The sequence below is a fragment of the Panthera tigris genome, chromosome D3 (genome assembly GCF_018350195.1).
Source record: "Panthera tigris isolate Pti1 chromosome D3, P.tigris_Pti1_mat1.1, whole genome shotgun sequence".
NCBI lineage: Eukaryota > Metazoa > Chordata > Mammalia > Carnivora > Felidae > Panthera > Panthera tigris.
In genome coordinates this window covers 71,385,302-72,538,734 of record NC_056671.1, presented here as the reverse complement: position 1 = coordinate 72,538,734, position 1,153,433 = coordinate 71,385,302, and the positions used below count along the sequence as shown (strand labels likewise).

At 36.9% G+C, this 1,153,433-nt stretch overlaps 1 protein-coding gene, 2 non-coding genes and 1 pseudogene across 3 annotated transcripts; 2 read left to right on the top strand and 2 right to left on the bottom strand.

Annotated features, from left to right (window-relative positions):
• The first annotated feature begins 71,954 nt into the window (after nt 1-71,954).
• Nucleotides 71,955-72,483, top strand: LOC102960340 (annotated as a pseudogene).
• Nucleotides 72,484-218,113: 145,630 nt separating this feature from the next.
• DCC (DCC netrin 1 receptor) lies at nt 218,114-850,039 on the bottom strand. The gene is made up of 30 exons (XM_042961575.1): nt 849,990-850,039; nt 845,997-846,219; nt 827,970-828,072; nt 824,944-825,228; nt 807,057-807,207; nt 805,730-805,866; nt 653,123-653,277; nt 650,439-650,559; nt 553,835-553,991; nt 535,504-535,658; nt 508,438-508,586; nt 506,635-506,773; nt 499,723-499,772; nt 416,560-416,701; nt 404,141-404,251; nt 381,506-381,700; nt 345,855-345,950; nt 340,166-340,338; nt 335,289-335,427; nt 330,301-330,408; nt 323,583-323,777; nt 318,663-318,695; nt 295,826-295,891; nt 283,549-283,711; nt 275,917-276,143; nt 271,523-271,639; nt 257,762-257,917; nt 248,013-248,225; nt 221,236-221,378; nt 218,114-218,811 (listed from the first exon to the last, which is right to left on the bottom strand). The coding sequence occupies exons 1-30, from the start codon at nt 850,037-850,039 to the stop codon at nt 218,722-218,724; spliced, it is 4,242 nt and encodes a 1,413-aa protein (XP_042817509.1). The 3' UTR covers nt 218,114-218,721.
• On the top strand, nt 414,106-414,209 carry LOC122232823. The gene has a single exon (XR_006210238.1). It is a non-coding gene; the product is annotated as a U6 spliceosomal RNA (small nuclear RNA).
• On the bottom strand, nt 556,290-556,394 carry LOC122232861. Its single transcript, XR_006210269.1, has one exon. It is a non-coding gene; the product is annotated as a small nucleolar RNA U13 (small nucleolar RNA).
• Nucleotides 850,040-1,153,433: the final 303,394 nt, after the last annotated feature.

The window sequence follows — 1,153,433 nt, the reverse complement described above, 5'->3', positions numbered from 1 at the left end:
CCTTGGGGTGGTCTTTGCAGCTCCTACAAACATTTACAATGACAGAACTAGAGGCCCAATTTTGTCTAAATTCATGAGCATTCATTTTAGAAATGCATTTATTTGCCTTTGTGAACAGCTGGCTCCCTTTTGCTGTTTTTTCTGGGCATGTAGTCCAGTTTGATTAAACCCTTATTTGTTACCACACGCAACAATCTGCATCTTTCCATTCCCTTCTCTTCTCCTCACTCCTGCTTGCTTCTTTTAGCATTGGCCTCTTTGTTTGGGATTATTATTAAATGAAACAGAGTGTGCAGGTAATTAGTATGTGGATATGACACTGAAGAAGGAGGCGTAAATGGGAAATTCAGAGGCAGCAAGCTGTGATAATTCCATTATAGGCTTTGCTTCAGTGGGGCCTTTGGATTCCAAGGACATAATGAGACAGTAGGGGGTCTGCCATTTCACTGACTGAGGGTCTCTCTATGATGTGCCAGGCTTAGTGAATTAGGTTTGAGATCCATCATTTTATTAGTAACATTTTATCAGAGTAAATTAGTGCCCAGACACACAGTTCCGCAGGTTAAATCGATGAGCTCACCCGGAATGGCTTTACCATCCCTAATCAGCAGTACTTTTCCACAGAGTTCTAATTTAGTTGAATAATATTGTGTTCCTGTTAACTTCTCCTTGCCTTCACCTCCTTTTCTCCCAGTAGCATTAGAAACAGGCATGATTTAAATATAGAGGCAAATTTAAAGTAAACTAAGCCACTAAATGTAAAATGCAGTGATTGCGATTTCTCCTAACAGGAGTACAGGCATAATTACTGTACTTTTCCCCCTGTGGTAAAGTCCCCGGTTCATATTCCAGCTCGAACAAACTGGAGCTGAGAAGTGGAAAGTTCCTTAGGATTAGAGATACAGGATAGAAAAAAAAAGTATTTTCAGAGAATTTTATTAAGTCAACAAATGCACTGGCTTAGCCAGTAAGTATTCGTAAATTGCCCTCGATGTGCTCAGTGCCGTGTAAGTGTGTTCTTTCAGCTGAAGTAATATATGGATTGGTTTGGGAGCACTTCAATGTGAACTTTCCCCCTTGGAGACTATGTCTGTTATTCTGTCGGGAGGATTGGGAGAAAACTTGCACTTCTCATTTTGTCTGAAGATCAGCACTTGCTCTGCGGTTCCTTGCTTAGCCCAAGGTTGTGTTTATAATGAATATAAGAGAGGCAGGATCAGGAATCTGGCAGGGGAACAGATGGAAAGATTGGAAGACAATTAATTATTGAAAGGCCAGGGTACTCTGCAAGAAGGTTCGATAAGCCAGGTGACAGTAGGTGGATTGTAGGCACATAGAGGGGCAGTTCAATAGGAATGGTCTGGTTTCTTGTGTCAGGAACTTGAGAGGCAATGCAGCCCAGTGAAAGGGCAGGAGCTGAGATGGAAGTTTTTGTCTGGTAAACATTACTGTTGAATATAACATACACTGAATAAAATGTAGTGATCTTAAAGGCACTGCTTGATGAAGCTTTGCAAGCCAATACATCTGTGAATCCACTACCCGGATCAAAATGTGGGATATTATCAGCACCCCAGAAGACTCCCTTCTGCTGCCTGCCCCCTCAACACCCCTCACATGTAACCACTATCCTTTCATTTCTATAGAATCAGCCAAGTTTTGAATGATATTTAAAGGGAATCATATTGTTTTAATGTTTATTTTAGTTTTGAGAGAGAGAGAGAGAGAGACAGACAGACAGGGAGAGAGACAGGGAGAGAGGGAGACAGAGGATCCAAAGCAGGCTCCAGGCTCTGAGCTGTCAGCTCAGAGCTCGACGTGGGACTTCAACCAGCGAACCATGAGATCATGACCTGAGTCAAAGTCGGTGCTTAATCGACTGAACCACCCAGGCACCCCTAAAGACAATCATATTTTATGTGGTCATTTGTGTGTGGCTTCTTTTGCTGCTGCTGAGATTTCATCCGTCTTGTGTGTGTAGTAGTATTTCCTTTTTTCACTGCTTATTGTATGGTTCCACTGTAGTTCTTTTATTGTCTTCTGTTGGTGGATGTTTGAGTTGTTTCCAGTTTGACTATCACAAATAGTGATGCTATGGGCATTCTTGGTGCATGTATGTATTCATTTCTGAGGAGTGTATACCTGGGAGAGAAATTGCTATATCATAGGGTTTGTCTGTTTTTAACTTCAGCAGATACTGCCCAACTGTTTCCTACCAAAAGTATATGTATGTTTCAACTGGTTCATAACTGAATTGATATTTGATGTTATCAGTTTTTCTTTTACTTTTTTATTATTAGCTATTCTAGTTGGTGCATCGTGGTACCTTATTATAGTTTTAATTAGCATTCCCCTGATGACTAATGATGTTGAGGCTATTTTAGTATTCTAATTGGCCATTTGAATATTCTTTCTTGTGAAGTGCCTATTCAAGTCTTTGACACAGTTTAAATGGGATCATCTGATTTTATCTTACTGACCTGTTAGATGTCCTTATATGTATTGAAGACATGAGTTATTTGTAAGGTTTATGCATTCCAAGTATCATTTTCCACACTATGGTCTGCTTTTTTACTCTTCCTCTGAGTCTTTTGATGAACAGCAGTTCTTGAGTTTAAGGAAGTCTAATTTTCTATTCTTTTCCATATGGTTAGTTATTTTTTTATGCCTTACATATACAATTTTTCCTTATCTAAATGTCATATAGGTATTTTCTGATGTTTTCTTCTAGACACTTACCTTATCCATCTGGAATTTTGTTAGGGTGCATGGGGACATAGAGGCTAAAATTCCTTTTTTCTCTCACACATGTAGATTGATGTGATCCAATATCACTTAGCAAAAAGATCTTTCTCCTTTTTCTGTTTTAGTGGCATCTTTGTCATGAAGTAGGTGACATTATATGAGCTGGTCTGTTCTGGTCTCTCTGTTTTGTTCTGTTGGTCTATTTATCTATACTTGTGACAAAATACACTAAATAATGTTTGTAGTTTTATAATAAGCATTGATACATAGTAGTGTTGTTATGCAACTTTGTTGTTGACGATTGTTTTTTATCTTCCTGGCTGTTGGCATTTTTATATATTTTTAGACTCAGTAGCCATACATACTCACACACACACACACACACACACACACACACACACACACACACAGATCTTGCTACTGTGTTGATTTGGATTTTGATCTGTCTATAAATCAATTTGGAGAAAATTGACATCTTTACAATATTGAGTATTACAATCCATGAATATGGTATATTCCTCCATTTATTTGGGTCTTTTAGAGTTTATATCAGTACTTTTTACAATTTTTTCAATAGACATCTTATACATATTTCATTAGATTATTTATAGATATGTAAGAGCTTTTTATTCCTGTAAATGCTATTATTTTCATTATTTTTATTTGAGAGAGAGAGAGAGAGAGAGAGAGAGAGAGAGAACACCAGCGGGGGTGGGGAGGGGCAGTGGGAGAGAGAGAGAATCTTAAGCAGGCTCACACTCAGTGCAGAGCCCAACACGGAGCCTGATCCCACGACCCTGCGATTATGACCTGAGCTGAAACCAAGAGTTGGATACTCAATGGACTGAGTCACCCAGGTGCCCTAATACTATTATTTTTAATGAAACATTTAAAGTGTTTTTTGCCAGTATATAGAAATATAATTTTATTTTCATAAATTGGTATTTTATTCAGAGATCTTGATAAAGGCATGTATTAATTCTAGCAGTTGATCTCTAAAATCTTTTGGATTTGCTCATACACAATCATTTTATCCTCAAATAATGAGAGCTTTATTTCTTTCATTTTAAATCTTCACATTTTATTTGTTCTTTTCATTTTCCTCCCTCTCATCCTCTCTTCCTCCCTGCATTTCTTCCTGTCTATTCTTTTGTTGCTTTTTTATTTTTGCAAAGGGTAGGTCTTCCAATATAATGTTGGATGGATTTGGTGATAATTGACATCCTTGTCCTTTTTCTGGTCTCAATATTTCAAGGCCAGCCTCACCATTTCCAGTAACTATTTAGATATTTCTTATTCTCTGCTCTTTTTTGCAACTCCAATTTCATTTTTTTTTTATTTTTAAATTTTTTTTTAACGTTTATTTATTTTTGAAACAGAGAGAGACACAGCATGAACGGGGGAGGGGCAGAGAGAGAGAGGGAAACACCGAATCGGAAGCAGGATCCAGGCTCTGAGCCATCAGCCCAGAGCCCGACGCGGGGCTCGAACTCGCGGACTGCGAGATCGTGACCTGAGCTGAAGTCGGACGCTTAACCGACTGAGCCACCCAGGCGCCCCTCTCCAATTTCATTTTTATTAGACCTTTATACTATGTCCCATATTTCTCTTGCCCTATATTCGCTATATTTTATCCTTTTTATCTCTGTGCTTCAGTTTGACCTATTTTCTAGCTAATTAATACTCTTTTCAGGGCACCTGGGTGGCTCAATCGGTTAAGCATCTGACTTTGACCCAGGTCATGATCTTAGAGTTCATGAGTTTGAGCCCTGCATCAGGCTCTGTACTGACAGCTCAGAGTTTGGAGCCTGCTTCAGATTCTGTGTCTCCCTCTCTCTCTGCAGCTCCCCTGTTCATGCACACACACACAATCTCTCTCTCAAAAATAAATTAAAAAAAATTCTTCTCTTGTGTCTACTTTGCTGTTAAATCCATCTATCAAATGCTTAATTTGTTATTTTATTTTTTAGTTTTAGGACTCCCACTGATTTTAAAGATATATTCCAATTCTTGAGTGAAATTTCCATTCTTTCATTTATTTTCTTTAGCATTTAATCCATAGTTATTTCAGTGCCCACATATAACTGAATCACTGTGACCTTCTTTCTTTTATCTGTGTTATTTTTTCTCTCATATTTTGCTCATTTGGTGTTTTCTGGCATGCCTGTGGATATTTTGACCAATTGCCTGAATTGGGTGTGAGAATTTGTAGAGGATCTGGATGGTATTATTTATTCCAGAAAGGATTTAATTTTTACTTATTTATATTTTATTTTATTAATTAAGTAATTAATTTTCTGGCAGGTAGTTAGACTCTAGGTAGGTCATTTTGATCTAATCAATATGCATCTATTTTAGGCTTTCCCTGATTCCTTGAGGGTGGCCCTCAGTGGTTCAACTGAAAAGCTGGGACTATTTTTAGCATTCCTCCTTTTTGGCAAATTCTGTATTCCAGTTTTGTTTCCCCAGAACTGTGATGCTGAGAAATATCTACTTAGTTCTTCAGCCTCTTAGCAGCTATGCTTTGTTTGGTTTTTTATATATTGTGCCAGAATCATTCTCTGCCATGAGTTGGCAGATATCTCAAGGGGAAACTGTGCCCAGTATGTCAAGCTTGCTTCCCTGGAGTTCTCTTTTCTCCAGAGGTTGGCCCCTTAAGTCCTGGAAGCCTGGATAATCCTGATTTTCAGTTTTTGCTTTCACAGCCCAGCAAGACTACCAGAATCTCTTAGCTTCCATGCCCTGCTGTGATATTGGCATAAGACCTGAGGGGTAAAAATAACAGCATTCTTTTTACCTTGTTTTGTGTGTGTGTTTGTGGTGAGAATATTTAAGATTTACTTTCTTAGCGAATGCTGAGTATATGATACAATATTATTAACTATAGTCACCTAGATCCTATTCATCTTTAAAACTAAAAGTACTTTTCAGCACCCCCAACCTCTGAAAACCAACATTTTACACTCTAAAATAGCATATTTTGGACTTGTCTCAATGTCTGGATATCTTGGTTGCTCTCCAATGCCTTCATTTAGCTGGTCTGAATTTCACTCAGCTTTTACAGTTGTTATGACAGGAGATTTTTTATGATACCAGGCATTCCATCATAGCCAAAAGTAGAAGTCTGGGATAGGGATTTGTCTTTTCTACCGCTTGGCTTTCATACTGGGCAACTTGTTGAGCTTTATGAAATGGAGTTTGTTCATTTCAAAATGGATTGAATACAAACTACCTAAATGTTAGATGGAGTAAATACAATATGCACATAGAGTTGGCATAGTTCCTCACATTTCATAAACCAAATATTTTCATATTCTTTTTACTAATGATAACGTTAATTCAAATGATCATCTGTCTTACACACTTGTTCCAGACAGGGTTGCAAGAATGTTCAAGGTATTGGGTATAGTACAATGTCCAAGAGGTTTTATATTAATATTGCTCAGGCAGGTGGTAGATAATGGAGATTCAAATAGACTACAATATAGTACAATTGTAGGAAAACACAGCTGAGGATGCCGTGGTTAGGAGTCTTAGCAGATAACTAGGTGGCCTGTCTACATGAAAAAGTCATTTATCCAAGCTTCTCTGCTGGCCATAGGGTATGGCAAAATGTCATAATACAGGGCTCTTATTTCTAGATGTGGACTGGCATGGCCAAATGAGGCCATGAGCTTAACAAGTAATGTTTAAATAGAGAGGATATAGAATTTTTAAAAAAATGCTCAAGCACATTATTTATAGCAGCCAAATTATGGAAAAAATAGCCCAAGTGTGTATCAATTGATGAATGGATGAAGATGTGAGATTCTCTCTCTCTCTCTCTCTCTCTCTCTCTCTCTCTCTCTCTCTTATCTCTATCTCTATAATGGAATATTAGCCATAAAAAGAATGACTTCTTGCCATTTGCAATGGTGAGGGTGGAGCCAGAGATAATATGCTAAGTGAAAGAAGCCAGTCAGAGAAAGACTAATACCGTATGATTTCACTCATGTGTGGAATTTAAGAAACAAAACAAACGAGCAAAAGAGAAAGAGAGAAACACACACACACACACACACACACACACAGAGAGAGAGAGAGAGAGAGAGAGAGAGAGAGAGAGAGAGAGGCAAACCAAACTAAGAAACAGACTCTTAACTATTGAGAACAAACTGATGGTTACCAGAATGGAGGTGGGGATGGGGATGGACTAAATAGGTGATGTGGATTAAGGGGTGCCCTTGTTGTGATGAGCGTTGGGTGATACATGGAATTGTTGAATCACCATATTTTACACCTGAAACTAATATTACACTGTGGGGCACCTGGGTGGCTCAGCTGGTTAAGTGTCTGACTTCAGCCAGGTCATGATCTCATGGTTCATGAGTTTGAGCCCTGTGTCGGACACTGTGCTAACAGCTCAGAGCCTGAAGTCTGCTTCAGATTCTCTCTCTCTCTCTCTCTCTCTCTCTCTCTCTCTCTCTCTCTGCTCCTCCCCCACTCATGGTCTGTCTCTCTGTCTCAAAATGAATAAACATTAAAAAAAAAATTTAATATTATACTGTTTGTTAACTAACTGGAGTTTAAATAAAAACTTTCAAAAACAAAGGGGAAGAAAAGCTCAATCCATTATTAAAGGTAACCAGAGAGAGTGAAAGTCTTGGAATTTGGGCAGAGGCCAATTGCAAGGCTCTAGCCCATGTTTAATTGGGCTTTGACAACTAACCATGATGATAGGCCCAAGTACATGGAGTCGGAACTTCCTCAAACACCCTGGCTCAAAATCAAGATTGGGAGCTGGTAAGGGACTGAACTTGTAAGGGGCATTGTGAATCCCAAACAATGGAAAGATAAAGGATGCAGAAACTGAAAGATCAAGGAGGGAGCAGCGGTCGAGGAGTCATGGAAGTAATGTTGTCTTCAGCCCCATACTCTTATGCCATGGCTCCACGTCTACAGACAGGTGTAGTAAATGACAGGGACTATTGGATCTCTGGCCTGCTTTGTATCACTTTTTGGGGATGGGGGATCATGATCCCAGAGCATTAACCATGGAGAGAAGAAAACCAGAAACCTCACATGCATGAACACTATATTAAAAGAGGCATAGTAAGCAAGTGTTCGTGGGGATAATCTACTTCCCCCAGGTCTGCTACCATTGAATATAAATAATAGAACTTGTCTTTTGTTCTCTCTTATTGTCATTCTTTTTGGACATGAACATGTTGAATCAATTAATTATTCAACATAGATTCAGTGGTACATATATATGCTAGACCCTGTATTTAGACATTCTTTGATATAACCCCAAGGACTCCATTTATAAGCCAGATGAGCCTCACCTGGCTATCTTACATCTTTGTAGTCCTGTTTCCTAAATACATAAAAGGATGATAATGACAGTACTTATTTTATGGGGTTGTTGTGAAAAACAAATGGTATGCAGAGTGCTTAGCACCTTCTCTCATGCATATTAAACATTCCTTGTGATATGTTTCAGTTATCTATTGCTGTGTAACAATAAGTCACAATAACAAAAATGTTATTCTAAAACTTGAAGGCTAAAGACAGTAGCATTTATTCTGGGGCAGGGTATGTGGGTCAGGTTTTCAGATGCAGCTTAGCCAAAGGTTCCTCCCTCCCGGGGTCTCTTGTGAGGCTTTAGTCAAGGTGTCAGCCAGAGCTGCTGTCATCTCAAGGCTCAACCTGGGGGATCTGCTTCTGAGCTCACTCACCTGGCTATTGGCAGTGTTCTCCTCCTTGTGGCCTCGTGGTATGGCAGCTAGCTTCTGATGCAGCAACACAATCCAAGAGAGTGAGGGGAGAGAGCATCGAAGACAGAGGACAATCTTTTTATAACTTCATCTCAGAAATGACATCCTATCACTTCTGCTGTATTCTGTTCGTTAGAAGTGAGTCACAAGGTCCAGCCCACACTCAAAGGAAGAGAATTACACAAAAGTGTGAATGCAAGGAGGCAGCTATCATTCGGGCCACCTTAGAGGCTGAAAGCCACATAATTTTATATATTTGTGAAATTTGTGGTGAGCTACATGTTGGCCAGAAGAAGGCACACACACTGTAGATGTCACTTCAATTTCATCAGGCAAGACTGACATGAAATATACAAAACAGAAGCCTATGTCATTGTCAGATAGCTTCTTTGGTCCCAAGTTCCTGATTGAGGGTGGGGGACTCCAGTTGTATAAAAAGGTGAGTATGAAGGGGTGGTCAGCTGCTGGTGACACTGTGCATGTGATCAGTCTTATCAGATCTGAGAAGCTCAATTTCTCCCTACCTGACAGCCATTCAATACCAGGGATTTACATTGGGATCCAAGGGTGGTGGTTAGTTGCCAGGGTTCTAGATCCATGCTGATCATATTTAAATTCTCCACCACTCACCAGCCAGGAGATCTTGGAGGAGTTAGCTAACCTTGATGCATGTTAGTTTCCTTAAATGAAAATGGGAACAAAAATAGTGACTACTTACGTGGTTGTTGCGGGAATGAAATAAGACAGTCATGTAAAGTACTTTAGAATAGTGCCTGCCCCACAGAAAGTACTCAATAAATGCTGGTTATTAGTATTTCTATAAACATAAAGGAAGACATTGCATTATCAGTTTATCCACTTCCCTTTGTGGGCATGTTAATACAAGTTGCAATTTCCAGGTGCTTGGACTAGACTCAGAGTCACAGAGGCCTCATCCCTCTACAGGGAGAAATCAGAGTTACTGTCCGGGCACCTTTGAGCAGGGTGTTACTACTGCTCACTTTCTGGGGTTAGACTGCCCTAAGGAAATCCGTTTCCCACATCCTAAAAGTGCTTGAGCCATACTAGCCACTCAAAAACTATCAGTTACCTTCCCATTTCTCCAGTTATTCCTATTTACAGTGAAGTAGAAGTGAAAAGATATCTCTATATAAAATGGAACTGGCAGTAGAAAGCCACAACCTGCTGAGTGAGTGGTTCAGGTGGTATGTGTTCTAAGAACCCAGAGGAGGAAATGATTTCAGGGTAAGGTACTCAAGAAACGGATTGGTAATTATCAAGGGAATTGAGACAGTGACACCAACCAGAAAAGATAGTTGAGGGTTGGTGCCAATTTTCTCTCAATTACCTAACAACCTAAGGTGAAATCTGGCCGTTTGAAATGTTCTCATATTGGAAACTCTGTCCTCCTATTGCCTCATATATCTTTGACCGTTTGGATTTTCTCTTGGGGAAAATGGTGTTAACTAAACCTATTTTCTCCCTCAGGCTGATGATCAGTATCATTTACATCTTTGCAGAGTTTTCAGGTCCTCAGAGGCAAGCTCTTGACAAATAAAAGGAAGTTCGCCATTTTAATGATCATGTGAATTAACCAGGAAGGGAAATTATTCATTGCTGTGGTAACTGCTAGTCAACTTGAGGCCGTCCCTATTGCATTTCCATGAGAAATAATTCTGTTAAAATAGGTAACCTGCTGTATTAGATGTGAGAATAGGTGAAGGTGGAATTATGTGTATTTCACAATTATGCCACTTAAAGAGATAGAGATCACTAGAACATTAATGTTTCCTCTCAATTTATTAAGCATTGAATGAGAGAAAGTAAGAAATGGGATAGGATTTTACCTTTTCAGGAAAAACCTTAGCAGAATGGAAAAGGATAGATTTTCAATTCAGAACAAAAAAAACTTGAAGTGAAACAAACTAATGGAAGGTTCCCAGCTCAACAATTAAAACTATTAACTAGATAAAATCTTTACAAATTAGATACTGGGGATGTAATATACAGCATGATGACTACAATTAATATTGCTGTATGGTGTATTTGAAAGTTGCTAAGAGAATAGATACTAAAAGTTGCCACGAGGAAAAAAAATTGGGCGTAGTATAATCATATGAGGTGATAGATGTTAACTAAACTTACTGAGGTAATCATCTTGCAATATATGTACGTCAAGTCATTATGGTGTATACCTTAAACTCAAACAGCGCTACATCGTAATTATACCTCATAAAACTGGAAAAAAGTATTTAATAAATTATAGAACTTAATTATAATTTGTAATGCCCTTCAGTATTCAAAATATCTGTTGTGAGCTGTTTTTGGTATAGGTTTTTAACTGAATTGTTGTGTCTTCAAAGAGGTACAAAAACTGTTAATTATATGTTATTTGTAACTTGTTTTGTAAAACTCTGTTACATAGAAAATACTTATTAGCCACAAAACATACTATTAAGGGATATGAGTTCCTTTTTAAAAAAAAAATTTTATAGCAATCATGACTGTAATCCTAGTTTCCAAAAACAGTTTTCTGTGGCTGAGACATGAGTCGGTTGACAATTTGGAGCAATGTTCTCTAGTGCAATGGACACTCACATTTTTCCGGAGAGATAATGGGCAAATTTTGGTAGCTATCAAATAATCTAAACCTAAAACAAATTACTTACACAAAATAATAAAAAAAAGGTTTTATTCTTTTCCCAGCTCCACTTCAAAATTGCAACATATCACAGAAAACAGATTTGCAATAGCATCTCCTCTCCTCCCCAAACTATCCTGATTTTCTCTGATGAGGGAAAAATGCTCAAATTAAGAATGATATGTTGCATTGATCTCTGAGTAGCAATCTTCTGGACTCTGCCAATAAGTGGTTATTATTTAGTATAAATTTTTCATCAAATTTTATTTTAAATTGAAAGGAAGATTATTATTTCACAAGAAAGACTAAGGAAATGTGTCTCTTCCCTGGCTTTTGTATTTTGATTTAAAGCACCACCATTTTCCCAGGCTTATAAAACCTTGATTCACTGTATGGGTTTTCTATTGCTGCTGTAACAAATCACCACAAACTTAGTGGTGGCTTAAAACAACACCTGTTGATTATCTTACCGTCTCCATGGATCAGAAGTCTGGGCACACACAGTGTGGCTCGACCGTTTCTCTGCGTAGGGTCTCAGGAGGCCAAAATCAAGATGTTGACAGAGCTCTATTCACAACTAGGGACTCTGAGGCAGAATCTGCTTCAAAGCTTGTTCAGGATGTCGTCAGAATTTAGTTCTTTCCCATGCTTTCCATGTGGCCACTCCAGGTTTAAGCCAGCAACAGCAAGTTGAGTCCTTCTCGTATTTCTGATATCTCTGGATTCCGCCTCTGCTGTGTCTCACTGCTTTTAAGGGCTGCTATGACTATATTGGCCCCAGACGGATAATCCAGGGTAATCTTTCTATTTTATGGTCAATGGGTATCAAGGATGGAGTTCTAAAATCTAACCCTCATGCTATAATTTTGAGTGAATATATTAATTCCTGAACCAATAACTGCCTGTGGGGGATGGAATATTCTGCAAGCTTATGCTAATCAAAGCCCATTCCTGGAGTTGGGGTAACTCAGTTCAGCCTAAACCACCTGGTAGAAAACCCAGGGACCTGTAGGAATGGGGAACAGGGGCTGGCATGGCAATTAACAAGTATCTTCTAACAATTTGCAAATAACTTTATAAAAAAAGGAAAAAAGTGCAGCACTTTACCATCCTAGCACCAGTACTGTTAATATTTAAGTTTGTTTTTGCTTTGATTTGTGTCTTTTTCCCTGAGACAAGAGCTTCATTTAACATAGTTGTAAAAATAGTGTATTTATAATTTTATGTCGTGTCTTTTTCATTTGATAGTATTTCATATCCTTGATAAATTCTTGAAACTACACAACATCTCATGGAGTAGAACACACCATACTTACTTAACCAAACTTCTAGTACTGAACATTTAGTTTACTCCTTCCCCATTATTTTTTGCTTCTTTTGTTTGTTTTGGTTTATTTGTTTATTTTCTATTATGTATTCTATAAAGGAAATCTTCATGCTATTTTAAGTTTTCATCTAAACATGTCTAAAAAATTATTTAGTCTCAATGCCTATATTTATTCCACTATAACAACAAGATAAGAGATGGCATTTACATATCTAAAGTATCTAACTCTCTCATTGACTTCAATACCTTTTTCTATCTGCTAATTTATTTAGTCAATCAAATTAAGTGCTTAATGTTGTCCATGCATGAGAACATGCTGTAGCCTCCCCTAAAAACTTAGAGATGTGGGAAATTAGGTTGCCTTCTTCAGATTAAAGTAGTGAAATCTCTAGGCATATTTTCTGCAAATATTTATTGATGCCCAATTTATGCCAAGCACAGTTATAAGCACTAAGTGATAGACAAAATAGACAGAGTTCTTGCTCTCATGGATGGATATGATTAATCATCCATGAAATTAATTAAAGATATTACTTACTGATGATTGAGTCTGGCATTTGGGACAATGCTAAGCTTCAATCAAGACAACTTGGTTATCATTTTAGGGATTAAGTATCTGAATGAATAAATTAGAAATTGGAAACCTGAATGATTATATTGCATCCATTTTGAAAATTGAATACGAGAGGCATAGAATTGAGATAATCAAAGAGATAAAATGGTCATTGTCCATCTAGTAGTGTAAGGAAGAGACTCCCCAACTCTGTGGATTCATGAGATCTGGTACCTATGAAAAATCATCTGTGCTTGATCATGGAGCCATTTTATTTTGTTCTGATTTCACACTATTAACTGATATTTATCTTTTAACTGATATTTATCTTTTTTTAAGTTTACGTATTTATTTTTAGAAAGAGAGCAAGCGAGGGAGAGGTAGAGAGAGAGGGAGAGAGAGAATCCTAAGCAGGCTCTGTGCTGTCAGCACAGAGCCCAACACGGGGCTCCATTCCATGAATTATGAGATCATGACCTGAGCTGAAATCAAGAGTTGAATGCTCAACCAACTGAGCCACCCAGGCGCCCCTACATGACTAACTGATATTTCTACAATAGATTGATCTCCTCTGGTTTGACCACCATCTGGTTTGGGGTGTATCTTTCAGGCACACCAGATTCCCTGAAGAGACTTAAAAATTAGACCTGCCAGGCAGTACCTGGATCCCACTAGAGCAGAATCTTGGAGAATCTTCTGGCTTTTCTCTTTTTGTTTGAATTTAACACTGATCAATGCAGTCAGACAATTAGTTAATTAAAAACTATCAAGCTAAGGACAGGTGGGTGGCTCAGTATGTTGACTGTTGATTTTAGCTCAGGTCATGATCCCAGGGTCTTGGGATCGAGACCCATGTTGGTCTCCATACTGAGAATGGAGGAGCCTCTTCAAGAATCTCTCTGTCTCTCTCCCCCTCTGCCCCTCTCACTTTTTCACCTACTTATACTCTCATTCTCTCTCTAAAATAGAAAAAGAATAAATAACTATCAAGTCAGTTTTGTGAATGATTTAATAATTAATTTTCCAAATTAGCTATGCACAGATATCAACTAGAGTACTTCTTAAAAATTCATGTTTCATGCATCTACTCTTAAAAATTCAGGTATTTTGGAGTGAGACCTGGGACTCAGAGAGTTAACCAAGGGCCCCAAATGACTTTGATATAATCAATCCAATAAGTCTTGAGTTTGGAAACCATGGTTTGGATGACAAACTCATCACAGGGAGGAACTCTTTTGTCTATTCATTTGAGGCACTGGGATATCTGCACCGTCAATACTTAGGTGTTTTAGGTATACCCATAAAACTAGTGGAAGATAACTTGAAGAGTATGTGAAATTTCTCAAGGGATATAGAACAAATGCTGTGCTGTAGAGAACAAAATGGTGTCTTATCCTTAAGGATATCCTTAAGGATACAAGACCGATTTTTCTCAGAACTTGACATGGTTAACATTATGTTGTTTCTCATCTTTTATCAACAACAACTTGGGGACTTAGAAGAATATGTGATTCTCTAAAGATAAATATCTAGGTTGAATATAACGGAGATGCTAAGCCAAGGAATTGATATACAACAGGCACTCCCATTTATTTAAATTTTTTTTCTGCTTATGTGATCAGGTTGCCATGGGAAACTAAAGACTAAAGGCTGATTTCCTACATATGAGTGCACAATGCTATCAATTTTTAAATGAACACAAAAAACTTGCAAAAGATCTGTTCAGTTTACCTTGCCTTCAGAATGATAGCACTTTATAAAAACTAACAAATTATTTAACTGTCGACAAGTGTTTTAATGTAAATTGATAAAACTCTAAACTGGTAAATAACTTTTGGTTTTGGAAACTTAAAATGATCTTTCTTCATTTGAATGTTTTCCTCTAATAATTTAGATGCTGCTGTATATAGTTTTTCAAAGAAGGGTGACATTTAAAATATGTAATCATGTAATTTGAAGAGATACTGGCAGTAGCTTTGCAGGACCTTGTGGTGGGTCTAGGCGATACCCCACTTTTTGACTGGGATATGGGGAAGTTCTGTGAATGTCAGAAGAGCTGGTATGACTAGAGGGGGCAAGGGACATAGAGAATTCAAACAGAAGACATTTTCCAACTAGTTAAAAAAAAATCAGTATTTTAACACATTTACAGTCAGTGTATACTGTCTGTCTGATTTCCAGTCCTGCTTCAAAGGGACTTTTGAGCTTTTGATTCCAGACTGAAGCTGAGGCCAGTAAGGTAGCAATTAAGTGTTGCTAGAAGACTGTAGGTGCAGTTTAGAATAAGAAAATATAAAACTGCATAAGATAATCAGCGTGATTTTTCCTACAAGCAAAAAAATTGAGTTTGCATTAAGCAAACTGATGATTTGCTCATTTAGGACCCCACTGATACATGCATAGAAACACACACAGTTTCACATGTTTGCACATATATAGATACAAAAATATACTCATGTGTGGGCAAAAAGTTGGAGGAGTCTCAGATGAGAATGAATAACTCAGGTTTCTTTTTGTTTTGTTTTGTTTTCAAATAAATAGGTCTAACTTTGCTTTGTCCAAACCCCTTCACCAGCAGACGGACCTTAGCAATATGTTAGTCCAATCATGGTAACTATAACCTCATTTCTCACCATTACCTCCATTAGAATAGGTGTGTTTTGCTTGTTCCCAGGAGCTGCCTGTGGAGTTAAAGGGTCAGGCAGGTGTTGTCTTTGTCTTTCTTTTTGAAGGCTACAGGCTATGGTCCACAAACACCCCAACAGGGAGAAGGTCACAATCATCCCTTCTGGCCCCAACACAAACAATCAAAATAACAAGAGGGCCCTCTCCTCCTGCCCTCCTGCTGCAGTGAGGAGAGAGATGGCTGCCTAGTCACAAACTCTGTGAACCCCCAAAAGCGAATCCCTCTCCCCCTCTCTAGGACGTTTTACATTAAGTGGGGAGGGAGATGTTCTACAAAGTTTGAACAGGTAGCTGATAAAAAAAATAGGCTTTCCCCAAAATACAATGAATAAATTACAAATCATAACAAGGAGATATTATTTTGGCAAAAATTACAATCAGATACGACTGAGTGTGGGTTACCAGACACATTTGTGCACTCTTATGACAGTGAAAATTGGTCTAATCTCTTTGGAGAAACTTTTTGGCAATACCTTTTGCAATTATATACTCAAACATACTCAAATAGATTTGTTTTAAAATTAATTTTAAAAGATGCACATATCTTTTAACCCTCGATTTTAATTGGTAGGAATTTACCATTCATTCACATTGCACAAATCCAAAGGTGATTATTGCAGCGTTAATGTAATAAGAGAGAAGGACCGAAAACAATGTAAACACCCTTAAAAGAGCACTCCTCTATTATGTTGTATTATGCATATAACAAAATACTATAGAATTTAAACAAGTTGAAATAAATCTATACATGCTGATATAAAAAGATCTGGGAGAATATGTTCCCCAAAATTCCAAGGCACAGAAGTGAGTAATACATAATATGGGGACATTTTTGTAAGTGATAACTACGTATACAATTTGTTCCTTTATGTGTCCTTTTTACCAAATCTATTTATTTTGTGCATGTCTATACAAATTCTGAAAGTGTGTATAAGAAAATATAAACAGTGCTTATCCCTGTGAGTGGCACTGACGATTGCTGGGTTTGGAGGTACTTTTACTACTCAATTTATATACTGTCTATTGTTTGAATGTTTTTAAACTATTTGCCTGCATCACTATTATAATGACAATAAAATAGTAGAAAACGAAAATAATTCCAGTGTGAAGAATGGAGGTTGTAACTCAAGCATTAGTTTTTCTTGCTCCTCTAATGGTCATCAAACTTAGCACATTGAGAAAAGGGACTCCGGTTGGAGGTGGGGAACCTGTTTTCTGGCCCCCTCCCCTGTTGTTCATTTGGCAGTTGCTGTACCTTGTTAGGAGGCCTGTGCTGTTGTCCCTGGTGCTGATACTCCCCTACTCCTTGCAAAGCCTCCCTACCTCCTGCTCATATTACTGCTGGTCACTGTTGTAGCTCCTGGACAGCACAGTCCCCTTGAATTAAGGCCGTGTCCAGGTGCCGTGTTGCAGGGAGGATGGGAATAGAGTTTGTGAAATAGCATCTGTGTCTCTCACACTGACTCTAGCCAGAGTTGGCTATGTATTTTCCTTTATTCTTTAAATGCCACTGTATAAACTACATGATGAAAGGGAATTATAATTGTAGGGTACAGAAAAATGCCTAGAGCTGGAAGCCATACATGGCTTTTCCTCCAGTGCAAGGGAAGCACAGCCAAGAATTTAAACCCTTCTCTGGGTATCCCTTGTGTACATCCACTGTTCCAAAATTGGCTCTGTTGCCTGCTTTGCACGATCCCTCCTTCCTCTTGTGCATGGTGCCAGCTTCTACCAACCCTTGGGAAAACTCAGTCTCTGTTCAGTGTGCCCGAGAATACTAATTGTTAAGCAATAATCATCCCCTCTTTCTTCCTTAGTGATACAACCCCGAATTTATTTCATGTGGTATTTTGTCCAGCTGAAGAATTTATATTTCCTATACATCCACCACCTAGAATGGCCAAGGAGAGAGTCATGTTGGATGGGACTTTGGGTAAATATTTTTAGGGATGACTTAGATAGGTGGTGTGTGAGTTTTGGCTTTCTTCCCTTCTGCTACTACTTGTGTAGTGCTCAGCTGTGATGGCTGGAACTTGAGCAGTCATCTTGGACCATTGTGGGGACATGAGGAAGAAAGCTGACATTGAGAATAGTAGATTACAAGATTGAAAGCACCAGATACTGTGAGGCTACCCTATCAGTATGGCAACCTGCCTCTAGTTCATTTTACTTGAGGGAAAAATAAACTCTTCTGTATTTAAACTGTGATAATTCTCTCTATTGCAAGTAAAACGTAATTCTAATTACCTGAATCCACCTAACAAGTTCCAGTGTATTTTCCAAGTGTGAGTTATTTAGCAGCGAAAAGCACGAATACCTTGGGTAGGTCGACAACTGGTAAAGAAATAGAGCCACGGGCCTGCTTTGGTTTTCCAATTTCTATAGATAATATAGGTGAGCATAGTTTGGTTCCCTTTGAAAATCTCTCTTCTGGAATTTGTTGGAGACACATTATTTTTTCCTATTATAAAGCAGTACCTTAAAATATTTGTTATGGCTACTGTCTTAATGGGATGCTTTTGGATTACATGCATTTTGCTCACATTAGCTCAGTTCATCCTCACACCAGCCTTATGAATAACTTATGAATAACAGTGGAGATTGTTTCACCTTGCTATGCAAAGCAGTACTGATTTCTTTCGTTTGCAATTCTTCCCTCCTACTTTTTAAATTATGTGATTCATGAATTGATGGAGTTTAAAAATATGCCCAGTCCTGACCCAAGTGATAATGATCACTCACCAGACCTAGTGATAAAATTATCTGTTTTATTTATTTATTTTTTCTTAATTTTTTTTTTCAACGTTTTTAATTTATTTTTGGGACAGAGAGAGACAGAGCATGAACGGGGGAGGGGCAGAGAGAGAGGGAGACACAGAATCGGAAACAGGCTCCAGGCTCCGAGCCATCAGCCCAGAGCCTGATGCGGGGCTCGAACTCACGGACCGCGAGATCGTGACCTGGCTGAAGTCGGACGCTTAACCGACTGCGCCACCCAGGCGCCCCAAATTATCTGTTTTAAAAGAACTTGTTTCAGTTCTTAGGCAAGGTTGATGGCTTGTCCATAATCTCTGATAGTGGTGGGGCAGGGTGAGTGGATGAATTTCATACTTTCAATTGCAGATAAAAGAAACAGTATTTCAAGAATGGGGTGAGTCATTTGCCTTTACCCTTACCAAGCACATACAGATGTTAAATATGTGTGGCAAATGTTCAAAACCCCCTTCAAGCATCCAATAAAAAGACAGTTCCCTATGACCACAGGAAACTCCTTGTCTCTCTTTTTTTAAGTTTATTTACTTATTTTGAGAGAGAGAGAGTGTGAGAGAGAGAGAGAGAGAGAGTCCATGTGCACAGGAGGGGAATAGAGAGAGGGAAAAAGAATCCTAAGCAGGCTCCACTCAGTGTGGACCCCTACATGTCACCTGATGCAGGGCTTGAACTTATGACAAAATTGTGACCTGAGCTGATATCAAGAGTTGGGCGTCTTGGGTGGCTCAGTGGGTTGAGTGTCTGACTTGGGCTCAGGTCACGATCTCAAGGTTCATGGGTTCGAGCCCCGCATTGGGCTCTGTGCTGACAGCTCAGCACCTGGAGCCTGCTTCAGATTCTGTGTCTCCCTCTCGCTGTTCCTCCCATGCTCATGCTCTGTCTCTCTCTGCCTCTCAAAAAGAAAGAAACGTAATAAAAAAAAAAAGAAAAAAGTCAGACGTCTAACCCACTGAGCTACTCATGTGCCCCAGAACCTCCCTGTCTTTGAATGTCTTTCTACCAGTTATACCCTGTAATCCGAGATTTCCACAGGACACATTAATTTGAGTTAATTAAAGCTTTGAGACCTCTATAAATAATTACATGTCATAGGAAAGATATTAAAATGTTAAATACTTTGATCCATAAACTGGACATTAAAAGTCGAGCTGTCAAGGGGCACTTGGGTGGCTCTGGCGGGTAAGCATCCTGACTTCGGCTCAGGTCATGATCTCACATTTCGCGGGTGTGAGCCCCACATCAGGCTCTGTGCTGACAGCACAGAGACTGCTTGGGATTCTCTCTCTCTCCCTCTCTCCCTGCCCCTACCCTGCTCATGTGCTCTGTTTCTGTCTCAAAATAAATAAATTTAATTTTTTTTTTTAAAGTCGAGCTATTGATTTCTTTACAGAAGATAGGTGTCCATGGGAATGGCTGGGTAAACTTTTATTTTGGTTTGTAGTAGTGAGAACATTTGGTACTTGCAATAGGTCTAAAGGGTATTGGCATATAAAATTCATGATTTATCTATAAATTGGCCCTACGTATACTTGTATGGACTATGTTTTCAGGAGGTTTGAGCCCTGTGTTTCTTTAGACGCCAAACAGGGTTATGTAATTTGACAAAGAAAGTATTTTATTAATAATTTCAGAATGCATGCCCATTGATACTTATTCTTTAATATTTTTTATTTCCTTTAATATTAGAAATTATTTTTTAAAAGCCATAAGATCCAACTTTAGGAATAAAGATTTTTTAAAAATGTGTAAGCTATTGTCTTCCCTTACTGTGCAGGATGAATAAATATTCCCAAATTCACTTTATATGTTTAATGTTTTAAATGCATACAATTCAATCTTGAGTTACCTGTTAGGGCATTATTTCTGGGTAAAAGACTTAAAATTGGATGTTACAGGTCACAGATCTGTATTTATATAGCAATTTCATGCTTCAGAAAAATAGCTTCTTATAATACTTGATTACCAAATTATGTTGTGTATAAAAATACATAAATGTGAGTGCTAGTGTTGTTTCAATGCCTGGAGAAAAGAAATTGGACAGCCTAGAAATGAGACACAAAAAGCACAATCAGTATCAATTGTTTAAGGAGAATCATTTGCCTATTTTAAACCATATTGATAACTAAGCCAACAAGTGAAACTTCTAAATTATGAGTCATATAACAGTCACACGGAGAGTTGATTTCTCTAATCCAGAGCCTTTTAAATAAGTGATTTGTAAAATGATTGCGACAGGGAGGAGGCTTCAGTGGCGTCACTGCTGGTATCTGTATGGATGGGATGCTGAGAACATCTTTTGTGGACGTAAGTTACAGGGTTTAAGTACAGTCACCGAAGAACAAAAGGACCACAGATAACAATGAAACTGACTTGGACTGGAAGAAACAACAGAAAACGAAAATAAAATTGCTTCCTGATTTCAGTTTGCTTTGAAAAATGGTTGTCTATGGCTAGTTGCATCAAATGTATAATAAAATAACTTGTTTTTCCTGATGAAGAGTGTTTTATGCTTCTGGGAACTGTGTTGGACAATCCATAGGCCTGTTAAAATAGAGCCTGGTGCACCCTCGATCTTAAATTATTTTGGTCATATTTTGCTGACATGATCCTTGAAGCTTTTGCTGCCAGAATCTATTAGAAGAATAAAATAAGTTTAGTGAGTACCCAAAGAGAAAAACAAACAAACAGACACATATGCATATCAAAATCAATATCATAAAATGGCAAGCACCCCCATTTGCCCTGAAGTTTCTCTAGGTTTTATCACATGCTATACCAGAGAGCTATAAAGTGGTTTACTCTGCTCTCATTTGGGGAGATTGGGGAGAGAGCTATGGATCAGATACTCATGGAACAAAGGGAAAATGGTTCAAAAGTGAGGGAAGAATGAAGAGCTGAAAGAATTTGAAGAGAGTGTTTGGGGTATATGTATTTGAAAACAGAGCCCAAGGCAAGCTTTATATTTGCTCTGTCAGAAAGTTCTGGTCTCGTGGAAGGGATTGGTGTTAATCCTGGATTCTACTCTAAGGAGTTTAGTGCTCTCTTTGTTCCTCTGTTTCCTCCTTTCTGAAAGTGTGACCCACTTTGACCACAAAGTGTGACCTTGTGAACTGGTTTGAACAGTGTTTACCCCCAACTTGGAGTCCACTCAGGACCTAGGCATGTGACCTTATTTGGAAATAGAACCTTTGCCAATGCGATCAAGCTAAAATAAGGTCATGCTTGGTTGGAGTGGGGTTTTTTTTCTCATTTCTTCTAAGATTCTTATATTTACAAAAATTACAAGAGCACAGGGTTTCCTGCAATTGTTTTAAGACGCATTTTCCTATATTTTAATTTTGTTTTTTTCAACCACTTTATTGAGATATAATTGACATACAAAAAGCTATACATATTTAATGTTCACAAACTTGAGGGGTTTCAAGATAAATATACATTTTGAAGCCATTACCACAATGTAAGCCATAAACATATTCATCACCTGCAGTTTCCTCGTGGCTTCCTTCTTGTTCTTCGTTTTGTTGTTGTTGTTGTTGTTGTTTTTGTAACAAGAACACTTAACCTAAGATCTACTGTCTTAATAATACCATATTGTATACTTAGAAATTTGCTAATTATAGGCACTATGCTGTATTTCTAGGACTTATTTATCTTGTAGGACTAAATTTTATGCGGTTTGGCTAATACTCTCCTTTTCCCCTCTCCTCAGCCCCAGGCAACAACTACTCTACTCTCTGCCTCCATGATTTTTACTCTTTTAGATTCCTCATATAAGTTGTATTATGAACTAATTGTCCTGTACCTGGCCTATTTCACTTAGCCTCCTGGTTTATCTATGTTGTCCCAAATGAAAGGATTTTCTTTTTTTTCTTTTTAAGGCTAATATTCCATTGTATGTATGTACCATATTTTCTTCATCTATTCATCCATCACGGACATTTGGGTTGCTTGCATGACTTGGCTATTGTGAATCATGCTGCGGTGAACAGGGGAATACAGATAGCTCTTTGATTCTGATTTCAGTTCCTTTGGATATATACCCAAGAGTGGAAAAGCTGGATTATTTCATAGTTCAGTTTTTTAATATTTTGAGGAATCTCCATATGGTTTTCCATAGTGGCTGCACTAATTTGTATTTCTACTGACAGTGTATGAGGGTCCCCTTTTCTCTGTATCCTCGCCAGTACTCATTATTTTTTCTTTTTTGTAATAGCCATCCTAACAGGTGTGATGTAATATATCATTATAGGTTTGATTTGCATTTCCCTGATGATTAATGATGTTGAACATGTTTTTATATACCTGTTGGCCATTTGTATGTCTTCTTAGGAAAAATGTCTGTTCAGTTTCTTTGCTCATTTTTTTAATTGGATTTTTTGCCCTTGAGTTATTCAAGTTACTTGCATATTTTGGATATTAACCATTTACCATTTATATGGTTTACAAATGTTGTCTCTGATTCCTTAGGTTGCCTTTTGATTTTGGTGATTGTTTCCTTTGCTGTGCAGAAGCTTTTTAGTTTGATATAATACCTCTTGTCCATCTTTGCTTTTGTTGCCTGTGCTTTTGGTATTACATCCAAAAAACTATTGCCAAGACAAATGTCAAGAGCTTTTACCTTATGCTTCTTGTAGGAATTTTATAGCTCTAAGTATCAGTTCTAGGCAGAGATTCCTTGCAAGCCAAGGAATCCAAGAATTGCCAGCAACCACTGGAAGCTAGGAGAGAGGCATGGAAACTGCTCTCCCTCAGAGCCTCCAGAATGAACTAACCTTGCCAACACTTTGATTTGAGACTTCTAGCCTCCAGAACCATGACACAATAAATATCTGTTGGGTTAAGCCACCTAGTTGATGCCACTTTGTAAATGGCATAAGAAATTCATACACCAATGTTACACAAAGAGTAGAAAATTAGAGTGAGATTTAAGAGTCCAACATAGGGATGCTAGCTAATGTATATAGAAGATTATCTAATGAGATTCAATGAGAAAAAAGGGGAAGAAGGGATACGCTTTTAATTTGTAAAATCATTAAGTTAAGATTAAGATTCCCCAATGTTTTGCAAGTCTGATTTCAGAAGGAGGCTCTGATGTAGCTTCCACTCACCACAAGCCTTTATGGGAATCCTAAAACCTGGAAGAGACTACTATGGTAGCAGTAACCAGTTTAAAGACCTAGTAGGTGAGCCTGTGAAATGTATAAAAATATCCAATGCTTGGGCGCCTGGGTGGCTCAGTCGGTTAAGCATCCGACTTCGGCTCAGGTCACGATCTCGCGGTCCGTGAGTTCAAGCCCCACGTCAGGCTCTGGGCTGATGGCTCGGAGGCTGGAGCCTGCTTCTGATTCTGTGTCTCCCTCTCTCTCTGCCCCTCCCCCATTCATGCTCCGTCTCTCTCTGTCCCAAAAATAAATAAACGTTAAAAAAAAAATTAAAAAAAAATCCAATGCTATGTATCTCTTTTACATGAGGATTAATGTCTTAGATGAAAAATATCTTAATTATCTGATGCAAATGTTAATTAGAATGGAAAAGAGAAAAGAGATCTAAGTAGAGCTTTGATCTAGGCAATGGAGTATTTACAATAAAGGTATTCATAAAATTTCCTTTGTACTCCTTAGCATTGTGATGCAAACCTCGAAAATCTTACCATAGTGTGATTTTTCTTAGCTTCACTTCCATTCAGAAAAGAAAATAACAACACATTGCTTGTTAATATGTGTGATATAATCTAAAGCAACAGATTAATCAAATTAATGTCCTGACGCTTTTCTGGCATATGTTTAAATTTGGATGCATGGGAAACATCAGCATTTTTTGTTTTCTGCTTTGCAATTAAAAAGTTGATGTTTGGTCTTAACAATTATACTTAAGGATCTTGTGTCAGAATCACTTTGCAGAGAACACTGCAAAGTTGCGGAAGACTTGGAAATGGTTTAATCTCTGAGGGAAGGATACCAGGGAATAAACAAACTGAAGGGAATAGATGATTTCCAGGCAAAGACTAGATCTATTCAACCATGTTAAATTTGGAAGCAGAAATGAAGTATTTAATGAGGCTGGTTTTCTGGGCATCAACTTCATAGGAATGATAAATATGCTTCTGTATCCTGCCATGCTTCACGATGAGCCAAGTCAAAGAGATTTACTCAGCCCCATTCATGGAGCCTTTGGGTGCTCAGTTTGTTTGGTCTGACAAAACTAACAGTTCTCTGTTGCCCAGCCTCTAAACCTAACCTCAGATTGCAATTTAAAGCCATTCTTTAAATGTTATTGTCTGATGCAGGGTGGATGACCTGGCCCTTTGAGATAAACCAGTTCTGTACCCACAGACCGGTTCAGACAGGTACAGACCTGCACACCAACTGTTGTTTATGTGTATCTTAGGAATCCTATGGCTAAGTACAGTAAAACCTTGGTTTGTGAGCATAATTCATTCTGGAAATATGCTTGTAATCCAAAGCACTTGTATACCAAAGCGAATTTCCCCATAAGAAATAATGGAAATTCAGATGATTTGTTCCACAATCCAAAAATATTCATATAAAAATGATTATAATACTGTAATTAATATAAAATAATAAAGAAAACACAAAATATAATGAAAATAAACAAATTAACCTGGACTTACCTTTGAAAACCTTTGTGGCTGGTGCAAGGGAGACAAGAGACAGGAGGGTTATGGTATAGGATCACTTTCACTATCACTAACAGAATCACTACTATCTATTGGCTCAATGGAATCTTTTTCTGCATCAGGGTCATTGTATATGCTCGCATGGATGTTGACTACAGTATGGTATTAATAAACTCTTGTCATATACTGTATTTAATGGAACTGACAATAAGGCAGCAGAGGAAAGGATCTATATCTGCAGGTAGCCTGACCTAGAATGAAGCAAAGCATTCTTAAGCTTACTCTTGTATGGAAAAGCAAAGGACTGTCCATAGGTGCTTTGAAGTGACAAAAAATACACTAGTGCCAGTTGTGGGTACTTTCCAGTGTTCTGAAAAATCATGGATTTCTTCCAAACACCGCAGCCTGAGACCAAGCATCCAAACAGAGGAGATGATGATCCACAATCCTGCAGCTAGAGAGATAGAGAGAGAACCATTGGATCAGTTGTGATCCTGTGACATTCAGTATTATGCACTACTCCTATTGCAAGACATCACTCATTTATCAAGTTAAAATTTATTAGAAATTTTTGCTCATCTTGCAGAACACCTGCAGAACAAGTTACTTGCAGTCCAAGGTTTTACAGTAATTCTCTTTTTCTTCTCATTCTCTTGTTACTCGGTTGCAAAATAAAGAAAGAAAATTAACCAGCAAATGTCAACATTTTGGTCCCAGATATCTAAATGTCTGGCTGTTCTGCTTTCTTCCTGCCTTGTTGCCTAAAGAGGAAACATATACCTAGAATTCGATGGTGTTTGCAAAGACCTACAGAGGTTAGGGATTGAGAACTTTGATCCTTTCAGGACGATCTAGAAGAGTCCTAAATGCCTGAGATCATTGATACAGATATAGAAAAGAAAGGGCTCTGGATAGGATAGGTATGTAGTTTCTGGTACCTGAAAATAGGGCAGAAAAGAGCAACCTGAAGAGATTTCCTCTTTCAATGAACGAATCTGGCCTTTTAATTAAGGATGGCATGGAAGGGGTAAAAACTTCTACTTATGAACTATTTGTGTTGTTTTCTAGTTTGACTTTAAGTCAGGCCTTGTCTTAATATTGACACAATTTGAATGTTTCCTCTGGACCAAGTTACCTTAAGCCAATACTTGACTAGCTGGTCATTACTGACGCTTTTGCTAACATTGGATGTAGTTACAAAAATTAAATGGAAGTTTTTTCAAACTTCAAATGTCTACCTTTTTTTTTTGGCAAAATATTAACTGAAATACAGCTGAATCAATTAATCTTAATAGCCAAAAGAATTCCTGTCTCACATAATTTAGTGTTTCCACAAACACAGATTTGTGCTTTTAAATTCCCCAGTCAACAGTAATTGAGTGAATAAATCAATGAATGAATGAATGAATCAATGGATGAAGAAATTAGGAAGATTTTATGGATATGTGTATTCCAAATGCATTTTAGGATACATGAGAAGAAAAATTGTAAATGACATAAAAATAGACCTTTGGGGGGGTTGCCTGGTGGTTCAGCCAGTTAAGCCTCTGACTTTGGCTCAGGTCATGATCTCACAGTCCATGAGTTTGAGTCCCACGTTAGACTCTGTGCTGACAGCTTAGAGCATGGAGCTTCGGATTCTGTGTCTCTTTTTCTCTCTGCCTCTCCCCTGCTTGTATTCTGTCTCTCTGTCTCTGTCTCTCAAAAGTAAATAAACATTTTAAAAAATAGACTTTTTGGAAGTTTTTATGCCCTTAAAATTGAGATTAGGTCAGAATATTTGAGTATTCACCACATAAAATCATTAAAAGGAAGATAAGTATAGTCTCAAAAGATTTCATCTAATTAATTGGTCAAAGAGTAAAAAGGAGATTCAAGTAATTTATAAAATACATATTAAGAAAATATCCAAGGAGAGTAAGTGGTACAAACTCAGAAAGTTACAAACCAAATTTTACTGGGAATAAAAGAATGTTTTGATACATAAGGTCTATTGAACACATAAGAAAAAAATTTCTCTTTTGCTTGTCAAACTCACTTAAATTTTCCATTTGCCTAATTTGATAAAATAGAATAATCCAAGTGAAAATATAGTATGGTAGAATACAGAATTTAAAAGAATTAAAAGTTTATTTAAGGCATTCATTTTCAGTAATATTCTGGATTATGTACCTAGGTAGACCTCCATCTCAGGAAGAATCATCTTGGATAAATATTAAATGGACTGATGAATTGCACAAAAGGTTTAAAAAACTAATCAAAGGCAGGAACCCAAAGAATTAAAGGAAACAGTGACACTGGATTTCACATAAAGGCATTTGTTGGGCCTCTGAACCTTGGCTGTATTTCGTGGAACTCTCAAAGTTTGGGAAAAAGAGGCAAAATCCAGGACCTGTGTAAGGTGGAGGATGTAATGTGAAAGCTTTATGTCTTAAAAATTTAAAAATTTAAAAATACCCTAATGGGTATATAATAGTCTAGAAATCATCTTCTCTGCCACGGTCAAGTGGGACCACAAGAGAAATTAGTTATCTAAAATATGGCACTGAGATGGGGAGGTGGATATCATTAGTAAACATTTGGAAACACCAGACTGACCCCATGCAGCTTGGAAGCCTAAATTTATGTTGCCTTTAAGATATAAAAATATAAGTTAAAATGATTGCTGACTGATAATTTCCCCAGGCACTTGGCAGACACGAATGCATAACTTAAAGGAACTCATTTTCCTCTTAATCATCTCAAAAGTTTCCCACAATAATCACCAAGGACAGAAAGAAACAAAATTCTATGGGTAAGAAACTTCAGAATATCCTCAGGGCACCTGATGGCTCAATTGGTTAAGCCTCGGAGTCTTGATTTGGGCTCAGGTCATGATCTCATGGTTGGTGAGTTCGAGCTCCACGTTGGGATCTGCACTGTCAGTGAGGAGCTTGCTTGGGATTCTGTCTCCCTCTCTCTCTGCCCCTCCCCTGCTTGCTCTCTCTCTCTCTCTCTCTCTTAAAATAAAAATAAATAAATAAATAAAACTTAAAAAAAAACCCCAAGGTCCATAAGCATCAGATATTGTAATTTTCAGATGCAGAATATGAAATATGTATGCTTACTATAGTTAAAAATTTTTTAATGTTTATTTTTGAGAAAGAGACAGAGAATGAGCAGAGGAGGGGCAGAGAAAGAGGGAGACACAGAATCCAAAGCAGACTCCAGGGTCTGGGTTGTCAGCACAGAGCCTGACACTGGGCTCAAACTCATGAACCCTAAGATCATGACCTGAGCCAAAGTCAGACTCTTAACCGACTGAATCACCCAGGCTATGTTTACAATACTTAAAGAAATAAAAGACACGCTTAACATTATGTGCAACACACACACACACACACACACACACACACACACACACACACAAAACAATAAAGAATTATCAAACATTTTATAAAGAATAAAGCAGAACTATTAGAAATAAAAACAGTAATATTAAAAATAAAAATCCATTGGAACAAGGGAACATTACAGAACAGAAACAAAAAAAAAAGTACACTGAGAAATTATCAACTAAAGTCATGCAAGATTTAGCAAAGAGAGATAAAGGTCTGGAAAAAATAAAAATTAAGTTAGGGGATTTGGAGGATAGAGTGTGGATATCTATCAAATGTCTAAATGGGGTTCCAAAGGGGAAAAGATAAAGAATGAGCTGAGACAGTATTTGAAAAGATAATGGCAGGAAATTCTTCAATAACTGGGAAGACACCAATCTTTAATATCTAGGAGTAGCCCAAATCTTAGGCAGATAAATTAAAAAAAAAATGGTAACTAGACAAAACAGCAAATGTAAGATGATTTTAGAAGCAGGCATTGAGGAGAGACTGAGAAATACATCTAACTTTTTCTTAGCAACAAGGGAAGGCAAAAGACCATGAAATGATGTGCTAAGGGAAAGTACCTATTGATATAAAATTGCATAACCAGCAAACAATGTCTTTAAAATATGGTAGTGCAATAAACGCATTTGCCAACTAGAAAGAAACTGGAGATAGTTTTTCACCATCAGACTTCCAGTAAAAGAAACCCCAAAGGATATACTGGGGGCAGAAGGAAAGTGATATAAGATGGAAAGTCAGAGATTCAAGAATAAAGAGCACAGAAAATAGCAAACGTGTGTGCAAATCTATATAAACATCTATCACATAAAACAGAAGTAATAATGTCTGCTCCAAGTGAGTTATAGACCTTTTGTAAAATCCAAAGCTATTAAAGTTTTCAGAAGTTGATATCCAAGAATATCTTCATGACTGCAAGACAGGAAAATTTCTTTTTAAGTCACAAACCCCACTAACCGTTAAAAAAAAAGATTACTAAAATGATTATGTTAAAATTATGATTTTCAAAACTTCTTTTAAACTAAAGGTACTATAGAGGGGAAACAACAATCACAAGAGGAAAAAAAGCCAGAAACTGGGAAAAGATAGATAACCGAGGAATACAAATACCCAGAATATATAAGGAATTCCAAAAAAAATCAATAGAGAATGGCAAAACTCAACAGAACAAACTCAACAGAAGACTTAGGTACTTCACACACGAATAAATCCAAATGGTCATTAAACTTACAAAATGATGTTCAAGCAGGCATGCACAGAAATGTTTATAGCCACTTTTTATTAACCAAAAAAAAAAAAAAGGAAATATCTGTCCATTATGAGTAGGTTAGATGTACCTTGTTATATATTTACACAACGAATATTAGGTATCTATGAGAAAGAAAGTTCAAGCTGTGGGCATCATCATGGATCTTAGACATGTAATTTTGAGTAAAAGAGGTAGGTCGTGGTTTTATTTATACAGATTCAAAAAGTTGTAAAACTAAAAAGTATTGTTTGGGAAATCTACGTTGAGAAAACTATAAGCAAAACCCTGATAATTAATATACAAGTCAAGATGTCAATTACTTCTGGCGCAGAGGCAGAGAGATTAGCTAGAGGAGGTTACACAATTTTTTAAGTTAGTGGCAATTTTCAATTTCTTATCCTGAAAATGTTGGTTAAATGGGTGCCTGTTTGTCTGGTGCTGAGCACAGTACCCGGCTCAGAGCAGGAGCCCAGTGAATGCTGTGGAATAAATGATGGATCAGTCTCTCCTTCTTTGTAGTCAATCCTTTATCTTTCTTTTTAAATGGTTTGTAAAAAGTCTTCCTTTATATATCTTTCTCAGTCAGCTTGGCCTGCTATAATGGCATACTGTGGACCCAGTGGCTTAAACAACAGTTTATTTCTCACTGTTCTGGAGGCTAGAAAGTCCAAGATCAGGACCCCTGCAGATTTGGTTCCTAGTTCTTTTCCTGGTTTGCAGGCTGCTGCCCTCTTGCTGTTGCCCTTACATGGTGGAGAGAGGGAGAGCAAGTTCTACAATGTCTACTTACACGGGCATTCATTCCAGCATGGAAGCTCCACCCCTATGACCCCATCTAACCCTAATTCACCCCCAGGGGCCTCACTTCCTAATATCCTCACATTGGGGGGTGGGGTTTCAACAAACGAATTTTGTGAAAGCACAAACATTCAACAAAGTTAAAAACTTTGAATTAAGATTCCTCTTGAAAAAAGACACTTGAAGCTGATTTTAAGGACCATTTTCCAAATGCTGACTTTGGGTAAGGACTATATCTTATTTTCTTCTTTATTTCAGTGTCTAACATAAGGTCTGGTATCTGCTAAGTCTCAAAAACGATTAACTCGCCAAAATAAATGAAAAAATTATTTTGGTCAAGATATTGCCCTTTTAATATAATGAAGTGAAAATTCAACAGCTGTTTTTTTGAAAACCAGGTCCCTAATTACAAACCTCTGTTATCTTCACTGTAGTGTGTGGGTGTTTGCTAAGTAACCATCGCTAGGATTAGCAGTTCATCTGGGGTAACAAGCTAGTTCCAACCCCCAAACAGCCCATCTCTAGAGAGTTTGTAATGGTGATATTCAACAGTCGTTTCCACCTTAGCATGCATTAATATAACTAGATAATTAATCAGCTGATGATAGGGACTAGAGAGAAAGGAAAGGGATAGTGAGCTTTCAAAAATGATTGAGTTATGCCATCACCTTTAATTTTCCCTGTCTGTTCCAGGGATATGGGTGTCTTTGGTGGGTGATTAGAAGCTCAGGGCCACTAGTGTGGACCCAGGTAAGCACAGAAGCTTACACTTTATGTGGACACACATCTCTTGACCATCACAATGGTTTTCTAAGGGCTCTGAACCTAATGTATTTATCATTTTCTCACACTCTTCTTTCCCACCTCTTGGATTTCAATAATTTGTCCTTTGAGGGGGCCTGATGAGGTTTACTGTCTTACTGCCTCACCAAAGTAACCATCTGAAGAGATCTCTGTTGTCATCAGATAAAAAGGAAGTGAACTTGTGCCAGTAACAAGGCTGGGACTGAGTTAGCTGGATGTGGCCCTGGAACCTGAAGTTAACAACATTTTCACTTTGAACATGTTGTTGGCATAAGAAGATGTTAGGCTTCTAGAAATGCCATAAAGAGGCTTAGTCACTGCTCAAAAGTACTGGTGCATTCAATAGTCTCAGAATATCAATGAGGATTTTTTTTTACCATGTATAATATTAATGAGCTCATGTATAAATTGTTGCTTAATAAGATAATTTTTATTTTGATGCTCATTCATTAATCCTTGGAATCATGATGAAAGTGTAACACTTTAGAAAAATTTAATGTTTATTTTTGAGGGAGCGAGAGAGAGCGAGAGAGAGTGAGAGCATGAGTGGGAGAGGGGCAGAGAGAGGGAGACACAGAATCCGAAGCAGGCTCCAGGCTCTGAGCTGTCAGCACAGAGCCCAACGTGGGGCTTGAAGCCACGAACTGTGAGATCATGACCTGAGCAGAAGTCAGAGGCCCAACCAACTGAGCCACGCAGGTACCCCTGAAAGTGTATTTAGGCTTCCTATAAGTGTAACACATATATGTTATATATATAATTGTATACATACATGTGCGAGTGTCTGAGTGTGGCTCCCTGTAAGATAAACATAGATGTACAGATGTAGATGCAGATGTACATGTAGGTGTGAATGTATCTCCCTGGGCAGGATTAGAAGGAACAGATACTTTTTGCCAGGTGTGTCTAGGGTTTTCTTAGGATGACTTTTTGGTGGAAAGGAGAGATGTTCAATGACTGTGTGTAACCTCAAACAAGAGTTTGTCAACTTCCCTAGTGTCCCAGAACTATCAGCTCTGTTTTAAATGTTTTGTGGCGTTTTAGGAGGACCAGGATCCACTTTTTACTAAGTAGGCTGCTGTGGGCTTCTAAGGCCACATTAAGGAAGGCAAAGTCTGGCTTGAATTAGAATCTTAGGAGAATGTGTTAGTTGCGTCTTGTTTGTGGGGAAATTATGGAAATGAAAGTGTGAACATTTACAACTTAGTAAAAAAAACCTTCAAATTAGGCCTTGGAGCCTATTGGTAGGTCTCCTGGTAAGACTCTTGGAAAGGTACAGGTAACTGACCACTGCTGTACTTGTGCCGTATAGTGATGAGAGGTGTACTCGCAGTCAACTGTGCTGAGCTAATAAGGCTGAGGATGATAAATGTGAACGTTGATTATGCTGAGTGAACTGTACTGAGCTTTGTAATCCATTCAGGTATTGATCGCGCAATTCTGAGATCGATGCGATAGATGCACCAGCTCAGACGGGCTGATTGTGGTTCCAACCCAGACCAGCCTGTGTGCAATTTTGATCTGGACTTAATGAAAAATGGTTGGGCAACAAAAAACCTGAAATGGACCTTAATCACACAGACAGTAACCTTTACAGATGTGTATGCCAGGGGATCTGTATGTGTATACTTGGGGATCTGTATACCTCCTGGTCCTAGAAGCTAACATGCCCACATGTCTCTTCCATAGGTCCTGATTACATTAACCTTCCTCCATATTTTTACATATGTAAATTTTATTTAATTTTTTCTGTTTAATTTATTTGGAGTCTATGTAGTCATTCTATCAATCCAAGTCCAATATTGTTATTATTTATATGGTGGTCATGTTTTTCACTCTTTACAATCCCTTTCTAATTTTGGCTCTTTCCTAAATAAAAAACTCATTTTATATGATAGATATTACGGGACATAATGTCAAGAAAAATGGAAAAAATCAGCTTACCATTGGGGTCTCTGTTTGTGATGTTTGATCATCATCCCCTTCCTGTTTCTCTTTGAGGACTCTCAACATCTAGGTATACTTAGCTGTAAATCTGGCCTTTTAATTCTTACTCTGTGTTCTTCATCAATAGATGAGGGGGACAGAATGACATACACGTTACCTATCTAATGGGGGAAAAGTGACAATTATAAGAAAGTGGAGGTTTAAAAAGGACTATTTATTTAAAAGATAAGGGAATGCAGGAAAGATAGTTAAATTAATGCTTAACCTTAACATCAACCTCAAAGCTATGGTAAATAAGGGCAGATGAGATTATTACCTCCAAATTAATCTTTAATAGAAATTATACATTAGCTATACAAAACAGAGGCAAAACACCAAGGGGGGGAAACAGGAAAAATAAAAAAGAAAATCACCACCAATCTTACTTAAACCAGATGAATTTCCCTTAGATTTCCTTTAATTCCCTTAAAATATTCCAAGTAACCAGTTTTCTTTTTCCTTTTAGCCTCCAGGGGTGCCCACCAAGTCTGTGCCATTGTCTAGGACCACAGAATTTTCCATCAGCCTTCTCTTCCCCAGTACCCCCTAGATTAGGTATAGAAGGCGTTTTCTCATCCTTTCTGATAACTCTGGAATGAAAGGGATCATAGTCATAAGCATCACAGTCTTTAAATATCCACATGACAGAACCATAAAGTTTGGGCACTTTGTCAAAATAAATTTATAACCCTTAGAAATGCTTTATTTTTCTTCACTCTCTAAAGCATTGGTATCATTTTGCAAGGTTCAGTAGCAGGCCTGAAAGATTAGGAAAATGAGCTTATGGCCCTAACATAGCTCTTAGTTCCTGGGTATCTTGGAATCATGGTGATACCAATGCCTTCTTGAAACAAGGCTGTAAATCTTTGGCACAACTAATATTTTTATTGTTGGGTGTTATAGATTCATAGAGATTGCTTAGTTATGACTGATCCACTTGCTTATCACATAAAACATCTTGAAAATACAGCATCTAAAATGTGAGAACCTTTAGGGTTTCTGGAGGTAAAATCCCCTAAAACTGACGCCCCCATGAATTTCTTGCTCTTAAGCCAGTCTGCACTCTGCCTCCAAAAATTCTTGAAAGCTGTCATGTAACTGTTTCTGTCAGTTTATGGCTCCAGGTAAGCTGATCTCAGCTGTGACTCTCTGTATTCATCTATCTGTCCAGATTGAAGGATGGCGGTTTGCCCTAGTAGTTTGCCTCAATTCTCTGTGGAGTCCAAGAGAAATCATTGATTTTCAGTTTGTTCAGCTATTTTCTTATTATAAATATGGGAGTGATAACCTGCAAGCTCTCTACTTGTCAAAGCTGAAATTGGAATAGCTTCCTGCATGGTTTGTAGAAAGGAAAACATCATTACTGTATCTTGCATGTGAGTTGTTGCTAGATAATTATTAATTTCTGAACTCCATCATATTGCATGTAAATGAACTGAAGTTCTTGTGACTTTTCAGTCATTTGCTTTTATTAAGCCCAGTTTTCCCCATTTTGTACTTCTACGGTTAGAGTTTTAAACCCTGGAGCAGGATTTTACATAGATATCTTAAACTGTATAGATATTCTAGGTACATATGAAGCAGTAGTCATTACTATAGGTAATGAAATACAGATCCGCATGGAGCTTTATGCCATAACTCAGATTTGGCAAATGGTACATCAGGGAGTTAGGGGGCTGAGATCCAAAGGGAAGAACAGTGCCTGATAGAGCCAGAGTATGGAGAACCAACATGAAGATAAAGTCAGATGCAAATTAGAGGCTTCCAGAAGAGATGGGTTAATGATAATATTTCTTGAAACCAAGGAACAGTGGAAGGAGTAGGGGAAGGAAATTATGACAACTATTTTAAAATATTACAAGAATGTTAAATAAAGAAGAGATTGAATTTGTTTTTGTGTCTATAGAAGTTAATCCCAGAGCTCATGGATGGAAATTTAGAAGCAGACATGTTTTAACCCAATACAGGAAATAACTTTCTAATGGTCAATATTCTCTGAATATGAGCATAATAGAAAATTGAGGCCTTCTAAGTTATTTATAAAAAGAATATGGCCACAAACTGGGAATTAGTCTAGACGATTTTAAGCCATAGGCTTTTGTTATTATAGGCAATACTTACATATGGTCTTACATGTTGTTTCATGGAAGTTTTCATGATTAATCATGAGCCCAGACTTAAGTAGTTCTCATGTTATATCACAAGTAAATTTTATCTCCCAGCTTTTCAATTTATCTAATTTTGATTTTTGTGTGTATGCTTGTGTTTAATATAAATTCCTGTTAAGAAAGCTTCAACAGATAAGAATGGATTATAAAAAGAAAACAACAACAACAACAACAAAAGAACAAAGGCTATGAACTGCCACATAGCACCCATATTTGCCATTGGAACCAAAGATAAATGATGGTTTAGAATAAGTCTTTGTGTATTTTTACTCAAGCACCTCCTTAAAAAATTTTGAAAAACTCTCTGTATAAATGACACCTACAATTTTTCACTGTAAGCTTAAATAGTTGCAAAAGATATGGGTGAATTCAGATGAAGAGAAAATATCAACATTTTTATTTTTTATTTCATTAAAATTTTTTAAAAAATATTTATTTGTTTTTGAGAGAGAGACAGAGCATGAATGGGGAGGGGCAGAGTGAGAGTGAGACACAGAATTAGAAGCAGGCTCCAGACTGAGCTGTCAGCACAGAGCCCGATGTAAGGCTCAAACTCACAAACTGAGAGATCATGACCTGAGCCGAAGTCGGACACTTAACCAACTGAGCAACTTAGGCACCACTCAACATTTTTTAAATTAAACTATTCGTGGGCAGAGTTTTCAGAATAGTGGAATAAGAAACACAGAAAATCCTTTTGCCACAAGATAATGATAAAATTCAACAAAATTGTTAAAAACAACCTCTTTAGCATGCTGAAATTGATCATAGGCTTTATATAAGAGCCAAAACTATTAAATTTAGAAGAAACAATAGAACATCTTTTTTTTATTATGAAATTTATTGTCAAACTGGTTTCCATATAACACCCAGTGCTCATTCCAACAGGTGCCCTCCTCAATGCCCATCACCCACTTTCCCCTCCCTCCCACCCCCCATCAACCCTCAGTTTATTCTCAGTTTTTAAGAGTCTCTTATGGTTTGCCTCCTTCCCTCTCTGTAACTTTTTCCCCCTTCCCCTCCCCCATGGTCTTCTGTTAAGTTTCTCAGGATCTACATAAAAGTGAAAACATCTGGTATCTGTCTTTCTCTGTATGACTTATTTCACTTAGCATAACACTCTCCCGTTCCATCCACGTTGCTACAAAAGGCCGTATTTCATTCTTTCTCATTGCCAAGTAGTATTCCATTGTGTATATAAACCACAATTTCTTTAGTTCATCAGTTGATGGACAGTTTAGGCTCTTTCCATAATTTGGCTATTGTTGAAATTGCTGCTATAAACATTGGGGTACAAGTGCCCCTATGCTTCAGCACTCCTGTATCCCTTGGGTAAATTCCTAGCAGTGCTACTGCTGGGTCATAGGGTAGATCTATTTTTAATGTTTTGAGGAACCTCCACACTGTTTTCCAGAGTGGCGGCACCAGTTTGCATTCCCATCAACAGTGCAAGAGGGTGCCCGTTTCTCCACAACCTCTCCAGCGTCTATAGTCTCCTGATTTGTTTATTTTAGTCACTTTGACTAGCATCAGGTGGTATCTGAGTGTGGTTTTGATTTGTATTTCCCTGATGAGGAGCGACGTTGAGCATCTTTTCATGTGCCTGTTGGCTATCTGGATGTCTTCTTTAGAGAAGTGTCTATTCACGTTTTCTGCCCATTTCTTCAATGCATTATTTGTTTTTCAGGTGTGGAGTTTGGCGAGTTCGTTATAGATTTTGGGATACTAGCCCTTTGTCCGATATGTCATTTGCAAATATCTTTTCCCATTCCGTTGGTTGCCTTTTAGTTTTGTTGATTGTTTCCTTTGCAGTGCAGTAGTTTTTTGTCTTGATGAGGTCCCAATAGTTCATTTTTGCTTTTAATTCCCTTGCCTTTGGAGATATGTCAAGTAAGAAATTGCTGCGGCTGAAGTCAGAGAGGTTTTTTCCTGCTTTAGGAGAACATCTTTGTGTCATTGGGTTAGGCAAAAATTCCTTAAGTAAGATGTGAAAAGCATAAACTATAGAAGAATAATTGGCAAAATGGACTTCATCAAAATTAAAATTTTGCTCTTCAAAATTCATGGTTAAGAACATAAAAAGACAAGCCATAACTTGGAAGAATATTTGCAAAACATATTAGATAATGGGCTTGTATTTAAGATACATAGAAGACTCCAACAACTCAATAATACAAAGACAAACCAATGTAAGAAGGGCAAAAGGATTTGAACAGACTCTCATAAAATAGAATACACAGATCATCAGGAAAAAAAGAAAGATGGTCAGCATCACTAGGCATCAAGGAAATTCAAATTAAAACCAAAAACAGATGCTACTACATGCCTGCTAGAATGGCTAGAGTGAATTAAAAATGCTGTCAATGCCAAGTATTGGTGAGAACGTGAAGCAACAGGAAATCCCATTATTGGTGGGAATGCAAAATGGCAGAACTATTTTGGAAAATGATATGGCAATATCTAATAAAGTTAAACATACACTTAATATTGGACCTAGCAATACTACTCCTAGGTATCTACCTAAGAGAAATGAAAGCATATATTCACCCAAAGATTTGAAAATGAATACTGCAGCACTGCCCATTATATCCTGGTTGGAAACAGTTCAAATGGTCTTCAGTTGGGGAATGGAGAAACATACTGGTATTCTACTTAGAATTGCAAAGGAGCGATAAAACATGGCTGGATCTAAAAACATTATGTTAAGTTAAAAAGTCAAACACAAGAACTACATTCCATTGAAGATTCATTTATATTAAGTCCAAGAGAGTATAAAACCAGAGCGAGTAAAGCAGACCAGAGGTTGTCTGGGTCCGGGGATAGGGGAGATAATGGACTGAAAATCAAAGAAGAACACCTTTTCCTGTGATGAAGTCTTCTATACCTTAATTAGAATGGTGGATATATGTTTGTGCACAATTACCTGTATACTTTAAGTGAGTGCATTTTATTATATGTAAGTTAAAACAATAAAACTAAAACTAAAAAAACCCCGAAGTATTCTTTAATAATATAAAATATTCATTTTTTTCCATTTCTCTTGAAATTGTTTAGTCATCCTACTACACAAAGAGAATTTTATCCTAGTGTAAAATATATTTATGCTTGTAAGTCTTTTACTAATCATCCTAACATATTTCTCAACAAGGCAAACAGGAAAATACATTGAAATATATATTTCTTATATATTACTAATACTGCTACACAAGTCTTTAAGTGTTATTTTTCTTCTTGATTGAGTGATCTCTATAACTATAATTAGTATACAATTGATCAAATTGGTATAAATATGTTTCAAATTTTGAAAAATAATTATCTAAATTTAATAACTAAGGATATCTCTTAATGAGCTGGATGGAGGTTATACTCCTTAGGACAGTGCATCATAGCTAGAAGATTCTGGATGGGTATGAGGGGAGCCTTTGAGAAGGTGGCTGTGAAAGAAAATATGAAAGAAGTTCATCCTTAGGCCTCAACCCCCATCATATTCTCAGGCATTCAGTTTTCAAAGAGAGTATAAATGGACATTGTGCATCTGGGAAATGAAAGACAGTTCTTTTAAAACTCTCCATGACTGCCTTCCCTTCTTCCTTCCTGAGTGTGAAAACCAAGGTCTAGGGTGGTGATTACCAGTCCTGGCTGCTTAAAAAATATATTGATACTTAGGCTCTACAATGGACCAACTTGATCAGAATCTCTGAAGAAGTGCCCCTGGCACAATATTTTTTTCAAAACTCTGGTTAATAAAATGTGCAGCAGCCATGATTGGGAATCTCTGGTCTAGGACCTAGTTTGAGAAATCCACTTTTTATTTTGGAGGGCAACTGGCAAGGATTTACCTATTTTCTGAATTTTGTAGAGAAAAAAGTGAAAACTAACAATACCAAGAGTCTCATCTGGTGGTTTGGATTTCCTGTCTTCAGAAGAAGAAAAGGAAAAAAATATAAAACAGGAAAGAAAAGAAAATGGGATTGTCCCAAGTATTTCTAAAACTTAAAAAAAAAGTAGTCATAATCCACAAATGTAATTAATACGGTTTCATAAAAATCTTTTTTTGCTTTTCATTTCCAGGGATTTGAAAGTTAGAAAACAACTCTACTGTAGAGTAGTCAAAGCCAAGTAAGGTAATTAATACTCTTAAGCAATATATTATACTTCTGATTAGTTGCTTGCCAAAATATAGGACTCATATCCAAATAAACTTTTTTTTCCTCATTTACTGTTTTGCTCCCATTCCCATTTATCTACTCTAGAAAACAATTTTTTTTAAAGATCACCTATTCTTGTCATACAGGTTTTACTAGAAATTAACAAAATATGCTTCCTAAAAACATTGGCTATTACTATCTATCCCAGAACTTAAACTTATTAATACATATAGCTTATGCCACTGTAGTTATTTTATGCATTACTGGCACTCTCCTAGAACTTACATGTGTGTTGTAAAGTCATAATTGGTAGCAGATTCTAATTTTAAGACCTCAGAATTTATAGGTGTAAATGTTTCTGGGATGTCAAGGCAGATTTCTTCAAATAGATGGATTTTCTTCCATGATTTGGAGCAGTTTCCTGTAGAGCACAAGTCGAATGTTAGAAGGAAGGGATTATTCGTCATGAAGCTGCGGCTGTCTTTGAACAGACAAGTAGAAATATCAGCAGACTCCATCTTTTGTAAAGGTATCTTCTGGTATTCTGGGAAAGCTATAATCTGTGCCACGTAGCAATTGGATCCCATCAATGCAATTTTTTTTTGTCTGTTAAAGAGGAAATAAAAATGATTTGCTGTAGACTTGGTTTCCTAAGTGTATTACCCATCTTCTTATTTACCTATGTATCTATCCATATCTTAAATTTTCTGTACAGTATTTCTACCAACACTTCATTAATCTTCAATTATTAATCTAATTTTTCTATTATGTATAGTAGACATACATGTTCACCTATCATTCATTGATTTATTCTTTTTTCGTCTCTTTTAATATGCTATCTAAACTCTCTGCTTATCTGAACTCTATCCATGAAAACTATCTAAATTATCCCTCCCTTTCCTTCTCTTCCCTTTTATAAGTATCTTCTGTATTTGGCTTAAAAGTAACTAGCAATGTTATGTGGTCAAGATTGCTAAATTGCTTATCTCAACATGCTTTATTTTCCTCCATCTCAAAGTTAATAGCCCTCAAAATCTTATATATATCCCCCCATCTCTTATCAATTCTACTTTTCTGTCTGACTATCGATGTAAGTAAAATATCCTTATTGGAGGTCATATTGTGAATGGGCATCGTAATACTCTGAATACACTGCAGCTTACTTTGGATGGACCAGAAGAACTTGATCCTTTGTTTTCTTGTTTCTCCATTTTCACGTGCCAAGGAGACATCTCATAAAGGCTTATTTTTGAGTGTTAGTGAGATAAGTGAGGTACCTGAAAGTGTCTTGTCATCAAGATATAATTGCCTTCTGATGTTTCTGCTATTACAATCCCAACCCAATGTGGAGAGTGAAGCCCACACACCTAGTCCTGCAGGAGAGATACTTGGGAGATGTGTATGATTTTTGCTTTTCCTTCACTCTCTATATCTGATTTCTGATACTATCTGTAAGTTTCAAAGTTTCTTTTCTTGAGGCATCTATAAGATTTAATTCTTGCTTCTCATCTACATTGGTACCTTCCTAAATTCAGATAAACTGTTCACTACATGAAAATGCCCAACAAATGTGTGAAAATAATACATTGTTGTATATAGACACAATACATTATTCTATGATGATATAGTTGTATAATTTGTTTGCATGCATTTATATATTTATATGTGAAATACATGAACAAGTGGAATCAAGTAAAAATAACACTTTATGCTAATATTTAATGATGATTAACGTATGGTAATTAAGCAATACATTATCACAATAAGCATAATATTGCAAATAGTATATTATCACTTTTACATGGACAAACAACATTTTGAGTTTTTCTGGTCTATGTTATTCCTATAATACATGTAATTTCTGCTACTACTGACTGTTCTCCTATAAATGGTACTCAATGGTACTCAATGTACCATTTATACTCCTCTTTGCCACCCACCACCCCTAACACACACACATACACGTTACAGTGTAAAGAGCCTCACCTTAATTTTCTCCACCTGGAGCCTTCTTGCTCAGTACTTCTCTGTTTTGCCCTTACAGTTCTCATTTCTCACTTGAGGGATTTTTGAGTAATTGAGTCCTTCCCCACCTGGTGCCTGTAGTTTAGGAGACCAGAGAGATGGAAACAGTGACCCGTTTGCAGTGGCAATGACTCTGGAAGTGGCTGGAGGAGGGAGGGAAAATGGACCAGCCTGGAAGAAGAGATAAAACAATAACTGTTTTTGAAAAGGGAATAGAGGGAGGAGAAGAGAAAATTCAGGGTTGAAAGGAGAGAGAATGAAAGAGAGAAAGGGGCCTACCTGAGCCATTCCTGCTGGCAATTCTAACCCATTTCCCAGATTTAACTCTAGAGCTAGCTAGGGCTAATAGCAGAAGTTCAAAGACAATCACGCTCAACAGGTATTTTCGGGGCACCCTTCACTTGCCAAGCACTGTGCTAGGTACCTGCCATAAACAGTGATGGAGATATAGGTCTCACTGTTAAAACTAGGTCGCTCAAGGAGAGAAGTAAATGAGCGTTGAAAAAAGATGTGGTTAGTATCCAAATGGGGGAAATTACTTCTGTGCTATTGGAAAGAATAGGACGGGAGGGGATCTAACTCAGACTTGGGGGCTTCAGGAAGGCATCCCAGAAGAAATGATGTTTTCACAGAGACCTACAGTGTGGGTTGAAATGAGCTGGGCAATGGTGAGGTCTGTACCATGGAGGGTGCAGGAGAGAAGCAGGAATGCAGCAGCTGTAAGAGCCAGTGCCAGCTCCTGGGCATCCAATCAGAGCACAGATGGAGTCGGAGGCGAAGTGTCCCTCTGCACTCTTCCCATCCTCCTCTTCTCCCAGGCCTCCTCCCTGGCCTCCAAACACATCAAATCTTCTGTTCCTGCTGATATTGCCTGAACTTGCCGAAACAGTTGATAAGTTACTAAGAGATCAAAGGTTTTAAAATGCAAATCTCATGGAGAGTTTGTGCTGGCGGTACTGAGTTTTAGTCAAAGTATAAATTGCAATGTAAGATTCCTTCCCATCTTAATGTAGAAAGTGCCTAACAAAGTCACCCGATGCTTAAATTCAGACAGAAACAGAAGTGAGTATAGACGGTTACACACACTCAGCTTATTCTTGGACTGAATGCATCTTAGAAGCTGCTTAAAACAAAAAGAAAATACTGTGATTTATTCTTTTTATAGGATATGAGATATCAGTGGGTGTTAAATAAGAGCATATTTGGTTTTGTAGACAAATGATTTTCAAAATTCTAGAATTAAAAGTCATTGAGAGAGAGAGAGAGAGAGAGAGAGAGAGAGAATTTCTTCACTGTAGAGTTTCCCAAAGCTTTAGTATGCCAATAGTTTGTGACTCTCTCAGTGGGGATGACTGGGCCCCCTTTCCCAAACTTACTGTCTATGTAGCCCTTTTATCATAGAATCCCTGTTAACTTCTTACTGAATTTGTGTTTTTCAACTGGGAAGAAACACCGCATATTTGGATTTTTCCCTCAGTGATGTACTACGTTGAGAATTGTTTTAACTTGACATGTAGTCAGTCAATGTGTATATTTCTGTAAAACTTTGTAATTCCCCTTTGAGGATGAAGAATCCTTTTAGTGTGCAACTCTTCTAGGAATAGAGAATGAACTATTTCTAGAGTCTGATAGGTCCTCTTAAGATTGTGGGTCACTCCTTGTTATTTAAGAAAAAATAGGTTGAGATAGTGTTCTGAAGTCCAAGTGTGTTTTGTGTAATATTATAGACATGAGAAGTTTCCCAATATGACAATCCTTTCTCTTGCAACTTTCTCTCACAAAAAAATTTATTTTTTATTTCCCATCAACTAAGTATAATCCAAAAACCTTTGGGATAATATATTCTAAACTTGTACCTAAAAGGCCCAGCAAAGATTACTGAACAAGGACATTTTTTATGAAGACATTTTTTCCCCCCAGGGCCAAGACATTGCAGTAACATGTTGTCTGGTATAAATAAAATCTACCAGGTAGTGAGAAATTTCTCCTACTCCCCCATCCACCCATTAGTTGAGCATATTAAGCGAACTTGGAATTAATCATGTTGGATCAGTTTACTTTAATGAGGAAGGCACTGATGATATCTGTCCTCAAATTCTGGCACAAACTATTTCAGGCACTGAGATAATTATGTTTGTGAGGCCTTTAATGAGGAAACTGTCCCAGCTCAAGACTTAGTTTAGGCAAAGGGATTATTCTGAAGGCTTAGACATGGTAGTTATGCAGATCTCAGCTCCTGGAATCTTAAATGAATGTGAAAGAACTAGCTAATAATCAGGACAACTCACATGCATGCTCCTTCCCTTCTCCTGTCTTACAAAAGCTAAAAGGCTCTTATTCTTAGCTAGATTTGTATACATACATACCTCAACTACTATTAAAAAGGAAGCATTTGTAGATATTACATTTTCAAATGGTATTTCTAAGAATGTTTCACATTTACTAGGGGGAGACACTCGGTCCCGTGTTTAGGGATTGAATAAACTCGGCCGCTGAGCCCGAGCCTGGCAGCAAAAAAAAAAAAAAAAAAAAAAAAAAGAGAATGTTTCACATTTAAATGCAGTTTTCAATATTTTAAAAAAGAAAAATCATATTTATTAGAAGGAAGGCAGCTGTTATGGGTGAATTTTATCTCTTCCAAGAAGATATGTTAAGATCCTAATCCCTAGTACCTCTGAATATAATCTTATTTGGTGATAGGATCTTTTACAGAGGTAAACAAGTTAAAATGAGGTCATTAGGTTGGGTCTTAATGTCATACATCTGGAATAAAGAAAAAAAGGAGAGAAACAGAGACAGACATGCATACATGAAGACACCCAGGGAGCAGATAGTCATGTGATTGGAGTGATACATCTCAGAGCCAGGGAAAGCCAAGCGTTGCTGGAAGAGACACGGTGGGATTTTTTTTCTGAGAGCCATCAGAAAGAGACTGTGTGGTCCTGCTGACACCTTGATGTCAGATGTCTAGTCACCAGAGATGTGAGATGATGAATTTCTGTGGTTCTGAGCCACTGAGTTTTCTGTACTTTGTTTCTGCAGCCCTAGAAAATGAATATGATGACTCTGTGGTTGAAAGCACAGGCTTTAGGATGTTGGCTTCCTAAAATTATACTGAAGAAACTTCTGAAAGGGGAGTTCCAAAAATATTTATGAATTTGACAGTTTCAGTGGGTTGGGGTTTTTCAGCCATCCCATATAACAAGATGAAAGAACTAATATTATTTTACAAAATTTTATATACTCATTGTGTGTGTGTTTGTGTGTGTGTGTGTGTGTGTGTGTGTGTGTGTGTGTGTATGCTGTTCTTCTCTGCTTCTCAGTAAAACTACAATCTTAATGGGAACCTCAGGAGAAGAGATGAGAGAGGAATCAAGGGAAGAAAGTAATTGATAATGCCTTGTGGGAAAAATAAATTTATTTTAAAACAAAATGTGAAAGTTGTGGGGAAATCGGTCATTTAATCATCTCCTTGAAGAAATTAGCGTTTTAAAAAACACGTTAGCAAGGTACTGTCACTTGATCACAGTTAATCTAGATTTGTGAGGTATAATCTGCCTTTTGCTGCATGGAAAGATCTTTGTGTCCAGTGGCAGTCAAGCTGTCAAAAGCAATGAAAGTGACCTCTGAATTAGTAAACATTCATTTACTAAAGAAAATGGGTATTCTTCATTTGTTCATTTGTTTCAGTGACCTCCCCACTGCCTCAACCACAAAGTATGCAATTTCATGAAGAAATCTATATTTAATGACCAAGACTTTTGCTAAATATGACAGACCGTATACAGATAGCATAGCTTCTAATGATTCTCTTTATGAATCATGTCTTGATGAAGGAAGATTTGGCCTCAACCTAACTGTGTTACCAGTGACTAAGCAGAAAAAATGTGCATTGAGTATTTTCTGTGTGCCAAGCAGTACACTACGTTTCTAATATAGGTATCTTATTTAATCCTCATGTAACTTTCTGAAGTGGATGTCTAGGTTTTACAGGTACAGAAATTGAAGATGAGAGGTGAGAAAATTGCCCAAACTTCTGGTTCTGATAGGAGCTGGATAGCGACTCCATTCCTACCTCTTACCACTTACTACTACCGAAGCAAAAAAAAGAAAGAAAAACCCGTAGAATTCATATCTATGGAAGGTAAGAGAAAAAGGAAAACTCATAAACCCCAAATTTTATATAAGTATGGCCAAAAGATCATAACAAACAGAATATGCTTACCACTCAATGCCAGAACACAATGGAAAAACACTAATAAGGTACTCATGAGAGTGTGAACTAATCATTTTACATTCCACCAAGCTGTCCCTTAAATAAAAGACTATAGATAAATAATTTTAAACATAGATTAACTGAGGAAACATCCCCATGGATCCTTTATGAGAAATCTACTAACAGGTAAGGGATAGTCATCAAGAGATAATCAGTCAAATTTTAGCAAAAAGACTAGGGGTAAATCTTGACTATATTTATCTTTAAACTAAAACAAAGATGGAAATTACCAAGAGAAAGCAGAGCTCAGGATGTTGATATTAGACCAGACAGCCAAGCCAAGAAAGTATTAAGTAAGACAAAGCATGGTCCTTTGTAATTGTTAAATTCACATTAAAAATATAAGATTTGTGAGCAAATATTCTTCATATTCTTCAGGTCTGACCATAATACTCTTAAAGCTTCTGTAAACAAAGAAAAAAATGATTTCTACAAACTAAGAACAACTGCTCTTCAAGTGCCCCTAGATGTTTATAAAAATCGACTCACAAAGAAAATGCCAACAAATTTCAAAAACTAGATTGTAGACTATAATTTGTGACCACGAAATAATAGACTAGAAACTGTCATATAAAATAAATACAAGAGAAACTCCAACCTCGTGAAAACATCTTTGGAATTTTAACATTTTATTTGAAAACAACCTGAAACTTACAAAAAAGCTGCAAAAGTAAGAACACATAGAATATTCATGCATTTTTCTACCCAGATTCATCTACAGTGAAGATATTCCCTATTTGCTTTATTTTTCATTTGTGTTTGTTCTGCATGTGTGCGCATGTGTAGGTATATATATATATTTTTTTCCTGATCATTTGAGAGTTAGTTCATATATCGAGGCTCTTTACTTTTTTACATGACCATCAAATACCTCAGTATTTCCTAAGAATAAGCAAATTCTCAGATGTATCCACAGTACGATTGTCACCTTCAGTGTCATATTAACACAATGTTTTTATCTAATCTACCATCCATATTTCCATTTTGTCAAGTATCTAAATATTATCCTTTACAGCATGTTTTTCCCTCCAGTGGAGGATTCATTCTAGGATCCAACATTGTTTTTGTTTGGGATGTCTCCTTTGCCTCCTTTAATCTGAAATGTTTCCACAGTCTTTGTCACTGATGACATTGCTGCTTTTGAAGGGTAGTCTCTCTCCACCTTTGTTTTTAATGTGATGATCTTTATTGGCCTGCCTGATGTTTCCTCATGGTTAGATTCAGATTATACATTCCAGGACCGAATAATACATTAGGTATGCGGTGTCCTTCTCAGGACATCTGCATCCCGATGCACGCCTGTGTCCACTTGCTCTTCATTGTGATATTAATTTTAATCACCTGATTAAGGTCTACATTTTCCCACTATTTACTGTTTATTTTTTTCCATTGTAATTTAAAAAAAATTAAAAAAAAAATTTTTTTTAACGCTTATTTTTAAGATAGAGACAGAGCATGAATGGGGGAGGGTTGGAGACAGGGAGACACAGAATCTGAAACAGGCTCCAGGCTTTGAGCTGTCAGCACAAGGCCCGACGCGGGGCTCGAACTCACAGACCGTGCGATCATGACCTGAGCTGAAGTCGGCTGCTTAACCGACTGAACCACCCAGGCACCCCTAAACAATTTTTTTTGGGGGGGATCCTGGGAAGATGGCGGCGTAGGAGGATGCTGGGCTCACCTCATCCTGCTGATCACTTAGATTCCACCCACACCTGCCTAAATACCCAGAAAACCGCCAGAAGACTAGCAGAAAGAGTCTCCAGAGTCAAGCGCAGACGAGAGGCCCATGGAAGAGGGTAGGAAGGGCGGAGAGGTGGTGCGCACTCCACGGACTGGCGGGAGGCAGCCAGGGTGGAGGGGCGGCCCGCCGGCCAAGCAGAGCCCCCGAGTCTGGCTTGCAAAAGTGGAGGGGCCGGACGAGTGTGTTCCGACACCAAGGGGGACTTAACATCTGGAAGGTTATAAGCTAACAGCTCTGCTCAGAGAACGGGAGGGCTGAGGACAACGGGAGGGAGAGTTGTTAAGCCCCGGAGGACAGAGCTCAGCTTGGCGGGGAACAAAGGCTCTGGCCAGCACCATCTCCCTCACCCATCCCCCAGCCAAAATCCCAAAGGGAACCGGTTCCTGCCAGGGAACTTGCTCGCACCTCGCAAACACCCAACGCTGTGCTTCTGCAGATCCATCCCTCCGGTGGGTCTGACTCCCTCCCAGTGCTGCAGGGCCCCTCCCGAAGTGGATCTCTGAAGGAAAAGCGAGCTGAGCCTGCCCCTCCCGCCCCTGTGCACCTTGCCGATCCACCCCAGCTAATACGCCAGATCCCCAGCACCCCAAGTCTGGCAGTATGCAAGTAGCCCAGACAGGGGCCACACCACTCCACAGTGAGTCCCGACCCTGGGAGAGGGGAAGATAAGGTACACACCAGTCTGACTATGGCCCCAGTGGTGGGCTAGAGACAGACGTCAGGTCTGACTGCAGCCCCGCCCACCAACACAAGTTACTCCAGACAGCACAGGGGAAGTGCCCTGCAGTTTCGAGCCACCCCAGGGACTATCCAAAATAACAAAATGGAATAATTCTCCTCAAAAGAAACTCCAGGAAGTAGCAACAACTAACAAATTGATCAAAAATGATTTAAGCAGTTAACAGAACAGGAATTTAGAATAATAGTCATACAATTAATCGCTGGGCTTGAAAAAAGTATAGAGGACAGCAGAGAATCTATTGCTACAGAGATCAAGGGACTAAGAAATAGTCATGAGGAGCTAAAAAATTCTATAAATGAAGTGCAAAATAAAATGGAGGTGACCACAGCTCGGATTGAAGAGGCAGAGGAGAGAATAGGTGAACTAGAAGATAAAATTATGGAAAAAGAAGAAGCTGAGAAAAAGAGAGATAAAAAAATCCAGGAGTATGAGGGGAAAGTTAGAGAACTAACTGATGCACTAAAGAGAAATAATATATGCATAATTGGTATTCCAGAGGAGGAAGAGAGAGGGAAAGGTGCTGAAGGTGTACTTGAAGAAATAATAGCTGAGAACTTCCCAGATCTGGGAAAGGAAAAAGGCATTGAAATCCAAGAGGCACAGAGAACTCCCTTCAGACGTAACTTGAATAGATCTTCTGCATGACATATCATAGTGAAACTGGAAAAATATAAGGATAAAGAGAAAATTCTGAAAGCAGCTAGAGATACATGTGCTCTAACATATAAAGGGAGACCTATAAGACTCGTGACCCATCTCTCTACTGAAACTTGGCAGGCCAGAAAGGAATGGCAGGAGATCTTCAATGTGATGAACAGAAAAAAATATACAGCCGAGAATCCTTTATCCAGCAAGTCTGTCATTTAGAATAGAAGGAGAGATAAAGGTCTTCCCAAATAAACAAAAACTGAAGGAATTTGTGACCACTAAACCAGCCCTACAAGAGATCCTAAGGGGGGATCCTGTGAGACAAAGTACCAGAGACCTTGCTACAAGCATGAAACCTACGGATATCACAATGACTCTAAACCCATATCTTTCTATAATAACACTGAATGTAAATGGACTAAATGCGCCAACCAAAAGACATAGGGTATCAGAATGGATAAAAAAAACAAGACCCATCTATTTGCTGTCTACAAGAGACTCATTTTAGACCCAAGGACACCTTCAGATTGAGAGTGAGAGGATGGAGAACTATTTATCATGCCACTGGAAGCCAAAAGAAAGCTGGAGTAGCCATACTTCTATCAGACAAACTAGACTTTAAATTGAAGGCTGTAACAAGAGATGAAGAAGGGCATTGTATAATAATCACAGGGTCTATCCATCAGGAAGAGCTAACAATTATAAATGTCTATGCGCCGAATACAGGAGCCCCCAAATATATAAAACAATTACTCATAAACATAAGCAACCTTATTGATAAGAACGTGGTAATTGCAGGGGACTTTAACACTCCACTTACAGAAATGGATAGATCATCTAGACACATGGTCAATAAAGAAACAAGGGCCCTGAATGATACATTGGATCAGATGGACTTGATATATTTAGAACTCTGCATCCCAAAGCAACAGAATATACTTTCTTCTTGAGTGCACATGGAACATTCTCCAAGATAGATCACATACTGGGTCACAAAACAGCCCTTCATAAGTATACAAGAATTGAAATCATACCATGCATACTTTCAGACCACAATGCTATGAAGCTTGAAATCAACCACAGGAAAAAGTCTGGAAAACCTCCAAAAGCATGGAGGTTAAAGAACACCCTGCTAAAGAATGAATGGGTCAACCAGGCAATTAGAGAAGAAATTAAAAAATATATGGAAACAAACGAAAATGAAAATAGAACAATCCAAACGCTTTGGGATGCAGCAAAGGCAGTCCTGAGAGGAAAATACATTGCAATCCAGGGCTATCTCAAGAAACAAGAAAAATCCCAAATACAAACTCTAACAGCACACCTAAAGGAAATAGAAGCAGAACAGCAAAGACAGCCTAAACCCAGCAGAAGAAGAGAAATAATAAAGATCAGAGCAGAAATAAACAATATAGAATCTAAAAAAACTGTAGAGCAGATCAATGAAACCAAGAGTTGGTTTTTTGAAAAAATAAACAAAATTGATAAACCTCTAGCCAGGCTTCTCAAAAAGAAAAGGGAGATGACCCAAATAGATAAAATCATGAATGAAAATGGAATGATTACAACCAATCCCTCAGAGATACAAGCAATTATCAGGGAATACTATGAAAAATTATATGCCAACAAACTGGACAACCTGGAAGAAATGGACAAATTCCATTTAAACACCCACACGCTCCCAAAACTCAATCAGGAGGAAATAGAAAGCTTGAACAGACCCATAACCAGCAAGGAAATTGAATCACTCATCAAAAATCTTCCAACAAATAAGAGTCCAGGACCAGATGGCTTCCCAGGGGAGTTCTACCAGACGTTTAAAGCAGAGATAATACCTATCCTTCTCAAGCTATTCCAAAAAATAGAAAGGGAAGGAAAACTTCCAGACTCATTCTATGAAGCCAGTATTACTTTGATTCCTAAACCAGACAGAGACCCAGTAAAAAAAGAGAACTACAGGCCAATATCCCTGATGAATATGGATGCAAAAATTCTCAATAAGATACTAGCAAATAGAATTCAACAGCATATAAAAAGAATTATTCACCATGATCAAGTGGGATTCATTCCTGGGATGCGGGGCTGGTTCAACATTTGCAAATCAATCAACGTGATACATCACATTAAGAAAAAAAAAGAGAAGAACCATATGATCCTGTCAATCGATGCAGAAAAGGCCTTTGACAAAATCCAGCACCCTTTCTTAATAAAAACCCTTGAGAAAGTCGGGATAGAAGGAACATACTTAAAGACCATAAAAGCCATTTATGAAAAGCCCATAGCTAACATCATTCTCAATGGGGAAAAACTGAGAGCTTTTTCCCTGAGATCAGGAACACGACAGGGATGTCCACCCTCACCGCTGTTATTTAACGTAGTGTTGGAAGTTCTAGCATCAGCAATCAGACAACAAAAGGAAATCAAAGGCATCAAAATTGGCAAAGATGAAGTCAAGCTTTCACTTTTTGCAGATGACATGATACTATACATGGAAAATCCGATAGACTCCACCAAAAGTCTGCTAGAACTGATACATGAATTCAGCAAAGTTGCAGGATACAAAATCAATGTACAGAAATCAGTTGCATTCTTATACACTAACAATGAAACAACAGAAAGACAAATAAAGAAACTGATCCCATTCACAATTGCACCAAGAAGCATAATATACCTAGGAATAAATCTAACCTGTAGGTGTAATAAATCTACATCTAAAGATGTAAAAGATCTGTATGCTGAAAAGTATAGAAAGATTATGAAGGAAATTGAAGAAGATATAAAGAAAAGGAAAGACATTCCGTGTTCATGGATTGGAAGAATAAATATTGTCAAAATGTCAATACTACCCAAAGCTATCTACACATTCAATGCAATCCCAGTCAAAATTGCACCAGCATTCTTCTCGAAACTAGAACAAGCAATCCTAAAATTCACGTGGAACCACAAAAGGTCCCGAATAGCCAAAGTAATTTTGAAGAAGAAGACCAAAGCAGGAGGCATCACAATCCCAGACTTTAGCTTCTACTACAAAGCTGTAATCATCAAGACAGCATGGTATTGGCACAAAAACAGACACATAGACCAATGGAATAGAATAGAAACCCCAGAACTAGACCCACAAACATATGGCCAACTCATCTTTGACAAAGCAGGAAAGAATATCCAATGGAAAAAAGACAGTCTCTTTAACAAATGGTGCTGGGAGAACTGGACAGCAACATGCAGAAGATTGAAACTAGACCACTTTCTCACACCATTCACAAAAATAAACTTAAAATGGATAAAGGACCTGAATGTGAGACAGGAAACCATCAAAACCCTAGAGGAGAAAGCAGGAAAAGACCTCTCTGACCTCAGCCGTAGCAATTTCTTACTTGACACATTCCCAAAGGCAAGGGAATTAAAAGCAAAAATGAACTACTGGGACCTTTTCAAGATAAAAAGCTTCTGCACAGCAAAGGAAACAACCAACAAAACTAAAAGGCAGCCAACGGAGTGGGAAAAGATATTTGCAAATGACATATCGGACAAAGGGCTAGTATCCAAAATCTATAAAGAGCTCACCAAACTCCACACCCGAAAAACAAATAACCCAGTGAAGAAATGGGCAGAAAACATGAATAGACACTTCTCTAAAGAAGACATCCGGATGGCAACAGGCACATGAAAAGATGCTCAACGTCGCTCCTCATCAGGGAAATACAAATCAAAACCACACTCAGATATTACCTCACGCCAGTGTGAGTGGCCAAAATGAACAAATCAGGAGACTATAGATGCTGGAGAGGATGTGGAGAAATGGGAACCCTCTTGCACTGTTGGTGGGAATGCAAATTGGTGCAGCCGCTCTGGAAAGCAGTGTGGAGGTTCCTCAAAAAATTAAAAATAGACCTACCCTATGACCCAGCAATAGCACTGCTAGGAATTTACCCAAGGGATACAGGAGTACTGATGCATAGGGGCACTTGTACCCTAATGTTTATAGCAGCACTCTCAATAATAGCCAAATTATGGAAAGAGCCTAAATGTCCATCAACTGATGAATGGATAAAGAAATTGTTGTTTATATACACAATGGAGTACTATGTGGCAATGAGAAAGAATGAAATATGGCCCTTTGTAGGAACATGGATGGAACGGGAGAGTGTTATGCTAAGTGAAATAAGCCATATAGAGAAAGACAGATACCATATGGTTTCACTCTTATGTGGATCCCTGAGAAACTTAACAGAAACCCATGGGGGAGGGGAAGGGGAAAAAAAAAAGGAGGTTAGAGTGGGAGAGAGCCAAAGCATAAGAGACTGTTAAAAACTGAGAACAAACTGAGGGTTGATGGGGGGTGGGAGGGAGGGGAGGGTGGGTGATGGGTATTTAGGAGGGCACCTTTTGGGATGAGCACTGGGTGTTGTATGGAAACCAATTTGACAATAAACTTCATATATTGGGAAAAAATAAAAATAAATAAATAAAAAATAAAAAAAAATTAATGTTTATTTATTTTTGAGAGAGACACACACACAGAGTGTGAGTGTGAGAGGGTCAGAGGGAGGGAGACACAGAATCCAAAGCAGGCTCCAGGCTCTGAGCTGTCAGCACAGTGCCTGAGGCAGGGCTTGAACTCATGAATGGAAAGATTAGAACTGAGCTGAAGCCAGACACTTGACCCACTGAGCCCCCCAGGCACTTCTATTTTTTCCATTGTAGATAATAAGTAATCTTTGGGGAGATTTACTTTAAAATGGTGTACATGTCCTATGCTCATCAGAATTCCCCCCTACACTTAGCATAAATTGATGAATCATCTCACAACTAATCTTTACTATGATGGCTACAAAATGAAAATTTTCCATTTCCAGTATTCTCTTCGTATTTACCAGTCAGTAATTGGCATTCTACTATCAGCAAGGCCGTCCCTTTGTTCTTCCTCATTCATTTACTTACCTGCTGTAAATGAATTCAAGGATTCCAATTTTTAAAAATATCTTTAATCAATTATTGCACATTAACTGGGTCCTCAAATTGTCCCAGATTTGTACAGTAGGAACCCCGTTATTAAACTGGCTCTTGTCACTTTGGGACATGCCTCCATCTTTTTTTTTTTTTCCTCCCTTCCTCTCTTTCTGGCACAATATGTCCTGGGCTCATTGTGTTCTCTAGAATCAGCCATTTCTTCAGGGATCTCTGGTTCTCTTTAACAAAGTCCTATATCTCCACATTGAGCATATTCATTCCTACTGGTGTCTTTGCTTCTTAGACCTTTTGCACACAGCGCTCATGAAAGTGTAGGAGAAAAATACTTACATGTCACTCTTTCGTCAAAAATAACCCCAAAGCCTACTGACTTGATCTTCAAGGTATGTTTAAAACAAAACAAAAACTCCATCTAAAGAAAACCTACATGTCAAAACTTATGGAACACAAAATATTATTTGAAATCAAATGTCTAGCCTTACATGATTTCATTAGTAATAATGAAAGAATGAAAATAGAGGAACAAACCATTAATGTTCACCATAATAAACAATAATCACAGAGACCTATGGACAGCCAAAGGAAAGCAAAGCAGAATTTATGACTTAGAAAACAAAGGTTAGAAATGTTTGAAATATACATACAAACAATAAAATGTAGATAATTCTGGCAAGTCCATAATTTAAAGAAAATATATTTGGATACATTTTCCTTTATGGGCCTGAAGATTCCTTTAATACTTATATATATTCTAATTATTTACTTTCTCTATCTTCTTCGAAAAATATGAAAATAAAAATTGTGACTGTTAACTCCTTTTTTAAGTTGTACAAGTTCTACCATGACTTGCATGACTTGCATAAGTGATTCACATTACTGCAACCAAAGATACGTGCAATATTTATAATTTCCTAGAGGAAATTTTGTATAAGATGCATACTAATTTACTCTTTAATGTTGGTGCTAAAGAAGAGAGAAAGACCTGCCAATTAAATCTACTTTGCCATGGAAATGCTGCTAGGATAAGTAATTTCTGACCTGAGAGTGGTCATATGGGGTCTGGGATCCTCCTGCGAAGAGGGTACTTGAATGCAAACAAACTCCTCTTCTCTCTGCTTGCTGAAAAGCTGGGTGATCTGTTTTGGCAGATGATGGTTTTGTGGGGCTTTTATATAATTCGGAGGGATTCAGTTAAGGAAAGAGGATGCAAAATGATGTAAACGCAATTTGGGAAAAGAATAATTGTTTACTTAGAATGAGAGAGGAAATCATGACCACCAACTGAAGGCTTAGAGACTGAAGTCTCATCTCACCCTCCTTCAGGCCCTTTTCCACTCATGCTACGTAATTTCATTATTCTCACCTGGCCTCCCTCTCAGCACCTAGAATACTGAACACTTTCCAACAAATCCCAGTACTTGCAAGGGATCCACGTCAAGTGAGGGGAGTGAAGGTTATGCTCCATTAACTTCACAATCAATCTTCCTCTGGCTCCGACTTGTGAAAAACATCTACCACCTGCCAGGCATTATTGTAGGTGTGAGGATACAACCCTGAATAAAGGTGCTGTGTTTATAGACTTTATAGTCTAGTGGTGGGATGGGATAGAGAAAGTCAGTAAGGCAAATATGAATATAAATATGCCAAGATGGTGATAAGGGCTATGGGGAAAAAGTTGGTAAAGGGAGAGGGTTCTGGGGAGAATTTCTAGATACAGTAGTCAGGGGGACTTCTCTGAAAGGATGAATTTGAAGTTGAGATCTGAAGGAAGTGAAGGAGTCAGTTACACATGTAGGGACACGATTTCCTCCCCCCCCCCCCCCGAAAGAAAACAGGAAGTAAATGGCTCTGGCATGGAAGGGTATTTGCCTTACCAGTCTGACTGGAATAGAGTGAATCAGGAGAGTTGTGGAAGATGAAGTCAGAAGTTAAGGAGGGAAAAATCATGCAGGATCTTGTAAAGTTTTTGGCTTTGATGCTGACTGAAATGCTTTTTGGTCAGAGGAGTGTTGTGATCTAGCATGTGTTTAGAATGGAGGGAGGGCAGGGGTGGATAAAGGGAGACAAACTAGGAAGCTTTTAAGATAGTGGTGATTTGGACTACTCAAGTAGGGAAAGATGTAGTGACAAGTGGTAAAGATTTCAGTGTATTTTGAAGGTGGAGCTGGTAAGATTTGCTGGTAGATTGAGTCATGGGAGAAATAGAGGAGTCAATGATGAAATCAGTGTCTTTGGCTTGAGTAACTGGAAGAAAGAAGTTTCATTTCCTAAGAACAAGAAGTCCTTTCCTAAGAACAGGAATTCCTTGGGGGTGTTCCAGGGGCTATGGCAAAGCGTGCTGATGGTTGAGATCTGGAGTTCAAATTTGAGCTTATTGACGCCCAGGTGGCTGTTGGACATCCAAATGGAGATGTTGGTGCTATTTAATGATCTGGTGCCTGAGGTTCAAAGGAAGCATTAGGACTGCAAATGCAAATTTGTGTCACTGCATATAGATAGGCTTTGCAGCCATGGATTTATTAGATTACCTAAGGAATGAATTTATAATGAGCCTGGGGCACTCAAAATTTTATAGTTTGAGAAGATGAGGAAAACCAGCAGAGCTTGAAGAAGAACCGAGTGAATGGGTATCATAAAAACCATGAGAAGTGTTTGAAGAAGGAGGAAATAACTTTGTCAAGTTCTGTAGATAGGTGGAGTGATATTAAGATTATCTAAATGTTTTGTAATGTATTTGTAGAGAATATAGGGCCAGTAGAATAGCAATTTAACTGGTCTCTGGGTCCCTTGGTATCTTGAAACTGCTGCCACGTTGCTGACATTAAATATCCTAAAATTCAAGTCTAGTCTAGAGAAAGTAGTCAGCTGTCCACAATGTGGTAACAAGGCAGGAACAGGTAGAGTATAGTTTGGGGGCCTCAGCAGATTTTATAGCATTGAGCTGCCCAGATAACAGTCCAGGACTTTCTGGGGAGGCAAAAAACAGGGAATAATATTAAATCGAAGCCTTCTCCTTCTCCTCCCTCTCCTGGGGTTTGTGGAACCTTGCGTACAATTGCTGGCAGACAAAGGCAGGGAGAAAAACCTGGCTAGCTTTTCTCTCTCTCTTTGTTTTCTTTCATTTTGCTTTTAGCTGAGGAAGAACGTATGTTTTAGGAAAGGTAATTCTTTTTTAAGTGGAATTATTAATTTTTTTAATGCACTAATGGCCAAAACTTGTTCCAGCAAAAGTGTAAAACCTTCTTTAACTTTTTTTTTTAAAATGCAAAAATATTACTGTTCTGAATGAATACATGTATAAAGGTGACTAAGCAAATTTTTGAAGGATTGTTACCTTTATTTTAGATAGATTCCAATCAGTCAACTTGAATGGAGTCAAGAAATTAAACTGTGTTTTAAACCAGTAATTTTGTTTTTCACTATAACTTTACACTCCAAATGAAATTTAATTTCTGAATAGCTAGTCTGGAAATTGACAGTCACTTTGAATTGGTTAGTATACATACTATGACAGCATGCTTAGAATATAGATGATGCCTGACTTTAACGCTTTTTCCACCCATTCCCAAAATTAAAATGTTAGGAAGGGGGGGCGCCTGGGTGGCTCAGTCGTTTGAGCGTGGGACTTTGGCTCAGGTCATGATCTCGTGGTTTGTGAGTTCAAGCCCCGTGTTGGGCCCTGTGCCGACAGCTCAGAGCCTGGAGCCTGTTTCAGATTCTGTGTCTCCCTCTCTCTCTGCCTCTCCCCCGCTCATGCTCTGTCTCTCTCTGTCAAAAATAAAATAAACATTAAAAAATTTTTTTTTAAATGTAAGGAAGGAAACCAAAGTTTAGGTGTAACTTTAATTGTATTTGAGCCTTAAGTGAGAGACTCCACTGTCAAATCACTTCTTTGGTAATACAATGGAAATTTATGTTGAAAAGTTCTGGTTCCAAACTTTTGGAAATTGACATTAAAATGAATATTAAAAATATATGTATTTAACAAATTTGAAAAATTTGTTTCTTATTGATTTGAAGATTTCCTTAACTCAGGCTTCTAGAATAAAACAATAACATTTCCATTGGTAATTTAATTTTTTTGGAGGACTCTTAATTTTTCCAGATTATCTGCATTTCATTATTGAAGGGGCATTTGTCACTGAATGCAAAACAAAAATGACATATTTTAATCCTTGAAGACTCAGACTGTTACATAAAAACTAAAGTTATCAAAGATGCTATGGTTGTCACTTTGAAATTTCCCTAAACTAGCCTTTATACCAAAATTCTGAAATTTACCATTTCCTTAATTGGTTGAAGTATTGGGTGTGTGTGTGTGTGTGTGTGTGTAAAATGGACTGATTTTACAATTGATATGTGTTCTAAATCACACATACACACTAACATATGCATCCTAGTCTATATTTTGTGGCAAAGTGAAAACTTAATGGAAGATGTAGGTATTTCAAAGAACTGAATACACTTACTCTCCCTTTTATTTCTTTTCTCTATTAAGAGTATGCTGATGCTGTCTAAAATGTCATGTCTTTGTATTTTCCGATGTATTCCTGAGAGAGGATTTCTTTTTCTTACTGAAGGATACAATAGTTAGATGAGAATAATAGCAATTGATTTCCTACCTATGTTCATGTGAAACAATGCGAAGTGAACCCCTATCACTCAAATTTTGATTTTTAATATTATTTTCCAGTAATTAAAACTAGAGCTTTTCAGGGTATACTTCAATTCAAGAAGAATTTTTATTTTCCTGGCCAAATCCTTTTGAAAGTATCTGAGGGTAATATAAAAGGGAGAGAAACAGACTTCAGATTTCAAGTGACCAAGCAGTAATTATTAGATCTGTACATAAAGGAAACAGATGGAATCTGTAAAGGCTGTTTGCCCACTATGATACTCTAAAAGGACAAGTATTATAAAAGGTCCTAAAAGAAACTCATATGTGAGTTTCTGGCAGTATTTACTAAAATGCTACATGTCGTTCCATAAGTCATACACTAAAATTTGTGCAACACCTAGGGTAACACACACAGAAGATATATACAAATCTTTTAAAAATGTTATACTGGGGGCACCTGGGTGGCTCAGTAGGTTGAGCGTCTGACTTCAGCTCAGGTCATGATCTCGCTCATGGTTTCGAGCCCCATGTTGGGCTCTGTGCTGACAGCTTAAGCCTGGAGCCTGCTTGGGATTCTGTGTCTCCCTCTCTCTCTGACCCTCCCCTGCTCATGCTCTGTCTCTCTTAAATAAGCATTAAAAAAAATAAAAATGCTATACTTATTGTTAGTTTCATCACTTTTATATTAAAAGTATTATGTTAGTGTTATGTAATAATGAATTTAAAATACATTGCCTACCCAGAAATTAAAACCTGTAAAAGCCAGGTAAAGTCACCCGATTTGTAGCATTGGTAAAATAAAAAAGATATGACAGTTTCATTCACTGAACACTAAGGCTATTCTTCACATGTAAAAGTTGACTATTTGAGCATATAAATTCCTCCCATCTACAAAAAATAAAGCTTTGAAAAATAAGGATAGGATAACCCAGATATAATAGTAGATTAAAACAACAATTTGAGAGAAATAGTCACTTCTGACTAGAGATAGTGTGGCTGTGGGGACCGTGTACAGGCTTGTGGCTTTGACTTATGCTGCTCAGGCTGTTGAAAACCAGACAGGCTATCCTCCATGCTACCCATGCCCCATATCTAGGTGGGAAATTGAATAAAAATAACAAAATAATTTATAATCACCTTGGCAAATCTAGAAAGCTAAGAAAATTTAAAATTATAGCATAGAGTTAAATAACCATGTATGTTCATTTAAGTGAATCAAGATCGGTAACTGTTAGAAGAAAGGGAGTCTCAGAACACAGGATACAAAGATCCTAATTAGTAGTAACACTTATTACTTAAAACACACACACACACACACATACAAACACACGCACATGCACACGCACGCACACGCACACACACACACACACAGTCACTCCTTTTGTGAGTCAAGTGTCATGAGGGCCAAGAATATCTTTCCTGGGCCCAGCAAACAGAAACATTTAAACATGTTGGGCTTTTAAACATTTAAAATGTTGGGCACCTGGGTGGCTCAGTCAGTTAAGCATCCAACTCTTGATTTTGGCTCAGGTCATGCATGATCTCATGCTTAGTGAGTTCGAGTTTCACATCGGCTCTGCACTGACAATGTGGAGTCTGGTTGGGATTCTCTCTCTCCCTCTCTCTCTGCCTTTCCCCTCCTTGTGTGCTTGCTCTCTCTCTCTCTCTCTGTCTCTCTCAAAATAAATAAACTTAAAAATATTAAAAAAAATAAAATGTTGGACTTTATATTAAAATGTGAGCACAAAAAGAGACTCAAAATTATAGGTCAAAGTTACGAAGTATCATTTACACAAGATGAGTAAGTTATAGAGATCTAATATACAGCATGATGAGTGAGAGTAGTTAATGATGTTGTCAGATACTTGAAATCTTTATGGAAATATTTTGATTATAGATTTCCAATGGATCTTAAATGGAATCTTCTCTATACACCATGTGAAGGTGACAGATATGTTATTTAGCTTGATTGTACCGGTCTTTTCCCAATGTATACATATACCAAAATATCAAGTTGTATACCTTAAATGTATACAATTTTTATATGTCAAAAAGGCCACCAATAAGGCAAATGTATATTATACTATTAATGATCACTTTTTACTTTTAAATGGTGACATACAAGTTGTAAAAGTAAAAGGTAGCTTCATTTCACAGCTTGAATTTATTTTTCTTGTGAAATCATATCTTACTATTTCAGCAGATTATTTACCATCCAACCAAACTCTTTCAAAAAAGCAGTAACCTGTCACCATTCTTTTTTGGTTTTAGTTTGCTTGTTTATTTATTTGTTCATGCACGCATTCATTCACACAACGCATTCTTATTGAGTGCCATATGCCAAGCACAGTACTATTAAGTGGGGATCCATTACTGAACAAAGCTCCCCTAATCCCTGCCTTCACAGAGCATTCATTTCAGAACATAGAGGCAGACAATAATCATCAAACTTATTAAATAAGTGTACTGTTGGCTATATTAAAAGATAACAAGGGTTTTGGGGAAAATACATCAAGGTAAGGCAGATTGGGAATTCTGGGTACCAGGTAAATTTTCATGGTGTGGTCAGTTTGGACTTTATTAAAAGGTGACATTTGAGCAAGGAAGTTAAAGAGGAGGGTAGGTTAGAGAAGATATATATAGTGGAAAAGTGTTCCAGATAGAAAAAAAAATAGCCAGAACAAAGAAAATGCTATCACTATGAAATATATTAATAATTGATTCCCAATTAATAAGAAAAATATTGATGTGGAGTTTTTCAGTGAACGTTATTTAAATTGCCCTTAAGGCCTGAAGATCCCTAATATTTCTAGCACATTTAGTAATAAATTTGTTTCTCTTGGGAAGATGATAGCAATAAAAAGCAATGATAAACTTTTGTCCTCAAGCAGGTCTGACAGTGATCTGTGTGAATGCTTCTGAAAAAAAAATGACTTTTATGGTATTGAAACAATTGAAGTTATAAAATGTTTGCAAAGTCCTGATGACAAATCTATATGCAAAATCTGTGCCAGATTAGTGTTTACCGCTGCAGCTGAAGAATGGCCTGTCCATTCTTTTCTCCTCAAAGGCGGTAATGAAGTTACTATCGGAAGTCATCACCACAATCACTGCCATCATAGGACAAGCCTGAAGAAGGGTCTGGAAGCTACACGCTCTTGAATCAGATGGCCTAATAGGAGGCAAGAACTCCTCAAGGGTCTGACTCACAGACTGGGGGAGGTCTAGTTTATATTATACATGTGGAGAAAATTTCAATCCACAAACAGAGTTGAAAACATATGAGAAATGCAGAGAGCAGAAGCAGTTTGCCCAACAATGTGTTGTATGATATTTGGTGTAAGCAAATAGAGAGTATCAAAAGAATCCTTTGAATAGAGGTGACCTATGTGCCTTTTGCCTATTAAAAAAGCCTGAAAATTTAATCTAGCCTTAGTGTTTTATTTGTTATTATTTTTTAATGCTATTTGTTTTTGAGAGAGAACGAGAGAGCATGAATAGGGGAGGGACAGAAATTGAGGAGACAGAAGATCTGAAGCTCGTTCTGTGCTGATAAGTGGCTAGTCCTATGTGGGGCTTGAACTCACTAACTGTGAGATCATGACCTGAGCCAAAGTCTGGCACTCAGTTGATTGAGCCATCCAGGCGCCCTAACCTAGCCTTGAGTATTTTAACTCAAGAATTTTAATTCAGCAGTGCTCAAAATATTTTCCTCTCCCTAATCAGCTCTGTCTCCCATTTTGCGTGCACGCGCGTGTATGCGTGTGTGTGTGTGTGTGTGTGTGTGTGTGTGAGAGAGAGAGAGAGAGAGAGAGAGACCTAGCACTTAGTCATCAGGTGCTTAGAAAGGTAAGCCTGTTTTCACTAGAATTTAGCTACTGAGTTTCCATTTGACAGTTTCCAGACCATTTGTTTCTATGTTGGTGATATCAACACATTGAAGGAATTATTATTTTCACTTGGAAAAAACTCTCAAGTTTCATTTCAGTATTGAGATGAGCCCAGGTTTTGGAGGAAAAGGTACCAGATCATTTTTTTCCTGATGACTAGGGACTATCCCCTCCTTATACCTTGGTGTGTGGAGCTCAAAGGCTGCTGGGAAAGAGGGTAGGTGAGTTTTCACAATAAACCAAGAGGACTGTGGGAAGAAAAGGATTAAGACCTTGACACAATTTTTTGAGGGAGGTGGGGGTGGTGGAGACTGAATGTTGGAATATTCCGAGCACAGTAAACCCTTAGAGACCAGCAGATGGGAAAGGCCACCCAGCAAAATCACCTAGACCCAAAGAGAAACTAACTATGAAATCAGGGCTTAGGTTATCCTACGAAAGAGCTGGTTGTGGGCATGACGTGAAGCCAGTGGAGAGACACCCTCTGCCCACTCAACCCTGGAACTTTGGTCTAAGCCTATGCATGTATTCCACACCACAGATCAGAGAACACACGATTCGATCTGCCGGTGAAGCAGATTGAATGTCAAGACTTGTAAGGGAGCTTTTAGAAGAAATTGCTCTCTTGCTGGTGGTGTTGAGATACCGTGAGCCTGAAGGTAAAAAGGTACGTGATCAGCCAGCCAGCCTTGTGGAAGCAGAACTGAGAAATGTTTTCTACCGTTCTTTCATCCCTTTCTTGGTGCCTTCTCAAATATCATTTGCCCAGGGCATCTGCAGACTTGATGGAAAAGGAATTCTCAGTACGAGTGACCATGTAAGTGTGTTTGGTGTGGCTCCAGGAACTCATGAGCCGCATCTGTTTCAGGGAATAAGGTTTCATTCATAGGTCACTCTTTGTAGTTCCATTTTGATCTTATTCACATCTTCTTATATGTTTTGTTTGATGAAAACTGTGCCCAAGCCAGTGGAGACTTAAAACTGATGTTGTTCAGACCTGGTTCTACTGACTTGTCACTCCCGATAGTGCTGTACACAGTTGGTTGGCTACCATCGTTTAGTGGCAGTGATGATGGCCTTGGTAGTGGTGGCTATAGGTTTCTTGTGGAGACCGGAAGCAGAAAGTTGGAAATGCATTATTGGGTGACGCTTTATTTTTAAAAGTAGCTGAAATACGTTTTTGTTTTCAAGGTGCCTGAGACCAAAAGAAATGTCCCTAGCATCAAATCCCATATACATGCAAAGAAATCCTGCTAATGCTTTCTGGTAAATAAGTCAAACAACACTGAAACTTCCAATGTGTTCTCCACTAGAATGCCTCACCTTCTCCATTAGTTTTCATTTCACCTGTGGACTCAAATTTCTCCCATTCATTTTGAGAATTCTGGAGAGAAGTTTGTGGCTTGATAACAAGCAAATAGGCAGCAGTGCTCTGAACCTTCAACTTCACAGGATGAAGAGCTCCCGATGCTCCAGGGATAGCAAATGTTTCATGGGATATGCTGTTTGATCTAATTCTTCTTTTTTTTTAAGCAAAGCCTCTCTGAGGTGAAAACAAATTTGTAATTGGTGATACACATGGTGGCAAGTTGACTCTTACCATTGTGAATAGTAGGGAAAATTAAGAATTTAACCAAGAGATGGTGTTAAAGAGAACTCAGAGGTGAAAGCATTTCTCTCTCTCTCTCTCTCTCAACTTCTCTTCCCTTCAATATACACCGAACAACCAAGACTTTACGCTGCCTCTTAGCTCATTAGGATGCCATGCTGAGCCGTCTTCATTTTCACACTTTTGCTGTGATTTCTCTTTTCTGCCTTTTCTTTTTTTAAATCTTCTTTCCTACTATGCCCAAAACCAACCATTCTTGTCCTATATTCCATTCTCTCAGAGTGTTTCTGGGGTCCAGAATGAATCTCATAAACTAAGGTATTGCTGGATAATTGCTATAGTTTCCATATCACAAAAAACATTTGCATCTTAAAGGAGTAATTCTGGAGGTGGCATGCCATATCCTAAATTAGAATTTTCAATTCTGGGATATTCAGTTCTGGAATAAAGGTTTTCGTAGTCCTTCTTGGATAATATTGCCTGGGTACTCTGCTTATATTGTGCATATATAAATGGGCATGGAATGTGTAGCTATAAAACTCTGGGCCACTGAGCCAAGTTTCAAAGTGTAGCTATACAGTGAGTAATACAGATAATGACTTTTACACAGTGCATAGACTTCTTCATATGGCCCTCAATCTTGAACACTTTCCGTACGAAAAGTTGAGAAATACGTACTATTTCAGCAACAGCAACAACAATAAAACCTGCATGGGGCTTCCTAACTTTTGTGTTGGGAATAGATTGCAGATGTTCCCTGAAATATTGATCCCTTTATCCTGTTGACTCTCAAACTTTAGCATGAATCAGAAAGCCTAGAAAGCTTGTTAATATACAGAGTTTCTGTCTCAAGCAGAGCCTGAGAATGTACATTTCTTGTAAGTTTTTAGGTGCTGTTGCTGCTGCTGTTGTTTTGGGGACCACATTTACAGAATTGCTTTAGCCTTCGGGGCACTTAAATTGAGTCATCAAACAAGGGCTCAAGGAGCCCGATCTGGCTTGCTCTCACATGCCTGCTTAAGCACTGGGGAGATGCTCTACCTTGTGGAAATCTACTTTAGAATCCAGTCCAGGCTGCTGCTGGAAGAGTTTACATTCAGAACACAGCATACAACTCAAGGTGAATTGCACAGGGGTGAGGGTCAGAGAGGCCACAAGAAAGGTCCTGGAGGGTGTTATTTTAGGACTGGGCTCCTCAAGCTGTTTGTGACATGTTTCATTAGTGCATACAATCTAGCTTCAGTATGACCATTCTAAAAATGGATGCATTTTCTGCAAATTAGATGTTCTCCCTTATTTTGGAATATCTCATCTACAAAAGTTTATTTGGATTTGAAATCCATTTGCATTGCTCTAAGAAATTTCAACATTACATTGGTAAAGGAGAGTAAAGGAAGTGCTTTTAGATTTTTTTAAATATAACTTCAATTGGCTAGTTTTTAAGCAGCTATAAAATGGGAAAATGGTTTTAAAATTTTTTATTATCTATGTGTGAACAAAGTTTTTTACTTGATGTGACTCTTAAGGATTTGAAGAAAGATCACCATAAAAATCACGATTAGGAAATGCTTGTAGTCCGCTTAATCATAAAATCAAACATAAAAATCTATTTTCATAAAAGGAAGCTCAAGTTTCTCATTAAAGAAAAAAATGAAAAGTCTTTATTTTGAAGTTTTATATAAATTCAATAGTTAATTCTCTTTCTATCACTTTTATTTGACTTTTCTAACATTGTTATCTTACATCAAGAATGTAATTTTTTCCCCACCAAGCGCTGTATAGATATTCCCAAATCCATTCCAGTTTATCCCAGTTCTGATACAAATATAATAATTTTCTATGTCTACTCTAACTTGAAAATGGTTGGGAGACACTGCCATGGTCCCCACTGAATGTGAATCAGCCAACTAGTATTTAAAATGATGTCCCCAGGGTGCCTGGGTTGCTCAGTTGGTTAAGCATTTGACTTCGGCTCAGGTCCTAATCTCAGTTTGTGGGTTTGAGCCCCATATCGGGCTCTGTGCTGACAGCTCAGAGCCTGGATCCTGCCTTGGATTCCGTGTCTCCCTCTCTCTCTGCCTCTCTCTTTCTTTCTCAAAAATAAACATAAAAAATTAAAACTAAAATAAAATAAAATTATGCTCCCCACTTCTATGTCTAGAACTGTAGAGTAAACCCCCTTAGAGCAGATTTGTGCTATTATGGGACAATCAATTGCATTATCCCTCTTATAAATAATTTTAAGGTATGTAGGTACCCATTGCTTTAGGGAAAATATGAAGCAGCATCTATTTATGGTTTGACAAAGACACCAGTTTTCCTCAATTATACAGAAATGAGCATGGGAATGAAGTAGATAAATCTGCACAAATGACAAGGATCTTCCTGGGAAGCAAGTGATAAAGACACCAACCATTTTCCTTTTGAGATTCACTGTTATCATAATGAAGCTCTGTGGTAGATTAGAATGGCTCCAACTAAGGCCCCCCCCAGGGATCCCCAGAAAAGAATTCATCTTATAAGAAATGAAAAATTCTGATTGGTAGCTTGGATTTATGGCTGTCTATGTCATGAAAGGAAGAATTATTTAGGAACAGCATTTTTCAAAAGTGAGAGATCTCTTTCTAATCCAGATACTCTGACATGGAAGCCAGAATAATGAATACATTTTGTGAATAAAACTAAGTATGATTTCAAATTTATCTGTAGTTTATGTGGCTATTTTGGGGCTAAGTGGAATAGTGCATATAAAATACTTAGAAGAGTTAATGGCCCATGGTAAGTGCTTAATAAATGCTAGTCACTGCTAATGTCAAAACAAATTAAGTATGAATCCTTACTTAGGAACTGAATATTTGGGAGCCCAAGTAGAATACTCCCTTAACTGATCATAATATTGAAAGCAATGAGGTTATTTTTCCTCAAAACAAAACAAACACAACACACACCAGGTTCAGAAAGAACCTCTTCAAATCTTTGTGAGATTAGTTTTCAATGACAATAATTGTAGCCTAAAATGGGGCCCAGTGGTGATGGATCGGATTCTTCATTTGTTTCCTTGGCATTTAGAAACAAGGATGATTTTTGTTGTTGTTTGTTGTTGTTGTTGTTGTTGTTGTTGTTATAAATAAGTTTCTTTGTCCTTCAATAATTTCAGTGGGCAAAGGAAAGATAGAAATAGGAGGGAGGAGGTGGGAGGAAGAAGGGGAAGAAAAAGAGACAGACTGAGAGAGAGAGAGAGATTGCTGTCAGATAACTAACTTGGCCACGTAGAGGCTTGAGTAATGAATTAAGATATTATAAGGAAGTTTGACCACAAGGTGGTGAAAGGTGTCAACTGGATGATATAATAATAGACCTATATGAGAAGCATTTTTAGAATTAGAGAGCATTGTGGAGGAGAGTGGACATCTTTACATTTTTTCATTACAGGAATTTCTAGCTTGAGAGGCAATTTAGGAAATCAATAACTAGAACTTTAGAAGAATATTTGAAGGACACTGAGAATAATGTATGAACTTTAAACAGTTGTACACAAAAAGATTTAGGATAGAAATGCCTAGAATGAATCCACATACTTAAATGCATGAAGGTGAACATGTAGATGCAGAATGATAAGGATGAGTTGAGTTGACACACTTAATACACAGTGCAAAAGGTGGATGATGTACCAAAAAAACCCCAAAAAATAAAAAACAGGGAAAATCCACAACAGAGATACTTCCTACAACCATTCCTAAAGATGGATTAGAATTAATACTGTCACTACCAGTTTAATTTTCTTTTTGCCGTTTCAGATATTTATCTCTCTCTGTCTCTGTCTCTCTGCATACAGACCCATGTACACACATATACATGGGCATGTGGTTTTACCTTTTTACATATGTGCACATATATGGTATCTATGTTTACCCTTAGTTTTATTGGTAAATAGAATGTGGCTTATTTTACAACAGGTTAATTACTTCCCAGTGAATTTTTTGCCCATTTGTTTGTTTGTATTAATCACATAATATCGAGGTAAGAAAACATCTTACTGGATCCCAAGATCCAGAGAATCAGCACCTTTCAAATAGTGTTGCCTTTGCCATTCCTCTCACTATCACTAGGTCATATTTTATATTTATGCCAACAATAATGCCAAATGTAGCCACGCTTGACTATATTCTCCTTATCCCTGCATATTTCAGGGAAGAAAAAATGATAGAGATGTTGTACATGCAAATTTTGCACTTGGGTTGTAAAGGATGGGTTCTTTTCTCTGAGAACTTCTTAAAACCACAAGTATCAATTGCACATAACTACTGCACTCAAGGGGAATTTGGAAGTATGTGAGTTCATTACAGTGTAGACTTGGACATAAAGTCTTCATCATCAACATACCCAGTTTTGGCCTAGGGTGGGAAACTGTGTGAAAATATTCTTAACATTCTTAATCAAGGTCAACCCTGTAGCTATGACCACACAAAAAATTGAACTCAAAACTTTAGCACTTATCCTTACCAATTTCATCAATACAAATGGCTCTGAATGATTTAGAAATGGACCTTTTCTTTTTCCTTCAAAGGCACATTTTTAAGGAATGCCACGAACACTTATCAATCATTCCAGCTTGGATTTGGAATTAATAATCAATAAAGTATTCATAATTTTCTCAGTTGTTTTTCCTTCTAGATTTACTACTAAATGTATCCTCCCTATTTTCATTTTGAAATGGGAAGAGCCCAGCCTTAATCTTTCCAGGATACTAGTATAGCATACATCAAAATGATACATGAGAATATTTGGACTTATTTTTGAGTTTATATATTTATTTTGAGAGAGAGAGAGCAAGTAGGGGAGGGGCAAGCAAAGAGAGCAGGAGAGAGAGAATCCCAAGCAGACTCCACGCTATCAGCGCAGAGCCTAACGTGGGGCTCAATCCCACAAACCATGAGATCATGACCTGAGCCAAAACCAAGAGTAGGCTGCTTAACCATTTGGACTTTTAACAACAAATCTTCCATTATTAACAGAGATTACTTAGATTTTCAGAAGAACACAAACGGTTAGCAACCTATTAGATGAGTCTGGCAATGGGAAATAGCAATGCAATAATTTAGCCTAAAATTCCCTTCTTCCCTTGATTGTTGCCATTTCCATCTTGAGTTGTATAAAACATTGTAGATATGTTTACCTGGTCTAATAAATAGGGAATGTAATAGAGTTGTGCCAAATTGTCAGTGGTTTGTAATGCACATGTTTTCTGAATCTGGGAGAGTTCTAATGTGAGGTGGGAGTGGGGAAGGGTCTCCCTCTGACTCACACATAGACTCTCAATTCTTCCATGTTTACCGCTTGCACACTACAGGTTTTATTTTAAGGACAGGCATCTTCCAATGCACTTCCATCAAACATACTTGGCAAAATTATGTTTTCTGAGATATCCCAGCTCAAATTTATCATAACTTACTTCCCGCCTCCATGTGAACATAATTTATAGTAGAGAAGAACAACAGGAGAGATAGATGGGATCATTGTTCTTTCTTTCGAAGTCTTAGAGTCATGGGTAAATTATTCCTGGAGTCTTTCACTATTACCTGAAGCCCTGGTGTTTTGTAAATATAATCAATATTTGAAATAACACTCAGAAATGAAAGACAAATTCTGAAAATAGGCTAATCCCTAGGTTTTATTATTTACAAATACAAAAAATACAAAAACATCTCTCTATCTACCGATCATCTATCAATCATCTATCATCTCTCAGTCCGTCTCCATTCTAACAATCTTCATCAGCTGTTAAAACTTTTATTTTTATTTAATTTTTACCATTTAAACTCTATGGTTCATATTCTTGACTATCAAATTGTTTCATTCTGGCAACTATAGAAACATTAATATACCTTATAGTATTCTGCTGGTTATTATCTTTAGCAGCCATTAACTCCCACAGGAAGTGAGGAAGTTATGAGTTTCTTTTTTCTTGCACATTTCTAATATGAAAAAAATTGAAAATAATCCTAAAAGAGGAATAAAAATAAAATTATAATATGGTAACTTGCTGTATTATGTTCATGTACCAAAGCTGAAGGAACATGGGGAAACCTAAGTGACAAGTAATTTTGCATTTTTATAGCTTGAGAAAAGAACATTTTACCAATTTTATTGGAATATGAGCAACAAGGAGGGTTAATAAAGAATTTTAAATAGAAAATTATGTTAATCTTAATTCACATTACAAAATAGTAAAGTCAGTAGACAGACAAGCAGTCACACATACATACAGTTTTTTTTTTTTAATGTAACAGAAGCTATAGGACTGTAGTCTTTTCTGTAAATGGATTTGAACACCACAAGTACCAAATACTGCATTCAAGGGAATATAATTAGAGCTGAAGAGTTGAGAACTCTCAAAATACAGATGAAACTCGATACTCCCAAAAGATTGTACTGGCTGAAAGTTTAAATGGGTTAAATAAGGGTTTAGATAAATCCCTGGATGACTGAGCCATAACCAGTCATTTAAAGGCAATTAGAGATTTAAAGGTGAAGGTCTTGGGAGGATTATGTCACAGCAAAGGCAAAAGTCCCGTAGGGCACTTTAAGAGCCAGGATTCTGCCCAATTCTTTCACTCTTAAACAGAAGCCTTAGATACCTCATTCTCTGGGACTTTATATATATTTGAGTGTTTGGTCTGGTCCCCAGGAAACACAGTAGCTACTCCAGGTTAAACCTAAAGTAGTACTAGGTGATCTCATCCTAACTAATGAATTCCATTATCTATCTAGGAAGATAGAAAATCATTCCTAGAGTTCCTTTTGTAAAAAGAAATGTAGGTTTGAGATTACCTCTCCATTCTTGTTTGCATATTTTTTCTCCCTAATTTCCTCCATTAATATTATACTTAATTGTAGAAGTAATTCAGATATAATTACATTTTACAAGTAAGAATAAAGGGGAAGGAATCATGTAACATGACTGAAAAGAAATAATTTTGACCATTTCCATTTCTGTTACATTTCAAGTCCCCAAAGATTTGAGTATGTGATCAACTGTTTGCAAAACTGTCCCAAGTTCTTTATCTTTACCTCTACTTCTACCCTTTGCAATGTAATTTGCAGTTCTTCCAATCAAAGGGTGGTCTATTTCCCTAACTCTTGTTTAGTCTGGTCTTGTTACTAGCTTTGGCCAATAAATTCAACAGAAATGATGGTGTGCCAATTCCAGCTATGGAATGGCACTATTTCAAACTTCTTTTTGAACCTCAGCCACTGACACAAGAACAAGCCTGCTGGAACATGAGAGGCCGCATAGAGAGAAACTGATCATCTTCAAGGCTAACTAGCTCACAGATGATCAGCCAGCTGATAGTAGATGCATGAGTTAGCCCATCTGAAATCTTAATAATTGTGCACATGATTTACATATCCATAATTAATAACAGATGCTTATTTTATGATAGTGCATTTTGCTGTGGATTGATATATAGTAATAACTAAATAATAAAGGGATGAAGCATGTAATTGAGTTACTTGTTAGCTATATATTATCATAATAAATATGTGGCTTTGTACTCTCTTCCCTCAGTATTTCCTTGGTGATATTAAATGATTTTGAAACATGTGGCCACATATTAAATCCAGGAGAATAAGGAGAAAGCTAGACACCAAACCTAAGGAAGTGAATCTGACAAAAAATATTATTCTTTCATTTAATGGATTATCAGAAAAATACAACTGTGTACTTATATGTACTAAATAACATGTCCTTAAAATATATAAAAAACAGGGGTTTGAAGCATGGCGGACGACGTGGACCAGCAACAAACCACCAACACTATAGAGGAGCCCCTGGATCTCATCAGGCTCAGCCTGGATGAGCGAATTTATGTGAAAATGAGGAATGACAGCTTCGAGGCAGATTACATGCTTATGATCAGCATTTAAATATGATATTGGGAGATGTGGAAGAGACTGTGACTACCATAGAAATTGATGAGGAAACCTATGAGGAGATATATAAATCAACAAAACGGAATATTCTGATGCTCTTTGTCCGGGGAGATGGTGTTGTTCTAGTTGCCCCTCCATTAAGAGTTGGCTGAAACAAAGAATTTATCGTGTTATGGAATATAGGAGACTTTGTATGATTGCCTCTTTAAATGTAGAAGACATTCAAAAGAGAAACCTGCGTTAATTTCGACATTAAGAAATGACCAAGGATTCTTGCACTCCTGAAATGAGTTGATTTGCAGATAACTCAAAAATTCTTAAGCTAAAGAGTATTTTTATTTTTTCCAACCCTTTCAATAAATGTGATCACCAAGAAAAATATATATATATAAAAAACAAAAATGGTAGTAAATTAATTATAATGAGTTGCTTTAAACACTCTACTTTCAATAGTTAAAAGTTACTTATCATTTGAAGAACAAAATTACCAAAAAAATGATTATCAAAACCAACTTACTAGAATATTCCACTCAACTACAGAAGGCTGGTTTTTTCCCCCCCAAGCACCCAGAGGAATTTATAAAAACTGACCACAGATTGGGTGATAAAGCAAATCTCAACAGACTTCCAAGAATTAGAATCATATGGAATAGTATATTCCTTGATCACATGGATGAATTCATGCGCACACATATATATAGGATAAAGTAGGGCATTACATAATGATAAAGTGGTCAATTCTTCAAGAAGGCATAATATGCATGTGCCTAAAAGAAGCATTAAATATGTGAATAAAAATGCATTAGAACTACAAGGAGAAACAGATGAATCCAGTATTATTTCTGGATATGTCAACACCCTTTCAGATATGGAGAGATCTAACAGGTAGAACATAGTTTAACTTAACAATACCATCAATCAACTGAATATAATGGCCACTTATAGGCTAATTCATCCAACAACGGCAAAATACACATTCTTCTCAAGCTAACATGGAGAATTTACCAAAATAGACCACATCGTGGGCCGTAAAACACACCATAACAAATTAAAAAGAATAGAAATCATACAATGTCTTCTCTCAGACAACAGTGGAATTTAGATCTCAATAAAAGAAAGATATCTAGAAAATACAAAAATATTTGGATATTAAACAACATATTAAATTTTTTTTAATGTTTATTCATTTTTGAGAGAGAGGGAGAGAGAAACAGTGTGAGTGGGGGAGGGGCAGAAAGAGAGGGAGACAGAATCTGAAGCAGTTTCCAGGCTCTGAGCTGTCGGCACAGAGCCTGAGACAGGGCTCGAACCCACAAACCATGAGATCATGACCTTAGCTGAAGTCAGACGCTTAACCCACTGTGCCATCCAGGTGCCCCTAAAGAACACATTTTTAAATAATGCATGAATCAAAGGAGAAATCTCAAATTAAAAAAAATATTTTAAATAAAATGAAAATGTAACATCAATATTTGTGGGATTTGAATACATATAAAGTAAAACCTTGGATTGTTAGTAACTTGTTCTGTGAGTGTTCCACAAGACAAGCAAACATTTCCAATACATTTTAACTTGATAAATGAGCAATGTCATGAAATACAAGTAGTACCTGATGCTGAATGTCACATAGTCAGAATTGAGCCAATGGTTCTTGAAATTCACTTTGATATACAAGTAGTTTGAACTAGAAGCATGTTTCTAAAACAAATTATTCCCGTACACCAAGGTTTTACTGTATTCAAAAGAATAAAGATCTAAAATCAATAAGCAAGATTCTACCTTAGGAACTAGGAGAGCAAATTGCATTCAAAGTAAGTGAAAGAAGAAGAGGAAGAGAAAGAAGGCAGAATAAAAAGTGGAGCAGAAATGAATGAAATTAAAAATAGCAAATCAATAGAGAAAATCAATAAAACCAAAAGCTGGTTCTTTGAAAAGGCCAATAAATTGATAAGCCTCTAGACACATCTGATAACAAAGAGAGGACACAAATAACTAATATTAGAAATGAAAGAATATCATTGCAGATTTCATGTACATGGAAATGATAAAGTGGTACTCTGAACAACACCCACAAATTTGATAACCTTCAACCTAACATCTAAAATTATAATGTTTCTAGAATAAAACATAGAAGATTATCTCTGTAAACATGAAATAGGCAAATATTTATTAGACTTGACTAAAAATGCATGAAACATAAAAATGGATAGGTGGTTTTAGTGGAGATCGACAATGATGCTTTCTGAAAGACATTTAAAAAATGAAAAGGCAAGTGAAGAACTAGGAGAAATATTTACAGTACATATATCTGATAAAGCATTTATATCCTCAAAAATTATAATAATATGGAGTTCTATGTTTATAGTCCATGCACTATTCCGTCTGAGAATTCAAGTTCCTAATGAAAGGTTAAAACAAACAAAAAAAAATGGCAAAAATCTTACAAGTTTCCAGCACATGTTTACCCTGGCAAATATTAAAAAAAATTTTTTTTAATTTATTTTTGAGAGAGAGAGAGAGAGACACAGCACGAGCAGGAGAGGGGCAGAGAGGGAGACACAGAATCCGAAGTAGGCTCCAGGCTGTGAGCTGTCAGCACAGAGCCCAATACAGGGCTCGAACCCATGGACTGCAAGATCATGACCTGAGCCAAAGTCAGATGCTTAACCAGCTGAGCCACCCAGGTGCCCCCTAAACTAGCAAATACTTTAAAGAGAGCTTCTGGCATGATACACAAATGTGTTTCTGCACAAAAACAGTACCCTTTCACGCTGGATTCATCAGCTGTTTTCCTTCATACCTACTATATAAACACAGCCTCCCTTTACAAAACAGTAGAATAAAATAGAAATTTCCCAGAGAAATTTTTTCATAGAAAATAATCAGGGAGCATAGAACAAGCTGGAAATATATATTCATTCTTATATACATATACACAGGCATACAGATTTTTTTTTTTTTTTAAGTTCCAATCTTTGTGTTACTTCTTATGAAGACGTTGTTGTCGTAACTCCTTCTCAGAACATGATAAGCCTACGGGATGTCTGAGATGCATCACTGGTGAGGTGCCCACAATTTTCTTGCATCCTCCATAACCCTGGAGGAGAAGGCCATTACTGTGTCCAGTCATTTAAGACTCAGGAGAGCCTTGTTTCATGGCATACTGTTTAAAGGTTTCTTGATTACAAGTGAATTCTATGGATGTTTCATTGGCAGTTTAAAAGGAAAATTTAATAGATATCCCTGTATACATAAGGTTTTGGCTGATAACCATATTGAGCATCCTGTACACTCCTATGTTTTTTCTGAGTCCTTTTTGCTTCCAAAGATTGTGCTAACTGCTGTTGATAAAACAGAGGCCATTCTCACCATGGAACAACCTACTGCTTTTACCTTCATTGATTTTTGAATTGTGCTGCTCACCAGAGAGTAATTGTTAGAGTCTCTTGTGGACCGGGGAACTTCAAGCCCAGTTCACACAGCTTCTATTGCCCAAGTAACTTGCAGAAACTTTTTATAACCTAATTGTACTCATTTTCAAGGAAAGAAGATATTTTGTTCTTTTGGTAAGAAAGGAAAATTTACCTAAATAGACTCCAAAATTGCAACACCGAAATGTTTATATATTCTTTTAGTTTAGTGTTTCTTTAATTGAAGAGAGCTATATTGATATGGTAAACAACTCGAACAGTATAAGAATATGCACAATGAAAATCAAAACTCTCCCACACCGTGGGACCTCTAATCTTTAGTGGTCCTCTCTGAACAGTTTCTTGCATACTGCTGGAAATGGTTCATATACATGTATGAGCATGTGTAAATTTTATGATATATATATTACAGGTATCATATATGTATAAATAAAACACTAAGGGAAACATATGATATATATACTCCTCTGCATAATATGTTTTAAATTTATTTTTAATTTCCATGTGATAAAATTCACTCTTTTTGATGTACGGTTCTATGACTTTTGATAAATGCATAGAGCCATGCAAACAACATAATTTAAGTACAGAACAATTCTATTATTCTTCTCCCCAAAAATGATCCCCTAAGATCTCTGTCTTTATTGTAATTTTCAGTAGAGTTAACATACAGTGCTGTATTAGTTTCAGGTGTACAGTCCAGTGATTCAACAATTCCATATACCAGTGCTCATCAGGATAAGTGTCCTCTTAAACCCCACCACCTGTTTCATCCATCCACCATCCACCTCCCCTCTGGTAACCATCGGTTTGTTCTCTATAGTTTAAGAGTCTGTTTTGTGGTTTGTCTCCCTCTTTTTTTCCCCCTTTGTTTGTCAAGTTCTCCCTCAACCTTTCTTTAACTTGTGGAGTTCACTAATTTGTTTTCCTCTCTAGTTTTGCCTTTTCCAGAATATCATATAAATGGAATCACAGCATGTAACCTTTTTAGTTTGACTTCTTTCACTTAGCAATATATATTTGAGATTCCTCTGTGTTGTATATGTTGATAGTTCGCTTCATGTGATTGCTAAATAGTATTCCATTGTATGGATGTATCACAGTTTTTCTATTTCCCAGCTGAGGGACAGCTGTGCTGTTTCCAGATTTGGTGATTAAGAACAAAGCTACTGTAAATATTTCATGAATAAATTTTTGTGGGAACCTGGGTTTTTATTTCACGTGGGCAAATACCTAGGAGTGGGTACATATGACTTTTAACCTAATATATTTTGAGTATTATTTAATATTAGCATCAAAAGCACACACAAACACACTCCACAAACATACTTCTCCAGAGAGGATGTAACTCAGACTCTAGTACCTCTGTCAATGCCCAGAAATATTCCATGGTGTTAAGAGAGGTGTGAGTTTAATTTCTGTTCCTTTCTTTGTTGTAATTTTCTAAAATGAGTTATGTATTATCTATCTACTAAAGAAGAAAACAATAGCAAACATTAATCAGCTCCAATTAAAAGATGACTCTAATTTAAGTAGCTCACTTAATTACTTTAATACTTTTTAGATTTTGTAACTAATTTCAAGTAGCAGTTTCTCAAGTCTGTTTTGAGTTTATAGACACAAACTTCCTAACTGTTGGAACATTTTGCTCATTAAAGCTTTCTGCTAATGCTATTGTCCCATGTTTATATCTGAAGAATTCACTTATTAACCAGGTTTGCCAATGTCTCTGACTTGACTGGTTACAGAAATTTGAAAGCATTTAAGTCAAATAATTGGTTATATGGACCAATGACAGGAAAGCACTCTTTAGATGTTTAAGCATCGTGTAAATAGCCATTGGGTGATTTCCCCAAGGAAAAAAAATAATTATGAACAGAAATGGAAGTTCAAGTTCAGAGAACTTAAATAGAAGTTGATAAAGTTTTTCAGCACCCAACTCTGTCAGATTGCTTCTCCTGTAAATATACGTGTGGGAGGGGATCTCAAGGCACCTGGCCCCTTTGATTTATAGATACTATAGTAATAAGGTTAATTTAAGACATTTACCTTATGTATTCCCACCACATTTTTACTTTTAGGGAGTAGGGGGGTCCTTGTTAAAGAAAATTCCTGACATACATTGCCTTCTTGGGTTTTTCCAAAATTCATATGTTGAAAACCTAGCCCTCAGTTTCTCAGAATGTGATGGTATTTGGAGATAGGACTTTAAAGGGGTATTTAAAATTTAATGAGATCATAGGGCAGGTCCTAGTCTAATATGACTGGTGTCTATATAAATAGAGGAGATTAGGATATACATGTAGAAATTAGGTGACCATGAGAGGACACAGCTGGAAGGTGGTTATAAGCAAGCCAAGGAGAGAGGCTTCAGAAGAAACCAAACCTGCCAACATTTTATCTTGGACTTCTGGCCTCTATAACAGTGAGATGTAACCTCTACTGCTCAAGCTACCCAGTCTGTGGCATTTTGTTATGGCGGCCCTAGCAAAGTAATACATTTGTCACCATGGAGGACTGTTTCCACTTCCTGGTAGAAAGTGAAATATCACAGCCTGAGCTTCTGCTATGAAGACTTTGCTTAGAAAGAAATAGGAAAATAACAGTTACTTCCATGGTTACAAATAATGCTAAGCAAGTACAAATAGATTTGAAAGTTCTACTTTTTTTGGAGACTTATAAACAGATGATTACAATAGGATTTGGTAGTAAATAAACCTTTGTTCTCTCCTTTCCTCCTTTCCTGTCTTCCAGAAATGCTTATTTCTCACTATGAAATTTTTTTTGCCTCTTGACCTCCTTTACCCATTTTCCATCCCCAGCCCTTCACCTCTGGCAACCACCAATCTGTTCTCTGTATTTATGAGTTTGTTTGTTGTTGTTGTTATTTTTTCTTTTTAGACTGCACGCATAGGAGAGATATGGTATTTGTCTTTCTCTGTCTGAATTATTTCAGTTAGCATAACGCCCTCAAGGTCCATCTATGTTATCACAAATGGCAAGGTTTCCTTCTTTTTTTTTTATGCCTGAGTAATTTATTTTTTAAAAGTTATTTTTATTTAGGTATAGTCAACACACAATGTTATATTACTTTCAGGTGTACAACATAGTGATTCACCAAGTATATACGTTATGCTGTGCTCACCACAAGTGCAGCCACTATCTGTCATCATACAACACTATTACAATATCACTGACTAAATGTTTATGTTGTACCTTTTATTCCTGTGACTTACTTATTCCATAACTGGAAGCCTGTATCTCCCACTCCCTTTCAACCATGTTTCCCATTCCCCCACTCTGCCTCCCCTCTGGCAAGCATCAGCTTGTTCTATGTATTTATTTATAGGTGTGATTCTGTTTTTTGTTTGTTTATTCCTTTTTTTTTTTAGATTCAACATATGAGTGGAATAATGTGTTCCTCTTTCTCAGTTTGCTTTATTTCACTTAACATAATACCCTCTAGGTCCATCCATATTGTTGCAAATGGCCTGATCTCATCCTTTTTTATGGCTGTACAATATTCCATATTGCATATAACACATCTTTCTTATCCAGTCTATTGAATACTTTCTTTTTTAGAAAAATATGTTTATTTGTTTTGAGAGAGAGAGGGAGAGAGAGAGAGAGACAGCGCGAGAGAGCGTGCACAAGTGGGGGAGGGTCAGAGAGAGAGGGAGAATCCCAAGCAGGATCTGAGCTGTCAGCACAGAGCAGAGGTCAAACCCATGAACCGTGACATCATGACCTGAGCTGAAATCAAGAGTTGGACACTTAACTGATTTAGTCACCCAGGCATCACTTGAATAATTTCTATGCAGGCAATCTCTACATGGGAAGAATACATAGGTCAGCTTCCACCCTATTTACTTCAACAAACATTTATTGGGTCCATGATAAATAGACTCTGGTGATTTATAGATTCAAAAGTCCATATGCACTCATCATTATTCTTATGAGGCCAGCCAGGGAGATATCAATACTAAGAAAATAACCACAGAAACATATTTTCAGTGCCGTGACAGAAGCACGAATGGGTATAATAGAAGCACACACAGAAGCTCCCAATCTAAAAGCAGTGAGCACACGAGTGAGGGAGTACAAAGCATCAGAGACTGATTTTATGAGAAATCAATGTTTTAGTTGAGATTTAAAGGTAAAGAAAGTAAATTTGTAAGAGCAAAAAGGATCTTTCTGACAATAGGAAATGCACAAGAAGAGGCATGATGGGAGAAGCAGCATGAAAAAGTTAAGGTATTGAAAATAGTTTGGTTTCACTAAAACATTACAGGAAGAATGCAGGAAGTTGTGAGTTTGGGAATGAGCAGGTAGGCATATGCAGGATATGAAGAACTTTGTAAACTGTGCTAAAGGCTTTAAGTTATTATTTAAATTCTAGTTAGTTAACATACAGAATAATATTAGTTTCAGGTGTACAATGTAGTGATTCGACACTTCCATACAATACCCGGGGCCCATCACAAGTGCCCTTAATCCCCATCACCCACTTAACCCATCCTCCCACCTGTAACCAAAGACTTTAAATTCTACAAATGAGAAATGAGGGATAGGGATTTTTTTTTTTTTTTTGTGAGGAAACTGGCACAGACATATTTGCATTTGTAGAAGGATCCTTCTGGCTGCAGGACTGAGAGAAAATCATACAGGGTTGAGACCAGGAGCAGGAAGAACAACAAAGAGGTCATTGAGTTTGTTCAGAAAAGAAATAAGGTAATCCAGAAGTGAGGAAGTCATGTCGGAGAGGAAGAAACAGAAATTCAAGGACTGGGAAGACAAATAAGTTTCGTCTCGTGTATCAACTCCAGTCACCTGGTGGTTGATGAGGGACGTTGTTTTGAGGAATTATGTGGAGGTGAATTCAGGATTCGCTGGAATGGGTATTGTGATTATTTAATTACGTCTGCACAGGCTTAGCAGAGGAGTGTATGTGGTAGGATGCTTTTCATGCATTTGCCGGCCATGATTTCAAGGGAAAAACTAGGAAGCCTAGAGAGAAATTGGATGTTGGAGAGTGTGGGAAAGGAAGCCAGAGGTGAAGGTGACTTAGATTTCTGGCTTGAGTGACTGGATGGATGTCCTATTGGTAACCCTATTGATAAAGGAGATATAAAGAAGGTTTTGCAGTGTGTGTGTGTGTGTGTGTGTGTGAGAGAGAGAGAGAGAGACAGAGAGAGACAGAGAGAGAGGACATTTGTGCCCTAATGCATCTATTTTGGGAAACAGTTCCAGTTTGAGTATAGTGAGGTAGAGTTTCCTACACAACATTTAGGTAGAGTTAGGTAGAGATGTCAATTAGAAAATTGACTGCACTGGGGTGCCTGGGTGGCTCAGTTGGTTAAGCGTCCAACTTCGTCTCAGGTCATGATCTCACGGTTGGTGAGTTTGAGCCCCGCATCAGGCTCTGTGCTGACAGCTCAGAGCCTGGAGCCTACTTTGGATTCTGTGTCTCCCTCTCTCTCTGCCCCTCCCCTGCTCACGCTTTTCTCTCTCTCTCTCTCTCTCTCAAAAATAAATAAACATTAAAAAAAAAAAGAAAAGAAAATTGGCTGCATAAATTAATCTGAAGCTAAGGGAGAGCTGGAGAATCATTATTTAAGAGTGATTAGCTCTTCAGTTTAAAAAAAAATCAGGAAATGTAGAATGAAACACAATGTGAAAGATTTTCTCAATATGTCAGTCACCTTAAATTTCTTAAAATAGCAAAGGGCAGAAGTCAAATCTGTAGTCTATTTTAATTCTCTGGCATCCTCCAGGGAAGATAATTAATTTTCCTTGGGCTCAACATTTGTACATCCAAAATAGAAATGATATGACTTGTCTTTTACTTTTATCTCAGCAATCTTGAGCCAGATCATTCCAGTTCCTAATCTTCTCATTAATCCCCCTTGAGATTGGGTTAATTCTTCCTAGATGCTTAGTGAATGTTGTCTTAACAATTCACAGCCCTAATTGATGACATATTTATAAAAGTTCCTACAGGCGTGCCTGGGTGGCTTAATCAGTCAAGCATCAGACTTTGATTTCATCCCAGGTCATGATCTCATGGGATCTTGTGGGTTCAAACCCTGTATCAGCACAGAGCCTGCTTGGGATTCTCTCTCTCTCTTTCTCTGCACCTCCCCTGCTCACTCGCACTCTCTCTCTCTCTCTCAAAATAAATTAAAAAAATAATTAGGGGCATTTGAGTGGCTCAGTCTGGTAAGCATCTGACTTTGGCTCAGGTCATGGTCTTGAGGTTCGTGGGTTTGAGCCCCTCATCGGGCTCTGTACTGACATCTCAGAGCATGGAGCCTACTTGAGATTCTGTGTACCCCTCTCGCTCTGACTCTCTCTCTCCCTCTCAAAAATAAATAAACATTTAAAAAATTCATAAAAAAGAAATAAAAAAAGATCCTACAAACCCTAACTTTGTTTAGAGAGTAAATGTACCTCTCATAATCAACAATCTGATCAGACAAACCAGACATTAAGGATAAGAATTGGCTCTCCCTGCCTCCAGTCCACTTCTCAGTTTCCCAGGATTCTCCTTAAGACAGAACATTTTCTCCTTTGCTCTCATTAGATATCTTCACATCAGGGATCATTTTCAAAACTCCTTGGACCACATATAGGATTCTCATCTGTCTTATGCATCCTGCCCATGCTGGCCTATGTTTCCAGAACTTGCTCTCTTTTCAGAATTTTGATAAACTTTCCCATTGATCAGCTCACTCTCATTTTCTCAGAATATGTCTTTTATTAGCAAATACGAGGTGGAAAATAAAACCTTTTGTTGTGACAATAATGGCTTGATCTTATATTTTGTTTTTTATTTTGTATTTGTAGATTTTTTTTTCTTAATAAGCACTTCTCTCAACTATTGGAAACTCTAATGTCTACAAAATGTTATAATTATTAAGGTACATGGAAGCAGTGTATTTCTCTAATGCTTTTAATATTGTTATGGTTTTCTAGAATATCAATGTAAGAATTAATTATATTGTCCAGATATTACAGACCTGGGCAGGGAATGGGGTCAGATAAATACTTAGGTGATCAAGTCTAAGAATGAATAATAAATTGATAAACAGGAATCAGTGTGATTTGAGGTTTAAACTTAAGGGAAAAAATGCCTTGCACCTACCACTGGAATTAAATATAAAAATGTTAATGATGGTGTTCTTAATGATCTAATTCTAGGATATTCATGTGTGTGTCCTGTAAACCAGGGGGATTAATCATTTCAGTGGAGAAAGACTAAATGACTCTGACAGGTGACACATTTAGTCTGTAAATTTAGTTCCTTGAGTGACTACCTGATAATTTATCAATGAAAAAATATATCTCTTTTACAATCAGAAGAAAAATAAACACGGCCCTTAAAATTAAAAAGAAAAAGCCTTAAAAAAAAGAAAAAGAAAAAGAAAAAGCCTTATCAGTAACAGCTGGCATTTCAATATATGGATCCTCAGTTGTGATTATAGGTAAAACCTAAATAATCCTTTGTTTTTGGATCACAATTGGCCATAAAGAGCTGTAAAATAAAAAATCCATTAAATAATAATGGATTCAAATATGTAGACTTTTCTATTCCAAGAGAAGATCCAAAATTTTGATGATAGTGACATTAGAATTATGAGACAATGGGCCATTTAACAATAGAGTTAGGTTTTATGTTCTCAGAGAAATCACTAATATTTTTGTAAATGTGTAAATAGTATTTCTGAAACCAGTTAACTTGTCTTATCTCAAATTTATGTTGCCCTTTTAAACTATAATTTTAAGTGTAATCAAGGAGATAGTTGAAAAGCAACAATCCAATGTGCCCCTGACAGGTCCAGATCATAGGTTCTCGTTTTAGCCTAGTCTTCATTCATACAGACAGATATCAGCCATGACTGTGGTTGCCAATGGTCAAAGACATTGCCATAGTGATATGAGCATGAAACATGGGAAATGAAAAACATAATCTAAGAGAGGAGGCAGCCAATTCAGGACATTTGTGAGATACCCCAGGGGACTCCCAGGACTATTTGGGAAGAATGTTTGAGAGGCTGGACTTAGAAAGCAGAAGAAGAAGCTGAGACAGAAGAATATCCTTATTGTCACTTTTCTCTTACTGCCACCAATGTCAATTTCCACTCCTTTCTTAATTTCCTATTTTTAAAATTGTATTTTCATTGTCATCATAATCTCAGGCCACCCTCTTTGCTTAATTTAGTTTTGTCATTCTAGCAAATGTTTTCTACTCTGGCTACATATAAAAATCACCTGGGTAGCTTTATAAAACCACAATACACAGGCCCAACCTTAAACTAATCAAAATAGAATCTCTGGAACTGGGGCCTGGGCATCAACATTTTTAAAAGCTTCTTAAGCGATTCCAACGTGAGGCCAAGGTTAAGAACTATGTCAGTAAACGGGGACAAATTATGGTTGGTTTATGGGCCTGTGTCATATAAGGAAACCACTGGCTTTGAAACTGGAGTTTGAATCTTATCTGACATTTACTAGCTATAGGACTTCAGACAAGACACTCTAGTGCCTAGATTTATTGTAAATTAATATAGATTTATATATGTGTATGTGTATATACACACATATATTTATCTATAATATGCTTAACACTTACGCATATTCATTTATAATATAAATTGGATAATATTTGTTAAATGAATACATGAATGTCAGGAACTATACTAAATGTGACACCATGTTAAATGATAGTGATAAAATAAAGAGGAAAGCAAACATATTTGCTGCCCATGTGCAACTTCTACTACAGTGGGGAAAAAAGACATTAATCAAACAAAGTCTCCCAAAATGTGATATTGAGGAGAAAGAGTGCTATAAAATTCTATAATGTTTTTACTCAGTCAAAAATGTTCTGAACCACTTCTCTAACGAAGTGATAAACACTGTGATAAAGAGCTGAGATCAGAAGGATGAGCAAGAGTTATTGAAGGAAGGTGAAGAAGGAAAAACACTCTGGGAAAAGAAATGGGCATATGCAAATCCCAGACTGTGAGAGAGCACAGGAATCCTGTACTAAGGAATCCTGCCTTCATTCTGAACACAGTGGAAAGCCACCCAAGAGTTTTGATCAGAGATAGTCAGGAAATGAGGCTGGTATGTTACCTTGGGACTTGGAGAGGTGCCAGAGTGGATGCAGATAAATGAGTGAGTGTGCTATTTGCAGTCACGTAAAAGACTATGGTGGTTTCCTTCAGAGTGATGATGACAACATGGAAAGGTATGGCTAGATTAAAGAAATGGGTGATAAAACTCATAGGGCTTGGTGAGGAAGAGTGTGAAGGAAACCAGTGATGACTCCTATGCTTCTGGTTTGTACAGTTGGGTGAATGGTGAACTATTTACTGTGATGGAAAACTCCAGAAGATAATCATGTTCAGAGAGGAAGATCAGGAGATTTGGTGTTGACCTTGTTTACTTTGACATTTCTATGAGTTATTGAAGAGGAGTCACAAGATGGCATTCGGATATGCAGGTCTATAGTTGAGGAAAGAAACTTAGGATCAAGATAGATATTTGGGAATTATGTGCAAATGAGCAGTAATTAAAGTTGCAGGTATAGATGAGATTTCTCAGGGACAGAACATTGGGTGAGAAGATATGAGAAGTCAAGGCTGACTCCTGAAAAACTCCTAGCCTAGGCAGAAGAAGACAAACTTGAAAATTTGGCAAAGATTATCAGAGCAGTAGGGAAAATATCTACAGAGTATTTATCAAGGAACCCCCCCCCCCAAAAAAAAAAGGTAGTTATACTTAACAAGAGTGTACTCAACAAATTTGAATGTTGATTATAAGTAAGGTGAGATCCATAGGCTTTAATGACATGGAGGTCATTGGTGATCCATGGAAGAACACTACAGGGAAATAAAAAAAAAACACATAAAACCAGATTGAATTACTGAACAGTGCATGGAAAATAAGAAATTAAAATGTAGGGTGTAGATGAGTGTTTTGAGAAATACAGTTGTGAAAGGAGACTGTTTCCAAATGACATTGAAAGATTGAGGGATTTTTGCTGTACTTTCTGTTTGTTTTAATGGGACAAATCGAAGTCATTTAACAACAGTGAAAAGGAACTCCATGGGAAGGAGAGGGTGAATTATAAGAGTAGCAGTGCATGTTTCTGAGAAGAAACTAGATTGGTCTTGGGTAGGAGCTAGTTCTCATCTGAAACAGGAGAGAGACTAGAATGAATGCAGATGAAGTAAGTTCGCATGCTTGGTCTCAGGGAAAGTTTCTATTTTCCTTACAAATTCATCTCCTGAATGGGTAGTAGAAAGAAAATGGTCAGAATTTTGAGAAGAGGGGGAGATTTGCAACAGGCACGTGGAGAGTTTAAAAGGAGAGACTGAGTCAACCAGAACCGGACAGACACAATAGGACTTCTAGGTATCATGAAGGCCTCAAGTAAGGTTGCTGTTTTATCAGAAGTTCTAATCTCGTACTGTGTAATGTCCACAAAGCTCAGCTGTTCAGGGCAGAGTTGAACCCACCCAGGGTTGGAGGGGGAAAGGAATGAGCTTTGAGGAAATTGTGCTTATACAAGAAATTATGCTTATTTCAGAATTTCCCCTCCCCACAAAGTTCTAATCCATCTCTTCCTTCCACTACCAGCTCAGAAGATGAAAGCCCCTCCTACTAAGAGACATTTCCCATTTCCCTGAGACCAAACATTCGAGTTAGTGATTCCCATGGAATATGAACTTCATAAAGAGAAGAGTGAGGAAATGAGAGGGACTGATGGATTGCAGTTCCCATTGTCCAATTTGTTTTACATAAATATTCATAACCTCATCAAATTTCTATAAATTCTTTTTAATATAAATATCCCATTGCCACAAATAATTAGAAAATTCCTCTACTATTATTTCTATTTGTTTTATTTGATCTTTCACTGACTTCTTGTAATGAATTTTCATGGTGAATAAAGAATGCTTCCAAATAGCTACTATGTGGTTTGGACCCCCCCCCCCCCCCCATTGTCCTAGAGTCATGACAGTGGCTGCATAGCTCACATGTTTACAGAATGATGCTAATGAGGTTTGCTTAGTGTCTTCCTCCCTGGCTTCAAACTGACCTCTACTTTCTGCTGTTCTACTCGACAATCTCACAGAAAGAGATCATTAGTCCCACAAAGTGAATGGGGGTGGGGGGGAGAGTGGAACAAATGTGACCATAATCACATCAACAGTAGGGTAAGAAAAATACAGTTCTCATGCTTTCTTGATGGACTGTTCCTTATAAAAGAATAAAATATCTTCATAAATGGATTTATTGTTTTCAAAGTGCCTTCACATCTATTATCTGCCAAAATTTTTAGGTTTATTTATTTATTTTGAGAAAGCAAGAGAGAGAGAGAGAGTGCATGAGTGAGGGAGGGGCAAATAGAAAGGAAGAGGGAGAATCACAAGCAGGCTTTGCAGCATCAGTGTAGAGCCTGATGTGGGGCTCGAACCCACAAACCATGAGATCATGACCTGTGCTGAAATCAAAAGTCAGACACTTAACCGACTGAGCCATCCAGACGTCCTGAGAAAAGAACATTATTATCTCCATTTTTCAGAAGTGAAATCTGAGATTCAGTGATGTCAAGGGCTTACCATCAAAGCAGCTGTATTAACCATGTGTTTCATTTTCTGTATTGCTGATGCTTTGAAATCTGGGGCCTTGCTGACCTTGGAGGCCCTCCAAGGTATTAACAATTCCTAGAGACAGGAAATAACTCACTTGTGAGTGTGCCCTTCAAATACAAACCAGCCCATCCAGAGCCCACACCCCAGGCATCACCTCTATCAGGCTCTCATACTCAGTGCTACTATCCTCCAGCCCTAATGACCCCAGGGCCAGGTACCAGAAAACTAGAAATAGCCCCTATGTTCCAGGGCCTGTTGAAATTGTTCACATTAACCAGTCGTAAGCCTGTGTACCCTATCTCCCCATTCCTTCCGGCAGAAACCACAATAAAGGGTCCTGCCCACAGCTTTTCCTTCTCCTCGTACCTCCTCACCAACCTTGGTGCATCCCAATGTGGCTCCCCATGGCATGTCTTGCCTCTCCCCTCGGGAACTTTGAGTAATAAGCAATCTTTTTAATGGCTATCATCTTCTGATCTGTTGGCTTTACAATACCTCAAGTTTTTTTTATATCAATGCACTATTTCAGAATAGTAGTTTGGCTTGAAAGTGGTGAAACCAGGTTTAGAATCCAGGTTTGGATTCTTTCCATTTTATCACTCTACTACACTGTGGGTGGTGGGGCAAGAAAGTCACATCTACTGCTAACTGAATTCATTCATACATCAAATATGTATATTTGGAGCACCCATACCATGCTAAGCAATTGCAAGCACTGGGTATATATGTTGATAAAATAAGTTATAATAGACTAAGTGTGGAGACAGAAAATAAACAAGTAAATAAACATATGGGTATATAATTACAAATAGTGACAATGCTGTGGGTGAAAACCAGAGCATACAACTCTAACGTACGGCTTCAGATTGGAGGTCTGAAGAGATTTTCCGAAGAGGTTATATCTGAACTATGACCTGAAGGAAATGAAGGATCCAACCAAGTAAAAAGCTCAAAAGCCCTTAGACAGGAGTCATCTTGGTTTCTAAGAGAATGGAAAGAAAACTACAGTAGATAAAACGTAGGAGAGATTGGTACAACGTGAAATTGAAGAAGGAAGGAGAAGTCAGATTATTTCAAGGTTCTGTGGGTTATGGAGTTTGAATCATTTTTCCAGGACAATGGAAAGATATTGAAGGGTTTTAAGCAAGGGAGTGACATGATTCCTTTCATGTATGTAAAATTCACTTTGGCAGCTGTGGAGAATGGATATAAGATGGATAATAATAAAGGAAGGAGTTAAGAGGTTATTTTAATAGATCAAAAAAGATATGTTGACGGTGGCTAGGTCTAGGGTGATGGCTGTAAAGATGGAGAAAACCAGGCAGGTTTAAGATATATTTTGGTGATGGATTGATTATATGTGTAAGGGTGAAGTGAGAGAATCAGAAAAGCAACTTGAAGGACTTTGGCTTAAATAATTAGTCAGATGATGATGATGCCATGTGCTCACATGGGGAAGTCTGAGGGAGGAACATGTGTGTGTGCATGTGTGTGTGTTTATGCATGTAATAGGGGTGGATGAGGTGGAAATTGAGGATCCCATATAAAAACCACATGACAAGTTTGTCATGTCTCCGAACTCTTTCAGTGGAGTAGCAATAGATGGTTGCCTATGAATCTGAATTTCAGATCTCAGAAGGCTGAAGATATATTTAGGAAGAAAATGCACAGAATTAATATTTTACAATTCATGACAGAATGAGTTCATTTGGGGCTGTATATATAAGAGAGAAGTAGAAACGTCCATAACCCATTTCTGAGAAGTTATGGCACTTATAGGTTTAGGGGAAAAATACTGGAGAACGATAACCAGAAGTGGCCAGAGAAAAATGAAACCAAAACATGTGGACCACTATTTAATAGACTCAGAAGCTAATCAGCTAACAAATGGTAGAATTGAGATTCAAACTCAATTTGTCTGACTTGGACATTTCTATTCTTATTGCTCTACAAGCTTTCTTTCTGAAAACAGTGAGAATAATTGAGCACCACATACTCTCAAGGTTTTCCAAATTGACAGGTTAGAAGTGTCTCCTGGCATTTTTATTAAAAAGCAGATTTTCTAATCCTTCTTCTGATTAAATAAAATTCCTTTTTTTTTAAATCTCGTAGCTACAAGCTAAATATAGGTTGATATAAAAATTAAAGTAGATAATGTAGTTTTACCCAAACTTGCTAGAATCAGTGGTTAAATGACCTGCCCAAGGTCACACAGCTAGAAAGAGTTGATGTATTACTTAGGGCCATTTGTCTTCTGTGTTCTACTTTCTTGCTCTGCCTCCCCAGTATGCATATAAACACTAATCAATTCCCATGAATGTGTAATGGCTCCCTTGGCTGTGTTGAAAACCCATCTAACCTCCTTTAGATTACATACATTTTTTTTCTATGAAGCTTTAACTTTGATGCTTTTCCCTTCCTTTGGATGCCTATAGTATTTATTATCTCTAATGTTAAATTATTGCTCAGCATATGTTCCTTTGTGTTGCTGTATTCCGTCTCCCCTGGATTGTAAATTCCTTGTGGTCATGACTTAACATTTTGTGACGGTCTCTTAGCTAACCACCAAAATCCATTTTCTCTTTCTTCCTAGTTACTGAGACTAAATTCTCAGCTGCCCTTGCACTTCAGTGTGACTTTGAACCAAAAGTTCTTCTAATGGACTGGAAGTTTAATATGCCTCTTCCAGGGCTAAGCCATAATAATTTCCACGAGTGCTTCACCATGATCTCTCCCCCTCTCTATGTGCCAAAATGGTAGTAGTAGTGTTAAGTATGGTGGAGACACTACCAGCCCGGTTCCCTGAAAGACTGCATGGAGCATAACTACTTGCCAACCTGAGATGCTCTAAAATGTATGTGAAGAGAAAATAAGCGTAATGGTATTTGAACCCTCACACTGAGGGGTTGATATATCTTTGATAGTTTACCATACCCTAATACACAGTATCACGTCTTTTGTGCTCTATCACATTATACAATATTCAAGATGTGACAAATGCTTAATGACAATGGTGATGAATAGATTAAAAGCTGACTAATGTGAAAACAGGCAATTCTTGTCAAAGTTGTATACCTCATCAAATACTGCTAAGTTTTAGTTTCAAGTTTATTATGATCATTCACTTGATGTCCAGTTTTTGAAAAAAATCCTGTCTTCTCATATTCTTTTTTATTTTAGGTCAGTATTTTTATTATAAATCAATATACTGATATTTTATCATCTGATAAAAATGTTCTATTTCTAGTTTAGCTCAGGTGGGTCATCAGAGCTAAAAATTATTGGGTAATGTCAGCTTCACAGAACATATCAGTTGCAATAGAAATGGTGGGTTTAAATATTGTTTTATAAGAATCAGGGGAAATATTACTTTCTATCATTTATATAATTTATTTACAAGTCCATTTTTTTAAAGATTAGAGTATCTACAGACCGAGCACTCAGATCCCTCTCATGAATAATAGATCATCCTCATTAATACTTTCAATAATATATTAATAGTAGCATATTAATACATTAATGATTTATTACTGGTTACAGCTTTGAAACAAAAGTAAATCTTGAATTACAAGATATATATTACAACAAGCATAATATTTTTATAAGGCAGTTAGGGGAAAAATATACTTAAGCTATAGAATCAACCAACCAAAAAAAGAAAAAAAAAAGATTTTCAAGTTTTAATGACATTACTTGGAGAAATAATTAAATAAGATATAGAAAAGGCATTGGAGTAAATGTTTTTGTCATTTTTCTTTGAGATGTAAAGTGTGTTAATTAATAGGGAATAAACTAGAAAAAGAATAAACAATTTTGTTCTGTTGACTATCAACTAAAACTTGATTTAACTGAAAGAGTGATTATTTTGATTTGTATTGTGTATTGTAGTATGAAAACAGTAGGTGATTGAGTTGACTGCTAGAGCTTAATGTGATGAGTATATACATTATCCCATGTGTAATTTGTAAGATCTCAGAAAGTGGCTGAGGGAAAGAAGGATTCAAAGATTCTTCTCCCTTCTGTTCCCATCTAATTCTGATTTATTGCTCCTTCAGAGGCAAATATCTTCTGGGACCTATAGATAACTGGGTACAAGTGGGACCTTAGACTGTTGTAGGAAGTTCCCACCAGAAGCACTGGCTCACAGCTTTCTAATCCAAAGGCTGGATGAGTATCTTCACCCTTCTTTCAGAAACCCCAGGAGCAAAGGTGATTGGATTCTAGAGCTTTATCCACATATAACTGAGGCTCTCTGGGAGAAGATTGACAATGGATAAATATATGATCTTTCTGGATCCCAAGTGTGCAGACAAGCAAACTGGACAAGCCAAATTCTTTTCTCTTGGAAACTGAGACAAAAATTAATTATCTGAAATTGGAGAAAATTCTTTTAGGTAGTTTAGCAAGGAGGTGGCTGGCTATTTGTTTCTATACTGCCAGCCTTCTAGAATAACATACAAGTTTATTTTCCCCTATTTGTAGGGCAACCACCACTCAGAAAACTTTTATTAATCAACCTGAGATCTAATGACCAGAAAAGAAAAAGAAAGAAAAAGCTGCTTGCATAGTATCCACAATAGCGAAATGTAATTGCTGAAAAAGACCACAATCTGAATAAGGAAATAACAAGAACACTTAGGTAGAACCTTAAGTGAAGCAATCACACACACATATAAACACTTTGTTAGCTTATTCTTAAAAATCCTCAAGTTGTCCATGAGAATATTTAAGTTTTGAATGTTTAGATCAATAATCAGACTCAATACAAGCATATACACAATCACATGGGAAACTATCTTAAAAGAGAATACAGCTCAAAGTGTCTGTATTTTCATTTGTATTTATGATCATGATGAAACTTTTAATGGATTAATTTATTATCACCTGTCAGTAAGACAAAATTAAAGGGTAGGTCTGATAATATTTAATGGTTCACTAAATGAATTCTATATGAAAAAGTTTTGCAATAAATTAAATGGGAAATACCACTTTTAAAAATGAGTCATCAAATGATGCAGTGTAGAATAGATCAAACCCAAAATATTCTGTACAATTTCCTACTCAATACAATATTTACATTGTAGATGGTAATGTAGATATAGCAAAGTATTGCATATAACATTAAATTGTTATTTATTTGATTTTTATTTGTTTTGTTGCTCTGTTTTTAACTTATAAATTTATGTTTACAATTGCATAGGAATTAAAAATATAAGTTTAGTTTTATGTTTGTGTATATTTAATTTATACTACCAATATTAGTCTACTATATTTTCCCTTTATAAGGGGTGTGTATATACTCAGATTTGAGAAATATTGTTTTATATATATATGTGTGTGTGTGTGTGTGTGTGTGTGTGTGTATAAAGTATTTTATTTCTCATCCTTGGTTCAAAATATCTTGTTTTCTATTTTATATTTATATAATATCTCACTCAAGATATTTCCTAAATTGCATTTTCATACATTTAATCTGTAGGCTTTAGAGACTTTTTTTTTTTTGGTAGATAAGGCAAAAAAAAAAAAAAAAGGTAAAAATTTCTTGGATTCTACATCCCGGGATTCAGAATTGTGATGTCAAATCAATATATCATGTGGCTATTAGCTTTTATTCCACATGCAGACACACTGTCACATGTTCCAACAACCCATAATACAATAGGCAATTCAAGAAATAGAAAAGCATTTTCTGGAGTCCAGCTACTGTGGGATCAAAAAAATCTCAGTTACAACCAAATTTGTGATTGTTCACAAAATACAATGAAAGGTAATTCTTTAGAGATGAGGTTTACTGTCATCTATTCAAATAAAAATATCAGGAGACTATTATATTTAAATGAGAGGTGAAGGAAAAGCAAGCAGTGCTTAAAATGGTGTCTTTAATCAGACTTCTTCTCATGCCTACATTGTCCCTTAATAATAGATTACAAAAATGTGCTTTTCCAATTCTTTATTATTCCTCTAATAAACAAATAATGTTATTATGTGTTTGTTTTCCGTTATTATTTGTATTTCTGTTCTTGGCCTCTGTCTTCCTCAAAAGTCCTGAAGGTTCTTCTTGAATGGTCATCAAGAGTCTCAAATGTGGCTCTAAAGCAGACCTAATCCTAGTGGCAGTAACTGCAAATGTGCCCTTTTCAATATATTTACCTTTATTGAGACCAGCTGGGAGGGAGGAGAGCCTAATTTTGACCATAATTGCAGGATTATATCCTAATACCTTGCTCATCAAACATTGGCCCACTGAATGTTAGATTGACAGGAAACAATATATGCTTTCTTTTAAGAAATACTTTTGAGTGGTTGCCATAATAGACTTGAAAATAGAATTCCTAAAAACAACAGCAAAGAAATCATCTCAAAGGAGCACATCCGAGCTGTCACTCCAGCTCCCAAAAGCTTGATTCTCCGTTGACAATGTTAACTTAGGCCATCTGTAACTTGTTCCTATCTCTTCTCAGTCTCATCTGGCCACTTAATATGTCTTGGGTCTGACGCTTCAAGAGTCTTTGTTGTGTATAAAAAAATTGATACATCTTGATTCAGCTGATGGGGCATAAGATTGCTCTTATAGATATACTGCAAGTTTTCAAAAAAAATTTATGGGACTTCAACAGAATAGAAGACACTATAAATTTTACACAATGAATGAAACATGTTTTCTCAGCTCTTTTCATTTGGTAGAAAATTATGTATAATGCATTTCAGAAGGTGCCCACACTTCACGCGTCTATTTGATAGCTGGTTTCATTTAGCTGGTGGGGAAGGGATAGAGGAGAGCAGAAATGCCACTCATTTGTTCATCTTTCACAAGAAAATCTGAGACACTTACAAAAAGCAATTTAGTTCTTTTTTTTCTTCTTCTTTATATGAGGTTTTGACTTATGGCTTAAAGTAAGAACCCCGTCAGAACCCAGCAATTCACAGGGACTTATCCTTGGGCACTTTTTGATTGCCACCTACTTAGAGTAAATAAGTGGATACTTCCAGGAAATCTATTTCCTTTCAGTGCTATAGGATTCACACTATATTATGAGATAAAGAGGAATACTGTGGGAAATACAAACTACAATGACAAAGAAGAATTGCTCAATTTAGTAGAGAAGAAAGATTCTTCTTCAAAAATGTAAAAGTAGACAATATACTGTTCCGATGTGGTTTCAATTTTCATTTATATGCAGCTTTCAAATGGAATTATTTCAAAAAGAATTAAAATATGAGGCTATTCTCTCATATCTTAAATGAGCTGGTTCTGAATTTTTTTTTTTTCCTGCAGGAATTTTTCTTATTTAATCCTACCTGACTTGCCTCACTTTCATGCTCATAATACTGATGGAGATAAGATTGTTGGCTTTTGTTGGGTCCCTGCTGAATGAGTTACTTGCTTTCCAAGGATTTCGGCTTGATTTCTTCCACTAGATTGGCAGCTCTTGGAGGATCAGTGTGTTGTTTTATGATTGTCACTAATCTGTTTAGCCCCTCTTTACACGTCAAAGAATTCAGAAAATGTTAGGGCATGATCACCTGGATTGGTTTACAGGTAGTCTTTGTCCTGTCGTGCATGCTCAGTGCTGCCTACAAGAAGCTACTACTCACTCCTCATTGTCTTTTATCCCAGTTTTCTGTTCATGAGAGTGGAGCGTGTCCCTTTGGTTACAGGCAATAGTGCATAGCTGATGGGCATTTTTTTGAACCAATATCTTGGTATTATCAAGTGAAGAAATTTGGTCTTTATGAATGTCAAGAGCACTTCAGGATTATGACCTCAGAGAAGTAGCACTGTCTGTTTCACTACTACCCATCAGGTAACACTGCAAAACATTGGATGGTAAAAATGGAACAACCTGTGTACATGCTAGGTAAGTCCCTAAGATTAAAACAAACAAACAAACAAACAAACCAACAACCTGAAAAGTTGCTTCTATAAGGTGTATTCTGGACTTGATAGAAGCTTCTTTGGTATATTTAGATAAGACATTTTGGTTTTGAGGAGTTTAATAGAGAAATGATCACTTGTTACTCTTTCAGAGAAATGTCTTAGGGATTGATGCTTTGATTTGGGTGTGGGGATTTGAAATGCTCAGTAGTAAAGCAAAGCTCTTATAGAATAGTAACTACATATTACGTGACACGAGGATCTAGAAATGAGATGAGTTACAAGTGACTGAGTGTATCTGCCCTATTCTCTTCCCATTTTTGCTTCTTGGATTTACTTATGGCGATTGTTAATCTATATGTCAACCTGACTGGGACACAGGGTGCCCAGATAATTGGCTAACTCATTTCTGTGTGTGTGTGTGTCTCTTTCTAGGTGAAATTAGCATTTGAATCAGTGAACTAAAAAAAGCAAATTGCCCTCCCCAGTGTGGGTGGACCTCACCTAATCCCCTGAGAGTGTGAATAGAACAAAAATAAGGAGGAAGGATTGGCTCTTTGCCTGACTAGTTGAGCTAGGCCGTTGATTTTTCTCTTGCCCTTGGTGCTGCTAGTTCTAGAGCCTTCAAATTCAGACCGGAATCTGTACCATGGGCTCTCTCTGCTCTCAGGTCTTCTTAATACACCATGGGCTTTTCTGGGTCTCTACTTTGTAGACAACAGAGTGTGGGACTTCGAAAAGCTCCATAATCACATGAGTGTGAGTGTGTGTGTGTGTATGTGTGTGTACTCTATTGGTTCCGTTGAACCCTAACTAGCACCCTTATGTAGCAAATATTAATCAATGTTTATCCTCATTTAAAATTTAGAAATCAAAAGCATTTTTAAATTCTCAACTCTTATGAGATAAATATAAAATGTGCTTAAGCCAGAGAGAATATATTGGAGAATATAAAATCATTCTCAGGGTGGCTGGGTGGCTCAGTTGGTTGCACATCCGACATCAGCTCAGGTCATGATCTCACAGTTTGTGAGTTCAAGCCCCGCGTCAGTCTCTGTGCTGACAGCTTAGAGCCTAGAGTCTGCTTCGGATTCTGTGTCTCCCTCTCTCTGACCCTCCCCTGCCTCTCTCTCTCTCTCAAGAATAAATAAACATTAAAAAAAATTTAAATCCTTCTCAAGGCTATAATGAGTGAAATATGGACTTGAATGAACACGACTGAGAATTGGAATAACTATAATATACTCCTGGCTCTGCTTCTAACTATAGGTACAAATGTGGTGATGGCCCCTTCTGTTTCTGGATTTTAGACACTTTATCTTCAGATGAGGAGTCTGGTCTGTATCAGTCGGTCTCAACTTGGAGCAGTTTTCCTCTTAGGGTACTGTTGGCAATGTCTGCAGACACTTTGGTTGTCACAAGTGGGAGTGGTGGCAATGTTTCCAGATGATCTATCATCTTCCTGAGCTGCTAACTCAGGAAACCAACAGGTGAGCCCTGGCACTTTTGTGGCCAACTGTTCCATTCTGGGGAATCCTGCTGGGGTCTGGACAAACCCAGAGCACAGCTCCTGGCTGGGTGGGCCAACACTGTTGCCAAACAAGCTTGGATAAACTCATTGCAAGAGAAGCCAGTAGCTCAGGAGATGAGAGTTTGGAAAAGGGAAAGGGATAAATTTCGGATGTTGGCAACCAGGGGAGGGGGTAGACTCAAGACTTAACTGCCTTCTCTACCTGCAAGATGGAAACCTAGAGTTGTATAGGGAGGGGTTGGGGAAGAAAGCAGCAGGGAGTGCATGATCATGTGTTGGTGGGGGGTTGGTACGTGTTCAGCTTAAGATCAGAGACAGGGGAGGGGATTTGTGTTGTGTGGTCTTCTAGGAATTCTATTGCTATCAGACTGGCAGTTGGAATGTTCCAGTCATTGTCAAAGTCTCAAGAAAGTTCAATAAGAAGTAATTGTTGGGGTCTATAATCGATCAAGAAGGCTTGCTGACAGTAATACTGGCATCTCATTAGTAAAGGCTAGGGATGCTGCCAACATCCTACCATGCACAAGACAGAATTATCCATCTCCAAATGTCATTAGTGTCAAGGTGGAAAAATCCCCACTTGAGATTCTTTCTCTTACAGTCCTAATCTTTTGAATCTATCACTCTGCTCTGATTGTTTCAGTTAAAGTAACAAACCACAAGAGACTCCTGATAGAGAAAAAACTGAGGGCTGATGGGGGGAGATGGGCGTGAGATGGCTGGATGGGTGATGGGTATTAAGGAGGGCACTTATGGTAATGAGCACTGGGTGTTGTATGTAAGTAATGAATCACTGAATTCTACTCTTGAAATCAGTATTGCATTGTATGTTAATGAACTAAATTTAAATAAAATTAAAAAAAATATTTGAACTTTTGAGGTTTTTTTTAATAAAAAGAGCAAATCATGGTGCATAATTAACATGAAAGGAAATTTTATTAGTAAGAAATATAGTCTCATTTATGAAATTCTCCCATGGATTTATTAATATAAAGGAAAGGATCAATACCAACCACCTTCCCCCAAGAAATACCTTCTTTCATGGATCTCTATTCACACAAATTTTTAGCAAAACTAAGTTAAGGAGGAGACTGAGTTCTCTTTGTCTGTTAAGCTCTTTTTGTATTTGTTACTGGTGACACACACTGTCAGAAAAAATTTGAAGAGTAGAGAGAGGCTCAAAATGACTAAATGTCTGAAAATCCCCTTGCTTAAAAATCTTTTCCAAACTACCTCTAATTGAGAAGTGTAGTCTGATTAGCAAACTCTTCTTGGAAATGCAGATGGTCCCTGAGAATGAATGAATGTTATTCTCTGTTAGTAGGAATCTCCATAGTCAGAAAGAGGCCTCAAGGGCTCAAGAGTTTTGTTTGGAAATAAGGAAATTCAGAGGTGGTGCCTGCAGGGGTGAGGCTGTTTGAGAATGTGACTCTCTGGTGGGCAGGAAAGAGAAGGCAATGGATTGAGGGTGATGGGAAGAGGGAGAATGAAAGAATACTTGGGTCTTTGTGTTTCTGCTTTTGGGAATCATCCAGTGGTGTATGAGTGCTTTAGGAAAGATAAAGAGGAAGAAACCCCGAAATTTCCAGTTTGGACATCCCTTCTCCATAGCAGATTTTTCTCTAGTTGTTTCCACCAAATGTTCCAGACAAGAAAAGGTATGAAACTTACTGTGAATTCTTTCTTTCCTTTTTGTTTTCTTTTTATTAGTAGTAGATTTTCATTTTCAGAGGGCCTTAGAAAATGTTATCCAGGAATGCAGGAGGTTTATGTTTGAATTTATGTAACAATCAAAGGTGACTTACCTGTCTTTCTGTTAGTTTAGTGAGTCACCTGACTTCCTTCAGCTTATGGCTCATTATCCTCAGCTCATGGGGGTGGGGATACTGTTTCCAACTCAAGGGTTCACCTGTGAATATAAATTATTCTTTAAATATAATATTAATATTAATGATTTTACATATTGTGTATAATTTATAATTAATAATTGTATTGTAATTATAACATAATTATAACATAATTATATAATTATACTATAAATATATGTATATATACATATATACACACACACATACACATATATACATATATATGTGTACATGTATATATACATATATATACATATATATATGTGTACATGTATATATACATATACATATATATGTACACATATATATGTATATATGTGTGTGTGTGTGTGTGTGTGTGTGTGTGTATATATATATATATATATATATATATATATATATATATGTTTTAACATGTAAAATTCTGATCAGAACAAGGTCAAGTGGGCATTGTTTTGATTGCCTGGGACAGATCTACCGGTCCTCAGCTGGTAGGATGACCTGGCTTCCCCTTTCAGCAGTGGATTTACTTTTGAATGCCTCTCCTTTTTGAAACTTACATTAAGGTGTCAGTGATCTATGGGCTTTCAAAGTTTCCTTTCTATGGCATTTAGAGTCTGTTTACTAGCAGGCAAAATTAAAATAAATTAAGCATGAGTTAAATTTGTCAAATTTCAGATATTAAGAATGAACAGTTGAGGGGTACCTGAGTGGCTCAGTTGGTTAAGCGTTCAACTTTGGCTCAGATCATGATCTTGTGGTTCATGAGTTTGAGCTCCATGTAGGGCTCTGTGCTGACAGCTCAGAGCCTGGATTCTGCGTCTTCCTCTCTCTCTGCCCCTCCCCCACTCATCTCTGCCTCTCTTTCTCTCAAAAATAAATAAAAACATATAAAAAAATTTTAAAAAAAGAATGGATAGTTGAGCTATAAGGGGCTTTCTAAGGCTCCTATTACTGACCTTTTGTTCCTAAATTTAGCTAACCAGTGAGTCTTTTCCCTTTTCATTCCAGAGACTTCTAGCTCTGTATTCCATAGAATATACAGGTCTACTATACCTTATCTGAAACCTTAGAGCCTGATGTTTTTCAGAATTCATTTCTTTGGAAGAGATAATACAATGAACAGGTGGAACACAGAGGATTTTTAAGGCAGTGAAACTACTCTGCGTGATCATTTCATGGTGGATACCTGTCATTATGTATTTGTCCAAACTAATAGAATGTACAACGCCAAGAGTAAACGCTCATAAAACTACAGGCGTTGGTAACAATGATGTGTCAGTGCAGGTTCATTGATTGTACCACTCTGGTGCTGGATGTTGATAACAGGGGAAACTATAAATGTGTGGAGATAGGGAATATATGGAAAATCTCTACCTTCTACTCAATTTTGCCATGAACCTAAAGCTGTTCTAAAAAATAAAGTCTATTTTTTAAAAAGGTAATACAGTATAATAGCCATATCTATTATAACATCACTAGTAGAGTCTGAAGCAATACCCAGGAAGCAAAATAATATTTATAGTGAAAATTATGCTCATTTATGCTAAGTGGGATAAACATAGTATCTAAATAGTATATAAATAGCCTCAAGTCAATTCAGGTCAGATTTTGCCTCCAAATGAGTTTGCATCAAACTTGCAAAAAAGAAAAATAGCAATAATCGTTTTTCTGAGATCTTTGGATTCTGACATTATGGATAAGAAAATTCTCCACTACTCTACCCTATTTGTATTGGCCTCAGATAATCAGCCAGTCCTTAATAGCAGCTGCTCTTGTCTGGTGACAAGGCTTGTAACTGCCATCTTGAGAAAGTTATTCCATGTTCTGGTTCCCCTGTGCCAGTGTTCTCCATGTCCCAGGCCCCTGGGGAATGCAGAGCTGCAGGTGGTGGCCAGGGGACAGTAGGTGTAACAGAAGAGGATGACCTTCTCCTACCCAGGCCCTCTCTCTTATAAATCATCATAAAGCTGCCACTGGATTTCAGAGACAGCAGTTCACTGTTGTTCTTCCTCGGTCTCTGCTCTCAGAAAAGGGCAGCTTTATCCACACGTTTTTTGGCAAATAAATGTGCTTTGCTCTTGGGCAATCCTGAACTTTTCAAAAAGACAAAAATCACAGTTGAGTTTTTGCTGATCACCAAATGACTCAGAAATTAAAACGCCAACTTTCTGTATTTTTATATTCTTACTTCCAAGTCCTGATCTATTTCTTTTGAAAGTGGATACCTACAAGTGTCCCTTCTTTTACGAAGCTTGTTTCACCAAGAGCAAGTTTTTAAAATGTAAACATACCTGAGGAGTATGCTACTCACATAAATCCCTCAGTGATTTTTTTTAAATAACAAGTCTCAATTTAACATTTATGTTCATTGTAGCAGAAAAATTTTAGACTGGAAATTCAGGGGCAGGTCTGATTTCTAGTCCAATTTCTGCTGGTAACTACCCATTTCACTTGAGACAGTTCCCTCTGATTCCTCATTCATAAAATGGGGATGTTGAATGTAAGACCATCTCAAAAGTTTATGTCCATAAACTTTTTCAGATGGGCTTCAGAAGGTCTGTGAAACCACTGTTAAGCAAAAATGCATATGTGTGTGTGTGTGTGTGCGCGCGCTTGTGTGTGTGTGTGCGCGCGTGCGTGCGCATGCATGCTTGTACATAGGAGCTTTGGATGAAAGCAGCATAGCTTTCATGAAATTCTAAAAAGGATGCATTCATTTTGCCTTTAAAGTTTTATGATTTGATAAGTATAAATTTTCATATATCAGGTTGGCTTAAATCAGGTTATATTTGTAAACATATAGCAGCCTTAGGTGGACATTTATTGAGTCAGTAGGGCTCCAGAAAGAAACAGGTGGCATACTCTGGAATGTGTAACAAGGAACTATTTACAAACGTATAGGTAGAGTTGAGGAAAGTAAAAAAAGTAATGCAGCACCCAGGGACTAGTAATAGGTAAGGAGGAGTTGTTACCTCTATTAAGCCTGAAGAGGCAACGGGAGAAAGGTGTTACTAAAATCCCAAGGAGAAAGTCATGACCTTGAAAGGAGTGGTGAATTTTGGTCCGGGGTTGCAGCTATTCTTACGTGACCTCTAGAAAGAGAACTGGGAAAATAAATGCTTCAACCATCATCTCCTCCATCCCTTGGGTTTCTCTCTATTGCTCTGCAATAGCCAAATTCAAATGTAAGACCGAGGCAAAGGAATCCGCTGATGTAGGTCAGCATCCTCAGATAGAGGAGAATGGATCCAGACAGGCAAAATGAGGCTACCCAATCAAGCAATGCAGAGTAGATTAGGTGGAAGCAACCGAATCGGTCTTATCCCTGCTCTGTGACCCAGACCTTCCATGTGGTTCTGTTTCTTCAACTGTCATCTAAGGTGATAACATGAATGTACCCTGGAGAATTGTTTTCAGAAATGACCAATAAAAATGAATATTAAACACGGTGCAGATATAAAGTCCCATATGGATGCTCAGCATTTGTGGTAATAGGTTTTAAATTCCATAGGAGGCATGCCAAAAGGAGAGGTGGCATGTGCACTGGTCTGAATGGCCCTGAGGCTCCATCTGGGACTGGGCCAGCTGTGGAGAAGGACACACTGGCAGCTTTATGGACATTTCTGCAGGGTGAGATCTGTCCTTTATATAGTTCAGTCAATGCATAATATGACTATGGGATACTAGAACAACTAGTGGATTCAATGACAATATCAATAAAATACTGGTCAAGTCAGCCATTTATGTCTCCCAATTTAAAAACTTCCGGTTTTAACCAATTGTGTGTAGTACTGGTGATTGGCAAGCCAAAATACAGATTCCTAGGCCATGGGTCTGGAGATTCTGACTCTGCTCATGGGGCATAGATCCTGGTAGTTCTACAAGAAGCTTCCCCTGGAGATTTTTATGACTGGTTGGTTGGGGGACACATTACACAAATGTGGGAGGCCTTACTATGTCCATTCGTTCCTTTGTCACAAAAATGAATGATTGGGAAAAAAGAAGGGGGGGTGGGGGGTTTATTTATTCTTTATTAAGGTAGCTTGGCTTCCTAATCCAGACTATTGGCAGAAGTCAGTAGATGTTTTGTATTATCTGGAGGTGCTAAAAGCCTGCTCAAAAATGCCTCCCTCACTTCTCACACCCCCCCCCCCCAAATCTCACATCACTCATCCTTTTGCATTAGCCATTAAAGCTTCATGTTCAAATGCAATCATTATCTATGAGCCAACATGGCAGACTGGAAAGGTCATTGAACTGGGAGTCAGAAAACCAGGTACTGTGATTTATTTCTCACCTCTTATTATCTGTCTCTAAGACTTTTGGAGCCTTAGGTTGCTTCTTTATGAAAAGGGAACAGATGAGATTAGTGGCTTTCTGGAATATTTACTTATTAGTGGAAATCTTTTGTCAAACTAAAGCTTGCAAAAGGTCATGATATGTCAAATAAGCAAAAATTGAGTCATTTTAATGAGAAAGAGGGCAGAGAACTTAGAAAGAAGCCTGTTCTCCTTTTCTCTTGCCCCCTCACTGTTTCCATTGTCATGTTTCCCGAGAACCCTAGGATTCTACCACCCACATTTAGAAAATTACTGGAAAAAATGGAATCTAGACTTTCTTCATGTCTAAAAAATTGTATTCCAGTTGGATTCATATTAAACTATTAATAACAATTATATTTTGAGCCGTCAATTCAAAGAAGTTTCTCAGAAAACGTAATCATCTAAAAATATCCACAGAAACTAGAACATTTAATAAATATATTACGATGAAGCACAGAAAGTAGGAAAGGAGGGCCAGGCTCTAAAGAGAAGGACCTGAGCAAGGAGCAGGGTAGAAGAGGCTGAGACCTTCTGCAAAGTGTAAAATATGAAGGCTGAGGCATTCTGCAAAGGGTAAAATATGAAAGCTGTGGCCTCTTTGTCAAGGGAAGGAATTCTAAGGGGAAATGGGAATAAATAACATGATAATAATAATACCATAAATTATATAGTTTTATGGATTCCCAAAATATTCACATTCTTTTCCCTTTTATCTTCTAGTAAATCCTTAATGCAAGTAAGGCTGGTTGAACCCCTCCAACCTCCATATTAGGGTTTCTCAGTCTTGGTACAATAGAAATGTTGGCTTAGATAATTTTCTTTGTTGTAGGGACTGTCCTGTTCATTGTAGGATGTTTAGCAGCATCCCTAGTCTCTACCCACTAGACACCGGTAGTAACTTCTCTTCCCAGTTGTGACAACCAAGAATGTCTTCAAACATTTTACTCCACTCCCAGGTGAGAACCATTGGTCTACATGAAATAATTGAGATGGAGAGAAACTATGAGGCTGGACTGCAATGACACAGCTGTTGAGTTAGGACCTTTGTTCCCATCCCGGTTCTTTACCTGTGCAGTGCTATTTGAAAAGGACCATTTCTTTTCTCTATATTTTACTTAATTTTATATCTGATCCTGGCAATAATTTTATCTACCAACGTTCCATACCTTTTTCAAGAAATATGCTTCTAACACATGTTTTTTCTAAAAAGAGAAAGTCCTGAGAGTGGGGAGCAAATTTAGGAAAAGGAGAGAATGAGGCAGCACTCCTTGCTTGAAGGAACATCTGCTTTAGAATCGAGCCCAAGGCTTTTAGGGGATGTTGGTCTTAACAGTGGATGTGTTTATAAGAGACATCCTTGGTCCATTATTAATTCAGCTGTCTATAAGACATGATGCTTTCTGTATGTTCCCTCTTTAACATTTTCTGTTGAATCTTTAATAGCCATTTAGAAAAATGAGCCATTAGTTTCAAAAAGCTCATCAGGCTAATGAATTTCTATACTCAGAAACTGATATCATGGTCTATAATTTTAAGCCTTGATTGGACTGGTATTAGAAAAGGAATTTATTGCTTTGAAGAGTTAAAGAATCAATGCACTCAGAATAATGTGTTGGGTAACCATGCCAACACAACTTATATACAAGGCTGGAGGGCAAAGTGGTTTTAAAATAATTGACAGAAAGATAATTAAGTCTAGTTGTGACAAGACATAAGATAAATGATGATTCACTTGAAGCCCTCTGGTATTTCTTTAGCTGGAGAAAAAATAAGGCTAGCATAGCAAACATGAAATCTAATAAATGATTCTCTAAACAAGGTTTCCAGAGTACTTCCCTAACAGAATTTTCCCTTATTTTGTGTTTCCCCTTTCACATTTGGGCTTATTCCATTTAATCTCTTCTCAGAGACTGCAAGGAACTCATTTGTTTCCTGTTTAGGAGCACAAAATGGATAAACACGCAGGGAAGTCATGGCAATTAGGGTCATATGTGATCAAGTCGTGATGATGGTTGAGTTCTTTGTTGGTAGACCTTCTTCCTGTTCAGCACCACTCTCCTTTCTCAATCTTTTTGTATTTAACATAGTCTTCCCTTGCTATCAAATATTCCCAACAACAAAAAAATCTCCAGAATGCTTTCCTAGACTGCAGGCTATGCCAACAGTTCAAACTGAGGTATTCTTATCTCTGGGAGTGCATAAAAACTCTCTTAGAGGTACTCTGGCATGAATAATATTAAGTCAATCAATTTCCAGAATTTCAGTTTCCATATGATTTGCCCAAAGTATCTGCAATTGAGATGTCAATCAATTCTTCTCCACATTCCGTCTTACTTTTCCCCTTTCATCTCACCTGTCCAGAATCTTACTATGGTTCATTGCCCAAAGATACTTAAAAAAAAAAAAGTACAAAATAAAGGGATAATTTAACCCTCCCCCCTTAATCTAATCTCTACTTCCACTCACACCATTAAGAAAAGCATTTCTGATTCTATTTTTGGCTTAAAAAGTATGTATCATTTATTTGTTTTGAATAATTGTATACTAACAATAATTATAATAAAACTCAATCCAGATGAAATTTTTATAACATCACAGAGCCTCCGGTCACAGGAAAAAAAGATATATATATAGTTGTTGCAAAGAAATATGATATTGTAGGTGCTCCAAACACTTTCAAGTATAAATAGTATATTAGAACAGAATTTTGTGGAAGAAGTAAAATGAAAATATGATTTTTAAAAAATGTTTATTTATTTATTTTGAGAGAGAGAGAGAGAGAGAGAGAGAGAGAGAGAGAGAGAGAAAGAAGAGAGTGGGAGAGAGAGCCAGAGGGAGAGGGCCAGAGGGAGAGAAAGAGAGAATCCCAAGCAGGCTCCATACTATCAGCACAGAGCCTGACACAGGGCTCCATCTCATCGACAGTGAGATATGACTTGAGCTGAAATCAGGGTTTGGACGCTTAACTGACTGAACCACCCAGGCACCCCCAAAAATATGATTTTGAAATGTACAAATAAAATATAAAATTGTTCCTGCATTTATTTAAAATGGTTGATGGTGAGTATCAAGTTCCTGCATTTATTTAAAATGGTTGATGGTGAGTATCAAGTTACTATGCTATTTCCATTCTATTGAATACATTTAGAGAAGTGATACAATGACTTCAAAGCCTTAATACTTAGAATATGCTGGAAGTTACATTCTCAAGACGATGTATAGGAGCAAAATGTTTCAAGCTTATTACTATATGCCATGAACCACTTCTCCTTTCAAAGCCTGCTTGCCTGATCGCTTCTCTGCCTTTTGGCTAAGATCAAGTGCAAAGCCTGCCTGCCTGCCTTGTGACCTCCTACTATATTTGATAGATACAACTGTTTTCTTAATTAATGTCAACTAAAATATTAATTACAGGTGAAATGTAACATACATTTGCCTTATAATAGTGCTTTAACTTGAACCTTTGAAATCTTATAACACTTTTTTCACTGGTAGGAAGGGTGAGCATTTTGTTTTTCTTCATATCATGTATAATTAGCTCACTACACTGTCAATCCTTGAAATGTCCTATGAAGGATCAAACAACTCTTCAGAAAATGTGTCGACCCTAATTTTTATTTTTAATTTTAGATGCCGATGTTTTAACTTTACAGTATTACATTTGTTTTAATTTTTAGAATTTCCCATATCTGTAGACTGTATTAATTGACTGAAGTAAGGTAAAAAGACATCCTATGATACTGTGTTTTCTGTTTCTTCAGTTCTTGAGGGAACTGTGCAATTAATAGAACTTCTACAGCAGAGTAAAGACGGGGGGGGTTATGAATTAACATATTTTTGGGAAATGTATATTGAATTTCAGTTGTCTTAAACGTGTCCAGGTAACTTGGAAGACATTGATCCTATCCAAGCATAACTAGTGGTTCTAAGTCATTTCTTTTCTTTTTTTTAATTTTTTTTAACGTTTATTTATTTTTGAGGCAGAGAGAGACAGAGCATGAACAGGGGAGGGTCAGAGAGAGAGGGAGACACAGAATCTGAAACAGGCTCCAGGCTCTGAGCTGTCAGCACAGAGCCCGACGTGGGGCTCGAACTCACGGACCGTGAGATCATGACCTGAGCCGAAGTCGGACGCTTAACCGACCAAGCCACCCAGGTGCCCCAGTCATTTCTTAACTGTAGCTAGGGCTTTGTTTATTTAATGATGCATTCAAGTACCTGATATAATGAACATGGCAATAAACATTTTTCTTCTATCTTTTCAAGATATTTTTATTTCTGTAGAGAAAAGAATAGAAGAAAAGAATGTCTATAATTATACGTGCAGCAATACATTTTCCCTCTTCTCTTTAATCCATGTCCCTGAACAATTAAGACAGTTACTGTCTTTAAATCACATGTCTCTATGACTTCTCTAAACATTTACTCTTGGATATACAGATGCTCCCCAGCTTAAAACAATTAAACTTACGAATTTTCGACTTCACAATGGTGCAAAAGTGGTGTACATTCAGTACACCATACTTTGGTGTACTTTGAATTTTGGATGAGGGTCTTTTTTCTGAACTAGGGATATGTGGGAGGGTCCTCTCCTGTGATGCGGGGCAGAGGCAGTGGCTGCAAAACCCAGTTAGCCACAAGCATGAGGGTAAAAACCAGGTAAACTAACAACCATCTGTACCCACACACCATTCCATTTTTCACTTTCAGTGCAGTGGTCAATACATTACATGAGATAGTCAATGCTTTATTTTCAAAAAGGCTTTGTGTTAGGTGATTGTTTCCAACAGTAGGTTAATGTAAGTGCTCTGAGCTGTTTAAGGTAGACTAAGCTATGATGTTTGGTAGGTTAGGTATACTGACTGCATTTTCAACTTACAGTATTTCAACTTATGATGAGTTTATTAGGGCATAACACCATTGTAAGTCAAGGAAGATCTGTCTACGAAATATGGAATTGAGGACTTATACAAATAACCCAGTAGACACTGAGCTACTTGGAGAAAGGCAACATCTTACAAATCTTTGTATTCCTTGTGCTTCACTCATTAACAATTTCATAGTAGGCAATAAATAAAGTTGTGTTCAATTTCCTAAAGCAGTATTTTCACTTCCAGGACCAGTTTTAAAATACTGAATGCATGTCTACCAATGTATGAACTACCCAAATAATTGATAAAAAAAAAACTATCAGAACCATTCGTATAATTGCTCTAGGATCCATTTCCAGTTTTCCTAGATAGCCTCACCTCTAAGTTCAAGATTATTGCAAATACAATTTATAGCTTCTTAAAACAAAGTACTTAGTGACATGTATACAGTTCAGCTGCCTAAATAAATTCTATTTATCCAAGCTGGCAAATAATTCACAGCCAAGGACAATGGAAAACAATCAAGGTTTTAATCCTTAACATTCTACCTGGACCATTTAAAATGAGGCTGTAGTTCCCAGAAAGATTGAAGCAATTATATATATATTTATATAATTATAAATATATAATTTAAATATATAATTATATATAATGCAATAATGGTGACATAATTATTATAATATATACTCCATATATAGAGAGGGAAATATCTTCTATTTGTCTAAGTCTATAATATATACGAGATATATATATCTCATATAGAGATATATATAGAGAGAGAGAGAGGGAGAGGGAGAGATCTATTTGTCTAAGTCCTGCTTGTTCCTAGTAAAGAAAACCACTATCTACTCTGAGAAAATCTAAACTGAGATGGTTGGAAGAGGGGAAGAAGCATTGTAGAATGCGTGCTACTGAGAAGAGAGATCTTGTTTGCACCTGCTTATTTTTTTAAGAAGACCTTTGTTTGTCAAAACATATTTTCTTGAGTTGTCATAAGGTATACTGTATAATGGTTTTGGTCCCAGGTTCAATCTGTAAACAGTATGCTCACAGCTGGCAAACCTGTTACATTTTGCTTCTGGCTTGTAGTTTTCATTTTATTCAAGAATAACATCAGCTCAGAGCTGGCACTGGGGCACACACCTGAGAAACTCGGTACACTTGAATCCATAAACCTATAATCTGAACTTGCAAACTAGATGTGCTGAGTTCTGAGTTTTGCTGCACACCCCTGTCCCCAGCCCTGAGGATGTGGGTGTGTGTGCACACACACTTATTCTCTCAAATGGCCATATGGGCCGAGTTAGCTATTACAACTTAATGGTAGTCAATAACACAATAAAGTCTGAGTTTGATTTATGTTCTCCTTACTTAAAGAAAGCACACTGTGTTCTGTATAATACTTATGTTGTAAATAATAATTGCAACCACAACAAAAAAATCCTCTATAAGGAAGTTCTCATTTATTGTCTGGGAGCAAAATGAAGGTCTGGAAGACAAGAGTTTCAGTCCTCAATAACTGGGATCTGGAAGCTCAAAGCCATTTCTGAGGATCCAAGATGAGCCGATGTCCTGAAAAGAATGGGGTTGTGAGTTAGTTCTCAAATTATACCAAAACAGGCCCAGAAGTGAAGAAACTCTCTTCGGTGGTGTCATAAAAGGTGCTGCTAGAAAACATGAATAGACACTTCTCTAAAGAAGACATCCGGATGGCCAACAGGCACATGAAAAGATGCTCAACGTCGCTCCTCATCAGGGAAATACAAATCAAAACCACACTCAGATGTCACCTCACGCCAGTCAGAGTTGCCAAAATGAACAAACCAGGAGACTATAGATGCTGGAGAGGTTGTGGAGAAACGGGAACCCTCTTGCACTGTTGGTGGGAATGCAAATTGGTGCAGCTACTCTGGAAAACAGTGTGGAGGTTCCTCAGAAAATTAAAAATAGACCTACCCTATGACCCAGCAATAGCACTGCTAGGAATTTACCCAAGGGATATAGGAGTTCTGATGCATAGGGGCACTTGTACCCCAATGTTTATAGCAGCACTCTCAACAATAGCCAAATTATGGAAAGAGCCTAAATGTCCATCAACTGATGAATGGATAAAGAAATTGTGGTTTATATACACAATGGAATACTACGTGGCAATGAGAAAGAATGAAATATGGCCCTTTGTAGGAACGTGGATGGAACTGGAGAGTGTGATGCTAAGTGAAATAAGCCATACAGAGAAAGACAGATACCATATGTTTTCACTCTTATGTGGATCCTGAGAAACTTGACAGAAACCCATGGGGGAGGGGAAGGAAAAAAAAAAAAGGAGGTTAGAGTGGGAGAGAGCCAAAGCATGAGAGACTCTTAAAAACTGAGAACAAACTGAGGGTTGATGGGGGGTGGGAGGGAGGGGAGGGTGGGTGATGGGTATTGGGGAGGGCATCTTTTGGGATGAGCACTGGGTGTTGTATGGAAACCATTTTGACAATAAATTTCATATATTGAAAAAAGAAAGGTGCTGCTAAACACCATCACCCTGTGGGTTTTGCAGAAAATCTCAGACTGCCTTTTTAGAGGGCATGCACATCTGTCAGCCTCACATGTCACACTTCCTAAACTGCAAAACGGCAAAGGGGCTGAGCTCAGTCTAATACGAAGACATTAGCAGGGCTAGCTGAGTACCAGATTTCCAAGCTTTTTCTGATTCCATTCAAACTAGAAAGAAAAAGAACAAATAAATATCACTTAGCAAACACCCACAAGTATGTGGCATTTTACCCCTGCTGCAGGGACTGTAAACAAGTTCGCTGTGTCTGACCTCATAGTTTATTGTTCAGATGCAGAGAAGAGATGTGCATACATGAAATGGTAGCAGAAATATATGCGCACATAAAGTAAAAAAGATGAAAAAGGCCGGAGAATGTGTTATTAAATTCTAGACCACATACAACAAATTCTGAGAGTAGGCATTGCAGGGCAGAGAGATCAACGAGGGCACCACGATGATGGAAAATGTCATGGGTCTTGAGCAAAGTCTGTAAACATACACAGCGTATAACAGGCAAAATGAAGAAAGCAGGACTCTCTGGTTGGGAAAAAAGAGCCAGGGGCTGGTATGTTTGAGGTTTGGTAATGAGACACTGCTGACCTTAGCAGAGTGTACTTGAAATGTTGTTTCTTTTTCTGTTTAAGTTTCACAACTTTCCCTTGGCAGGACACAGCAGGATTTAAGGGGATGTGGATGTCTGGACAATGAAACCAAAGATGGAAGTAAGTTTAATGTGGAGTAGGCATCCTGATGAACTGAATGTCCTCCAGAGACAATGGTAGTTACCACCTACTGTTTACTGTGCACCAGTTATATTTCTAAGTGTTTTACGTGTATTAACTCCTTCAATTTCTCAATAAATCTATATGATAAATCCTCCCATTTTATGCTTTACAGATAGGGGAACTCAGGCACAGAGAATTTAAGCAACTTGCCCAGAGGCAAACTGGGTGAAACTAGAACTCTGGATAGACTCTCTTTCAGCCACAACCTTTGCACTCTAATCCAGCTCCCAAAAAGACCCTGGAAAATCTCACATGGGCCTCATAGAACTGTCTTATAATATCATCTTATGATATCATCTTATAATACCTTTGTACCCAAATCATTGAAGATAATTTTTTAAAATTCTTTTTAATATTTACTTATTTTTGGGAGAGAGAGAGACAGCGTGTGAGCAGGGGAGGAGCAGAGAGAGAGGGAGACACAGAATCTGAAGCAGGCTCCAGGCCCTGAGCTGTCAGCACAGAGCCTGACTCAGGGCTTGAACTCACGCACTGTGAGATCATGACCTGATCTCTGAAGTCAGATGTTTAACTGACTGAGCCACCCAGGCACCCCTATTTCTTTTTATTTATTAATGCAGCTACTAGAAAAATTTTTTATAATTTTTTTTAAGTTTATTTATTTATTTTGAGAGAACGAGTGAGCAGGGGAGGGGCAGAGAGAGAGGGAGAGAGAGGAAATCCCAAGCAGGCTCCATGCTGTCAGCAGGAAGCCTGATGCAGGGCTCAAACCCACAAACTGTGAGATCATGACCTGAGCTGAAGTTGGACACTCAACCGACTGAGCCATCCAGGTGCCCCACATTAAAGGTAATTTTTTAAAAGATGTATACTAATATATATGTGAGGCCGACAGTTTGCTCACCTAAATCAGATGGGTATATGTCTGTTATATTCTCCCCTTCTCAGTACACATCATATCCTGAAAGAGTGATTTGTAATCCTTGTGTAACAATGATAATGTTATGATGAAGGAGTCCATGCCAGTGTTTAAGGTGGGAAGAGTTATAAAATCACAGTGCCTACAATTAAATCTTGCCCCATTCCTCCCATTTAACTTTCTGTATAACCTTGCACAAATTACATAACTTTTCTGTGCTTCAGAGCTTTTTTTTTTAATTTAGTAAATGATGTAATATAACCTATTTGACAGAGGTGTTAGGAATATATTTATAAAGGAGTTGGATAGGCGTGGCACCAATGGTAGTCACCACCACCACCACCAATAACAAGGACAAATGATAACAATGAATGTTAGCTACTATTATTCTGTATTTTTATTAGAAAGCTGCTGCCAAAATTATCTCAAACAGAACTGACTCCTCTCGAGATTTAGACTATATTTATAACAAACACTTTTATGCAAAAGTTGAGATCTGAAGACATAGCTGTAAATGGGACCACAACCAAAAAAAAAAAAAAATTGCTAAGCTGCAGGACCCCTGGGTGGCTCAGTTGGTTAAGCGTCTGATTTCGACCCAGGTTATGCTCTCATGGTTTGTGAGTTTGAGCCCCATATCAGGCTCTCTGCTGTCAGTGAGGATCTGCTCAGTGAGGACCCTCTGTCTCCCTCTCTCTCTGCCACTCCCCTGCTTACACACTCTCTCTCTTGAAAATAAATAAACATTAAAAGTATATAAAAGTGAAGGAATTTGTTTTTTGGTATGAGTAAGATATAAGAGAGAAGATGTGAAGTTATTAATAAAGTGAGATGAAGGGCCCTAAGAGATTTTCTTATTTGATTCAGAAAGAAGCCAAACAAAACAATAAAAACAATCAAATCAATCCATCAGGTATTTGCATTCTTCATGACAGTTGTTCTGGTTTCTTCAACAGATGAATGCTGTCGTAAAAAAAAAGGAGGGGCTCCTGGGTGGCTCAGACGGTTAAACATCTGACTTCAACTTAGGTCATGATCTCCTGGTTCAAGCCCGCATTGGGCTCTGTGCTGACAGCTCAGAGCCTGGAGCCTGCTTCAGATTCTTTGTCTCCTCTCTCTGCCCCTCCCTGCTCATGCTCATGCTCATGGTCATGCTCATGCTCATGCTCATGCTCAGTCTCTTTCTCAAAAATAAATGAACAACAACAACAAAAAAAAAAACCTTAAAAAAAGGTTTTTTTAAAAAAGGAGGGGAGTTGGAGCTACGTTAAAAGAGACTTGAGAGTATGGAACTATTAATATGATGGCTGAAGACTAAATTATAATCGCTCCATATAATTTCAATAAAGCCATACTCCATGACTACACTGTAACTAAGAGAAGAGAATACTGGGAAATTAAATTCACATGTTGGAAGAAAACCGAGTGTCCTAAACCAGGAGAATGATCTCTGCAGCACGTTTGGCAAAGAGGCAGCAACTGTGTTGAAGACAGGAAAGTTTGGTGAGGTTCTAATACAACACAGATAACACCAACCAGAGTTCATTCCTAGGAAAAAAAGGACCTACCCTGAATCTGAAAAACTTCAAGAACAATTCTGAGATCCAGTAAAACAGTGTACTGGTTCCTAAGGAGAGCAATAGAAAGGGGTTTGGAATTATTGAGCAGACTGAGTGGTCCTGAAAAATACCGCTTCTGGCGAAAAGGGAGACATCTTAGAAAAAGGATGTGTCTCTTGAAGGGAAGGAAGAAAGTAATGGTAGTCAAAATCCACAGTAAAAGAAGACACTAAGAATCAGAAGAATGCAGAAAGAAATAAAAGAAGATACTATTTTTAATAAAATAAGTTTTACTTTATAGAAACAGAAGATGCTCTTAAACAAAGAAATCAAATAAGTCATACCAACCCCTCCCTTTGAAATGCCTACTATTCCAATAAAAGGTAATTATGAATTTAAATGAAGAGAATTCAATACACATATGGAATTTATATAAGAAGAAAATACATTATGAAACTCAAAATTTGCAGGAGACAAAAACACTAATAATAACAACCACCAAAGGAAGGCATGAAAAAAAAGCTGTAACTCAACACTATTAACTAAATATAATTAGATAAATCATAATAGAAATAAAAAAACAGAAAGATATAAGCAGGGAGATAATCAAATTAAAAAAAAAAGCCATAGGAATATATTACAATATACACTAACTTATATTAATTTTATTGTATTAAATGACCAGGGGAGAATAGCTATGATTAAATTACAATTAGTAGCATAGACAATAGCAATGCAATAAAGTATATACAATTCCAATAAAAAGAGCTTAAGTTTAACATAAAAGAAAAGATAGCAAGGATCACATTAAAAGTTATTAAGAAAACAGGCAAAGATCGAATGTGTATATAATTGGAGAGGCTGAAGACTAAAACAACAATGACAACTAATATTTAAAAGGATAGTTAAACTCTTTTAATACAATTAAAGGATATAAAATAAGATCTGAATAGATACATTCAGATAGATAAGACCTATTGGTCAATTCTTTTTATTTTTAAATTTTTAAAAAAATTTTTAGTGTGTTTTTTTATTTATTTTTGAGACAGAGTGCAAGTGGGGGAGGGGCAGAAAGAGGAGACACAGAATCTGCAACAGGCTCCAGGTTCTGAGCTGTCAGCACAGAGACTGACATGGGGCTTGAACTCAGGAAATGTGAGATCATGACCTGAGCCAAAGCTGGAGGCCTAACCAGCTGAGCACCCAGGAGTCCCCCCATTGATCAATTCTGAGATATATTCCAGTAAAATCAAAACTAAGTAAAATAAATTTAAATACAATTTAAAGATAAAATGAAGAAAATATTCCTCTGTGCATCAAAGATAAAAACAAGCAAAAAATAAAAATCCAAGTAACTTACAAATGAAATCATCTACCTATTTGGCATAAGACTTCTCAACAGGAACATACAATAAAGGACATAAAAGGGCAACATTTTAAATCTAGGAAAGAAAATAAAGAGCCAGGGATTTTAAATCCAGGCAAGTTCACCTTACAGTATCAAGGCTATAGAAAAATCAGTTTAAAATAGGCAAGAATATTGTAATCATAAGCCTTTCCCAAGGAGTTAACTGGAGGGTGAGGCTGATTCAACCAAATGATTATTGGATAAATTGGCAAGAGAACTGTGGGGGTATTGAATATGTTCTGCAAGAAAGCTAAGCCTAAAGCAGAAGTGGTTCTAAGGATGGAATAGATGCCACATGCTCTTGAAGAAAGGAAAATAACACAACTTAAAACTGGGAAAAGAAAGGAAAGAGGAAAAGGGAAAGCATAAGAAACTCAGTGATTGCTGGATGGGTGGTGCAAGAGGATAAAAATACCATTTAATTGCTAACAAATGGAGTAATACAGGACTAAATAAGAAAAAAGGTGAGTAGGAATGTTATATACAGTGACTAGTAAAATATTAAACAAACATATATATGTTTTAAGATACCAAGCAAAAAAATTTTTAAAAACAGAAAAAAAACCTGTAGTGAAAAAAGTAACAAATATAATGCACTCAAAATATCCAAAATAAAATAATATAATAGAGATGAGGCTAAATATATGAATTCTATCAATACAAATGGGCTTAATTCACTTAATTAAATGATAAGATTTTTAGAAAACTCCCCAAAGCTCAATTCATTGCAATCTACATGAGGGATACCTAACACACATTCGTTCAGAAAGATTAAAAATTTTATAAATTCACCTTTACAGGGGTTGTGTATCTTTGCATTCTTTTTTTTTTTTAAACGTTTATTGATTTTTGAGACAGAGAGAGACAGAGCATGAACAGGGGAGGGGCAGAGAGAGAGGGAGACACAGAATCTGAAACAGGCTCCAGGCTCTGAGCCATCAGCCCAGAGCCCGACGCTTGAACTCACAGACCGTGAGATCATGACCTGAGCCGAAGTCGGACGCTTAACCAAGCGAGCCACCCAGGCGCCCCTATCTTTGCATTCTTACTATCAAGGTATGAAAGTCTCTTTTTTCACATCTGCTCCAAAAAGTGTATTGTCAAACTTATACATTTTAATCTTCATTTCTTTTATCATAAGGGAAATTGGACATTTTAAAATATGTTTAAGTAGAGAGGGAGAAAAATGAGCAATGTTTTATATATTCAAAACTTGAATAAATTCAAACAGGAGGAAGCAGAACACATAACTTAAAAGAAACAAAAATAATAAAACTATATATAAATTTGGTAACATAATCACAGAGGAAAAAATAATTCTGAGTTACCTTTAACTCTAATAGTAGTTTCTTACTGGGATATATTCTAAGGGGAAAAGTTGAACTCACTAGTTTCATTGCTACTGGTTTTATTTGTCTAGTTAATTTGAAACCATTTTATAAATACTTTAGGGTAAAAATGTAAACATGATTATGTTATCAGGATCCACAAATTTGGGAACAAAATATTTGGAAGAAGATAAAAGTGATTAGAAATTTTAATATGAATTTGTAATTTTTAACATATGTTTCCTAGGTCTGCCCTCTAAAAAATGGCCTATGAAAGAATGACACTCCAGTAGTGATGACCACATCTAATTCCTACCAGAAGGAACTAGGACTTCTTGGAGAAGTAGGCAATCGTCAGTCTGGTGCAGGTGAGCCTAGGATCTCTCATTTCAAAACAACATTGAAAGCACTCAAAGACTGAACTTGCGGGATTCCCACTAGCCAAATTTGTGATAATTCGGATATCAAAAAGAATAATGACTCTAATTGATTGTAAAGCATTGAGCAAATTCAAATCTATGAACCCAATAATGCTAATCAAAAGAATAAAACTCATTTACCACCCTTGGAGTTAAATCTTCCACTGAATCTTTACTGTGAAAATTGCTAATTAAAGGGAAGGAATGAATCATTTACTTTGTCTTTTTGGCGAGGAAAGAAATTTCAGCTCAAATTGATAATAGAAAGCTCTTTTTTTTTTGTACAGAAAAAAAAAGACAGTTAATAAATACAGAAAAAAGAAGGGAATTAGAAATCAACATTTATGCAACCCTCCATGATGTGATTGGCTGAGGCAAGAGATTATTGGAGTATGCATAAAGTAGTATGGAAGAAGTTGTTGGAAGGTACAATATTTACATCATACAATTATGGCTTTACAGGTTACTCACTGCAAAGAAGAAAATGTACCTTTTACAGGAGAACTATCAGGAGATTACCACCTTAACCAAGGGATCAGCCTTAAATTACTTAGAATGGAGTAACTTGTCCTAATGTGCCCCTGTTGTAATGCAAATATGAAATATAGCACAGCATCACTCTTGAAGTAATCTTGCCAAAATATCTGAATCTAAAGAAATCTTTTGACCTTACCTTCAGTTTACAGGAAATGCGGGAGCTAACCATTCTATAAGAACACCTGGACTGAACTTTTCAAGAAGCCAATGTTATTAAAATAAAAAGTAGGGAGAAGGCAGCTGTTCTAAAGTAAAAGAAACCAGAAAAACATAGCAACCAAAACCAAATGCAATATGTAAACCCTGGTTGGATCCTTGTTTTTTTTTTTTTAAAGTATAAAAAGTATAATTCTATGCAAAATTAGGATTGCAAAAAAAGATATAAAAGGAATTTTGTGTTTAATTGAGGAAATGTGAATACAGAGTATTAGGAAATATTCGGAAAAATGTTAGTTTTCTTAGCTGATAATGAAGTTACAGTTTAGGAGGAAAAATTTTTTTTAGGTGATGCATGTTGAAGTATTCAGGGATAAAACATCATGGTGTTTACTTTCAAATAGTTTATCAAAAAAAATGTGGTACATAATCTATACATGATAAACACACCAAAATATAAACAAATATTGAATCTAAGTGGTGTGTATACTGGTGACCACTGAACTATCCTTTCGACTTTTCTGTATATTTGAACTTCATGATGAAAAATTGAGGGGGAATGACTTAAGAGATGTCACAATTCTATGGTATATGCTAGATAGCTAGTTTGTGCAAACATACCCTGAGTGACCCTGTTAATCACTTTCTTGAAAGTGTAAAGACCCTGTCCTCCCTCCATATTCCCATCAAGCATCATGTGCAGAGGAATGTGTTGTTCAGTGTTCAAGGTCAGGGGCCCCAAGGATGGCAAACCCAGAGCATCTCCCTTTTAATGAAAAGTGTCCAGGTGCCTGGCTTTAATCACCTTGGAAATGCTGGCCATGCAAACGGGTGGAAGTGTTGCAGGATTTTTTACCTCGGTACCAGGGTTTGTTGTCTCATCACTCTGAAGAATGAAGAAGTGGACACAAAATGAGCAGCAGGCAAAACTTTATTCGAGTATAAGATCAGAAAGGAAGAATAGTATGAAAGCTCTCTTTATAGAGAGGGGACATTCAAAAGTGAATGCCCTTGACCTATAGTAAATAACTATATACATATAGTCTATAACTAGGGTCTTTGTTTTATAAGCTTCTGGTCAGCCCATCCTTCACCCTTGCCTTCCTTCCTTCCCAGGGCCTACCCTTATAGGCTTGATAACTCTAGGTGCTGGGTTGTCCATTCTGATTGGCTCGATTTCATTGTACGAGGGGTGGTCTATGGCCATATCATTCTTTGTGGGTCATACATGTTATGGCCTACTACTTGGTTTTAGTCTTTAGTAAAATTCTTGCAGGAAACCTGAAGGGGAGTAGGTGGTATCTGTTACATTCTTAAGGGGAACTTTATGCCTGAGAGGGTTTGCCGTGGTCAGACACTCCCAGCCTTGGTGTTTTTCCCCACCCAGGAATCTCAGGTCCTAATCTTTCCCTCTCTGTCTACTGAAGCCTATCTTTTCCTATCATAGAAGGGCCACTGATAGTTACTTGGTTAAGTTGCTATGCTATAAAAACTGGCTGCAGAGGATTCTTTGTCTAGTCAGCTGCTCCCGGAGTCCCTGTATATAAGTTCCCCCTAATTGTCCTATGTCTTGATTACTGTCTGGGGGTCTTTTCTTTGGCCTCTCTGGACCATCACTCACCTGAGGCTTAGAGTCTGCTGGGCTGTGTCTCTCCAATATATGGCCCTAAAATGTATACTGAATTAGATAAAACATTTGTTTATTAATTTATCATTTGGGGAAGGTTAATGATGACAAAAATTAGTTTTTAAATTATTTTATCTATAATGAAGTTTAAATTCTCTTATAGTTCCAAGGGGTCATGATAATTCAAGACCTACAGTATTGGTGAAGTTTTGGGGTAATGGGGGGTTTGTAGAGTCCGGAGCCAATGGCCAAGAAAGAATTCTTGAAGACATCTGTAGTGCAAAATGGTGATTTTAATAAAGCATGGGGACAGGACCCTTGGGCAGGAAGAGCTGCACTGGGGTCATGATAGGTAACTCATTATATACTCTCAGGTTGGGAGGGGGTCAGGGATTGAGTAAATCTCTAAGGTTTTTTGGAAGCAAGATTTCCAGGACCTTGAGGGGCTAGCTGTTGGTAGGGAAACATCGTTTATCACCATTTAATCAAACCTGTCATGGGACCCTTCAGATGCATGTGGTGGTGGAGGGACATAAACTTGGAGCATGATTCTGGGGCAGTTGAGATAAAGGAAGTAGACTTACAGGATCCTCAAGATTGGGACAATGTTAAGCCAAGTTTCTCTTTTGCCCCTAGCAAAGTGTCATCCTTGAGGTAGCTGAGCTCCTAGAGGGAGGTCACTCTGCTGGCCTCAAGGACTTGTCAATAGGCTATAGGCAGTAAGAGAATTTAATTTTTCATTTGCCTTAGTTTCCCACATTACCATGGCAAGCACTTAAACCCCTTTCTTTTGTTCTTGGGTAGCTAGGAGTGTCCAAGGAATATCACACAGATCCCACCTGGGGTGCGGTGGGGTGCTAGCTTCTGTTTTTGCCCCTCAGTCTGCCTCATGCTCCCTTATCAGTATGGTATGGTCAGTTTGGCCTGAGTGGACATCTGGTTAGAGATAAAACATCCAGAGTGGTTGGCTCACATCTGCCAACTGAATGTAATAAGTCTCTGCTAAAGGGTTTCACTTAAGGTGGACGCTTGAAAGATATCACGCATGGACATCCTATGAGTGCTACAAGAGAACAGTAAAAGATAAGATATCCTTTAGGCATTATTAAAAGGCCTATAGGAGGTGAGGGTGCACTTTTGTGATATGCTAGGATGATAACTAGATCACTAGGTAATAACTCAAGAAATCTTTGTTTACCTAGCCTTGTGATAGCTATCTGTATAGAAATATGAAACTTGATATATTTAGTATATTTGGTGTAATGTATTTCTCCTGTAAACCCAAATAATCTGATTTTATTTTCATAAATTACATATAATAAGAAAACTGTCAATTCTGTAGAATCAACCAGTTTACAACATACTTTTATATACAGTGAAGAAGGCAATGAAATAGTTTTTAATCTCATTTTATACATGAAGCAACAGGTACAGAGACTAAATTATTTGCCTAAAGCCAATGGCTAATAAATACAGAAGCTGAAACTTGGGTAAGCCCTACAAATTCCCCCTCTTCCTTCTCTTAAACAACTGGATCCCATCAAACTCATGTGTACTTGACAATCCAGGCTAGGGTTCAGGTTGACTAGTGATGAGGGGAGAACCTACACTTCACAATAATGAATTCTCTTAGCCTGATGTGCTTTACAGGGTAAGACATGGCCAAGTGTATGTTACAGGTTGCAAGTGGCTGTTTGCTCATGGAGATATATTTTTAGCTTCTTTTTATTTTAATGATGCTGGATGACTCAATTTCTTTTCATTTCACATGAGAAGCGTGGTGATATTTTCCTGTTTTACTTCACTTGAATATAAAACACCTTAATGAGCTGTGATGCTGGGTGGGCTAGTCTGCCTTTGTTTGCTTCTGAACTTCCATGGAATGCTTGGCCCCAGTAGAGCTTTCTCAGTTCATCGCTCTTTTTAAGGAACTGTTAGAGGAGCCTGAGGGCTCTTGAACTTTTGATGCCAATGGGTAGTGAGACACTCTCTTGGCTTAATAGGTTCTTTCCATAATTGCTAGACTGTATTTGTTTTTCAATACCGGCAGGCAGAGATATCTGGGGCTGGGGGGTGGGGATCTTTGGGTATAATGCAGAAAACAGTTTTTTCTTGCTTGTTTTAGTTCTGTTGCTTTGTCATTGTTGTTGTTTTTCCATTTCAATTTACTATCTGTGCATAAAACACTTAGTGTGTTTAGCTAATGTATTAGAATGGAAGCTGAATGAGTATTTTCAATTTTGTCTTTCCTTAACAGACCATGATTTTCCAGACCAAGAATTCTGTAACAGATTAAGTCAGGGGTGCATCTTTGTACCTGCTTTATTTACAGATTGGACACATTCACCCCATTGTAATATCCACCTATGACTCACTTGTAGTTTATGTGTGTGTGTGTGTGTGTGTGTGTGTGCGTGCACCCACACACACTCATGTGTACATGTACTATCTAGTTTACTTCATAGACTAAGATCTTTGATTCACTTGTGGTTTTTAGTTTTAATTTTTTTTAACATTTATTTAACAGAGCGCAAGTGGGGAAGGGTAGTGAGAGAAGGAGACACAGAATCTGAAGCAGGATCCAGGCTCTGAGCTGTCAGCACAGAGCCCAAAGTTGGGCTCAAACCCACGAACCATGAGGTCAGGACCTGAGCCAAACTCAGATACTTAACCGACTGAGCCACCCAGGCGCCCCTGGTTTTTAGTTTTCAAAGAGTAGCTGCTCAAGTATAATTTCTCTTTTAAAAGTAAACAAATTAAGTTTAAAAGCCTATTGGTATATGTAATATTTTTTACTTGTTTTTGCCAAAAGAGATAATTTCTTCTCTAATTGTTCTAACAAACAGTGTGAAGACTGCTCTTACAAAGGAAGTAGTTGACAAGAATTACATGTGTGTGTGTGAAGAGAGCCAATTTTTTGATAGCAGACTTTTAAAAAAATTATAGTCTATATTAACAAAGTGAAATTATGATAGGGAAAGATAGGATAAAATAGTCAGAGAGGGAAAGTTAGGACCTGAGATCTCTGGGTGGGGAAAAACACATATTTTAAAACAATGCTGGGAGCATCTGACTAGGAGCAAACTTCCTCAGGCTTAAGGTTCCTCTTAAAAATCTAATGAACACCACCTACTCCTCCTCAGGTTCCCCTCAGGATTTAGACAATCAAAATACCTAACTAAAATACATAAACCATAAAACTCATGTTGTAAAAGGGACAGTATGACCATAGTCTGATTCCTCACACAATGAAATCAGCCACTCAGGAATGGACAACCCAGAACCTAGAGTTATCAAACCAATAAGGGTAGGACCTGAGAAGGAATGAGGGGGAAGGGAAGGGAGGGTGACCAAAATCCTATAAAACAAAGTCCCTTGCCTATTGTCCACGGATATTCACTTTCGAATGCCCCCACTCTGCAAAGAGTGTTTCCATACTATTCTTCCTTTCTGATCTTATACTTTAATAAACTTTCGCCTGCTGCTCATTTTATTCTGTGTCCACCTCTTCATTTTTCGAAGTGGTGAGACAATGAACCCTGGGTGTTGAGGTAAAAAATCCTGCAACAAATTGGAGAGGACAGGATGTAGGAGGGGGAGGGAGAATGGGAGAGAGGAAGTGTTATAAAAGATCATTTATTAGTAGAAACTTGAGCTATAGTTGGACCAATAGATTAGAAAACTACTGCCATTGAAAAGATAGTTTCTCGTTCAAAGGTCCCAAGAGGTAAGAACACACCAGGTCATGGAGGTATCTACACAGGGAAGTATCGCTATCAGTTAGGAGATGGAAGGAGAGCTGGATGGAAGGAGAGGGAAAACTGTGGGCAAGAACTTTGTTATGGTTTCTTCAGTAGAGTGTGCAAGGCAGGATAGGCAGGTTTAGGACTGACCAGTTTGAACAATTTCAGTGTATAATGTCTGTCCTTACTTGTCTGGCACCTAGCCTATGGTGATTAGGGTAGAGAGTTAGCGTCCCAGAATGTGGCAGCGTGATAGAGCGGGTAGTTGAGCTCTGGATTGGTTGATTTGTATTTGCAAAGTGCACTCTTGGGTGAGTTGTTTCTTATTTCTGGGAATTGGCTCCCCTTGGAAGGGGTGATCCCCCTGGGGTCAGCAAGTCTCCAGATGTCAAAATATCAGAATGTGTACAATAGAAGATATGGTTAATACAGAGAGAAAGAGAAGGAAGGGGGACTGGAGATAAATTAAGAAGAAAGACACATAAAATAGGCTTGAAACTAAAATGATGTTTCAGAAATTTAATATCACAGTATAGATGAAGAAAACAAGGTTTTCTCTGATGTATTCATGTTGTGTGTAAGTATTCTCTCCACTTGGCCTTCCACAGAGCATTTTAAAGTTTCTACTACAACAATATTTATCACAGTGCTTCAATTCTTTTTTTTTTTTAATTTTTAAAACATTTATTTATTTATTTTCGAGAGACAGAGAGAGACAGAGCACAAGCAGGGGAGGGGCAGAGAGAGAGCGAGACACAGAATCAAAGCAGGCTCCAGGCTCAGCACAGAGCCTGACACAGGAGTCAAACCCATGAACCATGACCTGAGCCGAAGTTGAATGTTCAACCAACTGAGCTGCTCAGGAACACCCTCAGTGCTTCAATTCTAATTATTTTGTGATATCTGTTTTCTCCACAGGACTAAGGAGTCCTGGAAGTCAGTACTTTATTATCTCCTCTATGTACCAGCTCTAGCACATTCCAAACCCTTACAAACCTTTGAAGAAGGCAGGGAAAAGAAGACAAGAAAAATGGAAAGGAAGACAGGAAGTGCTAGAGTTTCAAGGACTGCTAGCATAAGAAGGGGATTTGAATACTCAAATCATAAAATTGAAAATAAAAAAAGAAGGGGACTTGAGGCTAATCTCCAGGGAAACACCAATGACAGAATTATTTTGTAGGGAGGAGGCTAGCAACGTATGTCTTATGCAGTAAAATACATAATTCAAACCACTGGCGCCATCCAGCTTGGATGATGCCTGTGTCACTACCCTCACCTTATGACTCACCTGCAGATTAATACCTGACTATAATTGTTGGGGAGCAGCAAAATGGAAAATGAACATGAAAAGAAAGCCATCATGAGCCAAAATGCTCAAATCATGTATAAGATGTAGGAATAATGAGCCTACATTTTGAACCTGGGTGACTCAGTCAGTTAAGCATCTGACTCTTGATTTTGGCTCAGGGCATGATCTCATCGTTGGTGGGACTGAGCCCCATATTGGGCTCTGTGCTGACAGAGCAGAACCTGCTTGGGATTCTCTCTCTCCCTTTCTCTCTGCCCTCCCCCATTCATGTGCGCTCTCTCTCTCTTTCTCTCTCTTAAATAAATAAATAAACAAACACTTTAACGTTTATTTATTTATTTTTGAGAGAGAGAGAGAGAGAGAGAGAGAGAGAGCAGGGGAGGGGCAGAGAGAGGGAGACAGAATCCCAGTCAGGCTCCATGCTGTCAGCACAGAGCCTGACGTGGGGCTCGAACCCATGAACCATGAGATCATAACCTGAGCCAAAACCAAGAGTTGGACGCTCAACCAACTGACCACCCAGGAGCCCCAACAAACAAACATTTTAAAAGAAGATATAGGAATAGTGATACTTAGGAATGAAAAATGAAGATAAGATCATAATTATGAGTTGAGTGCTATGCAATAATATCAAGAAAGAAGTTTATAAAAGTAGGTACCAGCAAGTCAGGATAGATATTTATGTTTCTCACAGTTCAAGAGATATGCTGGCGTGCTGGGGTGCCCTGTGCTTCGGGGAGAACTTATCAGCAGAGCAGTGATACAAGGCTGATCTTCAGCAATATCTGTCAACATCAGACACAGTCTGACTGTAGTTTGAAAGAAAAATACATATGAAGGGAAAATACTAAATTTGAAATTGAGTGGTTGTAGAGGAGGTGGTCTCCCACTGTGAAAAGCTAAATATAGATGTTGACCGATTAGGAGTTTTCAAATTTACCCACTTAACCATCACTTGAGTTCTTCCTATTTCAAGTTTCCTAGGATACTACTCAAAGACCCCTGAAGGAGCCTCTGTGGGATCGGTAATAATTGTTAGAACACCAAACAGGCCTTAAACCAAAGGTGATGTGAAACCAGTAAAAAGCTGTTTGTGAAAACAGAGAAAATAGAACTCATATTCTTTCCCAGTCAGGTGTTTGATTTACTGGTTCTTCTAGCTTCTGATCTCTGTGGTATACAATCAATTATTGATAATCTAAGTCAGTGGTTGCAAATAGGTTTAAACTTGCCTGTCAACTCCAATGGCTTAGTAGAAACTGACTGGAGCCTTGTATTTAATAATTAAATAATTCAGAGAACACATACCAGCTGAGTAGTAAAGAATGCTGAGCTCAGTTAGCAATGCCTGCCGTGGACATAGCCATTTGTGATTTGTGAGCCATTCCACGCACCCTCCCCACTTTGTTGGGTAGTTTAAGATTATATTTGCAGGCCAAGAAATGGATATAATGGTTTCCTATGCAAGTCCATTTGATAATAGTAAAATAAAATATATTAAATTTGCCCAGACCTCTTTATATATATTTTAAGTCACAGATTTAAAGGATCTATGAGCTACATGAGAAATACTAAAAGGTCACTGTAGCCCCACGCAAAATCTGAAAATCCATGTGAGCAACCACATTATCTCTAATCCTGATTTTGTTGCCCCTCACCTTCTGCCTTACTCCACTGACACAAAATGTTCAAATCAATTCTATACCAATATAAATCAGCCATTTAAAAAGGCAGATCATTTGTCATTCATCAAGATAATCTGTGTGTGTTTTTCTGCATAAAATGAGATTTCAAAATACATTGTGGTCTTTTTCTAAATCACTCAAGCTTCCACTCATTTTCATTTCCTTAACTTTTATCCTTGAAAGTATTGGGTAATGTAGGAGTCCCTGGAGTCCTTTATAAAAGTAGAACAAAACAAACATCTAATCAACCAACCAAATAAACCAATACATAGCCCAAGCCAGTCTAGTGTTACTTAATATTGGGTTCCTTTATAGCTCACGATGGCCAATTTGTAATGGATCACTGACCTCCAGTAACACTTTTCTTGATTTAATTTATTCCATTTTCTTTCTGTAGTTAGTAAAGGCTATTTTAGATAAAGCTTATTCCCCCAAAGTAGAATATTTTTAGTACAGAACATTTTCATAACTGTATTTGTTTTTATTCTTTTCTTATTGCTATGTATTCGCTCTTTTTGATTTTATACCAGATTGCCTGTCTGTCCCTTAGTCTTCTTTTGCATATGTTATAGAGAAAGAAGTAATTAAAACTGAAATTGGGAGCATGGAGGTTGTGCTAAAAGTAAAACAAAGAGTAGATCAGTAAAACATCACTTTCTTTTGGTGTTCATTGCAAACATCAAAAAAAAGTGACATTTAATACAATGTACTCCCCTTTAATAGTGATTGGGTATCACCAGCTGGTATCACCAGCTACTCTCTGTACATTTCTCTACATTCTCTACATTCTACAGTGGAAGGGAATCACTCTAGAATTTTTTGTATGTGTTTCAATAGAAAACTGTGCATTATCTACAACATATTCTTCTAGGTTATTAACTCTGGCCCTGCTTGTTGTCTTTGAAATGGTTTGCAATTAGTTATCAGTTATAGGTAACTAATGGATAGGTAAATAATGTCTTGTTTGGTAGTGATTTTCATGATTTCATCCCTTCTGGAAAATCCAGTTTTGTTCCTATTTGCAATTTATCTTGACATTCTTTCACATCATAGAATTTTGTGCTCTTTTGGTTTCTCTTTTGAATCAGTAATAACATGTTTGGTTCCCTCATATCAAATAAGTAAAGTCTTTAACACATGATTATTATTATTATTTTTTTAAATTTATTTGAGAGAGAGCATGAGTTGGGAAGCGGGGCAGAGGGAGAGAGAGAGACTGAGACAGAGAGAGAGAATCTTAAGCATGATCCATGCTCAGCATGGAGCACAATGCAGGGCTCGATCTCATGACCACGAGATCATGACCTGAGCCAAAATCAAGAGTTGGATGCTCAACTGACTGAGTCACCCAGGCACCCCAACACATGATTATTTTTATATCTGCAGGAAACATGATTTACCATTTCCTTAAACTAAGGGAAATAATTAATCTAAAGACAAGACAAGCTGGGGGTGCCTGGGTGGCTCAGTTAGTTGAGTGTCTGACTCTTGATTTCATCTCAAGTCATGATCCCAGCATCATAAGATTGACCCCCCCCCCATCAAGCCGTGCATTGAGCTTCATGCTGAGCTTAGAGCCTGCTTGAGATTCTTTCTCTCTTTCTCTCTCTCTCTCTCTTTCTCTCTCTCTTTCTCTCCTTCTACCCCTTTCTCCTACTCTCTCTTGCTCTCTAAAATAAACAAAAAAAAATTAAAAATGAAAGTAAGACAAGTAATTTTTGAAGCAGTTTAGACATTTACAAATTTTCAAATAGACTATTACTCCTTTCTCCTCTTCTTCTTTATTAACAGGATCAATTACGTTGGGCAGATGCCTTCTAGTGTAGTGACAGTGTTAGAATCAAAGAATATATTTTGTTTAAAGTAAGAGCACTATAAATATTCAAAAAGTGTTAAGTTGCTGCTGATTTACTTCAGTAAACAAGGGATTTTTACATCGTAAAGTTGGCTATAATTTACGTGATAGAGTAAAATGCTAAATTACCTTGACAGGCAAATGGTCTGCCAGTTTTGTGTCTTGGGTCCCTTTCCAGACTTCCAATGCCTGCTCATCTCTCTAGGGAGAAACTAAACAGATTTCTCTAAGAGAGAGAAAAAAATTTTGGGGTTTAATTTTAAAATATTACTAGGGAAAAAAATAAAATGGAATGCCTATTCAGAAGCCGAGAATAGACAGAAGGACATAACTTAACAAAAATACCAACACAAGAAAAGGGCCAAGCCATCTTTTTCTTCTCACATCTCCTCACAAGAGAAATACAGGATCATTCTTGCCATTTGAATTTCATGGTTCTGCTTCAATGGTGAGAAAACACTAGCTAGGTTTGTTTTTGTTCTTGTTTTTAATAAGCTTTGCTATTTATCTCCCAACTCCTTCCCCTTTAAATGTTAGGGAACTAGGTAGTCCTGACTTTTCTCAAAGTTTGATTTTTTTTAAGTTAATGTTGCTTTATAAATTTTTTTTTCATTGAACTTGTTATTTGTTTTTCCTGCCTTCCCATATCTAATATGATAAAAATTAGGCTTGAACATTTTAGTTTAACTGACCAATTTTTTTAAGTTATGTATAGTAGAAAACTACTTTTAAAATGTATATTCATAATTAAATTTACCAAACATTATTAAACACATGTTATGAATTGTTTAGGGGCTGAGAACATATCCGTGAAAGTTTCAAGGCCCTTAGAGCATAAATCATTAGCAACAATTTCCACAAAAGACTGGAGGCACAGGGGATTTACATTTTTTTTTTTCAGTTCTAATTGTATTCAAGATTTCTTGATTTGTGGTCCATGTACTCACAAAGTAGTATCTTCTTTAAGATAAAGAATCTTCTGATAAATAAAAATGCTGAGGTTACTTTAAGGCTGACCCAGTAAAAAGCTCAGAAAAGTGATATTGGCGACAGAGAATAATGTTCATGAAAAGACAAAATCATGATTCATATAGATATAAAATATTGTACTCGTATGACATGATATTTTACTCAGGGAACTAAGAAAATGTTTAAACTGTTCAAAGGAAAAGTCAAAAGAGCACACATTTATGTAGAATAAAGGAATGTTGCAATAAATTGCAAACAGAGACAAAACTGGATTTTCCACAGGATAGAGAAAGTCAATTAAAATTGCCATCAGTTGCCTATAACTTATAAAGATTTGACAAATGAACAATGAATGAAAACAATCAACATGGCTAGAACCTAATAACTGAGAATGGTGTGCTATAGATGAGGCATAGTTTTCCATAGAAACACAATTTTTTTTTTAAATAAGGAAAAAGTAGAACACCAGATAAGCTCATTAAAACTAGTTAATTTCTTCAACTCATTTCTCCTACTAACTCAGAGTGCCATGTCCATGCCAAAATGGATACAAAGAGACATGGTCAAAGGCAACACAAAGTATAAGAAACATCTTGGTACATCTGCCCTGCCCCCTCCCCAGAGGGTACCACCCTGAACCATGACCCTGGCACGTTGACCACAGATGGTAGACCAGAGGTCAAGTGCTGACCCAAACTAAGTCAATTAGATCCTCTCTCAAGAATTACAAACTTTGAACTTGATTCCAGTCCCTGTCTGGGTTATCACCTGCTTGTGAGAAACTTGTGGGCTCAATTGTGACAATGTTTAACCATGTGCATTGTGAAGCAAGCAAAAGTAATCTCAGAGAAAAAGAAGGAGGGAAATGAGTAGAGAGAAGCAGAGCCTAGGGACAGGTCTGGGTTCCTGATGAACTCCCTGTTCTGAGTTCCAGTTCATCATGAAGTCTGGTGTTGGTACCTGTTCAAACAAATAATAGAAGGCCCCTCTTCGAAAAAAAATAATGTGTAATCAGAATGGTGAGTCAACTTGAAGAAGGAAATTAGACTTCAAGTAAGGGAAGCTAGCATCAATTTTCTGAGATCTCAAAGTAATTTGTTTATTCATATACTGTGCTGTACACGTTTCCTTTCTGATACAAATGTGAATTTATGACCAAGTAATCTATAGTGTGTAGGGCCATCAGGTTAAAATAAAGGTTTTAAGTAAAGTCATATTTGGCTATGCTATATTATTATAGTTATGGATTGCTGTAGCAGTTTCCTTCATTCTTTATAAAGAAACAAAAGATGTTCTTGTTGAAAAACTGTTTTACTCAGAATGTTTTGACCCATTTAAGGTAGTAAATCTGCAAGAAGTCAGAGTTTGTGAGACATTCTTAGTTAATTGTGAAACATCACAATGCGTGGATAGTGTGAGGGGTAGTGATAGTCCACGAGTTATTTTCAATGTCAGTCATGTCAGATTGAACTGATCTTAAATTTAACTGCAAAGATTTTGATGATCTTTAAAATTTTTCCATTTCATTTATCATGACTCTTAGCTATATACCCAAAGAGTTGACCCTGGCTGATAAAGCAAAAAAGAAATGTACTAAAAACATACTGACATCTCTGGCTTCCACCGAAGGTGTAGAAAGCTGGAAAGAGCATAGCCTCCACCTAATCACATAAAACCAGCCAGATAATGTACAAAATCATAACTTTTCTTGAACCCATTAAAAAGCTGAGTTTTCTGTGCATCCAACTAGCCTGAATTCTTAAGATGTGCACCATCAAAGACAGGTGGGATGTGAGTACCATTTCTCCTGTGGGGGTGGGAAGCAGACAATGACTCCACAGAATGTGTAAGAAGATAAAAATGTTTTCAAATAGATAAAGTCAGAGTGTGGCTACCATGAGGGCACAGAACTGTTTGGACATTAACTCCTGAAGGAAATCTATACCTGACCCCAGGTTTTTCTGGAAGTTTCTGGCATTCAAGAGCAAGAAGGAAGGTGAGCAGGAGAAGACAAAGCCTCCAAGCAGAAGTGCACTTGGCTCCTTTTTCCTGGAGGAACAAAAACCTTAGTTGCTAGGGGAAGGGCAGTATACCTGTAGCCACCCATCCACCCCCTGGGGAGGGGTGGCCACAAGTAAAAACTCATTGCACCTGGGGCAAGAGTGTAAGAAAGTCATCCTATACTCCTGGAGAAGGGTTGGAAAGGGCTCTCAAAACACTAGAGAAGGGACCGGATCTCTGAGAATCCCCACCCTCTAAGATGCAGCATTCAGTGCCAACAAAAATGGGGGTGGATGTCAATTACATGATGCTTTGTGAAAGAATCCAGACTCAAAAGGCTAAACAAACTGTAGGGCAGAAAACAAATCAGTGGTTTCAAAGGGCTGGGGTCCCGGGAAGAGGACACTAAAGGGGCATAGTTATGAAGAAATTATTGGAAGTGATGGATCTGTTCTATGTTTTCACTGTGGTGGTGGCTACATAACTGTACACATTTGTCAAAAATTATAGATTGGTGTACTGTATAAATTGCGTGTGAATTATATCTCAGTAAACTTACTTAAAAAGATTAATGTAGGATTCTTGGACTGTTACAAGATAATCACAGCAGTATAGATTTTGAATCTCCCCAAATTCCTCTTCTTATAAAAACACGCAGAGAAACTTGATTAGCAAATCAAAACTCCACAGATAACATATGTATCCTCATTAATCCCCAATTTTCAGTAGATGGAGACAAATCAATGACAGCTACAAGACATTCATGGTGTCAGTATCTGTATAGAAGAAGCACCAGGGTAGCTATAGCCCAGAAAATCCTAAAACAGCCATCAGATCCTCACTGAAATGCTAAGAGACTCAGTTTGAGAACAATAGCTAAAACTGAGAGCTTCTGCACACTGAATAAATGCAAGTCTTCAGAAATGTCAGAATGGGCTTGCATAGTTTCTGCCCTATGAGTTCTCAGAATTAACCAGCAAAAGCCCCCTTTCAGGACAAAGCCCACACTAAGAGAAACTCGAGGGAATAGAATTTAAATTAAGTAGCTCAGGGAAAATGGAGACAAAGTGGGAGAGAATGTCCAGGTCAAAGCTGGGGAGGTAAACCAAGTCAAAATGTCAGCTGCCGTATTTTGTGACACTTTGGGAAAACATGACCAAAGAGAACTATACAGCTGTGAGTTTTGAAATGCTATCTAGAACCAAGTTTTCACTGTAGTTCAAGAAAACTAAGGTCACATAAGAAGAGCAACAAAAAGGATTGAGGTCACATTCCTTGGAATGTTATTAAAAGAAGATGGTGTAGCTGGGGTGGAGCGGTACAAGAGCACCTGGCTCCGGGGTCCCAAACACACCAGATTCGACCACTCCCCGCTGACAAAATCCAAAGCTGAGAAATGAGCGGAGGTGAAACAATTTATTTCTTTTAGGTCAACACCAGGAAGACAAACATCTCCAAAACTGTCTCCCAAGTGCTAAAAATACCTCTATGTTTACCTAAGGAAACTGTTGGACAAAGGTCGGTGGGTGCATGCACGTGGGCAGTAAAGGTCTGGTCGAACATTGTCTTGGGTGAGTCATGTGGGGTCTTGCTGGCATCAGGGCAGAGTCCTTATTTCTTGATGGGTTAGTTTTGGTTTCTAGCTGGGGATGCTTTGCCCTCAGGGTCTTTTGCCTGAGTTAAGAGACAAGCTGGGAAGAATTTAATTGGAAAGTACAGACAGAGGTCAAAATGGAGGTAGCTGATGTTCTCTTTCAAGAAGACTAGCATCCCTAGTCAATGTAAAAGCATGCCATAAAGACGTTCACATAAAGATAACAGTACAAACTATCATTTCAGAATTACTTAAAAGATATTAAAATGAAACCACATGTGAAAAAAACAACATAAATCAGAATTAGAAAATTTAAAAAATGAGATGATAATTATTAACAGAAAATAGATACATAATAACTAAAAATTAAAATAATTGAAGCCTAAGTTGGGACATCTGAATAAATGAACTCAAAGATAGTGAAAGAAAACATTGAAAATAAGATTTCAAAAAAGCAAGGTAATAAAAATATTTGAGAGAGAAAAGATAAGCCCAAAAGATCCCAGAGTGTGTATGATAGTAATTCTCCAGCTCTCACTGTTCCCAGAATGGAAGAAAATGGAACAGTTACATTTAGTAACTGTTACATCAGCTATATTTAAAACAAAATCCTAAAATTAAAAAAGAAAAAAATTAAAATTACAGTTAGAATGGATACATTAGTACTGGAGAAAACTGACCAAGAACAACCAATATCTGGATATATTCTAGTAAAATTATAGCACATTAAAGAAAAAGGAAAAATAATTATTAAACATCCAGAAAAAATACCCAGCTACTTACAAGGAAAAGAAACTCAGATTGTCATCAGCTTTTAAATAGCAAAACTTTATACCAAACTAATTGGAGTATCATATTCGAGATAGTTATGTAAAGGGCATCTGGGTGGCTCAGTCAGTTAAACATCCTACCCTTGATTTCAGTTCAGGTCATGATCAATTGGGTTGTGCACTGACATCTCAGATCTTCGAGCCTGCTTGGGATTCTCTCTCTTTCCTTATTTCTCTGTCCCTTCCCTGTTCATGCACACATATGCTCTCTTTCTCTCAAAATAAATAAATAAACTTGAAAAAAAAGGCATTTAAAAAGATATTCATGTAAAGAAAATGTAAGACAATCATTAAACCAAGGCAATTTGACTTTCCAGTATAAACGCCACAGGCAAACTCTTACCTTTATGCAAGAATTCAGGAAATACCTGTTTGCTAAGCTCCTCCTATGGAATTTAAACCAAATGCCCTGAGACATTAATATAAAGACTGGGGTAAATATTCATTATATATTTGCTTACACAACTAATACAAAATAAGGACTATAAAGGAAAGAATATACTATGTAATGTGTATATGTTCTGACAATGTAAATAAGCAGAAATGGAGAGAGAGTGGGGAAAATATAAGCAAAAATGTCCAACTCCTTTCAATAGTAGCTTTGATTATGTTAATATTAGCATTGTTATTCTTCTTTTTTAATGTTTATTTTGAGAGAGAGGAGAGAGAGAGAGAGAGAGAGCGAGCAGGGGAGGGACACAGAGAGAGGGAGAGAGAATCCCAAGCAGTCTTGATGCTGTCAGAGCAGAGTGCATGGGGCATAGTCTCACCAACTGTGAGATCATGACCTGAGCCTGAGCCAAGAGCGAGAGTCTGATGCTTAACTAAGTCACCCAGGTGCCCCCTGGCATTGTTGTTCTGAGGTTGCTGTGAATGTAATGTGGGATTAAACAAATACGGTTGACCCTTGAACAACAGAGATTTTAACTGCATGGGTCCACTTATATGCAAATTTTTATAATTCTGTAAATGTATTTTCTTTATGATTTTCTTAATAACATTTTTCTCTTGTCTAGCTTACTTATTCTAAGAATCCGTAATATAATTCATATAACATACAAAATATGTGTTAACTGACTGTTTAAGTTATTGGTAAGGCTTCTGGTCAACATTTGGCTATTAGTAGTTAAGTTTTGGGGGATTCAGAAGTTATACTTGGATTTTCAACTGTGCAGGGAATCAACGCCCCTAACCCCTGCATTGTTCAAGAGTCAACTGTATATAATTATGTAACAGTTTACTTTACTTTCCCAGTGATCTTGAAAACCAGCTTCTCAGGGAAGAGACATGAGATACAGATATATGGTAGACAAGTATAAGTCAATATCCTGACATTCTAAATTAAATTAAAAGTATTATGGTGAAATCACAAGATGCTTTATCTTTAAAAGTGTATGTGTGTGTGCGTGCGTGTGTGTGTGTGTGTGTGTGTTCTAGTAATGACCACTAAAAGATAAAAATAATGACTAGTCTAATAGCAATGAACATTCCTGGAGCTCAGATGGTACTTAGTATACATGATTTCCTTCTTAAAAGAAGCAAGCAAACAAAAGTGTTTGGGGAGTAATGTCTGATTCTAGGGGCCTGGGTCAAAAGTGTTGAAGATAATTATCAGAGATCGTGTCACTGCAGACATGAACAGAGTTATCAGAGACTACAAGGGTCAAAGCCAACTTAAAGAGGCTCCTAGTGCCTATAAGATGTGGAAATTTATATGTCAATAAATGTAATAACTATAATAGTTTGAAGACATCAAATATGTTTAAATATATGAATGAGTTCAAAGTACTACTTTATAAAGAAATTAATTGTTCAGTTTTGGAAGGTAGGAAAACAACTCAATATTTTAGAGCCTGGTAAAGGAAGGAAAAGGTCTAAGTATTATCCTTTATGAGTTTTTTTACTGGGTAACTACAAAGTACATGCAGAGAAATGTCTCTTTATAGATGTATTCCAGCTAATAATGGAAGAAGCAATGGGTGAATTAGAATAACACCATTTGCAAAGCCTAACAGGCTTTGGAAGAACATGACACAAACTCTGAGGAAATTCTTTTTTAAAAAAATCATAGAATATGACCAATTCTTTATATGTAACATGACTTTATAGGAACTATAGGGAAAAGTGCAGCATGTGAAACTACACCATGGAGATAGAATCAGCAAAACCCATACTGTGTTTTGTGAAACTCGAAGGGCTTAAATAAGCCAGCTATGTAACATACAAATTGTAGGGAGGGAGGAGAGAGAGAGAGAGAGAGAGAGGGAAAGAGAGAGATGGATGGAAAAAGGAAGGGGTGGGAAGATTTAGAAGATATATTTGTCAAAATGGGTACCTGTATTATTTCGGGGGTGCACATTCCAGTAATAAAACTATAAAGAATGCAAAGAAATAATAATAATTATTTTTTAATGTTTATTTATTTTGAGAGAGAGAGCATGCTCGTGAGCAAGGGGAGGGGTAGAGAGAGGGAGAGAGAGAATCCCAAACAGACTCCATGCTGTCAGCACAGAGCCAGTAGTGGGGCTCGATACCATGAACTATGAGATCATGACCTGAGCCAAAATCAAGAGTTGGGCACTTAACCAACTGAGCCACCCAGGCACCCCATAGGATATAATTATTTTAAAAGTCAGATTAGTGGCTCCTTTGAGGCGGAAGGAGGGCTGGTAATTGGTTTTTAGGGAAAATGATAAGTTCTATTTCTTATCCTGGGTAGTGATTACAAAGGTTATCCTTGTAATAATTCACTAAGTTATGCCTTGATACGAATTTTTAAGAATCTATGTTACATTTCACAAAAGAAAAGTTTAAAAAAAAAGATAGTAAGTGCCTCCCAGAATTTTGAGAATAGTAGAGGACTAACTGGAAGTGAAATTCCCTACTCCCCACCCCACCAAAAATGTTAAAAGCACACCACGGAATCCTCTGATAGGGAAACTGGTGTTGCTACTGCTTCTTACACAACCACAGGCTAGATGCAATAGTTTGTTCTGCTGCTTGTGAGTCTACTTTATGGCAACTATAAATCCCGCCAGCACTGATGCTACTTCGCATCAGACCCCTGGCCTTGACAGACCATTTCTTGCTTCCCAAACTAAAGCAAGCAGAATGGATTCTGTGAGATTCTCCTTCCTTGTGTTGTTTACTTCCATGTTGGAGTCTCAGGGTATGTGAATAGTGGAGCCTAATATCAGAGAGGTGGGCATAATCTTTGGGAAATGATTGGCAGGTTATGTGACAAAATACCTTTTTATCTTATTTTTAAAGTGTAAGGCTTATGCTCTATTTTCATGTTTATTTTTATTATAAAGCTTATAAAATATAGACATACATGACAAGTATGTTAATAATCTTATGTTCTCCACCCAGAGTTAATGAATATTCATATTTTGTGACTTTATATTCAAATATGTTACATACAAAAGAGATAAAATGGGAGTCCCTCTCTCAACAAGGAGTACAGGGTCCTCCTCTGTTCCTGTCTCAGAGGGCTCTTCTTCAGCAGCATACAGTGACTCTGAACTATACTATACTTCTCTGTGACTTCAAGCATGGCCATATGAGTTGATCTGGGCAATGGAGTATTGTGCTGGGCCAAGATGGCAGAGCAGCATGGAAGTTTTCTGCTTCTCTTGTCCCTGAAATGCAGCTAGATCAACACCTAACCATCTTGCACACCTAGAAAATTGGTCTGAGGATTAACACAACAATCTGCATTACTCGAGCCACAGAAAGCAGCAGGTACATGGCACAGAGAGGTGAACTGGGGGAGAGAGAAGTCACGGAGGGTAGGGTGCTGTTTTTGCTTATGGAGAGAGGACAGAGACAGGGTGGGGAGTACAGGAAAAGCACTCCCCCCAAAAGCAGCTGGAGAGAAAGAGGAAGAGTGGAAACACCCATAAGGGACTGAACAAGAAAGGGAGAAAGGAGAAAGGAGAGGGTTTCAGTACCATTAGGACTCTATAAGCAGAGGACTGCAGAGTCTGAGACTCCACAACTTGATACCTGGCAGAGCTCTGGTGGGAAGGATGAATCCTCAGGAGCAGGCAGTGAGGTCTGAGGGGTCCGAGAGGCAGTTCCCCTGCTGAGAGGATATTTGGTAGAGGCTGTACAGCCTCCTGACTGGCAAAGGTCTCAGTGGACCCTGGAGAACAGCAATGTTTGCTGGTATTGGAACAAGGACTTTAGGGAAATGGTGAAGCCTAGGGTGAGATGTGTGTTGTGATTTACCACACTCCCTGAAATGCTGCTGCTACATGATTGCATGAAACTTTTCTGGGGTGGGCTGGCATCTGACCCCAGTCTCTGGGCATCTGTAGCAGCATGGTCACACCAATGTTCCTGGGGGTGGGCCTGCACCTGGCCATTGTTCTTTGAGACCCTCACCCAAGGATTGGAGTGGGTCAAAGGCACAGGGCCCTCAGATGTGAGGGTTTTGAAAACATAGCCCCATCTGAGATAAAACTTGGGAGGGAGGTGCCGCCTGAGAGGCTGACTACTCAATCCTGGACAGTGTAGAAGTGTGGAGTGGATGGAGAAAAAGGAGGAGTGCTTGATTGTTGGTGAGTGAGAACACAGAGTCCTGAGGCTAGAGACTGGGTAACACCAATTTTCACCTCTCTGGCCCATGTGCATACACGCACACATGCCACAACGATCCACCCCAGTAAACTAAGCAGTGCCATCTAGTGGAGAACAGAGCTGTTACACCAAGCCCCATCTAACTGTGCCAACCGCGTTCTAGAGGAACACCACAAGTCTCTGCCTGCTTAGTTTATGGACTATAAAGTGCTTCATAGTTTAACTTCTAGGGGAAACTGGATGTAATTTCAATCACATTTAATTCTGTTTGCTGGTAGATCTATTCAATTTTTTTTTCTTTTTCTTTTTTTATTTTTGAATACAGAAAGAGAAAAATATTCTTATTTTCCGTTTTTATAAAGAAGATATTTCTTTAATTTTATACTATATTCTTTATATTTTTTGTAAAATTTTTAATTCTATTTTACCTTCATCATTTCATTTTATTCTATTTTATTGTGATCATTTTTTTAAATTTTCAAACTTTTTCCTGCATTTTTTTCCTTTTCTTTTCTTTCCCTTTTGTTCTATGTTCTATCAAGCTTATTTCAACAACCAGACCAAAACACACCAAGGATCTATCATCCTTTATTTGCTATTTTTGTGTTGTTTTTAATTTAAAATTTTTATTTTATTAATTTTTTTCTCCCTCCAAAATGACAAAATGAAGAATTTCATCCCAAAAGAAAAAAAACAGGAAGAAATGAAAGCCAGGGACTTAATCAACACAGATATAAGAAAGATGGCTGAACCAGAATTTAGAATCATGATAATAAGAATACTAGCTGGGGTTGAAAAAAGCATAGAATCCCTTTCTGCAGAGATGAAAGAAGTAAAATCTAATTGGGACAAAATTAAAAATGCTATAACTGAAGTGCAATCTCAAATGAATGCCACAGAGCAAGGATCGATGAAGCAGAGCAGCGAATCAGCGATGTACAGGACAAACTTATGTAGAATAATGAAGCAGAAAAAAGGAGGGAAACTAAGGCACAAGAGCACAATATAAGAATTAGAGAACTCAGTGACTCATTAAGAAAGAATAGCATCCGAATCATAGGGGTCCCAGAAGATGAAGAGAGAAAAAAAGGGGTAGAAGTTTTATGTGAGCAAATCGTAGTGGAAAACTTTCCTCAACTGGAGAAAGACACAGACATAAAAATCCAGGAAGCACAGAGAACTCCCATTAGATTCAACAAAAACCAACCATCAACAGGCATTTAATAGTCAAATTCACAAAATACACAGACAAGGAAAGAATCATGAAATCAGCAAGGGGAAAAAAAATCCTTAACCTACAAGGGAAGACAGATCAGTTTTGCAGCAGACTTATCCACAGAAACTTGGCAGGCCAGAAAGGAGTGGCAGGATATATTCAATGTGCTGAATTGGAAAAATATACAGCCTAGAATTCTTTATACAGCAAGGCTGTCATTCAAAGTAGAAAGAGAGATAAAGAGTTTCCCAGACAAACAAAAACTGAGAGTTTATGACCACTAAACCAGTCCTGCAAGAAATTTTAAAGGGAACCCTCTGAGGGGAGAAAAGACAAAAAAATAAAAATAAAAAATACCAAAAGTCACAAAGACCAGAAAGGACCAGAGAATGCCACCTGAAACACCAACTCTACAGGGAACACAATGATAATAAATTCATATATTTCAGTACTCACTCTAAATGTCAATGGACTAAACGTTCCAATCAAAAGACATTGGTAACAGAATGGATAAGAAAACAAGATCCATCTATATGTTGTTTACAAGAGACCCATTTTAGACCTAAAGACACCTTCAGATTGAAAGTAAGGGGATGGCGAACCATCTATCATGCTAATGGTAGCCAAAAGAAAGCCGGAGTAGCCATACTTATATCAGACAATCTAGATTTTAAAATAAAGACTGTAACAAGATGAAGAAGGGCATTATATCATAATTAAGGTGTCTATCCACCAAGCAGACCTAACAATTGTAAACATTTATGCCCCCAACATGTAAGAAGATGAATATTTAAATCAATTAATCACAAACATAAACTCATTGACAATAGTACCATTATAGTAGGGGACTTCAACACTCCACTTACAGCAATGGGCAGATCATCTAAGCAGAAAACCAACAAGGAAACAGTGGTTTTGAATGACACACCGGACCGGATGGACTTAAAAGTTATATTCAGAACATTTCATCCTAAAGCAGCAGAATACACAGTCTTCTCAAGTGCACATGGAACATTCTCCAGAATAGATCACATACTGGGACACAAATAAGCCCTCAACAAGTACAAAAAGATTGAGATCATACTGTGCATAATTTCAGACCACAACACTATGAAACTTGAAATAAACCACAAGAAAAAATTAGAAAGACAACAAATACTTGGAGTTTAAAGAACATGATACTAAAGAATAAATGGGCTAACCAAGAAGTTAGAGGGGAAATTAAAAAGCACATGGAAGCCAATGAAAATGATAACAACACAGTTCCAAACCTCTGGAACACAGCAAAGGTGGTCATAAGAGAGAAATATATAGCAATCCAGGCCTTCCTAAAGAAGGAAGAAAGGTCTCAGATACAAAAACTAACCTTACACCTTAAAGAGCTGGAAAAAGAATAGCAAATAAAACCCCAAACCAGAAGAAGATGGGAAATAATAAAGAATAGAGCAGAAATCAATGCTATTGGAATAAAAAAAAACAGTAAACAGATCAATGAAATGAGGAGATGGTTCTTTGAAAGAATTAACAAAATTGAGAACCCCCTAGCCTGTTTGATCAAAAAGAAAAAGGAAAGGACCCAAGTAAATAAAATCAAGAATGAAAGAGAGATCACAACCAACACCATAGATATACAAACAATAATAAGAGAATATTATGAGCAATTAGATGTCAATAAACTGGGCAATCTGGAAGAAATGGACAAATTCCTAGAAACATATAAACTATCAAAACTGAAACAAGAAGAAATAGAAAATATGAACACACCCATAACCAGTAAAAAAATTGAATTAGTAATCAAGAACCTCCCATAACACAAGTCCAGTGCCAGATGGCTCTCCAGAGGAATTCTACCAAACATTTAAGGAAGAGTTAACACCTATTCTTTTGAAGATGTTCCAAAAAATAGAAATGGAAGGAAAACTTCCAAACTCATTCTGTGAAGCCAGCATTACATTGATTCCAAAACCAGACAAAGACCCCACTAAAAAGGAGAATACAGACCAATTTCCCTGTTGAACATTGTATCTCAACAAGATATTAGCCAACTAGATCCAACAATACATTAAAAAAATTATTCACCACGACCAACTGGGATTTATACCTGGGATGCAGGGCTTTCCATGTCTGCAAAGCACTTAACGTGATTCATCACATCAATAAAAGAAAGGACAAGAACCATATGATCCTCTCAATAGATGCAGAGAAAGCATTTGACAAAATACAGCATCCTTTCTTGATAAAAAACATCAAGAAAGTAGAGACAGAAGGATCATAACTCAAGATCATAAAGCCATTTATGAAAGACCCACTGCTAATATCACCCTCAATGGGGAAAAACTGAGGTCTTTCCCCCTAATGTCAGGAACAACACAGTGTTGTCTACTCTCACCACTGCTATTCAACATAGTATTGGAAGTCCTAGCCTCAGCAATCAGAAAACAGAAAGGAATAAAAATCATCCAAAGTGGCAAGGAGGAAGTCAAACTTTCACTCTTTGCATTCGACATGACACTATATATGAAAAACCCAAAAGATTCCACCAAAAAACTGCTAGAACTGTTTCATGAATTCAGCAAAGTTGCAGGATATAAAATCAATGCACAGAAATCAGTTGCATTTCTATACACCAATAATATGCAACAGAAAGAGAAATCAAGGAATTGATCCCATTTACAATTGCACCAAAATGCATAAAATACCTAGGAAAAAACTTAACCAAAGAGGTGAAAAATCTATACACTGAAAACTATAGAAAGCTTATGAAAGAAATTGAAGAAGAGACACACAAAAAAGGAAAAAAAGATTCCATGCTCCTGGATTGGAAGAACAAATATTGTTAAAATCTCAATATTACCCAAATCAATCTACATATTCAATGCAATCCCTATCAAAATAACATTAACTTTCTTCACAGAGCTAGAACAAATAATCCTAAAATTTGTATGGAACCAGAAAAGACCCAGAATAGCCAAAGCAATTCTGAAAAAGAAAACTAAAGCTGGAGGCATCAAAATCCCAGACTTCAAGATGTATTACAAAGCTGTAATCATCAAGACAGTATGGTACTGGCCAAAACCAGACACTTAGATCAATGGAACAGAATAGAGAATCCAGAAATGGACCCACAAACATAAGGCCAACTGATCTTTGACAAAGCAGGAAAGAATATCCAATGGAATAAAGAGAGTCTCTTCAGCAAATGGTGCTGGGAAACCTGGACAGTGACTTGCCAAAAAATGAACCTGGACCACTTTCTTACACCATACACAAAAGTAATCTCAAAGTGGATGAAAGACCTAAATGTAAAACAGGAAGCTATCAAAATCCTTGAGGAGAAAGCAAGCAAAAACCTCTTTGACCTTGGCCACAGCAACTTCTTACTCAACACATCTCTGGAGACAAGGGAAACAAAAGCAAAAACGAACTATTGGGACCTCATCAAGATAAAAATCTTTTGCACAGCAAAGGAAACAATCAGCAACACTAAAAGGCAACCAATGGAATGGCAGAAGATTATTTGCAAATGGCATATCAGATAAAGCATTAATATTTAAATCTATAAAGAACTTATCAAACCCAATACCCACAAAACAAATAATCCAGTGAAGAAATGGGCAAGACATAAATAGACACTTTCCCAAAGAAGACGTCCAGATGGCTAATAGATGCATGAAAAAATGTTCAACATCACTCATGATCAGGGAAATACAAACCCAAACCACAATGAGATACCACCTCACACCAGTCAGAATGGCTAAAATAAAAACTCAGGCAACAACAGATGTTGGTGAGGATGCAGAGAAAGAGGATCTCTTTTGCACTGCTGGCGGGAATAAAAACTGGTGCAGCTACTCTGGAAAACAGTATGGAGGTTCCTCAAAAAGTTAAAAATAGAACTACCCTACGACCCAGCAATTGTACTATAAGGTATTTATTCAAAGGGATACAGGTGTGCTGTTTGGAAGGGGCACATGCACCCCGATGTTTATAGCAGTGCTATTGACAATAGTCAAAGTATGGAAAGAGCCCAAAGGTCAATTGACAGAAGAATAAAGATGTGGTATATATATACAATGGAGTATTACTCGTCAATCAAAAAGAATAAAGTCTTGTCATTTGCAACAATGTGGATGGAACTAGAGGGTATTATGCTAAGTGAAATAAGTCAGAGAAAGACAAATATCACATGACTTCACTCATATGTGGAATTTAAGATACAAAGCAGATAAACATAAGGGAAGGGAAGCAAAAATAATATAAAAACAGGGAGGGGGACAAAACATAAGAGACTCTTAAATATAAAGAACAAACTGAGGGTTGCCGGAGGGGTTGTGGGTTGGGGGATGGGCTTGATGGATATGAGGCATTAAGGAACACATTTGTTGGATGAGCACTTGGTGTTATATATAGGGGATGAATCACTGGAATCTACTTCTGAAATTATTGCACCATATGCTAACTAACTTGGGCGTAAATTTTAAAAAAATAATAGTAATAGAAAAGACAAAAAAGGTATAAAATGTAATCCTCCGTAGTCTCCCTTGTTACTTTCACAAGTTCCAAAGTTCTGTGTTCCTTCCAGAGGTACCACTATGACACATTTTATATGTATTCTTCTAATTCATGTGTACTGTTCATGAGCAAGAGTTTGCTAAGGAACTGCAATTGGTAGCATTTTAAAAATCATACTGAAGCACAGTGTCTACTTCTATAGATACAGCCAAATTTTCCACTAATATGGGTGGACCAACATTTAAGATTTCTTTTTTACCATCTCTTTGCCTGCTTGATATTTTTAGACTTCTCAATTTTTGCCAATTTGACGACTGTTAATTAGAATTTCACTTTTAATTGCATTTTCCTGATGTTCATTATAGTGCCATTTGTAACAGTGAATTATCGGATTTTTTATTTTATTTTTTAAGTGCAAACCATACTGTGATCTAAAGGGATACACAGATGCTGAACTAGGCCAATAGCACAGAAGGCATGCTGATTTTGTTCACTTGCCAAAGAGTAAAGCATCTACTCAGATCATTATAGCAGATGCACACCAAATCAATGGTAGAAGCTTGACCTGTGCTGATTTTCTGGATTTTCATTTGCTGGATTTCTCTCTGTTGGAAATTGAGAATTTGAACTCATGGGCCTCCGATTTGAGAACTATATTTGGAAGTTGATGTCAGAAGTGCAGTTGCATATTTGAGCAGCCATTTTGGGAGTTGGGGAGAATAGAGCATGGTGGTACAGAAACGATCAGGAAAATTGAACATGCTATGACCCCAGAGTCAGGAGAGGCAACTTCAGGTTTCGCTCCTGCTTTCCAATTCCAGATCCAGGTCAAAGTGAGACCCAGCTGCAGTGCTTGCCTTTATAAGCTCTGGAAAATCTCCCCTGAGTGTTTTATAATAAATCACCTTTTGTTCATGGTATGTCAAGTGAGCACTTACCTACATCCAGCAAATGCCTTGTTATTTTATTGGTTTAGATATAGCAATCATTTTTGTCAGTGGAGACATTTTTTCCATTATGGCAAATAAATGATCAACACTAAGGATCAGATACTTTTGTACCTATTGGGAAAAGTTAGACAAAGACTAAGTCAGCAGATGTTACCAGGCAGAGTGGAAAGTAAAGTGGACTTGGAGTTGAAAGGTAGGAGGCAGACTCTATGCCACTTTCTAGCTGTTTGAATTCAGGCAAGGAACTCTTCTGAATATAAATTACCTGTGAGTAAAGACAATACTATCTCAGGATTGTGGTAAAGAGCTAATGAGATTAACGAAGATAAAAGATGCAAATGGGCTTTATAAAACTTGTCCCATAAAATAGAGTACAACTTGAGAACAATCAGAGTAAGACAGTCAGCAGAATAGCCCAATTTTCTTACCTATTTGTGTTCCTTTTACCTTTTCTGGGTTAGATACACACAGCTAAATTCCCCAGGGCTTTAAACTCTGTAGGAGATGTAAACTTTTTAGCAAGGCTTCTTTCTTGGCTAAGCCTAATCTCAGGAAGTAAAGAAGCAAGTCTGAAGCACAAATCATGCTTAGTGGCATTTTATTAAAACTGTCTTCTCTCCCACTCTCCTTTCTCATCGCTACTTGTTTTTTATTCAACGATAACGTTGCTATTCAATGATAGCAGCTTCACATAGAACAGTAAGAATTTCCTAAAGGAAGAGACATTCTTTGCTGATCTAGATGAAAAGTAGCTTTGCCCCTGATTGCTGGGAAACCTGGAAATGTTAGTATGATAGTGCATTTGGTAGGAGATTGGAAATGAGGTTTAAAAATTCTTTTTTCTTTTCTTTTCTTTTCTTTTCTTTTCTTTTCTTTTCTTTTCTTTTCTTTTCTTTTCTCTCTTTTCTTTTCAAGTTTGTTTATTTATTTGGGGGTGTGGGGAGAGAGAGAGAGGAGAGAGAGCGAGAGCGTGAGAGAGAGAGAGAGAAAATCCCAAGCAGGCTCTGCCCTGACAGTGCAACAACTGTGAGATCATGATCTGAACTGAAATCAAGAGTCAGATGCCACCCAGGTGCCCCAAAGGTGATTTTCAAGTTTAATGAAACACCAGCAATAGACTTGGATTCGATGGGCTCAATGTACACATGGAGGGGGAAGGGCATAATCAGGGACTTTAGTGAGCTAGTAGTTATTAAATAATTCATTCTGTTTAAAAATATTTTTAAATTATGATAAAAAGTCCAAAGTATAAAATTTACCATTTTAAGCATTTTTATGTGTACAGTTCAGCAATTTTAAGTACATTCACATTGTTGTGCAAGCACCAATCTCCAGAATACTGTTCATCTTGTGGAAGTGAAACTCTATACCCATTAAACAATAACCATTCTAATTATTATAGAACTTCTTTCTCTTGAATTGTTTGGTAAAGTACATATTAGATCAGAAGCAATATACCCTGTGCCTTGTGTTCATGTAAGCATGTCATTCTTAGATAACAAAGGCCTAGAGAACTGGCACAGGTTCAAAGCGTTTGTATACATTTTAAAGCAACATGGTTAATAACTAAAAGGACTCTGGTGATAACAGTGATGTACTTCCAAATATCAAAATCTGACCTCGGATTTGATCTAAGGACCATATTTGATTTGATTTAGTTCATTTTGCTGGATGATGAAACTGTTTCTTAAAGATGATAAAAAAAAATTGGAGGTACCTAGGTGGCTCAGTCACTTACGCATTTAACTTCAGCTCAGGTAATGATCTCGCAGTTTGTGAGTTTAAGCCTCACATTGGGCTCTGTGCTGACAGCTCAGAGCCTGGAGCCTGCTTTGGATTCTGTCTCTCTCTGCCCCTCTCCTGCTTTGCTCTGTCTCCGTCTCTCAAAAACAAACATTAAATTTAAAAAAAAAAATGATAAGAAAAATCATCCTCATTAGGATTTTAATTTCATGGGAAAACTGATTTGGATAGGAGCCTTACTCGGCTAAGGTTCATGAGCACTGGCCTCCTCAACTTATTTTTGGGTGGTAAATGTGGACTCTCAGACCTATCTAGAGCTGCACATTTGCACATTATTGATTTTTCTCTGCAGGAGACTTTAGCTGACATTTCCTCCATGACATATGCTTATATGGCAATAGAAAATTGTCCACGTTCATTTTTATGCCTACTTCAAGCAATTGTCCAAAAATGTCTCTCTGACTCTCCAACCTTAACACTCAAAACAAGTTGGGGTTAAATCAATTTCACGATACAGCAGCCTGTTTGGAAGGAAATCAACTGGAAGTGAAAATGACAAAGGCTTTTCATTGTCGTTTTTCTTAGATCTAGAAAAACAACTGAAATTTAAAAAATCAAATATAATTGATAATATAACATTTCTTATCTGTAATCAACTTATTAGATTTTAAAGTTTTAATAGAGGTAAACGAGGTCCTGAATTACTTGCAAGATGAAAATGAGCCCATGATAACCGATGTACATATTCCTCTCATGCTAGAGCTGCAGAAAAGCTGGAGGGGTTTTAACAGATGCCGCTTGTCCTAGCATGACATGGATTATTATTCCTATTATCATTTACTCTTCCATCTGAGGGGAACGGGCAGAACTGTCACAGCAGGAGAAAAAGAAGGAAGCAATAAAAATGAATGTTCTTCCCCAGATGACAAGAATTTATCTTGCAATGTTTGAAATACTATTTAGGTGGAGTAAAAAACAGAATAGGTCTGAAACTGTTCAACCAAGGCACTTCCTGGAGATTACCATAAATTAGTTAAGTCTTCCATAGACACCTTTATGAAGAAGAGTTGAATGCAAAGTGTTTGGAGGTTTAGTAGAAATGATTTAAACTAACCTTTTTTTTTCTTAATTAAATCATATTAATCTTCTGAAAATAAGATGCCATAATGTAGTGTCAATTTCACTACATTGAAAGTAGTGAAAAATGTACTGTTATGAGTAAGAAAAGAGCTCCTGCCAAACACTTATTGGAAATAAAAAATTATATGCAATGACATGGATGGAGCTACAGAGTGTAATGCTAAGTGAAACAAGTCAGTCAGAGAAAGACAAATGCCATATGATTTCATTCATATGTGGAATGTAAGAAACATGATCAAAGGGAAGGGGAGAGGGGGAGAGAGAGAGAGAGACAGAGACGGAGAGAGAAAGAGAGACAGAGAGAGAAACAGAGAGAGGGAGAAAGAGGGAAACCAAGAAACAGACACTTAACTGTAGAGGACAAACTGATGGTTATCAGAGGGGGGGGGTGGGTGGGGGAAGAGTGAAATAGGTGATGGGGATCAAGGAGTTACACTTGTCGTGATGAGCACTGGGTGATGTATAGAATATTGATGAATCACTATATTGTACACCTGAAACCAATATAGCACCGTATGTTAACTAATGAATTAAAATAAAAACTTGAAAAAAGAAAAAAAAATATTACATGGCAGTAAATATTGGAAATAAGAGAATAAAGGAAATTAGCTACTGGTTCCAATACCCATTTATTACCCATCATATTTATTAAGGCACTCATTTTATATCCTTAAAGGCAATGCATTAAAATAAAGGTACTTTAAAAACATATATTGCAAAAGAGCAGGATCACATACTTGACCATTTATGGAAGGTTGCAGTGAAATAATTTTGATAGTAGTCATGCTTTGTGACGTTATTATTCATGCAAAAAGATTTAGAAACTAACTAGTATAATTCTGTCAAGCCATGGAAATAAATGAAGACCAACCAAATGCGAACAAGCATAGGCTATTTATTCTGAGCGTGCTGGATCAAGAGAGCCAGCCACAGTCACTTGCCTTTTGGCAAAGACTCAGAGACAAGCAGAGGAGTAGGAAAGCTTTCTAGTGGAAAAAGGAAAAGCTTCAAGTATGTTCTGATTGGAGGCTGTTGCCATGAGGAGAGTGGGCCACCTAGAGGCAGGGCATCCTGCATGACAAATTAGGGATGCATATTTGGCTTTCTCTTGTTGGTCCTATACAGGAAAAAGGAACAAAAAAAACCGACAGGAAAGCTGTCAGTTATTAATCAAGTGCTAGCCATTTGGAGCTGGTTCTTACAGGGGGTTATTGTTTGGCTTCCTGAATTGTTGCTAGCGATAACAGTCTGACTTCTTACACGTCTGCCTTAGAGCAGGCTGGCTTCCTGGGCGTACTATTGCAGAGAACAGGTCGGTTCCTGGGACAGGTTGCTGCAGGTTATGGATCTGAGGTCTATTTTTGTGTAGGGTTTGGTCATGACCCTTTTTTATATTCAATCTCTCAAAACAAACCAGTGTGAAAGATAAAATGCACGTAGAGTTGGGTCTACCTTTGCATTACTCATATTTACTGAATGGAGATTGGACTTTATAGGGAAGGGATCTTTTGCTGTTAGCTCCCATAATGTAAGGGAGTGGGGTTATTTCTCAACATGTGTTGCCTTCTAGGAGCACAGGGCTGTTTAATATTGTCACAGGGGATTGTTTGAAACAAGTCAAATGCTTAGAAATAATTAGTTGTTTGATCTGATGTTCCTTCTTGGCATTGTCTATCTACATGCTGGCTCTAGCCTGAACACATTCCATGATGTGTTTGTATGAGAAGTCTGTATAAGCACCATCACTTCTGACAGGAGCAATTTAAGAAGACTTCGTGGATATGTATTCACATTTGAACTGGACTTTGAAGGATGGCTAGGATGGGAATAAGCATTGCAGGTGGATAAAATGGAATGCAACATGATCCAAATCATGAAAGTAGGAAAGCCTCAAAGCTTCTTGGGTGGATTGGCAAGCTGTCATGCCCTTTTAAGGGCACTGTGTATGGAAATCTGGCCATGTTAATCCGCAAAAGTAAAGGGGGAAGACAGATCACAAAAGGTCTGAGGAATTCGGATATGATTTTGCAGACAATAGGGGGCTAGGGAAGATCTGGGCCAAGGTAGTAATGTGTCAGGATGATACTTTAGGAAGAGCAACATCTTAAATGCAGTCTCTTCATCAGGCAACGTAAAGGCTGTATTCTTAGAAAGATACTAATGAGAAATTGAGGAAATGTCAAAAAATAAAGCACTGAACTAGAGGGTGACAGTGGTTTTTGAGAGGAACATGAGGACTACTGCTTGTCCAGTTTGTATTTCACCTTCCTCCAGTCACTGCACATCGGATTTCCTTTCTCTTCAGCTGAATCTTCCTCTCACACTGTCTTGTGAAGTTTAGACTTGTTTATTTTGAGATGCCGGTGGGATAACCACATGGGGATGTGCAGAACATAGTTTATTATTTATGTTGAAAAGTTAACTCATGTTTTTGGCCCCAAACTTCCTCTTTTTCTGGCTTGCCCTGTTGGTGAAAGGGGTCAGCTTCCATCAAGATATCCATAGAATCCTGGAAGGTTTTTTGACTCCTTTCTCTCCTTGATCTCACAAATTCAATCAACAATGGAATCTTATCCATTTTACTTAGTAAATCAGATCCAAATCCATCCTCTATGCTCTCTTTCCCCACTACTACATTATCTTAGCCTGACCTTCTCATCACCTTTGAATGGGCTTCTGAATACCTCCCCAAATGCTCCACATTCCTCCCATTTTTCCTGGATCCAAGCCCTGCATTAATACTGAGATTTTTATAAAAAATGCAAATATTGTCATGTAACGCCTTTGATTGCTCCTATTTTCTATTACCTTTAAAACAAAGTTCCAAACTCTTTCACATGGATTACAAAGCGTCATGTGACCAAACTCTTCTATATCATCATCCTTTTTTCTCAAATCTACCCTTTGTCCAGCTATGCTTCAGTGAGATCGATCTTTATTTAATTCTTTGGATATACCTTTTTTATTTTGATACCTCGAATTTTTAAAATACGCTTTTATATCTTCTTGTAATTTTCTTTCCTTCCCAGATACTCTTCTGCCCACAACTCTTCACTAATTATTACTTATCCTTTAGATATTATCTCATATTTTGTTCCCTTCATGGGGACCAATGAGCCTGATTCTGGTCAGGAATAAATGTATGTAGTCCATAGTGAAAACTGAAAGCAGATGGGATTTTTTAGGGAGAGCACATGAAGCAAAAGAGAAAATTGTCTAAGGTGGTTCCTTGGGAAGTACTAACACTTAATAGAGAGGCAGACCAAAATGAAAAGTTGAAGGTAGATAGAATAGGCTCTGAGGAATGGGATTCAAGACAAAGCTAGCAATCAGCAGAATTAGGTGCATCATTGAGATCTGTTAGGGTTAAGATCCTAAAAATGTTTTTTGGATTTGCCATTTAGGAATTGGCTGGTGATTTTTAAAAGAGTAGTATTAGCACAGTAGTCGGGATAAAAGTCAGGTGGCAGTGAGTGAGTTAGAGTGCCAATGAAGTAGACAAAGCAAGAGTAAAATAGTCTTCTGAGAATTAAGGATGACAGAGAATGGAAAGGAAAGAAATTTTTAGCATTGTAGCTTTAGGGGAATGAAAATGGAACAAGGGCTTGTGCAGGTATTATGAACTGGAGGTAACTAAGAGGCCAAGGAAAAAAGAGAAGATTAATTTCTTACTATGTGCTCATGCTTTGTCTTGGAGGTGATATCTTAAGGCATTTAGAAAATGGCAGTATGAGACTACAATATGGCCAATCACAGGTAGAGTCTATAATAATCTTTTAATTGGTTTTGGAAAAGAAGTTTTATTACTATTAGTACATGGTTGTTTACAATATGATGAACATTTTATTTACTCTGATTGTTTTGAAGGTTTGGGCCTGTATTTGTCAAAACAATCTGAATAGAAACCATGTATTTTCTTCCTTAAGTGACCTCAACTCCTTCCTGCAACCTACTCTAGGCTAGGGAAGGAGAGTTTGTGAATCCGACTGGCATGAAAATGTAGCTTAACGCAACCATCATTTTCCTTCTTCCTACAGCAAAGATTTGGTGCAAAGATAGAATAGGTTGCCTCAGGGAGTAGTGAATTCCACATCACTGGGATTGTTTAAGCTTTTAAGAGTCATTCAGATTGATGACAGGCCTAGATGATTTTTAAAGGCCCTTCCATCCACAATAGTCTATGAATTTCACATTTCTAAATGACTCTAGAGTTTGAATGTAAGCTACAGTCAAGTTAAGAATAAATAGATGTCAGCTGTTAACAAAGTAAGCAGTGAAGTGGAATATTGTTTTTGCTGGTGAGATTTGCCAAAGATAATCTTCTTTAAGAGAACTGAGAGTTTATTCTATTAATGTTCATTGTTGCTCTTTTTAGACAAACTTCCATTTGTGCTTAACTTCCAAGTTGTATTTTCAAGAAGAATATGAAAATAGGATGAGAGCCTGGTGATAGGATATCTGTCTAGATCCTGAATAGTAAATAAAGCTTTGCATTCATAGAGAGCTCTGAGGAAATTGGCGTAGTTTACTTTCCTCCCATTTAAGTGTGGTTATCATCTTTTTGCATCATTTCCTTGTCCCTTTTATCATCCACCCCCTTTCAGATGAGGAAACTGAACGAGAGCCATTGCACATGGTCCAAGGTCATGGAGGGAAATGATGGAGAGAAATCACCATGTACATTAAGAGAAAACATCAATAACGCAACAATCAATGATAATTCATCAAGATCCTGTCTTGATGCTGACATTTGGCCTTATGCTTAGCATTTCTGCATTCCCAGTTCTCCGGGCATGTTTTTCACTCAGTACAAATTGAATTACTGCTGATGCCGACACATTATTACTTGCAGAACAACTCAACAAATATTAGAAATAGCAAAAGTCAAATTTGTATTAGAAGGCTGATGTCTCCTGCCAAAATATCTGAACATTGTCTTTACTAAAAATGAATTCCTTAATATTTTTGTTATTCAGAAAAAGAAGTATGATAATGGACACAGAACCATGAATTTGAAAAAAAAATTACCTCAAATATTTTCTAAGCTTTGTGCTTCATTAAAGTCTGCAAGAGAAGAAGCCACTACAAAGAGACACAATCTTTCTGTGAGTTTTATATATTTGACAGGAAAAAGAATTAATAAAACTATTCAAAAATGTATTTCATGAATGCAAATGGTGGAAAATCTATGCTAATTTGACTTAGGTTTTATTCAGATAATTCTATTTTTTACTTCTTTTTCTGAAGGAAGAATAGTTTTAAATTTTTATTCTAGGCAACTCTTATTTTGTTTGAAAAAATTTTAATGTTTATTTATTTTTGAGAGAGAAAGAGAGAGAGAGAGACAGACAGAGCATGAGTGGGGAGGGGCAGAGAGAGAGGGAGACACAGAATCCAAAGCGGGCTCCAGGCTCTGAGATGTCAACACAGCCAGACACGGGGCTTGAACTCGCAAACCATGAGAACATGATCTGAGATAAAGTCAGAGGCTTAACTGATTGAGCCACCCAGGGACTGCTAGGCAACTCTTATTTTAAAATGAGATAGAGGGTGCCTGGGTAGCTCAGTCAGCTGCGTGTCTGACTCTTGGTTTTAGCTCAAGCCATGATTTCAGGGAGGTGGGATCAAGTCCCCCTCCACACTCAGCGTGGATCCCGCATGGGATCCCCTCTCTCTCTCTCTCTCTCTCTCTCTCTCTCTCTCTCTCTCTCTCTCTTTATCCCACTGACCCTCTTCCTCACTTAAAAATGAGATACTTGAACATAATCAAATGCTCAATTAAATGTAATATATTTGTCTCAGGTAAACATGCATGAGAGAATAGAAAGTCCTTTTCTCTTTCCCATCCTTCACCTGAGAGGATTTCAATGGAATTTAATCTAACAAATATTTATTGAATGTCTACTGTTTCAAACACTAGTATAGGCATTTGACACAGGGAAATGGAAGATATAGTCACTGTCTTCAAGGACACATGACTCATGGAGGAATTCACAGCCCTATGAGACCATGTTTCTTAAGATACTGAGTCCCATAGATTCCCATTGGTAAAGCCATTTCTGTTTTCAAAATTGCATTCATTCTTATTAGTTTGGTTGAAGCATCTCAACCAGTTCTGCCCTCTCAATTTTCATAGAATGATATGATGGATCAGATCTGAAAATGTCTTGATGAAAGGCCCTGGCAATATCCTTAAATACACAATGTCTATCTTACACTTTGAGACTTGTTAGTGGAACGGACACTTTCCCAGGCTCCAGCTTTTCTCAACTTGCTTAATGTATTTGCATGCATTTTGATGGAAGCCTTATTTTTTAGTTAGTCTGCATCTTTTCCTATAAAGAAAATGCAACAGAATATCAGAAAAATCAATAATAAAATGAGAACAAAGACTTCAGATTTAGAGTTTCTAGTTACCTTCTCACTAGTCCTTATGAAAATTGGCTGTGCATGTGGGAACAACAACAAAAATAACTGATTAATTTGTAGGAAACAAAAAAAAAATTAGAGAGTTTCAGAAATCCAAGGTAGTGTGTTTTTCCTACTATTAGAACAGGTAATTAGAAGTAATTGAGTATGCCTTTCTCATAAATCTCAGACATCAGTATTTCACTATACTGCATATCAGTTCAGTGTTTTTTTTTTAAATATTTTTTAAATTTTTATTTATTTTTGAAAGAGAAAGAGAGTGCAAGTGGGGGAAGGGCAGAGAGAGGGAGACACTGAATCCGAAGCAGACTCCAGGTTCTGAGCTGTCAGCACAGAGCCCGACATGGGGCATGAACTCAATGAATGGTAAGATCATGACCTGAGCTGAAGTCAGATGCTTAACCGACTGAGCCACCCAGGAGCCCCTCAGTTCAGTGTTTTATACTGCATGATTGTGAAGCCAACGACAAATAACAGGTTAGGCAGTGCTTTTCAAATTTTAAGTTACAGCTGACCCAGAGGATTTTGTTAAAATGCAAATTCTGATTCAGAGTTTGGGATGGGAACTGTTCTATATCTGCTTTGTCCAATACTGTAGCCACTAGGCATATGTGGCTACTGACCGCTTGATATATGGCTAGTATGATGAAATTTTTAATTTAATTTGAACAGCCGTAAGTGGTGAGTGGTCTCTATTGCACAGTGCAGGATCAGTGTATCAAGAAAAGTCAGACGATTGACAGATCATTAACAATCTTCATGATCTCTCTGACAGTTTTTTCCACTTTTTTTCTTTTTCCTATTTTCTAGATAGTGGTCTGTTTTGCTTATTTGATTACCTTGAATTTCCTGGTAGAATCTTTGGAAAGCATATGGTACTTTTTTTGGTAAACCTATAGAGCTCTGGCTGAGGAAAGAAAAATCAGTGAAGTATGACATTTTTTTGGCTTTTCCATCAGAAGTATACCCCACAAAACACAGGATGCAGAGCACATTAAAATGCTCAGTGAGAGCTAATACACTACATTCACTCATGGCAAAATCACTTCGGGTGCCGGATATTAGAATAAGGAGATTTACTTTGAATATATTTTATATTTTCATTTAAATTAAAAGATTCTTTATGTCTCTTTGTCTTCTATAAAAATGAAAGTGTAAGATACTTTGAAAAATACTGGTTAGCAAACACAATCAGTAGGTAAATCATCTATTAATACTTACTCTGAATCAACTTTTAAAGCCCATTCCTTTGAGTGATTTATCCTGAAAAATAAATCTTCCCTAGGTGCATAAACAAAATTTGTCAACTTAGCACATTAAATAGGCTCTGACTGAGTTGACCACACTCCCATAAACTTTTCAAATAATTACTATTAATACATATTTACATAGTATTTATTATATGACAGGCCTATTTTAAGTGATTCTAACTAATATTTATTGAACCTTCATGACAATTCTATTAGGTAGTAGTATCTCTCCCATTTTATAGACAAGGAAACTGGAGCACAGATAAGTGGAATAATTTGTTGAAGGTCAAATGGCTAACAAATAGGAAGCAGGTCTGAGAACTCCCAGAGCCCATGCTCTACATTCCTGTACCATGCTGGGTGAATCATTCAGTATTGGCTTAGTATTAACGGATAGGCTTGCTCGTGTAAGACTTTTTATTTTCAGAATATTTCAGGAAGCACTAATTAATATGCAGTCTTTAAAAGATAAATATGTTGTAACCATTTTTATTTCTGTTTTTCCTTATGGTCAAGCAGTTGAATTTTGTATTTGAATGTGGGAAAGTTCTGGAATTTAATGCCCATCTCTGTCTCATGGCACTTGTGTCACTTGGACAAAATTCTTCATCTCTAAACTCTGACTTTCTCACCCCTCATTGTAGTCAATCATAAAGCTTATTTCACAATGTTTTTGTTAGAATAAAATGAGAAATATGTAATCCACACCAAATACCTTGATTAAAATGTTAATCAATTCCCCAGGAAAAGTTAAAGCAAATAGAAATTTAAACCAAACTTATTTATGTGAGTAAGTAGTATTGACTGAGCCTGGTTCCATATAATAAAAACAAATACAAAAATTGCCTGAAAGTTGATGAAGTTTAAACTTTTAAATCATACCTGTGCACTAAAGTAGAACACTTTACTAAAACTATCTCTTGGAGAGGTGCCTGGGTGGCTCAGTCAGTTAAGCATCTGACTCTTGACTTTGGCTCAGGTCATGATCTCATAGTTTGTGGGATTGAGTCCTGTGTTGGGCTCTCCACTGACAGCATGGAACCTGCTTGGGATTCTCTCTCCCTCTCTCTCTGCCCCTCCACTGCTCATATTCTCTCTCTTCTCTCAAAATAAATAAATAAACCTAAAAAAATTTAAAACTATTTGGAAAATAGAAAAAAGCAAATGGATAAAATGCTTAGTTTCTTCATTCCCTATATGAATATTATATAATGTAGAAGATATAATCTTAAGTTTTACTTGTGTTTGATTAATACACATTTTAATGGAGACTTGCATATAAAAACGGGTTCATCATGCTCATTCCTTTTAAAAAACATTTAGCACTTTTGACATCAAAATATTACCATGAATAATTGTGTCTACAAAATAAATCATGTGGTTGAAGGGTACTTGGGACAAACATTTCAATTGATTATACTGTATATAGTTAACTTTCAATGTATGTTTTTTGCTTTTTCCTTCTCTTTAAAAGCTTAGTGGGGAGTACCTGGGTGGCTCAGTTGGCTGGGCATGTGACTCTTGATTTCAGTTCAAGTCAAGATCCCAGGGCTGTGGGATCAAGCCACACATCTTTTGGGCTCCACTCAGCATGGAGCCTGCTTGGGATTCTCTTTCTTTGTCCCTGTCTCCCACTCATGTGCACTCTCTCTCTAAAATAGAATAGAATAGAATAGAATAGAATAGAATAGAATAGAATAGAATAGAATCGTAATGGTAAAGGTTGAAGTATGGTTATAAGGAAATATGATTTATTCTTTATGTTTATTTTTATTATTATTTTTAAAGTAGGCTTCATGGACCAGCATGGAGCCCAGTGCAGGGCTTGAACTCATGACCCCGAGATCAAGACCTGAACTGAGATCAAGAATCAGGCACTTAACATTCTCAGCCACCCAGGTACCCCTATTCTATTTTTTAAAATATTGTTTTACATGTCAGTTATCTTTAGCCTTTAAAAGAGGTCATTTGGAAATTTTATTTTTGTTGCAACAATGCTGCCAGGACCCAAAGTATTTTTGAACTCCTTTTTGAGACTTTCTTTATATTCTTTGATACATTCCTAAGAATTTAGCCACTGTGTTCATTCTTCACCTGTTTGAAAATGGATTTGAGTATTAGCACTCAAAGTCATTCAGAACAAAATCTATAGAATAAGGTGAATGGTTAAAAACACATAATATTTTGATGACAAAAAATAGAGTTGACATACAATTATAACACACAATTATAAAGAAATGAGATGTTGCCAACACACCTAGGTTAATAACACTAGTGTCAACGAGAACTTGCTAAAGTTCTAGACTTTTCCAGCCACTCTATTAGGTACTTACTTCATACTACTTTATTTAATTTTCACAGAAACTCTGTATTATGTTTTCCGTAATTCAAATGAAAATAATGAGAGTCAAAGCTTTTGTAACATTCTCAAGGTCACATAGCAAGAAGTAATACAACATTTCGAATTTAAGATTGCATAAATCTAAAACTCATGCTCTCTCCACTACTTACATATTTCTGAAGTCATATTTTCCAAAGGTTTTAATCATCATGAATAAGGGCAACATTAAGGACCAAGTGGATAATTTATCTAGGTAATGAAATTAAGGGCAATATTTATTTGGATGATATATTTATAAAAGTAACTTCCATTACTTTTAGGACACAGTACTATATTCTGGTAATTTTACAAATTCAAGTGCAAATCATTAAGTAGTGATTTTATCTAATATTATGTTGCGTCAAATATTTGTTCATCTAAGTGGAACTGGACTAGGAGCTATTGGATTGGATAAAATGTAATGTATTTTAATATATATAGTTTGTGCAATGATTAAGTTAATGAAAATCTTTGTAGAAACCTTAATATTTATTATTTCACTTACAATTTCAATGACTAAAGAAAGCAGTCTTTTAAACATGCTTTATTAAGTATGTATTTATTTTTATCACTCCCTTTTCTCTAAAATTCTCAACTGCCTTTGCTTAATAATACAAAAAGCTACTGATTTCCCTTCTGCTTTTTAAAAATGTTTATTTATTTTTGAAAGAGAGAGCATGAGCAGGGAAAGGGCAGAGAGGGGGTGGGGGACAGATGATCTGAAGCAGGCTCTGTGCTGACAGAAGCAAGCCTGATGTGGGGCTCAAACTCAAGAACCACGAGATCATGGCCTGAGTCAAATTCAGATGCTCAACAGCCTGTGCCACTCAGGTGCCCCTCCCTTCTGCTTTTCTTAATGCTTATTCTCTAACTCCTTTGCTAATCCTTTTTTTCCCCCTCAATTTGGCTCTTTAAAATCTATAATGCTTGGTTCTGGTATTGAATCATCTTTTCTTATTCTTCTTGTCATCGGATTCACGCAGGTACTCGCAAATATCCTGCAGGCACCTCAAAGTAATTCAGCTTGCCCTAATCTGAAGCTCCTTTCTTCTGAAACTCACCCCTGTACAGCACTTGCTTTCTTGGTGAATGCTGTTATCATACAGCAAATCATTCAGAATAAAGAAAACAACCACACTCAACCAGGAAAACCCAGAAAACCAAAACTCAGAGTCATCTTTGATTTCTGATTTGGAAGTCACTGTGCCGCTCTCATTAGACCCAGCTCCACGTTCATCATTTACCAGGACAGCATTTCTTATTGGCATTGCATATGTGGGTAAACTTTCTCTAGGTATTATGTTTCAGCTGTCCACTTAACAAAGAATAAGGGGAAGACTCTACCCACTGTGTGGATAAAATAGAAAAGTTTCTCCCTTCGATGCTTTGTTCTCCCCTAGCTTGGTGTTTGCTCTTCTCTGTGCTCACTGTCATTTTGGCAAGCAACTTGATGAACCAATCCTTGCTAGGCTAATAATAATAATAATAATAGTAATAATAGTAATAATAATATAATTAATAATAACAAAAATTATAGCTGATGTGTTTGGCTAACATATACTAGTCATTTGCTGAGCACACTCTCTATATAATAATCTTTAGCTTTATCAACTTCTCTGCAAAAAGAATTCTTCCCGGATTGAGATCAGGAGATAGAGGCTTAGAGGGTCACAGTGACATGTCCAGGGACATGCAAATGATGAGACGCAAGGCAAAATCTAGTCTATATCAGGAATATTTCAAAGTTGGGGCTCTCTTCCCTATCTCATGTTGCTATGGCTTAATGTTTGTCTCTTCCAGAATTATTTCCATTTAAACAGAGAGTCTGTGGAAGCAATGTCTTCAAGCCAATGAGAATATCTCTAAGGCCAGACTTTCAGAATACAGAGGTTTTTTTTTTTTTTTTAAGTTTATTTAATTGTTTTGAGAGAGAGTGAGTGTGTGCATGTGCACATGCTCAGGGACTGGAGAGGGGCAGAGAGGGTGGGAGAAAGAGAATCCCAAGCAGGCTTCATGCTGCCAGTAGAGCTGACATAGGGCTTGATCTCCTGAACCATGAGATCATGACCTGAATCGAAATCAAGAGTCCAGCATTTAACCAACTGAGCCACCCATGCGTCCCCTAGACTACAGATTTAATTTGCGTTGTTGCAATTATCCATTCTCCCAACTAGATGTCACTTCTTGCTTTCCTCTTTTCCAAGAATTCTCAGATTTGTTGGGGCAGATGAGAGACCCAATGGACTCCTTGCAAACTGTCAGCTCTCCCCTGTACTAAACATCATCATGCTCCACATGACCTAACTTGCCACCACATCGACTTGCTATGAAGTTTTTTAAAGATGCAATTATGAGAGAAAGCTATTTGCAAATAGTTTAAATAAACACAAGTTTATTCTCAGAAAATTTTTGAGTGTAGGCAGAGATATGGCTGGTTTCACAGGCTCACTACATTCAATGAAGGGCCCAGACTGTTTTCTGGTCCTCAGTTCCCTCCATCCTTAGGACCTGAATTTTCACCTCATGGTTGAAATAAACTGTTGCAGTTTCAGACATCAAAACTTCACTCAGGAAGAAGGAGGAAGGAAAGACTCTGGCTACATCTATTTTCTTTTATCAAAAACACAACAGCTTTAGGGGCCCCTGGGTGGTTCAGTCGGTTAAGCTGCCAACTTCGGCTCAGGTCATGATCTCTCAGTCTGTGAGTTAGAGCGCCACATAGGGCTCTGTGTTGACAGCTCAGAGCCTGGAGCCTGCTTCGGATTCTGTGTCTCCCTCTCTCTCTGACCCTCCCCCACTCATGCTCTGTCTCTCTTGCTCTCAAAAATAAACAAAAAAAAATTTAAAAAAAAAAAAACAAAAGCAAAAAAACCAGAACCTTTCCCAGAACCCCCCAGCCGACTTTCATGCACGATTCTCTGGTCAGACTGTGTCACATGGCCACTGCCTGGTGTTAGGAGATGCCAGGCCAGCAGAGGTGTTGTGCAAGCCTGCACATTTGGCTGTTGGACTCGATTCATCAGGTAGAAGGGGATGGTGGATCTGAGATGGGCGGCTTGTGGCACCTGGCACACCTTGTCAGTTACACACATTACCTTCTTATAACCCCAGGCATGAGTCACTCCCTTGCATGTTGGCAGAACCTTTGTCTTTATCATCTTTCTATTTCCATTAAGTCTCACAACACCTGCCTTTTATAAGTGTTTAATAATTTCTTGCTTATTGAATACCAATGTGAAAATAAAAATGCATTCATGTATTCTCCCCAAATCATCCTTAAAAAAAAAGAGCCTTGAATGGGAATTGGAAGAATGAGAAAAGAATGAAAGGAAGCAGAAGAGGAGTGAGGGAAAATGGGGAGAAGAAATGAAGAACATTAAGTGGCTAGGCATCCTGGAAAGAAAAAAATTCAAACTCTGAGCTAAAGAATTCTAGTTCAAAGAGAAAAAAAGTCATCTTGACTTTGTAGCCCTCGGGTCTCTGCCATGACTGTGGGGACCACTCAGGGGTCGCCCACACAGGCCTGTGCTGCACTCAGTGTTGGGATGGGCATGGGGGAGTGCCATGGATTCTGTCAGGGTTCTTTTCTAAGCTTTGTTCTGGAAGCCTGCAAAAGTCAGGAAGCTTGAAGGTCAGTTGTTACTTCTCCAGTGAGGAAGTACACCGTATGTTATGTGTGTTCTTCCCCCCAAATACAGAAGGTTTGCCTGTTTCCCTACTAGTTTAATTTATGCCATGCCTTTTAGGAAAGAACTAGGTAACCTAGCGCTCCTAAGAAAAAATAAATTTCTGGACGGAACCGGCATGAATATCCAAAGTGAAGATTATTTTGGCTTTGCAGCTCAAATTCTCTTCCCCTTTGTTTTCTTGCTTTTTCCACAGGTAGTAATCAAGGCACTCTGTATAATCCAGCAGAGTGTTCAAAAGCGGGAGGTGCCCGACAACAGGGTGGCAGAGAACACGGTTTGTATTTGTGCGTCACAGGAGCCAGACTGCTGCCAGTACTTCAGGTGAGGACGGTAGGCTGGCCTGGCTAGTCCCTTGACTGCTCTGCCACAGTTCCCACAACCACTAAGCCTATTAAAGTGTAAATAGCAATATGACAAGTCTCCATTCAATTTATAGTGTTTTTATTGCAGGCTGTGGCAGCAAGGGATTTATCTAAGGTGGAATTCTCTAATGACCACAACCAGCCCCAATGTACAGGCCAATTTAAAACCAGTGCTTACAAATTGCAAAATACTTGAAAACAAAATCAAGAAAGATTGATTCTTTGGTTGTAAATTTAGTTAGTTCCCAGACACTAAATATATGGATTTTTAAATAGCCATATGGCTTAAACAAAATAAAGCAAGAAAATGCTCTCCCAGTAAATCACATAGTAGAGAAATGCCTTGGCTTGAATTATCTTCCTTAGGGCTTGATCAAATAGTAAGTTTCCAAGTCTATTGTTTTCCAATAAGACTCTTTTCCTGCAAACTTCTATTTGAAATATTTATGCCAATGCTCTAGTGGTTTCTTTAATGGGGTTTCAACATTGAGAAGTGGGGAGTGAGTACTGCAAATGGTGTCTGAATTTTGAGCTATGATCTTTGAACAAAACCAGCTGATTCACCCTACTCATCCTGCCTTGAGAATTCCTTTTCTCTCATTACCAGCCATGGCAGAGCATACCTGTAGCCAGGCAATACCTATGGCCAGAAATTGTTCCACATTCAGGGGCCACTGGGGAAAGAGTTCCCATTAAGTCATGGCCCAGAAAAGTAAAATTTAGTTATTACTGAATCACATTTAAGCTTCTTGCATAGCTACATACCTGCCCTAGAATTAGGGGATCTCAGAATTTCGGGGCTGGAAAAAAACCCATGAAGCACACAAAATCACAAAATTGCCTCTTGAAAGAGACTCATATTGAGAGCTTGGTAGCAATTTGCATTATGGAAAAAAATATATCCATGGGTCTGGAATACCTAAATTTAAGGATGAAAGAATGGTTCAACTTGACTAGGCAGAATTATCCTGCAACTAGATTCTAGCTTGTGCCTTTCATAGGTCAGCTGCTACCTGGAGGCCACAGGGGATATTTATATTTTAAAGTTGAGACAAAGTAAATTGGGAGAAACATCAGAATATTACTCTCTAGAAATGCCTGTGGTCTTTTGGGAATAAGGGCCATTTTTAGCTTTCCCTTACGTTAAACTTTTTGCAGGCATGGAACAAACCTGACTTAGGTTTTAGCTCTAGAGTCTCACACATTCATTCTTTAACAAATATTATTGAATGCCTGTTATATGTTAAGCCTGTTTAGTCACTGGGAACATAGCAGTTAACAAAAGAGACAACAATCCCTGTTCCATGGAACTTCTATTCCAGTGAGAGAAGACAGATAAGAAAGAAAACAAACAGTAAATCATGTAATGTATTAGAAGGTGAAGTGTACCAGGTTAAAAAAAAATACAGGAACGGCAGAAAGGTAATTGGAGTTTTAAAAATGGTGGTCTAGAAAGGCATCCCTGAAAAGGTGACATCTCAGTAGATTGAAGGAAGAGTAGGAATGGGATATCTGAAGGAAGGCCATTTCTGGCACAGGGTGTACAGATGGCAAAGGGCCTGAAGTGGGAACATGCTGATCCACTGAAGGAACAGCAAGGATGCTAATGTCACTGAGTTCAGTTTGGAGAGAGTGTAGGAGAGAGGTCAGGGAGGCTAAGGAGTCTGGATCACAGAGAGACTTGTGGGCTACTATAAGGTCTTGAGTTTGTATTCTCAGTGAGAAGCTGTTGTAAAGTTCTGAGAATAGGTGTTTTAAGATCTCACTCGTGATTCTCTGAAAGTGGACTGCAGGTGGACAAGAATGAATGCAAGGAGACCAGGTAGGAGGTCATTGTAACAATACAGGTGAGAACCCATGATGGCTTGGAAAATGATGAGAAATTGTCAAATTTGGATATATTTTAAGGTGGTTATAAGGAACTTTGCTGATGCATTAAATGCTGTAGATAGTTGATAAGAGTCAAAGATGATACCAAGATTTTGGTCTTGGCAATTGTATAGATGTGTGTGTGTGTGTGTGTGTGTGTGTGTGCGCACGTGCGCATATGTAATTGCCAGTACAGAGGTGGGAAAGACTACAGGTAAATTAGAGTTGTGGGATAACCATAAAATATTTTCTTGGATATGTTCAGTTTGAAATTAGACATCCAATTGAAAATGTTGAAGAATAACTTGGATGTATACATTCAAGACAAAAATGAGTGCTGGAGATTTAGGTCTAATTTTATGTTTCAGATGTTAACTTAAAAAGGGGGAATTTTTGGTTTCAATTGAGAAGTTTAAGTATTTTAAGAGATTTTTATCTTTTGGAAATCAAATCTCTTCCTAACTTCATATCTACTCACATTTTCACTTATTAAATAATAATTAAGCATTGTTTATGTACCTGGCAATGTCCTTGTATGTTCATTGATTAATGTGATAGGCTTGGTCTGTGCTCCTACAGGGTTCATGGGTAAGAAAGGAATGAGGGAAGATCCAGACCATCACAATAGTTGGTATCAAGTGCAAGTTATGGGCTGTGGAGTGTTGTATGTGAGTAGAGTGTGGTGGCACCTCACATAGTTAATGTTAATGACTCAGGGAAAGATTCTTGGAAGAAATTATGTATTAAGTAGATCTTAAGGAAATAGAAATGTAAAGACAAAGGGGAAAACTATTTTAGGCAGATCAAAACAATCTATGGAAGGGCTTAGAATTGAGAGAGAGCACATTGTATTTATAAAATGTAAGAGTTCAATTTGCTTGGACATAGGGTACAAGGTTGGAGTGGGGTGAGTTAAGAAGGACTGAAAATGTAGAGAATCTTTTAAAAGATTGTGAACTTTATCTTAAGAGCAAAATAATAATAACAGTAATAAAAACATCAACAAGTATTTGTTTTACCCATTCAATGTTCAACAATCAAATATTTCTTTTCTCACTAAAACTGGGTCCACCATGTTTCTCATTTTGAAAGAATTTTCCTATCAGATCAATACCAATTTACTACTTTATTATACTTGATGTGCATATATATTTTTATTAAAGTATCTGGTTGTTTCACTCAATTGCTAATTTTTTGTTCAGGTTTTGATGCACATACAGAGATAATTTTGACTATCTGAACAAGTCACACTCATGCTTCTTCAGATTGCTGAGAAATTAATCCTATGTGTTTCAGATAGTTATAAATATTGAAAAAAGAAACAGACCTAGGAACTGAATGGTAGAGATACAGGTATTGTTCATATGGAGTTTGAAAATAAAAAAGGGTTTAAATATTCAAGACATCCCAGTTTCCTACCATCTGTTGGTGGCAATTATTGGAATACACAGTCAAAATTGAGTGTCCAGTAACTTAATGACCATCCATGGTGACTCCGGAAGTTTTTGCCAGAAATATGTTGAATGGCATCACTCAAGAGGCCAAAAAGTGGGATGAATGAGAAGACATGACAGAGAAGAAAGCCATGAATAGAGGAAAACATGGATATTAATGCCATGTATCTGTTGTAGAAAAGAAGGCAAGAAGAGAAGTTGAGACATAGCCTTTAATCCAAGGTCAAGATAGTGAAATTTGCTCTCAAAAGGAATGCTGGTCCCAGAAGGGAGGTTGCCAAGGTGAAATGAAATAGTTCAGACTACCTTTCAAAGCAAATTTATCAGGACCCCTTCACTCAGCCATGTACATAGGCAAATGCCACACACAATGACAAGCTACTAATGTCCTTCTAGATAACCCAAAAGTTTCAGGCAATTTGTAGTTAGTGAAACTTAGGGAATAAAATTCTATTCTTCCTGAATTCACTGAGCATCATTGTAAGGTCAAAACTGGCTATGGGTGAAAAATGGCATAATCTCATTCAACTTAAGAGTGAGCTTTCTTCCCAATATGAAAGATAGTTAATATCAGCATATAACTTTTATGTTATAACATTAAAGTGGATAAATGGTGTTACAGAGCAATTAAGGAATTCACTTATTTGGTGAAGACTACTTGTTCTATCTTCTAAGTTTTAACACCCTATCTTTATATTAGTTTCCATTGCACAGTTCAACAAATGGTCTCAAGAGAATTTCAGGGGACTATAAGGAAGTAATAGTCTAAAGTGATGGATTCTTTCTGTGGGTCAAGGTGGTCAGAAGTTTGCAATTTCCCATAAGAATTGTGAAGTTTCTTATCAAGGCCAAAGAGGCCCCAAATACCCATTTACTTAAGAAGGTCAAAATAGCTATCTAATAAGGAAATAGCACATAAAATTTGGGAAGTTTTACATTTTAAACAAAATATTGTGTCTATGTGTGTTCTTATTTTTTGGATTCCCAAACTAGCAAAGAGGATTGAATGGATTATAGTCAGCACAGCCTTAGGAAGGAGAAATGTCAGACCAATCTAATTTTCTTTTATGATGGAGGGACCAGCTTTGTAGATGGAAAAAGCAATAGGTATAATATATCTTTCTTTCAGGAAGGCTTTGACTTTGCTCCCCAACATATGCTCATAAACAAGCCAGAAAAAATATTGTTGTTTATTTATGTCAGATGTCAGATGTTTGGAGGTCCAAGGGACTACTTATCAATGATTCAGAGTCAATATACCAGAACCCATTGAGAAGCTCTCTAAGTGTGGCTAAAGTTCAAATTTTAGAACAATGTCACATCACAGTCACTTAGAATTTAGGAAAATTTGCTGATGACTTAGCAAAATGATTGACCTGAAACTCAATTGATGAAGTTTAAGTAGGATGGAGTCAATTATTTTTGGAATAATAGTTTTACAAAGTTAAAGAGGAACAATTTTTTTAGGGAGGAAAATAGAGAAGAATCTAGATTACTCTTATGAGTTGAATTGTGTACCCAAAATGATGAGTTGATGTCCCAAACCTCAGTACCTGTGAATGTGACCTTATTTGGAAATAGTCTTTGCATATGTAATCAAGTTAACATCAGATTATAAGAGTGGGTCCTAATCCAATAAAAGTATCATCCATATAAGAAGAGAAAAATGTCCTGTGAAGACAGAGACACATAGGGAAAATGCCATGTATGGAAAGAGGGAGAGATCTAATTGAAGCCAAAGAATGTGAAAGATTGATGGTCACCCCCAGAAGCTAAGATGAGCAAAGAAGGATTCTACCAAAAGTCTCAAAGGAAGCATGGCCCTGTTAACACCTTGATTTCAGACTTTTGGGCTCCAGAACTGTGGAAAAATAATTCTCATGTTTTAACTGACCAAGCTTGTGGTATTTTGTTACAGCAGTCCTAAGAAACTAATAAAATGACCAACAGCAAATGTTCCACCAAAGCAAGTTGTGAAAATGAGGCTACAGAGCACCAAAGAGACCAAAGGACTCTAGAAATAATGCAAGAACAGTTACTCACTAGCTTTGACAACAGATATACAATTTCACTCATTGCGATCTTGGCTCCCTAAACTTTTATAAAGGAGAGACACTGGTGTAGAATGGAATTAGACCAGACTTTCCTGAATAGTATTCTGTCAGACACATCTTTCCATGGGGTAAAAAAAAATTATTTAAAAAAATTTTGCATAACATTTTAGGGATTTCATAGACATCTTTCAGCCCAGCACATGGTCCTCAGTTTAGATCCTCTGCCTTTATTTTATTTTTTTTTTAATTTTTTTTTAACGTTTATTTATTTTTGAGACAGAGAGAGACACAGCATGAACAGGGGAGGGGCAGAGAGAGAGGGAAACACAGAATTGGAAGCAGGCTACAAGCTCTGAGCCATCAACCCAGAGCCCAACGCGGGGCTCGAACTCGCGGACCGCGAGATCGTGACGTGAGCCGAAGTCGGACGCTTAACCAACTGAGCCACCCAGGCGCCCCTAGATCCTCTGCCTTTAAACAATGCTTGCCTCTCTAAAAGCAAGCCACTGTAAGATGATATTCTTCATTGCCTTATCATGGCAGTAGGGCAATTTCAATCAGCCAACTATCTAAAGGGAAGAAACAGTCGTTAATGTATTTGGTCTTATGCCCTCTGCCATCCGTCTACCTACTCTTTTTCCCAGTACCTGCACAAGGTGTATTACCTCCATAAAACTTCTTGTCTACCTTCTTTCACCGCCTTCTCCCCAACAGCCATCATCTGAGGTTCATGGCATAACACTTGATCACTTATATATTCAGTGACTGTTTAATGGCTTCCATGACTTTTCAAATAGATTATAAAATAGTGCTCCTGGTTAGGAAAGGATGAAAAAACGACAACAACAAAGTGCAAGTAATCCTCAGCACCCATAGTCATTCACCATGAGAACTGCAGTGAGGATTTACATTTCAGCCTCAGTGGTGGTGAGGGGTGGTGAATCAAGTCAAGTGTAGTGACAGAGATAGAAAAAAGAAAGGAGGAGAAGAGGGAGCTTGTATATTGTGATCAGTTGTTATCTATAACCTCCAAAAAAACAATAAGAGGACATGGGGTAAAATTTTATTGGGGAATTTGGAAGGTTATAAATACCATCCTCGCTATTCATGGCTTAACATTTTTAAGTAGATTTCTGGATGGATGTCACACATGAGCTTTAACAGCAGGCTTGATAACTATCAGTGAAGAAGATGAGAACACAGGCTTCACCCCTGAAGTCCTTCCAAACCAGCACTGCATGAGAAAAATCATTACACACTCAAAAGTCACAAAGCCAAAACAAAAGTCTCAAAGATTGAGCAGATAATTCCATGGAGGCCCATTTAGAGCACCTTCCTCAGTTACAGTCAATTTCCTTCCACATGATGTTTATTCCGTTGTCAGATATTTATAGTCCTAATACCAAAAGTCCATTGAACATCAACCATTGATACAGTAACATAAAGCAGATTTATATATTCAGCTTGTCTAATTCTCCATTGGGAAGAGAAGGCATTGCTCAACCTAATAGCCTCCTTTCTTAAGAGGTATTCATTTTAAAATGTTGTCTTATAAATACAAGATGGGTTGAGACTTGTGTGCTCTAAATATTTTAAGGGATTTATGTTTGCATTAACTGTCCTTTTAATCAAACTTCAATGCATTGCTGGCACTGCAGAGGTTTCAAGGAGAAAAATACTACTTGCCGCTTCAAAGTTAAAAGTTTCCTAGTAAAAAAAAGAAATCCAAAAAGTTCTTAAAAGAAAATATTATGGACATATTGTCAGACTCATTATATATAGAAAATATTCCTACATAAATCAGAGTTGTGGATTCAAAAAAAAACAACTTTCCTATTCTTTTTTATCAAATAATACCTTATAAAAATGCTCCAGACTTGTTTGTCTGCATTTTTGTGGTGTTAAAAAATACGCAATATCTCTACCTACTCAATCTCAAAATGCGCAAATTTCCTCTTTAATTTGGTGTATTTTAGTTTCTGAAATATCAGTAGTGTCTTTAAGGCTCTGTCTTCAATGACCAGAATATCTGGAATTCATTGAAGTTGGACCTCACTCCATTGGTTATTTCCTCCCTCTGGAACCATCCCTTTTTCCCATTCACTGTATTTGCCCCTCAACATAGAAACTCAGCACAGAGCCCAACACAGGGCTTGATCTTGTGAACTGTGATGTCATCACCTGAGCCGAAATAAAAAATGGGACACTTAAACCTACTGAGCCACCCAGGAGCCCCTGGCTACTTACACTTCTTGAACCTTTTCTAATAACTCATCAAAAAGAAGTAATTAACATTCTTTTCTCTTCTTTACTGCTTCTGTTGTGAAACTTGTGAAATGTGAGATCATGACTTGAGTCGAAGTTGAACACTTAACTGACGGAGCCACCCCAGGCACCACAAGTTGTTGTTGTTTTTTTTAACAAAGCCAACAAACTCAAACTCTTCTTATTCTTAGTATCTACCTACCATGTGGCCCAGAGAATACCTGAGCGACCAAGCCAATGATGTCAAGACAAATAACAAGGTGGGTTTTAAGAAAGAAGTTTGAGAACCGGGAGAACTATGTAGAAGCCAGAAAATCATTAAGTGTCTACACGCTAAAGCCAATTTTCTGGAATACGTATAAGGAGGAAGTAAGCAAAAAAATGAGGAAGCTGGTTTTATGTGCCCAGTAGGGCATTGTCAGAAGTTATGATGGCAGTTCATTTCATACTACCTACTTCGGTGTTTTTCTTCCTTCCTCATTCAAACCCTTCAATCAACTGAAGTCTCACCTAGATCATGCAGTTCAAACAGGCTGCATTATGATTTAATGGACCTCTTCTTCCACCCAAAAATATCAAAAATTATATTTCATTCATGCATGTTCTGTGTTTTCACAGATTCTGTACTTACCTATTTGGCATCCATTCATCACAGAGCCAATATAAGCACACCTCAGATACAGGGGTTCAGTTCCAGATCACTGCAGCGAAGCAAATATCTCAATAAAGTGAGTCAAATGAATGTTTTGGTTTTCCAGTGCATGTGAAAGTCATGTTTATACTATCATATGGTCCATTAAGTGTGTGATAGCATTATGTCTAAAATACAACGTGCAAACTTGAATTTAAAAATATTGCTATAAAGCGCTAGCCATCATCTGAGCTTTCAGTGAGACATAATCACTGATCACAGATCCACCATAACAAATAAAATAATAATGAAAAATTTGATGTATTATGAGAATTACCAAAATGTGACACAGAGACACAAAGTGAGCAAATGATGTTGGAAAAATAGTGCTAATGCTCGCTAGATGCAAGGTTGCCACAAACCTTCAATTTGTAGAAAATGTAATATCCGAAAAGCACAATAAGGCAAAGTGCAATAAAGTGAGATGTGTATTATTATATTAACTACCCTTTCTTATTTACTCTTGGTGCTCTGGCATTTGGGAGACTTACAGACCCAAAGAGACACTGCTTCTCCCAGAGCCAGCCGATTCCTAAAACTAATAGCAACAAACCGGCCAATCCCAAATCTCTACACCCAACTACTTCCTTATCTAACTTTCATACACCAAGCCAACATTTCTCTAGTCTTAGATAACCCAAGGGCCGGGGATCAGGCAACTAGAGACCACCCCTACAGCCCAAAGCCTGCCAGCATTTCAAACAGGCCAATCCTAAACTGTTCACCCTGCCTTGCCTTGCCTTGCCTTGCCTTGCCTTGCCTTGCCTTTTTCCCCCCTTCAGAAACCCCAGTAAAGGCACTGGCCCAGACTTTCTCCTTGGTCCTTTCTGCTTCCTGACCAACACTGCCGGTTTCCCCTTTGACCCTTCATAGTACGAAGGGACCCCCCCCCCCCAACCCGGGACCTATTATATAATCAACTTCTTCCAAGCTTTGTTCTTATTTCTGCCTGTGCCATTTTACCATATTCAACATTTACATTCTTAGAACACTGAGTTAGCATAAAGACAAATGTATTGATATTATACATTAAAATTATTCAAAAAGCTCCTTTTTTTCCGATTTCAAAAGAAATTAAAACATTTTTGTATGCTCCTAAAAGTATCATGGACCCTTGTTAGATACAGTATATCTGGTAGACTATTTAGCCCTAAAGCCAGAGACTGCCTGCTCTGACTGGCACCCTTGTAAGCTCCTGAGAAATTGAGTTATAAATAGACATGGCTAGTTCATATATAATCAATAGAACTGTGACCCACAACCTCACAAGGTGTCAGTTAAAACCTCTTCAGCAATTGGCCCCAAATGGTTATGAGTTGGTCAATGACTATCAGCTTCCCTATCTTTTATCCTTGCTTCTAATTCAGAACCAACCAGAGAAAGTTAGATATGCTCCCCAAATCAATCACATGAGATGTGTCATTTCTAGTTAGCCCACTTCCAGTGACTCCAGCAATGCATGCCAGTGACCTGGATCAGAGCCTTCCTACAAATCTTCTCTTCTGTCCACTAAAAAGCTTTCCCACTGCCTTGTCTGCCTTTCAGTTTCTGCCAAACACAAGTGGTAGTGACTGACTCTCTTGTGAGAGCAGTCTCTTAATAAATAGCCTCTGTTTGTTCTCGTTTGGGTGGTTTTTGCTTATTTTTACACATCCCATCTTCCTTGTAGTTTTTAGATAAGATGCTTTCTTCTCACCAAAAGCTACCTGTCCAGTACATCTTCTAAGAAAAAGGTTCATTGTGCTTTCCAAGATGACAAGCAGATAATTTGATGAATTAATCTATGCACATATGAAGACAGAAGATTCATAAATGCCTTTGCCACTTTCTCAGATAGAATGCTTATATTGAAACCAGAAACTCTTGAATCTCATTTTCTAAAGATTTTCTTTATCCCCAAGGAAATATGAAAAAAAGCTAAATAGATTTAAATATAAGCTAGCACCAGCATTACCTGGAATCACATTTGAAATGCAAGTTTCTGGGCCTCATCCCAGACTACTTTGAGTGATCTTGCTGCACTCTGAAGTTTGAAAGCCATTGGTCTAAACCATGCTCTCCTGGACAAATTCTCTGAACATTACTTTCTTCCTATATAAAATGTACTTATGGTCTCCTTGCTTCCAATTTTAAAGGATTATTGTGAGGATCAAGCTTTTAATGGACTTGACAATTTAATATTTTCAAGATGCTTTCTCTGAAGAAAAGAAAAATGAACTCTGCTATGTAATACTTGAGAAGTCTTTAAGAGAGGAGTTGTTTCTACTTTAGACAAGAAATGGGGATAGCTAAGAATTATGTAATGTAAAAAAAAGGGGAAATGAAATTTTAGGCCAGGAGAGTAGAGGTTGTCACTCACTACACTTCCTTTACAGCTTTACTTAATACTGGTTCTGGGCTACATTTGACAATGATCCTGAGTTTAGTCCCACTCATCAAGGGATGAGTCATTTACTGATAGGACTTATTTGATCAGCCACTTAATAGCTGTGCTTCAATGAACATGTTCCCTGTCCTGTTTGAGATAGTTTTCTTATCTGTCAAATGATAATGGGAGTGAAAATATTTACCTTAGAGTATAATAGAAAGCAGTAATTAAGATAATGTACATAACATATTCTTTCCCAAGAAATATCAACTGGAAATATAAGAGTAAGATATTAAATCCATATTTTCCTACTTCACTACCATGCTTTGAGAACTATAATTTTCCTTGAGGTCCTTCCAGAGAGTATTCTGAGAATATTCTGTAATATTTGAGTTGTGCACCAATAATTAGTCCCCAGGTTTAACTCTGAATCATCTGTCACTTTTCTCTCCTCTTAGGTTGTTTTGTTTTTGATAAATGTCCAGGCTAAACAGTAGTGAGTGAAACATGAGTCCACAATAATCAAGCTCTTATCCTGGTTGGTGTTTGATGTCTACATGGGCGCTGATTACACCTAAGACCAAGGGAAAAAATGTCTGTCCAAAGGCCCTCATCCCTAATGTGGAGGTGCCACTGGTGGCTCTCAGTGTAGTCACCAGTCTAATGCTCTTGTTCCAGTGGCACCTTTATTGGCGCTTCTATTATTGTCATTGCTGATGCTTCACATTCTAAATGTCCCGTAGAGATTTAAAAAAATAGTTTTCATTTTTTCTTCACTCTTTTACTGAGATTCCTTAAGACTTTTATTAGGTTCTGAAGCAATGGACTAGTTTGAATGACATTGCTATGGTATTTTTATTTTTTATGAAAAATTTAAAAAAATATTTATTTATTTTTGAGAGAGAGAGAAGCAGAGCATGAACAGGGGAAGGGAAGAGAGAGAGGGAGACCCAGAATATGAAGCTGGCTCCAGGCTCTGAGCCTGATGTGGGGCTGGAACCCACGGACCGCAAGATCATGATCTGAGCTGAAGTCCAGTGCTTAACCAACTGAGCCACCCAGGCGCCCTGCTATGGTATTTTTAAAAATCATCAGTGCTGTCTAGTTGTCCTTGGGCCAAACTCAGAAGGCTCCTTCATCCTTCATATAAATGGCTCCTTGAAGGTTCTGTCCTGCTAATTCTCTGAGTATACTCAGAACTTCCTGAGTCCTAGACTAAACATAACTTAAGCTTGTGTTGGCTCCTCTAATATATGTATTCATAGAAACAAACGTGTATGTGAAGAAATTTTAGAAACATAAAGCACTGTCAGAACTATGTAATAATAATCCATCATTATTGTCATTACTACAACCTTGGTATGGTGGACAGACTTTAAGGTGAGCCCCATGACCATCACTTCTTAGTATTCATGCCCTGTACAATCCCCTCCCTTATGACTTGATTTTAAACAATAGAATAGCAAAGGTTACGGATGTCACTTCCATGATTGTTACATTACATAAAACTCCATCTTTCTAGAAGACCCACAATAGCAGTCTCCTTTCACTCACTTTGAAGAAGCTGTCATGAAGTAAGTGGCCATATTGGAGAAGCCTTTGTAGCAAAAACTTCAGAATTCTCTATAAGCTAAAAGAGACATCCAGCAAGAAATTAAAGCCCTCAGTTATATGACCTCAAGGAAATGAATTTTGCCACAAACCTGTGGGAGTTTGGAGGTATAACCTTCCCCAGTTGAGTCTCTGATGAAACTGCAGCCCCAGAAGACACATGAATTGTAGCTTTGTGAGATCCTCAGGTAGAGGACTCAACTAAACATGGTCAAATATCTGACCCGCAGCAACTGTGAATTAATAAATGTGTGTTGTTTTAAGTTGCTAAGTTTATGGTAATTTATTGTGCAACAATAAAAACCTAATATACCAGGTTAAAGGAACAAAATCCAAAGGGAGTCATTTTATTATGAGCTCCCTAAAATATATTAGGTAAAATGTATTTACATGATTTTTTACACACATCAATTATTATGACTATGAAGTAGTACAGTTTGCTTTATTACTATTTCTATTACAGAAACAATTAACAGTTTATGCCTAATGAAATTATGATGATATAGTCTAAGACATGCAGCTCTCATAGTAAAGATTTAAGGACTTCTAGTCAAACATGATTAAATGAACATATGTTTTAATGTTTGCTTACTCAAGAAACTCACTAAAATAATAATTTTAAAAAAACAGGCATAAATTCCAAGGGGAGCTAGAAAATGAAACAAGTGACAGTACTAGATCAAATATTCCAGTAAAATTTTTTATATTGGGAATGCAAATGGACAAGTATCAAGGTAACTCACATGAGAGAGTAGTGAAGAAAGTTCATATCTAACTGCCAATGGAACCTCAGAAAAGCTAAGGAATTCAACATAGCAGTAACCTGTAAAGTTGGCAGTGTAGGATGGAATTAAAAACAGGAGATTCTAAGTCTCAGTAGGAACCATTAAGTCTTTATATATCTTCATTTCTCCCAGGCAACTAACCTGTCAACAGAAATAGAAGTTTGCTTTGTAAGAGAGTGTACCTTAGGGGTTCTGGGCTTGGAGTAGATAGGAAGCATGGTAGAACAATAGTTGGATATTGATATGTGGGCTTTTAGAACTCCTCACTATCCCCCAGCTTCCTCCAACTCAGCTCCCACAACAGAATATAGATTATGACTTCCTGGGAAAACTTGTAAGTCCAAAAGAGAAGCTCTCTAAACAGTTTGGGTATTTAATAATAAAATATCCCAGCCAGATATTTTTTCCTGAGAAATAGCCCCCACTTTCACATTTGCATATACAGAGTTTCCACTGAGGTTCATTTTCTCTTTTTTAAGTTTGTTTGTTTGATTGTTTATTTATGTATTTATTTATTTATTTAGAGAGAATCCCAAGCAGGCTCCACACTGGCATTACAGAGTCCATCAACATAGTGGCTTGAACTCATGAACTGAGAGATCATGACCTAAGCTAAAATTAAGAGTAGGCACTTAACTGACTGAGCTACCCAGGCACCCCTCCACTGAGGTTTTTAATGCACTAAACTTAAATACAGATTCGAAGGTTTCCTATTTCTAGTAGTGATGGGCTACATGTCTTTCACTTAATACAACTGCAAAATCCTGGAAAAATGTTTTTAAAATTCTATTTGAATGCATGAGAGACCCGTAAGATAATAAGATATTGTGGGTCAAAATCTAATATAAGGAGGTTTTCAGCATTTTGGGTCCTGTTTCCTCTAGAACAGAAGTTGGCTACCTTTTTCTGTAAAGGTCCAGATAGTAAATATTTTTGGTTTCGTGGTTTATATGGTCACTGCTTCAACTAATCAACTCTGCTCTTGCAGCATAAAAACAGCCATATGTAAATAAATAGGCATTATTATGCTTCAATAAAATTTCATTTACAAAAGCAGATATGACTCCTGGACCATAGTGGCCCGACCTCTGCTCTAAGTATTTGTGAATTATGGAAGAAGTAGCTGACAAATTAAGGAGACTTTGCAATATATCCATGCTAGAACAAAATGTAGAGTTAAAGGTCCATGAAGAAGGGTAATAAATTTTTGAGGCTTGGGTTTGGACCCTAAATGGCTGTATCTTATAAATAAGGGTAAAGTAGGTGGGGTACCTGGGTGAGTCTCAGTCTGTTGAGGGTCCAACTTTGGCTCAGGTCATGATCTCACAGTTGGTGAGATTGGGCTCTGCGCTGGCAGCTTGGAGCCTGGATCCTGCTTCAGATTCTGTGTCTCCCTCTCTTTGCCCCTCCCCCATTCACACTCTGTCTTTGTCTCTCTCAAAAATAAATAAAGATTAAAAATTAAAAAAAAAGAAAGAAGGGTAAAGTAGAAATAGACTAGTTCTCAAATAGACTAAACTCCAGCTTCAAACCATCTCTACCCCAATTGGATTAAGTTGATCTGTCATAGCTCCTGCCATTAGCCTAGCTTTCTTTAAGCAAACATAAATTCTATCAGGAGGATAATATGATCATTCACAGCCTCAAATTAATGCTTTAAAAAATAAATATAAAGTTTCCTGAACTGCAGAAAGGGACAAGGTTAAATGGTGCAAAATCAAGAGAAACTAATGACAATATAAACAGACCTGCAAAAAATATAATAGAATAATAATAAATCAGTTTTAAAATATGTTCCAAAAGATAAATGTTGCAGAAAAATAGGATATAGATTGAGAATTTTAGGTTGAGAATGGTAAGTTATATAAAAAGGTTATAGAACTGAGAAGTGAAATAACTGAAATTGAGAACTCATAGAATGGATTCAACAATAAAATATACACAGCTGAAGACATGATTAAGACTCAAAAACAATTGGCGGGGGCACCTGGGTGGCTCAGTCGGTTGAGCGTCCGGCTTCGGCTCAGGTCACGATCTCGCTGTCCGTGAGTTCGAGCCCCGCGTCGGGCTCTGTGCTGACTGCTCAGAGCCTGGAGCCTGTTTCACATGCTGTGTCTCCCTCTCTCTCTGACCCTCCCCCGTTCATGCTCTGTCTCTCTCTGTCTCAAAAATAAATAAACGTTAAAAAAAAAATAAAAAAAAAAAAAACAATTGGCGGACAGTAGATACAAACGCGTATAAGATGTATGACATAGTAGAAAGGTCTAACATGTGGTTAAGAGGAGTCTAAGAAGAAAAGGAGAGAGAGATAAAGAGCAGAGTTGTTACTTGAAGGGGTAATGGCTAAAAATGTTCCAAAATGACAAAATGATATCAAATCATAAACTTCAGAATAACTACATACTCCAAATAGTTGAAGAAGAAAATAAGACAAAAAGAAAAATGATAGTAAAATTGCAGAAATCAATGTGGTGGAGGTCTAACAGCAGCTAGAGAGAAAAAAGAAAAAAGCTTACCTTAAAAGAAATAGTGGTGAGACTAATAGCTACTTCTCAAAAGAAACAGTGTAAGCTTGAAGACAATAGAACGGTATTTTTAAAGTGCTCAAATACACACACACACACACACTCACACACACACACACAAAACAAAACAAAATAAACAAAAACACAAAAAAACCAAAAACCACCTCTAACCTAAAATTGGGTAAATTTATTATTCTAACAAAGTGGTAAGTGGGGGATTTCCAGCTTATTGTTCTTTTTAAGCAAAGTTTGTTGTTGTTGTTAACAGCCAAGCTCATTCATTAATCTATTATCTATGAATGTTTTCACACTACAAAAAGAGTATTGAAGATATGGGATATTATAACTCAAACCTAAAAAAAGAATTCTATTTGGCTCTTTATAGAAGAATGCTGGTCTTTCTTCTAGAATAAAGATAAAATGAGGCATAATTTGTTAAACAAAAAGTAAGAGAATTTTTTTTGCCAATAAACCAGTTAAAAAAGGAAGTTTGAAGCTTAAAAACAAGAAAGTGAGCAGAACAAGCTAATAAATTAGTTACAGTAAATAAATGACATAATGTCATCATCATATATTATGGGTTTAAAATGTGTTTAGAATGAAACTACACTACAACAAAAGCATATGATTCAAGATAGAGATACTTGGAATTAAATGTTCTAATATCTATGCATTGTTTGGTAAGTGGCAAAAGTACTGATTTATATCACATTTGATACATCAAAATGGCATTTAGAAAAATCTGGAGTAAACATTAAGAGAATAGATTTAAAAAAATACTACCAAAGTAGTAAAGTGAGAAAAAATGGAAAAAGAGGAAACCAAATCCAAAGGGAACAACAACAACAAAAAGACCATAATGTTATCAAGCAAATGAGAAGCAAATAGTAAGATGGAAGTCTTAATCACAAACATATCTTTTTTTTATTTATAAATTTTATTTAAAATGAAGCCACAATATTTAAAATATTTTGAATCACAATAAAATTATATTTGGTTCTTTTTTTGAAATTCAAACTTGTCTTTTTTTGTTTTAATATGAAATTTATTATCAAATTGGTTTCCATACAACACCCAGTGCTCATCCCAACAGGTGCCCTCCTCAGTGCCCATCACCCATTTTCCCCTCTCTCCTATCCCCCACCAACCCTCAGTTTATTCTGTTTTTAAGAGTCTCTTATACAAACATATATTTAACTACATTACATTATATATGAATAGAATAACTACTCCAATTAAAAGTTTGAGTGTTAGAGAAGATTACAAAATAAGAAGATCCAACTATATTCTGACTCTAAGAGCCACACTTTAAATATAAGCATATAGAAAAATTGTAAATAAGTACATGAAAAATATTATATGAAACACTATCCAAAATAAAGCTGCAGCTCTATTAATATCAGACAAATATCAGCGGGCTTGAAGGCAAAAACATTTGAAGTTAGAGGAATATTTCATAATGATAAAAGGCTTATTCCATGAGGAAAGCGTAACACCATTACAAAACAGAGAACTAAGAGGAGAAATAGTGGGAAATGTTAGCCCATTTTACTTAGTACATGAAAGAGCAAATGGACAAAACAGTTCTTAAAGATATAAATTTGTATGACATCATTAACAAACTGGGCCTGATTTACATTTAAAGAACACTACACACAGTAACAGCAGAATACATATTGGTCCTAAGCACACAAGGAGCATTTACAAAATTAACCAGAGACTGGGCTCTCTGGTTTCAAGTTTCAAAGGATTCAAGTTTCAAAGGATTAAAACCATACAGAGTAGTGTACTCCTTGAACATACCAAAATTAAAATGGAAATTAATAACAAAAAACTATGAAAACTTCACGAGTTTGAAATTTAAGAAGGTTACTTCTAGATAATCCATGTGTGAATAAAAAAATAAAAACGAAAACAAAATATTTGTCATTTGGTTATAATAAAAATACTATATATTGAAACTTGGGGGGATAGAGCAAAAGCCAAGGCTAGAGGGAATTTATAACAAATGCAGATATTAAAAAAGAAAAAGGCTGGAGATGAATGATCTAATTTTCCTTTCAGTAAGTTAGAAAAATAACAACAAAACCAATAGAAAAGAGAAGACAACATAATGTAAGTAGAGCAGATGTTAGTAACAAAACACAAACCTACAATAGGGTATACAAAACTGAAAATTAATTCTTAGGAAGAAAACCCAAATTAACACCATCCATGAAACCTTACTGAGGGGGAAAAAGAGAAACACACACACAAAATCAGTAACACTAATGAAGCAGAGAATATGATACCAACTGTACAGATTTTGAATACATTAAATATTATAAATAAAATTGAAAATATGGAAGTGGACACACACACACACACACACACACACACAACTTACCAAAACTTAAGCTAGAAGAAATCAAAATTTATATGAGGTTCTAGTTCTTTAAGAAATTATATCTATAGCTTAAAAACAAAGCATAAAGTGGCTTCATCATAAGTATCAAATTAATACAAACACTTCCAGGGAGTAGAAAAAAGGGGGCATATTTCCTAACTGCTTTTAACCTAGTAGAGAAATGGACATGGGGCTTGGAAAATATTTCACAAAAGAAGATATCAAAATGGCCAATAAATATATTAAAAAGTTTCCAAATTATTAACAATAAAGAAAATATAAATTAAAGTCACATAACATAAAGACTTTTAATGCCAAATTTGTTGAGGATGTAGAAAATTTAGAACTCTTATAAATAGCTTGTAAAAGTACAACTTTGGAAAACTCTTAATCTCTCTTTACTGAGGTTGAATATTTGCATATCCAGTAATCAATTATTTTTACTCTGGATATATAGCCACAGAAATGCATGCTTATACACACCAACATTTGGTATAAAAATGTTCACATTTGCATTATTCATAAAACCTCCACACTAGAAGCCAAATGCAAATTAGCAATAGAATTAAATACTATTAATTAAATGAAGAACTGTAGTTATATGATATAGTGTGGATAAATACTACAAATTGAGAGAAAAGCTGGACATAAAATAATACCTACTGCATGATTCCGTTATACACAGATTTTTTTTAAGCAAAAGTAATCAACACTGTTAAAAAACTAAGTAGTGATTTCCTCCAGACAAAAAGAAAAGGTATAGTGATTGCAAACAGGCAAAGTGGGGGTTTTGGGGTGCTGATAATGATCTATTTCTTGACCATAATAGTTATATAAAGGTATTCTATTATAATATTTGTTGTTATAAGTTTATGCATTTTCTGATGATATGCTTCAATAAAATATACAGAAGTTAAAAATGCTAAAAATATAAACAAAAAACAATGATTATCAGATATTATAACAAAGCTTCTAATAAGGAAGATTTAGACCAAAACAAAGTGATAAGAGAAAAAAAAACGGCGTAAATAGACGATGCAGCAAACAGAAGAAAACTCCAATAAAATTCACTAATCTCTTAAGAGTGTAAAATAGTCTATTGCATTCACAAAATCAAAAGACTATAAAAAGTGAACTTGCAGGAATTAATAAGATATTTTCCAATTAAAAAGTTCTAGCAGAAAATTTTTTAAAAATGTGGAAGATGAGTTTGAGAAAATATCTTCAAAATAAGAACAAAAAAATAAAAAGCTCAAGAGAATGAGAAAAAAAGTAAGCCATTTTTTTTTTCTATGATATCCAACATACAAGTTAGCCTTTTACTATTTTGAGTCTCTTATTTTGAGGCTCCATGGTTTCTCTTCTTATAAAACAGGAAAGGTAAAATGGAGAGCCAGATTAGTTTTAACCTGCCCAGTAAACTTTGGGATTTGGTGAAAGTCCATACCAATCAACATCTCTTCACCTAGCCCTATGTTTTTACTGCCTATGGCAGAGTTTTCTAAACTTTTCCAAATTAAGTATTGATTTTAAAATGTTACTCATAGGTATTTTATGTAGTGAAATTTGGAACCCCTCTGTATTTACTCAGTGAAAAAAATGAAAACTGCAAAATCTGTTTAAATTCATATACAATTGTCAAAAAGCTTCTGATGAGTCATTTTTCCAAAAAATACATATAGTATTAAGGCTTAAATATTTGGATCAAGAGTATTAAAATCATTTGCAAATAATAAAGGACAATCAAGTTTCAGGCATTACACCCATAAAATGAGGATGTTCTAACTCATAGCATCACTGCAAATATTTCACATTGAATTGAGCTGATATAATTCTATTACAAAACAGAAAAATTTAACAGTTTATCTGACAGAGGCTTATTTTGGCTAACTGCTCGATTTCTGTTCTACTTTTTCAAATAATGAAAATAGATTCACTGACTCATGTTACCACTTTTGTAATTCACTCCTAGTCTGAATAACCCAGCTTGGGAATTATTTGCTTAATTAAGGAAATCTTAAAACCTACTTTTACATTTATGATGAATAGAGTTAGAATAGTTCCTCTGTTTTTCATCTTTCTGTTATTTAAACAAAATACAATATGCTTTTATTTTCCAATTTAATTTATGTTTTTTTTAGAGAGACAGAGAGAGAGATAGTGCAAGCCAGGGAGAGAGGTAGAGGAAGAGAGAGAGAGAATCTTAAGTAGACTCCATGCTCAGTGTGGAGCCTGATGTGGGGCTTGGTCCCACAACCCTGGGATCATGCTAATCTGAAAGCAAGAGTAGGACGCTCAACTGACTAAGCAACCCAAACACCCCTCCAATGTTTTTTTGAAGCTAAAATTAAACATATTCAAAAAGAATCTTGAATAATAGTAAAATTATTTAGACTATGATTTAAATTATAAGTGATTTACATAGATGTGTAGAATCATTTCTCTGGCCCCTAAAATTATATACATAAAATATGACTAAGTTAATGCATCTGATATGTAAAGTGGCATGCTAGGTGTTCTACCAAGATCCTGGTGAATAATTTTTTAACATTCATTTATTTTTGAGAGACAGAGACAGAGCGTGAGCAGGGGAGGGGCAGAGAGAGAGGAAGACGCAGAATCTGAAGCAGGCTCCAGGCTCTGAGCTTTCAGCACAGAGCCCCACGAGGGGCTCAAACTCATGGAACCATGAGATCATGACTTGAGCCACACTGAGCCACCTAGGAGCCCCGCTTGTAAATAATTTTTAAAGAGATTATTTTTCGGGGCGCCTGGGTGGCTCAGTTGGTTGAATGACCTACTTTGGCTTAGGTAAAGATTTTGCAGTTCGTGAGTTTGAGCCCTGCATCGGGCTCTGTACTGACAGCTCAGAGCCTGGACCTGCTTGGGATTTGGTGTCTCCCTCTCTCTCTGTTCCTCCCCTGCTCTTGTTCTGTCTCTCAAAAATAAACATTAAAAAAATAAATAAAAAAGAGATTATTTTTCAAAGACTTCAAGGAAATGGGGGAAAGGAGGAGGGATAGAGGCTTAAGCTGTAATTAGATTTTAAATTAGTTATGAAGATAAATGCTCAAATGAGAATGATTTAACACAGAAATGGGATTTTCGAGGAACCATCTTTTCTAGAGATTTTAAGCAATGCTTTCCCAGGGGCTGGAGATTTCTATATTCTATTCCTCACTACCTAACCCACTCTTGAGCCTTCCAGATACCAACTTAAGTCATTTTCTAACATTCCGGATGCTGTCACCATACCCTTTCCAATCATTCTGTATGAAGGAGTTGTTCAAAACTCTGGTTTATGTTACTGAGATGACCTCACCTGAGAACCTTTGGAATACATTCCTGGAATGGTTTAGGGCCAAAGTCTGACCATTGCATGGACCAGCCAACGTCTTACGGTCCCACCCATCCAGGCAGTCCTAGGCTAAGTTGTTTTTGCTGATGTTTATTTTTATAATGAAAAGAAAGAAGCTCTCAAAGGAAGGAAGACCCTTTTGTTGTCTAGATTCATGTAATTTTGCCATTTGCCACCTAGTGGATTTCCACCATAACTGCAACCATTAGACAAATTCTTAGTGGACAAGAATATAATTTCACCACAGACTTTCAAAGAAGTCTTGTGATTTTGATGAAAAGGAGGCAAACATATATAGTTCTCTCTCTCGTATCTATCTTTCCTATGTGAGGGATTTAAACATCTAAGGACAGTCTTAATATTGACAGGATGTTTTATGATACCAAGGGCCCTACAGGAAATCTAAAAAACTGAAGCAAACAGAGGTTACCATATCAACAGATGTCATAAAGACATTGCTACCTGATGGTGTGTATGTATGTGGTGTGTGTGCGTTTGCGTGTGTGTGTGTGTGTGTATGCAATGGATATTTTTGCATCAAAAAAACCTAGCCTGTGAAAGTGTTCTGACCTACTCTAGGAACAAATTAAATAATTGACATAATTAGGAATATCTCTTTATGGATTAAAAAAATGAATATTTATATCAAAATGCCTACTATCTGAGCAATGACTCTAAGATATTTAGTAAGACACAGACATTATCTATTTCTCAGCAGGGATCCTGAAATATCTAAGTTATGGTTAAAAAGGAGGCTTAGCTAACTTGAGATCTTTAGAAATTCATGGATTAAGTGATCTTTTGTTTCACCTTATTAACTGCAGTATAATACCATAGAAATAACCTAGACCATTTGAATTCAGTAAATTAGAAACCTCCATTATCTCCTGGTGTCTTATAATTTTAAGTTCCTGTTCATGGGGGCTAATGATTTTACACAGAGTGAAAAAATGCAGCTTTGAAACCTGGAATTCCTCTGGGCTTCTTCAAAGTGATTCTTTCTTTTAACCTGTGAATCCCTCATTAGTAGGGCCATCCTTCAATATTTGAAATGCCTGCTAATATACCACCTACAGTGCCTAAAATCCCACCATTTGCAATTCAGACAAACATTCTGTTTGTCTGGAAGAGGAGAGAGAGAGAGAGTCTTGGAGGTAGTAAGGGGAGAGAGGAATATGAAGATAAATTTTGTTGTAGAACCTGCAAATAACTGCTTATGACTGTGGGATGCCCTGGAGAGCAGAGGATCATGGGTGGTACCTCCCATTTATATGTTCAAGTATTTGCACCTACATAGGCTAGTATCAATTTTTATGTCTGAAAAACACTTTATGCCTGAAATACATTTCTTATTGATTCATTTGTTCACAAGAATGATTTTAATAGGAAAAACCAAGCAATGCATGTGCTGAGTGGGGCCTTAAGTGTCTGTTTTGACATTGTCTGTCACTTGGAGAATCTTCAAAATCTCTAAGCTAACCTATTATTCCATCCTACTGACTCCAGAGATGCTTGTCTCCAGTTTTCCAGGCCAGTGAATGAATTCCCTACTGATTGAATGCATTAGGCTCTATCACACATTTCACTCAGGAATTGGTGATATGTTCTCTCTTATTTTCTAACTTTGACTTGTATTTCAGGATTATTTTTAATTTTTCTGTGCTATAGGGCCTTGTATAATTGTATTTGTTCAGTGCACCTGCCAAAGACCAGCAGAGAATTTTTTGAGTAAATATTCCCAGTGTCTCATCTTCTAACCCAATCATGGTGGACAAAATGGTGGATGCTGCGTTCTTGCAGCCTTCATATTAGGCCATTGTTGATGGTGCAAAGGTAAGTATCTGATACAATAGGACCAGTCGTAGTTGCTCCTTGGAATATTTGAGCTTGGGAATATGAAGAGAATATAAATCAGTTCCTCTCAGGTGATGAGCACTGTGGGAAGTCATATTTGGGAACTGTCAGTCATCATATTCTCTAGCACATGAAGGAAACCAGTTTGCAACATGAGAATATAAGGTTGATCTGTGGAGACAAAAGAGATGAGAATTTTTCAGCAGTTAAGTCCTGGATTTCAGTAGATGTTGAGGTAACTAACCGTGCTGTCACAAAACATACCTCTAGTATATTACATATAAATCCTTCAAATATATTTTCTCTTCTATGTAACAATTTAAGTTGATGTCACTTGGAGCCAAGAGTTCTGAGTGACACATAGAGCTCTTTCCAAGTGTGGTGTGTTTCTACTCTAGCAGTTTTCTCATCCACATACATTGTAGAGAAGTCTTTCTAAGTCTATGGCTTCTGACCATGGAAATGTAGCCCCTTGTTTCCTCTCAAGGAGACTAACAAAGACAGAAGAAAGTTGGAGACTGAGCGCATAAAAGGAGAAAGAAAATAATGACATAAGACAGTTTTGAGGACGATGGTCAGGACTAGTTCCCTAGGACTTCCCAAAGACTAATTATGCTATGATAATCAGTACTAATGTCCCCCTACGATCTCTTGTCTAAACTGACTTAAGAATGCAGAGTTGGGGCATCTGGGTGGCTCCTCTGGTTAAGCGACCAACTCTTGATTTTGGCTCAGGTAGTGATTTCAGGAGGTCATGAGATGGAGCCTGCTTAAGATTCTCTCCCTCCTTTCCCTCTGTGTGTCTCAGAGGGACCGCATGTATTCATTACCTTTAATTATTGAAAGTTTATTTCTGGGGCGCCCGGGTGGCTTGGCCGGTTAAGCGTCCGACTTCGGCTCAGGTCATGATCTCACGGTCCGTGAGTTCCAGCCCCGCGTCGGGCTCTGTGCTGACAGCTCAGAGCCTGAAGCCTGCTTCAGATTCTGTGTCTCCCTCTCTCTCTGCCCTTCCCCTGTTCATGCTCTGTCTCTTTCTGTCTCAAAAATAAATAAACGTTAAAAAAATTAAAAAAAAGAAAGTTTATTTCTGTTTGTTAAGTACACACAAACATAAACCTTACTAGGACTTCTCTTCTCATCAGACAGCAATGATACCCAGCTCAAGGGGTCCAGAATAATTCTTATTTGACATCTATGCTGGAATCAAAATGTAAATTTGTAGTGAACCTGTGCAATTTTTTTATTTCTTTGTATTAAAAACAAATTGAGCCCAAATTACTCACTTTAACATTTAGTACTAAATGCTGTGACTTCACTGTTATTCGTGATGACTCAATACCTTTTCTTTTTTTTTTTTTTTTAATTTTTTTTTTCAATGTTTTTTACTTATTTTTTGGGGCAGAGAGAGACAGAGCATGAACGGGGGAGGGGCAGAGAGAGAGGGAGACACAGAATCGGAAACAGGCTCCAGGCTCCGAGCCATCAGCCCAGAGCCTGACACGGGGCTCGAACTCACAGACCGCCAGATCGTGACCTGGCTGAAGTCGGACGCTTAACCGACTGTGCCACCCAGGCGCCCCGACTCAATACCTTTTCAAGGAAAGATTGCTTTCAGTAAAGAAGGTGGTTGAACTTCTTAACGTGAGCAATTCAATTGGTGGCAGAGTATATTCTGTAATTAGGAAAAAATGCAAGAAAGAACTCCCGCGAGTCCCATATATATTGGGGGAACTGAATATCTCTGTAAATTTATAAGAAAGTCTCATAAACACCATTGTAGAAATGAATGGATCAGGTGAAATAAGTGCATTTGAAACATTTTTTTCTCCACTCAGTAGAGGTGAACATGCTCATGTTTCTCACCAGCTCCTTGACCACTTCTCCCAAGAGCCTCTGCAGGATGCCCAGGCCCAGAAAGGACAGCAGGCCTTGATGTCAACAGATTCTTCACAGTGAGATTTCTTTCCTAAGTATTCTGATAGTTGAAGTCCATTTTCTCTCTGAAACCTCATATTTCTGTAACTCTGACATATTTCTCAGTGTCATTTATGGCAGCTCTACTGACTTTCAAGTCACTGCTATAAGATCACTTTATGTATTTAATGATTTATTTACATACAGTTGCAATGGGAAGGAGTCATGTTACATATCGGTCTACTTAACCAGTTTATCAACAATATCATTCTCTTCTAATAAAGAGGGATTTATTTGATTTGGTAAATATCTGCCACACCTATGTTTATCACCCAAACTGTGGTAGTATTGAGTGAAAGAGAATACTATTTATCATTACGCTAGAGCAACAGGTGTAAATTATAAATTTCTTAGGAGAGCAGGACATATGGTTTCCCAAATTCAGTGATTATGATTTTATTCATACTTCTATTGGATAGAATCTTTTGGGTTACCCAGCTAGCTCGCATGTTTTTCTCTGAAAACTACTCTTTCCACATTCTTTTCTGTGGTTTATTCTTGGAAAATCCTGAGTCATGGCCCCTGCCCTTTCCAGCCAAACCTACACATTGAAGTGGACTCAACTAGAGGTAGATTTGGACCCAAAGTGGGCCAATCAGATAATTTATTTACAAAGCAATTTAAAATTGGGATTCAGAGATTCTGGCTAGAATCTGTTGGCATTTTAAACTGAAAGGTTGTGTAAAGCAAGACAATGATGATCATGTCACACATGTAGACACAAGGAATGGTGCTCTGCTGATGAAGGAAAGAAGACACGTAGAGCAAGACAGAATAGTAATTCCATCGGCTCTACCTGGTGACAGAGATTGGCTAGGCTTTGGACTCCTTCTGCTTCTGGGTTTTATGATATACCTGGGATCCCTGATGTATTTGAATACCCTTATAATGAAGACATCTTTTTGCTTATGATGGTGTGTGTTTCTTTTGCTTATAACCCAATATTCTCTGACATAGGTATATATTTGCTTAAGAGGTTCTCTTTCTCTAAATCTATGAATTTCAACAAAGTTAGCTAAGCTTTGGTCTCTGCAATGAATTGTAATGTAAGAAAATTAAAATTACTTATTAAAAGTAAATATGCTTTAGTTTCCTTATAGTCTCTAAAGACCAATTAAAATATGTCTTATTTTTGAATCGACATATAATTAGTGTTGATGGAAGAAACAGTAACAGAAATCTAATTTTCTGCTTGTTCCACCTTGCTTCAGAGTTTAGCTACTATTTGCCTTCAACAGACAAGAAATACTAATGAGGTAGGAAGGCAATTGGCATATTCTCTCTACTTCTTTGGCCTCTTTTTATGTTTTCAAGCCTGAATTGCCTATTCCAGTTTCATCAATCTCCTTTAACATTTGAAACATTCGCTTTCAAGGAGCTGCAGGTGCAACATTCAAACAAGCCAGGTTCTCAAGATTTAAGTAACAAAATGAAAGAGAGTAAAAAAGCTCACTGGCCAAATTCTAGATGATGGGTGAAAATGAAGGAAAATACACTTGTTTACATAGACACAGACCATCAGTATTAATGGGACCATCTAAAGATCTGCTTACCTTGTGGGGCCATAGTGGACAGATGAGCTTTGTCAGATAGCAGTGTAATACGCTTTCATTCTTGGGGGGATGTCTTGTTACAATCAGAAAGAAAATCAGCCATGGAAATTTAGTGTTGATTTTTAAAAATTCAAAAACTCTTGTACTGTTAAGTGATTACTATTCCCTTCCAGCTTCAAGCTAATAATTACAGAAATTAGAATGATTTGTAAATACTGGAACCGGTCCTGCCTAAAGGAAGCTTAGTATGTCAGTGGCGATGGGTCACCTGAATTTCTTTTCTCAGTTTACAATTATAAATATACCTCACATTTATTAACTGATCTATTCATGCTACCAAAGGGTATCAAATAATGGAGTCTGAGCTTAAACCTCAATATTTTGGTTAAATTAGAGGGCTATAACAACCACATAGTTAGAAAGTTTATGTATCAGGTTACTATCTCCTAGGCATTAACAGACATAACCGTGGTTAAAAAAAAGAAGGTTTCATCTATCTTCATAAGGTCACATTTTTCCCATAATTAGAGAAATATGTTAGTTGGCTGGATTCAGAAATACTGAATTTAATAGATTTAAATATTCAGCAGATTGCAGGTAATCAATCATTTCTAAGATTTTTTTTTTCAATGTATGCTAAATAAGCAGTTTTTTATACTTCAGGCCCCATATTAGTGTAATAAACTGGACCAACCTCAAGTTTGATTTTTAAATAGGGATTTTTAAAAAAGATATGGGATCAGTCAGGGTTCAATCAGAGAAGCAGAATCAGTAGGAGATATATATTAAGAGATTTATTGCAATGAATTGGCTTACATGACTGTGGGGCTGGCTGAGCAAGTTGGAAATTAGTAGGTTAGGCCATCAAGAACAGGCTGGAATTCTCAGGCACAGGTTGAAGGTGCTGTCCACAGGCCCAATTTGTTTCCTTTTCAGAGAGGCCTCAGCTTGGCTTTTAAGACTTTTCAATTGATTGAGTCAGGTTCACCCTTAACAGAGTATAATCCTATCTACAGAATACCTTTACAGCAATCCCTGGATTAGTGCTCAGTTGAATGAGTGGGGGCTGAATGACTGGGGACTGCAGCCTAGCCAGGCTGATACATGAAAAAGATCATCACAGATGTCTAAACCGTGGACCAAGCCTTAAGGTAAATTTCAGGTGTAATTATATTCCTCAGTGTTGTACCAAATTTGATTAACTCCTTCATGAATCAAACAAATGGTGATTCCAAGAGATCAAGTTGGAAGAGAAAACTTTTTTGTTCAACTATCCATGGAATTTATGAAAAAGAAATGAAGTGTGAGTGGTAGAGAGAATATTCTAGACAAACATGATTTCCACTTTGAAAATAAACATCACTGCTTTCCCTTGTTTGATTTGAAAAAATTCTCTATTTCAGTATTACTGTAACAGGAGGTAACCATTATCCTGCACAAATGTTGCATTTCCCTGACATTATCTCTAAAGGATGATCCAAGGATAGATCTGAGAATGAGTTCCAAACTACCACTTTTCTCTCTGTGTTTCTAAGACCTTGGGAATTTTACTGGAGTATGTCAGAAGGGATTAATGAAAGCATTTTCTATTATATCACATTTAAACACAGAGAGATATGATGTGAGAATAAACTAACTAGTGATAAATAGCATGTGCTAAAGCTTTAGCCTGAATTTAAAATGGTGGTTTCCTAATAAATTTATCTTGGGTTGGTGTTTTATTGGTCAAGAGAGGATATTATATTTTATATACAAAAAGATGGCATTTCTCCTCAGCGCTAATAAATTTTATTCATTTCAGACATTCATGTAGCCAAATGATGTGAATTTTGTTTGAGTAAATCAGCTCAGAGATAAAGATGACAACAAGATAGTGCTTGTTACTATCTTCTGAAATCTGACTGGCTTCGAGGTTGGGGAGTTTGTTCAGGCCTGGTCGCTCTGCAGTTTCTCAGCCGTTTCATGTATTATTTTTCTAATAACTTGCATAAAATTTTCATTTTTATTCATGTGCATGGCTTGACAAATTTGTATATTCCACATAATTTCTTTCCTATTTTAGAGCAAACGTTAGAACTGCATGTTAGAAGTGTTCAATGCCTCTGCATGGCTGGGAAGGCATGGCTTCATGGCTTCATGGCTGGAAGAACTTTGGCATCAGAGTTCTTTTTCTTTTGTTTGTTTTTGTTTTTTCTTATTCCATAGTACAACCACAAAACCAACAATTTAAGAGCATTAGCTATCATTTACTATCTATTATCTGCTACTTATCATGCTAGGAGCTTTATAATCATCTCTTTTCATCCTGTGTAAACATTTCTGCATGGTGGTTTCCATATTGTAGATGAGGAAACTAAGGCTTATGGAAGTTAAATACCCGGCTTATGATCTCAGAGCTTCTTGGTACTATGCTGGTGTCTGCCTGTTTCCAAACCTCAATTCTACTCTACTATCTTATCTGTCAATTTAATTTGTTATTTGGCCACATGTAAAAATGTGTATTCCAAAGAAATGGTAGCTCCGAAAGGGTGAAACTTTGTCATCTTTTCCAGATTGACAGCTATCTATAGAAACTGTCTTTATACAACTTATGTGGAAATATCAACAATAGTCAGAACCACCATGAACCTCTTTAATTCTGACCATTATGAAACCTGGACCTATTGGGTATTGGTGTAGAGAATTTATTTAAATTATACAGAATTCACTTTTATGCTATGTGTGCATTTAAAATCAAATGATATCTAAGCAAATTAATTGTACAATTAAGATTGTAGGGCAAATGTTTAGCCTATTTTGTAGGACTGGCTGATTTAAAGGACTTTAGAAGTACCATTAACATACATATAATTGCTGTGCTCCTTTGAAAGTAGTCTATTTATTATCCATTCATTAGGCCGATCATCAAAGAATTCTGCTTGACAACAATTTGTTAACCTTCTTCAAGTTACTATATTTACTTAAAAGTCATTAACCTGCACTTTTTTAAAAACATTACATAACTGCTTTGGTTTTATACTAATCATGATGGTTTCTTCCCAGTGGTTTCAATCAGTGAATTTTTTCTATATATAGAATATACTTAGGTCATATGCATATGCATTTTTTTCTTCTCAAAAAAAACCCTTATTCATGTATTTAGGGAGAAATAAAATGTTTAACTATATTCAGAACTGACCGTGGGTGAATGTTTTGATTAATTTCTCTTAATAACACAAGGACTTAGGGTTGTAATGGCCCTTGGGAGCCTTGGGACTACTTATAGACATCACAAAACAATCAATAATAGTTATTTTGGAGTATTGTAATTATTACCCTCATGTAGGGACGTTCATAGAGTGAGAGCTCACACCCATCTCAAAAGTCTTCATTAACACAGAAAAAAAACCTTAATTGCTACATTAGGAGCCCTCTCACTTCAGCCCAAATTATTATCATGTTTCCAAATCCTGTCTTGCCACTTCAAAACAGATATACATCTCATCACATGGTATCAGAAGGTGCAGAAGTAGAAAGAGGAATGTTATTAGAAGAAGGAAGAGTAGTAAGAAAACGTCCCCATAAATTAGGTAATATTTGTTCTCAGAAGACACATTTTATTTTCTTTGTAATCTCTAAGAATTCCTCCATAGACAAGGAAAGATATCTCAGTTACAAAGGTATGGTTTAGGACCTTCCTCATGCCAGATACACTCCAAAATTATATAGATTCTATACATTAACTAGTGGAAAGATGAAAATCATTTTGAGGCAGTAGAACAGGGATGGCACCCAGTTTAATAGGTAGGGAAACACAAGATTTATAATACTGCTTAATGTAATTGTCAGAAAACTGAAATAGTGCCTCGTGAGAAGAATATGGAAAAGGAGATTTTAACCAGAGGATAGTCAATGCCATTTAGGCACAGAAGCCAGAATAACTACCTAATTCTACATTATTTTTCTCTCATAGAATAAACTTTCTATTCTCTCCCATACTAGTATTTTTATGTAGATATTTCCACAAGCATGCAGGTGTTTGTTACACTCATGTGTGTCCTGTGGCAAATTAGTCCCTAATGATACCCTGTTTTGATCTGCACCACAATGAGATGAAAGAGAGATTGCTGTCTTGCACTGTAGCTTCTATGCTTTTTGTTTCTTAGGTAAATAATGTTGAACTTGTTACTGCTAATTTTCTCTCGACATCAATTAAGTACCCATATTGTGGGTTTGTTTTTGACATGAGAATTTAGGTTGGTTTCCTTTTACGTTTCAGAAATATGTCAACATAAGATTAGCTCAGAAAAAATACGTCATGAGACAGAGAAGAAAGGTAAGTGTGTACGTTGACTAGAAACTTCTCATCTATAGAATTATTTAAAAGAAATGAAATCAGATTACCTGTCTATAAGTGAAAAACCTTTTGTTTAAAGTCCATAAAATGGCAAAAAAAAATATATATATATATATTTTAGTCAGTGAACTGATTTTTTAAAGAAAAAAAACAACACATTAACTGGTTTTCTGCCATTCATAATTCTGCTCTTCCTAATTCTGCCATTATGCTTCTTGAGAGACATGACAGCAACATTTTTTTGATGCTTTGCAGTAGATTTATTTCAGGATAGGTTGTTCTTCTGGGTACAGTTTCCCCCACTCCTTTAAAAATCTAACAAAAGGCACTCAGGCACACATATAGCAGATTGTGAATAAAGTTTCAATGGATCATAAACCCATTTCCTGACACCACCAGCCCCAACCCCACATAAATATAATCATCAATACCTGTATTCTGGACTCTGTTCTAAAAGTATACCATTCTCAAGAACTGTGATATCGTCTTAATCAGGTTTACATACTTCAGAGAGTCTGATATAATGCCTTGAATATAAGGTGGTTCTTAAATATTTGTAGAATTGATGAGCATACAAATAAAGGAGGGTCATTTTAACATGTTCATTGTCAAGACCAATTACATTAAAAAAAAAAAAGAAGAAGAAAGATATCCTGACCACTGACACAGAATAGAGAGTCCAAAATGGCCTACACATATGTAGTGGATTGATTTCTTAACAAAGGTATCAAGGTTATTTAATGAAGAAAGTATATTTTTAAGATAAGTGTTGCTTTAAGAATTGAATATCCATATGGAAAAAAAAGCAAATCTTGAACATAACTCATACCACACACAAAAAATAAATTTAAGTGGATCATAGAACTAAATATAAAGCTAAAGCTATGAAACTTTTAGAAGAAAACAGGGCTAAATAGCCTTGGGGTAGAAAAATTTTCTTAGGGCATGTATTAGAAACACTACTGGAGGTGGGGGTGTGTGTGTGCCTGGGTGGCTCAGTCAGTATCCAACTTGGGCTCAGGTTCAGGATCTTGTGTTCTAGGGCCACCTTGGGCTTGGTGACAGCAGGGAGCCTGCTTCGGATCCTCGGTCCCCCTCTTTCTCTGCCCCTCCCCCACTCACATGCATGTTCTTTCTCTCAAAAATAAATAAACATAAAAAAAGAGAACACTACCCAATTTTCCCCTCTTTAATTAGACAAAACCTCAGTCCCTACCTCTTGTGTGTCTCTCCTTTATTTTTACACATAATACTTCTGACACTTCTGTTCACCACATGGATGTGGGTTTATGCCATACCAAGCAATTCTGCATGACACCAGCTGAGTGTCCTACAATTTGACTCAATTCTGACACCATCTACTTGGAGATATAGCACCAGATCTCCAGGTTAAGGGCTCAGTCCCACAAGACCACCCTCACCCTCATCCTCATCAGATGCAAGTCACAAGTCCAGACTGTCACCTGTGCTTCCGACTGGCTAGAAGCTAGAGGTCCCAACAACCCTCTCCTGGTTCAATTAATTTTCTAGAGCAGCACACAGAACTCAGGAAAACAATTTATTGGTGTGTACTGGTTTATTATAAAAGGATATAAAGGATACATACAGATGAATATTTAAACAGAAGAGATGCGTAGGGCAAGGTACTTGGGAAGGGGCACAGAGATTCTCACTCCAGCTACTCGCCTCTCCAGCACCTCCACGTGTACCCAGAAGCTTTCTAAACCCTGTACTTTTGTGATTTTTATGGAGGCTTCATCACCAGGTGGGATCAATGATTAATTCCATTTCAGCCTTTCTTCCTTCTTAAGATAAAAGGGCGTGGGGTTGAAAATTCTACACGTCTAATGGTGGCTTGGTCTTCTGGTGACCAACACTTACCCAGGAGCTGTCCAGGAGCCTACTCAGAGATACCACATTAGAGCAAAAGACACTCTTATCACCCAGGAAATTACAAGGGCTTCAGGAGTTCTGTGAAAGAAACTGGAAGCAAAGACTAAATATTACAACAAAAGATCCTCCCAGTGCTCTTATTACTTAGGAAATTCCAAGCGTTTCAGAAGCTTTGTGCCGGGAACTGGGAATAATGATCAATATATATATATTTTTTCTATTACCTCACAGAACATGAAATGCATAAACAATAAATGAAAAGCATTGATAAATTAGTTTTATCAAAATTTAAATCTTTTGATTTTTGAAATACACAATTAAGAAAATAAAGGGAAAGCCAGATGTTGAGAAAGTATCCCAGTACAGATCTTTCTTGATTTATGATGGGATTATGTCCCAATAACTGAAAATATCTTAAGTTGAAAATTTATATGATATATTTAGCCTACCCAAAATCATAGCTTAGCCTAGCCTGCCTTAAACAAGCTCAGAACACTTACATTCACCTATAGTTGAGAAAAATCATCTCACACAAAACCTGTTTTATACTAGAGCATTGACTATTTCATGTAATGTATTGAATACAACACTGAAAGTGAAGAACAGAATGGTGTATGGATACAGAATGGTTGCCCATGTGTCAGTTGTTGTCATGTTACACCATAGTAAAGCCAAAAACCTGTAAGTCAAACCATTGTAAATCAGGGACCATCTGTACATATATCTCTGACAAAGTACTTGATGCAGAATTTATAAAGAACACTCACAACTCAATAAAAAAAGATAGACAGCCTAATTAAATAAATGAGGAAAAGATTGGACAGGGACCTCAAAACAGAAGATGTGCAAATGGCACATAAAAGATATTCAACCATCAAAACATGAATATTAAAACCACAGTGATATACCATTACATATCCAATGGAATGGCTCAAATTAAAGAGGCTGGCAATATCAAGTATATATAAGGAGGTGAACAACCAGAACTCTCAGACATTGCTGATGGCAATATAAAATAGTACATCCATTTTGGAAAACAGTTCACCAGTTTCTTATAAAATTAAACATGTAAGTACCATATGACCCATATGATTTTATTTTCCTAGAGATCTAGGAAATATCTTCCTAGATTCCTAGACATCTGAATTTCCTAAGAGAAATGAAAACACATGTACACCCCAAAAATTTGTGTTCAAATATTTATAGCAGCTTTATTCATAATAGTCCAGACAGGAAGAACCAAAATTGTCCACCAACAGGTGAATAGATAAGCAAATTGTAGTATTTCCATGCAATGGAATGCTACTCAGCAATAAAAAGGAACAAAATACTGCGACATGCAATAGGGATGGACCTCAAAACCACGGGCTGAATGAAAGAAGCTAGACAGAAAAAAGTACACACTATGTGATTCCATTGATATGACATTCTAGAATAGACCTAATGACATGAATGCAGCCAGAAGTTTTCTGAGGCTGGGTGTGTGTCCGGAGGGCTTTGGAGGGATAGATTTAGAAGGGACAAAGGAGAACTCTTTAGGCTCCTGAAGATATTCTATATCTTGATTTTGGTAGGGATTGCATGGTGTATATATTTGTCAAAACTCATTGGACTGTACACTTAAAACTGGTGCTTATTATTTTATGTAATTATATTAGTTTCCTAAGGCTGCCATAACAAAGGACCACCAACTGAGTGGCTTAAAGCAACAGAAATTTATTCTTTCATAGTTCTGGAGGCTTGAAGTTCCAAAGCAAAGTGTTGTAGGACCCCACTCTCTCTGAAGGCTGTAGGGAAGGATCTTTCCTTGGCTCTTACAGCTCTGGTGTCCATAGGCAATCCTAGGGATTCCTTAGCTGATGGCCACATAACTCCATTCTGCTCCATTGATATATGGCATTTTCCTCTCTGTGTCTCTGTGTCCAAACTTACCTCTTCTTAAAAGGACACCAACCATTGGGTTAAGACCCATTTCACTTTAACCTGATTATGCCTACAAGGACCTTATTTCCAAATAAGGTCATATTCTGGGGTTTTGGGTAGACATAAATTTTTGGGGGGGATACTACTTTTGGGACAGTACTCAACCCAGAATAGCAATATACCTCATCAAAGTTGATTAACAATAAGTGGGAAAATAAAAGCTATCATCTTGAAATCTATTAGTACTTTCAGAAAAGTCATGCATGTTTTCAGAATATATTACCTCAGAATTGCAGACAATGCCACATCTACATACCAACTTCCATAGTGGAAGCATTTCCTTTTTTTAAGGTCTACATGCCAGTTCTCACAGGAAAATCAAATTTAGATTCTTTTTTTAAGTTTTATTTATTTTTTGAGAGAGCGTGAGTCGGGGAGGGGCAGAAAGAGAGGGAGACAGAGGATCCAAAGTGGGTTCTGTGCTGACAGGCTGATAGCAGTGAGCCTGATGTGGGGCTCAAACACACGAACCATAAGATCATGACCTGAGCCGATGTCAGATGCTCAGCAGACCAAGCCACCCAGGTGCCCCCATATTTGGGCTCTTGAATTGCTAATTGCACTGCCCAATTAAGAGCAATAACTTGAATTTAGCTACTAACAAAAATTATATTTAATAATAGCCACAGGGTTGCTGAAAGCACAGTAGCTTTTTGGGTTCAAATGTGCCTTATTAGTGCATGTGAATGGCCACTCTGGTACCCAGCAGACCTCCTGGTAACATGCCAGCCTACAGTGCACAGGTGGTCAGAGTCGTTGGGAGACCCAGCAGCCTTTATGTCGGCTGAGGGGGCGCAGGGAGACACAGCCATGGAAAGGTCAAGTAGGGCCCTATCAACAAAGTTAACAAGATATTTAACAGAGCCCTATGTTTACTTGCTTTGCTTCCTGGCGTTGGCTGAGCCCTTTCCCTCTTCACACTGTATATGTGACCCCACAGGGAAGTTCTGCCCGAGTAACACACATACGCTTAACAGAAGGCAAGAGGCTGGAGCACATGGTTACTCAAATCCCATGACGCAGGTTACTAGTGTGATAGGCTAAGTGGGGCTGATAAAGTTGGTAGATCAGAATGACCTACTGTGAGGAGAATGGTTTGGGAACCTTTTGGTTCACGAAGGGATAGAAGATTGACCTTTTATGAACAAGCACCATGCAGAAGAAAGGGAAGAAAAATTAAATACTTCAGAGGTATAAAATGGTATATTGATAATAACAGTAACACACCCATGATGTGTATAGCATTTTATAGCTTGAAAATTGTTGTTTTTTTTGTGTTTTTTTTTTAAGAGATCCTTGCAATAAACCCACCTGGTAAGCAGGGGTTATTGGCTGCATTTTATGGAGAAGGGAGGTGGGCTAAGTAACTTGCCCAAATTATTGAATGAAATACCTGGCACTCAATGTAATGCTTCTGGAATGCCTGTTACTGCTGTTACTATGATTGCTAAGATTATGGTAGTGTTTCCACTGCTTCCTGTGGTGCCTCACACAGAGAAGCTGCTCAACAAATATTAAGTGAATGAATGCACTGTCAGCAATAGTCACCATATTTTATTTCCATCTTGAACCAAACAGCATTTTGGTCTAGGAAATCCTGATCAGATAAACCAAGCTTCATTCATAAGTGCCATATATATGGGACTCATGTTGGAGGTTGAACAAATGCTTGTTAAATGAATGGCCACGTCTCAAGTACCCTTCTCTTAGCCACATTTAGAGGATGAAGAGTATAGAAATGGTGCCCTATGTGTGTTATCATGCTTTCCTCTTAAGCCAACTCAAACCTAGTACTGAAAATTTGCCAAAGTGACAAATAGTTACATGTTTCAGTATCCCTTTCGTCTCCTATGCGAGATAAAGCTATGTTTAACACAGAACTCATCATATAGTTTCGGTTTACATGTAACATTTTCTGCGATGCCTTCCATGACTCTAAGTCTGGGCCCAGTAAACAGAAGCTCCATGCATTCAGGACAGTGTCTGTCTCAGGTAATCAAGCATTCCCAGAGCACACAGTGGATAATCAGGAATGAATTCCCCAAAGGATGTTATGTCGAAAGGCTCATGGGGTTAGAATAGTGAATACAGCACTTTTGGCAGTAGCATACATGCAATGACTGGAAATTCTGAAATCAAACTGTTCCTCTACTGGCATTTGCCATTCAAGTACTGAAGAAAAATTCATGAACACAAAGCATCAATAAATTTTTTATTCTTTCATGACAGTTGATGCTCATTTTGAATGAGATTTGATTGTTCTTAACACTCTGGGGAATGCCAACCCCTAACAGGGAAATTTACTAGAAAAACAAAAGGACCTCTTCCGGACACATTTCCCTGACTGTTTAAGACCCCTTTGTCACTTCCATGATGCAGAAAAATAAATTCTAAATGGAAACATTTTCTCTCTCCTTTATATTAAATGTGTGGTTCAACACACAAATCTATGTTTTATGATTTTTTCTCATTTATTTTCACAATTTATTTAGGTATTTTTCTAGTCTAAATTAGACTTTAATATGTAGAATGCTGAAGTGGACAGTGTTGAATTTTTCTACTCCAGAACACTTTCTTCTAGAAAGAGGACTGTCTTGGAGGAAGAGCGTGTTGTAGAAAGGGCACCTCTCTGTCCCTTCACCCACGCGGTTTCTCCTTCCTCCCCTCCTCATCAGTGACCCCGCCTGCCCATGTTTCTTTGGTTGCAGGTGCCAAGCCACAAGGCCTTCTCCCCAGGCACAGGTGTGGTCACTTGGCCCAGACGAGGCCACCTGCCCACAGTGCTCGGTCCAAGTAAAAGTACATCCCTCAAAGTAGATCAAAGAGCTCTTCCCGCAGATTGTTAGCTACAGCTGGTGCAAGCCTCCAAGGGTGCAGTCCAATAGCAGCTGCAGATGTAGTCCAGTCTTGTTGGAATGGCTAATTTGGGGGAGCACTTTTTGTGCCTGGTTTGTATATGTGGTTGCTAATGCTTTTGTAGTTTGATTATATGAACCAATAAACTTTCCATTTTTATTCAGGTTCAGCTTTAGTCCCTAGAAACTGAAAGAGACACCATTAGACTACTAGAAGCCTTAGCATTCTAATCACATGTTGGACATTCTTTTTTATAAATTAAATTAAATTCGGGGCACCTGGGTGGCTCATAGGTTAAGGGTCCGACTTTAGCTCAGGTCATGATCTCACGGTTTGTGGATTCGAGCTCCACTTGGGCTCTGTTTTGACAGCTCAGAGCCTGGAGTCTGCTTCGGATTCTGTGTCTCCCTCTCTCTCTGCCCCTCCTCAGCTCTCACTCCGCGTCTCTCTCTCTCTCTCTCTCTCTCTCTCTCTCTCTCAAAAATAAACATTGGGGCACCTAGGTGGCTCAGGTCATGATCTCACAGTTCTTGAGTCTGAGCCCTGCATGGGAATCTGTGCTGACAGCTCAGAGCCTGGAGCCCGTTTCAGATTCTGTGTCTCCCTCTCTCTGCCCCTCCCCTATTCATGCTCTGTCTCTCTCTAAAAACAAACATTAAAAAAAAAGTAAACATAAAATTTAATTTAATGATTTTTTAAACCTCAGATTAATTTATTTTTTCTTAAAGTATAATTAACATAGTGTTATATTAATTTTAGGTGTACAATACGATGCTTCAACAATTCTCTGCATTTCTCAGTGCTCATCAGTGTGTGTACTCCTAAACCCCTCTATTTTACCCAAATTTTATACATTCTTGAAGATTGGTCTAGAATAGCTCAAAGTCACTTCCTATTTATTCCATTTTATGGTCCTTTAATTCTTGTGTTTTGAGGAGAAAAGTGTTACTTTTCTCATTTCTTTTTTCATATTTGGATGATAAAATTATTTTGTATAATTCTGTATTAAGATGCAGTATTTGTCAGTATCAGAAGGAGCAAAACTGAAAGATGTTTAGAAAGTGTGGAATGAGTATTCTGAGGTGTGGGCACATTTATAGATCTAAAGTTCAAAAGTAGCTGGCAAATAGCTGTCATTTTTCCAACTTTTACACATAAAGAAACATGTTCAGGGGCCCTTTTTTTAGTGGCTTAAACTCTGAGGTTCATCTGTGTTCAAAGTAATCACCTGAAACAGTCTTTCTATTCACTCCTTCATCTAGTATTAACATTAAAATATGAGCTAGAAAGGAAGGAAAATTATTTAACTGGGGTGCTTTACATATCCATAGATATTTATAGTTATTTATAACTCATGTTTGTAGCATAGTCTTAGCTACTATCCTTTAAATCACACTTATCAACATTGAATTAAATGCCTATCTCAAAAGATGCTTATGGAGGGGTGCCAGGTTGGCTCAGTCAGTTAAGCATCCAACTCTTTTTTTTTTAATGTATGAAATTTATTGTCAAATTGGTTTCCATACAACACCCAGTGCTCATCCCAAAAGAAACATCCAACTTTTGATTTTGGCTCAAATCATGATCTCACAGTTTGGGGGTTCAAGCCCTGCATCGGACTCTGTGCTGACAGCACAGAGCCTCTTTGGGATTCTCTCTCTCCCTCTCTCTCTGCCTCTCTCCCACTCACACATGTTCTCTCTCTCTGTCTCTCTCTCTCTCAATAAATAAATCAACATTAAAAAATTAAAAGGTAATAAAAATAAGACATTTATAGAGAAAATTAATGTAAGATTTTGTCTTATATAAGAAATCTTGAGATGTCTTTAGAGAACTGTATTCTAGATCTGCTTTCTTTATGACTTGAAGAAAAATATTATTCGATAGCTTTGTTCAATATGTGAAAATTATTATTTCTTCAGTGTTTTCTGTACCTCCACAGGTGCAAAGTAGAGTTGAAGAACAAGGAACAGATGAGACAACAGCCATTTCAAAAAGAAGACGAGAACAATGAAGGAGAGCAATATATATCATATATACAATAATGAAGAACAATAATATTGGCTATGGTTTTTCTCGGGATTCAGAACTTCTGAGAAAAATACTCTGATATCCCTAAAGTTTTGAAATGCAATTATAGCTAAAGAAGCTGCAGAAATCAAATGGGTTCTTTTTGGGTTATCTAAACATGAAATTTTGGAGTCTAATACATCCTTTGCAATTAAAAGAGTCATTAAGAAACCATTTATCTACAAAAGTATCAGGAAGAAAGCACTGAATCCAGATGGTTATCAAGTTATATTTTGGGAAATATTCAGTGATAAAGTATATCCAATTTTAAACAAGAATTGCAAATAGGCAGTAAAGCTATTTTATCTTAATTTAGTAAACATTTTCCTTCTTCACACTGAAGCAAAAAACTCCAAGATATGAATTTCCAAAAAATTGCCTTTATAATTTAACATGAATTCAGTAAACTTTACTCCAAAAATATAGGATTATTATTTTTTTACTATTTAAGCAAAAAAGAGTTGAGAAAGACTTGTTTTGCAAAATGAGAGGACGTATTTTGGTCAATTTCCTTTCTCCCTGCATTGGATAATACAATAAGGTCATCTCCTTCAGACATGAAGATGATATGAATCCTGCTGATGGTTTTGTTGTAATCTGTCTGAATGTACAGGTTTGGAGGACAAAACCTTAGCGATTAAGATACCCTGGCTATGATAAGGAAAACTTGCCAGTCATATGATTTTGATAGTTTCTTAAAGCAGTTGACAGTCTATTCTTATAACTTTTAATTCTACCTAGGGAAATCTAGTGTACATTTGTTATTTTTGCCACCTAGCATCCACTTCTTCCTTCTGATAGTGATCAATTGTACCCTCCCCTATTCTCTCTCACTTCATGGGCTTCAATTGACACCCCGCCCCCACCCCGGGCCTTGAAGAAGGAGTAAATAAACAGTATTAAGAAAAGAGCAAATTCTATCCACTTGATCACAATGCTTGGTTCAGGAATGGACCTATAGGATCGATATCCCAGCCAGAACCAAGAAAAGTCAATTATGGAACTATTGGTACAATCTGACAATAAAGACGTGTCTAAAGTTAGTCTACCCTAAGTTGTTCAGGTATCTAAGCCAATATGCTTTCTTTTTTAAAATTTAAGTTAGGAGTTCATATTGGATTTTCTATTGAGAGAAGCAGAGTTCTTATTAATATGTGATATGAGAATAGAAATCAATTGGGGAGGTGGTTAAAGTTACAGACTCTCAGACCTAACCCAGACCAACTGAATCAGTATCTCTAGAACAGGGCTCTAGGATTTATTATTTTAACAAGAGCTCCAGGTAGATTTTACAATCACTACAGTTTATGAAACACTCCATTAAGGAATTTCTTAGAACTAGCCATTGAATGTTATTCAATTTGGTGATAAAAAGCACATATTTTAGAGCTGACAGAAGTGTGTTTAAGACCCAGCTTTTCACTAAATAGATGACTTAAGGCAAGATACATCATTACCCTAGTTTCAATTTTCTCATCAATAAAAGTAGCAATAATAGTGTTTCAGACATCAGAGTGTTGTTTTGCTTAGTAAATGAGATAAAGTATAAAAGGTTCTTGATATAGCATGTTGTACATATAAGGTGTTTAATTTCATTAGTGTTTATTATATTATTGAATTTATTATTGGCATAAGTCAAACTCTTGTGAAACATTGAGAAAAAGCTCAAATTGAGGAAACTTTACTATTGAATGTAAATCAGATAGAATTGAACAAGAGTTCTACCCAACATTGATAAATATGTTAATTATGTTATTTAAAAAATATTTGGCTCTTAATTTTATACAGTACTTTATTTTTCATAGTCAATGAAACAACAAATTAAATTAAATCCATTCATTCATTCCATAGATTCGTTCATTCAGTCAGTTTGACTTCTCTGTGCATGCTCATAATGAAGAGGCCTTTGGACTACAAAATACATTTGAGAAGGGTAAAAAGTTTGAAAGGAATCACCTTTCATAACTTCAGCTTCAAGGAGGGTCCCAATTTGATCCAAGATAATCCAGAGGAAGAGCAAATATTGTTTCCTGCTCTGAAGTCTGGCCTAGAATTCTTCCCTCACACTTAGATAAATGCAAGAAAACTGGGGTAAAGTTTCCATTTTATTTTACCATATTGCGGGGTAAGCACTATATTATAATAGCTGGCTTCAGAATTCCTTCTATACAGGAAATGGTCTTTAGGGACATAGAACCTTAATTAACTGCTTGGGTTAGAAGGTAAGAGTCTAAAGTTCTGTCAACAATAGGCTGAACAAAAGACAGTGATAATTCCCTAAAGGAAAGAATAAGAGGGATTTGTATTTCTTCTCTTGGAAGTAAGGACTCGAACAGAACAGAACAGAGAGACAAAGATGAGAAGGGAAAGAGAGGAGTCTGGGAGATGTGTAAGGACACGGACTGCATGATTTCTGGGTCGGTGGAGATTTCCTTCTGAGAAAATGGCTGAAGAAAATTACGTTGGAATGTTTGCATTTCTACAACTAAGGTAAAACCCTTTCTTCTACCCTTTCTGTTCCTGTCTTCAACCCAATTTCAAGTAAAGTCTGCTGCCTATACTTCTATTTTTTTGTTTTGTTTTTAATGAAAATATAGTTGCGTCAATGAGATTAGCCAACAGAATCTGGCTGCATGTCAGCAAGCGCCTGAGCTGACATTTCCCACTCCACCCCTCTGGAAATCCACAGAAACCTTAGGGAAGGCTTTGGACCCTAATCAGGTATAGGATTTCTGGTAAAATCCTTTGCAGATGCCTCCACTCACTTATGTTTTAGGTCTTGAAGGCTGAGTAGGTCACAGTTTTCTGAGTACAAGTATTGAAAATTAATACCATTGGAGCTTTGCAAGTTATAAAATAACACTTTATAAAAATAAAATGTTTTTATGTCTAGTATCTGATTTGATGCACATAGGAAATCTGTGAGGTAAGCAAGTCAGATATTATTACCCGTGTGTTATAGATAAAAATAGAGGGAAAACAAACAAAATCAAACCCAGAGAAATTAGGCATCTATTCAAAGACCCGTGGCCAACAACCCTGAAGTGAATGCTTTTGACTGGGATCTCATTCCAGATTCATCTTCCCAGTTGCTGAACCTGGAAGGTCCATAAAATCCACCATAACTGTGAGCTGATCTTCTGGACGATCGTCAAGGACCCTCATTTACACCATACTTTTATACAGTAAACCCAACCTGTCTGTGTGGTAACATTGAAACTCTAGATTCCATCTCCTTTTCTCCACCAAGATATCTCCTCTAATCTCTTTGGACTTGGCATTTGTCTTTTCAATAATTTATTTGTTGCATTTTAGACTTCATGGTCTTGCGTGGACTGAGCTTTACTCAGTCCTATCATATCAGTTTCTTCTGGCTACTATAACAAGTTACCACAAAGTTAGCGGCTTAAAACAACAGAAACGTATTCACCCACAGTTCTGCAAACCAGAGTCTGAAATGGCGATTGCAATCAAGGTGTTGGCAGGCATGCAGTCCCTCCAAAGCCGCTAGGGGAGAATCCATTCTCTACAGCTTCCAGCTTTTAGTGGCCGCCAACATTTCCTGGTTTGTGGCTACATCATTGCAATTTCTGCCTCTGTGGTCACATTGTTTCCTCCTCCTCTGTTTCTGTGTCTAAACTCCTTCTGTTTCCTTTATAGGGACACTTGTGATTGCATTTAGAGCCCATCCAAATAATCTAAAATAATCTCCCCATCTCAAAATCCTTAAGTTAATCACATTGACAAAGACCCTTTTCCATTTCATATAAAGTAAAATTTTCCGGTTATAGGTGTTAGGATCTGGTATAGGATCTGGTGGTGTATTAGTTACCATTCTATCAGCTTATTACACTCTATCCTCTTGTATAAAGATACTGCATGCCCCTTTGCTTTTGGTTCTGGAGAGTCCCATTTCTGACTCTAAACCAGGGCAACCCTTCACTGTTATGCAACACTCTCTGGAGTGTTTAATTATTGTACCTCGCCTGAAGTTCTTTTTCTTAAATCATACTGCTATTCATTCTGAGAATTTATGACACAGATGAATTTGATCTGGAAATTGCTCAGTTTTCTAGAAGAATCTTTCTGAGTGATTTTATAGTTCATTTTTGAAAGCACATAAGATCCAGTTACCCTTCTAATTATTTCCCATGTTTCTTCTGTTCTTCATAATACAACTTTATCACAGTTATTGCACATGCATTATATTTACTTCATATGTTCTCATTCCATCTATGATCCATTATAATCTGACTTCTACCTCCATCCCTTCACTGAAACTGCTCCTGCTTTAGTCACGGATAACTAGTATGACCATAAAAACTATCATCCAAATGAGGATATTTTGAAAGTGAAAGTAGATACTATATTATGGTAACTACTATTCTAGAAACTACACGAGGGCATGGGACATAAACTAGGGTTATCCCAGGAAAACTAGGGGACTTAGTTACCCTTTGTATGATCTTCACATTGACAAATTCAATACACACGATTTTGTCTTTGTCTTACTCCGAATGCCACCAAGTTCTTAACACAGCAATTTTTTCCCTCAGACAGAAAACTCCTGTATTTTTTCCCCATTTTTGCCTGTCATTGGCCACCCTTCCTAAGCCTGCTTACTTGGTTGCTCCTTCTCTACCAATTATCTATATTCTAGATTCTCTCAGGGCTCAATTTAGGCCCAACTTTTCTCTCTGTCATGTATATTCTTGTGGCTTTAGATGCCACTATATGTTGGAAACTTGAATTTATGTCTCCAGGCAAGACCTTTCATACGTGTTCTCAGATTCAAATGTTCATCTACATTTTGATGTCTCCTTTTAGATATCATACACCTCTTTAAATGTTATATACTTTTATTTCCCTATACATACCATACCAAAACTGTTTCTCTCCCAGTCTACTGTATCAGAGAAAAAGTTACCACCAACTTGAAAGTGTAAACCAGAAACCCACTCCATCCTATCCATTTGCATCTGTGCTTATTTCTACCTCTAAAACACAGTTCAAATGTAACCCATTCATTTCCATCTCTTCACCACAGTTGAATCAACTATCAAACTTTTCCTGCAGCTTTTTTTTTTTTCATTTTTGCTACTTGGAATTCATTCTCTACACAATAGCCAGAGTGATTTTTAATGCACACACATACACACAGACACATCTGGTATATTATTTTTATAAATATTAAATTAATAAAATGTCTATTCTTTTTAAACTTTAATGCCTTGTGGCTTCATAACCATTGACCAAATGGTTTCAGGGAAATTAAGATATTAATATAATGCACAAATAGTGAAGATTTCTAAGATATGACATGAGGAGAATTTTTGCCAGACCTCAAAAGTAAGCAGAAAGTTTCTCTTGGACAAAACATGGCATATCAACAGACACAAGTGTGCAAGGAGAAATGAAAATACTACTAAGTTAGATATAAGGCTTCTGGCACATCTCCATGGAGTAAAACCCTGGGGTGAAGAGGCAAAGGATGATAGAGAATCTAGTTAGGTAAGGAATGAGGCCCAAACCAGGGGACTCTGATTTGTTGTGGCCTACAGCATTCTTGGAAAGGAACATCCTAGAAGGATGAAAAGAGAGAAAAGTGGTGTCGTGTTGTCCTCAACATAAAGAGCACTGGAAATACCACCTGTATATGGCAAGTAAGGGATCCAGTTATTCCCGCATACTCTCAGCAGGGCATTTGGGAGAGACCTAAGTTGAGAGTTGAGTCTACCTTAGGATTATCATGGCAAAGGAGAAGTGACTTTTAAATAGAGGTTGCATAGTAGACGGACTAGTTGGGGGTCAGGTGTAAAACAAGGCTGAGACTCAGGGATTTAATAGTGAAAAAAAAAAGCTCAGATTGGGCCAAATCAGTGAGGGGATGAAGCGGATGGAATGAAGGGTCATTTGCTGAAAGCAGAGAGGATCCACATTTGGTGAAGCATGACATGAGAACATTTGTGCTTCCCCAGAGCCATCTTGAGGACTGGCAATGATAGGGAACTTTGGGAAGAGAAAAAAAAGCTGTAGTGGGGAGTTAGAACTTGATTTTAGTGACTTTATCCAAAGAGTTAAATAGAAAGAAGCTGCTCTAAATGAAATGACAGATTCCTTTTATTGAAAAGATTGAGGTTTAACTCACTACCCAATAAGAATTGGGAATTGTGAGCAAGACAGAAGCAATTATAGAAGATAAAGAATGCTACATAGTCTTGCACATCTGAGGTAGTGTGCACACTTTTCAAAAATCTTGATACACACAAATCAGATTTTAACTCTCTTTTTGCCTTCAATTGGCTATTATTTACTTTTGAATCTAAACTCAGTAGCAAGTACTGCAGTGTGTAGCAGGATATGGCCAATTCTAAATCCTTAATTTCTTCATTCTATTTTTCCTCCTGCTCAATGAAATGCAACTGCAGTAACCATCTGTCCAGTCCTTTGATAAGCCAGGCTCTTTTCCCAACCTGGGACTTTGCCAGTTTTCCCCTCCTTCTGGAATGTTCTATAGTGCCAACCTTCACATGGATGGATTGTTAGTATTCTGTGGTTTTAGTTTAAATGTTACCTCTATGAAGAAGCATTCCCCACCTAAAATAAGTGTCTCTACTGCCCCTCAATAATTGTGGATAATTCCTAAAGATGCAATATTTCCATATCATAATCTTAGTTTATAGCACTCATTACAATTATTGTACCTATCTGTTCTTTGTCCCCACAAGTGAATTATGAACTCCATAAAGGCAGAAATATTCATACTGGTCACTGCTGTTTTTCCAGTGCCAGCTCAATCATTTGTACGTGGTAAATATTCAACAGACATTTGTGAAGAAATAAAACTTGCATATTCAATGGTTCCTTATTAGTAACCAAATTAAATTAAATATCTTAGATCACCATTATATAACTTTGTAATACAACAGTCACTTTCCACTGACTATAAAGTCAGTGGAAATATACTTCCTACTTTCTTCCACAATCCACATACTTTAAAAAAAGTCCCAAGATAATTATTAGTTCCATTTTTTGTCCTGTAAATCCTTGCCATTGTATCTTTTTGATCATATAACTTCTTTGAACTGACTAGCCCTTTTCAATCTCTAAATATTTTAGTCTTATTATTTAAAGCTCTTCTCACACAATAAAAAGAGGTTAGAGTGGGAGAGAGCCAAAGCATAAGACTCTTAAAAACTGAGAACAAACTGAGGGCTGATGGGGGGTGGGAGGGAGGGGAGGGTGGGTGATGGGTATTGAAGAGGGCATCTTTTGGGATGAGCACTGGGTGTTGTATGGAAACCAATTTGACAATAAATTTCATGTATGAACAAAAAGCTCTTCTCACATACCACCTTTCCTATGAGGCTTCCATCAACCTTAGTTTGATGCTCTGTAGTCTAGTGGAATTTTGTCTTTACCTATGTAAAGCTACCTGTCTCATCCAAACTATCCTCACATAAATACATATACATGTATACACACACTTATCTGTTAGTGTCTAAATATATAAAATGTATGGCTTTATCCTTTGATTCATTGGTTCCCTTAGTACTATGTCTTTCATGTGAATAAAGGCACTAAATAAATACTGGATGTATATGTTAAGGAAAAAAAACTATTTTACAATAGTACCATGCTTTTGAAAACTTCTTTCTACATCTGCATGCATGTTACAAATAATATCTATAAAGTTAGAATCACTCCCAAACCACAAATTTGCTAAATTTCCATCTATACTTTTTAAAACATGAAAATATTCATAAATGTTAAGGGGAAAGATTGAGTGCAGAAACGGTGCAGAAGTAGCATTCGTTAGGCTTTTGCCAAGTACTAGAAATTATACTAAGAGGTTTATTTACATTGTCTAATTTAAATTTACTATCTACAATATCCCTATGAAGTAAATGTGCTGATTTTTCAAAACATCAGACTTAGGGAAGCAATGGGAATAATCCATGACAAGGACTCACATCTACAAAATTAAAATGCTACCATTACTAAAAGAGTTCCACACCAAAGGACAGTTTTTAGTTGAATAAAAAGAAAAGTAGCAGAGGGAATCCACCACAGATTCAAAGAGTAGTTTAAGAATTAAATCCTTAAGAAATATTAAGAAGGTGAAAAATTGTTCTACTAAAGGGTATTTTGTCAAACTTACATAAAGAGTCAGAATAGATATTAGCAAAGACAGGGAAATTAATTTATAAAGAATGTTAATTAAAACGTGAAAGAAATCTGGGAAAAATTACTTCTCTTATTTATTTCAAGAAATCTTTTGAACTGCTAATGAGAACATTTGGATTATCTCAGGAATAATTGCCTTAGTATTTATTGTATCAAATTATGAGTTTCTAAAGTTAAGGTGAAGGAGAGAGCTTAGTTGCAGATGAAAGAGAAAATAATGTAGCAACACAGAAATAAGAAATTGGTAAACAAAATATAGGTTAAGCTTAGACTTGTGCAAATCGAAAGTAGGATAAATCTTCAGTGCTTTAAAAAAAATATCTATGGTTCAACAATTACAATGGCATCTGGAAAGTTGCCCCTAGCAGTCCATCCCACTTTCCCATTATTATATCTAGGGATTCAGAAAACAGATATTTGAAAGAGAGAGGAAGACGACAGAATCCAGAAAGTTTTTTTTTTTTCCACCAACTGTAAGGCCAATAAATCATTAAGAAAGCATAATTGAAGGCCCATCCTCACCATGTTGCCCATGATCTCATGCAAAGGATCTTCAGGACACAAGTGAAAAGTTTATACCCACCAGAAATCCAGGCCAGTATCACTCTGGCTGCCTCAAAAAAGCATCACGCACACAGCAGTTATGTATTCCTCCCTCAGCTCTCTCTCTCCACTACATTCATTTGTTTAGTACAAACTGTCAGAGCAGGACTGGGCAGAAAGGATAAGAGAGGAACGAATGAACTTGGGTACATCTCTCCTCTCTACAGCATTCTAAGTAGATGTAGAAGTAGAGATAGGAGATGGGGCATGTTTCTTCTTGAGTTTTGCTGATTTTCATGTGTTCTGGTTGGCAATCTAAGAGCCAGAGAGATGAAAAGGAAGACACTGCCTCAATCCAGCAGATTTATACTAGATGAAAGCCAATGAGATAGTGGAGCCTCTGCTGGGATCTGTGGAGAACAACCAGTTGGCCATGTGTGCCTCAGGAAGCAGTCTCACAGAACACAAGGGGTCATAAAATGGGGCCGTGAGCAATTCACATGGACAGAGGGTTGACACACAGTGACTGGATGAATTTTCCTTCATTTCAGAGGAAATACATATATTAAAGACACTTAACTCTAAAATTAAGAATAGGCTAAAGTGGGTGCCTGGGTCGATGAGTCAGTTAAGCGTCCTACTCTTGACTTTGGTTCAGGTCTTGGTCTCTTGGTTTGTGAGTTTGAGCCCTGCATCAGGCTCTACACTGACAGCACAAAGCCTGCTTGGGATTCTCTCTCTCTCTCTCTCTCTCTCTCTCTGCCCCTCCGCCACTCATGCCCATGTGTGCTCTCTCTCTCTTTCCCTCCCTCTCTCTCTCTCTCTCAAAATAAATAAACATTAAAAAAATAAAAAAAATACATTAAAAAGAAGACTAGGTGAAGTGAGACATAACAGGCTTACAAGATAATTCTTTTACAAAAGCAGGAGTTTCAAAGAAAACTGGCATTTTCCAAGTGTATAAAGAAATATCGACTCTATGAAACAGAATTGGAATATAATAAAGAGAGAATGGGATGGGATAAAAAGACAACATAATGCAATAAAGGAGATGGGTAAGAAAAGGAAAAGTCACAAGGAAATTACAAGTGCAATTGCAGAATTAAAACCGTTAGTGGAGGAAAAGACAGATTTAGCTTTACAAGCATAGACGTGGTATGTGAATGCAAATGAGAGACTGCGAACAATGTTTAGGAAAAGAGTGATGCATAAAAGAAATGAGGAAGCGGAATGATGGGCTGGAGATCAAGATGTATTAATAATTTTACGTACACCTTTAAAACACATAAATCTAAATGAACTGATGAGTGATCAATGAATTGAAGAAAATTTCCATGAAAGAGAGGCGATGTCCACCTTTCTGGATTTCGGCTCTGGGTAGACCTCTCTGACTTTCCACTTTCCATCAGACCTATTAAACTCACCTGCATGCATATTAATACAATTTTGTATCTACCCAATTCTAGCATCACAGGGTATTTAAGATAGCAACTATCTCATTCTTCGAACAGTCCAAAATCTCTTCCATAACAATATTTGCAATGGAGAGAGTAATTTTTTAGTCTTCTCCTCTCTAGGTCAGACACCAGCAACCTATTTTACTTTCCTTCAAATAACCAGTTTTCCGTGGAAATGATCATCTGTGACAGCCTTTTCTGGTAGCACAACATTCTTTTGTTAAGATATGGTTACATCAGTTGAATATGGTAGTGTAAAATGTGTGAAATAAAATAGACTGTGGTAAATATGTTGTTTCTATTTCTTGCATATCAATCTCCTTTAACATTTTGGTGTTAACATAGTTACATTTCATAAATTATAGAATAAATATTAGCATTTACAGAAGATGGCTCTGGAATATCCTTATTTGGAGATGTTTAAAAATTGTGCTAAAATATACATAACACAAAAATTTCCTTTTAAATCATTTTTAAGTTCAGTAGCATTAAGTATATTCGTGTTGTGCAGCCATCATCACTATCTATCCCCAGAACCCCTTTCATCTTCTAAAACTGAATCTCTATACCAATTAATTATTCTCCATTGCTGTATTTTCCTAGCTACTGGCACCCACCATTCTACTCTCTGTCGCCATGAATTTGACTCTTCTAGGTACCTCACATAAATGGAATTATATACTATTTGCTCTTTAGTGACAGACTTATTTTACTTAGCATAATGTCTCCAAGTTTCATCCATGTTGCAGCATGTGTCAGAATGTCCCTCGTTTTTAAGGTTGAATAATATTCCACTGTATACATACACCACATTTTGTTTATTCATCTGTTGATGCATCTGCAGATTGCTTTCATCTTTTGGCTATTGTGAATAATGCTGCTGTGAACATAGGCATCCAAATATCTGTCCAAGTCTCTGCTTTCCATTCTTTTGGGTATATGCTCAGAGTCAATTTGCTGGATCATATGGTAATCTGTGCTTAATTTTTGAGGAACCATCATGCTGTTTTCCACAGTGGCTGCATTAGTTTATATTCCTACTGATCAGGCACAAGGATTCCAATTTCTCCAGGTTCTTGGTGATTTCTTTTCTCTAGATGGAATGAGTATGAGTTGAGGAAGACAGGGAGATCTAGGTGATCTTTAAAGCCCAACCTATCTTGTCACCTGTGATGCATTGCCTTCAAGAAAGAATTTACTAGGTGGTTCTCTACTTGCCCCAAAGGGTTAATAACATTTTTATTAGCACATGACTTTCTCTTAGAGAAGAGATTACATGCCCAACTTAATCTTTCAATACTCACAGCAATATATTGTTCAATGCATATGCATCCCCATGTTCTACTATTGATAAGAATGAAATATCTGGATGGAGAGAGCATTACATTTATTTGGTATTGGTGTGCTGAAATGGAAATAAAAATAGAGGGGACTTGCCTCGGGGTATATTCCCCCAAAACAGACCCTGACATGAGAATCTGTGTAAAAGTGATTAAGAAGTGCTCCCAGGAGAGACCATTAGGAGAATGGGGAAGGAAGGAAAGAGAAATGACACAAGCCAAATAAGGTACTATGTCTAGGGTACAATATTTTGGAGCACTGTCACTCCTCAGAGTCACTTTGGCTAGGTCCTGTAGGGGAACTTTAGAGATGACTTGGGTTACACCTCAACATTGTTCCAGTTGGGGAAAACAGGCCAAATTATTGACCAGCTATTGGTGAGGTGTGGTCAGGGATTTCCAGCTCTCCTTTGCATACAGGCAAAGTGAGTTCTGGCAGCTGGGGGCAGCCCTCCAACAAAAAGACATGGGTATTTGCTGTTGGGATTGAAGCCACACTGGGCATGTGCATGAACATAGTATAAGGATCCGAAGGGATATGGCAGAGCACTCCAGCCTCTGCCACAGAGGTCAAAATAAGGCAGTATGTATCCTGAGTATAATAGACAGGCAGGGATTAGAGTTGGGCGCATTTAGTGTCAGCCATTTAATATAAATAGCTTGGAGCGCCTGGGTGTCTCACTCGGGTGAGCATCCGACTCTTGATTTTGGCTCAGGTTGTGATCCCAGGGTTGTGGAATTGAGCCCTGTGTGTCGAGCAAGGAGCCTGCTTAAGATTCTCCCTCCCTCCCCCTCCCCCTCTGCTCAACTCCCCCGCTCACATGCTCTCTCTCTAAAATATATATATACATATATATATACACATAAATAACTTGAAGAAAGAACTTTGTATCAAAACTTTATTTATTAAACAAAAAATGCACCATTGGAATAACATTTCTATAAAAAATGAATATGAGACTGTTCTACAGTGATTACAAAACCCCCTTTTTCCTCGTGTGGTAGTATACAAGATCGAGTGTAGAAACAGTCATTGTTTTAAACTGTAAGCAAGTATCCTTTCTCATAGAACAAGATTTACACTTAAATATTGCAATCACTAGTCTAATTTGGTTAACAATGCTAGAGTCTTGACAATTTAAAGAAACTCTTTGTAGGCTCAAAATACCTTTGTTTGTTTAAAGGTGTTTTGTAGCAACAAAAATTTTCTTTTTCCACTAAGGCTAGTTAAAGCTGTAGTATACCCATTTCTACCAAATAAACCTACCACTAGCACACTAACAATTTGAATTGCAAAGCCCTTTGAGAGAATGAGTAGCACTGATCTGCAAAATGCTGTCAGAATATTTTAGATTTGGTGTTATCTTGTTTGAATGACCCTGGAAAGGGAGAAGGTGGTAACGATGAAGCTTCAGTGGAGGCTTTGCCTGGACTTATCCTCATACTCAGCAATGGACAGTTCATTTCCAAAGTGGTCCCTCTGAGATATGGAACACTGCAGCTTTAATAGCCGTATCTAGATTCCCAACCAGATCTCCCTTTTTATCATAAATTATCCAAAAAGAAGCCACTCTAAATAATAAATTAAATATTACTTATAAAAAGTACACCCCAGACCCACCCACCCATCCCCCAAACAAGCTGACAATTCACAAAGTTCAGAATTGTCAGGTTTACCCTACAATAATAAAAAACAGCATTTCTCCTCCTCTCCAACATTCCTTTCTTGCATCTGAAAATACGCTTTCAGCACACAGTGAGATCCCTTGGCCCATGCATCTGTGACATCTTGCAGAGTTTTGCTGTTGCTCTCCAACCAACAAAAAATTATAGGATGGCAATGTACAAAGGCTCTCTACTGAGAGCAGGAGAAGAAATCCTTCAGAGTGCAGCCAGAAGTCGCCAAGTGAACGTTACCCAACAGTGGCAATGCAGAGCGCAGGAGTAAGATGTATTTGTGGATGTGGGCGTGGTATTTGGTCTCCTATATAACCTCACTGACCAGGAAATACTCAGGCATTTATTTTCATCATTACCTTTTGGACGTAGGTATTTGGATAGCAAAGGACACTGAAACATGGGAATGTGTCTTTTTTTCATTGGAATGGAATATCACACAAAATGTCTATGATTTTCTAAGTATCTACAGTAATTTAAAACATTGGAATCAAGCGAAAAGCTTTTCTCTGCAAGATTTAAGTGATTTCTGAAATTCATGAGAGAAATAGACATTGAGTAAAATGTTGCTCTGAAAGAAATTTTTAAAAGAGAGAGAAATGGTAGATGTGAGATGTGAGTATATGCCTGCTTCTGCAGCTCTAGAATGTTGTGGGATCTGTGTTGTATACATGGTTATGAACGGGCTAGGATACTAGCCTCTGGCCTTAGGACAGTGTGCAATTGCATGAAGTAAACTAGTTGATTGAGGGAAGGAAAACAACCTTGTTCCACATCTATTTTAAGGTTCAGATGATTTTGTTTTCTGTAAGCATAACTAAAACTAGGGAATTTTTTCTATTTGTCTCTGTCTCATGGACTAGAGATGGAAATTCTAAAACCACAAGTTTGAGTCTGGGATCCAATTTCATCTGAAATGGCACGGTGATTTCTTTAGAGGTGAGATTTTTTTTTTGTTGGAGTTATAGTTCAGCTGCCATATATGAAACCCTCTATTAAATTTGGAGGAGATTTTAGTTATTTCTCTAAACAAAATCAAAAGACGGATGTATCAAAAGGGTGGATAAGAATGAGTAATCATCTTCCAATACAGACTATGAAGGTTTCCAGAAAAATCTACTTAGAAATGCTTTATTGGAAAAGCCGGTGAGTGCCAAACTTTAAAGTTTCCAAATATTGTTTGGAGCAACACACTAATGCAGGGTATCTCTCCGTTTGTAGCTCCTACCAAGGCAGAGGACCAAACATACATGTCGTTTTGACCACTCCTTATTTTGAAGAGAATAATGTTACATCCAATCTCTCGTATGAAGTTTTAATAAGTTCACCTCTTATATCCCTGGCTTGATCTGTTTTTTCTCTCTCCCTCTCTCTTTTTTTCCCCCCAGATTATTCAATTGAGTGTGCATTTTATAATACCCAAATGTAAAGTTCCATTATTTAAATATTCTAGAAGCTTATAGCCCTATTCTACAAAGAGGTAGCTATGAGTGTTTTTTTATTGAATATGAATCACTAAGAAACATTTAACTTTTGGCTACAGCATCCTCCAAATACGCTTTATGCATTTTGAGCTATCTGCATTTTTGTGCGTTTAACAAGTGCAGAAATTTCTAGAGGAAAGAAAAAGAGCTTTCTTATCGGTATGAAATACAAAAGAAAAGTACCAAACTTTTTCAAGAGGAGTTTCTGGCCTGACAGTTCAGTGCAGTGTAGAGGAGGACTGAGCAGGCCCTGCCAAGTTTTATTTTCTTCTTTTTCAGGGAGAAATGAGCCCTGGTGGCAGAGCTGCTGGTTGGCTGTCAAATATCACCCTATGGGAGTCAGAGAGATTTATGAGCTTAAAGAGCCCTGGATGTTATGAACTAGGCTCGAAGTAGGAACAAAATAGAGGCCATCTTGCAGTGTTCACAGATTGCTTCTTGTCAAGAGATCAGAAGACTGGGAAATTAAAAAGTGACCTGAAAACTTGAGCAGGCAGTTGTATACATAGGTGAACTCTTTGAGATAGTGGGGAGCAGAGTTTTACAAAAGCTGTGGTGAAGTCACTGCGCACTAAAACCATTGGGTAAAGGGCACGAGAGTCTCTTAAGAGGATTTAAATGGATTCTACTATATCTTCAAGGCATGAAGCAAAGCCTTATTGGCATTACGAATTACTAAAACAAACCATTGTATTTCTTTAATGAAGAAAGTTTTAAGAGCATGCACCAGAAATATACCTCTCACCGAAAACAGATAATGCATATGTTCGTGTAGTTTTACCAATTTTTATTTGTTAAGGTCAGTGACTTTGACTACAGTCAACTAGAATTTTGTGAAATTCTAGTTCTCTTGATTGTCCAGATACAGTCTATAGATTGAAGATGTGACTCTATCTGAAATTTGAGACTTGTAGCCTGTTTCAAACAGAGCACTCAGGATGTCATTCTTTGGGTAGAGAATGCTTTCAGAGAATGTTCCTTGTTTATGAGTATTAGAAAGGGGGGGCATTCTAGGACCTCGAGTGGTAAAGCTAGCCTACTGAACATCTTCTGAAGTAATGAATTATTTCTGCAGTATTCGGGATTATGTTAGGAAATGCCTTGTTCCCGGTCAGCGGAAGGTTGTCTACCTAAGTGCCCAGATTTTGAACAAGAATAATCTGCCCTATAGAATAACGTCACATAGCTCTTCAGAAGAACTTCAAGAAAATCTTAGTATATTGAAGAAGCACTCTTGTTGAAGGAACAATTTCACAAATGGACCGGACTTTCTAATGAACCATTTGAACAAGCCCTCTCTTTGACATCAGATTTCCTTCCCGACATAAAACTGTAAAAAAATAATCTGAATTATTACTTCTGTTACAGTGCCATTTTGCTCAAAATATTTTATTCAGGGATTCATATATAATTACCCACCTAATAAAAGGAGCTATTAGGTTGTAAAGATCCTATCCCTTCCATGCTCTTTTAAAATTATGACCTACTCAAGCTTGAAATCAAAGACAGAGCTGAAAGGAATAATTCAGCTGAAACTCTCTTATTGGGTTTTCAAGTCGCCTAACTGATAAATATGCAAATTAGCTCCCTTTTGGCGATTCAGCTGCATAAACAGGGATTAACTCCAAATGCAGCTGAAAATTCAGAAATGAAAAGGGTGCACGCAAAATGTTCTTAATTTCACCTAGTTCCAAGCTGTAGATAAACATGGTGATAGGAATTTAAAATTCTAGTTCACAATGAAGATGCAGCTCTGAAAAGCATCCACTGGATTTATAATGTGTCAGAAGCATCAAGAGGCACCTTCCTCTCTGCATCTCAGGCAGAGTGTAGGTTCCCTTGACAACAGGGCTTGGTGGTGGCCACTGACCAAAACTGCCCCCTCTGAGTCAGTGAGGAGCCTGTCGTGGGAAGTGACATCACTCAAAGGCAGGTACTGTGTGCAACTGCCTTCCATTTTACTTCCCTTCCTCAGGGCCTGTTCGCAGGGAGTCTGCCATTTCCACAGAGGGTGACAGGGATGTTGGTCAGGAGGCCAAGCAGTGTGTAGGAGCTGGCCACCTCAGCCAAGGCTGGCAGCCATGGAGAACTCAGGAAGGGACAGGACGGAGGGGGGGAAACACTTCCGTCCAGACTTCTGAGGAAGATGGCCTTGGTGAAGCTTTGAAATGTCATCACAGTGTGATATGGCACAAAAGCCACCCAGATTGAAACGTGTCCTATTACAAGCTTAAGCACGTAAATACCGTGTGTCTGAGAAGATTGCATATTGTATCCTCTTTCAGGAAACAGACTGTTACTGGCAAGACACCACTAGTTGCAGATTTTTACATTCCCGCTCTTCAGACACAAATATTAACCAAATACTTGCAAAGATGGGTGAATTTTATAGCCGCTTGCTAATACCCACCACTGGTGCAAGATGAATGTCTGAGTTACAAAACATAAGCCTTCGCTGCCTTTTGTTTGTTGACTTATTTACTTTTTGTGCTGTCAAGAAAACATCCAATCCTTTGGTGCTATGTAGTAAGAGAATTTCCGTGGGCGCTTTGTACTTTGAAGCTGAAAACGAAATAATGAGCTCGCACTGATTTGCCATGGGATGGGACAGGCTTCAATAATGCACTTGCATTTTGTGAGACTAGACCTACAGGAAAAGGATATGACAGGCCTCGATGAAGGAAAACATAAGCATTAGTTATGACGGTGTGGTCACTGCAGTGGCAAAGACCCAGGACTAGTCTAGCAGCTTCAGCTTTGACACTGCAGTGAAGACGTTTATTTACTTTTGTTTAGGGACCCCATAGTAATCATTGTGAAATTCCTGATGCCTATGAAAGAAGGGACACTTATTCCTTCTGAACCGCTTCAGGATCCTCCGTGAGTGGTCCTGATTGTTGACCTGTACACTGGTTAAGAGTTCTTGGACACAGGTGTGCTGTTTATGGGTAATTGGTATGCTGCAAAGTTCCCGGAAAATACACCTCATCAATTGGGTAATACGTGTTAAAAGGCCGAGCCTGTGATGGCATTAAGTTGCTTCATTAGCCCTTCCAAACTTGCCATTTGTTCACTCAAATCATCCTGTTCATACACCTACAGAAAGAATGAAAACAAAAGTTAGGACAGGTGAACATCAATACATTCCCTTTATGAAGGCAGTGGCCATGTCTAGTTGGTTTCCTCTGTATTCTCAAGCATGACACAGTGGCTCATAGCCACAGCGAGAGGCTGTGCTCAGAATAGAAGCATTGAATGAAGATGTCAATAAAAGAGGTGGTGAGGAGAGCAATGATTGTATACTGTTTCACTAACTTCATCCCTGTGTTCAGGAAAAAGCTTTAGAGTGAAAAGAAAAAAAAATCTCATTTCACACTGTCTAGCTGTGTGGTCTCAGTTAAGTTAGTGAGCCTCTCGGATATACAGTTCTTCTCAGCTACAAAATGATGATTTCTATTTCATAGGCTAAGTATCTTGTAGCATGTTTAGTGACTATCACAGTGGCCAGGACATGGTTCATATTCAATATGTTCTCCTTTTTCCTTCCCATCTCATCCAGCAGGATATGAACACAATGTATATCACCATGTTTCTCTTCTGCATAACACAACATAGGTACATTTTTGTGTGGGAGTTTGATGGGCTTTGCCTTGATCAGTGAAAGGTCTGAAGATTATGGCTTTGTTTTGCAGGTGGAAACAAAATTCTCGCCCCAAACCAGAGTTGGCTATGTGCATGCACAGCACAGTAGTAAAGGCAATCTTATAGCCACCAATATGATTGGTGGGTAAAATGAAGAGGTCAACCTGCAGAAGTCTTAATGAACATATTCTCTATAACAGCTTTTTTCTTTCTGGTCTCAACATACCCTTTATTTTGACTAATGCAGATCTGCCCTACTTGATCATTCTTGGCCATTCATTTGATTAAGTTATTGGGCTAATGAGGCCTGAGTCATGATTTCTAGTTCTGTATAGGACAGAAAGCATTACTCACTACCTGGTCAGAATGTGTATCTAATCCTGCCAAATAAATACTGTTGATCCCAAGAGAACACTGGTGGAGCTTATATGGGGGGTACGTCCTCACTCACTCTAGCGCCAAGGAAACAGCTGAAAATGCATGGTATTAAACTAGTTGAAATTGGTATGTCTTACAGAAATCTCAGCATGTCAGTGAATGATTTGGTCATATACCATATAATCTCCAGAGCTGAATGGGAATTGAAAAGTGGACAATTTGGCTCAAAAGACTGGTCTACATATGAAGAGTGAGGTTGAAGGGAGGTGATTAGTTGATAACTCATTTCCTAACATGTTTGTTGATAACTCATTTCCTAACATGTTTGTTGGTTGTTTTTCTTGAATTATCTAGGTATCATTGTGTAGCACAGCAATCACTAGCCACATGCAGCTATTGGATTTTTGAAATGTGACTAGTCTGATTTGGAATGTGTTATATGTATAAAATACACACCAGATACTGAACACTTAGTACAAAAAATGTAAAATATCTTTTTAACATCTTTTTAATATTTATTACACGATGGTAACATTTTGGAAATATTGGGTCAAATGAAAGATATTGTTAAAATTAATTTCATTTATTTTTACATCTTTTAATGTGGCTTCTAGGAAATTTAAAATTACACATGTAGTTCATATTATATGTCTATAGGACAGTGCTGATCTAGATTATTTGCCCTGTGTCTCTATATCCTTTAATGTGTAATTTTACTGCTTTTAATATTATACCTTTGGCTATCACTCCTTAGAATCAAACTTAAATGCATATTGGTTCATCTGACATTACAAGATGAGCTATATTACATAAATTTAGGAATCTGATCTGACTTGAGATATGGCCAACCAACCCTGAGACTAAACAAATATCGTACTAAACAGCCAAATCCTGAAAAGTAGTGCAATGGATTCCTATAAATTTGAATCTTTTTAAAGCATACAAAAAGGTATGTTAATCATATAATATACTTGTGCCATTCACACACACATATTCAGTAGTTTCCAAGTAGTTAAAATATCTTATTGTTTGCAGTACCAAAAACAATAAAGTTAAGAAAAAAAATGTACATTCAAATGAGATGATTCTAACCTGTTATTTCATCTTTTTTCCCCCTTTCACTGTGATTTTTCAAGGCACATATGTCAGTTTTTTGCTCTCCTTTCAAATGCTTTCCCTTGAATTATATTCAGAAACACTCCAGAGTTTTCTAAATTTCTGCTTTTAGGTAGCATCTTTTCAAATCTCCCTTACAATGCATTTGGGGAGAACTGTTCTGCTCTCAAAATTTAGATTTTTGGTCTCCACTGATTTTCTTTCTGAGTTTTCTAATGTGATCACTTTCTAGCTTTTTCCTCTAGCTACAAACTTTTCCTCTCAAATAACTAAATAAAGTCACACATTCTGTAGTCATCTGCTTGTGTTTTTAAGATTGCTTTTTGAGTACAGCAGTAGTCACTGCTTCACCTGATGCAGCATAAATTTCAAGGATGGCCTTACGTTGGCTGGATCCTCTGTTGCTTTGTGGCTTTCCTCAGATACTTCAGGAGCTGTTGGCACAGATACAGGAAGCAAAGGAGATCTTGCCTTACCAGCCAACCCAAGAGAGGCTGTTTTAACATGAGTCTTGGGAAGAGCAGGCCCTGAAATAGAAAACACAGAGTGATGAAAGTAATGTATAAAACATTCTGGGGAAAAATCTCTCAAGTGTGTAAGCCAATTCCAGTGGGTTGGCATTGATTCTAGGTTATTGTTCATTCTGTAGTATAGAGATGGATTATGACACAATAAATGGGCTCATTTTATTTCTATTGAATGGAAGACAAATTCTGATTAGGTCTCTTCAGATGAATCTTCACCAGTCACATGTAATTTCAAGTGGATTCCAAATCATGCTGTGAAAAGGTTGCCTGGGCATTCCAGACTGTTCATCACACCCTACAAAGTGTCAGTGGAACTCATTTGGTGCCGGTCTCAGCTTTGGGCCAGAAAGCCCTGTGTTAGCCCGCCTAAATGAAGCCTAAATTGTTGAACAGTACCGAGGGATATTTGTGCAATTAAAAGGTATGGTCACTCTTGGTCTCCAAGGAGTATTAGATGTTATAGTAAAACAAAATCCTTCATGGCTAAACTGATAGAATCTCATTATTAATTCTCTTTTGGGGGGGAAAAAGTTATTCTGTCTTTACCAGTATAGCTTCTCTCAATAAAAGAAATTCTAATGTTCATGAAAATCATTTGTGGGAACTGCTGAGTTTCTACTAGATGACATTTCTGTTATAAACAATGGCTATCTTTTCTTGGGGGATCTGAAATTTGCCTTATAAATCCTGCTTAGCTTATAGCAGTGATATAATTTGTCCTTAGAGCCTAAAATAAAAGTTTTATGAAGGCTTACTGAATCAGCTAGTATACCTCACATACCTAAGGACTTTGTCATTCTTAGCTTTGTAACCAAAACCTCAGCATAGAAGTATTGAATTAAACCATGGAAAGAAGTTTGCCCAAGTTCTCTTGTATCATCAATAATGACATTTGAGTTCTAATGATCCTAACAGTGTACTAATGCAAAATCTGGGGGGAAATTTTTTGTTTTGATCATACTTTGGTCCACATAATCCTAGTTAATAAAACTCAGAGGTTATTCTACAATCAAAGAAATAGCGCACATTAGCTTATTGGGAAAAAATAATGCAAACAGTCTAATAGGCCAGCACTTGGGTATATGCTAGGCAAAATAGCATGACAAATCATAACAAAGAACCTTTTCTCATCCCTTCATATTTATATGGCTTGACATGAATTCCTTCATACTTGTTTTCTTTCACTCTTAAACTTCAGGGATCAAAAGTTTGCAGTTGGAGTGATTTATCACTAGAGGGTGATCTTAAGTTTTTGGTAGCTCAGATGAAAAGAAGTACAGAGACAGGAGTATGAATCATTTTCTTTAAGAGAGAATATAATATTAACTGAATGTCTACTAAACTCTAGACCTATGCTAAGTACTTTGTCATTTTAGGGAAAATAACATAGTGGGGAGAATTTGGGATTTATCAGTCTAATCTACATTCAGATCCTAGAAAGCTCAGCTGTGTACTAGCCATGTAATCCCTTGGTTAACTGACTTAACTTCCCTTGCCTGTTTAGTCTTCTGTAAAAGGGGAATGATAATTTGTGAGGATTAAATAAGATGAGGTAATTAAGGTGGTTGGTGCCTATAACTTGTTCAAAGAGGGCAAGCTATTATTAATATTTAATTTTCAAAACAATTCTACCAAATGCCATTATTGTCAGTTCATATATGAGAATGCCAAAGTGGAGAGAAATTAACTTACCCAAGCTCACGCATTTAGAGAAGGGCAGGCAGAGGAAAGGTTTGTACCAAGATATAACTAACTCCACTGAACAAATTAAGGTTCTATCATTAATGTGTTGATCTAGCCCATCCAATATAACTAACTTGAGGGTAGAAACTATTTACTGTATTATGGTTTCTCATGGTTGAATTGATTTTTAACATAAAGGGGCAAACAAAATTCTAATAAACCTCTGCATGAATTTAAACTACTTTTATTACAATTCTATTTAAATATATATAAACATAACACATGGCATAGCTTTTATAAACTTGTAGTTCTTATACTGTGCTATTAAACCAAAACACATTTGAAATCAAATAGCAAAGTCCTATAAAATTAGCACAATTTAAAGTTACATCATTTATTTAATATGACGGATGAGGTAGTTTGGATAAAACAAAACAGCCATATAAATGTGGTACTGACTGCTATGTCAAAAGTCATTTTGGATTTGTCTTATATGCTCAGTTTTCACTACCAATTTCCTCTGGTTGAACAAGAGGCAAACCTTCTTTCTTCTGCAGAATGTAATGCCAGTTAGTCTCCATTGGATATGAACAAAATATTTGTATATTAAATCTACCTCTTTCATTTTTCTCTTTAGACTATGACTATAAATGCAGTGTTCTTGGAGCCAACTTAGTTGTAAACTCAAAGGCAGGAACTAAAACCCCTGGCAAAGTGATGCTATAAAATGGCTCTCCAGATGCTCCAATATGTGTGGTTGACAATAATATTGTAGATAATTAAGTGAAAGCACAAAGTTTAAAGAGGAATTTTCATAGAGGGCTGGTGAACCTTGAGAAGGTAGCTATTGAACCCCTACTTTGAGTTACAGTTTCTGGATTATGTTTATCTTCCCTTCTAGAATGTTCACCATGCTTTGCTTAAATCTGAGTTTAGCTTTATTGCCACAGAAAGCTGCTTCTCTTAGAACATTCCACGAGCCACCTCTTCCTTCCCTATATTTAATAGAGTAGGTGCACTTTAAAAACTAACACGGATTTCTGTACATATCCTTATTTATCTTTTATTTTTATCTCTAATTTTGACTTAGGTTTTCTTGATTATGAAATCTACTTATTTATTTTTAACTTTTAGCTTTAAAATTTTTAATAAACTAAACTATGTCTGAAAAATTTACACTTCAACTCTTAAACATATGCAGTGTGTGTCTAATGCATATTGGAAATCAATTCACTTTAACATAGATATCTGCAAAGAGAATGACACAAGAAAAAGTCAGTAACAAAAGCATAGCTTATTGTGTAGGAAATTCAAACAAGCTGTGCCTGTTTCATCCTAGGAAAGATACAAGAATAAAGATTATTTTAGAATTTATTAGATTGTTCTATAGAATTCCCTAATATTTATTTGAGTACTTTTTTTTTGGTAGTTTTGCATGTGGGGAAATTATAGTTCTCACTATAAAAGTATATTTTGATGGTGTATTTTCTGCCCTGGATCCTAAACACTTGGGGAGATCCACAGTGTATTATACTGCATCTAAAATACTTATATTACAATATGATGCAAGTATGCCTAAAGAGTACCATAATTCAGACCTATTATAAAGATCATTATAATAATTGATTTTCTCTAGTGTCCAGGCAACAGTTATACATTCAGAACCTACTGAGTGTTGAACAATATACAAGACACTGCATTTTACAAAAGGAACTAAAGACATTGTTTCAGCTTCAAAGACCACACAGAGTGTTTAAACCTCAAGTGACTGCCTTTTCTCAAGTAATATTCACAGATTCAAAGAAATTCAGAATGCTGGCCCCTTGAGGGCTCTTGGAGTTTATCTAGTGACCTTCCCTTTATTTTGCTGAACAGAACACTGAGGTCCCTGGAGATCAAAAGATCAAGGTTGAATTAAATTCCATGAAATTCCAGTGTAGGTGAAGAATCTGAACCCTTGTTTAGAGTTCATTGTTAATAGGGTTTGTCTGATGTAGTTTATGGCCTTAAATATTTTTCTTTCCCTTTCCTGGATGGGAATTAAGAAAAGACTATAAGGGAGATTTCTCAGGAGAGATTTTCCAATATCCAAAAAGACAACTTGGGTCCCAAAACTGCCCTTTAGTAAAGGGGAGCAGATATTGTAAAACAAAGACTCCTATGAAAACATGCTATATTTGAAAGCGGATGCTCATGTTCTTACATGTGCACTAGCTCTGTTGCTATGTTATATTTGCATTTGGAAAGATTCAGCATTTTCTACTCTGAACCACCGCTGTTTTAAGCCTGGACACTGGTGAAACTTGGGTCCTTACAAGCTCACCAAGTTGAACCTCTTCCCTTACTTATGTACTCGTAGTTCACCATGTGTTACAGGTTCCTGTCTGGATTTTCTAGTGTGCATCCTTATCCTTCCACAGGGCCATGAGACATGCCTTTAATCCTTTACCTTGTGGCTTACTCCAATGGTTAAATTCTGAATTCATTTTCTACACCATTCAAACCAAACATCTTTATATGAAGTCACCAGTCTCATGGCATCAACTGTGTTCAAGTGAGAAAGCGGCGTAATCATTTAGCATTTGTATTAGAAAGTGATGGCTGGGAGCTCAGTCCAATCTGAAGAGGACACTGGGAGCCATCTTGCTGCTTCTTACCTACTGAGGAATTCCAGTTGTTGAGGGACCATTCCTTCATATTGAAGCTTCCTAGATTTCAGTAACGGGGGTGGGGGGGGGAGGGGTGTCGCCACACTTCCTCCATTGCAGTTTGGCCTTTTCTACACTGCCCTCAGAAACCAGTTTAAAAGCCAGCTTTGTTCTTGCAGCCCTGGTCCCCCCTATTCTCTATGTACTCATTCTTCACCCTCGGCTGCCTTTGCTGTACCCGGGGGTATTTGGACACACTGAAAGAGAACCACAATCCTACTCTCCCAAAGAACTCATGGAAACAGTAGCAATTAGAGAAACCATTTACATTAGGGTATTGAACTTCTGTTCTTCAACGTTGAGAATGACAGAATTTTTTTTAAATTTTTTACTTATTTTTGAGACAGGGAGAGACAGAGCATGAACAGGGGAGGGTCAGAGAGAGGGAGACACAGAATCCGAAACAGGCTCCAGGCTCTGAGCTGTCAGCACAGAGCCCGACGTGGGGCTCGAACCCACGGACCGCAAGATCATGACCTGAGCCGAAGTCAGCCGCTTAACCAATTGAGCCACCCATGTGCCCCGAGAAATGACAGAATTTTTGATAGCTTTTCCTACTTTTTGTAGATCTAGGGAGTAACCAAAAGAAAGACAAAAATTAAAAGAATTCTTTCTATGGCTCTCAGCTACTAATCTAATATAACCTTAACCTGGTAGTCAAGATTCTCTGTGATCACTCCCAACTATGAAGGATGACTTTCAGATGTGAACAAGGAAACCCATGTCACTTTCAGAGAGGATGTGAACAAAGCTGAGGGGGGCAGAAGTGATAAGAGGGCTGGCACTGGTGCTCTGAAGAACTGTCTCCCTACAGACTGGCCTCTGAGAGATGAGAGGTTCCCAATCCTGAAGACCAACCTGGTCTTCATGACAAAAGGTTTCTGATTTCTTGTATGACTTACTTTTTTTCTTCTGAGAGTAAAATATGTATGATCTATACAATAAATTCCCAAAACAGAATGTGTGTTCAAAGAAATAAATATTGAAATTGAGTCCTAACTTGGGACTTAGGAGTCCCAATTGTATAGTTTTGTGACTGTCGCTCCACAGCCTACTCTTTTGGTCTCAATTTCTTTGTTATCTATAAAGGTCTAACAATCTAATCTTTAAGCGATTAACTAAAAAGTATACAAGGAAGGAGAACACAGCTGTTCTACCTGTACTTAACTTTACATTTGGATTTCTTTGCTCTCCATAAGATTCAGGAAGCATTAGTTAATCCAAGGTGAAAAATGAATCCAAAGAAATCTCTGGCAAGTATATCCTTAAAATTCAATTACTATAATGTAGGAGTTGAACTGGTGCCTTCCACAAGAAAATGTTCTATTATTTTCTCTTAAAATTATTAATGAGAAACCATAACAATTCTGGTTGTTTTGCTGTTTTATTTCAAATAAACAATGGACAATTCAACTAAAAATAGGCAATGTTAAATTACTGTGAGTTTACATTACCCATGATTAATTGAAAAATTTAAATTTACAAATGCTCAATCTGAAACCACTATAGATTTCCCCCTACCCAGGGTGCATGTTGAAGAAGTGTTTCAGGCGACCCTTAGGTAGAACACATGATGCTGATGTGCTAAATAAATGGGCCTACAACGATATACAACTAATTAAGTGAGCACTGCTTTGGTTTTAATGTTACTTTCCTCAGCAGGACCCACTAAGGGGATAAAATACAAATGAAGCTGAAGATCTCAGATGGGCCAGCCGTGTGCATCAGGTGTAGATAAGCAGCCTCAGCAGGAATTTACTGTTTTAAGCTTTATTGTCACAGTACAGTTATTAAACATTTCATTTGCTCATTAAGTACATAATGTATGACTGCCAGGTGCAAACTCCTGCTAGCATCTTCCTGCAGAGGGTTCTCCCAACTCAAATGATTCTTGGTGAGAAATGTGAAATTAGGCTGCAGCAGGAATGGAGTGAGCAGAGTCCCATGAGTCAAATCAGAGGCCAGTGGGGAGCATGATTTTGATTTCAATATTAATTTTCACATCTTTGCCTACTTTCCCCCATTTTCTGTCTCATTTTCCACTTCCTCACCCTTAAGAATACAGACAAAATGGGTAGTTTTGAAGAGGCTTGGGTTCACATCTCCACTTGGTTTCTGACCCATTCTGTGATGCCTGACAAATGAAATGGCCTGTCTTGGTCTAGTTTCTACGTGAACCATAATTTCATTCTCACATATATTTACTATTAAGTAACTACTTTGTTCTTTGGGGGAAAATGGACGTATCATACAGTCATACACACGTCTCACATGCAAAGAGCTTTTGAGGCTTTGGAAGAAATAAGAAACATGTACACAGGAAATGTGTAATATTCTCTAGCTTTTCATGTTGACAATATATTGAACAAAAAGTGAGTGGCTGTATTAATCTCGATACAATAGCCTCAGGCATTCCTCCTGAGTGATCGAATTTCAAGCATGTAAGCTTTGGCATCAATCTTAAAGCATTTAGTCTACCATGTGTATTCTATTTTAAAGGTGAGAAACATACCTAAAAGTCACTTCTGGGCACAGAACCTTTGTGCTCTTCTAACCTCCTCTCTCTTCAAAAATAAGGGAAACACCAAGGGTGTGTTAATGAGGTGCTTCTGCCTACCTCTCTAACCCTTTGTAACCCTCCCCCCACCCAATGTAAGTTGCAAAGGAGGGGCTACTGTGAATAACAAGTAAGGTGGCTTTCATTGAGCTACCTCTCGGTGGAAGGTGAGAGGGTGGGACTAATATGCTAATGGTCACCTCTCAAGTTCTTAAACCTGCCTGTGCTCTGACTCCTAATTCTTTGGCCTTGAACTTTCTGAAGGCTGCATTCCTTAAGCAAAGAAGGAAAGGCCCTAACTTCAGCAGGGCAAGTAGGTCTCTACTGTCTGTTCTAGCTCACAGCTCATGGGTCCAATAGTACTGCAGCCAGGGAGGGAGGAAGAAGTCTCCCAGCCACTACTACCCAGTTATTCCAGAGTTATTACATGATTTGCTAGGATCCCTGATTTCCATTTGGTTATCAGCATTTTTTTGTCTATTATATCCATGAACTAGAACCCAGAGAAAGAAAGGGTAAAACTCAGGGGTCCTCTCCCTGTCCCAGAGGTACATAAACTCCAGTAACACATCTTCACCTACATCATCTTATATACTCTTTTTTTTTTTTTTTTTAATTTTTTTTTCAACGTTTTTTATTTATTTTTGGGACAGAGAGAGACAGAGCATGAACGGGGGAGGGGCAGAGAGAGAGGGAGACACAGAATCGGAAACAGGCTCCAGGCTCCGAGCCATCAGCCCAGAGCCCGACGCGGGGCTCGAACTCACGGACCGCGAGATCGTGACCTGGCTGAAGTCGGACGCTTAACCGACTGCGCCATCCAGGCGCCCCTCTTATATACTCTTTAAAAATAGGCCTTTTAAATAATATCTTCATTACTCATGTCTTGGAGATGGGAAAGTCAAAGTTCAAAGAAGATAAGGGACTTGCTCAAAGCTATTCAACTGGTAAGTGGGGGTTGACTACTATATTCTTAAAGTATATGCTTTTTCTTAGACAAAAAGAAAAAATAAAATTCTACAAAGTAGGCTTTGAAGAAAAGCAGAGTGAAGTGGACAAGAGATTGTTATGCTGGAAAGAGAAGGAGAGTGTGGGCAGGAGAAAAAGAGAGAGAAGACAAGTTACAGTGTGAAATGGTGGTGGTGGTGGTGATGGAGAGAGTAGCAGAAGGAATAAATCAGCATATTCCTGCTCTCTTCCCTATCTTGATCCCAGTTAGACTCATTTCCAGCTAAGCAGTGAAACAGTGTGAATATAAACATCATAGCATCATATAACTGAAATCTCCTGATGCCTTGGAGAAGAATCATAAATATGGTTTATTATTAAGTAGATAGTTTGAGTTTGCCTTTGTTTGAATAATGCAAGGGTGAAAAATGTCTTTGAATATCTTTCCTCTTTTGTACCCCTTTTTCCTTTTGGGATGCCACTCCCCTACACACTGCCCCTATACCCTTCTTCCTGGATACCCAAAATGAAACACCAAGAGTCATCATACAGCACTACATCCTTCCCCATAAGAGAAAATGATCCAATAATTTAACTATTGACAAACTGTTAGTAGCTTATCATCTTTCCCTTCTTGGGTTTATTTATATTTTTTACAGTTAAATATTAGAAAGGGCAACATTTTGGATGCTTTTATTTTACTAATGAGTTTTCTTTCACCATTGCACCAGGGTAGAAGAGATGCTCTTGCTTCCTAGGAAATCCCTCAAATCTGATGTTAATATTTTTCTGTCTTTTTTCTCTAGGTGACAGGTGTCTAACTTATGCTTGAAGTACTAAATAATAATCCAACAGGTATGTTAATTCCTTCTCTGAGGTAATACCAAGATCTAATAGCCCCAATTAAGAAGACATGCTTTCTTAGTTCTACCTATTTGTGTTCTGTTGCACATTGGAATCTAAGTCCTGAATTCACTGGGCCAACAGTAACTGAAGAAAATAGCAAAGTTTCCAAAATATTGGAGGGAAGAAAGTGATCAACTGTGTTGAAGACATGAGTTAAATATTGTCCCAGATGGCTCTGAATCCATTAAAAACCCTGTATACAAGGGAGGTGTTTATTTTACATTTATAATGGGTAAGGGAGAGCTTTACAGAAGGATTTAAAGGGATCTAGAAATAGTCGTTCTATAAAGTTTATGTTGGAAAATAGTTACGAAGGATGAATAAAAAGCCCTCAAGGACAAAAACACTATCTAATGTGTCTTTTTGTCCTTAGGACTTACAGCAGTGCCTAATCAATACAGAGTAGAGCTGACATCATACTTTGTGGAATTTATTCCTGAAAACAAGCTAACAATAAGCAGAGGAGGCTGCAGAGATTCTGCACTCATAATTCAGTTTGTTTCTGCTTCTTCTTGATTTAGGTACATTCTAGAATAAGAAAGGTTTCAGGAAAATCATCAATGATCATGAGAAATGAATTCACCAGAACACTTCTAGATCTCCCCCTTTCTTTTGATGCTTTTCTGAGGTTTCCTGATCACTTATTAACAAGAAAGAAACTACAAAATCAAAACTAAACACCTGAGTTGTTTATTGGCAGGCTCCCACAACTCAAGTTATATAGGTCTACTCTGACTTCCTATGTTATTTTGCATATAATGCCCAAGTCAAGAGGCCTCTCAGTTAATTTCCTGGATATTTCAGATCATTTTTAGATAGTTTGCTATTAAAGGGATATTTGTAGCTTCCTCCCAAATTGATAGTTTATTTTTTTCTAACTTTTTCTAACTCTATTTTCAAGAAGAAACAACAGGTTTGAGCTCTTTGTTTATGTCAATTCATCAATTCAGATAGTTTATGCTCATAGGAGAAAAATTGTCAATTATATTTTTTATGAAAAATAGGTTTAAAAACTTTTCTGTATTACCTCATTTTTGCTATTCTAGTGATCAAACTTCAGAGAAGCCACATTTTGAATTCATAAAGAAATAAGTGACTCTGCATAAAATTTCCATATGGTTTCATGAAAACCTCAGAAAAATGCAGAAACAATGCAGAAATCCAGACATCAGTCTCATACAACTTTTATAATTATGTACTCTGTGGGGAATGCCATCATTCTAAATTCATCCACATTAGTATGCAATAGATTAAATTTCTGGTATATTTCACATGATGTATAAATAGAATGATTTTTACTCTCCAAAAATCAATTTATTTTGTAAATATTGGAAATATCTCCTTTTATAAAGACAATTAGCCATAGAGGATTCTGTTTTTATAGTATAACCTTGATTATTCAGAACAAGATTTCTTAATATCCTGTAATACTTGATTTTTAAAATCTGGTTTTGTTCTTTAATAGAAGTCACCAAATCTCTCTTTGTCTCTGTCTCTGTCTCTCTGCCTCTCTGCCTCTCTGCCTCTCTGTCTCTCTCTCTCACACACACACCCATACACACACACACACACACACACACACACACAAATGGATATCTAGACACTGTGACCATAAATATAACTTCCAGATTATATTTTGGGGTTAGTGAACTATCATATTAACCCAATCTCTTCCAAGTTTTACAAGTATACCTCTCAGACTGACCAAAGCACAACATGAATAGTATTCATGTCACAAGAACATTTTAAAACCTTAGAGAAACTTAATTAGTTAATGAGGCGATCATATAAGTCAATGACCATATAATTTAAAAATATTTTCGGGGCGCCTGGGTGGCTCAGTCGGTTGAGCGTCCGACTTCGGCTCAGGTCATGATCCGCGTTCGTGAGTTCAAGCCCCGGGTCGGGCTCTGTGCTGACAGCTCAGAGCCTGGAGCCTGTTTCAGATTCTGTGTCTCCCTGTTTCTCTGACCCTCCCCTGTTCATGCTCTCTCTCTCTCTGTCTCAAAAATAAATAAATGTTAAAAAAAAATTTTTTTTAAAAATAAAAATATTTTCAACTGTCAGAGTTAAACGCCATCACTGCTTCCACCCAAAAGAACATGTGTACCATTAAGGAAACAAGCTTAAGTGAGCATTTCCATTTTCTCCATCAAGAAATCAACTTCTTTTCTGTATTTTGCTGCCATATTTTTAGGGGTGGTCTATCTTGCACATTACCTATTTATTTATTCACCATGGCTCTCTCAGACATCTGGCTTTTGACCTCACCAATCTATAGAAATGTCAGATATAAAGGTCATAAATACTATCATAATTTTTCAGCCTAATAGGTATCTTGCCTTGTAAACCTTTCTACAGGATTTGTTGGTATTATGTTTTCTCAGTTCTAAGATTCATAGAAATATTCCTGAAACCAGGATACTTCTTACAATTGATTCTGTACAAATACTATAGTTTTTATTTTTTCCCTTATGATTATACAATCAAATCAATGGAATACTCCAAACACAATAGCATCTTATACACTTGCTGAAGTATTTAGGGGTAAAGTGAATGGAGGTCTGCAATGTCCTTTGAAATGCGTCAAAAATTAAGGTGGATGGGGGCGCCTGGGTGGCTCAGTCGGTTGGGCGGCCAACTTAGGCTCAGGTCATGATCTTGCTGTCTGTGAGTTCGAGCCCCTAGTCGGGCTCTGTGCTGACTGCGCAGAGCCTGGAGCCTGTTTTGGATTCTGTGTCTCCCTCTCTCTCTCTGACCTTCCCCCGTTCATGCTCTGTTTCTGTCTCAAAAATAAATAAACGTTAAAAAAATTAAAAAAAAAATTAAGGTGGATGGATAGATGAATAGATATATAAGAGGCAAAAATAGAAAAAAAAACATGTTAATGATAGAATCTAGGTAGTGGGTGTAGGGAAGTTCACTGTAAAATTTTTCTGAGCATTTAATATTTTTATAATAAAATATTAGAAGGGAAAAAGAACTATGGGAACTTTGCATCAAGGAACCATTGTATTTAAAACTGCCTTGTCCTTGAAATTCTTTCCCTTCCTGGCTTCTAAAAATTATACCACCATTGTTATCCTACCTGTGGTACCTCTTTCTTTATTCCCTCATAAAATGCAGATTTACTTTAAATTTCATTTTTCAAATTTCTTCTTTTCCTTCAAATTCTTTTTCTGGGAGTTGTCATCTATCTATGAGGCACTAAAACTTTCACCTCTCTGAAAATGATTCTAGGATCCACTTTTCAGTTGTGACTCCATCTTGAATTCCTACCACTTCCCCACATCCACAGTATATCTGCATTTAGATGTCTCCTGCCCCTTCGTGCTCAGCAAACCCTACTCTCTGACTCTCCCTTTCCTCTCAGAGAGTACCGTCTCACTCACTTCCCTCTTTCCATTTGTTTATAACTGTGGTCCTCAAAACCTAGGATTCAGACAACTGAGCCACCTTGGACTTCACTTCCTCCCTCATTCTCCATAGCCAATTATTCACTCAACTGCCTGTTTGTTCTTTTGGAAGATAAGTCCAGCCACTGTCTCTTTCATCTATTTTCACTTCCATCAATCCACATTACACACTTTCCATCTTAATCTCAGTTTTCCATTTGATCCTCCTAAGTCACTACTCTGCCCTTTTCTAGCTTGTTATCTTGTGATTACTCTAGGAATCATCTTCTTTAGCAAAAGAGATTTACCTGTAGATTCTGAAAACATGTTGTACTTTCTCATCCCTGGGATTTTTTTACTCACTTTGGTCCTCCTTCCTGGTATACTTTTGTGATCCTCCAGCAATCAGGGAAAGAATATTACTGCCATGCAGCCGTACATCCTGTCCCTGCACATTAGTAACTGTGACCTTGGAGATGTCATTCAACTCTTCTACACTCTGGGTTCATTCCATAGAAAAGACATGGCTACTTTACAGAGATGGTGTGGGATTTACGGACAAGGCCTGTGCAGAATGGCATCTCCACAGTCCTGAGTTTATAGCTATCATAGAATTTCTAACTGATAAACATTTTTTTATTATAAAATAATTTGTATTTTACCCTGAGCCATCCAGAAATGCAATTTCCCGAGAACAGTCTATTCCCCAAAGCTACTAGTTAATTGAGATTTTATTCTTTATTTATAGTGGAACAAAATGTCAATGAAAAATTCTGATGAATCTTTGTCATGCTGGGCCAAAAAGAAGATCTCTTCAAGCCCATATATGGGAAATTATTTATAAGGAAAATATGTTCCTAAGCAATGTTTCATAAAGTTTTCAATATGTGACATGTTCTGCAGCATGAAGTTTCCGAATATCTCATATCTAGAAAATGATTAGAAGCTAGTTCCAAAAAATGGGCTATAGGATATCTTGTAATAGGCTAAGAAATAAGCCCATAGCAGTATCTCTGGGTTTTGACATCTATATAAATATTTATTTTAGTCTCCAATGAGAAATAAACTTTATCTGGTTGGATGTGTTGGGCCAATTCAAGTATGAAAAATATGTAATCAATACATAATTGGAAAGGAAAATGAAAAAAAATGTGACAAATGCCAATGGAAATATAAATAATACACAGAGAAAACAGAAATTTAAAAAGTCCTTTTTTTTTCTTTTCCTCCTGTGAACATATCTGGAGTACTGTGTCATCGAATAGTATTAGCATATCTCTGGAGAAAATAACCTTTCTCTCTCTTTACATGTTAAAGAAGATGCTAAAATTGTTGAGTGTGTATATTTGTGACATTACTAATCATATAATCATTGGCCCTTTATGTATATGATTATAATATAGTTGTTCAGGAAAATAGGCTTTGGTTTCAGAAAGTCCTAGGTTCAAATCGTGGTCCTGCCATTTTAATACAATGTAACATGCAATTAACTATTTTATCTTCTTTGATCCCAAGGTTCCTCATAAGTCACCATGTTCCTCTTTGTGTTTCTGTGAAGATTATATGACATAGCAAATTCATGACTAAGTGCTTGCTAATGGTCACTGTCAGACATATCACCACGCAAACATATCACCATGGTTAGAATCAGTTCATTTTCTTCTTGAGTATCTACTGACTGGGTCCCAGCACTTATTAGGCTTTATGGTGCTAGTAAAGAATACTGAAAAGTGGTGTCTATTATGATCTTAAATGTTGGTTTGCATGTAAGTGTGAAATATTTTGTTAGAATCATACTACATATAGAATAAATAAAGAGATCAAATCTGAGATTAAATGCATTAATTTAATTAGGAAGGGACTGACTGTATGGCATCTGGAAGACAGTGAGAGCAGAGGAGCTGGAGCAGGACAGTGGGACAGAGCCTGCGTAGCAGCTGTAGCCCTCACCTGGCAGGGGGTTAGTTTTCAGGAACTGGGTCCTGCACCATCTGTCTAACCCGGGAGCACAAGGAGAAAGGTAAATATGTGCGGAAAATTCTAAAACAGTAAAAATTTTTAAGCACTTTTCTCATGGTACTTCTCAATATTCTATCATTATTCCTCTCTCTGATCTGCAATTTCTCAAATACTCACGAACTGGTAGGTGCTTGTATAGGACCTGTTACCATTTAAATTAAGAAGCTGTGATGGGGGTGGGGCGGACACACCACCAGAACCTTCTAATACAAAAGAAAGAAAAAGAAAGAGGCCAGGAAGAGAGGAAAATGAGAAAGAGGGGGCACAGAGGGATGAGACTAATTGCTCATTTATTGGAGAAACGGGTTCTTTTTCTTTAAAAACTCCCCTCTTTCCCACCTGCTCTGTACTATCATAAAGCCTTCTCAAACATATATTTACTCCTTAGAATTATTTAGTACCCAAGAAATGATTTGTGATGATATTTTTCAGGATATCATATAATACATCCTCGCTACTCAAATAAACATTTCTTTTATTACCTCCCATTCTCTGTGATTTATATTACCACTGTTTATAGGTTCGCTTACCCTACTACCACCAAAAAATTTTGTAAAACATTTTTTATAGGTTTCATATGCTAGTCATCCTGGTATGACACTGGCTGAATCTGAAATCTTTATTGAACAACGAGTCACCGTTTGAGGAAATGTGTGTGTAATCATTCGGTCTCTGCTGAAGTGCTTTCTGTGGCACAGCAGAAATGTGGGATGCCACGGACAGATTACGATGACCTCCTTAAAAGACAACACACTACGGTTTCCAACAGAACCTCCGCTTCTGGAGAAAATTCATCACAGACAGTTACGAATCTTATCTACCAGTCTTCATTTAAATAACGACAAAAGAAGAGAGAGTTTCAGAAGCAGGATCTCTTTTAACATAGTAAAATATTAATCTAATTCCTCATTAGGCACTGACAGATATGCACTAAGGCCCCAGGTGTTTGTACAAGAAAGTGAATCACTTAATTTTGCAGAATTTCATTTGAGCAGGGCCAAAACGTTCAGCTCCTGGCCTGAGACTCCACAAAGTTACTCCACTAAAGGCTTTTGGATTGGTCTAAAACACAAAATGAAGCAAAACAATAACACTTTGTAGTTTACATCGAACAGCTGAGCCTAAATGCAAGATGATGACACAGTGGCGGGTTAAGTGGCCCTTAACTTATTGTAGATCATGAACAGTTTGAGACTAACAAAAGCTATAAACCCACTCAATGGGAAAAATGTATGTGCACGTGCGAGGGCGCGCGCGCACACACACACACACACACACACACACACAGGTGAATTTAATTTCATGTGCGCTACCAGACCCAGGAGTTCTTCCATGAACTGCAGGTGAAGGACACAAGATATGTTCTAGAACCTCAGCACTCAAAATGTGAGCTACAGAGGGGAAGCATCAGCATCTTCTGAAACCTTCTTAGAAACGCAGAATTGCAGGCTCTCCTTCAGAGTCACTCAGTCAGAAACTGCATTGTAGTAAGATCTGCAGGTGATTCCCAGGCATATAAAATTTGAGAAGTACTTTTAGATAGTCATGTTTATGGAGAGTTTACAATTAAAAACTGACATGTCAAATCACATTTAAAATGGAATCCCACTACAGTGTTCCTAATAAGACGAAATATATTATTTGTAAATAAGAAGACAAAGGTGTCAGTAATGTTTTACATATGTTCAGTGAGAAATAACTTCTTTTTCCCACTTTCAATAGCTCAGCTCCTGCTCATTTCTTTTATTTATTTATTTATTTATTTATTTATTTGGAGAGAGAGCGAGTGTGAGCAGGGGAGGGGCAGAGAGAGAGAGGGAGAGAATCCCAAGCTGGCTCTGTGCTAATGAGGGTTTTGAACCCACAAACTGTGAGATCATGACCTGAGCCAAAACAAAAACTCAGACACTTAACTGACTGACCCACCCAGGCACCCAGCTCATCCTCATTTCTTACCCTTCCTTGTCCTGTTTTCTCTTTACAGAGGGTTAGCGCAGGGAATAGCGAAGTCAGATATTAATAGCTGGGATCTGGGAAATTCCATAGGCTTTAGTCACATTAAACTGGGAAGGAATTCAGGAAGCGTAGTGTTTCTAAGAGAGAAAGTCAGGCACATGACCATCAAATCTACCTTTTGGACATAAATCCTTACTGGGTTTGAGGAATGGGCCTTCATAAGAGTTGGTGGAGACACAGATTAAGAAATTGGAGGGGGAATGCTATTTGATGCAGTTTCATCATTTAAAGGGGCTGGTGGGAGCTTCCTGGATGTCAGATATGTTTATAATTTGAGAGCAAGACCTGTGCAACTGGAAAGGCCGTGCTTCTCTCTAGACTCAGGAAATGCTATTCAGGCAGCTCTGAGATGCCACTCTGCTCTTTTTTTTATTAATGTTTATTTTTGAGAGAGAGAGAGAGAGAGAGCGTGAGTGGCAGAGGGGCAGAGAGAGAGACACACACACAGAATGTGAAGCAGACTCCAGGTTCTGAGCTGTCAGCACAGAGCCTAATGCGGGGCTCAAACTCACGGACCGCAAGATCATGACCTAGGCTGAAGTCAGACGCTTAACCAACTGAGCCACCCAGGTGCCCCTATGCCACTCTTGTTTGTTCACCATTCTGTCTTCATGCAAGGGCTCTCAGTTCACTGGCTGCCCTTTCTCTGTTGCACACACTTGTGGTGAAATATAACATTCAGGAGTTAGATCTTGTTTCACCAGCCACGAAACCATTAAAATTTACTTTTAACCCCGCTTCCACATGATCCTACAGCTTCTGAATTTAAGTTGTTGGCAACTTCACAGGCCCAATTTATAAGGCAATGTGGTCTCCAGCTTATATCAAATCAGAAGCTGCTGGATTCAGTGCTAACATTTTTAACTAGTGTAATTCATGTTTACATGAACAAACCCTTTCCAGAATAGATCTTATTTGAGCCATTTATAGTTGTGAAAAATGGAAGCATAAAGAGGTTAAGTTACTTATTTGAAGCTAACCCAGCCAATGAGCAAGGAAGCTGGGTCCTAGAGTTTTCTTATTTTCTTCCTGTAAATGCTTTTTCAGTTGCATTTGGCTCCAGCCAGAGAAGAGACCTGGAAGACTGGGGTACACTCCTCATCACATGACACCACTGTCCTGCCTTTTGTCCTGCACTAAGCAGCCTATTTCTATGAACTTACTGACGCACCATTCCAGAGAGCTGAAAAGAGAATAAACACAGAACTACAATTTTAAATGCAACACCAACTGAAACTCAAGTTTAAACTGGCAATCTCAGCCTTGAAAGGTAGACTAGGTCAAGACATTACTATAGTTTGAAATATGCTGTTTCTACTAAAAATCATGGCTCAGGTGACCATAGAAGTACAGAGATACAAACAAGTGGGTAAGAGAATGGGGAATGTGGAAGAAGGATGTTTAAGGAGGGCACTTTGGAGTAGGTGTGAAAAGAGCATCCTTGTAATTATCATTACTCCTAATTCCTATAAGCCTCTGTGCAATTATGTCATAATATGTCTCTTGGTTTCAGATCAATAGGGCTTGCTTATCATTGTTTTTCACAAGAAGAAGAAGGAGGAGGAGGAGGAGGACGAGGGCAAGGGGAAGGGGGAGAAAGAGGGCAAAGAGAAGAAGGAAGAGGAGGAGGAAGAGGAGGAGGAAGAGTACAAAGAGGAAGAGGAAAGGGGAAGAAGAGGAAGCAGTGGCAGCAGCTTGTTAGAATTCCTTTACCACAAAAGATAAGGGCATTCTTTACTGAGAGTCTTGACGTTCCAGTAGATAAACAGACTGGCAATAAGAACATCCACCCTAGCTATGAAATACACAGGCTGTTTAACAGGCCACTTGAATTCTGTTAAGTTCCTGCCAGTAAGATAAACATTATAAACATTCAGAAGGAGTAGAGCTCTAGATGATTTTAACAATGGTTTTCTCACTTTATTTTAATATCACAGAGCTTTTGCTTTCAGCGTGCTAGATTTTTCACAGCACATTTTCAGTCGTCCATCAACACAGAGGTTTATGTGAACACTTTTCATTTGTTTCAAAATTTCCCCTGGCTCCTGAACAAAGCAACTGGAAGCTGGTATTAATTGATGAACTATAAGGAACTCTGTCAAATAACTTAGAATACTTACAATGCACACTATGCAGTTCAGAATCCATTTGAGTGAAAACCTTTCTCTTACTCATACTTTTTCACAAAGCAAAGAAAAAGAAAATACAGAGAGAATATCCATCCTTATGTCTGCAGTAATTAAGACTTATTAGAATTTTGTATGTTTCATTCTTCTTTAAAGATGAAAGCCTATCAAATTTCACAGATGAGAATAAATAGGATTCAGGGGAGCAAAATTATACCCAAACTGACATAATGGAAAGACTCAGGACTCTATTTCCACTGATCTGCACTCCTGCTTTTTAGGAACAAAGCAGACGTTATTCTCCACCGCAGTATGGATGTTAAATTAGTGAATACTTTCCAGGGGTGGTGTCTTCATTATTGTTTTCTCTACTCTATGCGATTTAATTCAGTGTTAGAATAAGATGTTATTCAGAGTTCAGAACATAATGTTTTATGAACAAATGACTGTGATTTTGGAAATGATTTCAGCTTACCTAATCCTTAGGTAAGGATTATGCCAATTCTCAAGTTGCTTTGCTTCACCTACAGTCATCATTCGACTTGAAAATGAAGACCTGAAATCACTTTCTGGCTCTTACCTTTATTGTTCTATTCTGATCAACTCAATAAATATTTATTGAGGGCTCACGGTGGTTTATGTAAAGGTCCCAAGGATAATGACACATGAGCCTCGAGAAGTTACAAGTTATTCAACCTCTCTGAATGTCTATCTCTTCATCAATAATGGTGATTATAGTTACTTCTCCGGTAGGCATGAATTCACTTGGAAATGTGAAACTATAAAGTATAAAAGGTGGCAAAATCTAAAGCATTAACTTTTTAATTTCACATAAGCTTATTTAATTTTTTAATTTTTGAGAGAGAGAGGGTGCAAGTGAATGAGGGGCAGAGAGAGAGGGAGACAGAAAGAGAGAATCCCATGAGGGGCAAGATAGAGATGAGAGAGAGAGAGAGAGAGAGAGAGAGAGAGAGAGAGAGAGAGAAGCAGGGCTCACCCAACACGGGGCTTGAGCTCACCCAATGTGGGCTTTGAACTCAGGAACCATGAGATCATGACCTGAGCCAAAGTCAGATGCTTAACTGACTGAGCCATCAAGGTGCCCCTCACATAAGCTTATTTAACAAATCACTTTGATCCTCAAGATATTTCATATATAACAAAATTTATACAGTAGTAGTTAACCATGTGACCTCTGATGTTCTTAGGAAATCTGAAAGGTATGTTTCCTGCTTTGAAAACAACCTATTGCTATCCTTTCCCTTCTCATTCTCTGGCACTCATGAGGCCACCCACTCCCAGCAAAATTCCAAGGACATTCTTAAATTATGTGTTTCAAATTATGTAGTGTACTTGGTAACAAAGTTTTGAAAATAGATTTTTTTTATTTTCTCTTATGATTATGTAGGTGGTAACTCAATACTTTAACCCCAGAGTTTAATTGTATTAGGTTTATAATTAACCTCAATTTTATATATGATATAACCACTTCTGGTGCAATATTTTATTTTTTTTTAAGAGAGCAAAAGTTTGATCGAATGAACTCAAATTTTGACTCAGCTGCGGTCATTCACCCCCTCCTGCCAATAGATTTTTGCAATTCTAAAGAAATGCCAACTGTTTGTTTTTCATTCTCATGGACGCTCACATTCTCTAACCCCCATTCTGAGTAATATTCTCATGTGTTTTAACTTTTATCTTCATGTTACACTTCCTTTTATTGTTCTTTATTTTTATCACTGGACTCCAAAGTCCTGGCTATCTGTGATGTGTGGTACAGAAAACAACAGATATCAGCTCCCTGGTTCCTTACCTCCCTGAAAAGGGACACTGACAGGTTGGACAGGTGAGTTTGAGCAGAGAGGAACTAGTCCTCTGTCCCTGGTGGACACTACTCTTGCTAGAACTTCTTTCCTCCCTCTAGCCTACATGAAGGAATAAAACATTTATTCAAATGCTAAGCTAAATAACTCAAACTACCTTCTATAAAACAGTTCTTTCTTCAGGATATTTAATAACTAGCATCATCCTAAAGGCCCTCTTATAGGGAAAAAAGAAGTTGACCTAAGAATAACTATTCTTAGTTAAATAAAGTTAAGTAAAATCCTTTGTTTCCCTTCAATGTTCTATTTCTCTGAATTCTTTAAACTTGGCCACTAGCTCAATTGTTGACCTTGGGCAAACTGCTTAACCTTTTAGGACATGGTTTTGCCATTTATAAATGAGACACCAGTCACGTGACTTACTCCTAGTGTTTCCTCTAGCAACCATTTTCCTCCCTTGGAGGCAATTAAAAAAGCTCTTTCCTATTTAAATAGTGGAACCCCATTCTAGAATAAATAGTACTTTATTAAAACACCAACTAGGCTCCAGAGTCACAAACATTAGTGATACATAAGGCAAATTTGACTTACATTTTACTAAGGGATAATTAAGGATGACTAGACCAAATCAAATCTGATTTCATCTATTAAAAAACAAAATCTGTTAGGAATGAGGACAGGGCAATTTCAAGGAGCTACCTGCAAAAACAAACAAACAGAAACAAACACAGATGAGTTTACATACGAGATGAAGTTTAACAGGAGTGAGTGTAATTTTCCTCTCTAAAATGGACTGGTATTGACTCCAATAACTTCAAATCAACACATCTCTCCTACTTAGCTGTGCAAATGATTTATTTGACCTGACCGGCCTGAAAAGTGACCCTCTTGTTTCACCTGTTTAAGAGTGTCTGATCTCCCATGACCTCTGCCTGTGACCAGTTCCAGCAGAATGGAACACTCATGTGGTATCCTTGATGAACACCCCCAATGGTGGCCTACAAGTGGCTCAGGGAATGCAATTGTATTAAGGTATTACAGTAATTTATTGGCAGTTTTGTGTGATAGCATATTTACTGAAATGAGGCCTGTCAAAAAGATCAGGTTATGGCAGGAACACATGATTTCCCAACCAGCCATAAAATATAAATCAAATGCCTTTTCTGTCCACTGTCAGCCACCTCCACCCACTCCTTGTCCTCTGTCCTCAGACAAATTGAAGCACATGCCACAATTTGCAGAGGAAAAATCAAACTCAATTTCGTAGTACAATGAAGTGAGTTTTGGTCTTGTCATGTCCACTGACATGTTGATTCCTAGAAGACTGAAAAGATCAGAATGTTCTAGGTTTTTGCTTTGTAAATAAAAATGTGTAGAAATGCAATGTGTAAATAGAGGCCAATAAAGTACATGTGCCCCTTTATGGAGATACAAGAACTCCAGGGGGCTAATGTTGGAAAACAGTTACTGTTTAGTATAAAAGTCACTATTTAAGAGGTCAGATTTTCTTTCTCTTTAGAATTACAGCCTCAGAAGACAAATGGTCTAATCCAGGTTCATTTAAAGTGCAGCTGATCACTTCACAGCTAAAAGGCATTTTTAACTAGTGAAGAAAAAAAAAAAAAAACACAACAACCCTATCTTGGCCCTTTGTAGAATTTATGTCAGATCTATAATGCCATAAGCACAACACTCCATCAAACATTTTCTATTTAACCTGAAAGGGGATGAAGCCAAATCACTCATATGTCCACATCTGTGATTTGCAAAGTGCAGTGATTGTAGCCTTCCTGAAATGTGTAAAGACCGCACAGTTATTCACTGTGGAGCATTAAAAAAACGGAACCACTTTATCACGAGGTGATGATGAAATTGTAAGAAATGCCATAAAATACTCTAGCCTAGTAAGCTAAATTTCTAACACGGCAGGTGGAAAGGAAAAATAAATGAAGGAATGAATCCGTGTTTTCAGGTAGGCAGAATTTCAGTCGTTATGACAACAAGATGACTTTCTAATTACCACTCACTATAAAAATACTGCAAAAATCTCCCCAACTCCGTGGAGATGGTTACTCATAGTATGTGCTGCTGTATCCTTCACATCCTGCAACCACAACTCTGTGTGCCTTACTGGAAGTCAAACTGAGGCACAGATCAACCATGCTGCCCTTTAGAAAACACACACAGGAATATGAGTAGGGAATGAGTTTCTTCCTTGATCCTAATTTCAATGGTTTCAAAGCAGAAGGAGCTTCTCATTTGGTGTGATCTTTAAAAATTATGGCGATGCCTCACATTATCATATTCTGAAGTAATTACTCGCAGTGAGTAAAGATAAATTCATTAGAAATTACGCAGTCCTTTATTGTGAAATCCAGAGTAAAATTATTTCAGGTATTTTTTTTTTTTTAAGCCGACAAGAGAATGACTTTACTTCATCAATCAGTTTGACTAAAGTAATGATTTTCTTAGAATTAAAATTTGTTGAAAGCTCTAAGTATTTCATCTTTTAGGCTAAGAAGCATGTAGTTAATGTCACAGCTAATACATTTGTCAGTCTGCTAATTTTCCCTTTCTATTAGAATAAGTAAACATCAGCCCTTTCTTAAAAGCATGCTATTTACCATGTGTCAGGAGCAATGCAGGAAGAACTTATTTGAAAATCACGAGGTAAGACATTATGAAATGAACAGGAATCACAGGGAGACAACGAAGGAGAAACGTGAAAAGGAAAGGCATTTAATAATTCCAAAGTGATGGCAGGGTATGCCTCGAGGTGAGGGGGCGGGGAGGGTGACGTTTAAAGGAGAACCATGAAAATATAAAATCAACCAAAAACTCCAAGATATAGGAAAAGTATGAAAGAAGAGATGGTTTTTAAGAAATCATCTAAATAAAAACAAGAACAATGCTTTAAGAAAAAAGAAGGCTCTTAAGTGTACAATGGAAATAAAAGAAAACGAGTTCTTGCCCGCATGGCATTAGATCAGAGAATGGTTCTCAGATATGCTTATTACTTGAGAGAAGAGGTGTAGAGAAAGCAGAAAGGACTCTATTTCCCATCTTTTAAAGACATAATACACTTATTTATCCTACATTGTGTCAGACTTTGTTTAAGGTCGCTTTGGTAATATTGTAACTGGAAGAAAACAATAAAGAGTAAATAACAATGCCATTGCTTTATTCTGTCTGTTGTCAGATGTTCTTTCTCAAATTACGGTTCTTTGTCACCATATCTCTGGAGCATGGGTTGTTTTCCAAACCTTGTATTTCAAGCCAAATATTTCTGCCACAGTAAATTTTCATGTGAAATAGACTTCAGAATTTTATTTTCGTCTTCCTTTCAATGTGAATCTTTACTTAATTGATCTTTACTTCCAACTAGAGAGAATAGTTAACAGTATAAAGTGCTTTGGCACATTAGTTTTTTGTGTTATAAAACTGGTGTTCTTTTGCATAAAACAGTTAAACCTCTTATGTTTCCTCATTAAAATGTGAGTGAAGAAGGCTTGTGAAGAATTGGTATTCCTCAACTCAAAATTATTTCAGATGTTTTTTTTTTTTTTTTTTTTTTTTTTTCTGTTTAGCAGTTTTGGCCTGATTTGATGTATTAAGTTTTTTAAAAAAAATTACCTTTGCTGTTGTCATTAAATAAGTTAGACACAAACTAAGACGTACAAATGAGTTCCTAAAATTTCAGAACTCATGCTTTCTGTAGTCAGAAAAAAAAAAAAAAAAACCGAATGGGAGAAGATTCATCACTCAGTAGTTGTGCACACTTAACTATGCTACTTAAATTATCTGTGTCACAATTTCTGTATCCATGAAATGGGGTTAAGAAAGTAGCTACCTCACAAAGTTTTTCTGAGGATCAAATGTACTGTTACAAGTCTTCAGAAGCATGGCAGCCATATAGCACATGTTCACTAAAGAGTTAGTTATTGTTAATAGTTGCAGTTTACCTGCTATCTATCCCGAATACCAGTCATTCCAAGGTCTATTCTCTTGGTTGGTATTGCAGTGGGGAACAGTGCAATCAGAAATCATCAGTGTGCTCTTGATGCAGGAATTTCATTAAATGAATTCGCTTCCTTTATACTTGTCCTTGTCTCAATTAGCTAAGACCTCGTAGTTTCAGGGCACTATAAAGTAGCAGACTCTCCCCATAATGTGCATGGAGTGCATAGATGTGGGGGATGAGAGAGGGGATTGGGCAATACAGATCTGCTTTTAATCCTAGTGTGGGCTTCTTTTGGATTTGAAGAGCTATTTCCTGTGAAATGAAGTCATGACCTCCATTGAGCCTATGTGTCAGAGAAGACCTCATCCATACATCCCAAGGGATGGAATCCTTCCTGTGCTCCAACCCACCTCCCAGGGTCTGGTAGCTGAGCATCCACACCACATATCACAGGGAAGGAAGAACACCAGAGGGGATGAACACAAATCAATTTATATGGTACCAGGAACACAATATGTTCTTAATACTAAGATAACAGTCATAATCACAGTAGTATTTTTTTCTAGTTTTGCAGTCATCATGAGGCTTATAAACTAATGTAGTGACTACAACTACTGTAGGTATCTGAGTAACTGAAACTTAAACATACTTGCCAAATAGCAGGTTGACCAATCCAACTGTGTCTATTAAGGGGGCCACCTCTAATTACTTGGAACCATTAAACTTTATTCTCTTAAGTTTGATATATTGGGGCTGTTAAGAATTATTCCAATAGTTCAAATACTTTTAAGCACTACATAGTTCTTTATCTTTATGTATCTACTTGTCTATTTATTGGCCTATCTTTCATCCTGTCTGTTGATCTTCTTCTTTCTTCTCCTCCTCCTCTTCCTCCTTCCTCTTCCTCCTTCCTCTTCTTCTTTCTCTCTCTGCCATCCCTTATCCCCCTTAATCCCTAACAGAAACAAAAAGGAGCTCTGGATTAGCACCACTGGATGCCAGACGAAGTGATAAACTGAATACTGCATTGGGAATTGGGGGCTCTGGTTATCATCTATGCCGATTGATTTTATTAGAAAGGCATTATTTAAGGTTGGTGTTCCCTAATTCCAGTGTTGGGTGTGTGAGTGTGTGTGGGGGGTCCCCCCACCAACACTAACCAATTCTTAGGCACCAGTAGAGTATCTGAGAATTCTACTCAGTTCTGACATGATCTATCCAGAAATAGTATCAGATTTCACAGGTTAAGAATTAAGCCAGACCGGACTGCCTCCCACTCCTGGCTTCAGATGCCAGTCACAAGCTCCAGGCTGCTATCTGTGCTTCTGAGCTACAGGCTACAGGTGGTTCCAACGACCTCCTCTTTAGGTGTGATTAATTTTCTAGAGTGGCTCACAGAATTCAGGCAAACACGTTTGCCAGTGTATTAAAGGGTATGATAAAGCCAGATGAAGAGATACATAGAGTGAAGAATGGAGAAAGGGCATGGAAGTTCTATGCCCTCTCCAGTCACATCATTCTCCCCAAATCTCCACATATAAACTAACACAGAAGCTCTCCAAACCTTGCCCTCTTAGGTTTTTATTCAGGTTTCATTGCACAGTCATGATTGACTAAGTCATTGGTCATTGGTAGATTCCACCTCAGCCCCTCTCTCCTCCCAGGAGGTTGGGAGGGGGACTGAAGTTCCAACCCTCTAATTATGTGGTTGGTCCTCCTGGCAACCAGCCCCCACCCTTGGGGGGGTATCCAAAAGTCATGTTCACAAAAAAAATGTCATGTTCATCAACATAATAAAAGACACCTTTACCCCCTTATCAGTAAGGAAATTCTAAGGGTTTGGGGAGCTATGAGCTCCAGAGTGCCCAGAAACTGTGGAGGAAGACCTAACATATATGAGAAATATATTTTGGTCATCTGAATGACCACATGTGTATTTCTCATAAAGCACAATATCATAGGCACCACAGAGATGCTACTTGCTACCTAAGTTTTTGGGGTTTTTTTTATTCGTAAAATTAAGAAGTTGGACTCTACCCTCGTTCTGATACTCCTTTCTGGCCCTGGAACAGTGACATAAGAACTTCCAGAAGATGACTACTGAAAGGCACAAAGCAGAATAATGGGATTACATGCCTATCTCTAAAAAAGTGGCTTTTCAGACCTTTGTACCTTTACCTCTAGTCTTGGAGTCTAGCCTTAAATTCTAGGATCCATGTGGCAGACTAATGAACCAGAAAATTGTCCAGCAGGGTTCAGGATCAATGAACAACTTTTCAAAGGAACGAAGGGCACCTACAACCATCCAGTTGCTTGCCAAGGCAGGTACTTAAGAGCTGTTCCATAAACATCAGTAACAGACAGGAGCATACTGGGCATGCAATCAGTGGTGAACAGATATATTGCACCCGGCCTTCTCAGGAACCCTCATGCACTTAAGTAGAGGCACCAAGGATAACAACTACTTAAATATGAACAAATGAGCATTTTACCTGGCTGAGACAACAGTGGTGTGTAAGGGACTTTCGGTTCTATTGCACTCATTGGTGGAGGTAGCAAAGGGTTAGCAAAGCTGCGGAGTGGGTGGGTTGGTCGAACACAGGCCGTGGGGATGGTTCTGCTTGGTGCCTCTTCACTGCTGGGATGCTCAGGCTGTGCTGGGGGCAACATGGGTGGCTGCTGGGTGGTTGGTCCTTCACTCACTGCTGCAATGGAGACAAGAAAAGCCATTCATTATTCCAGGACAGAGCTTGCTTCCCCTAAGTCAGCTGATGGGCCTCTGAATGAATTCAGAGAAAGAAGTCAGGATCTGGACAATCTTTTCTTCTAGTTATGAACATTCTCATTCCTCTCCCTTCATACATTTCTGGGATATAGCAGCCCCACCCCTTTAAACAGTGGCTATAGATCCAGCAGGACAGGGATCTATCTTGCAGGAAGAATAGTAAAATATACACAGCATTGACTCTATTGCCTGAACTGGTGGGGCCCTGTAATCATAAGTGATGAAGCAAGAAAAAAGAGTTATTTCTCCTTTCACAAGGAGCAATGCCAGTGAAATTCAATATCCCAAACCCAGCTACAGCTGCATTATTATCTGCCAGCCAATATGCCATTTTTTTCTGCGATTTAAACATGCCATGTCAACTGTCAAACAAATCAGAGTTACCAGGTGTTCAAGGCATTGCTAATAAAATGATACAAATAATAGCCACTATCATTGTCTTCCAAAACAAAAAAGAAGCACATCCAGCTAAAAAGTTATATGAGAGATGACTTTGCTGGAACAAGTTGCCTGAATGCAGGATTGTGATTTTTCCTCTTTGGCAGCAAACCTCGCAATTTTCAGTCAGATTACTATAGTTGAAGACGTTTCACATAGTCGTTTGCGACTGCCATTGGGTATTTGGACACTTTTTTATACAGAGACACACCTTTTCTCCAGAGACCACAGTTGAGTCAGACTAACATATTGGCAAGACAGTTTCTTATGCTAGGGACACTGTGACTTGACTTTATCATTCATGTTCAAAATCACCAGGTCCAGGTGAAACTGTAAATGAAAAGAGCTGGATAGGAGGTATAAGGTTGATGAAATAAGAGTATTTCTGATGACTTTTTTTTTTTAAAGAAAGCTCTATTGGGTAAGTGGGAAAAATGCAATGATAGGAGATAATATCTCACTTTGAAAGAGAATTTTTAACCAGGAAATATTTCAAGATAATTAGTTTGCAAGATAATTTTGAGACAACTCTCTGGGAGGCTCAGTGAGGTCAGCAAAGGGCAGAGGAGCTAGAAAGAAAACTTGATAATGCTGAAGGGAGTAGAGATTAAAGATGCCAAAGATCAAGACATTATATTAAAGATATGCAGAAGTGAAATGTGCCTTCAGAGGGTATTTGATATTAAAACTCATTTTTCTATATTCGGAAAGGTTAGAGGTCTTCTGGGTCACTGAGAAGTCTCCAGGCTTACCCCATTCAAAGACGGAGGCAGGGAGACATAGGGTTGGCTGAGGACAGGATGTAGCCATAAAGCAACCAGAGCTAGTAAACAGGCAAAGTTGACAAAAGATTTCTTCAAAGAAAATGTAATCAAGACAGCAAACTGGAGAGAACTCTGGGGGTAAGAGGAGTTTGAGGAGAAGTGCTTCCTCTTTAACCTAGGAAGTCCTATCATGGAGAGGAGGGGTGCATGCATGCAAAATATCAAGATTAAAAGGTGGGGCTGCAAGGAAAACATTAAGGCAAATCCTTGGTGATGTGGATTCTCACAAAAGGGCAGAAGGGATGGAGACTTCAGGCAGGTGTTTATTAGGAGCTAAATTGTTTGTAGGAACATAAAGGAGAAAAGGGCACCTGCCTGGTTTAGTCAGTAGAGTATGTGACTCTTGATCTCAGGATTGTGAGTTTGAGTCCTATATTGGATATAGAGATTACTTAAAATCTTAAAAATATATATATATAAAGGAGAGAGAAACAGGTGTTCTTGTATTCAAATTACACAGTCTTGATTGAATACAAGAACACCTGTTTCTCTTTCCTTCATATTCTTAGGTACCCCTGGCTGGCTCAGTTGGAAGAGTATGTGACTCGATCTCAGGGTCCCGAGTTTGAGTCCCACATTGGGCAAAGAGATTACAAACAAACAAATAAATGAAAACTTTAAAAACTGTGTAATTAGATGGTTGACAGTATAGAGACAAAGAAAATTATGCTTGTTTTACTCTGGACTCATTTAATCTAAAGGAGAAAATGACCAATGGTCAATATCTGAATAAAAATATAGTATCTCTTAGCTTTAGATCAGAGAGAAGCAGACGTAGGAGCCCAGACCTGGGTCCATCTTCATCACCAATGGGCTGGTTTTTATTACAGGTCCATATCTTCCAGGGAAAGAAATTTCATAATTTTCCTTAGAAATCTGCCTTAAGTAATCTGCCTATTGAAGATGGATTGTAATAAATCCATATATTTTATTTTTTTAATTTCTTTTTTTTTTAACATTTATTTATTTTTGAGACAGAGAGAGACAGAGCATGAACAGGGGAGGGGCAGAGAGAGAGGGAGACACAGAATCTGAAACAGGCTCCAGGCTCTGAGCTGTCAGCACAGAGCCCGACGCGGGGCTCGAACTCATGGACCGTGACATCATGACCCGAGCCGAAGTCGGACGCTTAACCGACCAAGCCACCCAGGCGCCCCAAATCCATATATTTTAAAAACTGCTTTCACCATTAGAGAAATAATAATATATTGTGTGATATGCTTCTTTATTCCATCCTTCATATTTTCCTGTTCTATTGCTTCTACATTTTTGAAATAAAAAAGATCTATGTTAAAATATTATTGTGACATTAAGTTTAATAAAATTTGCATGCACTTTTTTAGTCTTCTAAAATTTAGTTTCTCAAAATCCTCAGGCTTCACAGGAATTTTGGTGACATCGCGGAATGTTCTGTGGCCACTCCCATTCCTATTCTCTTTAGTGCCATTGCTCATTGGCATCTCTAAAATTGCAGATTCTCCACAGGCCCCATCCTCCATCCCAGGTCTTCAGGTGGCCACCACGATTTGCACCGGGAAGATACCTGAGGGAAGTAGTGGGAGCTCCACACAGATAGAGAAGAACTTGGGGAAATCAATCTCCAGCACCAACCATTATGAAAAGGAAAGTGCCTAATCTAGTGCTAGGTGGAAATGGGAGAAAGAACGCATCGCTAATCCACAAGGGACTATTTCTGTTTTGTTCAAAAATGGCAAGTTTGCTTAATACCTAGTACAATGGGCAAGGTACAGATTGTCCATAGACAATTCATAATTATTTTATGTGGAGCAAAAGAAATGCTTTCAGAACTGGTTGACGTTTGAGGCAGTCCAAACTCTTGATGCAATAGCAATGGCTCCATAGGAGAAAAGCCCTCATGTCAGATGAACCCATTTGGCCAGTTCAGGCGCCAGCTTCAAGACACCTGTGTGAAACAAACTGGCTCAGTGATATGATATGGAGATGTGCGAAGAGCTCTGAAAGCAAAGAAAACCTCTCTTTTCCCAGGAAAGTATAGCCACCTTGCAATTCAGAAAGTAAAGTGAGAATCAAATATGTGCTGGCAAGGTACTGGTTTTCAAATGATGAAGTAGTGGGAATGCATTGTACAAATAGCATACAATTACACAGTAGAGTCAAATTTCAAGGCACTTTATAATAATTAATGTCAACACAGAAATAATTGCTACAGAGTATCTGGCAAAAATATTGCGAAAATGGAAATGAGGATTTTTCTTCTATCTAAAATTGCAATATTTGAAAGAAATGTAGCACACCAATAACTCTAACACAAAGACTTTGAGACACGAATGCTTAAGGAACCCAAGTCCCTCATTAATCTCAGAGCAACATCATGCAAAATTCCTGAGTAACCCCAGTTCCTTCCTCACAGGGTGGATTCTTGCAAAGACCCTAGAGAAAAAGTCATTAGCTCCATTGTGTCTGTGATTTTATCTAGGTCAAGTCCCATTATATGATTTCCAATTTGGGGGAGAGCTGCCACAGAAAAATAACATGGGTAAAGGTGACCAGCCTTCTCATTAACAATGACAATACACAAACTAAAAGGAATGGTAAAAAAAATCATCTAATCTCTAGTATCCACCTGTTTCAAAGATGAGAAAATAGTGGCGCCGATTTTATAGTGACTTGCAGAAATGGGGCCTCAAGACTAATCTACTGGTTGAAGTTTTCAAAATATAGCACTGTTTCTTCTTTCCCAGGGACAGTTTGCCTATTGAAGCTAAGAACAGGACTACAATTTATTAGTAGGAAGAGGAGATATTTGTCTGTCACAACTATATATAAATCTTTATCAGTGGATCACCAAATGTGTGTAATGCAAATGTACTATATCCTGTATTTTTCTTTTCCTTGTGGTAGGAGAGAAATTCAGCTTCATTTTTTGAGTTCAGAAAGCAGCAGATCTTTGAGGGCAGAGTTTTAGTGATTCATTTCTTGTGCAACTCGAAGGTCTTTCAGAAAACTTTGGAGGAAGGAGAGTCTCCACATTTGGCACAGATTTTTCTTTTCCTATGTGTGACTTGTTGTTTCTCAAGGTGACTAATAAGACATCTCCAGCCAGAGTCATGAAATGTTTTCTGCTTGAGAAAGAACACGGGTGTTTAGTGTTCTCCAAGGCATTTAGAAGCCGATACTGAATGGCTGGAAGTTAACTGGTTCTGACAGTGATTTAGAGAATATTTAGTTTCCTACAAAAGAGGGTGCTTATTTTTTTTTTTCTTTTCTAAGTAATCACTTGGAAACACAGATCTGTTCCTATTCCTTTGGCACTGCACATTCCTTTTGCTCCAAAACCACTTGATGTATGACTGAATGTGTATTTTAAAAACCTGTAAAATCTTGCCCAGGAGTGGTATGTCCATGCCTTTTGATTTTAGATCAAGTTCAAAAATTACTATGCTAAGCACTCTGTTAGGAATCCTTTTTTTTATATAACTTAATATAATAGTTATATATTTTATATTTATATTATATATTATAGTTATCTAATCACCCTTATTTAATAATCCTTACTTTAAAATAAATTAATAAAATTTTAAAAATTATTGAAGAGACTAAATGTTTCTTTATTTCATTCATTTATTTACTCATTCATTCATTCATTCATTCATTCCTTTATATCTAGTAGACTTTATTTTGTAAAAGCATTTTTGGTTCACAGCAAAACTGAGTAAAAGGTACAGTGATTTCCAATATGCCCTCTGCCCCCACATATACAGCCTGCTCCACTATCAAAGTCCTGCACCAGAGTGGTACATGAGACTGTAACCACAGATATAAACCAATCTGTAGTCCCTAAGCACAAATAAAAACATATTTTGTCGTAGTTCACTTAATGTTCTTTGGATTGGCATGCATCACTCCAATCTCTGCCTCTGTTGTCACATAGCCATCTTCTCCCTGTGTGTCTGAGTCCCTTCTCTTGTAAGGATACAAGCCATATTAGATCAGGACTCACCCTAATTCAGCATGACCTTACCTTAACTTGATAACATCTGAAAAGATCCTATTTCTAAATAACATCTCATTCACAAGTATTGGAGGTTAGAACTGCAACATATCTTTTTGGGAGACACAATTCTATTCATAAAAGTCTGCCCTCTGGCCCCCAAATATTCATGCCCTTAGAGGTCTGGGTCTATACAATCTCTTCAGGCAGACGGAAGACAGCCACGTGAGGGAGGCAGATATTGGAGTTACAGAAGCCAAGGGACACCTGGGACTACCAGAAACTGGAAGAGGCAAAGATGGATCCACCCCTAGAGACTTGGGACGGAACATAACCTTGACAACACCTTGATTTTAGAATTCTAGCTCCGGAACTATGAGAGAATAAATTTCTATCATTTTAAGCCACCTGGTTTATGGTCCCTTATCAAGGCAGCCTAAGAAATGAATACACACAGTGTGGAATGATCTGAAACATAGACTCTACAATGAGAAATGGTGACACACCCAAGTCCTCCTGGTGAATAGTAATCTGTGGTAGATTGTATTATTTGTTCACAATTCACCCTCCCATCCCTTCCCCTGTGAATTCTCTAGTTCATGCTGGGTGGAATATATGTATCTCTATCCCATTGGTATTGCGTTTCTCCGTGTAACTTATTTTGGCTGGTGGGGAAAGAGGAGAAAATTATACTAGATTACTTATTATTTTTGCTTTCATTGACATTTAACTTTTGGAATGATTATCCCTGTGATTCAATGAGGCAGTTTTGCATGTTGCACCAAATCAAGAGAAAAAACAAAGAATAAATGGGATGCTGAATTCTCAGAAAGAACTATGTCTTTAAAAGAGAAAAAGAAACTACAGGAACACATCATGAATCAAATAAAATAGTTAACTTCTTAAAAATAAATGAAGTGAACTTTGGCTTGTCTTGGTCTTGCTATGGTGGAGAGAGAAAGGTCATTTTACACATTCTTCTCATGCTTCATTTTAAAGTCAGAGAATATAGATGAAATCAAAAGAAAACACTAGACAGTGATATGATGAGGGAAAAGCTAGACTAAAATTATAATCCCCTCTTTCTTTCTGGGGAGAGTACATTTCAGAAGCAGAAGAAGGGCCTTGTGGCTTCTGAATTATTTGACTGGAATTCTTTTCCTAGTTGTCCTGGGATTTGGAAATTTTTGCTTCCTAGACTTCCCATATCTTCCTCGTTTAGTCCCCTTTGATATGGTTTGGGGAATTATTTTTCCTTGAGTTTTTGCACACAACTCTATTACGTAGACACGATGTGCAGTGAGAAAAGGGAAAATAAATCTAATTCTCTCTTGGCAGATTTTTGATGCCTTTTAATTCTAACCTTGCTACATCTAGACGATTTATGATTTCTTAGCGCTGTCCCTGTTGGGTTGGAAAAAATATAGCTTACCTCACAAATATATTTTATTGCTGTTACCATCTTATCTATTACAAAACATCCTATCTCACATGAGCTGCTGAGTCACCTGTTCCTAACTAAGGGAAGAAAGCCATAAAATCGATTTTAAACTGCTGTGCTTGAAGAAAAAAAGAAAAAACAGTCAAATGGTATAGGAGAAACCACCAGGGTGTATACAATAGATTGAGAATCTCTCTCCATACCTACTTTCCTTAAAACAAATGAAATACTATCCTTAGGATATAAAATCAATATACAAAAATCAGTTGCATTTCTATATGCTAACAATGAGCTATCAGAAAGAGAAATTAAGAAAACAATCTCATTTACAGTTGTATCAAAAAGAAAAAAAAGCACTTAGGAATAAATTTAACCAAGCAGGTTACAGATCTGTACATTGAAAACTATAAGACATTGACAAAAGAAATTTCAGAAGACATAAATAAAAGGAAAGATAGTCATGGGTAGAAATGACTATGCTCGTGGGTAGAAAGAACTAATATTGTTAAAAATTTCTGTACTACCCAAAGTGATCTCAGATTCAATGCAATTCGAGCAAAATTCCAATGGCATTTTTCACGGAAATAGAACAAACAATCCCAAATGTGAATGGAACTAGAAAAGATCCCAAAACAATATTGTTAAAGAAGAGCAAGCTGGAGGTATCACACTTTCTGATTTCAAACCACATTACAAGGATAAGATAGTCAAACAGTATGGTACAGGCATAAAAACGGGCACACAGCTTAATGGAACAGAATGAAGAGCCTGGAAATAAATCTATGCATATATGGCCAATTAATTTATGCCAAAGAGCTAAGGATATATGGTGGGACAACAATCTTCAATAAATGACGCTGAGAAAACTGAATTGCCACATGCAAAAGAATGAAACTGGATTTCTTATGCTGTACACAAAAATGAACTCAAATGTTTTAAACACTTGACCTTAAGACCTAAAACTGTAAAATTCCTAGAAGAAAACAAAGGGCGTGAGCTCCTTGACATTGATTTTGGCAATGACTTTTTGGATTTGACACCAAAAAGCAAAGGCAACAAAAGCAAAAATAAACTGATGAGATTGCATCAAATTAAAAAGCTTCTGTACAGCAAAGAAAACCATCAACAAAAGAAAAGTCAACCTATGGGATGGGAGAAAATATTTGCAAACCACATTTCTGATAAGGGGTTAATGTCTGAAATATATAACAAATTCATGCAATATAATAGCAAAAAATTAGATTAAAATGAGCAGAAGCATTGAATACACATTTTTCCAAAGAAGACATGTGAATGGTCAACAAATATGTGAAAATACACATATATGTGTATTCACACATATGTCAAAATATGTGACCTTACTAATCATCAGGGAAATGCAAATCAAAACCACAATGAGATATCACCTCATACCTGTTACAATGGCTATTGTCAAAAAGACAAGAGATCATTGTTGGAAAGGATGTGGAGAATAGAGAACCCTTGTGCACTGTTGGTGAAAAGGTAATTGGTGCAGCTACTATGGAAAACAGTATAAACATTCCTAAAAAAATTAAAAATAGAACTACTATATGATCCAGCAATCTCACTTCTGGGTATATATCCAAAGGAAATGAAAACTAGATCTCAAAAAGATGTACATACTCCCATGCTCATTGTAGAATTATTCACAATAGCCAAGATATGGAAACAACCTAAGTGTCCATCAGTGGATGAATGGTTAAAGAAGATGTGGCCTATATACAACGGAATATTACTCAGCCTCGAGAAACAAGGACACTTTTTTGCAGCAATCTGGATGGACCTTGCAGGCATTATCCTAAGTGAAATAAATCAGGCACAGAAAGACAAATACTAAATGATATCACTTACATGTAGAGTCTAAAAAAGACAAACTCATAAAAAAAAGAGACTAGAATGGTGGTTACCTGGGGCTGGCGGGATAGAGAGAAAAAGAGAGATGTTGGTCAAAGAGTACAGACTTCCAGTCATAAGATGATTAAGTTCTGGGCATCTAATGTACAGCATAGTGATTACAACTAATAATACTGTATTATATACCTGAAAGCAAGAAAGTAGATTTAAAACATTCTCATTACAAAAGGGAACCATTCTTATGTGACATGAGGGGGGTATTAGCTAACTTTATGGTGGTAATCATTTTGCAATAAATAAGTATCCCAAATCAACACAATGTATTCCTTAAATTTACATAATGTTATATGTCAACTCTATCTTATTAAAACCAGAAAAACAAACAAACAAAAACAAATGAAATTCTACTCTGGAAATCTTTTTCTCCAACAATCATTACTTAAACATGAAACGCTATTGCTTAACCGATTTAACCAAAGAAAGCTAAAGCATTCATCTAAGTACTGGTTCATCAGGAATCAGTGAGACACCTTTAAATACATCCAACAGACACTTACACATAACATGTTGGAATATAGTCACTTGATTATTAACTTCCTAGTTGACAGCAAGTATTAATTTCAAGCACCTGGCACTTCATTGTTTTACTGAACTGGTTAACCTTTGTTTCCACACAACTTCCCATATTGTCTGCGGAGCGTACTGTGGAAAGACTCCTAGAGAATCAGTTTAAAAGCATGTGGTAGGATCCGAAGGACTGACTGTGCTCTGATTCTGGCCCAGGGCAGAGGAAAGTCAATTTTTCCAAGGGATGATAATGTCAGAATGCTATACATTTAACAAGACATCCTTGGTTATTATTCATTCGTTCTTCATAAAAAGAAAGGAAAATGCATCACACTGACTTTTTCCTGCTCCAAAACCTCGGTCCACAGACAATGTTGGGAATGGCACAGGCCGGAGGGTGAACTGTGGGTGGGGGTATCCACACGTGGGAGATGGAAGGATTCCTGGGTACTGGGCGCTTTCCAGGGTTGGCACAGGGATGGCACTCACGACAGCTGCAAAAACAAAGATGTTGTTTTTATTATTATTTATCTTATGTTGTCACCTACGAAGCAGAAAGGAAATGGCTAAACTTTCCCATCTTCAAATCCATGCATGCTCTTCATAGTATCTTGTAGGTTCCTTTACTTACCTCTCTTTCCACAAAGTCTCTCTTTTAAAAAGCTCACGCCTCCAGCACCTTACTATAGAACATTACTCTGAGATGTCAAACTTCCCACGGTATCAGTTAAATTTTTTTTTTTTTTTTTCAGAGAGTGAGGGAACAGGGGAGCGGCAGAGGTAGAGGGAGAAAGAATCTCAAGCAGGCTCCGCACTTAGCGTAGAGCCTGACTCGGGGCAAGATCTCACAACTACGAGATCATAACCTGAACTGAAATCAGTAATCAGATGCTCAACTGACTGAGCCACCCAGGCGCCCCCCAAATTTCCTATGGTTTCAAAGAAAGAAACAATGAATCAAGTTACTATAAAAACACATTAAGGCTTCCTGGTGGGTTTTTTTTTTTTTTTTTTTGCCTTTTATTTTCTCCTAAGCAAGAACCCAAGAAATGTTCGGTTGTTCAGAACTGAATATATTGGGTAAAGTGGGCTAAGGAAATGGGAATTTTATGTTAATTCTGTGAAAGATGTAATGCTCTTGAGAGATGATCAGGTATTGATAGGTATAATCTCATAATCATACTTAGGAATTTTATTTAAATAGAAAATGTCTTCAAATAGCAAAACGGTACAGCTTAATGACACATTAATTTAAATATAACTGAATGTTGTCTGGGAACACCAAACATTTTTTACTTATACTGGCTTAAACCCACAGATCAATATCTTACACAATATTTCCTAGGTGTATTAAGCGTTATTCAATTCCATTATTCAATATCTATTAAATTATATCACATTATAAAATATTTATTCTAATTGTAGTCAATCTTCATCTTACATTATCTTAGAAAATGTTTCGTATTTCCTACCTCTTTTTAATAAAAAATAAAATTTTAAGCTAGCTCCTGGAATGATCTTCAGCAGTATATTTTTGTCTATTACATTACTCAAGTTGTTTCTATTATATGCATTAGTTTTATTTAATTACACCCTAATGCCAATCCTGGAGTTCAACATGCATGCGCATACATATTTACCAAAGAAAAAGCTTTCTCTTTATCATATTCCTCTTACATAAGTAACTTCATAATCATTGATACAGATTACTTTGTATTATTTTAAGTTAGTTACAAACAACATGTAGATTTAAAGCATATTTTTTTAACCTAAAATGCAGATTAATTACATTAAATACACAGAATTTTAAATCAAAAGGGCTGCTTCTAGTAAAATAGCTTTTAAAATTACATTCTGGAATTTATTTCTCAGGGTATTTATAATGCTCCTTGAAATGCATATTAACAGGCTTATTTGAATTGAAAAATAAAAAAAATTGGTTTCACAATAAGACTAATTCTTTTAAGTAGGTGAAGTGATGGGTGTTTTCCACAAATTGAATTAAAAGCTGTATAGATTTTAATAAAAACATTTTTCAAAGAATTATATTGTGATGGTATAGGTGATATTTCAATGCTTCAAATCCTGTCTTAATATATTGTATTATGTAAAGTGCCTCCTAGTGAAAAAAGTTTGCAGATGTATTTTATAATTACTCTGTAAGACTTGGTAAAGCTTTTTATAGGTGCATCTCTTAAAAATGATGAAGTAAGTAACTTGAATGAGTAACAAATACTTTTGAAAGTCAGGCAGTTTCTAAAATTTATACTTGCAGTATAATTGGAGGACAATATCTAGTTGTTACTTGAAACATTATAAAAAATAACTTCAGGTGGGAATTAAAAGTATGGGATTCTGACATATAATTTGAAAGTTCAAATCATTGAGTGACTGCTATAAAAATCTCATTGTAACAGTCACCCACACATAAATGCAAACAAAGTTTCGTAGTGTTTAGATAAATTAAAAAAATATTGGAATAGAGTTTATGCAAAAAGCAACATTAATCCACAGATCTATGCAGTAAGTGTATGGAAAAAGCCTCATTCATGTCATTAAGTGATAGAATTCTAATAAAATCCTTCTTTACACACAATTGTACAGAAATACTAATTGCAGTGTTAACTCAATTCAGAAGAAAAAAACCCAGCAGTTGAAAACTTATGCTCACATACGTCGATAAAATAACATATAATTTCAGTTTATAGAAATATTATGTTGCAAAGAAATAAGATAGATGATCAATAAAAGACATAAAGATACATGACATTTGTATATTATTCTGTAGGGAAATTAAATCGCAGGTACTAGTTCAAGGAGAAACAAGTGTAAATTTTTGTCAGTGAAAGAGAAGCTTCCTCACATATTTTGTAAATGGATGGTGGTGGATATCAAATTGATATAATTTTTATGCATTTGAATTTATTTAAGAGAGTGGTATATGAAAAAAGTACATTTTTCACAGGTATTTATAACAAACTCTTTTAAACGTTAAATTCAGAATGTTTCAGGTGATACAAAGTTTTCAAATTAGTTTTGGGACGCACTGAATGAAAATTTGAGAATAAGTGGTTTACAGCGCAATGTCTTATAAAGATACTTTAGAAAGAGTAAATTGGGATATACAAACACATGAACAGACTCGAAAAGAAGAAAAAGGAAAAAAAGGACAGAGAAAATGGTAAAAAGAATCAGAGATTCAAGCCAGATATCAGCTAAAATGACTATAAATTCCTTAAAGAAAAGAGGTTATAATTTTGTAATCTTTGTGTCTCTCACACTATGCTGATAGAGATACTTCTGATTTTTCAAGTGAGTTAATAAGAAGGATTTTCTAGAAGTAATATTTAAAAATCTGTCATTTCAACCCACTGCAGACTTTTTAAGTGGTTTGATGTATTATTTAGTTTCTTACAGTTTATAGTTACTATAGGAATAATGGTAGTGATAATAGACTTAAATACATTTGTAAATAAGAACCATACAATAATATAATGTCTATTTTCAGAAAACTTAAACTCTCAGTCTCCCAGGTAGTCAATTTAATGATATCATCTATCTTACTGATCAAATGGGATCACTGCATAGTCATTAATATAGATTGCCAGGTTGTAAAGCTATCCCTGTGTTGACAATTTTTACCCATAAATAAATGTGACAATGATAGTTTCGCTTAGATACATAGAAGGTACCCACTCCACAAATTGTGCACATTTCCTTATCAATATTATTATTTGAACTTAACCAATATCTTATAATACACTTAGAAAAAGAATTTCATACATATCTCTCGGTTGGAGCTGAATAAATTTGAATGGAGAAACAAAAAATAATTTGGCAAGCCACAGAATATAAAATCAGAGAGCTGAGAGAACCCAAGAGATTAAATTTATATTGCAGTTCCAAGTCTTTCATTATTGAAGAAAGAAATTTTCCTTTCTAAGAGTTTTGCATTTTCACTACTGACCTGGGTACAAATGGCTTGCAAATAATAATTCTTTAAAAAACAATAAACCTATTGTATGTTTCTGCATTTCAGCAATTCCCATAGTTCTATTCCCTGACATAGAATAGTCTGTATTCCAAAGCTTTGGTTCTGAAGTATTTTGATTCATGATTCATTTCTAAAAGGGCACAGAAGTCTACACCTACTTATAACATAGTTGTTGCAGAAATGATCATTCTAAAGTAAGTTGGATACAACACAATGTATTGAAATGCTTTTTAGTATTTTTCTGCTACGTGTCAGTTTTAAAAGCCAGAAACACACATCCACATCCACACACACATTCTCTGTCTCTGCCTCTGTCTCTCTCTCTCTCTCTCTCTCTCTCTCTTATTCACACTATAGTTCAAAGCATTCGCTGCACTATGTTTATGTAAAACAACTCGGAGAGCGATATCATCAAGAATTTTCAATAAATCTCTGCTCTGTGGCCAAAGATGACAAGAAATCTGCTCTGACACAGCTTGCTGACAAGTGAATTTATATCTCACACTGATGCACAAAGAATTTTCAAGTTGAAATTTCCTCACCAAATTACTTAGCTCTCTGAACAGGGCACACTGATATCTGAAAGCTTTTACAACATTCTTAAAAATGTTAGCAATAAACACAACCTATAGGAAATCTAAAGTAGAGATTTTTTTAAGCTATAATTTTAATAAATAAAGCCCTCTGTAGGTATTTTTCAACATGGTACTTGACATAGTTGAGAGAGGTGCTGAAGAGGAGAGGCAGAAAAATAAGAGTAAAGATAATATTTCGAAGTGGAAAGAATTTATGTGAAATGATTTCTCATTCTGCCTCTCCTTACCACATCTTTTCTGCAATGACCGATATATCAGTTGGACTACTTGGAAATTTAGTGCCTATGGCCCTTGATAAATATTTTTTTTATCTCCTTCACATTTTCAGGTGTCCATTGGCAAACACTTTTCATGGAATATACACGAAAAAGTCCACCAAAAGTCCACCAAAGTCCTCTTTAGGAAAAGTGTGAACATTCACAAATATGTGTTCTGTCGTTATTCTCCATATCATGCTAAAGAGCCCAAGCACTGAGGTCAAACTGCCTGGGTTCATTATCTAGTTCTGCCACTTTAGCACTGAGTAGGTGTCACAGCCAGTATCTAAGATGCCTCCCATTGAGTATCACTGTGATATTCACATCTTTGGGGAGTTCCCTGCCACATTTCACCAGGGTTGGTCTGGTGACCAATGGAATGTTATAGAAATGCAGAAGAAATTCCACTTCCCAAATCAGGTTTAAAAAGATTGTCCTCGAGGGCACTTGGGTGGCTCAGGTGGTTAAGCATCCAACTCTTGATCTCGGCTCAGGCCGTGATCTCATGGTTTATGAGATCGAGCCCTGTGTCAGGGTCTGTGCTGACAGTGTGGAACCTGCTTGGGATTTTCTCTCCCTCTCTCTCTGCCCCCCTGGTTGCTCTCTCTCTCTCTCAATAAATAAATAAACTAAAAAAAAAAAAGATTATCCTCTCTCTTTTAGATCACTCCCTCTGGGGGAAGCCAGGAGTCACGTCTTGAGGACATGCTGGAAAACCTGTGGACGTGATAGAAGCTGTTGAGAAAATGAGTGCTTGTTTTATGTTGCTTCATTTTGGAGGTAAAGTGTTATGTAGTAATGGATAATTGCTCATTAGCTTGGCAAGTGATTTAAGGTCACTATTTCTTAGTTTTCTCTTCGTAAAGTGGAGATGAGAATAATACCAACTTTGTGGAGTGGCTATGAGGATTTGAGAGATCTTCCTTAGTACAGAAGAGAGGAGCGTCAGGGGTCAGCCCTTCGAAAAAGCTGGTTATTGTTATCAATCTCCAGGGATCCAACAGATCTTAAGATTGTTTGTTTGTTTGCACTCAGTAATCCTAGGAAAGCATTCTTGGTCGGATGTAGGCATTCACAGGGGCTACAGGGTGATAGAATGAATGCCCAGTTCTAGAACCTGTTAAGCTGGGATCAGTCTTAGGATACTGGCTTCTTACACCATGAATGCAAGGTTCAGGCAAGGATTCTGAGTTGGAATCAAATGTTTTAGGGGTTGGAATGATCTTCATATCAGTAAAAGATGGAATTCTGGTAGTACAGCACCTCAAGCCAACAGAATTCTAGTTTTTAAAATCTGCTTCTTCACTTCTCAATAGCTTCTCCAACCCATTGTTTGAGCTCTGCAGTCAAGTTACTAAAGCAGATGGTGGGAGTGGGGAAAAAAAGAGTTGGCTTTCACAGTGAATGTTCTAGAAAGCCCCAAACCAGTGGTCATAAGCAGCTTCTAAGCTATCACAAAAGCAAAACTGTATGCCTTCCTTTGCCTTAGTCTTTTTACTAGATACTTTCAGGCCACTTTTTCAGACTTCTTTTTTTCCCTTAAAAGCTGGGATTGCATTTTTTTCCCCTTAAAGATGTACAGGGAAACAGAAAAAAATGAAATTCAGGAGGCTCCTGCCCAATAAACTCTCATACATTTAATTATCAGAATTTTATAACTAATGTAATCTTAGAGGTCACCTGCTTCGATCTATATCCCTCCCATTTCTGCTTCCTCGCCTTTCCTCTAGCATTTTACAGAAGAAAACACAGGTTGAAAATGGAAGGGGGAACCAAGGTCAAACAAATACTTATGTTCCATCAGGTAATAAAATACTAGAAATGTAAGTAAATCTTTATCCTTCCAGGAATTGCCCTCAGCCAAAGAAGTTGCTTGCCCAAGATTACACCCCACTTTGCAGGGGCAGCCTGCATCATACTTGAGACAAAGTCCAGAAACCCACCTCCCTTGCCTCCTTTGGGAAAACGCTAAGGGCAAGCCCAGCACCAGAGCAACCCATAGGGTCAGCTGCAGCTCCCATTAAACTATGTCACCAGTTCAATTTCTCCCTCCTCCCAGTCCTGCATCCCTTACCCTCACAAGTGTTATTCCAGAAAGCACTTGTTAATAAATTGCCTGTATTCTAAATTCTGTCTCAGAGTCTGATTCCTGAAAACCCAGCATATGACCCTTAAATACCCTTTAAAAATTCAGGAAAGTTATACTTGATGCTTCTGATTTATTTTTTTTTTAAGTGTATTTATTTTGAGAGAGAGAGAAAACAAAACATAGTGGGGGAGGAGCAGAAAGAGAGACAGAGAGAATCCAAAGCGGACTCTACACCATCAGCACAGAGCCCAACTGGGGCTCCATCTCATGAACTGAAAGATTATGACCTGAGCTGAAACCAAGAGTCAGATGCTTAACTGACTTAGCCACCCAGGTGCCCTGTTGCTTCTGATTTTTCATAAATAATTTCATTTATAATAAGAAAAAACATTTAAAATAATTCTTTGGTCATTCTAAAAATAGTCAGCCTTTGCTACCATTTTAAAACAAAGTGCTCGGGATTGGAAAATCAAAATACGTGGGTATTTTTGCCTGTGCTTTCAGCTAGTGTGTTTCTCATGAGCATTAGTTTACTTTGTTGTGAAATGTGTTCAGGGATAGGAGCAACAGAGGCCACATAATGTTTTCAACCAATAAGTTGACAAACCTTAGACAAATAAACAGATGTTGCACTCCAATGAAATTAAATACATTTCCCCATGGATTTTAAGAACAAAAAGCCACTTCAGATAGTCTATATTTGATCTGCTAATTTGCATTTTATAAAGCATGCTGAGAAATGTCAAGGAAAAGGGGAAAAGACAGTCTTACAAAAATAGCGATTCTTAAGTGGAACAGCAAACATCTTCATACATGTGACTAGAAATCAGCGCGATGCTACGATGTAGTTTATAAGACTCAGTAGATGAAAGACTTGATAAATCTAAATAATACTGCAAGTGGGGCCATCAGAAAATGTATCTACTCTTCTGAATGAAATCATAGCTCTGCCAAGATACAGATTTACAATTTGTTCAGCAGAGTTATCTAAGACCTATCAATCATGTCAATTGCAAAGAGTTTATTTTATTTATCAGAAAGCTTAAGAATTTATTTTAAAATCAACTTTGATTATATGTTGAAGTCATTTCCTTTCGTTAGATAGAGTTTTACCAACACAGAGCTTGGAGGTAACAAAGAATATGATATGACAAAGTTACTTCAAAGATATATTTTCTATTGAGTCTTCATTTCTCATAGAAATTTTATTTAGGTATAATATATATCTTGAAAATTGGAATATCCAAAGTAGTGCTCAGTGATTTTCCAAAGTGAAATGCCTTGCAACTATCATCGAGGGCATGAAATAGAACATTATCAGAAGTTGCCCTATGGTCTCTTCTGGTCACTGATCATCTCCCATCAAGAGTAACTGCTCTTCAGAATTCTGACCCAATAGATTATTTTGCCTGTTTTTAATTTTACATAAATTGAGGGGCACCTGGGTAGATCAGTTGGTTAAGTGTCTGACTCTTGATTTCAGCTCAGGTCATGATCTCAGTCTCCTGAGTTCGAGCCCTGCGTTGGGTTAGGTGCTCACAGCACAGAGCCTGCTTGGAATTCTCCATCTCTCTGCCCCTCTCCCACTCACACTCTGTCTCTCCTAAATAATGTTAGAAACTTAAAATAATAATAAAATTTACATAAGTTGAATCTCATAAATGTGTTAGGTTTCTGTCTTACAACATTTTATCTGTGAGATTCTCCCTATTGTTTATGGCATTTTAGTTTGTTCAATTTCATTGCTGCATTATATTCCACAGAATATAATGAATATGTTATGGTGTAATAAAGATATGATATGGGGAACGGTACTGCCACACATATTCTTGTTTGCGTCTTTTGGCGAATACATTATGTATCTCTGCTGGGTAATTTTACCCAAGGTTAAAACTGGTATAAGATTGGGATTGCTGTTGGGGTGCCTGGGTGGCTCAGTCGGTTAAGCGTCCGACTTCAGCTCAGGTCACGATCTCGTGGTCCGTGAGTTTGAGCCCCACGTCAGGCTCTGGGCTGACGGCTCAGAGCCTGGAGCCTGCTTCCGATTCTGCGTCTCCCTCTTTCTCTGCCCCTCCCCCGTTCATACTCTGTCTCTCTCTGTCTCAAAAATAAATAAACATTAAAAAAATATATATAAATAAAAAGATTGGGATTGCTGGGTCAGAATATTCTTATACATTTTATAAAACTATTTAACTATTTAAAATAATGTACCTGCATTATATGATAATTTTTAAGATAGCAACAAAATTAGTTGCTGGTCATTTTACGGCCCCCATTCATGTAGAGTAGGACACCAGGAATAAGGAAAGGTTTGCTGTTTTAGGCAAAGAGCAAGTTGGAGCTCCAGGTGACAACCTGAGGTGGCACAATGCAGTGGACGGATCTAGCACAGGTTTTGGGTTCCTACTCTCACATTCCTAGTTTCCATAATTGTAAATTGGATGGGCTACTGTCAAAAATCTTTTTTAAAAGTATATAAATAATATAAGGCATGCAAATCATCTTAGCCCTTGGAGAAGCAGAATACCAGAGGTTCAGAGGTTGTCCAGGTGTGTCCTGAGGTAAGTCAGTAAGCTGAGTCTCTTATCTTATCTGAGTCTCGCTATCTGTAAAATCAGGATAATCTCACCACATGATAATATTATGAGGATTCACTGAAATAGTAATTAGCAAGGCATTTAGCAAGTGAATAATATTCAGAAATTCTCAGTATTTGTTAGGTTTCATTTCATTTTTCATTCTTTCTAAGCTCATTATTTCCTTTCCTATTTAGTAAAAACAATTTTAACTGCCCTTCATACATCATAAAATCTTATTAGAAGATATTCTAACTATAACTGATTTTAAGAAAGGTCCTTAAACACTGGTGTGTTACAAACACAAGGCAGTCTTATAATGCATTTACTTATTCACTCATTCATATGACAGACGTTTAGCAAGCACCAGTTTTGTGCTAGTATTGAGCTATACAATGTATGAATGCAAAGACGAATTAGATGCATTCCCTCCCTATCATGAAGTAATTCACAACCTGTTAGAAAAGGACAGATTTGGACTGGAATACCTAAACATATGAGGCAGTACATAATTAATGCCACGAATATAGTAGAACGAAATGCTATTCAACATGAGAAAGGAAGCCATCATTTTCTGGATACAACATTCAGAAAAGAAAGAATTTATGAGAGCATCACTATCTGCTCTGGTCTGTGAAAAATGCATACAACTTTGTTAGGTAGAGATAGCCACTGAGTCATTCCAAAAAGAAAGAAATGTTCAGAGGGAAAAAACAAAGAAAAGACCATGTATTTTTATGGACAGGCAATTTAGTCTAGCCTTGCAGGAATCTACGATATATCTCTATCTCTCTATCTCTATATCTATCTACCTACCTACGTACCTACCTAACTACCTACTATATCTATCTAGGCATAGGAACAGGATACTAGAAATGTAGACTTAAATGTGAGATGCTCAGCGGTTTGTAGGTGTTTTTTTCTTGGCAGGCAATGGGGAGCCTTTGGAGAAATTTATAGAATGGAATGCCATATTTAAGTTGTTTTAGGAACACACCTGTCAGGCAGGATACATATGAATCTGGAAGATGCTAGAAGGGGGGAAGACTCCTTATGAAGCTGTTTCGACAGTTCAGGTGTGAGGTTATAAAGAAGAGAATTAACATATGACTCCAGGGAATGGGAAGGTAGCCAGGGATTCAAAAGATATTGTGGAAGGAAAATCAGCAAGATATGAGAACTTATTGCATAAGATGGTTGTACATGGAACAGAAGGGTCCACAAAGGATTTTTTTTGAGTATAGTTGACACAGAAGAAACTATAGAAGACTGGCACCACTAGAACTTTGTTACAAGAGGAAAGTAGCCGGAGGGGAAAAGTGAAACAGCTCAGCATAAATGTCTCTGTATGTAATGAAAGAAATGAAAGAAGGACAATGGCTTCACAGGGCACCTCTGTAGGGAGCTTAGTGATTAGGAGCTCAGAACTCTGAAGCCAGACCTTGTGAGTCCAAATTCTGGTTCTGCCACTTAGATGCTGTGTGACTAAAAGCTAGGTACTTAAACTCTCCAAGACTCAGTTTCCTTATTAGAGAAAGAGGCATAATAATTATATCTATCCCATGAGTTGAAGAGCTAGAATTCATTATAAATTCCATAAAAGTTTTTGTACTTATTACAGTAACACTGAAAGCTGCAATGGAGCATGGAGGAAACATGACATATAGTAAAGTAGAGAGAAGCAACTGTTAATTCATTCACCTAAATTATCTTGATTGAAGCCTCCCAGGCTCTGTTCTGAGTATTGAGGATATGAACTGATCACAGAGACAAAATCTCTACCCTCATAGAAATTACATTAAAATACAGGAAACAAATAAACAAATACAAAAATGTGAACAGGATGGTCATACACATTAATAAAGAAAAACAAAGCACAATATACAGAGCAGAGAGTGACCACAGATGCTATGTGTGACATTTGTCAGGGAAGACCTATAGTGGGAGCTGTTGAACACAGAATTGAATGAAATTAAGGAAAAGCCATGTAAATATCTATGAAAAGAGATTCCAGGGAAAGAGAAGAGCAAGTGAAAAATCCTTGCATTTGAACATGTGTTATTATCCAAAGAACAGAGGGGAACGCTATGAGGCTGAAAAGGATTAGAGTAGTAGCAGGAGATGAAATGAGAAATGAGTCCAGAGGTTTTATCACATGGGGCCTTGTAGGACATGGTAAAATCATGGATTTCACTCTATATGTTATGGGAAGTTAAGAGGAATAACATCATCTAATTCATACAATTGAATGGCTGCTCTATAGACAACTCGCTATAGGGGCAAGAGCTAAAGAAAAGAGACTAGTTACAGGTTTAGAACTGTGGTCAAGAATCTGTAACAGATGGTGGCGGCATGGGTTAGGACAGAGCAGTTGAGATGGGAAGGAGTGGTCAGATTTGGGACCAAATCAGGTATTGTAAGCAAGAACTGTAGTACTGATGAAAGACTGAATTTGGGGTGTGATGAAATTTGGATTAAAGAGTATGAAACTAGATTTTTCAACAAGAGTAAATGGATGAACTGTGGTAACATTTATTGAAATAGGGAAAGAAGTAGGAGGATCAAGTTTGGAGGTGGGAAAGGGAATTATGAAACGTAGGATCTCCATAGCTGAATTGCCTATTAGACAGCCATATGGAAGTATTGAGTCAATGGTTGATATGAAAGTTGATATGGGTTATAAGAGATTAACTTAGAGATAAAATTTGGAATTTAATAAGATTTAGATGGCGTTAAGGCTCTCAGAACAAAACACCATAGAAAGATCTAGGTAGGTAGAAGAGAAAAGGCTGTAGACTGAGCTGTGGGGCATTCTCTGACTTAGAGACTGGGCATAAAAGGAGGAATAAGTAAAAGATACTCAAAAGGAGCAGCAATGGGAAAGAAAGAAAACCAGGATCATTTAGTATACCATAAGGCAAGTGAAGATAGTGTTTCATGAAAAAAAAAAAAAAAAAGGGAGAAGCTATGTCAAATTTTGCTGAGCATCTGAGACTTGACCATTTATTTTCACAATGTGGAGATTATTGATAACCTTGAAACTCTGGTTTCAGTGGACAGAAACTGTCTCATTAAAACTAATAAGGAAGATTACAAAGAGGGAAAAGCCAGTATAGATAACTTTTAAAGGAGTTTTTTGGGAAGGGAGAGGAATAGGCTGTCGTTGGCGGGGAAAGTAGTACCCAAAGATGGTATTTAAAACAGCAGTTGTGACAGAATGTTTGTATGCCAGTTGGAATTATCTATGAAGAGAGAAAATGGATGATACCAGAAATGGAAGGGATACTTACAAGATTCCCCAAGTAAGTGAGAAGGGATGGCAACAGGGGAAAGACTTGGCTTGAGACAGGAGCACAAACACATTAACTAGATTTGATGGAAGGATAAGGATACCAATTCTCAATGCTTCTCTCTTCTTGGTAATGTAAGAAGCCAAATTATTGGCTGAGCATGGGGAAAAAAGAGAGATTTGGGGAGTCTGAGAAGAATAGATATAAGACATTCATTTTATAACCCGAAATAATGAATGAATGGAGAAATGAGTGGCATTACCAAACACCACTATTTGGTGGTATTTGACTGCTAATACCTGGCAAGGAAGTCATGTGTTTTCTCCAGATAAATCAGCTGTTAGTAGAGTGGAGCCAGTTAAACAGGGTTGAGTTTTTTTCTGGTGAATATGATGGGGAAGGAGGACCAACAGAGATGAGGGTGTTTGCAAGGGACTGAGGATGATAAATGACTACGACTTCTCAGTTGAGTTTGGAGGCTAATCAGGACAGGAAGCAGATGAGGGACAGTGGGAAGGTGTCAGAGTTAATGCACTGGAGGTCTTAGTGGGATTGCAGAATTGTTGCCAAGGGGGGAATAAAATAAGTGAGCAGGAAAGTAACAAATAGAAAAAGGGATGATAGAAACTAGAGATTATAAGGGTTACAATGATTGGTTTAGTGCATGACACGGACTTGATGAATTGAGGTGGGAAGGAGCCAGCATCATTGTAGGCACCATAAAGGGACCAACATTCTACTGTCATTGGATGAATTACCTACATGGAAATTATAATTACCAAGATTAATCACAGAGGTAACTAGAAGGGCGGCGATCCCCAGGTGTGCTAATATCTTCAGTAAATGTGGGAATATGACAGAAAACTTCAAAAATAAGAGGGTAGTAACTGGATATCTGTTAACACTTGCTTCAAGGGTGCTAGATTATTTAAAACTGGAAATGGGACCCATTAAAAAAGTAAAAAAAGAACAAACCCAACTATGAATGTGATCATTAGAATAAGATCAATAATAGTGACAGAAATTTCCATTCTTTTTATATGAATTCATATTTTTTTTTACAATTCCTTAACACTGTAGCCATATGTTTTGCAATTGGATTATATACAAGAGAAACCACAATAGCAGTGTATGTTTGACTTCAAATTATAAATTAGGGTTTTAGTCATTCTTCATTTTGTCCAGATGCCCAGAAAATTCAGGGGAAACTCTAAATATTTTTGATAATTTGATATAGAAAAGATGAAAACAGAAAACCCTTCATTTCTTCATTGTGGTTCCAATCTTTACCCACCAGGATTGTTGGACTGAGCATCCATAGGAATCATAAGCTTGGCCCGAGGGGCTCGGCGGGCAGCCAGTGACCTTTCCAGAGTAGACATGGAACTCCCTGCTTCTTCAGTGTCTTGACCTACAAGAAAAACAATACTGAGAGATACACCTTTTTCAATGATGCAACACTTTGCATAATTTCCAGCCAGGCATGCCAATGCCTTTTTTATTTTATTGATATTTAAATAATAATACCTACTTTTTTGTTACCCAATCAATATACTCCCATTGCACAAACATTAATAAAATGTATCATAACCTCATTACTCAGAAAGAACTATTGTTTATATTTTGTTCCTTATCAGGTTTGCTTACGTGTTTATATGTGAAAGTGAGAAGGTATATATTAACATATATATATATATATATATTTACTAAAGTTGCATTATACCATATATATCATTTTGTAAACTTCTCAGTAATATGAATGTCTTTCTCTGTCAAGTCAGTGTTATTTATTTATGTATTTAAAAATGCTCATGTTTCTAAGTTTATGAGCACCATCCATTTTATTTTATTTTATTTTATTTTATTTTATTTTATTTTATTAAGTACACTGTATGCCCAATGTGGGACTTGAATTCCTGACCCTGAGATCAAGAGTCACATGCCCTACTGACTGAGACAATCAGGTGCCCCGGTTTTATCATTCTTTAACAGTTCCATTAACATCCCATTGTATGAATTTACCATAATTTATGCAACTAGTACTTAGAACCCAAAGACATTACATCTTATTATAAAAACTCAGAAAATAAACTACATTTTTTAAAAGTAAGTGTAGGCATAGTTATATACATCTATTATAATGCCACAAAATGTCATTCTAAAGAGTCATTAAAAGTGGTAAGAATGGTTTGTGTAGATTTAAAATGTATATAAAAAATACATTTGAAAGGCACCTGGGTGGTTCAGTCGGTTGTGTCCAACTTCGGCTCAGGTCATGATCTCACAGTTCACGGGTTCTAGCCCCACGTGGGCTCTGTGCTGTCAGCCCAGAGCCTGAAGCCTGCTTCGGATTCTTTGTCTCCTCTCTCTCTGCCCCTCCCCTGCTCGCTCTCTGTCTCTGTCTCTCTTTCTCCAAAACAAATAAACATTTAAAAAAAAATACATGTTGAGAACAATAAAACTGAAGTTTTGAATAGTATGTGTATCATTTGTGTAATATACATATGAAAGCATATTATATATACATACACATTTGTATGTGTATAAATATATAAATGTAAATATATCTGTATATTATATATTATATATGTTGTATGTGTGTGTGTGTATATATATATACATATATATATATGTATATATATATATTTGTATACAAAGGTTACACACAAAATTCTTAACATTGCCTTCCTTTCATGAAAGGGATAAGGAATTTGGGGATGGGGAAAGGCACTCATACTTTTTACTTCCTTTGGATATTATTTTCACAACTTTTTGTACTATTTTTTTTCTTTTAAAATTACATGCACATATTCTTTTTTCAAATTAAAATAGTAGTTAATAAAATTTAAAATACTGATGGGGGAAATTTCTATGCAGCCCAGATAATGGCAGCTGCCTAGATTTGTATCTGTCCACACATCCTCCAAAAATCTATACAGAACTATACAAGACAATAAAGCTGCGCAAGATGTACCCTTTTGAAACGACTAAAGGAGAAAGAACAAACAAACTCTGGATTTCCTACAGGCACAAAAATAAATAATATTTTCCAGCAAAGCTATGACTCAAAGTTGAATATTTGAAAAAACTACCCAAAAGACAGAAGAGGGGAATAAGACTCCTAAGACTGACCTAAAATCATTCAGAAAAGTCTACCCCACGGAAAAATGTTGTAAAAGTTTCCTAGTAGACCAGCACTTAAAAGTATACTATTTATTGACATGGAGTTTTGTTCTTTTAACCAGGAGAGTACAGAGAATGCTTACTATAATGGAAAATATAACCAGCAGGATTTTGAGTTCTACTTTCCTTTTACAATAGAGTTGGCAAGTAGGTCCTCAAATTAAAAACAAATAGGCACAAGAACCCTCTCATTCTAAAAAAAAAAAACAAAACAAAAACAAAAGAAAAAAAAAACAAAAAAACAAAACAGCCATCACTTGAAGTTAAGCTTCTTCCAGGACTTATTAAATGATCAAAAGTAGTCTGGCTGTCCCCACTCCAAATGCCATTTTAGTATATAAATGAGAAAGGGAAAAATAAAGAAGGAGGAATCCTAGAAATAATTGGCAAAATCTTCTGCAGGCTGAGAAGCAATTCTGTCCCCTCCAGTGGGAGGCAGAGGTATGCTCTCCTCCTAATGCCCCACTAGGAACCAAAGCTGCCAGAATAAACACCTGTAAAGTGTGGAGGTTCCTGCAAAAGAGGTCTACCTTTCATTCACTCTCCAGATAGTAGTCTCTTCAGGCAGCTGGCTTGCTGGTCTACCCTGTGTATATTTAATCAGAAGAGGTTATGGAAGAGAGCAAGACTGAAAGAGTGACAGCAGTGGAGTATAAGCTCTCTCATCATTTGGCCTGGAAAAGAAGTAGGAGCTTCTTCTGGGTCAAGTGGGCACTTGAAAAGTTGCTCAAGCTTGAGTCTTCTTGCTGGAATTCACCCAAGTGCACCTGACCCACCTAAAACAGTGAGGGTGACAGAGCTGTTCTTGGTAGGAGTGGGGTAAGCCCTGACTTGATTATCTCACATGGTGTAATGAGCCAGGGGAAGAATCCCACAGGATCTCATAAAGAATTCGTACTTGTGTTTCACAAGAGACCCAGAATTTGGATGTTGCATGAGGACAGTCCATGTGCTCACAAAGCAGCACAGCCCTTCAAACTGTCCTTTCTGCCCTCTCTCCTTGCCTCTCTCCTCATCTCCCTTCCCCATCCTCCTACAAAGCCAGGAAGAACAAATAAGTAGGAGGAATAAGTAAAGGTGTTTCTGAAACAGACTGTGCCCCCTCCTTCTGTCCCATCCCCACCTCTCCTCCAAGGTGCTGGAAGCTTTAAAGAACAAATTACAGCCCTAGTCCTCAGAGTCAAAAGTCTAGCTGGCCATAAGGAAAGGAGAACCTTTAATTTAGATTTCAGGTGGCAGTTTTGGACAGAACCTGAATGCAGTTTAACCAAATGAAAATGATGGGAAAGTTAAGGAATCTGCTTGATATATTCTTCAAGAGCTAGAAAAAGTATACTCAACAACTCATGGTTAAAAATCAGTAAGCGAATTCCTTGTTTAAACAATTCTAAGCTGAAAAAGTCTAGTAAGCCAGTTACATATTCCAATACCTAAAATATTTTAATTCAGTTTTAAAACAACGGCTACTCATTCTGCAAACACATGAGTAGACCAAGAGTTTTGTTTTGTTTTGTTTTGTTTTGTTTTGTTTTGTTTTGATGAGAGTACTTGGTTTATTTTTCTGCTTTCCATAAGCAGTTCAAAAATATGATGACTAACAGAAAGTGAAATATCTTACAACCAATTTTTAGATTTTCTTAGTTATTCTAGACATGGATTGTTCTGTGCCTATTTATTAAACAGTAGGCTTTTTTCTTCTGATCACGTTGTATGTCAACATCGCCTGCAGACAGACTCCATCAAACTAGGCTAGTGATCATATAATGTGAATACACAGGGACAAAAGTTGATCTTTACAGTAACCAAGGCTGAAATAACAGGAGATGTTATGTTATTATCTTCACATGCCATGTGACCCTAGTGTGATTTTTTTAATGCAATGAATTGAGAGCAAATTTAATTTTTTAAAAACATTTTATTAGTTTTTGAGAGACAGAGAGCATGAACAAGGGGGGGCGCAGAGAGAGGGGGAAACACAGAATCTGAAGCAGGCTCCAGGCTTTGAGCTGTCAGCACAGAGCCCGACACAGGGCTGGAACTCACGAACTGTGAGATCATGACCTGAGCCAAAATCCGATGCTTAACTGACTGAGCCACCCAGGTGCCGTGAGAGCAAATTTAAAATCAACTTTCAATTATCCATAGACATAAGGAATGAAAAAAATGTACAAATACCTTCACATTTTGACAAAACTCTCATTCGAGATTTAACAAAAATCAGTAAGTTCATTTGGCTTTCACATTTCAGTATTTCCCAAATGTACCACCTGTTACCTCTTAGAAGTTTTAAGTAACGTTGCAATTATAAAAGGCACGTAATAGGATGCTGGAAAAGAAACTAGTTAATCAACCAAATTTACATCAGATTATTTTAACTATTGGTAAATGACCCACAGATTGAAGGGAAAGATGTCTCCATCAAAGAGGAGACAAAGAGGAAACTTTTTGTAAATAAAGTTTCAGAATGGTGGGGGGTTGTCCTGATGCCTGAGATGAGAGATTTACCTGAATGAGAGGTGCTTTTGCTCCCCAGCTGGGTTTCTGACTGGCTGTGGCTGACTGGTGTGAGGTCTTGGCAACTTTGGATGGGGGAGTCCCTTCCTGTAGGGTCGGTACCTGATGGCTTCTCAATATTTTTCATCTCCATTTCTTCATGATGTATCCAAAGATCAGGGGGCCTGAGGTCCTTCTGGCTGCCCTTCCTTTTGCCAACACTGTGGGTGGCCCGTTTCCTATGGAAGAAAAATTAGAGAGCAAATGTGAATGCTTCTATTCAGTGGTCCTTCCTCTCTTTTCTCAGTCAATTCAAGTTAGAAGCAGAGAAGGATAGAAGAGGGCTCCCAGGAGGAAACCTGTGAAATCCAGGAATTGGCAGGCATGTCTTGGCTGCCTTTCCTCGTCTCCCCTGGAGATTCACCACATTATAGGAGCAGTGGTGCTGAATCCCCAAGGCCTCGGCTGCCTGCCAGAGAGTGCCTGACTCTAGCTTCACCAGCTACAAATTCCCCACAAGGTGACAATGGGTGAGATGGAGCCATATGCCAATCTTTGGAGCCAGTCATAAGATACTTCACTGCAACATCTGTTTAGGAGATAAATGAAGGAGTCGTGTTGAAAGGGCAAATGGAAATAAAAAGGCCAGATTTTGTGCCAGCCAAGACTGGGGTTTAGAAGAAAGTCTATAGCTCAGCTGTATAATTTAATGTGCTATTTGAAGACAAAAGGCCGAATGAGGACACTCTAAGGAGAATAAAAGCACTTTTGCCTTGGAGTTACTAAGTATCTGGATGAAAACACAGTAGGATCCATCCTTTGAAAAGAGAAGAATACAGTTTAGAAGTATGCTTCAATTATCTCCTATTTTCCTCAATAAGAATTTAGCAACCATAAATTCATTTTTCAGTGGTAGTCTGTTTTTGGGGCTAGTCAGATTCAAATGCTCCCTTTAGGCTAAGTAAAGTAGTATGATACTCGTGGCTAGTCATTCTCTACAGTAGGCATCAGTAAAGTATGGCCTGCAGACCAAATCTGCCCACTGCCTGATTTTGTAAATAAAGTTTTATTGGAATCCTACTGAACTCATTTATTTTCACACTGCAGTGTGTCGAGTGGTTGCAACAAAGAATGTGTGACCCACATGTCTCACAAAACCTCAAACATTTACTATTTGTCCCTTTTCAGAAAGTTTTCAACCTCTGCTTTACAGTTCTAGTTTTTAAAATCTCTGCTTGTATCTTCTATTGGTAATAATGTCTCTTCTAAGACAGAATTCAGATGGTTTAAATCCAACATTTTATAGAGCCCCAGAGAGAAGTAACTCCCTCTCACTTCCTCCCTTGCAACAAATGGTTTATGAGGATAGCTGTTTTCATGGTTGCTAAATGACTCAAACAAACCACTTCAGTGAAAACTCTTTGTAACCTGTACAGGCCACTGAGAGCGGCTTCATTTTCCAATGCTGAAAATAACCTTTGCATTCGTCAATTAATACATGTTTAGTGATGTGACTTGCTGAATTTTAATATATTTTTATCTTTTTTGAAGTGTGCTGATAAGGATAGGAGACAAAGAATGCCAGACTTAATATTTATCAAGTAGTTTAGTACAGAAATAATGCAGTATTTTCTGTTCTAATATTTTCCCTACAGCTCCCGCATTTTGCTGATTTCTTGGCAACAGTCCCACACTGACTCTGACAATGGTCTGTAATAACCTTTAGATCATTTTCTTATATCTAAGATAATAACTCTCTGCTAACCATCCATTCCCTGAATTCATTTCCTTATACTTCACCTGCCCAAATGTACTAGTCCGCAAATGACACACAGCTCGCTATGTAATCTACCCCTGGTCACTTCTTAGAACAATCTAATGTCATTTTCAGACTTGGAGATTTCACCCTGTTATCTTTCTAACAAATCAAAATGCTAAACCACTTTTTAATCCCAGTGCCTATCAGACTGAATGCAGAGAAGTACCAGTTCCCAAATCCAGGATAAGATGGCCAATGTTTTCATAATAACTCAATATTTAAATAGGTGTGGGAGGGAAATGTGTCAAATAATTTTTTAAACTAAAAATAAGTTATGATTCTGGTTTCCTCTTGCTTACACACATGTCTCATTCATTCATTCATTCATTCATTCTTCATTCACCAGCCCCTATAATCTCAGTACCAAGCATCCACAAATGTAGTTTACTAAAAAAAAAAAAAAAAAAAAAAAATTCCAAATCTGACTGAGGTAGAGCTTTTTTGTATGGTGTGATTTATAGCCTCCATCTGGGAAAAAATTATCATTCTTCATAAAATGCATACACATTTTTCTGATGGATTTTAGTTAGATTAAGACCTTTTCTGAGAAGCTACTCATCCACTTAGCTGTCAGCCAAGAATCTAAAGACTCTAGGGGAGCCTGGGTGGCTCAGTCGGTTAAGCATCTGACTCTTGATTTTGGCTTAGCTGGCAATCTTGCAGTTGGTGAGTTCGAGCCCCAGGGTTGGCTCTGCACTGATGGCACTGAGCCTGCTTGCGATTCTCTGTCTCCCTCTCTCTCTGTCCCTCCCCTGCTTGTGATCTCTCTCTCTCCCCCCCCACCTCTCTGTCAGAAAAACATAAAAATAAACATTTAAAAAAAAACTTTAAAAAAGAATCTAAAGATTAAATAAACTTTATTTCCTTTTTGTATATATTCTATGAAAGGCCATCTACTAACTACTTTTGTTTTCTATCATGTCTCTTATCAAGAAAGATCTTTGACCTTGGAAAGGCCTCCCTTCCCTGCGGGTGGTAGTAGCCCAGCCACCAGGTACAGCAGGTTTTGTAATAAAACTAACATCTGCTCATAACTGAACTGTCTGAGATTTGTCTTAAAACCTGCAGGAACAGTTGTCATCTCAGCCTTCTGTCCATCTGCTGGTTCTCTGATACAGGACCCACTGTGGTCCCCTCGATCCTCTGTCTCATCATTGGAATCTTCAAAATTTGTATGCAGATGAACCTGTGCAATGGGTCCTGAGGTGTGGTCCTTGGACCAGCAGCATCAGCATCACTTGGAAACCTGTTAGAAATGCACGTTCTCAAGCTCCACTGTTGTTCAGAAACTTGCAGATGGGGGGTGAGAGGGTGCAAGTGGGCAGGAGAGGGTGGGGCCAGCAGTCTGTGATTTAACAGCTCTCAAGGGAAATCAGATGCACTTCAAGTTTGAGAAACACCACCTTAGTGAATTTTTTTTTGTTTTTATTTTAAACCTAGTTTTTGCATTAGATATACAATATGTCTTATTAGATATATTAGATTACAATATGTAGATATTGTAATTAGATATACAATTAGATATACAATATGTTTGTCCCTCCCTACATGCACCCTTTCTCACAGGTACCAGTAATCTTCCAGTTTCCAAAAATAGCCATAGGATGCCAGGGTCTCTTCTCACCCCATGGGCTATTGAATAAAGGCAAAGCAAGCATTCTTTCAAGGCTCTCTGCTGTCTCTTTCTCATACAGGGGGGCAAAGTTTTCACAGAATAATCAAGTGTTAGTGTTTTTTGTTCTCTCTCTCCATCTCCCTCCCTCTCTCGTTGTACTTTTGCCCAGAATGCCTTCACAATCCTATTTACTTACAAACTACTGACTCTTGAAGATTTTCTTCAAGCCTCTCTTCTTCAGGAAGCCTTCCTGACCATGCTAGGTCAGTGTCATCTTAACATACCTAAATCATTTCCCTTGTCTCTTTACCACTCACCTTGCATTGATGACCGTCTGTCTTACTGAGCCGGCCAGATGCTCCCAGTGTGTGTATTGATTTCCTCCCGTGAGACTACAGCAAATTCTGTTTCTTTCACTTATCCAACATCATCCGTTGTTTTGCAACATGTATTCATTTATTTATTCAGTGACCATTTACAGAATACTGAGTATGTGCCCCAAAAATGTGCTAAGTACTAGAAATGCAAAAGATAGGCGAGACATTGGGAGCTTGATAAATGAATGGGAAATGGCATGGCTACTCTGAACTTCTGCATTGTTGGAGTCATGAGCAGGCAATGGATCATGGCAGTTGGTAAAGCTGAAAAAGTGGAGGGACCAAATCACAGGAGGCCTTGCCTCCAACAGAAATATTTTTAATAGTATCAGGAAGTCAGTGGGGAATTGCAGGAAGATCTTTAGCTCAAGAGTTAACATTAATCAGATCTGTTATTTTCTGTAATGCAGATTACTAACTGAACACATAGTAATTACTTGAATTAAATAATAAGAATTTTTCATTATCGACTTGGAAGTATTTTTTTTGGCAAGATTCTCTGATTTTTTATTGGCTTCTGTGTTTCTTACTTTGCACGTAACCTAGTACTGTAAGAGAAGTTTGTTTCCTCAATCACTTTTAATCAGTATGCTTAGGATGTGAAAGGGTAAAAGCCAACATTGGTTTAGTATTTTAGTGTAGTCAGACAAGCTGTTGATAATCTACCCAGGTAACTGCCTTTAAAATGTGATAACCATGCGTCCTGGATTTCCAGCGTATTCTCTATGTCAAATCTTTTGTCTTTAGTATCTACAGATACATTCTAACTTATCATAATCCATATTCTATGGCTTGGCCAGGAAAATGTCATTACTTTATTAAAAGGCACAAAGCCCCTCGCCTACTCCCCATTAATTTAAGCTTTCACAGACACATTTTTTCCATCTTAGGATATTCTACTATGATTTCACTAATTCAAAATGTGTAAGGGGAGTCCCTCTTCAAAGTAGTAAGCAATTTTAAATTAATAACCAAAAAGAAATACAAAATTATTTTTTTATTTCATATTAATTTGATGCCACATGTTACCATGTGATTCTACAACTTGATAGCATTCCATGGGGAGTTTCAGGGTTCTGAGGTAGAGAACATGACAGAATGTATTTATCCCTGTTTCTCATTTGAGGAAACTGACATTCAGGGATTAGGTTTCATTAACCACCACTAATTTAATTCAAGAAGTGGGGAATCAGAACTAGAACTTGGGTTCTACCTTCTGTTATTTTATATCGTAAAAACAAAACGTTACCAACTAGAATGTGAATCAATCAGATAACTACCTCATTATTAAATATATATGTGTATACAAAAAACCGTACAATAAAATATATGGACATTAACTTGAATGATGTACTGCGAACAGTGCACATAAATATGCTTCAAATCCGTTGGATGCAATTCAAGAGCCCCAATAAAACACAAAGACAATTTACAGTCTCCAGCACCAACAGGTAAAGAGATATTGAAGCAGCCCATGAATGTGTTTCCTATTTCACTTTATTAATTACATGAAACTCTCATTTTTCTGAGGGTTCTGTAAGGGACATTACTCCTGTTTTAGATTGGAATTGATTTTGCTTTCATCTGCATCATTTAATTTGTTCAAAAAGTCTCAGTGATGGTGGTATCAGGAGGAAGGATCCTCAGTAAAATCAAGAAAAGTTAAATTAAAACTCAGGAATATCTTGAAGGAGAAATTTTTCTTTTTCACATTTTCTCTGTTAATATATACAAACAGAGAGGCCAGGATGAAAGGCAATGGGTCTGTTACAGAAGAAAGATAGATGAGGAAAAACTGTGAAAATATGCCAAGTAAATATTAAGAGATTTTGAGTGAAGGCTGAGGAAAAACCAAAGTGGCAGTAGGACAGAAGCTATAAATTCACCTTCTTTGGTTTTCAGTCATTCATGGAGTGATTTATTCTTTCATTCATCTCCTAATTTAAAAATGAGTTCTATCGAGGGCTCAGCCTCTACTCTTTCTAAATAAAACCTTCAAGCTCTTAAGAAGTGCTTAGCATGGGATTTAAGACAATTTAAGAGTTTCTAAAAATAGCATGAAATGTCACTTTTGCACATGGAGAAGACTGGCATTTTCTCTGTGAGGAAACAAAATATGTCCAAGAATCCAATTCATCAGGTCCATATAATCCGCCAACATTCTTCTCAAAAGGATGAAAATGAAAAAACCAAAACACCCCACTACAGGTGGTTCCGATGATTAAACTTAGTTTAGTGAACACATTCATGTTTTTCAAGCCATCATGAAATAGGCCAAGCTTGGTTTTGGTGCCTTCCCCACTTTCCTTCACGTGAATATTTCTCAGCTCTACTTCAGCGGCCTGTCACATAGATGTCTTCCCATTCTATGTCTCTGCACAGCCCCATTCCTGGGATTATTCCACCAAGAGACTGTTGAATGCCTCACCCCATTTACAGTTCTTTTTTCTCCAGAGCCTCACTAAATGTCCAGCACACTGGAAGTTCTGTGTAATTATGATTTCCTAGAATGCTCACACATCAGAGTAAGTTAAGCTCAGTCTGCCTGGCTTCTTGTTTAAGCACAATGGATTAGCACATCAGCTATCACTAACTCGAAGATAGCCCAATTTCACACATGCGGCCAAATATAAAATTTGTCCTGCCATATAAATAAATTAAATACAAAGACTGCATCTACACTCATATGTCACTTTCTTTAGCTTGTACATCTTCCTGTATCCTATTTCTAAATACCTCATTTCAAAAGGTTGGAAGATACAATACAGATCAACAAATGGGTCATAGGATTTTTAAAAAGAGAAACTAAGGTATTAGCAAGGAAAGAGAAACAATGATTTGTTAGAGAATCTTTCTCTGACACTGTGTGTAGCATATAGTTGTCAAATCAGCCACCTATAGGCCCAATGCCTCAGGCTTTCAGAGCCGGCACTATGCCTGAGGCCAAAGGGAAAAAAAAATCAAGGGAAGATCTTATCAGAGCCAATTCAGTGAGAGAGTACAGCTGAAAGGGACATATCAGGCTGGATTTGAAAAGTGCTAGACAGGCAGAGAATAACCAGGAGATTATTGCTGATTCCCACAACTTCTGACACAAGGTTAATATGCTGGTTATGGATGTTGCTGGAAGGGGATAAACTGAATTAAAACCATCTTTCCATTCTAAACTTTGACTTTGATGTATCATCCTCTGCATGGGCTACAACCTAGAATTGCATAATATGGAAAATTTTTTTAAATCCCTCAAAACGTTGAATTTCTGAGAATCAACCACAGCCGGGAAATCCGAACATTGTGAATTTCTAGGATCTCTCTTCTATCCTAAGTACTGTCTCCAAACTAAATACTCCACTGTATTATAACTACATTGAGTTTGGTAGTCATTCGTGCAACAAGCATTGGTTAAATGCCTACAGGCCTCCTTGCCAGAATTGATAAATACTTTCAAAGGAACACACATCTCCAACATTTTACACATAATTGCAGACAGGGCCATGAATTGGGACATGGTGAAGTCCATTTTCTAAATGTTGCTAAAGGAACATGTGCCCTCCTCTGAAAGGAAGGATCTGGCCCAGAGAAGTCAAGTCAAGCAGAAATGCCACGTGGGTCTCCAGGTGGATTCTATTATTAAGTCTGCAAGCCTAACCCTCACTCACTCAAGTTATGGGCCTGAAATGAACCAAAGGCAAGGTTTTGCTCAGGTCAGAGGCTAAGGAATATGTGGTAAATTATGAAAAAGAACACCAGAAGAGATTTCTCAAAAATATAACTCAAGAAGGTGATAGGTCAAACCGTGACCTCTCTCCTCTCAGGAACCAGCCGTTACCTACTTTCTCTGCTGGGCTGAAGAGCGCCGGGTGCAAATCACAGCCACGATCACTACCACCAGCACTGTGATGACGCCAACGGTGACCACAATGATTACAAGCAGGTTGCTGTTCTTTTGAGGAGTGACACTGCCGTGTGGGGGGTGCATCTGGCCAATGGGTGGCTCTGGGAAAAGACAGGCAAATGGAGATCAGATTTAGGGGTTGTGACAGCTCTGCGTTCATCAAGCTGTTAAGGATGTGAATGTTCCTATTGTTCTGGGCATTCTTGAAGCTGGGGAAAAAAGCAATGAAAAATGAGAGGAAAGATCTATGTTACCTCCCCAAGAAGAAAATTAAATATATGTCCACACAAAATCCTATACGGAAACATTCATAGCAACATTATTTAGAATAGCCCAAAGTGGAAGCAACCCAAATGCCCATTGACTGAATGATGGATAAACAAAATGTGGGGCTTCCATACAGTGGAATATTACCCAGCCATAAAAGGGAATGAGGAACTGATACATGCTATGGCATGCATATGCCTTAAAAGTGTTACTCTAAGTGAAAGAAGCCAGACACAAAAGGTTAATATTGTACGATTCCACTTATACAAAATATCCAGAATAGACAAATCTGTAGAGACAGAATGTAGATTAGTGTTTGCCAGTGGATGGGAGGAGTGAATGGGGAAGGACAGCGAATGGGTACAGGGTCTCCCTTGGGGATGGTGAAAATGTTCTGGAATTAGTGGTGCTGGTGGCACAGCCTTGTGGATGTAACTAAAAACCACTGACATCGTACACCTTCAGAGGGTGAATCTGTAGCACGTGAATTATTTCTCTCTCTCTCTTTTTTTTTTTAAAGAATTAACCTGTCATATTGAGTAGAAAGTGGGGACAGGAGGAAGGCTACTTTGTACTACGAGTATTCCAGGGTTATGAGAACCACAGGAGGCTATGCTTTATGAGAAAACACTATTTATTTGAGGGTGTGAAAGACAAACTATTTGACTCTAATCACTTACAGTTTATTTCCATTTTTTAAGGAAGCTATCTATAAAGTTTTAATTTTACATTTAATTTTCAACCTATTAAAAGTGCATGAATCCCACTTAAAAGCTGTCACTTGGTTCAAAAGAGTGTCATAAAATCCTGATATGAATGTTCTCTTGTCTTGCAGTAGTACCTCATGGTAGACAATATTTAGGTGAAAATAACAGACAAGACATTTTTTGTTATAATTTGCTTAGGTAAACAAGAATGGCTAATGACACCTTAAATTGCTTTCTTTAAATATTCAGTAATCAATTAGAAATATTATGTCCTATGTTATGTTATTCATTAGAAGTAACAACGTTTTAAAAGGTAAACAGTAGCTTGTTTTATTTATAAATTAATTTAAAGGGGTGCCTGGGTGGCTCAGTCGGTTAAGTATCTGACTTTGGGTCTGGTTGTGATCTCACCGTTCATGAGTTTGAGCCCCACATCAGGCTCTCTGCTGTCAGCACAGAGCCAGGTTGGGATGCTCTGCACCACCACCCCCACCCCCCGGCCCCTGCCCTGACCCCCTCTCTCTCCCACTCTCTCTCAAAAATAAACAATTAAAAAAAAAGAAGGGTGCCTGGGTGGCTCAGTTGGTTAAGTTGTCTGACTTCAGCTCAGGTCATGATCTCACCGTTCATGAATTTGAGTCCTGCATTGGGCTCTCTGCTGTCAGCGCAGGGCCCAGTTTGGATCCTTTGTCCCCCTTTCTCTGTCCCTCCCCACCTCGTTCGTTCTCTCCTTCTCTCTCTCTCTAAAATATAAACATTTAAAATATACACATATAGGGGCGCCTGGGTGGTTCAGTCGGTTAAGTGTCCATCCGACTTGAGCTCAGGTCATGATCTCACAGTCCGTAGGTTCGAGCCCCAAGTCAAGTTCTGTGCTGACAGCTTGGAGCCTGGAGCCGGCAGCCTGCTTCAGATTCTGTGTCTCCCTCTCTCTGCCCCCTCCCCGCTTGTGCTCTCTCTCTCTCTCTCTCTGTCTCTCTCAAAAATAAATAAAAACATTTAAAATATATACTTAAAAATTAATGTAAAAAGTCACAGAAAGCACTGATTTTGGATATTTTCCTAGACCTAAGTTTGAATGTGCTTCTTTAACAAGCTATGTTAGCTTTTTATACCTCCTGAGTGAAGTATTTAGGCCTTTTACACCCTCAGTGACTTTGTCTGCAAAATGGAAATAAGAATACTTATTTTTACAGGTATTGTCAGAATTAGAGAAAATACATACAAAATGACCATCTCAGCACCTGACAGGGAATAAATCAAAATCAAAACCAAAACACTATCTTTTGACAAGTTATCTAAGAATCATTGTTTTTTTGAAACAATAGTCACCTAAATTTAAATTATTGCTGATTCATTGTTATTGGAAAAATATTAAGCACTTCGGATATAACTTGAATCTCAGGGGAGGAACTCATCAAAAGTGTTTAAATAGCACTTTCTGTTAAACATTCTCTTATAAGTGAAAGAAATAAGATATCCTTGAAGTAATTTTTACATTTACTACAAAGGAATGAGGCAAGTAATAAAAGGTCAGAACTTTCTGTATCATAGTTTTACTTACAATTTAAAAAGTCATTTTACAGTAGTATCTCAATATGCCCTTTCTGTGCTTAATAAATTAATTGATTGGAATAAATTAACCTTTTATGTGAGAACTTACAGTGAAGACAGTTGGAGATATCGTGGATTTTTATTAGCATGACTTCAATTTAACAGTTCACCATTTCTGACAAACTTAGTTTCAGTCATACAGAGCAGTACACCTAGTGAACATTTTTAAAACCTTGTAAACGAGAATTTTTCAAATTTCTACTCATTTCTTTTTCCTCCCCACCCAGAAAGGCATCATGTTTCAAGTCTGAAAGTAATGACTCTGGACTTTGCTGAACATGAATGAGATTATATCGATGCCATTTGCCTTAGAGAGTTAGGGATCATGAGGACTCCCATTATAAATCTTTGATACCAGGCCTTTACGCCTTCCTCATAAAAGTTCCCATCAGTTTGAAAGTTGATATTCAAGGTCTTTCATTAATTTCCCAATCTCAATTCAAAGGCTGAACAATCAGAATATTTGACATCAATGGGCAGTTAAGAAAGTCAAGTGGAATGGAATCTTTTGATGTCGCTGACCCTCATTATCTGCGGTAATTTGTTCTGTAGGGTTGCTGTAAACACTGAATTAAGGAATACTAAGTATTGCTGCTGGAGGCAATGCAGTGTTAGGTTCCTGGGAGCCTCTGGTTACAACATTTTTATCAATCAATATATAACCTTGTTTTATGTGTGTTTCTTTTTAAAGACACTTTATTTAATACATAATGTTCATTCATTGACATTGAACTCACAGTCAACAACATCATAACTCATGCTTGAGTGAAGCTTAATTAACACACACATTTTCTCCATAAGCTACAGCATACAGCCTTTTGCGTGTAGGAACACTAAACAGCACTTCAGCACTACATTGAAGGCCACTTTAAACCCTGAAACCACCACTAAAAAATGCACAAAAATGTAAAAAAAAAAATGGCACTACATACACTGTAGAAAGGATGCTTGTTTACACTGTGAGAGCTGAAACAATAAGGCAGAGGGTCATCTTGTTTATTTCAGCTGAGTTCGTGAGCACTGGGCTACTCAAACTTTTGGCTGCTCTGCGCATGTCCACAATGACCATAAAAGCACTACAGGTATTGATTTTGGTGGTTAAAAATAAATTCTAGCAGTAAGTGAATTCACAATAACAATCTGCAAATAATGACAATCAACCATATATTTGAACACATCAAAAGACTGTTCCAAATTAGGAAAAATGTTAGAGCTCATCAATCTAGATCACTACAGATAAGAGTTCTGGAAGACAGCCTGACTCCAGAAGAGGCAAGATGACATTTACTATCTTTTGGGCTTCAGAGGGGAAACTTCATGATGTAATTCAGAGATTTGCAAATATCCTTCTGGACACTGTGATTATTTCATGAGATAATGGATGCAACACACTGGCCACAGGCCCTGACACAGGGTTGGCTCTCAATAGACATTATGAAGCGCTTCAATATTCATTCTATGTGATCTTTCCAACTTAAAGAAAAATATAGTGTCCTGATATATCTGTTCCTGTTGTTACTACAATAGCTTGGGTATCCAGTGTCTTGGTAATCAAAGACTTAGATGTGTTTCATTAAAATTGGTGAGAAGAGAATTAAATTTTGAAAAGTCACATGGGCATTCCATCCACTTTTTATTTTCATAACGTTTGATTGCCATAAAATGTTTCAACCTTTTCATACTACATTTAATAAAAATAAATATATACTTCATAATCTTATGGGCCTAAAGTCTCAAGTAATAATTGGAAAATTGGTTTCATGAAATAATAATGTCTTTAATTTTTAGAGTATTTGGGAGAGAACAGATCCAATGATTGCTTGGGACTAAACTTCTTTCCTACATTTGCAGTCTTCCCTGATAACAATTTTGTTATTATAACACTTTGAGCTCAACATATGTCTCAATAATTTTACAGGTCTTTGAATTTGAACAGAAATTCCTATGGCATTGAATATTTCAAAGCATCTCCCCCTGAAATAAAGTGCTATATAGTCAACCAGCTGGAAGAAACTTTACAGATAATCTAGCCCAATGTTCCCTAAAATGAAATATTAATCAGCATTATGGGGTTGGGAGGAAGTTCCTTGGTCAATTAAGTTGGAAAACATATTTCCTTTCTCAAATCTCAGAATTTTGAACATGCTAATGTGAACTGTGAATTGCTAGGAGAGATAGGGCAGGCACAGTAAAGAATATACCCAATTATTCTAGAAAAATGTACTGAAGATCCAGTTAGGTGCTGGGGATATGATGCTGTGATCTGAACATGGATGGACCTTGAGGGCATTATGCTAATGAAATAAGTCAGATATAGAAAGACAAATCTACATGATATCACTTGTATGTGGAATCTGAAAAAGCTGAACTCATAGAAACAGACAGTACTAGAATGGTGGCTACCAAGACTGGGGGTTGGGGGAAATGGGGAGATATTGGTCAAAAGGTATAAATTTCCAGTTATCAGATGAACAAATTCTGGGGTGACAATGTACATCATGGTGATTATGGTTAATAATACTGTACTATATACTTGAAAGTTGCATGGATTATAAATCTTAAATTTTCTCATTACAAAAAAATAAATGGTAATTATGTGATGTGATGGGGATGTCAGCTAACACTATGGTGGTGATTGTTTTACAGTCTATAAGTTAGCAAATTAACACATTGTACACCTTAAATTTATACAGTGTTATATGTCTATTATACCTCAGTAAAGCTGGGGAGGGGGATGGTGATGGGCAGAGAAAATTCATGAAAGGATTCAAGCAGCCTAAAAGAAAACTATAAGAGGTATATACATACAGTTGTGATGTAGCCTTCAGCCTGCCCAACTAGTTAGAACAGAGGAAAAAATCAATATATATTAAATGGCCTATCTTTTCCATTCCTAAAACATGTACCTTGTCTGGGTCATTTCTCACCTGGGATCAACCCATAGCTCTTACAAGGAAGAATGAAAACTCCATTTCTGAGCTATTTTTCTGGAAGAACAGAGAGGGAGCAATAGCCAGGCTATCGAACCACTAAAACGTATTTATAGGGCCATGCTTATATTGTTTCATAATAATTTGCATGTCATTGTCTTATATATTGTGTGGTCTGAGAACAGTTTCCAAATTAGAATTGGAAACTACTGGGGAGGCGCCCGAGTAGGAGGATCCTAGGCTTGCCTCCTCCCAAGAACACAACTAGGTAAGTATCAAATTAGAATATTGTGATTGCTCCCCCCTCACACCCCTCAAAGAGGCATGATTGTTGACTTCATGGAGGTTACAACTTACTGGAAAAGATGTATGAAACAGATCATGAAACAAATATAAAATTAAAACTATAATTGGTATTTTTAAAAAGTAGAGTTCAAAAGAAAGATGCAATATGAGAACATAACAGTCCTTGGAGGAGAAGAGAGGTCATGAAAGGCCTCATTACAGAAGTAACATGGAGGCAGAATCATGGAGGATCCTAGGAGTTAGCTCCTCTTTCTTTACAAAGGAACTGAGAGAAGATCATATGTCTGGAACATTGGGAGCAAAAGGGAAATGGCACAAAATGAGGTTGGAAAGAGAAACAAGACCCAGTTCATTCAAGAGCCCTGTAGGTCACATTCAGTTATTCTCAGTACAATCACAGACCATTTAAGGGCTTTCAGGAAGGAAGATGTTGCTGGTGGAAGCAGAGAGACCAGCTAAGAAGATGTTAACAGTCTCCAGGTGAGAAGGAGTGATAACTTCAACTGAAATGGTGGCCATGGCAGTCAAGCAAAGTAGACAGGTGCAAAACACAATCTGAGAATGAATAATCAAAAGCAGATTGCATATGGAGGAGGAAAAAAGGAAGCATCGGGCAGGTTTAGACTTAAGTGATTGTCCTATGTCTGAGATGAGGGAGAGGGTGAAAGACCAAGAAAGGAAGAACAAAAGCTCAGTCTTGACTATGTCAGGGTTGAGATCTTATGATAAATTATAAAGAGGCAGCTAGAAGATCTGGGTTAGAAATATAAATTTCGGAGCTGGCACACAGATGGGAGTGGACAAGGTCACTGAATCAAGAGTATAGAGTTAGTGGAGATGCTTTCTCAAGACTAACACCTCTAGTATTCAGGTAAAAGGGGAGAACCAGGCAAAAGAGAAGTGAGTGGCCAAAGTTCCCAATACTTATGTGACCATGGACCATTTTTTCTCAGAGCTTCTCATGGGACCCATTTACCTTGGAACAACCTTTGGGGAATTGGTGATCTAGATCAGTGGTTTTTAACTGAGGAGATTTTGCTCCCTAAGGGGAAATTTGGCAAAGTGTAGAGGTATTTTTGGTTCTTAAAACATGGTAGAGGGGAAATACCCTTGGCATGTAGTGCGTAAAAGCCAGGGATGCATAGGAGAAGCCCCACAACAAAAAATTATCCAGTCTCAAATAACAATAGCTCTGAGGTAGAGGAATCCTGATCTAGCTTAACATTTTCTATGTTCAGATGAAAAACTAAGATCCCAAGAGTTTAAGTGACTTGATTCACACAGTTCTAATCCTTGGCAAAGTCGTATTAGAACCTGGGGGTTGGTATTAGTCTGGGATCTTTAAAATCATTTGTGATAGATAATGGTTGGACGGCAGGTAGGCAGAGCCCCTTATAGACTAAAACTTGAGACCCTGGACCACTCCAATTACCTTTCTATGAATGATGTAAAGTTTTATTTCTGGACCTTTCCTTTGGCATTAAGGTGTCTGTTGAGTGCTTACAATAGCTCACCAACCTCAGAATGATCATTTCATGCAAATATGGAAGAGCTTTTATGTCTATTTTATTTATATTAGTTAAAATATTACTGCATTCTGAAAATAATAAAACAAAAGTTTTTAAGAGTAAGGGTCAAATCATGATCTTTTCTCCCAAACACACAGTGTAAGGCATATTTTACAGAACACCTAATATGATTCTGAATATCTAAAAATTAATGATATTGATTTTTAGAAATATTTCACCAAAGCATCAACCTATCAAAGTTAATTTGGGTTTTAAAGGTTGAGATCAATACAACCACATATTTGTAGGGATTATAGATCTCTTAACCAAAATTACTAATTTTATAAATTACACACAGATCCATCAACAAAAAAAATTGCTGATTTATCTTTCCCAATGAGAACAGCAAGATTGAAGTGATTTTCAGTGTTGTATTCATACAAATATAAACTACAAAATCACATTTTCAGAAGTTGAAGATTTTCCTGCTTTGAGAATGTGGACCACAAAATTGAATACACCATAAAAGTAAAATACTGCCATATCAGTACCTATTAGCTTTGATTCTACCTGTCATAACAAAATAATTTAGGAAGCCTCTTCAGTTTCCTCAATTTAATTAAGGGCTTACAACTACAAGAGTAAACATGAACTATAGCTTTGTTTTTATTTGAATTCCAAGAGTGCATTTTTAAAGAGTGGCATGCTGTAAGAGAAAGTAAGTGACTAGTGAGGTCTAAATTTATTTGCAACTAGCTTGAGGATCCCGACAATAAGCCATTATTCTATTATAATTCTTTGAAGGATGAATACAGGAAGTGTAGGGAGAGATAGGAAAACTCTAATTCAGTCATTCTAAGAGGAGATATATGAAAATTTCCTGGTGTATGAGGTTTAAAAGCTCAGATTTTAAAATGTTTTTGTTGACTCAGCCTAGGTTGGGTGGGTTTGGAGTTTTATCAGTCAAGGTTTTTCATTTGTACATTGGATTGGAAATTATAACCCTTCTTAAGGCATAATAAGACATTAGCAGAACTTTAATTAGAAAGGTAGGGTTTTTCAGATGCCTTTGCTGATTTGCTCGTAATAACCTAAGCTAAAGTCAAATTACATATTTACCATCATTTATCAGTTAGAAAAATAGAATGGGAAACAGATTGAGTTTGCTCTCCACCATCCATGTCTCTTAGAGGTTATCAATTCAATCAAGTAGCCTGTAATAATTTGTGATTCCAGTGAAGATTCTAGAAATGATTCAGGTGCTTTGTTCATCCCATTCATTTAACATGAAATACCTAAAACATCATTATGTGTTGCAGAAAATTGAGAAGGGGTGATGGGCAATGATCTATCTAAACTGGTTCAAAGTCACTGGCTATTGTTCCTCTATTTTATCTTCATGACTTTCTCTAGTGAGATAATGTATATCAGACTAAATTTAATTGCAATTATTTTTCTGACTAGGAATCTTAAATGGCAAAAAAAAAAAAAGAATACAATAACATGCATTCCCATCAATTACTATAATTCTCTTCATCTGAGATCTGACTCCTGTGAAAAGTTCTTGTTGACTTAACCTGTTAGCATCAAATTTGGTCTGGGGTTTCTTTTCAGAAATCTCACTTTATTTTGAAGGGCAAATTCAAATAGTCAATACCAAACTTTCAAACTTGATCCAAAATTAGGACTGCTATATTTAGTAATTAAAAATACAGGAGGCTCAATCAAATTTCAGTTATTTGTAGTCACCTGTACATGTGCACCTTGAGATGCATACATACATTGAAATGGAAATTTCTTGCAATATTTTCCTTTATCTCATATATATATATAGGTGATTAGAAACGATTCAAATTTTCTGGCCTCCTGTATTTTTACTTGCTAAACTTGAAAATTCTATTCAAAATTAGAGTTCTTTAGGACATGTCGTTTAAGAGAATGCCTAGTTTTATGTTTGTGGCTTACACTGGCTCCACCTTTAACATGCATGACCACTGCTTATTAGAGGGTAGAAACAGTGAAGGGACAATTGTTCCTTCTCAATTAACTGTTCTGGCTCTCTCTTAATTTCTTGGCACTCTGTCTCTTCAAAAAACACCATCCTGTGCCAGTATAGATAGTCAGCCCTTAGCTGCGGATGAATTCCATTTTGAAACTCTCTGTAGAAACCATATCTGAAAATCAGCTCTGCAGGATGACTCTAAAAAGGGGATCATGCTAATTCTTGGCATGGACTCTAAACCTAGAACCCATCTCAGGGCAAAAAACACTACAATGTTATTTCCCCACACGATTTCAATGATGACCTTCTTTTACCCTCCCTCATATCCCTGGGATTTTTCTCACTCTCTTTCATCTTCCTGAAGCGTATTCCTCTGCCTTGTCCACCTGGGTAATTCCCCCTCTTCATTTGTTGTTCCTGTGGAGGTCTAGTTTTCAATCTGTGTGCATAGTTCATAGCAAGCACCCTGCACACAGTGATGGCTTAGGGGCATTTCTAACTGATTACTTGAATGCATGAAGTGCGTTTGGCATATTGTTGACTCTTGACATAAAATTTAAAGCAAAAGAATGAGTTGATAAAACTTGCACAGTTTTGGGAAGGGAACCATCATTATCTAAACCTATTGAAGGAACATGCCCTTTGTCTGTTTTCACTCCCAACACATCCCTCCTCTCAACTTTCTGTTGTGAGCTTCCTAAAGTGTCCCTTGTGTGTCTGAGAGCCTGGAAACTATCAGATCCAGATACCAGCTATAGAAGGTGTCTAATTTTCAAATACCTATAGGAGACAATAATGTTACTTGATGTGGGTAGAGGATGTGTGTACAAGACAATAGGAGGTGGTGAGGACTGTAGCAACCTGGAGAGAGCATTCTGGGTATAACCTTAGACAGGTATGATTGGAATATATTTAGGAAGCTTAAATGTAAGAATTTATACTTATCTGGTTAAGTAAACTGCATTAATAGCAGAAGAGGGTATGCGTGGTAATTAGAAAAGAAGTCAACAGGTAAATATATGTTCCTGAATCTAATACTGGACAGAGGAGGGGAGGCTGAGCCTTTAAATGGAGCATCTGGTCTACTGCACATACATATATGTCCTCTTTGAGAAAATAGATGCATTAGGTTATCATTACCTATAATAGGAAATAATCACTTAGCTGAACCCCTTATTCCAATTTCTCACTCAGTAAGCAACTTTTAGATTGCAATTTGGCTTCCCATATGGATTTTTATTTTTATTAAAAATTTTTTTTAAATTTTTATTTATTCTTGAGAGAGAGACAGAGCATGAGTGGGGGAGGGGCAGCGAGTGAGGGAGACACAGAATCCGAAGCAGGCTCCAGGCTTTGAGCCATCAGCACAGAGCACGATGTGGGGCTCAAACTCACAAGCTGTGAGATCATGACCTGAGCCAAAGTTGGAAACTTAACCGACGAAACCACCCAGGTGTCCCAACCCATATGGATTTTTAAATAGAAGACCATTCAAATGAATATTTATCTATTCAGAAATCAAATTTTTCATGAAAACCTGCTAAAATTGTTGCATAAACACATTGTGTTATTTTCATAAAATAAAATACTAGGAGTATTTGTAAACACACAGATGAATCTTAAAAACAAAATTAAAGATAAATGCAAGATGCAACAAGATATGTATCCTATGATGCCATTTTTATAAAGTGATAAACATGTATAGTAATATTATAATGTTTAGGGATATATATCCATATAGTAAAAACCATATTTGGGAGAGTGGTTACATCAATGGGGAATGGAGGAAATGGTGGAGAAGCATGTGATAAGGCAGAGATATATAACAGATTTCAATTATATGTTGAATATTTTATATTTTAACCTTGCTGATGAGTACACAAGTTTTCATATTTGTGTTTTAACTATATGAACTATATATCTAGCAAACCAAACGAAACAACAGCAACTGAACAAATTTTTAAAAACCTATGAAAGGAACTTATCATATATACATCAGTCCCTTAGAAGTTTGGCTTGTATTAATCCATTCTCCCAAAGTTTCTATTTCAGCAAAACTGAGGACAAGATCTTAGAAGACAGCTCCAACACTAACACCAACTGCTTCTTCTGTGCAGTGCTAGATATTATTTCTGGCCGAACCCAAAGCATATGAATGGTCCATCAGGATGAGCAGAAATAAATGTTTAATCCTTAGAGTGTGAAGAAAAATTAGCAATAAGTTGCTAAAGGATTCTGAAGAGTAAATTCTCTAAGCAAAAATTCTTAGTGACTTCAGTTTAGGAAACTAAGTGGGTTTCAGTTCAATCTCCCTTAGAGATCACCTTTCTCTAATAATATTAAATTTTTGGAGACATTTTATTCCTTTATTTTTTTTAATGTGAGAGAGAGAGAGAGAGAGTGGGAGAGGGATAGAGGGGAGGGGACAGAGGATCTGAAGCAGGCTCTGTGCTGACACAGTGAGCCTGATGTGGGGTTCGAACTCGCAACTCGTGAGATCATGACCTGAGCTGAAGTCTCAACTGACTGAGCCACCCAGGAGCCCCTGGAAACCTTTGAAATACATATAACACTTTAAAATGTAGGTATTATATTAGTAACAACTCTGAATCATTTATAAAATTTTCCATGCTTGAACTTTTCAACTGACTATTTTGTGCACTCAACTCTCATTGGCATTATCTCCTGGCAGAATGTACTACAGGTTTGCTAATAACTTCATATTTGTTTTTTTTATATATAACTTAATACTTCTATTACCCCACTAAAATCCTAGGTCTGGGATTCTTAACACTTTCAGTAAGTAAAAAAATTGCCTCACTCTAGAATTAACCATTTAATTAATATAACTAATCCAATAGAATCTAATTGATAGACTTACCATTGAGAGTGCTTCTATCAATCAAATTAGTATCAACTGGCCAATAACCTCCATCTCCATGACGACCTATTTGTTGGGAAAACATATCAGCATGTTAGTGGATATACAGCATGAAAGCATAATGAAACAGACAAAAATAATAAATACTTTAAAACACACACACAATTGAACAAGGTATTTTGGCTACTTCAAAGAAAGTCTGAGACTATTAATACCATTATGTTTTGTGAAAAAATGTTATTTTCTATGTGTCAAAAAATCTGTCATGAAAATAGACTCTTTTTTACAAAAAGCTAAATTCAATTCCTCTTTGAAAAGTTGTCCCCACTTATTTTTTTCTTCCAATCTCCTTATAAAAGTGTCCCCAGAAGGTACAGCAGTGGTTTGAGTCCCAGTGTAACATCTCAGAACAGAAAGGGTGCCGGCCATGGCTCCTAGAGAGGCAGACGCCCACCTCTTTCATGCTGCAAGAGGTCCATCCATCTGACACGACTTTGTGGCAAATTATCATTATTACCCTACAAGGGGACTGCACATTTTGTCTTATAACTGGGTTTTGAGCAGTCTTTGTGGTATGTGCAAAACAGGTGCCTGGGAATGAGATATTAGATACAGAGTCAAGAATGGGGTTATGGCACAGCTCACATACCTGTTCTGAATTTTTCTTAAAAACACAGCAGGGAAGAAAGAAGGCTTCTTTAACACCACATTATTGGAAGCACTGCTTTCCAGTAGGTGTGCAACAGTTGTAAAAGCAGTATTGAAGAGAATTGAGCCAGAAATAACCAGAATTGTGCTATAATTGAAATTTAATTAATGATATTTCACCACAGGTGATACCTTTTTCTATTGGTACATTTGTGGAACTGTAATTAGTTTTTTCAGATTTTGAAATCTAGAATGTCTATTAAGTAGAAAATTTATAAGAACACATTTGGGAGTTGCATTTATATGCAAACACATAGAAGAATACAGCTAATATTCCATTTCTTCACTTCAGAGTTATTTCTGTGAGCAGTTAGAATCAGTGGATGACGTAGAGGAAGCCACCTGAGGCACTCGGCTACAGTAACATAGGATGTTTTCTCACATTGCTTAGATTTTATTTTTCTTCTTTTAAGTCCTGCTCTTGTGACATTCTTTGGCATCCCAGGCACTCCTCTTGCTAAAGCTTTCTCAAGATCCCATCATTTTATTTGCAAAACAGTTGTGAGCAACAAACCCAAATCTTGTTAACAGACTATACGTTCAGAATTTTAAAAATTCCTTTCATATCAAGTCCGAGCTGAAGTTAGGATATCAAGCTTCCAACAAGCAGTGCATAAATTAATCCAATCACACCATAATCTGTTTTCAGCATCAATTGGTAAATTTCAAATCTGCTGGCCAGTGACTGTGGTCTCCCGTAAGCGTAGGCAGGAGAGAAGCAAATGAAATAAGCAGCCATTGGGAACATTTTGGTGGGCTGACTAAAATGTGCACAAGCCTTTTCCCAAACACCTTCCTTGTGTGACTCTGATACATTTGGGTTTCAATAAGCAGAGGATAAACTTTGCCCACGGGACACGGTAAGATCAATGTTGGAAGAAATGAAGCGAGACAGAAGTTCTGTATGAATATTAAGGTAGCTTTTCTCACACCTGAAAGCAACTAGATTGCAAAGCAATCAGCCAAAGTGCCATCACTTAGGCCAGTAAAGCAATAAATGATTCCTGGTGGGAGTAATCCTGTATTGGCTGGAAATTAGGTAAATAGTCTGTGGAGGATTTTCCTTTTCCTCTAGCATCCTGACAAATGTCTTTTTAATGAAGTTTCTCAGACTCCCAGCTAGTTTGTGGGAAGATGCAGAAACAAGCCCACAAGCACATCCATATATTATTCAGACATAAAGCTCTATGGGTACAGCACCCCCTGGATTTAGCGAGGCTATTGATTACACTGTAAATTTCAAACAGGTAGGAGAAAACCAGATGTTCTATGGTTAGGCTCCATGTCAGATAAAGGAATTCAGGACATCTTTCTAAATAAGAGAGGGCAGCTTAAAACTTGAGCATTCTACCCACACAATCTAGTATATTGACATTGCTTAACTTTTTGTTGGTTATAATTAGATTGATACCAGAAAAGAAAATTAAGTAACTCTTAACAAACCCAACAGAAAGTACTTTAAAGAAACTTGATATAATCAACAAGCAAGATTGGATTTATGGTAATGTAAAGTCTTAGAACCACTTCACTAAGGAAACACAAAACTCATTTCTGGGATATTGGTGAGTCTGGGGATCTCTTCATCTAAAGACGTGAGAATCAAATTTTAACTTTGTGTGCGGGTATGCTTCTCCTTTCTAAAATATGTCTTTTAACTTCCAGAAAGGCTTCCTTTATGGGTAAATAATAAGCTAAAACAAAAAAGATTCTCCCACTTCTTTAAGGCAAGAACCACAAAGTTGTCAAATGAGGGGACACTGAAGACCAAAGAGGACCCTGAGTGCTATTGCTTGCACATCAAAGCATTTTTAAGGGCTTTTTGATGTGGATCAAATGCTAAATGTGTTTATTTTACTTGGTTAATTTCATAAGCACTGATCTAGGGAAACAGAAGATGAATGGGAATCTTCAAGATGGAAAGTCAGTTGACGCAAAAGTATAAAGTACTGTCTGATCCCAGAGGTCTTAGTTTTATTAATGGAGCATAAAACAGGTAACAGTTCATTCAGAATTTATTAAGGGCCTACTAAACATAAGGCACAGTCCTAGGTCCTTGAGGAAGTGGTAATATAAAAAAAAAAAAACATGTATTAGGTAAGGATCCTGCCATGACAGATCAAGTTGGGTCACTGTATCCAGATCCTATATAGAATCTAAAAACTAACTGCAGATGGTTTTAATTCGTACTGGCCTTAAAGATTTAAGAACAAGTTACCCCATCTTTTGCTATAACAATACTATTAGGTCTAATTTAAAATGGTTTTTGTCTAATATTATTAAAAGAACTACATGCAAATAAAAATAATGTATTATTTTCAGTCTTACGTGTTCTGTAGTTATATTTTCCATAAAAGTTCTATGTTTCTTTTTTTTTCCATACTGCCCTAAATCTCTAACATTTCTCACAATTAAAAATTGCAAGTAAGTAAATAAATACATGAAATTTAAATATAACATTTATAAAAATAATGTTAGTAAATAGCAATGTATAAAGGCTTTTTGTATTCAAATGAGGCTTAACATGGTTCAAAAGTTGGAAATGGGTAGTTTCTTCTTTCTTTTTTATAGAATTAGTAGTATCATGACTTTATGTGACACAGTAATCAGAATGTGCTTTATGAAGAAAATATACATTCTACAGAATCTAAAGAATTCTTGTGTGACTCTGTACCCATATTTTCTTTGTAATAGAAATGAGGGGGAGGAAAGGAATTGAGATGCTGAAGAGTAATGAATTTATACACCATTTAACCAAGTAGGCATTTTATCCAGATAATTTTATCCAAAAATCACTTCTTCCAGAAATTTTTGATAATTAAAACAAATGTTTTCTACTTTTCCTTAGGTTTTGAAACCAGGAAATGGTGCTTTCACAAAGAACGATAAAACAAATGAGCCCATGGTTAACTTTTAAAAAAGGAAGTGTATGGCTATTTTAGAGTTATTCAAAATTATTTATATATTTTAAAATTTATTTTATTTAGGTACTTATTAAGTAGGTCCAAACCAGAAATTTCTTATTCCTCCCCTTGAGGAGGAATTTTTACAATATGATACGCTATGAAGTCATTTAAAGAGCGAACATAAGCAATAAAGTCACTTAAAGAGTAAATAAAGTTTATTTATTTTTGAGAAAGAGAGAGAAAGAGAGAAAGAGAGAGAGAGAGAGAGAGAGAATAAACAGGGGAGGGGCAGAGAGAGAGGGAGACCCAGAAACTGAAGCTGGCTCCAGGCTCTGAGCTGTTAGCACAAAGCTGGATGGCAGGGCTCAAACTCATGAACCACAGGATCATGACCTGAGCTGAAGTCAGATGCTTACCCGGCACCCCAAGAGTAAACTTTTATATTTTATTCAAAGGATTGATCTCTTCCTCTTTTTTTTTTTTTTTTTTTTTTTTTTTGCAAGAGACAAATTCCTCCATGGGCAAAAGCTAAAGTCTCCATGATATTCCTGTTGTTTGCTCTCTGGATTGAGGGGGAAAGTGAACAGAGGCAATATGACTTCCTGTAGGAAGTGTGCTTATTGTTATATTCCTTGGTGCTTACTAAAATGACATGTATACTGTGTTCTCAATGCCTGATGAGTGACTAATGTGAGTTAAAATGCTCAATGATGTATTGTTAATATGAACAAAAGTTTAAGTTATTATACAAGTTATTTTCTATGTTCTTATTCTTACATATCACTTAAAATATTACTTTTATATTTTTATTGTGGTGTGTGTGTGTGTATGTGTGTGTGTGTGCGTGTGTGTGCAGGATGAAACATTAATGTTTACGTTATGTCCCTACTTTTAGCAGACATGGGCAGATGGAGAATATTTCCATGATAAAACATTTTTCAGCCCCTACCAAAGATTAATTCAACTGGGATTTCTAGAGTCTGGCTTTTTTCAGAGTAGATGTTTCTAAGTTTACAGAGGAGTTAATGGAAAATTAATCTGCAGAGGACATGGAGAAAACTGGATGTGGTAGTTCTGATCTATTCATTAATCTACCTTCTCCGAGTGAGGACAACAGAGAGTCCTCCAGAATGGCACCCATGCCATTCAATCAATTTGAAGAAAAACATATGGCCCATAATCTAAATCGAATGAATAGATTGGTCATCTAACAAATGTTTAATACACATCCTCCCAAGGATGCAGAGCACTGAGGTATCTTCTTGATCTTAGAGTTGATTTTCTGAAAATAATTCTGGTGATAATGATGGAAATTGAATTGATTTTGTGTCTTATATACCAGTGGATAAAGGATATCTATTAATGACACCTGAATAGAGTGTTACAGTCCAATACACAGATCATATGGAAATCTATTTTAAAGCAGATGATTTTTCAGAGGCTGGAAAAGTGTCTAAGAGATCAATTTATCATGCAGTTGATAATACTGCTGACTTTGAACAAAGGCATCAGGGTATCTAAAAACCAGGAAGTGAAATCATAACTCATGCCTAGGATATTTCAAAAATATATTAATGGAAAAGAATTAATCAACACGTTGTTTGCAAGTAAACATGAAAGAAAGCTCACTGATGGAATGTTACTACTTCAGATGTAAGGAAAGCTAACATGCCTGCCACATATTGAGACTTGGTGCTCAACAAATCCTTCTTACTTTCCTTCCTTCAAAACATCTCCTTATATTTATGAGCTGTGGCAAGTCTAAGAGCAGTAATTTGTGGCAATGGGAATGTATTTGATGACCTATTCTGAGTCAGACACAGTGCACGAGAACCAAATATGCAATTGTCCATCTTTTCCTTGACTAGGAGAGGCACTATTTTTTTGAAGTTCCAATTTCTGATCATATGCAATAAAATATGAACAGAGTAGACTACAATAAAAGCAAATTCATTTTAAAAGAATCTTTAGAAGTGAATCTAAAATCTAAGATTATTTTTTTATATACAAATATTATGAATTGGGTGATCATATAATTATGAAAATCAGGACACTTTAAGACACCTAAGGAAGAGGGTGCTATTGTCAATTTTTCCTGGATCTGCATATTAATCAGGACACTCCTGGACAAAATAGAAATTATAGTCATCATAGACATGAACAATTTAAGTAAATGGCTCTTGGTTGACATTTCAGTGTGATTTGGGGTCCTAAATTCCTGAGGCATATGTGTAGTCTTTTGCAGTTTGGCAACAGACAGGTGAAGAGTTGCCTGACAAATGTTCTAAGGTAGAAAAAAAATTACAAACACTGCATTCTTTTTCTTTTGCCAGCACCAGAGTAAAACAGCCCTATGCTAGACTAACTGGTATCTGGATTTCTGAACATGATGATACATGTCAGCCAATGAGAAGAAAAGAAAAAAATACATACATACATATTAATAATATGGTGATTATGGGATTTTCTCCTCTCACCAGAATCTCCTTGTATGAATCCTTGCTGTAGTATATCTGCATTAATGGCCAGTATATGGGTCTAAGACAACACTTTCAGATGCAGCCTTGTCTTTATTAGAATCTAAAAACCCTCCTGTTCCTCTAAATATGGGCCCTCTCCTGGATGACTAGATCTCCCCAAGAGCTAGCTCATTTACCAGACTAAAACATGGAGAATGAGGAAGAATTTCTTGTGGATTATAAAGGAGCAGCTGTTCTTAAAAGCCACTGAATGATCATGAAATTCTCCCCTACCTCGATGGTCCACAAGCTTATCCCAAAGGCAGTGTGAGATATGTTTGTGTCTGAATGAAAGTTACCAAGCAGTGCAAGAAGTAACAAAAGAGCATGGAAGCTCTTTCTTCTCCAAGTGACTGCATGTTAGCAAGCTGCAACTACAGTATGAAAACACCAGAACATAAGTATCACACTGACTTCAGTGCAAGTATATATAAATAATGACACTGTTGGGGCACAACCTTTTTTTCATTCACGTATCAGCCCATGTTCCATCCATCTAGTCAACAACTGTATGGAATGGACCCATTATTTAAGTATTAGGGATATAAAATCACTACTGCAAAGGCTCATAAATTAGCGAGGGGGAAAATGTTAAGGGAGTATTACAAACTACATTGTATATTCAAAGTTTTAAGAGTATTATAAGTAGGTGCCACAATGGAAAAATAGGATGATTGACTATCCCTAGTAAAATGATGGAAATCTTTTCAGGGTGACATCTGAGTTGAGAATTAAAAGATGAGTAGATCAGGTAAAGAGTGAGGTGGGTAAGCTTAGAAAGACAGGAAGACACGAAATAATAAAAGTCCCTATATGTTCTACCAAACACTCTAAAGTTTCTCTTGCAGAAGACAGGGGACCATTACAGATATTTTATGCAGAAAAGTGACTTAATTGGATATGTATTTTAGACAGAGTGTTGTGGCTGAGTGTGAAGAAAAAATGACAAGAGACTGTTGTAATAAGTAGCATGAGGATAATATTAATTATGAATCTACAAGGCAGATATTATCAGCTCCATTTTATAGGTGAGTAAACTGTGGGTCAGAAAGACTAACTAATATACTCATTTTAAGCAGCTGAATAGGCTTGACTCTGAGGACGATTTTACCATTAGTAGGTGAATTAAAGGAAGGATGGGAGAGAGAGTTGGACAGAAATTAGAGCATCTCTCAGAGTTGATCCTGGTGTGTGAGTGTGAAAGTTTAGATGTGGGAGTGTGACTTGAGGCGGTAGCTCCATTTTCAATAGGACACACAGAATACCACAGACTTAGGAAGACAAAGGAAATAGTCCAGTTTGTAACCATGCTGAGCAATGGGGCCAGTAAAGGTGACAGTTCAGAAAACACATAGCAGAAGTGGACAAATAAGGCTAGGGAAACTCTTCAAACATGAGGGATACTTAGGCCCTATTCCTACTCCTACTCCTATGCCTGTTTCTATTCCCATTCCATGTCTTCCTTTCCTTTCCTGCCCCATGGTCTCACACCCCTCTCCCCAAGAAAGAAATAATTGGCATCAGCAGGCAAGAGTGAATGGGGTTTGCAGGGATCTGCATACAAGCTAGCATGCTGATCTTCAGTGGACAGTGTAGACAGTAGATACTTGGTGTGTAGAAAAATAGGAAAGCCAGAGAACTACTGTGTTAGAACGTAGATAAAGAGCAAAAGCCTCACCAATTTCTCTCTCTCTCTCTCTCCCCCCCATTGTGCACTATTCTGCATAATGGTTCCCTAACTGTCCCTTGAATGTGGCTTGCAATCCTCATTCTTTGAGCAGCTTCTTGGCATCCTGATATTCCCATTCTAGGATTTCTCTAAATAAAGGTTCAAGTAATCTTTCCCTCTGCAATCATTTGTGTCAAATCAAGTTCTACTCATATATTAAAAGTTCAATCTTGGGTTTAAGGAGTCTTTTCTGCTACTATAGATAGTGATTTCTGATCTAAAACCCTATCATATGATATACATACAAGATGATACCACTTTTTTAAATGTTTCTTTCTTATCTTTTTTTTTTTTTGAGGGGGGGGGTTTGGGGCAGAGAGAGAGGGAAACACAGAATCCGAACCAGGCTCCAGGCTCTGAGCTGTCAGCACAGAGCCCGGTGCAGGGCTCAAACTTGCAAACCGTGAGATCATAGCCTGAGCTGAAGCCGGATGCTTAACAGACTGAGCCACTCAGGCACCCCACAAGATGGTACCACTTGATTTCACATTTCATATTTTTCATGTTGGGCTGGGAGTATTTACATACCCTTCCTAACTATATTTCATGCTTCTTAAAAACTGACTCATGGAACTGTATTCCTTTCTTATGCTTCACCACACCCAGCACAGTGCTAGGAACATAGTTACCAGCAAGCTGTCAAAAGTGAGTCCAGTCCTTATCATACTGCACGTTTGAAATTTCAAAAACTCATCAACACCCATTAGTTTTTATTTTTCTCCTTTCTATACTCAGAGTTACAAGCAGCAGGGGAAATGCAAGAAAAACAAATTTTCTGCTAACAAGAAATGACAGGTAGGGTGGAGATCAAGACAAGTGCACAGGAGGTCAGAATCATCTACAAATGTAACCACCATTTCCTAAATCAGAAAGAATGTGTTGTTTTCCTGTTTGGCTTTAACTTCATAGATGAATATTAAAGATATTTTTGTCTTATTGGAAAAATATTTTCACAATGTTTTCATCTTCCCCAAGATCAGTAACATACACTAATTACCCACAGCCTTGAGTATTATTTGGGTCTCCAAACTATACTTTTGATCAGATGGTAAAGTCTTTCTTTCCAGATTATTCTGTGACTGTTTCCCTAAAGATGTGTGTCATAAGTCAGTTCAATAGACACTTTCCAGGCAACTCTAACATGATAGAGAATGGGAGGTGGGGATGAAGAGTGTCAATCAGACCAGTCTTCTGCCATCAAGGAGTTTACAACCTGGCCCAGAGGATGGGAATATAAATAGAAAACTATAAGAAATGCAGAACAGGGCAAGGGATAAGTTGGGTGTGATGGACATGCAGAAGAACCAAAGCCTAGAAAGGTGGGAATGTCTTCTTGGAAGAAAAGCAGAATTGCAATGGGAGTCTTAAAAGATGAGGACCTACCATGGAAGTTTTTTGTGTGTCTTCTGTCCGTGAAATACAGCCAGACCAACACTAAACCATCCTGCACACCTAGAAAACTGATCTGAAGATTAACATAACAATCTGCACAACCTGAACCACAGAATTCAGCAGGTATGTGGCACAGAGTGGTGAACTTAGGGAGTGAGAAGCCGTGATGGGCAGGGAGGTGTTTTTGCATGTAGAGAGAGGATGGAGATGGCGGGGAGAATATGGGAAAAGCACCCCTCCCCAGAAGCAGCTGGGGAGAAGGTAGAAAATTGGAAACAGCTGCAGGGACTGAACTAAAAAGGGAGAAAGGAGAAAGAAGAGGGTTTAAATTCCATTAAGACTATAAACAGGGGGAGTGCAGAGTTTGCAACTCCACAACTCGATACCTGGCGGTGCTCTGGTGGGAAGGGCGAATCCCCAGGAGCAGAGTGGGGTCCAGCAGATTCTCGGGCCACACAGGGAGAGGTGGTTCCACTGCTGGAAGGACATTTGGTAGAGGCTGTGAGGCAGCCTGGGCCAAGCAGACCCCAGAGAATGGCTGCATTCACTGGTGCTGGAACAAGGTCCTTGAGGGTGAAGCCTGGTGCCAGATGTGTGCTGTGATTTTCCATAATCCCTGAAATGCTGCTGCTACACTATCACAAACTTTTTCAGGTGCGGGCTGGCACCTGGCTGCAGTCTCTGGGCATCGGCAGCAGCACAGTGACATGAACTTTCCTGGGTGCGGCCAGCATTCGACCATTGCTTGGTGAGACCCTCCACAGAGGGGTGGAATGGGTCAAAGCCGCAGTCCTTCAGAAGTAAGGAGTCGGGGAAAACAGCTACATCTGAGACAAAGCTCAGGAGAGGGGTACTACCTGGGACTCGGTCGCAGACAGTGTGGAAGTGGGGAGTGGACGAAGGCTGAAGACAAAGGATGGGTGCACGATTGCTGATCAGGGAGAACAGAGTTCGGATACTAGAGACTGCGTAGCTGGGTGATGCCATTTTCACTGCTCCAGTGTATGTGCATAGGCACCTACAAATGCCACAACAATACACCCCAGTAGGCTAGCAGCGCCATCTAGTGGAGAACAGAGCCATTACACTAAGCCCCGCCGACTGGGCAAACCTCGCTCTTCTAGAACAGAAGTCTCACCGCCTGCTTTGTCTATGGACTATAAAGCTCTTAACAGTCTTACTTCTAGGGGAAAACTGAAGTAATTTCAGTTGTATTTCAGTCTGTTAGCAGTTCCAAATATCCAATTTTCTTTTTCTTTTTACTTTTTTCTTTTTAATTTCTTTTTGAGTACAGAAAGAGAAAAAATAATTTTTATTTTCAATTTTTATTAAAATATTTTTAATTTTTTTACTATATTTTCTACTTTTGTGTAAATTTTTTCAAATTCTATTTTGCTTCCATCATTTTATTTTAGTCTACTTCAGTGTATTCATTTTTTCAAATTTTGAAATGATTTATTTTTTTTCTTTTTCGTTTCTTTTCTTTTTCTTGAATATAGAAAGAGAAAAAATTCATTTTTATTATTAATTTTTATTAAAATACTTTTCTTTAATTTTTTTCTACTATATTTTTTACTTTCATGTAAATTTTTTTCAAATTATAGTTTACTTTCATCATTTCATTTTAGTCTACTTCAGTGTATTCATTTTTTCAAATTTTCAAATTATTTCCTTTTTTTTTCTTCTTTCGCCTTTTTTCTCTAATCTGTCAAGCCACTTTCAACACCCAGACCAAAACACACCTAGGATCTAGCATCATTTATTCAATTTTGTGTGTGTGTGTGTTTAATTTTGTAATTTTAACATTTTTAAAATTTTAATTGTTTTTAATTTTAATTGTTTTTAATTTTAACTATTTATACCTCATTAATTCCTTTAATCCCTTCAAAATAATAAAACAAAGGGATTCACCCCCCAAAAAAGAGCAGGAAGAAACGACAGCCAGGGACTTAACCAACACAGATACAAACAAGATGTCTGAACCAGAATTTAGAATCACAATAATAAGAATACTAGCTGGAGTTGAAAATAGTTTAGAATTGCTCTATGCAGAGATAAAAGAAGTAAAAACTAGTCATAATGAAATAAAAAGTACTATAACTGAGCTGCAATCATGAATGGATGCCGCAGCGGCAAGGATGAATGAGGCAGAACAGAGAATCAGCAACATAGAGGGCAAATTTATGGAGAATAACAAAGCAGAAAAAAAAGAGGGAGATTAAGGCAAAAGAGCATGATCTAAAAATTAGAGAAATCAGTGACTCATTAAAAAAGGAACAACATCAGAATCATAGGGTCCCAGAAGAGGAAGAGAGAGACATAGGGGTAGAAGGATTATGTGAGCAAATCATAGTGGAAAACTTTCCTAAGCTGGGGAAAGACACAGCCATCAAAATCCAAGAAGCACAGAGGACTCCTGTTAGATTCAACAGAAACCAACCATCAACAAGGCGCATCATAGTCAAATTCACAAAATACTCAGGCAAGGAGAGAATCATGAAAGCAGCAAGGGAAAGAAAAGTCCCTAACCTACAAGGGAAGACAAATCAGGTTTGTAGCAGACCTATCCACAGAAATTTGGCAGGGCAGAAAGGAGTGGCAGGAGATATTCAATGTTGAATCAGAAAAATATGCAGGCAAGAATTCTCTACCCAGCAAGGCTGTCATTCAAAATAGAAGGAGAGATAAAAAGTTTCCCAGACAAACAAAAATTAAAGGAGTTTGTGACCACTAAACTAGCCCTGCAAGAAATTTTAAGGTAGACTCTCTAAGGGGAGAAAAGATGAAAATATAAATAAATAAATAAATACCAAAAGCAACAAAGATTAGAAAGGACCAGAGAACACCACCAGATACTCCAACTCTACAAGCAACATAATGGCAATAAATTCATATCTTTCAGTACTCACTCTAAACATCAATGGACTCAATGCTCCAATCAAAAGACATAGGGTAACAGAATGGATAAGAAAACAACATCCATCTATATGCTGTTTACAAGAGACCCACTTTAGAGGTAAAGACTCCTTCAGATTGAAAGTAAGGGGATGGAAAACCATCTATCATGCTAATGGTCAACAGAAGAAAGCCGGAGTAGCCACACTTATATCAGACAATCTAGACTTTAAAATAGACTGTGTCAAGAGATGCAAAAGGGCATTATTCCAAAATTAAGGGGTCTATCCACCAAGAAGACCTAACAACTGTAAACATTTATGTGCCAAATGTGGAAGCACCCAAATATATAAATCAATTAATCAGAAACATTAAGAAACTCATCGATAGTAATACCATAATACTAGGAGACTTCAACACCCCACTCACAGGAACGGACAGATAATCTAATAAAAAAATCAACAAGGAAACAATGGCTTTGAATGACACACTGGACCAGATGGACTTAACGGTATATTCAGAACATTTCATCCTAAAGCAGTGGAATATAGATTCTTCTCCAGTGCACATGGAACATTCTCCAGAATAGACCACATACTGGGACACAAATCAGCCCTCAGCAAGTACAAAAAGATCGAGATCATACCATGCATATTTTCGAGACCACAATGCTATGAAACTCAAAATCAACCACAAGAAAAAATTTGGAAAGGTAACAAATACTTGGAGACTGAAGAACATCCTACTAAAGAATGAATGGTCTAACTAAGAAGTTAAAGAGGAAATTAAAAGTATATAGAAGCCAATGAAAATGATAATACCACAACCCAAAACCTCTGGGACGCAGCAAAGGTGGTCGTAAGAGGAAAGTATACAGCAATCCAGGCCTTCCTATAGAAGGAAGAAAGATCTCAGGTACAAAACCTAACCTTATGCCTTAAAGAGCTGGAAAAAGAACAGCAAATAAAACCCCAAAACAGCATAAGACAGGAAATAATAAAGATTAGAGTAGAAATTAATGCTATCGAAACCAAAAAACAAAATAAAACAGTAGAACAGATTAATTAAACCAGAAGCTGGTTCTTTGAAAGAATTAACAAAATTGATAAACAACCAGCCAGTTTGATCAAAAAGAAAAAGGAAAGGACCCAAATAAATAAAACCAAGAAGGAAAGAGGAGAGATCACAACCAACACAGCAGAAATAAAAACAATAATAAGAGAATATTATGAGCAATTATATGCCAATAAAATGGGCATTCTAGAAGAAATGGACAAATTCCTAGAAACATATACACTACCAAAACTGAAACAGGAAGAAATAAAGAATTTGAACAGACCCATAACCAGTAAGGAAATCAAATTAGTAATCAAAAATCTCCCAAAAAACAAGAGTCCAGTGCCAGATGGCTTTCCAGGGGAATTCTACCAAACATTTAAGGAAGAGTTAGCACCTATTCTCTTGAAGCTGTTCCAAAAAATAGAAATGAAAGGAAAACTTCTGAACTCTTTCTATGAAGCCAGCATTACCTTGATTCCAAAACCAGACAGAGACCCTACTAAAAAGGAGAACTATAGACCAATTTCCCTGATGAACATGGATGCAAAAACCCTCAACAAGATATTAGCCCACCAGATCCAACAATACATTAAAAAAATTATTCACCATGACCAACTGGGATTTATACCTGGTACACAGGGCTTGTTTAATATCTGCAAAACAATTAAGGTGATTCATCACATCAATAAAAGAAAGGATAAGAACCATATGATACTCTCAATAGATGCAGAGAAAGCATTTGACAACATATAGCATCCTTTCTTGATAAAAACCCTCAAGAAAGTAGGGATAGAAGGATCATACCTCGAAATCATAAAAGCCATATATGAACAACCCAAAGCTAATATCATCCTCATTTTGGGAAAAAATGAGAACTTTCCCCCTAAGGTCAGAAACAAGACAGGGACGTCCACTTTCACCACTGTTATTCAACATTGTATTGGAAGTCTTAGCCTCTGCAATCAGACAGCACAAAGAAATAAAAGGCATCCGAATTGTCCAGGAGGAGGCCAAACTTTCACTCTTCACAGATGACATGATACTCTATATGGAAAACCCTAAAGATTCCACCAAAAAACTCCTAGAACTGATTCATGAATTCAGCAAAGTTGCAGGATATAAAATCAACGCACAAAAATCGGTTGCATTCCTATACACCAACAATGAAGCAACAGAAAGAGAAATCAAGGAATCAATCCCATTTATAGTTGCACCAAAAACCATATACCTAGGAAAAAATCTAACAAAAGAGGTGGAAAAATCTATACACTGAAAACTATTGAAAGCTTCTGAAAGGAATTGAAGAAGACACACACAAAACAATGGGAAAAGATTCCATGCTCCTGGATAGGAAGAACAAATATTGTTAAAATGTCAATACTACCGAAAGCAATCTACATATTCAATGCAATCCCTATCAAAATAACACCAGCATTCTTCACAGACCTTGAACAAATAATCCTAAAATTTGTATGCAACCAGAAAAGACCCCGAATAGCCAAAGCAATCTTGAAAAAGAAAACCAAAGCAGGAGGCATCACAATCCCAGACTTCAAACTATACTACAAAGCTGTAATCATCAAGACAGTATGGTACTGGCATAAGAACAGACATTCAGCTCAATGGAATGGAATACAAACCCCAAAATGGACCTACAAACATATGGCCAACTAATCTTTGACAAAGCAGGAAAGAATATCCAATGGAATAAAGACAGTCTCTTCAGCAAGTGGTGCTGGGAAAACTGGACAGCGACATGCAGAAGAATGAAGCTGGACCACTTTCTTACACCATACACAGAAATTAACTCAAAATGGATGAAAGACCTCAATGTAAGACAGGAAGCCATCAAAACCCTGGAGGAGAAAGCAGGCAAAACCTCTTTGATCTTGGCTGCAACAACTTCTTACTCAACACATCTCTGGAGGCAAGGGAAACAAAAGCAAAAATGAACTACTAGGACCTCATCAAAATAAAAAGCTTCTGCACAGCAAAGGAAACAATCAGCAAAACTAAAAGGCAACAGACAATGGGAGAAAATATTTGCAAATGATATAGCAGATAAAGGGTTAGTATTCAAAATCTGTAAAGAACTTATCAAACTCAACACCCACAAAACAGATAATCCAGGGAAGAAATGGGCAAAAGACATGATTAGACCCTTCTCCAAAGAAGACATCCAGATGGCAAACTGACACATGAAAAAATGCTCAACATCACTCATCAGGGAAATACAAATCAAAACCACCATGAGACACGACCTTACACCTGTCAGAATGGCTAACATGAACAACTCAGGCAATGACAGATGTTGGCGAGGATGCAGAGAAAGAGGATCTCTTTTGCATCGTTGGTGGGAATGCAAGCTGGTGCAGCCACTCTGGAAAACAGTATGGAAGTTCCTCAAAAAACTAAAAATAGAACTACCCTAAGACCCAGCAATTGCACTACTAGGTATTTATCCAAGGGATACAGGTGTGCTGTTTTGAAGGGGTACATGCACCCCAATGTTTATAGCAGTGCTATCAAGAATAGCCAAAGTATGGAAAGAACTCAAATGTCCACTGACGGATGAATGGATAAAGATGTGGTATATATATACAATGGAGTATTACTCGACAATCAAAAAGAGTGAAACCTTGCCATTTGCAACTATGTGGATGGAACTGGAGGGTATTAGGCTAAGTGAAATTAGTCAGAGAAAGACAAATGTCATATGACTTCACTCATATGAGGACTTTAAGAGACAAAACAGATGAACATAAGCGAAGGGAAGCAAAAATAATATAAAAACAGAGAGGGGGACAAAGCATAAGACATTCATAAATATGGAGAACAAACAGAAGGTTACTGGAGGAGGTGTGGGGGGGGATGGGCTAAATGGGTAAGGGGTATTAAGGAATCTACTCCTGAAATCATTGTTGCACTATATGCTAACTAATTTGGATGTAAATTTAAAAATAAAATTAAAAAAAAATCTTTCAATGGACAATAACTATCAAGTATGAAAAGATACCTAATAAACCTAAATTCCTTTGCTTAAAAAAAAAAAAAAAGAAAAAGGATGAGGACCTGACTCGCTACAGAAAGGAGCAAGTCTTGCTAAAGGTAAGAGGATGGTACCAGTTAGCAAACAGAGTTGGAAAAATGCACCTTTCCCAGAGTGATTTGTGCATTTTTGCTAATTGGCTGTGGCATATGTGGAGGGATGTACTAGTTGTGAAGCTAGAAAAGGGAAGCTGGTGTCAGGCAGCCAGAGTCTGGATGTCAAAGAACTGACTTTATTTCATAAGCATCAGTGAGCCATCTGAGTTTTGGGAAGAGAATTGAGGAGGCAGAGTCCAGGACTAACAGAAGTGGGCAAAAAATAAAGCCAGGAGCCTGGTATTTGGCTACTGTCTATAGCAAAGAAGAACTTGTTTAAGAAATCGTTTTGAGGGGTTGTTAACAAACAGGTCTATCTTTTGGGTCTGAGAAACTTAGAATTATGCCATGAATCACATCAATTCTTAAGAGTACTGAGTATGTGTTTTCTTTTGGAGTTACCTACTGAAACATAAAAGCTCTTGAGAGGTTTTTAGGCAGCTACTTGACTGCTTGCTGGGAACATGAGAAGCACCTCAACACTTTATCAAAAGCTCACTACTCATTTCTCACCCCTACTTTTACACCAGAATCATAATTTCTAGAATTGCAAAATTTGGACCTGAGAAAAGCACAGGTGAGAATAGCTCTTTCAAGAGGGTGTAGCAAGCAATTGAATAATAAAGTAGTTGAAACTACACACAATAATAAGGTAAAAAGAGGTTATAATTTTCAATTAAATAGCTCCCATCAAAAGGTGCTAAAGGCTTCAATTTTTTAAACGGCACCCTGGCTGCTGTAATCCAAACCCTGCAAAGTCTGGATTACATTAACTAAATTCCAAGCTTGACTAGACTGCCTTGAAAACCCTACTTCCTTGAAATTGGAAACAATTAATGTTCTGTTTATTCATGATATTAAACCTACTGAGGTGTAAAATGGCAGGTGTAGTGTTAAGTACTTTGCCTGAATACCCTACTGAGGAAAGACAAAGAACTTTCAACTAGGTGAATGTATGGTGATGCCATTTAGGCTTCACTTTTTGGATAACAGAGTAGGAACCAATTAATGCACTGCATTTCCAGAAATGATACAGTGGTTAAGAGCAGAGACTCTAGATTTAGTTAACCTGGGTATATATCTTAGCCTAACCACTTACCTACTGTGAGTGTTTTCAGGCAAGTTTTAGCATCTCGGTGTCTCATTTTCTACATCTGGAATGTTATGAGGATAAAATATGATAGTACATGGACAGTGCACAGATACCTACTGGCATCAATCATTCTTCTAAATGTGAATTTAGAAGAATGTGAAGTGGTACACTGTGTGAAGATGCTATGCTTGGGTATTTTATCCCAATACCAATCTTTAAGTTCCATCATCTGAAATCATGAAAGAAAATAAAAGATAATTTGGGCTAAAGTCATCATTTCGCAGGTGAGGATGCTGAGAGATGTCAGTCACATGCCCAAAGTCACACAGGAGGTCACAGTGGCAAGATGGTACTAGAATTTGAGGTATCTGATCCCATTCTTGGAGCACACACTAAGTGCTGATGGGAAAGCCAGAGCTTTATCTGCCATTACCACAATTCAGAGGAGAATAATTCTCCCTCCTGGTGGGAGGGCAGTACTCAGCACCTGGATCTATAAACTGGCCTATGAATTTCCGCCTCCTTTGTAGATGTGGTGTTTTAGATCACCTCTCTGCAGGCTACGGAGAGTGAAAAGACACTTGAGAGTGCTCAAAGCAAGCATTTTCTTCCTGATTCATCTCAGCAATGACACAGATCATTTCATGAAGAGTCCTACTCTCTTTAATGTACTGTGACATGGCCCTAGCACCTCAAAATGCCCCAACGGGCAGACAGGGAAACACACATGACATTGTAAGCATTTGTAGTCATGCTAAGAATGATCACTTTTTACACATAGACACCTCAAGGTGGAGAACAATATTTGGGGGTTAAACAAATATGAGGATGTAAAAACAACCCTTTAAGATTAGAAGTTTGATCTGATAATCGCTTCTGAGAATTGGTCATATTTTATAGTTACAGCTACCCTCCATTGCAACCCCAAGCAGAGGCTTTTATAAATGTTTCCAGGAGAAGCTCTAAATGGTTTAAGCTCATTATAGAAAATCAAAGAGCCAAATTTTTCATACACAGAGCAATAGCCTATAGTGGACAGGCTACACTCTGGGAGACAGAGAGAAATGTGTCTGCCCAATACTGCCCACAACTGCCTTCTGCCTCCTCCTCTGAAAAACTGGGGAGATAATCTGTGGGAGTGGAAGAACAGCTTTCTTTTTGAAAGTGGATGCTGTGAAGTTCATTGTGCCCCCCACCCCTGTGCCCCAGATTCATATGCTGAATTCCTAACATCCAACGTTAACCTTTATGGAAGCAACTAAGGCTAAATGAGGTCACAAGGGTAGGGCGTTGTTGTTCTGTTGGGAAGAGACAGGAGAGAGCTGGCCCTCCCTCTGCCCTGAGAGGACATGGCAAGCAGGCACCTGTCTGTAAGCCAGGAAGAGAGCTCTCACCAGAAACCAAACTGCCGGACCTTGATCTGGGACTTCCAACCTCCAGAACTGTGTGAAACAGATTTGTGTTGTTTAATCCACCCAGTCTGTTGCATTTGGTATTAGCAGCCTGAGCTGACTAAGACGGTGGAATTAGTACCATCCCTGTGTTTCCTGAGATAAAGGACTGTCAGTATCACATAGTTAGTGCTGTGACATCCCACTAACAAGATGACCCCAGACTGAAAGCTGCTTTATGCTTTGTTCTTTGTGGACTATTCACAGAGATGGGGAAAGGGAGGCTGATATTGGCGAGATATCCATACACAAATTTTAGATACAGCAACCTTATTGACATATGTTGAACACATGGTGTGGGGTTGTGAATATATACATATGCAGGATGAACATACTCTGTGGTTAAGAACAGGGTTTGAATCATGGCCTTGCTACTTACTAGCTGTGTGTCTATGGGCGAGCACTTAAGCTCTGAGATTCAGCTTCTTCTTGCTAAAGTGGGAACAATAGTTGTATCTCACAGTATTGCAGGGAGGGTTAAATGAAAATTCTCAGAACAGTGACTGGTGGTAGAGCCTCACGAGAGTTCGTTTTACCCTCACAATGGTCCATATACACACAAACACATTCACAGGGTTCTTACAAAAATATGAAATATAAAAAAAGGAAAAAATAAATCACAGCATTTCTATGCCCTCTGCACTCACTTCACATAGCCCATAGAATTTCCCTATCCTACCTGACCTTCCTAAATATTAAACTCTGTGGTTAATCTGTAAAATCTCATGATTACCTTCAAACTTATTGGCCACTTGTGCTTGGCAGAGACTAGAGGAAAAAATTAGGATGTGTAATAAGAGATAAGGGGCTGCAAAAACGGGGAATTACAGAGTAGGCTTAGATTAGAGGGATAAGAAAATGCTAGGTATAATCATTTTATAACTACACAAGCTAAAAAAAAAGAGTTCCATGTAAATTGTAAATTGAAATTTAATTTTCAAACTACTGCTATTACTCAGAAGAAAATATTTTCCTCAAATCACAGCTGATTCAAATAAATAACTGAATTTTTGTTTTCACATTTATGCACTGCAAGGCGTACATTAGACTCCAAGAAAAAGTAACTGTGACAGAAGTCTGCAAAGATATTTCATTAAACTAAATCAAAACTTTTCTTACTCTCTCTCTCATAAGTCAAATTTGACCCCATGCTTTTCCATTTAGGATTCATGTTTGTAAGGTTAACTCTGACCCAAGGTGTTGAATTTCCTCTCAACAGAAATTCAGCTCCTGCCATAGATGTTACTGTGGCATCACTTCACTATGGGAAGGAACAAGTGGGTCTGACAGTGGGCACAATAAAACATATTAAACTGATGTGCTTTGTGCTGAGAGTGGGAAGATTCAGAACAGCTTTCTCCTCTTACTTTCATCAATCTTTGAAGAATCTTCAACCTTGGTTATTTTTCTTCTATGTGGTCATGGACTCAGAAGACTAATTTTGTTTACAAAGAAATTTTGATGGCCAGTAAATTTCATATGCTTTCTTTGTAAGAATTTAAAGATCTTATTTATAACCACTAAATCATATGCTGTCAGTTCCTCTCAATTTTACAAGTGATTTGAGTTTGATGTAAAATTTAGAACAGTCTGAACAACTCTATACCAGCTGTGATTGAATAAGGCATCAAGTAGCATAATATGTGGCAGAATCTTTCTAAGTAGCATTAGATGAAGAAAAAGAACAATTGCCCAAATATGTTAATAGACTCAACCACTGGCAATAATTCTTGGGAATTCCTTTTTTCCCCTGATAATGGATTTGATTTCATTATTGATATGACAATCTGAGAAAAATCCATGGAAAGTATGTAGTCAGAGACACTGGGGAATCATTTATTCTGTTTTCTTTTATAAAAGGACCAGTTTACAAAATATTTTTTGGTAGCTTACAGTAATATTAAACAGGGGCGCCTGGGTGGCTCAGTTGGTTAAGCGTCCGACTTCGGCTCAGGTCATGATCTCGCGATCCATGAGCTCAAGCCCCACGTCGGGCTCTGTGCTGACAGCTCAGAGCCTGGAGCCTGTTTCAGATTCTGTGTCTCCCTCTCTCTCTGACCCTCCCCCATTCATGCTATGTCTCTCTCTGTCTCAAAAACAAATAAACGTTAAAAAAAATTAAAAAAATAATATTAAACAAAGCAGTTAAGTGAAAAATAACAGCAAAATCCATTTATTAGAAAACTTAGGCATGTCATCACCTAAGTTTCTAACAATGTAAGATTTCATCTGGTTCACTTACTTAAAAATTTTTTGGAGGGCGCCTGGGTGGCTCAGCCGGTTAAGCGTCCAACTTCGGCTTAGGTCATATCTCATGGCTAGGCTCGTGAGTTTGAGCACCGCATCAGGCTCTGTGCTGACAGCTCAGAGCCTGAAGCCTGCTTTGGATTCTGTATCTCCCTCTCTCTCTGCTCCTCCCCCACTTGTTCTCTCTCTCTCTCAAATATAAACATTAAATTTTTTTTTAAAATTTTGGTGTGTTTTCTGTCTGTTTTTCTAAATATAATTTCAAAAATTAGGAATTATCTGCCTATTTATTTTATAAAACCGCTTCTGCTAATCAATTATTCCAGCTTCGGATCTGGCCAGCACTAATATTTAATTTACCTGAGTAAATGTATGCTAACTGATCGGTGTTCATCATTAGTAGTTTACAAATATTACCATTTAGTAGATATTGATCTTTCAAAAATATCTTAAGTGGAAATAAGCAGAAGTAAGTTTAGGTGATTAATGGAAATGTTAACTCTGGGTAGACATTTTTATATATTGCTTCATTTTTATTCCTCCATGTGTGTGATGTCCAGAGCCATGTTCTCTGAAGCAGAGGCATGGTGGGAAGACTCAGAAGAGAGAAACCTGAAGACCGAATCATGAAATAAAATACTACTATGTAGACAATCTTATGTTAATGTTAACATTCAGATGCTCAGTACGCAAACATTAAAAAGCATTCTTGTCGAAAGAATGTTTTCCTCCAATCTTACGAGACGGTGCCTTCTGAGACATGATGCCTGCACGCAGGTTCTGCTGACAGTAGACATCCAAAGCAAGACACAGAATATACAAACTGTAGACTCTAAGCCAGCAAATACTAACATCACTGACAACCAGTTGCAAAAACTTCTAAACTCCCCCTTTCTTTAAAGAATATAACATGCTAAAGAAAGTACAACACATAAACTATTCTTGTTCTCCTCTAGAATTCTACTAATTACCTTTGGGGTAGAAATAACGGAAGCCTAATTTATCAGTCTGAAAATCATGGTAAGAGCAAATTCATATCCACCTGGGAATTGATGGATAACTCTTATTTATCTCCATTTTCCTTTGTGTAAAAACCATGCCTGTTTCTCTACATGAATCAGCTTTTAGCAAAAGAATGGAAGGAGAATAAAATACTCTGAATCAAACCAGCATCTGATTCATGGAATGAAAGCTTTCTGACTTCAAAAAGAACAATAGTAATGCTCTAAGAAAGTTGTCCTAACTTTGTTTTTATTTATTAAATGAAGCTTACCGTAGAGAAAAAGCTCACATGATTTATGGTTGTTCTCTGTAGAGCTACAGAACTTTAATCCATAGCTCATGAAAGGGTGTAAGAGCAGCTTGAAAATTATGCTGAGCTTAATTATACTTAATGTGAATTATTCAGAAGTGCAGACAGAGACTAAAAATTTATTTCATACAAAGAAGCTTGACATTTTAATTGGTCCTTCAGAATAGAGACAAAACAATTTCCTCTCAAGAAAATTTACATCTTCCCCAACAGACCTGCAGCTTCAGCCAAACAGAACTTCATTAACAAGATTAATTATCACGCCAGTGTCTGCTTCATCAGGTGTATGGCCCAGGTGATAAAAGGAATACAAAATAATGACTGACATTCCTAACAGATAGAATTGATTCAAGGAGAGAAAGGATGACAGATTGAGCCACCATACCTTGGTCATTAGCCATTTTGTCAGGGTGTTCTACTGCGGGGGAGAAAGAAATATTATTAGACATTGACACTTCCTAGCAAGAAAGCTGACACTTCAAATCAACAGTTTTGTTAGCAAGTTTTCGTATCAAGGCCAAAGCCCTGTTGAAATAAAGTTGATAAGGAACCATGGTTGATGTGATTATTTCTATTAAATAGTAGAGGAAAATAATGAAAACACTGGTTTTGCTAGGCGTGTTCTTAAAAATATGTGATTTGTTTTATTCCTCTACACCTCAACTCAAGAATGATTATCATGTGAGCTTAATTAAAATACAATACATACAAAAAATGCATGCAATTACCAAATACTTATCACCCATATGTTTTAAATAAGCTAAAGAAGCTATTTTTTGTCTTCAATTTTTTTTCAACAAGAGAACTTAACTAATTTCCACATGGATGGAGTAAAATAACAGAATATAATAAATATGTTTTAATCTAAATGATTTGATAAGTTTTTAGACCTTGTGGAGAAAACTCCTACTGCTCACAACTTCTGGCACATTATGAATACCGTTCTTGAAAATGATTTTTTTTTTCAATTTAAAAATATACCTACATTTTTTAAGGTGGCTTCTTTTCTATTAATAAAAGATAACTGTGTAGGAGGTAAGTCCATGGTATCATTACTTTCATAAAATTGTGATGTGACATTTTGACCAATGTCAATCATTGTCAGTCTCCATCAATTAGAATTATTTCCCCTATCCTGGAGTTTCTTTGAGCTTCCAGTCTTCTGGGTTTATTGAGCTCAACTGTACTAAAACTTGACATGTAGGCTACTACCCTTGCTGTTTGCTTCTTTATATGTCTCAGTTAAACTCACACAGAGAGAAATACGATAGTGTTCCTAGGGCAGCAACCTATAACCCAAGCACCCTAGTTCTCACGTTCTGGGTAGCTAGCAGTCTCCAGCAATTCCATCATCGTTACTTGAAAAATAACTTAAAGCAAATATCTTAGAAGTGGTGGCCCTTCCTTTCCTGACTGAAGGTACACAAATCATTGACCAAAAGAATATATAGAATGGAATACTTAAAAGCCCCTTTCAGATGAATAGGGTTTATGAATGTCACATCATAGAAGGACAAATTCCTAAACTCAGTTACAAATTTCTATCACTTTTAAAATAATTTCCTTTCTTTTATTTAAAATTAATATGTAGACAAATTCTATGAAAAAAGGATAGACCGAGAAACATATCTTAATCTGTAATAGACTTTGAACGCTGAATGACTCTTTGGAAAATGTATACACACAAGAGTGCTTACTGTATTAAGATTCTACCAGCTTTAAATAAATTTTATAAATGTCATTGTAGCTTCTCAAGATTTAACAAACATTTTTTTTTAATTCACCAGGTTGTCTAACCTAATCTTTCCTAGTCTAATCATCACAACTTAATTTTTTTCTTAATTTTCTCTCCAATTTCCCATTAAAGACTAATAACCTCTAAGGATACATTTTATTATAGTATTAGGAGACTGTTGATGAAAAGTGCTTTCGATAGGCAACTGCATTATCTAGTTTATAGACAGGGATAGGATTTTTACCGAGATCCTAATGTAGTTTTTGAGACACGACACTATGTTGTAGGAAGTGCCACACCAGGTCTCTGGTAAGAATGAGGAGGGATGTGTCAGGATCATATGTGACCACGCAATCCAGAAAGGGTGAAAGTTTGGCATCCAGAACAGGACACACTTGAGACACTACCCTAGTCAGCATCTCATATTTAGGGGACATATGTTTGGGATAACATCAATAAAAGGGAAAAAAACCAATTTCATCTCATTTTCTTCATTTCTCCCCTTTCTTACATATGTATTATCTAGTTTAAGGAAATTTTTATCAAGTGACAAGTAAATATATGTTATGGGCAACAATGTCATCCTATTCTTATCTTCTGGATTTGTTTTACTTTTAGTAATTTGGATTGGATATAACTTGAGAAATTTGAATGTCTCAAGAAAAATTATCAACTAGAGTATTTCCCAACAGTGATAAAATATATCCTAATAGTTACCTTTTATTAAAGACAAATAATGGCTTAAAAGTGTCATAATTTGTGTCTTGACTTTTTATTTGCCCCTGTCATTTGTCAAGAAAACCATGTATTTTGTCAAAAATAATTTGTAGACTAAAACTTTTTTGTATTCTGGTATGGAACTTTCAGTTCTATATCCTTAGATGGGAAAGATGCTCACTTCAGTATGATGATTAGGGATGCCCAGAGAATAGACCATACTTTAGTGCTGTTTCATTGCCAAAGACTCTGCTTTTTTGTGTGTAGGTGACTCCACCTCTTCACAGAATCCCACTTTGGTCTGTTTTGGAAGAAGCATCCTGTCTTCCTATTTCTTGACAGGCCAACATGGAGAAGCTTAGTTTACTGGAGAGGACAACACATGTGATAGGCAGAGATTGACATGCATCTTGTACCTCTTCCAAGGGTTTAACAGGGTATGGGTACCCTAATGGAGAGTATTTGGGGAAGCAAGGGGTATAACTGCAGAGTCCTATGTGGTTAGAGAATCAAGTTCAAGGTTCTTTTAATTAACATTCCAAAGAAACAGTCAGATGCACCACATACATGCATGTACACAAGGGTATTATAATTTAATCCCTTTTTAATTATAAATGCCATTTTCATTAACCAGTGATTACTGATTGAGTTTCCTATACCTCTCTTGCTGGTGGCTAAAACCAAAGACAAAATTCTAGTCTCTCATAGGAAATGCTACTCTCATTGCAAAGACTGTGTATGAAAGAATGAAGTTTGTAGACACCTGCCTGGGGCATGATTTGCAATGAAACACTTGCCTGTTACCCAGTAGACTACTGAGAGCTTTCTCAGCTTCAGGACAACATGTGAGCCTTTCTTGCTGTCAAACAAAGTTACATTCTGATGAACAGAGACCTTATGTTTTGAAGCAGCTTTGGAAACTAAAAATCTTAAATCAGAGAGCAGAAGCATGATTTGATGTCTTTAGGATAGATTTGGTTCATTGTGGCTTTAAATCTCTTATGAGTAATTTATTTGATGTAGAATATTTGTCATTGTAACATGTAGGATACATGCATGTACAATGTCAATTATTGATAAAGATAGGCAAGATCCATATTTCTAAATAATTTAGAATGCAATCAAGACACCTAAACCTTAGTTTACTATGTGACCAAGATTTGTTTTAAAATTGAATTGACTATTAATTGAGCATGACCTATTGAGGACAGACAATATTAAACATTCAAATCAAGATATTAGAAATAATGCTTGTGGACAATTATAACAAATTCCTGAATCTGTTCTCAGTTCTGAACATCATTTCATAGATGAATTTAAGGCACTTAAGGTAAATGGTACCAAATGAGATACAGAGTTCATTAAATAATCTACAGGATGGTTATCAGTGTGGGTCTGTAAATCCTGTGATCACTCATCACTCTGCTGTTTAATACACTTGGATGCCTTAAATCATCTTAAAGCCTCCCTGAGATCTCTAGTTGGCACACGATGTGAGCATGAAATTAATTTGGCACTTGTCTATAGATAAAGACGAAGCATTTGTGAAACAGTATCTAGTTACATTTCATGCTCCCACAAAATGAAGAACCAGTTTCCTTTCAGTTGCTCATTTGGAGTGAAACCTGATTTAGACATGAAGTCCTAAAAACCCAGAGAGATGAAGATTAACTCATTTCCTCCTGCCTCCCTCCCTCCCCAACTTCTCCTCTGTCGCTAAGAACTGTCACTAAGGCTTAGTCTGAATGCTTGTTTGTGTATTCTTGGCAAACTTTCAGATTTAGCTGTTACCAAGTCCAGCTTTGAAAGGCTAGCTCCTTCACCAGAATTCAAAAGTCTACTATTTATTAGGGTACCTTTCCTAGGGGAATTGAATGACTATACAATTATTCTAAGACTCTTCTTTCAATATGTCAACCAACTGAGTGAAAATGTCAACCATCCTCATGTTTCTAATTTTTCAGTTGTTTTCCATCATGTATTACCAAGTTTTCAGCCACATGTACAGACATAATGTGGTCACAGGTTTAAAAGAGAGTACCTGGCTTTAGAACAACACACATCATACCTAAATGTACATCTTTAAATATCAGCTATGAAGCATTACATTTTTTTTCAATTGCTAAATTACAGAGGCTCTTGAAACCATTTGTCTCCCAGAAAAAATAATACTGTTCTAAAATAGTAAGGACTAACATGAAGTTTATTTTGATGTAGTCACTGTTCTTGGGCCTTACCATTTTTCTTTATGAAGATATAACTATGCTTGAATTGAGTAGCTATTTTTACTCTTGCAAGCATGGGGAGTTTTCTTCTAGTAATCATACTGTAAGATTTTTTTTTTCTTGTTGCTACCCTAGGTCTTAAAATAAACACATTCATTTTGTTTGAGATTTTCTGTCTTGCCATATCAACTTTTCTTTTTATATATAAGGATAATAGTTCCTCAAAGAAAACATTTAAAAGGGCAGTAGTATGGCATTCACATAATTCAGTGCTTTTTAATTTTTACTTCCTTACATAAAATGGCAAAAAAGTTTCATTATATTTTGAATAGAACCACTATACATGAAATCAATACAAAATTCCAAAAGGATTGTAAATGAAAAAAAAAAGTCAAGCTAAATATTCCTGCCTTGTGCCAATGGCAGAAAATGTGATAACAAAATAGACCTTTCTTTGACATGCTGGCTTTCAGCATAAAAATGTACATTTAAATTTATTTTTAATGTCCATTGTAGTCATGCTGCCAACAGACATGGCAAAGACAGTTCCTAACTCAGACTCCATAACTATTTTACAACAATCCCACAGAAAAAGAAAGGCTATACTGTACTAGAAAATGATTCAAACCTTTCAGAGTCCTGAAGAGGATGGGATCAGACAGGGGCCCAACTCCTTTTGCATTTCGTGCTTGAATTCGAAAGTAATACATAGTGTCAAGGTTGAGATCCATGATTTGATGAGTAAGCCGATCACCACTGATTGTTTCCATAACCCAGTCATCAATTGGTATGTTCTTATCCAAGGTATAAAACAAGATGTAAGCTGCATAAATAGATGAATTTAACTTTGTTTAGTATACTGACTGCATGCTATACTTCTGTTTCTAAACACTCATGTTTCCCAAATATAATTTGCAATGATTTTTTTTACATTCACAATCTATAACCTACAGTATTCACTTTGGCAAGTAATGATTTTTTTTGATATTGCAAAGATCAGACAAATAATTGCTTCAATGTACAGAATCTGAAAACTGAATAGACCATTTGAAACAAAAATATCTGCCATATTTAAAAATACAAGGTTTCTGCTGCCTATAAGTCCCGTGCATGGATTCCTGACTGACAGAAACACTGAGATAACAAATGTGTGTTGTTTGTGGTGATACCGTTACGCAGCAATAGACAACAAAATAGGCTAATGGTGACCTTGGCAATCTGCACTCCAGGTGATTTCTGTATTCAAACAAGTTCAGGAATCACTGCTTTAGTTGATATGTGGAATCTGTGCATTTTTGGCATCTGTTGAGATGTTGCTGAGCAGATATGAATGACTTATCATGCAGAGAGCTCAGTAAAAGATGAAAGACCCAGGTAAAGAATTCTGAAAAACTTAGAAAGACTATCTGAAACCTCCTTCTGTTTCATATTAAAATTGGAAGACCATAATTCAAAAGGGATTGTGAAATATCACTGGGCAAAGAAGTTGTTTCTGACTCATTTATAACAACCCCCATGATCAATATCAATACAATCTTCTAATATTTCTTGAGTCAGAATAGTCTCCATTCTTGTCCTGAATAGAAGACTCTGGTATTTTATTTATTTATTTGTTTGTTTGTTTGTTTGCTTGTTTTTAGCTTTTATTATGTGCATGTCTTATCTTTTCAAAGGGATACGAACATTCCTTTAGTTCAGGAGCCATATCTTATATTGCTTTTTATTCTTCAGAGAAACCAATAAAATCAACTTCACATAATAGGTATTGAAACTCAGTTATTGAATGAAATCTTCTGGCCAGTCAGCACATAATGTTTTACATTCATGACATTTAATGCAATTGTAGAGGTATTGTGGGCTGTTGTAAGTGTTCAATGACACTGAAAACTTAGAAAATTGTATTCTCATCTCAGGTCAGCCATATTTATTCCTGATTTTGTTTACTTATCAAATGAGAATAAAATGTTTGCCTTCCTTGTGTTTTGGAGATTTTTTTTTTTCGTTCGTAAAAAGGATTCAAGTAAGCATTTAAAAATGACAATTCTGGCATCAAATAAGTAGGATTAAGTGTGTAAGCATCAGCTTTTGACAATTCCCAATTTTATTTGAAGTGATTCCCTGATACGTATGGGGAAGTCTTTTTTTTTTTTTTTTTTTGTAAATTTGAGACCTGAGATGGAGAATAGAAACTTACTGCTACATCATTCTCTAATCATCAACTCTAAATATTGGCCTTAGAGAAACCATATAATTTCATTTGGATGTATGAGTTTGGTGTGGGACTGAAGTCTTAGCATACGGATTTCCACACAGGTTAGAACGAATCCGTTCGTTTCCCAGAACCTTTTTGTACCTATATGTTCATTTCTCTGTGTCCAAGTTTTTTTTCTTCATCCTTTTTCTTACTTAAAAAAAGTCATTTTAGAGAGAGACAGAACATGAATGAGGGAGAGGGGCAGAAAGAAAGAGAGAGAGAGAGACTCTCAAGCAGGCTGCATGCTCAGCGTAGAGCCTGACACAGGGCTTGATCCAACGACCCTGGAATCATGATCTGAGCTGAAATCAAGAGTCAGACGGTCAACTGACTGAGCCAGCCAGGTGCCCCTCTCTTACTTTTTTCTACTTTCTTTTTGTCTCTTACCCACCATAACCAGCCAAATAATGAAAACTATATCCTGTGTTGGGTGATAAGACCTGGGATTGTTAACACAAGTGGGCACTCCTGCTAGAATCACATTTGTCTAAATACATATAAAATGTAACATCATACATCTGTCATTTTGACTAGTTATACAAATAGGTAGTTGTAATTCCAAAAGGAAAGTGTCAGAAAATGTGCAATTCCACCTTTCTCCTCTCTTCTGTCTTTTTCTGTACTTATTCCTACAGACCAATGATTCCCTTCCACGGGTCACCTGCTAAGTATCAGGAAGACCAAGATGATTCCTACTAGCAAGGAGCTCAGCCCAGTATGAGCTCTTCCTCTTTCAAAAACTGATTCTGATAATCATGTATATCAATAGATATATAATGGTGGACTCACTTCTTCCTTCTTTGTGGTAAAAAAAAAAAATACTAAAAAAACAAAAACAAAAATAAAAAAACACCAGGCTATGGATTCAGGAAGACCTGACTTCAAGGTCTATCATTTCCTGGCTTTGCAACCTTGACCAACTTGCTTAATCTAAGTATGTCTCAATATTCTCATCTGAAAATAAGTTGCTATGAGGTAATGCATTGTAGGAATCTAATATAGGTGGGTATTCATATTATAATATCTTATATATAGTGACTACGTAGTAAATGCTCCATCAATTCATTTTTTTCTCTCCTTCCTTCCTTCCTTTCTTTTTTCTTTTTTTCTTAGTATTAGTAAAGCTTAAGGAAGTGTCATATTTGGAAGAGCTAGAACTTTGACTTCGAGTCAAACACTAGATTTTTAATAGCAATTCAATGATTATTCTACTCGATAAATATTTATTAATTAACTACTAAGTGTCAAGAATATTGCTACTGAAGACAAAGTATTGATCAAAATCTGAAACCTGTTTTTATGGAATTTTCAGCCACATAATAAGCGTTTAGATTTTTCTCTCCTGATTATATGAGAAGGGGAGGTGGAGGAAGAAGTCAAGATGGCTAAATTTCCAACTTTGCAATGGGGTGAGCCTGAAAATTTTTTAAATGATGGGAGTTAGAATATTTAGACACGTCTGACTGTAATGAGTGCTCAGTGGGGCCACAATCCTGGACGGTCTTACAACCTATTACAGAATATAAGAATGCATTATTTGGCTGGTTATGGTGGGCGGTAGACAAAAAAAAAAAAAAAAAAAAAGAACAAAAAGAGAAAGAAGGGAGAGAGAGAAGGATTGGGGAATAGTAGGAGGTGCCAATAAAACAGGCAAGTGGAAATGTATAATATGAGGTAGGATATGCATGTTTAGAATTCCTTGGATGGAGATGCAGATTTCAGAGACATGAGTTTGTATTCACCGAAGCCCTGGCTATACTATACACACTTTTTCAGATAAAGTAACAAAGAGAACGAAAAGATCTATTTAAGAAACGGCAAATAAAATGTCTGCTAATAAGACTGAGAAGCTCTAGCCTGAAATTGGAAAGAAAAGTGGGTAGGTGATCTTACAAAAGTCAAGAGGAAAGAGAATTTAAGAAAGAGGAAAACAGGACTAGAACATCAAATGACACACAAAAAAGATAACGTAATCTTATCCATTGGATAGTACTGATAAGGAAACAATCTCTGAAGACCTAACATTTTTTTTTTTTTTTAACTATGTTGGTCTCTGATGTTAATGTTGGATGCTGCATTTATTTAGATCAATGTTTCAAAACTCTAGCTGTACATTAAAATCACTTGGGGAGCTTTTAAAATATAGCATGCTCAATCCTTTCTCAAATAAATTAAAACATAAATCAGTTGAGAATCACTGATTTGAACCAGTTGAATACTAATAAGCTGGAGCAAAACGTAGTGTAATAGTGAAAAGTATGAACATGAGTTTTAAATCCTAGCTCTGCTACTTCTTGGTTATTTGACTCTGGGAAAGTTATTTCCCCTAGAAATCTCTCGTCTCCTTATTTTGAGGTGGAATAATAGGAAGATGGAATCCCTTATAATACTAAAGTGCTTAGCATGATGCCAAGCATATAATAAATTCTCTCCATTCTCTCCTGAAAATCTCAGCACAAATTCTTAAGCTGCCAGTTTACAATCAAGGAATCTAGGCATTGGCATTATCTAGATCTCCTTCTTTGTCCTCTTTTTTTGTTTAATCTTTTTGAAGTATATATATTTACAAATTGATGCTCGGTTCTATGCAGAGTACATGAGTAAAGCCACACCCTAGAATGGATTTCAAATGGGAATAATAACAGCTGATTTGTTTTAGTTCTCACTGGATCAGAGACGTTTCTCAGCAGTTTATTATTACATTCTACAAAAGAAGTTATATTACTATCCTTATTTTTATGGATGAGGAAGTGACCTTAGGAAAGTTAACTTACCCAGGTATCTCCCTCAGAAGCTTAGGGTCCTAACCACCCTGCTCTACTGCTGTGTGCATGCAAGGACTTAGGAAACAAAAGAAACATAAAGGTAGGATGTGAGCACATTCTGCCACATCGGCACATACACGCTCTGACACTTTGGAAAAGAGCTCACATTTCCTTTGTACTTTAGAGAAAAACACAGCGTAGTAAATCTGGGCCCTCTGCTATATGGTATTTTGAATATTTCGGCATCCTGTTTCCTGGAAGTAATTTCACTGAAAGAATCAATATGTATGGAATAGAAACTATCTTAAGGGTTTTGCTCCCTGTTGAGTTGAGTCCAATTATCTCAACTTGATCATAACAATTTTGTTTCAATAAATAAACTAGGCTTTTGACGGTAAAAAGTATTTCCTCCCATACTTTTATCTTACCATTGTGAGAGATTGGATACCGAACATACAACTTTTTTTTTTTTTTAATTTTTAACGTTTATTTATTTTTGAGACAGAGAGAGATAGAGCATGAACGGGGGAGGGTCAGAGAGAGAGGGAGACACAGAATCTGAAACAGGCTCCAGGCTCTGAGCGGTCAGCACAGAGCCTGACGCTGGGCTCGAATTCATGGACTGTGAGATCATGACCTGAGCCGAAGTCGGATGCTTAACCGACCGAGCCACCCAGGCGCCCCAGAACATACAACTTTTAGTAACATATGTGGAGAAGGTTTCTTATACATGCACTGTCACTTTGGCACACAGAATTTTATTTCTTAGATTAATTTGCATTTCTTAATATGGAGCAGACTTCCATTTTTTCCCTGAAAAAGCAAAATTAAGCTTCCTTTCAGAGTTGAAAACACATTCCATTGCTTACATTGACTATTTGATGAGATTCATTTCAATAAGAGTGGAGAATTTGGGTAGTATATGACTTATTTTATCCCTTACCAAAAAATATGTATTTTTCCATCAGAACTTGTTTTTACTTAGACAACTTCTATTCTGTTTTTTTCTTCTTAAGCTTATTATCTATTGATTTACCATATGCTTATAAATAACTGTTTATAACATAATAAAAAAGTCATCATGTAAACAAATCAAAATCTAAAAAAAGCACTGAAATAGAACCAATGAAAATATATCATAACAGTGAGGGGAAACAGAAAGAGAAAATTAGAATGAGCCAGGCTCAGTTTTAGAAAGTCAGGCAGAGTGACAACTCAGCATATAAGATTTTGGGGAGATTTAATATCCCCCTTCTTTTTCTGTATTTGTCAGATCAAATGAAAATTCTGTTTGCTATTGCACTAAGAGCAATTTCCTAGAGAAAACAAGTCTTCAACTTAAATTTAAATCTCATTTGGAATTTTCACATTATCTTTTCATTTTGGAAAATTCAGAAAGTAACTCACACAAAGTAAGTGTGCCATCTGAACTGTAATTTCCAAGCTTATCTCTGTTATCACAGAATGACTGAATTACTTTGCTAATTTATAATAGTGCTATCCACTTGTATGAAAAAAAAAGAAGAAAAAGGAGTGACTCTTACTAAATGTGCCTAACCCAATGGTTCAAGTTAATTAGACTATAATGTGCACATTTTTAGTTATACAATATTTTTCATAATAATTATATGCTATGGAGACATCTATTAAAAGCCTAAAGTGATCATTTAAATGCAAAATCCCTGATAGAACTCCATTATATTTTTCATACTAAATTAACATTACAGGCTTCTAATGGATGCTTTAATTAGGCATTGATGTTATCAGCAATATTTGGCAAAATAAAATGTGTCACTGTGAAATATTCATTAAGTTCAATTTCTGTCAGTCAATATTAAGTATTTTATGAACCTTATGATTTAAGTAAGAAGCTAAAAGCTAAAGTGAGGAACTAAAAACCTCTTTTGTATGTGCCATTCAAAAATACATGGTCATTAGGTGTCTTTTGTATTTTATAACTGCCAAACAACCAGCTTCTTGTTAGTCATTTATGCTCAGAGACATTCCATTAGAAGGTTGTCCTAATGCTCCACAAGATGAAAGACAAAAGGTCTATACTAATTAAAATACACATCCTTCAAGAAGCAACTCAAGTGAAATGTGTGTGTGTGTGTGTGTGTGTGTGTGTGTGTGTGCATATTTGTAGGCACCTTTAGAAGAAATTCCATGGTCAGTGGGGGGCAAGAAGAGACAACCAGAAAGCATCAGGGAGTACACTGAAATTCTGGGACGGAAAACAAATACACAAAAGGCATGGACAGTACACACGAGGTAAGCAATCGCAGGGCAAGCAGAGCAATGCTGGGAATGTAAGCAGAGATGCTTACCGGTAATTTTCCCATTGGCTTCCAAGGGAGGCTGCCAACTCACAATGACAGCACGAGGCTTTCCTTCTCGAGTAATGACTGTCAAATCCTTGGGAGCAGAGGTCGGGGCTACGAGAAGAAACAAAGACAAGGCCTTGTCATTGGATGTGAAAGAAAACAGACGTTTATGAGACTTCTAATCATGATGTTGACACTCAGAATCCGTCGTGCAGTATATCATGTTTATCCTACCAGTTTCGATTTATTTCAAGTGTTTTAATTAAACAAGCAAACAAAAATACAGAAATTAATGTTTTTTCCATGGAAGTCAAATGACTTCCAATATGGAAAAGAGAACAGAGTATGTGTGAATACAGAGAAGAAAAGTATAACGGATATTTCCAAGTGAGCACCACACTAAACATTTAAGAATTATTATAAGAACAAAGAAATGCACACATACTTAGTGAGACTGATGGCTACCTGTCTCCAAGAGACAGAATTCTGTACCAACTGTAGGATTTATAAATACAAATGTCACCTAATTCTATATTTTCTTAAAAGCAAGAAGAAGAAAAAAGAAAAGAATGTACTTAAATGCATTAAGATGTTTTAACCATCTTGCCTAGGCAAACATACTAGGTTATCTCCTAACAAGAAGGCAAAAAAAATATTTGAAAATAGAAGAGGTATGGAATCTATGAAGGTCTTAGTATCAGCCTGGCGTGGAATAGGAAGGCACGAAACTCTGTCTTTCTTAGAGTTACTTTTCCTACATGTTGTTGAGGGGGGGGCAGAATTTATCACCCCAAAATATGCCTCTTTGGCCTAAAGACTATCTTAGGCTGATTATTTCAAGACCACAATAGACATTGGAAAAGCTCTGCAAATTTAGTAGATGTTACCCTTTTATAAGAGAAATTTTATTTGTAAGAGTGTCTCCCTCTAGGTACCAAGAAGAGAATGACAAAATCTCTAGAAACTTTTATTAAGGAGAAGGTAGGAACTTAATTCTGCATTACAATGACACTCTTGTTTCTTGTGATTTGCCTGAAAACCTCCCATAACTGGCTTCCCACCCCACAACATACTCTTTTGTTTTTAGTTGGAGATTGTATATAAGGTGACGGCTTGGGACATTTTAGGGAGTAACACAGTTTTCCTGGGTATCCTCCATATATACAGGAGGTATACAAGTTTTTAAACTCCTGTTTGTTTTTCTCCTATTAATCTATCTTTTATTATGGAGGAGTCTCAGCCAAAGGCCTAGAAGAATAAAAGGAAAATTATTTTCCTCTCACATTGTGCTCAACAAAATTTTAAATATATTTTATTTTATTTTTAACGTTTATTTTTTTATTTTTGAGACAGAAGGAGACAGAGCATGGGGGGAGGGTCAGAGAGAGAGGGAGACACAGAATCTGAAGCAGGCTCCAGGCCCTGAGCTGTCAGCACAGAGCCCGATGGGCTCGAACTCACGGGCCGGCGCAAGATCATGACCTGAGCCGAAGTCGGATGCTTAACCGACTGAACCACCAAGGCGCCCCTGAATATATGTTAAAGGTGGCAGTACACTGGCCAAGCCAGTCCACTGTCTTCCAGGCTTCTTTAGACCTGCTTTTTCACTGTCTATGCTTTGAAATGCAGTGAGTTTTCCTTCTAGGCAATGCACAATGCTCCAAGTCGATTATTGATAGTCTCTTTTAGTCACCCTCAGTTTGACCTGGGAAATTTCGGAACATATCTTAAGTTCTATGAATGGGTTCTAGAGGTATTTCCAGATCTCTGCATAAGAATGCTTGTGTATTACAAGAGAGGTACAGTTTGGTCCTAATTCTGAATTCTTCGCTTTTACCATTCTCTTTGGCACTTCTGTTGGCCCTGTCATGGGGAATCTGAGTTACTGTACTTCTAGTTTCTCTTCCCGAATATAATTTCAAGTGAAGGAGACGCCAAACATTTCCATCTAGCATAACATTTATTTCCAATGCCCTAGTTCTCAAAGCCACTAGTATTCCAGGTTAACCAAAGCTGCACCTTATTATAATATCCTGACAAGGTACTTAATATATTTAAATTAAAAAAAATGAAAACAGGAAGAGAATACATAGGTCTAGTGTAGTTGAACCCTGAGTAAAGAAACTACATATGTATATGGTTTAATGAACCAAGAATGAGGCCATTCTTGCAAGAAAAGTTCTGTTACAGCAAAATATCAAAGAGGCAATACTCTCTTAAAGATGGATTAGTCTCATAAAGAGTTCATTGAAGATATTTTCTAAGCCAGAGATAGGAAGGTAACATATAGTCACAAATTGACTTAGAGTATTATACCAAGCATAATAAGGAATTTTCTGATTATGGAAGCAATTAAAAGATCTGTCTTTCTAACTACTCAGAATAGTGTGTGTTTTCTTAACTGGGTTAAAATTCAACTTGATGGCTACTTAGAAAACAGTTAAATGGTGATGATTAGACTGCTTTACTGAATCTGTTACTATTTTCAAAAAAGATAAAAATGACTTCAACTTTACCTAACAAAATAATACACTGAAGAGGTGGTTATTTTTCAAAAAAAAAAAAAAAAAAAAAAACAACCCAATAAAACTTTTCTAACAGCCAATCTATTTCAGGTGTTGTGCAAGTTTTTCTTTTTCCTCAAGCCATGTGAATGTTGGTGAATAGCGATTCTGGTATTGCAATCAAGAGCTTAAATGTTTAGGATTATCATATAAGCTGCACACTGTTTGGACAGGAATGTGGCTCTAACAACTTCAGGGATGTGTACTGAATCCAGCAGAACGTCTCTGGTCTGTTCCTCTCCAATCTCACAGGTTCCGCCCAGAGGAGACCTTTTAGAAATTCTTCACTGACTACCCATCTTCTTTGGATTAAATGTAAATAAATAACAAATAATAAATACCAGGCCCTGATATTTACACTTCACTTTCTTTTACAGCCTCATTTCCCCTTGTTGCCCCATGAATCTTGTGGTCCAGTCGCTCTGAACCATTCACAAGTGTCTCTAGAAGACATCTTTCTGATACTTGCTCATGTATTTTTGTACATGCTGCTCCTTTCCTTGGAAGTTCCTGGAATAGGTACCTGATGATCCTCCCTGGCCATAGTTCAATTATTATTTCTTTTGTGAAACTCTCCTTTATTTCTCTAGACAGAATTTATATTTGGCTCTGTTTGTTCAGATTCTAACTTGCCCAACACTCTATGGTTGTATTTCTTATATTATTTCAGTTTATTTTTTTGCATTATTTCATTATTTCAGATGTCCTTCCAATTATTTATATTTTACTTAACTAGAATAAAATTGAGGATTTATCACCTGGACAGAATGAAATGTTTTATTTCAAGGATTTACCAACCACTCTTACCCTTGTCATAAACAATTCCAGCACAAGAACATAACTATGTGGCCCTATACAGTCTTTAATGTTACTACAGAATTAGAAGCAAATGTAGTGTTATTTCATTCAGTTCATTTCCTTCTCACAGTTCTAAAGGTCTGAAGACACTTGTGAATTATTTCTTGCTTCTCATCATCACCCAGAGATCTCATCCACACGCTATTTACACTTTTGTCCAGATCATTATCTGTTTTGACAATCACCCTGCCTAAAACCACTCTCTAGCAGTTAATATCTTTTTGTCAGAAATGGGTCTCACTGCTAGTACCCCTACAAGGCTATGCAGTTGATGAAAAATCAAGAGAATACATTTATCAATTCAGATTTTAGGGTGCATTTTATGAAAGGGAAAAATGAATGAATTTGCTTGCTTTAAGAGGAAATTACTACTCCTTCTCTTTCATTCAGGGAAGACCTAATGTCTTACTGGTTTATGTTTAACTCCTTTCATTTCCTTTTAAGTAAAAAGGAAGAGCAGGGCCTTTATTCTCCCCATGGTACATAATTCATTCAGCATGTCTCATTCTTCCTTTGAAGCTGTGAACATTGGCATCTAGGGCAGAATTCTAGGAGAAAGAGTTAATATACGTAAACATGTAAAACAGAAGAAGATGAAAAAAAAAGAAGGATGTTGAAATTAAATCCGACAAACTAGAAAACTTCTTATAGAAAGAAGTATCCTCAAAAATGTAACAATATTAACAGCAGACTCTCTGAGTTAAAGTAGTAGCTTGGAATAAGGGTCACAATTGCAATGCCACGGGACAAATTCTAATGGAAAAAGAAATTCAACTTACCTGAGAGTTTTATTGGTACAGCTTTATTTTTAATTTGGAAATGTGTGGTGTAGTTTACCTCTAACTAGAATACCATGAAACCAATCCAAAAGCATGTTGATTCCCTATTCTTCAGATGTTGGATTTCTGTGAACTATAAAAGCCAAGTGTACTGCATGTCTGTTAAGGTTATGAATTCAACGTTTATGATCCATAGTAAATGTGACTGGTAAAAATTTACAGTGAGTTACATTTTCCTGCGATTTGAACTATTTCAAATTGCATGAAGGTTTTTCCATTGTGTTGTCTTATTGCCAAGGAGTGAACATAACCACAAGGAAACTTCTTCCCATACCTAGTTGTGGTTATTTATGGTAAACATTACAATGTGATTATGGCTGTAACGCAATGTTTTATTTTGTATCTAATTTCTTTCCAAAAAAGTAAATGCCCACCATGACTACTAATCAAAGACTCAAATGTTTTGGACAGAGTTCAGTGCATGGATTTCTGCTTTCACTTAAAGGAATTGAGAAAAAAGATTTATATTCATTTAGATCCCTGGAGTTAACACCCAGATTAAAACCAGATTATTCAATATATTGAGGACTCATTTTCTTCTTTTGTAGAGTGGAGAGGATAATACTAGATATGAAAGTACTTTGAACTACAAAGAATAAACTATTTCCTGCAGGACGAGGTGGGACTTAGACATCATAGTGCACATATATTCTGATACCCACAAAACCTGGGAAATACCGTTACCAAATGCCAAGAGTCAAAATTTCGAAGCAAGCCTTTCTTCACATACCTGCTTCATATGTGGTGGCGTGGGCAGTCATGCTCCATGTGCTTGACCTTCTGTTTTTTGTTACCATGACCGAGAACTCATACATCGTGTTGGGTTTGAGGCCTGTTGCTGTGTAACTCAGAGATGTTGTGTCTTCTGACTGTACAAGTGGGACATAAGCAAAGAGAAAAAAGATGAACTCTATCAACTTGGTAAATCAAAACATGTACAGAGACTACCAAATAACCAAAAAAAGAGTCTGTTTCCAAACAGCATAAAAGCTCTGACACAGAACTGGCTCTACTTCCCTTCTGTCAACCGGTTTACACTGGCTGATTATATATCTAAAACACGGTGGATAAAATCAGATGTGACGTTGTCCAGAGGGGCGGCCAGCTGATCAGTTTTCCAAGGAGGGCAATAACCAGTGTGTCAGGACCAGTTCTGTTTGCTTCTCAGTTCTGTTTTTAAGGCAATCTTCACTGACTTTAACTGTAATTTGTTTGTAATAATCAAAATCTTTTTTTTCCAGAAATTTTAATTTATGTATTTTAAGTAGCTCATCATGATTGTTTTTCACAGTAATAAAATTAGTTTTTAGAGTTCTACTACTTGTGATTTAAAAAAAAATCTTTAGAGGGCAAACTTTTAGTGATCCCAGAATCTATTTTAGTATTATAAAGAAAAAAGACAAAAGCGATGTTGTATTATGTGGTTTTCTTTTGTCCAGTGTTCACATTAAACACACATTTAAGTATGGTCACTGGAGCAACTGATTAGGAAGGGAATGACAAATTGGGTAAGTATTAAAAGATTATATTAGTGTTAATATTATTTGTCTCTTGAAACCATTCTTTTTCAATTAAATAGCAGGTTAAAGATATTTTAGTAAAAAGTAAATTATCTATTTTTATTGCTTACTCAAGAAATCAAGATGGTAATGAAAAAAATACGTTAATCTTCCAGGTTAATGCATATTTTCCACATGATCAGGCAAATTTAGCCCATTTATGCCTCTATGATACTACAAGTATCAGGTTATGCTTGGTATTTAAATCTTGACCCTCCTCCAAAGTTTCATATTTATTTTTACTTTTATATTCACTACCTTTGTTATATATCTATGTCTAGAAAATCAAGGAAAGATCTTTTTCCCCACCTATGTCACACCTATCTCCTCCCATACTACTGTAGTGTGGTATATCTTTTTTATTGTACTATGAATCCTGAGATTATAGCTATGAAAATCCTACATTTCATTACAAAACCAAATAAATATTTAACTGTACTAATAACATTTTGATGATGTGCCCATCCATCCTATTAAAGTGATAACCTCATAAACATCTATCAGAAGCTCTTCTTTAAAAAAGCTATAAAAACGTGGGCCCTAAGTAAATGTAAAAATACATTGTAGACTCAGGAAGATAGAATCCCATCAAATAAAACACAACATAGGCAGCTAGTATCTGACATGCTGAAATATAACTTCCAATCCTGTCTTCTTCACTATCATGAACACTTCTAAGTCTTACAAATGGAAATAAGGGGAGAAATGGGATGATGATGATGAAATACTTCAGTTAGGACAAAAGGATCATACTTTTTATAAAACTAGCCTCTCTGACAATAAAAATCACTGGTGTTTGGGAGACCACTAAGTAATATTGTCCTTGTTTGCGTTTTAGAATGACATACTTGCATTCTGTAAATACCATGAATTCACTGTTTTCTCGGGAACTTCATGGAAGGTTGTTGCTCAGAATAAGTCATTGGCCTAGAAGTACTTTGGAAATTCACGGTCAGCTATTTTTGTGAGCATAGACTACCCAGGTACTACCTCTCTGAGCCTCAGTTTGCTCATCCATAAAATGGAGATAACTGTAGCACTGACCTCCTGGCATTATTTAAAGTGTAAAGTAAAACATAGTATCCAACCCAGGGAAGCTTTAGATAAATGTTAGCTACAGTATTTCATGCATTGTCTAATGTGATATTTAACTTTACAAATGCATTAGGTTCCCTATTGGGAGGGATATCTTGAGGGTGAAACTGAGTCTTGAAAAACTCTGTACCTTCTGTAATCCCCATGTTATATCTGGTAAGCACTGGTCAATACTCAATGAATGGGTTTTGAATAGAAATTTGTATAAAACATCATGTGATTAATCATTTTAGTAGAAACTAAATTACAGAACATTGTTCCTTCTGATAAGGAAAATCAAAACAGAGCTTTAGACAATCAAAATATAAATGTCTGGGTTATGGCTTGATATGGGATTACATGAAGTAGAAGGGTACTCCCGTGGAGATAGCCTAGAATAATGCCATAAGGTCATGCAAACTCTAGCTGTAGTTTCATGGGAAATTGTTTTTCAAGTTATACAACCTATCTGTGTCTTCATAAAGGGATCTACATACATGCTTAATTACGGAGGAGCTTATTTTTTTTACAGTAGGTGTGAATAATCTAGTCATATAGATGACAATGAGATTGAGTAAATTCAGTGACATGACAGGACACAGCAAAACCAATGCTTGTGCCCGTGGCATCTGACTCCATGTACTGATTTTTCTCCCTCTATCTTGTGCATGCTCTGCCTACCTTCTAAAGCTGTACTGGGGAGTGAAATGAAGTAATGGGCAGGAAAGTAGTTTGAAAAGCTCACAATGTAAAATCAAAGCATTCCATTACCATTATTTGTAAAACTTAAGTTTATTGTACTACTCTCTAGGGGACGAGATACGTTCTGTATTTATCTTTGCTACCCAACGTACTCCACTCTGTCCTCTAACTCTCTTTTTCACAGGGTTTGGATGTAGAGCATGGGTGCGTAAGAAGGGGGACAGAATGTTAGTAACTAAAAGCCTTAGGTCAGGGAAGATGGTGGGAAGAGGAACATTTAAAATCTTTGTTTTCTATTCCCAGATATCAATCCATGAGAGAAATCAGCCTCCACTTACAAAATAGCTTTTGGGTTGAGTCTGACTTTGCAGGCATTCTTTGTGAGACTCAATAATTCTGTGTCTGCTGTATTAACTATTCAACTGAAATAATTTGCCTCCAGAAATTTTGGAACTTAAGCCATTATGCAGAGAACACTCATTGTCCCTCAGAACATTTCACATACTGGCAAAGTACCCATTGCCATTCTGTGAAATGAAGGTATCGAGAAAGTACAGCCATTATGAACATAAAAATTTTAAGATAGTCTTTTAAAAGCAAACTTAGAATCGGGCAATCTGTATATAAAGAGAGACTTAAAAAAATGTTCTCATGTATTTCATTGGTTGTCCTATCTGATAATGTTATCTTTATTTATAGTTCTGCTGAGTCTTAAATCTAATACTGCAAGGAGATGGACAGGGTACTTACAACATATGTTATATCAATGATACTATTTGGACTTGCCTGGAGAGTGTTTCCAAATACCTGACCTAGCAGGGCAGCAGTAACAAAGAAAGCTTTTTAAAATGGTTTCACCTAAAAACTGATATATGATGAAATGTGAGTTTTATGCCACTTAAAATTTCAAAAGAGACTAGAAGGAGATCCAGCATGGCTACAGGAAGAGAGAGGCAGATTTAGAATATTATTGGTGGGATTTTGCTTTATCTCCAGGTTCTTTAGAGTCTGACACTCCCAAAGGATACTGTCATCCCTGAAATCACCACTGGCTAGAGGCAGGATTAAGCAAGATGGCAGTTTAGTGGAAAGAACACTGGATAAAATATCAGGAGGTTCAAATTCTGAGAGCTATTGCAGTAGAGTGGTAAAGAGAAGGCACCTAAGGGTCATATGAAGAAGCAGGAGGACCAGGATTGAACTATTGGTTCCTTGGTTATTTGGTTATTGGGTACCATGTATGATCTTATTTTTAAAGCTACCTTCTTGATCCCAAATCCTCATCTTGTAAAGCTTTATATTTTAAAGGAGCATTCATATATTATCTCACATGAGTAGCTTATGAATTTGAAGTGTAGCAATGGAACTGAGTGTCTCACCCATTGCAAAGTTATAAATAATATGTTAAGTAGCGACAGCTAAGCTGTGTTTAACTGCCTCTATAATCTAGTGCAGTTCTAGGAGCACAGTAGGTACCTGATAGTCACCTGTTGCTTTTCTCATTTGTGTCTACATTTTGTGTACTGTTTGTATATACTAATATTGTGGCAAGCTTAGGAGGTAACAAAGTTGTGCCCATATGTAACTATTTGTTGGAGTTACTTAGGCCGGCTGACAGAGATTTAAAAGTAGTGAAGAAAATGCCTCAAATATCTATCTCTACAGAGCTCTTAACAGAGTTATGGGATGAGTCAGTGAAAGGGGTTGGTCTCACTCATATTAGTCAAACGGGAGTGTGCACTGTGGTTTTCTTTACCACATGAGGGTGTTTCAAGGCTAACTGAGGAAGTAGATGCCATTGGCTTCGAGTGCTTTCTAGAGACCTTGTTACAAAATCTTCTGTGTTCCCAGTCATATTCGCTGTCAAATGAGTCTCTGTAGCATTAATAGGGTTGCCTTTGGTGTCAATCTAGAGTCCAAATAAAAAGAAAGACACCAAAATCTATCCAGAAAACTAATGTGGAGCCCTGCTATTTTCAAAGAAAAATGGCATTCCCCTGTACAGAATCAAATTATTTATACAGACGCAGCATCTGGTGGAACTCAAATAACATTTTGCATTTCTTAATGTTTTTCTACCTTGCCTTAGAATTGTTTCCTAAGATACAATTATTCCCATTCTAATTTTAGATATTGAGTTATTAAAATGCCTTGTCTTCCACTTAGTGCCACTGTAGCAAAATGACTCATGACAGCCCAGGAAGCATTTAAAACAATGTATTAAGCAAATGACAGTTCACTTCAAATTTTACACTATCAATTAGAACTTCACCTTGTATTTCGCATTCGCAGAAAAGCTGGTCCTCCACCGGACAGTGTAAAGTCGCACTTCAGATGTTTTTTGGTTCTTAGGGACAGAGTTGTCTGCCCAGCTGACCCTCACAGCATCGTGGGTAAGAGCCACAGCCTGTACACCTACTGGTGGGAGCATGGGGGTGGAGACATCTGGGACCGAGGTGGGGAAATCATCAAGCAAAGGATAATAATCAACTGGGTCAGTGGGATCTGGGTTTAAAAACCCGCCAAATGAAACAAACAAATAAATACATAAATAAAAGAGTTAAAAAAATAAATATCAGTGGTAACACATCACAATGAGTTAAATGCATGGCAATAATGATGAAAGGGAACATGAGAAGAACAGAAAAAAATACAATTAATTCAATCGGAAAACTCATTAGAAACAGTATTGCTATATTATAAAAATAACTGACTATTTTCTATAATTCACTCATTTCCTTACAGTGGTTTTATCAACTCCACTTTTGGTGGTCACTTCTAGTTATATATTTTAAAAGTTCATTTTTTCTTGGAGTGTTGCACATTGCTTCTTAAAATGTTTAGCATAGAACTTAACAGTTTTATAAATACACAGATAAAATAACAAGATCCAAAGGAGCGTTTGGTTTATTTCCTGCTGTAAAGGAAATAAATGCCTATCTAATACCTGTTTGCTTATGTTTGTTTATTTTTCTCCCTTTCTAACTTGATTTGGTTTCCCTAACGCTTTCATTATTGCTTAGCTTATATCTGCATAAGTATTGTTTAAGCAAGAAACAAACAATAAAGACCAAAGGACCCTGCAGTCCTTAGCACTCTGTCTATGGCTATGATTGCATAAAACTAAACTGGCCAAGTCCATGGTCCACATGGTCCAATGATATGTTTGATAACAAGGTTTCTTGTAGCACTTGGTACAGCAGGTTTTCTCAGATCGAAATCCTTAAAGAAAGCATGGAAGTGTCCGTTTTACCCACATTCTCACAGAGTAATTAGATAAGTTTTTAGACTTTTAAGGCATACCTAGATTCTATATTACTTGTTCCAAAGTGTCAGGTTCCACGGAAAGACTTTATGTTATTGACGGGGAGACAGAACGAACTGTGTGAGATACACACATGCTTTGATCCATTAACATAATCAGAACCTGCATAATGCTGTGTGTGGTTTTATAAAATCCTCTAGAAAAATGTTGTACTCTTTTTACGCTGGGGGTATCAGAATCAGAAGAGCTTATTTTCTGACTGTAGTAAGGGTCCAATTTTGAGTCTTTGATTTTATACCTAGGACTTTTACATTTTTGAAATTTCACCTTTAAATCATGTAATATTGTATTCTCACTAAGAAAAAAGAGCCTTCAGGCTGGGCCTATGATGACCTGGTAAAATGTGGAATATCTGAAGCAGTATACATACAGAGCTTATATTTTTAAATAGCCTAGTTCCAAGCACAGCAGCTGCTGGCTGGTTTTGTTGATTACTTCACTTTGTCCACTGTATTTCAAATGCCTATCCCCTACTCATTGCTCTGTTTTCCAATGAATTATTTAGTAGTTTACTGGGCTGTGGTCTTTGGAGCAAAATATAAAACCCGAAAACAAAAACAGAACAAAAGGAAAGGGGAAAAAAAAAGAGAAAGAGAGAGAAAGAAAAATGTGTGTTTAAAATTTAATGACAGAGCCCAGGCTTTCCATATTTCCTTTGATGTGTCTTTTTATTAAGGGCTCCTTTAAACCCAAATGGATTTATGAAATGATGAAAGGGGAGCTGAAGAGCATCAAGGAGGATCCTGATCAGGTTGGTGCCCTGGTGGCAGGTGTTTTGGCCAAACTGAGGCTGGTGCTGCCTCACTTGTTTCTATTCTTAGCCGACATTCCAAGAAGAAGGTTATACACACAGGAAGACTGCTCTGAATCACAAACTTCTTTGTTGACCGACCGATATAATGTGTTATACCTGATTTGTTGTTTCTTTGCTTAATCTGGCTCTTAAACCTATATGAATAATAATAATCTTCCACAGGTGCCATATATGAGGTTTTGAAAAGTAGCAATTCTACTAAAAGAAATGTTAGCATTCAGCCTGGCTGTTTTTGGATTGTAGAATACTATATTTTTCATGACTTGTGGAGTTTCTTGGAGTCTCAGTTCCAGAATGTGTTCCCTAAATTTCAAGTAATGTTGTTTATTGGTATTTATCTATAGACTTACATAATTTAAGAATTTCTATCTCTGGCCAAGTTTTTCTTGACTTTTTTAAGGCAATTTGTTTTCAGGCATGGCTTGTCACTTATCTCCTTTAAGTTGGAAATTTGTACCATCAAATACAAGAGCCACTAATTACATGGGCAATTTAAGTTTGAATTAATTAAAATTAAATACAATTAAAAAAATCACTTCTGTTGCACTAGCCAATTTTAAGTGTTCCATGGCCATAGAAGCCAATCTATCATCTTGGATAGTATAGGTATGGAAATTTTCCAATAAAGCAGAATGTTCTAGTGGATGGCAAGCCCTACACTAAACACATAAATGCCACATACACTGCTAATTATCTTTCTCTCAGGAGAGAAACTGCTTGAGTAGTTAAGTTAAAAATATTCTTTTGTTGCTGAACAACTTTTTCCGGTTTTCAGGTGCCTTATATGCTACTGATTTGCAGTGGTTATATTCAAGAGTAAAAACTAAATAAATCAAAAATTAAAAGGGCAAAACATAGCCTCAAAACTTTTGCTAAAAAGAGAAGCCTATTTGGTTCCTAATAGATGTTTTGGTAAGAGTTCATGAATTTTTGGCTAACACGCCAAAGTTCAAAGCAAGCTTTGAAAATAATAACATAATTTTGCATCTGGATTGTACTTCATTCAGACATTGATGAAACAGTTGAGAATAAACAAGTTCAAACGACACACCTCTTTATTCCTTTGCCCTCTTCCCTTATCCAGGCCCAAAATGTCTTGTTCTTGCAACAATAAGAAATACAAAGCTCTACTGAAAACTAAAAACTCTTCACATACCCATTTGAAACTTTCCTCAGCTCTAATACTAATATATTCAGGATGAAATGAGGCTCCAGAGTGTGCCAACATCTAAGAGCATATACTTGTAGAAAGCACCATGGCCTGATACTTACTCCAGCCTGATGCATTTATTGCCTGTGATATTTTACTTACTTTATGCTGTCCTCTTCCAAGTCTTCCCAAGGGAATACTTGGGAGAAGCTCAAAGACAGAGAATGTCTTCTCTGTGGCATTATGACACATTTATTGATAGAATTTCTCCCAGAGCCTTAACCTTTGATTCCATTTATTTGTCCTTTGTTCTCCATGATGTGGGGAAACACAATAAGTCTGCCACATCCAAGAAAATTGTATACTTTTCCTCTGGAAAGAACTGGTTTTATTCATTCCTCTTCAACCCCTTACTGACTCTGCTTCATTTAGAAAATGCCTCGCACAATTTCTAAGTTTTGGTATCCATTTATTTCCCAGATCCATTAGGATTAGAGTCCAATCAGGAAAAAAAAATAGTCTTATGGATCACTGGTATTTTAGAAACCACTCTGGGAATGCCATATGCCGAGGATTAAACAATGACAATAAATGTGAAGGCAGAAGTTAATGTCCCAAATGGTTCTCTCTGAGCAACTTATCTTCAGTTTATCTAAACTCTACTATTTTTACTACTACTACTACTTTCTGCTCAAAAATTGATTTTTTGGGGGGTGGTCATCTAAGTGTCCCTTCTTTGTGGGCTCTACTTTTGATACGAAAATAGTTTGAAACGACTCGTGACAGTATAATTTGTGTGGCCTGACCACAAGCTCAAAGTCCTGTTGATGAGCCGGTGCTCAACATCTTTCACCAGAGGCAGGAAAAAGATGGACTAAAAAAAAAATTATGGGAAGGACAAGTACAGCTAAAGTAGCTCGTTATTTCCCAAAGAGTCCTGCTGCTGGCAGAATAAGAACATAAGGGGAAATGAAAGTTCTAGATACCTCCATCACATTATGTTTCCATTCTGGACCTCCACATGCTTCATCTCTCTGTGTTTGGAGATCGTATGTTTGACAGTAAAGATTCTCTAAGGTAATACTTCTTATGTGCCCTTCTGGGGAGACATGAGTCCCTTGGGTAACACAATGAGAGACCTAAACGGTCTCCCCAGATAAATGAATCTATTGACACATACCCCAAATTTTGCATACCACCTTAGGCAGGTCATAGACCTTGAAAGATTCAAGGAGACTGTGGAATAACAACTTTGCCTTACAAGAAAATCTGGTTGAAATCAATAAAGTGATGGTATATTCTGGGAACCATCATATGAATTCATTTTACAACTGTGTATTCTTAAGATAGTCTATGAAAGGAGATCGTGAGTTTGGAAAATAAACTGTACAAAGTTTACATACATTTAGGGGGTAGCAAAAAATCCCACTATTTATTCTATTTTGATTTATTTCTCCTTGTCAGGAGGCATCTAGTAATTTTCCATGTCCTCCAGTTCTTGCTATGAAATCCTGCTCTCAGATCCTTTATTCTCATTAAGGTGAAGATAGCTGATGAGTTAAATGAGGTCTGAGGCTCGTAGTTTTGAAAGGGGGCAGGATCGAAGTGTTCATTAAAAAGATGGACCTCTTGAGTTTTACTTTCAGATTTTAGACATAAGGCTCTTGGAGGTGCTTGTGTGACTTTCTAGTGACTCTGAACAGCTCCCCCCAGAATCTAGTGATTCTGAACAGAATAAGGGGGTACTTAATTCTATTTTTTTAAAGCAGGTTTCATGTCCAACATGGAGCCCAATGTGGGGCTTGAACTTACAACCCTGAGATCAAGACATGAACTGAGATCAAGAGTTGGACACTTAACCCACTGAGCCACCCCAGTGCCTTGTACTTATTCTATTTTTGAGTAAGTCCAGCCTTACTCCACAAATAGTCTCCATAAATGTCCTGGATCTCACTCCTTTCTGAGTTCCTTGGGCTCTTTTTCTCTTGTGTGCTGCCTTTACACTCCAACTCACATAAGAATTCCTAGAGGTGTTAAACCTCAGAAGCAGCAAGTACTTCCAATGTCATGATGCTCTGGGCACTGTTAGAGTGACCTGTAGTTCCTGGTTCAGGGAAAGGCCACCTGTATGACTCAGCCTAGTCCAAACCAGTCCCAGGAGGTCAGTCCTTCCTTGTCATATTAGCTTGAAGGATCCTCTGTAGAGAAGCATGTGGCCATCTGGGCATTTGGTGGCTTTTATGTGGACACTTTCCTGCCTAAATTGTGCTGATCTGCAAGATGAAACAAAATGCTCAGGAGAATGAAGAGTGGTATTGGGGAATCAAAGTATGAGCTATTGAAGAAGACAGAGAAGAAGAGATCCCTATTCTCGAAGCCCACATACTAATTTATAGACTGACTTCCTCTCAATTTTGAAAACCAAGAAAATAATGAAATATGTGTGTGTATATGTGTATACATGCATATCCAGACACACAGACACACAGACACACACACACACACACACACACACACACACATACTCATAAGGCTCAGAACATGACTACATACATTTTGGTTTTTTTCTTTGTATTTTGTTTTATTTTGCTTTAGGCGTTTGGTTTTGTTTTTGCCACCACAACTCAAACACTGACTACCTTGTCACGAGAGGATTAACTATTTTAGCTTACCTGTTATAGATCTGGTGGTGGCACTTTCATAAAGAGGAACTCCTTCTCCTGCATTGTTAAAAGCTTTTAGGGAGATGACATAATGGGAACTTGACTCTGAAGAAAAACAGAAAGAAAATAAACATGTTGATTTATTTAGTGTACTGAAATATCCAGGATAAACATTTTCCCCCAATACAATTTAATATGATCTATTAAGTAAATTGTTGCTTAAAAATGAGTGAGTTTGCTTCTGGGAACTAGGTGGCAGTGGTGACAATACAGTTTTTGATCTTCCTGAATCTCCACAAAAAAAGAGACTGAATGGGGGTGCCTGGGTGGTTCAGTCAATTAAGCATCTGATTTCTGCTTAGATCATGATCTCACGTTTCATGAGTTTGAGCCCCACATCCGGCTTTGTGCTGACAGCTCAGAGCGTGAAGCCTGCTTTGGATTCTGTGTCTCCCTCTCTCTGCTCTCTCTCTCTCTCTCTCTCTCTTTCTCAAAAATAAATAAACATAAGAAAAAGAGAGAGAGAGACTGAATGACTAGATAGAAAACCAAAAGCATCTGGATAATTACAGCAAAAGTAGGTGATATGCTGTATATACTCTCAAACTCTGAAATACAACTGGATGTGGACAAACCACTACCAACCTTAGGACTTGCATGTTATCAGCAGCTATGTAGGAGAAATCAGAGGGAAGCATCAAACCTGAAAACAGGGTAATTCTAAAATAACCATCACCTAATGCTAGAAAATGCAGAAGACCAATCTGATAACATAACCAATCTGATAACCAATCTGAGTAAACACAAATACTCAAAAGTAGCTTGGAATATCTCCTCTCCAGAACAGGACTTATGCTGGAGACAAAGTACTGGGTACAGAGTTACAATCTGAGCAGACAGAAGTAACAGAAATGAAAGGGAAGAGAAAGTCTAGATAAAAGTAGGGGAGAGGAATAATCATGAAAACTTAGAAAGCAAGTTGCCATACAGTTTTCAGTGTGTATCAGGGGTTGGCCAACTTGTCTCATAAAGGGCCCAGATAGCAAATTTTTAGCTTTACAGATCGCATTGTCTCTGTCATGTATTCACCTGTGTTTGTTTGTTTGGTTGGTTGTTTACAACTCTTCAAAAATGTAAAAACCATTGTTAGTTCAGTGGGGTCCAAACAAAAATAGGACCTGGGCCAGATGTGACCTACAGGCTCCAATTTACAGAGTCCTGAGCTCTGGCCCAATGAAAGCAACAGAAGAAGGAGCTGTGTGGATTTAGAAAAGCACATTAAACAGGAACATAGGGAACATAGGGAAACAGGTCACATGAAAGCAAGCAAGCAACAAAAGTCTGTTGAGGTTAAATGCCTTACAAAATAAAATGAGGAGAATGCCACTTCTATAGACAAGCACACTCCCAAAAAGGGATTGAAAATACACAAGGAAAGTAGGTCACACCTGTGATTGACTATTTCAAAATGAGCTAAACCACATTAAGAAAATTAGATGCCAGATATTCAAGAGTAACATAAATTAGAATTAGAAAAAAAATAGAAGTGAGGTGGCATAACTCAAGAAAGAATAGGTAAGTAAAAACACAATTTTCAAAATAAAGCGTGACTGATGAACAAACAAGCTCAAGGAAAAACAAACACAAAACAAAAAGAAACGAAGAGAGAGTAAAATAGAATTCAGGAGAGAGTGATGCACAGAAGGAAGTTCTAACTGATGAGTAATGCAGTTCTAACTGATGAAAAAGAAAACCAAAGAAAGACAATGGAGCAAATACAAAAGAGTGGAATTCAAGAAATGTTTGGGGAGTTAAAAAAAATCTTTTAGGCATCTGGACAGAAAGAATACATGACCTATCAGAGGACAATTAAATTATGATCAGACTTTTGCACAGTCCCATTTTATGCCAGAGGGAATTGAAGTAATTTAGTTGAGATATTCAAGGTAATAAAATGTAATTCAAGGATTTTATAGTTAGCAAAAGTTAACTTTAAACATGATGGCACACCCAAGCTGGTATCAACATATATGCAACCAGGGAATGTTGCTTCCTTGATCCTGAGAGCTACTAGAAAATGAGCTTTCGACATCCTAAATGACCAAGGGAGATGCAACCCAATAGTTAACTGGTGAACGACAAATGCTAGGAACGAAGACGAGGTGAGAGTTAAAAGGAGAAGATTTTATTTTTGTAATGGCTACATGTTCTGACACTGTAGCTAGTCTATAATCATAAGTCAAAAATAAGAGAGAATAGGGGTACTGTATGCAAAAATAAATGTTTTGATAATTATTATTCCTGATGATACCATTATTCTTGTTAAGCTGAGACTAATGCAATATTGGATAAAGCAAATGAATAATCATGAGAAATTATAATCCTATCATCCTGTGTCCTTAAGAACCAGAAAATTAGTGTGGATTAAAGGACACACTGATGTAAAATAGAAGAAGTATATAAAGTCTTATGTTTCTAAAATTTAATTGGAAAAACTCAGTTTAAACTCAAAAGGCATTTTCTCTCTGTTGTAGTTCTACCCACTGAAGAAGTCTAGAGATATTGTCAGTAGGGGTGCTTGTTAGCACCCCTAATGTCCCGATTAGGATTTTGAGAAAAATACTTTTTTGCACTTCAAGAAACAAGGGGTCCTTGAAAACCTGGTTGATTCCTGGACTGAGGTAGGATGCATATCAATTAAGCCTGAAACATGTTGATGTAACCAAATAGGAAGCAACCAAAGACTAATAGGCTCATGTCAAATGGATTCAGGAATCAAATTGAAGAGCCTCCAGCAGACCAAAGATGAAGACAATCTGAGATTCAATAAAGGTAAGAGTTTCAGTGAATTGAAACCCAGCAAATACATGTGAATGTATGAATTCATAAAGATATTTTAAAAAATAACAAAAGTGGGGCACCTCAGTCGGTTAAGCATCTGACTCTTGGTTTCGGCTCATGTCACGATCTCATAGTTCATGAGCTTGAGCCCCCTGACAGGCTCTGTGCTGACTTTGCAGAGCTTGCTTGGAATTTTCTCTCTCTCCCTTTCTCTCTGCATCTCCCCTGCATGTGCACGCTCTCTCTCTCTCTCATAATAAATCAACTTAAATAAATAAATAATAAATAATAAAAGTTGGTGACTTCTGAGGTTGACAGAGAACCAAATTGTTGTCTTGAAAATTAGGTAAAGGATCAAATATTATGTGTTTCTTAAATAAACTCTATGACTGTGTAACCAACAGAGTGTGAGGGGAAGCATCCACTTATAATCTCATTCCAACTAACAAGTAAAAACCCAATGATAGAATTCAAATATTACTATTTTGCAGCTGTAATGAACAAAAGGATATGGGCATTAAGTATTTGTGATGGCTAAGATAAAATACAGATATCTAGGCACTATGTATCTCCGAATAAAAGAACTCCCTCCCTCTAGAGTCTTGCCAAAGGATGGAATCTACTTAGTCTGATCAAACCTCTAGATTCAAATGCCAGTTTGCAGGAATAGAGCAAAGAAACAGTTTAAGTCTAACTAATGATAATTCATTAAGCTATATATTTGTTGCATGTAGTTTTCTTTATCTGTCTTTTATTTAACAATTAAAAAAAAGCTTTAAAAATGAGTGAATTTAGGGGCACCCAGGTGATTCATTCAGTTGAGTGTCTGACTCTTGGTTTCGGCTCAGGTCATCATCTCATGGTTTGGTTCCTGAGTTTGAGCCCTGCATTGGGCTCTCTACTGACAGAGGAGAGCCTGCTTGAGGTTCTATCTCTCTCCCTCTCTCTCTGCCCTTTCCCAGCTCATGTTCTCTCTCAAGATAAATAAACATTTTAAAAAAATAAGTGAATTTATCTCTGACAGTGTTCTTTGAAAATTGATTAGATGACTTTTTCTTCATGAAATTTTATGTAACCTAAATATTAGCATTCAAGATATTGACATTCCAAACCACAATGAGCCACAATATAGCAAGAGGAATAGAATAAAATTATGTTTAATGTAGTCAAAAGTCTTCAATTAAGTGAATTGCTTCCCCTACAAAAGAGGATATTTATTTATTAATTTTTGCTGTGAACCTAGTTTACTAATAAGAAAGTAATCGGTCAACAGTGATAAATACTCTTGGAGATACAAGATTATTTACAAAAGATAGACTTCTGTTGTCAGTTTGCAACCATAATTCTGGGCAGAGAAAACAATGAACAATGAAAGATTGCATAAAATTAAGCAGTACAGTATATGACACTACTTGTGAACGCTATGTGAGTTTAGAGGACTGGAAAATTAGTGATGGACTGGGTCATCAAAGACTTCTTGGCAGATAATGGACTTGGAACTAGGGCTTGAGGATATGGGTAGGATTTAGAGATAGAAGGATAATAGAAAATAGAAAAAAATCTCAGGAAAAAGGCGTATGTTAAAAATGCAGTTAGATGTGTCAGCAAAAATACTTTTCTAGTAGGAAAAGCATCCTTTATGGTTATTGAAATGGAGACGACGTCTGATTTCATACACATGACTTATCTGCACAATTACAATGTAAACAATTACATTATGTTCAAACCCTATATAATTGCCTTTTTGTGGGTAAAATTGCATTTGGTTTTACATTATACACATATAGTATATATTTGCATTTATCTATGTATTTATCAAGGGAGCGAGGAAGAGGTTAACAATTCCAAAACTCATGTGCTTGGGAATTAGGGTTTTGATTCTTGTTTGGTTTGGCTTGGTTTGACTTTTTAAATCTGAGGGAGAGAGAAAAGGAGAAAGGCAGAGAGAGGAGAGAGAGAGAGAGAGAGAGAGAGAGAGAGAGAGATTTAGTCACAAGGTGTGAGATACAATAGGGCAGAGAGGATGCTTGACAGTAATACATCTAAGTAATTCACCTAAGGAATGGAGCCACCACTCTAAGCTGTTATTAGCATGTGGAAGGCAGTCTTCTAGCCTATCAGCATATGAAAGGTAGGCCACAAATCTATAAACTCAGATTCCTATATATACAACTACATGCAAATCTACACCTATTCATGGAAAAATAAATGATGAAGTCTGGGCTTCCTTAGTTAACATGTCAACCATAAGATCAACAGCAACAAAGTAGAAACTATACTAAGGAAGTAAGGAGTGTGAAATAAAATAATAAAGCAAATCTCATTTATGCAAAGTGATTAGGTATGATTGTTTTATGTTGACTTCTCCATTTGGAATTCAGAGTGAAGGCTGTCTGACTTGATCAGAGGCTGTTCACTTCCTGCTCAGAGTTAACAGCTGAAGCTGTTAGCATGGTTTTTGGGACATTGCATTCATGCCTTCACCTCTCGGTCCCCACCTCCCAACTACCCAGTTTATACCTCCTTAGAAAACATACTCCGAAAGCCTCCATAGCTTTTGCGCACCATTGGCTTTCTGCCTTTTGGAGTGCATATGATGTCTCATTTAAGAGAAAAAAATGCATCTTACTTGGTTCATTCTCAAGTTTACTGGTTTGGATTTTTATCTCAATCTGAATTATAACAATACCAGTACCTCATCTAGCTACTATCTGGCTTTTGAGCAGTACTCATCATTTCTTAACCTCCCCCATAGTAAATGTGACATAACTGTCATTTCAATACTGACACTTGCTTACAAGTCTCTGGTAATCTGAGTAATGGCAACTTCCCCACTTAGTGTCTAGCCATGGATATGCCAGCAAAGAGTCTGAACTTTTATAATTTCCTAGCTGTTGGATTAATGAATTACAAAACTGCCAATTTCCACAGATCCCAACTATGCTGTGCACATCCTAGGGGATAGCTAGCTTAAATTTAAGTAAAATGTGGTAATGGCTTAGCCTTGGGAGAGGTAAACAGATTTGCAATGGAGTTGTCACTGGCATAAGAATATAGTTCAGAGCCAGCAGTCCTGGAGAGGATTTGGTCTGGTCTTTTCCTGTTTTCAGTTAGCAATTTAAGGACCAGGTAAGTTCACTGACTTTTATAAAGTAACATAGAGCTACCAAAGAAATAAAAGACCTAGGTCAACTCCACAATCCTATTTGTCTACTTTTTTTTCTTTTAATGAAAAAACCAATATTTCCTTTATTTTCCTCATATTCTACCTGCACATTTACATCTTTTGGACTGTCTCTGGTCTCTGTATAGTGCTTTTATGAAACTGCACCTGGATCTCCTCAGGATGCAATAGGAAATTTTCATGCCCCCACAAATCTTGATCCAAACTGAATTAGCCTGAACACCAATAACAAAAATATTCAGTTATTGTTTAATAGTGGATAGTGGGATATAATGCCTTGATCCCCTTTTCCATTGTGATACTGGCATCTCCTTTGAGTTTGTGTTGAGGAGAAAAGATGCTGGGAGCAACAGAGAAGGGTTTTCTCCCCATGCAAAAGGAGAGTGCCATTTACTAGTGCACCACTAGAGGGCAATGTGGAGCTATTTTTCTGCACATGCTCAGAGCTCTTACACTTTAAAACCAGTAAATCACAAAAGAATTGCCTAGAACTGCTCCCTCTATAGAAGAATGAAATGAGTTAAACACATTTAATACCATAATGAATTGCAAATGAATTAACCATTAATTGTGGTCAGACCCCATTGTTAAGGAATACATTTAATGACAATTATGACAGCAAATTTATTTTTTGGCTTTATTGAAATGATGCAGATACATGGCTTGAAAATGTATCAGTTGCCTCTGGAAAATAAAGTATAGTAGTATTTTCTCATTTCAATTCACTTTGATCGAATCATACTAAAATAACTTGGATTTTGGTGGATACCCATGGGAATTATTTTTAATTATGGAAAATTTGAATGGTTACACAGATTTCAAATTGTTGATCAGATTTTTATCACTATTTGGCCAACTTTTCTTACAGAATACATTGGATTGGGAAAAAGAAGGCTGAAAAATACTTAATAACTCTTTGAGAATCTAAAACACATGGCTACTAACCAGTGTCTTCGTTGTGGCTTCAAAAAAAAAGTGAATAAATGCACATTTACTGATTATAAGGGTTGTAAAGAAAAGGGATGGGTAATAGAGAGGATTCTTGGTTCTCCTTCCCTACACACTTGGTAGGTGAGAGACCCATTATTCTAAGACCTTTTGTTGAGGCTTTCCTGAAGGTAGTGAGATGAATGGCTCTCTGGGGCTGAGGGACTGAATCAAAAGATCTGTGGAAAGCTCCTCAGGGACTAAACCAAGATGCTGTACTTGGTAACAAAAGCCAGTGAGAAGAACATCATTATTTTTAATTAATATTTGGTGTGAATTAAATGCCACTGGCACGTGCCAGATTGACAGGTTGCAGTCCTTCATTCATTATAGATTATGTACTTCATCAGTGGACCTATCCATGCCAAGTGCTTGTCGGGGCCCAGTCTTCATGTTCCTGCATCTTTTGCCCTCCCATTAGCACTGCCAACAAGTCAATTAGAGAAAATTAGAGTGGTAGCTGTTTTCCTAATGCAGAAGCCTGCTCATTGCCGTGAACCAGGCTACCACATGCATAGAGTACAGGCCACTGGATTGCTGTCAGATGGTAAATGTTATTGGACACCTTTGACCCCACTGGACCGGAACCATTTAATTAAGTATAATGGGTGTATAGCAAATAGAGCTGATTGCATTGATCTGTTAAAAGGATGAGTAATTCATATTCGAGAAAGATGCAATTTATATAATATATTCAATACTCAATTCTACTTCATTACATAAACTTCTTTGCAAATTTAATTAATAGCTAATCTAACCAGCACCCTTATGAAGATTTTGGTTTGTTTCATTTTGTTTTTCCTTTTCTAGTAACATTGTCCAAAGAATGGTCAGATTATACTATGACTTGCTTATTAACCAGTCTTGTAATACCAGATACTCAGCTAGTCTGTGTGAGTATTTGAGTCCAAAAAGAAGAGTTAAGAGAATTTTTTTTTTAACCTACCAAATTCTATCACCAGGAAAGAAGTTAGGTAAAAACAAACTTTGTAGGAAATGTTTTCTTGCTTGGCAGATAGAAGATGCTTAACAAAAATTTGTTGAATTGATGAATGTATGAGACACAGCAAGGTTACGTTACTTCATGAAGTCTAAACAGCAAACCCTTAATCAATCTCAATGTAGAATTCAGATTTCTTGATTCCAACTTGCATTTTCTGATACTTGCAGGTTCATGAAAAACTAGTCCAAAGAGATTGTGCAACAATTCCCCTTCTCACTTGCAAATTCATATTCAATTATTCTTCATTCATTCATTTATTCATTTATGAATTATCACTGAGCATCTTCTGTGTTTAAGAGACAGTTTTAAGTTTTCTAGGTATACCCTAGAAAGATTATGGAAAGATGATGGAAAAAAAGCCCTTATTTGCATTGATGACTTTTCTTCTTTTTTCCCATTTTATTAAGAAGTAATTGATACATATTATTGTATAAGTTGAAGCCATATAGCATGATGACATGACTTATACATATTGTGAAATGATTAACATACAGGTTCAGCTAACATCCATCTCATATAGATACAAAAAAAAAGAAAAACAGGAAAATAAAATCTCCTTGTGATGAGAGCTCTTAGGGTTTATTCTGTTAATGACTTCCCTGGATATCCTACAGCAGCCTTAGTTCTAGTCATCATGTGGTATGTAACATCCCTAGTACATATTTATCCTATAACTAGAAGTTTATACCTTTTGACCATCTTCTTCCAATGCCTCCTCCCCTACTCTTTTCCTATGGTGACCACAAGTCTGATCTCTTTTTTAAAATTTTTGTTTAATGTTTATTTATTTTTGAGAGAGAGAGAGAGAGAACGAGTGGGAGAGGGGCAGAAAGACAGAGAGAGGGATACACAGACTTGGAAGCAGGATCCAGGCTCTGAGCTGTCAGCACAGAGCCCAACGTGGGGCTCAAGCTCATGAATGGTGAGATCATGACCTGAGCCGAAGTTGGACGCTTATCCAACGGAGCCACCCAGGTGCCCCATCTTTTTCATGAGCTTTTTTTAAGGTTCCAAATATAAATGAGATCATACAATATTTGTCTTTGTCAGACTTCTTTCATCTAGCATGTCTCAAGGGCCATCCATGTTGTTGCAAATGGTAGAATTTCCTCATTTTTTATGGCTGAATAATAATATGGGCACTTAGATTATTTCCCTGTCTTGGCTATGGTAAATAATGCCATTATGAACATGGCAGGAGGGGGCAGTAAGTAATGCTATTACATAGATTGTTTTGAGTTAGCGTTTTCATTTCTTTTGGATCTATTCCAGAAGTAGGACTGCTGGATAATATGGTAATTCTATTTTTAATGTCTTGAAGATCCTCCATTCTGTTTTTCATTGTGGCTGTACAACTGACAGTCCTACCAACATTGCAGAAGTATTCCCTTCTCACCACATCCATGCCAGCATTTGGTATCTCTCGTCTTTCTGACACTGGCCATTTGAGGAATATTGTAATGAAGAAGCTGTGTTGGAAGCTTAAAAACCATCACAGTAAAGTGTTCTAGAATCAGAGAGGCTTTGCGGAGAAGATGACAGTCTTGCTGAATCTTCTGGTGAAGAAAGGTTGAGAAGAAAGAGTGGGATAAACAAGTGCAAGCTCATAGTGGTTGTAGCATCACACACGCTAGGAGCAAAGCTTAAAGACAGCAACGGTTTCTTCTCTTCCTGGTACTAACATTTATTGGGTGCCTAATTAGGTGCTTTCTTGACTAACCCACATCCCTTATTTTATGTAATCTGTACCTTAATCCAGTGTCTGACATGTAATAAGTACTCAATTAATATTTGTTGAATGGAAGAATAATTATCCCCCTTTTATAAGTATAGGGGAGAATTTTTAATTCCAAAATTCAGCCTCTTACACTCTGCACTACTTGCCTTTTACAAGAAGAGGTGGCAGCTTGAACATTTTTTACACATTTTGAATTGGGCCGTTAGGGATATTAAATCCTTAGAACCATGTGGTCCAGAAAAGATGAAAAGAGGTTGAAAGTGGGTATACCTCAGACGCTACTGTAATTGTCCAGACAAAAATCACAAGGGCCTGGCCTGGAGTGGTTTAGTACAAATGAAGAGAAAAAAGATGGGTGTGAAGAATATACTTTGTAGCTGTGTTTGGAGGGGTAGTGGGGAAAGGGAAAAATCAAGAATGACTCCAAGATTTTGAGTCTGACAGTGAGATGAACTTATTGCTGGGACTAAGAAGTCAAGGAGGGAGAGAAAAATTGCTGTTTCTGTCTTGTTTGGTATAGGGAGGAAGTGGCATCACTGATAAACAGATTGGATTTGGTCTTCGTGTGAGAATTGTATATAAATAACCTGTGGTATGGTGAACTCTTACCTTAAGTCTTGGGAAAGCAGTGCATCTACTCCTCCAGCTACTCTCCCAAATAACTGGTTTCCTATTTTTTCCCCACTGAATTAACTAGTTGTCTTGAGGTTAATTAGGCTCATACTAGAGATTATCTTCTTAGAGTTATTGGCTGGCTCTACCTTGGTGAATCATACCAAATTTATGCAGTATCTTGCATCACACTGAAGAAAAGCAAGCTGTTTCATGTATACAGTGCTTTGATTTTAAAAATATTTTTTTTTAATCAAGTAGTCAGCAATATCCCAAAGTGGATAGGGCAGGGGTAATCATTTCCATTTTAGACATGGTGAGGCTGGCGTCCATTTGCTTTCATCTCAACCAGAGACGATACAGGTGGAGCTGCATGTCTTCCACGTGCTCAGGCGTGCTCCTCCATAGTGCTCGGGCAACGAGGTCTGAGGTTTTCTGTGACCATTCTGCAGGGCAACTTTCAGTCACCAACCAGAGCAGAATAAACATTTTTCACCTGCTCTAGTTAGCGAGATCTGCTTTGGCAGCGAGCACTCAGAGTTGGAGAGATGATGGAGCAAATGCTTAGGTTATGAAGCTCTACCAGCAGCTTACTAATGGAGGACTTAATGAAATAGTTTCTCAACAAAGCTTTACATTAGGAAATTTCCAGAGACAACATAGTCAAACACATAAAAGTTTTCTTCTTGGTGTTCATATTTCTTGAAGAAAAGAATGGAGTAGATAAAAGACAAGTAGTTAATATTGTAGGACCACCTAAGGACTTAAAAAAACAAAAATACTGTTCACCTATTAGCTAATTCAAGGAAACAAATCATTACTTTGGTTTAAAAGTCAAACTGATTCCCTAGCATAAATAAAGAATAAAATACATTAAAGTTTTTTTTTGGTTAGGAACTGAAAGAGGAAGCGTATCTTTCCCTTTTACAAGTGCTTGCCATTCCTTCCTCTCTTCCTACTTCCTTTCTCCTTTTTCTTTACTTTCTGGGCTCATTCTCTTCTGACTCTCCTGATTCATTCCTTTGAGTTCCAAGGAAGGGTGAAGGGAATAAGGAAGTAGAAAAAAATGGAAAACAGAAGATATGAAGAGAAAGGCTGATAAGCATATGAATACACAGGTGCTGGGGAAAAAGAGTAGGTGTTACAATAATGCCTTGAGTCCTGGTTTGTGAGCATTTGGTGCAGGGGATACCAACCTACTATGCTCTATCATGCTTATCTTCACAGGAACCCTAAGAGATGGATACAGTGATGTCCCCACTCTAGAGATGAGAAAGTTCAGGTTTAGTGATGGTCATAGAACTCATTAAGAAACAGTGCTTAAATTCAAAGCCAGGTCTGTCCTACTGTCCATGGGTCACTGCAGGATAAAGACTGAATAAGACAGGATGGGCAAGAGGCTCCAAATAGTTCGCACTCTCTTTGAAATGGAAAAGTAGAAATAAAGACACAACCAGAAGTAATTTTGGGACTTCACCATGCATCATTTTAAGTAGAGCCCAAATTAAAATTTTTACTTTTTAGTGAGGCACATCAATATCATATAAATACCATTTGATTTTCCCCTAACATGGTACACTAGCATATGTCATGGGGACTGTTATTTTATATTTTGATTTTGCTTTTTCATTCAATAAGTGTCTAAGACTGTGTGTGTGTGTGTGTGTGTGTGTGTGTGTGTGTGTGTGTGTCAAAGTAGCCTGCTCAATCTGTCAGGTTTTATATTCACTCAAGTTTCTGCCTTCATCTGGGTAATGTCTTTTGTTATCTGAATGCTGCCCTTTAATTACCCAGTATACCAAATAGATGATACTCAAACACTTAAGTGACATGCAGCCTACATGCATTAGTGAAGTATTTAGTTACAACCACAGTTATCATTTCTCCACGTACTGTTGCTTCTGGTTTCTTCATTATCTCAGACCAAGTGCCATTTAAGGTAACACACAAAGTACTATAAAACAGCATTGTCCAATAGCACTTTCTTTAATGATGTAACTGTTTCCTACCTATACTATCCAGGATGGTAGTTACCAGTCACATTTGGCTATTGAGCACTTAAAATGTAAGAGACTGAGGAACAGACTTTTTTCATTTTATTTAATTTTGATTAATTTAAGTTGAAAGAGTCATACATGGCTATTGCTTTCCATGTTGGACAATATACCTATGTAGTAGCTCTGTTTACCCTCCTCTCCAGTGGTGTTGCCATGGTTACCAGGGGCTTGTGGGCAATGTAAAGAGCAGATGGAGCAGATTCATCGCGAGCGCTCCTGCTGCTATTTTTCTCTTCAAACACGAAATAACACTACCTATACATACTCTGATTTTATAGTCTGGGCTGAACTTTAATTTAATAGGTTGCACACAAACATTACACTTAAAGGTAAGTATAAAGCGTTGTTTTGTATATGACTCAATATCTCATATACATCTTAATTAATTTCTATGCCCATGGTACTAAAATTACCATAACTAAGAAACTCTTAAGTGCTCATAATTTTCAGTTCTGTGCTCTAAAATTTGGACTTGTTGCTCATTTCGTTATATACTCAACTCAAGAAAATATGACTAGGTGGAAAATAACTTTGTTAATAATAGAAAGGAACATTAAATTAATGATAATTCTAAGGTAACTGCAAAATTGAACTAATTTTTTAACCTCTTGCTTTAATAAAACATAAAGGAATAAAGTCAGAATAACTAGGTAAGAATAAAGACCTGGTAAATATAATAACTACCAATGGTAAATGGTACAAGGAATGCAGCATTAGACCCTTTGATCACAAATAGAGCTTCTGACCTAAGTTCCCAAGAAAATCAACTAGTGTTTTAGTTACCCACTTGGATTGTCTTGGGGTGAGTGGGTAGGAGAGGGAAGGAAACAAATTAGACAAAATCAAATGGATTTACAATGAGCTGAGCCAAGAGTCAACTGAACGTCAGCATTAATGGTAATATTCAGTAGATAGATGGGAAAAGTAAAATAATGCTGTCACTATCAAGAAGGCAATGAAATAGGAAACAAAATAGACTCTTTGGTCCCAGCAAAATATATTAAATTATATTACTGATATAGAAATGGAGCATAATTGACAGTTTTATACATGATTGCTTTAAATGGACCTTGATTGTAATACAACTTCATGTTCGGAAAATTCTGAAAGATGGTAGGCAAAGGGAAATAGTGAGTAACAACCTATCCACTTGTGGGGAGACAAGCATGCGGTTAAGCTGCTTTCTTTGACATCTTGTTTAGTGACACCCAGGAAGAGGGTAACTATGTATAGGAGAACATTTAGACATGTAAACTCTAAAGGGGCTACAGACCTAGAACGCGGCTGGATATAACCTTACTGAATTCACAGAGCCCCTAGCTTTCAGTGAGAACCACTAAACTCAGAGTTAAGGCTAAGGACAGAGTTCTTCCTTCTAGGTCAGATTTCACCCTAAAAAGTGAAATTCAGAGTGGTAAGCTCATGGCAGTCGGATTAGGCATACCTGAGTTTAAAATGAGTTTGATTACTTAAATGGTACATATTCTTGACCAATTTTCTAAGCTCCATTTTTGTTTTTTTAATCTGTAAATGTCAAGTGTAATATCTTTATTTTATATATGTATTATTGATACTGTATTTTAAAATTACTAGATACTGGTTTGACATTCAATCAATGGTGTTTGTTTCATTATTTTAACCTGTATTGATTGCCACCTCTTATAACTATTTATTATATATTTAATTAAAACTTTGTTCATGTTTTTTTGGGTCATAACTTTCTCTTTGATGCCTATTCTGTCTCTTAAAAGTCTGCAAGATCATCCTGATGGTATAGCTGTGAGCAAAAGCATTTCTATTTCACCGCTTCTAGGACTATGCAAAAACATTGAGAATAAAAACTAATCTGACTCTGTAGATTAAAAAAGAAACACAAGCATTCTTCCAGGACTGGTCACTTTCTCTCCTTCTGACACCCATCAGTGCCATTTCCTTTGAAAATCGCAGACTGGGATTATACTTCAGACAAGGTGGCCTAACCCCGAGGTGATTTATAAGGCAAGAGATATCTCTGGTCTTTGCTCCTGGATATTTGAATATACCATTTATGGGAGAAACAAAACTTAAAATAGGATGCAAGTACAAGAATAATCTCACCATTTTCAAGCTTTTTTTTATTCATCTGAAATATTGCTTTATAATTTATTGTTCATCTTATATATAAGATTTGGCCTTGAGTCACTGTTAATTGGTATATTAAATTATATCTTCCAATAAAATTTTCTATCAGTGAAGAAATTCAAGAGGACATGCTGCACTTTCTAAAAGAGATTTCAAAAGATATTTCTAAAAGCCACTGTCAACATCAATATCACTATCTAAGTGTTTAAAATCCTAAGGAGTCACCCAGATAAGGAAGCACTCACTTCTTTCTATAAATTTGATTCTGTTGGTTAAACATCATAATATGCTGTGTACTCCTATCAATGCTACACAGCTAAAAGGAATATTCTCATTTTTATGTTATATTTATTTCAGCCTATTACATTTAGAAGTTTTTATGCATTGTGGAGAAGGCAAAGATCAAATCTAGAAAATTAATTTAGAAATATATATAGGTTTCTCATTAAACTGAGGGTTGATGGGGAGTGGGAGGGAGGGGAAAGTGGATGATGGGCACTGAGGAGGGTACCTGTTGGAATGAGCACTGGGTGTTGTATGGAAACCAGTTTGACAATAAATTTCATATTAAAAAAAAAGAAATAGATATAGGACTTGTTTAAATACTATTTCTCGATTTTGTCAAATATCAAAACTGTCTGGGTGTTTTGAAGGCTACATAAATTTTAAAAAATTATAAAAATATAATAAAGAGTTCAGATTTCAAAAGATTGCTCTAATTATTTTGTTGTTCATGAATTTTACTTTATTAGGTATTACTTAAAATAGAAGGGACACCAACAAAGACTAAGATTTTTTTTCCTTTGTGAGTATAAGCAATTTTTCTTGTACTGTAATTATTATAAGATAATTTGACTAAAAGAAAAAATTAGTAAAGTAGGGAAGTAGTATTAGATATTTAATAACACAGTATTAGTTTGAAAGATGAATCAAGAAATATTTTTTAAAAAAGTATTTTTCAGTGATGAAGGTTAACATGTTGATGTCCTTTCTAGCATTCAAGATAACATATATTTAGTTATTAACTGTATATGTCACAGATATATTGTGTTAGTTAGGATACAACCAAGCTGTTATAATTAAGAAAGACCAAAATAGAGCAGTGCTGGTCATGTGACTTTGCCATCCTCTGTGACTTCCGTCTCTAATTCCTGGTCATCTTGTGGATAGCAAGAAAAAGAAAGGGGTCTGAGTACTCACATGTGCTCATGCATTCTGGGAGGGGACAAAGCCTGAGCATGGCAATGTCACATTTACTTCCTTCATTGGCCAGAACTTAGTCATGCAGCCATCCACAACTGTAAAGAAGGTCACACATGAAACTTATCTTTGGCTAGATGACAAAGTGTCTTGCTGAAGTCAAGTAGTTGGGTATATTGCTAAAGTTGCTGCCTTTGGATGAAATTAGAAGAGACAACCCATGGAAAGTTCTTTTCAAAAGAGAATAAGATAATTACCAGGATGATTCAGAACAGTGATAATTATTTATACATGCTCCCTCTTTTAATGCACACACATTTAATGCTCATCATAAGAGATGAGCATTCTGATTCATTCTGAAGGCAGGGGACATTTTTCTCTATTTTTATATCCTTAGTGCCCACCATAGTTTCTGGCATGTGGTAAGCACTTAAAAAGTGTTTGTTGAATGAAAAATTAATGGGTAAATGAAGAAATTTAAAGGTAAAAAATTGGTACTCAAAAAGATTAAATATCTTTGCCAAGGTCAAACCGCTTATATCTGGTAGACTCAGGATTCAACCCGAATCTATTTGAAGTTTTTCTCCTAAGCGATTCTCCTGTGAGAAAGTTCCTGTGATAAAACAAGCCATCTGCTTGAGAGAAGCTCTTCCTCCGTAAACTGAAATATAAAATCTGTAATGACTACAGCTTTGTCAGCAAAAGATTTGTTGTATTTCTTTTGTGGAATGTGAAAGATACTCATGTTGGTGTCATAAATTTCCTAAGCAATCACCCAGTGTTCTTTCAGCCTTTTTGATGTCAGGAAAGTCTGTGGTTGACTGATTTTCAAATGAATAATTCTAACAAGTAGGCTCATTTCTAATGTGCTGCATTTTTGCTTATGATTATAAATAGTAAGGTTAACACCTGATTAATGGCTGTTTTAACAAATGCTCAATACTAGAACACTCACATATTCCTGGTCTCATCCTTTACCCATCAACTATAATGATTTCTAACTGATCCCTTCAAAAACCATTAAATCTGGTAATGGACTAACTGGGCTCCCATCCATGGTTTTAAGTATTAATCCTCACTCGGGAAATGAAAAGTTTGCTGCTTTTTCTTTATCCTTGAAGGTAGAATTCAGAAAGAGTGCTGAATATTTAGCATAGGACAAAATTTCCAACAATGTGAGAAACATCATGATGAGGGTGTGTGTGTGTGTGTGTGTATGTGTGTGTGTGTGTACATATGTGGGGAGGGCTACAAAAGTGTTCAAAGACTATGTCTAACATTTACAAATTTGAAACTTATGAAGCAATGTATGTAGGAAAACAAGTTGGTAAATGTGATATCTGGATATCATCACATTATCAACACATATGAAAGAGTAAAAGACAATTTGAAAAAATACAAAAATATTTCCCCCCAAGTTATTTTTGCCTTATTAATGTGGAAATATTTCATAAAAGTTGGGATTTTAGAATTCTCCAAGTTCCTTTGCATTTTGTAATATGGTATAGTAGGAAAAACTCTTAGTGTTTGTGATGGTTAATTTTATGTGTCAACTTGACTGGTCACAAGGTGCTCAGATTAAACATAATTTCTGGATGTGTGTGTGTGTGTGTGTGTGTGTGTGTGTGTGTGTGATATTAGCATTCAAACTGTTGGACTGAGCAAAACATATTACTCTCTGCAATGTGTGTGGGCATCATCCAATCCATTGAGTGCCTGAATAGAACAAAAGGTAGAGGAAAGAGGAATTCACTCCCCTTCTTTTTCCTGCCTCACTGGTTGAGTTAGGACATTTCAGCTCATCTTTTCTTACTCTTGGACTAGGATTTATGGCATTGGCTGCCCTGATTTTCAGGCCTTTGAAGATGGACTGAATTCTGTATCACTAGCTCGCCAACCTTCCTAGGTCTCTAGCTTGAGTGTATGTGTGTGTGTGAGTGTGTGTGTGTGTACGCATTATATATAATATACACCTCCTATTCATTCTGTTCCTCTAAAAAACTCTGACTAATGTAATGTTCTCCTTCTGTCCATTCTCCACTTTTTCTTCAATCAGAAAATCCATGAACATGTGCTGGGACAATGTTTTGGCAAAATAAAGATTACATTTCCCAGCCAAACTTGCAGTTATGTTCTCATGAGAAAATGGGGATGATTTTTCTCTAATTGTGAAAGCAGAAAAAGAAAAAAAAAAGACTTTATAAAAATATATGGTAAGTGGTTTTACATACATTACTTTTTAATCCTCCAAATAATCTCAAGAAACCTGTGTTTTGCTTTTTTTTTATTTGGCAGTGTGGAAATTGAGGCTTAGAAAAACTCTATTATTTGTCATTGCTCTTCTGGATACCATAAAAAGGACCAGATTCTAAATTAAGTCTCTGATTCCAAGTTTAGTATTCCTTCTATTCAGCCATAATTGGCAATATTGCTTCTCTCTTTGGCACTTGATATATGTTGATAGAATTGCTGATTTACAGCATTAAACTCTAAACACACAAATGCTCCAATAACTCTATCTAATTAGCTGAACAGACTTATCCAAGTAATTTTATTTTGCTGTTATTATAATGTTAATGATCTTGAACAATTTATTTATTATGAATTTTGTACCTCTAAATGTATCTCACTGATAACAACCAATTCTCATCTGTTCACTGACTCTTAGGGAATCAGGCAAAGCACTGGAGGCCCACACTTCCATATGAGGCAACTTATTTTCAGAGAAAATAAATTGTTCTACTGACAATTTACTATAGAAGTCATCACTGTTCAATTCAATATATATTTTAAATAAAATACAAATTATATATATTCTCTCCATATTATGGGCAACTTTGGATAGCTGAGGTGGGAGACTTCAGTTGAGGGGAAAAAACACATAGAAGAGACAATGGACAAAGAAGCATAAAGAGACTTTGTGTGTGTGTATGTGAGGGAGAGAGACACACAAAAAGAGAAAGAGAGATAAGTTGGGCGGGGGGAAGTAGACTTTAAACTTCTGTAATATTCAAGAAAAACAACAAAAAATGCCTGAAGAATTATCAGGTACTAAATGCCTATGAAAAATGACATAAGACTTCAGAAAATTACTCTAGAACTTCAGATGGATTGGCTCCACCTGCTAGGTACATTTCAAAGCTGTACTTGACTTTCACAAGATAGCTGTAGAAGATACTGAAGCTGATGTAATATGATAGCATAGTTAAGAAATGCTTTGAGTCAAGCCGTTTGAGTCCTGGTTCTGTCACTTACTTGCTAAGACATTTGGTGCAAGTCATTTAAGCTTTCTTTGCCTTATTAACCCATCTATAAGATGGTGTCAGTCAGAGCACTCTTCTTCAGGGATTATTGTTGAGGATCCAGTAAGGCAGGGCATATTTTATTGCTTGGAAGATATTGAGTGTTCAATAAATGCTATTCTTTGCCATTATTATGGGCTGTGCATGCCCTCTAGTCTTTGTAAGGCACATATTAAGTAAATTTCTTAAGATTTTAATATATAGCAATATAAACAATGTTTGTTTTATTGAACATTATTAGTATCAGTTTCCCTCTTGTTTTCTCCTCAAATACTATAAAAACTCAAAATAACTATAAAAACTACTATACAAACTTCATCAACTATAAAATATAGTTTACAGAAAATAATAGTCTTTGCATAAAAAAAGTTTCAAATGTTTATAGTAATAGCCTATTCAGAAAAGAGAAAAAAAATCTTAAACCAAATTTAATTCCTGAAGACACATGATACTTGTTTCAAAAATAACTTCATCCTCCACCACGCCACCGGGACCTATTTTCTCCTCCCACACTTGTTCTTCTGAAGACCAGGAGTGCTTGTTACGCTCATTTGACAGATTGAGGAAACCGGGACACAAAGTCTAAGTAACCTGACCAAGAACAGAAAAAAATCACTGCAACGTATGCACTGGCATTTTGAAACTTAAAAACATTTCCCACTGTCATTCAGACAAGTAAAGGACCAAGAGAGAAATGGACATTTTCAACCTGTTATTGTCAAGAGATGGAATATCATACTACTTTTATAAGAATCTATAACTACTCGTTATAAAATATTCTTTAAATACATTTCACTTGACATTGACAATACATATGTCCATGCTTTTGGTTTCTGTATGTCATCAGACACATATCCCACAGTTGTGGTCAAAATAATAGCCTCTAAAAATTCACAGCAAGTTCAAATAATAAAAGATGGTGTGGCAATAATATCAGAGATTTGGAAAAAATAGAAAGTAACAATTAAGAACTGAATTGTTACTCACAATTGTGAGATATAGTAGTAAAGGACTTTAATAGGATTAAGGTCAAGCATAAGAAGAAAATCTTTCTGCCCCAATCCTACATCCTCTCCATAAATATAGATTTGTCTAGTAGTGTTCTCTGATTTCTGCTCAGAGATGACTAATTGATGTGTAATACTTGTGAATTAGATTACCATAAAGATAAGTCATTTACTTTTATTCTGGTGGGTATAATTCCTGGCTCTGCTTTTATTTATTTATTTAGAAATAATTTGATTTCTTTACTGTAAATACGCCTTGCTCTTAGCTTGGAAAAAGCCCAAAACCAAACAAACAAAAACCCTCTGTGCAGTATTCATTGTATTCCATCCAAGTGTCTTTTCTGTCTCTTCTTGAAAAACAAAGGCCTTGGTAGACAGGAATAAATGCAAGGCTGGTATTCACTTCCTAATTTGCTTGCAGACATTAGCATAAGAGGTGTGGTTGACTAGCCAGAAGAATACAATTCCTTTGGATAATTGAGATAATATTCCCTTGACTGCAAAGTGAGAACCATCCTTCTTCTGCATCTAATGCCACCACCAAGAATCTTCTCACACGGTCATTTCCTGCTACTCTAATGCTTTCTTTTGCCAATGTTGCCTTTTGGGTTGAGCTCTTTCTTAACTTTTCATTATTATTATTATTTTTTGAGACAGAGAGAGAGCATGAACGGGGGAGGGGCAGAGAGAGAGGGAGACACAGAATCGGAAGCAGGCTCCAGGCTCTGAGCCATCAGCCCAGAGCCTGACGCGGGGCTCGAACTCACGGACCGCGAGATCGTGACCTGAGCTGAAGTCAGATGCTTAACCGACTGAGCCACCCAGGCGCCCCTTTAATTATTATTATTATTTAATATTGGTCATGCTGCTTTAGAAAGTAGATGGGACCTGATTCAGGAATTTAAAAAAAAAAAAAGGAGGTTAAAAAAGGAGTTATTTTTATTATTGCTTTCCCAGGGCTGTTTTAACAATGTATATCAACTTGGTGGCTTAAGTTGAAAATCTATTCTCTCACGGTTCTGAAGGCTAGAGTCCAAATCACAGTGTCTTCAGGGCCACATGCCCTGGAGGCTCTAAAGGAAAATCCTTCCTTGCCTTTTCCAGCCTCTGGTGGCTCCCAGCATTCTTCCTGGCCACACTGTCCCAGTCTCTGCTTCTGTCTTCACATGATCTTCTCTTCCTCCCTGTGTGTGTCTCTTATAAGGATATGTCCTTGGATTTAGGGCCGTCCTAATAATCTGGGAGAATCTTATCCAGAGATCCTTAACTTAATTATATCTGCAAAAACCCCTTTTTCAGAGAAGGTGGAAAAAGCCCTTTTTCTAATTCACAGGTTCTGTGGTTTAGGAAGTGGACATATTTTTGGTGGGGCCTCTATTCAAACCATTATACTTTATAAAGAGGCATATCTAAAAAACCAGTGACTTCTAAAATGTCACTTGTCTGCTAATTGTTAAGAAAACTATGTTGACAGTCACTCAAATACTTCTAGAAAAAAAAATGATCCCTTGCCTCAGAACACTATGACTTCTCAGAAATTCTCTAGGCTATGAACACAGATATTTAATCTCTACTAATGAAATAAGTGGTTTTCACAAGAGATTTAAGGGGGTGAAAAACTTGTTGTAGTTCTGCTTTACTTACTGTTTACATAAATTAACATATAATACAACAGTAGAAATACAACCCAACTTGCTGTCTTTTAATGATTTATAACAGAATCTGTTATTTGTGAACGATATGGCCATTTTTTTCTTATTCTAAAGACAAAGTAAAATGTTTAGTTTAGGAAACAGCCATTCTCACTGAGTAGAATTTAAGATAACATATTTCCAAGTATGATTACAATGTTTTTCTAAAATCTGGGCTATGCATCACCAATGGCCCCTCCAAAGCGACAGTGTTATTTAAAAAAATATGAAAGTAATTTATATATTAGATATTATATCTGATTACTTGAACCAATTAATATGTTTCAGAATAGACATTGTTAAAGATAATAGATTCTGTTAAATTACTGTCCTTAATTTGTTAATTTACCTGTACTAGTCTCATGACTAGTATATGTCTTATCCTCCACATATGTCCAATGGAATACTGATCACTAAAACACATATACCCACACACCTACACCCATATGCACAGAATATCTAGAAAACATACACATTTTTGACGCATTATCTAATGAAATAATTTGCCACTTTTTAAACGTAGATTTCTTTAAATTCTTAGCTATATAAATCTTAATTATCTAAATCTCAGCTATCTGTCCCATATCCTGTTCTCCCCTTACCACTACCCCCAAAGCAATTAAAAGCCCAGGCATAGTCTTAAGAAAGATAACAAAGTTTTTATTATCACTAGCACCCTTGGATATCCAGGGAGGAAGCCAGGACATAATGTCAAGATGGCAGGGTAAGTCAGGAACCACTCAACTGTGTACTGATTAAGGACTCTCCAAAGTAAGTAAGGGTGTCAGAAATTAGACTCCAAATGTCCTTATAAGAATGTCAAGTGCTCCACCTTGAGAATTCTGGATACTGAACAGAGCATTTAAAGAGAATGACCAATGCATAGGGCACAAATGGCCAGTGCTAGCTAAGATTAATTTACTAGGCCTACACCTCCTTTGCTTTCTCTTGACTTTGTAATCTTGTACATACCACACTGTATCTTCTCCTATGAGAATGAATCCTATCCATCCTTTAAATAAAAATTTTCAAGCCAGTATTTCTACCAAAACTCTTCTAACAACCTCATATCCAAGTAACTTTCCAACCAACCAATGCAATTACTATTCTCATAGAAACCTTAGACCTCACTTATTTTTTTAAGGAAATTATGTTCTGCTTATCATATAAGTCTTTGGGAGCCTGTAATATGTCAGAGAATATGTCCTACATTTCTTAGTACCCTTCACTAACCTCAACATAGTATCTTATGCTTAACACTCAATAAATAATCATATGCAATAACGTTGGTGACAAATAATAAGCCATTTTTCTAATATATATGTCTAATACATATATATATATATATATGAAGGATATATTTCCAATGTATATATATTAGAAATATATATTTCCAATATATAATCCATATTTCTAATATATATATTAACTATATATAAAACAATTCAATTTCTAATATTATAACATATTAGAACATATTTCTATATACATATTTCTAATTAACTGCCTGCACTGTGGAAAATTCATCCATTTAGTGCTTTTATTAATGTCAAATAAATGGTCAACATATGAAAATGAAATTATGATTTAGAGAATATACATCATGTTATATTGAATTCATCTACATAAAATGAAAGCATTGAAACCCATTAAGGTGAATTTCAAAGAGATTACAAGTGCCAAGAAAATAAGAAGATATATTGTTCTTTAGATTTATTAGAGTCATATCCCATTCACAAATTTAAAATATAGATATTGGGTAAATAGTATTGACAGGGAGAAATAATCCACAGCAAAGATAAGAGACATCTACAATCAAACCTGACATCAACAATAGGCAGTCACATGTTCCTATAGAAACTCCATCTTAGAGCCCATTCATTAAAATTGTCAGAATAATATTGTATTATAAAATTACTAATATTAATTTGAAAATAAGGAGGAATTCCCTGTGTAAATAACAAAATTACAAAATAATAACAACCAGGTAAGTTGACCTCCTTCTGAAATAGCTTATACAGCATACCATGTATGAATTTCAATGATCTATTCTGATCCTCCAGTCTGAAACACTGCTGGAGTTATGTTCACTATTGCTTTAGTGTACATAAATGCTCTGAATAAGATAATTAGGGACAAATAAGGGGGCAAATCTACCTCCTTTTTTACTTTCTTTACCATTAAATGACTTATTTCAATGGGTCTTATGTAATCAAGCTTTTCAGACTTTGGGTCAGAAATCACTTTCCACAATTCTTCTTATACTCTGCTTCAGAAAATACAAAACAGAATTTTGTTAACCAACCCCGATAATGGACTTCATTTCAAAATAATAAAATGTTCTCCATATTGTGCTTATTCATTCTTTATTCATGTATGTCAACTATTTTTGAAGTTGCTATAGTGCATTGATTTTTCTGATTTAAAATGTTTGCATGTCATAAACTCAAAACTTCTATATTCCATGCATGAAGGGATTTTTTTAATGGGGGGGTGAAGCTGAGGTTAACATTATAATTTACATTGTATTCACTGAACTCAGAATGCACTCTGGGAGTTATAAAGGTTCATTTCTCCACAGGCTAAGAGACCCATTTCTAAAAGCACTCAAGTTGAATTTATTCTCCAAAAATACAATATGACAGTTAGGATTCATTTTTTATTAGATTTGTGACAGAAATCAGGAAACAGAAATGATATAGTTTGGCATCTTTGGCATTCTTGAAAAGCTGAAAGTTTTGGCATACCTAAATTATTAAATGATTGTTTAACTGTGTATTAAAGGACTTCTACTTCTGATCAAAATAGGTTAATAAGAACTGATCTACCTTCCTACCTGGATCAACATCAAAAAAAACAAAATAAAACAGACAAAATATAGGAAAGAACAGTTTTTAGATATTTGACATCAAACAGATCAGGTCAGCAATCTCTGAGAAAAGAGAAACAAAATGAGCCCTTTGACTTCCCCAGCTTATTGCTTTGAGAAAGTTTCCAAGCTCCAGAAGAGAAAGGGAAATACTAGAAGGAGCCCAGTGGTCTCCCTGAATTAAGAACATGGGGTTTGAAGTTTGAGATGACCCAAGCAATTGGAGTTTGTAAGGAAAGGAAGAGGGAAACGCACAGAAGAAGCATTTTAGAGGTCTACTGACCATCTCTCTTGAGTCTTCATCTGAGTACTTATCAGTGCATATTTATGAGAAAATTTCCCATGGGTGGAAAAAAAAACACCCAACAGAAGCAAAGAAAAAAAAAACCTTTAGTGCTCACTCAGGGCCAAGAAAAAGTGGAATTCCACCAGTCAGATGGACAAACACACAATTCATAGAATTTTGGGTACAGTATTCAGAAGATATTACCTCAGAATCAAGGTAAATTAGACTGATGCTATTAGCTGGTGTAATAGCTTAAATACCAGCCTCAACAGGGTTCAAGATTTTCTAAGTATCTGCATCCTAGAACAAAACTCAAGAATATATTTAAAAACAAAAAAAATCTCGGGGCAGAGGGTGGCTCTGTCAGTTGAGGGTCAATTCTTGGTTTTGGCTCATGATCTCATGGTTTCTGAGTTTGAGCCCTGCATCAGGCTATGCACTGACAGTGTGGAACCTCCTTGGGTTTCTCCCTCTCTCTCTCTCTCTCTCTCTCTCTCTGCCCCTCCCCTGCTCAGACTCTTTTTCTGTCTCTCTCTCAAAACAAATAAAAATAAACATTTAAAAAACTTCTCCATCATCCAGTAAGATAAATACAATTTGTAAGAAGCACACAAAAATTATCAAACATGCAAAAAGCAGGAAAATACAATCAATAATGAGGGGAAAAATTAATCAATAGAAGCAGACCCAGAAATGACACAAATAAAAGAAACTTTAGATGAAATATTTAAAGGGTTACCATGACTATACTCCATATGTTCAAGAAGGAAGAGGAAAGATTAAGCAGATTCATGTGGAATACATAGAAAAGGCCCAAACCAACCATCTGAAGATGCACACTACCATGTGTAACATGAAAAAAATACCCTACATGGAATTAAGATCATATCAGTCAGGAAAAAAATAGTGGTTTTAAGGACATAGTAATAGGAACTATCCAAAATGAAACAAAGACAAAAGACTGGAAAAAAATAAACAAAAAATGTGTGAACCATGGTACAACCTAAAGAACCATTTCATATGTATAATTGGAGCACCTGGTTGAGAGGTGTGAGAGTAGGAGAAAGAAAAAAACTATTTGAGGAGCACCTGGTGGCTCAGTGAGTTAAGCATCTGCCTTCAGCTCAGGTCATGATCTCAGGGTTTATGAGTTCGAGCCCTGCAGCAGGCACTCTGCTGACAGCTCAGAGTCTGGAGCCTGTCCAGATTCTGTGTGTCCATCTCTCTCTGCCTCTCCTCTGCTTGCTCATGTGTGGTCACTCTCTCTCTCAAAAATAAATAAACATTAAAACATTTTTTTGAAAAAAGAAAAAACTATTTGAAGAAATAATGGCCAAAATATTTCCAAATTTGATGAAACAAATAAATCCACATATCCGAGTCTCAGCAAGTACCAAGCAGAAGAAATTTAAAGAAAACTACACAGATACATAACAATAAAATTGTGTAAATTAGTGGCAAAGAAAAATATCTTCAAAGCATCCAGAGAAGAAAGACACACTGTGTAGAGAAGTATAAAGATAATAATGAGTGCAGTAGTCTTGTTAAAAACAAGGCAATATAGGAGATGGTAAAGGGATATCATTGAATATACAAAAAAAAATTGTTGGCCTAGATTCCATCTCTAGTGCAAATGTATTTAAAGAACAAAGACAAAATAAAATCTTTCCAGATGTACCAAGGTTTAAAAAAACATCACCAGCATAATTCCATTCCGAGAAATATTAAGGAAGTCCTTCAGGAACAAAGAAAAATAATGCCAGTTGAACATATGGGTTAATAAATAACACTAAAATGGTAACTGTGTAGTTAAGATATAAAATACATCTTCTTATTTTTAACCTTTAAAGGATATTTTGTTGTTTAAAGAAAAAAATAAAAATTTATTGTGAACTGATATAATATTTTTGTAAGGTCAATAGTAATAAATTAAAGATACACACCATAAATTCTAAAGTAATCACTAAAGAAGCAAAAGAGTTACAGATAATGAGCCCACAAAGGATGTAAGATAAATTATTAAAAATACTCAACTAACCTAAAAAGATATAGAAATGAAAAAGGGCACAAATAGTAGATGGTACAACAGAGCAACAAATGAAACAAAAGTAGCAGGATGGTAGATATAAACCCAACCATGGCAATATTCTCATTAAATATAAATGGCCCAAACACTTCAATTAAGAGTCAGAGATTGTCATATTATATAAAAGAGCAAGACCCAACTATAAGCTGCCTACAAAAAAAAACACACTACTTTAAATTTAAGATGCAAATAGTTTGAAAGTAAAATAATGAAAAAATAAGTCATGCTAATACACAAACAAAAATTAGACTGCAATTGTTATATGAATATCAGACACAAAGTTGACTTTGGATCAAAGAATATTACCTCTGATAAAGAGGAATAGTTCATGAATAATAAAGTGGCTAATTTATCAAGTGGACATAATAATCCTCAAAAATTTTGCAACTAAAAATGGAATTTCAAATTACATGGGCGAAAACACTGATAGAAGTAAAAGGATAAATATTAACCCAGGAGTATAACTGCTTAATAAAGAAAAATGTCCAGACATCCATTTTTCTCTCTTCTCTCCATGTTAGCTCTGAACCTGGCTCATAGGACAATAATTCACAGAACTCCATGGTGAAACTCTGATACTCATACCTGAAGTATGACTTGTTTTTTGATCATAAATTTTAGAAATGTGTCTCTAGATTGTATTATTCTCTTGTTGAATTAAAGGGATTTAATTTTACCAGAACACCTTGTTTTTCCCTATAGAAAGTAAAACTTCCCTGAAGTAATGTGTTCTAGTACAAGCCTGCATCAAGGTGGAATTTGGTCCTACCCTCCCTCTCCATACTAAAGTGCCAGGTCTTTGCATTGATGACAATATTTATTTGAGTGTGTTAATGTAACATTTTAACTTTTTTCCTTAAAAAATTAGCTTTGAGTTTTTTTTTTTTAGTTCTCTTGGTATCATAGTCCTTTATTTTACCAGTTTGATTTACAACTAATAACTCAGATTGTAAAATACAAGGTAAAATGTGAAAGCGTTATTTAAAAAAAGGAGAACAAAGAGGGGGAGATTTGGAGACTTCTAATATGTAGTGTATATATATATATATATATATATATATATATACACTATATATATGTATAGTGAGGTAGTATTATATTATTAAGGAGATATATATATATATATATATATATATATATATAACCCCAATGAGATATTTTTATGTTCTAGTTCAATAATGGTACTCGTCTTTTGTAACAGATTATTCCAAATAGCCATAGAAAATTTACCAGGTATAAGACAATGCATCTGCTTTGGACCTCAGGGAGTAGAAGTGAGAAAAGAGTTACAAATAGAATGATATATATTATTAATGAATCACCCTAAGCCTGCCTTTAAAGATTGCTAGAAAATGTCTATAGGTTTAGAAGACACTAACCTCAGAAAAAAAAATCATAAAAGATAAAATCCATTCTTCCTGATATATTCTAAATAATCAACTCATGGAATGACCTTTTCTCTTCCCCTTCCCTCACCACTCCTCTCTGAGCAACCAGTGCTCATGTTGAATGAATCTAACTCTCCCACTCAGGATTTTTAAATCAGTATTCTATTATTGCTGAAAATAGGAGTTTACATTTTTGTCTTTCACACTGAATTGAATGTCACTGTGTTGTTTAGATTTTTGATTCATATTAATTTCAGTAAGTAAATATGTTTTATATAACATTATACAGTTGGTGAATTATTAGGGTTTAAAACCCTGGGATCCTCAACTATTTTTTAAATTATATTTGATACAGATTACTTTTAGGTAGAGACAAACTAAAACACTATAAACTTCAAAGTTTATATAAGCACACAATTCAAAGCTTATGTAACTGTATTATTTATATTTGCTAAACCATCGATGTATCAAATGATAATAGGACAATGCCTTATTCACATGTGCTAACTTGTGCTAACATTTTTCTAACTTTTTAAAGAATTGCAAATGGCATTACTTTATTATCTCAATTGAATCTCACAGAAAGTTTGTAAGGTATCATAGTATTCTGCTTCACAGATGAAAAAATTGAGGCTTCAAGAATCCCACACTGTGGTTACTGAAAAGACTCTTGTGCACACATGACCAATAATCCATCATTAAAGACAGACCTTAAACCCACATTTGATACCACTGGATTATGAACAAATGCAATCAAAAATGGAACACCCATTTTCTTTTTTTCTTTTCTTTTATTAATTTAATTTAATAACTTTATTTTATTTTATCTTTTAATTTTATTTTGTTTTGTTTTTTACTAAACAGTCCAAAGTAAAATATTTTCAATCACTGTTATAAAAAAGGATTTTTGATAGTTAGAAACAGGAAATAAATTTACCTTTAAAACCTGAATATTTTTAATTAAGGCAAAACTGATATTTTTGCAGCAATTACAATAAAAGTTTGAAATTTATATCTCTTACAAAGACCAATTTTTCCACTTCTATTATTTTTTTTCAAAATCTGTTAACTCTCTGACACTGTAAAATTGGGAATGAAAGACTCTTATTCTCCATTTTCACTGAAATACTATACAGCTAGAGTTCAAATAATTTTCCCAAGATTAAACACTGTGGCAGAGAGAAAAATATGGAATTGATCCCATATCCAGAATGCCATTAATTTTTTTTTACTTTTTAGTATGCTTAGACTATGTTTTTTAAAATAGGAGTCTATTAAAACCATATCATCTAATAAACATCAGTGAAAGGATAATAGTAAAAGCAAATAATAATTCAACATTCTTAAAAAAAACCTAAAACCATCTTTTTGTACTGGGGTTGTAACACTTCAAAACAAGTAGCAGTGATCATTAAAACTCTAAAGTTATAATTCTTCCTTTCATAGGGTGATACCAAAGGTTTATGAATATTAGTTCCCTGTAGATCTCTGCTAATCCACGTCGATGGTGGTGAAAGGGTTCCACCAGTTCTGTTTAAAATATGTAATAGTTTTAAATGGGCTAATTAGATGAGGATGAACAAAAGTCCTTGTAGAAATAATCTCAGTTGGAAAAGCAATGACTGCATCTGGACATTTATAAATAATCACTTTTGTTTTCTGAGCTAGGGAGTTCATAAAGATAAATGAAAAGGAGATGGGAGAAACAGAAAATAAAAGTAAAATAACAGACCTAAATTCAACCATTCATGTATTTTACATTAACATTAAATTTTACATTAAATACTAATGGCCTAAAAACTCCAATTAAAATAGCAAGACTCAACTATAAACTGCCTACAAGACGCAGAATAACTTTAAATACAAAGATATAGGCTGAAAGTAATAGATGAAAAAGATACACCATGTAAACTGTAAGTATAAGAAGGCATAAATAATGTTAACATTAAGTCTAGCGACAGGCATCTGTAGTGTAAATGAGTTGATTTACTAAGAAAAAAGAACAATTATAAATGTGTATTGGCTTAATAACAGACTCCCAAAATAAATGAAGCAATCAAATCAACAGAATTAGAGGGAGACAAAAATGGTTCCATGTTTATAAAAGGTGATTTGACACACCATCTTAGCTATTGACAAACTATTGATCAAAAACTTTAGTAAGAAACACAGATGATTGAGGAAATCATATCAAAGACCTTGATCTAATTGACATTTATAGAACTCTATATCTAATAATTGAAAACTACACATGATTTTCAAGTTCACATAGTACATTCAACAAAATTAAAACAGGTCACAACAAGTTTAAAGATATTAAAGTCAGAGTGTATTTCCTAATCATGATAAAATAAAATTAAAAATTGATAATAACGGGGCACCTGGGTGGCTCAGTCGGTTAAGCGTCCAACTTTGGCTCAGGTCATGATCTCACGGCTTGTGAGTTCAAGCCCCGCATCAGGCTCTGTGCCAACAGCTCAGAGCCTAGAACCTGCATCAGATTCTCTCTCTCTCTCTCTCTCCCTCTCTCTGCCCCTCCCCTGCTCATGCTCTGTCTCTCTCTGTCTCTCAAAAATAAATAAACATTAAAAAAATTAAAAAGAAATTTATGAATCAATAATAACAAGATGTCTAGGAAAAAACAAAATTTGAAAAGTAAGCAATGCACTTAATAAAGGGAAAAATAAATCAAGGGAAATTAGAAAATATTTTTAACGAAATGATAATGAAGAGACAACATATCAACATTTGTGGGATGTAAGGGAAGGGTGCTTAGAGAACACAAATAACTTTAAAAACCTACTTCATGAGGTCGCACCTTAAGAAATTAGAAATAGAGAGAAATTGTACAATAAGTACAAGAAGGAAAATAGAGTAAAAGCAGATATGAAAGAAACAAAATGGAGACAGCCAGTAATTAGTAATGTTAAAGCCTCAAAGATCAGCAAAATTGATAAGCCCCTACCTAGACTGATCACAAAAAATAGAGGGGACATAAATGATCAACATCATAAACGAAACAGCAGTTATCACTGCAGATAATAAAAGACCATTATGAATGAACAATTCTATGCCAACAAACATGACAAAATGAAGTAGACAAATGTCATGAAAATTGTAACTTACCAAAATCAACACAAGAAAAAAATACAAAATACAAAAATATCTATATGTGTTAAAGAAGCTAAATTCATTATCAAAAGCCTTCTTAAAAAGGAAATCTTGGATCCAGGTGGTTTTGTTAGTGAATTCTATCAAATATTCCAGGAATAAAAAATATAAATTCTACACACACTTTTTCAGTGACAGAAGAACAAATTGTCCAACTGATTTTAGGAGACCAGTATGACTTTAATTAAAAAAAATGGATAAAGTCACTACATGAAAAGAAAATTGTAGACAAATATACCTTATTAATATAATAGACAAATATATCTAATGAATATGAGTAGACAAATACATCTCATGAATATAGGCACAAAAATCCTTAATAAATATTAACAAATCAAATCCAACAAGATAAGAAAAGGGTAATATATCATGCATTGATCTATATGAGAAATTCAAGATTAGCTACCCCTCAAAAATCAATATAATTCACCATATTAAAAAAATAATAATAAAGGAGGAAAAAGAGCTAGAAACCTATTACACAAAAATTCAACAAATATTCATGATAAAAATTCCTAGAAAGCTAGAAAAGTAGAAAGCTTCCTCAATCTGATAAGACACCTATGAATAACCTATAGCTAATATCCCATTTCATGCCTCCCCTAAGATCAGGAACAAGACAAAAATACCTGCTTCCATTTCTACTCAACATTTTACTAAAGATCTTAACCAAGAGAAAGCGAGAGAAATAAATTAAAGGCAGGAGATCAGAAATTAACTGTAAAGCTGTTCCTCCTTACATATGATACGCTTGTTTACATGGGAATTTCCAGAGCATTCTACTACTGGAACTAATACGTGAATGTAACATGTCTTGGGATACTGATTGGTGCTTAAAAACAGTTGTATTCTCCTATACCAACAGCAAACAGCTAGAAAATGAACTTGAACAATCCCATTTAAAATAGTTAATATACACACATATACATAGGGACTAAATTTAATAAACACACACAGACATACACATAGATATAGATACAGATATACATATACATATATAGATATATAGATATTGGCCTAATATATATATTTTGACTAAATCTAACAAAAACTTTCAAGATTTCCTATACTGAATACTGTAAAATATTACTGAGAGAAATTAAAGAAGAAATTTGAAAAACACAGTTTATTGTCAGTTATGTCACAATAAAGCCCTTTTAAAACTTAACAAATTGTATGCTTTAGATATGTACAGTTTATACACATACAAATACCTCCATAAAGATGTAGAGGTAGGTAAACTGATTAATTGATAGACTGATGAATAGGTTAGTAGGTAAATAGTGAGTTTTTGAAAGAGGAGCTTGGTTTCAAATTAATGTTGCCAAACATGGCTAGAATTCAGATCTTATGAATCTATACCATGCATATACATCAAAACTGGCATTTAGGGCTCTTAAACTAAAAGGAATACGATGTCAAAAGATTAATTATAAATATCTAACAGTACAAACATTGGCTAATGAAACTCTATGTCTACACTAGGTAAGCTTTGTTTTAAATCAGGCAACATTAGATGTTGTTCAAAACAGTCTTATATTTGTTGTCCTGAAGCAGGTCACAGTGCCTGGTGTCTAAATATTAAATTATTATGCCTGATAAACAAAATGCTGTTTGAAAGTTCTGGTCTCCTATCAAAGAGAAGAGGAAGTTTATTGGTCAATTATAAACCAAATCGCTTTTTTATAGACTAAAATACAACCATGACACTTGAAGTTATAGCTGACGCTATGCTTTAACAGATTATAACTTTCTTTAATTCATTTTTAGTTGTATAACTGTTATACAGTCCTTTAAAATATATATTCCACTATTTAGCCAAAGTTTATGTCAGACATCTTAAGTTCCAACTTTTAAGAGGATAAAGGATTCACTCAAGTCCACATTCAAACTTTGCAAAGAAACCACTGATTGCTTTGTTTATTCTTTTAAACATTAAAGAAGCAGACTAGTTTCATAGCATCTTGTGATATATAGATATGGATATGGATATATAGATATAGATATGTTTAATATACACTCTGGGTAAATAGTGATACACATGTTGAAAAAATACCAGTTTCTCTGTTTAACTATGCAGATACTTGAACAATAAGAATATAACACTTCTATTTCTTATTTTATGTTAAGACATAGGACTATATTAGAAAAGTATCAGCTGGTAGAACTTAAATACTTATGTATATATCCACATGTGTATGTGCGTATGTGTGTGTAAATGTATGTGTGTAACTTATCTTTTTCCAGATAAGCTTTAAAGTGTAATATACACATGATTATCTATCATTGAGATAGGTTCATATCCATTTTCTCTTTAACAGTTTTCTTAGCTCTCTAAACAACGAGAGCTTGTTTCCTTTGTAAGCATGTGGAGAGATTTGCCTGGAGAGATCCCAAAAGCCTAAACTTTGCTAGCCTAGGAGACTCCTGGAAAGTCTGCTTGTAGAAAAGAACATCACTACCAAAGGGATACAGCAAGACAATGTGGTTTTCCTTTATGACTTCATTCTGACTTTGCACCACACTCTCATGGCAGCAGAGCCTGGGACGGGCCATGGGGATCTCTCCTTCTGTTGGGTGGCATCATGATCAACTGTCAGAGGTGATGCCCACTGAATAGTGGACAAATGGCAGTCCTTCAACATAGATCTGACGGTCATAGAGTATGTTCTGTGATTGCCTTAACATTCAAACTCGGGGACTGACTGAGAATGTTATTTCTAAATGCCGAGCTAACTAGAATTGTGGAGATTTTCAGTAGGTACTTTTCTTATTAGTGTTTGAGGCAATTATAGAGAGAACGTGTCAGTGTTATTTTCCTCCTGCAGTGAGAAAATCTTTTCTTGCTACTGCAAGGAAAGGTATTTAAATTCAAATCAAGTTACTCATCACAAATGTTCTGTTTGTGAAAGAAATTACAAGTAAGTAGCATCCCCTACCTCCACCAATCAGGTAATATTCCCAGTGAGGAGGTCAATGTGCTTCACTGCAAATAATACGGAGTTAAATCAACAGGTAGAATCAACTTGCTTTGTGCTTTATGAGACTAGTTTAACTTCTTAGCAGCCTATGTATGACATATATTCCTTTGATTTCTCTCTGTCAATGATATAATCTCTAATTATACTATGGAAAATCATATATAAAATGGATGTGAACCCTTTCATTACACATTAGCCCTGTCTAAATGAACAAATTTTCAATGGATTAGGAAATGTCATAAGTCAAGTATTGTATTTAGTCAAATGAGGTTGAAGATGATAAGAGGTTGGAATGCATGCAGAGAGGAGTTTGACAACTAAGTTACAGGCTTGACTGAAAATTCCTTGTTTCGGGGCACCTGGGTGGCTCAGTCAGTTAAGCATCTGACTCTTGATTTCAGCTCAGGTCAGGAGCTTGTGGTTTATGAGTTCAAGCCCCAAATTGGTCTCCCTGATAATGGTGTGGAGCCTGCTTGGGATTCTCTCTCTCCCTGTCTTTACCCCTTCCCTGCTTTGTTTTTTTTTTTCTCTCTCTCTCTCTCTCAGAATAATAAACATGAAACAAATAAGAAAATTCCTTGTTTCACCTTTTGTTTTATGGTCATAATGGCATAGTCACAACGTTTTGCCTATAAATACTAAAGGACAAGAGGGCAATGTGACTAGATAATTCAGTGTTAAAGAAAATTTGACAGAATATTCTCCTAGTGAGAAAAAAATGACAAAAAAGTGTAGACTTTCTTTTTATAAGAATTATTAAGATTAGAAGTTTCTGTTGACCAGGGAAAAAGAAAATTAATACAGTTATCTTTTTGTATCCTCTGGCACATAAACAAGAGTACACAGCAGAGCACCCACTGTTGTGAATGTCTCTAAATAAAATTCCCCAACGCAAAATTCAGAGAGGAAAAACATGGGTGTGTGTGTATACATGTGTGTGCATGCAAACGTGTGTGTGTGTGTGTGTGTGTGTGTGTGCAGACTGACAGGGGATAGAAAAAGAGAGAGACTCGTTTTAAGAATTAATATGTGCTACAAATTAAAATCAAATTCTAAAGAACAAGTTTCCAAGAAAGAAAATAATTTCACATAAATCATTTACTTCCTTTAATAGAATAAAAAACATTTCTACTCACCTAACCTCTCAATAGAATAATATCGCTGTTTACTATCCACACGCACTGTCTCGGCATAAGGGCTCCCAACGCCATAACCAATTATGTAACCTCGCACCACGATGTTTGGGTTCAAGGGAGGAGTCCAACTCATGATGATGCAATTGGTCTGGGGCCTCACGTGAAGAGAGCTTGGCTGGTCAGGGACTTGAGACTCTAGAATTCAAAGAGGGGTAAACATCAGCCTGTCTCATAATAGAACATAGAGCATGGTAAACCCCCCCATTTAAAGAACATTTGATACCATATTCCATGAATTCTCAAATAGTGCATCACTTATTGCCCAAGTTCTCCCTAGTGTCAGCGTGTTGATTCCATTTTCCATGTTTCACAGAATTCCTTAAGCACGAGAGGGCACTGAGTTCCTTCCACAGGCATGTAGCATCATGCATCCTTATTCTAATAGCTTTTTTCCCCCTTCAGCTGTTTTCCCCCCATATAATTCTTCTTAGGTATCATCACTAATGGGTGAAATCAAAGAGGATGTAAGAACAATAGGAAGGGAAATGAAATGTCAAAAATGGTCTTGCCCAAGGATTATTTTATTCTCATTTAACTAAATAGGAAAATCAAGCAGTTCTTTCTCAAAATGTCAGGTGAAACAGTTTAGGGCAAATCAGCATGATTAAGACCGTACCTGACCCATAATTTAGTGCATCTCTGAAAAGTGCACTCGTTATTGAAGAAAAAGAGACAGTGGCCGAGATGGTAGCCACACAGACTTCAGAGTGTGCAAATTTCATTTAATACCAGGCTCTGTCACTTCCTAGCTGTGCACCCTCATGAAGTTATTTATCTTCTCTGAGATTACCTTTTTTTTTTAATTTTTTTTTAATGTTTTTGTTTATTTTTGCAACAGAGAGAGACAGAACATGAGCAGGGGAGGGCCAGAGAGAGAGGGACACACAGAATCGGAAGCAGTCTCCAGGCTCTGAGCTGTCAGCACAGAGTCCGATGTGGTGCTCGAACCCACAGACCATGAGATCATGACCTGAGCCGAAGTCGGATGCTCAACCGACAAGCCACCCAGGCGCCCCTGAGATTACCTTTTAATTAAAGTGGCATTCCAAATATTGATTGCTTCAAAGCCTGAGCTCTGAAAATAAGAATTCCAACTTATACTGTATGCTCACCATCTCAGAGAGACCTTAAGACCTAAGCCTCAGTTTCCTCACGTGCAGAATGAGGCTAAGGATAGTAATATTCTCATAGGGTGCTGAGAAGATTTAATGAGATAAAGTATAAAAGCACTCATTATGAGTAGCACCAACTCATGTTAGCTGTTAGGGAGTAAATGTACGTGCTACCCTGACATAAATTTTCTCTGAAGGAGATTGTGTGTTGAAAATTAATAAATTGGCATTCTGACTTTTACATTATCTTTCTTCCCTCTGGTCCCATGGTTAAAGAAATGATGCATTTTCTGGATGATTCTCGTCATTCAACTAATAAATATTTATGAGCACCTACTATGTTGGGGGAATGGGTCAAGGTATCCCATGATGATCAGGATACAGGTCAAGAGTGAATATGGCAAACATAAAACATATACTCTTGGAGTTCACAGTTTAATGGGAAAGACAAGTAAAAAGGCAGTTATAATATACCATGATAAATATTTTGATAGGGTTAATACAGGCATATGTAGCCTATTTTTTGAAAATCATGTAAGTATTCTGGGAAGAAATTTAAGCAAGAATGTGCCCATCTAAACTTTAATAGTCCATTAAGTGCTTAGCACAGTTTCTGGCAATTAATGGGTACTCAAAATATTAGTGATTCGAACTTTATTCAAACTATTTGTGTTCATTCATTCATTCTTTTTTTTAATAATGTTTTTATTCATTTTTCAGAGAGAAAGAGAGACAGAGTGAAAGCAAGGGAGGTACAGAGAGAGAGAGAGAGAGAGAGAGAGAGAGAGAGAGGGAGACACAGAATCTGAAGCAGGCTCCAGGCTTTGAGCTGTCAGCACAGAGCCTGACATGGGGTTTGAACCCATGAACTGTGAGATCATGACCTGAGCTGAAGTTGGACGCTTAACCGACTGACCCACCCAGGAGCCCCCATTATTTCTTTCTTAACTGGTAATCTCTAAAGGTAACAAATGTCAGATTATGCAAAATAATTTGATGATTACAGGTAATGTTACAACATATTTGTTTCCTTGATGTAATAGCAAAAGGTGATATAATCTCTATTACCAACTTTATCCACTTTCAACATGCATACTTCTAGCTTAAGTGATATATGGGAACATGTCTTTTAAAAGTTTTTAAAGTAGGTCCCATAATAACAGCTTTTTAAAAGATGCTACATCCTAAAGATGTTACATCAGCAGCATTTTCTAAAGGAGCTCCCCCACCCCTCTAGCCCCCACCCTGCCCAAAGATGCCCATTTGTGACAGAAAGGGCAGAAGTTTTATTTGTCTGCTCTGAGGAAGCCTGTGACATAATATGCAAAGGTGTCATAAAAAATTATCTCAAAATGTGGACATAAACCTTAACAACAGAAACACAACGTAAGGGACTTTCCACTAGAAACCCTAAGTAAAAGTAATAAAAGAGATAAAAGGAATGGATTAATACTTTTCAACTCTATTGCCACAGAGGCTGTCCAGTGTCCTTGAAATGTAATGGGTTCTACAAAGAATTATTTAACACTTTTGAGGTTTTGCAGTAATTATTGAAAACAGCAAGACAATCTGCCTAACCTTACATTTAGAAAATGAATTCAGTGCTATGACTTTTTAAAGACAATATGAAAACCTAATGATTTTAATGACAATACTCAACATCTTTTAGAATAAAAGGAAAAAAAATATTTAAAATGTTTGAAAACAATAACTTTCTCCATCTTTCTGCAAACCATAGAGTAGTTCCCTTGCAGGTTAGTAAGGTTCATACCCACAGAAGTACATATCTTGGAGCGTTATAAAGGGGCTATGGTAATGAGTGTACAAACTGGCTCTTGAAGAAGAGGGGCTCTTGGTACACAGGACTTGTCTTTTTGGTTTGTTTGTTTTTCACTGTATGAAAGGAATTTTAATCCTAGATCCAAACTGGGAACAATTTTAACATGATAAAAAATAAGGGTGTATATACATAAGAATACATGTTGGCTCCTCCTCTAAACACTTAATGCGCTTTACTACCCTTAAGATCATAGGGCCATAAGAAAAGTTGCCTATCAAGGCAGTGTAGACATAACCCATTTATAGTATATGGCCTCATCATAAAGATAACTGTGCTAAGAGATTCGTAATCCAGAATAGCCCCTTTGTACCCACGTACTCACTTCTTAATATAAAAACAGAAATGACGTTTTCCTTTTATGCTACCTGAATCAGTTTTCTCTAACATAGATGACCTTATGGATTAGGAAAATGGTTACTATTGGAATGAATTATAAAACATCAATTCAGAAAATTTGCCATGAAAGTATGTGACATGAGACCTCTCGGTTTGAAGGCTGAAACTGAAATTCACTACTCAGAAGTACATGAAAGATTTTACAAGTACCTCTAGGACAATATTGAGTATATAAAGCATAGAGAAGTATTAAGGTAATTATTTAAATAATTTGAAACCAAAGAACACATTTTGCCTGAAATATCCAAATTAATGAACCTCAAATTTCTACTGAAATCTGAATTATCAGAGTAACTAGGTCAACGGCCATTCTTGGTTATACCCTGGAATTATGGATCCTATCTTGGTTTAATTTGTTCCTAAAGAAGAGTTATTATTTTGGGGGGTTGGGTGCAGCGTGCCTGGATGGCTCAGTCAGTTAAGCGTCCAACTTCAGCTCAGGACATGATTTCACGGTTCTTGGGTTTGAGCCCCGTGTTGGGCTCTGTGCTGATAGCTCAGAGCCTGGAGCCTCCTTCGGATTCTGTCTCTCTCTTTCTGCTCCTCCTCCACTCATGCTCTCTCTCTTTCAAAAATAAACATTAACAAAATTAAAAAAAAGAATAGTTATGATGTTTTGAGTGACGACCAATTTCCACTAATGAGTAGTGTTCACATATAGCACATTAGGAAATTTACCATATTAATCCCCATGACATTTCAACAATTACTGTACATCTCCTATGTGCCAGTCATAGTTCTAAGTACTGGGGACATAGTTTTTTGGGGAAGTAAAACCAATAAAATAAGAGGAAAGAGGAAACAAGGAAATCAGAAGATTTTGTAAGTGCCATGCTGATAGAATAGTAACTGACACTGACTCAAGGAAGGTATGATCAGAAAGAGTCAGTCAAGCAAATACCAGGGTGGAAAACTTTACAAGAAGAGGGAATGACTGCTACAAAGCCCCTGTAAGCAAGGATGAGCTTCGTATATGGAGATATCAAAGAAGGTCATTGTGCCTAGACCACAGAAGGAAAATAAAGAAAATAAAAAGAAAGTTACCCAGTGGGAATTTAAAATGGTACAAATGCTATGAAAAACAGTATTGCAGTTTTTTTTTTTTCATTAGAATTACCATAAGATCCAGTAATTCCACTTCTGGGTATCATCTCCCAAGAACTGAAAGCAGGGACTCAAACAGATATCTGTACACCTGCACTCACAGTATAATTATTCAGAAGAGCCAAAAAGTAAGTAAAGTTCAGGTGTCCATCGACAGATGAATGGATAAACAAACTGGGGTATATATACAAAATGGGATATTTTTCAGCTTTAAAGAGGAAGGAAATTCTGATTCATGCCTTTAGGCATGAGCCTTTAGGACATTATGGTAAGTGAAACAAACCAGTTCACAAAAGGACAAAAACTGCATGAATCTACTTCTATGACATACCCAGAGAGTCCAAATTCATAGAGAGTAGATGGTGATTGCTAGGAACTGAGAGGAGGGTGGAGTAGGGAGTTACTGCTTAATGGGTACAGAGTTTCAGTTTTGCAAGACGAAGAGTTTTGGAAGAGGGTGGTTTTGATGATTGTCACACAACAACGCAGATGTACTTAAAGACACTGAACTGTACACTTAAAACTAGTTAAGAGGGTTACTATTATGTTATGCTCAGTTTAAAATAATTTTTTTAATTAAAAAATTAGAAAAGCCTAAAATGTTTTTGTGCTTGTCTGGGTGGCTATTGTGGAAGTGATGTGTGCATATTTGGGACATTTGGGCGATAAAATCAACAGAGCTATAAACCGGATGTAAATGGTTTGGGAAAGAAGGGACTCAATGATAACTCATATATCTTTGGCTTGGGCAACTGGTGTATGACCTACTGAGATAAAGAAAAATAAGTGAGTTCTTAGGTCATGTTAAATTGAGATACCTATTGGTTATACCTATGGAGATCTCAAGGATGTAGGTGGATATATAAATTTGGGGTTTTAGTGAAAGGCCATGGTCAGATACACAGATGTGAAAGCTGCCAATATACAGATGGCATTGAAAATAAATGTGTATGAATATAGATACAGTGTGAGCATGTGTGTAAACACAAACAAATAAGATCATGTCAAATAAGTAACATCACTCAAAACTCCTTAAAGTCTGATAGCACACTGTAAAGTCAGGTTCTACCATGGCCTAAAAGGTTGTATATGCTCTACCTGAGTCCTCCTTAGCTCTCTATCTTCATCTCCTAGCACTTTCCCCTTTGCTTACCTTACCCCAGCCATCTATTACACAGTGGACACTTTATTGTTCCTCAAACATGCCAGGCATGCTCTGGCCTCAGGGCATTTGCATCTGTTGTATGCTTTGCCTGGGAAGCACTCCCTCAGATATGCCTTTCTCCCTTATGTCCTTCAGGTTTCTGTTATTTGCTTTTCAACTTCAGCCTTGCCTGGCTACCATATTTAAATTTGCAATCTTTCCCTAATCTCTAATCTAATAATCACCTATCTTATTTTTTCCCCCTAGGATTTATTGCCATTTATTCTGCTTTCTATTTAATGTGATTATTTCATTATTCTTTGTCTCATCTCCTTCCATAAATTCTGGAATACATAAAACTATCACTAACTATACAATTATCAAAATTTTATACAGCTCTCTCTTTAAGACAAGGATTTTATGAAAAAAGGAAATAATAAAGAAATGAAACAAGATGAAAATACAGTTATAAATGGCATTTTCTCCAAGTGGCCAGAAAGATTTGTTTCTGCTGGCCCCTGCTAATGACAATGATCGCTGCTGTGTACTGTCTTCTGTGGACGGCCCGCCAAGTGGCGTCAGGCAGCTGGTACTTTTGACAAATACTCACATATCTGTTCTCGATTTAGTGTGCTGCATTTTATGGGTCATTTTGTTAGAGATTTGTTCCGGTCCCTAATAGCCTATATGTCTTTACAGAGAATTACATAAGGCAGTTGGTACAGCCATCTTCTATCTTTCCAGACAGTTCTGATACATACTAATGTGTTCATTTCTATTGGCGAGGACTATTCTCACCAACGGACATCATCTTCCTTATGCCACTCATGTCTATAAACTTTGAATGTTATTTGTGTATTTATTGTAGTGAACAATCACTTCTATTTACCAATGAACTATACCTTGTTTTTATTTTATTTTTATTATATATTTATTTTTGCTTTCCTCCTACAATCTTCTTAGTATTAACCTTTTACTATATTTTTCACTTAGTGGTATACAAGTGTAGTCATGTGTCCAGCACTCCCATCATGGGACACAACAGTTCCATCCCCCTCAAACTCTCCTCATATTGTCACCTTGGCAGTCATTCCCTTCCCCGATCCTTCAATATTAACTTGACTAATGGATTTTAAAATTTCATTCCTCTATGAATATGCTCTTATGAATAATCTTACTTATTTATTTTCAGCATTAATTCTTTTAAAAAAACATCTACGTTTTTGCTCTTGTTCCTTAATAACAATGGGTAACATGTATGGAGGACTATTATGAATAAGCTCCATATTCAACATTTAAATAAATGTTTGAACGTTTCGTACATACTTTGTGCTCTTAGCTATTCTACAAATGTCCTGTTTATCATAATGTTTGAATTTTCAAATTAGGATTCATAATTTTAATTGAATTGTATCTTTTTGTTTACTTTTATATATTTTTCCACAATCTTAATTGTCTCAGGTCAAATAATCTTATTATTCTACTATTTCATGTTATTTTTAGGTACTTTGTTTGTAGTATTCATTTTCATCTTAATGAAATTTTTACTCTATCGCTGCTCCTGAAATTGAAAATAAATATAAGTATAAACAGAGAGTAGAGTGGTGGTTGCCAGGGGTTAAGGGGTGAGGGAAATGGGGAGATGTTGGTCACAGGGTACAAACTTCCAGTTATAAGATAAGTTATAAGTTCTGGATCTGATGTGCAGCATGGTGACTATACTTAACAATAATGAATTGCTGTATTATGTACTTGAAAATTGCTAAGAGAGCAGACCTTTCATGCTCTTACCTCACATATACACAAAAAGGTAATTATGTGAAGTGATAGATGAGGCTACTAACTTTATTGTGGTAATAATCATGTTGTACATACTGTATATCTTAAACTTACACAATATTTTATGTCAATGGTATCTCAATAAAGCTGGAGAAATTAAAAAGAAAACAGAAAATTAAAGACAAAAAATTAGCATAAAACCAGAAAAAGAAAAGAAAAAGCATGTAGAAAATTAAGGGGAGCAGGTAGATACACAGTGTTCTAAAAAGGAACTTTTGACAGATTCATTCCTTTAACACCAAAATTCTAATTCTGAAAAAAATATGCCTCTTGAGGGTATTTGTTTGTGTCCTCCAATTTCCGACGCTGACAGCCTTACTCCTGTTGACTACTGGAATGGGGTTGTCTGCCTAGGCCTAGGAAACGATATGATGTCTTTCTGAAGAGATAACTGATCAGAATCTAGATCCTGTAGCCTCTGCACTGTTACCACTGATCAAGTCTCACAATGATGATAACTCAATGGGAAAAAAGTAGTGGGGGGAGTAAGATATTCCTCAGGGAAGAGACATTCAATGTCATGTTCAAGTTTAATCTTAAAATAATCAAGATGGTTCCTTCTTTGGTTCTCTCTTGCCTAGAGAAACTGCAGAATCCCAACTCCAGATCATCAGTAGGGTGAAACTAGTCCTTTTTTGTTCCAATGTTGGGAAAAAAATGGCCTAAATCTGTTGAGTTCTTGATTTGACAAGGAGAAAATTAAGGTAACTGTCTAGGGAGGAGGTTGGCGTGTCAAATGGAACCCAAGAAGAAACACAATCAAGTTCAATTTTATTTACGAACTCCTGGCTTTTTGAGTGGGAAAACCAAAACTTGACAGTTACAGGCAACACCTTTGATGTAGCTTTCTAAGAGCACTGTGGGATCAGAGCCTATCAATATCCATGATATCAATATTTGTTTTCTCAATTTAGAGTTCAGGGACCCCAACTTCAAAAATCATAGAATCTCACTAGAATCTTATGTCTTGCCATGATAAATTTTATCAGCTACTTCATATTGAATAATCTCCAGGTTTTGGGCCATGCAAATGATAAATCCTATTCTTTAAAAGGGCATGGGGAGTAGGGTCTCAGGATGTACTTCCATCCCAAAGGATGGAAGGATGTATTTCCTAAAGGATGTACTTCCATGAACTTTTCAGGTTCATTTTCCTCTAACTGGATTAAAACCCTAGTCTCTCAAAACTATAGATCTATTTGCCCTAAAAGAAAATCACTATCTCTAAAATCTTATGGCAAGCTTCTCTCTAGAAAACTTGGGTTTTTATTTTAACATCTTACTTGAGGAAAAGGTAATATAATTCTCCATTTAAATAAAAGTATACCAAGGAGGGCCAAGGGGGATGTTTCTAGCTCTCATTTAACTATAATTGTTTTTTATGACTATAGTAGTATGAGTTTAACATAAATAATACCTGGCTATGAATGTTTATATATTGACCCATCTATTCAATATTAATAAAGCATCTACCATGCATCAGGCACCACGAAAAGCACTGAGAAATTCAAATCAAATAAAGCATGGTCTTTGCTTGTAGTCAGCTGAGAAGAGTGGGATAGTTGCTGATATTGTGCCCAAGACAGCAGGCTTAGAGGAAAGACATCTGGATGCAGCTCAGATGAAAGAAGCCTCCTAGAAGCAAAACATTCAGTGAGTTTTGAAGTAGAAGTAGGTGTGAAGTCATGTGAAAGGGCACTCTGGCAGAGGAAACACTAAGTGTTAAAGTATGAGATATAATGGAGTGCATCTGGAGGGATGCATACATATGCAAAGATGTGATAGAATGTCAAACTTGAGGTTATGGGCAGGGCCACAACAAGGAGAATTTGAATAGAGAAATAACCTCATCATATCTGGTTAAGAAAAATCACTCTGACAGCATGATGGAGTCCAGAGAGGAGCAAACTGGTGTCTTCCCACAGAAGACCAGGTGGGAGGCTATTTGCAGGTGACAAAGGCTGACAGGCTGACATAAACTAGAGTGGTGGATCAGAGAGGAGGGCATGAATTCCAGGTGTGTTAGGGAGGTAGAAATTGCAGGTACTGAGTATATTGGTAGGAAGTGATAATGGAGGAGTTGAGGATGGGGAACCTGCTGGCTTAGATGACTGGTGGATATGGGTACCAGTCCCAATGTGGAGAACACAAGAGGGAGAACACAATCTCCTATAGTAGGAATGATACCTTGAGAGATCAGCTCACCTCATCTCACCACCTCCAGGTGCATATAGGATGTGTGTTTGAGCCCTCCATCTTTATTATACTTGAAAATACCAAAGGAAGAAAGCAACAACAAAATTTTTAAAACCATCCTTGACCTTTCTATTTTTGATTTATATGAGAAGTGATAGCTTTGCTTTCCTTTGCCTTCAAGTCCATCACTAGAATCAACCACTGCCAACTAGTTTGGTATAGGGGAAAGACAACTTTATGCTCTACTAGGAGTACTGGCAATAGTCTCAATGCCATTTATTGAATAATCTGCTCGTTGAAATGCCAAATTCATTTTAAAGTTTATTTCTCAAATATAGCAAGAAATATTTCTGTCCTCTATATTCTGTTACATGGATCTACTTGTCTATTTCGTTGCCAGACAGTACTATATTGATTTTTAAATCATGTTTTATTGTAAATGTTAATGTTTATTCTACTTTTCAAATTTTCTCGGAATTCTTTTACATTTATTCTTCCATATGAAGTACATTCTGATTGGAGTTGTATTTATTAACTTAATCATTAATTTGGGAAGAAGCATTGATATGGTAACATTTTGTATCAAGGAATATATTTCTATTATTCATGTCTTATTTTATATCTTTTAATAAAATGTTATTTTCTTCATATACATTTAGTTTGTTAAATTTAGGCTTAGATATCATATTTTAGGTTTCCATATGAATCCATTTCTTTTCTTTTTAATGTTTGAACTAATTATTGCCCAGTATAAAAAAACTATTTTTTTGTGTGTATACATAGATATGTATATGTATATAAGTATATATACATATAATTTTAATATTAAATTTTCTTTTTAATTCTAATAGTTTTTTAATGTAGTTTCTTGGAATTCCCAAATATGCAATCACACTGTTCATAAAAATAACATTTCTTTCCTTCTGTAATGACATATAGCTTTTTAAGTTTTTTTGTGTGTTTATTTCTTATCAAAACCTCTACACTGTTGAATAATAAAAATAGTAGGAAACGTCCCTGGTTTATTTGGATTTTAAGGACAATGTATTTAGTATTTTAGTATTTAGCAGAATGCTTGCTTTTAGTTTCTTACAAAATAATAACATTTTGAAAGTTTCCTTATACTCACATATTAACACAAATTTTTAAGAAACTGGTAATGACGGACTAATTTTACAAAATGCCCTCTTGCATATGACATATGATGATGTCCCATTAAATTATACTTGAATTAGATGGTGGGATTTTAAGACACAGTGAGTGTATGCCCTGCTTTTGCATCAGAAGAAATACATCTATTCCCTAATGCAGACAACAGAGTTTTATCATGAACAAGAAAAAGATTCATAGGACCAATGGTATTAGTATTTCATACCACTGTTGAAGTTTGAGATCTAATATATGAAAATCAGTAACAATAAGCATTTGTTGAGTGCTTAATATATATCAGATACATTTCTGAGTACTTTATTTCCATTATCGTTGTTAATTCTTACAGAGATCTGTTGAGATAGATACTGTTGTTACACCCTATTTACAGATGAGAAAACTCAGGTCTTAGGGAAGTTAAGTTACTTGTGCATGATAATACAGTGAGTGGAGCAGAAGTCAAACCTAGTTATTAAGATTTCAAACCCCACCACCTTATATACTACATTATACTTAGAAAAAGTCAAGGAAGTCATAAGGGGATTAAACATTTCATGAGGATACTAAAAAGTGTGCTATAGCTAAGGAAAGGACTTAAAACTTTTTCGAACATTTATCCAAATCTAAATAATTTGTACATCGTTTGTATGGTGGAGTGCTGAGATTTTGAACAACCACTTGCCCAAGAACAAAAGCAGATTTTAAACTGATTTCAAACTCAATTTGGCTTTGCCTACAACACTCCTTATATGTAAGATGAATTCTACTTGAATGAGAATAAGGGGCTGGATTCTTCAATTTCATGATGGATTGGCTGTTATACCAATGGCTCATCTCATTTGCAAGTCTTTTTGTCAACTAATAACCCAGCATATCATGGATGGCTCCTATCAAAAGCCCATGTGAAAGAAATACTTTTTCATGACATGCCACCTACAACCTACGTTCCTCTGTGCATAAAATCATAACATTGTTATATCACCAGAGGACCGCATTTGCGAGCTCATTGGTGTAGACCCCACTTCTTACCCTCGAATTGGTATCTTTAACTTGAATGCATTTTAAATGGCATGTTATTGATTTTAACCAAGAATTTTATCAAATAATAGCCAAACAAAAATAATTTCTGCATTTGTTGAAAGCAAAAAAAATCAATTTTATAAAATTTTCACTATATTTTTAATCTAATAGGTACACAAATAAACAAGATTGCTTAGATATCAGGTGCTAAAAGTTACATTCTAGATATAATATGGTTTCTTTTGGACCAACGAATTACTTGGAAGAATATTTTTGTATTTCCAAACATATTGGATATCATATTATTATTGACTATTAGTCTCATTACACTGTGATCAATGAATGAATTTAGTATTATCCAAGAATTTTAATACCCATTTTCTTACAGCCAAATACTAAATATTTTTTGGATGCTTAGGAAAAAATATGCAATTCTGTAACTGTGCATATTTCAATTATGAAAGGTAAATCTTCCACATTCCTTGCTTTTTCATTTTTTTCCTATTCTGAGAGATGTGTAAAAATCTCCAAATATAACATTGGTCTTTATATATAGCTTTCAGTTTACAAAGCTACAGACCCTAGAGGAAAAAAATTAAATGAAACAAGAAATAATTAGAAAAAAACAAATATTAGGGTTGTTTAAAATAGAGGACCAAAAGCTTGTCTTTTCAATAAATCATAGGAGAAAAGGAATTATGGTAGATTGAGCGCCTTAAGGGATATAAAAACTGTATATAGTGTGTAATCCTAGATTCAATTCTAGTTTGCACAAATGATCTGTAAAAAAAGTTTTTTGGGGTTCACTGAAGAAATTTGAATATGATCAGGATTTTAGGTAAAATCATAATCTGCAAAGATAAAAATGAAAATAATTGAAAACAGAAGTTTGAAGAACAGTAAGTATCATATATTCTCATTTTAGTTACATCTATATATTTTTAATTATATAAATATTTTATGCATGTATGTGTATACTGACATGTGTATAATGAAAGAAATTAAAGGATATGTATTAGAGTGTTAAGGTGATAATCTGATCATCTTTAGATGGTGAGACTTGTGTTGGTTTGTTGTATTTTCTAGCTACAACTGTATACATTTACTGATTCTATACTGATGAATGTGTACTAAAATGTTTGTAAATTTTTTCATAAAGATCTGTCAAGATTTGCTTTAATAGTATAAATTTGTTATAAAAGCCATATATTTATAAGTAATACATATTTCTTCAACAATTTACATATTTTCAATAACTCAATCCTTTTACCATTAATAGTGACTCTACCCCTAAAGATGTTTTTGGCCTTAAGAAAATTACCAGAGAAAAACCTACACATGTTTTTTTGTTAGGATGACTGGTATTTTGTCTCATCTCTTTATTTTCAACTTTTTCATGTTTTAATATTTATAAATTTTGCCAACTGAAAGTACTATAGACATGGATGTTTTCAAAATTCCATTAAGTAATGGAATCCTTGAACTGGTGAGTCTGATACACTTATTGTTGTTACTACATTAAAGTTTATTTCTATGACTTTATTATGCACTTTTAATTTTCCATTTGTTCATAATAAAGTATTATTTTTCATTTTTATGACCTCATTTGTATAACCTAAAGAGCCCCTTCCTCTATTTTATTTTTTCTCTACCTGATACAAAATGATATACTCTATATCCTTCCGGTTGTAAGATTTTCAATTTTGAGATCACATATAACTTGTAGTCTGAAGTTAATTATATCACTTCTTTTCATGAGAACATCATAAAAACAATTTCAAAACTGTTTAACCTCCACGATCTCCCTCTTCTTTGTTACCTAATATTCACCAACTTTTTAAACTCTCCAAAACATAATTTTTCTTTTAGATGGCCATGATTTGCTCAGATGTACCCATGTCACATGATTTTGTTAATCACTTTTCTAATAATCCCTCTAGTCATTTTCTTTATCTTTTTAAAAAAATGTACATTCTTTATAAAAAGGATGGTGGTGGTTGTCTATTTTTATTTATGCCTCCTTTCCTTGAATAGTTGTTTAGTTGGATATACAATTCTTTAATGACAGTAACTTTTTTACCAGCACTTTGAAGATATTTCATTGTTTTCTGCTTTAATTGTTGCTATAGGGGAATCTTCATCAGTATAATTATAGTCCCTAAAGAAGTAATCTCTCTTTGGGCATTTTAAGCTATTCTTTTGTCTTTATCTTTGGTATTGTACAATGTATCAAAGGTAAAGCATTATTCCTGAATCTGATAATCCATATACTTTATCAATTCTGGAAAATTATCACTTATCTCTTCAAAATTTATTTTTCCTCCATTCTTTCTTTTCCTTTGGAATTATGATTGAAGCATGTTAAGTTTTCTCATTCCATGTTTTGTTTTTCAAGTTCTCTTTTATTTTTTCTATCAGTATGTATTTTTATGTTGTTCCAAGCATTTATTATTTTTTTTGTAATTTTTTTAACGTTTATTTATTTTTGAGACAGAGAGAGAGAGAGTATGAACAGGGGAGGGTCAGAGAAAGAGGGAGACACAGAATCTGAAACAGTCTCCAGGCTCTGAACTGTCAGCACAGAGCCTGACGTGGGGCTCAAATTCACGGACCGCGAGATCATGACCTGAGCCGAAGTCGGATGCTTAACCGACTGAGCCACCCAGGCGCCCCTTTGTTGTTCCAAGCATTTAAAAAGAGTCTTTCTCAGATGGAGCTTGGTGTTTTGAATTTTTTGGAAAATATATTGTTTATGTACTTTAAGAGTTGCATATTTGGGACTTGAAGTTTTGTGACTTGTATATTTATTTGTAGTTGTCAATATAAAATTATACATCCATTCCATGCATGTATTTGTGCATGTGGGTGTTTGTGTACATATGTCTGTGTGTATGTCTGTGTGCATGTGCATCTATATGCCTGTGTATACATATGTATGTGTCTCTGTGTGCACGTATGCATGTGTGTATGTTTGCATGCATACATGTATATGCACATGTGTGTATGTATGCCTGTTGTATGTATGTGATGTCATCATTACCCTGGAATCCTATCAACTTGTGTCCTGTTAATTCTTTGCCCAATTTTCCTTTAATATTTTTGCCTTTGTCTTAAAAATATATAATTTCATTTTGTTTTTAACAGGATCTGAAAGTCCCTTTTACAAAGGGAAGTCAGTTCAGTTTTATTAAATTTTAGAATTTCTCTCATCTAAGAGTGTTTTCCATTTTTCCTTACTAACAACTTTATTTTCTGTACTTTGCTACATAACACATTATTTATTCTTATTTTTCCAACAATTTAGAATATATATATATATTTTTTAATTTTTATTTTATTTTATTAAATTTGAGACAGAAAGAGAGCAAGCTTATAGGGGAGGGGCAGAGAGAGAGGGAGAGAATCCCAAGCAGGCTCTGTGCTATCAGTGCACAGTGTGACATGGGGCTCGAATTCACAAATGGTGAGATCACGATCGGAGCAGAAATTAAGAGTTGGATCCTTAATCAACTGAGCTATTCAGATGCCCCTAAAAATACATATTTTAAAGTATTTTTTTTCAACGTTTTTTATTTATTTTTGGGACAGAGAGAGACAGAGCATGAAAGGGGGAGGGGCAGAGAGAGAGAGGGAGACACAGAATCGGAAGCAGTCTCCAGGCTCCGAGCCATCAGCCCAGAGCCCGATGCGGGGCTCGAACTCGCGGACCGCGAGATCGTGACCTGGCTGAAGTCGGACGCTTAACCGACTGCGCCACCCAGGCGCCCCTAAAGTATTTTTTAAAAACCAATTCTTGGGTGGATATGCAATTTGCCATGGTGTTTATCTTCTATCAAATCTTAGACAATTTTGGGCCTTAGCTTATTTCTTTAGCTATCTATTAGGTAAGAGTATCATCATAGACCATACTGTTTATTTCTGGTCCTTGCTCAATTTCGGCTTTCATTAAATGTTCAGACTCTGAAATTCTAGATTTTTGAGCCTCTCATTTATATATATTGTGTTTCCCTTTTCTTTACCTATTTTTCTATTTCAAGCTTAGTGCTTATTGTTTCATACCTTTTGGCTAATAGGAAACTAAAAACACAAACTGATTTATAATATTTGATGCAAACTTTTATTTTGATACAAGCATACAGTTGGGCCTTGAACAATGTGGGTTTGAACTGTACAGGTCCACTTACATGCAGATACTTTTTCAATAAATACAGTAATATAAGTGTATTTTGTCTTCCTTTTGATTTTCTTAATAACATTTTTTCTCTAGCTTACTTTATTCTAACAATGCAGTATATAATACATATACCATAGAGGATATGTGTTAACTGACTCTGTTAACTAAGTCTTACAGTCAACAGTAAACTTTTAGTAGTTATGTTTTGGAGAAACTAAAGTTATATGTGAATTTTCAACTGCACGGGGGGCAGTGTGCTTAACCTTGGCATTTTTCAAGGGTCTACTATACTTATCTTTTTCAGTTACCCAAATGACACCAAAATATTTTTTTTCTGGCAAATACTATTACTGCTATACTTAGTGGTTTAAATTACCACAAGTTTAGAGGCTTAAAACAACACAAATTCTGTATGTCACATTTCTAGAAGTTAGAACTCCTGTATTGGTCTCAGGGAGGTAATATATAGATGTCAACCCAGGAGAATGTTTCTTCTCGAGGCATCAGGAATGACTGCTTTCTTGCGCTCTCCAACTTCTAGAGATTTCCCACCTTCCTTGGCCCCTGGCTTTACATCACTCCAACTTTTGCTTCTGTTGTGACATCAACCTTTGATACTCCTCTTACTTCCCTGTTAGAATGACCTTTGTGAGTACATCGGGCCCACCTGGATAATCCTGAATAATCTCTTGTCTCACAATCCTTAATTTACTAACATCTACAAAATCTTTGTTGCCATGTAAACTAACATATTCACAGATTCCAGGAATTAGGACATGGACATTTTGGAGAGGGAGCCTATTTATTATTCAGCCTACCACAACTCACACATATATTTTGCTGGCCTTCCTTCCATCTTTCCTTCCTTTTTCCTTTCCTTCTTCCTTTCTTTTTCTATTCTTCAATTTCTTCCATTTAGCCCAAAATTTATTTTTCTCATTTCTCATTCTTCTACCTAGAGATTTTCCACTTCTCATACCCTGTTTTTTTTTTTTTTTTTTTTTTTTTTAATGAAGATGACAACTTTAATAGGTGGTGTTCTTTCTTTCACAGTGGTCTCATCATTTTAGATTTTATTATTATTCTGAAAGTAAGCTTTCATGTGTTCCTGCTCAAAACCATGTTCTTGAAGAATATCATATATCACGCAGGTTCGAAAACACAGGAATTGCTTCGTGGCTGACTTCTCAAATGAAATGCATTTGCAGTAACCTCCTTTTACCCTCACTCAATCAGGCTAATAGGGCTAATTATCTCTTTCCTGAGGGCAGGAAATTAGAGCCTGCTCCCAGGTTGACAGTTTTTGCTACATCACCTAGTTGCACTTTCAGGAGTCCCTCTGTATGGATAATTTTTGCTGGCCAACCTCCTCCATTTTAGGGTAGAAGTTTAATTTTAAATTACATCATTATTGATTGCAAATCACGATTTCTACCTGTTCACTTCAAAATTAGGCGGGGAGTGGGGGGAAGCAGCACAAACTGATCCCCACGCTCAATTTCCTGGAGGATACCTTGCTGAACTTCATCACAAATTCTCTCATATCCTTATGCAAGACATTTACATAAGAACTTTGGGGAATTCTAATGATCTTGTTTCTTTAAGTTGAAAATTTGAGGCACAAAATAAATATTTTAAAACTTTCCAGCTGTCGGTAACAACAGCAAACATGCTTTCAGGGAGCCCGGAACAGTGAGGTTTGGCTCTATAATTTCTTTAACAAAACATCCTAATTAAAAGGACAATCCCATAAGGAATTGGAGTTTTTCTACAAGTTACTGTTGATCCTCACAAGGATTAAGCTGAGTGGAGGATGCAAGAGGAATTACAGAAGTCACGGAAGAAGAAGGGATTGCTTTGAACTGTCTGTACTTCCTACTGTCTCTCCTGAGTGACTGGCAGGGCTCAGCTACCACCCTAACAAGTAGAACATCCCCTTGGAGTTCACCAGGAGACTCTAAGGCAAGAGGGAAAAATTTTATGTAACAGGATGCACCTAGGGAGGGCTAACACTGCACTTCCCTCCCAGTAGAGGTTTCCTTGACTACCACAAAGAATGCTTCCCATTTCTGGTGGTTTCCAAAATGGCTGCTTCCCCCTTATCTATTATTGAAGGGAAATCAAAGCAATTCTATACGGAAATATCTGATTTTAGGACTCAAAACTTTCCTACATTAGCCATGAAAGCTATATAGTAGAAGCTGCTTATATCTTATTTTATGATTTAAACACTTACATGAATGAGTTGAAATGAGATGACTATTTAAAGAAAATTCCCTTAGCTTAAATATATATTTACATATATTTATATTTATATTTCTGCATTTACATATGGAAATAGAACAAGCCATCAGGCTGTGTATTCTTTGGAGCTATTTATGACCACTTCTGAGCTTGTCCATTTGTCCAAATACTGATTCCTACCAAGGGTAACACTTTTTAAGATTTGAATGATGCATTCAAGATAAGAAAAACAGGAGGAAGGAAGAGAAATTGAAATCAGTTTAGAGGAGTATCAGTGAAAAGAGGTTATGGGTCAATAAATTACAAAGGCCTTCGGAGCAAATATATATGATCCTATTAATTTCTTACAGCCAACGAAACACCGTTTGACAAAGTAGGTGAACCATATCTGTTGCACACTCATATAGTTAGTGCCCTAAAATGGCTGTTTCTATCATGTTTTAAGAGTGAACAATTTCAAGTCATAATCCAGAACAGTATTATGTATAAGAAGTGTCAATTCCATTAGTTTTCTTCTATTAATTTTTTATTTACCTTTTTGGATTGCTAACATGTACACTACGGACAAGGACAAGGATTGTCTAAGTAATTATAATCCAAATAAAGAAGTGAAAGAATAAGAAAAGGGGTATTATTTGAAATGCGTTAAGGTAATTGACTGGTAAATGAGTAGCACTTGGATGAGTGAGGATGCATTTTAAACTAATCATGGCAGAAATAATTTTCCTAAAGGCCTTTTTGAAGAATATCTACTATGCTGTCCTACACACCCTCCTTGTAATCTTTTTTTTAATGTTCATTTTTTTGAGAGAGAGAGAGAGAGACAGAGTGTGAGCGGGGGAGGGGCAGAGAGAGAGAGAAGCAGAATCCGAAGCAGGCTCCAGGCTCTGAGCTGTCAGCAGAGAGTCCGACGTGGGGCTCGAGCCCACAAGCTGTGAGATCATGACCTGAGCCGAAGTCAGAAGCTTAACTGACTGAGCCACCCAGGTGCTCCTACACTCCTTGTAATCTTAGTCAACCTCCTTTTCCTGAAGTTTTTAGTTCAAGCACTTTTTGTTTTCATGAAGTCTTTTCAATCAGTGCAGACATCACCTGTTTATCTCTCAAGATAACTGTTCCTATCTCTTCCATGTTTGTACTCCCCATGATGGGGCACACTATAAGTTCTTAATTATATTTCATAATAAATGCATCAATACGAAAGGAAAAAAAGTAAGCAAGAATGTTGCATGCAGAAGAGGGGCATTATTAAGCCAAGAGTATAGAGATGTTAAAAAATCCAATTAGGCAGTATTTATTAAGACTCTATTCATGAACAAAGCATAGGGATTCTCAATTAAAACAGATGTATGGATTGGAGTATATTAAGATTGCATGGATATAAAAAGCAGACAGTTAAATAGAAGTTTTGCGCTATCCCAGGGGCTGTGATTTTACATTTTGGTTCCACTAGATTGTGAGTCATTTGGAGTGAGAAGAAAGAGCACATAAGTCAAGTGGAGAGCCCCATCCATCCTGGATATTTTATAGGACCTTCGGCACCTCTGCTCCATTTATTTTCACTCCTTCCAGTAAGAGATATAGTCCCTTAGGTTTGGGTAAATGATATGACCTCATTTCTTAGAATCTTCTGCCTTGAATCACTGTCTTTTATTGTCACTGGGTCAGTTCTAGAGGATTAGTGGAGGCTTTCCTACGATGGTCTGTATTGGACATTTGACTTACAAAACTAGGTCCTGAGTTTCAGATCCACAATTTCTACCTTAATGACTTGATTAAGTTAGTTTAACTTTCTTAGCTTAAGTTACTGTCCTTTAAAAGTAAGGCTAATAATATATACCTCATAAAGGTAAATGAGAGGATAAAGGACAAGTATATAAACTTTCAAAGTTATTTCTCAAGTAAATAGAAAAGTAAGGTATTATGTAGTTTATCAGAATTGTCCTTTTATTCCTTAAATAAAGCAGAGCACATCCTCATGTCTTTATACCAAGCCATCCTGACCTCCTCCCCATACTTCAGCCAACAACTGGGCTCTAGCCTCAGGATGTCTGTTTTCGCTATTCTACCTGGAGGACTCTTGTCTGACCTATTCCTATGGCTGCCTCCCTCACTGCCTTAAGGTCTGTGATCATATTTTACCTCATCAGAGAGATCGTCTCAGTACCCTACATAAAACAGTACTCCCTAATCTTTTGCTATTCCCTCTACCATGCTTTATTTTTCTTCATAACATTTATCACTATCCACCTCTATCTCAATAAATTTATACCCCTCGAGAGTAGGGACCTTATTTATTGCTTAACCTCTGGTACCTAAAATAATGCCTGATATATATAAGAAATATATGTTGAATAAGTAAATACATGAATGTTCTCTAATATATTAGTGAAGGATATAAGCTTTATGAAGTGTGACTTTGTGCAGCTCCACAACTTTTCAATTTATAAAGATGAAGACAAATCTTCTAAGCCCCGAGTTTCTTTCCCAATAAAATCTAACTTTACCTCCAAGGTTGTCCTGAGTTGGCCCATGGTTGTCTAATCGAATACAATTGTTTATGCTTCAGCCACAGTAATCTCTTCAAAATGAAAACATAATTAAGTCACTATTTTAAAAAAGTCCTGTAATGACTTGCTTAGGATAAAGCACATTATTGCTTTAATGACATTCTTAGGACAAAGTTCAAGATCCTTAATATGGTCTTGCCCAATTTAGAACCTGCTATCTTACAAACCTCAACATGTGTCATCCTTGTGTTTCAGTCTTGATAGTCTTTTTTCAGGCCTCAAATAGTATCTTGGTCCATCTTGACTTCAGAACTGCATTCAACTTGCCCTCCACACTTCCTCCCTCAGTTTGTAATGTATGCTTTTGCACTCCAAACTCCTCTTCCTCCCTCCAGACTCAGTTTAAATGCAAGCCTTCTATATGTCTGTTTGCCTATCAATTTATCTATTCATTCTATGTTGATAGATAGGATATTTCCACTACTCAACAAAGTTTGAACTATGAAATGGCAATTTCCTATGACTTCACCTGGGATGTCTGTTTTTCTTTGCTATACTTTAAACTCCACAAGGAGAAGGTCATGCCTTCTATCTACTATTATACCCTCAAAGCTACTTAGTTTCCTACGAATATTCTTTAATGTGCTGTCACGTGGTAGGAATTACCATTATTGTGGAAATGGCATTTGTTGATTGTTTCACTGCCACATTAATTATTTTGTAAAGTGGAATCTATGATTACATGAAACTCATGAGTGATAGTGAATTACTTAGAGAAGGGAAAGATCAAGAAAGAGAAAAATAAGAAGGAGGAGCTCAAGGAACAAGGGAAGACAAACTGGAGAGAGGACAACGCAAGAACGGGGACGAGAATAAAAGTGAGGGAAGGAGCAAGAGAGCAAAAGGAGACAAAGGGAAGGGACATAGAAATGTTCATCTTGCAGTAACTTGGATGCTTTCAGGTCTGCCAGTGAAGGAGTAAGAGTATTTCATTGTCAGTGATTTAGACAGTCTCATTTGCAATACATATGTGGTTTGTTTTTTTTGGTCTTGGTTTTAATCCCTTAGCTTAAGTGTACTGATCATAACTAATTTCTTTTTCAAGTACCTCTTCTTTTCATAAATTTCTACTTCTTCAATTTGTAATTCTAATTCTTCATCATATATTTCTGCTTTATTATTTATACTTTCTTTCTGTTGCTTGTATTACCCATTCCTCTTGATTTTTTTCCTATCAGTCATGATGTTTTCATTTCAAACACTATTTCTCATCTTCTAATTTTGAAGATTTTGCTTATATTTAAATTACTGATACATGACTTTTATAAAAATCTCAGTATCTCATCCACAAATGTCTTAAGACAACTAGGCAGATGATTAAGCAAACAAGGCAGATTATTCCTTGTTTTAAAAAGATGAAATGTCAAATATTAACGACCATACCACAAGCAAACAAAAAATACATATTGCTATTTTGCAGAAGCATCATAAAAGGGCAAGGGTAAAGTAATTGTATTTCATGATTATTATTAGGAATTGTAGCAATTCCTATGAAGAAAATTTTAAGGTTGATTATTCAATAAGATAAATTTAAAAAACATAATTTCAAATTATCTTGAAAAAAATAACTCATGAAGAATGTAATTAATACATAATTTTATATGGTATTGTTGAAGAATCTACTGAGGATTTTGTATTTTATATTTTGTTTTGTCTTGCATTGAATGATATAGAAGGAATAAACATCCCCAGTATTGGAGTTCATCAACTTCTAATAAGGGAGCCTTTGAAGCTGAAGTAACAAAGAAAATAGAAATCAAAGTGACAGTGATTGGGATCGGTCTTACCATCCAGATCATTCTCAGGAGTCTCTGCTGTATACCAGTTGGAAGGTGGTCCAGTGCCATTAACTGTCATGGCTGACACTTGGAAACTATACTGACTTCCTTTCTCCAGTCCTATAAGAGAATGTTCCAGAAAGGGGAAAAAAAGTTATTGAATAAAAAGTATTTCTAGCTTATTTTCAAGAGTTTTCAAAACTGTAGACATCTTTACATGGTTTGTGATTGTTGTGGTGATTATTATTTTGGCCAAAAGGGCAGAAATAGTACAGCAAGAAATCAAATTATTTTTCACATATTCTCATTTATTTTTTCCTAGTTTATAAAAATGTATCCCTGAAAGTAGCTTCAGGGCAGATGCAGAATATAAAATATGAACGATGAAGAAATAATCAAAAATAGCAAGGATCATTTTTTCTCACAGTCTAGAAGAGGTCTGTCTATAAATCAAGAACAGTCATCCTAAAAATGTATGTCTCCATCATTTATTCAAGGTCAGTGATTATGTTTTCTTTGAGCCAAGAAAGAAGAATCCAAAGCCACTGCACTTAAGCAGAAAATACTAGGCCTTTTATCACAAGGCATACTTTATTTTGCATCACTGTCCACACTAGAAGCATGAAGAAAGTCTATCTCCATGATAACTTGGGCATATAATATTGTACATCAGGGCTTATTTTTTAGAGAGCACACAGAATACAGGTTGATGAGAGATGGCCCATGGATCATTAGTGTGATATGTATAAAATTTTATGTAAGTAATAGTCCTTTTAGCTAAATCTCAAAGCAGCTCATTACCATGACAAATTATTGTAAAACAAATTACACTTGCTAAAAAACCATGTGACTTTCTTCAGACAATGAGGACTTGGCTTAAACTGACAAGTCCTTAAATCTCCAAAGTTGAACAACCCTGGTAAATTTAAATTACAATCTATATTTTGTTAATCTAAAATGGCACAAATATTTGGTAACAAGAAAAATTCATAAAGAAAATAAACTATTGGAGAAATGATGCTTATCATGTACACAGTTACAAATTTGTATATTTTTGCATAGGCAGATGAGTAAATCTTGGTCTTTAGGGGAATTCTAATTTATTATTAATTGGAGATAATGTTTTAAGTGATGGTTAGATGGACTTGTTAACGTCCATAGCAGTTACCTTCAATAAATTGTACTATTAGAGAAGACAATTTGATAAATCCACCCACACAAAAGTATCTATGACACAAAATGCTGTCTCTTTAAGAGGCTTCTAATTTTATAAGATAGACTAGAAGCTCCATAAAGAAATAGACTGAGAATAGTTAGAACTGTTGCTGTTTTTGTTATTACCGGTATTTTATCTATATACCCATAGATTCCATTACACTGACACATGGAATGCACACACAGAAAGCAGCTGTTGAAAGATCCACTAAGGAAGCACTTAACATACCCAAAAATACTAGGTTAAAATATAATATCTAACATCATTAGGAAGGCAGCAAATGGATGCTTTTGAACAAAAGGCCTTTGTCATGGCTCAATAGGTTTGTACTCACTTTGATTTGTCCCTTAGTTCACATGATGTTGATCTGAATTTGTTAACATTTTGCACCTTTTCATAGGCACCATTGTTAATTACTAAGGCAAAGGGATTGTGGATTGATTGTAGTTTCCAGGACATGGAAAATAATAGGGAGAGAATTCTGGGAACAAATGCTTACCTAATCATTGTACCTCATGGCTCTCATAGTGGTCTTATCTGACATAGTTTTAGACCATCAAGAATATATTCTTTTATATTAAGTAAAATTTAATTTTATTTTTCTTTGAAAAGGATGGGCAATTGTATTAATACCATCTCCACCAGTGATTAGGAATACCATCTGTAATGATCAGTTTTATTCAACTTGGTTAGACTGAAGTCCTCAGTGTTCAAACACTAATTTGAGGTGTTATATTATAGATGTGACTAAAGTCCATATTCAGTTGATTTTAAGCAAAGGATATTATCTTAGATAATTGGGGAGGGGGCAGCTTCAAACCAGTGAAAGTTCTTAAGAGCAGAAGTAAGGCTTCCCTGAAGAAGAAATTTCACCTGCAGACAGCAACTTCAGCCCGAGAATTTCAGCCTGCCTTTCTTATGGCCTGCTCTGTGGACTTGGAATGGCCTAGCCAGGCATCACAATCATTTAAGTCAATTCCTTGTAATAAACGCCTTAGTACACATCTCCACAGGTTCTGATTCTCTGGTTGAACCCTGAATGACCTGCCATCTTATCATATGCACTGTTTTGACATATAAATGGAAATCTTTTTTGAATGCCCTATATTCTGTTCCATTCATTTGACTTTAAATCAAGTTACTTTTTGTGTGCAGAATATATCAATTTTTAGTAGGAATTTATTAAATTATCTCACTAGAAAGTAGATATGAGTAGTAAAATACCTCACTAGAAGAGAGAAAGATTTCTTTATAATTTTGCCAAATTTTTATTTATATATATTGCATTGAGGATCTGTCAGTATCACTAATTCAGTCTTGAGTAAAACAAAAACCTACTAACAGTTCTTTGAAGTGAAATCATAGGTCAATTTAGAGACCATCCATTAAGTATTTCCCCACTGGAGTCTTGCCTAACCAGACTAACCTACTGATCAAAATACCTCTTCCAAGGAGGGAAGATGAGCTATTTATGTGATCCTCTCTGATATCCAGTGAAGGTTTAATATGCTGTATACATTACTGCCCAGGTCCCTTTGAAAATCCTGCCTAATTTCTTTGAACTATTATATTTTAGCTTAAATGTTTTTTAATTTGAATTTTATTCTAAAATATAGCTGTGGAATCTTTCTCATTAGAAACACCTAAGAAATTCTAGATTAAGTATAAAAAAGTTTAAATATATACATATAATCCGAATATCAAAAAGGATCTTAATTAATGTCTATTCAAATGACCCATCTAGAGCTATTTGGATATACATCTAACAAAGTGATCCTGTAAATAAAGCAGGAATACCTTTGGAATGAGAAGTTCACCAAGGGAGGGAATGTACTCAACCGTTTCTCTTGTTGGAAAAGTTCTTCCTTATATTGCACTGATCTGCTTTACTACAATATTATCTACAAATAAGCCCTAGTTTTACATTGTAGGGATAAACCAAAACTAAATCTTCTTTTAAAATATCTTTATCCAAGTCTTCTGATTCTGTCTTCTGAAACCTTTACCAACGGAATTAAACCTCGACCCTCTTCTATGTCTAGATAAGTGTAGGAAGTGGTGAGAAGTGGAACGAGATATTTCAGCTTTTCAGAGAGACATTCCATGTATGACCTTCAGAAATCTAGGTTGCAAGTTTAGCTGGGCAAGTTTAGATGTACTGAAAGCTCTTTTAATTGCCATTTCCCATATAAGTTAGGTAATAATACCTGCTTTTCCATCTTATAATGTTCTTTTGAGAATCACATGCCAGACTGCTTTTAGAATAGTTTATATAATTAAACATTTAATAGATAACATTTGCAAATTGTTTTCTGACTTGATTTTCACACACTCTATAATTTTGCCATAAATACATTATTACTCCCACTTCAGAGATAAGGATAATAAGGTTGACATAAATTAAGCCAAGTGACTATGTGGAGCTTTAATCACAACTTGGAGTGCTTTTGGGAGAAGACTCTTGGTTCTGCCCTATCTCCTGCTGAGGCGCCAGAGACCATTCTCTTCAGAGACCCACCTGGCCAAGGCTGGGACCTAAGAGGGACATCAGTAGCAAGTATAAAGCACTGGGCAAATATGCAAGAAATTTTTGTCTAAAATGATTACATCCAGAACTAAAATATGAGCAGGAAGGCAGGAAAGAACTGATAATTCTATGATTTTTACAATGTATCAACCTAAGAGTTCAATTAAACTTCAAATTCAGTATAAGGTTTTTCTCTTAATTAAAAAAAATCACATTGGTGGGTTATTTATTTATTTATTTATTTTCTTAATTATTATTTTTTTTTAACGTTTACTTATTTTTGAGACAGAGAGAGACAGAGCATGAACGGGGGAGGGTCAGAGAGAGGGAGACAGAATCTGAAACAGGCTCCAGTCTCTGAGCTGTCAGCACAAAGCCCGACGCAGGGCTCGAACTCACGGACTACGAGATCATGACCTGAGCCGAAATCAGCCGCTTAACCGACTGAGCCACCCAGGCGCCCCCTTAATTATTTTTTTTTAATATACGAAATTTATTTTCAAATTGGTTTCCATACAACACCCTGTGCTCAGCCCAAAAGATGCTCTCTTCAATACCCATCACCTGCACTCTCCTCCCTCCCACCCCCCATCAACCCTCAGTTTGTTCTCAGTTTTTAAGAGTCTCTTATGCTTTGGCTATCTCCCAAAATGTTCACATTTGAAAGAAGAGGTATCTTCAAAAGTTATAACAACAATCAACATGAACAAGCAATTTTTTGAGCCCCAATCCTGAGAGCTGATACCTAAAGAACTTTCAAAACATTATCTGTCTGTCTATCTCCCTATCTATCTATCTATTCATTTATTCACTGAAGATAGGGTAGAGACAAGCCTGTCTGGAATCTAAAGCTTTCTTGTGTGAGTATTTCTAAACATTGTTTTCTAGGATGTGTTTCCTGAGTTGGGCCAGTAGAAATTTTAAATAGCATTTTTTAAAAGAAGTAGGTAGGAAAGCTTTGATTTAATTTCTCCTAGAGTTCTCTGTATTAGAGACTGTTAAAAACTGAGAACAAACTGAGGGTTGATGGGGGGTGGGAGGGAGGGCAGGGTGGGAGCGAGGGCAGGGTGGGTGATGGGTATTGAGGAGGGCACCTTTTGGGATGAGCACTGGGTGTTGTATGGAAACCAATTTGACAGTAAATTTCATATATTAAAAAATAAAAAAAAAATAAAAAAAAATAAAAAAATAAAAAAAAATTTCTCCTAGAGTTAAGCAGCTCCTTTAGCTGCTAAGCTAATATTCAATTTTTATTATCCAACAGAAACCTTTTTCCATTGTGCATTATTCCACTTTATGTATCCCTTTATACACACAAAATCACACATTCATTATCTGTGGTTGGCAACACATTACCTACAGTTTAAGAGCTAGGAGTATAGGTACTCAGTTCAGGCAGTATTAGATTTGAAGTTTTACCTCACTGCTCATTAGGTATGTGACCTTGAAAAACTTGTTTGCCCTCCTTCTTTGTCTAAGTTTTCTCATCAGTAAAATGAGAATATATGCATAAAAATTGTTACAAAGACTAAATTTGAAATATATATATGGATATATGTATATATACAGTGTTTTTATAGAGGGTTTTCAGCTTCATTGAAGCATATACTTAATACACCAAAAACGAGACATATTTAATGTATACATTTTGATGAGTTTGGACATAGGCCTACATCCATGAGACCATCACCACAATCAAGGTAATAAACATATCCACTATTTCCAAAAGATTCCTTGTGTCCTCTTTTTTTTAATGGTTGAAATATTTGGCATTATTAGGTCTACTTTCTTAAAAATTTTTAAGTGCACAATACTGTTAACTATAGGTGCTATGTTGTATAAAAGATTTCTAGAATTTATTCCTGTTGTGTAACTGTCACTTTATACCCACTGAACAACTCCCCATTTCACCCTCATCTTCTACCCTTGCAATCACCATTCTGTTCTCTGCTTCCATGAGTTTGACTATTTTAGATACCTCATACAAAAGGAATCATGAAGTATTTGTTCTTCTGTGACTGACTTATTTCACTTAGCATAATGTCTTCCAGATCCATCTATGTTGGTGCAAATGGCAGGATTTCCTTTTTTTTTTTTTTCAGGCTGCATAATATTCCATGGTCTATTGATATTTACCACATCTTTATCCATTTGTCTGTCAATGGACACTTGAGGGGCGCCGAGGTGGCTAAGTCAGTTAAGTGTCTGACTTTGGCTCAAGTCATGATCTCATGGTTCCTGGGCTCAAGCCCCGCATCGGGCTCCGTGCTGACAGTTCAGAGCCTGGAGCCTGCTTCAGATTCTGTGTCTCCCTCTCTCTCTGCCCCTCCCCAGCTCACACTGTGTCTCTCTTTCTCTCTTTCAAAAATAAATAAACATTAAAAAAATTGTTTTAGGTGGACATTTGAATTGTTTGTCTACCTTGGCTCTTGTGAATAATGCTACAGTGAACATACGAGTGCAGATATCTCTTCCAGATCCCGATTTTAATTCTTTTGGATATGTTCCCAGGAGTGGGATAGCAGGATCATATGGTAGTTCTAGTTTTTAATTTTTTGAAGAAACTCCATACTGTTTTCAGCACAGTGGCTGTTGTCAAAGTTAATGCTGGTATTATTATTGTTATAAATGTTAAATTTTTTTTTTTTTTAATTTTTTCAACGTTTTTTATTTATTTTTGGGACAGAGAGAGACAGAGCATGAACGGGGGAGGGGCAGAGAGAGAGGGAGACACAGAATCAGAAACAGGCTCCAGGCTCCGAGCCATCAGCCCAGAGCCTGACGCGGGGCTCGAACTCACGGACCGCGAGATCGTGACCTGGCTGAAGTCGGACGCTTAACCGACTGCGCCACCCAGGCGCCCCAATGTTAAATTATTTTTAATGCCAATGATCTATTACAGATTCATGTGATAGCCAGAGTCATTTACAATACAGTGAGCTAAAGAAGACAATATTATATAGTATAAGGAGTATATAACTAGGAGTTGAAATGCCTACAATCGAGTTGGGATTATCTCCCTAACTAGTGGTAGATCTTAGCAATGTCACTCTTTAGATTTCAGTTAACTCTTCTATAAAATTAGGACTGTGCATAAGATGAATGGTCTGGTTTGTCAGGGACCCATAGTTCAATCTCATTGTGTTTGTGGGGGTGGGCATGTGTTTGTGTATGCTGTGCCTATGTGTGGCATGCCCATGCATGTGTATTTCCTACCTGCTTCTAAGTATAATTTTATTCTATAAAAAGTATGGTGTAAGTAGCAATGCATTCCTCAACTATAAAAAAAAATACATTGTTGAAAGAAGATCATCTGCCTGTTTCTATCCCCAATACTAAGTGCCTTCAAGCTCTGTAATTCTGTTCTATTTCTAATTTTACAGGACTTATGTTAAGAGATGGTACATTATTCAAACAATATAATTTCCCTTTATTCCCCTAATGCTAACCTTGTTATAAAATTCTATGCTATTGTTTCATTTTTCAGTCCATAAAATACCAATGCATGTTAATCATTACGTTTATTCTATATTGGCCATGAAACACAAGAAAACTCTTCAATTCAATTCAAAACAACTTTCTCTGAAGAGCACTCAAAAATTAAAAACAACGCTTTAAAATTTAGTTGACATGGGATCCCACAATGAAACTGATAACAATGATTTAAAATCCTTGTTATAACTCTGAATTACTATGTTATTGCAGATGTCTCATTATCCTAGTAAAAATCACACACAACAAAAAAACACCTGTCTAACAGAGGATTGTAAAAAACAAGTTTGAGTCTCTACACCTGAATATTTATGTCATCCAAATGAAGCATTCTAGCATTTCCAAGTTTTTAACAGACAAATCAATATATCCATGTACCATATAGGTATTGGAAACATAGGGTCAAGCCTTGTACATTCTAAAGTGCCGCAGATTCATACAGAAAATCAATTATTTTTGTAAACTAGAAATTGCATACATTACTAAATAAATATATTCTGGGAACAAGTCAAAACCTGTGCTCTCTACCACTGAAAACACTCCCACAATATCTAGCAATGCAACAGGCATTACTGAAGTTGGGTCACAGATCAGGGGATAGGAAGGCAGAGACTCTGTACAACTTGTTTTTAATGTTTTACAGGTATGAGGCTATTCTCTGGCAGTTTTTATTTCTTCATTTCAATTTAAGAATGGAGTCTGTGTGACTTTTGTTTTTACCATAAATATCAGGTACACTTACAAATATAACTGCCCAGATTGTTTGTCTTCCCAAATTCATTTTGTAATTGTTGAAATTAAGAAAGAACAGTATGAATGAGGAATTCAAATTTGAGTCCAGATTCCTAGAAATGTATAAAGATGGGAAGGGGCATTTGTGAGCTATTCCAATAACAAGCTAATTAATTCATCCTATTTCTTTGCTTTTGGCCTGAATGGTATTAAACCAGAATGGTAAGGGGGTATAGCTCATGCTGATTAGAAGATCTAATTGTCCCATATATTTTAGATGAATAAAAATGTAGGACTGAATTATTTATATTTGAATAAAGTTCATTAGAGAATACAATTAAAAATGATTGTTCTTGAGAGGGAAAATAAAAGGTATCTGTCAGCAAGTTTAATAGTGTCTACTTCAAAACTCCTGAATACCTGGAACTTCAGAACGCGGCCTCACTTGGAAATAGGATCTTTATAAATATGAATAGTTAAGGATCTTGAGATGAAACCATCCTGGATTTAGACTGGGGTTTATCCAATGACGCGTGTCCTTATAAGAAGAGGAGAGAACACAGACAGGCAACAGAAGAAGGTGGTGTAGAGATAGGAGCAGCATAACTACAGGCCAAGGAATGTCAAGGATTGCCAGCAAATTCCAGAGGTTAGGAGAGAAACATGGATGAGTTTTCTCTCAGGACCTCCACAAGGAACCAATGTTGCCAACACCTTTATTTCAGACTTCTGGCTTTTTTTTTCTTCCTTAATAATTTCACTTCTTTAGAGAGAGAATCCTAAAAGTTTGTCTATTTAGAGAGCCAGAATCTTGGTTTGATACTACTGAGGTGAATGTGTTAAATCCCATTTGCCAAAAATACCGTAAATACTAAAGAATTCACAGTAGCAGTTTCTTTTGGCCAGGTGGCTACGATTCTTCATTTATTTTCTGGGCCACTTGCCTTTTAGCTGTTCAGTGGCCATGGAGTTAGCTTTAGTGGTAGGAATTTTCAATTTTGGTGACCAAAAGTCATGATATGACATTAGGGTCTTGCCTTTTTGTTCTTCATGTTATATACATAATTTTAAAATACATATTTTATTGTTGTTACAAATGTAAATAACAATCACCATCAATATTCTGGTATATATATATTACTCTAAATATTTTCCTACAAATTCATATTTTATTTATAAATATCAACTTCACACACTAATATTGATTTAAAGTTGAGTTATTCATTGAATCACGTTTGAAATAATTAACATTTGATTTAGTATTTATCATTTTCATTAGGTAAGCAGTATTCCTTGATATGATTTTGACAAAATTTTCTAAGTAGCTGCCTATATTTGGATGCTTGGGGTATTTTTTTTCCTTAAAATTTTCTATTAAAAGAACAGTGCAATGAACATGTTTATAGTGAAAAAATTTGCAGAAAATATGGCTGCATAATTGGAATAAATTCCTAGTAGAAAACATAGATCATATATCTGTAAAGATCCCTCCCTCTTTCTCTCTCTCTCTTGCTCTCTCTCTCTCTCTCACACACACTCACACACACACACACACACACACACACACACACACACACACACACACGTATATACACCTGTGTATAACAAATATCTACACATTGCTTTCCAGAGAGATTCTAGAATCATCTGGCCCACAGCAGTATATGAATATTAATTATGTCTCCCATATGCTTTCCAGAACAGGGTATCATCATTTACTTATATCTTTATTACTTTAATCCAAAGAAAATGTTAACTCATTTTTGTTTTAATTTGCATTTCTCTACTAATGAGCTTGAACATTGTTTCATGCATCTTGGCTATTTATAGTTTCATAAATTGAATATCCAATCCTGAGCTCTTCCATTGGAACACTCATCTTTTAATGAATTATTGTATAAAAAGGTTATTTTATATTTTTAACCTTTTCATCTGAGAAGGAAATAACTTAAAAAAAAGATTTCAGGGCTTCAAATACCATCATCTATTTAAAAAAAATAAGGCTTGGTGCTTGTTCCCACAGCACATATACTAAAATCGGAGTGATAAAGAGATCAGCAGGACCCATGCAGAAGGATGGCTTGCAAATTCGTGAAGCATTCCACATTTTGTATGATATAGATGAAAATTTTAAGAAAGTGGATCCTGAGTTCTCATCATAAGGACTTTTTTTTTCTTTTTTTAAATTGTATCTATATGAGATCATGGCTGCTGACTAAACTGTCAGCGTTAATCATCTTACAGTGAACACAAGTGAGGCCATTAAGTTGTAGACCTTAAACTTCTACGGTGGTATGTGACAATAATACCTCAGTAAAACCAGGGGTGAAAAAGTCTTGGATATAATTATCCTTAGAGACTCTTCATCTATTACATCTTAGGAATTCTATTAAAATTTTTTCAGCAAGACTTTTTTTCCAATGTTGGTGATTTCTGTCAAAATAAACTACAGGTTACACCAACTATCACACTGAGCACATATGCCTCACTTCATCTATTTTTACCTTCTTCCCATAATTTCATCAGGAAAGAAGACGTAAGATCTAGGCTTTTCTTAAGCTTTTTAAATGATGTGGTAGAGTGCCATAACTTCCTCTTAGAGGCAATAATACTTGTCTGAGAGATTTTTGTCCAGATATAAAACGAGTAATGTGATTTTTGACAACCTACTTGGAAGCACTTTCACCATTATGCTAAAATTTTATAGGCACAAGAGACAAGAAAAACACATCGAAAACCAAAAACCAAACACCAATAGCAGCAGCAGCAGCAGCAGCAACAACAACAACAACAACAAACCTGAGGGGGAAAACAGGTTTTGATCAAGTTGCAGAATGCGGACTTAAATGTAGCTTAAATGTAGCTTAAAATGTGTGTGTGCGTGTGTGTGTGTGTGTAACAAACTATGATTTCAAATGGAAATTTACTGAGCACATGGTATAGAGAAAGAAATAAATAAGGGGTTTCTTTCTTCTTTCCTCATTTGCAGTGATAGTTTATATTATCCATTAGGTGTAAGTTAAGAGTTTCAGTTTGTATATTTTCCAGGACCCTTTTTATGTGCCACTCCAGATTTGCTCAACTTTGCCTCCCAATCCTTACCAAGAGCCTCTGCTATATTATGCTTTGCCTCCCAAGCCCCAGGCAATAGTTTACACTCTCCTTAGAGCTATAAAGCCCTCCTAAGTACTTACTGGTGCAACCCTAGACCAAGCTACCACCTCATAAAGGACTTACTGACACAGAGAGAATTCTGTATTTGCATACTCGCCAGATGCTCTGGCTTCTCAGGTGCTGTCTGCAGGTATAGAGTGGATAACAGCCTATCGACAGATTTAGACCAATGATAGGCAAGAGAGGAACTGCTCATACTTCCTATCCAGCCACTGACTATGATACATAGTACTTCATGCGGCCTCTCAGGAGACACCTCATGAGGCTGAACAAACTCTGTGTTTGCTCTAAACTTGTAGCCAGCTCAATGATAGCCACTGTGAAAGATTTCTCTCCTTCCTTGGTCCCTTTCTTTGTTTCCTCATGCGTGCTTTCTTGGGCTTGCACCCCCAGAGGCATTGCCTTGAAAGCATATCTCAGACTGTTTTCCAGGAACCTGGATGGGCATGATAGTTCCAATAGTTAAAAAAAATATATATGATTATTCATTTTGTAAAATAAAACACATTCTCTAAATATTGCATGGAAAACTGCATGGAATACTCCAGTTTTCATAACGAAGCTTGACCTACTATGAATTCCACCAATATTGCTACAAAAGTGAATTTACTTTTATGTTTATGGAAAGTAGAGCAATCTGTTTATTTCCTAAACTACCCTCTCCACATTTTCCAGCCCCATTCTCACCACTGGAGATTCGGGGGAAAGGGATCAAAGTGACTTAAACTTGGAACCATTTGATTAGATGGCTTTTTAAAAATGTTTATTTATTTTTGAGAGAGAGAGAAGGAGAGAGAGAGTGAGTGGGGAGTGGCAGAGACAGGGAGGCAGAGGATCCAAAGTGGGCTTCAGGCTGATAGCAGAGAGCCTGATGGAGGGCTCAAACTCACCAACAAAGAGATCATGCCCTGAGCTGAAGTAGGATGCTTAGCCTACTGAGGCACGCAGGAACCCCTGATTAGATAGCTTTTTAAAGTTACTAGTTAAAAAGTTAAAAGTTATTTGACAGAGGGGCTGTTGTTGAATAAGCAATGCTGAGAAACTAATACGGATTAAAAGATCTACGATACATTTATAAGAGTATGATCCAGGACCATAATATGTACTGAAAGCATTACAAAGATATCAAGTTAAAAATATAAAGGTTATTCTTGTTCAGACCAATAGATGTCACCTGTCAGGAAAAAACAAACAAAAAAGAATGTTTCCTTGAAGTGAGAGCATATTTTATTCCTAAAGCATTTAACTCATAAAAACCTTGCAAGACTGCACTATGTGAACACTGACCTGTGAACAGGTACCAGAGGTTGTTTGGCTCCAATGTTTCCATCTCACCCCTGCGGGTCGTCTTTCTGTGTCGAATTTTATAGCCGGTAATAAATCCATTTTGTGTTCCTGATGGAGGAGGCAGCCAGCTTACTTTGATACTCTGCAAAATAAAAGATGTAAATTAAAACATTGGAGAAAGTAAGGGCAACAGAGCAGGGTCAAAGAAATGACCCCAACTTAAGTAGGAATAAAACAGAGAGGCAAGAAGTGCTAGGGATTAGCCCCTATAACCAAATTAAATCCATTTTTACAATTTGACAGTGTCCCTTTTTGTATGATTTTGACAAAAATACACAATTCATTTGATTATGTGCATGATCACCTCTCCTTTGTAAATGCCACTAAAATGACAGTAAAATGTTCTCAAGAGTAAAAAACCATAAGGAAATAGAGACTAGTAGTCTTAAGGATGAGAGATGTTAACAAATATTTAAGAGATGCAAACCGAGGGAAGTGTGGTGGCTGAGCCAAAGGAGAAAGATGAAACCTAAATTACTCCCTAAGAGATACTAAAGAATAACAAGGTGATTTCCATGACAAAATTCAGGGAGGGCTAGAAATTGTTGCGTCCTAAATACCTTGAAAGACAAGACTAAAGCATGGTGCTGAAATAAAAGATGGGTTGAAAGTCATACCCACATCTAGGAAAGTCAATCTACTAACCCTCAGTGTCCTTGGAGTCACTGGGAGTTTTATCCTTTAGGGACACTGAAACAGAGTCCACAGATTCAGAGATATCAGGCACAGAAGAGAGTACAGATGAGGGCAAGGGTTATTAAGTCGAAGAGAATAAGTCTTCTTTCATCATCTGTGTTCAATGCAATGACAACCAGATGTATTTTGCCCAGGCAAATACCAAGTAATAATTCTCTAGAGAAAATTGTAAGTTTGGCCCTAGAGAAAACAGTAGCCAGGTTTCTAATTAATGCCCCAATAATGAGGCTCCCACTTAATCCACTCATGCACTTTGGAATCAGCTTTTTAGTACATATTTCATTTTAATGTTAACCAACATTGTAAGACTACAAGACATTTTGTTTTAAAAAGCTTTTAGTATAAAATAGGAAAAAATACAACCAAGCCCCAGAACCTGCTTGGGATTCTCTCTATCTCTCTCTGTGCCTCCTTGTTTGTGCACTCTCTCTCTCTCCCTCTGTCAAAATAAATACATACACTTAAAAAAAAAAAAACCACAATATTATGGCCCTTGAAGGAGACAACATTATGCTTGGAGTAGAAAAAGTATCCCCAAAACTGTCATTAATATTTAGATAATCTAAGATAAGATATTACATCTGTGAAAGGAATAGAAATACAGGAAAAATGAAAGATTTTTTAAAAATATTATGACATTTATAGTTTGGTTTAACCAGTTAAATATTCAATAAATTATCTGGAAGATGCATGGAAAGAAATCTTCTAAAATTCCGGGGGTGGGGGGAAGATGATCATAGAAAGATGATCATAGAAATTTGGGGGAAAAAAGATAAGAAATTGGAAGTTTAGTCCATAATTTCCAATATCCAACTAATAAGATGAAATAATGAAAATAAAAAAAAAATAGAAGGCAGAAAATTAGCAAGGAACCAAAACAAAAACCAGAACTCCTTCCTGCAGTAAAAACCTTGCAGAACTGGAAGATTTGAGACTTTAGTCTGAAAGGGATTATGGATTTTCTGACACAATACATGAACAAGAACTACATTAAGGTACATTACTGTGAAATACTAGAGCCTCCTGGGGGAGAGAGGATAGGAAAGCTTCCAGAATGGAAGAAAGAAAGCAGGTCACATAAAAAGTAAAAACGGTAAGGAGAAAGATTTCTCAACAACATTCAAAGTTAGAAAACAATAGAAGAGTTCTTATAAAATTCTATTCCTAAAGTATTTTAAACCTATAATTCCAAGGCTATACAAATGTTATCAAGCATAAGGAAGAATAACTCAAGTATAAGAATATATGCTTATATAAGTATAGGGATGTTTCAGAAATACATGGTTTCAAAGACATCTCTCCATATTCCCTTTATCAGGAGTCTAATGAGGGTAAATTTCAGGAAAAGAAGAGTGCAAACTGAGAGAAAAAGATTTGAAATCCAAGAAACAGAGATTCCAAAACAGAAAAAAAAAAAAAAATGGAATTCTCAGAAATATGATAAGGAAAAATTGAAAAGATTTAAGATTACACAAGGTGAGACACAAATCCAAAAGAGCACATACTATATAATTCCACTTAGATGAAGTCCAAGAAGAGTCAAAATGGGTTTATAGTAAAAGAAAGCAGTCTAGCAGTTGCCTACAGCAGTTGTACTGGGGAACTGATTGGCTATGGAAAGAGGGAGACTTTTTGGTGTGATGGGAACATTCTGCATCTTCCTTTCACATTTGTTACATGGGTAGATAAAATTGTCAAAATGTATTGCTAAGGTTTGAATTGGGCCCCCACTTGAAATTCACATGCTGAAATACTAATTCCCAGTACCGCAGAATGTGAGTGTTTTGGAGGTAGGGGGTTTGAAGAAATCAAAAGGTTAAATGAGGTCATCAGTGTGGGACCTAATCCAGTATGACTGGTGTCACTCTGAGAAAAGGAAATACGGAGACACAGAAGAAGTCCATGTGAAGATGGTGGAGGAAGGGAGCCATTTGCAAGTTAAGGAGAGAGGACTCGGAAGAAACAAGCTTGCTGACACCTTGATCTTGGACTCCAGCCTCCAGAACTGTGAGAAAGCAATTATCTGTGGTTCATTTAGGTTTCCTCCTCTGTGGTGTTTGCTGTGGCAGCCCTAGTGAAATAATACAACCAGAGAAGTAAACACTGAAGATTTGTGCATTTCACGTTAATTAATTACGCCTCAGGGAAGAAGAGAAGAAGGATCACAATGAAAATGCAGAGGAGGAGAAGGAAGAGTAGGAGGAGAAAAGCAGGAAGATGATTGGGCGTAGGGCTGGAGTGTACCAGAGTGCTAACTCCTGACCTAGGAATAAATCAGTAGGTGATACCTAAACCTGTGAATTAAAACTAAGGAATTAAAGGACAGCTACCTAAGCACAATTGCTGAAAAACATTAAGGTAAATTCCAGAAAAGAAAGGATAGTGAAAAGCGATGAACAGGGGAGTCTGGAGGGAGTAGGAACTCCCTCCAGTTCCTCCAGGTTGGGGAGGAAGAGTCTTGGTTTTAGTTATACACCTATTTGGAAAATGAATGTGCATATAACACTACCATGAACATTTAAATCAATTAAAATTTTTTTTTAATCTTTATTTATTTTTGAGAGAGAGAGACAGAGTGTGAACAGGGGAGGGGCAGAGAGAGAGGGAGACACAGAATCCAAAGCAGGCTCCAGGCTCTGAGCGGTCAACACAGAGCCTGACACGGGGCTTGAACTCACGGACCCCAAGATCATGACCTGTGCCAAAGTCAGAGTCGGACGTTTAACTGACTGAGCCACCCAGGTGCCCCTTAAATTAATTTTTAAAAATAAACATACAAAATTGTTCTTTTGAGGTGGTAGAAATAAACAACTGTCAGAAAGAGGCCAGGCACAAAGTCACAGAATGGATTTCCCGACTCCTCCAGCCCCCTACAACCCCAGGGCAACTTTGATACTGTTTCAATCATGTGGAAATGCAGCAGAGGTGTGGCAATATATTCTCCAGGGAGACCCCAGTCTGAGCCTCTTCTTTTAGATCACTACAGATTAGCTATTGCTCTACAAATAAGTGTCTTTGTAAAAGGATTTAAAAAATTGGGTAAAGTCAGTTACTTGCTAAACATTTTTAACATGTCAATGACATGCAAACTACAGTCAGTTCTCATCATTTGAGGCAGCAGCCATGTTCTATAAAGTTGCCACAAACACTGAATTTGCAAATATTGTAACATTGCTCTTGGGGAAAATGCAGGTGCAGGTTCTTATGAGCCTTTCATTACAACATTTTTGTCAACTTGTCAATACATAACCTTGTTTTATGTGTGTTTCTGTTTAAAGACGTCCTATTTATTATTATTGTTGATACATTAACATTGAACTTATGGCCAATAGCACTGTAACTCATGCCAGAATGAAGTTTATCTAACACATGTATTTTCTCCCTAAGGCACATCGCAGCCTCTTGGAATAAGCGATACTAAACAGCACTTCAGCATTACAGTTGGAGAGCATTTCAAATACCAAACTCACAGACAGAAAGCAAAAATAAACAAATGCCCCCCCCCCCAAAGTGGCACTTATTTGACCACAAAAAGAACACTTGGTTACAATATGAGAACTGAAACAAAAAGACAGAGTGTCTCCTTGTTCAACCTCAGCTGAGAATGTGTGCCTCATCTGTTTCATGGTCATGGGTGTAACTGTAAAGGCAACGGGGGTATTGATTTGGGGTTACAAATACATTTTAGCAGGTAGGTGAATCTGCAAATACAGACTCTCAAAATAATAAAGATCAACTGTAACTATATAATAAGCACATTTTAATAATTTTAGAGGAACTTAGCTAAATAGAATTATTTAGAATAATCAGAATCTGATTATTTAAGTCAGAATATATCTGAAAGTGTACAGCACTACTAAGATTATTTATTTCACCCTCATTACCCTTTAAATGTGACAAACTAAATGCCACTCTTAAAAATATTTCTTAACACTATTTTTTTCCTTACTATAGACGTACCAATGGTCTAAGCACCTATGAGTTATGGTTTTTTATCCACACAATGACCCTATGAATTCAAGTCTATTGTTACAATTTTTGTACAACCATGTAAATTAGGACACAGATGGTTAAGTACCTTAAACTGATGGAGCCATCAAGTGATAGAGGCAGGATTTGAACCGAGATTATATAACTTTGAAGTTGGCATTCTTTACTATTTAATACAGCCTCCCATGAGAGTTCAAGAGGCTGAGACTAATTCATTCAGTGATAATTCACTCAAAATAGATTAGCTGCACCTCTGCTGTGTAGAAAGCACCATCTTCACCATCTTTAGGACTATGGAAATACCCAGATAAGTCATGGTATATCCATTCTGGCTGAGGAAATTAGACACACAAACTCATAATGAAAACACAAAGTGTCAAATGCTAAAAGAGGTAGTCCCAGAAAATAGAATGGAATATAATAGACAGAGAGATTAATTCTATTTTACATGGTCAAGACTTCAAATATGAGTAGAACTTTACCTAGGGGATAGAAAAGGCATTTAAAATAAAGAGGATATCAAAAGCAAGCTCAATTTATCATGACAATGTATAGCACCTTCAACTGGGACAAATAGGAACAAATGGGACATATAGGACAATGTAATGGAAAGGTAGATTGGAAAAAAGTTAAAAGTCTTTTGGGACATGCAAAGGAGACATGTTAGATCAATACACTCATTTAAGGCATTTGGCTAATTCTTTGGGAGACAAACTAATAAATAAAATAGTAATATAATGTCCTTGGACCTCAAAGAATGCATAGCCTTAAATACACATACACTCACCTACTCCTTCTCTCCACTCCACACACATACATGCACATATGTGGATGTGTTCTTTACTCTCAAGTATCTTAGAAACTAGCAAAGAAAACTGGATTTGATGAATAGTTATACCTTATATTTATATTCCACAATTATCTTACTTTTATTTTTCAATACTTCAAGATAGCCATGAAAGATGTTATTACCATTTTACAAGTTTACCAAAGAGGAAATTGAGGCACAGAGTTAAATGATTGGTAGAAGTCATCTCATACTATCACAGAAAGATTATCTAATGTTTGAGCCTAATGTTTTTTTATTATTTTATGCTAAAATAATCATAGAACTTATACCTGGCAATTCTACTCAAAGTGTCCTACAAAACATTCTCAAAAGGAATAAAAACTGAATTTAAATAATTAATTTTTAATACACCCAATCAGCCTTCCCATAAGTAGCCCTTGGCAAACCACGAAGGGTTATTTTCTAAGGTCTACAAGCTTGTTTTTTTTTTTTTAATTTTTTTAATGTTTATTTATTTTTGAGACAGAGAGAGACAGAGCATGAACGGGGGAGGGTCAGAGAGAGAGGGAGACACAGAATCTGAAACAGGCTCCAGGCTCTGAGCCGTCAGCACAGAGCCCGACACGGGGCTCGAACTCATGGACCGTGAGATCATGACCTGAGCCGAAGTCGGACACTTAACCGACTGAGCCACCCAGGCGCCCCTACAAGCTTGTTTTTTAAAGTCAAAAGTAAATTCAAATAGAAAACAAAAATACAAATGAAGACATTAAACTTTGACCAAGAGGTAGAACCTTATGTTTTCCAGTTAGTGCTTTGCCTTGTCTTTGACGAGTGACCTCTTGTAAGTCTAATAAATGACTCTAATCTTAATGCACATATTGAGAAATGGAGAATAATTGTGCTTAGTATGTCTACCAGATGATTGTAAATCACGTGTTAAGCCTGGAAAACTTAATTATACTAATGATTACATGAGCAATATTTAGTTTTTGACAGATAATAATTTTTCTTGATCACATTCGAGGATTTTCAGTGATCGTATAAATTATTCCCACATAGCCAATACCTTACTATCAATGTCTAACAGCAATTAATTAATAGAATCAGTTATACACTCTACATGCCAGGAGGCAAACCCCCTCAATGGTTATCATTCATCTTTGGAAGTAATTTCATCATTTGTATTCATCCTCATATATGGGCAGCGGCTAAGTTTATTAGCATCTTTTATGCTTTCTCATCGATTTCAAGCAAACACCAGCAGATGGCTAATGGTTCTGGTCGTCAAATTCTTTCCTTGTAGGTTCTGCAGACATGGCTAGATGTCCCAAATTATATTGGTTTGGGAAGTTAATTGAAAGTGTTCAGTAAATTTTTCTAATTCTATGGCATAATGTATCTTATTTTCTGTATGAGACCTGTTCTGTCAGTGCTCAGTAGCTTAGACTTCATTGGCCATCCCCCCACAAAGCCACCAAAAGCTATCACTGTTAGGGGAACATTCTTGTACCTAGTCTTCATGGGTAAGCCTAGTAATTATTTTTATTAAAAATACTTAACACATGACCTTCGACTTTTGAAAAATCAATTCTAGTAGCTGTGACTTGACTTTTGGTTCTTTCATTACTTGAGAGGTTGAAATTAATCCTTTTCAAGCTGTTGAAGTGTTCTATCTTGAATCAAGGATTAATTTTTTTTCCCCCAGTTTTGAAATAAAAGAAGAACTGTAAAATTTCGCTTCCTCAAATCCTTCCATCTCCTCTTTGATTATCATAAAAATGAATTAGTTTTCAAGTCAGCACGGTGGGAGCAGTTAGGTTTAGTGATTGAAAAGAAAAGATCTTCCTGGCCATTATTTTCTAACTTTTTTGAGATAACCCTGTTGAGTTTGTTGATGTGGTATTCTCCTTTTGATGGGCTCCATTAATTCATTTCTTTATTTTTCCTTTACTCTAGCATATGAGTAGTAAATAACAAAACAGAAAACAAAACCTGGTAAGTCCATCACCCCAAATTTTTCTCAGAAGCCACATTTCACAAGCTTCTATTTTTAAGTCCACATATCCCACTGCACAGTGACATTTTACTTTACTCTCGATAGAGTGGACTGCCGAGAAAGACAAGCCCCATTCCAAACATGGTCAGTGGCTGTAGAATGAGCCTTTTTTTTTTTAAAGTGGTTTCATCTGGATAGCATTCCCATAGAAGGGAATTAAAGGGCACCATTTGAAAGAAGGTCCTAGCAGGAAAGAAGAATGCTTTGGCCAGCACAGCAGGAATCTAAGGATCTTGAAACTTACTTGAATATAAGTTTTGAACTCTGCCCCTTATTTCTGTTCTGTACTTCTGGTAACTTGTTGAATCTCACATGAACTTGCTTGAAGAATGAAGTATGCTTTCAGTACTCATGACACCCTATGACTTTTCATGAGAGTGCCCATAGGCATTTTTAAAGAATCTCTTTTTATTGTATCCCTCATCTTACTTACATTCCCTTATTTACATTCTCTCTGCTACTGCTGTAATTCAGACCTTAGTTTACCATTTCCCAGAATATTGCCACAGCTAACCGATTGATACCCACACCTCCAGGTACTACCCTTCTCACACCCAACCCATATCAGTTACCTTCCTTATCAGTGAGTGGGACATTTAAGTTCTCTGCCTTGGTTTGCTCATCTGCAATATGGGAGGTACCTACCTCAAAAGGATTGTGGTGTGGATTAAAGGAGAGGAAGGGAACTTTCTTGAACTTCAAGGGAGGGAAGGAGTAAAGAGAAAAAGAGTGAGGCAAGAGGGTCAAGAGATTAAGAGATGGAGAGGGGGAGAATAAAGGAAAAAGTAAACAAGGGTCAGAGAGAAAGAAGCAAGACCCCATACAGCAGCAATGCTCAACAACTTTTCTTCTACACATCAGGAGGAGCACTGAGAGATAAATTACCTAGTAACACCTTTTAAACTCCTTTTCTTCGATGAATACTTACTGAGCAATTTACTCTGTAGATTACTATTGACATTTCTTGTTGTAGCCTATAGACCCTTCCAGCATGGGTGATAAAGAAGAGACGCTGGAATACAATGGAGACTAGAGGAATGTGAAAAAGTGAAGAAATTCTGGGACACCTGGGTGGCTCAGTTGGCTCAGCATCCGACTCTTGATTTAGGCTCAGATCATGGTCCCAGGGTGTGAGATTGAGCCCCACACTGGGCTCCATGCTGAGCCTGCTTGGGATTCTCTCTCTCCCTCTCCTTCTGCCCCTCCCTGGCTCATGCTATCTTACTCTCAAAGTAAATACATGAACTTAAAAAAAAGTGAAGAAATGCTATAAATACTTTTGTAGGTAGATTTGACAGGACACAGTGATTTGTTGAATGTCACACATAAGGAAGGAAAAGTCATCAATATTGACTCTCAGGTTTCTGGAAAAAGCAACTTGGTAGATGATAATACATTTTCTGGGATAAGGCTGTCTGAAAAACAATCTACTTTCAAAAGAAAAAAAAAAGTTTACTGGACCTGCCAGTAGTATCAATAAATGACACTTCACAGAGGATGCAGAACTAAAGGCTACCCATATTAATAATATTCCAGTTAATGTTGGGAAGGGTATTTTCTAATTTTATCATTTAGAATAAATGATACTGGGAAGGGTATTTTCTAATTTTATCATTTAGAATAAATGATACCTCAATAATATCAAAATTATACAATAACACAATTTAATGATTAAATCTGATATTTATCTAAATACTTGGTAAATATTTCATTGGTGCTGAAATAAACTAAATTGAATTTTGAACTGGAATAGAACTTAATTCACTAATTCAACAGTATTTAAAATTTTATTATGTGTATAATTGTGTGGACAATTTCCAAAAAAGTGTTGCCTTTTTCTGAACCACTTTATGGGACTTTAAGGGACTAACCAAGTATGGATTTGATAAAATGTTGATAAAATATTAGTAAGTGCTATATATATTTTTCCTGCAGATATATACTATTCCTGCAGATTTGACATGTTTTTTACTTCACTATCATAAATATGCAATCTCTTGTGATAAGTGAAGTCAGAAAGCTGGATAGCATACTAAAATTGGCATTCTTCAGTTCATGTAGGCAGCTATTATCCAAAATGACATAAAGCCATATTTGCAAATAACTTTGTGTGACACATTTCCAGAGTGAAGTCTGTTAGTACCACTCAGGTCTAAGTTACACATTTGTGCAATAATAAAAGTATGTTTATATACAAATTGAAAAATACTTGACTTTAAATAAAATTTTGTGTCCTAAATTCAGGTAAGAAACATTGCTTTGTTTTATTTAAAAATGATGAAATCTAGCCTGTTGTGATCTTGTTTAATGACTTTGAAATAATACAAAGGTTTCCACATCAATAGGTTAGTTTAGTTGTAAAATAGTGTTCCTTTGATCTCTGTCCTGGTGGCCCCTAGGTCCTCATAGTGCCAGTGGGAGTCCTACCTGGAGATTAAACCCTACTTATGGCTACTCTGGAAAAATCCCCTTCCTGGTTATGTTGTGCTAAGCCACATTGGGACAATTTCTCAGGTTGCTCAACTTCAAATCATATACTGCAAACCCACCTTGATTTGGGTCTTAGTTTTAGTGACTGGGTTTCTCTGATGAGAATGCTGCCATGCATCTTGTTCAATGTTGTTTTACCTTGGTAATCTGCCTAGTTCTTCCAAAACGCCCAAGACTGAGTCCTCCAGGAGCTCCTATCTCCTTGGTGAATCTGAGGCTGGCAGACTTCCCTGACAATAGTTACTCACCTTTCTGAATCTCTGCATTACCTGCTTTCACATTCTGAACTCCCCAAACCTACTTGGTCTCCTGATTTACCACCTGAAAATCCTTGTCAGCCCTTTCTGACTCCACCCACTAGGTACAGCTGCTCTCTACCACTCTGGATACTATGACTAGTCTTCCTGAAGGAACATCCCTCATCACCTTCCTCACTCCTGATTGAGGGGAACAGCCCTCCTGATATTGGCTCTGAATTCCACACCCATTCATCCCACACCACTGTCTTTTTCAGGTGTAGACAGTGAGCACATATGAGATTAAAAAAAAAAAAAAACACACAGTGAGAAATGGCATCTGGAATATGCTCTATTTATTATATGCACATTTTTATATTTCTTGTAGTAAACTGGGCTAAATTTAATTTGATGCTGGGAAATTGACATGCCACCACTTTCCCTGCTCCTGTAATCAAATTCTAAGAGCTCAACCTTGACAATTCCAAGGAAAAAAGGGGAAACTAATCCCTTACCTAACTCACTTCAGTTTAGTAGCAGAGGGGAATTGAACCAGTAAATTAAGGTCAAATAGGTTTCCAAACCTGCACTGTAAGAACATCAATCCATCACTGTCCATAAAGACATAGGGCATCCCATGTATACCATTAACTGGGCAGTCTGTTAAGTTAGTACTTTGCATACTTTCAAAGCAATATTTAAAAAATATTTCTGTGTAATTTAAAGATGAGGCTCAAAATTCTATCAGGAGGAAATGGGACAATAGTTGAGTGTGGTCCATAGCTTTTCCAGTGGTGTCCCCAACTCAACTGTGGCTCCTAATTTGCATATGTATGCTACACAGTAAATACTAGTCATCTATTTAAGAATTAACTCTAAATGTTAAATAAATTTAAATCCTAGGCACAGGTAGATGGAAATATACTTTGGACTGCCTTAATTCTTTTTTTTTAATGTTTATTTGTTTTTGAGAGGCAGAGACAGAGCATGAGCAGGGGAGGGACAGACAGAGGAAGACACAGAATCCAAGTGGGCTTCAGGCTCTGATCTGTCAGCACAGATCAACCCACAAACCATGAGATCAACTTGATCATGAGATCAAGTTGGACGCTTAACGGACTGATCCACCTAGGCACCCTTGGGACCTCCTTAATTCTTATAGCCTCTGCTTAAAAAAATCTTACTGGATGTTCTGTCTAGCATGCAGTTCTGAATTGTTTAGAGAAAGATAGAATAGTATTTTCCAAATAAAAGATATTCAGTAGGTATAAGATGGATGACAGAAAGCATCTCAGCTTTTCATTAATTTGCTAAGTGATGTTAGAAACCATTGAGGTAGTTGTATCAATCGTACATCACAAGACCATCTCTTTCTCTCACCTTGTTGAGAGATAACCAGTTAGTTTAGAAACATAAAAACACTGTAAAACACAAAGTTCTACTCTTTTGTATTTTATTTTACTTTATTTTATTTTCATTTTAGAATTGTTAGTGGTAATAGTGGTAGTAGCATGTATGTCTGTTTTGAAAACACAAAAGGACATTGAAAACTGAAGAAAGGTCTCAAAAAGTATAGTTATCAGGTCACTTTGACCTTATATGATTGTGTATTGAAGACATAAAAATATATAAATGAATGAATGATCCTCATTGAGGTAGGTTATCTTCATAAACACTTCATCTGATCACAACTAGATTACATTTCCCTGGAAAACAAATTTCTTTGCCACTCAAACACCATTCAGTGCAATGTGCAAAGAGGTGGTTTTGTTATGGTAGATTTTACCATATTCTGTTGAGTGGGGCATAGAAACGATGCTTTCTCTGTTGATTACAGAAACCCTGTTGGAGTTGATTCTCAGGTATGTAACTATGCGTGGCCTCTATTATGGGAAGAAATGGAAGAAAAATCAATTAATTTTTCCTGCTAGCCAGGCTTTCTTGGCTAACTATATAAAATTAACTGAATACTCCTAAATCAACCAGGAAAATCACTCCCTAATACAGACTACAGTTCATACTACTGGGAATAAAAAAAAGAAAGGGAGAACTGGTATGTATCTGGCTTTTTTTTTTTTTTTTTTGTAAACCCCTGGATTTAAAATAGCATTTTTTCACGTGATAATTTGCTATGCATAGCCTAGTAGCCAGGCCTATTTTATTCTAGGTCCTAGAAACTGGGAATGTAATTTCTAGGAGGTATTCACATTTTGACAAAATTCCATTACGATAAAGCAATTTGGTTGTTCCCTGGAGTTCATGATAAAGCGATCTTAGGAGTAATACATTTCAGAATTTGTCAGTATCAATAGACTTTATTCTCCAGTACCCAAGTCATTCCCTGGAAGTAAGCCGGATGTTTAGGGAGGCTCATTAACTCTTTCAGATCACTAGGTCCTTTCTCAGACTATTCATTTCTACTAAATAAAACTACTAAAAGCAATGTAATAGCTTTGATGCAGGAACTAGAGTTAGGAAAGCCAGAACACAAATACATCAGCAGAGTTATATGTAAAATTATACCCTTCAAAGGCACAAGAAAATAGACCAATATATAATTTAAGGCAGAAAATACAGTGTCCACTTATTTCTCATTTCTTTTGTTTGTTTTAGAACATGGAAACCAAGATACTCTTTAAGCAGTAAGGTGAATGGCCTAACTACAGACTAATTGATTTCACCAGATATTTAAGCAATTGAGGCAAAGAGATAAGAGTTTAAATATTTATTTATACCATATGAATTTTTTTAAAGTCTATTTATTTATTTTAAGAGAAAGAGAGAGACAGCACATGAGCATGGGGGAGAGGCAGGGAGAGAGAGGGCAAGAGAGAGAGAAAATCTTAAGCAGGCTCCACCCTGCCAGCACAGAGTCCTACATGGGGCTCGATCCCACAAATCGTGAGATCATGACCTGTGCCGAAATCAATAGTCGGGAGCTCAACTGATTGAGCCACCAGGCACCCTGAAAATGTTTTCACATATGGGATAAAATGTATTTATCAAGAATAACCAGTAGGAGGGTGCCTGGGTAGCTCAGTCGGTTAAAGTGTCCGACTTCTGCTCAGGTCATGATCTTGCAGTTTGTGAGTTCCAGCCCCACACTGGGCTCTGCGCTGATGGCTGAGTGACTGGAGCCTGCTTTGGATTCTGTGTCTCCCCTACTCGTGCTCTGTTTTTTCTCTCTCTCTCTCAAAAATAAATACACATTAAAAAAAAAAAAAAAAGAAGAAGAAGAATGATCAGTAGGAACTCAGAGAATTCCAGTAGGGCGCTCATGTTAAAATGATCATGATACACCAATAGGTCTCCTAAAAAATGAAATATTAGTTTAAGGGTGGTACAATGGTCAATAAAAGAATAAAAACCAAAATTTTTACAATACTATATACTAAAAATTGTTTTAGAGTGATAAAACCAGAGGCTTTAAAATTATTGTCACAAAACAATTTCTAATGTTTGGTAGAAGAAATATGATTACACATGAATCTCATCCTATACAGAACAATGCCCTTTTTTGCTTTAATGTACATCAAAATTTAAGCATGTCCAATATTTAGGTATAAACATATACGCCTGGATCTATATTAAATAAGGGAACATGTTGCTATGAAACAATTTTCTCAAAAAAAAAATGCAGATGTGGCTATTTAACAGAGGCATGTCTTCAAGCAAACTGTCAAATTAGGCCCTAAGTAATTAATCTCTGAAACCAGCAGGCTTTCAATCTCAGAGCAGTCATCTCAAAGACATGACTTACCATGTAATTACACGGGACATTACAATGTATTTATGAGGTCATTTGTTACAATGTACAGTAATTACAGAGTACTTACATAGCTATTTATGTCTCATAAAATGAAGTGAGACTAAATATTTTAATTGTGTTGGAGAAATAAGGGAAAATATTTGAGTTCCAAATGTCAGGTGAGATTATAGGTCAGATTCACATAACTCATTATAACAGCTGGCTGCTTCCAGAATCACAAGTGTTTTGTGGTATTCTCTTACTGGAAATGAAGGTTTGAGAAATATTCCTTCTATGAATGAGTAAGTGGAATTGTTCTCAAATTCAATGCTCAGGTAATGCCAGAAGACCGACCAATGACATAACTTACTATTTATACTTTACATCCAAACCATAAATGTACAGGTGTCAACAGAATAGTTGGACTAAAAACAATGTCATATACAACGTGTTAATAAATGTTACATCACACAACTAGACAGAGTGATAACACAGCAGTTCTCAGGTTTTCTATTTCTATTACCTTGAATAAGAATGGTATTTGTACCGATTTTCACGCATCCTTAAATATGCAGTAAAATTTCAAAGTTGTGTTTTTTTCCCAAGTTTCAGCCCTTATCCCAGACTTTACTTGGAAATTCATTTTTAGCCTAATAAGTGAATTATGGCAGCAGACAGAAGAGGATGCTGTGCTTGTCTCATCTCAAACATCATTGACATCATGAATAAGAGCTCAGTGGTCGCATTACTACATTGCTGCTTTAAAAAAAATTAAAATTAAAAATCTTTTTGGACTGCTAATGATCTGTTCTGTTTGGATTAATGCCCAAGGAAAATCTTGCCATTATTTACATGCATTTCTTTATTAGTTTATTCAACAAACATCCCGAATGCCTGCTATGTTCCAGGTGTGGTGTTATAACAGAGTCATATTCACTTAAAACACTTTCCTTGAAGAGCATGATCCTTTCTAGCGACAGAGTCTATGATGCTGTTAGTGGATTGGCCTTCCTAAATCTATTAAGCATAATGACATATGCTCTCCTTCTGGGAAAATAAATTCTGGCTTTATATTCAGAGTTTATGCCTTTAAATTAGAATGGTCATTATTTGATGAATCATGAAGTGCAAACAATATTGCTCTGCCTTTGGTTATTCTTGCTAAGCTTCCTCCATTCACATGATTCAATGCAAGTACAAAATAATGTTTAATTATGATGGTATAGACAAAATGTTCTTTTCCAAGCTTTAGCCTGTCTTGTGAACTTCAACAATCATTTTTCAAAAGGAATAAATGACAAATCTTTTTTGGTCATGCAGATATCATAACTACTAAATTGTTATAAATATGTGAGCGAATTAATTCCCGTAAAGACTGATCAGCAGGTTGACAGTGATACCAACTGGAGCCTCCTGGCAAAACAGGGATTCCATCAGTGTTTGATGACTGTTACATTCCTATATAATGGTCCCCAAATTTGCCAAATTCAGATACTCAGGGCCCACAGAACCATCTGCAGAATGCTGCCTGTTAATATGCAAATGAACCAATTAAAATTTACAGACTTATTCAACAGCCAGTCAGGTCAATTCTGATCAACTGTACCAATTTTATTTATACATGCAGAAAGAACAGGTCCATTGCTCACCAAAGTTCCAAGAAGCTACTCAGAGTAGTTAGGAACATAATCTCAACAACTCATTCTAATTTAAGAACAAGAAGAGATAGTTTACTTTTGAAAAAAAAAATCATGAGTAACTATCAATACTTCAATCAGTATTTCAATTAGATATGCAATCATTATGTGTCTAATTGATTAACAATTAGCAGCACCTGTAGTTGGCTACAATTTTAATTACTGATTACACTATGGCTGATTACTGAAAATGATATCTGCATGAGCACCACTGGGTTATAAAGAAAAGAATAAAACAATTCCAGAATAATTAGTCTATTAAAAATGAGATTAAAACCAGTTCAATAAAATATTTAAAAAAATTTTTATTTTAAGCAATGTTAACAGATTTTCCTTAAATTATACAACATGGAGAAAAGCTAACCAGTGATTTTTTAAAGGTAACTAATCTGCCATTTCCTTGGAAGATGTGGAAGTAATATAGAATAAACCATTGTCTATCAGAACAAGAAGCCTGAGAAAGAAGATCCTAAATAACAATAGATAACAATAGAGCCCCATTTCTAATCTGTTTTTTTAAATATTCACCTTTTAGAAATGGAAAAGTATGTTGATCCTTTGTCACAAATGTGACAGACCCTTCAACAATCATCTTCAAAAGAGATCTTGGACTGGATCTTTGTTTTTTAGACACATAAAAACCTAAATAATTATTTCGAAAAGATTTTTAAGAGGAGAAAGTCATTTTTAAAAATTTTTTTAACGTTTATTTATTTTTGAGACAGAGAGAGACATAGCATGAACAGGGGAGGGGCAGAGAGAGAGGGAAACACAGAATCTGAAACAGGCTCCAGGCTCTGAGCTGTCAGCACAGAGCCAGACGCGGGGCTCGAACTCACGGACCTTGAGATCATGACCTGAGCTGAAGTCGGACGCTCAACCGACCAAGCCACCCAGGCGCCCCAAGAAAGTCATTTTTTAACTAAGATACCTTAAAACTAAGTCATAGCTGCAAACATTCTAGTGTGCAAACTACCATGAGTTTTAAAGTTTATTTACTTATTGTGAGAGAGAGTGTGCACATAAACATGGGGGAGGGGCAGAAAGACAGGGAGAGAGAAAGAATCCCAGGCAGGCTCTGCACTGTCAGCACAGAGCCCAAGTCAGGGCTTGAACTCACAAACCATGAGATCATGACCTGAGCGGCAGTCAGATGCTTCACCAACTGAGACACCCAGATGCCCCTACCATTTTTGGTATAAATGAAATATTTGTGCAAATGACTGTTTTAAACATACAGAGTTTGATATTTATTTCCTTTTTGAAGCTCTATTATAAAATGTTTCAAGCAAATACAACATTAGAATAGTATAAAATATCATTTCTCAATCACCAGGATGGCTACGATCAAAAAGACAGATAATAACAATATTGGTCAGGATGCGGAGAAATTAGAATCTTCATTCAGTGCTGATAGGGATGTAAACTTGTGCGGCTTCCTTGAAAAATACTCTGTCAGTTCCTCAAAAGGCTAAGTGTAGAATTAACTATGACTCAGCAATTTTTTTCTAGGTATTCTCCAGAAAAATGAAAACATACAATCACAGAAAAACGCATGCACAAATGTTCATAGAAGAATTATTTATATGGTGAAAAACAGAAGTAGAAACAACCCAACATCTGATAAATGGATAAACAAAATGTGGCATATTCACACAATGGAATATTATTTGACCATAGGAAGCAATGAAATATTGATAGATGCTACAACATGGATGGACCATGAAAACATTACCCTAATTGAAAGAAGCCACTCATAAGAGACCACATGGTGTATAATATAATTCCATTTGTATGAAATGTGCATTATAGAGACAAAAATCAGATTAGAGATTGCCTACATCTGATGGAAATAGGGGATAGGAGGGAAATGAGGAGTGACTGCTAAAGCACAGAGGATATTTTTAGAGATGATAAAATATACAATTAATTGTGGTGATGGATATATAACTTTAAAGGGTAAATTCTATGGTATGTGGATTATAACTCGATAAAGATATTACAAAAATAATGGCATCACAAAAAATCAGATTAGTATAATGGATCCCAATATGCCCATCACCTGACTTCAAATTCTCAATTCATTTCCACTCTTATTATGTATATATACCAAGTCCTCTGGACTGAGATTGTAGTTAAAGAAGTCCTATAAAGTGCAGAAATGCACTACATGTGTGGGTCTCACTGTAAGTGAGAAGTACGTTCCAGAAGGACCTGAATACAATCTGTTTTTCTCCTGCATCACTGATACAATGCCCTGTACATTTGGTATTCACAAATGTTTGCAGATGGCAATGGTAAAAGACTGGAGTAAATTCGGCTTCCACAAGGAGGAAGTTTACAAGAGCAATTGAGTCACACTCCATTGCTTTTCAAGTGCTTCTTTTGAGGACATTTAGAAAGTAAGGTATGATTAGGGGCTAACTCATCTGCAGAGAGCTCAGTTGGCTTAGAGCTCTAATAAAGCCCATGTGAAATTTGTTAAGGCTCCAATCCAAATCCTTTTAAAAACGGTTCTTGTATAACAAAACTAGATGCCAAAACATGGTTCCAGACGACACAGGGTGTTCTTTAGGGGGTGGAGGTTGCTGAGCTATTGCATATAAGTGATGGATGGTTGAATTAGGCATGAAGTTTATGAAAGGTCTCATAAAAATCTTTTATATAGCTTTTATTTACTTAAGCCCCCCAAATTCAATGAGAACATATGTACTATTTTCATGGACTATGTACTTTTTCTGATACTGATCATCACAGTTCTGAGTTTCTATGTATTTATTTGATTAATGTCTTTTTTTTCCTGAGAACTTAAGTTCATAAACTTTTCTGCTGTTTCTTACCCTAGGATCCTTGGTGCCAACCATAATGTCTAAAACTTAGAATGCATTCAATAAATAGTTGTTGAATTAATTAATAAACAAGTATTTTAAAGGACTTAGTTCCTCATTTAGTCAAATTTCATTTCAAGTCATAGTAGTTATGCTGGGTGCTGATGAAGCAGGGCACACCATAATTAGCGTTGGCAAACTCATAGTGGAGTTAATGAAAAGTTAATTTAAGTAAATGCCAAACAAGTAACAATCATGGCATATATATATATATATATATATATATATATAGGCATTGAATTACACATGATTGTAATACTGGCCCATGGCTTAATTTTCCTTTTCAATTTCTGTGTCTCAGTATAAAGGAAGAAGTCTAGGGGAACAACAGAAGAAGCATAACCAAAAAGTTACCTTTGGACATTCTACTCTTAATTTTTTTTATCTTCACTTACTATCTTTTCTTTGCTTTCAAAATTACATTGAAATATATGAAATATTACGAAAATATCTTTAAAATAACATGGATCAAATTAGCAATTTCTTTCTAAATCAATCTCTTAAATGAAGAGACTGAGTCTGAAATGAAAGAACAAATGAGGGGTGCCTGGGTGGCTCAGTTGGTTGAGCGTCCGACTTCAGCTCAGGTCACGATCTCGTGGTCTATGAGTTCGAGCCCTGCGTTGGGCTCTGGGCTGATGGCTCAGAGCCTGGAGCCTACTTCCGATTCTGTGTCTCCCTCCCTCTCTGCCCCTCCCCTGTTCATGCTCTGTCTCTCTCTGTCTCAAAAATAAATAAATGTTAAAAAAAAAATTAAAAAAAAAAAGAAAGAACAAATGAAAGACAGAAAGACAGAGAAAAGAAAAGAAAAGAAAAGAAAGAAAGAAAGAAAGAAAGAAAGAAAGAAAGAAAGAAAGAAAAAGTTCTTTTTTCTTCCATGGAGTAAATCAGAATTCACTTGTCAGTAACCAAGCAGATGGCAACTTCATCTTCTCTGTCCCACTTTATCATGTCATAGGCAACCTACAGCTAAACATCTCTACCCTTTGAACTCACGTTTTACCTTATTCATGAATTGTGGCTGAACTCTTCTTTTCTTTTTGCTGTGAGTTTTATGATTCATATGAAATATTGAAATGCTTGGACAAAACTATTTCCCCACTCGTAAGTTGCCTGCAGTTCAGTTGTAAAAACATTCACTGTGCAATAATTAGGTCAGCGCTGATTTGCTGATTTCTTCTTTTATGTCTCCTACTCTTTTGTTTATTAGCAAGTTATGTAAAGATCATGGGAGATAGCCACTGAATATTCTGGAAAAGGTAACCCAGGAGAAGTCACCAGACAACATTCTTCACACATCGATTTTCTTTTTTTAGAATTAATGACTAGGGTCATTCAGTGCAGGCCTTTCAATTTTGTCCTCAGTAGCATTGTTTAATTAGACGTCTTTTTCGCTCCCTGCACAAATTCAATAACATGAGGCTAAGTATTATCATCTGTGATCTTATATCTTAATTTCGAGATGAAAATAGAGTCCCTATTTTGTTGTTTCTCACTTTAAAGACAGAAATATTTTTTAAAAATTCGTCTGAAAGTGGGGAATAGCAGGAAGGGTGTGAGATGTTAACATGCAGAAATGATTAACTTCTAATGTCCCACACTTATATAACACTTTAGTACCATAATAAATTTAAAAGATATTAAATAGCTTTTCCTATTCAGTTTCCTTTATTGCAGATATTTTGCAAATGAGGATACAGAAGCAAAGTTACTCTTGGTTTGTTGGGTGTGAATTATAAAAGTCATTAACTTTCTAGATCTCTAAGAAACTTTGTAAAATTCTTGCCTCTTTAATGTGTGCTATCTTATCTGGGGCAGATGTTATAAGGGATAAGAGAGGAGATGCCATTCGGGTTATTGGTTCTACTCATCAGGTGCTCTTAAGTAACAGTGAGGTAGAGAGAGGACAGCATGAAGTCAACGGGGCCTGGGTTTTAATTACTACCGATTACTGACACTTTACCAGCCATGTGACACAACTGTGCTTTATCTTTGTTTTGTAAGTGGGATATGTAAGCACGCACACAAAAACAAACAGAAATCATAATCTAAGAAAAAAATCATAATCTAACAGGATGCCTGTTAGAATTCATACATGAAATGCTTATCAAAATGAGCCATGTCATACATGGTGAAAAGAGCCATCTCTTCCCTGAAGTTATCTGTGTCCCCAAAACGACTGGCAAAAAGAAATGGAGCCAACTCTCTAAACTGAGAGCATTTGTTTTCATTTTGAAAGTGTTTTGTCCAGGGGCGCCTGGGTGACTCAGACGTTAAGCGTCCAACTCTTGATTTCAGCTCAGGTCATGATCTCATGGTTTGTGAGATTGAGCCTGACATCAGGCTCTGTGTTGACAGCGTGGAGCCTGCTTGGGATTCTCTCTCTCTCCCTCTCTACCCCATCCCCTGCTTGTGCTCTCTTATTTTGAGAGAGAGCATGAGCAAGGGAGGGGCAGAGAGAGAGGGAGACACAGAATCTGAAGCAGGTTGCAAATTCTGGGCTGTTAGCTCAGAGTCCAACACAGAGCTCGAATCTACAAACCTCAAGATCATGACCTGAGCTGAAGTCAGATGCAACTGAGCCACCCAGGTGCCCCAATAAATAAACTTAAAAGAATAGAAAAGAAGAGAAGAGAAAAGTAAAGAAAAGGAAAAAAAAGGAAAGAGTTTTGTCCAAATTACACTTCTCCAACTTCTCTTTATTCAACACCAACCAGTTGTGCACAACTGTTCAGAGTTCTGTTTTGGACTTTTAATTAACTGTCCGTGTGTAATAATCAGATATAAAGCTTGCTAAGAATTCTACTATACCTGCCAGCCATGTGAGTTCCAGAAGCAGACTGGGAAATTGGCTTTCTGACCAAAAAAAAAAGCCCTCTTAGGTAGTGTTTGCTAATTTCTGTGGGCTAATACTTCTACCGTGGCCCATTTCAAGCTGGCAATGGTTTCACGATCACCTTGCAAAATTCTTGAATATTTAACTAGTTGGCTCTGTGAGGCAGTCCCAGCTGGCTCCAACACATATCAAAAAGGAATATTATGCCAGGTGTCAACAAATAGCCACAGGTCCACAAGTCCAAATGGGACAAGTGTGCATGGAAGACTACTCTAAAACCTAATGCAAAGTCCTTGGGGACAAAGTCTTTGTCTGAGACAAAGTTTTTTTTAATCTCCTCTATTACTTAGCAATCAAGAAGTATTTACAGATATAGAGGGACTGAGACTCAGATCACCACATGATATTTTAATCTTAATTTCTATTAAAATCAGAAAGAATGATAGGGCTATTAAATTTAGAGCAAAGTCATAAATACAACCTTAATCGTAGCCCTAGTTTATTGATCCTCAAAAACGACGAAGATCTTTATAAATACATATAAATATTTAACATCAGATAATGAAATAGTTGATCTCTTAGGTTAAGCCATATGAAATGGCAAATAATCAATTTTTTTCTGACCTAAAAATGGTGATTTCATATAGTTCATATGAATACAATAGTTTTTATTCTTAATCTAGTCCAACTTTTTTCAGGTTTTGATTAAGAAAATAGAGGCTTCAGGGACATTTTAGGTGTTTTAGCTGAGATGTCTTGGAAATTTTTCGTAATGGCAACATTATGAACCAGAATAATCAAGTTTGTTCAGTTTTTTTCAACAGGTTAACTTATATTGATTTTGAGAGAAAGAAAAAAAATATCTCATACCAGAGGACATCTGTAAAAGATGAAGGCACTTGTGCTAAAAGCTTGGTAATAACATAAATAAAATAGGGGAGGTTCATAAAAAATGAGCAAAATTCCTGGTAAGTCCAGAGCATGCCCCAATGTTCATCCTACTCAAAACTCTTCACAAAGAAATTTAAATCAGATGGATATTCGAAGGTTCGAGGCTAGGAAGAAGATTTGGTATTGCAATGTGAAATGACCCTCTTTGCAACTTTATGAATATTTTTTGAGCAGGGGGAGGGGCAGAGAAAAAGAGAGAATTTTAAGCAGGCTCCACACTCAGCATGGAGCCCAATGTGGGCTTTGAACTCTAGACCCTGGGACCATGACCTGAACAGAAATACAGAGCTGGACACTTAACCAACTGAGCCACCCAGGCACCCCTAACATTTTATTTTCTCGATATACTGTTCTAAAACAAGCAAACAAACAAACAACAAAACCCATAAAAATCTCTGAAATGTAAACAGTAATGAGACTCTAGGCTATCATAAAATAAATCCAATACTGGGAAAACAAAAACAAATATTGAATCTGAATGCTTGCAGAAAAGAAAAATAGCACTTTGTATATGACTAGATTGCATCTCCTGTGATGGAACTTCTAGGTTTCATATTCATTCATCAACAATCAAGGCCAGTGTCATGAAGAGATTAATCCACAAGCTTGTAAAATAGCCTAGATTTGAATTTCAGATTTAACACTCAACAGCTGGGAGTTCTTGGGTGCAAGTTATTTACCCTCTCTGTCCCTCACTTCCCCCATCTGCACAACGGGAATAGCAACACCAGCTTCGTCATGCGAGGATCAAAGGGGCAGCAGATGTAAAGCATTTATGAGTACCCTAACCCAAGTGCTGTGTAAGGCTAAACATTGAGTCAAAAAGTGAGTTCTCAACACAAGACAGTGAAAGTAATTATGTTAAGAAATGAGAGAGTCACAGGCACCATGAGATCAGGTCACGATCTCATGGTTGATGAGCTCGAGCCCCACGTCGGGCTCTGGGCTGACAGCTCAGAGCCTGGATCCTGCTTCAGATTCTGTGTCTCCCTCTCTCTCTGCCCTTCGTCCATTCACGCTCTGTCTCTCTGTGTCTCTCAAAGACAAATAAACGTTAAAAAATAAAATAAAAAAAAGAAAAAGAAATGAGACAGTCACATCACTAGGCAATTTTTTTTTCTTTTAATCTAGAAGGACTTTTGAAAGCTAACAACAGATTTAAAGGTGAGGGAGTGGAAGGACCACAGAAAGCCAGGAAAGAGAACTTGCTTAAGCTCTACCATATCCATACAGAAACAGTAAATATTAATCCTGTCAACTAAAGGAATTAACACAGGCCTTTATAATAAAGTCTGTTATTGCACAGAATAGATAGAGACATTATGGTGCATTGAATTATTATTTTGCCCATCTAAGAATCATGTAGAAACTTTGTATGGCAGTGTTACCTCACAAAGTGAATATTAGTTCCAAACTGAATGAAAGTTTTTCTCTCTAGGTAAAGGAAAATTCCAGTCTTTTCATGAAAATGAGACCAGTACACATTCCCACATCTTGGGCCCATATAAGTCCCAAGTACGTCAGTGAAAGAGCCATGAGATGAATTATTCAGATGGTTTATATAAATAATGTCAAATATCTGCAAGTTTGTACTTTTGCTCATATCTTAAGAATCATATACACACTATTTGTCCAGTCACGTGACTGTGCATATTTTTAAATTTTTGTTATTTATTGAGATCAACATACTTAAAAGAAAGGCATGTTATTCTCTGTTCTTCTTTAAAAGAAAAAGAAAAAAACAAAATTCCTGTTGCAGTTCCAGTTATTTATCTAAGTGCAGGATATCTAACTGGAAAAAAAAAAAAGACATAGTCCCCATTATTTCTCAAAAGAAGCAAAAAAATATTACAGCCAGGATCCTGGAATATGCCATTCTCTCTCTCTGAATGCCTCTGTGGGACCTTTTCAGCAGCAGAAAATTGCCATCACATGGACTATCATAGCTGGTGGCTTTACAAATGTGTGGAGTAACCCGGAGTCCCACTGGCTATAAATATGCCAGCATGGCCGCTGATGTGCTCGGTGAGCAGAGGCCCTGTGGAGCTGAGGTTTCCTGTAGAGTGAGGGCCATCCTTCTTCAGATGATCAAAGGATCACCTGGGCAGTCCATTGGAAAAGAGAAGATTTCACTGGGAAACTAGCTCCCTGATTTGCTGCTCCACAGTGTCATCTAGAGAGCAAAGAGGGGAGCTGGGGGCAGGGAAACAATTCTTTAACATCTCTGTCAGAAATTGAATGAGACAAACCCATTCCACAAGATTTTCTAATTTTGTCAAAATTATATCTGCTGTCAAGTCAACTATTGGAATGTTGAAGCAGTAGTAAAATTGACAGTGTTGGATGAATTCTCAGGTCGTGTGCACACTTGGCAAGCAAATGTGCGGAGTGAACAGAATAACAAGCAACCCGGGATCATCCTCATTCAACCCGAAGACAAAGTAAAGGAACAGTGTGAGATTAGTGAGTGAGCTGACTAGCTAGGAGTCTCACTCTGTAGGAGATGTAGGCCACCAGGCATCCAGCAGTTGCTTGGCAAATAGTCTTAGGATTCTATTCTTGCCTATGGCATCTGCTGACATTTAAGGTGGAGAGGAAGGTTTTTGGTGCCTTGAGCTGTTATCTCTAGTTAAATACACCTGGTAAAATAATGCCCTACCTAGAATTTCCAGGGCTCCCAACAGTCAATTCAAATAGGATACACTATGAAGCCAAATCCACTCAAAGTACATCAAATACAGGGCCCAAAGCCCCAAAAGACTGACTGGTGTTGACTCTACGGCTACCTGTACCCCTCAGATTTCATGTTTACCTTCATTTCCCAGCTCTTTAAGACAGATAAACCTTGGGGCGCCTGGGTGGCTCAGTCGGTTGAGCGTCCAACTTCCCGCTCAGGTCATAATCTCACGGTTCGTGAGTTCCAGCCCCGCGTCGGGCTCTGAGCTGACAGCTTAGAGCCTGGAGCCCGCTTCCAATTCTGTGTCTCCTTCTCTCTCTGCCCCTGACCCACTCGCATTCTGTCTCTGTCTCTCTCAAAATTAATAAACATTAAAAAAATTAAAAAAAAAAGACAGATAAATCTTGATTAGCTCTTGCTTTAAAGGAAAATCACAAATCTGTGCACCTCATTTCCACTCTAACCATCTATGGACCTACTAGAAATGCTAAAATAACTTACAAAATTTAGAAAGAAGCAGGAAATACTAATTTGGGGAAATTAAAATTAATTTTGTATGTGTGTTGAAAGTACTATATTTCTTTGTTTATATGTTCAAAGTAGGCTGCATGCATTTAGATTGCCACATTCTAATTATCTTAGTATATGACTGCCCTTTCTTCATTGCCTCTTCTTTTTCTAGCACTGATGAAGTTGGGTTTGGTCTTAGGTCCTGTATTCCTATCAGTCACCTCTGTAGGTGCCTATTTTTAAATCAATTCACATGGTTTCAGCTATCACCAACAATGGGTGACTCCAATATTAACCCAAATATGTCAAAGATCATATTCATTCCTAGTATAATCCCACCATCAGTTTTGGCTCTTTCCTCCTGCAGACTTGTTTGTGGTCAAGCAGACATGCGGTCCTTCTAATTTCATTTTCTAGGTATATATCAGGCCCATTTTCATGATCATAGGCCAATCATTTCTCACTTGAGCCACATAAATAAACTGCAGTAGGTCCAAATTTTATGGAGTCATACGGGATAGGGAATACTCTAACATGGAAAGACCTCTGATAGGAGGAGGATGTTTAGAGTAAAGGGATTGCTCTTATCTTCCAAGCAATTCTGAAGAACCAAATTACTGTTCATTGACTCTGGTCAAAATAAAGCAAAGGGAATAAACAGTGAACAAGATTTAACTTGTGATCTATCTAAAAGCCAATAATGATATTTAAAAAATATTTAAAACTTGAAAACAAGAAAAAAAGACAGGTGACATTTTCCGTGATGCTTTAACAGTCTTAAACAAGGATTATTTTATTATCTAGGGAATGTGCTTTATTAAACATATTGTTTAATACTGATTAAAGAAGCCTAGCTTAGTGAAGTTATAGGTTAATTTGTAGATTTCCTGTCCAGTATAAATGCAAATAATTTCTGTCCAGCAGGGAATAAAATACCAGTTTATAGTTTATTACTTCAATGGACACTAACCAATTTCATAACTATCATAGTGATTTTATTCTGACATCCTTTTATTAAAGTGCCCATAAATACTGGCCTTGCCATCTTCCTAACTCTGTCATTAATTAATGAGATGGATAAAATGTTTGATATGTTCATTTTATATTTATATGGGAGTCATATTTTTAATTTTTTGAAAGTTAGGCTTTACCAATGGCTTAAAAGTAATTTTTTTTTGAGAGAGAGAGAGAGAGAGGGAGGGAGAGGGAGAGAGAGGGAGAGAGAAAAAAAACAAGTGTGGGAGAGGGGCAGAGGGATAGGGAGAGAGAGAGAATCCTAAGCAGGCTCTATGCTCAGCATGGAGCCCAACCTGGGGCTTGATCCTATGACTTTGGGATCACTACCTGAACCAAAAGCAAGAGTCAGATGCTCAACTGACTGAGCCACCCAGGTGCCCCCAAAGTAACTGATTCTTAAGAAAACTTGCTTTATCTCATAAAGAGTGTTTTGTTTGCATTGCTGATATGATATAAAGGGAGAAAAGCTATTATCAAAACTTGATTTAAAAAACTTAAAGTCAATAAAATTTGGTCATTCACATTGCCAGTGATAACCCTGTTGAATCTACTATCACATTAGGTGTGGAAATAGAAGAACTACCAGAAAAGCAAAACAGACAGGAAATTAAACAGAAAAGAACTTTACTACTGCTGGTTCATTTTTTGGTGATTTTTGCTCATGGTAGTATCATGACCAATTTCTCAAAATAGCAGTGTCTTTTCTTTTCTTTTCTTTTTTTTTTTTTTTACTTGACTCCAATGACAGTCTTTGGCAAAACCTTTTTGCTCCTCTATGTAATACAATGAAATAAAGGAAGCCAGTAAAGGAGCTGAATGAAAGGACTATCAATTTAAAAACAATTAAAGAGAATTCTTTCTCTGTGACATATTTAGTCAGAGTATAAAATTTAGGGCCAAGGGAGATCAAATAGTTCACTGCCTTTTCCAAAGGTCAGTATAATTTTGTAGCAATTGCAGTGGTGACAGAGAGAAAAACAAAACAAAACAAAAGTCAAGCTCTCTCCAGCTCCACTGCACAATAATCTGTACCTTCTCAAGACTTGTATAACAGTGATAGCCTAAAGCTCAGAATCTAGCAGTGGACTACATATGGGCTTATCTTGTTCTCTAATTGTTTGTAGAATGCATCTTCTGTAATGGGAAGGCAATCACAGTCAACTAATTCCACTGTTCTGCAAAGCTGAGATCTTTCCTCACTATCCTGATCATGCACTAGAGGCATCAAAATACTAATTATCTTCATTTGAGTTGATTGGCAATTCGACATTTTCACTGAAGTTAGATTTTACAACCAGAGGACAAGATTTCAGAGTTGCAGCCTTGAAGCAGAAACAGTTCTCTTCTGCCCTTTAGAATGCACCCTAACCAAGATGTAATTTTCTAGGGCTCAATGCTTTGTGCACTGTAATGAAAGCACAAGAATCACCTGGAGAATCTTGTTAAATGCAGATTTGGATTCAGTTGGATGAATCTGAAACCTGAGACTGCATTTCTAACAAGATCCTAGGTCATGCTGGGGCTGATGCTGTTGGCCAAGAGACAATGCCTTGACCAAAGACACTTAGTAGGTACTTTGTCTTAAAAGCAAAGGTCAGTCCGTTTTAGGCCTCTAGTTTCTGAATAAAATCAGGAAGCATAGACATCTAAAATATGGATAGGAGTTCAGTTGGGCTTTTCAAACTGATCTCTCCTTATTTCAGTAAGAATAATATGCTTCTAAAAATCCAAATTAATTCTAGGAGTTGATCTATTTAGTCTTCTATACAACTTGCAGTGATATCTTTGCCCACAGAAAACCATTTCATCTTAGCTTGGCATCTAAGGCTCTTTGTAAACTGTACCTAAACTACTGTTAAATTATATTTCTTCCTTTGTACAAGATGTCCTTACTCACTTGCCACACATATTTACTTGGTTTAAGTTAATAATTTCCCCATACCTGGAAAACATTTCTTCGACTTCTCCACTGTTCCTTTTCCTTCTTTAATATCAGTTCAAATGTTACATTCTCCTTGAAGCTTCCCTTAATCTTCCTCTTCCTCCAAATTCTTACTTAGAGGTAACTGTTCCTTCTCTTGTATTCCTACAGAAATGTGGGCTATGCACACAATTATACTGAAGCAATTAGTATTGAGACAGAGAAACCGAAGGGACCCCATGAGAGAAAGAGATTGTTTTTGTTTTTTTTTTATTCCTTTGCTTCTTATACAGCTTCTATTCTTGCTAGGGCCAGCATCCCTATCCCATTGTACACACGCCTCAGAATGCAAATAAAGTATGTCCTCTTGTAAGCAACATGGAGTTAATGATTTCTCTAGAACACAGAACACTTAAGGAAGGACTAAGTGAGAATGATCGGATGAAGATATCGTAAGTGTATTCCAGAATACTGGCTCTTGCCGTCTCAATGCAATGACCCCTGGCTTCAGGGAATAAGTTATTTATGATGGACACCTGGACCTTGTCCTCATTATGACCAGTTCCTGGATGCCTGAGAGGACATATGCACTAGGCCAGTTCGTCAATAAAACCCCCGGATCCTGAACAAAGACAAGACTCTCTCTTTTCCTGTCTGTATCTCTCTCTACATCCTCAGTAAACTTCGCTTTCACCTCCTGTTGGCTCATGTTTGATTTCTATTCTGTGTGAAGCCAAGGACCCTCTTGGGCTGGTCCTATGGGGACCACCCCACACACAAACTGTATACTTGGACCCAGACTGCTTGCATCAGTATTGTAATTAAAACTACAGTCTCTGGAGACAGCTATGCATTAATTCATTCAAGTGGTCCTATTGTGACTTCTGTGGCTTATAAAGGTTACCAATACAAAGCCCATGCTTTAAGCAACCTGCAGGCTGGTATGGAGAAACAAACACATAGATACAAAAGACAATTTCAACTACTGATATATTCTGTGAAGATAATAGATCAGGGGAATGTGGTTGAGAGTAATGGTTGGGAGACAGATGCTGTTAGCTAGGAGGTTTGGCAAGATATTTCTGAGAAAGTGATATTCGTGTTATCTGAAACCTGGATGATAAGATGGAGGTACACATCTAAAGATCTGGAGGAAGGTTTTCAAAACTGAAGGCACACCAAGTGCAAATATCCTTAGCACTAAAAAGGCATTTTTGGTTTCTGACATGTCAGATGCTGAGGACAATGCATGAGGCAGATGAGGAACAAAGAGAGGAGAACTTGAGTAAAAAAAAAAAAAAAACAACACCAAAAAGATGTGATTCTATCAGTGCCAGCAACATGACTCAAGATCATCAGAAAGTATTAAAAAAAAGAAAAAGATCCATAACCGCTCCACAAAAAAGCTTTGAGATTCTTTCCACCTGCCTGTCTCCGCCACAGAAGAGAATGTGTTACCAAGAACAGCAAATACTCAAGTACACTTTGGGTTTCCCCCAGAAGTTGTGTAAGGGGTCTGGTCTAGAAGGCCAAAAGAAAATCTAGTCTACACTGACAACTAACTGATATGTAGTTTCTCCACCAATTCAGCACTCAGTGTCAGCTGGTGTCACATATAATCTCCAGTCCCATTAGAATCACAGGCACATGGTAAAGAACAGAGATGCAGATCCTCCCACACACTTACTTCACACCTAGAAATCATATGTAATGAAAGCATATTGAAATCTACGCCACCGAAAATCTTTACAAACATAACACTGCCCACCATAGCAAGTTTGTTCCAAATAACATGAAAAAGAAACTTTGAGAGGTAGAACTGTCACCTGATTATGAGATGCTGGATAACGTAGAAACAATCATGACTCCTTCAATTTAGCCTCTACACACAATCCATGATGGATATCACATGCTATGATTCTTCTGTAAAATCAATAATGTCCCTCACACACATTGTCCTCACAGAATCATCAGGGGACTTTAAATTCATTAATATCAGTTTACATACCTATAATTTCTTTAAAAATTAAATATATGACCGTGTCTTTGAAAAGTTAGAGCATGGTTTCCTCCCACTGTGCCTCATCCTCCCTCCATCCCCTAACTCATTTTAAAAACATTTGGAAACATTCCTTTTAAACTTATCTTGCAGCTTGTCAATGATGCTTCTCTTTTCCACATCCCTTAATTAACTCTTTTCCTCAGGCTTGCCTGGGGCCCTATTGATTTCTTTCGCCTGCACAATGTTACCAGTGGAAAGGAGCTGCTTTGTTACGACTGTGGAGCACATGTGCTGGCATCTCACAGATGTGCCAGGGCCACATGTGTGATATGTGGACTCACTTGAAATAACTCACTTGGACAAGAGAAGTGAGCCCCTAAATTGCTGCTGAGTTGAAAGGAAGATTCATATTGAAGTGAGTAGGGTGAAAAAAAAAACAAACCAGAGTAACAGAAATAGATGCAACCCAAGGAGATGAATTATGGGGGGAACAGGATGCAATGTGTAGAAGAACAATCATTTTGATGGCACAGGAGCCCAGTGAAACAAATCCAGAATTTATTTGCAAATAGTCAGCTCTCAGACAACACTTGTAGAATTTAACATGTAATTTTTAAAGTGGAATGCAGCACCGAATGATGTTCTTGACAGAAAGGACTGTCAATTGAATGATTTGAGGGTTTTTAGAAATATATATATTTTAATGACATTTGCTCTTAAAATTCTAACAAGTGCACAATTTGCTAATTCTACCCATCAGGCTTCATTTGACTACCACACAATATAGCCATTTAGCCATCTCTCTCTCTCTCTCTCTCTATCTATCTCTATCTCTCTCTCTATCATCTGTAAAGGTGAATCAGGTCAGATGTTGCAGTTCATGTACAGGCAACTATATCAACTACAAATAGTAAGAGCACAAAAAGGACAATTCTTACCCACCTTAAGAGATTCAGAGGCTCATGTATAATTTCTTATTAGGAAAAAAAACCATCATAAGGTGATTATTATTCACAAGAGCTCATACTTTCGGCTCTGTGTGACTAAATGAGATTATGATATCTTAAATATAATCGCAACATCACTACATTTAATTTACAACTCTGTACCACTTGTCTGCATGTGGCTGATCTTGCTGCACTTGAAAATGCAGAAATAATCAAGCTAAATTATTTCCATTTAGTAATGGATCATTATCCCTCTTTTACTATTTGCTACTGACTCATAATCAAGATTCGGATCCAATCAATAATTGTGTTCTTTTCTCACTAGAGTAATTTATATTTCTAGATCTGTGTTGAGCTTTTTATTTATCGCCATGTGAAGCATCATTCTTAGAGAATCATATAGTAATTTTTGATGACATTTAAAATACTCTTTAAGAGAACTGCTTTTCTGAAACAATAGAAAAGATCACATAATTATTTGAAATTCATTTGCTAATGAAAATATTAAGAAGTGAGTATCACTACCTCAATCCAGTGCAAGGCTTGAAAAGGTTTCTTAAAAAAGACTCAAAAGCTGGAGTTGAACCAAAGTGTTTAGAACTGTGTTTGGCCCCAAGTAGGCATCCAATAAACAAGTGCTGAATCAATAAATGGGCAAATTAATGAATCCTTGAATTCTACAAAGAATAAAAAAATATCTGAGATATGAAGAAATGTGACATCAGCAGATCCATACCAATTCATCATTCGAATCAGGACCATTGTGTAATGATAACTAGAAAAAAATTGTGTGTATCATTGAAAGAACATTTTGGAAAAGAATACCAATTGACAATTCCTTGAGAAAGGATGCATTTCAAAACTCAAATCTGATATCATTCTATGATGGGAATAATCATTCATCAAAAATAATCTTACATAGAAATATGTAATTTATAATATAGTATATTCCTGGAATTTTTATTAGTTAATCCTATATTTCCCCTTATTTTGGATCTGAAAAATAGGTTAAGGAAAACCCACTCTACTTCTCAGACCTTTTCGACCTAAAGCTAAATGAGCATGCCATCTGATTAACTCAGGCAAATAGGCATTACTAAATGGATTCAGATCAGTCAAGTCAGTTGCTTGCCCGAATTAACTACTTGTATAAACAAATTAACCAGTCAATTCTGCCAAAAGACTAAGTTCTCCTATCTCTGCAAAGAAGACCAGCCACTCTGAAGCAGAAAAGATACAATTAAAACATCTTACCATAGCACAGCCAACTGAGCAAAATTGGTGTGAAGTTAATGGAGGGTACACAATAGCCTTTTCCTTAAAAAAAGAAGCTTTAAATAGAAAATTGCTGTGTCTATTAACTATATCAACAGGCAAGGAGACAATAGATTCGCTGGTCTTTCATTACCCCATAGCAATTCTAAATTAACTTAAGCTGACAAGAGGAGGCACATTGTCAGGCAGCCTCAAAAATAGAGCCAGTGACTCTCAACTCTTGATACTTATGCCCTATGTAACCCTCTCCCCTAGACTCTCGATGAGATTTACTGACGTGCTTCCAATAAGTGAAATACAGCAAGACTGATGGTCACAGGAAAACTGTGTCTTCTGTCTTGAGTTGCCATTTCTCGCTGGCTTGCTCTGAGGGAAGGAAGCTGCCATGCTGTAAGCTACCTATGGAGAAGTCCATGTGAAAAAGAATTGGTGTGCCTGGCCAGTGGCCAGCAGTACCTGGGCACTGCCGACTGTGACATATGTGAGCTTTGAAGCAGATCCTCCCCAGTCAAGCTTGGAGATGAGACCACAGCTCCAGTCCACACCTTGATGACAAATCCTAGTTAGAGACCTTGAGCTAGAGACACTGAGCTAAACTGTGCCTGGCTTCCTGACTCACAGAAACTGGGAGATAACACATGTTTGTTGCTTTAAGTCACGAAGTTTAGGGATAATTTGCTATGCAGCAATAGATAACTCTCTCACATGGCTTCCTTCACTTCACAGGTAGTGATACAGTTAAAAACCACCTTCAGATATCTCATCGGTATCGATGATGGTAGCCTGTTTAGAAAAATTGTATTCAGTGGTACTTATCTAGATTGTGGACAAACAAGTACTCATAAATACCAAGTAAAATACTCCAGCATCATATACGCTTGGCATACAGATGGAAACTTAGCCTTGGAGGATAGTAGAATGGTAAGCGGCAAAGTCTTGAGGCCAAATTGCCTGGATTCAACACTCGTCTCTAATATGTAATAGCTGTGCTCCACTGTGCTAGTTATCAAAGCTTTTATGTTTCATCTCTCTCTCAGTAAAATGGGAAACAGTACTTACCTCAGAGGGTACTGTAAGAATGAAATGAATTAAACAAATTTAGTGTACTTAGAATAGTACCTGAGATATAGTAAGCATTATGTAGGTTTTACTTGCTTATGTTGGAAAAGAAATCCTGAAATTATTACATCGAAACTCTAGAAGCATGCTCATAACAGGAGGAAAAACTTTGGGTAAATCTGAAAAGTTCAAATCTGTAGAAATTAGGGTGATTAAACACAATTCTCAAAGGCTAACAATTGGTACCAATGTGCCATTTGGTATTTTGGAGGTAATTACATTTTCTGCATCATGAGGCATACAGTGAAATTGTAAGAAGTTGTGAATCTTTTATTTCAAAGTTTATTCTAATCATTTTAGGGTAAAGCCTCCCAGTATATGAATCCCAGGAAACAGGTTGACATTCATACCTTTAAACAAGCCTTCAAATCAGCCATTTCAATTATAAGGTCTGCCTAATTTCTGGGATTGAGACCATGTAACTGATCACATATAATTAAGTTTTTAAGGTGATTTTGAATATCTTGCTCTTTCTATAGAATAATCTTCAGCACTTTGCCCCCTCTACAAATAAAAAAAAGGCAAAGTATTACAAAAACTTCTAACTGGGTAGCCTTTATTATAGTTAAAGTATTTGAACCAACATTTTCAAAGCAACTTGCGTTAGCTTAAAAAGATTTCTCAAATCCTCACTATGTTTGAACCAAAGTACCTTGGAGCCAAGAACTTATGGATAGTACTCTGAGGCAAGTGGGTGAACTATTGATATTTTGTGTCTGTGTTAAAAAATGAAAAGACAAAACTCTCAGGGATCATCTCTTTTGCTCTCCTCCGTGGCTAGAACAAGGTTGTCTGTTACATGCTTCACTACTACTGGTCCCTGCCCAGTGTGAACAGTGGGCTTGATCAGCCTGGGTTCTCCATCATCTCATGAATGTTCCGCACTCCTTCCCTACCCACTGCTTCAAACGTTATTCCTGTTATATGTCAATTACACCTCAATAAAGCTGAGGGAGAAAAGAATGCTATACCCTCCCAGAAGTCTCATTCTCTCCTTCAACATCCCAAGCCTTAATCTACTCGAATGCCATCCATTCTCCAGGCCAAATTCCAGGAGGTCCATCTGTAGAAAGCACTCAGCTTACATGAGATATGGACACTAAACTCAAGTTATGCATGTATGACTTCTGGGTTTGCAGCCAGCTGTGCAGTTGAAGACTGTTTCTAAAAATGTTTTTGCCTAAGCTTCCTCAACTATAAAACGAGGTTAATAACAGAACTGGCCATGTGGAGCTCTTAAGAGAACCAATAATATAATATGCCTCGACCACGCATTGTGCCTAGCAAAAAAAAAGGTTCTCGGAAGACGTTAATAGTTGAAGTTATTGTCATTAGTATTATCACTGCTGCTATTGTTAATGTTCTACAGCTTTCTCTTCTCCTATTTCTTGTATACAAGAGAAAATTTTTCTCTTCTTTTTTTTTTTTTTTTTCTCCTAGGACCTGAGTTGACATGCTGAGGAGAGGAAAGTATAGTTGAAACAATCACCTGCAGTGGAACTTTGTGCCCAAGGATGAGGATTAGGTTTTGGTGTAAAATAGAACATTGCTACTAAATTTAGGACATCAGAATTAAACCTCTTTCAATCTGGCAAATGCAAGAATAATTAATATATGTGTGTTGTTAAAGTGCAATAGAGAAAACAAAAACTTACATTTTTGTTAAAATTACATTTTTTTTCATTTTGTAACAAATAAATGGAGACACGCTAATTATTTCATCAAACTGATCAAGCAAAATAAAACGTTAACCCCATGTGCACATTCACAAGCATGCATATATACACATAGCATGCACACCTCTATCAGAATAATGAACTAGGTATGTTTGTTCTGAACTCTAAACTTGAGCAAAACTTGTCCCTGAGATGCTTTTCCTACTGAAGCCATCAGCTCACTAATGAACAGTGTTCTCTCCTCTGAAAACACATTTCTAGTGTAAATGACCCGGAGACTACGGTCTATAAAGAGCAATTGCCCTCTATCCCAAAGGTATTTTTTGTAATCCTACTTCCCCCTCTGCTCAGCCATCCTCACTCTGTACAACTCCTCTCCACGGGCCAAGTCCGGTCCTCTGCTCTTTGGCTGACACAGAGTAACAGCATCTGTGGCCGCTCATCCTGTTCAACTTGTCATCTTAAAGACAGGGAAAACAGAATGGAATGGGGCCTCCTGAAATCAATGTGACAGCACCACGATTCCCCTATAAGAACATTGCTGTCTTACACTTGTGAGAGTTCGGCAGTTGGACAGAGATATGAATCCTGTCATTGTTGTAAGGCCAGATAACAAAGGGAAGGAAGAAAGGAAGATGAGAATGACATTGCAAATGAGAAAATTGAAGGCTGAGAAATCCTGATTAGACACATTCTGGAGAAGAGCTTATTGAATATGTAAGAAGGCATTTTATATCTTAACATTTTCCTGGGTAAAAGAAAAAAAGACATTTCTTAATTTTAATCCAATATGCCTAATAAAGTGATAATGCTTTTGATTTTAAATTGTAGTAAGTTGGAAGCGCATGTTTTTCTGCCTCATATAATCTATGTGAGTCTACCTAATAAATTCAACCTATTTACCACATGTTCTATTTACACTAGTATGTGTAAATCATATTATTCTCACTTGAATTGTTAAAATCTTTTTTTTTTTTTTTGACAAATCTAAAAAAAAATCATGATGCTTCAGGGCACAGAAGAAATGACCCCCTAGTGGAAAAAATATCCTTCGAAAGAAAGCCAGCAACAACACTTAATATTAATCTTGTTTCAGACTAAATTTACTTCAGAGGCCTTCTACAAAGTCATTTTTGCTGTCTGTGTTCAAGTGGAAATCAAATATTATAGATACAATGGAAGCTCTCAGCTACCCCAAAAGTAATAAGTTTGCAATACAGTTTTCTCACAGGGGAATCTCAGAATGCTTTGAAGTTCTTACCTTTTTATGCCTACAAAATACTTTTATCTGTGGTTATAATATAAATGAATCTTCTTCAGATGTGGCGAATCTGTGCCAGGTTTGGATTTTATTTAGTATTATACTTTGCAAATCTTGCTATTCACAGAGCTAAATGTGTTTGAATTATGTCCCCTCAGTCTGAAACATAGAGTATTGCCCATTCCTCATTAACAATATTGCAGATATGCTTGGAAGTAAGCATTTAAAAATACAAGATCCCAACTCTCACAGCTCTGAAAGTAAGGGACAAATTTCAGGCAAGTGTCAAGATATAGAGTGAGAAAAAGTGACCAGGAATCTTATCCAGCCGAAATCAACATATGAGGAAACTATGTAGTTACGTTTAGCAATGACGTAGCTGCTTTGTAGTTTAAGTGGTGCTTAACAGTTTGAACATGACAGTTTAAAATTTTTGGTCAAGGGTTTTACTCTAGCCAATGTTCTCTAATTGAGGAATAGAAGCAATAATGGTAAATAAAGGAAACTATTTCATTATTCCTTTCCAAAGGGGCCCAAGATAGACATTTGGCTCTCCTGGGGGATACATTCACTTTAGAGTATTAAAATAAAAAATACACAATCAGTCAGGAAAGAGAAAAGTTAGTCTCAAGAAAAAGAGTACAGATATTACCTCACACCTGTCAGCATGGCTAGAATAAAAAACTCAAGAAACAACAAATGTTGGCAAGGATGAGAAAAAGGAACCCTCCTGCACCGTTAGTGGGGGATGCAAACTGATTCAGTCACTGTGGAAGACAGTATGGAGGTTCCTCAAAAAACTAAACATGGAACTAACCTATCATCTAGTAATCACACTATTGGGTATTTACCCAAAGAATATGAAAACCTGATTCAAAAGGATGTCTGCACCTCTGTGCTTATGGCAGCATTATTTATAATAGCCCAGTTATGGAAGCCTCCCTATCTATCATCGATAGATAAACGGCTAAAGAAGAGGTGGTATGTACATACAAGGGAATTGTATTCTTCAGCCATTTGCAATGATATAGATGGAGCTAGAGAGAGTCTTCTGCTAAGCGAAAGAAGCCAGTCAGAGAAAGACAAATACCACATGATTTCACTCATATGTGGAATTTCAGAAACAAAACAAATGGGCAAGGAGGGAAAAAGACAAGCCACGAAACAGATTCTTAACTACTGAGAGCAAACTAACAGTTACCAGAGGGGAGATGGGTGGGGGATGGGTGAAATAGATGATAGGGATTAAGGAGTACACTTGTCATGATGAGCACTGGCTAATATATGGAATTGTTGAATCACTAATATAACACATGTATGTTAAAAAAAAAGAAAAAAAAGAAGTAGAACTTCATAGAAATTCTAGACTGGTATGAATTTGAGGTCACTGATCTGATGGTTGGTTTAGATTTTGATGGGTAGGAAGAAGTAGGGAAAATGAGCCACAGTAGGAAAGAGAGCAAGCAAAGCTCAGAGGTAGAAAATTGCATGGAATGACTATGGAAGGAAGAACACTACAGTAGAGTTTAAGTCAGAGAATGGCAGGAGACTAGAGTTTTGGAAAGGTGGCATGAACCTCCATCCTGAATGATGAGTCCAATGTATTTAACAGAGGAACCTGTAAGAGCAGAGGTATCGTCATCAGAAAATGGATTCTTGGGAATAGAGTCAAAGGAAGTGGGGAGGGTAATTGCTTCTGGGTCTGAATTTCTGGGTTTGATGTGATGGGGAGGAGCCCTGTAAACCTCTGAAAGGCCCACGTAAGAGGTCAGAGGTAAGGATTACTATTAAGAGTCATTAGTATGTGTAACTTTGACATTCTTAGTGATTAAATCTACTTCTGGAACTAAGTAGCATGTGAGCAACTTTACTTTCTCATTTCCCATTATTATTGGAAGGTCAAGGAAGTAGAACAATTAAACCTGACTACACTGATTCCAAAAAACAAAAGAGGCTATGGTCAGTTAGGGAAAGAGAAGATTAAAATGGTCTCCAAATTCCTGAAACGTTCTCTTTAGCAGAAGCAAATTTCTTCTGCTGTCAATCATCACATCTATTTTGAATCGGATAATGATCAGTCAACCATTTTCTAGGTCCCCTTTATACTAGCATATTTCTTCAAAGCACAGTACACTCTTAGGACTGAAATTCATCACCCGGAAATTATTTATGACATGCAAAAATTCACCTTTCCCCTCTAATTTCTCATAGGCTGTCACTTCTATTAGGAATATTGAGCCAGGTTAAAGCTCAGAAAACTTAGTGCTAATGAGGCCAAGGACCTAGGTTCTCATTAGTTAGCATTAGGGAAGAAAAGAAAAACACATTACTTTCCATAGACTGTATCCCTAATGCCATCCAGTTAGTTCTGCCAAGGAGTGTGCTTAGTTTAGGAAAGATCCACTTCCTTACGAATAAAAGCATAGGCTGGCTTTCACGGTTCACTTCTGGGCACATACTGGGGAACAGAAAGCCCTTAACAAATATTTGCTGAATGGTGATACAATACTCTTTAAATAAGAAATCATGAAATAAAAATTATAAGGTTCCCTTTTCCTCAAAATATTACACAATAGTGTTCAAGCATGTTCTCTGAGAATAGCTACGACTTCTTTTTCAGGATATGAAAGATGTTCCTATCACGTTACTTGACTTTATGGCATGTTGCTCTATCTGTGATGATTTTTTCATCCTCATTCTGTTCAACAAAAAATGATGAGAATTATTGAGCTAAAGGGAGAGCCATCTGACAACGACTTTATAATGAGTTAAGTGTTGAACAGCAGGCCTTTCTGCTGCTGAACTTGAAAGACTGATACCAGCTTTTCCAAATTTAGAAGAGAATCAGAGGTGCCACCAACACCATCTATGAGATGGACCATTCATTATAGCTAAATGCATTCAGTGGAGATTGCCCACAAGGCACTAAAAAGATGGGGGTTCTTTTTAATACGACTTCCCTATGTTCTGTGTAAAAGAGTTTCATGGTGAAAGGGATTTACAAACTTAGGAAAATTTAAAGAGGTTTTACCAGCATAAGACTCTTCAGAATGTTTCCTATGCTGATGGGATTTGTTAATTTTAGGAGCAAAATATAGGAAATAGGACTTGTGAATTTTAAGAACAAAAGAGAGAAAATTTCCCAAATACATTTATCCCTTATTTAAGAATACACTTTGGGGGCACCTGGCTGGCTCAGTCGGTTAAGCGTCCGACTTTGGCTCAGGTCATGATCTTGTGGTTTGTGAGTTCGAGCCCCGCTTCAGGCTCTGTGCTGACAGCTCAGAGTCTGGAGCCTGCTTCGGATTCTGTGTCTCCCTCTCTCTCTGCCCCTCCTCTGTTCACACTCTGTCTCTTAACAATAAATGTTAAAAACAAATTAAAAGAAACACTTTGTGAATCATTATATTCCACTTAAAATCAGAGAATGAGCCTGTGGAAAGTTTAAATCATTGTCAACTCTGTGTGCCTTCCCCTTAAAAAAGAACAATAATTTAAAAGTTCCTAAAAAGAATAGTTGCACATTGAGGAAAAAAATACCAGTAGAGCCAGAGTTTATTATGAAATTATTAAAACATTAAAGATACCATGTAATTATAAAAAATATAAAAAGTAACATTTAAAGCTACTGATAGGGTGTGTAATCCAGTAAATACGTGATTGGGTGATTGGCCATATTAAAAAAAAAAAAAACCAAAACATAAGGCCAAATAAAAACTATATGCACATCTAGTACAAAACTTCTTTGTCTTTTATGTTGAAGATGTCTAGAACATACACTGGATGCTCCATCATTATTATTTCATTTTATTTTTTATTTATTTTTCATCATTAATATTTTAATGCAGTATTAAGAGTGGTCACAATCCTTTCCATCCTAATATATACCTCTGTTCCTAAAGCAAACTTAATGAAAACATTTTTTTAACTTTTTTAATGTTTATTTCAAGAAAGAGAGAGAAAAGGGGGAGGGGGTAAGAAAGAGAGGGAGAGAGTACTACAAGCAAGTTCCACACCCAGTGCAAAGCCTCATGCAGGGATTGATCCCATGGCCATGAGATCATGACCTGAGCTAAAATCAAGAGTCAGACACATAAAACTGACTGAACCACCCAGGCACCCCAAATGAAAACCTTTTTAAATTAAACATGTCTTAAAATTTCAATTATCCAAAAATAAGATATAAAAGTTAAACTATTAAGACATATAAATACATTTGTAAAGTAGGTGTTCTATATAATATCGAACTCATTCAAAGTAACAGAGATTAATTTTATTTAATGTTCAAATATACGTTCACAATCATTTTGTTAGAATGGCCATAAGCTGATTCCTCCACATACCTACCCAGTTCTCAATGGAAGTTTTCATTTTCAATGCTTATCAATGAAAGACCAAGAAATACACAGATATGCATGTTGTATTCCTAAAAACTAAAAAAAAAGGTCACCATCTAATATTTGCAATCTTCTGTTATAAATAAACAAGTCTCCTCATTTTATGGAAATATCATGAAATGTGTTCTAGGCATAAATGGAGTTCTATATTTCAGAGAAATGAATTTACTGACCTCTTAAAGATACTTGGGATTGTTTGCCATTTTTGCACCCTTCTTTAAAGTTCAGAACACATAGTAAACCTCTGATCAAGGACTAAGGAAGGATGTCTATGCAGCAGAGTGTTTTTATTTATCTTTCAGAATTTATCACTGTTTTTCATTATATAAAAGAGAACGAGACTATCTATTAAATTATGTAACCCTTTGAGTTGCATGCAGTATCTCCCTGGGGAACCATTCTCAGTACACATTTGAATGTATGCATGAAAATTTAGCATGCATCACCTCTTCTGAAAGTATTATAAGATGTTCAGAATCAGACAGGATGTTAGCTTTAAATGTCTGGCCAGGAAGACCCAGGGACAATGAATTACAAAAAACTCATTGCATCTATACATCATAGTGAAAGACAGAAATTATGTCAGGGTGTTATACACTGCCATGGAATGGATTCTTGAATATCATAGTTTGCAAAAGAGAGGGCTCGTTCTATAGGCCTGTACCTACAGTTGTTTGATTTAATTTTAGGTTCTTACAAAGAAGAAAAACACATGAATAGGAGACAGGTTCCTGCACTGGACTAGAAGTGGGTGTAGGGGCTGGGCACGTGTATTTTAAAAGAGCATTATACCACTGACTTAAAACCTCTTGGGGACAGGGGAGAAGCAAGGATAGCCAGGAACAGAAATCCCATTTGATTCTGATTCACTTGGACTAGAAGGGGCACTGAATTTACATTTTAATGGTGATGCAGATGCTGGTGGCTCTCGAATCTCTCTTTCGGCCATGATGCTAGCTAAGAAGTGCAGTACAACTGGGGGGGGGATGCCATCCCAGAGGTGGACTTTGCTACCTTAGTTTGGGCTGCTATAACAAAAGGTGATAGACTGTGTGGCTTAAACAACTAACATTTATTTCTCATAGTTTGGAGGCTGGGAGAGTAAGTTCAGGGTGCCAGCACGGTTGGGTTCTGGTGAGAGCCCTCCTCTGGGCTGCAGGCTTCCAGCTTCTCATTTCATCCTCACATGGCAGAGAGCAGAGAGGAAGCAAGCTCTCTCATGACTTTTATATAAGGGCACTAATCCCATTTGGGAGGCTTTCACCCTCATCTAATGCTAATTACACCCTTCTCTAATTCTCTACCTTCTAGTACCATCACATCAGAAGCATAATGTTTCAACATTTGAATTTTGGGGGGACACGTTCAGTCTGTAACACTTACTCAGGGATTCTTTACCACTTTAGTAATGGGTAAATCTGAGCCCATTTTCTTCTCTCATGTTTGCTGACTGGGTTCCCTACTTCTAGAAGGAAGTACTCATTTCAGAGCAAAAAGCCACAGCAGCAATGAGTAAATCCTTTTGTGCATCTCAGAGATGAATATTTTTAATGCTCAGGGTGAAGACATTTGCCTGATAAAAGAAATAAATCTGATTGTTCTCCCCACACTAAGTAATCACTCATTTTTATAGTGAGGGAACCCTGGAAATATCCCTTCACTTATTAGCTTTGAAAACTGCCTGAATGTTTTTGACTTCTGAGGCTATTTGACACTTTATGCTAATACATGTTTGAAGGAAAACACATTTCATCTAATCAGGGATTGTTTAGACACCTGCCACCTAACTCTGATTCCTATATATCTTTCATTGCCCTGTCTCAGATGAAGCATCAGTTCTTAAATTAACTCATTAGTCATGTAGAATAGCATTGGGTGGGGGAGGGGGGAGGGGTGATTTCTTATACCAAAGTAAATAAAAATGTCATGGATTTATAATTAGTTTCCATCTAACTCCTTAAATCTGTGTGAGACAATTCTTAGTTTGAGAAATTTGTTCCATATTTTCTTTTTGACACTCCCACTAAGCTGGCTTTGAGAAAGCTCATGATCCTTTTTATTAAAAGAACAGTAATACAATATAATTGACATGATGGTTAATTAGCTAATTTCTTCAGAGTACTTGTCAACTCCTCAGAGAGGGTAATATTAATACAGAGAATTGTTATAATGAGACCAAACTGCTCTACACTTCATTTGAAGCAACGTGGCACCGGGTCTGGAGGTAGACATTTCCTAACTGATGATGACATTCTAAATCACCTCTAATTTAAACCCAGATTCTGATATCTATTATATGAGTAGCCTTGGACAAGTTCTTCAATCTTGCTCTGTTTCCTCATCTGCAACATAAAGATAGTAAGTGCTACCTGTTAGGGTTTTTGAGATTGAAGTGATATAATAAAGTGCTTACAATCCTGCTTTAAATAAGATTTCAGTAAATATCGGCCATTCATTTAGGAAGATGGATAAATGGGAACCTTAACAGCTTCAAAAAATACAGCAATCCCCCTCATCCTGTTTCACTTTCTTGCATTTCCATTACCTGTGGTCAACTGCAGTCTGGATGCAGATGATTCTCCCTCTGATAAACCCAGAAGGTGAAGAGTAGCCTAGTGGTATGTCACAATGTCTACGTCATTTACCCCACTTCACCTCATCAAGTAAGCATTTTATAATCACAAGAAGAAAAGAGGAGTAAGTATAGTACAATAAAATATTTAGAGAGAGACCACATTCACATTGCTTATATTATAGTCTATCATTAGAACTGTTCTATTTTATTATTGTTAATCAGTTACTGTGCCTAATTTACAAGTTAAACCTTATTATAGGTAAGTACGCATGGGTAAAAGGCATACTATACATGCTCTATATAGAGTTCATTACTGTGGGTGGTTTCAAATATGCACTGGGGATCTTAGATGTACCCTCTGCTGAGAAAGGGGGACTACTGTATAGGTAAGAGACAGCTATGGTAGATTATCAAAAGGTTTCAGACTCACCTGGCTGTCTGAGTTCTGGTCATTTATATCTGTGGTTGAATTAAGCTAATTTTTTTTCATATCTATTTACCAGCTACATGTTATTTGCTGGTATATGATGGTATTCTCAACTAACAGAGAACAAAATGTGAATGAGTATAAATAAATGAGTGAATGAGACAATTGGTTAGGAATCAGGAAAATTAAGTGCTAATCCCATTATCGTCATTAGCTACATGGCTCAATCCCTTAATTTCCAACACCTCATTTTACAAAAGCAATGTGAGAGGACTGGATAGAGTAAAAAATACTATACAAACGAAAACTATCATGAAAAAATTGAGGTTTTAAAATATAAGATTTCTTTCCAAACTGTTTATTTAACCCAATTTAATCTGTTCTATTTTGTTCAATAATCAAATCTTCTGTGTGCCTTTCTCCCCAAATGAATGGATAAGTCAATCTCCTGAACTCAGTGATCATGCCTTCCACTTCTTCAATGTTGCACAGCCCTTCTAATTGTGAGCGTAGAAGAGGACCCGATTTCTATGATGGATTGTACCTCATGTTGCTATTGCTGGGTCTAGCAATACTTCAATTTTTCTCATAGAATTTTTGAATCCTTTAAGATTATGCTGATTTGTTGACTTACAGACATTTACTTTGCCTCTTGGGGTCTGCAAAATAGGTGTTATTTTAAAAATAAATTTCACATTTAAGACATTTTTGTGAGACCTGATTTTACAACAATTATTCTTCTTTCTGTGAATATACTAGTACACCATTCACTTGAAACCCTGAGAGTGACTAAGTCTCAGTCTTCCCTTGTCATTCTTTGTCTTGTAGTAACTTTTTATTTTTATCATGCCCTAATACATTTTTATTTTTTTATAAAATAAAATGTAGACCATCTCATCCTATGCAGCATATAAATAAACACCTGCAAATATACATAAATCACAGATGCCATATAGCATCTGAAGAGATTTCTTGCAAAAAGCATAGGTCAAATACAATGAAGAAGGGTCTGAATCTGCATGTTTGATTTTTATTCTATCTCATCTCATCTCATCTCATCTCATCTCATCTCATCTCATCTCATCTCATCTCATCTCATCTCATCATGAGAGACAGAGCAGAGGAGAGACAGAAAGGGAGAGGGAGAGAGACAGAATCCCAAGCAGGCTCCAAACTGTCAGCACAGAGCCCCACATGGGGCTCAGTCTCACAACTATGAGATCATGACCTGAGCCAAAATCAACAGTCAGAAGCTTAACCAACTAAGCAATCTGGTGCCCCCGTTTGATGTTTTTCTTTTTTTATTAGATAAAATCATTTGGTTTAAATCAAACAACTTTTTTCTTGACTCCTATTTTGATTGCTTTTGTGGGAAAATATATTCACCAATAGGATATTAGAAATCTATAAAGGTAATTGCATATATTTACACATAATTCTGCAGCTATGATTGCCAACTTTTAGCATGGAGCTCGTTTTTCTTATCGTATTCTGCCTTATTTGTATGCTCAATGTTTTTTTTTAACAAAATGAAAGATTTTGTTAAAAGATCTTTTGTTAAAAGACATTTTATCATTTTCTTTGTTTTATCCAGAGTTTCAGAATAGAGGGCTGCCCTCCCTATTTGGCAATCCAAACATACATGTTTCTTGTGGAGGATTTGGGTCATGTCAGGTAACATCTTCCTGGGGTTATTCTAGACCAAGAACAGTGATCTGAGATGATGAAAACTCAACAGAAAGAAGCATTTGGTGACATCCCTGAACAGACAGTGTCATGGGTACCTAAGGTCGGAGGGAGAATTTTGAAGTAATAGGGGAAAACATGTGTTTATCACCAACTTCAATGCACTGAAGGTAACAAATTACAAATGCTGATGAGATTCAGTGCTTCATCAGCGAACCCACTTCCCTAGTGATTAATGATATTGAGCATCCTTTCTTACTGTTATTGGTTATTCCTATATCTCTTTGTTAAAGTATCTGTACACACACACACACACACACACACACACACACCATGGATAGTACTATATCATGCCCATATATACTGTATACTGCCTGATCAGTACTGTATTATGTAAGTTACTGTAAATACTTTCAAAATATATGTGATTTCAGAGAAAATCCATATTTATTCTAGACAGAAATTAGGATTATGTAAAGGGTAGGAAGTTTCCATTTGAGCCAGGATTTCAGTTTATAGGTATGATTTGGACAAGTTCTTGATTATTTAGTACATGAATTCAGGATCCATATTCATGCTATTGTTAGTTACAATGCTCATTTCCATGTAAGTGAGTTAATCCTAATTAAAATTGTGGAAATGCAAAAGTGAGGGGAATTTAATGTGAAATAGGAAAGAAGGCACATTACAAAGAAAAGAGGTTTTGTGTAGTAGGATAAAAGCTGATTATGGCAAATCTGACTATCAGGCTAAAATCAGGCTGTTTGCTGGCAATAAAGAAAATTTATGGACAATTTTCAAGCAGGAAGCTGATATAATCAGAGATGTTTTAGTCGCATCAGTCAGAAAGCAGGAAGAAAAGGGATGGAGTCTAATAAAAAGACCATAGGATGAGACCGGATACAACTCTATAAGAGGCCAAGTAGTCCCTATTGAAGGGGTAGATAAAGGGAAGGAAGGCCACAAAGCAAATGCAGGAGGATGAACAGAAGGACAAGAAGCCAAAGACAGAGATGCATTCCAAGAAAAGGGAATGATAAAGCCTGCAAGATGAGGCTTGATGATTAAGAAAGAACAACACACGGGCACCTGGGTGGCACTCTTGGTTTCAGTCCAGGTCATCATCTCGTGACTTCATGGGTTTGAGCCCTACGTCGGGCTCTGCACTGATAGTGCTGAGCCTGCTTGGGATTCTCTTTATCCATCTATCTCTGCCCCTCCCCCTGCTGGTGCTCTCTCTGTCTCTCTCAAAATAAACTTAAAAAAAGAACACACAGAAGTCATAGACGATCTTGATGAAATTAGTTTCAGGAAAATAATGCAGCAGAAGCAGATGGCAGCGTTTGCAGAGTCAGGAGAGGTACAGGAATTAGAGACACTAAATGTGATTCTACTTTTAAAAATACTGCCATGAAGGGAAGAACAGAGAACAAGAAGTTAAAACACGCTTTGTTACTACATTAGTAAATTGATTGTGTCAAATGCAAATGAGGAGGCCACTAAGGGAGAGGTTGAAGATATAAGAGGGAAAGAGAGGATAATGAGTGAGACCCTTGAGAAATCTGGAGGCTATGGAACACAGGGAGAGGGATGGACACTAGAAAGGATGGGTCTTCCCAGAAGCCTGGGGAAGGAAGGAGAGGAGAACAGGGACCATGCTGCTTAACCTGTAGGTCTGGGAGCAAGGTAGGCACCAAGCCAGGTTGGAAGGACGTAATGCAGAAGGACCTGAAGTTTAGTAAGGATGGCTGGATCAGCTAGAAATAGCTGATTGCCAAGTTACTTGTCCCAAGGCATAACTACTATTAGCAATGGAGCTGAACTCCAAACACCAACCCTCAGGATGGAGTAATTTATTTCATAGCATTCGGCATTCATTATTTACTCTGAATTTTTTTTATTAATTTGTTTTTAATACAAAAGTAGACACTTTTACAACATAACCTTATTATTTCTTTTGTGGAGTACAGAATGCAATATTCTATACAGTGAATTTTTAGCCATTAATATAGTAATAGAAACCCTTAATCTGATCGTCAATGTATGTCAAAAACTACTTCCTGAGGGAAGTACAACTTCATCCCATTTTCTTTATACATGGCATGATTAAAAAAAATTTTTTTAATGTTTATTTTTGAGAGAGAGACAGAGAGAGAGACAGAGTGTGAGTGAGAGAGGGGCAGAGAGAGAGAGGGAGACACAGAATCCAAAGCAGGCTCCAGGCTCTGAGCTGTCAGCACAGAGACTGATGTGGGGTTCAAACTCACAAACCATGATTCCGATTCTGTGTCTCCCTCTCTCTCTGTCCCTCCCCCGTTCATGCTCTGTCTCTCTCTGTCCCAAAAATAAATAAACGTTGAAAAAAAAAAATTAAAAAAAAAAAAAAAAAAGGGGGCGCCTGGGTGGCGCAGTCGGTTAAGCGTCCGACTTCAGCCAGGTCACGATCTCGCGGTCTGTGAGTTCGAGCCCCGCGTCGGGCTCTGGGCTGATGGCTTGGAGCCTGGAGCCTGTTTCCGATTCTGTGTCTCCCTCTCTCTCTGTCCCTCCCCCGTTCATGCTCTGTCTCTCTCTGTCCCAAAAATAAATAAACGTTGAAAAAAAAATTTTTTTAAAAAATAAAAAAAAACTCACAAACCATGAGATCATGACCTGAGCCAAGGTAGATGCTTAACCTACTGAGCCACACAGGTACCCCTATATGGAATAATTCTTAGAATTCCATCATAAGTCTGATTTTTAAAATCTGTTATTGACTTGTCAGCACCCTAGAAGATCTGTACTTCAGATCTCTGTGAGGAGTTTTATTTTCAAATTATCTTTCTCTAGCTCTTATCAAAAACCCAATTATACTTTAGAGTATTCCATGATGGAAAAAAAATTGATTTAATGCCTATAAAAATCTGATCATAAGAGAATAATATACCTGGAAGATATTATTTTAGCTTCCTTATCAATGTCATTAGAAATTTGTAATTAATTATGATGCCATTAATTTTTATTGAAGATTGATATGAATACTAACCACATGGTTATATTTTTGGTAAAATCTACCCAGAAAGAAACTATCCATATAATAAGTTCCTTTTAAAATTTGGTACTTGTGAAAAATATATATTTCAACTGTCATGCTTCCTATTACAACAAACATAAGAAAAATATGTTTACTATGTTCCCTTTGTTTACTTTTTGCCTTGGACAGTAAGAAGCTCAGAGTCAAATTTGGTACGATATGCAAGTAGTTAACTCCAGTACCCATTTCTAGGACAGCGATTTCCACTTTATCTTCATTAATTTGCACATATATTTTTTATTCTTTCTTTCATAAAACAGACTCCAAATACCCCAAACTTACATCTAAAGCCCTTGCTATGTCATAAAATGCTAATTACGAAAAATGTCAAAAACAAATGACTCGATAGAACCTTCTGTCAACATTTAGTATTGAGACTTCTCTCAGAGTCGTATCCATCCTGGTTACTTTAGGATAGAATATACACGTTGACAATTTATATTTGATTTGTTAAAAGCTAATTATAATATAATAAGAACTGTCTCTTCAAATAAAAGAAAAACAGATTTTTTTAAAACTATATGATGTAACAGAACAGAAAATGTAATGAGCCAACTCTGCAAATTATGTAAATTCACAAAGCTCATTATAAACTATCGCAATTCAAAGCACACATTCACACCGGGCCTGATCCAGCTGTCCTAAAGCAAGTGAAACTCGGCAGGAGACCAGAGAAATCTCTGTGTTGAAATTTTTTATGGTAACGTTATACAAACTAACTCCTGAAGGTGCCAAACAGAAGCAAGAGCAGTCATCCTTTTTGCTACCCACGGAGGATAAAACGGGATCTTTCAAGAAAGGATATTTGTTCTGGACTGCCAAAAAGTATCTTCCCCTGAGACACATACCTAGTTGTCAATTGACATTGAATTACTCAAATATCTGTATTTTTTATTTAGTGGTCATACCCAAAAAAGTATATTCTCAATCCCTGTAGGGCAGTAAGAGAGGGAAGCTTTATTTTCTTCTTTTAAAATCAGCATCCAATGTTTCTAGTTGGCTAGGAATTCTGTAACATGATGGTAGTTTTGATACTAAGTAATCCTCAACATTATTCAAACTGGCATAAGCAATAGAATTGGCTTACACCACTGGAGGTGCAGAGGTAGGATGGGGGGCGGAAACTTCTCACATGGTAGAACCCCAGCTCTGGCTTTGTTTCTTGGGTATATTCCAGGCTTGATTGTCCTCCATGGAGAGACTTTGTCCTCAATGTGGCTTCCTTCAGGGTCACAATTAGCTGCTACCAGCAAGCAACTAGGACAACATGTTTTCTTAATCACTCCCAGTGGAAGAAAGTAAAAGTGGTTTCTTGTTGCTCCTCTAAGAACAAAGAAAAACTTGCTTAAGATGCCCTCATAATCCTTTCCTCAAGTCTCATTGGCCAGAATTTGTTCATGGCATTATTCTGTAGCCAATCATTGACAAGAGTTACCAAAATCGTCACAGACTGATCTGGACCAATCTCTGAAACTTGTACTGGGGTCTCCCCTAAATGACACAAAGAGTGCTGGGGAGGACTGGATTTTCAGTCAAAATCGAGGTACTATTAGGAAAGACAAATAGTGGGGTGGATACTGGTCGATAGTCAACAACCCATATGTATTTATTCTGTATTTATGGAGCACCTAATATTAATCCATTTATTCATCCATTGAATGTTTACTGAGCATCTACTATGTTCCTGGCAGTCTACTAAGCCAAAAGATAAAAGGCAGTAGCAGCAGAACAGTTAATGGGCTGAAAGCCCATTAGATTTGAGAAACTCAAGAAATTATTTAACTAGAATATTAAGTAGGGTGTCCACATTTAGCCTCTGGTCTAGGGCTAACATGTGGGAAAAGAATTCTGTGACGGATTTAAGAACAACGGCACTATTTTTGAAGTTCAATAGACGTTAAAGGAAACCCTGTTGAGGGTAACCAAATCAAACATGACTAATTCCCAAGCAAGAGTAGTCTTAAATGTCAGACTCCATTAAGTAATTGGGCACATAGTTTCAAACAATATGATTAAAAAAACTGACAGCTTATAAAATGAGTTTAATTTAATGGCTGTATCAAATCAAGACTGACCAACCATCATCTTTTACATGACCCCCACTCGAAATAAAACAGGTAGTGCTAGTGTCCATGTTACTACTTTTTTCACTTTAATTATACATCTATTTTGTAACATTGGTGAGGCCAAAGTAAGTAAGTAGGTGAATTTAATATCAGCTTGCAAAAATTATCTTTGCTATTTATAAGCACTTATGATCTTCCTAGAAATAGACATATTTGCACCAAAAAAAAAAAAATACACCTTTTCTTTGAAATGTTTTTCCTTGTCCTCTTCTCAGAGAGCATTATTTTACATATAATAGTTCATGAGAAATGCACATGATATTACTCACCACTCTGCTTCTTCTTCCTGGGTACCCAGAAAGACCACATTTCCCAACATCCCTTACAGTAAGACTGAGGGCCATTTGATTACATTTCAGCCTACATAATGTGGGCAGAAGAGATAGCCACGTCTAGATCTGTTCCTAAAAGTAACCGGTGCCTCTGTCCAATTTCTAAGGAATCTAAGGCGTTTCTGGTTCAGGCACAAACTACATAGCTTCATGATCCCTGTAGTCTTTACTGTAGTAAAAGTCGAACACTCTCTATTCTCTGAATCTTCATAAACTCTTATCGCTTCTGTGCCTATATCCCCAATATTTCCTTTACTTAGAACATGGAAGTTCCCTGGCTTTATCACCTTAGGGAAGTCACTCATCTCTTATAGGATACGTTAAATTTCATCTTCTTTTCTAACCTTCTTTAGAATTCCATCTTTGAGCTCTGTAAATTTGCAACTGCAAGCAGCTGTTCACCTTTGTGGCCGTCCAAACACACTTGATAATATCCAGGATTTAAGGGATTATTCTGGCTATTCCTTCACTAGACATGTATCGTGAGAGATCATCTATTCTCCTTCAACACCTACTCATTGTTCATGACCCAGATAAAAATCCCGCTGTCACCATAAGGCCTTCCTTAACCATTTAGCCCTGAAGTAAATCCTGAATTTTTATAGCAACTGTCTGCAACTCTTTGAGTTAATAATAAATAGGTTTGAGGTATCTTCGATATTGTTGTCCTGATATATTTTTAATTCTTCTATTTATTTTCCTCTGCACTATAAGTGATTGCATTAGTTGGTCCAGATAAAATTAGGAAATACTAGTTGCGATGTTTATTATTTCATTTCCTTATTGTATTACCCTTGCCTACATCCAAGTAACCATCTTCTCACAACTCCCCCCCTCATACACACAAAGAAAGCTGAGCATTTTCATATGAAAAAGACAAAACCCTAAAGAAAACCAGTTTGTAGTTGGGGCTGTAAATATAAGACTAGAAATAAGTTAAATGAAAAGGCAGATAACCCCTGCTTGACCATACAGATCACCTGGGTGGAGCTGAAACAGGTTAGATTTGAATCATCCCAGAGAAGGATCCTGGAGCCTGGCCCCTGGGCCAAATCTGGGAAGAGTGGTGGCAAATGACAGAGACTCTAGAGGTTCAGGGGAAATCTGAAAGATGGGGGGACTTATTCTTTCCCATGTGGGTGAAGGCCATGGTGTTAAAAAGCCTCATGGAGGATGACTCAACACCACCAGCATGCTACATGGTTTAACAGGGTGGTAGACCAAGACCTGGGAACGTGTTGCAGACCCAGACAGACCTGGGCGTGGGCATCGGAACACCATACAGCTCTGGGAGTTACAGTGAGCGGCTTACACACCTGAATAAGCCAAGGAGTTGGGATGAAGTAGATGCAAAGTGACCTATGGAAGCCTACAAACAGGAAGTCAAGGCATGGCTATGACTTTGGGTTTTACCCTGGGACAGCAGACAAGATATTTCCTTACCTTTTGAGGCTACTGAATAGGGTTCTGAGTTACCTAAAGTCTATGGCACCCTAACTGAAAATTAAGGCTATGAAGTATTTTACTATTAGTAGGGGCAGCTGGTAATTTTTAAGATAGTTCTGCTGCTTAAGGAGACTGCCTTCATGGCTAAAAACACAGTATCATTAAGGGAAACAGGTCACTACTAGAGCCTGAATTTAAACAATAAGCTGACATGTCTGACATGTTTTGTTTTTTTTTTTTTTTTTTTGCATTTTCCTTTATCTCCAGTGCCAAGCATTTATTTCCCTAACATTTACATGTTATTCATGTGCCAGGAGCAGTTCTAAGCACTTTATCAATACAAACTCATGCAATCCCCATAAAAGCTCTATAAGGCAGGTACTGCTATTTTCCCTTATGAAACAAATGAGGAAACTGAGGCACAGAATTTAAGTCATAGCCTCAGGCAGCCTGGCTCCAGAGCCTGTGCCCTTATCCACTTCCTATGTTGCCTCTTTTTCAAACTTTATTTTATTGGACTTGGATTCCAAATAAAATCATACCTGAGCCACATAAATAAAAGCAAATGACAGAGAAGCAGCACTGACAGAAGCAGGGAAGAGGTATTTGAGCAAATTATAACCTCACAGGTCTAAGCTTTTTTTTTTTCTGCAGAAACATGGGAGGTGACTTAGATGGAGTCTAAAATTTCTTGTAGCCTGGGCTACGGTAAGATGACATTTTTGACATCCTAAGGCATAGCTCTAATTACATTTTCTCAGTATACTGAGGTTCAGGCACAAGTGGGAAACTATTAAATATCATAAGTAAGTAAACTGCCACTGCTGTTAATTCACATTTTCAAATGAAATTATGGAAATGTTCAACTAATCATTTAAAATAATAGGATATCTTGCTTAGCTCCCAAAGGTGGGGCACGTTAGCGAATGTTGGAGAGGCAGTGTCAATCTAGGTATCTTGTGTACCGTATCACACACAGTGACTCTGGAATATAGACAGAGTGGGTATATGTAAGCCAGATCCAACTTGTGTTTGCTAGTCTACACATATGGGCCCCGATGAGCCAAACCCTTGTGTAGTCCCGTCCCACCTGGTATGTTTCCTCTTGAAACCCAGTGGCTACCCTGTGAGAAGCTCAAGCTTCATGGACAGGACACACTGGGAGAACAGAAGCATTGAAATCAACAATCCCCACTGAGTTCCCAGAAAAGCCAAAACCAGCAGGCAACAGTGCAAGTAAGCCACATTGGATGATTCTGTCAGATGCAGTGGAGCAGAGAAACTGTCCACATCACATTGAGCAGAAACACTATGCAGAGGACCACAGTAAACCCACAGAATCACAAGAGATAACCAAATAGTTATTGTTTTATGTTACTAAGTTTTGGGATGCCTTGTTGCACAATATAGAGCAAAAACATCTGTATCTGTATCGGCTCAAGTTCTGTAAAGTTATTCTGAGGATCACACGGCAGTAATTGGTCATGGGTACCTCACCAAGGATTTTAAGTCTAAGACTGTGTAATAGATACTAGAATTAGAACATCTACTATTCTGTAGGTGGTTTATATTTTGAAGGGGCATATTTTCCAAGTGCACAAAATTAAACTGAAGTAATGAAATATCAAACTTCCTATGAAGAACCTTCAGTTTCCTATGTGGAAAGAGTAACATTCAGTGTGCCAGGAGAAAGTGGATTAAAACTGGTTACATCTGCAGCAGCAAAACAAGCTGACTGTTCAGTGATACAAAAACTGTGTATAACATGCAGAAGCCAACTCATATTTTTTTTGTAATCAGAAGGGAGACTATTTTGTGCCTTGTGATGTTTTGCTGAGAAAGTTAGGGCACTGCACTTGACAAATTAACCCTAGAACAACTCATATCTTGTTCTCTTTTTCCTAATGACCTTGCTTGAGTGTTGAATCTACTGTAGATTTCATTTTTTTTAAAGAAGATTTTTTTAAAAAAGAAAGAGGAATACCTGGGGGGCTCAGTCAGTTGAGCATCCCACCTTGGCTCAGGTCATGATCTCAGGACTCCTAGGTTGAGCCCTTTATCAGGCTTGCTGTTTGCAGCATGGAGCCTGCTTCAGATCCTCTGTTCCCCTCTCTCTTTGCCCTCCCTCCCCCCACCCAATCATGCTCTCTCTCAAAAGTAAGTAAACATTTAAAAAACAAAGAGAAAAAAATTTTAGGAGTAGACTTCTTCAGAAAAAGTGGCTGATCTGTGGAGTCAGAATAGTTATTCTCACCCCTTCACTACAGCTGAGGGGTGTAGTGAACAATTCACATGTCGTATACGTGAATATTATGTGGCTAACACTCCATGAAAATCTACTTAAAGGTAGAGCCCAAATCCTACTTTTCCATAGTTCACAATCTTCCCAGAATCCAAAATTTCCTTGTGGCTTCTTAACACCACATGGTTGCCAGTAAATTATTCTATTCCTTTCTGAGAGTACCCTGAAGCATCATTCCGCCAGTCTACCAAGTTTGCATCTTTTGATTCCATTGATAGGGAAGCTACTGTGAGTGGTTCGGAAACAAAGTGACAATTGGTTCCTGCCTCATCTCATTTGTTACCCTCTGGTTGCTCAGAGCATAATACATGTCTCCTTAGTAGACACCGGAAATGACTTTCAGCATCTGGTACAAGGAGATCCTTAGACGTGACTGCTAAAGATAGCAGCCAAGTACCAATGTCATCCTGAACTCTCAGGTTTTGGATTGATTTGTTTCCCTGTGGTCACTGTTGAAGTGTCTTCCCCCAGCTGTACTGCATGCTAATTCTTTAAGGGAGTGTTTTCCCCCCAGAAAATCTACCATACGGACCCAGCTTCTTGACAGCTCAAGTGACATTTCCTTAGTGCCGGCTTCTGTGCCACAGTCACCAAAGTAAGACTGCTTTTCTCATCATTCTGCTTCTCTTTTGAATCCAGAAATACCTACAGCTTAGAGTCATATCAGTTCAACATATTGAAAATGTTCCTTATTAAATCACAGTCATAGCTTTGGGGTCCCCTCCCTTACCACTTACAGTACTGTCATATCTCAAAACGAGGGATGCAAAGTATGTACTTGAACCTTGCAAGCTCACTGGCCAGATTTCAGGAGGTCAGGGACACACACACATACCCCTCATCATTCTCTTCTACACCAAAGGACAGGTCTGGATATCTTTAGGGAATAAAGGGGATTTCATTTAGTGACTAAGAAAAATCTGTGTTTTGTTGAGACACTGGAGAATGTGATACTGGCCCATTTAAAAGCACCAACAACAATAAAATAAATACAAAAAAGAAAAAAGCAGAAACCATAAACCTGACCAGTAGTCTGAATGAGGGCCTATTAGACATATTTTGTAAAGTCATTTAAACTCTTAACCCCAACAATAACATGTCATTGACAAAGGTATCATACCACTTTCTTGAATTCATTTGGTTCTTAAATACTACCACGATGGAGTTAAACTTCACTTTCTATCTCCTTGAAAAGAGTAACTAGTCTCTACAGGCAAGAGACTGTGTGCTTGTGTGCTTGTCTTTATCAAGAACAAATTTTGCAGTACTAAGTTTCTAATACATATTTGTTGATTAAGCATTTTTACATCCACTTCTCTTCCACTTTCTGGGAAAATGGAACAGATATTGATTGAGCAAATACTATGTTTCTGATAATGTACGAGGTGCTCTTTACAAGTCATTTTATTTAATCCTAAATGCAATTTAGAACAACAAACTGCAGTGTCCTGCCTTCCCCATTGGAAACATGTCTTATTAAGCCTAACGGTCTTTTTGAAGGCTCCAAGGCAGCTGATTCACTCTCTTTTTCTGTCTAAATCAAAGATTTCACATCTCTTGCTCTGAAATTCGCAGCCACTGTAGTTTCCTCCTCATTTCTGGCTATGCACTGGACCTCAGTCTTCCTAATGTTCTTTCATTTCTTCTTCGATATAAATCCACAGTTCCTTTTCTGATTTATAAGTTTTACTGCAAGCCAAGAGAAGAGGGAAAACAAAGCGATGGGCCAGTTGTAGGAGGTTCCTATTTTCTGCTGTTAGTGGATGTCTACAGGACTGCTTCTCATTGAGGTGTCTGGCTTCTGGTTAAAACCCTAGGCGATTTTTTTTCAGGCTTGACTATAGTTGATTCCAAAGGCTTTAACCTGGCAGGCCCCTGGGGGGAAGCTGGCCTCCTACACCTGAGTTGGCACAGCCAATGCACTGTAGCCTCTGAAGGAAGTTGCCATCAAGGCCTCAGGCGACATTGCTCTCGCTAGCAATGGCAGGCCTCCTATGCATATCTGCATTTCCAGCCCAGACACCTCCATTCTGAGGCTTCATTTTCTGAGGCCTCAAGCAGAGATGTTTTCCTCAGGCACCACGTCCGGGCCTCCATCTGGGAGAGGAGGGAAACCATGCAGACACTTTTCTCCAGTCTGACTCGCTACTCAGCACTGTTCTTCTCCAGCCCTTTCTCCCCACTTCCAGCCCCAGGGTCCACAAAACTGCAGAAATCTGTTCAGGGCTCCCTTGGCAGTGTGACAACCCCACTGTCTGTGCTGGTCAAACCGACCCTCCACTGGTGACATTTCCTGGGGAAAATGGAACAGGGAGACTCAAGTGCTTTTTCTAGTTTGCCTCTTGCTTATATTGCTGTGAGGTGACGGAAGATTTGAGTATTACTTTCATTTTGGCCTCTTTTCTTCACGGCACACAATGACACTTAGTAGCTCAGTTCTCTCCAGCTCAGCCAAGACCTTGACACTCATTCATTTAAGGTGCCAGGCGACCTTTCTGAACCCCAGATTTAGACTTCACCACACCTTGCCCTCCTTCTGCCCTGGGTCACTCAGACATGTCCTACTGGATAGAATGCTCCTACTTCCCCATCACTGGGCCTAATAATATGTAGGAACTGAGATCCTTTCAGAAGCTCAAAAGTCTCTGCTGCCAGAGGCAACATTTCTGAGGTCTTCCCAACCCCATGAAACCTTTAAATGCGTCTTCTGCATTAAGAACACAGGCTAATGAGGCTCGTAAGACATTTCTTCTGTGCATGTAAGCAATAGGCACACAACGCAACAAGACTGCAGAAGTGAAAATCTCTGTCATAATTACAAATATCTTAAAAACGAGTTAACAAAATTGCAAGCTTTTAAAACAATGACTTTAATAAACGGGTTTGTGAGAGATGATAGAGCCTCAGAGACAAATTAAAATACTAATAATGAAAATGATAACAGCCTTTGCTATGGCCTGTGCTTTCATGGGCATTATTTTAAGCTGAACAACAGTCTTATGAGAGTGAAGACCCGGTGTTAGTCTCATTTACACACAGATGGCTAATTAGCTACAAAACGTGTCACAACTGGAAAGAGGAACTTAGAGTCAGGTCTGTTTGACACCCAAGATTTTTATGCCTTGAAGATCATTGTCTAACACATTTTCTACACATATTCCTACCTATGTACAATTGATTGCTCTATTTCTGATCCTGTTTCAATGACAGAACCAGGATTGGTAGCTTGTGTTTCTTTGCTTTTCGTATATAGAATTGACTCTAACCGTGGCAATCACAGAGATGATTGTTGATCCCACAGCAGTTGTAGCAGATTTCTGATATGACTCAGGATGGGCTGAGGCCACCTCAGAAATGCAAAAATAATCGGTACAAGGACCACTCAAAGATGGGAGCTTTCAGCACACTTGTTCCTGTTGTTTTAATTTATTTCTTAAATACTAGCATTCGTCTATAATATTATCTGACATGTCTTCCCTTTAAAAAATTCCCCAGGGGGAAAAATGTCTACTATAAAAATAATTAAAACTATGTTATTTATTCCTCTGGAAAACAGTGGAGGCGTGACTTTTTCTTGATTGTATATTATACATTGATGAGAAAATAGTGTTTTTCTGATTCTAAAACTAAAATTTCGGATGTCTAAATATTTTTCCTTCTTTTGTTACCATTCTTCTTTAACAAAAGTAAAATTATAAGCATAGTCTTTATTGCTCTGTCCTAGTTCTTATTAAAATGTGTATTATGTCACCATTTTGCTTATGCAGCACTGTCACCCACTAAGACAAAAACCGTAAATTATAGTATTATATCAGCCCTTGGGTATTCAAAATAAAGGAGTTCTGTAATAGACCATCTGAAATTCTGCAAATCATATTAACATTTCCACCCCCCCCCCCTCCGCCCCCTGCTGCCCCTGAAGCAAAACCAAGAAAAATCAGAGGTCTTTCCCCATAACTCTCTAATTCCTGGGGTGGAATATTGTGTTTAAAACACTTGAATTCTTCTACTCAAGGCAGGAAATCTATGAGGTACTGTTTGACATTCTAAAGCATTTTTGTTGGTAATCATGTCAAAAACTCCAATCAAAGGGCCCGATGACATAGTAATCCAGGGTGGGCCTTTCTGTAGGTATATTTCCCCCTTGCTACTAGCTCTGCTTGTGAGTTCACTCATTTATCAGGACACCAGTCATCTCTGGCTCATGGCCTCTTTCAACATGAACCACCACTAAAGAGTTTAGAGCAGAGAACATTAATAACTGGAAACAAGGAAGAAAACTACAGTGATTCATGGCTATTGGAAGTTCAAAGAACAACAAAATGATACACGTGGGAGAAACTTTGAAGGGTCATTTCATATTTTCTCTTCTTTGGGCTTTTCTTTCCTCCACTTTCTGCAACTATGAAATGGGAACAGTAATGGGCTTTGCTGGATTTTTGTGAAGGTTAAAGAAGATAGGGTATATTGAATGTGCATGGCACATAACAGACATTTGAAGGGCCTTTCAATAAATATTAGCCAAGTTCTCAGAGTTCACCTTCTGTAGGTTAATGTCCCCCATACTGTGGGTCAGGTTCTCTCCTCTTAGCATGCCTCTATCATAGCGTTTTCCAAATTCAATATTACATGTTTGGCTGCATGTCACATCTTCCTCCAGGCTGTGAGTTCCTTAGTTGCAGTGACACACATTATATATCATTTTTAGTGTGTGCTACAATTATAAGGCTCATAAGGAAAATAGGGCCCACTGCAATGCGTGTGAGCTTGGACCAATAAATCGTCAATGTCTCTGATTCTCTATTTCCTTGTCTTTCATGGAAATAGTACTATTTTAGTAATATTTTAGTTCTGTCTATGTCATAGAGTTTTTGCAAGGATTAAGATGTATGCCTACAAGTTTACTGTTTTAGTGTTTATCATATTTGTGAAGCTTTCCTAGAATATTTATAATCTTATGTAATACAACCGCAATGCATCAGTTTAATACTTAACCTCAAAAGGCATTCACACTGCATAATCCTAGGAGCATTCACACTGCATAATCCTAGGTACCCAGATTCACCCAAAGTACCCAGAACCCAGCACGATATATCCTCTAAGTATAAATTAGAAGATTGGTTAGAAGAGTAAAAATCAAAATTTTCCTATATAAGGTACATTTCTCTATATCATGAGTAAAAATAGCTGATATGAAGAAAATCATCAGCAGTATATACTAAATTCAAAGAATATAAGAAACACAGAGTTTCCCACGTGAAGGTCAAGCTCAGTGCTTCATTGGGCTCTTTCAGAAAGTAATTGATTTAAACGTCTTAGGGAACTTATTTTCCTAAGGCTTCTCAGTAAGAGATTTAAAAGTTAAACCCAATTGTGTGTGAAGGGCTTTCTCAAGGGTAGCTAATCATCTAGCTGTTTATTTAAATTCATTATGTGAATAATATCTAATTTTGCAACGATTAATGTTTAAAGCTGTCAGGTCAGTTTGTCACATAATTTTGGCAGAGAAAAAGGCTATTATTTTACTTTTAATAGGGAATAATGATTTTGAAAAACAATGAGAATCAGAATTTGACTTTTCTGGCAACCACTCACCTCACTGTTATCTATCTATCTATCTATCTATCTATCTATCTATCTATCTACTTACTTTTATTGTCCTTTTTAGTCTTAATACCTGGAGGATGAATCTGTTATGTAATTCAGTTATTGATATATTTTTATCTTGGCTTTTTAAAAACTTTAATCCCAGGGGCACCCGGGTGACTCATTTACTTAAGCCTCTGACTTGGGCTCAGGTCATGATCTCAGGACTCATGAATTTGAGCCCCGCACTGGCTCCCTGCTGACAGCTCAGAGCCTGGGGCCTGCTTCAGATTCTGTCTCAGGCTCTCTCTGCCCCTCCCCCCTTGGCGCACTGTCTCTTTCTCTCTCTCTCTCTCTCTCTCAAATATAAATAAACATTAAACAAATTAAAAGTCTTAATTCCAATATAATTAACACAGTGTTCTATTCATTTCAGGTGTACAATATAGTGATCCAACAATTCCATACATCATCTGGTATCCCCATCACCTATTTCACCAATCACCCCATCCACCTCCCTTCTGGGAAGTTTGTTATCTATTGTTAAGAGTCTGTTTCTCGGTCTCTCTCTCTTCTTTTTCCTTTGCTCTTTTTTTTTTTGTCTTGTTTTGTTTTTTTGCTTGTTAAATTCCACAGATGAGTGAATCATATGGTATTTGTCTTCATTTGACTGAGTTATTTTGCTTAGCATAATACTCTCTAGTTCCATTCCTGTCATTGCAAATGGCAAGATGTCATCCTTTCTTCATGGCTGAATACTATTACACTGTACTTATATACCACTCACTTTTAAATCAGTTACTTTGGGATATAATATAATGGAAGAGCCACTAAGTTGTTATAGATTTATTATAACTACTCTCTAAATTATCTGTTTACTCAATGTTACAACTGGTTAGGAAGTATAGGCACACCTATCTCAAGCTGAAAATCCAGCTGTCAACTGTAATGCAGGCACCCTACGTGATCATTTAGGATGACTTCTGATTGGCCATTATTGTCAAGCATGAAAGGATATCCAGCTGAATCTTTTGAACAACTTACTTCTCTCTCACTTTATTCATCTACTAATGGAAATAATAGGAACTACCTCAGAGAGTTTATTGTGAGAGTTAATTTTAAATATGACAAGATCTGGAAAGAACTTTTTCAGATTGCCTGGTTATAAAAGGCACTTCAAAAAGCATTAGCCCTCTTCTTTAAAGACAGTTCTTTAATGGGCTTTACCTTATTAAATTATGAAGGAGAATCAAGTGATCTAGACCCTACTGGGAATCTAGAACATTTTCCTACTAAATAATATACTCTCTGTATAGAATAATGGTCTAAAAAGGCATAAAAATAGTAATAGTCTATCGGAAGAAGAGCAATATTGGTGGACTTATGCTACTTGATGTCAAGACCAGCTATAAATGTAAAATAATTGAGACAAAATGGTATTAGCATGGGAATAAACAAAGAGATCAATGGAACAGAATAAGGTCCTGAAATAGACACAAACATATATGTCAATTGTCTTCAACAAAGGCACTAAATAATTCAATGAGGAAAGAAGAGTCTTTTAACAAATGATGCTAATAAAACTGAATATCTATACAAAAAAAAGTCTGGCCTCTTCCTCAATCTACATACAAAAATTAATTCAAGATGGGTCACAGAACTAAGTGGAAAAGCTAGCAAAACATAGAAGATGAGCTCCACTCCTTGGGTAAACAAAGCTCCTTTAGGTCATAAGTGGTATCAATACTAAAAGACGGATGCCTAGATGGCTCAATCGGTTGGGTTTCTGACTCTTGATTTCAGCTCAGGTCACGATCTCACAGTTTGTGGGTTCAAGCCCTGTGTTGGGCTCTGTGTCATATCAGTACAGAGCCTGCTTAGAGTTCTCTCTCTGTCTCTGTCTCTCTGTCTCTCTCTCTCACTGCCCCTGCCCCATTCACACACTCTATCTCAAAATAAATAAATAAAGTTAAAAAAATAAAAATATATATTAAAAAATACCTTGGACTTCATCAAAATTAGAAAATTCTGCTCATCAAGAGACCCCATTAAGAAGTTGAAAAGGCAAGCCTCAGATTGGAACAAACATTTATAATACAAAATATGATTGGCTTGTTTCCAGAATTTTTTAAAGTGTTTATTTATTTTTGAGACACACACACACACACACACACACACACACAGAGCATGTGCACAAGCAGGGGAGGGGCAGAGAGAGAGAAAGAGAATCCCAAGCAGGCTCCACTCTGTCAGTGCAGAGTCTGATGCCAGGCTCAAACTCACGAACCATGAGATCATGACCTAATCTGAAGTCAAGAGCTGGACATTTACCCCACTGAGCCACCCAGGCACCCCTGTTTCCAGATGTTAAAGAATTCTGAGAAATCAATAATTTAAAAGATTAACAACCTAACTTTTGAAAAAAATGGGAAAAATAAAATGTTCAAATGGCCAAGAAACGTATGAAATGATGTTCAACATCTTTAGTTATAAGAGAAACACGCATTAAAGACACAACAACCTATGACTACATACCCCTTAGACTTGCTAAATTAATGAGTCTAACAATACATGTGCAGATTAGGATTGGACAACTGGAACTTTCATACACTGCTGCCGGGAACTTAAATTGGCAAAAACATTTTGGGAAATTGTTTCAAATCCAGTAAGACATTTATCTAAGGTCTTTTTTTAAAAAAAATTTTTAAATGTTTATTTATTTTTGAGAGAGACAGAAAGGCAGAGCATGAGCAGGGGAGGGGCAGAGACAGAGGGAGACACAGAATCCAAAGCAGCCTCCAGGCTCTGAGCTGTCAGCACAGAGCTTGACATGGGGCTTGAACTCACAGACTGCGAGATCATGACCTGAGCTGAAAGTCTGACACTTAACTGACAGAGCTACCCAGGTGCCCCAATATTTATTTAAATTCTGATCCACATCTTCTACCTCCAGATACTTATCCAAGAGGAAGTTTGTGTCAACAAAAGGCTGGTTTAGAATTAGTGTATCAGTTTTCTTTATTATAGCCCAAACTGAACACAATCTAATATTCATAAATAGGAGAATGGACAAACACATTAAGTATACCTTTGCAATGATATTGTACTTAGCAATAAAAAAGAACAAATGACTGTAACGTACAACATATAGATGGATCGCAAAAACATTATGCTAAGTGAAACAGGCTAGATACAAAAGGGCAAATATGGTATGATTCCATTTATAAGAGATATCTTACAATAGACAAAATCATAGAGACACAAAGTAGAATAGTAGTTACCAGGACCTAAGGAAAAAGGGAATGGGGAGCAATTGCTTAATGGGGATAGAGTTTTTTTTGCAGGGGATGATGAAAAGTTCTGGAGACAGAGAGTGGTGGTAATTATACAACCATATGAATGGGCTTAGTGCCAGTGAGTTGTACACGTAAGAATGGTTAAATGGAGAAACTTATGTTATGTGTATTTTACCATGATTAAAAAATGCCAAATAAATCTGTGTTGGAAGTGGAAGTCCAGTTGTTTCGTTTCAGCATCACTAACTTATCTTACAGCATTGTATAGATACCGTCCTCATCATTCCTTTCAAAAGCAGAAAATGGAAGTCTGCAAGACAAGAATCCACTGAAAGGAACAGGGACTTATTTTTCTAGGGGTTCTTTCCCTTTGTAACTCTGTTCAGACAAAAGAAAAATAATTCTAGGTCCCGCATGCCATTCTAAGAGGTTTAAATTTTCATTAAAGTGAGACAGCAGACAGGCTTTCACAGAAATAATGTGAATCTGTGCCCACATCCAGCAGAGATAATGATTCTTTTAATTATAAGTTAGTGGGCCAAATTCAAAAAGACATGATGGGCAGGCATTAGGTAACTAAATAATAAATAGTAATTGCATTTCTTCCTTTGCATTTTAAAGAGAAAAACACCTGAGAACTTCTACTTGATATTCCTTACACAATGTACCCTCTGTGTCATGAAGTCACTTGAAATAATGTCATTTGATGCCGCACATTGAATAACTTTAAATAACGTCATTAACATTAGGATGAAAAGAATGGAAATTGGCTATCTAGAGGTCATCCTTCCTCATACTTATGAGGTTTGTCAAACAAAAATTATGTGACTCTATCTTTGTTACACATATTTGTCTTATTTAACTAATAAAGTGAATATATTTATAAGGAAGAAGAGAGGAAGAAAGGATCAAACCATATGATTATCAAAAGCTTCAGCTTTAAACCAATCATTATTAAGCACATTGTGTTTTTTCAAGAGATTTATTAAAAGACACCATCAGCTCATTGAGAATTGCTGAGTGTGCTTCCTTTCAGTACAGGACAGAGTAAGTACTAGTTTATTTAGGTAGACAGCTGGACTTTGGGTTCCAGGTCTGTTACTAAATTGTTGAGAGATTTAGACTTGTCCATACTTACAAAATGAAGGCCTTGTATTATTTTATCTCTAAAGTTCTTCCAAATATTTCATTAAGTCACTGTTAAAGGGAATAATGGCTTTGTGTAGGGTGTATCTAGATTTGTGTGGTACATCTGACTGAGCTTTTTGAAGACATAAAGGGGAAAAAAAAGGCTTACTGGCCAAAATTACACTTTGAGACTAAAAAGAATGGGAAAAATATTTACTTCACATCTGTGTCTTCTTGCTTTTGTGTTGACACCTGAACTATTCCATATAAAACAATATTTATACTAATCATGCACTTGTAATTTTTTGAAATATTTTTTTAAGTTGTAAGTAAAATCAGATACGATTAGTAGAAAAACTAGCAGGTGAAGCAGGAGAACCATTTTCCTTTTTATCAACTCATTTTGTTGTGACTTTGAGTGAGAATATGATACGATAAATGCATTAACCTTGAAACTACAGGAAGTGAGATAAAATGAGAACCTATAATATTTATCTAAATAAATCAGCTTCAAATAGTTTCTAAAAAGTATATAGAAAAACTGTTTCTTGGTATAATTTTAGTTTGGAAACCCCTGCATGGTAATTGACCTTTTGGATATGGGCAACAATGTGGGCTTTGGTTAAAGTAGAATATCTGAATTTATGCATGACATAGAGAAATATAGGGAAAATTAAAGGAGAATTCAACTAATAACTGATATGATAGCTAAATTAAAAGAACTGGAGATTAAAAAAAAAAAAGAACTGGAGACTATCAACCTAAGGTGAAAAAAATAGTGGCTTAATTACAATCCTTTAGATATGGTATTTCAGCCATTCTAGGATTTCCTCCCATTGTGCTCATTAGCTTGACTTTAGGAACAGGCAAGGGAGTTGACATAAGTAATACGAAATAAATGACAATAGTGTTAAAGCAAAACAAAACAAAATGAAATGAATTCTGAGGGTGCTGAATATGGTTAGTGACGTGATCAACCACAAGGTCCAATTTAACAATGAGAGTGAGATACTGCAGAAAATGATAAATGAATTTGAAAAGATAGGGATCAAGGTGGAAGTGTTTGTGAGGTTCATCAGTTTATTGAGAGTGAAGACAGCAGAGATCAGAAAGGAAAAAGTAACCATTATGTAGGATAGTTTTGAAGTTGAAGGTTTTTAATGAAAGTCCTTTTGAGGGGAAGAAAACAAAGTTATGACATGGTCTGGGGTGGTGGATGAATTAACGTGGGAGGGAAAATCACAGAGAGGGGAGAAGCCAATTGAAGTTGGGTGGTATACCAAATAAACGGACCACAAAATTAACATCTTGCACATTGCCTGACATGTGCCGGGTGTACAACCAGTATTTATTTATTTATTCAACCAGTTGAATAAGTGCATGAAGATTCCAAGCACCTTGAGAGGTTGTTGTAGTGGATTTAACCTGAGATGGAATGTAATAAAAATAAATAAAGAGGTCTTGGATGCAATAAGACAAAGGCTGGCATGAACAGAGTGAGGTAGATGCAGTTTCTGAGCAACATTCATGAAACGCTTAAAGGTTTCAGTGGCGAACCGACTCTATAATCAGTCCACAAGATAGGCCGACCACCCACAACATCAGTGTGACTGTAGATTATGTAAATAATAATGTATGATTGAAGACGAGGAAGGTACCCAAAGGGGATGTTTAATCATCACATGCCATCTGTAAACTGTGCAGAGGAGGATAACTTATCAAGTGCAGAGCTGACAAGCAAATGAGAAATATTTGTAGAAACTAAGGATATTTAGCTTGGAGAAGAATCAGGGGAGGAAAGGGGGACTTGACTGACATCTTCAAATGTTTAGAGTCATGCCATAAGAGAAAGTCACTAGATTCACTTGATTTGTTCTTTATAGTCCCAGGGGAAATAATTATGAAAAATGAGTGGAAGTTATAGGGAGATAGAGCAATTCATTTTGAATATAAATTTCTGAAAGTTAGACCTACATATGACAAAAATGCCTGCTTAGAGAGAGGGGAAAATAAGTTCCCTGTCAGCGGAACAGTTCAGGCATGAGCTAGAAGAGGGTTTTATAAACGGGATTTGGATATCAGATGGAAACGGGAGAAGCTGGCTTTTCAGAAACTTTCAGGGTTTATTTTGTGAATCACTAAAATTAAAATTATAGGTTCTAGATAAATTCTTGGTGATCCTGTTGGTTGTTGTTGTTGTGTATGTGGTAGAGAAGAGTATAGATCAGTGAGAGTGGAATGTGACATCCACCTAACATCCTGAGGATTAAATAGAATTTGTGTAAGACATACATTTAAAAGTCTGACTCCAGTTAATACTAACATAAATGTTATTTGCTGGGCTTTGAAAATCAGTCCATCAACTATAAAATTCAGAATTCAAATAAGTCTCAAGTTCATTAAAAAAATGGCTCCTCAAACCAGTTACATCATTAGTCACAATTCTCTGCAAAGTCAGGCAAAGGAGCACTGATTGTTGGCATTGGGTGAAGACAGGATGTGCTGCATTGCTGAGATACTTCCTTCCTAGTGTATTTCATGGGTGCAGCTATTGATAGTTATAATAAGTATAGATTTCTTTCATCATGTTCCTGTTATGACAGGTACTATTTGATGCACTTTAAAGTTATTATCATTTCTCATCCAAAGAGCTGAGAGCATATTCAGAAGTATATTTCCCAAGAATAGCATCATAACAAAATATTTACTTTAGTTTGAACTAAATCTAATGTGACAGCATGATAGATATATTTCCCTTTGGCTAAAGAGCATCGCTTCCCATCAATGTCAGTTCCTCACAAGACCCACATGTCAGAGAATAAGTGTATTTTCTTATTGATAACATCTGACTCCTGTGCGTGTCACTCTGTCAAGTTGTATCCCATAGTAAAGTTCTTGACATACATGTCCTCCTCGGTATGGAGGAAAAAAGATCAATTCTAAAATCAAAATAGGATTCTAGCAAACACTCTCAGAAAAAGGGACACTTAGTTTTACTCAAGCCAAATCTACATATCTACATACACTTCAAAGAAAATAAGACTTCAAACTACAGGTTGTCACACATGCAGACATCTCCCCAAATCAAGGTATTTAACTATCAATTATAGAGAGAAGTCACACAAATGACTGATTGAAACAAAATTTTCCTCTGGTGTTCTAAACTGAATATATGGAATTTTTAAATATTTTGTAATCTTTAAGTGAAGATTTTTAAGGCAAGCATTGCTCCCTTTATATATAATCCAAAATAAGGGGAAAATTTCACATGTGTGTATTTAGCTTATCATACTACAATTCAGATGGTTTACCTAAATGATCTAAATTTCAGGTTATTTATTGATAAGACCTCTGAAGGCATGCCAGTATCTACTTGTTAAATAACAGGTGCATAACTCTTTGTTGAATAAATGAATCAATAAAATTAATCAATTAGTTAATTAATTAATTAATTAATGGGTAAATGGCTGAATAACAGACACAAGATTACATGTTATTAGTAAAATTAGATACTGAGGTCCTCTAAGGAAAAAAAAACAAGTGTTCTATAAATCTATTAAAAAATATGATCATTTCATTTTTAAGAGGTTCAAATAATCCATTACTAAGGAAATGACATATTTATTATAAAGATATTATTAAAGGAAGTGTAATTCTTCTACTTTGGGGGCATCTTCAATTATAAATTAGTGTTAAAGACAAAAGTGTCCATAATAGAGAGTAGGAGAAAGTCTCTAAATTTGCTAAATACTCAGCATGGCTTTACTAGGCAAGATGGTCATATTTTAAAGAAGGTGTTTAACATTCATCATAATCATTTCAAATGGATGGACTGCTTTCTGGATTACACACTGAAACAGTAATCTGCTATACAAGTTTCCTGGACAGGAGACCTACTGAATCAGAAGTGTGTGTGGTAGGAGGTGGGGAAGGGATTCTTCATTCTAAACAAGTACCTGCTTTATAAGAATTTTTTTTTAAGTTTATTTACTTATTTTGAGAGAGAGAGAGAGAGAGGGAGAGGGAGAGGGAGAGGGAGAGAGAGAGAGAGAGAGAGAGAGAGAGAGACAGAGAGACAGGAGGGGCAGATAGAGGGCAGGAGAGAGAGAATCCCAAGCAGGCTCCCCACTGTCAGCGCAGAGTCCGATGTGGGGCTCAAACTCAAGAACTGTGAGACCATGCCCTAAGCCGAAACCAAGAGTAGGACACTTGACTGACTAAGCCACTCAGGCACCCCTAGGACTTTTATGCTCCTTAAAGAGCATAAAGTTTGAGAACTTTAACTCTGAGCCTTCCACTTCTTTCTCCAAGCTGCAACTGTTAGCCTCCACCTTCTGATTCTGTCACACTCAGCTTCCGCTCCAGGACAGCAGGGCAATGAGCAGATGCAGTCCCATTTGTAGCTCACGTTCAGCTTCACAGACCTGGCCTCTTGTCCATCAACCCAGAACATCTCTGACTATATCAAAGCTAAGTATAGTCTAAAAATGTCCCAATCATCCCTATACAATAGGCAAGGGGCAAGCATCCGCCATTATCACAGGTGGAGAAGTTAATTTCTTGTATAAGAACAGAAACTCTATTCGATGTCAGATGCTGTCACTTGTCAGAGTTTCTCATTCATTGCCACTGCTCATGGAGGTGTTGAGGTTTCCTGACTGACAAGCAACCAGGGAGGCCTCTTTTTAAACTGGCAGAGCATAAGCGTCTAGCTAGTCTGTCACGTGGTATATACCCAATGAATATTTATTATTAAGCAAATATATGAATAAATGTATGCACAAATGAATAAACACACACACAAAAATAACACAGGATTATGGAAGAAACAATTTTTAAAATTTTTGTTCCCTTTTTTCTAATAAAACTCCCAAACTAAGAAAGCGTTTGGATTTTTTTTGAACTGGAATGTTTCCTTTCAATGTCATTATATTTGACTTCATCAAGAGAATTATATACATTAGCATCTAAATGAAAAACAAATATATTTTTTCTTTCTTTGAGGTACAAAAATATCCCTCTCAACTTGGAAATGTTGAAATATAGACATCTCTGTAGAAGTACATGTTGATACTGCAGTCAGGGACATCGACATATATATTCTTTGCAACATTTACATTCATCTATGCATAAAAGATAAAAATCTACAGTCAGCTTCATATTTTAAAATACGAATTTTATTTAAAGTCAGTATGGGGCATTTCTTCACATATAAATCCCTTTTGTGTGTGTCTCTTCAACTTTATCCATGTAAAAATAAAATGGACAACTATCTAGTTAATAGATACTGCCTCTCAGCTAAAACACAAAATGGTTTGCCAAATATATTTCTCTGAAGTATGAGAAATGCTTAGATAGGAGGAACTTGAGTTATTACCAAAAAAAAAAAAAAAGAATTTCTTGTTTGCTTTGGAACAAAGGAATTTGTAGAAGACATAAGCAATTTCTCCTAGTTCTATGAAGATTAGATATGTAATATGATCATAAGTTAATTTCCTGAAAATATTAAATTGTTCTACACTTCTTAACCTACTATTACATACTTTTCAATGTATTTGAAAAGTCCATCTCTATTCAATACAATATGTAGAGTATTTTCTTAAAATGTTTAGGAAACACAAGGATAATTACCCTTTTAGATTGTCAACTTCTCGTGGAGAGTTTTCCAGTGGACTGAGTGATGTTTTGGACAGCTTTGGACAATTAATGGAAGCTATCATTTTCTATTTGAAAAAGCAACATAATAAATGTATAAATAAATAGATTTCAGTGTTCAGTGTTATTGAGAGTATATATTCAAATTATGTAATGTTAGTGGGCTTTCTAATGAGATTAAAGTAAAATGACTTCAGGGCAATGATAGAAAAGACTTAGTCTGGTTGCTAAAGCAGCTATATCTGAAAATAATACTCTTATTTAGATGGTTGCACTATTACCTGGGAACATTTGCTCTTGCTCTAGGTTTCTCATCTAATTTATGCCCTTTTGGTTTAGTTTTGTTTATTTTTAAAATTAACATGTTTGCTAATAAAATGTATGGCAAGTGTTCTGATCTGCATTTTCTCTGAGTCTAACATACATCTCCTAATGGTTCTAGACCATTGCTGCTAAAAATCAATCAATCAATCACAAGTTTTATTTTATTGCTAACGAACCTTGAGAGCTGAGGTAAAGCTCTTCTCTGTGATCTCATTTTTTTTTTTCCCTTTCAAAGTTTCATTAATAAGTACACTCTAGAACTTGGAATTCCGGAAAAACCAGAATTACATTTGGAAATTCCAGAAGTCTTTAAGATTGTATAAATAATTTGGAGAGGTATACAGCTGGGGTGACTACACCTTTATGCACATAAATTTCTATACTAATTTGTAGAAAATACTTGCTTTACATATTTCCTTATCATAAGGTGCTTTTGCTCATCAGGAAAATATTGCTGTGTGTATTGGGAAGAAAGACATCTTTAGAATTTCTTTTCAAGAGATTTAGAAATTCTTTTTAAGAATTTCTTTTTAAGATCAACTTCTAGTTGGTAAGTTTATAAATGTTACACTTATTTTCAGAGTTCTTTTTAGATCTCAGGAAATCAGTTAAAAAATGGATATCATCAGTGTGAGAAGAACGTCTGAGTAGTTAGTAGATACTATGTATAGCACCTCTTTTTAGTATTTCCATTCTCATCTCCAGTGTATCAGTTGATCTCACACTAAGAAAGTTTAAGGACTGGATATTGGAAATAAATGCTCTTTTCAAACGATTAGATTTTTAAGGGAAATTGAGATCATTGTTTTGTGATTTCATCTACGATGTGAAAAAAAAATTTATTATATTGGTGCTTTTTTATCCCCTAGTGCACAAATAATTATAAACCACTTGAATGACTTAAACTGTAAACCGAACAGTACAACCTGGTAAGAATTCCATGCATTGCCAGTCAGGTAACTTAACTTGCTAAAGCTTTACTTTGAAGCTTGTATTTAGGAAATTATTGAATTCTCATATGAACACAACTATTAAAACTCTTCAGGAGGCTCTCCTACCTTTAAATCATTATCTATGAATTGACACTTAGAAAATAAGCATATTATGTGTTAGTTTTAAAAGGTAGCAGATGCAAGGTCACACAGCTCCTCAGGTGTTTTTTTAGGCTCATCAGGGAGAAATACATGGTTGCAAGAAATAGAATCTTGCAGGTAGGTTCAGCCCAGGAGAAAGTGGGAATCCAGGGGCATGTCTTTTTGAATCCCCTTCTTAAAAGGTCTCCTGTCTTGACACTTACACCCACCTCTTTCCATGGTTTCCACACCTAGTTCTGTTGTTCACTGGATGGGTGAACTCATCTTCCAGCTTCTGATCTAGACCTTACCTTCTTCATGGGAACTAATCCCATTGAGAAACTAAACTATTTGAAGTCAAAGCTTATTTTGAATTCCTTCTCTTACAAGGCCCTATATATAGGAGGAAGTGGCCAAATGACCAACAACCCTAGCCAAGGTTCAAATCTTAGTGCTGTCACTTCCTCCCTGTGTGGCAACATGGCTCATTACCGAGCCTCTCTAAATCTCTGGTCTCTCTGGAAAAATGGAGATATTGATACAGTCCACTGACTTAAACCACTTTTTCATTATCCATCACCCCTGCTCCTATACCCTCTTTTTCTGCCTTAGCTTTGAAGAAGTGAGTTTTCTTTTTAATGACTCCCTGGCAAAACCTCTTAAGTCACTCTCTCTCTTCTCCCGAGGCAAACTCCAAACAAAATAAAACCCAACTATCTGCCTACCCCAGGCCAGCAACCAAGCAACCACCCTGGAGAGAGGAAAACAAACACAATTGTGTTGGCTAATTTCACTTTAAATTCATGACAACAAATCTCAAATGGTCAGGCCACACACACTGCTCAGCAATTATAATTTCATGTACTTTATGATTCTCTTTTCTACAGCCTGAAACAACTATTTCTCATCGTGTCCCCCGTCTTCAAACTCTCAATACTTGATCCTTCAAGACTTCACACGTTGGTGAAGACCTTTTGTTCTACTTCTCCTCTTGCCTCCAAAATGATATAATCGCATCCACACCCACTCCCTCTGCCTTCACTCACCTTACCAACACTGAAGCATTGACTCCCCTCCGCCTACATGCTGGATCCTCTACCTTCTTGCCTACACGAAAGATTGCAGTCTTGCAATTTTCCACTCTTTCCGTTGCATCACTAATTTTCCCCTCTATGCTGCATTACTTGCAAAAGTTGCAGTATCCCTTATGTTGAAAAAGGAAACAACAACAGTAAATAAATAAAACAAGCAGTGAAACCTCTTTCAAGCCTACCACGCCCTAAAGTTACCATTCATTTCCTGTTGCACTGCAGAACAAAACTCCACAAAAACATCATCTGCGGTCACGCTCTGCAGTACCCTCGCCTTTCTCTCCATTTTCATGCTCCCTCCCAAGTGGTCGCATTGCCGTCATTATTTTACTGTATTTTTCATCAGCACTGACATAGTTGGCAGCACTCTATCTTCTGTGACACCATCCCTCTTTGTTTTCTCTTACCACTCTTGCTCCTTCTCATCTGTCCAATCACTAAATGTGCAGTGTTCCAAGATTCAGCCATTTGGTTTTCTAACTATAATCTCTCCCTAGGTGTCATTGATATGACAGTGACTCCTAAATTTATATATCCTGTCATGACCTGTCATCAGACCTCTGGTCTCATATGCCTGATTGTCTACATGATTGACATCCCTAATTGTATGTCCAGTACTTATCTCAAATTCAAAATGTCCAAAAACTAATTGATTGTTCCCTCTAAACCAATCTTTTTCTGCACTCATCCTTATCTCATTAAACAGCCCCACAGTGCACTCATTTCCTGTAGCAAAGATCTAGTCTCTATCTTTGATCCTTCTCTTTCCCCTGCCCTTTATATCCAATCCATTAGCCAATCTTATTGGTTCTAAATGCAACACACATCATGATTTTTCCCATTTCTCTCTTCATCGGCTGTAATGACTCCCAGGTCCCAGCTACAATCATCTCATACAGATTACTCAATTGTCTCCTAAATGGTGTCCCTGCTTCTACTCTGCCCATCCCCAATAATTTTCCTCACAGCAGCCAATGTGATTTTTTAAAAAGAGATCCCTCCCCTTTCAAAACTCTTTTCATCATCCACAGAATGAAACTCTAATTTTCACCATGCCCTATAAAGCCCCACACGATCTGGCTGTGACCCAGAGATCTGTGATCCATGCGTATGACTGTTATTTCAATCATGCACGGACGGTTCCCCTGCCAAGGCTTTTGAACTAGCTATGAGCTTTATGTGGAATGCCTTATCCTAAATGTGCAACAAACAAACAAACAAAAAAACTGGCCGTTTTCATATTCTTGAATTCAACACGTGTCACTTTCTTAAAAGGCTTTTCCTTGAAATCTGATTTAAATTTGGTGCTTCTCTATCATATTATTGTGTTTAGTTTTCTTCACATAACTTATTCTTGTGTTAATTGTTCAATCCTTTGTTTGCTTATTAACCTGCCTCCTTGTATTTGAATTTACGCAAGCTCTAGGAAAAGAGGAGATTGGCTGCCTTCGTTGTAGCTTTTCCAGTAATAAGCTCAGTTCAAAGTTAATATTCCAGTAATAAGTTTAACAACTAGAACTTATAGGGTTATTATAAAAGAAGTAAATAAAATAGTATTTTAAGTGGTTAGCGCCTTGCCAGGCACAGAATACCTGCTGAAAAGTTAGTTACCGGCATTATTATTAGAATTAGGTGCTCCTTAAATATGTATCAAAATGTTAATTAAAATAACTCATGCTAATGTCTTAAATATTTCAGATGAAGGATTTGTATTTTAACAGTTGTTTTCTAAGGTAATCAATATTTTAAGCTAGACAAGTAAATTAAGTTTTTTGCATGTAAGTGAATGTTTCAACATCTCTAAATTCAAATCACTACTGGTAGGACTGAATCTATTCATGTCCTCTAACTAATCAACCATTCCAACCATAAGGGCAACTTCCTTGAACTAAATTAAAATCAGAGATCTTATCACTAGACCTAGGTTCATTTAATTTAGGCCCATTATTAAACCTCCCACTTTTCAAAAATGTATGACTTGAGGGAAATCTCATTAAACTTCATGGGGAGGCTAAAGTGAGCTTTGCCTTCAGAGTCAACCAGAAATGGAGCCATTAGAAATGTGTGTGATGAAGTACAAATTACAAGGTGATATTAAAGTGGGGCTAGAACTCCCAAGAGGGTGGTATTTTACCATATGTTTTAGTCTGTTTCTCCAAATCCTTTCTGCAGGTATCCTAGATGGCAGTAATGAGAATAAATTTGGAAAGAACAAAATACAATAACTCCCAAACACACAACAAAAAATGATACATGTAAGTATTTGAAACATTCTAGAAAATGTTTTTGTAATCCTGTTTACATTATAAAAAGTTTATATAGATGTGGAGATTTTTTTGAGAGAGAGAGAGACAGAGACAGAGAGAGAGAAAAAGAGAACAAGTGCATGTGTGTGGTATGGAGGGGCAGAGAGAGAGAGGGAGAGAGACAGAGAATCCCAAGTAGGCTGTCAGCCTGGAGTCTAATATGGGGCTTGAACCTTATGAACCCTGAGATCATGATCTGAGCTGAAATCAAGAGTCAGATGCTTAACCAACTGAGCCACCCAGGCACCCCTAGATATGGAGATTTAATCATGCCTCTAATTTATTCAAATCCTGTCAGAGAAGTCATGGGTCACTCTCAACTCCATATTCCATAGTTATGCACATAGGCACTTTGTAAAGACTCTTCCTAGATTTGCTTCTAGTTTTTTTTTATAAATTTAGTTTTTCTTCTTTTTATACTTAATTTATAGTTTTACTTTATTTTATTTTTTAAGTGTACTTATTTTTGAGAGAGACAGTGACACCACAAGTGGGGAAGGGACAAAGAGCAAGAGAGAAAGGAAATCTCCACTCTGAATTGGAGCCCAACACAGGGCTGAATCTCCTGACCGTGAGATCATGACCTGAGTCAAAATCAAGAGTCAGTTGCCTAACCAACCAAGCCACCTGGCACCCCTATATTTTTATTTTAAATTAATTTTGTGGGGATGAGTTAGCTCAACTTATGGACTACATAGTTGTTTGGAATGTGTATGATATTACCAAGATAAGTAACATGGAAAAGTTTTAAAGATAGTGTTTAGTATAAAAGGCATCTATAAAGAAATCATTTGACCAAAACAGAGTTAAATACTTTTCACAGCCTTTAGTATCTCTAATAGGGGACTTATATTTCACACAACTTTTAAACCATACAACATCATTGCTGGGGAAAGTATCATGAGTCAGTACTCTCCAAGAACAGCTCTGAGAGAATGAGTGATAGTGTGATACGAAGATATGTTTTGAGTTTATGGTGTATTCTCTTATTCAGCTTATTTACAGAATGTATTTAAATTGGCATGGTGCATTTAAATTATTTAAAAATTGGCTATTTATTTATTTTTACTCTCCTAATATCCTTCCCATCAGAGTTTATCCATTCACTGTGTTTTCACTAGGGAAAAAAAAAAAAGATGGAAACTGTTGATTTATTGGAACTCCAAAAGAAAATCAAAGGATCAATTTAGCTACTGGTTTACTAGCTAAATTGTGATGGGATATGAAATTGATCCTGGTGACCAAATCATGTTTTCAGAGTCATTCCAGAACAATCCCATGCACCTATTTCCGGTTCCTTATTATTAACTATGCCAGTTGGTTTTGTTAGTACATTTTAAAAAAATTATTCATAAACGTGGGACCTTGGAAACAGAAGTATTCTGAAAGCAGTATCAATAGTGGAAGTGAGGTATTTCTTCCCAGCCAATTAAAGCATCTGCCTATATTCTTCACTACTATGATTCATTAGATCCTTCATTTCCCTGCGAAGATATAAAACTTTAAGAGTGTTCTCATTTCTCTATTAAGATAAAGTAAAAGGCAATCACATTTCTTTTCATGAATCAGTCCTCTCATTTTTTTATAAAACAAGTCAGGTGGCAGAAAGTAGTATGGTAGTTGGCAGGGCCTTGGAGAAAGGGGAGAAATGGGCCATTATTATTTAATGGGGAAAGTTTCAATTTGAGGAGATAAAAAGCATTCTGGGAGTGGATGGTGGTGATGATCTCACATTGATATAAATGTACTTATGTCACTTACCATACACTTAAAAATTGTTAAAATGGTAAATTTTATGTTATATGTATTTTACTACAATAAAATGTACCTTTTTCTAATGTAAGCAGGATAACAGATATCTGAAGATGGGTTCCTTCCAAATTACAGACCAAATAGTTATATTCTTGAGGGATTTCTCATGAATTATTTCATGTTGTCTGATTTTAACACAACATTAAAACTTATAGTGAGTATATTCTACAAATTCTAGGCAAAAACAGAAAGGCTAGACTATAAGAAATACTAGAAAACATTGTCTTCCTTATAGTTAGGCTCCTACCCTCATACCCTTCCCAAGACCATTTCAGTCACATTATCTATGCTCAAAGAACACTCGTGTAATGCATCAGTGAAGAATAACTGAAACAAATATAAGAGATCTATATCCATTTGAATTGAATTGATGAATAACTGGACCACACACTATAATCAAGCAGAAATTCTCTGTGTATTATGATTAAAAACCCCAGTGTGAAGTTTGGAATGTAAACATTATTGTAAATACCAGCTTCTAATTTATCTTTGCATGGTATGAATCACCTAAGGTCTCCTATGTGTCCTCTGTCTCCACATTAAATGCATTTCAGAAACCAACTGTATTTGTTGGAGGAGGACTCAGAGCTCTGGCTCCAAATAACTCAGTGGCCAAAGTGTATTTTATGAAGGATTTAGGATGACAGGGAGCGAAACAAACAAAAAGTTTGTGTTCATGAGATATCTGAGACTTATGCCTATGTGCAACATACAAGGGGGAGATCAGCATTCACAGGAAGCATGGTCAGACTGAAGAACAGGATCTAGAACACCTGTGTGAGCAGTATGTTTTCAGGGGAGATGAGATACAGCAGAGAGTGGTACGAATTTAAGTGCCCTGTGGACAGCCAAGAGAAGAAACCTTAAATCGGGGCTGGGGTGGGGGGGGGGGCGCACAGAGGATCTGCAAATAAATATTATAACTCACACCAGCTCTTTGTTTTTCATTCTTCCTCTTTCCCCTTTCCTAACTTTTACAATTTCCATCACAGTCCCTAACAAGTGGGTATCCCAGTTGGGAGTCAAACGCAAATGACTCATTCAGCTGTCCACCTAACTATCAAGTTCTGTTGATAAGAGAACCAGTCCAATGACAGGAGACAGAGACCTTAGTCAAACTCATTCTGTCACAGCACATCTTCAGAAGCAGACCCCTCTGAGGTTACCCAGTGACACAGCACTTAGATTATCTCCAGGTCACTTTTTGTTTTGTTTTTCAAGAAAGAAAAGAAAGGAAGAAAAAGAGAAAAGAAAGAAAAAAGATGTTAAAATATCTGGGGCAAAAATGATCAGTATGTTTTCTGGAGTTGGGAATTGCTGTTTTAATTCTCCCTTTGGGTAGTGTTTAAGTAAAGGGATTTGAATGATCAGTAAACTAATTTTCAAGTTACTTAAGCATGCCAAAATATGCTGACACACAGGGGACTGAGGAACTAAGACACAAGAAGACACCAGTCCCTTTTCTACTGTTGCAATTAAGACATCACACACATTATCAAACAGTGAGTGACTAACTGGGTATTAGCTTTTGGAATGCAAAAAAAAAAAAAAAAAAATTACATCCACATAGATGTATCTGGTATCCAAGGATAAGAATTTCAACACTAGAGAGGTGCAATGATATAATGAGAGGAAATCACTATTACACATTAAAAAAAAACCCTCACCCTGAACAAGAATCCATGCCTGATGATATACTGGATTTTGTTTATTTTTTTATTTCATTCTTTGTAACCAGCCTATAGTCTCAGTCAATAAATATCTGAACACATGTGAATTGAGTCCAGTATACTTTAATCAATATACTTGTGCAATTTTCTCTAATTCTGTAAAGATAAAATGATTGAGAAAAGGCCTAACAAGTGATATTTCAGTAATAGATGTTTGGAGCCATACAAGATTTTAGAGATTGTCTCGCCAACCCACTCATGTTAACAGTGAGAAAATAATGTCAACTTTGAGGAGTTACAACAGATCAAATTTGGTTAGATTAAAAGTGAATTTTCTCTCATATGTTTCCCTATTTAAACTATGAATTCCATGAAGGCAGAGACTGGATATGTATAGTAGGTGTATATGCAGTGTGTATGTATACAGTATATTGTAGATATATCATAAGTACACAGTAAATGTTGAATGAATCGATGAAACTAATCTTGACTTTCTAAGATCTCAAAGAGCTAGCACCAGGGCCCAGCATCCTGAATCCTAGCATTCTCTAAATGTTCTTATTCTCAAAACTTTTGTATTGGAACATAGGAAAATGGTTAAGTACCAACATAAGCCCTTCCAAGACTATACAAATTTAGGCTTTATATTCTAGCCAACTAATTAAGTTGTAATATTTATTTCTTCAGGGGCTCCTGGGTGGCTCAGTCATTTGGGCGTCTGGCTTCAGCTGAGGTCATGATCTCATGGTTTGTGAGTTTGAGCCCCGCGTTGGGCTCTGTGCTGACAGCTCGGAGCCTGGAGCCTGTTTCAGATTCTGTGTCTCCCTCTCTCTCTGCTCCTCCCCCACTCATGCTCGCGCTCTCTCTCTCTCTCTCTCTCTCTCTCTCAAAAATAAATAAGCATTAAAAAATTTTTAAAAAAATTTACTTCTTCAAATAATAATTGAATTTCAAAGTAAAATCTTAAGAAAATTATTATAAAGTTTTCCCAATAAAACAGTTACATTTTAAAGTTCATAGTGTAAACCATTATTTTCTCTTTTTTAATGAAGATGTTATTTCTTGTAAAGAAATTTTAGTATGAGAAATAACCACACAATCATGACTCATTATTACCTAAAATCTAGTATCTATAGGTAAAGCCATTTCTTCAGAACAAAATTTGTGTTCATTGTTAGCTTGCAGAAAGAGAATCAAATCTGTTCTATGATTATAGCTTTATAAAGGTAATCTGCTGTATGGGGGTTTTAAGGACAATAAGGTAACATAATTTCTTTTGGTTCTTTTATCTAAATGTGTAAGAACCTTACTATTAACATAACCTAAAACAGGATTTCTCAGTCCTATTGGCTTACTGGGAGCCAGAACCTTAACAAGTACCTCTAAATGGTAATTTTATAACTATAGTGAATTTTCAGTTTTATGTACAGAAATGCTAACCATCAGGGCACCTAGGTGGCTCAGTCAGTTAAGCATCTGACTTCATCTCAGGTCATGATCTCATGATTTGTGAGTTTGAGTCCCACGTGTGCAGAGCCTGCCTGGGATTCTCTCTCTCCCTCTCTTTGCCTCTCCCCCACACATGTGTACATGTTCTCTATCTCTCTCAAAATAAATAAACCTAAGAAAGAAAGAAATCCTAGCCATCTGTGTGCACAGATATTAACACCACCAGTCAATTCTCATTGACTGCCAGTAAAAAAATGAGTTATGTTCAGTAATTGCAATGTTATATAGAATAAAAAATTTTAAATATGGCTCTGTTCCTTCTATATTAAATAGAAATCTCAAGTAAAATGAATGACATAAATGTTTAATTCTTTTAGTTTAAAGATAATAATACTACTTACATAACTAAAATATTCCTTTTTAAATAAATTTTGTTTCTTAAAATGGCAATAGTCAGGGGTAAATATTAATATATTTGAGAACTTTTCTTTTGTTTCAAACATAAGAACATCAAAATATAATATTGTTTTTGCCTTTTTCCTCATCATCATCGGGAATAAAAACAAAAGTGTTTTTGCCATCTAGTTTCTTTCTCCTTGGTAACAATCCAAGAATAATCCAAATTCATAATTTATATTTCCATAAAAGCTAGGAAATAAGATAACAAAGAGAAGGAGAGGCTTTCCAGTGCCTGGGCCTGCTGTATTCATTCTAAAAAGCTAATGAACAAGTTAAGTTTTCTAGCAGTGCAATGTTCCAGATATAACCACAAGAGGATAGAAACAGGAGTGCTTATATTTGGTCATTGCAAGCATTGCATATTATAGAAAAGGACAGGTTGGGATATTTGTATACACATATAGAAATCAGTTGAAAATCCAATTTTGTGAAACAGGAATTCCCCTTTGAGGGAGGTAAAAAAAAATCCATATTTAAATGTAGTCAGCATCCAAGGTCATTCAATAATGCCTTCTTCACATTTCAGAAGAAAACATTCATCTTTTACTAGAGTAGACTGTATGGAATAAGAGCACACATACATACGCATAAATAGCTTGTATCAATTTCTATGTTCTGTCTTGGAGGAAAGATGTGAGGCAGGTGAGAACTCTGATAAAAATAAGTAATTAAAACAATAGAATCAAAATGTGCTTTCCAAATTTCACTCATTAACAACCGACAATAATTGTAAAAATCTACTTGACTATGATTTGGCATTCTCTTAATTTGAATGGTGCATCTGTAAAACATTTAATGTTGGTGCCAATAAAAATATAGTTTTTAGGGAATACTTACCTCTGGTTATTTTCCTTTAGCTTTTTTTTTTTTCTAAGTTACTTATTTTACTCCTTCTAATTTTAAACTTGTTTTACTAGTTCTTATCCAATATAGGGACTAAAAATAAAAGAGGCTAACAATTTTAGAGACATTTCACCTGTTCCAAAAGACAAATTTATTTGACAGAGGCAAATCTGCTCAAAGTCACAAAACAGGGCTTCATCAGAGATTTCTGCAAAATTTGGCAAGGAATTGTACGTTGAGGGAAGTAATAGCTACCGACACAAAGTTAGAACCTATGTATATGTTATATTACTACTTCCTCATGATAAATCAATAAGGAAAGCATTAACATTCAAATTACATGAGTATAGAAACTGAGGTTTGTTGAGGTTAGAGACTTTTCTAAGATCACATACAGGTATTAAAAGAGAAAGCTAGGATAAAAACTAGAGTATGACTTTCTCTAAGACTCCTATAATTTCCCTGCTGTCTTCCAGAGCTTAGACACCAGTTAGGCTGCCCCACCCCCCACCCCGCCTCCACTCAGTGAGGTTCAGGGATAGTGAAATTATTTCCCTGAGAGCACACAACCAAGCAATGAAAGAGTCAAGCCAAACCAATCCTTGTTTGCTTCACTGTACTATATGCCTTTAGCTGATTTTCAAACCCAAGGCACACTTGAAATAAGGAGATGTTTCTAGCAAACTGATTTCTGGCATTAGGTTCCTTATCTTCAGCTATACCTAGCTTACTTTAAGTTCATTTGAAAGTTATATCAACTTTCCAGGCCAGGAAAACACTAACCAATGGATAACACTGTTTCATAAATGTAACCTTATTGGACCTCAAGAAGGGCCTTCAATGTATATATTTACAAGTAAAAAATAGAGATTATGATAAAATATTCCATTCTAACTAATCTGTCAGGAAACAAAGTCTCTATTCCACCTCTCTCAATGTGAAGACGTTCATTTCTTCATTCAAGTGCTCTAACACATTATGTCCTATGTAGTCACTATAGGTAAATGGACATCTTTGTTTCCTGATGGAATAGACTTTAATCACTGTCACATTCATAAAACTGTGTGCTGTTAGTAAACAAATGTTTCCTTTAATTAATTCAAGTGTGGTTGAAGAAGATGCGGAATCAATGCCACTCACTCCCTGTGCTGTTCTGGAACATTTCTTCACATGGAAACCACCCTGCCTCCCAAGAAGGTGAATGAATGGGTAAGTGAAAATTACACATGTAAGTACTGAAATAGTGAAACTTTCCATGACTTACCCTTGAATTAACTACTTCCAGGGAGACGTTCTGAGGCGGGGCACTTGGCACTAAAAGGAATAAAACAAGGTGAGATGGTTACTGCCAAAGTCATAAAAGAGAAACAACAACCCTCTGTGAAAAGAGAAAGCATGACTTTCACAGTTCATGATGATAATTAGGTAGGCTGATCCAGGTGGCACTTCAAAATTTTCCTGGAGAGATGGAAAATAACTGCATCTGTTTATTTGTTCTCACTTGGTAGGCCAGTTATCCATATAGGGAGCCCCCAAAACTGTTTGGTAAGAGAGCACCTGCCGTGATGCCAAAGACTGCCATTTAATTACAGCTTTCTTATTATTACCTTCCCAGAGAAGCCAATAAAAACACACCGGAGATTTCCTGGAGTGATTTTAAAGGCTTAAGATGTTGTGCATTTCAGGATCTGCATGGTTTTATTATAAATTATGTCATTCTAATGGTCACTCTTGTTGCTTAATCCCCTTAATGCAATCTTTATTATCTCTTAAAAAGAGAAAAGATGAAATACATCCCTCTTTTTATCTGTATGTAATTAAACCTATGTGTCACAGATGCAAGCAAGTTATCAAATAACATTCGGTGAGTCAATTCCAGGAACAAAAAAAGCAGTTTATTTTTCTTTGCAGATTTTCTGTTTTTTTTTCTCTTGCTTGCATTTTGATTGCCCGATTCCTTCATGGGAAAAGGAAGAATATATACAAATTTCTTTATAATACTTGTAATAAATATTTACTATATCAAAAAGTGAATATTCTATCGTGTGAAAAATTCAAAGACAACCATTCTCTGAACAGCTATTATGTGTAAGACACTATCCTAGATGTCTTGGATAAATCATAAACAATGTTTTTTGCCCCCCAAAAGAAATAGAAGTAGCATTCAATAAATGCTTAACATATGTTAATCTGTAAAATATAGTCCCTATTTGTTCATGACAAATTGATTAACAGAGAAGAATTGCTCTTAGCATTTTCAAGAATTTAAAGGCCATTTTCTGTCACACTGCCCCTTCTTTAACTTGAACTTGGACAATATCTATATTTCTATAGGGTACTTGTATTTTCCCCTGAATTCATTATGCCCTACTCTGAGTTTACTTTCTGAAAGTATTCACCATGAGGGTATATGTCACATTAATCATTACAGCCTTCAAACTGACATTCAACTAATATTTACTGACTCAATGATTATATGCAAAAACAAATACTTACTTAAATATTAGCTCTTGGACCTTCCTGGACACAAGAATTTTAATCACTTTGTTTTGATTTTGAACTTCTTATCTTAGTACTTGATAAAAGCTGTGGCCAATGTAGTTTGTGATAAATAACACTCACTGGTCTTATTTTCATGAATTAGGTCAATAATCCTTTCAAAAAATATTTTATAATTTAATAAATAGATTTTATTATTCAACTTACTTTAGTTCACATTATATTTCTTTTCAAATAAGGAATATAATTCCCCACAGGGACCAGGATTTTTGCCTCTTTGGATGCTGAATCCTCAGTATCAATAAAAGTGTCACATTCAGCAAATATGCGTTGAATTAATTAATTAACAGAGAGATTATAAGAAATAATAAAACTTTTTATCACACTTAGAGTTTTAGTCATAACAAGCTTTCTTTTTGCAGTTTTATTTTTTTTAATTAATGTATAACATACATATAGTATAATGCACAAATCTTGTATGCATGATTGGATACAGTTGTATGTGTGTGGGTGTGTTCGCATTTAAACACCACCTAGATGAAGACTTAGAATATATAGTATCCTGGAAAGTTCATTTGAGTCCCCTGACAATCAATACCCTTCTAAGAGTAACCACTATTCTGACTTCTAACACCATCGATTAGTTTAGCTTGCTTTTAAGCTTACTAAAAATGAAATCAGTTATTATTTCTAGGCTGGTTTCTCTTACTCGTTATTATTTCTTGAGATTCATTCATCTGTTGCATCTAGCAGTAGTTTTGGTGCTTCTGTTTGTCTTTTATTGCTCCTACGTATTATATTATATGACTATTCTATTTTATATTTACTCATTCTGTTGATGAATGGCCTTCGACTACTTTAGATTTAGGACTGTGAGACTAAATCTCCTATGAAAATTTTTGTACATGTCTTTTGACAAACAACTACACTCATTTTCTTCTTTATATACCTTTATATACCTAGCAGTGGAAATCCTGGTAGAAGTAAAACCTCTATGGGGGTTATACATATGTAAACAAGGAAAAATATACATATGATAAAATTTTCCAAAGTGGTCCCACCAATTTACACTCCCACTAAGAATGTAGCAAATGTCCAGAATCTCCGTATCCTTGCCAACATTTGTTTTTTCTGAATCTCTTCCATTTTAGTCATTTTGTAGGTATGTAGTGTTTTTATTTGCTTTTTCTTGAGGCTCAGTAATGTGAAGCATCTTTTCACATGTTTGCTGACATTTGGATGCCCTTTATCGTGGAGTTTTAAGAGTTTTTTTTTTTTACAGCTAAATTTCCTTTAAAACTCATCTCTAAAATTTTCATTCCTTTATCTTATATTCTATGTTCATGTTACTATGATTAAAATATTAAGATTTTTTTTTTCTCTATAGCTAAAATAGTCAGAAGGGCTCTTCTGCATTTGGCAAACTTCCTATCTTCTCGACTCTTCTCAAATGTTATAATAATGAAATGGACTTCCCTAAACTACCTTCACAGACCTGTGGACATTCCCAGTCTTCAGGAAAGGGAAGAATGCAGAGGCTTTAATAAGACCGTCTCTACATTCTGTTTCTGTAAAAGACGAAGTATTAGAGTAGGCTGGAAATAATAACACTGTGTGTGATCAGAAAAACTAAACAGACTGACATCCTCACAATGAGAAAGAATTTAATATGATCCATATTTAAATTATGCTGTAAAGCATTGAAAATTAAAATAGGCACCAACTGAAAAATGCTAAGTGCTCCATCATATAATTTCACAAACTTCTAGCACATGGGCTGTTCTTGACTTATGTAATCAGGAAAAAAGAGTTTATTCTACAGCATTTTTAGTTGTCAATCCCCACTCCCTCCCTCTATCAATTCCCATATTCCTGAGACATAAATAGATAAAGTAGATAGGATTATATGCTTGGTGGAAGGAAGTAGGATCTACATTTATTTGAGCTTTTCTTTATTTGACTTCCCAAGATGTTTCATTGTCTCATGAAGCAAAGAGGAAAGCCATGGTTCATTGTTTTCTCTTCAAAATGTCAAGCAATTTATCATTTATAATAGGTTGGTTAAGGCTGATCAGAGATATTCAGTCTAGAAACTCCCTCAATATGGCGAAACATGCTGGTTTGATACATATGATGATGATATATTCTGTATAGTAGATAAAGTTCCCACATTTGTAAATCAATCTCCATAGAGTCAGGTACTTGAGTTCCTCCCCTTACCAAATGTGTGCTGTCCTGTACACATAATTTATGGATTGAAATAATTCATATATAATTATGAGCTTTGTACTTTCAGCAATTGATATAAGAACTTCATTATAGAATAAGAGAAACTCAAGATTTTTCACATTAAATCTTGCCTCTTTTCCTACTAGCTTGCGATCTGACTCTGCTGCTTACCAGGCTAGCTTTTGTGACCTCTTTCTAATATTAGTTTTGTCATCTGTAAAGTAGAAAAAATCATAGCATCATAAGGATTAAAGATTATTAATGCAAAGTGATTAGAACAGGGCCTTGTACTAATAAGTACTCAATAAATACCAGTGATAACAGTAAAAAGCACATTCTTATAGTTAAGCTTGTCTATGAAATTGGGTCCCTCTGCTTATGGGCAGAGAGCAAGCTGACATGGAAGCTCATAAATATTAATTGATTCATAAAATCTTTTAATGACCTACACTCATCAACTGGTTCAAGAGAAAATATTTGGGAACAAATTGGTAAAACTAGTTACATTCCGTGCTATTAGACTGCCTAAATCTGATGTCCATCTCAAAGGGTTTAAAGAAGCACATCGTTATATACAAATGATACAGTAAGTGGAGGGATTTGAATGAAAAACAATTTTTCTTCCCAGAAACACAATTAAAGCAGGCTAAGCTAGAGATGAGAGCTTATCAGGACAGAAATCTTTATAAGCATTTTAGCATAACAGGAAGACCATTGGGATAATTAATTCAGAAAAAAACCCATTATTTGTATTTCATTTTTGCTTTTATTTAATTTTTCTCTGGTCCCGATATCAATTTTATGCTATCCTCTGACCTGATAAGAAACATGGTGCCCTCAATAACATGCATGTATTTAGGCACAGTCATCTATTAAATTAGCCACATAAATGGAAAGTTCTAAAGATAAGTCTACACATAAAAAAAATTATATTGTTTGGCTTAGCTATCTGATTAATTCAGTAAATATTTACTGAGATGATGAATGCAGAGATGGACATAACAGCATTCTTCACATTAAAGAACGTGTAGTATACAGAGAAAAAGTGACACGTACATTGTCATAGATAATATTTATTGAACACTTAAATATATACCATGTTCATATTTTTGGTGCTTACATGGATTAGCTCATCTAATTTCCACAACATCTCCCTTTTATAACACCCAGAAAGTCAAGGAGAAGACAGCTTCACAACTGAGGACTAGAAAGTAGCAGACTATGAAAAGTGATTAAACATATATCTTTGTAGGATGTGTGACTACAGCATGGGCAGCTTCAACAGAGAGAAGACGTCAGCATGAGCAAAAAGAAGGGGACTGGATAATAAGAGAGAGAAAGTCAAGAGTGCAGGGGTTTTTGTTGGAAATCCAAAGAGATGAATTGATTGTGAAGGAGATTGCAGACAAGTTTCAGGAGCCCACTCTAAGGGGCCATTCAGTTCCTGCTTTCTCCTATCAAATGCATCGATAAAGAGAAGTTGGCATCCTTTGTACAATGATGCTTGCTGGGTTAGGGTCATGAAATCCTTTTATTTAGTGACAGGCATTTTCTAAGTCCTAACTGTTACAACACTTAGAGATAATCATTCTTGGACTAATGAGTAATAATCTATCTCTCTCACTTATGACATTTAAAACCAAAGTGGAGAATAAGGCCACAGTATTACAGTTCAGAGTGTGAATGAAATCTACATAAATTATGTAAAATATTCATTTTCATTTGTTTTCCTTTTATTTTTATAATTATAAGTTGTGAAGTAATTTATTCTGCCAATAAATATTCTATTCCGTCTTCAATAACAGAATCAGATGGATGGGCATTAAAAACGATGTTGAAGTGGTGTTACATAAAATTTTTTTTAAGGTGAAATTGCAAATGAGCATCACTCCTGTGTCTTCACTGCACTGTCCTTAATAACATGCATGACCTTCCTCATTCCACTGATATTGTGTGAAATATCCGCCCAGATACTTTTCTAGATTAAAGAATGATGGATTGGTTAAGGAATCACAAGGTAAAGTCTTTTTTTCCCTTGAAATTCAGCAGATCAATAATTTATAGAATTATATACAACAACATGGAAACCACTGCTGAAAAGAGATAGCTTGTTGCCTTTTTAATATTCATAGAGGCCATCTCTGCATCTCTACACCTGCTTGAATTTCCACTAGCCCCACATCATATACTCTGCTGTCCTTTATTTTCACTTGTCATTAAATTTCCCAACATTTCATTATCCTTTTCTTAGATGTCTAGTTTCCTCTGCTACTGCTTTGCCAAATCCATCTTTTTCATTAAGAGTTCTTCCTCTCTTTTATGACATTTAAGAAAATATGTCTAATATTTCATTTGTTGGGCAAGGTACAGCTAAAATTATGCACTTTCATATTTAGTTTTAATACCTGAAATAATGGATTATTTGGCCTAAATCTTATGACATATTTTCAAATTAAGAGGTATACATAGGAGAGCTGTCCATCATTTACACCTTTAGTCACCCACTCCTCTTTAGAATGAGAAATAAAAAGAAGCACACCAATGTAAATCAGTCCACACACATGCACAAATGTGTCAGTGTTTACAGACATTAAGAAACCACCCCCCAAAAATAATTTGAACTCTTAGGAGTAGTCCCACGTTTGAAGATAACCTACTAATATGATAGGAAAAGACAGGATAAAATTGGCAGAGAGGGAAAGGATAGGACCCGAGGTCCCTGGGTGGAGAAAAACACATATTTTGGAACAATGCTGGGAGGAGTGTCTGACCACAGCACACCCCCTCAGGCATAAGGTTCCTCTTAAGAATGTAACAGATTCCACCCATTCTGGATTTCAGGTTTTCCCTTCAGGTTTCCCTCAGGAATTTGACAAAAGACCGAAGTATGGCCTAGCTACCCCTCATACAATGGAAACCAGACAATCAGGAATTGACAACCTAGCATCTAGAGCTATCAAGCCAATAAGGGTAGAGCCTGAGAAGAAACAAGGGGGAAGGCTGGGGGAGGGTTGACCAGAACCTTATAAAAGCAGGACCCTTGCCTACAGTTCTTGGGCATTCACTTTAAAATGCCCCTCTCTGTAAAGAGAGCTTTCCTACTATTCCTCCTTTCTAATCTTATACTCTAATAAACTTTTGCCTGTTGCTCATTTTGTGTCCACCTCTTCATTCTTTGAAGCAGCAAGACAACGAATCCTGGGTATTGTGGTAAAGAATCCTGCAACACTAGGAAATCCTGACACAGAGCATATAATATACCTTTTGAAAGAAAGTTTAAATTTAACTATAATAGATAGTTTGAGTGAAGTGCCAAATTTTTAATTAATGCTAATATATGCCATTAAATTTTAGTTCAAAGGCCTTAAACACGCAATCCATGGCATACACGCAGTATTATTTCATTACTATCAAATATGTGAGTCAAGTTTCACCATTTAACACTTACCATCAGAAAGTGTAACCACTGTTATGTCATCAGTAGATACTCCTGGCCCATAGCGATTATAAGCTAGGAATCGAAGAGTATATTCCGTGAATTTTTTCAGGCCTTCCAGCTTATAAGATAGTCCATCAACCTCTATATTCTGGAGACATAAAATGTCAAACTGTTATTCAGGAGGCACATTAAAGCAGAAATGGCAGCCATTCTGTGCAATCAGTGAATTGGATATTAGACTCTTACTCACAGAACCACACTCTAGCCTTATAATGAGTTGTTGTAAAACCTAACTTGTGACACACACTCCCCCACTAAATTCCAAACCACTCTGTAGACTCCTAGTTAAAATAGCACCATGCTATTTTTATAGTCATTAAGTTCCAATGTGTTTAACACCACCCAATACATTGAATGGTATGCAATATTCCACCCACACTGATACTGATGGGCAGAAGGCAACCTGTGAATCCATGGGAACAGATCGTTACTCCTCTCCCCTAAATGGAATAATTCACTAAGAAACAGTGGATTTCTTCCTTCCCTTGCTGAAATATACCCATGGCTCTTGAAACTGACAGATACTTTGCCATAATCTTTATCTCTCACAATGCTGTGAGGTGGGTTGGAACTGTTTTCAGTACGTCACAGCAGCAGAAATGAGGTACTGGAGGTGAAGGTCATTGAAAAATCAGAGCCAGTTTGCTGTAGAAGACCCATTATTAGCTCTCCACAATGATGCTCACACTCACATTTGTCTCAGGTAGCATCACTTCTGAATTTTTTTAAGTGGATTGGTGAAATGCATCATGGGAAAGACAAAAATGTATAGAAAATGGAGAGAATGGAAAGCTGAAAACAAGGGCTAAATAGCATGGGGACAGAAAACAAACAAACAAAAAAACCATGATGAATGATTGTGTAGAAGGAGCTCTTAGTAATTCCTATTGCTCAATATAACTTAGGACTTGAACTATTTCTGAATAGGGCTGTTGCAAAACATCTTTAAAAAGCAAAATCCCTATCATGCAGTTTATGCGCAAGCAGGAAGACCACAGTATGCTTGGCAAGCTTCACAACATATCCTGAGAACTCTGGTATCCCAAAGTAGGCTCTTGATTTTTCTTATTTACCTATGCACTTGACTATATATCTTTTCCCACATGAGGTTGAGAAGCCGGAAGTAAACATCTCAACAGTCATATATATGTCACAGAATAGAATTGCTGACTTTCATGTGTCTCCCCCTAAATCTAATTTGCCTATTTTCAAGTATCTGCGCAAACCACAGATTACAAGCAACTTGAAAGGAGGCAAGTAGCCTTCTGGAGTGAGGCTTATTGAAAACAATGAAAAGTGATAGGTGACTACAACCTAATGGTGAGGAAAGGACAGAAATAACTCGAATATATAGAATGAAAGCAGCAAGCTGACTGAGGCCTTTGAATAAGAGATCAGTCATCCTTAAGACAAGGACTGACAATGCAAATGGTTTCTAGGACCAGATAAGTTAATATAAATGTGGCTATGCTGGCCCAGGCCACTAGCTATTACAACTAAAAAACAAAACAAAACAAAAACAAACAAACAAAAACCATTCTTTATAGTGACTTCATTTCATTGTCCATTTGCCTCTCTTACAACCAGAATTCAAATAAATTTCAATTAAATTGCTTAACGTTTCTAATAATCAGTATTTAAAAATTATCAGCTGTCCAATTAACATCGTGGACTGGACCAAGAGTTTGCAGATCTCCTCTGGTCCTAGGACCATCCAATAGGTGGCAGCACTGGGCCCATTCCCTTGCCTACCTGTTCTTTTCCCGTGGACACCTCAGTGCAGAACAATCTGTAACCTTGGACTGGACCATTTGCATAGGCAGGGGGTTCCCAGGTAATAAGAATTGAGGTAGGTGAGGTAGATACAGCTTGCAGGTTTTCTACTGGCCCTGGAACTTGCACTGTGTACAAAAGAAATTGATTAGTATGAGAGGGTTCTCTTCCTCAAAACAAACAAAATTACATCTTTTACAGTTTAGGGATATTATAGCCCTATGTACTATTTTAAGAACAAAATGGGATGAAAAAATAAAATATAAAGTAACGAATTTTAGAATCATTTCACTTTGAAATTCAGGAGAGGGTTTATATTAATCTAAATTACGTATTTCATTTTACAGTTGAGGGAATTGGTCAAGGAGTCTAAATTACCAGGAAAATGATGGAAAAGGAGTGGGATTGTTAATCTAAGTTCTTAGTATGGAAAAATTTCCACTATGCCAGCCTGGCTTTGCTTGTGTATGAATAATAACTACAGAAGGAAAAGAGAAAATACAATTAGAATACTTGTATATCATGATTCTGCTTATAATTCAAATGAACAGCACAGCTATGGATAATTTGCCACATCTTTATTTAAGTCAGCATTTTAAAATCTTGCCCAATTCTATGTCCTTTAAATTAATATTGAGATTTAATTTTCAGTTTTACTTTCTAGTATTCTATTTCCTCTCATAACTGCTACTTTACTTAATCAAGAATAAGTAGCTTGTTCATTAAATAAATTATATAGCACAGGTCCACAATTGCTTAACCAAAACACTTGTGTCCAGATTTGTTTTGAGATCTGGAAATTTTCAGATTTTAGAAAGACAATATGATGTATGTACAATGTTACATTTAACATCCCAAGTGGGGTCTCTGTTTGCACCCTGTTATCAAATCATACATTTGCAGCAAAATATATGATATTCACATCAGACAAAATTATTAAAGGCTATGCTTAGCATAAGGGCAGATCAGTTTTGGGTATGTCAGGAGTCAAGAAATTCCTTCAAATTCCAGATTTGCAAATTTTGAATTTGTGCATAATTTTTTATTTATAGACCTGAACACATAAATATATGGTTTGTAAATTGTAAGTGCCATACATCGTAATCTAAATTAAATAGTTTCATCATCACAAATAAGATGACAATTTTAACAAAGATGCTGTATATTTTCCCCAGCCTTAGATCCCACCTACCTTTGAACAGATGCACCTTTTAGGCCTCTAAATAGAATTTTGTGAGCTTAACATCCACAGTAAAAGTCTGAAACTGTGGCCGACAGATATCTGATAACACAACTCCTTAGATCAGTGCTGCACCTGTGTCCCTGGATCAGTCATTTTTCAGAATTGATTCCATGGAGCCCAGGCTCCTTAAGGCATCATGGCTCACGCATTGTAGAAAAATGCGTGGAAAAATATGTATATATTTATATATCAGAAACATGTGTTTTATGTCACACTCACATATTTCCCACCAGTCCCCAAAGCTTGAGCATCCTTGTTATTGACATTTGCCTTCTTTCATCTTAACAAATGATTGCTGACAACTTCTCACAAACTTACTTGAAAATCATTTTAAACTTACAGAAAAATTTAAGAATGCAAATAGTATGTTGAACACCTGTATTCCCTTTACCCAGATATACATATATTCTCAGGGCACCTGCGTGGCTCAGTTGGTTAAGTGTCTGACACTTGATTTTGGCTCAGATCATGATCTTGTGGTCTTGAGTTTGAGCCCCACATGGGGCTTGGCCCTGACTGTGGAATCTACTTAGGATTCACTCACTTCTGCCCCTCCCCCACTTGTGTGTGCATGCTCTCTCTGTCTCAAATAAACTTTACCAAAAGAGATACACATATATACATATGTGTATACATATACACATATATACATACATACAAAAGAGATACACATATATACATATCTCTTTACCAAAAGAGATACACATATATACATATGTATGTACATATATACATACATACATATACACTTATATATATATATATATATACACACATATATGTATATATACTCTTTCTCCCTATATACATATATATTACATATTTATTGTATAGAAAGAGACAGAGGCAGACAGAGAATCTGAATCCATTGTTACACACACCATAGCTCTTTACTCCCAAATATTTTAGTGCATATTTCCTAAGCATTAATTTGTACATAAATAATATTAACTTCAGTACATTTCATATTAATACAACACTTTAATCTTCATCTGCATTCCAATTGTGTCAACTGACTCAATAATGTAACTTATATAGCATTTCCTTCTCCAGTTCAGGATCCAGTCTAGGGTCAAGTTTGCATTTCAGTGCCATAACCTCTTTAGCTGGCTTTAAGCTGAAACAGTTCCAAAATCCATCTTTATCTTTTAGGTCATTTATACTTTTGAAGGTTATACCCCTTTTTTTAAATTAATTAATTTTTTTATTAAAAACAATTTTTTTAACATTTATTCATTTTTGAGAGACAGGGAGAAACACAGTGTGAGTAGGGGAGGGGCAGAGAGAGAGACACACACAGAATCCAAAGCAGGCTCCAGGCTCTGAGCTGTCAGCAGATCCCGACTTGGGGCTTGAACTCACAGACTGTGAGATCATGACCTGAGCCGAAGTCAGAGGCTTAACTGACTGAGCCACCCAGGTGCCCCTAACCCTTTTTTAAATTCATAGAATATTCTTTATTTGGGTTTTGTTTTTGTTTCTTCATGTTGGATTTAGGTTATGCATTCCAGACCCAAATGAGACACGAGTGATGTCTATACCTCAGGGCATCATGTCCAGAGGCATAAGACCTCTTTCCCTCCATGGTTGGTTATGTTAGTTCTGAATACCTGGTCAAGGTGCTGCCAGATTTCTCCACTGTAGCATTAACTGGTCCCTCTGTATCCCCCCACCCCAAGCCCCTCTCCATTGCTTATAGCCAATAAGCAATTTGTGGGGAGATACTATGTCAGGACCATATAAATATCATGCTATTTATCAAATTCTCTTAGAATTAGCATCTATTAATAGTTTTGATATAACAATTTTTAGCATGGTGGTTACAAAATGTTTTGTTTTGTTTTTTTTTTCTATTCAAGCACTTCCTCCAAATTAGCCACTTGGCATACTACATTCTATTATAAGCAAGAACCCATATGTCTATTTATGTTATCTCTTATTGGTATGGGCACATGGATTTCTATTTTTTATGGTCTATAATTCATAATTGTCTTAAAGACATTTTGGTGTTCAAATTGTCAAGTTCAAATCTGGCCAGTGGGGTCCTCTTTAAGTTGGTCCTCTGTCCTTGTAATATGACATATCATTTATTGAAGAACTTTTTGTCTTCCTGGCATAATATATTCCAGGCTCATCTTGGTCCTGCCCCAGTTCTGGAATCAAACCTGTCTCTAAATATTTCTCATTCCTTTTAGTGGGGAATGGTATTCAAGACAAAGATCTGGATGTCAGCTCTGTTCACTGCTGCTTAGTTGTCTTACTGCTAGATCCTTCTGGTGAATGAGAAACAAGAATGTATATATACTTATGCATACACAAATGCATTCACACACACACACACACACACACACACACACACACACATATATATATATATATATATATATATATATACTCAAATATATAGGTACACAGGTGCATTTTTCATGACTTGACAGAGATTCCTCCCATTCTAATCCATCTCTCCAGAGTTTGTTTTTGTCTTCTCCATTCCTCTTTTATGTCCTTTCTTCCATAGGGAAGATTCTGGCTTCCAAAGAGTTGTATTCTGACAGACACTTTATGAGAGTGCCTTCATCTTGGTACTCTTCCAGGAAGGGGTAGTTTTTCTATGAAAAATTCCCTATTACACAAAGAAGACTTCAGTAGATAATACTGAACAAAGTTCACATTGATAGAATTAGAACTGTATTATGTTGACCCAGACATTTTGTTTCATGGGGGGAAAAAAGAAAAAAAAAATTGCTCACTGACATTGTTCAACTGGATTTTCAAAATAGGATGTTTTAAAGAACAGTGACAAAAAAACCACTAGAATTTGCATGCTTCTATGATTACTGATATATTCACAATGACAATGTAAACATTTCTAGAAGGAAGGTTTTCTGATTTGGAATCTATTATTTTTCTAAAGAAGAAAGACAAAGAAAGGAGCAAAAGAAAGAATTGAGACTGAGTGACCTGCTTAAGTTATATGTTAAATGTGACATAACCAGGATTTTGAAATTTCATAGAGCATATATCCCTGTGGCCCAGTGATGTATAAAGTTTTAACTGAATGTGTCTCTTCTTGGTCTCCTATGGCTAAACTGAAAAGGCATTACCTATTAAAAAAAATGGCTCATTATGGAATCCAAGACTAAGATTTAAAAATGGCCAACATCCATTGGGATGTTGGGAGCTATTACTCCTGCTGTGAGATGTTACCTTCAAGGAAAGTTTCCCATCTCCAAAAGGCTCAGGAGATGAGTGGGTTTCCCTTTCTTGGAGAAAGGAAGGGAAGGCAATGTTTGGGAAGTTTCCGCTCTTCTGTTCCACTGGAATACAAAGGGGTAATGGGAAGAAGAGCCAGACACCTGTGAATCTGGAAGGCTAAGCTGAGGGTGCCACCTAGCATAATGGGGGTGGGAGTGAACAGCCTGGCAGACTAGACTCTTTGAGTATGTCACAATCAGATATGACAACCTCATAGCCACTTTCATCAGGCATTGTGAGGAGAATAGACAGCCTACATGGATGTCCACAGCTCCAGGCAGCATCCCCACAAAAGCTACCAATAGGCCACACTCCTCCCCTGCTGAGCCCACCAAGGGCTGCTTAGCGTCTAGGTTCCTGGTCAGGAGAATGGTCAAAACTCTCCCCTTAGGTTTCCAAATAATAATAGCAGTTGTCTTTTTCACGGGGATATGCACAATGTTAGGCATATACAACATATTCAATAAGTGTGTGTCAAATGAATGACTTTATACACAATTACCAAATGTAACCCTCAATAGCAAGCCTAAAATAAAAACAGCTACTCTAACAGTCTAACTCATTTGATTTTGTTAATTCAGGATTGTTACTACAAGTGATCAGAAAACAGTGTTTTTCTAACATACTTGGTAAGAACTAAGGTTGGTATATTTATGTTTGTTGTATGCATGTGAACCTAGGTACACTTTGCCCACTGTGTAATTTGTTTATATGCATATATAATATGGTTACCTACAGGACACCATCAGGTGGTTAAGTACCAAAATTTGGTCAGTTCTCACTGGTAGTGCCTACTCTGATTGTCTGCTCACCAACTGAATTATTCTCCCTTCCTATTGGTCATCAGACAGTATCAGGGAAAAACATGTGCTTGGGATTCCAGGAGAATTTTAAACAGAGATAATAGACACAGGAAGGAAAAAAGAGCATTCAGAGCATTTAGTGTAAGCATGCACAAACAAGAGTATATGTTTTCACCAATTCCAGCCAAATGATAACATTCTCTTTGTTTTTATAAAGTTTCCACTTGTCTACTTCCACTTTCTACTTCCAAGGATTGCATCTTAGTACCACACTGTTTGCTACTTTAACTTGTGAATTTTTGTTGTTGTTGTGTGTTTTTAATTTTTTTACTTATTTATTTATTTAGAGAGCATGAGGAGGGGAAATGGGCAGAGGGAGAGAGACAGAATCTTAAGCGGGCTTCATACTCAGCACGGAGCCCAACGCAGGGCTCAATCCCATGACCCTGGGATCATAACCTAAGCAGAAAACAAGAGTCCGATGGTTAACTGACTGAGCCATCCAAGTGCCCCTAACTTTATGTTTTAAAATAGAATTTATTTTATGATCTGATTGCATTGTTCTTTAACATTATCATATATTAAAATTAAAATACCATAATGTTGTTATTGTTCCAAGTAAATATAACATCAAAACATCAAAAAAAGTACTAGCAAATGATATATTAATCATATTATCAGACCAAAACACTGCTTGCATATGGGATATTTTTCTTTACAACATTCCTGGCTAGTGTCAAGACTGTTTCACATAAGCTATTAAACGCTTACTTTTCTTCACAACAGTGCTATAAATTCAAATTTGTGAATTCCCTGATATTTTCCTTTTGAATTACAGCCCAAACATAGGTCTGTGGATAATATACTGTGTTTATGTTAATTGTGGATGTACACATTTTTGTACATCCACACAAATTTGTGTATTTATTCAGGTCTGTATCTATATATTTAAGCATAGCTTACCTGGTTTTACATATGTGATTTATTATATAAATATTAGAAGGAGAGAAAGAGAAAAAGAGAGACAAAAATGTTCAACAATGGGAATTATATGAGAAATCAATACTGTTAACAGCTTCAGCCTTCCATTTCATTACGTTTTAGCATGTCAGTCAAGAAACTTAATGGCCTTAACTGCTCATCATTTCCAAGATGTCTTTAATAATCCTCACTGATCCCCTCAGTTGGACAATAATTTTGTGGCAAAATGCATCTAATTTCTCTTCATCTCTATTCGAGCTACCTATTTCTTCAAAGAATGGCAAGATTTCAGAATAGATGCATAATCTATGCAAGTAACTCATCAATCAATGTCAGCTTAACCAACCACCTTTTTAAATTTCAATATTGCATTCCAGTAGAAATTCATTATAACACCTGTACCTAAGAACAAATTAAATACTTATGTTGGAGTAAAATGATATATATTACATGTCACTATTTGCACTGGGGACTGTAATTGCTGACTATATAGATAGATTTATAGCATAAGAGAGAACTCTATCATGAGATATTATTGGATATTAACCCCCAAAATGGCACATAAAAGTTAGCTGAATCTTAATACATCATTTATCATATATAATCATATTGAAGACAGGATGTGTGTTTGTACTGTATGTGAGAGACTGTGTGTGCATGCACACAAGCGAGTGAGAAGGGAGGAGAGAGAGAGAGAGAGAGAGAGAGAAGAGTGGAGAAAGTATCAGTTTAATGAGCTATAGTTTGTTAAGATGGGGGTATAGTTTCTTGTCCCTACTCTACTTATGATAAAGATCAGTCATTGGCATCAAGGAGTCCATAGAGTGCTTGAAAGTGTATGTACACTTTCAAGAATGTACCATGTACATTTTTTAGGTGTAGGGTCCATAAGTTTCCATCATTAGGATCTATGATTCCCCAAGAAGTAGCTCCCAATGGATCAGATAATGGAACAGATATCTCTTGTTTCTTTTGGCTTTGAAAACCAATGGTTCTTTATTATTAACTCATTTGTAATGATTATGAATTACTTTCTGATGGGAAATATAGCAATAATTTTACTTTAAAAAGACATCTTCAACTTTTAATAAAATTCTAAAGCTGAAAAATATTTACAAAATAGACTGTCCATCTCATTTTCCAAATCATGGGCAATTTAAAAGCATTTGAATCAATCTGGTTTAATTTGTCAAATATTTTAGGTTTTACAAGATGTTAGAGCTTTTGCTGATCAAGAAGTTACATAGCATATATGAATTAACACTCTGGTTTTTTCTTCTTTTTTTCTTGCTGTTTATATTCCAAAATCTATCTACCCGTCTACCTTTCTGACTTCTCTTTACTATATGTAATTTGATATTTGCATTAATCAGACTAAAATCTAAATTATGATTTATCAACTATAAGGTTCTAAAAATATTTTGGGAGTTTAAATAATCCCTTCTAAAAAAGAATGTAAATATAAGATTTTCATAGAAAAAGCTTTAGAAGGATCAAGACATGCCACTGTCTTCATAATACTGAATGAGGCTGATGTCTCATCATCATTATACTGATGTTTCTCAGCTGGAAGTCCAAAATGAAGACAAATGTTAGTGTCAGAGAACATGTAGTTGAACATTTGAATATTTAAAGTCTTTTCAAAATGACTGTATAGTACAATGTGTCCTACTCTTCCTAAATCATCAATTTAACAGCTACCAAACCTCTTTTTTTCTTAAGAACTAAAGTACTAGTGCATTTGAAAAAAAATCACATGTTATCATTCAGATAATGACCTATCATTCACATGTCCTCAATTCAGGCCAAAATTCTGAGCCTGATTTGCTTATTCATTTGCTAATTTAAAAATGATTCTTGAGTTCATTGTTTAAAATGGGCAGCAAAAGATCTAAGTAATTGTCTGTAGTGATCTAAATGGATTTAGACCACAATGCTCTTATTTAAGCAGCGGCTTCCATTGCCAATCTCACTGAACTTGTTTCAAATGCAAGTCATTTCTGAAACAATTTGCATTTATTGATAATAAAGTGCATGCTTTGATTGCCTCTTTGATTTTTTTTCCTCCTGTAGTTAACAGCTTTAATGATATTTCTATGAAATCTGTTTCTATTTTGTATGGGGAATGCAACATCAAAAAGCCTGCAGGCAATGTAATTATTAACATAATGAAACCCCTTCTTGACTGAACTATCCATAGTTAGGAGATATGACAGTAATTTGGCAAGAAGGAAGCACAAACTATGGGGTAGGTTTCTATTACAAAACCACACAAGTCTGACTAGACTTGGTTAGAGGAAGTGGTTATTACCTGAGCATTTTATTTAGGGTTTTAATAGGTGGTATCTGCTAAGTCACAATATACTCAACTATGTCATTGTGTGTATATAGAGAAATATATATAGATATCTATGCACACATATAACATGTGATATATATGATTTACATATTCCTTATATATATACACATGTATACACATATATGCTAACATATTAAATGATGGATGTTTCTGACAGTGTAGTAGAAAAAACTTTAATGGTTCTCTCTGAAAAAAAAAATAGTACTGAAAGTAATCTTGTAATTCATCCTAGAACTAGAAGCAGTTTGATAACAAAAGTGATTTCAGAAATTGACTTCAAGATAAGGTCTTTTCAGTGGGGTAGCTCAGGCTTTTCCTTGACATAGTCAAGTAGTAATAGCCTTGGTGAAGTATGCCAAGTATTTTGAACTTCACTTTAGAAAACAGGCAATGCGTAGAAATGTAAAGTGTAGTGGAAAATGTAGATTCCTGATGGCACAACTGAGGTCTCAAACCTAAGTTCTCAAACCATTTAAACTGGAGGTTTCTAAGTAATGTCAAAAGCAATTGTTTTTATGATCTAGAAAAGTTGCCTGAAAGATACCAAACATTGAAACTAAAAACCTAAGTTTTTAGCCAAATGTGTTTAAGTTTCCATGTTACTGAAGGCTAGATGTAATATAAATTCAATCATACATTTTTCTCCTCCCTTATAATTTTTTTTTTAGAATAGCTTGGGTTGGGTTACTTTCCATTATGTTACATTTCATTTTAGATAAAAGTACCAGCTGGTTTTAAAGTCTATTCATAGGTTTTATGTGTTTAGGATAGAGTGCTGCCTCTAGTATTATGAAATATTTTATTATGATAGAAATTTTCAAGGAATTTAGTAGGACAGAGAAAACACACACACAGGAAACACCTAGATGTGAACAACAGACCACATATAACCAAGATTAAAACCTCTCTGGGCAGACAATGAATTATATAAGAATTCTAGAAATTATAATCAGAAATGGTTATGGTAATTTGGTCAAGAATATTTCTGGAAGAACAATTAAGAGATGAACTGATGGAAAAAGGACAAGGAAGTTCAGGTGTGAAGAAAGAATCTGATGAGTCAGCAAAAATGAGTTTGATGGGTAATGGCCTTGAAATTAGCTTTTTCAGAATAGAATTTACAAGCTGGTAAAGAGAGAAGAACCATATAGCTTGGGGAAGGCTTCCAACAGTGAGGCCTCTAAGTAAAGATAATGAGAAGAATTCCAAAATAAACTAAATTAAAGATGGCACCACTGATCTCATATTGAGGAAACAACCAGAAGCATAGAATTTTCAATTATTCACTTGTTTTTCTATTTTGCTAGCATTATCCACAAATCAAATAATATTCTACCAGTTTTTTAAAAATATGGTGTGTTTCAAGATACTTGATGAAAGTTAAAAAAAATCATCCATTTTATTTGAAGATCCCCACACTAAAACTTCAGTGTGGGAATAAGTATTCAGAAAAGAAAAAACAAAACAAAACAGGTGAATATTCCAAGAAGTTGTCAGGAACTTTTAAGAAATTCTAGACAGAAATAATGGAAAGGTGAAAACTAGCTCTGAGATAACTAGTGAAAAAGAAAATACCACAAATGGAAATAAAGCACCTAATTCTGAATCCTTGATCAACTCCCCTCCCCTCCCGCCATTCCATAACACTGTATGCTTAGGCCAAATTATTTAAACACTCTGCACATCATTTTCTACACAACATTTCTACACAACAGGGCTATTTCCAGGATTATATGAGGCTATATAGAGAAGCAAGTGTTCCAAATAACATGGTAGATGATATTGCTATCTGGACTCAAGTCCTCTAAACTATTCCATAATTTGGTTCCCTCAACAGACAGTTGGATGAACGAGTATTTGATCTTCTTAATTCTCAAGATTGTTGGGGGCAACTGGGTGGCTCAGTCAGTAGGGCATCCAACTCTTGATTTCTGCTCAGGTCATGGATCCCAGGGTCATGGGATCCAGCCCCGCAGCAGGCTCTGCATTGAGCATGGAGCCTGCTTGGGATTCTCTCCCTTTCTCCCTCTGTCCCTCTCCCTTGCTCACACTCCCACAAACTTTCTCTCTAAAATAAAAAAAAAATTCTCAAGATTGTTGGAAGAACATGAGGAGATGATACATGTGAAAGGGAAATAGGAAACATAACATTCCATAGATGTGTACAGCAGGAGCCCTGAATTAGGATTACCTTTACAAACCAAATGTGGCCAAAAGAGTGGAGGTTTGCCTGCTTTGTCATAATAACACATAGAAGTTAAGCCTTTCATCTTCCTTATAAATACTCCACATAGACTTATTTTTACTGTTCTTATGTAGATCATACGTTTATGTTTAATTCTTACGGAAGATCTGCAAGCAGAAATTCCCAGCAAGGGCATGCACAGACCTCTTGCTTGCTTCACACTTATTTGTGGCTCACATATACTTCAGGATTGTATTTCTGCACACAAAAATGTCAGTTCTCTATAAATAGATATGCATCAGAGAAGCAGGTGTCTTCAGCTTATGTGCAACCCGGAGTGTTTCCCATGGTGATAATGTAACTAAATCCCAGCAACCTTTCTCAGAGTTGCTTTGTATTATGGTCAGTATGGGAAGAATCAATATTTGATGTTTGTAGTTTTAATAGAGCAATAAATGACTTGTATAGATTGCTTTTATAAAAGACCCCTGCTGCCATTTATTAGAGAAGAAGGAAGTGGCAATCTTTTTCAGATCCTCAAGTGAGTAGGTTTTTCCACATTATGACAAAAAGATCCTATCTTAAAAAGATACTATCTCTTTGGGAAAGAAATTTATTGTTTATCTATTTCCAGGCTTTAAAAGATAAGGAACTGCCTTGGGTAAACTGGTTCTTTTGGGAGGGACCATAAGTTAAAGAAGAAATTTCGAACTTTATTCTCCTAACACATAGTTTTCACAGAAATGGGAGATCTGGGCTTCTCTTTGAGGCAGAAAATGCCAAAAAACAGATCCCATCTAATAAGCTTTGGTGAGAGAGACTAATGGTAAAGAATATGGGCTCCAGAATGAGAGACTCTGTATTCAAATCCAGTACCATTGCTCAGGCTATGTGGCCAGCTCATGCTACTTAGTACCTTTGAGTTTAATTTTTCTTATCTTAAAAATGGGGTTAATACTAATACCTACCCCATGGGTTTGTTGTGGAGATTCATAATAAACAATTTATGAACAGCATCTGGCACACAATATTTATGCTCAATAAATATTAAGTTTTTACAGTGTACCAGGCTTTGGGAGAATTGGTGGGGCAAACAATGAAAACTTCCATAGAACTTATAGTCTAAGATGGCAGGACACAAGGAGCCAAGAGATGAGGGATTCAGATGAGGTGGGAGAGGTTGCCAGGGCAAGACCATACTGGGTCTTAAAGGCCTTGGAATGATTTTGATCTTCTATTCTTTTTAAATGTTTATTTATTTTTAAGAGAGAGAGAGACAGAACGTGAATGTGTGTGTGGGGGGGTGCAGAGAGAGAGAGGGAGACACAGAATCCGAAGCAGGCTCCAGGCTCTGAGCTGTCAGCACAGAGTCCCATGCGGGGCTCAAACTCATGAACCGTGAGATCATGACTGGAGCTGAAGTCAGCCACTCAACCAACTAAGCAACCCAGGAGCCCCTGATAAGGAATTGATGAGTTTAAGCATGTTGTATTTTGTTAGTTACATAATGAGTGAATTGAAGGCGGTGAATGTAGGTATTGGGAGACCAGTTGGGAGAATATTCCATAGTAGCTAAGACAGTTGTTAATAGCTGGAATAAGAACAATGGCAGTGGGCAGGGATTCAAGAGCTACGTGGAAGATAAAATCAGCAGCATTTGAGGTATCAGAGGTAGGGCAGTGAGGAGGATGGAAGCACCAAGAATGACTCCTGTATTTCTGACTTGCACTGCTGAGTGTTTCTGGTGTTGTTCACTAAGACAGTCAATACTCCACTAAAACTAGACCCGGCAGGTGTGCGGGTATGGGTGTATTAGCAGGTGAATATCACAGCACTGCTACCCACTGTTGGGTCTGAGGTAATTCACTACATACAGACATGTCCAGTGGCTTATTTATCCCCAGAGGGACAGTCATAACCTAATACTTTTCTTCATCTTTATTTCTCTTTTAATTTCTTGAGGTTCTAGCCATTAATTTCATACCCTACTTCAATGAATGGCCTCAAATCACAGACTTTTATTTTCTTCTTTATTTATTTCTCCTGGATTTTTGTCTTTTCTTTTTCTATATATAGTTAGCCATGTTTCAGGAACATCAACAAGTCTCCAGATTTTGTGATCATCTGTTTGTTTTATCCCCACCTTACTTAGATCCTCTAAACCCATACTTTGATCTTTCTTAAAGCACTCAAAATAATTACCCCAGTTAATGGATCAAGCTGTGCTAAGGCACTTTTTTCTGAGTAATGTATACGCATGTTAAGAAATTTTGTTCCCCTTTTCCCCTGATTCTTGAAAAAAGAGCCCAAGATAAAATATCTTTCCTAACAGTAGCAACAATAAAAATTCCACTAACAATGAACTTGGGTACACATCTGACCTTGACAATACTGAAATTAATATTCACTTTGTGATTCCACTGACATTTATCACTGAGAAGCACCTTTAACGCCCTTACACATACATGCATGCAAGGGGAAGATTGATAATCGCACAGGGCAGAAAACCTAGTTGTCCTCTATCTCTAAGAAGCATCTAAAAGGCTCCCGGTCTGCTGACTGAACCACCCTGAGGATTAAGTTTATTTTATTTTCAGTATTCAAAAGATAAGAAGTTTATTAACCACATGGAAGATTTAGGCTTGCTCAGAGATAGCAGCAGGAAGACAAATAGACTACTGCAGTAAATCATCTCACAGAAGTTGGACGACGACTTTACACAGGGACACTGGTGCGCAACTCTGGATCCAAGGCTTCCTTTCTTTCTCCAAGCCCAAGTCCATTGCTTCTATTTGCATTGGTGCCACAAAGTGTCAGACCAGTAGGAAGAAAATACCTTCAACTCAAACATTCAAAGGCTATTGATTATGATATCTAGTAAATGCAGAGTAAAATAAGGAAGATAATGACTAAATATGAATGCTATTAAGGCAAGACATTAATTACTATTTCTTTGAGAAGGGTTAAGTTTACCTATTATATTTGTAACTCCCAAACTCAATTTAACACCAGATTGGCGATCTTCTTGGCTTATTCCTGGTTGAATGTAAGACAGAAGGGTATACATGTAGATCATCACTGTTTAGTATAAATGTGAGCCATGAATGTTCATAGTAGTTTTAAAAAGCCACATTAAAAAAGTAAAAGTCAAGTAAGTAAAATTAATTTTAATAATATATATTTAACACAATAAACTTAAATTTTATCATTTCAAAATATAATCAATGTAAGATTTGTTACTGTGACATTTTACATTCTTTCCATACTAACTCTTTAACATCGTGTGTTTATTTTACATTTCCACCTTAAATTGGGCAAGCCATAGTTCAAGTGCTAAAAGCCACTTGTGGCTAGTAGCTACCATACTGAACATTGCAGATATAGGCAATGCCACCAGGCTAATTCAAGAACTCATGCATTGAAATGGGGGAAAATTCAATATTACCAAAGACAGTGGTAAAATTACTATAAGAACATTAAATAACAGAGAGGATATAGAACAAATCACATTCAAAGTGATAAAATTAATCAAGCTGTTGGTATAATCTAAGTCAGTAATATGTTAAGTCTATTATTACATTGTTATTTGTGATTAAATAGTATATTAAATGATGAAACATACCACCAGAAGTAGCAGCAAGTTATTTCTAGGAGTATTAAGAATTTTTGTGAAGAGCTTGGATGAACTACAAGCCAACTAGCCCCCCTGAAAAATGGAAGTAATAATAGTTTTTATGTCATTGCAAAGTTGTAGGATAAGACTTTGAACAAAGACCATAGATGAAGGGTTAAGATCAAGTAAGTGATTTATAACATAAAGTAGAAATTATATATCTAGCATGTTCCTCAGCAGTAGAGTTAGCATAACTCATTCAGACTGGCTTAAGCACAATAATGTTGGACGTTTTTATTTTTATTTTTTTAACGTTTTTATTTATTTTTGAGACAGGGAGAGATAGAGCATGAACAGGGGAGGGTCAGAGAGAGGGAGACACAGAATCTGAAACAGGCTCCAGGCTCTGAGCTGTCAGCACAGAGACTGACGCGGGGCTTGAACTCACGGACTGCGAGATCATGACCTGAGCCAAAGTTGGCTGCTTAACCGACTGAGCCACCCAGGTGCCCCAAGGACGTTTTTAAAACATTATCCTGTCATGGCTGTTTTTTCTGAAGTAAAAAGAATCTTAACTCATTAAAGAACTGCTAAAATGCAGTTAACTTTCAATTAACTATTTTTTCTATTTATTTAAAATTATTATGGCTAATCTTAGTTTGTACACACACACACACACACACACACACACACGTACGCACATTGTGGCAGGAATGTTATATTAGATTCAAATCCAGGCTCTGACAATGTTAATTTTGACACATTTAATTTTATAATTTCTACGTTGGGAGTTGGGTTGGGCCAGAACTCTTGCTCACAGGATATTTCACAGGTATAGGGGGTTGCTAGGGGCTGAACTTATAAGGTTTCAAGGTGATGACACACCATTTACTACTTTAGGTTGTAGCTGTTAAAATCAGAGTCAACTTGCTCCCATCAACATTCAGGAAGAAATGCTCATAGGATTTTTATCAAGTGAAGATCAAACCGTGGAAATCTAAGTGTGTAGTTGGTGTCAGTAACAGTCCTCACTGACAGCTTCTGCAAACTTCGTTATCCAGATTATTCCTTTCACTTGTTAGTCCCCTTAGGGCCACCTGAGCAGTTTGTAGTCTTTAATATACAGAAAGCACTATGTCCTACAGCCTACAAGGCAGGGTTAGAATTGTGGAGAGAGGAAGAAGGTAGGGGCATATCAAGTATGCTTTTAAGAAAACGAAGGATGTTTCTCAACACTTCTCTGCTCGAGGGACAATGGTTGAGATTATTTTTTAAATGAAAAAGATAGTTTGACTAATAAAAGTATATATACACACCTCATAGTTTGCTTAGTCCTTGCGCAGATTACTTGGAATCTTACTAACAAATCTTTGTGATTTGTAGGGCAGGGCATGTGTTCTGGACTGGATGGCATCCCCCAAAATTCATGCATACCCAGAAAGGCCTTCGTAGATATGATCAGTTAAGTTAAATGAAGTCATACTGCATTGGGGCATGCTCTAAATCCAATATGATGGGTGTTCTTATACAAAGAGGCAAAGAGACACAGAGACGTGGACACGGGAGAAGGACTGCCAGAAACCACCAGAAACCAGGAAGCAGCAAAGAAGGATTTTTCTCTAGAGCTTACAGAGGGAGCGTGGCTCTGCTAACACCTTTGTTTCAGACTCCTCGTCTCCTGAACTGTCAGAGAATACATTTCTGTTGTTTTAAACTGCTTAATGTGTTGCACTTCATAGAGCAGCCCTTGGATGTTAATACAAGCAGTATGATCCCTATTTTATGAGAGGAAATTGAGAATTAGAAAAGGTAACTGACTTCCTCAAAAATATATAGCAGAATATAGAGAACACCACAATCTTGAACCCCTGTCTTTTGCTTTTGGTTCAGTGTTGTATCTGTTTTCAGAAACAAAAACAAACAAAAGTAAACACAATTTTTGCAAGCATAGCAGTTTAGACATAGGTCTGCTGATGCCACCAGTACGCTGACCCACCCTAAGTCACTTAACTCTCTGATCCCAAAGTTTACTCTTTGCAAAATTCCAAAATTGGGATCCACCATGTCAAAGCTATTCTATGGATTCAACATTATGTTTCAGATCATTGGGTAAATACGTTAGACTCTGAGGTAATGAGGGATAGAAGACCCTTCAAGATAGAGAAAAGGGTAAAGAAATGTTGGAAGACAAAAGGCAAATTCCTCCTTAATTCTGTGGCCTCCACTTGGGCCTAAACCAGGCTTCCACTGGTAAAATTCCTATGTAGTCTCAGAGCGAACAGGTGATTCAACCTCTGGATGTTTTGTGAACAGACATCCCACTAGAATTCAATCTCCTGTTTAATGAACACAGGCAAAGTACATGTCAGAAAACAAGCTGGTTCCGGGCTAACATTTATTTTGGCAGTAAGTTGCCCCTTTTGGATAGGTTCCTTAGAAAATCTCGGCAGCTGGGAGACTGGGCTGCAGATCAGAGGCTCCTTTTAGGCACTTCTTGCTGGTAGCAGCCACATCAAATTACATTTCACTGTTCTATAGGGAGGTTTTCCGGGAAGGAAGCTTCTCTATGATGGACAAATTTATGAGTGTCGGCTGTGCACAGCAGTGTGCATATCTCTGTAGTGCATTCATTAGGGACATTTGGGCACAGAAGTTTTACAGTTTACAACATGGAGAATTCTTCCACGTTTTTCCAATTGTTCAGCTTTTCCACTATTAGAAGCTAAACACCACATTTCATTTGGCCATCGACCCAGCAGAATGTGACATTTTCTTTTATTTTTATATTCAAAATATTAGACACATTCCTCAAGCACAGTCTGCTTAGAAAATAAAATGGATTTGGGGCACCTGGGTGGCTCAGTTGGTTAAGCGTTGGCCTCTTGATTTCCACTTAGGTCATGACCTCACAGTTTGTGTGATTGAGCCCCACATCAGGCTCTGCGCTGAGCCTGCTTGGGATTCTCTCTCTCCCTCTCTCTCTGCCTCTGCCTGGCTTATGTTCACTCTCCCTTTCTCTCTCTCTCTCTTTGTCTCTCAAAATAAATAAATATAGAAAAAAAAAGAAAAGAAAATGAATTTAACAGTTAAAATTAATGTGTCAAAAAATTAATTCTTGATTTTTCCACACACCCTCCAAGCTAGCTCCCACCCTAGTCTTCTGATTACAACAACAGGCCCCATGATTCACCTAGCTTCTGAGGCCAAAAACCTAATGGTAAATTGGACTCCTGTCTTTTCTCCATCCCATACCGTGAAGCCAGTCTTGTCCCTACCTTCTAAAGGTATCTTGAATCCTAACACCAAAACTTGAGCTACCAACATCTCTTGACTAAACCACTGCATTAGCCTCCTTTCTATTCTCCTCACTCTCACTTTAAATATGAAAATTAGGGTATGTTACTCCCTCTTATATATATGTCTCTTCACTGAGTATGAAATCTACCTTCCTTACTGTGGCTTCCAAGGCTTTTCATGGCCTGGCCCAGTCACCTGTCGACCTCTGTCTCCACTTCTCCCTCTCCCTCTCTCCTCTCCACTCTCCTGTAGCATGGTGGTCTTCTTGTGCCTCCTTTCCAGGGCCTTGGCTCTTACTACTCTCTTCGGCTCAAATGTCTCCACCCAAGATCTTTGACGGCACCCTCCCCCCAGATTCATTCAGATATCCCCTTAAATGCCCCTTCTCCAGAAAGGCTTTCCTGACTTTCCTTTCTAGAATCACCTCTATTCTCCTCATTCTATACCCCCTTAAGCTGTTTTATTCTTCTGCATGCTTTATTTTTATTGGTTTATTGTACATCCCTATCACTAAAATAAACACCCCATGAGGATAAGTACTTTGTCTTTTTACTGCTGAATTCCCAGTGCTGGAAAATACAGGGTAGCTCTTTGGAGGTACAAGATGAATACTTGTTGAATGAATAAATGAATGGCCTGATAGGGTTCAAACAAATATGGGGAGTGAAAAATGAGCTTATGCAGACTAAGAGACTGATCCATGTGGTGACTTAGTGAGAGTCGGCTTTCTGCTCTCTGCTCTTAAAAATCTTAAGATCTTTTTATTTTTTTTAATGTTTATTTATTTTTGAGACAGAGACAGAGCATGATCAGGGGAGGGGCAGAGAGAGAGAGGGAGACACAGAATCTGAAACAGGCTCCAGGCTCTGAGCTGTCAGCACAGAGCCCGACGTGGGGCTCAAATGAACTGTGAGATCATGACCTGAGCCGAAGTTGGATGCTTAACCGATGGAGCCACCCAGGCGCCCCACATAAGATCTTAAAATAGAAATAGAAGAGACTTATGAAATAACTCAAAGAAAAAGGAGATCATTTCAAACACATGTGAAAAGTACAGAGATAGAGATTAACCAATTATGTGCAGTGTTAAGGAACATGATTACATGAGGAATAATGAGAATCCAGAATGGAGGAATGCATGATTAGAGGAGCGCCCATTATTGAGGGTTTGGCAAAGTACCAGGTAGCAGGCTAAGTCTTTTACACTAATCATCTCATTTAATTCTCTGAATAATCATGTGAGGATGTATTGTTGTGAGCCATTTTATAGACGCTCTTTTAAATTTACAACATTCCTGAAAGATGTTTTTCTTTTATACACAAGGAAACTGTGCCTTAGCATAACTAGCTTACCCCAGTTAGCTAGTAAATGAAAAAGCCAGAATTCAAAACTAGTCTGACTTCTGAATCACTGTTCTTAACCATCTTCCACTTTTCTTCCACTTGGAACTTGGAACACCAATTATAGCTTTAATTAGGTGGTAATTAGTAACTTACGTGTGCAACCATGGGCTCAGAGTTCTACTGTTTGACTTTCAGTTGATAAAAACCTCACAATCATTTTCTCCTGAGCATTGACGGCAACATCCTGACTCTGGTTTTAACAGCTGCGATCCAAGGCAGTAACTGCATATCATCACCTTAAAATCTTTCGATTTCAACCCATGGCAACCCCTTGTACCTGTCAAATATCCCATAATTAGAAATGATGGCCCAACTCAATTTCTATACTGGGGATGATTTGAGGCTTCCCAAGGTGGAAAGTTTGGGCTGAGAAAGAAAAGAGTTTTTCATAGAATAGACCTGTTATGGGTTTCTTTTGCCTAGATATCTTCCTACAGAGTAGAAATAATATCTGTATTAAAACAATATAATTCAGGAACATTGGAGTTAGAGCACAATAGTCCCATTATTGCCCTTTTGTGTAGCATGTAAGATTTATCATATATTATAGCAGGCAGAATACCAGCCGTGGTTAAAAGAACCCATAAAAAAATGAAGTGATTTAATTTTGGTTAGGTATCATATTAGGTTAAGTCAACTGTAAGTTTCTTGACATGATCCTTTCTAAATTACACTAATATTTCACACCAGAACACTATATCTATAACATTATGTGTATTAAACAGCATCTATGTGATTGTGCTAATGATATTATGTTATATAATTTTATGTTAAGTGTTATAATACCATAACCTGATATATATGCATTAAATTATATAGTACTTATACACTAATGCCTTGTCACTGTAACTTTAGGTTAAAAAAAAGAGGAACAGTATGATTTAGAACAATGTATCTTACAGATATATTTTCATCAAAAATTTCATCCCTAACTTTTTTGGTAATATTCTGTTCATCTTTTTTTACTTTCTATCCTCAGCACCTATAGAGGCCTTGACACTTGGTAGGTAGGTGCTCAATAAATGTTTATAGACTGCATAGATTAACAAAGCTTCTCAAGAGAGGGTATAAATACAGATGTATAAATATGAGGTATATTTACACGTATAAACACCATACTCTCTTTCTGTATTTTTCACTAGTCATGTTCACCAGCTCTCCACAGAATCAAATATAATTGAAGGAGTTCCATAAAACAACTCAGCTCAGCTGTTTTATCTTTAGAGTAGATTTTTATTTGGCTGTGCCAGCATAATGACAATATCCCTAAAGATGCTCAAGCTCCATTTTGCTCTACTTCAGTTTAGCCAGCAACCTACTTTCATTTTTAATAGGGTATATAGCCAAACTATGCAATTAAACCTAAAATCAATCTATTCTGGGGGGAAACATCTTTATCCCAGACTGGATACCCATACTTCCTCAAAACGTCTTACTATTATTATATTTCCATGTCCTCTTTCTTCAAAGTCTCTAATACATCTATACATATGTGTGTGTATACACATATATATATACATACCAGCATACATACATAATAATTTCTGTTTAATTTTTCACCAAGCAGATAACTTCTCTAAATGTTTGATTCCACCAATGGAAGAAGCTTAAATTATGCTTTATGCTCAGAGTAAAAGAGAATAACAGTGAGCCAAGAGAAGCCTTTGGGGAAATGGAACTTAGACTGTCCCACTGCTGAGTCAAGCAACACATCATCTTTGTCCTTCATCTTTAAAGGTACTTACATTTTTTACCCTGAGAAAATATTTAGAGACCTTTAAGTAACTAACTGAAGAAGATGTTGAAATCTAGATTCTCTGGTCTTTGAAAAATAAATTTTATATTAATTCAATGTATAATTCACTTTTCAACATTCAAAGAGCACTAATCTGTTAAATGTTTTTAAAGTTCTGCTTAAAATGGTTGCCACTAGACTACTAGTTCTTGAGAGTCAGAACAATGTCTGACTCGCTTTTGTATTTTCATGCACTAAATTAGTGTCTAGATTGATAGTGTCCAATAGAATTGTTTGCAATAATGGAAATGTTCTCTATGCCATCCCACATAGTAGCCAATAGTCATATATAAGCCACTGAAATGTGACTAATTAGGCTGAGGAACTGAATTTTTAGTTCTCAATTTTATGTAAGTTTTAAGTGCTATTTAACAACTGAAATATGGCTACTGTGTCTGAATTTAAATTTTATTTTACTCCAATGCACTTAAATAAACACATGCGACTAATAGTTACTGTACTGGAGAGTGAAGTTCTCGAACTTAACATGAAAAACAATTTTTGATTGAATGAATAAATGAATGAATGAACTACAGAGTGATTCACACTTGCTCTGAACTCTTCTAGTATGATTAAACAACCCATCCTTCCAAGCCTACCTCGAATTGTCATTATAAAAGACATAATACCTCACCTAACTGACCATTATATACAAATGGATTCCTTAAGGCTTCTCTCACTAAGGATGCCAAACCATAAGTCTTTAATGTCTCCCACCTTGTATTTGTAAAACCTAAAAGCATGTTTTGCAATGAGAGACTTTTAAATTGCATCAGCATTTGTATACTACCAAAAAAAGATGGAATGTCGATGCTTATCATTATTTCTTTCCATGATTAACCTACAGTCATGCACATGACCATGCATTGTTCATTGGTTCATGGTCAACTTTGCCACCACAGTCATCCCAAATATTCACTCAAATCACCATGCAGTACAGTTAATAATTGAAAAGCAGCTCGAGTTATAAAATAAATGAGCTAGACAGAACTATGATTTACTTGATTTTCTTAATTTACAGAATCATGATGAAGTAAAAATATAATTGGAATTTAATACCTTGGCCATATAATAAGTATGGCTCAGATTTTACCAGCAAATTTTAAGTAACCAGTTATTCATAAGACGGCAATGTTGTGACACATTTAATGGGATGATGGTATGTTTTCTGATAATAGACCTCAAAGTTCAGTTAGGGATACAAAGATATACATTAGGCAAGATGAGATGACAACCTAGTCTATAATGGCCTGATAAATTATAGGCAGATGATAATTAGGGGAAAAGTAATAAAATATATAAATGGCTGATTTGTATAGTAATCAAGCTAGTTCCAAACTATCAAAAAGGTATTATATGAACTTTATTACCTACTGAGTGTCCCACTTTGTTTGTTAAGTGCAGGGCAGTTGGGATTATGTTTCCATTTGATCCTGTCAGGGGCAGGGAGTTTCTCTCTATTGACTGTCTACTTGATGCCAGGGAAGACTCAGGAGCTTCTCATATGTTATCACATTTCTTCTAGAAAGAAGAGGAATAAACCATATCTTCAATTTATAGTTAGGGAAACTGAGGTCTCAAGGATTAAGAAACTTGCCCTAGGATTCAGGTACTAATATTGAACAAATGATGTTCAGAAATTTCTCATTTCCCTCATAACAACTGTACAAGTAGAGCCCTATTCAAATGAATGAATGAATGAGTCAATAAATGAATGAATATCCAGGGAAGGAGGGAAAAAAGAAAATATGCCTATGCTTCTGGATAATATATTCTAAAGTGACTCAACCTGGGGGGGGTGGATTTCACTCATCTTTTCAGTGTAAATATAATGGACTAAGAATATTACTCACAACTCAAATATAAAAGGGTTTTGTGGATAATTGGGTTGTGGTCTAGCAAATAGGCTTCCCATTCTAACTGAAGCCCTAGGCCAGTATGTGGTCCATTTTAACATTCTTCACGATTAAACTGCCTTAACAGCATCTTAAAGGACCCCAAATAACAATTCAAAAACTCTCCACATGTGGTATGAAAAGATTAGACAAGTCTTAAGCAGGCAGGGACTTAAATCCAGCTGATAATACAGTGGAGAAATTACACACCATAAAGGCAGGGGGAAGAAGCAAGGGTTTAGCAAAAGGAAGATATAATCGGGGGACATAAACCTTCCTTTAAATCAAGCTTTTCTATTCTGGGTGATTATTTCATAAACTGGATCTGGGGCTGTTGATCTCTTTAAATGATTACTACAAAATGTATGCAGTTTTAGAAACAGTTGCTGGCTGATTTATATTTCAGACATATTTTCCATTAGTGTTTATTCCTTGAGAATATGGTTTTCATAATAGAGTTAATATTTTCAAATATTATGGAAAACTTGAAATTCAATTTGTATAAAAGCTATGTAATTTTAGTGTACAATTACTACATCATATTTGGAAAAACAGTGATAAAAGGAGCAACCAAATGCATACCCAGATGAAGCCCATTTTCAAAAGATGAGATCATTTTGTCAGGGAAAGTAATAATGATAGAATTGCCCACCTCCCTTGCCTCTAAATTCTGAATTTTAGCCAAATAATAAAATCAGTCTTTGAACTTCCTCTAAAAAAAATAACAGTAGGCTCATAAGCTGAGGAGTGGGGGTGTGGGGCTAGAAGGGGAGGAAAGGAGAGAGAGAGACAAAGGAGAAATAAGAGAGGAGAGGAGAGGAAATGAAGCACAGGATCTCTAGAATGTTCCATCTTCCTCAGCAATTGGTACACTATCAAGCAGGGTTGAAGAAGATGAAGTGTTCCTCATCCTAGACACATTTTTAAATTGCCAAAATGGCATTTTGTGTTAACAACAGAAGATAAAATACACATATAGTACCTATTAGTCATGATAACATAATTTATTTATTCTAATGTCTGTAATAAAGACAGCAAGTGAGCTACACAGTATTCTTAATGTAAATGAATTGAAGGAGTTGGCTAACTGTTTTGTACATCTAAAGGATATTCTGAATGTACTGTTTATCTAGCTTGATTTATTCTTATCTATGTATCTACTAAGTAAGAGGGGAATTATCTAAGGCAATTCTCAACAAAACAGAATCAGGTCACTCCCCACCCCCATTCAAGTAAACAATGGCCTGTAAAGGAAAGATTCTTACTCCATGCAGCAGTAAGAACAGAAGTGATTTAATAATGATGCTGTTATTAAAGGCCAACACATGGTTAGAATTCTAAGGTCATTATTATGCCCTTGGTGAAAAAATTCTAAGCTCCTTCATGTTACCAAAGCAGAAAGATTCTACATTTCATATTCTGGGGAAAAGATCACTTATATCAGACAACAGTTCTAACAAGCAACATACTTTATTCAGTCAGGCATTTAGTTTTATCATCATTTATGCTAATTTCTAAGCAAAGTAAATGCTTACTGAAACCAGCACACACATAAGGTCCTCTGCACAAATTCTCAGACTACTTACTGAATGAGGAGGAATGGAAGACATACAAAAGGGCTAAGGCAGCTGTCTTTGAAATACAACACTTGCTTGAGGAAGCAGGCATGATGTAATTTAAAAATACAAAAATAACTAGACACTATGCCTCAACCATCCCAGGTAATGGGCCCACATGCAAACCCATGATTGAAATGGTAATATTTCACTTAACAACTTCCTACAAGTTCCCTTACTTTGTTTTGTTATTGTTACACATTTGGAATATTTGCCTCCTTAAGAATCTTCTGAAATCCATAAGTGCTATTATTTCATTACACACATATGCTTTTCTAACATGCTTCAGATGGCAGGAAACAGTATTAGGAACATAGCAGATGTTCATTAAACGTATTTATAAATTGAATTATGTTACTGTTTTTGTTTTATAAGCTAAGGCCATATGTGTGATACAAATAATCACTGTCTGATTTTCTTTTTATTAATGATATTAAATACGGTAGAAAATATTATATCATTAGTAGTATTTTCATGAAATGAGTCAGGGTCAAATGAAAAATACTTTCTTGTCCCTTGGCTTTGAAAAGTTGGCATAAGAGAAAGTAAGTTAAAAATAAAACTCTATAAATTGATATTTTTAGTTGGATACTTAGAAACAATGGAATTGATAGAAGAAAAAATAATGTTGCTCAGTCTTAAAAAACAAGGCTGTCTCCCTATGGTTTTTATCAGAAACATAATATAATCATGGCCAGTCAGCCTTGAAATGTACACTAAAAAAATTCTTAGGATACCATTAAGATTAGGAAGTAAATAATTCAGATAATTCATAGAAATTGGATCTTTTGAAAATAAATAAGCTTTTAACATTTATGTTCCACCATTACAAAATTAAATGAGGTTTTCCTTTAGAGAGTTTCTGATGAGTTTTTAAATTGTTGGTCTGCATACAACATGGCATGCACCATTTAAAAAAATTATATATATATGTGTGTGTGTGTGCATATATATATATATATATATATATATATATATATATATATAACCTAATTTGTTTTTATTCAACTTTGTTGATTATAAATATCATATATTCATAAAAGTTATTGATTCTCTTTATATATGATCTATAAAGAATAAGTTAATAAAGAAACTGATGACTAAAACATAGACATTGTGAAATGGAAGTTGGCATTATTTAGTGATTTAAATACAAACACTAAAAACATTCTCAAGAACAGATACTTAGAGATATAACTGGCTTCATTTATGGGCATAACAACCAGTGATGTCACCTAACGTACTGCATGGAATGTGGCTTAGTGCCCTGCTGTAGCTTCTGGATCCTGTGTTGGAGCCTATATTTCCTAAACATTATCTGATACCTGTACATACTATGCCTTTAAAGATGCTGTTTGGCATTTTATTTCTATGAGGCAAATATTTCTAAGATTTGTACAGTTCAGCCCTCTCTCCAATCACTAACACATTTTTTATTCCAATTTCTTAACATTTAGTCTTTGTGACCTTGTCTGAGTAGAAAAAAGAAGAATGTAGATTTTGCCAAGTATAGAACATGAAACCATCACTACACTACATATCAGAGGGTTACTGCTCCCTCTTCATCAACATGCTAATTTAAAATACCCAAAAATTGACATGCAAAGATTATTTCCTCATATTTATCAATTAAAAGATTTCTAATTTCTACTTCACCATCTTCCAAAAGCATGTGAGATGATTCTAAAATGAAACATAGGTTTTTTTAAAAATAAAATGAACAGGAACCCAAACGGAATAGTATCATGAATGAAAAGAAAAAGGAGTAGATACAATTAGGTGTCTAAATAATGTAGTTTGTTACAAGTAGTCATTCATTTCATTTAGACTTTCGATTATAATTTTTAAAAATTTTAACAAGATAAAGCTGGCAAACTGCTCATCAGTAATCAATCTTTCCAAATAACATTAGAAGTTTAATAGAAAAAAAACGACAAAATTTTATAAGATTGACATCTTTCAACTGTATAGCTTTGGAGCTATTCCATTTTAAAAGTAGAAATCTGTGAATTATAACATGGTCAAAGAACATTCAACTGTTTTACTTTGTGATGATGTGGTTTAATATAGTGATTTTAGTTAGAGGATCATGAGATTGCCCAATAGTGATTATCTCTTTTTATTTCTTGAGCTGTGGCTTGCTTTTGGAATCTCCTTAAGGGCATTCAGTGCATGTTTAAGTTATTTGATAAGTCCCTGTATTTGGAAGTCCTATATGGTTGTTCTTTCACCTTTGATGTTACATTCTTGATAGACAAACTTGGAAAACCCCATAAAAAATCAGTGGAGGAGACCGATACCCAATGTGGATGATAAAGGCCTGGCTGGCAGAGTCAGTCAGTTACTTACTTAAGAAGTGAACATGTAGATTGCGTGGATGGATTAGGCCTTTACAGTTGTCAATTTGCCATTATGGCCTAAATGGGGAGGCCATTTTGTTAAAAAGTTATCTTACCTTTAAAAATCCTTGAGTTTAATGGGTTGCTTCAGAAATATTCCTTCCATCTTGTTACCTTAAGAAATTTCTATGACAGGCTTCAAGGCTATTGCCAGCAAGAAGAAATAGTTTCTAAATGTGCCCTTCTATTTTCATACTCACACTCTGGCTGAGTGGCCACTTTGATGGGTTGAGAACTCTCTCCTGGTCCCCACTCATTGTAGGCCACAACTCGGAAGGTATACATGGCTTCTGGCTTCAGGTTTCCCACAGTAAGCTGAAGGGACCCAGGCTGGGATGTATTCAATGCTCGTTCCCTGGGAAATAAAAGTTTCAGGGAAAGATTATTTTAACATGAGTACTTTTAGCCAAACATTTACTTAATGTGCCAAAGCAGTGAGATGGACCGAAGTCTGCTTTCTCATTTAGTGTTGACTCTGCTGTAAATCAAGGCCTCTGGCTTACTATGGGAAATAGATTGGAAGGGCCTACAAATAAATATTACAGGGTTCTGGGGGAGTTCAAGTTTATGCCATTCCCATGAAACTTGCAAACTAAAGTCTTTTCCCTTGACATTTTACAATTTAGAATTCACAACTCATGACAAAGAGCTATTAAAATAAGAAGAAACATCTGGAATGTAGACAGGAAGATGCATTTTGTAAACATCCGGCTAATGACAGAAATCAAGGTTTCAATTATTCCACAAATCGGTCTTTGTCAGTATTGCCAACAAATGCATTTATGCATTTTCTCTCATTGTATGAAAGGAAAAGGCAGATGCTAAGTGTTGATGTGCATGGAGCTTGAGTTCCTGTGGTTACGTTAAGTGCAATTAGTGAAGGAGGGTAGATTCCTTTCTACGTGAGGAGAAATTGCAACGTGTCTACTTGCCTTGTTCATCAAGCCACAGCTATGTGTGTCGAATTCATTTCCCAATCAAAAACTGCCTCAGTGATTTCAGACAAGTGAATTAATCTGATCATGGTGCAAGGTGTAGTACATATTAAGAGAGGACAAGCCCTACGAATATAGATGCTAACGTATAAGAAACAATAACTACTAAAGTATTCTTTAAGAACACACATTATTGTAGACATTTGTATCCTCGTTGGTCTCTTATAATTTACTGACAGGTGAAGAAGAAACTCCTTCTAAACTAGACAACAGTTTCCTCCTCCTCCTCCTCCTTTTTTTTTTTTTTTTTTAAAGAGAGAGTGAGAGAGAGAATGTGCATAAGTAGGGGAGAAGGGCAGAGGGAGAGAATCCTAAGCAGGCTCCATGCTCAGTGCAGAGCCCAATGCGGGGCTCAATTCCACAGCCCTGGGATCATGACCTGAGCCAAAACCAAGAGTCTGATGCTCAACCTACTGAGCATCCCACCCAGGTGTCCCTACTCAACTGATACTTAAGTCTTCTATTTCTAGATACTGTCTCTTGCATTTCAATGGAATTATATGTGCATTTTAATTTTGCCACGTGGTTTTATTATGTTTGGGGAAATATTTAAAATGTCTGTCAGGGCAAATTAGGTCTCCAAAGAGAAAAAAAAAACCCACAAAGTTCTAAGGGAATTAATGGTGATTCTTGAGCATGTATACAATCTTAATTTGACTGATATAGCAGAGACTGGCTGGTTCATCCTCAAACTCATTTCTTCTTCATGTGCTTGCCTGTATTTCCCAGCCCCTGTGGGAGCGAGACAAGGTCATGTGACCGAGCACACCCAGTGAGTTTGAGGTTACACAACATGTGCTGATTCTAGGTCTGGCCTAGAAAATCTGCACACGTGGTCACCTCTGTGTTCTCTTCCTTCACCTGTGGGCCTGGGGTAGTCAAGCATGGGAACCTTGGGAGCCATATATGGATGATGGAGCAGTCCAGATTTGCAAGAATTCTGGAGAAGAGCTGGGAGAACTGCTTGCCAATCAGGAACATCCTTTTTCTACTTTATAGAGTCAAACAGTTTTGAACCATTATAAATATTAGGGCTTGTTCATTATAGCAGGTAGTGTTATTTTATCCATTACTGCTAATAATTAAAGTATGTACCCAGAGTAGTTACCAGGGTCTAGGGGGAGAGAGGAAGAGGAAGTTATTTAATGGGTAGAGAGTTTCAGTTGAGGAAGATGAAAAAGTTCTGGAGATAGAGGGTGGGGATAGTGCTGATACAGGTAAATGAACTTAATGCCACAGAACTCCATACTTAAAGATGGTTAAACCTATAAATATTATATGATGTATATTTACCACAATAAAAAACAAACACCCTGTATGAATCTACATATAGCCTAAGGTTTAGGTATTCCTTTAGGAGTGCTGTGTTAAGTTGCTGCAAGGCTGAAGTGTGACTTATAGGAGGGGAGGGAGCTGGGTGGGATTCAATAGTAATGGAAAGTAGGTAAGGCTAAGACATCAGATAATGCTCCCACATACCATGTATCACACTACTCTCTTCTACCCACCTAAGATTATGGAGGCCAACAAGTTGCTTTATAAAAGAAGACCCTTACAATCAGAACATATGCCTTGTGGATATATGGGTTTTTGCATCTTATTTAGTTTTCTTTAGCAGAACTTTTAGATACATTGCCTCATGCAGCTCTTTTATATAGATAGTATGATTTTATCATTATACAGATGCAAAAGTGTAATTTGGAAAAGTAATGTTTTTTTTTTTTTTTTTTTTTTTTTAATTTCCAAAGGGCTTACAGTTAGTAGATAACAGAGTTAAAAATGAAAGCTGGGGATTCATCCTTTAAACCCAGTATTGATATCATTTAACAACTGTGGGGAAATGAGGGGCTTATTTGGATCATGGGCACTTTGGGTAGAAGATATAAGGCCATAAAGGAGAAGGGATGTTAGGCATTCAGAAACCACTGTGAGATGAATCTGTCAACTGCTGTGATATGTTTCCTAGAATCCAAGTAACATAGTTGTCATGAATGTCAGATTTGCATACCAAACTTCTTGGGTATCTATAAGGAAAAATGGCTTTCATAATCAACTTTATTCTGATACTACTAAAGAATTCAGCGGAAAGATCTGTGTTCCGGGACATGCTGGCATAATCTCTTGAACAGACATTCTTCAAAGGAAAAAGAGGCAAGAAAATCTGGGCACGTAAGAATGTCAAAGATCATCACTCACATACAAAAGTGGATGCTGGTTTTTATTATGAAGAGAAGAGTTTTAGGCTCCCATAATCTGTATGAGCCTTGAAAAAGTATCCCAAATTAATAACAGTCATGAATAAAAGTATACTCATTAAGTATACTCAATATTATACAAAGTGTGAATAAAGCATCTTTAGAAAATATTTCTATGGTAGCAATCTGGAGAAAAATACAATTTAAGCAAATAAAGGGTGCTTTCCCCACAAATAACTTCAATACAACTCTACCCCCCTACTCTAACCACATGCTAGCACTGCCCTGGGTTGACCACCAGTTTCTTCAATGTACACTCTTTTTTAAACTTTTTTAATGTTCATTCATTTTTGAGAGAGAGACAGAGCATGAGTGGGAGGGCCAGAGAGGGAGACACAGAATCCGAAGCAGGCTGCAAGCTCTGAGCTGTCAGCACAGAGCTTGACGTGGGGCTCGAACCCACAACGTGTGAAATCGTGACCTAAGCTGAATTGAAGTCAGATGCTTAACCGACTGAGCCACCCAGTCACCCATTCAATGTATACACTTAATGGTTTAATAATGATTTAATCGAAACACTTCAATTTATGTGCCACTTTTCAGAAATCTACTCATGTAATCAAAGTGAGGTCACAATGAAAATGTTTTTTAGACTGGAGTGGCTTCAGCATTCTTAAGTCTGGGGTTGTTCTTTCGGCTCTCTCAGTTTAGCTGAGCCTGAGTCCTCAAGTGCTAATTGGTGCCGTAAAATGTTTACCTCATAGGGTTTCTAGAGAATTGAATGAGATGCTGGAACCACATAAAGCAGTAGGCATGTGCCTGGTCGTCAACATGAAGTCTCACATCCATGATAGTAACTGCTGTTATTTTTATTATTATAACAAAATGCCACCATAATCTCATAGGAAATAAGTATTCTTGAGTCCAAGAAGAGGACTTTTCCACAAAGTATTCAGAACTAGAATATGAGGAGAGAAATTAATAAGAGGTACAACCCAGAAGAAGAAAAAAAATACATAAATGGGTTTCACTGAACTGTATGGGCTTGCTCCCCCCGCCCCCACCCAACCACCTCCCTCAAAAAAAAAAATAAACACCACTTTTAAAATATTTACTGTAAAGTTAATTTTGTTTTCTGAGATAAGTTAAATTTTAAAGGTGGTCATAACTAGGGGTACTGAACAAATTCTGATAATGAAAATAATATTTTGGGGGCGCCTGGGTGGCCTAGTCGGTTAAGTGTCCGACTGTGGCTCAGGTCACGATCTCACGGTTCATGAGTTTGAGCCCGGCATTGAGCTCTGTGTTGACAGCTCAGAGCCCGGAGCCTGCTTCGGATTCTGTCTCCCTCTCTCTCTGCCCCTCCCCCACTCACACTCTGTCTGTCTCTCTCTCTCTCTCAAAAAGAAGCAAACATTAAAAAAAATAGTATTATTTTTAAAAGGTGTAGGCTTCACGGACAGCACACTGAGAAGGAATCGGTGTTCCCTGAATTCACAACAGAGCCCTGTGAAATGTGACGTCCACACTGCTGGTGTCTGGCCTGTGTTGCCAGGCTGCTCTGGTGGTTCCTTGGGCCCTAGTGGAGGGACTTCAAACTGCTGAAGGCAGACAAATGTATTCTGGGAACCTGGTATTTCCTGCCTGTTGTCCCTCACAGATTGGTTCAGTTGTAAGCCCCAAAGACTTTCAGGCACTTTTGATCATTCCTTTCATGCTTTAATAGTTGAAAAATAAAATACCACAAATCATTCCCAACAAGTAAGTAAAACTCTTGAGTTTGGAAGGGCCATTTATTACTGGTCTCTGGTCTCACAATAAGCCACTGGCAGCCACCTGAAGTAGTCACACTCTCCAGAGTCTCCACGTTGGACCAGTTGGCAATTACAATTTACTCTCTGAACACTCTGGTCCACATTCCTCTGTGAATGGGCAAATAAACCAACTAGGTATTGAAGAACAAAGAATAATAGATGTTAGGAGTTTACCCAACCATTGTGTTTGCGGTGTTATGCCTGTCACTGTACCAACTATCTTCGGGAAAGTAGCAGGGGCTCAGACCAGCTGTCTCTTGGTGAAGTTCTCTCCTATGACTCTAAAGACGTAACTGCCCTTCAAATCCACAGAGCTCAGAATCATGGCTGTGGCATCAGCTGTATTATTGACAAAGTTTCATTCCTTCACTTCCGTTCCACCTGACTCTGAGTTGGCAGTGTGGAGCTCAGGCAGGTTCAAGATCAGTTGACTGAAGTAAAGGGAACAAGTCACTTGTGCCTTCTAGAATTCATTCACTATAAATTCATTCAGTGAAAATTCACACCAAATATAAATATAAAAAGTCTGTCTCCTCATGCTGGCTGAAACAACTGTAGGCAACTTGCCCTCCTCTTTTATATGGAGACCAAGAAGGGTTCACAAATAGGAGACATTCCTTTCTTGTAAATTCTACTTTTAGGTGCTGTGGGTTACCTGGTGGAGGTTTCTTAGGAAATAACTGCTATGTTCTTTTTTTTTTTTTATTTTTTTTTAACGTTTATTTATTTTTGAGACAGAGAGAGACAGAGCATGAACGGGGGAGGGTCAGAGAGAGGGAGACACAGAATCCGAAACAGGCTCCAGGCTCTGAGCTGTCAGCACAGAGCCCGACACGGGGCTTGAACTCACGGACCGCAAGATCATGACCTGAGCCGAAGTCGGCCGCTTAACCAACTGAGCCACCCAGGCGCCCCATAACTGCTATGTTCTAAAAGCACACACTTTGACCTAATAACGACAATGCTGCTGCTTTTCAGAAATCAGATGGCAAAGTCTTGGGTGCTGACACATTGTGAGCCATGAAGTCCAAGCTGGTAGTTGCACAAATTGCATTAAGACCTAACTCTGGGGGCACCTGGGTGGCTCAGACAGCTAAGCATCTGACTTTGCCTCAGGTCATGATGTCACAGTTCATAAGATTGAGCCCCACGTTGAGCTCTGTACTGACAGCTCAGAGCCCAGACCCTGCTTCGGATTCTCTGTCTCCCTCTCTTTCCTTGCCTCTCCCGCTTGTGCTCTGTCTTTGTTTCTCTCAAAAATAAATAATAAACATTAAAAAAAAATTCTTAAAGACCTAACTCCGGTTAGGCTGTATTCTCCTGAGCCTGAAACCAATTCCTTCTCTGGTTTGTACTTACAATGTATTACAATGTAATAGCTTTTCCTTTTCCTTTTTTTTTTTTTTTTTTTTGTCATTAGTTTTCCTCATTCTTTCTTTCCATTGATAAGAGATACTCTTCTAACGAATGTAATCTGTCAACTCCATGCCCCAAACATTGTGCTCGCTGCCATTTTATGGCTAATACATCTCAACTCCTTGTGGCAAGATCCAAAGACCTTCAAGATGTGGCCCAAACCTTTTCACACTTACCTACAATGAGTGACGAGGCTCTACAACACCATAGCCATCTCTGCCTCCCCGGCTATTGCCATTCTGCCTTTCATTAGTTTAGTTTAGTTTAGTTTAGTTTAGTTTAGTTTAGTTTCATTTATTCTGGAGTTATATTCTCCTGACTCATAGTTCCTTCTCACTTTGGTAAAAGCTTGTTCATTCTTCAAATCCAATTCAAATGAAATCACTTGCTGGACATTTCCTACCATCATGTCCTCTGATTCCAGAAGCATTAAATCTCTCCCTTTCATGCTTTTGCTGCTCTTGGTTTATAGATCTATTATAGCACATATCACATGGTATTAATAGACATGCCTGTCTTTAACTCAATTGTGAATTACTTTAGAAGAGAAGCCACATTCCATTCACATTTTGTTGGCACTCAGCATATATACCCACTAAAAACTAGCTATGTTGCTGGGGCTCACAAATTTTTAAATGAATGCATAAATAAATGTAAAAAATTAATAGAATAACTGCATAACATTCCCACACAGTGTGATCTCCAGAATGTTTAGAGAGCTGGATTCAATTCCATTTTTCCACCTCAACTTAGTTGTGTGGCCTTTGGCATGCCACCTCACCTTCCTAGTTCTTGTTTTCATTATTTGAAAACAGGGCGGGATCTACTCAAAGGAGACTTTCTAATCTAATATTCTTTGTTGGGAATAGAAAATTGTGTGTGTGTGTGTGTGTGTGTGTGTGTGTTTTCATTGCATTCAGCACTTCTGCATTTACATTTCAGAAGTGCAATTTAAGCATAACACTGTTTCTTACTGGATCATTTATAACATATCCCTAGTGTACATATTAAGTAAACATATATTGTCTTGCCCAAGTGCACCAGGATGTTAACATTTAGTTACAGGTGTGAGGTGAGCAAACAATGCTGTCTTGAGGTATCAGACACCTAATTAGTTGCTTCAACGGGATGAGTCACACTAATGGTGATTTATAGGGAAGGAACTATGCTATTTCTAATGGAAAGATTTTTAGCAACCCCTTTTTATCCATTCCATTTTCACATTCATTTCTTTAGTGAGGACAAGAATGGTACAATGATGAGAAGATTTCAAAACTGAAATCTGGTGTTTACTAGAATAGGGCTCAAAGCAATAGCAGCAACAGTTACCCAGTGCTATACTCCTCATGATTTCAGAACCAGAGAGTTTGGAATCAAGTGCTATCTTGAAGGAAAAGCAGTTTCAGAGACGACTTACCGCCAGATAAAGCTTAATGGAAAATGGAGATCCTCTATTGGGTCAGAGGGAGTTTTGACTAAACTTTGGCTAAGAATTCTGTTTCTTGTTGAATTTTTAAACAGCATAGTGCAAGGAACAGACTTGTGAAAAGTTTACTTTAATATATCTCTGTTTCAGTGCCTGCTAAGTGCCCAAGACACTAGTGACATAACAAATAGCTGCTGCAACAAAACATAAAAAAAATCTATCTTTTCATGGAAAAAAAAAAAAGCTTTTTGTTTCAAGTTGTTTATTTTGTTTAGTTTCAGCCTCTGCCCCTTAATAAATATGACTCAGTTCTGAGACCTCTTCTTGGTTTTATTTCTCTTTGGGGTGGGGGGATGACCCATTTCTCCTTTTCTAGCTTCAGTCTACATCCATATGCTGACAAATTCCTGACACAGATACATATTTCTGGCCCAAACTTCTTCTCTGAGCTCCAGCCAGTTTCCTTCTTCTGAAGGCTCTACTTGACATACCCACTTGAATGTACGTAAAAACCAACACGTCTGAAGCTGAATTTATCATCTGCGTTTTCAAATCTGGGTCTTTTCCGGCATCCTAATGTCAGTGAGTTACCCTCCCATCCTTCCATTTAAATAAGCCAGAACACTAGGAACTGTCCTTGAACACATCTGTTGTCTCACCATGAATGTCAATCTGTCACCTGCTCCTATCAATTTCACTTCCTAAATATCTCTAGAATGATATGTTTCTACTGCTCCATCTCTAGTGATCCAGCCTCAGTTTGATCCACCATCATTTATTGCCTGGACTTCAGCTATAGCCTCAGTGGCTTTCTGACATCCACTCAGCCGACCACACTGGTCTAACTTCCGCTCTGCAGCAATAGCCATCTTTTTAAAATACAGATCTGACCATGGCATAGACACCATGCGCTTTCCATCTCTCCTAAAGCACATTCCTTTCCTTCAGGCTCTTAATTCAGTGTGCAGTTATATATGTTTCAGTGGAACAATCCTCTCAGCGTTGCTCACCTGCCACCAAAAAGACTGTTGGCTTCTCTATTCTTCCCAACACAGAGCTGGACACACAGGCAACTCACAAGTGAATAAAGGGTCATTCATTTGTATATGGCATTTATACAGAGCATGTTTTATTTTTCAGTATACCCTAAGTCCATTGGAGGAATTAAATCACCATTCTCTTATTCAATGATCTCAGAACATTTTGACGTAGAAAGGGCAGGGTTTTACATTCTACAGAGAAGCAGAGTGAAAGGGGGACTAACTTTGCCAGCCTTTAGGCCAGGACCAGAACACGGAGCTTTGGAATCTGAGTCTTGCTGTCTTTCCTTCACAGCACCCTCCCTTCATAAGCAGTTTCATCAGCTGCACAGTCGTCAGCACTGGGGAGCAGGGAAAGAATACGTAAATGCCATGGTGAGAATGTAATGCGCGATGAATTCTAAAATGAATCCTCTGTGTCAATCATGAAAAGGTGGCCTCTAATCCTGAGCGGTGAGCAGAGGTTTTCTGAGGCAGCATAAAGCAATGTAAACCATACAGGTCTGCAAGTTGGAAGACCCAGTCCAGCCTTTGTTCTGCCACAGAATGGGTGTGTGACCTTGAGCAAGTCAGGGGCTATCTTGGAGTCTTCCCTGCTTCATTTGCAAAAAGAAGATGCCGGTCCCTGGTCCCTTATCTGCCTACCTCACAGGGTCATTGTGAGGATTAAATTGAATGATGCTCATGAAAATGTTTTAATTCTCTCATCTGAACTCCCGCAGTGCTTCCCGTGTGCCTCTTTTAGGAAATATCTTTTATTTTGTATGGTACAGTAACAAGATCGCTGGACTAGAAACCTTGCATTTAAATCTTTCTTCTAATATTTACTAGTTGTGTGGCTTCTTAGGCAATGTTTTTTAGATTTTCTGAACAGAGCAAGGCATGGAGATCTATAAAATGGAAATTATCATACCTGCCTTATCTGAGGATCAAATGGGCAAATGTGTGTAAAACGATAAGGTCCCCTTTAAATACAAATTGGGGAACACTTATATTTCATTGATTTTATTTCTTTTTTTCAATGTTTATTTATTTTTCAGGGAGAGAGAGAGAGAGAGAGAGAGAGAGAGCAGGGGAGGGACAGAGATAGATGGAGACATAGAATCTGAAGCAGGCTCCAGGCTCTGAGCTGTCAGCACAGAGCACGATGCAGGGCTCTAACCCACGGACAGTGATATCATGACCTGAGCCAAAGTCAGAGACTTAACCAATGGAGTCACCCAGGCACCCCACACTGATTTTTATTTCTAACGCACGCAATAATTTGCACGGAGAACTGGCTAACAAGAATTGAGTGCTTTTGGACACCAGGCAATAAGCAAATGTTTTAGGTACTAGCAGTTTTTAAAGTCGTCATAACTTTACATGTCAGTTACTATTATTATCCCATGTGAGCAATCTAAAGCACCAGTAATTATCCCAGGGCCACGATGCCAGTGAAAGTCTGAGCCAGGACTAAAATCCATGCAGTTGAATTCCATAGCCACATTACTTTAACCTTTTGGCTACACTGTTGTCACACTCCATAAGTAATTTTAGATTAGTGAATGGGAACTATAATGTTCTATACATGCATAAAAAGTTTGCTACTGCATTTATAACTGGTAAATAAATGATGGAAATCAACTTAGCCATTAAGTCATAAAACTATTGGGAAGAAGCCTATAGGGTAAATTCTTGTCATAATTCTGAAAATATCAAGAAAGCCAGATTCTCTTCCAGGTTAATCCAGCAACTATGTTAGGAGCAAGTTGGTGTAATGATTCACAGAACACCTGTTTTGGAATCAGGTCGGCATTACATCCTGGTTCTACAACTTACTATCTGTATACCAGAAATGTAAGTGGTCTTCTTTAAGACTCATGTGGATAATGTTTTGTTGTGAGGATGAAATAAATTAATTTATGTAAGATGCTTAGCCTGGCATCTGCCACAGTAAGTATTATTGAATACTCAATAGTGCTCGCTCTCATCACGGATGCTTACTCTGTGGCCTTAGGCATGTGACTTACCCCTCCTCTATCAGTTTCTAAATGTCTAAGTAGCAAGAAGTTGTACTATGATTTCAACAATCACTTTCAATTCTAACAAGTTTTAGGTACAAGGAGGGGATAGTTGGATATCTGTGAAGCAATCGAATCTCTGTGAATCCTGGCTTTCAGGTTCTGGAATTTATGCTGCTCTCTCACTTATGAAATGAAAGCACCCAAGGGGCTGAATAAAAAAAAAGTGTTAACTATGGTACTTGCGTTATTGACACCATTAACCAGTCAGACAGATTAATGATAATCTGAGCTAGAGTAATTTGCCTGACAAACTCATTGCTAGTCTGAGGCAAATGTTAAATCCACCACCTTTTAAAAAGCTATTGTGTTAAGGAGCTAAATAAACCTCTATGAGCAGATAAGCACCACGGCTAACCATTCAGAGACATATGGCATATATTCACTCTAGTTGAGAGCGAGAAAATGAACAGTGATATTGGAATCAAATTTCAAAATCAACTTTTATTTTCTCTCAATTAAAAAAAAGGTTTTTATTGAACTGCATCAGCTTATTCATCTTCCTCAGTAAAATAACTTGTTTTAGGGGCGCCTGGGTGGCTCAGTCGGTTAAGCGTCTGACTTCGGCTCAGGTTATGATCTCATGGTTTGTGAGTTCGAGTCCCACGTTGGGCTCTGTGCTGACAGCTCGGAGCCTGGAGCCTGCTTCAGATACTGTTTCTCCCTCTCTCTCTGCCCTTCCCCCGCTCACACTCTGTCTCCGTATCAAAAATAAATTAAAAAATAATAATTTGTTTTACTTGTTAAAAAACTGTCTATTAAGAACCACATCTGTCTCTCTGCCACCTTTATTGTATTAGTCCCAATCAGTAAGTGTCTACAGAAGTCATGATACTAGACACTGGGGATGGAATTATAAATAAGATCTAGTTTTAGTCATCAGAGGGGGAACAGGCAGGTACTCAAACACAAAACTGGACAAAAGGTAGGAATAATCTAATAGTAATCAAAGTATGAGGGGAGGATAAAGGAGAAATTAATGACTTCTGAGCCTGAGAACTGTGGAGAGTTTCACATAGTAGCTGACATTTCAGTTAGGGTTTCAATTCAACAAAGATTTTGTGAGTGTTTATTGTGGGTTACATATTGACCTAGGTACTAAGAATAGCTCAGTGAATAAAGGAGGTAAGAACATCCCTGCCCACAGGAAGCTTATATTCTGGAGTTAAGAAAGGGGAAACATGAAAAAATAAGTAGGAGGTGATAAAGCTGTGGATTAAGAAAATATATATGAATTAAAAAGGGCATAGGGAATGATAAGGGCCAGGTAAGGCATCCAGGAGAAGGTGCCACTTCACCAAAGACTAAGTGGAAGTTACAGATGATCCACATGGATGTCAAAGGGAGGAGCATTCTAGGCAAGCTGAACAAAATCTTGAGGGAGGAGGATTCTTGGTATATTTAGGAACTACAAGGAAGTCAGTGAGGCTGGAGAGAAGTGAACAAAAAGGTAAATAGCAAGAATAAGTGATGAGACCAGGAAGTGACAATGGCCCAGATCAGGAAGGATTTCTGCTTATTCTATGAATGAGATAGAGAGTTACTGGAGGGTTTTGAAGCATAAAGATAATAGGATCTAAGGTATGTTTTAAAAGATTTACTCCAAGTGTTGTGGTGAGAACAGCTTTGAAAGGTTATTGCAATAGTTTAGATGAGGCTTGATGGTAATAAAAGAGGGAAAGAAGTGATAAGATTCAGTATATATTTTATTTTTATTTATTTGTTTGACTTTAATTTTTTACTATGAAAAATTTTAAGTAACACAAAACTAGACAGAATAATATGATGACCCACTTTATTCCCATAACTCAGCTCAAAACTGAAAATCATAGCCAGTCTTTATTATTATTTTGTAGCAAATACCAAGTATTATATTGTTTCGTGGATTCAGGATGCATTTTGACAGTGCTGCAAAGACTTGAGGTTGTTTTTGGTTATAGAATATAAGAAAAAGAAAAGAATTAACAATTACTCCAAGGTTTTTTGCTTGAGTTATGAGAAATACGTAGATTTCACTGAGATGGAGAAATCTCTGAAATAATAAAGTCTTTGGAGGGGGATTGAAGGAAACCAGGTATTTGGTTTTGTTGATAAGTTGTAGATGCTCATAAGAAATCAAGAGAAATCAAAAGAAGGAATCTGGATGTATGATTCAGGACTACAGGTAAAATTTTAACACCAAAGATACAATTTGGAAGATATCGGCATACTGACAAAATATAAAGTCACAAATGGGGAAAAAAGAGATCTTCAAAGCCTAGGATCTGGAGTAATCCAATATTCACAGGTCAGGGAGATTTGAGGTAAATCTTAGATTACTTAGATTAGAGTAGAACCAGGAAAGTGTGTGTAATAGAACCCAAGGGGACAATAAATGTCACTAAAGGGGTAGTGATCAAATATGACAAAATTTGCTTACTGACCAAGTAATGTCAGAACTGGGAATTAACTATTGAGTTTAGCAACATGGAGGTCATTGGTGAATCTAGAAAAGAGCAGTTGCAGTGAAATGCTAAGGACAGAACCATGATTGGAATATGAAAGAAGGTAGTGGAATGATGTTAGACAAATCAAGGAATGTTGCTATTAAAGGGAATAGAGAACAGAGTGGTAGAGGAGGGAAAAATAGAATTGAGGGAAAATTTGTTGAGATGGAAAATACAACTGCATGCATGTATGATGATGGACATGATCCACCAGAGAGGGACAAACTGATAATGGGGGGAGAGGAAGAATAGCTTAAGCTTTGAGGTTTTGTTTTAAGAAAGGATGGAATCCAGAGCATGGCCAGTTTTTTTAATAGAAATTTGAGGAGATAAATTATATGCTTAAAGACAAGCGTGGGTATGTAACTCAGACATGGAAGTTTGTACAACTCTCCTTCTGATTGCTACTATTTCTAGGAAATTAGAAGCAAGGTCAACTAAGAGTAAGGGAAAGAGTAAAAATGTTGGAGATTTGAGAAGAAAAGAAAAGGTGTGAAATATAAGTAGGAGCATGTTGTGAGAAAGACTGCCTGATATATGTAATATAATCTCTAGCAGCATTAAGGGGCAACTTAATATGAGTAGTTTTGAATTTAAAAACTAGTCAGCATAATTATACATTTTCTTCTAGTTACATTCAGCTACAAGAGACAAGTAGAGAGTAGGTAGAAAATAACATTTATTTGAGTTGGCTTTTGCCAAGAAATTAACATGAAATTAAAAAACAGCAAGCAAAACTTTGGGGTGTATCAGTGTTTATAATAATAAGGCAGGGGTTTTAGCTGTTTAATAAGTGAAGGGAAACATAAAGGATGAGGGACCAAGAAAACACTGCACCGTTTGAGCTTCATTTTTGGCCTCTTTTCCGTATTTTCTCTGAGCTCACACTATTCTGGGTCCCCCTATTCTGCCTAGGTACAGTGACTTCCCTGGATGCTTTGCTTAAATTTCTTCAATTAATTCTCATAGAAATTCTGAGAGGTATAATTCATCTTCCTTTTGGCCAGCATAGCAGAGAGATGTTATTCCTGTCTTTAACATAATTAAATGTTCAAAAGTCACACATCTGGTAAACAATAGTACCATTTTTAAATCTAGCCATTTAGACTTAAGTGATATATATAAATGTTTATTTATTTTTGAGAGAGAGAGAGCATACGAGCAGGGTAGGGACAGAAAAAGAGGGAGACACAGAACCTGAAGCAGGTTCCAGGCTCCAAGCTGTCAGCATAAAGCTTGATGTGGGGCTCGAACCCATGAGCTGCAAGATCATGACCTGAGCTGAAATTGGACACTTAACTGACTGAGCCACCCAGGTATCCATAGATTTAAGTGACATATTTATAACCATTATAGGTTATAGGAACTACACTCTACCTATATATAGATTGGATATAGACTTCCATTCAAAGGACTTGGTAAATTACTATGTGCATGTCTTTATCTAGAAATTTTGCAATATTTAAATTTAAGAACATTCACATTTTTTTCATAGCAGAGGAAGTAATCCAAACTGTATTTCAGACAAATAACTAGAGACAATGAGGAGGATGGATTAGAAGGCAAGAAGCTATTGTCAGAGATCAGATCAGTGGTGATGGAGATAATACAGGGGGCATGGCTGAGATGTGGCCAAGGTAGACGTGACAAGACAGGATGACTAATGGCAGAGCTGAGAGGCCGGGAGAAGTAAAATATGACATGGGTTTTTTGCTTAGCCAACAGGATGGAAGGTACTAACATAAACGAATAAAAAAGAGGAAAATATACTTAAGGAGGAGACAATGAGTATAGTTTGGGGAAGGGTAAATTTAAGGTGACTCCAGGAAATCCATGTGGCAACATATAGACAACTGGGCAAGAATTATTACCTGTGGTTTTGGGCAGCTGTGCACACTGAGATCCAAAGACTCATCATAAAGCCACAAAGAGCTGGAGATAAGACTAAAACAAATGCCTGCTTCTTTGTGGTAATAAGTAATCTTAGGAAACATAGGCTATATGTGTAGTACATATATTTCTTTCATTTTAAAGTCAGGTCAAATTATAAGAGAAAATAGAAACTTTAACATGATATACTTTATTGCTGTGGACTAGAAAAGAGAGCATTTTGAGACACAGCATGAGAGAAGTTGTACTGTTCTTTCTGATTATCATGCTATACTAAATACCACTCTGGCTAAACCAAGCTATATTGTCCCTTTTGAATCTTGAGTTTAAAGCACTCACGCATTTGAGAGACTAGACTAAGCCTCACACTTAAATCCTGGCTTCTCCCCTCTAGTTTATTCCTCCACAGAAGAATGAATGGTGGGGCACCTGGGTGGGTCAGTCGGTTGAACGTCCATCTTCGGCTCAGGTCATGATCTCAGTTGGTGGGTTTGAGCCCTGCGTTGGGCTCTGTGCTGCTAGCTCAGAACCTGGAGCCTGCTTTGGATTCTGTCTCCGTCTCTCTGTCCCTCACCTGCTTGCACTCTCTCTCTCTCTCTCTCTCAAAAATAAATTAAAAAAAAACATTTTAAAAAATGAATGAATGAATGAGTGAATATGGTGAAAGCCAGGATTACTGTGAGCTCAGCCCTGCGAACAAGAGGATCCCTCTAGGACACTTGTCATTTCTGCCTGTCTTTCATTCTACTTCTCTCTGTTCCTTTCTTTTTGACTCTCCCTCTCTAGTTCCCCCATGCTGCCACCACACCCAAAATATTCCATCTATGTAGAAGTATCATACAGGTTACAATTCCCTTGGCTGGTAAACTTTACAGAAAGTGAACGTAGTTCTCATTCAAGGATGAAAGAAGCTGCCACATTCCAGAAACCCCTGTCTCCTGTTTAGTGTCCAGTTTAGACTGGTTATATATAAGAGGAAGTTTAATGTGGAAGGGAAGACTTGGAACTCAGGACTTAGCCAAATCAACAGATAGACATTTATATAGACCCTAGTTGCCCTACCCAAATCCTCATCTGTTTAAGGACATAATGATGATGTTCCGCACTTATGTGAGAGGCACAGCAGATCTGCAGAGTGCATTTGTCAATAGATGCTCTTCTGTACAGAATCTTGGGATTTGGCAACACAATGTTTCTCTGAAACAAATTGAGTTTTAACATGCTGATCTCTTCGATTGCCTTTAATTGGCAATCCAGAAAACCCAATAGTTGATGAAGTAGACAGAAAGTAAAAAATGCCCAAAGAATAGAATGGAAAGGTCTATTCCAAAAGCTTCCTTGCTTTTCTGATTCCTTTTTTTAAAAATGTTTTATTTCAATCTCAGTTAGAAATACAATGTAATATTAGTTTTTGGTGTCTGATTCCTTCTAAGTGAAATGCTTATGGAGTGGCTTTATGCTTTAGTCTTAAATAAAATTCCCCAAAGACCGAACATGCTTATATTCAAATGCACTTGCTCAAATGTCAATAATTAATAATATATAATAATGATACCAATTATATAGGCATTCAAGTAAATATTACAAAGTGCCATTTAAAACAGTATGGCAAACTAAGTATTATGTGAAAAACCTTTCTGTTATGGCACACTTAAAATGTTGGGTAAATTATTCAAAGTCTTTTTTTATTTAAAAAAGTGGGGTTTTTTTTATCCGTAATATACAGGCAGCAAAATAAGAGAATTATCATAGTGAGTAAGCAGACTTATGGAGCTGGTATTTGCCTGATGGTATGTGCCTATCAATAGAAGTCTAGAGCTAGGAGTTTTAGTAACCAATAGGAGAAAAGAATAGGAAATGAAGCTTGCAGATAAAGTAGGGTATATGGTTTGATTAGAGAGCCTCACATACAGCAAAGATCCTGAAAGAGCAAATCTCAGAGGGTGAAGTAGAAAAGGAAATTAGCCTCCTGAGAGAACTGGCGAATGTACAATCTCAGCCTTAGCTTAGTTGAAACAGAACAACCACAAAAAAATCTGAGAATTCCTTATCACAAGTCTGCATTTACTCATGTGAGTTGATGTGTTAAAAATAGCAGAAAAACAAATGTTATCCTATTTAATGGACTTTCTCATAAGCAATAAAATATCAGCATGAGACCCATATGGAGCAAGTAAACTTTAACAAAATTCTGGTTTATCATGCTTTCATTTTGGTAAAGCACATCGTCCCATAAGATTGTTCTTTAATACTTGGTCTCAAAAATTCCCTCAGAAAAATTTCTAAGGATTAGAGTTAACAATCAAGAATCACCTATACATGAAAAGAAACAAGCTACTATGAGGAAGAGTAAGCAGAAACAAATAGCTGAATTAGACTCACAAGGACTGCAGATATTAGAGTAATCAAACATAGAATATAAACTAAGTAAGTTTAATAATTTAAAGAAATATAAAGAGATATTACACAGTTTACTCCTATAGAAGTGATTGGAATTTATCCAATATCTACATTACGCTTACAAATAAAACTTCAAAATCTTAAAATCATGAAATATTTCAAGGAGAAAATGTTGAGAAAAATCAAGAATGGTAATCTTAAAACTAGACATATACAGATCACATTTGCCTACAAGTGACAAGTGAAAAGAGGAATAACATTTCTACCAAATACTAGACACTCTTGTATGACATTACATATGTATAATCCTAACAAAAACTTTGTAAGCTAAAGTATTATTTACTCTTTATTACACAGTAAAGTCAGGCTCGAAGAAGTTATGTGGTTTTCTTGAGATCACGTGATGTCAGTGACAGAATTGGGATTACAACCTGGCCACTGTGGTTCTCTCATACCCTGTTCTATCAATATGCAGCCAAATTCTGTTCTCTGTTTATTACTTTGAAAACCAAGGACATAAAAAACCTAATTACCATAAATTCATATGCTTGTCTTTTTTCAAGGAAGTTTCTGATAAATGATTTCATTTGATTCTATAAACAATCCCATTAGAACACACACACACACACACACACACACACACACACAGAGGCAATGGAGATATATCATCTCCACTTACTAATGAGTGATGGGCAGAGCTGAGATACCACATGGTATCCAAAGTCCCTTCTCAAGATCCCCTGCAGGTGCCTTTATGTCACAGTATACATCTAAAGAGGTGACAGATTGATACTGGTATGACCTACCTGTTGTCACCTTCTCTGGAGAAAAAGACCGTGAAGGTTTGAATGTTCCCTTTTGCTTCTGCAGGTGGGCGCCAGCTGAGACGGACAAACCGACTGGAAACCAACACGGGGACCACATCTCTGGGAGCAGAAGGGAGGACACTGGAGCTTGGGATAGCTAGGAAGGAAGGAGAGGAGGTGGTCAGAGATGTTGGTACCATGGGTGGGAGATACGCAGGAAGGCAGAGCAGACCCATTAGCAAACATAGAATGATCCATTCATAGATTATAAAGGAAGGAAGAAAACCAAGGAAAGCAAACAAACAGTAAATGGAATCAAAGCTCTATTAGAATTTCTTGAAGCTTATGAAAGGGTGGGTAATTAATAACATATATGGTTCTACTGAATATTTGTCCAGTTTCCATTACTCATGGGATCCAGGACCATTAGCAAGTGTTCTGTTCAGGCATGATGCAGAGGAACATAGCCATGGACAAGTGCCTCAGGTAACCAAGCAGTTATTACAAAAACCTCATTCCACTCAGAGCCTGTTCACCCTGTTTTAGATACAGTTTGAAGGAATATCAAATCAAAGTCATGGAAGCTAACAAAAAGTAGAAAGAATTCTTATAGACTACCTGCTAGAAAGGAAATTACAGGAAAAAAAATTCTACCAGACATAAAGACATACAATTGTCCAATGCTTGTAGGGTACCACTGCATGTATAGCAAAATTTGGCAAATTGTTATTCACAGGAATAAATCATCCACAATTGGAGAACTCATTTTTTAAATATTTGGGGCATTTACAATCTGTAAATAAATTTTCTATCAGATGTGTGTTTGTATGTGTATGAATTCATTATTCATTCTCTTATTTTTTCAAGTCTCCAAGGGGAGGAAACGTGTTTCACCCTGACAGGGGATGTCTATCCCTAAAACACAATGACACATTTGCCTACTTTTAATCTTCAAACTGGATTGTGTGGGCTGCTTTCTTCAGTTCTTTTCAAAGTTAGTCTCCATCCTTGCATTCACTTTCTCCAAGGGCTGGCTGAATCACTATTCCTGCTGTGCACTACACTCCTATTAGCTGGAAAATCTACTGGGGTGAGGGAGCCTATCTTCATTCCCAGTGGTTCCAGAAATATTATCAATTGACAATGCATACCAGTTATATAGGAGAAGAAGTTTTCCAGAGCTGCAGAAAGCTTTCAAAGTTATTCCTGGCCCCGTAGATACTTAGCACTTCTTTATAGGTGAAAGTCCCCCTTACTTTTTTGGTCAACATAGTATTTGAAACAAATGGTAGACTGGTAGCAAGTTAGTCAATCTTTTATGGCAGAGTGGTAAGGGGAGGGAGAAGATTGATGCCTGGACATGTAGCATCTGTCTCAAAAATGTGGGTGATATGAAGCTTCCTGATAAAAACCTACACTTCCCCACAACACGGACATCTCAAACTAGCACACTGAAGTGAATTTATCCTCCCCACCACCTTCACTGCCCACTCAGCCTGCTTCTCCCCACTGGGCCACTCAACTCAGTTGTGTCTACACTGTTCTCTCAACTGTACAGCCCAGAAACCGAACAGGTATCCCCACCCTTGACTCTCTCTCACTCATTCCTTCTAGGATTCCCCCTGTTGGACATCAGGTAAATCTACTCTGTGTTAGCTCCACTTACACACTTAGAGCCCCACCGTCATTTTGTCTTGTCAGAACTGCCACAGCTGTCTTCAAGCATCTCTGCTCTCCTTGCTCTCATCTCTCTCAAATGTATTCTCTGGACAGCCTCCTGAATAAGCTTGTAAAAAGACACATCTGGTCATATCCATCTACTATTAATTTATCCTCCGTGTCTACTCTTTACCTCAGGGAATCTCCAAACTTCAAAATCAGCCTACTGGCCTGGCTCCTGTTTATCACTTTTCTTAGTTTGGCTTCCTCCACAAAGAGGTCCTAAGAAAAGGATTTAAAACAAATCGTTTATTTGGAAGCTGATCCAAGGAACCACCGGGAAGTTGGGAAGTGAGACAGCAGGGAGTGAAGGCTAGAAAAAGTGAATTATCTGGCAGTCAGCATACTAGGAAACTGAACGGCAACTCCACTAGGGACTCTGGGGGCCAGTGTGGCATAGGCCTCAAAGTTATCTGTTCTGAGGCAAACAAGCCGAGATATTTATCTACCACTCTCCCACCACTGATTGAGGGTGATTCCAAGGGCATTAGCTTTCCTGCACAATAGCTTAGTGTGTTCCTATTGCCAGAAAAATACCATTTTGGGGAAAGGCTTGCAAGGTTTCCACAGTAAGCAGCATCCGTTAGCTCTACTCATCCAAAAAGTATTCACAGAGTGCTTATCCAATGCCAGCCCTTCTAGGCCCAGAGGGGACAGTAGTGAACAATAGATGAAGGCATTCCTCATGCAGTTCACATGGAGGTTCCCTGGCTCCCCCCCCTCCCCCCGCTACACACCTCATTTTGGGTAATGTGCCGAGGTCATAACAAAGTTTGAGGGAAGCACATGTCACACGACAACGTGAACACCCAGTCGTCACATCTGTAAACGACAAGAGGATCTGAAGGCTCCCTGGCTTTTTGCTGCTTGCACTAAGCAGGCTCTCTCCATGAGGATACACGGGTGATTCCCTAAAGCCTTCACACAGTAGCTCCCACTCTACCAGACCCATCTCGTCCACCTAACTCCTGCTATCCCCTGTCACTTAGTTTAGTGTCGTTTCCTCTGGAAAGACTGATCCAAAGTATTTGCAAAATATCTAACAGATGATAGTTAATATCTATTATATAACAGGCATGTCCCAAGATCAATAAAATAATACAGAAACTTATTTGAAAGTAGGGTTCAACCTGACAGTAAACGAAATGTGCATTAAAATAAAATCTAAAAAAGTCTGTCAGGATAAAGCGCCTTTAAAAAAAATCTGTCACAGTAGCAAGACTTTAAAGAATGTTAGTATCTACAGTTGGCCAGGATGTGACACTCTCTTACACTGTCAGTTGAAGTTTGTAAGAGTACAGTCTTTTTAGCAGTTCACTTGGCAAAATCCTTTAAAGTGAAAAATATTCATACCATCTGACCAAACATTCTCAGGTCTATAAATTTATCATTTTAAAAAACCTTAAGTAACCCCTGCATCCTTGTGAAATCATAGCTCATTTTCTCCAAATGTAATCCCTATACATCTTACCAGTTTAAAGTAAATGGGATCCTTACACGACTTTTTTTTTACAAAAGATTTTCTAAAAAGCAAATGTGATCAATGGTGACTTGCAAAAACCTTTTGAGAACTCTCAAGAAGTTAAGACAAATGACTTGGAAGAGAAAAGGGGACAAATCTTCAGTTCCTTTTTCCTCAAAAGCACCTCACGTAGAGACGGTATCACATCAGAAATGAGTTGACTTCCCCACCCACTCAGGGGCTGCCTAGAAGCCGAGCAATGAGAGCCTGCACACAGATGCCGTTCTCCTCAGGCCTCCAGGAGTGCCTTCTCACAGAGCTAGTCTAGATGCAGATGACACAGATAAAGCTCAGAATAGAATGAATCGCGGACTCTTTTTCCCCAGTGTAAACAGTCCTAGTCTGAAAAGGAACGGACACATTTTGTAACAAAGAGATGGCTTCTTTCTTTATACAGGGAATTAATTTTGTTCCTACTAATCCTCCAGGCTTTCTCTCAACAGTCACTCATCTTCACATAAGGTCTCAATAAGGAACCAATCAGGACTTTTTTTCTTTGCTCTTGGAGGCCTAATCTCCAGTCTGGGCCTAATCTCCCTGGCCCATTACTGTTGCCACGGTTACGGCTTCTTTATCTGTTGTCATGGAGAAGAAGAGGTGCATTTGCCACCCTATAACATAGTCTTATTATTATTTTTTTTTTTGTAAGAATCTCTTTTTAAAAAATTATCATAGTACAATCCAGGGAAAGGAAGTGATTTCTGAAAATAATATAAATCAAAAGAACAGTTTTAAAACTTTGGTTTCTAAATTACTAATTACTATTTCTACTACTAGTATTACTACTAACGATGACTACTACTATTTTATGATGTTATTGCAATAGCCTTGGTAACAATTATATCATTGGGTTAATTTTTCTATAAAGCCATGTTCCGTCTAGATATCAAAGAGGGTTTTTTTTCTCTCAGGATTTTACTATATATTTACAGACATTAGTTTTCCTCTGAGCTTATTAACTGTCTGACCTCCACTTGCTATGAGGCACATGAAAGATAAGATGTATCACAAAAACACAAAAATACTTAATTTGTGTTAAGCATCAAACACCGATAGGCTTATTTCCTTATCATTCCCCATACTGTTAACTGAAATCCTATAAATGTGGCTGCCAGATCAACTAGATTTTTTTTTCACAGCATCTCCTTATTAGCTTGAAGATTTAAGTAAAATATAAATAGATAACATTAATGAAATGACAGGAACATTTAATTGTCCTCAGGGCAAACTCTATCTCTTTTCCTTTTGTATTCTTTTCTTATCATTGCTCCCTTGACTCCAAACTCTAGATTTTAATTGTCCAAATAGAGAAGTAGATAAAATTTAAGTTTTGGTTTAAAGTTTTTGTAGTTCACAAAGTAATTTCACAAACCTACCAAAAATAAGGTCAGCTGTAAATGTGAAATTACAAAGACTAACATTTTTTTCTAAAGTTTCATGTTATTTTCAAAATTCAAAGAATCATGGCTTTTGAGCTAGTGTATTCAGAACTTTAGTAAAACTAAGAAATGTGAATTTAAAAAAATAGTGATTTGAAGCCACTTTTTATTTTAAGTTAATATGAGATAGAAGTTAATGATCTCTATAACATTTCATTAAATCTTAATCTTTTTTTTTAAATTTTTTTTAATGTTTATTTATTTTTGAGACAGAGAGAGACAGAGCATGAATGGGGGAGGGGCAGAGAGAGTGGGAGACACAGAATCGGAAGCAGGCTCCAGGCTCTGAGCCATCAGCCCAGAGCCCAACGCGGGGCTCTAACTCACGGACCGTGAGATCGTGACCTGAGCCGAAGTCGGACGCTTAACCGACTGAGCCACCCAGGCGCCCCAAATCTTAATCTTTACATAAAATAATTTATTGGGTTAGTATCTAAAATTGAATAATCAACATTTATTGAATGTCTATCAAGCTCCTACCGCTATGCTTGAAATGAAGAATTATTTATTTTTAAACTGTGGATTTCTCCCTAAGAGAATAGGGAACTAATTTTAAGACATAAGGTGGATACATGTAAGACAATTACTAAGTTTGAGATAGTCTCTTATTTTTTTTTAATATTTATTTATTTTTGAGAGAGAGAGAGAGAGAGAGAAGAAGCAGGGAAGGGGCAGAGAGAGAGAGAGAGAGAGAGAGAAGCAGGGAAGGGGCAGAGAGAGAGAGAGGGAGACACAGAATCTGAAGCAGGCTCCAGGCTCTAAGATGTCAGCACAGAGCCTGAAGTAGGGCTTGAACTCATGAACTGTGAGATCATGACCTGGGCTGAAGTCAGACACTTAACTGACTGAGCCACCCAGGCAAGATAATCTCTTATTTTCAAAAATTCCATGCTAAATTTTCAGTAAGGTGGTTGTTTATAAATCAGAACACTTTCTCACTAAGCCATTTCTATTCTGTTCCCAGAAACATATTATTTTGCAGACCTCTTATTTTACAAACTATCATAGCAGTAGTGCTATGGAATTGGATCATGCACGTATGGACTTTCTTTGCTAAGATCAATTTATGTGTCCAATCATTAATCCATTCAATATTCATGGAGGGATTACTATGTGTGAGGCACTGCATGAAGGGCTGTTTTAATCCATCTTCCAATTCCAGGGAGGAAAGCCAGCTCAGTAATGGGTAATTCTCCCTGCCCCAGCTTCACTGTAAGGACCTATCTACTCTCACCTCTCATATTGCTCCTCTCATCTCAAGCTCTATGTTCTCAGTTGTCTTGGGCAGGGGTAAACCTGAGAAGGATACAGTGGAAGGTCTCTGGGGTCACTGACCTTAATTAGTTTCATGAAGACCCCATGCTTTCACCTCTCCCACTTTTCTGTGCCACAGCCTGAGCTAGAATACTTCCCTCCAACTTCTCTCCTGCTCTGGCCTGGGCTTCTCCTTCAGATTTCTGCTCAGGTATCACCTCACTGATTCCCACCTTGGCTTAGGACCCTCTAAATCTAGACTCTCACAGGCTTGGGTGAAGTCCCCTATAGGCACTTCCTACTCTGAACTGCAATGGCCTAGTCATTTTTTTTTTTTTTTGTATCCTATACCAAATTATATTCTCTGTAAGAGGAAAAACCAAGTCTAAACTGTTCATCACTCTAATCCCTAAATCTAGCACCATATGTTTAGTGACATCCTAGGCATCCAATACATTCTTGCAGTGTTAGCTAAATGAAAGGCATTGCAAAATTGTGAAATTATAATGTTGAGACTTATCAGAAAATTCCCTTTCAGAACCCTCAAAAATGGGTATTTGAGATTATGTCCTGGGAAGGAAGTGAGCTATTATTACAAGCTGGTCATACTAATCATGATTACTCTGCTAATAAATTACAAAGTAGATTAAAAAACTGAACTCAGAGGAAGCTTCCAAGGGAATGTAGATTTACAAAGAGACTATTTCATTTTGTACCAAATGAGAGGTGAACACATTCCTAAAATCCAACTATGTGCCAAACAATGTAGAAGATGTGCTTGTACAGGAGTAATGCCTAAGAGAAATAATGTTTTCATTAAGAAGCAGATCAGATGCCTAAAAAGTTAATTTGAGTTAACTTGTACATCTAGAAAAGAACCTGGGGATCTGTTATAGGAACTGTGATTTTTATCCCAAAGCCATATATCAAAGAGAATTGACAGGCCAGTGTTGCATGGTAAGACGGATCACCTATGGCCACACAAAGATATATGATGAAAAAAAAAAAAAAAAAAACCTGTAAGGTGGTATTATATCAGCAGAGATAACTACATCTCTCAGAGTTTGAAGCCTTTTCAAAAGACAAAATGAGAAGAAAATACTATCTGGTTAACTGGTCAACCTACACATGTGTGAATGAATTGTATTCTTTATTTTCACTTTGTTTATTTAATAAAGTACCTTTTAAAAGGGTTTATCCAAAATAGAGTGGATCTCAGGCAGCTTGGGAAGGTGGCTAGTCCATCATTTATGTAAACTAATGCACTATACTAGAAAATTACAATTAAATAGAAGGGGCGTTGGATCCCTGCTCTGCTACTTTGTGACTACATAACTTGGAAAATTATTTAGCTTCTCTGATACTTACCCTCCACATTTGAAAACTGATCCAATTTATCTGACATGCAGGCCTATGTGCTGATATAAACTAGGTTTAAGGGCTGCTCACAGAACCTGGCATATGATATGTATTCAAGGAATTGTTATTATTATTTCATCTGTCTTCAGATCCAGAAAGCAGAAAGTCTGCCTCTGCTGGCCTAGTTTCATGATATCTTGTTGGAAATCTAGGATCCTTACCAGAAAGGCTTTGGGAAGGATTTGGGCTAAGTCTGATAGGTCAAGTGAGTTGGGGACAAGAGTGCTTCCTCCATGTAAGGATAAGACGTGGTCAGCTCAATCTCTCTCCCTATTTCGTTTATCAGGTTGCAAAGAAAATTCATCCTTTGTTTTCCCCTTTTTGTCAACCCACATGTCTACTTCAAGAAAAATGTACTGTATTTTCTTACTAATCATTGTACCCTTTCCAGCTGTCTCTATTCCAAGGCTTTGTAAGGCTAACTTTAATCGTCTCTCTCATCAATGTCTCTTCCTGGCATCTTTCACCAACTGTAGGAAAACTCCATTTCTACCCTGTCCCCAGCTCCTTTTGTTTCCATCCTTTCCCTTGAGTTTATGTCATTGAATTCCTAGTCATTATTTATCCCTTCTCCACGTCTAGGGACATGGAATATGCCATTTCAATCATTCCCCTGTCACCAGAGCTTCCTCTAGGGATAAAGACTGACAAGCTGTGACATCTCCCCTCCCATCTCTCATGTGCCTTTATCAATGTTCACCTTATCCCAGCCATCTGGTGCTTTGTCCCAGGCTGCCATGTGATCCTTTTCTCCAGCCGTGAAGAACATCTAAAGAACACATGCATCGCTGATACAAATCAGTATGGTAGGCTTTAAGAGGCAGCGTTTTCCCATGCAATTTCCTTTGATAATAAGACACTACCAAAGTGAAATAGCTAACAAGCTGTGTTGTTAAGAAAAAAATAATTGAATCAGTGCTAGGTAGTCTTAATTTTTTTTTTTTAAGTAACTGATTTTTTTCAGTAAGAAATTCAAGTTAAAGTAAGTTGAAAATAATACAAATTAAATAGGAAGAACTAAAAGTTCAAGCTATCCTCTTTAGTATTATAAATACTATTAAGAACTTTTACTGTTTCTGGATACCCAGTGACCAAAAAAACAAAACAAAACAAAACAAAACAAAACAACTGCAATCACATTTGATGGCTCATTGATTTCTACTAATGGCAAATTTCCAACTTTGTCATGGGATTTAAAAACAAATTTTAAAAGACTTTATTTAAAGTTACTGTCTAAGTGTAGCTGTAGAAATGGTCATTGCCAGGATGGGCTAGTTTCAATGCTCTGAAATGTCTCGGAGCGTGAGAGTTTCAGAATATGACACACTCACCAAATGCTATTTTTCTGATAGACGAGAAGAGAACGGGTGTGGGAGGCAGCATCTTAGGCCAGGAGCGCATTGGCAGGGCATGGAGGTTTATTAAGCATCTTGGCTCTAACCCCTAGGTACTCATCCTTGAATTTTATAGCCACCAAAACAAATTAAAGGGAAATAAAAAGAATAAAAGAGAATATAAAACTAAGATAAATTATTACTTATTCCAATTAAGTTTATAGAAGTAGAGCCTTATATCACCACTATGAAGCTGCTGCAAAATTACAGGGGTGCACAGAATGCATATGAAAGACATTTCCTTAGAACCCTGTTTCCTTTTGAGTTTGTCCTTCTAGGTCTACACATATCAGAGAAAGAGAAAGAGACATAGAGAAAGAGAAAGAGAAAGACGGAGAGAAAGAGAGAAAGAGAGCATGCAAGAGTGAGAGAGGCTGTCCAATTCTGTTCTAGTCCCCTTTCTGGGAAGTCAGATGGGAAGCATGGAGAAATTGCAACCACAGGTGAATGACCACTCATGTAAGCTCATCTTTTTTTTTTTTTTTTTTTCTTTTTTGATGTATTACAGTAAGGGAGATGACAAACTGTAAACCATAAAAAAGGCTTATCAGGATACTTTCAACAACAGCCAAATTATGGAAAGAGCCTAAATGTCCATCAACTGATGAATGGATAAAGAAGATGTGGTTTATATATACAATGGAATACTACTTGGCAATGAGGAAGAATGAAATCATGCCATTTGCAGCAACGTGGATGGATCTGGAAGGTATTATGCTGAGTGAAATAAGTGAGTCAGAAAAAGACAGATATCATATGTTTTCACTCATGTGGATCTTGAAAAACTTAAAAGACCATGTGGGAGGGGGAGGGGAAAAATAGTTACAAACAGAGAGGGAGGGAGGCAAATCATAAGAGACTTAAATACGGACAACAAACTGAGGCTTGATGGGGACGTAGGAGAGAGGGGAAAATGGGTGATGGGCATTGAGAAGGGCACTTGTTGGGATGAACACTGGTTGTATGTAAGCAATGAACCACAGGAATCTACTCCAAAAGCCAAGAGCACACTTTACACACTGTATGTTAGCCAATTTGACAATAAATTATATTTAAAAAAAAAGAAGAGGTTTACTGGCCTGAACCTAGCAGTCATACTTCGAATCTATTAAATAGGCAAACAAAAAGAACAACAATCAGAGATGGTTAAGTAATAAAAAATATATAATCATAAATTGTGGCTGTGCATCAAATTCCAGTATTCTTTCTGGTCAGTCTAAATAGAACAGTATTAATTCCTACAAAAAAAGATGGGTCTTTTTAAAAGTCCTTTTTGGTTTTTTAAATAATCAATAAATGTGTTGATTTACCCAAAGACCCACATCAAATAGAATTAAGGTTGGTAAATTTATTGAATAATTCCAAATATAACATAGGGCATGTGAAAATTCTGAAATACAGGATACAGGGATTCAACTATAATAATAAATATTTGTTTTAAGTTTGATTCTTGGTTGCTATTATAACTAAAGCAAAAAATATATTTTTGGCCTAAATTGACATGTTTATCATCATCAAGAGGCATGATGGATGATATTTTTTTTTTCTGGAGTAAAGTGAAAAGAATCAAGGGATTAAATAGGAGGCAGAAATTAGGAGGCAGACTATTTTGTCTTTCAGGCAGTAGCTAGACAGTTTATCTTCTAGGGTGCAGATAGGTTGTCAGATTGCCACTACTAAGGTTCTATCACACTGGGACAACAACAATATCTTTGTCCCTTTTCCTGTTTGTTTTTCTACTTCTTTCTTTCTCTCTTTTTTCTTCAAAGCCGATTCATCCAAATTCAAGACAGTATTTGGAACTCAGTGGTAGCCACACTGTTCACTTTGTGGGTAATAGCTGTGTTTAAAGATAATATAATACAAAAAAAAAAGTTTGGAATTAGGATATTAAAACAATGGAAGTCTGTGCTAGAGTCACTACTGATTATATGACTTTATTATCATGCCTTCTGTCTCCGAGTTTTTTTCTATTGTCAAAATGTATGGGGAGGCAGTTGTAAGAGTATGACATAATAAAAGAACCCACAAAGAAAGTATCTATAAATATTACTATATTGAAACTAAAACTTCTATATAGAAAAGCATAATAAATGAGACTGAAAAATGCATGACAAACTGGAATAATATTTTTACTAATATTACAAAAGATTGCCTTTTCCAATATGCAAACAGCTGTCACAAATTAATTAAATTAAGAAAAGAAAGTAAGAAAAAGTGAGAAAAGATGGGGAAACAGTATGAACGCATGCAACTTTCATTTCAATATGTTTGAAAATTCCTATTATCTCATCCTTACAATAATTACTGAATCCACCAAAAATAATTCTTTCACTATAAGGGTTGTCAACATAAAAATACAAAGTACTGTGGCCTTCACCTTCAATAATGAAAACATTTGTTAGGTTTCAAAAGAGAAGGAAACCATCATTTCTGCAACCTTTGGTTATGTAATGCAAAGAGTAAATTGTATTCTATATCCACAGGAATATTTTGACAAAAGAGAAAAAAATGACCTGTACAAAGTTGAGAGCTTAATGCCACACTTACTGAAACATTCCTAAATTACTCAATTTAGTTTGGGATTCTGAAGCTAATTCTGTAATAAGCATGAAGAGATGGTTATGAAAGTTAACTAAATGGCCTCCAGTTCCCTCCATATTATAGTTGTGTCTGAACAGAGATCAAAATACGGTATTTAAATAAATTCACTTAGGGATAACTAGAAAATAAAACAAACAATCAAAGTAAGAGGTATTAAGTGAGACTTCTGCCCTCTCTGCTGCTCTGCTGTATCACAATCCAAACATGTAAAGTATCTCCCCTGGGGTCCAATTCTCTTCCATACAGATAAGGCATGGGAAATTTTGTGACTGTATGAGTTTTACTGTTGAACTCCCTCTGAGCAATTAACCCAGGTTTTCAAGGGAGGAGGTATTCTTCCACAGGCAGCAGCATATAGCTATACTGCCTTCTAAAGCTATCTACATGTGTGCTAGAGAATTAACAAAGAATATGTTATAAACTTACTAGATCTTGGTCAGATTGCTGATTGCAGCCATTAAAGAGAGGTAGGGAAGCTACAAAGTGGACTAGATGTAGTAACTTGTTCCCAAAGAAAAAGAGTAGGAAAAGGGAAAAATAGTAACTTGATGGTAAGACCCTGGCAAACTTCGTTCTGCTTAACTAAGTGGTGAACGTGACCATGCCCAGTGATGTCATATGGCTATCACATATCCTTGAGTACTTCACCTCTGCAGTAGTTTTTCCAAAAACCCATAAACCCAGTTGAAATTATGAGGAAAACTCAACACAAACCCAGATTGGGAGATACTCTACAGGATAACTGGCCAATATTCTTCAAGATAGTCAAGGTCAAGAAAAACAAGGAGCACCAGGAACTGCTACAGGAAAAGAATACTAATGAAGCATGACAACTAAATGTAAGGTAGTACACTGGATTGTATCTTGAGAAGGAAAATGATATTAATGAAAAAAACTGAAGAAATCCAAAGAAAGTCCAGAGTCTAGGTCACAGTAATGTAACAATGTTGGTGTCTTAGTTTTTTATTTTTATTTTCCATTTTAATTTAATTCAGTATAGCTAACATACAGTGTTACAGGTGTACAACATAGTAATCCAACAATTCTATATGTGCCTCAGTGCTCATCACAAATGCACTCCCTAACCTCGTTCACCTATTTGACCCATTCCCCACCCACCTCCCCTCTGATAACCCTCAGTTTGTTTTCTACAGTTCAGAGTCTGTTTCTTGCTTTCTCTCTCTTTCCTACTTTGTTTTGTTTCTTAATTTCCACATAGGAGTGAAATCATCTGGTATTTGTCTTTCTCTGAGTGACAAATTTCACTCAGCATTATAATCTCTAGATCCATCCATGTTGTTGCAAATAGAAAGATTTCATTCTTTTTTGTGGCTGAGTAATTTTCCATTATGTAGACTATTACACCCACCCAACCACACACACACACACACACACACACACACACACACACACACTCCAGATCTTATTTATCTATTCATCTATCGATGGACCCTTGGCTGCTTCCATAATTTAGCTATTGTAAATAATGCTGCAATAAACATAAGGGTGCACGTGTCCTTTAAATTAGTGTTTAACTGTGTTAAAATTAAAATTGTGTTAAAAAAATCCTAGTGTTTTTGTCTTCTTTGGGTACAGAATTATTGGATCATATGGTAATTCTATTTTTAGTTTTTTGAGAAATCTCCATAGAGTTTTCCACAGTGGCTGCACTAGCTTGCATTCCTACCAACACTGCACAAGGGTTCCTTTTCCTCCACATCATCACCAACATGTTGTTTCTTGTGCTTTTCTTTTAGCCATTCCAACAGGTGTGAGGTCATAACCCATTGTGATTTGATTTGTATTTCCCTGATGATGAGTGATGTTGAGCATCTTTTCTTATGTCTGTTGGCCATCTGTATGTATTGAATAAATGCCTGTTCATGTCTTTTGCCAATTTTGATTGGACTATTTGTTTTTTGGGTATTATGCTGTGTGATTATTTTATATATTTTGGATACTAACCCTCTTTGGACATGTCATTTGCAAATATCTTCTTCCATCCAGTAGGTTGTCTTTTAGTTTTGTTGATTGTTTCTTTTGCTGTGAAGAAACTTTTTATTTTGATGTAATCCTAATAATTTTTTTTTGCTTTTGTTTCCCATGCTTCTGGAGACATACCTAGAAAAAAATGTTGCTATGGCCCATGTCAGAGAAATTACTGCCTGTGTTTTCTTCTAGGATTTTTATGGTTTCAGGTCTCACATTTAAGTCCTTAATCTATTTTGAGTTTATTTTTGTGTATGATGTGAGAAAGTGGTCCCATTTCATTCTTTTGCATGTTGCTGTCCAGTTATCCCAACACCATTTACTGAGGAGACTGTCTTTTCCCCATTGCATATTCTTTTTTTTTTCAATATATGAAATTTATTGTCAAATTGGTTTCCATACAACACCCAGTGCTCATCCCAAAAGGTGCCCTCCTCAATAACCATCACCCACCCTCCCCTCCCTCCCACTCCCCTCCCCATTGCATATTCTTGCCTTGTTTGTCGAATATTGATTGGCCACATAATTGTAGCTTTATTTCTGGGATCTCTATTCTGTTCTATTGATGTAATTGTCTATTTTTGTTCTAGAACATACTGGCTTTTTAGTACATCTCAAAATCGGGAATTGTGATACCTCCAGTTTTGTCTTTTCTTCTCAAGATTGCTTTGGCTATTCGAAGTCTTTTGTGGTTCCATAAGAGTTTTAGGATTTTTTTTGGTTCTGTGAAGAATGCTGGTGTTATTTTGATAGGGACTGCACTGAATGTGCATATTGCTTTGGGTAGTATAGACATTTTAACAATATTTGTTCTAATCCGTGAGCATGGGATGTCTTTCCATTTCTTTGTGTCATCTTCAATTTCTTTCATCAGTGTTTTATAATTTTCAGAGTACAGGTGTTTCATCTCTTTAGTTAGGTTTATTCCTAGGTATCTTATTTTTGGTGCAATTGTAACTGGAATTTTTTTTTTATTTCTCTTTCTGCTGCTTCATTATTAGTGTATAGAAATGCTACAGATTTCTGTACATTTATTTTGTATCCTGTGATTTTACTAAATTCATTTAGCAGTTGCAGCAATTTTTTTGGTAAAGTCTTTTGGGTTTTCTATATATAGTGTCATGTCATCTGCAACTAGTTAAAGTTTAACTTCTTGCTTACTAATTTGGATGTCTTTTATTTCTTTTTGTTGTCTGATTGCTATAGCTAGAACTTCCAGTACTATATTGAATAAAAGTGGTGAGAGTAGTACATCCTTGTGTTGTTCCTGACGTTAGGGGAAACATTCTTTGTTTTTCCTCATTAAAGATGATGTTAGCTGTGAGTTTTCCATATATGGCCTTTATTATGTTGAGGTATGTTCCCTCTAAACCTACTTTGTTGAGGGTTTTTATCATGAATTGATGTTGGTCTTCACCATGTGGTTTTTCTGCGTCTATTGAAATTATCATATGGTTTTTATCCTTTCTCTTGATGTGATGTATAACATTGATTGATTTTCAACAATTGAACCACCCTTGCATCCTGGAAATAAATCCTGCTTGATTGTGATAAATGACTTTTTTAATGTATTGTTGGATTAAGTCAGTTGATATTTTATTGAGGATTTTTGTGTCTGTGTTCATCAGAGATATTGGCCTGTAGTTCTCTCTCTCTCTCTCTCTCTCTCTCTCTCTCTCTCTCGGTGTTTTCATCTGGTTTTGATGTCATGGTAATGCTGGCCTTATTTAATGAACTTGGAAGTTTTCCTTCCTCTCTATTTTTTGGAGGTGTTCTGAAAAGAACAGGTATTAACTCTTCTTTAAATGTTTGGTAGAATTCACCTGTGAAATCCATCTTACCCTGGACTTTTGTTTGTTGATAGTTTTTTTTTTAATGTTTTATTTATTTTTGAGAGAGATTGAAACAGAGCAAGAGTGAGGGAGTGGCAGAGAGAGAGAGGGAGACACAGAATCTGAAGCAAGCTCCAGGCTCTGAGCTGTCAGCACAGAACCCAACAGTGGGCTTGAACCCACAAACCGTGAGCTCATAACTTGAGCTGAGCCACCCAGGTGTCCCTGTTAGAAGGTTTTGATTACTGATTCAATTTCATTACTGGTAATCAGTCTGTTCAAATTTTCTATTTCTTCTTGGTTCAGTTTTGGGAAGTTTTATGTTTCTAGGAACTTACCAATTTATTCTAGCGTTTTCAATATGTTGGCAAAGAAGTTTTCATGTTATTCTCCTATACTCCCTTATATTTCTGTGGTGTCAGTTGTTTTTTCTCCTCTTCCATTTCTGGTTTTGTTTATTTATGTGTTCTCTCTCTCTTTATCTCTCTCTCTTAATGAGTCTGGCTAAAAGTTTATCAATTTTGTTGTTCTTTTCAAAGAACCAGCTCCTGTTTCATTGGTCTGTTCTACTGGTTGTTTTTGGTTTTGTTTTTTAGTTTCTATTTCATTAATATTTGTTCTAATCATTATTATTTCCTTCCTTTTACTGGTTTGAAATTTTGTTTGTTCTTGTTTATCCAGTTCTTGTAGGTGTAAGGTTAGGTTGTTTACTTGAGACTTTTCTTGCTTCCTAAGGTATGCTTGTATTGCTATATACTTCCCTCTTAGAATAGCTTTTGCTGCATCTCAAAGATTTTGGACTATTTCATTTTCATTTGTCTCCATGTATTTTTTGATTTCCACTTCAATTTCTTGGCTGACCCATTCATTGTTTAATAGCTTGTTATTTAACCTCCATGTATTTGTGTTCTTTCCGGATTTCTTTCTTGTGGTTGCCTTCTAGTTTCATAGTTTTGTGGTCAGAAAAGATGTATCATATGATTCAAATCTTTTTGAATTTAATGAGACTTGTTTTGTGGCCTAACATGTGATCTATTCAGGAGAATGTTCCATGTACACTTGTAAAGAATGTGTATTCTGCTGTTTTAGGATGGAATGTTCTGAATATATCTGTTACATTCATCCGGTACAATGTGTCATTCAAAACCACAGTTTCCTTGTTGATTTTCTGTTTGGATGATCCATCCACTAATGTAAGTGAGGTGTTAAAGTGCCCTATACTATCATTGCATTACTATCAATTAGTTCCTTTATATTTGTTATAAGCTGTTTTATATATTTGAGTACTCCCATGTTGGATGCATAAGTATTTGCAATCGTTATATTTTCTTGTTGGATTTTTCCCTTTATTATTATATAGTGCCCTTCTTTGCCTCTTGTTACAGTCTTTGTTTTAAAGTCTATTTTGTCATCAGATATTAGTATTGCTACCCTACCTTTCTCTTTATTGCCATTTGCATGGTCAATGCTGCTCCATCCCTTCACTTTCAATCTGCATGTGCCTTTAAGTCTGAAAGGAGTCTCTTGTAGGCAGCATATAAATGTGTCTTGTTTTTTTATTCATTCTGTCATCCTATGTCTTTTTATTGTAGTGTTTAGTCCATTTACATTTAAAGTATTCATAGGTTTGTACTTATTGCTATTACTTTTTTTACAGCTGATTTTGTAGCTTTCCTCTGTTCCTTTCTTTTCTTATTCCTCTCTCATGGTTTGCTGCCTTTCTTCAATGAAACACTTGGATTCCTTTCTCTTTATTTTTTGCATATCTATTACTGGTTTTTGATTTGTAGGTCCCATTAGGTTTACATATAACGTCTTAAACATATAGCAGTCTATATTAAGTTGATGGCTGCTTACGTCTAACACATTCTTTACTGATCTCCCCTCACCTTTTAGGTATATGGTATTATACTTCATGTCCTTTTATTTTGTGAATCCCTTGACTGATTTTTATTTATTTTTTAAATTTTTTTAGCTCTTATTTATTATTGAGAGACCGAGAGGGACAGAACATGAGCATGGAACAGGCAGAGAGAGAGGGAGACACAGAATCTGAAGCAAGCTCCAGGCTCCGAGTTGTCAGCACAGAGACTGACGTGGGGCTCGAACCCACAAAACGTGAGATCATGACCTGAGCTGAAGTCGGACACTTACCCAACTGAGCCATCCAAACCTCATGTTGACTCATTTTTATAGCTTAATTCTACTTAATTATACTGCATTTGTGCTTCTTACTTCTCTTGTTTCTGCTTATCATTTTTCTTTTCCACTCAAAGAGTCTCCTTTAACATTTCTTGTAGAGCTGGCTTTGTGGTCATGAATTATTTTAACTTTTGTTTGTCTTAGAAACTCTGTTTCTCCTATTCTGAAAGACAGCCTTGCTGGATAGAGTATTTCTGGTTGCAGGTTATTTTCTTTCAGCATTTTGAATATATCATGCCACTCACTTCCAGACTGCAAGCTTTCTGCCAAAAAAATCAGCTGATAGCCTTTTGGGATTTTCCTTGCATATAACTGTTTTATTTTCTCTTGCTGCTTTTAAAATTCTCTCTTCATTAGTACTTTTTGCCATTTAAATTACTATGTCTTCTTGTGGCCTACTTGGGTTGCTTTCATTGGGAGCTCTCTGTGCATCCTGGATCTAGATTTCTGTTTCCTTCCCCAGATTTGGGAATTTTCAGCTATTATTTCTTCAAATACATTTTCTGCCCCCCTTTCTCTCTCTTCTCCTTCCAGGATCCCTATAATGCAAATGTTATTGCACTTCATGGTGTTGGTTACTTTTCTATTTCTATTTTCATTTTTTTTTTCTTTCTCCGTTCAGCTTGATTGTTTTCCATTACTCTGTCCTCCAGGTTGCTGATCAATTCTTCTGCTTTCTCTAGATACTGTTTATTATATCTAGTGTATTTTTAATTTCAGTTATTGACTTCTTCATCTCTGATTGGTTTTTATGTTTTCTATTTCCTTAGAGCATATCAGTGAAATCCTTTATGCTTCGCAAGTCCAGTGAGTGTCTGTATGACCATTACTTTAAATTCTCTATCAGGCATATTATTTATCTTCATTTTGTTTAGCTCTCTTGCTGTGATTTTGTTCTGCTCTTTCATCTGGGACATATTCCTATGTCTCTTCGTTTTGTTTAACTCTCTGTGTCTGTTTTTCTGTTAGGAAAGTCAGCTATGTCTTCTGCTCTTGAAAGTAGTGGCCTTATGAAGATTTGGTCCTGTAGTACCCTACAATGTCCCCTGTTCACCAGAACCTGGCACTTTAGGAGTGTCTCCTGTGTGTGTTGTGTGTGTCCTACTGTTGTATCTGAGCTGCTTTTGTCTTCAGTACAGTCATCTTCAATGGTTCTTTTGTCAGTTGTGGGAAGAGTGTGGTCCCCATAGGGGTGAGTCTGGGGCCACCTTGGGCTTCAATTGAGTTAGACCAGGCATTTGACAGAGATGCAGCAGCACTGAATTACAGGACATTCTCCCTGTGTTGTCCCCTGAGAAGCTTCACTCGAGGCCTGTAGTCAGACCTGATGTCTGCCCCTAGTCTACTGCAGGGCTGCATTGGGACTGGTATGTGTGGTTATCTTCCCCACTCCTGAGGACATGAGTCAACTCTGGAGTTGTGGTGGCCCATTGGGGCCACTTGCACATAGCCAAAGTTGCAGACTGCTTTGGAGGGGCTCTGGTCAAGGATGTATTGGACAGGACAGGCCTGCGCAGGGGTGGGGAGTCCAGTACCAGCAAGTTCTGCATAGGTCTACTATGGTAGCGGGCCTACAATTACCAGAGAAAACTCGTGCTCAGACTGGGATTGAGGCAGTGTGTCTGCAGAACAGGGGGGTGGGTCATGCTGTCAGCAAGTTAGGTGGAGAGCATTTCTGCTGTGCTGGTTCCTGTAATTACCTGTATATCTAAGCTGAGGACTGGGGAGGGAAATGGTGCCACCAGGTCTTTTGTTCTTGGAGAAGTCACCCAAAGATGACCCTCCAGCACGTGCTCTGAGATTAGGAAATAAACCATCTTCATGTTTACTCCAGGCATTTTTTCCACTGCAGCTTTTATGCTCCATCTCAGCAGGGCTGTTTGTTGTGCTCTCTCTTTAAGGGTGGGACTCTGCCTTCCTAGCTCTGCCTGATGATTTGTAAGGTTCCTTGTGTTAAGCCCCACTGGTTAGGCCGCTCTGGTTTTCAAAGCCAGATGTTATGGGGATTCATCTCTCCCATGTGAGTCCTCTGTGCCTGGGATGCCTGGCCGGGGGTGTGGTCCTCTGTCCTCCCTATGCCCTCAGCATCCTTCCTTTCCATGGACAGTCCCACATGTCCATTTGGCTCCTGAGTGCATTTCCTCCTTTCCCACCTTCTTTAATGTGGCCTCTTCTCTACATTTAGCTATGGAAAGTCTGTTCTGCCAGTCTTCGGGTCATTTTCTGGGTTATTACATTGACGTGGGTGTTATCTATTTGTGTTCATAGGAGGCAGTGAGCTTTGGATGCCCTCACTCCACCATCTTCCCCAGAAGTCCTTGTCCCAATGTTGGTTTCTTAGTTTTGAAAAATATAACATAGTAATGAGAGATGTTAACAGTGGCGAAACTGGGTGAAGGGTATATAGGAATTCTGTAATATTATAACAACTTTTCTATAAGTCAAAAGTTATTCCACAATATATATATATAAATAATTTAGAAAACAGGAGGAGCTGTGTCTTTAATTTTAGTTGATAAGTCAACTCTAATGCTCTTAGCACTGTTTGTTTTTAGTTAAGAGTAGACTTCAAAAAGACATGTGACAAAAGGAAGGTTATCTGTTAGGAGTGAATCATTTCATTCTGAGTGAAGAATTAGAAAAACAACAACAAGGACAGTGCTAAGTTTTAGGATTCTTAGTAGTGTGGTCAGACCCAACATCTGTCAGCCAATGAGAAAAGATTAATTCTGGTGGGTTGAAAGGGATGTGTACCATACTGACTTCTAAACACAGACCTGACAAAGTATTCAGACTGTGGCCATCAGTCTGGGAATTGTCTTCCCATTCCGAGTGCTTATGATTCATGCTGATGCTTCTGAATCATCTGGTGCCAGTTTAGCTTTGTGTCCACTTTGTATTTCATTCTAGGAGTAATGCATTGGACTCGAACTAGATTCTTATTTCATTTCATTTCATTGCATTGCATTGCATTTTTCACCTATTTAGCAGCAATTAGCTAATAAAATTGAAGGTGACAGAATGGAAATAAGTTGCTTAAGTTGACACAATAAATTTTGAGAAAGCACAGACCTAGCTAATCACCATATTTGCTGGTCTCATGGGGAATTCTCACGTATGAAGTTTGACATCTACACTCATTTGGTGTTATAGCATATGACCATAACTTGGGTGACTTGGTGTTCTATGTGCTTCCCTGAGAAAGACTGAACATTGTATTAAGGATGGTAAGAAAAAGAAATAACCAAAGCAACAAAATTCAAAGTCATGGGTGGGAAGCTTTTCTTTTTATAAATGTATAACCATGGAGAGAAGGGAAGGGAGAAGGAATGTGGAGAACAATTTGCTGAAGGAAGTCTAGAAAACTGAAATTTACTGAAGGGAACATTTACATACCAATGACTCACATGAAAAGTTTGAATAACCAGAAGAATTTGTAAAATGTAGGCAATTAAAACAATGTTTCTAAAAGCTTACATGTCACAGATCATGATAGTCCAGAGTAAGGATATCACACACCACTAAAATCGAGGATGAACTTCCAGATAATTTAATATACCCTTTACATATGGCAATTTATGATTCCAGCAAATCTATAAAGCCCATTTTAGCTAGCAATTTCAACTTCTTTCTCCTCCATGGCTGTTTCCCATTTCTGACTATTAGCAGTTATGATGAATAATTTTAAATTTCACTTCACATTTACTCATGTTTGCCCTCTGCTTCATGCATCGTGGCTCAAAAACATCGCCCAGTTTGTTTTGTTGTTTTTTAAAGATACCTACCCATGCATACTGCTATTCTCTTTCCATCCCTTATATTCAGATAATTTCACCATTTTTACCTGCTTAAAAACCACAAAATAGGTCACTAGGCAAATTCAGTATAATTTTGTCTCCATAAAAATCTCCCCTAAAGATAGCTTTGGTCATCAACTCAATATCAATGAGTCTGGCAGGTTGTTCTCTGATGGAGGTTTCACCAGGGACCATGCTATGTAAATATCTGACTGACTTTCATGGTTCTGATTATGAAATTTAGGGATGTGTATTAAAAATGTCATGTTATCTTAATGTGTTATTAGGGAGCTTCATGTGCCATTTTCAGCCTGAAGATTCATTATCTGCTATGAAATATATTTATCATTCATACTGAAACAACCACTTCTAAATTTTGAGCAGATCTGTGGGGTGTAGAATACTGGGATCTGTTGAATAAATCAATGACCACATTTCATGTCCTCCTTAGTTTTATACATTTTTATAAAACTCCCTTCTCAGACCTTGTCTTTCCAATCTTAAAACCATAACCCCATCCCCCTCTAATACTGCACACTGACATTTTCTTCCTCTTTTCCCTTAGCATATATTAGTCTTTATACAAAAACCCATTCTCCTCTCTTGATTATATTAGCTTCCCTTCTTAAACATATCTACCTTTATCCCCCCTTTTTGAGCAAATTGAATTCGACCACAATTTAAAAAAAAATTTTTAATGTTTATTTATTTTTGAGACGGAGAGAGACAGAGCATGAATGGGGGAGGGTCAGAGAGAGAGGGAGACACAGAATCTGAAGCTGGCTCCAGGCTCTGAGCAGTCAGCACAGAGCCCGACGCAGGGCTCGAACTCACGGACCGCGAGATCATGACCTGAGCTGAAGTCGGCCGCTTAACCGACTGAGCCACCCAGGCGCCCCTGGACCACAATTTTTAAAATATAAACATGCCACTATTTTTTATAATGATAAGGCGATGGAAACTCATCTACCAAATCCTTTCTATTAACCTCCACATGTTATTGATCTCTTTAGATACTGGTATATTAGGGGTATATTTAAGACAAAGTCACCTTCAACATCCTCTTTTCCCATTTTTAGTTCTGCTTCTCAGTTTCCTCTCAAAAAATGTCACCCATATGGAAATGCCATGCTAAGATATGGCAAGATAATTTCTGTGAAAAAATTCATTTTCACCTCTACCAAATTAATCTGGATTGAGAATGAGCCATGCAGATAAAAGCTTGTTTAATTTGGATTTTACCATATGTTTTTCTAATATTTATTTTAAAACTGAGCAAGTCTGTCTCACCCAGACTGGAATAATTTTATATATGGAAAGATTCTTTGAAAAATCTGAAGAGAATAAAAAAAATATAAAACCTTTTATCCATCTGAATTTTGGTTTGTTTTTCCTAAACTAAAAACTCCCTTATAACAAGGTTCATATTTAATTTGTACATTTATCCATTCACTCGTCTATTTGTGTGATCATTTATTCATTCAAAATATTTTTGCTGAGCATCTTCTGTGTAATAGGCACCATTCTAAGGTAATGGAAATGAAGTAAAAAAGATAACCCCTTGGCCTCTTGGAGCTCACATTCTTCATTTGTACCTTCCTTGGTGACTGATTCAATATGTTAAATAAAGTTGAGGTTCTAGTGATCACAGGGTGGGAACAAAGGTATTATTTGATATGTTTTTGGCCTAGAGAAAAGAAAAAGTTACATCTAAAAGGTAAAGGCAGCACAGAACAGTGGTTAAATACAGATTCCAGAGCCAATTTGCTTTTGTTACATACCACATATGCACCCTTAAGTTACTTCACGTCTCAGGACCTCAGTTTTCTCACCTATAAAATGTAGACAACAGCAGTACCTAACCTCTAAGACTGTTTTAAGAGTAAGCCGAGTGCAAATTTATAAAGCGCATATAAGAATGCCCAACTCGGGATGCCTGGGTGGCTCAGTGGGTTAAGCTTCTGACTTAGGCTCAGGTCATGATCTCAGAGTCTGTGGGCCCGATCCCCATGTCGGGCTTTGTGCTGACAGCTCAGAGCCTGGAGCCTGCTTTGCATTCTGTGTCTCCCCCTCTCTTTGTCCCTACCCTATTCACACTCTGTCTCTTCCTCAAATATAAATAAACATAAAAAAATTAAAAAAAAAAGAATGCCCAACTCAAAGGAAGCACTTCATAAACTTCTTCTAAATAAAGGAGATGTCCAAGAGGAAAAAAAAAAAAGGAACAGCTAGGAATTAGATCACAGGATAGTGCCTACTGCTTCCAATTCCACCATTACACCACACTGGGCAAACACTTTAATCTTGCTTTGCTTCTGCTTCCTCATTTTAAAGACAAATATAATAACATAAACTGCCACTGCCTCTTTCACTTGGGTAGAGTGAATCCAAATGACTTCTTGATCTCAGAAGAAAGTAGTGTAATTAGAAATAACCTACTCTGCTGCTTTTTGCCCCATTAGTTGCTAGTCCCAGGGAAGTGGTTTATGCTGGGAAAAAATCCATGGTTTATTTTGATAAGGAATTGTATCATCATTGTTTTTTGAGTGATCCCTATGTACCCGGTATTGGGCAAATCAGTTCATACACATTCAGCAACGTCTACTGCAATTTTGCATCATGCTAGGCTTTGGGCAGTTCAGGAATGCACCTAAGGTCACTGATAAAGTGGCATACAATGTCTGTAAACCTCAGCCTTTGGCTTCAAAAAAACCATATAGTTTACATAAGAACAGACGATATTACAAACTTATGCTGACACCATCTGTAGCTGCCTTCCTGATATGCAAAAATGAATATTAAGTGCCGAGTGTTGTCATGAAAAAATATATCAGATAGAAAAAATATTAAAAGTCATATTTCTCAGGTTAAAATTATTGATGCATTTGCAGTATTTAGTAGCTTGTCAGAGTTGCAACCTTATTTTGCTGTAAACCCACAGGCATATCGTTAGTGTCATCTTTGAAATATTCACTAATTCAATGACAGAATTGTAAATTCTTTTCAGTCTAAAAGGTATAGAGCCACCTGTTATTTTGAAAACCTAAACAACGTGTATTTAGTACATGATAAAATTAAGAAAGCTACCACTGTATGAATCACAGATGCTAATTTGCTGGCATAAATGTAGAATGATATATTGTTCAATCCTGGCAATTATGTCAGAAATCAGTCTAGAGTAATTCATTAACACCTTTTCTTCAGGAAAAAAAGAAGAAGCTGACATCTGTAACTAATATTATGATGTATGTTATTTTACATTATGTTTTTGATTTTATGAACAGTAGGCAACCATAAGATAATTGAATAGCTAATTATTAAAATACTCCATTTTTTTATTCAGTCGATGTTCAAGAATGTACATTCATTTTGCAAATTATAGGTCTTATTTTACTGATGAGGAGGAAGGAAATTGACAACTTTAGAGAAGCGCATTAACTCCTTCAGGGCCTGATGCAGCCTGTAAGGACATGTCTGATTCTATACAATAGCTAGGGTCCTGGAATTTTGTTTAAAAAGCAAACCAGTATAAATTAACCCCAAATTTAAGTGTACTAATAACACTATTATTTAAAATTGAATCACACTCCGCTTAAGCTGTTTTGAAATATATACTTATGAATTTACTTAAAGATATATTATTTATTTAAATATACTATTAGATAATTTTTCCTTTAGGGTTCCTCTACTAAACAACTGTGATGGATATGTCCTAAGGTGACCCAAATGACCTAAGGTGACTGTACTTCCACTGAGTACAGTTAGATTTGTTGTCAATAGGATATGGCAAAACTGGTAAGACAGGTATGCTCTTATATTGTATGGCAAAGGTGATGGAGTACTCACTCTCATGTTTGGTAATATCTTATAAACCTCTGTCTTAGTAGACTAAAAAAAGAGCTTCTTCTGCTGGCATTGAGGAAATGAGCTGCCATGTTATGAACTGTCTATGAAATGGGCCACATGACAGGGAACTGTGAATAGCCTCTATGATCTAAGGGTAGCCATTGGGTAATGGCCAGGAAGAAAGTGGGGATATTTATCCTGTAGCCGCAGACAGATAAATTCTGCCAACAACCTAGGAGCTTGGAGGTGGGTCATACCCCAGTCAAGTTCTGATGAAACCTGACCCCTGACTAATATCTGGATTGTACCCTGGTGAGATCCTGACCCAGAGAATTTAACAAAGTTGTGCTTGGGCTCCTGACCCATGGAAACTGAGAGATAATAAATGTATATCATGTTAAATTGCTAAGGTTATGATAATTTGCTATACAGCAATGCAAAACTAATATAGCAACCTATTATGTAGGTCAATATAAGAAACTTCTCAAAGGTCAGTTATGCCTATCCTCTTTCTAGGACAGTAGAAATTATCAAGCCCACTAGAGAAAATTTCAATTGTCCTTAGAATGGCCCTTTGGAGCCTGAATATTCAATATATATCAAGGATATTATCAATTCAATTTCTCCTAAGAGTACATTCTGAGCAATAGGAAGTTTTCATTCATATGCACAAATGGTTTAATATTATCAGAGACATGGTAAATCTATGGTAATTCTCCAAATACTGGTTAAATGATGAGAAATAGATCTTTTCATTTCTTAAAACAACTTTTATTGAGGTATGACTTCTGTTTAATGGACTGTACCCATCTGAAGTACAGAATTTGATGAGTTCTGACAGGGGTATAAACCTATAGAATTACAACCTGAATCAAGAAACAGATTCTACTAGTCAACCCCAAAAGTTTCCTCCTGTCCCTTGTAGCTATCCCTTCTGCCACCTCCAGTTCCTGGAAACCTGTGATCTGCTTTCTGTCACCACAGACTCAGTTAGCATTTTTTAGAATTTCATATATGTGGACTCATACAGATGTATTCTGTGTGTGTGTCTGGCCTCTTTCACTCGGTACAGTGTGGATCTTCTAAATTTTTTCATCATGTTGTGAAACTGGAGAAGCAGTGAGCTTAAAACTCAGCATCTTAGCAATCTGTGTGCTGTTCCTTTGGCACTCGCTCAAACACACCCATGTATATAGTGTAGGGGGTTTACTCTTTATGGAATATGGTATTCACCATTATCTGGTCTTTATATATATTTTACAACCATAGATATGTTTCAATTTATGTCTCATTAAAAATGAACAAATCACTGATCATGTTTGCAGGGGATAAAATCAATTGAAAATAAGGTCATAATGAGTGCTTACATTTATGCAGTGAATGGCTCTCAGTAATTAACTGACATCATATACTAGAAAAATCAATAAGAAAAATACCCACGCACAGCCTTCTCTATTTCATCAACAGAGGTTGCTTGCTCTGCCTCTGTATTAGCATCATGCCAGGCTAAGCTGCAGAGCTTGGGTGACACCTGTCATAATCAATTAGTCAAGTAGAAACATGGTGTAAAACATGGCTTGTAGATGGAGAGCAATTCAATCACCCTCAAATGTTCCCTCAGGAAATGAAAGGCTGTTATTCCATTCAGCCACCTTTGATTTGCTGAACACTATTTTCTACCCCCCCCCTTCATGCAAACTAAAATACTTAAATAAATACAAGAGACTTGGGATCTTTTGGAGAGAAGAGAAAAACACAAAACCTGGCCCAGCTGAAAGCAGCTCTCAGCTCCAGGTGGCAGTACCCCCAACTGTAACTACATTACAAGAGGAAGAATGGATTAAAACTCACCAGCAGCACTTGCAAAGAAATGATTCCTACAATGCTAGAGAATTTTCATCCAGGCAGAGAATGAGGGGTGTAAAGAGCAAAATGTCATATTTCATTGTCATTTCTTTATAAAATAAGATTTTTTAGCTCACATTCTTGTCTTAGGATCCTTAATCCACAAACCTTAATGAAAATATATTTGAATGATGAATCCTGACTTAATAAGTTCTTATTTCATCTTTCTCCCACCCTCATCTCATGCGTGTAAGGTTGCCAAGTTACATCATCTTCGGTAGGAACCTTTTTTCTTACCTGGCCCCTCCCCCAATCCCCCCACTACCACCAAACTTCAGCTCTAGGAACTCAGACAGTACCACAGTTTTTGCTTCAGTCACCCCAATACACTGCGAAGCAGAGGTTCAGGGAATGCCTGCTGAGCAGATTTGGAGAACACATTAGGCAAATGTTTCATCAAGAAGCAAAAACAAATGAATGAGAATTTCTAGCAATTACGGGTTCCTGGTGGTGTTTTTCTTGCCAGATACAATGCCTAACCACAGAAGTGCTAACAACCTAGTACTAATACCACAGAGGCACTCAAAAAGGTGACAGCAGTTACAACACTGGCATAAGAAGTAAAACTACACTTCCATGGAATGGGGAAATAGAATTTCCAGTTTTGACTCTGATGTTTGCAAACCTCACCTGTATTTGCTGATGGAGAATATGACTCTTCTGCAAATCCCTCATTTGGCAACAAGAGTCAGAAACTGGGTTAAATATGTCTTTCCTTTGAAATCTCTAGATGCGATCAAATGTGCAAAGTAAATCACTGTAAGGAAATAACACTGTGACGAAATATTAAATAATTTCTTTTAACTATAGTCTTTCCACCCTAGAGTCAAATTCTGAACTGAAATAAGCCATTCATTAGGCCCTTAGGTTTTGACCTACCAACAGGCTAAGTGAAATCCACATTTGTGAATAAAAAATGTGTCACTCAGCATTGCTCTGTGGATCTCTGTATATTCAATGATCAGCAAAGAAATCTTGTTTATATTTAAGAAAAGTGTGAACCTCTAGTAATGTGATATTTTTGAAAAGCATGTATATTATTTATATATGCTTATACATTTAGACTGAGAGTGTAATTCATAAGCATACAGGGTCCAAAACCTTCTTCATACACAACATATAAATGCTACTTCATTATCATTCAGCTAAATCAAGTATAGATTATATAAAACTATAATTAAAGTAGAAAAGCTACTGTCAAATGACTATAATTAAGTGTATGTCCTGCTTTATTAGGATTGACTAGCCATAAAGATATTTAACACACCTTTGCCTTGTCAACACATATGCTGATGTTCTAACAAACTTGAAGTACAGCAAAATGTAGATACATCTTTAAAATGCAGATGCTCTAAAAAGAGAGGCAGCCTCAACCTGTCCCAACTGGCTGGTAATAAATACTTGTGTATAGCTCACACATCCCACCCTGCCCAGCCCCATTAACCTAGCAGGAACTCCATAAAAATGGTCTCTTGCTCTCTGAAAATAGTCTTGGCTTCTCCTCTTTTTTTTTTTTTTTTTGTTTTATTTATTTATTTTGAGAGGGTCAAGCGGGAGACGTGCAGAGCAAGAGAATCCCATACAGCCTCCCCAGAGCCTGACATGGGGCTTGAACTCACAAAATGCAAGATCATAACCTGAGCCAAAATCAAGAATTGGCCACTTAACCAACTGAGCCACCCAGAGCCCTTCATGGTTTCTCCTTTTAACCACTCTTGTCATCCCAACTTACATTGATTTGTGACTCCAACATCTGAACTCTGAATTTTATTCTTTGTATGCCCTCCCTCTCCCCATTCTTCATAACTGGCAATATTGCTACATACCTGGCTCTGACCCTTAGCTGTATCTAAACTTCTCTTGAATAAGTGGTTTCCTATTTGAAGATTTTTAAAGACTCAAAGACAAGTCTTTTAGGGCAATGGCTCTCAAACCAATGTACCCTTCTGTTCAGTATTTTCAGTGACAAGGAAGATGGTTAAGTAGTTAATGCACCAGGCATCGCTTTCTGTCTCATCTCTTCTACAATCTCTATAAAATCTGTGTGGCCCGTGAAAGGAGGGGAAGAGAATCTTAGAGAAGGAATACTATCTCAAGAGAAGGTTTAAGACATGTATGCATACTTCGAGGGAAGTATCACGTTCCAGAAGAGGTACAGATTCTTCTACGCACAGTACTCAGCCCAACCCTGTGGACTCATTGCTGAATCTTTAGAAAGGGTTTTCAGCAAAAGAAAAGAAAAAAAAAAGAAAAGAATTAAAATAGTCTTTGGATTCTCCACTAAACTCTCAGGGATATTGTTAATTTACAGCATTTGCATTAAATTCCATCATGCTAGGTGGATGGTTTACATCTGACATTGCTTTCGGGCACCATCTGGCTCTTCCTAGGAGCTTCCTGGGCATCAGCAAGACCAGTAAGAGCAATTGCACTTTGGCACTGGCTCTGTCATATTTTGGTGACATTATAGTGGCAGCCAAGGCAGAAAGCAGGAAAATGGTAAATGTTGTGTGGTAGCCGAAAGGACTATAGATGCCCACAAATGTGTGGAAACTTAGAGGAAGAAAGTCAGCACTTCCTTAATAGCACAGGTGAGTACTGGCCTTTGGCAAAACAAGCTCTAACTGGATTGTTACTCACCATTTGATTACTCTGCTTCACATAGTTCTGGGTAAACACCTGATTATGGTACAGGCACTCATGGCTTCTGAACATCTCTGCAAGGTTTCTCTCAGACCCATGAAGGAAATGAAGCCTCACATAAAATATTTGACTTTGGCATGGCCTTCGGAATTACACAGTTTTGGGTTCTTACCCACAAATCTGTGGAGTGATTACTGACCCAAATTTTGAAGAACCCTGGAGTGACAAGCTTGTCTCAGAAGAAAGTTCATAATACACAGATGCACCACACCTGCACTGCACTTCACATCCTGACACCTCTCTTCTGCTGTTCACATCCCTGCCACGGGTCTGCTCAGGCAGCAAGACACTGCTGCCATCAATAACAAACTAAATTACGTTTGACAGCCTAAATGAACAAGCTACATATTAGGATAAAGTATTTTTGACTTCTATAACATTGTTACCAGAGCCATCTACCTGAAAAGGAAGAATGATAGGAAGACCAGGTAAAGATTAGACTGGAAAAAGAATGGCTAAAATGTTGGATGCCATCCCTACCCACATTTCACTGGATGGATTCTGAAAGTCTGATAGCTTCAGCAGTGGAGCTAGGGGGAGCTTGCACCAGTTCAGGACAGCTAACTGTGCTTAACTGTTCCCAAGTCAGGATTCAGTAACCTCCAGTTGGAAACTTGAAATTGACATGGTGGGAATATTCACACCACACAAATCAGTCAATGCTACACATCATGGATGTCTTCCTTATCCTCAGATCACTAGTGGATCCCCCTCCATTCTGAATTCTCCCGGGGAAATTTGCTAATAAAAAATATACCAAGCGGTGCCAAGGGTGGCTCAGTTGGTTAAGCATCCAACTCTTCGTTTCACATCAGGTCATGATCTTAGTTTTGTGAGTTGGAGCCCCATGTTAGGCTCTTTGCTGACAGTGCGTGGCTTGCTTGGGATTCTTTCTCTCTCCCTCTCTCTCTCTCTCTCTGCCCCTCCCTCACTTGCACTGTCTATGTCTCTCTCAAATAAATAAATAAATAAATAAACTTAAAAAAATGAATATAACATTGCATCTCTCTGCCAAAGTCTTCAGATTTGGCAGCTTGTGATCACACTGCCAAAGATGATCACACAAGTATATAAATAGAACAAAAAGACATATTTTCACTATAAAAGTATCTAAACAACTTACTACCTACTAGACAATGATAAATTACATGAATTTTTATTCCAGCCAAAATATAAGGTAGCTACAAAATAAAGAAAAAAAAAAGAACTCGGAGACACTGATACCATGTTTTCTAAGTTCTTTTATAAACTACAGAATTTAGAACACCCATTTTGATTCACGCTGATTTAAGACCAATGGCAAATTCTGCCTCTCTTGCGCAGACTCCATTCTCTGCCCCTTCTGAACTAGGGTAGTGTTTACTGTCTGTATCACTTAATAGACACTCCTTGTCTGTTCCTTTATGACTTCTCTTTATCTGAATATGCCTCTATAACAGACTACTTTTTTTTTGAAATCATGGGTGTGCTCATATTTCTTGATAGCCTACACAGTGACTAGCATGTCGTAAGTTCTTGATTATATATGTTGATTAGTGTAGCAGGGATATCTTCCCTCTGAAAATACACATCAATAGTCACACATGCAGCCAGATCATCAAAATGTCATTTTAGCACATCCTTCTTTGGTTGTCTCCTGCAATGTCAATAATTTGTCAGCCCTTACCCTCCCTGTTGTTTCCAACATGCTTAATTTATAACGGCTTTATCTTGTGTCAGCGAGCAACAACTTCAGCATCCTTCTGAATTCATTCTAAAAATGGAGACATTTTGCCCAGCAATCCTTAAACCTTTGAGCATTCTTCTCCAACATATTTATTAGTTATTTTTTTCCTCAATAAATTCTATAATTATGGGTTTTCAAAACCCTTCTTGAGACAATAAAGAAAAACTGTGAATGTGTGTACTTTTATTTTTTTCAAAGATAGGACAAGAAAATTATGCTGATGTTGCAGTTCATTTACATTTTAAAAGGTGAATATATCTTTTGTTTGAACTTTTACCCTCAAAACCCTTATGGTGATGAAGAGAGACTGGGTGCCACCCCTATTCTGGGGTTCTGAAGTTCTTTTGTTTCATTTTCTAAAGCAGTCTGTTTAGCATTCTTGAAAATAAGCTGAGTGGCCCCATTAGATTTAGCTCTTTAGAAACACTAAATTTGCTCTTCATCAGCAAATACTACAGCTTTCCTGTAATTCAATCTCCCTCATGCTTCTAGGAAAATGTAATCTGAACATCTTGCATGGATCCATGTACAACTAAAAATTAAAAACACATGGAAATCAAGGAACAAACACAAATGACAATATTCAGGAAAGCAGGACTCCTTTATAACCAAAGATAAAGAGAAGTTGAGCGGAGGATGGTGCAGGACTTAGCAGGGCAGAGGAACAGTAAACCTAAGTGCATGTGATGGTAAGCAGATGATTCACCCCACAGCTCCCATGATAGCCTAGTATTATAGAAGATCATGGTGACATAGGGCTGAAAACAGAAGAGTTGTTTACAGTTCTGTGTTAAGAAGACCCAAACCTCTCTATTCTCCCTCCCACATAGTATAGTCAAGTTACTGGTTCTCCTCTACCTGAGCAGGAGAAAAGAAGTACAGCCTATGGAAACACTTAATGAAAAAACCTCTAGACTTGGGGATACCAAATAGATACAAGTAGAAGAGCAAAGCATGAAATGGGAAACAGAAAGGTTAAATAACATCTGCATAGTGAACAGAAGTCTCACACCTCTTCATCCACTTGACCCTAACACCTGGGAGCCAAATTTATAAACCCAGAGTAGAAGATCAGAGGATCTGGATAATGCGAACCACACAAAGTAAAGACTTCAAGAAGCTACTATTTAAGAAAGCACTCCCGGAAGACAGACGGCCACCTGATTGTCCTAAAGTGAGGTCTATCATTTGATTATCCTTCCTACAAATCTAATGTTTTCAATAAATTTTTAGTGTTTCATTTTTCAATGTGAATTGGCAGCCTGGGATTTGTAGAATCTGAGGAACCCTTCTGGCATGAAAGAGACAGACAAAAAGTAAAGGGGAACCTGGGAAAAATATAGATAACACAAGAAACAGAAGAAACATGGAAGAAATCAGGAATAATGGCGAAAATTAAACATCAAATGTTGAAGAATATGGATAGAACCCTCACACACTTCTGGAGGTATTATAAGATGGTATATGATTTTAACAATTTTGGACAACTACTTTGGAGTTTTTTATAAAGTTAAATATGCATTTTCCATATGACCCAGCAACTCTATTCCACAGTATTTTCCAAGAGAAATGAAAATTTATGTATTAATGGAGACCTATTAGTGAATGTTTGTAAGCAGCTTTATTGATAATAGTTACAAGCTGGAAATGGTCCGGATATCCATCAACAAGCCAATAGAAAAAAATGTAACTTATGTATACATTGAAATACTACTTAGCAATAAAATAAGAGTGAATTACTGATATACATAACAACATGGATAAACTTCAAAAACTTAAGGTAAGGGGAAAAAGTCAGATCAAAAGAAGCAATGCTATTTGATTCCATTTATATGAAATCCAACACAGGCAAAAAAACTCCTATTGTATGGTATCAGAAACCAGATAATGGTGCCTGTGTGTATGAAGGGGAAGGGATAGAAAACTGACTGGGTGAGACCTTGAGAGAAAATCCTGGAGGGATAAAATCTTCCATAACCTGTTTTGAGTCATGGTTACATAGGTGTATAAAAATGCACTGTATTACAGGTTAATTATGCACTAATTTTTTTAAAAAAGCAAAGTAATGGACAAGAGAAAGGGTGAGGTGTAGGATAATTAAATATTTATCTGCCATAATAGGAAATCAGTATTATCTAGGAATATAGAGGCAAATATTAGAAGAAACAACTAAAACTTTGAAAAAGATTATTTTGGAGAGGCAAGTTGTCTAGGTTAAAAGAAGCATGGTTTTTCTATATTACCCTCTTCCATTTCTTTTTCCTTCCTTCTGACTTCAATAACCTTTCAAAAATGTTTTTTATCTTTTCTTTTATAAAATACAACTCATTTTTAAAAATTAAGGCAACAGAAGACATGAACAGACATTTCTCCAAAGAAGACATATACATGGCCAAGAGACACATGAAAAAATTCCCAACATCACTCATCATCAGGGAAATGCAAATCAAAACCACAATGAGATATCATCTCACACCTGTCAGAAAGGTTAAATCAACAACACAAGAAACAAGAGTGTTGGCAAAGATGTGGAGAAAAAGAAACCCCTGTGCACTGTTGCTGGGAATGCAAACTGGTGCAGCCACCACCAGTGGTGGTGGAAAACAGTATGGAGTTTCCTCAAAAATTTAAAAATAGAACCACTCTATGATCCAGTAATCATACTATTGGGTATTAACCCAAAGAATACAAAAACACTAATTCAAAAGGATATATGCACCCTTGTGTTTACTGCAGCATTACTTACAACAGCAAAATTATAGAGGCAGCCCAAGTGTCCACTGACAGATAAACAGATAAAGAAGAGGTAGTATATATATACACACAGTGAAATACTATTTAATCATAAAAAAGAATGAAATCTTGCCATTTACAATGACAGGGAAAGATCTAGAGAAAATAATGCTAAGCAAAATAAGTCAGAGAAAGACAAATACCTTATGATTTCACTTACATGTGGAATTTAAGAAACAATACAAATGAAAAAAAAAAAAAAAGAGAGAGAGACAAACCAAGAAACAGGGAAACTTTTAACCATAGAGAACAAACTGATATTTACCAGAGGGGAGGTGCATGGGAGGATGGGTAAAATAGGTGATAGAAATTAAGGAGTACATTTGTAATTAACACTGAATAATGTATGGAGTTGTGGAATCCTATATTGTACACCTGAAACTAATATAACACTGTATGTTAACTATACTGGAATTAAAATTAAAAACTTAATAAAATCAAGAAAAAGTGTTAATGAAACTAAGAGCAAAACAAACAAAGCTTAAAATGGAAAATTGGCATTCACTGAGAGCAGTAAGTGTTGAGAGCTTCATAAGAAATGGTGTGTAAATGCTAACAGTTGATAACTATCTTTAGAAGTCACTATTGTCATTAGGATAAGACAGATGCAAGGATGAGAAAAGGGAGCTGTAAAATGTCTCCATATTACCATGAAATGTTAGAAGGAAAGACATGTTTCTGAGCCAAGTTGAGCTGCATCCGTACGTTCATTTTCTATGTTATATCTCTCTTCCAGTTTGGCCATATTATTTTTAGCAAAAAACTATCAATAAAAAACTTAGGGGCAAATGAATATATTTATGTAAAATCAGCAAAGTTCATGGTATAGATCTGATGTTAAAAAAAAAAGTAAGCTACCTTCCTTACTAATGTAAATTAGAAAAGAGGTTGAGTCCAGTACCATCAGGACATATAACTGATGTGACCTTAGGTTTATATTACTCATATGTTAACAAAATTGATCACTGCTGGGCTGCCTGAGTGGCTCGGTCAATTAAATGTCTGACTCTTGATTTCAGCTCGGGTCATGATCTTGCTCTTCGTGAGCTCGAGCCCCACCTGGGGCTCCATGCTGACAGAGCCTACCTGGGATTCTCTCTCTTTCCAAACAATTTTTGGAACTTTTCTTGAAAATTGTGTTTAGAGTTTGTGGTATATAAATAAATTATGAGAGATTTTGGTGCTTTTAAGATTTTAAGAGGAAAAACAACAAAAAATAACCAGGTGCTGTATATGTTGAATAATTTGGTGTTCCAATTGAATGGCTCACTTTTTGCATTTATGGGGAAAATAAGGCCTAACTATAAAGCAATGACAGAGTTTTACTATGAGCTTGTGCACTAACTCTGGAGCTACTTTTAAAGGCAGAGTTCCAGGGATGCCTGAGTGGCTCAGTTGGTTAAGCATCTGACTTCAGCTCAGGTCATGATCTTACCTTCAGTGAGTTTGAGCCCTGCATCAGGCTCTGGGCTGATAGCTCAGAGCCTGGAGCCTGCTTCAAACTCTGTGTCTCACTCTCTCTCTGCTCCTACCCCATTTGCTCTCTGTCTCTCAAAAATGAACAAATGTAAACAAAAATTTTTTTTTTAAAAGGCAGAGTTCCAAAAACATTCAAAGTAATTTTCCAAAGTAACTACTTGGAAGGAAAATGTTCATGTAGACACTGAAGTTAATCAATGTTTTTGGTGGTAAAGTTCTCATTAGTTCAAAGTCACATTTTATTTCTGCCAAGCATCAGGAGATCCAAATGATGCAAATTAAAAATAAAAATCCTTACATGGTACTGGTGACAGTAGAGATCAGAGTTGTTCTCTAGCATTTGCTATATTCAGCACCATTGAATGTGGGCTTCCAAGGCCCCTGTAGACTGAGAAAACTGTGTTAAGATTTAGAACCTAGTTTAACAGAGAGTACCAAGGCAAACTGTAGGGCTTCCAAGTTTGGCCATTTCCAGGAAAGTAGGAGAAAAAGTTTGAGCAGGTTCAATCTGAATGATTAACAACTAGAAGCCAGTCTAGTCTTGTGAGGAGGATATCTTATCTAAGTAAATCCTTCCAAAAATCATTGCTAAGACTGATCTCTATCTAGCACATATTGAGTCTGAAAGAGATGAGTTACCCCCTACCAGACTTTGGTTCCTGGGACACCTCCAAGTAGTCACTTGTTTTCTTTTGTGTCCTCAATTCTTTAAAGGCAGGCATATTTGGCAAAAAATAGTGAGTATATAATAAAATAATTCTGAAATAGACAGCATGATCCTCATTTTAAGCTCTCATTTGTGATTTTCAATTTTTGTTTTCCTGCCCAGTGATTTCTACATTTCAGAACTATGCCTGTCAACTCAAATGTCACAGCTATTTCTTTCTTTCTTAGGCTCTCATTTGACCCAAGCATCTGGATGATGCCAGCATTACAAGAAAACAGTGACAACAAAGAACATGAACTTCAAAATGAACAATTCTCAGTGATTGGTATCAGTCTGTGCTCCTTTTTATTCTGCACATATTTTGTATTTATCTGGAACAAACCGTTGGGCAAATAACATCAATAGGGAAATCAATGAATAGCCCAGAATATGTGTGCTGCTCCAAAATATCTGTGTTTCCCCCCAGCTGTTTCTTATGTTTTAAGGCCTGAAAAGATAACACTAACTGCTCCTAGCAATGGCTCAACACAGTGCCTCAAGTAACTTTAACAATGAATAACCTAACTTCATAATAAAATAAAAGGAAAGTACTTTCAAGCTTATAAAAGTTGCGTCATCTATTAGACTGTCTTACTCTTGTTAAGCAATATGTTAGTTTAAGAGAGTTGGGGACAATGTAGAAATGTTTTCTTGCTTTCTCAAAAATTCTAGGCACAAATAAGGTCTCAGAGGTAAAAAGAAAGTAGTGGTCTACAAAAAAGATACCTTCATGTTAAAACGAAAATAAATTCAAGAATTGTGAATTAAAAATCCCCATTTTGTACAGAATGCTTTTTGAACAGTGTAGTCATTTGGAATTTACCCAGACAATTGTCTTTATCTCTAACCCACTCCTGTACCTTCCCCATACCCCCCAGTCCCTTTATCTAGTTGACTAGTATTTCCGCCTCAGGTCTCGTTGAAACATTTCTTCCTGTTGAAAATGCATTGCTAGGTAAGGCCCCTTTCTTATAAGTTTATATATTATCATGCATTTCTTCTTAATACACACAATTACTCACTATTACTTATTCAATGTGTCTGATCCCCCTATGGCAAGATCTCTGCCAGCAGATGCATCCATTCCTTCCTGTATGCAGTGTGATATCCTCTGAGAACTACTGTGTCAACTTATATAATAATAGTATAAAAGGACCATCACGTCTGTATGTGCATTTGGGGGCTGTGGTCCAAGTTGCTCTGGGTTGGCCTAGTTACAGATGTGCTGCTTGGTGTGCCAAGAACCAGTTAAGAATAAAGGCAATTTTAGTACCATGAGAGCGTATTCTACTAAACTAACTGCTTGGAATTATTTGGCATAGAAAATCACTGGTGGTCACTTATTTGGTAACCATTTTGGGTCAATCATCAAACCCAGCAAATGTTAGAAGGACCTATAAGAGTGAGTACTAATATACAAAAATTGCTAGGAGAAATAATATTGAGAACATGTAATTTAAGAGGATAGGAAGATGTCACAAGGGAGCCCAATGCAAGAACTTTTGAAGCAAAGAGAATGCAAGTTGTATTTGGCAGAGTAAGAGCCAAGATGATGCTTCATGGTGTCCTTAGGGCTTTGACAGCGCGGTGACAGTTATCACAAACTGAGTTACCTGCCACAATATTAATGAGAGAAGACATGCTCCATAAAAAAAGTGGAATTTTGCAAAAGGGATAATGAAATAAAGCTCTTAACACCCACCATGGGGACTACTGTTTCAGCAAAATCCATCTATTTTTGGTAGATCAGCAAATTATTATGCACTAGATGTTTGATAAAATAATATTTCCCTAAATAATTTTAGGTGCTGCTTAAAATAAGGTGGCTTACCATTAATGTAAACTTCCAGGTTTAAAAAATGTTTCAAGATAAGAGTATAATTGATGAAAATTAGTTAAAACTTCCAGGATATTTCATGTGTTTGGACGGATTATTTAAAAAATTAAAATGATTATGATGAAAACGCCGTATTATTCTGGAGCTACAAGCCACCCAGAATGAGCACTCACCTCCTCTTCCACAATCAATCTATATTTCTTTCTTTCTTTCTTTCTTTCTTTCTTTCTTTCTTTCTTTCTTTCTTTCTTTCTTTCTTTCTTTCTTTTAGAAAAAGGGAGTGAACATCAGAGAGGAGAGAGAGAGAGAGAGAGAGAGAGAGAGAGAAAGCCAAGCAGTCTCCATGGTCAGCATAGAGCCTGATGTAGGGTTCAATCCCATGACCCTAGGACCATGACCTGAGCCAAGATCAAGATGTTCAGCCAACTGAGCTATTTAGGCACCCTCTTCCCACTCTCTTTGGACTGTCTTATAGGGAGATGGATCCCCTGAACAAGTAACCTACAATCTTAAATAACACCACAAATGATATCATGAGAATGTATAGAGCTCAAAAAGTGTGGCAGAGATGGGGTGTAAGGCTTTTCATTACTTTCCCTTACCATAGAAAAAAATCTTGCAAATTTAACAAAAGATTTTGAGGAACTCTAAAAGACAGACATTGATGACTATGAATCTAACAGTATTTGAAACTGACTGGTATTTGAGTATGTACATATTATGTACATTTTTTCATTCTTTACTTGGAAATGATTTTCAGAAAATATTACATATCTACAAAGTTATAGTTTTAACTTGTTAGTCTTGCTTTTAATCACTCCATTAATTTGGAATGATTAACTACAGCATTCTAAAGATGGAATATGCATTGGACGATAACGTTAAGCCTAAAAAGTTAAAAAAAGGAGCAATGATTGGGTATCCTTAGCAGCACATTTTTATCCTTATCACCATCATCTTCAATAATACACTGTATTGATTAGTTATCCATCAACTCCTATCTTAATTACTCTGGGCAAATAATTACAATTCTCACCCCATCAGGCACTCTGATAGAGATGCCTTGCTTTCCTCACAGGGTTAATGTCCTCTGGTCCTTGTACGTCTTATTCTTGGTTTTCTCCCATCATTCCAAATACTAGCCATTTAATGTTTAATTTAAGCCTCACAGCATAGCCGAGCCCTCACTGAACACAAAAGAATATGCAGAATTTAAAAGAAATCTACCAACTTTAGGAAAGAGAGCAGGGGATAAAGCAACTGGTTGAGAAGAGAAGAAAAAGAAACAAAAGTGTTTACACAAGAATAGAATAAAAACCAACAGCGTGGGTGAAAACTTTGGGCCAACCTTTTCTGTAATATATTCTAAAATGCCACACACAGAAGGCAGTCCAGGTAGGGAAGCTTCAATTACCTGTGCATCTGCGGGAATTATAATTCAGCTGAGAGCCAATCATCTTATATGTTCTTGATGTGCCTCACTGGCGATTTCATCATCCAGAAAGTAAAGAAAGTTATGAGCAAAATGGCTACTTGGGACTTCGTTCCAGCCAAGAAGAAAGATCAGGAAGATGAAATGGGTGTAAGAGGAATGCTTGGAGAAAAGGGCCATATCCTACTGGTGTATTATGATGGATGAGAGGAATGGAGACATTTTACTAGACATGAAAATGATTTTAAAAAAGCAGGAAAGATGGAAGAATGTGATAAAAGAATTAAATGAAAAGAAACAAAGATCGTAGACATGACCATGACATGTGTGTGTGTGTGTGTGTGTGTGTGTGTGTGTGTGTGTGTGTGTACAGCTTTGGAACATATTCTCTTTAAATCTGAGCTCACTGAAAATGCTATCTGCATCCAGCCCTATTAAGGTTCTTTTATATATACGCGTGTGTGTGTATACACACACACACACACACACACACACACACACACACACACATACACACACATACACATAACTATGAATCTTTAAATTATCTCAAGAGGAAAAAAATAAGAAGGTATTAAAAGAACCTTAATAGGGCTGGATGCAGATAGCACTTCCAGTGAGCTCAGATTTAAAGAGAATATGTTCCAAAGCCGTAGAGCAACATGCAGGGTCTCTGGATATGGCTACTAACCATCTCTCCATCTCCTTCAGACCCCCACACCCACCACCATCCTGCCTACTGCTCCCCACTCAATGTCTCTTAGTTTTTGAAGATTCTGCTTCTTCCCCCCCTTAGGTCTTGGTCCATATTGGTCCCCAGTCCTGAATCACCAGCACCTCACCAATTATTCCCTCTACTTCACCCAAGTACATTTTGTGCCTCTTTGAGATCTCAGCAAGAGGGTAGCTCCCCAGAAAAGTCTGGGTCCAATACCCTTTACATAATTCTCCCAACATTCTCCAATTTATTTATATATTATGATATATTCTTCCAACACTTTCCACTGTGTGTGTGTGTGTGTGTGTGTGTGTGTGTGTAGTAATTACAACAGCTCCTAATATTATATGTAAAGAGTTTGTTGACTGATATCTGTCCCCCACACTAGAATATAAGGTCTACAAGTCCAGATACAAATTCTGTTTTGCTCATCAGAGTTCCTGTGTCTAATATAGGCCTTAGCCCATATCATGCATGCAATAATTATGTTTTGTTGTTTTTGCTATATTCACAAGGAAATGACTAAATATCAAAGACAGGAGAAGGGGCATTTGACAAGGATGTGCACTCAAAAGGGAAATAAAACTGTTAGAATAATCACAGGAAGCTAATGGTCAGAAATAGCTGGTCTTTGCAAACATGGGGAATAATCAAGATAGGGCTTTTGTAGTAACCAGATTTTAAAATTTTCCATTCTCTTCTATCAGCTTCAAAAATAACCATGATGTTAATACCTGAGAAGTCCTGTGACATTCCCTCTTCAAGGTCAGATCATAGGGCAATTTAATTAAACCCTGAATTGATTCTGGCAGCTAAAGGGTCCAGTCTAATGGCCTAATGTTAGAGCAAAGCTAATATGGTCAATCATGTTTACTACATGTTTTCTAAGATAAAGTTTTTTCTAGACTATTGAATTTTACAGAAATAAGGGAGAACTGGCAGCGCAAATCTGTATCTTAATGAAATGCTGTGTTCCCCATTAAGACAACAGTTTTTCACAGATGAGAAGAAATGCAATTGTGAGAGAAATGTACACCCGCCTTAATTCTTTCTCATTTTTTCAAGAGATGATAATGTATTTGCTTACATTGTTATCAGACACCACAAATCTGAAATAAAAAAAGTTCTTTAGTAATAAAAGAGTGAAAAAGACTTGAATTTCTAATATCTACTACAGTAAATTCATTGCTTAGTGTCACAACTGTGATCAAATACAGACATTTTAGGCCACCAGGTCTTCAGTTACACAAATAACCTCTTGGATTTCATTTACATATAAGTCAGCTTGAAAATTGAAAAGTATGAAATCTTTCACTCAGCTGGTCAAAACCTGCATAGCAATTGGATAAAAACAATTAGAGAAGGAACAATTGAATAAGTTCATTTATTAATTCTAAAACATAAGGTTGCCGTGGGGAATTTAGAAGGGGATTTTTGAACTTTTCTCTTTCTCAAAATAGTTTCTGCATAGAGCCTCAAAGTGTTCAGCACCAAGTGGATCCTCAAAGCATCCAATAAATCATTTTATAAAAATCTAACAGCTTTTCATTAATAGAATCACCCAGAGTGAGATTTAGGGGCCAACAAGCATTCAGCATAAAGTTTGTACCTCAAGGCAAGTTTCTTAGGTCTCTGGCTTATAGATTTTCCATCAGTAAAATTTGTATGAATTAAAGATTTATTACTAATATTATAAAAGATAATGTATATGAAACTACTAACCACAGTATTGAACATAATAGATGATCAGCTGGTATTATTTATATTGCATTATATTTGAAAAAAATTGCAAAAATGTAAAATTTTAAAAAGACAGTTCTGACTTCTCTCCCAAAATTTAAAAATAGGTATGTACTATTTTAGCAGGTAAAACACTCATAAAAAATAGGGATGATGTTAGTATTAACTCAAAACAAAATGTAGTTTGTTGAAATAATATTTTGTATTAAAAGGGGCTTAAATGGCGCTTCACTTTGGAAAGATACATCCCTAAAAATTTGCTTTTGTTTCCAATCTCTCATTTTTCATGTCTAACCAACTCTGGCTCTTCATTGGTTCTTTTCTAATTTTCTAACTTTATCATATATGAAACAAATGAAATGTGTGTGGGAAGATGGCTTTATGGCATCTCACTATCCTTAACTTTCTCACCAGATTTCACACCAATCTACATATTTAATGAAGTGTTAAATATGCAATTCATATTTTGTTTCCTTAATGATAGAATGTATTTCCTCCCTCAATACTTTCCTTTCCATGTGGTAAGGAACAATTCCAGTAATCATGATGGTCTTACTTCAATGTATTTATAAAATTTTAGTAATCCTTGCCCTGGCCTAACACTTGCCCCAAACAAACATCTATTAATTTAAATATAGTTTCCCTTTAAACATTTTAACTGTAAAACATATTTTCTATCAAGACCATTTTCCTCCCACCCGACCAAGAAGGAAAAAAGGGTGCTGATTAGAAACTGTGATTCCAGCTTTAACATGTACAGATGTAGACTTAAAACAAGTCTATAATTATCAGGCAGCATTTTAAATAATTTAGCAGCAAGATACATCATTGCTTGTGGCTTTATTCTATAATAGCATTCCAATATCCATTATTCATAATCATTACTCTCCTTATTAGCAGAGCAATTTTTCCTCTGACTTCCTTGCAAATTCAGTTTTGCCAAGCATGAAGGTAAGCAGAACACAGAGTTAAACTGCATTATATAACCTTTTAATTAGTGTACATACAGCTTCTGATTACTAAGTAAGAGTTGATTCTTACCTGTGCTAAAGAATGAACCTATAACTTTTATTTAGCTAAAGATAGTCTTCTCCACTTGCAAATTGCCTGATGCATTTCTTTAAAAAAAATCTATACGTTCCCCTTTTAAGATTTTATTCTAAATTTCAAGTGCGTTTTAATTATATTCTAGGCTAAATGAGGGAAATTGATAGTATTCTGTAAAATAAAATTCTTATTTTTAAGTTTATTTATTTGTTTTGAGGGGGGAGGGCAAGCGAGGAAGGGGCGGAAAGAGAAAGGGAGAGAGAGAATCCCAAGCAGGCTCCACGCTGTCAGCTCAAAGCCAGATGCCGGGCTCTATGTCACAAACTGTGAGATCATGACCTGAGCCAAAATGAAAAGAGTCGGACTCTCAACCAACTGAACCACCCAGGCACCTCGAAAAACAAAATTCTTTATGTATGCACACACACATGACCATAAAACAAAACATGCAAAGATTTCAGATATGATACACAGTATTCACTTCAGAATTTGTAGAAACTACTAAAGTTATATTTTCTTAATTTTTTTTAAATTTATTTTTAGAGAAAGAGAGAGGGAGAGCACAGGTTGGGGAGAGGCAAAGACAGAGGGAAACAAAGAATCCCAAGCAGGCTCCACACTGTCAGCGCAGAGCCAGATGTAGGGCTTAGTCTCATGAATCGTGAGATCATGACCTGAGCCGAAATTGAGAGTTGGACGCTTAACTGACTGAGCCACCAGATGCCCCTACTTTATATAAAATTGACCTGTTGAAGTTTATGCTTAGAGATTTACAGAATTTGAAGAGTGCAGTTATTGTTGAAATATAGCTAGATATGTAGCATGATATGTACCTGGCTTAAATTTCTGATAAAACTCAATTCATCAAAAGTTTCAGGGTACTGAAGTTGCTTGGGATGCAATTTTCAATACAATATTTTAAACTAAAGTTGAATTATTAAAAGTTGTCATTTAACATTAGATTTTTCAATTCCTGTATCATATGGGTGTAATTTGGACCTTTCTTTTCTGTTTCATCCTATCCAAGATATTTAGGATGTAGATGCTAGAGAGAACAGAGAAAACAATACAGAATATGTAAAAAGGTAAAAATGGTGTACATTAGGTTACACCAACTTTGATGATGATGCAACCCACCTATTCAACTGCCTAAGTAAGAGGTTACTGTACAGTTTACATTAACATGACGATGATGACAAGACAATGACAATGGAGCAGATCAAGAACAGTGATGATGGATGCATGAAACTCTCCACAGGGACATTGATGGACTCAGAACCCAAACACTGAAATGTATTTATCACGTACTTTTCCAAAGCAATTCTGACTCAAATGATAACTGTTAGTATTTCAGGATGTTTCAATAACAATGTGGAAGGTAAAATCTGTGCTATCTGTGGTCTGCTACAGTTCTGATGTCTACAGGGGTAACTCTGATCTTCCTCCACTCTTCCTGAGCAGACCATAGCCTGAGACTGAAGACAGAGGCCTTTGTCAGTCACATACTACCTGCTGATGAAGGAGCTGGTCCAGGACATATCCCAAGGGAAGCTGAGCACACAGAGATAAGGTTGTCAGAACAATATAGGGGTGAGGAGTTGAGTAAGCACCTGAAAAGTAGGCAAACATAATAAACCAAAAATAAGACCAAAGTGTTTGATATAATAGACTTCTCCTTGTAGCAGAGACAGAGGATCTGAACCAATGGGAAGAAGTTTCCAAAAGCAGATCATGACCCATTATACTTACATTAAATGGATATTTATTGATCTCTGACTTTGTGTGATGCTTTGTGATGGATAACTCAAGGGCTACTGCATAAATACACTGCAGTTCCTCCCTCAAGATGCTAAAAATAATACATTGTGTTAAGTCTTTGGAAGTGCAGGATGAATGACACATTCTGCCTCATGGAATGTGGAGAAATAATCATGGAAGATTTAACATTGAAATAAGACCTGAAGGCTAAGAAGAATTTTACCTGATAGAAAAAGAGAGGAAAAAAACAAGTAAAAATACCATTCTGTCATGTAGGCACATGGGCACTGCACATATATAAGTTGATAAGAGGCAGTAAAATGCCTCAATACAGGCTGTGGTGTCATACAAACCTAAGTCCTAATTTGGACTCTGTCAATACCAGTCATGGTTCTTCTTTTCTATAAACTGGGAAAATGGCATTTATTTCAGAGTGTTTTGATGGGATTCATTGAGATAATATATGGACAGTGCTCATTGCACAGTCTGCCACATAGAAAGGATTTGATGTACCATACCCATTAACATAAGCACCATAACCTTTTAGTAAATTCAACAATTATAATGATCATTCACTCAGACTCAGTAATCCCACTTCTGGAAATCTTCCCAAAGGAATTAATCTAAACACTGAAAAATTTAACAATAGGCACAAAGGCAATCATCTTAGTAAAAAAGCTGAAAGCAACTGAAGTGGCCAAAATTTGGTAAAAGCCAAGTATGGCATCGAATTGTCACTCAAATGAGGTTTCTTTAGTCAAGACATTTAAAATTACAGTTATAAAATTATGCACTTTATAGAAAATACTTATGATACAGTGTTATATGACAAAAGTAGTATGCAAAATATACACATTAGAATTGCTTTAATCTAAAAATACACATAGGAAATGACTTGGAAGAAAATAGTGCCAAACATTAATGATATCTATGTTACTAAGATAATATTATTAGAGGTATTCTCTTCTTTTGCTTGATTCAAATATGCTTTATAATATGGTTACACTATATTTATAATACATTCAAATTGGGACAGAGCAGGGACTGGACTCGGGTCCCCTCACCCCTAACCACAAAATCCACCATTCTTTGGCTAGGTCTATAGAAGGAAAAGCCAAACCACTTGCCTCCTGAGTATTACAGTATACATATTCGGAGGTAGGATATTCACCTCAAAAGGAGGCTCCACTGCCAGAACCAGACCAAACCAGTCTGCACCAAGATGGATCCCAGCACCAGTCTTTCATGAACTTTCTCCTTCATTTTAATACTACAACTCACACCCAGGGATGGAGATTTAACATACTAATTAGACACGTGACACAGGAAACAGGTTAACCTTTATGTGAGCAAGCACCAAAAAATCCCCACCCTTGCATGTTTAGCCATCAGCCTTTTCCTACAGAAGTCTCTTTAAAACTCTCCCCAACCTCTCCTCGGGGAGCTGGCCTGGGGATTCTTCCTTTTGTGCAGTCTCCTTTGTGCTCCAGCATAAGTCCCAATAAAGCCTTGCCTGGAACTGCTCTTTGGCCTCTTCTCAATTTCTATTCTTTACAGGGCCCAAGGGCCCCATTCAATATCAAAAATTAAGCATTTGGAATGTGCTCACTTGTGTCCTCTTCCAATCAAGAGAGGCGTTTATGGTGATATTGAATGACCCATGTCAGAGATGCTGTGAACCAGGGTTTGGTGAAAGATGGTCTACAGATGAAATCTTTCTGACGGCCTCTCTATGAAGCCTGTGAGTTAGGAAGGATTTTGAAAGACAGAGGACTAGCAGGGGAGGGGCAGAGATAGAGGGGGACAGATGATCTGAAGCAGGCTCTGTCCTGACAGCAGTGAATCCAATGTAGAGCTCAAACCCACGAACTGCAAGAACATGACCTGAGACGAAGTTGGACGCTTAACAGACTGAACCGCCCAGGCACCCCAAAAATAAGATTCTTAACTAGCGAACAGATTGTTACAAAAGAAAACGAGGGGATGAGGGAAGGGGTAAAATAGGTGAAGGCGATTAAGAGTACACCTATCTTGATGAGCACTGAGTAATGTATAGAATTGTTGAATCACTATATTGTACACCTGAAACTAATATAACACCGAATGTTAACTACACTGGAATTAAACAAAACAAAACAAACTGGCCAAATTTGAATACCCTTAATTCAATCTTTAGGTTCCTTCAAGCCTCAAAGTTCTCTTATTCTCTGATGGCTGTCTGCATATAAGAACTAGATGAAAAAACCATGGACTTTGAAACAGCAATACACATTTGAACTGAAGGGGCACCTGGTTGGCTCAGTCAGTTAAATATCTGACTCTTGCTTTTGGCTCAGGTCATGATCTAAAGGTTCCTGGGCTCAAGCCCCGAGCAGTATCAGTGCAGAACCCGGTTAGGATTCTGTCTCTCCCCCTTTCTGTCTGCCCCTCCCCTGCTCACTCTCTCTCTCTATCTCACTCTCTCTCTTTCCCTCCCTCCCTCTCTCTCCCCCCTCTCAAAATAAATAAATAAACTTTAAAAAAGAAAACAACAAATTGGACACCCAAAAGAGCCCCAAATTGCCAGCAACAACAATATTGGCTATAAATAAGGTGGGGAGTGTGAGGAGTGAGATGTTTCATTTTCAGAAATACCAATTAAAAGCTGTGCTCTCTAGTTAACAACAGGTTTACAAACTATTGGAAATATGTACCAAACACCCCCTACCCCCAACAATGGAATCCCAAACCCTTAGATACTTTACTTCCTGGTTCTTATTCCCCTCTGCATTTCGTAGGCTTATTTTCACCAGCTTTGCAATGAACATGTGCCAAAGAACAAAGGGACTAAAAGTCTCTGCATCACCTCAGGGAATGTACATTTGTTCCAATGAGCCTACTTTTTGCTTTGCATGGGCATAGGCCACTCTGGATGAGGCTGTAACCTCTAGTACTCAGCCAATGAGGAATCAGGGGAAGGACTTGCACTTGAAGAGGTAAATTGTCTGCTGTAACTTCCCAGAGTGTGCCTGTCCATCACACCCTTGCTTGCAAGAACATTGACTAAAGCCTGGCTTCACTGTGCTCAGGTCTCTGCATCCCTCCTTTGATAGGGTCAGTGGGCTTATTTCTCACAGGAAGACACAAGAAAGGTAGGAGAACCAATAGCAAAGTAGACTTTAACCCTGAAGCTTCTTTCTGTCCCATCTTCCTCCACTTGTATTCTTTTTTTTTTTTTAATGTTTTTTTGACGTTTATTTATTTTTGAGACAGAGAGAGACAGAGCATGAATGGGGGAGGGTCAGAGAGAGAGGGAGGCACAGAATCTGAAACAGGCTCCAGGCTCTGAGCCATCAGCACGGAGCCTGACGTGGGGCTCGAACTCACGAACTGCGAGATCATGACCTGAGCCGAAGTCAGCCGCTTAACCGACTGAGCACCCAGGCACCTCCCTCCACTTGTATTCTTAAATGGAGCTTACAGAGGGGTAGTTTTAATTTGACCCAAATGGAATTACTATTTTTGTAGGTCAAAAACCATCCAACAAGGGCAATTTTATATAGCACAAGTAAACTTGTGGAACAAAATTGCTAGAGTGGACCTGATTTTGCCACCTCAAAATATGTCTCTTTGGCATAAATGATGAGGGAACATAAGGTAGCTGAGGGCAAAGTGCAAGCTAGAACCTTACCCCCCACCCCCACCAGGGTGGGATATGTGTAATATTCCTTGGACACTCCTGCTACCCCAAAACAGGAAAGGACAAACAGACAAACAAAGAAACAAAACACATGGTTAAAGGGATGAGTCTCCACCAGTTTACAAGAAAAAGGCAATCCCATCAATGGCTAAAGTCCAGGAACTCCCTACTGTCTCAATGAAAATTTAGCATATGAAAATCTCTTTGGAAACTTCCCTTTTGACTTTACCTCCCCAGCCCCATATTATATAACTAGCCACTCTTTACATCCCCAGTGCAGTTCTTCTTGCCCACGGGTCCTGTCCCTGTGCTTTAATAAAATCACCTTTTTGCACCAAAGATGTCTTCAATAATTCTTTCTTTACCATCAGCTACAAACCACACCATCACCCCAAAACCTCCTCATTAAGGTTATTTTGAGCTAAAGCCAGTCAAAACTCAGCTAATTTAGGAAAACCTCTTGTCAGTCCCCCTCTAGTGCCTAAATTTACATTAGAAAGGGGGTCTATACCAGGAAGAGAGCTAATACCAGAGAAACTTTTTACCTAAAAATTTTCCTGCATAAGAGGGCAATCTTTGTTTTCCAAACATTTCCTTTTGGTGAATGACCTTCCTTTCTTTTGTATCCCCAGGACCCTACCCCTTTCCTCAGTTTGGGATGTTATATAAGCCTCAATTACCTGGCTGTCCTTTGGTTCTCATGTTTTTATGGGGCTCCTGTACTTATGAAAGTTGTTTTTTTTTTTCTTTTAATATGTTTTATATCAATTTAATTATTAGACCAGACAAAGAGCCTAGAGGAAGGGAAATTTCAGCTCCTACACCAAAAAGGCAGTTTCTGACTATCCAGCCAAAATAACTCCCAATTTAGAAATGAATTAAATTATCCCATATAAGTAAATTTTAATGAAAGGTAGGTGCCTTACATTCAGAATGTTTAAAATGTTTTGTATTCCAAAGCTTAGATCAGATACTTTCTTTTGACATTTGAAGGATTTATATATGCATTTGACTGGATTTTCATTGATTATAACTTTCCATCTCACAAATAGTTCAATGTGAATTTGGTTATTTAAAAGTTCACTTGATGGGTTGGTTGAAAAATTAAACTATTCCAGTCACAAGAAAAAATAAATTTATTTTATTTTTTTCAAAACTAACTTAATATAGGGGATCTGCCCTTTAGGTCCAGACATAGGAATGAGGGAAGTGGGTGAGATAAATGTGGACTGTTTTTTAAAGGTTAGCAACATATATTATAAATTAAGAAGAGGTGAGAAATCTTGAATTGCAATTGACAGAAAGATTACATTTTTTAAAGTTTATTTATTTTAGGGGAAGGGGAAAGAGAGAGGAATGGAGAGAGGGAATCCCAAGCAGGCTCTGCAATATCAGTGCAGAGCCTGATGTGGGGCTCAAACCCATAAGCCACGAGATCATGACCTGAGCCAGATGATTAAAACTGAGCCACCCAGGTGCCCTATAGAAAGATTAATTTTTAGTAAGAACAAATTAGCAATATATGATATTGAGTAAAATACAAAACACACTCCTTTGTTGCAAATCATTTTAGATAATTCTTGACCTGAAACTCATTATGTTAAAAATTAAATAATGAATATCTGAAACCATGTATAACATATCAAAAAATGAATCTATCTTAGTTAAGACAGAATTAACTCTACAAAACAGAGACAAAACCACTGAACTAAACTCAAAATCATTCCATTTGTTGCAAAATTGGTTCTATCTGGGTTTTTTACTAAGTAACAAGTCTGCAGAATGTAAAGTTATGTGATATGTTCCTTCAGACCATGGTGAGGACTCAGCTGAGTCATCAGCTGATCATTTCTGACTTGCTTTTCCTGGTCCATCTTTCTACATTTCCTACAGACTCACAGTTTATATTCCTGAGTTTACCAATCTGGAAGAAACTGTCACTAAAGAATAAAAAGTAGTGAGAGAAAAATTTTCTTCAAAGAAAAATGTTCATCTTACCGATCAGATATCCCCTAATGATGTCTTAGCAAACACACAATAATTTGTCTCAATTTCAAGTTGATGTTACTTTTAATGTTGAAGAACTAAAGGTACACATTAAGTGAACAAGAATCCTAATATGGGTTTTATTGCCAAAGAAAATACCTGTTGTCTTTATGACCAAAGGAGTTATGTAAACTCTTTTGTAAGTCAAAAACAAACTTTTTGTAAGTCATACCTTGTTATGAAAATACAACCATTGCACTGTTTATATTTTTCACAACTACTGGTGGCCAAACCTAATGGTAGAGAGAGATTCAACAGCCCGGTTTTGAAATAGAACTTAGAAAGATGGCTGCTGGTCATTTCATTAAGTTAGGCCACTAACACTTTCCATTCTCCCCCCATCCCTTAACTAAATACCTCTGCACATGCGCGTGCGCGCGCACGCGCACACACACACACACACACCAACTTTAATATGTTGGGTAAAAATGCAAAACTATTTCTTGGAAGACTTCATAGATACCTAGGCCTAGAAGGAAATCCATTAAATATTGTTGTGGAAATGTTGCCTTTTAATTTTATTTTATGCATATTTCTTGTTAATCCTCTTTTTTTTTTTTTTTTGATAGAAAGATTTCAGCACATTTTACATATCTCAGAAAACCGCCATTTGCTTACAACCACTAAACTAGTTTGCTCTACTGGGCCCTACAACACATTACGTATTCAATGATACCACCAGTAATCCATTAGTGTACCGTTATCCCCTCCTACTTGAAAAGTCTATTTTTTTTCCAAATCACTGGTTAGATAATAAATGTTAAGTATTTTTTTTAAGAAATAAAACTTGAAAATTCTAGTGTTTGCTTGAAGTCAAGGAGAGTCTTAAAGAGTTCATTTCAAACAGGAGCTTAGCTCGCCAGGCAGAGAGAATGCCACGGTTCATGCCTTGACATTGATGGCAGTGGGCCTTGCTTTCAAAGTTCAAAACAATAATTGCATTTGCACACATTTCGTTCATGAAGTGTATAAAGATTTCTTCATCTGTATTCCATTTGGCCCCAAATAAGTGAACTGGCTCATTTTTATAAATTTGTGAATCCAACCATAAATGTAATCAAGAAACAAGGGCCCACAGAAATCTATAGCCCTGGCCTGGTCTTTTCAAAGTGATTTGAGGTCCTGAGCTATTCTATGTGGGGGCTACTCAGCCCAGTGTGGCTGATCTGCATGTAAAAAACCCACCACATTGCTTGCCTGTGGTTCCCCTTTGCAGTCCTTTGGCTCAGTGTGTTCACTGCATAACTCATGACTTTTTGAAAACTAGCTTCCATTAAAAAAAAATAATAACATCAAAACCCATTTCTCAATGGTATACCAGATTTTAACATATGCTGGAACTAAAGTAGAAGAAAAACACCTTTTGAATTTGTTTCATACACAAAATTACTTTTTAATGTGATTTCTGTTAGCATATGCAAGTTTTGAATCTCTGGAGAGAGTGCAGTATGCAGTTGGCAGGCTGTCATTTTTATTTTGAATGCTAAATATCTTTTTTTTTTAAGATTTTATTTTTAAGTAATCTCTCCACCCAACGTGGGGCTCAAACCCCACGTTGAGATCAAGAGTTGCATGTGCCACCGAGACAACCAACCAGGCACTTCTTGAATGTTAAATATCTTACAAGGAAACCTCAACTATTTTGAGTTAATTTACATTCTTGACATTGTCTTTTAAAGGCATTAGAGAGGGGGATTATTTAAGAAATGGGTAAACTTTAGAAATAAAGCATTGCCAAGATTCAATACAAATACTACCAACCACATGACTGTTCGATAGGACATCATTTGCATACACATAACTATATTAGTGTAAAAGTGATGATGACAAAGAGCCATAGGATACCACTTTCTAGAGGGCTATTTACCTTTCTTTGATAATTAGGAGGTCCACAATTTTAATTTTGAAAAGAAGAAGAAAACACATTTGAAACTTAGAGAAAATAATGTTTCAGAAAATTCAGAAATGTAGAGCAACAGAGAAAATGTGAGCCTAATATAATAATGAAGGTACAATAAACACATCATTAAAAAAAGAAAACTGGAAAGATTTAGTTAAGATCACATAAGAAAGTGACAGAAATGAAGCTACATGGCTCATAATCTCATCAATTAAATATAAAAGAAAGGCAAAAGACCCAGAATAGACGCAGAACTTTATTGTTTTTTTTTTTTAATTTATTTCTTTAGGGGCATCTGGGTGGCTCAGTTGGTTAAGTGTCTGCTTCTTGATTTCAGCTCAGATCATGACCTCATGATTATGAGACTGAGCCCTGCATCAGGCTCTGTGCTAACAGCGTGGAGCCTGCTTGGGATTCTCTCTCTCTGCCCTTCCTCTGCTCTTGGGCAGCTCTCTCTCCTTCTCTCAAAATAAATAAACAAACTTTATTTATTTATAAATTATAATAAACTCTGTAAATACAGAGGAATTAATAAACTCTGTAAATACAGAAGGATAAATGAAGTTTATTTATTTATTTTGAAAGAGAGAGAGAGCCAATGTGTGAGTGAGGAAAAGGCAGAAAGAGAGGGAGAGAATCTGCTGAAACCATGGAACCCATGTGGGGCTCGATCTCATACACCCATGAGATCATGACCTGAGGTGAAGTCAAGAGTCAGATGTTCAACCTACTGAGTCACCCAGGCACCCCTAGACACAGAAGTTTAAAAGTCAACAAACATTAAAGGAGAAGGATAAAGTTAGACTTATATACCCGATTTCAAGACTTACTATAAAGCTATCATAATCAAGACAGTGTGGTATTGGTGAAAGAACCATCAAATAGATTAGTGAAACAGAGTAGATAACCCAAAAATAGACCCACATACTTACAGTCAGCTGTTCGTCAGCAAAAGAACAAAGGCAATACAATGCAGTGAAGGCAGTTTTTTCCAACAAGTGGTGCTGGAATAACTGGACATCTACATGCAAAACAATGAATCTAGACACACAGCTTATATAATTTACAAAAATTAACTCAAGATGGATCACAGACCTAAATATAAAGTGCAAAACTAACTATATCTTAGAAGATAGCATAGGAGAAAACCTAGGTGACTATGGGCATGCCAGTGACTTTTTTTTTTTAATTTTTTTTTTTTAACGTTTATTTATTTTTGAGACGGAGAGACAGAGCATGAACTGGGGAGGGTCAGAGAGAGGGAGACACAGTATTTGAAACAGGCTCCAGGCTCTGAGCTGTCAGCACAGAGCCCGACGCGGGGCTCAGACTCACGGACCGCGAGATCACGACCTGAGCCGATGTCAGCCGCTTAACCGACTGAGCCACCCAGGCGCCCCGTCCAGTGACTTTTTAAGAAACACTAGAGAGACAATCCTTGAAAGAAATAATTTAAAAGCTGGACTTCATTAAAATTTAAACTTCCACTTTGTAAGAGACAACGTCAAGAGAATGAGAATACCAGTCACTGACTAGATGAAAATATTTTCAAAAGACACATATGTTAAAGGGCTCTTAAAACACAACAAGAAAAAAAAAATAAACTGATCAAATTAATGTCCAAAGACCTTAACAGACACCTTATCAAAGAAGATCTACAGATGGCAAATAAGCGTATGAAAAGATGCTCCACATCGTAAGTCATCAGGGAAATAAAAATTAAAACAGGGATGAGATATCATTATATAGCCATTTGAACATTCACAGTCCAAAACACTAACAACACCAAATCTTGATGAGGATGCAAAAAGACAAGAACTCTCATTCATTGATGGTGGGAATGCAAAATAGTACAGCCACTTTGGACAAGTCTGGCAGTTTCTTATAAAACTAAACATACTGGTACCATATGATCCAGCCATCTCAACCCTTGCTGTTTACCAAAAAAAAAAAAAAAGTGAAAAACTTATGTCTGCACAAAAATGTGCACATAATATTTGTATCAGCTTTATTTATAATTGTCAAAACTTGGAAGCAACCGACATGTCCTTCAGTAGCCAAATGACTAAATACTCTGTGATATATCCAGATGCTGGAATATTATCCAGTGCTATACATAAATGAGCTATCAAGCCACGAACAAACCTGAAGAAACCCTATATGCATATTACTAAGTGAAAGAAGCCAATCTGAAAGGGCTATGTACTATACGGTTATAACTACAAAACATTCTAGAAAAGGCAAAACTAGGGAGGCAGTAAATAGATTAGTGGTGGCCAGGGGCTGGTGGGTAGGGATGAATAGGCAGAACACAGAGAATTTTTAGGGCAGTCAAACTACTCTGTATGATACTATAGTGATGACTGAATGTCATGATACATCTGTCCAAAACCACAGAATATATAGTACCAAGAGTGAATCCTAATGTAAACTATGACGTTGGTTGATTATGATGCTCAATGTAGGTTCATCAATTCTAACAAATATAAGACTCTGGTAGGGGATGTTGGTAATAAGGCAGGCTGTGCATGTGTAAGGGAAGGGGGAGTATATGGAAAATCTCAGTACATTTCTCTCAATTTTTCAGACAGTCTCTTTAGCAAATGATGCTGGGAGAACTGGACAGCAACATGCAGAAGAATGAAACTGGACCACTTTCTAACACCATATACAAAAGTAAATTCAAAATGGATGAAAGACCTAAATGTGAGACAGGAAACCATCAAAACTAGAGGAGAAAACAGGCAACAACCTCTTTGACGTCAGCCACAGTAATTTCGTGCTTGGCACATCTCCAAAGGCAAGGGAAATCAAAACAAAAATGAACTATTGGGACCTCATCAAGATAAAAACCTTCAGCACTGAAAAGACAAATCAACAAAACTAAAAGGCAACTGATGGAATGGGAGAAGGTATTTGCAAATGGCATATCAAATAAAGGGTCAGTATCCAAAATGTATAAAGAACTTACCAAACTCAACACCTGAAAAAAAAATAATCAAGTGAAGACATGGGAAAAAGACATGAATAGGTACTTTTCCAAAGGAGACATCTAGATGGCTAACACATGAAATGATGCTCAACATTGCTCACCATCGGGGAAATAAAAATCAAAACCACATTGAGATACCACCTCACACTGGTCAGAGTGGCTAAAATTAACAACTCAGGAAACAACAGATGTTGGTGAGGATGTGGAGAAAGGGGAACCCTTTTGCACTGTTGGTGAGAATGTAAACTGCTGCAGCCGCTCTGGAAAACAGTGTGGAGCCTCCTCAAAAAATTAAAAATAAAACTACCCTATGACCCAGCAATAGTGCAACTAGGAATTTATCCAAAGGACACGGGAGTGCTGATTCATAGGGGCACATGTACCCCAATGTTTATAGCAGCACTTTCAACAATAGCCAAATTAGGAAGAGTCCAAATGACCATCAACTGCTGAATGGATAGAGAAGATGTGGTTTATATATACAATGGAATACTACTCGGCAATGAGAAAGAATGAAATCTTGCCATTCCCAACAATGTAGATGGAACTGGAGGTTATTATGCTAAGTGAAATAGGTCAATCAGAGAGACAGATGTCATGTATTTTCACTCATATGTGGAATTTGAGAAACTTAACAGAAGACCATGGGGGAACTGAAGGGAGAAAACTAGTTTCAAACAGAGAGGGAGGCAAACCATAAGAGACTCTTAAATACGGAAAACAAACTGAGGGTTGATGAAGTGGTGAGAGGGGAAAATGGGTGATGGGCATCGAGGAGGGCACTTGTTGGGATGAGCACTGGGTGTTGTATGTAAGCGATGAATCATGGGAATCTACTCCCAAAGCCAAAAGCACATTGTACACACTGTATGTTAGCTAATTTGACAATAAATTATATTTAAAAATAATAAAAAAATAAACTACTCTAAAAAAAGTCTTCAAAATTTAAGAAATAAAGAAAATAAAGTTGTTAGATTAGATTAAGTAAGCTTAACACCTGGGATTTACTATTAGTTTGTTGTGAAGAAATGCATCTATTATACCTAAATGAGATACAGGCTTTGATAAAAAATAAAAGCCTTTGCTTAGATAATTCTAAAAATGACTTACATTCCAAACTTTTCTTATTACAACAAGGGTCCATCTGACATAAGGTCAACTCTTACTTCCATGTACATAAACAAATAGGATCTATGGTATGCAAATTATATCTCAAGAAAGCTGTTGCTAAAGAAATAAGCAAACACAGGAGAAGAAGAATAAGAGTATCTGTGTGTTTTTTATTTTTTTTGTTTTTTGTTTTTTTTAAAAAAAATAGATTAAGGCTAATGAAAATCATTATGTAGGGGTAAGTTTATGAAAGTTCCAAAAGGGAAGTAAATGAGGAAAATACATGTATTATGATTTATTATATTAATCATCAAACTACTCTAAGCTTCTCTCTGGTATTGGAATGGAATTAATAAATTCTATCTAACTATGTAAAAATGAATCTTACACATTCTGTAGTTTATTTACTGAGCAGTCTCTGAATAAAGGATTCCAACTCAGTGAATTTTTGTCCCATATAAATATTTTAAAAAGAATAAGATATACATCAACTTCTTTAGCCTCTCTTTTATATTGTTTTCAAATAAGCATTCCGGGATGTATTATTTGGTGGGTTCAGTTTAATTTTTAAAATATATTTTAATGGGATTTTTTTTGAATCATTGGAGCCCTAGAAACTCATTTAAAAGAAAATCTCTTAAAATACTGGTCCTGCAAATTATTGATTCTATGAATCAGTCATAAGCAAAAATCCAAGTGAAAGAGGATAATTTTTAGGGGCTTTTTGAGATGTAACTATTCTAATTTCAATTTTGAAATTAAGTAACAAGTCCTATAAGTAATAATGACAAATAAAATGCATAGCAGTTACATAGTTGGAGGCTGAAAGCTAAAATAATTTCGTGATAGTAAAGTCACCATATCTGTTGCTTTATTCTATTTTGACTGCCCAGTGATCTTTGAATGTGACTAACACCCAATTCTACCAGAAGAATCCTGTCAATGTGGGATCTATAATGGGAAATGAAACAAATTTTCTTCCTATACTTTCAAGGATGTCCCCCAGAGTCTAATAAATATGTTTCAAATTCCTTCTCCTTATCTGAGGACAGCTAAAAATCTTACAGTTTATACATTACTCTCTTATATATCTGTTTCATTGTTCAGATTCCCATGATTCAGTCACTGTATAGCCCCCCAATACATGATGTAGCAGCACTGTGGTTGATAATAAAGTGAGATCTGGGTTCAAATTCAGATGTTGCCATTTATTGTCGGTAAACTGGCAAGTTATTTCACTATTTTAAGCATAATTTTCTTTGTGCAGCAGAACATCTCTCATAGTAGTGTTGTGGGATTAAAAAGCGGGAAAACTGAACAATAAGTAATTAGAATGAACATCCACTAAATGTTTTTTTTAATTTTAATTTTTATTATTATGTCAAGGTGTTGATTGCTATAAGGAAATGAGCTATTAGTGTAAAGCCAACACTACTTTCCTTCCTCCAAAGTTGGCAGTATTTTAATGTTCTAAAATTATTTCAAATAAATGTTGGTATCACACTACCTAGATAGATCACAAGGTTTTACTTATTTTAGGAGAATTATTTTGTATAGTGGCTTCTAAATACATGGCTAGAGTCACTCAGTGCAGGAGGAAAGCAACAATGAAAACAATATCCAGTATCCAGTCAGACCAATATTCAGACCACAATGAAATGGATGTTTTCTGCTCTCCATTCCCACCCCAACCCCCATCCCCACCATCCCCTTAACACTGCTCTCATTTCCTGGTAGATCAGTGAGGCAATGAAGCATTCAAGAGAATTTTAGCAATTGAAACAACAAATTGCAATACAACTAAATGTCTAAAGTGACTGGCACTAGGTTGAATTTCCATTTTTCTCATTTCTCTTCAGATTCATTATCCTTAGAGGTTCTACTATATATGCAGTTATTCAATTAATTCCAACAGGGTCACAGATTTGCAGAGAAAATTTGGAAAATGGACATATATTCATCCGGTCAGTGTAAGTGCTTAGAATAAGATCGAGGGCCTAAACATCCTAAGAGTCATTTTTTCTTCCTCCTTTAAAGAAATTTAAATAAGCTTTTGTGCTGTCAAAAGGCACACTAATAAACCCGGACTGTAAAATCCCTGTTTGTGAGGAAAGCAGGGATACCAGAGTGGATGCTTTTCTGAGTTGCTGTATATAACTAGGATAGAGAAGTGAAATAAAATTGGAGGCCCCTTAGATTTACCTTTCTCTTAAACCTGATCCAAAATGGCAAAAATCTGATTGTGGCTCCCTGGTCATTCTTGGAAGTCCCCAAAAGTTGAAAACTTGCTGACTGCTTAATTATCTGATTTCACTTCATTTCCAATCTACTTTTAAGATACAATCTACTTTTAGTGTATCTGCATAATACAGAGAAGACAGAAAATGCCAACAGTGGGCTTTGCGTATCTGTCTACACATCTTGTTGATGATATTGACATGCCAATTAATGAAGTTGTGCTAAATCGGCTGAAAAATGGGGGAGCTACAAGTCACCTCACTTTATTTCAGAATTACTTTTTAATCAATTTAATTATTCCAATTCAGGGATAAGCAAAGGTGGACATGTCTTCTGCTTAAATATGTGAATTGTGATTATAGCAATTAAAGGAAAGAATGGTTCAAAGTTTTCATTCAAATAAGAATGATTTTGTGTGTGTGTGTGTGTGAAATATGAGCATCATATGTCAACATTTTCAATAGTTTACAGATGAATATGCACTACTTCCTATAAAAAATGTCTTCAAAGTGGTCAATTCCTAGTTAAGGTTTTAACTAGGAATAACAAATGAATATTCAATGAAAACAAGACTTCTGCTTTCTCTAATGGTAGAAAAGGTAATTCAGAATATTCCCGTTGAGAACATGCAGGAAAAAAAGGCGGGGGGGTGAGTGGCAAAACAAACAAAAAACATAGTCTGTCTAAAGGCACTGGAGAGCTAAAACACAGAGTGAAGTTACCGAGAAATGGGAAAATATTACTGAGAAATGGGAAAATAGAGGCAGAGGGAAATCACCCCAGAGTTTAGGACCCATTTTACTCCAGGAGATGTGTTGTTTCCAGTGGAAAGAGAGTAGGAGGCCTGAGGATAGTGCTGCTTCAGACAGTCTTGATGAATTAACGCTATGAGGATTTGTGTCTAGGACCAGTGAATGGGCTGTTGGAGGAGCCCTGCTGAGCCTTCCTAATTTCAGCTAATAGGCAAAGAGATATATAGATATGCATACTATACCCAGTGAGCAAACATAAACCAGAAATATACAGAAATGTGGATTGAAGTTCAGTTTTTAGTTATCTCAATCTCTGCAGAAGGGGGTCTTGTGGCAGAAGCAATGAAAATTTTTGTTAGAGAACAAGAACATCTCCTTAGGTCTCATTTTGCTTTCTTAAACGTTTTTGAAGATATGATGCCTGTCACACAATAAGAGCTCTCACTCAGCAAGGTAGGAATAGAAGGAAATGTCCTTTATTTAATAAAAGTTATTAACTAAAAGCCTGTAATATACATTATACTGATTGGTTAAATATTAAAAGCTTTTACTTTGCTATCGAAACAAGGCAACCATGGCCACTACTGTCATTCCTATACAACACTATACCACAGAGTTCCTGGATTTGGGCATTAATGGCATTTGAGACTAGACTTTTTTCTGGTGGGGGTTGTTCCTGTGCATTGTGGATATCAGGCAGCATACTTAGCCTCTATCCACAAGGGGCCGGTAGCACTCTTTGAATTGTGACATCAAAAATGTCTACACATTGTCAGATGTCTTCAGGGGGACAAAATTGCACTGGGTTGAGAACCAGTTCTCTACTGGAATATCCAGATGATGAAATAAGAGATAGGAAGGAAGGAGAGATGGAGGGAGGAAAGCAAGACACTCCATCATGAATCTCATGTAAAATGGATAAGACATCTATTTAGAAAACTACAAAATACTTGGGAAATGTGAACAAGGTCTAGTAAATACTAAAGTTTTAGAGCAACTTAAGTATTCAATATTGCAAAGAATAAGCATACTAGATATTGTATCAACTATTGGAACATTGGAATACTGAATATTGTAAAGTATCAAAATGCTCAGTATTGTAATTATATGATGTCTCCTCAAACGGATCAATAGAACGGATCAATAGATTCAATACAAAAAGACAACTAATCCATGTAAAAAAAAAAAGGATCTGAATATGCATCTCATAAGAGAATACCCAATGGTCAATACATATGTAAAATGGTAGCCACGTTCATTAGTTTTCAAGCAAATGCAGACTGAAAGTACAATGAAATAAAATCAGTACCTACCCACATAAAAGGCTACAACTAAAATGAAAGTGTTTATGAAAATGTAGAGTAACAGCGACTCTCATAGACACTGGGCAGGAGTATCAATTGATAAAACCACTTTGGCAAACAGGTTAACATTATCTACTGAGGTTGAAAATATGCAATTCCACAACTAGATGCACACTCTATAGAAAAGCTTGCACTTGAGAATCGAGGGAGATATGTTCAAATATGTTCAGACCAGTCACAAACTGGAAACAATCCAAGGATCCATCATTGGTAAAATGGATAAGTAAATTAAGGTACACTGATACTTTAGAATACTAAATAGCAATAAAATGAGCAAACTCCAGCTATGCAAAAGTGTGGGTGACTCTCATAAACAAAATGCCCAGAGAAAAAGCTGGAGACAAAAGAATGCACACTTTGTGGACTATTTTGTGATTTCATTTACAGATAACTAGAAAACAAGAACAACTAAACTATAATGTTTGGAGATGCTTGCTTAGGAAGTATGACTTTGATGAAAAGTAAGGAAGTACTCTCAATCCAATTCAGCATTGTGTCTGCCTTTGGTGGGAAACAGAGGTAAGCAATAGTAAAGTCATGATGGTAACTTGGGCAGCTGGCAATGTTCTAACAGAAAAGACATAAAAGGAAGCAAACAAACAAAAAATCTGCTGCTATAAATTTAAAGTTTCTAAATCTCTGAGATCTACTTATTTGAGTTTTATACTTAGTTTCTTTTGTTCTGATGCATTACTACTCTAGTGATAATGTACTGGAGGATAGTAAAGGGAAAAATAATAAACAGATAAGTGAGAGAGAACAGGAAGATTAATATAAATATGCAACACCCAAAAAAGTAAAAAAAGATAAAACCTAGAAACAAAAGATGAAATAAAACCATAGATTAAACATACATTGAGCACAAAGAAATCATAGGAAAATCATAACCTTCATGCTTACTTATTTTCTTCAAAGTATACATACTGAGCATGAGCCACCATTTCAAACTTTATGGCAGCATGAGGCAGAAAGTCTCTCGTGGTACCTTTAGGAAGTAACATGTGGTCACTGACAAATAGCTAAATTTCTTTATCAGATTAGCTAGTCATCTGGAAATACCTTCCAGGTAAGTTCTAACTGAAGAGGAAAGACAACTTTAGTATAAACTCTTTGGGTTAGGAATCAGGTCTTTTTTTTTTTTTTTTTTTTTTTTTTTTTTTTTTTTTTTTTTTTTTTTTGTATTTTCATTTGGGGAAGCAAAGATTATAAGAATAAAAGAATATCAAATCCAATTCTGCTCTCTCTAGGGTAGTCCTTTATACTTTTCCAGACTAGAACTCAGTGTTGAACAAAAGTTTTCTTTAGAAAGTCCAGGACAATGAAGCCAATTTAAGAACACACAAGATGGTAGACGTGAGATAAAAGATTCTTCGTTGTGGACGTGCAGGACATGCAGAGGGTAAAGTGGCTCTCTGTGGTTAGTCCTCAACATGCCTCAGTATTTCCTTCTGTTCTTGGTATAATCTTTGGTCGTTATTCAAAGTTTGAGACTTTTTCTTCTATCAGAGTAGGGCCTGAGGTCTTCTGTTAGATCTTCGATTGTTGAGCATTAACTAGAAGTCTAGAGTGAGCTACCTCTTCTTTGCTACATCATGGCTACCAGGCAGCCAAGCCAAATCAGACCTATATCCAAGAATCTGGATTCTTAAGGCAAGCAAAAAGACATCCCAGCCCTGGAGAGTATAATGCATCCAGACTTCCAGCATACAATGAAATGCCCTATATAACCTGACAGGCCCAGGCAAGCAGTTTGTGTTCTGTGAGCAAGCAAGAACCGGGCACATGACAGAAAGCCAGGAGCAGGACATTCCACTTTGCATTTTACACATGGCAAAATGTGCTAAAAAGTCATCTCTGTCCTTAGCTAAGAATCTAATTTAGGTAGCAATGGGAAATGAGACACCTCCTTTGAGTTTTAACCCATCAAGCCCAATTGCCAAAAAGTTCAATAGAAAGAAACAGAAAACAATCTGATCTGTCAGGGATTTTATTAGCTTCCCTAAGTGATATCTGAGAGCCCTGATATACCCATGAAACTGCCACAGTCAAATAAAATAAAAAATGACAGAAATCAAGTAAAACCAGGCTAGGGTTTCAAACAGCCTCGTCTGCTTCTGCTTCTCAGATTACTCTCTCATCTCAGGTCAGAGGGAGGTATGAAAGAAGGCTAGCAGACAAAATGCCTGGGGCAGCCCTCGAAAATATACTAAAAGAGGACATTCAAAAGTTGGTCACACTAGAATGATTCTTTCCAGCAGGCATGATGGCAGAAAGCAAGGGTGTGAGACTACAAATTGTCAGAGACTGATAAGAAAATAACCTATTACCTACAAAAAATGCATTCTATTTCCCAGGCCCTAAAAGCATCTTATATAAATGGGATACGCTGAGGGGAGGGGACCAGAGTGGGTGAGTGAAATCAGGTAACTTACTTTATATGATGCAGAGCTTGTCACAGTTGGGATGAAGTTAGAGTATGAATAAAATTGCAACAGTATCAGAACAATCCACTTATGAATATGAGTATTTATCTCTTTTAAATTCAATCCTATGTGTATAGTCTGAATTTAACAACATACAAGCAAATATACATACACACCCTTTCCTGTACTAGGGCCCATGATAAAGCAAGGGCTATGAGATGAAATAAAATTTGTGGATTTTGAGCTGGATGCTCTGGCAACAGGATCTTTAAAGAGAGATAATCTCAGAAAACAAATGGTCCTTGGGGTGGCATGAGAACTTGTACATTTATTGAATGATTGATTAAAAAAATTTGTTTTAATGTGTATTCATTTTTGAGACAGAGAGAGACAGAGCATGAACGGGGAAGGGTCAGAAAGAAAGGGAGACACAGCATCTGAAACAGGCTCCAGGCTCTGAGCTGTCAGCACAGAACCTTACGCGGGGCTCGAACTCACGGACCATGAGATCATGACCTGAGCTGAAGTTGGATGCTTAACTGACTGAGCCATGTAGGTGCCCCTGATTTATTTATTTTTAATGTTTATTGTTTTTTGAGAGACAGAGACAGAGTGTGAGCAGGGGAGGGGCAGAGAGAGAGGGAAACACAGAATCTGAAGCTGGCTCCAGGCTCTGAGCTGTCAACACAGAACCCAATGCGGTGCTCGAACTCAGGGACCGGAGATCATGATATGAGCTGAAGTTGGACGCTTAATCGACTGAGCCACCCAGGCGCCCCCCAGAACTTGTACATTTTTAGATGTCAACAAGAGCAGCTTCTTGTTCCCAATATCTCATCTAACCATCCCCAGAAAGGGCCGGGCTTTCTCTACTGAAGAAACCCAAACTGCTTGCTAAAGAATATCTGTGGCAAGAAATGGCATCAGAGAGACCACATTCTCCTCACACATAAGGCATTTTTGTTACAGCTTCTTTTCATCCTATTTGTCCAAGATCTGAAATTCTATGAATGCCAGTTAATACATGAACACATTTAATTAACAAATCTCCAAATGATGCCATTTCTTAGTGCAGTATTTAAAATAAAGATTGCTAACCCATTAAATGCATGCATGAAAACCAGAGTGCATTTACATAATCACAGATGGGAATTAATTTATCTGTTCTTTGTCTACTCCCATGTGGTATATTCATTTTGTGTTAGAAGGTTAAATTGAATTTCCATAGAACGTCTCTAGGAGATTTCACAGACAGAAGCTCTAAGTGATAAATAACCTACTTCTACCTCATAAACATGCAGGCACCAGGTGGTATGATCACTTAGCAAGAATACTGGCCTAGAGATGGGAGAGAAGGTTCTAGACCAAACTCTGCGGCTTATTCACTTATTCGTAAGTCCATATTTCCAGACTGCCATTTGACCTCCAGGGGCACTTCTACTTCTAAAATACTTAAATTCCATGTCTATTAGTAGAAACATTCCAGTGATATATGACCTCTTTTGTAGGGTCACTAGAAATTCAAGAAGGCAGGTCTTTTAAAAAATCTGACAGATGATATAGAGTTAAAAAGCTATAGCTGCATCTACATCACAGATCTGCAACTATTCTAGACTGGTATCATGTTAAGCCACATGAAGCAAGAGGAAAATCTGGTGATACAAATTCTGTCTTTATTTAAAATCTTGATTATTTTGCTTGTCATGAATTTTTGCATTAATTTTTATTTTTAAAAACTATTACAATTAAAATGTTGCCTTGAATACTGAGTGCTTTGGCACAACCTTAAATTTTGCACCTAGACAAGAGCCTCATTTGCCTGACGCTAGTCCCAGCCTTATTTCTAGATCACCTCTCTAAACCCACATGCATTGGTCCAGTTGACACAGAGGCAAAGAAATCAATACACACACTTTTAACCTTTCCCTATTTGAGAATATTTGTGTTCAAATTGTGGCAGAGAAAACAAACTACTTCATAAGCAGGGTTTTTTAAGAAACTACTGTTTTTTTTAACACTGTTGTAGGAATAGTAGAGACCAAGTTTCCTAATGTGGAAGGAAGATAAACCTTTCATTCTATGAAAGCACACCACAAGTGATTTTGGGGACAGCTGATCTGTGATTAGTTAGAACACAAGTTTACCACAATTACTGGCTTCTGATTTTCATAGAGTCATAGCATATTACTTTAATTATGTGTGACTATTTTATGCTATTTCAACAAAAACAAAATACATTGCTTTATAACACACACCCTTCTCATCCTCTCATGGTCTCTTCTTCTCTGAATCCTTTTGAACCCCCTCAAGCTTCTGCTGTCAGAAACAAGGTATGTACCCTGGTCTCATGTCTCACTGGGAGAAGCTGGGTCTGGATTTCTAGCTCAGGTTATGATTACATTCTTACTTCGGGTTCTATGTCTCTTGTTTCATAGAATTTAGCATGAAGATATGCCCAGTTGATTACTCAGTAACTCAGTAAGAAGTCACTGAATGAATGAATAAATGAATAAGTGAGTGAATAGAGTGAATGAACAAATAAATAAATGATAATTTGCAAAACTGTGAGCTAACCATCCCTAAATAACTAGTCCTAAGAATTACGTGTTTTTCAAAATTCTCCCTGAAATTCAATTTTCTTCTTGAGTAGTAAGAACAAAACAAAATAATCCAGCCAATTTGTGAGATATGTAGATGGCTTGGGGGCATATTGCAGAAAGGCTGCCTTATATTTTATGATTTGAAATTTCTAAGAGGGTCTTCATGGAATTCTTGGGTGGTATGCACTATAACAATCCATTCTGAAGACCCTAAAGCAGGCTAAAGATTCTAGAAACCTAGACAGGAAATAGGTTAAAGTGTACAGGAAAGTTGTTAGTTGGGTCAGCAGTGAAGGGATTTATCTAGTGCCCATATGCCCATAGCATTGAGCAAACCAGGAAAATAGACATGGGATGACCTTTAAATTTCACTGCACCATAATTAACTTTAAAAATCAGCTAACCAGACTATCTGTTTGAGGGAGCAAAGCTCATTCACTCACAGGAATATAGCCTGAACATTAGGCTGGAAATACACATGCTTTTAAAAATTAGGCAGAGGTCTTTTCATATAATGTATACAGAGCCTTATAGAGTTTGGAAATGGGTTTTATAAAATTATAAAACCTTCTAGATCTCACGTGCTGTAAGGAATAAAAATACGTGGAATGATCACTCATATTGCTTAAAAATGCTTTTTTAAAAATCAATGTCTCTAAAAATCACTTGTGAACAACCAGCTCACTTTAAAATATACCATGAACATTTTATCATATTTTTTTCGAAGGAAGTAGGAAAGTAAAGTGCTAGTAAATAGGGGTATTCTGAATATGGGATGCTAGTTAGTTATAATAATTACATTTTTTGTGTGTCTGCGTTTCAAATATGGACATTAGGATCTGTCTTTATGATGAAGCAGTTTCAGAGTCATATGCCAACTCTACAACTTCTGTTGCCTTCAGTGATAATGAGCATGGCCTCTATTGATGCAAAAATGCATGAATCATGGCTCTGGAGTCCTTAAATTCTCCTGAGAGATTTGCCTTAATGCAGGGCCTGCTTATATGCCTGAGTCTGTCATTCCCTGAAAGCAGAGGAGATATGCCCTTTTCATTCCCTGCTCCTGGAATAATTACAGTCTCAGGTAATGGGTCAGTGGGGCACCTGGGACTTCTACATGCCAAGAGGAGAGAAATCAATGTCAACACTTTAAAGAAAACAGCCCAGTGGTAGTGTCAGGAAGCAATGCCACTTGTCCTAGGGAATCACCAGGAGCTTGATGGCATCTCTTGTATAAACAAAGTGTCTTAGAATTAAGACTCCGCATTTTATTCCCATCCTGGGAGGACGACTATGGAACAAAAGACAACAAACATGTCAGTAAAAAAGTGAGCTGTCTTCTATGTTTTCTTAGCTAAGTAGCCATACGGGAAATCAAATATTTCGAACAAATACCTCTGTGTACTTATTGTTCCCCGTATGCTGTTGTGTGACTCACAGTCTGGAGAATTCTTTATGTAAAGATCACCTTGCCCATTTTTTCAGGGCTAATAAGATTTGGGGTTAGCACTGTGTTAAAGGGTCCCATGAAGGTCCGTGGATTTAGCACCAATCCCACTTCTCATTCTGTCCCATGCAGCAATTTCATGGCTCAGTCCCCAAGGGTTAATATAACCAACTTTTGGAGTCAGCTCCTACTCGTCTCCTTGGCTTTGTGATATCACAGTTTCCTTTGGCATCATGAATGATCCTACTGCCAAATGCACGAATGAGTGTGTGTGCCCACCAACACACCCTCAGGGAGAGGGCAGATACGTCATCCATCCTTAAACATTTGGAATCTACCTTGGGCTCTGATATTTTGATACTAGCTGGAAGAAGATGTCTCTTTAAGGCAAATTCAAGATTCCAATTGTTTCCAGTTTAATTTGTTTCTGCTATCTCTAACCTATAAAGCAAAATTGTACTGTTGGTAGAAAAGTCAGGAAGGCAGTTACCCAAACAAATTTTAATTGTATAGAACAGGATCATGGTGAAGGGGCTTTGGGATCAAAGGGTACAACTCCTCCACCCCCAGGGTCTGAATACTACTGACATCTGGGTCAAAAGTGAATCCTCAAAACGTTCTCCTTGTGGACAATGCTTCATAATACCAGAGATAAAAGGACGGTAGCTATCTCCCTATTTTAAAATAGGCATTCTCCCACTCCCCCTGCTTTTGTTTGCAAATCTCTTCTTGGAAGCTAAGTATTGGAATTATATTATTTACTGCACAGGTGATCTGAGTTCTCAGAGTTTGTCATGAGATGACACGGGTACCACCAGGCATGTGATCCCTGAGACAACGATGTTCTTCGCTCATAAGCAGTTGGCTGTTCTCTCCCTGCCTCCCTCCTCACCTGTCTATGTTTTTCTGTCTCTCTCCTCTGATTCTACTACAATACCTAAAACAGTTTCTCTCTCCTTTCTTCTTCTTTCCCGTGACCGGTATGGCATTTGACACTAAGAGATTGCCAAACATTCTTATTTAATTAGAACTGAGATTTTAGAAAATGTAAATGAATATGCATCTCTCCTGATACTCAGCTGAATCACAGACACACTTGTCTTATTCTCTTCCAACCTTATGCTTAAGGGGTGAAGTGGGGGTGGTTGAAGGGTCCTAAGCTAGTGCCATTCATATTCCCATACCTTCTAACTGTAACTAGGCAGCCCACTGCTATTTCATAGATAAAGGTAAGCCTTAGTTATTTCCATTTTTATTAAAATAAAAATAACACTTAATAATACCATACTTTACATTTATTACCTTCTTGCTTTGCCCCTAAAGCCACTTTTCTGGATTCCACATCTGGATTCCAAATCTGGATTCCAAATTCCAAATTTCTTCAGGAAATTACTATTTTTATGTATAAGAAAAAGTTACTTAATTCCTACCTATCTTGCAGGATTAAAGGACACATATATAGTACTCAATAAATATTAGCTATTATTATTAATATTATTATTGTTAGTATTATTTTAAGCACTAGGTTACTTTGCTTTATATAGGCTTTCTCATTAATCCTCATTTCCAATTCTTAGATTAGAACACCAGGACTCAGGTTTTACTTGCTAAACCTGCACAGCTAGGAATTAGCAATGCCAGAATTGAAACTCATTTCTATGTGACTTCATGTACTTTTCACTGCACTATTTGGAGCTTTGTGGTTAAGTATTTTAGAAATTATTCAGGTTACAATGTAATTGGAACATGTCAAAAGGACATAGTAAGTAGCTAGAAGGACTCTTTCTGGCCAAATATGAAATGTGAATATCAAAATGTTATGGTCTGAATGTGTATGTGTTACTCACATTACATGTGTTGAAAACCTAATGACCAATGTGATGCTATTAGGAGGTAGGGACTTTGGAAGTTGATTAGGTCATGAGGACAGGACATTCATAAATAGGATTAGCACCCTTATAAAGGACTCCTTAGGGAGATCCCTCACCTTTTCCCCATATGATGATAACACAACAAGTCTGCAACCCAGAAGAGGGTCCTCACCAGTCCATGCTAGCACCCTGATCTAGGACCTCTAGCCTCCAAGACTGCGAGAAGTAAACTTCTGTTGCTTATAAGCCACCTAATCTGTGTGATTTTGTTATGGTAGCCCAAGAAGGCTAATTCAGCATTGTAATACAGACTAGATATACTCGGAGCCTTAAAAGATGCGTAAAAAGTGAACTTGTATGTTTTCATCTGGTTTCTCTAATTTTTGATGCCTTTGTTGATCTCCCTCAGTCAAGTCTATGCTCCTTGCAAGTAGGTATTTCTTTCATATGACCTCATACCAGGCATATAGTTGGAAGACACTCTTCATCTTTCTCTATCTAAATGTCTTTATGGTTGGTCAAGGTGAGGAGAAAAAACTTGTAGGCAGCAGCAGGATGTGGTGTGAGCAGAATGATGGCCCATGCGGACCAGATAAGTAAAAGGACACAGGGAATGGTCAGCTCACTTCTTCATTGACTGACAAGTGACTCTACATTTTTAAATGTATTCAGGATGGAGAAAACAATGCAGAAGGTGTATAAATCTAAACGAATGATTGTCTACGTTAGTTAATCAACCACTTGAACATAAAACTGAATATATCAAGCGATTTATTATTGAATGGACAAATTAATATATATTATAACTCCCTTTTTTGTCATACTAGGTTTTTTTTTCCCTTCAAACATTTTGGTATTATTCCCTAAAAACTCTTTTCAAATATCATAAAAGCTACCTTCCCCGTGCTTCAGCTTTTTTTTTTTTTTTTTTTTTTACTTTTCCTCTTCTTTCTCTTGATATGTGTTTCAAACTATATTATGTAGCTTTGTAAACCTTTTGAGAATGTATTTTGTGTAAAATGCACTACACTAAATATTAATACATTTTACTTCATTATAGAGTAGTTATGATATTTTTAGCATAGTAATTATGGTAATGTTATCACAGACAAGGATCATAATAATAATTATCATATCATAAACTGTAAGCTGATTTTTAAACAATTGCTTGGGCTCTCTGCTTAATCTCTCTTCTTTTCTTCTCCTGCCTCCCTCTATCCTTATTGATATATCCTGGAATAAAGTTAAAGGGGGTCTAGAACCCACCATAAAGCTATGTAAATTCCAGTAAAAAGTACAACCCCTTCATTATATCTCTTTTAATGTCTTTAATTTTCCTATATATAGCCTATACCTTCTCTACTTTTTAATTTTGGGTTTCCCATGAAAACAGTAGAAATATTAAAGATCTAAATAATAATAATACAATTACATAATTATAATTATAATAATAAATTAGATGCCAGAACTAACCAAACAACTGTAAATTGAAAGTCTGCTTTCCATCACCTGCTACACTCAACTGGAGATCTGACCACATGATTATTAGGTTATTCTTGCATGAAAACTGTGCTTTTCTTCTTTTTTTTTTTTAATGCTTATTCATTTTTCAGAGAGAGGGAGAGAGCGTGTGAGCAGGGGAAAGGAAGAGAGGGAGGGGTACAGAGGATCCGGAGCAGGCTCTACACTGACAGCAGGGAGCCTGATGGGGGGCTCAAACTCACAAACCGTGAGATGATGACCTGAGCTGAGGTCAGACACTCAACGGACTGAGCCACCCAGGTGCCCTGTGCTTCTCTTTTGGATATAAATCACAAACTCATTTTCATTTTCATAATATTATTTCTTTTACATCTCTATTCATTCTCACGTACTCATTTGGGAAATATTTGTTGAGTGCCTACTCTGCATGCCTTTTAGAAGACTAAGTTGTTTGTGTTTCCGGTAAACTGAATAAGCCTCCTCTTCCCCCAGATAAAGGTATGTGTCTGAACTGTAATTCCTGCAAAATGTGAATATGTTAATTTACATGGGAAAAGAGACTTTATACATGTGACTAGATTAAGGATTTTGAGATGGGGTGATTACTCTGGATTACTCAGTTGAGCCCAATGCAATCACAAGGGTCTGGGACAAAGTGAGTAGTACAGTGACAACAGGAGCAAGAATTTGACATGAGGAGGGGGCCAAGGAATGTTGACAACCACTTCAAGCTGAAAAAAGACAATAAAACTGATTCTCCCTAAGGTTCCAGAAGGAATCATTCCCACCAACACCTTGATTTTAGCCTAGTTAGACTGACTTTGACTTCTAATCTCTAGAACTGTAAGATAATACATTTGTGTTGGCTTAAGCCACTTCATGTGTAGTAATGTTATAGCAGCAGTAGGAAACTAATAGAGTTTTGTTCCATTTTCTTAGAACTGAAAAATACTATCTGAAAGTCTCTCTCTTATCAATTCTACCAGTAAAGACAGCTGTTTCCTCTGTGATAGACAGAGGATACCCATGGGAAGATGGACCATCCAATCCCGTGTTTTTCTGAAGATGGGTTAGCAGTCATGTCTACATTTTGACATGGCACTCAGGGGTGTTCATCTCCTTCATACTTTATTTTGTGAGTAATCAGAGCTCCTAAAAAGAGTACCACCAATGACAATTGGGATATACTTATATTTAACCTTTATGAAAGACTGCAAAGCAAAATGTCCATTCTAATCAGGAGAATTACACATGAATAGAAGAGTCTATATTTTAATAAGAAAACAGATAAATAAGCTTTGTTAAATCCTGTTGCCAACTGTAATTATGACTTATATTATAGAAGTTAACTGCACTCTCAGAATTTGTAGTAACAGCACTACACAACCATAGTACAAATAATGCTAAGCTTTACTATAGGGTTCTAGAGTAGGAGATTAACTAGTGTTATTATATTATTACTATCCTCTACGACTTATCAGACCTAGTTAAGTACAACTAGATGTTAAGTAGCCTTAATAAATATTAAATATCAGTAGATAAGTTTAGAATAACAGCAAAATGGATTTTTAGAAATCATTTAAAATTTCTCTGCACCCAAGACAAAAGTAATAAAGAATGATGGAATCACTGGGGATGTCCAGAATGAAAAGTATCCTATCCATATATCCTACAATCTCTGCTGGGTCTCTCTATAATGGATCTCTTAGTTGCATTCATTCTTATTAAGACATAAAGTCACTGGGAATTGTTTGATAAAATTCCGTCAAAGTTTCACCAATTTAGGAGTTTAGTTTTCAGCTGATGCTATGAGTGTCACTGCAAATTTAAGAATTCCACAGGGATTCTTAGACTTTTGACAATCTTGTGATGTGTTGTCAAAAAAGTAATACAAAGCAAGAATGCTGATGAATCTTTCAGATAGCAAGAATTGGGGCTAAAAGTGACAGAATCCTAAAGGAAAATGAAACTTGCAGGTTTATTATCTTTCAGGCTTAATACCTTAAAAAGGCATATTGCCTTCAGAAAAAGGAGAAAAAGAGCGCATATTCCTTCGCACAGTCCTCCAATCAAGACACTTGTCTGTACACATCTTCCACCCCCTCATTCTACATCTAAAACAATACAAGTTTTATTTCAAAAGTAACCTGTTTTCATCATATAACTCAAATGGATACTAAAAGCTTAAATACTCTGTTCTCAGGCTAGAATACCTTGGGGAAAATCTGTATTACCACAAAGTGAAACAGGCTAATAATAAAATCATAATTTCACTGATGGCTATTTTTTTTTAATCTCAGTTTTATGCATTCCTCATTTATAATTCTGAGGGTGATGTGGTTTTTAAAATTTATTTTTTTATTTTAGCACTTAATCCCACTACCAGGGTATTCTATTAGTTATTCTCTCAGATTGACTCAGTTATCGTTGCCACGGAAACAGCCAGGAAGCAGGAGTTCAGCAGACTCTTTCATCTGGCGAGAGGATGATGGGAATGGATGAGGCAGTAGTGCAAGGTCAGGCGTTTACCGCTGAATACAAATCTGTCATGCCTAATAGATGAAGCTCTTTAGTTTCTGCACTGCTCAGGCTACTCCCAGCAGCCAAGGAGAAAATAAAAAAGACACTCAAGCATGAATGCCAATCAGCCTGTGCTGGCAACAGTGATGTATTTACATGTGCCATAGCAGCTGTACTAGGCTTGGCTACGGATGAAAAGATAAATTAAATAGGTGTCAATAATTATAGAAGGTCAGAACCTAAATCCTGAGGATATCCTAATAAGATCAGACAGATGGGATTTGGCTGATCTATCCTGTTAACGTGCCGAAACCTTCCTTCTCTGAGGTCAGGGTTCAAAATATGTCATGGGCTCAAATACATTGAGCTGAGAAAACCCTCAGTCAGTCTTCTGACGATTATTTGCCAGGGCTGACAATCTTTTGATATTTGTTGACAGATGCTGTATATCTAGCTCTTACTTTGAGTGATAAGATGTGTGATATAACTGTAATAGTTCTTCACAATGTTTTGTTATCAATATTAAAGCCCTGTGTAAGCACGTTATTTTCATGTTAATGTTCACAATGACAATAATAGTAATATAACAGTAATATAGTAATGTCATAGTACATACATTTACCAGTAATGGAGCTGTTCATATTAGAGAAATAATGTATCTTTGAATCTATTTATGTGATTCAGTTGCTGGCATTAAAAACACTAGATTGTGTGTGCACATTTATTTATATATAAATGAGTAGTAATTCATTTCCTCAACAAGTGTTCCAGGGTCTATGACATATCAGATCCTGTGACGAGTACTGGCATGGGTATATGGAAGAAAATTAAGGACTCTTATCTCAAAGAGAGATAGATAGGTAGACTGATAATTGTAAGTAAAATAAGTATTTGAAATATAATCCCTCCAAATGCTATCAGTTAATGCCACATCTAAGATAGTTTCATACATGTTAGATCGTGAGTTTCATGAATTCCAACATATTCACAGACTAGTTACAGATTCAATTTCTTTCTTACTCTGTCAAAATATCTACCTAGGAAATTTTTATTCCTAAAATAGATTCTTGCAAAACAGTGAAAAATTGATATTACAATAGATTTATGAGTTTTAAGAAAACATTGTTAAGGATATAAGTGTATGAGGGTGTGCTTGGTTAAAAATGTCAATTTTCTACTCATGGACTAATTGTTAATTCCTCTAATAATTTATTATCCATTTACATCTCTGAGAAGGAAGGGAATCAGAAGTAAAGCAGAAATTAAGAGACAGAATACAATATTTATGGAATTCACTTGCTTAAAGCATTGACTCCAAAACTTGTTTGATTTTAAGAGTCACCTGGGTTACTTATTAACAATGCAAGTTCCTGGGCACATTAAACTTAAAAAAAAAATCACTAGGTATTCTAATGAAAAATAATTCTTAAAAACCCTTTTAAATGTATTCTACTTAAGATTAACACTAACATCTTCTCCAAATTTTGAAGTCTAAGAAATCACTTTGATCACCAGAATAATGAATCTATGAATAACAAAAAGAGTTATTCTATAGCAATCTACTATTGTATTAAATCTCTTAGAATTTTCAAAATTTTCATGATAGAGATAGTTCAGAGTTCTTAATGACCTCAAAGTCTAAAATGAGAAATCAGTGAAAATTTCAGTCCAATAGAGTTTTGTTAATCAGTGGTATTTAGAATTCACCGAATTTTAGACTATTAAAAAGGAAAGAGGTTTCTGTGTTAGTTTGGTTTGGGTGTGGTTTTTGTTGTTTTGTGAAAGGGCCAAAGTAAATACATAATTTTATAATTTATGTAATATATAAATGACATAATTTTTTATGTTATTCCCTTGCATAACATCACTCCCAGTATTTTAGAGATGAATAGCTAACTGAAGCTGCTTGCATTTATAATGGCTATACAAGTTCTAAGTACACGGGGCATCAAACTTATCGGAAGTCTTTGATTTACAGTTTCCAACTTAGCACGCACCCACTAAGATAGCCCAGCTCTCTTATATTCACATGCTGTAGGTACTTGGGGCTCAACTCCTGCTGAGACTGACACCCTGAGGAATGAATTACTGGTTCAGGATGTGAAAATGATGCCGGAATTCTGCACCAACTCCTGACATTCTATTAAGATGCAGCTGTCCATAGGCGCTGTGGACAGGATGACGCCAGGGCACATCTGGTCAACTAAACAAGGCTGTAAGTTAACGGGGAAGCATGCCACCAGTGTTTACCACCGAAATTTTCCTAAACTGTAAGACATTCTAGAAAAGCTATGAAAAACTATTAATATTAGTAACTTGGTTGAACTGGTTAGGATAGTCTTAGCATCAAAAACCACTGCACATTCCTTAAACACCCCTCAAAACATCATTTCTGGAATATTTGTCTGCATAGCACTTAGTATTGAACAAAATTCTAGCAGATTGAAAAGACAGTTTTAATTATCAGACAGCAAGAAGCATGCACTACCCTCGTGAACTGGTATTTAGAGATCTATTTGCTCCTTAAATAATGTAGATAATTATTTGCCTCTAAAGAGTAATATTAAGAATATTAAAAATATTTTCTTATATTTATTTAAGAAAAAAAACAGATATGTTAGTATAACAGGTGACATCACATATAAGTTAGGAATAACCATTTTCATTAGTAAAAGATTTTCTAAACTTTAACACCTTTCACAAACATGAGTACATGTGACAGAACAGGAGCTCTAGTACAAAATCATATGTCAACAGTAGGAGAGATAAGAAATTAGAAGTCAAAATTCTCAAAGCTTAAATGATAGATGCTATTTGAATTGGGAATTGATAGGAAATAAAAATGTAATTCCTTTGTGGTAATACAGAGATTAATGAAAAAGAATGATTCCATTGATTAAAAAATTAATTGGCACAACCTTACAGAATATACCTATGACATAAAAATGATTTTAAGATAAAATGATTTATTGAACAAGATGAAAATTGGGCTAATGAAACAATTGATTAACTGTCATGTATCCAGACTTCAGAGCACTAAAAAGGTAGGCCGAATTTGCTAAAAGTGTAACCATTGTGTTGCTATAACAGGGCTGACATACCTATTGGCTCCAGGGGGTACAGTATTGAGGGTCCATGGGACTTTTAGGGACCAATAAGATGCTTTATTCATTATTTTTTTAATCAGCAGGGAATATAACCCAGCCTAAATTATAGTAGTCTTTAGATGAACACAGTTATAAAATAAAACTCTTAAAAAATTTTTGTTTCATGGATAAAGGGACTAACAAAGCCCCAAGTGCCCTGCGCCATGAAAGCTGTGTGCAGCCCCAGCTGTAAAAAGGCTTGAGTTTAGTGAAGAAGGGGATGGTACCAAGAATGGTATTTTTCATGTTTTCATATCCTTTCATATCTCACACATTTTCTTCTCCCCTTTTCCAGAGACAATAAAATAAAGAAGAGCAGAGGCATGAAAGGAAAAAGAATTATTAAAAAAAATGATAAAAGTACGAGCATTGCATTGCTTTATAAAACTAATGATTATGTTGGTCATATTATTATGAGGAAAGTCTGGCCATATTTATTATAAAGGACATATGACTGGATACAGTTCTTCTTAGAGTATATTCATATTGTCAAGCATCATAAACTTTTCAAGTGTTAGATTCATGTTCATTGCTGGCCAATCTTATTTAATATTCAAAATGAGAGCTATATAATTGTTAACTTTGTTCTTAAGAAAACCAATTCAAATACAATGCGAAGGAACAGAAAACGATTGCTGGAAATGATAATAGCATCATTGTTAAGAGGTACTAGGTAGCAGTGATGTAAGAAAACATGCTATCAGAAGCTAAGGAGGCATAGATAACGGATTTGGTGCAAAAAATAAAGTGCTTACTTAATCCTGCTTGAATGGCTGATTCTGTTTGTTCTTTCATCATCGAGTCCAGAAAGATAATTTTTTAGAGGAGAACCATTTCGGCAAACATCTGAAAGTGAATCACTTTGTACTTATCTGAGCTTAAGAACCAGCAAAGAGAGCAACATGGTTTTAGAGGGAGATGTGGTGATTGTTCTACTTTTTAAAAAGTTAGCTTCATATTTCTGTTTCATTAAAAAGAAATGTAGAAGGCAGCCAGGTTGCACAGAATGTTCTAAGAGGAACATTTTAATGGCTTCTCTACTCCTGACACCAGAATTTGATTGTGCTGAGTAGGTAGGGTTTAAACAATCCAGGTAAATCCTGATAACCGTATCTTGCAGGGTCTTTAAGAAAGAAACTTAAGAAGGTGACTAGGTGATTTGGGGAACTTACTTAAGTTAACAAATTTTAATGAGAACTTGACACTGTGGAACCGGTTATTTTATTATTTTACTTTATTTTATTTTAATTTTATTATTTTATTTATTTATTTATTTACTTATAGCAAGCATGAGTGGGGGAGAGGGGAAGAGGGAGAGAGAGAATCCTAAGCAGGCTCCAGTCTCAGCACAGAGACCAACGTGGGGCTCAATCCCAGGACTCTGGGATCGTGACCTGAGCCAAAATCAAGAGTAAGATGCTCAACTGACTGAGCCACCCAGGTGCCCCCAAATAAGGTGATTTTAAATAAGTTTATTTTCTCTATATGTTCATACACCTTTGTTAATAGCTCTTTTATTAAACCTTTTTTGAATTCAGCATGTTATTCCTTTCTTTCTGGGATCTTTGTATATTCACACTTGAATTTTGAAGCTTATGATTCGAGTAGATAAGGATAGTTTTGAAACAATTTTTAAAGAGAAAAAGAGTAAATATTATTAGAGTATATCTTAGCAAAACCATCCAAGCATCTCTCTCTTCGGTAGGCTTTTACCCATTTCCCAAATTTCTTGGGCGCTTATTGCTTCTACCATTTCTCCACTGTAGCAATCACATTTTGATAAGAGTATTACAGTCAAAGGGTGGGAGGGGGGGTTCTATTGCTTGATTAAATAATACACAGTTTTAAGGGCTGGTTACACAGTGTATGTAAGGCTGTTATTTCTGAGTCTGGTCCTTGAGCTTGAAGTTATCAGGGCAGGAAGTTGAGAAGGGAAGATGGATGTGAACCAGAGAAAGCAAGGATAAGACAAAATCTGCTAAGCTTAGATGGAACTCATGAGGACAGACTAGAATCCACATCAATCCTTCACCATCTCTATCTCATACCTAAACACGCACAGAGCCCAAGAGTTGGAGAAGCCGAAGCTGAAGGTAAGGCACAAAGAAGGTAAGACTGCTGCCTTGTACCAACAGGTGAGCCAAGAGACAAGCAGCAACATGTGCCCTGCAACAACCCCCAAAACGTAAAGAAGTGTGGCTATGTCTTTGTGTCTGCTTGCCAAATCTTATACAAAATTTCTCTTTGGGCCTACACTACACTAACTTAGAACCATTCAGGGAGGCAACCCTGAGAAATTCTGCTTTAGCTTGACTAAACTGAGGCATTGATATCCACCACATCCATGTTTACCCTTTGATATTCAGATGTCTGTGCCACAGAAAAAGGATTTCTGCTGCTATCACTACAGCCATTCATTTTGTTCCCCCAAAGCCTTAAATACCTGGAAACATTGTAGGTGAATTGGACTACTGACATGAATACTCCAAAATTTTCATGAAGTCTTTACACATAGGTGTAAAAACAAACAAACAAATAAACAAACAAAAACTAGATTTTCCACATGATTCTCTCTAAATAATGGCATATTATCATAAACTCTTGGTATCTTTATGTCTTTAAATTTATTGTGAATAGCAAAGGAAGTTAAAATGCAGTCATTCTAACAACTAGTGTGCAAGGAATCTTGGTATTTATGGATAACACATTTGAGTCAGTAGTATTTGTTAGAACACAAAACGTTCCCTGGATGATTCTAACAAATAGTCAACAAAAAGGAGTCTTATATATTCCTCCAGTTTTAGTACTCTTGACAGCATCATAAACTGTAGGAGAAACTGGCCCAACATGCAGTATTCACTTTTAATATCATCAGTGCTCATCCATGTTGTTACCATCTAACGTATACCTGTGCTACGCTTCAGGCCTCGAGGGTCTCACGTATCAGAAATCAAGTCATTTCCAAGGCAACTTGGATATATGCCCTCTCTTAGAGTAAGAATGTATGGAATTTATATCCATGTATATTTCATCCACAGTCATCAATATGCCATCTCCAGCCTACTAAGTGTCACTCCCATTTGGGATAATTGGAAAACAGAGGAACTGAGTTTTGGGAGAGAACACTGTGTTAAAACACAGAAGAGAAAAATAAATGTTGTGATGATGATGATGTGGAGGAGGAGGAGGAGGAGGAGGAGGAGGAGGAGATGATGATGGTGATGATGATGTGATAATGATGGGTTTATTTCGTTTTGTTGGTCCATGATGGCTTGGGTAAGTTAGTAGAGGAAAAAGTAAAGGCGAAAACGATTTCAGAATTAAATGTTCCCTAGTAAAATCTGTTATGAAGCAAGGAATGAGTCAGTGTTGCAGGGGTACAAAGATGTAGAAATCAGTTAGGTGTAGAATTTAGGGATCCACAGAAGCAGGTTTAAATATGATAAATAAGGAATGAGAGAATGGAAACCCAGTGAGGCAGGACTCATAAGCCAGATATTGCTAGTTAACTAATCCTAGGCCAGAAAACCAGCAGCAATAAAATTAGGATACGTGTTTGCTGAAGCAAAACAAACCATTTTGTATACACCACATGGAAACTATGACACTGTCAAAGGTTTCTAAAAAAAAACAAGGGTTGATACATAGAGTTAAAGCAAAATACCATTATAACTAATTTAAAATGTCATTAGGGATGCCTGGGTGGCTATGTCTGTTGAGCATCCGACTTCAGTTCAAGTCATGATCTCGTGGTTTGTGGGTTCCAGCCTTGCATTGGGCTCTGGGCTGACAGCTCAGAGCTTGGAGCCTGCTTCAGATTCTGTGTCTCCCTCTCTCTGCCCCTTCCCTGCTCGTGCTCTATCTCTCTCTCTCTCTCTCAAAAATAAACATTAAAAAATTCATTGATACTGAGTTTATTTTAGCATGTTGTTTAGTGATTTGTTAGAAAAAAAATGGTTATACAGATTTTATGTATTTATTTTAATTCTTGGCTACCTGATACAATTTTTAAAATATTCTATTCCTCAACTACATTTTTTTTGAACAGCCTTGGTAGGCAAAACTCTAATGTATATGAAAGTGGAAATTAAGGAAACAAATTTTAGAATATAAAGTGGTTACAGTGAGAGTCAAGTCTGTTGCAGAAGAAGGTCTCTTTGGAGAATTATATTTTAATCACCAGAAGAAATGGTTAATAATAAAGCTAGATTCAGTCAAAACTATATAACATTTTGTAGTTGTTGTTTTGTTTACAGCCAGTTTACAAGGTTAGTTTATACATTTTCAATGTGGATTAGACTATTTACTACATTCAGTGTTTTCTATTTTAAAAGTAGTATGAGGTTAAAGACCCACAAGGCCTGTACATTGCATAAATTGATAAGGATGGGTAGTTTAAAAAATACAATTGAAAGCCTACATTGAATCTTATGCTGAAATAAAATTCCCATTACTGCTGCATGGGGACCAATGTGTTCTCCTTTGACAAGGACAGATTTTAGATTAAGTACTCTTAGATTGTAAATTACCATTCTTGATAGAAGGCCTCCCCTGTCTATGGTGCCTTAGAGAGCTGGGGCAGACAGAAAAAGTGTAGATTTCAAGGAAGCAAAATCCTGTCTCTTAATGACCCCCAACCCCCACACCCAAATTTCCATGTTTCAAGAGAAAGAATAGTAATGCGAAGATACTGTTGAATTTAAATAGGAATAAAGAACATTATAATTACAAATCTTAGTAGCCATTCTGAGAATAGTTGGCTGACATGTCCCATCACCAATTACAATTACATCAAATTTGGCCACCAGAGGTAGGGAAGGTGGGGGCCTGGCTCAGAGAGGCACCTCTCTGGATTCATCTTCAAACTTGCAAGGATTTTATTTTACAAATTCGTTGCATACAGTTCAGGTTAAATAATTAATATTTAAATAAGGTGGATATGACTTTCTTGAACAAGGGAAAAGATGAAGTGGAAGCTTCACAAACACAGGGTCAAAGTCTTTTTTTTTTTTTTTAATCCTGTCACTCAGAGATAAGACATTAGCATCAGCACCCAATAGAGAGACTGCTTCCCCTAGGAGATAACTGAAGCTTCTAAATCAGTTTTGTTTTGGTTTTGACTCTGCATTTTAAAAAGAAGGGGATGACAAAATGATCATGGAGTAGATTTCTTATTTTTTTAAGAAAATCCATATTCATCATATCAAAGTGAGTCCACACACAGGTATGCCTTTCAAGCCATAGTAAGCAGATGTTTATTTCCTAGAGCAAATACATACCGCAAAATCAATTTGTGAACTCATTACATAAATCCATATTAAACTACTTAGTCTATATTTAATACTATAACAAGGATAGTCAGGGTAAATTAAATGGATTTTATTTCCAGATGGCAGAGAGCTCAAGTTAGTCCTTTTATTTCTAATTTATTTCTTGGTTCTAATCTGTGTCTGCCACAGACAGAGGAGAGACAAAGAAGAGAGAGAGAGTAAAAAGAAGTGATCACTTTTGCTCTTCTGATAGTTAAGGGCTAATCAAATCAATATGTTCCAGTCCTGGCAGTGACAGTACTCAATGATTATCTTATGTTCATGCATAACCCTTTAACTCATTCTTCCAACATGGCAGCAGGATGAGTCCCTTCTTCAAAGCTGGGTAAAATACATTCAGCAAGGAGGAGTCATCTCATCAGTGGGAGAATGATTCACTTATATTCTATCAAAGAACTTAGGATACATAATAAGGCCCCGTCAACGCTCCCTTAAGCTTTTCATTACCATCAGCAATGCCAATAACTTACAGGATTTCAGGTCAGCATCAAACGCTCCTTTTCAATTCAAATGCAAACTGCTAACCATTTCCTCTTCCATATTATTCTTTGAATTTCTCTTTCTCTCTAGGGGCAGAGTGGCCACTCAGTTCACACCACAACTATTTCCTTCTGGGGATATTACAAAATATCTGCATTTATTATTTTCTTCTGCTCCAGTCTTTCGAATTTACATGACAGAATATTGTTTTCCAGTCAGACTATTAACTGTGTCTATCTCAATTATATTGCTTTGAGATTTTAAAAATATTTACCTTTTTTTGGGGCGCCTGGGTGGCTCAGTCGGTTAAGCGTCCGACTTTGGCCCAGGTCATGATCTCACGTCCGTGAGTTCAAGCCCCGCGTCGGGCTCTGTGCTGACAGTGCAGAGCCTGGAGCCTGTTTCAGATTCTGTGTCTCCCTCTCTCTCTCTGACCCTCCCGCATTCATGCTCTGTCTCTCTCTGTCTCAAAAATAAATAAACGTTAAAAAAAAATTAAAAAAAAATAAAATAAATAAAAATATTTACCTTTTTTGCTTCATCTTCTAATCTATAATAGTTTGCGCTACTCAGCATTATCAATTAACTAGTAATCAGTAATTGAGTGTCTGCCCTTTACCAGGTGCTTGAAATGCAGAGATGATCAAGACAGGGGCTCTCACGGAACTCAGAATCTAGACTCTGTCAAAAAACACTTAGGTCACTCTTTGTGATGTTCCACCTTTGGAAGTAATGGCTTTGCCATTTATTCAGTTAAATTAAGAATCTAGGAATCATCCCAGGTTCTTAAACATTCTTTATATATTAGTAGATCATCTCCACGTATTGAAGATCTAATATATCTGCTCACTCTTTCTGTATTGTTGTGGTAGGTGACCTTGTTCTGTCTTGCCCAGCTTCACACTGATATACTTTCCCTATTAGTTTTGCTATTTCCAGTCCATTTCCACCACTGCCAATGTAGCCATCATCCTCTCTACTTCCAGAGTTCTCTTTTGAAAACACCAATAGCATCCTTTACATTCTAGCCATCAATATCCCACATAGCCTAGACAAAAAGCCCAATTTTCTTTGCATATTCAAAAAAGATACTCTGTGATCCATCCTGCATATCTCTCCAGTTTCACTAAGCTACACATACTTCACTGAAAATATACTTCTGCTTCTATGCTATTTCTCTAGGCTTTAGGTGTAACATTTCTTCTATCAGCCGTTTCTTTGCCCTTCTTTGACAGCTTGGCAAAATCGTATTTCTACTTCAAAGTCCATCTCAGCTCAGATGTCACATCCTCAGCAATGAGTTTCTCTGATTCCCATAGAAAGAGTTGCTTAAGCTCTCCATTGTGTTACCCCTACATCGTGTATTTACATACTCTAGGGACTCATGGTAATGATTTGTTCTGCTTCCAACTTCTCTATTAGACTAGAAGCTTGAACAATTTTACTTAGCATCTGCATTCAGAATAGGAATAACTTCTAGGATAACATTTTATGTGCAAGAAATTACATACTTGGTATGAGGTTTTATTGCTGTTGTTATTGTTCTTGATATAAAAAGCAAAAGGTATTTACCACTTCACTCAGTTGAATTTCCCCGAGGGTCATGTTATCCTTTCTAGGCAAGTGTGTTAAAGACCTAAAATGTCTGATCAGAATTGGGCTCAAAGGCTCCTGTTAAATAATGAGAAGTAAGGCTCGTGTACAAAAAGAAAGCAGGTGGTCTGTATGTCAGAAATCAGACATGGCATTCATGAGATCCAAAGGCTTATGTATGGACGACCAATTCTGTTATCTCTTGCTTCTTTCTATTTACGAAAACAAGAAGACAAGGCAAGAGTAAAATACAAAATAAGCTACATGGTATTTTCATTTCTTTCTTCTTCCAAGTAACTGCTATGCCGTTAGGAAAAGATCACTTAGAGAATCGTTCTTCTCCATTCAAAATAGTCTATTCTGCTTTTGTACATTTTCATGTACATAAACTTAGTTGACATCTTTCAGAACTAAAGAATATTTTACCTGATTATCAGGTAGCTCTTCATTTAAATAGAAACTAGAACTGAAAAGTATCAGGAAATATGGAAAGATGGCTTTTCTACTTGATTTTTCTTGGTTTGCAATACATGCTTTACTATGAGGATGGATTGTTTTTTTATTTCAAGTGAATTTTCTTACATTCTACAATATATCACACTCAGACATAATCCAAATAAAAGAAATATGTTTTGTCAATATTGTCAGGGAAAGTTAAGGTTATCTAGGGATCTTGGTGGATATTTGTCAATACAAAATAACAAAGACGGCTATACATAGCACATACTAGTCATTTAGGCTTATTAACTAATTTTTTGGTTTTCAATGGAACTACATTATAGGTTAAAGACCTATGAGTAAAGCAAACTGTTCACCTCCCTCCTTTAAAGATAAAAAAAAAAAAAAAACTATTTTGGAACCTGGAACTTCTCTCTTAAAGCGGGGAACAAAATAAAACAAGTGAAGGCACTTTTCTAAACAACAGAAACCTTGTCGGTCTGCATCACAAGTGATACCAATATCCTCCTCAAATAGGGTTTAGACACAAACATAGTAGATGAAGCACTAGCTGTATTAGAATTTAAGGAATTTGCCTTAATATACAAAGAATGAAGCTCTCTTTTAAGGATATCTACCATCCCTAATGCTCCTTTCAGTTTTGTAAGCCTTTGGTATTCTGAGTATTTGGTAAATGTTAAATAATCAATATACCATTATAGGTCACGCTGCACTAATTACATTTAACAATTAAGGTTAGTCGTGCTAAATTTTTATTTTTGGTTAAACTACAGATTCCTGGGTAACAGGAGTTACGTAATATTTACCTTTAAGACTCAAGACACATTCTACAACTGGCCCACCCTCAGCAATGACTTTTAGCACACGGGGAATTTGGGCAGATATCATTTCTGTGGCAGAATCTCAGGAATTTTAATTAATTTCAAGCTCCTCTCCTTTATTAGTAATTCACAAACTAGTCTGACTAAACTCAAATAAATATTAACAATCCTCCATTTCCCTGTCCAGGCTCCATGTGGTAGACTGAGTGTTGGGGGGGAAAGTCATATTATGGGCAAAGTGGCTGAGACAGCAGGTGTGAAAGTCAAACTGTGCTAGCTGAGTGGCCTTGATAAATTAGCTACCTTCCTTGAGCAGGATGTTTCTCACCCACAAAGTAAAAGGAAAAGAACTGTATTTCCTTCATAGGATTCTTGAGAAGAATCAATTAGTATGGTATTATAAAGCCCTGACTCAACATGGTGCCCACTAATAAAGATTTAACAGTGTTTTTCAAATCCAGCCCCACCCCTTTAGAGCTGTTCAAATTACCATGCTATCTGACCTCTCTGACGCATAATCTTCTAGTCTGTGGAATGAGAAGAGTAATATATTCTGGACCAGATTATCATAGAAGAAAATGGAATGATGCTTATGAAGTGCTTAGCACACAAAACCTGACACAAGTAGGTTTTTGAAAACGCCATTCTCTTCTGTATTTCCCTTTTTCTTCTGTATTTATATAAATCTTACTCTAAGCAGGGCTGACCAGAGCCCTATTGGCATATTCTTCTCCATAATTAAAATGGTGTTTATTTTCTTATGTTTCTAAGTTTCTCATTAAATTTAAAATAACAAAATACAAAAGCCTTGTCTACTAGGGACCTTTTTGGTGTTCCGAGAGGCAGAGAATACTCCAAGTAGTTTATCTGGGGGCTGAAGTCACAGACAAAATCACACTCACATTTCTAAAACTCTTGGCATACTTTAGTATATATTGCTTGTTGTTTGATGCTTTCTTTGCACCCATGTATTTTGATTTCTAAAATAAAAATAATATAGTAGTTTTCTGAAATTATAAATATAGATATGGAGATGATTTAGATTTAAACTTATTTTAAAGGTTCATACCCATATTGTATAAAAATAATTATATTCTACTTTTTTATACTTTATTACACCATTTATATATTACATAAATTTATTCCACTATACAGTAATATTCCACTTATCACTGTAGCATATCCTGGAAGAAAGAGGTTAGTGTTACTCTTAGAGCCCTAAGGAATAATAATTCAATCTGATCCCTACAAAAACCAGAGCAAACCTAGAGAATGACAGTAGACAGCTACGTAAGTAGTGGTTCCTATTCTATCTGCTATGCCAGATCCTATACCTCTGTGTGAGATTAACACAACCTCTAGTACAATATATTTAGCCATAGTGATGTGTTCTTTTACAATCAGAACATTTTTTTTCTCATTTACTAGGAATACGAAGTCATCATTCATTTTCAGTCATGTCCCAGGGCTATGTTAACTCTCCCATGTTCTGTCATAAAATAGTCCAGTGGGACCTGGACCATGCAGATGTTTTGTAGCATATTTCATTTGTCAATTGCATTAATACAATCATGTTAATCAGACAAGTTGAGTGTGAAATGGCAAACATATGGAGGGTTTTGGTAAAACACATATCCTTCAGCGGTGGCAGACAAATCCTATAAAGGTACAGTGGCCCATAACATCAGTGAAGTTTTTAGGGGCACATGGTTTGGAACATGGCAAGACAAGTCCTATAAATAGGGACAGATTATTGTATTTCATACGTCTAAGTACTGAGGAAGAAGCAAAGAAACACTAAGAAAACACTAAGAAAGAAGTGCCTATAATTGCTCATCATAAATTGGGTTTTCAGAAATGCATCAAGTCAAAAGGTCAGTTAGCACCATCATCAACTTGTAGCAAGATTAAAGATTAAACAACTGATATAAGGCACAAACATGACCAGAGGGCATAAGAGCAGCTAACCCCAACAACCACATTTCCACTGTTATATAGGTATCTTCCCCTCAACTCACACTTATGGCCAAGTGACTGAGGAGGAAAAAGACCAAGCTTTGTCAGTTTGGTATGTAGATATGTAGGTGTACTCAAAATAGATGACTATTATACCACAGCCTCAGTCAGATATAACCCTGAAAGAAGGCAGTGAGAGAACATTCCCCGGAAGGCAGAATGTTGAGTACACCAGGGCATCTACCTTATGTGAGAAGAAAAATGGAGCAAAGTAAGAATATACATATGGACTATGAGCAAAGTCAGATGGTTTGGCTGATTGACTATAGTTCTGGAGAGAGAGTGAAAGTTCAGGGTCAAGGAGGTTTGGAAAAGAGGGATGTGGGTGGGCCTATGAGAGTGAACACCAGATGCAAAGATTCTTGAATCTAAACACCAGATTATATCCTCCAAAAAAGAGGCACTAAACTATCAAATAGATGGAACAGTTCAGCCAGGTGGCATCAGCCAGGCTCTGGTGGTGGCACAAAAATATGTGAATGAAGAGGCTATAGTGGTCATGATGGAGTCTACACATTGCCCAATAGCATGGGCTCAAACTCAACAAAGCTGCTACTGCTTACCAGCAACTACTGCTACTGCCATATATGAAATATACAAGCAAGCAAGACAAATGCTGAGCACTCAATAAAACACCATTCTTTGATGAAACCAACTAGCCTATCGGTGACATATTGTTTATATTGAACTCCTTCTGCTCTGGAAGGGGCAGAAATTCATCTTGACTGGAGTATACACATGTTCTTCCTTTCCTGTTCTCGTTCTCAGGGCTTCAGCCTGCAGCACTATCTGAGAGCTCACCAAGTATCTGAGCCATCAACATGGGATTCTACATATCACTGTGAAAGATCAAAGAACTCATTTAATAGCAAAAGAGGTGTGGGATGAACATATGACCATAGAATCTCCTGATCCTCTCAAATACCAACCACTGAGAAGCTGCTGACTTGACTTATGACAAATGTACAGCCTTTTGGAGGAGCAATTGAGGAAAGAAATGAGAGATGATATTCTAAGACAGGGTACCTTCCTCTAGGGTGCAGTGTATTCTCTAAACCGATGACCAGTATATGTTTCCATGTCCTCAACAGTAGAGTACATGGACACAAGAGATTGAAGTAGGTATGATCCTGCTTACTTACCATTACTCCCAGTCACCCAGTTGGAATATGTGTGTTTCTTATTCCTGCAATTCTAGACTCTATGGACTTAATAGTCCTAATCTCAGAGCAGACATCATTGAACTTGAGGGATCATTGCTGCCTGGTCCTTTCAGGCTTCTTATGCCAAAATGCCAGTATGCAAGGCAAGAATTATTACCCAGGTCATCAGGAGGAGGAGGGAACAGGGAAGAATTATTGGCACTCAGGTGATCTACTGGAGGTGTCTCTTGGTAGTCTTTCCCCCAACTTTGATGGTAAGTGGACTAGTACAGTTTCTATGACCTGTGAAGGGATAGGGGTTTGAGTCTTCCCACATGATGAGCCACATGGACCAGCAGAGACGATAGCTGGGGGTGAGAGGAATACCTAATGGGTAGGAGGAGAGAAACAATAAATACCAGTTGTAGCCCTGAGACCAGTGCAGTTGCACTGGAGGGAGATTTAATTCACACCTCTAAACTTCCTGTTTTCTCCAGGGAAAGAGAGCAACTCATATTCTGAAATAGTTATTTCCAAAATTTTATTACGTGAAGGAAATAGATCTGAGTGGTGCAAAGGAGGACCGCAGTAGATAGAGTGGTACACCATCCAGCTCTCTCAGGACTGCAACACTCATTCCTCCTGCTGGAGGGAGTGGTAGTGCCTGATGGCTCCCTACTGAAGCCATCTCAGGTGATAGCCTTTAGCTAAAAAGAACACCACTCAAGGGCACACCCATTTCTGGGGATAGAAATGAGAGGACAGCCTGAGGAGATTTCCCAGTTTCAAAGCTTCTACAGGGATCATTTGAAGTCTTTGTTCTGACTGTAATGTAATTGTAATGCATTCCTTCAACCTGTGTATATGAATGCCATTTCATTATAGTTCTATCAATATTGATATTATCACCTAATAATTAAAAATTATACCTATATAATTTTAACTATTCAATTCTATATACCTCCTACTAACTATCACATTGGTAAGTTAACATTTTCTAATAATAATATATAAGAAAGAGAAACCATACATATTTGCATGTGTGTGTACACATACTCCTGTTATCAAGGGGTGATTTACCTGTAAAATACAGAAGTATAACAAGCACATGATCATTTGAATTCCCCATAAAAATCAAGATTCTTATCTACTTCCTCCCTATAGAGGTAAGAAAAAAAAAGATCTAGAATACCACTTTTTGGTGTGTTTACCACAAATGTATGATATGATCAATATTTATGAATCTATCAAGTCTTCCATATTGTGTGGATTTACAGTTATCACTGGTATCAGGATACTTCACATTACTGCAGGACTCATTTCTAATTTCAAAGTCTGCCATACAGCCATATCCTCCTGATTAGCACTGAGCTAGCTTCCTACTTGAAGCACATGCTGAACCAAGGACAAGGTGAATGACAAGCCTTTATTTGCTGAGAAATCTCTGCCAACATAAAACTGGAATGAGAAGTCATTAAACTGATACTGCAAACCTTGCAGCAAACCTTTCCACTAGCAGTCATTTTGAAACAAACCTTTCTCCTTAACCTTGTCCACCGCGCTAAAAACCTAAACTCAAATGGATGTTGTTGTTGAAATATTTGTTTATTAATTCTTTTCTTGGAGGATGAAGAACGTGCCAGAAGAAAGCTGTCATTGTACCCACCCTATTAAATGCCTGCTATTTTTCTTGAGAACAAACAAACTAGCAGAAGACTAACATTTGGGTAACATTTGGGTAGCAATTTAGAGCCTACAAACCTCTTTTACATACCTTTATTGTAATAAATTTTTGAGATGATTATCTACTGCATTTTATAGCTGAGAAGATAAAGACTCCAAAAGGTTAGGCAACATTGTCTGTGATTCTGTCCATACATATATTCTATATTCCATCAGGTTTTAAATCTCTATAGGTAAACTAGAAAAGGATGTGGGGATGAAATGTAGACATATCTCATCTACTATATGAATGCTATATGATAAAAGATTAAATGATTGCTTTATGCCAATCTTAGGCCATCACTAAACCCCTCAGGAAAGTATTAGTTTGAGTGTCAATGCTCTAACGAAAGGGTACTTTGAGGCAGAAAATAAAATAGCACGGACAACCATCTCTTATTTTATCTCTACCTTGGCAAGCAAAAATAACATTTCAGCAGATTGAACACATTCATGGCCATATACGCTGACACTGGAAGCTACCTTGAAAATTCTGGTTGTGTATCCTATTAGCTACAGTTAATTACCAAGGTTTATAAGGGAAAATGCTCATGGAAAACTTATGAGCTTATAATATCACAACATTTGTAATATGTTCCAAAAACGTTAAGTTAACTTTTATTTGTTCAGACTCAATGATGGAAAAATAAAGAGAATGTTTTAATGAGCATCTCACTTTGTAGGAGGAAACTGTCTAATGACTTAGTTTCTAGCTTGGATCCACAAACATGTTAGTCTAGTACATGGAATTGGCCCATCTAAATTATCTACAGAATTCTAGGAACAATTTGATCCCACATTAAATAAAACTGAGCATTTAAGTCATGGTAACCCTTGTCATATAAGAGACAAAAATTTAATTTAATTGACCACCAGTGACTGATATGAGACTGAGAAGTACTTCCTATTAGCTTTGGTTACATTGTTTTACATAGTTGCTTAAGTGCTATTACACTCACAAATTCTAACAGATTTTGAAGTGTTAAGACTAATTGTAAAATTATTCATTGCTTCATATAATACTACTGAATTTACTATGAAAGAGTCAATATTTAGTAAGAAACACTATAATTAGTTGCAGTTAATATACAATTATATGGATGAGCATCCAGATATTCCTCTTGTCTGTTTGGATTTCAAGGTATTCTTTTCACATCAATAGGGAATAAGTCACAAAAACAGATCCAAACAAAACAAAACAAAATAAAACAAAGCTTCTGATTTTATGCCTTAGTGATTATGACCAGACTTAAATACTTCTGCTAATTTTATGCTATATGATATACTGCCTTAATAAATTTTTGAAAATTCAATGTTATTTGTATCAGTAGACTTTTCCAAGAAAGGACAGGGAATTGATAAAAGCACACATTTTCCTAAATGCTTAACCAATATATTTTGCCTCCTACAGGGAGGGAATTCTATTTTGTTATAAGTGTTGGCAGAAAAAAAAAAAAAAAACAAAATAAACAAAACCAGCACTAGAAAACATTCAATATTAACATGGGACACATAGTCCATATTACTTTATGTAATACTTCCATATTACATGGAAGACATGATATGGTGCCTTTCCTAAACAAACCTATGCTTAGGGAATGTTTATAATGACATGCATTCATTTTGGCCATGTAGCTTTTTTTGTGTGTGCACATTAGAATATGAAGAATATATTACTTCTTCCCATGGCAACTTCATTCTGTCTTTACCCATTTCTGCCATTAAATTAAAAATATTCCAGACTGCATATGGCCCAATCATCACTGCATTTATTCCCTGGCCCTCAACTCTCCTGGACAACAGTTATGTATGTTCTTTTTTTTTTTTTTTTTTTTTTTTTTGGGACAGAGAGAGACAGAGCATGAACGGGGGAGGGGCAGAGAGAGAGAGGGAGACACAGAATCGGAAACAGGCTCCAGGCTCCGAGCCATCAGCCCAGAGCCTGACGCGGGGCTCGAACTCACGGACCGCGAGATCGTGACCTGGCTGAAGTCGGACGCTTAACTGACTGCACCACCCAGGCGCCCCCAGTTATGTATTTTCAATGTCCTTCACTGCAGACCACTGCCAGGAAAATGAATGCCAACCAGCAGCTGGAAGAAGTATAATCAGCTTAGAGATAATGGATACCTTATATCTATCTTATCTTTCCAGCCTTGTTCTCTATCCTGCATCCCCTCAGCAAAAGAAAATTGCTAACTTTCCCACCCAGCTATCAAATAGTTTTATTAATTTAATTACTACCTGCCCACACTCCAATTTACTGGATAACTTGAGGGTAAGTAATTCATCAACATCAGCTATGCCAACTGGATCCTAATTTAACTGCTTACAGGTTTGCAAATCTGGCTACTGAAACCTTGTTCTTGTGACACCTAACACATTGATTCTTGATACTTTCTGGCTGGTGTGTTCACTGACTGGTGGCCTTGGAGCTATAGTTGGCCTCCTCCATTTGGAAAGGCAGCTTCTTAACCAATGTGCCCCGCCCCCCACCACATAAGTAAGCAAATAAATTAAAACAAACAACAATAAAACTTTTCCTTAGCTATTATAAGAGATAAAGAATACAAATAATATAAATCAGCAAAAGTATTTTAATTTCCATTCACCACCACTTACATAATATGGCTAAATCTTTCTGATGCATGTGTAAAATCTTAAGAAAGCAGAACATTTTCTGTGCTTTCATACATTATGTGAGTGTGCATGTGAGAGAGAGGGGGAGGCAGGGAGGCAGCAGTCTAGCACTGTGTATATGGCATTACAGTATTACATATATACTGTTATTGATAGGACTTCCTATAGTAAGATGACTTTTTTTTTTAATGCCTTTAATCCTCTTGACCTGTGTATATATTTCACCTGTTAGAGTACACACATCTCAATATTTTTCCCAAATTTATTTTCTGGAGAGCAAAACAAGTCATTAACTCAGTTTAATTTAGTAGATTATGTTTACTCTATTTCCTAAGTCACTAATTGCTAGAGTGGGAATAGCTAACTGTATATAAAAGACTATGTGGAAACTTCATTAGGCTTATGTAAATATCCATTAACAATGGACACTGGCTGGAATAGGCCATTGTGTGTGCTTCAGTGAGAAGCAGATTGTTATGGCTGCCAAGAGTAACTCTCAGTCGCAAGCTTGTGGACAGACCAAAGCTGAACAGCTGGCCATATGAGCCCAAAATGTGCCTCAAAATATATGGTAGCCATTTATTGTTGAAACTTAAACAGAGAGGGCTATGTTCTTCCCACCGTGGTCAGCCTCATTGCTGAATTTATATTTATAGCTGGCCTCTCCACCATCTGTGCATGTGGACTACACTGCATCTCCAAGGAGTTGGAGAAGCATTATATGAAGACCCGACTGAATAGCTGGGAAAAAGCAGTCCATCATTTATAAGGGTGTGTGTGTGTGTGTGTGTGTGTGTGTGTGTGTGTGTGTGTGTACAGCAGTCACAACAGTGTCCTGCCATGCTTTCAGATTTTTATCTTCATTTTCTTTTACTTTCTGTTCTAATCTGTTGCCAAATACATTAAACACTGACCAAGAGTGCAGAATCTACTGACAATACTTTACCATCTACATGGAAGAATGAATTATCCAGATTCACAGAGGCTCGTCCCAGTGAGGAGGGAAACGACTCACCTGCCTAGGGGAGGCTTGCTCTACGTGGTAACTTAGACCTAAACGAATCAGGGCCCGGATGGAATACAAGATGCTGGTAATAAATGGCTACCTGTTGAAATCAGAGCTTGCTGGGATAAGTGAAGCTGGAGGCTTATAACTGGTTTATCGAATGAGCTGAACTGCTAGAATATTAAGAGGAAACCGTTTCATTTTAGTCTGTGGTCCACTTTCATACACACCTTGTCAGATCTATTTCCTATCCCTGATAGCAATTTGGGCCATTCCTCTGGTCCTGGGGTCAGCTTACAATATCTTAAAAGCCTTATCTTCAGGTAATAAAAACAACAAACAATAACCACACACACACACACAGAGTAAGACAGTAAGATCTAAATCAAAACACCAATCTAATGTTCAATTTAAAGTTTCTTCCCACTTATCAGAGTAGACCTGAGACCAAAAGTGAGGAAGAGCTAGTGGGACTGTCAGTGGTTTTTACAGTCTCTTAGATCTATTGTTTTCTCCTCCATTTAGATCTATTATTTTTTCCTCCTCTATGTCTCCCCCTGTCTCCAGGGTCAGACATCCAGGAGAGGATGGATTTGCTCAAAATCCATTGAAATCCATGCTTTCCTCAAAAGAGGAAGGCATCCACAAGCCTCTTTTTTGTGAGGCAGCTCTGTGGGTTCTTGAGAGACTGCCACCCTTCCCTTAGGAATGCCCTCACTGGACTCTTTGCATGGTCTAGCTGGCCAATGCACCAGCTCCCCAGATCAGCTCCCTCTCAGGTGGTGTCTCTCTTCTGGTTTGGGTAGCCTCAGCAGGCAGGACCTCTCAGGCATAATCTTTTCAAAATGACTCCAGCCCTGCTATCTTCAAGTGCAACTCACATCTTTGTTCGTTCCCAAGCTGGAAATAGAGCTTCTCCCCACAGTCGCCTTCCCCTTTCTCTTTCCCAGCATTCTTGTGGACAGTTCCAGACAATTTCCAGCTTCTAGCTTGTGTAATTTTCCCATTTCTCACTTTTACAAGCAATTCCTAGTGAAAGATAGACATATACACACACTTGCGCACGCACACACACACAACCTGTTCAAGAGGTTTTCTTGGTGTCTCCACAACTTGACTTGTGTGGAAGGGAAAGTGCCCTGATTATCTCTAATCCTATGAATTCTGGAACTTCAGAGAATCCTCCATTCCTATGGGCAATTGTAGGGAATGGTCACTGGGTGTGTTTGGTCAGTGTCAACAAGTTTTAGGACAAACTATTTCACGCCTCTTTTTAGAAATATAGAATTGCTTATCCAGCATTTTCCTCAGCTTTATGGCCATAGCTGAAAATCAAGTTTAACTAGAATTCTCTTATTCTGTGACTTGTGATAGCACCCATTACTAGCATAACTGTGGCCATACTGTCATTACTAATGAGATGGTGCACAGTTCTTAAAGCCTGGCTCACATTAGAGACTGATTTTAGATGTTTCTTTTCTCCTACTTATCCCTTACTATTTCAGCATAAGAGAATGTACTTTGTCACACAAATAATGTTACACTAACACTTAAAGCACATTAAATGGAGGGAAAATAAATAGTCCGTCAGTGAAATCGGCAATCTTGAATGAGAGTTAATTGTCCCTTTTAATTCCTAGATAATTCCTTTAGTTCCTTTACTCATCTGGGACTGTTGCTATATGGTTGCTTTTTTGGTTTCAATCAAGGAAGAAAGGGAAAGTCATCATCGAGCGTTATTATGAGAGTCCAAGAGTCTTCAGATGATTGGTTAGGGATGCACAAAATATAAGGCCTCCCAAGACATATTTTAAATGATAGAGGCCAACAAAAGCCTTTGTCTCATACATTTGAGTTACTTTCTATTAAACTTACTGCAGGGAAAGAGTGAGACAAGAGTGGTGAGTCATGTCAAGAGGGAGGAAATTGGTCTTGAAGAGTTGAAAGCAACATAATCAACAGGTGGTATGAAAACTTCCATAGAAGATATTAATATTTTAAAGTATTTGGATCTATATAAACAAATTTTCCATTTCTGCTTTTTTAAACAAATGAATACTTTCGACTTTCTTTAGTGATAGAACATTTCAGAGCAGCTGACCGGTTTGTTTTTCTTTCTCTTTTCTTTTCTTTTTTCCTGACAGAATTTTTGTTGTTTGGGGGATAAGAAATATGTCTTATCATAGAGTTATGATAGTTTTGAATGCACCACCGCATTAAACTTTCAAAAGACTTTAGGACAAAATAAAATTAAAAAAAAAAAAACTTTACAAATCACAGACAAAAGACATTTCATCAAAATCTATTTATAAAAAAATAGAAAAATCGTCAAGTGATTATTTCTACTATTTCCACTGGTTCAAGACCAGATATATATATATACACACCATATATGGTGTGTATATATATATATATATATATATATACACACACACACACACACACGGCATTTATATATATATATGGTATTTATATATATATATATATATATCGAGAGAGAGAGAAGAATATATATAAATACACACATATATATCGAGAGAGAAGTGTATATATATATATATATATATATATATATACAGAGAGAAGTATTCTATATATAGAATATAGAGATACTATATTCTATATTCTATATATATATACATATATGTGTGTGTGTGTGTATTCTATATTTACCTGAAATATTAGAAGAAAGCAGGCCACAAGAGGGAATAAGGTAGTAATTTAGTGGTTATTATCTTGACAACCAGAGGCACATACTGTTCATGACTATCTCATTGGATGGAGATACATACCTAGTTTTCTAGAAAGAATATGCCATCAAAACATAAATACACACCTTGATAAACTAAATAATTAAATAATTTCCAAATGACTTTGAGAGATAGGGAAAACAATGTGGATTTTACAAGTGGACTATGCATAATGGCAGCTACCAGTCACAGAGCAAAGTTCCCCTCATCTTACCAGGCTTAGGGACAATGAGCTGCGCACTGGTCTGGGCATTTCCAGCCTCGTTTTCAGCTACACATTGATAAAAGCCTTCATCTGACTTTACCACTCCAAGGATTCGTAAGTTGCTTCCTCCCTAGGGAGAAGAAAGAAGCAGGTGAAATATTTTACAAAGCAAAAACAAACAAACAAAACTCAAAGAGACAAAATGAATATAAAATTTTAATAAAACTTCATAGGAGAAGCAACAAGGTAGGCCATGAGAGTTCTCAGCCTCATAGATATGTCTTATGCCACTTGGAAAATGTCACAGATTCCCAATACTCTGTCGAATCTATGTGTATCCATTTAAGCTAGTTCTGCAATAAAAACTATTCTCACAAAAATACACATCATCCTCAATATCTAAATTAGCAGCAAACAGAGAGCTCTTTTATTAAATAGGCAAGAAAAAAGGTTAGCTCAAAAGAAATTTCATTTCTTCCCTTGTTATTGAAGGAAATTTGGGTTCAGCAGCTGCTGGGGAAAAAGAAAAGAAATCAAAACACTGATTTTTGCAGCTTCTAAAAGACAAGAAATCTAGGTGGGATATTTTCTGGAAGTGTTTACCGAGAAAATAAAAGTCCGAAAATCCTTTTAAAATTGTAATTGCTTTGACATGTGCCCTTTTGGGGGATTTGGAGTGGTGGTATGGTGGATATTTTATACCATGTCCTTCTTGTTATATGGCTGGAATGCTTCACCTTCAGAAATCCATAAATTAAACACAGCAATGTTAACTCCTATTTTATATAAATTGAGCCACCATCTTTTTCAAGGATGGATGATAAAATGATCTGGAAATAGCATTTAATTATACTAACTCAGTTTTTCTTCAATATTAGTGTAAGAATTAGTTCAGTAAGTGAGACGTGTTAAATCATTTCCCCTGAAGTCATTAAGAGATAAATATTACCTCATGGGGAATTCTTAATTGTTTTTAGTGTCTTGTAGTCAATTCTCTGCTGATGTAAAATTCTTAGATAAAGCTGACTAACTTCTAATTAACAATTCTCATATAAGTTACTATTTGCGCTAAATGTTACTTTGTGACAGACAATGGCTCTCAGATTTCTGCAGCTATTGGGGAAATATTTTTAAGCACAATTTAATGTGAACAGAGCTCACACTGTACATTTTCTTTTTACCTTAAGAAAAGAAACATTTAAATAGGTTGGCTGTAATGAGTCATTCTGGGAGAAAGATTATTCAAACTGTAGAAAAAAATAAATGTTGCATTTTATCATGTGTCCTTAAGGGCACTCAACAATTTCCTTTCTATGCAAGTAGCATATATTCTAGGCAGACCAACACATTTCAAGTTGCCCCATGGCAGGTCATTTTTAATTCAGTGGTATTACACTTAAAGGAAATAATGGATTGGTGTGGCACTGAAAAGTTACATTTTCTCTCTTTCTTACTCCATTCCCAACCAATTAAACAAATGCAACTAAAAGGGGAAAATACTAACTGGTGATAAAAGTAATAAAGATATGCTTTATGGATATATTCCCTAAGAACCCTCGTGGCGTGACAAAATGCATGCATAAAGAGGTTATGGAAGTTTCTGAAAGTCAACTGATCCAGCAACAAAGAGGTGGATCCACAAATGAGCACCAGTGCAAGGTCAAGTGGAGCACCTGCCTGGATTGGCAGGGCACCTGTGGTCTATTACCCTTCTGCCAGAAGACCTGGCTTAGACACTCTTCTTCGACAGGTCATATCTGCATCTCAACCTAAGAGAAGTAGGCCTAAACACTCCTTCTTTAGCTACAAAGTTCTCTGATATTGGGAAAGTGCTTTTCGTATTTCTCATATATTCATATCCTTGAATTCAGAACCTCCCAGGCCAACCTACACCTAAAGGAGAGCTTTCATAGAGAGTTTTTTACATGAACAAAGAATTCTGCTGGTAACAGCAAAAGCAAAGCTAATAATGATAGGTATTGAGTGCTCACTGTGTACCAGGAAAACAACGTAGTCTATATAATACATCATCCCTATTATCCCCCAGAGGGGACAGAAAGCACTAGAACTTAGAGAAACTATAAGAACTGTTATTCTCAGCTTCAATTCTTTCCAATGTTCAGAAGTGCAATGCCATGTGAACTCTGGATCTCCATGGCTTTGCTACCAAGGCAACTACCACTGTCATTGTTACTGTCACTACATCCTTTTCTACTGCTCTAGTAGGATCAGCTGTCCTATTTGGAACGGTAGCAAAAAAAAATGCCTGTATTATGGAAGTAAGACTACAATAATCATAAGTTGAAACAAATAATCTTGTTGAAACTTTATTATAAAGGGTAAAAGTCAAAGAAGTAAGATATTCTTGGCTTCATATAGTTTAGGAGTAGGTTCTAAACTCTGTTCTCCTAAGAACCAGCAATGAGAATAGTTGGAAACATAGCCTCAGGTCCTCTGTATTTTCCACTGTTTGTTTATTTAAAACCTTGTCTGTAAAACAAGGGGGCTGGGCTGTTTGATCATTCTTTTTCAACTCAATTTTAAACTCTAGAAAATCATTTACTTTACTAGAAAAATTTTAACACATCATAAAAATTCCAAACAGGAACACTCTTCCCAGGAAAGAAAAATGACTGAAAAGATAGGAAACGATGAATGGGATTGTAAAGCTAATATGAAAAGAAGATAGTTACCACTATTTGAAAATAATCACTAGGAATGACCACATCTCCATTCTTCATCCAATTCACAGTGGGCACAGGCTTTCCAGAGACGGAACATTCAAACTCAATATCCATGCTTTCATAGGCATACAGGTTGGAAGGGTGATTTAAAAACCATGGCGGAACTGCAAAGACAGAAAACAAAAGTAAGCGGATGAGAATATGAACCAGCATGCTAAGGTCTTTGCCCAGTAAGATGCACTGGACAGGAATGGAGAATATTTGTAATTCAAATAATTCCCTGAAACCCTTAGTTTGTTATACAGAAACCACTGTAGAATGAATCTTCCCTCTTCCAAACACAGTTAAACAGTTGTAGTTAGTGGTGTTTTGCTGCAGGAAAGAACAACAACAAAAAAACGCTTTTGGAGAAAATATTATATAGGTAGTAAACATTCTGAATACCTAAGTATTTGTATCCAATTGACTTACATAAAGGATACTGAACAGTGCATAAAGCTATGGAAACTTAACCTGATAAAGTAAATAAAGGGAAGCTGATAAATCTGAGAAAACCCAGACCGCGAGAGAAGAAAGCCTGGTGTCTGTAATTCTAGAATTTCACTGGGATTTAGTTAATGTGATGGACTCATTCCCTGTTGAAACTGGCTGTGATGATAGGCACAAAGAAATGACTATCACCTTTACTGTGGACACATTCCTATTGTCTTAGCAATTATCTATTGTGGCACATAACTGCACTGCATTATTATTTTCCCAGCATGATATGTGATATAATAATTTAATTTAATGTCTTAATTGCCATAATACTAGTTACTCTATGATGGAAATTTGTAATTGAAAGAAATTACAAATAAAATATAACACACCTTTGCTAATGAATCTCTCAGGCTTAGTCCATCAAAACCCTGCCTAAGAGAGGTAAATTGTAAAAAGAAATGTTCATTCTCTTCCATTGGGAGTCTTAAAGTGATGTTAGATTTGAATATTCATATTGCCTTGAGACTCAGGTTAAATTCACAGTGAAATAGCAGCCTTGATCCTGTTTTCACATAAGACATGGACATGCATTTTTAGTAGCCATTTTTAAAGTTAGATTGCATTTCTATCATTGCTGTTGCTATGCTCAGTGAGTAAGGAGTGCCTACTTTTTGCTCATTTAACAGTATATTTTGCTCTCTCTGACTGCCATCAGCTCTTTCAAACCACCACTGACTTCACAGTCAACTTGCAAACATTGATGATGGTTCTGGAAAAATGGGAGAGCCAGTGGAAAGTGTCCCAGGTTCAAGTCCTAGTTTTTCTACTGAAGATCTTGGAAATCTCAGTCTCTCTCTCCCTCCTTTTCTCTCTCTCTCCCTTTCTCTCTCTCTCTTCCTCCTCCCTCTCTCTCTACCTTATTTTCCTGATTTTTAACTAAATATTTGGACCTCTAGTACTACACAACTTTAAAATTCTTTAATCTTTCACATGCGCAAATTGATTTGTATGACTCAGCTGGGATGCATTAATATTCACAGACTAAAGATATGGAAAAAATGTGTCAGAGCTTTTCTAAAAAGAACATATCCCCATTATATACAGAGCTGAAATTATTTATTTATAATTGATAGTATTAGTAAGAGACTGTTTTTATCCCTTAACCAAACTCATTGACAATGAACCAAAAGGCATCAGAAACATTTATTGAATGACGCTCTAAGCAAATATGTCAGTTGTCTGTTGGATTCTGTTCTCAATTTTATTATAGATTTTGATCAACTATTTATTTACTTGCAAATAGCCAATATTTATTGTAGGCTGACCGTTTATAATTTATTAGGCTAAGAACTTTATATTTATTATATTCACCACACCTCTCTAAGGCTTTGTGATTCCCATTTTACAAAGATGCTGAGGTACAAGGAGTTGAACTAACTTTCTCCAAATCATGCTACTTGTAGACCACAGAGCCAGACAGGCTGACTCCCCTGCCTACATTATGAACTACTTTGTAATAATTGTCTCTTTTGCCTCTTGAAAATGCAGGTGGAAGAGTAACTCATTAACATTCCTGAAGCCTCAAAGATAATGGAGATAAATAATTAGAGCTATTAAAAAATATATAATACCATGTTGTCTATTCCTCTTCCCCCTTTAAGACCTTCTAACCTGGGGCCATGAAAACTTCCTGAATCCTCCCATTCTTAGTGTTCACTTTCGTCAGAATTCCTGATATCACTTAGGCCTATTTCAGAGTTTTCAAACTGTGAGTGACATCCATTCGTGGAATGGCAAATTCATTTTTGGAGTTGAGACTAAAATTTAAATATATATGCATGTAAATATGTACATATACATAAACATATACAGATACATACATATATATCCAGTTACACTTCATTTTATTGTACTTCATTTAATTGAGCTCTATTGTGCTTCCCTGACCCCAGATTTTTTTACAAATTGAAGGTTTTGTGGCCACCCAGCATTGAGGAAGCCTATTGGCACCAGTTTTCCAACAACATCTACTCCCTGTCTTTGTGTCACGTTTTGGTAATTCTTGCAATGTTTCAAATGTTTTCATTATTATTATGTTTGTTAATACAAACTGGTCATCTATGATCAGTGATCTCTGATGTTACTACTGTAATTATTTTGGGGTACCATGAACCACATGCATGTAAGATGGTGAAATTAATGAATAAATGTTGTATGCGTTCTGACTGTTCCACAGACCAGCCACCCCCCCTATATTTCTCCTTCCTCTTGGGCTTCTCTATTCCCTAAGACATAGAAGTATTGAAATTAGGTCAGTTAATAATCCTATAATGGCCTGTGAGTGTTCATGTGAAAGGAAGAGTCACACATGTCTCTTCCTTTAAATCAACAGCTAGCAGTGATTAAGCTTAACGAAGAAGGCATGCTGAAAGATGAGACAGCCTAAAAGCTAGGTCTCTTGCGTCAAACATTCAAGTTGTGGATGCAAATCAAAAGTTCTCAACGGAAATTAAAAGCTTTACTTCAGTGAACACACATATGATAAGAAAGTGATAAAGTCTTATCACTGATATAAAGTTTTAGAGATCTGGATAGAAGATCAAACCAGCCACAGCATTCCCTTAAACCAAAGGCTAATATAGAGAAAGGCCCTAACTCTCTTCAGTTCTGTGAAGGCTGAGAGAGGTGATGAAGCTACAGAAGAAAACTTTGAAGCTAGCAGAGGTTGTTTCATGAGGTTTAAAGAAAGAAGCCATCTCCACAACATAAAGGTGCAAGGTGAAACAGCAGGTGGTGATGTAGAAGCTACAGCAAGTTATCCAGAATATCTAGCTAAAATCATTAATGAAGGTATCTACATTAAACAACAGATTTTCAATCTAGACAAAATGGCTTTATATTGGAAGCTGCCACCTACGACTTTAATAGCTAGTGAGGAGAAGTCAATGCCTGGCTTCAAAGCTTCAAAAGACAGGCTGACTCTCTTTTTAGGGGCTGATGCAGCTGGTACCTTGAAGTTGAAGCCAGTCCTCATTGCCATTCTAAGAATCCTAGAACACTTAAGAATTATTCAATCTAATCTGCCTGTGCTCTATAAATAAATAGTCCGGATGACAGCACATCTGTTAACAACTTGGTTTACTGAATATTTTAAACCTTCTGTTGAGAGAAAAAAGATTTCTCTCAAAAGATCTCTACTCTTTGACAATGCACCTGGTCACCCAAGAGCTCTGATGGAGATACACAATCAGATTAATGTTTTCAAGCCTGCTAATCTAATATCCATTCTGCAGTCCATGGATCAATGAGTAATTTTAACTTCCAAGTCTTATTTAAGAAATACATTTTGTAAGGCTATAACTACCATAGATAGTGCCTCCTCTGAAGGATCTGGGAAAAGTCAATTGAAACTCTTTTGGAAAGTATTCATCATTCTAGATTGCCATTAAGAAAATTTGTGCTTCATGGGAAAATGTCAAAATAACAAAACTAATAAGAGTGTGGAAGAATTTGATTCCAATCTTCATGGATGACTTGGAGGGGCTCAAGACTTTAGTGAAGAAAGTAACTGTAAATGTGGTGGAAACAGCAAGAGAAATAGAATTGGAAATGGAGCTTGAAAATGTGACTAACTGCACAATATTATGATAAAATTTGAGTGGAAGAGAAGTTGCTTCTTATGGATGAGCAAACAAAGTGGTTTCTTGAGATGGAATCTACTCCTAGTGAGGATGCTATGAAGACTGTTGAAATGACAATACAGAGTTTAGAATATTACATGAACTTAGCTGACAAAGCAGCCTGAGGGTTTGAAGGGACTGACTCCAATTTTGAAAGAAGTTCCTCTGTGGGTAAAATGCTATCAATTAGCATCACATGCTACAGAGAAATTATGCGTGAAAGGAAAAATCAACTGTTGCAGCAAACTTTGTCATATTTGAAGAAATTTCCACAGCCACTGTAGCCTTCAGCAACCACCATCCCAATCACTAGGTAGCCATCAACATCAAGGCAAGACCCTCCACCAGCAAAAAGATTACAACCCACTGAAAGCTCAGGTGATGGTTACCATTAAAGATTAAGGTAGGTAGCACATCATTTTTTTTAGACTTAATGCTATTTTATACTTAATAAACTATAGCATTGTGTAAACAAACCTTTCACATGCAGTAGGAAACCAAAAGATTCATTTGACTCACTTTATGGCACTACCGATTTTATTATGGGACCTGGGAGAAAATATATACATACACAGAGAGATATGCATATGTATGTGTTTGTACACATATATATTTAGGTATGCATGTTTGTATGTGTGTGTGTGTGTATATATATATATATATACACACACACACAAATATTTGTATATATATGTATATGTTTGTATATATCTATCTAGGGAGTGGGGGTGGAAGGAAGAGTAGAATAGGAATCAAACAGTATAGAAGAAGAGAAAAGGAAGATAGGAGAATTTTAAATCTATACTCAACAAAAGCAAAGGAAAGAGAAGTTTCAAGAACCCACATGATGGGACCAGATCTTCCAAAGCGGATCGTAGCGAATCTTCAAAACCTTCTGTTTTATTGATTAATAAAATACAGTGACTCTGATTAGTTAATGGAATAATTTGACTTAAGTATATAATTATAATTGTAAAACAATAAACACCAAGGATGCCTCAATGTTTTTTTCCTACTTCCAAATATGTACATGAGTCACGATCTATAATCTGTGATTTTCTCTTATTCCTTAGGCTTTCAGCATTACACTGGATACCTCGTCCTCCCTGGCTGTCTTAATACCTTGATTTCTATATCAGGTTTTCCAACTTTCACCATATACCAGACAGTAAATGAGGAAGAAAAAGTAGCTGCCCTCATTTAGATGGGAAAGTTGAAACATGAAACAATACCACACCATCAGAAATGGGTCTAACTTTCACATTTTCTGAAAATATACTGTCTAACTTGGGCAGTGTTGCCAATCATGAGTAATTTTGTGGTAAGAACAAGGGCTAATGATTTCTTTTCATATCTCAATGCCTGTCACAGAGCCTCATTCCCAGCACACACTCAGCAAAGATCTGCTGATGATGCTTATAAGAACTCAAACAATAAAATACACACTTTCCCTTTTGCTGTGGCAATATTGGTATAAGATGATGAGGAGGAGTTTTGACAATGTCATGGAAACTACATAACTAACAAAATATTATTTTATTGTCGTGGAAAATAAAACATCAATGAATCATGAGAAAAAAAATAAAGAACAAAGAATTGGCTAACTGGAGAAAGGACTAAGTATTTGTTATATTGGATACCTTTTCAAAATATTCCTAAAATTCTTCCTCGTTTGGGCAAAAGGAATTAAAATAAATATAGAATTCAGGAGACAGTTTTGAAAAGGTCTAAATAAAAAAGACCTAGGTTGGATTAGAAATTACATAAAAGTGTTTCAATCTTGCTTTAAATAATGCATAACCAAACTGCTACCTGTTTTCCTGAAGCTACTGTCCACATATCCCTTACAAAAATCCTCGGTTTTAATTTAACAATCCTATCTGGTCCTTTTCTAACCCGTCTTTGTTCATTCTGTTTTCTCTTCCTGAACTGTTTTTCATTTTGTCTTAGAGTGCAGACATCCTACCTATCCGTGAACCCACTTCTCCAAAAGCGTCACCTTAATTTTTCTTTTTGTAAAATTTTACCTCCTTTTAGAAACCCCAGTGGTATTTATTTTGGCTGATTTTATGGCACTTTGATATGGTTACTTAGCAACAGTTTGTAACTTGTTAGGGGAAGACGCTCTGTCATGCTAACATCAATTCAACCTATTGTTTAATATATTTTTGATGATGACACTATTCTGGGAGAGAGTGAACAAAAGAAGTTTACCCACTTTTTTCTCTTCTTATTTGATCCCTTTGTCTTTCTCTGTTGATGAACAAACTAGAATCTGCTGCCTGGAATTTAGGATCACAGCACTGGAGTTGTATATTCTCAACATAAAGTGCAACTGGGACGAAAGAAGGAATATGAATTATCAGTCGCTGTGGGTATGTGTCATCAGCATTTTCTGATCATGGATCCTTGCCTGGAATTACATTCCTCAGAGGATGCAATTTCTATTTATTCTCTAAAGGGCAACTCAAATACTCCTTTTCCCATGACATTTTGTCTTTTGTGAATCGGACAATGGATTTTCCTGCTTCTTGTAGTGCTCTCTCTCTGTGCCCAGTTTTTATACCACTTATTGTTTTAAGATATATTTCACATATATCATTATTTACCAACCACAAAATGGATTCTTAAAGATGGTATCTGAAGCATATGCTATCTCTTTTAATGTCAATATTACACAATAACCCCTCCCTTCCACCCTCGTGGAAGGAATAATTTTACTTTAAACTATTTGGTGGGTAGCAATTTCTTAATGATTAATAAAAATGGAGTACTGTGAATTTGCAAGTTTATCAAATAGTGCCATTTACATAGTACTAATCTATTAATCCATTAATTATTAATCCATTAATCCTGAGAATTGCATACAATGCTACAACAATTTCAGGCAAGATACTGATTTTAGTTATACTGTCTTTGAGTAGAATAAAAATTCATGACCAGAAATAAATTACTCAAATTTCCCTCAGATGTTAGTTTCTCAGGATCTTCTAAAGTACTTACAGTACATATATAAAAAAATTATTTTTATTAGGTGGCTGAGGGAATAAGGAATAATGACCCAAAGTGTCTAATAAGCAACAGAAATATGGAAAAAATATGATTTGTTCTTGAAAGTGTTTATCATACTGCGAAATGACTAATACTTGAGAAAATCCTCTATCCTGAAATCGTTAGACTTGTATAACTAAATTTTATATTTTGAAAATGTTTTTGTTTATTTATTTTTGAAAGAGAGACAGAGTGTGAGCAGGGGAGGGGCAGAGAGAGACATAGATACAGAATCCAAAGCAGGCTTGGGGCTCCAAACCATCAGCACAGAGCCTGATGAGGGGCTCAAACACATGAACTGCGAGATCATCACCTGAGCCAAAGTTGGACGCTTAACTGACTGAACCACCCAGGAGACCCTATAAGTAGATCTTAAATTTGAGTAAAAGTTTTCTGTAAATTTACTTGGTTTCCTCCTAACAGTTTCTATGCTATGACTTGTCATTTAAATTTTGTAGAGGAAAATTTCTTTTATAGTATCAACCTCAAAGTCATCAGCAATAAACTAAACAGCATTTTGATTTTTATTTCATATAATAGATGCCTCATAAGTATTTTCAGGAATGTCCCATATCACTCCTTAATCTTTAACCTTGGCTTCTAGTATTTTTATTTTTAGGTAAGTTATTTGGCTATTCTTTTTCCGTTGTTTAGGTATGTAATAAAATTACCTTGATTTTGAGAAGATTCTCTACATTCTAAAGATTTACCATAACTCTGAAATTGCAGATAATGCATTTTCAAAGTTTGTTTTGAGAGAGAGAGAGACAGACAGACAGGCAGACAGAGAGGGGTTGAGCTGGGGAGAGGCAGAGGGAGAGAGAGAATCCCAAGTCAGCTCCATGCTGTCAGCACAGAGCCTCATCCCAGCAGGGCTCATCCCAGGAACTGTGAGATTATGAGCTGAGCTAAACTCAAGATTTGGACACTTAAATGACGGAGCCACCCAGGTGCCCCAAGAATGCATTTGTAAAGCCAGGCAGGTGGTTTAAATAAACACTACGCAGCACAAATTACTTTGGTGAATGACAAAAAATAATCGAGGAAAAAAACAGATCGGTGAGATTTTATTAGGAGGAAAATAAAAATGAGCATGATCCTTGAGTGGCTGCATTTCCACTCTGAGAACACTGGACAGTCAGCTAAGTTTCCCTGGAGCCAAACATCTCTCTCCAGTGTTCCCAGGCCCTTTGAAGTTAGTTAATTTGTCCTTGAAATAGTGGGCATAACCCCTTCAGTCTTCTCTTAAATGCAAATATCTGAAGAGGCAGACCACACCAAATGTCTACAACAAATCAGACTACTTCAGTATCCAAAACAAATAGGCTCTTTGAAGTGCCTATTACAATTGTATCAACAGATAATTTCACTTTAAGGACCCATACTTTCTTATGTAATTACATTCAGATTACTACAAAAGAGGTAGATTACTACAAAAGAGGCCAGATTGAATGCAGGTTTAGAGATAACATATCCTAGCAGGGGAGGGGAAATAATCTTTATCAATTCAGGCTTTCATGTTAACCGTCCCTCAGAAAAATCCCAGTTTTATAGAATAATGTTTCTAAAAGGACTGCCCAATTTATAGATTAGAAATTGTTCTCCTATTCCATAGTTTTAATTCTTCTTGCACTAACTTTTGTTGCCAGTAACTTTCTTTCAGCTAACTTGATCTTTAAATGCATAATCCTCCTTCTCCTTTTTTAACAAGGAGCTATGTGATGTATCTCGGCCCAATTCAACACTTCTATCCAGGTCTTTTCTTATGTGACAAGAGACTTGAAATCTGCTGAATATTGCTCTCTAGTTTGCGTTTTCCTTCCTACACATCTGTCCTCCCCCGTAGGACTGGGTGTTGAGATTTGCATTTCATTTTCTATTTAAGTTGTGTCTCACACATACCTGTCTGTACTCTCCTAAAAAATTTAGGTTGGTTTCTAACCTTAAATGACTAGAATGTTTTCTGCATTGGAAACAAAAGCACACTTGAGCTTTAACTATTAATATTGACTGGGGTTCCCACTCTGGAAAAAAAGGGTTTTTAAGCTATGGATTTTCTTCTTAGCATTTTCCATTTTAAGAAATATTTCAATCTAGTGCATCAGTGTTCATTTCCACAGAGAGACAGAGAGAAAGGGTGGCAGGGAATGGAGAGATAGGTAGGCAGGTTTGGGTTCTTTTAACAACTGCTAGAATGAACATTACCTTTTTTATTTTTCTGACTAAGCCTAAGTGGTATATTTAATTATACATATGGTGTGTTTAATTATATATATATAAATATATATTTTATATATAATATATAAATATTATAAATATATATAAAATAAAATATATAAAATATATAATATATATTTATATAAAATCTATATAAAATCTATATATATAGATATATATAAATGATATATTTACTTATATTTACTTATATTTATATTTACTTATAAATATATACATATACATATATAAATATAGATGATATATTTACTTCTGTGTGACACTATATATGTATGTATATCTATCTATATCTATATCTATATCTATATCTATATCTATATCTATATCTATATCTATATCTATCTATATATATATATCTATACACTAAACACTAAACACTAACTGACCAAAAACAACCAGCAGATGAAACAACCATTTCTTCCATTGTGGCATAAATCTGAATGTGAATCCACTAAGCTACTAGCTTCTTAAGAATGGGGACTGCGTTACCAACTCTGTGTCCTCAAGGACAAGCATGGGATAGGTGCAAATAAGCATTATTTAGGCTTGGGTGTGGCTCAGGCTTAATAGGACAACCCCCTGGCATTCATTCATTTTCTGGCTGCAACTGAGTAATAGCTATGAAAAATCTAGACATTTAAGACATAAGAGTATACTTTTCTTCAAAGTTTATTACAATAGGACATTAGAAGCATCAACTATAAGCTATTCTGCTGTAGCTGGCAAAGACACTATTTTCATCACCTTAGAGAAATGAAAACTTAGACCTTTTGCTTTCATTTTCTACACCGTCAGTACTTCTCATTGTGAACACAATACACCAAAAATTCCTCCTCCTACCTAAAAATTCTGGTCTGCGTGCTGTGGGGGATGAAGAACACCTTATCTTCAACCTTTACTTTAGAGTCCTTTATATATGCTTGGCAATTATTTTCTCTCACTCCTCACAATTTTCTTTATCCAGACAAATAATCCCATTACCCTTCCTCCGTTCCAGCTCTTCCTGCAATCATGGTTCCTTCTCTATAAATCCAGACTGAGTTTTCCATTTCTTCTTTAGTTGTGGAGCCTACGACCAAATTGGTAGATGATGTTGTGAGGCTCAAACCAGTGCTGAAAATAATACGAAGATTACCTCAAGGTCCCAATCTATATGCTTACTGATGTTACTGCCATGCCTTTGGAATGATTTGTGTGCTATCAATCAAGCCTTCAGTAGATACTGGCAACTCTCCAACAATTAAGTTTGTGTGCATAGACACACACACATAAAAACGTGTATGTGTATGTATATGTAAATATAAATATATATTTTAATATATGTATTTCTATATATTCGTATATATTTGTGTTCCCAGAAACTTCTACATAAACAATATCATCACAGAGAATACCATTTTAAAATGTCTTGTATATACATAAACGCATAAAATTATACATCTACATATATATAATTTATAAACATCCTTGTCAATTTTTAACTTTAGTTATGAAGGAAATGAAAACATGTTGACAAGATAAAATGTTAATTCACATGTGTTGTATGATGACAGAAGTAATAAATATATAAAATAGGTTATCCAGTTCCAACACTGCATCCTGACAGGAATTTTAGAGCTATCATTTTTCCCTCGGTTAAATGTTTTCTAGCTTTCTTGGTATTTGAGAGTAAAAGATGTAGGTATTTTAAAAGTCTAAAAAAATGTTTCTGACATGCATGAGAACTATTTCTATGTATTTTCAAATGTACTCTGAAGAGTTACAATAAATTACAGAAGAAAAATTATTTTTCAAGTTGCTTGTTAGTTGTAGATATTCAGTGAGGGAATCTTTCAACACCTTCAACTGAAAAAATGATGGATTCTGACACATAACTAATTTCTCGCCCCCAAAACCTAATGAAATAAGCTTAAGTCCCAGAGCATACTCGTGCACGTACATAAATATCAACAACAAATTAAAAAAAAAAGAAAGCATAGTTAAATGAAAAAAAAAATCAAAACAGACATTTCTGGAACAGAGCAGAAAGGCAGATTAGGATTGAATTCCTTATCTGTTTTTAAGCCCCAGAAACAACTCTGAAGTTTGGGGAAAAGCCTAAGAATTCTCAATAATACCTCCAAACCCGAATCAGTGCAAAACCTGTGAATACAGCCTTATGCTTCTCCTTTTCTGAGAGAGGAGGGTTGTCCTCCTGGAGGACAGCTGGAGGGCTGCTGAAGTGATACACAGGAGATGGAGGTGACTTAGGTGAAGACTCTTGGGATAACAGTGAGCTGAAGACTTGGCCGGAAACCTGAGGACCAGGCCTTCCACGTTGTAAGGGAACAGGAACAGCATCAGCCATAGTATGTTGCTTCAATTGCACTCACTCCCTAATCATTCCCCTTGGTTCTTAAAAAGAGCACAAAGCCTCAAATCTCCAGCCTTCAAACTGGAGTCCAGAGGGGTAAGGCAGGGTGGTAAATAAGTCTACATGAATTTGTACTGTATTAGAGCAAATAGTTTCTGGACAGAGCTACCCATGTATGAGCTTGCACATAAGAAATATGGAAATGCTACAGCCAACAATAATGCGAGACAGACACAGAGACATAAGAGACAAAGACATAGACATAGACATAGAGATGGAGAGAAAGGTGGTTGGGTAAAAGGACAGAGAAAAACAAAGCTCCCTATTGAGAAGAGAATATAAGGACAGGAATGGAAGGAAATTGCTCAAGTTGCTTTATACAATGGCTTCATGGAATATGAAAATTAATTCAATATAACTAGAGGCCAAAGACTGGATGATAAAATGGCAGAACAAAACAAAAAGGGAGATAGTGGAACTAAAGAAACAAATCAAGGACCAAACAACATCATTAGAGACTGGCGCCAATACATACATTAAAAAGTAAAAATAACATAATAAACACTACTAAAAATCAAGTTACCAACATACAGGAGATCTGAGATAATCACAGTGAATGTAGATGAAAAAAGCCAAGGGTCTAAAATAACACAAAGCTCGTATAGAAAGAGGAGAAGCAGAAATGATCCAATAAGGTAACTGGAATTCTGATGTAGCAAGCCCAAAAATGTATACATTCAAAGCCCACAAAATATATATTTAAAGATAAAATAATAGAACATTTTCCTTGAAAAATAAATCTGAATTTTCAGATTCAAAGTCTTTACTATGTTCCTAGGAAATTAAATACATGATTCCTGATAGTGAGACATCTCATTTGGGCTATTGAATCTGGAGGATAAAGTAATATCTGAACATCCAGACAGAAAAATAAAAATCAAATCATTCTATATGAGGTAGGGGGGAATCAGACTCCCATATATCCAATGTAGCAGAAGACAACAGAGCAATATTACCCAAGAGTATTATACATGAGCCTTTCTATATAAAGCCACATTCTCAGTTATGAAGGTACTCAGAAAATATAGCACTTTCTAAAGTAAGTCTGACAACAAAATCCAGGCAATTAAAAGTACCATCAAAATAAAAAGTTAGACAACCATGATGAATGTGATGAGTATTGACAACATCTCTATACAGAAATAAAATAGACACAATGAAAATATGGTTACTGACGAGAATTCAATTGTTATAACCTGAACAGGAGACAGCTAACACTGTAACAACCAAAATCAGAGGGTGGGGAATGAGATGGATGAGTGAGGATGCTAACCCCGCTGTGAAGAAGTGCTGTCTTGATGGCAGGAATTTAAACTGTTCGCACTGAAATAAAACATGAACTTACAAAGACTAAAAACAGTATCTACAGCTGCATCACACTGTCATAAATGTATTTCTACCTAGCAACTATTCCTGTACATAGAAGGATATATGGGATACTGAGAGTTAGGGAGATTTTTTAATTCAGATAGGTTATTTTCACAAAGTTTAAAAAGTGAATTTTTTTTCCAAAACAATTTTTTTTTAAAAGACTCTGGAAGAAAAATTTTAAGACATTACAGTGGTTATGGAGGTATGTATATATCTTCTTTCCTTGTTAAAAATTTCTCTTCCTTCCTTCCTTCCTTCTTTCCTTCCTTCATTTATTTCTTTTTTTAGTAGGTTTCAGCCCAGTGCAGAGTCCAATGTGGGGCTTGAACTCATGACCCTGAGATCAAGACATGAACTGAGATAAAAAGAGTCAGACACTTAACTGACTGACTCACCCAGGCACCTGTAATTGTTAAAAATTCCTAATGATTAAAAAAGGTGACTCAAAATCTATTTTCAGGAGGTGCCTAGGTGGCTCATGTCAGCTAAGCATCCAGTTCTTGATTTCAGCTCAGGTCATGAGCCTACCATCCTGGGATCAGCCCTGCATCAGGCTCTGCACTTGGGGTGAAGTCTGCTTGGGTCCTCTTTCTCTCCCTCTACCCCTGTCTGTCTTTCCCCCTCATGCATACTCTCTCTCTTTCTCTCAAAATAAATAAATAAATAAGCATTAAAAACATTCTATCTTCAGAAGGACTCACTACTATCGCTTTAAATAGAAGAACCCACTGGCAATTCTCTTTTTCTTAAGTTTATTTTTATTTATTTTGAGAAAGATACAGAGGGAAAGTAGGGGAGGGGCAGAGAGAGAAGGAGAGAGAATCCTCCACAGTGCCAACAAAGAGCCCGATGCCAGGCTTGAACTCACGAACCGTGAGATCATGACAAAATCAAGAGTCAGTTGCTTAACCAACTGAGCCACCCAGGCACCCCCCATTGGAAATTCTAAGAGCTTTCATAAATAGTACACATGATAATCACATTTACTCTCTGTCTTTTTTTTTTTTTTTTCTTTAAAGTCGTACTTCTCCACTGGGGCCTAGAAGAACTTCAGAGGAACTTGTTGCTGGTGACAAGACCACATCAACTAACTCTTGAGGAAATCATATGGAGGAAAGAGCAATGCAAAGTTTTCTACCACAAATTTGCTGAAGGGAGACTATTTACAGGATGACCCATGAAAACTGCTGTATGACAGCAAGAACAGTCAGGAACTCTGACTCCTGGCTCTGGTCCTACTGTAGGGACATATGGACACTCATCAATTAACTGAACTTTTGTTGACTTCAGTTTCTTAGTCTGAAAATTTAGAGGATTGAATGGAATCTCTATTTTCAAATTCTCTGAAATTCCTTCAAGTGTTACTGGGGAGGGGATGGTTGTGAAGTTACTCCCCACCCCTGTAATACCTTCAAGGAAAAGACCTCCATGTTGACCAACAGTAAATGTGGAGCTTCTGTATTGACTGAAAGCTGCATGAGAATATTCTCTGCTGCTAAAACAAAGTAAATTATCCCCAAGCTTTTCTTCCAGCCTTAAAATTTTGTGAGTCTAACACGAGAGTATATACGGCTAGTCCAATGCTGTTCAGCATGAACGGTTTATATAGAGTTGATTTAGCAAAGAAAGAACAAGGAAAATAAAGTTGTCAGTTTGCTTTTTATTCTGCCACTAAAATAATATTTGGCTAGCATTAATGCATTGCTTGAAACAATAAATACCAACCTAAGCGTCTCATAAAAATCACAGGAAGTGACTCAAAGGCAGGTCAAGGGTAATTAGTTCAATGCCTTGCTGCAAAATGACAGTATTCCTTTCATACTAACACTTAGAAATGACTTACTTTTAAGATTACTTGGTAAAAGAGTACTTCCAGCATTGATTATATTCTAATTTTGAGACTCTATCTGCTTTTTCATTCCTGCATTTTGGCCTCAAGAGACAGCTATCTCCCTACAGATAAGACCAAACTTCATGGTAATTTCATTTATAAAGATAAGCGTGGATATCAGAAACCATGGAAAAAGCATGTGTGTGTGTGTGTGTGTGTGTGTGTGTGTGTGTGTGTGTGTGTGTGTTTTAAGATGTATAAAATCCTTCCACAGACAACCCATGTAAACTGGAATGCCTTCTTGCACAGTGAATGGAAATATTCTGTTTGAACATTTTGCCTGATACTTAAATAACAAAGAAGGAATGCTTACTAAAGTCTGTGTACAATTCCTAGTGCTAAGTTGGATTTAAAAACTTGGATTTCATAAAATTCATCTTAGTTGGAAAGAACTGTTATCAAATATTAAAATACAATGTATTAAGGGCAAATGATAAAGGCATGCATTAGAATAAAAACAGCAAAATCTACTACATATTTAACAGCAGTTTATATTAAAGGGATCTAGGAATTTTGTTGACTGGCAAGAATTCTAATCTTAGGAACCCTGCCCTGGGTCTTAACACTTTATGCAAGTTACCCTGCATACTATAAACAAATACACATATGCATGTGCACATGTATGTGAATGTGCATGTTAAAGAATATTTACCAGCTTTGTCACTGGGATCTGGCAGTCAGTGCTGGCACAGAACAATTCATTACCCTAAACATCCTCTCCTGTGACTAATATTTTTCAAACCTCAGGAAAATACTTCTTCATTGCCTCCCCTCTGCTCACCAAATATAAGGGCCAAATGTAAGGCTAAGAAGTGCTGTGCTTCTACATTTTTGTCCTTGCATTTCATAGTAAAATCTTGTTGCACACAAAAGCTCACTGGGAAATGGCTGAAAAGCAAAGCTTGAGAAAATATTTTATGGTATTTTTCAAATATTACAGAATCCTTCCTATCTCTTCTCATTCCCAGAAGTATTTGCATTTCTTACTTACCATATGATTCATTAATTAAAAGCAAAATGGTTATTAGAAAGGTTATAATTCGAGGCGCCTGGGTGGCTCAGTCGGTTAAGCGTCCGACTTCAGCTCAGGTCACGATCTCGCGGTCCGTGAGTTCGAGCCCCGCGTCGGGCTCTGGGCTGACGGCTCAGAGCCTGGAGCCTGTTTCCGATTCTGTGTCTCCCTCTCTCTGCCCCTCCCCCGTTCATGCTCTGTCTCTCTCTGTCTCAAAAATAAATAAACGTTAAAAAAAATAAAAAAAAAGATGTTATAATCCATCCATTGATTCTGATTACTATATATATGTGTGTGTGTGTGTGTGTGTGTGTGCGCATGCACTTTTCAGAAGCTTTTAAAAAAAGTTCTTGGTATATTTTCATGGTTCTCATTTTATTTTTGTATATACATTTAATTCCTGTTCATATGACAAACACAGAAAGTCATATAAAGAAACACAAGCCTTTACTTCATGATTTTTTGTATATATGTGTATATATGTATAAACATAATAACATATATATAACGTATAAAATAACATATATCTCACATATATAGTAACACACACACACACACACACACACACACACACACACACAACCAGCTACAAATGCCTATGTACTATAGACAGATACATGGCCTTGAATGTTTTTACACTTATTGATATGCCTATAACAAAAGTACAACCTGAAATCTGAACATTCTGCTTTTATGTGCATATTTTTAAAAAGTGGATACAAAATCTCTGCATTGTGCTGAAAGCAAACATACCAGGTTACAAGTCAAGTTATAAGTTACATAGAAGGAGCCATTTTTTAATTTGCTTTTGCTTTTTCAATAAACCCAAACTTCAGGTAGAGTAGAAATGTAGGCTATGAGTACCTTGAGAATAGAACTGCGCTTAATTATTTACTAATTTATATTCTAAAACTTAATGAGTTCTGAATAAATGCTGATTTAATTGATTGATTGACTGATGGGAGCTATAAAGTATCTTAGAGATCTAATTCCAATTCCTTATATTTTACAGAGGAGAAATTAAGGATAAATGAAATTTCTATGGCATAACACAGCTCACGAGTACCAAAATCAATATTAGAACCCAAGCTTCCTCAATTCTAACTAATGGCCTTTCCTTTTCCCAAACTACATCTAAAAATACATATGAATTGCTAACTCAATTTCATTGCTGGCAGTAAGTCTGTTCAAACTTTCTATTTCTTCCTGCTTCCGTTTTGGTAGGCAACATTTCTAGGAATTTATAGGTTATCCACTTTGTTGGCATGGCATGTGATTTTTATAATCTCATCATATTCTGTATTTCTGTGGTGACAGTTGTTATTTCTCCTCTTTCATTTGTGATTTTATTTGAGTCCTCTTTCTCTCTCTCTCTTTTTCTGTGTTTGGATGAGACTGGCTGGAGGTTTATCAATTTTTTTGATCTTTTCAAAGAACCAAGTCTGGGTTTCATTGAACTATTTTATTTTTTGTTTTTGGTTTCTATATCATTTATTTTTTTTAATTTGTTTTTAACATTTATTCATTTTTGAGAGACAGAGAGAGACAGAGAGTGAGTAGGAGTGGGGCAGAGAGAGAGGGAGACACAGGATCCAAGGTAGGTCCAGGCTCTGAGCTGTCAGCACAGAGCCCAATGCAGGGCTTGAACTCACTGATCATGAGATCATGACTTGAGCTGAAGTTGGATGCCTGAGCCATCCAGGCACCCCAGTTTCTATACCAGTTATTTCTGCTCTAATCTTTATTATGTCCTTTCTTCCTTCTGCTGGTTTTGGGTTTTGTTTGTCTTTTTTGTTTGTTTTTTGTCTAGCTCCTTTAGGTGTAAGGTTAGGTTGTTTATTTGACATTTTTCTTCCTTCTTGAGGTAGCTCTGTATTGCTATACACTTCCCTCTTAGAACTACTTTTGCTGCATCTCAGGGATTCTGTAGCCTTGTATTTTCATTTTCATTTGTCTCCATGTAATTTTTTTTCTTCTTTGCTGTTTTGGTTGTTCCATTCATTGTTTAACAGCATGTTATTTAACTTCCATGTAATTTTGGGTTTTTTTCCCCCAGATTTTTTCTTTTTTCTTCTTCTTCTTTTTTTTAACATTTATTTATTTCTGAGAGAGAGTCAGAGCATGAGCAGGGGAGGGGCAGAGAGAGAGGGAGGCACAGAATCTGAATCACTTCAGGCTCCGAGCTATCAGCACAGAGCCTGATGCAGGGCTTGAACTCAGGAACTGTGAGATCATGACCTGAGCTGAAGTTGGACGCTCAACCGACTGAGCCACCCAGGTACCCCCCAGATTTCTGTCTTGTGATGAATTTCTAGTTTCATAGCTTTGGGGTCAGAAAAGATGTATGGTATGACACTGATCTTGAATTTGTTGAGACTTGTTTTGTGATACAATATGTGATCTATCCTGGAAAATGTTTCATAGGCACTTGAATAGAATGTGTAACCTTTTCTTTCAGAATTGAATGTTCTGAATATATTTGTTAAATCCATCTGATCTAGTATGTCAAAGTCTTTGTTTCCTGTTGGTTTTCTGTTTGGATGATCTGTCCATTGATGTGAGGTATTAAAGTCCCCTACTATTAGCTCCTTTAAGCTTTATTAGTTCCTGTTGTGCTTATTATTAACTGTGTTATGTATTTGGGTGTTCTCATGTTGCGTGCATAAATATTTGCAGTTGTGTCTTCTTGTTGGGTTGACCACATTATTATTAAATAGTACTCTTCTTTTTTTTTTTTGTTACAGTCTTTGTTTTAAAGTCTATTTTATCTGATATAAGTACTGCTACCCCTGTTTTCTTTTGACATCCATCTTCAATGATAAATGTTTCCCTATCCCTTCAGCTTCAGTCCAGATGTGTGTTTAGGTCTGACATGCATCTCTTGTAGATAGCATGATAAGTCTTATTTTTAAATCTATTTTGTAACCCTATGTCATCAAAAAAATCCCAACAAACAAAATCTAAAACCAGACTGCTTCACAGGTGAATTCTACCAAATGTTTAAAGAACAGTTAATACCCATTATTCTCAAACTGTTTCAAAAAATAGAAGATGAGGGAAAACTTCCAAATTCATTTTATGAGGGCAGCATTACACTGACACCAAAACTAGATAAAAGCACCACAAAAAAAAAAAAAAAAAAAGAGGACTACAGGCCAATATCTCTGGTAAACATGTATATGAAAATACTTAACAAAACATTAGCAAAGCAAATCCAACAATACATTGAGAAATCATTGAACAGAATCAAGTGCGATTTATATCCAGGATGCAAGGGTGGTTCTATAGTTGCAAATCAATGTTATACATCATCACATCAACAAGAGACAGGATAAAACCATATGATAATTTCAATAGATGCAGAAACAGCATAAGACAAAGACCAACATCCAATCATGATAAAAATCCTCAACAAAGTACTTTTAGAGAGAACATACCCCAACATAATAAAGGTCATATATGAAAAACTCACAGCTAACATCATCATTTTTTAATGTTTTTATTTATTTTTGAGACAGAGAGAGACAGAGCATGAGCAGGGGAGGGGCAGAGAGAGAGGGAGACACAGAATCCGAAGCAGGCTCCAGGCTCTGAGCTGTCAGCACAGAGCCCGACGTGGGGCTCGAACTCACGGACCGTGAGATCATGACCTGAGCCAAAGTCGGATGTTTAACTGACTGAGCCACCCAGGTGCCCCCTAACATCATCTTTAATGGGAAAAAACCAAAGAATTTTTCCCCTAAGGTCAGGAACAAGACAAGGATGTCTTACTCTCACCACTTTTATTCAGCATAGAACTGGAAGTCCTAGCTACAGCAATTAGCCAACAAAAATAAATAAAAGCCATCCAAGTAAGTAAGCAAAAAGTAAAACTTTCACTGTGTGCAGATGACATGAATGTGTGTGTGTGTGTGTGTGTGTGTGTGTGTGTGTGTATCTCCATCTCAAAAGACTCCACCAAAAAAAAAAAAAAAAAAAAAAAACCTACTAGAACTGATACATGGATTCAGTAAAGTCACAGGATACAAAAATAAATGTACAGAAATCTGTAGCATTTCTATACATTAATAATAAAGCAGCAGGGACAGAAATTAAGAAAACAATCCTATTTATAACTGCAACAAAAATAATAAAATATTTGGTAATAAACTTAACCAAAGAGTGAAAGACCTTTACTGTGAAAGCTGTAAGACATTGTTGAAAGAAATTAAAGATGACAGACAGAAATGGATTGAAGAACAAATATTAAAATGTCCATACTATCCAAAGCAATCTACACATTTAATGCAATCCCTACCAAAATACCAACAGCCTTTACCACAGAACTAGAACAAATAATCCTAAAATCTGTACGGAACCAAAAAATAAGCTGAATAGTCAAAGCAATCCTGTAAAAGAAAAACAAAACTGCAGGTATCACAATTCCAAACTTCAAGTTATATTACAAAGCTGTAGCAATCAAAACAGTATGGTACTGGCACAAAAATAAACACATAGAAAGTTGAACACAATAGAGAGCATAGAAATAAGCCCCCAATTATACAATCAATCTTTGATAAAGGAGGCAAGACTGTGCAATGGGAAAAAGATAATCTCTTCAACAATTAATGTTGAGGAAACTGGACAGTGGCATGCAATAGAATGAAAGTGAATCCCTTTTTACACCATATACAAAAATAAACTCAAAAATTAAGGACCTAAATGTGAGACCTGAAATAAAAATCCCAGAAGACAGGGAAGCTAGTAATTTCTCTGATATTGGCCAGAGCAATGTCTTTCTTTTTTTTTTTTTTTTTTTTTTTTTTTCAGAGCAATGTCTTTCTAGATATGTCTCTGGAGGCAAGTAAAACAAAATCAGAAATAAAGTATTGGGACTACATCAAAATAAAGAACTTCTGCAGAGCAGAAGAAACAAACAACAAAACTAAGAGAACCTACTGAGTGGAAGATGATATGGGAGATATATTTGCAAATGACATATTTGATAAAGGGTTAGTATCCAAAATATATAAAGAACTGATACAACTCAACACTCAAAAACCAAATAATCTCATTAAAAATGGGCAGAAGAGGGGCACCTAGCTGGCTCAGCCAGTTAAGTGTCCAACTTCATCTCAGGTCATGATCCTGCGGTTCATGGGTTTGAGCCCTGTGTTGGGCTCTGTGCTGACAGCTCAGAGCCTACTCTTTCAGATTCTGTGTCTCTCTGCCCCTACCCTGCTCATGCTCTATCTCTCTCTGTCTCAAAAATAAATAAACATTAAAAAAATTTAAAAATGGGCAGAATATATGAACAGACATTTCTCTAGAGACAAACAAATGGCTAACAGACACATGAAAAGATGCTCAACACCACTTATCATCAGGGAAATACAAATTAATACCACAATGAGATATCACCTCACACCTATCAGAATGGCTAAAATCAAAAACACAAGAAACAAGTGTTGGTAAGGATGTGGAGAAAAAGGAACCCCTTTACACACTGTTGGTGAGAAGTCAAACTGGTACAACCACTGTGGAAAACAGTATGGCAGGTCCTCAAAAATTTAAAAATAGAACTACCATATGATCCAGTAATTCCACTACTGGGTATTTACTCAAAGAATACAAAAACACTGATTTGGAAAAAAATATATATACACGTACTCCTATGTTATTGCAACATTACTCACAATAGCTAAATCATGGAAGCAAGCCCAAGTGTCCATTGATAGATGAATGGATACAGAAGATATGGTGTGTATACATATATATTATACACATATACATACATATGTACATATAAATACATACATATATATGTATACATATATACACATATACAATTAAATACTACTCAGCCATAAAAAAGAATAAAATCTTGCCATTTGCAACAATAGGAATGGAGCTACAGAGTGTAATGTCAAGTGAAACAAGTCAGTCAGAGAGAGACCAATGCCATATGATTTCACGTATATGTAGAATTTAAGAAACAAAACAAATGAAGAAAAAAGAGACAAACTGAAAAACAGATTCTTAGCTATAGAGAACAAAGTGATGGTTATCAGAGGGAAGGGGAGGGCAAAATAGGTGAAAGAAGTGAAGGGAACTAAGAGTACAACTATTTTTATGAGCACTAACATAGAATTGTTGAATCATTATACTGTACATCTGAAACTGATATAACACTGTATGTTAATTATTCTGGAATTAAAATAAAATAAACTTAAAAATACATGTCAAATAAGCTATGAAAGTATTTCAATGGCCTATACAATCACTTCAGGTTTTCAGGACAGGGAAACTGTTCATTTTCCATTGTTTTCCTAAGAAACAGACTATCTTGCTTTGCCTTACACAGTAAGCAGACATGGAAGGCAAGGGATATCAAGTCCAAAATTCTCCACTGTCATGTTTTTAAGATACATGCTTCCAGCAATTTTACCTACTTTTGTTTCTTTGAAAGGATTCCCAACAATCTTACTTGTTATGTCTCTAGTTTTTGTTCTTAAATACAATTCCTTTTTTATTAATTCTTCAATATGTACTAATATGAATAGATGAGAACAATAATACTGAGCTCTTTATGCAACATATTTGAAGATGTCAGTACTATTCTCTATTCTGTTCAGAAAAACTTCAGAATTTGTTAGTTCAGTTCAAGTGTGTCCTGCCTTCAGCTAGGCAATCAGGAGCATAGGAGCTGCACTGTGATGGAGGGGTTAAATGGCATCATAGAATTGAGTAGATGAGGGTAATATAGAGGAATAGCAGGGGTAAAATCTTAGTTATCCACATTGATTGTTTACTAGAACTTGACAGTGCAAAATCATCTAGTATCAAGTTACATTAGGATAATGAAACTGTTAATGCACACAATTTGGGAATAAACCATCTAAAATGTAACTTTGTCATTCAGTGGTATATTCTTCTTAAGGAAAGTCAGCTTGAATGTTAAGTTAGGTACATTACTTTCAAAATTCTCCTTTGGCAAGGAAAACTCACAAAGTAATTCTGAAGTTTCTAGGCCATTCAAAAGTGTAATTTCACTGGTTATGTGAATAACTGGTTTGCTTATTGAGAGAACTATGCTTTAAAGAAGAACACGTCAGATGAAAACTAGTCTCCAAAGATTTGTTTCTGGTTTTCCTGCTTTTTAAATCTTTTCCTGGGCATTCTCACCTCCTGAACCTTTCTATTTTCATTGCTAAATAGACGACCACCATATTTAATCCTGGTTTATCTCATGAGTCCCACATTTACAACTAACTGGTTGCTGTTTCCAATTTGTGTTTCTGTCTGTTACCTTAAACATAATTATGGCCAGCATTACTAGTTCCCCTACTAGGTGCTCCCATAGCATTTTTCACAATGTTTTTTCATGATCTGTCTTCTTTTCCTCCCCTTCTCCTCCTGTTTCTCCCTTCCTCCCTCCCTCCCTCCGTCCCTTCCTCCCTCCCTTCTTTCTTCCTTCTTCCCTCACTTCTTCCCTCCCTCTCCCTCTCCACCTCTCTCTCTCTCTCTCATTAGTTTAGTAGTTCCCAGAGGGAATTATGTTGTTTCTGTATCTGTAGAGTCTGGGCCAAGTTTTACATTATAGCAGCTACATAAATGTGTACCGAATTGAATAAAATACAATATTTGTAAAGCTTTAGCTGCCATAAGAATTGCTTGGTGTGCTTTTAAGCATGCGTGTTCCTTAGCTCCTTGACACTAACAGTGGCATGTTTGCAGTGAGATCCAGGAATATTTCTGAACAACTGCCTCTATATGATTTTTGATTTGGTGAGTTCTTAGATCACACTTCGGGAAGCTCTGGTTTCGTGAAATACAGAGGACTAGGCCTTCATTCAAATTCTGGCCTTACCAATTACTTAGCATTTTGATTGATTTCCTCATTAGCAAAACAGGCTTTTGCATCAAGATTTAGTGAGATAATACATGTAAGGCACTTAGCAGGGTGTCTAGCACATAGTAATTATTTAGTAAACTGTAGCTATTATATCTTATTAAATCTACTGGTGTGTTTGATCTTTGTCATCCAGCTTACCTATATTTTTTATACTTTTTTTCTTTCTTTCATACCCTACATTGAATCATTGTCAAGCTTTACCATTCCATCTCAGTAATATCTGCGTCTTTTTGCTGTTTCTATTGTTATTGTCATTACTTTGGCAATACAATTTAACTTACTTTAGCAAATGCTCCCTGAGCACCTACATGTTAGGAATTGTGTTAGGGACTGAGGATGCAAAGAGAACAGATATGCCCTCAAGGAATGGACAGTCCAGTGGAAAAGAGGAGGAATATATTTTTAAAATCCACATGGTGTGATCATTGCTAGAACAGAAGAGTGGCACGTACTCTTGAACATTAAAAAAAAAATGATCCATAGAATTCGACAATTTTGATGTTCGCCCATGATTAGGATTTGACATTCTCTGAGTTCCCACCAAGTAAGAGAAGACAGAATGACTGATAATCCATACCTAAGATAGGAAAATGTGGAGGTGAGACCAAAGGGGACACAGCAAAAAAAGCCTGCATTGTGGCATGGGCACAAGTGGGGTCAGAAAGACCCTTTCCAATCTTTACCACAATAAATAGTTTGGGACCCCAGTCCAACTCCCAAAAAACAAAAATCACAAATATGAACTACATATCATCTCCACTCCCTCTAAAAAAATAATTCGTTGGGAAAGCACACTATGGATCTTCCTCTGCCAATATTCCTTATTGAGTAACACAGAAAATTCAAAGATGGAACCTTGTGATTCCTCTTTTGAAGCCATAAAAACTAGCAGAGTTTGAATAAATATTCCCATTTTTATGGAAAATTAGTAACTGGAGAATACATATGTGAGAACAAAATTTATAAGTTAATTCCTTAGAAATGCACAGTCTTGGTATTATCCAGAGACCTGAATGTTAAAATATGATACACTAGTAAAAGTATAAATGAAGAGTTTGATCAATGGACTTTGGAAGAAAAAAAAAGTCCACATTTCTGGAAGCTACAGACATAGACATTCTGTAATAAATCTATCAAAAAGCCTATATGACTAATGGGATGCATGCAGGATGAAATGGATCAGTTACAATGGATCTGTTTTAGTGACCTCAACATTTCTTCAAGATATTTTTTTCCCTGAAGTGAAAGCTGATTGGGCGAGAAACAACTGTGTCCTCAGAAATGCCATATTTTCTAATACAAACTGTCCTTTTTATATGTTTGGATTTTTAAAAGTGTGTTTCTATTGATGCAAAAAATCGTCCTGCTTTCACCAATTGACCTCTGTCAACATCTCATCTGGATGATGCTTTGTGAATCTTACTTTAATGGTACTTAAAGGCACAGTATTGGATGGTTCAAAGAGGCCAAGCCGAGTAATCACGCAGGCAAATGTAGGTCAGAATTCTGCCCTGCCACTTAGTGGCTATGGGACTTTGGGTCAATTAATTCACCTCTCTGAGTCTCAGCTCCTTTTTTTTTAATTTTTTAATGTTTATTTAGTTTTTGAGAGAGATTGAGAGAGAGAGAGAGAGAGAGCGAGCACAAGTAGAGGAGTGGCAGGGAGAGAGGGAGATACAGAATTGGAAGCAGGCTCCAGGCTCTGAGCTGGCAGCACAGAGCCTGGTACGGGGTTCAAACTCATGGATCATGAGATCATGACCTGAGCTGAAACTGGACACTCAACAGACTGAGCCACCCAGGTGCTCCTGAGTCTCAGCTTCTATCTGTAAAATGAGCATAGTAATAGCTATCTAATGGAAGTTATTTTGAGGGTAAGAGAAAATCCTATAAAACTTCTGCCCTAATTATAGTATATAGGTGTTATGCACTGAATGTTTTTGTACCCTCTCAAATTCATATTTTAGACGCCCTAACCCCCAAAGTGATGGTTCTTAAAGATGGGAACTTTGGGAGGTAATTACATTTATTTTATTTTTATTTTTTATTAAAAAAATTTAACATTTATTTATTTTTGAGAGACAGAGAGAGACAGAGCATAAATAGGAGAAGGGCAGAGAGAGAGAGAGAGAGAGAGAGAGAATCAGAAGCAGGCTCCAGGCCTTGAGCTGTCAGCACAGAGCCCAACGTGGGGCTTGAACCCATGAACTGTGAGATCATGACTGAGCCAAAGTTGGAAGCTTAACCAACTGAGCCACCCAGATGCCCTGTAATTAGGTTTAGATTAGGTCCTGAGAATGAAATAGTCATGATGGGATTAGCAGCCTTCTAAGAAGAGGAAGACAGAGAGATCTTCTCTCCACACACACACACACACACACACACACTAAAGGTTATTTGAACACACAGGAAGATGTGACCATCTGGAAGCTAGGAAGAGAGCTGCACCAAGAACCAAATCTGATGACACCTTGATCTTGAACCTTCTTAGCTTCCAAAACTATGAGAAATAAATGTTTACTATTTAATCCACTCATTCTATGGCATTTTGTTACAGTCTGTCAAGATAAGACAATAGGAATTATTATATACATATTATTAATACCAGTAATAATCAGAATCCTAAAATATCAAAAATGAAAGAGAACTATTTGATCACTTGTCCCAATTTCCTAACATTACAAATGAGAATATGGAGAACAAGGTCTTGTCTATTACCTTGTTTTATCCCTTGGAACCTAGCTTAGTGCCTTATATTCACTGAAATACTTATTGACAAGTAAATGAGTGCATGCACAAATCAAAATATAATAGTGCTAAATGTTGAGAATGATCTCTAATTTGTTTGTTTGTTTTTGCTTTGGGATTGCACCACCTGCCCATCTCTGGAGACAGATCTGTTTCCAGAGGTAGGATGCTGAGAATATATATTTTTAATTATTCATTGTTAGCCTCTATTTCTTACCCTAAGTGCCAAACATTATAGAATATTTGAACACAACTTTGTTTCATTTAATCTTTCAAAAAATCCTTCCAGTGTTCTTATCAATTCTAATCTACAGATGAAGAAAATAAGGCTCATGATGGCTGAATTATTTCCTCCATATTGTGAACCCATAAGTGGGGAGCTGGGATGAGGCCCAGGTTTTGACTTCAAAGATCCTGCTTTGAAATAGCACCAGGTGGTTTTCTTACTTTATCAGACATTACATTTGTTGCTACTTACTCTTTGTCGTTACTTACTCATTCTTTCTGAGTTGGTAAATTTTAGTTTAGCCTTTTAAGTAACACCTTCCTCTACTCTTCAACTCAAGGCATATGATAAAGACTCTTAAGAAACCAGGAGGGGAAGACACAAAGTAATAATAGAACAAGACTGTGTAAATACTGTTCATGATCAAAAAAACAAAGTCATCTCAGGTTTCATATTTTTCTGGCATCCTCATGCAGATATAGTGCTATATTAAAGGGCAGATCAAGGTCTGCTGGTTAAGTGGGCAATATTTGTTGTTTCTTTCTGTATTCAATGGAATCCCTGTCAGCTTTTTTCTTCAACTCAATGCCATTCCCTTATCCTCAAAATATTCCTCAGTGGACTTGCCAGGTACATCTGAATCTAAATAGGAGTGCAAATAGATCAAGCCTAAGGATGGCTGCACTTGGAGTTAAGCTCTAACTATAGCATGGGAATATTTAGACATCATTGATTGGGTTGGCAAAGCTTCTTTGAGCAAAGGGTCTTTTCTGATGTCCCCCAAATCATGTACTCCATCTAAACAGAATGTCAGCTCTGTTGCTTAAAACTGGTAAAAATAACCCTGTTTGCTGAGTCTTGAAGGACTGATATGAACCCTGCTCTACTACCTGCTTGAAAAATACTCATGTTCCTGCTACCTTGAAAATGCATTCAAGTTTGGACTAATCTTTACCTTTCCAAGGAGCTGAAGGATTCAATTGTACCCAAGATGGGAAGCAATGCTTGAAAGAACTCATCTCCCAGACTCTAAAGCATATTTTTCAAATGGAGATATTCAGTTCTAATATTGCTTACACCAAATGCTCTGAACATTTCTTTTTCCATTTCAATTTCTGCTGTTTCAAGTTTTCCTTCTCCACGCACAATTAAGGAGCAGATAGGAGGCTAGGGACACATACTGAATAACAGATTCAACAATGTCTTCACCAGTGATCCAGAATGTTTCTAAAATAGAATACTACTTACGTAGGCTATTAACAAACACAAATAACACCAATGTAGATGTAACTTCTGATATATGTTGAATTTATATATAGTCAGTTTTGCTATAATGAGACATATGTGCTCATAAAAAATTGCCACTCTGTAATGAAGGGATAGAAGGAGCGTTACCTGAAATCATATAGAAAAAATTATTTTAAGTTTATTTATCTATTTTGAGAGAGAGAGAAGGGGAGGAGCAGAAAGAGTGGGAAGAAGAGAAAATTGCAAGGAGGCTTTGCACTGTCAGCATGGAGCCCGATGTGGGCTCGAACTTACAAACTGTGAGATCATGACCTGAGCCAAAACCAAGAGCAGGACCCTCAACTGACTGAGCTATCCAGGTACCCCATGGATAGAAGGTTGTAAAATCAGACATGGGTAGATGTGGCTGATAACACATGTGGTGAACTAAGACAGGAGGAACTTGCTGAATTTTGCATTCCTGGATCAGATTGGTTCAGCTGGGCACAGTTTTCTCTATTTACCTATTGTCTTTTGCAGATGAAATCACATATGGGAAAACGAAAAATCTTTATACTCAGATTGCCTCCCAATATATCGACTACCTTGGATAAAGCTTACATTTTTGAAGTAAGCATTATAGCACAACTATGCCAGAAATTAGGTAGATATATTTCCTGATTGATTTGGGTAAAGACTTTTGGATTCTTCAATATCTTCTTAAAAACATGTTTTTCTTTTGTAAAGATAACATGAAGTGTTTGTAAGGTTGAAATGAAACAGACCCATTATATAATTCTGAAAGAAAGATACTTTGATACTATTTTCTTATAAGGTGATTTTGTAAGGTGTATAAAGAGTCCTTTTTAGGACTAGATATATGTGCATTCTCTTTCACTAAGTAATCCAGCATCTAGGAAGGTAGGCTATGGAAATAAGCAGAGTGGAGACAATGATTTATGAACATGTGTGTTCACTGAGGTATTATTTGTAACAGTGAAAAGCCTGTAAGTAAAGCATGACTAAACTAGGACAAAAAAAAAAAAAGATTTACAGGAAAAAGTTCAGGCTAATGATATATTTTTTCTAAAAGCTTGGATACAATTGTGGCAAAATCTCTAGGAATGGATACCATGGAAGTGATTAAGTCAATGCAAGGAAAACTATGTATAGGAGTGTTCATTACTATCACTCATAGAGGTGTAACACTGAATCAAATATATGTTACAATGACTAGATTACTTAAATCAATTACAGATGAATATAAAGCCACTAAAAATTATAGTGTTGTCTATAAAGGCTGCCTAATATCCCATTATACAAATGTACCAAAGAATGGAGGCAGCCCCATTGTTGTTCATTTATGTTGTTTCCAGCTTCCCCTATATTATCAGAATGTTTCTCTTTGAGAAAGAATACAAGCATATTTAAGAGACAAATCTTGAGCTTTTGATATCCCTAAATTATAACTATACTGAATTTTGAATTATAAGATATGTTTCATTCCATTTTCCATATAGTATTGGAAAGTCTAATTATATCAATATTGACCAGATAACACTGCAGAAAGTGCAATCAAGAATCTTCAGAGCAGATCTTAATGCTTTGCTCTCATCACTGTTCTAGCTACTGGAGATGCAATAGAAAACAAAATAACAGGGGCGCCTGGGTGGCTCAGTTGGTTAAATGTCCGACTTCCGCTCAGGTAATGATTTCGCGGTCTGTGAGTTCAAGCCCTGCGTCCAGCTCTGTGCTGACAACTCAGAGCCCTGAGCCTGTTTCAGATTCTGTGTCTCTCTCTCTCTCTCTGACCCTCCCCCGTTCATGCTCTGTCTCTCTCTGTCTCAAAAATAAATAAACATTAAGAAAAAAGAAAAAAAGAAAAAAATAACAAAGTTCCTGTCAGGAAGCTTACATTCTACTTCAGTGAGATAGAAAATAAAATGAATGATGGTTAAGTTTTACAAAACAAAACAGAATAGTATGTAAATAAGGAAAGGAAGTTTGGAGAGTCTTGTGGGAGAATGGGAAAGACTAGCTAGTTTAGCGAGAAGGGGGTTTTTACAGGGTATAACGCTTGACATAAAGGGAACAGCAAAGACTGAGCACAGGCATGTGCTTGACAGTGAAGGTGGCCAGTGTGACTGGAACAGCATGAGCAAGGGGGAGGAGAACAGGAGATGAGCTCACAGAGATGAGATCTCTCAGGCCTTGCTGAGTATTTTAAGAACTTTGGCTTCCACTGATAGACTGAGAAAAGTATCAAAGAAGTTCAAGCAGAGGAGTAACCAAATATGTCTTAGAAATTACAACAATTTCCGAGTTAGGAATGGAATGTAAAGGACTAGGGGTAAAAATAAGAAAGCCAGTTAGGAGCTGATGCAGCAGACCAGGTAGGCACAGTGGCAGTGGTGGCTCTAGATTCTGACTACATTTCCAAGTTAGCGGTAACAGGATTTGTGGATAAATTGGAGGGAAGACACACAAAACCAATATTGCAAGTGACTGTGGTTTTTTGGCCGATACAACTGGAGTGATACATTTACTATAGACAGAGATGGGAAGATTTCCAGATAGGCAGGCTGTGGGGAGAAGTGAGAAATGTGGTCAACATGTTACCTACAAGATGTCTGTTACATATGTAAGGGGAGTATGTGTAAGTCTGAAGCTTAGGGAAGAGTTCTGGGACAGAAATAAACATTTAAAAAGCTATCGATACCTAGATAGTATCTAAAGCCAAGAGACTGGCAGATATCATCCAGGTAGCAAAAAAAGAGAAGAGGAGTGATAACAGAGAGGTGGAAAAATTCATCATTTGGCATCAGGGAGATGAGCTGAAACTAAGATTGAAAGGGAGTGGCCGGTGAGGTGTCCCAAAAGAGATATGGAGATTGAGTTTTAGGAAGGAGTGTGTATCAGCCATGTTTTATGGTAAAACAAAGCAACAGAGGAATGTGGTGATACCTGAAGGTAATGTGGGTTCACTGAGTGTTTTGTTTTTGTTTTTTTTTTTTTTAAGGTAGAGAAACTTACAGAATATTTACGTGTTAGAAATATTGTTGGAAATGATCTAGCAGAGAGGGTACAAAATAGATGATGCAGAAAAGAGGGAGGACAATTGCTGAAGCAATCCCTTAGGTACCCAAGAAGGGATGGAGCCAATGCATGGATGGAAAGGTGAGTGTTAGGTCTGCTCATATAGAAGGAACGCCAAGGATGGAGTATAAATGCTGGGCTGATAAATATAGAATGCATGGATGCTCTCTTCTGGTCACTTCTGTTTTATTAGTGAAATGGAAAGCAACATCATTAAATGAGATTGAGGATGGGGAAGAGATAGTGGATGAATAAGGATAAAGGCTGCATTATGAAATAGTTTTACAGACACATTGGAGATCAAATGTAGGCAGATTGCCAAGCACCATTAAAGTCCACTTGAAGCTGGCAGTCACCTTAATTAAGACAGATGAGTCAACAAGGTCCTGTGTTTTTCCCCAGTCATGTTTGGCTTCAGGAATTTAGAGTGTTTTGGTAAAAATCAGGTTTAACTGGGGTTGTTTTGCCAGTTAAGCTCCTTCACCATGCTGCACTTGGAGCTTTCCCCACCCATCATCTTTTTATTTCTATAAGGCATTAAATTCCCTTCTGGGTAACAGTTTGGGAATCTTCACTTTCTTGCTACAGAATGAGTCCTAACTTTCATGGAGACTCTCTTTTATAACTGGTATATAAGACATACTAAAGGAGAGAGTTCTCAACTCATTAAGAGGCCTTGTGTGAAGAGCTGGGTATGCCACTATACATTTTAAGATTTTTATGTGGGTTGCCAAAAAAAAAATCAGACTTAGAGCCAGAGGAAGTTTTCTGGAAGAGTCACCATTTCCTCCTCAATTCTGACTTGAACTGCAAGTTTGCTTTGTTATTATTAACTTCCTTCCCCAGCATTCAGCTTCAATACTCAAAATTCTGCTCAGAAAAGAATCCTGTATGTTCTGTGCACTCTGTACCCTGAAGCTCCTTCAGCAGCCCATGGAACACTAGATCTTAGTCTGTAAAGGGTGACTATGAGCACATTTTTCTGACCTATTTTTCCATATGAATGCAAAAGTATTATATGTGGGAGCTTGAGATTTCCCTATTTCCATCAATATAAAATAGGACCAAAGATTCCTAACTCCTAGAAATATTTTTGCATCAAAGACAATGTACCTATAAATTCAACTATTCTTCAAAATGAATTCATGCCATGCATGCAAAATGTTTCTCAAAACACAAATAACCCCCTACATCATGAGCAAAAGGTTAGATCAATAAGCACCTGTATCACATCCAAAAAACTGACAACAGGGAAATCAAATGGGAAAAATATACACTTGGTCTAACTATTGGCCAGGAAATTATGTCTCTTAAGTAAAAGGGCTTCTAATATATTTTCTTTTCTTTCTATTCCTCCTGAAAAGGAATTTATACAAAAAAAATCAAAAGCAATTATGTCTTTCTATTTCTTTCTCTCTCTGGCTCTTTTCTTTTTAATATCATTTCTGTATGATAATATTTTCTTCTGGTATCCAAACAATAGGAAAGTCTGTGGCTGATCTCCAGAGCAGGATGTATGTATTTTACAAAATACCACTGTATGCCATCAGTTTGTATATTTAGTAGAATACCACATTCTTATATCCCCAAAGCAGTTCCACAAAGAACATTGAATTGTCCTTTTTTGAAAAAACAGCTTAACAGAAAATTAAAATTAGTTAAATCTTCACACACACACACACACACACACACACACACGCACACACCTATATACTGATTTACAATTTTCAACAGAAGTAAAACACATACTCTGAACAGTCTAAGACCCTTTAAGAGTCCTTTTCAGGAAAATATTTCCAGAATAATTTAACCTATTGAAAAACTCAAATTCTTTAAAAGTAATTTTAGTTTGATACCCAGAGCACATAATTTTGGCAAATCTCAACTTTGTCTTATTTTACCCTAAAACTCTGTTTTAAATACTTATTCTATAAATCTTATCTTTTTCTTAATTCAAACTTTATTATGTATGCAAAATGTGAACAAGCCAAATGCTTGGGGGTCTAAAGATATACAGCAAATCAGTCGTCACTTTTACAACATTAACAAAATGGAACTTCATCTCTAATACTCTAGAGATTTGCACTTTTAAAACTTTTGACTCCCCAAGTAATGACATTTCAGGGTGAAACAAAACTACTTTAATCATAAAATTTGGGAAACCCTAATATAATATACCACACAAAAATACGTTCACAGTGTTTCTAGCCTAGGAAATAATTCTATCAAGATTCTAAAAGATAACATGTCAGAAGGGATTTCAAGAGAGACCCATGATCCAATACATGGGTCATGTAGCTTAATTTGTGGATGTGATACCATTGCTCAAGGGGGTGATAGATTAAATCCAGGTCACCTGGTTTCTAGTATGCTAATACATGTATCCTACTTCATACATTTCAACAGAGTTGCTATTGGTAGGTTCAATGGAGAGATGGAATGGAGCAATAATATTGGGCTTTGCTACAAAATATCCTTTCCATTCCTATAGTGACTAAAAGTCCCACAGGAATATTTTTTCCTTGAGTTACAATGTAACTTCATCCAGAAAGAAAATACATATATTAATTTGAGGACAGTTATTATAAAATAGTCTCTGGCTATTACTAAGAGAGGGTAGGGGCCCATAAGATTGGTCCAAGCATTGCTAAGTTTTGACATGATTAAGAGAATAATATTCCCAGGTCAAAAAAAAAAAAAAAAAAAAAAAAAAAAGAAGAGTGCTTCCTGTCAACTATACATGATATTAATCCTGACTATACAGAATATTAAAATGGAAATGAAAATGGAAGTGCCTTGTTCTTTACATCAAAAAGAGTCCCATTCATTTACTCAGCCATGCAACATTCTTTATTGAGTATCTATTATGTAGAAGAATCTTCTTTGTACTAGAGACACTAATATGGTTAGGAAATATATTGAGATATCAGTGTGTGCTTATTTCTCTTCTATTTTTGTCTGTCCTCCCCTAGAAGGCAGCCAGAACTTTGTGGTCACTGCTTCAATGAAGGTAGAGAGGGGGCATAATTACTGGCTGAAAGTATAAATGTTCTAAAGACTACCTCTTTTCTTGTCTTCTGTTTTAAAACCTAAACCTGACTGAATTGTCCTAGACATTCTAAGAGGATTGAGGAGGAAGGATTTAAGATTCATTAATATCAGAAAGTCCTTCCTCTGTTCTGGGAAGATGGAAATATCTGAGAAGTGAATGGCTGCATAAAATAATTAGATACGCTATATTCTAGATGTCAGGTTTCCCAACTTCAGAAAATATTCCAGTATGAAATTTAGCACAAAATCAAAGGGGGCACACACCTTTAAGAGTCTAGGCAATCATAAGCCACAGTGATCAGGATGGGGCAAATAATGGGACTCTGTCTAAATATTCAGTCTTACCAAGTTCCTTGGAGCTGTTGAGTCACCCTGGAAGAGGGAAGGAGGCCCATTAATGGCATAGATTAAACATCTCCTCCTCAATCTAACAGAAGAGGGTTTTAAAGTTAATTTTACTTGAGCAAAATAAATATCATATTTGTTGTACCTTTGACTTTGTGTAGGTACACAAAGATGAAGAAGACACAGACATACTACCTGCCTTCAAATTATTCACAATCTAATGACAGTAACTGATTAGAGATAGATAATTCCCACTGAGTATGATACAGGCTACAAATTAGGCATTTCCAGGCTGCTCTAGGTTAATGGAGGAGGTAAGATACACTCTGTCCAATGATTATTCCTATGGCAAGTGTACCTAGAAAAAGTCTCAGCTAAATTCTTTACGTATGACAGACAAATAATAAATATTTATTTTGTGCCATTGTGTTAAATTAAGGCAAGTTTCAGGATCTTATTGACAGGTGACTATTATAACAAAGCATCAGCAGAAGCTTATTTTATGCTTACTCCATCCAAGAAATTTTCTATTACACACAAATCCATATCTGCATCTCTTTCCTCAACCAAGTACTAATATCTGCTAATTATTTACAGCTATCTAAAAGTCCACATTTGGGGGAATTTTGGTATATTTCTTTTTATTTTAATATTTATTTATTTTGAGAGGGAGAGTGAGTGTGAGTGGAAGAGGGGTGGAGAGAGTGTGAGAGAGAGAATTCCAAGCAGGCTCCATGCTGTCCGTGTAGAGCCCTATATGGGCTCAATCCCATGAACCATGAGATCATGATCTTAGCCAAGATCAAGAGTCAGACACTTAACCAACTGAGCCACCCAGGTGCTCCAGTTTATTTCTTTATAAATTAATTGAAAAAGATACAGTGTGGCTCATATACATTTCCCCTTCCTAGTACTCAACTGAGTTATAACCCAAATGATAGAGAGCAAAAATATGTGAAACTCTTTCCAGGATAAGTTATTTTTTCTAATTCCAAAAATTCCACACTAAATGGCTCAATAGAATGTGGTATAATGAGAGCCATTTTGGGATTTAATTGCAGGGTAGTAATTGTTTTCATCATTGCTACACGCTGCAATCACAACAGTAGGAATGCAGGCACAGTGGGTCACCAGGGGCACTTGCATATCACAGAACCTCCCTTGGAATTATTTTCTGTTGTTTAATATGGAGACCTAGCATTGTTGGGAGTTTTCATATGTAACTGCAATGAGAAGGGTTAAAAATCAACTTTATACGTGATTAATAAAAGAACTTGTAGGCTTAGAGGTTATGGAAGATTTAAGTCAGCCTAAATTGGAATAATCGTTTAAGGATTTTGAGTATTAACCACTACCTTACATGATTGATAACAGTACAGCTATATTGTTTCTGGCAAAGGTCTTTGAATATTATGCATGCATAGAATAATTTTATGCAGTGAAAAAGCTATTTGTATGATTTTGTTCTACTTTTACCAATTAAGTAAGGAAAAGAGCCAAGGGCATTTAGTTGGGGGACAGGGGTATCATTAACTGACTAGCAGAAAAATGTGGTTATTAGATATTTTTTAATGCAAGACTAATCTTAATAAAAATAATGTAAATTCTAAAGTTGAGAAAGCAAAATAACAAAACAAAACAAAGCAAAAAGTGCTGTTGTTAATTGTACATCAGGCATACTACTATTTGGCTGATAACATTTCCAATGATCATTTACAGCATTATTTGTCGGAGCTGAACTTGGCTGTGTAGACAACATGGGCAATGCATTTTACGTAATGTTATTACTTGGGCACAATGTATTTCAGACTGGCTACCTGGGACTTTGATAAAAATGTCCATTTCCCTTACTTACCGTTACTAAGAGATTACCTTTAAATGTTCCTTCATATATCTTTATCAGAATTCTTAAGTATACCACTATGCTGCTCTCCATGGTTTCCCTTGATAATGTTAAACTCTGTCTTCACCTCAACTCTAAGACCACCTTACTCTCTCATACAAAGCCAATGATTCCTCACTTTATAATGCTTGCTATCTCCTTGACCAGATTCCTGTAGGAGACTGAATGGAAAAATACAAACTGCTTTTGCCATGAGTCAAAGCTATATGCAGTTTAATGCTAACATCAGTAAGAAAGGAAGAAGTACAGTTATATAAAAAAAATTAGAGACTGGAACTGAAGGAGAGAAAAAAAGGAGGGGAGTGGGGAGAAGAAAAGTTGACAGAAGAGAAGAGGAAAGAATGAAAAAGGCTCTTATGTGGGACTCCCTTGGATGTCCCCAAATATCTATAACCCTTAAACTTTTGCAGAACATTGATTTTTCCTGTGTTTTCTTTCCTAATGTTCTTGAAGCCTCATTTTCTCTAAGGTCCTCTTGGTATGCAGCCATTTCCAGTAGATGGGCATCTACTGTGCCTGTTCAGTGCTGGTCCTCCATTCTCTGGACATTACTCCTTTCTTACTATAAACCTCCTGCCTTCAAAAGGAAATTACCACCTGTCTACAGACCAAATCATGCAAATTTCTCCTTCAAAGTGTAGTTGAGTATCTCACTAGTACTGAGCAAAGATCACTTTAATTATTTCAGATGTCATCACATTTAAGTTTTAAATGTTACTTTGGGATATACAGTGATATCTTGGGTTTGGGGTGTGCTGTGTGTGTGTGTAAGGAGTAAAAGTAAGAGAACATTCTATATAAACTACATTCTTGAAATGTTTTCTCAGAGAACATGCCATGTAAAATTCTACAATATCAACATCAGAACAAACATCTCAATCGAAATTCCTTATAAGAGTCAATGTGAAACACTCCTACAAGTAAGGAATTATAATGAAAGTGCAGAAGAATAGTACTTTGTAACATTAATTGATTTCCCTCACCCCCCCCCCATCCATTATCTTTTGATCCTCTCCAAGTTTGCCTAGCTAGAGAGTAAAACATTCATTATTTCAGGGAAGGGATGTTTCAAGAAAAGCAAAGAAAAGGCTTTGGAGTTTCAACAGACGAGAAACTCATGGGATTCTGAACAGAGGAAACACACACGCAGACACACACACAGACACACACACACACACACACACACACACACACACACAACCATGATGAGTCTCTTTCTCACACTGACTACTGGATAATGACTCTCCATTCGGGTGGGAAGAAAAGAAAGTTAGAGGGCAAGTGAGGTTATCTTCCATCCTCGTCTACCTGTCCTAAGTACATTGGTCAAGGCTGCATAGTCACTAGACCTGAAGAGGCCATTAGGATATTAAAGAAGGATAACGCAGCAGTTGCCTTTAGAGATCACAGTCAGACAAACAGCTAGAAACAAGGCAATTTCTGTGAATGTTGGAACACAGAGAAGACAACACCGAGATGATTATCCCACCTTCTAACCCTGGCCTTGGCATTACATAAACCTTTCCGTGTTTCCACCCCCAGGGTGAAGAGAGATTACATGTCCGTATTCAATAAGATGAAGCTTATTTCAAAAGAGTAATTGAGGTCAGAAATAAGAAAGCAAGCTTCATTTTTGTAAACCTGTGGTTGCAGAGTGAGCTTTGCACACAGTACTTTGTAATGATTAAAATTAATAAGTTAATAATTAAAATTAATAATTTGTGTGGCATGTGTAATTTGTGTGGCACATGGCATCTCTATGAGATGAAAACTATTACTACTTTACCAATGTGATTGGGAACATTGGGGAGTTATAACAACAATATTTCTGGGTTCATGGAGAAATGGTAAGTGTCTTTATGAATAAGAAGGTAAGGAGAATGAACAGAGGAAAAGATCCATTTTGAAAATCCTGAGAGCTCAGCCCAAACACTGGGTTCCAATGCAATGTTTTGACTGGGGTGTAATTTAGAATATAGAGCTTGCTTAAAGCAAACATTGCACATGAAAATCTGTGTCCAAAAGAATGATAAAAATGTGTCTATTTTGCAGAAAGATTTATGGTATAAATATGTTAAATAACATGACAGTCTAGCAAATTTAAACCATCTAATATTTTGAAAAGGATTAATCTGCCTATAACTTTCTGGATTAAAATTTATCATACAAAGAGACCTATACCTGTATTCAAGCTAAGACCAAGCATTATTAAATAGTTCTGATGCGTGGTATTATAATAAAATATTTATAATATTTAATTAGTAATCAGTGATTTTATCCCAGGATTTAAAGCCTGGGTCTATCACTGCCCATTGGAGATGTTCAGTTGTTCCCATGATCATACACTGTCCATTAGCATCGATATGTAAAATGTGGATGGTCTTACTATTAGGCAGAGTCATGAGGTTAAAATTAAATTATAAACTTACAAGTACTTGAGGAAAAAAAAAAGGTGTTTTATCAGCCACAGTATTACTATGTTGTAATTATAGATCTACTTTCTGTTTGACAATATTTACTCATCCAGGCTACACAATTTGCTTACCTTGGGGCTAATTATAAAGTCTCCAGGATTTAGCACATTGTCATTTTCCCTTTGCTAGAAGAACAGACTCATCAGCTTTCTCTATATTTTTATTTTGCAGTCATCACTATGATTAGGGGAGGAAGTAGAATATTGGAGGCCTAGCAGCCAGAAACAGTGTAGCAACAGAAAACACACAAAAAGTATCAATTCATTTTGAACATTTGCTAACTAGGTGTGAATAACTTTGTGCAGGATCATTCTCCCAATGAATGTTTTTTGTAGGATGGGGAAAATCATGGTATTTTCTTTTTTTCCTAAATACCTAGGGAAATGCTGGCTTCAAAGATGCTGAATCAATTTCCTTTTTTTTTTTTTTTTTACAACAAAACCATCAAAGCTTATCTCTCAAGAACTGGTTTAAAATACCTCAAGACAAATCACAAGGAATCAGAAAGTTTAACAAATCCATTTAGGTGCTGTGTAGATAAACAACGACTATGTACCTGAAATGACAGAACCACAAAAAAATTTGTTAATAATTGTAGAGTGCCTATGATGTGTTGAACGCTTTGATGCATTACTTACTCATACCAAAGAGGTGTCACTAATATTGCCAGTATATGGATGAAAAAGCTGCATTTGTATAACTTGCAAAGGTCACTTAGGCCACGCGTGGGAGAAACCAGAGTCAGACCCCCTGAACATAATCCCAGAACTAATCTCATAAATGCTATGCCATACTGCCTCAGTTTTCTTCCCACTTTCCAGAATGAGAGGAAATCCTGTTACAGAGATCTTGCAGAGTGATGGGTGTATCTTTGGGTGTGGAGGGGGTGACAAGGAATGTTAGAATAGCACCAACTATACAGTTCAGGATTCAACAAATGGTAATTTTATCAGGGGGCATAGGTTAACTATCATGGAATTAGAAGTTATTCTTGGCATGCAGAAATAACTAATTGCTCACAAGAGATACTTTTTAATTTAAGAAAAAACAGAAAGACAAAGAACAAATAAGAGAGAGGTGATGCCGCACTAATTACTTTTTGTCTCTGTCTCTCTTATCATGATTATCTGATTCTAAATAAGACTACAACCATTTATAAAGACTACTCCACATTGTTGCCATATTTAGAGTATACATATGGGTTTTACAACACTGAATAATCTCTTATTTCAAAGAAAATAAATCTTATACTGCAGCTTAGAAAGAGAGGAGACTCAAAATAGTATTATAAGAGAAAGCCTATAAAAAACAAAAAAGATGGGGGCACCTGGGTGGCTCAGTCAGTTGAGTGTCCAACTACAGCTCAGGTCATGATCTCACAGTCTGTGAGTTCGAGCCCTGTGTCAGGCTCTGTGCTGACAGCTCAGAGCCTGGAGCCTGTTTAGGATTCTGTGTCTCCTCCTCTCTCTCTGCCCCTCCCCTAGGCATGCTCGGTCTTTCTTGCTCTCAAAAAAAAAAAGAAAAAAAAATTAAAAAACAAAAAAGAAATATTAGTTTGGGGAAAATGAGACACAATGAGGAAATCATGATGCATCTAAATATTTGAAGGGAGGATAGCGTCTGGATGACCACAAAATGCAGAATAAATTCAGTCCCTGGAAGACATGAAAGTAAGCCTTTATTTTGTCAACTTAAAGAATTTCCTAAAGTTAGTGCCACTTCAAAAACTTAAACAAAGATAAAAATATACAGGATACATTCTAGGGATATAATTTAATTTGATCATAAAAAAAATACCTGGAGATTAAAATTCACTCTCCTAAACAAACATTGTATTCAAGATTATCGAAGATATAATTATGTATATTAGAGTTTAAATACAGTCAGAATAACACATCTCAAAATGTATGGAAATCTATCAGAGTTGCACTTAGAAAAAAGCATTCATAGTTTCAAATGTCTACCTTTTATAGGAAAGCATAAAGATAAATTAACCATCTTTAAGTTTAATTCAAGTTAAAAATAACCATCAAGAGGACTGAAGGAAACCGTGAAGAAACATGACAGTTGTAGAAAAATTAATTAACTAGACTATAAGAAAAAAAAAATAAGGAGGCACACCTGGGTGCTCAGTCAGTTAAGCATCTTACTCTTGATTTTGGCTCAAGTCATGATCTCATGGTTTGTGGGTTCCAGTCCCGCATGAGGCTCTGCACTGAGAGTGTAGAGACTGCTTGGGATTCTCTCACTCACTCTCTCTCTCTCTCTCTCTCTCTCTCTCTCTCTGTCCCTCCCCCACTTGCATGCTGTTTCTCTCTCTCCCTCAATATAAATAAATAAACATTAAAAAAAAAAGGAAAGAAACTGAAGAATGAATAGTTGAATCAAGAGAGAGAACATGGAATATAGAAGCACATTGGATGAGGCATGAGGGAATAAATAATGCTGCTAAAACATTTTTAGAACTCTCTACAAAATTTGTGTTTAGACACAAAAATATAAATCATAAAACTGCCGTAAGAAGTGCAAAACTAAAGAAATTGAGAAAATTATCAATGTTTACCTACAAAATGCCACTTAGTCCAACCATCACTATCTCTACAAGTGACTTACTTTCAATTTTCATGAAACAGTTTTCATATAAAAATTGTTCTAGGGTAAGAAAAAAATGGAAATCTTCCTAATTTATCTAATTAAAGAAGCATAAACTTGAAATTAAAATGGAAAGACAATGATAAAAATGATGAAATTAAAATTATGTATGAAAACCAAAATACAAGGATGGTTTCTTACTAAGAAAAAAGCATATGACCATTTCAGAAGATATAAAAATGTATTTTAAGTAATTTCTAAGGAATTAAAAACTATCATGATTGGAAAAAAAATTTTTTTCTTAAGCGAATAGACAAAATTCTTTAAAGAGAGAATATTAGAAGCAACCTCATTCAAATCACACAAAGGGAAAAAACCACAGATAGTTTGTTTTTTCCCAGTCTAATCAATACCATAAAGCATTAACCAGAGCTAAGGTGCTTGGTTGCTGTCAAGGACTGGAGGGATTCAAGCATAGACCTGGGAGTCTAGCTGTTGGAAAACTCAGTATCAGATTGGTGTGGAGGAGGAGAATGGCATCAAACATAAAGAGAAAATGTGATCTGGCATAAAGTGATGTGGTTTTCTGCCCCAAGTTTACAGCTGTGTGACTTCAGGCAGAACACTGATACTCTCTGAACCCCAGCTTTCCTGTCCAGAAATTTGTTTATACATTATACACAATGTCCGAGTGGTTTTGAAAATAACATTACTTAATACACTTAGAGCTTTTTACAAACAATAATGGACTATATCATTGTCTTTTGATGCTAATGTTGTTATTGAACTAGATGGGTCTTTACAATATTTCTCATCAGTATGGATTCTCTGAGGCCTATTCATGGCTGAGCTGTGACAGTCTTCCACATCCATTATATACAGTGGATTCATTCCAGTGTCCTTACACTTACTCCAGGTAAGTTCATTACAGTTTATTGACTTCTGTATGTGGTTTGCTAGAAAAAGAAGCTGTATGTGGTTTGCTAGAAAAAGGGGAGAACCTAATCACCCTGGAGGACAGTATGTTTTTCTAGGCTGTTATGTTCAAGAACAAGATACAGACAAAAGACAAACAGCACTCTATTAGCTTAGAAATGCCAAGATAAGCATGATTTGTTGTTGATTTTTTTTCAGTGAGTAATAAAGGATTTGGATAATTACAATCTTTTAGATAAGCTCTGGTGACTGAAAGAGATAAGAACAATTCTTTCAAGGATGGGATGTCATTAGAAAGAGAAAAAACCTTACACATTTTTATAAGACTTCTTCAAAATTTGTCTTTAAGAAAGAGTGGGCTAGGGTAGAATGGAATGAAGATTGCCCAGATGTAAGTTAGAAATCCAGACTACATTTTATAAAATTAAAGGGGATTTTATTAAGATATAACCAAGTGTTGAATTGTAGGACTGGGGGGAAAATTGATTCCCAGCAAAGAGATGAAAAGTTGATCATGTTTCTTTTGTTTTATATACCATACAGTTTTTAAGTGATGTCTAAGAAGACTGCATCCTTAAAGGGAACATGGATGAAATATTAAAGACTAAACAAGTGCCTTTATACATTATAAAAATAAAATGCAATAAAATAAAATAGTATTGGTGTTACTGGGCTATTTTTTTTCTCTTCTTTCTTCTCCAATTTTCTCACTTATGTTTAAGAGTCCATCTTAAAATAAAGATAATTAGTCAATAACTTCATCCACCTTTTATAATAATTTAATGTATGTCCTCCATAGGCTGTGGGTGGAGGGTGACTTCAGGGTTTCAAAATCCCTGGGTATTATTCAATTAACCCATATGAATCTTATGGCCAATCACTCTGAAAAGTTATCTTCCAAAGCTGAGCTGGATCTCGTGTGATGAGAAAATTGTTCCCTAATAAGAGAACTATTTTAGTTCTGAAAGTTATAAAGATTTTTTTCCTTATATTAAGCAAACAAATAAGCTATTTATATCCTATACTCAGTCTTAATTTATTTCACCAAGAAGGATATATTTTATAGTTTAATACTCTTCAATATAGAAGTTCTTTATATATAAGATACCTTTTCCCTACTTAATCTCCAATTCTCCAATCTAAACATCCTTAATTATTTCCCTCAAACCAAAAGCATGGTTTTGGTTTATATCCACTATCATAGGCAAAACATCCTAAATATATTATGGAGTAAAACATCCTAAAGTTTGGCATCAGAGTCAAATATTTGAACCTTATTTTGGAATAGAAATGCCATAAATAAGGATTGGCTTTCCCCCACTACTGGGAACTATACTTCCTTTACCACCAGTTCAGTCTTATGTGTAGGAGTTGACTGCTGCCTAAGTGACATCATACCAGCCATTAACAAATGTGTTAAACAGAGAAGGGCCAAGATAAGAGCTCTGAAGCAAACAATGATTTCATTTGATATCAATTCATCACTCTTCCCTTTCAGGTTATAGTGATGTATTATTAAATGTTCACCATATTAGCCCATTGTCTTCATTTTTTCCTAAACGATAGCATGAGGAATTTTGGAGGGCTGGGAGTTAGGGGGAGATTTCTAAAGAATCTTCTAGATCTTCTAGCCTAGTGATATCATTTTAAAAATGACAGAAGACTAGTTTTAAATAGCTTGTTTTTCATGAAACTTCATCTGCTCCAGATGATCCCTTAGTAAATTTTCACACATTATTTGTTGATTATGTCTTTCCAAAAGTGCTAACCGGACTAAAGCCAAACTCATAGGTCACAGATTGAAGCTCTTTTTAGAGAAATCAAGACATTTTTAAGAATGTCTTAAGACCTTCTCTGTAATGTTTATTTTTTTACTACAAGTTGAATATGTCCACATATTATATAAATAAAAATACACTTAAAGGGAGAAAAAAACCCATAATGATAATTTTTCCTTACTTCTATGAAGATGGCGGATAAAAGGAAGGAGATAAGAGTGTCTAGTGGTTTATTTTTTGCATTGTAAACTACAGCAAGTTGTGTTATTAACCACAAAAGACACACCAAGCTTATATCTATTAAGAAACAACAACTGCAGTCCCTTTACACATCGCTGATAAAAATTTAACATTTAACACTTACATATTTCACAAGGCTTAGGAGTTTTAAATTAGACTGGTAGTGACAGTGGTGTTATTACTCAAAAGCTAATCAAAGGACTAGAAACCCATTGGAGACCAGTTGTAATGGAATAGTTCTTGGTTTAGCTGCCAGGGACTCCTGGGTTTCCTTTGCTGAATTCCTCATTATTCAGTAGATGATACTTCTGCTTATCTTCCTCCTTTATTTCTTTGATGAGCTCTTTGGCTCATGGACAATTTCCCTTGGCTAATGTAGGTGAAAAGCATTTGAAAGGTGCTAAGAGCTATGCAAATGCAGTATATTAACAGTGACTTCACAGATTATCCTTATAAGACAATTCTTTGGAATTTCAGAATGGAAATGCACTTTCAAGATTATGAAGGAGGTCCAGATTGGTGAAGTGGCCTGCACAAAGTTGTGCCCCAACAGATCCATTTCTCCTAATTCCTAAGAGTTTTCTTACTATTATGTGATCCTCATCTTTTATATATCTTTTATAAAACTCTTTGGAGTTAAATCTTTTAAGAAAAAAAAATAGCCTGTTTCTTTATTAAAAATATTTAAACATGATGGGCTCAAGGCACAAATGATGAATTTTACTCACAGAAATCTTTTCTGAGGGTCTATCGTGTCCAACCTCAGTATGTTTTCACTCAATTCCCTACCTTCTCCCCAATCAGGTTATGGAAGTTTTGATTTCACCTATTTAATAATCAAAACAACCTTTTAAATGTATTCATCTGAACTATAACTGATACATAACATAAAATACACACTATTGACTGAATTTACAGGTTAGCAGATGTAAAATAATTCCATTAACTAGATGATCAAGTGGAATTTGGGGCATTTGTAGTCAGAATAGTAAATGTTGACCCAGCCATGTACAACCCTGCGTTTTCTATTATATAGCTGTTGGCAAATCAATCTACAAATAAGTGAGGCGTTTGAAGTGCCAGTCTCTGTGCTAAACTCTACAGGTATTATTGCCTTAATGTCTCATAAGCTCTATATTGTTATTACACATCCAATGTAAACACAAAAATATCAGAAAGGACCAAAAGTTGGTGAAAGTCACTCAGCTGGTCAATGCAAATTACACTTCAAAAAGAGTTTTGAGGAGCACCTGGGTGGCTCCGTCAGTTGAGCGTCTGGCTTCGGCTCAGGTCATAATCTCACAATTTGTGGGTTCAAGCCCCACATTGGGCTCTGTGCTGACAGCTCAGAGCCTGGAGCCTGCTTCTGATCGGGCAACTCCCTCTCTCTCTGTCCCTTCCCCGCTTGCACTCTGTCTCTCTCTCTCTCTCAAAAAAAAAATATTAACACAATTTTTTTATAAAATAAAAAAAAAGAGAGTTTTGACTAGCTCCAGGTTCCAAATTTTTAACTTTGGAAACATATTGCCAAAGTCTGGAATGCATTAGCAGAATCCTATAAACTTTTCTTTAGAAACAATCTACTATAAAAGATCAACTGTAAGACTGTAAATTTTTTGAAAAATCCTGAAATTATTTTCCCAAAGGTTTTCTTTTTGTGGTTATGTCGACAGCTTTCTCATTAACCAGTAAAAACTTCTGTATTGTGTTGTAGTAATTAATACAGTGCATTAATTATTTAAAAAACTAGAACAAAGGATAAAAACAGAGTGGGATTCAACCAGACTCTTCAAGTGTGAGGAATGTGTTGATAAAGTTGAGGTATGTTGATAAAATGTATAATGACTAGCTCTCAAAAATAACCCAGACTGATAACATTAGCCAATTTACGTTATATAAATACTCCCCTCATTGCCTACTTTAAATTTTGGGGGCGATGCCATTGAACATGGACTTTGGAAGAGAGGTGCAAATTCAGCTCTCATGTGCTGGAACAGCCAGTTATGTAAAATTTTCATCATTTGAATTGTTTATGAAAAACTAAGGAGATTTTAGTGAAACGATTATAAAAATAATAAATATAAAAATTCTTTTAACTCGATTGTGTTTTCATAGCAGAAGAAGTATTATTTTCTTTTGATTGTTGTAATGATTTCTTCCTACAAAATATGTTTGCTTTCACTCTGTTTTATTGATTTAACAAATTCTTGAATTTTTTAAATATATTTTTTAAAGGGGCACCTGGGTGGCTCAGTCGGTTAAGTGTCTGACTTCAGCTCAGGTCATGATCTCACAGTTCATGTGTTCAAGCCCCGCGTTGGGCTCTGTGCTGACAGCTCAGAGCCTGGAGCCTGCTTTGGATTCTGTGTCTCCTCCTCTCTCTGCCCTGCTCATGCTCTGTCTCTGTTTCTCAATAATAAATAAACGTTAAAAATATAATATTTTTATATTATTATATATATTTTTTATATATTTTTTAATGTTTATTTATTTATTTTGAGAGAGAGAGAGTGAGAGCAGGGGAGGGACAGAGAGAGGGTGAGAGAAAATCCCAAGCAGTCTCTACATTATCAGTGCAGAGCGCCATGCAGAGCTCAAACTCACAAACCACGAGATCATGACCTCAGCCTAAATCAAGAATAAGATGAATAACCACCTGAGCCACTGAGGCACCCCTTTCTTGAACTTTTTAAAATAAAAGGCAGGTCTCTGAAAGTTAGCACGCTGCAGTCATTGGTATGCAATTTCATGGGATGCACCTCTAAGAATATCTGTCTTTCATATCTGCTCTCAAAATTATATAATAACTGAACTATTCATAATTTTTCTTGGCGTGGGCAAAGATAAACAATGAATCTGAGAATTTAAAATATACTTATCTTTTATTATTTTTTTTCTTATATAAAATTTTAACACTTTTTAGGTAGAATAAATATTGTTCTTGCAACAAGTTGTTTGAAAGGTAGATGGTGATTTCCTTTAAACCCTCTTTGCTGAACTTTGATATAGGACATTACAATCCAATATACATTTAAAATAATTTACTCTTTGGGGCACCTGGGTGGCTTAGTTGGCTAAGCATTAGACTCTTGATTTCAGCTCAGGTCATGATCTTGCAGTTTGTGGGTTTGAGCCCTGTGTCAGGCTCCAGGCTGACAGTGCAGAGCCTGCTTGGGATTCTCTCTCTCCCTCTCTCTCTGTCCTTCCCCTGCTCTCTCTCTCTCTCTCTCTCTCTCAAAATAAATAAATGAACTTTAAAATATTAGGAAACATTTACTCTTTAATATTTAACTTAGGTAGTCTTTATTAATATAAAGTTTGTCCAGTTAAATTTAAATATTGGGACAAGTAATTTATGTTTTTGAGTTTTGAAAAAAGAATTAAATTTATTATTGGGATTTCTTTTCCATGCTCAGGATTTCCTATAGTTCTCAAATTTGAATTTTACAAATTCAGCACACCAGAAAAGACTTATCAATAAATATTCAGCCTACTAACAATTTTTACAAATCTCTAATAATAGAGTTGAATGGTTCTACCAACAGTGCAAAGAAACCAAACAAAACTAAAAACCAAAGTAATCTGCATCCTAGTGACACTTCCTCATATTTTCACTCATATCACTATAATACTTTTTAAATAAATTTATAGTTCCCGGTTTTCACAATGGTGTTATTGTCCCTTCCTCATGAACATATAATCGTGGCTAAGATTTACTGAATGAATGTTCCCTATGTTCCAGGCACTGTTCTAAGCACTTTATAATTATTAACAGCAATCTCAGGAGAGAGATAGTATTATCAGCTTCATTTTACAGATAAGAAAAGTGAGACAAGTTCACAGAACTAATAAGTGGCAGATCAGGGATCAAGCCTAGATATTGTGACTCTAAAGCTATGTTCTTAACCCATCTTTTAATAAGAATATCCAATTTTAGGTTAACCCTTTTCAAAAACTATTATTATAAATTTATATTCATGCCAAATCCTTTATATTTGGGTTTATTTTCCTTAAAAGATATTCTTAAATGTATGTATTACAATAAATAAAAAGAGATTTTGAACAAAAACAGCATTCAGATAAATTTATATGCTGGAATGCACTAATGCACATAAAAGAAGACCAAAATATCATTCATATTAATATAACCTGGAAACAACTGGAAAAAAATATAGCTTTCCCACTATTTCAATTGCAGCTTAATTACCAAAACCAATTTTGAGAATTTTAGCCAAATATTCCATGTACTTATCTGTAGGTTAGGCCAGGGCTGTTAACTAAAATCCCGATAAAGCCAAACGTAGCCAAATGCTTGCTTTTCCCAAAACACTAATTAAGGTTTTCCAGAATTGTGCAACATCCATCAAGTCATCCAAGTTTATTTTCCTTATCAAGCCAGCCTACAACTAGAATTAATGGTGAAGTGCTTTATTTCCCTGGATTATAGTAACACCTGCAACAACATGGTCTGATTAAAGCAATCAATTGAACTTCAAAATTAGTCAGTTGAGTTCGGCAATGGGGAATGCTCCAATATATAACCACACAACTTCTTATGCTACTCTCCATGGAAATCCTTCCTTCAAAGCATACACATGTAAGCTCATTTAGAATAGCAATTGTCTGCTCAATACTTCCCCACAGAGGATGCTAGAAGAGGTACGGCATTTCAGTTTTCACTGTGTCTGTCACCCTCATTTGACTTCTCAGCTCGCCAGACACATAATAGAACAAGATATAATAATAGTCATTAACAGACACATTTGATGCTCTCTGTACAAGTATTCACTCACAGCTCATTCACTTCAATTGCTTTATAGAAACCTCCAATTCATGTTCTACGTTACTATGTTTTCAGCTTTAGAAGACTTAACAATTTTCAAAGGTTAGAGAGAACACCATGCAACAAGAAAGGAAGACCACTGAGCTGAGTATCCTTCTTTGCCCCTCATGGCCAATCTTAGCCTTCTTCACTCTAATCTGTATTGCAGGTGGCTGACCTTTATGGACTGTATCTATAGGCTGCCTTGCCATCAGGCTTCCAGTGAGTTCAGCAATGGGAAGAACAAGAGGGAGGCGGAAGTAAAGAATGTTTTTCTCCCTGTTCCCTGGCGTCTAAGCCACAGCTGGTTGGTTATGCCCCTCAACCAAAATCTCTCATTAGGTAGACAGAGAACTACATGGTCCTCCTACCTCCACTGCCTTAGAGGTGGTAATGAACTAAGTCCATGGCCTCTTTCTCTCTCATACCCCAAACAACTTCCCATTTTTTTAAAACAGCCCCTTTATTAAATTTCACTCAATTCCCAGCTAAAAGTGTTAGGATCTTGACTTATCTCTAGATATCTCTTACCCTCTAGATCTCATATCCTTCTAAATGGAAATTTTGTTGTCCTGAAAAGTTACAAAAAATGTTTAATGTTTACTTAATTTTGAGAGACAGAGAGAGAGAGAGAGAGCTTGCAAGCAGCGGAGGGGCAGAGAGAGAGGGAGACACGGAATCCAAAGCAGGCTCTAGGCTCTGAGCTGTCAGCACAGAGCCCCACATGGGGCCCAAGCTCACAGCTGTGAGATCATGACCTGAGCCAAAGTCGGATGATTAACCAACTGAACCACCCAGGTACCCCATGTTGTCCTGAAAAGTTTTTTTAAAGCAAAGATGCAAGACACAATTAAGGTATTTGTTACAGTTTTCTCTTTGCCTCAATAGATATTGGCAGGTGTTCACCCAGGGCTAATTAGATTTCATTAACATTTACACTGAGGGTTAAGAACTAATAAGGTGTGGGGAGCATACCACATTGATTAGGAATAGTATGTGACCTTTCTCTTTTTGATTATTGCTGGTTCTAAATAACTTTTTGTGTAGGTTTCAATTTTGATGAAAACCCTCATAACCTTGATCAATAACACTTCTATTAGTTTATAAACTGTTAAATTAAGTGTTGGAAATTCTATTATAAATTTTTAAGGGTGATTCATAAAAATATTTATAATTCACTAATATCTCACTGGTGCTGTAATATAGTTCAATCTTAGATTTATAGGGGAAAATTTGAATTTTTTAAAGCTGTGATTACAACTGATGATCTATAGCCAAATTCAAGTTTTATCATGTTTTTCACACAAATTGTCCTAAAATATTTACTCAGGTTATTTTGTTTTATTTTATTTTATTTTATTTTATTTTATTTTATTTTATTTTATTTTATTTTATTTTGAAGTTTTCACATAAGAATATAAATGCCTGGCATCTCTTGAAAAATTAGGTTTGGTGATACATGGTCCACAACCCAGTAGGGCAAATTGATGTGGGGCTGGGATAGCTGCATTTCTTTCTTTCTTTCTTTCTTTCTTTCTTTCTTTCTTTCTTTCTTTCTTTCTTTCTTTCTTTCTTTTTTAAATGTTATTTATGTATTTATTTGTTTTTGAAAGAGAGCATGAGAGGGAGAGGGGCAGACATAGAGGGAGACAGAGAATCCCAAGCAGGCTCCATGCTGTCAGCACAGATGTCAGCAGGGCTTAAACTGATGACCCATGAGATTATGACCTAAGCCAAAATCAAGAGACAGATGCTCAACCGACTGAGTCATCCAGGCTCCCCAGAGGTTGCATTTCTTAAGCAAAGTGTGCACCTAACAATTTCCAAGTCTCTATCATTGCCCGTTACTTACAAGTCTGATTCACTTTTAGTTTACCTGCATGCAGCCACAGTTTTTGTAGTTTGTGACTCCTAGGACCCAGGAAATTTTATTCTAATATGTTATAGAAAACTGCACTTAATATTTCCCTGTGTCCAAACTAGGGATCAGTAAAGGCTCTTTTCTGTAAAGGGCCAGATAGTAAATATTTTAAGCTTTGTAAGCCATAAGGTTTCTGCTTCGCTATTGTAGCACAAAAGCAGCCATAGATAATATGTAAACAAATGGGCATGGCTGAAATCCAATAACACTTATTTTACAAAATGAGTGGAGGGCTAAATTTGATCCATAGTCATAGTTTGCCAACCCCTCATGTAAGGAATCAGATAATCTGTAGTATATCATGGCACCAGGTATTATAATGTGTCCTAGGAATTTCATTTGGGGATCTGATGTTTTATTAACATCAGGGGAAGGAGGCTTAAGGATAAAGGAAGTGGCAGATGCCGGGATAAGGCTAGTAGGAGTAATTATTAAGAGTATATAGATCCCAAGAACAAACAAATGACAGATTAGAAACACAGATACATACAACTGTAACTGTTCTAGAGATTACAACTCAGGGAAGGTGGTTCATAACAAAGTCACCAGCTTCTCTTGAATTTTTAAAATATAAACTTTCCTATCCCAGGACTTACTCTCAAATCACAAAGCTAATTCCAACATTTTCTGCAAAATTAGGAGGTATTGAATTTTTTTAATTTAGTTTATTTTTTCATTTACATCCAAGTTAGTTAGCATACAGTGCAACAATGATTTCAGGAGTAGATTCCTTCACACCCCTTACCCATTTAGTCCATCCCCCCTCCCACAACCCCTCCAGTAACTCTGTTTGTCCTCCATATTTAAGAGTCTCTTATGTTTTGTCCCTCTCCCTGTTTTTATATTATTTTTGCTTCCCTTCCCTTATGTTCATCTGTTTTGTATCTTAAAGTGCTCATATGAGTGGAGTCATATATTTGTCTTTCTCTACTTTTACTTAGCATAATACCCTCTAGTTCCATCCACGTGGTTTCAAATGGCAAGATTTCATTCTTTTTGATTGCCGAGTAATGATCCATTGTAAATATATATACCACATCTTCTTTATGTATTCGTCCATCGATGGACATTTGGGCTCTTTCCATACTTTGGCTATTGTCGATAGTGCTGCTATAAACATTGCGGTGCATGTGTCCTTTTGAAACAGCTTACCTGTATCCCTTGGATAAATACTTAGCAGTGCAATTGCTGGGTCATAAGGTAGTTTTATTTTTAATTTTTTGAGGAACCTCCATACTGTTTTCCAGAGTGGCTGCACCAGTGTGCATTCCCACCAGAAGTGCAAAAGAGATCCTTTTTCTCCGCATCCTCGCCAACATCTGTTGTTGCCTGAGTTAATGTTAGCCATTCTGATAAGTGTGAGGTGATACCTCATTATAGTTTTGATTTGTATTTCCCTGATGATGAGTGATGTTCAGCATTTTTTCATGTGTTGGTTGGCCATCTGGATGTCTTCTTTGGAGAAGTGTCTATTCATGTCTTTTGCTCATTTCTTCACTGGATTATTTTTTTTGGAGGGGGGTGTTGAGTTTGGTAAGTTCTTTATAGATTTTGGATACTAACCCTTTATCTGATATGTCATTTGCAAATATCTTCTCCCGTTCCATTGGTTGCCTTTTAGTTTTGCTGATTGTTCCCTTCGCTATGCAGAAGCTTTTTATTTTGATGAGGTCCCAATAGTTCATTTTTGCTTTTGTTTCCCTTGCTTCTGGAGATGTGCTGAGTAAGAAGTTGCTGCAACCAAGGTCAAAGACGTTTTTTCCTGCTTTTTCCTCTAGGATTTTAATGGCTTTCTTTCCTACATTTAGGTCTTTCATCCATTTTGAGTTTATTTTTGTGTATGGTGTAAGAAAGTGGTCCAAGTTCATTTTTCTGCATGTTGCTGTCCAGTTTTCGTAGCACCACTTGCTGAAAAGATGGTCTTTATTCCATTGGATATTCTTTCCTGCTTTGTCAAAGATTAGTTGACCATAGAGTTGTGGGTCCATTTCTGGGTTTTATATCCCATTCCATTGATCTCAGTGCCTGTTTTTGTGCCAAGGATGTATTGAATTTTTAAAAAATTATTTATTTAAATTCAAGTTAGCTTCAGGAGTAGAACCCACTGATTCATCTCTTACATATGACACCCAGCGCTCATCCCAACAAGTACTCTCCTTAATGCCCATCATCCATTTAGCCCATTCCCCCATCCTCCTCCCCTCTAGCAACTCTCAGTTTGTTCTCTGTATTTAAGAGTCTCTCATGGTTTGTCTCCCTCTCTTTTTTATCTTCTTTTTCTTTCCCTTCTCCTATGTTCATCTGTTTTGTTCTTAAATTCCACATATGAGTGAAATCATGATATTTGTCTTTCTCTGACTGACTTATTTTGCTTAGCATAATATTGTAAGTATTGACAATTTAAATGGCAATGAGCCATACAGGCAAAAAAAGAGAAATTTAGCCTTGATACCAGTTATAGGAGCTATAGATTCAGATAGGTGTCAAAGAGTTAATGACTTACGGGAAAAGATCCTGAATTTTGAAGTCTGTTCTTGGATTATTGAAAGATTTCAACTATCTTATTTGTAAAAATTAAACTATTTGGAAGATTTGTTCTAGATAGTGTAAGATATACTTAAGGCCAAGAACAGTGCTTTTTAATACACTGATTACAGTAAGTTACTAGTTTTCACATAGAAAAATTCAGGCATCAGGTTCTTTGTTGGTTCAAATCAACTTGAGATTCTTCATGAGTCTGAATTCTAGTCTTAAATGTTTGTAAGAAGGAAGGAGATTAAATAAAGAAAATAAATTGAAAGACACTGTATAAAAATATACAACTATGATTTGGTAGAATATAACACGACTTATAACATGACTTGTAACTATTTGGACAAAAGTCCAAATTCAATTATTTCAGTTTTTGACGTGAACATCTCTAAAATCAAAAGTGAAAGACATTATTCACTTATCAAGCAAGTATATTTTGAATATACACTATGGTATAGGTATTCATTCATTCATTCATTCATTCATTCATTCACCCACACATACATACACATAATGTTCAGCAACATTTAATGAGCCCACAAAATATTCTAGGCATCATACTACTCTGTTCTCTTGAATTTTATGGGAACAATGAATTTCATGCTATGATAAAAAAAGGACGTGTTCAGAAAAAGTGACTCTGAGGAATAAATGTTTATGTTGAGGTAGCAAGGATAAATTGAAGCAAGTCACACAAAATTATGGCTGGCAAGATATGAGTGTTCCTTATGGAGAGAATAGAACATGTAAACACCCTGGAAAAAATAAATTGAGAAGGCAAAGAAGTTAGTGAAGAATGCTTATCCCTTAAAGCCAGGTTAGGAACAACTAAGTTAATTCTTGTATCCAGAGGTTGGGTAAGGCCAATGTAGTTGAAAGCTTGATGCTGTGGTGTACTCAACACTGTAATGTCAATATTTATTTGTGTGTATGTGTTCTTTAGCCAAGAGTTGGTATCATTGCGTTTAGGTAGGATAATATAATGATACCTTTCAATCCCTTGGATACTCTTAAACAATTTTATTGAGACCTAAAAGTCAGATTTAACATTAAAGATCAAGACAGGAATATGCACACATAAGAGGAATACAGATTGTGTCTCTGGGTGGATAAATGCATGTTGCAACTCAAATATGCTAAACACAGGATTAAGAACAGGTAAAGCCAACAGACTGAAACACTGTCGTGCAGGCATTAACATGAGGTAACTCAAACAACATGAAACTAAAAAAGTCCTGTAAGTGCATTACGAACAACTTTGGGGAACCTATAGTATTGGAAAAAATATTACAATTGGTTTTGTTGCACACTAAGAGTCCATGGTATTACATCTAACAGCAATGGATGAATTTATATTAAACGATTATATTAACTATTATATTAAGCTTTATTTTTAATGTGTATATACGCATGTGTATATTTTTGCTGGGATGGGGTGGTGATGAGCCTAGTTTTATCAGTTCCCTATAAGTTTATGAACCATTGCTCTTAATACACCTTGAATATATCATCAATGGAGGTACTAATTTTAGGTTGTTAACTGTACCCAGTATCTGGAGATTGAGTATTTACTCTGGATATCGAAGTAATTCAAAAACTTCTAAGGTTGGATTTATCTATTCCTAAACTATACTGAGTTATAATGACAATTAGATAACTGGAGACAAAACCACTGGAAAAAATTACACTTTAATAAATATTGAAATAAAGAGTTAGGCTTCCTGCTTAAATCTTTTAGAATGGCTAATGGCATTATTAATTTGAATTTTTATTGGAAGCAGTTGATGCATAACATTATATATAAGTAAAATATATTTGCATGCTATGAACTCTAATAGTAAAGCAAACATTTGTAAATTTCCCACTAATCTTAAAAAAATGAACATTTAACACCATAGTGTTGAATGCCACATTGCCTTTCGTAAAACTAAAGTAAGAACTGCTATAAACCTCTTTTCAAAGGAATCCACTGCACACTGACATAAAAAATACCTTTGGCTGAAGAGGGCTAACTACTTTTTAGCCTCTTGTACAGGAAGTCCTTATCAACCAGCAAACATACTTCAGTAAAACCCAGTTTACCATAAATACTTGACTCAATTTTTTAGTTGCTGATAAGCTCCAAATATTAAAGAGCACACATGTGAAAAATAGTTGGAAAACAAACATTCTTTGCTCATTGCTTCTATAATTTGACACAGTTGCAAAACTGACTTTACAGCATTTTCCCATATAATATTTCTCTGGTCTCAATAAGCCAAATACTCTGACTCCTTTATGCAATTAAGCAAATGGAAGAATTAAGTTTTCACTATATATTTGCCCCATTTTGCCAGGTCATGACTTTTATGTGAGGCCACATATTTTATTCCATTATTTCTTATGGGTAATACAATGGAAATTTATATAACAAATGGTTGCCGTTTTTGTTCTTATTTAAAATCTGACCACAATTATTAAAATTACATAACTTTTAAAGATATAGACAAAGCAAAGGCAACAATTTTCTTTTTTTTAATAAAAAAATTTTTAATCTTTTAATCTTTTTAATCTTTAATCTTTTCTATTGTAATTTTTTAATATTTATTTTTGAGAGAGAGAGAGAGAGACAGAGAGACAGAGTGTAAACTGGGGAAGGGGCAGAGAGAGGGAGACACAGAATCGAAAGCAGGTTCCAGGCTCTGAGCCACCAGCATAGAGCCCAACGCACGGCTTGAACTTACAAGGTGCAAGACCATGACCTGAGCTGAAGTCAGGACACCCAACTGACTGAGCCACCCAGGTGCTCCACGGGAACAATTTTCAAATGCATTTTCTAGCTATAATAGAAGATCTACTTTTTCAAAAACATATTCTATTGTTTTTTTTTTATGTTTCAAAAGTTTTTATTTAAATTATAGTTAGTTCATCTATAGTGTAATATTAGTTTCGGGAGTAGAATTTAGTGATTCATCACTTACATATAATATCCAATGCTCATCACAAGGGCCCTCCTTCATACCTATCACCCATTTAGCCCACTTCCCATCCAGAAACCCTCAATTTGTTCTCTATAGTTCAGAGTCTCTTATGGTTTGCCTCCCTTCCTTTTTTTTTTCTTTCCCCTGTGTTCATCTGTTCTGTTTCTTGAATTCCATACATTAGTGAAAACACATAGTATTTATCTTTCTCTGATTGACATATTTCACTTAGCATAATACATTCTAGCTCCATCCATGCCATCTCAAATAGCAAGATTTCACTCTTTTTGATGGCTGAGTAATATTCCATCGTGTGTGTGTGTGTGTGTGTGTGTGTGTGTGTGTGTGTGTGTGACCTCTTCTTTATCCATTCATCAGTCAATGGATATTTGGGCTCTTTCCATAATTTGGCTATTATTGATAGTGCTGCTATAAACATCAGGGTGCATGTGCCCCTTCGAATCAGCATTTTTGTATCCTTTGGGTAAATACGTAGTAGTTAAATTGCTGGGTCATAGAGTAGTTCTATTTTTAACTTTTTGAGGAACCTCCATATTTTTTTCCAGAATGGCTGTACCAGTTTGTATTCCCACCAACAGTGAAAGAGGGTTCCCCTTTCTCCGCATCCTTGCCAACATCTGTTTTTTCTTGTGTTTTTAACTTTAGACATTCTGACAGGGATGAGGTGGTATCTCATTGTGGTTTTGATTTGTATTTGCCTGATGATGAGTGATGTTGAGCATCTTTGTATGTGTCTGTTAGCCATCTGGATGTCTTCTTTGGAAAAATGACTATTCATATCTTCTGCCCATTTGTTCATTGGATTATTTGTTTTTTGGGTGTTGAGTTTGATATGCTCTTTATAGATTTTGGGTACTAACCCTTTCTCTTACATGTCATTTGCAAATATCTTCTCCAATTCTGAAGGCTTCCTTTTAGTTTTGTTGATTGTTTCTTTCCCCATGCAGAAGCTTTTTATCTTGATGAAGTCCCAGTTTTTGCTTTTGTTTCCCTTGCTTCCAGAGACATGTCTAGTAAGAAGTTGCTACAACCAATGTCAATGAGGTTACTGCCTATATTCTCCTCTAGGATTTTGATAGTTTCTTGTCTCATATTTAGGTCTTTCAATCATTTTGAATTTATTTTTGTGTATGGTATAAAAAAGTGGTCCAGGTTCATTCTTCTGCATGTTGATGTCCAATTTTCCCAACACCATTTGTTGAAGAGACTGTCTTTTTTCCATTCGATATTCTTTCCTGCTTTGTCAAAGATTAGTTGGCCATAGAGTTGTGGGTCCACTTCTGGGTTTTGTATTCCATTCCATTGACTATGTATCTGTTTTTGTGCCTGTATCATACTGTCTTGATCACTACAGCTTTGTAATTTAGCTTAAAGTAGAGAATTGTGATTTTTTTTCTTTTGCTGCTTTTCTTTTTCAAGATTGTTTTGGCTATTTGGATCTGTTGTGGTCCAATATAAATTTTAGGATTATTTGTTCTAGCTCTATGAAAAAATTCTATTGGAATTTTCATACGGATTGCATTAAATGTGTAGATTGCTTTGGGTAGTGTATACATTTTAATGATACTTGTTTTCTAATCTATGAGCATGGAATGTTTTTCCATTTCTTTATGTCCTCTTCAATTCCTTTCATAAGTTTTCTATACTTTTCAGAGTATAGATCTTTTACATCTTTGGTTAGGTTATTCCTAGGATGATTTTTGGTGCGATTATAAATGGGATCAATTCCTTGATAACCTTATGCTGCTTCATTATTGATATAGATAAATGCAAGTGATTTCTTTACATTAATTTTGTATCCTGCGACTTGACTGAATTCATGCATCAGTTCTAGCAATTTTTTGGTGGAGTCTTCTGGGTTTCCTACATAAAGTATCATGTTATCTGCAAATATAGTAGTCCTATTTTGCTTTGTAGGGGTGCAGCATCTTTATCAATGTTTTCAGTGAGAAATGTTTGCCTCTCTGGTTGAATAGTTTTAAACACTGAATTGAAATCTGAACAAGATCTGAATTAAGAACTTATTTGCAACTACACAAAAGGAGTAGTTTGACCTCAAATTCTCACTCACCTCCATATATTCTCTCCTTTAATGGAGCTTGAGAAGATGAAAAAAAGATAAGGAGAAATTGAATTGACTTTTTTTTTTGAAGAGATATTCTTACGAGTGACAATTTTTTTGGTTCAATTATTTCCACTATCCAAACATAGACTGAAATTAAACAGTGATAAATTTGATTCTGTGGATCCCCATACTCAACTAATTCTACAAGTTTTAGACAATTATGCCCCATACATTTTCATGTGTTTTGGTGAAGGAGACATGCCTCAGTAAGTTTTTAAAACATATGCTAATGATTGAAATAACTTTATCTATAGAGTATAATGGAACTTTCTTCATCTGTGACTATGTCTAGGTTTGTGTAAAGTGAAGTTCTTAAACTTGTGATACCTTCACAAGTAATAATTTTAGGTTGTGTCTGTCATATGATAGAGTAAGTTTCTGTATCTCCATTAATGGTACTGTTTAAAAAAATAAATATTTTCTTAAAAAAACACTGCAAACACAATGCTTGTATAAGTATATAATCTCTTCTCTTTTGCAGGGAAAAAATAGGTCTATCTAAGGTAGCTGATAAAACATTACAAACCTCCTCCCTTCACATGCATGCACACACCCTAAATATGACTCTGACATAAGAGACACCTAAATCCATCCAACAGCAACTCAGCACAACCAAATAAGTAAGGTCAATTGGCAGAGAAAAAATGTCAATAAGTTTGGGTTAGAGAAAATCTGAAATTGTGTTTGTACTTAAAAGAGCCTAAGATTAATCACATTTATCCAAGTTGAATGTTGTTTGATTCAGGTAAACAAACGAAGTTTATGTTCGTCCTAAAACTCTATGTTCTCAGGTTTGGCTAGCTGACAGATCAGAAAGTTTCCAGTTCTTTCCACATTTGCGGTTCACTGTACATGATTTTATAAATGAATTTAAAAATTTAAAAATTTAAAAATGAATTAAAAAAATTTGTAGGGGCGCCTGGGTGGCTCAGTCAGTTAAGCTCCGACTTCAGCTGAGGTCATGATCTCACGGTTTGTGAGTTCAAGCCCCGCCATCAGGCCCTGTGTTGATAGCTCAGTGCTTGGAGCTTGCTTAAGATTGTATGTCTTCCTCTCTCTCTGCCCCTCCCCTGCTTGCACTCTCTCTCTCTCTCTCTCTCTCTCTCTCTCTCTCTCTCTCTCTGCCTCTCAAAAATAAATAAATGTTAAAAAGAATTTTAAACTCACTTTGTTAAATTTATCATCAATCATTATCCCGGAATTCAGGAAAATTACAGAGAGAAGAAATCTAGCGATACTCTAGAATCTGAGTGTAATTGTTGACATTCCTTCTCTTCATTCAAACTTCCAAGGGAATTGAAAGAATGATAATTTTACATATGAGTTTTCCTTCCCTTAGAAGAGGATTTGTTACATTCTAACTTAATTATTTTGGGGAAAAACAATTTAAATAAGATCTATAAGGTAACTTTTTTTTTATATTCCCTAGGGAATTTAATTAAATGGAGAAATCCATTCCTTCACAATTCTGCATCATACAGATTTCACCAGAAAGTACTTTCTGGGCCACCTTCACTTTGATCTTCCAAGTATTTCCTCTTTCCAACCTCATATGCTTATGCAGCACCTCAGCAGTTCTTTTTAAGATCTCCTTTGGTAATTTCAAATTCAAATCCAATGATCTTTTCTCCAAAATCTGAGAATATATTACCCATTTTATATGTGCCTTCTTGCATCTTCCATTTATATCCTATAATGCTAATCTACTTCATTTAAAAATAAACATTCTACTTAATGCATCTGTATCTGTATCTGTATCTATATCTTAAAGTATGTAGAGCATAAAAAATCATCTACATTTCCTAAATAACTGGTTAAACTTCAAATGTATGCTTCAGAAATTGCAATAGTTGACCTGGTAATAAGCAATGAGATCCATCCCATTCCTTACAATGGTCCAAACGTAGAGTGACTCACAAAGGACCGGCTATTTTGGTCATATAATCATCACACTTAGGATATCCAGTATAAAAATAATGCATTGTTCAGGATAGGTTCTCTAAACTCACTGTGCCCAGGTTTGAGGTACAGAACTAGGACTCACTAAGACTAAGCAGCAGTACCCTTTTCATCAATCGTCCTATGAGGGATAGTGAAATGGTACATGTTAGATACTTGGCACAGTCTTGGCATATACAAGTATGTATCTATGATTATTGTTCTAGTCATTAACCCTTGTACCATTTTTCAAATACAATAACTCAGTTATAGAGGTAAGTAATTTCTGACTTATAGACTGTTCCCTTTTCCCCCTATGATATTGGTGGATTTTTGAGCTTTGATTAAGGGCATGGTGTGACAAAAACAATTCTTAAAAAAGCTATGGATAAGGGTTTGGTAGAAAACAAGGGTAGTCAGGCTGAAGAGGACTTAAATTCAGATTTTAAGGCCTTTATGTATTTTTGTTTTAATCTAACCAATACTAGTGGAAACATCCTAAGTTCTTCTATATAGCAATAATCAATAGCACCATGTTTCTTTTCTTTCTTAAGGTATAGTTTACATTTGGTAAAATGTACAGAACTTAACTGTATAGCTTGATCAATATTTATGTGTGCACAAATATATTTACATGTGCATATACTTATATTTATACTCTAGCAAAATTAAGATATAAAATATTTCCTTTTACCAAAACTTCTGTTGGACTCCTTTTTAATCAAAATCTGCCCTCCAGAGATAACTTCTACTCTGACTTCTATCATGATCAAGAAGTTTGCCTTTTCTTGAATTTCATTTGAAGAAACTCATACACTATATGCTTTTTAAATTTCTTTTTCTCAAAATAATGGATTTGAGATTTATCCACATTGTTGTGTGTAACAGTTTGCACATTATTTTTTAATGCTGTTCAATATTCTGCTATTGGACTCTAAAACAAGTATTTGTTTATTTTCCTTTTTATGCACACTTGGGTTGTTTCTAGTTTTGTGCTACTATGAATAAAGCTTCTATGGATACTCTTTTGTGAATCATTTTGTGAGCATATAAATTCATATCTCTTGGATATATAACAGGAAGTGGAATTGCTGGACCATAACAAAGGCATATGTTTGTTAGAAATTGCCAAATGATTTTCCATATTGTTAGTTCCATGTTTGTTTTTCCACCAACAATGGGTGAGTATATCAGTTGTTCCACATCCTTGCCAACACTTTGTATTGTCAGTCTTTTTAATTTAAGCATTCTGGTGTGGATGGAAGGGGACTTCATTGTTGTTTAATTTGCATTTCCATGACTAATGATGTTGAACAGTTTTCCATATTTTTTTTTCCATAGCATCAAGAGTCCACATTATTTTTTAAACTTTAAAAAATAGTTATTATACATATTTATATTTATCCTAATAGGAATATATGACATTGTCAAGGAGAGAGTAAATCTGTGTATATAAGTTAATGTGCAAAATATGTGAAAGTTGGAATATCTCAGAAAAAAGTCAAGGTAGTCTCCATGAGCTTAATTAGTAGGAAAGGAGGGTTTCATCCATTCCTACTAAGCTGCAGAATGCCTTTAATTCAAATTAATCTAAATTTTGTCCTAAACATATGTAATTAGGAAATGTATTTATTCATCAAAAATGCTTTTCCATAGAAATTTTATCTCATTATTACAAGTTTTTCTATTCATGTAATTTATTATGAATAAAATTTTCATTAAAAGCATTTAACGGGACTGATTTTTAACAGTCTTTAGTCATGCAAGGCTTGTTTTTGAGCTGAAGATATAACCTGCTTTGCAAAATTAAAAATATACATATATCCTTGGGAAATAAAATTAAAATACTGAATTTAGATATCAAAGGAGGAAAATATAGTCAAAGCCGAAAACATATGGAGAATAGATTATGTTTTTAGAAAAGGAGTATTTTAAGCATTGAAATACATGACAAAAATGTGCAAAATTAATTTAAAACAGAATCGTTTTTAAATATAATGTTTATAAAGAGTTTTCATGAGATGCAAGCATCTCTGAGTATCATAATACCAGCTTCTTTTGATTATATGCAAACAATCAAAGCAATCTATTAAAATGTTTTAGTATCAACAACGGACATATTGAGGAACTATTATTTATATACTCTTACATACGCTTTCAGTCAGAGTACTAGCAAAATGAGGTTGGGGATATTTTTTTAAAGCATAGTTTCATCAGCATATTAATATGTAGCGTGAATTTAATATTACTACGAGTCTTCTAATTAAATTTAGACTTTTAATGTAAGTGCAACTATTTAATATCAGATTTGAACATACGCAAAGTAATAATCAGGCCAATTTTCTTTGAAGACAGTAGAGCTACATTCTAATGTTGCTTAATGGACTTTGCCTTTTTAGTTTCATTACTAAATCATTTCATTAACAAATCTAATGTGACTTACTCGCTTAAAAAAACCACCTCTTTTAATTCTAATTTCTGTGTTGTCTGTTTCTAAAAATAATGTTTGCCATATGCTAGAAGACAGAAATTCTGATTTGCACAATGTATCACTAAGAGAAAAATTCTGAGGAAATTATTCATGGTTTTCTAAAACCTTCACTCTTCCTATTTTTTATTAATATAAAGGATAATTTGAGGTTTAAAACTTCTAGGTGCATGTCTACCTATGAATATATCTCTCTTTCTCTGAATACTGCATCTGATTTTTTTCCTAGAAATATTTATAATAAATATCCCATTATCCCATTGCTAATTTTACTTGCAAATTTTATGAATTATTTATATAAGCAATTGTAATGAAGACTTAATACACAACTCCTTTTTCCTGTTTGCAGTCTTACACTCTAAAATAATTTTGATGAAATATGAACATTCCTTTTTTTATTTCTAAAAATTAGTCATGAGCTATAATAACCATTAACATATTCAAAATAAAGTGGCCATTTACAAATTTGGCTACCTGAGATGTGTATTTATTTTTTGTCTGTTGTCTCATTATAATGTTCAGTATACAGTGTGCTTATTTGCTTATCTAGAATATAATAGATAATATTATAAGTATTATAAATAATTATTTAGGGTATATATATATATACATATATATATATACACACATATATATGTGTATATATATGTATGTATATGTGTATATATGTGTATATATATATATGTGTATATATATATATACACATATATATATACACACCCTAAATATATCATTATATACATTGTATTATTTAAGATCATGCGTTAAATGTATTATATACACATTATATTACCTAACACTAATTATATCTATTAGGCTTCATATTATAAATATATAGATACATACAATAGGTTAAATATAAATAAGTATATAACTACAAATTATATAGTGTTATTTATTATCATATATCATACTTTAACCATTGTTAAAAATAATTCTTGGGAGTAATACTATTTAGCAAGTGATGGATCGTATTTGACAAAGAAGTCTGGCTCAGTTTAAAGTCTGGATATGCAAATAAACATTGGGTGTTTCAAACTTGGTAAAATTAATTCTCTTGACTAATGACAGAGATAAGAAAGAAAAACAATGCATTATATTCTATTAGGATATCTAATAGCCAAAGCAATTTTAGATTAGATTAATTAGAAAAGCGTGGGCATCTTAATTATATCAATGTAGAAACAAAGCAATATCAGCCTACTATTTTCAGTCATGACAACAGATCAAATTAGACAGGGTATTTTGTTTCAGAAGATTTACACAAACAGATCATAGCATGAAAGAAGCTTGGGGATGAATTAGATTTTTGCAAAGATTAATTGCAGCATTAAGTAAACTAAACAAAATCAGTGTGAGGCAAGATCACACAAGTGGGTCTAATCAATTTTGAGTGAATTTAAAGTAGTAATATTTGATGGATTTGATTTTTAGAACATCTGTCACATATATTTCCCAGAGTTACTCTTGCTGCTTCATTGCCTCTACCTAGAGAAGCCACTCTGGGTGTTCAACAATAAAGTTTAAGACATGATTAGACCAGTGACAATGCCATTGACTCTGAGAGCCAACAGGGCAGATGATTTCAAATGGGTTAGCCTTGTTACCAGTACATGTGAAGAACTTACTCCACCATCCAAGAACTATACGATGGAGAAATATTCAGAGGTACAAATCTTTAACATATGATCTAAAAATTAGTCACCTAATTGCCAAATCTGAATTCAGAGTTTTTAAAGATTTATTATATTGATTTCCACTCTTTTTTGCCTTTTACCCTACCTATGGAATCACCAGCACCACTTCCCTAACCACACAATCAACATAATGAATATACTGTTTTGGTGTCTTATATATCCTACCATATACATAGCATATCCCAAAGCCTCCAATGGTAATGTCAAGGACAATTTAATATAGTGACCAAGGACTGGATTTGAGGAATATCCTGAATTTTTTTTTATTATATCACCACCATCTTTTACTTAAAACAATGGGTTTAAACAATCACACAATAAGGGTGCCTTGGGTGGCTTAGTCAGTTAAGCATCCAACTCTTGATTTCAGCTCATGTCATGATCTTGTGATTCAGAGTTACAGCCCCACATCAGGTTCTGTACTGACAGTGCAGAGCCTGCTTGGGATTCTCTCTCTCCCTCTCCCTCTGTCCCATCCCACTCACACACTCTCTTTCTCTCAAAATAAATAAATAAACTTAAAAAGAAAAAGAATCACAGAGTAATATCTTGTACCTTGTATTTTATTTTCTGGCTCAGTTCTAAATAAATAAGAATGCTTCAGTATATGGGCTCAAAAATATGGTCAGTTCAGATATAAATAATTTCTCTTAGTACCTACAAATTATATGAGATGATAAGAATCCAGACTGGCAAAAGGATTATTAGGGGACTCCAGAATTCTACTTCTACTACCCTAACCTATATGCTCTGATCTAATCTATTCAGGTCTTTAAAATTCCTTCAATGTAATTCTGAATTTGAGGGTTAGGAATATGAGATGTGAGTTCTAATATACACCACTTATTATAATCATTACTTCTGGTATTACTGATGCAAGTAAAGATTCATTTGCAACCTGTTCATTTAAGAGTCACCAGTGTTATCTGAAATTGCTTTCGCCTTTGCCCATATCAAAGTCAATGCTATGTCTTCAGTACTAATAGTGTTTATTAAAAAATTTCTTCTAAACTTATACTTTACAATTTTTGTTAATAATAGCTGTAAGTATAATATATTCATCCATTCATCCATTTACTTATAAATATTTATTGAGTAATAATAGCACATTCCAGAAATGTAGACAATGGTAGTAAAATGGCTAATTTAGAAAAAAATGTGACATAGCTTAAAATATGTTACAATTATGCAATGAGTTTATTACTAATTTAATTAATATGGATATATTTCAAATCCCGAGAACTCAGAACTAAATTAAAGTTTTGTATTCCAAGTACTCATTAGGTTGAATAGGAAAGAATTCTAATTATTCTTCCTATAGAACATATTCTCTTTTGAAAATAGATAAATAGTATCAGACAGAAGCATATCCTAGAGCAATAGAAATAGTTAAAGGCTTCAGTTTCCAAATACTTCCTTGGAAGCAAATTAAGTAGAAATTACTGAGATATCAACAGAAGTATAATTAAGCAGAATAGATACTAATGATCAATGGTAAAAATGGCCCACAAGTCAGCCAAAAAAAACCAAGCAAAGTGAAGTGCTAGCTATCAATAAACATAAAAGTGTGATCTAAGTTAATTGAGTGAAATGTGTTAGTCAAGCAACTTTAACCAAGAAATTCAATGCACGTTGCTAAAATGTTAATATTATCACCTGAATTCTTAGGTGAGAACTCAAAACCGCTTCTACATATGTGATTCGGAGGTATTTTAAATAGTATTCTGCACAAAGTCTGGGGCTACTTCATATTTTCAATCTTGGAATAGTAAAATCCATCATCTTAACATAATATATCTTTAAGTAAATTTGGTTGAGGTAATTACTTAATAGTCTCAGAATGAGTTCCCACATCTGGAGTTATACTGGTCAAAATTACCAGCATTTGAATTGGTCAAAAAGGTATCTAAATCAGAAAACCGAATGGAAATGACTTTAAATAAGTCACGAGCTCCCTAGTTGGTCATGGTCCCTAAAATTCACTACTAATGACATTGGGCACTTTATGTTAATATGCATGTTAATTTCCTGGTCCTATGAGTACTTTAATTTACAACTTCTAGACTTAAATTTTGCCATACAGGGAACCAATAATTACCTTACTTTGTGTATGTGTGTATAAAATATTATATATGCATATGTATATATTAAGAAAAAATAATATGATGCGAGATGTGAGATGTAGTTTCTACTTTCAAGCCTCTAACTTGCCTTTGACTTTCAGCATATTTTACTTAAAACTTAATAGTTGATGTTGATTCCAAATTAGGTTTATTTTCCCTATAACACAGTTGCTACCTCAGCTCTTGTTTAGTTCCAGACAATATATTTTGATGGATTTCTTCTATAAGTTGTCTGTTTTTGCCAAGTAATAGGGCTCTCCATGGAGTTGGCAGTTCAAAGGAAAGTAATTTTATTTGGATTCTGATTGCTCATTTAATTGGCTAACACCCACATCCAAACTTTCCATAAATTTATTATGAAATCTATCATTGTCAACTTGGGTTTCTCCACAAGTAACCACAACTCTCTAAATTATCATAGCCATTATAATTCAACCTCAGTGAATTTTTCAACTTAGGCTAGACAGTTAAGTTCTATAATGCCAGATGTACCTAATTTTGTTCTAACTATGAAGCTTGGAACACATACAAACAACTTAATCAGTTGCTTCACCTCAGCTAGAGATTTTTGTTTTTGTTTTGTTTTTGTTTCTAAATCTCCTTGGCATTCCTACAGACCTGGGTGTATCATCTGCTTCAAATCAGCCTAAAGTGATTAACAAGTTCCAGTCGAATACACCATTCTGATGGTAACATCACATGTTGTAAAGCTATCTCTTTGGAATCCATGGACATCACTGTCTGTAGGAAGAGTAGACTGCAAAACATCATGACCTTGTAATGCCCTGTTGGAAGTGGATCAGCTGCCAGATATTTATTGACAGGCCTCAAGACTTAAGTGCTCTACTCACCAGAATTGACAAGGTCAGAACAGCTCACAGGTAATAATGAAACTAATTTAAACAGCTGTGCTTACATGATGGTTTGACATCTGTTTCTGCCTCCTGCCTGGCTTATATGCATGACCAACCTCTGTACAGGCCCAGATGAACAATGTACCATGGCACAGTTTCATTTTATCAGACTACTATATTGATATCAGCATACAGCCTACATCCATCTGGTATTCTTGAATTCAACATCTCTGTCTTGAAGGTAGAGCCTATGTTTTCCTGTGAAATATCTTTATCATGTCCAATATCTATAGGACACCCAGGTGGCTCAGTTGGTTGAGTGTTCAGCTCTTGACTTGGCTCAGGTCATGATCTCATGGTTCATGGGTTCGAGGCCCAAGTCGGGCTCTGCACTAACAGCATGGAGCTTGCTTGATATTCTCTCTCCCTCTCTCTCTGCCCCTACCCCCACTCTCTCATAAATAAATAAATAAATAAATAAATAAATAAATAAATAAATAGTATTTTTAAAAAATGTGTTTCTATGACATCATCCAGATGGCAATATAGGCCACTCTTCCTTTCAGTTCCCTTAACAACAAGACCAATTACCAACTATCCATAGATAAAACACCATTGCGAAAATCCCAGAAACCTGTAGTGAGGCTGAAGAACCCCTTGGACCACAGAGAATGAGGAGGTAATGCTTTAGAAAGGTAAGAGAAGCGACCACATTCTGACCATATTGCCCCTTCCTCAGGCCAACATAGTGCCACACTGAAAGGGCTCCTGGGTCTATAGTTTCCCCAGGGAGGGAAAAAGAAGCCCAAGGTGAATATCCAGTTCCCTTGTCATTAGCATGTTTTCTGGGAAGCCCAGTTGGGTCTCACCTCACAGAAATCACTGGAGGAATCTGTGGGACTCAAACACAAGGCATTATGTAGAGATGTAGAAGGGGACTAGGCTAATAGAAACCAACACTCAGATCTTAGAAGACTGCATTTATGCTTTCAGGATTACCCACTCTGAGATCCCGGCCAGTGAATATGCCCATCTGCAGAGCTGAGTCAGTGGCCCCATGTGGCCAGGAAATTCAGCGGGCAGTTCTAATTTGAGTCCCCAGCCAAGAAACCTTACTGACTATGGAGCCTGTTCTATAGCCTGACGTAGGCAGGGAAGGTCATTCCAGCCCTAACAAATTGCTGAATATAGCCTCTGGTCCCACCCAACCTAGAAGCCTACCCAGAGAACCCTGGAAGCCATAGAACCCATCCTATAGACCTGCTAGACAAACTAGAAGCCCTGCCCAAATGTTCAGTATAACCTCTGACCCCACATAACCAGAAAGCCTAAACAGAGCCCCTGGATAGCCTAGGAACCCAGCCTACAGGCCTGCTCAACTGCGAACACAGCTGTGGCTTTACCCAGGCATGAAACCCAGGTAGGACTCCTCCTAATCACAGAGCATACCCTGTGGTCCTACCTGATAAAGAAACCCTAATAGCAACCCTGCCTGACCACAAAGTACTGACCCCCGTCAACTGTAGGATATAATTGAAGGATGCTCCCAATGAGACAGTCTGACCAGTGTCCTTGCCTACTCTGAGTATAGCCTATAGTCTTGCCAGCTCAGAGAGCACAGATGGAGGCCACATCAGACCACAAAGCTCTGCCTGTGCCCCCACCTGAATATGGAATGCAGCCAGTGGCACTATCCCGTTGGGGAGCCTGACACCCCACCCAACCAGAAGTAATTGTGGAGCCCAGGCTGCAGCCTTGCTCATTCATGGAGTCCAACCAGTGGCACCACACTGCCAAGAAACACAGCCTATGACTTTGCCTGACCAGAGGTTATTGCAAAGTCCAACTCAACACCAAAAATAATAATGATAATAATAATAAATGATTCAATTAAAAATAGACAAATCAACAAAAAATGAATAGCCATTTTTTACAAGGAAGATATTCAAATAGCCAACAGTTACATGAAAAGGGGGCTTAACATCACTAATCATCAGTGAAATGCAAATCAAAACCACAGGAGGTATTGCTTCATACCTGTTAGAGTGGCTACTATCAAAATAAGAAGAGATAACAAATGCTGGTGTGGACATAGCAAAAATGGAATCCTTGTGCACTGCTGATGGGAATGTAAGCTGGTACAGCTATTACTGAAAACAGTATGGAGGTTACTCAAAAACTAAAGATAGAACTGCCATATTATCCAGCAATTCTACTTCTGGAAATGAAATCACAATTTTGAAGAGATATCTGCACCCCATGTTTATAGTAACGTGTGTGTGTGTGTGTGCGTGTGTGTGTGTGTAATGAAATACTATTCAGCCATAAAAAGAAGGAAACTGACATTTCTGGCAACATGAATGAACCTTGAGAGTACAATGCTAAGTGAAATAAGCCAGATAGAGAAAGACATACACTGTATGATCTTACTTATATGTAGATTCTAAAAACAACAACAATAAAAAAGCAAATTAGTGGTTGCCAGGGTTTGGGTAGGGGAGCAAGAGCAGAAAAACTGAGTGAAGGTGGTAAAAATGGAAACAAACTTTCCATTTTAAGATGTATAAACACTGGGGATATAATATGCTACATAGGGACTATAGTTAACAGTACTGTACTTTATATTTGAAAACTGCTAAGAAAAGAGATCTTAAATGTTCTCATAAGAAATAAGAAGAAGAAAGGTAACTATCCAGTGATGGATGTGCTAACCAACCTTATTGTGATAATCATTTGTAATAGACACACATATCAAATCATTACAGGATCCACCTTAAATTTACATAATGTTATATGCAAATTATATCTTAACAAAGCTGGAAAAAAATAAAAATTATATATGTATATGTGTCTATGTATACACACAAACACACACACCCAAAGTCATTCTTATTTTGCTGGTCCATCCATTTCTGCCATCGCTTTTCATTTTCCTAGATAGCATTTCACTGGTTAAAATGTATACCCTTGTTTCCTAGTTAACATCAACTCAGAGGACAGGGATAGATTTGAGATAAGCATCGCCATGCCTAATAAGAATTACTCTTTTTTAAAAAGTGTTTATTTATGAGACAGTGAGAGAGAGTATGTGTGAGACAGGGTAGGGGCAGAGAGAGAGGGAGACAGAGGATCTGAAGCTTATGCACTGATAGCAGAAAGCCCAACGTGAACCTCAAATTCACAAACCACGAGATCATGACCTGAGCCCAAGTCAGATGCTTAACCGAGCCACCCAAGCATCCCTAAAAATTACTCTTTAATGATCAACTTACACAGAAGACACCTGATTGAACACTTTAAATATGGTTTATTTATACCATTTACAAATCTCATTTTAGAAAGTTGAAAAGACAACTCTACTTGTTTATCATGAGACACGTAGCCAGTTTGGATTTTCATTGCTTTTTGCATCAGCAAAAGTATTTTTGGATGTCCACATAAGAACACAAAGAAAATGGGCATAAAAATGCTATGGCTATTCTTTTTGCATAATGACTGAAGGTATATACATGTGGGCTGATAAAACTCCAAAACTACAACCAGAGATAAGCTTTTCTGAGTGATCTTCCTTGATTTCATTATTGTTTCATCCAGCATACAGGACTCATCCTTAATAAACTGCCACTAGAGAGGAAGATGCCATGGAATTCACTGATCTAGTTCTATGTTCCAGCAAAAAGATGCACCGGGCTTTGTTAGTAAGGGTTGACCCTAGAAAGTGAAGCAAAGGTATGAAGTGTGTGTGTATTAATATGCACCAGACCTAAATGGTGATTGGGGTGGCTGGCCAAAAAGCAATTATAACACACAGAGGTAAAGGTACTTTATAAGCAGTCAGCTTCCAAACACATCCTTTATTACTCATAATTATAAGCTCAATCAGAGAGGCATCCATGTAGGAAAATTTGGAGACAACTGATTTACTTACCTATAGTATAATTAAAGTTAAAAGTTGAGAAGGTGGGGATGAATCATTCCTTAAAAAAAAAAATCCCAGTATCAACAGAATCATATTCTTCAATTAAATAGATAAGTGTTGCAATTATTTGTTAGTGGACATACTGTGAAATATTAATCTCTCTAATGCACTTTCTCCCTAATTTGCTACAAAAAGGAGCAAGCAGATCATGCACATACAGGCATCTGTTGGCACCAGTATAGGGAACTACCTTTTAGGGAAGGAACACATTAAACAGACCTCAGGGGATAATTTGAAAAGCCAGACTATAAAAGTTCATATGCAATACAGACTACTTCACCTTACAAATTTCTAAATTACGAGGTGGTTAACTGAAGAGTGCACCGTGTTCTGCCATAAAACTTCTAAACTCGGTTGCATTTTTTAAAATCTTTCATACTACAAAAGAAATATACATTTAAAAAATGAATCTGCCACCCAAAGAAGTGGCTTGAATAGAGTGTGACAAGCTGAGCTACCTCATAAATGCCCCCCCAAACCAATTTTGGAGACACACACACACACACACACACACACACACAGGTTAATTCATTTAAGGAGAATAATGGATTACCTAACTGAATGTGTATTATATTCCAGTGCTAATATGTGAAAGATCTTCTGAAAATATGATAAAAGCTTCATATAAAATGTACTTTGGACATGCATATCATACATATATTTTCAGAGGCTTCACCAACCTCCTAAACCACAGGATAGATCCTTGAAAATAGCACTTAAAATGAGTCAAAGACATTTTAAAATACTTTGTCAAGTCATTTCATTTTTATACGACACAATGTATGATTAGTTCCATTTTATGAGGAAACTGAGGCTGAAGTTAAGTGATTAACTGATGAAATTAAGTGACATTTCTAAGTAGTAAGTAACTAAGACAAACATTGATTCAGTGCTGACACCATAGTCCTAGTCTCAATCACCATACTCTGCTATGTCCCCAAGAGTCTGCCCTTCAAATCCCATTAAAATAACTTTAATGTGTAATCGTTAACATTCTATATTTCTAATATTTAGATATAGATCAGTAATATTTGATATATCATTTTTGGTGTGTGCAGAAAAAAAAAGGAAGGAAGAAAGGAAAAGAAGTAAGGGAGGGGAGAGGAAGACAGGAAGGAAGGAAGAAAAGGCAAAGGACAATTTCTATATATATATATTTAAGTGAAATGTGTATGTATCTATAAATATACATATCAGTTATATAAAATATATGTATTACCATGTTTATATAGAAGAATTAAAGCTGAGACAAATATACTTTTAGAGCTTTGATACAAACATTGGAGTGAAGCCGACATTGAACGGATTTAATATGCACACTAATAACTCATAAATTACTAATAGGAGGTAAATATCAGAAGTGTGTGTGTGTGTGTGTGTGTGTGTTCTTACAGGTGACTTTTGTGATTCTTTTCTTATAGCTTTTTAAAGCCATTCATGAAAAAAATTACCTCCCCCCATGCCTTGGACTATCACTATTAATTGGAGCCTGAAGTCCAATGTCTACAACAAGCAGAGTTAGAGACAGAAACTCTTAGTGATGGCTACTCTCTTCTTTCTCTTTCTGAGAAAATGAAGAATAGTGTGTCCATGATTTCCCAGTGCTTTACAGCTTTCATAACTAATAATACCTAGAACCTATGAACAGCACTGAGCGATCCTAAAGAGAGCATGTACATCACAAGAGAGAGAGCATTTGATCTATTTTATTGTACCCACAGAGTTCCACCCAAACTTTTCTCCCATTACATACACATGAGCTCTACCACTGAGCCCCGGGGTGTATTATTGGAATCAATGTGTATTACAGATCTGAGAGGAAGAGATCTCTTAGTTTACCAGCATTTTCAATCATGTATTCAATGTTTTGCCGTCAATAATCAATTATTTAATTAACGAATAATGACTTCTTCCAGCATTTTAATTAGTTATCTGAGGTCTGACCATCAAGACACAAAGTTGCTGAGGAAACAGGAAAGGAAAACACAGTGGGGAGCATGCTGCCATATCAGCTCTCACACCTGCACCTTTGACAGCATTCCCTATACTTAAATCTAGTCACGGTCTGGTTATACAGCTTTGTTTCCAGCCTATGCCAATTTTCTTGTCCCTAAGGCTATGTACCTTTTTTCTCCTGTAAAACACAAGATGTATCCGAAGGGCAGAGTTTCATTTCTCTGCCAAGAGGGCTTGACACAGCCTTTCTATATGTTGGTGCCATACAAAGAAAGAAAAACAAAGGAAAGTTGACCACTTCCATTCCTAGTTTTTATAAAGACTATGTGCTAACATAGTTCTTCACTGGACAGTCTTCAGATTTGTTTGTGAATACATCAGGGGCAAACGTATCCTTCTATCCTCCCAGTCCCTCCCATTGTATTTTCAAGGTAACACCACTTCAAAAACAAATGCTTTTTAAACATCTATCATGTTATCAAGTTCTGAGAAAAACAACAAGAAAGGTATGTAATTAAAGAAATAATGAGCAGATGTGTGGTGTTTCATTAGAAATAAGTTGATTTTGAATCTCACCAAAAGCCAAAAGTAATCGTTGGTCTATTGTGATTTATGTACTCATCCCTGATTGCCTGGTCTCTGCCTACAACAAGCAAAAGCAATAGAGTGAAGCCATCTTGACCACAAAAGAAGGCAAGCTGGATGATCTAAAGAGTAAATCCATAATTCTTGGCAATGTCAATTGAATGTGAGCAAAAGTATTTCATTTTAAAATGTAATATTTCATCATGATAATGATATGACTTATGTCCCCGACACTGCCGTTTGTCTATCATGCAGAAGAAGCATTCATTCACGTTTCATGAAAACACTCTGTTATATCGGGTACTACAGAAGGCTTGAGTACAGGAATAGTGTCAAAATGTGTATGAGCTGGGCAACTAAACATTTACACAGGAATAGATGAGCAAAATTAGCTGTGGCATTGATAGTTCTGCCAACTCTGGACTTTAGGCATTAATAAGAAAATAACTGCACCTCAGAAAATCTGCTCATCTGCTTTTCTCTTTGGATAACACCATGAAAATAAAAGAAGTATATTTTCAAAAACTGCTTCTCATTGGATAAAAGTTATATATATATATATATATATATATATATATATACACACACACACACACACACACACACACACACACACATAAATATACACATATTTATGATGACTCTGGTAAGTTTTCCAGATTGTGATACACAATTGTTGGACACTACAGGTTAATGAAATTACAGAAAAACAATTTGGAAAGAGCTGCACTAGGTGACCAGGGTGAATTTTTTTTTATCATGTGGTCACATTCATGGACAATTCCAGGAAAAATAACTAAAGAAAACTTAAAATTAAAGGAGGACTTCCCCCAGATCTTGCCCAGATAAGGGGAGTGGAAGACACTAAAAAAAAATAACAAAACAAAATATAAAAAAAAACAAGCATATAGTCTATTTCAAATAACCTAGAGAAATTTATCAGTGTAACATAATGAATCAAGAAATAATCTCTTGTAGGTTAGAGATAGTATTGAAAGTTTTTAGAAAGGTCACCCAAGAAAAAAGGGTCATATTTCAAAGGTAAAGTGTGATTCATTGTTTTCATAAGTTGCTACTCAATCATGCAAAATCTGGGATCCAGAATGGAAAAAGTCTTCAGAACGTTATAAACATTTTTATTCTTATCTCTTAGGAGAACACGTGGTCATGATAAGTCATAAGAAAGATGGTGGCGTCTCATTCCCTGAAAAATTTGTAATTGGAAAACTGACAAATCCTTTATATTCATAAAGGTCACGTCTAAACTAAATGCACTGTTGTCAAATCTTCTGTGAACTGTCTTATTTAAAAAAGGCCCTATTCATCTTTTGGGATGAGCACTGGGTGTTGTACGGAAACCAATTTGACAATAAATTCCATATATTTAAAAAAAAAAGGCCCTATTTAACCTTTTTCAAGGTCCCTCTCTTATAGTTTAGCTCAAATTTCTTATATAATGTCCAAAGTAATAAAAACTCCAGAGATATAAGAAATGGACATCCAGGCAAGTCTGAACCAGTGGCAATCTGGTAAATATTATTCACTACCTTGGTTTGGGGTTGGGAAGGTGAAAGCTCCCATCAGTAGCATTTGCCAATTTCCTTGGTGATGTCCTACTATGATTAATTTCAATTTACCAACTTTGTGACACATGGAATTAGGAAGAGATATACAGGAACACATCTTATATGTCTATCATAGAGATTTAATATTTGTAAGTAACCTTAAGAACATAAGTAATAGCACAATATAGCAAAAATAATTAGAAAATAATGAGTTGTAAGTATTTATTTCCCTGATTTTAAGATAATGAATTGAAGTGTAAGTTTATGTAATTTAATTTTATAATGGCTGTGTTTAACTACCAGCTTGCAAAAATCCTAAAAATTTACCAGTTGGCTTTCATGAGCTGTTATCAGACGGCTGTGGCACGATGCTGGCTCTGACTGAGTTCCTGTGCCTCAGCTATTGGTCTGGTGGATTCTAGATGTTAAAATCGATTCAGGCAGCTTACCACCAACAAGATGAGTGTTTCTGGATCTGCAGTGTTAAAAGAGAGGATGGTTCCTAGTTCTTAGACTCTCCTTGGAGAGTCTGATAAAAACTATTGAACTTCAGCCCCAGAAACTTGTACATATGAAAATATTTATCAAATTTTGCTTAATGTTTGGAAGGAGTTGTTGCCCTCCCCTCTCCTACTCCCACTGTGTTTCGAGCAGGCAAGTGATGAAATGGCTGACACAGCCATCAGAGGAAAAAGGGGGAAGGGGGAGCCTCATCAAAGGACATTGCTACATGATCTTACAAAATTTACAAAATTAGTTCCACTCAATTAGTTTTTCGGTATCTGACTGACTGGCTAATCCATTTGGATGTGGAATTAGTTTCCTAGGGCTGCCAACAGATAGTACCACAAATTGGATGGTTCAAAACAATAGGAATGCATTTCTCAAAGTTCTGAAGGAAAGTCTTAAATGAAGGTGGATGACAGGGTCATGCTCCTTCTGAGACTCTTGGTAGAATCCTTCCTGGCCTCTCCCTAGCTCCTGCTGATGGCCATTGATCCTCAGCATTTCCTGGCTTAAAGCTTCATCACTTTAATCAGTCTCTGACTCTGTCATCGTGGCATTCTCCTTATATGTCTGTTTGTCCTCTTAACTAGATACAAGTTAGGCTGGATTAGGAGCTCCTCTTACTGCAGTATGACCTCATTTTAACTAAAATCACATCTGCAATAACCCTATTTTCAAACAAGGTCACATTCTGAGATACTGGGCATTAGGCTTCCACATATCTTTTTTTGGATGACACAATTTAAACCTTAACAGATGTTAAAGTTAATAGTTTAATAAATTATGGATGATAATGATTGCTCCTACATTTGAGGCCTTTTTCCCCAAAAGAATTTTTAGGTCAATGTCACCATTTTGTTGTTTTGAAAGGGAAGAGATTTTTATTCCCATATAAGACAGAAAGAAACCGACTTAATGATAGAAGAAAAAAATGCCCCAAATTATTCAGCGTAGCAATAGAAGAGGCTAGCATTTTGCTAGATTTAAAGCTACAATTCTTTTTAAAGCCCACGTTCACTTTCTTCCTCACTGAAGCCCTTTGTTCAATTCCATTCTTGGTATGTTCTCTTAGTGCAGAAGCCCCTTCTAAATACAAGAAAGTACATACATCCCCTAACAAATGAGGTGAAATGTTCTTACCCTAAAGATCACTTAACCTCATGCATAAAAAAGTTCACTTTGCCTGATGCCTTCAGTGACACAAATAGTTTTAATCTACAAAACATCCACTGTTTCTCAGTTAACTTTTTAAGATTTTAAGCCTATTTTATAGTTAGAAGCATGCTATTTTTGAAGCCAAAAAAATAAAAATGCAAAAAAAAAAAAAATTGCTGCTGCTCCAAAAAAGGAAACAAGTTTTTTTAAATGGATCAATTAATCGGTAGGGCTTTCACCCCCCACATCCTAATGGGCTTGAAAACTCAGACCAGTTACAGTCTCATCACACCGAATAGCTATTGAGCATCCCCTATGTGCAAGATCCCCAAATGCAGCTGAGTTCAAATATTTGGAAAATTCAAATGACTTGTCTGTTCCCCGTCCACTTTTAGCCAGTGATGCAGAAGTCTGACATGATACTGTTTTCTCAATTATTCTTTGTATCGCAGTTAGTGTTTGTGACAAACATTTAATTCCTAATTCAGATTTACTTAAAACAAGAAAAGCTAGGAAAATTTTAGAGCTACGTTAGTTTAGTAGTAAACACTGTCATAGGAAAAGGGAATGTGTTCCTTTAGTTTACTCTAAATCAGGGATCATTGCTGACAGTCAGGGACTGCAGTGTGACAGGTAATCAAAGTTTCTGAAGAGTTTCACAAAACTTTCTCAAAATGTTGTTCACGACAATGACTGAAACTCAATTATTCTCTTCTGGTGACAATTCCCACCCCTCAAAGCAAGAATCTGTTGTACTGGAGTCCTGAAAAATAATCACCAGTTTTATTGGAATGACTTTTGGGCCTGAGCTAAATGTCTAACAAGGAAGCCTATTTCATTTTCCAATAGGTTTATGGAGAGAAAGCTGCTTTTCAATCTGAACTCAAATCTGCCTCCACGATACCTCCATATATTAGAAATCCTATCCTTCTGTCTTGAGCAATACAAACTCAGTCTGACTCCATTTTCCACATTAGCACACCCACTATTTCTCAGTTCAGTTGAATTCAGTAGTTTGCTAGTGGATATCTTCCATGTACCAAATACCACCCCAGATGATAAGGATATAGAGATCAGGGAGAGAAAGTCTCTTCTAAGGAATTCAGTCTAGCAAGGTTCTGCCCAATAGAATTTTCTACAATAGTGGAAAAGTTCCATACCTGCACTGGCTAATATAGCTACCTCTAGCTACACGTGGCCACTGAACATGTGAGATGTGATAGGACAACTGGGAAACTGAATTTTTAATTTTTTGTAATCTTATTTAATTTAAATTGCCACATATGGCAATGGCTACTGTACTGGACAGTGCAAGTTTGATAAAATAGCCAGATTCAGACACGAACTATTCCTGGCAGAAAACAGCTGAACTGAGAGACCAGGTGGTATCCAAGTTAGTTATCCTGAGGAGCTGATATCTGAGCTGTCTTGTGTGTGTTGGTGCTGAAATTAGCCAAGTGATGAATGGAAGAAAGAGTTCAAGAAAAAAAGCAAACAAAACATCATGACACACAAGCACAGAGGAACCTCCTGAGAACAAAGAATTCAAATACCAGTTTGTACACAAAATCTGGCTGTTTGGCATTGGGTATAAAATCCATTTTCCTCATGGCCTTCATAAAATTAGTTTTTAAAGCACACTGTGTACACAATTTGTTTTGATCTGTAGAAAAAAATGTGAGACTATTTCTTTCTTTATTTGAATACTATACTTCAAAATGTGCCTCTGAAATTCCTACGGACATTCTTGGCAGAAAAAAAAAATGGCTGAATTTAAGTTTACATCTAACTAAAAGAATTCTATAAATACTCAGCCTAACTGCTAACAAGTCAAGCTTCTCCTATAGTAATTGGAAATGTGAGTTTCTGAACTGAGATGTAGGATTTTATGTGCCTATTACAGTTTGTCTAGATAATAATAACAAAAAACCACATAGTTTAGCCTTCTAAGATTTTTTCAAATGTTGTGTAAGTCTTTGGATGAACTCTTTGGATTAAATTTTCTATCCAACTCTGTGTTGTATTCACATATTTGAAGTATGCAAAACTGTCCACATCAGTGTTAACAGACAAAAATATAATTAGGATGGGAAAGGGCTGGAGCCCTGCTGAGAGCTGTCAGAGATGGCTGAATATCAAGGTGAATATCACGGTGAGTCGTCAAGACAAAGATTCCTGGGCTTCCTTCTCAAGTATACAGATTTGGTCTGTGTCTTCCTTACATACTCAATGAGCACACTGTGTATTTGTTTTAGTTCAGAGAACACATATTTCCTGATGCTTTTCTTTTGGTTTGGCTTTTGGCTTCTCTATTTTTTAACCAGGTGCTACCACAGGCTCTGGGATACAGAAGTGTAAAGATGAGACTTGGTTCATCTTCTGAACAGCCTAAGAGACTGGTATACATGGACAAATGGACAGCCTCGTTCATAGTTGAATGCTACGTGTCTTCCTCAAAATTTGTTGTCTAGAGGGTGCCTGGGCGGCTCAGGTGGTTTTAGCATTTGACTCTTGATTTCCGCTCAGGTCATGATCTCATGGTTTGTGAGATCGAGCCCTGCGTCGGGCTCTGCTCTGACAGTGTGGAGCCTGCTTGGGACACTCTCTCTCCCACTTTCTCTGCCCCCACCCCTCTCTCTCTTCTCTGAATAAATAAATAAATAAATGATAAAACATTTGTTTTCTACTGACATGTTCACAGCTTAGAACACCATGAGACAAATAAATTTTGATTTCAGAAGAATGGAGAGATATACAAGGAAAAAGAAGGGTGTGTGTGTGTGTGTGTGTGTGTGTGTGTTTCTAACTTCAGAGAGTCAAAACAAGAAAAAGGTGATTGTATTTGAAAAGAAAATAAAGTGGAGAATGTGGCAGATGGTGATGGGACAGGACTTACCTTTTCAAAATATGAAATTATTGGCAAGATTTTATTTTGTTTCCTAAATATTTGACTCTGACAGTATTTAATCAACTTATATATGGTTCTTTTAGCAACTATTAGTGCCCGCATTAGTATCTTCATGAAATAACATGAAGGTGTCAAGAAAAATAATGGAAGATTATTAAATTTTAAGTATTAAAATTTTCTCGAATTTGAATTATCAGTTAAGAATAACTGCTTGCATACAATTTCTCAAACATACATAATGAGGGTACCTGGTTGGCTCAGTCAGTTGAATATCCAACTTTGACTCACGTCATGATCTTGGGATTCATGGGTTCAAACCGCATCAGGCTTGCTGCTATCAGCACAGAGCCTGCTTCAGATACTCTGTCCCCATCTCTCTCTGCCCCTCCCCCCCTTGTGCTCTCTCAAAAATAAACAAGCATCTATAAAAAAAATATTTAATGAACATGAAGTTAAGTTGGGTTGATAAATATCCCCAAAAAAGTCATCTAAACAATTGTCAGCTTACTTCAAAACCCCAGTTTCCTTAAACCAAAATGTAAACCCCCAAAAGTTCATGAAGCCTTTCTTCGAACATGCAATTTATGGCAAGTGCTGCCAGAATCATTCTTTTAAATAAAAATGTGACTAAAATATAATTATGGAAAACAATCCAGTTATTAATTACAATAAAATTTCTTAAAGTACAGATTTAAAATACTGAGGTCTTTTAATGGTGTTGTATGGAACATGTGTTTTGTGAGTTTTAAGTGGAGACACATGGCTATCCAGTAGTAACTTGTGTTCCCCTAACAATACAATCTCTCTGACTATTCCTCTGCCCAACTAGCTTCCATTTGATACGGGGACAAAAATGACATGGAAAATATTTTTGGGCAGTGTAATCAAAGTTAGACACTAGTTAAAGTGCTATGTACAAACTCTACCCAGTAATAACTATTGCAATAAGGAAGAGGGTCCAGTGTGAAATCAACTCAACTTCATTAAAAAAACTTTAAAAGGCTGGGATATGCTTGGGGAAAGACAGTGGAGGACAAAAGGCAATTTGGTCCCTGTGGCTAGGCCATTTGGATTTGTTAACCAAAGTTAAGCTCCCATCCTCCCACACGGACTGGGAGACAGGGGACCTATCTTCGCCTGTTGACTGCAATAGACAGGTTCTGGACCTTGAGCTGTCAGAGACTATGCTAGTGTTTAAGGTTCTTAGTACAAGAATCTGGACAAAGTCATTATATTCCAAGTGTTCTTTTGTAGTCCTCAGTGGAAGAATGAATATATATATATATAGATATATAGATATAGATATATGTATATATGTATATATCTATATCTATATATCTATATATCTATATATATTCATCTATATATCTATATCTATATCTATATATCTATCTATATGTATATATCTATATATCTATATATCTATATCTATATCTATATCTATATCTATATCTATATCTATATCTGTATCTATATATCTATATATGGCAGCAGAGGAAGAACGGTATAGCTTAAGTAGTGGATGTGAATTCTCTAGAAGCTGATCAGTCTCTATAGAGAAGGGTTCAGAGCTAAGTGGACAGAGAAACTGGGCTCTGCTTGTCCAAATTGTCTTCTGATCTTCACTAGGTGATAAGGAGAGGAAGTTGAAGGGGAAGGCAATAGAGAATATTAACCGAACAAAGCGAGCACTGTGTTAGAAGCTTTGCAAAAACAAGTTCTCAGCAATTATGCAAAGTAGATATTACTTTCAACACATTATGGAAGAAGAAATGGAAATGCAACAAAGTTAAATTTCTTCTGAAGATTAAGCTGTTAGTAGTTTAAGCTGAGATAAAAGTCAGGTCCAAGGTTACTACCTCTTGCTACTTTCTCTAACCCTCCTATCTTGACTTTTGGTTAAGAAAGAGCCTGAAGTGTGCCATAAAAGACCAAGGAGTTCTCTACCATATATTCACTTAAGGAGTTCTGGGTCCACATTAGATGCTGAGTAACCAATAGCTGACAATGGAGGTGTTTGTCTTCTTAAACAATATTTTCATAGATAGCTAATTAAATTCATATTAATTCTATTTCTACTTAAAAGCCATTTTGTTTATAGGAGGCCAATGTCTCAATATGTTACCATTTTAAAATACATTTGGGAACCAGGTTTAGGACATGGATATTTGCTATGGGAATATCTATTATAATTTTCTGTTAGTGTGACTATTAATGAAAAAATGACAAGGCCTGGGACCCTCCCAAAAAAATCTCAAAACCTTTTTCAACTAGTCCCAATTCTAGAAAGAACTCATTTGCCAATGAATGATAAAAACAAAACAAACAAACAAATAAGGGCCTGCATGGAGTAATTAGGTTTGCAATGAGAAATCTGATCCGCTGAAACCTTTCTTAAAATAAATTTGGTACCCTGCCTACCAGAAGTGTGCTGGTTCTTAAATTACAGAATAGCGAAAAAGGTTTCTAATTAAAACATTTAATTACAATTATTTTTCCAACTAAATCTAATTTCTTTTATGTAAAGTAAAAGCTATATCTACCATCAATTTTATATTAATTGCCACTAAGGTCATGCTTATGTAATGCAACTTTGAGTATCATGAGTTCATGCCTCACCAGAAAGCTAAGCATAAAATATATAGTATGCCCAGGATATTCCAATTTTTTTAATGTATGGATTCTTTTTTCTTCTTCATTCAAAAAATAATTTTAAAAAGGACATTTTAATCTCGAGGGAAGCAAGTAATTGAAGTAAAAACTACCTTTCCTCTCCCCCTTCCCTCATATCTGTGGAAATTTTGAGAATGATTTGCCAAGAATCCACTATTTCATTCATTTTTTTCAAAGATAGTCTTAAAAAAAGAATATTCTGTCAATAAATCCAAGTAAGAAGAAGAAAGCAATGAAACCACATGGTTGCATTTTATAGAAAATCTGATGGGCAATGTTACTTTTAGCATTTTGAAAGACATGGGAGCGGTATGACTACTCCTGGTACATACTGGCTACATGCGCCCAGGTTAAGATTTCTTTTTCGTTTACACACGAAGCTGACTAGTTTTGCCAGTGTGGAGAACTGTCAACTTGGCCACCTGTGTGACAATACATTTTTCATGTTGCAATTCCTGTTCAAAGAAAAGTAAGTGAAGGTCTTTAAAAACTTCACCTGTTTCAACAAGGCAAACTCCTCATTTATCCTAATTCAAACATTACACAAACTGGAAGGAATGTCCCTCTGACAGGCAGCATGGAAAATGGTAGGAAATTCTCAGAACTTATAACAATGAGAGCTACCACTTACTTGTTTCTGCAAGGTAGTGATTTTAATTTTGTCACTGTAACAACAGAAAAATGAACCCAGGAAAATGGTACTGTAGACCCTCAATCCATATTATTTCTTGGGTACCCTGAGAACTCACCTAATCTATCCCTTTATCTCTTCACATTTGACCTTGAAACTTGCCAGATTGTAGCCTTTTCCATCCCAAATTCCTTAGAAAATTCAGTCACTTATATTAAGATTCATTACTACATGAGACAATGATAGAACCTCGGATTCTTATTCAAATTTGACATTAAGAGACAGTATATTAACATTACAGGTTGCCACTGTTTTTATGAAAGAGAATACTCCTATTCCATCGTATTCAGGAGTTAGAATATTTTAGACTTACACTGTGCTCCTCTTTTACTTCTTCCATTGCTAAGCATATTCTTGCACATGTGCCAAATGTTCTTATACATTGGAGTCAGAACCTACTTAAAACTCCTTATAGAAAATGAAATCAGTGAAGAACTTTTCATATCCTTCTTGCCTCTGACAAGGCCTTCTTGCCTCATATCCATCAAGCCTCACAGCAACTCTTCAAAGTTTTATGGGTCTCGTTAGATATTATAAAATAATTGTCCTTTTCTGCCAGGGATGTTTTCTAATTTTAGCTTTATTTAACTTACCTTTATGGAAACTGGCATAATCATTAGGAAAAAAGACACTGATTTCCAGGTTCAATCCTCTAACAAGATACTGCACCATGCCAAGGATGGTAATGAACTCATTTCACCCAAGATGTCCTAAATTAAGTTGTCAGAGGGAGGGTTCAAGAACATCATGTACTCTGAGTTGTATTGATTGATGATGAGTTTGCACAATTGTCTTAAATAGCAATTCTTTTTCTCTTGAGATTAGTGGCTGAGGGAAGAGGTATTAGGCATCTTTTTAAAAAAAGACAAAACAAATCTCAGTCTATAGAGGCAGAGGCATTAGATTAAGAAATAAACCATAGAAATGCAGAGTTGGAAGGAATCTTAGAAGTCACATATTCAAGTACCTTACCATATGCATAAATCCTGTCCACCTTCCCTAAAAGGGTTCATCCAGAACCTAGTTAAGACTTCTACAGAGGAGGCAATCCATTCTACTTCTTGATGAGGTAGCTGAAAATTCTCATGTAAAACAAACTGTAATCTGTCCTCAGTTTCAACACACTGAATTTAATTTTGTTTCTAAAATAACAAACACTGGGGGAGGGGAACTCATATGCACCAGCCTGTATGGAGTATTGTAGTGGTATTCAAAAACATATGAAACATGTCTTCTCCTTCTTTCATGTTGTGGAGGAGTAAAGGGAGCACCCAGGAAACAGAGAATCCCTGAGAGGTAGGTGAGTGTCATGTTTCTACCATTCACTGAGGAAGTGTTACATACTCTCTATTTAGTCCTCCCAAATTGATGTGTTGAAATCCTAATCCTCAGGGCAAGGGTATTACGAAGGAGGGCTTTTGGGAGGTGATTAGGTCATGAGGGTGGGGCCCTCACAAATGGGATTCATGCCCTTATAAAAGATGTTCCAGAGGCTCCGTCCTCCCTTTCACCAGGTGAGGATCCAACAAGCAGGTCTTATCAGATACCAAATCCGCTGGCATCTCTATCTTGGGCTTCTCAGCCTCCAGAACTGTGAGAAATAAATTTCTGTTGTTTATAAGCCATCTGGTCAATGGTATTTTTGTTATAGCAGCCTGAATAGACTAAGACTGGGGAGCACTTAGGCAAGTCACTTGGTTCCTCAGAATGTATAGACAGTTATAGTACCTCAAAGGGTCGCTTCAAGGATTAAACTTGCTGACACAATTGTTTAGCAAATTGTGGGATTTAAACAAATGTAAATGGTGATTGTTATGAATCTCTATGCAGATTTCTAGGGCAAAATATCTCACCCTGGGCTATAACAATCACCTTATTTACCTGCTGTTTATGCAGGAAATGGTGACATATTTCCCCTTTTGTTCTGAACATTTACTATAGTTCCTGGTATATAGTATTTGGTAAATTAATCCAAATGAGTACTACTGTGGGACCTCACAAATTGTGATACTAGTAAACAGCACAGGTAGTTTAGAAGCAGGAATGCTTTACTTTAAAGATAAATAATGGGGGTGCCTGGGTGGCTCAGTCGGTTAAGCGTCCGACTTCGGCTCAGGTCATGATCTCACGGTTCGTGAGTTCGAGCCCCGTGTCGGGCTCTGTGCTGACAGCTCAGAGCTTGGAGCCTGCTTCACATTCTGTGTCTCCCTCTCTCTCTGCCCCTTCCCTGCTCATGCTCTGTCTCTCTCTGTCTCAAAAATAAATAAACATTAAAAAAAAGATAAATAATGAATTCACTTTCCATATTATAAGTTTAAGTATTAAGCATCCTGCAGAAGTGATCTAAAGGTAAATGAAAAGACAGGGCTGGATGTAAAGTTTTGGAAGTCTCCACAAAGAAAGAATGGGTGAAATGTAGGGAAAGAAACAAGAGGCGTCCTTTAGAGAGAAAAGAGAAGAAGTTCAACTTAAAACCTGGGGCAACGCTAAGGGTTGGCATTGGCAGAAGAAACATCTAGAAAGCCCTAACAAGTACAACCTTATTTAACTGGATCTGTTATTACTTGAACTTTACTCTCCTAAAATGCCTTTCAAACAATCAATAGGTATGTGGTAACATCTACTGTCTGTCCAATGTAACTTGGTATTTTTACGATGTATAGAAGAAAAAAATAAACAAAATCCATATTTTTAAAAATAAATCCATATTCTTAAAGAAGTTTTTAGGGACGCCTGGGTGGCTCAGTGGGTTGAGCGACTGACTTCACGATCAGGTCACGATCTCACAGTTTGTGGGTTTGAGCCCCATGTTGGACTCTGTGCTGACAGCTCGGAGCCTGGAGCCTGCTTTGGATTCTGTGTGTCTCTCTCTCTCTGCCCCTCCCCACTCATGCTCTGTCTCTCTCTCTCTGTCTCAGATATAAATAAACATTTTAAAAAAAGAAGTTTTTAGTTTCCTGAATAAACAACACTTGGTTAAAACAAGAAACAAAGAATATAGGAGACGAGGATAAGTAAGCCACATGATTGTATGTTTAAACTCTGCTACTATATGCCACAGGCTCTGGAATTGCAATTGAAACAATAGAACAGTGTAGAACTAAGAAATCAAGAAAGATTTATGGATAAGATGGGTCTACAATGGAGCCAATAGATAGATAAGCTTTGACATGTAAATTTCACCTTTACAAATGTTAATCACTGAATCCTGTTTCCTCCTCTTGGGGGCAACATAACTGGTCTAGGCATCAAAACCTTCATCAATACACTAGGAGAGATAACAATACCTATGAAAGAGCTGTTATAAGAATTAGTTGAATTAAATATGAATGCTTAAAGGAGCACATGGTATGTTAAACTGTGTAATGATGGTAGTTATGCTTATTAGTATTCTCCTATTGGCTTCAAATAATTGTTTTGCTATGAATCAGGCATATTTTGGCCTGTTTCATATTTACTCCATGTGAGTTTCTAAAAGAACTCTCTTGTATACATAATTTAACACAAATAAATAAGCAGTTTTTCTAATTATGGCCTTCAAATAGCACCATGTGTATGGGTAGATAAGACAGACATTGGGCATCACATGTAGGTGGGAAAATAAAAACAATAATATTTTTATTATTAACATAATCTCTTTGATAATTTTTGTAGTTGAGGACACAAGAGGAGTTTTTTGGATTCTAAATGCACTGATTTGTTCTGCAATTTTATTTTAATTACCACATAGGGGATGAGGTGGTGTTGAGAAAAGATTGATAGACTAAGAATTAGGATCTCTGGATGTTACTCAGGTCTCCACAATTAACTTGCTGTGAGACTTTGGACAAATAGATAAAATTCTCAGCTTTAATTTTCTAACCATAAAATGAGGGATTGTAGTTTCTTTTCTTCTTATCCAAGCAACTTGTATTATGGATCCAATGATGATTCACTGTTACAAAGTGTAAGTATTGGTCAATGTCTAGGCAATATCTTTCAATATTTCAGGTGTTATATGATCATAGACAACTGGCTACAGACTTGTCTCTACCTGTAGGATGAATGGGCACTTGGGCGCTGGTGCTGTGAACACAGCCTACATCTCTGATCCTTATGTGTCTCCGATAGTCTGACATTTTTCTGCTACTCCCCAGTCATGGTAATAGTCATGAAAAGGTTTCCATCATTGAATTTAATAATTTGTGGAGAATACAAACCACCTCATTGTAGTTTTATCATTCCTGTTACTCTTTATGCCAGGGATGGGAGAAGAGATACTCATCCAAATCACATCAGAAAAACCATTTTGTTGGTCATAATTTTTAATAAATAAAATTAAGGTCAAAATTCTGAAGATTAAAACAATATATTTCAATCAAAAGTATAATAATTTTGAGAGAGAGAAATTATATGAATGAAACTCTTCTCTATGTCTCTGTACCCACTCTAATTCAAGAAAAATATTTCTAAAATTTAGGACCACATTATTTTAAGAGAATCCTGAAAGAGGGGCACCCAGTTGGCTCAGTTCATTAAGCATCTGACTCAGTTTAGTTTCAAGTCATGATCTCACAGTGTCATGTGTTCAAGCCTGGCATCAGGCTCTGCACTGGCAGCATGGAGCCTGCTTGGGATTCTCTCTCTCCCTCTCTCTCTCTGCCCCTTCCCAACTCATGTTGTCTCTATCTCTCAAAATACATAAATAAACTTTAAAAAATAAAAAAAGAGGTCCCAAAAAGAATGTTCTTTTTTGTGTGGTCTCTTAAAAAAGTCAATTTTCTAGGTAGTCAACATTATATAACCCTATGACTGATAAAGGGATGCCTGCTTGAATTTTTTAAAATAGTCATGTGAAAACAAAAAAAAAACCACTACCACCACCAATAAAAAACTCATGTTTTGTCATTTATAAGTAAACTCAAACCTAACAGTGAATAGTAAGTTGCTATGAGGATAGAACATGACCCACACAAGTGTGTATGTACATATGTGTATAGAAGAACTCATAGAAATATTATTGGGAATTTCTTCACATGCAACTCATATGTATCTTCTTCCTAACAAAAAGATTAAACTTTTACATGCACAATATATAAGTAGGAATAACAATTTTTAAGCTAATAAAAACATAAACATTTGAGTACAAAATGCTTTATCATCTGCAATGTTTATATCATGTTTTGTTTTATTTTTTTTTGTAAGACAGAGAGTGTGAGAGCACTAATAGGGGAGGGCCAAAGGGAGAGAGAGAACTTAAGCAAGCTCCACGCTCAATGTGGAGCCAGAGGGAGGGGATCAATCTCATGACCCTGAGCTGAAATCAAGAGTCGGATGCTTTTCTGACTGAGCCACCCACGTGCCCCATATCATGTTTTGTTTTTTTAAATAAGAATCTTAATTTATTATAGACTTTCAGTTGAATGTGTAATAATCAAAGACTGAATAAAAACGAGACTAAGATAATTTCATTTATAGTTTTCATTTAATTTCAAGTTTTTCATTTTTTTAAGTATGTGTGTATTTTTCTCATAGGACGTCTCTCACATGATTTTAGTTATGTCTACAGAGGAGCAATCCTTTCATAAATAGAATAAAAAATGTCGATCATCTGAATGTTTCAAGTATAAACTAGATAGACCTACAGTATAGAAACTTTCTGTTTTATCTTTCTTTAATTGTATAAGAAAAAGGAAGGATTGATTTTTTTAAAGTAATACCCAGAACTTTAAAACATGTATAACATTATATAAACCTCCAGGGTTTACCTATTTGGTAAACTAATTTTGGTCAAATTTGCTTTCATTATACAGTGCTCAGATTCTAATTCTTTACATTTTATATGCTGCAATGTGCAAGACACTTCAAATTATTTTTGGAATGAGGTAAAGTATAAATAAATAAAACCCTGAGCACAATATTCATTAAGTAACCAGTAAACACTAAAAAACAAATTACCTAAATTCCTCTACTGACTTAAAAGGTTGTAAATATTGGCAGTTTGGCTGGTTAAATAGCCTGAGCTTTCTTGCTGCACAATATTGATAAGAAGGGAAAACTATTATATCGGCAGAAAGAAATGCATTAGTGTAAGTAATAATTATATAAAATGCATTTGTTCACACAGTTTAGAAATATTTTGCATGCTATGTACATGGAGACAGAATGTGGTAAGTCAAGGAATTTGGAATGAACAGTGGGGAAAATGGAAACACCAATGAGGACTGCACTGTCTAGATGAGTGTGAACCCAGGAGTGTGGTGGGCTTGGAGTTAACCAACTGGAATGCAGAACTATTAAAACTGGATCATTTGGGCCCCAATGCACATTTCCTCAGGTTTATACCCCACTGTGCTTTACATTAACAGTGTTACAATGAGAAACCTACATGGAAATGGATGAAACTAATTAGGAACCAAGAAACAAACGTTTCCTAAGTTACACCTTGTTTGAGGTAGAGTTTGGCCGCAATTATGCAGTCAACAAATTATGCAGACAGCACTCCTTGATGGTCTGGAACCTCTACATTGTTTTGCCATTTTGCCTTAAGTATTCTATCTGGTAGCCACTGCGCATAGACAAATGCACCAGAACTGAAAAACATAGAGATCACTCTCTGCGGGAAATCCTGATTGCCTGCACTGCTTCTTAATTGGAGGGTCAGCATAGATGGAAAGGAGGGTGAATAGTCCTTGGACTTTGTTTTTACCTTGAAAATATTGCTTCTGGTACAAAATACCAGAATTAAGATTTTTTTTATTGCCTTCCAAAAATCCTACTGAAATTAGAGGAGATAAATCAAAACATAATAAACCCACAGAAGCACTGGAAAAAAAAAAAGGTTAAGGAGATGGTTGGGTTTAAATGGAGCAGCTTTTTTGGATAAATATCTGGAAGAGATAAAATGAGTAAGATGATATTGATGTTTTAAACAAAACAAGTGAAACGAAGACTTGAAACATTTATAAGACAAACCCTACAAGGATGTGGGAGCTATTTTTTTTTTTAATGTTTATTTTTGAGAGAGAGAGAGAGAGACAGAGCATGAGCAGGGGAGGGGCAGAGAGAGGGAGACAAAATCTGAAGCAGGCTCTGCGCTGTCAGCACATAGCCCCATGTGGGGCTCGAACTCACAGACTGTGAGATCATGACCTGAGATGAAGTCAGACGCTTAACCTACTGAGCCACCCAGGCGCCCCGTGGGAGCTATTTTTTTTATAAAAAAGACTCAAATACACAGAGTAAGTATAGAAAGTGGGGCAAGAAAATGAGGCAAGTGTGTCTAAGGAATATCTATGCCATTTGCCACCTACCACTGTCTGGTATCTGCTGAAGGACCATTAGCAGTAAGATGTCCTCGAATTTCTAAAATTATAAGACTAATCTCTAAAGAAATTTAATGATTTTCATAATTAGGGTTGAGGCTTAAACCATTCTCATTTTGTGAGCTTTCTAACATCTCTTTCTGTTAGCTCTCCTTCCAATCTGTAGTGACACCAGCCAGGTCATTACCCGACTTGGTCAGCCCTACTTTGGAGGGGACAGACCTTTGAGGATCAAAATTTATGTAATGATAGAAACATTACTCAACATCCATTCATATATCTTTTATAAATATGAATGAACAATCAATGATTAGCAAATACATTGAGAAAACTAACAACACAATGTAAAAGATCCAAAATGAGCCAAGGTAACAGCTGACCTTACAAAGCAATGAATTAATGCAAGGAACAGAAAAGAACTTTACTATATTCCTATCAATACTTTGAGACACTGTTACATCTATAAATTAGAACAAAGTGATATGAAAAAGAAATCCAAGAGTAGAGAGTTCTTAAAACATTAGAAATCTGTAAATTGGGAAATCTCATTTTTGCACTGAGCAAAAAAGTGAATAAATGGAAACTATTAGAAAAAAAAAGAAAGAGACATAAAGACATAGAGAATTAACCCAGCATGCCTACATCCATCTAATAACAATTTTAAGAGAAGGCATAGAAAGTGGAAGGACTGAAAACAATAGGGGGAAAAACCATCAGAAGTGCAAAACTACAACACTCTTCAAAATAAAGTGGTTGTTATGTGGTTAAGTGCCCAGCAAGACCCACACCTATTCAATGAAATGTCAAGTCTCCAAAGATTCAGAGGTTATAAAAGCCTTCAGAAGCAAAAGCTGCCCATCTACAAGGGAATGGAGATCAAATTGGCATTATATTTCTCATCAGCAATGCTGAATGTTGTAAGACAATAAAGGAATGTTTTCAAAATTCTGAGGAAAAATAATTATGAACTTCAAAATCTACTTTCAGCCATACTATTATATAAAACTACACTTATGATGGCAAACTAATGACATGTCATATATACAAGGACTTAAAACATTCACTTTCCAAATCCCTTCTAAAACACTGCTTATGGATATCCAAAAGAAAGAAAGGCAACAAACTGAAAAGGGAACCCAAACATGGAAGGGACAAACATACATCAAAGCATAACAGGCATAACCAGACAACAAAGGAGTAGGTGTTAAAGGGGAAAAAAAATCCTGAGAGAACAGTTATGGGGTAGAACTAAAAGAAATATCAATACAAATTAGAATAGTGATCCAGATAGTTTCAAGGGGGGAAAAATGGTGTCCTTAAGAAAAATGTCTTTTCTACTTTAAGAATAGTACATGATTAATGAGTGATCTTAGCAACAAGATGGAAGCATGCTATTATTTTTTTAAAGACTACAAAGTGTCATTTTAAAATTTCAGGAAAAGGAAAAAGGAAATTTATAGTCAAAATAGAAGGCAAATGAAGAAGAGTTGCTGGCTAAAAGTAGAGCATTCATTTGACTTCCATGCTTGAGAGACACATGCTCGGGGACAAAGAATTACATTTCCTTTTTATGGGTCCAGTTACATTATTTAGCTCATAAGCATAATACAATACTGTGTCATTTATTGGTTTCCAATTTTATAATTAATACATAATCTGTAATTAAACCAAAATTATAATTATGGTTTAAAAAGAGAATATAAGAATGTAAAAATACATGTGCAGTTGATGGAAAATACCATAAAATTGATGAAGGTTTAAGGAAATGTGTGAATATGCTTAATTACAGCAATTTTCTGAAAATTATTGACAATAAATCACTTTTAAAAAGCCATTATAACATGACTTTTAAGTACAGGTTGTTTTTCCTTTATGAGAATTGCATGCTTAAACTCATTTTCTACGAATGAGTCAAACATATGACGAGCGTGGGAAAAAAAAATTAACTGGGCATTTTCTGAAGGGGACTGCTAAACAGAGGTAAATCTTCAAGGTTGAAAACCTGGGTCCTCCCACTGTTCAGACAGACTTTCACACTGATCACAACACAAAAAGTTCTCATGGAGAAAAATTCTATAAATTTCTATAAAACTTATTAACAACATATCAAATTATAGTACTTAACAAATCAATTATAGTTGTCAATATTCTGAGTTATATCCCACACTTGAAAACATTTCCTATGTAGTTTATTGAGATGTTATTTATATTTACATATACCTGAAATATTTTTTTATAGACATCACCATATAAACTGGCACACACACACCCACGTCTGTTTGAGTATTTGCATATTACTCCATGGTGTGAAGATATTTCAATGCAAAGGAAACTCTGAAATGGTAAACATTTTGACTGGAAAAACTGTCTTTGCAGAACAAGCCTAACTCAGCTCGCTGCCATATGAAAAAAAAAATTAAGTGCGGGAGGCAGTGAAAAACGACCAGCCATTTCTTTTCTCCCAGCTGATACATATCTTATTTATTCTTCCTTGTAATGTGTGAATACTGCACCATACCCTATTTTGTCTTCTGCCTCAATTAAAATGTAAATTTCTGCAGCCCATCTCTATAATTCCAAACTGCTCTAGGCAGGGGAATTTAAACTGCTTTTAATAAAACCAACTACAGATGCTGAAATAAGATTTCTTCCCAAGTCTTTGAAATCTATATGTGTCATGTATGCTGGATCCTCTGTAGTTATGTCTCAGCTATAAACATTCAGAAGAAAGAAAGAAAGAAAGAAAGAAAGAAAGAAAGAAAGAAAGAAAGAAAAGAAAGAAGGAAAAGGTGATGGGTGCATTATCATCACATACACAAACCCACAGCAAGGAGACTGACCCTCCACTCCTTTTGGACAATTCCTAGCAATCAATCCTTTTTTCTTTCCTAAAAGATAAATGTTTGTTACATTTAGAATTTATAGCCTCAAAATGCCACTGCCCACTTTTTCGGATAGGATAACAGTTTGGTAGGTAGATGCAAAATGGAAGTGAAGTCTGCAAAGTGAAATTTGGATTTTCATATTAGCCTGTTGGTCTAACTCTTCAATTGATCCAGGTCAGTGGATCAACCCTATAAAACTTACTGTTGCCTCTGCCTCGTAAGCCTCTTTGCTCCTTTTCCTGGTTCATTCCTAATGCCCTTTCAAGCCTTAACTTCAGTGCCTTCTCCAGGAGACATTACCTGGAGCAGCCAGAGGGTCCATTTGCCTCTTTGCCTCCCCTACCCTCAGTGGCCCCTGCTTGCTCCTTCACAGTTCTAGTAACTTCTATATTAGGATGACCATATAATTTACCATCCAAAAAACAAAACAGCTGTAAAGCCAGACTCTTTCAGGAAAACCAGGACATACAGTCAATCCATTAGTTACTTGGACAGCTTGACGTTATTGTTGTATGGTGGGAGAAGAGGGTACGTTGGGATATGCTAGTGGGGAAGCCATATCAAACTACATGGCTGACATTTGTGGTTCTCAGACGCCTCCGGTCCACACAAAACCCACAGCCTGGTAATGTTGGCAAAGGGATAAAGTTTCTTTTCCTGCCACAGATGCTTATCATTTAACAATATAATCTGTGTTTCTCTAAACCTGTGGTTCCCAATAGGGGGTGATTTTGTCCCCTGGGGGATGTCTCGCAATGTCTGGAGATGATTTTGGTTGTTATAATTAGGGAAGGCAAGAGAGGATGCTATTGGCATCTAGTGGGTAGAGGCCAGGGATAGGACACCCTCTCAGAACAAAGAGTCAACCAAGCCCAAATGTGAATAGTGCCAATGCTGAGAAATCATTGCCCCAAGCAAGTGATGTAATGAGCAGGCCAGAGGGCAAAGAACAAAGGCAGCGGAGACGTGAAGCGTTTAGACTTACAGTGTCAACCACGCAGCCCCGTGTGGAGAAGCAAGGCTTTGGTAAGGAAAGCAGAATTTCACAGTCATCCTCGATTTGGTGTCTCATGAGCATGCTGCTCTCATGAGTACTTGTTATTGAATAAATGGCTACAAATGAGGTATGACTCTATGTCTACACCATTTTACTGTAGAATAAGCAAAAATAAGCAAATACTCTGAATGGAATTTCCCAGTTCCTTCCGTTTTTTTTACATCCTTCTTGCCAAGTTAATTCATTTCACTTCATTACACTGCCCTGCTCAAACACCTCCAGCATCTAAGTGTTGAGACCTTCTGAAGCTGTCTTGGAAAGTTCTTTCTAGGAGCACCTCACTTTAGCCATATTGTTCTAATTTCTTTCTTCCAAATATAATTCCCCGCCTCTAACTCTTTGGTGGGTCCTGCCTGGAAGAACCTTCCTGATTCCATTTTGTCTATCCCATTCCTACTTTTCTTCCATGTCCTTGCTTAAAGTTCAGTTTCATCAAAAGCATCTCTCTTGTACCCTCATGCTATCTGTTGACTTCATTATTCATTTACTCGCATTGATCATTATATTTTGATCTGCATAATCCTAATCTTCTAATCGATATAGAAAATGCTTCAGGACAAATATGAATTTACATTTTACAAAGTATCTTCTTATAGTAAACTAACTTGTGGTAAGTTATTCACAAAGATGTTCAAAAAATATTATTCACTGCTCACCTAGAACAGTAATTGTGCCACCCCACTCACATTAACTGATATTTAATAAATGCATGTTGTGGATAACACACACAGAGACTTACCTGTGACTAAATAAGCTCCTAATGAGATCAGTTTTCAAAGGAGACACTTTCTCCCCCCAGTATGAATTGGAGGAAAAAAAAAGAAAAGAGGCTCAACAACCCCTTGGGGAAAGAATTTCAGAAGATATTCATTTTTGTTGCCAACCCTTTCATTATTGTTCAGATCCTACAAGGCTGGGGAAAGTTTGGGAGCAGGATTCAGACTTCATTAGATATAAAGCTCAGAGAAAGTTGGTGATTTAACACATATATGAAAAAGAAAATCCTTAGAAAGTTTCAAGTTTTGGTTAAATAGTGATTCAGGTAGTGTTTTTCAAACTGAGTCTGCAGGCATAAACTTGAAGGGCCACAGGGTTTTATGTTTTATGGTTGCTTTGTTTTTTTTAGTTTTCATTGCAATTGGAATCCAAAATGAATTTTACCATTATAAAGATAAATGTTATATTTTGCTATGATTCTTTGCAGTTAAAACATATTTTCATGGACTAACGCTTAGACTCCTTAGCCAACATTTCTTAAAACTGTGAGAGCACATGTTACTGAGGATCTGAGAAGTTATTTTAAGAGGTTGGTTCTATATAGCCTCAAATTGGGGAACACTGGCATATGATACATCTTCATGACAATTACTGGTCTATCTTAACCAAAATATTAGCAGGTATTTGAACTCTGAAACAATTAGAATGGCTACTGACTTGTTAATGCTAAAACCAGCTTAGCCCAGCTTTCTTCAGTTGATGGTATTTCATATGTCCTATTCATTCTTTTTCTTCACTTCCAGTTACCTGTCATATGACATGGAAAGGCAATTGTCTTAACCAACCAACCAGTTTTGATTAGCTTAGTCAAGAGAAGTTTAACCACTGATTGACTCATTTCTTGCCAAGGGTGTGCATTCATTACTCTGAGAAAACACCAAAGTTTACAAATTTTAAAAGACTTATTTTGCTTTATAACAATTTTTGCAATTTTAACCTCACTGATTTTTTTAATTGCGTTGTTTCATTGGAATCATTGTTAAAATAAAATCAACACAGTTGGGCAAATGGCAAATTCTTTTTCTCCTCTTTCTCAACTTCTGGTAGAGATTCGAATGTAAATAGTCCCTTGGAGTGGGTAAACAGGAAGACAGACAAGACAAAAACAGGAAGAAAAGAAAATCGCAAGACCTAATTATAGCTCCACCTGGATAACTAGATTCTGGACATTCTAGAACTGAATCGGATTCTGTGGTTGTTTTCATACCCAGAAACATGACATTTTTATGTGTAGTTGAAATACGCCATCTTTTTTAAAAAGACAACTGGCTGAATCCAATCTAAAAAAAAAAAAATCAATTCATTGCATAGACCTGGTCATCCTCCTGCTTCAGGCAGCTGGAGTCCCATGACAACTTCCCAGAAGAAGCAGCTGGGTGAGTAAGAGCTCATCCTTTATTGAATTCCCTAATAAAGAATGCACATCTTTTGGGACTTACAGAAGCATCAAGCATCACTCTCTTCCCAACCTTCCTTGTAAGGCAGACAGTTGGGGGTGGCGGGGGCAGATAATTGAATTAAATACAGTGATTGAACACGAAAGCTGTGCCTATGTCTCCGGGGACATGTGCTTTCTGGAGAACTGACATCCCCTTTCCTTTTCGAGTTAGATTGACAGTGACTGGGCTGCCCGTGCAAAGTCGTTGCAGTTGCCCTTTGCAACCACTCCGCCTGTTCAGTGAGAGGGGGAGAAAGTCTGCGTTTGGGATTTCATTTGAAGACATCCTTCCTCCAAGGTGCTTTCTGCTTAAGTTTGAAACATTATTAATTCAGTCCACATCCTTTCCACAGGCAGGCCGATCACTGCCAATCTAACTGGATGTGTTACCCGTTGGTACTCCTCTAATTCAGTTCACTGTGAGGTAGCAGTGAAGTGCAAATCATTCTCAGACTCCTTGGGTCACTCCAGAGAGAAGCAACACAAGATCCTCTCCTTTGCTATTCTTTGATTCAGAGGTATTTTTTGTTTGGTATTGCCTTTCCTCTGCACTGAGAAGAGGAAATATTAACTGAGTTCAATAATAAAACTTGAAGAATGTGCTGACTGAGAAAGATGGCTCTGTGCTGAGTGGGTGAGTTAGCAACATCGATGCCCATCAAGAAGACAGAGCACGGCAATGTATACAGTCAAAGGGCTGGCACCCACTCTGAGCAGACCCCTACTTCTTGTTCCTTGGGTGTCAAATGACAGTGGTCCTTGAGTAAATACTCCTTCACCACTTTCCTGCCCTTACGTGTTATTACTTCTCACACCCTCTCCTCTCTTCCTCTCTCACAGGAAAAGATAGTTTGTAGCGATTCTTTCCCTCATAGTATTCTGTTCCTCTGTCCACCTTCACCTTCATGTGAAACTTCATTATTTATCTTCTATATCTCTGTCTTTTCCATTTTTCTTGCCTATTTCTTAACAGAACATAAGGAAATCCCACTTCTCCCATCTTTCAATACAATCATTCTTTTATACTAAGTCACCCTCAGGTATTACCTTTTCGTGTGCCTTCCTTCATACATGAGGAATTTAAAAAGCACGTATTTCCTTACCCCTAACTCTCTCTTCCATCCCCACAGTGTGAGATCCACACCATTTACTGAAAGTTGATCTTGCCAATCTCACTGCCAAGGTTCTAATGGATACTGTGCGGTCCTCACTCTTCCTTCTACCACCAGTTGAGCAGGGTCATTCAGAGCTTGACTTCTGGAATCAGACTGCTCAGATTCGCACCCTCACAGTGCTATTTATTAACTGTGTGGTCTTTGGCAAAATACTACGTGCACTTTGCATTCCTCATCTAGAAAATGAGGTGATAATAATACCTACCTCCCAGAATTATTAGGAGGATGAAGTGAATCAACACACACAAAGCAAACAGAAAACTGGCACCCAAAGCATGTAGCCATTATGACTCAGCTGCTCTGCTGAGTTTGACCCTGCTGATCACCTCCTCCTTGTTGAAATTCTCTTCTTGTTCAACCTCCAGGATATCACTTAGCTCAAGATTGTGCTTACCTTTTTGCTTTTGATGTCTATTTCTTATTTCCCCCCCTATACCTCTCTAGAACTAGGGATTTGTCCATGCCTTCCTCCTGAACTACACATTCTCTGGAAGCAATTTCATCCATCTTCTTTGTTTCCAATATGACTACAACACCACATTTTTTCTCTGTAGCTTAAACCTCTTTCCCCAAGGGTCTGACTATACTAAATAACTTTTCTTGAATGCCTTACAAGCTCAGCAGGTTTTAAAATCATTACCCAGATCTGCCCCTCCTATCTTCTTCTGCCATTTCTTTTTTTTTTTGCCAACAAAGTTTCATCAAACCACCCATTTGCCAAAATTGAAGGCAGAGATCACTTTATTTGTCATAAATTCTATCAATTCTTTCAAAATTTCTCTTAATACAAATTCAATCTTTCTGTCTCCATCCTGCCACTATAGTTTAGGCCCTCATCATTTCTTCTCTGGATTGCTGTAATGGCCCTCTGATTTTTTACTGTCTTGCCTTTTGCCAATTTCCATACATTTCTCTCCACTTGTTTTCTCTTCTGATCTTTCTAAATCACTGACCTTTTTAGTTCTATCCACTGCTTGATATTTTCTCAATGACAAAACGTCACTTTCAAGGCAAACTTATTAGCAAACTGGACAAGGTCCTCTCTACCTGTCCAGTTTAATATTATTTCACTTTCTCTGTGGTCTCCACACTTAAACTACATTTAAACAACTTGAATTTACACAAAATTAATTCAATCTGAGAGCAGAGGTTTGGTCACAGAAGCATCAACAGCCCCTTCCATATGCAAATGCTGAGGAATATAAATAACTTTCCCAACTTATTCCAGAGCATAATTGTAGATTTGGGCAGAAAAATCTGAGAATCCATGGAGATACAACATTTTACATCAGTGAGGAGTCTTAGCAATCATCTAGTTCAGATGGCTACACATAAGAATCACTTGGAGATATTTTTAAACGTATCAATGGTCAGGAGCCATTACAGACCAAATAGATAAAAATCTCTGGGGTCCATATTTTTTAACTCCCTGGGCAATTATAATGGATAGACAAGGTTGAAAACCATTGATCTAGTCTAACCCATCATTTTACACATGAACATATTATAAGACTATTGAAATTATTTTCTCCTCAGTATTTTTGCCTCAGGAAAAATGACTGAGGTTACCAATGAGTGCTAAGCAAAAAGATGGCATAAAGCATGAACCATGGGCAAACAGAAAAGTTTATTCTGTCTGAGAAAGAATGACCATGCATTTAATTATCCAGTCGAGGGTACTTTGAGCTTCTTCAGGGGACAAATTTTGCTCTCCATTGTCATGCTAATGTCTAGATTAGAAATTGACACATAGTAAGTATTTATTTAAAATGTATCAGAATGAATTAATAAATCAAAGTTTACTAAACCTCCAAGGGTAACCTCCAAGAACACCTAAGAGTAATATGAAAAATTGTATCTCTTTGTATAGCTTTCATATGAAGAACTTTATAATATAGATTCAGAGGTGAACTTACATTTGGGGGTCTTGGGTGGCTCAAGGTTATTATGCATCTGACTCTTGTTTTTCTTCGGCTCAGGTCATGATCTCACAGGTTCCTGAGTTTCAGCCCCACATCTGAGCTCACACTATACTATCAGTGTGGAGCCTGCTTGGGATTCTCTCTCCCTTTCTCTCTGTCCCTCCCCTGCCTGCACTCTCTCTGTCTCTCTCAGAATTAAGTAAATAAACAAAAAAAAATTTTTAAAAAAGAGGTGAACTTACATTTAAAATTTGAATACCACAATAGGATTCCCTCAGGAAAAAATATAATAAATTCTCTTGTGTTATGTTTTATTTTTCAATTAGAGTCAGATTAAAAAAGAAAATGTGGAAAATACCTTCAGTCACTGAACTAAGAGATTTTCAGGAGAGTGAGGATTGTAACTGAAATATAAAGTTTTTTTATAAGCTGGATTGTGTCCCTCTCCCCTCCCCAATTCACACACTGAAGTCCTAATTCAGTGTGACTGTACTTGGAGACAAGATATTTAAGGAAGTAACTAAAGTTACATGATGTCAGAAGTCACATAAAGTTATATGGGCATTCTTAGAGGATGAGACACGGGGACACCAGGACACCAGAATCCCTCCTCCCCACTCTCCCCCAAACTCCACACACAACAAGACCAGCCAACACCTTAATATTAGACTGCAACCTCAAGAACTATGAGAAAATAAATGTCTGTGGGTGCCTGGGTGGCTCAGTCGGTTAAGCCTCTGACTTCAGCTTAGGTCATAATCCTGCTGTTCATGGGTTCAAGCCCCATGTCAGAATCTGTGCTCTGTTTATATATTCTGTTATGGCAACCTTAGCAGACTAATATAAAGGTGAACTTTTGTTTTGTTTTGTTTTGTTTTGTTTTTAAGGTCAACAATGAGACAGGATGAAGGAAGCAGAGAATTCCAAACAATTCCCAAGACTCTTCCTCTGCTTCCAACAGAGACTGTTCCAGAGGCAGAATATGACCTAGGTTAGAAATATGTTAAAAGGAATTACCTGGAAATAAAACCCAACAAACTTTTCACATACCCGTGGTAAACACCTGGAGTATTGTGTAGTGATATCGCTCACAGCAAAATATCACTTAACATAAAATTACTGCAATTCAATTATCCTTTTTAAAGTTAAAGACGAGATGCCACACTGTAATCCCCTCCCAACAGCCGTGGGCCCTTCTCCTGCAGCCATCACTTCTGAGTTTGGTTTTAAAATGAAAACTGAAAAATAAAAATTAGCTGTCTCCATTGCAAGTGGAAAATGACAGGGGAACATATTGGATCATTTGGATTCTCCTTACAACGTAGGCTCAGATAACACCATGCGTGTTGATTCTCATATATTCTCCAAGCCTCCCTGCATTAGATTCTACAGGACACCCTGTGGCTTTTCAAGTAAAATAATCATTCTTTTTCTCATAAATTCATTTTAGCAGCACTTGGGTTTTGATTTGCCACAAGTCCTCTGGCACTTATTAACATTCAGAGTGGTTCCGGGCAGCCTCATGCAAATGTAGCTCCTTCAAAAAACAAAACGTACATTTTCTGTTTGACAATCAACATTTCATTAATAGCTTGTTAAACCTGGAATAGACCTTAATGACCACCTATTTTGCACCCCCCATCTCCTCCCCAGTTAGCGTTAGCAACAGATAAAAGACCTGGGTGTCTTGATTTTCAAGACATCATGCTACTACCGAAATGAACAAAATTAGAAGATGCTTTCTTCATGTCCAAATCTGCACACTGCCAGATTCTACTAAGGATTTCTAAGTGGACCAGAATCTCAAGCTGCATTAAAATTCGCATCAGACTTGTCCTTAATTGAATACATCTTAGTATCTCAAATGTTTACTTTATTATTGAAATAAAAATAAAACCCTTTCTATATACGTAAATATCCCTTAGAATGTAGCATATTTTTTAACGTAAAAATATTTTCATAGGCATAAAACGTTTTAGCACACTAAACTTAGTATTTCTCTATCTTCTGTATCGATTATAAAGGGTCATCTGCTGTTATTTAAAGTACACATGACAGCACATGAATGCACGGACACTTAAACCAGGAGAAGACACTCAACAAGTTTTTGAACCACTGAATGAATTTTTAAACACTTGGTTTTGTCACTTACAGAAATGAAAAACAAAGAGGGCTTAAAACACATGTGTTGTTAAAATAATAATTACAGTGGTAAAAGTCCTGAAATTCCAGCTTCCTCTCCTTTCCACTCCTAGGAGCTTCTGAATCCCACACATTTTCTCTCTAGGCCTCCTAAGGATTTCTTCCATAAACTAGTGAAAATCATACCTTCCTCACTACTGTTCTCAAGCCACACTACAGATTGCAACATCTGTTGGGACAGTAGGATGTGTCTCTCTGTGAACTCAGAGAACACAATACATGTGAGAAGAAAGGAAATCCTACATTCGTCTAACCAGAGATGAGCACAGAGTTGGAGCTCTGGAAAGGAAAGGTACAGAGAAGTAACTTTTTTATTTAGAGAGCACAAAGATGGGAGAGGAAGAACAAAGGCCTACTTTCCGAGGCCACGTGTAAATGGAGAAGTAGGATAGAGAGTCTGTATTTTTGCATGCCATAATTTGGAAAAAATATATAAAATGCAGATACTATTATGTAATCCAAATTTAATATGCTTCAATAGTGACTTAAAAATTCACACTATTGAGGAGGGCACCAGCTGGGATGAGCACTGAGTATTGTATGGAAACCAATTTGACAATAAATTATATCTAATATAAAAAAATCACACATTAGTGTGTGTTAAAAAGCTAAAAAAAAAACTTTACCTTTTATTAACTTGAAGATTTTGTTACTCCTTTAACTGAAAGTGTTAAGCATTTGCAATTAAGAAAAATGTCTGTTGCATACCCTCTATCCTATGTAGACCACATTATATTGAAGATCCAGGTAAAGAAATACCCAACTGAGGACACATAATTCATCTACTCATCACTCATTGACCCACTCAACATTTATTGAACATCTACTAGGTTCCAGCACTGTGTCAGCATGAAGATTCCGGCAAAGTGGCCAAGCAACACATGGATGTTAAACCTGCCCTGTTTCGTTGGCACCAAGCCTATTTCTTTGGCTGGGTTCTAGTTGGAGTGCAGTGGCCCCATGCTGCACAGCCCAGTGCACCCACATAAAGATGATGTAGAGCAGAGAACCATTCAAAACTCCATTCAGTGATGTGTCTGAGGGTAATACAGCAGCGGATACCAAGCAAGCCTAACCCTGAGCACCGAGTACGTAGTATGTCTGCTCTCCAACATCATCAAGTACTACTGAGAAAAGACGGCAGCTGGCCCACCATGTACCCTCAAACAGAAGGCACATTTGTGCTAACAGAGCACTGAAGGGTGTGGAAAACACATACAGGGCAGACCTTCTTTCTTAGGGTTGGAATTCCAGTTTTTTTGGCCCAGTATTTACATACGTATATAGGCTAATGTATCAATATGCATTGCATGGCACAGTCATGGCCATCTTGATGTGTACATGAAATGAAATCTATCACAGGATTGCTTTTAAAGGAAACACAGGGACGTCTTCATGTGCACATACGTATGTATCCCATAATTCAGTAATACGTTTAAAACTGCTGATGAAACATTCACTTCTTGATTTGGGGGATGTGGGACTTATCTGCCTATAGGTCTGTTTTATCCTAAAATGGAGCAGCGATTTAAGGCAAGTAAGAGTTTTAGCCTCTTTATGTTTACTTAATTGTATTTTAATTAGCGCCATGTTACAAGCATCCACCCAAGGCAACTTATTTGTGAAGGCACAACTGAATAGCTTAATTTAGAAATATAACTTATTCATTATAAATAAATTATAAATGCTGTTTATAAATATTATATATATTTATATATATATAATATATATATACTCTTGATTTTGGCTCAGGTCATGATCCCAGGGTCATGAGATTGAATCCCACATTGGACTCCATGCTGAGCATGGAGACTGCTTAAGATTCTCTCTCTCTCTCTCTCTCTCTCTCTCTCTCTCTCTCTCTGTCTCTCTCTGCCCTCCCCCTCCTCTCTTTCTAAAATAAAAAATTAAAACTATATCCATATCATTTAACATTGTCTTAAATGTTTATTTACTTTTGAGAGAGAGACACATAGAGCATGAACGGAGGAGGACAGAGAGAAAGAGAGACACAGAACCCGAAGCAGCCTCCAGGCTCTGAGCTGTCAGCAGAGCCCCACGCGGGTCTCAAACCCATGAACCATGAGATCATGACCTGTGCCAAAGTCAGATGCTTAACCGACTGAGCCACCCAGGTGCCCCTCCACAATACTTTGAGGGAGGTCACATATTAACTTCAAATTAGCCATCAGTACCTTAATGTGAATTACTTTCTGAGCTCACCTTCTATCCACATACAGAGGGCAATGGGTTTCTGACATTGTGGGGGAGACGCAGGCATTTTTAGAAACTTGTGCAGGACACTAAAGTTTGTGGATATGGGGACTGCATACCTGGAAAAGGTACTACAGGGATAAAAGAGGAGACAAACGTTTCATCTGCAACTGATCAACTGATCATGACTGCCAAGTGTCAGTTCTCAGGATCACCTGACTTCTCTCTGCCTAAGGAGCTTTTCGTAAGAGTGAGATCTGAGGGTATGACCCCTACTCCCTCCAGTAAGTAAGCTCCCTTGCTATTGGTCTGGAAGAGTGTGTGTTTCCCTGCATCTTGTGATAGTACTGTAAACTTTGGGAAGATGTTCAGACTCCTTTCTGAAGTCATTACATTCCTATCACTCTGATGCCAATTCTACTAACTAGAGTCCTAGGGAATTAGACATCCATTGCTAAACAGGTCACAATCCCAATGGTGCTGAGCAAGCTGATTTTCTGGGCCCAGTTAATAATGTTCAATTGGTAGCAAGGGAGCTACAAAGTGGTAAGCTCTGATATGATGACTAATCAATCAGAAAGTGAGAGCTCCTGTTCAGAGAATTCTGGGAAAATTCAGCGAGAATTTAGACTCTCTGCCAAAGAAGAAAAAGGCCAAGGAAAAAGCTGTGTTTTCTTTCTCCCCTGGGCTTGAACAGCTGTCATCTGTCTCAGAGTGGGAATGCTTTTTCTAAGTAAAAATCTCATTTACATACTATAGAAAGTGGTGGGAAATCAGTGAATAAACAAATTTAGCATCAATTCCTAGCTAATAATTATGACCCTTTCTTATTCCCTGGAGTCTCAATTCAAAAGAACTGAAGCTTCACAACATTAGTTTTAGAAGCCAGACTTTTAAAGATGCTACTTAGAGGAAATGCCCTGATCTTTCTCTGCACAGCAGTGCACTGCTATTGTAATTTTGCCTAATAATACCCCAAGCTCCACTTGTTACTAACTAAATAGAAATAATTCTACAGAGGCTTCCAATGGAAGTGTGTTATCCAACATGAATTCCACCAGTGCTTAGGCTACTGCATGCCAAAAGGAATTCACTTATTAATGGCAAGTAATCCTTCCTAGTCCATTTACAATTTCTTTTCATTCACACACATTATCTTGAAGGTTAACTTAAATTTGCCACATGTGTTTAGAGATATCAATGCTTTGAGCAGTCCCGAAACTTTACAAGAGGCATTTATTTCCATCATACTCTAAATAAAATGTTTTTGGCTTACCACTGGGTAAAATATATATATTAGTTAAAATCATTGAGAATAATATTGACATATGTACTTTAGAAATCAATTTATGTATTGTATGGTATCTTTGAGTTTGGGGGACACCGAATGAACACCTTAGTCTGAAAACAGGTTTCTCTATTTTCTCGTAAAAATAATTATCACAGATAAATAAAATGCACAGTCCTCTAAACTGTGGGTAGGATGATGTAACAAAAGTTTCATTAAGCTCCACAAAATCAGAGTGTGGTTTGTATGCCAATCTATTTTAAATGTTATAAAAGTGGTGATTAATTATTCAGATGACCAAACAATCAGAATGTCAATGTTTCTTGACTACCAAATAGTAAAGCAGGTTCAATGTATTTAATATTTATTTAAACATATGCCTTCTTAGGGACATTAAATGCTTATATGTGTTTAAATATTTATATGTATAGACATTCATACATATATGAATAGACATTCATAACACAAAATCCTGATTCCCTATTGTATAATTTTTTGAAATACCATGTGTCATATAAAGTCCCTCAAATGTAAAAAATACCTCATTAGTGCACACTGAATTTTCTCTTCCCTGACAATATTAGAAACAGATTTCACTCTGAAAATTCTATCATTTTCTCATTCAGACAATAAACACATTGGATGGTTACTACACACTAGGCATGAAGCAATGGAGAAGCCAGACCATATGTATTCTTTATCCCTCAGAGCTAAGACTTAAAAGAGGTTGGGAGGGGTCAGAATCTGGAGAGTATGGTCCAGATTTAAAGTCTCAAGCCTATGTTCTTACAGAACATAGTAAGTCACTGAAGAACATTAGGCAATAAAAATACATTCAAATTTGAAGTTTTAGGGATATCAGGTGAGTTTAGGTAGGTGTGTGTGTGTGTGTGTGTGTGTGTGTGTGTGCGTGCGTGTGTGTGTGTGTGTGTGTGTGTGTACACATAAAACAGGGGTTTGCACTGTAGGCTACTCTAATATTCTGGTTGACCAGGAAGTAAACTAGGAAGGTTCCAGGATCTTACCATCTTGTGATGGTGCAAAGTAAGCTTTGTTAAGGAAAACTATAATGAGTCATTGTTGGCAATGGAAGTGGGAGGGAACAGAGAGTCTAGAACGATACCCAGATTTCTCCTTTGGAATTGGGTTGGTGGGGGTGCCCTTTGTTGTCATGAAGCATTCACGGAAGAAGCAGTTCGGGGATAAAGGTGACATGCTTACTTTGGGTTTGTGGAGTTTAGATGCCTTTAGGATATCCACAAGAAAATGGCCAGTAGGTATACAGATCTAAAAGTCAAAGAAGAGGTCTTGGCTGAGTCTCTTGGCAGAGACTAGGAATCATAGGTGTATGGTAATTAACACCAAGAAAGGACACCAGATTGTCTAGGAAAATTGTGTTGGAATAAAGGAAGGACAAAGAATAGAGCCCTAGGTAATGATAACAATTCAGGAAGAGTAGTGGACAGATCAGACAAGCATCACAGATAGATATGGGGAACTATGAACCAAGGAAAGAGAGGGTTGAGTGGCTCACAGTCTCATCTGCACAGAGGGAAATTTTAAGGTTGCCAGATTTAGTTAAGTTAAAATATAGGACTCCCAGCTAAACTGGAATTTCAGATAAACAGCAAATAATTTTAGCATATCTCAAATAGTACACTGAATGTGGTTACACTAAAAAAATTATATCAATTTTTATCTGAAATTTAAATTGTACTAATTAAAGTTAAATTAACTAATTAAAGTACAGGGTATCCTGTACTTTGTCTGGCAACCCTAGTCAAAATACATGAGAACTGTACAGATTTCATTGCCTCTGGCAAGATCAACCTTCATTAACATATTTACAAAATAATTTTGTTGGATTTTTAAAATCTAGTTGCTATGGGATGAGCAGTGGATGGGTGAAGAGTAAATAATTGAATCCTAAATTCAAAATATTCTTTTGAAGTCTTTGCTGTGATGGGAAGGGGGAAATTATTGGGCAACACCTAGAGTGGGACCCAGAGCCTCTTTAGGGAATACAAGAGGGAAAGAGGGAAAGGGTAGAACCAATGGAACAGGAAATGGTAGGGTGCTGAGTGAGGAACACAACTGCTCCTACCTACCCACAGCCAAGCCCTGGCAAGTCTCTTTGCTGTCTGTATGTCTTCTTAAGCTTGGGCCCCTTTACAATGTAACTCTTTCCCTTCATCACTGATGAGCTGCCATTCATCCTTCCTCACCCACATCATTTGTAGGAAACACACCTGTCAATCTTCATCATTTTGTCACTCTAACTTCTATGATGCTTTCAACTTCATGTGATTATTTTATATGGTAATTATATATTGTATATATTGTAATTATTTTAGACATCTCTGACTCCTCAGGGGGCCGAGAGGGGACAGGATCCTGCTGTATCAAACTTTATAATCCTGAAGCCTAACCCAATTCTTGGACCAGTGTGGATGCTTAATAAATGATAGATGAATAATGTATCCCCCACAAGCTTCCTTTATTTTATTTATGCTGGCCACCATAACCACACATAGAAGAACATCAGGAATCTAATGCCTACTAGACAAAATAAATTTAAGATCTATTCAAACCCCAAGTACAAACACATTAAATAGCTATACAAACATATAGACATATATTGTATCAGACATCATTCATAATTGACATTGCCTAGTTTTTACTTTCATAAAAGATAGGGAACAGTACCTCAGTTATATTGCTGAAAACTCCAGTCTCCTGTATTTCCCTTTTGTTGTTGTTACTTTTGGGATACACCTTCACAAATACACCAGGTGAATTTTTGAAGTTGTCAGGGGGTGAACATATGGAATGAAAAGATTGTTTAAAGGAATATCTAATATATAAGAAGAGGGGAATGCAGCAGAAAATTAAGGTGGTAAATGTAGGAGAAATTATAGATCCACTAGAACTTGAAGAGAGAGGCCTTGTAGAAAGGGATATACAATATGAAGAGGATGTTTTTTTAAGGCAAAACCTTGGAATGGTATGAATTCTTTTCACTGCAAGAATTACTTATTATCAAGAGGACTGAAAAACAATCACAAATTGAGTCAAAGTCCTGTTCAAAACTTTACTGTGAATATTCCACACTTAGTTGCCTTGGCAAAAACCTGCCAACATTTGAGTAATCACATTGTCATCAAGAAAACCACTTGCAAATCAAATAAGCAACACTGAAAGCAGGGCTAACTGTGTTCAGGGAAGATGTGCAGAGCAGTTTGGGTTGGGTTTTCTCCATAGAAAAAGAATGAGGCCATGAAAGGAGACAATAGGATTGATGTTAAAAGGATTAAAATATGGCCAGGGTTGCCCACCTGCTCTCTATCCTGGCGACTCTGGTCTTCTGGTGTAAACAGCCAAATTAATAAATTATGCTATTTCCACATCGCCTGTGCTATTATTCTATTCACCAGATCTTAAAACCATAGAAATGTGGGATCCTGGACTAGGGAAAAAACAGTGACTCAACTAATCTCAGAGAGATTTTGTGATCCTCTCCCTGCCCACCATCACTGCAAGCTGAGCCAGTCAGAGACCAGAGTAGACTCGTAACAGAGCACAGGTGGGCTATAAAGATGTTCAGATGGCAACTGAGTTTCCCTGCATGCAGAGGGAAAAATGCTCATCAATGACTTAGGTTTATTAGAAACAAAACACAATTAAGGTGATTTAAAAGTAAAGGTTTAATAAAGAGACTAATTACAGATGTGAGGGCTGCATCAAGGGACATACCTGGAGATTAGAAACAGAGCAGTCATAAAACTGTTAAGCTTGAAGGAACAAAGGGAGGAAAAGTAGTTCCCATCTTGAGACCACCAAGAGCAATAACAAAGTCTCTCTTTAATCAAACTTTAGTCAGGGGCCTCTGAACTCACTTCTCAACGAGGCCCTGATTTTGGGGCTCCCAACTTAGTCTCAGCAGTGTAAAAATAGGAAGAATCCTTCTAGGTCAGTTTAGCCAGAATCCTCACTCTCCATATCTGATTAGGTTCCTCATCCTCCACCAGCTCCCAGGTGAGCTGCCTTACCACGAAGCCTATGAAGGCAGGTTAGCCAGAATTCCCTCACCACTTTTGTTCCCATTCATAATTTTCTAACTGCTTGGGCCTGACTCTGCTCCTTGGCTATAAAATCCTCACTTTTCCTTGTTGCATTCAAAGTTAAGACTGATCTCTCCCCCTTAATACAAGCTCCATTGTAGTAGCCCCTACCCCCTTTAATAAAGTCTTTATGATTTTTAACAAGTGTCAGAATGAATCATTACTTCTTTCACAGTGAGAGACATGAGGATTGGGTCTTGGAACAGCTGTACTCATGGAGGGTACAGCCCAATAGGAAGGGCAAAAGAAAAGCTCCAACAATCTTTCCATCTAGCTCCCTGCTTATTTTTCCTACCATTGCCTCTCATTGGACAAACACACGAGAAGCTAGCTGACAAGAGCACCTGTTTGATGCAGTTCCAAAGGGTCAACCTCCTGGGACATGCTGCATGGCAGAGATGAACAAAGAATGGCTTTGAGGTGGGGTAGACAGACAATAAATTGAGATTGTTCAGGATATTAGCCAGTTCTCGAAAGTGTATGGAATGCCTGAGCAATTCAAAAACAGTACAAAACTAGTTTTTGCTCTCTTGGGTGTTTTAAAGCATAAATAAATAAATGCTCTCCTTCTGCTCCTCACTTTTGGAAAGTAAATCGTTCAAGTTGTCAGAGTATATAAGCAATGTCTCTTTATTCGTGGCCATGGAATAACCCCCTGCTTAAACAACTTTTTGCTTTAGGGCAAATTTTAGCTTCATAATAGCAAGGGAAACAAGTTAGATAGGCTTCCTTGTTTACTATGGGAAATGATCTGTGGATTTTTTTTTTTTTTTTGGAAAGAATTCCTAACAGTCTATCTCGGGTATTTTGAAGTTCTTTAGCAATGGAAAGAAGCACTTCTGTATGACGAGCATGATCTTCCTTTATGACTCCCCACAGATCTGAGCCCATCAATATATTTTATTGAATGTACTAAAAAATGCTCCTAGCTCACAGATTAACTGGTTTATGAAAGGAAGAGACTCATGGGTAGTTTGCACGTTGCAGTAAGATCTAAACTCAAATGCAAATCACTGAGCTAATAGATTTAGTGGAAAGAGAACTGAATTAGAAGACAGGAAACCTGGGTTTGGTAAACAAGGTTTGGGTCTACCACTAAACTAGTAATATGATCTCAGGCTAGAAACATAAATCCTTTGTAACACACTGTTTTTTTTTCTGTAAAAGTCTGCGTTCATTTATTTCCAATGTCCTTCTCAAAATAACTTTTAAAAATTAGATCTAAATTCAAAAGGCATTCACTGAAACAATCAGATACCCTTCTGAAGAATAAGCAATGAAGGACGAACAAATAAATAAAATAAATAAAATAATTACCTTTCTCTGGCTATGTGTTTTTTCTGGCCATAGTTTGAAATCTGACTTTGGAAGTCACAGCTATATGGCCATAACCATTAAATACATAAAGTGTACAGAGAGCATCAGCTAAAGAAAAACAGTGGAGCTTTGGTCCTGTCAATGCTATTGGACTTTTCCTCTGACACATTTGTATAGTGTGGATTTTTTTATTTGAGAGGGAGATCTTCCTTTTAGCCTTTTGTAGTGGTTTCCTGTTTCTCTTTCTTTAAACATTCAAGCATTTTCTGTCTAATCGTTTTTGTTTCTTCTTTCTCAATCTATAACTATTGGGTCTGTCTGGGAAACTTTTTCCTTATAAAGATCTTCTACAAGGTAATATCCACAGATTACAGTAGAGTATAAACATTACCTTTTGTGACAGGCTGAATAATGGCTTCCCCCAAAGATATTCACCTTCTAATCCCTGGAACCGCTATGTGAATGAAATTTTGCATATGTTTAAGCTAAGGATTTTTTTTTAAATTTTTTTTTAACGTTTATTTATTTTTGAGACAGAGAGAGACAGAGCATGAATGGGAGAGGGTCAGAGAGAGGGAGACACAGAATCTGAAACAGGCTCCGGGGTCTGAGCTGTCAGCACAGGGGCCTGATGCAGGGCTCTAACTCACGGACCGCGAGATCGTGACCTGAGGCGAAGTCGGCGCTCAACCGACTGAGCCACCCAGGCGCCCCAAAGCTAAGGATTTTGAGATGGAGAGGTTAGCCTGAATTCCCCAGGTGGGAAAATGTAACCACAATGATTTTTATAAGGATACAGGAGGATCCCAGCCAGAGAAAGAGATGATGTAGAGACGGAAGCAGAGGTCAGAGAACAGAGAAGATGTACACTGTTGCCTTTCAAGGTGGAGGAGAAGACCATTAGCAAAGGAATATAGGCAGCCTCTAGAAGCTGGAACAGTCAATTAAGATTCTCTTTTAGAGTCTCCAAAAAGAAGGCAATCCTGCTGATACCTTAATTTTAGTCCAGTGAAACTTGCTTCTGACTTCTGTTCTCTAGAACTATAAAATAATACAATTACTTTGTCTCAAGACATTAATTTTATGGCAGTTTGTTTACAGCAGTAGTAGTGAGTAGAAATTCTAAGAGTATTTTAAATAGGGTCTTCTGGAAAGACCTAAAAATCTTCATTAACCAAAGTAATAAACATATAATTATGTAATACTGCTCTGATAATTTCATATCCTATCATAGCAAGTTGTGAAGTGTTTAGATAGGAAATCATATTCACAGTCCCCCACATATTACTAAGTCATCTGTTCATTGACTTGTAAAGTAGTAAGCACAACAATATGATTTTTTTAAAACTCTGAGATTAAAAAAATCATAGTCTCAAACAGACAGGCAAAACAATATACAGAGGTTTCTATCACCATCTGCAGACACCCTGTTGAATTAATAAGAATGCCGTACTCTTTCTGTTGAATTTTGTATCATTCCATTTTTTTCTATTAACAAATATCAGTGGACAAGGCAGAAATTAATTTTTAGATTCAATATCATTAACTGTCTTTGTTGTTGCTAACTATGATATTGATAAACCATTTCTGACTTTCCCCCTTTTTTGGACATCCTTCCTGAATTGAAGTACGCTCATGATAGATTAGAAGGCATTCTTGTCCCTCTTTCCAATTCTCCTTAAGTTGGCTCCTAAAAAAGTAATGTGGAATCTGCTATTGATGAAAATGACTATTTCCTCTATGCTCTGTAGTTTCTAAATAGACATCTTTCTCTAATTTGTACTTGCCATATTATATTATAATTATCTACTTACAAGGCTATTTCTGTACATTAGAGCCTACTTAGACTATGAGTTTTTTAAGGTTGGGAATCATTTTATCCCTTTTTATCTCCCAAGACTTATGCCAGGTAAGCACTGAATACATGTTTTTAGAATTAATAAATCTTTGCATAGGCTAAGATTATAATGTAACTGAGAGTACTCAGGGAATCTTAAAAAAAAATTAAAAAACTAAAGACAATCAGACATAGCTGTCATTATGCACTAGATAAGCAATGGTTCCAAGGCAAAAATATCATGATTGAAATTAGAGGCGTTTACGTTGGCTCACTGGGTTAAGTGTTGAGCATCTTCCCTCGTGCATTTCCACATTGCCCCTTTCAACCTGCCTTCACAAGATCCTCCTACTCGAGAGGTGCCCTAATGCCCTCATTCTGCTCCATTATTTCCTGGGACACATTCCCTGTATACCTAGGCCTGCCTTCTTCAGACTGCTCTGCTTTTTTGGGCAGTTCCACCTCTCTTTCGTTCATCAGATTGTACTTCAAGTGCAGGGCTTTGTTCCACAGTCTTGCATTCTTCTTGTATATTTTAAAGAAATCTGTGCTGACTTAATACTTGTGTCAACTTGATGTCATTCTCCTAGGGAACATCTTTCACACTGAGGCTTTCTTAAGAAATAACTTCTTTGCACACAACAAAATTTCATATGCATGTTAGTGTGCTCTCACACTTTATTTTAGCAGATTTTTTAAGTGTCCTTGATTAATATAAACATATGTTTATGCGTAGCATTGTTTCTCACTGTAGGAATTCATGAAATTTCACTGTTCTCTGTGGAGGGTCATCAAATTCAGCTTTTGTCCTACTTTAGTCTTACCACTAAAATATGACTTTTATAAAATATTATCACTGTGAGACAAAAATACTTTTAAGCCTGTCATTCACTTACTTCCAACATCAGTCAATCAATACATGTTTGATTTTGAACAATCCCTTAGAGTTCCCAAAACGTGAATTGACTTGTCTTGCAAGAGTAACTGTGTTGGAGGGATAAAACGGGGTAAGTAAAGAAGCCACAATACAAAATTCACTTTGTCAATAAAGACACTTAAGAGTACTAGATAATGTCATAAAGCTGGGTATACTTCAATCCTCTATGAGTGTTTTCCAAGGGTGGCTGAAACGTGATATCATTTACACTGGACATGCCATTTTGATTTTGGAGTAGCTGGATAATGAACTGTGCTACACCATGGTGAGTTTGTTGAAAGAGGATTGAAGAAAAACAGATGAGCTTCTCAAGTGGATAAAAGAAAAAAGAAAAATTAAAGTATGCCGATTAGTAAAGAGGAGACAAGAAAGCCTAAAGCACCATTAAAAATGTAGAAGTTAAAATATGGGACAGACCTAGAAGTTGGAAGCTGTAAAACTCTAAACCTATTTCTGCTGGCAATATATAAAGTGTGATGATTTATGTAATTTATTACAAATGTTAAAAATTGTTAATTACAGAAAAAGGCTTCAGGGATATTCATTTGATAAAAGTTTTCCCTCCTTAATCGGCCATTCTGTAGCACTATGGGAGAAATGTTATATGCAAAAACTAGAGACATTCAGGAGTACCTGGCTGGCTCAGTCAGAAGAGCATGTGACTCTTGACCTTTGGGTCATGAGTTTGAGCCCCATGTTGGGTATAGAGATTACTTAAATGTATATATCTATATCTATATCTATATCTATATCTATATCTATATCTATATCTGTATCTGTATCTGTATCTGTATCTATATCTATCTATATACATATATATAGATATAGATAGATATATAGTTTAAAACACCCTAGAAACACTCAAAGATCTATGGGTGTAGGAGCACTTACATTATGTATAAGGACATGGTAAATAAAGATTGAGTTGAGGATGTGGATGTGGAAAAAAGAGGTAGATTAGGATTGGACAACACAGCTAGTCTCTAACTATGGATTGTTTGAAACATCTGCTGAGTCTTGAATCATCAAATAGGGAAAACTCCCTTGAATGACTGATGTCTTCTCATCAATATTACACTTTACCCATACATCCTGGCCTGAGTAAAGTCCTTGATAGCAGAGGAAATGCCTTCCATTTGGTTGTTTTTGGTAACTTCTTCAGAGTTAAGCCTGAAGTCAGTGAGACCAGGTAAGGCTCAATAATCTGTGCACATAAAACTCGAAGTTTCAGAGAAGGTATATAGCTGCAGCCAGGATTGAGAATCACCACCCAAGCAGCTTAGCTAAACTTTATCATCACTCAACGAATGCCAATGATGTTCTGAACCCATGCTAATCTTCTAATAGCATATTAATTTCCTTAGTAAACCAGATGCTTAGAGAAGCCAACAGACATATCCTGTTCTGCTTGGCAGTTATTTTATCATTAGTACTATTATTAATAACAGCATTTATTTTGTACCTCCCATGTGATAGGCATTATGAAAAATAAATTATAATAAGTGCTTGCAAATAGTTACACACATAATTTTATTTTCTACATTTAAAAGCTAAAAACACTTAAGTTTAGAGTGCTCAATATCCCATCCAGGAGCACAGAGCTAGTGAATTTATTAGTTTAAGTGACTTTCAATCTCCTGTGAAGTTGGGTTAAAACAAGGCATTTTTATGGGGATGGCTTAACCATGAGTGTTCAGAAAAGCAAACCAGCTTCTACCTACTTACTTCTCCATGATTTGTCAGATCAAATACAGTCAACCAAACTCCTTTAACACTCTGTTTTTACTTTAATTCTTAGTATTCCATTCTCAACCCTCTCAGCAACATAGTCTTTTCCAGGCAAATAATATTTATTCTTATGAATTAAACAAAACTGAAGACCTCTAAACCCTTATTTCTAATTTTTTTTAACGTTTATTTATTTTTGAGACAGAGAGAGACAGAGCATGAACGGGGGAGGGTCAGAGAGAGGGAGACACAGAATCTGAAACAGGCTCCAGGCTCTGAGCTGTCAGCACAGAGCCCGTCGCGGGGCTTGAACTCACGGACCGTGAGATCATGACCTGAGCCGAAGTCGGCCGCTTAACTGACTGAGCCACCCAGGCGCCCCTAAACCCTTATTTCTACCTTCATCCTCTTTCTGAAACTCTGAAGCTAATACTGAGTGTGAACAAATGAACTTGTTACTGTCTGTTCATGCCCATGTATCTCTCCTCCTTCTGTTCTCCAGCTGATTGCATCACTCCTGTTCTGTCACGTAAGTGCATCATCTGTAAATCTTCATCCTCATTCATCCTGAAGGCCTATGGTCACCATATCCTGTTAATTATGTCTTTGATATGTTTCTTTTTCTCCATTTTTTATCATCACTGCCCAGTTTAGGTCATCAGTTATAGATTCCTAGATGGAATTTCCCCTAACTTCTCCTCCCTTCTGCATCCTAATAACCAGCCTGTATCTTAGCCATTCTTCAAAGCTGTCTTTTGAAAATATGTTAATTATTAAAACTATTATTGATTCTTTTTTACCTTTATGGTCCTGCCCTCACTACAGAGGTCTCTCTCACAATGCCTGCCCAAGTACATATTTCCAAGTTACACAGTTCACAAATGAATAATGTTAATTTAAAAAACTTACATGTATTGAATGTATTTCTACATTCCAACACAGAGGATGTACCTAACAATAAAGAAAAGCCATGGTTCCAACCCAGTAGGTATCTTCCTGATAATATAGTAAATTCTGCTGATGCAGAGAGGTCATGTCAAATGCTTACTGCTTCCAGCTGTTGAACATACATAACGCTATTAGATAAAATATATCTGCAGGAATGAATACATATATGCATATGCTTCGAAAAAAATATCAGGTACTAGAAAGAAAAGAAATCTGAATAATAGTATAGTTGTTAGCAAGGTGCCAGAGAAGAAGTGGTCAATCTGTCCTAATATTTTTAACTTGGCAAATATATTCGGAAAAAACATTGTATTTGTGAAATACAAAAATCAGAAACTGAGAAATTAATATAAAATTATTCAAAGCCCATTGAATCCCTAGGGCCTATAAAATAAAACACCACTCTCTATGAAACTTTCACAACTTAGGACATAGGACATTACCACAGAAAAAAATATTTCCCATTGAAGACGACCTCACTATTAAGGAACATTATAAGAGTGTTAACAAACTCAACAAACCGGAGAGTAGCACCATAAAAACTGCAGGACATAGAAAACCTAAAAGACCCTGTAAAATAAAGAAGGGCTAAATAACAAAAGGATAAAAGAAATATAAACTATAATTTTAAAAGACAACAAAACAACAGTAACAAAAAGAACAAGCTGATTTGACAAAGAATTAAACCAAGCTTTCTGACACTAGATCCTGTGCTTCTAAAAATCACACTTTTTCCTGCCTGCCTTTGTACCAAACTCAATTTCCCACACCGCTATTCTGATTCAAAAAATCATGACATCTTGAATCAAGGCAACAGCCTTATTGGCGTCCATGCTCCCAATCTGCGCTTGTCTTGTCTCCTCTCCCAATCTGCGCTTCATTATAAAGTAAGTGTCCTCATGTTAAATGCCCATCTGAGCACATTACTTCCTTGATATAACTATCCCGAAGCATCCTGTTGTTTTTAATGTAGTTTGCAAGGCTCTGCGTGGTGCCCCATCTTGCCTGTTCAGCCTCATTTCCTATCATTTATCCCCTTCACATTCTATTGAGCCCCTAGCTTCTGGAACACATAGCGCTCTCCACACCTCCTGGCCTTTGCTCTTCTTGTTCCCACAGACATTAGCCTGGAAACCAATTTCCAATTTCTCAGAGGGTCCTGCAAGCCCACATTAAAACGAGATAGCTTTCCTCTGTGCTCAATTACTTCTATGCTCTTCTCTTATAATCACATTTGCCATATTTAATTGTGAAGGGTGAGATCACTAGATAATACCTCTATAAAATCTGAGATAGTATGAACCTGTTAATTATATAAGTGATATTTAGCAGATGTTCCATAAATATTTGTTGAGAACATTAAACTATCACCTTGCATCTCCTTAGCTTCTTCACTCTGCTGATAAAAAACCTTGGTCATATTGTAAGGGTGAGCTGTCACATGACCACTTTTATTTTTTTTGAAATACCAACTATTCTGGCTCCAGTGTTCTCACATTATCTTAAATTATAAATGGCTATCTCTCCAGCAAAGTCATAATCTACTACATTGGTGACATGTAATAAGTTCTTAATACATGTCTAATGACTAGATATATGATCCAATGACTATAAACAACCAAATGACTGATATTAGGTCCTTGCTAGGATGCCCAAAAAGAAGATCCTTAAAAAAAACCCTACATTTTCCCAATTTTATTGCAGAAATAAACCTTTACATTTCAATTTGAATAACATATCCTCTTATAAATCTTCACCACTGGATTGTTCTTTTTCTCTTTTCTCCATGCTTACATCAACACCTTTACAAACTACATCTCAAAAGAAAAAAAAAATAGTATACTCCTCTGTTGAGAAACTTATCTGCATCCAGGAATGATTCCAACAATCCTTGGGCACTGAAGTCACAAGAGATTCAAAAGCATATGGCTGTTTTCGCCTTGTTAAAGATAAGCTGAATTCAACTGGGAAAACCAACATATTACAGTCCACTAATACCTATTTCTTTCATTGAAGTCCATTCTAATTCTGATCATTTTATAATCAAATTTAAGTTTTATAGAGGAAACATCACCTATTAACTAAAACATAACTTTATAAATAAATATTTTATGCATGAAATTATAATTTAAAATATGGTAAAAGATATCAAGCAAGAACTAAATAAGTAGAGAGATATCCCATGGTCATGGATAAAAGAGTCAATATTGTCAAGATGTAAGTTTGTCCCAACTTGATCTGTAGATTCAACACAATCCAAAACAAAATCTCAGCAAGTTATTTTGCAGATATTGACAAAGTGATTCTAAAGTTTATATCAAGAGACAAAAGACCCAGATTAGCAAACTCAGTATTGAAGAACAGAGTTGGAATATTGACAACTACCTGAATTTAAGACATACTACAAAATTACATTAATGAAGACAGTGCGGTATTGGTGAAAGAACAAATAGATCAGTGGAACAGAATGGAGTCCAAAAATAAAGCCATAAAAATATAGTCAACTGATCTTTGCAAAGGTACAAAGGTAATATATTGGAGTAAAGACAATCTTTTCAACAAATGGTGCTGAAGAAACTGGGCATGTAAAGAAAAAAAAAAAAAAAAAGAAGAATCTAGATGTAGCTCTTATAACCGTCACAAGAATTGACTCAAATGCAATCATTGACTTTAATGTAAAACACAAAACTATGAAACTCTTGGGAGATAACGTGATAAAATCTAGATGATCTTGGTTATAGCAATGACTTCTTTGATATAACACCAAGGGCATAATCCATAAAAGAAATAATTAATATGCGGGACTACATTAAAATTAAAAACTGTTCTATGAAAGACAGTATCAAGAAAATGAGAAAGACGGGTCATAGATTGAGAGAAATCATAAGCAAAAGACACTTAAGATAAAATAATTGTATATACACAATAGGTCTAGAACCTTAACAATAAGAAAATGAATAACTTGATTTGAAAATGGGCAAAAGACTTAAGACACCTCACCCAAAAATGATATACAGACAGCAAGCAAGCATATGAAAAGATGTTCAACATGCTATGTCATTAGGAATTTGCAAGCTAAAACCACAAGATACCACTACATCTATTTGAACAGCCAAAATCCAAAATGTTGACAACGCCAAATGCTAGTGGGGATGTGGAATAACATGAATAATCATCCACTGCTGATGGGAATGCAAAGTGGCACAGACACTTTGGACGACAGCTCGACAGTTTCTTAGAAAAATGAACTTACTATTACCATGTGATCCAGCAATTGTGTTCCTTGATATTTACCTACAGGAACTGAAAACTTGTCCACACAAAACCCTGCAGAAGGATATTTAAAGCAGATCTATTCACAATTACCCAAACTCGGAAGCAACAAATCTGTCCTTCAGTAGGCGAATGGATAAATAAACTGTGGTACATTTAGACAATGGAATATTAATTATCACTTAAAGGAAATGAGCCATCCAGCCAAGAAAAGACATGGAGGAAATTTAAATACATATTATTAAGTGAAAGAATACAATGTGGAAAGATTGCACACTGTGTGACTCCAACTATAGGACATTCTACAAAAGGCAAAACTATGAGGACAGTAAAAAGATGAGTGGTTACCAGGAGTCAGAGAGGACAGATGGATGGATATGCAGAGCACAGAGGAATTTCAGGGCCTTGAAATTTTTCTGTATAATACTATAAAGATGGTTACAAATCATCATACATTTTTTTAAATTCACAGAATGTACAACACCAAGAATGATATTAATATATACCATGGACCTTGATGATTTTGATGTTATCACTGTATGTTCGTCAGCTATAACAAATGCATCACCCTGGTAGAAGATGTCCATAATGAGAACGTTATGTGCATGTGTGGGGCCGGGGGTCAATGAAAACCCTCTGTGCTTTGTGCTCAACTTTTCTGTGAACCTAAAACTGCTCCAAGACATGAAGTGTATTAATTGAAAACAATGTAGTTAAAACATGCAGGCTTAACTTAAGTGGCTCTTCAGTTATAGCTTAGAGAAATTGCAATTAAAATATTTATAGAGCTCTTCTCTGTACATAATGAATAAACTACAATAGATTTATAGAAGATTAAGAAAAGAACAAACTCCATTTGCTGCTTTTATACTGTTATTAAAGTAATGTAGCTTTAAAGATTGTTTCTTGAGTGATCAGATATATAAAATTTGGCAATAGTCCCTTGGAAAAAATTGGGCCATTATTCTGCCTTGTAGATTGCAAAATCCATGAGAGAACATCAGACCTTCCTCAAATATGTCCCCACTTTTCTCTGAGAGTGTCCCCAGACCCACCTGCAAGATAAAGGTTAATTACCTGAATACAGTTTTAAATGTTTGAAAATTGTTTTACTTATTTAATTTCTTCCCCAAAAGACTACTGACAGAATGAAAGAAGTCAGAGTAAATTAAACTACATGTGTAGGAAAAAGTGAAATGACAAGTTACATAAAGCAAGTAACTGCTTTATGTAATTTGTGTAATATACCATTACAACCAGTATGATGATCTTATCTCTAAAAGATACTAACAACTAGTGATATGATATTTTTTCAGCATATCAGAATTGTGATATCTTCTTGAATGAGCAGTTTTTGCTACATTTATTAGGTTTACAGCCCTAGATGTAGGAGGTTCTTGTGGCATTGAGTTGTGAAGATTTTTGTTGCAAGCCTAATGTTAAATTATGAAAATACTGTGAATGCAGTATGACAAAAAAAAAGTGATTCCCATTTTACAGAAAGAGAAGTTAAATACAGACACATGCAAGATGGACGTGATATTAAAGCTGAAAATAAGAATTCAAGGACCACTGTATACCTTCATTTTGCTCAGGGTTTATAATCCCATTTTTGCTGTGTAATTTAAGCACTTATGACATCTCCAGATTGCTGCTAACACCACCATTGTGTTTTGGCCTAAACACGCCAACACTCACGGAAGTTCCTAATTGCTCTTGCGAACCCAGCATGCTGCTGGTGGTTGGGGGCGGGGGGCAGTGGCAATAGCACAATTTCTCTGAGAAACAACGTTTTGCTGGTGCTCATTGTGGAGTCATGCAGATCCTTATATAGTCTGATACACCTGCATCTCTTTCCTAGTGTTGGAGCCCTTTAGATCAATCAGCTCACATTTCTGCTTCTAACACATTGGAATGTTTGGTTAAGCTGACAAATTTGTGTAGTAAATATAACTGCCTGGCAAGAAGCTTTCTGTCTGCTTCAGTCAATGCTTTGAAATAAGTCTAGCCAGAAACATTTGTTTAGGCAGCTTTGAAAGTCAGTGACACAAATGGATAAGCTAGATGTCCTGTCTTCAGTGCTATACCAGAATGGCTCAGTGGGCACAGAGAGGCCACTGCTCTGGAAAGGCCAAAGGACTCCGCTAGCAAATGCAACTGCCAGATAGAGGCTGAACACAACAGGGATCACTCAGCATATTATGTGTGAGAATTTGGGCCCGGTCACAGAGGCAGCAAACTCAGAGGAGGTGGTCAGTCGATGCTGTGCCCCAATGTCCCACTCTGACTGTTCTAGCACAAGCAGTGGCAACTGGTAGGGTGGGCTAAGAAGATGTATAGACAACTTCAGCTCCTGTCATTAAGGCTTGTCATCTAAGTGATGAGAATGAATAGCCATATTATTAAAACTTAAGTATTGGGGAAACCTGGGTGGCTCAGTTGGTTGAGCATCTCAGGTCATGATCTCATGGTTCAGGAATTTGAGCCCCGCATCGGGCTTGCTGCTGTCAGCAGGGAATGTGCCTCATATCCTCTGCCTCCCCGACCCTCCCCCACCGCCCCTGCCCTGCTCGTGCTCTCTCTCTCTCTCTCAAAAATAAATAAACATTTACAAAAAACTTAAGTATTTGACGAGCATATTGTCTTTGAAAAGAATGTTGGGAGCTGCTGGACGTGTGTCAAACCAGAGATCTAAATAAGTGAGAAACTACTTCCAGTTGATTAAAAGTGATTGTTAATATACAGGGTACATTGGCTCAGTTTATGAGGATGAAAGAGACTAAGCTCAACAAAGGTTAAAGCTATACAGAGTAAAAGGGCTATGTGAGCTGAGGATGGTTTTTATACAATGAATGCAGTAACATTTGTATGGATTTTTTACTTCCCCATCAATTTTATATACCCATTTTATGTGATTATCACAACAGACAGGGCACAATTGTGTAGGGGGGAAATTATAACCAATTTTACAACTAAAAACTGACTTTCCTGGAGATATGTAATGATGGTATTAAGGAAAATGATATTTTGAACTAGGGTCTTCCTTCAGGTACAACAGGGGCTTTTTCCTAATCATGCAGTCTCTAGAAAAGATTGTTAAAGATGTGAGAAACTTGTGAGGGTGTCTGTCTCTAGCCAGTGGGAACAGGACATTATTAGAGGGAATGAATTTACACTTCACTTTACATAGTGATGAAATATTTGAAGTTTTTTTTTTTTTTTTTTTTTTTTTTTTTAGTGATTATATACTACTTTTCTAATTAAAAACAACCAAGAGAAACTATCCAGGGGGGAAAAGGCATAAAATAGGGAAAATAAGGACATAGACAATTTAAGATATAGAGAAAAGGAAAAGGTATATTCCCTCTGGAATATAAAAGGACTACATTATATGAAAAATTATCTCAGGTTCAGGGAGACATGATGAAGAAATCACTTGATTAGAATACATAGGTTTGATCTACTTCAAAGGTAAATCACCCTCAATGCAGAATTGAATAACCCTCCAAATAATATTCATCTAAATCTACAGTCCAAGCAAATACGCATATACTCATGGAAAATTCTACCCTATATCATGTGCACTAGCTGGGTATACTTAACCAATTCACTGAAAATTCCCCCACTTGGATATTTTCTCTTTATCATGGGAATAAGCACATGTGCCTCTCTGCACATATTAGTAATATTAAGACTAATTAATATTAGTGATAATATTAATATAATTATTAGTAATTAGAATAACCTATTAGTGTAGTAATTACAAAAGTTATTATTACAACTATGAGTAGTAATACAGTGTAATAACACAAATTGTAATAGTATTTTCCAATTTAAGTAAAATGATATAACATTGAACATAATACTATGGAAATGTAATGACATGTTTGGACAATAATAAAACATTTTAATAACTATGTTCAAAACTAGTAATTAGTAATAATAACAAATTGTAAAATATTTTGCAATTTAAGTAAAATGATGTAACATTGAGCAATGGAAACACTACTATGGAAATGCAATGACACATTTGGAGAATAATGAAGCATTTTAATCAACGTATTCAAAATTCTCAGAGTTATCTTCAACTTGAATGATAGTTTCCCCTCTGGAGTCTACATACTGCTGTGAAAATATAGATTTATTTTCATACAACTTGTAAAGTAAATATGCCCTATGGAGGCAGCTTAGTATGCAAGCAAGTCTCGGGCTGGCCCTCTGAAAACAGAGGTTCCCATCTTGGTGGCAGACCCACCCACTGCGATTGAGGACCAACTACTTAACCCCTCTAAGTCCATGCACGTTCACCTGCAGCAATGATGCACACTGTCCTCTAGTTCACTGGCAATGGAGGCATGAGCAACAAACAAGGTAATAGTTTGACATAAAAAACTGAAATTTTAAGCAAAAAAAGCTAGTTATCCATTTCAAGGTAGCCATAGCTACGGGAATGGATTTGATCTTGATATGCCAATATCCACAGAGTGAAACAGAAGTTTTTAAGTAACTGATGTAAACTTTCTCCACTTTGTGGATTCAGTGTCATGACCACACATTTTGCCTTAAACATCTTTGGGTATAAGTTATGTAAGCTATATATCTCTTAGCCAAAAGGAACTTGATTAGAGCCTTCTGCAATTAAATTATATTTGGTGGTCAGAAAGCTGATACTGAGATATTACAATGTGGCAACTGTTTTCAAAGAGTTGATTTATTAAAAGGAAAGATCAGTTAGCCCAGGTGTATGACATGGGCCAGGACAACAGAAAGACTATTATTTGTAAGCTTATGCAGACATAGCCAGAGTGTAACGCCAGAAACAAGATAATTTGTTTGCAAATAAAAGAGTATTTGACAGCATGAATAAAGCTTGAGTAGATCATAGTAAGGGAAATAAGCCAGCCACAGAAAGACAAATACTGCACAATTCCATTTACTTGAGTCATCTAAAATAGTTAAATTCATGGAATGAAAGGATGGAATGGTGACCGGCAGGGGCTGGGGGGAGGGGTTAGAATGGGGAGTTAATACTCAATGAGCATAAAGTTTCAGCAAGATGAGTAGGCACTAGAGATCCGCTGGATAACATTGTACCTACAGGCAACAATAATACATTGTACACTTGAACATTTGTGAAGAGGACAGATCTCATGTTAAGTGTTTTGACCATAATAAGTTTTTTTTTTAAATATAATACAAAGAGAGTAGGAAATTCAACTTCCTGTGAAATTTCCCTTAAAGCCTGTAATTCAGGGGATAACTTGATGGAACAGGATGGGTGAAGTGAGAAATGCAAAATGATTGATGGGGGAAAATATCAAGTATTGTGTAGATTAATGTGAAGATAACTATTTGCCTCTGAACAATACAAGGTAAGCCAGCAAACTGAAGATTTCAAGGACAGAAACCAGCAAATTGTTCCCCCAATACTTGGCAGAGTATCTATGCTAGTTGTTTTGCAAGAAATACCTATCAAATGGAGGAAATGTCCGTAACTATTACTGATGGGGCTTTAGACTTCTATATCTTGTTTCTATCAGAAGAAATAAGTCTAAATTGAGACTAAGGAGACAGGAGGAGAAGGAGTTTGAAAAAGCAAAGCCAGAAATATCTGTATATGTTTGTGTATCTGAAAGTTCTGAAATCATTAAATGAAGCATTTTGGAATAAGAAAGGCAAAATCTATTACTACCAAGATGTTATAGAATCTTAGATTCTTGCCTCCTTAACATACACGTTGCCACCGACTACTCAGCAGGCAGGTTCAATAAACCTTGGGCCAGCACTGTGCTGAAAACCACCATGAAGGCAGAGGAAAGCTGTCATCTGAACTTTGGTGTTAGCCACTGGTATTACTTGCTTCCTTTTCACTCTAAGAAACAACATATTTAGGAGGAAAATGGAAAAAACATAAACTAAAACATATAATAGGAAACATATTAGTGAGGAATAATTTCCTGAATATCCTATCTGTTCTTCTTCAGAACCTTCTTAATTATATTTTGGGCTGACTCTGCCCCTAAGAAGAGCAGGAAAGAGGCACCTTTGCTCACTTCTAAGAAATGCCCTTGACTCCTCTCTTTTTAGAACAGCTTATGTTCATTTGCTTTCTGTCCAGGTCCTGAAAAGCTTCAGAGTCAAGGAGTTCTTCTAGGCTTGTGTGAAATACAACACACATCATTAATGGCAGTTTCAGTCTCTCAGGTTGCTAGAAGTATCGGAGCAGTAACTTGCAGTTAGAATGTGGCCCTCGCACACAGCAGAGCTATGACTTATATGGGGCAGGGAACTATTCATCATAGTTTCATAGATGAAGAAACAGGACTGGACAATAGCCACATCTGGTATAGAAACCTGAGGTCTGTGACTCTTAAGTAATCTAGTGGTTTTCCCACTGTGGAAATGTTTTTCCCATCACAGTGGAAGCGTGGTGTGATACGAGTCTGTTTTGCATAATGATTAACAGCAGGACCTCAAAGGTGGACTGATGTGGATTTGAAACTTGGTTCAGCCATTTCCTGGACATGTGCCGAAGGTGATTTACTTAAGCTCTCAGACCTTAGTTTTCATCCTGTACAATGGGGGCAACAATAATACCTCATCTCATGTGAGGATTAGAGGAGATAGGTTTCTGTTAAATACAGGTCTAGTATCAATCATCCCTCAATGGACATAGTTTGTTAGTTTGCTGATAAGAGGAGAGCTGCTCAGTATCTGGACAGACTCATGAGGCCGAACGCAGTGGCAGGAAGGTCTGTCCCGTATGGGCTTCACGTGGGGGAGAGGAAAGACCATGGATGTGCATTCTGATTTGGCCAGCTATTAGCTATGTGGGCAGGCCACTTAGTCTTTCCTCAACTTCAGCTTGCTCATTTGTAAAATAAGGATAAGGATGCATACTTTATTGAGTTGTAGTCAAGAGAAGCATGAATTCGTGTGAAATACACAGCACGATGCCTGGTGTGCAGAAGGTGCTTGATAAAGGGCAGCTACTGCTCAATATCAGTCACAATTGTAGAAATGTTCTCCCAAGTCATTCCATGTCCTAATTGCTCAGAATGTTATGCACGCACACACACACACGATAGAAGAATTGAAGGGTGAGAAACTAACCTAAGACTTTGTTAAATACAATGGTTTTGGTGAAAGATATGGATCAGGAATGATTTCTAAGGAGATTTTTCTAAGTTATTGTGCACTAAAACAGAACAGTCATGATAGCACATAAAATCACAGCACAGCAAAAACATTTTGTATATCCTGAATCAATAATAATATTAACCATAATCTATTAGAACTTACTCTCCTCCTTTTAAAGACTTTCTTGCTAGCAATATTATTTTACTTAATTTAGCTAGAATATCTACAGATATAGAGTTCTATGTCTGCTCCTTAATAATCGTTTAAAAAAGAAAATTAGATGCTTTTCTACTTGCAAGAAATTGGAATTGCTGACTCTTATTTTACAGGTCTTACCTTTATCAATCCCTTTTAAATATGTCCCAATTATCTCCTTACAACCATTACCACAATATACTCTGAATTTGAAATGCAGTAGGAATACTTTACAGATTTGTGAACAGTGACTTCAGCCAAAATGTTGTCCCAAACTGGACATGGGATTCCTGGGACCCAGGTAACCAGACATACCATGACAGCATAGCATTGGATGGCCTCTTCCAAAAGATAAATTCCGTAAGTATCCTCCCATAAGCGGGCCTGAGCTCAGTTTCCAACTCCAGGTTGAAAGGTAATAAAACGTTTGAAGACTCATATTAGATAATTGTTATTTTTTTATTTGTCTCCCTCACCTGAGGGACAAATACCTGTGGTTGTACCTCCACTTAATGAGGTCAGTTACATTCTGAAAAGCTTAATAAAAAATCCCTAAGTGGACCATAAAATTGTTATTGTATTAGCTCTCTTATTACTCCCATAACCTCCAAAAATGGAGGGTTTTCAGTTGCTTGTATCATTCTGCAGTCTGATGCCAAGGTGCTCCTGATTAGACAACCCAATTCAAGATTTGGACAGTATAAGGAGTTAACTAATATAAACTTGCAGACATGTTGCATTATTTAATAGCAAAGCATGTTGTTCTACTAAACTAATATAAAAGGTTTCTGATGGAATTTGTTATTTTACATAATTTTCTTTCCAATTAAAGATGTTTTATGTTAAAAGCTACTTGCCCTAAATTCTCCTTTTCTGGGGATAAGTTTTATATCTATCTATCTATCTATCTATCTATCTATCTATCTATCTAATCTATCTATCTCCTAGAGACTTGAATTTCTCATATATTTCAATACAAATATTCATGCCTATGAAGACAGCCAACAGACAAGCAATAGTCAGATAACTGCTGCCAAGGTGAGTGTTTTTGATGGGCTCAATGGTGGGAATAAGATCCAATGGGACCTGGACCAAGGTGAGGCAAGTGAGGTAAGGCATGCAAATGTGACATACTGTCTTTTCCTAATATTTTGCTATTTTGTTTATCATAGATTTTTGCATTAACTTGATCCCTTAAAATATAGTATTATATTATTATTTATTTTGATTATTGAATTTTTTGGCTTCCCCTTAAATTTTATACCCGAGCAAGTGCCTCATTTTCCTGATCCTAATTTTGGCCCTGGGTTGGATTATTGGCTGCAATTCTTCACATGCCCAGATCAACATTTCTGCTATTTTAAGTTGAGCAAAAGGTATTTGGCACCCCTGGACTTTGGGCTCAGCCACGGGACTTGCTTTGGCCAACATGGATGTTAGCAGACAGGATGTAAGCAGAGGTTAAAATTGTAGGACAGGGCTTTCCTTCTTGCATTTCTGCCATCATCTTCAGACATCAACAGAGAATGTCTCATGTAGCTGCAACCCATGATAACTACACCCAAAATATGTGGAGCAAACTTGAACCCAACCTGCAATTTGAATCCACCAACCTATAGGCCTATGATTTTAAGGCATTATTACTATTGTTTTAAACCAGTGAGGTTTTCAGGTAGTTTGCTATATAGCATTACTGTAGCAACCCTGAGTAGTAGAGAGGGAGGGTAGGAAATATGCTTTACTACCTCTCATACTTCTTAATAACTAATAATCCATTTGATTTATTAACAAACATTCATTATGCAACTACAATGTGATAGGCACTGGAATTACAGAGATGGATTAAGATGCTGGTTCTTCAGAAGTTTATTGTCTACTAGGAGAAAGACTATGAACAGGTAAGTGCAATTACTTGCTAAAAATTCTGAGCCTGGCTGGCTCAGCTGGCTGATCATCTGACTCTTCGTTTCAGCTTGGGTCATGTTTCCAGGGTCATGGGATCAAGCCTTGCATCAGGATCTGTGCTGAGCATGGAGGTGCTTAAGATTCTCTCTCTTTCTCTCTCTGTCCCTTTCCCTAGCTCATGTTCTCTCTCTTTCAAATTAAAAAAAAAAATGCTAAAAGGCAAATATGCATTTGGTACAGTAGGCAAAGAGTTACATAAATTATCAAGCCTACTAAGAGAGAAAAGATTTAATGGAAGAGCTAATCATTACATGGAATTAAACCCAGATGCTCACCCAGCAGTACTACTACCGACCACATGTTACCTACAAAGACAGAAGTGCCTTAGATCTAGCTAATTGTTATTAGGGAAAAAAATGGAAGCTCAATGTATCCCTGTCTTCAAGCTATCAAGAGAAATCTAGATTATTCTAAAAAAATCTTATAATTCAAAAATAGCGGCCATTAATTCAAGCTGTTCCTACCTACTACACAGCTAAAGAAGTCCCCGGCTGTTCCTATACAGGCAAAGAAGCCCCTGAACCAAAGAAATAATCAGACCATAGGCTATATTTAAACCTTGGATGCCTAGTTTGAGGTGGACTGAGCAGGTGGGTATTAGGAGACTGCCAGCTTGGACACAGGCACAGCTTGGACACAGGAGGAGGGACGGGCAGGGCTGAGATTTTGCTTTCAGCTCAGCTCTCCAAGCCAATGCTCTTGGCATTCTGGCTGCAGCTAGGAGGAATAGGCACTATTTTTCTTTCCTCTTTCTTCCCTTTTTGTTTTTTGTTTGTTTGTTTGTTTTGTTTTTCAATTTGCTCAAAGTCACTGAAGGGCACAGGTTCTTCATCAATTTCTGTCTCTTAACAACAACAAAGTAATAATAGACATAATGAAAACATCTAAAGTTATAGAAAATGCATTATTAATTATCTGCAATTTGAAACATTATCTCTCTCTAATATGCCAGATAGCACGTCTCCCTTACCAACTATGCACATTTCAGTCTAGGAATAATAACAACTCATAATTTTTTTTAGGAAAGCAGATTATGTTCATATATTTTCACTCTAAAATCTGGGTAATAGAGGAAAAATATTTTAAAACTACAACAGAAGTACTGTTGTATAAAAATCATCTATCTTCAGTATTATTTGTATAAATCTTAGAAAGGTATTTTTTTTCTTGTCAAAATCTAAATTCCTATTTACAGATAATAGCATCAACAGCAGAAGGTGGTTTGGGGGTTAGGAGGATAAATGTCAAATTTAGCAGGATTGTGTAAGTCATCTTCATTTATAAATAATACATTACAATATGGTAACATGATATTTATCTAGCATTGCAGAGAAATTTTGTATTCTAGGAACACAAATGTTTTTGATAGCTGGAGGTTACAACTTCAAATGTCCCTAAGAAAAGTTGATGAGAAGCTATCTAAGATCTGTTACATAATTTATCTGCCTTCTTAAACAGACTAGACTAAAATAAACAGACAAGCAAAGTAAAACCTTGAATTCTTTAAGTTTATCCTCATGAATAGCATATTTTACTATATTGCAATGCTGCTTTCCATGTCTAGGGTAGGAGATGGGGCTGTTGAGCCATATATGAAATGGCCCATGTTCTAGTCTGCAAGCCAGTAATTCTCCAATATCAGAATCACCCATGGGAACACAGATTATTGTTTTCCTTCCTCTACAGTTTCTTTTTAAGTAGGTTTGGACTGGAGAACAAGATTTTGAATTTCTAACATACTCCCAGGTGATGTTGCTGTTGATGGCCCAGAAATCATATTTTAATTAGCACTGCTACAGGCCTTTTCTCCTTCCTTCCTTCCTAGCTGCCTGCCATTCATCCATCCATCCATCCATCCATCCATTCATCCATCTATTTTTTATAATGGTGTTCCTAACTCCCACTCCTTCACCTATGACTTATCAATGTTTTCCATGTGCTCTTACTTATAAAACTCTCACAGAAAAAAACAAGTCTTTGGCTCTCTCTCTCTCTCTCTCTCAAAATGAACATTAAAACATAAATAAAAATTAAAAAAATAAAACCCAGCCTTGATGTCAAACTTTGATATTCTCTAACCGTCACATCCTAGTCCTTTAAAAAAATTACCAATAACAATGTAGACAAAGTCCCCTGTTTTGCTGAATGCTAAGAAAATAAAAACAAATAAGAAACATTCATTTCTTTTCTCAAATAATTTAAATTTTAACTATAAATATATATGGGTCTTGTGTAAGTGACACAGAAAATGCTTTCACACATCAATTAAAAGATCATGATGATATAAACATAGATTACTAACGTTTTTATTAATTGTACCCTGAACTTTCAGCCACACTTCCCATGTATTTCACTACACATCAGTCATTGCCTTCACAGGTCACTTCTGTGTCTGCCACTGAACAATTAAAACACTTACATGGATATAGTTAAATATGCACAATTATTATAGCAGATAGGATTAAAAATCAAAGGCAAATGTCCAAAACAATTTTAGATACATAAAGTTTATGTGGCACCAAAATACCAGTATCAATCAGATCCAAAGGGGGAAAGAGGCAATAAAGGTGATGGCTTTCTAAATTCCCCCTCAGACATTCATATTTTGGAAGTCTAGATTAATATAACTATTTTTATCAATTTAGTCAATCGCCTGTAAAATGTGCAATGTTTCTACCTTCTGAATCACTACAAAAATTAAATCAAACCACAAATCTACACAGCAGAACATATAAGCAAAGAAAACACCAAAATGGCATTAAAATGAAAGTCAGAGGTATAAAATAAGACAGAGGAGATAATCATAACAGTAATAATTAAATGCTTACTCTGTGCCAGGAATTATACTGTTTTAAATCTACTATCTAATTCAGTATTCATACAATTTTGTAATATAGCTAGCAAACAATGCCAATATTCAAATTCAGATTGTATTTGTTTCAATTATCTCATGATGATAATTTAAATTGTGTGTAATATGAATAAATGAAACCCTCTTTGGAAAAAGCAAAATATTTCAAACTGGGTAGATATGAACAAACACAGGAGACACCCCCATGACATTAAAAGACACACCTAAAAAGCTCTATATACTAAAGAGAATAGTATTAAAACACATAAAATACATTAGAAATAAAATGGGTTATTAATGTAAATAATGTAGAATTAGAAAACTATTTAATTTCATGAGTGTAATAAACTTGAATACTAAAACCAAATTTAAAAAGAAAACAAAAAGTTCATATTCTAAATTCATTTTGCATATAAAGCAAAAATTCTACACACTGGTCAACTGAATTTCGCAGAATATTAGTATTTCCACGTCTACATAGTGGCAAATCCTACAGTCAGTAAATACAGTAAAAATCAGAAAAAACAACCCCAAAAAGTATAAACCTACACAGAGAATTAGAACAGTAAAATATTAATAGTAGTTATCTATGGATAATAAAGTTATGTTGGGATTTTTGTGTACTATTCTGTATTTTCAAATATACCTGTAATTAATATGTACCTGTGTCTTTCATAATGACCAGATTTTATTTTAAAAGAAAGCAAGTATAAATGCATTCATGTGTATGTATATATGCGTGCATGAGTGTATTTGCATATATACATACACATATACACATATGCTAAAGAATATTTTAAAAGTATAATACTGTAGCAGTCATCTATTCCTGGACTTTGTGTCATGAGGTTGGATAATGCCTTTTTTAAACATCAAGGAGATATCCTAAATAATCTAGGAGTTTCCTTCTTATAAATCACTTTGAATCTCATCTTCCATAAATATTAATTTGTGTTTGTTATTATCTTTCCAGTTTGTGAACTCTTTTGTGGGGAACAACACCAATAAATTTACCACCAGGGTATATAATTTTTATTTCTTTATACCTAAATCCTATACTTCCTTTTTTTTCTTTTTTGTCCTAAAATTACCTTCAAGCTTCAAGAGAGTTCTCCTAGGCATAGTATTCTTGAATTTGTCGAATACGTCCACGTTCCACTTAGTAATATCCTTCATGGATATGAATTTGATTGTGTCCCTTTTCACCCATAATTTTTCTGAACAGAAAATTTCCCATCCAGTCTTACTATTTCATTCCTTTGATCATTGCCATTAACCTTTCAGGCTTTTCTAACTGTTTTATGGCCTTAATGGGATACACTGAATCAAACTATGAATTCTACTCCAAGTACAAAAATATTATTAGTCCTGTTCAAAGACTTAACAAAATTATATAGTACTGTTTTTTTTTTTCAATTTTATCATGGTTATCTATGGCATTTGGTTGAACTTTTGAACTGCTACTCTATACTGGACTGTTTTCAAGAAATAGTTGACATAGATTCAGTTATTGTTTTTTCTAGACACAATAGAGAGAGTAATCCATTTTATCAACATCGCTTGGATTATACTTCCCCAAATATATTACCTTTTACCACTATTATTTTGCCTATTCACACAGCATTACAAAATGATCTGGCAGGGCCCATCCCTGCAAGCTGTTCACCAGTTTTGAACAGCTTCATAATCATCTGCAAACTTACAGATCTGTCTCAGTACAGTCATACAGCCCACCTTTCTCCTCAGGCCCACATTCTTCCAGTCTATATAACTGGAGCCATTTTTACTTGACTGTTGGTTTAGTTCAACCTCATGTGCTGATACTAGTCCTGTATACCAGTGGGGAATTTCAAGAACTTGAACAAATGCTATAGGTGAGAAGATCATGTTTACCTGGATGCTTTCTAATCCCAGTTGTACTTCCCATCCTGTTCCCTACCTTGACTGTTCCTCCTTATGGCCAAGCCCCTCCATTATATTCCACTTATAATAATAGGTCTCTGTATGCAGCCTGCTCACCCTACTTTTGTTTGGTCTGGTTTTTAAATAGGATGTCTTGCCTTACTCTTGTTAATATCCTGCTTCCTTTGCTAACTGCCAGGTCAGTCTTCCTTCTCCAAAAACAGTGCTTAAGAATCACCTGGAAGGCTTATCAAGCTACAGCTTCCAGGCTGCAACCCTAGCAGTTCTGATTCAGTAGACCATGGCAAGGCCAAATCTGCATTTCTAACATGCTTACAGATGATGCCAATAACTGCTGGCCTGGAGATTACACTTGGAGAATCACACAACTTCCATGATTTCCATCTGTTTTTTGTCTGCCAGGAGCATCCCTCGATGATCTATCCCATTAGATAGCTCATTTGGATTGTCCTGAGGGGCTTTCCTATGTCAAAGGGCGCTGTTCCTTCCTCTGACCATGTATTAGGAAGGTAAACAATACCAATTCTATATTTCTGCTTCCTGAAATGACGATGCCAGTGAGGATGATGGCAACGACAATGGCAATGAAAATGAGCCTGCATTTCCTCATCTTTAAGGTGGAGATAAAAATAGTAGCTCCTTTATAGATTTCTGAAACTGTTAAATGAGAAAGCACAGCACTTTGCATGGTGCTTGGCATGTAATAGGTCCCCCATAAATGTGCGTTATGAGGCCATCGACGTAGATGATGATGGCAACATGTCATTAACTCAAGAGATTGACCGATTGATTAGTTTGGGGGAACATAACAGTGAACAAAACAGGTAAGGATTCTGCTCTGGTGGAGACAGAAACAGTGAATGAGCACACAGATAACAGATTACAATAAGTACTACAAAGAAAAGAGAAAAAGAAACAGAATAACTTGGAGAGGTTGATTTTGTCAGAATGCACAAGGGCAAACCCCATAAGAAGATAGCATTTGCAATACGATCTAAGTGAGGAGTGGCTATGTGAAGAGCTAAAAGAAGAGAACTGCAGACATGAGTAACTACCTAAGCAAATGTTTTGAGACAGGAAATTGTTCGGTTTGTTCAATGAAAAGGCCAGAGGCCACATTGGTGGAACCTAATAAACAGAGGTAGAATGTGCTGAAGTCAGAAGAGAAATAAACACAAGCTAAATCCCACAGAGGTTGGTAGGATGTGGTAGGGAGTTTTTAGTTTAGTCTAAGAAAAACAGAAAGACTCTGAAGGTTTTAATTTCTAAGAAGGGCACCCTATGTTCTGATTACATGTTAACAAGATCATCCGGGTAAGAATGGGTTGCAGTAAGGCAAAACTGCAAGAGAGATGGTTAGGAGGTTCTAGGTCTGGTCCAGGTAACAGGTAAGAGGGGTTGGACTTAGAGTGAGGGAGGTCAGCATGGACAGAAGTTGGTAAGTTTTCTGGAGGTTGAACTGCTATGAATTTAATGCAAGGTATAAGGAAAACAGGGCTCAAAGCTAATGAATGGGTTTGATATATCACAACACTAAGACTATATTCAGTAAATCAAAATCTCTCTACTTATTTTGACAGTTTAAAAAAATTTTTTTAATTACATTTCTTTATTTTTGAGAGGTAGAGAAGGACAGAGCATGAATGGGGTAGGGGCAGAGAGAGAGGGAGACACAGAATCCAAAGCAGGCTCCAGGCTCTGAGCTGTCAGCACAGAGCCTGACGTGGGGCTCAAACTCACAAACTGTGAGATCATGACCTGAGCCGAAGTCGGATGCTTAACCGACTGAGCCACCCAGGCGCCCCTGACAGTTTTAATTTGTATTGTATATGTAAATGATAAATATTCATTCTTATCTGAAGCCAATCTAATTATGAATACTTATTTTCTGCATGATTTTCCTAATAACTTACGTTGTTGACATTTTTTCATAGTCTTTGGTAAAAGGTAAATAATGGTAGCACACTTCTTAAGCTTTCTCCAGAAACCTTGTAATATTTTTAGCTCAACTTATCTTTTTAAATAATAATAGCTAATATTTATTTAATGCTTCATATGTACCAGACCCTGGTTCATGCCCAAATCATTAGACTTTGCAGCCCACCCAAACCAACAAAACTTACTCCTCTTCTCTTGCTGATATCTCTCAAAGTCCCACTTCTACAACTTCCATTCCGTGCTCCTATGTGTTATGATAAATTGTCCTGCTTTAAGTTCTACTATTCTCAGAGTCAACTCTAGTGCGCCTCTTTAACAGTTTCTTTCTCCTTGAGCTTCTCTGAAATGTCAGGAGATGGTAAGAACTGTCAAACTTACAATGTAAGATCTTAATGAGACTTACTGGTCTGAGTTTGAGTAATCATGGAGATTGCATGTTAACATACAGACACCTGTTAATAACAGTAACAATGACAATGCCACTTACCAAGGGTCTGCTATGTTCCAGACACTGTCCCGGAGCTGCATAGAACATGTATCATTTTTGCTTAGTCTAATTTCTAACAACTCTTCAGGCTAGATGCCACTGACCCATTGCACAGACAATGCTTAGAGGTGGAGTTATGTGTTCATAACCACTCCCCCAGTGGTATCCTCAAGCCTAGACTGGAGCAGGTTGGAGGAGCAGAAAGGGGAACAAGATGGTAGAAGGAAGAGGTGTGTATAAAAGGAAAGATGATGGGAATGCAAGCTGGTGCAGCCATCTGGAAAACAGTATGAAGGTTCCTCAAAAAACTAAAGATAGAACTACCCTATGACCCAGCAATTGAACTAGTAGGCATTTATCCAAGGGATACAGGTGTGCTGTTTCGAAGGCACACATGCACCCCCATGTTTATAGCAGCGCTATCAACAATAGCCAAAGTATGGAAAGAGCCCACATGTCGATTGATGGATGAATGGATAAAGAAGATGTGGTATGTGTGTGTGTGTGTGTATATATATATATATATGTGTGTGTGTGTGTGTGTGTGTGTGTGTATGTATATATATGTGTATATGTATATATGTGTGTTTATATGTATATGTATATATATGTGTATATGTATATATGTGTGTGTTTGTATGTATATGTATATATGTGTGTATATATGTATATGTATATATGTGTGTGTATATATATAGATATATATATATACATACATACACACACACACAATGGAGTATCACTTGGCAATCAAAAAGAATGAAATCTTGCCATTTGCAACTATGTGGATAGAACTGGAGGGTATTATGCTAAGTGCAATTAATCAGAGAAAGACAAAAATCATATGACTTCACTCATATGAGGACTTTAAGAGACAAAACAGACGAACATAAGGGAAGGGAAGCAAAATAATATAAAAACGGGAAGGGGGACAAAAACATAAGAGGCTCTTAAATATGGAGAACAAACAGAGGGTTGATGGAGGGGTTGTGGGAGGGGGGATGGGATAAATGGGTAAGGGGCATTAAGGAATCTACTCCTGAAATCATGGTTGCACTATATGCTAACTAATTTGGGTGTAAATTTAAAAAAATAAAAAATAAAACACGTTAAAAAAAAAGGAAAGATGAGAGTCATAATCACACAAATACCCCTGCTTTTAGGGCAGGTGCTATAAATTGTCTATACAATGTTCATCCAAAAAGAAGAAAAATGCAGTTTGCAGTGGAAGTGAAAAATGAGAACTAATTTGTTCCTTTGTTTACATGGAAGAGAGTAAAGAGGTGATGAGGAGAAAAACTCGCTCACCGATATCTTCTTCTGAGGCCAGAATTTCATTTATTATTTTATTATTGTCTTAAAAATCAAACAAGGAAAATGTCCCTGCTGACACTTTTCCTTCCTACATATATCTACATAATGACCCTGTGTCGTCTTAGTTCCCTAGATATTTTGCAAGCTAAATTATCATTCCAAAGGAGAAACAGTATTATGTGCACAATCCCCACATCTATCTGGCTAACCACCCTTTAAGAATCAATCTCTCTCTCTCTCTCTCTCTCTCTTTCACACACACACACACACACACACACACACCACAATCCCCCAGCTCATTTAAAATTTCTTTTGTTTTCATGCACTGTAAATTGGTGATAAAGTGTTATTACTGAGCATTTGGCAGTTGGATTCACTAACTACTTTTTGAATGTCAGTAAGAACATACCAAGGGAAAATTGAATTATATAATGTAATCACTTGGGCTAATTATTTTCTTTGCTGGTCCTTTAAAGAAGCAGTGGATGCAAACTCACTAATATCACATTTATTTTTCTTAGCAGGAGAGAAGCATTGGCTGTGATTAAAGTGGCATCATCATGTTGCTTTTTACAGAATGTGTAATGGGTCTGAACTGCAAGAATAAAAAATCAGGTACACCCATTAATCATGGTAAAAATCCTCTTATAATAGGGTAGGCAGTCTCCATAAAAATGTATACAGTAAGTGGCCACTACCTATAGGCCAAAGTGGAATAGCTTTTCTGCTGATAGCAGGACATTCTTCACCTGAAGCTCTCTTTCAGTCTCCAAATACACGGGGAAAAAAACCAACTTTCAACCTTACACTCCTTCCTAATTGCACATAGTATTTCTCAAAAATTAGCCTGTTAGAGATTCTGACAAGTCCTGAAGTATATACCTATTTAATTCAACTCTGTTTGAGCCAACACTTTCCAAACTCAGGTAATCACAGATGATTTTTTTTGTTTCATCTTATTTTGCTTATTTTTTTCGTTTTTATTAGGAATACCTAACAATAATACACATACGGCTCTGGGAATGTTGGTGAACAGGACTTTTTAGCCTTCATCTGTATTAGATGCCTCACTTAACTGTATCGTTGCTGCAACTTTAACTTTGTCCATTTTATTCATTCTGAACTTGTACCCAAAATGTGTTTCACAGGGATTAAATACTGACATATTGCTATTGCTGTTTAGAAAAGCAAAATTTTTATTACTATTGCATAGCAACAGCTTTTCTGAACAACAAGAATATAGATAAAATGAGAAAGAACACCTGCAGTCTGAGCATTGTGTACAAAGATTTTCTTTTTTGGTCACAAGAAGAACTAAATGAATGAGAATTGTTTGTTTGCTTTTTTTTCCCCCACATACTGAAGTTCGACATTCAGGATGAAAATCCAGATTCAATTCTAGAAGAAACAAAATGTACATTTCTTACATATTCTTAAATGTTTAATTCATGCCAACTAATATGTAAGGCATTGGGGACATGACAATGGCTAAGATACAACCCTTCTCCCTTGAGAAACTGCCTAACCAGTGTGTTGTATGGTAACAGTGGAATTAACAGGAAAATATGGAAGCACAGGGAAGGGAGAAGGGTCGCTGCATGGGTGCACATGATCCAAAGATCAAAAAGCATTGTGCATACGTGATACAGCATCAGTTTAAAAGAACAACAAAACACACACACACACAAAATTAGTCTTTCTGAACTCAAATGTTTTCACCCAGATAGCTGGTGACTTCATGTTGCCCTCAGCACTTTCTCTGTGTGGCATTCCATTTAGCCTGTTCCTATGATAGTGGTATACCTCACCCCACACACATATGCACAGAAAGAAGCCATTTTAACTCAATAATAAAAAGACAAACAACCCAATCTAAAATGGGCAAAGGTGGGGGCAACTGGGTGGCTCAGCCGGCTAAGCCTCCGACTCTTGGTTTCAGCTCAGGTCATGATTTCATGGTTCATGGCATGGAGCCCCAGGTTGGGCTCTGCACTGATAGTGCAGCGGCTGCTTGGAATTCTCTTCCTCTCTCTCTCTCTCTGCCCCTCCCCCAGGTGTGCGTGCACTCTCCCTCTCTCTCATAAATAAACTTAAAAAAATAAAATGGACAAAGGATCTGAAAAGGCATTTCTTTAAGAAAGATATATAAATGGCCAATAAATCCATGAAAAGATACTCAACATCAGGGGAATGCAAATCATACCCACAATGAGATACCACTTGACACTCATGACGCCAGCTAGAATTAAAAAAAAAAAAAAGAAAGAAAAGTTAGCTAATAACAAGTATTGATGAGGATGTAGAGAAATAGAAATGTTCATGCATTGCTAGTGGGAATGCAAAATGGTATAGTCTCTTTGGAAAACATCAGCAGTTCCTCAAATGATTAAGCATGGAGTTACCATATGACACAGTGGTTCCACTCCTAGGTATATACTCAAGAGAACTGAAACCATCGGTCCACACAAAAACTTTCTGTTTATACAGAATTATTAACAATAGGCAAAAGTGGACATGATCCTAATGCCCATCAACTAATGAGTAAATAAAACATGGTATATCTACACAATGGAATATCATTTGGCCATAAGAAGGAATGAACTACTCATACACACTATAACAAAGTTGACCCTTGAAAATGTTTTACTGAGTTAAAGAAACAAGTCACTAAACGCAATATATTCTATGATTCCATTATTGTAAAATTTCCAAAATAGAGAAATCTACAGAGATGGAAAGTAGACTTATGGTTGCTTAAGGGTGTTGGTAAGGTAGAGGGAAAAGAGAGAACAGGAGGATGGGGGATGACAGAGTACCGTGTTTCTTTCTGAGGTGATGAAGGTGTTCTAAAATTCACTGTGGTCAGACAGGGTTGTAAACATCTATAATTATGTTGAAACCATTAAATTGTAGACTTTAAATGTGAAGTTGTCTAGTATGCGAGTTACAATGAATGGTATCTCTATAAAGCTGTTTTAAAGCATTAGGCAAGAAACTTATCACACTTTACATATTTGTTGAACAAGTGGATAAATAAGTCAACAAATGTATAGATAGAACTCCAAATGTTTTACTTTAATAGAGTCTACCATTTAAAGACATGTTTTCAAGTTGGTGCATTTTGCCTTTAGGCACACTCACTGCCACCAAGTGGTAGTAGAAGTTGAAAGTACAGAAAGAAATGTCTTTTGCTCTCCAGCCTTTCAAAATTGGCAGGCACAACTGATGCTAACTCTTGCTAACTTTAGTGAAAGCACTCCTGTCTTAATGCAGTTTGAGTCCTATCAGAGTCCAACCCTTTCTGGAATAATCTGTACATGTGGTACCTCAGGACAACTTTGGCATGGAATGCCCTTTGGGCAGCTTTTTGCCACTATTAGCAGCCCTCCCTCTAAATCACAGATGGTCAATTCACCTTGCTTAGACTGTTAGGGCTAATTAAAATCATAGCCTTAGACTGCCTTTTTAATGCTCTGAATTACTACATCACCTTAGCCTTTCTCCTGGAGCCTCTACTAACTTCCTCCTTTTTCTAAGAAAGAAAAAAAATTAGATTCATAGCCATCTCAAGGATAAATGCAAAAAACTGTTCAAATTGTTTTTCCAGTGAAAGAGGGAAGGAAGTAGAGATCACATAGTAGGTCTTTAAACAAATATCGGCATGATGAAAAATAAATCCTGTCACAAATGCAACCAGTATTTCCACAGATGGTAGAACTGCAATTTAAATACCGAATCACTTTACACTAACAGCCTGGACATACCATGTTTCTTCTAATACATTCAACAGGATCTCCTAAACACTATTTTGGATAGAATTTTTGCACACTCATAATAGCTATGATTTCAGGTTAACAAAAGTAACTATAATAAGAAATCAACATAGTATAGGAAGAAACAGCAAATAGATTATTTTGATTTTTTTTAATTTAATTCTTCCTTATGTTATGCATTTTTATCATGTACATTTGGGATCATATCCCTACATGAAAAAGAAAAAAAAGCCTCTTAACTAATTTCATTAGGATCCATTTGGCAATTACCCTATGAAAGATAATCAATAGAAACTTACCTAAGACATTGCTTTTATGACTATAACCATTAAATGCATATGGGTGAGGGGGTCACTGCTCATAAAGGCCAATTATAGATAGACATGAAATTTAAGCACTGCTACTTGGGAAGAAGCAGTGATGTTCTAAATTCAGAAGAACTCCATTCAAAGAGTTATACACTATAATAGAGGGGTAAATATTATCTTTATTAATATATTCTATAACTACTTTCTGTTTATAGCTAAGAACATAAGCCCAAAACCCAACATTGGTGATCCAACAGCAAGTTTAGAAAGGCAGCAACTGAACACGTGACTGGAGGTGGATGTCCCAGTTACTCTCCAAACAAAGGAATGGGTCAGTTCTCTCTTTGACCAATTGTACGTGCTCATAAAGTAGCAACACATCACGTTTGTTTCAGTAAAAAATGATAAAACTAAAGCATAAGCAAAAAAATAAAAGGACACAGCTTCATATCCATTTTTAATTACGATATTTCCTTCCATTACCAGACATATCTGAGAGTTGATGGAGTGTGAACATCTGCATGCTTGCTGTAGCAAATTGAATTTATAGAGCATATCTAAGAATTGAGTTAAAAAAGAGAAAACAGAGTTTCTTCATAGTTAGTGATGTATTTGTTATTAAAATTGGGACATATCATTCGAAATTATAGGATCTAAAATGTTAGTAATACCTTATGTTTATAAATTACTAAATAAAAAGATGATGGTACTAAAGAAAAAATAAGCCAGGGGATATTTAGGTCTTTGAACTACACATAACCTAGTATATAAACAGAGAAATAGCTTTTGATTCATTGCTCTTTTTTCACACTCTTGGAAATTTAAGATCCTTGGTATTAACAGTATATAAGTGTTGGTAATATACTTCTTTGTTGTAGTTTATGCTTCTACAAAACTAATCAAGAATCTTTTTAGCAGTATAATGCACAGTACGACTACTCTTTCTGTGGTTATATTCACCCGCTGTGGCTGCTATAACAAAATATCACCACAGACTGGGTGGCTTAGACAACATAAACTTATTTTTTCACAGTTCTGAAGTCTAGGAGTTTAAGATCAAGGTGGCAGCAGGGTTGATTTCTGGTGAGACATCACTCCTTGGCTTGGAGATGGTACCCACTCTGTGTCCCCACATGCCCCATTTTCTGTGTGTTTGCACTGGGAGAGAGAGAGAGAGAGAGAGAGAGAGCGAGCTCTGATGCCTCATGTTCTTATAAAGGTGTCATTCCTATTGGATTAGGGCTCCATTCTTAGGACTCCATTTAACCTTAATTACCTGCTTAATAAAAGGTCTATCTCCAAATACAGTCACATTGGTGATTAAGGCTTCAACCTATGGATTTGGGGGGAAAGAATTCAGTCTATAGCAATGTCCTATAAAAGCACATGAGTCGCCATAAAGAGCTTAAAAAATATTTTCATAGAAAGTTATATAACTTATATACAACGCATATATAATTATATTCCTTATGTTTATGTTTAAAGCTCAGATGGGTCAGAGAACAAGGTTTTGAGTGGCCAAGATGAACAAGACACAGTGTCTGTTTATTCTCACAATATAGCTGGGAAGAAAGCATGGATAGTAGGCTGTAGGGACACAGAGGAAGCTAAAAAAGATAAAATGCTTTACAGATTTGGATACCGTCCTTGTGCCACAAGGAAACTCCAGGATTCATGAGAATTATATAGGGACCCGTTGTTGCTTTGTACATTTTTGTAGGTGAGGAAAAATTGGTATGGAGGGTTGCATAAGATGTTTTAATATTTGTGGCATTGCGTTTTTGTTTTGTTTTGTTTTTGTTTAATTTTTGCAACTATGATTTAGGATTCTGCTGAGGGCTGGAAGAACATCTTATTTTTCTTTTATTTCCCACAGCTCCCCAAACCATGCCTCCTATTCCAGAATCCTTCTCTCTCAAATTTCATACTTAAGCAATCATTAAGCCCTACAAGGAAATAATTATCATCCTTTATAAATGAAGGAATTGAGGATTAGGGAATTAAATAATGGCCAATATGAAATAACCAATAAGGCACAACCCAAAAATCAATTTGTGTCTTTCCACTGCCCTCAAGATAAAAACCTAACCACAGGAGCAAACCATTCACTATCTATACCACTTTCCCCTTCCACTATCAGACTCCCTTTGGACCCACAATTTTCAGTCATATTAGATGACTTCCTCTTCCCCATCCCTGGTTTATCTCCATACCTTTGCTGGCTTACTTCCTCTGCTCAGAATCTCTCCCCTCATCCTTCCTCCCAACCCCCAACTCCCTTCCTTCATTGTTGTTGAACTGTTTTTTGAGGTCCCTTACCTCCCTCTTTTCCAACTTTTCTTTGGTTTTTCTGGTAATTGCCTACTTCTTGTCTGTTTACCTAACTAGTCTTTGAGGCCAGGACTGGTGTCATATGCATGTTTCTATGCCCAAAGAGTGCCTGACAGAGCACGAAAGATGCACTCAACTGTCAGTGGCCATGTCACTATGGATGCCGTGGTTTAGTTGTATATCTGGGCCTATTAGTCATGCTTGATTAGGTCATTATACACCTAGCCATTGTTTTTATTATTCTTAAGCATTTTCAGAAGAAAGCGAGCTACTGTTGGCATTTTCCTGTCCCACCATGTTACAAAATGATAGTTTTTAAGAAGGGTTTTTAACTTCTACTGGAAATATTAATCTGCTGTCTTCTTAACTCACTTTTAAGATGACTTTTCTAAACCTTTCTGAGTAGATTGGTCTATTATCTATTTGCAGAATCAGTACATTATGTAATGGTTGAGATAATCATATGCATTTGAAAGAATATGGGAAGGGATTTTGAAGAAAAATTTTCTTAGAAATAGGAAATATATATGTATTATATATGTATATTGCATGTCTATATATGCATATACACATGTATATGTATGTACAAGGTAAATGTATGTATATGTACTATATACATTAAAATATAATTTAATATGTTTAATCCAGTGCCATTGAGCTTAAAGGAATTATCTGTGTGACATTCTTCTCGCGTGCACATGGAACATTCTCCACATGGGTCACAAATCAGCCCTCAACAAGTACAAAAAGATGAAGATCATACCTTGCATATTTTCAGACCACAACACTATGAAACCCAAAGTCAACCACAGGAAGAAAATTGGAAAGACCATAAATACTTGGAGACTAAAGAATGAATGGGTTAACCAAGAAATTAAAGACAAAATTAAAAAGTCAACGGAAGCCAATGAAAATGAAAATATGACAGGCCCAAATCTCTGGGATGCAGCAAAGGCAGTCATAAGAGGGAAGTATACAGCAATCCAGGCCTTCATAAAGAAGGAAGAAAGGTCTCAAATACACCACCTAACTTTACACCTAAAAGAGCTGGAAGAAGAATAGCAAAAAAGCCCAAAACCAGCAGAGGAAGGGAAATAATGATTAGAGCAGAAATCAATGATATCAAAATTAAAACAAAACAAAACAAAAAACAGTAGAATAGATCAATGAAACCAGGAGCTGATTCTTTAAATGAATTAACAAAACTAATAAGCCCCTAGCCAGATTAATCAAAAAGGAAAAGAAAAGGACCCAAATAAATAAAATCATGAAGGAAAGAGGAGAGATCACAACCAACACCACTGAAATACAAACAGTAATCAGAGAATATTATGAGCAATTATATGTCAACAAATTTGGCAATCTGAAAGAAATGGACAAATTCCTAGAAACATATAAACTACCAAAACAGAAACAGGAAGAAATAGAAAATTTAAACAGATCCATAACTAGTAAATAAATTGAATCAGCAATCAAAAATCTTCTAACAAACAAGAGTCCAGACCCTGATGGCTTTCCAAGGGAAGTCTACCAAACTTTTAAAGAAGAGTTAATACCTATTCTTTTGAAGCTGTTCCAAAAAATAGAAATGGAAGGAAAACTGCCAAACTCATTCTACCATGCCAGCATTTCCTTGATTCCAAAACCAAAGACCCCAATAAAAAAGAGAACTACAGACCAATTTCCCTGATGAACACAAATGCAAAAATTCTCAACAAGATACTCACAAACTGGATCCAACAATACATTAAAAGAATCATTCACCACAATCAAGTGGGATTTATTCCTGGGATGTAAGGCTGGTTCAATATCCACAAATCAATAAATGTGAACATCACATTAATAAAAGAAAGGATAAGAACCACATGATCCTATCAATAGATGCAGAGAAAGCATTTGACAAAACGCAGCCTCATTTCTTAAAAACAAAAAAAAAAAACACCAAAACTGTCAAGAAAATAGGGATAGAAGGATCATACCTCAAGATCATAACGACCATATATTAAAGACCCACAGCTAATATACTCAATGGGGAAAAAAGGTGCAATATTACTCAGTGATCAAAAGAATGAAATCTTGCCATTTGCAACAATGTGGATAGAACTAGAGTATATTATGCTAAGTGCAATAAGTCAGTCAAATAAGACAAATATCTTATGATTTCACTCATATGTGGAACTTAAGAAACAAAACATAAACATAAGGGAAAGGAAGCAAAAATAATATAAAAGCAGAGAGGAAGACAAACCATAAGAGACTCTGAATACAGGCAACAAACTGAGGGTTGGGGTAGAGGGATGGAGTAAATGGGCAAGGGGCATTAAGGAGGACACTTGTTGGGATGAGCACTGGGTTTTGTAACCAATAAATCACTAAATTTTATTCCTGAAATCATTATTACACTATATGTTAATTAACTTGGATTTAAATTTTAAAAAAAATACAAAAAAATGAAGGAAAAAAAAAGAAAAAAGAAAATAAATGGTATAAAGCAAAAAATTGTGAAGCTCAGGGGCCCCTGGGTGGCTCAGTTAGTTACACATATGACTTTGGCTCAGGTCATAATCTCACAGTTTGTGAGTTTGAGCCCCACGTCGGGCTGTGCTGACAGCTCAGAGCCTGGAGCCTGCTTCAGATTCTGTCTCCCTCTCTCTGCTCCTCCCCCACTCACACTCTGTCTCTCTGTCTTTCAAAAATGAATAAACGTTAAAAATATTTTTTTAATTCTAAAGGTCATAAACATTGTTTATTTCATTTCAGTAGCCCATAATTTCTTACCAATGACTATTATTTAATGTCTGATCAATATAAATATACAAAACATTATGACTTACGTAATTTAGGGAATAAAAATGTGAATGCCTTTATAATGATACTGTAGAATAACTTTTTGTTCATCAGCTTTTTGACTATAGGATACTAATAAATTTATTATCATCATGGCATTTAAAAAAAAGTACAGGGGTGTCTGGGTGACTCAGTCAGTTGAGCATCCGACTTCAGCTCAGGTCATGGTCTCACGGTTCGTGGGTTCGAGCCCCATGTCTGGGGATTTGTGCTGACAACTCAGAGCCTGGAGCTACTTCAGATTTTGTATCTCCTCCTCTCTATGTCCCTCCCCTGCTCACAGTCTGTCTGTCTGTCTCTCTCTCAAAAATAAATAAACATTTAAAAAAATTTTTAAAAAAGAACATATCTGTGTGAGCTTAGCATGCTGTATGTCAGTAGAGAACCATTCTGAACACATTCCTAGAGGATGAACCCATAGGTTTCTGTCTCCAAAGCAAAAGTCTTAGGCAGGCAAAACACCTGCCCCAAAGGATTTCTTTTCAGAGGTGTTTTCTTGGGAGAAGTATAAAGTCAAGCACCACATGGAGTGATATGTATTACTTACAGTGGCAGGGAAGAGGATATGAGAACTCTTAGATCTGGTTACAGGTTATCAATTATGTGCAAAGGACTGACCTAACAGACTTTTTTGTGTTCTACAAAGCCAGATTATGCTAATTCTAACCAACATTTCTCTAGAAAGTTGATAAGGCAAATAATTGAGAAAACCTGTACACAAAGGTCAACTTTTAATAGTGTATATTGTTTATATTGCTGTATACAGCTTTAAAAAGAATTCTAGAATCCTTTTGAGAAAGCTCAAGACTGTTTTCATTTTGTCACCAATGTTAGATCCCATGGCTTCTCCTCAAGAGTGAATTTTCTACCCATCTCCTTCTGCATGTATATGGACAATGCACAGGGTTTGTCCAAGGCCAGACACTTCATTGGTTAAAGATCCCATATCTTTTTAAAGTATGCATTTCTGCATTGATTCAGACATTGAATCAGTCTAGACATAAGGTAAAGCTTAGAAAATAAATCAGGCAAATCTCCTGAATGTTTATTAAAGGTGATTATAATTCTTGAGCCAGAAAGCTAGTTATCTGGGAAATAATAATGGAAAGAATACCATTCTTTAGTTCTTTTCTGAAAAACAAAGTTTAAAAAAATAATCATAGCACTAGTGCTTTAAACAGAATATAACACTGTTCAGAATTCCTCCCTCTGCAATCTCCTTTTTAAGACTTTGCCTGCCACCACTTACTCAGGTTCTGTCTTTTATGAGAGCAAAGACTATCAACTCTTCATATCTTCACAGATTCCATGTAAACATACAAAATTGAGGGAAAAAAAAAACATACTCAAAAGGCAGGCAATTCACTGGGGGCAATTAGGGCAATTAATTGCATGAATTTGTAATTACACTACAAACCTAATGAAGCCAGACCTCAAACCTTTTGTAGGTTTCCCAGAACCTAGTGCAGTCCATGTACTCAAAATGCATCCACCAATGCTAATTGATGAATATTCTAATAGATCATAAGCATTAACATAAATGGTTATTATTAGGAATTTATTTATTTATTTATCTGTTTGTTTATTTATTTATTTAATTTATTCATATGCACTTTAAATAAGTTGTCCTTAATCCTGTCTAATACAGATTTCCCCAAGAGGTTTAACTATTATGGAACTCTTTAAAAAATGTTTATTTTTTATTTTTGAGAGAGAGAGAGAGATATGGAGAGTGCACAAGCCAGGGAGGGGCAGAGAGAGAGAGAGAGGGAAACAGAGAATCCAAAGCAGGTTCTATGCTTTCAGTGCAGAGCCTGATGCAGGGCTCAAACCCCCAAACTGTGAGATCATGACCTGAGCTGAAGTCCAAGACTTAACTGACTGAGCCACCCAGGCCCCCCTATTATGGAACTTTTAATATCCACTTTATAGTGTAAATTCTTTAAATATATTTAATGTTTATTAACTCTGAAACTCTTGAGGAAGACCACAGAGTTTCTCTTGTTGTGTACAAAATGATATCATACTTAAATAGTCTTAGTTCAAGCAGGTTCACATTCAAAGCCAGTCTAAGTGCAAAAAAGAACCATGATTTGAAAGGCAAAACAAAAGCCTGATAAAATGCATTATTAAAGCTTATAAGCACAAGCTTGGATTTCTTGCGGGATTTTATCTTGTGAATAATTTACATTATGGTTAAATTCTTAAAACTGATGAAAACTATTTGGATAACACTGATAATGAAGTTCATTTCTTTTCATCTTTTACTTAAAAAAGGAAAGTAATAAATTACATTTTCTATATAAACTTAGTCCTGCAGGATGAGCTTAACTTTGTATCAGAATAGTCAATGACTATATCAAAGGTTTTATTATATCAACATTTATTTTTAGCCTGGGTAGATGAGTTAAATAGAATTATGATTATCTCCTGAATTAAGGCATGCCTTCTATAATAGTTATAGATCATACTAGGTCTGTGGGAGATCTTTAAAATTTATACCCTGGGGCATCTGGATGGCTCATTGGTTAAGCATCTGACTCTTGATTTTATCTCAGGTCATAATCTCATGGTTCATGAGATCAAGCCCCATGTTGTGCTCTGACAGTGTGGATGCTTGGGATTCTCTCTCTCCCCCTCTCTCTGCCCTTTCCCCATTCACGTTCTCTCTCTTTCAGAATAAATAAACATTTAAAATGAATGCCCATTACCAAGAAAATTAAAAAAAAAATTCCCAAGACATAAACACAACTGCATTTTTTAAATTAATAATGCTTCTAATTTATAGATTCAACACGTAATCTATAATGAGATTTTTGGAACTAGAGTGATTTATTTAGAATAAAAATTTGAGTCTAATAGCAACAAAGCCAGCATCCATAAAGAAAACTATGTGATACCCTATACAAAATGTAAAATAAAAACAAAAAAAACAGAAACAACAAAATATATACACAAAGAGACTACACAGCACAGTTACTCTTCTTCCTATATAAAGAGTTCCTGCAAATAAACAAAATAAAGATGAATATTTTAATAAATATATGAAGGTCAAAAAGATTGATAGGTAACTCACAAAATGCAAAATGCAAATGTCCAGTAAAACTATAAAAAGAAACAAATTTAATACGGATGCAAATTAGAACAAAGAGACTCCATTTTATAAAGTTGTTAGGCAAATATTGGGGCATGGAGAGAAATGTATTCTTTCAGAGACAGGCAATTCTTGCACTGCTGGTGTGGGTATGAACATTTTTTGTGATAATTTTCCTTAGGATATAAGCAAATAACTGACAAAGATACAGAAGAATGATCATCAAAGTGTTTTTGGTGTTGGTTTGTGTGTGTGTGTGTGTGTGTGTGTGTGTGTGTGTATGTGTGTCTGTGTGTCTACGGGTGTTTAAATAGAACATGGAAACAAGATAATGCTCAACAATATAGAACTGGAGAACATACACATATACATAGGAACACACAAAAGAAGAAGCTATGAATGTCAGTGTGTGTGTATATATGTATGACCCTACATATATTCTTTGGCTAATTTCTCACAAATCCTAATTTATATGCATTTGGCTTAGATATCAATATGAAGCATCATGTGTCTAAATACTGTGTATTAATTTGATATAAAATCTGATCTCATATATTTGCAATTATAAATTTACCTATAATCATTATAAATTCTATGACTGCATTTGCCTTATGATCAGCAGTATATGTTACAATATAATTTCTATATAGCCATCATGTGTTGCTATACTTTGATGTTACAAATGTAAAAGTTCTTTGTTTCACCAAAAAACTTCCACATGAAATGACTACATTAAATTGCTACCATTTTAAAGACAAGCTGATATTTCAGTTAGAATAATGCTATCTCTAAAACCAAAGAATTAAAGTCCTTTGCTTATTCTTAGTTTAATATTTACAGTTTGATCAAAGAACAAACAACTCCATTGTCTCACTCTCACATACATCATTACCCTATCTGAAGATGAAAGCACTTTCTGAATAAACTTTAAAGCCAAAAAGTAAAATGGATAGAATAATATTATGATGCAGGTTAGCAGATGCACTAGGCATACCATATCTTTTCATTTCTACTGAATAACTTTTAAAAAGTCTGTGATTTTTCCTAGGCTTTTTACAAGGTAAAAAGATTTATTCCAGAGGCAAAAATCCAAAGACTGGTAAACAATTTTTGCTGTTGTTGTTACAGGAAAAAGCATTGGAATTCCAATGGTAAAGCACTTTCTCCAAATTACATGATTCAAATGAAACTGACTAAAAACAATCTGGGGTAGATGATAAAAGAGGTGTTTGAGTACGTACCCTATATAACAATTATTAATTTGCAATGGTATGACGTAACCCTACCTTTCTGAATAATATGTAACATCCATGCCTCTTAAATTTCTTTAAAGATTCTTTCTATGCAAATTTTCCTTAGATGCATTTGATTTTAATGGTTCACTTTCAACATCACATCTACAGTATTTCCATATTAACAAAACAATCTTACCAAGACATTTGAATTTAATGTCAGGGACCCTGTCATCTCAAGTGATATCTGACTTTTCCACTCCAGTGCATATTGTTTATACAATTTCTCTCATTCATCCCTTCATTTACTTTCTCCAGATAAAATATTTGGGAATCTCCCCTTTTATATTTAACTCCTTTGCTGCTTAAGACATTTGTTTATTAATAATTTTCCATAGGTTTCAGTTGTATCATTGGAATAATTGGACTAAAGAGTGATGCATCTGGATTTTAGTCAATGAGCAAGTATTCAAACACTGCATTTAATCCCTATGCAATTAATCAAAGTAGAGAAAGGACATGTGTGAAACACTGGGACTTCATAATTTCATACTAATAAGCACAAGAGGTAATTCAGGAATAAGCATTTAAAGTGTCACAGTGATGCATTTTGAAAAGGGCAGTGTAAATGAATCTTGAGCCATTGACTTACCCAAGACCGTGAGCTCTGCAGAGGCACTAATATTCTCATTTTTATATGTAACAACACAGGTGTAAGTTCCACTATCATCATCTGTCACATTGGAGATAAGCAGATTGCTTCCACCCAGTAAAGAATACTTTTTGGACCTGAAAGACATAGGCATATAAAATTAGAGAGCAGATTAATGTAGGGATATATAGGTGTATACCAGGCAATGTACTCAGAGGTTTAAATAAACTCCACAAAAGATCAAATTATCAAATTAGAAAGAGAGTCTATTTTATGAGGCTTTGATAACATCACATTTATTGATCAAAAATTGATTCAAGGTAAACCAATCCCACTGGAAGGCAGTGATCAAAAAATTAAACAGATTAAACTTGGAACCAAGCTTAATACTGAAAAGAAATTTACAGATAATCTGGCCCAATTCTCTTACTTTGGATTTGAGGACCACAAGTACCAGAAAAGTGATTCCCCACAGTGGAAGGCAATGTGTTGTGTCCTGACATCCAATTCAGTAATCTTTGTACAAAGCCACATTTCATTGTGTACCAGGAATATCTGGCTACATTCAGAGAACACATTTGACATACTAAAGCTACAAACAGATTTCTCACATGCTTTCATATTCTCAGAAGTATAGTGACACCACACCATACGGTGTTGTTATAATATAGGTGGGAGGTGAAAGTTATGGTCTATGAACCTCTCTCATCATAGAAAACAGAAGTGTTAAAAAGGAGTACACCATACCTCCAAATCAATAAAATTAATTTCTTAAGTGAAATCCATTTAATCAAAACGTTTCAGACTAAGCGCTCCATTCTATTAAGAGTTTACTTTCTAACTACGCTTTAATATGAACGTCTACTAATTCAAGGCCAGCCATGTTCTCCTTTTGTTTTATTTTAAATATTTGTTACATCTGGAATATGAAAGATATAACTGGACCTGAAAAAAATTTCACAGACCCTATAATGACATGCTATATATTTCAAATCAGAAAATTTTAATTTCTTAATAAATATTTCACTATACCACTTCCTTAGGATGAGATTCTCCAAGGTATCTTTGCTGAATATTTTTTGGACAGTGTTATTTTAACAGCAACACTGGCTTTCTGAACTTCTTTTCTGAATTGATCTCATGGATTTTGACTCTGTCCTCCATCTCTTTATCCCAGTGGGTAAAAATCTTCCGTATATTGTATAATGTCAAGGAATGTGGGAGGAAATCAATTATCATTAAAAACCCTAGTATTTCTAGGTACCTTTAGCAAATGAGAAAGATAAACAGTGACATATACTTCACAGAAGTCTTCAATGTGTAATACCTGAGTTGGACGACTTCCTCTCCTCGTAACCAGGTAAAACTCGGGGGAGGATAGCCAGAAACACAACACTCCAGGATGGCATCTTTTCCTTCAATGGCTACTACATTGGATGGTCTTTGCAAAAAATACAGCTGCCTATGTAGTCCTGGATCTGTGGAAAGAAAACACAGGATCACATCTTTTTATGAAAAGCACTGTAAAGATAAATGATGTAGCTTGAACCAATTTTTTCCTAATAAACACTCTGATAGGGAGGAAGAAAAGAAAACAATGAAAAGATGTGAATGAAACTGATAAACTAGAATCTTAAAAGGCTTTTCCATCCCCAGTTTCTAGGATCATGCTAGTAGAATATTCTTAGCAGTTGATGACATCACAGTATAAGGCAAAAGGCAAAAGCTTGAGGTTACTAGTCAGTCGTGTGGGCTGCAGAATTTCTCAGTTTCTCATTAGAGAACAAGACTATATTACCAGTAACTTTTCTAAATGTTATCACTTGAAACTTTCTGATATGTTCAGTTTGTCTGCCACTAATATCTATTCCACTTCTGCTTTGTCCATTGCTTCCGTGGCTGTCAGGATGATGCTAAATAACACACAAGCATTAAGAAGATAGAATGTAGAAGGTACTAAAAAAAATCTGCTGTCTTCAAAACAGAGCTTACATTAAATTTTGTTTTGTATAACAATAAGTTTGGCTGTTTCTAAGCCTTCTGCTTATTTTTAATTTCTAACAACATCCCAAAGCATTTGTCCCTAGAGCTGAGACTCTGCATAAAGAGTTCTTTATCTTTCTACCTAGCCCAAAGCATTTTCTAGCTCTATATATCCAACGTTATCCATTTGTTCTAGCAGGTAACTAAAAAAAGTATCTATTCAACCTACAAACTCATTCCACTCACCTTAGAACTCATTTGTTCCAAAGTTGCTAAAATTATGTCAGATGGAATAAGAAAAAAAATTACAAAATCCTAAGCACAAGGTTCAACGCAGTTAAGAGAAAACTCTGAGAGTTAACAGCTTCTCTTCCATCTCCCCTCATATTCCACTCCTAATCCCCGGGACACACCAACAGCAGCCTATGGTTAGGTGAGCTTAGAGGAAATCCTCCTTGCCATGGTGATACATCCTCTGACCTGACCTGCTGACTAAATTTCTATTACTCAAAGTTTATTTAAAATAAGATGTATTTCCACATCACTATTAAAATCCACATCCCCCTATGGAGATTTGGTTTAGGCTATTTTCAACTACTAATGCATTAAATTGAATTAGCATGTAATCTGTCATTTTTCAAACTCAAAGCACAGTCTTGAAGCAAAGAAAATGAGGCCACGAAATCTTAAAAACTAGGATTGGGGCAGATGGAGAATTGCCAGGGGAGATTAGAACCAACTGTGTCATAGTGTGAGCCATGGAGGAGCAGAGGGGAAGTGAGGTAGGAGGAGACCTGGGGAACATTTTAACATCACTGTTAGTCATCCTTGGCTTGACCCAACTCCATACAGATTGATCACAGGTTAATAAAAGAATATCAACTCTGTAGTTAAAGGTTGGAATAGTAATTGTCATCTAAAGTACTGTGTGTGAAGAAAGAGAAATACTATCTGTCTTCTCACATCAGTTTCTGGTTGTTACAGCAACAAAAATGAATACTCTCACAATGAAAATATTGAAAGAATTTTTGAAATGTGTTAATCCTTATTAAATCAATATTGTAGAAAAAATGTCTCAAAACTTTAAAAAGATTGCTGGTGGGATATGTCATTTCCATTTTTGAAAATGACTTTTCAAATCAAATGAAAATAGTTGGAAGGATAATGTTGCTTAACAATAGATTTCCTGAAATAGAAGTTTCCTAAAATGTATATTATAAATAGCTATCTTAATAATGGAGTCCTATCTATCAAATGCTTTACTTCTATCACCTGTACCTCAGTAGAAATGTTTCAGCTGCATATACTGTATAATACTATATACTGTTATGCACACACACACACACACACACACACACACACACACACACACTAATGTTATAATACTATAGCATCAAGTAAGATCTACTTAATTTGATCTTATAGCTAAAAGAAAAATTTAGTTAGAGCCTATGTGCAATACTATTTATACATTAAAGAACCAAAATTCAACTCAGCTATTATACTTTATTTTATTAGAAAACAAAATCACTCAATACAAAATGTTTTTATTTTTTTATTTTAATTTATTTAAAAAATGGAATAGTAGGGAGTTTCCATATACCAGTTCCCCATTCCCAATAGTCGCCCCTATAATTAACAACTTGCATGAAGATGGTACATTTATTACAACTAATTAAGTGATATTGGTATATTATTATAAACTAAAGTCAATAATACACCTTAGGCTGACTCTTTTTGTTGTATAGTTGTATGGGTTTTGACAAATGTGCAATGTCAGTATTCAGCATTACAGTATCATATAGCTTCACCACCCTAAAAATCCCCTAACCTTCATGTATTCATTCATTTCCCACCACCCCTATTTCAAATCCCAGGAAATCACTGGATTTTCTACTATTTCTCCAGTTTTATCTTTTCCAGAGTATCCTATAGTTGGAACTCTATAGTATATAGATTTCTCACATTGATTTCTTTCACTTAGTAATATCCACTTAGGGTTTCTCTATGTCTTTTGAGTGCTCAATAGTTCATTTACTCTTCTTGCTGCATAATATTCCATTATATGGATCCACCACAGTTTGTTCATCCATTCACCTATTGAAGGAAAACTTGATTGCTTGGTGATTATGAACATATCTGCCATAAATGTGTATTTGCAGATTTTTTCTGGCCATAACTTTTCAACTTAATTGGGTAAATGGCTTGAAGAGTGATTGTTATAGTGTATGGTAAAACAATGTTTATCTTTGTAAGAGACTCCCAAACTGTCTTCCAAAGTGGCTCTGCAATTTTGCATTCCCACTGGCAATGAATGAAAGTTCCTATTGCTCCTATCCTCAAAAGCATTTGGTGTGGCCATTTTTTTTTTCATTTTAACAGGTGCCTAGTATTATAACTGTTCCAACTTGCAATTCCCTGATGACACATAATATTGAACATATTGCATGTGCTTGGTCTCCATCTTTTAGTTCCTCTTCGGAAGGTGTCTGCCTATTTTTAAAATTGATTTGTTTGTTTTCTTATCATTGAGTTTCCACTGCTTGTATATTTCAGACACGAGTCATTTTATCAAATTGTGTTTTGCATATATTTTCTGTATGTGGCTTGTTTCTACTTTCTCTTAACATTGTATTTTGCAGAGCAGAAATGATTAATATTATAACTTGTCAATCTTTCCTTTCATGGGTCATTTTATAGGTCTAAAAATTCATTGTTGAACCTAAGTTCACCTAGATTTTCTCCTATGTTGTCTCCTAGAAGTTTTTATAATTTTGCACTTTACATGTAGGTCTATGATCTGTTTTGAGTTAATTTTTTGCAAAAATGTATAATAAGGTCTGGGCCTGGAGGTTTTGTTTTATTTTGTTTTGCATATGAATATCCAATTGTTCCAGAACCGTTTGTTGAAAAGACTATCCTTTCTCCGTTGGCTTGATTTTGTACCTTTGTGAAAGATCAGTTGACTTTATGTGGGTCTATTTCTGGGTGCTCTGTTTTGTTCTATTGATCTGTTTGCCTGTTATTTGGCCAATATCACACCATCTTGACTATTGTACCTTTACAATGAGTCTGATGTCAAACAGTGTGCATCCTCAGACTTTCTTCTTCAGTATTGTTGTCACTATTCTATGTCTCCTGTCTTTCCATAAAAACTTTTGAATCAATTTATTGAGATACACAAAATAACTTTAACTCACTGCGATTTTGTCTTTATCTTAAAATATCAATAGTTCAGGCATCACTGGGCTCATATTGCCACAAAATAACTGCTATTACCTTTTTAGACAGAGCTTGTATATTCCAGATGACTTCAATCTCTGCCTGCCCCATTTCAATTATGTTTATTATCTTTGTAGCTTCATTGGAGGCATTAGTGTTTGTGACCTGATGATAGGTATAAAAATGTCAGCTATTGCCTGATAAATTTGGTTTTATTTTTTTCATTCTCTATAAATGTAAAACCCAATAAAGTCTAAGATTATGGAAGTTTCCAAAAAAAGCAAGTAGAATTTTTTTAATTTTTTTTTAATGTTTGTTTATTTTTGAGACAGAGAGAGAGAGAGAAAAAAAAGCATGGGTAGGGGAGGGACAGAGAGAGAGGGAGACACAGAATCTGAAGCAGGCTCCAGGCTCTGAGCTGTCAGCACGAAGCCGGATGTGGGGCTCAAATCCACAAGCAGCGAGATCATGACCTGAGCCAAAGTTGGACACTTAACCGACTGAGCCACCCAGGCGCCTCAGCAAAGAGAAATTTTTTAATAGTAAATAGCTTCCTATGTTTCCCAACATTGTGATGAATTAAATATGATCACCAATTTTTTTTAGTTCCTTCAATCCAGAATGGAGGGTCTAGTTCCCTATAGTTTAATTCTGGCCTGGCCCTATGTTGTGCTTTGATCCAAAGATTATAAACCCATAGATTATGTCATACTATATGAACTCTGGAGCTAAGGCCTCAAGAGGTATTATAGTTTCTTCCATGACTCTTTCTGAGACTGGCATCTTAGTCTAGCCACCTGAAGAAGACACACGACAGATAACTGAGTTAAGTTCCCCCAAGTCAAAAATGAGTACCAACTGACAGATGTTTGAGTTAGGCCAACTTGAATCTTCCACTTCTGCCAAATGTACACAAGGGAGCCAAAGTGAAACCAGCAGAGGAACTGCTGAGATATACCACAGGATTATACAAGAAAATAAATTGTTTCAAGTCACTAAATTTTAGACTGGCTTATTATGTAGCAACAGATATTTGCCTTATTTTTCTTCTCTAAAATTTGATTTTTTTTAAAAAAAGGGTGTCAAGAAAGTAGATTTACATTTTTAAATTAGGGAGGATAGGGGCACTGGGGTGGCTTAGTCGGTTAAGCATCTGACTTCAGCTCAGGTCATGATCTATGGTTCATGGGTTTGAGCCCCACATCGAGCTCCGTGGTGACAGTGCGGAGCCTGCTTGGGATTCCCTCCCTCTCTCTCTGTCCCTCCCTCACTCATGCTGTCTCTGTCTTTCTCAAAATAAATAAACTTAAATAAATAAAAGAATGTTTAAAATAAAATAAAATAAAATAAAATAAAATAAAATAAAATAAAATAAAATAGGGATGATGGGACACCTGTATGCTTCAGTTGGTTAAACCTCTGATTCTTGCTTCAGCTCAGGTCATGATCTCATGGTTTGTGAGATCAAGCCCCATGTCAGGCTCCATGCTAAGAGCATGGAGCCTGCTTGGGATTCTTTCTCTTCCTCTCTCTCTCTGTTCCTCTCCAACTTGTGCATGCACATGGGCTCTCTGTGTCTCTTTTCTTCTCAAAGTAAATAAACTTGAAATGAAATGAAATGAAATGAAATGAAATGAAATGAAATGAAATGAAAGAGGATAGAGGTACAATTGTCAATACTATTTTTGTGTGATAGAATCATAGGTGATTTTTATTTATATCTTTGGATTTCCAAAGCTTTTTATAAGAACATATGTTAGTTTGAGTGTACACAGTTATGTTAAATTCTGTTGTTGTAAGGTGGATGACAATTACACGAGGAACAAAGAAATTATAAAAGTAAATGATTAAGACACAAGGCACATATTTAAGAGCAGATGAAAGTTTTTTCTCTAGGCTCTACAATAGTATGGATTGAAAAGCCCTGGAAATAATAAACTTGAAATTCTAGGTCATGACTTTAGTTGACTAAATTGATTTTAAGGGGCTATGATAGAATTCAGAACTATTCATAAAAATCATTTTTGTTCTTGCTATATGGGCACTGACTATTCATACCCAAATGGAATTATTCAGCTAATAGAACATGGCAAATTTTTCCAGTTAATTAATGAGCATGATTTAATCACATGAAATGGAATCAGAATTCCAGTTTGTAATACTCTATTTAATTAACTGGGTGATGGGTACACAAATGGTCATTTTATTTTTATTCTTTAAACTGCACAAATGTTTCATATGCTTCTATGTATGTGCTATATGTTTTAAAATGAAAAAGAGAGGAGAATGCAAGGGTAGAGACAAGAAAACATATTTGGCAATAGCTTTAAAATCAAACCAGCAAAAATTGATTTTTTTCTGTCAATTTATATATTAAAAATAAACAAACAAAAAAAGCAGACTGCTTTAATATGATGTTCATGGAAGTTAATGCAAAAAAAAAGTATGCAGCCATTTTTCTAAATTGATTATAAGCAGTCTGATTTGCTTAGACTAAAACCCACTTTAACTTTTTCCTGTTGGTAAGGGGGTGGGAAATGTTCGCCTGATTCTCAAACCTGATCTTATTCTCATCCTGGTGGCAATAAAGCTAATCCTCTTCAGAGGGTCAGAGAGTAGTATGTAACTAAAGGGAGAAGAATCGTGACAGTGATACTGCTCTCTGACATACACATTTAGATTGCATTTAAAGTGTAACATCTTAGCGTGACATGCTGCTTTTGCTTATGCTTCCTTCCTTCCTGCCTGCCTGCCTTCCTGCCTGCCGGCCTGCCTACCTTCCGGCCTTCCTGCCTGCCTGTCCGCCTGCCTGCCTTCCTGCCTACCTCTCTGCCTTCCTGCCTGCCTGCCTGCCTTCCTGCCTGCCTGCCTACCTTCCGGCCTTCCTGCCTACCTACCTGCCTGCCTGCCTGACTACCTACCTACCTGACTGCCTGCCTTCCTGTCTGCCTACCTGCCTGCCTGCCTGCCTGCCTTCCTGCCTGCCTGTCTGCCTTCCTGCCTACCTCTCTGCCTTCTTGCCTGCCTTCCTGCCTGCCTGCCTACCTACCTGCCTACCTGCCTGCCTTCCTGCCTTCCTGCCTGTCTGCCTTCCCTCCTGTCTGCCTTCCCTCCTGTCTGCCTACCTACCTACCTGCTTGCCTGCCTGCCTGCCTACCTACCTGCCTACCTGCATGCCTGCCTGCCTATCTGCCTACCTACCTACCTTCCTGCCTGCCTGCCTGCCTGCCTACCTGCTTGCCTGTCTGTCTATCTACCTGCCTGCCTGCCTGCCTTTCCCACCTTTCTAACTTTTTAAATGAAAAATCTGGCCAATATATTTGGCTTAAACTGTTACCTGAGTTGGAGAGGACTGATCCATAATCATTAGGAAAATGAATAATGATGTAGACAGTGGATCTCACAACTATGTGGTTTCGGGAACCACTGTACTCTTAAAAACTACTGAGGACCCCAAGGAGTTTTTATTTATGTAGGTTATAGCCATAAATATTTACCATATTGAAAGTCAAAATTGAGAGACTTTAAAAAAACATGTATTCATTGAATATTTATTCACAATTTACCATAATATATGTATTTTTAACTGTATTAACTGTATTTTGTTTTTCTAAAACAAAAAAATATTAGTGAGAAGATGGGTAGTACTTTACGTTTTTCTAAAATTTTTAATGAGTAGTTTAATAGAGAATAACTAGACTGTTATGTTGGTTGAATAATGCATTTGCTTTGTTCTGGTATGTTTATCTGGTTGAATTACATGAAAATAACTAACCTCCAACAGATATGTAGTTGGAAAAGGAAAGGTATGTTTTAACTGCCTTTTCAAATAATTGTAGATTTTATCCTTTAACACTACTCCAGTAAGTAGTTTCTTGAAAGTTACTTGTAACATGGAATCCGATGCCATATTAATAAACATTCTCCACTGCTATCTAAAAATCTATTGCTCTGTCTTGGACTGTGAATAGATCTTTTACCCATGAGGGATTCTTGTCACATCAAGCTGCGGTCATTCCGGATGGCACAGTGAATTAGGCAGATCTTCCCACTGTTGACACATTTCATTACACAGTATCAAAAATCCCCATTTGTTACTATTGCCACCAATCCCATCAGAAAGGCCTTTTAATGTTGTGATGCTGTCATGCTCAAGTGGCAGATACAAGTTTTCCAAATTTCTAATTTTAACTTAAAAGCTTGAATTTCATCCTTGGCAGCAGATACTATTTTCCTTAAACTGACTGGCTCACTTTTCTCATTTCTGAGAAAATGTCTAACCAGTACCCAAGTCTGAATAGCTATAGTTTTTCCGTTGATTGCCCTTTCAAGCGAAAATGGTGTTCTATAAAAAAAAAAAAAGCTAATTCAGCTTGAAACTCAAATGATCGTGAAAATAAAAAAAAATCAATGTACTTAGACATCCTTCATATGCATTTCCTCTTTTTATATGCTGAATATTAAAAATATATGCACTTAAGGATTAAGAATTAATAAACTTAATAATTTTTATCGCATCATGAAAGGTATTCTTAGTCAACATAGGGAAACAATACAAAAAGACCCCCAAAACTGTATGATCATTAAAATAGGTTTGACCCTGCAGATTCCCTAAAAGTGTCTCGAGAAACAGTAAGAGTCCATAGAACATACTTTGAGAACCAGTGTAGACACAGCTTCAACAAATTAGCCCATCTTCTGAGAAGAAGCCCATTTCCTTTCAACACGGGAATAGTTTTGCATCCTTGAAGTAGAAACTGATAAGAGTAATGATTACTCTTCCTCTTCCTTATTATTATTGTTATTACTATTATTTCTGTTATTATCATTATTATTTTTTTGCATTTGTGAGGGCAGTAAAAATCTTAACTATTTCCAATCACTGTCTTTCAGCAGTCGATTAAAAATCAACAGGACAAATGGGTGGCTCAGTTGGTTAAGGGTCTGAATTTGGCTCAGGTCATGATGTCACAGTTGATAGATTCGAGCCCTGCATTGGGCTCTGTGCTGGCAGCTCAGAGCCTGGAGCCTGCTTCGGATTCTGTGTTTCCCTCTCTGCCCTTCCCCTGCTTGTGTTCTGTCTCTCTCTCTCTTTCAAAAATTAAATAAACATTTAAAAAATTTAAAAAATTAAATTAAAAAAAATAAAAATCAAGAAGCATCTTGGGCCATATAACCTGACACATTTACCTACATTTCACATATTTGGAAATAAAAACTCCACTGTCTTCAGAGCTCATTACCCAAAGAGACATGGGGAGGCACACTAGTGAAAGTAGGGAGAGTATTTTCTATTTAAGGGCATTTCAATAAAAAAAAATTCTATCAGACACTAACGTGGCCAAATTGAGTCTCTGAGGCCAGCTAGAAGCTAAATTGGACTCTGCATTTGCAGGCCCAAATGTGTCAGGGCCACATGATTTTGTCTTACCTCATGATAGAAAACTGGACTGATTACATATGTCATCCAATGCTGGATACATTTTATAGTGAAAGGTGACTCTCTTTATTACTATTCTAGGACATTTGATGTAACCAATGAGTGGAATGCATGCTCACCCTGTGATGACAATGACTTTCTTTTAATGGGGCCATTTTCCTCAATTACTGTTTATGGATCTCAACACTAAACCTGCAAGCTGAATCTCAAGAATAACTGAGGCAGAGAGAAATTTAATTATGGACTGTTGGTGTCTGGGCCACCAGACAAAAATACCGGTGTTCACAATTTAATAACTATCTTCCTCAAAATAACCAGCGCTTGCTTTTAATTTTGATGCTTCCTGAATACAGAATCTTTCCCCCTGCCCTTATTGTATACTCTTTGGTTTTCTTTATTAAATGACTGACTCAATGGAATATCAAACACTTTTCCAATTGGAAATGAAAGGACACTGCAGGCGACAGTGGGGTATTGTCTTTGATTTCTTCCCAGGCATAAGAGCTACAAATTAATTTAACTTCACAGAGCTGGTTTCCTGACTACATCCTCAATTTCAAGCTAACATACTGTTTACCTGCTGGCTCCGTAGCCATCCCCCATCTACTTCTGTTTCAGGAAATTCAGCAGGTACCGTGTGCCTTCAAACCAAAGCAGATATAATAATATGTGCTCTGAGTGAAAAATTCCATGGAACTCCTTCTAACTCTGTGTTTAGAGTGTATTTTATTAAAAACCAGCTTAATCCAAGGTGATCACAGGAAAATCAAAATTTATTTAATAAAAAAAGAAAAGAAAACTCCATCTGGCTGAAAGCCAAAGAGCTTTGAACAGGGTAGGAGAAAGAAACCATTTCTCAGGAGCTAGTATTCATCCCTCTATGATTCTATTACTTCCCTTCCTCATTTACACCAATTCAGTACTAAAAATGACATTCCCTCTCTGTAAATATTCCTACATCTGTTCATATTTCCTCTTTCTTTCTCCATGTACACATACATACTGCTATTTGTAGATAGAGTTTGGAAGAAGAAAGCAGAGTGTCTATTCTTACCATTGGCATATGGCTGTATCCCTGTGTCTCACGGGCAAATTTTGAGTCTATCAGTTTCATTTTGTAGCAGGGTTGAAGGAAGTGGTTTTATATTTATAGAATGATTTTTTTTTGTAGTTTTACAGCTGATGGTAGAGTCCCAGAAAACAAATGTTGCCATTATGATGTGTCAAAGTTAGTTTAGGGAACCCAGAAATCTTCATAATTTATATACATGCGTAAAGCAGAATTTAAAATTTTCTAGAAAAGTAATGGATTATTTACTCCAACTTTTGTTTTTGATAAAGAACCAAAAAAGTACTTGTGTTATTTCCTATTTGGTCAATGTTGAATAATAAAGGTATGCTCATTAACTCATGACTAAATATGTGTTTTTTATGCTCCAGGAATAAACTGATATCAAGCAGGACCAGAAAAGGAAGCTCCACCCATCCTTTCACTGATTTTTTGTGACTTTTACACTAATAGGATATAGGTTGGGCTTCCACATATGCTCAGAAAAAGTGTCTTGTTTATGAGTCAAGGCAGACTGCTGCTCTCTTCAGTCAACTACCCTAGGGAGGATAAGTGTCATAATCCTAGTAAATGCAGAGCTGACTATATATCAGCCCCAAAAGACTCTTGGGAAAGAAATACTCTCTCTTTGTCAAGAAATCTTCATTCCTCCTTACAGAGAACAATCTCAAGTATATCGTTTTTGCTTTTGACCTTGTATGAAATAGCAACACATCAGGGGATGGAAGTTTAGAGGAGATCATATAAATAGTATCTAATATCACACAAGGTCCAGAATGAAAATCGAAAAATTAGTGGATCTAGTGAGGGAGAGATCACTAGTAACATTAGAATGACAGACATGGCAAGAAAAAATGTAACCAATCCCCCAGTATTTCAAGTACTTCTAACTTGGAGTCCTGGAGTAGGTTGATATCCCCAAAACAGCACTGAGGGATGAAGACTTTTTTTTTTAACAAATTCAAGAATCGAACACATATTGTCTACTTATCCACTGTAAGTCAGCTTAGGCTTACTAACATATAAACTTTAGGCTTACTAGCATATAAACTTGGTTGCATCTAAATGGAATTTCATCAACTCTTTAGGAAATACTGATTATCTCTACTGTCTTTCATTTGTTAAAAGACCTGACCTGCAAAACTAATTCTAATATAGCATGACTTTTCACTGGTTTCCATGCTCTGTCCAGCCCCTGTTCTCAAAGAGGGCAAGCCAAAGCTATTATGGTTGGGGGTAAAGGGGTGGAGCACATCATGATATGCAACTTGGTCATTTCACTGTATGGTCAGTGGTATACAATAGAAGTTATCTTATTTTCCTTTGGTGTGCTTTTTATGACAATATAAACCACCTCAAAACCATTGTTTTTTAAATTAATTTAAAAGTAAGACAGTCTCATAGTTTATGAGATTGATTTTTGACCATTATTATTGTGTTTTAGCATGGCCTCATAGTTTTTAACAATTAGAGTCTGTCTAGAAAACTTGAACTTTTAAACACTGTGATTGCAATGGCAGAGTTGGAGATGAATGTGGAATGAAATAATAAATGAGAGTCTTGGTAGTGAGAAAATTTGGAAAGACTGCTCTAGACCAACCTCTTCTCTTAAAAGACAAGGAAAATAAGGATTTTATAAGATTCAGTGAATTGGTAATACCTAATAAAGATCAAATACCAGAAGTCTTATTTATCTTCTAACTCATTCCTAAGCCAGTGCCTCTTGCAATATTTTAGATAGTAAACAAAATAATGTTGACAGCAAGGTGGGGTGAAAATCATGTAGCAATGTATTACTAAAGAAACAGTTGAATTATAGTCTGCCTTTTAATAGACATGAAAAGCAAATGCAGAAAGAGATGATACTATGGATAAATAGCGTTAAGTATGTGTAATTAACTACCACCAAACAAATGAACACTTAGATATCCAGAATCAAAATCAGGTAATTTACAATCAGATAAATAATATTGACATGAGAATCAAACTGCTTAAGACTGGAATTTCTAAAATGCCAAAGTAATTACAATAGTTAATAAGGACTTAGCAATTACAGGCATTGTATTTGGCCTCTTAAGTTAAAACCTCAGAACCACTCTAATAAATAAGTAACATTACTCTCTACATTTTGCAAAATAAACAAAGATTTAGATAAGTAACCTGTGCTAAATTGCACCACTAGTAAGTGATAGGACTGAGATTAGTACTTAGTCTGGTGTCATACTCTATGCTTTTAGCAATTTATTATAATAATATTTCAATTGATTGATAGTAACTCAATATGAAATAGATCGTGGTAATCCACATGCTGACTCCTTCATGCAATCTGAATTAAATCTGATTTACTATTTAGGAAACATGGTTCAAATATAATATAGTCATATTTCATTCTTTTCTAAGTACATGTAAGAGAGAAGCAGAAAAATCCATTTTATCCAACTTAGATCTATGAAAGGCGAATAGCATTCTGTTTATAGCACAGCATAAGAAATAGTTTTATTCAAAACTAACCTAAATAAAAAGTCAGACTATGGGAAAATCCTTTAGTGCAATGAAAAACATTAAGTATGGTACAAAAATACCAGGTTATAAGTTAATTCAATTTGCTCTTCACTTTCTTATTCCTACTTTTCTGTGAGTGTACTTATATCATGATACATATTACTGAAAAACCTTCAAGGATGCCAACCATGAGTAAAGTGAATAGAATCAAGTCTAAATTTCTAGACACGGGATTCAATGTTCTCCGTAAAAGAAATTCAACTTCTCATTCCAGATTTATCATCTGCTATCATTCTACAAATGGTTATCATCTGAATATCTAGAAAAGGAATAATCTCTACAAACAGTCTGCAAATTTTCCACCTAAAATTGACTTATCCCTTGTCTGTGCTGATTTGGAACTAGATATGTTTACCTGAGTTTACAACTCCTTCCCTTATGTTAGTAATATGGTTACATGAATTAACTGTCTGGCTCAATGGTAAATTTAAAAAACAAAGATGGGGCGCCTGGGTGGCTCAGTCGGTTGAGTGTCCGACTTGGGCTCAGGTCATGATCTCGCGGTCTGTGAGTTTGAGCCCTGCGTCAGGCTCTGTGCTGACAGCTCAGAGCCTGGAGCCTGCTTCGGATTCTGTGTCTCCCTCTCTCTCTGCCCCTCCCCCGCTCATGCTCTGTCTCTCTCTCTCTCTGTCTCTGTCAAAAATAAATAAACATTAAAAAAATTTAAAAAAAACAAAGAATGTGTCTTCTTTGTTTTCTCTTATAGACTACTATTCTGGGAAATTATAAAAACTAATGGTAGCAAAAGGTAATTAATTTTGAAATACAAGCAATATTCAGTCAAACCAAAAAGTTTTATGTATCCATCAGTAATAGATTCTTGGTGATAAACACAGTTCTGAAACTATTTTGTTTTAAAACTATATATATATGTATATATATATATATGTATATATATGTATATACATATGTATATATATATGTATATATATGTTATATATATACATATATATATGTATCTATTTTCCTTTAAATAATATGAATTTTGAAACGGTTTTTGTTAAAATGCATTTCAATGAAAATAAATATTAGAGAGAAAAATCATTCAAAATATACTTTAGTCCAATGTATTCCATTAAAAGCCAATGCTTCTAATTGTATAGATATTTAGAGTTCAGGTCTTTCCAAGACCCAGAGTCATTTAATTGCAGCTAAACGAATGAACAATAGATTGGATTACCAATTGATCAATTCAATTAGGCCATTAAGAAAACTGAAATAAGAGCTCCAATGTATGGGCCAGTTATTTCACTCAACCTAGTACCCAAAGCAGATTTATAATTCATCAATTCAATCTACTGCTTGGCACTCAGATGTCATGAGAACTAAATAAACTGAACCTGACAATCCCAGTGGCCCCTCAATACCTCATATATTCTCCATCATGAAATGCTTTAAACCATCGCAACCTTATTCAGTACTGTATTGTCAGTATTTCAAAACAAAACCCCTTTACAACAATTTAATACTAATTTACTCTGTTACATTAGTCTGTTAAAAATGTACAAGTCCTCACAAGCAATAATTCAATTTCTGCCTTAAAACATTAGTCAACACATTAGTTACCAATTTCCCTAACTTTGAATGAAATAAGTAATTATTCATTTAATCTGGAAAGTGTAAAATGTTACGGGGAAATCTCATTTAAAAGTTTATAATTTTTCTTGAACACAATAGCACCAATTCCATTGCCAATCTCACAGAAAAGTGTGACCATCTAGATTTTACTGAGCCCAGACTCCATTCTCTCCCTCATAATCGGTATGTTTCTAAGACCTCACCTTAATTAAGATCTCCTCTCTCATCTTCATTTCTCAATCCTGCCTGATAGCCTTTTAGTAGCCACTGTTGGTCAATTCTCTCCAGGTTAATGCGCCACATTCTACCTTAACTTCATTCTTCCAGTTTATCTTCCTTACTTCCAGTTTGTCCCCTCCAACACATCTGTGCCCTATGATCCAGTTAAAACAACTAAGTGCAGGTCCCCTGAAAAGCTATTATATCTCCTTTCTCTATGCTGTGCTGATGCTGTACTTTTGTCCTGGTGTACACTTCTTTGCTCTTCATAACTGGCACCTGGTGTTTCTCTCTATGTAAGGGAATACCACTGTTACGTCCTTCACAGCACAATCCACTTTCATTGTCTATTTTCCCCACTACACTATTGCTGTCTTAGGGCACAGTCTCCCAAGTTTGTATTCCTAGCAACCAGCATGATAGCAGGTCTATAAAATTCACTGGAGAGTTTGTTGAATAAGGTACTCATTTAGTTAGTTAGTAAATAAACTGAAATTGCTCGTTGAAAGGCAACATTTCAAAACAACTCTTTGATTCTTAAAATCTGAATTTAATAGAACTCAGTTAACTTGGTGATATCGGGCATCTGATATATAAAAGGGGTGACTTTTATTTTATATAAACTTGAATAAGAACATCAAATTATATATGAATTAGTACTAGATAACTTTCTACACACATTAGTGTTTATGTTTAAAGCTAATCCAAAAACAAATAACTTCATCAGTCAAGATGGTACTTAAATGACCACGAAGAATATATTATTTTAAAGAGTGGTGACCATTCAGAAACCACTTTAATGCTTCTAAGTCATGGTAATACTTTGATGGTTTTCTATTTTAATTGACTCCATCTTACCTGATTAAATAAGCATTAGAAGAGAGAGTGGGTCATCTATGTATCTAATTTATTACTTCCTCAGATTGGTACTTATAGAAAACAGAAATTCATTCAGAAGGGATTAGCATGATTTAAAAAATGAGAAAACCATAAGCGGCAATTAAAAGAGGCTGGGATTGACCATTCATTCATTCATTCATTCATTCTCTCATTCAATTTTGCACTCACAGTGGATTTGTGTATTTGACCTCTAAAGCAACTTGCAAACTCAGGGATAAGTGAAACAAACATATGCTCCTTCAGCAGAGCCTTTATGTGGTCAATAGCATGCGAGACAGGCTTAACCAAGTATGAAAACTGTGTGTGTGTGTGTGTGTGTGTGTGTGTGTGTGTGTGTGTGTATTACCTCAGGTCATAAATCCTTTTGAAGCTTATATTTGAAATGATAGAACTCGGAGAAAATTTCTCATTGTATGTAATGATTTTTAAAAAATACAATTTCCATTCACATAAAAAATGCCCACACACCTCCAAAATATACCAACATATTCTTGATTTTCACCAAATTAACAAGATGAAATTTGGCTTTAAATAAATCTCCATGGATTAGAATGCAAATGTGTTTTACAAGGTGAATAAATAAATGTAAAGGGTGATCTGATGCTTATGTCTCTGTGTCTTTCAAAACTTTCCAGTTCAGATTTAATATTTAATTAGTCCAACTTTATCCCTTAATACCACTGGAAAACAGACTTTTCACTCATATTAAGATAGCCTAACATAGTCTTGCCAATTTTCTGTGTGACTTACCTAGGCTTCCCATCTGATTGACTTAGATGCATTATTAAGGACATATGAATATAAATATTTAAAATTTTTGTGTATCTAATGGATGCCTAAATAAATGCATGTATGTGTTGGGAATAAATGCTACATTAGCATCTGTCACTGCCTAGCGGATGAAAGGAAGCAGTGGTGCTGATGGTTATTGACATGTATAAGTCAGTATCCCTGTGACTGATGGAGGAGAGAATACACAAAAGAATTAGAAGAGGTTTCAGAGATGTCCTTATCGTAGTACCTAGATATGTTCAAATTGCCAGTTTGCTTTTGAAGTGGACTTAGGAATATTACCCTCTCTGTAGCTGAAGGACTTGTGATAACTGCACACAGCATGTGGAGACAAAAGCCAACATCAGTGCTTTGATAGGAAGTCTGTCACAATTACTCAAGTGTGTGTCTTCTTTGTGATTCTCACAAGTAAGTATCTGTAAACCCTATAGTGTGATTAAATGGGAAAGTAGATACTACATAGATAGAAGATAGTAGCAGTTATTGGAAGAGAGAGATGTTAGAAAATATCCAGTCTAACCTCTGGTTATGTAGGAGAAGAAAAGGAGCCCAAAGTCTTAGATGTGCCAGATAAGAGAAAGGAAGATAAGAGGTAGAGACAAACAACTTCCTTTATCATAAAATCAGTCACACTTTATTGTAATGACTTACATGTCCATATTCATCCAGCACTCTAATAAGCAAGACTCTGTGTCAGTCTTAATCATTGCCATATCCCTGTACTTAGTCCAATGTTTCTCAGAAATGAGTATATGAATTGACGAGCAAATGAATGTTCAGTATTAACCTGGGGAAGGTTCTTGCTGAACCTCACTCTCATCCTCTGAAAATGGGGATAATAATAACTACCTCTTAGAATGTTATCACAGGAAAACAAAATAATACATTAAAAGTGCTTAGCAGTGGGATTACCTGGGTGACTCAGGCAGTTAAGCATCCAACTCTTGATTTTGGCTCAGGTCATGATCTCAGGGTTCAAGGGGTGAAATCCATGTTGGACTCTGTGCTCACAGCTCAGAGCCTAGAACCTACTTCAGATTCTCTCTCTCTCTCTGCCCCTCCCCTACTTGTGCACATTCATTCATTCATTCATTTTCTCTCTCTCTCTCTCTCTCAAAAATAAATAAACTTTTAAAAATGCTTAGCAGTGAACTTTATGCAAAGATTTTTATATTAATAGGATGAGTGAATACATACGAAAATGAAGCCAAATATAAGGAAAATACCTGTTTCTCCACAAACTTCAACTACAACACTGGGAAGAATAAGGAATGCTTTTGACTTACCCTCATCTAATGACTCACTTAGAAAGAAAGAAAGGAATATGAAACAAAACTCCCGAACAGTACAGAACTTAAAAAACAATTACAAAGTATTTGTTAAAGGGAAAATCGTTGTTCAAACTACTTCAAAGAATATAATTCTGCTCTTTATTGAGCACAGCAGTACCTGACAAAATCCTGACTTCTGCTTCGTTTCCTGTTCTTGAGCTGGCTGGATTCCGGGCTAAGCATCGATAGATTCCAGTGTCCCCAGGTTGAAGTCTGCTGATCTGCAAGGCTCCAGAGGGCAACACCACCACTCGGGAATCACCTGGGATGGGAATCAGGTCTTGTTGGTTTTTTTGCCAATGTATTGTTGGCATAGGCTCCCCAATAACCTCACACTTGAGTAGCACTGTGTCTCCCATAAAGGCTGTGACAGATTCTGTCTGTGATAGGAACCTCAGTGGTCCTAGGGGAAAAACAAAGAAGGAAGGACAAATCTTTCAGATAAGGTACAATAATCACTAATAAAAATAATCACACCTGTACTCTTTGTAGAAAATTGTATTTTATATTTTGTCCAATTTCATCTCCTTTGCTCTTTATATTTTATGCATCCGACATTACAATAGTTTCTGTGGCTAAAAAATTGATAAAGATGTTGCCATTAATCTCTAGAAGCTTACTATTTTGTTATTATTCATTCATAAAACAGTCTTGTAAAATAAACACAGTAGGCAAGGTCATCTTAACTTTAGACATGAGGGAACTGAGGTTCAGAGACATAAAATTCCACAATTCTGCAAATAAGACCTGGTTCTTTTGAATCCCAGTCCTTTGTGCTTCCTAGTACATGGCTTTGGACAAAGGACTATGAAGTTATGGGGATTCATGAAGGACTGGCCATCCTCCTTAGCCTAGAGCAATTTCAAGAAAGATGGGGGACATTAACCACCAATTGCAATAACAGAAAACACTCTCATAGGAGTTGACTGCTTAAGGTAAATGATCATCAGTATTTTCAAGTTATGGTTGTGTTATACTGAGAAAATGAATTAGACTAGTTTGTGTTTCTAGCTTGGCTGGGCCACCTACTCTGTACGAGTTCTTTGGTAACTTGTTTCATTTCTATGGGCTATAATATGGGATAAGAGCCAACTCAACTCACACAACCACTGTGATGTCCATATTCAATAACAGGTGAAAAAGATGCAATCATATGGATGATTAAGCAAATGTAGGGGAAAAAAGAAATGACAAAAGTAAAATTAATTAATCATTACTGAGCATGAACGCAGTGAAAGGAGCCTCCTCCATCATGATGTACATGAGAAGGGTAGGAAATATTTTGATTCTGCCCTCTTGAATCCCCTTCTTGTGAACAGATGGATATTTATGACCACAGTGCTTTGACCATGAAAACTTTTAAAAAGTGATTACAAACACATTTGAATGAATTATGCCATCACTGATACAACATTGGAGATTTTATTTTGCAGTTAATTTCATTAAATAATTTTAAATTCTTTGACTCAGGTTTCGTTCATTACAGTTATATTCTAATATTTTTATTTTCATTTTAATCTTACTGGAATTGTCTTCATTGTGTGTGTATTTCACAATAAAATTTAACTCATTCATCATTTACCTCAAGTTTTTCTGATCATATTTTATGTTACCATGATTTTTGTAATTTTATAGATTTGTTTTAACCAAGTCAAAATTTTCTAGGTCCAGGTCCAAATTTTAACAATAAATTTTCCATCAATATGTAGTCAGTAGCCAATTCTACTTGTGCTCAGTTTGAACTATTAGTTTTATTTTTTGGTCTATTAATTCTTACAAACTAACTTTCCCTACAATATGATAAAATTTTTGTTTCAGTCAAAAGGGGAAAGGCAAGATGACTTACTTAAAACATCATAATTTAATATGGGAAACAATCAGAAAGGCTGTAGAGAAGGCGCCTTCCCTAGGTGACAGTGGAATTTCATATTTCTTTCAGGGATTAGAATATTTGAACTGCCAGATAACTGAATCTAGGAAATAGGAAATTACATCAATATTGCATGTGGAATAGGTAGAAGCTGCCAAAGGTGGTTTATCACTCATTATATCTCCACTCACATTAACAGGCCTGCAGATCTATAGAGGCAATATTAAGTTTGTTCTTTAGTAAGAATGATTAACCCTAGACCATACAGAACCATTCATACTTGTGGAAATATTAATTTATCAGTCAAAATGTATCCCACACATAAGGTACTAAAATTACTCATCTGGATCCCCAGTTAGGGCTCTGAAATCTGGATGCCTGGATTTGGTTACCTCAACACTACAAATATATCTACAGGGGGTGCCAGCTGCATGCATAATTCTATTTTTATTTAGTATTCAGAATTAATCTAGAACTATGCTGGATTAACCGCTGAGTAAAGAGACCAAAAGGATTCTGCTAACTTGTGTCCTGGCTAAAGAAATTGTTCAAAGTCCAATTTCTATACTCCTTGTAGTGTAGTGTCTAAAGTCTATTCAAAAGACGTACATTAACCTATAACCAATTGGCTAAAATGTAGATTTAAAGCATGTAATTAAACAGAGAATGGCTTGTATACACTACACAAGGCAAAACTGCAATGAATAGTTAGCCGGATGTTGTGAGGGTTTTGTTTTTTTTTTTTTAATTTAATCATTTTCTTCTTGGCCTCTACTTCTAGTATTTTGTTTTGTAGTTAAGGAAATATGGTTGGGAATAATTTATCTACACATACAAATTATATTATTTATGCAACACAGGTAAGAATAAAATATTTTGAATAAGTTGATAAAAATATCTGGATACTTATGTATATTCAACTATATGGTCTTATATAAGTTATATACATTAGATAAAATTCGCAATACTTATTTTACATCTAAATGTGGTGATCCAAAAACCCATTTACTAAATTCTCAAGTATAGAATAAAATATTAAATGAAAGGGCATAAGCATACCTTAGGGATATGGTGGGTTCAATTCTAGAACACCATAATAAAGTGAATATTGCAATAAAGTAAGTAAAATGAACTTTGTTTTGCTGGCTCATATAAAAGCTATGTTTACACTATACTGTAATCTATTTAGTGTGCGATATTATTATGTAAGATGCTTTAATTGAAAAGTACTTTATTGATAAAAAAAAAATGCTAAGCATCATCTGGGCTTTCACCAAGTTGAAATCTTTTTCCAGTAGGAGGGTCTTGCCTCGATGTTGATGGATGCTGACTGATCAAGGCGGTGGCTGCTGAAAGCTGGGGTGGCCGTGGCAATTTCTTAAAATAAAACAACAATGAAGTTTGTTGCATTGATCAATTGTTAGTTTCACAAACAATTTCTCTGTAGCATGTGACGCTGTTTGATAGCATTTTACCCAGAGTAGAACTTCTTTCAAAATTGGAGTCTGCCCTCTCAAATTTTGCTGCTACTTTTTCAACTAAGTTTATGTAATATCCCAAATCCTTGATTTTCATTTCAACAATCTTCATAGCAGTGAAGACCAGGAGTAGAATGCATCTCAAGAAACTACTTTCTTTGCTCATCCATAAGAAGCAACTCCTCATCTGTTGAGTTTTATCATCAGATTGAAGCAATTCAGTCATATCTTCTGGCTCCACTTCCAAATCTTGTTCTCTTGCTATTTCCATCAACATCTGCAGTTACTTCCTCCACTGAAGTCTTGAACCCCTCCAAGTCATCCATGAGGGTTGGAATCAACTTCTTCCAAACTCCTATTAATGTTAGTATTTTGACTTCTCCCCATGAATCATAAATATGCTTAGTGGCATCTAGAATGGTGAATCTCTTGTAGAAGAGATTGACTCTGCCCTATTGTATCAGAGGAGTCACTATCTATGGCAGATTTGGCCTTACAAAATGTATTTCTTAAATAATAAGACTGGGAGGTCAAAATTACTCTTGATCCATGAGTTGCAGAATGGATATTGCGCTAGCAGGCATGAAAACATTAATCATATTGTGCATCTCCACCAGGGCTGTTAGGTGACCAAGTGCATTGTCAAAGGGTAGTAATATTTTGAAAGGAGTTTTTTTTTTCTGTGCAGAATGTCTCAACAATAGGCTTAAAATATTTAGTAAACCATGTTGCAAACAGATATGCTGTTATCTAGGCTTTGTTGTTGCATTTACAGAGCATAGGCAAACTAGATTTAACACGATTCTTAAGAGCCCTATGATTTTCAGAATGGCAAATGAGCACTGGCTTCAACTTAAAGTTACCAGTTACATTAGCCTCTAACAAGAGAGTTAGCCTGTCCTTTGAAGCTTTGACTTCCCCTCTCTAGCCATGGAAGTCCTAGATGGTATCTTCTTTCAATAGAAGGTTTTTTTTTTTTGTCTACATTGAAAATCTGTTGTCTGTTGTAGCCTTCATTAATTATCTTAGCTAGACCTTTTGGATAACTTGCTGCAGCTCCTGTATCATCATTTGCTGTTTCTCCTTGCATTTTGATATCATAAGAAAGGATTCTTTCCTTAAACTTCATCAACCAACCACTGCTAGCTCCAAACATTCCTTCTGCAGCTTCTTCACCTCTCTCAGTCTTCACAGAATTGAAGAGACTTAGGGTCTTGCTCTGGATTAGGCTTTGACTGAAGAGAATGTTGTGGCTGGTTTGACCTTCTATCCAACTGCTAAAACTTTCTCCCTGTTGGCAGTCAGGCTGTTTCACTTTCTTATCATTTGTGTATTAACTAAAGAAGTACTTTCAGTTTCCTTTAAGAACTTTTCCTCTACATTCACAATCTGGCTGATTGTTTGGGGCAAGAAGCCTTGCTTTTGGCCTGTCTTAGATTTTGATATACCTAACTTACTAAACTTAGTAACTTCTAGCTTTGGTTTTAAAATGAGACATGAATGACTTTCCCTTTAACTTCAACACTTAGAGGCCACTAGAGGGTTATTCATCATCTAATTTCAATATCTTTGTGTCTCAGGGAAAAGGGAAGCCCAAGGAGAGGGAGAGGATGTGGGAATGGCCTGATGGTGCAGCAGTCAGAACACACAGCATATTTATAGATCAATGTTTGATGAGCGTGGTTCATGGCACCCCAAAATAATTACAATAGTAACATCAAAGATCACTGATCACAGATAAGCATAACAAATATAATGATAATGAAAAAAGTTTGTAACATTGTAAAATTACCAAAATGTGACACAGAGACACAAAGTGACCAAATGCTGTTGGGAAAATAGGGCCAAAAGACGTGGGTGACACAGGATTGCCACAAACCTTCAATTCGTAAAAAAAATATACAGTATCTATAAAGCCCAATAAAGCAAATTACAATAAAACAAGGTATGCCTGTACTCAAACTTATACTCAACAACAGGTTCCTTTATGTAAACTTCAACTAGCTGGAAGAATCATACACAGGACATAAAATTGTATGTTAATATAATTAGACTTAATGAAATTGGCTAATATTCCACATGTTTTTTCAGTATGCACTCTATGATGATTTCAGATTTTAATAAACAAGGTCAGAATCGCATCCGATTTAAAATTTAATGATGTAATAATGTTTGAAACTTTCAAATAGTTGATTATTTGACACAGTGAGAAATTATAAACCTAATTTGTAGCTTTTTCTTTTTGTCTCTGCAAAGCAAACCCAGCACATCAAAAAGCAATTGTAAGTTTACAAGGCTCTCTATGGCTTAAACTAATGCTCCCAATATTGTACCGAATTCTAGCACTCACATCTCTTGGTGCTGTAACAACCCAGAAACAGTATTAAGAGAAGAAGTTATAGGCCATCACCTCAGTACTATATTTTCAAGGCATGAGTATGAGCATGTAGTAATGAACATTAAACTCACTGTAACTCGTAAGAATGAAATACAGTATTTTTGGAAGAGCCATTTAATGCTCCAAGGCAATACAAATGATTCCCATGTTTCATTCATAGAGAGATACAAGTATAATTTTAACTACATTCTCATGAAAAATAGCTACCTGATCCACAAGAGCCTTTTTTTGAAAAAAAAAAAAAAAAAAAAAGTTTGGCTTAGACACATCTGATCCACTGTAATCAAAGCACAAGTGGTCTTCTTACCTCTACTCTTTTCTTGTCTTAATACATTCCAAACATAGTAAAAGGTCAGTGTTCTCACATCACCAAAGTTTTTGCTTTACTTAAGAAACTCCAATCTCCTCCAAATTTTCCAGTATATTCTTATACCCCAGAAGCTGGTACCCAAGAATATAGCACAAGGCACCTTTTGGGCTCAACTTCCACAACTCCTATAAAACAATTCCTGATCTATTGAACTGGTCTACTCCCTAAAGCTGGCTTCCTTTTAATTGTGTTTCTCATATCTCCTCTAAAAACCAAAACCAAAACCAAAACAAAACAAAACAAAAACCTCTATCCTTACATCCACCTATCAAAATTGTGGTTATTCTTAAGGTACTGATTCAAGGAGCACCTGGGTGGCTCATTCCGCTAAGCATCCAACTCTTGGTTTCGGCTCAAGTCACAATTTCACGGATCATGAGACTGAGCCCCCCTTTGGGCTCTGCACTGTTGGCATAGTTGGAGCATGATTGGGACTCTCTCTCTCTCTCTTTCTCTCTCTCTCTGCCCTTCCTCTACTCATCCGAGTGCACTCTCTGTCTTTCTAAATAAATAAATAAATATTTAAAAAGTTAAAAAGCACTGACTAAAAAATTTTCCTTTTCTCTAGTCTTGCTTACAGGAAATCATCTCACAAATCTTTGGAATTTTTACAGCACTGATAACTTACAGATAATATGACAATATCAGTTGTACCAATAAAAGCCCAAAAAGTGTTTACATATTTGTATATGTGAGGGTTTTCTTTGAGGGAGGATATTTTATTTTACATCTCCAGAGTATGTCAAATATCTACAAAATACACAAATATTTGTTGAGGTTCTATGTGACTCTAAATGTTTAAAAAGAGCATTGCAGACATCCAGATGTTGATAACTGCATTTGAGTGTTGGTTCTATCACAATCTAACATACTCAGTGGCAGTCTGGGATGGTAAAGAACACACATGGGTGCCAGATTACCTAGGGTCACTTTATGCTTCACCATTTAACCAGCTCACCATTTAACCCGACTTCTGACAAGGTGCCAGCGTTACCATTTGCACTATCATAAATCACCTTACCTAATCCTCACAATAGCCCTATAACTGTGTCCCTACTTTACAGACAGAAGTAGAATAGGAGCAAAACTCATTCAAATGTTTACATTATGTACATTAATTTTTAGTATTGAATTATTATACTTCTTAACACACCTTATTTTCCCAACCCATGGTAATGTCTCAAGGGGAGTTTCTTCTATAGATCAGTACCCCTGCACTCCTCAACCCCCAAAGAGCCACGTAGTGCTGGGTAAACTCTGTTGTTTAGTAAGTACATTCTACCCTGGGTTGAATTCTCAGAGACCAACTTTGGCCTGAAATACTACACTATTAAAAATAGCATACAAACTTTTTTCAAAAAAACAAACGTATTTTTGGTACTTTCATGGAAGGCTTCCACTGTTAGCCTTGGTTCTGGGAAAGGCTGTTTCCAAGAATGAATTGCACTCAAGCTTTCAACCTTCCTACTTAGTCTGGCCCAGGATGCTTCAGCAGTTTTAAATCATCTAGCCACACTGGACTCGCTGGAAGTGTTCCCTACCAGTGAACTTGCAGGTTCACATAATATCTGTACCTATGTGCATTAACAAAGGCCACCACTTATTCCGGAGGGATTCATTTGGGAACTATTAAAAGGAGAGAACATACTGCTTTGAATTTGGAAAAGTGAGACACGTATGGGAGCTTCATTTTATCCCCTGTCCTAGAAATGAGAAATACAGCACTTATAATTCAAATTTTATCGGTTCCTAATAGTCAGCAAAGGTGGCTGGGCTTCAGTATCAGAAATTTTACTGATGTCAACTACCCTAATTATAGTTTTACAGTAAGCCTTAAGTGTTGTTAGCAAGAGATACACAACCACTATGCAAGAACCGTGGTGAGATGGATTTCACCCTGTTTATTGTGGTTTTTGTATAAGATCCTTCAGTTTTCCTTTAGTACGAATTTTAACACTAAAAGGATTCATTAGGGGTTCACTTATATATGTTACTTTGTAATATTGCTCAAGGCCTTTAAACAGCCATAACTACAATTCTTTTCTAAAATGTTTACTACCTACCCATGCAAGGAGTGAAGGTTTTACTCTTTTAAGCCCTTCAGTAACACAGCACTTGAATACCTGGGATTTAACAATGCCAGTTCAGTACCAGAATTCTCAGTTCCTCAGAGAGGCCTCCCCCAAGCCTAGATAGACCCAATCATCTCTAGATGACTTTTTTGCACCATTTACTTCAATTGTAATTAATTAACTATGGAATTGATGTAATAACCATCTTCCCGGCTAATCCATAAATTCCACAAAAGCAGGGCTAGGCCTATTATATTGTGCACTCTGAGCACTTAGCACAGTGCATCGCATATGGTTGTCCATCAAATATTTCTGAATGAAAGAAAGATGCATTATCCACAAAATAATTTGTTTAGGCAAATATCATAGGGTCTAACCATTGGGAAGTCTAGGAAGGACATCAATGGCTAAGGAGGCATAAAGAGAAGGAGAAAGTATCTCTTCAGGGGGCATGATAAAGAGGAAAGTCTTATAAACATACATGAAGCCAAACCATAAAGGCTTTCATTTGAAAAGGGATTATGTTTGGGCAGCGGCAGGGGGCGGGTGGAGAGAAAAGAAGCTATGCCTAGTTCATCCATGAACTTTTTTACCTAGCCTCATAAGTTTAAACTGTAGACCAATGATATACATTTTAAATGAGATTTCCCCATCATCCTTCCTTCCAAATCAGTGTCCTTGGGAACAACGTTATCAGTGGTCCCCGGGCCAGCCCCTACCCAGCTGGGACAGCCTGGGCTATGGCTGCCGCCATCAATCAGATTCCAGCCAATACCTATTTCCTCAGGAGCTAGGCACACCAGTAACTGCTGGCTGTCACTGAGGCAGTAGAAATGTTAATAGCAAAAGCAGCAAACATTTTTCATTTAGGCTTTTCCTTTGTGATGCTAAAAAAATGAGGTAAAATATCACCATGGCAATGAATGAAAAGCTGCTAAATCTGCAGGGACATCAAAAGTGTTAGGCTCCCAGAATTAAAATAATGAGAACAATAGTCTCTCTGGACCCTTCCACCCATGCATACACACACCACACAGGCTAGGAGAAATCTTTCCATCGGATCCAGTCAGAAAGTTTGAATATCTTAGACATGCACTTTCATTCACTGAATTCTAAACTACTTTGGTTTTTAAGCAAAAGTAGAAATAAAGCATTTCACAGTCCAGGTTTATGCCAAGACTCTCTGCCTCTAGGGAGGCCTCCCTCCACCCGCACACCCCTAGACTGGGCCTATTCCTTTTTAAAAATTCTAATCTGAAAATGGCACATTCTTCTGATTTGCCCTCTAGCCTCTTTGGCAGACTATCAGGATCCCCATCTCCTCCTATGGAAGGTCTAATTATTAAGTAATTAAAATTCATTTAATAAAAAGAGACTTATCAATTGGGGGACAGACTTTGGGGTTGGAAACATGCCTCGCTTTTAAATATTCAGCAATGTGGTGATATTCTACACCTGCCAGAGAGCTGCTATAAATGCTTTGTTTGCTCCAAATTAAAGCCTCAAGGCTGTGTCCCTTCAAAGCCAGGACCTTGTTTGCCCTAGTTTAATTCGCAAATTAGCTGAGGGGAAGAAAATAGAGGTAATCCAAAGAGAAGTTCTCTAAATTTGGTCCTTCTGAGAAGCCCAAAGACCAAGAAAGGATTCTTAGAATTTGTTAAAAGCATATTTCTCCTGGTATGTCCCTCTGAGAGCTATCATTTTCCTTCCTCATTTTTGTCCCAGATTTTTGTTTCAGCTTCATTTTCATTGGCAGCATTACAGACTTCTAGGTAGTTGGCTAAAGAGCAGTTGGATAAATGTGGCATTGCAACACAAACCTAGTGAATATGTCTGGTGAGTGCCAGTCATACTCACCCAGTGTGTGATCTTATAAGAAATATCCATGTGGCTAATTAGTTGAACCTCAGAAGGTTGTTACAGAAGAAATATGAAAGGAAAAGGAAAATCATATAGGTGAATTACACAGTCAGTTTATCTGTCCAGGTCTGCAAGATCAGCACACAATAAACTCATCCTCTAGGTAAAAAATAGTTAAAGAGAAATGTCATAAAGTAAGTGTTTCTCAGAATCAGCTTTGAGGTCTGTCCACCATAAATGCTCTGAAGGATTGGTACTCTCCCTATCCTTGAAGACTAATTACACATAAGGCTTGGAAATAGATGGTCATTTTGGGTGTCCTGTAATCAAGAGCCAGTCTGAATGATGATCTATGATAATCTCACCAAGAGGCCCTGCTGGACTCTTGGCCTTCAAATCCATGGAGTATTTCAGGATTCTCCAAACCATGCTTCCTATTAACATCCCTAGGGCCTCTGGTAGCCTACATGGTGCCTTTATAAGAACCGGGAAAGTGTGATTTTTGAAGGAATTATGTTTAAAAATGTATTCCATAGGATCAGCCAACAATCCAGAGCTGGATTTCAGCTCCACACCCCAACTTTTCTCTAGAGACTGTTCTCAGCTATGAATTACACCCATGTACCCTCCGCCCTGCTCTTCCTGATCTCATTATCAGCAATCAATACATGTATGATTCAGCCCCTATATGTCTTTTGTTAACTTCAGGGTCAACAGCGGTAGATTTGGGAAGCATTTGTCTAGGTAGCATTTAATAGCTTTTCTTTCATCCACCTGAGTTATTATATAATATCTATTTCTCAGTACAAGGTTAAATAATGAAGAAAGCTTTACCACCTTTCCTCAAACTTGCATGTTATTGTCTTCTTGGATATAGATCCTTCATAAAATCTAATCACATTATATTGAATATCAATGTCATTATTCCACATGAAGATTAGAAATAATCCATTTTTATAGAAAGAGCTATATAGAGCAACCCCTGTATAGTAGTGGCTACTTTTCCTCTTAGCTGTACTGTCGTATCTTTGATGACTGAAACTGGTCTTTTATACATTATATATATATATACACACACACACACACACACACACATATATATATATATACATACAATTATATACATACAATTATATACAATATATATATATATACATACAATTATATACATATATATGTATATATACATATATGTATAGTATATGTATATATATGTATATATACAATTATACATTTATATGTATATACATTTACATGTATATACAATTATATACTATATATATATACATACAATTATATACACATATATGTATATATACACATATGTATATGTATATGTATGTGTATATATACATACAATTATATACATACAATTATATACAATACAATATATATATATACATACAATATATATACATATTATATATGTATATTATGTATATTGTATATACATAATATACATATTATATACATATGTATGTACACATACATATGTATGTATACATACATATGTGTGTATATATATAAATATTATAGCACTTTAATTCATTAATCTTGTAAAGATTTCAAAATGACAACTAACAATCCTTCTGAGAGTATGAATTACCTTTTTTTTTTTTTTTTAATATATGAAATTTATTGTCAAATTGGTTTCCATACGACACCCAGTGCTCATCCCAAAAGGTGCCCTCCTCAATACCCATCACCCACCCTCCCCTCCCTCCCACCCCCTATCAACCCTCAGTTTGTTCTCAGTTTTTAACCGTCTCTCATGCTTTGGCTCTCTCCCACTCTAACCTCTTTTTTTTTTTTTTCCTTCCCCTCCCCCATGGGTTTCTGTTAAGTTTCTCAGGATCCACATAAGAGTGAAAGCATATGGTATCCGTCTTTCTCTGTATGGCTTATTTCACTTAGCATCACACTCTCCAGTTCCATCCATATTGCTACAAAAGGCCATATTTCATTTTTTCTCATTGCCACGTAGTATTCCATTGTGTATATTAATTACCTTTGAACAGTAATATGGTTTTGTGCATCATAACAATTTAATCCAAGAACTCTGCTTCTAGGAATCTATCCATAAATATATGAAGGAAAAAGTTAGTTATGTAAAATGATTCAGTATATCATTATTTAAATGGTGAAGGATAGAAAATGGGCTAATTGTACAACTAATAATTGCTTAAGCAAATTATTGCATATCCACTGTTCTTAAAATTATACAACCATGTAAAATTATATTAATACACATTTTTAAAGGTGAGAGAAAATTATTTTTCTTTTTTCCTAAAATAAGCATATCTTAAATATACAAAACAAAATTTTGCTAATGATTCTAATGCTCTCTTCAGTGTATTATATTCAATTGCAAGCTACTATTCAAAAACATATTTCATGAAGAAATGTTTCCCTCCACAGGCATTGACAATAACTTTATTTTCATTCTCTACTTTGTAGATAAAATTCTTATTATAAAACCTGAGATTGGTTTATAATCAATAGTGAAAAATGAATAATTTTACAGAATTCAGGCTTAGGCTTCCCATCAAGCTTAAATCTCATTATGCATGGTTAATGAACGGTTACAACATTCATGAAAGTCGATTATGAATGTGGCTGATATTCGTTGTAACTACTTATAAATTGTACTTAATTGAAAGTAGGCAAATCATTCAAATAACAAAAAAAGCTCTAAAAGTTGTATAGTTTGTTTCATATCATGTCATTGTCATCACCCCTTTCTCTACTTTATTTAGATTCCCCTGATAACCCTGCCATGAACCCCTTCTACCACTGATTATATCACCTTATGGAGATTTCCAAATTATTCATTCATGCAGTCAATGTGATGACTAATTTTATATATGAACTTGGCTGGGCCACGGGATGCCAGCGTATTTGGTTAAAAAATACTCTGGGTGTATATCTGAGGATGTTCCTTGGGATGGGTTAACACTTGAATTGGTAGACTGAGTAAAACAGATTGGCCTCCCCAATGTGAGTTGGCCTCAACCAATCCACTGAAGCCCTAGGTAGAACCAAAAGGTAGAGTAAGAGAGAATTCACTCTCCGCCTGTCTTCAAGCTGAACGTTAGTCTCCTCATGCCTTCAAACTGAGACTCAGACTGGAACTTACTCCATCTGCTCTTTTGGTTCTCAGATTTTTGGACTCAAATTCAACCTACACCATCTGCTCTCCACGGTCTCTAGGTTGCCAAGTGTGGGTTCCTGGACTTCTTAGCCTCCTTAATCACATGAGTCAATCCTTTACAATAAGGAAACAGATAATCCTTGAAGAACATGGGGGTTAGGGGCACCAACTCCCTGCATAATCAAAACTTCATTTATAACTTTTGACTCCCCCAAAACATAATTACTAGTAACCTACTGTTGACCAGAAACCTTACTGATAACATAAACAGTTAATGAACATATATTTTACATCTTATACGTATTATATACCATAGTCTTAAAATCAAGTAAGGTGTAGAAAAGAAAATGTTACCAAGATAATTATAAGGAAGAGAAAATACATTTACAGTACTGCACTTCATTTATATATAAAAAAACAATCTGTGCATAAATGGATCCACAGAGTTCAAACTTACGATGTTCAAAAGTCATATATTCTACTGGTTCTGTTTCTCTGGAAAACTCAGACTAATATAATCTGTTCACATTCACTGGACACCTAATGTGTAGCAGGCATCATCCTACTTGCCTAAAGCATGAAATGACAAAATGAACATTAATACTAGCTTTTTCCTCAAACAGCTCATAGTCTGGTAAGGAGAGCAAACACATAAGAACAATCAATACTATATAAGTACACTGCACTGTGGAAGCAGAGATGAAGTAAGTCTTAGTAATGCCTGTTAGAAAAGGAATACTAAGAAAAGAGATCCAGAAATGGTGGAATATGAGCTGGGTCTTGAATAATGAATGACTTTTCAACAGGTACCCAAGATCCAAAAGGACATTCTCAACAGAGAAACAATATGGGGGAAAACAAAACAAAACAAAACAAAACAAAAAACAAAACAAAACAAAACAAAACACAGTGAATCTGAAGACGACAATATTTTTTAGAGATGGTAGGTAATTCAGTAAATAATGGAAAAGCGCTAACGCATCTCTCTAACTGGTTTTTTCTAACGTATAGAAGAGACTAGTATTAAAGAGAGCTTCTTTAATTTTATCATAGGTCATGTGTATTTGACTACAAAAGTACTATAAGCTCCATGAGAGCGGAATCAGTAACTCCTATGTCTGGTATTACTCCCCTGGTACACAGTGGCACTCAATAAATATTGATTTATCTCCATATTAATGAACAAAAAATAACAGTGGTGTTATATTAACACGTTATGTTATATAATAAATTATACTATTTTATATTTATGTTAACATACAGTCACTCCTCTGGATTATGGAAATTTAGAGAAGTATGAGATTCACATTCAGCATACCTCATGAGTGAAACATGACAAAGCCCCAGTAAGAGTGAATAAGTAGAAAAGCTTAGGAAAAGATGATCTTATCAGTTTCAAAGGTTATTGAAACAAGAGTCTATCTGGTTATGAGTGTTTCAAACTTTCAATTGAGCATATTATACAGGGGATTAAATAACCTTTTACTTGTCAATCTAGTAACTCACTTACTGTTGTTAGTACCAGTAGCATTTACAGAGTGTTTACTAGATACTGTATTAGTCATAGTAATATAAAATAGAGCCTTCGCATGGCTGTAAAGGGCCCTATGGAAGTTCCCTGACAATCTAGTTTTACTTGCTTGCTTGGACTTGGTAGGACCACCTTCCTCTCAGTAAAAATGATTTTTTTTCCTGTCAAAAATATGCAGCTGAGTCCTATATTCAGAACTTGTAGATACAGACCAAAAAAAAGGAGAAACCAAAATGAAATAAGTTTTCAATTCAAATAGGCAGCAGAGAGAGTAATGTTGCTTGATACCTTTATTTCAGTACATAACTGATTAAAATTAACTTGATAATAGCTAAGATTCACATCAAATATATCAAAATGATTCCCTTTTTTTCTCTCATAATTTAATAACTTTGTTTTTCCTCTCCACAAAATCTATCAGTAACATGAGAATCAAGAAACCCCAGCAAAAATAATAATTTAGATTAAAGGCTTCTGATAAATTTATGTAATTTTTATTTTGATTTGGAAGTACCTCCTGGGAGAAAATTGGAGCTAATGAAATACCTGTGCATGCCAGACATTTGCACAATGAAATATAAAGCCAAAGTATTTCAACTTAACTGCTGAATTTGTGTGAATTTCTACCTTCTCTACTGAGACCCTGAGCAAATAAAAACTTTTTAAAGAACAATCAAATTTTTGGTGGCTTAGCCCAGAGTAACCAAATATATCTGATACAATGAGTCATTCAAAAGGGAAAAAAAATGGAATATTTGACACCTACATTCATAGTTTGGGATATATCTCAGATTCATCTAAATCAAAGTCCACTACAAGTGTCTGAAATAATCATTTATTCAGACTTAACTGTTTTGCACTTATTCCCCAGTAATCATTTGGCTGTGAGAGAATTTCAGTAAATGTGAGAATGTTAAATCATCCTTCCTGAAAATCTTTCGGTTGTGGACTCATTCTCCTGGCCCCACATGTGTCATATTACTTGGACTAAGGAGTAAGATGAAAAAAGGGGCATGCATGAGTAGTCACAGGCACATTTTCCTCCTAATTCTAAGGAGCCCAGAGGTGGGGTCCAGGTGTATGTGGTAGGAAGTAAAATGTTCCTTCAGAATAGCTTTAAGCCTCGGACGCCTGGGCAGCTTAGTCGGTTAAGCGACCTACCAACTCTTGACTTGAGCTCAGGTTACGAACTCACTATATGTGAATTCAAGTCCCGCATCTGGCTTTGCACTGACAATACAAAGCCTAAGTGGGATTCTCTCTTTCCCTCTCTCTCTGCCCTTCCCCTGATCTCTTTCTCTCTCTCAAAAATAAATAAATGTTAAAAAAAAAGAATAGCTTTAAGCTTCAAGTATTAGCATACTTGCACAATTTTTATAGAATCAGCAATGATACTACTTCTAAGCTTGTGTATTGATCTTGCCAGATCTTAGGAACTATGAATGTAAAAAGAAGCATTAAAGTACTAAAAATATTTGTAAAAAACCAAACCAAAACCAAAACAACAACAACAAAAACATGGCTCTTTAATAGAGCATGATTTTGAAGAATGCTAGGCAAGAAGGAGCCTAGCAAAAGATTAGACTGGAGATGTAGGCAGGGGTAGATAATTCAGCTGTCTTATACCATCTCAGTAAGTTTGGACTTTATTTCAATGACATTCAGAAATTATTAAGAGATTCTGAACAAGGAAAATGCATGATTGCATATACATTTTTTTGAAGATCATTCTGGCTGTTCAGAGAATATTAGTAGGTGTAGGGTATTAGAGAAGGAAAAAGTAGAATCTGGAATCTTAGATAGAAATGTAATAGTAGGGGCATCTGGGTGGCTCAGTTGGTTAAGCACCCAATTCTTGATTTCAGCTCAGGTCATGATTGCCCAGATCATGGAATCCAGCCCCACCCAGGTTCTGCATTGACAGTGTGAAGCCCACTTGGGATTCTCTCTCTCCCTCTCTCTCTGCCACTCTCCAGTTCATGCTCTCTCTCAAAATAAACAAACATTAAAAAAAAGAGAAAGAAAAGAAATGCAACAGTCGTCTATGTGAAAGAAAATACGACTTGTGTTGGGAAAGGCAGAGCCCAGCATGCAGTCTCTTGACCCCACCAGGCTACATGAGAATGGGCCTAGGACCTTGAACACTTCCTTACCAAGAGATAAAGAGCCCATACAATTTGTGCTGAGTTTATAGCCTAGAATGAGAATAGTTTTCCCTTTTTCAGGCGCAAGGAATACTCCTTTGTTCTGCTTAAGTGTGTATGTAAGTGGCCTTCAGACACACTCGCAGCTCTGAATATCTAAGACTCCACAGACAAGGGATTAGCTTGCTGTGCAAGAGGGGTGCGAGTAGGCCAACTTCCCTGCATCAGCTGCCAGGGGACCCACAAGCCATGGGGTCTGACACCCAGGACTGGAGCTGAAATCGGTGACCACAGCATTGTTCTAACCACTGCTTGACTGTGTTGTGATTTCCTTGGCATCTCTGATACCAAGATGCAGTTGGCAGAGTATCTGGAGTCCTCCCCTGGGATTGATGACCAGTGCACAGTGTTCTGCTCCACAGCTTGGGCAAATGAGGTAGCAGTGGGAATGGAGAAAAAGAAAGAGCAGGTATATTTTGAGTCATGATTAAAAGGGCCTGTTGAAGCCGGAGTGTGGTTTATAAGGGAAAGGGATAAGTCAAAATGAGCTCAGGTCTCATAAAACATTTAGGTTGTGATGGGAGGAATTTTGCTTGGGTTAAAGTGAGTCAACTGTGGTGGTTTGGAAGAAAGTAACAACAACAACAAAAAGATACTTGAATAAGAGATGCTGTACTAAAAACTGAACTAAAGTAAGAGATAAGCTCAGTTACTGAACATAAATCTTGGAATCTCAAGAATGAAAAATCTAGAAAATGTGATCATCAAAGTTCCTTGCATTTATAAATTTATATAACTTTGTGATTTTATATTTAAACAACCTAATATCTAGTCAGACCTTACATTCATGCACCAACATTTAACAGAATTAATCTAATAGACACACTAGACACTGTTAAACATTAAAGATACAGAGGCAAAATAAGACATTTCTCATCATTGTCCAAATGGAGCTGCCAATCTAGTAACAGACGCAACACTCATGGTGTTTACCATGAATGTTTACCATGAATAGTCATAATAGAGGGCCTAAAAATAAGTTTGGAGATTTATGGTTGAGAGGAGACAATAAAATTTGTCCAAAGTTATAAAAAGCGACCAACTCAAGTTAATTTGAACTATAATAACAAGTAAACTATCTTATAATATATTGAGCTTTTTCATTAATTTAGATCACTTACCCTAATTTATTTTGACCTTGTAGACAGAACTCTTGTTCTTACTGGCTATCTAAAATACCACTATCTTAAAGTCATACAGCTTTCAACAGAAAGAAGATCAAAAGTATAAGTTTAAAACCGCTAGATTTGTTCTAAATGTTGCCAAGTTCTTTCAGTTCACTTTGAATTTTACTTTGTTTTGCCTGGGTGGCTCAGTCGGTTAAGTGAATTTTACTTTGTTTGAAGTAAACCCATTTTATGTATTTTACTCTGCCCTTGGCCTCAGCATTTGAGAATTTGAGACAGTCTTTAGAGTGATTTACAGATACTCCTACATCAGAATGGTGTCTAAGACACATATTGACATTTTACAGTAATCTCCATTTGTCCCTTCCAGAAATATGCTATTGAACTGAGTCTTAGATCTGGAGCCATCTAGGAAGATGCCATGAAGTCCATCAATCTGATGTCATCGTCTGATGACTGATGTGTGAGGTCCATCTTTAAGACAATGTCTCACCTGTAAATTTACCAAGGATTAACCTGATAAAACTTAAATTGGGGGAATCTCAGAGCATAGGTTATTTCCAAAATTTCTTATCAGATACGTACACAGGGAATATATTTTTCTTGGGTTTATGATATCATTTACTCTCATTTTAAGTCTGATCATATTGGTGAATGATTATTTTTGTTTTGTCCATTTAGGTAAAGAGCCATCAATTATCTTTATCTCCTATAACTTTCCTTTAATAACCATGTGTTATATTCTAAATGGCACTGAGCTCCTGAATATGGCTTTGTACTTTCGATCTACCTCCTCAGTTTTGTCACTCTCTGCTCTCCCCCTTCTTGTCTTATTTCTTTACATTTTTACACCTCATGAGGGCTGAGCCTTGGCTGTATTTGTTTACTGTTGTATTCTCAGTGTCTGGTACTTAGGCACCCAAATATTTGCTGAATGTTCAAGTAAAATATCTGAACCTAACTCAACTTTCTATATCCAAAACAAAACCATTTTTCCCTTTTCTCTTCTGATATCTCATTGATTTATTCTCAGTGGCACTCATTTCAACTACTTATGGGTATTGTTATTATATTTTTATGCATCCCTTTTTTTTAACTTTTTTTAATCTTTATTTATTTTTGTGAAAGAGAGAAAGAACATGCAAGCAGGGGAGGGGCAGAGAGAGAGGGAGACACAAAATCCGAAGCAGGCTCCAGGCTCTGGGCTGGCAGCACAGAGACCGATGTGGGGCTCGAACCCATGAAACACGAGTTCATGACCTGAGCCGAAGTCAGATGCTCAACCAACTGAGCCATCTAAGCACCCCTATGCATTCCTTCTTATATCCAATTAAATTTTAGATTGCTCAAGAATAGATATATTGCACTATTTTTTGTGAACATTCATGGCACAGTGTGTTACATACTGAAGACACTGAATAGTACTCTCCTTTCAAGTCTGATCATATTAAGAAGTGATTATTTTTGTTTTTCCCATTTAGGTAAAGAGCCATCAATTAAGGAAATTCTAAAACAGCTGGCTTCAAAAAATAATAAAATAAAATAAAATAAAATAAAATAAAATAAAATAAAATAAAATAAAATAAAAAGTAAGCTTCAGTTGATTCATTTCATCTTAAAGTTATGATGACTGGTCCTTTTCATTGCTGTGTATTTTAGTGGTGACTTCCATTTATGGGAAATTCTTATTATTATAGTGTAGAATTTATAACTTGTAATAATTTAGACCCTAAAGAATTATATTATCTATCTACCTACCTACCTACTTATTTATCTATAAAACCTAAAAGAATTGGGTTATCTTTGAAAGAGCTATCAAGAAAAAGTTATGTGAGCAAATTAATTGTGTACACCAGATTTATAGTAATGTCTACCTTTTTTTAAAGTAACCATTCCTGATTCAGAAATGTAGAAATTGGTTATGCATTTCTAACCTACTTAATAATCCCTGCTCTATACTGATGGCTTTGATGTCAATGGCTTTTTACTCTACAAATATTCTACAAGATTCTTGAAAGTAAAAATAAAACTTCAATTCCTTTGTATTCTCGTCTACCCAGCACAGTACCTTTGTAGTAGGTAGTCAATGGCTATTGGTTGATTGAATATTGAAAAACTGATCTTTCATCTGTATTACTTCTACAGAATTTCTATCTTCCAATAATCATCATTTCCAGAATTTTTAAGTGGTTTTAGGAAAGGGAGTAAGAAGATAAATCTTAGATTCATCACTTAAAGGTGGAAGAGGTTTTAGAACCCAAATAAATCCAATTATTTCATTTTATGGAAAAATATGCAAATATAAGCAATTATACAAAATTAATATTTTTTACACAAATATATAAAATTAATAGTTATACCCCATCCCCAATTTTCCCCCAATTTTTATCTATGAGAGTTTCTCTACATCTGAATGCGTGTCTATATCTGATATATTACATATGTATACATGCGTGTTTATTTGCATGCTTAATAAATGTGCATGTTTGTGTACGTATGTGTCTATATATGTATGTTGCATAGATACAGATACAGATATATAGAGAGGTGTGTGTGCATACCTATATACACACAACTATATTCAAATATACACATAGTCCCCCTATATCATGTGATTTTATGCCTACATATGCACACTTACTTTATATTATATTCATGCAAAAATGTAAGTTAATCATTGAAATGAGCAGAGAATTAATTAGGTAAAGCAATCATATTATAATAGTACATTGTTCTTAGTTGTTACAAATCAATTCTATCTTACATAACTGAAATGATTAATAGCTATTTCACTATTAATATATATCTATGTATGTGCCCTTTAAAAAACATAACACTTTCCCTAAGTGTTCCTTTCCACTAGCATTTTGTTATCAGAACTAAAATCTAAAAAATAAGCTTACTCCAATAATATCATTTAGAGATATGGCAATAATCTTATAAATCATGAACTTGTCTATAATACAGATTTTTTAATATGATTCAAACTCATGAGAGAAGATGACTTATTATTCACACTAAGCTGAACTGCTAATTTTCAGAGACAAACGCACCTGTGGAAAAAGAAATCATATCTTTAAATTGTATTATCCACTGACAAGACCACATACTGTTTTGTCCTTGTTGTTAATGCAGAAATCAGAGGGTGTAAATCTCTTCATCTTCCTGTCAGCACTTCTGGCCAGGGTGTTAATGGCCTGCAGCCAGGAAGTTGTATAGGCTTCCAGCCAATCAGCAACGAAACCATTTAATAGGCTTTCCAAACAGGAAGCACAAGTTGGGGAGGTGGGGGAGCTCATTGCTAATGCATTTAGATGAAAACATATTTTAAATCTGCAATTAAAACAAGGGACAAGAAATCTTCATCCTTTTTTGACATAAAGTGGATAGAAAATGCTTCATTTAAGCGAAAGGCTAATTTTACACTGAAAACACATTATCAGCATCTTAACAGGTTTCTTTTCAAAGGCTAAACCAAGTCTTCCCCTACCAAGATGAAAGGACTCTCCTTTCTCCAGAAGGAAGCATCAGAAAGTTCTCCTGCTTGCAAAAACCAACACATCTAAGGGCAGATGGTTTGGTCTAGTACAGAGGCTGTAAACTGTCTAATTCTGAGATAAATTGCATTGAACAGTCATGACCACATTAATAATGGCCAGTAACAGTTGGAGGAACTATACAATGAGGTTGTGGAAATGCATCTTTTGACATTCTTGGAGAAAAAAAATCAGAAAGTTGAGACAAAGAATTGCCTAAAATGTCTTGGCAGAGACATTCTCTGGTATCCACAAGGGTTGTATTATAAAAGCACTGGAGATTATATAAGTTTTCAGTAATTTATTTTAACATTTGTCAATGATGAGAGAAGAAATGATCATTGTGGGCAAGATATAAAAATAAACGTTTACACAACTAGTGTCTTTACATCTTAATTGCACAGTATTAAACTCTGAACATCTTTTCTTTGCCTTTTGATGGAACTATCTTCACAGTTAAAATGACCCAGGTTGAAAAAATACAATCTAAAGCCGTACACAACACAAAAGGTAGAAAATAACATGCTTGACTTTCCATTTCCACAAATAGATATTAATGCTAACTTTAAAATGTTAGCAGGGGGGTGCCTGGGTGGTTCAGTCAGTAAAGAGTCCAACTCTTGATTTCAGCTCAAGTCATGATCTCATGGTTCAGGAGATTGAGCCCAGCATTGGGCTCTGCTCTGACAGAGCGGAGCCTGCTTGTTATCTTCTCTTTCTCTTTCTCTCTCTACCATTCCCCCCACTCACACTCTCTCTTTCTCTATCAAAATAAATAAATAAACATTTTAAAAATTAGTAAAAAAAATACTAGAGGAAAAGGTAACACAAGGGTAGGTGAGCCTGCATTGATTAGACCTACAAGTTCCAGAGTAAGAACAGGATTTAGATAAAAGCACAGAGAATCTATAAAGGGTTAACTAAATTTTAAACTCAGAGTTGGTTTTGGGGCATCTGGGTGGTTCAGTCAGTTCAGGGTCCAACTTTGGCTCAGGTCACGATGCTTCATAAGTTCAAGCTCCGTGTAGGGCTCTGTGCTGACAGCTCAGAGCCTGGAGCCTGCTTTGGATTCTGTGTTTCTCCCTCTCTCTGCCCTTCCCCCATTCACTCTCTGTCTCTCTGTCTCTTTCTCTCTCTAAAGTAAATAAATATTAAAGAATATTTTAACTAGAGTCAGTTTTGCAATGCCTGTTGCAAATTGCTGTCTGACTCATAATCTTGGTTTTTTTTTTTTTTGCATTTAACATGGGTGTGGCCTCACATACATTTACCATGGTCCCTCCTCTCCAATCTAGTCCCACTCAGATTGTGCTAGAATAGCCTAGGAGTATATCTTGAAACAGAAAGTTTCTGGCAGGGGTCAGCAAACTATACCCTGCAAGCCAAATCTGGCCAACCATCTGTTTTTGTGAAGCCCTCACGATAAGAATGATTGAACAAAATAGTAAGGGAATATTTTCTGACACGTGAAAATTACATGAAATTCAAATATCCGTATCCATAAAACAAAGTTTAATTGGAACATAGCCATGGCCATTTGTGTACCTATTGTCTACGACTTCTTTTAAGCTACAGTGAGAGTTGAGTAATTGTAGCAGTGACTGGATGGCCTGCAAATCCAGAAATATTTACTATTTGGTCTTTTAGAAAAAAAGTTTGATTCCCATCTATGGTAATGTTGGCTCAGGAGTGCTAAATGAATTAGTCAATTTCATGTACAGTTGGTCAATGTGGTTGGGGAGGATAATCCACCGATATGGAACAGTTAATGTGTGTGATCAATTGCACAAAAATGATCACTTAATACCTTAACATTCCATGTAGACACAGCCACAGAGGGCACCTGCTCATTTTAAATGCAACTTTTATGAAGACAATAAAAAAGGTAGAAGGAAAAGGGAGCAAAACTTTGTGAAACAGCTTTCTTGCACTTTCTTTTAGGTCCAATTTGATTTCTACAGATATTTAGCTGGCAACAAGTAATATAGTATTTATGTCAGGGATCGTAGAATTTTGTAGAACCTGATATTAGAGAAGTGTAAAGTAAGGGAGCCCTTTTCAGGACCTTTCCCTCAAAATTTCAGCAGCTTTTCCTCCTAAGTCTTCCGTGTGACATAAATGCAAGATAGGATTCTAATGTGATGAGTTTGTGCCTTGGTGGGTGTTACAAGTTCTATAGCTAAAATTGTTTGTTTCTACTTACATTCCCATATATCCACTTCCTTTTGAAGTGCTTTCAGATGTTCCAGTACATTAATTTATGTATCTAACCAGTATTTATCTACTGGTAAATGTATCACATCTACTATGTGTTAGATATTGCTCTAGGCCCCAAGAAAAGAGTAATAAACAAAAGAGATAAAAATATCCTTAGTAAAAGTTATACTTTTATGAAGGGAATCAGATAATAAACAAATAAAAAATAAAACTTAAGTATACGAGAAGGTAAAGACTATAATAGGAAAAAATAAATCAGGAAAAGGAGTAAAGTGAGTGGAAGCTAGGAGCCCTGGTGATTGTATATAGGGAGTTCAGGAAAAGCCTGATGGAGAAAAGACCTCAAAGAGGTGAGGGGCTAGGTCATGAGGCTTTGTAGGACAAAACACAGTAAGCAAAGGCTCTGAGGTGGGGCACCTGGGGGACTGCACATGAACAGTCCTATAGAGGATATAACACTGAATCAGCCCCAATGCCTACTCTAAAGGTCTTTTCAGGTGAGGAAGAGGGATAAAGTCAACTGAGGTTTCTAATCCAAGGAAGAAAGTATGTTGTGCTGTATGAGAGAGAGACACAGATAGCAAAGTGCCAGACAAGAAAGTGATTCTTTCAGGTTCAGGAAACAGAAAGGGTCTTGTGACAGGTGGATTGTACAGATTGCTTGAAATGGTGGCTATGAGACAGGTGGAAGGAGGCATGAGGAAAGCTTGTAATCAGAAAATGCTGTGCAACACCATAACCAGTGAGGGGTACAAGTCTGTGTGCATTGAAAAATGAAGGGAATGAGAGAGAAACATTAGGGAACAGAACGGAAAATCAAAGGGGAGAGGGAGGAGTGAGCTGGTGGAATCACGGAACTTGGGGGAGAGAGTGTGAGTTTAATCTCATAGACACTTGGCACAGATGTATATTCCATGGCTGTAAAACTGGGGTAAAATACTCAGGAAACAGAATAATTAACATTATGATTAATATGTCTTTTAAATGTTAAAATGGTGTGTGTGTTGGGGTGACAGGGCATGAGAAAACAGATTTATAAGTAAATATAAAACAATATTTGCCTCTAAATTTTTCAGTAATCTCATAATTTTTATTGACTTTACCTTGGAAAATCCTGCTATATGTCAGTCATATTGGACTATAAAGATGACCAAAACTTTCCTGGAATTTAATGTTTTGGCCAGAAACACATACACACAGATCTACACACACACACACACACACACACACACACACACACACACACACACACACAATGTTTTGGCCAGAAACACATACACACAGATCTACACACGCACACACACACACACACACACACACAATCACTTCCTCTAGACCAGTGGATCTTACCTGAGGGTGATTTTGCTCCCCTGGGAGACACTGGAAATATCTGCAGACATCTCCCCACCTCACTCCCAGTTGTGACAAGCATGTACTGCTTGTGACATTTAGTGGGTGGAAGCCAAGAATGCTGCTAAATCTCCTACCATACACAAGGCTTCCATCCCCCACCTCCCACACAACACAGAATTATCTGGCCCCAAAGTCAATAGTACTGAGGTTGATCTAGACCAATCCACATCAAGGCATTAGTTTTAAGGGTAAATTTACCAGATAAAATACATCCAGTTAACTTTGAGGTTAAATAAACAATAAGTGTTTCGTAGACTTATGTCCAACACAGTATTTGGGATGTTCTTATGTTAAAACATTATTCATTGTTTATCTGAAATTAAAATTTAACTGAGCATCCTGGATTGTTGTTGTAGTTTAGTTTAGTTTTGTTTTGTTTTATCTGGCAATGCTGCTCCAGGGAGATGGAGAGTCTGAAGCAAGCGACAATAAACAGGCAGGTGAGTATTTTAGGTGACAGTCAAAAAGCAAAAGTAAGAAGCAGTTTTAGGGGAGATGCAAGGAAGGCCAGAATTTCTAAGGTAGCTCCTGAGAATTATGCATTTTGTCTCAGTACATTCCTGTTTTGTAGAATACTGCAGATTGACTCTCAAACCTCACCCCAGAATACTGGATCAGAATCTACATTTACAAAGATCCCCAAGGGATTCATAAGCACATTAAAATCTGAGAAGCAATGATCCAGAGGGTTCTTTCTGTTAGCCATTAAAATGCAGAATTAACCCTAGCAATTAAGGCCTATGATATGGAAATTGCTACCATAAAACTCAGTTCTACAGTTTGAAGAAATACACCTAAATGTTCTTTATAAACTCTGGCATCTCAGATAAATATAAGGCTTTCTTAATAAAATATAGTTCAATAATGTAGTCATTGAGTAAAAAATTATGCTTTTGTAGGCCAAATTTGTTAAAAAAAAACTATTATTATAAATAATCCCAGCAGTAAAAAAAGATGATAATAGTCCTAGTAAATTAGTAATGCAACTCTAAATAACACTTAACACAGAGAAAAGGAGTGTAGACCAGTGCCAAAATGGATCTGAGAAAAGCTACCAGGAATATCAGATCAATAAACTATATGGATCATTAGTTTCATCAGGACACATACCAAGTCAGTAGAAAGAAATGTAAGAAAGGATGAAACGACTTTCTTTTCATTTTAATTTGTGCTTCATTTCACCCACATGGTCTAAAGTATTTCAAATAAGCCATTATGGGTTATGATTTCCTCATCCCTTGGCAGGTGTTCCAACAGAGCAAACTGATGAAAATGAGAGATTTTCCTTGCTTTTAGCTTCAATTTGGAGAGGAAAGTCTTCAGAAGACACTGCAGTCATCTCTGACAAGGCATAGCTGTATCTCCTTGAAAAACTGATAGCAATGGCAACAGAATCACAAGCCTGAAATATGCAGAAGCCTCCCCAGGTTTTTCAGGGCTGAGCAGCACAGCACTGTTAGGGACACCTTGCTACCAATTCCACATAAATCAGTGGTCCCTTCGGCACCAGTAACGACATGAATATTTTATAGAATAGCATCTCTGACTGAGAGTTTAGCTTTTATCAACAGCTGAGATGATACCTGAGATCACAATTCACTTTGATTCCCTACTATTATATTTTCTGCATGTGTTTCTTGGTGTTTTAGGAGTGTACAGAGCACATTATATTCTATGTTTGCATTTCACATCTCTGTCTATCCAGAGGAAGACAGGCAGGTTGTAATGTTACCACATTTTCTTTAGTAAAAACTAAAACAAGCTACATTCAGCGCTGCTTGGATAGCTAGGTTGAAGTCATGAACTGCAGAGAACTTTTAAATACCTTGAAAAGAAATGTTTATTGGTTCTAGCAAAGAATAATAGCAAGTACCTTTTTTTTTCAGGGAAAAAATAGTTTCAAAGTCCAAAACAAAACTTTCTGTTTTTGTTGTTAAGAATTAAATATGTGTGTAGCAGCAACAGGAGCCCATAAAGGAGACAGAATATAGATAGATCTATATTAAATTTGAAAATCTCTGCTTGAAGGAAATTCACCATTTCCTAAGCATGGTTAGTTGGGTGTAAAGGATGACAACCCACCAATGACTGATCGATCATAAGCTCAAAAACAGTTTTACCTTTGTATTTAAATACCTATATAATATGCCAATGTTAACACTGGTCAATTTTGATTATAAGGAAGTTCCTGTGATTATTTTGCAGTGCTAGAATCCAGCTGTTCTGAAAATCATTTTAAGTAAGTTAAATGGGCCTTCATGATTATTTTAAACCATAAACACAGTTCTTATTTGATTAATAGTAATTGGCTTATAAGTTAAGAAGATACAATGTGATTCATCTCTTTGAATATTGCTAATTCTTAATAATGTCTTGGGTTTTAAGCTACAGGAGCATATTTGAATCCCGATCCACTGGAAAAATTGTAACCGGTTCATTTAAGTTGATGATATATGCTTAATCCCAGAGATATCTATAAGGACCTCATCTCCATCTCTCAATCAATGAAACAGGAGTTTCTGTCTGACACAGAAAGAAAATACAAGCAGTATACTCATTAATTCTGGTCATGGGAACAAAAACAAGGAAGCCTGGATAAGAGAGAGGGAAATAAATGAAAGTAATTTTAGATCAAATCCTTACATGAATCTTCATGAGTCACCTCAGTGTCGGTTAAGTGACCGAGTCCACATTTTGGCTCAGGTCATAATCTCATGATTCATGGGATCGAGCTCCACATCAGGCTCTGCAGTGATAGTATGGAGCCTGCTTGGGATCCTCACTCTCCCTCTTTCTGTGCCCTTCCCCCACACTCACTCACTCTCTCTCACTTTCTCTCAAACAATAAACATTAAAAAAAATTCAAATCCTTACACTGAACCTTCTTTTCCAAACCCTACATAGAAAAATGCTTCATCTCACCAACTTGATATCATAGGATTTTGAACTGAAGGACTACTCAATAGCAGATATTCATATCCTACTCATGGAACTGTCCCCTTTCCTTTCCTCCTCTAAACGTATGTTGCTCACATCAATATCATCCATCTGGCAAGTACAAATTTACTTATGCATCTACTATGTTCTTAACTTTGATTGACATACACCCAGGAGGCAGCAATGCAGTTTAGAAAGAACAAGCCATTACCTATTCGGCATGTTGACTGGTCTATTACCCCTTGATAAATCAAAGGGCTTTCATAGACATGGCATATCTTAATTTTGGTAAAGCATTCAATAAATGATAGCATCTTACATCCATGAGTTTACTCACCCATTCAGGACTACACTTTTGGCAAGGCCAGAAGGTTTTAAGTGCTAAAGCTTTAATCCAGATTGAGTGGGGAAGTGGAAAAATACCCTAAAATAGGCCAGGTCATTGTACGCTCCTTCGGGAAGAGCTGGTCTACATGTCTGCTGATTGATATTTCTGTGTTTTCTGCATCTTGGCTCTATTTTCAAGACTAAGATAACCACCATGAATCCATGCATATCGCTGGGATTCAACAGCTTTATGGTGAATGAATGAAATGCTTTGTCTTGTCCTTCTACTATTAACTGTGCTGTGGAGAGCAGAGCAGATTTATTAAATGTTGAAGGAGGAAGTCCTAAGGGAAACTTGACTCTTGAAGACCAAGAGAATTATCTAATTGCTTCTGTTCATATTAAAATTGTGTGCTTATTTGAGGATGGATTTGGGTGAGACTTGTGAGAAGATGGAAATATTTTTGTAGGAATTTAAAAATCAGCGTGGCACTGATTCCAATGAACATCACAGTATTAATATGTTACAAGTAGGCTATCAATTGGATTAACACAGTTGATTTTGGATAAACTGAAATTTTCCAAAGACCTTCTTTCATCAGTCCTTCTTTAAATGTATAATAATTTATTTCTGTTTTGTAGTCCTGAGCCGAAGTCACCAGAGGAGCCCAAACAACTAATAAAAAGTAGTGGAGAATTTTTTTTTAAGTGTCATACAACCAATGAGCTCTCACAACTGAGCAAAGCCCTCTCTGTAAGAGCAGCAACTCCTGTTATAGCCCATATATAATCACTAGATCAGTGCATTAATATTGCTTTATTTATCTCGTAAATTGTCAGTATGACCAAAGTCTGCCTCAGAGGTTTTTACTTTATGACATTTCCCAGACATATTCAACTTTATCAGTCATGTCTATCACAGGCCATGTAAAACAACAAGGACCAGGATGGACCACCTGCTCCTTCTGTGAAGTGGTTAAGTATTTGACCAGTATCCAACTAGTTCTTAACAAAGGGTCAAACTCTCACACCAACCAGTTCTGTGATCTTGGGAACAACCACATCCCCACTATGGGATATTTTTGATGTCTCTAAATTGTGTAAAATAATATTGTTATTTCCCAGACTATGTTACTAGTTTGCTATGATGATTAATCACAATAATGCATAGGGATGCTCTTTTGAGAAAGGAAAGGGAGATACTTTAATTATGAGAAGTTTCTAGCTTTTGACCTTTGGCTTTCCAAAACCGCTATGAGTGATACAAGCAAACAAACACTCCTGCCCTATTCCACTATCTAAGAGGCCTCTCCACAGTGACCCCCCATTTTTTAGTGTCTGGAGCTCTCCTCTGCCACGATATGCACTTCCACAAAAGCCTCCTGGGAGGGCTCACTTCCTCTACCTTCACTGTTTTTCCTTTCAGTTTGACTGCCCTTTCCAGAAGGGTTTTCCAAGTGGCTATTAACCTCCAACTTGACTTCTAAACTGTCTGGTCTCAAGCCTCAGATAGGTCAGGTTTCAGAGGGTTAATGAACTTACAGACCTCAAAGGGCCTGAAGAAGCCAAAAAAAAAAAAAAGAGCCTAGGAACCCTGGCAGAATTGTGAGCCTTTAATAAGTAATAAGTCACCTCATTATGGGTAGATCTGAGCACCCCAACAACAACCACATACTCATATGCGTCTCTGTATTTTGAGTTATGAGCTCATAGGCCGAGTACTACTAGGGTTATTAAAATGGTTTCTCCTCCAAATTTTGCCACCATCACTGTTGCAACTGCCAGTGATGCTTATAATGGTCCATATATTGGACTTGGGAGCTGGCATTCCTGAACTCTAATTCCAATTCAAGAATTCATTTAAATCTTGAGCAAGCCATACTCCATTCTTCCATCTATGAAATGGGTATAGTAGCCTGCCTCCCACAGGGCCATCTTCAGAAAGACTGGAAGTGACGTTTTGAGCAGCAACCATCAGGTACTTCTTGAATAGACAACATATTGCTACCTAGACTACATAGAAAAGAACAATGATTGTCTTGACTAGAAAATCAGAAATAGATTCCAACAATGTACATGTTTATGAAAACAAGCCAAAGTCATTTTTAATTCCCTCTTTCCAGTAAGCTCTTTGGCATCAATTTACATATATTCTCTTAACCAAATAATAAAATGATTTTTCTTCCTTTGAAAAACTCATGGCCAATGTTTCGTCTAAAAAAGGAAGTTCTAATTACGAGGAGATTATTATTTTCTCATTTGCACAGATTTGGCTCATTAGAGCTATAATCCTTTTCCCCCAGCCTACAGACTGAAAGTAACCTTTTTCTATGATTCTGAGAGTAAAATTGACTATTTTAACAAAAGTTCAAATCCCTGTGACTGAAAGACCTGACCAGTGTGACCCTTAATAACAGCAGTGACCAGAGAAGAGATCAATTCTCAAATTCCAGTCGAGGGACTTCTTAGTAATTGTTCATGGAAGTCTCTGGGCTTAATCTTGGTGGCCTCATAAAAATATGATTTTAAATTCGAATTATGCTATCTAACATCATGGTGTCTAGCCAGCCAAATTCAAATGACATTCAGTTTATACTTCTCTAATCTCTCCAAGTGCTTCAGTAGGTCATTTATAGAATTGAGTCTTAATGGTTAGAAATTAAATTAGAAAGGAAATATGCATCATGCTTCTACTGCCTAAAATGAAAACTTTTTTTTTCCCAGTTAAGTGGACCATCTTTCTCTTTTGGATATTTAACAAGAAAAAAGAACTAATTTAATGGAGTGAGCTCATTAATGCTACTCTAGCCCATCCATTAGCATGTGTCTTTAGAGCAAAGATAGCAAGATGTTACTCAAACACGTCTACAGCCTGAATTTACTAAAAGCACTTCCTCACAGATTCACCTCATTAGGCGTTTACTTAGTATTTGTTTTTGGCAGAGCATCCAATCTGTTTAAGAAGGAATATACATGATATCAATTTTTTTAACCTTTTTCTCTCCCAAATCCACGTGCAATGTTGATGGATCAGTTAAATAAGAAAATACTTGTGACGCAGGAAAATTAAAAGAAGAGGATGTGAATCAGCTTAAACATGTGGAATGCAACCCACTGACTTATAGTTAAGATCCTAGTTAAGACCAGAATTTAATTTAATCCATACATAGTTTGTTGTATAGCAGTTATTCATAATCTGTATGCCAAGGAACTCTGGGGTAAGTGTGGTGCATGCTTTTCGGTTATGGAAAGGAGCCCATGAACTGACATACATATTGATCATTATCTCAAAGCTACTAAAATCACTTTCAAAGTAGATTTGGAACTATTTTATAAGAATGCAAAGATACTATTATTACTAATAAAGCAAAATTTTATTTAGACTTTTTACCAAGTTCATAATAATGGATATTGCCACTTTGTTTGTTTTGCTTCTTAAATTTATGGCTAGCAAAAGAATAATTCTGTTATCTTAAGTTCCATAAAAATCTTAAAAAGAAGACTTTGTAAACAGAAAAAATCAAGTTATATATATATTTATATATATATATACATACACATGCATACACATATGTATTTAAATTAACTGCTTAAGGCATCCAACTGATTTTGTAAAGTTGGCTCAACTATCTTAAACACTTTTGTGGCCCTGAGTTGAGTGATCATAAACATTTTAACACATTGTTAAAGCATGCTTCCTAGGAATTTAGACTCTAATGTCCTTAGTCCCCATCTTCATGACCATGAGGCCCTTTGACAATAACACCTTACTGAGGGCTTCTATATGCTTTCTCCAATCACAATAGCAATGCCATGACATACCAGGGATTATTCCCATTTTTACAGATAAGAAAACTGAGGTGTAGAGAGGTTCATGAGTCTTTGCCTTAGTCCATAGCACAAAATTCCTGGTAGAACTGGAACTAAACCTGCCATTATTGATTCCAAAGTTTGTGTGTAATCTTTGTACCACATCCTGGACACATCCTTAATGACAAAGTAAGTCAATGAGAAGGTCATTGATTAAAATACTATTTCAAAACTTTATACAGTTATACACAAATACAGGGCAATATTACTCTGCTTACTATTATATCTGTGAATGTAGAAATTATAGGGAGGAAAGAAGTAATAACAAAAATATATATATACTCTTTTACTCTAAGTCTTGATCCTCATTCAGATCAAATTATTGGAACTGCCATTCATGTCAAGGATGCTCTGAGTGAAGATGAAAAGTTGGGATATGGAGGAAAGATAAACAGAACCTGGAAATGGCCTAGGGAGAGAGACTGGGGAGCAGGAGAGCACTAGCAGCTGGGAGAGAAGAGTTGAGAGCAGAATGGGATGGCTGGGCTACTTCACAGAGAAGAGTTCCATGCAGAGTGCAAAGGGAAACCCATAGACAGCCCCGAGCATGACCCTCCATGGTTTGCCTGATTTCCAGGCGGCAGATCACATCCTTGTGCAAACTACCTTTTCATTCCACTATCAGCATGAGTTGGGAGGCTGCCTGGATGGCAGGTCTGACCTGGGAAGCCATTTCTGACAGTTTCACTTAAGAAACCCAGGTCATGGCTTTCATTCCTGTGGGGGCCAATTATCTCTGCTCTGACAAACAGAAACGCAGCTAGTCCTTGGGAGGCCTCTCAAAAAGCATACCCATTGTTAATGAGTCGGTGGAAACACCTTTGGATACTAAGACACCAAAGATTTCTCTTCCAGAGTTACACATAGCCCCAAACCCTGCTGGTGGCCTTTATGTGAAGGATAACTAATAAACAGCTTTGATAAAAGTGAGGGTTGTGAGTATGATTCTGTGTTCTCAAGCTGATACTGTTAAAAACTGCAGAGAATTAATAGGTGCCTGTAGTATGTCGACCATGCTTGTGAGCCTAGCAAGTAAATCAACTGCTTTAGATGCAAGATGTCTAGTTTATGATGAAGTAATAGCATTTGACTCTAATTCGACTTACTTTCAATTATTTATTTATTTTTACTCTAAAAGTGAAGCATGAAAAGAGAATTCCACAAAATCTTAATGGTGGATTAAGATAGGTTTAGTCTTGATTTTAATTTTTAATAGGCTGAGAAATATTAATCCTCTACCTTCAGCTTTCTCACTCTACCTCACAGACACACCCATCCAAATATCACACCAGTCACTCCAAGAGTTTGAGAGGTATTTCAGAAACTGTCTCAGGTCACTGGATACAGATCTATGAGCACAGAATAAATAAGTAGTTGGAATTTGTCCTTATGATGCAAAACAGGATCAAAAGAAGTCAAACCAGCCTGTCTATTTAGAGTATTAACCATACTTTCCACTGGGATGTGAAATTAGAGGCAGTGAACACATAAAACAGCTTTGTGTCTACTTATAAAACCTATTAAAATTATTTTTGCCGTACAACCTAATGTTCAGCATTGCTACTTTACAGATGAGAAATCCAGTAAACTAAGGTCAAGGAATGCTATTTGCCCAAAACTGGACACCTAATGATTTGTGTATTGGGAACTGAGATCCAAACTCATTGCTGCTAGTGCTTTTTTACTATAATAACTCTTCCGTTTGCTCATTTACCAAAACAAAACAAAACAACAAAAACAAAAAACAACAACAAAACATGAAAACAAACAAACAAACAAAACAAACCTAAAGACTGGGACTCTTGCCCCTAAGTTCATCAGGCAGGCTGCATCTGTGGGTCTCCAACTTGCTCATAAACTGCAATGTTCAACTATGATCATTTTTGCATGTTAGCCCATCCCTATCTTGCCTGCTCATAAGACCTATGGCCTTGGTCTCTCACCCAGGAGCAGAGAGAGCCTGACATATTAAAATATTAGAATCTCTGCTTCCAGGCTCTGGAAATCAGGCAATCTACTACCGTTTCCTGTGTTGACCTGCTAAGTTTCTGAAGGTAAATGAAGCCCTGAGGAACAGTGATAGCCTCACTCCCAACCTATTCTCTACTATCCACTAAATCCATCCATTTGGCTTTCCTGCTGAAATGTGGAAATCCGGTTTCCCTGCTAGTTACACACACAGAAGGTGTACTCTTTCATAAAAAGGTTGTATAATTTACTGCAGTGTAATATGAAAAGTTTCTCAGTACAGTACTTGGTATGCAATAACTAGTGAGAAATTAATGCTGCTTGATCTTGATTTCCAACTATTTTGAGCCCCGATGGTCTTAGATGAATTTCTTTTGCTCATTCACTTAGTCATTTGAAATGCTTACAGAGGATGAATTCCTTGCTCAGCTCTCTGTTAGGCACCAAACTTCTGAACCTGAGCATGGGCTGCCTGGTCTGCAAAAGCAACATGAAATTCCCAAACCTCTGGGTGTATCAGCAGTTGCCCCAGTCCTGCTTAACTCTGGAGTCTCCTCCCTATGGATTTTGTCATTACTTTTGCCTATGCCCAAACTCCTTGTCACTATGTCACTATGTCTCAATCCCACAGCCTTGCCATTTGATCTTAGGAGAGGAATTGAAAAAGTGATATAAAATCAAGTTGAAGCGTACAATAAAATGAAGAATGCAAAGCCAGAAACTTTGGGGAAGAAATGAATGGAATATTTCAAAAGGTAGAATTTTTAAGTCTAGAAGAACCATCACTGTAAATTTTGACTCATTTTTATAATCACTTGCCAAATGAGATAACAAATATATAATTTCCATAGTAAGTATTCAATAAATGTTGACTTTTCAATCATAGCAACTATTATCCGTTGTAACTTATCTAAGTGTACATATGCTTGTTATTTATGTGACTTGCAAGAAAAGAACAAAAGCTTAAAAATTTTAAAGGAGTAGCCATCTAAGCACTGAAACTGAATAAAAATAAAAGCTCAGTGCCACTTGAGTTATTGGTTTAAAATAAATTTATATGTACCTCAAGGGTCTATTTAACATTAGTGGAACAACTGAGTTTGATATACTATCAACATTTGTAGAAATAAAGAAAATATGTTCACTTTATATTGATTTGCCTGTTTTCAAAGAACATTAGAAAATCATCCTACATAAAGTATACTAGGTGCCCAGAGATTTTGTTTTGTTTTGTTTTTGTTTTTAGGATTCCGAAATCTTGTAATTTTTGACTTGTTGAGCAAATATAATTAAAAAAACAGATGGATAAAAGATAAAAAGCAATCATCTCATATTTTTAAAGCCTACCTTTAAAAATTAATATGGAAAGGTAAAGATTATTGCTAGAGAGTACCTTGAAGCAATATGATTATATAAAAAGTACTACCAATCCTGAGTATAAAAAAAATAATCGTTTTGATTTCTTTTCTTGTATGTCTGTAAGCCTAGAGAGTTTTGACATTAGTTTTTATACTTTAGCCTTTTTTTTCTTGATAAAGGATGACGATTTCTAGTTAAAATGTATTTCAATGGTACTATGACTGCTGTTGATATATGAAAAAATGAAATCAATGCTATTTTGAATATAATGGCCAAAGAAGGGTATATGTTTGTATGGTATGTATATTTTGCATTAAAAAAAAGCTATATTCAATGTTTCAATTACTCTTATAGCATAGCATATAAGACAACCATCTGGTGTCTGGTTGAAACCTATTTATAAGGTTATAATTATAGTAAAGTATGTTGTTTAATGAATACTTCTATTATCATTGTCCATTTTTTATTATCTACATTTCTTCCGATATCCAGCAGTTAGAGTAAGTGCTAGCAGAGAGAAGGTGCTCACTAAGAACATGTTGAATGGATGAATGTTGAAACTTCTGCTATTATTCCAACATGTCCATTTAGAATCAACTGACCTTCAGCATATTAGACTTGACATTGCCCATTTTCAGGTTCTCTCAACTCAATTTGCTATTTACTTGGAAAAGAGAAATAGGCTAGGTGGATTTAGGAAATTTTGGCTTATAGGAAATGGTAATTAGAATAACTCAAAGTGGAAAAAAAAAAAAACAAAAAAAACCCTACAAAACTTATGACTAAATTTTTAACCAAACATCTTTCTGTGGTTCAGGGTTACAAACTCCATATAAAATGAAAGGAATAATCGAGATTGTTCCACCTGGAGTGGAAACAATCCACTGCTAGACAGAAGTGAGCGGGCTACTTGGAACTCTATGGCCCTGGAAGTTCTACTTTACGCAAAATATGATACTTTTGGGGGTGCCTGGGTTGCTTATCTGGCTGAGCATCTGACTCTGATTTCAGCTTGGGTTGTGATCCAGAGTCATGGGATTGAGCCCTGCGTCAGGCTCTGTGCTGAGCATGGAGCCTGCTTGGGATTCTCTCTCTTTCTCTCTCTATCTCTCTATCTCTGTCTCTGTCTTTGTCTCTGTCTCTCTCTGTCTCTCTCTCTCTCTCTCTCTCTCTGTCTCTCTCCCTGTCTCTCCCTCTCAAATAAAACAAAATAAAATAAAATAATAAAATAAAAATAAACATAATTTCTGGACTGAATTTTAAATATCTTAAGAAAATGTATACAGTATTTAATAAACCTGGGTAAAATTATATAAATTTCAAGGATAATCTATTAACAAAGTATATAAAAATGGGAAAAATACAAAAACATAGTTTTAAAGGGCTAGGTATATTGTAATAACTTTACGTTCCATTCTTTTTTTTTTTAATTTTTTTTTAACGTTTATTTATTTTTGAGACAGAGAGAGACAGAGCATGAACAGGGGAGGGGCAGATAGAGAGAGGGAGACACAGAATCAGAAGCAGGCTCCAGGCTCTGAGCCATCAGCCCAGAGCCCGACGCGGGGCTCAAACTCATGGACCGTGAGATCATGACCTGAGCTGAAGTCGGACGCTTAACCGACTGAGCCACCCAGGCGCCCCTACGTTCCATTCTTAACCCACTGTGATAGACACTGGGGGAAGGGTCACCTCACTTTGAATAAAAAGACAGTACAGACTTTGAACTGACAGATTATAAATATATCACTAGTTGTAATAATCTACCTGTGGGCTTTCCCTTCTTAGTAGTTTTAAAATAATAAGAATAAGAATCCTGTTTAATTCCCTGTTCATTCACTACTAGAAGCATAAGAGATTTTAAAAACAGAAAGAAAGAGAGGAAGAGAGATAATATTGAATCTATGAAACACTATGACTATATTAATGTAGAAAAGACAAAGAGGCAAATGAAAGACATCTGTGGCAGCCATTAATTTATCTGGCGAAAACTGGTTAAACAGCCATCTGGATGTAGACTGTGTTCAATATCACAAAATGAAACCTGACCCTAGAAATTACTCTACATTTTCTAACTTGGGGGAAACAATAGTACTCAAAATTTATACTCATGATGACATATGTATACGTATACAAAATTATACATATGATTTAAATTCCATTTCCTGAAAAACTTTTATTCAAGCTCTTTTGCCAAAATCATCACAACAGTGTGTGAGTGAAGATAAGACTCCAGTTAGAGAACAGGCAGAGAAAGTGTTTTCTAAGGGATGGTTGAAAAAAAAAAAAAAAACTTTCAAGGAAGCACTATTAATCCTTTTCTATTCAAGATGCTAAACAGTGTCATCCACACATCCTAGTTATACATTCATTAGAGCAAACAATAAGTCACAACCGATAATGTAGGTAAAGCAGAGCTTTACTGTACAGGCAGAGCCAATAATGGATTGTTCCCTCCACAACAACATCAACCAATGAGACAGCACATTTAACAACCAGCTGTAATATGCCAGTTAAAAATATGGTTATAAGGAAGAGGGGTAAGATTTTAATGCCTATTTTTGAGAAACGTTTCTGAAAAGTTAAAGCTAATTGCTGAACTAATTGCACTTCTCTTGAATTTCTTACACACAAATGATGTGCTTCCAGATTAATTAACTTTACTTCCGAAGAACTGGGAGTGATTCCAAATTTTAACTGTCTGATTACTCCACTTCCTTGGAAAATATTCCTTATAGCTCTGCCCTTGGGCACATGATGTGAGAGGTATTTCATGGGGTGTAAGTAAAAATGCAGAAATAATTCTCTGACTTAGCAGCTGATCTTCCATACTTTAGAATGGTAAATATATATATTTCTGACCGTCCAAATTGAAGATTCAGAAAACCAATAAACCCAAACAACTATCTAAATACTGTAATTTCTAGTCCTATTTTCTTCCAGTTCTATCCTACCCAAGAACAATAATGTTCTTTCATGACCTGGGTGTTGTGTTGTTTAGAAGACTTTATTCCTGGGCTTGGATATTTTTCTATTTTACCTCTCAAAACATATAAAGTTGAAAAGTCCATGTGGTCTCTCTGCTAAACCTTCTAAATATGAATGAAATCAAAAGTTCATTTCACTGATTGATACATAAGAAATCTATGTCTCTTTGGCTCCTTCTTCCGTTACAAAATTCTTTTTTAGATTTTCTGCCCTTAAAAAATGGAAAAAAAATGGAAAAACATACTAATAAATAATCAAGTTATAAAAGCTAGTTTTTGTGAGTTTTGCTGCTTGGGGACATATTTGGTTGCCAATGATGCTTTATTTAAAAAAAAATCTTGAGATTCCATTTTGGTAGTAAGTACAAATGATGCTACATTGCCTGTGAATTTTTGTGCCTTGATCTTTACAATGTTCTCCCCCTACACCAAGTTCATAGTTACTAGATTTAATTTCAGCTGCTCAGCTAAGGGCATTATTCCTATTCTTGATTTTAAGTAAAGTTTTCCCTGCAGAGTTAGAGAAAGAAAAAACAAACAAACAAACAAACAAACAAAAACGGCCAGTTCTATCCATTGTTGGAAGGTTTTGTAAAATTGGGACCAGCAGGGAATCAATCTTTGTTTTAAACAGGAAAGTCAGTCTAGCTTATTTTCAAGAGGGAAGAGCAACACATAATTAACTGAGGCAGGCCTGACTTAGGGCAGATGGCAACAGTAGACCAGCAGAGAGCATACCTTCTAGAACAAAGGTTCCTGCTGGGCAGTACCAACCCACAGAATTAGGAGGGAAAGCTTTCTCAAAAACTACATGAGTTTCAACTACCATAATTTGTCTAAAAACATCCTGGAAAACACACACACACACACACACACACACACACACACACACACACTCTGCATTGGAACTGAGCGCAAAATACAAATGAAATTCAGCAGCAGGAAGAAAACACAATAATGCTATGATTCAGTAATAACAGCAAATATTTTTGACAGTTTAGAATGGGCCAGATATTATGCTAACTTCTTTGAAGCATTATTCAACTCTGGATTTGCAACATCTCCGGAGGTACACAGTATCATTGCTCCCCTTTAACAATAACTTTTAAAAAATCATTAAGAAGTTGTCAAATGTGCCTGACATTGTAAGTTGCCACACAAAGTATTTGGGTGTGTATATAAACACAGAAAATGGGACAGAATCGAAAGTCCAAAATTCACTTAACATAAATGGGAAAATATGTGTAATCTCAAACCATCAGGAAAAGATGGATAATTACATAAATGTTCTTGGGACAACTGGGTAGCCATCTGGAAAAATATTCATGAAATCAGAGCCTGACCGTAACTAATGAAACAGGATAAATTCCAATGGATAACATATATAAATGCAATTATAGATAAATACATTGCACAAGTACTAGATTAAACCGGGAATTTTTGTATAATCTTGGAATGGAGAATGCCACTGCAACTATTACACAAAAATCTGAAGCCATTAAAGACAACATTTATAAATCAAATTAAATGAAAAATTTTAAAACTGTTTACCATAAATTACCTGCTTTACCATGTCCAGGTAATTGATAGGATAGGGTAATCAGCAGGCACTAATTAGTGTTAATTCACACAGTCAGGTTCAAAATATCAAAACTGGAACAATCTTAGAGATTACCGCCTCCTAGTCATGTCTTATGGATAAGAAAAAGTGGCAAGTGGCCTACTCAAAGTTACAGAGCTAATTGATGCTTGCATCATTCAAAGGGGTATTTCTGGTGTTACGAGATTGCCTCACACTAGCAAAGCAAAGCAGAAGAAACAATTTTATGGTTGGGGTAATAAACCTTGCTCTAATGGTGAAACTGGGAAAATAATAATTATTAATAATGCCTGTTTCAAGCTTTCTCTACAAACCAGATCATTGTATATACTTTATATACATCAACCTACTAAATAAAGGGCTGTCATTATAATCCTATGTGAAAATGAAGACACTTATTCAAGGTCACAGCTAATATGGTGGATAAGCAGGTTCTGAACTCAAGAAGTCTTATCCCCACCCACTCCCTCTCTTGTTGTTACTCTCTTTTCAAAGATTGAACTAATAGATAAAGATTAGGTTCACCACTGGGAATTGCACCTGTTCCTTCTAATTTACCACTAACCCAGCATTTTTAGATTCACCTGAAGAATCTGTGCTTGGGAGTATATGTATGGGGGGGGGGGAGGGAGTGGCACAAAGATGGATTGATGACAGCCTCTTTATATATTCACAGAATTGTCATTTAGTGAGTAATTTGATGCTCAGTTTGATGGCTTTATCATTTCCATCTGAAAAAGCTAAATTTCATGCATCATTATGACTATACTATTTGCTAAAATACTGAAATATATCTGTTCTGATAATCAAATGGTTTCTCGTCTGAGCCCTCAAGTGCTATGATGCCCACACACCCTAGGCCCTCCATGGGCCACCTCAATATACAGAAGCCAATAAGTCAAGACCATTTGAGTAGCGAGTTTCCAGATTCTGATTTAGCAATATGGTTGACATTAATTCTGACTGGTCAGTGCTTGTACTTCACAGAATGTCCAACACTGGACCATTCTTCCAAGTATATAAATTTCAAAGATAAGTCTAAAACATAGACATCAAGGCAGAAAGAATATGGAAAGGTAGCAAAACTTTCAAACCAAGTCTACATTAAGAACAAAACATTTCTGGATGTATTACAGTATTTCATATGCAGAATAGATGGAAAGAAAAATAATGATGAAAACAGGTTCCAGAGTGAAAGCCCATCTCAGCTGAAAGTGTTCTATGGTAAAAAAAATAAAATAAAATAAAATGGATACATTTTACCTATAATGTCAGGGCTCTACAACATAACACTCATTTGCTAAAGAGGTATAGATCTCCATCACATACACTTTTTTAATTGTTTTTTTTATATTTTTTTAATCTTTATTTATTTTTGAGAGAGAAAGAGAGAGCACAAGCAGGGAAGGGGCAGAGAGCGAGGGAAACACAGAATCCAAAGCAGGCTCCAGGCTCTAAGCTGTCAGCACAGAGCCCAACACGGGGCTTGAACTCACGAACCACGAGATCATGACCTGAGCCGAAGTCTGATGCTTAACCCACTGAGCCTCCCAGGTGCCCTCCATCACATACACTCTCAATCTCAATGATTGTTTAATTCTCACTGGAGGCCTCCCTCCCCCACTGCTTATTTTAACTGAAGCTCAACCATTAGCATTTTCCTACCTCTAGCTTTCCACAATAGGGTCAAAGTATACCACTTCTAAAAGCTCTGCGTGTGAGACTAAAAGAAGCATCCATCATTGTGTATGTGTTGGAAAGAGGTGGACAGTTAAAGCTTAATTCTTTGAAGCTCAGAGCCTCTTCATTAAACCCTTTCTTTCCATTATAGTCCATAAAGAAATCTAGTGGTACCTTTTCTTCAATGCATGCTTCCCGAGACAGAAGTGAGCCACATGGAGTAGTTTATTATCTGCTGGAAAATAATCACCTTCCTAAAAAAGATGACTGAAATGAATGCTATAACTTATGCCATTTGCCATTGCTTCTGTTGAAGGTTATATTTTGTTGGGTCTATACTATGACCTATGAGGAGGACTAGCATTTTACACTGACCCTGAGGATTTTAACTGAGACCTCCCTGTGTTGTCAAGAAATTGTGCCTTACCTGATACAGGAGCCAGGCTTGCAGCCTCTAATTATTTACTCCAGAGTTTTGCGGGGTCTTTTTTCTGGGAGACCAGGGATGGACCCCTGTTGGAATCACAATACAATTTCAGTGGGACCATCGCATTCGGTCCATTGCTACTTTGCATTATGATGGCTCTCTCTACTCTGTCAAAGAGAATTGCTGAGATCATCTATAGTGATTGTTACTTTTTACTATTCTTCACACTTAAAAGAAGTGTCAACACAAGGCTCTCTTTCAGAGTGCCTACAGGTCACAGGGAGGGGCTCAGTGAAGAAATGTAAGCTGACTGGGCAGCTCGGTCTACTTTAAGATGTATTGTCTTTTCCTGGTAACACATGAGAAATATTGTTGCAAATTGCTCTCAGTCCTCTCCTAAGGTCTGCTTTCAAGCTTATTCCCGTGTCCTCTCTGTCTTTCTTTCCCCAAGGGAGCTGGGATGCATCTCAGTGAGTTCATTTTTCACTGACATCTTCTCAAGAAGGAGGTCAGATGTTAGCACAGATGAATACTTCTTGGACAGATCTTTTCATTATGTTAGGCAGAAAACTGACTTTCTTTAATGGCAAATTCTTCTTTCCTTCACCAAAGATTTTTTTTGTAGTTACTTCATGGACTATACTGCCTATAAAGCACAAATCCTGAACTATTCATACAGAACTTCTTATTCAGAGACTTCTAATGACCAAAACCAGATCACCTTCTCTCACAGACATCACTGAGAGACAGGCATCAAGAAGACTTACCTTTCTCTGAGTTCACAAGGATGACACATGAATAAAAGAACCAACATAATATGTCTTCGGAGATGAATTCTAGCTTTAACTCTACATGGACCTGCTCTTTGTCCTTGAATTTGTTCATATTTATTTGTTCCACTTCTTCTATTTTGTGATACAGTGATATTAATACTGATCTAAATCCTCCAGCATGATTCTTGGCAAATGGTATAACCTCAATACATATCAAATGAAGGAATCAATGAATAAAATGGTGAGTTAATATGAGGAAATGATTACAAACTGCTTTGTAATGTGCTACACAATAATGTGGGAGTTAGGGAGCAAACTATTATGTGTGCATGTAGAAAAAAATGTGAGGGGACTGTGTATTAGCTAGAGAAAACTAAATCTATTTAAATCTTAAAGAGGATGACTCCCACATTGAGAGACTACGTGGTACCTTGGTTTAGTCCCAACCAGTAACCAAAAGGTTCTCAGGACTCATAGATCTCTCATCCACTTCTTCTCCCGAACACACACACTGAATGGGGAGACTAGAAAGAAGGACTGAATGGCATGTGTAAGATCAAATAACAATGTATACCAAAAATAAAACAAACAGAAAACACCCCATCAATCTTTACCCCTTACCCAATACATATCCTACATAGCATATTGCATGTTTATTTGTTAATGTGTTGATTTCTCTATAATGACAAAGTTCTAGTGCCATCAGATGGGTGATTTTTGTTTTTCCTACTACTGTATCACCTAGATTAGGGAATAGTATATATTCACATACTCAATAAATATGTGCTAAATAAATAGATGAACGAATGTAAAATAACAGAAGCCCAAAATGTACATTTCCTACTCACGAACCCACAGTTCATCTCAGTATACCACATTGACTCTCTGTAAAGCTAGTTTGCCATTTTATGCTTTGGCATGAAATATTACAAAACAAAGTCATAACATCAATCTTGGGTAAGCAATAATTTCTAGTTCTACTCTACCTGGTTAAGGAAAATGTAGCTTCTTGACTCACTTCTTTCTACCATTTCAGTAGAAGCAGAAATCACATTATTCTAATTAGAAAATGATAAAGATAAAAAGGTGAACATAGCTTGAGTGCTTGTTAAAAAAGATTATGACAAAATTTCCTTTACTCAAACAAAAAGCACTATATTATTCCACATCAATTAATAGCATACAAAGTCTTAACAGAAGTTTGTCTTTCTTAGCAGGCAGACAGACACCTGCTCATCTAATGATACATTTGACTAATTAGGCATTCTTGTAGCTCAGAGACTGTGGGCAACGGGTATGAAGTTAAGGATGTTACTGAGGACTCCTATATTCCAAGCAATGTCCTAAGTGCCTTACAACTGCTATACTGTTTAATCCTCATGATAGCCCTATGAGGTTGTCACTTTATAGACAAGAAAATTGAGCAAAGAGATCAATTCCCTTGTCCAGGGTCATAGAGGTGTTGGATCTAAGTTATTACACCTGACTTCAGAACCTATGCTTGTAAGCACCATGTTATATCATGCTAATGTTGTTCTAAAAAAGACTCAAGTTGCCTACAAAACAATCACTCCAGGAAGATAAGTCAGTCAGGAATGGTCCCTATGTTTCCAGCTCTGCCTTACCTGCACTAGTCCTAAAATAGTAGAAAAATACTTGAAATCTGTTCCATCAATCTGCTTCTGACAACTAGGTTAAAGTTTACATCATAAGCAATTCACACAATGGAGACTAGCATGTGTGCAATGTAAGTGGTGTTTTAATAGCCACTGTATAATGAAAAATCCTGGATATGACGTATAAAGTAAAAAAAAAAAAAAAAAAAAACCCACGAGATTTACTTTACATTACCAAACTCATGACTAAAGGAAAAATCAGAAATGATGTTAGAAAGTAAGTAATGATGTTTAAGGTATTCACAGATTTATATGCACACTTAAATTTAACTATTAATAAAAAATATAAAATATATATTTTAATAAAAATAAAAAATATAAATATTCTTTGCAATGAAGCACTTTCCTTATAATCATTGAAACAGTGTCATCCTGGTACATGTTTGTGCAAAAACTGACATTTCCAGGATGTCCCCCAGCTTCAATCTTGTGTTTCTCTGCCTCACATTTCACATATGGATGCATGAATCAGACTTGCCTTCATGATATCTCACCAAGTTCTGCTTTTCTGACATCAAAATGTGTGTGTGTGTGTGTGTGTGTGTGTGTGTGTGTGTGTGTGTGTGTATGTGTGTGGTCTTCCATAAGAAGCCCTCTCCACCTAGCAGGTGATAAAATTTCTTACACATCCTTAAAGCCAAATCGACTTTGGATTCTTTAATTAGTAATTAGCAACCACTGTCAAACCCTTTGCATATACACATTATAGATAGCCATATTCTTAATATCTTTAGCTATTATTCTATATTTTTTTTCTGAAACTAATGTGATTATTTTACATAATCTTGGACAAAGAAGTCACATAGACCTATTGAGTATAATTTTCGATACATGCAAACATTAGAGGTTCTTGCTACCCTCTTTTCTTATGTCTCTAGGATGTATTCGTAGGTCTCATTATCCATATAGTGAAAACTCTGAAATTCAAGATCCCAGTCCTGACTTTACACACGAATTCTGGACTTGTATATTGATTACCTACCTGATACTACCTGATATTCCACTTGAATGTCTCATAAGCACCTCATTCTTAACTAAGTGCAAAGTAGAATGCTTGATTTCTCCAATCTTCCTCCCCTGCAAGTCCTTCTCAACTTAGCTAATCAAACTATAAGTCCGCTAGGACTCACAAACCTAGGACTCATTCTCATTTTCCTTCATTCTTTGCATTTGGTTGCATTTCCCAGTAATGGAACCTGAAAAGAAATTTCTGTTCAAGTGATTTACTGAGGGACTGTTTTATTGCAGTAGTTCTCAACCTGAGAATGCATCAGAATCAAAATACACAATACTGGCGGACGCGTGGGTGGCTCAGACAGTTAAGCTATCGACTCTTTGATTTCATCTCAGCTCATGATCTCACAGTTCAGGTTCGTGAGTTAGAGCCCCGCATCAGGCTCTGCACTGACAGCGTGGAGCCTGCTTGTGATTCTGTCTCCCTCTCTCTTTTTGCCCTTCCTCTGCTCTCTACTCCTCCCCTACGTACTCCCTCTCTCTCTCAAAGTAAATAAAAATAAACTTAACACACACAATACTGGACTCTATCTCTAGAATTTCTAAGTAGGTCTAGGGTGGAATCTGAGAAGTTATAGTTCTAACACGTTACCAGGTGGTATTGATACTACTTTTCCCAAGATCATACTTTAAAAAACACTGCTGTAGGGAGAAGGGATGAGAGAAGTTGAATGGAGGGTGGGGAAAACAAAAATGTGGTCTTAGATAGAACTGAGTGATTGACAGGCATCTCGGTAGCCCACACTCCCAAAAGCTAGAGGATGATTCACCACCTATCAAAGGGTATCTGGAAAAGCCACAAATCACATGTACTCTACCCCCTAAATCCATTTGAATAAGCTTTTTCCAGATTCACCTCCAGAATAGGTACTGAATTTACCACTTCTCACTATATCCGCTGTTAAAACTCCAGTTCACTGTCATTTCTCAGCAGATGACAATTCCTTTCCCAGCCAGAATGGCTTTTACATTTCTTTTCTTTTTACAATGTTTTATATAGAGCAAGAGCCAAATTCCTGGTATGGTCAATCTAAGATCTTTGGAGACACAAAACTTAGAAACTTTTTAATTAAAGAATCTGCTGGTACAAGGTCAATGTATGAAACAAAGCTCTGATGGAATCACCACTTAACCAGTCTTGTATTATTCTCCTACAATGAATTTTCCATGCATCAGATTTAATTTTTTTAATACAAAGCAGACACTGCCACCTCTCCATGATTCTCCAGTGTACGTGAAAAGAAAATCAAACTCTCTTCCATAGCAACAAGGCCTCAGTTTTTTTTCAAAGTATTTGCAACTTTCTGTTACATCTTCCTAAAGTTCTCCCTTCACCATCACTCCAAACCTCATTATTACCTTACCACACAGAGGTAAAGATGGATGGCTGCTTTGTATCAGGCAGGGCTCAGCCCAAGCCCATCTTCTCAGAAAGACTTGCACAGATCTTTCTATCTAAAATACTTCCCACCACCCAGTCTCTATATCATGTTATCCTGCTTTAATTAGTTCACATCTAAGCTATCTAAAGTTATCTGACTCATTAATCTATTTCCTTGTTTATTGTGTCTCTCCTCATGAGAATATGAGTTCTATGAATGCAGACTTTGTTCTTCAGTTCACTGATGTGTTCCTAGCACACTGAAGAGTGTTTGGCACATAGTAGGTGTTAAATAAAATATTTTTGAATACACATATGGATGGTGTACATAGTTTGAATGAAGGTGATATTTTACTTCTTCGTCTTCAATTTCTAGACTGGCTGTAGGCTGGGTGTTCAGTTATTTTCTTTAAGACCAGACATGGCCATTTTGGATTAGAAAGATCCTGAGAATCAATCTTATCATGGCTAATCAACATAATTCATATCTAAGATAGTTTCTTTAGGGGAATAAATATATCTGGGTTTTGACAGCTGGACCATCCATCAAAAAGACAGACTGAGCTGATTAGTTTGACCAAAGTTACATTTAGAATGGTTCTACAGATATTGGTACCACTGAGAATTTAGGCATAGTGTAATCACATCAGTGCCTGGATAAGAGAAAATCAGAAAATCAATCTAAGAAAACACAATGGGTAGAATTTTTTTAGTTAAAAAATTGCCTGTTGACTTCATGGAGAGGAAGACCATGAGGCATGGCTAGAAAGTCAAAGCAAAGCAGGAAATAAAATATTATTCGGGTACAAGAGCAAAACTGCCCAGAAAGATGTCAGAATCGTGTCGGACTGGAACCCAGGAAAGCTTCCAGAGGAACATCCAGACACTGAACATCTGGACAATAGAATGCAGCCACCAAAAAAAGTCACTCCTTCAGGCATAATTTCTTTTATAGTTTTTTTTTTCTTCTTTTAGGGCAGTGGTTCTTGGTCTCCAGACCAGCAACATCACCATCAACATCAGCATTACCTGGTAACTTTTTCGAACTGCAAATAAATCAGGGCCCACCCCAGACCTACTAAAAGAGAAATTCCTGAGTATAGACCCCAGTGCTCTGTGTTTTAACATGTCCTGCAAGTGATTCTGATGCTGGCTCAAGTTTGAGAACCCCTTTCCCAGGGCGAGATTCAACTACCTGGTCGTGGAAAAAAGTGAACATTATTTTAGTTCAAGGTACCTGCAATTGAAAGTACATGGTTTGAAATAAAGTCTGAGTCTGGAATTCTGCTCTTAATTGACCAGGCAATCATCACTGAAGTGCTTTGCCCAACTATTAATGCATTTTCCGTGTATAAACAAAATGTGAAGCTTGCCCCTCAACATCACACACAGTGTTGCACAAAATGAAGGTGGAAAGCACTCCAGAAGAGCGCAGTGTTCTCAGAATGATGAGTATTATTACAATTCAGAGAGATATGTTAGATTTTGCTCTCAGCATAAATTTCTGAGCAATCATAACCTGTTCGCCAAGTGAAGACGCTTTACCTGAATTGCCTTAAATACATATTTGATAGTATTCGGCAATGTTGTCAAAAGGAGGCTGGTGGGGAGGAGCTCAGTTTCTGAGGAAACACCAATCAGCTCATCAATCTGCCTAGCTGTGCAGTCATTTCCTCTAATGAGAGGTCTGTAATTGTCACTCAGGATGACTTAGCATGTCACTGTTGATTAGCACAGGAGACAAAAATGTCTCAGGAGCAAAGTGAGACAAAGCTCACCTTACCCAGTCTTTGCTCTCCTCATGCCTAATTGGCTGGGTAGTTGCAAACTTTATTGTGATAAATGACAACTCCAAACTCACATGCAAACACATGTGCTTGAGCATACATGGATAGATGGATACACATACAATTTATCACTTTATTTAACAGGGAGAGAACTTTTGCATCAATTAAAAATTAGACATTTTATTTTCATATATTGTTGGGTAGGTCATTCATTTGTATATTTTTAAAATTTTTGTTTATGTTTATTTATTTTATTTTGAGAGAGACAGAGTGTGAGCAGGGGAGGGGCAGAAATAGAGGGGGAGAGAGAATCCCAAGCAGGCTCTGCACTGTCAGCAAAGAGCCCAATGTGGGGTCCAGAGACCCATGTGGGGCTCAAGCTCACAAAACCATGAGATCATGACCTGAGCTGAAACTGAGAATCAGACGCTTAATCAACTGAGCCACCCAGGTGCCCCTGTATATTTTCTCAGAGTAAATAAAAAGGTTTTTTTATAGGATCTAGTATATGGTTAAGGGCATTTCCAAGTTCTTTTGCCTTTTAACTAACCCCAAAAATGTAGCTTAATTCTACATAGCCAATATGTATATATTTTTTCTATGATTCTTCTATATGTCCTTTAATCAAGGCAAGATAATTTTGCCATTTTCTGACAAAATTATATATAAAGTTCATTTACATCTTTACTCAGGTTATTTCCTTTCATAGAACCCTCTTACCCATTCCTTGAATTTCCCCAAATTTGATCTACCTGCTAGGATTCTCTTCAAATTTGAACTCAAGTCCCACATTCTGATTTAAGTTTGTCTTTCCACATTTCTGAACTCTTATATAACTCAACCATCTTCCTGGCTTATTTGTCATTGATAAGATATGTTGCTTAGAATTATTATCTAATGTTTCCATATGATCAAAACACTAAGATTCTTTAGGTTAGGAACTATGTTTTATGTTTCATTCTTGTGTTCCAAATAACATCTGCTTCATAGTAGGAATTCAATAAATATTTGTTCAATCATTGTATTTGAGGCTTTAAATGAAACAATTGGTAGGATAATAATGATAATTTATCTCTTACCATAATAGTTAAGATGTTACCACTTTTCTCTGGAATCATCCACGAGAAAGACACAGCCAACACAATCACTGGCATGTACAATTAGAAGACTTGTTTTTCCCCCCTTTCTTACTAATACATGCTAGTAGTGTCTTGAACAACTCTACAAATCCACTGATCACCAGAAAGGGATTCAAATAAGATCAGTAAATCTCACTCTCTAAGAAGTAGAACGATATTTTAAAATTATTTCAACAAAAATATCAAAGTGAAAATATTCTTGACGGATCAGAAGAAAATGCTCGATATCAAAATACAGTATCCCCTAAAACCTCAAATAAGAAAAAAAACAAAAAACAAAAACATATGATTTATAAATCCAAAACCAGGTGAACAATGTCCAAAACAAAGAAATGCAAACTTAGTGGCTCAGTCAGTTAAGCGTCTAACTCTGACATGTCATGATCTCATGGTTCTGTGAGTTCAAGCCCAAACTGGGCTCTGTGCTGACAACACGGAGCCTGCTTGGGATTCTGCCTCCCCATCTCTCTGTCCCTCTCCCATTGTCTGTCTGTCTGTCTCTCTCTCAAAAATAAATAAATAAACATTTTAAAAAAATGTAAACTTTATTTTACTTTTCCCATGGTGCCTGTCTAAATCCTCTTTGAAAAACCAAGACAAAAATATATATTTTTAATAAGAATCATATTGTAAAGATGTTTAACTTGAGTCACTAAAATGTGACTTTGAAAGAAGATCCATTTAAAGAGTCAGTTTTGAATGCGTTTAATTTTAAGGAATATATACATATGGTATGTATGGCAAAGGGTAATTTTTGAATAAACTTACTTTAAAATATTTCAATATGTTAAAGTGAAGATAAGTTTTTCTTTGAAGCTAATTATGGGTTGAATGCTTGTGTGCCCCCCAAGTTCATATGCTGAAATGCTAACTCCCATAGTGATGGGGTTAGGAGATGGGGCCTTTGGGACGTGATTTGGTCATGAGGATGGAACACATATGAATGGAGTAGGTACACTCATAAAAGAGATCCCAGAGAGCTCTCTTGTCCCTTCTTCCATGTAAGGACACAGCAAAAAGACAGCCATCTATGACCTAGGAGCAGACCCTTGCCAGACATTGAATCTGTCAGTACCTTGATTTTTGGAGGTTTCCAAGCCTCCAGAACCGTGAGGAATAAGTTTCTGTTGTTTATAAGTTTCCCAGTCTAAGAAATTTTGTTACAGCAGCATGAACTAACTGGCAAAGCCATAATTTTAGTTTCAGGGTCAAAATTACAGACTTGGAATAGGATCTTATGATATCATAACCAAAATCAAAACAAAATCTGTCACCCTGAAATATTCAGTCACACGATATCACCTGATACATTTCCAATGAAGTGAAATCAGCAGTAATTTATTATAACTTGTGATTGTAACAAATGTCTCTCAGCCACATTTTCCATACTTAAAAATCCACATTTGAAATTAAAAGAAAACAAGTTTGGAAAGCAGGGAAAAACTAGAAGGTAAATCATTTTGAAATACCATGGCATCCTCTGTGGTGCTTTAAAATTGAGTTATTCTTCTGTTTTAGCAACAAAAGAGACTGTAATATAAATTTTGTTTCTTTCATAATTTATGAAAACAACCAGTCAGTTCTTCTTGGCCATACATGATACTGTATTAAATAACCCACTATTCCAACTTTGTTGATTATAAAATATCCATAGAATGTTAAATAACCTGAATTCAGTCATCTATGTCAGTGAATCAATTCTCAATATGTTTAAAAGGCTGTTTCCCCATTAGGAAAATTAAACATCAAAATTTCAGAAACACAATGCAAATTATTCAGCTTCATAGAATTTACAAAGGACAAAATGTTTTAGCACTGGGCAGTCACACAAAAGGAACATGGAATTATATGTATGCATGTATGATATGTATGTATAGCTGTATATTATAGATAAACATATACATACACACATATATACTGTAAATGTGAGGGGTGTGTTTGTATGTATATATGTAATTGTATTATTACATATATATTAATAACTGTTATTTTAATTATAATTAAATTACATAATTTAATTAATTACATAATTATATATAATTGTATTAGTCAGGTTTTCCTAGTAAAAACATTTTGTTCTTTTTCTCTCTAAAATCTATTAAATGCAAAATGAAATAAAATAAAATCTATTAAGTGCAAAATGAAATAAAATAAAATATATTAAATGCACAAACGATAATTCGGTATCTTATCTAACCATAGTAAAGAACATGGAGAAGAAGAGATGAAACACGGTGTCTTTCAGAAGCATATTTATTTTGTAATTTCTCAAATAACAATTTTGGTGGTTTGGTTCAAAGCACTAAATTACTTTGTAAAAGTCATATAAATACTACACCAAACCTATTTTTCACAAATGTTTTGGTGTAGAAAGGATTCATCAGCTTGGGTGTTTGGTAAAATGTTATGAATAAAGACATTTGGCCACACCCTTGATGAGATCTTTGGACAATTCTTATGCATACAAAAATTTCAGAAACACTACCTGAGACCAAAGGTCCTCAACCTTCAGTGAGCGTTAGACTCACCCTGAGGACTTGTGAAAACACAAATAGCTAGGTTCCACCCCAAAAGTTTCTGATTCAGTAAGCCCAGAATGGAGCTTCTAGCAAGTTCCCAAGTAATTCTTATGCCTCTTGTCTATGCCGACACTGTAAGAACCACTGCTGCAATCTTACTTAAATATCATATTTTTAAACAAGAATATCAGGTAAACCAGACTTTAAACTATTGTAAAACCTCACTTCCTATGAAGGGGTCAGGAGTCCATGTCTGGTAATGCTGACTGAGAGTGGATCTGTAAGCTATAAACAGAAGAGAACATGGGGGCTAAGCTCCCACCATGAAGATTGCAAAGCCAACGTATTCCCACCGGTGTGAATCTTGGCCCTCGTCCACAGTTGTGAGCTACAGGTGAGATGCCTGTTTTCTCCAGAATCTGCTTTGTATCCACTTAAGTACATGGACTTTGAGACTTCTATGCTGGAGCTTGGCAGACCTGACCGTGGTGTTCTTCTTGGTGTATAAATGTCTTCAATGGCATTGGACAAGTGTGTGCTCACCATTCATGATAAACCTCACAATCACTTACCCACAGAAGGATTTGAGTTTAGAACCCTCTATAAAGTGTGGCAGAAATGTTTGGGTTTGGAATTTTCAAAACACCTGGCTACAAATCATCCCTTAAGGTTCTAAAAGAGCCTTATTAGCCCTCCAGTGGATCTTTGGATTTGAGGTCCATGGCATATCAGTGTAATAACCAGGAATAATTTGTTTTGAAAATGTGTCCCAAGTACCCAGAGAGACGGACTTGCTATATGAAGGTAATTAATGTAGATTAGGGGGATGTAAAAGCCATGCAACAATGAGTTTCATCTTAGTTTAATTAAAACTTAGGCACACTTTCTAGCAGCAGTTAGATTCCAGAATGTTCTATGTGTCTCATCCCTTGCCTAATTTTTTGATGGCAAAATTATATCATTATTAAACAAGAGACCATTCTCTTTTTGCTATGGCAGAAGGCTATGTATCTGGTTAATCTAAGAGTAGTTTCATATCATTAATGTAATGTTGAAAAAATTAGGAAAGAAATATAGCCTTGCTTAGAAATGTTTGGAATTACCATCTGTCTTTCAGGGGACCAATCCAGTTAGTCCTGCTTACTATGTTGGTAATGAAAGATTTTATAAGCACACAAACCCAGGAAACTAAATTACACATGAGCCACTAGGCCTGAGCTAGCTTCTGTTTACAAAGTCAATGGCCAATAAAAGGGCAATGAAGTTGCAAATAACTTTTAATTATTCTTGGCGAGTTTCTCCATGAAGTGATTATAACAATGATAATAGTGGAATAACTGTATCTTATATCTATTTGCTACTCATGCTAAATATTATAGAGAGTACCAAGCTTAAAATCAATTAATACAGAAGCTGACAGGATTTTGAAAGAAAATTTGTTAATCTAGTAAGACTTTTTTTTGACTTAGTAGAGAAAAGGTTCTAGAACAACAGTCCATAGACGACTCCCCAAAGTTTGACTAAAATTGTGCATAAACATTTGGGGGTACATAGTTTTGGTTTTTGTTTGAGAGCACACAGGTAGATGCAGATTTCTTGGTAAGTTGTCTTTGTAATCCTAAGGAAAGTTTGACTCCAAAAGTAAGAGTCCTCAAATAGAATTTTCATCTATGAGATTTGCACAGACTAAGGTGGACCATCCCATGGCACATATGCCACACTTCTCCTGTTTTGCTCCCCTGGCAGAACTTACTATGTCATCATGGGGCTTCTTCCTCCATGAAACCCATGTCTAGCCTCCATATTTTCTGTAGCACTGAATTCCACATGGTTACCACCAAGTGACTGGAATTGTCATGTAAAGTGAGATTTTTTTTGAAAGTACACTTTGAATACATTAAAAAAGATCATGCTACAAGGGTAATTAAGGGGCAATTTCAATCTCAAATGAGTTTAAATTATTTAAATAATAAACCTTGACTGATATTCCAGAAGTTATTCCCTTTCCTTCCTTCCTTCCTTCCTTCCTTCCTTCCTTCCTTCCTTCCTCCCTCTCCCTCTCCCTCTCCCTCTCCCTCTCCCTCTCCCTCTCCCTCTCCCTCTCCCTCTCCCTCTCCCTCTCCCTATCTTTCCCAAATCATTTAATGGCAATTTGTAGGGCTCAGTCATTGGCTTTCTCCTTTGTTCTAGCTTCAGACACTCCTTTGGAAACCTCATGCTGTCTCATGGCTTCCACACCACTCTAAGCTGATGACACTCATTTATATCTTTAGTATAGATCCTCCTTCCTACTTAGGACTTGTAGACTAACTGCCTACATAAACATCTCCACTTAGATGTCCAAGAGTATCCTGACCCAAGTAAGACAACTGGTATTCCCATATGTTCTTCTGTTAGAACCTCCCATATCTTTGCTGGTAGCAACTCCCCACCTAGTCTCTTAGGCCACAAAATGGCCTAAGAGATATTCTAAAGATGGCCTAAAGATAAGATATTCTCTTATCTTTGTCTCACACCCCACCTCCAGTATGTTAGCTAATCTTGTTGAATCTACCTTCAAACTATAACCAGAATACGACCACTTCTTACTGCCTCTCCTGTCACTATCCTCATCTCAGCCTTCACCATCTCTGACCTGCACTGTTGTTAACAGCTCCTTACCTGGCTTCTCTACTTTCATGACTGCCTTTCTGTGTCCTCATAGAGCACAACAAGCCAGAATGATATGTGTAAGTCAGATCATACTTCTTCTGCTCTTGACATCCCATTTCATGCAAAGCAAAATTCAAACTCTCTACAAGAGCTTTCAAGCAATTACATGATCTGGCTTTCACATCTACTCATAGCTTAAACCCTACTAATTCTCTACTGCTTACTCTGCTCTAGACATGTTGATCTGCTGGCTATATTTTGAAGATGGCAGTCATGTTTCTACCTTGGAGCTTTTATACTGCCTGTGCCTTGTCAGGGCTTGTTTCCTCTGCCTGAAATCTTCTTTCAGAAATCCCCAGGACTAACTTTCTGACCTCTTCCAAGTGTTGCTTAAATTTCATTTTATTTTCTTCTTTTAAAGATGTTACTTTTTAAGTAATCTCTATACCCAATGGGGGGCTCGAACTCACAACCCTGAGATCAAGAGTCACACAGTCTACCAAATGGGCCAGTCAGGTGCCCCAAATTTCATTTTGTAAATATTCAGAATATCTGATTAATACCAAGACTTGACCTATCCCCTTAGTTAGGTCTATAGTTTTATTTTATTTTTTTCAATTTCACTCATAATAATCTAATAGGCTTGATCAATTATTTATTGTGTCCATTAATTTTTACATTATTTTTCTGTTTTCTCCATTCTAAAATGCAACTCTATGAAGGCAGGGATGTTAGCCTCTTTTGTTCACTGATGTATCCCATGTATTAGGAATAGTTCCTGGTACAAAGTAGGTTTTCTTTTTCTTTTTTTTTTTTTTTTAATTTTTTTTTTAATTTTTTTTTTAACGTTTATTTATTTTTGAGACAGAGAGAGACACAGCATGAACGGGGGAGGGGCAGAGAGAGAGGGAGACACAGAATCGGAAGCAAGCTCCAGGCTCTGAGCCATCAGCCCAGAGCCCGACGTGGGGCTCGAACTCGCGGACCGCGAGATGGTGACCTGAGCTGAAGTCGGACGCTTAACCGACTGAGCCACCCAGGCGCCCAAAGTAGGTTTTCAATACACCCTTGTCTGATTGAATTGGATTGTCCTGGGTTTATGAAGGTAGGGGAAATAGGCATCTCAGGTCATATGTACTTTAACAAGCAAAATCATATGACTTCAATCTCGAGCAACAACTGCAGCATTCTGTACCAGTCAACAATCATAATACAGCTATAAATGAGTGAATTCCATACTAGAATACCAGGATACGGGTAATGTAGGGTTTTATCTGCAATGGAGCCAGTCCACACGAAAAGATAGTATCTGACTGCGAAATATCATCCAATCGCCTCCTAACATGTCTGCTGCTTCTGCTCTTGCTTAGACTGTTCTTAACCCAGTGGCCACAGGAATTCTATTAAATAGCAAGTCACCTGATGTTGTTGCTCACTCAGAGTAAAAGCTGAACACCTCAAACTAGCCAACAAAATTTTACAGGGTTTGGTTTCCCATGATGTCTCGTTCTCATCCTCCTCTGACACAAACCACCCTAAAGCTGGTTTATTTGCTGTTTCTCAAACACAGCCCATGAGCTTCTGACTCCAGGTCTTTGTACTTCCTGTCCACTCTGCCTGGGGTACCCTTTCTCATGTATCTTTATGGCTTGCATCTTACTTCCTACAGATCTTTGCCATCTTCTCAGTCGGCACTTCTCTGGACACAATGTTTAAAGTAAAATTTTCCTTCCCTAGATCCCCACATGCAGTTGCTGCTTAACTTTTTGCTATAGATTTAATATAATATTATCACTTCATTATCTTATGCAGCACACAGTGTATTTTACCTCCTTATCTTGTTTGTTATCTGTCTTCTACCTCACTCACCCAGAATTTAAGCCCATAAAGGTAATTATTTGTCTGTAGTGCTCCCTACTGGAACCCCAGCATCTACAACAGTATATGGCAACACTACGTACATAATACTTTTTGACGAATGAATGACTAGATGTGTAGATATTCAGATACATACACATGTGAGCACAATTCCTTGTGCTTTTGTTAAGTATCATTTTAAGTGCTACCAAGTACTTCTTGAGATCTGTGTAGTGTCACTCCTTCAAACTATGGAGCCATAATAGAAAAATTATCATTTCTTTTTTAAATTTCTGAGCTTAGGCCTTCCACTTGCCAAGTAAATCAATAATATAAATCATTTATACTGTCCCATCTCTCTGGAGGCATTTCACAAATTTACAGATGTCTACAATGTTGGAGATTACAGAGACTTCAGTGAGGAGCCATGATATCTCCTTCACCTTAGAAATGATGGGTAAATAATAGATGTAAAGACAATTATCAAGTTATTCCAACACTGCAAACAGAACTAAGATGTTTCCTACCAGTGCAGTAATCTTACTGTAAACTCAGTCTTAAATCTGTTACTGCATGATATGAAACCTCAGAAAACACACTGGGTAACAGACTTCTCTAATGCATACAGCTTTCTGTGAGAAAAAAAAAAAAATTGGCCCAAATGTAAAGTAATGTTTCTTGGCTTATGAGGAGTTCACTCTCATATTTCTGAGGAAATGATTATTCAGATAAAATTGGGAAGTAGCTAAATTATCCAAATATTTTTAAAAATGTAATTAATCAGACTACAGCTCTTCTGACTAGTATTTAATTCAACATAATTGTTTTATTCATTAGATGAGCAAACTAATCCATATGTCATCACCTAACCATAAAGATGGCCAAGACAAAAAGTGACATCATCATACTTGGAAAAGTTTTACTTTTCTTAAAACTTACCATGGTGAACTTAGTACAAGAGTAAATAATTGTTTAATTCTGGGCACCTGGCTGGCTCAGTCATAAGAACATGTGACTCTTGATCTCAGGGTCAAGAGTTTGAGCCCTATGTTGGGTTTAGAGATTACTTAAAATAAATAAATAAAATTTAAATAATAAATATAATTGTTTAATTTGGAAATAGCTTATTAAAAGTGGTTTTGCATCTCTACATTTCATGTAACTTCCTCACTTGAGAATATCTTCTCTCACACAACCAAAGGACACTGAACACTAACCAAAGGAACTGGGTACCAGGAGGCTCCAACCAAGATGGACTTCATTGCCAAGGTAGACATAAACACAAGATTTTTAGTATTAACATTAAATAATTACAGTTCTGAGATGAATTTTAATAGGTACAGTTTTAGGAACAGGGCCCTTCTTTAGCAGCAATCTCCATCACAACTGTAGTAATTTTACATCCCAATTCTCAATTATAAGAACTATCAAAGTATCTTTTGGCAAGAAGAAAAAAGATCATGCCCTTGCTACTGGAATTAGAGACATTAAATACCTTTAAACCAATCACGGTGATTCGATCACATTTATTGAAACTATTATTCCTCATATTTAAGAAAAATGTTCCCTACTAGGATACTGCCATCTCTTTATAAGACTGGATTACAAGTGTCTGTTGGTGTCATGCAATGAAGAGGGACACTGCTGGATGACACAATTGGAACATAATAAAGATCTCAATAACCTGGAACCATGGAACAAATCTCCAATGATCATGCTTAACTAGAATCAGTGCAACATCTTCTATTTGTTTCCATCAATAATTTCAAAAATCCAGCATGATGGAGACGTAGGTACATAGTAGAAAAAAAGATCTGAGTTGCATTTGGTGGTAAATAGAATATGAACTGAAGAGTAATGTGGCTGCTGAAATGCAGATGACATATATTCAGGCTACATTAGTTACAGAGTGTATAGGCAATGAATTGTTTGTACAACTGATCACACTAGAGCTGGGACACGGGACTGTCTACATAATTTGTGTGCCCTGCTGCAAAATGGAAATACAGGGGTTCTTATTCAAAAACCATTACAAATTTCAAGTCTGTGACATTAGAGCATTAAACTAGGCAGAGGGCCCTTCTAAGGATGTGAGGGTCCTGTGGGATTGCACAGGTTAGTTACATGCCCATGAAGTCATCCCTACTGGGACCTCTGTTGAGTCTGAACACTCACTACACTTCCTGGAAAATATCAGAGGTAAATTCAGAGAAAGGCAAAGAAAATGTGCAGATTTTAAACCAAGTCACATAAAGAAATGCTCAAAGAACTAGGATATTTTCTAAATAAGAAATACCCTGTCATGACATACAACAGGTGAAGAGCCCCCAAGTAATAGAATTTATCCCAATGGATAAAGAGGCATATTTTCATTTAATATTGGTATCTTTGATTCAGGCAAGCCTATTCAAAAGAATATGAAGGACTTAGGCAAGTAATAATTTTGTAGTCACTGTAAGTATTCAAACATACTTTGGGTTATTAGTTAGACATGGCTCTAGGGAAGTTGCTTAGAAATTTTCTAGGGATATATTTCCCAAATGCAAACTCAAAAATTAATGCTAGATGTGCTACATTAAAATCACATGAAGCAGCTTGAAATGCTATTTCCTGCCCCTATACCCAAAGATGGGGCTCAGGAATGTGTGGGTTACTAAAAATTTTCACTAGGAGATTCCAGTAACCCACAATATTTAGGAACCTCTGATCAAGAAGGAATTTAAATACCAAAACACTATTTGAGATGGATGAACCTATAGGACCTATATAAATTCAAGATGTCTTCTCAACCTGACATTGACTAGCTTCTTCCTCCAGGCTCTGATTGCATGTGTTAAACTGACCACTGGCATGCACACACACACACACACACACACACACACCACTGGTGTATTTTTAAAATCCATGCTGCATCTCACACATGAAAACTCATTCTGGCTTTTTCAAAAACCATCATCTTGGAATGATTAGCTTGATTATGTTGCCATGTGAATATATGGTTAACCACAAAAGAAGGTTAAATTCATTACATTATGGAATTACCTCATTTTCTAAAGTGAAAACCATATTGCTCAACATGATGATAACATACATGCAATGGACTATTTTTGAAGAAGATTCCTTGAAAGGGAGATGACTTACTCCCATAAAAAGAATTGAAAAAAAACAGAAACAAAAAACACAGATTCTGAATGTTCCCTTTCCAATCACCCAAGATAAGATTCCAAAATGTTTCAAGCTATGATTAGTCCCTAAGACAAAATTATATGCCTTTCCACAATGAATGACACTTCCCCAAACTGGCATTTCTTGACTTAAAATTCTTACACATTTTGTGAAGATAGCTTTGACTCACACACAGAAAAATCTCACTATATGTTTTTCACATTTCTTAGAGATGCAAGGCTAATCATTTTCTACAACTAACATGCTAATTGTGTTTTGTGGCTTCACTTTCTACTTTTCTGACTTTTCTTAGTCTACGTATTGAAAACAGGTGGAAGGCCAGACACAAACACCGACATCTAAGACAGGAAAGACCAGTCAGTATCCCAGCTGAAATCACCTAGCCAAGATGCTAGTATGAGTTTGGATTTGAGGGTGTTTTACATGAGAAGAATAAAGTGTGTTATTGGATGGAAAGTAGGAGGGTGTTCCAGATATAAGAGCCATCTAGCAGCAGAAAAAACCTACATTTTCTCCTTGGGGGAAATGTAGGACCTATGTTCCTTGGGGTAGGCTCCCAAGAACCTATTTATACCCTTTTGCCTTTACTGCTCTTATAATACCTACCTGACACCATTTTCACATGACAAATGACATTTCAGTCCTTTTGGCAGAGAAATAGATGATTCATGCCAAAATGAAGGGGAAAAATTCTATTTGCTATTGTGTTGCACAACTGAATACCGATCATCTACAAACTAGTGGTAAATTTTTTGAAATAATAACTTACAATAGTCCCTTTAGTAAATGTTTTGAGTATAGTGGCAAGGAAAAAATAGAGCAATATCAACACATTTTATTATCTAAGTGCTCTTTAAAATCAAAAAGGAAAATTCAAGGACAAAAAAGAGTTGGGAGAAAGAGTAATTTGAAACTGTGGTTCAGTTTGTGGATTATCTCTAACAATATTTATTATCATTATTATTGTTGTTGCTGTTGTTTGTTGTAGAGGCAAATCTTCCAAACTCTAACTCATCACAACTTTCTCAGTATTTGAGCATACTGGGTTTGCATTTTTGACTATCCATATGTCAAATTGGAGGAATGTAAACATGGTACAATTTTGGTCTGAGATATATAAGAAAATTCTTGAAAGAAACATTGATTTTCACTCATAGGTGTGTGGGGCAGCACGACAGTTTACAGCTTGTTCACAATTCTCTTAAAACATACATTGGTTTTAAAAATATCAATTATGCGTCTGCAACTTAGCTGTTGAAAGTTTATCAGAAATTTCAAGAGCAGAGATACTTCTTCAGAGTACTATACTGTGCTGTTTCCACCCATTTTTACTAAATTAAAAAAAAATAACACAGGGGCGCCTGGGTGGCTCAGACGATTGAGCGTCCGACTTCGGCTCAGGTCATGATCTCGCGGTCTGTGAGTTAGAGCCCCGCGTCGGGCTCTGGGCTGACAGCTCGAAGCCTGGAGCCTGTTTCAGATTCTGTGTCTCCTTCTCTCTCTGACCCTCCCCCATTCATGCTCTGTCTCTCTCTGTCCCAAAAATAAATAAACTTAAAAAAAATAACACATAGGTAATCTCCATTACACATTATATCCTGTAAATTATAATTATGAATATAATGTATAAATTATACAACATAACTTTATAAAATTAAGAGCATAACAACAATAAAAAAATAAGGCTCAAGCTGTTCCTTTCAATCTCCACAAGTCAGATGCAAGTTTATACGAACTATAAATTTAGGATTATGAATTGTTTAATTTTACTTAATAAGAACAATATTATAGCTGCTCTCCTCTAGCAGACACTGCACTATCACAGGCATATTTTTTTAGTGGGTTCCCACAGAGCTTTGATTCGGGAAACTGCAATTTGAATTTCATGAAATATTTTTTTTCAAACATTTCAAAATATGAAAACAATTCTTACTGCAGAGCTGTGCAAAAACAGACAAGGGCAGAACCCAGATGAGGATGATAAGCTCTGCTTTTTAGTCCAGTGGGTCTTCCAAGCATCAAGAACACTTGCAGCACCAGGCACTTTCCTCCAAGTGGGGAAAGAGGGTGAAGAAGGAGAGACACTCAGAGACATGCCTGAATGATATCACCACTGTCATGCAGCTGGACACTGTGAGCCCCCGATATGACAGATGCCACAGAGGCAAAGACTGATGGGGGTGCACAGGGCTAGGAGACCATGGGAGGCCACAGAAGGGCACTGGGGCCATGGGGCATCCATGGAGCCCTAGGCTGCATATTTTAATTATGTCTTTAGAAGAACCTTTTTAGTTAGGTGAAGTTGTGTCCATTTTAATAAGGAGGAAGCAAGAGAGAGATTAAGTTGATCAATATCTCCCAGGTGGACAGTTAAACTGTGATCCTAGGATGGTCTGCATCCATTCTGATTACTATACCATGCTCCCTTTCCAAAGATTAATCCTTAGAATATATTAACGTAAATTTACCACAACAAATTGCTTATTCAAAAATCTCAACTCTAGGGGTGCCTGGGTCATCCAGTCAGTTGAGCGTCCAACTCTTGATTTCGGCTCAGGTCATGATCCCAGGGTCATGGGAAGGAACCCCTTGTCGGGCTCTGTGCTGAGTGTGGAGCTTGCTTGAGAGACTCTCTCCCTCTGCCCCTTCCCCCACTGGTCCTCTCTCTCTGCCTTTCTCTCAGTCTCTAAAATAAAAAAGTAAAAGCCCCAAATCTTAACTTTAAAATACCATCTATCTAAGGGGTGAATGGAAAAATAGAGTTTCAAGTTTGATTTCCTTTCCCTAATTCTCCATCTTGCTCGTCTTCAGTTTTCAGTAGTCAGACCTTCAGTATGTCAGCAGTGAGAGATTACTGGTCTTAAAGTCAAGACACTGAGGAATGACTCAGCCACTAACTAGCTGGGTGCCACAGGCAAGTCTAATATTCCGAGTCTTCCGTTGCTTACAGCTGAGATGGCGGGTTATATTATTTCTAAAATTACAGCTGCTCTACCAGGCTGAGCTAGTCTTCCTTCGTTCTTCCTTCAATGCTCAAGCATCAGAAAATCTATTTATTTTTTTCTTCGAGACTAATAATTTTGAAGTTCAACCACACACAAGAGACTAGCTATGAATACAGTTTTAAAGCAATCAAGAGAACATGCCCTGTAACTTCCTGTGGGAATGGAACCTGCCAGCCTCCCATGATGAACAGCCAGAGCGCATAGGTGAGACAGCTCTTGCAGGACATTTCTCGTGAATGGGCAGAATAAACGGACCACTCCATGTTTGTTAACCTCTGTTTATCTTCCTTCACAATTTTGAAATAGATCTGTCATCACTCACAAGGCATGAGGGAAGTAAAAGAAACAAAATCACTTTCTAGTTCTTTTAGAGAGTCTAGTGGAACTAAAGTTGAGAAATGACTTTGTCACTTTTCCCTTTATTGAAAACCCGTGGTGTATTTCTCATCAAGATGTGGACGTGACCCACTTTTCCAGAGCGCCAAAATCTTGAGAATAAATCAAGCCAGCCAGAGAGATGATCTTAGATGGAGAGATCCCAAGTAGCCACGGAGTTGCAATTTCCCCTTTGTGAGAGAATGATCTCGCTATTTTCTGCTGACTTCCATTCTCAGGTTTAGCAAGAATGGCTCCTTATGGCATTTTGTTTCATGCTTCTCACTCACCGTCCAGATAGTGCGGGCTGTACAAATAACCCACAGGCATCCCACCTTTACCAGTACTACCCCCTCTATTGCTCTGTCACACCTGTTGCTCCCACCACTGCAACATTTCATGTTGCCTTTTCCCTCTCATTCTGGTGCCCTTTTATTCCTCCCTAGGCAGGATACCCCTTGAAAGTGCTTACGTAGGGCTTTCCTTGTTGTCAGGCCCATTCTCAGTAAACACATACCACCTATGAAAATCTTGCAGTCATCAACTACAATCAAAACGATCATTCTGACTCTTGAATTTTCTGATTAACATAATAAAAAGATTATTTTTATTTGAGTCTTGTTTTTAAAAAAAAATCCTTGTGAAATGTATGAGTTTACTGCATATCCTGCCTTAGTATGTAAAACAGAAGGTAGCCTCAAGACAGAATATTTCTTTCACTTTCTTTTTTTAATTTTTTTCCAACATTTATTTATTTTTGAGACAGAGAGAGACAGAGCATGAACAGGGAGGAGCAGAGAGAGAGGGAGACACAGAATCTGAAACAGGCTCCAGGCTCTGAAACAGGCTCAGCACAGAGCCCGACGCGGGGCTAGAACTCACGGACCGTGAGATCGCGACCTGAGCTGAAGTCGGATGCTTAACCGACCAAGCCACTCAGGCACTCCTATTTCTTTCACTTTCAAAGGACTCTGCAATCCTGGAAAATCTTTGTTTTTCAAAGATAACTGCCCAGGAAGCAGAGGAAATTGGGCTACCTATCTCTGATCATAAGCCACACTATAAATACATTGCTTAACAATATATTCTTAATATATCTTTTCAATACACGAAGCAAAACACCCTAAGAATAAAGACTATGGCACCTACTTATAAATTCACCCTAATTTGGCAGAGTCTATAAGTTTTCAATAAATATTAATTCAATGTCATTAAAAGCAAATGGGGAGAGGGGAGCCTGGGTGGTTCAGCTGGTTAAGTGTCCAACTTTGGCTCAGGTCATGATCTTGTGGTTTGTGACTTCAAGCCCCACGTCAGGCTCTGTGCTGACAGCTTGGAGCCTGGAGCCTGCATCGGATTCCGTGTCTCCCTCTCTCTCTGCCCCTCCCTGCTCATGCTATGTGTTTCTCTCTCAAAACTAAATAAACGCTAAAATAAAAAAAAATGGGGAGAAGAACTAAACACACACACACACACACACACACACACACACACAAATATGATTACAAGCTCCAGTTATTTGAACTCATTTCATTCCCGTTCTGACATATTTTCTTGGGTAAAAAAAACAAAACAAAACAAACACTTCTTCAACATCTCAACAATCTTCCCATAATGGCCTCAATGGTTCATTAATGCCAGAAAAAATCCTATACTTAGGCATCGATAAACATATATCTTAAAATTTTTTTAGTGTTTATTTATTTTTGAGACAGAGACAGACAGAGCATGAATGGGGGGGGGGGGTCGTCAGAGAGACAGGGAGACACAGAATCCGAAGCAGGCTCCAGGCTCTGAGCTGTCAGCACAGAGCCCGACGCGGGGCTTGAACTCACAAACTGTGAGATCATGACCTGAGCCGAAGTCGGAGGCTCAACCGACTGAGCCACCCAGGCGCCCCAATAAACATATATCTTAAACTCCTTGTAGCTCAATTCTTCAGACAAAACAACTCAAGAAAACCTCCAAGATCTCCCATCCACTTCACAGCTTTACCACTAAAGGCTAGCATTTTTATCTGCAGGGAAAAAAAAGTGCCATGTGGCTGCAGTGATTTCACTAAAACCCGCTGATCCCACAAATCTCTCCCCACAGTCTCCACCTGAGGAAGTCTCTGACAGTCCTGAATGAACAGTTGATTTGAATGCATGTTCTCAATGCTCTGTTGCCTTTTTGTTCAGAGGAAAGCAACGGGGATGGGACGGGGGGCACTTATTATTTCCATATATTAATTATACGCTAGATTGTGTTCTGAGAGGAAAATAATTAAAAAAAACAACAGAAAAAGTCCTCTTGGCCCAGCTATCACTTTACTCTGAGCTATATAAAGACCTCTAGGCTGCAGCCTAGACCCAGGTGGATTATTTAGGTCAATAGCTGGACAGAGACCTTTGGAATAAGCTGGGGACAGCAGGATATGGTGATGGTAATTGGCTATTTTGCACATTCTACTTGTTGACACTTATCCCAGCGTGGACAGGGGCTACTGCATCTCAGAAGTGTTGCCTGTGGAATGAACACAAAAATATAGGGCTTACCCATTTTTAGCCATAGCTCTACAAAAGCAGCTGAGATTTAATCTTGTTTTCATGGGCTACTAACCCAGATTAATGGCTTCTTTGAATATGTTTATTTATCCTGAGTCAATTGAAAAGAGCCCATGCTAAGCTGTGTAGTTTAGTGGACATATTGGATGGATTCATTTTAAATGGAAATAAAGCTCAATTTTCAATTTAAACTAAGAGCCTGTTCTGTTGCTAGGGAAAAAAAAAATAGCAGTGAGAATTCTGACTCTCCAAATCCTGGTTTTAGGTTTAAACTCTATGAATTCATGTGCCTGTTACTCCAATCCTGTGACTGCTTTAAAAATTGGTAAATGACTTAGTATTTGAGCACCTAGTATATGCCAGGTACTGTTCTGGACACTGGGGATACAACAGTCCCTAATCCCAGGGATACAACAAGATGATCAAGGACCAAGACCAATATGCTTGCTCCTATATTGCAGTAATAAGGAAAGGCAATAAACAAGTACACAGGGTCAAATACAAATATTTAAATGCACTCCAGTAGAGAGAGAGTAATCAACTGGGTAGAAGTTTTCCAAGAAGTTGAGTAAAATGAGGACAGAGACAGACCTTTGAATTTGGTAAGATGTAGGTCATTGATGACTTTCAAGAGAATGGTCCCAATGGAGGGATGAGAGCAAAACCTCACTGAATGGAGTTGATGCCAGAATAAATAATAAAGAAGGGAGACAATGAGGAAATTGAGACAATACTATAGGAAACACTGTCAACAAAGTTTTCTGTAATGAGAAGTATAGGTATGGGGCAATACCTGGGGGGAAATATGCTGCCAATAGATTTTTTTAATGGAAGCAACTACAACATGCTTTGGGGCTGCTGAGATGATCCCATGCCTGGTAAAATCAATGGTGCATGAGGAAGAGAAGGAGATGCACCTAGGGAGGTAAGAGGGGAAAGGAGGTAGAGCATACATGGAAATGTTGGTTAGACAGAAGTGAGGATGGGTCACCCAAGTAATGATGGGAAATAGAGCACAGCAGCAGTGGCATGGATGCAGGTAGGTTGATAAGTCTGGTGGTGAGAGAATAAGGGCATTCTTTCTGTATTGTTTTCCTTTTCTTGACAATTAAGAAGAGAATACAGCAGGTAATAATGAAGAATGAAGAAAGAGTATTGGAGTCTAGAGAGAAGCAGTTGTGAAATAATCTCACAGAACCAGAAAGCAACTTTGCCAGGGAAACAGAATGGGATTGCTTCTCTTAGTGTTGCCTATAGATCCAGGTCCCAGGTTTTGTGATTCTTCTTCAGGTAAGTTCAACTCTTCAGATGCTAGCACAGACAAAGAAGGATGTGGGGTGGGGGGTGGTTATTTACGAAAGGATTTTGCCATGGAGGTTCCAGACTCTTAAGTTTTTCTTTCCCTTCCTCCTCTGAACTGCTAACTTGCTGGGTGCATGGGTGGCTCAGTCAGTTAAGTGTCCACTCTTGATTTTGGCTCAGGTCATGATCTCACTATTTGTGAGATCAAGCCCTACATCGGGCTTTGCACTGACAGCACAGAGTCTGCTTGGGATTCTCTCTCTCCCTCTCTCTCTACTGCTCCCCCCACTGGTGTTCTCTCTTCCTGTCGGTCTGTCTGTCTGTCTCTATCCTTCCTTCTCTCAAAATAAATAAATAAACTTAAAGAAAAAAGAAAGAACTGAATTGCTAACTTGCAATCATTAGTACTCTGGTTCCAGACCAGAACAATGGCAATTGCTGACTGCTTTATGCCTTGGCTAAGGCACTCATAAAGGACTTTCTTCCTCCTTCTATATGCTATGCCTCTTCTGCTGTGGCTCCTGATCCCATGTGAATTTAACACTGCATTAGGAAATCAGAATTTCTGGCCAGCCCCAGGTTGGGCATATCATGTCGCTGCCTCATTCCTCCTGTTAGATCTTACAGTCCATCTGAATGGGCTCAATCATACTGTAGAATTCAGTATAATTTTGGAACAACTCATGGGCTTTAGAGATTTTGAGAAAACATATGAAAAATGTGGCTTGCTTGCAAAAATACTGAAAATATTTTATATTTCTGATTTAGGATCTTCCTAATTAAAGAAAAACTATTTCACATTTAAATTTTCTAAAAATACAATACCAGGGAAGTGTGTGTGGGTGTTTGCATTTGTGTGTGCATGTACATACACATTAGACAAAGACATTTTAATCCTATTTTTAGTTCTGTGGAAAAGTATCATCATCATTGCTCATTTAAGGTGCTTCTGACTTATACATCCTTAGAGTTTGGAAACTATGACCACAAGTATTTAGTCTTCTAATCTGCTTGTTATACCTTCACAAATATCCAGCTTATGGGATAAACTGCTGTATCTAAGTATCTTTTCACAGTGGAATGTCACATGGGGTGAAGAGAACTAAATGTCTATATACACAGCAGGGGATGCTTTACCAATATCCATCATCCCTCCCACAATGGCAACATAGTATGAAAGCTCCCAAGTCAATCTTTTTCTAAAAAAGGAAAATTAGGTTTACTCAGAAACATCCTGGGTGAGACAAGGTACCTCATTTATAACTGGCAGCTGGATCACTGGACAGGTTTTTCCACGGACATCGTGGGTTAACTTCACTAGCACTGTCGTCACTTTTATGCTTGTTTAGGTGCGAGGCCCCAGGAGGCACTATATTCTTTGTAGACATCAGGAGATACATATATAATACAATTAAAATAATCTGATATATAATTTTGGGCTAACTCATGTAACATCTTGTATTTGATACTAATTTTGACCTGAAATCCCAGATACCAACACTTCAAGAAAAAATTGGGGCACAGATTTTAAAACTGAGAAAATGTTGTCAATTAATTTTTTTTGAAAACTAATATATACAGATACATATATATATATATATGTATCTGTATATATACATATATGTATACACATATACACACATATACATACACATATCTCTCTGTGTGTGTGTGTGTGTGTGTGTGTGTGTGTGTGTGTGTATACACTGCTGCTGGGTTTTATCAGCAAGACCATATTTTGGGATCTAAGGAGGCAAACAGATTTGAGAGGAGTAGAGTTATTAACTCTCTCGTAATCTTTTTTTTTGTTTGTTTCTGTGCTTCAATTTTGATACTGTAATTCACAAGGACCTTTCTACAGATTTTATTGTATACACCAAAGTGCTTCATTGTACTATATTCATTTAGAAGATATTTCTGTATAAAGACTGTAAACTTCTCTGGGGGCAAGAGTTCTATCTCCCTGTCTCTTTGTACCTCTTCCATATTGGAATGTACACTTAACCAACTACTTCCCTAGTGTGATACTGGTAAGTCACAAGCCTCCAATTCTCACATGATACATCTTGGAATAATGTGAAGCACTGAGTAATGTGAATTCTAGACATAATTAGTCAAATGTTTCAAATCTCTACCCATCCTTTTGTATCTATTCTCAAAACAGGCACTGCTATGGAGGTGGCACTCTTTTATCATACCAGCTGGCTTTGGCATCCATTACCCTTTAAAGTCAGCTGTGTCATGCATTTCCTGGCAGGCTGTGCCCTGCTTGCCCTGGCAGCCAAGTATGTGGTTTGTACATGAAGAGTGGGGATACATAGTCTATTGTTAAGATGGTAAACAATAGGATCTCAGATACTAGCTAAATAAAATACTGGGTACATCACTGACCTAATGATCTTTCTCTACCACTTATTTTAGGCTCCTTGTCTCTTTTAGTTCTTTATCTTTTAGTATCTCAGAGCATCCATTCATATCCAAAAACTCAATGAGCAACATAAAGTTATCAATGACATTCACCACTTTTATACCTGGCTCTTCACTGTCAAAATGCCACATACTGGAAATAAGTACTTTCCACCCTCTTTTTCTTTTTCTTTATTTTTTCTATCTGTTGGAATAAATAACAACTCTAATTTCCTCCAGGAACATAAAATTGGACTGGGTCGAGAAACTATCATCACAGCCTTTTGAAAACAATGACATGTAGCATTTCATGCTTGCCTGTGACATTTAAAAACCATCAATAGCATAACAACCCATTTAGCATGGTATGCAAAGTACTTCACAAAGTGGCTTTAATGTGATTCCCTTCTTCCTCTCCCCAGCTGCCCCATTCTCCACTCGATTCTATTTTGGGACAAAGATACTGAAACATTCCAGGTGAGATTTATGACAGCAATTCAGGAAGGTTTGGTTATTGTATCAGATCTATTGAGCTGCTGTTCATACTTCCATGATAGTATCTGGGAAGAATTAATTTCTGAATAGCTGGGCTTCAGGGAAATGAAGATTTAATTCTTATGTATTAAGCATACTATGTGCTATAATGCTTTGCTTTAGCATGGGCTGAGGTGTTTACAATTGGAACATGAGAACCAGTGACTCCAGTCCTTAAGGAGCCTTTAGTTTAGATAAAAATATGAATGGCTATGATACAACATGAAGTTGGCAATGGTGATTTAAACAATGCAAACAAGGGGTGCCTGGGTGGCTCAGTCAGTTAAGCCTCTCACTTCAGCTCAGGTCATGATCTCACAGCTCATGAGTTCGAGCCTGCTTCAGATTCTGTCTCTGTCTCTCTCTCAAAAATAAAGATTAAAAATAAATAAATACACAATGCAGACAAAAAGCAAAAACTGACAAGTTCTGCCTGGTTATAAGAAAGCAGTGTTCCTTGAGAAGGGCTTCAAGTAATATAAATTTTTCTTTTTTCAGGGATACCAGAGTTTTCAGGCAACTGAAATAATCTGAAAAAGGCATGTAATAAAATTACATGTTATGTCTGAGGAAGAAGAAGTAGCACACTGTAGCCAGATTTTTCTAAAAACTAACACACAGGTATAGAAAGGAAAAAATCAGGCTCTTAAAAATATGAGTCACTACAGCTGATTATAAAACCAAGAACCAAAATCAACAGTATAAAAACATTGCTAAAACAAAGCAAAAAACTAGAGCCCATATGGTCATGCTAATTATTAGAAAGAATTCAGTTTAAAAAGTTGTTTCCAGGGGTGCCTGGGTGGCTCAGTAGGTCAAGCATCTGACTTCATCTCAGGTCATGATCTTGTGGTTTGTGGGTTCCAGCCCTGAGTCGGGCTCTGTGCTGACAGCTCAGAGTCTGGAGCTTGTTTCAGATTCTGTGTCTCCTCTCTCTGCCCCTCCCCCACTCACACTCTGTCTGTCTCTCTCAAAAATAAATAAACATTACCAACAAAAAAATTTTTAAGTTGTTTCCATAAATTGAATTTGGGAGAATAAATTATTAAAAATCCCTTGACAAGAGACTTAACCAAATTAAAAAATAAACATAAATATATCTGTGTGCACATATATGTGTACGTGCATATGTAGATATGTGCATATGTGTGGAGAGGTTTAACATTTTAGTTTTCAAATACTCTTCAAGACAGAAATCTCACCTCTAAAAATTTTCCTTAGAAAGTAACTTAAAATACAGGAGAAAGAAATATTGGCAAAGATTTTGCAAAGATATTGCAAAATATTTGCAAAGATTCTAATCACCAAATCATTTATAATTAATTTAATATTGTTCTATATAGATGGATACTAAAGGATTGGCAAAGTGAAGCAAGATAAGCAAGATAATAATGGAATACCATGTAGTTATTAAAATCATGTCCACAAAAGTAAAAAATAAAATCATGTCCACAGTTTATGAGTATCTGTAAAATGTGGATGTTATCAATGCTAATAAAGGAAAGCAGGAGATACAAAAATTAATGTAGCATTACATGCAACCAATATAAAAATAAATTTTCATAGAAAATAAGTCAAAAGACATATTAATACAAAAATGGATTGATTCTGATCAGGAATACTAAAGAATTTATATCATTATCCTTTTTTTTTTTTGCATTATAACATTACATAATAAGGACACTGTTTTTTTAATATAAAAAGTAATTTCTTTAACAATTAATGTCATCTTATGGGATAATTATAAAAATACAGTATTTGGATCCAGGGAGATAAGGGTCCAATGCGATACAACATCTGGATTGTTATTTCTAATTTTAGCTAATACAAGTGTAGCTAAACTAGAGAATTCAGGGAAGGACAACAAGGATGAAGTGGCTGTTGCAGTGGCCCCTGGACACCCATATTATGCATGACCAACCCACACGCTTTGAGTTACACGGTGCCTTCTTTTGTGTTTCAACCTTTCAGCTTCCCATTCTCCATCTGTAAAATGGGAATGTTTAACACATACTGGTGAGAATGGATAAGAAAATGGTAGAAAATACTCAGCCAGAAGGAAGCATAGCAGGGGTTCAAGGAAAGTTGGCTGTAAAATAGAAAAATGAACAAAAGTACAGAAGTTACAGATGGAGATCGGAGCTCAGCATCCTGAGGAATTCTGAAACACTGGGTGTGTTGCCACCTTGAAAAGAGCTCCTCTTATTTCCCTTACGGCTGTGTGACTGGGAACAAGTTGTGGATACTCACTGTGTCTCAGTTTTCTCATCTGTAAAGTGGGATTAATAACAGTACCTGCTTGGGGGTGACTGGGTGGCTCAGTCAGTTAAGTGTCTGACTCTTTGATTTCAGGTTGATCTCACAGTTCATGAGTTCGAGCCCCCATGTCCAGCTCTGCAATGTGTCAGTGCAGGGCCAGCTTGGAATTCTCTTTCCCTGTCCATCCCTACCCCACTCATATATTTTCTCTCACCCCCTCTCTCTCAAAATAAATAAATAAACTTTTTAAAAAATGTAAAAAAAAATAAGTTATTTTTGTATTTGTATTTTGTATTTGCGTTTTGTATTTGTATCTGCACAACCCTAATAACTGCTTAATAGGGTTGTACAAAGATCATTTAAATGAATATATATGAGGTGCTCAGAAAACACCTGCCACAATGAAAGTGTTTAGCTGTTAGTCTCTATTATCAATATTATTATTCACTAATTGGTTGGTGTATCTTCATTTTGCTATCAGTACTCTAACAAAGTGGTTCTTGCTTGTAAATTGTGCAAACACCGGTGGCCTTTGGATACATCTACATTTCTATATAATTCTGAAGCAAAAAATGTCAAAGGCAAATCTGACTTAAGTTTTCAATGTCTTTTCCAAGATATTTACATTCAAGTACACTTGGAGATACAGCATAATTATCTAATAATGAATTACTGTTATTACTTTTGCTTCTCTGATGCTTACCTTCTTGTTTTGTGCCTTGAGTAACAGTAATTAGGCAGAGGAAAACATAATTGTTTTATTTTCTAAGCATGAAAATTACTGTGCTAGTTAGTTTAGGCTGCCATAACAAAATACCACAGAGGAAGTGGCTTAACGGAAATTTATCTTCTCACAGTTCTAGAGGCTCGAACGCATAAGGTCAAGCACCAGCTGATTCAGTGTCTAGCGAGAGTGCTCTTCCTTGCTTGCAGACTGCTGACTTTTCACTGTGTCTTCACATAGTGGAGAGAGACAGAGCTCTAGGGTCTCTTTCTGTCCTTATAAGGGCACTAGCACTAATGTATAAGGGACTCACCCTTATGACCTCATTTAACTATTATCACCGTATACGCCCTTTCTCCAAGACAGTCACATTGGAGATTAGGGTTTCAATATATGAATTTGGGGAGGGCGACGCAATTCAGCCTATAGCAATTACCTAATCTACACTCAGTCTTAGCCAAATGCTAACCAGTCCCAAGTTTCGTTATAAGTATTAAGCCTGTATTTAGTTTTATTTGGATGTCACTCTCTCATCAAAGTCACTCATCTTCTATAGCCCACAGCAGATACCCCCATGTGATGTCCATAAGTGAAATCATATTTTCTTTTACTCTTTCAATTTTGAAGTTATCTTTATACTTTCTCCTTCATCATCCGTTTACAGTAAGTCACCTCGTTTTATTCACCTATCCTTTGAAGCAACTCTCAGCATCATCCCCTCACTTTTATTAACCCTGTCACCTCCTCATTCCAGGGCCCTAATCACTTGATGGATCATTGTGACAGCATCCCAACCAATTTCCAACTGTGTTCTCATCCCTCTAGAGAACATGTATAATTTCTCTTTCTAATGTAACCCTATTTTGATATTATTACTGACTGAAAAGTCTGCAATCCACACTGCCCATCATATTGAGTTAAAGAAAGTCTCCTTGGCATTCCAAAGCCTTTAAATTCGAATTAGTTTATATCTCCAACTACCTTTCAACACAAATCTTCCATAAACTAAAATTCGGAAGAATGCTATTAGAAATCTGGAGCAAGAATGTGTTCTTAACCTACTATTATTTACTAATCTTTATTTTTTATCCTGACTTCTTGAATGCAGCAACTCCCCAATAAGACTGAAATTTTCACAGTATCATTATTGTAAAGACCATCCAGTAATGTGTGATTCAAGGATCAAGACAGCACACAGAGGCCCTAATGCTCACTCCCTGTTATGCTCACTCTGACTGGGACCAAAGGTCCCATTATCTCAGAAGGCAGGTTGTACCCAAGCTCACCTGTCTGTGGCTTCTTCCCCACAAAAGAGGGGTTGGAAACTTCCTATGGGTTCCAAGGTCTCCAGGAACTGAGCTGCTAACATACCAGAAAAATTATATATACAAGTCCTAACCAGCCAAGAGATTTGTTTGTCCTTCCACTGATAAGACTATCCTCACACTTGGCTCATGGGGCTAGGATAGGTGTGGCAGGCAGGATTCCTGCACTGAAATACAAACCCAGGGATGCCTGGGTGGCTCAATGGGTTAAGCTTCTGACTCTTGACTTCGGCTCAGGTCCTGATCTCAGCTTGTGAGTTTGAGCCCTGCGTCAGGCTCCACACTGTGTGGAGCCTGCTTGGGATTCTCTTCCTCTCTCTCTCTCTGCCCCACCCCTGTTTGCATGTGTTCGCTCCCTTCCTCTCTCTCTGTCTCTCCCTCATTCTTTCTCAAAATAAATAAACTAAAACAAAAAAAGAAATACAAACCCATGATGCTCTTACTGTAGCATACTTCCAGTATGCACACACACAGAACACACACACACACACACTCACACACACACACACTCTCTCTCTCTCTTTCTCTCTCTCTCTCTTTCTTTCTATAAGGAATGGGCTTATGTGATTAAGGAGGCTGAGAAGTACCAAGATCTACAGCTGGCAAGCTGGAGACCCAGGGAAGCTGATGTGTAGTTGCAATCCAAAAGCTGCCTGCCTCTGGATCCAAGAAGAACAAATATTTCAGTCTGAATCCAAAGACCAGCAAAGATCAATGGCTCAGCCAAATCAATCAAGCAAGCAGAGTTCTCTTACTCATCCTTTTTGTTCTATTCAGATCATCAATTGATTGAATGGGGACCACCCATAGTTAGGAAGGGAAATCTGCTTTATTCAGTCTACTGATTCAAACGTTAATCTCACCAAGAAACATCCTCACAGATGCACCCAGAATAATATTTGGCCAAATAGCTGGGCACCCTGTGGCCCAGTTAAATTGACACATAAAAGTAACCATCACACTGCACCTTCTTTTCTCTTTACTGACCCTGTTAAAGTATATCCCTTAATCCATGCCATGTGATGCTGGGGATCCATTCTGATCCCCCGTTTCTGACAGTTGGTGGCCCAGTTGGACCCATCTTGCACAGCGGATGCCCATTATACATTGCCTCTCTTCCTTGCTAACCATCATCTTTTTGCCCTTCATGCACCTTACTATATTTACATTTCAACTGATGTTTTCACAGCAGTTGCTGACCTGCTTCTTCTGAAGTTTCAGTAACTGTTGCATGATTAATGGCTTTTAAAAAAGTGTTATGTCTTAAAATATACAACAAACATTTTCATAGAATTAGTAAGACACTTTATATCACCTACACTGAACACTTAATTCCTATCCCTTTCTTTGTCTCCGTATCCGTATTAAATCTCTCATCTTGCTCTGCTATAAATCTGTTTGGCTCCAGGACTCAAATAGAATCTCCATGATGCCTCTTTGGTTTGGCAACTAATACATAGCACCTAGGATTTGCGGTCACAGAAAAACTACGGATTTTATATGATAGATACCAGAAAAATCTTCTCTGGATATGACTGTCTACTAGATATTCAACTTGTAAAGTTCAATTTTATCCAAACTCTCAAAGGTCAGTTTCCTCAGCTTTGAAAAACAAATGGTATGTAGAGTATTATTCCTTGCAATGAAATGCATTCACCTTTAATAACTTGTTAATTGGCAGCACTGCTTTTTGTTTACTTGGTGCTTACAGGCAGTAAGTGCTTTTATTTAAAAGAAGAAAAAAAAAGTCTTGGTGCACCTGGGTGGCTCAGTCAACTTCAACTCAGGTCATGACCTTGCAATTCATGGGTTTGAGCCCCACGTCAGGCTCTGTGCTGACAGCTCAGAGCCTGGAGCCTGCTTCAGATTCTGTGTCTCCCTCTCTCTCTCTGCCCCTCTGTCTCTCAAAAAATATATATAGTAAAAAATATTGTTAGAAAAAGTCTCTGTCATTCTGCCATTTTATAAAATATTTTCAGATAATACCCTCCAATTTATTGTCTCTCAAACATATCTTTTGTCCAGAGATATTTTATATTTCACTGTGAGTGAACACTTTATTTCCTGATGTATTTTCATCAAGAATTTTCTAGATTATATGATTTTTGCTGTTGGGAAAACCATAAACATACCTAAAACATCTGTGAGTGCTACCAAATTCCTTCCAGAATATAAGCATTCATATTTATGTGGCATGAAACATTTTTTAAGATTAAGCAATTGATGGGTTTCAGAACATGGTACCCCCAAAATGGCATATTGTCATATTAAATACTTTAAGTTAAAGGAATTTGAGGAAATAGCAGAAGCAGGAAGATCAACTTTTATCTCTCCCCTTCTCCCTTCTTCCCTGAAACAGGTCATAAAACTCCCATATGAAAGGTGCATTCCCTGGACCAAGGGGAGGGAAGACATTCTTATTACCAGAGATGGGCAACGTGGGAAAAAGAAATCTGTACCAAACTTGTTAAACTCTTCCTTATCTTCTTAGTGACTTCATCATTCATTACCTCCAGCCCAAGCACCTTTGTCCCCTTAATTCTTCACAAATGTATTTTTTCTTTGTCTAAAAGGTACAAAAGCTTCCTGCCCTAGTCACTTCTTTTGGTCTTCATTCTCTTGTGAGGGCTCTCATGTACATAAAAATTCAATAGAATTTGATTGCTTTCCTCCTGTTAATCTGCCCTTATCAGTTTAATTTTCAGACCTCACCAGGAACACTAACAGGGTTCAGGGAAAATTTTTCCTCCCCTACACAAGCTAATGTCTGCTGAAGGGTAACAGCAACCAAGATTAGACACCAGTGCCTAGTCACGTTAGGAAACGTTAGGATTAAGAAGCAATATTATCCTGGAATCATTATGTCTTACAGGGAAAATCTTTAGAAGTCATTAAGTTCAACTTCATCACAGGGAACCAAGGAAAGCTTACATTAGTTTCTTTAAAACATACATATCTTGGGATGCCTGGGTAGGTCAGTCTGTTAAACATCTGACTCTTGGTTTCAGCTCAGGTTATGATCTCACAGTTCATGAGTTTGACCCCACACTGCGCTCTGTGCTGACAGTGCAGAGCCTGCTTGGGATACTCTTTCTCTCTCCTCCCTCTCTGCCTCTCCCATGCTCGCTCTCACTCTCTCTCTCTCTCAAAATATATAAATAAACTTAAAAAAAAAAGTTGCTTGGGGCACCTGGGTGGCTCAGACGGTGGAGGATCCAACTTCTGCTCAGGTCATGATCTCAAGGTTTGTGCGTTCTAGCCCCATGACAGATTCTGTGCTGACAGCTCAGAGCCTGGAGCCTGTGCTTCAGATTCTGTGTCTCCCTCTCTCTCTGCCCCTCCCCAGCTCAAAAATAAATAAATAAATAAAACGTTTTTTTAAAGTTGCTTTTAAAAAAAACATACTTATCTTAAGCCCATGTATTGTCTTCACTGAAGTCTCACAAGTTATATATTTTTGTTTTCTACAAAAACCCACTGGAGCAGCAGCTCAGTGAAGACCCATCCTGCTGTGTAATTTCAGGAGACTAGAGTTTCCGCCTGCTGATTGCTGGTGATCACTGCTAACACCCACAGAATTCTGGCCCGTCTTTACCCAGAGGCTGAAGTTCCTGACCTGACACACTATCAAACTCTGAGCCCAAGAGTGTTCAGCAGTTGTTAAGATCTGGTGAATTTTAATGGAGTTTTGCCTTCGAGCACCAGAACAGCAAGTATGCAGCACAAGACCGCTCAGACCTAGACCAAGATTATCTGCATCCACTTTAATTAAATGGAAACTCTTAAGCACTATTTAAGCCTCTGAGTTTTTTTGGAAATGCATGTCCTTAGGCTTTGAAAATAAACATGATCTTGGGTCCTTCTGAGGTTTTGACCATCCAACTAAATCGTTATTTTTTAAGATGAAAGAACTGCATTTGGGTGATACTTTTTTTGCTAGTTTCTCTCTTCTCTGGGATTTAAGACCTTAGGTGAGCACACTGTATGAATTTCCGTCTTTCTGGTGTACTTCTTATCATCTCCTTGGACACAAATGTTAATAAAATGACTTATTAGTTGTACTAGAGGTAGTTGTCTTCCCTCTTGCCTGAAATAACAATTAACTTGTCAACCTCAATTTATAGACATAAGTGTGTGTGTGTATATACATATATATATTTAACGTACTGCATACACATTGATCATTGGGAAGGCAAACTAATTTTCCAAGGAAAGAGATATATTAAGAAAAATTTAAGTGAAATACATGTAAAATATATAATAAAAATAATATCAGGAAGGGTATCTGAGATGAGTTACAAACACCCTATTTTGTAATCCTATGTATTGAAAAGAAAAAAAAATGCTCTAAACTGAATTCAATCATTATCAGTCAATCTCTAAAATATTAAGTGATTTTCTCCTAACACAGCAAGCCCTCTACTTATGATAACCAGATTATTTTTCCTCTCAAACCACCTTCATAGATCTCATTGGTGCTGAGTCCTAATCCAATTTACTAGTGGCAACTTCTTAAAAGTTGCTGTTTGAAAGAATTCCAGTTTTGCTGATTTCCCAAAATACAAAAATATAAATTAAGATTTCAGAAAGAACACTCAGATGGCATAATTTGGAATTCTGGTTGGCATGCAGGTTTTTTTCCCCCTTTTCTCAGATTCACCAAATGTCTTTTGTGGATAAGATAAAGATGATAGAAAGTATGATTGATGTAAATCACATAAAAGAGGTAGAGCTAGGATTGAAGCAAAAGCATGTTTTAAAAAGAAAATCTGTCTATTCAGATCTTAGATAAAAATAATGAAAAACTATGAAGAAACATGTTCTCTTGTTGTAATTTACCATATTGATTCTTGTTCTTTTATGTTTAATAAGAGTATGATTGTGCTGTAGTGCTAGAATTATTTACTTTTCTAATATATAAAAAAAAAAGAATTCCAATAGCTACACAATTTAATGTATGAAAATGAATTTATCTGTAACCTAGAGGAAAACGTTTGTTTTCATAGCAATTTTAGTAAGTTATCAGCACCTCCCCAATATAAAGGGATTTCATTTTCCAACATTGATTTCTAGAAGAAAGGTCACTTACCCAATTTTATTCCTTTTAACCAAACCAATGATGTTGGCATGGACATTTTCTCTTAAATTACTTCATGATAGTTTTCTTTTAAAATTAATTAGCTCATCCATGTGGTTAAAATTAATTAGCTCATCCATTGGTAATGGATATCACCAATAAAACCTGATCTGGTATTTATCAGCTCTTCAATACAATCAAAAGTGGTAAGAAAAGAGTCAGTGAATCTAGATAATATGTAGAAATAATCTTATGTCACATGATTCAAAAGTCATCATTTTTATTCAGAAAATGTGCATAAAACTACAGAGGATAATTTGTCAGTTTACAGATTCATCTGTATGGTATATGCTAATCCTTTGTGGGGACTGGTGGTGGTGGTATTGTTTTCTAGAAACACATGCCTTTTTTTTAAATGAAGTTCACACTCTGAATTCTATGACTTTTCACGTTTTTCAGTTGATCAATTACTTGTGTGTTGCCTCCTCCTCAGTACCCACCACTGTACTGCCACTTGGGATTAGAGAGAGCCCCTGCCGATTGGTCTTTACATACACTCATCCACCTGCTGATTCAGATGCTGAAACAACATGCCTCTCCAGGCACCATCCACCAGATTCAGCACCCATTCACAGAACAGTCTCCCATCTGCCAGCTGGTCTTGATTCCCTTTCTACTCTAGACCTTTTTATCTACATCTCACACCCACCCTCTCATTTCTCCTTTTTCTTCAGAAGCTTTCTGAAGAAATTTTTTTTTTAAAAATTGGTAATTTTTGGTAAACTAAATGCATCCAATTTGTTTCATTTTAATTTAAGTGAATATCCTTTTTTGGAGAATATATTTCTTTTACCTCTTTTGGTTTTTAAAAAGCCCTTTTTAAATGAAATAATGATGACAACATGGGGCAACTTTGATTCATTTTATGTAACTGTATTTTAGGGTCTTTCCTTTCCTTGGCAAAATTTTTTAAAATGGTAGCCATAATCATAATCATTTTTATTAATAATTATTGTTTTTACTACAATAGTGCCACTTTTACTGCAAAGTGCCAAACTTTGAATGTTTCAGAAATCCCCTCAGACTCCTAGCTGTCATTTTCGGCAGCTCTTTTTGGATCCTGCTGCACCTGAACCAGTGGGATAGGAGGTAACTGGCCAATAATGCCAAGAGAAATACAATTATTGATTGTTTAACATGTGGTATCCACTAGAAATGAGGATTTTGCAGGCATAAGGTTTTGTGGACACAAATCTAGAGCTGAAAGAAGCGGATACATTTTTACTTAATATCATCATGCCAAACCTACAGCTCAAAATACTCTCATTGGTCAGTGAGTCAAGTGAAAAGCTCTAAACTCCCGTGGGTCCAGACCATCTAGAAAAACATCTAGAAAATTAAAGGGAACAAAGAAGAACAAAGGAAACTCTCGATCAAAAGAAAGAGGAGGTAAGTAAAAACAGGGATGCATTTAAGTACACCCTCACTGGGTTGATGGGGGGTGGGAGGGAGGGGAGGGTAGGTGATGGGTATTGAAGAGGGCATCTTTTGGGATGAGCACTGGGTGTTGTATGGAAACCAATTTGACAATAAATTAAAAAAAAAAAAAAGTACACCCTCACTTAACCAGCTGAATCCTCCTAAGAGCTTTCACAGTGCAGTTCAGCAAGGTCTCCACACAACAAAGCCAACCACCAGCAGGTGGTAGTAGACACTCTCTTGGTGATAATTACTTTGATTTATGGATTTGGGGATGGGTGTTCTTCCTTGTCCCTTCCAAAATAGGGAACGATCTTCCAGGCCTTTCTCTGACCATGCTGGTTCTATTTTTCCTTTTTAAAATAATGATATGAAGTATCATTATTTTTACTTTTGGATATGATATGAAATAATTTATGAAATCATTTTCTATTTCCTATTTAATAATGATATATTCATGAAATTATTCCCTATTTTGCATTTTGTGATTCTTGACAAATGTTATAGTTCAATCTAGGCTTCTCAAACATTTGGGGGGGGGGTGCAAAAAACACCACATCTTCTTAAGTGAGTCTGTCACTGTCAGAATTATAAACTGTCCACTAAAACGTTACATATGAAACTTCCCAGCAGCTTAGGTAAATGCCAAATGGCACCATTTGGTAAAAGTCTGACATGAAGAGACAAAATTAACATCAAACTAATATTCTGATTAAAAAATCCAGAATAAAACCTTTAGACACAGCAATACATTCCAGTGAATAGTGACTAAAACCCAAGGTTCCTGACGTGTTGTGTGTTTCTACCAGTTCTCATTCAGGCATCTAAGCTTCCGAAATCTCATACATAAAGGGAAGCTTGCTAGGGAATAACTGTGAAATGACAGCATCAGAATTGAAGTTAAGTGTGGGGGTTTTAGCAACACAAAGCATTAGTGGTCATAGCAACAGTGGAGCCAAGCCCCCTAGCCATTTAAGGTGGCAACAGTCAGAATTAACACATGAAAGGGGACTGGGATTGTCCCTGACCAAACCACCATTGAATGAAATATTTCCCAAACGTTCCCTGGGAAGACTGAGAAAGGAGGTGTGTAATTGGATATTCCTCATTCATAATAGGAAAACACAAAATCACGTTAAACTCCTAAATCTGCACCTATGTTAAAACAGCATTTTGCAAGAAGGATAAACACCTGTTTACAGTAGAGTGGGTAAAAATACCAAGCGTTATAAGATTATTACGGATCTTGTAAAAACCAGTCCAGGGGCAAAAAAAGAAGAATATGATGGAATTGATTTATTTCAGGCTGATATTTAATGAAAAGCCAGATCCTGAGGACAAAGTTGTAATAATGTTTCTCCTTCCTTTAAAGCCTCCAGCATCCTCTTTCTGTGACCTGTTAGGAAACTAATAGCTGTGCTTTGGATATTGCTGTCATTTTTTAAAACAATCAAGTATGTATGTGTGTATTTATATATTTGGCTTTCTCTTTGACAAAATGTATAAAACAAATGAATGTATTAATATTATCACAGCCAAGTCAGTTTACCTGTCTGTGAAATTTTATACCTGGTCATCAGCAACCTAGCCAGACATACCCTGAGGCATCTCACCATGCAACAGAGCAGGTGTCTCAGTGGACCACGGGATGTGAACGAAGTTTGCAGTTTAAAAATAAGGGAGATTCACCAAGAGTGAACTCTAATGTAAACTAGGGACTTAGGCTGATAATGATGTGTCAGTACAGGTTGAACACTCAAACGTACCATTCGGATGGAGGATACGGATAGTAGAGGAGGCTGGGAGAAGCGAGGAGGGAGAAGGATAAGGGATTTATGTGAACTCTCTGCTCAATTGTGCAGTAAATTTAAAACTTTATTTAAAAGTATTTATTAAATACTTCTAATAATACTTATTAATAAAAGTATTTATCAAAAATTTAAAACTTTATAAAAAATAAAGTATATTGAAGAATTAAAGGAGTCAGAAATGAAGTCTTCATTACTTCCTTCTATGTCACAACACTTCAAGGGTATGTTTCAAATATGCCTAAAACTGATTATTAACCTGCATCTTGATGTCTTCAGTTTGTCCCTTCTAAATGTATCTAAACCATGCTGAAATTGGAACCATCTTTTGGTACTAACTTTTTTTCAAGTTTATTTACATTTGAGAGAGAGAGAGCACTTGCAGGAGGGAAGGGTAGAGAGACAGGGAGAGAGAGAATCCCAAGCAGGCTCTGGCTGTCAGCACAGAGCTGACACAGGGCACAATCTCACAAAATGTGAGATCGTGACCTGAGCCAAAATCAAAAGTCAGATGTTCAAAGGACTGAGCCACCAGGCACCCCTGGTCCACTGACTTTAAGTGGGCTTTCAGTTAACTGCATAGCCCATGTGCCCCCTGAGACTGCCTGTCTCCTGAGAACACCCCAAAACTGTGTTGGATCCTCAGGATCCCAGATTTCTGAGGATGCCAAGATGTCTTATATAATTAGGGTCTCTTCTATTTCCAACCATGCATTTTTGCTCTTCTGCGTAGTAATCCAGATGGGACATAAAACATGCTTGCAAGTATGGAAGGCTTTACTGAAATTTGATTGTTTCGTAGAATCTTAATCCAATCAATGAAAAGGATTTTAAATTGAACAACAGGCTTCCCATTTTAAAAATGTCCTTGTAGAACCTTCCAGGGGAGAATATTCCCTATCTGCTCAGCTCATGTGTCCTTACTTCACCCTGGTTCTCTATTCTTCCCTCTCCTCCCCACCTTCTCCATCTTTCTCTTCTCTCCTCCCATTTTGGGAACAAAACATAAATTCCTATAATTTTCTTATCCAGAAAAATCTAACCTTTTTATAGCTAGGTTTCCTGCTGATATCTATGCCCTCCAAATCACACCTTGCACAAATGCTTATTAAGATATTTTGACAAAGTTCCCTTCCTAACACAAATTTTGGTGCCAGCTGTTAATACATCTTTTACTGGGTTGTATGAGTTGCATCTGTATCTGTCCTGAAACTACCCGATTTGAGTTGAAACGAACGCATAAAGGAAAGCAAGAGTTCAAAAATTGAGTGCCTACAATATGTCAGGTATTTGGCTAGATCTGTTTGCTGATGATTTAATGTAAATCATGCCTATACTGTTATACTTTACTTAGAAATAAAGAAGAACACAGACTCAGAGAGGTTAAGTAATTTGCTTAAGTTATACAACGGTTTAGTAGCAAAAGCTAGATTTGAAAAATACTATGCTGAAAAAATACAACATTCGTGTATTGCATCTATTGTCATAATAAAGAAATATGGCAATTTAAAAAAAGGACTTAAAAAATGTCAGGTTTGAGCTAACAAACATAGCTATGTGACCTTGAGGAAAATAACCAAACCTCTCTGATTCTCATCTTTACTGTTTAGTCTCTGATTCTTCTGATACAGCTGAGTTGTTGTACGGATTAGATGAGTTAATTTATAGAAAAGTATTTTGTAAATGGGAGAGTTTTGTTCAATGAAGAAGAACACGGATTTGGGCATGGATGGCCTGGGATTAAGTCATGGCCCATCTATCAGTTACAAATGATGTGACCTTGATCAAGTGCCACACCTCTCTAAACCTCCGCTCTGTTTTTAAGAAGAATAGTAAGTACTAATTTCCAAAGCTTTGGGCACTAAAAGAGATAAAGAATACAGGGTATTTAACATGCTCTGGTGAGATGTGAATAACACTTGATGGGATGTAAATAAATGTAATGATCGGTATTGTTAAGTTGTTACCTTTTGTAAGTGTTGGGGGTAACAGCTGCTCACCTCTCTGCAATCAAAGTTGCCATGTAGGAAGATGCAGGGCGTGCCTACATGTCATTTGCATAATCTCAGACAGGAATATGCCACTTGGGTTTGTGACATTCTGTAGTGCTGCCTTCACCAGGGTCCTTCAGAATCATGAATGAAAACACCAGCTAGGAATGGCTGAGTTATTGGGGAATTCAGGAGCAGTGCTAACTCCCATCCTGAGCTTCCACCTTGAAATTCTCTCCTCTCCCCTACCCCTTAGGGAAAACTTGGTTTGGAAAATAGATTTTGGGTTTTCAGTCATTTACATGGTGTCATTTATGTGGCCAGATGGAGAGTAAGAGGCATCTGTAGGTCCTTTTTTGTTTCTCCTACAGCTTAATCTCTCTTATAAGATGGGAAGATAAGCAGGTGTGACACCTACTTTCATTAGCTTTAAAGTATATGAACTATAAATGATTTCACTTTTATCATTATCCATGGTTTTCATAAAGGTGTAGTGCCTATCTCCCAATGTGTGCTGCTTTGTAGATCCGATTCCTGATCACTTGATCTGTCCTGAGACAATCACTGTGGTTCCTCACCTGTACTTCTTGAAGAACCACGATGACCTTCTAGAGAAACATTATAATAGCACTCACCAACCTTTAACTTGGCCACACTCAGGTGTTCTCCTAATCAATGATCTAAGACTTTAAAAGCATTCATTTATTAAAAAATTAAAAAAAGTAAAATTGTTTGCTTGTAGAAATGCAGAATAAGTGTAAATGAACAAACGTGTCTTTTTACTCATTTCTCTAATGCTTAAAAACAGAACAGAGATTCTAGCACATAGTATAAAGCTCCTAAACTGTGTGTGAATGATAAACAATTTGGAAACAGAGAATAATTTAGGAGAATGCAATGTAATTACGTTGTTGGGGAAGGACATCAGTCTCAATGAATTAACTCTGGTTCTTCAGGAAACAAACCGAGCACTTCATTAGGTTCCTTGGCTCATCAGGTTCTTTTGTTTATCTACATCCTCTGGAATAACCAAAAAGGAATACTTCCTCCCACATTTCTAAGAAAAGCTGCTGATTTATGTAGAGTGGAAAGGTGTTGGCCCTAATTATACTCTTTTTTTTTTTCATTTATTTATTTTATCTTGAGAGAGAGAGAGGAAAGAGGGTGAGAACCCCAAGTAGGCTCTGTACTGTCAGTGCAGAGCCCAATGTGGGGCTCAAACCCTCAAACTGTGAGGCCATGACCTGAACTGAACTCAAGAGTTGGATGCTCAAGCGACTGTGCAACCCAGGTGCCTCAAACCGAGATTATACTCTGATTATGACTCTACCATCTTGAGAAACAGAATTGTCTATCCTTGAGCTATTAATGGATTACCTGAGTCCATGCAGGTGAAGAGAACTATTAACTGTCTTTAAATTCTAATTGTATAGATGACTGCTTAGAAATTGGCCTCATATACATCTCTTGCCAATCGAGTGCATAAATATATATAAATACAAATAGATATATCCTATTTCATTCATACATTCATTTAGTGAACATGTACTGAATTCCAATAAAATGTTAAATAGGAATCAAGATGAGTAGATATAACTCTGAACTCAAATAGGATAGATGAAAGTTAAAAATAATCGGTGTTAGGCTTAGTGATGACATAAGAGGGAGGTAATACAGATGCATATATGAGTGTATCAGTGCTTAACAACAGTGTGGCCTACTCAACCCATGGACACAATTGTGGTCACTCGTATGTGAGTAGCCACCACTCCTCACATGCGGTCCAGGTGCCTTGTGTGTGTGTTGGGTCACTTCCCAAAGATTTCTGGGAGTCCCAGAACCTGCCTGTGCTGCCCACACACCTCTACCTGTGGCTGTTGCTGTTGCTCAAGTTTTATTCAAATTCCACTGAATTTCCAACTCCACTTCACCTCCAGGCTGAAGTACCGAGAGATGCACATTTTTCTCTGAATTAAGAAGTTTAAGCTTTTCTCTTAGGGTTAGACTTAACTGGGGTTCTCTCTCAGCAGATGTCCCAGCTTTCCAAGTTTTGTAGGAGTTCCTTCCGGTCATGTGCCCAGTGTTAAAATTGTGTGTGTGTGTGTGTGTGTGTGTGTGTGTGCGCGCGCGCACGTGTGTGTGTTAATCTCTGGATGGCTGGGTCAAAATGGGCTCAAGTTCAAGGACCCCTTCCATTCCTCTCAGCCACAAACCTCTTCCATGTACCCATATGCCAATCTCTCTTGCCAAAGGGATTCGGGCCCAGGAAAGCAGACTGTACAAACATGTTTGAAATGGTCACCTAAGTCCCATGCCCACCTGGGACTCTGACTACTCCATCCATCGTATATACTCAGGTAGTTCAGCACTGCATGATGAACATGCTGTATATTGCTCTTTATTATCCTGCACACTCCTTAAATTCCAGGTTCTTTAGTTAAACAGACTTGGTTTCAAATCCCATCTCCCTCTTACTCCCTGTGTGACTATGACTAATTTATATTATCTTTCTAATCTCCTAGTTTTTAACTATAAAAATGAGGATAAAAGTACCTATTTTGGGGTTGTTTTGAAGATTAAGTAAAATATTGACATTTACTTAGTCATTATGTATTCTTTAATAAAATCCCAATGAGTATGTGAGTTGAATAAATGTGGTGGGTCTCTCTACACACACACACACACACACACACACACACAAGCACACTATTTTTGTTTGTTTGTTTGTTTTTAATGGAGATTTGGATGCTAAGATCTAATAGCCTCCTCTACCCAGATATTTAAATTCCCATATATAGCCTAATCTTGATTCCAGAACTCCCCTCCTCAAGGCTGTTACTCTGGCAAAAGGTGAGAGATAACTTTCCCCAAGCTACTGCCTCATCTGTATGGCTGTGGAGGTGGGGGGTGGGGGTGGGGGGCTAGGTCTTTCTCGTTTGACTTCTTGAAGCTAATGATTCAGAAGCAGTTTGACACAGGTATAATTTTCCCTCAATATCTCACTGCCATGCTATACCACTATTTGCCAACTGTCAGCTCAGTTAATGCTGCTACTGCTCAGGGGGATGTCGATACAAAAAGAAGAGGCGTGCTTTAAAAGAAGGAGGCAGAGGAAGGGGAAGGAGAAGGTGATAGAACACTAACAAGCAAATAAACTCAGATCAAAAACCTAGAGGTGATTCAGAGATCTAACTGACTTAATTTTTATAGGTCTATAGGATCTAAGTTTTTTATACCGACAAGCAGACTGAGGACGAAAAATAAGGTATTTTGCATACATCTTTATACTCTCAGTAACAGAACTACATTGACTGTAAATTCAGGGTGATTTGGCTCCCAGTTTCAAGCCTAAGTACAGTATTATATAATTTTCCAAACTGGATTCCACAGGATGCCACTGTCTTGTAACATGTTAATAGATATTCCATAAAAAGAAGAGTTCCTAAGTTCCACATTTAGAAATGTGGCTTATAATTCCCCCAACCATAAGATTCACAATACATATTATTACATTCAAAACTTTGAGAAGTCTTACAGGATGGATGGATGGATGGATGGATGGATGGATGGATAGAAAGATCCTTCTTCATTGTTTAACTTTGCATTTCCCAAATTTATCTGGCCAGAGAAATCTTGTTTTGGAGGACTTTTACATCTCGTAAAATAGTTAACTCCTCTGTGACAAAGTTTTCTTATCGATGAAGAAAAAGTAGCATCCATCTAAATTGTTACTGTAAAAATTGATTGAGTGAATCCCGGGAACACACTTAGCACAGCGCCTGGCACGCAGAGAGTCCTCCATTGCTATTGTTGTGGTTATGATTATCATCAAAAGACATTAACGTCTTGAGGAGGATGGTGTGAGAACTGCAATATTAGCTGTCATAAATTGCAAAATCCACCACAGTCCCTCCTTCTCATCAAAGAGAGGGGTTTATTTCTCTACTTCCTGAATCTCACCTGGTTTTATGATGGATTTTGACCAATAGGATGTGACAGAAGCTGTGCTGTGAGTTCCAGCCTAGGGCTCAAGAGACAGACCATATACTCTTGGACTCTCAACTCTTGGAACCCTGTGATCTCCATGGGTCCTTCACGTGGACATCTCCAAGCTATCCTACTCAGGGATAAACTCACTTGGAGAGGAGTGCCTGTCTTTCCAGCCAAGCCTATCATAAACAAGCCACTCCCTCCGATATACTAGCAGATCACAGGTGCATGAGTGAGACCAGTCCAGCTGACCCAGACCAAGACCACCCAGCTGATCTAATGAATCACAAATTAAATAAACAGTTGTTTTCAGCCACTGATTTCTGAGATGGTTTGCTATACAGCAAAAGCTAACTGACACATTAGGGAAAAAAATAAAAACAAACAAAAAACCAACTTTGGTGCCTTATTCTGCTTTCAGTCTCTCAAGGGCAAAATGCACTTCTGAATACAATATGATATGTTAATAAAATGTATGTTTTGCTATTTATGAGCAATCACTGATCTGTAGAAGTATGAAACATCTGTTTGCAGATGAAAATGCTATCACACAAAGATTTTTTCAAACTTGCTTATACATGCATCTAATCACACCATCAACACATTTTTCAACTGAGAAAGACAGAAATTTATTTACCTACCATATTGTCATTTCATATTCACCTATATACTTTAGGAACAATACTTTGAGTCAAGCAATAAAAGATACATTGCAAAGATAAGACGCTGCTCAAACAATGCTGGAGATGTCTTTTTTGTAGAGCATCTCCTAATATTTCTCATTTAAAAAAAAACCCTACATTTTACCCTATCATTGTCCTTAAAAACTGAAAAGTCAAAATATTGGAATATATTGTTTCATGATTCATTTAAAATATCACATGCCATATTGCATAACTGCAGGCATTTGGATCACAGTATTAGCTAGGGAACACTTAGAATTTCATAACAAATTTTGCTAAAGGTACATATTGAGTAGGACCATGGATGCCTTTTCTCATCAGAAGCTGCAACACTAATTTTGTTAATTCACTGAACACTACATAAAAATGAATAATATTAGCATATATTATAATAAAAGCATAATCCAGGAATATTTTTTAAAGTAATTCAACAAATGTTCATTGACATATATCATGTCTTAGAGCGTTGATAGCCATTAATGATTCCAAATGAAGAACATTACCTGTGCCCTCAAAGAGCTCCCAGTCAAGTGGAAAAAGAAAATTATTTACCTGAGGAACAATCAGAATCAAAAATATCCATACCTGACAACAAGTCTAACCTTGTAATTAGCCATGCTAGCCATTAATTCTATCACTGATTCAATGATAATAATAGGCATTATTTGTCATATCACTAGTTATTAACTAAGACAAAACAAAGCAACAGTGATTAAGTTGTATTGATAACCTGGAGATTTTTTTCTATCCACTGTTAAGAAATGAATATGATGCTATGATCCTTGTAATAGCCATCCTAGTACTTGGAAACCAGGGCATTTAAAATAGTTTCTCAAAAGTTGACCAGTGGGTACCAGGTGGTTTCCATAGGAGTATTTCTAAGTGTATTTTTATTTATTTTTGAGAGAGAGAGAGAAAGAGAGAGAGAAAGAGAGAGAGAAAGAGAGAGAGCACTTGTGGGGGAGGGGCAGAAAGAGAGGAAGAGAGAGAATCCCAAGCAGGCTCTGTGCTATCAGTGCAGAGCCCGATGCAGGGTTCAAACTCACCAACCATGAGATCATGAACTGAGCTGAAATCAAGAGTTAGATGTGTAACTGACAGAGCCACCCAGGTGCCCTTCCATAGGAGTATTTTGAAAGTGGAGTTAACTTTAGGTATTTGGATAAAATTGCTGAGGTCACTGGATTGTAACCTACCATGGTTATAAATAAACATGTGCCTTGACATGAGACTGACCTAGGTTCAAATTCTGACTTTTTCCCAATGTACTACATAGATCATAGGAAGAATGAGGACTTGTGCTTTGCTGAATGTTTGCAAATTAATTAAAGTACCAAGTAGACATGGAGTAGCTAGCTGGCTTCTGATTTCAAGATCTTTAGAAATACCTATATATTTATCCAGCTTCAAAACACAAAAATATTTTATGTTAATTTGTAATAGCAGTTCCTGAACATTAAGAAGGAAGGAAGGAAGGAAGGAAGGAAGGAAGGAAGGAAGGAAGGAAGGAAGGAAGAAAAAAGAAAACTTCATATCAGTGGTTTTTGACTTTCATTATTAGTCTTTCCTTCTCACTTCCTCCTCCTTTCCTTTATCTCTTCCCCCTTCTTACTCAACTTCATTTCTTCCCCCATTATAAAAAAGGCTCAAGGACACACATGCACACAAATCCTTGATCAATTATAATAGCTTCCTCCCAACTCAGAAGGCATTTGGAGTTTCTGCAAAGGACAGAACCATTAATTGTACTTAGGAAGTTTTTCTGAGGTCTCTGAACTAGCCAAAGCCTAGTCAGCTACTTTCTCTAGCCAGGATAAAGACATTTACCAAGTCTTTGCCATAGTCTGATACACAGTCACTTTAACAACAACAACAACAAAAAAAAAAAAAAACAAAAAACAAAAAAACAAAAAAACAAAGAAACCCCCAAAAAACTGTATTGCCCTATAAGGCAAAGTGAAATGGAACTTTTAAGGAATTTCAATAAAGTCCCATATTTGGAAAGGTTGGGCATGAGGACTCTAGTTAAATGACTATTTACCAAATGCCTGGCGGCAAGGTTTGTATCAAGAACATCTTTTGGAACACTACATTGTCTTTTACAGAAAAGACAATAAAATGCACTCAGCATTATAATGCATACAAGTTAATTTTTAGAAGGATTCAGAAAGAATTATAGGATCTTGTCAGGCCTCAAGTCACATTATTAACATTACTCTTTATCATACATGCCTGAGGATACCAACACTAAAACTAGGCTGCCCTGTGAGAAGTCACAGAATTTTTATGCACTTTGATTTTTCTTTGTGTGATAAAAGTAGAAGCAGAGTGAAAATAAATTATTTTGGGCTCTGGATAAACATATGCTTATGGTGCTCAAAGAGTTTAAATAGATGTTAAAACCACCTTCCAGAGCAGCTCTTTCAAAAGGAACAAATAGGGATGCCCAACTCCGTCAAAATGACAGACTATATAAACTGAATTTCCTGCATGATTTTCATTCTTCACTTAAATGCAAAACAGAGTTTAAAGCTATGCTTATTTTCTGAAAGTGTCTGTAGTGCAGGTCTGTTTTTCATCATGACATGCAACATATTTTTAGAAACATCTGCACACTGGGAATCAGTATGGTCTCCTGTTTTCAGCTTCCCTGAATCTCACAGGGCACCATCTGTCCAAAGACATTTAAGCCTTTCACCAGTGTTATGTGATCTAATAAAATAGTGATGATTTACCTTCCTGGGCAAGTCTGGCACCTAATTCTTCTAGGTAAGTGTCAGGTTTTCAAATTGAAATGTTTATAAGAGGAGCATAATGGGGAATAAATTCCCCTAAACTATTCTGAAATTTACTTCTCTCTTAACAGAGTATCAGGGATAAAATCAAAACTTTGCAAATGTTTGTTTATTTTGCAAGTGATTTAGAGGGGAGCAAAGGAGGATCAAATAAAGCCATGACGGAGAGAGCCAGTAGTCCAGGGTCTAGGAAGTCACATTCATAAGAGGTCAGATCCAGAGGTCAGTAAGCCAGAAAGCTGCAGCAGAGAGGAACACATGGAAAGAGGCCAAGAATCCAGGGTTCTGTGTATTTGAGATTAAAGTGTGGGGACAAAACAAGGGTGAGGGAGTAGTTCCAGAAGTAGGATCAAAGTAGGGCTTAAGAATAGACATAGGGCACTAGAGTGTCCAACATCAGAAGCTATCTTGGGGAAGGGCTGAGATGAGGAATACAGCAGATCAGAGGAACTTGAAGGAACAAGATATAAAAACTCAAATTTCCTCTCCTGACTTCTAAATACCATAAGCTCCTCTCTCAGAATCACGAAAGGTTAGTTCAAAGCAGGATGCTATGTACCTGTGTTACCTGTGGTCAAAGCAGGATGCTATGTACCTGTGTTACCAAAACTTTCACGATAAAACTAAACGCCAGTTTCTAGAGATAGTATCCTTACTTTCCAAGCCTTTAAAATGCATTGCATTTGAAGGAGCCTGTTGAACTAAATAGGGGTCCTTTGAAAAGATTCTCTCTAAAGTGCACCCTCATTCGGAAAGGTCCCTTTGTTTAGAAAGCATCTTTGTGCTTAGTTCTGGAAATGCATTAACTGAAGAGGCCTTTTACTTTCCTACTTCTACTCAATTGTATTTTACCTTGACTGTCTTTACGGAAAATGGTCCTTTTCATCATTCAGAAATTATTTTCTTTAAAAAAAAAACACACATTGTTTCTTAGTGCTAAAGTCTCTCCTTGTATATTCAATCCGTAATGAAAAAAGTCATTCTCTTCAACTATCAATTCTTTAAAGGACAAAGTAATGTAAGCTTTCTTTACTCTTTTCACATATAAATAGATTTTCACAATGTCCATCTCAAATTGATGAGGACTTTGTAAAAAATTATTATCTTTCCATGACACTCCTTCCATCCCTCCTGCTACAATGTGAGCTTCTTGAAAGGAGGTGCCTCTTCAGTGTGGTTATTATGATACTTTCGTAAAACAGGTATTCATTATATTAACTATAAAATTCAGTTCTCTACAATAATTTGCATTCATCCAGAACAGATAGCACAGTTTGGTGGACCCCAACCTTTCTATCACCTAGGACTTATTTCCTTGTATTTCTCTCTATAGACTATATATTTTGAAAGATATTTTCTAACAAACAACCTGCACTAATATTTTTCAAGATGGCCATGAATTTTATTAATTTTCAAACTGTAATGTCCAAAATAATGTCGAGGTAAACAACTGAAATGAAAAAGAATTGAGCTAGGTTTTTGGATTCTTGATCGACCTACCTACCTCATCTATCTATCTTATCAATCTATTGAATCCTATGCTAAAAAAAAAAAAAAAAAGAATAAAATTTAAAATGCTATTTAAAGTATCAGCAATAATAAACATGAGGTACTAGGAATGTATCTATAAAATATATGAAAGACATCTATGATTAAAGAGACTTCAAAATAGAATTTGAAAGACCAAAATGAAAAAAGAAAGAAATCATATTCAAGATTAGAAATCCCAGAACTATAAAGATGTAAACTGTAGAGATGATCCCTCTTCCCCCTCCCAAATTACACTTCAGTACATTCTAATCAAAATCTCAACTTGCATCTTGGGGGAAACTTTGAAAGTCAACTAAAATTTCATGCAAATGTGAAGAGCCAACAAAAGCCAAAATACACTTTAATAAACAACAAAACAGGAAGATAGGCTTCCAGATTCATTTTTAGTGCTATAGTAATCAAAATGACACATGGATACAAGGATAGAAATATAGAACACTGACAGAGAACATAGAGCTACAAACACAGCCTACATTAATGGACTCTTGATATTTAACAGGATGCTATGTAGCACTGCACAGCCACCAGGAGAAAACGTGCATCCTGCCAATACACAGGCAGAAGACAACCAATGAGGGAAAAATTGAAAGGGATATTGATAATAATGAACTTTAAAGCCTACATCCCACCATATCCAACAGTCAGGCCTATTCAGTGGCTAAGTGTAGAAAGTAAAATGATAAAACTTTTATAAAATAACAAAACAGTATCTTGACAATCTTGGGGCGGGGTAGGATTTGTTAAGCAAGATAGGAAAAAGCAACACTAAAAAGGAAAGAAGGAAGGAAGGAAGGAAGGAAGGAAGGAAGGAAGGAAGGAAGGAAGGAAAGAAATGGAAAGGAACAAAGGTAGGAAGGATGGAAAACTTTTTAAAAAGAAGAAGAAAGAAACAGGTAAAACTAGGTCATTGCTCAAATTGTGGTTCTTGGAATTGTCCCAAGTCTTCCAATTTTTTTACCAGTATGCCACATGGCATGTCACATTGAGAGGAAATTTTTAGAGACTTACATAAACATTTGATGTATGTCTATTGGGCCTAATTAAAACAAACAAACAAACAAACAAACAAACAAACTATGTTTGTATATAAAATGTCTTTATTTTTATTTATTTTATATTATTTCATTTCATTGTATTTTACTAAAGTAGTAGCTAATGTCTAGGGAAAAAAATGATCTGCAGAGTTTGAGAAGGGGTGAAACAGTAATGAAATTAACTTAAAATTAATTTAAAAACACTAATTCTATTCATGAAAAGATGCTCCATGATTCATTAAAAGACACTTTCAAACCACAAAATGCAAGAAAATGTTATAGGTTCTTTCATTGTTTCTTTGATGCATTAAATGTATATGTTTAAACACCTAAGAAAAGGCCTTAATATTAAATGCAATAGTCTCATTCCATAACAAACTTTAAAACAACCCTGCTTGTAGCTTCTTTCATATCTCTACATGGTGTGTTTGTTTCTTGATCTATCAACTTGAGACATTATTTATTGACTTCTCACAATGATAGATGCAGATTTAGCCCCCACCCCCTTTCCAGTATATCTCTATTGAAATTATACATATTGGTTATCATTGAAACAGCTGTCCTTATAAAAGAAAGGAAGAGAGGATTTTGAGACAGATATATGAAGAAGACCCCCAACTAAGGAGGAGGCGGGACCACCATGGATTCAGGAAGTGGACTGATACAACCACAAGCCAAGCAATGAATGGCTGAAGAAGAAAGGCAAATAAGAGATTCTACCCTAGAGCCTCCGGAGGGAAGACTAGTCTGCTGACACCTTGATTCAAACTTCTGGCCTCCAAAACCATAAGAGAATAAATGTCTGTTAACATAAGCTACCCAGTTTATGGTACTTTCCTACAGCAGCCTCAGGAAACACACCAGTCAAGGCCAAGACTGATGAGGTTAGTGAGGCAGGTGCCTTAGGTACAAAATTTAATGGGGCACCAAAAAACTCAATTTGAAGATAAAATTATGTTTTAAATGCATTTTTTATTATTTAATTTTATTTTTTAATGTTTCTTTATTTTTGAAAGAGAGAGACAGAGACAGAGACAGGGAGAGATGGAAACAGAATCTGAAGTAGGCTCCAGGCTCTGAGCCGTCAGCACCGAGTCCTATGTGGGATTCAAACTCAATGAACCACAAGATCATGACCCGAGCTGAAGTCAGACACTTAATCAACTGAGACATGCAGGTGCCCCTAAATTCATTTTTAAATTAAATGAATGCAGGGCGTCAGGATGGCTTTAGTCGAGTATCCGACTTTGGCTCAGGTCATGATCTCACAGTTCGTGAGCTTGAGTACCACATTGGTGAGTTTGAGCCCTGCATCTGGTGGGCATGAGTCCCGCTTCAGGTGACCCTGCTTTCTCTCCCTCTCTCTCTCTCTGCCCCTCCTGGATTCTCTCTCTGTCCCTAGCTCACTTATACCCTTCTCTAAATAAATAAATGTATACACACATAAATATTGGAATGCAAAAACCCAGGATGAAAAAAACTATCAATATTTTTTAAAGCAGGAGAATCTGAGCCTGAACTCGTAGGGCACATTTTGGAACTCACCCTAGTTCAGCTGTGCTACAAGTCAACTACTTTTTAGTTCTTGGCTCCCTTGGTTACAAGTACCTTTGTAGGAAAGGTATGTGATATGTAATTTTTGAGCCCTTGAGTATCGAATAACTTCTTTATTTTATTCTTACATCTGATCAACAGTCTGTATGTTTCAGGATTCCTACGTTGAAAAAAATTTGCCCAAAGAAATAAGAAACTTTGCTTTGGTGTCTTCTTGCATCCAGTTTGCTGAGTCGGGTGGTAACTGGCTTGAGGAGGGTATGTCTCTTTGTCTGTGTGTGTGTGTGTGTGTGTGTGTGTGTGTGTGTGTGTCTGTATGTGTGTGTGTGTGTGTGTGTGTGTGTGTGTGTGTGTGTGTCTTTCTCTTTGGAGACTTTCTCAAACTGTACAACAGATTATAAGCCTTTTTCTTTCATCTAAGTCAACACTTGTCAGGCCTTTTCAATTAGAAGACATATCAGGGAAACTATTTTATATATTTTATAAAATATATACAATTTTATCTCTTCTCTCTTCTGGTATTCCTATTAGCCAGATATTAGAAATCATGACCAGATATTAGAAATGGTTTTACCTTTGCTTTCCCTCCAGCTTTCTTTTGAAGAGAACAAATCTCAGAGATTCTCTCTTCCATCTTCCAACCCTTTTATTGATTTAATTTTTTCCATTGAAATATATACATTTAATTTTAAGAGATTGGTTTTCTTCTCCAATTGTTTCTTTTTTAGAGTTACTGTTATTAGTTTATGAATACATTATTTTTCTTAAGTTTCTCTAAGATTATGCATTAGTAGTTGCTTAAAACCCCTTTGTTTCCCTGCATTAACTTGAAATTATTTTTCTAATTTTTAAAATTTATTCATCATTGCCTTTGTCATGTTGCAAGAATTCATAAAATGGCTGGTGACCTTTTCTGTGAATTTATATTTAAGTGTGAACCAAAAGAAACATTTCCCTGGGTCTCTATAAGTGGGTGAGACTATGAGAGTGAAAATACTTTATTGTGAGTGACTAAGGAGCTCCCCATTGTGCTGGGAAAATCTACTGCCAAAATGCAGGGTTCTTTGCTGTACTTGATCTCCCCAGACAGTACACTCATATTTCCCGAGAAGATCCTTCCTGTTTGACTGAAAGTAGTGACTATATGTTAGGTATTCTGCACAAATAGGGAAGGCAGAAGATAGCCATTGAACATTGTGTTAATATCTCCTTCCCCCTCTCCCCTCTTTCTCCTTTTTTCCCCTCTCTCCTACGTTGGGGATTTCTTTGGCACTCAAAGTTCTGCCAGGCAGTGATTAACATTATCTTTAGCTATAATCCACCCAGGGCACTCTGGACCAGTGGTTACAAACTGAAGGTGCATTAGAAGGCTTGTTAAAATACAGATCCCTAGGCACCATCCAGAGCCTCTGTCAATAGGTCTGAAGTAGGGCTCATAATCTTCATTTCTAACAAGCTCCCACGTGATGCTTATGATGCTGATTGGGACAACTTGGTGAACCACTGCTCAAAACTCACCTTACTTGCCTGAACATACAAATATCTGGGTTTCTCATTTCAGAACTGCTCTCCAGGTCCCACATCACTTTATTTCAAATTAGTACGCTTACCCCTGGAGATGATCATCAGGGAAATTTGGTTGGCTGCAGCCTCTTCAGCTTTGTTTTATCTCTCTCCTCCTGCATCTGACTTTTGCTTTCTACAGATTGTTGCAATCTGTTGTGTACATATGTCCCACATTTTTTCCTTTATTAATTTGGGGTTAAAACTTTCAATTCTTTTTGTTAAAAGATAGAACAAGCAGGGGAGAGAGGCAGGGGGAGAGAGGCAGAGAGAATCTTGAGCAAGCTCCAAGCTCAGCATGGAACCTAATGCAGGGCTCAATCTCACAACTGTGAGGATGTGACCTGAGCCTAAATCAAAAGTTGGTCGCTTAACCAACTGAGCCACCTAGGCACCTCTCCCACATTTATTTTGTAACTTTCAATTCTTATAAACTTTTTCTATTAGTGCCTCAAGTGTTGTTGGGAAGAGAAATCAACTTATTTTGTAAGTAAGTCATCTTTAAACAGAACTCATAGCTAAAGATACAAAATATAAAAATGACCCCCTCCCTTCAGCTACTAACTTAACTGACAGATCATGAAATTGCTAGAATATGGTCCTCAGGTAAGAGGAAAGATCTTCAATATTAGGCACTGAAAGCCCAACATCCTAGTTTTAGAGGTCTAACTGAAAGCTTAAACCCTAATACAAAAGTTGTCAGTTTCTGGTATCTAATAATTTAAATCCAGGCTCTTACATTGAAATGATTTATTTTTGCAAAGGCTTTCCCAGTTACTATCATTCTTTCCAGCAGCCCCCAGAGGATTTAGTAGGGTCGCTACCCCTATTAAAAGTATGAGAAGTTCTAAGTACCATGACATGATATCCATAGCCATATAGTCAATCCACCTTTGAGGAATCACACGTAAAACACTCTGAATACCAGTCAACTGACCAATTCAAAAAGTTTGTTTTCCTGGCCATGAAAATATTTGTATAAACTTGGATATGTATTAAAGCAGTAAATCTCCAGGAGAAGCAAGACAGAGACAGATCTGTATTATAATATAATGACTTTACTTTAAAGGCAAGACATTAGAGATATAATGCTACATCATTCCTTGAAGAGTTTTTGCTTCGACCATCTTTATCATGAAACAACTCTCCCACTCCAAAAATAAAATTAAATTAAAACACTGTGTTGGATCATATGCTCGACTGGACTAAACCTCCTTGAAGGGAGGGCATTATCCAATCTGAGCTCTTATGTCTTTGGAGAATACAGCCAGCTCTGATATTGACCCTAGAGACTTCTTCTACTCTTTGGATGACAGCTGCTTCTTAGTCCACTTCTGCGGTAGTTTCTCTGATGAAGTGCCTTAGACAGTAACTATCAACCAAAGGGAAGAGAATGAAAGCAGAATAAATTTTCAGCTCTAAACTTGTTAAACCATTAACACAAATCATCGCATCACTTCTGCCATAAACCATGGCAATCCACAGAGATGCATTTAATCAGGCTCTCTCAAAAATAAACTGCTGGTGCCCACAATGCACACTTACAAACCTCTTGCTATCATTCTCCTGATATTCATGGTTTACTGACTGTTTTTAATCACAGTACAATGGGATATTCTTGAAAGAATAACTATTAACATGAAGTTCCTTAACCAAGAAGTGTTCAGCATGAATTGATAAAATTACCATCTCCCCATTATTTGTCATTACAATACCATTTAATAAAGGGGATATGATAATTAATAGCTTCCAATAATCAAATCAAATAAGATTCAGCTATAATAAGTAAAAAGAAGATACTACAGAATAAATAACTACATTAATAAATAAAAGGGCGGGGTATCATAGACGAACAAGGCATGGTGACATTTTGCATAAACTTGAAATAATATACACATTACACTTCGGTATATATCAGGGTCACCTGGGGAGCTAATAAAGAAAACAACCTCACTGAGGAATGACAAGACCTCGACCTGGTATTTTTACCAAGTTCCTTGAAAAGTACTGCATTTAGGAATTAATTAAAATATGGGAGAGGTAAGGAGAAGGGCAATGGGTGGGGGAAAAAGAGAGATCAATATTACAGGAGGCTTTTGATATTGAAGAAACTCACACCTCCCATTTTAAATAAATAAAACTTCCTAGCTATCTATCTGATATAACATCTCCAACTACATCCCCATGTTTGTGAGAAAATAATGCTCTAAAATGTCTTTGGGTCTGGACACTGACTCACTAGCGTTTCTATGCATTGGAAGTTTCCAGCCTCTCCATCCACCTCTGGTGTACAAGGTAGAAAAGAGAGACTACACCCATCATCTGGAAAAAGCCTAGTGGCTGTCAAACAGAGAAAGTACTAGAGAAATCAGCAATGCCAGCTAACAAGGGGCTTGTGGACATTCTTTTTTGATTTGAATAAATTATTTTCAAAATTGAACAGAACTGAAAAATAGTTATCAATTTTATCCATTTAGTTTAAACACTGAATTCTTTTTTGTGAATAAGAATTTTTCTTTACTGAAAACAAAATAAAACAAAGGAAAACATAGATTCTCCATCTCATACCTTCTTGAAGGTTTGTGTGTGAGGTCTGTTGCTCATGAACCAGCTTTGATGTTGGCCATCCCAGGGCTCAATTCTTCCCAGACAACACTGAATAAAAGGCCTACTGAGGCTTGAAAGTAACCTGGGAAACATTTGAAAACTGCTTTCTGAAAGGAAAAGCAGTTATTCCTTAAGAATAGAAAAGATGAAAGCCCCAAGTTTCCTGAAGGCCTGAAGGGAGGAAAGGCCAAGAACACTTACTGTCCTATCCTTCTTGGCATGTTAGAGACAATCTAAAGAAACCAAAATGATCTCTGGACTATGGGGCCCTGAAGGATGTGAAAGGAAGATGAACTGTGAATACTTTAATGCTCTCAGTTTATGACCATTAACAAATATTTTGACTACTACATGAAGACTTTGATCTTTTCCCAATTCAAGATCCTGTGGTTCTCTGCATCCCCATTCTCTGGGTTGTTTCTATATACCGCTAATAAAATCTTCTGACTCATGATGTGTTACTTGGCTCCCAGATAAACAGAGAAATCCTGGGATCCAAGAATTAGGGCCTTAACCCTCAGTTCCCTGGCTCTGCAGTTCCCACCCTTTGCTGATGATTCACATTTGGTTATTGCCCACAACCCTGGTTGGACACTAAGACACTGTAATATAGTGCCCACTGTGAATACATCAGCAAAGATAACAGACACGGTTCCCCCTGCACTCAGGAAGCTTCCATTTTAGTGTGGTAGGCAGATGCTAAAGAAATAATAATACAATTATAATCAGCAATCATTATGAAGGAGACTTGAGGCATGGTGCTCTGATAACAGTTAGTAGTGAGCCCTAAAAAAAAAAAAAAAAAAGAAAAAGACAACATATATCCCAGAAAAAGTGACATGAAAACAGAACTCTGAAGAACGAAAAGGAATGAGCTTAAGCAAGAGGAACTGAAAAAGGGGTCTCCAGGAGATTACTCTGTATTCTAAGTCTCAGTGTGAGAGGAAACATGGCTTACTCAAAGAACTGAAAAAGATTCTAATGGTTAGAGCAAAGCATGGAAACTAGTGAGAATGAAGCTGGTTGTGGAGGAAGGAGAGGGAAATGGGGGGAAAGGATGTAAGGAGGAGGGCTTTTAGGTCATTATGGAGTTTAGAGTTGATCCTAGAAATGGAAATGATTGAACAACTTCAAATGTTTTTAAAAGACAACTTTAGCCTCTGTGTATAAAATAGATTGCCATGTAATTAACAGTCAGTTGTAGGAGAAGCAGTCAGGGATGATGGTGGCTTCTGTTCAGATGGTGTCAGCACACATAGAAATAAATAAACACAACAAGAAATAAACAGTTGTAAATAAGCAGTCAACTAATCTCTGCCAAAGGAGCAAAGGCAAAATTATGGAGAAAAGATAGTCTTTTCAACAAATGATGCTGTAACAGCTACATGAAAAATAAGGAATCTACGCACACCTTACACTGTTTACCAAAAAAGAAAAAGTACTCAGAATAGATCATATACCTAAATGTCAAACAAAAAATCATAAAAATCCTAAAGGTAACATGGGAGAATACATAAATGAGTTTCGATATGGTGGTGACTTTTCAGACACAACACCAAAAGTATAATCCATGAAAAAAAATGATAAACTAGACTTTGTTGAAATAAAAAACTTCTACTCTACGAAGGACACTGTCAAGAGAATGAAGACAGAACACAGACTGAGACAAAATATTTACAGAAAACATAGCTGATAAAGCACTGTCATCCCAAACATAAAAGAACTTTTAAAACAAACAATATGAAAATGAGCAACTCAATTAAAAAATGAGCAAAAGAGCTGAACAGACACCTCACCAAAGGAGATCTAACGATGGCAACTGAGCATATGAAAAGATGCCGCACATCTTATGTCATCAGAAAAATGCAAATTAAAACGAGATACCACTACATGCCTATTAGCATGCCAAAATCCAGAACACTGACAACACCAAATGCTGGCAAGGATGTGGAGCAACAGGAACTCTCATTCATTGCTGGTGGGAATGCAAAATGGTACAGCCACTCTGGAAGACATTTTTGACTTTCCTTATAAAACTAAAAATACCTTTACCATACAATCTAATAATCCCATTCCTTGGTATTCACCCAAATGAACCAAAACATGTCCACACAAAACCTTCACATGAATGTTCATAGCAGCTTTATTCAGTTACCAAAACTTAGAGGTAACCAAGAGGTCCTTTGATAGGTGAAGGGATAAATGAACACAGAATGGCATATCATTCAGCACTAAAAATAAGCTATTAAGCCATCAAAAGACATGGAAGGATATTAAATGGATATTGTTAAGTAAAAGAAGCCATCTGAAAAGAATACATACTATATGCTTCCAACTATATGACATTCTGAACAAAGCAAAATTAAGAAGACAGTAAAAAAAGATCAGTGGTTGCCAGTGCTTATACATTTCTTTATATATTTGTCAAAACCGGTAGAATATGCAACACCAAGGGTGAACCCTGAGGTAAACTATGGACTTGGAGTGATACTTATGCATCAGTGTAGTCTCATCAATTATAATAAAGTACTACTCTCATGTGGAATGTTAGTAATGGGGGAGGCTGTGTATATGTGGGAAATGGGAAATATGGGAACTCTCTGTCTCTTCTGCTCAATTTTGCTATGAAGTTAACATTGCTCTAAAAAATTAAGTCTATTTAAAAGGGGAAAAAAAGGGGGGCACATGGGTGGCTCAGTTAAGCATCCGACTTCTGGTACCGGCTCAGATCGTGGTCTCATAGTTCATGGGTTTGAGCGCTATGTTGGGCTCTGTGCTGACAGTGCAGCGCCTGCTTGGCTTAGTTGGGATTCTCTCTCTCTCTCTCTCTCTCTCTCCTTCTCTCTCTGCTTCTCCACTCTCTCTCAAAAAAAAAAAAAAAGGAAAAATAACATTTCTTAGAAAAACCACACATGGCTTGCTATTTGATTAGAATGTTGCTGGTGTGTGAGAGAAAACTAAATTTCACAGATTTCTGTCTTGAACAACTCAATAGGTGGGATGTCATTCACTGCAGTGGGACTTAAAGGAAAGAAAGAGGAAGAGGGAAGAAAGAGAAGACAATGAGGTGAGAGAAATTGAAAACAGAATTAGATTCCTAGTTGAAGCTAATTCAAGTCCTGGAGCGCCTGGGTGGCTCAGTTGGTTAGGAGGTGATCTCATCATTCCCAAGTTCGAGCCCCATGTCAGGCTCTGTGCTGACAGCTCAGAGCCTGGAGCCTGTTTCAGATTCTGTGCCTCCCTCTATCTCTCTGCCCCTCACCTGCTCATGCTCTATCTCTCTCTAAAATAAATAAATAAATAGATAGATAGATAGATAGATAGATAGATAAATAAAATCAAACTAATTCAAGTCTTTTCATCCTTAACCCCCACTCTCACTTATTATTATTAATTTTTAATCTGGAGTCTAGCCTGTTTATCCTAATAGGTTTCACTGGAAAATGTCAGCCACTTATGAGTTAGGCATAGCTTGATTCCGATAAAAAAAAATGCAAACAGAAACAGATGTCCAGGCACACAGTAAGAAAAGCACGGTGGCTTAGAGGAAAGAGTGTGATTTTGAGGTCTAAAAGACCTGGGTTTCAAACTTGCTTTGCATATTCATTAGCTGTGGGGTAAATTATTTAAATTGTCCTTCAGTCTTCTCCTAAGGGATATGGCTTGAGGGTGGTTTTGAGGGACATAAATTATGTTGCTGTTTTTTAGGTGAAGTGTCACAAAATTGGTCTTTACACCATAAAAGCAAGTGTTGGGATTATACACTGGGTGTTTCTCACATTTTAACATAAATTTGACAGCTGTATAAAAATACAATGCAAATAGGTGGGAGTGAAATCAGGATGAATACACAGGAAGAAAGGGTGGTTTCTTGGAACTCTCCTGAACAACGTACAACTGAAGACTTGATACCACACTTTTTTTAAAAAAATGTTTATTTATTTATTTTTGAGAGTGGGGGGGGGAGTAGGGGAGGGGTAGAGAGAGAGAGAGACAGAGAGTCCGAAGCAGGCTCCGAGCTGTCGGCGCAGAGCCTGACATGGGGTTCGAACCCACGAGCCGTGAGATCATGATTTGAGCCAAAGTCAGATGCTCAACCAACTGAGCCACCCAGGCACCACAATACCTCACCTTTTATTGAAGATACTCTATTCTCTTCTAGGGAGCTTATGTTTGTTCTTTTGTGGAAGCCATAGGAGGTTCTCAGGACATTTTGAAGCCCCATTCCAAACAGCAACATGTAGATTTCTCTTCCATTGCTTCCTTGTTCTTTCCTTCACCAAAAGTAATTCTTTCAAAGATTTAACTGTAGACATTCCAAAGTATAGAAAGAGTGCTTCGATTATTCAATAATTAAATAATATAGACTCAGTACCTACTGAGTGCTAAATATGATAGAGGGGAAAGCAAACTAAAAAACACAACCACAAAGAAGACTTAACAACAACCAACAAGATTTGAAAAAATCAAGTAAAGCTTTAGGGAAAAGGTCTTATGCCATCCACAGAATAATAAAAATGTGGAAATAAATATACTGGGGACTAAGAATTCCCCAATCAATCTGGGTCTCCTCGGCAGGGATCTGGCATAGCGTGCCCCTGGGTAGCACAGTTTAGTCTAAAATGTTGAGGGCTGTGTAGTAGAGCTCTTTCTGCGACAGAGCAACTAGGACAGGCAGAGAAACTAGTATGCCCGTGAGTCTTCATAACGAAAATCAGCATCCCTGACCTGTGTTGACCACATTTGTAGCATTTTTCCCCCTCCATTGGGTGACCTACCACATGTAAGCCTTCTTTCTGCCTCTAATTTCTGAGGCCCAGCAGCCATGCGAAAAAGTATGAAAAGGTTACTCATTATAAACTGAAAAAAGGATAAACTCATAATTTTTCAAACATGTGAAATACATGTTCCCCAGGTAAGACCTTGCACTCCAAATGTCAGGCCAGAGTGAATTCTTAAAGCTGAGTTATAAAGCTCTGAAAATGGAGTTTATAATGAAAATGTTGACAGGCTCTTGGAGTCACTGTAGTATAGAAAATTTAATATGTCACCTTGTTTTACAAGATTTTACTGGCAGAGAAGAAAATTAAAACATTTAGCATCTTTCACTTCACCAAATTGCTTTCCTCCTCCAAAGTGTGGTGCCATTTGTAGCACTATTTCATTCATAAACATCCTTTTTATTGTCACAGGCCTAGCATGGGCGTGTTCAGCTCTGTATTCAATGTTTCCTTTCCAAAGCACTGAAATGCTTATTGGGGCAGCATTACCTTGTAATTGCATTCACATTTTCTGAGGTATGCTAAGTTGTAAGAGTTCTGGTGGAGAAAGGATGGAATTATTTACATAGCTGCATAGGCAACATGAATAATGCTGATCACTGAAATATTTTCCAAGAGCCTTTCAAAAGGCCTTTTTTAAAAAAGAAACATTTGTACTGTAGATACTTAGGCAAATCCAAGGGGAAAAAAGAAAGGATAGCTTAGTGTTGGAGGAAACGAATTTAAACTCTCTGGCAAAATAGGATGACCGCCTGCATTTCTGAACACAAGTAGACAATGAACATCAAAATGAGGGATGGTGCACCCAGCTGGCTCGGTCAGGACAGTGTGCAGCTTTTGATCTCAGGGTGAGGTGGAGCCCTACACTGGGTGTAAAGATTACTTAAATAAGTAAATAAACTTCAAAAAATGAGGGATCATTTTCTAAGTCAGTGAAAATCAAGATTCATATGAAAACACAGCTGTTAATCCAAGTCAGATAGTCCATGTGAATCTCCTCTAACCACGCAATATTTTGATATCCCTAATGACCATTTACTTTCATTATATGTCAAATACCAACTGGGGTAACAGGCCAATTTCCAATTCACATGCTTTCCCAGAAGGAGAAGGAAGAGTCCCCACATTTGCTAGACTACCGAAAGCTCTTCAAAGCCATGGCAAGCTTTACTTCAGACCACTGATACATGAGAATTAATGGGTGTTGCATTTCAATATCATGAAAGAATGAAGTCAAAACCTGAATACTGCCCAAGTACTTTCTAGTGCAGTCATTATTTTATTAACCACGATTACTCAGGAAGATGTACTGATCCCACAGCATTGGTGCTAACAGTTTTAAAGGGGCACATATAACCTTACATGTTTGCACTGGGCCTGTGTAGATAGGGAAAGACAAGCTCTGCCTGGGAAACAGGCCAGATAGTTGAGAATGCAGGACATATACATAGGTGTCCCCATAGAGGAGAAGAAGGCTTCTTCACAAGGCTTCTCTATTCCCATCTGTTGCAGCCTACTTAGGGAATTTTCAGTAACACCCCAGTTTTGTCGTTCATAAAGCTTCATTTATTGAGTCCTTATGAAGTCCCAGGCCCACTACTGAGCATCACTTGGTCATTGTCACAGCAACCTTATTATGCTAGACCCATTTTGTAGATACAGAACTAACCCCAGAATATTTCCATAGGTGGCCAAGTTTACAGAACTAGTGAAGCAGTAGAGACAGGATCCAAAGTCTTGGCTGGCTGTCTCCAAAGCCCAATGCTCCTAACCACCAGGCTATGCCATAAAACTAACCAGGTTCTAAAGAGTCTGTTCACCCAGGGAAGTTAAGATATAATACGATCTGCATCTTCACAAAGTCACTGACCAGTAAAAAAATTGGGGTATATATGTATATTGTAAATATATGGTATGGCATGTTCCATTCTATGACAAGAAGCAACCCAGGTCACTGTGAGCTCACAGAAGATGGGCCTCTCCTAGTCTAAGGGGCTAGTTAGAGATTCCTAAAGATAGGCTGCATGAACTGAGTCTTGTAAAAAAGAAAAGAAAAGAAAAGAAAAGAAAAGAAAAGAAAAGAAAAGAAAACAAAACAAAACAAAACAAAACAAGAGTTAGCACAGTGGATGAGAAAGACATACGGAATAAAGTGTGCAAAGCCATAAGCACCAGAATATGCACATTGAAGAAGCTGCTATAAAAACTGAAGAAAAGAGTGTGGATGGCGTTTTACCTGGAACTAGAGAAGCAAGCAGGGGCCAGAATCTAAAGGGTCTTTAGGACACTAGAGAGAATTCCCATTCTTCTATGGTGTGTGGATATGACCAAATGCCATTTTGACAGTACATATAAAAGCTTAGGAAATACTGTTTCCTAAGGGTGACCTCAATCCCAAGTCATGGAGTGACACCTACTAGAACACAGGAAAAACACGTATCGGGAAAATCTTAGGACACGGGTGAGATGCATTCTCCCAAGTTGCTCTACATAAGTTCTCTCTGTTTCTCTCTCTTTTTTTTCTTTTTAAGTGAGGCAAACATTGGTGTCTGTTTCTTAATGGTGTCATCACCACGCATAATAGAGTAAGCAGTAGATTTCGGTGATATTTAAAAGTTAAGAAGAAACCAGCTCTATTTGTTCAATGGCAGTAAAGCAAACAATGACCTGTGAAGTTTTAGGTCCAGGCTAACAAAGGGAATCTACTAGTATCTATTAACATGCAGGTACCCTTTGACTTAGCAATTGTATTGCTAAAAGTGGGTCTTAAGAGACTTGCAAAATATATGCACAAAAGAGTATCCCCTGGATACATTATTAACAAAACTAAAAAATTAGAAATATACCAACACCAATATATGGATGGAAACTATAAAATATTATGAGGAATTTAAAAATGTGACTCCTCTATTAGAGTAAATACAGAAAAAATGTTAAACTGTATCTCTATACCAAAAACAAAAGCAAGTTACAGAATATTTACAGGATAACTAGATAATCTCATTTATGTTAAAAACAGACAATAGAGAGATTTAGGCATACATCTGTTGTGATGAGCACTGGGTGATCCACGGAAGAGTTAAATCACTATACCGGAAACTAACATAACACTGCATGTTAACTACATTGGAATTAAAAAGAAAAAAAGACAATAAAGATAGAAAGTAGATTCATGGTTGCCAGGGCAGGAGGGGAGGAATGAAGATGTTCCAGAGTTAGAAAGTGATGATGATTGCACAGCTTTATGAATATATTAATAATGTGTGTATCATCTGCTCTCAAAGGTAAAATGTTATGGTTTGTGAACTATTCCATAATAAAAACAAACAGACCCCAGATAGACGCAACGTGCATGTGTTGTGGGGGTTGTGGAGTACTTAAAGGAGACATTTACTTTATCTACAACTACATCCTCCCAACTTAGGTACGTACCTCCAGGGCTGAGACTCAACTGGAAATAACCTGAGAGAATAGCCACAGTGTTAGCTCATGAAGTGTCCAATGCCTTACAGGATGGACCCAAAGGATGTCCTGGAAGCAATGCTTAGACCAAAGAAATACGGATTTTTTAATGTCATGTTTCAGCCTTTGGAGATGAATTCTTCTTGTAAGAGGGGCCACAAAACTCCAGTCCAATAAGATCAACGAGCACTGAAACAGAGTGTTGAAACTATATATAGACTTTATTAATCTTTAACACACTTTCTTAAATAGACTCCTAGTTGCTGAAATGTTCCAAGTGAAATTTCAGCAAATGAAATCGCATGAGCAGCCCTTTTTTATTTTTAACTTTTTAATGTTTTTTTTAAAATTTATTGTTGAGAAAGAGAGAGAGACACAGAGAGAGAGAGAGAGAGACAGAGAGAATGAGCGGGGGAGGGGCAGAGAGAGAAGGAGACAGAATCCAATGCAGGCTCCAGGCTCTGAGCTGTCAGCACAAAGCCTGATGGGGCAAGAACCCATAAGCCTTGAGATCATGACTTAAGTTGAAGTCAGAGGCTTAACAGACTGAGACACCCAGGTGCCCCATGAACAGCCTGTTTTTTAAAGGTGGTAGAGTTTCAGGGTTACAATGAAAATGACTTTTATTTTTTTGGTAAAATACTATTTTTAACAATGTGCATAATGGAACAACAAAAGTAGAGGGGTTATAAATCAAACAGTAGGTTTTATGACTATGGTGTTCATCAATAGATTCAAAACACAGAGGCTTAGATAGGAAGAGTCATCTAAATGGAAAGATGTGAGAGTGTGATGTGGAGAACAAAGGTAAAAGTAATATAGAAAAAAAGTTAAATTTCCTTCACAGACCATTGACAAGTACTGAGACAGGCAGATGACCTTCCTCAAGTAGCTTAGCTGCCTCAATGTAAATACTTTGCTAGAGGCAAAAGGCAACCTTAGCTTGACATTAGCCAGACCTCCAAGATCCTGTAAAAATCCCTTTGGAAACTTCCTTTATCTCTACCCACCCCCACCCCCTCCTCCCAGCAAGATATATGTTAGCAATCATCCTCCAAACGTATGGCCCACTGATATACATCTAAAGGGTCTCATGACTAAGGTTTTACTCGACAGTAGTAAATGACCTTTTCCTAATAATATGTAGCAAGGTCCTTAAGGTCCTAGAAATCCTGCTTACAAATCCCTTAGAAACTTAAGCTATCCCTAAGCCCCTCCCAACTTAAAAGTATATAATCAGCTACTCCTCACAACCCCAGTGCAGCTCCTTCTGCCTAGAGGTCCCATCCCAGTGATTTAAATAAAACCACCTTTTCTGCATCAAAGATGTTTCTTCAAGAATTCTTTCTTGACCATTTGCTCCTGAACCCCAACATTTCACATTAAGTGTATACATATGTTGTCTCTATGGTCTCTATGTCTAAATATCTCTGAATGGAGGTGCCTGGGTGGCTCAGCTGGTTAAGCTTCCCACTCCAGCTCAGGTCAATATTCCGAGGTTCATGGGTTCAAGCCCCACATCAGTCTCTGTGCTGACATCTCAAAGCCTGGAGCCTGCTTCAGATTCTGTCTCTGTCTCTCTGTGACCCTCCCCCACTCCCCACTCACACTCTGTCCCTGTCCTTCAAAAATAAATAAACATTAAAAAATTATAAATAAATAAATAAATAAATAAATAAATCTGGATGACCTAGGTTAGAATATAGATAGAATATAGAATCTAAATAGATAGACAGAATATATAGATAGAATATAGAATCTATATATAGAATATAGATTAAACCTAACTGTTTAAAAATCATAATGGAGGGGTGCCTGTGTGGCTCAGCCGGTTGAGCGTCCAACTTCGGCTCAGGTCACGGTCTCAGGGTTTGCAAGTTTGAGCCTACATCAAGCTCTGTGCTGACAGCTCAGAGCCTGGAGCCTGCTTTGGATTCTGTGTCTCCCTTTCTCTTTGCCCCTCCCCTGTGCATGCTCTGTCTCTTTCTCTGTCAAAAATAAACATTAAAAAAAAAATTAAAGAGCATAATGGAAAACATGTAGACAATACAATACAGATTCTCTCTCTCACACTCATATCCCTCACCAGCACTGATATTTACCAAACTATTTACAGCAATTTTTGACCTCTGCTCACTAGAATCTGAATGAGTCATACTCCCCGGGGGCTTCACTGCCATAAAGAAATTAAAGTCCTTATTTTGGGTTCTTGAACCCTATTTCAAAGTGTAGAGGAGGTTTTCCTATGGTACCAACAATTCTCTGGAAAACAGCTGGGTGTTCTTGCAATTCAACTCAGTTCTGACATCTATCTACCAGGAGACAGATCTGATTCACAGGTTAAGGGTTCATTCCTACTGCCCCCCACTCTCCACTTCAGTTATTACCTGTGCTTCTGACTTACTGGCTATAGTCTGCAGGTTCCAACCACCTCCTCCTCAGGTTAGATCAATTTACGAGACAGCTCACAGACCTCAGAGAAATATTTTACTTACTAGATCACGGGTTTATCATTAACGGATATAACTCAGGGACAGGCAGAAAGAAGAGCTACAAGGACAAGGTGTGGGGAAATGGCTGGGAGCTTCCGTGCCCTTCCCAGGTGTCATTCTCTCAGCAACTCTGCATGTTCACCAAATGAGAAATTCTGAGAACCTTCTCCTTTGGATTTTTATGGAGGATTCAATATATAGGCATGATTGATTAAATCACTGACCATTAGCTACTGATTTGACCTCCAGCCCCTCTTCTCTCCTAGAAGGTCAAGGGGGTGGGACTGAAAGTTCCAACCCTCTAATCACAGGGTTCTTTCTCCTGCTAACCAGGTGCTAACCAGGTCCCATCCTTGAGTGGGGTCCTATTGTCAACCTCATTAACATAGCAAAAGACATTAATAGCTCTCTGGAGTAAGGACATTCCCAGGGTTTTAGGAGCTTAGTGCCAGAAACTGGATGAAGGCCACATATATATATTTCTCATTATCAATCATGATATCACAGCCCCCATAGCTCTATATGGTCCAGTGAAAGCAGGTACATCCATACCTGAGTGGAATTTAGAGACAAGCTCTCGTTAAGAACTTGTAATGAATTGTGTGGACAAAAAGGCAGCTTCTCAAATGCTTTCAGAGGGTTTCCAACCTGCCTTCCCGTGGAAAACACTGAAATCTGGGGATAAGGCAATAGCTTTTGTCTTATAATAGAAAGCCTCTAAAGAAAGAACTTACCACTGTAGCACTGGGAGCGGCAGTTTTAAATATATTAATCTTATATTATATACTTATTGTGTGTGTGTGTGTGTGTGTGTGTGTGTGTGTGTGTATTTGCAGTGTATTGTGAAATGAGAAGACAGATTTGGGACTTACCCTGTTATTTATTTGCTATCAAAAATATCTGTCATTGTTTTATTGTTGTTGTTGTTTTAATTTTTTTTTAACATTTATTTATTTTTGAGACAGAGAGATACAGAGCATGAACAGGGCAGGGTCACGGAGAGAGGGAGACACAGAATCTGAAACAGGCTCCAGGATCTGAGCTGTCAGCACAGAGACTGACGCGGGGCTCGAACTCAGGGACCTCGAGACCATGACCTGAACGAAGTTGGACGCTTAACCAACTGAGCCACCCAGGTGCCCCATTGTTGTTTTATGCTAAACTCAGGATTCAAGGTCCAAAATAATTTATTTGCTGCATCAAGAATGTGTGGTTCCTTCATGTATTCCAGTGGCTTCCTACTACCTAGGAATCAACTTTTCTGATTTATTCTATTTCTTACAACTACCAAATAAATAGGCTTTTCAACAATTATGGGAGAAATCGCCAATGTGTTAGAATGCATATTACAGAATATATATAGATTATAAGTGTAAAATTAGACTATTAAAAAACAATAATTTCACAAGGGAGATAAGTAAGTGCTTTCACTAACAGTACTTTACATCCTAACAGGAAAAGTTTAAAATGATTTAGTGACCACATACACTGAGATTTTCCATGATTTCTTTTAGCTATCATAGTTTCCAGAACATCCCCTAAGTTTAAATGTTTCCTTACCTTGTAGAAAAACTTTGTATCTAATAGAAACATCTCAATTCAAAGGTCTTTATATAAATTACATTTAAATAATAAATTTTACCATGGACATAAAAAAATATAATAGAAAAAAAAAAGCCAGTACCAGCGATAGGTTTATAAAAGTAAAAATGCTTTATTAAGTTTATTACCGGTTATAATTTCATCAGAAATTTACAAGGATGCCACCTGAGCTATCTACTTACTCTGATTTAAGTCTTTGTTAGCCTGACATTTGTCAAAAAAAAAAAAAAAAATCAATCTTTTGTATTCCAAATGGGTCTTTTAGAATGCAAGAGTGTTTTCCCTTACTATCACTGAGTTATTTTAAATATCACTCCTTCATTTTTATTATAGTACCAGCAAATATCACACTGTAGGTAGTTTAAGGTCTGATTTTTTTTAAAGTGCTCTTAAGATAATGATTTTTAAAATGAATAATTAGCTCTTTCCATTGTCATATGAATTAGAATTCATAAGAAAGGAAATGAAAGGATGATTTTTAAAATTTATTTTGTTGATGTTTCTATTATAAAAAGCCCTGTCAAGTTCTCTGTTGTAATTTTTATAATGTAGAAGATGTCTTTCCACTGTGCATGTTTTTCAGGAATATATTTCTATTTTAATTTTATTGCAGAGTTAATTGACTTAGTAAGGAGGTAACTAAAAACCTATTCTTTAACATGCAATTATTTGAGTTGAGGGTGTGGGAGTGTGCGGGTAAGGAGGCATTGGGGCAACATTGGTGATTATCCCAGTTTTATTTAGCAATAAAATTAAAAGAAAAGAAAATTATAAGATTAGCACACATACAACGATTACTTACAACACCACATTTCTTCCTTAGATATATATTTTTTCTTTCTCTCCTGTTTTAACCACAAAACAATAAAAACATTTAGCTATGTATATATAAAATAGAGACCATTAAGACCATAAAGAATTATGGAGTCTGAACAGTTTACTTTCCTACTTATTGTTTTAAAATAAACACTATTCCTATTGGTTAAAAAAACAAAAAACAAAACAAATAAACAAAACAAAACAAAACAAAAAATTCTTTGCTCTGTTACTGAAGCTTCCCAAAATAGAATTTTGAGAGTATTCAAGGGCCTTGGGATACATTTCCCAAACTGCCTGACCAGATGAACTTGACCTTCCAGGCAAGATTCTTATATTTGTTCCTGCAGAGAAAAGGAATATGAGCATTTTTCTTGCTGGTTCCCTTATATAACATTTGAGTGACCTGAGGCAATATAGTTTATTCTCCCTTCTCTTAAGACAAGCTCCTTTTTCTGTTGCCTTTTAAGTAAAAATGTAAAGGTCAGATTATCATTTCACAAAATGCTCCATTCTGCTGAGACCATTCTAGCTTCTCTCACCATAATATGTGTTCACTAATTATTTCATAACTCATTTAAATGGGAGGCATTCTGGAAGGGAATTCACCACAACAACTCCTCAAGTAACTAATTATTTTTTTTTAAACACAGGGGAATTTTAATTATAATGCCTGTGTTATTTAAAAGCAGTGTGTGACAATTTGCATCTTGAAACATCTATTGTAATAGGGAAGAAAAAAAATATATGCTCCTGAATGAAATAACAATTCAAGTACAGGCAATTTAGTTGCCCTTTTATTTCCTTGATTTTCAAGAAACGGAAAAAAAAAAAAAAAAAGCAAACTGAGCCTGAATTATAAAACCGCTTACAAAGATGAAAAGATAACAAAAATCTTGCCCCTAGAAAGAATATATACAAGCTTATTTTTAAAGTTACATGTTCTATCTCAGGAAAGATTTATCATGTGTCATCATTTAATGTATAGCTATGGTAGCAAAATCTCTCATTTTAGAAGAAAACATCCAAATCACAGTGTTTTCCCACAGGGAGTTGATATTTTTAAGAGATTAAATGGATAAATAAAACCTATTATTATTATGTTATTATTATTATGACAATGACTACTACTTTCCCTCAGTTTATATTTTGGAGAGTTTTATTGGTTAACAATAAATGACTAGGTGGGTAACTAGTCACAGTTTCCTTACATCTAGTCCTTAGATTGAGAAGCAAAGTGATAAGGGACTAGGTATGCACTAGAGAATCTGGGTACCAGACTCTGACTGTAGAAAGTTACTACTTTTTTTTTTTTTTTTAAACCCATTTTGTTCTCTATCAGTTTGCATATCTGTTATCTCAGAGCCTTTTTGAGCTTTATGAGGTAGGTAATGGGCATTATGCCTATGAATACGTGTGCAAAGAGCAAAGTATTATAAAAAATAGGTCAGTGGTTTTAATAGTCAAGATGTAAGTACTTAAAAATTAACAAAGGAAGAATCTACCTGGATACAAGTGCTCTATAATGTATCTTGCTGTTAGTGTCCCTTCAGCTGAGGAGGAGGGGCTGATCCCACTGCATCCCTAAGAGTGTTTACAAGCAGAGGTGACATGTAGGTTCCAACTGTGATCCTCCTAGCCCTGCAAGAGAAGTGGGTGGGCAAGGGGCTTCGTGGTTGGGGGGGTGTTTGGGGTGCCGAGGTGTGGTGGTGGTGTCAGGGAAAATAAACAAGACGTTACTTCACGATTATTCAGAGAAGCTCTGCAGTGATAAGGTTTTCTTACACATTGGCATAGACTTCACCTGACAATGGCTGCACCCTGCACCCCCCCCACCCCCACCCCCCCAGAGGGGAGAGGGTTATGTTAAACTCTCAGTCTAGGCCAACTAACTCCTATGAACTCAGCTTCAGTGAATCTTTTTTCAGTTGGAAGGACATGATAGAGGCTCCGTGGAGTAGATTGGCCACCATCTTTTCTCTATAATGGTAACAGCAGTTGCATGATCTAGAACTCCTGGTCTGACCAGCACAAATTATATTGGCTTCATTGACAGAATACTAGATCAAGTTGTGAAAAATGAATCTTGTAGTCAAACAGATTTTGGCACGGCTTGCCAACAAACTGCATAGATTCAACTTTTTTGAAAACTCAATTCAGGCTTGCCAATTTGTGCTTGTAGATTGCAAAAGCAGATATCTGATCCAAGATGACAATATTTATAGCTCAGGATTTGTAGCCTATATTTCTTCCTCCGCCAAACCTCTCCAAAAAAATGTTTTATATCATCACAGGAGAAAACTCAAAGTTGTCATTTCCTAATAATAATAATTGTAATAACATAATAATATCCATCTTTACACAAGAATCTACTCTGCACTAGGCCTTTACATGCTAAATGTTATTGAAAAGCCACCACAGCCTTAGGAGTTAGGTTGTTATTATGTTGATTTTACAGAAGACAATCCAGAGTCTCAGATAGCTGGCAATAAATGGAGTAGGGAAGATGTGCTTGGCCTAATGCAAGCTCATATTGATGTTATGGGTTTCAGAAGGAATGAGGGATTGGCATGTGCCTTTTATTTTCAAAGCAGCATATGGTATTCCAGTACAGTCTACCTTCTAATTCCATAGTCCTCAATAGTTTAGGAATTTATAGACAAGTAAGATATAAATCAGATTATCCCATTCTGTCCATCAAGGAGGTAAGTTTAATCTCATCAAGAAGAAAAAAAAAAAGTGGAGGAGGAGAAGGAAAACAAAGGTGACAATGATGGTGGAGGGTCCAAGCGCAGGCTGCTCCATGATGGACCATTATGGCTCAAGAGAAACTTCTGACCCTCCCTTAATTGCATAGAAGAATCTAAATTGGAAGTCCTTCCCAGAACAAGGATTATTAGCAGAAACAAATTTTGTCTGAAAAATTTTGCCATTTGTATGGGAGGCCAAACCTCTAGTTACCAAACATCTGTTCTTCTTATTGCCCTGTGAAGCGCATTCTTTTCCTCTGAAATCCCAGACCCCTACCCCCTTCTCTTTAGTTCAGAATGACATATATGACTCATTTTGTCTGTCTTTGGAATCTCCATGTCTGTGTGGATTCCCTGTATGCACTCAATTAAATTCTATTTTCTCCTAGTAATCCATCTTACGTTAATATGATTCTTCAGCCAGCTGGATGGACCTGTGAAGAAGACAGGAATTCTTGCTCCCTGACAATGGAAACCTCTCTCTGTATGGCATAAAGCTCCCTGTCCTCACTGGCAAAACAAAGGCTTAATGAATAATTACTAAACATGCCTGACACTGTGACAGGTATAGAGTGGTAAGCGAAGCTCTGCAGATGAAGTTGGGCTCTGCTTCTCTCTTCACAAGTCTCAATCTAAGGGCTCCTGGGTGGCTAAGTCTTTTAAGCATTCGACTTCAGCTCAGGTCATGATCTCATGTTTTGTGGGTTCCAGCCTCATGTCAGGCTCTGCACTGCCAGAGCCTGGGATTCTCTCTCTCTTCCTTTCTCTCTGCCCCTCCCACATTCTCTCTCTCTCTCTCTCTCTCTCTCTCTCTCTCTCTCTCGTAAATAAACCTAAAACAAAAAGTCTCAATCTAGAAGTCTGAACAGGAGTATCCATGACAGAGAAGTATTGCACCATTTTAGACTAGAGCTAACTGAGTATAAACAAAATTCCTAAGTTTCACCAGGACTGGCCAAGTTACTTTCAAATAGAGCAATAGCCCTTCCTGATAGAACTCACAATTACAGGATATGCCAATGGTCAGTAGCTTGTTACACAGAGATTTTTTAAAAAGTGTTTTAATGTTCATTTATTTTTGAGAGAGCGAGGGAGAGAGACGGAGCATGAGTGGGGGAGGGGCAGAGAGAGGGAGACCCAGAATCTGAAGCAGGTTCCAGGCTCTGAGCTGTCAGCACAGAGCTGGTCGTGGGGCTTGAACTCACAAATCACAAGATCATGACCTGAGCCAAAGTCAGATGCTTAACCAACTGAGCCACCCAGGCACCCAATGCACTGAGACTTCTAATAAAATGTTGAGTGGGACAGTAGCCCTTGGTTTATCTTTCCAACTCCCCTCCCCTCTTCAGCTAAGTGTGTACTTAGGTTTAAGAGGTTGAAGAGTATGTGAGAAGTTCCTAGAAAATAGGATGAATGGTATGTGGCAAGACCATTGCATAAAATGTGCTGATTGGTTAAAGACAGATTTCATTTGCCACATTTCTTTTTACCAAAAGGTACTTTGAGAAAGCAAAAATGGAAGAGGGACAGTATTATTTTAAATGGACTCTACACCACACCTGAGAGTGCAAAACAGGTTTTTTGTTCCTTTCTTTCTTTTTCCTTTTTTTTTTTTTTAACTGAAGCAAAGCTGACTCTTACTTTTTAGTGGTGACTGGTTTATTGACTGCTAATGCTTTAAAAATGAGATTAAATCAGGCCCATGGTCTTTATTACAAGGAAGATATATGCCCCTCGTGCATTCCAGTGGTTTGGCAATCTTAACCTCGACAGACATAACATTGATGTATGCTGTGTTGCCCAACAGCATGGTAAGTGTTTAAAATGCTGTGAACAGCCTTATTGCCTTGAAATGATACAATCTAATATTAGATTGTAACTCAGTGACTGAATCTGCCAGCTCAACCTTCTACAGAATACCAAAGTTGAAGCCACTTTAATATCTCATAGGGAAGGAATCATTCTTCATTTCCCCATTGAAACACAGCACGTAAAAGTGAATCTAGATTGCAGGAAAGCTGAAACCACAACAAATCAGGCCATTTTCATTAACAGCACATATGCACCTGCCTTCTGGAATAGGGTGTTGAAACACCAGCCTAGCTCATTCAAATTGGCAGAACTACCTTAGCACCATGGGCAATTGACGGGTGGGATCTGAGTGTCCAGAAATTCTTAAGCTAGAGAAAATCAAACCATACCCTCTCCACTTTGTTTGAACATTCTGGGAAAGCAGTTTTTACCTTAATCCTCAGCACTTCTTCCACTTGTTCCTTTTGATCAATCATAATTAACATAGACTTTCAATCCTCTCTACACTTCATGCTCATCAATCAAATTTCAGACACCCATCAGTCAAAGGAGCCAGAGGGTTGAGAGCCTTGGTTTGCATGATCGGAATGCCACCTCACGTGTTTCCTGAGTTAAGGGGACTTTCTGAAACCATGCTTCAGTCTGTCAGTGTTAAAGCAGGTGGGTTCTCAGGACACAGTACTTTCGAATGCTAAAACCAGGTCAGTCCTGGTTAAAGCAGGATGGTTGACCACTTTATCTCTAGGTGAGGCCAGGGCTCACCAGGACATCTTTGCTCAGGCACAATCTGGTTTGTGATACTCTTTTGTGGCATGACACTGGATTTAAACAGATTGCATATCAATAAAATCTAACTTTTATATCATCACCTGACCAGAACATCTCTTGGAGATTTTAACTTCCTCACTGCCTCAGTAGAAGTCCTGCCCAACTGTCCTAGTAAATGTTATTGCTGAAAATGAATCTTCATTCTCATCAGTATTCTGGATTTAGACTGAATGGGACCTGGGAAAAGAAGCCCATACCAAATGGCTAAATGATGGCCTACTAGCTTAATTTTATACTGAGACCTAAAGATTAAGTTTGAAAGTAGCCCTTCCAACCTGTTTACCCATTTGAAAGCCTAAACTTATTTCATGTTGGATCCATGTGCCTTGTACTGTACCTCATGTCAAAATTAAAAGAAAAAAAAAATCAAAGCCTAATTTGTAGCCAAGTCATCATAGAAACAAGTAAAATTTTTATTCTTCCCCTTGCATGTCCAACATTTCAGAGGCCAGAAATTAATAATGATTATTAGCTGCCCTCTAACTAAATTAAGTGGATCAGAGAGAACAATGTCCATGGATTCCAGAACATCTAATACTATTTTTTTCAGGGTCTCTACCACCTGAAAATATTCAGATGGAAAGGAAAAACTATTCATCTTATTACTTAATTATTGAGTCAACATATTACCAAGCATATTTGGAAGCACGACTGCAATTGCAAACTTTTATTTCTCATTTGAAAGCTATATGTTGCAATCAAGCCATTATAATCAAAATAAAATTTATGACTCTGAAGGCAAAAGAAAAAAAATAGCTCTGCAAAATTTCAGCATTAGTGATTCTGTAAAATGGAATTAATCAGGAAATCATTTCTCTAGTATTTTTCTACCAATGAAGAGTCCTCCCCCAGACATAAGCAGTAGATCAATTTGAGGCAGTCTTTGTAAAAATCTCACAATACTATGTTAGTCCTTGAGATCCTACTACTGTTTTTCAAGCAATTAAGGAGAAAAGTCAGTGAAAACTATAAGGGGGTACACATACAGCTTTTTTTTCCGTTGGTCCTTTATCTTAAAAATGGATACTGTTTCTGCGGAGATGATTTTCTTATTCTCAAAAAAGGAATAAGAAGGATGGAGAAGGAAAAGGAGAAAAAGGAAGATTCCATCCACTTACCCGCTACTGCAACTTTCGCCGTCCGGCTAATAATTGACCCAGAATCTCCCAAAGATGCCTCGCATTGGTAAAGTCCCTCATCTGGCTTATGGTGCCTGGAGTGGAGTATGTTTTGTATCAACAGAGAGCCGTTTGGAAGTTGCTGCTTCCTTTCGTCCATTCCCAAGGCCAGGTGGACGCCATCTTTCTTCCACTTGATAACCGGGACGCCTCGGTCAGACTCAGCAGAGCAGTTCAGGAGGACATTTCCTCCCCGCATCGTGACAGCATCGGAAGGCTCTGACAGGAAGCGCAGGGATGTGAAAGCCTTAATCTGGAAACCTGCGCCAAGGAAACACAGGGAAATAAGTATGTTTACTGATTCAAAGAAATCACAGGCTCCAATCCCCTGCTTTTTCTTTATAAAACTTTTTCAAAAATGCTGGGGTCTTTGGAAAGCATCCAAGAATAAATGATATTGTGTTAAAGAAGCAAAAAAAAAAAAAAAAAAAAAAGTGTCCAATTGGGCTAACCAAAGTAAGGAAACAATTGACCCAAAAAGTAATAATTGAGAAATTAAAAAATCATACAAATCTAGGCATGGTCATCATCACTTATAGTATAAGTCAATCTTTAAAAATTGAGAGAGAAAAAATATTTTCCAAATAAAACTAGATATATTTTTTAAACTTTTATTTGTGTGTGTGTGTGTGTGTGTGTGTGAGAGAGAGAGAGAGAGAGAGAGAGAGAGAGAGAGAGAGAGAGCATGAGCAGGGGAGGGGTAGAGAGAGATGGAGAGAGGGAACCCCAGAAAGGCTCTGCACTCTCTGTGTAGAGCCTGATGTGGGGCTTGCTGGCACTCATGAACCACGAGATCATGACCTGAGTTGAAGTCAGATGTTTAATAGACTGAGCCACCCAGGGACTCCAATAAAACTACATATTTTATTTTGAAAACAGTTACTTTTTAAAAAAATTTTTCAATTACAGACAGACACACACATAGAGGGTGAGTGGGGGAGGGGGAGAAAGAGAGGGAGATACAGAATCCAAGCAGACTCCAGGCTCTGCACTGTCAGCACAGAACCTGATGTGGGGCTTGAACCCCAAACCACGAGATCATGACCTGAGCTGAAGTCAGACGCTTAACCATCTGAGCCACCCAGATGCCCCTAAAACTAGATATTTTAAAGTAACAGTAATTAGTAGTGGGGCAGTAGTCATAGTGCCCCTAAGATTTGGGAGACTTTTTCTATCTCTGCATTTTGATTATAGTATCCATTAAATTAAAAAAAAAAATCTACTCAGACATGTTGTTTCATCATCAACAACAACAACAAAAATCAACTCTGAACAGTGTGGGGGAGTTATTTAGAACAAAGCTCAGGTGAATTTTAAAATAGGTAAGAAATCCCACTTGCAGAAGCAAGTCAATAATGCTACTACCTAAAATCACAAATCCCTGAAGTGTCTTCATTTCCATCCAAATGTTGCTCCTGAGCCAGGAAATCTAAGTGAATATTATATTTGGTCTCTCTTTTTTCTATAAACATAAATGAACATAAGAAATCAACAGGAGGAAGAGAAAGTCATTTAAGGATCCTGAGGGGGTGAAACCGGTATAATTAATTAAAGTATATTATATTCAGAGCTACCAGCACAGCATTTAGCAGAGTGCTTGACTGTTGAGTCACAGACTATACCAAGGTCTTTAGGAGGTCAACGGGTGCACCTTTTCTCAAACAGGTGTGCACCTAAAGCATTCGAGTCAAATTACTTTTAATTTCATTTTTAACCATCTCTGGGGGTAGGGATTCTATAATGCCTCTTGGTATCTTGTTTTTAACATTTAATCATTCTTCAAGTATAACTGAATTTTCTAGCTTCTATTTAACCTCCTATTTTTTTCTTGAATTGCTTTGTGTGAACAAAGGGAGGAGATGGACATTTCTTTGTAAGAACCCTTTATTCTTTTGAAGCAGCATTTAATTTCTTTACAAATACCCCCTAAATTATGTTTTAGCCTTCATGTGGTTTAGGATAATGACCCCAATTTCATTAGCTTCCTTAATTTTCCGTAGTGGAAACTTTTGTTTGTTTGTTTTTTGTTTTTACTTTTGTAAACTTTCTAGCTTTCTATCATTTAAAAGTCAGGCATCTAAATTGTTTATCATCAATATTCTCATAAAGGATTGATCCAGACTAGGTCCAATGGATAGAATTTTTCTCAACTTTGTATATACCCTGCTTTCCAGTAAAGATAAAAGCTGGATAGCTTTTCACTGTTTCTCTGTAATGTTACCTGTCATACCCAATTTTTCTAAGCCTTCTATTTGAAGTCTGTTACTTTTGCAACTCCGTTGAACTTTGCCCAGTGAACTGTACCATTCATTGTCATACACTCATTTCATCCAATGAGACCACTCACCCAAAGAAAGCAGCCAGAACTTTGCTCAAATTAATATATATTATAAAATAGCGGTGAGAATTTAAGTCTACCATAAGTGATATTGGTAAAAATCTCAAAAGATGCAGCTGGGCCCTCTCACTGCCCAGTAAGCCCCCTCCTACCCCTGGATCATTTTAGTGTAGCCAACTTAATTATTACTTCTCATTCTTACATTAAATCGGGAGTCTGGATATTTAGCTCTTCGTCCTGGCTTTATGACTTAAAGATCAATGACTCAAACAAGTCTTTCAAGTCCTCAGAACCTCAGGTCCTCCATCTGTAAAGTGAGGGCACTGACCCAAACAATGTCTAAGTTCAACATTTAGTTTGGATACTTTTAGAATTAGTATGGGTTGAAGGCATCCATCAAGTGGATCCTGCTCTAAGCTTACTGAGATATAGACTGATTTTGCTATAAGTGTCTCCCCCATGTGTACATGATATCCTCCATTACAAGAAAAGAAACACATGCCAATGAACACTTAGCTCAAGATACCAAGGATGGGAAAGCACAGAGAAGTTCCTATGTCCTTGAATGTCAAGATATGTCACTAGAGTAACACTGGCAATTTCCATACAAGTGGCATTAATAAGGTAGAAATAAATTTAGAATTCAAGACCAGGCAACTATATGAAACAGCATTTATTGCTTTTTGGTTCTTCCTGCAGCCCATATTTTAAACAACAATCTCATGTTGAACACCTTATTTATGTCACAGAACACATAATACACTGAACGCAGCTGTTTATGACAGCATGTTAATGAGCATATGTGCCCATTATCACAAATAAATAATCCACTTAATCTGAAACAAGGAGTTTATGACAGTTTTCAGTGCTGTGAGTACATAATGTAGGAAAGTTAAATAAAGATTAACTTTTATTCAATACGATTACCCTTGCATTTTGCTGGCAGTTTGAGCTTCTGTGCTCCCGATACCAATTACATTTTGAATATATGGCTGTGGAATACAGGTACCTCACTGCTTTAAGTAACTTGCATTAGTTACTTAGTGTTTCGAAAAGATGTATGCGAGCCAATAGAATCTATGGAGGATTAATAGATATGTCTCCAGTGTGCCTCATTTCAAAGTTCCAAGTCTATGTTAGGCACAAGCTGCTTGCACTCCCTTGGGAGATATTTCACAAAGGCATAAGAAATGTCCCACTAACACAGTATACTGACTTCAATTTAGGTTGTCCCCCTCCCTCTTCTCTTAGAATGCTAGTTGCCTTGGGAGGGATTTCACCTACCAGTACATCATATTTTAATACGAAATAATTTTTATCAACTACACTGATTTATGTTTGTACAGAGAAAGATAGATGATAAGGCTGAAGAAGGCAAAGAAGTAGAAATAGCCTTTGGAGCCTGTAGTTCAAAAATTTGTGGCTAGCATTTGGGCAGGCAGTTTGATGGGGGATAGAACACCTGGGAAATGAGTAAAAGAAATAATGAGAAATCAAAAGAAGAATGCTTTTCAAAAGTCAACACGAAACTACCTACTTTACAATTTTACAAAGGATTTTACACTGGAATGACTATTGTGGGGATTTCATCCAGAAGAAAGCCATTTGGAGAAGTTTTTGTTTGTTTTGTTTTGGTTTTATTTTTTAGATGCCAGTGATTATTCTGTTGAACCCCTCAATAGTAGCATTTCTCAGTCTTGCTTCATAAAAGAGGTGGTCTTTTGGCCTGCTGTAAAATTACATACATTAATTAAATATATTTTGAAGAAACATATTTGAAAATACCTGAATCCCATCCACTAACAAAATGAATGGCTGAGTCTGATAGCAGAGTTCATGATTAGAACGAGTGAGCCTCCCGGCATCTTCTCCCTCTACATATTGGCTTGTGAAGATCTCTAGATCTTTTCCGGGTAGGATTTAGGCACAGAGCCATAGGTGCATTTAACAAATTGGTCTTTTCTTATCTGTGTTTATCCGAGAAAAAGTAATAAAGTGTCATATTGTTCTTGGATGTTATTCTTAATTTTCATCTTCTTCTGAGAGACCATAATTTATAAGCAGATAAAAACACTGCAAAATCTTTAATGTTGTCCCCATACAGGTAGAGAGGAGGCCTTACTCTTGAGGGTGACCCAAAGAAGAAATATTAACATCTATTTGCTTTGGTTTTGTCAGACATAAATATGTACCAGAGATAACACTTCCAGGGATATTCTAAGTTTATATTAATTGGGTATCTAGTAACTAATGTATTTTAGAAACTCACCAAAATAATCAAACAAATAGTAAAAATCTTTCCATGAGCTTAAGTCCCTTTGTGCATGACCTCCTCATATCCTTGTCAATTTCAAAGACCAGTCAGTCACAGAGGCAAACGACTTAGAATGGGGTTTTTGAGGTATGACACTGTATCTACAATATCAAACACTGTTAAGTGTGAAAACTGATTCTTCATAGAGTCAGATATTCCTTCCAAGTTCAAAATGTAAAAGCTTCTAGTGAAGCAATAAAAGCTAAAAAAAAGAAGAAGAAGAAGAAAAAATAAAATTATGAAAAGTAGCATAAAAGTAAAAAGCAGCTCCTGAAAATATTTTAAGATTAGAAAATGTCATACAAGTCCCCACAGAACTTGCTATGCATAATTTTATCTCTTTCAAAGCACAAAAACTTTCACTTTGGGATGCTTGGAGATTCAGATGATCCCCAAATTCTTGTAATCAACCCAGAAAACTCTGCCATCGTTATCTCTTCTTAGAAATATATGCTACTGCATCTGCTTCTCTTGTGTTAAGAAAAGGAGATAGAGCCCCACTGAAGAAAGTAAAATTATTTTATGAATGATGGAATACTTTTTAAGTCATCAAACACCAATTAATTACAGGTGCATTGTAACTCTGGACTTCAGTCCAAAAAAAAGTTTATAATGCTTGTGAGCCTTTGGGATGGAAAGGGGGATTTAAGAAGCAAAGCAAATCAAAGCAACGCAAAGCAAAACAAAAAAACGCGAATGAAAAGAACCCCTAACTATATGTGAACTTTACTGGGTTTAGGATATCAGACTATAAATTCTGAAACAGTGGTTCTCAAACCATGGTTCCCAGACTAGCAACAGCCACACTGGGAACTTGTTAGAAATGCAAAATCTCAGACCCCGCCCCAGACCTACCCAAGCAGCAACTTTGGGGGATAGAGTCCCACAGGATTTAATTAGCTTTCCAGGGGATTTGCACATTCACCAAATCTTGACAGTCACTTCTCCAAAACATCTGGTGGCCTGGACTAGTGCACAGAGGTCCTTGTGTTCTTTGGAGTGTCCTTGTTATAATTTTCTGTATTTTGGAAATGTGCATAATTTGGGTCAATTATTTTTTCTAAGCAGGGATGTGAAGTTATGGGGATGATTCAGGAAGGCACATAACTGAACAGATTATCAACACATATTTCATTAATATTTGCAGCATATTTCTCTTTGAAAGGTTAAAAATAGAGAAAAGGCTAAGAAAGAGGGCTATTGTTGCCAATACCTCATCCTTCTACTTTGCAACCAGCAATATGTTTGGGCCCCAAATGGCCATACTCCATCAAACAAAATTTAAATTCCAGTTGACTGAACAGTTAGAATGCTCCTTGGAATATCATTGGTTCTTCCTACAAGGAGCTGTCAAAAGATTTCTTTCGATCAACTTCAACGGCCACAATCCTCTCCTGAAAAAAGTTTTGGTAAATATAGTATTCTTTATCAGATTCTTTATCAATATTCATTGGTATTTTGAAAGAGAGAGTGAGCAGGAGACAGGGACAGAGAAAGGGAGAGAGGGAATCCTAAATAGGTTCCATGCTGTCAGCACAGAGCCCAATGTGGGGCTCAATCCCAGGACCCTGAGATCATGACCTGAGGCAAAATCAAGAGTCATTCTCTTAACCTACTGAGTCACCCAGGCACCATGCCTTTTAAAATATTGGAATTCTAGACACTTGCTTGGCTGACCTACTCCTCACTTCAGTTTAGTATCTAGATGAGCAAAACTTAACAGCACTCACTCAGAGTCCCACAATGATCTCTGTACTGACAGCATGGAGCCTGCTTGGGATTCTCTCTCTGCCCCTCCTCCACTCTTGTGCGTGTGCAGGTGCACACGTGCACTCTCTCTCTCATTCTCTTTCTCAAAATAAATAAAAATAGCCTGGGGATGTCCTTTATGCTCCATCCTAGTGTATGACTTAAACTTCAGACAGCCCAGAGCAAGACAGTGTATCTCACCAACAGAACAGAACCAATGACCACAGGGGTTTCTGTGGAGTATCTGTGCTTTTTTTTCTACTTTGATAAGAGACAAAGTAAAAATAATTGTCAGAAAATGTGGTTGTATCTTTAAAAGACTGTATGCATTCCAGTCATTGTTAGAGACTAACATGTTTTAAAGCTGTTCAACTTCAACACAAGTTTTTATCACTAACAAATGGAAATTAGAAATGAATTAGATTATGCAGAATTTATTCCTTAATTTAAATAATGCAAAGGAAGACTTACCAGGAAGAAATGCAGGTACATTTTACTATGGGGATTTATTAAGTATCATTAAAATGTAGGGAAATGATGGATGAAAATTTAAATTAAAAATTTTTAAAGGACACTTCAAGTTCCTCCCTCATTATAATTGCCAGATTTAGCAAGTAAAAATGTAAAGATATCAGTTATATTTGAATTTTAGATAAAAAACAAATAATATTTTAGTATAAATATGTCCTAAATACTTATATTAAATAAACGCTACATAGGGCATAGTTATACTAAAACATTATTTTTTGCTTACCCAAAATCCACATTTAACTGGGCATCCTGTATTTTCTCTAGCAGTCACATCCCCATGAATTCACTTCCTTGAAATCATGGCAAAAGTAAGCAAATAGTGTATGAATTCATATTACTCCAGTCAGTTCTCACATGTCTGAAGAGAAGACTGAACTCTTGGAAAGCTACCATGATTGAATCAGGAAAAGTGATTTTTAGTGGCAGGACATTTGCTGACCTAGTCCAACACCACCAAATATCCATGTAGAAAGGTTGTTGAACTCGATTTGTTCTTGATACAGTGATTCTTCTTTTCTCTTCCCTTTACAAGACAGGGAGCAAAAATCAGAAATATAAATACAGGATATGAAGTTCAAGAAGCAACTGTCCCAGCAGAAATTGCTTAGTGAGCCCACACAGAGGCTCCACATCAGACATGCTGAGCACATGGCATCTTCCACGAGGCAGAGGAAGCTTTGCTGAGATCTGAGGTTTTTATAGGGTGAGAAGAGTGTGCCCCAGGCAACTGTCTGAGTGTCCTCTGGCTAAATCCGATAGTAAAGAAAAAGGATAAGGGCCAAGATAGAGTGGGAAAGTAGCTTCAAGAGCTAAATCTCTAAACTAGAGCTTGATTTTGCTGTGTGATACTGGGCAAATTGTAATGGGATTTTTTCAGCTCAACAGGTAACACAGTCTGACATCTAGGTTATCATTCCCTAGGCCTTCTGCAAAATTAACATTTAAAAGAGAAACTTTGATGTGCTGCTTAATCTGCCCTGGGTTTGAACCTTTAACTCCCCTCATTTTGGTTAAATGTAAACTGGCTTTCTCTTCCCCTTGTGTTTTTCATCAGTCTTGCTCAAAGTAGAAGGATGGTCAGCTTTTTATGAAGGCACAACTGTCAAATAGAATAATAAGGAAGATAATTCAGAGTATTTAGAAAAAGCAGCAGTTAATGGGTACCCAGCACATAGGAATATCTCCATGTGGATAGCAGTGAAGTGTGGACAAGCTTTGGAGACACTGCCAATTTTGAGGGCACTGACTTTTAATCAAGTTACTTATATTTACTGTACACAAATAAAAAAAATGTGGATATAAAATCAAATATAATAATTGCCTATAATCCTGCTCACCTGGTAACAACCACTATTAAAATTTGTGTGCATTTCCTTCCAAGAAATTATTTATTTTTGATTCATAGTGATTTGCTTTATTATTCACAGAATTGCAATAATATGTGAGAAAAGAAGAGACAGAAAGAGAGAGATAGAGACAGGGAGACAGAGTGCTCTCATACACAAAAGCGTGCACACATTCTGGTCTCTCCCCTATAAGGCTCTCATCATAGGGTCTCCACCCTTATGATCTCATATAAACACAATTATCTCTCAAAGGTACACACTCTAAATACACACAGGGGGTTAGGGCTTCAATATATGAATTTTGGGGAAACACAAACATTCAGTCCATAACAGATATAGAGCAGGAACCTAGGGGAAGAACTCTGGATGGAGAGTGAAGAGTGAGCGCTAAGGTCCTGAGGTGGGATTGTGACTGCATTTTCCCAGGAACAGTAGAGAGATCTACAAGACAGGATTGATTAGACTGAGGGAGAAGGAGAGTTCAAGGGGATTAGATTGAAAGGCCGTTGGGAGGTTGAAAGGCCACTGGGAGGTTGAAAGGCCACTGGGATGCACATAGGACCTTGTAGGCAAGCAAAAGAACTTTGCTTTAATTTTCACAAAGATGGAAACCTAGTGGAGTTTGTTTTCATTTTTATTTTATTTTTAATTTATTTATACTTTTAAATGTTTATTCCTGAGAGAGAGAGACAGACAGAGACAGAGAGAGATAGAGAGCAAGTGGGGGAGGGGCAGAGACAGAGGGAGACAGAGAATCTGAAGCAGGCTCTAGGCTCCGAACTGTCGAGGCAGAGCCTGATGTAGGGCTCAAACCCATGAACTGTGAGATCATGACCTGAGACAAAGTGGGACACTTAACCAGTTAAGCCACCCAGGCATCCTGTGGAGGTTTTTTTTTTTTTTTTTTTTAATGTTTATTTACTTATTTTGAGAGAGAGAGAGAGAGAGAGAGAGAGAGAGAGAGAGAGAGAGAGAATGAGCAGGAGAGGTACAGAAAGAGAGGGAGAGAGAAAATCCCAAACAGGCTCCATGCCTGACATGGGGCTCCACCTCACGAACTGTGATCGTGACCTGAGCCCAAACCAAGAGTCAGATGCTTAACTGACTGAGCCACCCAGGAGGGTTTTGACCAAAAAGTGAAAAGGTCCAACTCATATTTTAAAGCAGCAATTTTCAACAGGGAAAGATTTTGCCAAGTAGACATCTGGAAAATGTCCGGAGACATTTTTGGTTGTCACAACTGGGAGGGTGCTACTGGCATCTAGTGGGGAGAGGCCAGGGATGCTGTTACGGAGGCTATAGTGCACAGAACAGCCCCACAAAGAGAATTCTCCAGTCCCAAACATCGCTATGTTAACGATGACAAACCCCATTGTAAAAGGTCACCCTGGTTGCCGTGTTAAGAACAGGAGTCATTAGAAGAAGTTGGGAAACCAGTTAGCAAGTTACTTCCATCATCCAAATGAGAAATGATGGAATTTGGATGAAAGCCTGCAGTGGAAGTGATAAGAAATTGTCAGATTCGGGATCCATATTAAAGGTAGAGCCATGGTGTTGTTGAGGAATTAAACGTGGGTTGCTCAAAAAAAGAAGAGTCCCAGATGACTCCAAGTAGATCAATAGAACAATTTATGTAATTTATATGCAAAAAAGGCATACTGTCTGTTGCAAAAGAAACCTCTCAGCAAAAGGGGTCAGGAGACCTGAGTTCTTTGTCTAATTCTGTCACTCACCAAGAATGGGCCATGCCACTGGGAATCAACATACTGACCAATAAAACAAGGACGTTTGATTAGCTAACTTCTAGGTATATTTGGCTCTAATGTAAACAGTATATGGGTTCATACCTATTAACTTTGCTACTTACAAAAATTTACTCTTAAATTTAGGAGGAAATTTGTTATATGAAGAGATTTGCTATAATCACCCTGTGATCAGTTTATCACAGACTTATATGAGTCCACAAAGAGGTGCAGTTACTGAAGGTGTCAAGAGACCAACAACCCACCTCATTATCCATAAAATAGAGGGAGACTCTAATCTTTTCTCTTGAAGATAAAAGACTGCACAGGTCACTCTGCCAACAAAGCACAGCAGCTTTATTATGATTCATGAGAAATGAAGTATTCATCTTGTGGAAACTGCTGTTGCAAATATAAAGGATTAATTCCATAAAGGTCTGACAGGTCCAGAGAAAGCCTTAAAAATTCAGCAAACCTCATGGTTGACATTGTGCTGTAAAGTCTGATGTGGGACCCATATTGATAAAACATTTGTGTTATAATGAGTTCCATTTTCTCAAAATGGAGGCCAAGCAGTGGTTTTCATTAAAATGCTGTCATTCATTTTGTCGTGATATTTACTGTATCTTGTCTCAGCAGAAAAGTGATATTTCCCTGCTTAGTTCATGAATGACATCAAGAAGGAAAAGCTATGATGATAAGAGAAATATCAACTTTGGAAGAGAGAGCCAATGAGCTTTAAACTGTCCAGGTCAGTGTTCATTAAACGACATGTGTTATTAAATGGTGATTTAGAAAACAGTATGGAGGTTCCTCAGAAAATTAAAAATAGACCTACCCTATGACCCAGCAATAGCACTGCTAGGAATTTATCCAAGGGATACAGGAGTACTGATGCATAGGGGCACCTGTACCCCAATGTTTATAGCGGCACTCTCAACAATAGCCAAATTATGGAAAGAGCCTAAATGTCCATCAACTGATGAATGGATAAAGAAATTGTGGTTTATATACACAATGGAATACTACGTGGCAATGAGAAAAAATGAAATATGGCCTTTTGTAGCAACATGGATGGAACTGGAGAGTGTGATGCTAAGTGAAATAAGCCATACAGAGAAAGACAGATACCATATGGTTTCACTCTTATGTGGATCCTGAGAAACATAACAGAAACCCATGGGGGAGGGGAAGGAAAAAAAAAAAAAAAAAAAAGAGGTTAGAGTGGGAGAGAGCCAAAGCATTAGAGACTGTTAAAAACTGAGAACAAACTGAGGGTTGATGGGGGGTGGGAGGGAGGGCAGGGTGGGTGATGGGTATTGAGGAGGGCACCTTTTGGGATGAGCACTGGGTGTTGTATGGAAACCAATTTGACAGTAAATTTCATATATTAAAAAATAAAAAAAAATAAAATAAAAAAAAAATAAATAAAAATAAATGGTGATTTAGGTTCAATGGGAGATGACTTGGAGAAGAAAGATGAAGTCTCTTTAGGAGATCAGAACCATAAGAGGATTTCTGAACCCTAAATTTGCAACATATGCATGATCTATGTGAACTTCAAGGATGAAGGAATTATTCACGTGTCCTTTCACTTAAAGGAACTAAAAGATGAAGAAATAAGTGTGTTTCTTACCTTAAAAAGACTTATTATGTGAATGAATCAGTTGCTGCAATTTCTTGCAATACTCTTTTTAAAGAATATTTGTTTATTTTGAGAGAGAGAGAGAGAGAGAGAGAGAGAGAGAGAGAGAGAGAACACATGTGCAAGAAGGGTAGGGGCAGAGAGAGAGAGAATACCAAGGAGGCTCCCTCCTATCAGTGCAGAGGTTGACGCAGGCTCAGTCCCATGAACCATGAGATCATGACCTGAGCCAAAGTCAAGAGTTGGAAACTCAGCCAACTGAGCTACCCAGGTGCCCCAATTTCTTAAAATGTTCTAATTAGAGCCTTCCCTAGAATCCAGCGGCTATTGCCTTGAACCTACCCTACTACCAGGAGGGGGCCAGTTTTGAAAGTTCTGTGTGCCTGAACAGTGGTTCAGGGTTGAACATGGGGACCAAGGAATGATTGGTCCTTCCATATCAATATTTTTAAAAATGTATTATTCAAATGTATAAAATCGAGTTAAGACCTGAATGTCTAGAACACGACTACTGGATAGAATCTTGAAAATACTCTAGACTGAATCTTTCATAAATCCTTTGCTGGCCAAATCCTACTAAAGACACCAAAGAAAGCATATGACAAAGACTTCTCTAGGAGCTATATTCATTACATTACAAGTGACTCTCAGTTCACTTGATTGCCAATACAGTGTGTCTTCCAATAGTATCTTAGAACTAGTTATACATCTTAAGCAATTAAGTAATAAACATTAATTCTCATTAGGTTCCCATCTTACAAAATGGAAAAGTTAGATACAGGCCTGTGTAGAGATGGAAAGTCTCACTGAACAGCAGTAACAGTCCCAGTTCTCAGAAGAGATGGTACTTTATTCTGCCTCTCTTGAAGCGCTATTCATTCTATCACATACCATATTTATAAGAATTTCATCCTTATTATACTGAAAGCTTCAAGTGAGCAGAAATAAACTGTTTGTTTCTCTAGCTCACATAACTCTTGGTAGTTTTACCTATCTCAGAGGTATTTAATAAATATTTATTCAATAAACTTGTATAAACAAAAATATGACTAATTTAGGAAAATTACTTAGATCGGTAAAAGAAAATCATAACATACATGGCCTAATTCTCCTAGGTTAGCTGTGAATGACAGAGATTACTTGATATTACTGTCAAAACCAAAAACCATCAATATCCATACTGATAACATTTCCTTGCATATTCTGAGGCAGAGTTGGACAACTTTTTCTATCCAGAGGCAGATGGGTAAATGCTTTTCAGCTTCCTGAGCCAGGAGGCACCCTTGAGGATATTATACAGATAATTATATGATGATTTAAAAGGTAACTAAAAATGTGTAGAGGAGCTTAAGTGACTCAGTTGGTTGAGTGTCCAACTCGATTTCGGCTGAGGTCACAATCCCAGGGTCATGGGATCGAGCCCCACGTTGAGCTCCATGCTTAGTGTGGGGCCGGCTTGAGATTCTCCCTTCCTCTTGTCTCTCTCTCTCTCTCTTTCCCCCTCTGCCCCTCTCCCCTGCTTACTCTGTCTAAAAAAAACAAAACAAAAAACAATAAAAATGAAAATAAAAAATAAATTAAAAAATAAAAATGTATAAACCATTATTGAAAACAAAGAAACAAACAAACAAAATAAGCAGAGGGCCAAGTCTGGTCCTCTCTCTCAGGGGGGTAGTCTTTGATCCCTGTTCTGGGAAGATGCCTCTGCTGATTCACAGTTACAAGGGATTCAAGCTTGGAGCTGCCACCTTATGCTTAACTCAGAACCTTCAACACTGCATTCCTCTTGGTAATGGATTTGCCATTTACAAGAGCTTTAACAAGACTATTTGGTCTGGAGCCTGTGCACACAAATGAACTTTTTCATTATAGTAATTTATTCATTTACACATATTATTAAATATCTATTAAATGCCTATATAGTTCCCCAGCTACCTCATTCCTTCCAACAGCCCTCCAGTTCAGGGACACAGACCATGTGTCCATCCCCTCTCTTCTTGTCCCTCCCCCTGCTGCCTTTGTGCATTCCCTGGCCTGTCTAACATCCCTGTTGCCCGCTGTACTTATTCCAGGGGCTTAACAGACAGAGCAGTTGGGGAATTCTATGGAAAATATATTTTTCTAATTGCTGACAATTTATAAAACACATGCTATTATCATTTCATCATTTACTAAAAAGCCTCAGAGAAAGGCAAAACAGTCTTGTTAGCTTTTTTCATCTTGCATTAATAAATATTCAAGGTGAAGGGAAAAGCTGCGTTTTTTGTGTTTGTTTTCTTATCGCAATTAAGCTGGTAGAGTCTAGTCTACTGTCGCAGTACAGTTGAGTTTTTTTTATTAGCTTTAAAAAGGCTACAAAATTTCAATTATACTTGACGAGTAAATCCTAGAGATCTGTTGAATACCACAGTGCCTACATTGTGCCTACAGTTAACAATACTGGATTGTATACCTAAGCATTTGCTAAGAGGGCATTTCTAATGTTAAGTGTTTTTAATATACCCCCCCTCCGCCCCAAGTAAAAATAATAAAGAAGCAACAACAACAACAAAAAGAGGGTAACAGGAAATTGTGGGAGGTGATGGATATGCTTATGGCATTGATTGTGGGGATGGCTTCATAGGTTTATGGTTATCTCCAAAATCATCTAGTATATATTAAACATGTACAGCTTTTTGTATATCAAGTCTGCCTCACTAAAGTGGCTTAAAACAATAAATTCTGTCTAGGTAACTCAGAGCTAGGGAATCGTCACAGTATCGCCAACAGTGCCTTGTGGCTTCCTGTGGTTGTTTATCTGCTTTTTATCATTCCTGAATAAGCTTCTGTCCAGATGGTTTTCATGTATTTATCTTATTTGGCCTTTAACAAATAAGAAACATCTTATTTGACAAATATGAAATGCCTTTCATATTGTCTCTAATTAAAAAAAAAATCATAAGAATCAAAGCAACGATTGTCTGTGCTACCATTTAGGGAGTGTAAAAGCCTAAAATTTTTCTAAGTAATAAACAACAGGTTCCCTTGAATGATAGAAACTGCAATTCCATCGAAGAATCCAAGGGTTATCATAAAACACTCAGAAGTAAACTTATACACAATTCTCAGCTGACAAGCAAAATTTGGCTGAGTTTACAGAGTGAGTGTAGCATACAGGTCTCTATCTCCGATGTGGGCCCCCCCATAATTTATCAGCTGTAGACACTTGCCCCCCAGTACCCACTATCCCAGACAAACACAGGTGGTTCCTCTCTTATTCTGCCCCACACACAGGGTTCTCTCCTAATGCCCTCAGCTCTTTTATCCTCAGTTTACCTCCAGCTCAGAAAAGCCAGGGACTTAATAGATGTCACTGGAACATTAAAAGGTCTTTGTTACGTAACATTTTGATTTTTATGCTATAGACCAGGACTGTAATTTTAAAAGCCATAATTATTGTACATTACATCATATTGCCAAACATGTTACTATTTTTTAACATAATTAAATGAAATCTCTCTCACCTTTCCAGTCCTTTTTCTTTCCACTTAAAAAATACATATGTAAATGTATGAAAAATATGTTGTTGCCATTGTGTAGCCAGAGGAATAAGTAATATAGACGTGAAAAGAAACGGTAACCATCAACATCACTTGTATACAGCCATATCCATTCTTTTGTGCATAGGGTGGTCTGGGAGTTGGGGCTGGGCTTATTTACCATTTTAGTCATGGGTCAGTGTTGCATGAAGACTTGTTGAAGGTTTATATTGCAGTTTACAAACAATGTTTTCTTTATGTTTATTTTTTCTTATATTTCTAGTAACTTACATAGAGTTTACCTGGCAGCCTCATTTGATCCTGTTGAGCAGGAAGAAATTGTTAACTTTATTTTGTAGGTAGGAAAAAAAAAGCCTCAGAGAGGTTAACTGTCTTGGACAAGGTCAGATGGCTCAAAAACATCTAATGTCTTGTCTTAATTCCATCTAGGATTCATTCTTCCTGCTTTCTATCTAAGTCCTTCCTTTTTCTCGAATTATATAAAAGTAGAATAAACAGCCAAGTTGGGCCAAACAAGCTCAGTGGTGGAATAGAAAAAAACAGGTATCAATTGAAATATTTGATACAGACTGTGCCTAAGCTACTCTGATTCTAGAAAATCCAGGGCGCCTGGGTGGCTCAGTCGGTTAAGTGGCCGGCTTCGGCTCAGGTCATGATCTCGCGGTCCATGAGTTCGAGCCCCGCATCAGGCTCTGTGCTGACAGCTCAGAGCCTGGAGCCTGTTTCAGATTCTGTGTCTCCCTCTCTCTGACCCTGCTGTCTCTCCCTGTCTCAAAAAGAAATAAATGTTAAAAAAAAATTTAAAAAAAAAGAAAATCCATCAAAAGGATTTAGGTACTGAAACCTTTTGTCCATATGACTATGTAATATGGAAGAGGGATACAGTCAATGATTCTGATATCCAAAATCACTTGGTATAAAACAGCTTCTCAAAGTATAGACTTTGTCACCCAGTTCCGTCCTAGAAGGAGGAGCCTAGGATTAACACAGTGAACATTGGCAGGATAAGGGTAAGGGTCTGGGATTGCCTGGGAAGGGTCTATTGGCATGCAGTCACTCTGCATTTCTGGCAACAAGCAGAAGAACCTGAATGTCACATGGATGGTGGTGGTGGGAAAGTAGGCTACTGTAGCAATACCAAATTAGAAAACCTTTGTCTATTTTCTCTTTGAGGTTGTCCCTTAATCACACACACACACACAAAGCCTGGATTTGTCCCACATAACTATATCTATGAAGAACCAATGCATTTGATCATTAGAGTTTATTAATATCAGATTTCTCAAATTTTGATACTGTTCAGAAAATCGTATTGATCTGCCACGTATATTAACACCCGATTTACGACCTCCAAAATCAAGAACTAAGCCTAAAATCTTGTTCGAATCTTCTTTCCCATTTGCATTTACCACTGATGAAAACACAATAGAACACACACACACACACACACACACACACACACACATGCCACAAAACAAAACAAAACAAAACAAAACAAACAAAACAAAACAAAAACCATGAAAAAACACTGAATGATATTGGTCACAGGGAAGAAGAATCTCTTGCCACTTTGACTTGAACCAAAGAGGAATGAAGGAAAATGAATGAATATCTTGAGCCTCCTTTAGTAATTACTCTCTGCTAGGTCTAAAGTATAGTTCACTGGCTGCAGGCCTCAACTGTGGTTTCTCACTTATGAGCAAGCAGGACCCGAAGAAGCTCCTAACCAGGTCCATACATTAAAGGCATCTCCAAAATATAGAGATAGGAACCCAGCTGGTGAGGGTTTTAAAAGGAGCTTTTAAATGGGACTGATACTGAACCATCAGTGTGTCAATTATTTTTACCTTCAATGTAAAATAAAGTAAAATCTCACCAAAAAATGTATATCATATATGGACAGGCTAATTACTGACATTGTGCCTTTTGCTCTGGGCCAATTTCAAACTAAATCACTAGCGCGATGACTCAGATAATCACATAAGACAACTCTGAGACTGAAAGGAGACTCAATTTATAATTATTCCAGGACAACATATATAAATTAGGATTATTTTAGGCAATCTGTGATGTGTGGTCTTCAACCTATCACTGCTTTAAAGATGATACAGATGTTCATACTGGCACTCTTTTTCAAAATCCATATTTTTATCTGATAGTGAGAAATCCTGTCAGGCACTAGAAGCACTCAGAATTAACTATATTCAAAATTTAGTGTATAGACTTCTATTTCTGAAATGCATAATATACTGTCATGCTTTGGAGATTTAGCTAAATTTGGAATGAAAGAGAATTATCGCCCCATTCTCCTCTAAATGTTGGTTACTTATTAATGGAAACTTCTTTCGGTGGGTATAAAAGGCCAATATGTATTGGAATACTTCCTGGTGGTAACTGGAAAGGGATGGCTATCGGCTCATCAAACTGGCATGTAGCTGGAAATAAACTGAAAACAAATGATTAAAAATGTGATAAATCTGAGTGAAGAGGACTGTGAACCAAGAGGTATCACACCTCCCTGTCCGTCTGCAAAGTGACTGTGAAAAATGACATATGAGTCACGGTAGAAGGAACTGTGGCCATTTAGATACTGTTAACTCCACTGGCTTTGACCATGAAGAATAAAGGCAGAATGAAACATGAAAGTTGGGATCAGAGGGGAGAGCCCTGCTCCATCACATTCAATGACTCACAACTCTATGCCTTTTTGCTTAATAGTGGTGGGTTCAGTGCTTTGACATGGATAAATATGTTCAGAAAACCTTTCTAGTCAATGCTGACATCAGCAACTAACAGTTTAGCAGGACCATAGCTAAAAGCAGAGGAAAGTTACAGAAGATTGAGTTGGTATTTTTGGTTGCATTAATTACTCATTCATAGACAATACTTTTTTTTTTTTAATTTAGGTAGTATTAATGGATCTTCAATTGACCACATCAAGACAATGTACAAGTAACTACTAGATAATGTAAACACTAATCATGTTTTTGAAATTTTTTCTTTGTAGATGGGAAGAACAAAGGGACTAATACTGAAACCCATCACATGATTTAAGTTTGAACTACTCAAGGAAATTATTGTTATGCTGATTTTGGGGAGGAGAAAATAGAGACTGAAGTCTGTGACAAATGATAATTTGTCCAATGGATGAGTTTGACTTTGAAATAATGTCTTTCACTGCAAACTCCACTTCTCACTATCAGATTTATTTCTCTAGGAGTTTCTGTTTCTCTCCTGTTTCATAGGAATCTGCTTTTTATTTTTATTTCTTTTTTATTTTTCCTTTCTGTAAAGAGCTAGATAGTAAATACTTTTGGCTTTATAGAACAACTACTCTACCATCGTAGCAGGGAAGCAGCCATAGAGTATGACAAGAAATGGGCATGGCCACAGATTCCCACCCCATCCCCTGTTCCAAAGTATCCATCAGAAATGAAAGCAAATAAACTAAACAAAAGAAATAAAATTGTGTAACACTCTAATAGTTAAGTATTATTATAATGATGCCCCTATAATACCTCCAGTATATAAAACCTGGATAGGAAACAATCGTATTTATTCTGGCACTCTCTAAACTTCCGCTTCCAGGCCTTCCATCCCCTGGGCACCCAATGCTTCCTACAGGAATTAAAGCTCTCCTCTCAAAATGCCATCCACCCCTGCCTTTTTTGACTCTTACATTCTGAATGCTTCATTCTTCAGTTTCCCATCTTTCAAACCTGTTCAAAATAGCATCACCTGGTGGAAGGGAAGATTCAATAACTTTTATCCACATTAAGGTATGATTATTTTAAAAACTTAATGTGGCAATTTTTAAAATGATTACAGTTTAGTAATATGCTTAATTAATTTCAGCAGCAATTTATTAAGTCTCTATGCTAGATACTATGAGTGGGAATGTTTCTAAAGAAAGCAATGGATGTGTAAAGTCATAAAAAAATATTTAGGCTCTAGTAAATCCACTCCTAAGAACCTACCTTAAGAAAATAATTCAATAGTACAGGAATTCCTACACATAAAAAAAAAAAAGCTCATTACAGTGTTTGATATTGCAAATCCAGCTAAATGGAAACATATTAACTACCTAAAATTATGGAAATAGATAAGTAAATCACAGAACATAAAATAATGATATATTAGAAAATAATCAAAATGATCACTGTGAAGAATAGGAAGAAACATGTGATAGTAAGCAAATAATTGGGACGGACCTGTGGATGATTGGTTTGGAGTGACATTTCCTTCTGGCTATACCTCAAATAACATCATGAAGTCAACCATTGATTGCATAAGAAAGATCACTATGCTTTCATTATTCATTCATTAATAATGAATTCATTAATACATTAATGAATTAATAATGTATTAATAATAATTAATAATGTATTCATTAATACATTAGTATTTCAGTATGGTTCTAATGTAGTCTGTATATGTGTAAATGCTTGTATATGTAAAGAGTAAATAATCTGTGACTTCCTCATACTAAGAAGGAGATACAGACTGCTGAAATCATCGCACACATAAGGCTTCTGTCATATGACTGAATATTCTTTTTTGTACTTGTTAACTATACCACTGCTAAAAAACACAGACATGCAACAGTTTTTTTCTTTTTGTGCATTTTTTTTCTTTCATTTTGAAGTCTACTCCCTGGTTCCTCAGAGGCCAGTTGGCAATGCAATAAATTAATTTGTACTTTGGAGTGAACTCTTTAATCCCTTTTTGTTCTCTCACCTCCCAATCAAACACACACTCTCACATTTGCATGTATTAACATAATGAAACATTAATTACACACTGTCTAGGATAGGCAAGCAAAGCGCTTCAATCAATCTCAATAACTCGCATCAGGAAGGTGAACAACGCTGCCCAGCCTTATCAGGACCACATAATAGACACAAACACAGGCTCAGTGCCTGTTGTGAGTATGATTTATAACCAACATCTAAAAACAAAAAGCAGAAAATTACAAGGAGACTAATCAATAACAATTATCTTAATGATAGATGGACAAATTTTATTCTTTTGTTGGGTGGTATTGCCAGTCTAGTGATTTGTTTGCAACAGGGGATAAAGATTAAGCAGACTGCTCTTGAAAACCAATGAGGTCTGAAAATGCCTAATTCCTGGGTGCAAAGAGTTATAGCATTATCTGATTTCCCTCAAGAAACCGTGAGAATTTATCTGAAAAAGAAAAGGTGACGACCAAGGCCACACACAGCTGTCTCCTATCTCTTCCAGATTTCAGTTGGTCTTCCTGCTCTTATATGGTGCTCATCTGCTAAAGGTCTGAATTCTGCTGGTGTCAGCCTGCAGGACCATAGTGCATGCTTACTGCCAGCATCAGCTTTGATTGACTGTTGCTGAGCTGTGCCTGCTGTTAATTATGTAAAAGGTGATACACAAGGGTACCATGTTTGGAACCCACTATTTATAAACATCTTCAATATTTCACATACTTCTAAAGAGTTTTTTTTTTCCAAATATCAATCATGGAGACATATTTGTATTTGGGTTCACAGAAACCCAGTTCTTATTGGATTTCTTCTTAGAACCATGATAGCAGAGGGGAGGGAAAAAAAGAGGATGTTGTGGCATTTCTCAAAGGGCATGCCTCTGTATCATGGTTTCTCAATGTTGGCACTATTGACATTTGGAGCTGGATAACTGGATAATTCTTTGTTGCAGAAAGCAACTGTACGTTGTAAGAAGTTTGTTAGTATTCCTAGCCTCTATTTGCTAAGTGCCAGTACTCTTTCCTCTCCTCTTCCAGTCAGTCATGACAGTCAAAAACATCTCCAGACATTGTCAATGCCCCTCCCATGAGGGAGAGGCAAAATCATCTCCAGTTGAGAACCACTGCCTTATACCCTTCCACAGAAGAACCATATTCATTTAAAGAAAAACTAAAGTTAATTAAAACAAACTGCCAAAGATTAGATTATGTGAAAAAAATTGTTTTCCAATATTCTTTGAAATAAATGGATTTCACTCAGCTTTTAAGTCAATACCTCAAGGCATTTATAAAACATTGAAAGCCAAGAAACCTAAATTCTGTTCCTGATGATCCTATCCTGACTGAGTGGCCTTGGGCAATTAATCTTCTTTTTTCTATACATCACTTTCTTTCTCTGAGAAGTGAAGAGCTTGAACAAAGTGATTTCCAAGTCCCTTTCAGGTCTAACATTCTGTGGTTCTACCTTTAGAAGAATTGACTCATATGGCTTAGTTCTCTATCCAGGATAGTCCACATGTCCCCCACACATCCCAGCCCATGTGGGCCACTGTTCTCCACTCAGCCCTTCCCTCTCAGTGCAGTGTTTCTCAGTGACCCTAGCATAACCCAAAATTCTAAACCTACAAGAAAAGAAAACTGTAAGCTTTAAAATCTGAATATGTAACTCATAAATGTAGGGATAGTTCCTGTTTCTGTGTTTCTTTACGAGACAGAAACATCAGGGAGCAAGGATCAGTTAGGGCTTCTTTAATGACTTGGGAATGATCAGAAAGTAAGCAAATAAACAAACAACAACCAAAGAGACCATTTAACCAAACTTATACACTGCCTGTTGTGCTAAACCTTTCATTTTTTCCCCATTATAATAGTTTTTATTCAAGGTAGAAACTATAGTTAGGGGAAAAATGCAATTGTTAAAAATCCAATTTTCCTGAATTTGACCCTATGAGCAGTGAGGTCTTGGAAGCATATGCTTTCTGATTTGTAGTTCTCAGAGCCCATTAATATTTGTAATCACTTCTCCAAATACACACACTCTTCCACAGATCCCTAGAGATTCTAGAGACCAATCTGCTCTTTTGACAGCTGTCGAATCCTTGTTTGCATGAAAGACGCACGCAACAAATCATCCTTCAGGACTCTCAGCACTGTCAGCTATTGGCTATTGAGACTCATCCATCCGTAGGCCCTCATTTGGGCCCTCTCATAACTGATATGTTAGCTTGTGCATTCCTGCAATTGCTCATGTGAGTACAAAATAAAATGACATGACAGAGACACAACAATATAATTCTCTACATCCAAAGACTTGAAAGACCCGCCTGCCAATATACCACGGTGTGTTCCCATTTACAGTGCATTTATCTCAACAATGTGTTCAGGAAATCATCTTTCATATAGGTTGTACCTGTCTCTTTTCATTGCCTCTCAACATTCTAGAAGATGCATCAAAATACAATGATCCTTATATTTTCATGTGTAACAATCTTGGGAGAAAGCAACTACCTTGCCCTAAGAAATGGAGTGCATGGCAGTAATACTACACAGAGAAATCTTTAGTCTGCACACTTGGTAAGATACCTCCTAAGTGTCACTGCACTTTAGCTGCCTCTGGTAAGATAAAGAACTTTATTTCTAAGGCCAAAGGCACCAAATAAGTTATATCAGTAACACCTACTGAATTTTTGTCAGCAGCTTATGATCTCCTCATAATAGTTCTCTATTTTATTCATTAAGAAAGAGGGAGAGAGAGACAGGGCACACAGTCATAATTACACAGGGAAAGTACTAAATCCCAGAAACCACATCCTTGTCAATAGAAAAGCTACACTGTTTTATGGCTACACACAAACACTCTGAAAATGCAACCCTCTAGTTTGAGCCAAGCACTGACCAGAAATTGGGGGGAAAAATGTTTACCATTAGGTAAAAAAATCGCATTACTCTAATGAAGTGGGAGAGTTGGAAAAGCAAATAGCCAATTCATTGCAAATGCAAAACCACTCTTCCTCTATAAAATGAAAGCCACAATAAAACTGATGGGCCATGGGTTATGAATACATTGTTCTGGGTTTTCAAAACCCAAAGATATTTTAAAAACCATAATCCAAACATAACCAAACTATAAAGCATTCAATAACAAATGTGTACATCTCAGCCTTGCTGTTCCAGCCAGCACCACCAGCAAAATCCCCCTTCCCTGCTCTCCTGAACAGCTGTATCTGGTTACACTTCATGAAAAGTCACAGCTTCCAGAGCTCATTTTCTTTCCATTCAGTGGATTTGGCAATTTCAACATAAAGAAATTAAAATTTAAAAATAAATAAATAAAAGTGTCTGTGGGTCATAAACTTGCAAGCTCAGCAGTTTTAATGTTTAAAATAAATGTTTAATGTCCAACAGCAGGATTAGGTGATATTACAAATGTGGATCATTTTCTTCTCTGAGATGAACAAAGCAAATAGGAGGAGGAAAAGCAATCAAAGTTGCAGGATCCTGAAACTCTGTTATTCATTACACTGTCAGCTTCATGTCGAAACTGGTTGTCACATTTTGTAAGTCCTTATCCCGATAATTTATTAACCCAAAGCAGTTTCAGAAAAATCAGAGATGTTCCTGTTGACTATATTAAAAATGTTGATCAGCTACAGTTGTTTTCAAAAGAATAGCACTATTTTTATAATCCGATGAAGGTAAAAGACTAGAAAATAGATCACCTGCCCACACACAATGGAGAAAAGAAAATTTTAATTGACATAAGTAATCACTGTGTATTTCCATTCCTTATTGCTTTCTCGTGGATTGTGAAAATTATTGCTGCAACAATATCATACCTAGGGATGGCTTCTATCAAAATAGATGAACATACTTTTTATCCTGAGTTATATGAGAGAGATGCTTATTTATTAAACTCTTAGGAAACACCCAGGGATTTCCTAAGCAAAGGAAACTTTGAGTGTGGGGTGTTTCCCAAAGCTGGTATATTTCTTTTTGTAATTATGACGAATAATGATGATAACATTAATAACAGCCTTTATTATTGAGTCATTTTTTTAAAATATTGTTTAATGTTTATTTATTTTTGAGAGAGAGAGAGAGAGAGAGATGGAAAGAGAGAGAGGTGGAGAGAAAGAGAGCGTGAGAGCAGGGGAGGGGCAGGGAGATAGGGAAACACAGAATCTGAAGCAGGCTCCAGGCTCTGAGCTGTCAGCACAGAGCCCAATACAGGGCTCGAACCCACAAGCTGTGAGATTATGACCTGAGCTGAAGTCAGATGCCTACCACCCAGGCTCCCCTATTATTGAGTCATGTTTAATCTGCTACTCACTGTTAAAAATTTCTCACACATTATCTAGAACATTCCTCCCATTTGACCTTTAATATAGGTACTACCATTATCTCCATTTTATAGATGAGTAAATGATGGCCCAGACAGGCAACATAACTGGGCCACTGTCATCCCGCTAATTAGAGGCAGAGACAGGACTTGAACTTGAGTCTTCCTTATGCTGGAGACCGCTTTTGATCAGAAGATTGTATTTAGAGTTGGGAGACATCAGTTCCAGGGGAAAACATTTAAATATAAAATTTATTTAAAAATGTCCGTGTCTTAAAGTATTTCCAAATAACTGGGGGAAAGACAGACAGATATACACAGACAATGCTGAAGAGTCCAGTCTGTTGGCAGGCCAGGCAAGTGAGGTATATGGAAGATGAGGTATGAAAGAAGAGACATATATAGACCAACAGAGAAGAAATGAGATGATACTATAAAAGGTGAAGTCAACTAAAATGAAGGTACTATGGTGGGGAGAGATGGGATTCAACAAGAAAGTGACCATAGTATGAAAGACTCACTAGACAACATGAGAAGGAGAAAGCCCTCAAGTAGTGGTTAAGATAGCAGACTCTGAAGGCAAGCATATCTAGATTTAAACTCAATTTCTGGCACCAACCAGCTATGTGACCTCTGCAAATTACTCACCCTCTCTTTTCTCTTCTGTGCAGCAAGAATAAATGTCACCACCCATTTCCTAAAGCTGTTGGTATTTTTTTTTTTTTTTTTTTTAGCTAAAGCATTTAATTTATTTCCTGGAGTGAGTGTTCAATAGTTGATCATTTATTATGATCAACACAGGTCAGAATTTGGTGACTCACTATTGGTGTGACCTTGAGTAAGTTACTTTGTTTCTCTGTCATTCTGTGTACTTATTTTAAAATGAAAATGAGAGGAAACTGGGTATCTCAGTCATTTGCGCATCTGACTTTTGATTTTGGCTCAGGTCATGATCCCAGGGTCATGGGATCAAGCTCCACATCAGCCCCATGCTGAGCATGGAGCCTTTTTGAGATTCTTTCTTTCTTTCCCCCTCTCTCTCTCTCTCTCTCCCCCTCTGCCCCTCTCCCCTGTTCACACTCTCCTTCTCTCTCCAAAATAAAATACAATTCATTTAAATTAATTAAATTAAATTTAACTTAATTTACAAGACTATATTAGAAGCTCATCATGTTCTACCTTATTAAATGAGATAACTCATGTAAAAAGATATTGAAGAGTATAAAACTGTTATTACAAGTGTGTATAGAGGTGGCCTAGAGGATCAAGACCTACTGGTGTTAGATTCACCACGAATATTTGATCTAAACAATGGTGGGCCATTGTCTGGACTGATTTCTACTGAGGAAAGGAAGGAGTAAGGTGGGGAGCTGGTGTGCATTTCATTTCTAATGAACAATTTTCATCTCTATTGCCCCAGTCTCTTTCTTCCCTCTCTATATTTTAGATATGTCATCTTAGTCAAAACTATTGCATTTAAGACATTAACCACCTGGGTGGCTCAGTTGGTTAAGTGTCTGACCCTTGATTTTGGCTTAGGTCATGACCTCATGGTTCATGAGTTTGAGCCGCATATTGGGCTCTGCACTGCCAGTGTGGAGCTTGCTTGAGATTCTGTCTCTCCCTCTCTCTCTGCCCTTCACTGTGCACTTTTTCTATCTCTCTGAAAATAAATAAACTTCAAAAAAAACCCATAATTCTTCACTCTAGTAAGATGAAACACCCTCTCTCATTGTGAGATAACAAAACACACATACAACACATATGTACACACATATACATACTACACACAAGCATATATGCATATATATATATATATATATATATATATATATATATATACATACACATATGTATATATCTGCCCTCAATTCCTGGCAAAGAGCTCCTTGTAATTTTCTAAATAATATGAGTATTGGGAGCATTTTTTGCTTTCATATTGGTCTTTGATCCCTATTCCTAACACAGAGCTCCTAAAACTCTTGTAAATTCTTGTAAATATCAATGTCTTTTATTTTAATGAGGTGACTCTTCATGGGAGCTCCTGGATAGAGGCTGGTCACGGAAAGATCAAGCCATGATTGGAAGCTTGGAATTTTCAGCCCCAACCCCCATTCTCCAGAGAGGCAAGGAGAGTTAGAAGTGAAGTTAATGATCACTAGTGCCTACATCCAAAGGCAGAGCAGAGACTTTAGGAGGCAATGCCATGCATAGCAGAGAATGAGGTGGGCTCTTATCACCTAGGCTCTCAGCTTCATTCAGACTCTGGCATGGGCTGCCTTTGGTCTGCTGCTCTGACCCTGCGTCTAATAATTATTCCATCCTGCAAAAGAGGACTCAGCCTCAGGGAAAGTGTGGTCACTCATGAGCAGGCATTTCCTGGTTAATCAATCACAGTCTATACCAGAGACTGCTGTTTATGTAGCTGGTGGACATCTGCCTACAGTGAAGGCTTTGGAAGCGATTGGCAAGAATCTCTGGCAACCAAAACAGTTCTTAGTTTGTAGTTTGATTTTCTTCTCTCTGGTGATTTTATGTGGTATCAAGATGAGGTTTCAAATACAAACATTTCTGGGAGAGGTAACAGCTTTATTAAGGTTTGTACTCTGATTCTTTCCGGAAATTAGTCTTTTACTGGCAGATAAAGGAAGGCTGAGAGTCCACTCAAGTTTGTGGAAAGGGCCAGACAGGGCCAGGGCATACTCACTGTGCTGGTGTACCTATGCTGATTCTGTGTGTGTACATATTTGAGTGGCATAATAAAGAGAAGATAGCCTTTGTTTCAAGAAGACTTTAGGGACACCTGGGTGGCTCAGTTGGTTAAGTGTCTGACCCTTGATTTTGGCTCAGGTCATGATCTCATGGTTTGTGAGTTCAAGCTCCACACTGGGTGCTGTGCTGACAGTGCAAAGCCTGCTTGGGATTCTGTCTCTCTCCCTCTCTCTACCCCTTCCCCTCTCCTTCTCTCTCTCAAAATAAATAAAAATAAACTAAATAAAAAAGAAGACTTTAGGCTACTATGGAAAAAGGGAGACAATGTTTAATAGGCATGCATGTGATTTCTAAAAACAGGATTTGCTGATCGAGATATTCTCTTGGTAATCTTGGAAAGATTTCTGGATTAAGTTACAATTTCAAGGTGAGGAAAGCTGAGGAGTTCTGGTATACCACAAGAAACTCAGGCAAGGTTTGCTAAATAAGAGAAAAAAATATGAAGTGCAGGTGAACTAAACTGGCTATTTAGGTCAGATAAAAAAAAAATAGAGTAGAAGAGGACAATCTACGAAAACAAGGGAATGGGTTAAGTTAAAGGGAAGATGAAGTTGATATTTGGTGGAGAAAGTGAAGGGTAGTCACGAAAATCTGAAATATTCACAGCTGTTCCTCTCTGTCTCTTCCCAGCCCACTCAGCTGTGGCTTTGACTATAGTGAACTCACAAAATCAACTTTTCGCAGTCCTGAGACAAGGCTGACCAGGCAAATTAAAGGGTTTAGGCTTACAAGATAATGGGTCTGGAATTAGTCATGTTGCCATAAATCAAGGAGTTAGGGTATCTGAGTGTGAGGTTTACGACCACCCATGCCCTTATTTCTAGGATTTGTCTTGTCTGTGTGATTTAGGCTTCTAGGACTACATTCTTGATTTACACAATAATTCCTTACTCTGATATATAAAGTCCTTAACGTTAGCTTACTTGGCTACACCCTTAATCCAAACAAGCCCTTATGAGCCTGGCTCACCAGTCAGATAGATGCCCCCTCCCAAGCCATGATGAGTAATTTGTCTGATCTCAAGTATGCCAGCTGTAGGGACCTCCTATGCCCAAGTCTCACCCTCCAGAACTTAGAGTCTTTTAAGTATGGTCTTCATGTCTTTTGGAGATGATAATTTGGTATGAAGGACTACTAAAGCCATACCTGCTCTTTTCTAGGTTTTCCTCCTTTACATTTCAGCCTACTACTGAGATTATACAATGGCTCAGTATTCTCCTACCCTCTGACCTGCAATAATTATCTCACTCATGGTAAAAATAGACAGATTTTGTGCTATCCATAATGGCACAATCACTGGTAGATATTCTGAATTGTATTTGTGTTGAATTCCAGATCTAATTCATTATGGCTACATATTGGATTTTTACAATTATTTATTGATAATAAAAATATTCCATTTTAATTTAAAAATATAGACTACAAATTAAAGTAAAAAGACAAAAACATGGAAAATATGATAGGGAGATCAGTTCCAGAATTTCAATCACTGAATAAAAAGAGTCCTGGAAACAGTTGATGGAGATACTGGAAGAAAGGACATTATCAATGAAGTAATTCAAGAAAATCTCCCAGAATTGAAGGGTACACAAGTCCAGATTAAACAGGTCTATATCCACATCATGACTAACACCCATAACAAGGTATATCATGAGAATTTAGATCACTGTGGACAAAAGGCATATCCTGTAAGTATCCACAAAGAGAAACAAAGAGAAAGAGAACCTAATAGGATCACGTATCAGAATGTATCAGATGTTTCAAAAGCAATTCTGGAAGCTAGAGAATAATAGAGCCATACCCTCAAATTATGGAGGAAAACATTCCTTAAATAAGACTTCTATACCCAACCAAAATACCAATGAAGTAAGAGTAAAGAATAAAACCTTTTTCTGACATGCAAAGTTTCAATCTAACTCCCCCCTTTGCCCCATGAATCCTTTCTTAGGAAACTACTGAAAAATATAATCCATAGAAAGGGAGAGATAAAGAGGACACACGCTTCAAGAAGTGAGTGTTGCAATACAGAAGGAAAGTGGAAGGAATTCTCAGAACAATAGAGAAAGAGGGTCCTGGTTAGGGTAGTGCCCATGGTGTAGCAGTGAACCATTCCACACTGGAACAGGTCAAGGATTTCTGGGAGAGAGTGCCTCTGAAAACAATTGGCAGATATACCTGAAGACTTGGGAGAAGATTTATGCTCATAATGAAGAGATAAATCCATGAAAACTAGGAAAATAAAACCATACAGATAACAAAAAAGCAACTATAGGATACTCTGATTCCATACTGTAAACACTTAATACTGACCTAAACAAAATTAAAGCAGAACTCTACTGGGCATCTAAGAATGAGAACAGGGCACATATATTGTAGAGGAGAATGGGTGAAGAGGTATTAAAGAAAGTTCTGTATTTGTCACAGCAATCAAATGGAAAACAATCAAAAAGGAGTAATATAAGCATTTACTTAGATATGGGGAAAAATCATAATAATCAGGAATTCAATGTGGTTACTTCTGGAAAGGGGAGAAGAGCTGGGGGTTACGTGGCAAGGAAATATTTTTTTGTAACAAGCCCTGCAGAACTCTAGAGCTCTTTAAACCATGTACATGCATAGCTTGAAAATAATCATTGCAAAATGTATTTTGCTTAATTCTAAAAAGTGACTTGAGGTACTTCTTGGCCAGGAGACCCCATACCTGGAGAAGAATCTGGGGTTAAGAAGCATGAATGAGGAGGATCACTGGGACTTTAATAATAGTGGCGTTTTCCTTAGTGAATTCCTCCCCACTTTGCCTTTGGAAAAAGGCCAGTTGTATGTTCACAGATAATCTAGTTCTTCTCTCTTGAGGCAAGATATAACCTGAGTTAAAAGTTGGCTTCACAAAATGACGACTTGCTTCATAAAATCCAGTGTCATACTGATCAAGTTAAATCTGACCTGATCTTTCATATTTAGAGCAAATAGTACTGTAAACCCCTCACTGTCCTGTTAAGCACAAAGTTTGTTTCATAATAACATTATTTTTAGAATTTTGTGAGCTTGACAGAAAAACAGAAGGAACAACCCAACATTAAATTATTCACTTGAACGACTTTCCAAATTGAAATCACAAAGATTGCAAAGTACAGAGTTGTAACTACACAGGAACCCATTTGAAATAATTTCAGATCTGAACATTGCCATACGGTCCTATTGATTTCAGTGGAGGCAGCCTACTCATGTGGATAATGCTATGCAGATGGGGCACTGGCATTGGGGCCCTCTGCCAAGGCCACGTCTGCCCCAGCCCACCTCTGGCACCCAGATTCTTTTCATGTAATCTGTAAGTATTATGTATCTTTTCAAGGGGGCCAGAGGAGCTCAGGCTGGAACAGAAGATGTGTTCATAACATTAGTTATACTTCAGATGAGAGGACTTCTGCTGTGAGGACCATGTGGTTGTCTGCCAGGGAAATGAACTCATTTGCCATAGTCAAATGCTAGCCTTCTCTCAGCCAGGTGCCTAGGGAGCAGGATGAGGTAGCATGTTAGGGAATCTTGCAGGAGAGGCCCAGGCACATTTACCAGGTCAAATAGATTTCATGCACGTGGTTTCTAATAACAAGTTAAATGGCTGTATTATTTTATGGTTAGGAGATATCTTGCCTTACATCTAATCTCATCTCAATTTTCCCTTCTTAAAACAAAGGCTGTTGGCAAAGGCTGCCTCAACTGAGATGTAAATGGAATGTGCCACACCACTTTCTGGTACGATATGGGGTGCCCTGCTGGTTCAGAGGCACCACAAGCCAGTATTTCTAGGTCTCAGAGACTCCCTCTTCTCTATAGAAGGCCTTCCTATCCTCTGTGACAGTAATTCCAAGTCCCAATTAGCTGACACTAGTCATCTCAGTAATCAATGTCATCTGCATAAACCAATTCTGGACCTATATAATTCAAAATATAATTCAAAAATTATATATAATTCAAAAATTTAGTAGCAAATGAGGAGAGATACATGGCAAAATCACCTTCATTAATTTTAGATAATTCAAAGATTATTTTCATTTCATCTTTTTAAAAAGTCAACTCTATACAGATGATGGAGCTGTACAAATCTCTATTGTGCCAGGCTTGCCTTCACCCTGGGAGATAATCCTTTGGGATTCCTCCTGATCACTTGGCAGCCACAGGAATACATTTCCTGGGTAGCAAGGTCTCTGCCCAAGCTACCTGTGTCACCTTATTGTATTCAGCCCGTGGGTGTTATTTTTCTTTCCCTATCTCTCCTCTACAACATCAACTCGAAATCACCTTAAAATGAAATTCAGAGCTTGCTATTCCTCTGCTTAAACATTTCTGAAAGTCCTGTTTCAGGGACCCTCAGGTCCTGAATGTGAACCACAAGTTCATGATCAAGCTTTCTGGCATCCTGCTCTGCATCCAATGCCTTGATCATCATGCTGAGCCACAGGAGCCTTCTTTCTGCCTTTTGAACTGACCACTCTACCTACCTGGAATGGTCTTCCAAAATTTGTACCTGATTAATTCCTACTCACCTTTTGGTTTCAGCTTAAATATCATTTCCTCTGAGAAAATTTTCCTGACAGATCTGCAAATGAAAAGCAGACCTCCTCCCAATACAATTCTCTCTCGTGGCATGCTGCATTGCTTCCTTAACAATTTGTAGTAATAGATTTGCTTGTGTGTTTTGATGGTTATATTGATCTCCCCCACGGGACCATAAATGCCATGAGGATGGTTTCTGTTCCTTTATGGTCACCACTTTACACAGTGCCTAGTAGAGGCCTGGCACATTTCAGGAACATAATAATAATTTGCTGTCCAAGTGGACGGATGTATAATCTCCCTCCCTGAGCCCTAATGCTTCTTGGGAACTGTCACAAAACTTCCTTCTCTCAATCACTCACTTTGCGTCTATTGTAGGCCCCAGCAAGTACTTTTAACATTGATTTTTTTTTTCCATTTTTCTTTTCAGGAAGGTGTCTATAGTGGGTTGAGTAGTGTACCCACCAAAATTTATATCATCTTATAACCTCAGACTGTGACCTTATTTGGAAATAAGGTCTTTGCAAATGTAATTAAGGATCATGAGATGAAATCATCCTGTTCAGGTGGACCCTAAATCCAATGACTGATGTCCTTACAAAAAGAGTAGAGGACACAGAAAGACACAGACTCACAAGGGAGAAGACGTTTGAAGACAAACGCTGAGACTGCAGAGAGGCGGCTACAAGCCAAGAAATGCTAAGGATTGCCAGGAGCCACCAGAAGTTGGAAGACGAGCAAGTTTTCTCTCCTACAGGTTTCTGGGCCAAGTGGGCCTGCTGGCATCTTGACTTTGGACTTCTGGCTTCTACAACTGTGAGCGAATAAATTGTTTTGTTTTGTTTTTAATTTTTTTAATGTTTATTTTTGAGAGAGAGAAAGACACAGAGCATGAGCAACAGAGGGGCTGAGAAAGAAAGGGAGACACAGAATCCAAAGCAGGCTCCAGGCTCTGAGCTGACAGCACAGAGCCCAATGCGGGGCTCGAACCCACAAACCTAGGGATCATGACCTGAGTTAAAGTTGGACACTTAACTGACTGAACCACCCAGGTACCCCAATTTCTGTTTTTTAAGCCACCTAATCTGTGGTAATTTGTTATGGTAAGGCTAGAAAATGAATATAGTGTTCTAAGAGCACTGGTATTATTGTGTAACCACTATGACTTCCTTTCACAAAATTACTGAACAAGAAACCAATCCAAAGATAAGGACCCATATTAATAAGTCAGTTCAAAAATTCATTTACAAGTACATAGAGGAAAAACAGAATCAGAATCTTGGAATGAAAGGGAGCATTACAGGTTATTTTGTTCAGCCTTCCTACAATACCAATGCTCTCTGCAGAGCATCCCTCACAGATGGTTCCCTGGCCTCTGCTAGATGACAGGACACTCACTATTCCACAGCACTGCACAGATACAGAACTATTAAGGAAAATGGTATATATGCCCTGTAACTCAGCTGATAGACTACCACTTTTTTGGTAAATTTTTTGTTGTTGTTAATTTTTTTAAAGCTTATTTATTTATTTATTTATGTTGAGAGAGAGAGAGAGCGCACTTGTGAGCAGGAGGGGGTGGGGGGGGGCGGAGAGAGAGACTCCCAAGCAGGCTCTACTTGGTCAGCACAGAACCCCACAAAGGGCTCGAACTCACCAACCATGAGATCATGACCCCAACGGAAATCAAGAGTTAGCTGTTTAACCTACTGAGCCACCCAGGTACCCTGGTAAATGTCTTCTTGAAGCAAAACACAGAGCTAGAAAAGTATGTCAGGCATAGTGTACAGTTCAGTGAATCTTCACCAAGTGAACAACTTGTGTAGCCGACACCCGAATGAGAGACAGGGAAACGTACCAGCATCTCCAGGCCCCCTCCTTCCTCCTCGCAGTCACTGATGCCACCAAGGGCAGAGAGCCCCTCTCGTGACTTTGAATTCACTACACTAGACCGTGCTGGGTTTTGTTTGTTTTTTGTCCTTTTTTTGTGTGAGTATGGTAAAATATACATACTATAAAAGTTACCATGTTAATCACTTTTAAATGCTCAATTCGGTAGCATCAGAAGTTCTGCCTGATTTTGAATCTGTTGTAAGCTGAGCCCTACAGAATATACTTTTATGTATGACTTCTTCCATTTAGCATCTGTTTAAATCAAGTCATGTCTCTGAAGAGACAATAAATAATTGCCTTTTAAGGTATGTTATCCATTGAAGAACGGCACCAATGAAAACTCTAAAACGGGTGGTTTTATGGGTTCAGAGACCCCTGGAAACATGTATTACATTCGTGTCCATTACACATAAATGCAGATTTAAGTCTCTCAAATCACTCCCTTGGTGACCACCTGCACTCTGTGGGCAAAGTTTCACCGTGTGTGGTTTCCGAGCATTCAAATTCTAGGGTATGTGACCACTGTGAGAAGTGTCATGGCTGATCTCTGGGCTGGATGTTACAGAAGCCCTTAAGTAGATGCACCTTTCCCTTTTGGAACAAGATGTGGAAATTCTCTTAATTTAAACCAGAAAGAGGCAAGGAGTGACCTGAGCCTCAGATGCCATAATAGTGTCGATTAAATGAAGGCGACCCTATAAACCTGAACTTATGATTTATAATGTGTGCTGTTTTAAAGGTTCTATGACATACAGTTTAATGACCTAATATAAAACATTTTTATTTAGCTTTATGGGCCTTGTTCCACTAAATATCACATTCCCCTCTGCACCAAAGGTTGTGGAATAGTATTGCTCATCTTGTTTACAGATCTAGACCACTCTTGGCCAATCTGTGGGAGCTCCATTGACTGATGCTCCCTGGGCCCTCTTGCGGTCAGTTCTCATCAGAGAGATTCATCTATGTGCTCGGCTACTTCTTAGTTTGTGTACACAGATGAATAGGCAGATGGCACCTACAGTGGGGAAAAATATAATGTGCTGGTTCACTGTCACTTGTTACCACATTTAGATTCCTACCTAGGAGTCTGTTCTCTGCCCTGTTTTTAATACCCTAGAATCTTCATTAAAGAATGATCAGAAAGTTTTAAAATTAAGAACAGTTTCAGAATGGAGAAATAGTTGCCCATAGTCATAGGCAGAATAGTCACAGGCAGAAAACAGGAGAATTCTCAGAGAAACTGAAGGGAAGTAAAATCACATGCACACATAAGGAGGGCAGCAGGGAACTAGGACATATTCTTTAAAGAGTTATGAAATCATATGGAAGACAGTGTTTGTTTTTTTCTTCCATGACAGCCCAATACAAAATCCTATCTTTATCCCTCTTGCAGGTGAAACCTTTATCTGACAGCCATGCCTCCAGTATGGACAAGGGTAATTGTATGGTGTTCCTAATTGGGAATCATACTTATTTATCTTCACCATCCGTCACACAAAGGACCCTGCCAAGCACAACATTCTGACCCTCAATCATAAGCCACATGTGAGACTACAGAGGTTTCAGTGAGCAGCTGCCACCGCCATATCCTATTACGTCTTCAAGAGCTTCCTTGCTGCCCACCAGTGAGGTCAGGAGTACTGCCCTTCCCCCCACTGTCCATCATTGGTGACAGGTGAGGGAGAGGACAGCCTCCGAATGGTAGTGCCCAAGGAAGCCCAGGGTTCACAAGGTGTAACTGATTGCCAACATGACAGATTGTCTGTTTCATATGCAAAAGAGGAGCCCCTTGGGATCACTGTGCTCTGCAGCAGGCAGGCACAGCCTGCAGGCATGGGGCAGGCAAGCCAGGGCCTGGCAAGGGCCCCTGAGGTGGGCTGAATCAGTAAACAGTGAGCTGAGAGCAGCGAAGCCCCCAGCACTGCATCTGCTCCCTAGTCCTGAGCCACAGAGTGGGAAAGGACTTTGAGAGGTCTATGCCATTCCTTCTTCTTACAGATGAGGAAACAAAGGCACTGAAGGGTGACTACCTGGTTTAGGTCACGTACCTGATTAGTGCCATGGCCAGAAGGAGAACCCAGTTCACCTGACTCCTAAGCTAGAGCTCCTTCTACTGTATTTATGGCCTCCAAACCCAGAAAAAAAAGCAGCTTCCTCAAGAACAAATCAGTACAGTGTCAGTGGGTGACTGGGGGTGCAGATGTCAGATTACACAGACTCTATATGAAGGGGCAAGAAACCTATGCACAGCATGCATATTGGCCTAAGGTAATTCAAGGTCAGGAGGGATATTTTAATTAGGAGTAGAGGACTGCAGGGACTTTCAGTAGGCCTCCAAAGTGAGCCTTCATGCAGAATTATTCCATAATAGTAGGAGTTTCCTATAATGGTAATGATTTGTAACACCCATTTGCATGTTCAAATGCCTTAACAAAATGAAGAATTGGAAAATTTTATGTTAAAAATAATTCTTATTCTAAAGAAAGGAAAATTAAAGCTGAAGGGAGAAGAGGTTAAGTGGCATCTTCCCCCTCCAAGCCACCCACTTCCCCAAAACAGCATTTCCGAGAAAGAGAAAGTTTGGGAGGAGGAGGGAGAAATGGAATTATCAGTACACATAGTAACAATTTAATCCTTAATTAACATGTAACCATTGGATACCATTAATGGAATAACCAGTATCTAATAAATAGTCAAAATGTAATAGGAGATGAGTGTATCTATAAATAATCAGAACTCAAATGGATGAGATGTTTATCCAAATTATCAAGAAGTCTTAACTCACTCACTCACCATCCAGATAGGATCATTCTATCTCCCAATATAGCACATTCCTTCCAGTTCAGTACACAACACTACCATTTCTAAACCTTTTCAAAACAAAACAAAAACATTGGTGATATTTAAAAAAAAAATGTTATGGAGCTAATTTAACAAAGTTACTACTCTACATCAACTGCTTCCATTCTTGCCTACTCCCTCTCTTGCTTTGTCTATTTAGCTGATTTTATATAGTTATAAACAAAATGCTTACTGAAATTTTCAAATAATAATGCAATACAATTGAAGTCTGTCCCGAAGGTGCACTTCCTATGAAATGTTACAGTGATTCCTCAGGGTTTAAATGCTACCTTGCCGTGCACCCTAAGGCCAGACAGACTGGTTTAGCATCTATGCTCTACATCCTACTAACAGTATGTACTCACCTGCTAAATGGGATGGGCATTCGCATGGCATTTATCATGTAAGTCTGTTGCAATGAGTTTATATATGACACATATAAAGTACTTAGGACTGTGTCAGGAACATAGTAGTAGTTTAGTGGTAGCACTTAACTAGACTAAAAGTCCCCAGATGATAGTTTGTAGTCTTAAATCAGAGTCCAGGCAGTTAAATACTCCTAAGCCCTGCTCTCTTTACTCAGTGTTTTCATCTTCCTTTCTTTCAAGTTCCTGCATGAACTCATAACAGTGGTCTGCTCCGGTATGGAATATGTTTTGATTATGCACATCCAGCCAGCAAGAACCAAGGACCTCCTTGTATTGCACTTAGCGCAGTGCCACATGCAATTACAAGCTTACCACTCCCATTCTGATGATAATGACAATGACAGTAATGGCACCATTGATAATGGCTAAGAGATGACAAATAACCTGAAATTCAAAACTTGCCCGAGGAGGGGCCACCTCTCCCTAGCTCTGGGCTGAACACAATGAAAATGATCATCTCAATCATGGATGCAATTAAACACTTCCCTGCAGGAAGCTGAAAGTAAAAGATCCATTAAGTACATGGGGGCTGCCCTGGGGAGTATTTTGTGTCTTTTCATGCTGCAGACTGTGATTCAAAATATTAACAGGCCATTAAGCACCCAAGATCCCAACAGGTGCCCAGGTGACCAGAGTGGTGCCTTAAACCTTTGCCCTAATTTTGCTTTTGGTGTTTCTATTTTTTGTTCTCTCTCCATTTTTCTCTCTTCCTTGTAGAAACAAAAGTTCAGTTTTGAACAGTTCACTGGTTTCCACTGTTTTATTGAACTCCGTGACTGCTTGATATGAGTCCTTGGTCTTGTTTTGCACAACCATGTAAGCACACATTAACTACTGTCCTTTCTCCCTTACCTAGTTTGTGACAGTATCTGAATATGAGAAATTAAAGACAAGATGTGCAGGAGAAAAGGCCTGACCTAGAGAAACTGAAAGAATGGTACATCTGTGTCCTCATGGCTTTCGGTGTTCTCCATTGCCAGAGCTTTCGCAAACATTCTGGCTAGACACCGAAGTGACTGTATGTCCCAAATGGCCTCTCTCTACCACTTAGGAAAATTAATTCAAAAGTCCAAAAGATAGACTGGAGTGTGCCCAGTGTCCCTTGGAGGACAAGCATAAAGGATGAGAGTCAGGCCGACTCAAGAGCAGCAATGGAAATATGTTTCAGTGGGTAACAGGCTCACATAAATTCAGCAACTCATGATGCCCTGAGCCTTTGAAACAAAATTCTCTTTATGGATCTCCCCTCTGCCTCTGCCAAGCAGTCTGCCCACAGGTTTAAAGCAGACCAATTAGGATATCAAATAACATATGGATAAAATAACATTGATAACTATATAACACTGGATTATGAAAATGAAGAGAACCAGCATGAATGTTTCAGAAAATCAAGCTTCTCCATGGGACCTGATTATTTTCTATGAACTGTTGATACTCGTTTCAGCTCCAAGTATATGTGTAATATTGAGGATACTTAATATTTCAGGATTCTTACTTGGAATATGAATAGAATTATATCTTATGATAAATCACTCCTGTATTGTAATAGACTCATTTTTCTCATCTGTAAATTGGGGCATAACATATACCTCATAGGGTTATGATGAAGACTCAGTAGGTAATCCATGTAAATGATTTAATGTAGTGTTGACATCATAGTGTCATAATTATAAGAATGACAATAAGATAAAAATTACATAGGGGTGTGTGTGTGTGTGTGAGAGAGAGAGAGAGAGAGAGAGAGAGAGAGAGAGAGAGAGAGAAACTGTGCTGCCTAACATGGAGAATTTTGAAACTAAATTTAAAATTATTCGGTGGGGAAGTACTTATTTGACTTTGATGCCCTTGTTGGTCTTCCTAGTTGTGTGCAAGACTTGTTGGTTCAGTGAAATTTAAATACATAGAACAGGCTTGTACTTATCAGACATGTAGAAAAGTGAGCAATTTCCCTAAGCAGGTATGAAGAAAATAGTAGTGCATGGGACACATGCTATGCCATTGCCACAACAGACCCAAAACATGGCATCTTTTCCCATGCCTGCTTGCTGGGTGAGAAGGACAAATTGAGCCTGTGGTAGGACAGCAGCACCTCCATCATCTCCTAAATAACGGCAGCAAAATCAAAGGTGCTGTGATTCTTACAGACATCTAAATCTATAGCCAACTTAAAGTCTGAGGGTATACCAACAGCCTTGGTGAGTAAAGATTAAACTTCAAAGACTAGAGGTGAACCCTTATGACAGATCTATAGTGATTAATTATTTCAGTTATCATTCAAAAAAAGTTTATTGAAGGCCTTCTATGTGTCAGGCCATGTTCTCAGCATTGAGCATACAGCAATGAGACAGATAAGGCATTCACCCTATGTTCCTTATTGTCCAAAGAAGGGACCAGCCAACAACAAACAGAGTTATAATATAACAGCAACCACTGTGTTATCCACATTTATACAAGATCACATTATAGAATGACTCCAGCAGGGGTAGGCAGTGCTTATTTTAGGTAGGATGGTTTTCCATCCAGCATACAATTAAGTGTTAGCTTTCCTGTGCTCTGTGCTCACTGGCAGAATAAAGTTATTCTGTTGGATACCAACGATCTCTTTCTGAACAATCACACAAACTCTTCTAGAGACCAGCTTCTCTCCTCTGTAAGCCTTTATTCCCAACCAACATCCTTTCTCCCCTCTTTCTATTCAGGATGTGTATGTTAGGGGTGGAACAGGAAAGGCTCATTTGGGAATACAAAGCAGTGAAATCTAAGGTTAGTTAAATCAGAGTAATGTCTCTTTTCTATATTCTAAAAGAAATACTTGCTTCATATAGAGACTTTGGAAAATACAGTGAAGTATAAAAAGGAAAATTAAAATTGCAATCTCATCCCCCAAGAAGATTACAAATAACACGTTGGTGTGCTCCCTGCATATTTTGGTGGCTTTCTCTCTCTCTCTCTCTCTGTCCGTCTCTCTTTTGCATGCACACTCACACACACAAGTCACACTGCACATTCCAATTTTTATCTTACATTTTCTTTCAACATTACATCAAGAGTATATTCTCATGTATAATAAAATTCTTTGAAGATATTTTAATAGCTGCATAATATTCTGTCCTATGATTATGCCATACTCTAATCAGCCATTTCCACATGGATGGCAAAGTAGACTATTTCTAATTTTTCACTGTTATTAAAAATAGAGCTGCAATCAGCATCTCTCTCTATATATAGATGTCCACATCTCTAATTATTTCCTAAAAATAGATTCCAATGAGAAATATGGGATCAAGTAAAAGGATATCAAACATGGTTAAGGCCTTTGATACAATTGCCAAGTTCATTTCCAGAAACTGGGCCAGTGAATAATCTTACCGACAGCGTCTGAGAATGCCTGTTCCACCATATTCTCAAGAGAGCAAAAATACATTATTCTTCTTTAATTCTGTTATTCAACAGCACAAAAATCTATCTCCCTGCTATTAAAAATCTTATCGTTTATTCACTGAACTGAAAAAGCTTCTTTAAAAGGATATGTGACCTTGGACTACTTATTTAAACTCTGAGGATGAGGTTTCTCACCTGTAAAATGGAGATAATTATAGGTATCTTGGTGCCTCTCCAAGGTGCCTCTCCAAGTTTAACAACAACAAAGTATCTTGCAGGCATTGTTGTAGGAAGGTAGGGCTGGACAGAGAAAGAATAGAGCAGAATGCCAGAAACAGACTGAACACCAAGTGAAACTTTCTTATGTGAGCTTGTTCAGCACTGGAATTCCTAAGAGTATAACAAGTAGCAGTGGACAAGGGGATAGTTTTGGTACTCAGCTGTACTTTAAAGTTTCCCCAGACCACGGTTTTTGGCCCATTTAACCCAGGACCCTTTTCCTCTAGCTTAAATGAGACCTCAATTACTTTGTAGGTTTGCTGCAATTCTGTGGCAACATAGAATTTTACTGAAAACAGCAAATCATGGGGCACCTGAGTGGCTCAGTTGGTTGAGCATCTGACTCTTGGTTTCAGCTCAGGTCATGATCTTATAGTTTGTGAGACTGAGCCCTGCATGGGCTCTATGCTCACAGCACAGAGCCTGCTTGAGGTTCTCTCTCTCTCCCTCTCTGCCCCTCCCCTATTTGTGATCTCTATCAAAATAAACCAAAAAAAAAAAAAAAAATTAAAAACAGCAAATCAAGTTTTTTCTCTCATATATACTGTGTTTCTTTCTAGCTTTTTTATCTTTAGAACACTGTTGTTGTTTTATTTATCCTTAGAACATTGTTGATTCATCTTTAGAATATTGTAGAACATTATCTTTAGAACTGTCATATGAGCCAGAAACAAATTCTTGACCTTTTTCTAAAGCTGAGTTACCTACAGACTCAGATGCAATGACCGTGACTGTGGCTGGGACAGTTCATGGCTGAGACTTGGAACATTTCAGAAAATGTAACAGGGCCTTTTTCTGAAGCACCTTCCCCAACTACTCTGCAGGTTGTCTATGCAAATGAGTGTTGACCTCTTTAGACTCTGGTTTCTGTATTGGATGTGATCCTGTCTCCCAGGGTTCTGAGTTAGGGTTTTTCAAATATCTTAAAGCTATGGAAATTTTACATGTAGAAAGGTATGAGATAGATTTTTTTGCCAATTCAAGAGTAACTTAGAGAGATAAGAAGATGAAAAGAGGGACAGTTATCCCAAATTTTACTTAGTGTCACTCTCTGGGAAATTGTCAAAGCTAGCACCAAAATACAGGACCATTGTCTCTCTATCAAAGGAATGGCTATTAAGCAAATATGTAGTAATAATAATAAATCATATAGATAGGAAATTTAACATTAAATATCACAGCAGAAATAGGGAAGCATTAGTAAGTAACACAGTATTATTTCTCCCCCACCCTGCCTTTTTTTCTTGTTTCTCTCCTGGGTCACAGTAAAATAAAGTCCTGCTACTCCCATATCCAGTTTGCTAAAGGACATGACTTTTATGTCTTTCATGCCTTTACACCTGCTGTTCATGCAGCCTAGAGACCTTCACTTTCCATTCCCTCCCTCCCGCCCCATCATTTCTCTCCTGTTTAATTCCCCTCCTCATTTGTACCTCAGATCAGACACTATCTCTCCATGACACCTCCTTTGATCCCCTGTCCTCACCTCAAACTCAGAAAAGTATGTATTTAATATCTTGCTCTTCTCAGAGCACTTTTCTCACCACAATTTTATGTTTGTTTACTGTGGGTATTCGTTTGTGAGCTCCTTAAGGGCAATGCCTCGTATTTTTCATTTCTTCCTCCCAGTGTGTATCATGGTACCCGGTACGAGGCTTGGTGCTTGCGGATGGAGAATGAATGAGTAAACAAATAAACAGATGTACATACAAAAGTACTGAGCCTTTTCAGGCAATGCTTAAACAGAGCTGGCAGCATCCTGAATTGTTCTTGATTAACAAATAATCTACTTTGAGGTAAAGGTTAGACTGGAACTTAGTGATAGTGAAGAGAAATGAACAGGATTCAAAAATAGACTTCTAGAAACTTAAAATGTCAGAGGAAACAATGTTCACAAATAGCTATCAAGAAATAATGGAAGCCTCATTATACTTGCAAAATATTTCACAAAATCCTGAAATATTACCATCATGCCCTAGGTTTTCATAATAAATATAATCATCAAGCGTTGGTCTGTGGGACTCTTCTTGAGAGAAAAATTAGAGTACAGTGAGGAACCCAGGACTATTTTCTAAGACCTGGACCTGGAGTAGAGGCCTGTGAACACATCGGATTATCTGACCGAGACCTTTGTCCCAAGCGTTCAAAATTCCAATGACTCTTTTTTTTAAATACAAGTGTAATTATTTCCACTTTGGGATTCTATTGTTGTTGCTTATATGCCAATGTTACCTTATAACATCTACACTTTTCTGAATGACACAGGTTCATCAGAATGGACTTCTAATTGAGACGTCTCTGCAATGTTGTAGCATCCTAAAACTTAGCAGTCAACTAATGGGGAATCCTTCTTGTTCAGAGGTTACTCAGTGGCCATAGGTTCTTTGTTACAATGATACACTGGAACATACAGTCATTTTAGCCTAGTATGCAAAGAAAGACTAAACTTTGGAGCCCAGTTGTCAAATCCTATGACAGATTTTTAATAAATCAGTGATTAATTCATTTATCATTCAGCAAAATTTTTTGAGTACCTTTCATGTGTCAGGGCACATTCTAAGCAGGGCCCTCAGCTAAGATATCTGTGCACAGACACACAGCTCAGTATGATACATGTCATAACAACATCTGCTTTTTTAGAACCTTAGTCTAGTGCTCTTTCCACTGGACGCATTCCAGAGAGGCTCTGTGCTTCCTTTAGGCCCCATTTTCTCTTTCAGGCCAATTATCTGCCGAAGGGAAACACTGAACAGAAACCCCACCCTTCTGTGTAAAGACACCAACATGTGCATCAAAAGGACTGTTGTGTCTACAAATGGAATACAGCATATCGGAAAGGATTTTCACAGAAACACTAATATATCTTCCTGCGCATGTCAGCTTCCTTTCAAATACAAAATTCCAAATACCTATATGTAAGAAGCATCAGAATTCCTAATATTCCTGTAGCTAGCTAACCTCCTTCCCTTTTCCCAAAAATTTGTCTTGGGGTTGCTGCCACTTTTATTTAAACCAGTCTGAAAGCCAGGAATTTTCAGGGATCGAAATTCCTATTAGGATAGCCATCTTCATCTGAGCAATTGATAATTACCCACTTCTGTCCCTAAGAGACGGGTAGGTATAAAATATACTTAGAAAGAAATGAGACGAGTATTTATATTGCTGTATGAAAACCAGCCTTATTACTTTATAGTCACACTCAGCATAGCATAATTCCTTAAGGGGATCCTTAGAGACGATGCCAGAGACACAGCTGTGGACACAATGCCCAGGATAATTTCACCACCTGGGAACCAAGTGCCCCAAAGCTTCATATTAAGATGCATGAAGGGTACCAGAGGCATGATTAGTCATAAATTAGGGCCAGAATATAAATGGCCAGGCTGCAACATATCCTCCAGCTCAAAGAAAAGACATGAGTGAGGCTAAGAAAAAAAAGATTAAGAGAAAATCCTAAAAGTCCCCTACACCAATAGATACAAAGGTTGAAAAGCCATCACTAAAAGCAAGAAACCATGTGCACAGGGGCATTCTGAATCCACAGAATAAGATATAATTTACATGTGTGACACAAAAAAGATAAAGGCCAGCCTGTTTCATACCACTGTGATCCTGACTTGACGGCTGATAGTCCGCGTGTTGTTTATATCAAGAGGGCATGCCGTTTATTTCATTTGCAATGTGGGATTCAGCGCCCAGGTACTTCCAAGGTTCTTGAGCAGAAGCCTTCAATCACCATCTTTGTTTAATAAAGCTTGAACTTCGAGGGTATGAGGAGAACGTCTCTTATAAATGCTAAATATAATTGGAAAGTCTTTATATAATTTTCCTTAAAAAAATTACTGTGCCTCCCTTTGAAAGCCTCAAGTATTTATTTATTAAGTCAGGATCCTAATTTGTAAATAAATAAATCACCAGTTGTCATTTTTTTTAAAACAAATGGTCTATCTATATTATAAGGGCATAGGGCAGATAATAAATTGTGTCTTATAAAAACAGAATATTTTCCTTCAATGTGAGATGACAGATAATGATTACATTTGAATTTCATCATGGACAAGGGTTGCGAGTTTTAAGTGTAGAGGGACAGAGTCTCAAAATAGTATATTTATAAAGCTTTATCCTATCTGTGAACTACTTCAGACCTACTTTTATAGAAACATAGAATGTTAGCCTTACAAGGGGACCCTCAAATAACAGGAAACTTAACTAATGGCATACAACTACCTAGTCTTAGACCTAGTATAAGGATATAGATCAACTATTTCCTACATAGCTCCTTGGTTATAAGTTTATACTGGAAAGGGGAACATGGGAGAGAATATCAGATCCTGTGGATCCAATTAGAGACCCCTGGGCCCTAGTGACTTTCCATCTCTGTCCACAACCTAATCATGAGAAACAGAAACTTTTGTTGTTGTTGTTCAATTGTTTTATCTGTCTAGTTTTTTTCTCTTTCCATTTGATTTCATTTCCTTTTAGTTTTAAGACAAGTCATGTCATCTGAGCACATTTTCCAAAAAGAAGTCTTTGTAACAATCTTAAGGTAACAAATGGACCTGACATTATATATATATATATATATATATATATATATATATATATATATATATATGACATTAGACATATATATATATGTATATATATATATGACATTAGAAGAAGCAGTGTGAAAACAAAATGACAAAATCCATAAGATATAACCCACATTCCCAGATACATTTTCATGAGCTACCCCACATCTCCCTATCACTTACTTGTCCTCCATGATGCTCAAACCTGGCTTTGCTTTGATAACTTTGTGTAGAGTTACAGGAGAATGAAGAGGTTAAATAAAAAAGGTCATTTTCATATTGGCAATAAAAATAAATGGTCAATGTTGTAAAATGTCATTAGATAGCCTGTAAGATTAGGTCTGTGAAGAGAGCACCAAATTTGACAACTGGCAGATCAGTAATGATATTTTCTAGAAAAGAATCAGTGGGATGGTAGGGTCACCCAATTATAGGGGGATGAAGAGGGGTAGACTTTTCTGTATAAGAAGGAAAAAAAGAAAGACGAGAGATAGGCAGTAAATAAAGGAGAGGCTAGAGCCAAGAAAGGTTTTTGTTCCGTTTTGTTTTTGAGTAGAAGTGACATAGGTAAAGCCTGTGGGAAAGGAGCCTGTAGAGAATGAGATATCAGAAATTCAAAAGATTAAAAGGCTAAAAACAAACCAAAAAGAGTGAATAATTGATGAAACACTGCAGAAGAGAGAGGAAGGGTATAGTGAGAGTGACTGGCCTTGAATTAGAGAAAGAAAAAATCTCTCTCCAATCTTGGAGGAAAGATAGTGAATGTGGGTGATGATATATATAAGTGTCCATGTATGGAGATAGGTAGATGAAATAGCTTACCACCAAGAACCTCAGTTTTCACTAGAAAGTAGGCAGAAAGTTCCTGTGAGATTTTATGACAGTTGTTACAAAAAAGGGGGAAGGTGAAAATGCCCAGTGTTTTGTAAATGCATCGTCCAATATTGGGGAAGCCCAAGAAAGATGGTGACAATAGATTTATGGTAGCAAAGATCCTGATAAGCACCTCAATATATGTGGAAGGTAGGATATACACCCTAGAAAACAGATGTTTGCCTTGACTGAAGAATGACAGTTTGCAATGTGAATGCCCCCACAAGGCCAAAGGAGAAAGAATTTTAGGATGACAACGCAAAGGGGCTGAGGTGGGTCATATCAGGTCTGGACTAGATGGAAAGAAAAACTTACGAGATTATTTTGAAAAAAGTAGAGGAACTTAAGTACTTAGAAACGATAAGACTATTAAACAGAAATATGACAGAAAAAGTAACATGTTCAAGAATTAGAGTGTTATTAATAATCATGTTGTCATGACAACAAGCATAAATAGGGCTAACCTAGAAAAACTAGAACATATAAGAACCATACTCAAGGGTATGAAGAAGACAGTCATTGGACTTGCAAAGATCAAGGAACTTGATGCTGAGGATCAGCATGAGCTGTCCTGCAAACGCTCAGTGAATTCTGGAGAGGAATGACGAGGTGGGTTGACAACTATAAGTAGAGTTGCAGGATGTATGACAGTATGGCAGGAACATCAAAGAAAGGATAATGGATTGAGCTGAAAAGGTAGTGATCAGAACAAGACAATAAACATCTAAAAATAATAAGGACTATTTAATAATTTTGTGTCTCATGGTATAGGAGCATGAGCAGCAGCCATTCAGAAGGGGCACTCTTTCACTACATCAAAATTAAGAGGAGTAAACAAGCATTGATCTCAGGAATATTTTATGACGATCAGCCTCTTCTCTCTCTTCCTAAGGGAAAACATGTAACTTGGTATGAAGGGGCAAAATATACTTATCACAGATTGTATTACCATAGTTTATTACAGCATCTTACATTTTCATTATATGTAGGGAGAAGGGAAACTCCCACAGCTTATGTGTGTGTTTCCGTATGCTGATAGTTGTCCTGTTGAGCTCACAGAGAAAGAAGCTCCAGGCTATGGCCTTTTAGCACAGTTAAGGAGAACACAGCCATTTTCTGGGTTGTTATCACTATACTCTTAAAGGATAGGTAACATTTCAAACATCAACGTTACTGTAGTTATAACATCAATAAGAAGCACCAGACCTTGTTAAATTAAAAAAAAAAAATCTAACTATATTAGCAGTGTTAAGGTGAAAATACTTAAAAAGATTTTTTTAATACAATATAGATATACTTGATGTATTGAAAAATGGATTTCTGCCATCTAAGTCCTTATCAGAAGTCACCATGTGTTGCTTAACTAGAAAATCTCCCAAACAATATTAGTCATTGATCAGAGGCTATCATAGATACAACTTACCATGTCCAACGAAATTTACCATGACAATATAGTTTGTTACACAGAGCTTTGTACAGGTTTAATTATTAACTCCCATTGGGGCGGTATGTAATTGTGCACTTGCAACGCTAGTCAATCAGTATCATGTGCTGCTACTCAGGGCACTAATGCCTGTATCTTAAGAGATCGTCACAACAATGATCTCTGTCCTGGCAATTCCTAAAGTGCTTCCATTTTCAAAATATTTGAGACTTTATTAAGCTGACTGTGGCAGTTGGCACAGGAAGAACTCATCAACATGTTAAGATTCCATGTGTATTTCTGAGTAATTATATACAAGAGACTCAACAACTATTCATTGAGTATGAGTGGAAAATGACATGTGGGACAAAAAGAGTCAGGTTTATAGTCTTGCCCAAGGAAAAATTATACCTATAAAACTATGTTAGACAGCCCATATCTGTGAGACAATTTTTGTACATGATAGAAAAAATATAGCAGACGCTCATGAGAAGGGGTCTATGGAGAAAAAGTTCAGTTAGTAAGTAAAGATGTGGGACATAAAGTGGATGTGGAATGACAGAGGAAATCTGAGGAGACCATAGAGGGAAGAATTCTGCATGTGTAAAGGAGAGAAGGAGAGAGAGAGAGAAGGAAATCTTCCAAAATGGTAATTTATAAAACATTTAGTATATTTTATGATGTGTGTACTTTTTACATAAATAGATTATGGTGAGGCTTGAAATTATAGACTCTTCACTCAAAAGAAGAGTAAAAGATATATTGACCTACTCTTAATTTACATGAGGAAACTCAGATTCAGATTTATCCAAAGTGATATAGACACTTCAATGAACAGAATTAACACAACTTTGTGAATATATTCAACACTGGTGAATTTAGCATATTAAATGAGTAAATTAAATGTTGAATTGTATGGGATGTGAGTTATATATCAATAAAGCTGTTATGCCAAAAAAACAACAACACAGAATTGGGGAGATGAGACTAAAGTTCCTATCTGTTGACTTCTAATTCAGAGAAAAAAAAAAGTCATGGTATCTGAATCATCCTAATAGAATCAGGATACAAAGTAGCAAAAGATTAAAACATATGAAATTTTCTACTGCCTCAAACCTCAAGGTGCCTATCTTTCTTATCCCTCATGTACCACCAAATGCAACTATTTTGCCATATTGAGTGTGATCACAGGGTTTGGGGAATTCACCAACAAAAGGCTACATTCCACTTGTCATTTTCCCTGAACCACTGATATTCTGAGTAGAAAATTCATGAATGATAGAAAACATCTGAAATGAGCAACAATTATTTTGCAGTTCTTCCTCCTAAAGGCACTTAGACAGTGGTAGTGATATGATGAAACTTGTCGTCGGTGCTGCCATTACAGTCAAAGCTTGGATGGGGAGAGGGTAGAGACTGGATACAGTCTACTCACTATCTCAGAGAAAATTGCTGAACAAACCCCTTCAGCTGCCATGGCAATATCCATGGCTGCATGGGATTTCTAAACTAGATACCCCCAGCATGAAGCCACCCCTAACCTGATGGCTGCACAGTTGGTTAAGGGGTAAGGTATCAGGGCATGCTTCCAGCCAGCTTGTGTTCTAAAAGCTCTGAGGCTCATGACTATAAAGTTAGCCTATAAATCATATACCCTGCCCTCCTCACCAAATTCTAGAACTGACATTTCCTGATTCCATATATGCATGGAAGATTTTACTCATGCCATATTGTAATTCTGTGAATTCTTTTTCCCTTAAAGTGGATACTAGGGGAAAAACATTACATTCATTCTGTTATTTATTTATGCATTTATTCAAGCACATGTAACAAACTCCACATAATTTTATGCCATCCTAAACATGGACATGGACATGTCACCATATTTTCCATGTCCTGGAAGGGTCCCTTTTTAAGACCCTCATCTTTCATATGCTTGATAACATATTTTCAGGACCGATGGGGGGCATGATAGAACAAGCAGGAGTGAGAGATGTCAATGAGGTTGAAAAAAAGACTGACTCTATAGACCATCTTCTGATAATCAAGGTACTCAGAGAGAGTTGAGACTCTCATTACATCAGAAAAAAAGAAGAGGGAAAACCCCAGCAGTTCGTTCTCTCTCTCTCTCTCAATTATGTATTGTTTCGTACAACAGGTCAGCTCTGATGCAGACACATTTAATGAGGCAGAAATAACTTAATATTTTTTCCAAAGTTAAAGGATGAAAGAGAGTCACAGCAAGCAATTTTTAGGAAGCTCAGCATTACTGGATCAAGTAAAAATTCTGGGTCTTTTTGGAACACTGAGAGCATTTCAGATTGTTCAGAAGCTGGCCGTTGTAAGGAGGCTGAAGGACTTTGCATTATTTAGATGGTTTTAGAGAGTAAGGAAATATAGTCATTCCCTAAAATCAGTGTGTTTTTTGTTTGTTTGTTTTCAAATGTTTATTTGGCTTTGGGATTTGGAGAGAGCTTTGCTAAAATTCTGTCTTAAGATAAAACTTCAAAGAGTCCATCTTGTTTCTCTCAAAACACATGCATACACTAGGGCAACAATTAGAGCCATTCATGGCTTGTTGCTGCTTAGAGATGCCTCCTATTTCTCAGCTGATCCTTTCCCTTAATTTCTAATTGTGTTATCACTTTCTAAAGGATTTTATTGGATTAAAGGAATCATTTCTTGGTAGTAGAAGTGGAATAACACAAGACACCCAGTTCAACCTAGGCCTTCTTAAACTTGATGAGTGGTACCTGGGCCTTGATTTCTACCTTTATTCCAAAATTAGATTAAATTTCACAGAGCTAAGTAAGGCAGGTGACCTTATTGTACGAGTATAAACTCAAATTAAATAGAAAACTGAAAGCAGATGATACCCTTTAATGATAATGAAGAAAAATACAGGAAAATATAAGAAGGTGCCTGTTGCATTCAAAATAGATTCTCAAGCATACTTCCAAAAATGTCTTCCAGAGGTTTACACAGCTGTTCTCCAATGGAATCTCTTGGATCAACAATTATATTTCATACTCAATTTTATGTTTAGTGGCATGGCATTTGCCATTTCTCTACTTAACAATGTACTTCTGTCTTTCATCTTATATGTTTTAAACTGTGTCTCAAAATCCTTATTCTGAACACTAAATTAATATATTTGTGGCAGTGTGAAGTTACTTTCAGACAAAAGCTTCAAACAAATAAAAAACAAAAAAAAATTATTTCTTGATAAGTGCATACACTAAAGTATGTCCACACATATGTTTTAAAATAATTGTCACTACTTAATGAATATAGTCTTCAGAGTGTGAAGCATTCTTCAAATTATACACATATATCTAATAAAGAATCAAAAAGTGGGATTGTGCAGGACATTGAAGCCTTTTTATCTCACTATTCATCTATTAATCTAAACAAGACAGCTGCCCAGATAATTCCTTAATAAATGTGATCTATTTCTTTTCCTTCCCTCCTTCACTTCTTTCCTTCAACCAAACACTAGGCTGTCAGGTAGTAGCTCAAGCTTAACAGGACACCTAGAGCAGAGTCATGGAGCTAAATGAAATCCATAACAGCTAATCCCAAACTCTGAGACTGAATGTAAAGCAAAAAGACCTGATCAGTCTTGTTCCCTGTCCAGAATGAAGTAGCATCGGAACCTCTGCCCTCTGAAGTTACCCATACACTTAGATTCAGCGCTCTGTGAGCCCTTACTGGACTACGTGTTAAGTGTGGCTTTTGTGGCTGAGTCTACTCCTTCTTTCTGGAGGGGAAAAAAGACACAGATAAACAACTAGAGCTAAATAGAAGCACACAGATATATTCTAAGATGGTAAAGTAGGAAGAATTAACTGCAGTAGAAAGAATTAAACAAAACATCATGAATTCCAGGTCATTTGGCCTGGGTCTTGAAATAGAAGTTTTTTGGGGGGAGATAAGATCAGGCATGGTAGTAGCATCAAGTTCTGCAAACAGAGGCTGTAAAGCAGATCATGTGGGGCTGGAAGGGTCCACCAATGTCCACTCACAAGCTCACTGCCTCAGAAATACTTGGGGAGCTGGTTGAAAATTTAGATTCTGTATTTTTCTCAATCTGTAAGTGTGAAGATGGGGCCAGGAATCTGCCGCACAGTCAAGTTTGAGAGTAACCCGATGGGGGTAGGGAATATGATAAAGCAACTTCAACAAGTCCGTTTGTATCAGCTCAAGAAGAGTATTAGAAGTCTAAGGACGTCGAGTTTTATTCTGTAGGTACAGTACAGGTTCTTGATTACACTAGTACATGATATTTTGACCTTAATAAAAATTTTTGGTAAAGTCAGAATACTTCTACTTCAAGATACATGAAGTATTTTTAGAAGATCCTTATCATCAACAGCACTTAAATACCACTTGTGAACCTAGGGATGAAAACTTCTGAGTAAAAGGCTACAGTTACGGGGACATGCACACATACACAAGCAGGTCGTTTACTACATTAGCAGCAATATTTATAGGACTATCTCCATAGTAATGGCTTTCCATCACCGATATGCAATGATATGGCCACTCCAGAGGTATAGGATGAATTATCTACCTAGAGATTTAAGGACCCTGGAGAGTTCTTGTCTCTTCACTAACTTGGGCAAATTAAACCTCTCTGTGCTTCAGTCCCCTGCTAGTGAGAACACAGTAATAATATCTGAGAAATTATCAAATGATCTGGCAAAAATCACAAGAAAAAGTAGGTATAATAACTTCATAATATTAAACTGGGATATGTAAAACCCAGTATTATATGGAGAGGCATAATGCAGTTACATGTTTCCAGAGAATAATTTCTCACTCCTGAGTTCTAATAACCCCATTTTCATTCCTTCTTCAAAATATATACTTTTAAGAAATGTATAAATGGGACCAGAGGCTTCCTGAGACCAGTTGTTCTGCCAGAAGCCCGAGTCCCCGGGGCACCTTGCAGCTGATCCCTCCCTTCCCATGGCCACAAAGAGAAGAGCAGATGCACAGAAGAAAGAATTGAGCAGCTTATCACTGAAAATCTAATTTACAATAAAATAAGAACATGTGCCAACATAAAGCCTCGGCTGGAGAAGAAACTTTCTCCAAAACCTACTTAACACAAATCTGCACATGTTGAAAATATTCCCAAGTTATCAATCTTCCACTAAGGCTCCCACTGGATGTTGGCTGCCCCCATAACTGTGCCTCTCCCCTGATGCTCAGGTCCCCCCAGGAGAAAAAGTGCCAGTGACTTGCACATTGCTGATTTATTATCATAACCATAAATCATGTGCTGCTAAATACTACTTAAAAGCTATCTCTTCAAATATTTTAAGTTTACATTAGGAAAAATTAAATCTATCTTCTTGACATAATTCAGGTTTTTTTTTTCAAAGACACAAGCAGCCAGGATTCTGCTCTTTGACCCTCTCTATCATTTGACCTGAACAGACTACTGTCATTTAATACTTGATAACTATCAGAGGCCAGAAGAGTCCAAATATTATCCACCTAAAGAATTACATAACGAAATCATAGCCTTGGAATTGGATTTGCTCAGTTCATTCTCATAAAACAATACAAAGTAGTTATTTTTAATTCACATTTTATAACTGAAGAAATTCAGGCCCAAAGAGGTTAAGTAATTTGCTTAAGATGTCATAGTTAATCTTTGGCATTGCCAGAACTATGCTAGATAATGCCTGAAAGGAGGCAATAAAGAGAACAGCAAAAGTCATTCCTTTCAACCTGCTTTATCTAAGTTACAGCTGATGTCCAGACTGAGTCTACATGGTTTTCTCTCACACGAGATCTGATTTTCCAAGCTACCCAACCCAGGGAGATAACTCCATTCCCCCAGCAGGTGTCGCTGTGGTGTGTGAAAGAGCCTCATACACCTGCCCCAGAAACGATATTCTATATTTCTCAGATTCCACTGCTCGTACGTATAGAGAGCTAGTAGACAGCTGGAACTTTAGATGTTTTTTAATCTAATTCCTCAGTTTACAGATAAAAAAAGGAATAAAAATGTAAGTTGTCCAAGATCGCATATCCATAGGTAGTCAGGATTAGAATATGATTCCCCCGAATTCCCCTTTTGAGGCCGCCCTTTACTTAGCTCTCAGTTCTGCCTCCTCTAATTCTTGTTCTAGCTGGTCACTTGGTGACCAGTTCTAACGTGTCTAGGGTTCCTTTATCTGCAGGAAAGCCTTTTGCAACTCTTTCTCTTTTTCTTTTTTTAAAGAATTGGAAGAAGCATTTTTAACAAAGAAAAAAATTAGGGGCTCCTGGGTGGCTCAGTCAATTAAATCCAGCTCCTGATTTCAGTTCAGGTCATGATCTCATGGTTCGTGAGACCGAGCCCCAAGTTGAGTTTTGCGCTGACAGCAAGGAGCCTGCTTGGGACTCTCTCTTTCTCTCTGTCTGCCCCTCCCTTACACTTGTGCCCACATCCACGCTCTCTCTCTTTCTCTCTCAAAAAATAAACATTTAAAAAATAAAATAGAAAAAAATAGCACTGAGACCTTAAGTTCCTTCTCTATTTCCTCAATTAACCTCATATATAGAATATTAAGGAATTCTACAGCTAGAGGATAGTGATCCATCTGACCCAAGTCTTTCTTTTCCTTTTTTTTTTTTTTAAACTACTAACTATAGATTTTATTTGGATTAATCAGTTTTTACATGAATGTCCTTCTTCTATCAGGACTCAATTAAGGATTCCACACTGCATTTAGTTGGCATGCCTCCTTAGTCTCCACTGGTCTATGATAGGTTCTTAGTCTTTCTCTTCTATGACCTTGACAGTTTTGAAAAGTACTGGTTAGGTATTTTGTAGAATACCCTTCAATTCATCTGCTGTATTTCTTGTGACTAGATATATTTGGGGAAAAATACCACAGAGGTGAAGTTCTGTCTTCCTCACATCATATCAGGGGTATATACTATTAACACAACTTATTATTGGTGATGTTAGCCTTTGTCACTTCTATTAAGATAGTGGCTCCCAGGGTTTTCCACAGTGAAGTTATTAACATTCATTCCCCTTTCCATACTCTACTGTTTGGATGAGCATGACTAAGTCCAGCCCATACTTACATTATTTGGGATATTTCATAAGAAGGATCTTTGACTCCTACCCCCACATTTATTTATTGTTAATTTATATCACTAGTACCTGTGTACACATTTTTATATAATTTGGGTTATACACCCAATTTGAGTTATAATGCAATACCAAATCATTTGTTTCATTGCCCAAATGTTCTTAGGTCTGGCAGTTGGGAGCTCTTTCACATTGTCTCCAGTGCCCCTTTGACATCCTTTTTTTTTTTTTTTTTTTTAAGCACTTCTTGGCTTTCTGGCACTATTAGATGCTCCAGGCTTATCTTCTACTTTCCTTGTCCCAGCTTTAAAAATCAGTTATTTCTAAAAGGAGCTCTGGTTCTTTTCATTATATAATGGTTTTTAGAAGCCAAAATCAAGGTGCTGGATGTGCTTGCTGCTCTTGGTATGTCCCTGCTTCTGGACCCTCACAATGGAATGAGCTAGGACATATATGAATGCACAACTGCCATGTACAGACACTTACACAATTATTTATGAATCCATCTTTATCTATGTTAAACTAATCAAAAATTTATAGCAATAGCTCTGATTCTAATACAATACTACAGGGTTCTTTCCAGCCTAGTCTCCTTTATTATCTGTAAATTCTCTAACAGTAGGAAATATGACTCTCACTACAACACCATCCAGTTATTTAGCAATATCCTCCTGTTAAGGCCTGAATTGTATTCCTTACCCCCATTCACATGTTGATGTCTTAACCCTCAGTACCTCAGAATGTGACTTTATTTGGAAATATGGTCTTTAAAGAGATGATTAACTTAAATGAGATTATTAGGGTAGACTCTAATCCAATATGATTGGTGTCCTCATAATAAGAGGAAATTCTGACATAGGCACTCACAGAGGAAAGACCATGTGAAGACACAGGGAAAATAGCCAAGGGGAGAGGCGCCAAAGAAACCAACCTGCTGACATCTTGATCTCAGACTTATATTCTCCAGAACTGTGAGAAAAAAAAAAATTGTGGTTGTTTAAGCCACCTAGACTGTGGTACTTTGTCACTGACAGCCCTAGTGAACAAACACAGAGACCCTGTATAGAAAGGAAAGTTGACACAACAGAATGTCACTTGTACAACAAGGTCACAACTAACAGGAGTACTAAAGTCTTCTGGCTTCTAGGCCAGAGGATTTTTTTCTAAAAAGGCACATTTCTATCTAATAGTCCCCCCCTAGGCCCCCAAGCACCCCCCCCCCCACCCACCACACTTAGCATTTTTGGGCTTTGGTTTTATAAACTTCATTTACTCACCTGAAAATGCATGTGGTATAACTATAGGTACCTTTTCATTGTGAATTTAGAAATGGGGTAAATCAAAATGGCCTCCAAAAAGTAAACTATAAGTCACCTCAGAATCCAGCTATTTAACAGTAGAAGCTGTTCTGGAACTTCTGTATGGCAGAGGTTTATAAGGCACCAGTCTGTTTACTGGGGAGGTGAGGGAGCTTCCAAGGAAGTTTTATTTGCAGCAACTTACATTGTACAGAAAAAAAAATGTAGTGCTTTTGTCTACATTTGATGTACGATTGAAAAATAAAACAGCATTACCCTGTCAAAGAATGTTATTGTTTTCTGTTTGGATTACTTGAAGGAGGGGCTGATACCCTCCTCCCAAGCTCCCTCCCTATTGGCACTGGCATTGCTTCCCAAATTACTTTCTGTACCACAAGCTCCCATCACTAACAGTGGATTCTTGATAGTATAGCAATTGCAGGAATTTTTAATCTGTACATTTAGGAATAGAGGAAAGATTTAATGTTTGGAATAAAAATAATCACTAAAAAAACAAGTTATTTAAGGGAGAATTAATCCTTCCATTCTTCTTCTCCCTAAAGTAAATAATGTAAAAGGTGAGGTCAGTTATAAACAAAGACACCTTAAAGAGGTAGAAAGGTACACTTGAATGCAAAAAGAATCTATCCTAGATAGGGTGGCAGTGAGGTTGGTCAAAAATGGAAGCATAGGACAAGAGGGTGTAGTGCGTTAAACTGTGTCCCCCAGAAAATGATATGTCCAAATCCTAACTCTGGTACCTGTGAATGTAACCTTATTTGGAAATAGAGTCTACATATGTAATCAAGTTATGATGAGTCATAGTGGATTAGGGTGGGCCCTGAATCAAGGACTGGTGTCCTTATACAAAGAGGAGAGGATTCACATGGAAGGTAAAAAGTTCTGTTGACTATACAGTCCGAGGTAATGATTTGGCTACAAACCAAGAAATGCCAAAGATTGATGGGAGCCACTGGAATTGAAAAGAAGGAAGAAACGTTTCTTTTCTAGAGACTTCAGAGGGAGCATGGCCTTGCTGACACCTTTCATCTTTCTAACTTCCAGAACTAAGAGAACACATTTCTGCCTCCTTTTAGCCACTTAGTTTTCAGTATTTTATAAAACTAGCCCTAGGAAACTGGTACGAGAGTTTTGGAAGTAAATTTCTACTGAGAGAGGAAATGACTTTTGGCCAGGGCACTGATGCTCCTGGCAAGGTGATCTCTGCAGAGGAAAAATTGCCTCAAGACCCACCCTTCCCTTATCCCAAGCCAAATGATGATCCTTACATTCATCTAGACAACTTTCTCCACCCTGAGACCATAGGCATCACCAAGTTTTAAAGCCTGTCTAAAGGGAATGAATGTGCTAGTTATGCTAACAGAATGTTCTAAGGTACCTAGTTGTGACCTTTATTACAAATTACTAAATCTGTCTGTACATTTTGCTAATATAAATATTCCCTCAAGAGACAGACCTGCTTGTGTGCTAGCTAACTCAGGTTTGACAGCTTACAAAACTGATTTCTGACATCAGTAAATTCATCTCCCTGAGAAGTCTTTTAGGAGACAACTGCCAGGCTTTCTGACTAAGGCACCATACCGCCATTTAGCTCCTTTTTTTTTTTTTTTTTTTTAGAACTTCTGTAGAAGTGATTTCACCTCCTTCTGACTCCTTCTAGTACTTTTTCTTTAATTAATTGAGTTTGTTTCATTGTATACATTGATTTATACTTCCTACTTATTTTCAAAGAACCTAAGCTTCATCTCTGTCACTTAACTACTTGTCTCATCTTGAACATAAGATTGAGTCTTTCAGAATCTTAACTCCTCTGTTGATAAAATGGGTTCAAAAATGACTGCTCTGCCCATATCACTTGGTACTTATGGGGATCAATAAATTACTATATATGTAAATACTATTAAAGTAAAAACAAAATAAAGAATGAAATATACTGTAGTATTATTGTTATAACTGTTACCATCATTAACTTGATTTTTCAACCACTCTATTTTTGCAATTTTTTTAATCTCATCACCAAGTAGAACAGTTTAGGCAATATAGCCTCAGCCTCTTTATATGTGTAAATCATGTTCATCCTTCAAGCCCCAACTCAACCTCTGCCATGAAGCCCCCACTACCTCCTCAATCCTCTCCTCACAGGACAGAAGTCCTAAGGTAGGTATTTGGACATGTGTTATTTTTTGCACTCAGCTATTAAGTCCTTAAGGGCAGAATCCAAGTCTTATCTCTCTATAGTCCCACAACATTCAATGCCTCTCACACAGTATTCCCAGATATGTTGACTGACTTAAAGCAATAAACATTTATTATCTCACACAGTTTATGAGAGTCAGGAGTCTGAGTATGGTTTATCCCACTATTTGTGGCACATGGTATTTCATGAGGCTGCAGTCAAGATGTCAGTTGGAACGATAGTCATCTAAAGGCTTGACAGGGCTAGAAGATCTGTTTCCAAGCTCACTCACATGGTTGTTGGCAGAAAGTCTCGGTTCCTTGTCATATGGGTCTCTCCATAGGGCAACCCACACATGGAACCTGGAGTCCCCCAGAGAGAGTAATTCCAGGGATTGAAAGAGAGAGAGAGAGAGAGAGAGAGAGAGAGAGAGAAAGAGACATCACACTGCTTTTTATAACCTAATCTCTGAGTCACATACTATCATTTCTGCATTATTCTATTCATTAGGCGTGAGTTATAAAGTCCAACCCATACTCAGCAGGAAAAAATTATACAAGAGTGTCAATACCAGGAGGCAGAGATAATTGGGGGTCATCTTGGAGACTGGCTACCAGAATGACTGACTGTCTGAATGAATATGTCATGTTTATCTTTAATTTACTCTCCACTCAGGGCTTTTTTCACCTTCCGGTTAAAACAGACTTAATTTTACTTTTGCTAAAATATGCTCAGGAATGGGAATGCAAACCAATCAGTAACCTTTATCTGATTCAGAAAACATGACACAATAAAGAAGTCTGAAGCAAAATGAATTATCCAATCATTGTTCATTCTACCCTCACCTCTACTATTTTATATATATATATATATATATATATACATACATATCTGAATAAACTTTTACCCAGTTAGCAAAATCTTTTTTAGCAAACTGATAACAATAAAACCAGTAAGTATATGCAAACTGAAATAAGACAGCAATTTGTGTTTATATTTTCTAATTTATATTTTCCATTTCCTATATCAAATCCAGACTCCTCAGTCTTCTCACAGTCAAGAGCCACACTGTATTTATTAGGTCCCCTACAACATGCTAGGCACTGTCTTTTTTTGTATGTTTATTTATTTTTGACAGAGAGAGAGACAGACAGAGAGTGAGTGGGGGAGGGGCAAAGAGAGAGGGAGATACAGAATCTGAAGCAGGTTCCAGGCTCTGAGCTGTCAGCCCATATCCTGACGCAAGGCTCGAACTCATGAACCGTGAGATCATGACCTGAGCCAAAGTCAGACTCTTAACCAACTGAGTCACCCAGGTGCCCCTAGGCACTGTCTTGAGGTAGAAGGTGAGGAAGAGGCACAAGGTACCTATTCTTATTCAGTTTATAGGAGGACAGATAATATGTGCAGTACAACCATTCTCTGGAATCTGATACATCAATTTATCTGACCTCATTCCACCTTTATACTCATTGACTATGAATTCCTTCATGCTTCTCTCCATTTACCCAAAGCTTCTCCACGTTTTTTGAAGACTACTCAAAATGAAAAGTCTTCCACAAAATTTTCAATGAATCCAGGTGCTTTCAATAACCTTCTGCTTCCTTGAACTTCTGTAGCACATTAGCACTTAATTATGAACTATCTTGTTTCTTTTTCAAATGGCTTCAAGTGATTTAGTCATACTGCCCCAACAGATGGCAATTTCTTTGAGGTTCAGGTTCCTCCCCAATACTTAGAAGGTACTCAATAAATGCTTGCCACTTTATGGCTAATAAAGATAAAGTGTTTGCTTCAATGTCCTTGGCCAAAACTCTGTGCATGTGAATCTGGACTAATAAAGACTAGTTTCTGAATTAATATTCTAGGTGCCTAAGGCTGAGCCTAATTTGAATTAAAATTTACATAAATTATTTTAATCAAAATAAATGCACAGTGCCTTAATCTTTTCTGTACTTAGGATTTATTGGAGAGATTAATAAGTTACTGTTGCTTAGTGTGGAAGCTTATCAATTGGAATGTTAAATATTCCATAGTTTTTCATAACTATACAAAAGAGCAACTGTTATTTGCAGCATTTTAGATAGAATACCAGAAACAGCCTAAAGTCTTGGAAATAATTTTGAGCTTAGAGTCACACAGACCTGGGTAAGACAAATTCTAATATTTGGCAAATTGCAATCACTCTAAACTTCCATTTCCTCGTCCACATGATGAGGATATAACTCTTTGCTTTCCAGAACTAGTTGTGCCTATACCACTTCTACTCTTTCTGGCATTTTTCTAAAGAATTATTGGAACTATATTGTTTTGCCTGTGGGAAAAACTTATTGCTAATCATCCAACATGCCAAAACAAACAGCGATAAAAAAAAGTCACTGAATATTTCCAAAAAATTCATTATCACAAAGGTCCCACGGATGGTCCCATCTGACAGTGCACTCAGGAAATGGTGGAAAACTTAGACCAGTGGTTTCCTCAGATTTCAGTGGATCATGAAACAGCCTTGGGTCAAAGACCCCTAAAAAACAGAAAAGGTAAGAAAAAAGTATGGCCAAAGGCAACTGAGGAGTCATGAAAATAAAAGCACTGTTTTCCGGATTTTGTTTGTGTACCATTTTTCCTTGAGTGCAATAATTCATTGGTATTCTGGATTGACAGACTTCACTTGAACAGTCACATGTTTCAACACTGGATGTCTGTGTCCCATCCATAATGCCTATAGACTCATGATTTCTAAAGACATTTAGATTCTAGTTGTCAGTGCCAATTCCCATGAAATACTTTAGTAACAATAGTTGACTTTGAGTTTTATTATTATTTTTGTTTTGTTTTGTTTTATTCTGCTTGTTAACAATCCATACTATCAAGAAATAGTCTTAGGATACATAATTAACGTGTGTATATATACATTACCTAAATTGATTTGCAAAAATATCCACATACTTTAAAAGTATGTATCCAATATCCTAAGAGAAATTCAAGGTGTCTCTATATTGCTTGAGCAAATTGGACTACATTGAAGTCTTTTTAGAATAAATATTTACAATAGATTTGGGAAGTAGATTAATTTATAGAGTAAAAATTGCTGAGCTGAGGGTCAGGAAACATAGGTCTTAATCTGAATTACTTATAGCATGTGTCTAAGAAAAGTGACAGAAGCGGCACCTGGGTGGCTCAGTTGGTTAAGCGGCCGACTTCGGCTCAGGTCATGATCTCGCGGTCCGTGAGTTCTAGCCCCGCGTCAGGCTCTGTGCTGACAGCTCAGAGCCTGGAGCCTGCTTCGGATTCTGTGTCTCCCTCTCTCTGACCCTCCCCTGTTCACGCTCTGTCTCTCCCTGTCTCAAAAATAAATAAACGTTAAAAAAAAATTAAAAAAAAAATACTTAAAAAAAAAAAAAAAAAGAAAAGTGAAAGAAGAAGGTGGCCCGGCTAATGAGTAGAACCACCACAGGAAAGAATCTTGGAAGAATATTATACAGAGGGGCACGATGATTTATGTTCTGAGTATGACAAGAATGGCATTGAGTCAGATTCCACAGATTAGCTCAAACTTTCATGTTCTCAGTGGGAAATTATAGAGAAAGACTTGAGCATTGGCAAAAATATGATTAAGGAAAGTTCTCACTAAGGAAGATTAGTGCTAGGACCTCAGCCCTGAACAGTGGTTGATTTATCTTCAATCCTCCTAATTCTACCTCAGAGAGACTTATGGCATTCTTAGAATTATGTGCAAAGGAGATCATGGATCATGCTGAACTTATTCGTTCTACTGAAGAAACTCTGATACAGTTGACAGGAAATAGGAAAGGCTGCCCCGTGATGATAACTTGCTTATCTAATGGGGTTCTAGATCTTATGGATTCTGATAGGATTTTCCTCTGGGATCTTATTTAGGTGTTTTTGGGTTTGGGACACTGTTCTTGGAAATGTGGGCTGACAAAGTAGAGGAACATTAACTCCATCCTCAACAATGGTTTGAAAAAACCCACCCTTCTGTGTGTTTCTCCTTTACGACTCACAAAGAACATTTCACTTCTGACACTTCTGGTCACCAACATATGGAGGTTTTTCCCACACAAACAATTCTCTGTGATGCTAACTAGGTCTCCTACATTTTAATCAAATTCTGACACTATTTACGTGAACAGAACATCAGATTTCACAGATTAAGGGCTCAGTCCCACAAGACTATGCCCACCAATCTCCACCTTCAGACCTCAATCTTAAATTCAGTTTGTTATCTATGCTCCTGACTTACTGGCTATAAATTAGAGGTTTACATGACCCCCTCCTCAGGTTTGATTAATTTTCTGGAGTAGCTCACAGAACTCAAGAAAGGTTTATTTCTTAGATTACCAGTTTATTATAAAAGGATATAGCTCAGGAACAGCCAGATGGAAGAGATACATAGGGCAAGTTATGTAGAAAGGGAGTGTAGAGCTTCCATACTCCAGTCACTCTCCCAGCACCTCTACATGTCCACCAACTCTAGATGCTCTCTGAACACCATACTTTTTGGATTATTTTTTTTATGGCAGCTTCATCATTTAGTCATGATCAATCATTAACTCCAATTCTAGCTCCTCTCCTCTTTCTGGAGAATGAGGGAGGTGGGTGGAGATGAATATTCCAAGCTTCGAATCATGGCTTGGCCTTTCTGGTGACTGACCCCCATCCAGGACCCAAGAGTTGCTTCATTAGAACAAAAGATATTCCTATATCTCAGGAAATGCCAAGGGATTTAGGAACTCCGTGTAAGGAATTGAGGCAAAGAATAAATATTAGAACAAAAGATGCTTCTACTATTTTATCACTTAGAAAATTACAAGGGTTTTAGAAGGTCTCTGCCACAAGCCAGGGAAAGATACATATACATTTTCTATGATCTCACAACGTCTCACTTGGACTATCCAAACACTGTCAGCTACTACATTATTTCCTTAATAAGAAAAGGGAGTTTATTAGTATACCAAAATAGGAAAATCTTTCTTTCTTATTTTTCTTTCTTTTCTTTCTTTCTTTCTTTCTTTCTTTCTTTCTTTCTTTCTTTCTTTCTTTCTTTCTTTTTCTTTCTTTCTTTCTTTCTTTCTTTCTTTCTTTCTTTCTTTTTCTTTCTTTCTTTCTTTCTTTCTTTCTCTCTCTCTCTCTTTCTTTCTTTCTTTCTATGAGAGAGAGAGAGAGAGAGAGAAGGGGAGAAGGGCAGAGGAAGAGAGAGAGAATCATAAGCAGGTCCCATGCTAAACATGGAGCCCAACACAGGGCTTGATCTCATGACACTGGGATTACGACCTGAGCCAAAATCAAAAGTCAGATGCTCAACCGACTGAGCCATCAAGCCCATCCTAGGAAACTCTTTTTAAAGCTCAGACTTGATGTGTTATGAATAGTTGTACAGAGTTAGGCCAGTATAAAAGGAATTCTGGTAGGTATGTAACAAAGCCCCTATTAAGTTTCAGCCCAAGTAGCCATGATGAGATGTAGTCAGTTGGAGGATAAACCTAACAGGAATGAGTGCAGCCTGACTATTAGGAAGGAAGGAAATGAAGAGATTAGCACCCAATACCATTTTTAGAAAGAAATGAAAGAGAAGCCTCAGGAGTAAAATTCCTAAGATTTGAGGAGTAGCTAAGCTGAATGATATTGGTGGCACTGAGTGCAAAGTCATCCTGGGTGGGGGCACAGTGGCCTGGCCTGTGTCCCTGAGGATTCAGGCAAGATTTTCTCCAGTGTTGATGCTGGTATAGACACTTCTAGTTGGCCCTTGAGAAGTAGGCTTGGAATGTATCTGCTTCCATTATAGCAGCTTTCTAATATGAGTCACTTTGTGCTATTACTAGCTATCCATGTGCACCTCTTATTTTGTTCCCCTAACAAGAAGGGCTTTATAAGTGTGACTGCAGGAACATTTTCCAATTTACCTTGGAATTCCTTCCACCTGATCCAGTCATGATTTGAAAATAGTGCCTGAAAAAGAAATATTTAAGAAATGAAGGGCAGAGAAGGAAGAGAGGAAGGTGAGATCATGGGGGAAGCAAACACTATTATTCCAATAGTGCCCTGACTTCTCTTTCAAACTTGACTAAAGATTCTCTCAGAAGGAAAGTTTCTTTTGAGTCTGTTCCTATTTCCAACTTACATCATCTAATATGTGCAGTATTAATTGTTACCCTAAGGGTCTATCCATTTAGTCAACAAATATTTATTGCTGTTATTTTGTGTTCTACACGCATTTCTACATACTGGTCATAATTAATAAACACAAGAGTTAAGGTCCCTGTTCTCTTGAAGATTACATTCTAATGGAAGAAGACATCAGTCAATCAATCAAGGAAAAAAAAAAAAAAAAAAAGATCTGCAGAAATTTAACAAAGGGCGTATGATAGAAGGTGACCTGGGATCAGAGAAGACCTCTCTCCGAGGATATAGGAGATGGGCATTCCAGAAAAGGCAGTGCTAAAGCCTTAAGGCAAGAACAGCTTTTTTAAATTTTTTTTTCTTTTTTTAATGTTTTTTTTAAATTTATTTTTGAGACAGAGAGAGACAGAGCATGAACGGGGGAGGGGCAGAGAGAGAGGGAGACACAGAATCGGAAGCAGTCTCCGGGCTCCGAGCCATCAGCCCAGAGCCCGATGCGGGGCTCGAACTCACGGACCGCGAGATCGTGACCCGAGCTGAAGTCGGAGGCTTAACCGACTGAGCCACCCAGGAGCCCCAAGGCAAGAACAGCTTTGAGGTGTTCAAAAAAGGACATCCAAAACAGGCCAATATGGCTGGAGAGAAGTCAAGAATGTAGACAGTGGAACAAGATGCACCAGCAGAGTAAGATGGAATGGTTTACAAGGAGCTTTAAAAGATCGTTTGAGGCATTTGGATTTTATTCCAAGCTTACAACAGGAAAAGGCACGATAAATTATGTTTTTAACAATTAATGTGAGCTGATTGTAAAGGAAAGATAAAGTCAAAGACATCAATTACAGGATCATTTCAGTAGATGATGGGAGAGATGCTCGTGGCATGGAGGTGGTGGAGGTAGAGCAGAGGTGGGAAGCAGTGGAGGACACGTGTTCAATGTCATGCTTCTAGGACTTGGCAATGGTTGGGACGGGGAGATGTAGAAAAAAGAGGATGAGGGAGAGCTCTAATGATTTGTTTGTGTGCTTACTTGCTTGTTTGATTGTAGCCAGTTGTACATAGTGGTTTCTGTTTACAGATATGAGCAAGAGTCAGGAAGATTAAATCTGAGAGGGAAAATTAAGGGCTTTCCATTTGGTTAACTTAAAGCCCATTGACAGATGCTAATGAGTCAGCTGATATCAATATAACAAAAAGTGTGTTTCAGAATTAGAGAGAAAATCTATTTAGAGGAGCTAAAGGGGATTTTAAAAAAGAAAAAAAAAACATTTTAGACTGTGAGCTCACCCACTGCCACCCATACCACACTGTATTGACACCAATCTTTAAAAACATTATAATAAACCAAATTTAATGGGTCAGGGTAAAATGATGAATTGTAAATATTTCCTGGAGGCCAGAGAAGTCCTGGTATTTATCCTGAGAGAAGGAGATTTAAAAAAAGAAAGAAAAACAGTTTACACATGGAATACATAGTAGGCTAGTACCTTAAAGCTACCTGCATATTTCATGATTTAATTCTTAGAAGACATAGGTATGTTCCATTCCACTGTATCAGAACATATAGAACATAGTAAGTCTTAAGTGAACTAGACTGAGTAAGTGTTAAAACCTGTCTTCAGAACTTGAACAAAATTGCATTTACATAGCACAAAAACAAAAAGAAATGGGAGCACAAATCCGCTTCATAGTACTCTGACGAATAGGTTAATGATAAATGATAGCTGGTAGTAACATTAGCTGTGAGTTTTAGGAAAACAGATTTAAAATTTTTGAAATAGGAGTGCCTGGGTGGCTCAGGTCATGATCTCATGGTTCGTGTGTTGGAGCCCGCAGAGCCTGCTTTGGGTCCTCTGTTTCCATCTCTCTCTGCCCCTCCTACACATTCTCTCTCTCTCTCAAAAATAAACTAAAAATTTTTTTTAATTTTTTTAAAAAAATTTTAAATTTTTGAAATATTCGCCTTGCACAAAAACATAATAAATTCATTTAGATTATGATTTGTGTCATTAGTAGTTAAAGCAGATAAGCCACGTGCACACTTGAATGTCTTTTTCAAAGTTCTTGATCTTAAATATATGTATGTTTTTCTGAATAGTTTAAGTGCTTTGGATTCTTTGTAAACAGAAAGATCTGCTTAGACTGCCTCACGTCTTCACCCATGGCTTCAACTAGCACCAGCCAGATGGATGAGTTTGCCCAGTCACTACAAGGGACAGTTGGAACACCCGTCTTGACTGATGTTATGCAAAATGTCAGAGACTTTTCAATCTGATCTTGGCAAGACATGATGGAAACTTTCCAAATCCAAAGATTGTAGAGAGCTATACAATCACTACATAAAGGGACTGATATGTTGCATACTGAATTCAGGCAATGATTACATATAATTGTATCATTACCATCATTACCTAAAGTGAGATTAATGGAAGCAACTATTCAGAAAAAACAAGAAAGAAATTAGCTTTGAAGTAGCATAATGAAAGACTTTAAATGTAGGAAGAATTCAGTCACATTTTAAAATTACTGGTTGTGATTCCATCAAACTCACTAACCCCAAATCTTATTCACTGCTTCAATGCATGTGCTTTATTTCATTTGGCCACACAATGATTAAAAAAGGTCAGATATCTGTGGAATATAACCTCACAGAAAGCTAATAAACTACACTGTCCAAGATGTTTATTTTTAATAAATGGGAAGAGGGAGTTAGAAGAACACTATTAACAAAGCAAATAAATGAAATGCTTGTTTTGTTTTGAGCACCATCAAAATCAAAACATCCATGGCATAATCTCTTTTAGAAGCAAAGCAACATGGTAGAGATGAGGACCATAATGTTTCATCTCAAGTTGGAGGTTAGAGATTTCTAACATCTAAAGTAAGCTGACAGCCCAATTTTATTCAAATGAATTCATATAATCTATAAACAAGATTTCCATTAGTTGTTTTTTTTTTTTTTTCCCATTAGGGGTTGCATGGATGTTCCAGCTGGAAATATATACAAGACAAAGGCTTTTGTGAGTTCCTGACTCAGAGTAAGATGTTCTGAACCACGGGTTCTGCAAAGCGATGGTACTGGGATTCTAAACCAGGGGAGTCTTGACATCCCTTCTTGTTTCTCTCCTTCTTGTTACAGACATTTTTTTTGAGACTCTCAAAAGGGTGCTCCTAGAGGGTTATGCACAAGCTCAGCAATCTGACATCAGAAAGAATGAAATCTTGCCATTTGCAACGATGTGGATGGAGCTAGAATGTAATTTGCTAAGAGAAATAAGTCAATCAGAGAAAGAAAAATACATGATTTCACTTATATGTGGAACTTAAGAAACAAAAGAGATGAACATATGGGGAGGGGGCAAAGAGAAGAGAGGGAAACAAAACATAAGAGACTCTGAATGATAGAGAACAAACTGAGGGTTGATGAAGGGAGTTGGGTGGAGGATGGGCTAGATGGGTAATGGGTACTAAGGAGGGCACTTGGTATGATGAGCACTGGGTGTTTTACGTAAGTGATGAATCACTGAATTCTACTTCTGAAACCAATATTGCACTGCATATTAACTAGTTAAATTTTAAACTAAAAAAAGAGAGACCTGGGAATGAATCCAAACACTTAGCTCTATACATAAACTTAAATTTGGACAAGGACCATGGTTTAGAAATTGTTGCAATATAGACATTTTATCAGTTGAGCTCAATCAATATGTCAATTAATATTAAGTCATATGCATATACTATCTAAATTGCAATATTCATAATTTATTTGGTGGGTTTCTTTGTATCACCTTTGTGTTCACTCTGGAAACTCAAAACAATAAACAGCTGTATATATGTTAGTCTAAAAAAACCAATATTTATAGCATTATAGTATTTATAGTGAATAACTGCTTACCCCTCGATGGTATAGCACTTTGCACATTTTAAGCCTTTCTTATGTATCTATTCTTTATAAAAGCTTAAGAGCTAGAACAACCAAGCATCATTACCTCCTTTTATAGAGAAGGTATAAAACAGGAAAGTAGCTCAAGGTGAATCAGTTAAAGACTTAAAATCATTTCTTCCTACTCCTAGCTCAGAACTCTTTTCAAAGACAGCACTGTCCCTTAGAATGACATGGAATTAAGAACCAACTCCCGTGATGAAATTTGTCCACATTCAGCCATATCCCTTACACCTAGATGGTCTGAACCACTATCACCTCCTTCCAGGCAACTGCAAAATTTCTCTTACAGTCCTCTGCTTCTATCCTTTCCTATTCTCATCATTTCTGTAGCTTACTGCAAGGTTGATCCTTCTAGAATGCTATTCTGATCACGTCACCTCTCTACTTAAAACCGTTCATGCCATTTGCAACTACGTGGATAGAACTAGAGGGTATTATGCTAAGTGAAATTAGTCAGTCAGAAAAAGACAAATATCATATGACTTCACTCAGATGAGGACTTTAAGACACAGAACAGATGAACATAAGGGAAGGGAAGCAAAAATAATATAAAAAACAGGGAGGGGGACAAAACATAAGAGACTCTTAAGTATGGAGAACAGAGGGCTCCTGGAAGGGTTGTGGGAGGGGGGATGGGCTAAATGGGTAAGGGGCATTAAGGACTCTACTCCTGAAATCATTGTTGCACTATATGCTAACTCATTTGGATGTAAATTTAAAAAAATTAAAAAACAACAACAACATCAGGACAGTCAGGAATTCCCTAAGAGAGGGCATTTTTGGAAAAGGCATAGTGGTGGGGTTTAAAATGGGTAGTGCTGTGGAAAGTTTCTGTTTGGTTCATTTATCATAGCTAAAGAAACTCTTCGGGGGAATTTCTCTCCCATGCCAGTGACAGAGTCTTCAGAACTTTCCCCAGTTAAGGGAAATTTCTTTCATTCCTGTAGCCAGTAGAGGTCTTGTGACAGCTACTATACAATGTGACAACTCAGAGATAGAAGCCATTATGCTTTCCTCAGATATGAATTTATAAACAAAGAAATGCAGCCACCTTCCAGAAGATCACAAATATTATTAAAAGCACATTTCTCCTCATTTCCCCAAGTGACAGTATTCATTGTTATCAGAAAAACAGAGTGAACAAATGTACATCTTTCCATTTCTACACTATGAAGCTCACTATCTTAACACTGTTAAAGAAAAGGAATTCTAACCCAAATTTAGCATGTTTTCTATTCACAAAAAATTGACAAGTTGTACAAAGCACTGTCATTGTAAAGATTATTTGACCCCATAATTATAGGGATGAATGTTGGAGTGCAATGTTTTTTTATTAATGTTGATTCTGATAGGTTTACAGACTTTGCCATAACCGTTCTGGAAAATAATACATAGTTGCTTGTGGGGAAATTATAACAAATGAAAAGCATTCCAAATTCCGGATTTTGTCAAAAGATGTATATTGTCACAATCATCTTCCAAAATGTAGAAAGCTATATGTGGACTCAGAAGACCTAAATTCAAATTCTGGTTCTGCCACAAAATTGTCACACAATACTGGAAGTCACTTGACTTCTCTAAGTCTCTGTTTCCTCCCGTCTAAAATGAGATGATCTTAAATGAGGGGTTAGCATAACAAGGTTCTGTTTTTCCCCACTGTAGCTCCTGAGTCTGATGGAGTGAGTGGTCTGTGCTTATTATTTAATAAATATTTATTACCTGAAAACAAAACAAACAAAAAAAAATTCGATGACTTAGCACTTGTTCTTAGAAAGACTAAAATCCTTAATATGGCCTACTTTCTTTAGATCCTCTATCCCAATGCCAACTTATTATTCCAGCTGATCTTTACAAACTAGTAACTCTTCTTCTGGCCCCCCAATGCAACTCTCTGCCCCCCTCACCTGCTTAATTTTCTTCATAATATTTCCTATCCAACAGATTCTCTATTTATGAGTTTGGTTGTTAGTTATGTCTTCTTGGGGATTCATCAGTTTTATTCACTTCTTTATCCCCAGAATAGCACTTCATAGCAGATGCTTGGTGTTAACTGAAAAAAATAAAATAAATGCATAAATTCTGTCTTAGTTCATTTGGGCTGCTATAACAAAATACCAAAGATTGGTGGCTTATAAACAACAGAAATTTACTTCCTATAGTTCTGGAGACTGGAAATGCAAGATCAGATTGCTGACATGTTTGAGTTCTGGTGAAGAACCTCTTCCAGGTTGTTAGACTGCTGACTTCTTGCTGTGGTGGAAGGGGCTAGGGAGCTCTGTACTCTCTTTTATTAAGAGCACTAACCCCACTCATGAGGGCTTCACCCTCATGACATGAGCATCTCTCAAGGACCTCTACCTCTACCTTCTCCTAATATGACCATGTTGAGCATTAGGACTTCAACATATGAATTTGGGGAGGGGGGCACAAACATTCAGACTGAAGCAATTCCTGCAATGTCCTGCATGATCCAGCTCCTGCTTACCTTCCAGCCTCTACTCCCACAGCATACCCTCTTGCCCGTGGTTCTCTAAAACTCATTACCCTTCTCATGTTCCTTGAATTAACACTCGTTTCTCCGGAAAGATGATATGTTTCATCATAGTCAGACTTGTTGCTCTGCTCACTCTTGTGTCACCAGTAACTGGTCTACAGAGTGAATGTCACTTTGATATGATGTCCCTATTTATTTATATCTAAATAGGTAAGTGTTTTATTGAATTAAAAGCCATTCAATGTTTCACATCGACTGGTTCATATTTGGAAGTGCCTTGGTGAGTAAACTGGGTAGCTAGTCGATAAACTGCCACAAATGGAACCCCATTAGCAAATTGCCCTCTCTATTTGTGCAGTTAGTAATGGCAAGTTTGGTATGGCTTTCACAAAATTAAGTGCTTTTAGTGCGAATTAAGTTACCAGATTCTCAAAGCTCCTATTATAAACGATATTGAAAACATTTATTAACTCCCTAGATTTAAGTGAGATATATCTAGGCATGAAATATTTAAAGTATATAATTACAGTGTTTTCTTAGAAGAGAAAGGATGCTATTTACAAATTGTGAGGGGTTGAACTTTTCATGTTTTAAGCTACAAAAAAGAGGCACTTAACCCTACATTTTTGTCATGGAGGGAACATTCTCACATTGTTCCTCATATTGTCCACCACTCACATTGCTGAACAAGCAGACTGAAAAGACAACTCGATTCTAATTCAACCCAGTAAGGCATTCACTGTGGACCCACCTGACAGACCCTGAACTAAGTCAAAGTTAGCACCAACTCCTCAATATTTAACATATGCTGACAAAGGAAAAATTGAAAAGGCTCCTTGACTTAAAGAGGCAAAAACAGAGAGAAAGAGAGAGAGAGAGGGCACAAAAGAGAGGCAAACCAAGAAAGAGACTCTTAACTGTAAAGAAATTGATGGTCACCAGAGGCGAAATGGGTGGGGGTATGGTTAAATAGGTGTTGGGGGTTAAGGAGTGTACTTGTGATGAGCACTGGGTGATATATGGAATTGTTGAATCACTAAATTGTACACCTGAAACTAATATTACACAATATGTTAACTAACTGGAATTTAAATAAAAGCTTTAAAAACACAAAGAGGCAAGAAAGCATGATTTCTCATAAGTAAGTGAATAACAATTTTTCTACTTCTGAAAAATTTTACCTAATGAAAAATTTTCCTATTGAGAGCTTGAATTCTGAAAATTGTGTGTGTGTGGAGAGAGAGAGAGAGAGAGAGAGAGAGAGAGAGAGAGAGAGAGGGAGGGTTCTCAGGATTCAGATAGTAAAGACTAATGGCAAAAAGAGCAGGAAGTAATGAAAAGAAAATAGCTTTAGGGTCAAACTGACCTGGAGTTGACATTCAGTTCTCTTATTTGTTTACTGTGAGCTTAGGAAATACCATTTAACTTGTCTAGACTTCAGAGTCCTTCTATGTACAATGGGGTTAACAAAATATCTACATCATATGGTGGCTGGGGATATGTTCCAAAACCCCCAGCGAATGCCTGAAACTATGGATAGTACTGAACCCATATATACTATGTTTTTTCCTATACATGCATACTCTGATAAAGTTTAATTTATATACTAGGCATAGTAAGAGATTAGTAATAAAAATAAAACAGAACATTTATAGCAATATACTTTGATAAAAGTTATGTGAATGTGGTCTCTCAAAACATCTTGCTGTATTGTACTTGGCCTTCTTCCTGTGATGATGTGAGATGATAAAATGGCTACACCATGGCATGGAATGAGGCGAATGATGTAGGCACTGTGACACAGTGTGAGACCACGGATAAGCTTCTCACGTATTGTCAGGATGATCTGCTTCCAGACCATGGTTGACTGCGGGTAACTGAAATCAGGGAAAATGAAAGTGTGGATAATGGGGGACTACTGTATAGACTGAGGGAATAATCTGAGGTCTGACATAAAGTGAGTACTTAGCAAATGTTAATCCTCACTCCCATCCCCACCCCCAACAGTAATTTATTAATGGACTCTGGGGGGATTACTGTAGATACTGTAGTTGGGACAATGAAGAACTGACCAGTATTTTTTTTTTTTACCTGTATTTGAAGTATCTGTAGAATTCATCTAAAAGTGTTCTCCTTCATGTTTTATATACTAGGCAAAAGGCTAAAGCTATGGAATATATTTGGTAGATTTAGCTTTACGAAAGAATATATAGAGTACACTTAAGAAAAGTTGTGTAGTAACAATAGTTTTTTTCTTTTTTCTTTTAGGAATATCAAAGACAGGGAATATGAGCTTGGCCACTCAAACCATTAAATCAGGGAAGGCAGCTACCTAAATGACATGATTTGTGAGTCTGCCTACTCATTCATTCAACATTCATTATGTTCTACTATATGCAAGGCACTGTGATATTCCATGGGGATAATGTAAGGAAACAGCTATGTCCCTTTCCTTTATGGAGAAAGGTAATAATCTCCATTAAAGTATTAAATAATACTGTTCAATATATAACTAAAACCTGAGATAAGCCCACTCAAGAAAGGGAGGAAGAGGCTGAGAGAGTATATGATGAATGAATCCCATGTGGATAAAGAAATCGAGGAAGGCATCCCTATGTAATAGTGTTTTGTATTGATGGATGAGTGTCCTAAGAAAGCCAAGAAAGGTCACTTGCCTTTTTCTCTCTGGGAAACCTCTCATCTTTCAAGACACAGTTCCTTGAAGCCTCTTGACTCCCCAAAGCCTAGCTGATTGCTGCTGCTTCTGTCCTCCCCAAAATCTCCTTATGCCCTGCTTTGAAGTTTCCCACAATGTGATTATCTGTGTATATCTCTCCCCACATGTATGCAGAGGCCAGGATGCTGTCTCATTTTCTGTAATATTAGTGTTCAGCTCATAAGCACACAGTGGGCACCCAGGAACCCAAGAATGAACTGACCCTAGGGGCAGCTGGGTGGCTCAGTCAACTGAGCATCTAATTCTTGATTTCGGCTCAGGTCATGATCTCATGGTCATGGGATTGAGTCTTGAGTCGGGCTCCTGTGTTGAGTGTGGAGCCTGTTTAAGATTCTCTCCTCTCCTTCTGCCCCTCCCCTGTTCTTTCTCTCTCTCTGTCTCTCTCTTTCTCTGTCTCTCTCAAATAAAAACAAAATGAACTGACCCATCCCTGACTCTTACTTGATGCCTAATAACCCATGGGTTCCATGTAACCCATTTGTTTTAATTAAGAATTAAGGTTTTAGAAGAGGAGTTTTTATTTTTCTTTTAGACAGTGGGGGAATTCTGAGCAATTTTCCCCAATTGTATGACTTTATACCCTAGCTACAGTTTTGTTTATACAAGATATAAGGACTTTCTTAAAATTCTATCAGAATGGAAGACATTGGAAACTAGCAAGTCAATTCAAGTACCCAGTGACAGAACTTTAATAACCTAGAGGGAACCAAAGGGAACAGGAATGTGGACAAGAAAGTTGTGACTCAGTAAGTTTACCATATAGTCTTAGAGAAATAACCAAGCAAGACTTATGGATTCTTCACAGCAGTGATTAAAGTGAAACTGCCAGGAAGTTTCATAAGGCTAAGTGGTACTTTGTCATGCAATAATAATTCTGTCTGGTTCAGCAAAAATGCAAGGAAATGCAGAAAACTTCCCTCCTGTGGTGGTTTCTGCATTTCTGCTAGATCAGAGATATACACTATGAGCCCTGCTTCTCTCATAGTATTCTGTTACCTAGCAACCAACATGTCTAGGCATTGCAAGCATGGGGGTTCTATGAATATACACCCTCACTCTCCTTTAACAATAGATAGGAGGAAATGCAGCGGAGAAAAACAGCTACACATCATCATCAACAACAACAAAAAGATAACTTTTAAAAGTTTCCTTGAGAATGAGGACATTATCAAAAATGTAATGCTTATTTGCATGTCATTTAAATATCTTCCTCAGTGCTTCCTTGTTTACGGAGTCTATTTTAATATCTAAAACTCAAAACAAAAAATGTAAAATTAGTAAAATTAAGATAATTATAATGATAAATTCCTTCATATAGCATTCAATAAATGGTCTATGTGTGTGGGAGTGTGTGTTTGGAGTGGATTTCCTTTGATTTTATTTCCATAAATGACATTCATTTAAGACAAATTGTTATGCCTTGTGGGAAAAATAATATTTCAAAGCTTTATTCCTTGTAGACTGTCAAACTCTTCAGCTGACCTTATACTCCTGGGTTGGTATGGCTGTTTCAATTAAAAAATTGAGAAAGAGGAGAGGACGTAATAAAGCAGGTAACCACAAAAGCTCAAGTATGGAAGTAAGGTTGTTCAAGTAGGAAATGGAGAGGAATAAGGGACTCCAACACCAGCTGGCAGATTTAACAATGGGATCATTGATGAAAGAATGGGCCAAAGGATAGGGGGAATAAAAGAAGAGGAAAGAAATAAAGTGTGAGCCATGGGGTAGAAGCAGAAGGAAGGGATAATGAAGGCAGCAAGCAAAATTGGTTTCCTAGTGAAAAGGTTAATTAAATCTTTCGTGGCATGGAATTCTTAAAGAACTACTTTTTTGACTCTGTGTGTATATATTCATGTGTGTTCTTTGTAAACACACAGAGATGATAATGATTCCTTCCTAACATCCTTTCACACTTATGCTTGAGCACATTCTTTTTAAAGGACAATATATTTTTAAAGCTTCTTACATGTTGAATGGAAAGAAATTTAACATTACTGACCTGCAAATACATTTTAGGAGCCAGAGGGTTTTTTTTGTTTGTTTGTTTTGTTTTGTTTGTTTTTCCCTTTTCACTGTTTGCTTTATTTTCTCCAAAATTTAAACCTGATAATGAAAAAGCGAACCATATGCCTCTATTAAAATTAATGGCAAAATGAATGAACTCTTATAAACAATAGAAGAGACAAAACCCACAGAGCTTGAGAGCTTCAATAATACTCCAAAGACCACAAGGCTGATTTCTCAGCTGAAGAAATGATTACAGATCATCCCAGGAGCACGCCAGCCAATAAGATGGCAGCAGCACTATCTGTTTTCTGCCTTTTGTGTGTTTCTTAACGTTAATCTTGCCAGACTGTCACACAGATTCCAGCAGCCCGGGGCAGGTTGGGGGTGGAGTTTCTGATGTCAATGAAAAGGGCAAATGCTGATCAGTATAATCAAGAACACACAGTCCATTCAAGGTGTGACATGGTGTTTCCATCATTGTTACTCTTTTATGTCTGTCTATGTAGTTTATAAACACTTACATGGGCAGGGAATGCATGCAGTAAACACCTTCCTATTGTTTGTACTATATTTAGCCTTAGTGTTGACTTTAAAAAGCATTTGATGTATTCGTTTTCAGAATCCTGGGTTATTCTGGCTACTGAAATAATTGCAGTTGATCAGGCTACAAGTTGTAGGAGGAAAAGTATTAATATATTTGTTCAACAAGAAGCCAGCCTTCCTAGACCCTCCTGTGCTTAAATAGAATCCTTTCATGTGGAAAATCAAAAACAACAGAGTGCAGCAGTTTCTTGAGAAGGGCATCTTTTTTTCTTTTCTATTTTGTCAGAAAGCAAATAACAGAGAGAGAGAAACAGAAAGACAGAGTCTGTCATAGACATTTCATGCTGCCCTGAAGTCTTAGGAGAAGTTGCCAATGGTTTCATCTCTAAAAAAAGAAGGCATTTCCTCCTTCACCAATGAGAGAGGAGTTCAGTTTACCACAATTGGGCAGGATGGATGTTTTTACAAACTGAACTATTTTGTAATTATTATCTTTGTAAAATTAATTATTATTAACAACAACAACAACAACAGGAACAGTAACAACAGTCACAGAGCCAGCAATAGCAGAGCAATGCAATAATGTTTGCCACCGTGTGGCTCAGGAAGACTCTTCCAAGTACATTGAGCCTCACTCAACACAAGCTCACTCATAGGCATTTTAAGTCTTTACTTCCTCTTCTTCAATGTATGCATGCTTACCCTCTCATAATTATAGGGCAAAGATAGTTTAAACATTAATGAAACAGGTCTAGTGATACTCATGTATGCCACCTGGTTGAAAGGATGGACAATACTTGTGATTAAAGAATTTATTCAAAGACAAAAAATTTAAAACCCTCGTAAGAATTAAAGAAACTCGTCTAAGAATTAAAGCCTATCCCATAAATTAAATGCATTATATTCTATCACAGAATGTCGGCTGAACTTATTTGCTATTGAATTTCACTGCTTCTCAGAGCTCTTTGGGTTACGTTAAAAACCTATTAGAGGATGTATGGTGTTCATGTTTCTGTATTAAGTGCATGGGGAAAAACAAAGGTATCCAAAATGCTTCCTCTACCCTCAAGGCATCCACAATCTAGTTCAGAAGATAAAATTTATAACCCCAAAATGACTTCAATTCAAGGCAGAAGGAAATCAACCTCTACCAAAAGATCATTGAGTGAGAAAATACGTCAGTTTCTATATTCTGAGCTGTGTGAATTAAGGCCTAACATCTCCTAAAAGAAAACAAACGCAAGACAAGAAAGAAAGAAAGAAAGAAAGAAAGAAAGAAAGAAAGAAAGAAACTGAAAAGACAAAACAAAACAAAAACAACCTGCCACTACATCTAACATTAGACTTTGGACAGAGCCCTGGGCATGTCTAATTTGACTCTGTCTCTAGGTGCCCACCACAGAAATAAGACACCATAGAAAGACTTGGCCTCAGTTCAGTCATCTGTAACATGGACTAAAAACCCCTGCACAAATCCATCTGCCAGGAGCAAAGTCTGGTTTGTGAAAATTTTCTCAGATACAATTCAGGCGCTTTGGGTACTAGTCATTTACACATATATATTGGTTAGTAGAGGACAAAATTTAACATACTATAAGATAAAACCTTGTCTGATTTGCTATTACTATCAATAGTAGTTATCCTAAAAATAGTGGTAGACACCATTTCTTGAGCACTTACTATATGACACATGACTTAATGAATTACTGAGTCTAACTCAATGTAACGAACTCAATGTAATCCTCTCAAAACTGTATGAGGTAAATATAACTATTACCACTTATAGCCAAACTCTTAATGGTTAAACCCAAGAACTTAAAGTTTACAAGTAATAGAATCTGGATTTGAAACTATTTCTGCCTCTATGAAGGTCCCCTGCTGTTAACCACCAACCTAGACTACGTCTGCTAACTATTCCATTCCTGGACCTAGCTAGACTTAGGTGTCTAACTTGGTCTAATAAACAATAAGAGTTAAAGAAGGAAAATGTATGAATTAAAAATAAAGAACACATCACAGGACTTTCTAGAGCTGAATAATCTTTAAAGGCTATTGAACATCCTCATTTTACAGATAATTAAACTAAGGCCATAAAAGGGTAAATCATTTGTTAAAGGTTACCCACCTACATACTCAAAACTAGATATGGCCCACCAGCTATTTGATTTCTATAATAGCCCTCTTTCAGTGCCTTAAAATAGTAAAAATGCCGAGGAAACAATATGGCCCACCCAATGTGCTAATTATCTAAAAGGTTAAACAGAAAGCTCTCTGTCAACCTTTATTACTGAAAACCTAAAGTATGAGCTGGATTCCCTGCTTTAATAAACATAATAGAAGAGAAAAATATATTTCTTGACTTCAATATGCTACAGTGGAGATGGGTGCTGAGGTAGGACTGATTTGGGTTCATTCTCAACTAGTTATTTGCTACACAAATGTGTAGATTGTTATATGAAGGCTTCCCATTGAATCACACTGATATGTGTTCACCCCACTGTATGGTGCCTCCAGCATCATCTCTGGACTTGGTCACGTGATAGTGTGACACAGCAAGGCTTGCACAGCTGTGTTAGTAATGTCAAACAGCACATTCTAATCTCCTTGAACATGAAAGACTGTAGAAGAGAGATGCCCAGCCAGTTCAGCCATTGCAACTGAGCTCAGTTCTCAGAAGTGGGCCCAGAACCTAATGGATGCACTACCAGTTATAACTAATATTAATAACCTAAGGTAGAATAGTTTGCCCCATCATGGTCTATACACTTCAAGAGGAGAGTGTGCCCTCTTGCATGTCTTGAGTCTTCAGAGAAAGATTAACAATGGGATCCGAACCTACCGATAGTTTTTATCCATCCATTCCATTCCACCCCATCAGAGGGTATATCCCATGTTTCAAAAAGGGCCTTCTTTCCTCTTTGAGTATGAGCTAGACTTAGTGAATCACTCCCCAAAAAAGTAGAGTATGGAAAGAAGAAGCTTGGCAAATACTATCTTATCCAAGTTGTGAAGGTTAATATCATCAATGAAAAGTCATATGGATCAATATATCTTCCTACATGAAGTTGTAGGAAGGACACTTTATGTCTATGACATCCTTCAGAAAACAGAACATCAGTCTACACATAGGATAAATATCAGACAATCCCAAACTATGAGGTATTCTACAAAATCCCCAACTAGCACTCCTGAAGAGTGCCAAGATGATGACAACTTTAAAGAAGAATGAGAAAAACAAAAATAAATAAAGAAGAATGAGAAACCATTACTGAACAGAGAAGACCAAAGAGAAAGAGACATAAGAACTGAATACAAGGTGGGCTTCTAGATTGCATTTAAAAATAGTTCTTTATTTCTGAGAGAGGGAGAGAGAGAGAGAGCATGCGAGCATGAGTGGGGAAGGGGCAGAGAGAGCGGGGTGGACACAGGATCCAAAGAAGGCTCTGGGCTGACAGCAGCAAGCTGGAGGTGGGCTCAAACTCACAAACTGTGAGATCATGACCTGAGCTGAACTCAGGTGCTTAACCAGTGAGCCACCCAGGCACCCCTAGATTGCATTTTAAACAGGGAGAGAACAATAATGAAAAAAAAAAAAAAAAAAACAACAACTGGTGAAATCCAAATGAAGTTTGCAGTTTAGTCTAAAAATGATAGAGACATATAACAAATGCCACTACCTCCTTCCAACCCACAGGATAAATTAAAAAATAAAAGATATTATCTACTTAGAGGAGTATTTCTTTTCATTGCCCACACTAAATAGCAAGATTTCATTATGTATCCAGACACAGAATGCAATAGGTTCAGTGGAATTGTTACAAAATCTAAGGTCTTCAAAGCTAAGGCAAAAAAGTAAAAAGGTAAGGAAACAAGGAAGGAAGGAAGGAAGGAAGGAAGGAAGGGAGGGAGGGAGGGAGGGAGGGAGGGAGGGAGGAAGGAAACGGGGAGAATGGGAAGAAATAAAGTGATTTTGTGGTTATATCATCTTGTTCTATCTTCCCCCTGTGCTGTATATCTTCCATAAAAATTGTAGTACCCAGAAAAAAAAAAAATACTGAATAGTTGAAAGATTCAGAATCGGATTCTAGTTAATTGAATTTACCCACTGACATCTTTTAAGTTACTAGCCTATTAAAAAGTATATACACACATACATCACTTTTAATAAAACTGTTTTAAATAAATACTAATTTTTAAATGTTCTTATTAAATATGCTTAGGTCAGTTTTTAGAAGTCACAGTTCTTCTTATATCAATATTCTGTACTTTTTGTTACCCTGAAGCACAAACTTAATTGAATTGTAAGTTTTCTTTTGTACAGAGACTAACATAGGTTAGTGGACACTATTCTTACTGGTTTATGTAAATTGATTTTGTATGACAATATGGTCTATGATGGAGATGAGGAGAATCTAAAAATGTGTACAGGTCTACATAAATAAAAGCTTACACTTTGACAAAAGTGCATCTGGCTCTTTAAATATTCATGAAAATAATACTATAAGGCCTCTGCTCTGTGGGGTGTTTACTCCCTTTTGAGGAGTTTAGTTCTGCAAATGTGATGGTAAAAAGGTTGGCATATGATGTTGAGTCATGCTATTGTGATGGGGGAAAAAAGATTCTGATGGAAAACGACATCATCTGTGCCTTTTGCTTTTTTTTTTTAAAGCATATTGGAAACAGATCAAAAAGTGCCACTTGGTGAATAAAATAAAATAGACCTAGCAACGTGAGGGAACAGAGACAGACAATCTGGAAGAATGTGCTAATTTCAAATGTGTCACTTTTAGAATTGGTCACACTCTCAGTTATATGACAAGGGCTAGTCCCTTCACTGAATGATCAGCTTTCAGGGATAGGCATAATGATCAATTTGCAAAATCAGTTATCCTGGATCATAAAGAACTCATGTTTGAGGTCCAAGTACCTATGTTGCTGAGAACCCAACTTTGAATTTCAGCAAGGCTATCTTAAGACTCCCAGCAGGGGTCACTAAGCTAATGATAAATATAAGCTCTATTATAATATAAAACAACCATTTCCATTGATAATATGAGAAAATTATATACATGATGTCAAAGAACCAGCCAGGGAAGTTTTGGATAAAAACACAAAATATTTCTCAGCAATATTTGGTATATATTCCTTGATGCTTAAAGAACACATCAAGCACAATTCCTCAGAGCCTTGGGGCTTCCTCATTCCTCTATGGAATCTCTCTTCCACCAGACATTTGGGTAGGTGGTGCCTTCACCTCATTTAATTGTGTCTCCAACTGCTATTTTCTCAGAGAGGCCCTGTCCTTCTTGACCGCTCAAGAGCACACACATCACTCTCTACTTCCTTATCATAATTGTTTCTTCAAAGCACTTTGAATATTTCTGTTATCTTCTTGGTTTATGTATCCGCTATATATCATCTGGCATGCCCCACTCCCCTCACTAGAATAATGAGCCCCTGGAGGTGGAACTTTTATCTATTTTTTTTCCTCCTAAATGACCAACATTGGGTCATGTACTGACTGGTACAGTAGGAACTTAATCAATATTTCCAAATACGTGGATAACATACAAACCAACATATGTACCATGTAGTTCCCACCTTGGAACACTACAAAAGACAGATGAGACACAAATCAGGACTATAAGACTGTAGAAGAGACAAGAGTTGACTACAAAATAATTGGTTGCAGTTCTACATCTGATTCAAACCAAACTGACGGATAGCAGAAAGACAAGATGTTCTTCATTTACAGAAACATAAGTGTTTAGTAGGAAACTTCAGTGAATTGATCAGATACTGGAAATATTAGTTTTAATCAAATCTCCCATTATTTGAGAAGTCCCCAAGGAAAAAGTCATACTGTGCTCCACTGTCAAAGACAGAATGTGAGGCTGAGTAGCTCACTGTCACAAACTCATATGGAATTTCTAGAGGCTGATGGTCTTATTACATTTTCATATTTATTCCTTCATCTCTAAATTCAGAGCATAGACTAGCACATCAGACACTTTCAAGATGAGAAATCATTTGTGAACTAACAGCACTTAATTAAATTTTTATTTTGCTCTTTTTTTCTTTTCCAATTATCACAAAAACATGGATGTGAAAATGCCCCGTTTTTTCTTTGCCTCCTGTTCATGAATCATAGCTTTAAAATATGAAATCTCCTTATGTTTTTTTAATTCTCCCAAACTTCAAATTAAGTATTTGATCTTGTTTTATTTTGTATATAGCTGAAAATAAAAACAAGCTGGGCAGGCGGGGGGACCTTACTCTCTAAAATTTTCAAACGTGTGAGATTACTTGAAATCATCAAGAATTTTACCTGTTTTCCATTTTCTACACAACCTCTATCCTAATAATAAATATTTAATTAATTCAAATATTTCTGCTTGACTTTCCAGAAAGTTGGTAACCATACATCTCCCTCCTGCTTTGACAGACTCATTCATTTTTTCCACCTGCTTGGGAAGGAGAAATAGTGGGAAAAACTAAAGAGTTAAAAAAAAAAAAAGGACACCCTTTAATGAATGTGTTCAATAGCTGACATGTCTTCTTTCTTTTTGTTCGATTAAACTGGCACATACCCAGCATGGCATTGTTCACTTTGAAGTGGCTTTCCATTGTTCCAGCCTCTATCAAGGCCTACTGACAGATGACCTATCAAATGCTTCCTCTTTTGTCTTCCAACCTCCTTACCACCCCTAATTTCTTTCTTTCTTTCTTTTTTTCTTTTTTTTTTTTTTTTTTTTTTGAAAAGGCACAATCTGTTCACCCTGTGGCTCTTCCTTGTGAGGAGTAGCAGTTGGTAAGCCAGGGCCCTCCCAAAGCCAGGGGCTGTTATGCAGAACATGTCTGGATCCCAATTATCCAAGGAGAAATAGTGCATAAATTAGTAGACAGTGTTTCTAAAGCTGTCAGGGATAAATTGTTCTTATTTCCTGACACTGTCATAGGAAAGAAGGGCGATTCTAAGATAAGCTCTGACACCCCTGTTGCTCTTGAAGACGAAGAGACCCTCAAGTCTCCTGTGAGGTCTGAGCCAGGAATAGGCTTACAACAGACTTCCAATAGAGCTTTAGGAAACTGAACTGGCTATGTGGTTGGAAGGCAAGTCTCAGTTCAAAACTCCTAAGATGACACCTGTCAATAATAACAATTATTTCATTAATCGCCTGTAATATTGAAGCTGAAGCTGCCTGTATGACATATAAGTCTACCTGGCAGGATCTCCATTAGGGAGTGGTAGCAGGGATGAACTAACCCCTACTACCACTAAGTTACCTTTAGCTCTGGGAAGGCTGGTAGGCTGTAGCGACTTAACCAGGACTTCAGATCTTCCTGCTCACAAGCCTTCTGAAGGTCCCTGTCTTCATTCAGCTTGATCTTCAGTCTGGACAGGTAACTGCTCTCTTCCATACTCTACCTTGTGACTGTAATCCTTCTTTTTGCCCCCCACCCCCAATTTGAGCCTCATCTTATACCTTTTGGTCTAATTAACACCAACAATTTATACAGAATTCCGTTATTTTCCTATTAGATGATCCACCACAACACCACATTCCTACACACCTATCTGTACATAATTATTTGAGATATAAAGACTTCCCATCAAAATACTTGGGGGGTATCTTAAAAAAAAGTTTTCTTTTACATGTTAGCTCTTTAAATTATAAGCATATGTCATCCTGAAAATGAACTTCTGTGGAAAAGATCCTCTCGAAAGACAGTGGAAATGATGTGTCACAATTGGAAACTGGTGTGGTACTAATGAGTTATTTTCTTTTCCCAAATTTTGTGAAGTTTTGTTAAAACATGTTGAATGAGTAAAGGTACTATTTTTTTAATGTTTATTTTTTGAGAGAGAGAGAGACAGAGACAGACAGAGTGCTAGTGGGAGAGGGGCAGAGACAGAGGGAGACATGGAATCTGAAGCAGGCTCCAGGCTGTGAGCTGTCAGCACAGAGCCTAATGCGGGGCTAGAACCCACAGACCGTGAGATCATGACCTGAGCTGAAGTCAGATGCTCAACCGACTAAGCCACCCAGGCGCCCCACGAGTAAAGGTACTATTAACAGCAGACAGTATCTGCATAGACAAAAATAAAATAAAATTTTGAATTGTACTAAATATTCAATTGGCAGAAACACAAGTCACAAATAATATCTCCTTTCTGCATTTCTCTTTAAAGGCTGCTTCTCTGCTTTGTCATATTCCAAATGGATGTAATGGGAAAGTAAGCCCCTTAAAAGAGCAAATTCCAGGACTGCTGTGTGTTTACCAACACTGAAGATCAATCATTTCATTTAGTATCAGATCTAATAAGTACCAGTCACATACTGGGAAAGCAAAACCTATTGTTAGTTTCTATGACTGTTCTTTTATTCTCCTTTTATGGAAACTTCACCATGCTTTCAAACAAATTGGAGAACTGAATATAAGTGCAGTATATAAATATTTTCAAACTAATGCTGGATTAATTTGAGTAAGTGAATGTCTGAGGAACAAAGTATGTGATTTAATTCTTCTTTTGATAATTTTGGCATCCTAAATCAAATGTCAGTTTCATAGCAGGGTAAGGAATGGCTCTCTCCCAATATAAACAAGAAATGCTTGTTTGGTTGCTGTTGATTTACACGAGAAATTAGACTTGGGACTTCCTTATATTTGGCTGACTAAACTTCGAGTTTGTACTGAGCTCTAATTATCAAATATCACCTAGGCATAAGTTACTTTATCCTTACCCCTGATATTGCCACATCACTGAAAATACGTAGCTATTGTTTTTCAGTGGCTGGTATAAATCAGGCTCTGATTATCTAAACAGTTACAATTCACTAACTTCTGGATGACATCCAAACTCTTCAAGCACATCTGCTCCACACACCAGAAAAAATGTACAGCAACTAGTGCAGCACAATTCAACATAACAATTTAAATATTTTATATAATTAATGATATGTAATTAAACTTAATGTAATTACATTTGGGTTCTCTGAGGTAACTATTTTACAATTAGTGTTTCATCAACAAATAGCTTTCTGAGGCATAGCACAGCTCCTCCTATAGCAGAAAACCATACCCAGAAGTGTCCCTGTTATAGTAAATAAATTGTGAAGAAATACAAAACATTGTAGCTCATCAGCCACCAGCTTTTGATGACGTTAGAAACAAGAGGGCTTTGCATGCCAAAACCACATATCAACCTAAATGTTAACAGCCTGGCCTTCAGGTTTCTGGCAGTTGGAAAAGGGACAGAAAGGTCCAACCACTAGCTGGCCTTTCTCTAACTTTACATGCACAGTCAATTACCTAGAGGCCCATAAAGAGAAGTCAACATCCTACAGTCATGTCCCAAGAGCTCCAATAAAACTTGCCATTGGTCTGCCTTACTTACTTGGGTCAGGAATTTGTGGAAGAGCAGCATCTGAGAGGCTGTCCTGTCTTCTGTGATGGAGGAAGGACACTTGCAGAGCATTCGGGTAAGGGGACTATCTGAAGGGAGTCACTCCATGTCCCTGGCTCAATTGTACTAATGCCCACATCTTATGGCCATGATGACAACAAGGAGATAGTGCCCTTAGGATTTTTGCTTTGAAACATTTGAACCACTGAACTGATTTATAGAGCATATATATGACTTTAAAATACATCCTTTCCCCAAATTTGTTTGAGTTCAAAGAATACTAACAAATAGGCTCTTCCTCTTATATAGAGGGCTCGAGTCTGTAGCAGTCTAGAATAGCCCCCCAGACTTCCTCCTCTGAGACCCACTGCATCTCTGGGAGGAACTGATTTCTCTTCCACCCACTACTTCTTCCCAGTCTTCTCGGGCTTGTCCATGCTCAAGATTGAGTTTCTTTTATTTCTTTCCTTTAAGAATTTTTATTTACAGCAAAACAATACATGTCTATAGCAAGAATGCCAAATTAAACTTCCAGGCTGTAATGATAAAATAGCCATCTACTGACAGCCCTACTCAGATAAAAATTATACTTTCAGGAGTGACCACATTCAACTTTTATTGGTTCTTCTCTTATTCTAAATAAAATTATGATTTCTTGATTTTTCCTCCATTTTAAATATTATTTAATGACTTTCTACTATGGAAAGTGAGAATGTAGTTGTAGTTTTATGAATATTGTGTCCCCCCCCATCTAAAACATACTTCCCCTCTTACTTTCTTGCAAGATTAATGTAGCATAATAAAAAATATATTAACTAATATGATTATGCCCATTGTAGGGTCCCATAGTATGCAATGATTAAATATGCTTTCTTACACAAATTTTAATTTTAGCCAGGACTAATGTACTTTTCATTTGCCTAATTTCCTATGAAATGTTCATTAATTAACCCTCTAAACTCTTCTTTTTTTTTTTTTTAATTTTTTTTTTTAACGTTTATTTATTTTTGAGACAGAGAGAGACAGATCATGAACGGGGGAGGGGCAGAGAGAGAGGGGCAGAGGATGAACGGGGGAGGGGCACAGAATCGGAAGCAGGCTCCAGGCTCTGAGCCGTCAGCCCAGAGCCCGACGCGGGGCTCGGACTCGCAGACCACGAGATCGTGACCTGAGCTGAAGTCAGACGCTTAACCAACTGAGCCACCCAGGCGCCCCCCCTCTAAACTCTTCTAGAGAACTAGAGCCTTATTTTCCAATAAAGGTAAACACATCAGGCTCCATTCAGGGGTGCCACCATTACCTACTCCAGCCTTAACTGCCTGCCACCTGAAAGCTCTCCTTCTAGCATCATCCAGAGAATTCCCTTTGCCTCTTTCCTGGATCCTGAGGCTTCTTTACTGTCTCCCCACCCCCACCCTCACTCCCACCCCAGCACACACACCACCCCCTTTTGGTAGAAGCACATTCTCAAGTAGCTTCATGAGGAACAATATAGAGGAGGTAAATTTTTTGAGAAATGAATGTTAAAAAACACCTTAAGTCTATTTGAAATTTGGCTGTACATAGAATTCTAGTTCGAAAATCATTTCTCCTAATACATTGAATGCATTCCTTCAGTGTTTTATCAGTGTTGCTATTGAGAAGTATGAGTCCACTTTGATTTCTTATTCTTGGTATGTGAACATTTTTTTTCTTTCTCTCTGGACATTTTTATCCCTGAAATATTTATCCCCAAAGTTCTGAAATGTCCCTCGGAGTGACTCTTTTCTCATTTATTGTGCTGGGCACTCAATGTGCCCTTTCAATCTGGAAATTCATGTCCTTCTTGAATTACTTATTTTATCGTTCCCTCCCCCTCTGCTCTCTGGATTTCTTTGTCTAGAACTGCTGTTGTTTAGATGTTGACTCTCCTAGAACAGGGGTTCTCAAACTCTAGTCCACAGACCACTGCATCTGCATCAACTGCGAACTTGGTGGAAATGTGCCTTCTCAGGCAGCACTCCAGACCTTCTGGATCAGAAACTCTATGGGAGGGACCCAGCAATCTGTTTTATTAAATCCTTCAGGTGATTCTCATGCAAGTTATAGAAATCAGTGTTTCAGACTGATTCTCTAGTATTTTTATTGTTGTTCCTACCTTCCATCTTTTTTGGTCTTTTTATCTGTTGGTGAGGGACATCTTCAACATCCTCCTCCAATTCTTCCATTGTTTTTCATCCCTTATTTTTTTAATGTTTACTTATTTTGGAGAGAACGAGTGAACATGAGTGGAGGAGGGACGGGGTGGGGCAGAGAATCTGAAGCAGGCTCTTCATTGACAGCCACGAGCCCAAAGTGGGTCTCGAACTCACGAACCGTGAGATCACGACCTGAGCCGAAGTCAGATGCTCAACTGACTCAGCCACCCAGGTGCCCGGCATTTTTTATCCCTTCTATCAGGAAGACCAGGTTTTAATTTCTGAACACTTTGTCTTATTGTTTCAAAGTTTCCCTTCTTATTTTATAGCTGGGGGTTCTTGTTTTATGGTTGCTTTATATATAACCTCTCTCAGAATATTAATTTAAATTGTATTGCAGTCATTTTAAGGATTCTTCTGCTTCCTCAATGGTTCCTGATTCTTTTGGATTCCTCTCCATTTGCTGCTTTTGCATTCTTTATTTTAGAAGATTTTTCAAGTATTTGGTGATCCTTAGATGTCCATATCTATTTAAAAGTGAATAACTGGATCAATCAGTTGATCACGCTTCTGAAAATCTTGTGCACAAATGGGGCTTGTTGACTGCATGCTTCACACTTGCTGTTTGGTAGGCAATTCCTAAGGTCAACACTGTGGGTCCTTTCCTTTGGGCAGAGCAATTTCTCAGACAGGAATTCTCCAATCTCCTGGGCGGGGACTGAGAAAACATTGCCAGCATGAGAAGAGCCAACAGGATGGAGAGAGTTGTGGGATATCAGCATCCATTTTGCACACCTTTTTTGCACACTTAGTTCTCCATTTTCTGTGCAATCTCCCATCCTCACTCCATCTGTTTTGGGGGTCCCTAAATGTTGATCCCCTCTTATTTAAATCTCTCTAGAAACTGTGTATTCTCTCTTTTGCTGCACTTGAGGAAATATGATTGCTCACCTCTGTGGGATTATGGAATGTTCAATATTCAGTCCCACTCATTCTACTTGTGTTCTGTTTTCTTCTGCATCTCCACCATCAAAACAACCTGTTGCCTTGATTCCTGAGCCTTCCTGAGGTTCTGAGGCCACTGTGCCTTGTTTAGCATTAAGTTGCTATTTGCTCCCCCACAAGACTTGTTCCAATAATGTTGGCCTGATGGTCAAAGGAGAGAGCCTTGCTCCCTCAGCCTGAGTGAATGCCCAGTACAGAAACTCAAATCTTAAATTTGATGGCTAAGAAAGACCCTACAGATAATGATATTTTTTTTTCTCATTTATTGTGTGACTGCAGTCACAAGTTTGGCCACCTTGACCCCAGGTGATCCTCAGATTCACTTTAGTCTCTTTTAGTTTGATTCCAAGGTGCTGTAAACTTGAACCAGAACAATGCAGTAACATGGGTGATTTGACAGTCAATATTGGTTCAGGTGCCTCCCAGAAGCAGGCACTCATATAGTGTTTCTGCTTAACCTTCCTGTCCTGGGGACTTCATTACCACTTAGTCCTTTCAGGGAGTCTCCCTTTCACATTTAGTTACAGAAGGAAAGAAATAAAGAGGGAATAGGATAGAAGCATGTTTGTAAAAGCAATATATTTATGGAACTCTCTTTTGTTGCCAGGTAAATGTATATTAATTGAGCAACAGTGGGGAGAGATAGGGCAAAATAATTGGTGAGAACCTCCTTCATTTCTTCTTTAAAACACAAGTCTACCAATAGATTTTCCAATCAAGTAAAGGTGTGATATGGTGGAGTAGAAAGAACGCTGAGGTGGGACTCAGGAGATGTGGGTCCCAGATCTTCTCTGCCACTGACTGGCTAGCCAAGATTTAGCAGGCAAGAACTTCTGGATCACTTCCAAGTTCTAATACAAACTGAAAAGGTTACACTCAGGCAAATAACTTAATCTGTGGATTTCAGGGATCAAATCTGTAAAATGGGAATGACAGACTATAAAGCACCAAATAAGTTTTCCATATATTCTTTATAACCTTACGTCAAAATTTCTTAGTATATACATACATTTATTATCAGTGGTTCTGTTGGTTGGGATGAAACTGTATTGTAAGTCTTGGAGAATCCCTTCCCATTCCATTTTTGTCTTTTTAGATTATAATTTAACTTTAAGAAATTTATTCTAAAACAAGAAATATATTGGGTTCAGTGGTTCAAAAGCATGTGTGGAGTTTTAGTGAAAGCATAAGTGGAACATAATTGGTAAGCTAAATTATTTAATGCATTCCAAAGCTCAGGGCATCTGCACATGTTCAACAGTTGCACTTGTTTTGGCCTGCTTCATTTGGTCCCTGACCATATGAGTTCTTATCAGAATGACTTTTTAGATTAAGAATTTAAAGAGTTTAAGTCAGTGATGCATTGCATAAACACAAATAATAAGAGGTGCATTAGAGAATGCAAGGGAGCTTTGACACCACTAGGCTAAGAGATTCACTTAGAGTCACTGATGGAATATTCTATAGGCCTGATCTAGGGAAGGTAATGAGCAGCTTCCTCCAGGCAGTAACATTTTTGGGTTACTTGGTCCCATTTCTTTTCTTTATGCAGTATCCTGGAGGATAGCATTATGGTCTTTTAGACTGTCCTTCACTCCATACGTGGGAGGCTTATTTCCACACCTTGAACATAAGTTCATTAATTTGTAGTTATTGTATGGAAAAAGCAAGTATCTGGCTATGGTCTAAACCAGAGATTCATTTTTTCTAGCTTTATCTGCTTGTCCTGGCAGTAAAGGTAGTTAGAAAGGTAGATTCTAGCAAATATTAAAATGCCAGGAAGTTTATCATGTGTGGACAATTGCCAAAGGGTAAAACTTTCTTCATTTCAGAGAGAGCTCTTTTAGTTTGTAGATCATCGTCAAGGTACTTTTGAAGAACGAGTAATACATTATATTGAATAATTAATGCTGATTTAACCTCCATAATGATTAAAGCTGTTGGTGAAAACAATTTGTAGGACCGTCGAGTCAATAAACTTCACTTGAGTGTTCAAATACAAACAGAAATATACTCTGAAGCAATAATTAGTCTTGTCCAGAATGGATGATCCAGGTAACCTTTTTTCACCTTTTCCACTCTCAATTACTATACAGAAAAACACTTGTAAAGATAAAACAAAAACAAAAACAAACTCCGCTACATTTACTTCTCGTTGAATGGAGTCTGCTGACTTTAAGTTGTGCAGCACTGAAGTGATGGGAAGTGACCTTTTAACCATGTCATGCTTCTCAGACTAATTAGAAAATAGCATTTTGTAATCATGATAGTGTAGAATGGGAAGGTGAGAAGATCACCTTCAAGTTCTGGGTCACTGACACAAATGGAAAATATTTAACCTTTAGGTGTGACCACTTATATGCTTCTGAATCGGAAACGGTGAATGGGGTCCCTGATGTGCCAGGGTCATTGAGTTAAAAGGTTTTATGTAAAGATAAAAAGTGTTTTGTACAAGGGTCTGGTTATTGGATCCTCTCCTCAAAAATGTAAGCCAATGACTTTGCATGAACCAAAGCCCTTTTGAGAATTAATTGTAACTTGAATGAAAACTCTGAGGATGAACCTTGTCACTGTGTCTACCTCTGAGTGAGGAGAGGAGACACATTGGCAGGGAAAACAATCACCGGTGTCTCAGCTGAATTAATACTCCTACCTCGCCCATAAATCTGTTTTGTGACACTGAAGAATATTCAGTTTTATTCTCCTCTGTAATGGATAACTCAAAATCAAACTCATCACATCCTGAATATAGGAACCATCCAGTGCCTGGGTGCTCTCTTTTTTGGCTGAGAGTTAGACAGATCCACCTCTAGTCAAAGAGAATCAGAAGCACAGAATTATGGGGTGATCGCGCTGGAAGTGTGATAATTAATCAATTCATCATTTTACACTGTAAACATTAAGACCTGGAGAATTTATGTGATATGCAAGGGATTACAGCTGGTACAATCCAGTTCATCAAACATAATATTTATGATTCCTGGCAATAAGGAAAAAGAAGACACAGTCCCTGCCCATGAGGTGGTCTCTATACCATGCAGAAATAGGTGTATAAACATAGGATTACAATGTAATCTCTCCAGCCAACATGGGATTAGGACATGCATCTCTTGGCTTATCAGTGGCATTTACATCTACCCAGCTGTCTTTAACACACTGAAACTTGGCCTTAAGTGAAACAGATCTGTTTGAAGCAAGGCAGGCGGACTGTAGGGAAGGAAAACTTAACATCACTTCAGGCACATTGCAGGTATCCGTGAAAAATGCTGGAGCCCTGCTGGTTAAAATCAAATCCAGACTATTAATGTAAGATAGCGATCATCTGCACTGAGAAAACCTTGACCTTTGCCTAGGGGGCCCTCAGAAAATTCTTTCTAGTACAGAATGCCAGGAAATGATTCCAGTTAACACTGAAATGTAGCCACTGCCATGTGGTGAAGTCCAGCAGCATAATCTCCGTGAGCGATCCTCAGACCAAAAGAAGCCAGGAGGAAAAAGGATGCGGCCCATTGGAGCCTTCATGCAGAATGGGAAACTGCCTTTGGCACTTGCTTCACGGACACTGTGGGGAACATCAGAGAGACTGTGGCACAGGGAATCGAGTGCTAGTCTCAGAACAGGTTGGTTTTTGTCTGAGCACGGACTTGATCCTGCTCCATAATGCCGGGTCACTCATTTTATTCTGCTCCACTACATTTTCTCTATCAGTACATAAGGGCAAAAAACAAAAACAAATTCTGATGGCTCTCAGACCCAGCCAGCCTGCATCAACTGCATTTTACCTTCTACAAGTGTGTTGGGCACAGAGTACAGAGTTTCCAGGTATCTCCTCAGAAGACAGTCACCATAGGACAGTGTGCTGAGAGATCTGAAGAGGACATTTCTGACTCATCATGGGTGGGGACATGCATTTTGATTTATTTTTTCTAGTAGTAAGGATGGATTTTTCCTTAGTATGTTAATCTCTTAACACCATCCTCTTGGGGTAAACGATGGTGTTTACAATTAATAACAGGAATAAAAGAAAAGACAAAGGAAAAATAACAGACTATATGTGTAACAGAGTGTAACAAAGGCCTTTACCTTATTCTTAGTGTGTTCTTATCACAAAGATTCAACTGAGCAAGTGTCTCGAGCCCAGGATCACGATAAGTCTCCTTGCAGACCCAAGTTAGAGGGTAGTACTGGAAACCACTTCTGCTTCTCTTTTCATAGGCATGGAAGCTGTTTTATGTGTTTGGCAAGGGGCAGCAGGAGAATCAAGACGGAGACAGTGTTCTCTGTGGGGACAATGTATGGGGCCGTTTATGGGGGAGGGTCTTTCAACTGTTATGTCTTTGAGGCCCTAGAGGATGGAAGTATAGCAGTGATACTATCTTCTCCGAATAGTAGTCTCACCAGGTGAGCAGAGACCACAGTAGGCACCACGGAAGATGGTGGAGAGATGCCTCCCTCCAATGGTCTGGGGATGTCTAGGAGAAAGCCACACCACAAGGACATGAAGGACTTTGTTTCTGAAGGTCTATGAGGTCTTTCTTGGGAATGACAAAAACTGGTGTCTTAGGATCCTTCAGTTATTATTATTAAGGAACTATGTGCTCCTAGAAACACAAATGTCCCAGAGGTATAAAATGAGGTATGATAAAGTGGAATTTTGCCCTGACATCATTTGTACCACAAATGTATGTGTGTATACATATAACACACATGGCCATGTGTGGTATGGCCATGTCCCTCTGTATTACATTAGTAAACATGCAAATGCCCGCGTGCATGGGAGGGATGACATGGTGTTAGAATGTTTAAACTGAGATAGTCTGAAAAAGCCTCATGGAGAAAGTGGTTCTTGAATCACAGCTTACGTTTGAATATAGTTTAAACAAATGGGAGAGAAGAAAGGAATTTCAGAACAACAACAAAAACAGAGTAAGTAAAGACACAGATGTGTCTGAAAGAAAGGGAATTAAATGTGTGGATATATCTGTCCTGAGTAAAGGCTACATACCGGATAACTGGGGGATGACAGCACACTGTTAGAATAATAGAATACTTAAAGCTGCTCAACGGGGCACACCCTAACTGCACTCCTGCCCTCCTGGGTGTCTTAATGTATTGTTTATATGGAAATCCCGAATAACATCCCTGTAGACATGAGTGGAGACAGCACATATTCATTCTTTTTTGTGAGTGGGAAATTTCAGATACAAAGAAAATCATTCACCTATAAGAACTAGGACAAGACACAACTCAAGATTAGAACCCAAGTCACTCACCTGACATTTTTACAATAAATTCTTGCCACCTACGTATGAGAAATGTACTCTGTCTCAAAGTCTGTTGTAAAGAATTGTGTGGCTTGACATCCACTTACTTGTTCATTATCTTATGAAAGTAAGCTACTAATTGTATTAACTTTAAACATTACATTTTACTATGTATATGTATATTGTATAATCTTTAATACATAATGCATTATATATATTATAATTATATATTGATATAATTGATATAATTATATATATCAAGACCCTCTGTGCTGGGCATGGAGCCTGCTTCAGATTCTCTCTTTCTCCCTCTGCTCCTTCCCTGCTTGCGCTCACTCTGTTTCTAAAAAAATTATATGTATGTATGTATGTATGTGTGTGTATATATATATTTATATTTATATGTATACACACATACACACATGTGTATAAGTAAAATGTCTAAAATAGCACATTATATTGAAATATATATTAACATATATTATATATCAATGTATTATATGTTCTATATATTTTCTATATGTATTCTTCAAATTTACATATATTATAAAATGTATAATATATTGATGCATAATGTTTTATACAGATAAAATATATAATACATTGATATATATATATATATATATATAATTAAATACATATGTATATATATTTAATGGAGGGAACAGCAGGGGAAGAAGTCTATTTAGCACTTCCAAAAAGTCTATTTATGGAAAGAATTTCAGGAATATAGCCTATTCACATTGGAATTTAAGGGACTAAGTAGAAGTGTATCACTGAAACTTCTTGAAGAAGTGTGTTTTGTTTTTAAGAACTATTTTAATTTTCCTCCAAGACATAATTTAGATAATTTTGTTAAGTTCTCACTGGAGAAAAAAATGTACTGCTTTTATTTCTAATACAGTGCCTATGCTTTTGAAAAATAATCATTATTTAATGAATCTGTATATAAAACAGAGTCTATAGGCTCTTTTTAACACTGCCTTAAATAAAGATAAACATTTTTTTTTGTTATATTTGGATGTTATCAGTAACAGGCAAGGTAAAACAATATCATTCCTTCCATGGCTCAGAGAAAACACTGAATCAAACTGTAGAAACTATTGTCCATTTTTTCAAGGTCACAGGAAAGGAAACTTAATCTTTTTTGTTTCAAAGGTTCCACTTGGATCCTGCCATTTTCAATGAAGGTAAGAAACACTACAGCTCAATTGTTCATTTGCCAGTGCATTAAATAAGATAGGTTTCACCTCCTCTTAAGACTGCCTGACTCAATGTTCACTCATGACAGGTAGGCTCGCCAAGTCTCTTGTGTCTCACTTCAACCAAGCAGAACTGTGTTTTTCATCCAAAACAACTGTGCTTGAATAAATTTTAATTTACTGTTCTCGGTATATGTTTCCCACCTTCTCTTTAAAAATATTATATATAAATAAAGGCAGGGTGGTTGCTTAAAGGTGCAGGTGATTAATGAGTTAATGTGAAAAGATACAGATTCAACAATCCAACATGGCACAGTCACCTTTAGGAACACTTCAGTTCCATAACTCAGTAGGGACAAATTTATTTTTGTAGTATTATATGGCGCATTGAAGGCAGGGTGGTTTGTATTTATAGCAGCTGCAGATAAACAATAAAAGCAATTGAGTGAAGCAGGTGGAACAGACTCCATTGCTAAAAAGATGGGTTCCTAGTCTTAACACAATATGAAACATGTTCAACTTATTGCAGAAACTTTCATGCCTGGAGCGTAAAGCTTGGAGTCTCTCACAATTTAGGTTCACAATTTAACCCCGAAGAGACAAGGAAGTATGTTATGGGTTGCATTGTGTCCCCCCTTCCCAAATTCCCATGTTGAAGTCCTAACCTCTAGAATCTCAGAATATGACTCTATTTGGAGACAAGTATTTAAACAGGTATTAAGTAAAAATAGGTTGCTTGGGGTGGGCCCTAATTAGATCTGGTGTCTGTATAAGAAGATAAAATTTCGACAGCAGGACGTGTGAGTTTGTGTAGGGTTGTGTGGGCACAGAGAAAAGACCATGTAAGGCATTCCAAGAAGGAAGCCGGAGCAAGGAGAGGGCACTCAAAAGAAACCACACTGTCAATACATTGTTCTTGGACTTCTAGCCTTCAGAACCATGAGAGAATGGATCTCTGCTGTTTGAGGCATCCAGTGCATGGTATTTTGTCGTGGGGGACCTTGCACACTATGATGGGGTGAAATGTGATGCTTCCTGCTCAGCCATGCACTGCTGTTTCCTAGTCTATGCTTCACTAGTCCTTTGTGTATATTTCAAATATGATATTTGTCACATTGTGTCATACTTTCCATTCTATTTAAATGAAAAACATTAACTTAAGATGGTAACAATTTTATATAACACTAAGAGAGAGAGATAATTGAACCATGGCACAATCCTTTCCTGTCACATAGAGTTTTAGTTTATACTTACTCAGGAGTTCTTTTGGACTTGTTTAAATATAAATGTTTGTATCACATGTCACTCTGGTCATACATAAAAAGGAAAATACAAGCAAAATTATGAGTAAATTATTCCCAAAACTTCTTTATATTTGAAGTCTGATAATCACTTTTTGAGTCATAATTGTGGATACCTGTGATTTTTCCATATAGTTGTACTAACTCTCTGACATTAGAAAAATCGGTGATATTATATTCCTTAAACCAGTGCTTCTGTATTCTGTCCAGAGCTGTTCTCCAAATCTCTGAAGTTAATCACTAAGGCTGTGTGCATGTGCATAGGCTATCATCATTATGTCATACCTTCTTCCTGCCCAACAATGACTGTATTTAAAGATGGCAAAATATGAAAATCTGTGTGCCTTAGAAGCAATGAAATATGATAACTCTATTCACTTTCCTCTTCTTCATTATCTTTCTATTTTATTATTCTTTGTGTCATCAGAACCTAGGCTAGGTCTTTGCTGGAGGAAAGTTCTGGATACTTGTGGATCACAGCCCCCCGGGGAAGTTTGCCTATGCTCCCATACTCAGTGCCCTAATGATCATTTTCTAAAAGGAGGACATGAAACAAATTCAAAAGAATTGTCCCACCACAGATTTTCATACCACCTTCTAACCAAACTATTATTGCTGTAGCTGGTGCTGCTAACACACACACACACACACACACACACACACACACACACACACACATTCTTTACTGATCTTGTTGTAAGTCATTCTGGTTCCCTGTGACTCACTAAGGTAAGTAGGTATAAGACAAATGGCACAGCCAGACCCAGTGTTATGGACTCAATATCTCTCTCCCCCCAAATTCCTATGCTGAAATTCTAACCCTCAATGGAATAATAATAAGATGTGGAGTCTTTGCAGGTGATGGAGTCATGAGAGTAGAGCCCTCATGAGTGGAACTAGTACCCTTATAAAAGAGGTCCCAGAGAGTTCCCTCACATCTGCCATGCAGGAACAGTCAGAAGATGGCCATCCATGAGCCAGGAAGCGGGTTCTCACTAGACAGTAATCTGCTGGCACCCTGCTCTTACATTTCCCAGCCTCAAGCCTGGTGAGAAATACATTTCTGTTGTTTAAGTCACCCAGTCTATGGTATTTTTTATATAACAGCCTAAATGAACTCAGACACGCAGTGACGGGGAAGTGCAGTGAGGTGAAACACTCCCATAGGAAGAGCCATGCAGAGCCGCACAAGTACCTTTGTTCCACTGTCCCACATTCCCAAAATCTTGCTTGACTCACTTGTGACTGTGTCCAAAAGAGAGCATGACATGGTTGGGTTCTTGAACCAATGAAAGGAACTACAGTGAGTGTACTGGAAAATCCAGAGAAATGAAAATACTCAAAAACAGGATCCTTCTTGGAACAAAATGGAGTGGGAGAAGGGCTGAGATTTTTGTTCTTTGCATTTGGAGGGAGATGAAAGGCATTTCTTTATCCTGATAAGACACCTGCCCTCAACCTGTACACAGCAACCTCGTCACACAGCTGCTCATGCGTATGTCCACTTTTACTCCAGTGTGGATGCTGTTAGCACCCTCCCTCCAGCTTTCTTCTGAGGGCTTTTCTTTCTTGGGCAATGAACATATGACTCTAAGGATAAAACCTGCACTGACTGACAAATTAGGTCTGAGTAAGACTCAGCCAGGTGTGTCAGGACCTCCTTCTTGCCTCTTTTGCACTTTCCCCACTCTTCTTAATTGAGTCAACTGAAGCACTTGTCTCCTGTGGTTGCACTGCACCTTCCAACCCAACCTTGCCCATACTGTGACCCCTCCTCCAATTCTTTTGAGTGCCATTTTTCAGGCTTCCTTCTCTGCAAAGCCTTTATTTCTCTCCCTATTTCAGTTCTCCCAATGTGAAGCCAGCTAATTCCTCCACCTCTTCTTGATGTCTCTACCTCATAGAACAGTGGTAGGGAGTGTCCATGTATCTTGTCATCCCTGATCCTATAGTCAGTTACTGGGTCAGCTTCGTCGTTGCATTTCACACCAGCCAAGGGCTGGAACAGAATGGACACTCGATAAGCACTAACTGAATGCTGCTGAAATGAATAAATGATGCATTTCCTTCACCATTTAGGAGTGGATAAATAACATGTATATGATATGATTTAGGAGCACACAACAGATAAAAGAAGTAAACAGACTTCAAATACTTATGATATAAATATAATATCTATTGAATAAATGAAACATTATATTGACCCTCCTGTGTATCTAAGCAACCTTTTAAAGATATTATCTAATCAATATAGTATTGGGAATTAAATTAATCTTTAGTCAAAGTGCCTTCACTTATTTTATTATGAACAGATTACAAATGCATTCCTGGAATTACATGCAGATTTGTTGTGTAGACAGAAATGTACATTTTTCTGCATAGAGAAGTGGAAACAATAAAAAGGGTGCTGAGAACTGGAGATGGTGACATTTTTCAGAGGATGCTGGTAATGGCTGGGACGAGGAAACAGGACAAAGAGATAAGGTAATAGAAGGCAGGGGAGGAAAAAGGGAGGGTAGAAGGGAGGAAGGTAGGGGGTCTGGACAGACAACTGAGAGAGGCAAGGGAGCTCATCATGATGATGATCATGTTTATTATCACCAAACATTAATTCTAGAACCCTAACTATTGCCATTTTGTAAATATTTCTAAGAGTCAAGAACGGTGCTGGATACTTTACATATGGTAACTCCTTTTTATTTTAGTCCTTATATCAATAAATACCCTAACACCATTCTTGTGCATAAACCTCAGAGGGATCTTTTACTTAAGATTAGAGAGTGTCGGGGTAGCTCAGTTGATTAAGCATCTAACTTCAGCTCAGGTCATGATCTCATGGTTCTTGAGTTGGATCCCTGTGGTGGCCTCTGAGCTGACAGCTCGAAACCTAGAGCCTGCTTCAAACTCTGTGTCTCCCTCTGTCTCTGCTCCTCCCCCACTTGCACTCTGTGCCTCTCTCTCCAAAATAAATAGACATTAAAAAAAATTAAAAAAAAAAAAGTTTAGAGAGCGTCAAACCGTGATCTGTTGCCCTCCAGAGTCCCAATTCTGAGCCACTGTGTGACTATTACATTTAATTGTCTTTTCCTTCTCTCTGATCATCAGGAACATTTCAGTGATGCTTTACTCCATCAGCTTTATTGGATTCTCAAGCCAAATTTATAGAGCTAAAGATGTAGAGGGTCAGTGGGGTCTTACTGGTCAATATTCTTTCATTGTGATATATGACCAGACATTTGCATTTAAAAGTCTACTCCAGACCAACTACTGTTTTGTTTTGTTTTGTTTTTCCAGAAGCTTTGTGGAAGATGCAGTTCTGAGGAGGCAGTACACTTTCCTAAGTGCCTACAAGAGTTGTGTTACTACCAGGAAAAGTCTTCCTACTGTGGATTAAAAACCCAAGCTGGTAATCTTGAACCTTCCTTTGGGAGTGCTATTAAGAATTCATCCCCCTCTCTCCCCATGACACACTCCATTCCCCACCTCACTGATTATTAAGCTATTATCCACATTCCAACAATGCCAGAAACAATCAACACAGAGATAAAAGGTATACATTTCCAGGACATGGAATAGAGTTTCATTTACATGTGTAAGCTGAAGTTTCTATTTTGGCAACTTCAGGTATAGAGAGAAGTCAATTGGTCTATCCCTCCCTCCCCAGTGTCTCTGCTTTATTACTAATGTCTTGCTCATCATAAATCAAAATCAAAATATAACAAAAACAGAGGAAAGTAAACGAATAACAAGAAAAGAAAAACAGGAAGTAAGGTCTTCATGAATTCTGCCATGTCTGTGAGGATTTCTACAATGAGAACCCCTTGTGGGATGAAGTGGCATCATCCCTCATCTAATACAGAAAGATACTTTAAAAAAAGGAAATTTGAGGGGTGCCTGGGTGGCTCAGTCTGCTGAGCATCCAACTTTGGCTCAGGTCATGATCTCATGGTCTGTGAGTTCGAGCCCCCATCGGGCTCTGTGCTGACAGCTCAGAGCCTTCTTCAAATTCTGTGTCTCCCTCTCTCTGCTCCTCCCCCACTCATGCTCTGTGTCTCTGTCAAAAATAAACATTAAAAAAAAAAAAAGGAAACTTGATTGTTTTCCAGATTGAAACAGATACAAATCCATTAGTTTGTTCCCTTTGTCATTTTGTTGTTGTTGTTGTTTTATTTCATTTTTTAATTAAAAGGCCATATCCAACATATGAAATACTTAGGAAAGATACAGAATCAGAAAAGGAATGCTTCAAAGCAACTATCTAGACACCCGCTCCTTTTCAGGACACTGAATCCTAGACAGATTAACAACTGTATGCTAAAGGTCTCCCAATCCCAAGGCATTTTTGTAATTATAGACTCTTGAAGTAATCTTCCCAGATGTTTTTCTTTTTCTTTTTTTTTTTCTATTAAAGTGTCCTTTATTTGTCCTCAGTGTTATTAATTTCCAAAATTTCCCCCTCTTCTTTCTTGTTTCTTTTCCTTCAACTCTAGGAAAAGCCAGAAATAGACATGAGAGGTTGGGGACACAATTCAGTCTCAAGTGCAGGTATATGAATGGAAACTTGGGACAACCAGATTTTGACACAGCCACTAAGAATTTTAGGATATGATGTCTTCCTTCTCTAGCATCTGTACAAAGTGGTACATATGTAGAATCACAAAGCTCACTGGTATTAAATTCCTACAGAAGAATGTTATTTGCATAGGTTCCAGGTCTGCCTCTATACTTAGCTATGTGATACTGGACAGGTCATTGAACCGAACTGAGCCACAGAGTTCTCAACTACTAAAAGACAGAAACTGCAGTTTTATCTGAGTGTTTCTTTGAGGAAAAGGTCATTCTAGTCAAAGGTTTAACAACTGATTCTCTTGGGAGAAAGAGCCTTGATTGGCAGTGCTTACCAATTTCTGGGGTGTAAATACTCCATCAAATCTGTTGTCAAGCTACAAACATGATGTCACTGAACACCAAGTCAGAGGAGATGTGCACAGCTGAGTCTTGAGTGCTCGCAGGAGCTATTCCAGCACACCCTAACTCCCATCTATCTGTAAATAACACCACAGATGTTCTTGCCTTTAAACTTTTACTCACACATTTTACTTAAGCTGGAAAGTATTTTTTTTCTTTTCTCTGCACATCTAATTCCTACTCATAATTCAAGATTCAGCCTGAATACCAACTCTTCCATAAACATTTCCAGGATCTTTTACATCAGAATCAATTCTCTCTGATATCTCTAATTAGCTCGTACTCCATATTTTCTTGTAGTTATTAATTGCTTATAAGGCTATGTTTGTCCCATTTCCCTTTCCCCTGCACATGTTATCCTCTCCAGTGCACAGCAAAATCCCCTGAACATAGCAGGGGTTCAATCAGTGTCCACTGAATAAAATACTGACTAAAAGTACTTTGAAAAACATTACGAAGTCTTATCAAAAAGTGCTCCCCCCAACCCCTAAACTGAGATCTCTTTAAAGACAGAACACTAGTTTAATTCACATTTATATTCTTAGTATTCTGTTTGTGCTGGATAAAAGTTTAGAACTAGAGAAAACCGAACCAAAGAAATGATGTTTTCAAAGTGGCTGATTCAGGTGTTAATGGTGGAATCTCTGTGGGAGAGGCCCAGGTAGCATCGGGTTCTAGACCTACCCAAAGGATTTCAGTGTGTTGGGATTCTCCTGCTTCAGGCCTGCCCATGAAAGCAGGCTGACCACGGAATATTAGATCAGCAACACCAATGAGCCTTAGTTATCACTAGATGGCAAGACAGGACTAACAACACAGCTGTGAGATACACCTAGTCTCCTAGCAGGGAAGCTAGACACAAGGGAACAAGGGGCAACATCTTTCCTCAGCACCGTAGTTGTGAACAGAAGTAATCAGGCTGCAAGCTGGACCAGCAGAAGGAGTCCCCAACACACACATGAAATGTTAGCCTAGATGCAAAAGGCTGAAAAGGTGCAGCTGAAGCCTATAAGCCTGGAAGAATTAGGACTGAGGCCTGACATTCCCAGGAGGCAGAGAAGTAAAGCAGAAAAAGAGTCTGGCCTTATCATAAATGACAAACTCTCTACCCGCATGTTCAAGAGAGAAGGTCAATATTGAAGTTGCTATTTTTGACTATATATGGAATAACTTTTTTTTTAAACGAGCACTTGTAAAATGTTAATGTAAATGATAATTTCATGAAAACTTCAAAGGCACTTCAGAATGAATACAAAGCTCATTTATGATTGTACTACAGGGATAAAACAGTGCCTGCCATTTTACTATGTGCTCAGTTAGGAAACTGAGGCTCAGAGAGGTTAATGACTTGCCCAAGGCCAGACTAGTTAGTGCATGACAGATCAAACCCACGACTGTCTGAATCCAAACCCTTTGCTCCTTTCCACTATGTCAGCCTGTGAACTGAAGCAGAATTATAGCTCCAAAACAATGTTTTACCCTTTTCATACATGGCTTACCTAAATCTGAAAGCAATTCCAAAAGCAAAAATACCTAGCTTCCAAATATTAATACTTTGAATAACATTCATGTGGAAGTAGAAGCACTTGATTAATTAAGATAAAAAGGAAGGTCTGTTGTAGTCAAGCCTCATATATTTTAAAATAGTGTTGTTCCGTCAGTCAAGTCCAAAATGGTGAATTTAGGTAAGTTTTCCTCGTTAGAGCTCATTCTCTGTCAGGAACTCACTGAACATTTGATCTGCCTGCTATAAATCTCCTAAGGCCACCTGGTAGATATAAACTTAGGACTGGGCACCTGGGTGGCTCAGTTGGTTAAGCATCCGACTTCGGCTTGGTCATGATCTCGCGGTTTGTGCTGACAGCTCAGAGCCTGGAGCCTGCTTCAGATTCTGTGTCTCCCTCTGTCTCTGCCCGCCCTCCACCCCAGCTCACACTCTGTCTCTCTCTCCTTCAAAAACAGGTATAAACTTAGGATAGAAGAATTAAAACATGCCAATACGCTTTTGTTTTTATTCTTTGTGAGTCCCATGATGCACCTGGAATTCACCTTCCAGGTTCTTTGAAATGGAGTGTGGTAGAAACGTTATCCCATGAGGACAACCTTTTACTCCATAACTTTCCCATTTCTTTTGCTTATATGTTTGTTGGCTTTTTTTTTTTTAATTTTTAAATCCAGTAAATATATCATTATGCCATCTTTGAGAAATAGTTAAACTTTATAGTACTCTTCTGGGCATAATAATTGTGGAAGTAAAAATTTGTCATGAATACAGAACTAGTTGGTTAATTTATGTGAATGGGAGAAGACAATTTAATAACCCTAGAACATTTCACATCCTTTCTAGGGTGAGAGTTATTGTGATTTCTTCCACAGAAATCTAGGTTATTTGCATGTTCCTGTCTTATCGGCTGCAATGAACTACTCGGGTTTAAAGCACTCTGTTTTTCGGCACACCAGTGCCCATTTGAATCTTGCCCATTTGAATTTAAGTCAAAACCTGATCAACCCAGGTTTCAGTGGTGCATACCAGAAAGCAAAACTCAAATACAAGGTCTCAAGAAAATGCAAGTGTAAAATTGATGGGTAAATCGTCTTCTTACAAAAACAAACACACAAACAACAGCCACAACAATGCACTAAAGAACGTGTATTCTTTTGTTTGTTTGTTTTTCCTAAATGGAAGATAAAATAGCATTCAAAGGAGATGCAGCCTCCTATGCAAATCTTCCACAGAGGGGGGGGTCAATGCTCCGGAGTGTGGTTTTCAGAGCAGACTGTCAACCAACTCTCAACCAAATTCCACTAACATTTATACTAATTTTCAGTTGACATGGCCACTTAACCAGTTCACTGCCTCTAGCTGTACATACAAGCCCATGGAATTGATATTGATTGAACCCAAAGGGGTTCAGGGATGCTTACATGTTCAGTTGTGTAACAGATAGAAGGCTTGGGGCTTCTACTCCTGTTTTCTTATATCTCCAAACCTCAACCAGTTACTAAACTAAGGAGTGGACATCCCTCTGTAGGAGGACTGGGAAACCAGGGACCATAATTAACTGCTGATGAGGAGTTTAGCAATTATCACTTCAGGAAGAAAAAAAAAAAATAGAACAAAAATCATGTAAGCTGGTTTTAATTAATGTTGCCAAGGATGATGAATTATTGCAAACTCTAATATTCCACGATTTCTTCTACCCTTCTTCTCTAACTCTTTGAGAATAGAAATACAACGAGAATGTAAGTGTGGCATTTTCAGACTAAAACCCATGAAAATGTCCTTGAGAAGGTCAGCTATAAAGCATCCCAGGGCACCTGTGGTAACTGGGTCAACGGCTTGAAAATTTGGCAGGTAGAAAATCTTCCTGTCTAATCCTTTTCAGCGCAGGCATTCCTCCCTCAGATCACAACCCAACACTGGGACTGTATCAAATGGTCTGGAGACATTGATTCCCCCCACCTTTTAAGTGGCTTTCTGTCCATCCATAAAACATGTCTCTTTCTCTTTACATTGAAGTTTCCTTCAGCTCTTTATAAAACACACTGATGTGAGGAGTTTGCCATTTTCCATTTCTGACTGAATAATCCAACTTCCCTTTTTCTCAGAGGAAAATAGTTTGAGGAGGAAAACACCCAGAAATTTTCTTAAAATTCAGAATTTTTTTACAGTGAATACAAAAATTGAGAACAAAAGGAACAAGAAATATTTGGTAAGTGCCATATTTGTACCTAGTGTATTACTTTGAGTTTGAGGGAAAGCAGCATAGGATAGAAATGGTCTTTGCCCAGAGGGAGTTTAATTCTAGTTAAGAATTAGCACATACAACATGGGAGCAGCAAGGTCAAGGTCTCATTGATTTTTTTTTTTTTTTTGTCATCAGAATGGGACATGAGTCAAGAAGGAGGATCTATGTAGAAATATTGAAGAAAAATTTGCACTGGTTCTGCTGCTGTGAATGGCATGGAATGAAAACTCAATTCTTATGGTCTACAGAAATGTGGATAACTCTGTTACATTTAAAAACAGAATAACTGCCCTTTTAAATGTGTTAAGTCTCTGCTTAAAAAGACTTAATTTTTCTTCTAATTTAAATCATAGCAATTTTATATTATGCTGAAGAGTGGGTGCATTTTATCTGTCTATTGAAATAGGATGCCTTTGGGTTTCTATTTCCAGAGGGTAAATTGGGTTTTCTTTCAGTCACTTGTTGCCTAGCACAGTGCTGTGTTGGGAGATGATTGTTCATTTTTTTAATAGCAGTGAGAACAAATTGCCCTACATCAAAGGGTTCATGGGTTGTTGGGAAGCAATGGAAAGCAATACTTGCAGAGATTTTTGAGCTTCTTGGAGAGAGGTGTTATCTGAATCAAAACCTGTGAAAAGAAGAATAGCTATAACATTTTCTGTCAGTGAGAAAGTATTGTGTTGTAAAGTAGTTTCTAAAGGGAAGAGTGCTCTAGACATTATTTGTCAAATTTAGAGGAACAAGACAAATCAAGGTGCTAGGAACCACTGGAAATAATATAATCTCCAGCAATGTAGAGAAAATAATTTATCACTAATTTCTATGGCCCCATCTTATAAGAATAGTAAGAGTAACGCCAGGAGACATTTAATAGAGCTAAATCCTACACTTCACTGGAGAATTGAATTACTGGGGTAGTTTCCAGCCCAGACAGATAATTTTACCACGGTGTATGTTTTCCCATTCTAAGCATATGGCAAGAAAAAGAGTTAAACAAGTTTCAAAGCCCCTAATGCCCTCCACAGTGCAGGGAAGGCTAGAAACAGGAGGGAAGAGAAGAGAGAAAACATTATTTAGCAGATCAGGATATCAAAGAAATAAGACATGGAGAAGTTAAATAAATTTTCCAGGTCTCCACCACTAAATCATGCTGTTAAATAAAACTAATCCCTCACTATAATTTAATCTGTAATAATGACTGTCATTACAATTCTGAAATTGAGCATTCAGTCTTCAAGGAACCATCAAAGCCATTCAGGTTTTTAATTTTTTTTCATGTTTGCTGTGTACCTTCATAAGTTATTTTTCCTATACACATGCTAATATTTTTTTCTGAAATTCAAACGATAATAGATTTTTCCCATTTCCCCATTCTATGATGCACACTCACTATGAATATTAATATTTTTCTAATACTTTCTTAACCAGAGTCATTAATATGATAATACTTTGGTAATGAATTTACAAAAATTCCATACAAATACTACATGTGCTAATACAATGAAATACTGTGGAAATAATATGCATAATGCATTAGGCTTTGTTACAGATGCCTGCCAAAAATAGTGTTTGGCAAACAGTAGCATGCTCGAAGAGTGCCTAACCGATTAAAATTTATTGCTGCTGATAGACCCAGGGCAAACACGGAACAATCTATGCTATTCATGCCCTGGCAGACACATCAGTTCACTGACTGCTCAGATTATCTCTGAAAGCTTCTGGACATCACTAAAATTAAGGAAGACACTTAATGAGATGTTTAATGCCGGGAGGAGTGACTCCTCCAAACAAAGGAATCCCCCTTATACCACAGTTCCATCTCCATGGATGTCGTGCCTGGCAAAGGGTCACAGCTCCATCGAGCTGCCATAGCCAGGAGTGCTCTGTGTACTCTCTCTGCCTCAGTCTAACTAATCCTTGCATAGTTTCTTTGAATGTGAGGAGCTATACTAGCATTTAAGCACTGTCTTCCCTCCGTACTATTCCCAGGTTGATATCACCTAATGCTTTATTGTTTTGTGATTTCACCTTCCAACACATGTGGAATTTTCACCCCTGTGAGAAGAGGAGAGTGAGAACTATTCCATTCCCTGGAGCCATGTGGAAAGGAGATGGGGGGGGGGGGGCAACTTTCTAAAGACAGACTTTATCTTCTTGGGAAACTAGAATGTTTTCACTTTGACAGTGAAACCATTGAATATTATTGCAAGTGAACCAAGATTCATTGGAAAATGTCAAAGTTTGCTAGTTTTCTTAGACCTTTAACTGTTGTGGGTCTTTGGAGGAATTTAATTTAGTCCCATCAATTTTGCAGATGGACAAATTAAGGTGCATAGAGGGGAACAGACTTGGCCGAGGACACAAGCTAATGAGTGGCAGAACCAAGAGGAAAATTCCTTATGCCCAGCTCGAGTTCTTCCACCAGCAACACTGGCTTTTCTAAAGGAGGAAAAGAAAAGAAAACCTTGGGCATCTTATGTGCCGCTTACCTCCTACTGCCACATCTCACCTTCCTGACCACGGGTGCTGGTTATGCCTTCAATGGCTGGAAAGAGAGAAGCTTCAGATTGAGAATAAACAGAAAGAATGGATGCTACTGATGAGCCCCAAATGGGGTAGGTTCCCAAATATGTACTTGGACAGATAGACAGACAGACTGAAAGACACACAAAATCTGGAACAAAATAAAACTTTAAGTCCTAAAGTCCATAAATGCTTTTTTAAATTAATTACTTACTTAATTAATTTTTACTGGCAGAAAGATTACTAATTTCCAATTATTTGAAAAATTTAAACTGTCCCTGAGGAAGGTCCTGGTCAGAAATAAAGAAAGCTCCAGAGATCAGGAATGGTTCCTGAAAGTGAAATTGAAATTAATCTCAGTTAAAATTTAGAAATGAAAAGGGCAACAGAGACCATTAAGTTTAGCAGGAATGAAAGGAGAAGTGCAATCAATCAGATGCTTTTAGAAATATAAACAACCTAGTAAAGAAGATTGGGCAATCTATAAAAATAAGCAGAACACAGTTATAAAGATCATTAGCAGAAGAGAAGAACAAACCGGAACGTGAAACCATAGGCATGCTCACAATCAGAGTACAGAAATTTAAGTCCTGAGAAGGCAGGATGAATCCGTTATGAAGGGTAACAGAAGGAAGGAACAGCCAATAATGAAATGACTAATGAGTTCAATTTTAGTTTATTTTAAATTTGTTGAAAGCTACCTGAGTAGAACAGGAATTTCAACTTTGAAGCAGTAGATACAGAGGTGCTCTCTAAATAGCAAAGCAGAGAAATTTCACTCTCAGCCACTGGATTAACACTGATCCTGTAAGGGTCCAGCTTTATACCCTGGTTCCTTATTCTGCCCCATGCAAGTCAATTTTCAATAAAAAATCTAGTAGGCTGTGCACTTACAGAACTTTAGTTTCACTCATTCAACATGTTTGTTGATTGCATACTATGGGCCAAGCATTGTGTTAACTACTGGAGATACAGCAATAAATGAACAAAAATTGATGTATTTCCTATTTTCTTGGATTTACAGTGTAGTTAAAGCAGTAACAAAGAAGACAGTATCATCCTGATGAATGTATACTCAAAAACTGAATTGTTCTCAGAGAGAAACAGCTCTATGACAAGGTGTGATAAAGACGAGCAGCATAGACTAGGAAGTAGAGAAGGACTTTTCTGAAGGAATGATGCTGATGTCTGCATTGGAAAGGTGAATGGGAGTTACCTGAAGGAACGGGCATGGAACATCCTTCTGGGAGAAACTGTACATGCAAAGGCCTCACACTGGAGTAAATGACTGCCCAGAGGGAGAGAAGACCCCATAGGGCTGTTTCCTCTATCTTAATGCTGTTGCCACAACACCCCACTTTCCAAGAAGAGATGATTGAGGACAATCTAAGAAGCATCTAAAATGCACTTGACCTGGCTGAGTCCTTCGTTTGGTTAATCAATATAGTCAGACATTTTTCCAATTGAGGTGAGGAGATCAGCAAATTTTAAAGCATAAACTAATTTGCATTGAGTTGAAAAACAAGTCACCCAACATACCTCATTTTCAGACCAATGGTGACAAAATTAGTTAAACCCAGCGTGAAACTGGAAGCCACAGCACAGCACAGCACAGACAAGCCTGACATATCAAAACCCTGGGAAGTCTTCCCATTCTGAGGAAATCAGCCAGACACCAACTTGTGAGAACAGGAAAAAAGGGATAGCCTCATAATAAAATGAGTATAAAATTTTTTCCTAAGATTTCTTTGGTGAGTAAGGCTGAAAATGAAAAGAACAATCCATTAACCGGAAACCCAGAAAGAGCCCCTAGCTGTACAAGGTGATGCCTTTCTCTGGACACTATCCATTTTGGAGACCTCTTGTTCAAATAACCAATTTTTTCTTTCTTTCTTTCTTTCTTTCTTTCTTTCTTTCTTTCTTTCTTTCTTTCTTTCTTTTTCTTTCTTTCTTTCTTTCTTTCTTTTTCTTTTCTTTTTTTTTTTTTTTGTACATTCTCCCCCATGCTTTGTATTCCTTAAAGAATACAAAGTCAAGCCTGTGGCTATCATGTTGGCATAAGAAACATTTAACATAAACATATAAATAACAGCTGCATATTAGCAACAACAAGTGACAGAAAACGATGCACCAAATGCATTCATTTTTAAGCCATTCCTTTAGAACAAGTATAGTGCACTCTTTCCCCACCCCATTCCACCCCAATCCCCTCCCTTCAAGCCAAATTTGCATAGAAAAACAGGCCTCCAAATGGCCAAGATACCTGGCAGTTATTAGGAGAAAGGAGGTCTTGGTGTGAGGGGCCTTTTCTCTAGGGTGCAATACTAAGGGGGGTCAATTAAAAATGAACAGCTAGAAACAGCACAAGGGCACAGCACCCAAATCTGCATAAGTTTCTAGATCTCAGTTACTTCCTCCAGGCAAGTGTTTCTAGAACACTGGCATTGGTAAGAAGGCACTGCTCAAAGGTCACATGGAACAGTAAGTAAATGGCCTTTTAAAGTCACAGGTGCTCAGCTCATGTGCATGTCATGTACTATGCACATGGTAGTTAGCTCACGTGACACAGAGGATAATGCCTGAATGTCACTTCCTGCAATCCTATTATTGTCTGTGCCAAGTCTCAGCTTCTCGCTGCTCTTCTTTCCCAAGAAGGGAAAATAGCAACTGTCCTCAGAGATTTCCCAGAAACCAATAAACATCAGCTTTATTTTGTTTCAGCTAAGCAGCACTGCCTTGATTTCATTCAGTTTCTGACAGTATGGCGCCCACCGTGTGCCTTCCTATGTGCCAGGCACTATTGCTTCATGATTTCATAAACATCATCTTAATTAAACTTCACACCAACACTATTGTTATATCTATTTACAAATGAAGAAGTTGAGGCTCACTAAAATAAAGTCAGTTAATTAAGACTGCATAAGTACAGTCCAGAACTGAAGTGGAAAGAATGAGATTTTGATTCCTAATACCTCACATTCTGAGAAATCTGTCAAGTTCTAAAGAATCTGATTCCCAGAATTCACAACCTTTCCCTATCTTAGTCAGTATAGAAGCCTCTTGAAGAAAGAACACCTAAAACTGTCTAAACACTCACTACATGTCTCCATTCAATTATAACTGATTAGGTTTCTAAGAGTGTATTTGGGTAAGTATGTTGTTTTTATTCCTGCATAGGTTTCATTCACATATCCTCTCTTAGTTGTTAAATTTGAAATATTTCATATGTGATCCTGCCTCACATTATTTGTGAATCTCCCATGCCAAGAATCTGGGTATAGTGTTCCAATGGACCAAGTTTGGGTAATGTTCACATCTCTATTTTCTTACCTAAAAATAAAAATTAAAAAAAAGCAAGAAGATCAAGGGCAATGTCAGAAACGCACTTGGCAAAGCCAAAAGATTTGAGGATTGCCTCTTCCATTTTTAATCAAGAACTCTACAATGAATAGGAAGGGCAAGACTAGGAGAAAATACTGAACATAATATCCCAATGGACAAATTGGTAGATTATGTGTTGCTCTACTGTGAGATTCTTGCAAAGTCCCGTTACTTCAAATTCCTTCCAGATCTTGAAGAGACAGAATTATTTGAAACTGAGCAGACACATTTCCTCCTTGATCTCCTTTTTCTCACAGTAATATCAGTATGGTGGCATCAAGTTAAATATATTTGTTCAGTGACACAACTGAAAAAGAATGGCTTCAGAGAATGGAAGGAAACCTGTGTTTGGGTGGTCAGACACTGCCTGCGCGTTGGCGCTAATACACAACAGACATCCGTCATCCAGTTCTCACAGAAGCCCACTTTAGGTATGATCAACTACACCCACAGTGTCAGGGGCACTGCGCAATGAAGTGACACTGAATGTGAGGCAAAGAGGCTATCGCTGAGACCAGCTCTACCAATGCAAGATTAGATTCCACTTGTAACATGGTTGTCTCTCTCCTCCTCCTGCTACCTGTAAATCTGCCAGGCCAACTTCTTCCAGGTGGACCTCTGTTCTTGCAGGACTCTGAAGCTTTATTTTGGTGAACTGGGGGATGGGGGTGGGAGCGGTTATCACTTGGAGGAAAGGCACATTCACCCGCTGTAATTGACCTACAAGCCCACATTACCAACAGTCTGTGGTGGTAAATGACTACATGAAGTGGTTTCACACAGATGAAGGCAAGCTTATAACAGGCACAGCTGCCTAGTTTATTGAAAAACAAACACTATATATCAAAATATGGCTGCTAAGGCAATGACATATTTAAAATAACACTTTGCTTACAGTGCACAAGGCATTAGATGGTGTCCTCTTGAACTGGTTTGCATAATAGTACCCTAATAATGATCATAATTGTGTTTGGAATTTCATCATAAAAAAGTTTACAAGTATATTAAATTTGTAATAAGCACAGAGCAAATATTTCTGATGATTTTGTTATTTGGAAAGAAAAAATAAAATAAAACAGTCTCCAAAGTCACCCTAACTGAAATGCTCTAATTTAAGAAGAATTCACAGCAAAGGAAAGATGTGATCACTTTCCACAGTTGATACACTCTTAAACATGGAGATAGATTATGAGAAGTGGAAAGGTTACAGGCAAATGCTTTTTCCTCAGAACGTTATATACACACATCAAATATCTCACAAAGCACAGCCATCATATTACACAGAATGCCAGTTTCCTGAAAGAAAAAGAGGGTCTGAGGGAACTAGTATGTACGAGACACCAGGGAGGATTCTGGGACACAGAGAAAAGCAGGGAATGACTGATACAGGACACTTGAGTGTCCCTGGTCAAAGTGACACCAGAGAGTAAGTGAATTATGTAGAGTGGTAGCACTTAACCAGTGATCAGATGCACTTCCAAACTCAGGCTCAAAGGCCAGAAAAATATAAACATGTGTGAAAACTGCCTTCTGTTCACTTGGAAATTAGCATTGGTTTTCTTCTCTGCCCCTCAAGAAGCAGCCTGTGGAATGGGTTTTGATGTCCGCAGAGAGAAGGAGATTGTTCTCTGTAGGACCAAACTGGGGGAAGCTCAAGTAAACAGGACTGACTTTATACAACAAAATAATTGTGGTTATGTTCTCTTTTCATACACACACGTTATAATCCTACTATGCTCATTTCACATGTAAGAAATCTGAGGCCCAAGGAGAAGTAGTAAATTCTTTGTCTGACTATCAGCAGTGTTGCTGTCTCAGTCTCACCTATGCCCATGTCTCTAGTACTGCAAAGGCATCTTATCCATCCCCAGAATTAAATGAGCAGCTGCCTCATTCCAGGCACTGTTCTGGGTGCTGGGAATACAGCAGTGACCAAGACAGCCCCCATCCTTACCCTTGTGAACCTCATTTCTGGAGGAAGGGGGTGGCCAACAGTCAAATAAAACCACAAAATAATTGCAAATGGCGAAATCGCTGTGATGGACACAGATGGTGCGACCAAGAATAAGTGAGGCTCTACTTCAGATCACATATGTTGACAGAGAAAACCTCTCTGAGGAGGCAAGTTTTAAAACAGGAACTCAAAGACAGGAAAGCATATGAAAAGCTCTCCCAGGGGCTCCTGGGTGGCTTAGTCAGTTGAGCATCTGACTCTGGATTTCGGCTCAGGTCGTGATCCCATGGGGGAGCCTGCTGGGATTCTCTCTCCCTCTCTCTCTGCCCTCCCCTGCTAGTGCATGCACATAGCTTTCTTTCTCTCTCTCAAAATAAATAAATAAACTTAAAAAAAAAAAGAAAAGAAAAGAAAAGCTGTCTCAACACAAGGACCCTGAAATGTATAAAACAAACAAACAAAAAACAAAAAACAAAAACCTGGTGCATTAGAGGAATAAGAAACAAGTCAGTGTGAGGGGTATGGTACGCCCCGCACTGAGAAAGAAATGGCTCATACTTGTCTAGAGGAGCAAGGGAGGCACCAGGCCCTATAAGGCCCTGGTGCAGAGTTGACCTTGCAGATGTAGTAGACAGGAACTAAAAGGTTTTAAGAGGGAAATAATCTGATTTAAATCTTATAAAGCTTGTTCTGGTTGTTGTATGGAGAAAAAATTGGGCGTGGCCAAGATGGGGTCCAAAAAGAAAAGCAATTGATGCTGTTCCAGTATTCCAGTAGGAAGACTAAATAGCTTGGACCAGGGAGGTAGGTGCCAGCAAGGAGGGAGGTGGAGAGACTAGAGATAGGTTTTGGTGGTAGAATTGGGAGGATCTGCTTGTGAACTGGATGTGGGGAACACAGAGGTTAAGAAGAAAGTGATGTTTTTGGTTTTCCAACTGTGTGAAACCCATAGGAAGAACAGATTGTGGTGAGAAAACAAAAGTTGTGTTGTGGACAGAGCCGGGGATATTTATTAGGCATGTGGAGAGGTCATGGTTCAGTTGGGTAATTTCGGGACTGTGAGGAAACAGGCAGCACTGGAGAGAAACATGCTGGCTGTCACTGGCTTCTAAGTGTTGTTCAATACCTTGATGCCAATTAAGATCACACAAGGGAAGCTGTATATATGGAGAAAAGAGGGTCCAGACCAAGCTCTCTTGGCAGCAAATATGAGAAATCACGTGTAAGGAAAGAAACGAAGAGAGAAGACAGAGCAGGAACTGCCGATGAAATGAGAGACAGGAGGGTACCTTCAAAGTAAGTATGGCAAGAATGTGATCACCTGTATTAAAAGATGCTGGTCTGCGAGGCAGGATGGGGAGAATAGACAGTGATTCAATGAGCCAAGGTCCCTGACAACCCTAAGAAGAACCAGGCTGAAACATATGAAGGGTGGGGCTGAGCAGGTATGGGAAATGAGGAAATGCAGGCTGCTTGAAGACTACTCCATCAAGAGGCTTTGCTGTGAACTGGAGGATAGATCCTGGCCATGTCTGTGGTGGGGTGTAGAATCAAGAGGTGGTTTGCTTGTTTCCTTTTTTCAGTTTAAGATGGGAGATACCAAAGCATGTGAGTATAGACATGCAGTAGAGAGACATAAATTAATGAACTAGGAAAGGGAGAGTGGAAATTAACAGGGTGAAGTCAATGGAAAAGGTAAGAGGGTTAAGGACCGTCGCGTCCAAGCTGTAAACTGATCTTGTAAACTGCTCAGTAGCAGGGCACATATTTGTAACATAAAGAAAGGCAGGGAATTTGGGAAGAGCACATGGAAGATACTCCACGGTTCTTAAATTAATAAATGAATATATCTGCTTCTCTCCCATGATCTAAATAATTTAGGAGATTTACTAATTTTATATCACTCAAAAAAATTGCTACAGCTCGTAGCTCTCCCTTTTCTGAGCTCACATAGTACTCTCTACATGTACCAACTGTCACTTTGCATGGGTCTCTTTGTTCGCCTAGTTACGGTTTTCTTGTCTACTTGATGAGATGTAAAGGCCATCTATACTTCTGTGCCTCCTGACATAGTCATCATTGAATCTATCTATCTGTATCTAGATATCTATAGATATCTAATATCTAGATATAGATGTTAGATATAGATAGATAGACAAATTGAAGTCAGTTTTCCAAGGTCCTGTCCTATAACACCATTAATAATATTAATGTTGCTTCTAGCTCTAATATTCTTTCATTCTCAGGCACTGTAAACATGTCTTATGGTCACCAAACCAATAAATGTGATTAGAATGCCTTGAAGCTTCCAGCTTCTGATCCTCAATCTACTCATAAGAGTGTTCCAACAACAACAAAAAAAAGGGCCTCAAATAAAAATTACAAAACCCCACTTTACTTTCAGTGAGAAAAACAAACTCCCACCTAATAGTAAGATTTTTTTTCTCCATAACTAAATTTCTACAGCCTTTATTATAAAACTGAAGCACTAGACATTTTTCAGTATCACGACTGAAAGGTAATGAGTCTGCCCATCCTACACTAAACTAAGTAACAAAAAGAGACACTGTTTTACTCATACTTTCATCAAAGGTAAGTGCAAAAATGGAAGAGAAGGATTAATTTATATTTGGATATTTTTATTTGAATTAATTTATATATGGAATTTTAATTACAGGATGCAAGCCTGTGATTGATTTAATTTTGTTTCAATTTATGGGATGCACTTGGTTAATAGCTTGCCTTTGAAAAAAATGCTTTATTGAGGGACCTCATCTGTGTGATTCACTGTCTGAGGATATGTTAAATTCCTTTCATTACATAAGAAATCATTATTTGCCCTTGAAGTTGAATGCATTGCCTGGGTGGGGAGATGATGCCAATCTTATCGTATAACCTACTATTTCTGAGGAAAGCAGCAGATTTAAAAGAAGCCTTGTTTGGCTTTCTTGTCATAAACCTCTTTCTCTGTGTATTCAATATACACATGTGCATTGTTGATTAATGCTCAAATCCTTGCTGACATTATGATAAGCTTTAAAGCAATCCTGCCTTAGAGAGAGAGAAAGAGAGAGAGAATGAGAGTGAGCAAGCACACCTTTTTCTACACTGAAGGTTAGAGGCAAAGGGAAGAAGAACTGTGAAGTAAGAATTGAAAGGGAAGACCTGAATATTGAAAAAGAAAACAGAACATAAAGGGAAAGAATACAACCCAAGGAAGCATCCTTGAATAACCTTGTTTGGAAAATTGTGGAAAATAAGCCAATCTATGTAATCCCGTTATGAACTGTTAGCTTAAGGCTTTAGTCACAGAGAAACTGTGTAATGAGATTAAACCACATAAGAAAACATGGTTGTCTGTTGCTCCTTGGAAGAATAAAACAAAGAAAGCAATAAATGGACAATTATAATCCTGTGCCTCTCTCCCCCCACCATTCAGAAACAAAACAATTAGGAAGCAAGATCTCCTGATAATGCAAATGCCAAACTCCAGCCTCTCCCAGCTGTGCAGTTTTGAAGAGAATGCATCTGCTTTCATTATTCACTTCCTAACGCTCTTTTTATTATGACGGAAGAATGATGTGATTTTAAAGGGAAAGACAAGTTCTGCTGATGATTCCCTCTTACCTGGAGTTCCCACGATCGGTACCTAAGAAAAAGTGTGATGAAAATATTCTAGTGTTTCCTCCTCATCCCTTAACTCCAAACCCTACAAAGTTTTCATCTTCTTTTTTAGGTGCAACTACGTGGCTCTGCCATTGTATTGTAGCCATAGGCATGAGAAATAAATGCAAGTGTGGGTGTGTGCCAATAAAACTTTATTAAAAAAAAAAAACAAAAAACAAATGGCCAGCTTTCAGGGTGTAGTTTGAAGATCCCTGGGTTAAAAGATGAGAGAAGGGGAAACAACTGGTAGGACATCTTACAGTAAATTAGGGCCCCTATAGTTTATTCATGAATTTATTTTCTTTACATGTCTTGTGAATTTAAAACATGGATCTGTCACTAAGGATGCTGGATACATGAAAATGAGAGTAATCATGAACAAATATTCCTGTTACGATCACCTTTTGTTATCTAATCAGAGGTGTGCTACTGGAGGAAGTGTGATAATAAGGGGTGATGATGGAAAGAGAAGGCTTCTAATCCTCCAAATGACCTACAAGGCATATGAATCTATTAATAGAGATGATATTCATAGAGAATACTTGCTCTTATAGTTGGACCCTGGAACAGTAGCATAAGAATCACCTGTGATCTTGTTAGAAAATTAAGTTCTCAGGGCCACCCCCACCAAGTCCCACTGAAAAATTCTAAGAGTGGGGCCGAGAAATCTATTTTAACAGGCCCTCCAGATGATCTTGATACTCAAGTTTTAGAATCAGTTACTATTCTAGAAAATCTCTTTTTCAGCTGCTGAGTACATGTGTTTAAATAGAATAATGTTATCAGGATTTCGTACATTCCTGTGGAGAATTTTTGGATTTTAGTAAAGGAAGGAAAAAAAAAAAAAAGAGTAACTCAAAAAGGTGGTAAAAAGTAAAGTGTTATTCTGAATCCTGGATTACAGCTTATCTGTATTTGAAGACAAATTTTACATTCCATATGTGTTTAGCTTCTGACCTCTTTCTTTTTGCTGCTAATCTACTTTTAATCTTTCTCTTCTGTGAGTGTGTTCATAAGATACAAATAGATTTTTATTATTAACCAAGAATAGCAGAATGTAGAGAGTAAACCCATTATACTGTATAAAGTACATTCAACTCTAAGTCAAAACCCAGCAAGCTTAGAATTGAGTACTGTTCTGGATGAGCTATTTTTCACCTTTATGGCAATGCAAGTAATTCTGGCTACATGACATGAAGCATGAGTACCTCTTCAAAAGAAAGGTGTGAGAAAGCCTCAGGTATCATAATTATCAGCTCCAAGACAACCCTGGTCAAAAGCAGAGAGATCTGTAAACATCCAAGTTCACAGTCTGAATTGTGTCCAGATGGGAATCAATTGCCACATAGTACCTAGAGACATAATAAACAGAAGTGTGTGCACAATGGCAAGTGTCCTTACTCCCTCCAAGCTGATCAGATGGTCAGTACGATTGCCTTCATGCTAAAATGCACTCTGCTTTGCAATTACTCAACTGCTCTGCCTGTGGCCAAATCCTGAAGTACAGAAAGTGCATCAGAGTGAGGTAGGAAGCTTTGGGTAGGAAGGAATAAGGTACTCTGGGTAAGTGAAGGAAGGGAGGGGAGAAAGACAGGACCTTCTCACTTAATTTTCATATAATGAGCCCTCCAGAGACCCCAACTCTGCTGCAGACTTCCTCCTTCGGCAGCCTTCAGAAACAGAGGTCTAATCCCCTCTTCAAACTCAAGTTCCTCGCCAATGCAGCTATTTTAGCCATGTGACTAAGCATCTCACATTTCTACATCCATTTCTACAGGACAATCGTGTTAGAGGAAAATCGATTAATTCAGTTTGCTGGATTGTCAGCATTTGGAGCCAAGCAGGATCTAAACATATTAACCAAAGTTAAACAAAAAAAGCCATAGTGAACGTCCACACCGTAAATGTGGAAGTAGCTCTTAGCAGCCACAAGCCATGCTTTATAAATTCCATTCACAGAAGAACTATCCTGAAGCATGGCAAGGTAGTCTCCATCCAGAGCGATTGTTTCCCCACCACTTCACCCAGCCTTCTTCTGATCAGTACTGGATGGAAAAAACAGGAGAGAGAACCAAAAGTTCTGGGGAGCATCACCTTTTTTTGGAAAATTCTGCTTTGAAATTTAAAATAAATAATTGGCCTTCAGCATACAGTAAAACCTCGGTTTGTGAACATAATTCATTCTGGAAACATGCTTATAACCCAAAGCACTTGTGTATAAAGGAGAATTTCTTCATAAGAAATGATGGAAACTCAGATGATTCATTCCACAACCCAAAAATATTCACGTGAAAATGATCACAATACTGTAATATGATACAAAATAATAAAATACAAAATATAAAGAAAAATAAACAAATGAAACTGCACTTACCTTTGAAAACCTAAGTGGCTGGTGTGAGGGAGTCAAGAGAGAGGAGGGTTATTGTGTAGAATGACTCACTATCACTAACGGAATCACTATCACTGCTATCGATTGGTTCAATGGAATCTTTTTCTTTTCTTGCAACTTTAAAAAGGAACTACCCAATGACCTAGAATGAAGCAAAGCATTCCTAAGCTGACTCTTGTAGGGAAAAACAAAGGACTGCCCATAGATGCTTTGAAGTGACCAAAAACACACTAGTGCCAGTTGTGGGCACCTTGCATCTGAAAAATCACTGATTTCTGCTAAACACCAGGGCCTGAGACCAAACATCTGAGCATGGGAGATGATCACCCACAATCCCGCGGCAAGAAAGAGAGAGAGAAGAACCAATGGCTCAGTTGTGATCATGTGACGTTTGGAGTCACATACTACTTGTATTACAAGACATCGCTCATTTATCAAGTTAAAATTTATTAGAAATGTTTGCTTGTATTGTGGAATACTCGCAGAACAAGTTACTCAAAATCCAAGGTTTTACTGTAAATGCAGCGGCCGAGGCAAATCCCATGCTTGCATACATTTTTCACTAGGTCATTTCCTATGTAATGCTTTCCACAGCACAGAAAATGATGGCCTATTCTATTTGTACATATTAAGGTCAAATAACATAGCTATCTATTTTTTTCTCAAATTATCTACTTAAGACAGAGGGAAAATACTGCAAAGAGGGGCCAAAAAAATGTAATATGACCTTAAATTAGCTCAGGTTTACCCTGAAGAGTAATTCAAAAGGTTAAAATAAATAAACAAAACCCTAAAAATAAAATTTAAATGAAGGTCAAAACAACCCGGGAACAAAAATTTTAAAAAGGGAATTTTCTTCACAGAAGTATGCCAGCTATTGTCTATATATAACCTTAAATAGGTCTTATGGAGAGTGTTAGCTAAGTAGGAATTGTATCACAGAACCCCTTGAAGACGGGTTAATTTGAACATAGTCAAGACATTGTCTATGACTATCATTCGGTAGTTATTGAGCCAATGTCTAGAGCTTGTAATTATAAGCTAACCTGTGAAGCACCATGGAGAGTTTCAACAAGTCAAACTCCAGTTACTGTAGCTTTCTTCTCCCCTCCCCCAGTAATAGGAAGCTGGACTTGTAAGCTTTGTTCATAATTATCTAATCCCTACATTTCATAGACATGGAAAGTAAGTGAGAAGTACAGAATTTGTCCAAAATTAGACAAGAGGCAAGAATAAATTCAGTTTCTAAATCCAAGGCTTTTCCAGAAAAGCATTAGACCAGGAGGTGGGAGACAGTTCCAGACCTGCCTTAGCCATTTAACTGACTGGCAAATCCAAAAATCAATGGGGATCATAGTTTCTTCATATATGTTAAGGGGTTGAGAGTAGGGAGGACTCCTTGGCCTTTCTAGTTATACCTACAATTGTGGTGAGAAGTAGCCATTTAATCCAAGCATCCTAGTTTCTGGTATCTTTTCTTCTCACATAGTAGGTGGGAGTATTAATAATGCAGTCCTCGGCATTAATTTATGACTGGGGTCTATGCTGGTTCCCACTGGGGGGCAGTTGCCTTTTCAAAGAAAAAAGTTATCAGAAAGTGTTGTGACAGGAGTCTTAGATTTTGTGTGGAGAAAATTAATCCATGTGCCATTGCTGGCTTTCATGACACAAAATGCCTTATTCTTAGCAAGGACAAGAATTTATATAAAAAATTTATATAAAAAATCTTGATTTTTTATTTTCATTTTTGAAAGGTTTTTGACAATGTCTCATTTTATAGCCTAATATTGGTGAAGTGAAAGTAAAGTTAGTTGGATTTGTAATAAGTTGGGTTACTGCATCAAAAAAATATTGGCTAATGGAATCACTCATACTCAAGTGAAGTGTTTCAAGCATTGTGAACTCCAAATGTTACCACTGTTAAGTAGCTAGCTAGCTAGCTAGATAAACTAAAATATTTTTTAAATAAAAATCCAGAAGCAATTGTCTAGTGAAGTGAAGGGGAGCTCTCTCCTTGTTTGTGTTTAAATGCAAATATTTTTATGAAGAACACAGTCAAATTTGTAGATGGCCAAAAAACAAAACAAAACAAAACAACCATCTGGGATCTCAAGCACCTATACCTGTAGCACATCTAGGACGGACTGTTTTGTTTAGCTATCCGTCCCAAACAAAATTGCCAAACATACTTATACAAACAAAATTGTCAAGAATCTCCCTCAATAGATTAAAACAATGGATAAAAAAGATGAAATGTAGCAGAGATAAATGTAAAGACTTATTTTTAGAGTAAGGAAGAAAAAATCAATTGGATAAATATAACCAAGAAAATCCTATCTTGACAAGTAGTTGAAGTGAAAGCTATCTAGGGAATTTGTTGACCAAATGCATTAAAAGTCTAAGGGGCTTCTTTGAAGAAGCTAAAACAATAGCTGGTATTAACAAAACACAACCTAGAGAATAAAAGATATTAGGACATAGCTGGGGAATTAAATTCTGAGCATTAAATTCTTACATGGCACCCGAGAGATTAAAGATTGTTCTAAGGAAGATGACAAGGATAGTGAGAACAAGCAAAGCTATATTGTTTGAGAAATGGTTGAAGTAAATGGTATTGTGTACTTTGCAAAGATGGCCCAGTAAATGAATAAAAGCATTTTTATAAAATTTGATGAGGAGCTTTGGGATGATGATTACATTTATTGGTATATATCCAAAAGATTGCTTGGGACCAATGGGTTGAAGTTAAAGAGGTGCATTTTTCTTAGCTATATACAAAGATGTTGCTATTGAGTCTTCAACCAGGGAAGAGGTTATACATAACAAGTAGTTTATTCTGCATCATCTAATGCATAATCATGAAGGCTGTGATCATGATTCAAAAAAATAAAATAAAATAAAATAAAATAAAATAAAATAAAATAAAATAAAATAAAATAAAATAAAATATAAAATTAAATTAAATTAAAAAAAATAAAATAAAATAAGTTTCATTAATTTACCAGGAGGTTGGACCCAGTGGTATGTAAAGTTTCGTCTATTGAATTTTTTTATGATTCTGTGAACAACTCTTTCTGCTCTAAAGAATGGTAACAGTGATGAGGCATTTTATTTCTAATAGGAATCAGATCAATAATGATATTAGCTTACACATTTGTAGTAATCGCAAGCCTCCTACTCTAATGACTAAGGGATCTCTAATGTAAATTATTTACACAATTTTATACTTAACATAGTTACTGCAATTATTTCCCTGTAATTCTTTGCCCAATACCCTGAATGGATTTACTGTCATAAAATTAGATTTCTCATATTAGGTCTTTTGTCATACCTTTGAGCCTGGCCTTAGGCTATATAGCAACAGATCAAATGAATGAGAAGTTGCTTGATCTGGCAGTCCTCTTTCCAAAACCAAGTCCATTAAATCCTAGATTGGAGACTGCCTCACATAGTAAGCAAAATAAGCTTCCCTTCATGCTTCACTGACAAACTATAGCACTACTTATGTTTATTCTTTTCTTATTATTTTTTTAGAAAAAAATTAACTCACATTTCTTAGTAGTAGAGATATGTTTTGTTTTGTTTTGTTTTCTTTTGATGCAACTTTGGAAAGCAAAGAAAAGACAATAAAAAAGCAAACAAGCACCCCACTCCCTGGCCTTCTCTGAACCTGAGTTAGGGGAAAAGGAGCTATAGAAAGGGGTCTTCGAGGTAAACAGGAAGAAGCAAGCCAAGGTTCACCTTGGGAACCATAAACTCAAAAGATGGTTGACAGTCAAAAACTACTCTGATTGGGTTTCTTAAATGTCATGTATCTTTATTTCAAATGGACTCTCAATGTATACTAGTAGTCTTTATATTTAAACTCAGATTAACTAAGCCCCTGTCCTCTTCCTCACAGTGATTATTCTAAACACGGATTCAGTAACCCCCCATTCCCACCTTCTACAGATGTTATCTCCTCAATAATGAGAAAATGAGGACTATTAAGAATGGGCTCCCTCAACTTCATTTTCTTTTTAATGTCTCCCCTCCAACTCCTTATGTTTCCCCAAGTCATACTCTACCCTCCCACCATACCCGCCTCCCTAGACAAGCTCTGACCATGATATCCACCTAAACTAAGACCCTTAAGGCCAACCCACTATCTATGGAAAAGGCCACGAGCCCAGACTGGTATTTAGAACCCTTATTTCAACATCTTATCAATTTATTTTTCTGGACTCTCTTACAAATCATCTTTCTGTTTCTTACTCTGCAACACCCTTCCTACCTCCAAAAATAAGCCAAAACTCCCATGCTTCAAATAACATTCCACACCCTACCCCAGGCCAATTTCCACCAAAAATACTTTCTCATCATCTTCAACTTTTCAAATTCTTCCCTCTCTTTTAAGGGCAAATAACAGTTCTTTCTCAACTGCCTCAACATTTATCTGCTTGTATTTTGAATTAGATGGTATGTGTTTTATATCCCCTACTAGATTATAAACTCCTTAAGGAATGGGCTCTTTTTGAATGTCCCACAGTATCTAGTTCTAATGTTTGAGATGACTATCATTTTTTTTCCTCTCTCTAAAACAAATGGAATTAACCTATCCAGTGGGCTGAACCCAATGAAGGTATCTGCAGGAAAAGGCTTTATTTTCTTCATAACACTACCTTCTAACATACTCTGTCACACCTCTGTCAATCTTTTGGTGACATCTCTGCCACCTGTGTCTTTCCAGTAATCTTCAATTATAAGACAATATCATTTAGATAAAAAACTATGATTAATTTACAGGTATGAGAATATGACAGTCCAGTCTAATCACACTGAGATCTTATACCTGGCCAGTATTCCTGTATGGTCATGAAAAACAAGGAAAGAATGAGAAACTGTCATAGATCAGTAGAGACTGGAAGATCTGACAATGAAATGAAATGTGGTGCTCCAGTTTGATCTCCAGATAGAAAGAGAAAGCTGGTGAAATCCAAATAAAGTCTGCAATTTTGTTATTAATAATACACCAATGTCACTTAGTTTTGACAAATGTATCAGGTAATGCAAGATGTTAACAATGGGGGAATCAGGGTGAGGGGTATATGGGAATCCTCTGTTGTATCTTTGCAACTTTTCTATAAATCTAAATTTTACATGTGTGTGTGTGTGTGTGTGTTTAATTAAAAAAAAAGAATGTGTTCTTACATGCAGTTCTAAGCTTCTCCCAGCCCACTCCCATGCCTGCCCTGACCACTTTTGCTATCTTTCACTAAGGTTTAAGGGCTTCTCACTGGATCTTAATAATCTAGGGGAACTCACCCATAACTGTCCTCAAATTTCCTTGACAATCAATTAAAAGCCCAATTCACCATCTTGTTATATATGGAGTATATTGGCACATATTGCAGTTCGGGATCATTAGCAGAAGAGAGACTTTCTGATAGCAAACTTCACATAATAAGATCCTGTGTTATACAAAAAGGTCAAAAAACAGACACAGGGATCTTTAAAGTGTGAGTAGATACTGATTTGCTGACATGAGACCTGTCTGCCTAAAGCCAGAGAGCAGACTTAACAGCTTCTCAAGATGGCCCATTCTTCCCATGTATTCTGTGTGAATGTCAGTTTCAAAGGGGGAATTCCCACCACTTTGAATCTTGGAAAGAGAATTACAAGTATGTGTAAATGGCAGAGAAACAGGAATGAATGGAGCTCTCAAAGGATGTGATCTGAGGGCAGGACGGAAAGAGAGTTACATAAATCTGTCAGTGAAGGACATAAATCTATCAGAACCTAAACATCTGTCATGGAATTTCAGTGGTTCCAGGTAACCTCTCTTGGAAGTGATGCTCTTACTCAGAATTAATATTTCCAAATACAGTTAGTGTTTCAGTGATTTGCAGCTATCGACTTTTAAGAGAGATGTGATCATACAGAAAGAACTCTGACATTTCCATGACATTTTCTGCTGAAAGTGGAAAAAAATTATTTCCCTTTCTTTCTTTTTAATTCAGTGCTGAGTTAGACATGGAGAGAAAAAAGCTAGGGAGAGCTTTTTGCCCACAAATAGTATTCTCTGATTTGCCACTATAGATGACATGCCCCAATGTTCGTTTGTATGTTGCTATTTTCTCAGATGTCTTAGGTTCCCCTGATACCATCAACTGGGGATACATTATAGAAACACTTATGTCATCATGCTGTTGAAATTTGAGACTTTTCAGATATAACATGCGTTATATACTAGATTTTTATTCACCATGGGACTGTCTTTCCGGTCTTGTTTTCATCGTTGACAGGGAAAATGTTTGTCAATTTTCCTTTTTCAACTCCTCCCTGCCCCCCAACATATTTAAAGGGGGAAAAAGGGGGAGACACAACTTCAGGTTCTGTGAAGGAATGCAGGGCTGAGGTATTATCCTCAAGGTAAATGTTAAAATGTGTATCTTAGACAAATGGCCAGCACAGCTGTCAATGCTGTCAGAAGTAACTGCTTACTATTTTTAGGTGCAACTGAAAAGACTAGGTTACTAGGTGTCCCTTTCTTTACTTTCAGAAAAGCTGGATGCTAATGGATGCTATACAATCTCCTTCCTTACAGATCTTTGGAGAATGACACTCACCTGTTTTGAAAGGTGTACCCAAGATCAAAGGCCACACAGTGATTAGATCACCTTTGAAAGAGATCTTATTATAATGTCAGTAATTCATATTCAGTATAGTTTGTCCTCCTGACAATTTGAGAGTCATTTTATTTGAATAATCATATTAAATTATACACATTTTTTAATTTTTGTAATGTTCATTTATATTTGAGAGACAGACAGAGCATGAGCAGGGAAGGGGCCAAGAGAGAGGGGGAGACACAGAATCCAAAGCAGGCTCCAGACTCTGAGCTGTCAGCACAGAGGCTGATGCAGAGCTGGAACCCATGGACTGCGAGATCATGACCTGAGCTGAAGTCAGACTCTCAACCGACTAAGCCACTGATATTAAATTATATTTTTTAAACATGTAGGAAATTTATTCCACAAACAGGAATTCTGACAGTCAGTGATAGGAGTAAGGGTTGCTACAACTTTTCAATCTGATTCCAAAAGGTTGGCAGAGAAACAAGAGGAACCAATTTGGAAAGTGTTGTTACTGGATAATCTATCCTGGAACAATCTGGAATCCATCTGCTCCGAGCTTAACCTCCTAGCACAAACACAAATGCACACTTCCCAACATTTTTGTTCTAATGAGGATGATGTTTCCATGTGCTCTGAAAGCAACGTGACAATGAAGCAGTGTCAAAGGGTGAGATATAAAGAGACCAGTGTAAGACCTAACAGGTGTCTCTGTGTTTGCTCTGAGTTGATAGTATTTCCTCTATTGGGATGTGACCCTATAGCTTAATGATTCTAAGGACATTCAAGGAAAATAGGAAAGAAAAAATGAGGGGTTTAAATGATTTGAGTAGAAAAGTATTAGACCTAGCTCTTGGGCTACTTGGTTCCTAGTCTGGTGCCTACTAGATAATAACTCTATAAGGATACCTTACAGGTGTCATCTTATGTTTTTAAATATAATATTATAACACCACCACCACCACCAACAACAACAATATATTTCCTTTACACACATTATAATTTTGTTGGGCTCATCCCATGAGGCATACTACATGAAAACAATAATAAAAATAAGCATACAAACAGAACATTCTTATTACTGGCAATTCCCAGGAAAGGCTTCCTAGAAATATGCTGGACAACACTAAGTCAATTCTGTGTGTAAAACTAGAAGTAGAGAGAAAAGAAGAACAGCTTCCTATCACCCAACACACTTGATAGTATGGAGCCTTTTATTTCATACTTTTTGTATCTATAGCAATAGCAACAGAATGAATGACAAACATTAAGGAATTTGATGGGAAACACCCCAAAGCAATAGACTATGCTACAGGCAGAATGACTACATAGTTTCTCTGCAACAGAACTGGTCACCGCTCCAATCTGGTGCTGTACAAGAGATTCCATGAGCAAGGTGTTTAAGGTGCTGACATGCACTAAGGAGGTGCATTTTCCAAGGGAAAGGAAATTTCCCAAGGTCAAATCCATTTAAGGAACTTCTGGGCATTCATTACAAAAGTAACACAACTGCCAAGGTTCCAGAGAAGTATGGTACATTCAAGCAATAAAATAAGACCAGTGTGCCTAGAGGCAGAGGATCAAGGGAGAGTCTGAGATCAAAAGAGGCTGGGGAGGGAGACAGCAGGGACCAATCCTGTCGGGCCTTTTTAGGCCACACTGAGGAAGTCATTCATCCTAAAAGCCAATAAACTCAGTGAAGGATTTTATTATTTTTTTTTTTTAATTTTTTTTTCAACGTTTTTTATTTATTTTTGGGACAGAGAGAGACAGAGCATGAACGGGGGAGGGGCAGAGAGAGAGGGAGACACAGAATCGGAAACAGGCTCCAGGCTCCGAGCCATCAGCCCAGAGCCTGACGCGGGGCTCGAACTCACAGACCGCGAGATCGTGACCTGGCTGAAGTCGGACGCTTAACCGACTGCGCCACCCAGGCGCCCCAGTGAAGGATTTTAAACAGAGAATAACATGATAGAATTTTATTAAAAATTAAAAAAAAAAAGAAACTCAAAACCACATTGGCCATGGTAGGGACAATGAATTGCAGAGTAGACAAGAGTGGATATGTGATAGGTGATGACATAGATAAAGATGAGAAATATATTTAAGATGTAAATTGCCTGGAAATTCATGATTAATTGGGTATTTGGAAGGGAGAGGGTAGGAGCAAGATGGAAGAGGAAAGAAAGACCTTCAGGTTCTGGACTGTAAAGTTGACTTCACGGTGGCACCATCGGATTGAGCTAAAGACACTAGTGTAGGAGGGGGTTTGGAATGAGGATAAACGCAAATTTTAGCAGGCTGATATTGAGGTATCCGAAAAGAAACTGAGTGTTTGGATTTATCAGTCTAAAGTAAAAGTCTAAGTAATCACATACATTTGAGAGTCACTAAAGTCACAGAAGCTGAATGACCCTAAAATTAAATCTCATAGGGAAAAAGTGAAACCTATTTCTGTTTTCTCCTTTATTGTAACATATCATCCACTTACTCTGAAGTTTTCTTCCAAATCACATATATGATCATGCATATTTTTCATATTCCCATGCTACCACATATTGAAGTAAGCTAGTAAAGGCTACCCTTTATGGACCTTATTCTATAGAGCATGTCATATAATTAGCTTCAACTGCGGTATGGCTTTGCAAGGTAAAAATCACTATTCCTATTTTAGAGATGAGAAATGTATGTTTAAAGAATTTACTTAACTTCCCTAAAGCCACACAGTGTCAGAACTAGAATCTTAGGTTTGAATAACTGAAACATTTATTACTTTTCACTTTTCAATACCATGCTGCTATTCTCCATAATTCGTTTAAAAAAGCGAATAGAAGACACCCAACATAAGAAACTAACAAAGGGTTTAGTTGGAAGTTTTGAAAAAGGCAATCTATCTTTTCAGCCAATCTGGATGTATTATTACTCACCACTGTATGCTCAGACACATGCTTTGTGTCAAGGGATGGCTGAATAAAGGGATGAATTTTCCTAGAGAGAACTGAAAAGTATGTGTGACAGTATGTAAGTATTAGATATTAGACTCTATGTTGTCACTATCAGTATGCTTGGGAATAGCTATGAAGATTTCAAAGAGGTATGAGAAACAAATGGGGTCTGAAGCCCTCGTAACTGTTCAGTAAAAAGATGATGGCAAGCAGGAAATTCTGTTCCAGTTACAAGCAGCAGCACATGCCAAGAAGATGCATACTGTGAGCTGAAACCAGCAGAACTTTACAGTGGTTGATTCTAGATGTGGTTATTAGGAGGAAGGCATTGGAGTGTTATGGGTGGCATAAATAATAGTGAGGATTAAAACAAAAAACACCACCATATATTTAACATACTTAGAACATTTTACTGATATTTGTTCTAATCACTTCAGCAACAAACATCCCAAAATCGCCATCAAAAGGGGACAATGCTTGAAACAAACCAAAAGAAAGATAAAGAAGAAACTATTTGACAGTGTTAACTTCAGGTTAGTAAATTGCTGCCTGTGGGCAAAATCTAGCCCACTACCTGCTTTTGTATAGCCCATGAGTTAAGAACAGGATTTGGATTGTTACACGGTTTTGGATTTTGTAACATATAAAGAATTTGATGAAACCCAAATTTAAGGGCTCACAAATAAGATCTTATTGAAACACAGTCACATCCATTCCTTTGTATATTGTCTTGCTGTTGTAGCAGAGTAATTGTCACCAAGACTGGATGGTCCACAAAGCCTAAAATACTTCCTATCTGACCCTTTAAGGAAAAGGTGGCCAGGGGTGTCTGCGTGGCTCAGTCGGTTAAGCGTCCGACTTCGGCTCAGGTCATGATCTCAAGGGTTCGTGGGTTCAAGCCCTGCATTGGGTTCTGTGCTGACAGCTCAGAGCCTGGAGCCTGTTTCAGATTCTGTCTCCCTCTCTCTCTGTCCCTCCCCTGCTCGGGCTCTGTCTCCCTCTGTCTCAAAAATAAATAAACATTAAAAAAAAAAGTTGGCCAATCCCTAGAGCAGAAAGGTCCATGTTAATTTCAATTATTCTATACTGCGAAATTCTCCATAGAAAGAAGTATTTCTATCCTTGGAATCAGTAGGCTTGGATCTAGTTCTTTTGAATAAAATAAAGAATTTGAACTGTGACTTAATACCTTTCTAGGCCTAAAGCTCTATGGTGAACCTTAGCAGGTATATACTGAATTTCCTCACATTTGTGAATACCTTCTTTTTAAATTTTTAAATGTTTTTATTTATTTTTGAGAGAGAGAGAGAGAGAGAGAGAGAGAGAGAGAGAGAGAGAGATAATGAGTGGCAGATGGGCAGAGAGAGATGGAGACACAGAATTCGAAGCAGGCTCCAGGCTCTGAGCTGTGAGCACAGAGCCCAAAGTGGGGTTCGAACTCATGAGCCGTGAGATCATAACCTGAGCCGAAGTCGAATACTTAACTGACTGAGCCACCCAGGTGCCCCACATTTGTGAACACCTTCTTTAAGGAACAGTACATTTACAATTTCTCTTCCTTACTATAAAATTCCTTTTAAAGCCTAGACAAGAAGACTTCTACATTTAATTTATATAATGATAATACTACAAGCATATGGTGACTATGACTCTTGTCCTATAGATTGTATTCTTGAAAGAGATTTCAGTTCATTTGAGCCATCTACATCCTCTAGTATTTTTGTCCTGTTTTCCCAAACAAAATTCAGAACAATTTGACAATTTATTTTCAGGTCCCCTTCCAGATATAAGAAGTAATTAGAACTCCATGACATGTCATATATTGCAAATTCTACAGCAAAGTTGTTTTGGGGGGAACAATCAGGATACCTGGAAAACTAGAATAAAATATCAGTGAAAATTGGTCTTCTAGGCACCAGGAAAAAGTATTTTTGACCCTGTTAACACTAGGCTTCATCAAACGAGCTTCCTGACCTAGACCCAATTCAATATCATAGCCCAACCTGAGGATGTTTAATGAATCTTGGTTACAAATGGAGTGAGTGGTTTGCTTAAGCCATCCAGAAAATCAGATGCTACACTGAAACAAGATCAAGACCTCTCCCCTCCTTAATCTCCAACATTCCTCCAAACCCCTAGACACACATAGAATTATCAACATAGCTAAATTTCCCCCTTGGATAAATCCTATTTAATGTCTGCCTTTTGCCCTCTGATCTGTAGTTCCTATTTCTAAGAAACTTGTTTCTGAAATTCCCCTGTATGATGAATTGAATTCCCTGAGTTTGTTCCCTGCAAAAGAGGCAAAGCATATTAAACATATGAATCAAATATTCCTTCCTGTCAAGAAACAGAAAAACACACCTTTATATTTATTTACATTTGCAAGTAATATGTCTCAATCTGCGCGTGCCTGGATTCATATTTTATTGAAATATGTTGACTCTGTCTGATATACGTGCTTCAAGCACTCACTGGAATCTGTTGGCCTTGCTCAACTCTCAGGAATTCATATTCAGAGAAAACAGGGACAATTGCTTGGTGGTGGGATTTGATGTAATGAAGTTATGTGGGTTGTAGATACATTTCAGGGCAGACGGTGACACAAAGCAGAGTTTGATTTTTACATATATCATGTTTTAAGTTTTAGAAATTGCCTTCTCCTCAGACAGATTCAAGAATTTAAGTTTGGGCAGGGGGGAATGTCTGGGTGGCTCAGTCAGTTAAGTGTCTGACTTCGGCTCAGATCATGATCTCCCGGTTCGTGAGTTTGAGCCCCGCGTCAGGCTCCGTGGTGACAACTCAGAACCTAGCTCCTGCTTTAGATTCTGCATCTCCCTCTCTCTCTGACCCTTCCCCACTTACACTCTGTATCTCTCTCTCAAAACTAAATAAACATTTAAAAAATTAAAAAAAAAAAGAATTTAAGTTTGGGGTGCTTGGGTGGTTCCATCAGTTAAGCGTCCAACTCTTGATTGTCATGTCGTGTCATGATCTCACAGTTCATGAGATTGAGTCTGCATCAGGATCTGCACTAATGGCTTGGGATTCCTTCCCTCCCTTTCTCTCTGCCCTTCCCCCATTCATGCTGCCTCTCAAAAAATAAACTATAAAAAAAAAAAGAATTTAAGTTTATCTATGATTGTTCATGAGTACAGAGTTTAAGGATACAAGTGCCCCCAAAGTGCATCTTTCTCCCCTATTAAATTCAAGTTCTGTAAGTTGGCATTTAACACTTTTGAATGATGGTTCCTAACTACTTCTCCTACCTGATTCTTATTTACCTGCTAGTAAACCAAATCACTTATAGGTTAACTTGCAGAGATCTCTTGCACACGCCTATGTCTTTATTCACACAGTCTTCTGTGCTCAAAGTTCTACTCTTCTCTTCAAGTGGCTAAGTCTTCCTGTTTCTTTAGGATTCAGTTCAAAGATCATCTTCTCCATGAGGTCTCTCTGTCCCCCTTGGGAAGGCCAAGCCCTCAGTGAACTCATCTCCCTCTGCTTTGATCTCTCTTCTGGAATCGATATTTATAGCCACAGGTCCAACCTGACTACAAAGAGCTCAGAACAAGGTCTGGCCTATATTCACCTCCAAATCCCCTTGCTTTGCACATGCAAGATGCTCTTAATATTTGTGAGATAGAGCTCCTACTACTCACAACAGACTATTAGCTATCATGACTCCTGATACAGTGAAGAGAATAGTAAACAGTATGATACAGATTGAAAAGTTTAGAGGGAAGGGGATGGGGGCATGGGACAGAGAGAAGAAAGATGGTCATGAGACAGACTATCAGAAAAGTCACTTTCCGATAAAGAGGTTCCCCTCAAAGTATAGGAAAAAATATCCTTGAATGTAGGACCTGGAGGCTCTAAATAGGCTCCTCAATGGAGCATGTCGTAACCATCCCTGTATTTATGCTACAATACCGTGTTAAAATACCATCAATCTTTCCCAATGCTCATCCAATTTCAAGGCCAAACTTAAGTTATGTCTCCTCCTGGAAATGCCTCTCCATTTCTCTGATACCTAGAAATCTAATGTTTTGTTTTGTTTTCAATGCTTTTTACATAATTTTTTACACATTATTTCACATTGAAGTGATAACCTGTTATAGAGTACAAATCCTCTTTCAGCTATGATATAAATTTAAGAGAGGAGATGGCTAATTTTATAGTTTCTTTGTATTCCCAGTGATGCTAGGCAAAGTGCAGGGTCCATATAAGCAATTTTGTTAAAATCCAAGAAACAAAAAATCTAAGTGAGATGAGGTCTGAGCAACTTCAGAGAAGACTCTGAAAAGGACATCTCCTTGCCCTAAGGATTTGTCTGATTCAGATTTCAGTCTACACTGGCTAAGTAGGTAGTGAAGATTTTATTACCAGAAAGTAAAGCTACATGCTTATTTTAAGACTGCTCATTCCTCCTTGCTTTGCCAAATTAGACCTTGGAGATGCAGTCTTTACGTGGTAGGATTCCTAGCGTAGGGACTTCAAGTGTTCATTTTACTTAGACATCTTGTGGTATTCCGAGCACAAGAAGAGACATCCTCAACCTTTGCAGACAGGAACCATGTGGCAAGTCCTGACCAGTGGGCTCTGAGTGGAAGTGATGGCTGCCACTTCCATTCTGAATTGGTTCACAGTGATCTTCTCTTTTCCTGCCACAGTGGCCACAGAATTCCAGTGTCGAGATGACAACATCACAAGTCCTAGAGCCTCTCTTAGCTTGAATCTGTGAGCAATGACTTGGAGCACAGTTCATGCTCATTCATACAAGACACACTGTCATTGCTGTGTTAAGTTACTGAGATGTGGTGTTTATGTGTTACCACAGTATATCCTAGATTGTCCTGATAGAGCAAAAATCACCATTAGCACTTCAACATGCATGCAAATCTATAGATTCATACAAATGTCTATTCTCTCCTTCATTTCCCCAGTTCCCACAGTTTCAAAAGGGGTTGAAAAGGAGGGAAGTTACATGGGGCGCCTGGGTGACTCAGTGAGTTAAGTGTCCAACTCTTGATTTCGGCTCAGGTTATGATCTCACAGTTCATAAGTTTGGCCCAGGTCATGATCTCACAGTTTGTGAATTCGAGCCCTGCATCGGGCTCTGTGTTGACAATGAGGAGCCTGCTTGGGATTTTCCCTTTCCCTCTCTCTCTGCCCTTCGCTGCTCATGTTCTCTCTCTCTCTCTCTCTCTCTCTCTCTCTCTCTCTCTCTCTCTCAAGATAAATATATAAACTTAAAAAAAAAGAAAGAAAAGAAAAGGAAGGAAGTTACAAACAACAGCTTTATCACAGGTTGGCCACAACTTGGCTTTTCAAACATTTCCATTGACCTGTGTTAATTCAACATTCTTACTTAATGTGCTATTCCCCATACCCTACTCTGATAACGTATTCCAAAAATCCCACATTAATGGCAAAAAGATTCTAGTATAAAGAGACAAACTAGATAGCCCCCTTAATAATCTATATCAATTACAAAATACCCAAATGCTCCATCTGAATCCTACCCTCCATCAGGGCCTGACTTTTTAAATCTTAACTCTTCCATGAATCCCTCCTTGACAGAATCCTAGTTAACACTGATCTCTATCCACTGTGAACTATTTTGGCAGCCCTAAAATATACCTACATGTATCTTCCCATCTTATGACGTGCATCTCTTCAACTAGGTTGTCAAATAATTAAGAATCATGATATATGTGTGTATTTTCTTTTTCATAGAAGACCAAATAACAGCAGTTTTGTTTTGTTTTGTTTTGTTTTGTTTAGAATACCTACTTTGTGCCAGGTACTGCCTTTGGTCTTTAATTGCATCACTCCTGTAAACTGTATACAACCCAACAGGGTAAGTATCATGTTTTATTTTATTATTATTATTTCTTTATGGAGTAGACACCTCATCTGAGAGTTTAAGCAATTTGCTCAAATCTACACAGGTAGTAAATGGTAGAACTATGTGGGGACAACTAATTTGTGTTCACGACAATACATTTTCTTTTCCTCCTGGACACACAGCTTGACTACATTTTCCAGTCTTGCTTAAAGAGGACATGGCAATTTCTTCAAGTTCTTGAAAACTTATAGTGGGTCACCTCCAGGCCTGGCTCATCAAAACCAACCACATAATATTCTGCTTTCTCTTTTCCCCTGTCACTCTACTGGAAAGTGACATCTAGGGTGACCTTGAACATTCTGTGTTGAAGTGGCAGAATCTCCTAGAAGTTGGACATACTACATACATTATGTGACTGAATGGAAGAGATTCTCACCTCATCCATTGCCAAATGGAGTTTATATTGGAGTTTACTTGATCAAGAAATACACTTGTATTGCGTTGTCACTAAAGTTTTATGGGTTTTGGTTTTATAAGGTTTGTTTGTTTGTTTGTTTGTTTGTTTGTTTAGATATAACATTTAGCCTGTAGAAGCTAGGATTACAATTTGATCTTTGACATTAAATGCCTTTCCACTGCTTCCAGATATTTTGAATGTTACATCAGTAAAAATGCACTCATTTACTGATGAAGTGTTTTAACATCTTAGAAACAAGCAATCTACAAACTTAAATACTTCAGCTGATTTCATGGATTCCAAATTCCCAAAGTTTAAAACATTTTCCCCCACCCCCCATAAATAACAACTTCACGTGATAAACATATACCATAATATGGTTAACTTATCATAGGGTTAACTACTTTTTAGTTTTACCTTTAAATATCAATTCTTGTAGAAGAGATCCCATTGTTTCTCACTTCTTTGAGTGATAATTCATGCATCACTTAGAAATGATAGGCAGATTTCAAATGATGATATAAGAGGTAATAACATTCATGTTTGACATCCAGTGTGAATATATCTGGACTCCATGGCAAACAAATGAATCCCGAGTGAGAAATAACACACACATTAAAAAAAAGGCAACCAGTGAATTAGAGATTTATCAAGTGATACATATTTAAATCACTAACAGCAGACAATTATAGGCACTGCTACATTCTACAACATCTAGGTCTCTTCAGATAATGGGGCTTCCCTACCGTCTTGAAGTTAGGAATAGCCTTGAATGTAGTTAGGAATTTAGTTAGGAATTTGGCAGTGGGCCCAATCTGGGTTGATGTGCATGCACACGCGCGCGCACGCACACACACACACACACACACACACACACACACACACACTTCTCTGCCAAAGAACTTGATGAGAATATTACACTGATTTGACCACCGAGGGATTTATAATACTGTTTCCTGAAAATCAAGTAATCAAGTAAAAGAAATAAAATTTGCAGAACACATCCATGATAAGCAGTATTAACATATTTCCTGGAATCCTTTAATTAGTTTAGGTGAAATATAGTAGTAGTAAACTGTAACTGATCTGAATGACATAAGCGATAACATTTTCTTCAATTTCTTTAATTGATAGTACCACTATGCATCTAGCCCCAACGATAACCCCTGCCAGGTTGCATGAGACTAAGTGATTGGGTTTCAGAAGGAAGCAAATGTGGATTGAGTGCTGAATTAATATGCAACTATTCTGGTTTTCCTTAATCAGTGATGCCCTTACTCATTCACTTAACATTCACTCTGATACACCATGTCTAGTCCAGCCATCAAGTACAGTTCGGTGAAGGAACTACAGTATGGACAGCAGCACCACCCACTGCAATCAGACAAGGTGTGCTCCATTGTCTATTTAGTGTCTAAATCAGAACACCGATGTATTGCTGACTGCTACTGTCCACACATAATTGTAAATTTGTCACACTCTGGGTTCTTTATTCCATATTGAGCAGGGCCTCTGATTAGACTATATTTCCTGGAGTTGTACATTTCTTCTAAAGTGCCACATCTTCTTCTGCTACTTGCTACTGCAGTAATATCAGAACAAATGGCAAGTTAATCTTAGCAACTGTAGAAGCAGTCATGAAAGCCTAACAAATTGAATGCAATAGCTTATTAGTTGTAATTGCTGTCTCTTTTCTGGTTTAGTTGTACCACTTTAAAAGAAATGTCATATAACAGTGGGAGAATAACTTCCTCTGCCTTTTGCAAACCTGTCACTTAGCCTATTTTTCTTCTAGAATATTAGAAATATTATATTAACAATGGTGGCTATTTTGTTCCAACCTAGTATTTAATTGTTTACAATGTGCTAGCACATGCATATTCATGTTTCTGTCTCAACAAAGCTAATAGAGTAAATTTTAGAGTTTTTCCCATTTTGCAGATAAGGAAATGTGTCTCATGTCACGTTACGTGACAAGGCAATGACTGTGATATAGCTATTAAAAAGGAGATTAACGCCTCGAATTCTACTTTTTATTCTAGAATCTCAGCGTCTTAAACTATTCTGCCTAAAAACAGATAACAGTGTTATTAAATTATATTCAAAAATATTTATTAAACGCCTACTTTGGGCTAATTCCCTTGAGGTACTTAAACAAGGAACACTAACCTCTGGTCTTGAAAAGTATGGAACACAATTGAGGAGACAGTTTATACTATGATCATGCGGAACAAATCATAAGACTAATAAAATGTAACAAAATGCCCAAAATATATAAAATGCAACAAAGCAAAAAAGTAACAGTGATCTTAAATGGGCAATCCTGTTGAATGGCTACCTCATCTATCCCCAAACCCTTCTCGGCTGCTTCCCACTGTAAAAGCAGAAGAGCTGATGCTTCACTTTCAAGCTTCCCTTGCAGCTAGAAGTAGTCATACAATGTTTGATTCTGGTTTATGAGATCTAAGTGGAAATCTCAGGAGGAGGATTTCTGGTAAAACCTTTTCCTTCTCAATACAAAGGGACAGATACAGATGGTGCAACCCTCGACTGTTTTCTGTTCTTTCTGCTCTGACTTCAGAAATAATGAGAAGCCTCCATTGCCACTTCAAATTTGGGGGATGGGTCATTGCTTAAATAATTACAGCATCTTCATTCCTCCAGACTTCTCATTGGGTGAGAAAAAAAAAAAAGAAAACCACTAATGGTTAAGCCATTGCTGTTTCTTGCAGGGAAATGAAACAGTAACTGATGCACATAAAAACTATCAGATGTTCAGCTCATAATTGTTCCCCCCAAAGCTTTCCGACTAGCTTATCATCAGAGATAGGACTGTCTGCTTGGGATAATAAAGTTGATGAGGGAGGAGACATTTGGTTGGGCTGATGAGATAAAACAAGATTACTGAAACCTTCAAATGCCAAGATGAGGCTCCTAGCTGTTGAACAGCAGAGTTACACGAAGAAAACACCTTTTAAGAAAATCAATCTGGCAGTAAGAGGAGTGCTTAGCTAAGTAATTAATTAATCAAGGACTTTTCTACTTATCATTTTATACGTATTTTATTTTATTTTATTCTACGTTTTACACATTTCCAAGTGCTACGATAAGTCTGGCAATTATTGATAATAAAAAGATAAGTCCTAATACAAATTTTGGTCAAAGTTAAAAATTCAGAAGAAAACACATGTATAAATTTCTTAATAAATATATATAAAATGAAAGTAAAAATGAAAACTAGAGCAGTCTTTGTAAATTAAAGAAAAACTTACATTCTTTTATGTGAAATACCCTAGAAAATACTTAATTTCTGCCTTTTTAAGGCTTTGCTCTCTATTAAATTAAAACAATCTCATAAAGTCTGGTATTTGTGGTATTGCTTCCTTCTGTTTTTCTTTTCTCTTTTTTTAACTTTAGGTATGTTTTGTAGTTTGTTTTTGTGATATATGCTGTGGTTTATCAATTTATGATTTAAGATAAAAGAATTGATAGTCTGTGTGCATGTGTGTGTTAACTTGACTATCTGTTCAGGGTTTCTCAAAAATTTTCATGGCTGTTAAAAAATAGGAAAAAAAACAACTTTTTAAGTTAAAACTATCTTTACTTTCCTTTTTTTCCTCTAAGGCTTTTTTGAAATTTGTATTCTATGTATCTAGTTTTCCCATCTCCATAGATTTCTTATTCTTTTTTTCTCTACTAACTTTCAAAATTCCGCATCTACAGAATTTCAGAGCTGAGAGGGATTTAGGGTCAGACTCTCACTTCTTGATCCAATGAATAAGAAAGCAGAGGCCCTAAAGCTAGATAAATAAGCGGCTCAAGGTACCAATCCTAGGCTAGAATTTGGACGAGAGCCACTAAATTGTTAAAGGTGCTCCCCGCCCCCTCGTTAGACATCTCAAATTTTAGCATGCAATGGTTTACCTACAGTAATCTCACTTTAAATATGGACATTCCAGTCTCCATCCCTGGGGATTCTGATTTTGGAGGTCTGGAGTTAGTCCTTGGAAATTACACTTTAAAAATCCTCTTCAGATGACTTTAGAGCAGTGATTTGTGGGCTACAGGTTGAAAAAGCACTGAATCTGCTTTAACTAAAAGATCCACTCGATAATCTCTTCTTCTCAGTAAATGTATGACTTTCCATACCTGCTGATTGATAAGTATGAAAAACTTGCCTATCCTCTGGACTATGGATTATGTCAGGCAGCAGGATTTTTAAATTTAGATAAGATTTCAGGGTAACTTCCACAACAAGCCACATCCCCTAATTATGCAAAGCAATCCTAAATGCAAGACTTGTGGAAAGGAGGCATTCCTTTGTCAAGTGCAGTCAAAATAAGTCCAATCATGATAAATGGTGGATAAATAGTAACTTGTGTAAAATTTTATTTATGAAAGACTTTTTAATTGCCAACAATGTCCATCTCTTAGCACTAAAGTGTTAATATGAAAAGGTGACTCATCCTTGAACATACATTATTTTAATAAAGACATGTACTTAAAGAAAGAGTTTAAATTGTATTATACACACAATTTATTTAATTTATGAGTTATTCTTGGCAGGTAGAATGTGTATACTGCACCAGGTGTCACTGATTACTTCATGGCAATGACTCAAATTGTAGGCATAGTGTTGAAGAGGAAAACGAGCACTTAAAAGAAATATTTTTCAAATTGTATCCTCTATTTCCATTTTGACAAAATTACACTTTGCTGGTATGGGAAAGCAGATACAAACATTTGAGAAAATTAACAATGGTAAAAAAGGAAGGTTGAAGACCCTGTATGATTAACAATATAAGTTGCATAGAAATATGCATTTACAAAAATGCCTCATCCTCTGAAAAAATCAGAGTTTTCTATTTTATCCACAATACCTACGAAAGCATTCTGGTACCAGAAGAGCCTTTCAGCAAAATATCATATATTCAAATTAAGGCACTGTGCCCATCAGAATCGCACCTCCCTTTAGGGTCATAAGTATGAGAATATTTTCATTTTGAGAATGAAATACAGGTTGGGTAGATTCACATGTCCATAGTTACTGAAACTAGGATGTGAAACCCCCTCACTTTTAATTTCTTTGCAAAACTGCACTGATGAACAGTGATCCAAACTAAGGGAAATTCATTGAAGAGCAAGTGTTTAGTGCATGCGGGAAGTCATAAAGCCATCACTTTATTATAAGAAAAGCTGGAAAGAGTGTGGAAGTTAAAGAGAAATGTGTTGATTGACTATTTCAACACTTAGTAAGTACATTTCTGACTGTAGAATATAAAGTTTTTAGAGTTAATTTTGTCTAAGAAATAAGCAAAAATGGATCAGAACAAGATATGCAAATTTTTGATAATACTGTAATGCAAAAAGATCTAAGAACACAAGTTTTAAAATGCTAACTGATAGATAGTAGAGAAGAGAAGTTTACCTAAAGGACCATGGCATTTTGGGAAACTCTAAATACTAACTGTAAACCTCAGAAGCTGCCAAACATTTAGAGAAGAAAAGTTCACATATATATGACATCAAGAGGAAGGAAAAAGATGAAATGACAAACTCCTTCAATTTGGCATGAGAGGCTTCAGAATAGGAAGTCAAGAAACACTGAAGAAAACTGAATAAACTTGGATACTGACAGCCAAAGGGAGCAAGCTAACAGGAAATTAGATGTTTGCAATGGCAGATAAGAAAGGTAATCTATAAGTACTTCTCCATAGGACAAAGAAAGTGGTAAATGACAAAGTTAGGTCAAAATTTTAGATATATAAATGTCATAAATTTGAGTCTATGATATAATGATAAATTAATAATAAACACAAATGTAAGAGATTTATGTAGGTATGCAAAAAAGCATTCAATAACATAGACAGAGTGATAGACTGTTTAAAAAATTACTGAATTAACATAGCCAGATAAGATGTCCCCCTGTAGAAAACAGAAACTTAGCCAAATAACTGCCAAGTTATCATGACACTTCTGGGCTTCCTTTTTGAAATTCAGAAGCAGTTTTATGATCCACATGAAGAACTTCTCTTTCTGAAAGAATGACACCACCTTAACTACAAACAAAATGGGATCTCTTGTTTCATAAGCTTGGCACTGTGCAACTTTTGGTCATATCCAAAGATCAAATTTACTCACTGGGGACAAGAATTTTTAACACGTTGAAATTCAAAGAGTACTTATAAGTTATAGTAAAACTAAAAAGCACGTTACCTAGTCAGAAAAAATAACTATAACCAACAAGGTGCAAGATCTTTATGAAAAAAATTATAAAGGTCTATTAAAAGTGATTGAAGGGACCCAAGAAAGGAATGCCTGGGTAGATCAGTTGGTTAAGCTTCTGACTCTGGATTTTGGCTTGCCATGATCTCACAATTCCATAGGTTTGAGCCCCACGTAGGGCTTGCCCACAAGGCGAAGCCTGCTTGGGAGTCTTTCTCTTCCCCTCTCTCTACCCCTCCTGGGCTCAAGCTCAGGCTCTCTCTCAAAATAAATAAACTAAAAAAAAAAAAAAACCAAGAAATGAAATAACGCAAACAGTGGTCATCTGTGAGAAGACTCAATATTGTAAAGATGTTAGTTGCCTCCAAATTGACCTATTAGTGAAAAACAATTCTATTAAAATACAATGAGTGTTTTGGTGGAAACTTGATGAGATGATTCTAACATGTCAATTAAAAAAAAAGAGAAAGTTAAATAGGCACACACACACACACACACACAAAACATTTTTGAAGAAAAAAGGTTGGAATACTCTCCCAATTATTCAGATTTATAATAAAGCTATACTAACTTAGCATGGTTTTAGCAAAATAATATGCAAATGACTGATACAAGAGGAAAAGCATCCAGAACCAGGCTCATTTGTTTGTCAAATGTGACATAGGACAGAAGTAGGATTGTGGAACAGTGTGGAAAAGATGGTCCTTTCGAAAAAGATGGTTATTAATGTAGGGGGGAGAAAAGAAAATCAGATGTAAATTTCACCCTGTATTCAAAACTCTATTTCAGGTTGACTGAAAGCCTAAATGTGAAGAACAAAATTTTGAAGTTTCAAGTTAAAAATAAGCTAAAGGAAAATAATTTAATGGCCATAGGAAAGGCAAGGATTTCATTTAAAAAGCAGAAAAAAAAGCAACAATCATAAAAAGATGGAAAAATATAACTCCACTAAATTATTCAAAAGCTGGGCTTCAAGTAGCATGAAAAGAGAATAGCATGGTTACCAAAGAAAATAGGGAACAACAGATCAATCACGGAGGACAGGGAGGGGGCAGAGATGCACAACACAAAGGCCAAATGCAGCTGCTGCTTATTGTCCTATGGCCTGTGAGCTAGGAATGTTGTTGGTATTTTTAAACTTTTGAAAAAACATCATAAGAAGGATATTGTTTCTAGACATGTGAAAATTTGTGAAATTCAAATTTGGATTACTGGCACACAGCCACACTTACTTCCATATTGTCTATGGCTGCTTTCACGCTACAACAGCAGAGCTGAGTAGTTGTGATAGAGACCATACGGCTCACAAAACTAGAAATATTTACTGTCTGGCTCTTCAGAGAAGAAGGTTGCTCACCAATGGTTCATAAAGAATTACACTGCTATATTATGTACTACTCACAACATTTCTGTAGTTACTACCATCTCTAACACACTGGCTCTGGTCTCTTCTAAAGCACCAACTACTCTGCTGCTACTCAACTGTTCAATCCAAACCCAGATTTCATAGACAAAGATGAATGTGATTTTGAGTATGAGACTCCATATTTAAATTGCTGCATGGGCTACATATTATAGCAGAAAAGAGTCTTAGCTCTCCTACATCTACCAGAGGCCAGGGCATGGCTCCCTAGGCTTATCTTGGGCTCCTACTCACTGCCCACTACCCATTCTACTCTCCTAGAATTAGCTGTCTACAGTTCTGTGTTCACACCTTGTACTGAGTTTCCATACATCTTTGGGCCTCCACACAATTCTGGGATTCTATCTTCTTCTGGGAATGGCTTCCCTAATACATTAATTTACTTAACTCACTCTCAAAACTCAGCTCCCATCTCATTTACATGAGGAAACCAAATGGGGTGCTTGAGCGGAAGTATGTGGTCCTCTTCTCTGCTTCCTTAGCCCTCTTTCATATCTCTTATTTATACTTAGCCTAAGCAGTTAGCATAATACATAGTAATAATAAAAATAAAACAAACTAGATGTTATTACTTCTGTTGTTTTACTCCAAATTTAGAGACGTAAATAGGCTCAAAGAAGTTTAATATCTTGCTCAAAAACCACATAATCTAATGAAAGTGACTAAATTGGCATGTGAACCCAGTTTTCACTGGATCCAAACTGTCACCAACTCCAAAATGTGTGCATTTACCAGTGTCATGCTGCTTAAAATGTAGCTAACAAGGCAGATGTCAAAAGTCAGGATGAAAAAAAAAAATGATGAGGAGTTAAACAGATGAATGGAAGGACATCCAAGTAGCTCAGTGCTGTTAGAAACAGCTGTAGGAACTCTGGAATATCTACACCATTCCCCAGCCCTTCAATTAAGCCCACAACCATGAAATGGGGAAGAGAATATTGGGAAGACTCTAGGGCATTTGCTCAATGTTCTACTTCAAGATCACTAATGATAATATGCCTTGAGTTCCTGCAAACTGTTTTCAAAGGACCGATTATTCCATTTGCTGCCAGTGTGCAAAGTGGAAAAGGGTGCACACGTTCCCAGGTTCCTGACTTTGATCTTTGCCCTCCTAAAGATTTTCGTATTTCACCAGGGTAATCTTCTTAGCACCCTAAGCCAAGATTTGGTCTCTAATAACTCCTTTTCTTCCCTTTCAATTCTAGACCAGTTTTGGCAGCTAAAAGGAAGGCTGGAGAGAAAAGAATAATGCTTAAACCACCTAATTGGTGTGATCGCATATTTTCTACTTTGTGAAGAGTAGTAGAAGCAATATTGACCCATCACCGCTGGTTGACAGTAAAATGTCAAGACAGGGCTGCAACAATATTCTCTGTAATGAACTAACTCTGAATACCAAGTCAAGCAGGCTAGTGGAAATCAAGTGAGAATGAAAAAGTGTAAACACTTCTGATTAACAGCCAATAGCACCAGCTGGAGCAGACAATATAACACAAAAGGGTCAGCTCTAGTGCTGACAGGTTTGGCAAAGCAACCTCGTTAACAGCAAGATGAAACTTCATTTGCTCACAATTTCATAGGCTGTTTCAAAGACACCTTCTGCAAATTGACTTTAGGAGATGGAATTGCATTTAGCTTGACTTTTCTGGCAAAAATAGAAAGTATTTCGCCAAGGTTTTCTTGGTGCTTCCGCAAGTTCAGATTCAAAAGGAGAGCATGTGGTGAAACAAAACAGGAAAAAACAAATCACAAAGCTCTTATGCTAAGGAAGACCTGGAGTTTTTTAATAAGTGGCTGAATTTACATAGTTAGATGCTCAACTAAATACCCATGCAAGGAAAGTGAAGTTCAGGGAGAAAATAATCATGGAGCCTCGCGCCATTCAGTTTAAGTAGGAAGAGTATTGATGTGGGCTCAAAAAGTGGCCACAAAGGAGGAATTTGGCACTAGCTGATAAAAATTAAAGGATTTCACCCCTGCATAGGTACAGAGAGCAACCTCACTGGCAATACAGAACAGTTTAAAGAGTATTAGAGTTTGTTCTCAGTCTGTTATTACCACTAGGTAGTTCTATGTATTTCAGCAAGCCATTTTATTGCCCTGGGCTTCAGTTTCTCATCTGTAAAAAAAAAAAAAAAAAAGTTACATCACTGGTTCCAAGGTATATCAGAATCATGTGGAGGACTAGTTAAAACACACACTGCCTGGGTCTCACCCCCAAAGTCCCTGATATAGTTCTGGGGCCAGGCCCGAAAATTTGCATTTCTAGCAAGCTCCTAGTGAAACCCAGGCATCACACTGAGAATTTCTGGCTTAAATGATTCCTAAGGTCTGTCCAGATTCAATGTGCTCCAAGAACACCGTTGAACTCATTAGTGAGGGGATGTAATTTAGATCAACACTTGAAATAGCAAAACACACAGACAAGTTTACTTGAACACATTACATTTGAAATAGGTTTCCTGGGTAAATGTGTCTATAATCCAGTAGCAGAATGTAAGTTCCATTACTTGGAAATTCTTATGAGTAGAAGGCTGCCCTGAAAAGGTCACTATTAGGTGAACACTATAAATAAATGAAGTGAACAAGAGACTGTTACCTTCTAGATCTATTCCAAAAAGAAGGTAAGTGCTGAGTAATTCAAATTGAAGCCAATAGTTGTAAAACATACACCGTTTCATAAAAGCTCTAATCTGCACAGGTTATAACCTTTCTAAAGTGCCTGAGTATGGATCAAAATGCTGGTATTAAATTTGGTGTCTTTAAGAGAAGCATCCAAAAGAAGAATTAAAGGGGAAAGCATTTCCTGGCTGATATTTCTTATGGCTGAACTTTGGAACTCAAAACCTATGGTCCTACACCTACCATTTGAGTCTGTATCTTCCCTTGTTCTTGCTAAGAGGTTTGCATGTATGTAGAATCCAGTGCTTTCAGAGATCTACCCCAGAAATCTATGTTTTTCCAATCCAGATGTGTGGATTGGAAAATGATCTCATACCAATCGGGATAGAATCAATAAAATATTATTGTAGGTAGTTATAATGTAAACACACACACCCTGCTAGGTGATGATAAGGGGATAAAATGAGGATTTTACTTTGGGGGAGGCTGAATCCTTAAGAGAAGGGTGACTCAGAAGTATTAAATGAAGAGAGTGGGCATGTTTAGAAAACAGTATGTGATTTTGAACAAAGGAGAAGCACATTTCTTACAGCAACAGGGATATAATCAATGTGTCAGTAATGAGCAAGTTCACTTAAGAAAAGAAAATCTAATTTCTGAATAGAGAAAATAATTTGGTTTGACAATTATAACACAGATTCTAGGAAAGTTGCTCTAATGAGGATCAGGGTGTTAGCCACCTCAAGCCAAGACAAAGTTTGTAGCACCTCTTGACTAAATGTTCATCTCCAGGAACTACCAGAAAGTTCAAGAAATACTTCACCAAAGAACTAGGGACATTCCCAAGGGATTCAATTAAGGGAGGTATTCTTCTTGGGCTCTCCTTAGGGATGGAATAAAAAGTCTTCAGAAGAGATGATTAATGTTGAAGCAAAGACTTCCCAGTCAAAAACAGATGTTGGTGAGGATGTGGAGAAACGGGAACCCTCTTACACTGTTGGTGGGAATACAAACTGGTGTAGCCACTCAGGAAAACAGTATGGAGGTTCCTCAAAAAGTCAAAAATAGAACTACCCTACAATCCAGTAATTGCATTATTAGGTATTTACCTCGAAGGATACAAAAATACTGATTTGAAGGGGCACACACACCCCAATGTTTATAGCAGCATTATCAACAAAAGACCAATTTATGAAAAGAGCCAAACGTCCACTGACTAAAGAATGGATAAAGAAGAGGTGGTATATATATACAATTGACTATTACCCAGCCATCAAAAAGAATGAAATCTTGCCATGTGCAACAACGTGGATGGAACTAGAGTGTAGTATCCTAAGCGAAGTCAGTCAGAGAAAGACAAATTACCGTATGATTTCACTTACATGTGAAATTTCAGAAACAAAATAGATGAACATAGAGGAAGTTAAAAATAAGTAAGAGAGAGGGAAGCAAACCATAAGAGACTCTTAACTATAGAGACAAACTGAGGGTTGATGGAGGGAGGTGGGTGGGGGATGGGCTAGATGGGTGATAGGCATTAAGGAGGGCACTTGCTGTGATGAGCCGTGGATGTTATATATAAGTGATGAATCACTAAATTCTACACCTGAAACCAATTTCTACCATAAGTGTTAACTAACTGGAGTTTAAATAAAAACTTGAGGAAAAAAACCCCAACATGTGAACTGTGTGCCTTTAAGTTTCTGTACTTCAATTTGCTAGTCCTTGCAGGAGATGGACTGTGTCTCATTGGAATGCAAGAGGCAATGGCAGAATTATCTTGCACAAGAATTGGAAGAGGGAAATGGTGCATCCTATAGCTATAGTCCTTAGAATAGAAAATCCTCTCTTTGATCCTTCAGGTGGTCTCAACAAAAAGAAGCACTAGAACAGAAGACCTAAAATCCTGCCTACTGCAGCACAGGGTGTGGAAGAATAAAGCCAAGGTAAGATCATGGCAGTAACAGGCAAAAGCAATAAGGCCTCAGCAATGGCTCTTGACAGTGCAAAGTTGATACCTGGAGGTCACTAAGATATACATACCTAGATGTGAGGGGGAGTGTCAATAGTCCAAATCAAGAGAAGACTTGGGCTCCTGGGCTTGGAAATATAAGCAAAGGAACATGAGACAAGAATGAGTAAATAGCAGCTTGAAGTAGTGATCTGAAAATTTCTGCTGATGGGATCATTATCATTCTGGGCCACTGTTAAAGAACCAGGTACATGTGAGTCAGTTCTGGATCTAAAGCCATCAGGAAGCCACAAACTTTTATCTTATATCCATCCAGGGTGCCTTCTTTCTTAAAGTTTTCCAGGGGCTATGATTTAATATAACCTCACTTTCCTTTGAAGAGGGAAAGTCCTTGGTGAATTAATAAATTAAGGGATGACCCTTTGGGGTCCCCTCCCAGCCAAGTGCCTACTCTCTGTTTTGTCCAGGAACATATTTTGATGTGTAGTCTGACTTGTCTGCTCACACTGAAATATAAGACCTTGCAGATCTTCTCTGACTTTCCAAGATCTTTCACATGCACTGGAATATATATTACATGGGGGCAGGAACTTATGTGTATTTATATCCCTCAGGCACTCAATCCAGACTGGAGGAGTGAATTGGTGCCTTACTCCTTGTAGGTCAATGGATTCAACCAGAGAGAGGTGATTTTGCTCCTCAGGGGACATTTGACAATGTCTGGACACACACTCAGCTGCAAAAATGGGTCGGGGGGCTTGCTAACTGTCATCTAGTGGGTAGAGGCCAGGAATCCTACTAAGTATCCTTTAATCACAGGAAGCCCCTACCACAACCCTGCCTTAGTCCTACACATAACAAAGCATTAAGTAGCCTCAAATGTCAGCAGTCTTGAGGTTGAGAAACTGCCATATGTAAGAAGTTTGTGTTATAATTAATGTATTTTTGCCAGGTTATACGTGCACATACTCATTTTTAAATTATTGAAGTAATATTTAATCATGGTTTTAAAAAAACAATGTAAAGCAAAAAGAACCAAAAGATAAAAGCGTTATTAGTTAACAGATAAAACTGCCCATCTCCATTTTAAGAGGGAATTTATTGATAAAACACTTCATCCCAAGTCTTGGCTGTAATGATACGTGTTCTGGGCACCAGTGGGAATTGCTGCTGAGTGAGTTTTGGGTAGGGAAGGGTGCAGACAAATAATCCATTTGTTTACTTCACAAAGTTCTGACTTGGATATTTTCAAAAAACGGCAGGACATCAGCTTCTGAAAAACTCAATAAATTGGAAAGTAGACTTCAAAGAAAAAGTTTAGACCAATCTCTCAGGTTTGAGAATGTTCTGGATACCACACTAGAGGGAGTGAAAGAAAGATGTATTTTGTTTTTGTTTTCCCATAAGATTTAAATACATAAAACATAATTATAGACCCAGCTAAACATCTGTGATTGAGTAAGTCTCTTTGTCAGTAATGAGTCCCTGAGGATTTTGATGAAGGAGTAAACCTAGATAGGACAAACTTTCCTTCACCCTGAATAAATAAAGCCTTGGCAGTTGAGGTAAAATTTCCCTTTATATATGGCACTGCATTAAGCAATTCAAATAATGGTCAAACATGCAAGGGTACCGCCTTATTTCCATGTCTATGCTTTCATTTATTTATTTTCAAATTTCTACCAAGGAACCCAAGGATAAAGTTTTAATTCTGCATGCCCATCTAGTTCCTGTGAGTGTTCTACTTGAGCCACTGACAAAGTTAGTATTTCTGCAATGTGGCTGGCAGGAAGGGATAATGAGTGAGATTTGCAGGGTGGATTCCACTAGGAACCTAACTGGTAGCATCTGACTTCTATCACACAGCCCCTGAACAGCTCACCAGGTCAAATACATCTCTGTCCTTTTCGAGCTTATTTTGGCTAAGAACCTTGAAGACAAGAAAAGGAAACAGCCAACTAATTACATCAAATGAAACCCTAAGACTTCTGAAAGAGGCTTCCTCTCTTCCTCTGGAACAAGCTCCTACAGTGGTGCCCTAGACAACTATTGATCTGGTTATTTTTAGTGATTATTTCGATTCCAGATGTGAAGTGAAAAGAGTAGTAGAAGGAAAAACTGTAGAAGAAAAATACAAGAAAAAAATTCTTGTATTAAGCATTTCCTTTTGTCACTGCAGATTAAAATAATGGAAAAAGTGAAAAAAGGAAAAAAAAAAAAAAGACCACAGCATGCTTACTTTTAAATTTTGTTCTTTTCCCTGGAGTAACACGTGACTGTGCCCAACAGTCCCAGTGACTGTAGAGCTGCCTAAGAGATGCTTAAGAATTTGAAAGGATTAAAGACCGATAATGCACAGTGAAGACTTTAAAGAGGTGTATACACTTTATTGCATTTTCATGAATTTATTTTAAGAAATAACTAGCCCTGAAGGAAGAAATGCATGAATAATGAGATCTTGTATTTAAAAGTGAGAATTTTGGAAACAGAGGTTGTAATTGAATTTCACGAAGCCAATAATAATTATGTTTTGGGAACAATGTTCAGTTTGCAAAATGACATTATTTTTAAATTTTGTTTTATTTAAATTTATATTCATACTTTTTAAAAAAGTTTTTTGATGTTTATTTATTTTTGAGAGACAGAGACAGAGTGTGAGCAGGGGAGGGGCAGAGAGAGAGGGAGACACAGAACCTGAGCTGTCAGCACAGAGCCTGAGGCGGGGCTCGAACTCAGGAGTCATGAGATCATGACCTGTCCTGAAGTCGGATGCTTAACCAACTGAGCCACCCAGGCATCCCTTTAAATTTATATACAAAAGCATGCAATGCTACACATCAAAATGTTAGTCGTACTTATATATGCATGGTAGTTAAACAATTTTATTCTGTTTAAATTAAATGCATTTAATTTTTCCTAAAATGAGCATGCATTTTTTAAATTGTGAAAATATCAGAAACCAATAGAAACTTTATGACCTGCTCAGGTCATAAAAGCTTAGTACTAACTGCATTCAGTTTTGGATAGAATCAATATATTTTAATACATCCAACTTGAAGTAATGGTAGAAATTTTCCATAAATACAAAAAATGTATTTTGGCAGTTTGGCTAAAACTTCAGTGTTTTAATAATATAATATAACTGCAGATTATTTTTAATTCCATCTGAATTGGGTTCACTATTGATTTTTAAAGGAACAGCTATTTGAACACATTTATCTACTTGTAATCAACAGTGTATAATCCATTACTATAATAGCTTAATGGTGTTTTAACTAAGGGGAAAAAAAGCAACTCAGATTATAAACTCCTCTTTGGTCACCCAGGGATGGTAAAAAGACTTATCTGTGTATCTTGCTTTATAGAGCTTAATTAAGTACAAGTATTTATCAAGTACTTACTTTGTGCTTATTAGCACAGAAATCAAGGCTATTGCTGGGAAGACCAGGAATCAGGGCACTGGTAAGGCCACATGGACTGCTGATGGCCATGTCAATTCTGATGGCCAGTGCCCCTTGCCGCACCATTGCTTAAGTAGTTTAAGAATCACAGCTGCAAAACTTGATCTCTACACTCTTAGCACTTGCACATCCTGCTCATAGAGACAAAGCTAGGATTCAGGAAACAAGAAGACATGTGCCAACACCAGCGAAGCTCCCCAGAATTACAAAATTACGATCAGCTTGTTAAAGAGGTATTATTCCCTCACATAAACGGCTAACTTCTTGAGAAGAGGAAAATTGTGTATATACGTTCTTCACCCCCTACAGTGTCTAGCTTTTGGCTGAACATATATTCATTACCCAAAATCATTTGGAAAGTTGCTGATTATAAAAGGAGTTATGAACATCCCCACTGCATTGCTGTGGCATGGTTAGCCCAATTAATGCTTTTGAGGTGCTGAGATATCCTCTCATGGGAATATGTTAATACATAGCTTACATTTTTAAAAATGGAACCACACTTACTTTTCAAACAAAGTAAAATTAACATACTATATATATATATATATATATACACACATGCACACATATATATATGTATATATGTGTGCATGTGTGTATATATATATACACACACATATAAAAATATAAAATATTTTTAGAAAATATAAAAATAGAAAAATATAAAAATAAAAATATTTTAGCCAAGGAAGATTGGCAGATAATTTTTTATAAACAGACCCTGGAACAGAATTTCACATTTCATGTTTCCTTAATAAAGCATGTTCTTCAAACTGTCCTCAGAGCACTGTTTAATTATATAAAATATCTATGCTGTTTAATTATATAAATATCTATTTTTAAAAACCTTGGAATTTTTCCAAAAGCATACCTGTAAGCCAGGGGATCAAATCAATAGATCATCAACAAAGAATTAGGCAAGAAATCTCTCTTTTCCCCCTATAAACTATAATTCAAATAATTTTTAGAAATATTAGCAATATCCGTATCAGCTCTGCCAACAGTAGAATTGCATGAAGACAACTTGTTTTAATTCCACATATAAGTCCCTAATAAGTTCTCTGTTTTCCCTAAGATAGCTATTAATTAGTCAATAATTGCTTGAAGGCTCCAATTGATTGGCACTATAAACAGAAGAAGGCTTATAGGGTCCTTTTATTTCTGAGCTGCATTTAAGATTAAGTAAAATGTTAGCAGCATGTTATTAGGCAGAATGGAGAAAAGGATCGTACAAAACCCACTGACGAGGCGTGACTAAACACTGGGTTGGCTGGTCCTTCTCTGTTTTGCAGACTGATAAGAAATAAATTAGGACTGTGGACATAGAGCTTCAGAACAGATCCAAATACTTACTGTACATGGATTGTCTTGCCAGAAAGGATCCAAAGGCTTCAGGGAAATTCAACACATATCCCCAAAAGCTTAGAGGGTTTTCATTCTTGGGAAGATTTATGTTATTTGTGTCATAGAACACCCCATTCATTGTGTAATGGTAGAAATAAGTTTCTGTGACTGTTTTATTTCTGTCATCTCTTTTATTACTCATCAATGTCGAATGAGAAGTGTCTGTAGCCCATATTTTCTCTGGAGTGTCATTCTACCAATATTTGTAAGATTTTTTTTTTCAGTCTAGCTGTCTTATTGACCCTTAAATCCCAATAATCCTTACGCAAGTTGCTAAAAAGTGTATGACATTTAAAACAGATACAATTCATCAGTTACAAATACTGGGATCATCCAGTGCCAACACCCACAATTTTTTTCAAAATAATTTAAAGTTAGATCCTTTCAACTAAAAATATAGGAGATATACAGTCAACCCACCGTCCAATTGCTGTTCTATTTATTTAGATTAACATAAGGATGAGCTGAGAAGTATATTGCCCGGTATTGCCTAATAGGTAACTCAGGAACTTGAGTCTCAGATTAGTAAAAAATAGTATCAAAGAATTATTTTTTAGTATCTTTAATATGAAGCCCTTTAATGACTTTTCACTGTTTTGAAGTTAAAGACTAAGTTTTTGAAAAGGATAGAGTGACACAGTCAATATGGCAGAACAGCAATTTTCTATAATCTTCCCCACAAAGAACACTGCTTTTGACAATCACTCATGGATGAGAGTGCCTTTGTGGAAGTCATTGAGTTTAGTGGAGAAGTTCCAGGATACCATTGTAGAAAACAAACAAACATACATACATACATACATACATACATACAAACAAAAACAAAACAAACAAAAAATGAGAGTGGATGTCTATGGCTTTGCATTCTGGTCTTTCTTCACCTGTGCCTGTTCCCACTGGGTCTTTATACATATACATTCTTCCTGCTTCGACCTTCAGTATGGACATCTTTCCTCCCCAAAACGTCCTTGAGGTTTCAGATTAAATATTACCTCAAAAAGGAATCTTTTCCTAACACCCAGAAAAGTTAAGAGGCACCCCTCTTGAATGTACCTTTCCTTTCACCAATAGCATTGTTTGTGTACTTATTAATGGTAGTGATTTGCTTATACCTGTCTTCCCCACTAGACGATTTAAAAATGAAGTTTTTGTTCATTAGTGTAAGCTCAGTACCTTAGTTACCACTTTGTAGTCACTCAATAATATTTATTGAATCATTGAATAAATGTAACTCTCATTTCCCTCTTACAGGCATCCTTAACTGGAGAGGTCAGGTTGAGAGGGAACAAAACCCGTAGACTTCCTTAAGCCATAGAACTTCAAAAGACCTACCAAACTGACCACTTCCACAAAGCTGGAGGAATTCACTTAAAGGGATCAGGTACGCAATGAAGTTATAAAAGTGGTGTTTGGTTTTTGTTTGTTTGTTTGTTTGTTTGTTACTACAGAGTATGGAGAATTGATAGGACACAGCAAGTGAACATTCACTGACTTTGTATCCAAGCCACAGAGACTAGAAAACCCTCAGCATTGTGTAAGCACAATGTAGCAATACAAATTTTCTAGCTAATGACTTCATTTTAAGATGACATCTGTCAGGAAGTAGAGAATACATGATGGTGACAAGATACTACGGAACAGTTACAAATGGAAGAGCCTGAACCAAAGTGGACTGCCACTCACGTAACTCGTTTTAAGCACAACTGGAAAAGGTCCTCTTAGCCAACTGTTCCATCTGTCTTTCACATTTTAATACCCTCTGAAAAAACTTGTAAGAGTAGGTCTTTAGGGCTTTCCTTTAAAAAATGCCAGAATGTTGTAGGCAAAATGGTATCACAAAAGTCCCTTGTGTGAGTTGCAAGGGAAAGCAGAAAGAATATAAAGTCCCCAGTAGAAGCAATCATTCATTAATTTTGCACATGACTACTATATTGATAGACAGAGCTTAACTGAGATGTCATAAAGGCCAGAGTGGGAAAATGGAGTGGCCTTGCCATGCCTTGAATTAAGTATTTACTCAACACACATTCATTAGAATTGAATTCCTGCTATAAACTAAGAAAGGCAAAAATTATATATGTGAAAATAGGTTTACTGCCATTGTCTACTAAGAATAAAAGTATAAATCACAATAAAACCAGGGGGTTTTATTTCAAATAGAAGTAGGACATTACAATTGAGAATATAAATGAAAATAAGAATACGTAAATCTGTTCATCTTTCTTCATGACTTCATTCTTCATACTGGATTATTAAGATTCAATTCAGTACGAATTTATCAATCTACCATGCATCTGACTGTACTAGGTATGACCATGTTGGTTTTCTAATTTAGCTACCCTAAAGCTAGTGCATGCTGTGGAAGAATAGAATTCTTACCAAATTATTTGAATCAGCCTTACTCTCACTTCTAGTATCAACTTTAATTGTTGGGTGAGGGAGGATGGGGTAACCACCCTAAACTTAGACATATATACTTATCAAAGTGTGCATATTCATGGTAAGTGTTTTATATCAAGGGTCCATTTTTAGTGACTGTTTCCCATAATGATATCTAACTAAATATCTTCTTCCTAATTTGTATAATTGCTAATTATTTTCACTATTATGGACAGCAGCCTTCTTTGGTTGCTCTGTCCTAAACCCATCTTACTTATGTGAGTTCTTTTTATCTAAAAGGAATGTTACAGGTGTCAATTTATATCTGAAAGTGAGAGGAGAGATTTATTCTTATCCTTTCTATCTGGCCATGTAAAAATGCTGGGCTTTAGGGAATGGCTACACATACAACAGAGCACTTTAATGCTTTCAGAGCCTTGATTCCTAATGCAACTGTCTGCCCATAGCAAACACTCTTCACCTGGCAGGTTTCTCTATTATGTTGGTTTCCAAGAAGTCCATGGTTAAGGCATGTTTTCAATGCTAAGTTTCAGTACATTCTTTAAGCATTAGAAATGAAGTGAGCACCTTTCCAGTGAGCATGCACTTTATAAAAGAATCCGCCTTAGTGATAATTTAGCTATTCAAGACATTCTCTGGAAAAGGGACCTACCTATTCTCTAATGTAATTCTGAGTGTTTATTAATTAATGTGTGCCCATGCTAAGTGCAGATGCAAACATTTATAGAGGAATGTGACATATAGGAATATGCCCAGGGTTCATGCCATAGCACCAGTGACACACAGTAGCAGGTGGTGAAGTGAGATCTGTCCAGCAGGGTGGTTTATCTGGGCACTTTTAAATAACGCTAACCTCAGTATGTATTTCTGCTCCACAGGTATTAACTATGTAACATTGCTTGAGCATTTTTCGTCTGTATCTCAATACGTGCATGTGCAAAAAAGAGTATATGATAATGCCCATTTGAAGGGATTAAGTAAGATACTGCATGCAAAGTATTTAGCAAAATGCTTATTGGAAAATAAGGATTCTCTAAAATCATCAACTGATTATTATTATATATATATATTACATTAATAGGCTCCAGTGAACAAAAATTGCTCACCTTCTTTACATTATAAAGGATACCTCCTATACATACAGAGCATTAGGTGACCTTAAGGTAATCTGTGAACTTGTTCTTGTTTTGCTCTAATATATTTGGTACCTATTATTGATGGGGGAAAAAAGTGTGGTGGCACAGCCATTTACAGAGCTATGTCCTAGAACTAAACATCAGGAGGTCACTTACCTCCTCCCACTTTATAGGATCTATGGGATTTAAGGAATTAAACTTCCCCTTTAATATACCTAGACAATTTAATTTCTGTCTTATGTTTTCTATATAGACACATGTGGGTCAAAATACTAAAAATAATATCAAATATAGGTGAAAGATTCCAACTATTCCAAAATGAATATTTTTAGGTATCTGCCAAAAATATTTCTTTTAATTTAACTGCTATATATACAAGATTATCCTATGAGTTAATAAATTTTCACATCTTTAATAGTTTAAGAAATTCTCAGAATCTTTCATTCTGTTGTAATTTTCTTGTTCCTCAGGTGTTGAATACCTTTCCTTAAATAGGAGCAATTGTTCATCAATTGATTTTATTTTTTTAAGTTTTTATTTAAATTCCAGTTAGTTAACTTATGTGTAATATTAGTTTCATGTGTACCTTATAGAGCATCATCACTTCCATGCAACCCTGGTGCTTATCTCAGCAAGTTCATCCTTTAACTCCCATCACCCAGTTTACCCATCGCCTACCTCCTCTCCTCTGGGAACCATCAGTTTGTTCTCTGTAGTGAAGAGTCTGTTTCTTGGTTAGCCTCCCTCCCTCCTTTTTCCCCCCTCTTTGTTAATTTGTTTTGTTTTTTACATTCCACATATGAGTTAAATAATATGGTGTCTGTCTGTCTTTGACTTATTTCACTTAGCATAATACTTTCTAGCTCCATCCATGTCATTACAGACGGCAAGATTTCATTCTTTTTTTTTTTCCCCAGCCGAGTAATATTCCATTGTATACATAAACCACCTCTCCTTTATCCATTCATGAGCTGATGGACACTTGGGGCATTTCCATAATCTCGCTATTAGTGATAAGGCTGATATGAATGTTGGGGTGCATGTATTCCTTTCAATCAGTATTTTTATATTCTTTGGGTAAATACCTAGTAGCACAATTGTTGGATTGTAGGGTAGTTCTATTTTTAACTTTTTGAGGAATCTCCATACTGTTTTCCAGAATGGCTGCACCAGTTTGCATTCCCACCAACAGTGCAAGAGGGTTCTCCTTTCTTCACATCTTCACCAATACCTGTTGTTTCTTGTATTGTTGATTTTAGCAATTCTGATGGGTGTGAGGTGATATCTCATTGTAGTTTTGATTTGTATTTCCCTGATGATGAGTGATGTTGAGCATCTTTTTATGTGTCTTTTGACCATCTGTAAGTCTTCTTCGGAAAAATGTCTATTCACGTCTACACCAAAAACAGTAAGATGCCTAGGAATAAATCTAACCAAAGATGTGAGGGTGCCTGGTGGCTCAGTTGGTAGAGCGTCTGACTCTTGATTTCAGCTCAGGTCATGATCTCAGGGTCATGAGAATGAGCTCTGCATTGGGCTCCAAAGTGGGTCTGGAGCTTGCTTAAGACTCTCCCTCTCTCTCTGCCTTTCCCCTGCACATGCTCTCTTTCTCTCCCCTAAGATAAAAATAAATACATAAGTACATGAGTAAAACTGACCTTAAAACAAAAGAAGTGAAAGACCTGTACTCTGAAAACTATAAAACAGTGGTGAAAACAATTGAAGACACACAAAAAAATGGAAAAACATTCCATGCTCATAGATTGGAAGAAGAAATATTATTAAAATGTCCATACTACCCAAAGAAATTTACACAGTTAATGCGATTCCTATCAAAATACCAACAGCATTTTTCACAGAGTTAAAACAAACAGTCCTAAAATTTGTATGGAATCAGGGATGTCATAAACACTATACTGTTCAAAGAACAAATGAATTATGCAAAACTGATGATCAAACAGTTAGTAGGTTTATAATCATTGTTAAAAATAAGACAATGGGTCCAAAATGGGGTCACTTATACGAAGCCCCACATCACCAAGCAAGACTTAATTACAGTTTCCGCTCTCTCAGAAATGAAATCTAAAACCAGTAAATCAGGATTTGCCTGATGAGCACTAGTTAGATAATCTGCCTGACAGACCCATACAATCTCCTAAAGGAAAGTAACTTTGCAACAACCAGCCTATAACTCCCTTGTTTCTTTTCCTTTCTGCCTATAAAAGTCTTTCATTTTGTACAGCTCCTTAGAGCCCTTTTCTATCTGCTAGATTGGATGCTGTCTGGTTTGAATGGACTTTTGCTCACACAAACTCTTCAAATTTGTAATATGCCTTAGTCATATTACAGTTCCCATTTTTAGAAGTGGAAAAACGGAGGATGAAAACTTGCCCAGGATTATGTCACCAGCAAAGAGAAGTAAAATTTGAGTCAAGTTTGTTGGCTCCAGTAGCTATACTCTAATCTAAACCACTGCACTATACTACCTGCTGCAAAGAGGTTCCTAAGAGTCCCTGCAAACTGCTACTTCTCTTTGCTTTTGCTTTAGCCGGCTCAGCCCTCCCTCCCTCCATCTCCCTCCCTATATCCCCCTCTTGCTATCCCTCTCTGTCTCCGTCTCAATCAAATTAATTGAATTAATATATTCTTATATAATGCTGGATCTAATACCTTACTTGTAGCCAAATGTCTCTTTAATGAGAAGTTTCCCAAGAGGGACTGGTATGCTGACAAAACTCTGTTCTCCTGGAGAAAAACAAGACTAAAATGCTGGACTGGAAGCCATGTTCCTCACTCCTTTCTGGTATTTGACTGACTTTATACATCTTACATATTGTGGAATTCATCACTGGAAGAAAATTAGCCCGCAGCTGATATTTTGGCTGGGCAAATGAAGCTAGATCTCTTTGTCTAGCTTACTGCAACCTTCAGACACCTCAGATGTCTCTAGTTATTACAATTCAGCTACAGGAAAAGGCTGCTTCAAGAAACACACATTTCAAGACATTCGCTATAGGCTTCTAGGCAGTAACAATAGAATCTAGGCAGTCTTGATCAGAAATACACGTTAAAAGAATAATACAGAGATGAGAGGGAGTGGAAAAAAAAGGAAAAAGAGAAAGCAGTTAAGGTTATGGAAATGGGGCATTTCTATGCAAGGTAAGTTATATTTAGAGAAACCTTGTCAAGTTAAAATTTTTTTTTCAAAATCCTTCTTCACATAAGTCATGTATTATATTGTTAAACCTGAGAAGATCTGTAACAACCATAATTATGCTAACTCTTATTCAGTTTACCTTCCACTTTTCATTCAATTTTGTAACTTATAACTACGATCCTAAATTATCATTCAAAGTATAAGGTGTAATATTCATACTAAACCAAACTGATAATAGTGACACACTTTGCCAAGGAAAGCTCATCATTCAGACAACATTTAGAAGCAGGTCATAATGCAGTTTCTCCTCTGAATACACACACACACACACACACACACACACACACACACACTTCCAAATTTGTACAAATCTTTACCTTTTATAAATAATTTTTTTTTAAATTAAAAAACTGTGTTTTGGTAAAATGTCTTTTAGCTTATCTCTGGAATTTTCTGACAGGTCTTCAAAAACTGCTTGATAGGAAAGAGGCAGATTTATTTCTGGGAATTTTACTTCAAGTGCTTTTGAGAAGGAAGGAGGTGAAGTGAGCTTCTTTTCTCCTTGTTTTTACTGCAAACTGATCAACATATATTTTTAAAGTGCCTATTTTATGGTAACTATTATAGGCACTAGAGTAACAAAGGAAGACAAGAGATAAAAAATTTCCATGTTCTCATGAAACTCCCCCAAAACACTAGATCTCATTATAATTGTGTATTTATAAAAGAGGTTGATTCGGGACCACTTTTTGAATATAAGAGAGAGCCAATGGCAAAAGCTACCCTTCTAAATCCTCCACCTCCGATACTCGATGATTACTGCCATAATGATTATATTCTCAAAGCCAGTTGTTTGGAAACATACACACTGGACTTGACAATGATTCTTACAGTGTTTTCTGGAACCGTGCCACATATATCTCATGTGTCCCACCATTAATGAAATTGTAATAAACTCCAAAAGACATCAGCAAGAAGACCTGTCATTCTTTCCATTCCCTTCTTTCCCAGGACCACTCCTAAAATTCCCTCCTTCTCACTGACTTTCTGACCAGTCTCAATTTCACAGCTGGTGGTTAGCTATAAAAAAAGAGTGTCCCCATTTGGGGAACTCTACACGAAAGCCTGCCTTGTTTTGATATATTGAAGCCGTCAAGGGAAGTAATGGTCTTGTCCTGAGTCATCTTTTATCTAGCTGCCGCAAAGTGATAGAGAATTAGATAGTAAAAATGCAAGGAAAGCCGGCACTATTCCAAGCACAAGCCCTTTTCTCTGATTTGAAGCTCTACAACTGATGCCCAACACTTCCGTGGTGTGGTCACTTCAAACACAGGCTCATTAGCTTACGGGTTATGCAGCTATATATCAAGTCATTGCCTATTTCAACAAGAACTCCCCTGGCTAAATAACCAGTATAACTGTGAGTAGGGAGATTAACGCTTCTAAATGCCATTAAGCTTCACAATTCATCTACTATTTGCATCAGCATGAAAGAGCCATGAGTGGCAAACTGAAAACTAGCTCCCATTTAAAGGAGGAAACCCCAGAGGAGACATTTTCTAATAACACGTGGATGGTAATATTGGGCTGATATTAAAAACATCCTTCATTAACCGACTACCTTTGAAAAACTCTGCAGATTTGGACAGGGGGAAATTGGGATGCAGAATTCCAATTAAGCTTATAATATTTAGAGTTCAGAAATGATAATTATACTCTGTGCCCCATCACATGTGTATATTTATGATGAATCAATAGAGCTTTCAGATGTTGCCTTGTCTAGCAGATTATTTATACTGCATTATCCTGATGGACTATAAAAGGAATCATAAAAATCTGCATGTGGAATAAGATAATGGGATGAGGTACCTTGATTTGTATATTGTTCTCCAGTGTATATTAAGTGCACTAATGGCCACCAGTAGTTAATTCACAAACCTAAGTCTAGTGAGAAGTTTCTGGCCACAGGAATACATTCTCTGGGCAAGGGCAGACCTTACAGATCAGAAAGTGTTTAGGGCAGATTTCAAAGACAGTCTGTCTGTGCATCTTGCAATTGGTAAGAAATAATTTGCAAGGTCTAAGTCCTATCACCAACCTGTTAATCTAGACACTGACATGTCTCTGGCATCTGTAAGGAGTTTGCTAAAGAGTGTAGGAGAAAAGAAAAATAGGGATATTAATCAGAATGGGAAAGGTGAAGAGTAACAAGAAGGTAAAAGAAAAGTTAATGCACATGTAGAAGGGGGATGCCATCAAAGCCAACAATAAATGTTTATCTCACTCCTTACTTATTTAGGGGGTCACTCACTCCTCATCGATTTCAGTTTCACAAATATTTATTGTGCTCCAACTACATCCAGAGCTTTAGCGCTGTGGTGGGTAAAAAATAGAGTAATCTCTTATATTGTAGAGAACTTTGCAGGTTGTAAAGCTCTGCCTCAAGTTATCTAATCTTCACAGCAATACTGTGACTTTAGTATTATCTTCACCATATACATTTGTAAATGTTTATGTATTTGAGAGAGACAGAAAGAGTGTGAGTGGGGGAGGGGCAGAGGGAGAGAGAGAATCTTAAGGAGGTTCCATGCTCACTGCAGAGCCTGATCTCATGACCTGAGCAGAAATCAAGAGTTGGACGCTTAACTGACTGAGCCACACAGACGCCCTTACTTTCGCCATACTTCTGAAGAGAGAGCTTAAAAGGATCACCCAAGGTCATACAGCCAGGTTTCATAGAGCAGTGACAAAAATTTATGTTTCTTGGCTCCAAGATTCACTCTTAAAGTAAATATAAAAATACAAATACATATATACATGTATGTATACACACATACATACACACCCATATATGCATTTAATTACATACAAATATATACATATATAAAATAAATATATGTTATATATGTGTGTATATGCATATATATGTGTGCGTGTGTATATGTGTGTGTGTGTGTGTGTGTATACACACACACACACACACACACACACACACACACACACACACGCACATATAGTCACAATTAATGGCCAAAGTGCTAAATGAACCTATAGGACAAAGGTTCAGCTGGAGAGGGGAAGAAAGAACAGATCCATTGTAGAATTTAGTAAGATCTTTGGAATTGAACAAATCGAGCAGACACTTCAAGGAGGAATATGAAGTATTCAAAAAGTTCTGAATTCAACTCTGTAGATTTATTACTGTTAGCGATTCTTGGAAACCTGGTTCTAGTTTCTATAACATAGTAGTTAAGATTCAGGGTCAGTCTCAACTGGAAAATGGAGATAGTAATTGTGCCTGCTTCAGAGTTGCTGAGAGAATTAAAAAGGTTATTCTATATGTCATTTAGAAGGTTACAGAATCATGATGACAGTAGTGACAATGACAGTGATGCTACTAACGCTTTATCAGCTCTGAGTCTCCCAAATGGAGGTTGATCAGTATTTTCTAGGCATCCATATTCTTATCAAGCTATGTAATATGATAACTTTCATTTTCAAGTATAAAAAAGTCTACTGTCTTAAGCAGGAAAGATAATTTATCAATCTACATAATTTTAAAATACTTCGGTAGAGGTGGCTTCAGCTGTGGCTGAATCCAGGGGCTAAAACCAAGGCCCCAAGGCGAGGTTTCTCTCAACATGTCTCTTCCTCCAAGACAACTACATTCCCAGACTGGCCCTCTCCTCAGAGACACAAGATGTTGGGGGGTTCTCCTCTCAGTACCAGGTCTATTTCCCAGAAGTTTAAAAACAGTCTCCTGTGACCTTGATTTTGACTGCATCACACAAACATCCTTGAACCATTCATGAGCGCCTGGAGAAAGGATGCTGTAATAGGCTCTTGCTCTTCAAGTAGTCCCCCCAAGTGGAAATTGAGTCCACCCTGGGGCATGGTGGCTGAGAGTGGGGAGGTATGGTTTCCCGAAGAGAAAAGCACAGCAATAGCCCCCAAAAAGTGAAAGTTGGCTGTAAAACAGAAACACGTCCAGTAGATTGGCATGTGTGTGGTTCTGAATCCATTGTTCTTTTCTAAGATATACTAAACATTTTTCTTATTCTTCACATCCTTTCTTGATCCAGTACAGTTTTCCACAGTTATTCTATGTACTGACTCAGTGATTTTGATAGAAGTTCTACTCAGAAAAAAAATGTACTTTTTTTTTTCTAAAGTCAGTTGCACCTCTCAATTTAATCAGTTTCAGGTTTTTAACTTACATTTTTGATGTTTAACAAATCCTAGGTACTTTCATCCTCAAACTCCTTAGAAACAGATTCATATGTAAAGGTAGTGTGGAACTGCATGTGGATTAAAGATCTGAGTTCAAACTGTGCTCTTAATCTCAAGCCTTAGTTTCTTCGTTTATAAAATTATCTATTATCTGTTCATCTTTGTTCAACAGTGTTTTTGAGAATTATAAATACACATAGACATAGACACACACAAACACATATAAACTACAAAATAAAAGATAAAGCACTATTATCAGTATTCTAGGCGAAAAAAAGAAAGAAAAAAACTGTTCTAGCCTTTGCTCTGGTGCTTATGATGTTACCAAGTATGACACTCTATGACTTTCTAGTTCCATATTCCAAAAGGCATTCTTGAGAATACTTTGTGTATTTTTATCCTAATAGAGAAATCTCCCAATCAAAAATAATTACAAAAATAACAGGAAATCAATCTCATGCCCCCCTCCTCAGCCTGCACCCTGAGGTAGGTACCCGGGAGCTATACTGAGCCAGGCACATACCTCCTCTGTAAGGTACAGCCTGGGGATAACTGGGGAGGACACAGGGAAGCAAATGGAGGCTTAGAGGTGAGGGGGTCAATTCTGATCCTTCTTTTCACAGAGATCTAAACTTAAAACTAGATAAGATAAAATTCATAAAATATGCACCTTCAAAAGGTACTCATGGGAGCTGAAATACTCATGGGAGCAAATGGGAACATTTTGGCTAATAAAATAATGATTACAACCACTTTACCAAAAAAAGGTCAATTTATTCCTTTAAAAAATACAAGTATATGAATTTTTTTATACAAGATAATTTGCATGTTCATATACAGTTAGCTAAATTACCTAAAGTTCAGTTGCTTCATCACCTGAGTTCTCTTCTGATTTTGTCTTGCAATACGATTTTATAGTAATTTTGTTTTACAGTATAGTTTAAGAGAGTTCTAGAAGGCAAGTGCCACAGACCTCTTAACAATAGCAAGATACTTGAAAGGAAGGAAGAGGAAGAACAGAGGATACTAAAAATAAAATAAAACAAAGTAAAGCATAGTAATATGATCCTGAATAGTAAGAGTTTCAAAGATGCAAATTTCATGCATTTGCCAAAAACAACAAAAACTAAAAAATGAAAAAAAAAAACTAAAACTAATACAAAACACAAATAAATACCTGCAAGGGAATAAGGGAACCTAAATCCATGAAATTCACCATCCATTGTTGGCTCCTTATGTGAACTTATACAGGGTGTGTTTGACTCTCTCTGCAAGCAGGGCTGCGGCTGAACTTCTGGCTTCAAGTCTAGTGAACTCAATACAGTCCTTACCCTATTTCTGACATAATGGTGCTTGATAATCATAAAACATTACAGTTGTTTTCTTCAGAGTTGTATGACTGTCTAAGGTTAAATTTGCATGGTCTGGAGGGCAATAGCTTCTCACGTTTTGTCCCACATAAATACTGCCATGTATGTGTAAATAATCAGGTTGAAAGGAATAGCAAAATTGCTTCAGATGATGGAAATAAAGCCTGAGGGATATGTGTGAAGCATTATCCTTGTTGCCTTGGTGATCCCTGGTGATAGTCAGGGGTGTAATGAGTTGATGGCATATAAATCATTCTCAAGACATTTTTAGCACTGGTAGGTGAAATCACCTCCTTTCCCCTTACCTGTCATTATGTTCTCCACACTTGCTCAATCACTGCCCAACTACTTGTTTTTAAAATTAAGTCTGGCATCTTAAAGTTTCCCTTTCCAAAACTCCAGACAGGCAGTCTCAGAAGAAAGTCCAACAGTGGTAATCTCTGCCAAGAGATTGATAATCTCTGCTCATTTCCAATGAAATATGGGAGATGCTCTAAAACTTGGGGCCAAGGACAATCTTCCTGCCTTTCTCTTTTCCTTAGAGACGGCTCTAAGCTCTAAATTACTAGCCTCGCATTGTTTCATTGGAGGGGGTTGGGGAGGAGGAATGAATAAGAAGATGAGAAAGAGAACTGTCAAGGCTTTATCTGAAAAAGAAACAGAAATTTGAAGGGAATAAAGGTTTTCAAATACATGACAGTTAAAAATAACTATTGAACCATCAAGTGAAGAATTCAACTTTGGGATTCTGCTTGAACTCCCAATTGCAACTGTTAGAAGAGAAACTCTCAAATAGTATTTTTTTTAAATAATGCTGTTCATCCAATGGAAAAATAGCAATAATATTTGAAAGGTACCATAAAAGGCAGAGATCCTCGTTATTAATAAGCATATGAAAAGGTGTTCAGCTCATTAGTGATTAGTAAAATGCAAATTAAAAATCACCTTGAGATCGTATTACCAATCCACTAGATTGGCAAAAATTAAAATGTCTGACAATGCAAGTGATTGCAAAGATGTGCGGCAATTCGAACTGTCATTCACTGCTAGTAGAAACATAAACAGGAAAAGTTGAAGAAGTACGTCCTATACACACGAGCAATGAATCTCCTAACTATACAATATGAAGCAGCTCCTGCCCTTGTGCATGTTGGTGCATATTAGAAAATGTTCAGAGCTTCACTGTGTGTGCTATCCCTAAATCGGAAAAACCGAAATCTTAAATGTGTTGATAAACTGTAGCATATATTCAAAAAACAGGATAGTATACAGCAAGGGAAATGTAATACAGCCACACATACAAAGTGGATGGAACTCACAAACATAATGCTGAGTGACAGAAATACAAGGAGAGGTACATAGAGCGTGGTTGTAAAAGTAGACAAAGCTATACTGTTTTCTCTAGGAATGAACCAGAGATAGTAAATTTAAGGTAGGAGGGAGTCCATGCTGGGTTCTGGAGAGGTGGCAGCATCCACGTCCTGACCCAGATGGTATTTACACAGGTGCCCTCTTTATAATTATTCTGCATACGTGCTTTAGCTGACAATGGAAAAAGTCATGCAGCTCCATTTATATTTCAGTCCCCTTCTCAATGACAGAGCACTGGGGAAACTTCTAGACCAGAAGACCTTGTCTAGTGTCATTCCCGATTTCACACTTTATTATTGGATTGTGGAGATTTGCCATTTCTTCTCTTCAGTGGCCATTTATTCTTTTCAGGAACATTCAATAATGATCTCTAATGAGTCAAAACTGATTTTTTTTTCCATTTTTCCTCACACAGAATTTGTTTACCATGAAGATGACTGGCTTTTTTTCTTTTCTTTTCTTTTTTTTTTTTTTTTTGAGAGAGAGAGAGAGCGAGAGCGAGCACAAGGAGGGGAGAGAGACAGAGGGAGGGAAACAGAGAATCCCAAGCAGGCTCCATGCTCAGCACAGAGTCCAATGTGGGGCTCGATCCCATGACCCTGGGATCATGACCCGAGCCAAAATCAAGAGTAGGATGCTCAAATGACTGAACCACCCAGGCACCCCTGACATATGTTTTTGAACCTCAGGCCGCAAAATCTTAGGGAACCACAACAGACCAGGTTGTTAAATTTGTAAACAGCAAACACTGTAACAATCCCTCCTTCATGATAAGGAAGTTTAGGGGAAATCTTACTTAGCTTACTCTTTTGAATGAAAAGCATAAATGTCTACTCAAATTATTTACTTTCAAACTTACGCTTACTGCTAGAAACATTCTCTTTGCCATTGTCACTATCTTACCACATTTATTCAATGACGTGAATTACTTACCAAGGGCAAATAGTATATTGTACCAGGAAAACAGGACATACATAACTTTGTTTTTGTATTCCTAAAATATACTGAAAACAATAAACTACAATCACAGTCCTATTTTACAGAGTAATTGTGAGGAATACATGAGATGATACATTTGAATTACTATGGAAACCATAAATTACTATTTTTAAGGCACTTACTATTATCAGCCTCCTCCTAAAAAAATTGTACTACTGTGTGATTTTTCTAAAAGGGTAGAGAAGAAAACAAAGAAACTAAGTCAAATGGTCAAACAATAGTAAGAAATCATGTTTTGTGATTTCTAAGATCTGTAATTGATCTTAGGAAAGAGTAAGAAAACTATGCAGCTAATACACAAACACATTAGGAACCAGGCACAAAATAGAACATTTTTCTTCAGCACCTTCATAACCACATGCACACATCAAGTCAGTTGTATGCATCCTTGCACTATCGACCCTTTTTTAATATAATACAATGCATCTCTAGTCATTAGTATCTTCCCTCTGAGTCTCTTGGATTTCCCTCTTTAATATACACATCACTTGATTGGGTGCATTTTACTAATTTAGTAATTCAAAATCCCCAAAGTTATTTAGTAAGTTCTGTTTCTCTACAGAATGGATACAGATAAAAGCTGGTTCTGGTAAAATGGAATAAAATCGAATTGGTCCAGAAAGATATAACTCAGTAAATCCTTAAGTCACCTACCCTTACAACATTAGGAACAACAAAAAGTAGCAATGCCTCACATGAATGGACTGCTAAATTCCAGGTATTCTGATAAGTTATGGCCCTTAATCTTTATGATAACCATATGATAACCCCCTTACCACCACTGCAGATTCTAGAAATCTGAGCCTCAGAGTTTAAATGACTTGTTCAAGTTCACATATATAGTTAAGTGTAGTCTATCTGGATTCAGAGGGTCTAGTAGTATGTAATTCCAAACACTCATAAAAATGTGCTTTATTTGTATCGAAATCTATTTAAATGTGAAAAGTAATTGAATGTTGCCTTACGCTGAGCTTATTCTCTTTGTTATTAGCTGATGCGTTAGACAACAAAAACACTAAGGTACTATGTTGACAGAAGAGGACAAAGTGAGTGACTTAAAAACAGTGAACCAGGACAAAAAAAAAAAAAAAAAGAAAAGAAAAAAAAAACATTGTTTAAGAGAATTCATTCCTTACTTTCATGGCTTAAAACTATAAAAGTTTTATAGTTTCAAACTACATTAAATGTATGATTACATTGACTCATGGGTTAAATTTATTTGAGTGTGATTTCTTCTAACACTTAAATCAGTCCAGTTTTGTAATTCACTTACCAAATTCTAGAGACTTCTACATTTGGTTCTAAAGAACTATTCCACAGCTCTATCTAACAGCTTTACGGAGAAGGCTATAATATTATGCTTCAGTGGCCTTAAGGAGAAAGCATTGCTGGGAAGAAATATTGCTAATATTGATGGCACATTAGGAATCTCATACCATGTAGTTTTTTGTCACCAATGCCAAAGAATTCATTTTTATTTTATACACAGCCATATTCACAAATGCAAGTTTCCACATTCACACACTCCTTCTTATAAATGGTTACTCGTAATAATGATGGATTTAAAAAAAAGTCCAATATTTCACAGAGGATGGATGACTGGGAAGCATGACATATATATGTATGTATGTGTATATATATATATATATATATGTATATATATATGTATGTATATATATGTATGTATGTATATATATATATGTATATGTATGTAAATATGTAATTTGGTGAAGTGATTAACAACATGGTAGAGATTGAAATATCTGCTGAATGAACAAATGGATAAATGATTGATCAGATACAAGAAATTCAAAAGAATGTAGGGTAGAGTCCGTTGTAGAGATGCATGCTGGGTATAAGAATAAACTTTCTGGCTTTGTAAGTCGTTAAATAATGAGACAAGTTATTTAGAAAACAGAGGTAGATGGGCGCTTGGGTGGCTCAGTAGGTTAAGTGTCTGACTTTAGCTTAGGTCATGATCTTGAGGTTCTTGGGTTTGAGCTCTGTGTTGGGCTCTGTGCTGACATCTCTGAGCCTGGAGCCTGCTTTGGATTCTGTGTCTCCCTCTCTCTCTGTTTCTCCCCCACCCATGTTCTGTCTCTCTCTGTCTTTCAAAAATGAATAAATGTTAAAAAAAAATAAAAAAAGAGAAAAGAAAACAGAGGTAGAAAGGAAACTGAAGAGAGGAGGGAAACTTGGAAAAAGTTGGTGGCCAGGCTAGACAGTCCTCTCTCCTGTTTTACCCGGAGTAAGAGATCTCTTGGAGCTAAAGATCTCTTGGTGCCAAAACTGGAAAAAAAGATCTCTTGGTGCTAAAACTGGAAAAAGCTCTGGCAAATTGGGATGAGATGGTCATCCTGTGAGTGAAAGATCTGGGATTACAGATCTGGAAACACAGAATGTAGAAATCCTGACACTAGACTGATCTGGTACCAATCACTTAACTGAATTATTTAATTTCTCTATCCCTTTAAAGGGGGCGGGGGGGGGAAGTGGGTCAGATAATCCTAAAAGCTTTTCCAAATTTAGAAAACTCTCTGATCTTAGATGTACAGAGTTGCTGGGCCAGGTCAACAAATTAAATAGAAACACACAGTAGATGATCCCACCAGAGGTTAATTCTGGCTTTGGCAAAGAGGAGGAAGAAAGCAAAGAGGAAAACAAAGCACATGAAATTCTAAGAAAATTAAGATCTAAGTTCTTTTTAAAATTTTATTTATGTATTTATTTTTAAAGGTTTTTTTTTTTTTTTTTTTTTTTTTTTTTTTTGAGAGAGAGAGAGACAGCATGTGCAGGGGAGGGGCAGAGGAGAGGGAGAGAATGAATCCCACACAGGCTCTCAGGGTAGAGCCCGATGCGGGCCTTGAACTCACGAACCCTGAGATTATGACCTGAGCTGAAACCAAGAGTCAGACACTTAACCAACTGAACCACCTAGGTGCCCTTAAGATCTTAGTTTCTTATTTTAAAGTATTCTCACACAATTTAGTGAGTGAACTGGTTCTTGACTTTGGTTGTGAAAATACAATTACAATGCATCTATTGAGTAAATGCTACTTACTCTTATATCCTTGAAACCTGTTTGCAGAGTTCCGCTTCAGAAGAAATAACTTTGAGGATGGTTTAATTCAGTCAACTTAAATGCTGAGGACAAAGATACAAGTTCTCTTCCCTACCCCCTTATTGACTAGACCCATGGAATAGAGAAGTAGCATCATGCATTTATTATTTTAAAATCTATATTTAAATAAAATGTAAATACTTATATGTATTATTAATACAGTATACATTATTAATAATATTATTATATTTATTCTCTTACAATAAATATTATTTATTGTATTTATTTTATTATCTTATTACTAACAGGATAAGACATTATTTGGAATTTTCCCCCATATAGACATAGGGGTATGTGTGAGCTCTTCCTTTACAAGACGATAGCAGAAAGTTGTTTCCACTGCATCCCACACAGTTTCTCTTCAATTTTGCTTTTCCTAAAGCATAATGCCTAATAGGTTTCTGGCAGAAGACACTAAACACTTTGAAGAGGCATTTAATGTGAAGCATTTGTTTACCTGTGAATTCATTATTAATGAAAAGCCAAGCAATGCACAGTTCAAATCAGGCAGACATTAAGTGGATCAGTCACCTGCATTATTAAAATGTACCCAGGGGAACAGGGATTATTCTCCACATTCAATTATTACTAATGTAAGGACACCCCCCCCCATACCTATACTGCTCCCAAGAAGAAAGCTTGCTCTTCCCACTGACCTTTCTAAACGTGCACAAGAGTCACGGTCTGCCTGTGTTCCAGTCCCCAAGTGAGAGCTGGAGGGGCGCACAGGCAGCAACCGCTGAGCAAGCCCCAAATCCCCCTCCCCTTTAGCATGTCTTCAAAGCACAGCCCCATGGGTAATAACGCAGCTGAAACCCTTGACTGCAGGTCTCTTGCCTACAGGAGGTCTAGAAGCTCTGACACAGTACGTCCCTGGAGTCTGTGTCTATGTTGCCAGGAGGCAGAATTCTGTCAGGGAACACACTTTGACTGTCATCAGCTCAGACCTCAGAAATCAGGTAAAGACAGGCCCAAGCTGCCTTGAAATCTCGACAAGGCAGAGTCAGAAGGCAGAGTGGTGAAAAATGAGACAGGGCAATGAAAAAACTTAAGACTAGCAATTCTCCTGTTCCCTCTTCTCTGATTCCATAACTCACCAGTTCCTACAGCAGATCTTTCCATGTGGGTGCTATTTATAACTGGCTGCCCACTTGCGCTTCAGTTTAATGTCACTGTTTACTGCCAGTTGGCCCTGGATGTCTATTTAGGTTTGTAAAAGCCTAGAAAGCCCAAATTATTTCTATGAAGTTTTCTCCACAGGAGACACATAATCTTATGTTCAAAAATGTATGTTTTTCATACTGCTAAAAATAAATGGTAAGCCCTTTCAAAATATTTTTTTGCTATTATCTTTGATCATAGTGTATTCTCTGTAACATACATGTTCTAAGAAGGTTTTTATCTTACCAGTGGATTGACAACTTGCCCCCCCCAAAAAAACAAACAAACAAACAAACAAACAAACAAACAAACAAAAAAACTATGGAATCTGCATATGTTGCCATATATGTCGCAACTGTGGACAAGCTGATGGAGTCATTAATGCTTCCAATAACAGAAAGCTGAGAACTGGTCCAGCACCCAAGGGATCCCAGCACTGAATGCTTTTTCAGGCTTGATGCAGAGCCCCTGGTATGAATCTGCTCCAATATCTATACCTCACTACCCTCCACTACTTCAGCATCCGTGGCCTGTTTTGTACCTATGGTCACAAAGACAGGTAATGATGGGTACAGGACTGGGAAAGAGACGCTCAGTGAGTTGGGCATATTCCTTTGGGATCAGTTCAAAGCCCACTGAAGAATGAAAGGTTGTAATGGAATTCCAGTGTGCAGTTAAAGGTCATTTTCAAGAATAAGACTGAGTGAGGAGTTCGGAGGCTCTCAACTGATTTTCTTAAGCAGGTCTGGAAAAGAAGTCTGCAAAGTGAAAAAGAGAACAGGGACCCTGGTCTTGCTGCATGAGCAAGCAATCATTAACAATGTGACCATTGAAACATGAATGCACTTTTCTTGGGAAATTATCTGTAATATATAAAGAGATTCCTTCAACATATAAGCTGCTCTCTGGCACTTCCCCTCAGCACTCCTTCTCTTTATCACATTCTTCTTCCTGACCATTTTGAATTTTCAAATGAGATTCCACACAATGGAGTTGGGGGTGCTGAGTCACGTTCCATCAGAGCTCTGGTTTATGTTCTTCAGCTATTCTAGTGTCCTTTGAATAAAGTCTATTCTTATTTAAGATAAACTTTTCTTTCTGTACTTTGCAACTAATCATGACCCAAAAGGAAAGTCAGAAGTCAAGAGAATTACAAAGAATTTGTTACAAAATTATACTTATATGGATTTCCTTACCCTATATAGATCAAACTATAACCTCTAACCATGCTACAACTGCTCAGCATAACACAGTCCATTGGAAATGTTTAAATACTTTCATTCCCTAATACAATTTAATAAAACAATGGCACCAAACCACATCAGCACCCACTTTAATGAACAACACAGTAAAAAACGAAACAGAGAGGAAAGGCATTCAAGCAAATAATAAGGACTGTCAAAACATACAAACACATCAGCTCCTGTCTACAGAATCTATAAGAAACATCAAATTTACATTGCATACTAAATCACACTGCAGGAACCTATCTCAGTGAATTTAGTACTGTGAGAACAAACGACTGCTGGGGCTCAAATTTCTAACCCCCTTCTCAACATCACAATAGGAGATCAAAATAGTTTTCAGAAATGTGAAAATCATGCTAATGGCCATGCTTTAACTTCTGGTACTCCTTAAAAATTGCTATTGCAGTATGATTACTAATGAACCCAGGAACCATTTTACTAAAAGGAATCAGTACATTTAAAGTATTTTCCCCCTGAAATATCAAGAGATGGTCTATTTAGAGCTTATTTAACATTAAAGTTTTATGCAGAGCCAACAAGGCACAGAATCATTTCAAATCAAGTTGGTATTTTAAACTATACATCTCTTTTGCTTTCAGTATCTAAGTATTTCTATACTAATGGGAGAAATACCTGCTTTCACGTAAGCAGACCCATGGGAATTTTGATTTAAGCATCATTTAATATTTGTTTTTAAGTCATCAAGCAAGCCACAACAGACAATCCAACAGACAGAATGTGTATAATTATGGCTGCCTCAAAATACTGCCAGACCATTAGAGGTTTGCTAGTTCTGCAGAGTCTGCGGTTTGAATTACTTAAATAAAATATGCTTAATAAATAACATTAAATTTTTAATGGCCAATGTATACTGCTTAAATTGGTAAAAAGCTATTAGAACACTCTCAACTGATACAGAGATAAATGTGTGTAAAGCCACACACGTACAGACACGCACATTTATATCTTTACTTATCTATAGATATCTATATCTATTTTTAAATATAAAAGTGAGGAAATTAGGTACTGCAGAGATTAACCAGGTCACTGGTATTGGATCCTAGTATTTTGACTTCTAATCCAGGGCACTCTCTCTATTTTATTTTTCTTCTCCTTTGTATTCAGTTACAACTGTAAGATTACAGACATTAAAACTGTGTTCTATAACCTATACTCTAGAAATTGCACTGAATCCCTGTGTTGTTGGGAAATACAAGCAACAATGATAGGCAACACATGTTGCCCCTCATCTTTTCAGAGCCAGCATTTCCTTCGTGCACTGGGCAGCTATAACATAAATAGTTATGTCAATCTGGCTGAACTCCCTGTGCCACCAACTCCGTCTCACCCCACTCGTATCTTCTCCTGATGATATTTGCTCCTATTGCCTTCCTTTAAGCAAAGTGCCAGGATTCCAGTAGCCACTAAATAAACTTCCATTTCCTCCCACCGTGTGTCGATCAGAAACCTACATGTACTTGATGACCCGGAGGAAGCTCCCCATTGCCAGTGAAGCTCAGTGCAAATATCTTAGAATATATTTGATGCTCCCCTTAAATAGCTTCTATAAGAGGTATAAATCAGGTACCGATCAGTACAATACCATCTTGTGTTTCTTTCTTGTTAAATCTCTAAGTCGTGTTTCTCCAAATAATTATAAAATATATAACAATAATGACAGCTAACACTTGAGCACTGCTTATATATATATGTGCTTGGTCCTTGATAAGCCCTTTACCTTACTGAAACTTTACAAGGTTGGTAATGTGTACTGTGCTCATCTTATAGGTGAAGAAACAGAGTGAATAAATCAGATAATTTGTATGAATCCACAGACCTGGCAAGTTATGGTGTTAGGATTTGAACCCAGGTGACTCTTACTCCAGAGCCTGAACTCAAATGCCTCCAATTCCTTTTATACAGCTCAGCACTTCACACACAGTACAGATTGATGAATAAGTACTGTCTGTGCAGGTGGCAATAAAAGTCCAGTAAATCCTGTTATGATATAGCTTGTTATTACACAGACTTATAAATGATTCAAAGCGTGTTCCTCAAAATATAACAACTCTATCATAAAAGCCTGACTTAGCACAGTCAGCACATATGGTAAATGTTAGTACTGTATCTCAACATCAGGGATATATATATATATATATATATATATATATATATATATACATACACACACATATACATATATATATGAAACTATAGTATTTAAAATGCAAAGACAATTGCACAGTAAGTGTAATTTCTTTCAACTCTTATTAAATTTGAATTTTAAATATTTATTAAAAAAATGTAAAATTGGGCATTTAAAAAATACTTTTCTAGAACTGAAGCTCCATACATTGAGATCATATTTTGCATTTCACTCTGGAGTTCTAGCATGCTTTGTATATACGGATATACTTCAATGGAAGTATGGGTGTGTGTGCATAAGCTTATATACACAAAGACTTACAGTAAACACATAACACACATAATTACAACTACTAACTGTTCAAGTTAGGAGAAAAATATGACATATATTAAAGCTCCAGAATATAGAATATTTTTGGAATAAATAATAATAGTAAATAATAGTAAATCAGTTCCTTTTGACTTATAAATAATTTCCTTCTTATTGCTAAGGACTATTACACTGTATGGATGTACCACAGTATGTTTATCCATTCACTTGTTGAAAGACATCTGGGTTGCTTCCAGTTTGAAGTTATTATGCTTAAAATACCTATAAACATCCATATATAGTTTTTTTAGTCTGTGAGCACAGGTTTTCATTCCCCAGTAAAATATCTAAGTGTGGGATTGATGGCTCATACAATAAGCATATATTTTATTTATTTTTTTTATTTTGAAATACAAATTCACAGCAGATTAAAAAAATAGAGATGTCTTAGGTACCCATCATCCAAAATGTTCTCCTGCCCTGTGCAAAAAGCTTAAGAGAATTATCATTATCAAAGCAAAACACTATCAAAACCAAGAGACTGACATTTGCAAAGTATGATTAAACTATAGGACTTACATTGCATTTGTGTGTGTGTGTGTTTTGGGTATGTGTGTGTACATGTAGTTCTGTGACATTTTATCACATGTATAGATTTATACACCCACCAGCACGATCAACATACAGAACCGTCCATTCTAGTAATGGGACCCTCTCACCTCTATGTTAAACGTGAGCAATGTGAGGCACGGAGAAGTTCAATAGGGCCCAAGCCCAAGTTGACACAGCTGGCCGGTGACGGAGCCAGGGTCTGAGCCTCAGCAGTACTGGGGCCCATCCTCCTCCCACCATGCTCTGCTGCTCTCCCAGTCTGACCACTTCACCGAAGGCAGCACTTACAACAGCATCTAAAAACTGTTACCTGGCAGAATTGTTTTATTAATGGATAAAATGATATTTATTCATTTGATAAACATTTGACTCTATTAAATTTGTTTTAAAAATATTTGTCAGTAGATACTTCCAAATTTTGAAAAGGTGATTAAAACTCTATTTTAAGTAATGCTAGGTTGAACCTTACGAAATTATAACTTTAAATTAAAATGCAGTTGAATACCACCATTTCATAGGGGTCCATCCCAATTATAATAACAATCAGTACTTAGGTCTTACTACCTATGTGTTTTATAAAGTTAATATTGGTAAGCTGGCACCGTTATACAAGGCAACCCCTGGATTCACATGCATGAGAAGCCCGTGTCCTTCCTGTTATGCTTTCACATGAATTTGGGCATGCTAACGTTTATTGTTCTGTGCATCTATAAATGTATTCCCTTTTATGGTGTATGGTATAGGCTGACAAGTATGTCCAGGCTACACTGTGTGCTCATTTCCCTCTACCCTGCACAGGGAGCTCATAGCTGTGATCTCCCAGGACTCTGGCCTTGTCTCTCTGGCCTTCGCCAGCCTCTTGAATGTTGTGCTTCCCCATCCTTGGCTTCACAATAAGCCTTTCCAGCTACAACACAATTTTGACCGTCTCCAAATGGAACAAAGACTGTGTTACAACAGGAGTTTTCCACTTGGAGAAAATGTAAATATAATCCTGACAGATGTTTAAAGTGCATAGAATATAGCTAGGCTCAGGGTAGAAAAGGAAATTTCCACTGCAGCCCCTCTATCTGGCTGTTTAAGTTGTTCAGTGAAGTCCAACTTCCTCCTTGGCAAGAACTCCTTCTTGCCCCTTATGAACTTTGCATTGTCTTTAAATTTTTTGTATGTTTATTTATTTTTCGGAAAGAGAGAGAGACAGAGTGCGAGTGTGGGAGAGGCAGAGAGAGAGGGAGACACAGAATCCGAAGCCAGGCTCCAGGCTCTGAGCTGTCAGCACAGGGCCCAATGCGGGGCTGGAACTCATAAACCGCAAGATCATGACCTGAGCTGAAGTAGGACGCTTAACTGACTGAGCCACCCAGGCACCCCTGCATTGTCTTTTAATTCTAGTATGCTTCCCTCTGCAAGCACTGCTTAGCTTCTACTGATGCCAACATCATACAGCAATTATACCCTCTAACTACCCATCCTGATACATGGACCCCTAAGCAATCTGTGCTCTTCTGCAGGGAGATGTTTGTACTCTCTCAACTACTAAGGGTTTCACCTGAGCTCCAGGGGCCTGAATTGACTTAATGGTTCCATGAAGTCTCTGAAAGTTTACATAGTTGCATGTGCTTATTTCTTTCTTGAGTTGGTGTATTGCTTACAAAATGCTGAAAGAATTCCTTCACCTCAAAAATATTATAATAAAAATACCTCATACTCTAGGCCCAGGGATCAATGAAAGAAGATTCATCTCAACTTGGGAGAGATTTTGCCCCTGCTATTGAAGTTACTCATTCTGAACATTTCTGTCTGAAGAAGACTCACACATAATTTGTCAAAATGTGTTTCAAAAGTTGGGGTACAAAATAATGAGGTTAGGTATAAATTACTTCTTATTTCCATAAAAATGCAAGGAAAAGAAGATGATGAATAATGGATACTTAGGGATTTTGAATCTCAAAAAGACCATACATTCAATGAACTTAAAAAAGTATGAGGGATTCTCAGCCCAGTAATTTATTTCAATAATTTCAACCCCATAGGAAGTGTTTACAATAATGACTAGGAAGTAAACAATATTATGGAAATGTATAAAGTGAAGCGCTCTTTCTCCTATAAATATCTCTATTTCTTGTGATTGTTTTTTGAAGAACTCTCCAAACGTGAATTCTTTGGGAAAAAAAAAAACAAATCCAATAAGAAAACTTATAAATGATATGGAATCTATACTATTGTCAAGCTGCTTTGATTTCACTCGGGTCACAAGAAACAGAGAACCATACAACAATCTGAAATGGATGCTAACTGGCATGAAATACAGCGATGAAAACTGTGACTCTGCATTTTTAAATTATTGTTATTAGGAATAAGTTGCATAAGACCATTGATCTGTTCCCCTACATGAGTTCCCAAAGCTTTGCTGATGTAAGTCCATTGCTCTCTGACATTTTGGCACAGAAGCTTGCTGAGTGGCATTCTAGGCTTTGGCCACATCATAGGCAGCAGATCCCATTTAGAGGCGCTAAAAGGAACCTACTAAAAGAAACATCAGGAAACAGAAGTGCTAATGCAATTTTTGGAGGGGACTATCTTTTTAAGTTTCTTTTTCTTTTCTTTTCTTTTCTCTTCTTTTCTTTTTTTTTTTAAGCAATCTCTACACCCAACACGGGGCTCAAACCCATGACTCCAAGATCAAGAGTCACACAGTCCTCTGACTGAGCCAGCCAGGTGCCCCTGGAGGAGACTATTTTAAAGATTCAGTTGAATATAGGTATAGAGAAAAATCCAACTCAGTAATTTTTAAAACAACCTAGAAAGGCTGTCCATGCCCTATTTAATGACAAGTGGCCCTTTTAATTAGATCCACATGCAGAGAAGTATAGTTACCATATCTGAGGCATATTCATCAGACACTAAACTCAGTGTTTCCAAAGATCCTAAAACTTTATGTCACAAGGTCAACTTTCCCATCATTACTTACTTATGCATGCCTAAGAAAGAATGTTTTAAACATACTATTGCTGATATAAGATACCACAGGGATTATATTCCTATTTAAACACACCCCTCCTTCAGATTTGAATGAAATGCTTGAGCAGGAACTTGGCAAAGTGTCTCCAGTGTCAATTAATTTTTAAAGACAGGGCACATGTTTTCCTACTTATGAATTCTGACAACATGAAGAGTTGAAGATTTGATTTCTCCTGAATCTACATTCATGTAAGGAGGAACAATTGAATAAGCTGACAGTACTGATGGCTGTAATTAAAGTGAAATTAATATTTATTGTAAAGCAGTGGTTGGCATTAAAAACCTATATTTATATGTTGTTTTGATTATCCAAACAGACTCAGTTTTGGGTAACTAACACTTGATTTCATTTGCACTTTGCCTTCTTTCCTTTTTCCCATCATGCACAGACGCTTTTCAGTTACTGAAGATGTGATGAACGTTGCTACTTTTTAAACAAGAGACAAGGAGTTTCTTTCTCACAAACTGATGTTTGAGCTGATCAACAAATTTCAGAATTTTGTCCTGAAGTTTAATGTGAATCTCTAATGGATTCATACAGCAGATGGAGACTTAAGAATTCCATTTACCTACTTTTCTTCCAAGAAAATGAGCAAAACTCACATTTTTTTTTGTTCTTTAACATATTTAGATAGAGACAGATTTCACATCATATTTGCTTACACTTGACCATATGTATCTCTTCACTTTCTCTTAATCATGCCAATATATAAATCATGCCATAGGACCAACCCTCAGTGTCTGCGGATGCAAAATTAAAAATTGTTCCCAGGAAGGTAACAAAGAAACCAAAAATTAACAAAAAGATTGCCTGGCCATTTTTCATTACTTTGAAACTTGACAAGGTCATTTTTATTTGCTGTTTTCAATTCATTTAAATAAAAGGTTATGTGGCTAAACAAAGTACAATAGCCATTTCAATACATGTTCTAATCACTCTAATATATAAAGTAAGAAACCTGGGGCCCAGGAAATGACTTCTCTAAAGTTAGTTGTCAGCCAAGCTGACTTAGACTCTAGTAACAATGAATGTTTAACTCTGTATAAAATTCATGTCTGATGCCTCAACAAGAGAACGTTTCAGGAGAACGTGCCAAATTGTTAATTAATTTTTTTTTCTATTCAGATGACACTTTCCCAAACCCCTTCCTTCCTTTGGGTCCAGGGTAAAATTACAACTCACCTGCGAATCTGATTTTGCCACATGCAGTATCTCTCCTTTGAAATCTTACTCTCTATACTGCCTATCTTGTGCATGGTGTTTTAATGGAGGGCTAGATAGATATAGCACTCATTTAATAAATTATTCTCAACTAACAGTTGCAAAATAATAAAAAAATAGAACGTATCCATAGCTTATTGAAGGGAAGCTGGGGGACTGGGGGGTGGAGGGATAACACTTATCATCATCTGACTTAGAAATAGCTTCTGAAATAAGATGGAGGAAAATAAACGGAGTGGCTCAAAGGAAGTTAAACAGATACCCTGCAAATGTTTGCACAGCACTTTTAATTTAAAAAGCACTAGTCACACACATTTTCTCTTTAATGTAAAACCTACCACATAGTGAATATCACCCTAAGATTCCAACATAGCTCTAAGGATGAGGTTCCTTTTTTGAACAGAAATCTCTGGATTCACCATTGGAGTAGATAACTGTGTTGCAATGCTCACAGCACCTATTGGCTCAAAAACTAAAGTTCTATTTACTCACTGTTTCTACATTGGCATTTTAAGGCACACTCACAATAGGTAAAATATATATAAACTAAGTACAAGTAAGAAAACTGCAGAGATCAATTCCAGTGCTGAATATATTTTTTCTAAAACTATGAATATGTTATTTAAACAATTTTTAGGTGTTCATTCCTACAAATAGGCCTAAATAAATTTCTAGGTTTTTGTTAAGTTTATAAATCATTGTTTTTATGGATAATTAAGGAAGTCATAAAAACTTTCAATAAATGATTCACTATATTCTTCTCATATATATATATATATATATACATATATATATATATATATTTGCATACCACCAAATATCTGGATATAAAGTGAAATGTTCAACCTTCCATATATTTCCAAATATCTACATGTTTAGAATCATGCAGAGATGAAATCATATAGAAAAAGTGATACAGGTATCTATTAAATAAAACACAATATCTGAATCATTCTTCCTGTTAAGAGATTCGAATTTTTAAAAATGCTGATATTAGTGTATTTATAAAAAGAAGCAAATATTTTATCTTATTTTAAATTTTTAATGTTTATTTTTGAACGAGAGAGAGAGAGAGAGAGAGAGAGTGCACGAGAGACAGCATGAGCTCTGAACTGTCAGCATAGAGCCTGACATGGGGCTCAAACTCAGACCACGAGATCATGAACCGAGCTGAAGTCAGACGTGTAACCAACTGAGCCACCCAGGCACACCCTTATTTTTTTATTTGTAGAGAAAGCACACGTAAGCAGGGGAGAGAGGCATAGGGAGAGGGAGAGAAGAAGAGAGGGAGAGAGTGAGAGTGAGAGAGAAAGAGAGAGAGAGAGAGAGAAAGAGAGAATCTTAAGCAGTCTCCACACCCAGCACAGACTTAGACTGCGGGGCTTGATCCCATGACCCTGGGATCATGACCTGAGCTAAAATCAAGAGTTGGATGCTCAACCAACTGAGCCACCCATGCACCCCAAGAAGCAAATACCTTAGGTCACAACCAATTACCATCATATTGCCCACACTATAGTGTAATTTTAGTATCCAAACAAAATAACATACACAAATACCCCAGGGAAGAAAATGAAATTTTAATGAAAGTTGAAACAATCGTTTATCTTTAAAAAAAAATGACACCTTAAGAAAACCACACATATGTATAGGGGTCCATAAGCGGAGCTATATATAACTATTCAATAAGGATCAAAGTCAAAGAGTATTTAGAGGTGTATATGTTCTTGCTTGTTTGCCTTCTTTTCTCTCCTCTTTTTCCCTCTCCCTTCCTCTCCCCCTTGCTCTTCCCTCTCTCCTTCCTTTCTTTCTGTTCCACAGAAGGATGCAGTGTGAGACAGTTTGTGAAAGGGTCGCTAGTTCATAAACACGCTCACTTGTTTATTAAAGAGATCACAGTAGTGCCTAACAAAATCCATGTGATGAGGAAATGCAGTTTTACCAGAGGTCAGCAAACTCTAGCCCTGGGGCAAATCTGGCTGTCTCCTTTCATATCAGTGAGCTCACAATGTTTTAAAATGTATTTTAATTGTTACAAAAAATCAAGAGAACAACATTTGATGATACATAAAATTATATGAAATTCAAATGTCAGTGTCCATAAATAAAACGTTATTGTTGTATATTCACACTCATTCAGTAAGTTATTTCAGTGGCTGCTTTCTTGGGATAGAGGCAGAATCAAGTAGTTGCAACACTGACCACATGTCCCCCAAACCAGAAATACATACTATGTAACTATCTGGCCCTTTATGGAAAATGTTTGCTCATCTTGGTTTAATCCCATAAATAACTACCATGTTGGAATTTCATTTTTTAACTGTCCCTGCTAATAAAAGAAGAAGAAGAAGAAGAAGAAGAAGAAGAAGAAGAAGAAGAAGAAGAAAGTAAGTACACTAAAATAATGAGCTATAAATTTAAAATACAGAAAATCGTCCGAGATCTTGCCATTTGCTACAACATGGATGGATCCAATAGGGTATTACTCCAAGTGAAGTAAGTTGGACTGAGAAAGACAAATACCATATGATTTTACTCATGTGTAAATTCCCCCCACCCAAAAAAAAAGAAAAAAAGGAAAAAAAAAACTCAAAAAAGAAAAAAATGAGAAACAAAAACAAGTAAATAAATAAACAAGAAGCAGAATTAGACTATAAATACAGACAACAAAGTGATGGTTGCTGTGGTGGAGGGTAGGGGAGAAGGGATGGGTAAAATAGGTGAAGGGAAGTAGGAGACAGAGGCTTCCAGTTATGGAATGAGTAAGTCATGAGAATGAAAGGTAGAGCATAGGAAATATAGTCAGTGATACTGTAATAGCATTACATGGTGACAGATGGTAGCTATGCTCGTGGTGAGCACAGCATAACATACAGAGAAGTTCAAGCGTTATGTTGTACACTTGAAACTAATGTAACATGGTGTGTGAACTATATACAAAAAGCTATTTTTTAAATAAAGTCCTCAAGCTATTTCTTCATAATTCTTCAAAGATATTGTTTATAATTTGTTTTTCTGTGAAATATTAACTCCTAGAAAATAATAAATGAAAAAGTTAAAAGCTAACTCCTCCTACACCCATCTGATCACCTTCATAAATAGTAAGCTCTTTTCTCTCTCTCTCCCTCTCTCTCTCTCTCCTCCACAATATGGGAAGATATTTGAGATTTATGTGGAAAGCTTTGGCAGTCTTCTGAAATTTACTTGGATGGGGAAATAAATCAAATGTGGGGCTCTCCCTTTTTCTAAGAATAAGTTATTTGTAACCTAAATAAGAGTGAGTTAGAGGATCAGACAGAAATAGGTATTTGTATTATACTTCTGTTGGCTTTGCATGATTTCCATTATTCTTATTGTGGCATTTTGGTTTTCATTTTTGGCCACTTAATTTGATTTTGGTTCTTTTGTGTATTTTGTCAGTACTGTGTGGCAGGCTTTATGGCTATCTAAATCTTTTCTGGCATGAAAAAGAGAAAGGGAATACCAGTTTTATAGGAGTCCTTCTGTCTCCAATAAATTGATAGAGATAGAATGACTTTTTTAAACAATCTTTCTCAGTAAGGAAGTAAATTAACATACGGGTTAATATGTTAATAAAAAGCAGCACCTTATTTGAGGCAGCAGGAAGGTCAACAGTCAGAAAGCTATTACTCCTGTGTCTGCATTTATTTATAACCTGAGGTTGAGCAAATCACATTACCTCTTTCATCCTCAGTTTCTTCTTCTATCAAATGGGAGATTGGATTAACTTGAGTTCCTTCCAGTTCTAAGATCCTGTATTTTTTTTTTAATTTTTTAAATATTTATTTATTTTTGAGAGACAGAGAGACAGAGTATGAGTGGGGAAGATCAGAGAGAGAGAGGGAGACACAGAATACGAAGCAGGCTCCAGGCTCTGAGCTGTCAGCACAGAGCCCGACACGGGGCTGAAACCCACAAACTGTGAGATCATGACCTGAGCTGAAGATGGACGCTTGAGCCACACAGGCGCCCCTAAGATCCTGCATTTCTAAGTATTGTGCACATCAATTAATTTATTGGAACATAATAAGCCTATTCATCACTAGACAATGTCTTTTCTATCTCAGAGTTAACCAGAAATTACAGATACACTGTTTTTAATTTTTCATTTAAAATTCTGATATATATGATTAAACCAGGAGTCAGGAGACCTGGGTTCTCTTCCTCACTTTCACTGACTGGACATCTTCCTTGGATGTTGGAAGACACACTGCCAAAGAGGCGTGAGGAACTCTCAAGTTCCTAAGAGTTTTATATTAAATCACAACAAAAAATGGGCAAAATGGAGAAAAATAATATTCTGCAAATATGAAATATAGAGTGGAAAATGTCATCTCACTTGCAATTATAGAAACACTACTTAATCCTTCACCCATAACTCAGAAAAAAAGTGTGTGTATAAAGTACATTATATGTGTATAAAACACAAATACACAAATGGTGACAATTTCATGGAATAGTCACATACTGCTATAAAGTAGGGAAAAATTTCAAAGCAGTTAAGCAATATGTGCAAAGTAATGGTCAAAGTGCTCAACACCCTTTGGCCCAATATTTCTGCTTCTGGAAAGCTCCCCTATATATAACATTATTTGTACTACCAAAAATCTATTTTTTTCCAAATAATAATTTTTCAATATTTTTTCCAATAATATTTGTCCAATACATTAAGTTTCCGATAATATTTAAACAAAATGTTATGTATGGTCGTTAAAATAATCATCATAAAAACGTTTATAATAGGGGCACCTGGGTGGCTCAGTCAGTTAAGCACCTGACTCTTAATTTTTTTTTTAATCTTTATTTTTGAGAGAGGGAGAGAGAGAGACACACAGCATGAGTAGGGGAGGGGCAGAGAGAGAGGGAGACACAGAATCCGAAGCAGGCTCTAGGCTGTCAACACAGAGCCAGAGCAGGGATCAAATTCAAGGACCGCAAGATCATGACCTGAGCTGAAGTCAGATGTCCAACCAACTGAGCCACCCAGGCACCCCAAGCATCTGACTCTTGATTTCTTCAGATCAGGTCATGATCTCCAGGTTTATATCAAGTCCTGTATCAGGCTCTGCCCCTCCCCAACCTGAGCTCGCTCGCTCTCTCTCTCTCTCTCTCTCTCTCTCAAAATAAATAAACTTTAAAAAAAAGTTTATAATAACATGATATGAGAAGCTCAGTAATTTTAATTAGAACATAAAATTTACATACAATATACTCAAATTTTTATTTTTTTAAGTTTATTTATTTATTTTGAGAGAGAGAGAAAGAGGGAAAGGAAGAGTAGGAGAGGGAGAGAAAGGGAGAGAGAGAATCCCTAGCAGGCTCCATGCCTAGCACAGGCTTAACCAACTGAGCCACCCAGGTGCCCCTCACACTTTTATTTAAAAAGCAAAACCTGAATGCATAGAATATCTGAGGTTGAATTTACCAGAAAGTAAAATAATAATAATAATGACTGTCTTTAAGTGGAGGGATGCGGGGTATTTATTTTTCAAAACTTTTAAATGGTTTGTTATTCTTTCTGTTGTCTTCTGCTTAAATAATACATAATCATTATTTTTTTTAATTTTTTTTAACGTTTTATTTATTTTTGAGACAGAGAGAGACAGAGCATGAACGGGGGAGGGCAGAGAGAGAGGGAGACACAGAATCGGAAGCAGGCTCCGGGCTCCGAGCCATCAGCCCAGAGCCCAAAGCGGGGCTCGAACTCACGGACCGCGAGATCGTGACCTGAGCTGAAGTCGGCCGCTTAACCGACTGAGCCACCCAGGCGGCCCCCATAATCATTATGTTTAAGAACACATCAACATGCAGTGCAAGATTTAAAACAGTAATATCACCTAATGATACAAACTAATACTTATATTCTACTATAGCTTAAAAATTTTTAATTGTTTTAATATTGCCAAATGATGTACACTTCATAAATATTTTTTTAATGAATTAATGCATTCTTTTTATTTAAAAATTATTTCTGGAATTTCTATGTAACCGATGAAACTAAGCTTTATAATTTCTATTTCTAAAATAGCAATTGCATATAGCAATGTTGTTACAATTGTTTCAAAATAACTAGTTATAAATATTCTTATGGAAGCAGATATAGTATTGTATAACAGCTTCAAGAATGAGAAATCCCTGCTTTTCACACTCCCAGCTTCCTGCCAGACTGGTGTCAATCACCCACTGAATAACTCATTTCGCCAAAGTTCACAAATAAGGTAATAGAAGGATACATTACTTTATACGAGAAATTTATTCTTGATGGTTTGGATAATCTAAATGCTATTTTAAATACATAATGGAGGCTCAGATTTAAAGAAACTCTACACTCCATCCTTCTGTAACTAAAGAACCTTTTGTGATGTGAAAAATCATACACTAATGTATCTGCTTTATAAACTTCCTTTGTACATTGGGCTTCCTTGAAGTAAAGTTAATATCTGGTATATTCTAAGACATGGGGACAATTATTTATAAATATTTAGAAAGTGCTTAATTCAGTATCAGATTGACTTAACCTCTGGAGAAAAGACATTCAAGCAAAAACAAACAAAAACACCAGCCAACCAACAAACAAAAAACAGTGAATTTTAAAGTCTGAACTGATTCCTAACTTAAAACAAATACTATCCTAACCATGCTAACCAGTTTACCCAATGATTCAGTGCCAGTCTTCCTAATTTAAGAAATAAGTTGTGGTTGTTTAAAAATCCAGAATGCCATTATCCAGAAGAAATTATATTCTTTTAGGTTTCTAGGTCTTCTTATTAAAGGTTATTGAGCTTATCCATAATGGCACCCATTTAGTACAAACTTCCACTAAGTGGATAAAATAGTTATGACAATGATTCTATGCAATGTTGCTTACTGGTACAATTTTGAACCCAGGAGGATATTAACAAATCTCTGGGTCCCCAGCCCAGCAATAAGGCTGGAATTCTCCAGCCAAGGTCAAGATTTCCATGACAGATGTCTAGGAGTTGGTATCTATGGGTTATATCTGTATTCTTCTCTCTGGACTTAGAAGCAGCTTTTAAAGTTCCTGGAAAATATTTCAATGAAATTTGATTCAGAATAAATTAGATATTCTGCACTAAAAGGATATACACCGATGGATGTAATGACTCAATGAGCTATAGATATCTCAATATCATAGCAAACATTCACAAAATGATGCATAATGACTACGGGTAATGGAATGACTCCAGAGACATCAAGAAGAATTATTAATGAATAATTACAGCACATCAATTTGAAGAGGAATAAATGATTTCTAAAAATACTAGAAATAACACAGGCTATAAGACACTCTTTAAGTAATGACTTGTTCTTTCCCATTAAGGTTAAATGAATCAAAACGAGATGCTACCCTTTAGTTTGATATAATTAAATGATAACATTTTTTTTAATTGAAGTCTCCTTAGAGCCAAATTACCAAACCAACATCTCTACTGAAAAGCAACCCTGAATACTTGTACTTCCTATGTGCATCACTAATAGTTGGTATCAAAATATCATGCTCCCAGCCTTTACTGCATCATTTTTGTTACTATAGAAATATAGACTGTGCAAATGAGAAGTAAATAAATCATCTAGATCATTCTTTCAGCATATAGGGCTCCACTGACATCCCCAAGAAAAAATAAATGTTCATCATTTTCTGCCTATAATTCTGTATTCACTAAATAAGGAAATATCTACTGACTTCAGTATACATGCTATTAATTCTCCCAGGTCATTACTAAATGGTAAATTGAATTTAGACCTTAAACTTTGCTTGGAATTTCCTGAAGCATAAGACCTTGGAAGATTTTTACTATGGATGTGCTTAGTCTTCCTTTAGGTTTATACAGTATTAGTCCAAACTTTATTGGACTCTCGGTACACATCCAAAATGGTTACTCTGCTCTTATCGTTTGCCATTTTTCTTTATAAAATCTTATTAATTATCACAGAGCCTGATATTTCCAGATTTCAAAGAAATTTTAAAGGCCATCTAGCCCAACTCGGTCCTGACAATAATTTCTTCTGTACAGTCTTCACCAAGTACAAGGAGACTATGTTTGGAAGCCTTCACTGTTAGGATTATGTCACTTCCCACCTTTCATCTTTTAAACTCATTTGGCTTACTTATGCCAACCCTAATCTTTTATCATTCATCCATCCATCCATCCATCCATCCTCAGTCTACCCTCAGACTCTACCCAAATTCATTCAATTCCTTTTCTTCAAGACCAGTCTTCATATGTTTAAGGGTAGAAATTATGTCACTCTCGTCTCCTCTTCAGACTTTATCTACATTTCATTAATGAAATGACTAAGTTCCTCTACTATCCTGATAGTAATCCTGTGATCCTGGTAAATTTCTCTCTAAATTTCTCTTATACTTTGGCATTGGAGATGTACTCTGGCCAAAACAGAGAAGAATGAGATCATTGCCTCTATCATTCTAGGTATGTCTCACCTTTACTTATGAAATCCACATCACATTAGCTCTCTCACTGTTGACCAAAATTACCTTTGATATCTACTAAAATTCTAACCATTCATTGTTCACATATGATTCTGATAACATAGATCTTACCCCATTCTGTCACTGATCCTTCATAAACTCAAAGTTAGAACGTGGTATTATTCATGTGAAATTTTAAATTTCATCCTTTCAGGTTGAAACAATTGTTTCCATGAGTTAATCAATATCATTGGGAGCCTGGAAAACATCATCCAAAGTCATCACAGCCCCTCTGGCCTCATATCATCTACAAATGTCATGAGCATTCACCCAGGTTGATCACTTAGTACAACTCTTTGACCTAGCCTCTCATATTATCCCATTTTATAAGAAACCTGAGATTCAGAAAACTTTATCAAATGAAGTAGCCAGTAAATGTGAATAGGAAATTGAATCTAGAATTATTTTCTCTAATTCTTATGTTCTTTATTGCTCTGATAGATGGTACCACATGATGTAAGGTGGCACTGCATAACATATATTGTGTCTTTGCTCTATATTGCTGTTATATGGCTTCTGCATATATTTTTTTTCTTTGAAATGGCTTTCTCATCTGGTCCATATGGAAACCCCCTATTCATCTTTAGCCAGTGAAAACAGCATCCTTTCTGTTAATCCTTCATTGCCCTTCTCTAGACCCCCTCTGAGCTTGTATAATTGCCCTCCTTACACTGTCATTATTGTTTACCATTTCTGGCTTTCTTCCCAGAGTGTGCACTCACTCGGTGAAGGCAGGGTTCCTCACTCATTCATCTTTGTATTCTCAGAAATTAGCACAGTGCCTGACTCTTGGAGGTGCATAATAAATGATTATTGAACAGTAATTCATGTTTGACAGCTGTTCATTGATCTCAAGGGCCATTCTCTTTGTGTCACCTGGCCAAGCTGACTTGAACTCATTCAGGGCAGCTTCAAAACTTACACTCTTTGCCTCCACATGCAGTTCCTACTCTGCGTATATATTCATCCTATAGCAGTCAAGTCAAAGACCTTTTGGTCCTGGCAGAAGAGACAGAAGTAGGACAGGCATGGAGATGCTCTTCCTTCTCCCTGCCATCTTTCAGTATTATACCATCAGTTGCAGGCAGATCCGTGATTCTGTTCTTGCTCTAACTAGGAGTAACATGAGAACTTTTCAAAATCTCTACCCAAGTTTGGGTCATTTAGCTGCACACTATTCTCTCCCACCCTTTTGGAAAGAACTAAGTATGCTGTAATCTTTCTTAATGTTTATTTCAAAAAGATATTTTCTCTTGAAGCATTAAAACTAATATTGTTGTAGTAAAACTACATATAATCTTCTACTTAAACTCTTAAAGGCAAATAAACATTATGTTTCAAATTTTTGTTGGTGTATATACTATCTTTCTTATAAAAATTATAACACCAGTGAAAAATCTGAGAAGTATAAATATACTTTTGCTTAGGTTGTTTTGTTTAGGATTTTTGTTTGTTTTGGATTTTGTTTTGTATGTTTTTGGCTTGTTTTTGTCTAGCTCACTTCATATTTCTTTACATACAGTCTACATCTACGATACTAGATTATTAGTCTACATCTTAAAATATTTCTCTGGTATTTTAGGTCAAAGAATTATTTTAGTTACTGAAATAAATGTGGATGATTTTTTTGGCCTTAAGTCAGTTAATTAACTACTTTGATTACTCCTTGTATAAGTAATATTTAGAAAACTGCAGGCAATGGGATAGACACCTATATAGTTTGCTAAATGTTTTTCCTTTCTGAGAAATAAAAAAAAAAAATGAACAGTGACTTGTGATTTGATAAGCAGACACTTCTCCATTATTTCCTTATAAGCAGCTTAACTATGATTTTTTAAAAAATCTTTGCTTTTATTACCACATTTTTCTCATATTAAAATCAGTCTGTATTGTTTCCCATCTACCCAACCTTCTATCCTCACCTCAGGCCCCAGGATAACTATATCTCAAGAGTGATTTTAAATAGTAGCAAGAATCACATAAGAAATGTCAGGTTATATTTAGTCCTTTTCTTAGACCCAGACCCTTTGAGTGACTTTGAATGATTCTTTGGCCATTTTGCTTTGCCCTCCTAATTCCTGTGGGTTTCCAGTCTCCTAATGTTGAAGGTAGAGTCCATTTATGCTTGGCCTTTAGTACATATACCTACCTACTTTCATTCACCTAGCTATCAATCCACAATTCTTTTACAACCTCTACATCTATATGTGCCCTAGTACTGGATGAGCTGGTTTCTTACTTGGTCTTCTTTGTTTCAATGATTTGTTTTTCTAAGCCTCTAGGATTTGATATCTAAAAGCCCAGGAATTGTTTTTTTTTTTCCATATTCTGTTTCTCTGACATATATCAGTATTTCTCATACCAAAACCAAAGTTCCCAAAACTCGAAGATACATATCCTAGACAGTAAGAGGAAGATATAAATTTTATCAGCAGTCTAAGCATTTGGAATAGAATATGCCATCCACTGGGATAATGGATAGGTCACCAAAACAGGCTGTTATACCTCTTTCAATAGCTCTTCTATTAGGAATATTAATTCATGCTGCAAAGTGTATGGTGGGGGTGGGAAAGCAGTGAGTATTGGTGATGTGAAGGAAAACTGTATGACCTTTCAGGAATTAATCTAATTTAGCACTTTATGAATATGAGTAGCTCATTCATTATTCAAAGACTGCCTGTAAAAATTAGTAGCTTTATTACTAAAAATTTAGTTTGAACATCTTTCCCCTTCTTGAACTGGATCATTGTCTTATCAAAGGACGAATTTTTGATCTGTTAAATCTTACGTTTTTGGTAGCACAATTTTATGACCTAAAGTTTAAGTATTCCTCAAAGATAACCACATCGATATTACAATGTATGATAGAGCTTCACTGAGATTTTCTTTCTTCTGCACTTTCTATATCTTCTCCTAAATGTATTACTATCCATATCATTGACAAGTTGAAGTTCATTGCCACTATTAATATTTCAGAAGTATGATGCCACCTTGCCACCTTTTTTTCTGTTCTGAGCTCTCCTACATAGATTGTACCCAACAGAGCTGACATTTCAATTAAGAGAACACACCTGCCAAGTCCCCGTAATGCCTGCTCTGTCATGACCTCCATCATTGGCACGCAGTTCTATACTTTTGCCACTGACCACATTCTCTCCTTGTTGGATAATTTCATAACATTCTTTTCTTTGACCTTGCTTTATGCTGTACACAGCAGGATTGTTTCTGATTTCTCAAAGCAGGAAAATTTTATTCACAGAAACATAAGTATTTGCTCCTACCTTCTACCTATACACTGCCCATCCTATGTTATCCTTATCAACTCATTTCTTTAAAGAGTAAACATTTTTTTTTAATTTTAGAATTTTTTCAGATTTATAAAAAAATTTGGTCAGGTAAGTATGGAATTTTCCTCATATATTCCACAACTAGTCTCCCCACTATTAACATCTTGTATTAGTATGGGACATTGGTCACAATTGAGGGGCCAATATTGAAATATTATTACTAAATAAAGTCCATACTTGATTCAGATTTCCTTAGTTTTTATTTAATATCCATCTTCTGTTTCAGGATCCATCCAGGATACCACATTATATTTGATCATCATATCTTTTTAGGCTCCTTGCGTCTATGAGAGGTTTCTCAGATTTTCCTTTTCTTTTTTTATGACCTTGACAGTTTTGAGGAGTACTGGTCAGGCATTTTGTAGAATACTCCTTAACTGGGGTTTGTCTGATATTTTTCTCACAATTAGACTGGGGTTATGGGTTTGGGGGAGGAAACTACTTACATAAAGTGTCATTCTCATCATATCACATGAAGGGTATATACACTGTTAACATGACTTATCACTTTTATCACCTTGATCACTTGGCTGAGTCACTCCTCTCTACTGTAAAATTCTCTTTCCCTCCTCTTTCCTACTTTACTCTCTAGAAGTAAGCTACTATGTGTGGCCCTCAGTTAAGGAGTAAAGAATTGTATTCTATCTCACTGAGACAGTGCAGTATTTTATGTATACTATTTACAATTCTTCAGAAAAGGATATTTGTAACTTTTCCTCCACTTACTTATTTAGTCATAACTTATATCAGTATGGACTCATGGATTACCATTCACTTTTAAAAACTCACATTAGGGTTGCTGAGGCAACTCTTTCCCTTGTAGTAAGCTCAGGATGATACATTTATTTATTTATTCAGTACTCATATTTTAATCTCTTCTGCAGATGGAATGGTGAGAACTGATGGTCATGACAATGACTCTAGGGCTCTGAGGAATCTGAATGATCAAATATCTGAGTAATTTCATTTAAAAGGGAGACTACAGAGTACTTGGATGGCTCTGTCGATTAAGCATCCGACTTCAGTTCAGGTTATGATCTCATGGTTTGTGGGTTTGAGCCCCGCATCAAGCTCTGTGCTGACAGCTCAGAGCCTGGAGCCTGCTTCGGATTCTGTGTCTCCCTCTCTCTCTGCCCCTTCCCTGCTCATGCTCTGTCTCTCTCTCTGTCTCTCTCAAAAATAAATAAATAAACATAAATACATACATACATACATAAAATGGGAGCCTACAGGGGTCCCTGGGTAACTCAGTCAGTTAAGTGTCTGACTCTTGATTTCGGCTCTGGTCATGATCTCATGGGTGTGAGATCCAGCCCTGAGTGGGGCTCTGTGTTGACAGCAAGAAGCCTCCTTGGGATATTCTCTCTCTCTCTCTCTCTCTCTCTCTCTCTCTCTCTCTCTCCCTCCCCCTCTCTGTCTCTCTGTCTCTCTGTCTCTTTCTCCATCTGTCTCTGCCCCTCCCCTGCTTGCGTTGCAAGTGCACTCTCTCTCTCAAATTAAATATGTAAACTTTTATAAAATTAAAATAGGGGTGTGCCTGGTGGCTCAGTCAGTTAAGCATCTGACTTCAGCTCAGGTCGTGATCTCCTGATCAGTGAGGCTGACAGCTGGGATCCTGGAGCCTGCTTCTGATTCTGTGTCTCCCTCTCTCTCTCTCTGCCCCTTCCCTGTTCATGCTCTGTTTCTCTCTCAAAAATAAACAAACATAAAATAAATAAATAAATACATTAATATATTAAAATGGGAGACCATATAGTATAGAGAGTTAGAAGCATGGAATAACTTGCCTGACTTAAAGTTCTGGCTCTGACTTTTCATGGTAAATGACCTTGATAGGTTATTTAAGCTTCCTGTATCTCAGTTTTTCATCTATGGGAACTCACATAATATGTGGGGTTGTTATGAAGACTACATGAGAAAGAAAAAAAAAAGACTACATGAGATAATCTATGTAAAGAGATGAATGTAGTGCCTGGAACAGACAAAAGTATAAATTAATTGTCAGCCATGAAGGCCACAATATATATTTAATGTATCAGGTAATACTATGCATGGTAAGAGATGCAACTCTTAGTTAACCATATGTTTGATAAAACAGAAGACACTACTACACAAAGGTAAAATTTGCATTAAAATGAGTGTCCCAGACCACTGTCATTTACCTTACTACTCTCCTTTTTCTATTACTCATCTTAGTAGGAATAGAAGGAATGAGGCAATGGGGATAAGCAGAAAAATACAGCGGTTCCCTGGGTAAAGAACTAGTTAGAAGAACATCTTTCACCAGATCCTTAGACAAGCGGTTCAAGTACAAGGATGCAGGAGGAATAGTTACCATCAGCAACACTGTACTGTGCTTAAGAGATAAGTACCCAGACAGGGGGCCAAAAGGTAGTGTACAAGATAGAAACTTCTGCTCTTGACAGAAGAAGCTGGCTGAAAATGGGGAGAAAAGATTATTCAAATAAAACACATCAAAGCTAGAATTTCTTCTATCTCCAGTGTGCACAAGCGTGACTCCATTTGTCATATCAGGGATGAGACACGAAGTGCTGGAGTTTATGGTATATAACATGGCTTGAATTCATGTATAAGTACGTGTGCACACACACGCACGCGCACACACATGCACGCACACACCCATATGCTCTCCAAAATCCAATTGGGAGCATCAAATACTAGGTCAGTTTCCATCACTTAAGACTGTATTATGGTTAATATCTTCCCCTAATCACATGTTTTAGTACCGCGACAAGGATTTCCTCTAAAGAAAAAGGAAATATGACTAGTAAGAATTCAATATAAAGATTTCTAGATCTAAATAAACTTAAATCAATGAGAAATGTTTCCTAAAATTTTCTGGAAGCTGAATATTAAACATGTAATTTTTGCATCATCCCATAGATATAAGTAATCATATAGAACAAGAGACTTCTTGGATACATGTTGATCAAATTATTTATGTCATATCAATAAATGTGAAATTTCTACATAATTTAAATGCCCATATTTTCTTTGCTGAAATGTACAATTCTTTGCTGAAATGCTACACAAGGCTATACCTCAGTATCTTCCAAGGCTTGCAGGACCAGGCTGGGGATTCTAAAAGATGCATTGCATCCCACTCTTTTGGAACCCAAGGCTGCTTTATATAGCACACCTGCTCTTTCTTTGCAGAAGTTACTTCTGTGAAACAATTGCCAAATTAGCAATTCTCCCCCTCTCAAAGGACATATAACCAGTCTAGAACTGATGTGGGCACTTGCTTCCCACTTGAGATGCTAAGGTTTCCTAATTAGGATGACCAACCAAGCCCCCCCTGGTTTGCCCAGCAGTGCCCTGGTTCTAGCACTGAAAGCCCTGTGTCCCAGCAAACGCCTCATTTTTTGGCAAACCAGGGCAGTTAGTTACCCTAACATTAATATATTTGGAGGAAGCACATACTAATTATTTACATTAAAGCCCCTGGGTCAAGTTACCTCTCAAATGTTACCTAGCATAATGTCCTATATTAAGGATGGGTTAAAAAGTATTGCCCGTATAATCTTGGGAACAGCAATTCTTATGTTTAAAAGGGGCAACAAGTTAAAATTTTGAGTAAAACACTCTACAAAGGAAAGAAACAACAATGTTAACAATAGGATGTTGAAATTAGGGTAGGTAGTAGAATGCTTTAGATATTCTGACCCAGTTCCTTTCCAGCCTACTCTTTCTGTTCCCTTTCTCCATATCTGAGTCCAGGGATAAGCAAACTGCAGTCTGAGGGCCAAAACCAGTCTACTGCTCGTTTCTGTAAATAAAGTCTTATCATCAGAACATAGCCACACGTATTCATTTATAGACAGTCTATTACTGCTTTTGTACTATATGGCAGAGTTGGGCAGTTGTGTCAGAGATGGTATAACCCACACAAACTATAATATTTAGTCGCTGGACCTTTTCCAAAAGTTTTTTGCAAACTATTGTCTTGGGAGAACTAATCCATGGTTCCCCACAAGCTTTTCAACATTTCTGACTTCACGTCTTTGCTCATGCTGTTCCTTCACCTTAAAATGCCCTGCTTTTTTTTCCCACAAGTCTATACCCACAAGTTCAGTGGAGCTTGTAAATATCCATTTTCCCTATGAAGCATTCTGAAGCTTTAAACCAGGAATAAGAATTCCTTCATTGGTCTTCCAAAAGACTAAACGAGTTATCTTATGGCATATACAATTATTTATAAAACTAGATTTGTTCACTTTGACTATAAATACATTGAGGGCAGAATTTACCTTTTATTTGTATCTCCCAAAGTGCCTAATATATGTATATATGTGTGTATGTACATATATACGTATGAGTGTATGTGTGTATGAGTGTATGAGTATATATACACATATATACACATACACTCACTAAATAGTTGTTGAATGCAGGTACGCACAAATAAGGGAATGTAGTAATGTGGCTAAAAATTATTATGTGTCTAGCAGCAATCTCTGAACATCTTCTTTTTCTGCTCTTCCCAATTTGCAATAATTCTGTAGACAAGGCAGGGCAGTAACATCTTCACTTACAAAATCAAGAATAAAAAGGCCTCAATAAAATATATTGCTACATGGTTAAGCACCAGTGCCAGTGCTAAGGCAGCTCACTGATCTGGCCAAGAAAGGACTGAAAAAAAAAAACAAAAAAAAAACCAAAAAGCCGGTATGTGACAGCAGTTAGATGTTAAGAACTCAAAATAATAACCACTTCTGCATAAATAAATGGTGTTTTATAATTATTATTTCACAGGGATTCTATGTTTATCTAATTATTTTATTGATAAGAAACTTTAGAGTAACCAAATGGCTCACACAAGGCAACCTAGTTAGTATCTCAAACCAAATCATCTGACCCCACACACAGTGCTCTTTTCACTTCACTGACCTGGAAGGTCCAACTGAGCTAGGAGCGTATCTCTATTACCTGCCCATATTCTGGCAAACTTCTAAATTGGATCCGTTGCGAGCAATTTGGTAGAAGCAATTTTTCTTTGGCTTTCTTTCCCTAAGCTGCATGCAGTTTCCATCTGCTTTATAGGTTCACAGAACATAAGAATTGGCCAACCAACAGCTCAAATCTCAGTTGAAAAATAGAATAATAACAATGTAGAAAGAGCTCCACATAAAGTCTCAAGATACTTGGGTCCTGATCTCAGCTTTACAACTTACAAGATTTCTTGTTTGTTTGTTGTTGGTGTTCATTAACAAGAATAAGTCACTTATCTTCTCTGGGACTCAATTTCTCTATTTGCAAAGTGAGAGACAAGGCCCAGATGACTTCTACACTCTGTCTAGTGCCAACATTTTACCATCCTGTTCCCAACATGGAGTAGTGGGCACCATTCTGATCTGATAGCTTGCCACAACCAAGGGCTATCACAGGAATGCAGGTATTGTCTAAGAACAACAGGAATGTCTACTTCACTGGCTGTGGCCAACCCAGTATTTGCTGCTCCCCATAAATACAGCATTTATCTGTGCTTCTTTATACTATCATAACTTGGATGTCTCTTCTCTGCCAATCTATAGAGTTTTCATCTATAAATTCCAGATCTAGAAAACCCCACAGATGCTGACTAACTCCCTTCCCATCTTCTGCTTTAACTATGGATCTGTTATATCCCTTTTGACATGATCTTATTTGTATTCATTTAGAGTGTTGTAGATTCCTAATGGCATTTCCTGTGTATGCATTCAGGAAGACCCCACCCCTACTGCAACTCCAGTGCAAGCCTGTGAAAGTGGGAATCAGTTTTGCTTTCTTAGTAACCCTTCATAGGACCTAATATAGGATTTTACATACAGACATTCTAAAGAAGTCACTTAAGTGACAGTCATGAGGTGAATGTATTTACTTTCTTTTTTTTTTAATTTTTTTTTTAATGTTTATCCATTACTGAGAGACAGAGACAAAGTGCAAGCATGGGAGGGGCAGAGAAAGAGGGAGACACAGAATCCTTACCAGGCTCCAGACTCTGAGCTGTAAGCATAGCGCCAGACGTGGGGCTCTAACCCACAGGCTGTGAAATCATGACCTGAGCCAAAGTCAGACACTAACCAGCTGAGCCACCCAGGAGCCCCTATTTAATTTCTTTATTCCTGATGGCATCTAACATAATAAAAAATTGGAAAAGTTTTGTTATAGGTGGCCACTGAAATCAGAAGCTATGCAAATGAGTAAAGAAGTTTAAGGAAAACAAACTGTTACTATATTCTGTTCCTGAATTCAACACTCATTTGTAGAGAACACATGGCAGTTCACTGCCCACTGACCCATAGTTCCAAGACGTTAACAATCTTCTTATGGAACTATGTAGAAAAATCCCCTTCTCCAAATATTATCCTTATTGTAATAACTTGTGGTAATCTCCTAAGCCCTTTGTATATGTAATTTGGTACCATTATGCAGGTATCAGGGAACTATTTTCTTCAATAGTCACTAAACATTTTCCAGTGGACCAATCTTCTAATGATGATAATGAGCCTTTAACTTGGTTTATCCCATAACAAAAGTACTAGGAGATTACCTATGAAGAAACTGAAGTGGCTTGAGGTTCTACCATTTTGAAAAGCCACACTATAACAGACTGGCACATATTCCCACATTTCCACTCCAATGCATTGATTCAAAGGAAATGAAAACACTAACCTGAAAAGATATCTGCACTCCCACATCCATTGCAACAGTGTTTACAATAGCTAAGACATGAAAAGAACTTAAGTGTCCATGGATGAATAAAGAAATGTGAGGAGCGGGGAGGAAAGGGGGAGGGGGGGAAAGGCAAAGAGAGAAGGAGGGATTAAGGGAAGGAGGGAGAGAGAGAAGAAGGGAAGGAGAGAGAGGAGAGAGGGAATGTTATTCAGCCAAAAAAAGAAGGAAGTCCTGCTGTCTGAAACAACATGGATAGACCTTGAGGTTATACTAAGTGAAATAAGCGATGTAGAGAAAGACAAATACCACATGATCTCACATATACATGGAGTGTGAAACAAACAGACAAAATGAGCCCATAGGTAGAGAGAATAGACTGATGGTTGCCAGAGGCAAGGGGTAGGTTGGGGCCAAAAGAGTGATGTGGTCAAAAGGTACAAACTTCCAGTTATAAAATAAGTGAGCTATAGGGACATAATGCACAGCATGGTGACTGTAGTTGATAATACTATACTGTATATTTGAAAGCTGCTAAGAGTAGGTTTTAAAAGTTCTGTAACTATGAATTGGTGATAGATGTCAATTCACGTCTTATTGCAGTGACCATTTCACAACAAATCATTAAGTTGTACACCTGAAACTAATATGTTATGTCAACAGTATCTCAACAGAAAAGTCACACTATTATCGCCTCATACATGTGAAAGTGACAAAGCAAATGCACCTATTTGCCAGCCTCTGGGTAACCACTACCCACTAGGGTAATAGCAGGGCAGTACAAAGCCCCGGCCCCTGTTCCCTTCAGTACCTCTGCTTAAGTGCTACCGACTCTAGAAGGCATCCCGAATCTTTCAAGGGCAATTTCAGGAATTGCCCTTCAGGTCTCTGATTGCCTGCAATCCCGAGGGAGCAGCTTCCAACTCTGACTCGATTTCTCACAGACTCTGATAAGCTAAATCCCAAAAAGTTACTTCTCCACAAGCTAAAAAAATGACTGAATGAAAGAGGCCCTTGCTTCCACAATCTAATTGAGCCTCTTATCTTCCCTGTAGATTGGATGTGCTGTCGGTTTCTTAGAATGTTTTTTTTTTTCCCCGTTTCTTCTTCACTTATCACACACCTCTGAACTGCTAAGCGTTCTTAAAACAGTTCTTAATTGTTCTGTCTCAAACCTGAGCTGAAGTGGCAATTGAAAAGGTATAATAGAGCATAGTATCATTCTCCATAACCTAACCTTCATTAGGTTTAATGGGTGATTATAATGGTTATAACTCAGGAGAAAAAGAAACCTGTTACCTGTTGCCAAGATCTTAAGTTTTCCAGAAAATGTTCAGTCAATCCATGAGAAGAGGTTCTTTTTTAAAAGAGTGAAAATATACCTATGTATATGCCAGGTACACCATAAACTTATTGCAAAGGGGACTAAACCCCCGCAAGTTTTCTTTCTGTTGACTGTTTCTGAAACCTTGATGTGCATAGAAGAGCAGAGGTGAGCAAGACCTGGGGAGTGAACCAAAGACCCAGCATGCTGAGTCAATTGTTCTTGATACAAGATGTGACCTGTGTGATCATGAGTATTTATCACAACAGGGAGCAGGCAGCAAGGGAAGAGCGTCTTGAGGTGCCACAAGAAAAAGCTGGAAGGAAATGCCAATGGAGACATTAAAAATAGACCAAATGACCTGCTTGTTCCTTCGCTGGTGTCAAAACATTCAGTGCTTCAATTTAGTTATCACCAGGTGCTCTTCTCCCAGCATGACAAGGTGAGAACTTCAGGGAGAGCCAGTGACAGCAAGAGAATCCTCAAACAGTTGAGAGAGAAAAATAATGACTTGGCAAAATAAACAAGGGAAACAGGTAACTTTCAGTTCACATCCAGGAGGCCTCCTTTAGGAAGGAAAGATACAAGCATGTCTGTCCATCTCCTACTTCCCTGTCTTCCCAGCCCCCTGAAGCAGGAGGGTCTTCCTAAAAAAATATGGGAAACTATAACTGTGTGGTCAGGTTTGTCAATCACAGGTCCACAGATGTTTATGTCTTGAAGAGTAGTCATGGACTGTTGCCGCCCTCCGAATCTTTGACGATTTTTCCTTGATAAAAGGTTCCTGGTGTCCATCTAATTTTGAGAGGGACACATGACCATAACAGTTTTAAACTCACTGCTGAAGACTGAACTTTGCAGTCATTGCATAAACTGGCTCCCAGATAGGAAACAGGTGCCCCACTGCCAGGAAGACAGTCAGTAACTCAGCTTCCCCAGGGAGCCACGCTTCTGACCTGATCAGTAAACTATTACTTCTTATGTTAAGGTGAAATCTGTCCCTTTTCAATTTCTTAAACCCCAGGTTGACATTCACGGAGCTACAGGACAAGTTGAGGCCAATACTCTCTGGCCCAACTACAAACATTCAGTGGTATTTATCATGTCTCCCCATTACTTCTCTAGGGTAAACATTCACAACACCTTCAACTCATCCTCCTAGTCTATCATAAATCCTCTTCCAGGATGCTCTTCATTTTCTTTGCTCTTTTAGATTAGGGCTCCAAGATGTAACCTCTTGCCCCCTCAATCCATTAGAACATCCAGTAGTATTTTTTAAACAGAAATCCTGCAACATCAGTGGCATCAAAGCACACTTGATTCTCCATATTTATGGTCCGAGACTGGTTCTGTGGTTTAATTTAAATTTTTTCTGCTGGCATTTAATTCAATTTTCAAATGTATTCAAAGCTTAAAATAGGCATTTATCATGCATTCTAAATGTTGTTAAACACTTAAACTTATTTATTCTTTCAATACTTTTGAGTGAATGCTATTAACAAACATTTTTAAAGGTTTTTTTTTTTTAAATTCAGAGGCAGCACTGAAGATGAGAGTTAAATTATTCTATAGTAAAAACTATACATTTCATTACATTTTTACTTAACAATTTTTTTAATCTTTATTTATTTTTGAGAGAGTGAGAGACAGAGTGAGAGCAGGGGAGGAACAGAGAGAGAGAGAGACACAGAATCTGAAGCAGGCTCCAGGCTCTGAGCTGTCAGCACAGAGCCTGATGCGGGGCTTGAACTCTCAAACTGCAAGATTATGACCTGAGCTGAAGTAGGACACTTAACCAACTAAGCCACCCAGGCGCCCCCATTACATTTTTACTTTAGGAACTACTACAATATAGGTCCTAGTATATCTTTATTTAAAGTAGTAAGGTAATATAATACTATAAAATGCAGCTCTATAATGATAAAAGATACATATCTCTTTTTAGAAGCAAAAGGTTTAATTAGTCTCCTCACACCTAGGTGCTATATTCAGAGCTTCCCAGAAGATCTGGGTTCAATAATCAGAGCTTTGATTATTTAAAAAAAGTGGAGAATATCCAGGTTACATGAATATGAGAGCCACTGAAAGCATTTGCCGAGAATATCAAGGATGAAGGGGCTTGTTCTGGCTACTCAGAAAGGCTTCAGGCCAAAGAAAGTCTCCCATGCTGCCCCCAAAATAGCAAAACTCAGGTCCAAACCTTATTAAATACTGAGGTTAGAAATGATCCTTGTGCTCATCTATTCATGTCCTATCATTCTCCAGTTCTACAAATAGGCACTCAAAAATCAAAATGACTTTCCAAAGGTAACAGAGTTAGAACACAGAGGGTGTGAGAGTAGAATTCTATTTTTTTTTTCTTCTTAGGATTATAAAGCTATCTCTGTCCATTGTAGAAAGTGGAGGTTAAAGATTTTAATTTAACCAAGGATCGTTGTTATTGTTATTATTGGCACTAAAGACAATCATCAACAGTGTTAAGGGCAATGAGAAGATATAATTAAAATTGCTTTCACAGTTCTGAGCTCATTTGCTCTTGCCTGATAGAGCAGAAGGAGAAGACCATATGGTTACTGAACAAGGAGAAATTATGAGTGAGGTGGCAAGAGTGGCAGGAAGAACACTGTACTAGAAATATTAAGATCTGTTTCTCCTTTGGCTCCCTTATGCACCATGTTATCTGAGAAAGTCTCATAAAGACAATGAGCCACCATATTCTCATCCATAAAGTAGAGACGATGTCATTTGCTCTACTTGGCTCACTGGGTGACTATGTGGCCCAAATGAGACAAAGCCTTTGGAATGGGGTTAGGGACAATAAGACATGGACAGTGTTAGGGACAACCGGCTCAAGAGTGCATTGATACTTATAACCTTCTGTTACCCAGTTCCTTTCTAGGAGAAAACACTAACTCTAAATTTTTTGCTGATTCTCAAGGACCTCTGCTCAATATATTCACCATTGGCTTTGTCTCTTGATAAACATCTTATTCCTAGGAAAGCAAACTTGAATTGTCTTTGCAGGTCTTAGCCATAAGACAGGACAGCCAGCAGCTTACAAAACACAAGCAAGGAAAGGGCAAGATTTTTCAGGGAACATGAAAACTTGGTTCCAAACTTATGACAGATAATCAATGTAATATGTATACATACACGCAAACACACACACACACACACACACACACACACACACACACACACATTAAAGCACCAAAATTTCCCTCATAACAAGACAAAAATCTGACTAAAATCTCCACAGAGACACCCTGATTGATAACAGAATTATGATACTAGTTTAGTTTTCTATAAGTGATAATGCAACTTTAATAAGAAGCTAATCAAATGGTGAATAATAAATTACAGAGCAGAGCTTGCATGTGAATGAATAAAATACCATGGTCAGATGATATTTTTAGATATACACAAGATTAGGGTTTAAGTTGTCTCTTGCTTAAACTTTTATACTAATGTTTTTCTTCATTTTGTACCCATCAGCATTTCTTGTATTCTCTTTCTCTCTTTCAGTCTCTCCTTCTCAATCTCTCAACCTCTGAGAAAGGGGAAAGAGGTGATAGGCTAAAAATGTAATATAACAAACAGTGGTGTTGTTTTGTTTGTTTGTTTTGTTTTGTTGCAAAATGATAGATGACATATACAGGATTGTGGAAAAGAAGTTTAACAAGCCTAAATGGACTCTGAAGTCAACAGCACAAAGACACAAACTTCCCCATCTCCCACAAATCACTCTAGAGTTCTATTTTAAGAACACTGTGGCCACAGTTTTTGGAAGCCCTGAAACTCAACTTTGAGTGTGCCTGTCTGTATCTTATTCTTTCACGTGAGAAAGTAGATGCCTCTTTTCCCATCACCAGTCATCTTTTGAACGACTGTGTTCTTACCAAAAGCATGGGAAACATTAGCAGAGCAACCAATTCAGTTCAACCAGAGTTTTCTGAATCCCATCATAATTTCATTGTGGAAATGAGACTAACACATCTAAAACAAAGGATGAAATCAGAACAGCGTGTTTAATCTAATAAAGCAATTCAGTTTTTAGAATTTATAGCGCTGGCAGGGTCCTTGGAGGATTAGTTCAAAAGGCCTCATTCTATGCATGAGGAAACTGATAGTGGACGGATGTGTGGCACTGATTCATACCAATGAGAAGGTACTGATACCTTGTCTTGTGGTGTCCCCCCCACCCCTTCTTGCCTCTGCTCCCCATGGTCTGTGCTTGAAAACACTGAGAGTCAAACCTCCCCTCTACAAGATAAACTCATCTCTACGATCTTCAAGTAGTTGAAAAGTTATCCAAACTTCAGAACTATTCTTTCTTCTTTTTCCCATCTTTATTTTTCTCTTTCTGTTTACTTCAGTCCCCAAGTCAAAATCACTGGGATTTGGATAAGGACTCTCTCCCTCCACCCCCCAGAATATTCATAAGCTTTCTAGTTCTCTAGTCAAATGTCAGCTCACCCCCCTACTCTGACTTATGCGTACACACACACACACACACACACACACACACACACACTTCAATCCTGACTGCTTTCTCACAGTGTTATCATATTGTCTATGGAGGAAAATGACTCTACTGTGTCCCAGATAACTTCCAAAGTATAACATAAATGAGAAATTCACCTCTAATCACACACATTTAAAGACTGGAGGCTTAGAAAGATGAATCATTGCTCATATCAGATCAAGCCTATCCATTATAAGCATTCAAGCTCCCCACTTATAGGTACATATAGTTTCCAGAGAATTTTACCATTTACTGCTTCTTGAACTGAACCTATATTCCCAGTTAAGATGGCCTTCTCTCTAATAGTCCCATATAGCCCTGTATCTACACTTACAGCTTTCTCCTTTCTGGAATGATTTTCCTCTTCCACTCTGCTAATTCATATTCTATACTTCCTTCCCATTTTGAGGCAAGCTCTGCTTCGGCCATAAAGGTCTCCATGACACAATAGTACACAGTTTCCCCCAAGGATTTAATTGTGCTTTGCTTGATACTGTTCCATTATTGCTAAACACATATCTACCTTCTTACCCTGGTAAGATAGCAGGGAATTGTAGTTTTCACTTTCCCTTTACCCTATGTCCAAATTCTTATTATGTACATTTATTTTGTGGGTTATTTTACATTCTAGAATTGATTCTGCTACCATTATAAATTCAATTCCATTGAACAAGGCCATACCCTAGGCCTTGAAAGAAGACAGCAATTAAACATGAAAATATCCCTGCCATGAGAAGGGTAATGTTACAGTAAGGAAGGTACCCTTCCATAAATAATGAACTCCTAACTTCCTTCCTCAGAAAAAGGATTTCCTTTCAATATTCTGTAAATCTTTCATTACCAACTCACGGCAATGTAATTCTATGTTTCAGGTCCCAAGGTTACCTATTTCCCTTTACTAACAGAACAAAATTAATTAGACCCAATTGTAAGTAACTCCTTTCTTCAGAAAAAACAGAAATCATACTGAAGACCAAATTCCTGGTTGCCACTCAAATTGGAGGATCTTTAAAAAGCAAAGTAATAATGCCAAGCAAAATGGAATGATATAGCTTTAAAATATAGGGATAGTATCTTCCTAATGTGTACATTTAAAAAACAAACAAAACAGAACTGTGACACAGGAATCATTCCACTTACATTAAGATAATTCCACTGAACATCACATCATATAACCAAAAAAAAAGTGAATACAGCTTCTAGAATTCCAGTTAGACTAGAATTACCAAGATTTCTCACTGGCCTTTACCTAAATATAACTGAACTTTGAAATCAAGGTTTTTGGAGTTTTTTAAATAGGTTTACCTTGCAATTCTCTTAGGCCTTTGCAGAGACTGTTTCATTCAAGAACTCAGAACTCTCCCCAGGGATTCATTAATCTTAAAATGTCTATGGTTCCAAGTTGATTACAGTATACATTAAGCCTCACAAAAAATCTTTCATTAAAGAAGGAACTCAAAACTTATACTGAATCAGAGACAAGAGTTGAGGACATCCCAACACCAGTATACATTCCAATATCTAAACCCAAATTGCTGATTAACGTATACTTGCTAAAATCAGGCTCCTTTCCAGCTGGAAAGAACAAGACACTAATTTTATTTTTTTTTACACATATGTCTGTTAACCCCAGGTCAGCCAACCTTAGCACTGAGGCCATGCCACCCACCCTACATCATTCATTCATTCATTCATTCATTCATTCAACACACTTTATTAAAACCCTACTCTGATCTGAGGAAAAATAAAAAGAACAGATAGCCACTGCTATGAAGCTAGGTTAAGAGAAAAGACCTGTTTACAAGAAACTACTAGAGAGGGAATTATATTAAGACAAATAGGATACTACAGTAAGGCAAGCAGCTCTCTGGGGAGTTATGAGTCTAGCAAAGCCCATGAGCTGGCCTTTTGAAAGGGCTACTAGAAATACAAAGATGAGAAGAGTCAGTAAGTATCATGAAGCTGTTTCTGGTCTGAGGTATAGAGGGATGGAAGGAGATAAAACCAACCAAAATACAAGGCAGGAGTTATTATGTAATTTAAAAAAAATGGAGACAAATATAGACAGAATAGAAAAGGAAGAAATTCAGTTTGAACAGGCAACATCAGGAAAGATTTGACAGGTGTTGGTAAAGTTGTATATATTTGCATGTGCATTTTTTTTAATTACAAAAGTAATATGTGATAAGCTTCAAAAAAGTAAAAGTAAAGAAGAGCAGTGTTAGGGGAGAGAAGAGGATATCACAACAGACAGCCTTTGAAAAGTGTAACAAATGAAAAGAGAGAGTTTGACTTGACACCACAGTGTGAACAAGGCAGAAAGGCAGCAGGAAGTTCAAAAGTGACCACATGTCGGGCCCTATGTAGTGTGATGGCAGGTGGAGGTGAGCAGGAGAGGAGGGTACACTTGACACATAGGTTGCTATATGGTTGTGGGGGTCTGATGACACACTGGGGATGGAGGAAGCACTGCCAAATCCAATGGTTGTTTGGATGCTGGAATGAAATGTTTAGCTCTGTTTTAGGAAGAGCCTACTGGCAATGATTCATGGACAGTTTGAATCGAGGATATAAGCCCAGTCAGGTGGCCATAGCAAGAGCCTGAAGAAAAGTACAAGATGTGGGTTTTTAGAAAGTAAAAAAAGGGGGGGTAATTCTCAGGGATGGGCAAAGTCAGGATATTCTAGTGCTCATGGATAAGAATTGTACTTCATCAGAGATATGAAAGGAGATTGTCAGGTGATCAGAGCGAGGCACAAACATGGGGAGATCACTGACCAGTTTTGGACAGCTAGCATGCGATATAATTAGAGTTTCTCAAGGGTAAAAATCAACATTTTACATTAGCAGACAGTGAAAAGCCACGTGTTATTCTCTAATAATATGCATTTTTTTTCTCTTTATGTTATTTTCTTTCTTTCTTTCTCTTTCTTTCTCTCTCTCTCTCTCTCTCACTCTCTCTCTCTCTCTCTCTTTCTTTCTTTTTCTCCAGACATGTAATACTTGGGGATATGAGATGGCTACAAGGGGTCCAAAAATGTATATGTGCAGTAGACTGTAGTTGCCTTCTCAGACTGTAATTTTAAGTCTCCAAGTAGAAATCCTAGGAGATATTTATATCCTGGAAGATTTCAGCTAACTATGTATTTGCCTCCAGGCAGCAGCCTCAACAGTAGCTGTGTTTACTTTCCAACACTGAATGGGAAACATCATTTTGAAAAAGCTAATTTCCAAAACCCACCCCATAACAGCCTAATTTTAGAACCTATGAAAGCTAATAATTTCAAAATTCTACCCGACAGTTTCTTGTTTATGTTTTGCAACCCAAGTCTAAAAATATCATAAGGAAGATTTTAAATATTACTTTGTCTATTTATTTACTGATTACTGTATTTATTTATATATTCCCTGAAGCAAAGGCACAGCAACTTATTGTTTCCAGTGGTGTTTGTCCTCTAGACTGGAGGTTGTTTTCCCATGATAAGACAAGGACCTGGGGAGAAACTCAGATGAAGAAAAATCAGAGTTCCTGATTAAACTCTCCAGTAAAAAAAAGAATAAAATCTAATAACTGTATGCTAGAACAGCATAGGCTTCTTGCACCCTAGTATTGACAGCATCCATCTCCTTAAGGATGATTAAAATCAGGAAGGCACTGCACTGAGGCTAAACCTTACATGAAGAAATAATAATCAAACCTGGTTCTCTGAGAGGGTCTGATTGTCAGCAATGCAGCACTTTAAAGGAGAGATTGTTTTAAAAGTTCCAGACTTCTCTGTAAAATGTCTAGGAGTTTTCTTGGGAATTAAGTCTCTTTTACAAAATGTTGAAATAACCCTTCAAATAGAAGCAAAATCAGTTATAAAAGAAAAAAGGCATTCCAACTTGATACAATAGGACGTGTCCTAGGGGAATAGGTGGAATTCGGTATATTTCCAAACTCATTTTTCAGTAACATTTAGACAAAGTGGTTAAATCAAACACTGTCACTTTTGACTCATCTTTAAGATTGGGAGCCCTGTCCCAGATGTGGAATGGAGGCCACCTGTCGCCAAGGAACATTCAACTTTTAATATGATTGATATGTGAGCCTTACTAAAAATTCTTACATTGATAAAACTGTCCTGCTCCCAATTTAAAAAATACTCCTTAGATCTGTAAGAGAGGACCCTGTGGGGAAGCCCACATCTCTAGGATGTCCTTTTTGGAGGAAGTTAAAAAGTTACACTGAGTAAAATACCTAAGGAAGAAACAGCCTACTACTTAGCCCGTCTGACCCCAGCT

Coding starts and splice junctions, on each gene's coding strand:
- DCC (XM_042961575.1), bottom strand. CDS start 850,039: ATGTCTGCAGATATTTCCAGTGTCTCCCAGGGGAGCAAAATCACCCTC. Junction 807,208..824,943: donor AGAAGTCAGGATTTTGTCAG/GTACTGCTGTGC, acceptor TTCTTTCCACAG/ATCCAGGACTACATAGGCAG. Junction 323,778..330,300: donor AGCCAATGGGAAAATTACCG/GTAAGCATCTCT, acceptor CTATTTATGCAG/CTTACATCTTGTTTTATACC.